This window comes from Orcinus orca, chromosome 2 (assembly GCF_937001465.1).
Source record: "Orcinus orca chromosome 2, mOrcOrc1.1, whole genome shotgun sequence".
Classification (NCBI taxonomy): Eukaryota; Metazoa; Chordata; class Mammalia; order Artiodactyla; family Delphinidae; genus Orcinus; species Orcinus orca.
Window position 1 is genome coordinate 97,171 of NC_064560.1, and position 1,153,433 is coordinate 1,250,603.

The 1,153,433-nt window shown below is 42.0% G+C and overlaps 7 protein-coding genes, 3 long non-coding RNA genes and 1 pseudogene across 42 annotated transcripts; 5 read left to right on the plus strand and 6 right to left on the minus strand.

The window, feature by feature from the left end:
• Positions 1-820: 820 nt before the first annotated feature.
• RAB18 (RAB18, member RAS oncogene family) lies at positions 821-34,286 on the plus strand. The gene is made up of 7 exons (XM_004278648.4): positions 821-1,063; positions 5,593-5,648; positions 23,175-23,236; positions 27,134-27,206; positions 28,522-28,640; positions 28,714-28,780; positions 32,968-34,286. The coding sequence occupies exons 1-7, from the start codon at positions 996-998 to the stop codon at positions 33,141-33,143; spliced, it is 621 nt and encodes a 206-aa protein (XP_004278696.1). The 5' UTR covers positions 821-995; the 3' UTR covers positions 33,144-34,286.
• Positions 34,287-78,159: 43,873 nt separating this feature from the next.
• Positions 78,160-79,281, plus strand: LOC101271538 (RNA-binding protein with multiple splicing 2-like; annotated as a pseudogene).
• A 50,945-nt stretch (positions 79,282-130,226) lies between these two features.
• MKX (mohawk homeobox) lies at positions 130,227-215,696 on the minus strand. Of its 2 annotated transcripts, XM_004278647.3 has the most exons (6): positions 215,294-215,696; positions 213,407-213,566; positions 205,202-205,355; positions 204,437-204,772; positions 157,388-157,421; positions 152,246-157,282 (listed from the first exon to the last, which is right to left on the minus strand). In XM_004278647.3, the coding sequence occupies exons 1-6, from the start codon at positions 215,479-215,481 to the stop codon at positions 157,096-157,098; spliced, it is 1,059 nt and encodes a 352-aa protein (XP_004278695.2). In that variant the 5' UTR covers positions 215,482-215,696; the 3' UTR covers positions 152,246-157,095. The 2 variants fall into 2 exon arrangements, with proteins under 2 accessions (XP_049561303.1, XP_004278695.2); XM_049705346.1 differs by lacking the exons at positions 152,246-157,282; positions 157,388-157,421 and adding an exon at positions 130,227-130,388.
• A 47,730-nt stretch (positions 215,697-263,426) lies between these two features.
• On the minus strand, positions 263,427-567,323 carry ODAD2 (outer dynein arm docking complex subunit 2). The gene is made up of 23 exons (XM_049705317.1): positions 567,136-567,323; positions 566,775-566,891; positions 551,697-551,931; positions 515,990-516,120; positions 502,079-502,889; positions 497,161-497,318; positions 494,740-494,941; positions 494,007-494,113; positions 493,697-493,833; positions 491,338-491,454; positions 478,851-479,056; positions 477,358-477,456; positions 471,955-472,102; positions 449,106-449,252; positions 448,498-448,707; positions 444,003-444,245; positions 443,542-443,652; positions 440,819-440,973; positions 439,562-439,804; positions 421,569-421,683; positions 387,316-387,504; positions 385,954-386,175; positions 263,427-263,608 (listed from the first exon to the last, which is right to left on the minus strand). Exons 5-23 carry the CDS (start codon positions 502,300-502,302, stop codon positions 263,459-263,461), a joined length of 3,183 nt encoding a protein of 1,060 aa, XP_049561274.1. The 5' UTR covers positions 502,303-502,889; positions 515,990-516,120; positions 551,697-551,931; positions 566,775-566,891; positions 567,136-567,323; the 3' UTR covers positions 263,427-263,458.
• Positions 567,324-567,472: 149 nt separating this feature from the next.
• Positions 567,473-819,227, minus strand: MPP7 (MAGUK p55 scaffold protein 7). 6 transcript variants are annotated; one of them, XM_049705340.1, is made up of 18 exons: positions 819,037-819,226; positions 817,756-817,803; positions 765,075-765,287; positions 728,513-728,631; positions 671,264-671,341; positions 668,879-668,959; positions 656,905-657,036; positions 652,356-652,437; positions 651,759-651,844; positions 648,180-648,254; positions 647,803-647,999; positions 647,263-647,327; positions 620,013-620,183; positions 589,556-589,636; positions 574,078-574,171; positions 572,972-573,080; positions 571,748-571,891; positions 567,473-570,225 (listed from the first exon to the last, which is right to left on the minus strand). In XM_049705340.1, the coding sequence occupies exons 3-18, from the start codon at positions 765,109-765,111 to the stop codon at positions 570,046-570,048; spliced, it is 1,731 nt and encodes a 576-aa protein (XP_049561297.1). In that variant the 5' UTR covers positions 765,112-765,287; positions 817,756-817,803; positions 819,037-819,226; the 3' UTR covers positions 567,473-570,045. The 6 variants fall into 6 exon arrangements, with proteins under 6 accessions (XP_049561297.1, XP_033259419.1, XP_049561299.1 ...); XM_033403528.2 differs by lacking the exon at positions 817,756-817,803; XM_049705342.1 differs by lacking the exons at positions 817,756-817,803; positions 819,037-819,226 and adding an exon at positions 808,814-808,996.
• Positions 819,228-844,304: 25,077 nt separating this feature from the next.
• LOC117196141 (uncharacterized) lies at positions 844,305-853,545 on the minus strand. The gene is made up of 2 exons (XR_004476222.2): positions 853,171-853,545; positions 844,305-852,268 (listed from the first exon to the last, which is right to left on the minus strand). It is a non-coding gene; the product is annotated as an uncharacterized LOC117196141 (long non-coding RNA).
• A 69,029-nt stretch (positions 853,546-922,574) lies between these two features.
• Positions 922,575-983,162, minus strand: LOC117196139 (translation initiation factor IF-2-like). 4 transcript variants are annotated; one of them, XR_007475269.1, is made up of 3 exons: positions 981,900-983,071; positions 960,447-962,472; positions 952,451-959,920 (listed from the first exon to the last, which is right to left on the minus strand). XR_007475269.1 is itself a non-coding variant. In XM_049705344.1 (2 exons), exons 1-2 carry the CDS (start codon positions 983,011-983,013, stop codon positions 922,590-922,592), a joined length of 1,479 nt encoding a protein of 492 aa, XP_049561301.1. In that variant the 5' UTR covers positions 983,014-983,162; the 3' UTR covers positions 922,575-922,589. The 4 variants fall into 4 exon arrangements, 3 of the variants coding, with proteins under 3 accessions (XP_049561301.1, XP_049561302.1, XP_033259412.1); XM_049705344.1 differs by lacking the exons at positions 952,451-959,920; positions 960,447-962,472 and adding an exon at positions 922,575-922,954 and having other exon boundaries at positions 981,900-983,162; XM_049705345.1 differs by lacking the exons at positions 952,451-959,920; positions 960,447-962,472 and adding an exon at positions 928,411-928,925 and having other exon boundaries at positions 981,900-983,070.
• LOC117196140 (uncharacterized) lies at positions 963,914-978,267 on the plus strand. The gene is made up of 3 exons (XR_004476221.2): positions 963,914-964,107; positions 964,788-964,881; positions 978,183-978,267. It is a non-coding gene; the product is annotated as an uncharacterized LOC117196140 (long non-coding RNA).
• WAC (WW domain containing adaptor with coiled-coil) lies at positions 982,241-1,074,522 on the plus strand. Of its 21 annotated transcripts, none has more exons than XM_049705322.1 (15): positions 982,246-982,380; positions 983,180-983,216; positions 984,754-984,949; positions 1,030,613-1,030,719; positions 1,036,748-1,036,863; positions 1,037,513-1,037,625; positions 1,041,607-1,041,915; positions 1,054,701-1,054,899; positions 1,055,494-1,055,540; positions 1,062,175-1,062,297; positions 1,063,162-1,063,310; positions 1,066,325-1,066,443; positions 1,067,927-1,068,128; positions 1,069,665-1,069,792; positions 1,071,366-1,074,522. In XM_049705322.1, exons 3-15 carry the CDS (start codon positions 984,811-984,813, stop codon positions 1,071,433-1,071,435), a joined length of 1,821 nt encoding a protein of 606 aa, XP_049561279.1. In that variant the 5' UTR covers positions 982,246-982,380; positions 983,180-983,216; positions 984,754-984,810; the 3' UTR covers positions 1,071,436-1,074,522. The 21 variants fall into 21 exon arrangements, with proteins under 21 accessions (XP_049561294.1, XP_049561279.1, XP_049561277.1 ...); XM_049705320.1 differs by lacking the exon at positions 1,055,494-1,055,540 and adding an exon at positions 1,056,187-1,056,233; XM_049705323.1 differs by lacking the exon at positions 1,055,494-1,055,540 and adding an exon at positions 1,056,385-1,056,431.
• LOC125963383 (uncharacterized) lies at positions 1,051,732-1,053,535 on the minus strand. Its single transcript, XR_007475271.1, has 2 exons — positions 1,053,383-1,053,535; positions 1,051,732-1,051,812 (listed from the first exon to the last, which is right to left on the minus strand). It is a non-coding gene; the product is annotated as an uncharacterized LOC125963383 (long non-coding RNA).
• Positions 1,074,523-1,110,028: 35,506 nt separating the features above from the next.
• BAMBI (BMP and activin membrane bound inhibitor) lies at positions 1,110,029-1,115,000 on the plus strand. Of its 4 annotated transcripts, none has more exons than XM_033403511.2 (4): positions 1,110,310-1,110,449; positions 1,113,410-1,113,511; positions 1,113,607-1,113,894; positions 1,114,287-1,115,000. In XM_033403511.2, exons 3-4 carry the CDS (start codon positions 1,113,657-1,113,659, stop codon positions 1,114,703-1,114,705), a joined length of 657 nt encoding a protein of 218 aa, XP_033259402.1. In that variant the 5' UTR covers positions 1,110,310-1,110,449; positions 1,113,410-1,113,511; positions 1,113,607-1,113,656; the 3' UTR covers positions 1,114,706-1,115,000. The 4 variants fall into 4 exon arrangements, with proteins under 4 accessions (XP_004278691.1, XP_033259402.1, XP_033259399.1 ...); XM_033403508.2 differs by having other exon boundaries at positions 1,110,315-1,110,449; positions 1,112,041-1,113,511; XM_004278643.2 differs by lacking the exon at positions 1,113,410-1,113,511 and having other exon boundaries at positions 1,110,029-1,110,449.
• The last annotated feature ends 38,433 nt before the right edge of the window (positions 1,115,001-1,153,433 follow it).

Below are 1,153,433 nucleotides of genomic sequence, written 5' to 3' on the forward strand. Positions count from 1 at the left end.
ATTCCTTAATTTATTTTAACTTTTATTAACATGTATTCTTTAATTAAATATCTATTGTATCTGGCATTAGCTGCAGGTAAAAGAAGATAAGATGGGAGGCTAATGTTTATTTAGTGTCTGCCACGTACCAGGCACTTTGTTAGTTACTATACATGAGGTTTGGCGCCCTCACTAAGATTTATAGCTTGCCAAGAAGACAAAGCATGTACATACATTCCTGCAGTTGTGGTGTAGCAGCTCTTATGAGTAACAGTTGGCTTGAGTTGCACCACCAGAGATCTGTATGCACCTGATCTATGTGAGGTTTACATCTCTCTGAATATGAAGTGAGGTGTGAAGGGTATTTGTCAAACAGCCAGGAAGTTAATAATACCAGATCACACCTTTTATAGAGCACTTGAGTTTACAAAGTGCCATCAGAAATTAACTCATTTAATCTTCATAATAATTCTAAGACGCCGGTCTTGTTCTTAGAAGTATAATTGTGCCGACTGAGGGGAACAGGCTCAGAAGTCTAGGTAATGCAAAGCGGTTATACGGTGGCTGGGACCTAAAACTAAGATAATCTGCCTTCGCGCACAAGACTCTTGCCACTGCAATGCAGCTGTTTTGAGCAGCTATTGAAATCAAAGAGAACCATACTCCCCTGACTCAGTCCTCTTCCGAGTACGTGCACCAAGGAAGGACGGTTAAATGAGGGCTGGAGAAAGGGAAGAGCCTGCGAACCGGGTGAAATCACACCCGGCGCTCTCCCTCTGCGCTTGCGCAAGGGAGGAGTTGCCCTCCCCGGAAGGACACCTGGGACTTGGGTTTGCGCCGACGCAGAGCTACCTCCAGGCGGAACCCGGGCGTGCGGGGCTCCTGCAACCTAAACACCCGGTGTGAAAGGAAGGTGGCCCCGGCGGGGCGGGGCGCATGCGCGGCAGCTCCCCCTGGGGAAGGGCTGAGAGGCGGAGCGGGGCGGCCAGCTGTGAGCCGAGCGGAGCAGGGTCAGGATGGACGAAGACGTGCTGACCACCCTGAAGATCCTCATCATCGGCGAGAGTGGCGTGGGCAAGTCCAGGTGAGGCGGCTCTGCGAGCCGTGACGAGGGTGACAGGGCCCTTTCCGTCTTGGTGGCCGCTGTCCCCTGGGCCGCGGCGGGAACGGTAAACGGCGACGGCCGGGCGCGGCCCGAGCTGGGGCGGCCTCCGCCCGCGGCCTCCGGGCCTTCTCGCTGCGCGGCCCCGCGGCCCCGCGGCCCCGCCACCCCGCCGCCCGGTCCACGGCCTCTGCCAGGCCCGGCTCCCTGGATCGCTTCGCCTCCTGTCGCACCCAAAGGAAAACAGTTCCGGGGCCGCCGCCCGGCCGGCGGTTTGCTGTAGAGGAGCCTAGGGCGCGGCGGGCGGGCTTGGGCCCGAGTTCGGCCGAGGGCGAGGCCTCTGGGCCCCCGGGCCAGGCTCCCTGCACCCCGCGAGTTGAGAGGTGTAGCTCTACCGCTGGGGTTTCGGCCGGCCTGCCTCGTAATACGTCAAGTTCTGCACGGGAAGTTTCGCGACGCCGTAGGTCGCATTCCTGGCCTATTACGGTGCACCCATCTTTTTCTTTTTTCTTTTTTTTTTAAATGAGTCAGCTGTGAAAGAACTCTTCAGTTTTCTGATTGCTTAAATAATTCACTTTAGCCTGAGAAGGTAGAGCTTAAGCTGTGGGCCGCTTTTGAAAATCAAGTGTGATTGTTACTTGTCATTGTGCCGCATCATATAGAGGTAAAAGAACACATTAGCATGTGTCTCTTCTTTCTTGGGGGAAAGTAACGTTGACAGTAGTTAGAGTTGAGTACAAGGGAAGACGTGGAGCCTGGGGCGTATCGCAAGAGGGCTGTGATTTCATCCACATCCTGGAACAAAGTTCTCCAGGTGAAGGTATCCTCGCCGTATGATTACGAGCTCCTTGTATTCTACGCTGCTTTGATCTTCAAATAATACACAAATTCCAGGAGCTGCAAGCAATTTCATATTTTAGCTATACCTCCTGATAAACTTATCTTTCACATTACTTCGTGAAGTCTTACTTTTTTTTTTAAATACTTGAGGGCTTCCCTGGTGGCGCAGTGGTTGAGAGTCCGCCTGTCAATGCAGGGGACACGGGTTCGTGCCCCGGTCCGGGAAGATCCCACATGCTGCGGAGCGGCTGGGCCCGTGAGCCATGGCCGCTGAGCCTGCGCGTCCGGAGCCTGTGCTCCGCAACGGGAGAGGCCACGACAGTGAGAGGCCCACGTACCGCAAAAAAAATAAAAAATAAAAATAAATAAAATACTTGAGTATTTGAAACCTTACTCTGTAAATATATTCTGAAACTTTATGTGTTTTTAAAGCATGACAGTACATTTTCATAGTTTCTCTCATTTAATGTACTCTGTATGTTAGAGTGAGGGATTTGTACCTAAGAAGGAATAACTTAATGAAACACTATGGGCTAAAAAGATAAGTATGATTTGTGTGTGTGTGTGTGTGTGTTACTTAAAGGGCTGAATAAAATCATTTTCATGATCACCATCTATTGTATTTGAGGGTTAAAAAGCTAGGTAATATATAAACATTGTCTTAATAGGAATTCCTTGGCCTTGTGACCGTTTTCTTCTTGAGATGTGACCCTCATTTAGGTTAAGACATATGAAATTGCTGATTTTGAAGTTAGGAATGGTTGAATGTCCTTTCATGTGGTTCAGCCCCAAACATGGTGGATTGGCACCTTTTCTAAATGTGTTAGATGGGTGATTACTTGAAAGCTAACTGCAGTGCAGTGTTCACATAACTGAAGTTCTTCCTCTAGAGTAAAATCTGTTAAGTGGATTTACTGGTTCCCTTGGTTCCCTCCCCTCAAACAAATTTATTTGGATCTAATATGCTCCAGACTTTTTCTCAATAGTTAGTGGTGAATTATCAACTACTCACTGCAAAATTTTAACACCTTTACCTCTTTCAAGAAAGGATTGCATTTAAGGAGAAAGTTGGCTTATTTTTCTGGCTAGATATACATTTTTGGTGTATGTCATATGCTATGGAAAAAACTTTGAACACTTTCTGGATAAGATGAGAATAAATGACTTTAGAAGCCTATCTTTTTAAGGTAAGTACAAAAACACTTGTCATGGATATAATCTTACAGGGTTGTTCTAACCAATGGTTTCTATTTCTTTATAAATCTAGAGTTAGTGGAAGTGATGTATCACTTGTGTTGTTGAGAAATCATTGCACAACAAAGGACATCTTAACTAATTCAAACTAGTGGGTTATTTTTCCAGTTTATTCCGTACTTGGAGTGTAATGAGCATGTGTGAGAGGAGCCAGGAGATGAGAATGATGAAACTGGTGCTGCCACTTGTGTGACCTTTGTCACTCAGACACTCCAGGCCTTCATTTCTTTGTTCAAAAAGTGAGGTTGGGTAGAAATCTCTCAGACCCTATCAAGTGTTAAATGTGTAATGGTCTTTGATTCCGTGGCTAGCCATAGGGAAGTGAAGAAGTAGCCAGGTGTTTCAGAAACTGGGAGGGATTATAGAGACCTTCTGTTATTTAAGTTGCTGTCCCTCCTGTGCCCCTTATATCCCATCCTTTTTGACCAATTTCATTTGTAAATTGAGAAATGCGTGTTAGTTATAATCGCACTGATTAATGACAGATTTGGTCTCCAAGTGGATTGGTGGTCTCCTTCCATCTATAGCTCTGCGTGGAGAGTATTTTGCTCCTTTAACTTTGAAAATATGAAGGCTTAAACGTACATCCTTTAGAGCAGTGGCTCTTAATCATTTTCGGGTTGTGGGTTCCTGTCAAATCTAATAGAGAAATAGACTCCCTGCCTAGAAAAATGTACACATAGAATTTAGAATACATTTCGAGCTAATAGTTTACCCCTGGCTAAGATCTGCTGCCTTATACTCGAAGTCTGTATTAAAATTCGTTGCTTTACACCCTTGTCTTTCCTGACAAAATACCATTAATGACAAGCAAAGAAAAATGGCTGGCTCAGTGTCTGCCACATTGTCGATGTTTAATAAATAATAGCCAATACCATTGTTATTATTTATGTTATTATGGTGTTATAATTACTACTCAACAAGGTTCTACGTTTTTGTAATAATATTTTCTTTGGTGACTGAGTATAGATGCACAACCTTTCTATTCTTAAATTGTGAGTAACTGAAATTTTCAGCGAAATCTTCACTTTTATTGATTTGAAGTTTAATGCTGGGCAGAGAAGAAAATTCTTATGAGTAGTGTTTTAAGATTCTTATTAGTGCTGTCACCTAATTCATGTTGGAGGTAAGTAAAATGAGTTATAGTCAAGAGTGTTCAATGTTAAGTAGAAAAATCTACAATATGATTCTTTTTACTTTGCTTTTGTGGTGCTGGTTTTATGATCAACAAAAAGCAAAACCAGGAAACGGAGAGTTAATCCTTCAAATAGAATTAATGACACTGGGTTCAGGAACTACCAAGAGGCCATTACGTTTTGCAACCCTGTGGGCAAAAAAAAATCTTAAGCAGCAATAATTATAATCTATAGAAATATTCATACATTTTTTTGCTGCAATTCAGACATGAGATAGGGCTTGTCTTGATTTTATTAATGCAAATAGGTCAATAGAATGGTCTCGTCCTACTTAGGAGATAACGTGAGGGGCAGTTGATTAATTTTATATATCTAGGGCTTTAACAAAAGCTTAGATTTTATTTTGAAGAGCTAATAACTGACACTTCTGCCTTATGTTAAACAAAATAATTCTGGGAGACAAAACCTTGGAGTACTCTTACGGTATCTTTTCATTTCATGCCTTCCTTTCTAGTTTCTTTACCATTTCCTAGGTTTAGTCCTTCATGATCTCTTACTATAATCATGGCAGTTGTCTTCTGTTGTTTTTCTTGCATTTTATTGCTGGCATTAAGTTTTCAAGATAAAGAGAAGTTCCTGCCATTCCTTTCGGTGAAAGCTTTTGGTAGCTCCATGCTGCCTCCTTGATTTCATACACCCCACCCAGCATTTGCCAGAGGCTACCGGCTCTGGCCATCATGTGACCTTTCTGCCTTCACTTTTTATTATATCTCTTTCCACTTGGGTAATAGTCTTAACTACTTGTTTCAAAATGCTAGACTTCACACCTTTCTGTTTTTACCTGAATTCAGAGTGAATTATGCATTAGATTTTTTAAAAAATTAATTTGTTGCATTCCAAAAGACTTACTTTTCCCCTTTTTGTCCATGTCAGTTAAAGTGTCACATGTTTGCTAATATCATTTTCTCAGAAGGACATACCAATACAGTTATAAAAAAGCAAAAAACACAGTCGTTTTCACACGTGGGGAATTGAGCAGGGGAGCATAGGGAACATATTTTCTAGTAAAAACTACTTTGCTTTTGGGACTCTTTAATTGCTGTTCCAATAATTTAATTCCTCTGTGTATACCTGCCCTGAGGCTGTATTTCTGGGAGCGGACTACATCAGCTATTCTTATCTGCATCTAACTAGTGACGAAATAAAACAATCAGGAAGATTTATCAAGTGATTAGAAAGAAAAGACAAATTACTAATCTGTCTTTTTAACATCTCTTTTAGCCTGCTCTTGAGGTTCACAGATGATACTTTTGATCCAGAGCTTGCAGCAACAATAGGTAAGCCTATGTTTAAAAATTCAGTAGAAATGCCAAATATTTTCTTGCTTCAGGCTGTTTCATCTAACTCCCCCTACCCATCCTCTCACCACCCCATTGCTTCCATGTCTGTCAAAATCTTATTTGTCTTTCAAGTCTTAACTTTGGTAGTCATTAAATTTCTGAAGCCTTTGTAGATCTCACCAAGCAAAAAAACGTCCTTTTCTGTTGTCTCATGGTACTTTTTTAACACTGTGGATATTACGATTATCTGTATACACATTCCTGTGCTATGGGTTGTCTGTTATTTAGCAGCATACAGTCATTTGAATGTTTATTGCATGCCAGGCACTGTCCTGAGAGGTGGGCTATAATGTTCAATAATGCAGACTTGGTCTCTGTCATAATGGACCTAGCAGTATCACCCAGCAGTAGAGTGTGTTAATTTTGTATTTTTAGCACTCAGTACAGTATCTGGCATGTATTCTGGCAGCATATTTATTGATATTAGTTATTTAAGACTGTTAGAAGCAGTAATACATAACTGCCTTTTAAAAATGAAATTTAGATTGCCTGAAAGTGGTTTGTCACACCAGCTTATTAGGATATATGAGAAGATAGAGCTAAATATTCTGGTGTCACATGTTTAGGGAGTAGGTGACAATGTAAAGGAACAAGAGACAGCTTGCAGCACTAGGAAGAGCTGAGTCAGAGCAGGATAATAGTCTTGGCTCTGCCTTGAACGTTGTCATCTTGAGCAAGTCATTCACTTCCTTGTCTTCTGTAAGTTGAGGAATTTTGGTGAGAGAATACATTTTTCTTCCAGCTCTAAAATTTCATGATCTGATGAGTAGAATGTAGTAAAGATGATCCTTGTGTTTCTATTAACTGGGTTGATTTTTTTCCTTTTTATTGTTAAATAATTTCATACTTAGAGAAAAGTTGTAAAAATAGTTCAAAGAATTCCTGTATATCTTAATCAAATTCCCCAAATGTTAACATTTATCACATATGCCTTATCATTCACTGTCTACATACACATACACAGTATTCTTGCTTTTTTCAAATTGTTTGAGAGAAAATTGCAGAGTGTCTTCAATGTCTTTAACCTCTGAGTACTTTAATGTGTATTTTCTAGATGAACATGGATAGTGTTCTCCTGTATACAGACAGATTTCATCAGTTGTCCCACTAATGTCTTATATACCAAAGAAAAAGAATTATTTCTGGTCCAGAATCCAGTCCAGCATCACATATTGAATTTTTTTTTTTTTTTTTTTTTTTTTGCGGTACGCGGGCCTCTCACTGTTGTGGCCTCTGCTGTTGCGGAGCACAGGCTCCGGACGCGCAGGCCCAGTGGCCATGGCTCATGGGCCCAGCCGCTCCACGGCATGTGGGATCTTCCCAGACTGGGGCACGAACCCGTGTCCCTGCACCGGCAGGCAGACTCTCAACCGCTGTGCCACCAGGGAAGCCCACATATTGAATTTTGTTGTCATTTTTCCTTAGTCTCTTTTAATCTGAACAGTTCTTCACTCTTTCTATGTCTTTCATGGCCTTGACATTTTTGAAGAGCACATACAGGCCAGTTATTGTAGAATATCCTTCAATTGCATTTGTCCGTGTGTCCTCCTGGTTAGATTCAGGTTATGCATTTTGGTCAGGAATTCCTCAGAAGTGCTTGTCAGAGCATGATGTATATTTGTGCCATTACTGGTGATGGGACTTGCTTCCTTAAGATGATGTACACCAAGTCTCTCCACTGTAAACTGTCATCCTGTCATTCCAACTATGGTGGTTTTTCAAATTCCATCCTTCCATTTCCATTTCTTATTTAGAATTCTGTAAAGGAGAATTCTTTGTTTCTTTCTATCAGTATGAGCTCACAGTGCCTCTAAATGTTTAATAAATTATATCAGGCATTACTTAGCTTTTGGATGACATGTTAACATTGACAGATTTACTGTTATGTGTGTAAAAGGGAATCATTTAAAACACTAGTAATTCAAAATCTATTTAATTTGGTTTTGGTATATCATTTGCTCCTTTAAAAAATCAGTTATTAATAAAACTTGATTTTGTTCAGAACATACCTGTTATTGGATAAGCGAGGAGTAGAAGAATAATAACTGGCAGTAAAATAAACTTGCCTAGAGTTAAAATTTTCCTAAGGGAGTGATCTTATATAAACTATAAATTATCTGTCTTCATTTCAAACCCAAATGTAACTGGGGACTTGCAGATTGACAGATCGTTCGTTGTCTTTATTACTAAAAAGGCTTTGCTTTAAAAGCAAATACCAAGATTGTAGCATACTGATGAGAATATACATAATTTGTTCCCCTTATGGGCCTTGGGTCTTGAAAAGTATCTTTTACATTTTGGCATCAGATAATTTTCTGCCTTAGGTTATAACCAATATACATGAGTTTTTGAAATAAAAATAATTAGCCCAGTTGTTACTGGCCATATGAAAATTAGTATTTACCTCACAGTATAATAGTAAGGAAAGCACACCTTTATCTTTCAGTAATACAGTGAGACACTCAAGTTTCTGTCTTGTATAACATACTCTATTAAGGTAATTATTGGATTTGGGGCTTGAAGATGGTACTATAGAGTTGGCATTTTCATCTTTTGCTTTCTGGCAATTGACTAATAACAAAGAGAGGGAGAAACTAAAACCCCAGCCCCGTAGACCACTATACTAGAAGGCAGCTAAAACACCAAGCCACAAAACAGGTGGAATGGCTGCCAAGAGCAGTGGGGACAGACAGGCCGCCTGCAGGAGAAAGTAGGCGATGCCAGGGCTGCAGAGCTCGGAGCCAGCAAGAGGTGCTTCGTGAGGTTGAGAGGCCCACTGTGAGGTGCAAAACCTATATCCCTTGTTTGTGAAAGCGAAATGGCTTCTTAAGCTAATGGCAGGAGTTGCCCTGCATCTGGTTTGGTTTTAAGAAGTTGGGAAGGTGAAGCCAAACAAGGAGTCATACAAACCAGCCATTTTTGCATTTTGTCTGTCTCTGTAGCAGTCGGGGAGGAGATAGATGCCTTTGAAAAACCTCAAGGTTGCCTATCTCCTCTGAATGTTGAGAAATAAAAAACTAACTGATTCTCATGTAAAACCCTGAATCAAGACAAAATTTTTCCAGTGCAGAACTGATCCACTATGGCTTTCTGCATGAACCTCCTGCAAATAGCTTGTCCAGGAAAACCTCACCACTTTCAACTATGACTTAGTAAAAAAGAATCCAGCTCAAGGCCACTACCACCATTCAAGAATCGAAAAGGAAGAAAGGAATGGAAAAACAAAGGACAGTTGAAGAATCCTCACCAGAAAAAAATATTGCTGTAAAGAAGATGAAAATAATGACCAAACATTTTGCCATGAATTTAAAAGGCTTAATGGAAATATTTATCAGTGAGAGCACAAAACAGTGATATAAGAGGTTGGGGAAGAGATAGTGCGACTACATGAGAAAATGCAGTGTGAGCTGATTGAGTGGAAAGAAAGAAAAGATAAGAAAATAAAACCATCACTGAAATGAAGGTGAGATTGGAAGGATCACAAGGGACAGTAGAAACTGGGAAACACAATAAAGAACATAGAAGCTAGGAATGGAAAAGTGGGTAGAATTTACCAAAATGAATAAGAATATTAAATTAGAGTGAGAAAATGATAGATATGGAAATCAGAAAAGGAGATTTTACATAGTATGTTTGAGTCTTAAAAGAAGAAACATAATGAAACACAACCAATATTTAATGATATATAATCCAAGGTAACGTATCTGACATAAAAATAAACACACAGACAAAATTGTAAGAATATTTTGACCAGGTTTTTGTTTGTTACATGGGAATATTTGGGGGGGAAATAATAAGCATTAGATTTCTCTTTTTGCTATGGTCAGGCCATAAGATGGTGCTTAATCAGGTCTTTACCTGAGGTATTTAATCAACTGCATAGATACAATTGGTTGAAATTTAAGCATGGATATAGAAAGTAGTTACATTAACTTTATATAGTATGATCAAATAGGCAAAATTTGCTTTTTGTTTTTGTTTTTTTAATTTACCCTATTTTAGGTAACCTTTGAATACAAAAAGAGCACTTTAAGTAAAAATTTTCAAGTAAAAAAATTAGAAAATTTAAAACTGGCTCTCTACTTAAGACAGGCTCACAAACTATTTCTTAATCTTTAAGACTTATAATTGTTACAATATGTGAAAGTGTTTTTTGAGGGTTGATACATTTCAACTAAAGTTAGACAAATTTTGCTTGTTGTTGGTTGACTTTAGATCAGTGATTCTTATCACTCCCTTGGTAAGTTTTTAGAAATACCCATGACTGTTTGGCTTCTAAGGGCAGGTGTCAGATAGATTTCATACACAAGTTACCTTATAGTTTGGGCTTACTTAACAGAAAGATAATTTAATTAAAATGCAAAGTAGTTTATACATCTTGTTTAATGCCACAACATAAACTTGTTAAAATACTTGGGAATATGAGATAATTCAGAAAGTAAAGTAGAACTATTCTATTTCATAATATTTCATTCAATTAAACATGTTAAAGTAATAAAAATGGCTCTGACATTTCTTTCTTTAGAATAATGACAAATGGTCTTGATCATATATAGATTGTTTCTTTCTTCCATTCTACTCACAGGCTTTATTAGGAAAGGTTGTGATGTTCTTTGTATGCCTTTTCAGCACTGACTAATGGTTGATAGACCTTTTTATACTGAAATGTCCTTGCTTTCCTAGATAAGCCTTCACTCATTTTGTTTGATGTATTTCTGGATTCTGTTGACTAATTTAGAATTTTTACATCTATTTTTATATGTAAGATGGACTCTCCTTTTTTGTATTTTTAAAAAATCAGAATTTGGTATTAAAGTTGTATTAGTTTATACAATGAAGGAGCTTTCCGTCTTTTTAAATTGTCCTTACTTGCTTAAATACTACTGGAATTATCTGTTCTATGAAGGTTATATTTCATCTGAGTCAGTCTGATCCAGCTTCTTCCTCACTGTTACAACCTCTTCATGTTCTCTGTTTCTTAGGACATTCTTAGGAGTGCAGCTAGGAAGGAAAATCCCAACTCACTTGTTAAGTTAGTTGCATGTAGTATCTTTTTTTTTTTGGCCAGTACACAGGATCTTAGTTCTTGGTTCCCGAGCAGGGGTGGAGCCCGTTCCCCCTGCAGTGGGAGCACCAGGCCACCAGGGAAGTCCCTGTCGTATTCGTTTAAACTCTTCATTATCTGTGTTCACGTTCCCTCATTTCTAAACTTGTACATTTTTTTGGTCTGTCTTTTCCTTAAGGAATGTATCTATTTTATTGTTTGAGGAATTGCTTTATTTTTCCCCTCTTTCTCCTTCCTACTTTTATTTTGGTTTATTTTGTTAGTTTCTTAAGATGAGTATTAAGTTCCCTTCTTTTTAGTCTTTATTCTTTAATAAAGATGTCCTCTAAGAACAAGTTTTACTGTGTCCCATAGGTTGTGATAGGCTGTTTGTTTTTCATTGCTCTCTGCATAGTTTAAATTTTCAGTTTTGCTTTCCTCTTTGAATATTTGAAATCTTTGATTTAGGAATGTGTTTCCTAATTTCCAGGCTTTTTTTGGTCATTTTATTTCTTATTTATTGGATAATGACTTCCATTTGGAGTAAAGCCACCCACCCCTCTGCCAGCCTAATGTCCATCAGCAAGAGTCAGGTTAGCCTCAGAATTTAGCCTACTTCTGACAAGACCTTCCTCCACACTCCTCTTTCCCCTCCAGATGTTCTTATCTTGCTACTGCTAGCCGCCATAAGACCATCAGGCACCATAACCATTTTTCCCTCTAAGTAGTCTCCACGGAAAGCCCTGGTGTCTCTTCATTTCCCAGACTCGGATCTTTGTAACCTTGTTCACCGTCTTTCCTCGCCTCCAGTGCTCACTCCTTCTCAGCTCTGTCTTCTGGGGGAGCAGAGCACTTAGCACATTTCATTGTTAATACTTTTTAGGTTGTTTGTAAACTGAGACTTGGGGATCTAGGTCCTCCTAATCTTGTTCTCCTTGGATCCTTAAAGGTTTTATTGTATCTGTCTTGATGCCCCCTCTCCTGTTATCCTCTACCCCCTCCCCCAAAATAACTAAATAGCAGATAAACCAGGAATTTTTATATTCTTTCATGAGAAGGGGGAAATTGACTTAAAGAGATTAATTAATAAGCTGTTGGCTATCGAGACCTTAGTAAGAGGGCTGAGACTAAATCCAGCCTCCTGACTTGGTATTCTTTTAATTACAGCACAGAATTACAACTCAGCAATGAAAAAGATCAAACACGGATTTGAACAGAATGTCAGAAATGCTAAACATAAGAGGGAAGCAGCAAAATTAGATTTATCAGTTAATTAAATGTAAATGGGTCCAATTCTCCTAATAATTCACATTGCCAGATTGGAGCCGAAAAGTACTTAAAAGAAATATGGAAAGGTTGAAATAAAGGGATGCACCAGTATAGAAGCAGAGGTGGTAATATAACATGATTTAAGGTAGAATTCAGGGCTAATGCACTGGACAAAATCAAATAGGATATTATGTAATGATGAAAAGCCAAATTAATTAACAAAACAGCTATAATAGTCATAAACAAGTAGGCACCAAACACAGAAATGATATATAAAAGCAAATCTGTTTAAAACACAAGAGAAGAATTTGATGAAAATACATTTATATTAGGAAATTTGTTATGTCTCTTTCATAATTAGATAGATCCAAAAGATACAGATAAGGTCATGGGAAATAGAATAACACAGTCAAGAAATATTTTGAATGAAGAACTAATTATTTTAAAAGCCCATGGAACAGTTTTACAAAATCCATCTTTACTTCGGCAGCAAAATAAATTGGAAAGCAGAAATTTTACATGTTCTCTGATAATTTATTCTTTCAGAAAGTATTTTTGATCTATTATGTTCCAAGTAGATAGCAATATTTTTTTAATTATGATATAGTAAAATTGACTTCTTTGGGGGTATAGAGTTCTTTGAATTTAATATGTGTTATAACAAATGTATATGGTTATGTAATTGCTACCACAATCAGGATACCAAACAGTTCCAACATCCAAAAGAGTTCCCCTAGTGCCATCTTTTTTCAGGCACACTTTTTCCCCGTCTCTATTCCCTGGCAGCCACTGCTAGGTCTTTATCACTATAGTTTTGTGTTTTTGAGAATGTCATATAGATGGAATAGTGTGTGTAACCTCCAACCTGAGTTTTTTCACTTAGCATGATGCCTTTGAACTGCCTCTGAGTTTTTGCGTGTCAATAGTTTGTTCCTTTTTATTGGTGGGTTGTATTCCATTTCGGAGCTGGTTAAGTCATCTGCCCATTGTAGGACATTTGGGTTGTTTCCAGTTTTTGGTGATAATAAATAGATGTGTTAAAAACATTTAAGTACAGGATTTTACATGAAAATTAATTTTTATTTCTCTAGAGTAATTACCCAATAATGGAATTGCTGGATCATATGGTAAATGCATATTTAACTTTGGAAAACAGTCTGTCCATTTTTTTATAAAGTGGTTGTGTCATTTTACATTCCCACTAGCAGTATATATATATATATTTATTTATTTATTTTTTGCGATACGCAGGCCTCTCACTGTTGTGGCCTCTGCCGTCGCGGAGCACAGGCTCCAGACGCGCAGGCTCAGGGGCCATGGCTCACGGGCCCGGCCGCTCCGCGGCATGTGGGATCTTCCCAGACCGGGGCACGAACCCGTGTCCCCTGCATCGGCAGGCAGACTCAACCACTGCGCCACCAGGGAAGCCCCTTTCCTGTTCTTCTGTAGCCCCATCCATTATACTTAGTATGGTCAGACTTTTACATCGTAATCATTCTAATAGGTGTGTATTGGTAATCTCATTGTGATTTACTTTGCATTCTCTAATGACTTATGATGTTGAGCATCTTTTAAAGTTCTTATTTGCTATCCATATGTATATATTTTGTGTGTGTGTGTGAAGTGTCCAAGTCTTGTTCAGTTTTTAATTGGTTTTTTTCTTATTGTTGAGCTTTGAGTTCTTTATATATTCTGCATATAAGTCCATTATTAGATGAAATATGCTTTGTAAATGTGTTTTTCTTAGTCTGTGGCTCCTCTTGTCATTCTCTAAACAGGTTATTTCTAAAAGCAGAAGTTGTTTATTGTGATGAAATCCAACTTACCAATTTTTTTCTTTTATGGATGATGATTTCAGTGTTATATCTTGTGCTCAACAGATGATTGCAATGATTTTCTCCCGCATTTTCCTCTAGAAGTTTTATAGTTTTTTATTTTACACTAGGTGTATGGCTCATTTTTTTTTAAATTTTCACTTATAATGTTCTTTTTAAAAAAAAATTTTATTGGAGTATATTTGATTTACAATGTTGTGTTAGTTTCAGGTATATAGCATAATGATTCAGTTATACATATACTTACATTCATTCTTTTTCAAATTCTTTTCCCATGTAGGTTATTACAGAATATTGAGTAGAGTTCCCTGTGCTATACAGTAGGTCCTTGTTGGTTATCTATTTTATATATAGTAGTGTGTATATGTTAACTCCAAGCTCCTAATTTATCCTTCCCCACTCTATGTTTCCCCATTGGTAACCATAAGTTTGTTTTCGAAATCTGTAAGTCTGTTTATGTTTTGTAAATAAATTCATTTGTATCATTTTTTAAAAATGAGATTTCACATATGAGTGATATGATATTCGTTTTTCTCTGTCTGACTTACTTCACTCAGTATGATAATCTCTAGGTCCATCCATGTTGCTGCAGATGGCATTATTTCGTTCTTTTTTATGGCCAAGTAATATTCCATTGTATATATCTACTACATCTTCTTTATCTGTTCCGCTGTTGATGGACATTTAGGTTGCTTCCATGTCTTGGCTATTGTAAATAGTGCTGAAGTGAACCTTGGGGTGCATGTATCTTTTCAAATTATGGTTTTCTCCAGATATATGCCCAGGAGTGGGACTGCTGGATCATGTGGTAGTTCTATTTTTAGTTTTTTAAGGAACCTCCATACTGGTGAGCTTTCCCATTCATAATTTTCTTGTTTCTAGCTGTGGCCTTTTCTTTTCTGCCTAGAGAAGTTCCTTTAGAATTTTTTGTAAAGCTGGTTTTGTGGTGCTGAATTCTCTGACCCTTTGGTTGTCTGTAAAGCTTTTGATTTCTCCATCAAATCTGAACAAGAGCCTTGCTCAGTAGAGTATTCTTGGTTGTAGGTTTTTTCCCTTTCATCACTTTAAGTATATCATGCCACTCCCTTCTGGCCTACAGAGTTTCTGCTGAAAAATCAGCTGATAACCTTATGGGGATTCTTTTATATATTAATTCTTGCTTTTCCCTTGTTGCCTTTAATATTTTTTCTTTCTGTTTAATTTTTGATAGTTTGATTAATATGTGTCTCAGCAAGTTCCTCCTTGGGTTTATCTTGTATGGGACTCTCTGTGCTTCCTGGACTTGAGTGTTTCCTTTCTCATGTTAGGGAAATTTTTGGCTATAATCTCTTCAATTATTTTCTCAGGCCCTTTCTCTCTCTCTTCTCCTTCTGGCACCCCTATAATGCAAATGTTGGTGGGTTTAATGTTGTCCCAGAGGTCTCTAAGACTGTCCTCATTTCTTTTCATTCTTTTTTCTTTTTTATGTTCCACAGCAGTGATTTCCACTACTTTATCTTCCAGTTCTCTTGTTGTTCTTCTGCCTCATTTTTTCTGCTATGGATTCCTTCTAATGTATTTTTCATTTCAGTTATTGTATGGTTTATCTCTGTTTGTTCCTTAAATCTTCTAGCTCTTTGTTAAACATTTCTTATATCTTCTTGGTCTGTGCCTCCATTCTTTTTCTGTGATCTTGGATCATCTTTATTATTGTTACTCTAAATTCTTCTTCAGGTAGATTGCCTATCTCCACTTCATTTAATAGTCCTTCAGGTTTTTATATTGTTCCTTTGAAACATATTTCTCTGCCACCTCATTTTGTCTGACTTTCTGTGTTTGTGGTCTCCATTCTGCAAGCTTCAGGATCGTAGCTCTGCTTGCTTTTGGTGTCTGCCCCTGATGGGTGAGGCTGGTCATGGGGTTTGTGCAGGCTTCCTGGTGGGAGGGACTGGTGCCTGTCCACTGGTGGGTGGAGCTGGGTCTTGTCCCTCTGGTGGGCAGGGCCGTGTCAAGAGGGTGTATTTAGAGGTGGCTGTGGGCTCAGTATGACTTTAGACGCCATCTGCTGATGGGTGGGGCTGTGTTCCGGTCTTTCCAGTTGTTTGGTCTGAGGTGTTCCAGCATGGGAGCCTGTAGGCAGTTGGGTGGAGCTGGGTCTTGGGGTCGAGCTGGACATCTCCAAGAGAGAACACACCGATTAACATTCCCTGGGCACAGGAATTCTCTGGTGGTCCAGCATCCTGGACTCAGTGCTCCCACCCCAGAGGCCCAGGCCTGACCCTATTTCCTGGCTTCTGGGGTCTCCTGAGGCCACAGTGCTGTAGGTGCTGCAGCAAAAACACCTGAGACCTTTAGGTGCAGGTAAAATGCCTCAGAGTGCCTCATACCTTTCACATCTTTTGTGAGATTTAGCCCTAAGTATTTTATAGGTTTTTATGTACAATGGTAGTAAATTTTTAAAAAATATTGTTTCTTTTCATTACTATTATATAGAAATAATGTTGATTTTTTAAATGTTTATTTAGTGTCCTCCAACCTTGCTAAACTTGCTTATTCGTTCTAGGTGCTTTTTTAATCCCATAGATTCCATTGGGTTGCTACATTCTTCCTTTCCAATCTGGATGCCTTTTATTTCTTGTTTTATTGCCTTGGCTGAAGATCTCCAGTGCAGTGTTGTGAGAGCTGATATCCTTCTTTTGTTCCTGATATTAAGGGGAAAACATTCAGTCTCTACCACTGAGTGTGCTGTTAGTTGTATCTTTTCATAGATGCTGTTTATCAGGTTGAGGAAGTTTCCTTCTATTTCTGGTTTGCTGAGAGGTTTCATTAGGAATGCATGTTGGATTTCGTTAAATTCCTTTTCCACATTTGTTGAGATGTTCATATGAAGTTTCTTTTTTGGTTTAAAATAGTAAAATCCACATTGATTTTTTTTATCCCCATGTTATTATCAACCTTTCATTTCTGAAATAACGTCACTTGGTTGTGCTGTACTGTTCTTTTCACCTATTTGGATGACTTATGGTAAATTTTGTTTAGGATTTTCATCTATGTTCATGAGGGATAGTAATCCGTAGTTTTCTTTAATTATAGTGTCTTTGTCTGGTTTTGGTATCATGGTACTATAGAACTCATAGACTGACTAAGGAAGTATTCATTCCTCTTCAGTTTCCTGCAAGAGTTTGTTTGTAATGGATTATTATTTAAATGTTCAGTAGAATTCATTTGGGGCCTGGAGTTTTTTCATGGAAAGGTTTTATCCACAGATTTAAATTCTTTCATAGATATAAGATTCTCCGGTTATCTATTTTTTATTGTGAAAATATATATAAGATAAAATTTACCATTTTAACCATTTTTAAGTGTATGATTCAGTGGCACTAACTATGTTCACATTGTTTTGCAACCATCAATACCATCCATTTCCAGAACTTTTTCATAACCTCAAACAGGAACTCCGCCAATTAAGCAGTAACTCCCACTCCACGTTCCCTCTCAGTCCCTGGTAGCTTGTCCTGCCTTGCGTCTCTGGAATTTGCCCGTTCTAGATGCCTCGTATTAGTAGAGACTCGCACAGTATTTGTCCTTTTGTAATTTGCTTATTTCACTTAGCGGAATGTGTTTAAGGTTCATCCATGTTGTAGCATATATCAGAATTTCATTCCATTTTATAGCTGTATGTATTGGAATTTCGTTCTATTTTATGGCTAATAATGTTCCATTATATGTACATACCACATTTTGTTTATCCATTCATCTGTCCATGGACACTTGAGTTGCTTCCACCTTTTGCCTTTTGTGAATAATACTGCTGTGAACATTGTTGTACAATTATTTGTTTGAGTTCCTGTTGTCAGTTCTTTTGGGTATGTACCTGAGTGGAATTGCTACATTATATGGTAATTCTATTTTTAGTTTTTTGAGGAACTGCCAAACTATTTTTCACAGTGACTGTGCCATTTTACATTCCTACCAGCAATGCACAAGCATCCTAATTTCTTAATGTCCTTGTTAACACTTGTTATTTTTCACTTTTTTCTTTAATTGTAGCTGTTTTAATGGATATGAAGTAGTGTCTCATTGTGGTTTTGATTTGCATTTCCCTATTGGATAATGATGTTGAGCATCTTTTCCTGTGCTTGTTGGCCATTTGTGTATATTATTTGGAGAAGTGTCTATTCAAATCCTTTTCCCATTTTTGAATAAGGCTTTCTGTTGTTAAGTTATAGGCATTCTTCATATATTCCAAATACTAATCCCTTATCAGATAACTGGCTTGCAAATATTTTTCTCCCATTTTGTGAGGGTTTTTTTCCCACTCCCTTGACGTTGCCCTTTGATGCATGTAAGTTTTTAATTTTGATAAAGTCCAGTTTATTTTTCTTCTGTTGCCTGTGCTCTTGGTGTTATATCCAAAAAATCTTTGCCAAATCCCATGTCATGAAAAATTTTTCCTATCCTTCTAAGAGTTTTTAAGATTTAGTTTTTACATTTACATCTTTGATCCATTTTGGGCTAACTTTTATATATGGTGTAAGGTTAGGGTCCAACTTCATTCTTTTGCATCTGGATATCTAGTTTTCTGAGCATCATTTGTTGAAAGGACTGGCCTTTTCCTATTGAATGGTCTTGGCTTCCTTGTTGAAACTCAGTTGGCTATATATGTGAGGGTTTATTTCTGGGTTCGCTATTTATTACATTGGTTTCAATGTCTGTACTTAATGCTAGTACCATTGTTTTAATTATTGTAGTTTTGTAGTAAGTTTTGAAGTTTGAGTCCTCCAACTATTCTTTTTTTTCAATATTGTTTTGTTATTTAGTGCCTCTTGTAATTCTATACGAATTTGAGTGTCAGCTTTTCCATTCTGCAAAAAAAGCTCTTAGAATTTTTATTGGATTGTGTTGGATCTGTAGATAGCTTTGGGTAGTATTGTCATCTTCACAATATTAAGCCTTCCAACTCATGAACACAGCATGTCTTTCCACTTATTTGTGTCTTCTTTAATTTCTTTCAGCAGTGTTTTGTAGTTTTCAGTGTATAAATATTAAAGCTCCTTGGTTAAATTTATTCCTGAATACTATTATTATTATTATCATTGTCATCTATTTTAAAAGCATTTTATTCTTTTTGATGCTATTGTAAATGAAATGATATTTAAAATTTTTCTTTTTGGATTGTTCATTACTAGGGTATAGAAATGCAACTGAGTTTTGCATGTTGATTTTATATCCTGCAACTTTGCTGAATTCACTTATTAGTTCTAACAATATTTTTGTATGTGTATGGAATATAATCATTAGGATTTTCTACATATAAGAAATGTTGTCTGTGAACAGAGATAATTTTACTTCTTCCTTCCCAATATGGATGCCTTTTATTTCCTTTTCTTGCCTAATTGCTCTGGCTAGGACTTCCAGTACTCTGAGCATAGAAGTGGTGAGAGTATGCATCCTTATCTTGTTCTGATCTGTGGGGAAAAGCTTTCAGTTCTTCACCAATGAGTATGTGATGTTAGTTACAGGTTTTTCTTATGTATTCACTTGTGTTTTCTTCTGCATTCTCTAATCTGCTGTTAATCCCATCCTGTGTATTTTTTTTTTTAATCTCAGACATTGTCGTTTTCATCTCTAGATGTTTGGTATGGGTTTTTAAAATCTCTCTCACGTCAGCTTAACTTTCTGAACATGTGATTATACAGTTATGTGTTTTTAATATCCTTTTTTGCTAGTTTTAACATCTTTGCTAGTTCTGAGTCAGTTTCTCTTGATTGCTGGTTTTTCTTTTGATAAGGCAGATGATTCCATTGATATGTTCTGGTTTCCCATTCACTGGTATTTCTTTACAGTGTAGTTGATATTACTTTTGCTAAATTTTCATGTCTCACTTATTGCTTGTTTCAAAGGCTTTATTGGTTATATTATCTAGTTTTAACTAACTTAACCTTCATAAAATAGGCGTGTGCCTATAAAAAGATTCCTGCAGAGGAACAGAATTGAATATTGTATTAAAAATGCAAGCCCAAATGAACAACTAGAGAAAAGCTGAAGTGACAGTTCTTCTATGATTTTGTTATTTATGATAAGAAATATATGTTTGGTTCCTAGCACTGAACTCCGAAAACCCTTGGATTTTCTTAAGTGATAAGAATCATTAAAGATGTCTTTTGTTTTTCTTTTCTTTTTTTTTTTCTTTTTTGGCTGCACCACGTGGCTTATGGGATCTTAGTTCCCCGACCAGGGACTGAATGAACCTGGCACCCAGCAGTGAAAGCACCGAGTCCTAACCACTGGACGACCAGGGAATTCCCAGGATGTCTTTTGTATTTTCATAACAAGCCTTTTTCAACCACACCTGAGTTTATGTTAATGATGTGACTTCTAGAAAGCCCCTAAGCATAGAGGCTGGTTGCCAGGAGAACCAACCATGTATTGGGTTGGCCCAAAATTTCGTTCAGGTTTTTCTGTAAGATGCTATGGAAAACCCAAACAAACTTTTTTGGCCAACCCAATAATTAGAGGGTTGGAACTTTTCAGCCCTATCTTACCTCCCTCACTTCCAGGGTGCGGAGAGGGGCTGGAGGTTTTGTTTAATGACCAAAGGCAAATGATTTAATCAGTCCAGCCTCCATAAAAAAACCCCACGGGTTCAGAGAGCTCTGTGTTGGTGAACATGTGGAGGTACTGGAAGGATGGCATGCTTGGAGAGGGCATGAAAACTCTGTGTCCCTTCCCCATACCTTGCCCTGTGCCCAGATCTCTTCCCTCTGGCTGTTCCTGGGTTGTATCCTTTTATAATAAAATGATAATCTAGTAAGTAAACTGTTTTCTTGAGTTCTTTGAGCTACTATATCAAATTAATCTAATTGAGGAGGGATTATGGGAACCTCTGATTTATAGCCAGTTGGTCAGAAGCACAGGTAACAACGTGGACTTGAGATTGGACTCTGAAATGGGGGTGTGGCAGTCTTGTGGGACTTCGCCCTTACCCTGTGGGATCTATCTCTTAACTTCAGGTAGATCGTGTCAGAACTGAATTGAATCGTGGGACACCCAGCTGGTGTCCCTGGAAAGTCAAAGAATTGGTAGTTGTGGGAAAAACCCTACGTATTGGGTCACAGAAGCGTTCAATGTTGTAGAGGAGAAACACAGGAGTGTTTTTTCCTAAACAGTCTGCTTCTATTATGAGCTCCTTGTTTGTCATCCACATGAGAAGGCTGAAAAGATAGTTTAATCAAATGTAGTGAGAAGTTGGCAAAATAAAATTTATCAGAAATATTCCCACTGCTGCCACCAATAAGGCAAATTAACAGCCACTTGCAAAACAGAAGACCCAGACTTGGTGAAGAAGCAGTTTGAGCATCTAAGAGCTAAAGAGATCAATGTCTGCACACGAGATCCACCAGAGGAACCAAGGGAGGATGAATGAGAACTGAAGGTCCTGTGTCCAGGAGAGGTACCCTTTCAGGTTGCCTGTCTCTTGACTTTGATGGTAGGACTCCAGGGGCAGTGTTTCCTGAGGGTGTTATCTGTAGCTTTCAAATCTAACATGTCAGAAGAGTAACTTGGAGACAGTTATTGATATGCAAATTATACGTATGACAGAGAAAGTCATTAGACTGCCAAGAAATATATGCAGGAAATTATAAAAGAGAAAGAGGATATTGGGGGAGGGAAGGAGAACACAAACATTCCGGGAACATTGAGTTTCTTTTCCTGGGTAGACTAGCTGGTAGCAGTCTGCCCTTGAGCAGATTTGTCTTAGGTGTTTAAGAATAGAAAAGTTCTTTCTATCTTCTCTGAAGAACCTTGAGAATTTAACTGTGGAGCATGTGTGACAGGCCGTCTCTTTGCGATGTCTACCAGTGGCCTTCATTTAGTACCTCTACCAAGTCAGAAGCATTTCTTCATCCACATTTTCTCAAGTTTGGGTGTCTTTTTTTTAAGCTATATGAGTAAAATGTAAATAATTTCATATTTTTTATAAAAATGGTGTGGCAGATTTCTTTATCTAGACCTGGTGAATACAAGATTACTTAATATATAGAATTTTTTGTTTGTTTTGCCTCAAAGAAACTGCACTTAGGTTTTCCTTGGACTGTGCAATTGGCACTGTCCTTTAGCTTGTGGTTGCCTGACATTCTAGGAATGACTTCATCAACTTCTTTATCACCTTAGCCCAAGACACCTGTTTTTTTTTAATCTTTGGCATGCAGAAAGACCTGGTGTAATGCATGTTTTGAAATGCGTTTTTATTACCTAATTTGTGTGTGTAATGGATTATCAGAAATCATCCAAGAATTACTAATATATTTCCATATTGGCGACAGGTGTTCTAGGAAGCATTTAGTATTTGAGCATTTACATATATCATCTTAGTTGTGGCTGTTTTGAATTAATTGTGATAAGCTAAAATCTCTTGAAAGTTTCTCTCCAAGTGTCTTGAGTTAATATTTTCCCTCTGGCCAGTGGGATAGACTGCACATTATTTCTGATACTCTCTTAAGACATGTGGGCAGTTACTGTCATTTAAGCCAGATTGCATGTGTCAAGTCCTTTTCCAGGGCAGGGAGAGGTTTTGGGGGCTGCTGTAGTAGAGCCCAATGTGACTTCTTACGGAACTTGTCTTCTCTTCATATAAATCAGTACATACAGATTTCACTGCTCTTCGAGCACTCCTCTTTAACTTATGAAGATTCTTAAAGGATTGGGCATAAACGTTTTTGTGTGTAAATTCTCTTTTTGCAATTGTGCAGTAGCAAGTGATTATTGATAAGGTTATATAAAATGAATACTGTTTTTTAGGATAAAAACAAACAAAAACAAAGAATTCTTAAGGCGAGAAAAGAGGGGCCCCTTTATAATTTTACCAGTCTTCCAAGCTGCCCACAGCCAGAATCTGACTTAGGGTGTTGGCGAGCTGTGGACAACGCTCCTAATAATAGCTTAGGGGGCCCTGGGAAAGTGCCCCAACCCACAGTCAGCCAGAGATCTCTACATCAGCACGGTGAACTCTAGCTCTTGGCTTTTAATGTGCCGGGTCGATCACCACCTTACACCTTACACTTTCATTTTTTTCAATAAAACGTTTGCTTTTTCAAGAAGTACAGGTAGGTGAATAAATTTTACAAGCATTTGGTTTTCATTTTTCTCGATTAAATTCTAAGCTGCTAAACTTTAGTGACACTTTTTCTTCTATCTTCACATCCATAACTCTAAGAATTCGGATGTGAATTTGGGCATTTAATAAAGTGGCTTTTCTGTTTCTTCATTTTCTTGGTAATTGATTTAAAATGTATGTTTTACTGGAATTCTTATCAAAATTTTCATTTTTCCAAGGTGTTGACTTTAAGGTGAAAACAATTTCAGTGGATGGAAATAAGGCTAAACTTGCAATATGGGTAAGAATTTTTAAAATGTATTCTGTGTAAATATTAAACTTGTACTTTTTGAAGAAGCAGAAATTGATGTGTGTAGTGTTCTAGAGGTGAATGAACAATGTGTGTTTAATAACTTGGGAGATTTGATGTTGATTAAAGGATAGACATAAATAGTTATATCTTATAATTCTGTAATCAGGCAGAGACTTGTTTTACTTACTCAGATTTTTAAAATATATAATCCCTTCAGAATATTTGAAAACAGAGTATTAAAAAAATCATCGTCTGCCAGAGAGAATCATTGTTATTGAATGTGTTTCGTTAAAGTTTTAAAAAGACAACCTACTCTGAACTAATGCTAAAGACAGTTGTTGTGGAGAAGGGAATGAAGCAATAGAAAAAATGATTTTTCATGTTTGTTAGTGTAAATATCTATAAAATTTGAGCTTGCCAACTTTGGATTTTTTTTAAATACTGATGCTGAGTGTTTACTTACTAGCGTCTTTTCATTTGCCTGGTAACCCAACTGTTCTGATCCGCATTCTCTGCTAACTAGACCTCTTCCTGGTAGTGCTGAATAAGGTAGCATTAGCTGCCGGAACGTCCGGGTTACTCAGTCTGCGTCCGTCTGCTCCTCTTTCTGCCTCTCCTTCCTTCCTTCCTTCCTATCTCTGTCTCTCCATCTAAGTACGATTGCTTATATATTAAATATATTACATATAAAAATATACTCATAAGCTAATTCCCACATATGCTATAGTTAAATATCTAAGTATATTTTTATAACATGATAATAATATTAGGACTGGTCTGCAGTCATCAAATTGAGTCATACTTCGGTGGCTAAGTAGTAAATGCTGGCTGGGTGGGTGTCAATTACAGATTGAAACAGCAAGTGTTCATGCATTGTATGATCTCATTCATGTTAATGGCATTCTCTGAATGGCACACTATTTCTAACACACACTTTATTCCAAATGACTGTGTGTCTTATGTTTTTTGTGTGTTTTTTTCTAAGATACAATGCTTTACATGATTGGTAGCCTGTTTGTCCCTTCCCCAAAATATGTGTAATATCAATCAGTACAGTAATGTCTAACAAGAAACAATTTGGAAAATGTTGGACTAGACCATAGTAAAATATATATTGAAGTTTAAGAATGCTCCCTTCTTTCCGAACTGAAGTGGAGCCTGATTTTCCGTGTTTTTCTTGTTTGATTTATTACCTCTTCTGCCCTTGCTCCTGCTGTGACATATACTATTTAGAATAGGATCTGAGGCTTGATGGTTGCTGTGAGATCTTACTTTCATACAAGAGGTTTTTTGTTTGTTTGTTTTTAATTTACTTTCTAGTTCCTGCTCAATAAAAAGGTTGGCAGGTATTACTGAAGTGACATCTTTATCATAGGCTTATAAATATTTTTTAAATAAGAGAGGCTTCTCCTGACTGCAAGGATAATATAGTTTCATTCTAAAAAGTATAATCAAAATAGTATGAAATTAATAGAGAAGAAAGTTCATCTTTAACCAATGTCTGCATTTTAGTGAACATCCTATAAAATATGTCAGACACATGCACATTGTTACACGTGTTGTATATGCAGCTTTCTGAAAGAAAGGATTCACCTGCTTGTCACCCTCCCCCCAACACACTATGTACATTGTTCTGTGTCAATAAATATAGAAGTACATCAGTTTAAATGACCATCTTAAGATATTTACACCGTTAATAGTTTTTCACAAAGATCAGAAGTGCTGTGATGAGCATACTAATTTTTACATCTGTGTGTACTTGTCCAGTTACTTTACAGTGTATACTTAGAAGCTGAATTACTGTCTCAAAGAACATGAAGACTTAACATTGGGGTATAGGAAAAAGGTCTTCTGTACTATATATTGTTAATCTTTCTCATTTTTGCCTTTCTGAGTAATAATTTTTCACTTATATTGCATTTCTTTTGATTAGTGAGCTTTTTTCTTGCATATTTATTGATTATATTTTAATGAATTTTCTTATATGCTTTGCCCTTTTTATATTAGTGTTCATCTTTTTCATGATTAAAGTCTTTATATAATAAAAATACTAGCTTTTTGTCATGTGCCACATTTTTTCCACTCTGTCATTTGTCTTTAAAATCTTATTTAAGAGGAGTATACATTAATGTTCTTGTGTGTAATACTAACTCTGTCATATGCTGCAGACTTTTCCCCCTAGTTTGTCATTTACTTTCAAATCTTGTTGAGGATGAGTGTGGGGGGCACGGGGAGAGAGCATGGTGTTGGGGAGGGGTGTTCTTGCCATACCAAGGGTTCAGTATTTACATGATTAAATCAGTTATTTTCTTCATGCATCTGGGTGTCATGTCATATTTAGGAAGGCCTTCTCACTCAGGATTAGAAATATATGAATCTACTTCATGTAAATAAAATCAGCTCCTCTCCCACTTGGATGCTCCTTCTAGGATTATTCAAACAGAATAGAGTCAGGCCCAGCCCTGCCTCCTGTGCCCCCGAAAGTGCGGCCCACACATCATGACCTACTTGGCACCCACCTCTGAGGTGGTTCTTCTCTACATCCTTCCCTCACTTCTACTCCCCACATTCTGTCATTTAGCCTTTCTAGATCCTTTCCAGCTTTGTCCGTTTCTGTCTTTAATAATCCTCTCTTCTTCCATCAGAAAATAAAACCACATATAATAAGCTCTGCTTCCTTTATCTTACAAAGATGTTATTACTTACTGCAAATGCCTGTTTTGAAGGCAAGCAGAGATCTAACTTCTGACTATTTAAACATATAAATTATATAGTTGTTATAACTTGTGATCCATCTGAGCTTCTGCTTGCCCCACAGCTGAACTCACACTTACAGCCATGGGACGGCAGTTGTTGACATTCGATGTACGTCTTTCCTTTTCTTCAGGTTATTTTACATTAGCAGACTGCAAACTTTTTCTTAAAAGACTGGAAGATATTTAGTTCAACCCCAAGGTGGGCCGTCCAGCAGTACATAAGTGAATGGGTCTGGCTGTGTTCCAGGAAAACTTTATTTAATAAAAACATATAATGAAACAGGTGGTGGGCTGAGGCAGCAGTTTACCAACTGCTGCTTTGCTTAACCTTAGGTAGACTTGAGCCACAGTCCGAGGATGGTAGAAAGAAGACAGAAGGAACCAGGCCCAGAAGAAGAGACTTGCTAATTAGTTTACAACAAAAGTTGAGCAACTATTCTATGGCAGGAATTTCTCTGGGTTCTGGAGTTAAACTGGTGATTGAGCAGATGTGGTCCCTTCCTTGTGAAATTTACATTTCCTAGCTTGTGTACGTCTTATATTCATTACCCCTAATATGAGTCAGAAATGTAATAAGGAGTGGTTTGGTTTTAATGCATTTTCCTGAAAGAAGATACATAGAAAACATTTTTTAAAGTACAACCTAAAAATTGCCTACTTAAAATAAAACACCCCTGTAATTCTCTTTAAATCATTGGTTCTCAACCTTGATTCTGTGTCAGAATCACCTGGTGGGAAGAGTATTAAAACTTCTGTCATACCCTAGTTAAGTCAGAATCTTCATGGGTTCAAGCTAGGCGTCTGTATTTTCATTTCCCAGGAAATTTTATTGTGCCACTGGAGTTGAGAACAATGGCTTTCAATGAAATGAGTTTCATGTGTGATAAAAATCTTAAATTCAGAATTGTAGAAAACCTATACTTTGTTACATTTTTTCTAGAGATGAGGCAGTATTTGTTAGTTTTTATGTTACACTTGTCAGTAAAAAAAAAAGTCTTATTTAAATTTTAAGTTTTAAATGAGCTTGATATTTTAATAATGCTGTTCAACTTTCTGCTTTTAAATTAGTATGTTGAAGGTTTTTATTTATACTTTGTTTTGTTTAATAATAATTTATTGCCACTTTTAGGATACTGCTGGTCAAGAAAGGTTCAGAACATTAACTCCCAGCTATTATAGAGGTGCACAGGGTGTTATATTAGGTAAGGTTTTACTTTAATATACCGTTTAAAAAATATTGTTTTATTACTGGGGAATTTCTAATTTTCCTTGTTTGTGAAGGTCAATAAGTTTTTCTTTCATTTTTCTTTAGGGCTACTTTTATGTGACTTGAAGTTACATTAACTTCATGTAATATTAATGAATATTTACACTTTTAAAATTTTGTTTCAGCCCTTTGTCTAGCAATTAAAAAATAAAGATCAGACACATGTACTAAGGAGTGGTTTGGATTTATGCATTTTTCTGAAAGAAGATACATAGAAAACATTTTTAAAAGTACAACCTAAAAATCGCTTACCTAAAATAAAACACCCCTATAATTTATCTGGTTTAAAAGCGCGTGTTGCTGAGGACATAATTGAGGACCAGTCCTCCTGTCATTGGTCTGTCTTAGAGTATTACCAGAAACCAATCTTTAGTCAGCAGCTTACAAATATTAACTGCCAGATTATAAAAGAAGGAGAGTGTTGGTTGCTTAGCAGAATCTGTTTTCTTAGTCTTGAAAAATAGCACAGAGCACTTAGTACTATTGATTTATAATCGCACAGAACTTAAAAGCCAAGTGTGGATTTTCAATGTAATTTATTGAAAAGTGCTTGTTCTTAATATTCCTGAGAAACTGTTTAAAATGAATATTGATCAATTGTAGGGAGAAATCTCTTCTTATATATCATGACTTGTGAGGCTTTGGTTTCATTTCTGTTAATTTGACAGTGACTCTCATAGTTTTGGTTCAGCATCTCCTAAGTTTAGAAAACACTTTAAATTAATAAGCTCTTTAGTAAAATGCAGAGTGATGGGAGATGAAAGTGAAAGCAGAGGAAGACGATCAGGATTCCACCCACTAACTTTACATATTTTTTCAAATTTTCAAATTCTGGTCCTTGTGAGAAATAAAGTAACAGGGTCATAGATGCTGAAATTTATGTAAAATTTTTTGGTATTTTGCCACAGATTTGAATCTAAACACCTTTTGGTTTTCAGACAAACTTTTTTTATTGTTATAAATGGAGACACAGCTGTTGTTTTGCTTAATTTTCAGTTATCACATAGGATATAATTTCATTTCTCTCACAACATATGTAAATAAAGTTGAAGTATGTATGTAAATGCATATATATTTTTTTTAAATACACTTGTTTCTTCCATCTGGATCAGTAGGCACTGATTTTTAAGCATTGAAGGCTTAAAAAACAGACTTGTCTGTATAGTAATGTCAGTTCCTAGTACATATCAGAAATGTAATGCCATTGTTTCTTACTTTTGATGTTTAATAAATGATTCTTTTTATTTCAGTTTATGATGTCACAAGAAGAGACACCTTTGTTAAACTGGATAATTGGTTAAATGAGTTGGAAACGTACTGCACGAGAAATGACATAGTAAACATGCTAGTTGGAAATAAAATTGATAAGGTGAGAAGTCAGACACTTGGCAGTTTGGCTCTATATTTTGGTAGCTTTTCTTAATCTTTGATTTATCTTTTAGGAAAATCGTGAAGTTGACAGAAATGAAGGCCTGAAGTTTGCACGGAAGCATTCCATGTTATTTATAGGTAGGTGTGTGAATCTTTATCTTTTCATTATTAATGAAGAGTTTTTAAATGGAGTTTCTGTTACATTGTTCTCTTTATGAACCATAAAATGTGTGTATATAGCTCATGGTTGTCTTGTGCTATAAAACTAACCAACTGTAGAACCAGGTTCCTTATTTTTCTTTCTGTGAAAAAGAATAGGATCTCACATCATGTGAAGCCTTACAGAAGAGTCACACCATTCCTCTCCTTCAGGAAAGCCAGGGACCCAGCCCTGCAGTCGCACCTGCTGGTTCATGTGCTGGCAGCAGTGGCACCACCTGAGAGCTTGTTAGAAATGCTTCATTTCAGACCCTAGCCCAGTTTTTCTGAATTAGAATCTGCATTTGAGAAAGATGTTCATGTGATCTGTATGCACGTTAATATGTGAGAAGCACGGTAGAGCTAGTGTTGGCAAATACAGCACGGGCCAGATGTGGCCCCACTGTTTGTATGGGAACACACCATGCCCGCTCATCTGCGTTGCTGTCTGTGGCTGCCTTTGTGCTTCGTGGCAGAGTTGCCATTACAGTGCGAGGCAGTATGGCGTCAAAGCCTGAAATATTTACTCTCTAGCCACTTACAGAAGATGTTTGTTGGTCCCTTGTCTGGCATAGTGGACTGGCTCTACCAGTTGGGAGCTTTTAAAAGTTACACTCTCTGGGCCTTACTTATCACGGGTCTGAAACAGAGCCTCGAAGGCAGTTTATAAGAAACACCCTAGTTAATTCTGATGTGAAGCCAGCCTTAGGAATTACTGTTTTAGCTATTCCACTGTATTAGAACCCAGTAGGAATCAGGAAATGGAAATGGGAGAACATCACATATAAAGAGAAGTGGGGTGGTGTAAGTGGAAGGTGTAGGGAATTTTAGACAGGGATTGAGTAGTATCTCTACTGCTTACTTGCTAGGTGTCTTTCATTTCTATATGTTAGTTTGTTCAATTAATATTTATTGAACACTGAGGATACAACAGTGAACAAAATGGTCCAACTTCCTGTCCTCAGGGAGTTTACATTCCAGGCTGGGAAACAGACTCGTATAAGTAAGTAGTGCTATGCAGGAAATAAAACATAGTAAGGGAAGAGGGAATGACCAGGGTGGGAGGTAATACGGAAAAGTTCTTTGAGAGAGTGCCATTTGAGCAAGAATTCGTGGTATGAAGATCAAGACGGAGAGTGTCTCAGGCTGAGAGAATAACGAGTATTTCCTGAGGTAGGAACCAGCTTAGTGTGTCTGAGCAACAGGAAGGAAGCTTGTGGGCTGGAGCAGAGCGTGTGCTGGAGGAAAGGGTGGTGATGATGGGACAAGAGATCTTAAAAGGTCATGTTGGACCTCCTAGGATATGGTAAAGAAATGAATTTTATTCTAAGCAAGGTGGAAAGCAAGGGAGTAGTGCTGTGACTTGATATTCTTTTAAAGAGACTCATTTGTGTAGCAAATGGCCCGTGAGAAGCAGAAGCAAGAGGGTGCTTATTCTCTTACAGTGGCCTAGATGAGGGGTGCTGGTGGCGCTGACTGTGGTGGCAGTCATGGCTGGTGGGAAGTTGGCAGATCCAGGAGACGCTTTGAGGGTAGAGCTGACAGCACATAGGTTGGGTGTGGAGGATAAGGGAAGAGAGCAGTCAGGATAAGTTCAGGTCTCTGGCATGAGCAGCTGGGTGAATGGTGGTGCCGTAACTGAGATGTGGAAGTTTGAGATGATAACAGGTTTAGGCAGAGGAATAGGGAACCAAGAGTTCTGCTTAGACGTAAGACCTGTCTTTCAGACAACCAGTGGACATCGTGGTCACTGGCATTTAGGTGGCGTTTAAAGTCATGGGATTAGAGCAATCACTACAGGAAAAACTGGATAGAAAAGGGCTGATGATTGAACGCTGGGGCACTCCAGCAATCAGAAGTCAGCAGAAAGAGGAGTGCCAGCAAGTAAGGCTGCGAAAGATACGCCAGGGAGAGAGGAGTGCCAGCAAGTAAGGCTGCGAAAGATACGCCAGTGAGAGAGGAGTGCCAGCAAGTAAGGCTGCGAAAGATACGCCAGGGAGAGAGGAGTGCCAGCAAGTAAGGCTGCGAAAGATACGCCAGTGAGAGAGGAGTGCCAGCAAGTAAGGCTGAGAAAGATACGCCAGTGAGAGAGGAGTGCCAGCAAGTAAGGCTGCGAAAGATACGCCAGTGAGAGAGGAGTGCCAGCAAGTAAGGCTGCGAAAGATACGCCAGTGAGAGAGGAGTGCCAGCAAGTAAGGCTGCGAAAGATACGCCAGTGAGAGAGGAGTGCCAGCAAGTAAGGCTGCGAAAGATACGCCAGTGAGAGAGGAGTGCCAGCAAGTAAGGCTGCGAAAGATACGCCAGTGAGAGAGGAGTGTCAGCAAGTAAGGCTGGGAAAGATACGCCAGTGAGAGAGGAGTGCCAGCAAGTAAGGCTGCGAAAGATACGCCAGTGAGAGAGGAGTGCCAGCAAGTAAGGCTGCGAAATATACGCCAGTGAGAGAGGAGTGCCAGCAAGTAAGGCTGCGAAAGATACGCCAGTGAGAGAGGAGTGTCAGCAAGTAAGGCTGCGAAAGATACGCCAGTGAGAGAGGAGTGCCAGCAAGTAAGGCTGCGAAAGATACGCCAGTGAGAGAGGAGTGCCAGCAAGTAAGGCTGCGAAAGATACGCCAGTGAGAGAGGAGTGCCAGCAAGTAAGGCTGCGAAAGATACGCCAGTGAGAGAGGAGTGCCAGCAAGTAAGGCTGCGAAAGATACGCCAGTGAGAGAGGAGTGCCAGCAAGTAAGGCTGCGAAAGATACGCCAGTGAGAGAGGAGTGTCAGCAAGTAAGGCTGCGAAAGATACGCCAGTGAGAGAGGAGTGTCAGCAAGTAAGGCTGCGAAAGATACGCCAGTGAGAGAGGAGTGCCAGCAAGTAAGGCTGCGAAAGATACGCCAGTGAGAGAGGAGTGTCAGCAAGTAAGGCTGCGAAAGATACGCCAGTGAGAGAGGAGGTGCCGGGAGTGTTCAGTGTCCTGCAGGCCACGTGAACCAAGTGCTTAAAGGAAGAAGGCGGTCGGCCACATCAAATGCTGCAAGGGGTCAAATGAGAAAAGGACGTTGGATTTGACAAGGCACAGGCTTTGGTAGTCTTGAAAAGAATAGTTTCCATGGAGTGGTGGGAACAAAAGTCTAATCAGAGTAGTTTGAAGAAAATTTTGAGATAAAGTGGAAACAACTTATATGGACAACTCTTTGTGACAGTTTTGAGAGAGTAGAGAAACTAGGTGGCTACTGGAGGAGGTGTGGGCTGGAGGGCAGGTTGTTTGGTTGGGCGGGTGGGTGTTTAATGAGACGGACAATAATTTTGGTGGGCTTTGAAGCTGACTGGTATAATCCAGAAGAGAGGGCACATGATTTTTCAGTGAATGAGAAGGGATGGGATCCCGGGAACTAGACAAAGGGGGGCCTCAGACGGCAGCCGGGATGGTTCACCTGTTGTAACAGGAGTGAAGGCAAAGCCTAAGGATACAGATGTGGGTGGGCTGGGAACCCTGTCAGTGGGATGATCAGGAGTTCTTGCCAGGTTGTTTCGGGTTTTCTCAATATGGAGCTAGATCATCAGCTGAGGTAGAGGAGCTTTAAGATGACGGAATAAATAGTCATCTCAGACTGGAAAAAAAGGTAGTCACTGGGGAAATACAGGATTGGGGAGCAGGGCTGGATTGGGGAGCAGGGCTAAGTGTCCACATGCGTCTCATAAGCATAAATTTAAAATGGGACTAGTGTTCATGGTTGTATGTCATTTATCCAACCACCTATAGCTGCTGGGTCCCAGGCACAGAGCAACCAGATTGTTTAACTTAGAGCCTAGATTTCCTTATTCTAAAACGGGAATGATACCTGCTTCAGGGGCTAATATTAAGAACTAAAAAAATTAAGGAAAGAACTTTGGCGTAGTATTTGAGTAGGGCTTTAAAATTTACAACTCTATCACAAAATCTTGGGCTTATATACCGCTAGTCTTATAGATAGAACTTAAATAGCTCGACTTTGAGAGTTGCAGGAAATTCGCTAATCTTAAACCTGTGGGGAGAGATTTGGCTTTTTATATATCATCAGCTGATATTTCTGCTGTAATAGTTTTCCAGAAAAACGTAGAAATATGATCAGAAGAGAATATACTCTGACGTTTTTCCTTGAATTTCAGAGGCAAGTGCAAAAACCTGTGATGGCGTACAGTGTGCTTTTGAGGAACTTGTTGAAAAGATCATTCAGACGCCTGGACTGTGGGAGAGTGAGAACCAGAATAAAGGAGTCAAACTGACACACAGGGAAGAAGGGCAAGGGGGAGGGCCCTGTGGTGGTTACTGCTCTGTGTTATGAACTCTGGGGAGCTCCATCTCTTGCGTATTTGATCGGATAACGTCATCTTTCTGTATATAAACTCTTCAACTGCTATTTTAGGGTCCTTGCAGTTTGCACATATTTGTTTTGTATCATGGCAGTAAATACTTGCGAGAAATCCCACTTATCGACTGTTTCCAGGTAAAACATTATGGTAAGCATGCATAGTTTGCAATCTGCAGTTTTTTATGTAACATAAAATAGGTGTACCTTTATAAGTACATTTGATTTTATGATTTACATTCATCATGTGATTTTTTAAAAATCCACTTATCTAGTGTATGTTGATACAAGGTCTATTTCTGGTGTCCTTTTCATTTAAATACTCATCAATTACTGAATTAATTGGTATGTAGAACTCCTAGGACCACTGAGAGACATACAGGTATCATCAAACCTGGCAAATTTCCCTTCAGAAATAACAAAGAGCATGATTCCATAACTTTTCTAGGATGTTTGCTGATGGATTCTCTTTTAGTACTAAGCCAATTTCTCTTTACAGGATGTAGTCCAGGCCAATTTATAATTAAATCTCTGTTTGTTCTGATGATGCTTCTAAAATAGCATCGATATGTTAAAGAAGTTTGGTCTTACTTTTAATTTAGTTCACAAGTAGCTCAGTTGCTTAACTGGAGTTTTAATTCTGTGATATGTACATGGGATTCATGACCCTTTGTGCAGCATTTTTGCTTATGTGGTATTTGACAGGATGGCAATAAGGTTTCCCCCCATTTTGTTTTCAGAAGGACAGGAATGGTGTGTTTACGTAACTCATGTAGTACTTTGACCACTTTTAGAAACAACACCTTTTTCCATAAATGTTGGTGGTGTTTGTGCAAGCACTTCAGTCGTAGCTTGTGTAATGTTAATGAATATCTGTATCTTATGACTTCCATAAATGGCTAGTTGATACTCAAAAGCCTACTTCTGTGTTTTGAGGGTTGGGGGAAAAGACACTAAATTATAATTTGAGAAAGGCATATTGCTTCCAGATTTTGATGTGTGTGGGAAAATACTGTTGCAATGAAAATCTTGGTAATTTACTGTAACAAGTAGCCAATAGTTTATCAAAACCAACTTGTACAGACTAATAAATCTTTTCCACAGTATTCAGTTTTCTAACCTCTTGCTGTTGTACACTGTATATTTTTTCACTCATATATTTAATTTACATTGATCTCTGCTATTTTAAGCCTCCAGATAAGTAATTTGTCCTTTCAGGCAGGTTACTCTAATACCCCTCAGTAAGATTAATAAGAAATATTAATTTCTAGGCAGTTTGTTCTCTGTATACAGGTGCAAATGATAAACATTTTTGTGGGTCACCTTTGCAATATATGTGATAATGGGCTGAAATGTACATCTTCACATAAGAAAACCTTACATTCTACGTGGTTCACACTTGTTAGACTACATTACATTTGATTAAAGGTTTTCTGCATTATGTATGTTTTTACTAAATATGAAACATATACTACTTTAATGTTGGAGAAAGATAGCTAACACATGTACTTAACGACTTGTTGTTACATTAAAACTGTAGATTTGTATATTTATGTAGTTTCTGTATTGACATTTCTGTTTATTGCTTTTTGCTCCTTGAACTATATAATACTCTTTCTGTGCATTGGATTGTCTTGATTTGGTCAGAATTTGGATACATATGAGTCACTTAACTTTTAACAACTAATTTTGTTTGATTTATATTGTAACCTTTATAGTTTTTAAATAAATATAGCCTGCTTTCCCTAGATGCATTTGTGCAGGAAGTATTATACATTTCCCTATTACTCTCATCAGCTGAGGAAGTCCTGAATACAGTGTTATTCACATTGTCACTATTTTGTTGCAAGCTTCTTGTTTCATAGTGTAGGTTTTCTAAGTGAAGTAGTAGTGATATCTAAAATTAGTCACTTAACAGGATTTTGTCAGTTCTTCATTTCTCAGTCATTTGTAGTAGTTTTAAAGTGCCTTTTGCAGATGGAGAAGATCAGAACAATTAGAATATAGTGTTTTGAGTCTGGGAGTACTGAGATAGACCTAAACAAAAAAATAACTTCAATTTATATTAACAGTAATAGTTAACATTTATTGAAAGCTTACTGGGTGTCAGGTCCAGTTCTAAGTGCTGGATTATGTCATTAAACCTCACAGCAACCTTAAGAGATTGGTTGGTACTGCCATTATGCCCATTTTAAAGATGAGGATAATGAAACATAGATAGGTTAAGTAACTTCCCAAAGATCACAGAGCTAGTCAGTGATGGAGCTGGATTCCAGTCAAGGCATTTTCACTCCTGAGTCCATACTCTTAACCACCGCTCCCTCTGCTACGGCTAGTTTTTGTTTTAACATAGCAGGTTTATCATTCTTTTGTTATGTGTAATAGAAGATTTTCAGGATTTTTGGTTATAGAGTAAATCCCATTGATGTAAACCAACTGTGTAAATCATTTGACCTAGAAGTTAAGGTAGTAGAGTAGGTGGTCTCTTAGTGAAAATCTTTGACTTAGTAAAGGTACAAAATCAGGAGACTTAGGGCACCTTAATTTCCTATTTGTAATTGGATATGGGAAAAGTTATTAAATCTGGGAACAGCCTTTCAGCTCAAAATTGAAATCTAGGGGATGTTTTCATTTCAAGTACTGAGTTGCCATCTATAAATTCACACTTGGCTTTCTAACTGAATACAGTGAAATTGGACTTGATTTTGATTCATTGTAATTTGCATACTTGAAATATACATGATTACATGATTCTGTTTTAAGTGTGGGATAGCACAAACCTACCTCATATCTATAATGTCTTTAAATACAGTTTAATATATATTTTTTCTAACTGATTTTCAAGTGAACTGGGATAATCCTCCAGATCCAACAGCTTGTAGGTCTTTTCAGTATTCAAGCATTATGCTTCTATATTTTGGGGTCCATTTCATCAGTCATACTTATGAAGTTTTTGCGTCCTTCATTTATTTTCCCTTGTTAGAGATAGGAATAAAAGCATTTAATCAGTTTTAGAAGGTATACTAGTTCTGACCCCAGCTATGCTGAGGGTAATCAACTATAGATTTCATCTTGGGTTTTGTCTGGAAATGTTGAAGGAAGAGAACAGAAAGAAATAAGCTGAGTCAACACTTGGAGCTAAGGAATATAGATTTACCCAGGAATCTCCGTTTTTATTTTTTATTATCATTTTTAATGGGAACATCTATCAGGTTGGAGGAAAAGAAACATGCTCAACTTCTGTTACATTATGGGCTTTAAATTTTACTGTTTGTTGCTAGCTTTTTGTTTCATATTTAGGAATCAGTAACATTTCTGATAGTGGTATAAAGTTTGCTTTAGTGCCTCTTAGTTACAACTGTTTTGTCACAAACGTTTCCAATAGTACTGTGAGCTTCTGTTCTCACAGGAGCTGCCCCCTCACCATCTCTCTCTCACACACAAAAGCAATGTTTCTTTTTCTTTTATTAACCTGATAAACAATAAACTATGTAATTTTATTTGTATTTCTTTGATTACTAGTGTGGTTGGGCACTTTTAATATTTTATTGGATATTTGTATTATTTTCTTTTATTCCTTGTTCCTGTTATGTTGTGCTTGCCCATTTGGCATCCACCACCCACTTTTTCTTTGGATAACTGCCCTCCATCATCACACATGCAGTTTGGATGGGATTGTCGCACCTTCAGCTCTGGAGCTGACGTGGTTATCTTTAACCAGTGCCACTTCCCCCCAAGTCCCCACAGTAAATGGTTCAGATGAGGCTACTTAGTTATAAGATGTTTGCTGAGGCTTCCTCAGGAACTGCAGAAGAAGACACTTTCTTGGAGATGTGGTGTGATAATTCTGAACTTGCTGCAGCCAGCTTTTCTATTTAAAGGAGCCAGCCTGAGGGCGGTACTAAGAAAATAAAAGTGTGTCCAAGTTGGACCCTTGATGCAATCTGGAGCCCCTGGATCAAACTGGACCTGAAGTTAGCTACACTTCTGGACTTTTCACTTATGTGAGCCAATAAATTCCCTTTTGGTTTAAGCCAGTTTGAGTTGGATTTTTTTTCTTGTAACCAAATGTATGCTCTGTGAGTGTATATGGTCTTTGTAGGGGCTCTTTGTACATTGAATTCAGTATGTTGATGACTATCACTTGAAAAACCATTATTCTTAAGTAACTTAATATTTTAGTGAGGTTATTTCATATATTTATTTGTGGATATATACATATATATAATTTTAAGGATTCCTTATTTTATAGGGTCTCATGTTTTTTGGTTTAATTTCCTCTGTCATCCCAACACTCACTCTTCCCCTTTCCCACCTGAGATAATCATTGTTACAACCTGGCATGTATACCCTTTCTGTATTTCTCCATGCCTCTTTAATCGTATGCAAGTATGTATATATACATTATTTTACTCTTGTTATTTTACAAGAATGAGATTGTCTGTATAATCATCTCTGCATGTTGCTGTTCTTACCTAACAATAGACTGTGAAAATACCTCTAAGCCAACTTGGATGCATCTATTATCTATTTCAATGATTGTACAATGTTAATATTCCACGGTATGGATTATCACAGTTTATTTAACCATTCTTCTAGGAATGGGCACTTATATTGTTTCCATTTTGGCCTTTGCAGATGGTGCTGCAATAAGTATCCTTGTACACATATCGTTTTGTTTCTATGGGATAGATATTTAAGAGTTGGATCTATGGGCCAAAGAAAGTGTATATATTTTCTAGTTTTGATAGATCTTATAAATTGCTTTCCAAAAATCTGTAACAGGGCTTCCCTGGTGGCTCAGTGGTTGAGAGTCCGCCTGCCAATGCAGGGGACACAGGTTCGTGCTCCGGTCCGGGAGGATCCCGCATGCTGCAGAGCGGCTGGGCCCGTGAGCCATGGCCGCTGAGCCTGCGCGTCCGGAGCCTGTGCTCCGCAGCGGGAGAGGCCACAACAGTGAGAGGCCCGCGTACCGCAAAAAAAAAAACAAAAAAAAAAACTGTAACAATTTACATTTCTACTAGCAATATGTAAGGGTATTGTTTTTCCCCCTGCATTCCCCATCAGCAGTAGGAGGTGTTCACAAAATTTAATTTTTGCCACTTTGATGTACATTAGTTTGCATTTTCTGCAGAGCATTTTTTCATGTTTGTAGGCTATTTGGAGTTACTCTTTTTTGAAATGGTTATTCATATCATTTGTCAGTTTTTCTGTTCAATTTTTTTCCTGGTTTTATTATGTTATATGAGCTCTTTGTATAGTACAGATACTAACCCATATATATGTAAGTTTTAAGCATTTTTTTCTAACCCAGTGTTTGTTTTTCAGTTTGTTTATGCTATATTTTTTTTACAATTTATTTTTTAATATTTTATACCTTTTGGGTTCCTCGGCTCTTAGACTGTACATGCAATCTCCTTAACCTCTTCTGAGACTTTTGTTTTACTTTTTTCTTTTTAAATCCTTAATAACTTAGAATTCACTTTTGCTTATGACACAAAGTAGGGAGCCATCTTATTTTTCATATGGGTAGCCAGTTGTGTCAGTACTACACATTAAATAAACTTTCTTTACCCCACTTACCCCAATCTTGCCCTAGATAAAATTCCCGTAAGTACTAGAATCTACTTCGGCCTTCTATTTTGGGCTCTCTTCACCTTAGAAGGTTATGGATTTCAGTGCAATTGGTTTTCTTTAGTCCCGTGTGTTTCATTTATGTTTAAAAAACGTTCTTAGAAGGGCTCTGTGGGTTCCATCAGACTGTAGCAGAGGCCTGGCAAAACAAAGGTTTTGACGTTAGTGGCTCTATAATATGTTCATGGCTGATAAGGAAGTCCTTTCTCACTGTTTTCAATTTGTTTTTTTACATATGATTCTTTCACTTCATCCTTTGCCCATTTTTCCTTTTTGTGGTTCCTTTTTTTAATAGAGGTCTTTTATAAAATGTGATATGGATACTAGTCTTTTGTCACTAATATATATTCCTGAAGTCTTGTCACAATTAGTGGTTTGTCTTTTGAATTTCTTTGAAATAGTGCATAATTAAAATTTTTAAACTCAGAATTTAATCATTTCAGTCTGTAAAAACTAGAATTCTAATTGGAATCACCTGATAAATATTTCTATGTTAATTATGAGAAAACTGATAATTTAATGGTAAGACTTGCCATTAGGAAATGAGATATCTTTCTGTCTATTCAGATTTTATACTGTTTTTATATTTATAGTTTTCTTTACATAGGTCCTGAACCTTCTTTTTCAAAACTATTCCTAAGAACTCGTGTGTGTGTGTGTGTGTGTGTGTGTGTGTGTGTGTGTGTGTGTGTGTAGAGTTGGTCTTCTCATTTCAGAATCTATGAACTTGTTGCTAATAAGGAAAAGCTGTTGACTTTTCTGTCTATCCAGCTGACTAATCAATTTGGTACTTTGGTTTAAAATAAGGTTTCTTGGGACATCCCTGGTGGTGCAGTGGTTAAGAATCCACCTGCCAGTGCAGGGGACATGGGTTCGAGCCCTGGTCCGGGAGGATCCCACATGCCATGGAGCAACTAAGCCCGTGAGCCACAACTACTGAGCCTGCGCTCTAGAGCCCACGAGCCACAACTACTGAAGCCCGTGTGCCTAGAGCCCATGCTCCACAACAGGAGAAGCCACTGCAATGAGAGAAGCCTGCGCACCACAAGGAAGAGTAGTGCCCATTCACTGCAACTAGAGAAAGCCCAGGCACAGCAACGAAGACCCAACGTAACCAAAAATTAATTAATTAATTAATTAATAAAATAAAATAAAATAAGGTTTCTTTGTTTTCTAGGTAAAATAGAAAAAATGTAATTTGTAATTTTAATACATATATTTATTCAGAGGAAATTACAGCCATCTGTTTTGTTTCTAATATCATTTTGAATTTCTTTTTGACAAAGTGTTTGTTTGGAGGGAGCCCCCCATTTCACAACTGCTGTTAGGGTCTGCGGCCTTCCAAAGAGGCAACTAACATGCAGCTAGCTCCTCGACCAGCCCTCCCAGCCTCTCCAAGGCCAGGGGTCTTCTTAGAATTCCACAGGCCGAGCTCTCCCTAGGATCCACCGCTTTCTGCTTTTTTCTTACGTAGTCATAGTGAGACTTGGCTATTGTTTCTGTTGGTGCTAACCTCATGTTTTGCAAGATTCATAAAATTGGGGATTCTATCTTTTTCTACATGCTGGAATACTTAATTTTAAAAATGGGTATTGCCTGTTTGTTGTAAGTTTCCTAGACTTGGTTCTCAGTTTCTTCAAATTGAAAATGGGATAATAATAGTCTCAATACTTTGTAGGGTTGTTCTGGGCATTAAATGAATTAGGGAGTATAAAGCTTGACAGAGTACACTTCAATAAGCTTAGCTATTATTAGCATATCATGATTATTGGTCTTCTTAGTTTTTCTATTCTTAAGTCAGTTTTTATAATTCACATAGAGAAAACAGTGGGTTTTTTTTCCTTTTGAGATTTAAATTTTTTCTGGAACAAAATTGGGTATACTCATTTGAAAATTATTTTTCTAAGGTTATAGTTTCTCATTCCATACGTGTATATGTGAATTTTCCTTTTTTCTTCTGCAAGCAGTTTCTCTCTTTGGTCTTTTCAACAGGCAAAAACTAGCATAGAAGAGTGAACTGGAAATAAATGATACAGTGATTTCTAAGGAGAGCCAATAAGTGCAAATGAGGCACCTGTTGAGGATGCTGCCAGGTTCCCTGCGTTGTGAAGACCTAGATGTTGACAGCCAACCCCACGTCAGGCTCTAAGGCATCCTGCATGTCCCAGCCTCTGAAGTCTGCACCTGCCACCGTGTCAGGAAATAGGACAGGCTCCTGGCCACGAGGCAGCTGTCCTCTTGAGATTCACGTGCCTTTAGCCATATTTCCTTCACTAGGAATTTTAAGCTACTTAAATATTCCTGTGTGTCACACTCATACCACCTTTTTTCGGTTAGAAACACAAACAACATCTAAGTTTTCTCTAAAACAACACTAATAAATCTTGCAGTGCTGGATAGAGAGCATAAATAACCATGTACATTAATAAACATGTCTGTTTACACGTACCTCTTGCACAGTTCACTTTTCATTAATAGAAATACAAATAAATCACTCTTTACAAAATGACTTCAGAGTTATAATACCAGTAGATCTACCAAGCATGAACCTGCTAAGAAAACGTCAAAATTCACTTGCATTCTTTTTAACCTTAAGGTGTTTATCTCACTACGGATGTATAGTCAAGTGTTCAAATTACTTGAATACATATTTTTCTATGTGGTCTTACTATCTATTTGATATAAGTTCATTTGTTCCTGCATATATTCAATTTTAGGGTTACTTTTTTCATCCCTTTTAATTTAGTCTTGAATAATTAAAACATTTCACATGGCTCAAAAGTCAATACCATATAAAAAGCTAAATCAGACAAGTCACGTTCCCAAACCTATTGACCCCATTGTGATCTTGCCTTCCCCATATGTAGTCGTTATCAATAGGTTCTGGTTTATTCCTCCTATGTTTGTTTTTGCAAAAATTATGCAGTATTCTTTTTTTCCATTTCTTATACAAAAGGTAGCATCTGTAGACACTCTTGAATCTTGCTTTTTTACTTAACAGTGTAACCTGAAAAATCACTCCATGTATCCTCAGTTTGTAGCGTTCTTCCTCTTTTTTTTTTATGGTTGCAAGTCCTCCATTGTCCTAGGTTGCACAGTTTATTCAACCAGTTGCCTGTGAATGGGCAGTGAATAACCGTATGTGTTGTTTCGTATCTGTGGAGGATAAGTTCCTAAGGCAATTTAAAAAATCTTTATTGAAGTATATTTTACATAAAATAAATTCACCCATTTTAGGACTGTAATTTGATGGGTTTTAATAAATACATACACTTATGAAACCGCTATCACAAGATCTGGAACCTTCCTATTACCAGGACATCCAAAAGTTCCCTTGTGTACAATGTTTGGTCCCCTTCTTCCTCCCATCTCCACTATGCCTGACACTGCCTGGGGCTTCCTCTGTGACCCCCGGCAGAATGGCTCTGGCCTCTTGTATTCTCCACCTGCGAATTCTAGACCTACAGTTTCTCCTCTTTTATCCAATAGAGCCATTCACCTTTTCTCCATTTTGCATAAATCTAGAATAATAATGTTCCTCACTGCTAAGAAGATTTGTTCTTCAATTTCTTTAATATACTTTTAACATGTTTTTGGGAGGACATACAAACAAACTCACATGCTTGGGGGTACCCTCCTACGCTGGAGCCATTTTTTTAATTGAAGTATAGTTACTGTACATTATTATATAAATTACAGTTGTACAATATAGTAATTCACAATTTTTAAAGGTTATGCTCCATATATAATTATTATAAAATATTGGCTATATTCCCCATATTGTATAGTATATCCTCATAGCTTATTTTATACCTAATAGTATGTACCTTGTAATACCCTACCCTTATACTGCCCCCCCCACTTTTCTCTCCCCACTGGCAACCACTAGTTTGTTCTGTATATCTGTGAGTCTGCTGCTTTTTTGTTATATTCACTAGTTGTATTATTTAGATTCCACATATAAATGAACAGCCATTGTTAACTAGCAAGGTCAACAAGAAATTGTTGATGGGGGAAACTGTAGAACCAAAGGATGGGTGTTCCCAGTAGGGTCAAATATTTTGGAATGGATATATCAAGGCAAGTGAGCTAGAAAGACAGGCACCAGTGGAGAGATGCTTGATAATGAGATTCTGGGAGTAGATCACAGTTACAAACATGTATGAGTGCCTGATGTGGGGTGAAGAGGCCTAAGTACTAGACGGGTCATGGATGTTTCTTCAATCAATAGATACACAGTTGAATTAGTTCTAGATTCTATTCTGTTCCACAAATGTAGTCCAAATAATGATTTGATTTGCAATATATTTATAAATCGTTTTCCCCCTTGCAATTTTTTTTAACATCTTATCTCAGCAATCATTTTATCCAGTTACAAAATAAAGTTCTTTGGAATTCTGACAGGAGCCTCGTTATATTTATGTATTAACTTACAAGCTGACATTTTAAAAAGTCTTCCCATCCAGAAACATGGCATATCTTTCCATTTACTGAGTTCTTGCTTTATGTCTTTCAATAAAATTTTAGAATCTCCTTCATATAAACCCCCTAGCTATGTTTGTTAATATATTCCTAGGCATTTTATTCTTACTATAGTATATCATGGGTTTTTTTCTTATTTCTTTTTCTCTGTAATAAAGAAAAATTAGTTTATATGTTTCTTATAAACATCATCTTAATGAATTTATTAATACTAATCTCTTTAGTGTTTCTTATTATCTAGGTTCATAATAATATGTGTGAGTAAACATAATTTTATCTGATCCTGATTTTATGGCAATAGTTTCAGTATTTTGCCTTTTAATGTACTATTTGCTTTTTTCTTTATTTCAATAAATAGCCTAATTAGAATATTGGTTTACATTCCTACTTTTAATATTTGAATTCAGTCTTATTAGGAATGGCAGCTGAATTTTTTCAATTTTATTTTATTTTTTGCCACCTATTGATACAAGCAAATGGTTTCATTGTTTTGTTTAATGTAGGAATCATGTTGAAGATTTCTTGTTGCAAAACCATCCTTACATACTAGGAATATATCTTACTTGTCTGAATTGTATTTTTTAAAAATATTCTACTGGATTCAACTTACATGTTTGTAGCTCTTGCATCTATAAGCTATCTCAAGGGAATCTTGTAAATTGATCTGTCCTCAGCACCAAGAAAAGGGCAGCTCATGCATACAATTGTGTTTCCCCCTCCACCCTGTAGACTTCTGGCGTCTTTTATGGGAGTGAATTCAGTGAGCACAAGCTGTGTGGCCATCCAGGGAGGCCCTAGCTAGAAAAGTGGCCTATAGTAGATGAGTTTACCATAAATTTTCAAATTTATTGCCATATATAAATAGATGAATATATAAGGTCTCCTAATTTCTTCTGTAGTTGGGGTTTTACCTTGTTTCTTATCCCCTAACTATGTATTGTCATTTTCTCTCTTGTATGGTCAGACTTGTTGGGGTTTAATATGTTTTATTTGTATTTTCAAAGAACAAGATTTTATTTTATCAATATTTTAAATTCTACTTAATAATTTTATCCTTTATTTTTTAAAAAACCTTTTTATTTTGGCATAATTATAGATTTGCAAGAAGTTGCAAAGATAGTACAGAGAGGTCCCATGCACCCTTCACCCAGTCTCCCCCAGTGGTTACATCCTACATGACTATAATATCAAAACCAGGTGATTGACGTTGGTCCAATAGGTGTGTGTATTTCTACATTTTATCACATATGTAGATTAGTGTAACCTCCACCATATTTATGATACAGAATAGTTCCATCACACAAAGCTCTCTCCTGTTCTATCCTCTTATAGTCATGCCTCCCCTTTCCCCCATCATCCCTAACCCCCAGCAACCAGTGTGTTCTCCACTATATAATTTTGTCATTTCGAGAATGCTCCTGGGTTAGCCAAGAAGTTTGTTTGGTTTTCCGTATGATGGCTCTAGTAGTACTTGGCTGTCTTTAACTTCATTCGAAACAAGTTTGTTAGATTGTATTGTGACAGCTGTCATAGCGTGCATTAAAAAAAAACATCAAAACTGGTGAATTTTTGTGTAGCAGTTTTAATATTGAAGATGCAAGAAAACATTTTTGGCATATTACGCTTTATTATTTCAAGAAAGGTAAAAACCCAACTGAAACACACACACAAAAGATTTGTGCAATGTATGGAGAAGGTGCTGTGACTGATCAAACGTGTCAAAAGTGGTTTGCGAAGTTTCGCACTGGAGATTTCCCATTGGAGGATGTTCCACGGTCGGATAGACCAGTTGAAGTTGGCAGCGATCAAATCGAGATATTAATTGAGAACAATCAATGTTATAACACACAGGAGATCGCCAACATACTCAAAATATCCAAGTCAAGTGCTGAAAATCATTTGCACCAGCTTGGTATGTTAATCACTTTGATATTTGGGTTCCACATAAATTAAGCAAAAAAAACCTTCTTGATCATATTTCCCCATGGAATTCTCTACTTAAATGTAACAAAAATGTTCCATTTTTAAAACAAATTATGACAGGTGATGAAAAGTGGTTACTGTACAATAATGTGGAATGGAAGAGATCGTAGGGCAAGTGAAATGAACCACCAGCAACCACACCAAAAGCTGGTCTTCATCCAAAGAAGGTGATGCTGTGTATATGGTGGGATTGGAAGGGAGTCCTCTATTATGAGCTCCTTCCGGAAAACCAAACAATTCATTCCAACAAGTACTGCTCCCAATTAGACCAACTGAAAGTGGCACTCGATGGAAAGTGTCCAGAATTAGTCAACAGAAAATGCATAATCTTCCATCAGGATAACATAAGACCACATATTTCTTTGACGACCAGGCAAAAACTGCTACAGCTTAGCTGGGAAGTTCTGATTCATCTGCCATATTCACCAGACATTGCACCTTTGGATTTCCATTTATTCTTTACAAAATTCTTTACAAAGTTCTCTTAATGGAAAAACTTTCAATTCCCTGGAAGACTGTAAAAGGCACCTGGAAGAGTTCTTTGCTCAAAAAGATAAAAGTTTTGGGAAGATGGAATTATGAAGTTGCCTGAGAAATGGCAGAAGGTAGTGGAACAAAAGGGTGAATACGTTGGTCAATAAAGTTCTTGGTGAAAACGAAAAATGTGTCTTTTATTTTTACTTTAAAACTGAAGGAACTTTTTGGCCAACCCAATATGTAACTAGAATCATACAGTATGTGACCTTTTAAGATTAGCTTTTTCTCACTCAGCACAATGCCCTTCAGATGCATCCAAGTTGTTGCATGTATCAACAGTTCTTTTATTTTTATTGCTAAGTAGTAATTAATAATATGGCTGTACACGGTTCATTTACTCATTCACCTATTATAGGGCATTTTAATTGTCCAATTTGGGGCTTTACAAACAAAGCTGCTATGAAAAATTTGTGTGATGCCCAGAAGGGCTGGGCATCATTAAGGATGATGACCCAGACCCCCAAGGAGTGTGGGGGGCTGGGTCATCCTTGATTCTTAATTCTCCGGCTTTCTTTTGATTTATTATAATTTTATAAAGTGTTCTTTAGTTGCATACTTATTTATTGTCAGTCTTTTTTAGTAATAGAAACATTTAAATATTCTCTACTGTATATAGTTTAGCTATGTTCCAGATATTTTGATATCAAGTATTCTTTTATTTGTAATGTATTTTAATTATATGTTTGCGTAGGAAACTATTCAGAGTGTCTTAATTTCATATTGTAAGGACTTTGTTTTTTTCTCTTTAGGTTAGTTTTTCTTCTTGTAAACTTCTAGCTTACAATTCAGTTATGGTTAGAGAATGTGGAACATAAAATCTCTGTATTTTGGGGGATTCTTTAAGGTTTTCTTGGTGGCCAAGAATTTTTTTATTACTGTTTGGTTTGTTCATATTTTATCATTACTTATTTTAGATTTGCAGTTGTATAGCCCAGGGCAACCAAGGGCAAGAGCAGTTTACCTGGCACACTGTTGCAGTGTGTGGGGTTGCTGAGTTCAGAGCATTTAAATTTCCCAAGTAGAGGAGAGCTGTGATGTGAATGAAAAGGACTAGTATGCAAGTTGGGGAAGATGGTACCAAGAAGAGAGATAATTACAGAAAGAAAAAAAACGCTATTATTTACCATCTCCTAGGTGCCAGTTCCTGTGCTTGGCTTTCACTCATTAATCATTAAACTTCAAATGCATTCACCACACTGTACTGCATGGAATACATTATGTAAAGACACATGTGTTACAGATGTCTCTAAGAGTGGTAGAAAAAAATTATTAAATTGTCACAACAATCCAGTGAGCAGGTGTGACAGTTTTTATTTTACAGAGAAGGAAATAGAAACTCAGAAAAATTAAGTAACTTTTCCAAGGTCACACAGCTAATAAATAATAGAGTTGGAATTTTGATTCATTTTTTAAAATGCTTCATGGATATTAGAAATTTAATACACATCATTTACAGAGAACAAAGTTTGTTTGTTTGTTTGTTTGTTTTTTGCGGTACACGGCCCTCTCACTGTTGTGGCCTCTCCCGTTGCGGAGCACAGGCTCCGGACGCGCAGGCTCAGCGATCATGGCTCACGGGCCCAGCCGCTCCGCGGCATGTGGGATCTTCCCGGACCGGGGCACGAACCCGTGTCCCCTGCATCGGCAGGCGGACTCTCAACCACTGCGCCACCAGGGAAGCCCCATATTTTACTTAATAGATATATTTGTGGGAAGATCCCACATGCCGTGGAGCGGCTGGGCCCGTGAGCCATGGCCGCTGAGCCTGCGCGTCCGGAGCCTGTGCTCCGCAACGGTAGAGGCCACAACAGTGAGAGGCCTGCGTACCGCAAAAAAATAAAAATTAAAAAAAAAAATGTATCTTTCACATCTTCTATAACATTGTTATTTTGTGTATTTGAGCTGTCAAATTCTGAAAGAGTTAAAGGATATTATCATGATAGATGATTTTATCAAGTTCCTGTAGAGCTACATGTTTTAGCTTTATGTTATTTAGTCCATAAGGAAACAGAATGTACATATTCTTTATGCTTGAATCTTTTATCATTACATAAACGCCCCTTTATCTTGTTTAATTCATTTGGACCTTGAATTTTGCTTAATCTGATAATATTGCAACCCTGTACTCTTGTTTTTATTTCATTAATTTTTTTCACGTTTATAAGAAAATATGGGTAATGTATATATGTTATAAAGAATAATATGACGAACACCCATTGAAGTTCTACTGTGTGTGTGTGTATAAAATTTATTTTTGGAGATTTCTTCAATTTCTATACTTGGAGATAAAATCAAAAATAGACTTTTTCCTTTAGATTTTCTCTTCCAACTTTGGAAAAATTTGAAGAATGTGCACAATACAGGAATTCAGATTTGTTTTAAAACCATGTTAATGTCTAAGTGCAAGCTCAAAAGAGTACAGCACTGGAGTGGGGTCCAAAGTAGGTGAAGAAAGTTAGAAAAGCCTTACTTTTTACACAAAGTTGATGGAGAAGAGTTCCTCATTGAAGCGTTCAAAGAGGATATGGAAATACCGAAACTCACTCAGTTCCTAAGTGATTAAGATGCAGCTATTGGAAATCCCATTTCAAGCTCCAGTGATAAATATCATTTGTATAAATTACATGTTAGATTCGTCATTTAACTAGATGGGAGGAATCCTTTCACAATGTATATTTATATCAAATCATCATGATATACATTTTAAATGTCTTACAATATCTAATATATTTCCAGTAAAACTGGATAAAAAGAGCTTTTCTTTTTTTCAAGAATGTGTCTTATAAAGGATAAGTATTAGGTTAGTATTTGAAAATAGAGACTGAAGTAAATACAGTAGTTTCTAAAACTTTATCCTCTTTGAATTTAAATTTAAAAGAAAACCAATCTTATTTTGTGGATGGATGGAGAAATTTTTATCCACATGGCATCAAATGTTTTGAAAAACTTAGAAATGCAACCAAGGCACAAGTGCTAGTGGAAAAATGATGGCTGTCATTGTGTAAACCAGTGTTAATTTTCTAATTCACATAGAAGTATTTCAAATTGCCTAACAACCTAGAACAAGACAGACAAGTTCCCTACTTTCCTGGAATTTATATTCTATTATAGTAGAACAAGACAGACAATTTAAAAATTAGATTTTGAGGTCATTTTTTCCCTTGATCAAAATGCACACTATAGCATATTATCCTCCCCTGCAGAAAAAGGCATGTTGCTTTGCTCTGCTACTAAGATATGAAAGTTCCTTGGAAGTGAATTTATTATTGTACTTTAGGTCTTGAGCTTGCCCATTTCTATTGCTAGGATCGCATGGCTTGAGATAAGACCTGAAATTGGGAAGGCAACAATACAAAAGATAAGAAGGCAAGATTTTTGATTTTTCAATCAGGATGTTGCAGGGAAGGTGGACATGGGGCAAGAAGATAACCTTCAACTGTGCTGCTCTCTAAACTTTGAAATTTCACTGTTAGATTTGTAAAGTGTGTGTTCAGGGCAGAATTGTAACCTGTCACATCAGACTGTTTCTCTCCACAGTCGTGTGTGGGGCAAAGAGTTTGACATCTAAATCCAAGTAAAAACTTAAAGTGAAATTCTATATTTTAGTGCTTTCATATGCCTATGCTATATAATACCAGGGTCATCAAAATTTAAATTAATTATTTTTAAAGGAAAATTATGTATCAAGAAGAGTGGGCATTTTCTATAGAAAATGTTTGTGCCTTTTTTTTTTTTTAATAGTCCAATAAAAGAGAAGGCAGGATGTAAATGTGTGATTGCAGAATCAATGCTTCTAAATGAGATCTTTCAGTTCTCCATGAGGGGGCAGCAGCTCTTCAGTTATGAGAATTTCTGCAGTGAAGGTCACCATCAAAGCCTTGACACTGTCTAATTTTTTGAGAATTTTTACAGCCTGTGGGGTTTTTGTTTTTGTTTTTATTTTTTGGTTGCTGGTGTTTGTTTGTTTTGGGGTGTTTTTTTTTGCCATCTTCCTCCTTTCTCTGTCTGTCACTGTCTCTTTTTTTGTTTCTTTTCTTTTTTGGCAAAGTTCAGCCACATCACATTTTTATTAGATCTGAGCCTTTCTGTTCTGAAATGGCCTATTTATACTGAAGTCAACAGACAGACTGCACAACAGTGCTCAGGACCAAATTACAGTTCAGCACCCACAAGGGTTGATTTCGCCGGAGGCAGAGAAAATGGAAGCATAGTTGCTCTCGCAGTTTGGAAGAGGACTGCTTCCTTCTGTGGTATGCCTTCATCATTTTAAAGAGAAGTTTGGAGGACTGAATAGAGGCATTACAGATAAAATGAGGATGCCACAAATAGTTTGTGAAGCTGAGTTAATTTAAGGCTTTAAAATTATTTACTTTTATGTTTTTGATTTAAAATCAGTTTAGAGCTTAAAGATGAGATTATATTAGGCTTCTTTTTGCGAGGAGAGAGAACTGTTTTCTGGAAACACTCAGTTAAAATAAAGGATCTTAAATTGCACTTCATTTTCCACCAAACTTTTAAAACTAAATTGTTCGATGATTTTGACTCCAGTATATTGAATACATTTAATTCTCATAGGCTATTTTTCTCCAAATGTTTCAAATTATAAGACAATTCTGTCATTGTATTCTTCATCAGAGTCTGGCACTACCTCTCTTTCTCTGCTTACTTTGCTTAAATGGCACTGTTTCTGGACTGAGTAATAGCAGACATGCTTGATATAAATATATGTTTATAATGTTAGTCATTTTTAGAAGGTTCAGAAATCTTCAGCTAATGTTCTTGATCACACTTGCTACTTTTAAGATGTTGGTTTTATTGATAATATGTCTACATTTTTATTGGTAATGTTTCTATTTAATTTTTGCTTCTGTATTAATTCTTCCCTCTACTTAAAGAAATCGACTTTATTTTTTATAGCAGTTTTAGGTTCACAGCAAAACTGAGCAAAAAGCAGAGTTCCCATATGTCCCCTGCCCTACATATGCACGGCTCCCCCCAGCTACCAGCATCCCACACTAGCTATTTTTCCAGCTATTTTTTGTTATTAATTTGTAGTTTAATTCCAATGTCATCTGAAAGCATGTATGATTTCTATTCTTTCAAATATGTTATGGTGTGTTTTATAGCCTAGAAAGTGTTCCATCTTAGTGGAAGTTCCATGTGAGCTTGAGAAGAACGTGTATTCCGCTGTTGCTGGATAAATGTGTCTATAGACGCCAGTTACATCCAGTTGATGGATGGTGCTGTTGAGTTCAACTATGCCTTATTGATTTTCTGCCTACTGGATCTGTCTACTTATGATACAGGGATGTTGAAATCTCTCACTATATAAGTGGATTCATCTATTTCTCCTTGCAGATCAGTGTTTGCCTTATGCATTTTGATGCTGTGTTGTTAGATGTGAACACATTAAGGATTATTATATCATCTTAGAGAATTGACCCCTTTATCTAATGACCCTATTTATCCTTGAGAAACTCCTTGCTGTGCAGTTTGCTCTGTGTGAAATTAACAGAGCTACTCCTGCTTTCTTTTGATTAGTGTTAGCGTGGTATATCTCTCTCCATCCCTTTACTTTTAATCTATATGTGTCTTTGTATTTTAAGAGGATTATTTGTTGTCAACATATAGTTTGGTCTTGTTTTTGATCCACTGCTAATCTGTGTAATCTAAACGTCAATTGGTACATTTATACCATTGACATTCAAAGTGGTTATTGATATAGTTTGATTAATATCTACTATATTTGTTACTGTTTTCTGTTTGTTGCCCTCGTTCTTTGCTCTTATTTTTGTCTCCCACTCTTTTACTGCCTTTTGTGGGTTTAATCAAGCATTTTAAATGATTCCATTTCCTCTCCTTTCTTAGCATAGCAATTATACTTCTTTTTAAACTTTTTCTAGTGGTTGCAATATGCATTTACAACTAATCCAAGTCCACTTCTGAATACCCTTATACTGCTTCATGGGTAATACAAGTGCCTTATAAAACCAAAATATTCCTAATTCCTTCCTCTCATCCCTTTTATCACTGCTGTGATTCACTTCACTTATACATAAGTATACACAAAAATACATTGTTGCCATTATTATTTTGAACAAACTGTTATCTGTTAGAACAAATAAGAGTAAGAAAAATAAAAGCTTTTATCTAACCTTCACTTACTCATTCTCCAATGCTCTTCCTTTACAAAAATCTGAGTTTTTGACCTATATCATTTTCCTTCTCTCTACAGAACTTCTTTTAACATTTCTTGCAGGTCTACTGGCAATAAATTCCCTCAATTTTTGTTTGTCTGAGAAAGTCTTTCTCCCTCACTTTTGAAGGATAATTTTGCAGGATACAGAATTCTGGGTTGTTGGCTTCCTTTTTCTCTCAGCATTCTAAATATTTCACTCCACTCTCTTCTTGCTTGCATGGTTTCAGGGGAAAAATTTGATATAATTCATATCTTTGTTCCTTTATAGGTAAGATTTTTTCCTGAAGGCTTCTTTCACTATTTTTTCTTTATCTTTGATTTTCTGCCCTTTGAAAATGATATGCCTAAGTGTAGGGTTTTGGGTTTTTGTTTGTTTCTTTTGTTTTTGTTTTTGCATTTATTCTGCTTGGTGTTCCCAGCTTCCTGGTCTGTTGTTCGGTGTCTGACTTTAATTCGGGAAAAATTCTCAGTCACTATTGTTTCAAATATTTTTTGTGTACTTTTTCTATCTCTCTTCTTCTAATATTTCTGTTATGTGTATGTTATACCTTTTGTATTTGTTCCACAGTGTTTGGATGTTCTGTTCCATTTTTTTTTTCAGTCTTTTTTCTCTTTGCTTTTGGAAGTTTCTATTGACATATCCTCAAGCTCAGTGATTCTTCTCTCAGACATATCCAGTCTACTAATTAACACATCAAAGACATTATTAACTTCTGTTACAGTGTTTTTGATCTCTACCTTTTTTGTTGTTGTTTTAATTTTTATTTGATTAATTATAAAGGAAGTTGAGCATCTCTTTTTTTCTAATTTTTTTCATTGTGGCAAAATACACATAATATAAAATTTACCATCTTAATCATTGTAAAGTGTACAGCTCAGTGATATTATATATATATTCATAATGTTGGGCAACTATCACCACTGTCCATCTCCATAACTCTTTTCATCTTGTATAACTGAAATCTTACACCCAGTAAACAGTAACTCCCCATTTATTTCCCCCCAGTTCCTGGCAACTATCATTTTAACTTCTGTCTCTATGATTTTGACTATCTTAAGTATTTCATGTAAGTGGAATCATTTCATATTTGTCTTTTTGTGACTAGATATTTCACTTAGTATAGTGTCCTTGAGGTTCATCCATACTGAAGAATATTGCAGAATTTCCTTCCTTTATAAGGCTGAATAATATTCCATTGTATGGTTATACCACATTATACTTCTTCATTCATTGATAGACGCTTGTGTTGCTTCCAAGTTTTAGTTGTTGTGAATAATGCTGCTATTGACATGGGTGTACAAATATCTCTTCAAGACCATGCTTTCAACTATTTTGGGTATATGCCAAGAACTGAAATTGCTGAAAATGTGGCAATATTATTTTTAATTTTTTTGAGGAATTGCCATGTTGTTTTCCACAGTAGCTGTACCACTTTACGTTCCCACTAGCGATGCACAAGTGTTCCAGTTTCCCCTTGCCTATTTCTGAACGAGGTTGTTTGTTTTCATGTTGTTAAATTTTATGTTGTTGTACTCTATATTTTGGGTATTAATACCTTATCAGATATATGATTTGCAAATACTTTCTCCCTTTCCATAGGGTATCTTTTTACTCTGTTGATACTGTCTTTTGATGTACAAAATTTTTTACTTTTCATGAAATCCAATTAAAAATTTTTATTCTGTTTTCCGTGCCTTTGATGTCATATCCAAGAAATCATTGCCAAATCCAATTTGTGAAGATTTTTACCTATGCTTTTTTCTAAGAGTTTTAGGTCTTATAGTATTAGGTCTTACATTTATGCCTTGGCTCCGTTTTGAGTTTATTTTTGTGTATGATGTTAGGTAAGGATCCATCTTCATTCTTTTGTATGTGGATATCCAGTTTTCCCAGCACCATTTATTGATAACACTATCCTTTTCCCATTGAATGGTCTTGGCAGCCATGTCAAAAATAATTTGATCATATATACAAGGGTTTATTTCTGTGCTGTCTATTCTATTCCATTGGTCTGTATGTCTGTCTTTGTGCCAGTACCACACTGTTTTGATTACTGTAACTTTGTAGTAAGTTTTGAAATCAGGAATTTTGAGTTCCAAAGCTTTGTTCTTCTTATAAAAACTTGTTTTGGCTATGCAAGTTCACTCGGGATTCCATAGAAATTTTAGAATGAGTTTTTCTATTTCTCAAATAATGACGTTGGGATTTTGATAAGGATTGCATTGAATCTGTAGATTGCATTGAGTAGTATTGACATCTTAACAATATTAAGTTTTCCAATCAATATATATGGAATGTGTTTCCATTTATTTATATCTTGTTTAGTATTTTTCAGCAACGTTTTATAGTTTTCATTGTACAAGTCTTTTACCTTCTTGGTTGACTTAATTTCTAAGTATTTTATTCTTTTTGATGCTGTTGTAAATGGAATTGTTTTTATCATTTCTTTTTCAGATTGTTCATTCTAGTGTATAGAAATGCAACGGTTTTTTGTGTATTGATTTTATATCCTGTTGCTTCCTGAATTCATTGATTAGTTCTAACAGCATGTGTGTGTGTGTGTGTGTGTGTGTGTGAGTAATCTTTAGGGTTTTCTACATAGAAGATCATATCATAAGTGAACAGAGATAATTTTACTTCTTTTCCAATTTGGATCTCTTTTATTTATTTATTTTTGCCTAATTTCTCTGGCTAGAGCTTACAACTATGTAGAATACAAATGGTGAAACTGGGCATTCTTGCCTTGTTCCTGATTTTAGAGGAAAAGCTTTCATTGAGTGTGATGTTCACTCTGAGTTTTTCACATATGGCTTTTGTTATGTTGAGATAATTTCCTTCTCTTCCTACTTTGTTGAGTGTTGTTTGTTTTAATCATGAAAGGGTGTTGAATTTTGTCAAATACCTTTTCTGCATCAATTGAGATAATCGTGTTCGTTTTGTCCTTCATTCTGTAAATGTGCTGTATTATATTGATCATATTTTGTATGTCGAGCCACCCTTATATTCCTCTCTCTGTCTCTCCCTATTCCACAGAAGGCACTTCTCTTATTTGTATCTTTTAAACAAAATATGTTTTCTGCTTGATTATGTTTTGGCTGACATTAATAGTTCCAAAGTGCTAGCATTTACTTGGTTTACCTGTTTCTACCCCATTATTTTCCATTTTTGTGTCATTTTGATTTATGTGTGTATTCTGTAAACAGTGTACAGCTAAATTTCATTTCTGTTTTTGTTTTAAGGTCAGTCTAAGAATCTCTGTCTCCTGCTCACACGCACACACACACACACACACACTGGATTTAACCCATTTATTTTTACTGCATTAATTGAAATATTTAGTATTATATTTCTTACCTTGATGTACGTTTCCCATTTTACTTTTATTTTAACCTATTAAGTGTTCTTGTTTCTTTTCCTGTTTCCTTTCCTCCTTCTCCCCCATCCCTTCTATCCTTCCTTTTTCAATATTTTTGTGGTTTGAAAGTTATACATCTTATTATTATTATCCAAATTGGTAACTTTGTGTTTTTCTATCAACATTGACAATCCATCTTTTTTACTGCTTCCCTCAGAAACTGAACAGTCAGTGGTTTGGCACTTTCAATCCCTCTTTTTGTCTACTCATTGCATTGATTTTCTGAAAAGCATGTGACATCGTTATTTGCAGATTTTTATTATTTTAAAACCATGATTCCTCTACTTTTAGAGTAATGGTTTCTTAAGTCGTATTATGCTTCAAAGCCATATAGAAGTAAAATTTCATGATCTTACTGGTTTCATTACTTTCCATTATTTCTTGAATTCCATGATGGCTTTTTTCCAACTTTGTTGTTAATTTTTTTAAGATTATTTATTTATTTTGGGCTGCGTCAGGTCTTAGTTGAGACGTGCAGGATCTTTGTTGCAGCGAGCAGGCTCCAGGGCGCGTGGGCTCTGTAGTTTGCAGCACACAGCCTCTCTAGTAGAGACGTGCAAGCTCAGTAGTTGTGGTGCGTGGGCTAAGTTGCCCCACGGCATGTGGGATCTTAGTTCCCTGACCAGGAATCGAACCCACGTCCCTTGCATTGTAAGGAGGATTATTTTCCACTGGACCACCAAGGAAGTCCCTGTTGCTGTTATTTAGTGAAGTACGTCATCTAGTAACTCCTTAGGAATGGGTTCCATGAGAAGTAAACTTTCTACAGAATCTTTGTAATTTGAAAATATTTTTTGTGCCTTCAAAATTATATGATGGTTTGGTTCTGTATTTGAATTCTACGTTTAAAATGATTTTGTTATAGAAATAATATATTCCTCTATGGATAGCTTGCAGATGTGAGGTCATATGCTAGTCTACTTAAAATATTTGTAGGTAGCCTGTTTAGCACTTTGCTCTTCTTTCCTCCCTCCCTCCCTCCCTCCTTTCCTTCCTTCCCTCTCTCCATTTCTTCCTTCTTTCATTCCTCCTTACCTCCCTCCCTCTCCCCCTTTCTTCCTTCCTTTATTTCTTCTTTGGCACCTAAATAGCTCTATCCTTAACAAAAATCTCAGTTAGATGTATCTGGTATGACTTTCCCCCACAAGTCCTGCTAGACTTTCCGTGGACTCTTGTATCTGTTTTCCTTGCCTCTTTTTCTCAAAATTCATTGCTCTTTATTTTGCACTCTATTCCAGAAGAATACCTCAGCTTGCATTTCCAGGTTACCAATTTAATCTTCACTTATTTCCATTACATAATTCAACTCATGTACTGAGATTTGTTTGTCAAGTTGGGGAATGATAATTGTTTCTATTTTCCAACTACTCTGATCACTTTTTTAATACCATTTTTTTTCTTTCTTATTGTGATAACCTCTCATCTCTCTGAGGATACTTATGATTATTTTCCTCAGGTCTCCTTTGCAAATTATGTTTCCTCAAGTGTCAGTTCTGTTTCATATTTTCTCAGGTATATGTGGTTCTTAGAAATATGCTTATATTTATGAGGAGAGAGTTTTGTTTCAGTGCTTCAGCTAGTTGAGAAATTTTGTTTTCCTGGAACTGAAAATATATTCCCAAGGTTGTGTAAGAAAGACAAGGAGGGTGTTCATGCAAGTGGCTACCTTGTCTTGTGGGTGTGGGGCTCCCATCTTTCTTGTCTGCTGAAATGTAAGTGGAATGCTACCCCACTTCTGTGGCCCCAGTGCCTTTAGCTCTGAAAGTCTTTCACATTAGACTCATAATTTGTTTATAGTAAAGTGCACTCAGCCTATTAAAACACAACAGCAAGGTTTCCTCGTAGCCACCTAGTCAGTAGTCATAAAACACAAACTTTGAAAACTGGAAAGGCCATCAAGATTTGAAGGAATGGAGTTATAAGTCAGTCACTTTTCACTGGGGTGGAGAGAGGTATTAGTTTTCTATTGTTGCCATAACCAACTGTCACAAATTTAGTGGCTTAAAGCAGCAAATTCATTGTCTTACAGTACAAGAGGTCAGAAGGCCTAAAATCAGTGTCAGCGGGGCTGTGTCCCTTCTGGAGGCTCCAGGGGAGAATCCATTTCCTTGCTTTTTTCTGGATTCTTGATGCACCTGCATTCCTTGCCTCAGGGCCCCTCCTCCCCCTTCAGAGCCAGTGTCTTCCATCCGTCTGTCTGTCTGTCTCCTCTGACTCTTTCTCTGATCTCTATTTTCATCACCACATTTCCTTCAGTGAGCCTGGCCCTCCTACCCATCTCTTATAAGGACCCTTGTGATTACACTGGGCCCACCCAGATCATAGGATAACCTCCCTAACCCAAGACCCTTACCTAAGTCAATTCTGCAAAGTCCCTTTTGCCATGTAAGGGACATGCTCACTCATTCTGGGAGTTAGAATGCGGACCTCTTCGGGGGACCATTATTCTGTCTCCTTCTGGGGGCTGAGAGGTTTGGGTCGCTTTGGCTGGTGACACATAGCAGGGGGTAGTCTCAGGAGAAGGTAAGGAGGGGGTATCCTAGCTTTGGGGTGGATTCTCTGCCCTTTCCCTGTTGGTTTCCCCACTCCCCTCATCCACCCTGCCAGCACTCGCACCATCCCTATGGGGCTCATGTGTTCCTTTCCTCTCTCCTTGCTCAACACTAAAATCCCAAAGTCACCCGACAAGGACACAGAAGCCATACCAGCCAATTAACAAAATTCAACGGATAAACGTCAATGATTTACACAAAGTATTGTCAGAAAGAATATAAAAAGTAGGAGGGTTCTTTATGGATTCTGTAAGGGCCTGTAACAATCCAATTTATGTACCAGAAATGACTACATATGTTATACAATCGAAATACCTCAACCAAACCCTGAAATGTATATGTGTTGGGCCTGCATTTAATCTAGGGTCGTCTCTTTAGATTATGATGTGAAACGCACTTTTGAGGACTTTGATGAGAACCACATGGCAGGGTTCTGCCACTTAGCTGCAGAAGGGGGTAGCCTTCTCCAGCACAGTACGTCCTGTGCAGCTTTCATGTTTGAAGGATGGCTTGCTTTTCTGTGTATAGAACAGATGCATCTTTCTGAAACAGTGAAATTTGTTGATAGAGCCCATAATTAATATATTTAACCTGAGTTGTTGATAGAATTAAACATTTATTATCTGAGGATGCCATCCTTCCTCTACATAGGAAACAGAGTGTTTTTCTTTGTTATTGTTGATCTGGCCAAGGTTCTTTCCACAACACTGTGCTCCCAAGAAAGGGCAGACAAGCCAAAGACAGATAAAGAACAGAGTGTCAAACCCCAGCAAACTCATTTATCACATGTTTTGGATGGAAGCCAGCTAAATTTTAACTTTGTAATATTTAAGAAGACAGTGTATGATAAACAAGTTAATAAAATAAACATAATTTCACATAAGCTCCTGGTCAAAACACAAGTTTTTCTTTTATAAAATATTTTTCTTAATTACAAAATACTTCAGACAGAAAATAGAGGGCAAAACATCTACGCATTTAAGATCCAGATTTAACAAATGTTAATGTTTGCCTTGTTGTTTTCAGATATTTTTTTAAAAAATAGACAGGTATGGGCTTCCCTGGTGGCGCAGCGGTTGAGAGTCCGCCTGCCGATGCAGGGGACGCGGGTTCGTGCCCCGGTTCGGGAGGATCCCACGTGCCGCGGAGCGGCTGGGCCCGTGGGCCATAGCGGCTGGGCCCGTGGGCCATGGCCGCTGGGCCTGCACGTCCGGAGCCTGTGCTCCGCGACAGGAGAGGCCACGGCAGTGAGAGGCCCGCGTACCGCAAAAAAAAAAAAAAAAAAATAGACAGGTATGTTTAAAGCCCCTTTTTTGTCTTTTCCTGATCTCATCCTCTCTCCCTTCTTCCCTCCATAGAACTAGCCACTCTCTTCAAGTTGGTAAGTGTCTTTCTATCCAGACTTTTGGTTCTTAGGAAGTTTCTGTACAGTCATAAAATAGACATTTTTGTTTGATGTACTTGGGACTTTATGCACATGTCATTTTGCAACTTGATTTTGTTCTTCAACTTTGCTCTTCAGATTTACTCATGCTCCCATTCATTCATTAAATGACATCATTCTATTCCACTCTACTAATAGGTCTCATTTTATTTACCTATTCTCTTATTTATAGGTATTGAAGTTGTTTCCAATGTTTTGTTATTTCAAAAGAAAAAAAAAAGCTGCCAAAAGACCCTAGTTTTTGCTTTTCTTGTTTTTGTGTGTGTTTGTATGTGTATGTTTTCTTTCTAGTTTACTAATTTCTTCTAAGGTCTTATCCTTCTACTTTTCTTTTTAGATGTACTCTATCAATCTTTTCCTAGCACCTTGTATAGAGAAAAGTCCTCTGTGTCTCCTCCTAGCTCTACTCACACTGAACAGTTCTGTGACCATCAGCTGTGTGGGTGTTTTTCTCATACCGAGCAACTCTGCAATACCAGCTGGGTGTCCTACAAATAATTCCATTCTGACTCTATCTACTTGGAGACAGCATCAGACCCCACAGGTTATGGGCTCAGTCCCACAAGACTGCCCCTCCCCCATCACATACACACACTTCAGACACCAGTCTTAAGCTCAAGGTTATCGCCTGTGAGTCTGACCAGCTGGCTATATAAATCAGAGGGATAAAACATAGGAAATCACTAATATCAAAGATTTAACTGGCAAGTATAGTTGCTGTACAATATTATATAAGTTACAGGCGTATAAAATAGTGATTCATAATTTGTAAAGGTTACACTCCATTTATAGCTATTATAAAGTGTTGGTTATATTCCCCGTGTTATACAATATATCAGTTTCTTATTTTGCAAAAACATATTTACTGGACTTCCCTGGTGGCGCAGTGGTTAAGAATCCTCCTGCCAACGCAGGGGACATGGGTTCGAGCCCTGGTCCGGGGAGATCCCACATGCCGCGGAGCAACTAAGTCCGTGTGCCACAATTACTGAGCCTGCACTCTAGAGCCCGTGCACCACAACTACTGAAGCCCACGAGCCTAGAGCCCGTGCTCTGCAACAAGAGAAGCCACCGCAATGAGAAGCTCGCGCACCACAACGAAGAGTAGACCCTGCTCGCCACAAATAGAGAAAGCCCGCACACAGCAACAAAGACCCTACACAGCCAAAAATAAAATTAATTAATTAAAAAAACATATTTACTCACGGGTTCGTGCCCTGGTCCGGGAAGATCCCACATGCCGCGGAGCGGCTGGGCCCATGAGCCATGGCCACTGAGCCTGCGCGTCCAGAGCCTGTGCTCCGCAACGGGAGAGGCCACAGCTGTGAGAGGCCTGCGTACCTGAAAAAAAAAAAAAAAAATTTATTTTGTTTTTGAACAAACATATTTCAAGCCTCTAATAACCTTGAGGTATACTAATGTACCTTCCAATAACCACTAAGTATTGATAACAACAGTTTTGATTTCAGTAGTAAAGGATGGTCCACATCGTCTCCTTTGGATCAAACTGAGCACTATTTTACACACCAAGGAGCTGTAATGTTCACTTTGTTGACAGGATATTGCTCTAGGTAGGAGTGTGGTATTCCAGGAACAGGAGCAAGATTCTGGCGTATTGCTCTAGACTTTTCATCTCATCAGTGACAGAGGCTGAGTTGAATTTAAGATTTTCTTCACAAGCTAAATAGGAACATTTGTTAAAAAAAATGTGCACACCTGGTTGCATTGCCAAGGGATAAACTATCCTGGGCTTTCAGGCAGAAATGCAGAGTTTCTTCTCAAATTCAATGGCAGAAGCAGGGTTCGTACCATGTCTAGAGATGAGGATGTTGGGCTGAGAGGCCCATGTGTTCCCAGATCCCTGTATTAACTCACATCAGGGGAAATGCTCTGGGGGCACTCTGCAAAGAGAAAGTGGGTAGTAGTGTATGCTGGTAGAATTTTTAAATATAAGTTTATTTCACACACTGATTGTTCGTGTTCACCCATTCCAACTCCTAGTTCCAAAGAAGAATTTTAAGACGTTCTTACTTTGATGCTCTTCCGGGAGTATACATACTTTAAAAGAGAGCTCTACATACTCACATATTCTTCTTTTAAATTGAAGTATAGTTGCTGTACAATATTACATAAGTTACAGGTGTACAAAATAGTGATTCATAATTTGTAAAGGTTACACTCCATTTATAGTTATTATAAAGTGTTGGTTATATTCCCCGTGTTATACAATATATCCTTGTAGCTTATTAGTTTGTGTCTATTAATCCCGTACCCCTCAATTGCCTCTCCCCCCTTCCCTCTCCCCATTGGTAACCACTAGTTTGTTCTCTATATCTGTGAGTCTGTTTCTTTTTTCACACTCACATGTTCTTGGTTGGAGGATAAATTGGTGCAACTTTAGAGAAGGTGGTGTGGAATTTTCAATCATGTATTGAAATACACTTACCCTTCGACCTTAGCAATTCCACCCCTAGATAGAAGCAAAACATTGGAAACAACACAAATGACCATCAATGGAGAACTGGTTAAATAAAATATGGTTTAACCATACACTGTAACAAATGAGGCATCTTTAAATATACTAATTATAGAAAGACTTCCTTTGTTAAATGAAGGAAACAAGTTGCAACATAGTGTATGCTGGCATTTGTATAAAGAAGGGTATATATAAATGTTTGAAAATGCATAGACTACCTCCAGAAGAATTTATGAGAAATTGGCAACAGTGCTTATCTCATAAAAGAAGAACTGTGACAGCTAGACAGAGGAAGAAAGGATACTTATACATTCCATATATTATTCAGATGTGTATTAATTTCCAAATATATGGAGACATTTTAGATATATTTTTGTAATTAATTTCCAATTTAATTCTATTGTGGACAGAGAATATTTTGTGTAAAATTTCAATCTTTTGGAATTTATTGAACTTTATTTTATGTACCAGCACATATGCTCTATTTTAGCAAACTTTCCATATATTGAGAATAGAGCTCTGAAATATCAATTTAGATAAAAGTGATTAATAGTATAGTTCAGGTGTCTTCTATACTTCTAAGGAATTTTAGTCTAGTTGTTCTATCAATCACTGAGAATGGGGTTAAATTCTCCAATTACAATAGTGAGTTTCTCTATTTCTCCATTTAGTTCTCTCAATTTTTGCTTTGATTAATTAAGAAGACAAAATTCCAAATGTGTATTTCAAAATTAAGTGCATACACATTTAGAATTTTGCCTTCCTGATTAATCAACCCTTTTATCATTGTAAAATGATAAAATTCTCTTTTTCTTGAAGTCTACTTTGATATCATAGACACAGCAGCTTTTTATTTCATGGAATACTTCTTTCCATCCTTTTACTTTCAATCTAGCGTGTCTTCAAATTTAAAGTGTGTCTCTTGTAGACAGCATATAACTGTTTCATTTTTTAAAAAAAGATCATATCTGACAATCTCTGTCTTTTTAGTTAGAATATTTTGGTATATTTACATGAAATGCAATTATTAATATAGTTGTATGCATAGCTACCATTTTATGATTTGTTTTCTACTTATACCATCATTGTTTTTTGGTTTTGGGTTTTTGATGTTATTGCTGTTGTTCCTCTGTTTCTCCTCTCCACCTCTGGATCTAAGAGATAATCTCAGTTTTGAAATACTTCCTGAGGAATACAGCCACAGATTACATTGCTATATTACCAACTCTTGAACATTTTATTGCAAATAGGACTGTCTCAACTTCCCAGGATGGCCCAGTTTTTGCACAAAGTGACTAGTTCCTTTTTTCTACTTCCTTTTCTTCATTTACGTGACATGAGTTACCTTACTGGCATCATACCTTGATACTATGGTTTATTTCTCCTGCTGCTGCTGCTGTTGTTGTTGTTATTATTATTTTGGTCAAAATGGGACCAGTTCTAGGATGTTTTTGAGTCTTAGAGTATGAAGGTTTTTGGTCTGAGTCATGTGTAGGCTCTTATAATCAAAATTGGTCTTTTTTGAAATGATAAAGCTCCACCTTGGCTCCGAGAGCTCTTGCTATGGTTATAGGTGGGCTTTGTCTCCAGTCTCTCAAAAAGCAGAGAAGTGAAAAAACCCAGCATCTTGGGTTCATGTAGCACTTATATGGCTCAGGTCTTTCTAAGTTTCAAGAGGAAGTAAACACCCTCGCAGTATTTACTTGCTTTTATCTTTTGAAACTTTTCCTTCAAGATTCACTGAACTTCCTCCAGTCTTGTCAACTTCTACTTCTGCATGATTTACTGAGATTTAAATTTTTTTGAAGACGTATTTCTAAAAGAGAATTATTGCTTGACTGCAAAATTTAAAAGAGCAAAATAAGAAGACAAGTGTTTCAGAACAACTGCCACCATATTTTTCAACTCTGCATCCCAGAAACACAAAATTGTCATATAAGAAACACAAGTAAGGGATTCTCTCTGGAAACCAATAACAACAAAAATCATTTAAACAGGACTTCCCCGGTGGCACAGTGGTTGGGAGTCCGCCTGCCGATGCAGGGGACACGGGTTCCTGCCCCAGTCCAGGAAGATCCCACATGCCGTGGAGCGGCTGGGCCCGTGAGCCATGGCCGCTGAGCCTGTGCGTCCGGAGCCTGTGTTCCGCAACGGGAGAGGCCACAACAGTGAGAGGCCCACGTACCGCAAAAAAAAAAAAAAAAAAAAATCGCTTAAACAGCACACACACACACACACACACACATTTAAGTAGATTATAATTAAGGAAATGTTTTACACAAATCCTGCTATTAATCTAAATGCTGACGTTTTTATCCTGTTTATAATAGTTTTGGATTGAAACTCAAAAAGAATGCCTCAGAGTAAAATTAAAACTTATTAATGTATCATTTTTGCCTATATTCTCCTGAGCAGAGGTACATTCTGGTTGGCTCATATAACTGTCATAGTTAAAGGAACAATAGAAGCTCGATTTAAACAGACAATTGCAACTTAGCTGATGTCATCCCAGAACATTTTATAAGCTCAAATATTTGTTGCAAGATTTAATTGACTGGAAAACACTAGGATAAAATTTAATGACATTAATTTAAAAATAAATTTAGGTGAAACTTATTTTTAAATTAAACTATACAGAGTCATTTTAGGAAAATTAGAAAATTTGGATACCCAAGGAATATGAACACATAAGAACAAGGTTACATACTACTGATTCCCATTCTTGACCCAAAAAAACACTCTCAAAAAACAAAAAAAGACTAAAGAAACAAAATTGGGGAGTGGGGAGTAAAAGAAGACAAGTCTTGAATTTAGGAAAATGCCAACTACCTTGTACAAACATCATGGAATTCTTGCTGCATACATTACGGTTTGGACCAAGTGAAGGAAGGCATGGAGAGTCCTGGGTCTCTTCCTTTTCTGGGAAAGCAGTACAGTGTTTCCGGGAGTATAAAAAGGACATTCTGGAAGTGGTGGTGGGGTTGGGATGGGGGGGCAACACTGTAAGGGCAGGGTCTAAGGCACTGGGGATGTCCCAGTCTTCAGGGGCTTGGGTTGTCAAGATAAAAAATAGAACAAAGAAGAAACTGGGTCAGATTTACTTGGGGTTATTTCCACACCTTTGGACCAACACTAGTAAAGGAGAGAGTAGCTGTGAATACCCTCATCACACAGAAAGCTGATATTCACTAAGGTGGTTGTTTTTTTTGTCATTATTAAAGTTGTTGGTAATATGGCTGGTTAACAATGCTGCAGGCTAACACACTGAAATCACAACGTTGTCTCCTTGGTAGGTCATTATACACCTCTGAGATACTATATTTCCACCAGGAACACGGTTCCAGGAAACCAAACAAATGAAACAAACAATAACATAAAAAACAAAAATGAAGTTGCCAAAGGCAAGGTTCCTGGGCTGTTTGGCCCATGACACCCACATTCCTCCTGGACATGTCAGACTGCTGCGTGGTCCATGGATAACAACATAAATCTGCATCCTTCAGCTTATTTTTTAATGTAAATATTTTATTTTTGAACATGTAATGCATACATGTTAAAAAATCTCACAGGATACAAAGATAATTTTAATAATCAGAAATAATCCCTTTTCCTTTTTATTTTTTAATTATAAAAATTGATATACGCTTCTTGTGACTGAAGTAAAAAGGGAAAGCTGAGCTGTATTAGTTTCCTGTTGCTGCTGTAGCAAATGACCACAAACTTGTGGCTTAAAACAACACACATTTATTCTTTTATAGTTCTGGTGCCAGAAGTCTGAAATGGATTAGTTTCCCCACCTCAAGATCCCCAGGGGTTCTGATTTAATTGGTCTGGGCTGTTGATCTGGGCATCAACATGCACGAGTCCTGACCTGAAGTGCTGCTTGGTGACAGAAGTGGGTGATTAACTTGTTTTATGACTCCTGGGACTTTCCACTCTAAGGCTCATCCCTGCTTACTCCTTGTACTCAGGATGTTAGAGCCAGGGTGTGGGCTCCTGCACATTTTTGAGCCCTTTCCTATCATCCATTATTAGATACCCCTGGGGAGTATGACTTCATTAGCTAAAATAATGATAGATTTGTGGAGTGTAATTATCTCAAAAGAAAAATAACAAACCAGAGATCCCTGGGAGTATTAGAAACAAATGGACCAAGATATTTAAATAAACTTAAGGGACTTCCCTGGCATCCAGTGGTTAGGACTCCATGCTTTCACTGCAGAGGGAGCAGGTTAAATCCCCCGTTGGGGAACTAAGAACCCACAAGCTGTGCAGTGCAGCCAAAAAATAAATAAACAAACTTAATACATATGTGAAAAAATATAAATGGACAATATAGGCACAAAAACATAAAAAGAACCTAATATAAATATCAAGTATGAAAAAGAAAATAATTTGAAATAAGAACACACTGGCATAAATAATAGAAGAACCAGCTGATGAGTTAAACAGATTGAAAAACTCTCCCAAGAAGAAAGCAGGAGAGGACAAAGAAATACAAAATAGAAAAGAAATAAAAACATAGAAAAAAAGCTAAGCTATATGGAGGACAGAGTGCTAACGTCTACTATAATTGATTCTAGAAGGAGAGAAAAATAATAATGAAGAAAGTATGTGAAGAAACGATGTAGAATTTTCTCCAGAATTGAAGAAATGAGAAAGACTTCAGATTACAAAGGCTCCTAAAATTTCAAAAAAGAAAAACACGTGACCTTCAAACAAATGATGTTCTTCTTCTTCCCATTAGAAACAGATGCAGGAAGACAGTAATGTTTCAATGGGTTGAAGCACAAAACTTTTAGTCTAGAATTTTATATCCTTTGAAATTTCCATGTGTATGTCAGAGCTTAATGAAACAATCTCAGACATACAAGGCTTCAAAAGGGTCACTACACAAAGATCCACAAACGGTTTTCAAGCAAGCCTTCAAATGTGAAGAGGAACAAATCTAGGAAATGCTACAAATAGATATGGAAAGTTAGAATGATCAAATAACTGTGTAAAAAAACCCCACAATATAATAAAACAGAATAAAAGTAAAAAGATAAGCAAAATGAAGAGAGAAATTGTGTACATAACAGCCCAGGATCTAAATGTTAAGAAATATCACAAGACCAAGATGACAGGGTATAAAGGGAAAGAAAGGAAGATGAAAATGTGTTTAAAGTTCTAATCTTGAAAGGAGGGTGTTGTGGGTTGAATTTGTCTCCAGAAAGATAGTTCAAGACCTAACCCCCCAGTACCTGTGAACGCGGCCTTATTTGGAAATAAGATCTTTGTACGTGTACTCAAGTTAAGATGAGGGTCATACTAGATTAGGATGGGCCTTAAAAACAGTGACTGGTGCCCTTATTAAGAAGGAAACATTTGCGGAATTCCCTGGCGGTCCGATAGTTATGACTCCATGCTTTCACAGATGAACTAAGATCGTGCAAGCTGTGTGGCATGGCCAAGAAAAAAAAAGAAAAAAGGAAACATTTGGATGCAGAGACACAGACATGCAGGGAGGAAGGCCATGTGAAAATGACACACAGATTGGAGTGATGCAACTACAAACAGGAACTGCCAGAGGCAGGTGAGAGGCAAGGAAGGTTCTCCCTCAGGGCCTCCAGAGGGAGCAGAGCCCTGCCAACGCCTTGGTTTCAGACTTCTAGCCTCTAGAACTGTAAAACGGTATTTTTCTGTTGTTTTAAGCCATCCAGTTTGTGGTACTTTATTATTATGGCAGCCCCACAAAACTATACAGAGAGAGATACAGATATCAAATAAAAAAAAACAGTAAGGAAAAAGAATATAGCAAAAGGAGGGAAATTGAATGTAAAAAAGTAAGATGATAATCACAGTTAATATAAATGAACTAAACTTGCCAATGAAAAAAGAGAGAGTGATAGAGTAGAATTTTTAAAATCCAGCCATATACTGATTTGTAAGACCGACCTACATAAAGCTATAGAGAGTTGGAAAGTAAAAGGATGGAAAATGTATGTTAGGTAAATGCTAATTAAATGAAAGCTGGTGTGACTGTATTAATATAAAAAATATTAAAAACTTTAAAACAAAAAGCATCATTAGGGATACAGAGGTTTACTATACAATACTATTTCAGTTCATAAGAAGATATAAAAATTCCACACATGTATACACCTAATAAATTAATTTGAATATTCAAAAATTTATAAAACTGTAAGAAGATATTGGCAAATCCAATGTCATGGTAGAGAATTTACCAAACATCTCTTGTTGATGTAAGAAGAAGATATAGATTTGAATGACACAATTAAGCTTGACTTGATAGACACATATAATGTTATAAAAATTCATTATTTTCTAAGCTGTAAAGCAAATTTCAAAGAACAAGTATTATACTGGCCCTAAAAACAGTGACTGGTGCCCTTATTAAGAAGGAAACATTTGAGGAATTCCAAAACAAGAAACTGAAATTTTTCATTATTTGGAAATTTAAACAATCTATACTTCTAAAAAGCTCATGGCTTAAATATAAAGTTGTGAACAAAATTAGAAAATAATTGACATATACACGCTAATATATATAAAATAGATAACTAATAAAAACCTACTGTATAGCACAGGGAACTCTACTCAGTTCTCTGTAATGACCTATATGGGAAAGGAATCTAAAAAAGGGTGGATACGTGTATAACTTAATTCACTTTGCTGTACACCTGAAACTAACACAACGTAACTATACTCCAAAATAAAAAAAAAGAATGACGTTCTTTTCAATCACATGAACATTTGAAAAATGACCCACATATTGTGGTTCTCTGAACACAATGAATTGAGCTGGAAACCCAAAGGTTATTAGAAAATCCTAATGTGTTTGTAATTTAAAAAGTATACTTTTGATAATTTTTATGTAATAAAAATAATAACCCATGGGTCAAAGAAGAAGTCTTAATGTAACTTAGAACATGTTCTGCAAATAACAGAAATAATTCATATTAAAACATGTGGTATATTAGCTATATTACACTAAAACATATATTGAGGAAAAATTATAGCCATCAATGCATAAATTTAAAAAAAAATGCTGAAAATGAGTGAGGCAAAATAAACCACCAAAATAAACCAAAGAAAGTAGAAAGAAGGAAAATAATATCTTACAACAGTAAAAATAACTACAACATACAGCAACATGAATTATAATTTAGTAGTTTTCAGTGGGAAAAAAGGCTACATTTAGCCTGATAACCTTTTTGCATTAACTAATTAATTAATTTTATGGTAAAAGACCCATAACATAAAATTTACCATCTTAACCATTTTTAAGTGTAAAGTTCAGTAGTAAGCATATTGATATTGTTGTGAAACAGATCTCCAGAACTTTTTCATCTTGCAAATCTGAAATTATACCCATTAAATAACAACTCCCCTGTGCCCCCCCTCCCAGCCCCTGGTAACACCCTTTTATTTCCTGTTTATGTGAATTTGATACATCACACAAGTGGAATGACACAGTAATTGTATTTTTGTGACTGGCTTGTTGCACCTAACATAATGACCTCAAGTTTCATCCATGTTGTAGCATGTGTCAGAATTTCCTCCTTTCTTAAGGCTGAATAATATTCCACTATACGTATATATCACATTTTGTTTATCCATTCCCGACAGTGGACACTTGGATTGCTTTCACCTCTTGGCTATTGTGAATAGTGCTGCTATGAGCATAATACCTGCCCCCCACCCTTCTTTTTTAAGCTCAAAGGACATTTAGAACTAAACAACTTTTTTTTTTAGTCATGTTAGATTAAAGTATTCTAAGACATCAAGAGGATGCTAAATAGAAAATGCAGAGTGGTTGGTATTTTGAGGCAGGGTTTAAGGGCCAGGGAAAGAAATGGGTAGAAGTGATGATCAGAGTTATAGTTCTGCAGCTGGCCAGGCAACTGTGACTCTTCATAACACTATGATAAATACATACGCAAACAAGTAAAATAAATAAAAGACTATGCATGAAACTTTTTATTTATTCAATTGTGTTCACCTGAGTTTGACTAGCAAAACAATTGTGGCAACTCTCTTCTGTGATGTGCCTCTATTTGCAGGTGCCCAGGCAGCTGGCAAATAATTTGTTTGGTATTTTTTAATTCATAAAATTCAGAGTAAATTGCCTTCTATTGTTTTTTGAATGGCTTACTCAGGTAAAATTGTTATACATTTAACTGGACGTGTAAAGTAAACAATTTGATCAGTTTTGATATATTTATACACCTAGGAAACCCTAACCACAGTCAAGCTAACCAACACAGCCGCACTCCCCAGTTTTCTCCGGCTCCATTGTAACCCTTCCCTTCTGATTCTCCCCATCACCCTCAGCAACCATGGATCTGCTTCTTGTCCCAATACACTTGTTTCTATTTTCTAGAGTTGTATATCCATGTAATCATACCATGTAATTTTGGCTTCTTTCATTCATGATGTTGCATGTATCAATAGGCCATTCCTTTTTATTGGCAGATGGTATTCCATTGCATGGATCGAGCACAATTTCTTTACCCATTCATCTTTTTAATTTTAACCATTTTAGTAGGTGAGTAATGGTATCTTGTAGTTTTAGTTGGCATTTCCCTAATAACTAATGAGGGTTAGTTATTATGAGCATCTTTTCATGTATCTATTTGCCATCTTCTTTGTCGAAGTGTCTGTTGAAGTCTTATGTCATTTTTATAGTCAAGGTTTTTTTTTATTATTGAGTTTTGATAGTTCTTTATATATTCTAGGTACAAGTCTTTTATCAGATATATAATCTGTAAATATTTTCTCCCAATCTGTAGCATGTGTTTTTATGCTAAGAGTGTATTTAGAAGAGAAGTTGTTTTCAATTTTGCTGAAACCCCATTTATCAATTTGTACTTACGCAGATTGTACTTTTGGTATCATATTTAAGAAATCTTTGCCTAACCTAAGGCCATATACATTTCCTCCTATAGTTTTTCTAAAAGTTTTGTAACTTTAGGCTTTCCATTTAGATCTCTGGTCCATTTTGAGTTAATTTTTGTATATTGTGCAAGGTATGGGTGAAAATGTTTTTTTGTTGTTTTTTTTAGCACGTGGGTATCCAATTGTTCTGGCACAATTTGTTGAAAAGATCATCCTTTACCACTAAATTGCGTCTGCATCTTTATTGAAAATTGGTTGTCTGTATTTGTGTGGATTTATTTCTGGACTCTTTAATCTGTTCTATGATTTGTCTATCTTTATTCCAGTACCACTGTCTTGGTAACTGTAGGCAGAGAGAAGTAACATATTAACCACCAATGAATGCAACTTAACTGTCAGTTGACTTCCTACTTCCTAACAGCTACGTGGAAATCCAGAGACTGTGGTAAAATATATTTAATGTGATAAGAAAAAGGAACTGTCAACCAGAGTTGTGTACCTACAAAAATTATCTTTCAAGAATAAGGGTCAATAAAGCCTTTTCAGTCAAACTGACATAAGATTGTTGGGTAAAAATAGAGGGGCCCCCACTGTAAGAAATTCTAATAGATGTTTTTCAGGGAAAAGGAAAATGATCCAAGGTGGGCCTGTGAGCCATGGCCGCTGAGCCTGCACGTCCGGAGCCTGTGCTCCGCAACAGGAGAGGCCACAACAGTGAGAGGCCCGCATACTGCAAAAAAAAAATAATAATAGTAATTGTGGTCTATTCTTATAATCAGTAATAGACATTTATGAACTACACCTGCTTGCATCCATATAGATGCAAAACTCAAAAGGTTAGTTTCATGTTATTTCATCTAGATCTAGTTTGCAGTTATGTACTTATTATTGAATGCTACTGCTTCATGTTGCATGCAAATGTGATGAGGGGGAAAGAAAAGCAAGGCTAGATCCAGAATTCAGGATTGTAGGAAAGGGTTAAGATCAGGGAGGCACTCACAGAGGACTGACAATGTTTCCACCTTTTTACCTGGGTGCTGGCTACAAGGTGTGGTTAGAATGACTCTAAGATGGCCCCGGTGATCTCTGTCCCTAGTGTTACACCTGTGATTATGTCACTGAATATTGCAGAAGGGATTTTACAGACATAGTTAAGGTTACTAATCAGTTGATTTTGACTTCATCCAAAGGGAGGTTGTCTGGGTGGTCAAACCTGATCACTTAAACTCTTTAAAAGCAAAGCATTTTCTCCAGCTAGATGCAGAGCAGGAAGTCAAGGATTCAAAGCATGAGAAGGATTTGACTGACACGCCACTGTTGTCCTGAAGACAGAGGGGCCACACGTTGAAGAAGTGAGGAGTTAAACCCTACAGCTGCAAGGAACACAATTCTGCCAACAAGGATGAGCCTGGAAGCGGATTCTTCCCCAGAGCTGCCAATGAGAATTCAGCCCAGCCATGACCTTGACCTCATCCTGTGATACCCTCAGCAGAGAACCCTGTCCCACCATGCTGGACTTCCATACAGAACTGGGAGCTAGTAAAAGGATGTTTCTTGTGGTAATGTGCTACAGAGCAATAGGAAACTAATATACATAGGCATTTAAATTGTTTGACTTATATGTACTTTTTACTTATTTTATACATAATCTTTAGTGTAATCTCATTATTTAATAAACTTTTTAATTTATAGAATTTAAAAAATTTATTTTTGAGATTTAATTGACATATAGTATTGTGTAAGTGTAAGGTGTACAAAGTGATGATTTGATACATTTACATATTAAAGAAAAAGCTAGCAATTAATTCTCTTGACTTTAGTGGGCCTTCTGAACAATGCAGGTGGGGGGGGGTAGTTGTGTGTGAAAAGAATGTAAAGATTTGGCCTACACAATAATGACAATGTGTCTTAAAGACAAATCATGGGTTATGGGCCATGCCCAAGACCATTTTTATCCTAAGTCTTTTATTAGATTGCATAAAGTTACAAAGCAAAGATTACAACACTGGGCCAAGAATGCAGACTGCTATTTATGGAGGCCCAGAATTTGGGAAATGATTCAGTCCTGTTTATTCTATGTAATGATGTTATTGTTGCACTAAACATAAGGGTTGTAAAGTGATTCTGTATGTCAGTTTAAGTGTGTAAATATTTCTGTTATGGCATCCTTATGTACACTGACCATGAATATTTTATTTTATAGTGTGCTTGAATTAAATCCATTATAACCAAAGAAGGCATTTGATCCTGGAGTAAAGCTGGCATGGCTGTACCCTGAACCCATCGAGCATGGAATTACTGCTACTAATACACGTGAAATATGAGCAAAAACCCTGGGGGCTTAAGACAGCAACTCCATTGACTCCAACAGACAGTCCAACAGATTTTAACAGATGTGAGATGAATGACATGAAACAAGTAAAACCCAACGTGAATCATCAGCCACAGGATGGCATTTGAATGCTAATGCATTTAAAGTCTGGAACAGTACTGTAACTTAAACACATACCTATTTTAATCTCTTCCCTTCCCCGGTCACTTTTTCTCATATCACCATGTGAGAAGGTCACAGCTTTAATTTCTCTGTAGCCTAAGAGTCATGAAACATTTTATTTTTCAACTTTTTATCTCTTGTGATGCTTAATTTTATGTGTCAATTTGACTGGGTCATGAGGTGCTCAGATATTTGGTCGCACATTATTCTGGGTGTTTCTGTGGGAGAATTTTTGGATGAGACTAACATTTAAATTGGTAGATTAAATAAAGCAGATTGCTCTTTATAACATGGGTGGGCCTCATTCAATCAGTTGAAGATGCTAATAAAGTTGATCCTTCTTTACATAAGAGAGAATTCTCCTGCCTGATGACCTCCAAACTGGAACATAAGCTCTTCCTGGTTCTACAGCAGCCTACTGGTCTTCAGACTCAAACTGGGACATCGGCTCTGCAAATTTTGGAGTTGCCAGCCTCCGTAATTCCAAAAGCCAATTCCTAATTATTTATCTATCTACCTATCTATCATATTGGTTCTGTTTCTCTGCAGAGTACTGACTACTATTATCTCTCAATTTATCGTGATTAACTGTCCACTATGGAAGTTCCATAAAAGCAAGAACTTTGTCTTGTTGCTATTAAATCTCTAATGTCTAGACTGGCTCTTAAAAATTATGCAAACGATTATTTGCTGGATGAAAGTGTCTTGGCAGGGAACAGTGATGTCTTTAGATGTTTTGGGGGTGGCACTGAAGGGGGACAAATATATCAGCTTTAGAAAATGGCATCTACTTGGGTGGATGCTGAAATCATTTCACAGTGATATGAAAAGCAAAATGTAAGAAAATTTTAAGAGAGTCAAGGCACATTGTTACTAAATGGGGAAGTTTATGTAAACTCTGCTAAAAGGAAAGCAGAATCTATTCCTGCGTTTTAAATGTTTATAGATATTTGGAAATTATATATGTTGGTAACAAAATTTGGGACTGTTCTCCTGAAGTTTTGGCCAGCACCAGAGCCTGCAATCACACGTTTCTGTTGCCCTAGAGACCCTCAGTCTCACCCATGTCATTCAGCTGAAAGCAAACCATAAAGAAATCAGTGTCAATTATGATTATAAATTCTGGTTGCCTTTCTTAGGAAAAGATGGAAAGATAGGAATCAAGGGAATGAATGAAAGGGAACTTTGTAAATATTTTGTTGACAGTGGTCCAGACTATGAATGTGAGTTGAGGGGACCACGTGTCATGATAGCTGCAAGTTCTGTTACGAATCACCATGTCTTAGTGCAATGTTACTATGATAAAGTGGGCGCATCCTCCATCATAACCAGTCTTACAAGATTTTTTTTTAATCGAATGAGCACTATATTCTGTGTAACTGACTGACTTAGTGGGCTTAACAGAATGAGGGTACAATCAGGAAACAACACTTTCTTTTCTCATCACTGCCTTTAAACCAACTCTCTGTGACCTCCCTTTGCTCTGCTCATCAGTGACGACTCATTTCCCTGCGTTTCAGCTCACTCTTGGCCGTGAGAACGGCCACATTTCCAGACACTGTTAGTCCAATCCAGTATAACGTAAAAGCTTCAGCCTCGCCTCCAGCCGCGAGCCTCTCCTGCTCTTCGGCCCGAAGCTGGGCTGCGGAACCCGCAGTGGGGCGGCGCCTTCACTAATGCTCCTGCTGGCCTCACACTTCTCCTCCCCTCACTCATGCTCTCCTAAGTGGAGGCGGGACAAGGAAGGAGGAAACGGGTTAGAGGAAAAAGGCAAAGTCCTCTTCATCCAGACGGTGCTGTTTACAGTTCTCTCTGCAACAGCGGGTTGCCCTCTGTCAGGCAGACCTCCAGACGCTGGCTCTTCTGGAGCATCTTAGTAAACTCTGCAGAGATGCCCAGTAGGGGCCTCTGCCCTGTATTATTTCCTGGCGCTCTCTGGCTGGCCCCTTCCATCTTCGTCCTGTTTCCCGCTTGCCCAGCACAATACCCCGCCTCTTTCTCAAGGTCTCCTCGTCTGGCCTGAAAGTCCCCTGGTTGTGGGCCTTTCAAGATGGCACATGCTCAATTGCCCGCCAAGCATCCCGGGGAACTCGAATTCCCCAGGCAGCGAGAGTGCAGACTACTGCCCACTGCAGCCTCCACCGTCCGGGTGCCATGCAGTCTGCCCCGGACGCCTCCTGCCTTCAGACTCTTCCAGCTGGGAAGCAGACACCGCCAGTCTCTTCAAGTGTTCTCCACAGAGCCACCCTGACCTGGCTTGGGGTGGGGATCAAGCTCTCCCTTTCCCCACGGAGGGGTGTCGCAGCTGAGTGCTGGCCACCTAACTGCGCACCTGGAGGATGCTCCCAGACTGGGCTCCCCTTTGACTGAGCTCCAGTCACACCCTTGAACTCTGGGCCTCTCAGGCCTCTGTCTCTGCCTGGGTCCTGGGAGGTGCCAGGGCAGTGGATTCACATGGTCATATGAGTTTAAACACTTGCACAAGTAAGATATTTTAATTTTTGAATGAGGAGACCGTCAAATTGTATACATTCAGGCCCCACCAAACCTGGTAACCTCACCTCCTGTGGGAAAGAGCTCAGGCTCGCAGTGAATTGTTCCCTATTCAAGGAAGACCAAGAGTAGAAGGATGGGTGGCTCATGACCCCCCAAATTGTCCTATGTTATCATTAAGAAACTGACTTGCAGGGTTCGAGCTGATTGGGACTTACATTTGGTTGAAATTTGGGCAAGACTGCTTTTACTTGTCCTCAGTACTCTAGGTAACTTAGCAGCCAAGTGGAACATATATTACCTATCAATCTATCTAGCTGTCTATAAATCCAGATAAACTAAGCAATGAAAAGGGAATACACACGTATCACAGGCATTTCCTTGTCATTACACACTCATCGCTCTCATCCCACTTTCCCTAAGACTGTGCCATTATCATTACTCCCTAGTCATTGACATTTGGACTCTTGTAATTTTCCTTTATTATAAAGTACTACTTTTATGCAATTTTTACCATCCCACAAGGCCATACAAATTTACCCTCACCAAGACCATATGATAATAGCCATTTTCTCTCACCCTTGATGACATCAAGTGCTATAAATCTTTTAATTTTTGCCAGATATATAGGCCTCAAACTCTATCTCCTTCCTTTAGCTTAAAAAATATTTATAAATGAAATTGAGCATTTCTTGCATACGTGTACAGAACTTGAACTTCTATTTCTTCTAGAGTGAAGTCATACTTTTTCCTTTCCTTTCTGTTCTGACTCTGGAAGTCCTATTAGGTCAATGTTAGTACAGACTGAGTGAGATGTTTAACACTCAAGTTCTTCAAGAGGCTGTCAAGTGGCATCACCCTGTTGCGGGTTACTGCACTTAGCGTGGTTTCATCCACACACAAGGGATGCTTTTTATGCAGACGAGCAGTTGTACAGCATCAGTCAGGGCTGAGATTCCCTAGTGCGGCTGCTGTGTGGGCTGGTGAGCCTGAGCCAGACGGTGCTGTGGAGGCTTCTGTGACAGGAAGGGGTTTTTCTCTTCTCGTTTGTTTTTATTGGGGTCGAGTTGCTTTACAGTGTTGTATTAGTTTCTGCTGTCCAGTGAAGTGAATCAGCCAGATGTACACATATAGCCCCTCCCTCTTGCACCTCCCTCCCCACCCATCCCACCCATCTAGGTTGTCACAGAACACCGTGCTGAGCTCCCTGAGCTATACAGCAGGTTCCCACTAGCTCTCTGTTTTACACATGGTGGTGTATTTATGTCAAATCTAATCTCCCAGTTCATCCTGCCCTCCGCTTCCACCCGTGTCTGCACGTCCGTTCTCTACATCTGTATTTCTATTCCTGCCCTGCAAATAGGTTCATCTGTACCATTTATCCACATTCCACATATATGTGTTAATATACGATATCTGGTTTTCTCTTTCTTTCTTCACTCTGTATGACAGACTCTAGGTCCATCCACATCTCTGCAAATGACCCAATCTCATTTCCTTTTATGGCTGAGTAATATTCCATCATATATAGGTACCACATCTTCTTTATCCATTCATCTTTGATGGACATTTAACTTGTTCCCATGTCCTGGCTATTGTAAATAGTGCTGCAATGAACATTGAGGTGCATGTGTCTTTTTGAATTATGGTTTTCTCAGGGTATATGCCCAGTAGTGGATTGCTGAGTCGTATGGTAGTTCTATTTGTAGTTTTTTAAGGAACCTCCATGCTGTTCTCCACAGTGGCTGTGTCAGTTCACATTCCCACCAGCAGTGCAGGAGGCTCCCTTTTCTCCACAGCCTCTCCAGCATTTGTTGTTTCTAGACTTTTTGATGATGGCCCTTCTGACCAGTGTGAGGTGACACCTCATTGTAGTTTTCATTTGCATTTCTCTAATGATTAGTGATGTTGAGCAGCTTTTCATGTGCCTCTTGGCCATCTGTATGTCTTTTTTGGTGAAATGTCTACTTAGGTCTTCTGCCCATGTTTTGATTGGCTTGTTTGGTTTTTTTGGGTATTGAGCTGCATGAGCTGCTTGTATATTTTGGAGATTAATCCTTTGTCCGTTGCTTCGTTTGCAAATATTTTCTCTCATTCTAAGGGTTGTCTTTTCATCTTGTTTATGGTTTCCTTTTCTGTGCAAAAGCTTTTAAGTTAACTTATGTCATATTCACTTATTTTTATTTTCATTGCTCTAGGAGGTGGGTCGTAAAAGATCGTGCTGTGGGTTCCGGTTCCCAGTGCCTCACCCCCTCCCCACCTCTTGCACCCGCCAAACTTGATGTGACCCAGTCCGACGCTGCGGCTGCCCCCCCACAGCCCCTCACCCCGAAGCGCCCAGCTCCCCTCGCCCCTTCCCACCTCTGCTCCACCCCCGCAGCATGAGCAGCCCAAAGCCAGGCGGCGAGCACAGCACCAGCACGGGCTCGGGCTCCAGCGGTACCCCGGAGGAAGAGGAGGTCCGGACGTGGGCTCCCTGTGCATATTAAACCCAGAGAACTCTACCTGCTCTTCAGGCCATTCAGGGGTATGAAGGGTCCCTGATCAAGCTCACATGGAGACAGCCTGTTGGTTCTGTGATCTTTGACAGCCGGGCAGGAACAGAAGCAGCCAAGAATGCATTGAATGGTATTCGCTTTGACCCCGAGAACCCGCAGACCCTGAGGCGAGAGTTTGCCAAAGCCAACACCAAGATGGCCAAGAACAAGCTAATGGCTACACCAAATCCCACCAATGCTCACCCCGCCCTAGGAGCACACTTCATCGCACAATACCCCTATGACCTGATGGGGGCCACTCTGATTCCCGCATCCCTAGATGCCTGGGCCCCCTACCCTCTGTACACCACAGAGCTGACCCCAGCCATCTCACATGCTACGTGTACCTACCCAGCCACCACTGCTGCTGCCGCTGCCGCCCTACATGGTCAGGTGCACTGGTACCCTTCCTCTGATACCACCCAGCAAGAATGGAAATATCGTCAGTTCTGTTAGTTCTTCAGTCTGGTCACCACGGCTCGAAGCCCCCGCCCCAGTGGGGAGGAAGCCACCCTGAGCTTCCACTGCCCCCAGGCGGCCCGTGCAGAGCTGCTGCTTCCCTCCAAAGACTGAGTTTTAAGCCCGACTCAGTGGACTGTTTTGTTTCCTTTCTCTCCTTTTCCTCAGCCCTGTCCTGCCCCAAAGCCCCTCTCCAAGGCCTCACAGCAGGATTCAGGGGCCTTCTCACCAGGACACCCAGACCCAGCTCGGAGGTCTCATTGGGACTCAGCAAGGCCTGACCCCCAGTCCAAATTTGTTTCCACAGCCCCGCCTCAAAGAAATGAGGTGTTTAATTTTGCATGTTTTCCTGGCATGAATTAAGACACTTAAACTGGTATATATGTGAGTGTACAGTTTGTTCTCACATTTTGTCACCATAGCAACAAGTCCTGCCCACTAATGGTTCATCATTCCCTGCCCCTCTCCCCTCACCCCCTCTCCTGCACCCACCCTGCTTCAGTGTGGACCAAGTCTTGCAGCCAGTTCCGCCCGGCGGCTGGTGCCCTCCATCATCCACACACTTCCAGGCTGAACAGGAAGGACCAACCAGCCAAGACAGCGTTTTCTTGGTCATTTCAAATCGGGGTCCTCTGCTTCCTCCCTCTCAGATGGGCCAACAGCCATTAGGAAAAGCCTTTCTCTGCCCAATTTCGCTTACCTCTCCACGGCGCACCCCACCCTTGCCATGGCTCCTCATTATTTCCAAACTTCAAAACCAACCAAAAAGTGAAAGTATTTTTGTACCCTGTGTAACGAAATATTTATGCAACATAAAGGATTTTTCGTGTGTGTGTGCAATTAATTATTGAAGAGACCTTGTCCGCCCTGTCCGATAAGTTTAACATTTTAGCTTGAGGCATGAAGAAGAAAAGGGTTTCCGTTCTCCAGCAGTGAGCCTTAGCGTCAGCCATTAGTTTAAGAAAAATGAAGGAAAATTGTGCAATTTTTTGTTTCGTGAGCACATCAGTGCATTGCCTTTGGCTGCAGCTGTGGCTGTCTTGCCATTTTCAGACCTGGGAGACAAGGTGGCTATTGTAATTGCTGATCCTGTGAGCATGTGAGACTGGATAATATATGGAATGCAAAATTTAAAAATCATCAAAAAAGAAAGACCTTGCTGTGATTTATGTTATAGAGAGTTTTTCCAGTTTTCCTCTAAGAGTTCTACAGTGTCTGGCCTTACATTTAGGTATTTAATCCATTTTGAGTTTATTTTTGTGCATGGTGTTAAGGAGTGCTCTAATTTCATTCTTTTACATGTAGTTGCTCAGTTTTCCCAGCACCAACTATTGAAGAGACTGTCTTTTCTCCATTGTATATTCCTGCCTCCTTTGTCATAGATTAGGTGACCATATGTGCGTGGGTTTATCTCTGGGCTTTTTATCCTGTTCCACCGATCTGTATTTCTGTTTTTGTGCCAGTACCATACTGTCTTGATTACTGTAGCTTTGTAGTATAGTCTGAAGTCAGGGAGCCTGATTCCTCCAGCTCTGTTTTACTTTCTCAAGATTGCTTTGGCTATTCGGGGTCTTTTGTGTTTCCATAAAAATTGTGAAATTTTTTGTTCTAATTCTGTGAAAAACGTCATTGGTAATTTGATAGGGATTGCACTGAATCTGAATCTGTAGATTGCTTTGGGTAGTATAGTCATTTTCACAATATTGATTCTTCCAATCCAAGAACAAGGTATATCTCTCCATCTGTTTGTGTCATCTTTGATTTCTTTCATCAGTGTCTTATAGTTTTTTGCATACAGGTCTTTTGCCTCCTTAGGTAGGTTTATTCCTAGGTATTTTATTCTTTGTGGTGATGGTAAATGGGATTGTTTCCTTAATTTCTCTTTCTGATCTTTCATTGTTAGTGTATAGGAATGCAAGAGATTTCTGTGCATTAATTTTTTACCCTGCAACCTTACCAAATTCATTGATTAGTTCTAGTAGTTTTCTGGTGGTATCTATAGGATTTTCTATATATAGTATCATGTCATCTGCAAACAGTAACAGTTTTTCTTCTTCTTTTCCAATTTGTACTCCTTTTCTTTCTTTTTCTTCTCTGATAGCCATGGCTAGGACTTCGAATACTTTGTTGAATAACAGTGGTGATAGTGGACATCCTTGTTTTCTTCCTGATCTTAGAAGAAATGCTTTTGGATTTTCCACCATTGAGAATGATGTTTGCTGTGGGTTTGTCATATATGGCCTTGTAGGTTCCATCTATGCCCAATTTCTGGAGAGTTTTTATCATAAATGGGTACTGAATTTTGTCAAAAGCTTTTTCTGCAACTATTGAGATGATCATATGGTTTTTATTCTTTAATTTGTTAATATGCTGTATCACATTGACTGATTTGCATATGTTGAAGAATCCTTGCATCCCTGGGATAAATCCCACTGGATCAGGGTGTATAATCTTTCTGATGTGTTGTTGGATTCTGTTTGCTAGTATTCTGTTCAGGATTTTTGTGTCTATGTACATCAGTGCTATTGGTCTGTAATTTTCTTTTTTGTGTGTGATATCTTTGTCTGGTTTTGGTATCAGGGTGATGGTGGCCTCGTAGAATGAGTTTGGGAGTGTTCCTCCCTCTGCAATTTTTTGGAAGAGTTTGAGAAGGGTAGGTGTTAATGCTTCTCTATATGTTTGATAGAATTCACCTGTGAAGCCATCTGGTCCTGGACTTCTGTTTGTTGGAAGATTTTTAATTACAGTTCCAATTTCATTACTTGTAATTGGTCTGTTTATGTTTTCTACTTCTTCCTGGTTCAATCTTGGAAAGTTGTACCTTTCCAAGAATTTGTCCGTTTCTTCCAGGTTGTCCATTTTATTGGCATATAGTTGCCTGTAGTAGTCTCTTATGATCCTTTGTATTTCTGTGGTGTCAGTTGTAATTTCTCCTTTTTCATTTCTAATTTTATTGATTTGAGTCCTCTCTTTTTTTTCTTGATTAGTCTGGCTAAAGGTTTATCAATTTTGTTTATCTTCTCAAAGAACCAACTTTTTGTTTTATTGACCTTTGCTATTCTTTTCTTCATTTCTATTTCATTTATTTCCGCTATGAACTTTATGATTTCTTTCCTTCTACTAACTTTGGGTTTTCTTTGTTCTTCTTTGTCTAGTTGCTTTAGGTATACAGTTGGATTGTTTATTTGAGATTTTTCTTCTTTCTTGAGGTAGGATTGTATTGCTATAAACTTCTCCCTTAGAACTGCTTTTGCTGCATCCCATAGGTTTTGGATCAACATGTTTTCGTTGTCATTTGTTTCTAGCTATTTTTACATTTCTTCTTTCATTTCTTCAGTGATCCATTATTTAGTAACATATTGTTTATCCTCCATGTGTTTGTGTTTTTTACAGTTTTTTTCCTGTAATTAATTTCTAATCTCATAGTGTTGCTGTCAGAAAAGATGCTTGATATGTCTTCAATTTTCTTAAATTTACTGAGTCTTGATGTGTGACCCAAGATGTGATCTATCCTGGAGAACGTTCTGTGTGCACTTGAGAAGAAAGTGTATTCTGCTGCTTTCAGATGGAATGTCCTATAAATAACAATTAAGTCTATCTGGTCTAATGTGTCATTTAAGGCTTGTGTTTCCTTACTTATTTTCTGTCTAGATGATCTATACATTGGTGTAAATGGGGTGTTAAAGTTCCCCACTATTATTGTGTTACTGTCGATTTCCCCTTTTATGGCTGTTAGCATTTGCCTTATATATTGAGGTGCAACTATGCTGGGTGCTTATATATTTACAATTGTTATGTCTTCTTCTTGGATTGATCCTTTGGTCATTATGTAGTATCTTTCCTTGTCCCTTATAACAGTCTTTATATTTTGTCTGATATGAGTATTGGTACTCCAGCTTTTTGTTTTTGTTTTTGCGGTACGCGGGCCTCTCACTGTTGTGGCCTCTCCCGTTGCGGAGCACAGGCTCCAGACACACAGGCTCAGCGGCCATGGCTCACGGGCACAGCCGCTCCACGGCATGTGGGATCTTCCCGGACCGGGGCACGAACCCGTGTCTCCTGCAACTGCAGGCAGACTCTCAACCACTGCGCCACCAGGGAAGCTCTCCAGCTTTCTTTTGATTTCCATTTGAATGGAATATCTTTTTCCATCCCCTCACTTTCAGTCTGTATGTGTCCCTTGGTCTGAAATGGGTCTCTTGTAGACAGCATATATATGGGTCTTGTTTCTTTATCCATTCAGCCAGTCTGTGTCTTTTGGTTGGAGCATTTAATCCATTTACTTTCAAGGCGATTATCGATATGTATGTTCCTATTACCATTTTCTTAATTGATTTGCGTTTGTTTTTGTATGTTTTCTTCTTCTTTTGTGTTTCCCACCTAGAGAAGTTCCTTTAGCATTTGTTGTAAAGCTGGTTTGGTGGTGCTGAATTCTCTCAGCTTTTGCTTGTCTGTAAAGCTTTTGATTTCTCCATTGAATCTGAATGAGATCCTTGCTGGGTAGAGTAAGCTTGGCTGTAAGTTTTTCCCTTTCATCAGTTTAAATATATCCTGCCACTCTCTTCTGGCCTGCAGAGAGTGATTTTTCTAATGAAAAATCAGCTGATAACTTTATGGGGATTCCCTTGTATGTTATTTGTTGCTTTTTCCTTGCTGTTTTTAATATTTTTTCTTTGAATTTAATATTTGTTAGTTTGATTAATATGTGTCTTGGTATGTTTCTCCTTGGATTTATACTGTATGAGACTCTGTGCTTCCTGGACTTGGGTGGCTATTTCCTTGCCCATGTTAGGGACGTTTTTGACTATAATCTCTTCAAATATTTTCTCAGACCCTTACTCTTTCTCTTCTTCTTCTGGGACCCCTATAATTCGAATGTTGGTTTAATATTGTCCCAGAAGTCTCTGAATTCTTTTCATTCTTTTTTCTTTACTCTGCTCCTCAGCAGTTATTTGCACCATTCTATCTTCCAGCTCACTTATTTGCTCTTCTGCCTTAGTTATTCTACTATTGATCCCTTCTAGTGTATTTTTCATTTCAGTTTTTGTGTTGTTTGTCAGTGTTTGTTTCTTCTTTTGTTCTTCTAGGTCTTTCTTTGAACATTTTTGTAATTTCTCAATCCATGCCTCCATTCTACTTCTGAGATTTTGGATCATCTTTACTATCATTACTCTGAATTCTTTTTCAGGTAGGTTGGTATTTCCTCTTCATTTATTTGGTCTTGTAGGTTTTCACCTTGCTCCTTCATCTGTTACATATATATATATTTTGTCATCTTATTTTTTTGATGGGTGGGGCTTTATTCCTGTCTTACTGGCTGTTTGGCCTGAGGCCTCCAGCACTGTAGTTTGCAGGTAGTTGGGTAGAGCCAGGTCTTGGTGCCAAGATGAGGACCTCTGGGAGACCTTGCTCTGATTAATATTCCCTGGGGTCTGAGTTTCTCTGTCAGTCCAGTGGTTGGGACTTGGCGCTCCCACTGCTGGAGCTCAGGCCCAACCCCTGGCCTGGGTACCTAGATCCTGCAAGCTGTGGTGCAGCCGGTTGCTCAGGGGTTTCTCCTGTCCCCTTAGGTGTCTGTGGCCTCCCACCAGTGCCTGGTAGGTGCCCTAGTTGTGCAGAGACAGGAACCCTGCATCCTCCTAGTCCACCATCTTCACGGGAAGGGTTTAATGCTAAGGCTGGTGCAGCATGACCTTGATTCTCAGTGAAACAAGGGTTTTCAGGAAAGACTGAGGTGGGGTCAGACCTCCTAAGGCATTGGTGGTGGGAACAATATTTAGCACTCTTAAACTGCAAGGGAGCTGCATTCCACCTATGCCACAGGGCACTAGTGAGATTCCAGCTTGATGTGGTTTCCAAGCCTAGCTAAGCAGCACCTAGCTAAGCAGACCAGTTTGCTCCAAAAGGCATCGTCCATTCAGTGCCAAGGAAGAAAGTGTGGAAGGGACAACCTTTGGCTTAAGTGCCTGTCCTTGGGTTGAAGAGTCATCCCCACCACATGGTGTCCAGTTAGCTCAAGATTTGGGTTGCCAGACTGAGCAAATGTAAATACAGGATGCCCAATTAAATCTGAATTTCAAATAAAAAACAACAAAAATTTAGTATTTAGATACATCTCACACAGTATTTGGGATATGCTCAGACGTATCTGTTTATCAGAAATTCATATTTAGCTGAGAATACTTTAGCTGAGAATATTTAGCTGGCTACTCTATACATGATCCATCAATTATACATGCTTTTAACATAGCTTTAGATGCCCAGGACCCAAACTGCACAGCTTATTGTATTAAGGAGCAGCCTACAGTAGAAGAATGATTTTCATTAGGGTTCTAGGAGTCCAGTTATCAGAACCAGCTTTGATCTTCCAGCTGAAGCAGACATGGGGAATGAAAGAGAAACCACCCCAGAAGCAAGTTTCAAAGGCTTCTGCACAGAGTCACTGTAGCACAGCATTGAAAATGCCTGTTCACTCCTACACAGAGAGGCAAATGAAATGTTTCTCTTACTTATTCTCCCATGCAGTCTTTTCTCAGAGCACATTCTAGGAAATGGGTTTGTGTAAATGTTGTGCAAGTCTTCCCAGCAAAATTCTTTTTAGCTTACCTTCCAGTTAACTTCCTGGAACAATAAATACTGGAGCCCGGGGAAAAGAAAGAAAAGGAGGGGGAGGGGGAGGGGGGGAAGGAAGGAAGGAAGGAAGGAAGGAAGGAAGGGAAAGAAAAGAGAAGAAAAGAAAAGAAAAGAGAAGAAAAGAAAAGAAAAGAAAAGAAAAGAGAAAATGCCTGTTCACTCGAGAATGCCAAGTATGAACCTGGACAGAGCCACACTCATCCCAACATTGAGTGGCCCAAAGGGAAAATTAGAAATGAAGACGACTGAATATGTTGGATGAGGAATGAAGGTTCCATAATAAAACTCAGTGCCCGGGACTGCATCATTACAAAAACATTAGTAAGAGCATAGCATTTCTTAAAATGCCACTTTTGAAAGGGGATACAGTATATATAGGTGGCTTTCTCCCCTAAGTATGTTAATGCATGGTGCCAAACTTACCCTCTTGCTAGAAATTTTTTTTTTTCCAATGTAGTTTAAACTCCCAGGTTGTAAACACTGGTCAACTGACGTAGACTAACCATACTATTTGGTGTATTGAATCAAAATTTTCTCCATTCTTTCCCTCTTCAGACACAAATAAGTTTTTGCTTTGGGCTTTGGCAACAAGCACTAGGTTCTGGGAACATGATTTTCTCTGGGATAATTGTACTTAGGGTCTGCAGTTGGCTTGCTTCCTAAATTTGGCAGCTTTAAAGCCAATGCCCCAGTGGGCCTGAGTACTGCCCTACCAAAGCCACCTCTGGTTATGCGGGCGCCAGCGGCCACCCACATTGATGCCTGTGCCCCTGCTGGCCTGAAATGGCATATGTGCTTTGGGGCAGCTTCAGGAGCAGAAACTGGTGGAAGAAACACACACAGAAGTGGGGCTGACACAGCGGATCCAGAGACATACCTAGAGCTTGGGAAAAAGAAAGGCTTTGGAGGGTGCCCTGGGGAGGCAGTGGTTGGCTGTAGCTCACTGTGGAATCATGGGCACTGCTTGCAGAGGCCCCAGGAAATTTCTTTTCTTTTTTTTTTTTTGTTGTTGTGTTGTGTTTTGTTATTGTTGTCTTATTTTTATTCTTTAATATATTTTTACTTTTCTATTTTTATTTTTTCTTGTTTTGTTCTTTTTTTGTTTGTTTTCTGTTTTTCTTTTTTGCTACTTTTTGTTTGTTTTGTTTGTTCTTATTGTTTTTTGTTGTGTTTTGTTTTTATCTTTTTTGGTCATTTTTGTGTGTTTCTGTTCTCTTTGCTTCTTGTTTAGTTAGTTTTTTGTTTTGTTTTGTTGTCTTGTTTTTCTTAGTTTTGTTTTTATTATTTGTTTTGGTTTTGTGGATTTTTTTGTTTGTTTTCTTGTTTTTTGCTTTGTTTTGTTTTTATTTGTTTTTGTTATTTGTCTTGGGGTTTATGTACTTTCTTTTTTTTTTTTGCCATGCCATGTGGCTTGCGGGGTCTTGGTTCCATGGCCAGGGATTGGGCCTGACCCCTGTGGTGGGAGTGCTGAGTTTAGGCCACTGGATTGCCAGAGAATTCCTGGCCACAGGAAATATTAATCAGCTTGAGCTCTCCTGGAGGTCCCCAACGCAGCACCAAGACCCAGCTTCACCCAGCTGCCTGCAAGCTCCGGTGCTGGATGCCTAGGACCAAACAACCAGCAAGACAGGAACACAGCCCCACCCATCAGCAGAAATGAGACGACAGAGAAATATGTTACAGATGAAGGAGCAAGGTAAAAACCTACAAGACCAAATAAATGAAGAGGAAATAGGATATCTACCTAAAAAAGAATTCAGAGTAATGATAGTAAACGCAATCCAAGATCTTGGAAACAAAATAGAGGCATGGATTGAGAAGATATAAAACTATTTAACAAAGACCTAGAAGAACTACAGAACAAGCAAACAGTGATGAACAACACAATAAGGGAAATGAAAAATACACTAGAAGGAATCAGTGGTAGAATAACTGAGGCAGAAGAATGGATAAGTGAGCTGGAAGATAGAATGGTGGAAATTACTGCCATGGAGCAGAATAAAGAAAAAAGAATGAAAAGAAATAAGGACAGAATCAGAGACTTCTGGGACAACATTAAACGCAACAACATTCGAATTATAGTGGTTCCAGAAGAAGGAGAGAAAGAGAAAGGGTCTGAGAAAATACGTGAAGAGATTATAGTAGAAAACTTCCCTAACATGGGAAAGGAAATAGTCAGTTAAGCCCAGGAAGCACAGAGAGTCCCATACAGGATAAACCCAAGGAGAAACACACCAAGACACATATTAATCAAACTAACAAAAACCAAATACAAAGAAAAAATATTAAAAGCAGAAAGGGAAAAGCAATAAATAATCTACCAGGGAATCCCCATAAGGTTATCAGCTGATTTTTCACCAGAAATTCTGCAGGCCAGGAGAAAGGCAGGATATATTTAAAGTGATGAAAGGGAAAAACCTACAACCAAGATGACTCTACCCAGCAAGGATCTCATTCAGATTCAATGGAGAAATCAAAAGCTTTACAGGCAAACAAAAGCTGAGAGAATTCAACACCACCAAACCAGCTTTACAACAAATGCTAAAGGAACTTCTCTAGGTGGGAAACACAAGAGAAGAAGAATACATACAAAAACAAACGCAAATCAATTAAGAAAATGGTAATAGGAACATACATATCGATAATCGCCTTGAATGTAAATGGATTAAATGCTCCAACCAAAAGACACAGACTGGCTGAATGGATTAAAAAACAAGATCCATATATATGCTGTCTACAAGAGACCCGCTTCAGACCTAGGGACATGTACAGACTGGAAGTGGGGGATGGAAAAAGATATTCCATGCAAATCGAAATCAAAAGAAAGCTGGAGTAGCAATACTCATATCAGATAAAATAGACTTTAAAATAAAGACTGTTATAAGAGACAAGGAAAGATACTACATAATGACCAAAGGATCAATCCAAGAAGAAGACATAACAATTGTAAATATATAAGCACCCAGCATAGTTGCACCTCAATATATAAGGCAAATGCTAACAGCCATAAAAGGGGAAATCGACAGTAACACAATAATAGTGGGGAACTTTAACACCCCATTTACACCAATGGATAGATCATCTAGACAGAAAATAAACAAGGAAACACAAGCCTTAAATGACACATTAGGCCAGATAGACTTAATTGTTATTTATAGGACATTCCATCTGAAAGCAGCAGAATACACTTTCTTCTCAAGTGCACATAGAACGTTCTCCAGGATAGATCACATCTTGGGTCACAAATCAAGATTCAGTAAATTTAAGAAAACTGAAAACACATCAAGCATCTTTTCTGACCACAACACTATGAGATTAGAAATTAATTACAGGAAAAGAATTGTAAAAACACAAACACATGGAGGATAAACAATATGTTACTAAATAATCAATGGATCACTGAAGAAATCAAAGAGGAAATCAAAAAATACCTAGAGACAAATGCCAACAAAAACACGACAATCCAAAACCTATGGGATGCAGCAAAAGCAGTTCTAAGGGGGAAGTTTACAGCAATACAATTCTACCTCAAGAAACAAGAAAAATCTCAAATAAACAACCTATCCTTACACCTAAAGCAACTAGACAAAGAACAACAAAAAAAAAACCAAAGTTAGTAGAAGGAAAGAAATCATAAAGATCAGAGCAGAAATAGAGATGAAGAAAACAACAGCAAAGATCAATGAAAGTAAAAATTGGTTCTTTGAGAAGATAAACAAAATTGATGAACTTTTAGCCAGACTCATTAAGAAAAAAATGGAGAGGACCAAAATCAATAAAATTAGAAATGAAAAAGAAGTTATAACGTACACCACAGAAATAGAAAGGATCATAAGAGATTACTAGAAGCAACTATAGACCAATAAAATGCACAACCTAGAACAAATGGACAAATTCTTGGAAATGTACAACCCTCCAAGTCTGAACCAGGAAGAAATAGAAAATATGAACAGAGAAATCACAAGTAATGAATTTGAAACTGTGATTAAAAATCTTCCAGCAAACAAAAGTCTAGGATCAGATGGCTTCACAGGTGAATTCTATCAAACATTTAGAGAAGAGCTAACCCTTCTGACACTGTTCCAAAACAATTGCAGAGGAAGGAACATTACCATGCTCATTTTCGAGGCTACCATCACACTGATGCCAAAACCAGACAAAGATATCACAAAACACAATTGCAAGACCAATATCACTGATGAACATAGATGCCAAAATCCTAAACAAAATACTAGCAAACCAAATCCAACAACACATTAAAAGGACCATACACCATGATCAAGGGAGCTTTATCCCAGGGATGCAAGGATTCTTCATTATATGCAAATCAATCAATGAGATACACCATTAACAAACTGAAGAATAGAAACCATGTGATCATCTCAGTAGATGCAGAAAAAGCTTTTGATGAATTTCAACACCCATTTATAATAAAACCACTCCAGAAAGTGAACTTAGAGGGAATCTAACTCAACATAATAAAGGCCATATATGACAAACCCAAAGCAAACATCATTCTCAGTGGTGAAAAACTGAAAGAATTTCCTCTAAGATTAGGAAGAAGACAAGGATGTCCACTCTCACCACTATTATTCAACACAGTTTTGGAAGTCCTAGCCACGGCTATCAGAGAAGAAAACGAAATAAAAGGAATCCAAATTGCAAAAGAAGAAGTAAAACTGTCACTGTTTGCAGATGACATGATACTATACGTAGAACATCCTAAAGATGTTACCCATTTACCCATTTACCATTTACCATTGCATCAGAAAGAATAAATTACCTACGAATAAACCTACCTAAGGAGGCAAAAGACCTGTACTCAGAAAACTATAAGATACTGATGAAAGAACTCAAAGATGACACAAACAGATGGAGAGATATACCATGTTCTTGGATTGGAAGAATCAGTACTCTGAAAATGACTCTACTACCCAAAGCAATCTACAGATTCAGTGCAATCCCTATCAAATTACCAATGGCATTTTTCATAGAACTAAGACAAAAAAATTTACATTTAGTGTGGAAATACAAAAGACTCTGAATAGCAAAAGCAATTTTTGTTCTAGATTTTTTTCTTAAATTTTTTTTTTAATTTTATGTTTAAGCAACACCGCATTCCATGCAGGGTCTTAGTTTCCCAACCAGGGATTGAACCCATGCCCCCTGCAGTGGAAGCGTACAGTCTTAATCACCGGACTGCCAGGGGAGTCCCGCAAAAGCAATCTTGAGGAAAAAAAATGGAGCTGGAGGAATTAGCTCCTTGACTTCAGACTATACTTCAAAGCTACAGTAATCAAGACAGTACGGTACTGGCAGAAAAACAGAAATATAGATCAATGAAACAGGGTAGAAATCCCAGAGATAAACCCATGCACATATGGTCACCTAATCTATGACAACAGAGGCAGGAACATACAATGGAGAAAAGACAGCCTCTTCAATAAGTGGTGCTGGGAAAACTGGACAGGTACATGTAAAAGAATGAAATTAGAACATTCCCTAACACCATACACAGAATTAAACTCAAAATGGATTAAAGACCTAAATGTAAGGCCAGATACTATAAAACTCTTAGAAGAAAATATAGGCAGAACACTGACATAAATCACAGCAAGATCTTTTATGACCCACCTCCTAGAGTAATGAAAATAAAAACAAAAATAAACAAATGGGACATAACTTTTGCACAGCAAAAGAAATCATAAACAAAACAAAAAGACAACCCTCAGAATGGGAGAAAATATTTGCAAATGAGCAACTGACAAGGGACTAATTTCCAAAATATACAAACAGCTCACGCAGCTCAATATCAAAAAACCAAACAACCCAATCCAAAAATGGGTGTAAGACCTAGATAGAGATTTCTCCAAAGAAGACATACAGATGGCCAACAAACACATGAAAAGCTGCTCAACATCACTAATTATTAGAGAAATGCATATCAAAACTACAATGAGGTATAACCTCATACCAGAATGGCCATCATCAAATAATCTACAAACAATAAATGCTGGAGAGGGCATGGAGAAAAAGGAACTCTCCTACATTGTTGGTGGGAATGTAAATTGATACAGCCACTGTGGAGAACAGTACGGAGGTTCCTTCAAAAACCAAAAATAGAGCTACCATATGACCCAGCAATTCCACTCCTGGGCACATACCTGGAGAAAACCAGAATCTGAAAGGATGCATGCATCCCAGTGTTCACTGTAGCACTATTTACAATAGCCAGGATATGGAAGCAACCTAAGTGTCCATCAGCAGAGGAATGAATAAAGATGTGGTGGGGCTTCCCTGGTGGCGCAATGGTTGAGAGTCTGCCTCCTGATGCAGGGGACATAGGTTCGTGCCCTGGTCCGGGAGGATCCAACATGCCATGGAGCAGCTGGGCCCGTGAGCCATGGCCGCTGAGCCTGCACGTCCGGAGCCTGTGCTCCGCAACGGGAGAGGGCCACAATGGTGAGAGGCCCGCGTATCACAAAAGAAAAGAAAAGAAAAAGATGTGGTACATATATATGATGGAATATTACTCAGCCATGAAAAGGAACGAAATAGTGCCATTTGCAGAGACGTGGATGGACCTAGAGATTGTCACACAGAGTGAAGTAAGTCAGAGAAAAACAAAAATTGTATAATATTGCTTATATATGGAATCTAGAGAAATGGTATAGATGAACTTATTTGCAACACAGAAATATAGTTACAGATGTAAAGAACAAAGTTATGGTTGCCAAAGGGGGAAGTGGGGGGCTGTTGGGATGAAGTGGGAGATTGGGATTGACACATATACACTACTGATACTATGTATAAAGTAGATAACTAATGACAACCTACTGTATAGCACACGGAACTCGACTCAGTGCTCTGAGGTGCTCTAAATGGGAAGGAAATCTAAAAAAGAGTGCATATATGTATACGTATAACTGATTCACTTTGCTGCACAGCAGGAACTAACATTGTAAAGCAATTATACTCCAATAAAAATTAATTAAAGAAAATAAAGCCAATGTTGTGATATTCTTACCTTTCATTGAACACGTTGGGCTTTTCAAAGGCAGGGTATATGAGAGCCTAGTTCAACCTGTGGTATGAGGTGAGCCACACCTTCCAGAGGACATCCCAGTCTGCAGCTGCTGACCAACACTCACTCTACCCAGGCACTGAGGACCGTCTAGTGATAGCAAAATCAGACATTAGGGAGAAAGAAGAATGTTAAACTTCTATTTCTCTGGACTTTTAACACACAAGGGCAAAAACTTTTAGATATTTTCTTTTGGGCTATAACAAGAATTTTGGATTTTGATCTCTTTAGGATTTAATCTTCAAATTTTAATTTGTCAGGAGGAAATTCATAATGGGATGGGGTTTATATTCAAACTTGAAGCAACACTATATTATTGGAAATTTACTATTTAACTAAAATAATAAGGTATTTAATACAAATACATAATGGATTATCTCCATATCATTGAAGAACCTCTGACAATATGGGTGGATGTAATTGGGCTGGAAAATAGAAGAAGGAGTGAGTATTCAGCCTTGAATACAGATTGCCCTAAAGAAAAGAATTTATATATTTAAACTACTCTAGACCATATTAAAGGATTCAAAGCTTGTTAATTAATTTAATGAAGCTGGCTTTATCTTAATATCAAAATCTGATATAAGGATAACAAGTAAAGACATACAGCCAGTTCTTGTTATTTTCTATAAAACTGTCATAACACTGAATTAGTTAATACTGAACTCCTAGGAGAAATACATGGTCAGGTTCCTGTGAGACTCTGATCATAACATTTTGTCAACTGATCGGTGCATAAACTTGTTTTATGTGTGTTTATGTTTAGAGAAACCTTGTTTAATATATATCGTTGATTCATTAACACTGAACTCACAACCAACTCATGCTTATAACTCATGCCTGAATGAAGCTTTTCTAATACACAGATTTTCTCTTTAAGGCACATCATGGCCTTTTTGCACCTTGGCACATTGGATGACACTTCAGCACTATGCTTAGGTGTCATTTTAAACAGCAAAATCATCAACAAAAAGCACAAAAATACAAAAGCATGGCACTAAATATACCATGACAAGGACAATTGTTTACAAAGTGTTGCTTTGTTCAATGTCAGCTGGGAACTTGAGCATCAGGTGACTCAAATTTTTTGCCTCTTTGCATATGTCTGTGAATGATGGAGAAAGCACAGCCATATTGATTGGAGATTACTAATACATTTTAGTGAGTAGGTGAGTTTGCAAATATGGAATCTGTGAATAAGGAGGATTATTATTGCCTGCATGGCAAAATTTCATTCATATTAGCAGCAGAGTCCTAATTGTGGACTAATAACCCAAATGAAGACAATTATAAAACAGTATTAGAGGACATTAGACAAGATCTGAATAAATGGAAAGATCTTAATCTCAGATATTTCTGGATGGGAAGACTTAATCACATAAGATGTAATTTCAATCAGAATTTCAGTAGGCAGTTTTTTAATAGACAAAGTTTTTGTGTAAAAATCAATATGCTAAAGTTGCCCCAAAATCTTTAGAAAAAGTAAGAGACTATTAAATTTTACTATGAAGGTACTGTAAACAAAACAGTGTAGCATAGGCACAGGAATTTTAAAAAGAGAGTTTAGAAACAGATCCATGGAATTTAATATATGACCCCATGGCATCCTGGCTCACCAGAGGCTAGTGTCATGTTTACAGACAACATTGTAGTGATTGGCCTTACATATCAGAAGAAATAAGCCAAGACCCAAACCTCACATAATACACACAAAAATGAATTTAAGATGGATGGGTTAAAGTTTTTTACCTTTTTAACAGTAAATATTTTAAAAGAAAATTTAAGACACATATTTTATAACTTTGGGTGGCGTAAGCCAGAATCCATGAAGAATTGACTACCTAAAAATTAAAAAATCTCTCTGTGTCAAAGGACAAGTTTAAGAGCAAAATTAAAAGACAAACAATTCTGGGAATAAACATTATTAACATATGCAAAAGACCAAGTGTTAATGTTATTCAGCTTTTGCAGATTCATAAGAAAATGAACCTAATATGGATGAGAGCAGGCATTCACAAAAGAGAAAATATCTATGAAATGACCAGTAGACATATACAAATATGGTCAACCTGACACACAGAAATGCAGATAAAAAGAACAATAAGATCATTTTATGCCTATCAGAGGAGAGGAAGGAGAGGAGAAATAACCTGTGATCACAGAAATGTGAGAAAACAGGCACTTTACTCCTGGTGGAAGACTTGTTATTGTAATTTTTGAAAATAACATAACAATATTTATTAAAATACCAGATGTCCTTGCTCATAAACACTCTTAACCCATTCACAGTGATTGTAGGAATCCATCCTGCGGAAATCAAAGCAGCGTTTTAATTTACATTAGCATATATTTACTTATCTATTGCTGCCTTGTTTACAATAGGAAAAGAGACTGGAAAGAACTTGAATGTCCACCAGTAAATAGTGTAGCCATACATGGAATAGTCTGCATCTGTGAAAAAGAAAGTCCATAGACTTTTTCTTTTAAGGCAGTGGCTCTTTCCCAAGGTTACGCCTTTAAGACCTTGTGAGATCTTGCTCTAAATTTCTCTAGAAATTTCCTTGGCCTTGCAGTGCTGGCGGAGCTTCAGATAGGATAGTATTAAGGAAAAATTGTGTTTGTGATCCTGCACTTAGTAGCAAAACAGGTGTCTCTCTCTGGGGCCACCCACACGATCCTGCTTATGTACTTAACGGGTTGACAGCTTTCCCCCCTGTAGCCCCAAGAGGCAGAGGAAATGGCATCATCCTTCTACCAAACCATTTTGGGTTTCACTGGCCCTGGTGTGCATTGCCCCAGATCCTTAGAAATATGACCACTTGGATGGAACCACGTTTAAAAAAGTTTAATGATTTAAGAAAACCCTGGGGGAGAGGGTAGGTGGGGATAAAAAGCACAACATGGGTTTTTCAATAACATCTTGAACCTATAACTCTGTGAAATATTGTCTTTGAGCCATTAATGAAACCCACATTGCACCAGTGGCCTTGATGTTGAACACGGAGGGGGAGGACCAACTATTACTGTCCCTTGGAGCTCTGTACTCATGCTCTTGTTCTCTTTTGTACTTGAAGATAATTTCTGGAGCTCCCATTGCTTTTGTGATATTTCTCCTGGGAAGAACTGGTTTAGAAATTCAAGTCGTGCTCGACTATATGTCCCATGCCTGCCACTGCCACCTGTGTAGCATGAATAACTTTTGGTGGCCCCTGTCCCTGGCCTGCTCTCCCCAGTTTGGGTTGATGAGAATTCCTGCAGAGCCTAAACCTTTAGGATCAGCCCAGTGCAACAGCAGTTGCACTTACAAAATAGTAGAGGTGCACAGGCCCTAAAGGAAATTGGAAATCTTGGAAATCAGATTTCTAGGCTGGTAGAGAATTTAGAGGGGTTTTTTTTCCAATTTATTTTTTTTAAATCCTCCCCCATTTACAGACTGAAATGAAATATGAATTCAAGACAGGAAGACTTATTTTAAGCTTCAGATGGTTACTCTGGACCTGGGTGCCCCTCAGACCGTGCTTCTCCAGTGGACTGGTCTGTGGACCAGTTGCTACCAATCACGGGAACTTGTTAAAAATGCAGATTTCACAGAGACTCCAATTTGGTAGGTCTGGAAAGGGACCCAGAAACTTGGATTTTAAAGTCTTCCAGGTGATTTGTACGTTCTCCAAACTGCAAGAACCACAGCCCTGGGCTTGGTCTACCTGCCCGGAGGTGCTTCCTCTCCACTGATGAGGCTGCTGGCGGCCACATCCGAAATTGTTAAGACAGCTGAGATTTAGAAGATGAACCCTTAAGCCACCCAAGACATTTCCATTGAAAGGCAGAGTTGTTCTTCCTGATATTTAAAGGATTGTGACTTGTAGTGCTACTAAAATTAAAGCTGACACTTTGCCTTAGTTCTGTGCCTGCATAAGCAAATCAACGATTCTGCCCATCTAGGGAGGGAGCCATTCTCCTGGGGTGAGGTGATTTGATGCTTTACCTTCTGCCTGCAGAGGGTGCGAGATGCTGCCATCTGGCAAGGTTGGGTGAGAACAGGCAAAAATGGCTGGTATTTGTGCAGAAAAGCAGATCATATCTTTTCAATCTGATGGAAACCAGGGACATCCTCCCCCGAAACATTTACATACACAAACTTTTGCATAAATTTCTGAAGACGTAAGAAGCTCCTGAACTCAAATTTAAGAACCCAAGCGATCCTAAGAGAGAGTCTTTTCTACTTTAAGTGACTCTAGAGACTCACCCAATTAAATTCTAGTGGTTCTGGAATTGAAAAGAGCTAATTTTCAAGAAAACAATGGGTAGGGTAGCAGCAACAAATTTTGTAAAATGCTGATAATTGTTGAAGCTGGGCGATGGTTGTATAACGGCTCATTATTCTCTTTGGGGTACGGTAATTCTGTAGTAAAAATGGGGAAAAAATGAAATATCTAATTTTCTTTTATCCAGTTTATCCATTTGGTATCTCAGTTACCGAGGGAATCTTGGGTGCCAACTGAATGTCAGTGAGGACCAATCAAGTCACATTGATAAAATACAATTCCCAAATTTTGCAGCCGTAAGTACCCTGTATTATACACCAAATGTCAGGTTTCCACTTGTAATTTATAACCTGTTCTACTTTCCATGGGGGCTAGTATCAGTGAGCTATTGTGAAACACTGCCACATAACACGCCATCCCAAAACGTGGTGGCATAAAAAAATAAACTTTTCTTCTGGATCATGTATCTGCTGGTCAGCTGGTGCTGCTTCAAATTTAGGCCAAATGGGGCAGCTTGGATGATTTCAGCAGTTCAAGCATCTTCCAGGTGTTTCTCGTTTTCCTGGGACTGTTCAGTTACCCAAGGCATGTTCTTCTCATGACAGAGGCTCAAGAAAGCAAGCCTCTGCTTGCATCATGTTGCTAATAGCCTGCTGGACAAAGCAAGCAACATAGCAGAGCCCAAAATCAAGGGAAGAAGAACACTGCACTTAGAAGGAAGAACAAAAAGTCACATGGCAAAGGGACTGGACACAGAGTGACCAACAATCTCTTTACCATAGGGCTAGCCCATTCCAATAAAAGGAAGTGGGAAGTGACCCCAACCTCTGTTTCAGGCAGGTCTCCCTGCAAAACGGACCGCAGAAAGCCCTCTCCCCAGACCAGATTTCCCTTGGCTTTGGCAAGACCATTTTCAACCCTGGCTCTCCAATCTCCTAAAATTATTACATCAGTGAATAGACAGTTATGCTACATGAGATCCAAAAGGCTGTCAAATTGGATCCAGACACCTAAAAGACATATATGCACATTAACAGCGTGGACGCGTATATGAAAACCCGCCAGGTCTGTGTTATCAGGAAGCTGTCAGAAGTCTGAACAGACAGGCTTACATCAACCAAGAAGCTCGAAATCTTACCCTCCACTGTTAACAGACATTGTGGGAAGTCCATTCTCTTTTGGCAAAGTTGCTTTTCCTTAAGGATTTTGCGTTTCCTTAAAGGATTAAAAAAAGGCCCCAAACTTTAAACCTGAAATTAAGGGTTTTTTTCTTCTTCTTGTCTACAACCTGTCCCAGTTAATGAAAGAATTTTTAGTCACTAGGAGGCTAAAGTCCCTCAGAAAACTCCCCTCATAAAAAAAAATATAGCAATTTTCCTTTGGGGACTTGCTGTTGGAGACTTCCATACTCAATAAATTATTACCTTTGAATTTAGACAGGACAAACATCTGTGCAAAAGCACAGAAATAGTTATCATTCTCTTCTAATGTGGAACATAAGGCTTATTTGTCCCATCTATTAAAGGTAAAGCTGATGATAAAAATAGCCCCAACTCTCCACTCCCTGGATCCATACACTTTGCAGTGTGATTTAGAAGTGACCTCCTCCCACCAAGACACGGAGCCTGTTTCTGCACCTCTGGAATCTGGGCCAACTTTTGTGATTTGTTTTAGCCAACAGAATGCTCTAGAAGAATAAGGTACCAGCCTAAAGAGGCTTTGTGTGCTCCTGCCCAGTAGCCGTACGAACCAACCGGGCTACCTGGGTGAAGGACGGACGAGAGGCCATGTGGGGCAGAGGTGGCTCCTCCCAGCTGCCCCCGCTGACCTGCCGACTGACCACATGAGCCCAGCTGAAGTCAGCCATGCCTGCCTGGATCAGCAAAGATGCCCAGTGGACCCAGAGAACTTGAGCAAAAATAAATGTCTATTGCTTGATGCCCCCCCCCTAGGGTTTTGTGGTAAGAAATAAAGGGTACAGGAGGAGTGAGGGAGACCCATAAGAAATGAACCTACTGAACAGAGGGAATGATTTTTTCTTCTTGGTGGAATTAGGTGACCACGGGGACCAGCTTAAAGGGGAGGACATCGGCAGAAAGAAGATGAATTTCTTAATGTTATTGTACCCCTGGATTAGTTCATGCTTCCCGGAATAGCAGATTATTTATTCCACAATATTTTACAAATATTGAAGTGTGGGCTTCTCAGATGAAATAAAACTTTTAAGCAGTAGGCCACTGGTTAAGCTGGTTAACTGCTGATTAAGCTTAGGGACAGACTGAGTGTAGGGGAAGGGTGGTGAAATGGGTGGGGGGACTGGCTAGAACCTAAGCCCTTAGTTACTACATGCAGATGCCTGCTTCCTTTGCCAGAAGAGTTCAAGATGGTCCTTTCAACTGACCCTTGGTCCTTGAGAGACTCTTCATGGGAGCCACGACTTAGCACGGCCAAGTAGTGTTACAGGTGCCCTGTTCTCTATGGCACTGGCATTCTACGTAGGCCTTAGATAAACTGGTGGGCTTTGCCTCCTGCAATGATGCAAAGTCTAGCATAAGATCAGGTATTTTCCTCCCCAAAGACTAATTCCCAATGCTGGTTAACTCCTCAGCTCTTCTTGATGATGGAAGACAGACAGGTCTGGAAAGTGAGGTTGCAATTTTAGCAAGTCAGACTTCTTCTGAGTCTCCTACGTGGAGAGGTCTATCAAACAAGCCCACCGCTGCCCGTGAGCTCCCGCCTTCCAATCCAGCTGGCTTCATGCAAGTCTAGCACAGAGTCACCTGCTCCTTGCTCCACGTACCAACTTCCACCCCACGCTGGCCACCATGAGAAGACAGCAAAGCCTTCTCTCCTGTGTGGGTGACTCTGTGCCCTGTGTTCTCTGCCCAGTAATCTGGGAGCAATGCATTTCTCGTATGTTTAAGGCACTTCATACTTTAAAAGTGTTTTCAATCTCTTAATTCATTATATCGTAAACATAAAAATGATTCACTAGGACAGAAACGTCTTCTTATTTAATAGACAAGGGAAACTGAAACACGAAAGCTCAGGGGTGACTCAGGAGTCTGGCAGCTTCATGTGTGACACTGAGTCAGCTCATAAACTTGTTAGCATAGTGCTAATCTCGAAAGGTTGCTGCAGAAGACATCTTCCCAGAGAACTTCTGCAATCTTCCTGGAGTGGCTCTTTTACTTTGCTCACAAGAAGCTTTCTGTTTTGATGCCTTCAAGTGAGTGACAGCAGAAGAGAGGGAACGGGTGTATTTTCATGCCACTGCGTCTGATGACAAGTAATTGGTTCCACAGGTGCTGTTTTCCTTGACCTTTCTCCACGTGGAGCTCTCAGGAAATTCTATTACTATCGATCCCCTCCAGTTTTAATGCTGTAATGACGTCGTTTCCATTCGCAAGGGAAATGATTATGTGCCCTCCGCGCTGTGTGAATACATATGTACATATTTACATACATATATTTGTTGTCCTAGTAGAGTTCTCAATACAGTTAAAATGGTCTGTGAATGTCTTTCCAAAGCCCCTTCTAGGTGCATCCAACAGCATACTGTAAATCAGACTTTTCTTTTTCACTTGTTTGTTGGTATTTGGTTTTTTTTTATATAAATTTATTTATTTTTGGCTGCGTTGGGTCTCCATTGCTGCATGCAGGCTTTCTCTACTTGCAGCGAGCGGGGGCTACTCTTCGTTGTGGTGCAAGGGCTTCTCATTGTGGTGGTTTCTCTTGTTGTGAAGCACAGGCCCTAGAGCGTGTGGGCTTCAGTAGTTGTGGTGTGCGGGCTCAGTAGTTGTGGCTTGCGGGCTCTAGAACACAGGCTCAGTGGTTGCGGCGCATGAGCTTAGTTGTTCTGCTGCATGTGGGATCTTCCTGGACCAGGGCTCGAACTCGTGTCCCCTGCATTGGCAGGAGGATTCTTAACCACTGTGCCACCAGGGAAGTCCTGGTATTTGGTTTTAACGTGCTGAGTATTCTGAATTACACAAAAGAGATTCCTAGAGAAGAGGTTTCTTCTCTTTCTGTTTTCTCTCCCCCAACCACACCCCTACCTTGTGAAGAGCTCTTTTTCAATGTAAGAAGTCAAAAGCTTCCTGTGTTATTCTTTGGATATCTCCCCTCAACGTTCAGACATTTGTCTGGGCCAGAAGAAGAGTTGAGGGGGCTCCCTCCAGACTGGCAGCCAGCTTTCAAAGTCTCCCCTTTCCAAGTAGAGAAATAAATTAAAGCTGACACTAGGAGTGTGTGAACGCCCACTGCCTTTCGATTTGGCTCTCGCATGCTTATTTATTTTTGCTCCATGGCAAAAAGATTTATGACCCCTAATTATAAATTCTGACACTCTTGTGCTACGTGGATGCACTTAGATTAATTTTCACTTTCTGATGGCTTTGAAGAGCTTTCCTTTTCAATTCTAAACCCTCAAGGGCAACAAGGGTCCCTTTTGAAAGAGGGTCTGGCAGGTGCCACTGCCTTCAAAGGCTATGTTTTCATGGCTTGGGCTTAATCAGGGCCCAGGGATTGATGGATGGGTAGTAACCTCGGCCACTGCTTTATTTACTTTCTTGGTCCTCTTCTCTTTTAGAGAATTGAAGTGAATATGTGAAAAATGTGCTTCTAAATAAAAGCTGGCAAGCAGAGTGTCAGCCTGGAAATAACCTTTTTCAGACATTTCAGGAAAACAAGAATACTTCAGTATTTGAAATTTTAAAAAGATAACAGCTGATGGCTGATTTGGCTACGAGCATGGTGATTTTGCAAAACAGAAAAACTGACGTGAACTTCATGAGCAATACATCTGAACCAACATAGGATGATGTAAGACCTTTTGGTTTCCTTCTGTGAATGCACAGCTTATGGCATTTCTTCAAAAGTAAGCAAGGAAAGAGGTTGGTCTGATGGGTGGCGCAACAGCTGTAGAACTTGGAATCAGCCCAAGTCCCAAGGGTTGCAGGAAGAATAGAGGTTCACCCTGTAGGGTTAGGGGTGCAGTAAAGGACTTGAGCACCATCTGAAAATCCAGGCATATTCTGGAACCCGGGCAGGATTCTCAGCTCCTCCCTTCCTCCCTCCCCACCCAGGCCCGACTTCCATTTACACCTTTTTGGTGTGTGCACCCGATTCTTGGGGCATGGGGTGGTAGTGGCGGCACTGATGGCCCTAGGGTGTCACCTCTCACACTGGGAAGCAGGGCACCCTGAGGGCAGCATCAAGGTTGTCAGGTCAACGTGTCAGAGGGTTGGATTTTTTTTTTTTTTAATCAGAACACTGTTAGGGGAAAGCAAAATAGCTTAATTGATAAAATATTTTGAAACATTATAATTTCTAAATTTCATTTTAGTTAGCTAATTAAACGATAGAAACCTGTTTCTCGCAGCTCTGGGAGCTGGAAGGCTGAGATCAGGGCGGCAGCACAGCAGCAGACTTCTCCTCACATGGCGCAACGGGCTAGCGATTTCTCTGGCGCCTCCTGTGTAAGAGCGCTGACTCCATGCGTGAGGGCTCCACCCTAATGATTTAAGCACCTCACAAAGCCCGCCCCCCCAATGCCATTCCCTTTGGGGGTCAGAATTACCACATATGAATTTTGGGGAGACACAAACACTTCCGAGCACAGCACCCACCCAAATCGTACTCATTCTTCAAGACCAGAGTACCACCTACCTCCTCCTGACGCCCTTGTGAACGAACTCTGGTCACCAGGGGCTCCCTCCACGGAACTGGGAGCGCATGGGATTCCCTCGGAAGAGCACGCCTTTAATGGAAGCTGCAGACATTTCTTTGCAGACTTTCCATATGTCTCCTCTTAAAAGCTCCAGAGGCAGCCGGTCCTTTCATTACCTGAGAACCTTCCGGGCGGCAGCTTCCATGAGGTGCGCACTGCCCCAGGAGGCGGGGCATGGACCTCCAACTGGCTCTCACTTTTGCCACGTACCGAAGCCTCGCTTGCGGTAATCTCTAAATTTCAAAACAGGCCTTGGCGTGTCATGGATCAAGAAGGTAAATCCACGTTAACACGTAGTACAGTCTCAGCCTGAAGTGAACGGGCTGCTTTCCCGGGGGGCGCCCTCACTCGCTCCGGGGGGTGGCAGCGCTCTTCTTTCCTGAGAGGCAGTGCTGTGTGTCTGCAGCCTGTTCGGCACGTGAGCGGCGGGCAGGCAAGCGAAGCTCCGTCGGCGTCCCCCGTCGCCCGCGTGACCCCCTGAACCAGCGCTCCCGTTCCCGCCCGAACTGTCCCCAGCCCGTCCGTGCAAGAGTCGTCTTCCGCGAAACCGGTCCCTGGGGCCAAAGAGGTTGGGGGCCGCTGGTCTAGGACACTTGCTGTGGCTGCCCACCAGCCCGGCTGGGTGAACCGGGCTGAAATGAGCTTCCTCGCTGAGGAAGGTCACTCCGTTTGCCAACATCGGTAAAGCCGGCCTTGCTGGAACTGGAGAGGCCACTCTTCCCCCTCTTCCTCCCCACGTGCTCCGTCCTAAGCTTTACTGCCAAGCCGCGGTGGGGAGCCTGTCGCCGCGACGGGCTGCCGGCTTCCTGGAGCGTCGCTCCAGCCCTCAGGGTTTCTGCCCGGCTTGTCCAGGGGTCCCTTCGGACGAAGCGAGGGGCTGCCACGGGGGGACGTCCGAAGACCCCGCTCACCAGAGCAGGAAGCCCGACGTCGTGAGTCGTCGCCGCCCGAACTGGGGTGTTCCTGTTCTCATCACACGTTCCCGCGAACCCGGCAGGCGGGTCAGCGATTCTCTTCAGGCGCCAGCTGAGGCCGGCGGCGTCCTGCTCCCTGCAAGCCCGCCGGTGACGTCCCAGGACTCGGGACAAACCCAGGTCCTCGCCGCGGCCCGCGCGACCCACGGGACCGGCCTCCCTCCGGGCCGCCTGCAGAGGCCCGCCTCCCTCTTCCCCGTCTGCGCGGCGTCGCGGGGCTGCCGAACGTGCCTGTGGGCCGGCCTCGCGCGCCGCCCCGCGCGCTGCCCGGGCTCCTGAGCCGCGCCCGCCGCCTCCCGCTGCCCGGGCACAGCGGCTGGGCGACAGGGAGCGGGTGGGTGAGCGGCCGCCGAAGAGCGAGAACTGACGCACCTGCCGGGGGGTGGGGGAGGGTGGCCGTCAGAGCCCCGCTGCCCCGCGTCCGCGCTGCGAAGGGGAGCCTCGGGACCGGACGGGCGCGCCTGCGCGCTGCTCTGGTGGAGGCCCGGGGCTCCCGGGCAGCGCGGCGACCCGAAGCGCCACAGAGCGTTTCCCCCCGTTGCCCGGAGCTAACCCGGGAACCAGCTCGACTCCACGCGGAGGACACGGCGAGAGAAGGGGAACCGCGTGGGGCTGGGGGGGCCGCCCGGCCGGGCCCCGCGGGGTTCAGTGCCACAAGGCTTTTTACACCTGAGTTCGCGGACTTTCCCCCTTTTCTCCCTCTTTCTTACCTGTTTTGCTCTTCGCTTGGGGTTTTGTGGGTTTTTTGAAAAGTATTAAGAAGTTCTCCTCACCAAATACACTGATTATTTTCAACTCGCATTTGCTGTCCCCGCTCACATCCCCCCCGCCCCCCAGTTGTTCACGTTCCCACCTCAAACGTGTCCTTTCCTACATGCCTTTGTCCCTTCTCGTCAGACGGCGATGATTCCTGCGTGTGCCGGTCCTCCTAGGTTAGCCCAGCGCGGCGTCATGGCTGCCGCTCATGGCGCATGCGCCCGCACACACACGCCCGCGCACGCGCCCGCACACGAGGTCGTCATCCCAGGTAGACAGCGTGCTTGAGCCGCTCACTTCTCGGGAGGGTTCCGCAGACAAATCAGACCCAGCCAGGCTCTGCCAGGTACGTTTCTGTTTCTCCTTAAACTCTGTGGGCACTTCCAGGGAGACATCTTCTGCGAGTTTCCGCTTTATTTAAATCAACTTCTGAAAATGGTGGCGGCTGGAGCCGTCGGAAGCTCGGTCAGTTCCTCTGCCCCTCTTACCTTGCCCAGAGCCGAGCGCACTGAAACAAAGCTAAGTATGGCCTAAAGGTTTAAGAGCTGCTTGAGGTTTTACATGTTCTCACCTGGGAAGAGCAGTTGTTCCTTACCCCGTTCTTAGGGCTCTGCTTCTGTGCGGTGGTTCTTTTTAGCTGTCTCAGCCTCAAAGTGAATGAAGCCCTGAGGTGACCCAACCCTGTCCTCTCTTGGAAAACGGAACTCAACGGAATAAGTTTTCAAGATCTTACTGGCTTGATTCAGTGAATCGGGCGGCATCCAATCTAGCAGAGAGAAATGGAAGACTTTTTTTTTTTAATCGAAGTATAATTGATTTACAATATTGTGTTAGTTTCAGGTGTACAGCACAGTGATTCAGTATTTTTGCAGATTATATTCCACTATAGGTTATTACAAGGTAATGGGTATATTTCCCTGTGCTGTACAGTATATCTTAGCTGCCTATCTATTTATACATAGTAGTTTGTCTCTCTTAACCCCATGCCACTAATGTGTCCCTCCCCACTTCCCTTCTCCTTTGGTAACCTCAAGTTTGTTTTCTGTGCCTGTGAGTCTGTTTCTGTTTGGCAAATATCAATACATTCAAAGTGAAATGAAAGGAGAAGGGAGTGGAAACAGGGAGGCAGAAAAGTGGGTTCATTGTGGAAAGGTCACTTTCCTTTAGGGGATGGCAGGGGTCGATCAGGCCTAGCGCTGACCAGGTGAAACCTGATTGGACTGGTTTCACATTCCAATTCTGGGAGAGGCTAGAACTGTAAATAAGTCTCAGTGGGGGTGATGTGGGGTGTAGCATAAGTGGCTCCATTTGGGGCTGCTGTCTTGTTCTTAACACCTCCATGCCTTGATTACTTGTACATTTCAAGAAAAGGACTTACTGCCCTGAATCATAGAGAGACTTCAGTTATGGCCAGTTAGAAAACACTACTTCTCTGGACCAAGAGTTCAAGTTCCAGCTGCTAGACTGATACATGAGTTCCTCATTAGCCAACTGCCACCCTCCAGTTGGACGGAGGACGGCGTGCTAGAGTCCACCATCTGGAGTGTGCTCTGTGCCATGTACCAGATGGTTCCAAACTCTCAGGACACCCAGTGCCCCATGTACCTCTTAAATACAAAGAGCAAATGTCCCTTTTAGGAGACATGGGGTTGCATGCTAGGTGCTTACGTCTCCATGGCAGCAATGGAAGGATGAAGATGACTGTTTAAAGCCTTCGAACTCTGAACAATTGACTGAATGTAAAGTTGATGTTAATCTAAAAAACACACATTTTCACATAAAAGGATCAGAACTTTGCACGCAGTAATTATCACAGACAGAAAGATCCTGCTTTGTGGGTAGCAATGCTTAGAAATCAAGAAGAAAAAGGACTGTGGGATAAAAAAATTTTCTGAGCTATTCCTGTAAGTAAATCTTGGTCCTTGCTTTAGGTAAAAGTTGAGATGAAAAGAAAAACATTTTCAGGGAAACAAAAAGCTTAACAACAGGGTTTTGGAAACGAGGTCTTTTTAGACAGATGGATGTAGTTTCCGAATTGTTTTTTGGAAATTGTTTCTTAACTCTTTGACCTGAAATTGTGCTTAAAGTTTTGCAGAAGAAAGAATACTTTTGGTGTTGGTTGTACAATGTCCTGTTAAGAATCCAGCACTTATTTATCAAGAGATACTTTTATCCAATAGGATAAGAATATATTTTTTCTCTTCCAGTTTCTTCAGGGAATGAATGGAAAGACAACTGTGGTGTTCATCTTGTAGCGGATGGCTGGCTTGTTAACAATGGTACCTCAATTCAAGAACTGAGGGAGCGGGAGGGTAGGAGAAAAGGGATGGCACTGGTTCTCTAAACTCTTGGCTCAAGGTGAAGTTACTTTCATTGCATTCCATAAGCCTTCCATTCTTTGCTTCCGGAATGTATAAGACACTGGAAATCAGGTGTATCTGAGCTGTTCAGTTCCCATTTTTGCTGGATTTTCAAAAATCTGCTGAAGTTCTCCCACATGCTAGATTTCTCAATATATGTTTCTTGTTAGATGGGCTCAGTATGGTTTAGCTTTTGCTTGTTGAAGTTATTTACATGGCCTGAGGTCAGATGGTGTTTTTTCACATTTTGCTTGATGCAAATCCATTGTTTTTAGAGCAAAAGATTGGTTTCAATGAAGTGGTAGAGAACTTCACTTCTAATGTGTCTGTTTAGCAATACATTCACCAGGCACTCAGATCTTCTGGAGAAGATATAAAACCATGAGGTCTGTATCTGGAGTTTTCCTTATCTGAGCTGGGCTGATTCGCACATTGTCAGGCTCACACACCAGCAAGGGAGCAGGTCAAGCATGACGTTCTTTCCAACAGAGGCAATGGAGAGGTGGCTTTACTTGCTGGAGAATTATGTAAAACTGAGATGTCTGGAGGTCATCGGTGATAACCAGAGGAGAAAAGTGAACTGAACAGGCTGCTTCCACTTAGCAAGGCTTCTCTAGAAGAGTATTTACAAGTCTAAGTCCAGCTCTGGTAGAGCTCAGTTTCACAGAGTCAGAGAAAAACTGAAAAATAATAATATAATCCTAATCAGTCCATCCACCATCTGAAAAGCAAGGAGGGAGGGGGACAAAGAGGAGGGAAGTGAGAGGACTCATTCCCAAACCCGCCCACATGTATTCCTTTCCGCTTTATCTTTGTCTCCTTGGCTCTCCTGCCTTTCAAGAAGACTGCAAGTAGAGTGAATGGGGGTGAGTAGCCAAAATGGTAGCCATCTCTGCTGCGCTGGTAGGATAGCCTCTGGACATGGGCGACCATCTTCCCTTGGATCACGGATGTCCAAGGTCACACTCTATTAGCTCAGCAACACATGCAAAATAATAACCATGAACCCAGAAATGTCCCGTGGTATTTTCTCCAGCTCTCGTAATGAGGTTTGCAAAGCTTCTCTGTCAAGGAGAGTGGGGATGTGTAATTTTGAACACGTTTGTGATGGTTTCTCCCAGCTCTCTCCGAAGAAGAGAGAGGCGTGCTGGCACGGCTATAGGAGAGGGAGTAGCTTGACGAGAGCAGCGCTAGACCAGTCACCCAGGTGCTGGTAGCACCCGGAAAGCAAGGGGAGCTGCCCGGGGAGCTGGGGCTCATCGGGCAAAGGGCAGCGCTGGGGGTGGATGTGTGGTGAACACAGAGGAAGACAGGTACCCTCAGAGCTCTCTGGCCGGGTCAAGGCCTCCCCGTGACCAAGCAGGGTTTTCTAAAAACAGAGGAGAGAGATAACAAGAGTGGAAATAGTAGCAGGTGGCAGACCACCGAGGAGCACCAGTTAAAGTGCCCAGAGGGCTTAGCTCTTGACCGTAGCAGCAGACAGACACCTGGTGTAGCCCAATGTCTTAGACACACCGAGGACTCGGAGCTCCTGGAGACCAGGGAGGCAGAGGTGTTTCACTCCTGGGCTTCTCTTGCTCGAGAACCCAAAAAAGGACTTACCAGAAAGGATGTGAAGAAGTAACAAGAAAACCCCACGTGCGGGATAAAAAGAGTCACATGAAATATGAACTCTGTGCCTTTCTTCCTTTCTCCATTTCCCCACCAGTATTTATAAGTCCCTGACCATGGTTTCTTAACAGAAAATCGGAACTCATGGTGAGATAGCAGGTGAGAATATTTGAAATCCAGACAATTTTGAAAAGTCTGTGACTGTGGTCACTATAATACAGGTGCAATTCATGAATGTACTGAAGTGATTTGCTTTTCAAATTAGGAAATGCCATCTTTATTGAGATAAAACCCTTTCTATCTTTTAGCTGGTAACTGGTAATAGAGAAGTTATTTCCTCACAATCAATCTCAATGTATCATCTGTTTGTAAGGAAGAGAGGACTCGGAGATTTCCTGAATCAACTGGGCTGCAAAAGGCTCTAGGGCTTATCTGTTCCCAGCCCCTCGTTTGACAGAAGATGAGGCTGGAGCTCCAGGAAATAACCAAATCAGTGGCTGAGAACCCAGAGCCCCTCTTTTAAGCTTGGTGCTGTTTCTGCTACCTTCTGCAGCTCACTGTGTATCTGCTTCATGTGGGCTAGTTCCGCCTTGAGAGGTGTGCTCCCAGCCGTGGACCCACCCACTCCCGGTGTCTGCGGTGGAACATGGCAGGCTGTGTCTTTAACTCCTAGCACTGCAGCCCCAGTGGGAAGGAAAATGCTGAGTGGGGTCTGGCTTTGGCACAAGTAGGTAATCATGGTGTGGCTGGTAGGGGCTATGAGAAAGACATGAGCTCCCCGCGGTACCATTTTCTTCCCCGAGCCCTGAGTTTATCCTCCTGGCCTCCTTGAGGTCATCTATTTCTTTCCTGACAAAAACATCTGGTTGTTTCAAAACTGAAATTTTCATGCATCTCAACTCATGTAGGAATGTCGAAAAGCTGTTCTGAAAAACATAGCTCCTCCCTGTGCCAAGCCAGTTGGGCTGGATTGAACAACTGTTGTTATAAATCTCCACTCTGCATCTTCAACAGCCCAGAAGGTACAGAATAGAATGTTTCATGAGACCAGCCAGACGGATTGAATAAGACCTGCCTGGGGGAGCCCTGTGCGTTAGGAGTCTGGAGACAGCCCTTTCTCTCCTCCTTCCTCAGACTCTTCTTGCAGACAATTTCTGGGACTGCTGGCAAGAGGACAGCATGTCAGGGTTCTCTGTGTTCACAACAAATTCTTTTGTGTCCTTAAGTGGAAAAATATTTTACGACATGGCAGAGCGACTGCTTGTTCTGTGAGTGATTCACAAGGAAAACTCAGCGACCTAACGATATGTGTCCTCGCCAAGAGGCAGGGAAAGGGATTAAAAAAAAAAAAAAAAGTGACCCACAATCAAAAGTCTGAGAGGAACTTTTAAGATGCTCGAGCACCTTTCCACTGAACAGTTCCCACTGTGGGCTATGGAACCTCCACCTTTGCTGTCTTTTATTTCAAACCCATCCTTGTCCACAGGTTGGAACACCCACCCCCAAACTACATGCACAAAACCTCCTGTCCACTTGGGCTTTGTTTTAGTGCTTTGTTCTCTATTCCCTATTTCCTAGGATGTGCATTCTTATCAAGAGGGTCTGTTGTAGTGCTTGGTACTTGTGTATAATTCAGTGCTGTAAATAAAGGCTTCCTCGGTGCTCCTAGAATCAGAGGCTATGCAAGAGAGGAGACCCGAGGAATCATCCAGTTTGATTTACCATCCACTGCAAGATCTCTGGCTGCAAAGATGTCTGTCAGCAGAAGCGCTGGATCTGGTCTGGTCTTGCAGCACAGGGAGCTTAGCTCACTGCTTCACAAGGCAGCCTCACCAGTTCCTCGGAGGTTCTCCGTTCTCTTGTTGAACAAGTCTGTCACCCTGATTTCTTTCTGCAACCCCCTCCTCTTCTTGATAGACTGTCCTTTAAATATTTGAAGAGAACACTCACACGTCCCCAAACTTTCTTTTCCAGGTAGCACATCCTATTTCTTCAGTCATTTCTCTTGTTTTTTTCTCTTTCTCCTCCACTTACATTCTAGTTGTTCTTAGCCCTCTGATTTTTTTCTTATGAGCTCATGCCAACCTGAGTCTCCTCCATCCTGTTTTTCTGTGATTTATTTTGGAGATTAAATATAAGACATTATCCATCTTCCTTCTGTGTTAAGGTTCATTCCATCAATTGTAGCCAATATTTGAGATTGTTGATGGCATTTTGAATCATGAGTCTGTCTATAATACCAGCTCTCTCTCTTGATGTTTTTCACTTGGAACATTGATATTTTCCCCATAAAAATGACTGATTAAAAAGTTAAAGTCTAGAAACAACTCTCTAGATGTTATCAGGCTGTTAATCACGCTTCAGATCCAGTAATTTATCCATTTCAGATCCAGCTAAACTTCTTATCATCCAGCGCGTGCTTCACCACACTTTCTATAAAAATATTGTTGGATGTTCTGTCACACGTTTTGCTGAAATCATTGCATAGCATGTCCACTACAGTTTCCGCACCTATCAGCCTGGAGACGCTGTAAACACTGGAACTAAACCTAGAATAGGAACCTGTGTCAGCCATGTGGGTAGAAGCTTTCTTTTCTAAATAACGTTCTCAGGCACCTATTTGCTTTGCTGCCTTTGCTGCTGGCATTCTTCTTCGTTTCCCTTTTGGATCCATTTCCTTCCTTGTTCTAAGTACCAAGATGCTTTTCATGGACCATGAAAGAACTTACCTAACTCGTTTCCTAAATTCCTGTTAGCGTGTCCTCCAAGATAACACCTGTATTTTAATGGCAGCCCTCTGTGCCTCAACCCAAAAGAATGGGGCCGGGGAATGTGTGCTCACACCAGGGACTGGCGTCGTCACATCCCCCGGGAGCTGCTGCTTGTTCTATAAAGCTGGCCTTCTCCTCACAATCTGCTTGTTTGTGTGTCTGGCAACTCGCGCTGTGCAACCAGCTCCCCAAAGCCTGCCCCCAGCATGGCAGACAGGTGCTCCTGTTGCGCAGTGGGAACCCCCATGGGTCCCCAGGCCATGCTTCTCTTAGGCAGTATTGGGGATGGCCCCAAGGGATTTATGCCTTCCAAGCTCTTTCCTAAACTGCGCTAAACCAAATTAGGCCAGTTAGGGGTTTAAAAACCTCCACCTCTTCTTTTTTCGCATCTCCCTTCCCAGCACTCTCCTTCACTAGCAGCAAGCGAGAGGGTTCATTCATTCATTCATTCATTCACTCAGCAAAGAGCTGTTAAGTTTCTGCCGTGTGCCAGCCTAAGGTAGGCACTGGGGATTCAGAGGTGAGCAACACAGCAGAGCTCTGCCCCTGGAAAGTCACCAGTCCAACTAGGAAGACGGGTTTTAAACACAGAAAAATGACATTGTGAGAAGGAAGTTATGGGAGGGACAAGATCTTACCTCGTTCCAGAGGTCAGGGCAATGATGTGGGAGGTGATAGAGATCACCTGAATGGACCTGAGAGCCCAAGAGAAGCCAGCCGTCCCTGGGGACCATGCCCAGAGTCCTGTGCCCCCAAACGCTTCTGAAGTCCCCCGAGGCTGAAGGCTCCATGTGTGTCTTGGGCAGGGGATCTAATAAGATCTCATTTCACAGTCCATCTTAGTTTAAACTCTGGGGCTGTCACAGCCTTTGTTTATCTGCAGAATATTGACCAACCTGCAGGGTGATTTTATTTTTGCAGGAGAAATGTCTGCAGGGTGCCCATCTCATCTCTGGAGTTGCCTGCTCTCCCCACCGTCTCCCCTTCCTCTCCAAAACCCCAGCTATGCCCAGAAGTGCCCCCAGAGTAACCAGTTAGAATTAGAATCCTGACTGTTTCGTCCCAAGGGCGTTGGATTTCAGAAACTAGGGCTGGGAAATGGGTTTTTGGCGACTCTAACCATGGCTCCACTTACATGGTCCCTCGGGATCAGTGGAGGGCCCTGTCTTCTAACACCCTTTTCTGGCGCTCCAGGGTCTCCTGACACGCAGACCCCCTAGACCTGCAGAGGCTGTGAAGAAGGGCAGGTGGATGAGAGGCGTTTTCTCAGCCTTGTCCATCTTGGGAAGGGGCTGCTTCGCCCCTGAACGCCCCCCAGCCCCGCTCCTCGCCTTGCTCCTGCCTCGGTCGCCTCCCGCTGAGACCCCCCAGGCACGTGGTGCTGACTGCGGCTGCACAGCCGCTTTGTCCCTTGCTGGGCATCCCTTCATTTCCCTTGCCCAGGCCATCGGGGGGTGGGGGGGGCTCCTTCCCTCTAGCATCTCCTTGGATGCGAGAGGCTTTGCACAGAGCCTCGGAGCTGGAGAGCCGTGAAAGGCATGTGCAAACGTGGCAAGTTTCCCTTTTGCGTTCTCCCGAAACATTTGACAAGAATTAAAGTTTCCCCCAGGGGCACCAGCTTCACATATTAAAACCAACCTTTTTTCCTTCTTATAGTCTCTCTCTCCCTCAGTCTCGGATTCAAAGGGAAGGATTTCCTCTGAAATAAAGCCCCTCGTGGCCCACGCGCCCCCGAACGGCGGGGGGGATGGGCGGAGGCGCGTCCCGCGCGGCTCCGAGGCCCGGCCAAGGCGGAACCTGTTTTCTCTGGAAAAATAATAAAACGCGGAGTCGGTTTCTTTTAAAATGGCTTCTGTTTCACAGTTCAAGTTGAGCTTTCTGTCAGGAAATGAGTGCCGGTTAGGCCTCTACGGTGGAGGAAGGGGCGGGGACGGGCTCGCAGGGCGTGAGGCTGCTCGGCTGCCCTGGGTGGTCGGGCCCTTGCCTCGCCCCTCGAAGCCCGAGCAGAGCGGTCCAGGCACCGCAGGGCCTCTGCTCACCACGGGGCAGCAGCTGTGACCCTTCCCTCTGGCTGGGGTCACTTGGGCAGCTCTGGGCAGGGCTCCCTTTAGGAGGGACAGGGTCCAGCATAACCAGGCAGAATATACGTCTGTGATGAAGCCAGGCAGCCACTGGATGTCGGCAGCCCGGGTCATATTAGAACCACGGGGACGGGCCAGTGAAAATCCCAGGCGTTCCTGGACAAGTCTGCTTCCAGGAAAGCAAAAATGGAAATCGGGGGCAGGGGACTGGGAGAGGAGGGGGGCGGGGAGGCTGAAGACAGAGGCGCAGCCATAAATATGCATGTCTGGCCAGTGTGTGTTTCAAATGGAATGTGAGCACGCACATATGCAGGGTATACTAGAGGCTGTTTGTGAACATCCCCCAAAGGGCGGAGGGCTCGAACACACATTTGGAATGTTCATTGGAAACACATGCGCCATTAACAAAAATGAAAGCATACCTTAGACACGTTGAACGTGCACCCAGGCAATTAGCAAGAGGTTCCTTTCGATTTGCTGGGCTGTGGCGCTCGGTCGCCAAGCCATAATGCTGCGGCGGTGGTCAGATCCCTTTAAGCCCACGGAAGGCTTTGCAGAGCCGTGCCGTGGCTAGGGGGCAGCATGGAGGCGGGACTTGCTAGAGTCGACGTCCTAAGATTCCCGAGGGATCCCGTTTGGAGCCGGGATTTAGAAAGTATTCATCCTACTTGAGAACTTCTTATAAGGTGCGTGCAGGGAAGCGTGTCCCTCAGGTCAGTGCCCCTTCTCATGCTGAACATGTCTGTGTGATCAGCACCCAGAAGCCTCACTCAGCTCCCTGCCAGGCGCTGCTCTCTTCCTCTCATCATTATATCCTAAATTAGTTTTCTTGTCAGTCCCTAAAGACGATAATGGTTTATTTTGTGCCAGAACTTCAGGGCAGAGTGAGTTGAAGCCAGGGATGTGCTGTGTGCCCAGCCTTCCTCAGGCTCCCAGCGCCGCCCGGAGTACAGCGCGAACACCGTGGCCCAGATTCTCTGCAGACTGCTAGCTCCTCAACTGCAGCGGCCCCTGGAGTTTTATGCGGTGCCTTAGCCTGCTGTAGCAGAACATCAAAGACTAGGTGTCTTGTAAACAACAGAAATTCGTTTCTCACAGTTCTGGAGGCTGGAAGTCCACCATCAAGGCACCAGCAGATTTGGTGTCTGGTGAGGACCTTGATTCTTGGTCTTCTCTCTTTCCTCACATGATGGAAGGAGTGAAAGAGGTCCCTATTATGTGGGCACTAATCCCATTCATGAGGGATCCACTCTCACAGCCTAATCACTTCCCAAAGGCCCCACCTCCTAATACTATCTACTTGGGGATTAGGATTTCAGGATAGGAATTTTGGGAGGACACAAACACTCAGTCCATACCTATCGACAGCCAACCAATACCAGGATCTCTGCTCTCAAGGAGCTTAGCAATCAACAGGGGGAGAAAGACAAGGAAACAATAGGGTGTGGTCTCTGCTAAGGCTGTAGTTAGCACAGGGGAAGAGAAGTACCCAAAAGGGAGCACTTGGTCTTCAAAGTTTGAGGAAGGCTTCCTAGAAGAAGAGCCTCAGCAGGGTCCTGGAGGACCACCAGGTGAAGGGGTAGGTGGTAAGGAGAACAGAATTCAACGCAGTGAGAACAGCATGTGCAAAAATGGGAAAAGAGTGGAGTGAGGGAGGAGAGATTAGCTGGGATCAGCTCATGAAGATCCCTTGTGCTCTGGGTGACCAGATGTCCCCATGTGCCCTGGGGTAGTCTCCACTTACACCTGCTATCCCAGCATAACAGCCACCCTCTCCCCTCCTTCACTCTCAGTAATGATTGGTTTGGACCCCAAAATGATACAGTCACCTCATTCAAGCCATGCCAAAGAATTTGAATTCAATCTTGAAGGCCCAAGGAGGCGGTGAAGGCCTTTGAGGAGGGAAGAAACACAATCACATTTGCATTGTAGAAATATGACTTTGGCCGCAGTAGAAGAATGTTTTGGAGAAAAGAATGATATTTTAGGAGATTACTGCCTTCATCCAAGGTAGAGGTGATGGTGGCCAGGGTTAAGAGATTGATCGTGATGACAGATGAATTCAGAAGAGGAATCACAAGGACTTGGTGTTTGTGTTTACTCTGTGTTCATTGGTCATTTATATATTGCCTTCTAAGATTTAACACTGGATTCTGCTGGCAGCCTGGTCCTCGGGTTCCAGGAGCACAGAAGCCTTGGAAGAGCTGGAAGGGAAGAGAATGAGAGCAGGCCCAGCTTGGTGTTTTCCGTCTCTGGAATGCAAAGCTTTCCTGTGCTGCGCCAGGTCCCAGCAGTGGCCTGGGTTGAGGCCAAGGTCGGGGCCGGGGCAGGGTGGTGCTGCTTTGGGGTGGTACAGACAGCTGGGTAGCACTGGGGTGCTTGGCAAAGACTTTGCCCTTTGACTGGGAGGTAGGTTCACATCCCGTAAGGTTGAGGAATGTTACAGGCTTGTGAATTACATTTTTAAAAATATTTTATCAATACCTCTAAAGTAGCAGGAACTCCAGTCCATGCCACATGTGTTCTCCATGTGTGTTGCGACTGTAGAAACTAACCAAACAACTCTGTATTGAACTTGTCAGAATATAATCAGAAATTCTGCTAATTACTTCAGCATGAAGCCCACTGAGCTCTCTCCCTTAATCATCAGAAGCAGGTCCGTTAGTGAGCACCGCCACTCGGTAACAGCACTTTATTGTGTTTCTTGGACAACTGCAAAAGCTTATCTTTCACTGCAAGGTTTTCTCATTTTTGGAAACTTCGTCCCCATTACAGTCATCATTACTAACTCATCAAGAGTGCAGTGCTGGGAAAGGTCCCATGCAAAGAAATTCCTGAAATGGGAATGGACATTCATGTTGGAATGGTGGTTTTTGCCAAAAAGTTAAACTCGAGCAAATGAATTGATTATCCTAGGCTGCCGGCTTCATTGCCTGAGAAAGCAGCAAACACAAAAATCCGCCAGTGGGTCCACGCTATTTAGCACATTTGTTTTATCTCTGAAGGCCAATAATAATGACAGAAGAAAGCTGAAGGAGCTTTGAGCCCAGGAAGAAAAATTAAGAGTTTTTTAACGTTTACAAAGAAAAACATTATTTCTCTCTAATCTTTCTTGTCTCTCAGTTCCCATTAAGCATCTGCACAGTGTGGGTGGGGGGAGAAGAAAAAAGAGAAAGTGAAAGCAGTCAAATAGCACGTTCTCAAATAAAGAGGATGCATAATTATTTATACGGGTATGAGAGAGCCTTAGTGCGGAGTCTGTAGATGTTTGTATTTGGTTTTTAAATGAAATATGGTAAACCCTATTTACTATTCAGCATTCCAAATTTACAAAACAGATTTTTTTGTTGTTATTGTTGTTAGTGGGAAGAGGAGTGGAAATAAGTTGGGATAGGAGTTTATTCATATTGCATAAAAATTCTTTACTTTGCAAAATGATTCACCGAAATCTTTCTTTAAATAACAGCTCTGCTAGTGCATTTAATTTACCAAGAAAAATCAATTTTAAACAGAATTTTAGAAATAACGTCTGTGTTATGCAGTAAAAATGCAGTAGGCATTTTAAAATAAAAACAGACTGGGGTGAATATGAAAATTAATTTGTATTCTTTGAATAAACTCTTACTAGGCAAGTATCAGGATGGTGGCCTAAAAGTGTAAGGGAAGGGTCATTGTGGAAGGAGAAAATTGAAGGATTATGTAGGATTGGGGAAGGGAGTGTGAATATAACTTTAAAAATTGGACATGATATCATCTAAGGAATGAGTTTTAGTAGGAGACCTTGCTTCAGTAAAAGTAAACAAATGGATTTCTAGTTCAAGATGCAGATAACCTCCCCTGCATTTAAGCATGCAGGAATTGATAATTTTCCCTCCCTTCCAAATTCCCATTGAAATAACCAAATAAATATATAAAAGAGAAATCTGCATCAGTGTTTATGTGGTTTCTGCAAAAGCAAGTATGACAGAAAAGAGCAGTGAATGGAGGGAGAGTTGATCCTAATATTTTTAGACAGCAACTCCTGGGCAGATTAATAAAAGTTACTTGAAAGGTAATATATATAATGTAAAAAACTAGTAATTTGGATCAAAAAGCTTAGATTATTTCAAAAGCAGTTTGGAGCTAGGGCATATGACATAAAAGGCTATTAAGTGTCTTATTTTACATGAGGGAGGGGCAATGAGTAGATGTGATTTCTTTTTTTTTTTTTCTTTTTTTGCGTTACGTGGGCCTCTCACTATTATGGTGTCTCCCGTTGTGGAGCACAGGCTCCAGACGCGCAGGCTCAGAGGCCATGGCTCACGGGCCCAGCCGCTCCGCGGCATGTGGGATCCTCCCGGACCTGGGCACGAACCCACGTCCCCTGCATTGGCAGGCGGACTCTCAACCACTGCGCCACCAGGGAAGCCCAGATGTGATTTCTTTTTGCTTGATGTGACCAAGAATTTTGGCTCAAATATTATTGAAAGGCAACCTCCTATAGAACAAACATAGGAATAGAGAGAGGTAAAAAAAAAATTATAGTGTAAGTCATGTCAAAGGGAAAAATAAGCCTTTCCATTGGTCCTTTCCACATAGAATGACAATTTGGGGCAAAGGCTGAAACTTAAAATCACAGGCAAATATTTGGGTGCTGGTGAGCATGAGATCCATAAAATGCACGTCCTTTTTCTAGCATGTTAATGAGTTTTGGGATCTACAAATGTGGGTAGGCTTGGCTAGGGGTGGAGAGCTCAAATATCACCTATGCAAAAGTAAATGTCCAGTGTCAGCTTTACATGGTGACGGAACAGTCCCCTGTGGGGGAAGGTGGTTCGTAAGGAATCTATAATGTCAGGATGACCCAAGAAGTTTGGTCATCCCTTCATCACCTCAAGTCTTCAGTAAAAGCTTTGCAGAAGGTTTGGAAGTAATTAAAAGTTTAGTATAAAGTTTGGAGGGGTGGAGAGGTTGATGGGGGGAATAAAGCGAAAGGGAATAGAGAAACATCTGGGCCAGGACAAAGCTGTGGGTATTGCACAGCCAAGGAAAGTGCTCAAGACATGTCGAATGTGGAAGACACAGACAATCAGAAGCAAAATTTGTCATGAAAATGTAAGTGCCTATAAACGTGCCCAAATCGTGGAGAGGATGTTAGATTTCTCATTGAGTGTGGTAGCAAGGGTCAATGGTTTTGTACTGTTTTCAAATATCAAGAAGTCGTGTGATATCTGTATACACAGTGTCTACAGTATTAGAGTTAAAAAGATAAATCTATCAAAAAGTAAAATGAAAAATAGCCACAAAGCATGAAATAAGATATAAGAAGTTAGAGCAAGTAAAATAGTTATGTGAGTAGTTAAACTTGCTACTAAATGACAAAGACTCAGGACTTGCAGTTTATGGCAGAATAGAGTAGGTCATAGCCACCCAATGTTCTCACTACATTAACTAGAAAAATCCTGAGATTTTCCAAAATTATATATTCAAAGACAAAGGACAGTTGTGGAAACAGAACTAGATGAATTGGAATTCCAGTTCTGAGGTCATCTGGCAATTACCAGCTATATTTTTTGCTGAACTCATTTTCCAATTCGGTTTTTAAAAAAGAAGCTATGTGTTGTTTACAAGAGACACATTTTAAATAGAAGACTGTTTACAAGAGACTTTATTTGTAAGGACACAGGAAGATGGAAAAATAGGAAGACAAAAGAGAGATCCCATACAAACCCTAACCACAACCAGATTCCATACAAACACTAATGTTTTGTATTTCATACAAAACACTAACGATTCACTAACACTATATGAATAGATGTAGTTCTATTAATAGCAAACAATGGGATTTGAGGTAAGAAATGTTAATAAGGACAGACGGACATCCACGATAAAAGAGCCAATTCATCAAGAAGGCATAATAATTTAAAGCCTGTATATACCTAATAGTTATAAAAGATATCAAGCAAAAGTTGATAGAACTAAAAGCAGAAATTGATAATCCACAATTATAGTTTGGAGACTTTAATACATCATTCTCAGTAACTGATCATAATTGATAGTAATACATAGAGAAAAAACTAATAAAAACATGGAAGATCTGAACCCAATTGACAAATACTGTATAGAGCATCACACCCAACAACTGCAAAACACATTCTTTTCAAGTTTATGTGGAACATTTACCAAAATAGACCATATGCTGGATCATAGAGTAAGTCAGAAAATTTCAAAGGACTGAGAACATAGAGGAAATGCTCTTTGACCACAGTAGAATTAAACTTGAAATCAATAACAGAAACATAAGTAGAAAACCTCCAACTTCAATAACACATGTATCAAAAAAGAAATCACAGTAATAGTTATGAGACATTCTGATCTCAATAATAATAAAAATTTGGCATATCAAAACTTGTGGAATGCAGTTTCTGACCAAAGAGAAATTTCTAGTTTTAAATGAATATATTAGAAAAAGGAAGGTTGGAAATCAATGATTGAAGTCTCCATCTTAGGAAATTACAAAATAAAAAGCAAATTAAATCCTAAGTATATGGAAGGAAAATTAAAGCTGAAGCACAAATCAATGACATAGATAGCAAAGATATAATGGAAATGCAATCAACAAACTGACAGTACATACCGCTTAAGAAAACTATTTAGCAATATCTGTTAAAGGTAAACATGGGTATATCCTATGATCCAACAATTCTGCTCTTGGGATACATGCCAAGAGCATTTAGTTTTTATGTCCTCTATAATAGGATGTATATAAGACATGAAATAGACATGTATAAGAATGTTAATAGTAACATTTTTAATAATAGCCATAATGGAAACAACCCAAGCTTCCGTTAATGAAAGAGTCAATAAAGAAATTGTAGTATGGGTTTTAAATTGAATACTATATAGCAATGAAAAAGAATGACTTTTGCTACATGTAGCAAGATGATGAATCTCACAGACATATTGTTGAACAAAATAAACGAGAATGAAAAGAGTACACGCCCTGTGATTCCATTTAAATGAAATTAAAAATTAAGCACAACTAATCTATGGTAATAGAAGTGAGAATGATGTTTTCCTTGGGAGTTACTGACAAGGAGGATATGGCAGACACGAGGAGGTACTGCCCAGACCCCCTTCAGGGAAGGATTTTTTGCTCCAGCCGCTGGGAGTGCCGTCAGTGAGCAGCCTTCAGCTGTTTATGTAAATCATACCTCAAAAAAAAAAAAAGAAAGAATAACAGACTCAAAATGAGTTTAAAAATGCAACTATATGCCGTTTTAAAAAGACACATCTCAAAAAAAATGATAGGAAAAGTTTTAAAAATACATGACGGAAACATGGTGTATTGAAAGCACGGGTTCCGCTCTCTCTTGAAATCCCCCTGAAATGACTGTAAAAGAATATTCGAAAGGTTTAAATCCACAAGGACAAGAAGTAAAGGATAGAAGACAATATATATATCAACATTTTGGAAGCAGGAAAGTGGTGACTGACTTAACAAAGTAGAGAGAAAGTTGAAATCTAAGCCTATAGGGCAGAGAAACCAACAGGAAGTGAGAGAGTTTCCACACATGGCTCCAGAAAAGCTCAGGAAGACAAGAGTATAGCAAGTGGCTGAGATCAGGAAGACTGGTTAAAAGTCCTTATGTTGAGCAGATAGACTCCTGGATCCTTTCCCTGACCTCACACTGTCACGTCACCGCTTCTCCCCATTTTCAGTAGAAGTCTGAAAGTTTTCTCTTTGGAGACGGTCCATCTGACAGGTTCCAAACTTGGGGATACCCCACACCGCAGAGAAGTGAGAGTGAGGGGCCATGCTGAAAACAGAGGATCAGATGAAAGTTGACATCCTCAGTGGTGAGACCTTGGCCCCTTTCCTCCACTTGGGTCTCAGAAAACGAACAGCCAGCCTGAACCATCTGGCAGAAGGTTAGTTGATTCCTCTCTGAGGAAACTGCCCAGCCCAAATGAAAAGACTGCTCTCACCCTTCCTTGCAAGATCCCTGTGTTCTTGAAGCCCAAGCAACTGGCCTTCAGCAGGACCCAACTGAGTCATCCAGTCAGCAGAGGAGCGCAGGCTATCGGTTCTGAAGATTTTGCACATCACCTGGAGAGCTTTTAACCAATAGCCCAACCTGTCCTCGAGGGTCCACCGACTCTGGGTTCCACTCCATTTGGGGGAAGGTTTAAGACAGTTCAATCTGAATGTTTAACAACGTGTGGAGGGCACGTGACACCTGGATTATATCTATATGCAGAAAACAGCAAAATTTTTAAAGAGAAATATTTTTTAACAAATTGTAATTATGTTAAATGCTCCCTATTTTAGTACATAAATCCTAATCGTTTTTAACAAAATCAGTCAGATGATCCTAAATTTCACCTGGAATAATAAATATAAAAGATAATATCTTACTTATCATGTAAGCTATTAAAATTAATCATAAATTTACAGGAATTAAAAGAGTAAGGCTCTGCTGCCAGAAAGGACAGTTCAGTATAACAGAGTAGAATTAAATTATGAGACCTCCGCAGATGACAAAAGTGGCATTTTACATCAGTAGAGAAAGAGTAGATTGTCCCATGAATTGTGTTGGTAATCATTAGAAAAAGGAAAGGAAAGTGATTTTATTTCTTTTTCAGCGGTTTATTAATGAAGAGTTGGCGAAAGCTGGGCACGCTGTGTCAAAGTTGGTAACCGTGACTGTTCCCAGCTACCTGAGCAAAGAAAACAAAGAAAATCAAATGAGTTGCCAGCGAAGCCCCTCTCAGCTCAAATGTTCTGTAGTCACTCTAAACTAAGATGGTCGCTGCTTTTGTCTGTCTTTTTCAAAGCTCAGTTGAGTAGTGGCGCTTGGTAAGTCAAAATAGAAAGACAAAAGTAAAAATAAACTTGCCTTTCTCCCTTGAAGGAAGAGGAAAGAGACTGGGATGAGGCCGTTCCAGCCTCGAGGGCCTGAGGGACTTTGGAGCTTCTTGACATGCACTGTTTGTTTTCAATGGGAAATTACTCAAAATGTAATAAGGAAATATTTTGCTGAGTAAATAGATTCGTTTACATCTTGTGGCATGGACGGTTAAGAAGAACCTGGCTTTTTAGCTCACTTGGCTGAAACCCCCAACAAGAGGGATTTCTCTTTTCACTAGTATTTCTGTCTTTCCAAGGGCTCTTCCTCCCCCTTCTTTTGAAATCAGATATTTTAAGATACTTGAAATCCAGGGAGGGAAAAGAGACTTTGTTCTACTGTGACAGGGAAGAAAATTATTAATGTTGTATGGTCACAGCCTTTCCAGAACCCCTCCTGCCTGTCTTGAGAATCTAGCTTTGTCAGCTCAGAGTGCATGATGTGGAATTGAGGCGATGGGTGAGACAGACACACAACTGGACGAGCCAGGACGCGGGGTGTACGTTGGAAAGGACGAGATTATTCATGAGAAAGAAAACTGGAGCTGGAAGGGAGGGTGGACAGAGAGAGGAGGGAGAGGAGCAGTGCTGGGGGCCGAGGCGAGGCTACCAGAGGCTTCTGGGCGACGGCCGCCTCTGGGGTGAGTGCTGAGAGTAGGGGCACAGAGGAGACGCCCCACGACTGGCTGTGCATTAGAAGTGCAGTTCTCTCTACGTCTTGGCAACTCCTCCCTAAGTAAATTTGGAACTGATTTCATTTATATTTTTCAGCAGAGTGTGGTTCTTTGAATCAGAATGTATGTGCTGAAGCCAAGCCAAGTGGGTTTCAGTTCTGTCTGGGTTACGCCACAAAGCCAGAGGTTGGATCACTCCTGGCCCTTTGCTCTCACTTCTCTCTGGCCCTTGCCCCATCTTTTCGCCTCACATAAGGGTTCTCCTGTTTCTTGCTCACGGGCCTTCTCTCTGCTGCAGGCTGCCCATCACTGATTCCTCTAATCCCAATACAGGTAAAAATATATTCAAAAATAGGAATCTTGAATACAACCAATATCACCTCATCTTTGCCCTCACTTGCAGCCTCTGAAGAAAGTTTGAGTTTGGAAATGATTATTCCTTTCAAAATGACTGCTGAATGGTCCCTACCACCTGGCCGGCATGATATTACTTTGAATCACAAAACCCAGGCTACAGTGGAAATGTTCCATGCTGGGTCCAAACACACAAGCACCCACTTAAGGGCAGTTGCCATGTATTACATTTATGCAACAAATAGCTACTGAGCACCAGGTGCCAGGCACTGTTGAAGTGCTAAGGATATAGCTACAGAGAGATAAAGCCAAACAGAGCCCCAAATCCTGCTTTCATGTTGCTTACAATCTAGTGGATGCACACTAGATAGTGAGCTAGTGGTGAATGCTAAGACTCAGAACTGAAGCAGGGATGGGGCTCGGAAACGCCAGGATGGATGGAGGTGGTTGACATTTTAGACGGGGCGGCCAGGGAGCTCTCGCTGAGGAGATACTTGAGACACTTGAGTAAAGACCTGGAGGACGTGAGAAGGGAGAATTTCAATAGAGGGGACCACGAGGGGTGGCCGTGAGGCAAGAAGGTGACTGCCAGAGTGGCTGGGGGTGCCGAGTGAGGGGAGGGCAGCACGAGGTGCCTCGGAGAGGCTGCGGGGCTCATGTAGCTTATGATGAAGACTCGAGCTTTTTCCTCATGTGAGATGGGAAGCCACGGGAGGAATCTGTGAAGAGAGGGGACACGACGTGACTTAAACTTTAACAGGATCATTTTGGTTCCATTTTGAGAACAGACAAGGGAAGAAGCAAGGAGACCAGCTATGAAGCTTCTGTAGGTGAGACAGGGTGGAGGTTTGCACCAGGGTGCAAACCCAGGGTGCAAACCCTGGTAGCAGTGGAGGTGAGAGAAACTTGATTGTGCTTTACTTCCAAGGAAAAGCTGATGTGTTGAGGTAAGTTCCTTCCATTCCTAGTATGCTGAGTGTTTCTGTCATTAAAGGGTTGCACTTTTCCAATTTTTTTCTGCATGAATGGAGATAATCGTGGATTTTTTCCCTCCATTCTGTTAATGTGTTGTATCACACTGATTAATTTATGTTTTTTAAAAAAATTTTTATTAGAGTTGCTTTACAATGTTGTGTTAGTGTCTGCTGTACAACAAAGTGAATCAGCTCTAGGTATATATATCTCCCCTCTTTTTTAGATTTCCTTCCCATTTATGTCCCCACAGAGCACTGAGTAGAGTTCCCTGTGCTATACATTAGGTTCCCACTAGCTCTCTGCTTCATACATAGTGTATATATGTCAATCCCAATCTCCCAATTCATCCCATGCCTCCTTACCCCTTGGTAACCATAAGTTTGTTTTCTATTAATACATCTGTGACTCTATTTCTGCTTTGCAAATAAGTTCATCTGTACCATTTTTTCTAGATTCTACTTATAAGCGATATTATATGATATTTGTCTTTTTCTTTCTGACTTACTTCACTCTGTATGATAATCTCTAGGTCCACCCATGTCACTGCAAATGACATTATTTCATTCCTTTTTATGGCTGAGTAATATTCCATTTGTATATATGTACCACATCTTCTTTATCCATTCCTCTGTTGATGGACATTTAGGTTGCTTCCATGTCTTGGCTATTGTAAATAGTGCTGCAGTGAACACTGGGGTGCATGCATCCTTTCGAATTATGGTTTTCTCCAGATATATGCCCCAGAGTGGGATTGCTGGGTCATATGGTAGCTCTGTTTTTAGTTTTTTAAGGAACCTCCATACTGTTTTCCATAGCGGCTGCACCAATTTAGATTCCCACCAAGCATGTAGGAGGGTTCCCTTTTCTCCAAACCTGCTCCAGCATTTACTGTTTGTAGAATTTTTGATGATGGCCATTCTGACCAGTGTGATATTTTTGTATGTTTAAGTACCCTTATGTCTCAGGAATAAATCCCACTTAGTCATGGTGTATAATTTTTTAAATATGTTGTTGGATTTGGTTTGCTAGTATATTTTTGAAGATTGTTGCATTAGTACTCATCAGGGATATAGGTCTGCAGTTTTTTGTTTTGTTTTGTTTTGTCTGTAGTGTCTTTGTCTGTGTTTGGTATCAGAGTAATGCTGGCCTCATAGAATGAGTTAGGAAGTGTTTCTGCCTCTTCAGTGTTTGGGAAGCATTTGAGAAGGATTGTTGTTCTTTCTTTCTTTTTTTTTTTTATAATGTTTGGTATAATTCATTAGTGAAGCATCTGGTTCAGGGCTTTTCTATGTTGGGAAGTTTTGATTACTGATTCTGTTTCCATACTTATATGTTATAGGTCTATGCAGATATTCTATTTGTCCTGAATTAGTATTGTTAGGTTCTGTGTTTGTAAGAATTTGTCCATTTCATCTAGGTTATCCAATTTGTTGGCATACAATTGTTCATAGTACTTTCTTATAATTCTTTTTATTTCTGTAGAATCAGTAGTATTATCCTCACTTTAATTTCTGATTTTAGTATTTTTAGCCTAATCTCTTTGTGTAATTAGTCCTCTAGTTAAAGTTATATCAATTTTGTTGATCTTTTCAATGAAAAGGACATTTGGTTTTGTTAATTTTTTCTATTTTTTTCTAGTCTCTATTTTATCTCTGTTCTAACCTTGATTATTTCCTTCCTTCCATTGGCTTTGGGTTTAGTTTGTTCTTTTCTAGTTGCTTAAGGTATAAAATCAGGTTGTTGATTTGGAATCTTCTTTTTAATTGTAAGTTTTTACAGCTATATATTTCCTTCTTAGCCCTGCTTTTGCTATATCCAGTAAGTTTTGATATGTTGTGATTTTGTTTTCATTCATCTCTAAATATTTTCTAATTTCCCTGGTTATTTCATCTTTGGCTCATTAGTTATTTAAGAGTGTGTTATTTAATTTCCACAAATTTGTGAATTTTCCACTTTTCCTTTTGTTAGTGATTTCTAATTTCATCTAATTATGGCTGGAGAAGAAACTTTGTATAATATTTATCTTTTTAAATCTATGAGGATGCCTTGCATGTGACAAGTCACTTCTCTCTTGAATCTTCAAGATTATCTCTTCCTCTTTTCACAGTTTGATTATAATGTGTCTCTCTGGGGGTCTCTTTTTAAGTTTATCATACCTGCAATTCATCCAGCTTCGAGCTTCTTGGGTTTGTAGATTCATATCTTGCATCATATTCAGGAAGTTTTTGGCCACTACTTCTTCAAATAATCTCTCTGCCCCTCTCTCTCTCTTCTCCTTGTGAGACTCCCACAGTGCATGTGTCAGTCTGCTTGATACATCCTGCAGGTCCCTTGGGCTCTGTTCACTTTTCTTCAGTCTCTTTTCTTTGTGTTTCTCAGACTTGATATTTTGGGGTTTTTTTCTTTAAATTCACTTGTCTTTCTACTGCCTGTTCAAATCCGCTTTTGAATCTCTCTAGTGAATTTTTCATTTCAGTTATTGCAATTTTCAGCTCCAAAATCCTTCTTGTTTTGTTTTTTGTTTTCTATGTCTTTGATATTTACATTTTGTTCATACATCAGTTTCTTGAATTTGTCTATATCTTAGTTTATAGCTCTTTGAGAATCTTTAAGAGAGTGTTTTAAAGTCTTCTTCTGGTAAGTTGGCCATCTGATCTTCCTCATAGGTATTTTCTTTTTTTTTTCCCCCTTGAATGGGCCATATTTTCCTGTTTCCTTGAGGGTATTATAATTTTTTATTTAAAACTGAACATTTGAATTTTATAATGTGGTAACTCTGGAAATAAGATTCTCCTCCTTGCCCAGGGTTTGCTTAAAAACATTCTCATAGGGTATCTCTGCCTGGGAATAGCCTGAGGCATAAACTTAAGACCTCCTCAGATTTTTTTCTGAGCCTGTGTCTTTCCCTTGGGCATGTGTAGTGACTTTATAAATTGCCCCACACATGTGGTTGCTTTTAAATGTCCTAATCCTTAAATGTCAGGCTCCCAAAAGGGAAAAAGGAGAAAATGAAGGGGAGAGAAATAAGCTCTGTTTCTTTAAATCCATTGGAAGACACTGCTGTCAATGGATGTGTCTTGCAACAGTGGTCGCCCACTTCTGGGTCTGCAACTTTATGATCAGAAACAGCAATCAGAGATCAGAACACAGGCCCCCAATATCTGAGGGACAAGCTCCTTCTTGGCTACTCTGGTTCCCAGGAGCTACTTCCGGAATGTTGGCATGGCTGCCTGCTATGGGGCTGGGGGCTGGGACCTTGGTAGCCATCACCCTACTGAGAGCTGACATTGACTGAAATTAACCTCAGTTTACAGGCCAAGCCTCCCCTGGAAGCTGAAAGCTTTTAAATGGACTCAAGAGTTCCAAAATAGTTACATCAGACAGATTCAGAGAGGACAATTGTCGTGGGGTGGAGAAGTGGATTTCTGGAGATTCCTACTCTACCATCCTCCCTGACGTCAGTCCTCCACTCTCTGTTTTTATACTATTTCTAGCAATAGTGTCAATAAAATCAGGCTACGAATAATGCTTGATTACTGTCTGATTCAGCAAAGAAATCACTCACATCATGAAAGTCAGTTGATAATTTTGTTTATCTTGATTAAGAAAAAAGTGAAGCAACATAGAAGTATGCCAGATCTTTACTTGTTTGGTAAAGATGTGAGAGATTTATTTGTTGAATTGGACAATAGTTTTTGAATACTGGGAGAATATCTTTCCCAATTTTTTCCCAATTTTTGTGCTATTCATAACATAACACTAAAAGACACATTGATTTTAACATTTAAATATCTGCATTCTTAACATTGCCTTCTTGTTTTCTTAAATCTAGACCAGATCAGAAAACTATTTCTGTAAAGAACAACACAGTAAAGGTAAAAATATAAAAAAAGAAAAGTAAAGTGAAATTGGCTCTACAGGCCATACTATCTCTATTGCAACGACTCAACTTTGCTGTTATAAGCACAAATTAGCCATAGACAACACATGAACATGGCCAAGTTCCACAGAAACTTTATGGATGCTAAATTTTGAACTTTATATAATTTTCACATCATGAAATACTCCCCTCAGTGAAATGCTGACTGCTCTTTCAATTGCACACACGCCCCAGCCCCTCACTTTCTTCTGTACCCCTCGACGCAGGTCTTCATACAACCCAGCACAAGCTGACATTCTCTTGTTCACGTGTAGTTTCTTGCTAACTCTCTTTCTCTCCATATCAGAATGTGACCTTCCTGAGAACAGACACACCTTACAGTTAACTTCTTATCACCAGCACCCATAACAGTGCCTGGCATCTAGTAAGTGCTCATAATTAATTTTTTAAAGGAAGAATGGCATTTCAATAGTAAACCCATATTCATCTTACCATTATTTTCATTCTAGTACATGTTTTAATGAAACAGAGCCAAAGAATATTACAAATGACGTGGAGAATTCTCACTCCATCTTGCTCCTAAAAAAGCTGCAAAGGGCCGTGCCCTGGGAGCCTGCCTCTGTCTGCAGGAGGTCCCATAGCTCCTCATGGAACGAAAGCAGTGTTTCAGCCAGGGCAGCTGCATAAGGCAATGCTCTGTTGGAAGTTGGTTACAAACATTTGGGAGAAATGTTTTCCCTCGTGTTCACAGCTTCATGGAAGGTTGTTATTTTAAATGTGCTGTGCGAGGCCAGTCATGTTCCTCGAAAGGGTCCTCCCTGAAACGGTTCGAAATGAGTTTCAGGCTGTCCGGGGACTTTTTTGATAGAGACCAAATTTTGCAGTTCCTGACTTGGCCATGTTTGCTCAGAGAGACAGACTTGCGTGTCCTACTTGGTCATTGGGAGCCAGAGCTTCCTGAGAACCAGCCAGTTCCACGAGGGACTTCTGTGCGTGTGGGCCGATGCTTCGGCTGCCCTTTCAGTGTGTTTCAAATCGATCTGAGTCTAGGTGGATCTGTTGACCTGTAGAACTTTGAATAGGTCACCACAAGGCATGCTCTCATGAAAACTGTCACTGTCATGATCTGGAATCATTTCCAAGCAGAGACAGAGCATCTTCAGTATTATCTGCCCCTTGCATCACACATTGCGGTCTATAGAGTAATGAAATATTGTTAGTTGGAACTTCAAAATTATCTAGATCCACAAGCATTCTTACAATTTGTATGTAATGTCTGCACTCCAGAAACATAGTGCTTAAGCAGATTTTCCACAAGCGCCTCAAACTCATTAAGTTAAAAAAAAAAAAGGGGGCGGGGGAGGGGGGGAAGTAATCAGACCTTCCCTCGTGATCCCACTGGCCTGGTTTGCATTCACTGTTCGCTAGCTCCGTCCGCCTTTAATTCTTCCTGTCACCCAAGCCACAAAGCCCTCAGGATCGCCCTCTCGGCTTCTCTCCCTGACACCACACCCAGTCAACCACAGGGTGCTGCAGTTTCTCCTGAACCATCCATTTCTCTCCATCCCCTCTTGCCCCGCCCAGCATAGGATGCCTTGACCTTCCAACTGGTCTCGGGTCTCTAAACTACTGTATTTACTGTAGCCCGAGGGTGTCGTGCTCCACCACTCCTGTGAGGCTGGCCTGCGCCCGCTGGAGGCCCGTTTCCCTCGCGCACCGTCTGAACGCCCTGGTGCCACAGCTCTCAGGCCTCTCGGAACACCCGCGTTGCTGCTCCTCCGCCGCCATGCAGACCCGAGGCTGCCCCTGGTTCTCTCCGGATCTCAGGCCTCCACCTTACAGGCCGGCCGTCCCCTGGGCCTCCGTGTCCAGCAGCAGCCTGGCCACGCCGCCCGCCTCTATCCTCCTTACGCGCCCATCTTCCTAGCGGGGCGGGAACCGTGTCCGCCGAGCCGCCCGGCGTCCCCGGTGGCGGCGGCCTCGCAGGAAGCCAGCGGAGAGGCTCTCAAAGTCCACGACTGTCCTCTGGGCCCCCGGGCAAGGGGCGCTGGCCACACGCAGAAGGGGCCCCCCGTCCCGAGTCCTCTGGCCCCGGCCCTGGGCAGGATGGCACACAGCTGCCAGCCCCTCGCCGTCCACCAAAGAGGAGAACGGAAACCAGGGCGGCCAAGAACGGGCAGGCGCCGCTCGCAGACCCGCGCCGCCGCCAGCTCCGCCTCCGGCGCTGCTGGGTCTCGGCAGGTGCCGCGGAGAGGCCGGAGGGTGGGAGCGGGGGAAGCACCGCAGGCCCGGAGGGCCCCCCGCACGCTGGACGCCGCTCCCGCCCTCACCCCACGTCCCCCGGCGTCGCCCCGCCCCCCGGAGTCCGGCGGCCGAGGCCCCAGCTTCCCCGGACGGCCGGGCTCCGGCCTCCACCCGCCCCGCCGCTCCCGCCTCTCCGTCCCGGTGCCCTCGCAGCCTCCCTGTGTGAGCGCTCACCTCCTCCGTCACGTCCGGGCCGAGGCTCCGTCGGTAGCTTCCCTGTCCGAAACGTCCAGAATGCTTATGTTCTCCTGACTGAACTCGGATTCATACGGGCCTAGGAAGAAACTCTCTGATAAGAAAAACACAGCAGTCCAAAGGCAGAGGGAACTTAACTTTATGAAAGCTTTATTGCAGAAAAAGGAAGTCAAGACTCCCAATAAAATTTAAGAAAATGTGGACCCTGTGAAATAGGACTGAAATCGGTCCTCAAGCTAAGATTTCCTGAAAAAGCTAAACGGGGTAAGGAAGAATGCTATGAAATACAAGGTTAAATGAAAGATCCGAATTCCTCTCCCGGAATGATATCAAGTTGGTAATATGGAAGACAAGCTTAAAATATTTCTCAAAACGAAGAGAAAAGAAGGAAAAAATATTCTGAGAAAGTAGTTTTAGAGGCCATCTTTGTAAATTCAGTGAAAAGTTTTATATTTTGGTAAATGCAAGATGGAAAATTTATTATAAAGGGGAGGGACCTTGGTTAAATTTTTTTGTTTTTGAAGTTGGATTCTAAGCAAAATGTGAAAGTGTGTCATAGTTTGTGCCAGGAATTCTAAAAACCAATTGTGAATCAGATTCACCTGAGAACAGTTAAACAAACAAACACAAATTCATGAATCCTGTTCTCAGAGATTTTATTGAGTAGGTCTGGGACAGGGCCTGAGAATCTGTATTTTTTTTTTTTTTTTTTTTTTTAATGATCTCAGTTCATTTTTGACATAGCTGGTCAGGACCAGGGTTTTAAAACTACTGGTTTCCAGGAAAAGTTGCAGTACTCCACCACCTAGTGGCAACATACCCTAATTGCAGATTCTGTGGGGCAGAGTTTACTCTGTTGAGCAAAAATTAGTAACTGGCTGGAAGTATCTGGAGAAGGAAGAAGAAGGAGATCATTAAGTGAATTGGACAGGAGAAGGCAAAAGAAACACTAACTTCCATAATGAGTCAAGTTACTGTCAGAAGGGGACTCTCATTTTGGGGAGAAACCCCAAGTCTGCCCCTGCCATAGACCTTCCTCTGTAGGGTCATGCAGCCTCAGGGACTCACGGAATCCTTAAGATATTCAGACCTAAGCGTTGGCAAACAGATTTTTTCCTTGACTCCCTGAGAAAAATTCTCTAATCACGGTTGGGGGTAACCAAAGGGAATAAATGTAGAAAATACTGAAAGCAGTGGCAGTCTGTTCGCTTTGCAAAGTAGAGCTTGCGACCCAAAGGTCACAGCCACATGTGGGATACCAGAGCATCACATCCAGCCTTGTTTTGAGACTTTCTTTTCTAGGTGTCAGTCTGAAAATGCTATGTTTAGCAACTACCATTTAGGAGCGGTCCCCTAGATATTAGACCCTGTGATACCAGACCAAGAAAAGCTGAACCCTCTTCTACACCTAACTGGGTCCGCGCTCTTAGTCCCAGTTTCCTTTCTGAGGCTCAAGCTTCTTTCCCAAAGAAGTTGGCCCAGGAATCGCTCCATCTTTCCAGTGAGACTCCACCTAGCAACGGGGGTGCAATCTAAGCCCTGTAGATTCAACAGTAAAACCATATTAAAACACAACACGATCCTGTCATTTTCATTCTACAAGATATCCAGATACAGTAAGGCAGAGTTTCCAGAAAGAAGTTTTCACACTTGAGCTGCTGGGGGTTTGCATAGTGTGTGTGTTATGTTTGCTTTTACCACCAGAGCACTGACTTCAACTCCGAGACAAACATGCCAAGGAAAAAGGAGGAAAAGGAGGATGGGCAGACAATTAAAGAAAAGTGAGAACGCGAAAGAGAAGAGTGGCGTCCAGTTAGAGAAACAGCCTGCTGTGTAGGCTATTTGGGGGCACGACAATGGCAGAAAAGAAAGTGGAATGTAATCCCAGGTTCTTCAGTGCTGTTGCGCTCTGAACTGAGAGGGCAGTGCAGGAAGCCGTCAGCTCCGCTCTGGTTTAATGTGATCAGGAGCCTTCCCTCTGGGGTGAGATGCTAAAATCCACTGGCTCCTTTCTGAAAGGTCTTAATGAGCCAGCTCGAAGCTGAGGCTGTTTCTCCGTTGGCCAATGGCAAAAGTCTGGAAAATTCCAGACACTGGATAAACACACCCTTCTAGTGTATTTGGCTTTGGGGTGCGTGATATATGACGGTGGAGCTTTCAGCAGAAGGTCTCCTTCCTAACGGTGTTTTTCTTAGGCTGACACACAGCCCCCTTGATGCTCCTGTACGTTTGCGGCTCCGGCGGCCACACTGCCTCAGAAGCTCGGCCGCTTCTTGCCACCTTCACCTGCTCATGCGAAAGTTCCTCTGAGGACTCTTAACAAATGTAAGCAGATGTATGCAATAAAACTCTACTTCCTGTGTTCCCTGGGACTATTGGTCATCACTAAGTAAAAGAACTTTAATATTTAATAAATATTTTGGCATATTATTTCTCTCCTGCTGTGGTTATGTGACAAATTCTGTTTTTTGAGAAATCTGAAAATCAACTTTATAAGAACCAGCGTTGGTTCTAACTGAGAATTGCTGGGCTAGACACTCCAGTTACCCAAAAGCAAATTCACTAAGCATCAGTTCACTCGGTGACTACTTTCTTGAATTACTGAGGATTTCCCCCTGATTCCGGTTGTGCCTGGGCTTCTGCGCAGGTCTCCCACCCTACCTACCTCTGTCCTTGTCACTGCGGCTTTGAGATGGCTTCCTGTCTTTCCTCCTCCGGCAGAGTTGACCCCTGGCCTGGGCTTCTGCAGGAGCATCTGCCGCTGCCTCTATCGTGGTTTGGAAAGAGGAGAGGTCCTTCTTCTCTGAGCACTGTTTGTCTTGGCTGACCCGTGCCCCGCAGCTGCTCCTGAGGCCCTGCCCTTCCACGGGCCTGGACCTGCCCCTGCTTCTGGCAGTGAAACCGCAGCAAACTAGCGCCCCTGGCTTGAAGGATTTAGGGCTGGGGCACAAGTCAAACTGGTCACCAGCCCACTCGGTGATTTGGAACACCGGCTCCAGTGATTTGGCCTGGTCCCCAGGGGGCCGGCAGGGCCGAGGCTGTGGCTCTTCGTGGCCACACTCAGGAGGCGGCTGCTCTGGGTGCCTTTCCGTCTCTCGCGCCGCTCACGTGGCTCAGAGGGACAGGAGCCGTGATGGCCTCTGCCCAAAGGTCCTCGCTCCGGTACAGAATTGGGTGAGTGCGTTTTGTCAGATCTTGGCTGGCCTTGGTTGGAATTGTCACACCCGCCTTCCCACGCGGAGGACTCCAGCAGGGAGGGTCACTCAGCCTCAGAAGTGAGCAGAGAGTCTTCAGAGAGGGGGAGGGTGGGAGAGAGGAGTCAGGTGGGGCCTCTCCGGGAGGGAGAGCCAGGACGGGAGAAAGGGCGGAGGGCAATGGAGAGACAGCCACCAAGACAGAGGCCCCGGGGCTTCAGCTCTGAGTGAAGAGAAGGGCAGAACCCTCCCGGTCCCCGCAGAGGGTGAGTGTGGAGGAGGTGGAAGTCCTGAAATGACGTCCTCACGTCTCATTTTAAAGAAGTGTATGTCTTTTTAAAATGTCATGTAAACCATTTTAAAATGCACAGTTGACATTAATTGCGTTCACAATGTTGTACAACCATCACCACCCCAAAAAGAAACCCCGTAACCATTAAGCAGTAAATCCCCATTGCCCTTCCCCCAGCCCCTGGTTAACCTATCATGTGCTTTCTGTCCCCATGAATTCACTTATTCCAGGTCCCTTAAGGGCAAGCAAACAATATTTGTCCATCAGTGTTTGGCTTACGTTACTCAGTGTCTTCAAAGTTCATCCATGTTGTAGCATGTGTCAGAATTTCACTCCTTTTTACGGCTAAATAATGTTCAATGTCTCTTTTTTAGCCATTGAATTTTTCCCACTTTGGATACCTTTGCAAAAAACACAGGGTCCTCGATGAGATGTGTGAAGCCACGCGTGTCATCAAAGCCTTTGCCTTAAGAAAAGACACGGGGGCTGGTGGAGAAACAGCTGCTTGGAGCTCAGGCTGGGGAAGAAAAGAGTTGCTGGCTTAGGGAACCCACAGAGGTCTCCGTCAAGAATTGACCACATTTGACCTTTTCCAGTTGGGCAAACTTGGAAGAGTGACCCAGTAAGGAGTTAATAATATGGAGAAGAGATGATTCAGTATCCATTTTAATCTTTGCCTACACCTTAAAGTAAAGAAATGTTCCTAATTTGTGGTTATCTGCAGCACAGTAAATCAAGCAAATGCCATGAGGTGCCAATAAAAATTTTTAAAAATCAGCCTTAAATAGCTAAACTCTCAACAGCAGCTCATAAAGTGACGCTTGGCAGTTGTTAGGTAGTTATGGTTAAATTGACAGTCCTTTGGGGAGTTAAGATATCCAAAAGCAGAGGTAGTTAAGACTATAGTGATAAATGGTTGGGCTTGTTGGTTAAAGAGATTTTATAGCACACATTTAAGCTTAACTGCCTGTGAGAAAGGGAACAGGAAGTAGAGGTTATCACTTCTTCATAGCCACTCCGTTCATATTGACCTCAGGGGGTCTTGTGACACACTAGGCAAGGCAAGACCGAGGCTGTTTAAAGGAAGAAATCATTTGCAGGTAGCATGATACTGTCAGGCAGAAAGCGGAGAGTGGGGTGTGGGTAGTGTTGGAGAGTGCTACAAATCTAGCGAAGGTACAAAAAAACTTTACCAAAAAAGTAAAACTGAAATATCAGAACAGGAATTTTTAAGACTACAATAAAGAAAAATAATGAGAATGCAATTTCCCCTGAGGCTTCTGGTAGAAGACGACAGTACAAAGTTATGTTTATTTGACTCCTCTGCCAGGGCTCCCACAAGTACCAACAAGAAGAGCAGAGGGCAAAGTTTCACCTTTGATGAAACGTGGCTTGGACCCAGCCACGGAAGATGAAGACTACGTGTTGTGTGCAGTGACACTTGGACCACACTGAGGGGTAATGTAAGAGTTGATGCATGCCTCTCTACGTCTCAAGCGGGCTGTGGGTTGCTCTAAAAGTAAGTGAAACAAAATGCTAAAATAGCCAATGAATAATCCCTTACTTGGGAAGACAAGGGCTTGAGTCTTAAGCAGGCCACAGGAAAAGGGGTAAATCCCAAGGGGCATTTAGTTTCCTAACTGCAAGACTTACTTTCTCCTCTCAAGAAATGGACTAGAAGTGAGACAGGCCTGTAAAAAGAGAGAAAACAATGAGCCAGTTTGCAATTGCTGACCTGGGTCATTTGAACAAAGAAGTAATCTGTGAGTAATATTTCACTATAAGCGTCTTCAATTCCTGCCCCTCCCGGGTAGAGGAGTTATGCCCTCTCTACAGACATGGAGCAGATTCGGTAAAAACAGGAGGAGGGTGTTGCTCTGAACACATACGTGGACTGCAGCTGCCAGGGACCCTGTGTCTGCCCCGTCCCAACAGCTCTTCCTGAACAACGAGTAAATCAAAGCAGAGAACTCAGGAAGGGGGAAGTAGTGTACAAAAGGGCTCATAGTCAGCACTAGACCCATTTCAGTAACCGGCAAAGAGTAGTAATAAGTATAAAAGACAAAAAGTGGGACCTGAATGTTATTCCCCAAAAGGAAAAAAGCAAACATAACGAGCAAAAAGCAAATGAAGAACCTGCATGAAAATAATTTTCCAGGAAAAGTAGAACATGTGTGACAAATATTACTTTACATACTCAAAGGAGCTAAAAAGGAAATACGTCCTGAAAAGTAAGTTCAAAAAGATATAAATGAACACGCAGCAGCACTGCTCCCAGGTTAACGACAGCTCAATAAAGCACTGCTTTTATTTTTTGCAGTCTTCATTTGAGAAAGGTGAGAAATACTGTTTTAAATAAATGAGATCCATACCAGTGAAAAAAAGATATCAATGATATAACTGTCACAGAGGAGAGAATAATAACGACATGAAAAGTGAGTCTCTGAGAGCAGGAAAGAAAATAGAAGATAATTTAAAAAAAAAAACAATACAGAGATGTGAAGACAACCAAAGGATAATCTGACACTGCTAAAAATAGGTATGAAAGATGGACACAGGGGATTTAACTATAATTCTGCTACACTCTGTTAGTATACATTACTGATACTCAACACCTAGGAAAGTACCTGGAATAGCATGGTACATATATTTGAATAAATGTATGAGGCAAAATGGTAATTTTGAAGACGATAACAGAAAAAGGTAACTTAAGAAATAATTCAGGGGGAGTTCCTGGCTGTCCAGTGGTTAGGATTCTGCACTTTCACAGCTGAGGGCCTGGGTTCAATCCCTGGTTGGAGAACTAAGATGCCACAAGCCAAGCTGTGTTGCCATAAATAAATTAATTAATTAATAAAAATAAAGACAACTATGGGGAGTATACGGAATCTTTTTTCCCTATTTTTAAAAAAGTAAAAAAAGAAATAATTCAGATTTAAGATTTTTTTCCTGAAATAAGTTTGATTTCAGTTTGGAGATTTAAAAGACAGAGAATGCTCTAGAATACTTCAGATATTGAATACATTCTCATTAAGTCACTCAACTTTAGGTGTGAACAAAGACGTGTACGGGCATTCAGGCCAAAAAAAAAAAAAACCTACAAGTAATGTATCAGGGGAAATGAGTCTGGGATCAGAGTTCCTCACGATAATATCCAATTTGTCACTTAGTAGTGGAGAAATAACAAGATTTCCAAGGGCAAGAGTAAGACTCCAGACTAGTATTCTTATCTAGGTTATCATGAACGTGTAAGGGAACAGAAGACAGCTTCAACCTGAGGGAATACAGCATTCATGAGCTCATTTTTTTTTTTTTTTTTTTTTTTGGCGGTACGCGGGCCTCTCACTGTTGTGGCCTCTCCCGTTGCGGAGCACAGGCTCCGGACGCGCAGGCTCAGCGGCCATGGCTCACGGGCCCAGCTGCTCCATGGCATGTGGGATCTTCCCGGACCGGGTCACAAACCCGTGTCCCCTGCATCGGCAGGCGGACTCTCAACCACTGCGCCACCAGGGAAGCCCCCATGAGCTCATTTTTGAATGAAAATAAATGACCAAATCCATCCAACCAAAAGATAAATCAAAGCAGAGAACTCAGGAAGAGGAAGTAGTATATGAAAGGACTCACAGTCAGCATTCAACCTATTTCGGTAACTGTGGGAGTTACGGTTTCAGAGAATAAGTAGCATAGATACTGACAACGTAAACTTAAGAAAACTGTTTAAATGGCGCGTGCGAACGAGAGGAAGTTGCTTTATTTTTCATACTGAGGATCCAACAGAGAGTACTTAACGTGTGCAGCTCAAGGAATAGGGATTCGGAAAATGGCAGCCCAAGTGTGCTTCTTGCTGCCAGCTTCAGATGAGCTCCTCACGGAGGCTAAGCTTGAGTTCCCAGTCAGAGGCCATGGGGTTGAGCAAGGACTTGGCCCTTGGAGGGGAGAGGGGGAGAGGCAGGAGGAGGACAAGGGGAGAGGGAAAGAAAGGAAAGAGGGAGGGAGAGGAGGGGAGGAAGGGAGGGAGGGGGTCATTTCTTTGTTTCCTCTGTCCAGAGTAGAACCTGAAGTGTTGGAGAGGAGAACCCCAAGGTGAGCGGCAAGCTCTAGCTCATGGAGAAAGCCTGGCTGGTGAACATACAGAGATCTCCGAGAAGAAGACAACTAGACGGGGTGAGGTCCTGACCCTCGAAGTGCTGTGAGATTCCTGAGCAATTGGCTGGGTTCTTCCTACTTTTTGCAGAATTATGCAGCCTGGTGAGCAGAAGGGATGCCTCTGGGCGACTTAGCAGGGGATGACAGTTTGCCACTGGGCGACCTCCTGATCCCAAGGGCTGAAAATGTCTGCCCCACCCCCTATCATAAGCTTTCCACTGCTTAAGATGGACCTGGGCTTCTAATTGAAGAAAGTGTTGAGCATGCAATGAAAAATTGGTGATTGAGCAGCCAGATTGAGGAATAATAAAAATAATATCCAGAGCAGGCAGTTTCTACTGAAGCAACTGTTGGATGAGAACTACTACAGATTGAAGATAAACAAACAGATATGCTCAAGGAGATTCAGTTGTAGCATCATACAACATTTTTTTTCCTGAAAGATATTTGCTACACACACTTATATATCTGATAAAGTATTCACATCCGGAACGTGTTAAAGAACACTTGAAAATCGCTAAGAAAAAACAGACATTCCAATTTAAACATGGGCAAAAAACTTGAACAGGCACTCCGCAATATCCAAATAGTCAATACATATTGAAACACAAATTAAATATTAGTGTCATATAATATTGATATATTTAATATTATTTTATTTTCATATTAAAAACACAACTTCAAACCACAATGAGATGCCTCTGCAACTCTACCCTAATGGCTAAAATACTTAAAACAATTTGCTTCAAAAACTTTGTAGAGCAACTAGGTCTCTGATGTCCTGCTTGTAGAGATGCAGACTGGTGTTGCTACTATAGAAAACTGTTTGCTAATATCCACTAAAACTGAACATAACTCAACAAGTTCACTCCTACCTAGCAAAACATATATAAAGTTACCAAAAGAAATGTACAAGAATGCTTATAGTAGCATTATTTGTCACGGCCCTCAAAATGGAAAACAATACAAATGTCTATTATCGGTAGGATATATTAATAATTTGTGGTATATTCACATATTGGTGCAATAGTATATAGCAATAAAAAGAGTGAACTGCTGCTATATGCAACAGGATGGATGAATCTCACAAACACAATATTGACTAAAAGAAGACAGAAACAACAGTGTAATTCTGTGATTCCATTTGTTTAAATTTCAGAAATGGACAAAAGTCATAAAAATATTTACCTTTAGGGGGGCTTCTGGAATACTTTCTGTTCTTTATCTTGATCTGGGTGTTGGTCATGCAATTATATTCCCTTTGTAAAAGTTCATTGAATTGTACATCTATGGTTTGTAAAGTTTTCTATGCTACAATTTAATTAAAATGCTTAGAAAAAATTCAACATCCATTTATAATAAAATCTTTTAGTAAATCAAGAATGAGAGAATATTGTCTTAAAATATTAAAAAGAATAACTATCTCAACCCAGTGTATATTATTATATACAATATTTAAACACTAGAAATGATCCCATTCATGTAAGAAAAAATACACCAGGGGGCTGCCACCCCACCATTAAAAATTATTCTGGAAATGTTAGTCAATGCCAGAAGGTTAAGAAAAGTAGAGTACAAATATCAGGGTCAGTAAATTTTTATTGTTTGGAAAAATATGATTGTATACCTGGAAATCAAAGTGAAACATCGGGAAAACTAATTTGAAATTTTCTAATTAAGGTGCCTAGCTAACAGAAATAATATTTAAAAATCAATAGTTTGCCTGCAAACAAATGATAATTAAGATTACATAAAAATGGAAAAATCCCATTTACACTGCAACACAAAAATAAACACCAGTGAATAAATTAATAAGACATATGAAGAAAAATACAGTTGTTGAGAATCAAATGAAAGAAAAGGGACTTCCTTCTGGTTAAGAATGGTTAAGAATCCACCTGCCAATACAGGGGACACGGGTTCAAGCCCTGGTCCGGGACGATCCCACATGACGATCCCACAACTAAGCCCGTGTGCCACAAATACTGAACCTGCACTCTAGAGCCCGCAAGCCACAACTACTGAGCCCGCATGCCTAGAGCCCATGCTCCACAACAAGAGAAGCCACCTCAATGAGAAGCCCATGCACCGCAATGAAGGGTAGCCCCCTCTCGCCGCAACTAGAGAAAGCCTGCGCACAGCAACGAAGACCCAACACAGCCAAAAATTAATTAATTAATTAATTTTAAAAAAAAAACAAATGAAAGAAGAAAATTGGACAATAAAATTCAATATTGCAAAGTGTAAATTCATCTATATTTTCCTGCGATCAACAAATACCAACACAATTGGTGGGGGGATCTGATAAAATAATTCACCATGTATATCTTTAAAAGTTAAGATGGGGCTTCCCTGGTGGCGCAGTGGTTAAGAGTCTGCCTGCCGATGCAGGGGACATGGGTTCGTGCCCCAGTTTGGGAAGATCCCACATGCCGTGGAGTGGCTGGGCCCATGAGCCATGGCCGCTGAGCCTACACGTCTGGAGCCTGTGCTCTGCAACGGGAGGGGCCACAACAGTGAGAGGCCCGCGTAACGCAAAAGAAACAAAACAAAACAAAAACAAAAACAAAGTTAAGATGAGGTAAGAGCCAGGAAAATTCTGAGAAAAAAGAATAGTAATGAAGGATTCTATACTCACTACTGTAGTAAAAGACTGAATAAAGAGTTGAGAAGCAAATATTTAGATTAGTGGATTATCTAGTAAATAGTTTTGAGACAACAGCTAGATTTTCTTTTGCAGGAGTGGGGGTATTTTGGGGGAGAGCTAGATATCTAGTTCACTTATTTATTTATTTAAATTAAGACTTTATCTTTTCAGAGCACTTTTAAGTTCACAGCAAAACTGAGGGGAAGGTACAGAGATTGCCGATATTCTCCCTGCCCCCCACACATGCATAGCCTCCCCTATTTTTAACATCCTCCACCATAGTGGTACATTGGTTACAACTGATGAACCTACAATTGACGAACCTACAATGAACCTACATCATTATCACCCAAGGTGCATAGATTACATTAGGGTTCACTCTTGGTGTTGTACATTCTATAGGTTTGGACAAATGTATAGTGATATGTATCCATCACTATGGTATCATGCCCTAAAAAGTCATCTGTGCCCTACCTGCTCATCCTGCCCTATCCCTGAACCCCTGGAAACCTCTGATCTTTATTCTGTCTCCATAGTCTTGCTTCTCCCTGAGTGTCATACAGTAGGAACCACACAGTGTGCAGCCTTTTCAGGTTGGCTTCTCTCACTTAGACACGCATCTAAGGTTCTTGCAGGTCTTTTCGTAGCTTGATGGTTCATTTGCTTTTAGTGCTGAATCATATTCCATTGTCTGGTTATGCCACAGGTTATTTATCTATTAAATTACTAAAAGATGTCTTGGTTGCTTCCAAGTTTGGGCAGTTGTGAATAAAGCTGCTGTAAACATCCATGTGCAGGTTTTTGTGTGGACAAGGTTTCAACTCCTTTGGATAAATACCAAGGAGCATGATTACTGGTTCATGTGGTAAGAGTATGTTTAGTTTTGCAAGGAACCGCCCAACTCTCTTCCGGAGTGGCTGCACCATTTTGCATTCCCGCCAGCAATGGATGAGAGTTCCTGTTGCTCCCCATCCGCACCAGCATTTGGTGGTGTCAGTGTTCTGGTTTTGACCATTCTGATAGGTGTGTAGTGGCATCTCATTGTGGTTTTAATTTGCATTTCTCTGATAACATATGATGTGAAGCATCTTTCAATATGCTCATTTGCCATCAGTATATCTTCTTTAGTGAGGTGTCTGTTAAGATCTTTGGCCCATTTTAAAATCAGGTTGTTTTCTTTTTTTTTTTTTTTTTTGGCAGTACACGGCCCTCTCACTGCTGTGGCCTCTCCCGTTGCGGAGCACAGGCTCCGGACGCGCAGGCTCAGCAGCCATGGCTCACGGGCCTAGCCGCTCCGCGGCATGTGGGATCTTCCCGGACCGGGGCACGAACCCGTGTCCCCTGCATCGGCAGGCAGGCTCTCAACCACTGCGCCACCACAGAAGCCCCCTTGTTTTCTTATTGAATTTAAGAGTTCTCTGTATACTTTGGATAAGAGACCTTTATCACATGTGTTGTTTGCAAATACTTTCTCCCAGTCTGTGGCTTGTCTTATTCTCTTGGCATTGTGTTTCAGAAGTTTTTCATTTTAATGAAGCACAGTTTATCAATTGTTTCTTTCACGTATTATGCCTTTGTTGATGTATCTAAAAAGTCATCACCATACCCAAGATCATCAAGGTTTTCTCCTGTGTTATCTTCTAGGAGTTCTGTAGTTTTACGTTTTATGTAAATGGATCTGTGATCCATTTTGAATTAATTTTTGTGTATTAGTGAAAGGACTGTGTCTAGATTCTTTTTTTTCTTTCGCATGTGGATGTCCAGTTATTCTAGCACAATTTGTTGAAAAGACTATCTTTTCTCCATTATATTGCCTTTGCTACTTTGTCAAATATCAGTTAGCTGTATTTGTGTGAGTCTATTTCTGGGCTCTCTATTCTGTTGCACTGTTGAATTTGTCTGTTCTTTAATCAGCACCACACTGCCCTGATGGAGCTTTATAGCAAGTCATGGAGTCAGGTAGTATCAATCTTCCCACTGTGTTCTTCTTCAATATTGTTGGCTATTCTGGAACTTTTGCCTCTACATGTAAACTTTAGAATCAGTTTGTTGACATCCACAACTTGGTGAGATTTTGCTGGGGATTGCATTGAATCTATACATCAAAGTGGGAAGAACTGACATCTTGACAATATTGAGTCTTTCCAACCATTAACATGGAACAATTTTTTTAGTTCTTCTTTGATCTTTGATTTTGTTCATCAGAGTTTTGTGGTTTTCCTCATAGAGATCTTGTACATATTTTGTTAGATTTATACATAAGTATTTAATTTTTAGGAATGCCCAGCTCAGGTTTAATGCCAAAATAAATGGCCAAGACTTAAACATACAAAAATGAACCAAAAGGACCTGCACGGAAGGGGCGATGCAGCACATCCAAAGGGAGGCTTCCAGAGTATGGGAGTGTGGAGTTCCAGAGTTTGGAGGAAGACACTGGAACTCACCAAAAAGATACCCCACATCCAGACAAAGGAGAAGCCACGATGAGATGGTAGGAGGGGCAGAATCACAATAAAATCAAATCCCATAACTGGTGGGTGGGTGACTCACAGATTGGAGAACACTTATACCACAGAAGCCCACCCACTGGAGTGAAGGTTCTGAGCCCCACGTCAGGCTTCCCAACCTCAGGGTCTGGCAACGGGAGGAGGAATTCCCAGAGAATCAGACTTTGAAGGCTAGTGGGATTTGATTGAAGGACTGCAATAGGACTGGGGGAAACAGAGACTCCACTTGTGGAGGGCACACACAAAGTAGTGTGTGCGTCGGGACCCAGGGGGAAGGAGCAGTGACCCCAAAGGAGACTGAACCACACCTACCTGCTAGTGTTGGAGCGTCTCCTGCAGAGGCAGGGGGTGGCTGTGGCTCACCATGGGGACAAGGACACTGGCAGCAGAAGTTCTGGGAAGCACTCCTTTGCGTGAGCCCTCCCAGAGTCCATCGTTAGCCCCATCAAAGAGCCTGTAGGCTCCAGTGCTGGGTCACCTCAGGCCAGACAACCAACAGGGAGGGAACTCAGCCCCACCCATTAGTAGACAAGAGAATTAAAGTTTTACTGAGCTCTGCCCAGCAGAGCAACACACAGCTCTACTCACCACCAGTCCCTCCCGTCAGGAAGCTTGCACAAGCCTCTTAAATAGACTCATCCACCAGAGGGCAGATAGCAGAAGCAAGAAGAACTACAATCCTGCAGCCTGTGGAACAGAAACCACATTCAGAGAAAGATAGACAAAATGAAAATGCAGAGGACTATGTACCAGATAAACGAACAAGATAAAACACCAGAAAAACAACTAAATGAAGTAGAGATAGGCAACCTTCCAAAAAAAGAATTCAGAATAATGATACTGAAGATGGTCCAGGACCTCGGTTAAAGAAGGGAGGCAGAGATCAAAAAGATACAAGAAATGTTTAACAGGAAAACAAATACCATATGCAAACATATATATAAGGAATCTAAAAAAAAAAAAAATTGGTTCTAATGAACCTAGGGGCAGGAGAAGAATAAAGACACAGACATAGAGAATGGACTTGAGGACATGGGGAGGGGGAAGGGTAAGCTGGGGCGAAGTGAGAGAGTAGCCCTGACATATATACACTACCAAATGTAAAATAGATAGCTAGTGGGAAGCAGCCACATAGCACAGGGTACTTTGTGACCACCTAGACGGGTGGGATATGGAGGGTGGGAGGAAGGCACAAGAGGGAGGGGATATGGGGATATATGTATACGTATAGCTGATCCACTTTGTTATACAGCAGAAACTAACACAACATTATAAAGCAATTATACTTCAATAAAGATGTTTTTTAAAAACTACATTTAAAATGTCAAAAAAAAGAAATGTTTAACAAAGACCTAGAAAAATTACAGAACAAACAAACAGAGATGAACAATACAATAAATAAAATGAAAAATACACTAGAAGGAATGAATAGCAGAGTAACTGAGATAGAACAATGGATAAATGACTGGGAAGACAGAATGGTGGAAATCACTGCCATGGAACAGAATAAAGAAAAAGGAATGAAAAGAAATGAAGACAGCTAAGAGACCTCTGGACAACATTAAACACACCAACATTCGCATTATAGGGGGCCCAGAAGGAGAAGAGAGAGAGAAAGGACCTGAAGAAAAAATTGAAGACATTATAGTCGAAAACTTCCCTAACATGGGAAAGGAAATAGCCATCCAAGTCCAGGAAGTGCAGAGTGCGCCAGGCAGAATAATGCCAAGGAGAAACACACCGAGACACATAGTAATCAAATTGACAAGAATTAAAGACACAGAAAAATTATTAAAAGCAACAAGGGAAAAACAACAAATAACATATAAAGGAACTCCCATATGGTTAATAGCTGATTTCTCAGCAGAAACTCTACAAGCCAGAAGGGAGTAGCACCATATATGTAAAGTGATGAAAGGGAAGAACCTAAAACCAAGATTACTCTACCCGGCAAGGATCTCATTCAGATTCGACAGAGAAGTCAAAAGCTTTACAGACAAGCAAAAGCTAAGAGAATTCAGTACCACCAAACCAGTTCTACAACAAATGCTAAAGGAAATTCTCTAAGTGGGAAACACAAGAGAAGAAAAAGACCTACCAAAAAAAAAAAAAAAAAAACCCAAAACAATTAAGAAAAAGGTAATAGGAACATACATATCGACAATTACCTTAAATGTGAATGGATTAAACGCTCCAACCAAAAGACGAAGGCTCACTGAATGGATACAAAAACAAGACCCATATATATGCTGTTTACAAGAGAGCCACTTCAGACCTAGGGACACATACAGACTGAAAGTGAGGGGACAGAAAAAGATATACCATGCAAATGGAAATCAAAGCTGGAGTAGCAATACTCGTACCAGATAAAATAGACTTTAAAATAATGTTACAAGAGACAAGGAAGGACACTACATAATGACCAAGGGATCAATCCAAGAAGAAGATATAACAATTATAAATATATATGCACTCAAGATAGGAGGTCCTCAGTACATAAGGCAAATGCTAACAGCTATAACAGAAAATTAATAAGGAAACACAAGCTTTAAATGACACAATAGACCAGATAGATTTAATTGATATTTATAGGACACTCCATCCAAAAACAGCAGATTACACTTTCTTCTCAGGTGCACATGGAACATTCTCCAGGATAGATCACATCACGGGTCACAAATCAAGCCTCAGTAAATTTAAGAAAATTTAAATCATATCAAGCATCTTGACCACCATGCTATGAAATTAGAAATCAATTACAGGGAAAAAAAAACATAAAAAACACAAACACATGGAGGCTAAACAATGCGGTACTAAATAACCAAGAGATCATTGATGAAATCAAAGAGGAAATCAAAAAATACCTAGAGACAAATGACAATGAAAATACGATGATCCAAAACCTATGGGATGCAGCCAAAGCAGTTCCATGAGGGAAGTTTATAGCAATGCAACCCTACCTCAAGAAACAAGAAAAATCTGAAATAAACAATCAAAACTTACACCTAAAGGGACTAGAGAAAGAAGAACAAACAAAACCCAAACTTAGTAGAAGGGAAAAAGTCATAAAGATCAGAGAAGAAATAAATGAAACAGAAACAAAGAAAACAATACCAAAGATCAATGAATTTAAAACTGGTTCTTTGAGAAGATAAACAAAATTGATAAACCTTTAGCCAGACTCATTAAGAAAGAGGGAGAGTAATGAAATCAATAAAATTAGAAATGAAAAAGGAGAAGTTACAATGGATACCGCAGAAATACAAAGCATCCTAAGAGACTACTACAAGCAACTCTATGCCAATAAAATGGACAACCTGGAAGAAACGGACAAATTCTTAGAAAGGCATAAGCTTCCAAGACTGAACCAGGAAGAAACAGAAACTATAAACAGACCAATCACAAGTAATGAAATTGAAACTGTGATGAAAAATCTTCCAACAAACAAAAGTCCAGGACCAGATGGCTTCACAGATGAATTCTATCCAACATTTAGAGAAGAGCTAACACCTATTCTTCTCAAACTTTTCCAAAAAAAATGCAGAGGGAGGAACAATCCCAAGCTTATTCTATGAGGCCACAATCACCCTGATACCAAAATCAGACAAAGATACTACAAAAAAGGGAAAATTAAAGACCAATATCACTGATGAATATAGATGCAAAAACCTCAAAAGAGTACTAGCAAACAGAATCCAACAACACATTAAAAGGATCATACACCATGATCAAGTGGGATTTATCCCAGGGATGCAAGGATTCTTCAATATATGCAAATCAATCAATGTGATACACCATATTAACAAACTGAAGAATAGAAACCATACGATCATCTCAATAGATGCAGAAAAAGCTTTTGACAAAATTCAACACCCATTTATGATAAAAACTCCAGAAAGTGGGCATAGGCAGAACCTACCTCAACATAATAAAGCCCATATGACAAACCCACAGCCAACATCGTTCTCAATGGTGAAAAACTGAAAGCATTTTCTCTAAGACCAGGTACAAGACAAGGATTTCTACTCTTGCCATTCTTATTCAACATAGTTTTGGAATTCCTAGCCACGGCAATCAGATAAAAAAAAATAATAAAAGGAATACAAATTGGAAAAGAAGAAGTAAAACTGTGACTGTTTGCAGATGACAATATACTATACACAGATAATCCTAAAGTTGTCACCAGAAAACTACTAGAGCTAATCGATGAATTTGGTAAAATTTCAGGATACAAAATTATTGCACAGAAATCTCTTGCATTCCTATACACTAATGATGAAAGATCGGAATGAGAAATTAAGGAAACAATCCCATTCTCCATTGCAACAAAAAGAATAAAATACCTAGGACTAAACCTACCTAAGTAGGTAAAAGACCTGTACTCACAAATCTATAAGACACTGATGAAAGAAATCAAAGATGACACAAACAGATGGAGAGATATACCTTGTTCTTAGATTGGAAGAATCAATATTGTGAAAATGACTATACTACACAAAGCAATCTACAGATTCAATGCAATCCCTATCAAATTACCAATGCCATTTTTTACAGAACTAGAACAAAAAATCTTAAAATTTGTATGGAGACACAAAAGACCCTGAGAAGCCAAAGCAGTCTTGAGGGAAAGAAAACAGAGCTGGAGGAATCAGACTCCAAGACTTCAGACTATACTATGAAGCTACAGTAATCAAGACAATATGGTACTGGCACAAAAACATAAATATAGATCAATGGAACAGGCAGAAAGCCCAGAGATAAACCCACACACCTATGGTCAACTAATCTATGACAAAGAAGACAAGGATACACAATGGAGAAAAGATAGTCTCTTCAATAAGTAGTGCTGGGAAAACTGGGCAGCTACATGTCAAAGAATGAAATTAGAACACTCCCTAATACCATACACAAACATAAACTCAAAATGGATTAAAGACCTAAATGTAAGGCGGGACACTGTAGAACTCTTACAGGAAAACATAGGAAGAACACTCTTTGACATAAATCACAGCAAGATCTTTTTTGACTCACCTCCTAGAGAAATGGAAATAAAAACAAAAATAAACAAATGGGACTACTTAATAACGAAGAGATCACTGAAGAAATCAAAAACTACCTAGAAACAAATGACAATGAAAACACGATGACCCAAAACCTATGGGATGTAGCAAAAGCAGTTCTAAGAGGGAAGTTTATAGCAATACAATCCTACCTCAAGAAACAAGAAAAACCTCAAATAAACAACCTAACCTTGCACCTAAAGCAATTAGAGAAAGAAGAACATCAACAAAAAAACCCCCAATGTTAGCAGAAGGAAAGAAATCATAAAGATTAGATCAGAAATAAATGAAAAAGAAATGAAGGAAATGATAACAAAGATCAATAAAACTAAAACCTGGTTCTTTGAGAAGATAAACAAAATTGACACACCATTAGCCAGACTCATCAAGAATAAAAGAGAGAAGACTCAAATCAATAGAATTAGAAATGAAAAAGGAAAGGTAACAACTGACACTGCAGAAATACAAAGGATCATGAGATATTACTACAAGCAACTATAGCCAATAAAATAGACAACCTGGAAGAAATGGACAAATTCTTAGAAAACCACAACCTTCCGAGACTTAACCAGGAAGAAATAGAAAATATAAACAGACCAGTCACAAGCACTGAAATTGAGACTGTGATTAAAAATCTTCCAACAAACAAAAGCCCAGGGCCAGATGGCTTCACAGGCGAACTCTATCAAACATTTAGAGAAGAGCTAACACCTATCCTTCTCAAAGTCTTCCAAAATACAGCAGAGGGAGGAATACTCCCAAACTCATTCTATGAGGCCACCATCACCCTGATACCAAAACCAGACAAAGATATCACAAAGAAAGAAAACTACAAGCCAATATCACTGATGAACATAGATGCAAAAATCCTCAACAAAATACTAGCAAACAGAATCCAACAGCACATTAAAAGAATCATACACCATGATCAAGTGGGGTTTATCCCAGAGGAATGCAAGGATTCTTCAATATATGTAAATCAATAGATGTGATAAACCATATTAACAAACTGAAGGAGAAAAACCATATGATCTTCTCAATAGATTCAGAAAAAGCTTTTGACAAAATTCAACACCCATTTATGATAAAAACCCTCCAGAAAGTAGGCATAGAGGGAACTTACCTCAACATAATAAAGGCCATATATGACAAACACACCACCAACATCGTTCTCAGTGGTGAAAAACTGAAACCATTTCCACTAAGATCAGAACAAGTCAAGGTTGTCCACTCGCACCACTGTTACTAAAACAGTTTTGGAAGTTTTAGCCACAGCAATCAGAGAAGAAAGAGAAATAAAAGGAATCCAAATCGGAAAAGAAGAAGTAAAGCTGTCACTGTTTGCAGATGACATGATACTATACATAGAGAATTCCAAAGGTGCTACCAGAAGACTACTAGAGCTAATCAATGAATTTGGTAAAGTAGCAAGATACAAAATTAATGCACAGAAATCTTTTGCATTCCTATACATTAATAATGAAAACTCTGAAAGAGAAATTAAGGAAACACTCCCATTTACCACTGCAACAAAAAGAATAAAATACCTAGGAATAAACTTACCTAAGGAGACAAAAGACCTGTATGCAGAAAACTATAAGACACTGATGAAAGAAATTAAAGCTGATACAAACAGATGGAGAGATACACCATGTTCTTGGATTGGAAGAATAAACATTGTGAAAATGACTATACTACCTGAAGCAATCTACAGATTCAATGCAATCCCTATCAAACTACCAAGGGCATTTTTCACAGAACTACAATAAAAAAGATTTCACAATTTGTATGGAAACACAAAAGACACCAAATAGCCAAAGCAATCTTGAGAAAGAAAAACGGAGCTGGAGGAATCAGGCTCCCGGACTTCAGACTATACTACGAAGCTACAGTTATCAAGAGAATATAGTACGGGCACAAAAACAGAAATATAGATCAATGGAACAGGATAGAAAGCCCAGAGAGAAACCCATGCACATATGGTCCCCTTATTTTTGATAAAGTAGCCAAGAATATACAGTGGAGAAAAGACAGCCTCTTCAATAAGTGGTGCTGGGAAAACTGGACAGCTACATGTAAAAGAATGAAATTAGAACACTCCCTAACACCATACACAAAAACAAACTCAAAATGGATTAAAGACCTAAATGTAAGGCCAGAAACTATCAAACTCTGAGAGGAAAACATAGGCAGAACACTCTATGACATAAATCACAGCAAGATCCTTTTTGACCCACCTCCTGGAGAAATGGAAATACAAACAAAAATAAACAAATGGGACCTCATGAAACTGCAAAGCTTTTGCACAGCAAAGGAAACCACAAACAAGATGAAAAGACAACCCTCAGAAAGGGAGAAAATATTTGCAAATGAAGCAACTGACAAAGGATTAATCTCCAAAATTTACAAGCAGCTCATGCAGCTCAATAACAAAAAAACAAACAACCCAATCCACAAATGGGCAGAAGACCTAAATAGACATTTCTCCAAAGAAGATATACAGACTGCCAACAAACACATGAAAGGATGCTCAACATCACTAATCATTAGAGAAATGCAAATCATAACTACATGAGGTATCACCTCACACCAGTCAGAATGGCCGTCATCAAAAAATCTAGAAACAATAAATGCTGGAGAGGGTGTGGAGAAAAGGGAACTCTCCTGCACTGCTGGTGGGAATGTGAACTGGTACAGCCACTATGGAGAACAGTATGGAGGTTCCTCAAAAAACTACAAATAGAGCTACCATATGACCCAGCAATCCCACTACTGGGCATATACCCTGAGAAAACCGAAATTCAAAAAGAGTCATGTACCACAATGTTCATTGCAGCTCTATTTACAATAGCCAGGTCATGGAAGGAACGTAAATGCTCATCGACAGATAAATGGTTAAAGAAGATGTGGCACATATATACAATGCAATATTACTCAGCCATAGAAAGGAATGAAATTCAGTCATTTGTAGAGATGTGGATGGACCTAGAGACTGTCATACAGAGTGAATTAAGTCAGAAAGAGAAAAGCAAATATCGCATATTAACGAATATATGTGGAACCTAGAAAAATGGTACAGGCGAACCAGTTTGCAAGGCAGAAATAGAGACACAGATGTAGAGAACAAACGTATGGACACCGGTGGGGGAAAGCGGGGCGGGTGGTGGTGGTGGTGGGATGAATTGGGAGATTGGGATTGACATGTATACACTAATATGTATAAACTAGATAACTAATAAAAAAAAAGAAAAAAGTGAACCAAAAATCTAATAGAAAATTGGGTGAATCTTTTTACAATCTAGGCACTAACTATGTACCAGGTACTATTGTTGTAAGTGCTCTTGTATATAATAACTAATTTAATCTCACAGCACTAGGAAGTAAGTATTATTATGATTCATATTAAAGATGAGGAAACTGAGGTTAAGTGTCTTGTCTAAGATTGTAGGGCTAGTAAGCAGAAGAGATAGAATTTGAACCTCAGCATTCTGGCTCTAGAGCTACACTGCTTCTGTGATGACCGAATACATGTAGTACCTCTTATACATCCTGTGTATATGCACATGTGATGTTTAAGTTCTGAATTTTAAAAATATTATAAGGGAAGTAAAAAATATACTAAAAACTGGGAAAATATTTGCAACCTGTATTATAGATAAGGTATTTTAGATTTAGAAGTTTTAGATTTGCAAAGAGCCCATACAAATCACTAACAAATGGAAGAAAGGAAGGAAGGAAGGAAGGAAGGGAGGGAGGGACGGACGGACGGAGGGAGGAAGGAAGGAAGGGAGGGAGGGAAACCAGACAGACAGATATAAACAGGCAGTTCACTGAATAGAAATACCAAAGGCCAATAAGCTTATGCACAATATCACTCATCTTTAAAAAGTATAATTTAAGACAACGCTGAGATATCATTTTTTATTTACCACATTGTCAAGTATTGAAAAGTTTAGTAATATTCAGTGTTTTGACCAATTGGAAGAAAACAGACACTCACACCCTACTGTTAGAAGTGTAAAATGGTAAAACTTTAAAATGGTAATTTGTCAACATCCATCAAAATGTTTAACGTACCTATCATTCGACACATTACTTCCACAGACATATAAGTGGCTGAAGACATATACACACAAGAAGGTTCACTGCATCAGTATTTATAACAGTGCTACTGAAACACGGTCTGCACAGCAGTGATAATCTACAGATGGCTTGTTATTGGTCTGCTGGGAGATCAGGGGCCAGGATGTAATTCAGCTATACTTCTAGGAGCACTGTGAGTTCAGGTGACAATCTTTTCTCATAGAAAGAATTTCTTGATTAAGAAAACAGTATATTGATTTGTATTTGGACGAAAGCTCCTTATCTCGATGTGAAACAGCACTTTGAATAGCACTAGTTTGTAATAAGTAAAAATTGGAAATAACTCTTAAGTCCATAGGGGTATTTGTTGGATACATTTAATAACCTGAACCAAAATCCTATGCAATCATTTAAAATAAGGAAAGCTACATATAGTATATATGTATATATACTGTATATGTACACACACATAGGATGGAGTGTAAAAAATGTTGCACAGCAGTAGGAATATAGTACCAAGTACAAGATGAAAAAGCACAAGGTTGTATGTACATAGAGTTTCTGGAAGCATACACAAGACGTTGTGAACCATGGTTATCTTTGGGACGTGGGATTGGGATCGTGGAGAGATAGGGCATGGGGCTTTTTATCTGTGTCCCTCTGTACTGCTTCAGTGTCTCTACAACTAGCACAAGCTACATTTATAATGTTTTAAAACATGAATTAAAAAGTTTTCTTTAGAAGTCATGAATCAGGCTCACTGCAGATCAGGTTTCCAGAAACTGGAAACTTGGGCTGAGATTTGTTTCAGAAGACTTACTGAGACAATCTTTACATGGGATGAATTTCCATGGAGTCATCTGTGTAAAGATGTAACAACACATCAGCTTGTTTTTCCAAACTCAGAAATCTGTTTTTCTCACCTTAAAAAAAAGTTCATTATGGCCAATGCACACACCAACCAAACCAAATTTTTAGTTCGTCTCTAGGATGGGTCTCAAAGCTAGGAAGCGGTGAAGTCAGGACTCTGTCCCTGCAGTGTGACAATCAATGACCTAATTCTGATCATAACTGTTATGAAGAAGCGCAGGACCAAAAGACTCTGTACTCAAGAAGGCCCAAAGGTGGGGGCACATAACAAGTCTTCAAAATCTAGGGGTCCTCTATGCGTCACGGAAACCACAATTTATTCTGCCAAAAATTATGGGATATTAGGCCTTTCCGAGTCATCTGGAACTCATTAATAATCGTTAACAGTTGTACAGTACCATGCAGTTGGCAAAGCACTTTTCTATCCACTGTCTTACTTCATCCTCATAACAGACCTTTGGAGTAGGTAAATTTCATAGATCAAATTTTATAGATGCAAACACTGGGTACAGAAGCCTTATGCTTACTCCCCAAAGTCACTCAGAAGTGAAGAGGCCCAGCCAGGCTGCGCGGGCCCAAGCTCTACGCCACCCCGCACTGCCTTCCAGGGCGTGGCCGACCTAAGCGGCCCCAGACGCAAGAGTCTGCGCGCTTGCTCTTATTTTCTGTGTTTATTTGCACGATGTGATGCCTTCGAGCTGGATGAGTTTAAAAGCAGACCACGGCCGTTGCCACTGTTTGCTAAACATTGCTACTTGGAGCAGGCAGAGTACAGACAGCAGCTTGAGTTCTTAGTCATCCTGAACAGGATCAAGCAGGACAAAAAGAGGGGAAAGCAGTTCTTGCTGTTCGGAACGAAGGCATCGCACATGCTGCGTCTTCTGCGGGCACGTCTGTTCTTCCCTACCTTTGTTCTACTTCAAGCTTTTCTCCAGGAGTTTCAGACTAATGACAATGAAATGATCTTTCTTGACGTTCTAATTCTGATACCAACTTTTACCATTTCACTGCAATCTTTCACATCAGACAGCTTTCCTTTCTCAAGGCTCTTTATTAAACTACCCACATCTCATATTCCATTTATATTTCTACTTTCTTGCACATAAACCCTATATAAGGGAATTAAAATTATGTGATAATACCTTCCATTTATTGGGCACCTATTAAATGCCAAGCACTGTGGTAGGCACTTTATATATTGTATATTATCTCTGAACCCTGCAGCAAAGTCTACAGGGTATAACTCATTACTCTCACTTTGCAGGTGAAGAAACTGAAGCTGAGAGTGACTGAGTCTGGACCCTACAGTAGTGAGTGGCAGAGCTGGGATGCAAACGTACATCTGCTTAGCCTCAAAGCCAAGGTTCTCTCCAGTGCACAGCACCCAGTAATAATGCGTATTGTATTAGCTACTGGAAGGTTTTTAATGAAAATCTTCATTCTAAAGTTATGTATTTTAACCGTTAGCATCCTACTTTTCCTCGGCTCTTAAAGGGTGGGTTGGTGGTCTAAGGTGATGAAATTCAACCCTAATACAAATGCAGTGCCCCGATATCATATCCCTGACCAACCTAAGGAGAATTATGGCATATAATGGACCCTTGTGTTCTACTGCCCTCTCCACCTGGTCAGCTCTCAAAGGAAAACAAAATTCATATGATCATTGAGGTCTAGAAATTAACTTTTATTTTAAATCTGTCAAGAACTCCTGGCAGTTATTAAATTTATTAAAATGATTACATATGGCAAAACAAAGAATAGAGGTAATTCTATTTCTCTACAACATAAATTATGAGTTAGAGTCTCAGCAGCTGACTCAGCATTGTTGAAGATGCTTTTAAAGGTCGGGGGGACTTTGATTTCCAGAAAATGTGAAAGCAGCAAAAGTAAAGTAAAAGTAATTGCAATTGGAGCTATTATGCCAGGATGTGCTAATTGTCAAATCGCCTTGATGTGTTTATAGGCCAGACTCCAAGCTTTGGTATTTAAAGAAAATCATGTGAAGAGCTGTCCTATACTGGCTTGTCATCCATGGTTTATAACATAGAACAAATCTGTTGATTCTTTTTGAAAAGATGGTAAAAATGAATTATGACTAATTCAAATTAAAAAACAACCAGCATCCATTCATCTAACTGAAATATGTAAAAACAAAAACAATTTTATTAAAATATTTAATACCAGAATAACTTATAATAGTATGAAAAAGAGTGAAGTACTTGTCCTTAGTTTTCACTGACATGATCACATTTTCGAAAAATTGTTTTATAAAGATTCCAAAGTTTTATCATGGATCTGTAACTATTTAAGGATCTTGTAAACCAGAAGAACTCATACTTCATCTGATCATACAGTCATAACTTACATATCTTGCTTTGCACTTACTCTTACTGCAAACAGCAATTTAGAAAACAAAGTAAAAATATATATATGTACAAAATATCTTAATATCAAATTATTTTCATTACACTAAATAAACCCAATCCCCAAATGTTATGTTACATGAAAAAGTGTCCTACAATGTGTATCAAGACTGATACTGTCCATGTATCAACTAGAGCAGCCTCTGGTTTAAAAGCATTTTGCAAAATAAAGAAAAATGTCACCACGTGGCTGCACTGTTGGCTGTCATTCACACTCACAAAAACGCTTTCCAGTTTCAAAAAAAATTTATAAAATAGGTTACATACTCAGAAAAAACATCCCGCCATAAAAGAGACAAATCCTTTTTACTTCTCTGAGCACAAATATTCTGTTATATTTGGCATCCCTACGGTTTATTCAAATTTCAAGCCTCCCCAAGCTGATTAGAATATTAACGTTTGATTGAAAAAGATCTTTCTTGATATTGATTATTCTCACTCCATGATAGTCTAATTTAGAAACAAAATGTTCTTTCTTTTAATACATGATTTCACCTTAATGTCCTATTTGGCAAAAGTCAGAGACTGTTCAATGTTTTGTTTCCCATATGTTTTAAATTTAAAAATCAATTTTGTGTGTGTATGTATATTCACATCGAGATACATTTCTTTTATTACCTTGTTCTCAATGCAATATAAGTTGTCCATCAGCAACTGTAATTTGAAATGGACCAAATAAGAGGTTTTTAGCTATTCCATATGAAAAACAGTTTCCATTACAAAAAACACTGAACTCTAACGCAAACAGGATTATGTTTTTAAACCTAAACTATAGTTTTAGTTTTACACGGGAACATTTCGAGTTATTTAGATAATAAACTTTTTGAAAACTTCGGCAAAACTTGAGAAAAAGAAAATCCAAATCAATTCTGAAGAGCATTGTGGTGTTTTCCAGCAGTGCTTAAAAACTTCTTTTCTGATCACGTTCATTGCCATTTTTCTTGAATGTACACATTATGTGATCCCTGAACCTTTTATTTTGGAAGTTTGTAACCAACCAGATATGCAGGCAAGATACGTGCATAAAATTCTCACTGTCCCTCGGCAAAGCACACTGAACAATTTTAAATACTTCAGAATTTTTTTTTTTAAAGGAACACTTCATTTGGGCTGAACAGATTTCCAAGTTTTAACATGTGAATTAGTGAATACATTTCAAGGGCTTTCAGCAATTATGGTTTGAGTCCTGGCGTGGGTAGGTCCATCTGGAATGGCACTCACAGTCTCATGAGCATTGTGGTGTTGTCATTTTGAGGCACAGCTGCTCTACTATGCCCACGTTGCAGCTTATTTTCGGGAAAGCAAGGCACTTACTGTAATAGCAATGCAGACATTTTATGCATACTTGGAGTAACATAAAATAAGTTAATATTTTTGATTAAAGTGAGGTCTTATAATTTATACGTCTTTTATAGAAGCAACTAAATGATATATTTAGGACGATTAAAAATAGGAAGAGGCTTGAAAAGGAGTCATCTTCACTGCTGCTCCAGCCCCTAGGATGAGGGTTTATGAAAAAACACTGATGTGAAGAACAGCCATCGATCTGAAAGGTGACAAACTCTTAAAACTGCTGAACCAGGGGCACTTTGACCGTCTTCACTTCTGCAATGTGGGACGACTTCTGGATAATGCAGCTGGTGGTCCCCTGCAGCTTGTCTTTTCCCTGTGCGAGATTTGTTAAGGCCATGGCTGCATTGATCTCCTTCCAGTACGTGTCGTCCTTGCTTGGTCCCTTTCTATTAGCTGCACTACATTTAAGCAGAACAGAAAGAAAATGATCAAACTCACTGCAGCGCACGTAGAGAAGACCACCACTGAAAAGCACAAATGGCAAATAAAAACATACCGCTCACCTGTCACCCTTACTGGATCTATTTTCCAGAGTGTCTGTAAAGAAAAGCAAACATTTGATTACTTTTCTTTTCTGCTATCTTTTTGAATCTCAGGCCTTTCATCATTAATTACGAGGAATGAAAGTTCGTCAGGAAACATGTTGAAAATTGATTACACTTTTTTTTTTTTTACGAAGAAGGTGTGAAAAAAATCTCTTTGCAAAGAAGCAGGAATAAGATGAGAACAGGTAATACAGAATAAAAAGTGGCTCTCATAAACATACAAACATCTGCGGTCAGTTTGTTCTGAGACACTGATTGGGCATTTTGGTGAGAAGGGCGATGGCACAGGGAGAGAGTGCTGACCGTTCCGGGGCAGGTTCTGGTCTCACCCCACTACTCGCCGGCCGTGTGCCTTTGGGCAGATTGTGATGCTGCATGAGGTCTGGGGTACAGTCTCCTGAACTATAAAATAAAGGAGCTCCTAGGTGATCTTCAGGGTGCCTGTGGCTCGGCAGTCTATGATCTCATGGAAATCAAACCTTCATCTCAGAAACAGGACTGGCAGGTAGTCCCCTCTGGCGAGTTAGCCGATGAATAACAGACCCAGTGCTGACAGCAACGCAGGACTCCTGGCGGATTGGAATAAGCAGGCACTGGTCTGTGAGCTCCACACGGACCCCTCATCCCGCAGGACATGAGAGCCAGGCTTGCTGCTTCACTCGGAGCACGAATGTCTATCAAAACCACACCTTATAAAGGAAGACGAAATGGGTTCTTGATCCGGATTAACCCTCTCTGGGGGAGCTCCTCTGGCCAAAAGAGCAAGGTATCAGGAACACAAAAATAGACATGCTGGAGGGAAAGATTCCAGAGGGTAAAGGGGGGCAGCGGCATGGCACGGGAGGTTAGAACACAGAGTGGGGCTGGAGCTCCCAGCAGCCTTAGAGACGCCAGAAATACAGCGGTTAAACCTCTGCCACCAGCACCACCACCAGCAGCGACAAACACCATTGAGAACCTACAGAACGAAGCCCTGCACCCCACACAGGAAGCATGGGAACAGGGAGTTTGCTCACAGCGTCTCTGGGCTCCACGGCCTCTGGAAAGCTGGCTTTTCCTGCCCTCAGTTCCCTCCCTTTGTTCTCCTCCCCTAACTCCCTGGCAGTGCTCAAAGCTAGTTTGCCACAGTGCAGCCTCATCTCCAGCCCTGGGCTCCCAGAGAGTCGTGGAACTCGGAGAGACCTGGGGGGGAGATCAGGAACACGATCATGATATAGTCCCAGCAGGGCGACATTTCCCAGGGACGTGACCGTGTCGACAAGGCAGCTAAACCTTGATGCCCTCGACGGATGAAAAGAGTCAGGGAAAGCTGTTAACACATCCTGAGTCAGGCCAGGCAGTGTAGACCGGGAGATAGTAATGGTCGCCGTGAGCTCTTTGCACAGCCTTTCACTCAGGGCCACCCTACCTACCCTGCCGAAAAAGAAGACAAGCAAACATAACAAAAGCGCGTAGTGAATAAACGGCAAGGTTGTCACGAAAAGTAAGTGAGATGAAGTGTGTCTGGCCCCAAATGGAACAATAAACGTTAGTCCCTTTGGTCTCCTTTCGTATTAGGGATCTTTGGAAAAATAACTGGATTCCTGCGTAGTTGGTCCCCCTCCGGAGCCCTGCTAGCCTCTGGATCTTTCGGCCCCTACGAGGTAGGCCTGGATGGTTAGCTACACCTCTGCTGCTTGATAATTTTGGAATTATAATATTGCTTATGTAAACAGAAGGAAAAGAATGACAACTTTGAATTCACAGGACCCTCGTACTCCTCGCTTACAGATCACGTCCTACATGTGGGCACAACTCCAAGCACTTTGTGTCTTGGCTTATCCAGCATCAGTGTCTCTGCTGTCTGTCAAGTCTTTCTCCGTTTGGTGCTATTAACTGCAAATCTCTGCTCAATAATGACAGATACAAGGCACTACCAGAACAGAGAGTAAGTCAGTGCCTTTGTTTAGGACAAGAAAAGCTAACAACATTGGACATTTTACAGAGAGAAAAAAAAAACGAGTTAGGCCTTTGCTCAATTTTGCCCACAAATTGCAACAATTCTGTTGCCAAAGTGAAGCAATAGGTTATGGAGATATTTATCCAATGGAAAGACTTGGCAAAAGCAGAATAAGTTCCATGAAGGTTAAATAACATTAGGGAAATAACAAAACATAATTCAGAAAAGACCATGTAACTGATGCTCTGGCTTACGAACGAAGCTGTCTCGCATGTACACAGGGGACCAGCATCCGATTCCCCACCTGGATGGGCAACAGAGTGCAGACAACAGGAAGGAAGCCCGTGGCTGCCGACTCTGTAGGTGGAAGGAAGACACGTAGGTCCCTGGGAAGGTCCACGAGAGCTGGTTTAAGGTGAAGTGTGAACTAGGGTGTTCTGCATCCCCGCGGCCAGCCAGACGCCACAAGCAGCAGCCCCCATGGCTGCCTACCAGGATCCTGCCACCAAGAAACAAGCTTACTACGGCCAACCGTGAAATTATAAAACTCTGCTTACTCTTGGGGTGTATGTGTTTTACAGTTTGGTGCCTATGAAAATACCTTTGAAGTGTAAACACAGAGACCCCGATCCCCGTTCGGGTATTCTTAATTAGTTTCACGAATGTCAACGATGTCCTCGCAGCAAAGATGAATCCTGTAATTTATTTCTAAGGCAGAGAGGGCACTCAGTTCAATGTCATTTGGTATGGATTCAGGTTCCTTTCCCAGCAACAGAAGAAAAGGCTTCATAAAAAGGAATGAAGAGAAGACACACTTTGCTTCTCTATCAGTAGTAAATGTTCAAACAGCATGTAACGAAGTTCGATGTCAAAGATTTCAAACCAACAAGCAAAAGCTGACTGCTGGGGGGTCAAACGCTGCTTTGGGGGCATCTCTGTGCCGAGGGTAGTTTCGGTGCAAAACTTCAGCTGGTGCTGGAAGGGCGTGCTTCTGCTGCTGCTGGCGAGCTGCCCGCGTCGCCGGGGTTCTGTGCGTCCGAGAGCCACCTCCTGCAGAGCAGCGGTTCCCAGAAGCACCAGCAGAAGGGAGACAGCAGACAGGGGCCCTTGTACTCTGAAACATTTGTACTTTTGTAGGAAAGCAAAGGAGTATAAGCATCTGGCAATCTGGGGAGACTGTTCTCTATTCCTGATGCTGAGATGAAACCTGGGGAGACGCCCCAGCGGCTTCAGAGAATGGAGGTCGTTTGAGGGGGACTCAGACAATTTACAATCCGCTCATTCTATTAAATGTGCTAAATGTGGAATGTTCTTTTTCATGTGCTCTTTTCCTTTGAAGTATAAACTCACCGGCGCTTATCTGGTTCAAGTATTTTGTGTCTCTTCGGCCAGTCGTCAGTATTTAAGCAGCGGTGGGTTTCTGGGCCACCACTCGACGCCACTTCAGCAGACAGGAGGTCTCTCACCAGCCCCCTCCAGAAGCGGCGCCCAGTAGCTCAAGAGAGGACGTGACAGGAGCAGGAAGGGGTCTGAGCAGACGCCCGCCCGCCGTCACTGCCCAGGCACAGACCCGGGTCCGAGGCCAGCTCAGCTGCCTCTCTCACTCTGCAAGTAGCTTGGCTCTGCCGGTCCCACGTCTGAGCTAAAATGCCTTTTTAGATCCCAAGGTTCCAAAAATCAGCTACGCTGTCAATTATCATAAAAGCAACTGGTTGGCAGGAACAACTTACTGAACCAGCCAAAAGAGCGTGTTTTAAGACCAAAAAAGAAAAGGAATGAAAAAAAGAGATGCGTCGTTAGGAAAATCTTGGATGCTGTAAAACCCAAACCATGTTGAAACTTAAAATGGGGCTATCCTCAGTTTGGACATGTGTTTCCTTATAAAGTTAAGTAGAGAAACAATTATAAAGAAAATTCAGTTCTACTGCAACCCGAGATGTGCAAGCACAAAGCCCTGTGGGCAAAGTGTCCATTCAAGTTTGAGAAATGCAGTTTAGAAATATTCATTCTGATATATATTCCTGAGGTAATAATTCTAGTCGTAAAAAGAGAAAAAAATATGGCCAAATCTTTTGCACTGAGATTTTTTTTCAAATTTAATCAGTAAGGCTTGTTTTAAAATGTTCCACAAAATACTACTCACACCACTGAAAGGTAAATAAAATTAAGATTAAGAAAACAAGTATTTTAAATTACATAATCTAAAAATCATGTATTGTATGTTTCCCTAAATTAAAATGGAAAGAGAGCTCCAGACGCTTGGCAAATGTGCCTTCTCACACTTGGTCGGTTAGGGAGCCGCTGCTGGAGACAGTTATGTGGACAGCCAGGCTTCAGTGTTTCTGGTCTCAGGGGTCCCAAGAGACCCTGGCGCACGAGACCAGTTTCTGGAGCTATTTACATACTTGGAACAACTGAGATAAAGCACGAGACTCTGGTGAGTCGGGTAGATATAAAGCCTCACTGAATATTCTGAAATACCGATCGCTCCAGATTTGCAGGAACTCACACCAGACAGCGTCGACCCCGTCTCTCTCTACTTCCCCACACACTGGATCTGGGCGGGGCTCACACACCCCTACAGACTGGTTCCACGGCGGCTGGACATTTCTTTACTTTTAAAAATAGCATTTGTCGTTGTTCTCTAATAAGAAAGGCATGCAGGTTCGCTGCAGAAAATTCAGGAAAAAGTGTAAAAGAGAAAATAGAGGGCACTGACGGATAACTCAAATTAATATTTGGATGTACTGACTCCCAAAGCAAGTTTATATACATTTTTTAAAAAGGAGTCACTTTGTACCTGTTTTAAGATTTTTTTGATGTGGACCATTTTTGTGTGTGTGTGTGTGGTACGCGGGCCTCTCACTGTCGTGGCCTCTGCCGTTGCGGAGCACAGGCTCCGGACGCGCAGGCTCAGCGGCCATGGCTCACGGGCCCAGCCGCTCCGCGGCATGTGGGATCTTCCCGGACCGGGGCACGAACCCGTGTCCCCTGCATCGGCAGGCGGACCCTCAATCACTGCGCCACCAGGGAAGCCCTTGATGTGGGCCATTTTTAAAGTCTTTATTGAATTTGTTACAATATTGCTTCTGTTTTATGTTTTGGTTTTTTTGGCCGCAAGGCCTGTGGGATCTTAGCTCCGCCACCAGGGATCGAACCCGCATCCCCTGCATTGCAAGGCGAAGTCGTAACCACTGGACCACCAGGGAAGTCTCTGTATGCGTTTTAGAACTTGCTTTTTCACTGAACTTCTACATCTTCCTTACCCTTACCCCTTACCCTTTCGTTAACAAACAAGATAATAATCTATCATTTGGCTTCCCCTGATGTGGCAATGTTTTTTGTTTTGTTTTCTTTTTCTGTTTCTTGTATTTTCTCCTGTGAAAAAGAAACGGCTTGAAAGAATTCAAAATCCAGCTTCGCCCGGTTTAAACTTGAATTTTGAGAGTCTCGAATGTTACAAGAAGGGGTTATCTTTAAAACAACAATTACTAGCATTTCATCATTTAAGCAATCTCAGTTGATAAAGCCACCTTCAAAGACCATGGCAAGGTCTAATGCATTATTTACACAGAAAGCCCATTAAACACCTTTTCTATACCTTTTGCTAGTATTCTAGACCATAGAGATAACAAAAAAATGACTTTTTTCCCTCCTTATTATTTAATCTGTAACATCAAAAAATCAGTCCAAATCACAGAATAGGAAATCTAAAGCTCCGCTGAGCTCATCCTCAGACTTTAAATTAGACATTTTAATAGATGTGACACCCCTAAAATCACTCTTGCATCACCAGGACTGAATTGCTGCTAAGTAACTGCTAGACAGCCATTGCTGCATCACTTTAGGGGAAATGTCTGTGGTCATCCTCTCTTTGGGGTAGTTAGAGCTTTTGAATAAGTAAAGATAAATCATCCCAAGTGATTTTGCTCAAAAAGGAAGGATAAAAACCTGCCCAACAACCTGTAACACTTATCTGTTGATGATTAAACTGCTTTTTCCAGTGCCATGGACTGAAGGTGAATTACACGTTAAAGCTTCAGCATGACAGGAAGAGACTGCACCAAAACTTGGTGAACATCAAGGCTATCGCTCATGGAAGGATTAGTGGAGCCCTTCGGCATAGTGAAAATTATAAAATGAAACCCGCCTCATCTTCATGGATGGAGCTGGTATTTCTTTTCCCTTTGCAATATACTAGTTAAATTATTTATCCTGAGGCCTTAAAGAATGAGTGGCTTCCAAAATTATTTCAGAGTTTAAAGAAAATCTTTTCCAAAAATTAAGCCAGTGTTTCCTCCAGCCATGACTTCCACCATCTGGAGAAAGATTCTTTTCCTTCCTGCCACCTCTCACGTGGGCTGGCCTCTCACTATAGCTAATAGTGCCCAGATGTCCTGGATCCGCAGGGTCCCCACCGTCAGCTGCCTTTCTGTCAATGCGTCCTCCTCTCGATCTCCTCCCAGAAAATAAAAAATTAGAAACCACACCCCTCTCTTCTGGACCAATAGTGAAGACTGGGGTAGCTGACACCTCAAAGCTTTCAGGATAGGTTATAGTTCCATTAACAACAGCAGAACATCTTTATTGTTCTGGGAGCACCCATGACCGTGGCTAAACCTCTAAGTGTCGATGGGCTCCCTATCATTTAGGGAGCTACATAGCTGTCCTACGGCTTTTCTGATTATGCGGAGGAAAAGAACTTGAGGCCGGTGGCTCCTTATTAACTCCCAGCTGAACCTCTGTTCTGGTAAAACGCACAGTTATTCTGACCTCATCAGTCTGGACTGGAGGACTAAAGGCACAGGAGGTGGGATCTGTAATTTGAACGTAACTTTTCAAATAAGCGGAGTACCACCCAATTAGAATGTCTCAACTCCACTTTCCATCTTTTCCACTAATTAAAGGTCCTCAATGCTAAGTTACTCTGTGCTCCGACTTTCACACCTGGAAAGCAGGGCTAATCACACTAGACTCAGGTTATGAGGACTTCATGTTTTCCAGAACACTTAGAAGAAAGCTTAAGCATGTATACCAAGAACTATATAAATCCTTGTAAACATTTCTAAAAATTAACCTCTCCTCTCACTGTATTTTTTACATCTAGAATATGGGGCTGAATGTTAGCTCATCAGAAAAAATAGTGTTGTTCAGAGATTTAATATGAAAACCATTATGTAAGGATGAAATATTTTAACTCTGGCCAAAGCCCATGAGCACAGATTAATGCATTAATTGTGCAGAATCTATCATCTTCAAAGACAAAATGGCTTTTCTGATGCTATTTTGTGCCAGAGTACATAACATGCCAAGACAAAGAACACTGGAGCCACATTAAAGAATATCTACTAACTTTAAGTGTCTAATGGATTTTGTTACTTCATTTTCTCAAGGGGAATATTGGAGATGTCACCCCAGATGTTTCATCCACGAAAGCTAGGTTTCTAGCCAAAGTCTCAGAAAATGACTTCCTAACTATACCCGAGTAACTTCCGTGTGTGCCCGTGCGCTGCAAGGGGCGCGAGTTGGTTATAAAAGTGTTCCCTTCCACATGCAAGTTGGGCTACTAGTTCTGAAAACAGGGTGGTCTTACTCTGATTCTCAGCTGAACTTTAATTCTGTCCCAGTGTCCCAACACTGACACTCATCCTCTAAGTTCTGCAATAGCACAAGGGCTACATAACAGCTGCCACACCACAGGTCTAGGAGGTTAATGTTTAATAAATACGTAGCTGAATAGTGTTAGGTTACAACGTACTAATACGACTTTCTTCAGCAAAAAAAGGCCTTTTAAATGGAAAAATGTGCATTTGCTATCATCTAGAAACTGGCTGGGAAGTCTGGCTCCATCCATGTATTTTCAAGCTCTTCAGTATCTCTGAAAACTCAAACAGTGCTTTTGCTTTGATATATGAACTGAAGTGTGCCTTTGAGTCGGCTCACATTACGGCCGCGCTTTTCAGATTCCTTAAATGACCGGAAATGACACTTCAGACTAGGAGATCTTGCTGTGAGACCTGTCTGAATGCACTAGCACCAGAAATGACACAACAAGAGAGGTGACGTTCGCCAACCCCTTGGATCTTCCAGAAGAGGTGCAAGTGACAGTTCTCTACTCACAGTTCGTCTGCTGTACTTATTAATAGAAAAGAAGCATATTTTAGACATAAGATGAACAGTATTACGAGTCTTTCTCCTACATTTCAGATACATTTTGATGCTCCTAATACACTTAAAATGTTAAAATTATACTTGGCATGTCAGTGTTCTATGTTCACACATTTCTACATTTAAAGGTTCTGTGATTTTCTGCTTTTAATTTCAGAAACAGTCATTTGAAGTCTAAACTAGGGTGGGGAAGGACTTTCAAATGAAAATTGGGAAGATTTTTGTTGATGTTGTTGAAGGTGGGAGAAGCTGAAAAGCAGGGAGAGGCGTAAAGATGAGGAAGAAGGCCTTGCGGGCCTGGGCCGTGGCTATGGGTCCGAGTGTCCCTAGTCTAGAGGTCTTCTGATGACCCGATCTGACCAGAGAAGACCAGATAGTCACTAGGAATCGACACCCCAAACCATTCATTAAATTCCAGTGGCATATAGATCCTATTTCCCTGCTATCACCTAAATGTAGGATACAAGAAATTTCTAGAAGAGAGTAGGGGATAAGTTGCTTTCACCTAACAAGTTGATCTATTTGGGGAGAAAACAAAAACATTTCATAGATCAAACCCACCTTTTTGTACAATAATTTCTCTAAGGCACAGGATGTATCTTAGGACCATAAGAAAATAGCTGGCGGTTTCACTAGAAACAGGGCGTCGGGTGAGTCATTTATGTGCATCGCATCTCAGGTTCACCTATAAAATGGGGATAAGAGTAACCCCTCCTTCCCGGGCTTGCAGTGAGGATTAAATGAGGTGCCCAGTGTAAAGCTTGTGGAACAGAGCCTGGTGCACAGGAAGGGCTTTGGCATCACGACTCCCTGAGGGAAGTGAAGCATGTCGGTCGACCTTTACCCGCTGAGGGGGCCACCCCAGGTCCCTTGGGGGTGCCGAGGGTCCTATGGCTCAGTAGGATCCGTCGGGGCTGCGTTTAATGAACCAAGTTCCTGATTCTACCTTCGTATCAGTAGCAGATATAACATTTGTATTAGGAAAATGCCGTTCAGAAATGGGTGACTCTAGGTTCAAAATGCTTTTGTCTATTTTTGCTTAAACATGAATATAATACCACTTAAAATATGCCTTTTTTGGGGGGGGATGGTGTAACAAAAGTTTACTTGCATTACTTTCCCCAGGTATTACAGTTTTTGCTATGCTGTGATGTATATAGTTCAGGGAGAGTCATTACAAATACAAACTTGAGGATAAAGGGACCCAAGATTTTCATTGTAATATATTACACAATACTTCAGAATAATCAAATCACCCTCATTCTCTTCTAACTGGAGCAGCTATGGTAATAACAGACTGTTATAAGATCTGTGTTTTCTGTTTTGAAAATAAACACGTAGGCCCAGCTCTATATTGCTGTCATGGTGGGGACTTTTATTTTTGGGAGTCTTATATTTTTTTAAATTTTCCTTTGGGAAATAGTAATCCAGATGGGGGTCATCAAAAAGTAATTATTCAACCTAATGTGGATTTTTTTTTTTCTTCCTAGGGTAGGATAAAAAGCTTTTATAAACTCAAGTAAACTTAGTTTCTGCTGCCCTTAGAAGAATACTTTGTTCAGGCCTGCCTCAGGAAGAACAGAGCATGGTGTTGTTATACGTTGTGATGAGGTTTATACACCGTTTTTGGTTATTTTTAATCTGTTATTTTTAAAGCAGCCCTGAGAGGTACCTGGAGCTATATGATCTCTAAAGAGGAACAGGGATGGGGAACAGAACCACCATGCAAACAGCGTGGTCACCCCCAGGACCAAAATCACTACAGTAGAGCTCAGTGGTCAGCATGCTGAACTGAGCAGTGACAGGGTCCTGTCTAGGCCTGCTGGTGGCTTTGCTTTTGAACAAGAGCAGAAATGGCAGAGCATCTGGGACCAAAGGGCTGAAGAGGATCAAAGTGCTAGTGACCATCACCTGGAAGCCACCCAGAGGCCCAGGGACAGGCTGAGAACTAGGGACGACCCTCGGCCGTGTCTGCTGGAGGGTGAGCTGAGCCCCTTCTTCCTGCAGAGCACGTGGGTCCCTCCTGTGCTGGGACCACCACCCGCCACCGATGACCCAAATTAGACACATAGGCTCCACGCTACAGCCTTAAGCAATGCAATCTTCAGCAGGGGTGTCTCTATCACAAGATAGTAAAAATACAGTACTTAAACGTGAAGCAAAGAAACCGTAAAGAAAGAGCGCAAACACTCTTAGGGTCTTAGATAAAAAAAAAATACCAGAGCTTGATGACTACCAGAAAGAAGCATGAGTACAGCACACAGAAAAGTTCTTGTAAAGCCATTTCATGGAAATTTAAATGCAGAGGAATGGCATGTTCACATGACTTAAATATATTTAAATGCCAAGCAGTTGCCATAGGTAATGCCCTGTAAATGTCACAGCCTGTTTTAAAAGTAAATAAGACACCCAGAAATAAAAGAGAAAACATATTTGTTTTAATCATTAAAAATGACTGATTTAGAGAAACGGACAATGAACCCAATATTATTTTTGGACTAAAAGCAATCCTCTGTAATTCCTGATATCTTCTACCCTTTCACATACTTTCTGATGACTATAGAGAGAAATATATTTTAACAATCAGTTGTGTAAACTAATTTTGAAATAAACAAAAGAGAGACAGGGAAAAGCAGAAAGCTGTGGAAAAACAGAGAAAAGAATCAAAAATTACATTCGTAGGACCAACCAGATCCACTTAGTCACACTTTTGGGTTTGGTGATGGGATGCACTATATATACTCACAAGTGATTTAAATATTAAATTCTCTCTAGAGAACCAGAACTAGGTGATGAATACGCACTGTGCAGAAGATCATAGTCATTGCTTTGAATCAAAGGACTACACAAAAGAGCCTGGCTCTCACACTCCAGGGTAAACAAACTACATACTTTCATCATGAAAGCACAAAAAATTGCCCCTTCTTTGGGTAATGACAGCCAGGAAAATCGTAATTCCTTGCAAGATTCCCAAGCTCTCGCAGGCATGTGGTTTCTCCCCTCCCTAGTGGTGACTCTCCACACTCAGAAGGGGAACGCAAAAGGGGCAGAACAGTTACTCACAAAAACTAAAGAACTGGGAACGCTCCTGAAACTACAGATGTTCCACGGCGATGCTCACTGTATCCTCTGTTGTTTTAGAGGTCTGTCCTGTTAGACGCACACCCAGTTAAAGCCAGCAGGAGTGAGCCACTCATTACGCATACGGTTTGCACATGGGTCCAAAGCCAGGGGAGCTAAAAGCATCTATTGAACAAGGGAGGAGAAACCATCCTTCCCAGGCCACCACAATGGGAGCTGAACACAGGACGTTACAAACACGCAGGAAGAAGTGAGCCATTGTTCCATTCAGGTCTCGGGCAGCATTAATCACACAGCCCTCAGCACAAGATGGGAATAAGAGTTAGTCGGTCGGGCTTTTTAGGAAATATATTTCTCTTATTTTCCAAACTCTAAGTAACTGGATATATTATCCCACTGATTTTCAGCCTACTTTAGGAGACAAATACTGAATGATATCACTTATATGTGGAATCTACAAAATAAAACAAACAAATGTGTACAGCAAGACAGAAGCAGACTCCCAGACAGAGAGAACAAACTAGTGGCTACCAGTGGGGAGAGGGAGGGGCAGGGGAAACTGCTGTGTATAAAACAGATGAGCAACAAGGGTCTATTGTACCGCTCAGGGGATGTGGCCATTATCTTGTAATAACTTTTAACGGAGTGCAATCTGTACAAATACTGGCTCGCTATGCTGTGCACCTGAAACTAACATAAATACTGTAAATCAACTATACTTCAATTTTAAAAATGGAATGATCTTCTTAGAAAAAATAATAAAATCATTAGATTAATTTAAAAAATTAAAAAATAAAAGTTATTTTATTAGATAGCTTATTGGATAATAGATAATAGATTCTTACTTGGACAAAAGGATGCACAAAAATCCTTTCTTTCAAAGTGAAAGGCAAAGGAATCTGTATTTGTCCTGATTTATAGGACCCCCTGGAGAAGCATAAAGAAACGAAGGATGTGTAATGATGAAAATGCACTGAATTAATTATTCACGAGTAATCGTCATCATCATAAAAATAATTAGCAGGGCTAGGAAAAGCAGAAAGTGGGCCCAGAAATGAAAAAAAGATGATTATTTTTATACTGGAGGAAAAAAAAGGAGGTAATGGGAGTTGTGTGGGGCAAGTGTTGAAAGCATCTGTCAAAAGGCTGCTTGAGAAATGGGAGTCCCAGTTTATGATTAATTGAAAAATTATTCAAATGGAAATTCCATGCTAATGTTAGCAGTCATTAAGACAGAGAAAGAGAATAACCCAATTAGTTACTCAAATTCCTACAGCTGCTTTTAATGGGATTAGTGCCTTTTTTTGGTTTATCTTGAATTGAGAAATTGAGTGCACCTGTTCACTGCTAATCAGTGTGAACTGGGAAGGGTGACGTTCACTTAATCACACTTTCCCCCTCCCACAGTAACTTGCAATGGAAGAGAGCAGATCTGGAACCAGAGAGCTCAGGGTCTGAATCCCAGCACTGCTGCTTATTAGCATGTGGTCTGGGGAAAGTCGGTTAATATCTCTGCGTCTCATTTTTTTTCTCATCTGTAAAATAGACACAAAATACGGAATGATGAAGACTGTTGCAGAAATTAGTAATAATCACTGCAAACCACCAGGCAGCCAGGCATCCTCAATAAAGAGCAGCTATAATTATTCCACAATTGCAAACTCTTTGTAGTGGCAGCAAACTAGGAGGCAATGTTGAAGATTTACCCTGAAATGGAACAGATAATGAATAACACAACAATTCAAAATAGTTTTTTCATTTGAATTGTCTCCCCTGGGTCACGGGCAGGCATGTTATGTCTCTGACACTCCAGTGTGGAAAATTCCCCAAAGGGCAAGACTGCATATTGTGGAGACTTCAGTGTTGCAACGGCTTGGAGAAGGTCACTTAAGTTGCTTAGTAGCCACAATACGCAAAACATCAGAATGGAGTCTTCGATGAGAGTAAGAATGAGCATACACACGGCAAATTCCAGGATTAGGTCAGCAACCGGTCTTTTGCTGCTCATTTTTGGGGTTGGCGCACGTAGCTGTTCTTGGCCTGGCAGCTTGCATGTGTTATCCACGCAATCATATAGGTATGCTAGCGTGTTTACTCTTAATTGCTCGGAGAAAGTTTTAAATTGTGAAGATCTTTACTCAAGATAGAATATGGCATTTGCATCTGGGGAAACAGCTTTGGAAATGCCCAGTTCTTAAAAGACAGGTCTCTAATCTTTGTAAAAAGCTCTATGAAGAGCTCACTGACTGATACAATTCCACAAGGGAAAAAATAACTACTTAAAACATACATTACCTAAAAGACCTTAATTGTATCACTGCTTTATCCTAAACAGCTGTACTTGGTATCCTTCAATTGGAGTAAGAATATATGGGTTATTTCAGTACTCCCGACATCTTACAAGGAGACCAACATTTATTAAAAATTCTTCCCACTGCACAGCAGAATGCGAGAGATACTCAATTTCCCTTGGAATTTTTGTGCCATCTTTGGATGCCTGGTGCTTTCATAGAGAATGGGTAACAACACTACAATGAAGCTGAACTTATCCAAGTAAAAACCAAATTTTTTTGAGTATCAAATGGAAAATTACACTTTGTACACAGCATTTTACCCTCCCCCCCCTTTTGGGGGCATAATTAAGGTCCAGGTCAACTTATCACAATTCACAGTGGTGACAACAGTATTTATCAAGCATTTCGCAAGTCATAAATGTGCATTAATCTCATTTCCTTTTTGTGCACACTTATATCATTTTCCCCATTTTACAACTGAGACTCAGAAAAGCTGACTGACAGGTCCGAGGCTAAACTCAGTAAACCATAGGGCTAGTACTAGAAGCCCAATCTTTTAATCTTAAGTGCAACAGAATGGGCTCTTCTCCATGGTGTCTTCATTCACCGCTCTACAGGTTCATTGGTTGGTTCAGCAAACATTTACTGAATGCACTCTAAATATCAGGCACTGTGACCTTAGAAATACAGTAAGTCCCCTACCTACAAAACAGTTCTGTTCCGAGAGCACGTTTGTTAAGTCCAACGAAGTTAGCCTAGGTACCCAACTAACACAGGCGGCTCTACAGTACTGTGCTGTAATAGGTCTATAATACTTTTCACACAAATAACACATAAAAATCAAACAAATAAAACATTTTTCATCTTACAGTACAGTCCCTTGAAAAGGACAGTAGTCCAGTACAACAGCTGGCATGCAGGGGCTGGCATCGAGTGAACAGGACAGAAGACTTACCGACTGGAGGAGGGAGAGCAGGTGGGAGATGGTAGAGCTGAAGCGGATCGTCAGCAACAAGAGACGCCAGCTACATCGCCGCCGCTACACCTCAGCAGTACCGGCTACATCGCCGCCGCTACACCTCAGCAGTACGGGCTACATCGCCGCCGCTACACCTCAGCAGCACCGGCTACATCGCCGCCGCTACATCTTAGCAGCACCGGCTACATCACCGCTGCTTTTACACCTGCTTCCAGCCAACCTGGGCTTGAAATAAAGATACTGCACTACTGTGGTCTACACAGTCCTGTAAGTGAAGTACACAAAAGCACGACCACTTGCAGAGGATGCACGCACGTGACAACTAACTCACGTGACCAAACACGTGGACACATGTTCGCATCTTTGAAAGCTCGCGACTTGAAGGTTCGTATGCAGGGGACATACTGTACGAATTACAGATGGGTCTCACCCCAAGCAACTCACTGAGTAAATGACAAGAGCTCCGTGTGACTAGTGCTCTGGGGGCCCTGAGTGGGGCTCTGAGTGAGATGGCATCCTCTGGGGCGGCAGAGAAGAGGCCACGGGCAAGTGCGTCCAGCAAGCACCCTCCTCCATCACGCCTGCGCCCAGCCAGCGCCATCACCATCTGAGCACCAGGACACAGTAAAGACAGGAAAGCGACCGGCCAAGGTAAAGATGAGCGGCGGCCACTGAGGCAAAGGTGGGGAGCAGTGTTCCAGGTGAAGGGGCAGCTGTATGAAAGGGCAGGGCGATGCCGGCACCTGACCCCTGTGTCAAATCTTTCTGTGCAGCTGAAACGAATGAGGCGTGCGAAGGGGCAGGTGAGAGATCAGCAAAGGCCGGGTGCTGAGGGGTTCCTGGGTTTGGGTGCCAGGAGGAGGAAGGTGAACTCCATCCTGAAAGGATGTGTAACAGTGACACGATTGGACCTGGATTTCAGAACGATCCCCCTTGCCTTAGTGGAAGGTGAGATCGCGGCAGGAACTCAGACAGGTGAGGAGTGGGGGTGGAGGACGCAGCAGTGGGGACGCTCGCTCGGGGGCAGCCTTGCTGAAGGGTAGGTGGGGTCTGGGAGCACGAGGCAGGAGCCTCTACCGCCTCTGGGGCTGCCTCCCGTGACTGGGTGGGTGGGGATTCTCTGAGTCCGGAAGGACGGAGGGAGAGCACGTTTCAGCTTGGAGGGCACGGGCCGTCGGGAGTCTGACGGTGACATGCTTAGAGTAGGAAGTGCTTTGAGGGCCTTCGAATGTGGATGCTGATGTGCTCAGGGATGCAGGACGCCGCCCTGAACAAGAAGAGGACGCAGCGTGGCCGCATTACGTAGCAACATATTTAGAAACATTGTGATATTATCTCCTCAAAGTAGTCATCGTAACATGGAACTCGATCGGCATATAGGTAAAAGAGGTATACAAATAAATAAATATGGCTGGGTCTTACACGAATAATGCTTTAGCACATAGATCTAAATATCTTCCCATATGCTGGCTAATACTATCCAGCGTGTGATTAAAAAAAGTGTCAAATACCAAAGTCTTGAAAGATGAATTATTTTAAAAACTTTATTAGTCACACCCTTTATCCATACTGCATTTGCTCTCAGAAGGAAATGTACACCCGAAGGGTGAAAAGGAAAGAAATAGTTTCCTTAAGCGAAGGAACAGAGAGAGCAGAGCATGTAGCTGGCTCCCTGCCTGTCAGAGAACACTGAAAAGCTAGAAGTTTCAAGGCAAATCTCCACTAATCCACCTTTTACCAAAGTTCGCACTTAAAGTCCACCTTTTGACATGAAACATTTAATAGGAACTTTATTTTAACCACAAAGTGCCCTTAAAAAATGTAACATCGGATTCCATACTAGGCTAAAAGAAGAACGTATTAGGTAAGTGAAAAGAAACATGTATTTTTTTTTAAAAAAAAGAAAGAAAAAAAGGACTTGTGAAAAGCATAACGCAGTTAATGAGGATTTCCACTGAAGACCGAACGTTAATGACAATGCAAAGTTTCTTTCCTATTGAGGACACATGCTTCTTAAAGAATGGATAAGTCAGTAAAGTCCATTTTCTAGTGGCGTATTTGGAGACACAATTTTAATCTGTTGAAATGGCACAGAGACAAAAACCAAAATACAAGTAAACAACAACAAAGAAACGTTTTCTTTTAGAAAGAAACTCCATTTAATTGGCTTCCACTCTCGCGGTTTAAATTCAGCTCCTTAAGGGGGGAATAACTCCCTCAGGAAGGCAGCTTTTTGTTGGGTATGTGCATGATGTTCATTTGTCTTGCATCTAAAAATTAGAACATAACAAGCTTCTAATCATCACTTGTTAATTTGAAACAAAAAGAATTCTTCTTTTCCATTGAAAGCAGACTGTACTAAAAAAAAAAAAAAAGCAGCATTCTCCAAGGTCATATGCTGTTGGCAAAGCTCAAAAAACCCTTATAGTCCAACTTGCTTATGTTCAGCTGTGTTTACTTAGACTAAACTTGACAAAGTCTGCGTCTGATTATCCTGAGCAGTCATCTGCCCACAGATAAATAGATATTACACAAACTTCTGGAGGGAATGACATTTGGCCTCCATAATTTTGGAATAATTTACTACGTACCCTCAACTTAAAACACCAAAACGATCCGCAATATGTTTGGGGGATTGGAACATAAATATTTCATTTCACAGAGGGAGCAGTCTCCATGACCTTCACGGATTTGAGGTGATTTACTGACGAAGTGGGGAACTGCTCTGGGAGGTGTGGAGCTGTTCTGTAACAGGCAATTTCGAGGCAACATTTATTTCAGACTTTTCAATAACATCAAGATTTCAAGGGATTTCTGTAAACAAACTGTCACTTAGAGAAAAAACTTTCCATCAGTATTTCTGCATCAAGTCTCCAGAACAGAACATGCGTATAAAAATAAGAGTTAACTAAATTATTTCCAGAGACTACATGTTAGAGTAATGTTTACACTATTGGTAGAAAGCAAAAGCTCGGTGTTTTACCACTATTTCTTACACTAAATGCAAAATTTTGCTTTTGGAGTAAAATGTAAACCATCCCCATGGCAGAGTCTGTTCCCGATTACCTAAGAATTGATTCCGGCCCATCTTATTTACTTTGCTTGCTGTTATATTTACATAACAAAAGATAGACATACTTTCCTCTCCAAACTAAGATTGTTTCAAAGGTGGAAGTACTCATTATATCCCCCAGCGATCAATCAATGAACCAATCAATCAACAGATCTTTACTGCATTTTGCTAACAGCTGGTAATACAGTAGTGAGCAAGGAGGAGGTGCTTACTGTCCTCTGAAGTTTGTCTACTGAGAAAAATGATACGTTGAACACATACTGTCATTTTCTAGGTTGTTCATTTTACTTTATACAATTAGGAAGCATGCTCCCCCACTAAAACTAACACACTTTCCCCCTGACTCCTGTCTTATTATTGAGTTAACCTAGGGATGGGGTCCTTCATTTGGAATCGGTGGGTGTGTTAAGGGAGCCTCAGATGCTCTGCTGTGCCAGCTTCCTCTAGCAGTTCTGGCTCTGTTTGTAATGGGGTTAGTTTCTGAGTGATTCATTTAATGCTCTCTACTTTGGCTTTTATTCTAATGTACTAAATTTGCTTTGATAAGCACTTTGTGAAGTGAAATAATGTAAACGACGGCACTGCTGCTATTGGAGCAGCTGCCACTCACGCCTAATAAGCTGGGTTTCCAAACTCCCCTGAAAGGACTGAATCCACCGAGGGACCTTACGGCACATTCTCCCACTGTCTTCTCTCATGATGCGTTTGCTTTGTCGGTTCACAAAAGATGATTTTGCATATATAAATAAAGAAGGACTGTGTTTGCAAATGTGCATGCCTTTAAAGATCATCTAACAAATCCAGAACGTGTGCTGGAGACGGGAGTGTCTTCAGACTAGTATTTGTGAGAAAATCCATTAAGGCCTCATTAGCTTTTAATGCAAAACTGCATCCACAATCATTCTAGAAAGGGCAGGTTCCTCAAATTCAACATGTAGTCAGAGAAGGGAATCCAGGAAAATGAGGGAGTACGAAGCTCTCTTCCGAAGCCCAGCCACGTGACAAAGCCAGAGGCATCTCCAAAGCCACAGATGTACCAGCAAACCAGGTGAAGAAGGCTGCTGCAGCTTGAAAAAGTAACTTTACCACCTTAATACCTAGGTCCTCTGAGAGCTGTCTCAAAGAGGAAGGTAAGTGGTGTTAGGAAACAAAAGGGACATTCAAATGACCACATTTTACTTTTCAAGCATGGAGGGAAGGAGCAGTTGATACACTTCAAGGAACAAAAAGCCTCTGAGGAAGGGAGCTACTTGTGGGTGGCTTCTTACAAAGGAAAAGTACATTTGCAAATCTTATCAGATTGGACCAAGACACAACTCTGCACAGAAACTAATACAGAAGCTCATTTTAAAAGGATACGAAACTCCTCCACACGCCAGTTACTGTACACGTGGGCAAGGCTATCGGGAGACCGTGTTACGTCTGACAAAGGAGCGCAGCCGCCAGTATCTCTGGACGCTGAGTTCATTCTCTAAAACGCAGACTTCCACACAGAAGCAACATTTATAGTTACGGATCACTGGCCGCAATCAGTTTGCAGAAGAGCTGCAGTTGAATCAAATTTATACGGCCCTCTCAATGTTAACCAAAGTAGACAAAAAAGGAAAGCTTTCACAACCAAAAATCTTGAAAAATCTCCTATATTTTTTGGTTTCGTTTTTCCCAGAACTGAAACACCACAAAATAACACCACCTCAGTGCACTCACTCCAGCTCAGTCAGGAAGGGCTGAGGTACATAAACATTTTTTATTTCACTTTTTTACAAGACGGTGACCAACATTTTCTTAGCCTTCCAAAAAGCTTCAGGTTTGGAATACATTTTGGTTAAATGTCAGCAAAGGAATTTGCTCATCATTCAAACAGCACTATTTCTTTCCAACCTTGGAGTATATGTAGGAACTGTGTTGTGAATGGAATTACAAAACAGCTCAGAGCCACAAAGGGAAATCCAGTTCTACAATTCTCTAGTGTTCTGTAGGGAAGCATTCTGTACAGGAGAAAACAGGAATTACAAGGGACATTTATCCCCACAATTTATCAAGTGCTTTCACAATTATTATCAATAGCTGTGTGAGGTAGGGATTTTTTCTTTCCCTCATTTTATAGATACTGATATAAATCAGAAAAGTTAGATGATTTACCTGATGTTTCTTAGTTAGTTACTGGTAGAGAACTAACTGGTAGAGAAGAAAATCTGAACCCAGATCTTTAAAGCCTAAAACCATAATCTGAAGGTACTATAACTGAAGCCCAAAAGCCAGCATCACAAGTAATGGGAAAACACTAGAAGTATTGCCAGGAAGGTCAGAAACAAGACAAGAATGTGTACCACCATTACTTGTGATATACAACTCAAGCAATAAGCCAGAGAAAAAATGCATGGCAAAAATTTCAGAAAGCAAGTAGAATCATTACTCTTTGAAAATAATATAATTGTATTACTGGAAAACACAAGAAAGTCAACTGAAAAAACTACCAAAAATGATAAGCAAATTCATGGTGGTAGCAGAGTACAATATTAACATACAGAAAGGAATGGCTTTCTCATGTAAAAACAACAGTTAAAAAAAGTGATGGAAGAAAGGACCCTAATTAGGGTCTAGGACTAAACTTAACAAGAAATGTTCAAGGACCTATTTGGAACATTTTAAACACGACTAATGGCCACAAAAGGAGACATGAACAGACATACCAAGCTTCTGCATAAGATGATTCCGTATCTTAAAAAAAATCAAATTTTCTATAATTAATTCATAAATGTAACACAATCCCAATAAAAATAACAAAACTTTTTTTGAGAAGACAAGTTGATCCTAAAGTTAATAGTGGAAAACAAACAAGCAACAATAGCTAGAAAAACTATGAAAAAAGAAGACAGAGGAAGAATAAGCATAGCCAGATTTTAAACATATTCTAAAGCCTCAATAGTTAAAACACTGTGGGATTGTAGCATGAGGAGAAACAAAAATCGAGACCAGCAAGATAACAGAGACTCAACTTAAAATGTAGTATTTCCAACCAGGAAAGGAGGAGAAAGACAAATCAATAAAAAGTGTTAGAATAACTGGGTAGCTCTATGGAAAAAAATAAAATTGGACATTTTCTTCACACTATATTATACCATTTCTCAAGCTAAGATACATTCCAAAGAAATAAAATATTTAAGCTACAAATTGAGACTCACAGAGATACCAGAAGAAAACCTGGGATACTCCCTTTAGGGTTTTGAAGTGAGGAAGTTCTATCACTTAAAATCTAGCAGCCAAAGAAATACCAGTAAATGTAATTACATTTTTTCAGAGGCTACATGGGGAAAAATCAAAAGGAGAGTCAGGTTTTCCACATCCCCACCAACACTTGTTAATTTCTGTTTTTTGACAACAGCCATCTTAATTGGTGGGAAGTGGCATCTCTTCTTGGGTTTGTTTCTTTTAATTGAAGTCTAGTTGATTTATAATGTTGTGTTAGTTTCTGATGTACAGCAAAGTGATTCAGTCATACACATATATAGATTTTTTTCATATTATTTTCCATTATGGTGTATTACAGGATATTGAATACAGTTCAATGGGCTATACAGTAGGACCTTGTTGTTTATCTATTTTGTATACAGTAGTTTGCGTCTGCTAATCCCAAACTCATTTATCCCTCCCCCCGCTTCCCACTGGTAGCCGTAAGTTTGTTTTCTGTGTCTGTGAGTCTGCTTTTGTTTCACAAATAAGTTCATCTGTGTCATATTTTAGATTCCACATATAAGTGATATATGATATTTGTCTTTCTCTTTCTGATGTACTTCACTTAGTATCATAATCTCTAGGTCCATCCACGTGCTGCAAATGGCATGACTGCCTTCTTTTTTATGGCTGAGTAAAATTACATATTGTGTATATATACACACCTCATCTTCTTTATCTATTCATCTGTCAATGGACATTTAGGTTGTTTCCATGTCTTGGCTATTGTAAATAGTGCTGCTATGAACACAGGGGTGCATGTATCTTTTCGAATTAGAGTTTTCTCCAGATATAATCCCAGGAGTGGGATTGCCAGGATCATATGCCAACACTATTTTTAGATTTTTAAGGAACCTCCATACCATTCTCCATAGTGGTTGCAACAACTTACATTCCCACCAACAGTGTAGGAAGGTTCCCTTTTCTCCACACCTTTTCCAGCATTTGTTATTTGTAGACTTTTTAATAATAGGATTCTGACTGGTTTGAGGTGGTACCTCAACGTAGTTTTGATTTGCATTTCTCTAATAATTAGTGATGTTGAGCATCTTTTCATGTTCTTATTAGCCATTTGTATATCTTCTTTGGAGAAATGTCTAATTAATACGTCTTTTTTCCATTTTTAAAAACATTTTTATTTTTTAAATTTTTATACAATTTTCAAAGGTTACTTATTAATAGTTATTACAAAATATTGGCTCTATTCCCTGTGTTGTACACTATACACTTGAGCCTATCTTACACTTAATAGTTTGCCTGCCCCCCCTCTAATGCCCCTCCCCCTCCCTTCTCCCCACTGGTAACCACTAGTTTGTTCTCTATATCTGTGACTCTGCTTCTCTTCTGTTACATTCATCAGTGTGTTGTAGTTTTTAGATTTCACATATAAGTGATATCATACAGTATCTGTGGTTCTCTGTCTAGCTTATTTACATCGCATAATACCCAAGTCCATCCATGTGCTACAAATGCCAAATTCCGTTCTTTTTTATGGCTGAGTAATATTCCATTGTATACATGTACCACATCTTCTTTGTCCATTCATCTGTTGATGGACACTTGCTTCCATGTCTTGGCAATTGTAAATAATGCTGCTGTGAACATTGGGGTGCATGGATCTTTTCCAATTAGTGTTTTTGGTTTTGGGGGGATATGTACCCAGGAATGGAATTGTTGGGTTATATGGTAGTTCTAGTTTTAGTTTTTTTTGAGGAACCTCCATACTGTTTTCCACAGTGGCTGCACCAATTTACACTCCCACCGACACTGTCAAAGGGCTCCCTTTTCCCCACATCCTCTCCGACATGTTTTATTTGTGTTCTTTCTGATGAATAAAATCATATGATCATCTCAGTAGATGCAGAAAAAGCTTTTGATAAAATTCAACATCCATTTATGATAAAAACTCTCCAGAAAGTGGGCACAGAAGGAACTACCTCAACATAATAAAGGCCACATATGACAAACCCACAGCTCACATCATACCTAATGGTGAAAAGCTGAAAGCATTTCCTCTAAGATCAGGAACAAGACAAGGATGTCCACTCTCACCACTATTATTCAACATAGTTTTGGAAGTCCTAGCCACAGCTATCAGAGAGGAAAAGAAATAAAAAGAATCCAAATTGGAAAGGAAGAAGTAAAACTGTCACTGTTTGCAGACAGCATAATACTATACATAAAAAATCCTAAAGATACCTTTTTCCATTTTTTAATTGAGTTTGTTTTTTGTTGTTGAGTTGAATAGTCTATATTTTATATAAAAATTGGGGAAAGAAAGAATTTACATTCATATTTGCTCTTAAATATATAAAGATTCTCTGTAAGGATACATTAAAAAAATACTTTAACAATGTACTTGGACAAAATCCCTCTGTTATATATTATATGGTATCCTGTATTTCTTCGTAGCCTCTGGCACACTTCTTTGTTCAATACTTGCCTTCCACAATATGCTGTCTGTGATGTTCACTGTTTTACATCCAATATGTAGCAGAAAGGGTTCTCAATGATTTTTTGCGAACAGACTGACTAACTGATGGAGAGAGAGGAATGTATCACATCAGAATACATCAGGTTATTAGGATGCTAAACTGTCAGAACATCATAGCAGTCCCGCTGGAAAGCAGGAAGGAAGATCCTGGTGAGTTAAGGGGTGGGCTCAAGGCTGCGTTATGACTTGTGGGCTCTAGGGACTTCTGCCTTTGTGGACTCCTCCCTCCCTAAAAAACCGATCATACGTTCACTGTTATTATACTCATTTTTCTTTTGATTTTAAAAGAAATGAAAATGGAAGCATTAAATTAAAGTGGGCTGTGCTACTGTGTGCAGTGTGCAGCTGACCCTGGATGAAGAAAGAGCAGAGGAGTGGGAGGGATTCCTCGAAGAAAGCAGGCCTAGGATGCCCAAGGCTGAAGATGCAGGAGCCCAGCACGTGTGACCCAGCCGTCTGAAGCTCACCTCCCCGCTTCTGCACCACGTTTCTCTGCCCTCTGACAATTACGCCACCGCAACCGGCGACCACCGCATTAAATATGCGCTAGACCTGCAAAACGAACTTAGGTTTTGAATTTCAAAAAAAAAAGAAAACAGAACTTTCTTCCCGCCCTACCCCTAAATGTTCCTCTAGTTAATCCACTTGTTTTTCAAGGGAAATTAATTTTTTAAAGAACCATGTTTTTCTAAATGAAAGCTTATATCCTATTTTTTAAAAATTCGTTTGAAAGCACAGTGACTCATGTCATATGTGTACAGATTAAATTAAACTGGCCTCTGCATCATTCTATCAGAAATGAGCAGGTTAGACCATTGGCAACTTTGTGCCCTTAAAAAAAGGGGCAAGTGGATGATGCCAGCCTTTATAAAATTTTTAAATAATGTTTTCCTACATTCTTTCCCTGAGGAGGGAAGCTATTACCTCTCTTCATTGATTTAAAGAAAAATTTTTTAAAAGCTTAAGAAATACTCCCAACCAGAGAATATTGAAGAATTCAACAGCTGGTATGGCATGTACACCAACCAATTCGAAGACATGTTGGCTGTAAAGACGGGGACACTGGGGCACACTGTCAAATACTTAACACCTGCTGTAGGAAAAGCTTTGCTCCCAACTTCACATGCTTCCTCCCCTCATTCAGTTCACTGACCGTCACAAGGTCTTCGATTATCTACCTGAACCTACAGGACCTATATTTTTCTTGTGCACCATTCAGCAGCTATGCATTTCTGTACTTCTTTAACACACACATGAAACCAACTCTATACCTGGTACATTGGGAGCTGGAGATGAATGAGATATAGTGTAGGGAAGTCAGAATCTAAGGAGAGTAGCAAACTACTTCTGTTCTTCACACTGATTTCTGAGGTCTGGTAACAAAAATAAAACAAAGGTGAGCAGGCACATGAATATGGCTCTAGGCCACATGCATGAAGGACCCTGAAGACAGCAGGGTTTCCTGAAGGTCAACTCCACACCTTCGAGCTGTAACGAGGAGGCCTTTCACCCACTTGCCTCCTGCCACCACTAAGGCACTATTTTCCAACAGGATTATACTGCACGCCACACATGCAAACCGCATAAGCAATGTTAAACTGTCTAGCAGACACGTGTGAAAAAGGAAAAGGAAAAAGAAAACACAGATTTAATAATAAAATATCTTCTTTAACTCAATACAGCCAAAATATTATCATTTCAGCATGGAAACAATATAAAAATTACCGATGAGATATTTCCCATGCTTCTCCCGCCATACGTGTTAACACATCTTACTTTGGACTAGTCACATTTCAAGGGCTCTGTCACCTCACGTGGCCAGTGGCTGTCTTATCGGATAGCACAGTTCTAAGCGACTCTACATAGAATGGACACCTGAGCTATTCCCTAAATCTCATAGTGACAGAGTGAATTCTGAGGAATCTTCAAAAGTACAGAAATGTCCGCAGTTTCCTATAGAATTCCTGTGAGAGCAGAGATTCCTAGAATCGTCCTACAATGAAAAAGTTGAAGACAAGGTAGGGCTTGATTTGTGACCATGTATTCTGCTTCCTATTCTTAAACTCTGGCTTAAAGGAACCTCTTATTCTGGATTCACTACTAATTGGTCACAAAGACCAGATTAGATTCCCCTCGTGCCAGTTTACCCTAGTCTCTGTATTAGCATGAGAAGGGACTACTTCTTGATGCTGCTGGCTCAACACACTTCAATACATTCTTCTTCCCTTAAAGGCCCATCTTGTTCATGGGCCCCTGGGAGAAGACTGGACAAACTTATAAAAGTCTTAAACTAAATCCCACGGTAATCAATAAGTAAAGAAGACTAGTTGAAAGACTCAACCAGCACTACTCAACATGGGATCCACAAATCCCTTCAAGAGCCCATTCAGCCTAACTGGTCAATAACCCCTGCCGTCTGACAACCCTTTGACCCTTAGTAGGCAGACCCTGATCCAGAAATAAGAGTCATTGCCCTGCCACTCTCCGAGTTTCCCCTCTTCCCCCAGCTCTCTCCTTTTCAATTCCATCAACTTTCAAAGGTCCTTTTCCCCACACCACTATGACGTTTTCTTAGATCTTTCTCCTCTCGATTTTCTTTGCTATTGTTCATTGTTTCTTTTATCTTTCTGTCTCTGATATCATTACTTCTTATACCTGGCATGTAATCATATTTACACTTAATATCATTGTTCTGGATTATTCTTTTTCAAAATCAGATTCTCTAACTCTTTATCAAAATATATTTATCTGATACAGAGTCAAATATTAAGATAGCCCTTCCTTCCCAGGAAAGAAATTGATATACAAATTGTCCCAAATTTAAATGGTCCATGGTTAAAATAAAGCGATGAACCCGGTGCCTTTTAACCCTGGCTGGGTCTTTTTATGAAGGCAGGAAGGACTTGCAGAGGCCAGTCGAATCGTGATAAGCTGGTTAGACGCGACAAAACGTGTCTGAAGCTGCTTCTTTGGTTTAACACTCTGATACTGCTTCCTCCCAGGCTTCCTCTAATTGATCAGGGAGCGGACTGAGGCATCAGGGACCACAGGTGGCGCCCACTGCTGGAAGGAAGCATGGCCAGGGCGCCATGTCCAGTTTCAGGGTTTCTGCCTCTGCAACGCAACTTCAGAACTGCAGTGGGTACAACATCTCTAGTCTCTCCCCAGCTCCAGGTCTCTTGTCAGTTTCCTAACATTTGTGTTCACCAGTGATATTTCCAAGTCATATCACGGTACTGAAGAGGGAGTTTCCTTCAGAAATATGATAAATTCTAGCCCAATCATATCACTGCTTTAAAGTAGGATGAAAATCTTTGGGACTGCTCAATCACAACTAAGAACAAGACCATACAGGCCAGAATACCCTGAAATAGAGGGAGACCTCAAGCAGCGGGACTCTGAAATCACAGACCAAGGAGGGGAGCTCCATCACTAGGGAAAGAATTCATCTCCCAGAACAACACAGTTTCAAATTTAAATCAAATGAAAGAAATGATCTAAAAGACTCCTTTCCTGAAATCACTATGTACTTTATTATACAATTTTATGCCGTTTTCTATTCCTATACCACGTTTCTCACTTTTCCTGGGAGGGCTCCACACCATCTCCCCAACTAGATACGACCCTGCAGCGGTCGTGAGAGGTCTCTGTGCGTAATCACTCCCTCTGCCCCAGAGAGCAAGCCCAGCTAAGTCCTCAACTCACACAGCCCCAAGAAGCCCAGAAACCCCAGAGCTACCCCCAAATAGGGGAGTTTTAGGAAATCTTTGAAACCCCTGAAGTAACAGGTATAACTGAAGAAAGTAAGTTGCCATTTAACATCACAAATGTCTTCTAAAGTGAAGGTTATGAACTCCAAGGCCCTTCTGATTTGCTCAGTACCTCGGGAGAGGGTTGAGTGCACAAAGCAGGCCTGGGACAGAGGTTTGTAGCTGGTGCAGGAGAGAGCGGGTTACACAACACTATGTGGGAAGAACCTGGAGATTCTGGAGCAACTGGGGAACTAGGTGGTAAGCAGCAGAGGATGGAAGGGCGAAGGCCTGGAGCTGGGAGATTCTGTGCTGCTGTGGGGACCACGTGGGACAGAGCAGGCAGGGAAGAGTCCCACGCAAAATGGCCAAGGAACGCTTAAGAACGAGGGAACGCAGTGCTCTGTGGGAAGCTGTGTGAACTGCTGGGATGCAGAGCCCTCCTTCATCCCCTCCAAATTCTCCGTACAGCCCAGTGCACGCACACACCTTCTGAGAGTGGGGGAGGAAGGAGCACACTGCACCTCTGAATCAACGTGGTACAGGGACCACACGTGTGGGATGGCAGTGTGACCACAAACTGAACGCGCTTTGGAAAGTAAACGTTCCCGACATGCTTCAAAGACAGAACTCTTAGGTATCATCAGAAATCTTCAGAAGGGCCTGAGCTTCCACAGCAGGAACCGTGTCCAGGGGAATCCTATTTAGATCCAAAGAACCAGAGTTACCCCTGCTGCCATCCCAGTTGCAGAGGACTGTGCGGTGGGGAAGTGCTTGTTTCTTTGGAGCGGGATCCAAGGCTTTTTATCCGATTGTCAAAGCGGAGGAACAGCTCCAAATAAGTGAAGAGTCACTGTTTTGGAGAGGCCACGACTCCACAAATGATTATTTTTTTAAAAATCTGAGTATACTTAATGAGGATGGAAAACACCATACACTCGAGTGGAAAGAGTCTGAACGAGAAGCTGAGAGACTCAGCTTCTCTTTCTGGCTCTGCCATTAGGTAGCTGTGCACCAGTGGGTCCCTCCATCCTATCCTTCGAGAAAGCCGAGATCATCATCCTTATTTGTACCTCACAGCGTTGTAGTGAGGACCCAGTAAAATGACAGATGCCCGTGCACTTGCTACAGTACATAGAGTAACACACTATATTATTAGATCTAATCTGGCATTAGATTTGCTAACCAAATACCAGAATAGCAAGTACAAAAATGACCTTAGTGAAAATATTTTTACAGTTCCATCATGGATATTATCCCCTTTTCTTGCCATAATAAATAATGGCATTCAGCTTTAAAGGATACTTTTATCATTGACCCAACTTTGGGAGTTTCACCGTGTTCTAGCCTCACTTTCCAACTTGTTTCGTGACTCTTCCTTCCTCCTGCCAGCTCCCTCTGCAGGTGCTCGCTGAACTTGTGCAGTCACAAAGGAAGCTTTCCTGGTTTCTTCTGTGCATGGCAACACGCATGACATTTGATCTTACATAGGGATTAAGTCATTCATGAGCAGAGCCTAAAGGAAGGAACAGCTCCAGAATAACAACCAGCCTTGCTGGTACTACAACATCCAGAAATTCATAGTCACTTCTGCTACAGTTATAATTTGCAGTCTGTCTGGCACTGAGAAATTTAACTGCAGTCTCTGTGGTTTAAATAAAATGTATCTACAGTAACTTGGAGCCATGTTTTAAAATGTTCCATGTTATTTTAGTTCAAGGACAAGCTTTTAAAATTAAAAGAAAACTTTGGCTTTAATTATAGATTAAAAGTGAAAGGTTGTTTTTTTTTTTTTTTAAGGAATGCTATTGAGTCCCAATTCTGGAGAAAGCATTTGAAATAAAAAAAATTAGTTCTCCTAAAGTAACAATCTTTATTAGTACAGGAAGATCAAAACCTGAGAGCATTACACTCACACATAAAGACAGCATTTTTGTGGTTTTTAAACTATGACAGTCACAGTTCATCTACTCAGTATTATATTTTCCAGTGATTTCAGTTGTATTTTATGACCAGGATGCAATATTTTAACAGGCACTATTGCTGAAACAACGACAGACCTAATAAAAGGCAGTTCATAGTGTTGTTTACCCTTTAATGTTAGAAAAGCCTAATGGAATCTAAATTTATGAAACACAGAAGTTGAGTTCCATTGTTCATACAACAAAAGGATTCACTGCAGGATTGTTTTAAAATACCAAGTGTCTGCACTACCCTTAAAACTTGATTCAATTTAAATCTAATATTTTTAGAATGTATCTATTTAAAAATTCAATGCACAAGTCTATTATGTTCTGTGGATTTATACAGAGTGGCCTAAAATAGAAACTTTAAGTCAAGTGCACCAGCAAGGGCAGTCAGCACAGGCTTAGACCCCAGGCTCCAGGCAAGGGCTGCCGCGCACACCCTCGGCGCTCTGGGACCACTCAGGATGCTGCAGGAGGCAATCTGACTGCAGTCTGCTTGTTTGCTCAACAGACTTGCTGGCCCTTCCAAAGTAACAGCTCTCCCTACCCCATCACCTTGTCCTGTGTGATTGTTTTATCTCGTTTCACCACATTTTTGGACTCCACAGCTCTCAGGAGGGTTGCTTCAGGCAGACGCTTGTCTCCCTCTGGCCACTTTTATGTCCCTGGATCCCCTCTCCTCTCTACAGAGATGGTCTATGCTCCTTCCTGGGATTCTAAGGCCAGAATGGCATCGCCTGCCCTGCAGAGATGGCATCCTAATGGCACCATCCACAGCCTCAAATGCCCGTAGTGGGACTCGGAAAGAAAGAATGTGCAGTAAGACAAAGGAAGAGGTGAAATAAATGCTGGACTGGAAGTTGTAACCGAAGATGAAGGAGCCCCATGGCTGATCCTACTCTTTGGAGTGAAGAAAGCATGACGGCGGCCCAGAGTAGCCAAGGAGGCGCCCTCAAAGCTCTCTCACACTTTCAATCACTTGGTGATTTACAAGTTCTGCATATAAAATACCCTGTGGGAAATGGGAATAATAATGGTATCTGCCTCACCAGGCGGTTATGAGGATCGAGGGCTCAGGGCAGGGCCTTAGTGCTAAGTGCTCAGTAATCACCAGCTATGGTTACTATTATTATTATTATTGGCTTTATTGTGCCCTGGTGTAAGCTATTTTGACCATGCTCTTTTCATGGCGTCACAGGTATCAGCTGTCCTGAGATGAAGGCCTGCAGTGTTTGATGGAGACACGGATACCCACTAACTCTGGAGGACTGAAGGGGCAGCAGAGTACCTATATGATGGGCTGGGGCTTGAGCACAGCAAAAGGACACAGGCTCCTCTGGAGAGAGGTGAAAAGGAGCCAGGAGGTAGAAGAGTGAGAAACAGAGGTGGAAGACCTCTCAAAGGTAAACCCCCATCTGTGCAACTTTCCCCAGGTTTGGGAAAAGGTAAAAGACGGTGGTCAAGAGCAAAGTTTTAGAGTCAAACAGATCCGAGTCTGAATCCGGGCTCTGCAACACAGGTGGGCAAATTCTGCTATTTAAGTGTGTTCTCTCATCCTCAAACACATATACCACGGAATCACTGCAGGGACTAAATAAATAACACATGTAGGTAGAGGACAATCCAGGCATATAGTGAGCGCTCAGTAAACAGCAGCTGTTGTTAGTAAGTGCAGTAAACACCCATCAGACCACTGCCTAGCCAGCTACCTTAGAAACACAGTCAGCCGCCTGATGCCTGCCTGCGTGTTACAGATAAAAGGTACGTACGTTTCAGAGAAGCAGGAGTAAGCAAATGTGTAAAGAGAATAATGTGGGGGGGTTTCTTGTGTGTGCTCACATGTAGATAATTATTTACATTTCAACTAATTTACTTAGACAAGATTTGATTACTCAGTTTACAGATTATCCATACCCAAAGCTTTTACAGCAGCATCTTTCTTATACTTCATAACTGACAGATCACACTAACGACCACGCTTATTGTCTAAACATTTGAGGTTGAACGGGCAAAACCTCATCCAAATCCTCCTGCTGTGTGATCTCTGCTGGGATAAGCAGAATTTTGCCCCCATAACTTTCCCCCCTAGTGTCACATCTGTGAATGTGTTATGTTACATGTTAAAAGGGACTCTGCAGATGGAACTGAGATTACCCATCAGTTGACCTTAAATGAAGGGTGGGCTCAATGTAATCACGCGAGCCCCTTAAACACAGAGCTTTTTCCTGGTTGGGGCCACAGGGGGAAGGCAGAGAAATTCAAGCCTAGGAGGACTGAACATGCTGTTGCTGGACCGGAGAGAAGGAACGGGTCAGCTACCAGAAGCTGAGACGTAAGGGGAGGGGGACCTCAGTCCTACGACCACAAGGAAATGAATTCTGCCAACAGCCTAAATATGCTTGTGAGTGGGTTCTTTCCCAGTACCACCAGGTAAGAACCCTGTGTGACCAGCACCTTGATGTCAGCCTAGTGAGGCTCCGAGCACAGTGTGCGGCTGTGCAGTGTCAGCCTGCTGACCTGAGGTAACACTGATAATATTTACCATTGTTTTAAGTTGCTAAGTTTGTGCTGATTTGTTATGCAGCAATAGAAAACCAAAATATAAGCATAAACCCAGCCTTTGATTTATAACCAGTCACCACTTTTGAACCTGTCATGGTTAATTAATTAAAAAACAGCATATACTCCATTCCTGACTGCGACACACAAGCTGCCGCTCCTGGCAGTGGATGTGCCTGCCATGAGCTCAAGCTGGTCTCTGTCTGTCTGTCTCTGTTTCAGGGGCTTCACTGAATATTGTCTTAAAATAAGTGCTTGGAGCTGTTGCTGCTCATTTAGCATCTCTAACAGGGTGTGCAGGATCACTGAAGAGAAAACCCCTCACATCCCTATATTCCAGGGGAAGCCCTGTGAAGGGATATGATGTCATGCCCGGCTGAGAACTGTGTTTGGGTACTTCCTGCCTCTGCAGCTGCCCGATGGCGAGATCAACTAGCGATACTACGTGAAGCTCTTGACCTCATCCACATCAGAAGGATTCTCGTGCCTCAGAGGATGTGCCAAAGCATCAGCTACAGGATCCAGGGAAAGAACCCCTCCTCCCCAGATTAACAGATACTGATATGTTATAGATATCAGATAAAGTCCCTGTAAGCAGAGGACTCTGGGAATGTTAGGTGCTCCAGCAAGAGAGGGTGCTGCTCTAGGAATGATAATGGGAACAGTGGCCCATTTTAAACTCATTAATGTTTAATCAGCACAGTGTCCACATGCTGACAGCTAGACAATCAAGCATATCCCTGAGGCAAGAAAGCAAACTCATAGAAGTATTCTGTGGTCAGTCTACCACTGCCCAGAGCCAGAAATACGGTGAAATATCAGTCAAATGAGCCACAGTCAAACAAACCCAGAAAGAATCTGGACAGCAGAGCCCTGAACAAGACAAGGGGCTTTATTGTTAAGAGACAGAAAAAGGGAAGGAGGGAGAGAGGGAGGATGGAAGGAAGGAAGGAGAGAAGAAAGAGAGAGAGAGAAAGAAGGAAGAAAGATATTGGGGGAAGACAAGATATTCTGACATTTTCAAAATCACTTGAATATCCAAATTTTAATATGTACTTTATTAATGTATTTTTGAAACATAATAACCCTTTCCTCCCCATGTCATTATTTTATTTTGATGCATAACTTTAATTAAATACATCTGTAGCACCAGCTAAAAGTTATTAAAATAATCCAAGTATGAAAGGGTAAGAATAATAATATGAAGCAAATGATTATTTAATGCTCCGTTAATTGATAATTTTGCTAGAAGGAAAGATTGGCAAAAAGGAATGGAATTCTTAGCTTCTTGTTTTTACTTAAAAATTCCCAACAGTACTCACTCAAACAAAGAAGTTCAGTTTTCCACTGGAAAGACAAAAAGAAAAGTCAGTGCTAGCGTGTCCTGCCACATGCCTCACTGCAGAGTAAAACCCACTTGGATTCTAATCACATTTCAAAAGTGTTGTATTTATTAGGTGCATGGCTGCCAAGTACCACCATAACATAGTGGTACAATTAGAGGCATTTTTTATTTAACTAAATTATATTTAGCTATTTCAAGCACTACTGTTTGGAAAGTCTTACCCATCATAACGTGTCATGTTTATGTACATGACACCCATCAGAAATTTTCCAGGAGTTCCCACATCCCACTCTGTACATAACAGCTCTATTTTTATTATTCCTTTGATACTCAGAATCTATGCCTAATTCTGAATGTGTGCAAGTTCCCAGTGAAAACGGCCAGAAACAAAGGAAACACCTTTTATGATAAAATCATTTGCTGAAAGTCTGTACTACAGAGTACCCTTTAAGATGGTATACTGAAGAAGCTTTATTTGCTTCTCTCTCAAAATACCATTAAAATCACAGACTGTAAATTAAAAACAAATAAATGCCTAGCAGTCCTCGAAAACAATAAAGGGTACCATCACCAAATCAGAAGAGTTGAGGAATTCATGGAAGATGAAATGCATATAGCATCACGTTGGTGGGGAAATCCAGAGAACCACACTCAAAACAGGAGGAGGTAGGGAGGGTGGGAGGGAGGGAGACGCAAGAGGGAAGAGATATGGGAACATATGTATATGTATAACTGATTCACTTTGTTATAAAGCAGAAACTAACACACCAAAAAAAAAAAAAAAAAAAAACAGGAGGAGGGCAAGGCCACGGCACAGGGCGAGCTGCTGCTCCCAGCAGGAACAAAAGATACTCCAGCTGGAGAACAAGTGGGCCAGCAAGGGACTCCTGAGGGTTGCCTGTCAAGGGACAGACATCGGGAGAGCGAGGCCACGCTTCCTTCCCGGGTCAGTGGGGGAGAGCGAGGCCACGCTTCCGTCCCGGGTCAGTGGGGGAGAGCGAGGCCGCGCTTCCGTCCCGGGTCAGTGGGGGAGAGCGAGGCCGCGCTTCCGTCCCGGGTCAGTGGGGGAGAGCGAGGCCACGCTTCCGTCCCGGGTCAGTGCGGGAGAGCGAGGCCACGCTTCCGCCCCGGGTCAGTGGGGGAGAGCGAGGCCACGCTTCCGCCCTGGGTCAGTGGGGTGTCTCTGGGTCATCTGGCCCCAGGACACAGCTTCTGCAAATGTTCTTTAAACAACCTAGGAAACCTCTCTAAAGAGGGCTTCTAGCATGAAGGCCATGAAGACGTGCAGAGCGGAGATTCAGGTAACTTCTCATCTCCACAGGCATCATGGCTGCTATGAAGAAGGAGCAGTAAGAAAAAGAGATGTTCTTGGAAAATAAAAACAAGACACCACAATTAAAACTGCAATAGAAAGGCTGATTAACAGAACGGCAGTGGCACAGCTGAAGACTAAGTTGGTAACCCGGGAGAAGAAGTTGAGGAAACCGTTCATAAAATGAAGAAAGATGAAAAATGTAAGAGGAAAAGGAGAGGACCAGGGAACCCCAGGCCAAGATCACTTTACATGCGAATTCTTTCAAACCTTCAGGTATCAGGAAGAGCGGATCCATACTTCATTTAAACTATTCTAGAGTAGAAAAAGACGAAATGCTTTCCAGCTCATTCCACAAGACCAGTATAACTTTAACATCAAAACTGTGCAAGCAGAGCATGAGAAGAAAAAAAAATCTCACTTGAGAATTTTGATATACAATTACTAAATAAAATGCCAATAAACTGAATCCAGAAATTTCTTAAAAAGCATGACACATCATGATGGAATAGAACTTCTCCCAAGAATTCAAGGCCAGGTGAACACTAAGAAATTTACTCTAGAGAGATTAGAAGAGGACTAGATGATGCTCTTAAAAACTGTGGAAACAGCATCTGATAAATGCAATAACTCTATTTAGTTATGTGTGTTTGGGGGTAGAGGGACTCCTTATTAAATAATCTAGGAATGGAAAGAGAATCCCTTAACTCGACAAAGCGTTTATACCAGAAGCTTTCCGTGAAAATTATACTTGATGGTAAAATATGAGGAAAATTCCCTTTAATGTCTGTCATCACTGCTATCATTCAACATTGTTTTGGAAAACTTGGTCAGTGCAGTGCAATAGCTGGAAACAAAGAGGGAGGGAAAGAGAGAGGAGAATAAATGCCTAAAACAGTTACTATTTGAAGTTAATATGCTTGTGCGTCCTTTGACAATCCAACTGGATATAAGGAAAATATATAAAACCCAACAGATTTCTATATATTAGTGATGGCTAGTACAAAATGTAGTAGACAAGTCATCCACAATAGAAACAATAAGAGCAAGAGAATAAAAGATGTAATTAACTTATGAGAAATATGCAGACCCTATGTAAAGAAAACCTACAAAAAAGTGCTGCGTATCATGAGAGGTGATCATAATAAATGGAGAAACAAACACTGTTCCTGAGTGGGAAGATCTGATATAAAAAGGATATTAAACTCAGTGCTGTCCTAAATTAATTTCCAATGGAATTTTTAAAATAGAATTTGTCAAACTTATTCCAAAGTCCAACTAGAGAAGTACACTCAATTGTCTAGATGTGAACATTTTGAAAAGAGTGAAAATAAAGTAGACATACCCTGCCAGATGTCAACATGCACAACAAAGCTACAGTCCTGAAAACAGCGTGCTGCTGACAGAGGAGTATCTTTTAAGTTGGATGGTATACAGTACAGTCTAGAAATAGACACACACACATGAAGGGAAGCATTTCAAATCAGTGAGGAAAGGTGGAAGCACTCAGGACGTTGTGTGAGGACAGCTGGCTACCAATCTGGAAAAAAAATCAGATCACTACCTCGTACCATTTATAGAAACATTTCAGGTAGATTCTGAGCATGTAAGTGCACAATTAAAATAATAAGAGCAGTAGAAGAAAATGCAGAAGCATGACACAGGACAGAAAGACCCCGTGCAGATTTAACCCAAGGTCCCCTCCCTTCCTGGCCTCCTTCCCCATCTCAGGGCCCAGCGCCCCAGGCAGGCCCTCTACCTGCCGCCAGGGGCTCCTAACACTCCTGAGAGCTGTTTCTCCTGTTGCTCAGAGCCCAAGTTCTGCTTCTAACAGAGATAACACGGTCTGTATTTAACTCTGACGTTCAGTACGCTGTGGGCTTCCTTCTCTCCCTAGAAATTTCACAGAATCTCAGATTATCAGAGGTAATAAGGTGCTTATGGACCATCTTATCACAGCCCTCATGTGATGGCTAATGGAACCAAGGCCCTGGTTAATAAAGGCCTTAGAACACATACCCAATTGCTAGCAGTTCTGGCTGAATACAGAGCTCCTGACTTATAAGGCAATGCTCTCTGCTCTTTCCATGGTATAACGTCCTGGGGCTTAATCTACAAGTGGGTAATTTCAGGTCAGGTAAGAGGGAGGATGGAGAGGAAATCTGGATACAGAAAGTCCTTTTCCAAACCACAGATGGTTTAACACAGCAGATATTTAACTATAGTAAAATATACATTAAACTTGTCATGCTTCCACTGGGCCTCCACCCAGACCGTTATACTATCATTTTAATTAAAGCACCTGAGAGAATGAGGTCAAACATAGATCATTCACTTTTCTGGGTCTTCTCTGAGCTCCCTATTAGCATTTCAGCGAGCGTGTGTAAGGGGGCAGGGATTACGAACAGTATTTGGGGGGTGGTAATATGTCATGAAATCGTAAAGTTGAGCTTTTTAATATTTTCCTAATGAGAGGAAAGTTACTGTAACTATAAACTAAAATTTTACTGCTTCAAGCATAGCAACTGTGAAATAGTCCTCAAACACCTTTCAAGATAGTGGAGAATTACTCTTCCAGATGATTTATGTTTATACTTTTTAAAGGACATTTTAAGAACAAAATATAAATTTAAAAAAAATCTTCTGGAAGAAAAAAGTACACAGGTTAGATAAACGGGAGGCCCCGTGGGTTGGGAGTAAATCTGAACTGGTGCCATGACTTCTGAATAGGTCTGAGGTAAAGGAACCCAGGAGACACAGTAAAAACTAAAGACCAACTGCACTACTGACAAAGTTGTAAAAATACTCCTTGATCCATCTGGATAGAGTTAGCAGCCCAGAAGAGGAGTGAAGAAGGAAAAAATACAGCGAGACTAAATGCAGTCCAAGACGATAAAAGAAAATGCAAAACAATGCTAACAGTCAGCCTGGCTGCAAGCTGGAGAAGGCTGGTGGTACCTCAAGCAGCCGTTTGGCTCTGTGCTGGGCGGAGACATCGCAGCAAAGGCACCTGGCACCCAGCAGCTTCTGGTCGGGGACTCTGCGTTTAGAAATGCAAGACCCAGTCACATTCACGGGTCCTGTTCTCGCCAGACACCCATCCTCTTGCCCCGAAGCCATGTGACAAGTGATCCGGAATACCACTCTGCCTTTTACACATCTGCTGTCTGAATCAGTGCAGAAACTGGAAGCAGCGACTCTGAATTCTGGCCTCAGCAAAAGGGTACGTTTCAGTGTCGTAATGACAGTCCTGGCAGAACAGGGCATTCTTACTTCAAATGTCTCTGCCATACTGAGAGCTCTGTCCATCGTAACCTGAGTCTGGCTCGATCAACGGGCTATCAGTTCTAAATTTTAAATACAGGGGCAACTATGTGGAAGCTTAAACAGCAACTGCTTCTTGGAAATCCCACTTTGTGAATGGTTGTCTCTGACTACTTTTCAACACTTTAAAAGGTTTCCTTTTCACTTGCGTTGTTTTCCATTTTAATTTCATCTCACCAAACTGGTCCTCTCAAAACCACTATTCTAAAAAACGTTCTTCTCTTCATTTAAATGAAGCCTGATCAAAGGCAAAATTGCTTTACATAATGATACCAAAAAGGGAACACAGGCTTTCCGTCAAAGATGTCCATCTTGGTCACTATATCAAGCACTGAGTCAGTGGGCAAGAGGCTGTGTCTAACCCCATCCGCAGTCGGGTGACTGTGGAAGACACCACACAAGCCCACAGTGCCATCTGGCCACACAGCAAGGCGCTGCCCAATCTGTGGCACGGTGACGTCTACAGAGCAATTTAGTGAAGTGTCTGATCTGAGGAAATGCTACAGGCGAATCTGACCCCGAAGCACCTCAGTGTTATCTTGCACTGCTTCACCTTACTGGCCTGAGAAAAAGACTCAACACTGTGAGAAGCTGATGAGTGATGTCGGTGCTTAAAGCTGAGCCCAACCTTGTTCCCCAAATCACTTTCCAATTGGGTTGTTAGTATGACTCACATTTTTTCAGACCACTTTCAGGTAATGACTCAAGGTCTCCAGGGTAGACCCACGGCAGGGGGAAGATACCACGGGTCATTTTCAAAAGCCACTTTCTTTTCCCAACTATGTTCAATTCTACTACTACTACTGCTACACACAGACACAGACACAGACACAGACACAGACAGACACAGACACACACACACACACACACACACTAAGAGACTTTTGCCCAGCAGCAGTTAACTGTTAGAGATCTTCTACAAACCATTCCTCTTTCCCTTAGTAACACAGTTAAGACCAGATGTCTATTACAATCTATAATCTACCAACATATGTGAAGTCTTTTCCACTGCAGCCATTAAAATAGATTAGTTTTTTTAAAAAATGCACACACTCACTTATCCTAAATTCTAAGAAGTTCAACACTAATGACAAGCTTTTTAAAATAAAAGTCAATTAAGTACCTGAAATTGCCAAAAGCCGTAGACGTACTGTACCAACGGTCAGGATCGCATTTCCAAGCAGCCCAGTAACCTTGCATACAAAAAACCCAACAATTTCAATGCCTAGACCCCAAAGCAATTTCCTAATCTGCAAATTAAGGGATTGAACTGGAAGATCCTTTAATGTTTAATGCTGAATTTATAAAAATCCTTGCCTGTTTTCCTCTTTAGTACAATGAAAATAAGATAAATTAGGGAACACAGAGAGGAAAGGTTCATTACGCAGCTGCTGTTTAAACATGCCATCCTTCATTTAAACTGAAAACCATGAAAAAATTCAAATGGGAAAAAAAAAGAAGTGAAAATTATTATTATTATTTTTCTTCCTCAAAACTCACAATTATAAAATGATATAATTTCTAATAGAAAACAAGAGCACAAGCTTCCAAAATTTAAAAGTACCAAACTTCAGGACTAGAAGAAAACACGTATTTATTCTGAGTAAAAATTCTGTTACATCAACAAGACGAATTTTGACATAGAAAAATACCTGTTTAATTTTAGAAACAAAGTTGGGAGGCAGAAGGGAAAAACTAACTGTGACGCACCAAAAAAGAAAGAAAGAAAAGAAACCACTTCCACGCTCATTAAATAGAATGTCTTGTTATTTTCACAGACAGTAACAACTTTTTGACATTCATTTCAGGCCCAGGCTGGAGAGGTGTCAACGGGTCTTATTTGGTCTTGTCAGTGTGTAAAGAGTTTACAAACCTGACTGAAGTTAGAATTAGTGGGAGTTAGGCACTTATATTCCTTCTACACAGGAGAAGGGGGAAAAAGGTCCTTTTATGCCAGCTTTGAGTTTGGCTTGAGTTTTTATGACTTATTTAGAAGCCCTAGGGAATGAAAAAAAGTCTCTAATGGAAATACTGACACAGTCTTCAATACAGTGACATGAACCAGCATTTCTACGAAACTGCACCAGGTGTGACTGACCACTCCAGCCAGTCGAAATGCAGTGTCGGAAAATCAGTTACAACAGACTGAATGCCAGGAGACAGTCCTGCCAAAATATAGGGGATACCCCTGCAGAATCAAAATGTCATGTTGATAAACTTGTTTTTAACAGAAAAACAGGTAAAACGTATGGGATCTTTACTCTTACATGTGGAGAAGAGAGAAAATGTAAACTTTCTGCATCGATGTTCTCAAATTCTATCATAGGATTAAAAATAGTCATTCTTAAAAAGCCAAAGTAGTCATGTCAACCCCAGAGTGAATGGGGCAGAAGAGCTTAAATCATTGGATCTAAATCTGTGCTTTGTTTCTTAAATCTCACCCACAAGGCAGTGACCTAGATAAGTAGACAATAGGTATCATTACTTAGTGAAGTCAAGTTCATAAAAGTCCCCTTTCTTTTTATTTGCCTGTCTGCTATACTTTTTATTCTTCAGTGGATTTTCTTTAAACCAACTAAACTTTTCCATTTATCATCCTTGCATTTTCCTGAAAGTCACTCTTTTAACTTGAAAATTGGTTTAGTTTCATTTTATACTTTCTAAGTTTTTATTTCAACTCTCTTAAACATCTCAGTTTTAAGCTTCATTCTGTTTACTTTTTTCTACTGGTTTTAACTTTTTTTGCATTTGCCTTTTTTTTCCACCCATTTCGACTCATTCAGGACCATTTCCTTTCCCTTGTCATGTTCGCAGACACAGATCAACATATACATATGTACATTAAAATGTCTTGCATGATTTAAGAGGCAGACTAAATCACGAAAACACTAACTCGTTGCCTTGAGAAACAGTTCCGGAGCAAATACGTGAAAGACACTATTAGGTGCTAGGAGGACTATAAAAATGAATAAAATACCATTTCAGGGCCTCGGAGAGCTTTTAATACACACAAGGCAGTGAGTATCTGCATGAAAGAAGAGATAGGATGCAGCTGCATTTCAGACGCAATCTGTCTATATTCACACAAATTTGAAACGTGTTGCTGTCATTCTAAGGCACCACATGGAGGGAACACAATATAAAGGGACAAAAAACTCAAGATCAAACACAGCCCTAAAAATGCGTACTTTTTCTAAGCTAGGCTGCCGTATATTTTTGATCTGTTTGTGAGCCAGGTTGTTGAATGGCGCTGTTAAGTCTCAGCTTCTACATATAGACTTTCTCAGGCTCTCACATGATACCAAATAACAAACAAAGAAAAGTGAATGAAAAACTAACCCCTGAAGGAGCCAGCAAACTGCTTATGCCAACATGTGTTCTCTTTTTCTATTTCTGTCTGCCATGAATCTCTCAGTTTTTAACAGTAGGTGGAACACTTACACTTACACAGTTTCATTTAAACTTTGCAAGTGAATCCATAAAGAAAATTTACTTTCAAAGATCAAGCTAATGTGCATTTCAGAAATAATCCATGTGAATGTGTTCTGCCATCATCATCACTGATAAACATTTAATAATCTATAGTGTTCAGAATATCATGCTTATTAAGTTTTTATAATTCTACCCCAAGCCTCCCCAAAGCTCAGAATTTCCATAAGTCTCATTTCGAAGGTTACTGCTTTGGAATAAGTAATTAGGAAAGATCCCTTTTTAAAAGGCTATCAGAAAGACATCGTTCTTTCTTCGAAGGCATCAGGAGAGCAAGTTTACAGTTGTGGTTAATCCTAGAATTACTGATTTGAAGGGTGGAAACATAAAAAGCAACAGGAGCAGGAGGTTTAGAGAAGAGAGAGGATGATGCTCAGGCATGCCTCACATGCTGTGTTTCATACTATAAGTCTAGGAGAGCAGAAAAGTCTATCTTTTTAAAATCGGTCCTTAAATTTCTATCTGGAAATTTCACTTAGGTGGAAAACCTCATTTCCAGATGGTATCTGATAGGTGAGGTATTACTGCAGTAAAGACACAGGACAAAAAATTGGATAACCTTTCAAGTATCCTTTAAATGTCACAAACTGGGCTGGTGATACAGGGTTTTATTATTCTCTGCTGGAGTACATCAACAGTCATTTGCATGCCAGGAAAAGAATGTCTGGAATCATCCAACAGGGCTGAGCTTAATCTTTCACTAAAAACAAGGAAGTGACAAGCACAAAAAGGGAAATAAAAGAAGATGAAAGTATCCAAAGTCGACTTACTGGTCAACAAAATTCCAAAGAGAAACTAGCATGTACACAGAAACCCATGCTACCCTTGACAGCTGGCTCTTGACAAAGCCTTCTGTCAACTACCATGAAGCTTTCTTTAAGCTACCCACAAACACCTAAAACTGATGAAACAAATTAGGAATGGTTATTCACTGTTCAAAAGGATCTGACAAGGCAGTTCTTTAAATCTTTCCTCTGCTTCACTTAAACTACGATTTCTTTGATGAGTAAGGCCCAGGGCTCCAGCGAGCCTAGAACGTTTTTGTTTGCGGTATGAAGGCATGAAAGGGCACCTCGTACATGAAGGACTTGTGTCCCAGAAGTTTACTGTGAAGTCAGCAGTTTAGAATGGAGAGCGCCATTTCGCCAAAGAAGCTGTGCTATAAATTAGGGTTAAATCCCAGGCTAATCCAATGGTTTACTGAACTCATGAGCATCCTTGGCTTTTACTACTGATAGTACCAGTTTAAATCCTAAAGTACACAAGCGTGCAGGAAGAGAACGAAAAAAGACCATCTCCACCACCCACCGGGGTCATCATTAGCCAAGAAAAAACATTTGGAAATGGCATTTAGCTTTTTGTCATTCTCCCAGATTTACTTTCTACTGCCTTGTTTGTCTTTCCCCAGTAACCAAAAACCCTAGTTCCCTCATTTTGCCCCATTTTGCAGGCCATTCAAATGGACTCCACCTCCCAAAGAGTCCTGTGCACTAAATAAATGACTTTTTTCTGCCCATCAAAATCTCCATTTCTGGGGCTTCCCTGGTGGCTCAGTGGTTGAGAGTCCGCCTGCCGATGCAGGGGACACGGGTTTGTGCCCCGGTCCGGGAAGATCCCACGTGCCGCAGAGCGGCTGGGCCCGTGAGCCATGGCCGCTGAGCCTGTGCGTCCGGAGCCTGTGCTCCGCAACGGGAGAGGCCACAGCAGTGAGAGGCCCGCGTACTGCCAAAAAAAAAAAAAAAAAAAAATCTCCATTTCTTCAGGGATATTCACCCTCAGTCAAGTGGAGGGGAAGCTAATCTGATTAATTCACACTAACATAGAAAAGAGTTCTATCCGCCAATATGGTTTTTCTATACCAGATGTGTATAATTAACAGGGATTTTAGGCAGTTTAACAAGATGAAGTTGAAACATTCAGCCTCGTGGGAGCAGAGTAAATTTATGAATTATATAAATTCATAAAGCAGTGGGGAAGCAGTGGGGCTCAGAGAGTAACCATTAGAGTGTACTAGCCATTTATAAGTTGGTCATTTGTGAGCTGCGAAAAGAAAGAACAGAATAGGAACTTGTCCTCGTGCCAGCAACAGAGCAGGGAAGTTCACACTTCCTGTTTCAAGACTTGCCTGACAGTCCCCTCACCAAGTATACTTCTTAGAAATGTCTCCTTTCTCCCTCACTGAAGAAGGAAATTTAATAGGCTTGGTTTAGGGTAAATTAAACTCAAATCCAAGTTAGGAAAGCCTCTAGTGAGGACTCACTCTGGAAGATGCTACAGATGGCGGCTGGCTCCTTCACGGATGGCCCCATCTAGGGAACTTGAACACTGGGTCAACAGGAGCGGAGGCATGTATGATGCTAGGGTCCTCATCCTGACACCTCAGAGAGCAGACCCCCTCCATCGAATATCTGAAAATTACCATCCGTTAACCTAACATGACGAAGAGGATTGTAATTTTAATTTAGGTGACTTCATTCAACAGATGACACTCTGTGACTAGATTTTCTTGTGTATTACTTAACTGTATTTCGAAGCAATAACCTTAATAATTCTGATCAATTCTAATGTTATAATTGCTGCTGTCAGAATGCTGACTGAGAGTCTACCATGCCCCTGAAGAAAGAACATCTTTTCTTTTTTTCCTGCATGTTGTGGGAGACTGCAGACTAGAGAGAAACATTTAATGTCCACATAAAATCAATAAAAACATGTCTGTACCTACTTGGATGGTGTCTAACAATATCTTCAATTAGGATTACTGCTTTATAATCTACCAGACTTCTCCCTGCTAGAGTTTAACAAGTGAAATGAAATTCAGTGATACATTACCCTTCCAAACACCAACTCTTTCTTTCACTTGGCCTTTTGACTCCCTATATTTAGGCAAATGCATCATGTGATAGCAGCTGTCTTACAAAAATGGATGGAAAAACGGATACGATTTCTCAGCACAGATAAACCAATAACTTGTACTTAAAGGTGATCTCTTCTGAAAAAAAAAAAATTTTAAAGCCGCAATCTTTGTACTACTATAGAACTAGGGTGGTGGAGGGGATGGTGTTTGAGAGCAGACTTAGAAGGTTGCTGTTTGGATGAGGAAGATAAGATACAACCAGAAGGAACTGAAGGGATTCAGAATAGCCTGTATGCCAGAGAAAACCAAAGCAGTTGTTCAGAAAGTATTTACTGAAATTCTCTGTTCCACCACTTATGCATGACTGCTAACCCAGATACAACTGCAGCAGCATTGTCACTCAATTCCCACAGAAGACAGCCATTTACTGTCTTCGTCTGAAATTTAGTAGACCAGTTTGAGACCAACCAGTCTTTCCTCATTCTCCATCCACAAACCCCAAAATTGTATTCTGTTCTTTTTAAGCTTATACATATGCACGCAAATCCAGAAGTTTACGTGTCTAGGCTGCCATCTCATTGCTTGCATAACTAAAAGATAGGTTTGATTTAAAACTAGAATTTGGCAAGTGAATAGTCCATGACACGGACCAAGTGCAGTTGGAATGCTTTAATAAAAATACATGGCCAAGCTACTTCACTTCGAAAAGCATCAATATACAGGCATGCTAGTCCCTCTTTGACTTTACATTTTGTCACCTTGGAAAAGAGCATGGATTTTCAGAAGACCCAACACACTGGGGAAATTTCATAGGCACGTGACCTTGTTTTTACTGGGCAACATAAATTTACAAGAAAAAAAATTTTAAACAACGGTCCTTCAATTACACCCCCTCATCAAATTGTAATTTTCATTGTTTTTATCTTTCTTGTTTTTGTCCATACACACTTGTCATAATTATACTCAGTGTATCCACAATTAAAATTTTTTCACTTAAACTTACAATATTTCCCATGTTGTTTCATAGTCAGTATCAGTAGTACAAATAAAAATTTTGAGTTTTATGCTATCTTGATCTGGTTTGGGATTAGGATAACATTTACACTTTTAAAAGTTGGGATACTTCCCATGCTTTTATATGTTCCAGAAAAATGTATAAAGCATAGGAATTAATTATTTCTTCAAAGTTTGAAAAAAAATCCAATGCATCTACCAAGTTATCTATCAAGTGTTTTGGGAACTGAGTTTACTAAAAACCTTAATTTTTCCTGCATTAGTGGTCATTTAAACCTTTTCTTATTATGAATTAATAATTTAATTTGTGTGGATAATAGCAATTCACTTCATCCATACATTTGCATACAGTATACTGTCAAACAATTGTGCATAGTACTTTATAATTTTTAAAAATATTTTTTGTTTAATAACTATATAATGATTGCTATATCCTTTCTTATTTCCAACTTCAATTTGTGTCCATTTTTGCTTGAGGTTTTTTTTTGCGATACGCGGGCCTCTCCCGTTGCAGAGCACAGGCTCCGGACGCGCAGGCCCAGCGGCCATGGCCCACGGGCCCAGCCGCTCCGCAGCACGCAGGATCATCCCGGACCAGGGCACGAACCCACGTCCCCTGCATCGGCAGGCGGACTCCCAACCACTGCGCCACCAGGGAAGCCCCTGCTTGAGTGTTTTTACTACTGACTTCAAAGAGCCAACTCTTGATTTTTATCTATTTTTCAGCTTCCATTTTACCACTTTTTGTTTTCTGTTTATTCTTTTTCAATTATTTCTACTTGAATGACTTGGTTTATTTTCCTTTTTCTCAAACATTCTGAATTACTTACAAGTTCTGTCAGTTAGGTATTAGTAGATAGTTCTAAATTTTTCATTATTGGCTAAATTATCTTTTATTGCATCTTTTACTTCTTTCGAGACCCAATTTATTATTTACAAGGCTATGTATTTCTGAGTGTTTGGAGTTGTTTTCATTGTTGGAGTTGGAGATACAAACAGAAAATGAGATGAAGTCCAAAATGTATTGAGATTTCCTCTGAATCCTCACAGATCTTGTACATATTTGTAGACACTTAAAAATCAGATATCTGGCTAAATAACCTTAAGGATATATTCAACAGACCAACTTTAAATTTCTTTATAAAGCTCTACTGTTCACATATCAAGCTCCTTGATGTTATAAGGACTAAATGCAGTAGTACTTGTGTAGTATTGCGTAGAACCTAGCATATCACAACTATTCAATAAATGACTGGTGGCAATATGTGTAACAGTAGCGGTAACAGTCGTCTGGCAGTAGTTAGGCTCCTCCAACCTCTTGTGCAGGCTCAGCTACACCACCACCGATCTGGAGAAGAGTAACTCGCTGCGTCTCCTTGGTCGGGGCTTTCTTATCTGTGACATAATGTGGCTGAGCTGCATGCCCCCTGAAGTTACTAATTCCAGGGGTAACATTTCTAAATCTCACTGCCTGGCATTTTCAGGACCCGGAGTCTACCTACACCAGATGTAGGGCACACAATCCTTTGTAACGAAGCACTGAAGTCAAGACAGAAAATTTTACCAAACTTGCCACTCCATCTGAAGGTTGTGGACACGTAGAAATTGATTCACTCTTTCCGGACTAAAAGCAAAACTTTCAAAGCTACTTACAGCCCTACTTGTGCGTTTCAGGAATAAAAGTAAGATTTCCAAAGCAATTTAAGCCACGTTTCCTTCACAAACGTCTTGGCACCCATGCTACTCTGTGTTCATTTTCCATCACTATAAGCAAGCAAAGAACTTAAGAGAAAAGATGGAGTACAGAGTATCTGCATGGCTGGTTACAATCTGGGACATTCCTCCATTATGCTTTATTCATAAAGCCAATACATATCTCCTCTAAGAATGTTTATCACTAAGATTAAAAATTTTTATTAAGGATGAAAACTTCCCAGTAAACCATCATCTACTAACAAGCGTATCTGCTAATTAAGAACAAAATGAAAGCTTTCAAACTGAATTATAGGCCATATGTACATAATCTGATGCACAAGCAATAAAAATTATGCCTTTACACCTGTCAAAAGCCAGCCCTCTGCTGCAGCTTTAATTCTGTTTCAAACAAGGTATCACGAAAAGCACAGACTTACCTGTGCGATAGACGAAATTGCCTTCGGTTTCTGACGATGAGGGAGATACCAATTCCTCCTCAAATTCATTGGAACTAAAAGATCCTGAATGGTTTCTCTGCCTTGTCTTTCCCATCATGGCAGCATTTGTGACCATGACGTGTCTCAAAGAGTCGTTAAGGTAACGATTCAACAAGCTGCTCTTGTATTTTGGGGGCGATACGTAGTCCTCATTGGCCCGTGACTCTGGCCTCACTCCAGCTTTTATGACTGAGCTCTCACTTTTAATCACAGGATGGTGAACTGGATTATTATAGCCTTCTTCATTCATGTGGTTTCGTGGAGGATTTTCTCCATCTAAGGGGGAAAAATATCACCAGGTAGTACTTACACATACTTCTCCCCAGCCACCCAACTGTTACATTTAGTGATTTAAAATATATATAGGAAGAATATTTAAAGTGTATAAAATTATCTTTGATAGTTAAGATTAATTTTTAGGCAAAGGAAAGCAGGAATCTATATAATCTCTCCCTTTGGTATGTTAATTTTAGTGAACTTCACAAAAAATGTTATTCTGACACATGATAAATCTATGAACAAGAGGAAGCAGCCACAATTTGGCTGCTCATTTACAGTATTGTAAAAGTAAAGCCACCTCATGCAATAAAAAGAACCATTACGGCACCATCGTGTTTTGTGGGATCAACCTTAAAAACAGCAATGGAAGTGAATGTCCCCTTACAAAGGCAGAGCAAAGAAAGCAAGATAAAAATACTAACAAACCTTCAGAACATGAGTCATCACTGCTTACACTCAGCCGCTCAGCGTTTCCTTGAACATACTTATTGTACAACTTTATTCTTAAGGCCCAGCTTAAATCTGGCTGTCGAACAGTATTCTTAAGCCGACGTCTTGCATTAGCAAACCAATTTGACACCTAAAAAAGTTTTATTTCTCAATTAACACACCATAAAAAAATTACCCATCCTACAATTACTTTCCCAGAAAGGACCTAAGCCTCTCTCATAATCTCTGATCATTACATATCTTCATGACATAACAGTATTGGACATTTATATCCATTCATTCATTCATTCATTCAACAAATGTGCTGAGCACTTACTACACAGAATGAGCACTAACTGTATTCTGGGAACAAAAAAAATATTGAAGGGCTTTGCCATAAAATTTTCAGTCTAGTAAGAAAGGTAGGAGAGTACACAAATAACTCTAGTATCTACTCACAACAGCCAAGACATGAAAGTAACCTAAATATCCATCAACAGATGAATAGATAAAGAAGATGTGGTACATATATACAATGGAATATTACTCAGCCATAAAAAAGAATGAAATAATGCCATTTGCATCAACATGATGGACCTAGAGATTATCATACTAACTGAAGTACATCAGAAAAAGAAAGACAAATACCGTATGATATCATTTATATGTGGAATCCAAAATATGACACAAGTGAATCTAACTATGAAACAGAATCACAGACATGGGGAACAGACTGGTGGTTGCGAAGGGGCAGGGGTTTGGGGGAGGGATGGACTGGGAGTTTGGGATGAGCTGATGTGAGTTTTTATATACAGGATGGATAAACAACAAGGTCCTACTGTAGAGCACAGAGAAGTATATGCAATATCCTGTGATGAACCGTAATGGAAAAGAATATAACAAAAAAGAATATCTATGTGTGTGCGTGTGTGTGTGTGTGTGTTTGTATATATATATGTATAACTGAATCACTTTGCTGTACAGCAGTAATTAACACATTGTAAACCAACTTACTTCAATAAAAAAACAAATAACTAATATAGGAAAGAATGTGATAAATGGCTTAAGACACATTAAAATATAATGTTACAGGTGCAACGAAGGAGGGGTTACTTTGATGTGACTCATGACTTCATGAAGAATTTAAGCTAGATTTTGAAGGACTAGGTCAGGGATAATGGGTAGGGAAGTGTGTTTCCAACAAAGAAGACATGGGAACAAATATAAGTCAAATTCCCGAGACACTGTGGTAGGTAACTAAGAAGGGAGAAAGAGATGCCCTTGAGTTATCAAACTTGTGTAAGAAGAGAAGATGGTGCCGATTTGAGAAAGAAGAATTGTTTGAGGGTGAAATGATGCCTTTGGTTTGGGCATGTTAGTTTGAGATACTAGAAAAGCGCACAGGTGAAATGTGCAGCAAGAAAATAAAAATGGCATCGGAGACCTAAGGGCAAACGGAAGATCAGATTTGGGTCAAATGCACAAAGGTGAGAGCTGAAGCTGTGAGAGCAAAGAACGCAAAGAGGGCCAAGGACCAAACCCTGGAAACCTCCAGCAATTAAGGAGGTAGGAGCTGGCAAAACAGTCAGAGACAGAGCAATCAGACAAGCAGAGAGAGAGAAAAAAGCCAAATAATACCCAGCTTTAAGCTAAAAATCTAGTGCTTCCAAACAGGTGATGGCAAAGAAATGAACACTGCAAAACAAGGTTAGTTCCATTGTTTTTGTTTAAGGTGCTACTGGATTTCTAGAGGCTAAAATGTCACTTGACATTTCTTTTTAAACATCAAGCTACCATCAGAATATATATATTAAAAACATGAAAGGCCAATACTTGCCTTGAAAAGGATGAAAAGTGGAAAGAGGATTACGTTTTTCTACCAATTTTTTCCGTAACATGACTCCACAGCACATTAATGGTTTGTGTGGTGATGCTTGCACTGGAATTTTTTTTTCTTTTTTAAATTTATACTATAAATACACAACTTTTGCACATTACTCAAGCCTTAATTACTGAATGAACCTGTGGTGAATCCTACATTAAAAAAAAACCAAAACTATAATTTTTTTCTTTTTTTCCCCATGGGTAAAACATGGTAGTCTTCCCCAGTTTATATATGCACAAACCATATCATATATAATATATATTCAGTGTTACCTCCCTTTGTGTCTTAAGCAATGATAACTGTCCTCAAATTTATGTGCAGTGGTGTAATATCTCACCACGGCACTTCAGAAGCCTTCGGCTCCACCAACCCCTCTTCCTGCCAAGCTGTGCTATTATTACTAGGGTTTAGTCTGACTTTGAATTCTCTGTCTCCTCCAACCTCTACAGACAACTTCTGGGACTGTTCATTCAGCAAACACATACTGAGTAGCTCCTGTGCTTTAGCCATGATATTAAGTGCTAGGAATGAATAAACTTTGTGCCCTGCACACACAGAAGGACTAAAAGTGAAGAGCTACACGTGATTAACTATGATACATGGGTGAACCTGCACTATGGAAGCATGAAATGCCTGGCCCATTTCCTCTCAAACCTCCCTCTATTCTCCAAGGCATGGCCAAAATGTTCGCCCATGTCCTCATGAGTACCTACTGGGAATTTTAGAACAGAATTTTTTCGAACTTCCCTATCTTCCATTCTATCCACTTGAATGGATCTTAACAACCATCATCAAATTCAAGTGTTGGTGCACCGTTATGATTTAATTACTTACTTAACGTCTTCACATCTTCATGCATGTCCTGTCATCCTCTAACTGTGGTATAATGGAAGGAGACCTGGTTTCCTGTTCTGACTTAGCCAAAAACAGGCTGTGTGAGTTTACATAACTCATTCATCTTTTCAGAACTTCATGGTTCCTGACATCCTTGCCAACTCTGAAAATTAAGATCTGTGAATGTCATCCATGCTCCCCTAAAAAGTGTTCATTCATCTCCTTTATGGTTGGTACCAACCTATCTTCTCCTGACCACTACTCCCTTCAGCAATCAGAGAGGTGTTTTATGTCCTTCTCTGTTCCTTTTGCACACAGAGGACAGCCTGCAACTTCCCCCATGCCTATGTCACTTATATTTATTAGAATCCAACTCCCAAACTTTTTTTGTTACTTTCTTTACTAAACATCATGTAATTCAGAGGCTAATCTTAAATCTTAACTGACCTTAACACTTTTTTTTAAAGTCTTTATTGAATTTGTTACAATATTGCTTCTGTTTTATGTTTCGGTTTTGTGGCCGCGAGGCCTGTGGGATCTTAGCTCCGCCACCAGGTATCGAACCCGCACCCCCTGCATTGGAAGGCGAAGTCTTAACCACTGGATCGCCAGGGAAGTCCCCGACCTTAACTCTTAATACAAGCAACACACAGTACCACATAGTGTAAAATCCAATTCTTATGAAACTCTTCATATTTTTATTAAAATGCGATGGACTTCAAATTTTAAAAACAATCAATATACTTATAATTCTAACATACAAAAATAGGGACCTTTAAATGTCATGGCGGCATTAACTAGCTTTTCATATATAGGAGGCGTATCATTTTTTACGTTTTGTATACTCATAGTTCTTAACAGAGTTTATTAATTATACATCAGAAGATTTTCCATAAAGGTTTGATGGTGTCTAACAGGCTATTTCTAAACTGATTTCGTAAGTTTGACCGGCACCCAACCTACTAATACATTTACTCTGCCAGTGTTTTATTATCAGCAACTTACAGTACAACCTAAGGGCTGGATATAGTCAGGGGTGTTGAATATCTTCTTGTGTTAAGTCATGCAAACAGCAGACAATAGTTGGTGAACAAATCTGCACGAGTATCAGCTCACAAGTTTTTTCCTGATGAAGTGATGCAAATGCCATCCATTTCACTGAAGGTAAAAAAGCACCAGCTCAAATTCTCTACCTTTAACTTACTATGGATTCCTTCAGGTTATCATTCAAATTCTTTTGAAATTCTATTTTACATGAAACAGGCCTCCTTACCAAGGACAGGTTCTGCAACAGCATTTTAACGTCAAACTCAGAGCTTTAAAAACACTGCATTTTATAGCGAAAGCTTAGAGAACAAAGTATCTAGAAGCTGGAAGAGAAAGCTCAGTAGCTTTCATCCTACGCAGCCGTGTTTACATTCATCACACTGGCAGAGCAATCATTATAGTAAACCCAAGGGGATACTCTGGCATCTGTCCACCTTTGAACACACAGAATTAACAACGCAGATTCAGTCATTCAACTGAAATATCGAACACCTCACTTCTACACCATGTAGTCTGACACTGGGAATAACGTAGAAGGACCAATCTGAGATTTTGTTGAATATTTAACAGTAGCCATAATTCTTGCAGCTGATAAGTACACACACATCTCAGCAAAAGCACTCCATACCAAGCAAAAGCTATGTCAACACAGGGGCAAAATCTTGCAACACACCAGATTTAACCAAATGGTACATAGCTGTATCACAGGAACTGGAAACTTCTACTGTAAGAAAAGGGAGCATTAACATCCAATCACTAAAATGTAGTCTCAAACTCCACTTGCATTGCACTCTGTATGTGATCATAAAAATAATCATTCCACTATTATAATCCAGAAAAAAACATAAATGTATTTTAAATATATACACATAAACAATGGGAAATATTGAAACCAGGTACAGCCCCCATCTGCCCTTCTTTTAAAAAACTTCTTCAGGGGCAATTATTCCCTGAGTAAGCTCCATATCCTACAGTAATACAAAGCCCCAGTCGCATATCTGTTATTCCACACTGTTATTCTGGTTATATTTTGAGAGTAGAGAGTATATTTTTATAATGTTTGAACAACGGTCAGTCATAGAAACCAAGCAAAATGGAGTATTTCGGTTGGTTAAAGTGAAAACACACACACACACATATCATCTTCCTGTTAATTTTATAAAAATGCTTATATCTTAGTAGGAAGATGGCAGATTAATAATGCAAACAGTTATAATAAATTAAGACAAGTTGCTAAGTCTAGTGAGTAGAAAAAAAAGAAAGCTGCAGAAATACCTCTCTCTGCCTCATCTTTCAGGAATGAACAAAATGTAGTGTTGATTAATGTCCTTAGAGCTTCTGTTTATCAGAAAAAGTTACTTCTGTGGTCCTAAAAAATTCCCTCATTAAAGCTTCAGCATTGTTTCCAGGCTTTATGGAGATTGCTGACCAAGTTTTACACCCTTCAGAGTAGCAAAATAAGGCAAAAGTACTGCTTATGAAAGGTTTGATAGCTTGACACACAACCAAAAGGGAAATATGAAGGGTAAAAGAAATGTTCAAAAATAAAAGACACTCTTGTAGTTAAGGAATAAAATAATTATGCTGACAACTTATCAATATAAATTATGAGAAGCAGAGACAAGAGATATTATAATAAACAAGAAATAGAGATTGGAGCTAGAAATATGGGAAACCCTCCATATTTGTCTATCGACAAAATATGACATATTTCCAGATATACTAAAAATAATAAGGTGAGTTATATGCTTGTTCTGTAGAACATGTACCATTAAAGTTAACGAGCTGCCCTCTGTGTGCTCCCTACAGTGAGATGGATTTTAAAACTAGAATATCTTAGTCTGATTTCAAGACATTCTCCAGTTTTCCACAATATGTTTGGGGAAGTCACATGGTGATTACAGTAGTATTCCCCAGTGAGAACCTATTCAGTCTGCAAACATGTATGAAGAGTTTACTATATGGAAAGTACTGGGCTGGGGTGAAACGGGAGGATGAAGATGAATAAGACATGATCACTCTTCTCAAGAAGGCTGACTCCACAGGAGAAATTTATTCACTGGGACAACCTGATTCATGAAACAGGGGTCTAATTTGCAGGGCTCAAAAGCTTTATTCAGATCACAGCTCGATATTTTTCCCCCAGAAGTGAAATGTATTGACATAATTTATTTGGTTTCCACAGCGTCAGAATTTGCTTTGGATGTTTAGTAAATGTCTGACTTATACAAACCCCTTATATTCATAAATATATATATATTTTCTTACACAGACATTCCGTTGTGCCTAATGGAGAAGAGGTGGACCCAACCTGAATGGTATATAAGGGTCCCTTGGTTATTCTATACGTTTGATTTTTTCCATTTATCACTTTAAAGTTCCAGAAACCAACTTCATTTATTATAAAACTTGGAAATCATTAAATAGGTATCAATTATAATTATAAATAATTACCTTTCTTTGCCCCATTTAAAAATTACATATTTGCATGCATTTTTATTTGAAGACTAGTGTGAGAGAAAATATAATGGGAAAGATTTTCATTACATGAACAAAAATGACATGTAAATTAGAAAAATGCAATAGTTTTACCAAGATCTTAACGCAAAAAGAATTATTTGTATTTGAACTATCATTACAGGTAGAGAATAATTTGATTCTGTATTAGAATGACAGCTACTTGTATTGCAACTCAGAAAAACTACCACAGGTGAAAATTTAAATGTCTCTGCTAATGCCAAATAATACTTTTTGTAGCTAAAAATGTCCTAAATATGCCATAAACATTTGTTGCTTTCTGTCTGAAAGAATGGCAAGTATTAAACATGGAATTATGTAATCAATAAGTTACTATTTTACTGTTGACATCAAAGTGAACTATTTAAATAGCTCTATAAATTTGTGTATTTTGAAAATAAATAGCATACCAGTTTAAAGTCAAATTTGAATGTATGCATTTATTTTCTTAAGTTTTTCTGGCTGAAATTACTTACTTAAAAACTACTTGTGAAAATCACTGAAAGTTCAATAGTTTTGTGTTAAACAGATATTAAGCCAAGAACACTAAATTAATTTTCCCCTCCAGCGCCGCAGCAAATCACCATTAATACTATTGCCTCGTAATATAAAGCAGAAGAGATGTTTGTTTTTCTCTATAACTGTATTCTGAAAACAAGCAGAAAAATGCTTATTACAGTTTTAATAAGTCTGAGTACAAGTCAATTTTCATGCTTCGTCCAACTTTCTAGTAATTCCTAAAATGATAATCTTAAATACTCTGGAAAGCAATTTTTATGTTATCTAGTAATTAAACGTTCCCTGTTACTTTGGGGTTCTCACTTACTATACCCGTCATAGAACGACCAAAGTTTCACAAATGCAGTGATGCAGTGCTACTGCAACGGACGCGACTTCTCAGCTCAGGTAGCACCTCCTCTCCTCTTTCTGAGTGAATCTGCTCTGCCTGCACGCATGAAAGTTCACGTCACTGCATTTATGAAAGGAAACTGGTGTGCCGGCCAGAGCACGTGGTATGGACCCGCGGCGTTTCCAGGCCCACCTCTACCCCTCAACACAGCCTTCTCCTGCCTTGGTTACATCACCTGCGAAAGGCTGACAACACGTGCTCTACCTCACCGGGTTTTGCGAGCATCAGGTGCCGCCACGGAGGGAAACCTGTGCACAGCAGTACTGCTCGCTAGAAATGGAGCAAGCTTAGGCCGCCCCTATGCACTTGACCAGGTACCCGCCATCTGAGATCTGCCCCTTAACCCAAGGACAAAGATACCGCCAGCAAAGCCGCGTGGAGTCTAGCTAAGGCCCAGGGTGCCTCTTAAAAAGGAAAAACCTCCCAAACCCGCTTCTGGCCCTTCCAGCCCACCTACTAGCTCTGTCAGGAGCGGTCAACTTGAAAGGTACCCTGTAACTTGACCTTTAACATGGGGCCCCAATGTGGGGTGCCCTTCTGCCTGGTTTTCAAAGTGTGGTGCGGCCAGCAGCTTACGCATCACCCCAAGAACGTGTTAGAAATACAAAGCACCGTCCCCGGCCAGGACCTCCTGCGAACTCCGGGCTGGGTGGGGGGCGGCGGCAGCGTGTGTTTTAACGAGCCCTCGGGCGACCCCGACGCAAATCACTGCGGGGTAGTGCCCGCTGGAGCCACCGCCGCGTGCATGAGCTCCGCGCTCGCCTTTGCCCTGCCCTCCTTAGCAAGCGCCACACGACCCCTGCTGCGCCAAGCCTCCGGAAGACGGTCGGAGACGCAGCAACTCCCCAGACCACCGCTCCGGCCCTGGGCCCGCCCCGCACCAGCCTCAGGCAGAGCGGCGGCAGCGTCCGGACGGCCGGTCTCGGCCCACCCGTGCCCAGCGGCGGGAGGCGCAGGGCCGCCGCTCAGCCTCGCCGAGGGAGGGTCGGGGCTCGTGGGCCCCGATTACCTGCACTAGCGTCATCTGCGAGCCGAGCGCCAGGAGAATCTTCTCCGTCTTGGTGGGGTACGGATTGTCGCGGTGCTTGTACAGCCACTGCTTGAGGGGCCGCGCCATGTCCTGCAGGGCCTGCCGCTTGTGCCTCACCTTCCCGCCATTCTGCCGGGCCCTGGGACACCGGGAGAGGAGGGGTTCCCGGTGAGCCGCGCCGGCCGAGCGCGCCCGCCGGGCCCCCGGGTCCGCACGCGCTTCAGCCCGGTCGACCCCGGCCCCGCGCGCCCGGACGCGGAGGCCAGGCAGGGGTGGGAGGCGCACAGGGTCAGGGCGCGCGGGGCCGGCCCGGGTGGCACAGGACGGGCGTGGGGCGGCGAAGGCCGCCAGGTTTATATGGAAAAGGGGGAAATCCTGAAGCCAGAAGTTAGAGGTTTAGGTGATCTGAGGGAAGCTCTTTTGTTATTCAAGCCACAGACCTGCGCAGCAGGGCCGGCACCGTCCCTCGCCCGCCTGCGCCGCGCCCTCCAGGGGCCCTGGCCTCAGGGGATGAGTAGTGGCTGCGGCCGGCTCTCGAATGTTCTTTCAGGGACTCATGCCCGCCGCTCGGGGCTTCCCGTCGCCCACTGGACGTTGGGAACAAAGCAAGGGGTGATGGCCGCCCCGCTGCCCTGGTTCTCTTCAAGCTCTCCCCTGTACCCTTTGATCCTCGTGTAAAGGGGAAGCTTTCCAAGAAGGGGTTTGTGGAGGAAAAATGCAGAACCGAAAACAAAAACACACACGAAAAAGCGGAAAGAAAAAACCCAAAACACTGTAGGGAGCTTTTCAAGACAAAAGGGCGAGCTTAAAAGTATGGAAGGTCTGTCCCACGGGGTAACGTAAAAAAACCCCGGGAAAAGTATATTCCGAGGAAGGGCGGGAAGCAGCCGGGAGCCGGGCCTCGGCGCTGCGCTCCCCAGCGGCTCCGCGAGGTGTCGCCGCGCCGCCGCCCGCGCGCCCAGCCACTCCGCGAGGCTCGCGCGCCTGCGCCGCAGCCTCCGGGACTTCTGCCTCTTTAAACACTTTGAAATGCAATTCCATCCGTGAGGACTGGTAGTAACATTTTGACGAAACCTAATCTTTATTTCCCTAACCAGCAACAACAAGCAGCTGATGCAATCTTCCAGGTGGACCGGCCAGGACGGCCGCCCCTCCCCCCGCGGGGCGCTCCCGGAGCCGCGGGACGTGGCGGGGCTACAGGCGGCCCTCCTCCGCAGCCGGAGCCGCTGGTGGCCCGCGAGCTCTCGCCCCCGCCCACCCCACCCCCGCAGCCCCTCAGGTCGCTAAACCGAAACCCGGCCCGGCAGGCCCGCGGCCCCCCCCGCTCCGGGCTCGCGGCGGACCCCGCCGAGACGCGCGCGCGTCCGGGGCATCCTGCGGAGGGCCGACCTTCCCAACACCTTGGCCGATGCAAGGCCCTGTCGTGACACAAGGGGGGAAGCCCACGGGGCTGGCCTGACCTGAGGGGGCGGGGGGGGGAGCCCCGACTGCTTGGCCCTGCTATGCGCCCGTGCATCCCGCTCAGCCCTTTCTGCCTCCCCAGCGGCCGCGCGTCAGCACCCGCGGTCGGGAGAGAGGCACGTAACCCCCGCCCCCAGGTCCAGGCATCTGAGGACTAAGAGGCGGTTTCAGGTGTCCTCAGTTTCCAACGAGCCTCTTTGGAGCCCTTCTGACGAATCGACCCCCCACACTTTGAGCAACTACTCCCTTAAAATGTGAATGCGCGAACCCAGGAGGCGGAGACCTGTCCTCCCGGAAAAGTCGGGGGCCCTAAGGCACAGGCCCCGGTTGTCACCAGCACGCCCAAGCCTCTCACCGCCCCCACCTCTCGCAGAGCGGGCGGGGGCCCCGGGAGGGTGCGCATACCCGGTCCTCCGGTGTCTCAGGCCCAGGTTGTCCTTGAGGGGCGCGCCGTCCGTAATGCCCACCTCGGGGCGAGCGTGCGTACTGTCCAGGACGCCGCCGTAGGGCCTGCCGCCCCGCTCCCGCTCCGGAGCCCCGCGGTCCTCAAAAAGCACGGCGCCGCTGAGCTTGTTGAAGACGATGGTGTTCATGGCGCGCGCAGACAGGGCCGCGCGGCGCGGCCGCAGCGCCTTGGGGCCGGGCCGCCGGGAGCTCCGCAGGGCTCGGGTTCTAGAAAATCAAAATGCAGTATATTACTCGCCGAGAGCGCTCACCCTCCTGAGCGTCCCGAGCCCCGAACCTGGCCGCGGCGCGGGGCTGTGGAGCCCAGGGGAGGAGCGGCGCCGCCGCACCTGAACGCGGGAACCCCCGCCTCCCCCCTGGCTGGTTACACCGCTCCGCCGCAACGCCCGTCACCCGCCCCCGAACGCTCCTGGGGCAGGTACCCACCCTCCTCTTAGCCCCGGCCACCCAGCTCCCAAAGAATCTCAGCCGGCAACAGTTAACCCGCGGGGGCGAAGCAAAGTGACTCCTCAAGGAGCCTTGCCTGAGTTGGTTTTAATCTGGATGAAGCCCGCTCCGGAAAGCGGAGGGCAGGCGCGGGGCCGCGCGGTGTTCTTCAGTCAAAACGGAAGACTACAGCCTCTCAGAGCTCCCACTCGGGGTCGTAAGGAGGGGTTGGAAGAAAGGAAAAATTGGGGGGAACATGAACAACCGCTTTCGCAAGCCCCAGTCAATGAGTCCCAGGCCGCACTGGGATTTCGGGGATTTGCATGTTTTCTAGGTCCTGGATGGTTTGGCTGAAACCCCTGCGTCCCTTTTCCGGCTACAGCCCTTGGCGCGGGGGTGAGGGCAGGAAAGTTAGCAGATTCCAGACCTAGAAAGTGAAGTGGGCTCAGGAACAAATGCACCATGGCCTTCCCTCCCTCCGAGTCTCCTACCACCCCACAGCCCGCTCCGGACGCGCTGGGTCCGGCACCCCGCCCGCTCCCCCCACCCGCGAGCCAGTGGCCAGTGCTGTCCTCTTTCGCAGCGCGGGTGCGAGCCGCGAGCTCGGAGTCCTTCCACACCCACCCCTCTCTGGGGTCTCGGGGAACCATTTCAGAAGTTGAGAAGGGGTTAAAGAGCGGGAAGAGGCACCGCGGTCCGCGCACCGCCGGGCCTGCGGCTGCCCCCGTCGGGAAAAGCCGCCAGCTCACCTCCCGGGTCGCGGCGGCCCGGAGCCTCTGCCCGCCGCGCGTGAGCGTCGGGGGCCGGTCCGCGCCGCCGCGGAGCAGCCGGGTGACCGCCCGGAGGCGTGCAGCAGCCCCAGCCAGCCCTACCTCCCCGCCTCGCGCCTGGGGGCAGCTCGCTTTGCTCCCGAGCTGCCCCCGCCTCACAGCTGGCGCCCCTTAACCGCGCCCCGCCCCGGCGAGGGCCGCCACGCCCCCACACCCACGCCGCGTGCCCACGCTCGCCAAGACCCCCCAGCCCCGCCCTCCGGCCATCGCAGCAGTGGCCACGAGCGACGTGTAGTGCTGTGACCGCAGAGATTAAACGACCGCAGAGATCAGTGCTCGCGGGGAGGTGAAGTCAGACCTCTGCTAGCTGCCCCCCGCAGACAGGTACGTGTCTGGGCCGTCCGTGCAGCCTCCGCGGCCAGTGTGAGAGCAAAGGTCCGTGCTCGCAGCCCTCGTTCGAGGCGTCAGGAGGCGCCTTGTTTTTCCTTTTAAATCCGTGCGCTCGGTGATTTGCGCTCAGGCTGTTCTATTTGTGAAGCAACCCGTTCCCAGCCCCGCTGTCTGTCCCCACCTCAGCTCTGTGTTCCTGTTGGCCACGGCGTGTTTTCCCGGCCATTGCGCCGCGAAGCTTGCCACGCGGACCCTCCCCGCTATCCCAAGCCCACGCCGAGGTCGCAACCACAGACCCCGGCGCGGCTGCGTCTGCACGCGGCAGGCGCGGCCAAGGGCCGGGAGCTGGGTCCCCGCGCGGTCCCCAACGCCGCCTCTCGGCTCCCGTGCTCCCCACTTACCCGGATTCACTCCACACTGGCTTGGGGAGCTCCCTCCCTGCGGAACCGCCCCGCCCCACGCCCGCGAACCACGTGGGCTCCCGGCTCCTCGCAGACCCTCGGGCCAGCCTCGGCCGCCACCCCCACCCCCCCTCGGGCGCGTCCCCAAGGGCCTCGGAGGGAGGTGGGGGAAGGGCGGGGAGAGCCCAGGCGCGCGGAGCAGGGGGAAGGAACGGCTCGGGAGCCGTAGCGCGCCTCTCTTCCCGCGGCCCCGCGGCGGGACGCGGCGACCGCGAGCTGTACCGGTGGCGGGGGGGCCCGCGGCCGGCGGCAGGGCGGCTGGCTCTCCCGCGTCGAGGCTAGGCGCGCTCCCATCCCCGCCGCATGTTCTCCGCGCGGGCTCCAGCGCGCTCACCGCGGCCACCGCCGGCGTCGCGGCTTTATTTACCCAGACGGGCGCGCGCGGCCCGGGAACAGGCATAGCGAGGCCTTCTCATGTTTCCTGACTGCCCGGCCCAGCCGGCGAACATCCTGCGGTCGCGGTATCCACGTTCCCGGGCCGGCGAGAGGAAGCCTCCGCGGGGACCGCTGTTAACCCTCGCGGAGGAGCCGCCGGCGCCTCCGGGCAGACCCCGGCCCGCCGAGTGCTCCGCAGCCGGGCGCGGCTCCCAGAGCTGCCGGCCTCGCAGGCGCGCAGCGAAAGGGGCGATGGCCTTCGCACTTCGGGGAGCGACTGGAGGAGCCGCAGCAGCGCCCGGAGGAGCCGCAGCAGCGCCCGGCGCGGGCTCTGGGAGCTGAGCGGCTGCGGTGCAGATCCCGTGTCTTGGCCGCACCGAGCGCCGGAAATTTCACCACGCGTGGCTAGGCTGCAGGGGGCACTGCCACGCGCCCTTTTTCCCCCTCGCGGTTAGCTGGAGGGAGGTTAGTTAGAGCTCGGTTTATGCCCGTAACGCGTGAGAACGGGTTGCAGAAGGTGCTTGCGCCCCATTTCTCGTGTCACTGGGCTTCTGCGGTCCTGGGTATCTCCAAGCCAGGCACGCAGTCACCTTCCAGAGCCAGCGCTGGAGAGGAGGGAGGCAAGACGGGGTCGAGGCGGGCCCAGGTACTCAACCCACGGCGACCCAGGTGTGGGAGAGACGGCGAGTGCAGGCAGGGCCAGGATCTGCATGGAGCAAAGGGGAGGGAACTTGGAAGAATCCCGAACCTGGACACAGTGCAAGGGGAGAGAATCCTATCAGATTCTCTTAGAGGTGATACTTGCCTTCCCACTATCACCCCAGATATGGGAGTAGCGAAAGCTGTGGTTTAGGTGTCACTGGAAGCTCGGAGCTTCTCGCAGCCTAGGTGATCCTCGCGGCGCCGAGCGCACCAAGCCGCCCGCGTTCTCGCCGCAGGCCTCACTGCGGCAGCGACACCTTTCATCTCTTTTTAAAGAGCAAAAGTAGATTTCCCCCAAACCTGAAAGTTATGACATCATTTGTTCTTTTCTCCCCTAAGTGTGTCTGGCCATCCTGGCGCGGTGGCCCACCTAAGCCGCTTCCTTTTATTTGGCCTGGAAGTGGTTAAAATGTACAGTAAATCTGTTATTTCCAACACTAATCGCCCCCGAATTTTCCATTATGTTATACCCCAAAAACGTGACTGCACACCGGGCAGGGGCACAATCTAAAGCAGAAAGAGGCGTGGGTTTAAATTTTTGCGCATCTGGCAGATAAATATTGTCGTTTGATCCTGTTTCCAGATGTCCTTGGTTCTATTCTATCGTACGGTTTGCGGTTGTGGCGCTGCCGCATCTTGCCCTTGGCGCTGCACTTGACTTCTGCAGGGTGGATTCAGTGCAGACGTGTGTCTGCAGACGTCGCCGTGGGGACTTAAAGTCAGGGATACATCATAAAATTTCAGCCACCGACTCGCAGCGAATAAGTTTCACAACAAAAGCAGATCTAATTTATAATTCAGAGGAGGAGAGAGATTGGTTCTCTTCTAAAGACTGTGACTGGTGGTGGTCACCAGACGTTATAATGAAACCAACTGTAACACGCCCCTCTGACATTTATTTTGCTCAGCTGTGCTGGATAAAGCACCAGGCATGTATGCCGTTGCTAGCAATTTCACAGCATTCTACTGGCTTACCTAGCTGTTTGCTGTAGTATATAGGCCACTAGAGGACAAGTGAATTTTGTGGTTTTAGTCTTAACTGTATTTACTCAACTTTAAAATGCATTTTGAGGACTTTGATTTAACGCATTTTTGCATGTAATATCATTACAAACCTGATATATACAGCAAAAAGTCTTTCTGCAAAATATTTTAAATTTGTTATAGGAATAACATACACCTTAGTCTCAAATTAAGTCACTGAAAAATTAATACATTTTAATTCATTTAGACTATAGTTTAATAATTAGAGTCCATTTAAAAAAATCTAAGAACAATGGAGGGTCCATTTTAAAATGAAATAGTGTGGAGAATCCCTCTCTCATATACAAATGAGCATCTATTGTGTGATAGACCAGAATTTTATTTCTGCAAGTGTCACCCTCTATGCAAGAGAGAAATTCCTTCTTCCTTTTAATGCACAATACAGATCCATTTATCATTATCTTAAATTTCATCTTTTCCTAAAATGAATTTTACTCAGCTTCTTCTGCTATATTCCAATCTCAGTATGTGAAATACTGTATTATAAGCCTCAGAAGTAAAGCTTTCAGTTTTAGAAAGCACTATCAGAAGATTTAAGAAAGTGTATGTAGTTTGTGGGCATCGGCCATATATGGGGGAAAAAACCCAGAACTTAGGCTACAAGTCACAAGACTTGAGCCCTAATCTTAATTCTGATTAATTTGATGTTGGTTTAGGCTGAATCTACTGAAGTGTAAAATGAAGATATTTAGTTTTCTACAAACTTGCCTTACGCTACTAAGATACTTTTTTTCAATGTGAAAGTAAAAATTGCTATTGCTAAAACTTGAAAAATGTTAAGTAAGAGCATTTGGCAGAAATCTTAATCCAGTCTATTGGACTTTGAGTGTAGTTATAAATGTAAGTAATGTTAACTTTCTAATAAAGAAAAAAATAAGAAGCCTACATTTTAAGCCTTTTGATATTTTACCAAGGAACCTGACATTTCAGAACAAATATTGGTCAAAGTTTTTGAAAATAATGATTGCTTTTAAACTCTCTTTTCCAGTTATTACTTATAAGCAATGAAATGAATTACAAAGCCAGGGAATGAGTGTTGCCTCCCCTCCAAATGGTATAAAGTAGTAAATTTATGAACAAATAGCCGTTCCACCTCACACTCGGCCAGTTTGCCTTGTAAAGCTACACACTGGAGTGTGTAAGTGGCCAACAGAACAAGCAGTGAGAGACTCCGCTGCAGAAACATCCTGAGTGAGCTAGGAGGATGGATGGCCCGAAGTATCTCACTTTTGCTTTGTTTATAATTTAACTTTAATTGCATACGTAGTACAGAATAAATTCTCTCAGCGAGGGCCTTCTCCATAAATGCGCCCTTAAACGTCAAAGAACAGAGTACAAGTGAGAGTTCCTCTCCCGCCGGTTGCCACTCCTGAGAGGCAACAACCAGGAGGTGGGCATCCTTTCAACTCTTTTCCCCACAGTCACGGGCATGAATACAAACAGACCGTTATCGTTTTGTTGTGTGAGTTTTAACTCAGTGAGGCCGTACTTTACATACGTGCGCGCACCCAATATTAAACTGAAACTTGCTTTTTCACTCCCTGATCTCATAGAGCACTTTCATATTGGTCCATATAAATGGGACTCCATCTTTTTAACTGGTACGTAATGCCGCATAATCTGTTTATCCATCCTCCTATGAACGTTTCTGTCTTTTCAGTTTTCACTGTTATAAACGTTAAATACTCTTGTATATGATTCTTTCTGTAGGTGTGTAAGTATTTCTCAAGGCATAACTACATAGAAGTAGAATTGCTCAACTGAAGGAAATAGGATTTTAACATTTGGATAGGTCCTTACAAACTTCCCCCCAACCTCCAGCCCCACAAAGTCCCCGTTTCCTCACATGCTGCATAGCATTTCATGTGTTTGGTCTTCATTATGTCTCCCTATATGATAAGTAAAGTAATGTCTCATTGTTTGAGAAACTTTTCATTTATTTATAAGCATTTACATTTCTTAATTGAAGAAATTTGCTTATATCCTTATTAGATGCCTTATTCATTTATAAAAGTTCCTTTAAAAAACACTTTTCCATGAAATATATACTTTATGTATTGACAATATGCATTGAGAAGACTGCCTTTTACCTAGTTTGTCTTTTGCCTTACAGAAGGTTTAAACGTGGATAAAGGTCAATAGATATGTCTTTTTCTGTATGGAGTCTGGGTTTTGTGCCTTCCTCACAAAGACTTTTTCTATATTTTCTTCTAATAGTTTAAAAAATTGTTTCCACTCAGCTCCTTAATCCTTTTGGAATGAATTTGTGTATGTTGTAAGGGAGAAGTCGAATTTGATTTTTTTCTTCTCCAACTGAATGGTCAATTATTCCCTATGGAATTTATTAAAGAGTTTCCCCCATCAATTTGAAATAACTTTCCTCATATATGTGGTGAATTCCTTTCCATATGTAGGTTGGTCTAACAAGGCTTTGAGAGATGTTGCACCCAATAGACTGTAATAAATTTAATCTTCACATTTTTAAAACCATCTTGCGCTCCAAAGACTTCCAATATTATTCTGTTTCTAATTTCAGAACATGTCAAGTATCGGAATAGTAATGTGCGTGGCCTGGTTATGTTTCCAATTTAGAAGACTAATTCAATCTGTTCTACGATGAAGGTGCCGTTTTTTCTGTCGTGGTCCTGCTCAGAAACAGGAGAGTAGTTCCAGGCAGCCATGTTCTCCAGAATAGAGTACACTGATTAGAGCTCTTCAAACACACCATGTAACCAAGTGACAACCAACCACCGGTAACATAGGTTATTTGTAGAAGTGATGATGCCCTGCCATCCGTGATTTGAAAAGGGAAATTCATCTTTCTTCTTGCTCAATTCCTTATGGAATGTGAATTAATTTTTTTTCACAAAGCAGCCAGTCGAGATGAGAACCTTCGATATGATTGCAAATTAGGCAAACTCACTCTGGACAAAAATGCAAAAACTTAATCACCGAAATTTCTAGAAAACATTAGCTATGTATAAGTGCAGAAAATACAGGTAATAAGCAGTCAGCAGAGCTGAGATCCAGGTGGGTTAATGTCTTTTTCTACTTCATAGAGCTTGAGACAGGGCCTGAAGTAACCCTGCAGCCCTGACTAAGACTCCATCTTTTCTATTGATTCCAAAATAGCTTCAGTAACTGCCGGCGAATACTGTGTCTTCACTACGTGGGTCCAGAGGGGAACCTGGACATTTTGTCCTCAGCATGTGCATTGAAATACAAGAATTTCTTGCAGAAGTTTATTCTAGCTTGAAAATCAATTTGCCTTCACATCAGAAAGTGGCCATTGTAATAAATATAGTGAAGACTTTTCATCATAGGCTAGCGTGACTCTGTATTTGGAACCCAATGGACTTAAGGAACTCAGTAGATTTTTGAGGTTTAGTTACTGTATGTACTCCATGCTGTATCAGGCTTTTGGTTGAACCTCACCCCCTCCTCTCTCCATCCTCCCTGCTTTCATTTTCAGCCTCATTGCCTTCATCTCTGTGTAAGATTTTTTTAAAAATTTTTCTTAGAGTATAGTTGATTTACAGTGCTGTGTTAGTTTCTGCTGTACAGCAAACCGTGTAGGACATTTGAATAAGTTCACCAAAAGAACGCATGTGACAGAAGTGCTGTGTGCAACTTCTGCTTACCATACTTAAAAAGCAATTGCTTGCCCGCCTTTGTAGCCGCTCCCTGTTACCCTGTTACAGAGGGCTGGAACATGGATATGGGAGTGACCCAAATCTGCCAATCAGATAGCAACCCGGATGGAGACCAGCAGAGCCAGCGCAGGATGGAAAGAACCTGGGGCCTTGGATGGACCCCTTGAGTGAGATCTCCTTGGCCTGGGCTCAGCAGATTATTTCTGTAAAGCGCCAGGTAGTAAATGCTTTAGGCTTTGCACGTCATAAAGTCTCTGTTCAGCTTTGCCATTTGTAGTGAAACGTAGCTGTAGATAACACTTGACTATGAGTTGTGGGTAGGTTCCAGTAAAATTTTATTTAAGGGACACTGAAGATTGAATTTTCTGAAGTTTTCATGTGGCACAGAATATGCTACCTTCGATCTTTTCTCAGCCATTTAAAGGTGTAGAAACTACTCTTACCTTAGAAACAGGCAGCAAGCTAGATTTGACCCCAGGCTGTGTTGTTGTCTCCTACCCACACCCCCTGCACCGTAATACTCTAATGGGAGACAAGTAAAGTTCCTTTTCTTTAAGTCACTGTATTTTGGGGTTTCTGGCTAAAAGAACTTAGCTGGTACCCTATGTAATACACACCTGTTCAAAGATGGTCTCAGTCACCATGGGTGGACTTGGATAAGTGCTTTTTACATGGCTCGAGGCTGCCATAAACAAGAACTGGAAGGAGATGGAGTGAAAAACTGCCTCCCTCTCTTCTCCTTCAAGCATGCTGCGTGTGTTTAGAGAATCAGTCTATTTTCACAATAGTTTATGTCAGGTACTTTTCACATTTTAACCACTTGTTTTTAAGGTATTGATATGCCTTTAGACCCAGTATTGATATTTGGGTTTGGATACCTGTGTTTTTTGTAGTCATGGAAAATAGTGATTACTTGATAAGAATTGCTATTTTCTGACTTAGCCTCCCCCCCCCCAAAAAAAAACCCCACGAAATTTGAACCATTTTTTCATTGTTTTCCTTTTTAATAGTCAACAATAAATATTTATGGGGCAACTGCATGCAAAATCCTGCCAAGAACTGCATCAAATTTGATTTAAAAGACATGATCCTTGCCTAGTTTACAGACTGGTTAAGAAAACACAGGGAAACAAGTATACCTCATCTAAAAAGTTTTAGGGTGTCTGATGTAAAGATTGCTTGAATCCAGTAACCTGCAAATCATCTGTAGACACGCACGAGGACCTTGAAAGTGATAGAAGGGCCATTTGGTGTGTCTGCTAAAAATTTTGTAACCGTATTACAGACAGTTCTTCCCCAAAACATGCAAAACGAGATCATTATTTCAGAAATTTGAGCCTGCTCGAAAAACAGCATCTTCACCTCTTACATCAGACTTTTTCCAGTTTTATGCCCAAAACCTCTGGGTTTCAAGAGAGATTTTTAGAGCTTCTGTTGGAAAAAAATACAGTAAGAGTAAATAAATATCCTGAGGTTAGTGCACCATCTTTCTTTCTTCCCTTGTCCAGGCCTCCTCGAACCTTTCTCCACCTTTACACTTTTCGGAGAAGTGTTGAAAGGAGAGAGGGCTGGAGGGGAGAAGTTGTGGGTAACTCTGTTGTGGGTAACCCGTGTATCTGGGCCACAGAGCCACGGGCAGGCAGCTGCACCTTGGACTACATTGTGATCCTAAGTAATTCACCTCCTCTTTGTTTTGGTATTCATTGAACTTTGTGAAGTGGGCTTCGGTGTTGTAGGCTACCACAAATACTGTTTAGAGGGGAGCTTGGACCATGAGAATGGGAGAAGGAGAAAGGTGCTATGCCACTTAATTGTTCCAGTTAAATGGCCCAGAGTCTAGGGTAAGGGGAGCCATGCAATAGCCAAGTAGCACAAATTCTTTTTCCCTGGACGTGCAGTAGTGGTCAGCTCAAAACATACGACCTCATTTTGCAACAACATGGATGGACTTGGAGGGCATTATGCTGAGTGAAATGAGTCACACAGAGAAAGACCAGTACTGTATGTTTTCACGTATATGTGGACTCTAAAACATAAAATGAATGAATGAAAATAACAAAACAGAAATAGACTCACAGATATAGAGAACAAACGAGTGGTTACCATGGAGCGAGGGGCAAGACAGGGGTAGGGCCTTAAAAGAGGGACAAACTACCATGTATAAAATAAGACACAAGGATGTAATGTACAGCACAGGGAATATAACTTTATATAATAACTTTAGATGGAGTATAGTCTATAAAAATATCAAATCACTGTGTTGTACACCGGAACCTAATATAATATTGTAAATCAACTATACTTTAATTTAAAAAAAGACATATGTCCTAATAGTACTCTTGCAGACTCTTATAAATGGGGGCATAATTAAGGATACTTTTATTTGCATAATACACATGTAGCAGTTACTACAGGCCCACACACTATTCTAGGAACTTAGCCCATATGATCCTCGCACCCACCCTTTGGGATAAGTACCCCTTAAAAACCATTCTGTAGAAGAGGACACCTAGGCATAGAATTGCCCCAAGTCACAGGTTGGTAACTGTGGAGCCAGGATCTAAATGGAATCAGGGAGATGCCAGAGCTTGTTTGCTGAGTTGCCTGACTAACTGCCTCTTTGCAGGTGCGTAGGAAGGACAGAGAGAGAAAACTTTTTTTTTTACATTTTTATTGGAGTATAATTGCTTTACAATGGTGTGTTAGTTTCTGCTTTATAACAAAGTGAATCAGTTATACATATACATATGTTCCCATATCTCTTCCCTCTTGCGTCTCCTTCCCTTCCACCCTCCCTATCCCACCTCTCCAGGCGGTCACAAAGCACCGAGCTGATCTCCCTGTGCTATGCGGCTGCCTCCCGCTAGCTATCTATTTTACATTTGGTAGTGTATATATGTCCATGCCTCTCTCTCGCTTTGTCACAGCTTACCCTTCCCCCTCCCCATATCCTCAAGTCCATTCTCCAGTAGGTCTGTGTCTTTATTCCTGTCTTACCCCTAGGTTCTTCATGAAATTTTTTTTTCTTAAATTCCATATATATGTGTTAGCATACAGTATTTGTTTTTCTCTTTCTGACTTCACTCTGTATGACAGACTCTAGGTCTATCCACCTCATTACAAATAGCTCAATTTCGTTTCTTTTTATGGCTGAGTAATATTCCATTGTATATATGTGCCACATCTTCTTTATCCATTCATCCAATGATGGACACTTAGGTTGTTTCCATCTCCGGGCTATTGTAAATAGAGCTGCAATGAACATTTTGGTAAATGACTCTTTTTGAATTCTGGTTTTCTCAGGGTATATGCCCAGTAGTGGGATTGCTGGGTCATATGGTAGTTCTATTTGTAGTTTTTTAAGGAACCTCCATACTGTTCTTCATAGTGGCTGTACCAATTCACATTCCCACCAGCAGTGCAAGAGGGTTCCCTTTTCTCCACACCCTCTCCAGCATTTATTGTTTCTAGATTTTTTGATGATGGCCATTCTGACTGGTGTGAGATGATATCTCATTGTAGTTTTGATTTGCATTTCTCTAATGATTAATGATGTTGAGCATTCTTTCATGTGTTTGTTGGCAGTCTGTATATCTTCTTTAGAGAAATGTCTATTTAGGTATTCTGCCCATTTTTGGATTGGGTTGTTTGTGTTTTTGTTATTGAGCTGCATGAGCTGCTTATAAATTTTGGAGATTAGTCCTTTGTCAGTTGCTTCATTTGCAAATATTTTCTCCCATTCTGAGGGTTGTCTTTTGGTCTTGTTTATGGTTTCCTTTGCTGTGCAAAAGCTTTGCAGTTTCATGAGGTCCCATTTGTTTATTTTTGTTTTTATTTCCATTTCTCTAGGAGGTGGGTCAAAAAGGATCTTGCTGTGATTTATGTCATAGAGTGTTCTGCCTATGTTTTCCTCTAAGAGTTTGATAGTTTCTGGCCTTACATTTAGGTCTTTAATCCATTTTGAGCTTATTTTTGTGTATGGTGTTAGGGAGTGATCTAATCTCATACTTTTACATGTACCTGTCCAGTTTTCCCAGCACCACTTATTGAAGAGGCTGTCCTTTCTCCACTGTACATTCTTGCCTCCTTTATCAAATACATAAGGCAAATACTAACAGCCATAAAAGGGGAATTGACAGTAACACATTCATAGTAGGGGACTTTAACACCCCACTTTCACCAATGGACAAATCATCCAAAATGAAAATAAATAAGGAAACACAAGCTTTCAATGATACATTAAATAAGATGGACTTAATTGATATTTATAGGACATTCCATCCAAAAACAACAGAATACACATTTTTCTCAAGTGCTCATGGAACATTCTCCAGGGTAGATCATATCTTGGGTCACAAATCAAGCCTTGGTAAATTTAAGAAAATTGAAATTGTATCACGTATCTTTTCCGACCACAACACTATGAGACTACATATCAATTACAGGAAAAGATCTGTAAAAAATACAAACACATGGAGGCTAAACAATAAACTACTTAATAACGAAGTGATCACTGAAGAAATCAAAGAGGAAATCAAAAAATACCTAGAAACAAATGACAATGGAGACATGACGACCCAAAACCTATGGGATGCAGCAAAAGCAGTTCTAAGAGGGAAGTTTATAGCAATACAATCCTACCTTAAGAAACAGGAAACATCTCGAATAAACAACCTAACCTTACACCTAAAGCAACTAGAGAAAGAAGAACAAAAGAACCCCAAAGTTAGCAGAAGGAAAGAAGTCATAAAGATCAGATCAGAAATAAGTGAAAAAGAAATGAAGGAAACGATAGCAAAGATCAATAAAACTAAAAGCTGGTTCTTTGAGGAGATAAACAAAATTGATAAACCATTAGCCAGACTCATCAAGAAAAAAAGGGAGAAGACTCAAATCAAGAGAGAGAGAACTTTAAACGTGTGCCGGCATAATTGTGGGCACAGCTGACTGTGTAGCTGGACCTTTTGGCTTCTCACTTAAGAGCAGGGCATTCAGTGCCAGTGTGTTCATTTCTCTTCCATACGTGCCCTTCATCCTGGGTGGGGAGAAAGTGGACTCTTAGGGTCAGCTGGAAAATGACGTCCCTTGGCTCTGACATCGTGGTGAAAAGGCTATACTTCACGTGGACCTTCCTGTGTGAGCTCACACTCAAAAGCCAGTGACTTCTGAATCTTCTGCGGGTTCTCTAAATCTGGAGAGCATCCTTCCCACTGGGAATGAAGTGGTTCAGCAATGAAAAACAGCAGGCTGTAGAACAGCCAAGGCAGCTGGAATAGTTGCTCTGTTGCAGGAGTGGACACAGCATGGTTTAAGCAGTGTATCTTGAATGCAGTAAAAAGCAGCAGCTTTGATTAAGATGGCAGTGGTCTCTACAGCTTCCTAATCCTGTCTTGCAGCTTCGTCTCTGTTATGTTTTGTTTCCTCTTGTTTTCCTTTGTCAGGCCTGCCTCTTACATTTGCATAGCCCAAGGCAAGAGTGCAAGTGAACGCCCACATACCATGTCTAAATATTTAAAAGTTATAAAATCAGCTAAAACACAGTTAAATAAAATATGTTCCATCCTTCTACCTTGACAAATATACCATCAGAAGGAAGAATGGAAAACTATGTAAAGTTATGGGTTTTGGTGGGAAAATATCAAAGAGAAATCAGTGTAATTTTTATTGCATGTCCCAGTGTTTTGTCCTTGGACTGGAAATGTTTAGAAGAGTAATAAAATGAAAGAGACATAATTCATAATTTACTATATATTCCATTAAATTGACATTTTTGTCTTCATTTCAGCAGAAATCACTAATGTGTCATTATAATCAATATTCCATCATAATTTGTGTTCTGAAGGATTACAAATAAAATGTAATTCTACTAAAAGGGTCCAAAATTTGAATACATTTTATCAATAATGTACATTATATAAATATAGAACAATTTAACATTAAATTTATTTAATACATATTATTTATAAAATGCTATTTTTATTCTAAAATACTCAAAGTTACACATACAAATAGAAAAAAAAATTATAAGTAATGAATATAAGATTTTAAATAAGGCTGAAATTTTATTTAATTTTTTGGAAAATATATTTGAAATATTTTATGCAAATAAAAGTATTTGCTAATGCAGCTGGTTTTCAAGGTGAAGTATTAGTGTTATATTCATAAATTATTTGTGTAGATCTATAGACTTACCAACCTAGGAGTGATATGAATTGTTTAATATTGCAAAATGTCCCTCTGCTGCCAGGTGCAGCTGTTGCAAAGAGTCGCTAAATATTCAATACCTGCAGAGCCAAGCACTGGAGAAGCAAGAAAACAATGCCAGGCCTCCTGGGAAATGATAGTGCATGAGGAAAGGCTACATTGCATTCGCGTGATCTGCCAGGTTGATTAATGGTCTTTTCTGCCTGCTCTTGGAAGCAGTGTTCTTATCAGCACAGCCCGAGCCTTTGTGCCATTTGGGTGTGATCACCTTTGACTTTGAGGACACATAGCAAGTGGTGTGTGGAAGCATTTCCGTGGGTCCTCAGTGGTGCTGGTCACAAGAGCAGATGTTTGAGTTTAAAGTTGCACTGTATGCTGTTGAGCCCTAAATCCCAAATGACAGAGACATCATATGTTGTTGAAGTTCCGTGTGTGTGTGCGCGCGCGCACCCATGTGTGATGTAAGGCCTTTAAAAGAAGGGCTCAGGGCAGTGGCCCTTTGCCTTGGTCTAAGAGTGGTACTGGTTTGGGGAATGCTTTAAAATAAGTATTATTTATTGACATACTTTTTACTTATTTTTATTTAAAGTATTAAACTTGGACCCTGTGATGCAACAAAATGAAATCACTCTTACGGGAGCCTTTCCATGAGTTTTTCCTCTGATGATCCTGCAGTCGTTAATACAAACCACAACTTCTGAAGTTGCAGAAAGCAGAGTTATTTTTAAAGCCCTTCTGGGGGCGACATATATTTTTAACAGGGGCAATTGTTTAAGAATCATCCTTTAGGAAATAATGTCTTCACTGAGGGTCAGAGGTTTATACACTTGGGAGAGGTCAGTTTTGCAAAGTCTTCCCTTCGACTTTCAACAGGACGAACAAGGAGACAGCTGGTTGTGGGCACTGCCTGTGGCACATGGCTACTACTTAACCACCTTGCTCACAGGCACTGTGGTCCCCATAGAAGGCTTTTTATTTCCTTCAGGGCCATTTTTTTCAGCGTGCAGCCTATGAACCACCTTAAGTAGGAGTGCTTGTTAAAAATACATGTTCCAGATCTCAACTATACATGCTCCAAGTGAGGTGTTCTGAGCTTAGGCCCTATAGCGATACTTACACAGATGCTTCTCAAACCAGGATTTGAGAAAAATTAGTCTAAATCAGTGACCCTTAAGCTTTTTTTTAATTATACTCCCTTATCATTAAAATATTTTGGGCAGGCGGATCTAATATATAGTCATTTATGTATAAACAGTATACATGTACTATTATACTAATATGTCATGTAAATAGTAAAACAAAACAAAGTTTTCTAAAAGGCAAAAATGAAATAAACAATATTTTTAAATAATTTTGTTTTATCTCTCAATGATACAAAATATTTTTTGCTCCCACCAAACTGTCACTGTTAATGAATAAATAATTAATAATATGGTCAACAGGCTATTTTTAGTGAAAGCAATGTAATTTGAATTGCTTTATACTTTAAAAAATCTTGATTTAATAATGATATAAAGATTGGGATTCAAGTTCAGGTGAACTAGAGACTTGTTTTTAATGTCATCTTTAAAAGAGATGCTTCAGGACAAGCCAGGTTCACACAGCAGAGGTGGATTTCTGACTGTATTTGTACCTGTTTTCAGTCTTATCCACAAAATTATATAAAGGGTTTGTCTTTATAAGTCTTCCTTGAGATCCATCAGTTCTTATAAATTTTTCACAATTACATTTTTACTTTCAACAATTGACTTTAATAATTTGCTGAAACTCTTTGAGAGATTTTAAAATAGATTTGAAAATTCTGTTTCCAAGTTTTTAAAATGTGGTGAGTTTCAATAGGCAATACAGTCATTTTCAGGAACAAAATCACACGGTGATGGGTACATTTTTAATCATGTGTGTTTTGGAAAGCAGTAACTTTCTCATTGTTGTTAAATGTCATCTTTACCTGAAGGGGGCAGATAAAGAGTGTTTTATGGTTTTTGTTTTTAAATAAAGTAGATGCTCATAGAAAGTCACATTTCCAAAAAGATGAACAAATTACTGTGGTTTACGGCTGAAGTTGAGGAGATATTAAGGAAATAGTGAAAATCATGAGACTGCCAAGAAATGGGCAAAGGCTAGGTAATGTGAGGCCTGTATTTTATGCCCACGACCTTCATTTCTATCCTAGAAAAACGGAGCAATCATAAATGCCAGTCATGGACACCCCATTCACTGTGGGAGGGGAACAGGGCCTGTGGGATGTTTCTCAGCCCTAAGTGGGTAGATGGCGGAATCCTCGCTGTGAGAGAGAATAGTAACAGTGACCAGAGCTAATCGTATCGGGGCCCTTAGGGGCAGGCACGGTTCTAGGGCCTTCACGTGTTGCAGCACTTCATTCAATACTCACACCAATGTATCAGCCTTTTTATGGGTGAGGACTCTGAGCTCAAGGTCACACAGCTGCTGAGTAATGGATTCAGGAGCCCAGCAGGTCTGGGGATGACAGTCGTGGCTAATGAGGAATTACCGTGCTGTATGGCCTTGGACCTACTCATCACGATTCAACTCTGCCTTCCCAGTCAGATGGAAGGGGTACTCGAGGGTACCTGGGGGCTGAATGCTACACACTCAGGAAGCAGACCTCCCTCTCACTGAAGGTGCCCTCTGCGGTCTTCAGTCTGCAAACAGAGCAGAGGCTGGAGTATCTGAAACCATCAGCTGAGCTTGTGGGGCATGGATTTCCTGAGGTCTGCAAACTTCTCGGCAAGAATTCTCTGTCTGGTTGTTTTGGATATCATTTGCTTCAGAATGTGTTTCTGTAATTTCTGTGACATATATAGAGATGTAATATTAGTGACGGGGGCATTTTCTTTGATTGTTATAAATATTCGTTTGTGTTTTCTTGGACTGCTTCCTCCAAATGAGTCAATGTATAAGCATCCATTCTGTTCCAGGTGTTGTGTTGAGTCTTGAGATGCAGCAGTTTCAAAGGTCTTTCCCTTACTCTCAGGAAAATTGCAATCTAGAGAGAAACAGGTTACGTGGGTATGGAGTTCATATAGCATGTTGAGATTGTTCATAGGGACAAATGGCTGTGCACAGACTTGGGAGGACAGAGAAGGCTTCCAGAAGGAATGGTTTGCGGTCGGCTGGGGGGAGTGGTGGCCTTCTTTCATTTGTTTATCACAGTACCTGAAAATGGATATCAAGTGCTCTCTCTTTCACTTTCCACGTTCTGTCACCATTTCCTCTTCGCAAATTTCCTCCTATCCACACTTCTGTTTATTTTTTTTTCTTCCTTTCAGTAAGACAGAATTCCTTTCTTATCATCAGAAGATGTATTATTAGCAGGAAACAGGATGGGAGGAGCAGATATTCACCGACAGTCCTTACCTAGGGTGAAAAGTTCTCTGTTTGAATCCGTCCACATTTACTACAGTAATCAGTGCCAGGTAACAGAAAGGTCTAAAACTTTAAGGTCATTGAATCAAGGCACTCCTACCCTCAGCACACAATGTTTTTGTTCTTTGTTTTTTTTTTAATAAAGAAATATGAGTTATTGTTACAAAAGCTGTATATGTGCCTTGAGAAAGCTAGAAAATAAGATAAAAATAAGAAAATAAAAGCACTGGATTCCTACCACTGGAGATTATCTTTAATATCTTTTTGATTACATTTTCAGGTACCACATATATGTGTGTGTGTATGTATTTATTAAGATGAAATAATACTTTGCAAGTTGTTTTATATCCTGATTTTATAGGTTAATGATCTTTACTTCTATAATTCAAAATTTTTGTTTGTCTAATAGTCTATCCATATTTAAATTTCCTCAATTAACCCCAAAATACCCTTTAGAGCTAGTTTGCCCAAATTTGAGTCTAATTCAGGCCCACATATTGAACCTAGTTGTATGTCCCTCGGTTTTCTTCTAATGTAGAATCATCCCTGATTTCTCTTCCCGCTACACACTTGACTTGGTGGATAGACCAGACCAAGGATCCCAAAGGATGATTCGCCATCTTCATTTGTCTGGGTACCTCTGGTGCTGTCATTGAACTTTCCCTATTCCCTCTGTTTTCTTATGGTGAAAATTAAGTCTAAACGCTTGCTGGACTCATGTTAAACATTTGGACTAGACTATGCCACAGCCAATGGTTTGTACTTTATTGTGTAGCACAACGGGAGGCACAGCAGCTGATGGTTCCACCATCCACGGGGCCAGATTTGACCACTGCGTTAGGATGATGAAAGTCTGATCCCTCCATGAACTGGCACTTAGGTTCTACTCCTGTGGCTAGAAGGAAATCTTTGTGGGGTTACTTTGGGACCCTGGGAATGTCGGATTCCCCATAAACCATGCACTTAATGCTTTTTTTTTTTTTTTAAAGAAGATGTTGCGGGTAGGAGTTTGTTAATTAATTTATTTATTTTTGCTGTGTTGCGTCTTCGTTTCTGTGTGACGGCTTTCTCTAGTTGTGGCAAGCGGGGGCCTCTCTTCATCGCGGTGCGCGGGCCTCTCATTATCGCGGCCTCTCTTGTTGCGGAGCACAGGCTCCAGACGCGCAGGCTCAGTAGTTGTGGCGCATGGGCTTAGTCACTCCGCAGCATGTGGGATCCTCCCAGACCAGGGCTCGAACCCGTGTCCCCTGCATTAGCAGGCAGATTCTCAACCACTGCGCCACCAGGGAAGCCCCACTTAATGCTTTTAACACTAGTTGACTACCCTTGCCTGGGTCAGTAATTTCATTAGGGATTGACAATGATTAAACTCTAATTTAATCCTTCCTTTTCTCTTAATAGGTGGCATACTTCTGTAAAATAAAGCTTTCTCTCATTACGTGAAGTTTTTTTTTTGGTTACTATGAAATATAGTCTTACGGGAAACATAGGATAAATGTTTAATTTTTCCCACTAGATACATGTTATCAAAGGAAGGAGGTGACCTAATAACTGCTTCAAATGATGACATATAAGTTGGAAGCTGCTTTCTTTTTTTTTGAGTATCATTATCTATTCATGGATTTTCAGTGATTCAGTCAATGCCCCTACATCCCTGTAACATTTTTGGTCTAAGAAGTTGTGAGTTGAATAATTCAGTATCAGTTGTTTTACTCTTTAGTGTTATTCAGATACTGCCTAATCTACAATTTTATGAACATTTTGAAAAAATGAGATTGACCCAAACAGTGAAAATAGCTTTCATTACACATGACGGGTCACTCAGCCCAGAAAATGCCCTCCACCAGGTGTGGTGTCTAATGTTCAATCTGTCAGCCTCAAGTGATTAAAATGAATTTACTCTTGGAAAATGGGTTCGCTGAGACTTAAAGAGAAACACCATTTCAAGAACTGTTCACCTGTACCACAGTCCAGACAAGAAGTTTCTGTTTGGGGAATTTTTAAAAAATTTAACACTGTGGCTATTGAACTTTATACTTTTTTCCTTCCTTTTTTAAAAAATGAGTTGCTGAATAGCCAACTGTTGGCTTAATTGCACAGTTCATTACAGAGCACATCCGTTGGAAAGAGCTTTATATTTGGCTATCATTCTGCTCTCTAAAGTGACGTTAAACCCAGAAGAAAATGATAATGATAAACATGTGAGTATGCACACAGACACAGACAGGCACACACGCGCATTGAGAGGTGTATTACTAAATTATAGAGTGACCAGTTGTCTCGGTTTTAGTGCTGAAAGTCACGTGTCGCAGTAAACCCTCCAGTCCCAGGCAAAATGGGCTGGTTGGTCACCCTAAAGTTGTCAGAATGAGAAACAGCCTGGCATTCAAGCAACGGATCTCTGATGGATCTTCCTGGTCTTAACGCAAATGTTTAATGAAGTCTTTAATTCAAAAACAAATTGATATGTCAAACTGGCAGGGAAATTACCTTTTAAGTACATATGAATTGTTAGAAATATCAGGAATGCACTAAAAGTGTCTAAAACTGCCAGTATAAAAGGGTCCAAGTATCTAACTACTTTAGAAGAGGTAATATAGTTGCCAATATTTTGAATATTTCAGCCAAAGCTTAGAAAATGGAATGGTGTGAGGTAAAATGTGCTTGTGTTGATTTTCACTATGGAATTTTATTTATAGTAAGTACTATTCTATAGAGACTATTCATTGAATGTTAGATTGAAAGGGACCTTGAGAAGTTATAGAGTCTGTTTTCCATATCTAGTCAAGGCCACAATTAGACCATGTTGGGATTCTACCCAATATATTTTTAAAATACCCTCAAAGAAGAGAATATTCTATTTTTAATTTTATATCTTACCTAAAATTCTCATGCTTTACAGGAGACTAATCTTTTTCTCTGGTTGTTGCTAGTAATTATGAACAGTAGGGCATCATTCTTTAACAAAAGTTTAGAGATTATTTTTCAATTCTCTTTCAGTATTTTAATTCTAGAAGGTTTTAATTTTTTTTCGAAGTGTATTTTCAAACCCTTATTTACACTTGTGGCTCTCCTCTAAATTCCTGAAGCATAGATACGGGTGTATTAACCAAGCAGGGCTGCAAGCAGAGGTTTTTCTTTGGGAGAAAACAATTTCTACTTTGTAATACAAGTTTTTATATTTGAATTATGGCACTCATGAAACTGACATATTTATAATGAACAAAGTATTATATAATAGCCTATTGTTGAAAACCCTTAATAAAGTCATGTCTCAAGGAATAAAACTATTAGTTTAACTTATCAGAGTTTAATAGATTTTGCGGGATCTCCAAATGGTTCTACAGGTAGGACATCTGATTCTTAGGATTTATCACTAAAATCCCATTCTTCATCTCAGGACCAGAGAGGAACCCAATCCTGGATGCTTTCTAGTAAAAAAAAATTTTTTTAAGTGCTTTGAGCCCATAAAAGGGAAAGAATATGATGCTATGAGACATACATTTTAATTTTAGTCCCTTTTCTGGTTTCCAGATCTTTGACCGGAGTTATTGCATTTCGTGGGTAGTTTAGGAATCAGAAGTATTTTATTTAGGTGGTTAGTATTTTTGAGATTGAAAGCGCTAACTGAAGTTAAAGGGTATTTGCCACTTGATGTTAGTGTAGAAGAATTGAAAAACAGCTTTCCCAAACTTTAACATGCATGCAAACTCACCTGGAGGATCTTATTAAAATCCAATTCTGGTGCAAGGTTGCCCAAGCTCTGTATTCCTACCAAACTCCTAGGTGGTGCTGATGGCCCAAGAACTACACTTTGAATAGCAAGATTGTAAAGAATTTACCTACAGCCTAATTCAGCCTTTCTTTTCTTAACCTAGAAAAACAAATAGCATACACTGAGAAACTATCATTATAGAGAGAGGTGTGGACATGGGTAGGGATGAGAAAAAACACCTTTATAGTACTATTGGTATAGTGGAATATTTGAATTTCTAATTAAAACTAATTAATAAGGCTACTGGTAAACTAATGAATAAAACTTGTAAAACTAATTAAGAAAGCTGTTTCTGTAGCACAGTGACTAGAATGTGGATATAAATCTGAACACTCTATAATGGCAGCTTAGCCCATAATTGCTTAGTGTTTTAGTTTGAATTTTTAATCCACACTTTGTAAGTAGAGTTACACTTGTTTTATTCCCCTTTAAGGAAATGTATTTTTCTCTATTTTCTATCATGAAAATACCAAATCACTTTCTACAAAGAAACTTCACATACAGAAATTTGGTATTGCAAATACTGTAAACCAAATAAAATTATATGTTTTTACCCAAAGTTGGCATTTAGATCTTTTGAGCCAAGCCCCAATAGCCTTATTTCATGTAGTGCTTACTTCAATTCATGGTCATTTATTAATCCAGCGGAACTTATTTACTGAGCAGCTCTTTATTTATTTATTATACTTTGGGAATTTTTTCCTGATCTGTTAGGATTGTTTGGTTGTGAGTGACAGAAAAAAAACAAATCAAAATAGTTTAAACAAGATAGTAGTTTATGTCTTCCTTATATCCAGGAGTCCACCTGGTATTCCAAGATGTCAAGGGTGTAGTAACCTTCTGCCTTGTTGCTTCCCAATGCATGGCTTTCGGTCCTGAGATTATTATCTGGTCCAGAATGGCTGCTGGGGTCTCACCCATTACCACCACATCCCAGCCAGAGGGCAGGGAGAACAGGAGATAAAAATGCCTGCTTCCTCCACTCCCACACTACCTTTCTTTGGCTCCCATAGATGGTGTATAATCCCATGGCCATACTGAGCTGAGGAAGGCTGGGAGCTGTAGTCTTTATTCCAGACGGCCATGTGCCCATCTACAAAATGAGGAGGACGAGGGATCCAGGGATCCGCAGGCTGAATCTTGTGAATAACGTTTGATTAGGACATTACCACGCCCATTCATTTACATAATGTCCACTGTTGAGCTCTCTGTGCAGTGGTGGAGCTGAGTAGTTGAGAAAGAGACCATATGGGCCACAAAGTCTAAATCTTTTCTGTCTGGCCCTTTACAGGAAATGTTTGCTGATTCCTGCTGTGAGAGAAAAGGAGGGATAACTTGTAGCCCCTGTTACATTTCTTAGGCGATTGCCCTCTCTTCTCTCATCTTTAGCCAAGTTTAGCTCATTTATAAAATCCAGCAGCCTTTACAAAGTGCTAAGAAGTAGGGTCTGAGTTGCACTTGCCATGGTACCGGATGTTAGGAGTAAGGTACCAAGATGTTCCCCCATATTACTGTCTTTTTCTTTATTTTATCAAGGTAAGATTTACAATTGTTCGACATTTGGGTCTTGTATCAGTCTGGCCAAAATTGATGCAAACAGAACCCGCTTTAGCTAGGATAATCAGGAAGGAATTTATTACAGGACACTAAGCAACACACAGAATCACTGAGAGCTTAAGGTGGCGAGGGGGGAGGGGCCAAACAAGTAAGCTCTAGGTAGATTTTGCAAAAATGACTCTAAGTACAGCACAGAGCAGGACCAACAGAAGGGCTTCTCTCTTGTCCCTGACCCAGCACCACTTCTGCGGCACCGTCAGGAAACGTCGTGATTACAAGCCACCACTTCTGGGGGCACCAGAACTAAGACTCACACAGGGAGCATCGGTGGCCTGCTCGGTGCCCCTGACACCCGTGGACCTTGTGTGTGGGCCTTGGAACATCTGCTGACGCTGGCACGAAAAACTTCAGCTGTCTCTGGGAGGAGGTCTGCAAGAAGAAACAGCAAAACTGCACAGGCAGGGGCTCTACCTTACTTCCAAATGCCAAATCTCACACGGGATGCATCTAATTTGTCAAATCTAAATGCATTTAGAGAATTCAAGCTGCAAGGCAGTCTGGGAAACGTAGATCTTAGTTTTCCAGTTTCTGTAGCATGTGAAGGCCGACTAGAGAAAGGGTGGAGTGGATGTTGGGCACCAATACCTCATGCTTGTTCTGGAACTAGAACGGAAACTCAACATTTATATGGGACAGTGTCCTTTTTTCTTGATTCTGACAAGTCAGTATGTTAATCTGTCAACAATCTCCCTCAACTTGATCAAACCATGAAAGTTTTATATTTTCAGAAGTATACCAAAATCAGGTGATCTTAGATTTGACATAATCATTTTTATCATTGAATTGATGCCTTCATACATTTTTTTTTTTTTGCCAGAGAACTTTCTTCATATAAAATACCCCTTGGAAACGTTGTATACAAGTAAATAAATAAATAGCTACTCTCATTGAGGCAGCCACAGGGCCTTGTGGCAGAAGTATTTTGTGTTCCTGGTATATTCCAGATGCTTGCTTATGTCTCCCAGATTTCCTTGCAGTTAGATTGGGACCATGTGACTGCACTGGTTGTTTGTGGGATGAGAAGTAAATGTCTGTGGTACGCCGCTGAGACCTGTGTTGTCACAACAGAGCCTGTCTCTCTTGACACAGTGGGCCTGGGGTCCTACAGTCACCGCCTGTCTCTGCTGCTTCTCTCCCTGGTCCTACCCAACTCCTAAGGCAACTCCACCCAGCTGTTTCTGGGAAGCACAATTTGTAAACCATAGGCTTTTTTTTTTAATAAATTTATTTTATTTTTTATTTATTTATTTTTGGCTGCCTTGGGTCTTTGTTGCTGCTTTCTCTAGTTGCAGTGAGCGGGGGCTACTCTTCGTTGCAGTGCGCAGGCTTCTCATTGCGGTGGCTTCTCGTTGCGGAGCACAGGCTGTAGAGCGCAGGCTCAGTAGTTGTGGTTCACAGGCTCTAGAGCGCAGTCTCAGTAGTTGTGGCTCGCAGACTCTAGAGCACAGGCTCAGTAGTTGTGGCACACGGGCTTAGTTGCTCTGCGGCATGTGGGATCTTCCCGGACCACGGCTCGAACCCGTGTCCCTTGCCTTGGCAGGTGGATTCTTTTTTTTTTTTTTGCGGTACGCGGTCCTCTCACTGTTGTGGCCTCTCCCGTTGCGGAGCACAGGCTCCGGACGCGCAGGCTCAGCGGCCATGGCTCACGGGCCCAGCCGCTCCGTGGCGTGTGGGATCCTCCCGGACCGGAGCACGAACCCGTGTCCCCTGCATCGGCAGGTGGATTCTTAACCACTGCGCCACCAGGGAAGTCCCAACCATAGGCTTTTAACATGCCCTCTCCTCTGGTTTTGGGATGTAAAAAGCTATAAAAAATGAATATTACAAGTAGAGATAAATCCTGGAACAACAGAAGCGGGGTGGGGAGGGCAGGTTCTTATTCCCTATTGCACTTCGTAGAGAATTTATGTTTTACATATGGAACTTCCACTGCTCAGAAAGAGTGTAAAATCCATTGTTTTCAGATTTTTAATGTATTATATATGGAATCCAGTTTCCTTTTCTGGAGAGAACATTGTTTGTCAAAGTGATATAATTTGCTCTCATTTGAGTCTGACTTTTCCATAGAAATAATGTTAATATAGAGACTAAGGTTGCTGAGTAAAAGCCCAATTTCTGAAGTAAAAATTACTACAGGTACAATGTTTAACCAGATAGAAACAGTATAATTGATTAGCATATCAAAATAAAGTCATATTATTCAAGTAAATGGGAAGATGTATTAGCCAAATCACAGCACATTTTATTTAATAAGGAACATGATTCTGGAACTAACCCATCAGCCCATGAGAAACAATCTCAACAAATAGGTCGCAAAAGTCAGAAGGGCTTCTCTGAAAGACTGACAGACCTTTGGATTGGAAGCTTAGGTCACAGACGCACTACATGACTCATCCGGGGATCTGATGACTTTCTTCTCCTCATCAAACATAACCCTGTAATAACCTTAGGCATCAGAGATCAAGCAGTTGATCTTCCTGACGCATCAGAGGTCGGACTGTGTCTCTGTCCACTTCTTGGGGACTCGTGGTGGTCTCGCACGCCTGGAGGGTCAGGAGCAAAAGTGTGAGTGGACCGAGTGCAGCTGTCTCTGCTGTAACGGTGCAAGCTTCTGATGCATTCAGGCCTCAGCTCAGAGAGATCCTCCCTGACCACCTGGGCCGAAACGGTCTGCACTTCTCCCCAGCACTTCCCAGGCCCCGCTGTACCTTATTTTCTTCATATTGCTTTTACCACTGACTGAAATTAGGTTGTCTTTGTCCTACTTTTCCAGGAGCATGTGAGCTCCAGGACGGAGAGCTTTCACTTAACATAAGTGTGTCTCCGACAGAGACATGGCCTGGTACCTAGTAAGGCACTCGGTATTGTTTAGGTTTCCCTGGAGACTCGTTCTCAGGTATCATCTGGGACACACAGTTCTCTCGGTTGTATTCCTCAGCTGTTGCACAGGGGCCCTACTGATGGGCGGGGAGGTGTGGAGGGAGGGAAGCATCCTTGACCTCCTGGGATCAGGTCTCAGTCTTCAGTAGCCTGTGACCCTGGGCTGTGACCTCCGCATGTGAGGCTGTGACCACGTCTCCCTGCCTTAGGTCGGACAGGATTTCTAGAATGGAAGAGAGTTGGGTGTTTCCCTTCCTCTAGGTCAGTCAGGCTCCGGTATAACCTCTGTAGATAAGGCTCTTGAAAAGTAGTTTCTCTTGAGGGCAGGACAGGTGCGCTGGGCATATTTCGAATGGCTGTTCTCTCCTCCCCCTGCCAGAAACAGGAGGGGAGCTCCCTCTGGTATTTACTGTGAGAACCTGTTGGTAAAACCCAAGGCCCAACCCCCCAAGGCAGGACCCCGCCCCCTTCGCCCCCTAACCCGCAGAGTTTTTAATTTCCAAACTTGTCCACATGGGGCCTCCAGCAACTTGTCACTTACAGCTTAGGTTTCCTGCCATTGCACTGGTTCCCAAGGACATTTCCCCTGGTGGGATCCACCCATCTGTCTGCAATTTTGGAGGTTTGCCCCCTGACCTCAGTTCTCTGATAGGTTCTGTTTGTTCAGCTTTTTTCTTTTGAGTCGATGGGAGAGATGACTTCCAAGCTCCTTACATGCTGGGCTGGAAACTGGAAATCCTTCGATACTTTTTTTACGAATGAGTTGAATAAATGCTGTAGGAATGGACAGCTATTGGTTGCTTCACTACACTTTGCCCTAGTTTTGCAAATCTGAACTGTATTTTAATCAATCACAACGTAATTGTACAGGAAGAGATGCACTTTCATACCAGCGAAAGGTGCTTCTTAAACATGATGAGGATCCCCTATGATTGACTGTTTTGCTACACCAGATTGTTTGCATAATACAGAAAGCAGCATGTGTAAGTTATATTACCCATTTTAGTCAATAACTCCCTAAACTAAAAGCGACATATTCTACATGTATTGATCATGGTATGGCTAAGCTACAGTAACAAATACTTCTTACATATTAGGGGTATACTCCGCTCTCACGGGAACAGTTTGGGAGGAGGTACTTGACCAGTACGGATGGCAAAAGAGCCTGCAGAGACCTGGGTTCCTCCTGTGTTTGGCTGCTGCAGTGCTGTTCTGTCCAAGTGCTTGAAATGGGCTCAGCTCCTTCACACTTCAGCCTCAAGAAAGAGAAAATCTAGAGAACAGGCAATCTTCTTGTAAGTGATGCAGAACTTGCACAGTCACCTCTGCTCACCTCCGCTGACGCACACTTAGTCCAGTGGCCAGCTAACTGTGAGGGAGGCTGGGAAATGTAGTCTCTAGCTGTGTAGCTAGATATCAGGAGGATGGACTGAGGATCAATTAGCGATCTTCTCTAGCACTGCGTGACTCTGTGCCTGGGGAGAACATAGCCTTGCTTAGAAGTTTTAAAATGCATTTTGAAGTCCAACAAAAGTGCCTGTGTTTATAGGTGATATCAATATTAGTAACTTTCTCTTCTTAAAAGTAGGTTCAAATGAAAATCTTCCACTAAATACACAAGACACTCTGGAAAATGCGCTTGAGTGATTTTGTGGAGTTTCAGAGACTAATCAGTATGTAATGCGGACGCTTGCTGTTTAGTTAGGAAATACTGCCTGTGATCGAAATGTGAAGTGTGTGTGTCTGTGTTGGGGCATGGTTTCAGATGAATCGGTTTGTTGTTGTTGTTGTTTTTTAAAGAAGATGTTGGGGGTAGGAGTTTATTAATTAATTAATTTATTTTTGCTGTGTTGGGTCTTTGTTTCTGTGCGAGGGCTTTCTCTAGTTGTGGCGAGCGGGGGCCACTCTTCATCACGGTGCGCGGGCCTCTCACTATCGCGGCCTCTCTTGTTGCGGAGCACAGGCTCCAGACGCGCAGGGTCAGTAGTTGTGCCTCACTGGCCTAGTTGCTCCGCAGCATGTGGGATCCTCCCAGACCAGGGCTCAAACCCGTGTCCCCTGCATTAGCAGGCAGATTCTTAACCACTGCGCCAGCAGGGAAGCCCCAGATAAATCAGTTTTAACATAGTTTTCCATCTGAAGAAATATATACTGCAGTGGCCCAAAGTAACTTAAAAGGAATTTTAATACTTTATGTGCATTTCTAAAGAAATGTTGAGATCTGTGTTATAACCCACACAATTATTTTTAAGATATTATCTGTCTTCCACACTTCTTTCATTCTCCGCATGTTCCCAAGGTCCACCTCTTATGGCTTCTGTCTTCTACCTCCTGCCCGTACATCTGGCTCCTTCTTATTTAGATCAGTTTAGAATTGAGCTGCTTTTCATAGTTTCATTTCTGCTTTGCTCATCACCTGGACTGTCCTCAAGAAAGCACCCAGGGCTGACCCAGGAAGCAAAACCCCCTCCCTGTTCTTCATGCATCTCCCTGTCTCCTAATTTTGCATCACAGAAATACGAAGAACTAGACTGGCACAGAAGGGGTGCCTGCGATGGGGGGTGGGGGGAAGTCTGCACAGACGGAACAAGCAGGCTGTGAACGCTTCTGCATTAAAAGCCTTGTTTCCACCACACGTATGTTATTAAGAGCTCTCGTGAGGATAATGTGGACTGGTCTAACTCCGAAACAGATGGAAAGTCTCTCAGTTTAAAAATAGTCTCAAAGCTGGGTTTATACAGGTGTCCCACCTGAAGGCAGAGCTGAACAAATTAATGCTCACAGTGGACTGCGAAACTCTAATCTGTAAGGTGCAAAGGGAAGGGAAGGGAAGGGAACTAAAAATTATTGAGCACTTACTCAAGTATTGTGTTAAGCTCTTTAAACAATGTCATGTCATTTACAACCCCCATTAACCCTTTAAACAATGTCATGTAATTTAAACCACCCATTAACCCTTCGGATCAAGGTTCTTAGCTTGGAGATCTACAGACCATATTCTTGCTAGTCCGTGAGTGGTGAGATTTTAAAATGCTTGTGTGTTCACATCAAAAATAATATTAAAATGTTTAACACGTTGTAGTGCAAATGCCTGACAGTAAGCTCTTTGAACGTAAGTGCCTGACATTAAGCTTTTGATCACAGAAGCATCCATTTCAAAGACATCATCTCCTGTAAACAGATTGCCAGCTGTGCGCCACGGTTAGTAGCTAAACAGCTAGACAAGGAACTAGGCTGACCCTTCCCATGAAGTTCCCCTTTTAGAAAGTCCTGGGTAATTTCGATAACTGACTGCTGGAGTGATCCCACTTTTCCCTCCTGCACCCTAATCCCCACCTCATGTTTTAAATTTGCCAATGAAGAGTGAACCCATAAAACCCTAGGCACCCACGCTGAGACCCCAGTAAAGGCAGAGCCCCAAGTGCATGCTGCCTCTCTCTCTCTACCCGTGACCTTGCTGTGTGGTTCCATACCCACCAGAACCTGTGAGTAATAAACCTTGTTTTGTCCAGTGCCCTGATGCTTGTTGCTGAGGTACATCTTGCAGTCATAATAAGAATGACAAGGGCTGGTCCAGTCACTACATTGGCTCTCATTGGTAAATGTCTGGGGACCTTGCCATAGGTCATATGGGCCCTGGTGAATGCCCTCTGGCATTCCTGGGGATAGCATCACTGTCAGTAGGATGAGACCAACACAAAGCCCATGAGCATATTCTGGGTCATCAGGAGGACTTATTTTATCATCAAATACTTGTAGCCAAAGAGTCCCACAGTATCTCAGTGAGCGACTTTACTTGAGGTAGACTGATGAGAAGGGCATAAAGGCAGACTTAATAAGTGACACAAGTATGCCAAGTAGAGGCCAAAAGGTCTCATATTGTAGGAAACGAATGATGGCTTTGCAGGAGTTTAGATTCAGAATAGGGCTAAGAGATTTGAGTCATCACCTGGCCTGTGGTAGCAAAGTCATATTCTAAAGGACATGCATCATGGCAGTATCATGTTAATAACTGGGTACAAGCAAGACAACATCATCACACTTAATGCTGTTTCTTTGAGTTTTGTTGTTTTTATGAGTATTGTAACAAATTTACAGATTTGTGTTGATTTATATCAGTGTGGTAAATTGGATTATTCTTCCCAACTTTTCAGTCCTTCTCTATTATGTTATTATACAGCCAAGCTTATGTCCTGTGCCTTTGCAGTGCCTTCCACCAGAGAAGACAGAATGTTATAGGAGGCTGGGAAGAAAGCAACCTGTATTATGTGGCAGTGAAACATTGGCAAAACCGTCACTTTCTTTTTTTTTTAGGTATTTTTTTAAAATGAGATCTTTTATTCATAGTTTTTATTTATATAGTTTAATGCTATATAGTAGGGCATAAGAGTTTATAACTGTTATATCTTTTTTTGTGGGGGGGCTGGGTTGGGTCTCTGTTGCTGCATGTGGCTTTCTCTAGTTGCGGCGAGCGGGGGCTACTCTTCCTTGTGGTGTGCGGGCTTCTCATTGCGGTGGCTTCTCTTGTTGCAGAGCACGGGCTCTAGGCGCACAGGTTCAGTAGTTCTGGCACATGGGCTTCAGTAGTTGTGGCTCGCAGGCTCTAGAGCACAGGCTCAGTAGTTGTGGCGCACGGGCTTAGTTGCTCCGGAGCATATGGGATCTTCCCGGACCAGGGCTTGAACTCGTGTCCCCTGCATTGGCAGGTGGATTCTTAACCACTGTGCCACCAGGGAAGCTCCAAAACTGTCCCTTTCAATAATGTAAAGGCCAAAAAAAACCATGTACCTAATGAACTTATAGCACTGGACAAGCAGTTTCTGAATCAGAATGTAGACCATCTGGGCGGGCTGCAATTCACCGCATTTGGTAAGGTACAACAAGAAAGTGATGAGCTCAGAAAAGAATTGGCCAGTTTGTAAGCAAAATTGAGAGGGAATGTAGGGAGGCTAGAAGTTCCAGCAGCTGTAGGGTTGATAAATAAAATTGTTCCTTGTTTCCAATCAGTAGAAGATAAAATTTTTAAATGCCTTGTATTTGAATGACCTACTAAAATAGCCTCAGGGAAATGACAAAATCCAGGTATAACCCCATTAAGACAAACCTCAGGGCAATGTCCGACAGTAGATACTTTTACCTGCACAAAACAACTTTGAGAAAAGTGGCTAAGTGCTCCTGATCAATATCTGGATTAAGAAGAGCCACATCTGGCCCCAATGTAGAGCACAGATTCTGAACTTGGAGCCTGACGCCGTGATTGGATGAGGCTTATGGCATGTTTTGAGAGGTGGGGAAGAGTGCACTGCATAAGTGTGCAAAGTGAGTAATTACCGTGAGCGAGACTGTGGGACCATGCAGTGCCTCTGAGAGAGTACACAGGGTGTATTCCACTGCCCCATGGAAGCTGAACTTGGGTGGAATGTTAACGAACATGACACAAGATGAGGCTTTAAATATGTATGCATGATTTGCTTTGGTCTTTGCAGTCCCATGATACATCATTAAAAGAAACACTCAAAGCCAAACCAACCAAACAAACCCTAAAACCCGTGCCCCGTGTTGCCTGTGGTCTCAGAATGAAGACGTGGGTGTGGGGAGCAGAATCCTTATCCAGTCCAGCTGAGAGGAGCCCAACCCTACTGTGAATTGAAAACAAACTCATTCATCAGTTGCTGAGACTTGGGGGTTGTCAGCTCTGCTGCACTGTTATAGTCGACCAACACAAGTGGCATAAGAAGCATAAAAAACTTCATACCTAGTTTTATATTTACACATAACTCAGTAGCATTAAGTTAGAAAACATTTTGAATCAACACTAAGGTTCTATTTTTTAAAAGGTCTCCATATATTAATTAAGTCTTAGAAACCCTGCCTTGGAGAGTCCTGTCTAACCCCATTTTATGGATGAGGAAACTGAGGCAACTCAAAGAGGTCACAGGGTCTGAACAGGCCCTGCCTGACTTCATCATGAAGATTTTTCTTTCTTTTTTTTTATTTTTATAAATTTATTTATTTATTTTTGGCTGCATTGGGTCTTTGTTGCTGTGCGCGGGCTTTCTCTAGTTGTGGCGAGCGGGGCCTACTCTTCGTTGCAGTGCGCGGGCTTCTCATTGCGGTGGCTTCTCTTGTTGGGGAGCACAGGCTCTAGGTGCGCAGGCTTCAGTAGTTGTGGCTCGCAGGCTCAGTAGTTGTGGCTCGTGGGCTCTAGAGCGCAGGCTCAGTAGCTGTGGTGCACGAACTTAGCTTCTCCGTGGCATGTGGGATCTTCCCGGACCAGGGCTCGAACCCATGTCCCCTGCATTAGCAGGCGGATTTTTAACCACTGCACAACCAGGAAGTCCCAAAAAGATTTTTCTACTATACACCTTACTGCTGCTTTTTATTAGCTTTAAGTAACTTCCCTTTTGTTTAGGTGATTATTAAATTAAAATTTGACATAAGAGCATACAGAGATCAAAGGGAAGACAAAAAAATGTTTTCCAAAAGGAAAGATAGAAAGGACAAAGATAAACTGCCTGAGTCACATGATGAGGCCTGGCAGAAGAGCTGTAAGCAAGACCTAGAGTTACCCAAACCCTGTCAGGTCTGTTCACCGTCAGAGGACTGTGTCTCATGTGGCTCTACTCTTAGCAGCTAAGAACTGCTTTCAAAATACTTCAAAACCTGTGACCGTTCACCAGTTTCGACGCTAACATCACAGTGTGCAGCCTGAGGAAGGGCACGCTGCAGGCAGTGTGGAGTGAGGCCTGGAGACCAAAGGGCAGGCTCCAAGGCAAGCAGGTTCTTTTAACGTTCAAGAGAGATTTTCTTGTTTAAGTTTTCCTCATAGGAGCATAATTTGAGTAGTTTCAGATGTGAATCGCATCAGGAAGTGGGGGAAACCCCTCTAGAGTATTATTTTTTCACATGGCTTGGTGTTAACAGGCCCTTTTAAACGTGGAAGAAACTCATAAGCTCCTTGGGATAGTTTTTCACACACTGTCTGTTTGGAACCCTGTCGTCAGTCAGGCCGTGGTGAGAGTGTTTGCTTCCTTAAATCATTGCCTCTTTGGGTGAGGAGAGACCCTAAACGCCACATGTGTCAGCAGCCCCAGGTCTGCCCTGTCCGTCTTGGGGGACCTGTGGTGAGTACACGGAGGTGAGTTGATAACAAGAATGTGTTGTTGATGAGCATTGCTTCCTCAAGGAAAGCTGGAGGAGTGCTCAGCGGTGAAAAGAAGAAATGGGAAAACTCATAAGAAAAGGGGGAGGTTAAATCTCTCCTCCAAGCACTGATACCCAATCTCCATCACTTTAGAAAACTCCTTCTTTATTTCTGAAACATCTCAAAAGACACGCCAAGACACACGTTAATCAAAATAACAAAAATTAAATACAAAGAAAAAATATTACAAAGCAGCAAGGGGAAAGCAACAAATAACATACAAAGGAATCCCCATAAGGTTATCAGCTGATTTTTCAGCAGAAAAACTGCAGGTCAGAAGGGAGTGACAGGATATATTTAAAGTGACAAAAGGGAAAAACCTACAACCAAGATTACTCTACCCAGCAAGGATATCATTCAGATTTGACGGAGAAATCAAAAGCTTTAGACAAGCAAAAGTTAAGAGGATTCAGCACCAACCAAACCAGATTTTTAACAAATGCTAAAGGAACTTTTCTAGGCCAGAAACACAAGAGAAGAAAAAGACCTGCAAAAAACAAACCCAAAACAATAAAGAAAATGGTAATAGGAACATACATATCAATAATTACCTTAAATGTAAATGGATTTAATGCTCCAACCAAGACACAGACTGACTGAATGGATACAAAAACAAGACCCATATATATGCTGTCTACAAGAAACCCACTTAAGACCTAGGGACACATTCAGACTGAAAGTGAGGGGATGGAAAAACATATTCCATACAAATGGAAATCAAAAGAAAGCTGAAGTAACAATACTCATATTAGGCAAAATAGACTTTAAAATAAAGACTATTACAAGAGACAAGGAAGGACACTACATAATGATCAAGGGATCAATCCATGAAGAAGATAAAACAATTGTAAATATTTATGCACCCAACATGCAAGTACCTCAATACATAAGGCAAATGCTAACAGCTATAAAAGGGGAAATTGACAGTAACACAATATTAGTAGGGGACTTTAACACCCCACTTACACCAATGAACAGATCATCCAGACAGAAAATAAGGAAACAGGAACCTTAGATTACACATTAGACCACATAGATTTAATTGATATTTATAGGACATTCCATCTGAAAGCAGCAAATACGCTTTCTTCTCAAGTGTACATGGAACATTCCCCAGGCTACATCCCATCTTGGGTCCCAAATCAAGCCTTGCTAAATTTAAGAAAATTGAAATTGTATCAAGCATCTTTTCCAACCACAATGCTATAAGATTAGAAATCAATTACAGGGGAAAAAACTGTAAAAAACACAAACACATGAGGCTAAACAAAATGCTACCAAATAACCAATGGATCACTGAAGAAATCAAAGAGGAAATCAAAAAATACCTAGAAACAAATGACAATGAAAACACGACGACCCAAAGGCTATGGGATTCAGCAAAAGCAGTTCTAAGAGTCTGAATTTATAGCAATTCAAACTCACCTCAAGAAATAAGAAAAATCTTAAATAAACAACCTAATCTTACATCTGAAACAACTAGAGAAAGAAGAACAAATAAAACCCAGAGTTAGTAGAAGAAAAGAAATCATAAAGATCAGAGCAGAAATAAATGAAAGAGAAATGAAGAAAACAATAACAAAGATCAATGAAACTAAAAGCTGGTTCTTTGAGAAGATAAACAAAATTGATAAATCTTTAACCACACTATCAAGTAAAAAAGGGAGAGGGCTCAAATCAATAAAATTAGAAATGAAAAAGGAGAAGTTACAAATGACACCGCAGAAATAGAAAGGATCATAAGAGACTACTAGAAGCAACTATATGCCAATGAAATCGGCAACCTGGAAGAAATGGACAAATTCTTAGAAAGGTACAAGCTTCCAAGACTGAACCAGGAAGAAATAGAAACTATGAGAAGACCAATCACAAGTAATGAGTTTGAAACTGTGATTAAAAATCTTCCAACAAACAAAAGTCCAGGACCAGATGGCTTCACAGGTGAATTCTATCAAACATTTAGAGAAGAGCTAACACCTATTCTTCTCAAACTCTTCCAAAAAAATGTGGAGGGAGGAACACTCCCAAGCTCATTCTACGAGGCCACTATCACCCTGATACCAAAACGAGACAGAGATATCACAAAAAAGGAAAATTACAGGCCAATATCACTGATGAACACAGACGCAAAAATCCTCAACAAAATACTAGCAAACTGAATCTGACAGCACATTAAAAGGATGATACACCATGAACAAGTAGGATTTATGCCAGGGATGCAAGGATTCTTCAGTATATGCAAATCAATCCATGTGATACACCATATTAACAAATGGAAGAATAAAAACCATATGATCATCTCCATAGATGCAGAAAAAGCTTTTGACAAAATTCAACACCCAGTTATGGTAAAAACTCTCCAGAAAGCTGGCATAGAGGGAAGCTACCTCAACATAGTAAAGGCCATATATGACAAACCTATGACAAACATTATTCTCAGTGGTGAAAAACTGAAAAGATTTCCTCTAAGATTAGAAACAAGACAAGGATGTCCACTCTTGCCACTTTCATTCAACATAGTTTTGGAAGTCCTAGCCACCATGGTCAGCGAAGAAAAAGAAATAAAAGGAATCCAAATTGGAAAAGAAGAAGTAAAACTGTCACTGTTTGCAGATGACATGATACTATACACAGAAAATCCTAAAGGTGCCACCAGAAGACTACTAGAGGTAATCAGTGAATTCAGCGAAGTTGCAGGATACAAAATGAATACACAGAAATCTTTTGCATTCCTATACACTAAAAACAAAAAATCAGAAAGAGAATTAACTAAACAATCCCATTTACCATTGCAACAAAAAGAATAAAATATCTAGGAATAAACCTACCTAAGGAGGCAAACGACCTGTATTCAGAAAACTATAAGATACTGATGAAGGAAATCAATGACTATACAAACAGATGGAGAGATATACCATGTTCTTGGACTGGAAGAATCAATATTGTGAAAATGACTGTATTACCCAAAGGAATCCCTATCAAATTACCAACGGCATTTTTCACAGAATTAGAACAAAACATTTTACAATTTGTATGGAAACACAAAAGACCCCGAATAGCCAAAGCAATCTTGAGAAAGAAAAACGGAGGTGGAGGCATCAGACTCCCTGACTTCAGACTATACTACAAAACTACAGTAATCAAGACAGTATGGTACTGGCACAAGAACAGAAATATAGATCAATGGAGCAGGATAGAAAGCCCAGAGATAAACCCAGACACCTATGGTCACCTAATCTATGACAAAGAAAGCAGGAGTATACAGTAGAGAAAAGACAGTCTCTTCAATAAGTCGTGCTGGGAAAACTGGACAGCTCCATGTAAAAGAATGAAATTAGAACACTCCCTAACACCATACACAAAATTAAACTCAAAATGGATTAAAGACATAAATGTAAGGCTGGACACTATAAAACTCTTAGAGGAAAACATAGGCAGAACAATTTTTGTCATAAATTGCAGCAAGATCTTTTGTTACCCACCTTCTAAAGTAATGAAAATAAAAACACAAGTAAACAAATGGGACCTAATGAAACTTAAAAGCTTTTGCACAGAAAAGGAAACCATAAGCAAGATGAAAAGGCAACCATCAGAATGGGAGAAAATGTTTGCAAATGAAGCAACTGACAGGGGATTAATCTCCAAAATATATAAACAGCTCATGCAGCTCAATATCTAAAAAACAAACAATGCAATCAGAAAATAGGCAGAAGACTTAAATAGACATTTATCCAAAGAAGACATACAGATGGCCAAAAAGCACAAGAAAAGATGCTCAACATCACTAATTACTAGAGAAATGCAAATCAAAACTACAATGAGGTATCACCTCACACTAGTCAGAATGGCCATCATCAAAATATCTACAAACAATAAATGCTGGAAAGGGTGTGGAGAAAAGAAAACTCTCTCACACTGTTGGTGGGAATGTAAATTGGTGCAGCCAGTATGGAGAACAGTATGGAACTTGCTTAAAAAACTAAAAATAGAACTACCACATGACCCAGCAATCCCACTCCTGGGCATATACCTGGAGGAAACCATAATTTTAAAAGATACATGCACCGCAGTGTTCTTTGCAGCACTATTTACAATAGCCAGGACATGGAAACCACCTAAACGTCCATCAACAGAGGAATGGATAAAGAAGATGTGGTACATATATACAATGGAATATTACTGAGCCATTAAAAGGAATGAAATTGTGTCATTTGCAGAGATGTGGATGGACCTAGAGACCCTGATACAGAGTGAAGTAAGTCAAAGGAAAAAACAAAATCATATAATATCACTTATATGTGGAATCTAGAAAAATGATACAGATGAACTTATTTGCAAAGCGGAAACAGACACAGACATATGGATAGCAAGGAGGGAAGTGGGGGGATGAACTGGGAGATTGGGATTGATATATATACACTACTATGTATAAAATAGATAACTAATGAGAACCTACTGTATAGCACAGGGAACTCTACTCAATGCTCTGTGGTGACCTAAACAGGAAGGAAATCCAAAAAAGATGGGATATATTTATATGTAGAGCTGCTTCACTTTGCTGTACAGCAGAAACTAATACAACATTGTAAAGCAACTAGACTCCAACAACAATTAATTTAAAACAAATCTTTCTCATTGAAAAATTTCAAATAACTCAGAGGTGCGTACGAAATACTCAGATCTCCCTGGTAACTGTTTAACACTTTGGTGTATAGTTTTACAGGTGCATTTGTACACACATGGATCTTTAACAAGCTTTTCTCCCCTACTTTTCATTGGTACATAAAATTGACTTCATTTTTCCAAACAGTTACATAGTATTGTACCTACTAAAATTTATTAAGCTGTCTTCTATCAGTTGGGTGTTTAGGTTATTTCCAGTTAATTTTCTATTGCAAACAATGTTAAAACAAACAAGTGTGTATGTATGCATTTTTACACACCTTGAGAAATTTTTGCAGGAAAGAGTCCTAGAATCAAGTGATATACTAGATTAGATGTTTTGCATTTAAAATTTTAGTAGATGTTTTCTAATTATTCTCCTAAACAATGTTACCAGTTTACAATTACATCAAAAATAGATTTAAAAATTTTCTGAAATACCTTTGGACTTCTGTACAATCATAGCCATTTATCATAAAAAGGACACTTTTAACACTTTCTTTCCCAGTCATATACTTTTTGTTCTCCTTCCATTTACTAGGACTTCCAAGTGCATGTTCAATGAAAGTGGTGACATCAAGTATCCTTGTCTCGATCTTATTTTTAGTGGGACTGTTTCTATAGTTTTACCAGCAAATGTAATATTTACTGTGGGTTTTGATAGATATCCTTTGTCAGATTAAAAGAGTCATATGGACTCAATTGCTTGTGTCCCCCCGAATTTCATATGTTGAAGCCCTAAGCCCCAGTGAGCTGATGTTTGGAGGTGGGGCCTTTGGGAGGTCATTGGGTTTACATGAGGTCATAGGGCGAGGCACCCGTCATGGGATTAGTGTCCTCATAAGAAGAAGGGGTCTTGCCATGTGGGGACACGTGAGACAATGGCCATCTGCAAGCCAGGAGGTGGGTCCTCACCAGAACCAGAGCATGCTGGCACCTTGATCCCAGACTTTTACCCTCAGGAATGCTGAGAAACAGATTTCTGTTGCTTAAGTCACCCAGTCAGTAGTGTTCTGCTACGCAGCCCCTGCTGACTAATACAAGAGGTTTCTTTTGGCTCAGTCGGGGTGCTGTCAGCTGCAAGTAACCAGAAAGCCTCGTTAAAACGGGCTGAACCTCTAACGGCATCTGTTCCCTCCCTTAAGAACGTCAGCGTTTCCAGGAATTCAGGGCTGGGTTCCTGTCTCTTTTCGCTCTCCAGCTCTCAGCCTGTTTTGTTCCCTTTTAGGTATTCCTGCCTTTCCTCATGGTCTAGACACTGCCGCCACTGTTCCATGTGTCTGACCCAGATAGCAACTTTTGAGGCAGAAGTGGGAGTATTTGTGACTCTTTCAGAGTGAGGAAGCCTTTCCAACCCTCGGAAGCATACTTACACTAATGTGTCACCATCCAAAATTGAGTCATAAACCAAAGGCCACCATGATTAGCTTGCTTCAGTGAAGGCCTGCCTTTGGGTCTGGGGGATTCCAGCCTTCCTGGAAGATTGATTGCATTAGTTACCTATTGCTGCCTAACAAATCACTCGCCAAATTTAGCAGGTTAAAACAGCAACCCTTCATCATTTCACACAGTCTGTGACAGTTGGACTCTGGGGTGCTTAGCTGGTGGTTATGGCTGAGGGGTCTTCAGTGAGGTTACATAAGGCTGTCAGACGGAGGCTCTCTTCCAGAACAGCTCACCACCGTGGCCTCCGGGGGCCTCCGTTCGCGCCGTGGAGCCTCTCCATAGGGCTGCTCAGACAAGGCAAGCCCCACGGAGACAGCAGGGAAGAAGCTGCACTGTTGTTTATGACATAATCTCTCAAGCCAGTCGCACTTCAGTCACTAGGTAGGCTCCACTTCTGAGAGAGAACAATCAAAGCTCTTGTGGACATATCTGAACACCACCACGACTGCCATGAGGGGACAGTGAGTAAATGTGGCAGTTCTTTTAGGAGGGAAGAAGTGCTGGTGACTGATGGCATAACTAATTATTTTTTCTACCTTCCAATCCTAGTTTGCTAGGGTTTATCTTTTTTAATGATGCAACTCGAATTTTATCAAACATTTTTTCAATTATGGAAATAACTGTCAGTTTTTTCTACTTTAATCTTTTGATTTGTTATATTATGTTATTTTATTTTATTAAACTTGAAACACCTTGTTGCTAATAGGGTACAATCTTTAATGTCATTCTGTATTATTATTTTTTGTACACTGCTGAGTTGATTTTGCATCTGTATCCAAGGTGAGATCAATTTCTTCTTTATGCCTCTATGGTCCTTATCTAGTTCTGGTGTCAAGGATATACTAGCCTCATAAAATAATATAGGTATTTTTTTTTTTTGCTTTTTCTGTTCTCTGAGAAACAGGCTACGTCTAGCCGTCTGTTATCTTGCTCAGCCCATCTTGCCTTGGGCATATCTTTGAATCTGAAAATTTGTCTTTCGTAAGTGTATGGAGCTTCTTCCACTGCTTTTCTTCTTCTTCTTTTTTTTTTTTTTTTTTTTGCAGTACGCGGGCCTCTCACTGCTGCGGCCTCTCCCGTTGAGGAGCACAGGCTCCGGACGCGCAGGCTCAGCGGCCATGGCTCACGGGCCCAGCCGCTCCGCGGCATGTGGGATCTTCCTGGACCGGGGCACGAACCCGTGTCCCCTGCATCGGCAGGTGGACTCTCAACCACTGTGCCACCAGGGAAGCCCTACTTTCCTTCTTTTAATAGCCAAATTTAGCCACTGGCTCCATAAGGGTCCCACAGTTATACTTTCCCTGCTTTATTTAGAGAACAGTTTTTCAGGCTCTATTCCGGTGAAAATGCCACACTTTCTGTGGGGTCCTAGATGAGTACTTCTGCAAAATTTTGAGTACCTGTCTAAAAGTGCATGGCTCACTTTAACCTTTCACCGAGGTTGCTGAGAGTATTCTTTTTTTTTTTTAACATCTTTATTGGAGTATAATTGTTTTACAATGGTGTGTTAGTTTCTGCTTTATAACAAAATGATTCAGTTATATATATACATATGTTCCCATGTCTCTTCCCTCTTGTGTCTCCCTCCCTCCCACCGTCCCTTATCCCACCCCTCCAGGCGATCACAAAGCACCGAGCTGATCTCCCTGTGCTATGCAGCTGCTTCCCACTAGCTATCTACCTTACGTTTGGTAGTTTATATATGTCCATGCCTCTCTCTCGCTTTGTCACAGCTTACCCTTCCCCCTCCCCATATCCTCAAGTCCATTCTCTAGTAGGTCTGTGTCTTTATTCCTGTCTTACCCCTAGGTTCTTCATGAAATTTTTTTTTCTTAAATTCCATATATATGTGTTAGCATACGGTATTTGTCTTTCTCTTTCTGACTTACTTCACTCTGTATGACAGACTCTAGGTCTATCCACCTCATTACAAATAGCTCAATTTCGTTTCTTTTTATGGCTGAGTAATATTCCATTGTATATATGTGCCACATCTTCTTTATCCATTCATCCGATGATGGACACTTAGGTTGTTTCCGTCTCCGGGCTATTGTAAATAGAGCTGCAATGAACATTTTGGTACATGACTCTTTTTGAATTATGGTTTTCTCAGGGTATATGCCCAGTAGTGGGATTGCTGGGTCATATGGTAGTTCTATTTGTAGTTTTTTAAGGAACCTCCATACTGTTCTCCACAGTGGCTGTATCAATTTACATTCCCACCAGCAGTGAAAGAGTGTTCCCTTTTCTCCACACCCTCTCCAGCATTTATTGTTTCTAGATTTTTTGATGATGGCCATTCTGACTGGTGTGAGATGATATCTCATTGTAGTTTTGATTTGCATTTCTCTAATGATTAGTGATGTTGAGCATTCTTTCATGTGTTTGTTGGCAGTCTGTATATCTTCTTTAGAGAAATGTCTATTTAGGTATTCTGCCCATTTTTGGACTGGGTTGTTTGTTTTCTTGTTATTAAGCTGCATGAGCTGCTTATAAATTTTGGAGATTAATCCTTTGCCAGTTGCTTCATTTGCAAATATTTTCTCCCATTCTGAGGGTTGTCTTTTGGTCTTGTTTATGGTTTTCTTTACTGTGCAAAAGCTGTGAAGTTTCATTAGCTCCATTTGTTTATTTTTGTTTTTATTTCCATTTCTCTAGGAGGTGGGTCAAAAAGGATCTTGCTGTGATTTATGTCATAGAGTGTTCTGCCTATGTTTTCCTCTAAGAGTTTGATAGTTTCTGGCCTTATATTTAGGTCGTTAATCCATTTTGAGTTTATTTTTGTGTATGGTGTTAGGGAGTGATCTAATTTAATACTTTTACATGTACCTGTCCAGTTTTCCCAGCACCACTTATTGAAGAAGCTGTGCTTTCTCCACTGTACATTCCTGCCTCCTTTATCGAAGATAAGGTGACCATATGTGCGTGGGTTTATCTCTGGGCTTTCTATCCTGTTCCATTGATCTATCTTTCTGTTTTTGTGCCAGTACCATACTGTCTTGATTACTGTACCTTTGTAGTATAGTCTGAAGTCAGGGAGCCTGATTCCTCCAGCTCTGTTTTTCGTTCTCAAGATTGCTTTGGCTATTCGGGGTCTTTTGTGTTTCCATACAAATTGTGAAATTTTTTGTTCTAGTTCTGTGAAAAATGCCAGTGGTAGTTTGATAGGGATTGCATTGAATCTGTAGATTGCTTTGGGTAGTAGAGTCATTTTCACAATGTTGATTCTTCCAATCCAAAAACATGGTATATCCCTCCATTTGTATCATCTTTAATTTCTTTCATCAGTGTCTTATAATTTTCTGCATACAGGTCTTTTGTCTCCTTAGGTAGGTTTATTCCTAGATATTTTATTCTTTTTGTTGATATGGTAAATGGGAGTGTTTTCTTGATTTCTCTTTCAGATTTTTCATCATTAGTGTATAGGAATGCCAGAGATTTCTGTGCATTAATTTTGTATCCTACTACTTTACCAAATTCATTGATTAGCTCTAGCAGTTTTCTGGTAGCATCTTTAGGATTCTCTATGTATAGTATCATATCATCTGCAAACAGTGACAGCTTGCCTTCTTCTTTTCCGATTTGGATTCCTTTTATTTCCTTTTCTTCTCTGATTGCTGTGGCTAAAACTTCCAAAACTATGTTGAATAAGAGTGGTGAGAGTGGGCAACCTTGTCTTGTTCCTGATCTTAGTGGAAATGCTTTCAGTTTTTCACCATTGAGGACGATGTTGGCTGTGGGCTTGTCATATATGGCCTTTATTATGTTGAGGAATGTTCCCTCTATGCCTACTTTCTGCATGTTTTTTATCATAAATGGGTGTTGAATTTTGTCAAAAGTTTTTTCTGCACCTATTGAGATGATCATATGGTTTTTCTCCTTCAAGTTGTTAATATGGTGTATCACATTGATTGATTTGCGTATATTGAAGAGTCCTTGCATTCCTGGAATAAACCCCACTTGATCATGGTGTATGATCCTTTTAATTTGCTGTTGGATTCTCTTTGCTAGTATTTTGTTGAGGATTTTTTGCATCTATGTTCATCAGTGATATTGGCCTGTAGTTTTCTTTCTTTGTGACATCCTTGTCTGGTTTTGGTATCAGGGTGATGGTGGCCTCGTAGAATGTGTTTGGGAGTGTTCCTCTCTCTGCTATATTTTGGAAGAGTTTGAGAAGGATAGGTGTTAGCTCTTCTCTAAATGTTTGATAGAATTCACCTGTGAAGCCATCTGGTCCTGGGCTTTTGTTTGTTGGAAGATTTTTAATCACAGTTTCAATTTCAGTGCTTGTGATTGGTCTGTTCATATTTTCTATTTCTTCCTGATTCAGTCTTGGCAGGTTGTGCCTTTCTAAGAATTTGTCCATTTCTTCCAGTTTGTCCATTTTATTGGCATAGAGTTGCTTGTAGTAATCTCTCATGATCTTTTGTATTTCTGCAGTGTCAGTTGTTACTTCTCCTTTTTCATTTCTAATTCTATTGATTTGAGTCTTCTCCCTTTTTTTCTTGATGAGTCTGGCTAATGGTTTATCAATTTTGTTTATCTTCTCAAAGAACCAGCTTTTAGTTTTATTGATCTTTGCTATCATTTCCTTCATTTATTTCTGATCTGATCTTTATGATTTCTTTCCTTCTGCTAACTTCGGGGGTTTTTTGTTCTTCTTTCTCTAATTGCTTTAGGTGCAAGGTTAGGTTGTTTTTTCGAGATGTTTCCTGTTTCATAAGGTAGGATTGTATTGCTATAAACTTCCCTCTTAGAACTGCTTTTGCTGCATCCCATAGATTTTTGGGTCATCGTGTCTCCATTGTCATTTGTTTCTAGGTATTTTTTTTATTTCCTCTTTGATTTCTTCAGTGATCACTTCGTTATTAAGTAGTTTATTGTTTAGCCTCCATGTGTTTGTATTTTTTACAGATCTTTTCCTGTAATTGATATCTAGTCTCATAGCATTGTGGTCAGAAAAGATACTTGATACAATTTCAATTTTCTTAAATTCACCAAGGCTTGATTTGTGACCCAAGATATGATCTATCCTGGAGAATTTCCATGAGCATTTGAGAAAATTGTGTATTCTGTTGTTTTTGGATGGAATGTCCTGTAAATATCAATTAAGTCCATCTTGTTTAATGTATCATTGAAAGCTTGTGTTTCCTCATTTATTTTCATTTTGGATGATCTGTCCATTGGTGAAAGTGTGGTGTTAAAGTCCCCTACTATGAATGTGTTACTGTCGATTTCCCCTTTTATGGCTGTTAGTATTTGTCTTATATATTGAGGTGCTCCTTTGTTGGGTGCATAAATATTTACAATGGTTATATCTTCTTCTTGGATCGATCCCTTGATCATTATGTAGTGTCCTTCTTTGTTTCTTCTAATAGTCTTTATTTTAAAGTCTATTTTGTTTCATATGAGAATTGCTACTCCAGCTTTCTTTTGGTTTCCATTTGCATGAAATATCTTTTTCCATCCCCTTATTTTCAGTCTGTATGTGTCCCGAAGTCTGAAGTGGGTCTCTTGTAGACAGCAAATATATGTGTCTTGTTTTTGTATCCATTCAGCCAATCTGTGTCTTTTGGTGGGAGCATTTATTCCATTTACATTTAAGGTAATGATCGATATGTATGTTCCTATTCCCATTTTCTTAATTGTTTGCGTTCGTTATTGTAGGTGTTTTCCTTCTCTTGTGTTTCTTGCCTAGAGAAGTTCCTATAGCAGTTGTTGTAGAGCTGGTTTGGTGGTGCTGAACTCTCTCAGCTTTTGCTTGTCTGTATAGGTTTTCATTTCTCCATCAAATCTGAATGAGATCCTTGTTGGGTAGAGTAATCTTGGTTGCAGGTTTTTCTCCATCATCACTTTAAATATGTCCTGCCAGTCCCTTCTGGCTTGCAGAGTTTCTGCTGAGAGATCAGCTGTTAACCTTATGGGGATTCCCTTGTGTGTTATTTGTTGTTTTTCCCTTGCTGCTTTTAATATGCTTTCTTTGTATTTAATTTTTGACAGTTTGATTAATATGTGTCTTGGCGTATTTATCCTTGGATTTATCCTGTATGGGAGTCTCTGTGCTTCTTGGACTTTATTATCTATTTCCTTTCCCATATTAGGGAAGTTTTCAACTATAATCTCTTCAAATATTTTCTCAGTCCCTTTCTTTTTCTCTTCTTCTTCTGGAACCCCTATAATTTGAATGTTGGTGCGTTTAATGTTGTCCCAGAGGTCTCTGAGACTGTCCTCAGTTCTTTTCATTCTTTTTTCTTTATTCTGCTCTGCAGTAGTTATTTCCACTATTTTATCTTCCAGGTCACTTATCCGTTCTTCTGCCTCAGTTATTCTGTGATTGATCCCTTCTAGAGAATTTTAAATTTCATTTATTGTGTTGTTCATCGTTGGTTGTTTCATCTTTAGTTCTTCTAGGTCCTTGTTAAATGTTTCTTGCATTTTGTCCATTCTATTTCCAAGATTTTGGATCATCTTTACTATCATTATTCTGAATTCTTTTTCAGGTAGACTGCCTATTTCCTCTTCATTTGTTAGGTCTGATGGGTTTTTATCTTGCTCCTTCATCTGCTGTGTGTTTTTCTGTCTTCTCATTTTTGCTTATCTTACTGTGTGTGGGATCTCCTTTTCACAGGCTGCAGGTTCGTAGATTCCATTGTTTTTGGTGTCTGTTCCCAGTAGCTAAGGTTGGTTCCGTGGGTTGTGTAGGCTTCCTGGTGGAGGGGACTAGTGCCTGTGTTCTGGTGGATGAGGCTGGATCTTGTCTTTCTGGTGGGCAGGTCCACGTCTGGTGGTGTGTTTTGGGGTGTCCGTGGACTTATTATGATTTTAGGCAGCCTGTCTGCTAATGGGAGGGGTTGTGTTCCTGTCTTGCTACTTGTTTGGCATAGGATGTCCAGCACTGTAGCTTGCTGGTCGTTGAGTGAAGCTGGGTGCTGGTGTTGAGATGGAGATCTCTGGGAGATTTTCGCCTTTTGATATTATGTGGAGCTGGGAGGTCTCTTGTGGACCAGTGTCCTGAAGTTGGCTCTCCCACCTCAGAGGCACAGCACTGACTCCTGGCTGCAGCACCAAGAGCCTTTCATCCACACGGCTCCTTAATTTGGGATGATTCGTTGTCTATTCAGGTATTCCACAGATGCAGGGTACAGCAAGTTGATTGTGGAGATTTAATCTGCTGCTCTTGAGGCTGCTGGGAGAGATTTCCCTTTCTCTTCTTTGTTCGCACAGCTCCCGGGGCTCAGCTTTGGATTTGGCCCCGCCTCTGCTTGTAGGTCTCCGGAGGGCGTCTGTTCTTCGCTCAGACAGGATGGGGTTAAAGGAGCCGCTGATTCGGGGGCTCTGGTTCACTCAGGCCGGGGGAAGGGAGGGGCACTGGCGTGCGGGGCGGGCCTGCAGCGGCAGAGGCCAGTGTGACGTTGCACCAGCCTGAGGCACACCGTGCGTTCTCCTGGGGGAGTTGTCCCTGGATCCCGGGACCCTGGCAGTGGTGGGCTGCAGAGGCTCCCCGGAGGGGGGTGTGGACAGTGACCTGTGCTCGCACACAGGCCCTTTGGTGGCGGCAGCAGCAGCCTTAGCGTCTCCCGCCTGTCTCTGGGGTCTGCGCTTTTAGCCACGGCTCGCGCCCGTCTCTGGAGCTCCTTTAAGCAGCGCTCTTAATCCCTTCTCCTCGCACACCAAGAAACAAAGAGGGAAGAGAAAGCCTCTTGCCTCTTCGGCAGGTCCAGACTTTTCCCGGACTCCCTCCCTGCTCGCCGTGGTGCACTAACCCCCTTCAGGCTGTGTTCACGCCACCAACCCCAGTCCTCTCGCGGTGTTCCGACCGAAGCCCGAGCCTCAGCTTGCAGCCTCGCCTGCCCCGGCGGGTGAGCAGACAAGCGTCTCGGGCTGGTGAGTGCCGGTCGGCACCGATCCTCTGTGCGGGAATCTCCCCGCTTTGTCCTCCGCACCCGTTGCTGCGCTGTCCTCTGCAGCTCCGAAGCTTCCCCCCTCCGCCACCCGCAGTCTCCGCCCGCGAAGGGGCTCCTAGTGTGTGGAAACCTTTCCTCCTTCACGGCTCCCTTCCACTGGTGCAGGTCCCTTCCCTATCGTTTTGTCTCTGTTTATTCTTTTTTCTTTTGCCCTACCCAGGTACGTGGGGAGTTTCTTGCCTTTTGGGAGGTTCGAGGTCTTCTGCCAGTGTTCCGTAGGTGTTCTGTAGGAGTTGTTCCACGTGTAGATGTATTTCTGGTGTATCTGTGGGGAGGAAGGTGATCTCCGCATCTTACTCTTCCGCTATCTTCCAGTTTCTGAGAGTGTTCTTGATGGGAAGATGGTAACTTGCTCTCCGACAGTCCTCACCTACATGTGCTTGGGGTTATGGACACTTACCTCTGGTTTCTTCTTAAATCCAATTTCATTTGCTTTTTGTCCTACAGAAATTCTTCAGCATATGTGGTTTGATGATAATACTTGTCCTTGGTTTCTAGCACTGTTGTGGACTCATTTCTTTTAGTGTTTATTCCCTTTGAAATTTCCATGAGATATGGGGAGGAGAAACTACATAAACCTTCACGTAGTTTTAGTCAGTCTGCCATTAAATTGTGAGTCTGTTGCTGCCACAGAGTGTTCACATAGCACTTGTGTGAACAAGCATGTCCTCCGACGTGCCACTTAGAAACCAGTATCTTTTAAGATATGTGGTATAAAAGTAATATATGCATATTAGAGAAAACTTGGAAAATGCAAAAGCATGAAAGGAAGGAAAAAAGATCCAATCACCTCAAAACAGTGACTTTTAACAGGCTTGGGAATTTTCTTGTAATCCTATTAAATAAATATTTGTAATCATAATATGTATATATATATATATATATATGTATCTTTTAAATTTAGCCTTATACCAGAAGTGTCTTTTACTGTAATTGCTTGTTTTGTAATGATTGTATTATTTTTTAAACCACAATTTCCGTGGTTCTAAAGTCTTATTTTAAAAATTTATGTACTTCCATGTTCTTTAGACCATGTTGTTCTATTATTTTACATGGAATTTTCTTTTAGTCCTTGAGTGTTTCCTGTGACCAAGGATGGCTCACCTTTTATCTTTCTGTGATGCTCTCCATTATTTTCTTTGCTGTTAACATGTTATTTCTTTTCCGTAGGCAGCTCTACCAAGGTGTTCTCTTCCATCTGTTAGTGAGTCATCTCGGTTCCCTTCTGACTTTGCCGAAATCTCAGAATGTTGGAGTGGGGTGTTGTTCTGGCTGCTTTCTGGAAGCCTGAGGGTCTGGATAAAGAGGGGAAGTGCCGTGAATACCCGATCAATCATATTTAGTGAATGCGTTTGGGTCTCTCTTCTACAGTTTAACATAAAGCCCTGTAATGGATTAATTCCATCCAGGCAGTGGCATTGCCTAGGCTCTTAGACAGGATGTAGCCCTTCAGCTAAGTCACTCCCTTCACTCCCACCAGCTTGCCCCAGGAGCTGTCCGTCTTCTTCTTTGGCTTCTTCTATAAAATAATAGTTTTATTAAAATATAATTCACACGCCATAAAATCCATTCTTTTAAAGTGTACAGCTCAGTGTTGTTGGTATATTCACAGAGTTGTACAACCATCACCACTAATCTTAGAACAGTTTCATTATCTCCAAAAGAAACCCTCCCCCGTTAGCAGTCCCTCCCCATTGCCCCTTCTCCCCCCGCCTGACCCTACTTCCCTGGGAATCACTCATCTACTTTCTGTGGATTCGCACTTTCAGGACATTGTATGTAGACGGGCTCATGCAGTATAGGACCTTTTGCGATTGGCTTCTTTCACTCGGCACAGTGTCTTCAAGGTTCACCCATGTTTTCTGTTGCTGCTGCTTTTAACTGTGACAGGAACTCTTAATGTGAGAGCTCTCCTCTTAGCAGATTTCTGCGTGTGTCCTGTGGTACTGTTGTCTGCAGGCGCAGTGTTGTACAGCAGCTCTCTAGAACTTACTCGTCTTGCATAACTGAAATTTATACACGCCGATGAGCGGCTCTGCAGTTCTCCCACCCCAACCCCTGGGGCCCACTGTTCTATTATTTGCCTTTATGCTTTTGCTTTTTGCTTTTTTGGATTTGACTATTTTAGACTCCTCATGTAAGTGGAATCATGTAGTATTTGTCCTTTTGTGACTGGTTTATTTAACTTGGTATGATGTCCTCAAGGTCCATCCGTGTTGTCACATATGGCAGGATTTCCTTCATTTTAAGGCTGAATAATATTCCGTTGTATGTATATACCGCCTTTTCTTTATCCACATTGTAGCATGTAGCATGTGGATATACTTCATCTCTTTTTTTAAAAGATTTATTTATTTGTTTGTTTATTTATGGCTGCGTTGGGTCTTCATTGCTGCGTGTGGGCTTTCTCTAGTTGTGGCGAGCAACGGCTACTCTTTGTTGCAGTGCACAGGCTTCTTATTGCAGTGGCTTCTCTTGTAGCAGAGCATGGGCTCTAGATGCATGGGCTGCAGCAGTTGTGGCTTGCTGGCTCAGTAGTTGTGGCTCGAAGGCTCTAGAGCACAGGCTCAGTAGCTGTGGTGCACGGGCTTAGTTGCTCCGCGGCATGTGGGAACTTCCTGGACCAGGGCTCGAACCCGTGTCCTCTGCACTGGCAGGCAGATTCTTAACCACTGCACCGGGGAAGTTCCATCTTTTTTTATTTCCAAATACTATTCTGTTCTATAGCTATAGCACATTTTGTTTATTCAACATCAGTTAATGGGCATTTGGGTTGTTTCTACTTTTTACCTTTTTCTAATAATGCTGGGATGTCTCAGGGGTTTTAAGAGGGGAAAATCCCAAGGATTTTGGTCCAGGAATTCTTAGACGGGGCTGTGGGAGGTTCCCCTGGGTCTCTCCACTCCATCTTCCTACTCCTGCAAGTGGACTTGCCTTGTTCTCCATTCTCCTTTTCTTTCTGTCCTGGTAAATCGTCGTTTCCTGCTCCCTGCACCTCATGCTGACTGCTTGCAGTGGCTGCCATGTCTTCTCCTGGTCAAGAAAATCAAGAGCAGAGAGCCAAACACCTTCCCCTGTCAGTGGCGAGATGCTGACCAAAGGCTCTTGCTTCTGCAAGAGTTTGCTGCTTTTCTTGTCCACACTGCCTCTCCTCTATCCCAAATGAGCCTCTCCTGAAACAATAGGATTCACAAGAATGTTTAGGATGCCATCAGCTCTCCTTTTCCGCTTCCCCACTGTCTGGAGAGCTCGGAACTCATCCAAATGACATAATGTATTGGTCTCTCTCTTGCCCTGACTACCACTTTTCAAGTATTATTATAAGAAGCTGACCTTCTGAGTGCTGGCTTTCTCCTTCCGTTTTTACCTATTTTTGCTCATTTCATTAGTTTTAAGGGGAAGGACATTTTGCAAGTTGGCTTCACTTTTTATGGGAAAGTCTTCAGGTGATTCTCCCCAAAAATTACAAATTATTTAATTGCTAGGTAATAGTCCAGTGAGTGAATGTAACATGATTTATTAAAGAACTTCCCCTATTTTTGGACCTTAAATTTGTTTCCATTTTTGGCTATTGTAAATAATGCTTGGAGGAGCAATCTTTGCAAAAATCTTTCTGTTTTGAGATGATTTTCTTTGGCTAAACTGCCAAATGTGTAATTATCTGACCAAAAACTAGGATAGTTTTAAAAATCCTTGGAACATCTATGCCAGATTGTGTCCCAAAAAGATTATTCTAATTTGCACTCCCACCAGCATGGGTTAAGCATGCCTCTCCGATCAAATCCTTGCTTTTACTAAAACGAAGCAAATCAACAAAATGCACAGCTAACTTTTGTTAGAATTTATGGTGTTATGGGGGCTTAGAAGGAGCAGAGGTCATTGCAATTGCCTTAAAAGGCATGAAAGTGTGACAGTGCTATTGTTACTGTTGTTTATATGTGTACTTTTAAGTTATTTATTTCAACCAAGAAAGTAGAAAGTCGTTTGTTGGATTGGTGTGAGCTAGCAAGTTTGAGTAGATTTTTCTATAATTAAGTAGATTTTTCAGAATCTTGACTTCATCCGGGCCACTTTTTAACAACTTTATCAAGGTAGACATATATACTGAAACATAGCATATTGCATATTTTAAAGTGTACAATATGATGAATTTTGACATGTATACACTCGTGAAAGCATCACCACGGACAGTAATGAACATTTCCATCACCCTCGTTTTGGTTTATTTTTAATTTTTATTTATTTAATTAATTTATTTTTGGCTGCGTTGGGTCTTCGTTGCTGCACGCAGGTCTTCTCTAGTTGCGAAGAGCGGGGGCTACTCTTCGTTCTTTCACCACGGTGGCTTCTCCCTCTGAGGAGCGCAGGCTCCAGGCGCGTGGGCCTCAACAGCCCGCCTCGGCTCAGCAGCTGTGGCGCGCGGGCTTCGTTGCTCCGCGGCATGTGGAATCCTCCCAGACCAGGACTCGAACCCGTGTCCCCTGCATCGGCAGGCGGACTCTCAACCACTGCGCCACCAGGGAAGCCCCACCCTCGGGTTTTCTTTTGGCCCTTTGTATTCTTTCCAGATCCTTCCTGCCCTCCCATTACCCCACTGGCTTTTTGTCGCTAAAGATTAGTTGGAATTTTAGAACGTTTTAAGTACATGGAATCATAGATCATCTACTCTTTTTTGTCTGGCTTTTCTTTCAATCAGCATAATTATTCTGAGAGTCATCTATGTCCTGTTTCCAGTTCAGAGCTATTCCAGAGAAGTTTCTGTGAGCATTTGTGCTATGCAACTTGTGTAGGACATGTGCTTTCTCTTCTCTTGGGTAAATAGCTAGGGTGGAAAGAGTCGGCCGCAGGTGGGTGTGGGTGTATGCTTAACTTTTAAAGGAGCTGCCAAACTGCTATCCAGAACGGCTGCACTGTGTCACATCCCACCAGCAAAGTATGAGTCCCCTGTCCCCTACATCCTTGCCAGCACTTGGTGCAGTCAGTCTTTTGAGTCTAGAAATTCTAATTCTAATGGGTGTGTAGTGGATCTCACTGTGGTTTTAGCTTGCCAACTGGGTTACTTTGATGCTGTAATGAAGCAGAGTTATATAAGGGCTGTTCTGTCCCTTTGTAGTTTGGTGACATTGGGTAAATTATTTAGTATCTCTGTGCCTTGGTTTAGGTCATCTAAAAAAATAAAGATGATGAAAACTGTACTGCATACTTTAACAGAGTTGTTATTAAAATTAGTGGACGTAGTGAATGTAAAATGCTTTGTAGACTACATAAGTATTAGATATTATGATGATGGTTAAATTGCTGCATGATTTTAGGCAAATCACTTCAACTTATTTGACAATTACTTTCCAGCCCTATAAATTGAGGGGCTAAATAGGGTGACCTGTAAGTTTCCTTCAAGTACAAAAATGTTCTTGTCTAAAAAGTATACTGATGTTCTAATACCACATGTATGTAACACATTTATGGAAAGTACTCTTTAATGTGGAAAAAATGATAGCTAAACATTAAAAAACCATGTGTACTTTGTAATTTCTTATTATCTTAAGTATGCCAGATTTTAAAATTCTACCACAGATTTCCATTCTTCTATGTCCTGTGTGGGGATAGTTAGTAACAAGTTGTTCCTTTATTTCTGTAATTAATCTGATCCAAACAGAAAGCAATTTTAGCGTTTATGCAGAAACTCATCTTTTGTATTCCAAATCTTCAAAATAATGTGATAATTTCACTAAAAATCATGCAGTCAGTTCAAAGTATTTTTGAAAAGTTTAAAAAACTGTATCTGTTTATTCAGATCAAGAGCCAGGCCAAATTTGGGGATGATAAAAGGTCTAAGAACCACATTTATTTGGATTTGTATATAAATGAAATCATTTAAAGAAATACCTAACTGAAATTGAGAAGACCAAATGAACTGTAGTCTAAGCTATTAGGAAGATGCCAGGCTCCTTATTTTAATAATATCCTCCAAGCATCTGTTTTATTACTTAAAGTCAGGTAAACAAATAATATGAAATTTGATAGAATAGCAACTCAAACTTGACTGTCAAATTATTAAGAGATTTAAGAATATAGTGTCTTGTACCTAATTCATGTATGTCTTAATAGTTGACTCAAATACATGTTTATTCCCTGATAATTTCAGTGTCTTCACTGATATATTATGATACAGTTTAATTGTGTGCTTGGAAATATACTCACAGTATCATTTTTTCTTCACATTTCCTTGAATGTATTATAATTTATCCATATTTCATAGGGTTTAACAGTCATATTTAGACAGATGATGGATAGTAGAAAGAAGGAGCCGAGTCCTTCCTTCCTATTCTCTGGTATTTAACAAAATTACAACCATTGGTCTCTATTTCTGTTTAAAAATTCTATCTTTCCAACATTTTTTTTCATTTTTATTTGCTTACTTATTTATTTTTGGCCTCATTGGGTCTTTGTTGCTGTGTGCGGGCTTTCTCTACTTGCTGTGAGTGAGGGCTACTCTTTGTTGCGGTGCACGGGCTTCTCATTGCGGTGGCTTCTCTTGTTGCTGAGCACGGGCTCTAGGAACGCGGGCTTCAGTAGTTGTGGCATGTGGGCTTCAGTAGTTGTGGCTCGCGAGCTCCAGAACGCGGGCTCAGTAGTTGTGGCGCAGGGGCTTAGTTGCTCCGTGGCATGTGGGATCTTCCCGGACCAGGGCTCGAACCCGTGTCCCCTGCATTGATTGGCAGGCGGATTCTTAACCACTGCGCCACCAGGGAAGTCCCCAACATTTTTTAATTGAATATGTTTGACATATAACATTGTGTACATTTAAGGTGTACAATTTGTTGCTTTGATACATTTGTATAATGTAATATGATTGCCATTGTAGTGGTATTTATCACATTACATAATTATAATACAACATTGTTGTCTATATTTATTATACTGTACGTAGATCTCTGTGGCTTATTTACTGCTCATTGCAGGTTCGTACCCTTAAACAATATCAATCTTATCCCCCCACCCTTATCCCCTGGTAACTGCTCTGATTTTTACGAGTTTGACATTTTTAGATTCTGTGTATAAGATTAATCATACAGTACTTGTCTTTCTCTGTCTGACTTATCTCACTTAGCATAATGTACTTAAAGTCCACCTGTGTTGTCACTAATGGCAGGGTATCTTCTTTCCTCTTTTTATTCCTCATGGCTGAATAAAATCCCACTGTTTATATATACCAGATCGTTTTTTAATTTATTCATCTGCTGATGGGCAGTTAGGTTGTTTCCATATCTTGGGTATTGTTTATAATGCTGCAGTAAACATGGGAGTGCATATATATCTTTAAAATACTGTTTTCATTTCCTTTGGGTATATACCCAGTAGTGGAATTGCTGGATCATACGGTAGATATATTTTTAATTTTTTGAGGAACCTCCATATTTTTTCCATGGTGATTGGACCAATTTACATTCCCACCAACAGTGTATAATTGTTCCCTTTTCACCATCCTCATCAGCATCTGTTGTCTCTTGTTTTCTTGATCATAACCATTATAACAGGTGTGAGGTGATAGCTCATGGTGGGTTCAACTTGAATTTCCCTGATGATTAGTGACGTTGAGCATCTTTTCATATGCCTGTTGGCCATTTTGATATCCTCTTTGGAAAAATGTCTATTTAGTTCTTCTGCCTATTCTTTAATTGGATTGTTTGGGTTTTTTGTTATTAAGTTATATGAGTTCTTTATATATTTTGAATATTAACCCCTTATCTCATATATGGTTTGCAAAATTTTTCTCCTATTCCTTTTATTTTGTTAATTGTTTCTTTTGCTATGTGGGAGCTTTTGAGTTTGATTGTAGTTCAGTTTATTGATTTTTGTTCCTATTGTTTGAGCTTTTGGTGTCATTTCCAAAAAATCATTGTCAAGACCAATACTGAGGACTTTTCCCCTACATTTTCTTCTAGGAGTTTTATGGTATCGGGTCTGTGTTTAAGTCTTTGCTCCATTTTGAGTTCATCTTTGTGACTGGTGTTGAGATTGGGGTCAAATTCCATTGTTCTGCATGTGTCTCTCCAGTGTTCCCAGCCTATTTATTGAAGAGACTATCCTTTCCCCATTGGGTGTTCTTGACTCCCTTGTTTAATATTAGTTAATCGTGTGTGCTGAGATTTAATTCTGGGCTCTCTATTCTGTTCCATTGGTCTATGTATCTGTTTTTGTGCCAATATCATACTGTTTTTACTACTACAGCTTTGTGGTGTCATTTGAAATCAGGAAATTTTGTCCTTTTTTCTCAGGATTGCTTTGGCTATTCAGTTCCATGAAAATTTTAGGATTGTTTCTTCTATTTCTGTAAAGAATGCCTTTGGTATTTTTTGGGGGGGCGTGTTGAATTTGTAGATGGCTTTGAGTAGTATGGACGTTTTAACGGTATTATTTCTTCTGATCCATGAGTGTGAGATGTCTTTCCATTTGTTTGTTTTCTTCAGTTTCTTTCAGTAAAGTCTTGTACTTTCCATTGTACAGAGCTTTCACTTCCTACTTTTATTCCTAAGTATTTTATCGTTTTTGATGCTATTGCTAATGGGATAGTTCTCTTTATTTCTTTTTCAGATGTTTCATCATTCATGTAAAGGAATACAACTAAGCAACTGATTTCTGTATGTTGATTTTATATCCTGCAACTTTACTGAAATTGTTGATTAGTTCCAGCAGTTTTTTGGTTCACTCCTTGGGGCTTTCTATATATAAAATTATATCATCAGCAAATAGCAACAGTTTTACTTCTTCCTTTCTGATCTTGATGTCTTTTATTTCTTTGTCTTGCTAATTGCCCTAGTTAGGACTAGCAAACATATTGGATAGGAGTGTTGAGGGAGGGCATCTTTTTCTTGTTCCTTGATCTCAGAGGAAAAGTTTTCAGTTTTCCTCCATTGAGTATAATGTTATCTGTGGGTTTATCATATAGAGCCTTTATTGTGTTGAGGTATTGCCCACACTGTATTTCACCATATCATCATCTTTTTCTGGTCCCTGTCCTCCATCGCAGGGCTTGATGTTACTGGATTTGTCTTTTTCCAGCAGTTGTAGAATCACAATGATGGCTCCAATTCTTTCTCCCTCCCTGTATTCACACCTTTTGCCCTCTCATTGCGAGTGGGCGGAGTGACTGCCTGCCCCTTAGGGCAGATGAATGGGCTCAGGTGAATGCTTTGGCTAATGGGTGTTAGCTGACTTGACACAAGCCAAGTCTTGAAAAGGGACTGCATCTGTGGCTTCCTCTTAGCACCTCTGCCGTCACCATGAGAATATCTTTAGGCTAACCTGCCGGAGGATGTGAGAAACGTGAACACAGCCAAGTCACCCCGGTCATGCCCAGTCAGCTGGATCAGCCACTGGCCAGCTGACCCTCAGCTGTGTGAACTAGTCCAGCCAAGATCAGCAGGACCACTGAGCTCATCCTGAAGTCACCCCAGATGCACGAACAGTGAACATTTCATGTTTTCTGCCAGTGAGGGTTTGTGGCTGTTTTTTATTGCAGTAGATAAGAACACATTAACTTAAGTCCCATTTCTAAGCAACTTCCCTTCATGTACATAAAAAAAAATTTTTTAACTAAGCAGAATATGAAAGGGTAATAATCTAGAACAAAAAATATATAGGTATCTTTTGGTGAAAATTTGCACCTATGTCAGGAATCTCCTGCACCATTGGTAGTGAAGGAGAAAAAGTTTCAGACTCATGTTTGACAGGATGGATTTACTAATACCGTCAGATCTTTTATCAGGTAATATAAAAGCCAGAGTCAGAGTTTGATGCTTTTCTGACTTAAAAAAAATCAGGTAGGTTTCTTAAAGAAGAATGGAGTTTCATTTTTAGTTCTAGGTGCAGTTAGATTATATAGTTCTTAGGCAGTGGTTCTCAACCCTGGTTGCATATTATAAGCAATGGGGGAGCATTCCAAAAATACCCATGCCCAGGCCCAATTCCAGGCCACCTGAGTTACCATTTATGGGAATGAAGCCCAGGCTTATATATTGTTTAGCAGCTTTCCCAGGTTTTTGTTTTGTTTTGTTTTGTTTTGCGGTACGCGGGCCTCTCACTGCCGTGGCCTCTCCCGTCACGGAGCAACAGGCTCCGGATGCGCAGGCTCAGCGGCCATGGCCCACAGGCGCAGCCGCTCCGCGGCATGTGGGATCCTCCTGGACCGGGGCACGAACCTGCGTCCCCTGCATCGGCAGGCGGACTCCCAACCACTGCGCCACCACGGAAGTCCTTTCCCAGGTCTTTTGATGCACAGCCTAGGCTGGCAGATGCGACCCTAACTGGAATGATTGCATTATGTAGGTGATAGTGCTAAACATTTTAGTCTGACCTCCAAAAGCAGACTTGTTATAAAAAATTTAGCATTGGGTCACTTCTATGCTTACAAGATGCAGAACAGAATGTTTTTAAGATAGGAAACATATAAACATCTAACTTGGGGGCCTTTTCTCCTGACATAGGTAGGAGTTAAATATCTTGTGAATATTCCCAACATTTGTTTTACTGTAACAATTTTGACCTGGTTTAAAGAGTACAGCACAATATTCAACAATCTCTTAACTTTCCAGAGCTTTTCACTAACATCTGCTTTTTAAGCATCTGATTCTCTGCTTCTCTCAAGAACATACTAACCAGAGCTGAAACAAAGACAAGTACAGAGCCTCTAGAAATCAAGGCCTGAAGCAAAGATCACAGGTTTGGAAAATGACAGTGATAATTTCTCCTTCCACAGCAGGTTGAACTACTATTTGAATACGTTTAGTGTTAGTATTGCTTACTAGGGTAAGAATTCTAGGTCCCAGTTTAGTTAGGCCTGGGTTCAAAATCTGGTTTTTTCACTTCCTGATTTTAGTTTCATTAGTTTTAAAATGGAGATACAGTAATGATCACTTGCTCATGAGGTTCTTAGCTGAATCAAATAACATAACGTGGGAAAGTATCCCGCCCAGTTCCCGGCACATAGTAGCACTCAGTAGACGCTGCCTATAATAATGATAGTTGCTTTAATTTCTGTTATAATACAAGGCAGTTGGTTCTGTTCTATTCTATTGGGCAGCTCTTTATTACATTTAGGTAATTATATATTTTCTTAGAACTTCCAATTACACTAATTTTCTTTTATGGAGTAACATGGAATAAATTTAATATCTCTTCCAACTGAGGAGGCTTCAACTGTTTGGAAGAAATGTACAATGTTTTGTACTTTGGACATTCCCTCCCCCTCTTCTACTTTCCCCCTTCCTTTGGCAGATGGCCTCTGCTTCAGTACATGCAGTCTTAAGAAAAAGATAAGCCAAATGAATTTGTTTGCTCAGTCTGCCCTAACAGAGCACCACAGACTGAGTGACTTAACCATAGAAATTTATTTTCTAACAGTTCTGGAGGCTACAAGTCCAAGATCAAGGTGTCAGCAGGGCTGGTTTCTTCTGAGGCCTCTCTCCTTGGCTTGTAGACGGCCACGTTCATGCTCACCTGGAATTCTCCCTCTATAGGTATCTCTGTCTAAATTTCCTGTTCTTATAAGGACACCAGTCTTATTGGATTAGGGCCACTCTGATGACCTCATTATAACTTAATTACCTCTTTTAAGACCCTCTCTTCATACATAGTCATCACATTCTGAGGTACTAGGAGTTAGGACTTCAACATAGGAATGGGGGAAGGGAGGGCACAGTTCAGCCCATAACACCAAGCTCCAGCCTCTTCTCCCAGGACTTTGCATCTAGAGCACAGCGACCAGGGGAAACATGACAGAGCTGATTCACTAGGGCAGCAGTGTCCTGGAGGGCCTTTGCAGGAGATCCCCACGGCTGCCCTGTCTTGATTTCTGTCCTTCATGACAGATCTTTCTCTCCTTTTCTATGAGTAACCCTGATACCATTGTGATAAATTCTTTTCTTTTCCCCTTAAAGCTAGCCAGAGTCCATTGCTATTGTTTGCAATAAAATGACTATAACTGATACCTACCCCTAAGTCCGTTCCCCAAATGTGTTTTCTAGACAACGGGTGCTGGAAACCAGGCTCACCCCTTGGAGGATCCTGTCACCAGAACCAACAAGTTCCCAATTTCAGATGGAACTAAAGAAAACTCTCTAATTGAGTATGTGTGTCTGCACATATTTCACTTTACAATTGGATTAAATTATGTATATGTTTAATATTAATATGTGCTGTGAAAATATCAGGATAAAGTGCTCAATGATGTTTTTAAAAAATTCTGTTTATCATTGAAAACCCTTATTATAGACAAATAATCTGTTTTTGTTTGTTTAGTTTACAATTGTGATCCATGATGAAGACCAGAAAAAAAGCTGAGTTAGAAGCAGTTTTGTTGGAGCACAAGTTCTGTGTGCAAAGACAGGTGTTGCTTGGGAATAAAAGGTTACCATGAAAGGTCAAAGCCATCATGCTTCATTCGCAGGGACTAGTTGGCGGCTCTGGCAGAGACTGCTAAACGTGTTTGATATCCACTTGCTCTCTTTTCTATGGTATTAGACTGTTAGCTGTGCACACGGCACCCAGAGTAAAGGTGGCATTTTCCAGCCTCTCCTGCCATAGGGGTGGCTGTATGGCTGTGCTCACCCAGATGAGATACATGCACAAATCACATGTACAACCTCTGAGGTTTGTACTTGCCCTTCTTTTTTCTAAGTTTGAATCTGGTGGGCTCCCCTGAGTTATGCCTACAAGGGCAACACTCCAGAAGAACACTAAGCTAAGGGAGAGAAGGAGCATAGACATCTGACGATTGTATGGGACAGAGCTTTGGTACCAGGTTGGACATTTGTGTGATGCATAAAAAGAAGCCTCTCTCTTCTTCCAGGCTCTGTGTTTTTGTTTGACCTGCAACATATTTATGTCCTAAGTGTTATAGTGGCCATTAATATGCTTCCTATTCTTGATTAAGTATTGGGGTAATAAAGACCGTTTCTGTGACTTCCAGTGGTTTGCTAAAGGAACATGTGTTGCAGTCTAGTTGTTTTTGTTAATAGCCTGATTCTGTCACTTCAGAGCCAAAATTAACTTAATTTTTAACGTGGGAGATAAGAGAATTTCTTAAGCAAACCAAGCTCTGGTGCAAACAGCTCTATCACTGTGTGTATGACTTTTCAAACACCAAATATTCAATTTTCTTCCATCTTTAGAGGAAAAAAATAATGACATCATATTGGGCACATTATAAAACCACATACATATGCTGTAACAGTGGGAATGCTTTCCAGAGTCAAATGCAACCAAAGAATGGAAACCATTTGCCCCTAACTCCCAAGTGGAAGCACACAACAGTCCAGCTTTTGAGTGTGTTATATTCCTTGATTTAGTCCTTGACAGAATGCTGAAAGTAGAGTCCTCAGTTGGAAATTTCTCTATAATTTCAATCCAGATATCCAGATCCATTTGTCAGAGCCAGAAAACATTTTCTGCCAGTTCTGATGAGTTGTGAGTTAGAATTTTCTTATCTGGTAGAATAAAGACGAAAAAACAAAACCATTTGGACCTGGACCCGGACCTAACACTTTAGCTAGTCATTTGTGATATTGATGTGGATTTTTGGTGAAAAGATTGCAAATGTTAAAATCCCTCAACAATTACATACTTTTTTTTTAAATCCTTATGAATCTTTTTAAAGAAATTTACCTAAAAATGGATGGCCCCTATATACATCCAATGTTCAATTAGAGGATCTTGTATTCCAAAAGTTAAAGAAAAACTACTCAAAATCCTCTTTTTTCCCAGAGTTTTCATTCTCAGATTCCTTAGGATACAGATTCTTAACTGGGATCCACGAGTGGATTTCAGGGTCTGTAATGTGGATAGAAATGACAGGCAAAATTTCGAGAATACAGATCCATGGCTTTCATCAGATGTACACAAGTGTCTATGACCTCCAAATAGGTTAAGAACCTGTAAGGTATTGAATAATAGGTATTAAATAAGAGTCTAATATAAGCCTGGCTCTATAGCATTAGAAGATTAAAGCAGCTTAATCCTATTGGAATGACAAAAGCAGAACATCTGTTGCAAGAGTCCATGGTTTTCAAAACCTTGCTATTTTTCCTCAAGTGTACAAAATTCTGCTTGCTGTCTGTGATACTGAAGCCAGAGCCTCACCGAGGCTTAATGGAGACTATAACCCAAGACTGGGGTAAGAGTTTGATGTTTACTGCATCAGCTTCAAAGTCCAGCTGTAAATATACTATAGTTGAGAGATGGAGCAATATAATCTTTTCAGGCTTGAGAAAACAGTGATGTGTAGCCAAATACTTTGAACTGTTTGCTTGTTTAAGAAGAAATCTATTTCAAGATTTGATTACCCTAACTCAGACAACTTTTTCATCACTAAGTCCTTTCAATTCCATATCATGTGTTTCAAATTTAGTCTGCATAACTTATTTTTGTTCTACTTTTCTGTCAAAAACAATGTGGAAATCCCAGGTTATATAATTGAGGTCTTGGAGAGGCAGTATACATCTAGCCAACCAAAATAAAATGAAAGCTATTATCATGAAACATGCTTAAGGAAGTCTATCCTTTGTTCGGTTAAGAGTGCCAACATCTGAGATCTTAGGGTGAAGTCAAAGGAAACTAAAATGGGTTTTCCTTAATGCAACCATGTGCAAAATCACTCTTTATCATAGCAGATGATCTGTAAAAATATTTGTGGATTTTTAAATACCCATGAGAAGAAATCAATTTAAAATATAACAAGAATGGATTATTCTTATGATGTACGTGGAAGCTGAAGTCATCATATTCATCTTCCTTATTTGAGTTTATTATCAGCCCTATTAGACAAGCCAAGTGAAAGACTCTTCTGCAAACCCTCCCTCTCTAGGGCAGACACTGAAATGTTTATTTTTTCCTCTTTCCTTGCATCAGGCTGGCCACGCAGTTCATTTGAGTGACTGCTAGAAGGGAAATGCTGCGTGGCTTTGGACTAATAACTAAAATCCATAGATTTGTAAATACACATATGAGGATGTTCCAGGAAGAGGAGGTCACCCCTGTGCAGAGTTGTGAAGCTAATGATAAGAGTCGACTCGGAGATGTTTAGTTTGGCAATACCCGGGGCAATTTCGATTTCCTGGTAGCGTGGTCCAGGAAGGGAGTGAGAGACTCTTCTGATGACCACCGGATAGGATAAAGGAAACGTTCCTCTGCGGGGGCATTGGGGGTAGTACAGAAGGGCCGACCTTTACTGGACTGGCTGGTTCTGTAAAATTGCTACAACAATGTTAAATAAAGTGAACAGCCTACAGACTCTAGCTGAGACTTCATGGAAACACCCAGGGAAAGAAAGAACAGAGGGCAGTCTTCCCAGTGTGCATGGAAGAAGTAAAATGTTTCCCTGAATTCTTCTATCAATGTCAACATTTTGGATGGAAATATGCTATTAAAAAAAGATTAGCTCCGGTTTGCTTAGAAAGAACTCTCCCTGCAAATAATCCTGTGTGAGTTTTTAATGTGTAGGGTTTACATTGTCGATCAGTTCTATTTGGCTGTTTTCAATATGATTTCTTTTTGAGCCATGAATTATTTAGAAGTGGGTTTTTAAATTTCTGAATATATTGATTTCTTGGCTATCTTTAGCTGTTGGTTGTATTTCTGATTTTAATGCATTGGGTTTTTTTGTTGATAGTGCCTTAGAGTCAAGAATATGATCCATTTTTGAAGATGTTCAATGTGTACTTGAAAATAATACGTATTTACTATATTTTTGTGGGACTAGCTACATACACAGTGTATACACATACATAGCAGTTATGCCAGGCTTAATTCTGTTGTTCATATTTTCTCATTTCTCTCTAAATTTTGGTCTGCTCAATCCACTATGATCTGTAATCGTAAATTCTTAATTTCCCCCTTGTGCTTCTGCTTGCTTTTTGCTGCATATATTTTGAGGCTACGTCTTTTTTTTTGGAGGATAGGGAATCAGAATAATTATGTCTTCCTGGTGAATTTATCATTAAGTAAAGCAACTCTTGGTCTTTAATAATGCTTTCTTGCCCTTAAGTCTGTTAAGTATATATCAGCTTTCCTTTGATCAACATTTATCTGCTGTTGTGATCATCACTGGTTGCCTAATCAAAATCCATTTATCCCTTTTCCTTCCAATAGAAGCTCGGTTTTGCTCAGGTAGACCACCTGTTTCTCTTTCACACAGCTAAGTGTCTCAGACTGGTTGGTCTACGGGTGAGTGCATTCTGTTTTCCAGTTGGTTGGTTGTTGGGCATGAGATTCAGTGTCGGCCAAAATGAAGTGTGCTGACAGGCGGGGAGCCTCTGGGAAAGCGTCCTTCTTCTGAGTAGAGCCATGGTCTCCCCCGCCACCTGACGATGGCTGTTCCTCGTGTCACCCCTGGATTTGCTGCAGCCGTCTTGCTACAAGCCTAAAAGCCAACACAGAGCAGAGAGAAGGAAAGAACCCAGGTCCTTCATACAAACGTTTGCATAATTTCTTGTTGAGTATCCTTCTAATTTTTATGTGTAACTTTTCTTTTAGTGCCTTATATAAACTGAACAAACTGAGTTTGCTCTGGACACAAACACAGAGGGCTTTTTTTTAAACCTCTTATGAGGTACATTCATCCACTTACACTTAGTAGTATATTTGCTCTTCTGTCATCTTATTTTGCCGTTTTAAACTTCTTTGCAATTCCTTTTGCTTTTTAATCTTCTGTTATATGTACTTGGCCTTATTTGCTTTTTTCCTTATATTTTTTGAAAATTCTATTTTTTTCATTCTGCAAGCAGTTGCCTTTAAAAATAAGGAAAATTCTTGATGCTCCGTGCCAGTTTAGTAAAAGCAAAACTTGATGCAGTCTAAATGTTACTAAGAATTAAATTAGCATACATACAACGAACGGGTTGTTTATGAGCAACTGAAGTGGTAATTCACCTAGAAAAAAATTTAAGATATACTGCTAGATGATAGACGTTGTTTGGAAACTCTGCACACTTGACCTTCCGTAACTTCCTTTAGTCTGTTCCTATTCCGAATATATTTAGCAGAAATTCTGTTATGTTTCTGACATGTAAATGCCCCCTTTTCCTAGTTTCCACAGCTAGTTCAGGCTGTCTCCCATTTTTGTATTCCTTTAGTCTTATCATTGGCCCAAGTGGTGGTGTAAGAATTAGGGTTTCTATTTTTCTAGGAAGCCTATTTTTTCCTTTAAAAACCAATGTCATGCTTTATTTATTCATTCCTTCAATCAATATTAATGACCGTTTACTAAGTGCCACATATTTAAATGTAATTGTAAGGCTAGATGTTTAAGCTTAACTGTAAGATTATGTAATCTTTAAACTAAAAATCACCAAAGGAAGATACCGGAAGATAGAAGCTGCATAGACAATAAAAGCCCACAAGGGTAGCTTTGGCCAGGGATGAATAACAGAGACAGTCTCTCCTTCGTGCATTTGCTGTGTTTCAGCTGAGTGCTAAGTACCCTATTTGGTGGGGTACTTAGTACTCAGTTGAAACACAGCAGAAGAATGTTCAAGGAAAGTAAAAGAGACTAGTAAGTCTGAAGTTATGACGCGTGACTTTTACTCAGTAACTTACCAAGGAAAAACTTCTGCCACTTCAAATGCCTTCAAAAACCAATAGCCTTAGTATCTTTGCCTCAGTTTCCTCCTCTGTAAAATGGGATAATAAATATTACCAATCCCCCTAGGTCTAGTCTGAGGACTGAGTGAACACAGGTAAAGTGGGATAACAATGATACCACTATTCTATAATGATATCATATATTACTTATATATTAATATACTATATAATGATTCTTTTTGTTTCTTATGAGCACATCAAGTTTAACTTCTTGAAATTAAGAAATTGATAACAAAGTTATTTTCTACTAATCAATACAAGCTGGTCTACAGACAACTCACAAGGTGGAGCTTGATCTTACTGAAATTAAGGAGGTGATACACTGAGATTAAACTGAGGGATAAATCAGTGCACTTAAAGATAATCCGATGACATAGCCTTTAAATTTGTCAATATTTTCCTTGTTATGATGCTGGGAAAGAGAAAGCAAGAAGCATGAAACTGAAACTTCAGGACTGGGTCAGCAGCCTGAACCACAGGGCAGTTATCGATGTGGAAAATCCCATGATCTTCAGCAGGCCTGTCACAGAAAGCAGGTTCCTCTCCCAGAAGGTGTGGGTGGTGTCTGCAGCTGCAGCATCCTCTGATTCAGGTTCTTGGACTCATATGTCTGTCTTTGCCACCTTCCCCAGAGCATTCAAGACCTCTCTAGCCGCCCGTTCTCCACTTCACTGTGTGGCAGTCTCCGTGCCTGGAAAGCAGATACTGCCTACGGGCTGGCGAATCGCCCTTCTGTCCTGTCCTGAGCCCTGAGCCCAGGGGGAAGAAGGAGTGTGGCGGCCCCCGGAGCATTGCTCCTCTCTCGTCGTAGTGCACCGGGTGTAAAGCTTCTGGGGATCCATCCTAGCCCTTTGGCGTAGAACTCACAGATTTTCCTTATTTCTTTATGGACCTCAGCAAGGTGGTCAGCTTTTCAGGCAAGGATGACGCCCATGATGGTGGGCAGCGATCCATCTGGCTTGGCGTCATCCAGGGTCATTGAAAGCGGAGCGTCCTCACCTTCGATGATCACACAGCCACGGTAATCCTTCTTCTTCCAAAAGGCCTCCTGTGGTGCCAGGCAACAGGCTTGCACGGAAAAATGTGAAATCCAGGGGTGGTTATTCAACCGAATGATAACACGGTCAATAATAACTTGGTTTCTACTAGTGCAGCCGATTAACTACTTTCTGATATCTTTTATGTCTACCCTACACTGTATTATCTTTCTCACTTTTGATGTGGTCCCTACACATTTGTTCATCCTTGGTGATCTGGCTGGACATCCTTTCTTAGTTCCCTAATTTGCCTTTCAGAACTTTGCATAGTTCCGTTTTGCCAATTTGGCAGGCTGTTCCCTGTCCTTCATGTCCCATACAGTTTGTTCACCTGCCAAAATTGTTTGTTTAAAGGCCATCCAGCTCTTTGGACTCCTTTCTTCCCAAGTCTTTTTTTGCCAGTGCCCTAAACTTGCTGAAATTTGCTTTCCCAGAACTGATTATTTTTTCCTCATCAGCGTCTTTCCTTTTCCCTAGGAAAGGAATTTTATGTCTTTTTTTTTATTATTACTTTCACAGAAGTTTCAGTTCTCTTTTAGTTCTTCATGAACTCTGCCATTATTGAAAATTGAATTAGAAAGGATCTTTGCCTTCTGATGCATTTTGTAGCAATTAATTATCTCCAGTGGACTTTAAATCTATTTCACAGTTTGTGTGTGACCTATTTTCTACAGCAAGCATCAGGATAGTTAGAAACCTGTCTGATCACCACACTGGAGTATTAGGATGAATGTCCTCATGTACTTCTGTGGTGAATAAAACAAAATAAAGCAGCTGTAAATATGTATTTATACTGTTGGCTTATCTTAAAGACACTACAATAACGTCTTGAAAATTAAATTATCATCATAATCCCAGGAACCAAAATAATGACTTATTCTTAACAACCCCCCACCCATCGACACACACACACACACACACACACACACACACACAGGCACTATTTCTACGTGTTCTTGGGAAGAAACAACCCAGAAGTTTAAGAGGTGCCCGCAAAATTCCTCTGAAGGGGAAAATGTAATTTTTGTAAAAACAATTTAAGGACTATTGATTGTGGAGAGATAGCCCTGAGGATTTGTCATGGACGGGTTCAGAGTGAGGCACAGAGAATTAAATCACTCTCTATCAGAGAAGGAAGAAACTGTAGTAAGTAGCCTGCTAGAGACACACCTGCTATGTAGTGTGACTTGTAGCTCACGCCATTGAGTGGAGACCTTTGACTTGTTCTGACCGATAGAATGCAGTGAAGAGTTGGTGGACCAGTTGTTCTTAAGGTTCAAGAAGCCTTGGGTGCTTCTGCCTGTGCTCACGGAACCCAGCCCAACCTCCTTGTGAACAAGCCCAGGCTGGCCTACTGGAGGGTGAGAGATTGCGTCGGGCAGATTCAAGTCAGCCCATCTGTCCAGCTGAGGCCCTAGACACACGAGAGCCCAGCCTCTAAAAACAAAGCCAGTCTGCCACTGCCAGCAGACGCCTGAGGTGCCCAGCTGAGTCCAGTCCAAATTGCTGCCCAGCAGACTCACGAGCTAAATGCATAGTTGTTTGGAACGACAGGGGTGTGTGTGTGTGTGAAGCAATAAAAGCTAATTGATACAAAAACATTTAAATCTCTGAAGATAGCATCACCAAGGCCAGGAGTTGGTGCTGGGAATAGGCGAGACTCTGGGAAGAGACATAGGTGGTGAGGGAGAAAGAGCCCAACAAGGCAGGTGATGTCAGTGACAGGTTTTTAATTTTTTTAATTGAAATATAGTTGATTTACAATATTGTGTTCGTTTCAGGTGTACAGCAAAGTAATTCAGTTATTTGTGTATATATATGGGTTTTTTCAGATTATTTTCCATTATAGGTTATTAGAAGAGGTTGAATGTAGTTCCTTGGGCTATACAGTAAATCCTTGTTGCTTATTTATTTTATGTGCAGTAGTTTGTATCTGTTAACCCCACACTCCTTATTCATCCCTCCCCCCTTTCCCTTTGGTTTGTTTTCTTTGTCTGTGAGTTTCTGTTTTGTATAGATTCATTTGTATTATTTTTTAATTCAACATGTAAGCAAAATCATATAATACTTGTGTTTCTCTGCTGACTTACTTCACTTAGTATGATAATCTCTAGGTCCATCCATGTTGCCGCAAATGACAAGATTTCATTCTTTTTTATGCTTGAGTAATATTCCATTATATATATAATGGAATAGATACATGAGACATTTTATATATATATATATATATAAATTTTCTTAGACTGTTCATCTGTTTATGTGCACTTGGGTTTGTTTCTGTGTCTTGGCTATTGTAAATAGCGCTGCTATGAACATTGGGGTGCATGTATTTTTTCAAATGATAGAGTTTTCTCTGGATACATGCCCAGGAGTGGGAGGTTCCTGATGGAGAGAATGGCTAGGAGACAGCGCTGAGGCTGCTCTCACAGACTGAGGCTTTCTTCAGTGCTGCCCTAACCCCAGAATCTTCCACTAATGGCTCCCACTCATACTTGTCTTGGATGGGTGGCATTTTTCAGAAATCAGAGAAAAGGGGTTGTGTCACATATCTGCGCCCACAAGGGCAGGAAGGGAGGAAGGAAAGGGGAGCACTTGCCAGAGGTGAGGCTGGGAAGAACTGAACACTGACAGGAAGCAAGCAATGACCAGAATCGTGAGGTGACTTGGAAGAATGTGTCCTGCTCAGGAATTCCTGGAAATACTCAGAGTGTTGAGTTTGTCACTCTCTAGAGGTTCTCTCTCTAGAGTCTTGTCTAAATCTTAGTGGGTAAAATCACTCTCACAAACCAGAGGACTTGCAGCCACTAGGAGCTGGCGTCGGGTTATACAGAGTTTCCCCACCGTACATAATGTTTCGTGTTTCATTCATTTTGAAACCGTGTGGCGTATAAGTTCAGCTCTAGAATCATTATGAAGTAGTTTTCATCGCTTCATTGCTAACTTGCTTTTAATACATCAGGAATCAAAAGAAAAATTTCTCACCAAGCAATGTGAAAAGCCAGACAACAGCAAAACAAGTGTGAAGTCAAAACTGGATTCTTGTATGTATTTGAAGGGAAGGGAGCGACGCGGGCAAGATGTGGAAGCAGGGCCGTCCGGCATATGCGGGGGAAGAGAAACAGTTTAGCTTGGCCGATTACAGCGGGTGAGATTTTGAAATGCCGTACAATGTCTCTTTCCTCCTTAATAGTTCCAGAGCTGGTTTTTGTGTTGGTTGGTTGGTTTGGTTGGTTAGTTGGTTGTTTTCCAAACCCTGCAGCTTCCCCTCCATTGAGCCAAGAAGCTGAAGACAGTTTTTTTACAGGGAAGGGGAGACAGAACACCACCCAGAACAAAAGAAACCCTTGCTCAGCGTTGAGTTTCAAACTGGACTTTTAATATAAAGTCGGTAGGTGCATCGTAGTCTCAAGAAATCAGACTTTCAAGCAGGAGTAGGGTGTTTTCTCAGACCTTTCGCAGCAGACTTCCTACATCACAAGCTTGGAGGCTTGGCTTCAGGGAGGACGAAGGCGAACACGTGTCCAGAACTGCCAGCCACACAGGGGAGAGTAAGCGCCTCTGTTCCGGAAGGACTGAGCGCCGGGCAGAGGCGGGAAAGGGCGCCCCAAATGCTGGGCCTACTTGGGAGCCTGTGGGACCTAAGAAGCCGGTAGAGGGCCGGGCGGGGTCCGGAGCCCGCCCAACAGCAGGTGCGGCTCGGCGGCCGGAGCCCGGGCGGCCCCCGAGTCCCCCGCCGCGGCTCCGGGGTGCGGGGGAGGCAGCGCTGGGCCGGGCCCGGAGGCTGGCGGGGTGGGACTCACGCGGGGCCCCTCCCGGCTGCGCCCCCCGCCGCTCCGCCCGGGGCAGCCGCCTCGCTGGGGGCCCGGACGCCGGGCCGGGCGGCCGGGCGGGCGTCGCGCCGCCTGCAGGGGCCCTGGCGCCCGGGACCGGGGCGGGGACAGCCTGAAGGATGCGGCATTCGCGCCGAGGCGCCGTTTTACGCTACTCGGTCCTTTAAAAGTCTTCTTTCCGCTTTACTGACGTGTGATGGGCAACAATCGCATCTCTTTAAGGCGTGCAGCGCGACGGCCTCCTATAAATGTGCGCTGTGAGAAGATGGCCGCCGCCCAGCCAGAGGGGCTGTTTTCACCCGGGAGACCCGGCCCCCCCCCCCGCCCCCGAGCTGGCAAGGTCACGTCCGGCCGCCGTCGGGGGAGGCGGGTAAAACTTGAAGCTACGCACGCTTTTGCACGTCTGAGTCAGCGCCGGCGGTTTTTTTGAGCAAAGTCCCAGCAGAGTATACGTGGAGGAGGACTGAGCGGGCCGACACGAGGGCGCGGAGGTCGTCCGTGAGGAGGCCGGGCTGCAGCTGACGGGGCGGCAGCGGACGGGGGGCTTTCTCCCGAGGGACGCGATGCTCGGCGAAATGAACCAGTCCCGAAGGCCGAACGCGGCCGATCCCGCTTCCGTGAGGCTACGAAAGCGGGCGGGGTCGCAGAAGCAGAGCGCACGGCAGGGGCTGTCGGGGACTGGGGTCCGAGTTCCGCCGCAGGACCAAGTGCTGAGATGGGCCGCGCGCGGTCCCGCGGTCCCAGCGCCGTGCGCTTCAGACGCGCTCAGGGCAAGTGCCCCTCCGCTGCCATCGCACACACACACACACACGCACACACGCGCACGCACACGCGACAGGCAGACTCCGCGAGGCGCTTTTGGTTTTATGCCTTAACACCTTTGCTGGAGCCTAGCTGCTGGACGATGGTGTCTTAGTTTCTGCTCTGCAACAAAGTGAGTCGGCCCTGCGTGTGCATCTACCCTGGGAGGCGTTGATGCTTCTCCTGCCTAGACTGTGGTGCTCGCGGACTGCTGTTTGGCATGCCCAGAATCCTCAAGTCGCGCATGTTAAAAGCGCGCAGTTCTCTGTGTATCAATCAAACCTCAGTAAAGCTGTTTTAAAAAAAGAATCAGGGTTGTCTAAACTCCTAAGGAATTCTTTCAGCCTTCCTCTGAAACGTCAGTGCTCCGCCCAGAGGGCGTGAGTAAATACCCTTCCTGAGGAAGGTGCTCACATCGTTACCCTCGCGGGCGAAAGGGCCACGCAGCCAGAGTGGGCGCACGGGAGCGCACGGAGCACCCCTGGGCCCCGTGCAGCGTCTGCCCGAGTCCGAGGGGCACACGTGTCCCCAGAGTCACGACGCTCCAGGCGGGAAGGAAGACCCGCCTCCCCTCCACGCCTTCACCTCTGTTGTCGGAGCTCATGGTCAGTTCAGTTTCAGAGAATAATCCAAATAAACTGACCTCGGAGATTACAGTGGGGTCGCTTGTCTTCTGTTTTAAATCAGCGTCAGCAGCTGTCTATTGCTTCAAACAGGACAAAATAATTAAGGTGCTCCCTTAATGTTTTACACCTTGCGAGTGCAGATTAGGAAGGACCATCAGAGCTGAAAAAAGCAACACATTCCCTTCAAAGCAAAACGGGGGGCCAACCGTGACATCCTCCCCATGTGTCCTCGAGGTTCAAGCAGGACGCGGGTTGGTTGGGGCCAGCGTTTTTCTGCAGCGGAGGGGACGCATTTGCAAGCTGTCAGGGACCACGCTCGCCATCTTTATGTGCCTGGACCACATCCGCAGTGCAAACTGAGCAGATTGTCAGGGCAGCTCCCAGCCTAGAAATATTTCTCACAGCCCCAGCACAAACTTTTCAGAGCCCTTCAGCCTCTTTTTCTCTCTAGAAGTGCTAAATTGTACATGGGAGTTGCAGAAAACTCACATTTGCCTTTTAGCACAACGTAAACACCGCACAGTGGAACTTTGGAGGGTTGGGTTCATTTTTTAGGCCATTTTGGTAGATTTAGTGGCACCGTTAGGGGACCGCACTGTTTTTCCAAAAGTATGACTATATCTTCTTAAATGCCTAATCTGCACCCACTGAATCACACACTGGGAGAACTTGGCTCATTCAGAATTAAAAATATACTGAACTGACTGAGGTAACTTGAGAGGATTCTTTGTCCATGAGTCAGTGACTGTGAAACTGTTGGGATGCTTACAAAATAGAGTCCCTGCTAGAGACGCTGTGGAGTGTCTCTCAAGTCCACTGACTCTGCTGGTAGGGATGCCCCGAACCACCTTTTCTTATTATAGGTTTGACTAGTTAGGCTTTAAAAATAATTTTATCCAATCCAGCTATTCCACTCCTGGGTGTATACCCAAGAGAATTGAAAGCAAGGACTTGAACAGATGTTTGTGCACTCATGCTTATGTCAGCATTATTCACAATAGCCAAGTGATGGAAACAACCCAAGCGACCACCAGTGGATGGATGGATAAACAAAATGTTGTATGTGCACAGAATGAAATATTATTGCCCTGTAAAATGGAAGGAAATTCTGACATACACTACAGCATGGATAAACCTTGAAGACAATGTGCTGAATGAAATAAACCGGACACAAAAAGACAAATATTGTATGAGTCCACTTACATGAGGTAGCTAGGGAGGTCAGATTCATAGAGACAGACAGTGGTTTCCAGGGGCTGGAGGAGGGGAGGTTAGGAGCTGGTGTTTAAAGGGTGCAAAGCTTCAGTTTGGGAAGATGAAAGCATTCTGGAGATGGATGGTGGTGATGCTTACACAACGGTGTGAATGCACTTAATGCTGTTGCACTGTACAATTTAAAAAACAGCTGAAATGGTAAATTTTATGTTGTGTATATTTTACCACAATAAAAATAACTAAAACTAACTGTACACAAAATACGTTGACTATGGTCTTCTAGATGAATTGCCTTTGAAATTCGTATCAATTTGAATTTAAAAAGGCATCACGCCAACAGAAATAGCATGACTCTGAGAGGTCTGTCAGAAGGAGAAAAAGCACTAAGACACGATGCCTGATGATCTGGCATAACCCAAAGAAATAGTGAAAACTCACAGAAATTGAAACAGTATTGGTAAGAGAAACCCCTTAACCTAACCAAGTGTATAAGACTAAGACATACCAACATGGTACCCAGTGGCCACATAAGTGTGGCTCGCCTGAATTGAACTGTGCTATAACTCTAAAATACACACCAACCTCAAAGATTTAGTGAAAAACAACGTAATATATTTCATTAGTAATTTTTATTCATTAAATGTTTAAATGATAATATTTGGGATACATTTGGTTAAATTAAGCATATTAAAATTAATTTCACCTGTTTTATTTTTACTTTTTTACTACAGCTACTAGAAAATTTTATATGTGTATGCAATGTATGTACTTTATTGAGGTACAATTGACATATAACCTTATATTAGTTTCAGGTATACAACATAATGATTCGGTATTTGTATATATTGTGAAATGATCACCACAGCAAGTCTACTTAACATCTGTCACCACACATAGTTACAAAAATTTTTTTTCTTGTGATGAGAACTTTTAAGATCTACTCTCTTAGTACCTTTCAAATATGCAGTACAGTGTGATGAACTATAGTCACCTTGCTGTACACTACATCCCGATGACTTATTTATTTTATAACAACACCCCACAGCCCCGCCTCTGGCAACCACTGAACTGTCCTCTGTATCTGTAAGTTCAGTTTTGTGGGGGGTTTTGGGTTTGGGGGTTGTTTTTTAGATTCCACATATATGGATCATGTATTTGTCTTTCTGTCTGATTACACTTAGTGTAATGCTCTCAAGGCCCATCCATGTTGTAACAAGTGGCAATACTTCATTCTTTAGTATGGCTGAATAACATTCCATTGTATGTATTTACGGCACTTTTTCTTTCTTTTTTCTTTTATTTATTTATTTTTTATTGAAGTATAGTTAATTTACAATGTTGTGTTAGTTTCAAGTGTACAGCAAAGTGATTCAGTTATAGATATATTTATATTCTTTTTCAGATTCTTTTTTTTTTAACATCTTTATTGGGGTATAATTGCTTTACAATGGTGTGTTAGTTTCTGCTTCACAACAAAGTGAATTAGCCATACATATACATATGTTCCCACATCTCCTCCCTCTTGCGTCTCCCTCCCTCCCACTCCCCCTATCCCACCCCTCCAGGTGGTCACAAAGCACCGAGCTGATCTCCTTGTGCTATGCGGCCGCCTCCCACCAGCTATCTACCTTACGTTTGGTAGACGGCACATTTTCTTTACCCATCCATCAATTGATGGACACTGAGGTTGTTTACATATCTTGGCTATTGTAAATAATGCTGCAGTGAACAACGGGATGCATATATCTTTGCAAAATTAGCATTTTAATGTTCTTCAGATAAACAGCCAGAAGTGGAATTGCTGGATCATGTGGCAGTTCTATTTTTAATTTTTTGAGGAACCTCCATACTGTTTTCCATGGCGGCTGCCCCAATTTACATTCCCACCAACAGTGCAAGAGGGTTCCCTTTTCTCTATATCCTTGCCAACACTTGTTATTTCTTGTCTTTTTGTTGATAGCTATTCTGATGGCTCTGACATGATAATCTCATTGTGGTTTTGATTTGCGCTTCCCTGATGGTTAGTGATGTCGAGCAGAAAATTTTAAATTACGCAGTGGCTCGTCCCATATTTCTGCTCTAGAGGCATGTGGTATGGTTCACGGTATAACAGCATAGAGGTAGAGTTCGTTTCATGACTGTGGGCTCCTTCTCTAAGGTATAAGAGACCAACTTTTAAGACTTTGTCAGTTCTGATACCTTTCTATTCCTATTCCCTAGTCTTAGCCGTCTACTTTATAGCAGGCCCAGTACAACAAACTGTGCAATGTTCTCATTTCCTCTCTGTATTCTATTCATTGTACCCTACCAGATTAACTTTTAGAAAACCCTTGTATACATTTTTTTTGCCATGCCCCAAATCCAGTAACTACATCTGGGAAGTCTGCAGATTCCGGGTTTCCCAGAGATTCTGAATCAGTAGGATGGGGGCAGGACCGAGACTTTGCTTGCATTTCAACGGCTACCCCAGACTAGCATCATGCGGGAGGCCTGGGGAACACTGGCCTGTGGGGTTAAGCTGGATTCCTCAAAGTATTTCTCAAGGCTCTTTTTTTTTTTTTGCAGTACGCGGGCCTCTCACTGCTGTGGCCTCTCCTGTTGCGGAGCACAGGCTCCGGACGCGCAGGCTCAGCGGCCATGGCTCACGGGCCCAGCCGCTCCGCGGCATGTGGGATCTTCCCGGACAGGGGCACAAACCTGCGTTCTCTGCATCGGCAGGCGGGCTCTCAACCACTGTGCCACCAGGGAAGCCCTCAAGGCTCTTTTTTTTTTTTTTTTTATTGGAGTATAATTGCTTTACAATGGTGTGTTAGTTTCTGCTTTATAACAAAGTGAATCAGTTATATATATACATATGTTCCCACATCTCCTCCCTCTTGCGTTTCCCTCCCTCCCACCATCCCTATCCCACCCCTCCAGGCGGTCACAAAGCACTGAGCTGATCTCCCTGTGCTATGCGGCTGCTTCCCACTAGCTATCTACCTTACGTTTGGTAGTGTATATATGTCCATGCCTCTCTCTCGCTTTGTCACAGCTTACCCTTCCCCCTCCCCATATCCTCAAGTCCATTCTCTAGTAGGTCTGTGTCTTTATTTCTGTCTTACCCCTAGGTACTTCATGACATTTTTTTTTTCTTAAATTCCATATATATGTGTTAGTATATGGTATTTGTCTTTCTCTTTCTGACTTACTTCACTCTGTATGACAGACTCTAGGTCTATCCACCTCATTACAAATAGCTCAATTTCGTTTCTTTTTATAGCTGAGTAATATTCCATTGTATATATGTGCCACATCTTCTTTATCCATTCATCCGATGATGGACACTTAGGTTGTTTCCATCTCCGGGCTATTGTAAATAGTGCTGCAATGAACATTTTGGTACATGACTCTTTTTGAATTATGGTTTTCTCAGGGTATATATCCAGTAGTGGGATTGCTGGGTCATATGGTGGTTCTATTTGTAGTTTTTTAAGGAACCTCCATATCAAGGCTCTTTTTATCTTCATAAGCTGGTTAGTCCAATCTGTCTGAGGGGGAATGGGAAGCAAATACCTGGAGAACCTTTGGAAGAGAATAGGCCTCTGTCCTGAGCAGCTTTGATACTTGCCTGATAGAGGGCAGGGAGTTGGCCCTAAAGGTGTTTCCAGCTCTGCTATTCTTTGACCCTAAACCTAATTATGATTATCTACATCCTCAGAGTAATTTTTCCAAGCTTCAGTCAGTTTGAGGAAGTCAACCTGTCCAATGCTGCATTTTGTAGTGCTGACATCATAATATGAATCTACATGAACCAAGATGGTTTTGACATGTGCTCTTTTTCATAAATTATTTTCCTTGCTTTTCTATGGATTAGCTCCAGGCATCTTTAGGGATGTTAATGTCAGGACTTAAACTCTCATTCTAATAGATGAAGGTGGTGACATTGCAGACTGATGAGCTGAAGGCCGTATCTGGCTCACAGGGTCTTTTTGATTTTTCTGCATGGTTGCTGTTATGGACTGCATCCCCCACCCCCAAATTCATATGTTGAAGCCCCAACCCTCAATGTGACAATATTTGGAGATAGGCCTATGAAAGAGATAAGTAAAATTAAATGACGTATAAGGGTGGGGCCCTGATTCCATAGGACTAGTGTCCTTGTAGGAGGAAAAGACACCAGAGATAAATCTCTTTGTGAGCACACGGCAAGAAGGTGTCTGTCTGCAAGCCAGGAAAGAGGTCTCATCATAAACCAACCTGTCAGCCCCTTGGTCTTAGACTTCCAGCCTCTAGCACTGTGTGTTGTTTAAGCCACCCAGTCTGTTGTATTCTGCTATGGCAATGAAATTGCCAATACTTAAAATTTGGGTGATTGCCTATAAAAATCTGAATTTCTCTTGAAAAATGATAAGATCTGGCTACAGTTAGCTAGAGATGAGTAGTAATTTGTCTGCACTCTCCACTTCTCCACAGTCTCCACCACTCCCTTCTGTCTCCCAGACATGGAGGATAAAGGTCAATTGGCAATTGTCTCAGTATTCTTATTATTTTTAATCCAGCTCTTTTCACTCATTTACATTACTTGCCTTACCATTGTGGATTTAGGTTTGTAACTGATAATGTAACTAATCTATTGACAAAGGTCAGTTTTCTTCCAATAATGAAATAGGATTTGCATTTAACTATCCACACTATCTTGTCTGAACTCACTTTTGATACATAGTCTTTCTTTATGAGCAAGCTAACCAGCTGTAGATTCTGAATATGTATGAACCATGCTGGTATACACTAATATACCTTTCAATTATGAAAATAAATTAGGACATAAATCTAAACTGAAATGACAAGTCTTAACTCCGAACATCATGGGCCAATTATGTACTCTGCAAAGGATATCTTTTATCAACTAATGAATCAGGGTGGCATGAACTGGCAAAAGAAAAGCTCCCTTTTGTCTTGATAGATGCAAATAAAGAATAATTACTTTTACTTGAAATTTTGAAAAAAACGAATTGGGAGTATAAGGATTCCATCTGTTGCATGATTTCAAGTCAGCCATGAGAGCTGTGCATCAGAAACATTGAAATATTAACTTTAGATCTTGCATTTATGGAAATGAAAGCATAAGGCATTTTAAGAGCCAGAAAATGTAACAACCATTTATCAGAGAAAATGGGAGCAGAAGCTGGAGACACGGAAAGTAAAATGGAGGAAAAAAGAAGGAAAACAATTGCTGGAATGAGGGGAAATTAATGTAACAGAGCAGAAAAATAAAGAGCACAAAGGAGAAAAACACAATGCTTTAAAGGAGAACAGAAGTCTATGAAACTGTACTATATTTATTTATTGGTTGGAAGTGTATTTCTATTAGACGAATTCAGGCAAAATATATAAAGGAACAGTAAATCCCTATATTGTTTGTCTTAGGCATCTACAACAATAAACAAATGAATGGATCAAAATCATTCTTTTCAAAACAACAGTGTGTAAAAACCAATCTATCAATGACTTTTTGACTAATTTCATTTGTCTGCTTTTGGTGCTCTTGGAATAGAATTCAGCTGCTTAGACAAAAAGAAAATTTTCAGAATTTACTTATGGGCCATTTCAGCATGCTTCAAGTACACTGTACTACTATTAGTTGTAGTTGAAAGGTATTACAGATGTGCAGTTTGTAGGTTAAAGTATATTATAGTGTTTTAGATGTTGAAGCGACCATTCTTTTGTCAAAAAAAAAAATTTATGTATGGGTCGTGTCTCCCATTTGTAAACTGAGGATCTCTCTTTTAAAGTTAGTATGAGGAAGAATGTCTGCCTTAGAAGTTTCCAAAGAATAAAAAAGTAAAATTCACTGGGAGTGTTTTTATTAAAAAAAAGGTAATTCATGTTTATTGTAAAATAGTTTAGAAAACACAGATGAGCAAAAGAGACAACAAAAATCATTCTTACTCCACCATTCAGAAATAATCACTTCTTTGACTAATCACAGCGTGGTGTGTATAAGTCCCATCTTCTTTCATTGTGACTAGCTACATGTATATAATTTTAAAAATGTGATCACACTGTATACATTGTTTCAGAACCTGCTTTCCAATTTAACAATGTCTTGCAAAAAGCTTTCTATGTCATTAACTATTATTCTACAACATGTTTTCATGGTGAGGTTGCACCGTAATTAAATTAACCAATTTTTCCCTAACATTTTTACCATTATAAATAATGATGTGGTGAACACCCTTGTACATAAACCCTTGGGCATAATCCAAAGGGCACAAAAAATTAAAAAGCTTCTGGTGTGCGTTGCCAAATTGTCCTTGCAGAATAACCGTGCCCACTTAGACAGACCCTAGTATGATACGAGATCAGCTGGTTTTACCAATTCTCCTGCATTTTAAATGAGATCACAAGTAGGAAGTACCTAATACAGTGACAGCATTAGGTAGCGTCACATAACATGTTGTTCTCTTTCTACGCCTTTCTCACTGAGGAAGAGAATCCCACTTTTTACACTAAGTACAGGAGGAACATAGGTGTTTTTTGGGCGCTTAATGCATTTGAGGCAGTGAGGTTCTTAAATAAGTGGGTGTCCTTACTGTTTTCACTGAGTTATAAGAATGGACATAGCCTATTCCATTCTTGTCTTTTATGGAATGTGATTACACACCTTCAATTATTTGGACTGTGAACTTTTCTTTATTATTTTTAACCTAATCTTGTTAGATGGCTGTCTGTCTATCAACAACTGAATTTCTCATTTTCCTAAGTGGAAATAAATTTTCCAAATAGTTTGAATCATTGACTTTCAAGTCCATGCAAATGCCTTAGAGATTCATAGTGGTAATTCCAAAATCTATCAAAATAATAGGATTTGCAGTGTCATTCCCTAAGACATCTAACCTTCCACTCACTTTCAGAACCTAGAGAAGTTTTAAAAAGAAACTATTTACACACAAGTCATCCTGAGAGGCAAAATGATAGTGAGTACAAACAGCAGAATGATGGTGACCAGGATTTCTAAAAGGAAACTTTCCAAGCTAAAGACAGTAGAAGATCAGAGAGTATCTATCTGTTTAAAATTCCTTCCACCTTAATTAAACTCCTTTCAGACTGAAATAGCCAGCTATGATGAGGAACATATTGGATTCCCAGGATGTCCTGGGGAAGAATAAAACCTAAAAAAGAACTTTGTCGCTGAAAACTTAGAATTAATGTTGTCAGCTTTAAAGCAGAAAACAACTATAAAACAAAACATCTTATACAAAAACTAAGGCAAAAAAAAAAAGTAAGTGCTGTCCCATGGAGACAGAAAAGTTGGTCTCTTTGCATGGAGTAGCAAAGAAATAGTGTGATCCTCAGCATGTTTGCTCTCTGACATCTCTGGGTGCTTTCACTCACTGCCTTTGACATTTTTCTAGTCAGGTCAGAATTTTCTGTTACGCCATTTCACACACACACACACACACACACACACACACACACACACACACACAGAGCCAAAAATTGACCTTGAAATTCAGGTTCTCTTTTGTTTACTTTAAAGCTACTGCATTCCTGGTACTCAAGAATTAAAAGAAAGAATTCTTAGAAATACACAAGATGATTTTCATGTTAGCTTACTGTATCTGTTTCCACAAGCTTAGTTTCCTTTAGAATGGTACTTTGCTCTTATTTTATGCATTTAGTGATCATGCAAACAAGAGCCCCAAGCTCGCATATGGTAAAGGAACATCCTTCTCAACCGTTCCTCTGGTTCTTTGTGCTGCTGCTTCCCTCCACTCTCGGGACCCACTAATTCCAAGAATATTTAAAAATCTTAAAATGACGGTGAAAGCTTCTTTTAATAATAGTGTAACAATAATATACTTATTAATTTTCTATAGCTGTCATAATCCATGATTTCTAGATGTGTTTTTAATGTTAGTAGAACACAGCCAACCAGTGACTTTAACATGACAAATAACTACTGTTGAAAGCTAAAGGATTTACGCTATTATTTAAATTCTATTCTTTGTTAGCATTGATACTATTTCCTTGTTTCTATTATCCTCTTTTATAACCTCCTTTGAAAAGCAGTGAAGATGAATTGGTGTTTTACAGAACCTTAAAGTTCTCAGAAATGCCTCACCTTTTTATTGGAGAATCTATCACTGGTATAACTTTCATCCTGTACAGGCTTTTCATTTCATACAAATTATTTACACTTAATTCAATTAAGTTTATGATCTTCTCCAAATTATGAAGAACGTACCCAGTACTTAATGTTTTTCAATAAAACCTTGCCTGCTCTCTAAAGCATTAAGTGAGATGGTCGGTCTCCTGAGTGGACACATACAAAGCTGTTTTCCTAGCTAGTTTTAGACGCTGGGGACGGTTAGTTCCCAAACATTGCAGCACACCAAGGTTACATATGTGATGCTTTTAAGTGGCTTCTAATGTTTCTATAACCTGATAAAGTGCCATTAATCCTTTCTAGCCACTTTTTAAAAAGTATTGTTTGTGCTGAAAACAAGTTCAGAAATTCAAAGCAATTTTCTGTGAAGTAATATTATCCTTAAATCAGCATAAACTAATTCTTTCAGTAAAAGTGTTGGTGAATCCTGTGAGGGAAATAAAACATCTAATTGTTTATACTTTGGAAATCCAAAAGTGAAAACCTCACTCATTGCTTGTTTTTGTGATTTGCATTATCTGGTACAGTGCCAGTTATACGTTGTCTTCTCAGATGTTTGATAGTTTTCGGAGAAACTTGGAATGACCTCGGGATGCTCTCTCTCTCAGCCCAGCTGCTTAACTCTGAATTCTATTCCATAACAGTTTGTGAAATCAGCACATCTCCTCAGAGCTCTCCTGTGGGTTGCAGGCGATCAAACAAACAAAACCATAGTGTCAAGACAGTTAGATTGGTTTAACAGAAAGGGAATTCTAAAGACATTCATGAATGACTCTAAAAAATGCACAACGGGAAGGTCATATCTTTATTAAAATCACCACAAACACAAAAGCATCGCCGATATATCTATATATAGATATAGATACACACACACACACACACACACAAGCTGTATACATATATTCTCAAATTCCTGGAAAATTATCACAGATATATTGGCTTTTACATGTCATTACATGGCGTATCCCTAAAATAGAACAAAAACACCCATACAGTTTTTGGATGAACAGCATCCTTTGCATTTCTAAATTCCTGTGTTTTCAGACATTTGTTTGTAAAGGATTTGCTATGAAATGTTTCCCAGTTGAGGCCTCCCGGCCCTGGGAGTGACATGGCCTGTGTCGTGTAACATTTGGTAGCTATAATGTCCGTTCAATGGTATCTCGCCTTTTCTGTAGCAAGAGCCAACCTGCGAATGTTGGATATACAGCCAGCTGCGGCTTCCTGGAGCTCCTGGTCAGGTGACCCCACCATACGCAGTAGAAGCTGCACACACGGAGGAGCAGGGGGAGGAGGGAAATGAGAATAAAACCGTTAATCTAAACAGGTAAAGTTAGACTATGAGAATGATGTTAAATACGAAATGCTTTTTAAGTCACCAAAAAGAAGGGCCGAGAAATTCCACTGTGGCAAATGCAAATATAAATGGTACTTAATCAGATGCAGGAATTTCTCATGGAATTCTGCCTTTTTATTCAATGGAGCTGAGCTAGACCTGTTTCTCCCTCCTTGCTTTGGTCATCTCACTGCTCGAAATGTCTGCTTTGAAATTCCTCTTGCATCCTTTGTGGCTCTTCCCCCTCCGGAGACAGGCCAGCAGCGTGTCATGCCTAGCTTGTCGTGCATCCTCGAGGCTTAATCTCTGCGTTCCAGGCTACCCCATCGTGTCACAACCTCATTGTATCAGTCCCTCAATAGAGACTTTCATTGACTCCCAATGCCAGCTAACTCGAGCCCAGTCTCTTAACCTGTCCTTGAAGGATTTCTGTGCTCTGGCCTCAGTTTACCTTTCTAGCCATTCATCTTTCTCCTGTTCCATCCTGTAGTCCAAGGTCACGCTTCCCCACTTCTTTTGCCTTGTTTGGTGCCATTACTCTACCTAGAATGCCCTCCCATCTCCTTCTCTGACTCTGTTATCCACCTTTCATGACCCAGCTAACTTTTCTGCAAAGCCTCCACTGATTTCTGTCACACAAAACGCCATTTCTCCCTCATCAGAACTCTCCTGGTTGTTTACTCAAATGTCTGTTGCTATACTTGTATTCTTCCCTTTTTCACAGACTTGTATTAATGCTTTTTGTCCTACTTTAGATTGTAAACTCTGGAAGAATCTTATAAAATCATACAGTGCCTGATACATGGTAGATGCCAAATAAATATCAAATAAATTAGAACTTTTTAAATCTATCAATTATAATTCTAACAGTTCTGATGAAAGATTTAAAATGTAATTTGAATTGAACATTTTTCATACAGTAGCCTTTGAGTACAAATGTGGATAATGTCATAGGATGAGGATGTCTTGATAAGGAAAGAAATATTGTAAAGAAAAATATTGTGAAACATCTTAAATATGGCAGGCTTAGGAGTTTGGCTTTTATTCTGCAGGTAAGAAAAGGAAGTTGTTGAAGCACTTTAATCAGGAGAGTGACATGGTCATATTTGTATTTTAGAAAGATAAATTTGATGGCAACTTAATAGAATAAGGACTGTGGAGAGAGGGGACTGGTGGGAACTGCAACACATCAGGCCAGAGGTGATAAGAACTGAGTAAAGCAGAACCGGGAACAGCATGGAAGGAATGAGTTCAAGGCATATTTAGGGACTAAACTATTCAACAGATGGCCCAAGGACAAGCTGGTTATCCAAAGAGAAGAAAATGAAAATGGTAATCTCACACATAAACACCCCTTCCAGGTAGACTGATGACTTAAATAAGAAAGCAAAACGTGAAACGTTTAGGAGGTTGTACAAGAGGAGACCTTGATCACCCTGGGGTGCTGAAGGGTGTCTGGCCTCTCTGTTTCTTGACCTCCTCATGTCAATGATTTTCACCACACTTTAGCCCCTACTTCCAGGGTCACACCCTGGTTCTTATTTTTCATCACTCTCAACAGTCCAACCTCCAGACTCTCTGATAACAATTACTGCTCTTCTGATTTGGCCATTGAACTTACTTGTTTGTTCTCATCACGACCTCTAGTCCACTGGCCTGTGTACTTTTCCTTAAACCGTCTCCTGTCTTCACTTCCTCCATAACCAGTTTAGATTCTACAGTCCATCTTTTCATTCATTCTCTTACCAGTTGTAAGGAACAGCACCAAAAACGGAAGAGAGCTTAAACAAGCTTTATTTGGGAACGCTCCCAGGCGAGGTTCACTGGCCCGAGAGAAAGGGGCCAGAGAAGTCGCGCCCGGCTGCGGGCGCGAACAAAATTTATCGGGGTGGACGCAGGGGAGGCGCTTGCTGTATGAAGCAGCCCCCTTTTTGGGTAATCTTTCGGGTGTTGTGGCAATGTTGGGTGTCAGTTGCATCAGCCTCAGAGCCATTGGTTCCGCCCCTCGGGGAGCGGGAAGACCGGTCGGTTGCATCAGCCTCCTTGGCGGGGGTTCCGTCTGGCTCCCTGGGCCCTTCCCCGGACCTGCTGGCCTTACATCCCGACTTCTTTGGTGTAATGGGGCGACATTTGGTCTCTGGCTACTTCCTGCTGTACAGGGGCGCCGGAAGGGAGTCGGGCGGCCAGCGGTCCGGAGGTTAGGGGAGGGCGGCAGCGGGGGGTTCTGTGGGTAGTAAGGCTTATGGGTGGAGGAGCATCTGATTCACCGCCACCCGAGAGACTTCTTGTATGCGACTGCGGAGGAACCTGTTGAACCACCTGCGAGACGAAGGCGGGTCCGTTGTCCGACTGGATGGAGATCGGCAGGCCAAATCGGGGGATGATATGTTGGAGAAGGATGGTGGCGACCGTGTCTGCCGTTTCTCGGGCCGTTGGGAAGGCCTCGCTCCAACCTGAAAAGGTGTCAACGAGAGTGAGCAAATACCGGAAGCGTTTACAGGGGGGCATGTGGGTGAAGTCAGTCTGCCAGTCCTCGCCAGGTTGGTGTCCGCGCATCTGGTGAGCAGGGATTCGGGGCCGTAGGCCTCCTTGTGGAGAGACGGACGCGCAAGTCTGGCAAGCCACGTGAGTTTTTGAGATGGCATCTCTGAGTCCAGGCATGTAAAGGAGGTTATCTAGGAAATGGAACATCGCCTTCGGGCCAATGCGTAGGGACTTGTGGATGTCTGCTAGGAGGCTGGCCACTTGGGCTGAAGGGAGGGCAACCTCGTTGTCCATAAAAATCCATCCTTTTTCGGCCTGGTGGCCCCCTTGGATAGTAGGGCTGTCTCTTCGTGGGGGTCGTATGCGGGTCGGATTGAGGTGGTGAGGAACAAGATCAGAGCTGGAGGGGCCTCTTTGGTGAGCTCGCGGGCCACGGAGCCGGCCTTTGAGTTACCGTGTGCTGTTGGGTTAGAGGGAGGCTGGTGGCCCCTGCAGTGGGTGATTGCCACCTCCTCAGGCAGTTGGAGGGCATCCAGGAGTTTTGCGATGGGGAGGCGTTGACCACCGGGGAGCCCTTGGTGGTCAAAAATCCGCGCTCCCTCCAAAGAGCTGAACAGCTGTGTGCGATCAGGAAGGTATTTAGAATCTGTATAGATATTGACCCTTTGGCCCTTAGAGAGGTCAAGGGCCCGCATGAGTGCGATCATTTCAGCCCTTTGAGAGGTTGTCCCTTCTGGGAGGCGGTTGGCCTCGATAATGGTTGAGATGGTTACTACCGCGTAGGCCGCCCGGCGGCGTCCGTCGGGGCCGAGTGTTGAGCTGCCATCTATGAAGAGGGTGCGGTCCGGGTTTAACAGTGGAGTATCAAAGAGTCCCTCCCTCGGCGGGCTGAGGGCCTCTACGACTTGGGGGCAGGAGTGAGAAGGGGAGGTCCCGGTGTCAGAGATAGGCAAGAGGGAGGCCGGGTTTAGGCGGGGGGGAGAGGTCGAGGGAGATAGCAGGGTTTTCAATGAACAGCAGGTGGAATTCCTGGATGCGGGAGGGGCCCGAGAGAGAGAGCCTTATGGCCGAGGAGGTCGGCCAGTCGGTGGGAGGAGAATACCGTCAGCAGGCGGGCCAGGGTCAGTTTGAGTGTTTGGTCAGCTCGGAGGCGTGGTTGCCGTCCCCGAATGGTTGGGTCAGGTTGTTTGGAGAGGTAAGCCACAGGGCGATAGGAAGGCCCTACGGGTTGGGCAAGGAGTCCAGTAGCTATTCAGATCCGTTCATCTACAAAGAGGTGGAAAGGACGGTCTGGGTTAGGCAGAGACAGGGGAGGGGAGGATATCAGGGTGTCTCTGAGGGTGAGAAAGGCCCGTCAAACAGTGGAGGGAGAGGTAAGGGGTCCTTGGGGGTTTCTTTAGCAGCTAAATATAGGGGTTTAGCAAGAAGAGCAAAGTTAGGGATCCAGTGTCGGAAAAATCCTATTAGGCCCAGAAAGGAGAGGAACTGGTCAGCTGTCTCTGGAGGTTGGAGGTCGCGGATGGCCTGGGTGCACTCGGCTGTCAGGCTCTTTGTTGTGGGGGTAAGGTGGATTCCCAGGTAGGTTACTGAGGGTATAGACAGTTGGGCCTGGGCTGGAGAGACCCCATAGCCGCGAGAGCCGAGATAATTGAGGAGGTCAGCAGTGTGCTGTTTTGAGAGGCTGAGAGATGGGCTACAGAGGAGGAGGTCATCCACGTATTGGAGGACTATACTGGGGGTGAGAGGGCAGGAAGCGAGGTCCTGCGCCAGAGCCTGGCCAAAGAGGTGGGGGCTGTCGCGGAAGCCCTGGGGAAGAACCGTCCAGTGAGCTGGCGGGAAGCACAACTGGGTGGAGGGGAATTATCGCCTCATTGATCAGCGGAGGTCCTGGACCAGGCGGTACTCTCCTGAGGCCTTGCGGACAGGCAGGATGGGGGTGTTGCAGGGAGAGTCCGTGGGGACGAGGAGCCCCTGGTCTAAGAGTCTGGTGATAATAGATTGCAAGCCCCTTAGATGAGTCTCAGAGATGGGGAATTGGGGCCTGGATGGAAACTTAGAGGGGTCTTTTAGACGGATTAGGACGTGGGGTGGTGTGTCGCTATTACGGGTTTTGATCTATCCCAGACCTGGGGGTCTATCCGGTTGGGGGAGATGGGAGGAGGAAGAGAGGAGGGAGAGGGTTCCGCTGCCAGACTGAGGAGGGGGAGCAGGAGTTGAGAGGAGGAGGCCTTAGGATCAAGCCTGGCAAGTTGGAGAGAGGCCCCTAATTGGAAGAGAACATCACGACCTAGCAGAGGAACCGGGCAGGATGGTATGACTAAGAAAGAATGAGTGAAAGGGAGCCTCTCAATGTAACATGAGAGGGGGCCGGTCTGGAGCGGGAAGGACGGCTTACCATCGATGCCCATAACCGAGATCTGGGAAGGAAAAACTGGCCCGGAATATGTAGGCAAGACCAAATAGGTAGCCCCCGTGTCCACCAGGAATGAGATGGACTTACCCACTACCTGTAGCGTTACCCTGGGCTTGGCGAGGGTGATGGGGGTCTTCGAGTCCGGGTGTTGTCAGTCGTCAGCCAATCCCAGGAGTTTGAGTGGTGGAGCCGTCGGGTCGGTCCGCCCTCCGCGTGGAGGCGCTGAGGGAGGGCCGGCCGTAGGGCAGTCACTCTTCCAACGGCCTGTTAGCCCGCAGCCAGGGCAGGGCTTGGAAGGAGGCCGGGGATTGGGACATTGGCGAGCCCAGTGCCCCTCTTTTCCGCACTTGAAGCAGGCCCCTGGTGGGGTTGCCTTCGGCGGGTCCCGTAGATGTTGTCCATGGGAGATGGCCAGCCGCAGGGCGGCTACGAGGGCTTGGGTCTGGAGGGCCACCTTCTGGTGCATCCGGGCCTGTCGGCTGGACTCTACCAAATCTTCACGGGCATTGTAGACTTCAAAGGCCATTTTTACCAGGTCTCGGATGGGAGTCTGGGGGCCGTCCTCTGCCCGCTTAAGTTTTTTTCCGATATCAGGGGCTGATTGGGTGGTAAAGAGGGTGGCCAAGACCGTTGCGCCTGCGGGGGTGTCAGGGTCCAAGCGGGTGTAGAGAGTTAGGGCCTCTGTAAGGCGGTTGAGGAAAACGGCCGGATTTTCATTGGGCTCTTGGGTTATCTCTTTTAGCTTTTCGAAGTTGACAATCTTGTGGGAGGCAGCCTGCATACCAGCCAAGAGGCATTGGATCATTAGATCGCGTTTGCGGCGACCGTCTTGGCCGTCCTGATAACTCCAGCCCGGATCGGTGCCAGGAACGGCAGTGGCTCCGACGGGCATAGAGTTATCAGTGAGGTGGACCTGATCTGCGTGGTTTCAGGCAGCAGTTAGAATTCTTTCCCTCTCGTCGGGGGTCAGAGTAGAAGATAGGATCACAAAGATATCGTGCCAGGTTAGATCTTAAGCTTAAGAGAGGTAGCGAAATTCTTTGATGTAGCGGGAGGAGTCGGCAGAAAAGGAGCCTAATCGCTTTTCTATTTGAGAGAGATCTTGGAGGGAAAAGGGAACATGAACCCTAATTAATCCTTCCGCTCCGGCCACCTCTCTTAAGGGACACAGAAGGTCTGGGTCCTGGGAGTTGTGGTGGTGTGAGCGGGCGTGTGAGCTGACTGGCGAGGAGAGGGGCGAAGAGAGAGGGGCGGAGGGGGAGGAAGCGGTGGAGGGGGGGGGCAAGGGGGAGGTTGCCGGGGGGAGTGGGGGAGTGGTGGGGGGCGTTGGGGTGGGCTCGGGAGGGAGAGGGGCCGGTCCAGGGTAGGGTGGGGGTTGGAGAGGAGCTCTGGAGCAGGGAGAGGCGAGAGATTCAGGTGGGTCGGCTAGTGGAGAGGGGTTATCGTCAAAGGAAATTAGGGGCTTGGATGTAGGAGACGTCTGTTTGGCAAGAAGGATCTGGGAAGTGGAACAATCGACGCAGAGGGAAGGGCGGGAGCGTAAATACCAGAAGGCCTGGACGTAGGGGACCTCGGACCGTTTACCCGTCCTGCGGCAGTAGTTATCTAAATCGCGGAGGATGTTGAAATCGAAAGTCCCTTCAGGAGGCCATTTAGATTGATTGTCTAGAGGGTACTGTGGCCAGGCCTCGGTGGAATAGAATATGAGCCGCCCGCGGCGGAGATCTTGAGAAAGGCCGAGTTTTGTAAAGTGGGCCAGGAGACACCCCAGGGGTGCCTTAGGATCTGGTTTGGATTCTGAAGTCCGCATGACCTCCGGTCTGTCCCCGGGTGAACAGAGAAAGAGAGAGACGTCTCTGGTCTCAGTCTCTGGTCACGGCGGATCGGAGAGCAGTCAGGCGGTTGGGACGTCTCCACAATCGCCCGAGGCTCGGAGGGAGGATGGAGGAGTCCCTGACGCGGCCGCGGTTAACGACAGGGAGTCCGGTGGGTAGGGCCCCCGGGGGGTCAAGGGGAACGAAGGAGGGACTTACCCCGCTTCTGCCGGATCGGGCGGGTGAGCAGAGGTCCCTGGTCGTCCCCTGGGGGTGGGGAGGGGTGGCCCCGCGGTAATTTGTGGGGCTGGGTACCCCTCCCGGGTTTCGGCACCAAATGTAAGGAACGGCACCAAAAACGGAGGAGCGCTTAAATGAGCTTTATTTGGGAACGCTCCCAGGCGAGGTTCACTGGCCCGAGAGAAAGGGGCCAGAGAAGTCGCGCCCGGGTGCGAGCGCGAACAAAATTTATCGGGGTGGACGCAGGGGAGGCGCTTGCTGTGTGAAGCAGCCCCCTTTTTGGGTAATCTTTCGGGTGTTGTGGCTATGTCAGGTGTCGGTTGCATCAGCCTCAGAGCCGTTGGTTCCGCCCCTCGGGGAGCGGGAAGACCGGTCGGTTGCGTCAGCCTCCTTGGCGGGGGTTCCGTCTGGCTCCCTGGGCCCTTCCCCGGACCTGCTGGCCTTACAGCGGTTTCTTAAGCCTCCTTATGACATCCATCCATTAAAACCATAACCTACTCTGTCTTCCCCGTGGCCTCACCTCTAACTGAGCCCTGCTGGAGACAATATGTGTGCAACAAGGCAAATGAACCCATCGTAAATCTAGCCCCAACTGGATCCTCTCACTGCCCAGCAATCTAAATATGTCTCTAATTAGGTCACTTCCTTGTTCTTTTCAATGCCCATTTAAAATCTCCATTCTTGGACTTCCCTGGTGGTGCAGTGGTTAAGAATCCGCCTGCCAATGCAGGAGACATGGGTTCAAACCCTGGTCCAGGAGCAACTAAGCCCATGGACCACAACTACTGAGCCCGTGTGCAACAACTACTGAAGCCGGCGTGCCTAGAGCCCATGCTCTGCAACAAGAGAAGCCACTGTGATGAGAAGCCCACGCACCGCAACGAAGAGTAGCCCCCGCTCGCCGCAACTAGAGAAAGCCCACGCGCAGCAATGAAGACCCAGTGCAGCCAAAAATAAAGAAAAAGAATTACTCTCTTCAGAGTCAAGGAAACAGGGCCTTTTAGGGGAGCTCACGCCGTGTGAGTTTTGCATTGTTAACATAATTAAACAAGGAGGCCATTAGGTGAGGTGGTTCTAATGCCCTGGTAGCCTTCATAAGCAAAGCAAAACCTCAGCTAGAGTCAATGCACTTGAATCTGAGAAAATACAACTTAAAAACAACCAATCACAAATCACCAGCTAGGCTTTCCCAAATAAGGCAACTACTTAAGCTGTGGCCAATCGAGTCACTTCCTTGCTTTGCTTCCACCTCTTTGAAACGGAGCAGGACCCTATGGTGCTTGCCCCCCATGTTCTCAGCCTGCCTTTTGTCTGTGGAAACACTTTAGCCAAAGAATAAGTTTAATCAGAGAAGGGAGAAAATGCAGAAACAAAGGAAAACAGTCCAACAAGACTAAATAAAAATAGTTTAGTCATTAAGCAAAGTCAAGGACCTTTAGTTCCTCTTCAAGGGCTATAGATACTGTTCTGAGCCATGTCCTGTGAGCTGTCCTGTAGGTACTGAAGCCCTACCAGGTGGGAGAAGTTAACCACATGATGACCTGACTGTAGCCATGACAGAAGCTGCCACAATTCCAAGAGCTGGCCTCCAAGAAATGGGAACAAAGCAACCCTGGAACTAAAGACTAACTGTACTTAAACGATCAAGATGACTCTGGTCAGACCACTGCGCAACCAACGTCAAGATGACCGTCAGAGCTGACCATGCTGTTTCTGCACAGAGCCCCCTCTCTCCGTCTATAAAAGCTCTTGTCCCCTGATTGTCAGGGGGTGTGGGAGGGAGTAGGCCCTTGGACAGGGGTCCACCCTCCCCCCACCCCCGATCCGGTTACCAGCATCCAAAATAAAGCAGACTTTCCTTTCCACCAACGTTGCCTCTTCGTTGGCTTCTGAGTGGCGAGCAGCCCGACCCCGCTTTTGGTGACATCTTCTCTATAACCCCCCCGGCTCCTGTCGGTGGAACCTCCTAACCATGTTCAATCTGGTGCCGCCTGATTTGAATCAACGTTTGCTCAAACAGACTCTTGTAAATGCGTCCGTTTATCTTTTAAGAGCGTTATTGCGAGCTTTTCTCCAGCATCATTCAATAACCTAGGCGTAGGATGTAGGACAGAGGACATATATTACAGGACTGTAATTCATCTGAACAGCCATGCAGTCTGGGCTGGGCTGGAAGGGAAGTAAAACAGAAGTCTACTGATAATCTGGGAGAATTAGGAAGGGAGACCTCAGTGAGGTAGGAAAACAGTGTTAGTGGGAGTGAAGCACAGGAAGAAGTGGAAAAATAGGACGTTACAGTCTGAGAATGGATGATTTGGAGTTGAAGATTTACAGATGAGGTTGTCTTGAGAATTGACAAAGTCCAGGATGTGGCCATGGGAATATAGGTCAGTATAACATTGTTACACAGTTTTATACACACACACACACACACAAACACAAACACAATTTATATTCTCATTCTGTCTCTTTCTCTCTGCAGAAAGAGGAAATAGTGGAAAAGTGGAAGGAAGAACATAGTAGTAGCCAGCTCTCCTTGGCTACTGTAGCACGTAGCTTAAAAGCCTTTTTATAGCACCTCACACTTGAGCCCCTTTCCTAGCTTGCAGCTTTCAACTCTTGATCTACAGTTTGGTATTTTTACCAACCTACTTATTTGTTTATGCCTCACTTTACTATTATATGAAACCTTTTAAAGCAGATATGACGATATGAAATTTAGACTGTCTCTTCTGAATGTGTATTTAGCACAGACGTCCATCCACCACTTTTTTTCATGCTCTCACAGATTCTGGCCTCCCACCTCATCACTGTAACCTTCCGTTATCTTCATGTGTGGAGCGCTTGCTGTAAACGTGGGGCGTTGACGCTGCCGCATCATTCCTAAGTCATTAACTAAGAGCATCCCAGGCTTGACGTCGAGGGAGCCTAAATCCTCTATTCTCAGAGGGGCCTGTTCCCCCTTCATTCGACTTTCCAATCTTCAAATTAGTTATTTTATCAAAACCAAACGTTCCAATCAGTTTCTCGGCAAATGATATAATCACTTGAGGGTTTTCTCCCTCTTTTTCCCAAGTACAATAGATGATTAATATGAGTTCATGAGTTCCCTCGTTGATCCCACTGTCTTATAAAATATAGCATTAACATTCTCCCACCAGTCTAAATCACTTTAATAGACAATATTTATTACTATATTAATTTTTAAAATTATAGTCATGTCATCATAATGTCAGTTACCTGTAGATGTTTCTGGGCCCTGGATTAGGGGGCCTGATGCCACCTTAAAAGCTTGATTTCTACAAGCAAATGGGATGTAGAAATGGTCCAGTGTCCAACTGCCCTGCATATGCTATTCAGAAAACTGGAGGACAATAGGGGCAGAGACTTGGTACGGAGAACTCACCTAAGCTTGCCTCGCGGGGATAGCCTGCCTCACTCTGCTCTAGTCTTGGGCCTCTCCTGCAGCAGTTTTTGTTGTTGGTTTTTTAAATCCAGGGAGAAGTGAAATGAAGCTCTAGCTGTGACCCCCAGCTACCTGAGTGAGGAACTAGACGGCTCCTTGTGCTGTCCAGCTCCTCTACAGAAAAGGCAGTGTCAAATAGTAGCCAAGGCCGTGGGCTTTGAGGTTGCAGCTGCTTCGATTTGCATCCTGACTTCTCCACTTACTGGGTAAGTTACGAAACCTTTCAGCTCTGCCTTCTCGTGTGTTTAATGGGATCACCTACCTCTGAGGGTCATCGTGAAGGTGGATGAGACAGCACACACCTTTAAAAGTGCTTGACCACCTGTGTTCACAGGCTCTTGCAGTCTCTCTGTCTTGTGATCTTTGTATCCCCCCCTCCCCTCTTACAGTTCTGTCTGATTGTTCCCTGAGGCCGTGTGTGAGGGGGAAACTGGAGAAGCACAGGCAGGGAGACTTTACAGCAGAAAGGGCAGAGGATTGCTTGTGGAGAGAAGCAACAACACATGGGAAGGAAAGGGGAAAGGCAGAGAGAGGGCAGAGGATCCACCCGGTGTTGAAGAGGGTTTGGAGAGCTTGGAGTAGGGGGCTTATTCGGGAGCAACTTCAGAGAGAGATACTGCGTGGAACAAAGGTAGGAGATTTTAGAGAGCTTAACAGTGCTCTTAACAGAGCGTGACTGTGCTCTCTAGCTTCAAGAGAGGGAAACCAGGATAACAGTTACTTCCAATTGCTCCTGGGCGGCCAGTCTCGTGTGTCTCGGACTGCACGTCCCAGTCACGAATGGACCGTGAGGGGCTTGGCTTCATCCAGGTTACGCGCTCGAATCCCGTAAACCAAGGGCCCAGGACAAAGCAGGTGCTCTGAATCGCTATCCATGACCATGGTGATTTCTTCACCAGTTCCAAAGTCTGCTTCTGGCATTTATTCTTTGGAGCCCAGCCCTGGTTCGTTTGAGAACGAGGAAGCAGGCATTTTGGCCCTGTGGTCCTTCTGCCCCTGTCAGCACTTGCTCCAGGCCCTACCTTGTCTCTGGTTGACATCGTGGGTACCAATGGTCCAGGCTTCACCTGGCCTCAGCCGCTGCCGCCGCTGCCTGGCACGGCTCCCTTAGAAAGCAGCCCATTGGCTGATGCTGCCCAAAACGGGCCGGTGTTTTTCCCGTGCTCACCCTCAGACCTGGGCACTGTCCTGTGGTCCCCTCTCCAGCTTTCCAGGAGTAGGTGCATTTATTCCCAAGCCCTTGATGCCAGTTACATAATTTCAAATTACATACACCAGTGAACAGTGAGTGTGAAATGTCTGGCATGCTGTTGGCACCTGTGCCTGTGACAGAGCCTGTGGCGTGCTGGCGGCCGCAGGAGTCCACTGGACAGGGCTGCTGGGAGGGCATATGCCCTGTGCCGTCACACACGCTGTGTTAGAACACAGCGTTCAGTCAGTGCCAGTACCTTTATGACCCAACTGCATAGATGACTTTGTCTGTTACCGCACTTCTACTCGTGAGTGCATCGAAAGGGCTACTACTCTCTGGGGAATTAATTTTGCCTCTGTTTCTTGCTCTCACCACGAGGCTTCCTTCCATATCCAGTATGGTGGTGAGCGAATGTTAGGGGAGCCCAGCAGTCCAGTGTTTTAAATGACTAAAATGTAGACAAGGGTGAAAGGTTTAAAAATAGATGAAAGGAGAAAAGCATGGCTTAGAAAGGCACGTGTGGTAGAGGCGACAGCTGCCCCCTTAAACATAGCTTCTGTGACTCACTGGCCTCAGGCCACAGGCTACCTGATGTTTGTACAGCGTGAAATGGTTTCATTAGCTACCAAGCTTACTACGGGCCAGGCACTGGGATTTTTTTCTTTGTTGGTTAATCTTATCCTGCTCTGGCCATTTTCCTTACCCAGGAACATTCCCAGTCAAGGGTGCAGAGGTGGAAGGGTAACGTTCTCTGCCTGATAAAGGTGTGGAGGGCTTGATCCTTGAGAAGCACTGCTAGGACCCTCCCCGGGTGATGCTGATCTCTGAATTTATTTTCCCTGAACTTCATTTTGCCGTTAATGAATGCTACTCGTTGCATTGTTAATACATCCAGAGGCTGTGTAGCTAATGCTGCTTTACAAATTGAGTAAGGATGTGCGACTTTCCCAAACCATTATCTGAACAACATGTACTGTGTATGTGTCTTGGTTTTGAATTGGGCTCAGGAATATATGTTTTTCTTAAGAGCTTCACAGGCAAACTAGGGCACCCAGGGGAACGCTTTAAAACGACTATAGAGAGCCACATAATGGAAACTTAGTGCAAAATCCTGCATTTGAGGGGCAGCTGACCGAAAAGTAAAGAGCAGCATGTTTTCACGTCACTAACACACATGGCAAGGGGAAGGGGGTATGTGATACTTCGCGATCATTACTTAAAAGGAGTACTTTCCTTAGGAAGGTGAGGTGCAAACTGGGTACAAGGGATTATGGAATTGGTATGCATTTTTTTTTCCAGTATGTATTTTTTGATTTGTAGACTTTTTCCAACTATAAAAACATTTTAAAATCTTATAAGGAGGAAAAACACCTCAGATTCACCTTTTTGAAGTGTTCCTTTCCAAAACTTTCCTCTTTTTCATCCTCCCCCTCCCCCAAACGTACCCAGAGGCCTTAAATTTATTGGGAGTTTCATACATACACTGAAGGAAAACCAGCTCCCTTGCTTTAGAACTTAATTGCACAGGGCACTTTAAAACGTCATTCCAACACATAACTTTGCACAGCGTTGGTGTGGACGAGGACACGGGGAGGTGCACCGAGAGTGGTCTGCGCATCGGGCGCACGAGTACTTCTTCCAGTGGCGAAGGCTTTGACCACAAGGCACACACCCTCAGAACGCAGCTGGGACCCGAGCTTCACATCCCCTGGAAGGTGAGACCAAGGTAGCCAGGGAATCGGAGTCTGCGTCCAACTTCTACTTTTACAACTAACAGTTCATGACTTTATGTAATATTTCAGTTGTATGAAAAGTATGTATGGAAAGTACCAATTTGAGTGATAACAGATTTTCTTGTGGTTTGACTTGACATTGTTCGGGCGAACCCAGGCTGGGAAGGAGTTCTCATTAGAGCCGGAGGAGCGCTGAAATACCTGCATGCATGCTGAGCTCAGCGGGTTTTCCAGAAAACTCTGGCGTTCCCAGAGCTGATCTGAACCCTTCTTCTGCTGTCAGTTTCCCAGGCACTGAGGTGATGCCTCTGGACCCTGCCCTCTGGACCAGTGGCCTCCTGGCTGTCCTGGACCCTGTCCTCCGGACCAGCGGCCTCCTGGCTGTCCGGCAGGCTGTGCTCTGCTGCAGACTCTGGGTGGGTCCCGACCCCAACTCTGAGCCTTGGTAGCTCATTTCACGTGGCAGCTCCCCAGAGCCATGGGCCTCAAGACACATTTTACATTTGCTGGTTGGGGCAAAACTTCTGATTCTGCTTTTCAGTGAAGTGAAGCAAGGAGCTTGCCTTTGCATGGTGTCAGCTTGCCTCTGGGTGACAGGAGCACACGCCCTGTGATCCAAGGGCCACGTCCACAGAGCTTGGGAGGGGTCTGCTCTTCCATCCACTGCCCTTTCTGTGCAGACGTTCCTTCACACTGGAGTAGGTTTGTCCTCTGGTTTTCCCTCAAGTTGTCTTTACATGAGCCTTCCACTAGAGCGTTGTTGTGCCCAGATACACACACACACACACATACACACACAGGAGATTAGAGTGTTGGGTCTGGTGTCCTGGGTGGGAGAAATAGGTCACATAACAAAGAGTGCCCTAACAGCCCTCTGCTACAGAATGCTAGAAATGGAGAATGACTTGGTTTCTGGCTGGATCAGAGTTCATGGGACCCTGTTCTGTACTAGAGGAAAAGGAAGTGACAAGTCTCTGCATGCCCTGGGCAGAAGCTCACGGTGTCACTTGGAACAGCTTCAAGTCACTCTCCCATTTTGCTTCCTATCAAATATAAAGAACATTTGTGTCTACGGAGGTTTCCCGGATAAGAATGCCAAAGAAAAGACAGGGTAAGGATGGATAAAAAGACACACATGGACGCAGTTGTTTAGAATTGCATTTTGCTATTGGGTAGATCAAAGTGACAAAGATAATTCTCTTGAGTAAAAAAGAAAAAACGTGCTCATAGATTATGGAATGTAGTGGCTGTGAGTTCACACCTTGGGTTCAGACAGTCTGGTTTTCAGTCTTATATTCTCCTCACTGTGTATGACCTGGGGTAACTTTCCCTGAGCCTCAGGTTTTATCCTTTTCTTTTTTTATTTTTTTCATTTCTATAAGTACATGTTTTTGCTTTATTGTGGCATACTATGCCAAGTAAGATTTCTACATGATACATTTTTTTGAATTTTATTTATTTTTTTATATAGCAGGTTCTTATTAGTCATCCATTTTATACATATTAGTGTATACACATCAATCCCAATCTCCCAATTCATCCCACCACCACCCCACCCTGCCACTTTCCCCCCTTGGTGTCCATACGTTTGTTCTCTGCATCTGTGTCTCAATTTCTACCCTGCAAACTGGTTCATCTGTACCATTTTTCTAGGTTCCATATATAAGCGTTAATATACGATATTTGTTTTTCTCTTTCTGACTTACTTCACTCTGTGTGACAGTCTCTAGGTCCATCCACATCTCTACAAATGACTCGATTTCATTCCTTTTTATGGCTACGTAATATTCCAATGTATATATGTACCACATCTTCTTTATCCATTCATCTGATGATGGGCATTTAGGATGCTTCCATGTCCTGGCTATTGTAAATAGTGCTGCAGTGAATAATGGGGTGCATGTGTCTTTTTGAATTATGGTTTTCTCTGGGTATATGCCCAGTAGTGGGATTGCTGGGTCATATGGTAGTTTTAATTTTAGATTTTTAAGGAACCTCCATACTGTTCTCCATAGTGGCTGTATCAGTTTACATTCCCACCAACAGTGCAAGAGGGTTCCCTTTTCTCCACACCCCCTCCAGGATTTCTTGTTTGTAGATTTCCTGATGATGCCCATTCTAACTGGTGTGAGGTGATACCTCATTGTAGTTTTCATTTGTATTTCTCTAATGATTAGTGATGTTGAGCAGTTTTTCATGTGCCTCTTGGCCATCTGTATGTCTTCTTTGAAGAAATGTTTATTTAGGTCTTCTGCCCATTTTTGGATTGGGTGGTTTGTTTTTTTAATATTGAGCTGCATGAGCTGTATATATGTTTTGGAGATTAATCCTTTGTCCATTGATTTGTTTGCAAATATTTTCTTCCATTCTGAGGATTGTCTTTTCGTCTTGTTTGTAGTTTCCTTTGCTGTGCAAAAACTTTTAAGTTTCATTAGGTCCCATTTGTTTATTTTTGTTTTTATTTTCATTACTCTAGGAGGTGGATCAAAAAAGAACTTGCTGTGATTTATGTCAAAGAGTGTTCTGCCTATGTTTTCCTCTAAGAGTTTTATAGTGTCCAGTCTTACATTTAGGTCTCTAATCCATTTTGAGTTTATTTTTGTGTATGGTGTTAGGGAGTGTTCTAATTTCATTCTTTTACATGAAGCTGTCCAGTTTTCCCAGCACCACTTATTGAAGAGACTGTCTTTTCTCCATTGTATATCCTTGTCTCATTCGTCATAGATTAGTTGACCATAGGTGCATGGGTTTACCTCTGGGCTTTCTATCCTCTTCCATTGATCTATATTTCTGTTTTTGTGCCAGTACCCTACTGTCTTGATTGCTGTAGCTTTGTAGTATAGCCTGAAGTCTGAGTACCTGATATCTCCAGCTCTGTTTTTTCCCTCAAGATTGCTTTGGCTATTTGGGGTCTTTTGTGTCTCCATAAGAATTTTAAGATTTTTTGTTCTAGTTCTGTAAAAAAATGCCATTGGTAATTTGATAGGGATTGCATTGAATCTGTAGATTGCTTTAGGTAGTATAGTCATTTTCACAATACTGATTCTTCCAATCCAAGAACATGGCATATCTCTCCATCTGTTTGTTTCATCTTTAATTTCTTTATCAGTGTCTTATAGGTTTCTGAGTACAGGTCTTTTACCTCCTTAGGTAGGTTTATTCCTAGGTATTTTATTCTTTTTGTTGCAATGGTAAATGGGAGTGTTTCCTTAATTTCTCTTTCAGATTTTTCATCATTAGTGTATAGGAATGCAAGAGATTTCTGTGCATTAACTGTGTATCCTGCAACTTTACCAAATTCATTGCTTAGCCCTAGTAGTTTTCTGGTGGCATCTTTAGGATTCTCTATGTATAGTATCATGTCATCTTCAAACAGTGACAGTTTTACTTTCTCTCTTCCAATTTGGATTCCTTTTTATTTCTTTTTCTTCTCTGACTGCTGTGGCTAGGCCTTCCAAAACTATTTTGAATAATCGTGGTGAGAGTGGACATCCTTGTCTTGCTCCTGATCTTACAGGAAATGCTTTCAGTTTTTCACCATTGAGAATGCTGTTTGCTGTGGCCTTTATTATGTTGAGGTAGGTTCCCTCTATGCCAGCTTTCTGGAGAGTTTTTATCATAAATGGGTGTTGGATTTTGTCAGAAGCTTTTTCTGCATCTATTGAGATGATCTTATGATTTTTCTTCTTCAATTTGTTAATATGGTGTATCACATTGATTGATTAGCATATATCAAAGAATCCTTGCATCCCTGGGATAAATCCCACTTGATCATGGTGTATGATCCTTTTAACGTGTTGTTGGATTCTGTTTGCAAGTATTTTATTGAGGGTTTCTGCATGTGTATTCATGAGTGATATTGGTCTGTAATTTTCTTTTTTTTGTAGTATCTTTGTCTGGTTTTGGTATCAGGGTGATGGTGGCCTCATAGAATGAGTTTGGGATTGTTCCTTCCTCTGCCATTTTTTGGAAGAGTTTGAGAAGGATGGGTGTTAGCTCTTCTCCAAATGTTTGATAGAATGCACCTGTGAAGCCATGTGGTCCTGTACTTTTGTTTGTTGGAAGATTTTTAATCACAGTTTCAATTTCATTACTTGTGATTAGTCTGTTCATATTTTCTATTTCTTCCTGGTTCAGTCTTGGAAGGTGATACCTTTCTAAGAATTTGTCCATTTCTTCCAGGTTGTCCATTTTACTGATGTAGAGTTGCTTGTAGTAGTCTCTTAGGATGCTTTGTATTTCTGCAGTGTCTGTTGTAACTTCCCCTTTTTCATTCCTAATTTTATTGATTTGAGTCCTCTCCCTCTTTTTCTCCCTAATGGTTTATCAATTTTGTTTATTTTCTCAAAGAAACAACTTTTAGTTTTATTGATCTTTGCTATTGTTTTCTTTGCTTCTATTTCATTTATTCTTGCTCTGATCTCATGATTTCTTTCCTTCTACTAACTTTGGGTTTTGTTTGTTCTTCTTTCTCTAGTTCTTTTAGGTGGAAGGTTAGATTGTTTAATTGAGATGTTTGTTGTTTCTTGAGGTAGGATTGTATTGCTATAAACTTCCCTCTTAGAACTGCTTTTGCTGCATCCCATAGGTTTTGGATCGTCATGTTTTCATTGTCATTTGTCTCTAGGTACTTTTTGATTTCCTCTTTGATTTCTTCATTGATCTCTTGGTTATTTAGTAACATATTGTTTAGCCTCCATGTGTTTGTGTTTTTTACGTATTTTTCTCTGTAGTTGATTTCTAATCTCATAGCACTGTGGTCAGAAACAATGCTTGATATGATTTCAATATTCTTAAATTTACTGAGGCTTGATTTGTGACCCAAGATGTGATCTATCCTGGAGAATGTTCCGTGTGCACTTGAGAAGAAAGTGTAATCTGCTGTTTTTGGATGGAATGTCCTATAAATATCAATTAAATCTATCTGGTCTATTGTGTCATTTAAAGCTTGTGTTTCCTTATTAAATTTCTGTTTGGATGATCTGTCCATTGGTGTAAGTGAGGTGTTCAAGTCCCCCACTATTATTGTGTTAGTGTCGATTTCCTCTTTTATAACTGTTAGCAGTTGCCTTATGTATTCAGGTGATCCTATGTTGGGTGCATATATAATTGTTGTATCTTCTTGGATTGATCCCTTGATCATTATGTAGTGTCCTTCCTTGTCTCTTGTAACATTCTTTATTTTAAAGTCTATTTTATCTGATACGAGTATTGCTACTCCAGCTTTCTTTTGATTTCCATTTGCATGAAATATCTTTTTCATCCCCTCACTTTGTTTGTATGTGTCCCTAGGTCTGAAGTGGGTCTCTTGTGGGCAGCATATATATATGGGTCTTGTTTTTGTATCCATTCAGCCAGTCTGTGTCTTTTGGTTGGAGCATTTAATCCATTCACGTTTAAGGTAATTATCAATGTGTATGTTCCTGTTACCATTTTCTTAATTGTTTTGGGTTTGTTACTGTAGGTCCTTTAATTCTCTTGTGTTTACCACTTAGAGAAGTTCCTTTAGCATTTGTTGTAGAGCTGGTTTGGTGGTGCTGAATTCTCTTAGCTTTTGCTTGTCTGTAAAGCTTTTGATTTCTCCATCGAATCTGAATGAGATCCTTGCTTGGTAGAGTAGTCTTGGTTGTAGGTTCTTCCCTTTCATCACTTTAAATATGTCATGTCACTCCCTTCTGGCCTGTAGAGTTTCTGCTAAGAAATCAGCTGTAAATCTTATGGGAGTTCCCTTGTATGTTATTTATCGTTTTTCCCTTGCTGCTTTCAATAGTTTTTCTTTGTCTTTAATTTTTGCCAACTTGATTACTATGTGTCTCGGCATGTTTCTCCTTGGGTTTATCCTGTATGGGACTCTCTGCGCTTCCTGGACTTGGGTGGCTATTTCCTTTCCCATGTTAGGGAAGTTTTTAACTATAATCTCTTCAAATATTTTCTCAGGTCCTTTCGCTCTCTCTTCTCCTTCTGGGATCCCTATAATGCAAATGTTGCTGCAATTATTGTTGTCCCAGAGGTCTCTTAGGGTGTCTTCATTTCTTTTCATTCTTTTTTCTTTATTCTGTTCTGCAGCAGTGAATTCCACCATTCTGTCTTCCAGGTCACTTATCTGTTCTTCTGCCTCAGTTATTCTGCTATTGATTCCTTCTAGTGTATTTTTCATTTCAGTTACTGTAGTGTTCATCTCTGTTTGTTTGTTCTTTAATTCTTCTACGTCTTTGTTAAACATTTCCTGCATCTTCTCGACCTTTTCCTCCATTCTTTTACTGAGGTCCTGGATCATCTTCACTATCATTATTCTGAAACCTTTTTCTGGAAGGTTGCCTATCTCCACTTCATTTCGTTGTATTTCTTGTGTTTTATCTTGTTCCTTCATCTGGTGCATAGCTCTCTGCCTTTTCATCTTGTCTATCTTTCTGTGAATGTGGTTTCTGTTCCACAGGCTGCAGGGTTGTAGTTCTTCTTGCTTCTGCTGTCAGCCTTCTGGTGGATGAGGCTATTTAAGAGGCTTGTGCAAATTTCTTGATGGGAGGGACTGGTGGTGGGTACAGGTGGGTGTTGCTGTGGTGGGCAGAGCTCAGTAAACTTTAATCTGCTTGTCTGCTGATGGGTGGGGCTGGGTTCCCTCCCTGTTGATTGTTTGGCTTGAGGTGACCCAACACTGGAGCCTACCCGGGCTCTTTGGTGGGGCTAATGGCGGACTCTGGGAGGGCTCGCGCCAAGGAGTACTTCCCAGAACTTCTGCTGCCAGTGTCCTTGTCCTCACAGTGAGCCACAGCCACCCCCTGCCTCTGCGGGAGACACTCCGACACTAGCAGGTAGGTCTGGTTCAGTCTCCTATGGGGTCACTGCTCCTTCCCCTGGGTCCCGATGCACACTCTACTTTGTGTGTGCCCTCCAAGAATGGAGTTTCTGTTTCCCCCAGTCCTGCCGAAGTCCTGCAATCAAATCCCGCTAGCCTTCAAAGTATGATTCTCTAAGAATTCCTCCTCCCGTTGCCGGACCCCCAGGTTGGGAAGCCTACATGGGGCTCAGAACCTTCACTCCAGTGGGTGGACTTCTGTGGCATAAGTGTTCTCCAGTTTGTGAGTCACCCACCCAGCAGTTATGGGATTTGATTTTACTGTGGTTGTGCCCCTCCTACCGTCTCACTGTGGCTTCTCCTTTGTCTTTGGATGTGGGGTGTCTTTTTGGTGAGTTCCAGTGTCTTCCTGTTGATGACTGTTCGGCAGGTAGTTGTGATGCCACAGTGCTCTTACAAGAGGGAGTGAGCGCACGTCCTTCTACTCCCCCATCTTTGAGCCTCAGTTTTCTTATCAGTAAAATTAGGATTTGCAATAATGCCATTTTAATGGGATAGATGTGGGGATTCAATGAGATGATGAATGTAAAGTGCTTATACTACATGCTCATAAAGGATGATCCTTTTTATTACTATTGTTGTTGTCGTGAATTGGAGGTTGTTTGTTTGTTGTTGAGTAGAGAGATTCAAATAAAACTTGCTGTCAGCTCACTTTCCCTGCTAGAGTTCCAACTGGACTGATCCAAATATGCAATTTTAATCTAATTATGTTGGAAATTAATGTTAACAGGAGGTTTGTGGTGTCCTGTTAAGTGAACAAAAACATAAGGCAAGGAAGTTGCACTAACACAAGTCTGTATTCATTCTAATACATGATGAGTTCTGTTCAGATTAGAGTCCCCTCCTGAGTCAGTCTCTAGTCCAGAAGGACATCAGACCCCCACGGATGAACAAAGGCATATAGTAGATAATTAAAATAGGATAAATGCCTTGGATCTGGAATATATTTGCAACGGGAAATAGGAGAAGTTGGATGAATTTTAAATATTCACGGAAATGTAAGGCTAAACTATATAACTAACTTATTAATTTATACTATAAAAAGACAGAGCTCACCCACACCTCTTGTGTTATTAGAATAATAAAAGTTCTCTAGCTCCTTCCTGCAAAAGGACTATCCTATAACTCAGTTGCAAGGCTGGCCAGAACTCAAATGCATTTTCACTCAAGTATTTTCTTCCTGTTGGGTTGGCAAATGTTAAGGGTAACTCAGTCTAAGTGAAGGAAGGTGGAGAAGATGGTAGAGAAGGGAAATAAACTGATAATTTAGTATTTTAAATTATTACTATTAATCTCTTCCCCTTTACAAGATGTGATAAGAAAAAGATAAGTGCCCAGCCTGCATCTGCTCTCAGTGGAAGGCAGGGGTGAGCTAGGAGAAGGTGCAGTCTAGGATAAGGCCATGCGGAATGGGCATGGGAGGCCACCTGTGATGACCCCGAGTTTACTGTTATCTGTAAGTTATATTTTTAAGGTTCTTGGACCAAGGCCTGGCTCACAGTAACTGCTCTCCAGTTGTTAGCCCTTAGTACTCTAGTAGAAAACATACTTCAGGAGCTGTACACTCATCCCAACACTAGTGACAGTGATGAAAAGTGTCTGCAATTGGCTGGAACAACTGACCCTCTCAAGAAGAGGTTAGGCTGCTCCTGGGCAGTGGAGGCTGGGTCATGTGCTTGAGCACCTCTGTAGAAGAGAGGGCAGAGTTTCTCAGGAATAGGTCGGTGGGACACAGTCTCTGAGTCCCTGTCAAGTTCTGTTTCTGTGATAGGTTCCAAGAGTCCTTTCTGGAGAAATCAGGGAGACCTGAGAGATAGGGCTCACAGTCCTTGGGGACTCTGGTGGCCGGAATATAGGCCGGGTGCTGCAGAAGAAGGAAGAGACTGCTCTATATTTTTGCTTTGAGTTTCACTGTGGCTTTCCTCTGGTTCTTAGGAGCTCAAAGAACACTTTTGTGGGGTAAAATGACTTTGAAATAGAGCAGTCAGGAACTTCACCAATATGTGTTCAAACAAGACCAAGTATGAATTAGAATATGAGCTGGGCTTGTCAACATTCTATTTGCAGGTTTAGAAGACATTTGAAAGATATTAAAAGGGTAATCATATCCTCCAGTAGCTTCTTGAAAAATGTGCAAAGGAGGTCAATCTCTTAAGACTTAGATGACTTCTTTCATACGTAATTTAACAGTTTGCTTTGGTATAGAATTCTAGGTTGGAAGTAATTTTTGAGGAGTTGGAAGAGTTTTGAAGGCAATGCTCCATTTTCTTCTTGCTTCTGGTGTTACTGTTGAGAAGTCCAAAGTGATTCTTGATGTTTGCTTTGTGATCTCTCTCTGTCTCTCTCCTTCTTTCTCTTTTGAAGATTACAAAATTGTGTGTGTGTGTACTTAACGTCCTGAAATTTTACAATGCCGCATCTCATCGTAGGCCTGTTTTATCCACTGTATACAGGCACCTGATAGGCCCTTTCAATCTAGTGGTTCATGCACTTCAGTTCTGGGAAATTCTCGTTATTTCATTCCATTTCCTCCTCTCCGTTTTCTCAATTATCTCCTTCTGAAGCCAATCTTCCGAAGTTATGTCTTTTGCATGGTGTTCTCTTTTTCTTAATCTTTCCTATTTTCATTTCTTTATCTTTTTGCTCCACTTTCTGGGAAGTTTCTTTACCTTTATCTTCCAACTATTCTATTGAATTTGTGCTTCCTGAATGCTTTTTTTTTTCATAGAGTCCTATTCTGGTCTCATGGATGTGACACCTTTTATATCACCTGAGGATGTTGATTTTTTTCTTCTCTGTGCTACACTGTGTTTCTTCCAAGGACTGATTTGTTTCTGTTTGTTTCAGATTCTACCTTACAGGTTCAAGACATCCTTTAGATGCAGTTACTCATTGGATGATTGGAGATTTTGAGTATGTAGGTGGGGCCTGCTGACTTTGTGCTTTACTACAGGGTGATCGGGGTGGTCTCAGGGCCACTTACAATGGTGCTCTCTATGAAGACACCAGATTGAAGGGGGCTCAAATGCAGCCCTCAGTTACTTACCAGTTCATGAACCCTGGTCAGAGGCTATGCGTCTTCCTGAAAGAAAGGATGCCTTTTTCCTCCCACAAAACTGTGATCTGCTTTTCAAGTCCGATATTAGCAAAGCTTCATCTACCCAGAGAAAATAACGTTTTCCAATCCACACAACAGTTTCCCACAAGCCAGCAGAGGCCCTGGGAAGGCTGGCTGAAGTTCTCCCCAGGTCAGTATCTTGATAGCTTTTGTGTTAAGCTGGTCAAATTTTGCAAGAAAGAGCTTTTCAGACTCTAGCCAGCAAGTAAAGGATGGGCGTCGAGAGATTTGTGAGTGAGTAGGACAGAGAGCTCCATTCAATGGAGCTTAATCTCCACCTTGGGTAGAGTAGCCACACCTCACAGTGGCTGCTGTCCTCCAGCCCAGAGACACTGTTTTACCCTCTGTAGACAGATGCTGGGCTGCGGACAGCAGTGACTCTGTGGGGTGGAGTTGGACAAGGGGCTCTAGCTTTCACCCAGTCTTCCTTATTGGAGCCTGCACCCTCAACCCTACCAAACAGTTCCAGAGGTACTTAGTCCTACTAGTTCCTGATATTTTGAGGCTTCCACATTGCAAATTGGATTTGGTCTCAGTTTTCCCCACTTTTGACTTTGCATTCTGATTCCTCAGATCTGCTGGGCAGTTGCCACTCTCCCATTGAATTTCAACATATACAAATTTATTACGTTCTCCTCTGCAATTCTCCAATTTTCCTTGTCCCTGTTGGTTTGTTGTTGTTTTTTTTTTTTAAGTTTCTTGAATGTAATGTTAGTAGATTTCAGAAGGAAGAAAAATTAAACTCAGGAGTTTAATTTGCTATCTTACTTGGAATAGTCCATAGGTTTCCTCCAGACTCTAAGAAAAATGCCCTCTTGTTATCAATTCTGGATACAGTGCCTACATTTAACTTGTGTTTTCTCCCTCTGGGAAGAGATTGAAAGTCCATGTGGCTGTCTGTGTCCTATTGTTAAATCACTTTTGTGAGAGAATATTTAGAGGTAAGTTATTTTAGAGACAAGTTATATGTGTGTATGTAAATATAAATACATATATGCAGTCATCCTTAAGTATCCATAGGGTATTGGTTCCAGGACCTGCCACGGATACCAAAATCCACAGATGCTCAAGTCCCATGGTTGGTCCCCTGTAACTGTAGTTCCACATCCATGGATTTAACCAACTATTGAAAAAAATCTGCAAAGAAGTGGACACACACAGTTCAAACCCATGCTGTTCAAAGTCAACTGTGTGTCTGTGTATACATGTATATGATGAATATAAGTTGTACATATGATGTATATGATATCAAGGAGTGGAATGATAAAATTTAAGTCTCCAGCTCTGACCTGAACTCTGACCATTTGACTGCCTAGCTGACATCTCAACTTGGATATAAAAATACACATTAAATTTTACATGGACAAAGCTGAGCTCCTGATTCTCCCATCTGAAACCCGTTTTCTCACAGCCTCCCCATCTCGATTCATGTCAACTCATCTCTCCACTTGCTTGGGCCAAAGACATTGCAGTGTCCTCAGCTTCCTCGTTTCTCATGGCCCTCATCCAAGACATGAACAAATCTGTTGGCTCCACCTTCAAAATGCGCCCAGAGTTGGACCTCTTTTGACTACCTCCACAGCACTGGTCTGAGTCACTATTCTCTCTTGCCTGAACGTAATAATTAGGCCAAGTTTTTGATATGCAAAAAAGACCTGGGGCTGACTTTGAAGGTATAGCCTAGAGAAAACTAAATCACTCAGATTGGTAACTTAGGAGAATCTTTCCTTCTTTTAAGAAGAAAAGGCAGAGAAGAGAAAACACAACTTAAGTGATCTGCTGGGAGAATGAGGACCTAGCTCAGAAATGTTAAAGGGACTTCCTTAAGCTGAAAACAAATGGTACTAATTAATAACAAGAAAACATACCGGGTCCAGGGGAAGATGGCGGAAGAGTAAGACACGGAGATCATCTTCCTCCCCACAGATACACCAGAAATACATCTACACGTGGAACAACTCCTACAGAACACCTACTGAAAGCTGGCAGAAGACCTCAGACCTCCCAAAAGGGAAGAAACCCCACGTACCTGGGTAGGGCAAAAGAAAAAACAGACACAAAAGAATAGGGACGGGATCTGCACCAGTGGGAGGGAGCTGTGAAGGAGGAAAAGTTTCCACACACTAGAAACCCCTTCATGGGCGGAGACTGCGGGTGGTGCACAGCAGATGAAGGAGCAAGGTAAAAACCCACCAGACCTAACAAATGAAGAGGAAATAGGCAGTCTACCAGAAAAAGAATTCAGAATAATGATAGTAAAGATGATCCAAAATCTTGGAAATAGAATAGACAAAATGCAAGAAACATTTAACAAGGACCTAGAAGAACTAAAGATGAAACAACCAACGATGAACAACACAATAAATGAAATGAAAAATACTCTAGATGGGATCATAGCAGAATAACTGAGGCAGAAGAACGGATAAGTGACCTGGAAGATAAAATGGTGGAAATAACTATTACAGAGCAGAATACAGAAAAAAATAATGAAAAAAACTGAGGACAGTCTCAGAGACCTCTGGGACAACATTAAACGCACCAACATTCCAATTATAGGGGTTCCAGAAGAAGAAGAGAAAAAGAAAGGGACTGAGAAAATATTTGAAGAGATTATAGTTGAAAACTTCCCTAATATGGGAAAGGAAATAGTTAATCAAGTCCAGGAAGCACAGAGAGTCCCATACAGAATAAATCCAAGGATAAATACACCAAGACACATATTAATCAAACTGTTAAAAATTAAATACAAAGAAAGCATATTAAAAGCAGCAAGGGAAAAACAACAAATAACACATAAGGAAATCCCCAATAAGGTTAACAGCTGATCTTTCAGCAGAAGCTCTGCAAACCAGAAGGGACTGCCAGGACATATTTAAAGTGATGAAGAAGAAAAACCTGCAACCAAGATTACTCTACCCAACAAGGATCTCATTCAGATTTGATGGAGAAATTAAAACCTTTACAGACAAGCAAAAGCTGAGAGAGTTCAGCAGCACCAAACCAGCTTTACAAAAAATGCTAAAGGAACTTCTCTAGGCAAGAAAAACAATAGAAGGAAAAGACCTACAAAAACGAACCCAAAACAGTTTAGAAAATGGGAACAGGAACATAAGTATCGATAATTACCTTATATGTAAATGGACTAAATGCTCCCTCCAAAAGACACAGATTGGCTGAATGGATACAAACACAAGACCCATATATATACTGTCTACAAGAGACCCACTTCAGACCTAGAGACACATACAGACTGACAGTAAGGGGATGGAAAAAGATATTCCACGAATATGGAAACCAAAAGAAAGCTGGAGTAGCAATTCTCATATCAGACACAACAGACTTTAAAATAAAGACTATTAGAAGAGACAAAGAAGGACCCTAGTAATGATCAAGGGATCGACCCAAGAAGAAGATGATATAACCATTGTAAATATGTATGCACCCAACATAGGAGCACCTCAATACATAAGGCAAATACTAACAGCCATAAAAAGGGAAATCAACAGTAACACAATCATAGTAGGGGCGTTAACACCCCCACTTTCACCAATGCACAGATCATCCAAAATGAAAATAAATAAGGAAGCACAAGCTTTAAATGATACATTAAACAAGATGGACTTAATTGATATTTATAGGACACTCCATCCAAAAACAACAGAATACACATTTTCCTCAAGTGCTCATGGAACATTCTCCACGATAGATCATATCTTGGGTCACAAATCAACCCTTGGTAAATTTAAGAAAACTGAAATTGTATCAAGTATCTTTTCCGACCACAACACCATGAGACCAGATATCAATTACAGGAAAAGAGCTGTAAAAAATACAAACACATGGAGGCTAAACAATACACTACTTAATAACGAAGTGATCACTGAAGAAATCAAACAGGAAATTAAAAAATACCTAGAAACAAATGACAATGGAGACACGACGACCCAAAACCTATGGGATGCAGCAAAAGCAGTTCTAAGGGGGAAGTTTATAGCAATACAAGCCCACCTAAAGAAGCAGGAAACATCTCGAATAAACAACCTAACCTTGCACCTCAAGCAATTAGAGAAAGAAAAACAAAAAAACCCCAAAGTTAGTGGAAGGAAAGAAATCATAAAGATCAGATCAGAAATAAATGAAAAAGAAATGAAGGAAGCGATAGCAAAGATCAATAAAACTAAAACCTGGTTCTTTGAGAAGATAAACAAAATAGATAAACCATTAGCCAGACTCATCACGAAAAAAAGGGAGAAGACTCAAATCAACAGAATTAGAAATGAAAAAGGAGAAGTGACAACTGACACTGCAGAAATACAAAAGATCATGAGAGATTACTACAAGCAACTCTATGCCAATAAAATGGACAACCTGGAAGAAATGGACAAATTCTTAGAAACGCACAACCTGCCAAAACTGAATCAGGAAGAAATAGAAAATATGAGCAGACCAATCACAAGCACTGAAATTGAAACTGTGATTAAAAATCTTGCAACAAACAAAAGCCCAGGACCAGATGGCTTCACAGGCAAACTCTGTCAAACATTTAGAGAAGAGCTAACACCTACCCTTCTCAAACTCTTCCAAAATATAGCAGAGGGAGGAGCACTCCCAAATTCATTCTATGAGGCCACCATCAATCACCTTGATACCAAAACCAGACAAGGATGTCACAAAGAAAGAAAACTACAGGCCAATATCACTGATGAACATAGATGCAAAAATCCTCAACAAAATACTAGCAAACAGAATCCAACAGCACATTAAAAGGATCATACACCATGATCAAGTGGGGTTTATTCCAGGAATGCAAGGATTCTTCAATATACGCAAATCAATCAATGTGATACACCATATTAACAACTTGAAGGAGAAAAACCATATGATCATCTCCATAGATGCAGAGAAAGCTTTTGACAAAATTCAACACCCATTTATGATAAAAACCCTGCAGAAAGTAGGCATAGAGGTAACTTTCCTCAAAATAATAAAGGCCATATATGACAAATCCACAGCAAGCATCATACTCCATGGTGAAAAACTGAAAGCATTTCCACTAAGATCAGGAACAAGACAAGGTTGCCCACTCTCACCACTCTTATTCAACATAGTTTTGGAAGTTTTAGCCACAGCAATCAGAGAAGAGAAAGAAATAAAAGGAATCCAAATCGCAAAAGAAGAAGTAAAGCTGTCACTATTTGCAGATGACATGATACTATACATAGAGAATCCTAAAGATGCTACCAGAAAACTAGTAGACCTAATCAATGAATTTGGTGAAGTAGCAGGATACAAAATTAATGCACAGAAATCTCTGGCATTCCTATACACTAATGATGAAAAATCTGAAAGTGAAATCAAGAAAACACTCCCATTTACCATTGCAACAAAAAGAATATAATATCTAGGAATAAACCTACCTAAGGAGGCAAACGACCTGTATGCAGAAATTTATAAGACATTGATGAAAGAAATTAAAGATGATACAAATAGATGGAGACATATACCATGTTCTTGGATTGGAAGAATCAACATTGTGAAAATGACTCTACTACCCAAAGCAATCTATAGATTCAATGCAATCCCTATCAAACTACCACTGGCATTTTTCACAGAACTAGAACAAAAAATTTCACAATTTGTATGGAAACACAAAAGACCCCGAATAGCCAAAGCAATCTTGAGAACGAAAAATGGAGGTGGAGGCATCAGACTCCCTGACTTCAGACTATACTACAAAGGTACAGTAATCAAGACAGTATGGTACTGGCACAAAAACAGAAGGACAGCTCAATGGAACAGGATAGAAATCCCAGAGATAAACCCACGCATATATGGTCACCTTATCTTTGATAAAGGAGGCAGGAATATACAGTGGAGAAAGGACAGCCTCTTCAATAAGTGGTGCTGGGAAAACTGGACAGGTACATGTAAAAGTATGAGATTAGATCACTTCTAACACCATACACAAAAATAAGCTCAAAATGGATTAAAGACCTAAATGTAAGGCCAGAAACTATCAAACTCTTAGAGGAAAACATAGGCAGGACACTCTATGACATAAATCACAGCAAGATCCTTTTTGACCCACCTCCTAGAGAAATGGAAATAAAAACAAACAAATGGTACCTAATGAAACTTCAAAGCTTTTGCACAGCAAAGGAAACCATAAACAAGACCAAAAGACAGCCCTTAGAATGGAAGAAAATATTTGCAAATGAAGCAACTGACAAAGGATTAATTTCCAAAATTTACAAGCAGCTCATGCAGCTCAATAAGAAAAAAACAAACGACCCAATCCAAAAGTGGGCAGAAGACCTAAATAGACATTTCTACAAAGAAGATATACAGACTGCCAACAGACACATGAAAGAATGCTCAACATCATTAATCATTAGAGAAATGCAAATCAAAAGTACAATGAGATATCATCTCACACCAGTCAGAATGGCCATCATCAAAAAATCTAGAAACAGTAAATGCTGGAGAGGGTGTGGAGAAAAGGGAACACTCTTGCACTGCTGGTGGGAATGTGAATTGGTTCAGCCACTATGGAGAACAGTATGGAGGTTTCTTAAAAAACTACAAATAGAACTACCATATGACCCAGCAATCCCACTACTGGGCATATACCCTGAGAAAACCAGAATTCAAAAAGAGTCATGTACCAAAATGTTCATTGCAGCTCTATTTACAATAGCCGGAGATGGAAACAATCTAAGTGCCCATCATCGGATGAATGGATAAAGAAGATGTGGCACATATATACAATGGAATATTACTCAGCCATAGAAAGAAACGAAATTGAGCTATTTGTAATGAGGTGGATAGACCTAGAGTCTGTCATACAGAGTGAAGTAAGTCAGAAGGAGAAAGACAAATACTGTATGCTAACACATATATGTGAAATCTAAAAAAAAATGTCATGAAGAACCTAGGGGTAAGACATGAATAAAGACACAGACCTAATAGAGAATGGACTTGAGGATATGGGGAGGGAGAAGTGTGAGCTGTGACAAAGTAAGAGAGTGGCATAGACATATATACACTACCAAACGTAAGGTAGATAGTTAGTGGGAAACAGCTGCATAGCACAGGGAGATCAGCTCAGTGCTTTGTGACCGCCTGGAGGGGTGGGATAGGGAGGGTGGGAGGGAGACACAAGAAGGAAGAGATATGGGAACATATGTATATGTATAGCTGACTCAGTTTGTTATAAGGCAAAAGCTAACACACCATTGTAAAGCAGTTATATCCCAATAAAGATTTAAAAAAAAAAATACCAAAGTAAAAAACCTCACTGGAAAAGGTAAATATATAGTAAGGGTAATGAATCAGTCACTTATAAAGCAAGTATGAAGGTTAAAAACAAAAGTAAAATTAAATAAAACTACAATAATTAGTCAAGGGATGCATACAATTAAAAGATATAAAAAGTGACATAGGGCTTCCCTGGTGGCGCAGTGGTTGAGAGTCCGCCTGCCGATGCAGGGGACTCGGGTTCGTGCCCCGGTCCGGGAAGATCCCGCATGCCGCGGAGTGGCTGGGCCCGTGAGCCATGGCCGCTGAGCCTGCGTGTCCAGAGCCTGTGCTCCGCAACGGGAGAGACCACAGGAGTGAGAGGCCCACGTACCGCAAAAAAAAAAAAAAAAAAAATGACATAAGTGACATATCACTTTTTATATCATATAAAAAGTGATATGACATGATGGGAATAAAAAGTAAAGTTCTAGGATGTGTTCAAATTTAAGTTGTTATCAACTTAAAACAGACCATTACATACATACGATGTTATATGTGAATCTCACAGTAACCACAAAGCAAAAAATTTATAGTAAATACACAAAAAGAAAAATGACAAAGGAACCTGAACATAACACTAAAGAAATGCATGTAACCGCAAAGAAAGAGAGAAAGAGAAGAAGAAAGGAACAGAGAGAACTACAAACCAGAAACTACAAGCCAGAAAAGAGCTAACAAAATGGCAGTAAATACATACCTATCAATAATTACTTTATGTGTAAATGGACTAAATGCTCCTATTGAGGGGACTTCCCTGGCAGTCCAGCGATTCATCAGAGTTCACCTTCCAATGCAGGGGGTGTGGGTTCAATCCCTGGACAGGGAGCTGAGAGCCCACATACCTCATGGTCAAAAAACGAAAACATAAAACAGAAGCAATATTGTAACAAATTCAATAAGGACTTGAAAAATGGTCCATATAAAAAAATTAAAAGATAAATTTAAAAAATGCTCCTATTGAAAGACACAGAGTGGCCTAATGGATGAAAAAACAAGACCCAACTATATGCTGTTTACAAGAGGCTCACTTTAGAAGTAAGGACACACACAGTGAAAGCAAAGGGATGGAGAAAGATATTCCATGCAAATGGAAATGAAAAGAAAGCTGGAGTAGCTATACTCATATCAGATAAAATAGACTTTAAATTAAAGACTGTAATAAAAGACAAAGAGGACGTTACATAATGATAAAGGGGTTAATCTAGCAAGAAGATCTAAACATTTATAAATATATATGCACCCAACATAGGAGCACCAAAATACTTAAAGTGAATATTAATGAGCCTAAAGGGAGAAATTGACAGCAATACAATAAGAGTAGGGGACTTTAACACCCCACTTACATTGATGGATAGATCATCCAGACAGAAAATCAATAAGGAAACATCAGCCATAAATGACATATGAGACCAGAGATTTAATAGATTTATACAGAGTTCCATCCAAAAGCAGCATAAATTCTCAGTGCACATAGAGCATTCTCCAGGGTTGATCACATGTTAGGCCAGAAAACAAGCCTCAGGAAATTCAAGAAGGCTGAAGTCATATCAAGCATTTTTCTCTGACCACAATGGTATAAAACTAGAAATCAGTTACAGGAAGAAAATTCTAAAAAGCATAAACTTGGAGATTAAATAATATGCCACTGATCAATCAATGGGTCATTGAAGAAATCAAAGGAAAAAAAATTAAAAATACCTACAGACAAATGAAAACAGAAATATGATATACCAAAGTCTATGGGATGCAGCAAAAGCAGTTTTAAGAGGAAAGTTCATAATGATACAGGCCTACTTTAAGAAAGAAGAGAAATTCCAAATAACTAATCCAACTTTGCATCCAAAGGATCTAGAAAAGAAATGAAGCCCAAAGTTACTACAAGAAGGAAATAATAAAGATCAAAGCAAAAGTAAATGAAATAGGGACTAAAAAGACAATAGAAAATATCAATGAAAGTAAGAGCTGGTTCTTTGAAAAGATAAACAAAACTGACAAACCATTAGCTAGATTCACCAAGAAAAAAAAAAGAGAGTGGGCTTAAATAAATGAAATCAGAAATGAAAGAGAAGTAACAACTAATAGTAAAGAAATAAAGAGGATCGTAAGAGACAACTATGGACAATTATACACCAACAATTGAACAACCTAGAAGAAATGGAGAAATTTCTAGACACACACAATCTTCCAAGACTGAATCATGAAGAAACAGAAAATCTGAATAGCTTGATTACTAGTGAGAAGATTGAATCAGCAATCAAAAACCTCCCAACAAACAAAAGTCTAGGACCAGGTGGCTCACTAGTAAATTCTACCAAACATCCAAAGATTTAATACCAATCCTTCTCAAACTATTTCCAAAAAAATGAAGAGGAAGAAACACTTCCAAACTAATTTTAAGAGGCCAACATTACCCTGATACCAAAACCAGAGAAGAATACCACAAAAAAATTACTGGACAATATCCTTAATGAACATAGATGCAAAAATCCCCGACAAAATATTAGCAAACTGAATCCAACAGCACACTGAAAGGATCATACACCATGATCAAGTGGGATTTATTCCAGGGATGCAAGAATGGTTCAACATCCACAAATCAATGTGATTAACACCTTGACAAAGTGAAGGATAAAAAATATGATCACCTCAATAGATGCAGAGAAAGCACTGAACAAAATTCAATACCCATTCATGGTAAAATGCTCAACAATGTGAACATTGAGGGAATGTACCACAGCATAAATAAAGGCTATATATGACAAACCCACAGCTAACATCATACTCAATGTTGAAAAGCTCAAAGCTTTTCCTCCAAGATGAGGAACAAGACAAGGATACCCACTCTCATCACTTTTATCAATATAATATTATTGCAAGTCCTAGCCACATCAGTTAGGCATGAAAAAGAAATCGAAGCCATCCAAATTGGAAAGGAAGAAGTAAAATTGTCACTATTTGCAGATGACATGATACCATATATAGAAAACCCTAAAGAGTCCAGCAAAAAAAACCCACAAAAATTTGTTAGAACTAATAAATGAATTCAGTAAAGTTGCCAGATATAAAATCAATATACAATGATCATCTCAATAGATGCAGAGAAAGCTTTTGACAAAATTCAACACCCATTTATGATAAAAACCCTGCAGAAAGTAGGCATAGAGGGAACTTTCCTCAACATAATAAAGGCCATATATGACAAGCCCACAGCAAACATCATCCTCAATGGTGAAAAACTGAAAGCATTTCCACTAAGATCAGGAACAAGACAAGGGTGCCCACTCTCACCACTCTTATTCAACATAGTTTTGGAAGTTTTAGCCACAGCAATCGGAGAAGAGAAGGAAATAAAAGGAATCCAAATCGCAAAAGAAGAAGTAAAGCTGTCACTGTTTGCAGATGACATGATCCTATACATAGAGAATCCTAAAGATGCTACCAGAAAACTACTAGAGCTAATCAATGAATTTGGTAAAGTAGCAGGATACAAAATTAATGCACAGAAATCTCTGGCATTCCTATACACTAATGATGAAAAATCTGAAAGTGAAATCAAGAAAACACTCCCATTTACCATTGCAACAAAAAGAATAAAATATCTAGGAATAAACCTACCTAAGGAGACAAAAGACCTGTATGCAGAAAATTATAAGACACTGATGAAAGAAATTAAAGATGATACAAATAGATGGAGAGATATACCATGTTCTTGGATTGGAAGAATCAACATTGTGAAAATGACTCTACTACCCAAAGCAATCTATAGATTCAATGCAATCCCTATCAAACTACCACTGGCATTTTTCACAGAACTAGAACAAAAAATTTCACAATTTGTATGGAAACACAAAAGACCCCGAATAGCCAAAGCAATCTTGAGAACAAAAAAAGGAACGGGAGGAATCAGGCTCCCTGACTTCAGACTATACTACAAAGCTACAGTTATCAAGACGGTATGGTACTGGCACAAAAACAGAAAGATAGATCAATGGAACAGGATAGAAAGCTCAGAGATAAACCCATGCACATATGGACACCTTATCTTTGATAAAGGTGGCAGGAATGTACAGTGGAGAAAGGACAGCCTCTTCAATAAGTGGTGCTGGGAAAACTGGACAGGTACATGTAAAAGTATGAGATTAGATCACTCCCTAACACCATACACAAAAATAAGCTCAAAGTGGATTAAAGACCTAATTATAAGGCTGGAAACTATCAAACTCTTAGAGGAAAACATAGGCAGAACACTCTATGACATAAATCACAGCAAGATCCTTTCTGACCCACCTCCTAGAGACATGGAAATAAAAACAAAAATAAACAAATGGTACCTAATGAAACTTCAAAGCTTTTGCACAGCAAAGGAAACCATAAACAAGACCAAAAGACAACCCTCAGAATGGGAGAAAATATTTGCAAATGAAGCAACTGACAAAGGATTAATCTCCAAAATTTACAAGCAGCTCATGCAGCTCAATAAGAAGAAAACAAACAACCCAATCCAAAAATGGGCAGAAGACCTAAATAGACATTTCTCCAAAGAAGATATACAGACTGCCAACAAACACATGAAAGAATGCTCAACATCATTAATCATTAGAGAAATGCAAATCAAAACTACAATGAGATATCATCTCACACTGGTCAGAATGGCCATCATCAAAAAATCTAGAAACAATAAATGCTGGAGAGGGTGTGGAGAAAAGGGAACACTCTTGCACTGCTGGTGGGAATGTGAATTGGTTCAGCCACTATGGAGAACAGTATGGAGGTTCCTTAAAAAACTACAAATAGAACTACCATATGACCCAGCAATCCCACTACTGGGCATATACCCTGAGAAAACCGAAATTCAAAAAGAGTCATGTACCAAAATGTTCATCGCAGCTCTATTTACAATAGCCCGGAGACGGAAACAACCTAAGTGCCCATCATCGGATGAATGGATAAAGAAGATGTGGCACATATATACAATGGAATATTACTCAGCCATAAAAAGAAACGAAATTGAGCTATTTGTAATGAGGTGGATAGACCTAGAGTGTGTCATACACAGTGAAGTAAGTCAGAAAGAAAAAGACAAATACCGTATGCTAACACATATATGTGGAATTTAAGAAAAAAAAATGTCATGAAGAACCTAGGGGTAAGGCAGGAATAAAGACGCAGACCTCCTAGAGAACGGACTTGAGGTTATGGGGAGGGGGAAGGGTGAGCTGTGATGGGGCGAGAGAGAGTCATGGACATATACACACTAACAAACGTAGTAAGGTAGATAGCTAGTGGGAAGCAGCCGCATGGCACAGGGATATTGGCTCGGTGCTTTGTGACAGCCCGGAGGGGTGGGATACGGAGGGTGGGAGGGAGGGAGACGCAAGAGGGAAGAGATATGGGAACATATGTATATGTATAACTGATTCACTTTGTTATAAAGCAGAAACTAACACACCATTGTAAAGCAATTATACCCCAATAAAGATGTTAAAAAAAAATCAATATACAGAAATCTGTTGTATTTCTATACACTAATAATGAACTATCACAAAGAGATTAAGAAAACAATCCTGGGAGGGGGGAAGATGGCGGAAGAGTAAGACACGGAGATCACCTTCCTCCCCACAGATACAGCAGAAATACATGTACACGTGGAGCAACTCCTACAGAACACCTACTGAACGCTGGCAGAAGACCTCAGACCTCCCAAAAGGCAAGAAACCCCCCACGTACCTGGGTAGGGCAAAAGAAAAAAAGGAAAAACAGAGACAAAAGAATAGGGACGGGACCTGCACCAGTGGAAGGGAGCTGTGAAGGAGGAAAGGTTTCCACACACTAGAAGCCCCTTCGCGGGTGGAGACTGTGGGAGGCAGACGGGGGAGCTTCGGAGCCGCGGAGGAGATCACAGCAACAGGTTGCGGAGGGCAAAGCGGGGAGATTCCTGCACAGAGGACCGGTGCCGACTGGCACTCACCAGCCCGAGAGGCTTGTCTGCTCACCCGCTGGGGCGGGCGGGGCTGGGAGCTGAGGCTCGGGCTTCGGTCGGAGCGCAGGGAGAGGACTGGGGTTGGCGGCGTGAACACAGCCTGCAGGGGGCTAGTGCGCCACGGCTGGCCGGGAGGGAGTCCGGAGAAAAGTCTGGACCTGCCAAAGAGGCAAGAGACTTTTTGTTCCCTCTTTGTTTCCTGGTGTGGGAGGAGAGGGGTTTAAGAACGCTGCTTAAAAGAACCCCAGAGACGCGCGTGAGCCGTGGCTGAAAACATGGACCCCAGAGACGGGCGGGAGACGCTAAGGCTGCTGCTGCCGCCACCAAGAAGCCTGTGTGCGAGGACAGGTCACTATCCACACCCCCCTTCCGGGGAGCCTGTGCAGCCTGCCACTGCCAGGTTCCCGGGATCCAGGGACAACTTCCCCGGGAGAACTCACCTCGCGCCTCAGGCTGGTGCAACATCACGCCGGCCTCTGCCACCACAGGCCCGCCCCGCACTCCGTGCCCGTCCCTCCCCCCGGCCTGAGTGAGCCATAGCCCCCGAATCAGCGGCTCCTTTAACCCCGTCCTGTCTGAGTGAAGAACAGACGCCCTCAGGCGACCTACACACAGAGGCGGGGCCAGATCCAAAGCTGAGCCCCGGGAGCTGTGCGAACAAAGAAGAGAAAGGGAAATCTCTCCCAGCAGCCTCAGGAGCAGCGGATTAAAGCTCCACAATCAACTTGATGTACCTGCATCCGTGGAATACATGAATAGACAACAAATCGTCTCAAATTCAGGAGGTGGACTTTGAGAGCAAGATTTATGATTTTTTCCCCTTTTTCTCTTTTTGTGAGTGTGTATGTGTATCCTTCTGTGTGAGATTTTGTATAGCTTTGCTTCCACCATTTGTCCTAGGGTTCTGTCCATCTGCTTTTATTTTTTAAATTTTTTAAAATTATAATTAGTTTTAATTTTAATAACTTTATTATACTTTACCTACTTTCTTTGCTTTCTTTCTTTCTTTCTCTTTCTTTATTTCTTTCTTTCCTTCCTCCCTCCCTCCCTCCCTCTCTCTCTCTCTCTCTTTTTTTCTTTCCTCCCTTCCCTCCTTTAGACAACGAATCATCCCAATTTGAGGAGGTGGACTTTGAGAGCAAGATTTATGATTGTTTCCCCTTTACCTCTTTTTGTGAGGGTGTATGTGTATGCGTCTGTGTAAGAGTTTGTCTGTATAGCTTTGCTTCCACCATTTGTCCTAAGGTTCTATACGTCCCTTTTTTTTCTAAATAATTATTTTTTAATTCAATAAATTTATTATACTTTATTTTACTGTATCTTTTCTTTTTTCCTTCCTTCCCTCCTTCCTTCTTCCCTCCTTCCCTCCCTTTCGTTCCTTTTCTTTCTTTCTTCCTTCCTTCCTTCCTCCCCTCATTTCTTTCTTTCTTTCTTCCTTCCTACTTCTACTAATTCTTTCTCTCTACTTTTTCTCTCTTTTATTCTGAGCCATGTGGATGAAAGGCTCTTGATGCTGCAGCCAGGAGTCAATGCTGTGCCTCTGAGGTGGGAGAGCCAACTTCAGGACACTGGTCAACAAGAGACCTCCCAGCTCCACATAATATCAAACGGCGAAAATCTCCCAGAGACCTCCATCTCAACACCAGCACCCAGCTTCACTCAACGACCAGCAAACTACAGTGCTGGACACACTATGCCAAACAACTAGCAAGACAGGAACACAACCTCACCCATTAGCAGAGAGACTGCCTAAAATCATAATAAGTCCACAGACACCCCAAAACACACCACCAGACGTGGACCTGCCCACTAGAAAGACAAGATCCAGCCTCATCCACCAGAACACAGGCACTAGTCCCCTCCACCAGGAAGCCTACGCAACCCACTGAACCAACCTTAGCCACTGGTGACAGACACCAAAAACAACGGGAACTACGAACCTGCAGCCTGCAAAAAGGACACCCCAAACACAGTAAGATAAGCAAAATGAGAAGACAGAAAAACAGCAGATGAAGGAGCAAGATAAAAAACCCACGAGACCTAACAAATGAAGAGGAAATAGGCAGTCTACCAGAAAAAGAATTCAGAATAATGGTAGTAAAAATGATCCAAAATCTTGGAAATAGAATACACAAAATGCAAGAAACATTTAACAAGGACCTAGAAGAACTAACGATGAAACAACCAACGATGAACAACACAATAAATGAAATGAAAAATACTCTATGTGGGATCAATAGCAGAATAACAGAGGCAGAAGAATGGATAAGTGACCTGGAAGATAAAATAGTGGAAATAACTACTGCAGAGCAGGATAAAGAAAAAAGAATGAAAAGAACTGAGGACAGTCTCAGAGACCTCTGGGACAACATTAAACGCACCAACATTCGAATTATAGGGGTTCCAGAAGAACAAGAGAAAAAGAAAGGGACTGAGAAAATATTTGAAGAGATTATAGTTGAAAACTTCCCTAATATGGGAAAGGAAATAGTTAATCAAGACCAGGAAGCACAGAGAGTCCCTTACAGGATAAATCCAAGGAGAAATACGCCAAGACACATATTAATCAAACTGTCAAAAGTTAAATACAAAGAAAGCATATTAAAAGCAGCAAGGGAAAAACAACAAATAACACACAAGGGAATCCCCATAAGGTTAACAGCTGATATTTCAGCAAAGACTCTGCAAGCCAGAAGGGAGTGGCAGGACATACTGAAAGTGATGAAGTAGAAAAACCTGCAACCACCATTACTCTACCCAGCAAGGATCTCATTCAGATCTGATGGAGAAATTAAAACCTTTACAGACAAGCAAAAGCTGAGAGAGTTCAGCAGCACCAAACCAGCTTTACAACAAACGCTAAAGGAACTTCTCTAGGCAAGAAAAACAAGAGAAGGAAAGGACCTATAATAACGAACCCAAAACAATTTAGAAAATGGGAATAGGAACATACATATCGATCATTACCTTAAATGTAAATGGAATAAATGCTCCCAACAAAAGACACAGATTGGCTGAATGGATACAAAAACAAGACCCATATATATGCTGTCTACAAGAGACCCACTTCAGACCTAGAGACACATACAGACTGAAAGTAAGGGGATGGAAAAAGATATTCCATGCAAATGGAAACCAAAAGAAAGCTGGAGTAGCAATTCTCATATCAGACACAATAGACATTAAAATAAAGACTATTAGAAGAGACAAAGAAGGACACTACATAATGATCAAGGGATCGATCCAAGAAGAAGATATAACCAGTGCAAATATTTATGCACCCAACAAAGGAGCACCTCAATATATAAGGCAAATACTAACAGCCATAAAAGGGGAAATCGACAGTAACACATTCATACTAGGGGTCTTTAACACCCCACTTTCACCAATGGACAGATTATCCAAAATAAAAATAAATAAGGAAACACAAGCTTTAAATGATACATTAAACAAGACAGACTTAATTGATATTTATAGGACACTCCATCCAAAAACAACAGAATACACATTTTTTCTGAAGTGCTCATGGAACATTCTCCAGGATAGATCATATCTTGGGTCACAAGTCAAGCCTTTGTAAATTTAAGAAAATTGAAATTGTATCAAGTATCTTTTCTGACCACAAGGCTATGAGACTAGATATCAATTACAGGAAAAGATCTGTAAAAAATACAAACACATGGATGCTAAACAATACACTACTTAATAACGAAGTGATCACTGAAGAAATCAAACAGGAAATTAAAAAATACCTAGAAACAATTGACAATGGAGACACAGCGACCCAAAACCTATGGAATGCAGCAAAAGCAGTTCTAAGAGGGAAGATAATAGCAATACAAGCCCACATTAAGAAGCAGGAAACATCTCGAATAAATAACCTAACCTTGCACCTAAAGCAATTAGAGAAAGAAGAACCAAAAAACCCCAAAGTTAGCAGAAGGAAAGAAATCATAAAGATGAGATCAGAAATGAAGGAAACGATAGCAAAGATCAATAAAACTAAAAGCTGGTTCTTTGAGAAGATAAGCAAAATAGATAAACCATTAGCCAGACTCATCAAGAGAAAAAGGAAGAAGACTCAAATCAATAGAATTAGAAATGAAAAAGGAGAAGTAACAACTGACACTGCAGAAATACAAAAGATCATGAGAGATTACTACAAGCAACTCTATGCCAATAAAATGGACAACCTGGAAGAAACGGACAAATTCTTAGACATGCACAAACTTCCAAGACTGAATCAGGAAGAAATAGAAAATATGAGCAGACCAATCACAAGCACTGAAATTGAAACTGTGATTAAAAATCTTCCAACAAACAAAAGCCCAGGACCAGATGGCTTCACAGGTGAATTCTATCAAACATTTAGAGAAGAGCTAACACCTATCCTTCTCAAACTCTTCCAAAATATAGCAGAGGGAGGAACACTCCCAAATTATTTCTACAAGGCCATGATCACCTTGATACCAAAACCAGACAAGGATGTCACAAAGAAAGAAAACTACAGGCCAATATCACTGATGAACATAGATGCAAAAATCCTCAACAAAATACTAGCAAACAGAATCCAACAGCACATTAAACGGATCATACACCATGATCAAGTGGGGTTTATTCCAGGAATGCAAGGATTGTTCAATATACGCAAATCTAACAATGTGATACACCATATTAACAAATTGAAGGAAAAAAACGATATGATCATCTCAATAGATGCAGAGAAAGCTTTTGACAAAATTCAACACCCATTTATTATAAAATCCCTGCAGAAAGTAGGCATAGAGGGAACTTTCCTCAACATAATAAAGGCCATATATGACAACCCCACAGCCAACATCATCCTCAATGGTGCAAAACTGAAAGCATTTCCACTAAGATCAGGAACAAGACAAGGTTGCCCACTCTCACCACTCTTATTCAACATAGTTTTGGAAGTTTTAGCCACAGCAATCAGAGAAGAAAAGGAAATAAAAGGAATCCAAATCGCAAAAGAAGAAGTAAAGCTGTCACTGTTTGCAGATGACATGATAGTACACATACAGAATCCTAAAGGTGGTACCAGAAAACTACTAGAGCTAATCAATGAATTTGGTGAAGTAGCAGGATACAAAATTAATGCACAGAAATCTCTGGCATTCCTATACACTAATGATGAAAAATCTGAAAGTGAAATCAAGAAAACACTCCCATTTACCATTGCAACAAAAAGAATATAATATCTAGGAATAAACCTACCTAAGGAGACAAAAGACCTGTATGCAGAAAATTATAAGACACTGATGAAAGAAATTAAAGATGATACAAATAGATGGAGAGATATACCATGTTCTTGGATTGGAAGAATCAACATTGTGAAAATGACTCTACTACCCAAAGCAATCTACAGTTTCAGTGCAATCCCTATCAAACTACCACTGGCATTTTTCACAGAACTAGAACAAAAAATTTCACAATTTGTATGGAAACACAAAAGACCCCGAATAGCCAAAGCAATCTTGAGAACGAATAACAGAGCTGGGGGAATCAGGCTCCCTGACTTCAGACTATACTACAAAGGTACAGTAATCAAGACAGTATGGTACTGGCACAAAAACAGAAAGATAGATCAATGGAACAGGATAGAAAGTCCAGAGTTAAACCCATGCACATATGGTCACCTTATCTTTGATAAAGGAGGCAGGAATGTACAGTGGAGAAAGGACAGCCTCTTCAATAAATGGTGCTGGGAAAACTGGACAGGCACATGTAAAAGTATGAGATTAGATCACTCCCTAACACCATACACAAAAATAAACTCAAAATGGATTAACGACCTAAATGTAAGACCAGAAACTATCAAACTCTTAGAGGAAAACATAGGCAGAACACTCTATGACATAAATCACAGCAAGATCCTTTTTGACCCACCTCCTAGAGACATGGAAATAAAAACAAAAATAAACAAATGGGACCTAATGAAACTGCAAAGCTTTGCACAGCAAAGGAAACCATAAACAAGACCAAAAGACAACCCTCAGAATGGGAGAAAATATTTGCAAATGAAGCAACTGACAAAGGATGTATCTCCAAAAATTACAAGCAGCTCATGCAGCTCAATAACAAAAACACAAACAACCCAATCCAAAAATGGGCAGAAGACCTAAATAGACATTTCTCCAAAGAAGATATACAGACTGCCAACAAACACATGAAAGGATGCTCAACATCATTAATCATTAGAGAAATGCAAATCAAAACGACAATGAGATATCATCTCACACCAGTCAGAATAGCCATCATCAAAAAATCTAGAAACAATAAATGCTAGAGAGGGTGTGGAGAAATGGGAACACTGTTGCACTGTTGGTGGGAATGTGAATTGGTTCAGCCACTATGGAGAACAGCACGGAGGTTCCTTAAAAAACTACAAATAGAACTACCATATGACCCAGCAATCCCACTACTGGGCATATACCCTGAGAAAACCAAAATTCAAAAAGAGTCATGTACTAAAATGTTCATTGCAGCTCTATTTACAATAGCCCCGAGATGGAAACAACCTAAGAGCCCATCATCGGATGAATGGATAAAGAAGATGTGGCACATATACACAATGGAATATTACTCAGCCATAAAAAGAAACGAAATTGAGCTATTTGTAATGAGGTGGATAGACCTAGAGTCTGTCATACAGAGTGAAGTAAGTCAGAAAGAGAAAGACAAATACCGTATGCTAACACATATATATGGAATTTAAGAAAAAAAATGTCATGAAGAACCTAGGAGTAAGACAGGAATAAAGACACAGACCTACTGGAGAATGGACTTGAGGATATGGGGAGGGGGAAGGGTGAGCTGTGACAAAGCGAGAGAGAGGCATGGACATATATACACTAACAAACGTAAAGTAGATAGCTAGTGGGAAGCAGCTGCATAGCACAGGGAGATCAGCTCGGTGCTTTGTTACCGCCTGGAGGGGTGGGATAGGGAGGGTGGGAGGGAGGGAGACACAAGAGGGAAGAGATATGGGAACATATGTGTATGTATAACTGATTCACTTTGTTATATAGCAGAAAATAACACACCATTGTAAAGCAATTATACCCCAATAAAGATGTTTAAAAAAAATCCCATTTACAACTGTGTCAAAAAGAATAAAATACCCAGGGATAATTTCAACCAAGGTGAAAGATCTATATACTGAAAACTATAAGACAGTGATGAAAGAAATTGAAGAATAAACAAATAAAGGGATGTGGCGAAGTCAAGATTGCGGTGTGGGATAACACTGAGTTAGCCTCTCTCTGTAACTAGGTTGCCTGCTGGCTGCTGGTGGGGGACCCTGATGCCCAAGGAGACGGGAGGGACCCCCAGGTGAACTGGTAGGAAGTGGAGTACAGAGCGGGGAGGAGAAGTGGAGACGAGACTGCATCAGCACCCCTGAGGCTGGGGAGATCTGGAGAGGCAGACAGGAGGGACCATCTGGGAGAAGCAGGAGAGGAGGGCATTTGACCCCCCACTCGAGCCCAGGAAGCCAGCTGGGCTCCCAGGTGAGGTCCCCTGCCCTCTGAGACCAGGGGTGGGGGGCACACCTGGGCCCCTTCTGTTCCTTGAGCCTAAGCCCTGCCCCCCACAGCCCCCAGGCCTTTTCCAGCCCTGTGGGTCCTGAGCATTGGCCCCACCCACTGCCCAAACCTCACCCTTGCTTAGGCCCTGCCCTCCACAGCCAAGGCCTTTTCCCCCCTTTTTTTCTTTCTTTTTTTTCTGGTTTCTGTTTTCCCTCCTCCTCTCTTTTACTATTGTGGTACGGTTGTACTTCCAGGTGTTGATTCATCTATATTTTGATTTTTATATTCTTTCTAACATATGTGTTGGTTTCCTAGTCTAATTTTATTTTTCACTTTGTTATTCTCTCTCTTTTATTTTTTTTTGCCACCCCACATGGCTTGCAGGATCTTGGTTCACAGTCGGGGGTCAGGCCAAAGCTCCTGCAGTGGGAGCTCTGTGTCAGAACCACTGGGCTAACAGAGAACCTCAGACCCCAGGGAATATTCATCAGAGTGAGGTCTCATGGAGGTCCTCATACCAGCACCAAGACCCAGCTCTACCCAGCAGCCTACAAACTCCAGGGTTGGAAGCCTCAGGCCAAACAACCACTAAGACAGGAACACAATCCCACTCATAAAAAAAATGAGATGGCAAATAATATGTCACAGATGAAGGAGCAAGGTAAAAACCTACAGGACCAAATAAATGAAGAGGAAATAGGAAATCTACCTGAAAAAGAATTCAGAGTAATGATAGTAAAGATGATCCAGAATCTTAGAAATAGAATGGAGGCACAGACTTAGAAAATACAAGAAATGATTAACAAAGATCTAGAAGAACTAAAGAACATACAGAGATGAACATAATAATAACTGAAATGAAAAATACACTAGAAGGAAACAATAACAGAATAACAGAGGCAGAAAGACGAATAACTGAGCTGGAAGACAAAATGGTGGAAATAACTGCCGAGGAGCAAAATAAAGAAAAAAGAATGAAAAAAATTGACAATCTCAGAGACCTCTGGGACAACTCTAAACGCACCAATATTCAAACTATAGGGGTCCCAGAAGAGGAAAAGAAAAAGAAAGGGTCTGAGAAAATATTTGAAGAGATTATAGTCAAAAAATTCCCTAAGATGGGAAAGGATTTAGTCACCCAAGTCGAGGAAGCACAGAGAGTCCCATACAGGGTAAACCCTAGGAAAAACACACCAAGACACACATTAATCAAACTAACAAAGATTAAATTCAAAGAAAAAATATTAAAAGCAGCAAGGGACAAACAACAAATAATATAAAAAGGAATCTCCATAAGGTTATCGGCTGATTTTTCAGCAGAAACTCTGCAGGCCAGAAGGGAGTGGTAGGATATACTTAAAGGGATGAAGGAGAAAAATCTACAACCAAGATTACTCTACCCAGCAAGGACCTATTCAGATTTGGCAGAGAAATCGGGAGCTTTTTAGACAAGCAAAAGCTAGCAGCACCACCAAACCAGCTTTACAACAAATGCTAAAGAAACTTCTCTAGGTGCGAAACACAAGAGAAGAAAATGACCCACAAAAGCAAACCCAAAACAAATAAGAAAATGGTAATAGGAACAAACATATGGATAATAACCTTGAATGAAAATGGATTAAATGCTCCAACCAAAAGACACAGACTGGCTGAATGGAAAAATACAAGACCTATATACATGCTGGCTACAAGAGACCTATTTCAGACCTAGGGACACATACAGACTGAAGGTGAAGGGACGGAAAAAGATATTCCATGCAAATGGAAATCAAAAGAAAGCTGGAGTAGCAATACTCGTATCTGATAAAATAGACTTTAAAATAAAGACTGTTATAAGAGATAAGGAGGGACACTACATAATGATCAAGGGATCAGTCCAAGAAGAAAAATAACAATTATAAATGTTTATGACCCAACACAGGAGCACCTCAATACATAAGGAAAATGCTAACAACCATGAAAGGAGAAATCAACAGTAACACAATAACAGTAGGGGATTTTAACACACCACTTAAAACAATGGACAGATCACCCCAGCAGAAAATGAATAAGGAAACACAAGCTTTAAATGACACAATAGACCAGATAGATTTAATTGATATTTATAGAGCATTCCACCCAAAAGTGGCAGAATACACTTTCTTCTCAAGTGCACATGGAACATTCTCCAGGATAGTTCACATCTTGGGTCACAAATCAATCCTTGGAAATTTTAAGAAAATTGAAATCATATCAAGCATCTTTTCTGACCACAATGCTATGAGATTGGAAATCAATTACAGGAAAAAAAAAACCTGTAAAAACTACAAATACATGGAGGCTAAACAGTGCACTACTAAATAACCAGCAGATCACTCAAGAAATCAAAAAGAAAATTAAAAATACATAGAAACAAATGACAACGAAAACAGGACGACCCAAAACCTATGGGATGCAGCAAAAGCAGTTCTAAGAGGGAAGTTTATAGCAATTCAATTTCACCTCAAGAAACAAGAAGACTCTCAAATAAACAATCTATCCCTACACTTAAAACAACTAGAGAAAGAAAAACAAAGAAAATCTAAAGTCTGTAGAAGGAAAGAAATCATAAAAATCAGAGCAGAATGGCTTCCCTGGTGGCGCAGTGGTTGAGAGTCTGCCTGCTGATGCAGGGGACGCGGGTTTGTGCCCCAGTCTGGGAAGATCCCACATGCTGCGGAGTGGCTGGGCCCGTGAGCCATGGCCGCGGAGCCTGTGCATCCGGAGGCTGTGCTCCACAATGGGAGAGGCCACAACAGTGAGAGGCCCGTGTACCGGAAAAAAAAAAAAAATCAGAGCAGAAATAAATGAAATAGAAATGAAGAAAACAATAGCAAAGATCTATAAAACTAAAAGCTGGTTCTTTGAGAAGATAAACAAAATTGATAAACCCTTAGCCAGACTCATCAAGAAAAAAAAGGAGAGGATGCAAATCAAATTTAGAAATTTAAAAGGAGAAAACTGACACCACAGAAATACAAAGGATAATAAGAGACTACTACAAACAGCTATATGCCAATAAAATGGACAACCTGGAAGAAATGGACAAATTCTTGGAAAGGTACAATTTTCCAAGACTGAACCAGGAAGAATTAGAAAATATGAACAGACCCATCACAAGTAATGAAATTGAAACCATAATTAAAAATCTTCCAACAAACAAAAGTCCAGGACTAGATGGCTTCACAGGCGAATTCTATCAAACATTTAGAGAAGAGCTAACACTGATCCTTCTCAGACTCTTCCAAAAAATTGCAGAGGGAGAAACACTCCCAAATTCATTCTATGAAGCCACCATCACCCTGATATCAAAACCAGGAAAAGATATCACACAAAAAAGAAAATTATAGACCAATATAACTGATGAACATAGATGCAAAAATCCTGAACAAAATACTAGCCAACAGAATCCAACAACACATCGAAAGGATCATAAACCATGATCAAGGGGGATTTATCCCAGCAACATAAGGATTCTTCAATATACGCAAATCAACCAATGTGATATAACACATTAACAAGTTAAGCAATAAAAACCATATGATGACCTCAATAGATGCAGAAAATGCTTTTGACAAAATTCAACACCCATTTATGATAAAAACTCTCCAGAACGTGGGCATAGAAGGAACCTACCTCAACATAATAAAGGCCATATATGACAAATCCACAGCAAGCATCATACTCAATGGTGAAAAACTGAAAGCATTTCCACTAAGATCAGGAACAAGACAAGGATGTCTACTCTCACCACTATTATTCTGCATAGTTTTGGAAGTCCTAAACACAGCAATCAGACAAGAAAAAGAAAAAAAAGGAATACAAATTGGAAAAGAAGAAGTAAAACTGTCACTGTCTATGGATGACATGATACTATACACAGAAAATCCTAAAGATGCCAACAGAAAACTACTAGAACTAATCAATGAATTTGGTAAGGTTGCTGGATACAAAATTAATGCACAGAAATCTCTGGCATTCGTATACACCAACAACGAAAAATCAGAAAGGGAAATTAAGGAACCAATCCCATTTACCATCACAACAGAAATAATAAAATACCTTGGAATAAACCTGCCTAAGGAGGTGAAAGACTTGTACTCAGAAAACTATAAACCACTGATGAAAGAAATAAAAAGATGACATAAACAGATGGAGAAATATACCATGTTCATCGATAGGAAGAATCAATACTGTGAATATCACTATACTACCCAAAGCAACCTACAGATTCAACGCTATCCCTGTCAAATTACAAATGGCATTCTTCACAGAACTGAACAAAAAAATTTTACAATTCGAATGGAAACACAAAAGACTCCGAATAGCCAAAGCAATCTTGAGAAAGAAAAACAGAGTTGGAGAAATCAGGCTCCCTAACTTCAAACTATACCACAGAGCTACAGTAATCAAGACAGTATGGTACGGGCACAAAAACAGAAATATAGATCAATGATACAGGATAGAATGCCAAGAGATAAACCCATGCACATATGGTCACCTAATTTATGACAAAGGAGGCAAGAACATACAATGGAGAAAAGACAGCCTCTTCAATAAGTGGTGCTGGGCCTCAATACATAAGGCAAATACTAACAGCCATAAAAGGGGAAATCGACAGTAACACATTCATAGGAGGGGACTTTAACACCCCACTTTCACCAATGGACAAATCATCCAAAATGAAAATAAATAAGGAAACACAAGCTTTAAATGATACATTAAACAAGATGGACTTAATTGATATTTACAGGACATTCCATCCAAAAACAACAGAATACACATATTTCTCAAGTGCTCATGGAACATCCTCCAGGGTAGATCATATCTTGGGTCACAAATCAACCCTTGGTAAATTTAAGAAAACTGAAATTGTATCAAGTATCTTTTCCGACCACAATGCTATGAGACTAGATATCAATTACAGGAAAAGATCTGTAAAAAATACAAACACATGGAGGCTAAACAATACACTACTTAATAACGAAGTGATCACTGAAGAAATCAAAGAGGAAATCAAAAAATACCTAGAAACATGACAATGGAGACACGATGAATCAAAACCTATGGGATGCGGGAAAAGCAGTTCTAAGAGGGAAGTTTATAGCAATACAATCCTACCTTATGAAACAGGAAACATCTTGAATAAACAACCTAACCATTCACCTAAAGCAATTAGAGAAAGAAGAACAAAAACACCCCAAAGTTAGCAGAAGGAAAGAAATCATAAAAGATCATAAATAAATGAAAAAGAAATGAAGGAAACGATAGCAAAGATCAATAAAACTAAAAGCTGGTTCTTTGAGAAGATAAGCAAAATTGATAAACCATTAGCCAGACTCATCAAGAGAAAAAGGGATAAGACTCAAATCAATAGAATTAGAAATGAAAAAGAAGTAACAACTGACACTGTAGAAATACAAAAGATCATGAGAGATTACTACAAGCAACTCTATGCCAATAAAATGGACAACCTGGAAGAAATGGACAAATTCTTAGACATGCACAACCTGCCAAGACTGAATCAGGAAGAAATAGAAAATATGAACAGACCAATCACAAGCACTGAAATTGAAACTGTGATTAAAAATCTTCCAACAAACAAAAGCCCAGGACCAGATGGCTTCACAGGCGAATTCTATCAAACATTTAAAGAAGAGCTAACACCTATCATTCTGAAACTCTTCCAAAATATAGCAGAGGGAGGAACATTCCCAAACTCATTCTACAAAGCCACCATCACCCTGATACCAAAACCAGACAAGGATGTCACAAAGAAAGAAAACTACAGACCAATATCACTGATGAACATAGATGCAAAAATCCTCAAGAAAATACTGGCAAACAGAATCCAACAGCACATTAAAAGGATCATACACCATGATCAAGTGGGGTTTATTCCAGGAATGCAAGGATTCTTCAATATACGCAAATCAATCAACGTTATACACCATATTAACAAATTGAAGGAGAAAAACGATATGATCATCTCCATAGATGCAGAGAAAGCTTTTGACAAAATTCAACACCCATTTATGATAAAAACCCTGCAGAAAGTAGGCATAGAGGGAACTTTCCTCAACATAATAAAGGCCATATATGACAAACCCACAGCAAGCATCATCCTCAATGGTGAAAAACTGAAAGCATTTCCACTAAGATCAGGAACAAGATAAGGCTGCCCACTCTCACCACTCTTATTCAACATAGTTTTGGAAGTTTTAGCCACAGCAATCAGAGAAGAAAAGGAAATAAAAGGAATCCAAATCAGAAAAGAAGTAAAGCTGTCACTGTTTGCAGATGACATGATACTATACATAGAGAATCCTAAAGATGCTACCAGAAAACTGCTAGAGCTAATCAATGAATTTGGTAAAGTAGCAGGATACAAAATTAATGCACAGAAATCTCTGGCATTCCTATACACTAACGATGAAAAATCTGGAAGTGAAATCCAGAAAACACTCCCATTTACCATTGCAACAAAAAGAATAAAATATCTAGGAATAAACCTACCGAAGGAGACAAAAGACCTGTATGCAGAAAATTATAAGACACTGATGAAAGAAATTAAAGATGATACAAATAGATGGAGAGATATACCATGTTCTTGGATTGGAAGAATCAACATTGTGAAAATGACTCTACTACCCAAAGCAATCTACAGTTTCAGTGCAATCCCTATCAAACTACCAATGGCATTTTTCACAGAACTAGAACAAAAAATTTCACAATTTGTATGGAAACACAAAAGACCCCGAATAGCCAAAGCAATCTTGAGAACGAAAAACGGAGCTGGAGGAATCAGGCTCCCTGACTTCAGACTATACTACAAAGGTACAGTAATCAAGACAGTATGGTACTGGCACAAAAACAGAAATATAGATCAATGGAACAGGATAGAAAGCCCAGAGTTAAACCCACACACATATGGTCACCTTATCTTCGATAAAGGAGGCAGGAATGTACAGTGGAGAAAGCACATCCTCTTCAATAAGTGGTGCTGGGAAAACTGGACAGGTACATGTAAAAGTATTAAATTAGATCACTCCCTAACACCATACACAAAAATAAACTCAAAATGGATTAACGACCTAAATGTAAGGCCAGAAACTATCAAACTCTTAGAGGAAAACATAGGCAGAACACTCTATGACATAAATCACAGCAAGATCCTTTCTGACCCACCTCCTAGAGAAATGGAAATAAAAACAAAAATAAACAAATGGGACCTCATGAAACTGCAAAGCTTTTGCACAGCAAAGGAAACCATAAACAAGACCAAAAGACAACCCTCAGAATGGGAGAAAATATTTGCAAATGAAGCAACTGACAAAGGATGTATCTCCAAAAATTACAAGCAGCTCATGCAGCTCAATAACAAAAAAACAACCCAATCCAAAAATGGGCAGAAGACCTAAATAGACATTTCTCCAAAGAAGATATACAGACTGCCAACAAACACATGAAAGAATGCTCAATGTCACTAATCATTAGAGAAATGCAAATCAAAACTATAATGAGAGATCATCTCACACCAGTCAGAATGGCCATCATCAAAAAATCTAGAAACAGTAAATGGTGGAGTGGGTGTGGAGAAAAGGGAACACTCTTGCACTGTTGGTGGGAATGTAAATTGATACAGCCACTGTGGAGAACAGTATGGAGGTTCCTTTAAAAAGTACAAATAGAACTACCATATGACCCATCAATCCCACTACTGGGCATATACCCTGAGAAAACCATAATTCAAAAAGAGTCATGTATCAAAATGTTCATTGCAGCTCTATTTACAATAGCCCGGAGATGGAAACAACCTAAGTGTCCATCATCGGATGAATGGATAAAGAAGATGTGGCACATATATACAATGGAATATTACTCAGCCATAAAAAGAAATGAAATTGAGCTATTTGTAATGAGGTGGATAGACCCAGAGTCTGTCATGCAGAGTGAAGTAAGTCAGAAAGAGAAAGACAAATACCGTATGCTAACACATATATACGGAATTTATGAAAAAAAATGTCATGAAGTACCTAGGGGTAAGATAGAAATACACAGACCTACTAGAGAATGGACTTGAGGATATGGGGAGGGAGAAGTGTGAGCTGTGACAAAGTAAGAGAGTGGCATAGACATATATACACTACCAAACGTAAGGTAGATAGCTAGTGGGAAGCAGCCGCATAGCACAGGGAGATCAGCTCGGTGCTTTGTTACCGCCTGGAGGGGTGGGATAGGGAGGGTGGGAGGGAGGGAGACGCAAAGGGAAGAGATATAGGAACATATGTATATATATAACTGATTCATTTTGTTGTAAAGCAGAAACTAACACACCATTGTAAAGCATGTATACTCCAATAAAGATGTTAGAAAAAAAGATCAGTCAAGCGGGAGGAAGGAAAAACAAAAAAAAGTGGTGCTGAGAAAACTGGACAGCTACATGTAGAAAAATGAAATTAGAACACTACCTAATACCATACACAAAAATAAACTTGAAATAGATTAAATACCTACATGTAAGACCAGACACTATAAAACTCTTAGAGGAAAACATAAGAAAAACACTGTTTTGACCTAAACCACAGCAAGTTTTTTTTTTGACGCACCTCCTAGAGTAACGGAAATAAAAACCAAAACAGGGCTTCCCTGGTGGCACAGTGGTTGAGAGTCCGCCTCCCGATGCAGGGGACACAGGTTCGTGCCCCAGTCTGGGAAGATCACACATGCCATGGAGCGGCTGGGCCCATGACCCATGGCCGGTGAGCCTGCGCGTCCGGAGCCTGTGCTCGCAACGGGAGAGGCCACAACAGTGAGAGGCCCGCGTACCGGAAAAAAAATTTTAAAAAAAAAACACCAAAAAAAAAAAAAAAAAACACCCAAAAATAAACAAATGGGACTTAATTAAAGTTAAAACCTTTTGCACAGCAAAGGAAACCATAAACAAGACAAGAAGACAACACTCAGTATGGGAGAAAATATTTGCAAATGAAACAACAGACAAAGGATTAATCTCCAAAATATACAAACAGCTAATGGAGCTCAATATCAAAAAAAGAACAATTTAAAAATGGGCAGAAGACCTAAATAGACATTTCACCAAGGAATACATACAAATGTCCAATAGGCACATGAAAAGCTGATCAACATCACTAATTATTAGAGAAATGCAAATCAAAACTACAATGAGGTATCACCTCACACCAGTCAGAATGGCCATCATCAAAAAATCTACAAACAATAAATGCTGGAGAGGGTGTGGAGAAATTGCACTTGGTGGGAATGTAAATTGATACAACCAGTATGGAAAACAGTAATGAAGTTTCCTTAAGAAACTAAAAACAGAAGTACCATATGACTCAGCAATCCCACCACTGGGCATATACCCTGAGAAAACCATAATTCAAAAAGAGACATGTACCACAATGTTCACTGCAGCACTATTTACAATAGCCAGGACACAGAAGTAACCTAAGTGTCCATCGACAGATGAATGGATAAAGAAGATGTGGCACATATATATAATGGAATATTACTCAGCCATAAAAAGAAACGAAATTGAGTTATTTGTAGTGAGGTGGATGGACCTAGAGTCTGTCATACAGAGTGAAGTAAGTCAGAAAGACCAAAACAAATACCATATTCTAATGTGGACATATGGAATCTAAAAAAAAAAAAAAAAAAAAAAAAAATGGTACCGATGAACCTAGTTGCAGGGCAGGAATAAAGATGTAGATGTAGAGAATGGACTTGAGGACGCAGGGTGGGACAGGGAAGCTGGGGCAAAGTGAGAGTAGCATCGACATATATACACTACCAAATGTAAAATAGTTGGCTAGTGGGAAGCAGCAGCATGGCACAGCGAGATCAGCTCAGTGCTTTGCGATGACCTAGAGGGGTGGGATAGGGAGGATGGGAGGGAGGCTCAAGAAGGAGGGGATATAGGGACATATGTATGCATATGGCTGATTCACTTAGGTGTACAACAGAAACTAACACAGTATTGTGATGCAATTATACTCCAATAAAGATCTATTAAAAAAAACAAATAAATGGAAAGATATTCTATGATCATGGATTGGAAGAATTAAGATTGTTAAAATGTCCATACTGTATAAAGCAGTGTACAGATTTAATGCAATCCCCCTCAAAATTCAAAGGGCACTTTTGATGGGAATAGAACATTAATTCTAAAATTTGTATGGAACCACAAAAGACCCCAAATAGAGCAGTCTTGAGAAAGGAGGACAAAGCTGGAGGGATCACACTCCTTGATTTCAAAGTATGCTATAAAGCTATGGTAATCAAAACAGTATGGTTTTGCATAAAAACAGACACAGAGATCAATGGAACAGAATAGAGAGCCTAGAAACAAAGCTACACATATATGAACAATTAATTTACAACAGAAGAGTCAACAACATATACATGGAGAAAGAATGGTCTCTTCAGTAAATGGTGTTGTGAACACTGGACAGCCATAGGCAAAAGAATGAAACTAGACTATTATACACAGAAATTAATTCAAAATGGATTAAAGACTTGAATGTAAGACCTGAAACTATAAAATTGCTAGAACATAGGCAGTGAGGTCTTTGATACTGATCTTAGTGATGCTTTTGTGGATCTGACTCCAAAGGCAAAGGAAACAAAAGCAAAAATAAGCAAATGGAACTGTGTCAAAGTAAAAAGCCTCTGCAGAGCAAAGGAAGCCATCATCAAAATGAAAAAGCAATGTACTGAATACAAGCAGATACTTGCAAATTACGTATCCAGTAAGGGGCTAACATCCAAAATATACAAATAACCCATACAACTCAACAACATAAAAGCAACCTGATTAAAAAATGGGCAGAGGACCTGAATAGACATTTTTCCAAAGAGGACATACAGATGGCCAACTGGCACATGAAAAGATGTTCAGTATCCCTAATTATTAGAGAAATGCAGATCAAAACCACAATGAGATATCACCTCACACCTGTTAGAATTAGAATGGATATTATCAAAAAGGCAACAAATAAGTGTTGGCAAGGATGTGGAGAAAAGGGAGCCCTCGTGCACTGTTGGTAGGATGTAAATTCGTGCAGTCACTGAAAAACAGTATGGAGACTCCTCAAAAAAATTGATAGAAATACCATATGATACAGCAATTCCACTTCTGGAATTTAAAGAATGCAAAAACAGTAATTCGAAAAGATATATGCACCCCTATGTTCATTATAGATCATTTACAATAGCCAAGATATGGAAACAACCTAAGTGTCCATCAATGGATGAATGGATATTTTATGTATACACGCACATGCACACACACACACATACACACAAAATGGAATACTACTCAGCCATAATAAAGAATGAAATCTTGCCATTTGTGACAACATAGATGGACCTTGAAGGTATTATGTCCAGTGAAATAAGTCAGAGAAAGACAAAGACCACATGATATTACTTATGTGAAATCTAAAAAACAAACAAACCCCCAAAACGAACTAATACCAAAACTCATAGATACAGAGAAGAGACTGGTGGTTTCCAGAGGGGAAGGGGGTTAGGAGGCAGGCGAAATGGATGAAGTGGGTCAACTGCATGATGATGGATAGCAACAGACCTTTGGTAGTGATCATTTTTTAGTGTATACAGATGTTGAATTATAATGCACACCTGAAACTTATATAATGTTATATACCAATTTTACTTAGACAAAAATTTATGAAGATTGAATATGCAGAAGTTAGAAGAAATAGCTAATGTCAAAATTTCCAGCTTCTGAAGGAGACAAAATGGGATCATGAGTGTGGTGGGTGGGAACAGCCTGGAGAAGAAATGCTGAGATACCAGAGAGAATATGTTTCTACTGAATGTCGCTACAGGTAAGTTCGTAGGGACTGCAAGTTGAGGTATTTTCTGCCTATGACCTCCATTTTCTTTTTAATATAGAAGGCAAGTTCATGTGAGAAATACCCCTACTTAACACATAGGCTTATAATGGGTAATTTCACATAGAAGTATTTTAAAACGATAAGAGACATGAACTCTTTATTAGAAAACAATTGCCTTAATTATACAAAGGCATTTTCCATGGAAGGATTTTGTTTTGGTTTACAACTTTGCTCTAGGAAATGCTAAGAATTTATAAAATCTGAGGTAAATCTATAAAATTGAATTCTATCAAGCTAAGCAAGAATTCTAAATTTTTTAAGAATAAGGCCAGGTCAAGAATCATCTAAATATGGATATATTAAAATGGATAAAAATGTCCACAGCATATCTACACTACCAAATGTAAACAAGATAGCTAGTGGGAAGCAGACACATAGCACAGGGAGATCAGCTTGGTGCTTCGTGACAACCTAGAGGGGTGGGACAGGGAGGGTGGGAGGGAGACGCAAGAGGGAGGAGATACGGTGATATATGTATACGTATAGCTGATTCACTTTGTTATACAGCAGCAACTAACACACCATTGTAAAGCAATTATACTCCAAGAAAGATGTTTTTTAAAAAAAAGTCCACAGTATTCCTTAATTTTAGTCTAATTCTTAATTTATCTTGTCTGCATTTATATTTATCTCTAAAAATTGGCACATTATTAGAAGGAATTCAAAACCAAAAACATGTTAATATTTAAAATACCTCATTGGATAGAGAATTCATTCCCCATAGGAGTAAACATGGAAAGATATCCAGAGGAGACAAAGCCAAAGAATTGAAAAGGAAAAAAAGAACCTTTAGTTAAACCACTTTCCCAACTTTATTTTGATTTCTTTTAGCTTTCAAAAGCAGATTAATATGGAAAAATAAAGCACAAGGCTGGAGAAAAGAGCCACAATTTTTCTTCTTCAGTGTCAAAGAAATAGCTTTCCCTGCTCCTACTAAATTGGAACTAAGCTCATAAGGTTGAAAATAAATGACTAATTTCTTGGGAAATAACCTTAAGTGAAAGATTCTTTTGGCCCAATGATTGCTTTTCTTAAACTCCAGTTGACTTAACCTCATTCTCAAGGCCTCTTCTGCCCTCCCTTCCATCACACCCTACTGGTATCAAGTGTACCTAAAAGGCGGTCTTAGCACTTGCTACCCATCTCGGGAATGTTTTCCTTCTCTGATACAATTTGTGGGCAGGAATAAGTCAAAAGTGTGCTTCCTTCATTTCTTTTACAAACTTCTCTCTGACGTCTAAGATCTTTAAAAATGGGACCTAAAAAATATTACCACAAAATTTCACAAAGTAATGTTTCTACCAACTTTGAAAAAAACTGTGATAACCCTCTAAAAAGTTTTAATACATAACTAACATGTTAATTTTCATCTTCTCGTTTTGCTAAAATTGTATAAAATGATACTTCTTAGTCTCATCTATATAAGAACTTCAAATTTCAGTGAAAGAAATGGAATGAGTTTTATAACAGAATGATCCTTCTTCCCCTTCTGGCAAAGACCATGTTCATTTCAGAGCCCATCTTGCATTATTTTTACCAAGTTAGCTGTTCAGAACTGCAGGGTTGGCTCTAAGCATGGTATCTAGGCCAGAGATTAAATTTAAAAATTTTTTCAGCAGTGGAACTCTTTTCCTTTCTTTTTAAAAAAAAAAAAATTTACCAAGTATTTATCACTATGAATTGATGTAAGAATTAACAATATAAAATCTCATTTCCAGGCATAAGCATATTCAGAAGCAAAATTTACACACATTTATCATAAAATAGTAAGTAGCAAGAGAAATATAATTTTATTAATCCTGGAGCTACCTTGCAATATTAATAAGAATATTAAGGACTGAAAGCTAATAGTACAAATTGGAATGATGAAATATGTCCCTACCAAATGCAGATGCATTTCTTATATCAGGTATATTTCCTCTAATTTTTATTACCAGTGTCCTGAGTTGGAAGAACGTTCAAGTTAATGTCTAGATGTACTATGTAAAAGTAATACCTATATAATTTTTTGAAAACTGTTTGTTTCAATTTAAGTGGAAGCATTCCTTAGCTATGCAGTGATTCTTAGCATCTTTCTTTTAAATGTAGTTCTCAAAAACGGATAAATCCATTAAACTCTGAAAAGTTTTGATATATTTTCTTGCACATCTGAAATTGGTCATCAAACTTTATATGATTTAGTAATTTCTTTCTTAATACATAAATTCATATAATCTTTCTAAAGTTCTAGGAAGACTTAGCAATAGGAAGTCCCAGAAACTTTTTTTTGTTTGTTTGTTTTTGCGGTACGTGGGCCTCTCACTGCTGTGGCCTCTCCCATTGCGGAGCACAGGCCATGGCTCACGGGCCCAGCTGCTCCGCGGCATGTGGGATCTTCCCGGACCGGGGCACGAACCCGTGTCCCCTGCATCTGCAGGCGGACTCTCAACCACTGCGCCACCAGGGAAGCCCCCAGAAACTTTTAAAGAGTGGAAGAACTCTTTTCCTTTCTTCCCCCAAACAAAAAACTCAACTCTTCTATGAAATTCACACAGATTGATACATGAACATCCTGTGTAAGGCAAAACGGAACGTCGGAAGGGAAAGCAGAGCATGGGTTCCTAGAGCTCTGCCTGTCCTTCTCGTCCCCCATACGGACCCTCAGGGTACTGTCTCCAGTTTTGTGATACACAACAAACCACTCATCTTCATAACCTTTGACCTCCTCACCTCTTCATTTCCGTTCTCACAACAGATCAGCTCCCTTTGCTGCTCCTTCCACACAGGTCTCTGGCCACACTCACTCCTCCAACAATTGCCCCACGATCCTAAAAACTGCCGTTCCCTCAGTTTCGATAGAGTCTCAGCTAGACATTCGGAAAGGAACAGTTTAAACACATTCCTGCTCAGTTTTAAATGAGTGATAGCTTTGCTTATGCTTCCTGGATTTCAAAATTTGTGTTTTTAGGCTAAATCTTGAGCTTACAGAATTTCAAATTATACACCAAAGTGATACATCTTAGGCAGCACATTAGGATTCAGGAAGTTCTTCCTTAGGATTTAGGAAGGTCTTTGGGGCCCCCTGACATGATACGTGTGGAACATTGTTTCTGTGTGACCTACTTCAGAATCCTCCTGAGGGAGCTGGATGAATCATATTCCTGGGCCTGTTCCAGGACCAACCCAGAGCTCCTGATCACACACGTTAATAAAGTCATCCTTCCAATCTTACTTTGTCAGTTTGGATCCAAGGTACTGAAGTAGTTTATTGTGTCCATACTTATTTTGTGTTAATCTAGCTTTCTTCAACGTATATCTTACACTTACAAGATTTACACTTCGGGCAAGATTTTCCTTTTAAATTAACATCTTCTCTATCACATCTCTTTGGATGTGATGAGCACAGGTGGGCAGGTCTTTGTTTCCTTGTCTACCAGGAAAAGATGTTGCTGGTCACCTGCGATGTCATGTGAAAGGCACTACGAGGAAGTGACGGTCCAGCCCTCGAGGCGGGTAGAGGGTGAGGAGTGAGGCATGCGGCGGGCAGCCCAGGGCACAGCCCTCCCTCCGTCTCGGGCCAGAGGACCCAGCTTTCTGGGTTGTTACAAGCCCCGTGTCCCCAGACTCAAGGAACAGGTCTCCCTTTTCACAAAGCAAAGCCTAGGCGGGACACAAGCTAAAGCTCAGGCAGGCTTTTCTCAGTTCATCACCAGCCAACCTCCACCAGAAATGACGTTCCCCACCCACTCCACCATTATGCATCCAGGGGAGGCAGGGAGGGTGGGGATCCCGCAAGAAGGAAGGGGATGGTAAAGACGATGAGCAACGTTTCAAGCAGCGGTTAGTGCCTACCGCGCATGCAACACCATGAAAGTGCCTTGTATATACTAGTGCACTTAATGCTCCCGACAAACCCAGAGTTGTGGATTATTAATTTCCTAGTGTTACAGATGAGGAAACTGCAGCATAGAGAGACTGAGCCACTTGCCCAAAGTCACAGAGCTTGGGAAAGCCAGGATTTGAACGTAAGCTCTAGGTCCCATGCTCTCACCCATCATGAACACAGCCGCCCTTTGGTCAGAAGTGTGCATGCAGAAGGAGCCGGTCTGGCCCGGACCCTGGACCCCTGGCGCTGCATCCCCTCAGGCCATCACGCCCACGCCCAGTGCCGAAATCTGCGGCCACAGTCAACTGGCTCCACTTGCAATGATTCCACTCCAAGGGGCCTCTTTGTTTCTGCAAATGCTCCCTGTGGGTCCGCTGCAGACCAAGTGCAAGCTGTGGGGAGTGGGCCCCGGCCGGGGCTGACCTGTTAGACATTGATCTCCACCAGTGGTGCACCACTGCCCCTGCACCATTTTGGACTTGCAGTCCAGCACACTCAGAGCTTCTCCTGAAGGCTGAATCCCTTCCTTTCTCTGTGTATCCTCAGAGGTTATGCCAATCAACACCATTCTGAAGTTAAGATGCTCTGCATGTTTCAGCTCCAGCAACAAACAAGGCTGAGGAGGTTTTGAAATCACTCGTCTGACCCTTCCACTCATTCCCACTCATACCCCTTTTTAAATCCCTTTTTAAATGTACTTGAGTTATTTTTCTCTGGTACAAGATAAACCTTATCAGTCCTTCTTTCCACTCTTTTGGGCACAGTGACTGGATCTCTCTGGTTTAATATTCCTAACAGCTTATATTGTGTTCACAGACTGCACTCCACTATGTATGTTGTTTTTCAAATTGTTCCATAAGATTCTTCCTAGTACTGACCCTGGAAGAGTGTTGCCAAGGAACAGCTGCTTCCTGTCTCTACTCTGTCTCTTGTCCCTGTCCCCTTGTCAGGTTCCCTAACCATAACAAAGCTTACCCCTCCCCGCCCCCGTGTTGTTATGCCTCTCTCTCTCTCTCACACACACACACACACCTTTTGAATTGCTTTGGTGTAGAACTTTGTCACAAAAGTCCTAGAAATCTACATAATGACCAGTTTGCTCCTTTTGGGGCAATCAAGGAGCCCATAAGTTTATCTGTGAGCACATTTCATGGATTACCCAAATATAGGTAACCACCAATGCTAATTTTTCCCCTCCAGCTTTACTGCTTCACACGTAAGGCAAAACGACTTAATGATGCATTTCAAGAGGATGCCTTAAAGTGTGGATCTTACTCTCCGCGAGCCAGTGGTATGTTAAAGCTCTCACGCAGTAAAACTGAACATCTCTTTTCAGCCTGTCAGTTTACTCTGACATAGGCAGGTGCTGTGAAAATTATCCTAATGAGCATCAGAGGAATAAATAATAGAAATATTTTAAAAATTATTTCAGTAAAGTTTGAGGAAAGAAAGTGTCGGTGCAAAATGCCTTTGCCAACTTGGCAGTGGCAGGTGGAGTCTGTGATGAAATTTTTACCTTAAATGCAACAGACTAGCTTTCTCCATTGCCCAGCCATGCTTTGTGCAGTTTTTTATGTACCACAAAATACATAATAGAGGGCAGTTAAATTCACTCCGAACCCCCAGCTACATGACCATGACATATTTGGAGGTGACTCAGGTTCATTCCCAAACATGGTGCAACGACTTCTAAATTTACAGTCTGATTTCCTGCTGCCAGTTATGACTGCCAAATGCTTCTGACAGTGCGGCCAGTTTGTGGTGTCCCTAAAAATCATCAGCAATTTGAAAACATTAGCACCCAGCAATAGTCATACTTTGCAATGATTGCCTGTATTTATCACCTCACTTTTCCAGGGTACAAACTGAAAAAAAAAATCAAAGAGAAAAATTAAACTTCTCTAGCAGCGGGGAAAATATAGAGTTGAAAACCAACTGCATCAGAGGAACTCAGCCCTTTTCTATATTGTTCACAACTTAAACAGTTTGAGCTCTGTGGCTGTGTAGAAGAAAAATATTGTAACATGTTTCCCTCTGTCAAATACTTTTTATTTGGTCTTCACATTTGCAGAATATTTTGATATTTGGATATTATGTTATGTGGCAGGACTGAAAATGGGGAGAGGTTCATTGCTTCATTCGACAAATATTTACTATGTTCTGCTTCGTGGCACGAACTGTGCCTGGGAGTCCGAAGTGGACGAGACAGGCATGGCTTCTGTCGTCAGGAGCCACAGCCTCCTGAAACCAACAATTCCATCATGACAAGGGGACGAAGAGACATACAAGTCTTAGGAGCGCACAGATGGGGGCAGGGCTAGAAGCAGACATTCCCGAGGAAGAAGAGTGCATCTGAAACCTGAAAGACGGACGTGGACAACACAGTGTGGTGCGGGGATCTGAGTGGCACCGAGGCAGAGGAGGAGCGGTGGGACACCTGACAGGGACCTGCCGAGCGCAGAGGTGGCCGGCCCCTCACCCCCGCCCTGCTCTCCACTCGCACATCCTGGCTGGTGGCTGGCCCCGGGGAGCAGGCTTTACTTCACACAAAAGGAGACAATGTTTGCCATCAAGCCATGTCCCATGAGTATATTCACTGGAGTCCAGGACAACCAGTTTTCACACAAAGACCCTCAAACCCTAACCCTAACCCTTACTCAAATGTAGTGGTTTAAACAACCTAGAAGTCTGTCTTCCCTTGTGTAACGCTGCAGACGGTCCAGTGCTGGTAGCACGGCCCTGCCATCTTCAACGTGTTGGCTAAACTCTGAGTCCAAAGCTGCCCCAGTGGCCTCTACCCCTCAGCCTTCGAGTTAGGAGAGGGACCCAGGATACGCCTGCATCCTTGACGGGGGGCAAGAAACAAAGTCGCCCACATCACTGCTTCACACGTCCCATCCCGGAGAACGTAGCCCCGTGGGCACAGCGAGAGTCAGGGGAGGCTGAGAACCGTACTCTGTGCTGTGCTGAAGCCGTCCTTAGCCGTCCGTGCCACAAGGTAGGCTGGGGGAGGGGCCAGATGGTGGCAGAGAGGCAGGCAGGACTCGGGTTCTGGGATTAAGCAAGGTCTTGCTCAAAGCACAGGAAAGCACGTTAGTGTTGTAGAAGGTGCAAGGGCAGATTGACGAGAATTTGCTCGCAGAAAAGGCTGGATCAGGGTGGACACAAGACAAGGCTTCCCAGTGAGTCTCCCATTTAATTATCCAGACAACCCCAATTCTGCATTCAGAGGACACACAGCTGAGTCATAGGGCCTCTGAAGAAATTGCCTGAGAGCTTATGTCTCAACAGAAAGGTTCTGGTGGCTATAGACAGAAACCCGGAGTATCCTGTATTATTCAGCGTTCCTCCGCAGTGACCCTCGGATGTGCTCTGAGTTTACGACGGTCACAGGTCCCAACAAAGCGCACAGCCTGGGGTGCAGAGGTGGGCGCACCAGCACAGTCACAGATGTAGATACGAGTGTGGCCTGCGCCCTGGCCAAGTCGCAGGAGGACCGAGCCACTCTCGAGGGTGGCACGGACCTGCCAGCAGCCTCTCTGCGGAGCGTCAGATCCTGCCAAGGATGCAGGGCCCAACCACATGGCACTCAGCCCCTCAGGAGAACTGCTGCTGGAAGCCAGCACCTCAGATTCTTGTCTACCCTGAAAACGTGGAGGCCGAGGCCTTGAGCGCTGCTGTCTGAGTCGGTTCAGCGCACGGAAAGGGGACTTGGCTCCAGGGAGGGGCACTTCAGAAAGACACCTACCCCACACTCACAGCATCCCCCCGGCCTGGCAGGACTCTGCTCCTGCTGAAAACAGCTGCTGCATTTGGATACACCCCCGTCAGTCAGGCTCTTTATATATATGAATCTCTCTCCATACATTTCATTCATTCTTCTCCTCTCACCCTCTTTGTGTTATCATCCTTATAGAAGTGGTGAAGACACAGCTAGGGAAGCTGGGTGGCTTGAAGCTGTACCCACAGCCAGGACTCAAACCCAGGTCTAGTCTGGCACCAGACACAAGCTCATTTCTCTGTACCCTGTGTTATTTATTTAATGAGTAGGTTTCTCTCTCAGATTTACCCATTTTCTAAATTGCACTAATGAACTAACTTTGGGATATCTGTCTAAATTATACTTATATGTATTATATCATGTACCTATGCCACCTAAAATGATTTCAAAACCTACCTAAATTTGCATACAAATCACTGGCTATATCCTATGAAAAGTACAGCAGAAAATTCTGATGTTCTCATTCTTGCAGAATGGCTTGTGGTAGCTTGAGTGCCTACATGCTGTCAGGAGCCTTGTTTTCATGGCTCACTACCGAATCATTCTTTTTATGATAGCACATCACTTCTCTTAGGATTTCAATGAATATGAAAAATTTGGGTAAGCCATACTAGTGGTTTTGATTTAATTATTAATGATAAGGGTTATCGATTGATAATTAAGTTCTGACTGATCTATTAGTAATGTAATTGAACAGTTAGCAGAGCTAAAGCTTGAAATCGTGCTGAAGCATGGAGGACCAATTTAATAGAAGTCCCACCTAACGAGGATAGTTCAGTGAGTCACGACTCAGCCTGGGGCTTCTTTCACTTAGCCCAGTGTTTCTGAGACTTGCTCGTGCTGTGGCACATGTCACTGGTTTGTTCCTTCTTGTTGCTGAGTCGTATTCCATGGTACGAAGGCACCTACGGTTGTTGATCCACTCACCTGTCGAGGGACATTTTGACTGTTTCTATGTTTGGGTGACTATGAATAATGCTGCTGAAAGTATTCACAGAGAGATCTTTGTGTGTATACACATTTTTGTGTTTCTCTTGGACAGGCACCTGGGAGTGGAGGCGCAAGGCTGTGTGGCATGCTCAACTTTCTGAGAAGCTGGCAGACTGTTTTCCGGGGGTGGGGGGCCTGTATCGTTTTGCATTTTTGTCAGCAGTGTGGGAGGTTCTGGCTCTTCCACATCCATGTCAGCACTTACTATTGTCAGTCTTTTCAATTTTAGCCATTCTGATAAGTATGTGGTTGTGTCTCATGAAGTTCTGGTTTGCACTTCCCTGATGGCTAGTGGTATTGAGCATCTTTTCATGTACTTGTGTTTGCCATCCATACATCTCTGCTGAAGCGTCCAGATATTTTGTGAATTTTTAATTGAGTTGTTTATCTTCTTATTGAGTTGTAAGAATTCTTTATGTAATCTGAATACTACAAGTCCTTTGTCATATATGTAAAAAATATATATATATACATACATATACATACATACATATACACACACACACACACACACACACACACACACACACACATACGTACATGGGGACTTGCCCTGGTTTTGCAGAAAAAGCTGGACCCAGTGTGGCTTCAGTCAGGCTCCTGAGTGCCCCTTACAGGTCCCAAACAGGCCCACTGTGAGGATTTCCAGGACTTGTACGAGCAAAGCTGAGGGCATATTCTGGCACAAGAAAGGTGTAGTCCAGATAGATACAGGATAATTTGTTGTCAACACGTAATTTCACTTTAAGCAAGCCAGCAACTTTGTTGCCTCTCCCGGTCACAGGGAGGACACCACATTTCCACCTGTGCTGCCCTCTGACCAGCATGGGCGGCTCTCCCAGACCTGTCTCTAGGTGACCAGCAACACATCTCGGATGAGTGTTTCTACCCTTCTTTGGCAAAGATGACAAGATTCAAAGAGGCTTTCATTTTTACTTCTCTGCATGCAAATTGGAATGAAAAATATTGGGTCAACATTCTGACAAGTGTAGTTTCATTGGCAAGTGACCATCTAAGAAAAAATACCTTAGAAATTTAACTTCACAAAAATTTGATCAGATTTCCCCCCAATCAGAAAATCATGGTCTAGTGAAAAATATCAACATTTCCAGTAGTTTGTGTGCACATTTTAAGTTAGCTCTTATGATAAGCAGAGGTATAAATACCAAGCCACCCATTGTAAAGAGACCCCCTCAAACTGCACGTCAGTTTCCTTGCTGTAAATGGAGCATTAGGGGTGCTTTTCTGATTTTTTTTCCTCCTCAGGGATTCAAACTTTAAACTTGGGTTATAAAGAATGTTAGCTTAAACTTTAGAAATGTTTTTCTTACTTTTACTCACAGGTAAACAAAGACCTAGAGAATGAAGTGATTGAAAAACTGAAAGCACATTGCAAACCAGGATATTATAAACAAGTCCAGACTTGTTAACCAGAAGCATAAGCCATTATGTTTGATCACTCCTTAACCACAGAAATCATTGTTCTAATTTAAATATGCATACACTATAATTACGCTTATTTCAAAAATGTAACTTTTGTTGAGCACCTATACTTTTAAATTTGTGTCCAAAGACATTTCAAAGGGAGACATCTTACACCATGGCAATCAATGGGTTGGAAAATACAGAGATCACACCCTCTATGAACTGAAGAGTTTTGTATTTTTTTAATTAAAAAAAAAAACAAAAAAAACCCGATTGATCCTGAAGGAGGTGAAAAAAGGAGCCTCAGAAGGGAATGTTAATGCATGCATAGTTTTGGTACCTTAAAGACTTCAACGTGTTAATTCAAGCACTGTTTACTTTTTGTATATAACAGGATTGCTGTTTTCAAGGGTAAAACAGAATATATTTTCTGAGTGCCAAAAACTACTTATTCATGAAGTCTGAAATACCATTATTATTATTAATTCTTATGTCTAGCATCTGTGAATAGCTTCTTATACGAGGAAACTATTTTGGGTCAGCTGGAGGCCAACATAATGAGCTGGCGCCTGCCTTCGTGCACTGAGTCCAGTAGCTGACAATTAAGAAAACTGATTTTTTTCTTTTTTGCTCCCAAGATAAATTTCAGAAAATGGAAACAAACATTTGTTGGTGCTTTTTATAAATTTCCAATGGAAACAATCTATTTCTCACAAGTTTAAAGACTGACAGCACTGTAAGTAACCAAACAATTACAAGAAGCTGCCCGGTGTATTTCTGTGGTTTCAAAAAAGGGCCAAGTCGGAAGGAAAAAACATTCCCAGCATTTTCTGAAGCTAGATAAATACAGAGAAGAAATACAGATGAAACATGGAACTGCTCTCTGGAACCCCTGCCAGATTCCTCGACTTTCTGGCAGGCTGACTGAATTTGGCAAACGGAACCAGTAGCAATCTTTTCCATTAAAAGGAGCAGCGTATACTTCATTTTACCATACTGTTTGTGCATTTTTGACCCTCCCCAACTGGCTCTCTTTTTTTAGAAGGTGATTATTTCTGCAGAGTTGGCTGCAATTTCATTTATTTGAAACAGATCATTTATCACCACAAAAGCTGTGGGGCAGAGCTACTGTTGAAGGACTCCGACGGACCTACAGCTCGGCAGGAAAAGTGTCTTTTTCTGAGACCAAGAGATGCTTTAACGTGTTCCAAGAGCATCTTATGCCAACCTAGCGCCCTGATAGCCAAACCTATTTAAATTTGAGGAGTCCTGGACTGTACAGTTTAGACAAGATAAACTACCCAGCCCTGTCATTTTCTTTTATTTGTGATCAGAAAAACTGTAATGTACCCTGATGTTTCTAATTTTGGTGACATGATTAAGTTAAGAGAAAGACTAATTCTCCAGCCTCGAATCTGAATTCTGTGGACTCCAACACCCCTTAACCCTAAAGTTTTTCTTATCTGGCAGTGATTCTATTGTAAAGTTATTAGGATATATGAATAACAAGCTCTAAAAATGTCAAGGTCATGGTTTCTGGCTTCACCCAACTCAGGAAGGGAGGTTCACACCTGAGAGGTCTTCCATGCTCTCAGATGTAAATGACTTTTTGTTTTTACCTTTCATTGATTTCCTCTAAACTAAATGAAAATTTTAAAACATTAGTGTGTTCACCTTTTGCTGTGAAGTTTTTGAACACAACATGATGGACAGGTGTTTGGTTTCTAAACGGCCAAAAATTCAAGCAGCCTTTCTATAGGTGACAGTGATTTGGATATATTATTGTTCTGATGTTATCTGCCATCTTGTGCATCTTTCTTAATCATAAAGTAGCAGCTAATTTAAAGCAAAGGAAAAGCATTAGCTTGGTGTGAGTGCCAGATAAACCCTGTGGTTTCAATTTACAGTTTGGAGCCATCAGTGACAGATATAAAAATAAGAATCTGTAATTTGCCAAGTTTAAAATCCCAAAACCAACATGTGAATGCTTCACAGGTTTATATGTGCATAAAATGAAGACTGTTTTGCATAGGTTTTTAAATGGTGAAGGACTGTCTTTTCTTAAACTTAGGTTGACAGTTTAATAGTTTAATCACAAAGTATCTGACAAAAAAAGATCCAAAAGTTACTGTTTAAATTTCAGAATGCTAAATCCATACCAGCAGTTGGCAGTAGCTCGATCTGGAACATTTTCAATAAAAATTATAAATAATTACCGCTCACATTTTATAATTTACATCCATTTAACTCACAGAGCTTGCCCTGTGAAAGAGTTCTTTAATAAAAATAAAATAATAATAATAAATAAAGCTGGCCAAAGCTGTTAGCAGGAATTTATAATTTTAACAAACAAGGCACAACATTTTAGAAGTGTTGGGTAAAATGCCCTCTATACATAGTCTTTGAAAGTCTTGCCATGATAACGTCGTAACAAAAGTATATATAACTCTGAACACCGCCAATAATAACATGATAATACAGTGAATGCCCACTGAGCCAACAACTTCTCATGTTAGTTGGTCCAGAATTCTAAATCATGGCTTGACACATTCGTGTGTACCTTACACCATCTTCCCAGCTCACCAGGAATGCCCTGAACTGTCCCTATCCCTCACCCCCAGGGGCCGCCTTGGGAGCCATTTGTTAAGATACCACACTGTTTTCTTGTCCACAGTTGACTGGACTAAGGGTGGGTACTTTTCCCAAACTGAGCCAGTCAGATTCCTTTCCCTGAGATTTTTGAATTGAAAGTGAAAATACTATGTGACCTCCCTGGGTGACTGGAGAGGAAACCTAGCACAAACAGTGGAGACACACGTGGAGAAACACAGCCAGCTCACAGAGAAAGAATAAAATGAAACAGATACAGAAAGGAAGTGAGATGACAGATGAAAGAAAAGAGTCTAAAAAGCGTCTTTAGCTGGTCCTTCCTCCAGCGTCTTCCTAGGACGCTGCTGTTTTCCGGGCCATGAGCTGTCAAACGCCCGCAGATCCCCTTTGCTGCCTTAGCTTATTTGAGTTGTGTTACTTGTAATTTACTGAATCCTAATGGATCCTGCATTCTGTCTGTGGGACACGGGGCACATCACTGAGACTGCTGAACTAAAGCTTCTCAATCTTTAAAATGGGGACAGTAATGCCTGTGTCACAGGGTGACTGTGAATACAGTGAGAGCACCTAGCCCAGCAGAAAACACTAAGTAATTGGTTTCTGTTTTGAGAAGAGATTATGCTGTAATATACATTTTATAAAAATATATACAGTTATTCATATTAACTAAGTGTTAGTCTAAGAAAAGCACTGCAATCTCATATTATTGTCTAATAGTCTAATATTTGCTAACTTTTCATTTAAGGGGTGACTCCAAATTATTTGGTGAAGTTTAAAATGAAAATGGGAAAAATAAATGTTGGAGAGGGTGTGGAGAAAAGGGAACCCTCTTGCACTGTTAGTGGGAATGTAAATTGATACAGCCACTACGGAGAACAGTGTGGAGGTTCCTTAAAAAACTAATAGAACTACCATATGATCCAGCAATCCCACTACTGGGCATATACCTGGAGAAAACCATAGTTCAAAAAGAATCATGTACCACAATGTTCATTGCAGCACTGTTTACAATAACCAGGACATGGAAGCAACCTACGTGTCCATCGACAGATGAATGGATAAAGAAGATGTGGCACATATATACAATGGAATATTACTCAGCCATAAAAAGAAACGAAATTGAGTTATTTGTAGTGAGGTGGATGGACCTAGAGTCTGTCATACAGAGTGAAGTAAGTCAGAAAGAGAAAAACAAATACCGTATGCTAACACATATATATGGAATCTAAAAAAAAAAAATGTTCTGAAGAACGTAGGGGCAGGACAGGAATAAAGATGCAGACATAGAAAATGGACTTGAGGACATGGGGAGGGGGAAGGGTAAGCTGGGACGAAGCGAGAGAGAGGCATGGACGTATATACACTACTAAATGTAAAATAGATAGCTAGTGGGAAGCAGCCGCATAGCACAGGGAGATCAGCTCGGTGCTTCGTGACCACCTGGAGGGGTGGGATAGGGAGGGGGGGAGGGAGACGCAAGAGGGAGGGGATATGGGGACATATGTGTACGTAGAGCTGATTCACTTTGTTATACAGCAGCAACTAACACACCACTGTAGAGCAGTTACACTCCCATAAAGATGTTTTATAAATAAACAAACAAAAGGATAGAATGAAGGCCAGGGGCCTTGAAATCATATTTTCAAGGAGGAAAAAGTCAAGCGTTTGCCACATGCCACAGTTAATCTGTAGCTGCTCACTGAGGCCCAATTTCTGGAGCATATGTATTAGCTATAAGCTATCTTAGATCTCCCCTGGAAGTGAATTATTTGACTTGTAAACACCATTTCTCTGAGACCTACTGTAAGATCCAGTCATGAGGTGTTAAAAGATTTTGAACAGTATATTCTGGTTGAGTTTTTTCAACATCAGTCAGTGACTCTTGGACTTTCTTTGCCAGCACTAGCTAACACATCTATGCAAAATGCCCTTGTGAATTACTGTAATCAGACTTTCATAAAGGCCAAAACTTCCAACACATTTTAGATTAAAAACTTAGCAGTCAAACTGTACATAAGCAGGTGTGCATATTATATATATGCGTGTACTTTCTGTGTATTCAAGTTAAAGCCATTATGAAATGCAGTATGACGTACTGGCGAATCCTCAGGGATCAGAATTCAAGTCCTTTAATGCACTGCTTTACCTTAGGTAATGGGCTTAACCTTTCTGAGCCTCTCTTTCCTCAGCTGTAAAAACGGCAACAATGGGAATAATGCTGAGTATCTTATAGGATTGCTGTGAAGAATAAATGTGATATTTGGTTAAAAAATAAAATGAAAATGGGCTGTGAGCAACTGTTATCACTATGATTATTTCCCTCTTTATAGTAGGGGAAAAAAGGTTTGTGAATGGACCCCTAATTCTTCCTCTTCCCTTAATCTCTCATCCAACCTGTAGCCAAGTCCTGTTTTGGCCGCCATGTTCTTGGGCACTGACTGCTTACCAGCCCCTAGAGGGCTTTTTGCTTCCACTCTTTCTGACCCACTTTCTACACCCCTCCAAGACAGATCTTCTAAAAACACAAATGGGATCATGTCAGTGTTCTAATTAAACATTTTCAATGGCTTCTCAATACACTAGAATAAAACCCCAATTCCTTTCTGTGTCCTGGCAGTCCCCACGTAGTCCAGCCCCATCCAGCTCTCCAAACACACCTTGTGTCACTCTCCCTTCCCCCACTCGGCCTCAGCCACCTGCTCTTCTTGCAGGTCCTTGGACACGCTAAGCACATTCCCACCTTGCTGTCCCATACTTGCTGTCTGTAAACTCTTCTCTTTTCATCCTGCATATCTTAGTTTAGATGCACCTGCTCCAGGATGCTTTCTCTGACTTTCTGGTCTCAAGTAGGTTATCCCTCTACTACTCTTCATTTAACCCTATTTGTTTCCTTCAGAGCATCAGCACACTGGTAATTATTTTGTCCATTTACTTGTTGATGGCCAGGTCCTTCCTATAGTGCCTAAGAGGGGTATGGAACTCTTGGCGCCACCCTCTCCTCGTGAATTCTGGGAGTGGTGAGTAGAAGGCCAGGTCCTGCCTAGGTGCAGAATCTGTATACTCTATCTTTATTCTATTCCTCTGAAAAAAGGGGTACCCCTTCAAAGGTGGAGTCATTTCCTAAATCAGCACTAAACATACGTGGTCATTCTTGACTACACTTTTTAAGAGGTTTGCCTCCAATTAGCAATGCATATTTTCCTCTGATTTCAGTAAATTAACAACCAATATATCAGGACGAAGTAGGATGGAATCACCTCTTCTCACAAATAGTTATCAATCTTCTACCATTTGAAGGATTAATTTGTTAAAAGGAGAATTCAAAAGCATATAAAATTATCTTTTAAAAGATTCTATAAAACCATGGACCATTTCCAGACAGATTAACTTCAAGTAGAAATCAATTTCTCACAGTAAAATCTTTAAATAAATGTTAAATGATAAACTGAAAGGGAAAGTCAGATAACTGATTAGAATTCTGAATAAAAATATTTATCCAAGTTTTATATTTGAACTTTCATCTGGCATGATATCAATGGAGTAAAAGTAATCACTTAATAATAATTATAAAACCAATTATACATATACTCTTTGAGCCAGCATTTCTTCTCCTCAGCATACACTCAATCAGTGCTGTGTCCACCAAAAAATCATGTCAAGGATGCTCACAGAAGCACCATTTGTAATAGAGCCAACTCATTTTCACTCTAATAGGTAGAGGATTCTTTAAAAAATGTTTCATGTTCAAATTATCCATTCACAAGTTTTTCAGAAGTTGGATAAATACTGTATAATTTGTAACTAAATGTCTGAAATTATATATAAAATAATATATATTCCCTAGAATAAATTAGAAACTGGTATCTAAAATAAATTAGAAAACCATTTCTGGAATAAATTAGAAACTAGTGTCATAGTTAAAAAAAATAGGCTGAAGCCACTTGTGGAGTATAAAGTCTTAAAAATAAAATAGAAACAGCGTATCTGCACACAAATCTGTGCGTGAAAATCCTGAGGGTTAGGAAAAGATTCAGCTGAATAAATAATAATTTGTCTCCTTGGAAACCACTGCAGTGGATGAATACCATTATAGCAGTGCGTGCTGTGGTGTGCTACCCAGTGTGACTGAGTGGAAAAGTAACTGACTGGGTGATGGGAAGTGGCTCTCCATATATATGGTTACTTGAGAGGTTAACTATAAACCTTAGCATTTAAACTTAATAAATTAATTAAGAATACTAGTAGGCTAAATGTGGACTAGTTCATCCAATTCCAGGATATTAAGGCAAAAGGGTGTCCTTTTCAACTATGGTGTTAGCAACGTTAGGGAAAATAAAAGGCTGCTTTATACTGAGGGTAGAAGGTTTAACGATTTTCTTGTTTAAAGGGGGGTTTGGGATAAATAGGTGAAATACCTGAGAAGGGCTTAGAAAAGTTATAGTGACCACACGTTCTGATCCCAAGTCAGGAATTTTAGCAATTTATATAAAAAGTTTTATAATCGCATAAAAATTACACCTAAGTCAAGTTTTAGAAAATGTTTAAACTATATCAAATTTGAATAGCTAGTAAAGGCAGCCAATCTGCAAGACTGCAGGTTCCTTTTTCTACGTTTGCTGGAGAGGGTGCGCCTTGTCCAGCGCTTCTCAAACTTTACCGTGGATGTGAATCATCTGGGAATCTTGTTAAAATGCAGACTCTGATCCCGTAGGTCTGGTATAGGGTCTGAGGTTGTGCATTTCTAACAAGCACCTCTGTGCTGCTCTGTGTCTGGGACCACACTTTGAATAGCAAGCCCTCAGTCCTCACGGCGCCGGGAGAGGCCCCAGACCAGTTGCCTCCAGGCCACAAATAGCTTTGTCCATTAACAAACACTGAATGTTTTCCTGATGACAGGAAAAAAGTTTAGGAAGCACTATTCTATAGGACAATCATACAGCATATACTTTGATATCCTTTCAAAGGCAATTAAATTAACTGGATTGGCCAAGGGTCTGGCATACTGTGTCACACCTTATATTCCTAGTTTCAAAGCTTATAGCTTTGAAGATAGTATTTTAAAGTAGGTAACAAATAAATTCAGGCCTCTCTCAGTTAGAGGAAATTATATTTTTATAGTATTAGCAGAAAGTCCTCCTTGTCTTGTCTTTGATTAGGAGCAAATGAAGTGTCCTAGGCAGACCGTCTTCACACTTGCAGAGGTACTGCCAAGCAGAGCACCACAACTGCCTGCACCCTAATTCCATACGGACTAGAGCCACACTCTTCCTGTTCAGCGTGATGCCACACACCGCTGCATTCCAAGTGCACAATCAGTATTTGTCGGGTGGGTTAAGCTTCCATGCAATGGATTCATCACCATCAGGTTTCTCTAACCTTTTTCTTTGAACAGGTTGACTTTTGAGCATCAGAGGATGACAAATGTCAATGATGGTCTGGCACCCTTGCCGCTGAAACTCATGTGGATCAGTGGTCCTCAAACTTCCCCATCACCTTAGGAACTTGGTTAAAACACAGTTTCCTGGTATTGCTCACGGAGACTCCGTGTCAGTCGATTTAGGGTGTGGCCAAGCAATGTAGTGTTTTTAAACAAGCCCCATATTGCTTCGAGACAAGTAGACTGTGGACCATGCTTTGGGAAAGACTGCTGTAATGGACCACAGTGCACTCGCGTGGCCCAGGAGTAACTGGTGGGGTTGCTCCCTGATCCTCAGGATACTGGGTGAGGAGATAGGAGAGTTCTGACTCATAAGAAGTCATATGACTTTAAGAACGGACACTCTTATTCATGATATACTAAGAGGCCTGAGACTTTTGTCCCAAATTTCCAGGTTAAGCTTAGATTTTCAATTTAATTTTTTTGATTAGGGATTTCTCCTTTTATAATGTCATAATTAGTGGTATTTATAATAATAACTAGAAGTATGCCCCTTGGTGGTAGGAGATGTTTTTAAAAGTAAAAATAATATAAAGATCTTGGACTTTTGGAATATAGCTCATGTAGACCTAAAAACTTGCTATAGATTAGTGAAAAGGTTTAAATTTAGCCCCAAACTTAATGGAACTGTATTTTATTTCCAATTTTCTTAATTCTAAAAATGTCAAGTATACACATACACACACACGGAGCATAAAATGCCATTCATATTAGCTAAATTAAGCAATATTAACTAATATTACCTTTGGAAAATACAGCTACCCTTGTTAAAATCTATGTAAAGATTAGCAAAGTAATTTTTTAATCACAAAATCATCTGGTTTTAACTTTATATACTATAACTCTTTCTAGTAATAATGTTTAATTGGGATACATTAAGAATATGCAAGAGCTTCCAGGGCAGTACGAGAGGCTGGAAAATCATGAAGACGAAGGAGGAAAGTACAGCACTGGGGACATAATTCAAGAGAGGGTGTGAGGGCTGTGACTGGAGGGATGGGCGCCAGTCCACCACAAGACAAGCGTGCCCTCTGCCACATCCCGGTCCTGTCTGTGCGTCCCAGACACGGACTCTGCCTCGTAGAGCAGCTGCGCAGCCAGACTCAGCCCTTCAGCACAGGCGCCCACGCCCATGTGTGCCCCAGGGGACTCCAGCTTGACCTTGCAATGGGAGTGAAGAGAACAGACCCTGGAACCAGATTTCTTGGGTCCTTTCCTTATGACCTGGATGATTTGGGGCAAGTTACTTAACCTCTGTGAGACCCCATTTCTTCATCTGTAAAATGGAGAAAATGACAATTCCCATCTCATTGGATAATGGAGAAGATTGAATGAAAGAATACACGTTAATGTGCTTTTAGAATAGAATCTGCACATAAGAAGCTGAATAAATGAAAATGATATTACTTTCATTATTATCTAGCTCTTTTCTTTACATGCAGCTGTCTTTTTCATCTTTTCTCACCTTTAGCTTTCAAGAAGCGGGGGATTCGTTTTGCTCAGGGTTGGGTGGGAGTGAGGTAGCAGAAGCAGGGTGGATTCGCTCCAGTGAAGCAGAGCTGGCATGGAAGAACAGTGAACATTTTAGAAGACCACTGAATCACCTCACGGGCAAAGGCATTGCCCAGAGCTCTCCAAGGAAAACTTAGACTAAAAAAAAGTTATTTTTAAGAGTCATTCTCATATCAGATTTTTATATGCACTAAACTTGTCAGAGTACAAAGAATTAAGATTAGAATTCTTAATTCCTGCTGGAGAGATTCTTATTTTGTAAACCTTTCTATCAAAGAAAAGCAAAGCGCTAAATAAATACAAGGATGGCCCCTACTGGGCTTCATAAACAACTACTGAAGGGCAGCATGGCCTAGTGCAGTAATTTCCAATTCTTTTTAAAGCAGCCAAAAGCTTCTTGAAGCAATCTCATGTATAATTTCGATACACAAAATGGACAAAATAACCACTGTAACTGAAGTAGGTGACTCCAGTGACTACTCCCTGCCCCCCTTCCCCAGGGCCTTGAGTACTAGGCGCTGATCGCTCCCTGGGGGAAACCCTAAGGGTCCAGGAGACGCGGTTTGGAATTCACTCATCTAGTGGAAACAGCACTAAACTATACATCACAATCATAAATGATGTTATGCCCTATAATGACTGTGTGGTTTTAGGAACTTCACCTACCTGACCCTTTGTTTCCTCATCTGCAAAATGTGTGTTTAAAATGGATAACTCACCTCTACCAGCTATCACTTTCCATGAATTTATTATATAAGAGAAAATCTAAAAGGGAAATAAGAATTCTGCTTCATGCCAAGATAGGGTAATGGAGACTGAATATACCTTCCTGCCTCAAGTAATTTAAGAATAGAAAAAAGTAAAAAAACAATGGCTTTCAAGTCATCGGACATCAGACAGCAAACAAAGCACAGTGATCACTGAGAAAAGGAAAACAAAAACGGTTAGCCCTAAGGGTGTCCCAGCCTGCTGCCTGGAGAAAGTCTGCTGCCTGGGGAGAGTTTGCAGGTTGCAGTGCAGGAAGAGAGAACCCACGCAAAGCGTGGCCATCTCCCTGAGGTGGGAGCCAGAGCTGGGAGTCTGGGGGACATGATGACTAGAGTCCTCCGGGAACATTACTGGAGAGGAGGGGCAGACTTCTGGAGACCTGCATCAGTGCCCCTGGATCTCCAGTGCAGTACTGACCATCACCTGTGTGTAAGGAGCCTACCTGAGGACAGGAAAAGGACACCTGAAAGATGGAACAATCCCTGGAGGTCACACACAGGGAGGAATAGTGCCTAAGCCCCCTACTCAGAGTGGAAGACTTCATAATTTACAGGGTGTCAGGTAGAATAAACATCAGGGTCTTGCCTCAGAAGTGGGGAAGAATTAGCCCTACTCTCGTCCTGCCAGCAAAGTGTAAAAGCAAGAGCTGAAAAGATCAACTTGTTTCACGGTAACATAACTGCGTCCCAGAATGAAACTCAAGAATATTTATGGAAACACACACACACACAGATACCCAACTCCCAGCACAGTAAAATTCACTGTCTGATGTCCAATGGCGCATGCAGCAATGATATCAGAACTGTGATTAGAACTGGATTTTGTATGTGCAAGGAGCCAGAGGAAAGAATCACATGTTAAGGAGGGACGCGAGAGATGGACAAAAAGACACACACTGAATTTTAAGAGGTGAAAATTATAGTATCTGAAATGTAAAACACACCGAGTGCGAATAAAGGGAAATAAAACGTTGCAAAAAATTACGCTCCTTGAGGACATGGAAACATCCCAAATTAAAACACAGAGAAGAGAAAGGACTAAAAAAACTAACAGCACCTGAGGCAGCTGTGGGAAAACCTGAAGTAGCCCAAATGTCAGTGAAAATGTAGTTTCCAAGTACAGTAGAAAGAGAAGGGGAAAAGGAAAGTATTTGAAGAAATAATGGCTCAAAAATTTCCCAATTTGATGAAAACTATGAGCCCACAGATCCAAGAAGCTCAACAAACCTCAAGCACAAGACACATGAAGAAAACGGCACCAAGGCACGTCATAATCAAGTTGCACAAAATCAGAGAAGGTACTGAAGTTTACAAACCAGCCAAAGAAAAAAGACACATGACATACAGGTGAACCAACATAAAGATGATAGCAGATTCTTCTCAGGAACAATGTGAGTGAGAATAAAATGGGGCAACATGTTTAAAGTTCTGAAAGGAAGAAAAAAGTCAATGTAAAATTCTACACCTAGCAAAAATATTTTTCAAAAACAAGGACAAAATAAAGTCTTTTTTAAACGTAACAAAAGTTGGAAGAATTAAAGCCAACATTGCCCTGATAGCAAAACAGAGAAAGACATTATAAGAAAAAAAAATACTATAAAAATGAATATAGATGCAAAACTCTAAGCAAAAATTCAGCAAATTAAGTCCAACAATGTATGAAAAGGATAATACATCATGACAGAGTGGGTTTACCTCAAGAATGCTGGGTTGGTTTAACATCTGAAAATGAATGTAATTCTCCATAATAACAAACTAAAAAAGAAAAATCATAAGATTATATCAATAGATATAGAAAAAGCACTTGACAAAACCAGCATCTATTCCTGATAAAAAATTCTCATCAAAGTAGTAATAGAAGAGAACTTCCCTAACCTGATAAAGGTTACCCATGAAAGACCTGTTGCTAACATTAAACTTAATGGTGAAAGACTGAATGCATTACCCTAAGATAAAGAATAAGACTAAGACATATGCTCTTACTGCTTCCTTCCAACACTGTACAGAGTTTCTGGCCAGTGCAATCAGGAAAGGAAGATAAATAAACGCATCTAAGTTGGAAAAGAAGAAAGTCTTTATTTACAGATGACATGATTGTTTATGTGAGAGGCTGGCAAACCACAATCTGTCTTTGTATGGCTCACAGAATGAAGAGTGGCTTTTGCATTTTTGTATGGTGGAAAACAACAACAACAATGGCAACAATAAAAGAAAGAAGAATCGGCAACATAGACTATATGCCACCCATAAAGCCTAAAATATTTAGTATCTGACCTTTTACAGAAAATGTTTGCCTACCCCGGTCTATATAGAAAATACGATAGAATCTCCAAAAACCTACTAGAGTAAATAAGTGAGTTTAGCAAGGTTGTAGAATACAACATTAGTATACAAAATCAATCACATTTCTTTATAATAGCAATTAACAATCAGAAATTGAAATTTTAAAAGTACTATTTACAGTAGCATCAAAAAATATTGATTACATAGGGAATAATCTGTATTGATTACATAGAGATTATGTGAAAAACCCATATGATGAACACTACAGAATGTAGCTGAGAGATATGAAATAAGATCTAATTCAATGGAAAAACAGAGCTGGAGGAATCAGGCTCCCTGACTTCAGACTATACTACAAAGCTACAGTAATCAAGACAGTATGGTACTGGCACAAAAACAGAAAGATAGATCAATGGAACAGGATAGAAAGTCCAGAGATAAACCCATGCACATATGGTCACCTGGAGAAAGGACAGCCTCTTCAATAAGTGGTGCTGGGAAAACTGGACAGGTACATGTAAAAGTATGAGATTAGATCACTCCCTAACACCATACACAAAAATAAGCTCAAAATGGATTAAAGACCTAAATGTAAGGCCAGAAACTATCCAAATCTGAGAGGAAAACATAGGCAGAACACTCTAGGACATACATCACAGCAAGATCCTTTTTGACCCACCTCCTAGAGAAATGGAAATAAAAACAAAAATAAACAAATGGGACCTAATGAAACTTCAAAGCTTTTGCACAACAAAGGAAGCCATAAACAAGACCAAAAGACATCCCTTAGAATGGGAGAAAATACTTGCAAATGAAGCAACTGACAAAGGATTAATCTCCAAAATTTATAAGCAGCTCATGTAGTTCAATAACAAAAACACAAACAACCCAATCCAAAAATGGGCAGAAGACCTAAATAGACATTTCTCCAAAGAAGATATACAGACTGCCAACAAACACATGAAAGAATGCTCAACATCACTAATCATTAGAGAAATGCAAATCAAAACTACAATGAGATATCATCTCACACCAGTCAGAATGGCCATCGTCAAAAAATCTAGAAACAATAAATGCTGGAGAGGGTGTGGAGAAAAGGGAACCCTCTTGCACTGCTGGTAGGAATGTGAATTGGTACAGCCACTATGGAGAACAGTATGGAGGTTCCTTAAAAAACTACAAATAGAACTACCATACGACCCAGCAATTCCACTACGGGACATATACCCTGAGAAAACCATAATTCAAAAAGAGTCATTTACCAAAATGTTCATTGCAGCTCTATTTACAATAGCCCGGAGATGGAAACAACCTAAGTGTCCATCATCGGATGAATGGATAAAGAAGATGTGGCACATATATACAATGGAATATTACTCAGCCATAAAAAGAAACGAAATTGAGCTATTTGTAATGAGGTGGATAGACCTAGAGTCTGTCATACAGAGTGAAGTAAGTCAGAAAGAGAAAGACAAATACCGTATGCTAACACATATATATGGAATTTAAGAAAAAAAAGTGTCATGAAGAACCTAGGGGTAAGACAGGAATAAAGACACTGACCTACTAGAGAATGGACTTGAGGATATGGGGAGTGGGAAGGGTAAGCTGTGACAGGGTGAGAGAGAGGCATGGACATATATACACTACCAAATGTAAGGTAGATAGCTAGTGGGAAGCAGCTGCATAGCACAGGGAGATCAGCTCGGTGCTTTGTGACCGCCTGGAGGGGTGGGATAGGGAGGGTGGGAGGGAGGGAGACGCAAGAGAGAAGAGATATGGGAACATATGTATATGTATAACTGATTCACTTTGTTATAAAGCAGAAACTAACACACCATTGTAAAGCATTTATACTCCAATAAAAAAAAAGATCTAATTCAATGGAAAGATAGTCCTTTTTAATGGGTCAGAAGATTCAATATTGTTAAGATATCAATTTTCCCCAAAAGATCTATAGATTTAATGTCATTCCAATCAAAAATGTTAGGAAGCATTTAATGTAGAGAATGACAAACTGATTTTAAAGTTCATATGGAAATGTAAAAGAACTAGAAGAGCCAAAACAACTTTTAAAAGACAATAAGGTAGGAATACTTATACTATCTAACTTTAAGGCTTATTTATTACAAAGCTACAGTAATTAAGACAGTGTGATATTGGCATAAATATAGACAAACAGAACAAGGGAACAAACCAGATATGTATTCATTGATTTTCTTTCCAAAACTACGAAAGGACAATCTTTTCAACAAATGATGCCCTTATGCCCCCCCAAATTAGCTTCAATTCCTACCTAGCATAATAAACAAAAATTTACTCAAAATGGGTCATAGACTTAAATGTAAAACCAAGTTTTAAAACTTCCAGAAGAAAACATAGAAAATCCTTGTGACCATGTGTTAGGCAAATATTTCTTAGATATAGCACCAAAAGCATGATCCATTTTTTAAAAAGATCAGTTGGATTTCATCAAAGTTAAGAATGTCTGCTCTTTAAAAGACACTGTTAAGAGAATAAAAAGACTAGCTACAAAGTGGGAGAAAATATTTGCAAATTATACATCTGGTAAAGAACTTACATCCAAACTATACACAGAACTCTCAAAACTCAATAATAAGGAAACAAATAATGAAATTTTAAGATGGTCAAAAAATTTGAACATTTTCCCAGAGGAGTTATAGAGCTAGCATATAAACACATTAAAAGATGTTCTACATTATTAGTCATTAGGAAAATTGAAATTGAAGTCATGAGATACCATTACACACCTATTAAGATGCCTCAAATAAAAAAGACTGAACACACCAAGTGTGATAAGGGCGCCCCCATACACTGCTGGTGGAAATGCAAAATGGTACGGCCACTTTGGAGAGCAGAATTGGCAATTTCTTCAAACGTTAATCACACACATACCACATGATCCAGACACTCACTGGTAGGCATTTACCCAAGAGGAGAGAAAACGCATGTCCACACAAGACTTGTACATGAATATCCACAGCAGCTTTGTTTGTAATAACCCCAAATGGGAAATAACTCAAAAGTCCATCAACAAGTGAAAGGATAGCCGAATTGTGGTATGTCCATACAATGGAATACTACTCAGCAATAAAAGAGTGAAGATTGATACATGTGAGAACAGGGATGAATACGAAAGCAATTAGGCTGAGTGAAAGAAGCCAAACAAAGAAATCAAGCACATACTGTATGATCCTATTTATGTTAAACTCTAGAAAATGCTAATCTACAAAAGCTAATCTATATTGATAGAAAGCAGATCAGTGGTTGCCCCAAGACAGAGAGGGGCAGGCAAGAAGCTTTACCAAGGGGTAGCAGGAAACTTGGTGGGATCATTACATTGATTTGGTAATGATGTAACGTGAGTATGTGTATGTACAATATATAAATACATACGTCAAAACTTACCAAATTGTATACTTTAATTATGTGCATGCATATGTCAATTACACTTTAATAAAGCTATTATATTTTTAAGTTAAAAAACAAAAATGAAATAAGGAAAATGTTTGGCATATGAATAATATTAAAGTTTAACAGGATAAACTAAAACCTAACTTACTGGAACCCTTAAGTAATCATAAATTTCTTTCTCACTTTAAAGGAAAAGTTCAAATACTGTAACAAGAAAAAAGTCAATCAGAAACAAGTCTGTATATGACTCTATGTGTGGTATTGTAATAAATTCAGTGAGGGCTTCCCTGGTGGCGCAGTGGTTGGGAGTCCACCTGCCGATGCGGGGGATGTGGGTTCGTGCCCCGGTCCGGGAAGATCCCACATGCCGGGGAGCGGCTGGGCCCATGAGCCATGGCTGCTGAGCCTGCGCGTCCGGAGCCTGTGCTCCGCAACGGGAGAGGCCACAACAGTGAGAGGCCCGCGTACCGCAAAAAAAAAAAAATTCAGTGATACCTAATAGTCCTAACTAAGTAATTTAATTGCATATCATCAAGTGAACTATTCCCAGCACTCCAGGGAATATCTGAAATGTGAGGAAAGTACTCAAAGCCATAAAGTTACATGAAGCGTCTTAATTAACCAAAAATATTATAGTTCAATCAAACATTATGTAGACTTGCATACGGACAATGAGAGCTCCTGAGTGATCTGAGCACCTAAAGTCCACTTACTTGACTCGAAAGCATTAGTGATATTTTTCTTGCTTCAAAAACCAAGGGGTGTGTGAGCTTCTGGGTTCATCTTCCGGTACTGTGGAGGCCACTATGCATGGTGAGTCTGGGAACAGCCAAGACGACCCTTTCAGCTCTACTCAAATTGACCCCCGCTTCTGTCACTCTGCCACTGCTGGGAGTACTCCAGGTTGCACCTTCCACAGTCTCTTCAATTTCCTGCCTTCCAGAAAGTTATGGTAGTTTTTACCTGCTTGGTATAGACGTTTGCGAAACAAACCCAATGTCACGAGGGGAAGGGAGTTTCCTGCTTCTTAAAGGTGCTCATCTTCCTTCTGTTTGATCACTTTTTCTGTCTTAGGAAAGGGCTTGTCTTGCTCAGTTTTTCTGCAACTTCTTCTATCACTCGTTCTATCACTTTCCTATGTTACAGTTTTGTTATAATTAGCAAATGACTTTGGAATATCTCCTAGATGTCTCATATTTTCGATACAGCTGCGAACAGCTCTGCTTCCATGTTCGCAAGGTTTTGTAATGACACAGACCCTGGGCTGATACTCTGGAGAAGGAAGTCTGTGTGAAACCATAGAGAGGGTAAGGACTGGATTATTCCTACCCATTGTACGCATCAGAGCAGGGGGTTTGTTAGTTCCTATAGAAGAGATGCTTGCCGGGAGAGCCTCTACCACAAGGATTATTTTTCATCATAACTGACGGCTTAGCAGTATTCAAACACAAACCCTTTGGAAACCTACTCTTCCTTTGGCTTCTAGGGCTCCTGGTTAACGGGCTGACTTCCTGAGTTTGCTTTGACAGTTCTTCTTCCTGGTTTACATGCTTCGTGAGTAAAAATGTAGACATTTCCCAGGCTTCTCTAAACTCCCAGCCAAAAAAATCTTATCCACCCTCATTCATGGCTTAATACCTCTCCAATGATACTTCCGGAATCTGCCCTCTCTCCTGTCTCTAGACTATGCTGTGGAACAAGAAAACCACTAACCACCTGCTGAGAACTTGAAATGTGGCCAGTCCAAATTGAGATGTATCGTAAGTGTAAAAACACACACCAGATTTTGAAGATTTAGTACCGAAAAAAGATAATGTAAAGTACTAGTATTTTATTATATTGATTCATGTTGAAATAATATCTTGGGTGTACTGGGTTAAATTAAATATATTACTAAAATTAATTTTACCTGTTTCTTTATCTTTTCTTTAATTGGGGCTACTAGAAAATATAATATTACACATGTGGCTCACATTACATTTCTACTGGATAGCATTGCTCTAGACCTAAAATTCAAACTGACCGTTTAAATGGAACACATTATGACCGATGTGAGGGGATACCTCACTGTGGTTTTGATTTGCATTTCTCTAATGATTAGTGATGTTGAGCATCCTTTCATGTGTTTGCTGGTAATCTGTATATCTTCTTTGGAGAAATGTCTATTTAGGTCTTCTGCCCATTTTTGGATTGGGTTGTTTGGGTTTTTTCTGATATCGAGCTGCATGAGCTGCTTGTAAATTTTGGAGATTAATCCTTTGTCACTTGCTTCATTTGCAAATATTTTCTCCCATTCTGACGGTTGTCTTTTGGTCTTGTTTATGCTTTCCTTTGCTGTGCAAAAGCTTTGAAGTTTCATTAGGTCCCATTTGTTTATTTTTGTTTTTATTTCCATTTCTCTAGGAGGTGGGTCAAAAAGGATCTTGCTGTGATGTATGTCCTAGAGTGTTCTGCCTATGTTTTCCTCTAAGAGTTTTATAGTGTCTGGCCTTACATTTAGGTCTTTAATCCATTTTGAGTTTATTTTTGTGTATGGTGTTAGGAAGTGTTCTAATTTCATTCTTTTACATGTAGCTGTCCAGTTTTCCCAGCACCCCTTATTGAAGAGGCTGTCTTTTCTCCATTGTATATTCTTGCCTCCTTTATCAAAGATAAGGTGACCATATGTGCATGGGTTTTGATGTAAAACATAAATAAATAAAATTTTAAAAAAATAATAAATAGAACACATTAGAAACTGGACTTAATTTATTCCAGACCCTCAAAACTGCTCCTTCTCTGTTACTACAGAATAAACACCAGTTGGCACTCACAGATACACTGCATAATGTCAGCTGCTACTGTTGAGGAAACTGTACAGGGAAAGAGCTAACTCTAGAATAAATTACTTATGAACAGGGTGACAGGACGACTCTGGTAATTGTCAAAGAACCTGTCCACATTGCTCACGGGCAGCTGCTGCAGGAATGTTTGCAGGACTAGGAAATAACTCTATACAGCTGTGCCTTGGTGTCCAAGGGGGATTGGTCCCAGGACCCCCAAGGATACCAAAATCCACGGATGTTCAAGTCCCTCATATAAAGTGATGTAGTATTTACATATAACCTACACACATCGTCCTGTGTACTTTAATTTTTTACTGAGGTATAGCTGATTTACAATATTATATTAGCTTCAGATTGTGACACAGTGATTCACAATTTTTAAAGATTATACTCCATTATAGTTATTATAAAATATTGGCTCTATTCTCTGTGCTGTACAGCAGATCCTTGCAGCTTATCTATTTTATACCTAGTAGTCTTGCCACTTTTAAATCCCCACACCTATCTTGCCCCTCCCCCCTTCTTTCTCCCCTCCACTTACCACTAGTGTATTCTCTGTTACCTGTGAGTCTGCTTCTCTTTTGTCGTATGCACTGGTTTCCTGCATTTTTCAGCTCCCACGCATAAGGGACAGCACACAGTGTTGCTCCTCCTCTGTCTGGCTTACTTCACTCAGCACAACGCCCTCCGAGTCCATCCATGTTGTTGCAAATGGCAGAATTTCATTCTTTTTCATGGCTGAGTAGTATTCCACTGTGTGTATATACATTGTGTGTGTGTATATATATATATCACGTCCTCTCATCCATTCCTCTGTTGATGGACACTTAGGTTGCATCCATATCTTGGCAATTGCAAATAATGCTGCTATGAACATTGGGGTGCATCTGTCTTTTCAAATTAGTGTTTTCATTTTCTTTAGATATATACCCAGGAGTGGAACTGCTGGGTCATACGGTAGTTCTATTTTTAGTTTTTTGAGGAACCCCCAAATTGGCTGCACCAATTTACATTCCCACCAACAGTGCCAGAGGGTTCCCTTTTCTCCACACCCTCTCCAGCATTTGATATTTGTGGTCTTTTTGATGATAGCCATTCTGACAGGTGTGAGGTGATATCTCATTGTGGGGTTTTTTTGGTTTTTTTGGGGGGATACGCGGGCCTCTCACTGCCATGGCCCCTCCCACAGGCCCCGGACGCGCAGGCCCAGAGGCCATGGCCCACAGGCCCAGCCACTCCGCGGCATGTGGGACCCTCCCGGACCGGGGCACGAACCCACGTCCCCTGCCTTGGCCACTGCGCCACCAGGGAAGCCCCTCATTGTGGTTTTGATTTGTATTTCTCTGATGATTAATGATGTTGAGCATCTTTTCATGTGCCTGTTGGCCATTTGTATGTCTTTAAATCATCTCTGGATTATTTATAATACCGAATACAATGTAAATGATATGTAAATAGCTGAAAATACAATGTAAATGCTATGCAAATAGCTGTAAATATAATGTAAATGCTATGCAAATAGCTGTAAATACAATGTAAATACTATGCAAATAGCTGTAAATACAATGTAAATGCTATGTAAATAGCTGTAAATACAATGTAAATGCTATGTAAATAGCTGTAAATACAATGTAAATGCTATGTAAATAGTTGCCAGCACATGTGGCAAATTCCAGTTTTGCTTTTTGGAACTTGCTGGAATTTTTTTTTCTGAATATTTTCGATCTGTGGTTGGTTGAATCTGCAGATGTGGAGCCCACCAATATGAAGGGCCGACTAAGCATTTGCCTAGAGAGGTGCTGTAGCATTTAGGAACAAAAATAGTCAGGGATTTGCCAAAGTAGTGGATACGGTTCATACGCATTTGAGGTCAGACATGTTAGCACAGCGTGACAATTCACTGCAGGGACCTTAACCCCCCTGATGGGCCACATATTTTCTTGCATTGTCGTAGCTAATGGAATCTTCCTCTTCACCTAGCCTGAAGACAGGAGTAATTTCTGACTCAACACTTTCCTTTATTCCCCATATCCAAGCAACTACCAAACCCCACTGGATTCTACCAACACCCACTACACTACATCCACATTTTTTACTTCAAAACCAAAGAAGGGACACAGATCCTTATGCTTCCCCGACAGCCGCCTGAGGGAGAGCCCACCATGAGGCCAGCCTCTGTTCGTGACAGAGTAGCCTACAGCAAACTTACAAGAATCGGTTCTTTACACTTATCCTCCAGTAGAAATAGCAGGTAGTCAGGAATGCCGATGGGCAAGACAGAGAGGCCCTCCACATACCCTTAGATGACCCGGGAAAGGGTCTCAAGGGCAACAAACCAAACTTTCTCTGTTTTTCTCTACCTGTCCCCTCACCCTCATCATTTTTATTGCTTTATTCTTTTATTTATATAAGCTGTGTGGGTGGGTGAACACAGTTTCAACAGTTTTCATAGCAGAATACAATCCATAAATGATTCTGGATTACCTACTGACTTGTATTAGGAGAAATAATTGAGAGTTGCACACATACCCGGCATATATGTCAAATGAATGGTAACACATAAACCTATTAAATTTGAAAACTTTCTGAGTAGTCTAGAAATTCTGCTCTTAAACTGACAATTGTCTAAGCATGTTACGTCAGACACTTTATCAGGCTACTTAAATTTATAGCTTCATTTCTTTAAAAGTCTTTAGGTTGTGCATATTAGATTGTCCTTGTTCAATAACAGAACGTATAATTTTAAATTAGAAAATCTTCTTTTTTGAAGTGTGAACATCATCACATAGAAGTGATGACATTTTTACCATTCCTTAGTAACTTGAAGTAAACATTCCAGTATATTTTTTTATAATTAACTTTAAAAAATTAGTGCTTAGTTTAAAAGGTGCTTTTTATGCCAGTTTTTTGCTTGAAAAAATTAATATGGCCTAACCTATGTGCTGAAAAAATGGATTTATAATGGAAAAGTTGACACATTTAAATGTAAACTGGGTTTAATTTCAGAAAAATTAACATCGTATTCTTCAGCTATAATAGGTTTAAAGGATAAATTAAAATAATGGCCTCAAAAAATTACCAACTGGCATTCTAAGAGTCATTCCTCCATAGATGTTTCATATTCAGCATGTGTAAGTTTGACAAGATATGATTAAGATTTTATTAGCTTTTGTCTAAAAGATCAAGCTAACTTTGGGTATACATTTCAAAATGTAAATGCAGCTGGCTGTCAGAGGCTCCAAACTGAGGTGACAGACAGTAAAATTACATTGTACAAGGAAACAAGCCACAGAAGAGAGCTAGAATTTGAAATCAATTTCTCCTAATACTTGTAAGCTGTTCATGTACTCTTAAGTATTTTTCTGTCTGTTGTCATCAAAACATTCCACTCAGAATAAGCTCTAGGTGGTTTCCAATGTATAGATATATCAAAGTCTACGTGCAGAAACTTTCCCACCTGGATATTAGTTAAAGGCAAAGAAAATTTGATGCACAGTTTTTTGTTGTTTTTTTTTTTAAAAAACATGTCTTTGAGTTGGTTCTTTGCTTGTGGTTAAGACTGGCAAGACTGTCTAGCTGCTGTTTGTCAGCTCCTTTGCTGTGCGTTTGGTGTCTGTATTTTATTATTTAAGTGCTAAGTAAATAAAATATTAAACAGAATTATGAATACCACTGATTATTCATGCACTATACATTTTCTTTAATCCAATTCAGATTATGGAACTTGTAATTATTTAACTGAGTTCACTTTATAGTTTTCAATTTAGAAAAATTCTGTCTCCACGCAACTTTTCTGCAGCACAAATCATGATAATGATAACACACGGCTCATTTGCAGCCGTGATGCAACAGGTGGGCAGTTTGGTGTGTTCAAATACCCCTTTAAGTAAAACCTTAACATCACTTAAGTTTCTTCCCAACCTACATTGACATAACTTGAACTAAACCACGAAGTTGGTCAACAGTACCTTCACTGCGCCATTCTCATGCATGGTGATGCAGTTATCGGCATCTTCTGAAAGCTGGTACAAGGCTTGGGCTGTCGCTCTGTGCACGTTGGTGTCATTTGATTTCAGGTACCGCACTAATGGAGCCACTGCCTTGTGCTCGCCAAAGGCCACTCTGTTTCTGCCCCACATACAGCAACGTGAAATGGCTTCTGCTAGATGACGTCTCAGTGTATCATCATTCTGCACAAGGAGAAGGGATTATGGCATGTGCATCATAATGACCCTGTGATACTGTTGCTCTAGGTGTTTATTACCCACTGGCTGCTCAGATGGTGTCTTGATGGGAACTAGTATTCTGGTGGGTCACCAATGCATCAAGGTTCAATCCTGCATTTTCTTTTTATGAACGGAGTGGAGTGCATGCAGGTAAAGGCGATCAGGTGTCTGGCATTAGTTATTTGCTCAAGGCTCAATTTCCTTTTGAGCAAGTCTACTCACAACACAGAGCTACAGATCAGCGAGTGGCCAAGTAATAAAAACAACTAAGGAATACTGGACACTCTTAAGGGAGCCTGCCAGATAACTGGGGGAAGTGGATTAACTCTACCTCTTCACCTTAGGAATACTTCCACATCAGGAATACACCTTGGTTCCCAAGAGGGAGAAGACAATGCAGCAGACGAGGACAGGTTTTGAGTCTGCCATTTTCCTTCTGTATTGTTTACACAGACCACATACTTCTTTCTGGATGTAATTACCTCATACAGATATAATACAACTGAATAACACCATAATTTTCTGTCTATTAATTGTACTGTTCTCTCGATTCAGGTCACAACTTGGTGTCCTTAACTGAAACTGGCAGATATTCTCAGGAATTTAGTATTAGACTGGCCCAAAAGTCTTCTAGACCAAGCAGGCTTCCAATCATTGAATTTCTGCTCCACGACTTTTCTGCCAAGTTCAAGCTATGCTCAAATACCTCTGGTCATGGTGAAGTCATTATCTCTCAAGCCTGCTTGTTCTATCTGGCACAACTCTGGGTAAACAATACAGCGATTGCCAAAACCTTCTAGCTCAAGAATGCCATCGACCCAAGCTTGCTAAGCTGGGAGAGGAGCATTTAACTTCTGAAGTTGGCATGAACAATTACCTTAAGGCTCGTAGTAATGGCGATGGTGATGATTTCAGTTTGAAATATACTTTCACGTTTATTAGTCTCAGAGAAACTAAAATGAATTCACTAAAATCTCATACCTCACAAGTGACAGATATTAAACTTGAATCCAGGTCTCTGGATTTTAAGCTCATTGTTTTTGCTACTACACCGTGATATCTTATGACAATATACATTTTGAAATAAAAAGATACATTACTTACTGTATTTGCTAGTTTGGACAATAAAGGGACAACTCCATGGTCTGTGATAACAGCTAAATTTTCTTGGTCTTTTGCTATATTGGTAATAGCAGCACATACACTCGCCAAAACTTCTTTATTATCTGATTTCAGTAAATTGACAACAAGTTCCAAACCACCAACAAAGGAACGAACCATCTCTCCAGCATCCTAGATAACAATAAAAATAAAGATGATATCAAAAATAAACCTATGTTTAGCATTTTTTAAAAAGCACAAAGTAATGATAAGGCTGTGAGGTATACCTTCGGCGTGAAAAACATTCAATTTATATGTCATATAAATATTTACATGTTATGTTATACACACATACATACATGTATGTATGTACGTACAACACATACACAGAGACAGGTCCGTTTCCACAAATGTGTATTGAACAACTATTACGTGAAAGTCACTGTGATAACTACTGGGGATATAGAAGTTAACAAAACACATTGAGTCTTATTATTGCAGTAGTTATGTTCTATTAAATCATCACAGAAACAGAATTAGCTAATACTGAACCATTGCTACTAGGGGAGATACAGGGCTAGCTTCCAGCAAGCCTCTGGTCACATTGTCACGAACTGATCAAAATATAACCTTGTTTTATGTGTGCTTCTGTTTAAAGACATCTCATTTCATATGCGTTAATTCATTAACATTGAACCCATAGACAATACACTGTAACTCATGCCTGAATGAAGCTTATCTAGCACATGTATTTTCTCCATAAGGCACATCACAGCTTTCTTGCACTTAGGAACACTAGACTGCACTTCAGTACTATGCATGGGGGCCATTTTCAACAGTGAAACCAACAAAAAACACAAAAATGTGGAAAACGCGGCACTAAGCAGACTGCACAACAGAGGCTTGTTGATGGTCCAAGGGCGGAGACAAGCGCGCAGAGCGTCCGCTTGCTCAACCCCCACTGAGAGTGCGTGTCGGGCAACTTAAAATTTTACTTTTCTGTGCATGTCCAAGAATGACTGAGAAAGTGCCCTGAGTGCTGATTTGGGAGTTACAAAAAATGTGAGCAAGCAGGTGACTCCCCAGATAGAATCCGTGAACAACGTGGACTGACCGTGAACACTCTTCAGCCACCACGTCGCTACAGTCTAGTGGGGAAGATGGGCACTGAAGCTACAAGCAGACCGAGTAGCGTTAATGGGGAAGAGGGAAAGACACTACAAATACGTGTGCGAGGGACTCGTGGCTGGTGTAAAGATTCAAGGAGTGCCCCTCCACCATGACGTTTGCCAGCTGAGACCTCAGGGGCGAGGGGTTGTCCAATGTGAAGGGGATTCTGGGTGAGGGACCGAGAGTGGGGGACAAGGTACTTTTTTCTGGGTCAGGATGGTTAGAGCATGAAGTAGGAGAGGGAGAACGGGAGGCCGTAAGGCTCGCTTCGGCGGCATGCGAAAGCCGCTGAAGAGGCTTGTAACTGTGTGGGGAAGCAGCAGAGGCGACTTTCTCCATTTTGCCTCTCGGGAGGTCCCTCAGGATTGCAGCGTGGGGGCAAAGAATGGTGCTGGGGACTCAGGCTGTTTCACAAGCTCAGGTAACAGGTGGTGGTGGTTGGGAGGAGGTGATGGGCCAGCCTGGAGAGAAGGGTGTGGACTTGTGAGGGTTCACTGGAGAAGATAAGGACGAGTGACTCAATTCCCATGCTTCTGACTTGCCCTAGTGGTGTTGATAATGTTGGAAAGTGGGGTTTTGTTTTGTTTTCTTGGTGTGGGAAAGGGTGGTGTTAGGTAACAGAAGAAGTACCCACAAGGCATTTAAGTGGAGGGTTCCACTTAAGGAGCCAGTTGGCTTTGCGGCTCTGGGGCTCAGGAGTGAACACCAGGCTAGAGGTAGAGACTTGGAAGTCATCAGCATAAAGACCGTAACTGAGGTAGTAAGTGAGAAAAAGCGGGCTTTCTGTCCCGGTATGGCCATGTGGGCAGAGACAAGGAATTTGTCAGAGGAACCTGGAGATAGATGGCGAAACAGAAACCCCACCTCCCCTGGTGTTGGACAGCGGCTGCGTGATGTCCACCAATTATCTGGCTCCGTGGTTTTCTCAAACAACAGAAATTCACATCTTTTGAGTATCAACTATATGTCAGGCACTTTGTGCATAAATTATCTCAGTTAAACCTCCAAATAACCATGCAAAGTAGATACTGTTTTTCCATTTTTGATTTTAAAAACTGAGGTTCAAAGATGTTGAACCTCATAAACTAGATTGTATCACTCATGACGGCAGGGGCCATGCCTTAGTAAACTCCATGATCCTAATAAATCATGAATCTGATCTCCTCATCCCCATACCTCCCCAGTCCTTCCATAGCTCCCCCACCCTTAGGATAAAATCCCAACTCCACACATGCTTTACAGCCCTTCCCAGTGCACCCCTGGGTTCCCTGCCTCGCCCTCCCTAGCTTGAGCCCCCTTCCCCAGCCCCACACACACCCTAAGCCAGTGGCTCCCCAGAGGAGCTAACAGCCAGAATCTTGAAATGTTCTCTGAGAACGTAGTTCAGCAAGTCTGGGCTGGGGCCTATAAAAAAAAAATCTGATTCTTTAAAAACCCTCCTGGTGAGTCTGAACTTCAACCAGTATTGGAAGCACTGTTTATGCATTAGTCCTTCGTTTTGCGTCCTCAGATGTGCTGCCTGCGTGTCTCCTTGCCTTTGCACATGCCCTTTTGTCTGCTTTCCTATTGGCTTGGGGATTCCTACACATCCTCAGCTACTAGCTAATGTGCCATTTTCTTCGGGAAGCCTTTCCTGAACCTCAAGTCTGAGTTAAGCCGCTCCTCCTATAATACCTGGTTCTTCTCTGTTTATTTTTTTATTTTTAAATTTATTTATTTTATTTATTATTTATTTTGGGATCTCAGTTGCTGCGTGTGGGCTTTCTCTAGCTGCGGTGAGCAGGGGCCACTCTTTGCTGGGGTGCCTGGGCCTCTCATTGTGGTGGCTTCTCCCATAGAGGAGCATGGGCCCTAGGTGCGTGGGCTTCAGTAGTTGCAGCACATGGGCTCAGTAGTTGTGGCTCACGGGCTCTAGAACGCAGGCTCAGTAGCTGTGGCGCACAGGCCTAGCTGCTCCGCGGCATGTGGGATCTTCCCGGACCAGGGCCCAAACCCACGTCCCCTGCATTGGCAGGCGACTCTAAACTACTGTGCCACGAGGGAAGTCCCTCTTCTCTGTTTATAATACTCTATGCGGTATTAGCTTATCTGTTTGCCTTTGACCTTGAACTGTAAATTCCAGGAGGGCAGGGACTCTGTCTGTCTAGCTCAGTGTTGTATGTCCAGTGCCTAAGCCAGTTTCTAACAGTGAGTACATGCTCAATTAACATTTATTGAATTTGATTACATGCAAACTTGCAGCTATGGAAGGAAAATTTTCACTGAGGGTATAACAAACCAAACTAAGCTTCTAGGAAATGATGAAGGAAGGGCCTAAGTCAGGTTCTTCCCAATTTTAAGGGCAAAGCATCTTTGTCCACAACATGTTGCCTCTCCTGATTGCTAGGTGAGATGGTATCAGCAATACTGGTGGGCTTGTTCTCAATGTCAAATTTAAATATAATTTCTGATAGTTAGGACACACTTCCTAATTCTGATGTATCAATAAAATTATTTTGAAAATATTTAATTGCCAGTTTTTCTAAAATTCTACAATAAAGGTTTTTAAGTAACACAAAAGAAATTATCTTTCTACATTGTCACCTTATTACACTTCTGTGCTTCAGGATGCAAGCAAACCAGAAGATTATAAATGTGAATTTATTAACCTCTGGTCAAACGTCCAACTTAACTTAATTCAAATTACTCTTTGAGGTAGTACTTGGTAGTGGTAGTTGTAGTAGTATTTCCACCTTATAGATGAGAAAAACCTCAGAGAAATGAACTAATATGTGAAAAGAAAACTGATAAGTGGTAGAAGTGGGATTTGAATCCAGATATGCCCAACCTTTTCTAAGTGATGTTATATGCATCAATAATCTAATAAATTTAGCAATTATATAATTATCTAACAATTTTTTCTTGAGAAAAAAACTGGAGGAATTCCTGAAAGATGATGGTGGGCATAGTTTTTGAATCTCCCTATGGAAACAGAGCAAGTATTATAGCAAAACAAAAAAGGGACAACACATACAACAATATTCAGCAACTAGATATCTACACCAACCCCCACGTACAAGCTGATCAGGACAAGTTACCGAGCGCTACAAAGCCCACATGCTCTAAGAAACTCTGAAATCTGCAGGGGAAAAGCAAAGGGAAACTAAATTGCCATTAGGTCACATTGGAAAGCTCAGGAACAGCAACAGAAGCTGGGAGCTGACTTCTCAGGCTCTGATGGATGGATAAAACTAAAAGGACACACAGGTATGATGGTGCTAGAATGTTCTATAGGTCTGAGTCCCATGAATTCTTAAAACTGAAGCTTTGTCACAGGACAAAGCCAGCACTGAGGAGAAACTACTGGGGTTGCATCCTAATTGAACAAGGCAAGGGTAACAGGAAGAAGAGAAGAGAAAGTCCAGATAAAAAGAGGGCAAGAGAGCACAGGAGTCTGAGCCTACTCTCCATCACTGTGACAGTAGCAGACATGGCATCCTAAGAGCCATGAAATTAAAAATGCTACCCTGGCCCACATCTCTCTCCTAAAAGACCATGAAAACTCATTTCAATTAAAAATGCACTATGTATAAAAAGACCACAGTCAATTTCCATTTGGAGTTACTACAAGAAAAAAATGAAAAAAAGAAAATCATAGAAAGTATGATTAGAATTATTAAAGCTCACAAATTAGGTGATTAGTAAAAACCCATTTTTAAAGATCCATAAAAATTTAGAAATAAAATTAAAATTAATTTTGGAAATAAAGAGCAAACTAGAAGTAACACAAGAATGAATAAACAAAATGGGAAATATCTTTAAATAAACAGAAGATGTGAAAACTCCAAAATGATGGAAAAAGAGCTCACAAAAACTTCAGGAGAACAAACAGGCAGAGAAGATCTAACATATGTACAGTAAGAGCCCCCAAGAAGGAAACAAAGCAATACAAGAGAGCAAAATTTTAAAAACTGTAATCCAAGAAAACTCTCTCCTGAAATAAATAAAACCTGAGAATATATTGAAAGGTCACTCAATATACCAGGGAAAACTGGCCCAGAATTGGCTAACATAAAGACAAATACTAGTACAACTGCTGGACAGTAATAAAACAGAGAAAGATTCTTTGGTCTTCCAGGCAAAAAGACCAAGGCACCTCTAAAGAAAATAATAAGCTATTATCCTTAGACTTTCCAACAGCAATGGTTTATGCAAAGGAAAAGAAAGTAACACGTGTGAGCTACTCAAGAGAAAATGTGAAGCAAGGTTCTAACTTCCAAAAGTTTGAAGCCCAATGACCTTCAAGGATAAAACTGTTATAAACATGGATGACTTCAGGGAGTGATGCTAACACAGGCCCTTCCTGAGGCACCTACTTGGGAATGAGTGTCAGACCTCCAAAAAGACTAGAAAGACGTTGACAAAGGGACAGAAGATTTCTTAAAATCCTTTACTGGCTTCATTTCCTTCAGGATCAGGTCTAAATGACATTCACGTATTTTCCCAACCTCTTCTTTCCCATACTCTTTTGCATAAGCTTTATTCCGGCCTCTAGGATTATTGCTGTTCCCAACGTACCATGTTCTTTTATATCTTTGACCAAGTTATTTTCTTTACCTGGAGTTTAGCCCTACCAAACTACAAACTCCTACTCAGTTCTGAAAACTCTGACTCATCTTTTAATAGCAGCTTAAATAACAGCTCCTCCATGAAAATTTCCCCACTCCCCTTCTCAGTGTTGGTCACCCCCTGCCTTCCATATTCTTTTCGATGGTTTTGTCCAAAAACCTCATCCTCTCGTGTTTGCAAAGTCTTTTTTTGCAATATATTCTTTTTATATGTTATTTAATAAATATATGACTATATTTTCACATATAATAGAATTTTAATAAAGATAAATCAAATAAAACAACTATATTTTAGATAGAATTTGTAATCAGTTTTAGTTATTTTTAATTAATTTTTATTGGAGTATAGTTGCTTTACAATGTTGTGTTAGCTTTTACTGCACAGCAAAATGAATCGGCCAAGTCTTGATCTTGTTTGGTTGTCTAGTTCTCACAGACGAGCATCAGGAGAGGGCGTCTCTAACCCCAGAGGCCTAAATCTGTCCTCGAAGTCTCCTTCCCCTTGCCAATGATTTGCTTAGGGGTGGCCTAGATATGGCCCAGTTGTGGCTAATGACTTCTGAGATGACAACTCAGAAATCTTCTGGAAAAGTTTTCCTATTTATAACAACACTGAGAATGGCAGAACAGAAAGAGGACAAGAGCCTGGTCCTTGAAGACACCGTTGAGCTGTTGAATCAGCTCATCCTAAAATCCGATTTGGCTATTGAAAACCAAAGGCATCTGTAGCTGTTTACTTTTCATCATACTGCAATGATTTTCTCATGGGTCCTCTCCCCATTAACGTGTGAGTTCTTCAAGAGCAGAGACACCTGGTCTTGTTCTTTGACTCTCACTTGGGATGTTGTCTGGTGTCTGCCACTCAGAGGACTTTCAATAAATGTTTGCTGAATTATGAAAAAATAAAGGGAATAAAGGGACTATAACTTTAAGATACTTAACCACAATCACAAGCACTAAAAAGAAAAGAGCGTTAGCTCTGTAAGACGGAGTGTAAATGCATCCGATCACTTAGCTTCCCATTCTAGTGACTTCCTGGTTCTCTCACGGCTTTATCAGTGGATCCCGTGAGCCACAGCACTGGGGCAGCGGGGGGAAGAGTAACGAGAGTGATCGCACCTGCCTCTGATCCAAGAACTTCCTGAGGTGCGTGGTAAGAGACCCAGCGAGCCAGTGTCAGCGAGGTCGTGGGCGTGGCTCACCAAGGTCTCCTAACGTTTCTAATCTGTGGGACAGTGAAGTGTTACACTCAAGCCTACAAGCCCCTCCAAAGTTTATTTGTTTTGAAGGTGAGATTCTTTCTTTCTTTCTTTTTTCCTTTTTAGCTTTAAAGATTTTAGACACATGACTTCTTGCCTCACATAGTTTCTCTGGAAAGGAAGACAGTATATTTGAGGATGGAAAAAGTAATTATTCCACCAAGACTGTCTTTCACTAAATGCTAAGCAGCTGGGAAATCCACCACATTTACCACTTTCTCATGTGTCTTAATAACTAGTCTTTGCCAACTTCACCACTGGTACAATATGGGTTATAGACAATTCAAATACTTACCTGTAATGGAAAAATCTTTAATAATAATAATGATAATAGTAATAATAGTAATAGTGAAAAAAAGAAAGAGAAAGACAAATACCATATGATATGACTTATATGCGGAATCTAAAATATGACACAAATGAACTTATCTATGAAACAAATACAGAATCACGGACATAGAGAACAGACTGGTGGTTGCCAGGGGGAAGAGGTTGGGGGAAGGATGGAGTGGGAGGATGGGGTTAGTAGATGTGAGCTTTTATATATAGAATGGATAAACAACAAGGTCCTACTTTATAGCACAGGGAACTATATGCAATATCCTGTGATAAACCATAATGGAAAAGAATATAACAAAAGGAATGTGTATATATATATATATATATATATGTGTGTGTGTGTGTGTGTGTGTGTATATATAACTGAATCACTTTACTGTGCAGCAGTAATTAACGTAACATTGTAAATCAACCATACTTAAATAAAAATAAATAAGTAATAGTAATACAATAACAACAGCCTAATTCTTTTGCAGTTTACAAAGGACTCCTGCATACATTATCTCATCTGATGCTCACAGCTCTGCCTTAACCAGACATGACATCCTCATTTTATAGATAGGAAGGCTAAAGGTTCCTAAAGGTTCATGCACAATGAGTGACAAAACTAAAAAGCAACTTCAGATCTCCTGATTTCTCATTTAGTGTCTTTTCACTACACACTGTGTGTTTGGACTTGGAAGTGCCAACAGTTGAAGTTGTCACATTACAGTTAGTTTATAAACAGTCAGAAGAAGCTTCCCAATTCAGAGAGTTAATAATTCCAAAAGAGATGAAGCTATTTTGCCAATGACATTTCCCAAGACAAACAAAAACCATAATTAAAAAAGAGAATATGAAACACCTTCACGCTGCTATCAAAGTAAAGCTTGAGTGGTTGAATAAGTAGGAAAAGATGTCAAGTTCAAATTAAACAAAATTAAGTCAAATACACAAATGTGATGAAAATATAAACTAGCAAAATATTTTTGGTTAAAATTCAACTGGTAGGGGGCTTCCGGGAAGATGGCGGAAGAGTAAGACGCGGAGATCACCTTCCTCCCCACAGATACACCAGAAATACATCTACACGTGGAACAACTCCTACAGAACACCTACTGAACGCTGGCAGAAGACCTCAGACCTCCCAAAAGGCAAGAAACACCTCACATACCTGGGTAGGGCAAAAGAAAAAAAGGAAAAACAGAGACAAAAGAATAGGGATGGGACCTGCACCAGTGGGACGGAGCCGTGAAGGAGGGAAGGTTTTCACACACTAGGAGCCCCTTCGCGGACGGAGACTGCGGGTGGCGGAGGGGGGAGCTTCGGCGACGCGGAGGAGAGCACAGCCACAGGGGTGCGGAGGGCAAAGCGGGGAGATTCCCGCACAGAGGATAGGCGCCGACCGGCACTCGCCAGCCCGAGAGGCTCGTCTGCTCCCCCGCCGGGGCGGGCGGGGCTGGGAGCTGAGGCTCGGGCTTCGGTCGGAGCGCAGGGAGGGGACTGGGGTTGGCGGCGTGAACACAGCCTGAAGGGGGTTAGTGCGCCACGGCTGGCCGGGAGGGAGTCCGGGGAAAAGTCTGGAGCTGCCGAAGAGGCAAGAGACTTTTTCTTCCCTCTTTGTTTCCTGGTGCGTGAGGAGAGGGGATTCAGAGCACCGCTTAAAGGAGCTCCATAGACGGGCGCGAGCCGCGCCTAACAGCGCGGACCCCGGAGACGGGCATGAGACGCTAAGGCTGCTGCTGCCGCCGCCACCAAGAAGCCTGTGTGCGAGCACAGGTCACTCTCCACACGCCCCTTCCGGGGAGCCTGTGCAGCCCGCCACTGCCAGGGTCCCGGGATCCAGGGACAACTTCCCCGGGACAACTCACCGCGCGCCTCACGCTGGTGCAACGTCACGCCGGCCTCTGCCGCCGCAGGCCCGCCCCGCACTCCGTGCCCCTCCCTCCCCCCGGCCTGAGTGAGCCGGAGCCCCCGAATCAGCGGCTCCTTTAACCCCGTCCTGTCTGAGCGAAGAACAGACGCCCTCCAGCGACCTACACGCAGAGCCGGGGCCAAATACAAAGCCAAACCCCGGGAGCTGTGCGAACAAGGAAGAGAAAGGGAAATCTCTCCCAGCTGCCTCAGGAGCAGCGGATTAAAGCTCCACAATCAACTTGATGTACCTGCATCTGTGGAATACCTGAATACACAACGAATCATCCCAAATTGAGGAGGTGTACTTTGAGAGCAAGATTTATGCTGTATAGCTTTGCTTCCACCATTTGTCCTAGGGTTCTCTCCGTCCTTTTTTCTTAATAATTATTTTTTTATTTTAATAACTTTATTATATTTTATCTTACTTTATTTCACTTTATATTCTCTTTTTTTCCTTCCTTCCCTCCTTCCTTCCTTCCTCCATCCCTCCCTCTCTCCATCCCTCCTTTCTTTCTACTTTTACCAATTTTTTCTTTCTACTTTTTCTCCCTTTTATTCTGAACCGTGTGGATGAAAGGCTCTTGGTGCTGCAGCCAGGAGTCAGTGCTGTGCCTCTGAGCTGGGAGAGCCAACTTCAGGACACTGGTCCACAAGAGACCTCCCAGCTCCACATAATATCAAACGGTGAAAATCTCCCAGAGATCTCCATCTCAACACCAGCACCCAGCTTCACTCAACGACCAGCAAGCTACAGTGCTGCACATCCTATGCCAAACAACTAGCAAGACAGGAACACAACTCCACCCATTAGCAGAGAGGCTGCCTAAAATCATAGTAAGTCCACAGACACCCCAAAACACACCACCAGACGTGGACCTGCCCACCAGAAAGACAAGATCCAGCCTCATCCACCAGAACACAGGCACTAGTCCCCTCCACCAGGAAGCCTACACAACCCACTGAACCAACTTGAGCCACTGGGGACAGACACCAAAAACAACGGGAACTACGAACCTGCAGCCTGCAAAAAGGAGATCCCAAACACAGTAAGATAAGCAAAATGAGAAGACAGAAAAACACACAGCAGATGAAGGAGCAAGATAAAAACCCATCAGACCTAACAAATGAAGAGGAAATAGGCAGTCTACCTGAAAAAGAATTCAGAATAATGATAGTAAAGATGATCCAAAATCTTGGAAATAGAATGGACAAAATGCAAGAAACATTTAACAAGGACCTAGAAGAACTAAAGATGAAACAACTATGAACAACGCAATAAATGAAATTAAAAATACTCTAGATGGGATGAATAGCAGAATAACTGAGGCAGAAGAACAGATAAGTGACCTGGAAGATAAAATAGTGGAAATAACCACTGCAGAGCAGAATAAAGAAAAAAGAATGAAAAGAACTGAAGGCAGTCTCAGAGACCTCTGGGACAACATTAAATGCACCAACATTCGAATTATATGGGTTCCAGAAGAAGAAGAGAAAAAGAAAGGGACTGAGAAAATATTTGAAGTGATTATAGTTGAAAACTTCCCTAATATGGGAAAGGAAATAGTTAATCAGGTCCAGGAAGCACAGAGAGTCCCATAGAGGATAAATCCAAGGAGAAATACGCCAAGACACATATTAATCAAACTGTCAAAAATTAAATACAAAGAAAGCATATTAAAAGCAGCAAGAGAAAAGCAACAAATAACACACAAGGGAATTCCCATAAGGTTAACAGCTGATCTCTCAGCAGAAACTCTGCAAGCCAGAAGGGAGTGGCAGGACATATTTAAAGTGATGAAGGAGAAAAACCTGCAACCAAAATTACTCTACCCAGCAAGGATCTCATTCAGACTTGATGGAGAAATTAAAACCTTTACAGACAAGCAAAAGCTGAGAGAGTTCAGCACCACCAAACCAGCTTTACAACAACTGCTAAAGGAACTTCTCTAGGCAAGAAACACAAGAGAAGGAAAAGACCTACAATAACGAACCCAAAACAATTAAGAAAATGGGAATAGGAACATACATATCGATAATTACCTTAAATGTAAATGGACTAAATGCTCCCACCGAAAGACACAGACTGGCTGAATGGATACAAAAACCAGACCCATATATTTGCTGTCTACAAGAGACCCACTTCAGACCTAGGGACACATACAGACTGAAAGTAAGGGGATGGAAAAAGATATTTCATGCAAATGGAAACCAAAAGAAAGCTGGAGTAGCAATTCTCATATCAGACAAAATAGACTTTAAAATAAAGATTATTAGAAGAGACAAAGAAGGACACTACATAATGATCAAGGGATTGATCCAAGAAGAAGATATAACAATTGTAAATATTTATGCACCCAACACAGGAGCACCTCAATACATAAGGCAAATACTAACAGCCATAAAAGGGGAAATCGACAGTAACACATTCATAGTAGGGGACTTTAACACCCCACTTTCACCAATGGACAGATTGTCCAAAATGAAAATTAATAAGGAAACACAAGCTTTCAATGATACATTAAACAAGATGGACTTAATTGATATTTACAGGACATTCCATCCAAAAACAACAGAATACACATTTTTCTCAAGTGCTCATGGAACATTCTCCAGGATAGATCATATCATGGGTCACAAATCAAGCCTCGGTAAATTTAAGAAAATTGAAATTGTTTCAAGTATCTTTTCTGACCACAATGCTATGAGACTAGATATCAATTACAGGAAAAGATAAGTAAAAAATACAAACACATGGAAGCTAAACAATACACTACTTAATAACGAGTGATCACTGAAGAAATCAAAGAGGAAATTAAAAAATACCTAGAAACAAATGACAATGGAGACACGACGACCCAAAATTTATGGGATGCAGCAAAAGCAGTTCTAAGAGAGAAGTTTATAGCAATACAATCCTACCTTAAGAAACAGGAAACATCTCGAATAAACAACCTAACCTTGCACCTAAAGCAATTAGAGAAAGAAGAACAAAAACCCCCCAAAGTTAGCAGAAGGAAAGAAATCATAAAAATCAGATCAGAAATAAATGAAAAAGAAATGAAGGAAACGATAGCAAAGATCAATAAAACTAAAAGCTGGTTCTTTGAGAAGATAAACAAAATTGATAAACCATTAGCCAGACTCATCAAGAAAAAATGGGAGAAGACTCAATTCAATAGAATTAGAAATGAAAAAGGAGAAGTAACAACTGACACTGCAGAAATAAAAAAGATCATGAGACATTACTACAAGCAACTCTATGCCAATAAAATGGACAACCTGGAAGAAATGGACAAATTCTTAAAAATGCACAACTGCCAAGACTGAATCAGGAAGAAATAGAAAATATGAGCAGACCAATCACAAGCACTGAAATTGAAACTGTGATTAAAAATCTTCCAACAAACAAAAGCCCAGGACCAGATGGTTTCACAGGCGAATTCTATCAAACATTTAGAGAAAAGTTAACACCTATCTTTCTCAAACTCTTCCAAAATATAGCAGAGGGGGGAACACTCCCAAACTCATTCTATGAGGCCACCATCACCCTGATACCAAAACCAGACAAGGATGTCACAAAGAAAGAAAACTACAGGCCACTATCACTGATGAACATAGATGCAAAAATCCTCAACAAAATACTAGCAAACAGAATCCAACAGCACATTAAAAGAATCATACACCATGATCAAGTGGGGTTTATCCCAGAGGAATGCAAGGATTCTTCAATATATGTAAATCAATCGATGTGATAAACCATATTAACAAATTGAAGGAGAAACACCATATAATCATCTCAATAGATGCAGAGAAAGCTTTCAGCAAAATTCAACACCCATTTATGATAAAAACCCTGCAGAAAGTAGGCATAGAGGGAACATTCCTCAACATAATAAAGGCCATATATGACAAACCCACAGCCAACATCGTCCTCAATGGTGAAAAACTGAAAGCATTTCCACTAAGATCAGGAACAAGACAAGGTTGCCCACTCTCACCACTCTTATTCAACATAGTTTTGGAAGTTTTCGCCACAGCAATCAGAGAAGAAAAGGAAATAAAAGGAATCCAAATCAGAAAAGAAGAAGTAAAGCTGTCACTGTTTGCGGATGACATGATAGTACACATAGAGAATCCTAAAGATGCTACCAGAAAACTACTAGAGCTAATCAATGAATTTGGTGAAGTAGCAGGATACAAAATTAATGCACAGAAATCTCTGGCATTCCTATACACTAATGATGAAAAATCTGAAAGTGAAATCAAGAAAACACTCCCATTTACCACTGCAACAAAAAGAATAAAATATCTAGGAATAAACCTACCTAAGGAGACAAAAGACCTGTATGCAGAAAATTATAAGACACTGATGAAAGAAATTAAAGATGATACAAATAGATGGAGAGATGTACCATGTTTTTGGATTGGAAGAATCAACATTGTGAAAATGACTCTACTACCCAAAGCAATCTACAGATTGAATGCAATCCCTATCAAACTACCACTGGCATTTTTCACAGAACTAGAACAAAAAATTTCACAATTTGTATGGAAACACAAAAGACCACGAATAACCAAAGCAATCTTGAGAACAAAAAGCGGAGCTGGAGGAATCAGGCTCCCTGACTTCAGTCTATACTACAAAGCTACAGTAATCAAGACAGTATCGTACTGGCACAAAAACAGAAAGATAGATCAATGGAACAGGATAGAAAGCCCAGAGATAAACCCACGCACATATGGTCACCTTATCTTTGATAAAGGAGGCAGGAATGTACAGTGGAGAAAGGACAGCCTCTTCAATAAGTGTTGCTGGGAAAACTGGACAGGTACATTTAAAAGTATGAGATTAGAACAATCTCTAACACCATACACAAAAATTAGCTCAAAATGGATTAAAGACCTAAATGTAAGGCCAGAAACTATCCAAATCTGAGAGGAAAACATAGGCAGAACACTCTATGACGTAAATCACAGCAAGATCCTTTCTGACCCACCTCCTAGAGAAATGGAAATAAAAACAAAAAGAAACAAATGAGACCTAATGAAACTTCAAAGCTTTTGCACAGCAAAGGAAACGATAAACAAGACCAAAAGACAACCCTCAGAATGGGAGAAAATATTTGCAAATGAAGCAACTGACAAAGGATTAATCTCCAAAATTTATAAGCAGCTCATGCAGCTCAATAACAAAGAAACAACCCAATCCAAAAATGGGCAGAAGACCTAAATAGACATTTCTCCAAAGAAGATATACAGACTGCCAACAAACACATGAAAGAATGCTCAACTTCATTAATCATTAGAGAAATGCAAATCAAAACTACAATGAGATATCATCTCACACCAGTCAGAATGGCCATCATCAAAAAATCTAGAAACAATAAATGCTGGAGAGGGTGTGGAGAAAAGGGAACCCTCTTGCACTGCTGGTGGGAATGTGAATTGATACAGCCACTGTGGAGAACAGTATGGAGGTTCCTTAAAAAACTACAAATAGAACTACCATATGACCCAGCAATCCCACTACTGGACATATACCCTGAGAAAACCATAATTCAAAAAGAGTCATGTACCAAAATGTTCATTGCAGCTCTATTTACAATAGCCCAGAGATGGAAAGAACCTAAGTGTCCATCATCAGATGAATGGATAAAGAAGATGTGGCACATATATACAATGGAATATTACTCAGCCATAAAAAGAAACAAAATTGAGCTATTTGTAATGAGGTGCATAGACCTAGAGTCTGTCATACAGACTGAAGTAAGTCAGAAAGAGAAAGACAAATACCGTATGCTAACACATATATATGGAATTTAAGAAAAAAAATGTCATGAAGAACATAGGGGTAAGACAGAAATAAAGACACAGACCTACTAGAGAATGGACTTGAGTATATGGGGAGGGGGAAGGGTAAGCTGTGACAAAGAGAGAGAGAGGCATATACATATATACAGTACCAAACGTAAGGTATATAGCTAGTGGGAAGCAGCCGCATAGCACAGGGAGATCAGCTCGGTGCTTTGTGACCGACCGCCTGGAGGAGTGGGATAGGGAGGGTGGGAGGGAGGGAGACGCAAGAGGGAAGAGATATGGGAACATATGTATATGTATAACTGATTCACTCTGTTGTAAAGCAGAGAGTAACACACCATTGTAAAGCAATTATACTCCAATAAAGATGTAAAAAAATTTTTAGGATAAAAAATAATAATAAAGTCTAAGTGACTGATGAAAAAAAATTCAACTAGAAGGAAGATATTAGGACAGATTATTTTTTATAGATTAATGAATAAAACAGGAACCCGGATGTTTGGCACAGAGCAATAAAATAACAGGCTTGAAACTCCCTCTCTTGCCTCCATCAAAAAAACCGGCAGCTTTCTGAGGAGGTGAGGTACACAGAATGCAACTTTGAAGCACATGCAAGACAAGCGTAACGTGACTTCAGAAAAAAATTTTTGACTAGAAGGGCTATAAAAACACTGCTCTGTGCCATATAGAGCCCATACAATGCATAATATAATATTTGAAAGGGATTTTAAAAGAGTACATTGCATATAAAAACTTTCAAAAATGCTACGTTCACATTAGAATAGCATGTCAGAGAAACCAAAACTGAACAGGCAGATCTTTTCCTAAAGGTATACTCAATAAATTGCTTTTCAAATTCTAAATATACCTCTATATACTCAAGGAGAGCAGACAGTTTGTGTGGCTCTTTCACAATAAGACCCTTGTTCTGGTCCTAGTAGTTAACAAGTCCTACAGCTTAAATATATATATATATATATATATGTATATATATACATATATATATATATATATATATAGCTGATCTAGAATTACTTTACACTTTCAAATGTAGTTCTTCAAAAATCAAAAATAGAACATCACTGATCATTCCTTTCCTTCTGAACTGAAGGAACAATAAATTAATTTCCAGTGAAATAAATGACATGGTGCCTCACAGTCTAGATTTATGTAGCAGAAAATGTATTAAACATTGAAGGTGGCTTTATCCAATTAATTCACAAGATAAATTTTTTTAAAATTTAATGGTTCTGATTTTTTTCTACGTCCTTAGCCTAATTTAAGGTAATCTTTTAAATTATCACGGTCAACTGTGATTTTTCGATTTTACTATGTCCTGTGTTGATTCTGCTTTAGATGCCATAGTCTGTTAATGAGGAGGTCGAATTTGTGAAGCACCATTGTGTATTCAGAGGCTTATGGAGGTAATTAAGTGACCTTCTTAGCCAATGATGTATTTGAAAGAAGTCTGTAAGTACAAGGTGCTAAACAAATATAAGACATATTATCGTAAAGTACCTATTGCATGTAAATCTGTACATATACATATGCATATATATATTTAGAATTTTTCCCACTTATAGTCAATAACCCACAGATCAAGATGGGTAAACCAGTTTCTGGTTAAGATCCAATCAGTGAGTTGTGTAGATCAGGCTAAGAATAATACTTGAAACCATAACCTTGACTGAAAAAAATTAACTGTATGGAATACTACACTTCAAAAAACAAAAACAATAAAACAGGGAGTCTCTAATTTATGAAGAGATTCTATTCCAGAAGTTTACTTGTCGGGTCTGTTATATCGTATTTTTTATAAATATGTGATTAGCTTCCCAGTTCATCAGATGAATCTCTTTAACTCATAATGAACATTATACTACCTGCAACTAATTTTCATGAATGTTCTTCTAACATTTGAAGCCAGCTACCTGGTCTCCCTCATTTTCTGTGTGTACCTTTAACTAATTTTCATAGTAAATGGTTTTCATTGGTCTTCCCTCTCATTTATCAAAGTTTCTCTGAGAACACACCGAGTTTAACACAGCTCCAGATGTGGTCTGACTAGAACAGAGACTGGCAGACTTCTTACCTCCTGAGATATCCATGTGGAACCTCAGAAATGTAAGGTACTATTTTACGTTGTGGGATTCAAAATAAATAAGATCTAGATCAGTGGTTCTCAGCCTTGGTTTCACATCATAACCACCTGGGGTGACTTTTTAGAAATATGTATGCCAAGGCCTCAATCTCAACAGACCGAACAAGGGTTAAGCCTCTTGCATGAGAATATCGTTTTTAAAGCTCTGAAGATGACGTGTATCTAGACTGGAGAATAACCAATCTGGATAATTATCAAATTGTGTTGCTATTACTTCCAAAATCGTAGCATCAGTGCAAAAATGATTAACCTAAATGCCCAAGCGCTTGTGGAATGGTAGGGTAAGGATACGATCGTCTATAACAACAGTGAGTACACTGGCAAAAAATGGCAAAATCAACATTTTTGGAACTCTCGAATTTAATGAAAGGCTTGTAACAGGGGTGTTTATTCAAGAAAAACAGCTGAACTTCAGTAAGAACAGTGAGCTTTGTGGCATCTTAACTTTCCCACCTTCCTCTCCCCAGCTCTGCAGTAGCCTTGAAAACCAACGGCCTGGAAACCATGGTATCTGTGAAAAACCTGCAGCCTGGCAGCCACAGGAGGGGGAAGAATGGGTTTGGAGCTCCCCCAAAAGCCTCATTACAAAAGAATGGTCACTATTTGACCTGAATGGCAACTTTTAGGAAAAGCTCCAAAGGCTTGTCTTTACCTCAGGACTCATTTCATGAGGAAAGTCCTATCCTCAGGGTGTGTCTTAAAGAAACAAATCAGCGGCAATTATTGAACATAAAAGCTGAGATGGCAATATCAGTTGGGACAAACAAGAGGCTGGACAAAAAAAAACATTAAAAGGAAAATCTTGGAAATGTGAGGTCTATAGAGGGCTTTGAAAAACTCCACCATATTTCTGGGGCTTTAAAATGCCACAAGCAAGTGTAGGGATATGCACGTGCTCAGAAAAGACCTGAGGCAGCTGCGATCACTTGTCTCTGCCTGACCGTGAGGCCCTACACGAGAAGTGAAGGGTAAGACAGATGTGTGAGCTGCTGGTGTTCTATGTCTGCCATAGAATGTACACAGGGCCCCACACCAAACGGTAAGAAATCTAATGACGCAAAGTGTTTAAGAAAAGCTCTATCACCTCATTAGCTGTCCAATGAGCTAACTGAGAAGAAACCTCAGTGGTCACACTGAGAAGGAACACAGATGTTACAGAATTAGTCCAAGAAAGTCAATAACAAACAATAGCAAAAACAACAACAAACAGCAAGAACACAACCCCTGAAAAGTGGGGAATCTGATTTCCAGTGTTTCTAAATTATATTATTTTAAATATAAGGTTTCCAATAAAAAGTTATAAGATATACAAAAAAAAAAAAAGTATGCCACAAAGTACACCCCAGGGAAAGAAAGCAGTCAATAAAATCTGACTGTAAGGAAGCCTGTACCATGTTGGACTTATTAGATAAAGACTTTAAATCAGCTATTATAAATACATACAAGGAACTAAAGGAAACCATGCCTAAACAATTAAAGTTTGAGAACAATGTCTCAGGAAGTAGAGAACATTAATAAAGAGATTTAACTTATAAAAAAAAGTCAATTAGAAATTCTGGAGCTGAAATGTTCAATAACCGAAATGGGAAATTTACTATATGGGCCCAACATCAGATGTGAGCGGGCAGAAAAGAGACTTGGTGAATTTGAAGATAGGTCAGTTCAGATTATCAAGTCTGAGGAGCCAAACAAAAAATGAAGAAAAATGAACACATTCTCAGAGACCTACAGGATACCATTAAGCATACCAACCTATGTACATGAGAGATCTGGAAGAAGAGAAAGGGACAGAAAGAATATTTGAAGAAATAAGGGCAAAAGCTTCACACATTTGAGAAAAAAAATTTAACCTACATATTCAGGTATCTTAAGGAATTCCAAGTATAATAAACTCAGATACACACCTAGGCACATTATAATTAAACTGTTGAAAGACAAAGAGAGAATCTTGAAAGTTGCAGGCTGCACTTGAAAGTTGTACATGGCTATCATGTACAAGGGAACTTCATTAATACCAGTATCTGACTTCTCATCAGAAAGCATGGAGACATTTCCAAGATGGTGGACTTAGAAGCACCAGACACTTGTTCCCCCATGGAAACATTAAATAAACAACTAACAGACTGGCTAAAGTAACTTTATAGGAGCTCTGGAAACCAATTCAGAGATCTATAGTAAATAAACAAACACTGAACCAAGATAAAGTCACATTCAGAACTTCAGGAAATTTCCTGGCATTTTTACTTGCCCATGTCCCATCCCCTTCCTGGCAATGCTACAGGTCAGGAGGAAGTGGGCCAATTCCCAGTCCCCTCCCTTGACCAGAACAAGAGGAACAGAAACGACTTGCAACACTCTGGCCTGTGGATGAAGCTACCTGAGAGACTGGTCCCTGTCTCATGTGACTAAGAACTTAGATGTGAAATTGTGGCATATGCTGGACCTCAGGTGGCAGCAGCTGTGGAAGACAATGGTACTCATTGTGGGGTGTGAAAATTGCAGGGGGACTGCAGACTCACAGACACCTCAGGGCAAGAAGTTATAAGAAGAGGAATAAAATAGAACATTTAAGTCCCCAAGAAAAAGCTGGGGTGAGACCCTTGGGGAAATTAAGACATTAAAAGCAGCTATGAATATGGGGGACATTTTAAGTAGACAGACACACTGGCCCAGATAAAACACATGCCCAGAAAAGATCTGCGAAGACCTTACACCTTTACCCTAGGTGATTCCAACAGGAATGACAAGAATGACTAGTGAAAGTCTTCCAAGTCAATCTGAAATGACTAGTGGCTGTTTTTTCAAATGCCCGATTTTCAACAAAAAAACCCACAAGATACACCAAGAAAAAGGAAAACATGGCTCACTCAAAGGAACAAAGTAAATCTCCAGAAACCAACCCTGAAGAAACAAATGCATCAGACTTACAGATGTATCAGGCGAAGACTCTAAAACATCTATCTTAAGTATGCTCAAAATGCTCAAGAAATACACAAAGAATTAAAGAAAATAAGGAAAATGATATAGAAATAACATGAGAATATCAGCAAAAAGACAGAATTTTTTTAAAGCACCAAATACAAATTGTAGCACTGAAAAATATAATAACTGAATTGAAAAATTAACTAGAGGTATAAAATAACAGACTCAAATAGGAAGAAGAAAGAATCAGTGAACCTGAAGACAGGACATTTGAAATTACTAAATGTAAGGAGAAAAAAAGAGAGAGAGAGAGAAAGGGGCAGAGAGATTATTTGAAGAAATAATGGCTGAAAACATTCCAAATTTGAGTATAAATACATGGATATACAAACCCAAGAGGTTCAATATACTTTAGGATAAACTTAAAGAGACCTGATAAAGGTAAACAGAAAAATACAAATAGCAGTGTTATAGTAATTTGGTTTGTAACTCTACTTTTTATTTTCTATAAGATTTAAAAGACAAATTCATAAAAATAATTATAAATCTATGTTATTGGGTACACAACATGTAAAGATGTAATTTGTGGCATTGGGAACATCAAGGGGGAGTGGGAAAGCGGAACTGTAAAGGAGTAAAGTGCCTGCATGCAACTGAAGTTGTATCAATTTAAGGTAAACTGTCATAACTTGAGGATACTATATGTAATCCCCATGGTAACCACAAAGAAAATATCTATAGAATATGCACAGAAGGAAAGGAGAAGGGAATAAAAATATGGCACTACAAAAAATCAACTAAACACAAAGGAAAGCATTAATGAATGAAATGAGGGGAAAAAGCCACAAAACATACAGAAAACAAATATTAAAATAGCGAAAGTAAGTGCTTCCCTATCAGTAATTACTCTAAATATAAATGGATTAAACTCCCCAATCAAAATACACAGATGGGCTGAATGGATTTTTTAAAAAAGATCCAGTGTGATGTCTACAAGAGATTCACTGTAGGTCTAAGGACACACATAGATTGAAAGTAAAAATATGGGAAGAGGGCTTCCCTGGTGGCTCAGTGGTTGAGAGTCCGCCTGCCAATGCAGGGGACACGGGTTCATGCCCCGGTCCGGGAAGACCCCACATGCCATGGTGCGGCTGGGCCCGTGAGCCATGGCCACTGAGCCTGTGCGTCCGGAGCCTGTGCTCCGCAACGGGAGAGGCCACAACAGTGAGAGGCCCGCATACCGAAAAAAAAATATATATATGGGAAGATAATCCATGAAAAGTCAAAAACTTTTTGAAAAGAGAAAGAAGGATGTATAATGATAAGAGGGTCAATTCAACTAGATATAATACAATAATTATAAACATTTGTATAAATCCCAAAATATATAAAGCAAACATTGACAGAACTGAAGGAAGAAACAGACAGCTCCTTAAAAACAAGAGTGGGATACTTCAATACCCCATTTTCAATCATGGATGTGACAATCAGACAGAAGATCAATAAGGAAATAGAGGAATTAAACAACACTATAGACCAACTGGATCTAACAGACATATATAAAACACTTTACACAACAGCAGAATATACATTTTTCTCAAGTGCGCATAGAACATTCTCCAGGAAGACTATATTTTAGGCCACAAAATCAGTCTAACTTAAAAAAAAAAAAGATTGAAATCATACAAAGTACCTTTCCTGAACAGAATGACTGAATGAAAATAGAAATCAACAACAGAAGGAAAACTGGAAAACACACAAATATGTGATAATTAAGCAATACACTTGTAAATAACTATTGGGTTAAAGAAGACATCACTCTATTTCCTAAAGAAAAAAATAGAAAAACAGTAGAGAAAAATCAATGAAACCAAGAGTTGGCTGTTCAAAACAAAACTGACAAATCCTTAGCTAGATTAATGAAGAAAAAAAGAGAAGACTCAAATCCAAAATGAAAGAAGGGACATAACAATTTAGAGAAATAAAAAGGATTGTAAGAATACCATCAACAGTTGTATACCAACAAATTGGATAACCTAGAAGAAACGGATAAATTTCTAGAAACACATAACCTACCAAGACTGGACCATGAAGAAACAGAAAATATGAACAGATCTATATAAGTTATAAGTAAGGAAATTGAATCAGTAATCAAAAACCTTCCAACAAAGAAAAGCCCAGGACTGGATGGTTTCACTGGTGAATTCTACTGAACATTTAAATAAAAATTAACAACAATCCTCAAACTCTTCCAAAGAACTGAAGAGGAGATAACACTCCCAAATGCAGTGTATGAGGCTAGCATTACTCTGATACCAGAGCCAATTAAGGACAGTATAAAAAATGAAAACTGCAGTCCTCAGCGGAACAGCAGCAAACCAGATTCAATAGGAGTACACATCATGACAAAGTAGAATTTATTCCTAGAAAGCATGGGTGGCTCAATACAAGAAAATCAGTCAGTATACCGCCCTGCATTAACAGAATAAAGGTTAAACCCATAAGAGCACATCAATTGACGCAGAAAAAGTACTTGACAAAATTCAACATCCTCATATGATTAAAAAAACAAGCTCAACAAACTAGGAATAGAGGAAAATGATCTCAACATAATAAAGGCCAAGTAGGAAAAACCCACAGCTGAGATCATACTCCATGGTGAAAGACTGAAAGTTTCTCTCCCAGATCAGGAACAAGACAAGTGTGCCTGCTTTCGGGGAATACAGCCAATATTTTATAGTAACTATAAATAGAATATAACTTTTAAAAATTGTGAATCACTGTGCTGTACACCTGAAACTTATATGATACTGTAAACAACTCTACCTCAATTTAGAAAAATTAAAAACAAAACAAAAAACAAAAAAGCTCTGTGTCCAGAGAGACAGAGGGACATAACGTTGCATGAGAAACTGGGGTCCAAAGCCATGAACTGTGAGATGACACAGTCTCTGATGGTGATCAAGTGCAGTGTGTGGTCCTGAGAGTTCTTGGCTGACGTGGAGATAATGATACGATTAACTCAATGGATGAGATTATTAGTTTAGTAAAGTAACTGGAAACTGATAAACTGTACTTCCAAATAAAATGGTTACATGAGCAGCTTATCGTTGGCACACCTGTTTAGAACAGGCTATACCTTTTAGTCGTTACTTTCCATTTTGTATACTACACCTCTGTCAATCTACCCCTTCCTAAACTAGCAACCTCCATTGTAGCCCCCTTTGGGGCTGAGAAGCACGGAATGGGAAACAGTAGCAGGACAGGAGGGGAATCCAGGTGAACGCAACAAATGTGACCCATAGATACTGAAGACAACTTTGTCACACCCTCACTTTTGTTTGGGCCTTCAAGTTCCCACTTGAAAATCTGGCACACAGAAAAAATACCTGTAACATAGTTCACTTCAGTTTATAGGATTTTAGAAACTGGGGGCCAGATGAGGAGCCTACTTTGAACTATTTGGTGACTTATTAAAAATGATAGCCGACCCCAGACAGGTGGGCTGCCGAACACGGATGACATTTTAAACAGGTTTTCAATGTTTTAAAAACCTGTGCAGGCTTTTTGGCACACCGTGGACAGCTATACATTCTTTGGCCCAAACGTGACCAAATGCAAGCTCCTAAGCCGTGTCCATGGCAGTCTTCTCAGTATGAAGTTACAGCCCTACACGCTCCTTTTCCAGGTTCTCTCTGGCTTCCAGATTGGGCATGGCTCATTGGGCAGCTGAAAGTAAACAGAGTGTGATGCAAATTCCTGCCTGGTTTGATCAGCTGTGTTCTGTCACACCTGTAGTCAGGAAGCTAAAATTGCCCAAGCTTGTATTCCAGCCTCACAGAAATTAACTTTTTCCTCGTCTCTTCTGGGGGATCATTCTCATACATCTTCTAATTGGCTTCTCTGTTTGGGGCAGATCCTCAGGTTGCTGGTTTTGAAATTACTAGAGATTTTTTTTTTCCCCTCTGAGATCAAAATTCACAACAAGACATTATTTTCTAAACAAGTAGCAAAATTAGGTTTAAGAAGGTTACAAGGCCAAGCGATCTCATGGATATATTACTGATTTGGAAGACAGATTGAGTTTTCTTCCTAATGCTACAGCTGACTTATTATACAGAGTATTTATTCTAAAATAAAATACCTGTTTCCCATCTAATTCATGAGGAAGTGGTGATTACAAATTCATATGAATTATGTGAGTCACTTCTTATAAAAAGGCCAATAAATATATGTAAACTTCTACTTTTTTCTTAATAAAACCTTTTAAAAGTCATTAATGAAAAGAAATAGGATTAAATACTATCTTACAGCATTCATAAAAAGAAAATATTAAAAAACGCAGTGATATTTTAAGAGAGAAACATGATTCTTATAAATGCTGGCAAAAAGCTTGAAAGTAAGTGATGTAACACAATTATACATTCTTTATGTGAATTCTGTAAGTTTTCAATATCTTATTTTTCATGGAGCACAAATGTGAGTTGATTTTCTGCAGCAGGAAATTTTGGTTCTTAAGAACAAAGAATTTAATACGTGGATCTTTGCCAGATTCAGTTGTTGCATTCTTTACATCACAAGTTCGTAATACTGAACACCTGTTCAACCAATGTTTTCCTCCAAAAATGTGTTTGATCATTCAGCTGGGAAGAAGCAGCTTTTCACTTCCATTTACAAATCTCTCACGCTTTTTACAAAGCAGCTCTTCATCTGCAGCCAGATTTGCAGCTCATGAATTTCACCAAATAACATCACTACAGAGGTCACATCTTAGGATCTCTGTCCTTTTTAGTAATCTTAACAGGAAAACAAAAACAACAAACTTTCCTTAAGCCTTAAATAAAACCTTTTAAATAAAGCTGCTTAGAAAAATATGCAGTGAATTTTTTGTAATTACTTCAGTTTTATTTCAGCCTCTGTTGTTTAGTTCTTGATAGACTGAAGAATACTGAGTAGTTTTTAAACTGAAGGTGCTTATTTCCTATCTTAAATAGTCTTTCAGGTTTAATATAAGACCATAAAACAGACTTACATTTCACACCCTGATTTTCGAATCATATAAGGAATGGACAGATAATTATCAAGCAGGCAAAACATTTCTTTTTCACTTAGTACATTTTCTGTATCACTGATAAGTGACCAAAAACTATAATATACTGACTTACCCCAGAATGAAGGAAAATTTTAAGTTTCCTAGTTGAGATACTGGTCTCCTGGTAAAAAAAGTCAATATTTCTTACTACAAAAATCCCACTGTCCATTTGTTCAATACATCTAATTACAACGCAAATACAATGCCAACTTACTTTGTGACTCTTCGTCACAATTATTCCACAATTCATTACTGAAATACTTTGCTGTCTCACTCATTCACTGATAGGTAGCTTTAAATATTTCCCAGCAAGAAAAGAGGCAATCCATCCAATACAAGTAATTTCCACATCTCATTTTCTTAACAGATCTGAAAATGTGTTCTAATGTATATGCTGCTAACAGTATAAAAAATGGGTAACATCTGTGTGGAACAGTTGACACCTCATCACATCCATTCCACATGGACACACACAGAGCGTGCTCAGATTGGCACAGCCCTTAGCTATCATTGACAGTGGCTGATTTCTGCAGCATTACTGTCAGTGCCATCAATCCAGACAACGAAGTGGTTTATTTCTAAATGATGCCAACTCCTATGATTCATAAGTTAATAATTCTAAAGTGACTTGCAAAAGCATCTTACATGAAAAATGTGGAAATGCTTTCTTATAAAATAAAAGGAAACTTTCCCTAGAAAGCTGAGTCATTAACTTACCTGAAGCAGAGAGCGGGAGGGAGCGGGGAAGAGGGAAGAATGGGCCAAAATATCTGGCAAGATCTTTTCTGGTTCTGTTATTTTACTGCAAGCTGGATGCCCAGCATATTCAAAAAATGTTTCCTGCCTCTACTCTCCCATAGAACATATACTCTTATTTGAAAACAATTTAAATTTACCTAAAACAGTAGAATATACAAAATATATTCTTGAGGATGCTAACCTGAATATAAACAAGTGGGTTAAGTTTTGGATAGTGATGTAATATAAGACACATGAGACCTTAAAGGAGTCCCAAGCATTCGTAACTTCAGTGCATATAGACATTTATAAGTAACTTTACCTACATTACTTTAGCTTATCAAAAAGGCAGCTGATTGTAAAGTGTGCTAGTATTTTACATTTACCACCAAGAGAAGACACTGCCTGTTCACCTGGGACACAGTGTCAATTATAAAACATATCCCTAGGGAACTGTGCTCAAATTTCTACCAATAGGTCACAGGTAACTTTATTTTCTCTCCCTATGTGAAGGAACATTCTAGAAAGGCTCAAATGATGGAAGTTTTGCTTCATTTAACCTCACTCTTTTTTTTTAACACTAGAAACTTAATTGCATAAATATTATGCATTTATGTTAAGATGCAAAAAAATGGGCATACAGAATGTAACGAGCACCTGCACAGGGTCTGGCAAACAGTTAGTGCTAAACAAATGTTGTTGAATTAATGACATTATTTGACATGCCTGGAGATTGAGTTAAATCATTATCAACTTTTATCAGTTTTAATTTTATTATATTCATGTACTGTCATGAAGCTCAAGGCAAAATGAAAATTAAATGTAAATGCTTATGAAGTATAAACCCAGTCTAACTACTAATTATTAAAACTATAACATGTTCTTCACCAGCATCATTTTATATTCTGGGGCTGTCTTTCACAATTACTAAGAGGTAACAGAAGTTGTATCTCCTTGGGTATAATACATGGGTGAAAATGAGATAAAATCTCATTTAACCCCCAAATTTCTATGTTTAGGTTAAAATTTGAATGAAAAACAAAACAAAACAAAACAAACCCTATTCTATTCCTGATTTGTGATTAATTTTTGGTATGAGTATTGAAAAAACAAACATTTTATGGATTTTAATTATTAATTTGGGTTAGTATGGAAAGGATTCATTAATATCATGTAAAATCTTTTCCAACCACAATGCTCTAAGACTGTAAATCAACTACACGAAAAAGACTGCAAAAAACACAAACATGTGGAGGCTAAACAATATGCTACTAAAAAACAAATGGATCACTGAAGAAATCAAAGAGGAAATCAAAAATACCTAGAGACAAATGAAAATGAAAACACGACAATCCAAAATCTATGGGATGAAGCAAAAGCAGTTCTAAGAGGGAAGTTTATAGCAATACAATCCTACCTCAGGAAACAAGAAACATCTCTAATAAACAACCTACCCTTACACCTAAAGCAACTAGAGAAAGAATAACAAGCAAAACCCAAAGTTAGTAGAAGGAAAAATCACAAAGATCAGAGCAGAAATAAATGAAATAGAAATGAAGAAAACAATAGAAAAGATCAATGAAACTAAAAGCTGGTTCTCTGAAAAGATAATCAAAATTGATAAACCTTTAGCTAGACTCATCAGGAAAAAAAGGGAGAGGTCTCAAATCAATAAAATTAAAAATGAAAAAGGAGAAGTTACAACTGACACCACAGAAATACAAAGGATCATAAGAGACTACTACAAGCACTATATGCCAATAAAATGGACAACCTAGAAGCAATGTACAAACTCTTAGAAATGTACAACCTTCCAAGACTGACCCAGGAAGAAATAGAAAATATGAATCGACCAATCACAAGTACTGAAATTGAAACCGTGATTTTAAAACTTCCAACAAACAAAAGTTCAGGACCAGATGGCTTTACTAGAGAATTCTATCAAACATTTAGAGAAGAGTTAGCACCTATCCTTCTGAAATTATTCCAAAAAACTGCAGAGGAAGGAACACTCCCAAGCTCATTCTATGAGTCCACCATCATTCTGATATCAAAACCACACAGAGATACCACAAAAACGAAAATTACAGGCCAGTATCACTGATGAACATAGACCCAAAGATTCTCAACAAAATACTAGCAAACCGAGTCCAACAACACATTAAAAGGATCATACACCATGATCAAGTGGGGTTTAGGGATACAAGGATTCTTGAACATATGCAAATCAATCAATGTGATACACCATATTAACAAATTAAAGAATAAAAACCATATGATCATCTCCGTAGATGCAGAAAAAGCTTTTGACAAAATTCAACACCCATTTATGGTAAAAACTCTCCAGAAAGTGGGCATAGAGGGAACTTACCTCAACATAATAAAGGCCATATATGACAAACCCACAGCCAACATCATTCTCAATGGGGAAAAACTGAAAGCGCTTCTTCTATGATCAGGAGCAGGACAAAGATGTCCACTGTCGCCACTCTTATTCAACATAGTTTTGGAAGTCCTAGCCACAGCAATCAGACAAGAAAAAGAAATAAAAGGAATACAAACTGGAAAAGAAGAAGTAAAAGTGTCACTGTTTGCAGATGACATGATACCATACATAGAAAATCCTAAAGACGCTACCAGAAAACTACTAAAGCTCATCAATGAATTCGGTAAATTGCAGGATACAAAATTAATACACAGAAATCTGTTTCATTTCTATACACTAACAACAAATGATCAGAAAGAGAAATTAAGGAAACACACATCAAAAAGAATAAAATACCTAGGAATAAACCTACCTAAGGAGGCAAAAGACCTGTACTAGGAAAACTATAAGACACTGATGAAAGTAATTGAAGATGACACAAACAGATGGAATGTTCTCGGATTGGAAGAATCAATATTGTCAAAATGACCATACTACACAAGGCAAGCTACAGATTCAATGCAATCCCTATCAAATTACCAATGGCATTTTTCACAGAACTAGAACAAAAAATATTTTACATTTATATGGAAACACAAAAGACACTTTCCTTTGTGTTTTTCTTTACTTTTAAAATTGGCATAGTGAATATATAACCATATGCCAACTTATATAATTCTTGAGGTTTAGAACTTTTTGTAGAAGTTGCTTTTCAAAAACAACTCTCCATTATTTGCATATCTTAGACTTGGGATATTCAAAACAAGAGCCACTAGCTACATGTGGCTACTTAAATTAATTAAAACTTAATATAATTAAAAGTTTAGTTCCTCAGTCAGACTAGTCACATTTCAAAACCCACACATGGCTACGGGTTGCAATATCTGAAGAGTAAATCTCCGTTATCATAGAAATTTCTTTTAGATAGAGCTGTCTGAAACCACGGTTTGATTGGGATCTATATGAATAATGAGATATTATTTTTTAATATAAATGTGCTTTCTTTCCTCTTGCCTTTCTGAGCACATGACCTCTCTTGCACTTGACCCCTGAGGTATCCTTCTGCCTTGGGAAGATGAGTTTTGTTCTAGAAGTATGCAAGAAAGGAAACCAGTATAATATTCACCTCCTGGTCCTAGAAAATAGGAGTTTTCAAAAGGATAAGAGTCTTGCAAATTAGGGTATTTTCTTGAGGAAAGATGTTTTAAATTTCCTTCTCTCCCATTTCAAGGGCCAGACCTGATATACTAGACCAATAGTCTTCAAAATTTTTGCTCACATATCTCAATACATTTTTGAAAAGGTATGCATCCTCGTCTATTTTGAATTGACATCTAAAAATGTTCATCATAAATTTAGTCATAAAAGATGAATTTTGTGATATATTTGACATCAAATTTTGACTCTGCATATTTAGTGAATTCAATTTATGGAAATGTCTTCTATATTATGTAATCAGAAAAGCCAGTCCCCATTGTTGAAATAATCAGCCAAATTATACTTACTGTCAGCTAAGAAATGTGTGACTTCAAGTCTTTAAATTCACAGAAGGGTATTAACTCAGATCCCTTTGATAACTTTGTCACTTCTGAATTGGATGACAGAAAGATAGATAGATAGATAGATAGATAACAGATAGATGAATAGATAATAGATAGATAGATAGGCCGACAGACAGACAGATAGATAGACAGGGAGACAGGAGATTGGGCATGTGTTCGTTGCCTCGATGAAGTAAGAAGTTGCCTTTTTCAGTGTTTCTTACCAGAAGTCCTTCCTGTCACAGGGCTCACCCTCAGGAGTTATGTATTCTAGAAGTGTCCTTCTGCTTGGTGCTCCAGAAGTTTTTTACTCTACTTAGTGCAATGTGCTTAGAAGGTTTAGGCACAGTGAGAGCTATGCTTTCTTCCTTCCTTCCACGCATCCATTCTTCCTTTCTCCATCTACTACCTACACACACCCTCTCCATCTCTCTCATGCCTTTCCCATATTAGTCATTCCCTCAGCCTAAACTGTCTTCCGGATTTCATATTGGCTCCTTCTACTGATATTAACAGCTCAGCTTCCAGAAAGAACTATTAATCTTCTTTGTATCTATTTCTCCCCTTAATTCATTTCTCACTCTAGTACCACGGACTTAAACTCTCACCTCTCAACTGAAATGTCTATGACCGATGATCTCTTAATTTCCATATTTAATGTGCTCTTTTCAGTTTTCAAAGGCAAATGACCTCTTAGGGGCAAATGATACTGTTGAGCACTCCTCCTTTCTTGGCATTGCTTCCTTTCTTGTCTTTCCTGAAATTGCCCTCTCCTGGTGATCTCATCACATGTCGGTCTTCCTCTGTGACTGTTCTTTGTCACTGGTCTTCTCTTGTGGCCCACACCCTCTGCCGTTCATCTTTGCGCAAGACTTCAACCGCCTCCTACATACTGATGGCTCCCATATATATATATATATATATATATATATATATATATCTCCAGTCCAGAATCTCTCCTGACACCCAGATTCATATATTCAAATGACTGGACATCTATACCTGGATGAAAGCAAATCCCCCATCTTTTCCCCAAATTGTGTTCTTCTCACGTTTGGTAAAGGTTACTAACAAGGTTAGCAACTAAGGTTACTTAGTTGTCAAAGTTAAAACACCAAAACAAAAACAAAAATTCATACTCTTTCACCTCTTTCTCATAGCCAACATCCAATAACTCACCAATTTCTGATACTATTTCCCAATCATTTCTTGTATTTGCTCTTCCTCTTCACCCACACTGTCCCTGTATTAGGTCAAACTCTAATTACTTTCCACTGAATCATGGTAATAGCCTGATCAGTCACCCACTCACACATTTTCTAGTGAGCCAATCTGCTTATGTCTCTTCCTTGTTCAAAACTCTTCAGATGTTCATGTTACCCAAATGAAAATGCATACAGAAGTTCTTGGTAAGAGAAGTGAACAAGCAGAGATCCTCATGGGTCTTTTCTCCCCCAGGAGTGGTAGGAAGGGAGCTGAGAAGAGTTCAAAGATGCTGAGTTGGTGGGAGTGGAGAGCAGTGGAAGGCAGGAGAGGTTCAGGAGAAATGGAGCTCTTGATGAGGGCTTGGGTGTAGACTGGACTTGGGGCCAAGGGCTTAAACACAGACAAGATGGGTTGTTCTTAAAGTCTGAGTGTGGCTCAGTTTGGGTTGCCAGCAAAGGAGACCAGTTGGATATTTGGGACAGAAATCCGGGGCAAGAATAATGAATGTGGAAATGCTGGAATACCTTTTAAAGCTAATAATAGATAAACAGGCAGATTTGGAGTTGAAGTCCATACGAATACAGGACACAGTTTACACGTAATAACAGCACTGACAGAAATGTTATCTATACAAAATGGTATCTCACCAATGATAATATTAAATTCATCATATTTTCAATGATGATTGAGATTTAACCAGTATCTCCAACACCCTTCTCTAGGAAAAGGAAAGACTTTTGGCATGTTTTTACCTATTACCTTCCACTCCCTAACATGCTTTCCGAATCATCTGGTAGTTTAGATTCAGATTGTTACTGTGACAACACCATCCGCTTTCATTTTACTTTATGCCATTACTTTTAAAGAAATTCTTTCTTAATAATCTGACAAAATTTGAAAGCCATATTACCAACACAAATTCATATTTAGCTATAAATTCTAATGATTTATTTGTTCATTATTGTTTCTATAACTCATGTTATTCTCTTCCTTAGAATCTTCTGTTTTGCTGGAAAACATTGTAATTTTTTTCAAAGAAGACCCCTGGGGGATAACTTTCCTAAGTGCTGACATTTCTAAAGGCTCAATGTCTTTATTCTGTCCTTAGTCTACTCTCACTGGAATGCTAGTTTTGCAGGGTATAGAATTCCAGCATAAAAAGTGTTTTCCTCTAAAGACAGTAAAGGTTTTTTTGTTCCTTTTTCTTGTAGAATTTATTGTGAATAATGTTAAGCCTAATGCTGGTGTGATTCTTACTCTTATGTAACTTTTTCCTTTCTTTTAATTTCTGGAAACACCAAATTTGTATTTGTGTCTAGGCGTAGATAAATTCTTTTTCCCTACTTGGCACTAAATGGATCTTTTCAATCTGAAGACTAGAGTCTTTCTTCAACTCTTCAACTTACAGAAACCACCCCCCTCCTTTAAAAAAAAAAGACTGTTTCTTCTTTTCAATTGCTCTCTTTTTGTGTGCTTGCGATTCTTATTCAGTTTTTACTTTTACTTTACATTTTTAGCTATTTACTAGACCTTATCATCCAGATAATTACGTAGTCATATCCCAGCATCACACATAACCTAGTATTTATCTCTTTTATTAAATTTATTACTTTTTCAAATATATTTTTAATTTCTAAAAGTTCATTCTTAATCTATGAATATTTCTTTTTTATTCAGGCTTTTTGGGCCTAGTAGTATCCCTTGGGTCATTCTGAGGATATTAATTTTAAAAATTTAACGTTATCTTCTGTTCTTTACATTATCTCTTTCCTCTGAAGTTAGTTCTGCTTATTAATCTTGGCTTGCCTCTGATACCATTAACCTTCCTTAAAGATAATTAAGATCCTTAAAGATATTAAAGATTCCTTAAGGAAGATTAAGGTCTTTCTTAAAGAATATCCTTAAAGATATTCTTTAAGGATGTGTAGCAATCTTTCTCCAGTAGGCTTCTTTCTTGCTCCCTAAATAATATCATTTATATTTTACATTTAAAAAATTTCTTTGGACCTTATATAATAGGATTATATTGTATGTCTGCTTCTGAAACTTGTTTTTATTTTGCTCAATATGTTTATGTGATGTATCAATATTGATAAACACATTGCTGAAATACATTCATTTTTCACTGCTGCATTGTATGACATGTTATGACTGTACTATCATCCTGTTGTCCATTTTCCTGTAGGTTGACATTTGAGGTGTTTTTATTTTTATTTTTCCTTTTTTGTTGTTATAAAAAAATGGTTCCATTAACCAGTTTGTAATAAGTCTTTTCTACTATTGCTATATATCACAATTCACTTTTTACAAAAGATTACTGCTAGTCACAAATATTTAGGAAGATAGAGGTATGTTAAATTTATTACAGGAATTAAGTGCTTTAAATAAAAATACTTTAGATAAAAATACTCAACAGAGAGAAATATCTCTAGCAACAAGGATCTTAAAGGGAAATCCCTAAACCTATAGGAAAAGAAATTTAAGTGAAGATAACAGAAATGGGATGAAAAGAGATCCTCAAAGAAAATAATAAAATTTACAAATGAAGAGCTAAAAGACTTCAGAAACTTCCAGTTCAGTCTTTTTTCATATAAAAATTTTACCCATAGGTTTTATATCCAGTCTTTATTGACAGATAAGAAAAGTGGGATTCATGAAATTATGTGACTTTTTCAAGGTAACAAAGAACTTAGTGATTTTTCATTGTAGTAATTCAGACAATAAATAACATAGAAGTCATCTTGAGCTTCTGAAAGTAGCAGTAATACAATTTTCTTTTCACCCAAGAGATAAGATAAGTCAACTTCCCTCCCCCTAATCTACCTGGGGTAGTGGTTTTGACTGCACCAGCCATGTAGAACATGGTAATAAGCACTGCCATCTTAGCCCCGTTTCATTTTACACATAAAAACTGACCAGGAGAAGGTATTGCTCAAAAATTAGTTTGGCACAAACGTTCAGCACATTTTTCCCCCAGATAAATCTGACCAAAAAGAAGTGAAAAGAAATTAGTGACCTGTGGTGACATTATTCAGTATGGTATTAGAGATTCTAGAATGGATTGACTTGCAGTCTCTTCTCACCTTTGCATTCTGGATGCAGGGACAGAGGGCCCAAGCTGCACTGGCCTTCACGTCTGGGTGAGGATTTTTTAGTAGGGACCACAACAAACGAACTCCATCTAAGTGATCAATTATCCTATTGTGAAACAAAAAAACAGAGGTAGAGACTGTAATTAGCACATGAAAATAAAAATTTAAATGGCCTATCTATTCACACAATTATAATTATTTTTTCTCCTTTTGACATTTCGCTTAGCTACTTCTTTTCAAAACTTTAACAACAGCAGGGACATAACATGCTGTTGGGTTGTCAGCTCTCTGATTTCAGTTTTAAACTCGCTGACACAGAAAGCAAGCTCCACGATAGTTACGATTCACATGAACTGAAAACCAAGCCACGTAATTCTTTAATTAGCTGTATACAGACTGTTACCTAAATGTAAAAATACTGGTTTCTTTCACATAGTAACATCTAAATACTTTCCAAGACAAATATTTATGGCTCAAAGCTGTGCAGTTACCTTTTCTATTTGGTCTGTGTTTAACTGACTTACCGTACGGCATGACACAGTTTAACCTCTTCCAGTACTAATCTAGCACTAGGAATTAAAATCAGTACAACACACTGCATCCTTTGTGGGGCTCAAATAACACATAACTTGTTTTCCATGTGCTCCCTTCCCAGCAAGACCAACATTGCAGACTGTGTTATAGTTACTTAAACACACTGTAATCAAAATATCTTCTTGACTAGCTGAAAAATGAATTATCATCAGAGTCATCTCCACACCATCTGTCTTCTGTTTATGTATCAATCAGTCCAGGGAGCATAACCTTGCATTAAGGTCCATCAAGTACTTGCAGTTGAGAAGAAGGTCAAACAAAACTTAATATCCTTTACAAACATGGCTTTGTTCAGAAAGATAAACTCAGAGCATATGAAAAAAGATAAAGAACATCAGAATTCCTTTGATTTTGAACCTCAAGTTGAGTTAAATACACGTAGTACTTAGCCACAGATAGAATAAATACTACTAGCTTGGCACCATTCAAATTTTTTATTGAAAATTGACATTAAAAAACTATATTTCTTGATTATCTGAGTATGCCAGGGGGAAAAAATGTATTATTCCAAAGGTTCCAAGTTGGATATGTTTTCCATAACCTTATAAAACAGTTGGTAATGCAAATAGCTTATAGTAAGATATAAACTATCTCTTTAAAAGATGATTTTTAATAAGAAAAAAGCACATTGAGAAAGTATTTTAACCCAGAGTTTAACTAAATAGCTTTCTAAAACTAAAGCTTTCTGTCTGTATCATGCTGAGGGAAAATAAAGTTTTATTTGTTGATTTATAGAAACTATAAAGAAAGATACTGAACACACTGTACCTCACAATGAAGGAATAACTTTGCAAACTTAAAAAAGCTTACTGGTTTACATATGCCACTGAAAGTGTAATTAATGGAGATCCGTGGGTCTCTATTTTTTCACATGCAATTTCTCAAAGAACAACAGTGAATGTTAATCCATCCTACTCTCTCACTAACGTAGTAGTAATAGTTGCATTAGCAATATTTAGCCATACAATGAGGGACACAGCTTGTCACCAGAGCGGAAGTCATCTGCATGGCACATATTTTCAGTTAAAAAGAGGCATAATTCAACTCTGGATCCCCCCAGGAAAGCTTTCACAATTAGCAATAAAAATTCACCATTCATTCTAAAACCAGATGTACTGTCCTTGACCGTCACCCCAAACCCTAGGCAATTCATCAGCTGCTTAGTTACAACAGATGGGGACTGTGACCCCATTATAGATGTCTTAAAAGACAGCACAGCACAGAGTAATTACCTTAGATGAGGAAAACATTTGCAAACACAGGAACTAACAAAGTCATGGGTAGCAAACCTCAGAGTTTAATTTTGTCCCTCCATCTCCCTCATCCTATGTGTCGAGTCATATACTGTGGATTTCCTTCAAATAACTCAAGTATCTCCCCCTACTTCTCTGTTCTCCCTGCCAGCATCCTAATCCAGGTGTCTACTACCTCATATCAGGATTGGTACAGTAGTTGCCTAACTTGGTTTTATGTCTCCTGTTTCTCTCAATTCCAATCCATCCCATAAATCCCTGGGAAATTAATCTTGCTGAAGGAGTTTTGAGAGCTTCTGCGGTATCTCCTTGCCAGCAGGGCCCCGGGGATGTTCATTCTGTCCATCACACCACCCAGAACGTTCAGTCAATGCTTGGTGAACAGTTCACAACTGAGAGGTCACTCCCAGGAGACAGTCTCTGACAGCTTCCCGCTGCCTGCTTGGTATTCACACCCCAGTTCCTGAATTCAGTATTTAACATTTCCAGTGAGCTGGTTTATTCCTCCAAACTCCCTACATTCAGGTGTTTGCTCATAAAACTCTTTGGCCATCTACTAAACACTAAGTGCTAAGCATACGGAAGTAACACAAACAGTCAATTCTTATTACTCAGGGTAGTTCGCTGTATAAAGTCACTGCAAACAGTGAATTTGTAGATACCGAATCATTGCTCCTGGGGGAATATAGTGTTTTGTTCCTAAGAGCCTCTGGTGAGAATATTTTCGTTAACTGATCAATACATAATCTTGTTCTATGTGTGTTTCTGTTTAAAGACACCTTACTTAATACACATTGGTGATTCACTAACACTGAACCCACGGGCAATCCAATACACATACTTTCTCTGTGAGGCACATCACAGCCCCCTTGCATTTTGGCACTATGCTTGGGGAACATTTTAACCAGGAAGATCACCAGCTCAAAGGACGAAAATGCAAAAAACGTGGCACTAAATACTGGGAAGACGACACTTGTTTACAAAATGAGAGCGGATACAAGAAGGCAGAGTGTGGTCCTGTTCAACCCCAGCTGGAAACACGTGCACCAGGCAACTCCAATTTTTCGTGGCTCCACACGTGTCCGTGAATAACTGCAGAAGTGCTATACGGATTAACTGGGGGGATTACAAATACATTTTAGCAAGGATGTGAATACACAAATACAGAATGTGCAAATAATGAGGATTTTAATTGTCCTTTAGGAAACTGCAGTCTAGCGAGTGTGTTAAAGAGACCATAATAATCTATTCTGGTAAATGCTACAATAGATGCGGGCATGGGGTTCCATGTGAACACAGAGGGGAGACACTGTTAACTCCCAAGCCACAGAAATTCTCCCAGGACTAAGCCTTTGCCCTGTCATCTCCATCTTTTGCTGAACAATCCGTACTTTAAGGTCTACCATAAGACCTCTCCCAAGTCCTCTGGCTTCTCCCTCCTCTGAGATTCTTTTGAGTTTTGCTGCCCTCATTTCTAGCACTCATAACACATTGCTTTGCAATGTAGGCAGGTGCGTATGCTTCTTATCTCCCCAAGTACTGTGTAATCTCCTTGACAGCAGGAATCTGCTACTGCCCGCCATGCTTAGGGCAGCTCCCGCAGACAGTGAGTATTGGTTAAATGGACCTGAAACAAGACAGCCTTTGCCTACTCCTTTTCCGATGAATCAAAAATCTCTCCCAACACAAATACATTCATTTTCAACCTCGTACTTGGAAAGTGCACGTTCAAATTCAAAATCTAACCAGTAAATTTTTATTTGGAGTTGCCTCTAAGTTGAAAGTGCATTTTCATAGATCTTCTTTACAACTTTATTGCTTTGAATATACAACGCTGGGCTTGTAAATGGTATTCATTATACCACTGCCCATTTTCAGTGGGTCTATATCTCCTTTTGTATAGTTCTTTAATTTGATTAGCATCTTTTTCTGAATTCACTTCCAGCAGTATGTTAACTCTTCCTGCTTTTATTGTCAAGAGAATTTTACATTAATACTTTGATATTATAAAAACAAAACTGAACTATATGTTTCCAAAATCTTCAACTTTATCATAGAAATCAAACTGTGTGGCTGACAAAATAACAGTTCTTGAAAGATGACTACACGTTCATGTTCCGGCTCTTAAAAACAAACACACACACACAAAAGGCACAGCTGCTTGTTGTGGCTTCTCAGTGTCTTTGGTTCTATTAACTCTTGTCAGGATTGTTAACAAGTCTGGCTGGCTGGCCTGCCCGCTGAGGCCACATACACGAACAAATGTGAACAGTGGGCACCCACACAGCCAGCACGGCTGAGGCTGCAGAGTTTCTTTCTGGCAATGCCAATACATCTATTTTGAAACCATAATTTTGCATCTTTTCTAAAAATTTCACAATATTTGCTGATAAATGATACATGGCTCAACCTAAATGTGGTTATAGCCTAAAGGAACACGATGTTCGTAAGCCACACTATAAGATGCAACTGAAATCTATAGGTTTTAAAACCAAGTTGGCAATTCCACAAAAATGGAAACATAAATGGATGTCAGAATTAATGATCACTGTGAAAAACTATGATTAGAAAAGAATTTTATATTTTCATAAAAATTCTCAGAGTTTTAATGTTTATATCTCTGTGTATTCTTTTAAAGAGGCTATGGGAGACCAAATTGGGAGAAAAGATGTGAATGTAGCAGCCTCTGGAAATGCATGTCAAGTGTGTCCCAGAATTCCTTGGCTTTGGTAGAGTAGAAGGATAGTCTATCCTTTTATCGTTGTGTAAGCACTATGACAGAAAAGCTTTCAAAACTTATTCACTCATACGAAAAGTTATGCATTCACAGAATAATATTAAGAAGGCCCAACAATTTTTGAGGTCCAGCTCATATTCAAATAGTCCCATTTCTTTGCAAAACTTTCTTTAGAGCTTTTTAAAAAACAAACAAAACCTAGATTCAAAAGGGATCATACACTGTATTCTTGATATGTCTTTTTAGTCTCTTTTAATCTAGAACATTTTTATGGCATTGACTCTTTTAAGAGATCAGGACTGTTGTAGAAAGTCCCACAGTTTGAGTTTGGCTGACTGCTTCCTCAAGGTGTCGTTTGACTTTCCCCTCTTTTCTCTGTACAGACCTTCCTTGACTTATCCATGGGGCTGTGTCCTAATAAACCCAGCACAAGTGGAAAACACATTTAACACACATAACCTACCGAACATCACAGCTTAGCCCAGCCCAACTTAAACATGCTCAAAACACTTACATTGGCCTATAGCTGGGCAAAATCATCTAACACAGAGCCTATTTTATAATAAAGTGCTGAATATCTCTTGTAACGTATTGACTAGTGTACTGAAAGTGAAAACCAGGATGGCTGATGGGTACAGAATGGTTGTGAGTGTTTGAGTTGTTTACCTTCCTGATCACATGGCTGACTGGGGGCTGCAGCTCACTGCCACCGCCCAGCATCATGAGAGAGTATTGGACTGCATATCCTACCAGAATTAAAACAGATCCAAATAAATGGAGATATACACCATATTAGTAGATTGGCGATCTCAATATTGTTAAGATTTCTATTCTTTCTAAATTGATCTATAGATTCTTAACAATTATTAAAATTCCATAAAGCTTTAAAAAAAGATTTAGACAAGATGACTCTAAAATTTATACATAAATGCAAAACATCTCAGATAGCCCAAAGCATCTTAAAAAGTTGGAGGACTTAACACTCCTATTACAAAGCTATAATGATCAAGATAGTGTGGGACTGACATAAGGATAGAAAAGTAGATCAATGGAAAAAGGAGTTCTGAAATAGATCTGCTAATATACAGTCAATTGAATTTCAACCAAGGGACCAAGCTAATCAACTGAGAAATAGTGTTTTCAATAAATGATGCTAGATCAATTGAATATCATATGAAAAAATTAACTTGGACTCCCCTTTCCACACCACACTTAGAAACTAGTTTGAGGTATATCATATAGTACACTAGCCATGAAAGTAAAATTGATAACTTTAACTTCATCAAATTAAAACTTTCTGCTGAAAAGACAGCCTTAATACTGACTGGGAAACATCATTCCACAGCACATAAATCGAACAATGGATTTGTATCCAGAAAATGTGAAGAACTTCTTCAAATTGCCAAAAAAGATAAACAATCCAAATTTAAAATGGACAAAAAACTTGAAGAGACTACAAAATAACATATATACACACGAAATAAGCACATGGAAAGTTATTCAACATCATTAGTGATCAGGGGAATGCAAAGGAAATCTACAACGACATACACTTTTACTGTTAGAAGGGCTAAATTAAAAAAAAAAAAGAGCAACATTAATGTTGGCACCAATGGGAATGTAAAATTGTACAACCACTTTTGTATACTATTTGGATGTTTCTAATAAAGTTAAACTTCTACCCTATGACTCAGAAATTCCAATCCCAAAACAGGGCAAAACTAATCTATAGTGATGGAAATCAGAAAGTGGTTGCTTGGGGTGGGAGTGGGGATTGACTGGAAAATAGCATGAGTGCACTTTCTTGGGTGAAGGACATGTTTTCTATCTTCTTTTGGCTGGTGGTTATATGAGTGTATACAATTGCTAAAATGCATCAAACTGAGCAATTAAGTGTTAAAATAACCTATAATTTTGAACAAAAAAATTCAGACAAAACCCAACACATATGCTTCCATTTGTTTCCAAATAGAAATAAAACTATTTAGGGAGGCATTCTCAAATATAAAATGATGAAAACAGAGTAAGATATGAATTACCATAAAAGGCAAGAGAGGGGCTCTCCCCAGACTGCAGGGCAGTGGGCACTGGGGGGCCGTGATAGGACAGGCAGCCCGGGTGTCTGTAGGGTGATGATGGTATTCTGCTTCTTGGCTTGGGTGGCAGGTATATGAGTCCTCCCTTTTCAAGAATTTACTAAGCTGTACGTTTACGTCATGCACCTTCCTTTATGTATATTATATTTCACAAATTAGAAGCTTTAAAAATGTGTTTTAACTTCACTATAAACACACACACACTCACACACACACACTCTCACACACACACACACTCACACACACTATAAACACACACTCACACACTATAAACACACACACTCACACACACACTGTAAACACACACACCCACACACACTATAAACACACACTATAAACACACACTCTCACACACTATAAACACACACACTCACACACACTATAAACACACACTCACACACACTATAAACACATACACACTCACACTCTCACACACACTATACACACACACTCACACACACTATAAACACACACACTATAAACACACACACACACACTATAAACACACACACACTATAAACACACACACTCTCACACACACTACACACACACACTCACACACACTATAAACACACACACACTCTCACACACACACACACTTACTGTCACACCCAGGAAATGGTACTGAAAAGCCAATTTGTTCAGCTATGGAGCTAAGCACACATCACACCTGGATGGATGAGATATATAATGTGGATAAATAAAATCCAAATAATCCTCAAATTAAACATCCCCAGAGCTTGCTTTAAAATGAGGAAACTAAGATTCAGAAGATTAAATTATTCACATAATTAATTTTCATTTGGCATTTCAGTATCTCAGTTAAATCCATATGCTTTTAAAAGTATACAGATGAAAAACAAATAACAGAAGGAAAAATGTTCTTATTGATACAAACATATAAAACATATATTCTATTTTATATCTTACATAAACCCTAAAATGTCACAAGGACTGGTTTCGTGGTAAATGAAATTTCTGGGCAGCCACAAAGAGATTAAATCTCTTTTGTATGCAAACAAGCACAGCTTTATTTTTTCCCCCCTTTTAAAAAGAACAAATAAACCCAATGTAAAAAAGAAAAAACTATGTAAATGCAACATAATTATGTTTAAACCACAGAAGACAGGAAATTTAGAGTTACAGATTCCATGGTAAGTTTTAATTCTATCCTTGTGTATATGTTTTATAAAAGAGTCTTTCATTACATGATCACATAACACTGGACTATGTAACAATCAGTTCAGCAAATGTTTGTTTTACAATGTGTGGAAGGAAAATATTTTACAGGATAAATTGTAGGAAATTAGTATATTATTTAGGTAAACTGTCATGTAAAACTTCTTAGAATCTTGGGCATTTACAGAATATTAATAGAAACATTTTTTCTTGATTATTTTCTAAAGAACATGAAAATTAATTCTTTTGTAGTCAGGCACTTATATTTGAAAGCTGACCTTTAGGTTTAAGGTTATTCTGAAGTAATGAAAAACTTAGGACATTAGAATTTTAGCATGTTTTGAATCATGTATGCCAGGAATTTTGTATTAAAGGCACAGGAGAGACAAATAAATCATGAGGATCTACAAGTTCCTAAAAAGTCTGAAAAACAGCCCTTATTATCACTACTGGCATTTGCTAGGCTTCCTGACAACTCATATATCTGAAATTTGACTTTTTCAAAAGGAAAAGAAAAGCATTGATCCTGACTTTCCTGTATTAACTATATTTCAGGCTAACCAAATGGTTAGCAATCAACTCTAAGATAAACCTAGTAAAAGTATTAGGTTATAAAGGTAAAGAAAAAATTCTCATGCCCTCCAAATGAAAAGATCAAATAACTCACAAAGAAACATGAATTCGACTAACATCAGAATTTTCCCAAAAAAGGTATGAAGTAAGACAACAATGGAGCAGAAGTTTTTTAATTCAAGAAAGAAAGTGGGAACCAAGAATTTTATATCTAGCAAAGCTGTCCTCTGAGTATTTATAGGAAAATAGCTTCACTAGATATAAACATGTGTTTCTGCACAGCAAAAGAAACAATCAACAAAATGAAAAGGCAAGCTACGGAACAGGAGAAAATATATGCAAGCCATACATTTGATACGAAGTTAATATTCAAAATACATAAGGAATTCATACAACTCAATGGCAAAAATAAATAAATAAATAACTCAATTTAAAAATGGGCAAAGGAACTGAACAGACATTTCTCCAAAGAAGATATGCAAATGGCCAACAGGTATATGAAAAAATGCTCAACAGCACAAATCATCAGGGAAATCCAAATCAAAACTACAGTGAGATACTGCCTCACTCCTCATTGGAAGGGCTGTTATTGAAAAGACAAGAGATTAAAAATATTGGCAAGAAGTGGAGAAAAGGAAATCCCTGCACACTGTTGGTGGGAATGTAAACTGGTATAGTCATTATGGAAAACAGTATGGAGGTTCCTCAAAAAATTGAAAATATAACTATCATTTGATCTAGTAATCCCATTTTTATGGGTATATATCCAAAGGAACTGAATTCAGTAGCTAGAGAAGATATCTGTGCTCTTATGTTTATTATAGAATTATTTACAATAGCCAAGATATGGAAACAACCTAAGTGTCCACTGACAGATGAATGGATAAAGAAGTTGTGGTATATTTATACAATGAAATATTATTCAGCCTTAAAACAGAAAGAAATCCTGCCATTTGTACATGGGTGAACTTGAAAGACATCGTGCTAAATGAAATAAGCCAGACACAGAAAGTCAAATGTTGCGTGAAATCACTCACAGGTAGAGTCTAAAACAGTTGAACTTAGAGAAACAGTGATTCGAATGGTGAAGGGGCTGGGAGTGGAGGAGATGGGGAGATGCTGGTCAAAGGGTACGAAGTTTCAGTTATAAGATGGATAAGCTTTAGAGACCTAGTGCCCAGCATGGTAACTGTATTAATAATAATGTGTTGTACACTTGAAATTTGCTAACAGAGCAGCTTTTAAGTGTTCTTGCCATACACCAAAAAAAAAAGTATCTTTGTGAGATGAGGTTAATTAGCTTGGTTGTTGTAATCATCCCACAAAGTATACTTATATCAGAACACCATGTCATACACCTTAAATATACATAATGTTTAAATTTGTCAATTATACCTATATAAAGCTGAAAAAAAGAAAGGTACTTTAAACATATAAAAACGTAGGGAATTCTGTATCCATGAGCCCTTTTTGAAGATTCTACTAGGGGATGAGCTCCAAAAATTAAACTCTGACTGTAAAACTGCAGCAAAAACTGGTAATAAGTATATGTGTATATATGTTTGCTGGTCTAGATTAAAACAGGGGCAGGGTCAAGGGTAGAATAATAATGTTCCAATTTTACATGTTATGACAAAGTAGAAACAATGCACTTTAAAGTGGAGAGGATAAGGAAGAGGAAAAGAGAAAAGTGAAATAAGCCCATTGATTACTATATAGACAATGGGTGGGAATTAAAAGATACCAGCAAGAACTGAGAAACTAAATAGCAAATAACTACATAACAGAAAGGAGAAAGCAAGCATTAGAAAAATGTACAGGTACAAAGACAGTGACTAGAATGAAACAAAAATGCAAACTTTTCTAAAAAACACCAAAAAAAAAATTAAAGAGCAAAGATTACAAATCTTACAGAGAAGAGCAAATATAAAAGAATATGAATAAGTATAAAATATTATGACATTGTTGAGACCAAACATCAATGAGTGTGAATGGGTTTAGCTCACTTATTAAAAATATTTTTAGCTTGGCATACAAAGCAAGACCCATCTATATACTGTATGAAAGGGCACACCTAAAAGAAAGTGGTTCAACAAAGACTAAAGATAAAAGGTAGACCAAGATATTCCAGGAAAATGGAAAAACTATGAACGCAGGGGTGAAGATCCTTATAACAAAGTAGAAATATCAAGCCAAAACTCATTAAACATGACAAAGAAGAGCTCTTGAAAAATTAAAATCCACAATTCACAATGATTAGAAACATTTATGCACCAAACAATATACTGCCTGCCTTTAAGAAGCAAAAACTACATGAGTTGTAAGAAGACATAGGTAGAAGCACACTAATAATTTTAATACACCATTTTCAGTATGAGACAGATCAAATGCATGAAAAATAGTAAGTAGAGATAGAAGGCTTACATAACTTAATAAAATAGATCTTAAGAATACACATCAGGACTTCCCTGGTGGCACGGTGGTTAAGAATCCACCTGCCAGTGCAGCTGACACGGGTTCAAGCCCTGGTCCGGGAAGATCCCACATGCCGCGGAGCAACTAAGCCCGTGTTCCACAACTACTGAGCCTGCGCTCTAGAGCCCACGAGCCACAACTACTGAACCCACGTGCCACAGCTACTGAAGCCCTCATGCCTAGAGCCTGTGCTCCACAACAAGAGAAGCCACTGCAATGAGAAGGCCACGCACCGCAACGAAGAGTAGCCCCCACTCGCCACAACTAGAGAAAGCCCACGTGTAGCAACGAAGACCAAACACAGCCAAAAAAAGAAAGAAATTTATTAAAAATATATATATATATATACATCAAACTCTACACTCTATTGAAAGAGGATACATCTTCACCCCAAGCACCTATAGATGCTTTGTAAAAATTCATCTTCTATTGAGTCATAAAGAAAACACCAGTGAGTTCCATAAAAAGTGGAAATAAAACACTGACTAAACTGCAACATAGTAAGAAATATCTAACAAAAACAAAAAATAAAAAGGTTCCTCTTTGTGGAATTAAAAAAAAAATTCTATTAAACAACACCTGGCCTAAAGGGAAAATATAAACTGAAATTAAAGAACGTCCTAAAAATAATGATAATGAAATCACTACATATCAGAATGTACAAGGGACATTTAAAGAAGTGTCAAAGAAAAACTCATAGGACAAAATATTTTTATTATTAAAAAAAGAGGGAATTCCCAGGCAGTCCAGTGGTTAGGACTCCATGCTTCCACTGCAGGGGGCCCGAGTTCGATCCCTGGTCGGGGAATTAGGATCCCACAAGCTGCATGGCACAGCCAAAAAAAGAAAGTAAAAAAAAGAATAAAATTAAATATCTTCTCAGTTCAAATAAATTAGAAAAATAGTTACAAAATAAACCCAAAAAAGGCAACATAGAATAAATATAAAAGAAATTTATGAGGTAGAGAATAAAAGAACAGTATATCTAATTAATAAAATTTTTTCAGAAAAAAAATCAAAATAGAGAAACTATACTAGATAACTTGATCATGGAAAAAACAGGAGAAAGCTCACATACACAAATATAAAATGACAAGTGGAAAACAACCATTGAAATGAGACAAAATTTAAAAATCATAAGACATTGTTTAAATAAATTTGATGATCTAAATGAAATTGATCATTTTATAAGGAAATGAAGATTGCCAAAATTGACCCCAATGCATAGATTAGATTTCACAGAACTAGAGAAAACCAGTAAAGAACACACACACACAGAGTAGGTCCAAATGACTGCACAGTATAATTCTCTCAAAACTTTAAAGCCTAGATGGTCCCATTGCTCAATAAATTATTCCAGAGTATTGAAATGAAAGAAAACTTCCTAATTCCTTTTGTGAAGCAGGTATAACATTGATACCTAAATTTGATAAAGATAGTTGTAAAAAAAAAAAAAGAAAGAAAGAAAGGAAAAGAAAACCACAGACCAATATAATTCAAGGATATCATTACAAAAATACTAAGTCAGATTAGCAAACAGAATCCTACACCACATTAAGAAAATAGTACATCATGACCAAGTGAAACTTGTTCCCAGAATGCATGGTTGGTCCAGTGTTTGGAAACCCATTAATATTATTCAATATATTGATAGATATAAGGGAAAAAATCATAATGGAGTATTCGGAGCATAATCTCCATAAATGCTTAAAGAGGGATTTGACAAAATTCAATGCCTATTTCTGATTTTTTTTTTTTTTATGCAGTACGCGGGCCTCTCACTATCGTGGCCTCTCCTGTTGCGGAGCACAGGCTCCGGACGCGCAGGCTCAGCGGCCATGGCTCACGGGCCCAGCCGCTCCGCGGCATGTGGGATCTTCCCGGACCGGGGCACGAACCCGTCCCCTGCATCAGCAGGCGGACTCTCAACCACTGCGCCACCAGGGAAGCCCCCTATTTCTGATTTTAAAAACACTCTTTAAAAATAGAAATTGAGAGATTTTTAAAAATATGATAAAACATATATACTTTAGTCCTCAAGACATTATTTTACATAATAGAACACCACTAGAGGCATTTCTACTAAAATCAGGAACAAGGCAAAGAAGCTATCTCCATTACTATTTAACACTGCAGTAGGGAATTAGCTAATGAAATTAGACAAGAGAAATCAATCTAAAGAATAAGAATTTATAAAGAAGAAATAAAGCTTTCTTGGGAATATCCTGGAGCAGGGTTCAGCAATTGTTTTTGTAAAGGGCCAGGTAGCAAGTATGTCTTTGTGGGTTATTTGGTCTCTGTAGCAACTATCAACTCTGTCATTGTAACATAAAAGCCACCAAAGACAATGTATAAATCAATGAGTGTGAGTATGTTCCAATAAAACTTTATTTACAAAAACAGGATTTGGCCCATGTGCTGTAGCACGTCAACAATTGTGCTAGAGAATCAACAATAAAGTGAACTCAAACAATAAGAGAATTCCATTAGGTAGCAGCATAGAGAATTAATACACAAAATTCAATAGTGGTCATAGAGACAATCAACTGAAGCACATAATGGCAGTAAAAAACCATTTATACCACCAACAAGGAAGATTAAATACTTAGGAATGAACTGAACAAAACTGCACGAAATCCACATACAACAATCTTCAAATTAAAAAAACTAGACTTCAACAAATGAAAAGTTTCTATAATTTCACTATGGTTATGTAGGATGTTAAGGGAAGCTGAGTGAAGGGTATATGGGAACTCTGTACCATGCACTCTATACTTTTGCAACTTTTCTGTAAGTCTTATGCTATTTCAAAATAAAAGTTAAGTTGGTGGGAATGTAAATTGGTGCAGCCACTGTGGAGAACAGGATGGAGGTTCCTTAAAAAACTAAAAATAGAGCTACCATACGATCCAGCAATTCCACTCCTGGGTATACACCCAGAGAAAACTCTAATTCGAAAAGATACATGCACTCCTATGTTCATAGTAGCACTATTTACAATAGCCAGGACATGGAAGCAACCTACATATCCATCAATGGATGAATAGATAAAGAAGATGTGGCACATGTATACGATGGAATGCTACTCAGCCTTAAAAAAGAATGAAATAATGCCATTTGAGGCAACATGGATGGACCCAGACATTGTCATACTGAGCGAAGTAAGTCAGACAGAGAAAGACAAATATCATATGATATTGCTTATATGTGGAATCTAAAAAAAATGATACAAATGAACTTATATTTATAAAACAGAAACAGTCTCACAGACATAGAAAACAAACTTGTGATTACCAAAGGGGAAAGGAGGGGAGGGATAAATTAGGAGTTTGGGATTAACATATACACACTACTATATATAAAAATAGATCATCAGCAAGGACCTACTGTATAGCACAGGGAACTATACTCGATATTTTGTAATAACCTATATGGGAAAAGAATCTGAAAAAGAATACACATATATGAATCACTTTGCTGTACACCTGAAACTAACACAACATTGTAAATCAACTATGCTTCAATTAAAAAATAAAAATTAAAAAAAAGTTTAAAAGTAAAGATCCTGAGGTATGGAAAAGAAATTTTAGATATTTAAGTTTTCAGCATGAATACTTTTTAATTGTTTGAAATGTTATAGTATTTTATGAGAAAGTTACACTCCTCAAAACACAAGCGTTAACTGTTTTTTGTAATGTTGATGTGATTTTTATATACTTGAAGGCCAAATTACCTCCAGATGAATTCTGTACGTATCAAATAGACATTAAAAAGTCAACAAGAAAAGAAAATTCAGCATGAATAAATCTACTTTTTCATGAACCTACTACGTTGGGATACCTGTTGCTCCACGTTAGTTCCTCAGGAAGGGTATAATTAATATGAAACTGTTTATGCTGAGTCTTTAAAAGCAGTATTCTGATGTACTGAGAAAAGTCAGTAGAGTTTTATGAAATCACTGTTGTCTTAAAAATCATTTTTGACTCAGTAGCCAAACTGTTATTATTATGATGTTTCTTATTCTTACTGAGAAATAGATACGGGAAGAAAACTGTGCATACTAGCACACAGAGTTAATAAAACTCTGCTGAGTATGTACGTTCATCCTCACATGCAACCTACGTTGTAGCCATAGCCACAGACATATCATTAAAACATAAGACTGCTAATCATTAGAACGAGTTCCTAACCTATGAATTATTTAAGCCTTACACAAGGCAAAGTTATTTCTCATTTCCTTACCATTTAACTTAAAGCTTGAAGACGCAATAAATCCTGCAAATCTAGCAATAAGAGCCATGTCTGATATATGATGCCAGATGTAACGCTGTTTGGATTCTTACCAACCCAAAACACTGTTTTCTAAAACTGACTTTGTGTGTTTCTAAAACCATCTGTGGGAAAACCATATTCACACAAGCACAAAAGGATTCATCAACCTCCGTGTCACACAAGAAGGAACAGTTTAGTCTATCTTATGAGGCTTTGTCATAGAATTTGACACTTTTGATCACTTTCTCTCCTTAAACACTCTCTTCCCTTTGTTTCTTCAGTAACTCACTCTTCTGGCTTCCCTCACAACTCTGGCTGTCCCTTCTGCATTTCTTTATAGGCACCTCTTCTCTGGTCCATTCATTCTCCTTCAAAGATTGGATGCAACAGAACTCTGTTTTTGTCCTTCTCGTTTCCCTTTCTTTCTCTTCCTCACAATCTCACATATACTCATCACTTAAGTTACCAAATACTCATAATGCTATATGCCCAGCCCACATTCTATCCTAAGCTTTAGACATGAATGAATATCCAATTGGCTAGTTGCCATCACCACAGAGACGTCCCATGAGAACCTCAATGTGTACCCAACGTAACTGAACTCGTCATTCATTTAGTGTACAATAACTGTTTGCTGAGTGCCTACCCTGAGCCTGGGACTGGGTTAGACAATGAATATATCACTAAGGACAAACTGACTTTGTTTCTCCCCTAGTGAAGTTCATTCTGCCCCCACCAGTCCTCCAGCTGTCTTCCCTGTAGCAGCAAGTGCTACAATTATCCATCCAGCCACCCAAGTCAGAAAGCTAAATAGCCCTCATGACTCCCCCTCTTCTTCACAGCTCATGTTCACTCACTCACCCGGTCTTATCCATTCTCTCCCTTTATTTCTCTCTACTCTGTCATTTTTTTTGTTCTTTAGTGTAATATATTCCACAGGCTTAGTTTAAACCACCTTCACCTCTGGCCGGCAGTGATCTCCTAAACAAGCTTCTCTGTTTCAGGTTATACTTAAAACCCTTTAAAAACCTTCAATTGACTTTAAAGCAAAATTCAAACTTAGCATGACGCACAAAGGCCTGAATTATAATTGCCTATTGACGTGCCTATGCCACACCGTCAAAGCTCCTTGACTGCAGCCGAAAGGGCCCCATTTAGGGTCCTCGTGTTCTCGATTTATAGCCAGTTAAATAACATGAGTAATCTGATATAAGAGAAACACAGGGGGCTTCCCTGGTGGCGCAGTGGTTAAGAACCCGCCTGCCAATGCAGGGGACACGGGTTCGAGCCCTGGTCCGGGAAGATCCCACATGCCGCAGAGCAACTAAGCCCGTGTGCCACAACTACTGAGCCTGCGCTCTAGAGCTCATGAGCCACAACTACTGAACCCATGTGCCACAACTACTGAAGCTCGTGTGCCTAGAGCCTGTGTTCCGCAACAAGAGAAGCCACTGCAATGAGAAGCCCACGCACCGCAATGAAGAGTAGCCCCTGCTCACTGCAACTAGAGAAAGCCCATGTGCAGCAAAAAAGACCCAACACAGCCAAAAATTAATTATTTTAAAAAAGCGAGAAACACAGAATGGACTCATCTATAGATGAGTACAGATACTGGACCCTTTGACTTTTTTTTGTATTTATGTATTATTGGTTTAAATTGTTGTTCATTAAAGCTATTGCTATGTGAATGATACTAGCCAACATTTACCTAGCACTATCATGTATCAAGCATTTTACATATATTAATTCACTCAATCATTACAACAATTCAGTGAGACTGGTAGCATGACTGTCCCCATTTTATATATTTGGTAGCCAAGGCACCAAGTAGTTTAATGATTTTCTGAAGGAAACACAGCTGGTAAGTGGTGAGACTGGCATTCCAGGCAATGGTTCCAGAACCTATACTCTTAACCATCATGCACTGCTGTTCAGAGTGAAACGGTATCGTGCAAGGCACTAAACAAGAACCTTAATTTCTTTAAAGATGATACATATTCATCATACAAATTGTATAGAAAATATAAAAAAGAAAGTAGAAAATATCCCAAATCCTACCATCCAGAAATAATCACTGTTAACAGCTAATATAAATTACTCCAGATATCTCTTTATGCCTACAGCTAGATAAAAGGATGTATGGATAGGTAAGAGAGATCGATAGCTGGGACTTCCCTGGTGGCGCAGTGGGTAAGACTCCACGCTCCCAATGCAGGGGACCCAGGTTCGATCCCTGGTCAGGGAACTAGATCCCTCATGCATGCTGCAACTAAGAAGCCCGTGTGCTGCAACTAAAAGTCTCACACGCTGCAACAGAGACCCCGTGTGCCACAACGAACACCCAGAGCAGCCAAAATAAATGGATAAATATGTTTTAAAAAAGAAAGATATAGATAAATGGATGGATGGATGGATAGACAGATAGATAAAATTATGTTTTAAATACTATCTATTGATTTATTTATTGCAAGATAAAATTTGCACACCTACTCATCCACCCTTCTCTTTTTGTCAGTTGTATTATTATATTATCGTTATCAATATCTATAAAGTATAGATGATTCCCCTAATGATAATTCCCCCACTGTTTTGATTGATTACTGGCTATTTTAATCAAAACCCTCCAGCTCATCTGAGGGAACAATGTGCCTCGGTAATTCATGATTTGGTCACCCTGTGTTATTTCTATGTGGGCACATTTCACTTTTCCGTCACTTGTGCACACCAGTTCCAAGAGATGACACCATTCCGTCCTCTCCAGTGTTCCCCTAACTCTCCCAAATAAAAGCCTTCAGGGCCACTTACGCCATACTCTCGGGCTCTAGTGCACAAGCACCGATCGCTTTTGTGACATTGACAAGTAGAGCTCGGTTTGTTCCCACGAGGAGGTCCACGAGTGGCTGGACGCCACCACGTTTGCGGAGGGTGACTCTGCCCTCAGACTCTCGGCAACACTCTCCCAACGCACCAACTACATTCACGAGCACTTCTTCCGGCTGGTCCGTTAAAAGTTCCACCAAGGCTTCAATGGCTTTGTATTCCCGAAATCTAAGTTCACCACAAGCAAAAGAGGGTGGGAAGGGAGGAAAAGAGGCGAACAGTATTATTCTGGGTATAAAGTTAGCTGATAATCATGTTAGTGATAATACTGATACCTAAAATTTACTAAATGCTGACCGTATGCTCATTCCATCTTTACAGCCACCCTGTGGCATGGATGCTGTTACAACCCCGTTGTCAAAAGGCTAATGTGAAGCTTGGTAAACAGTGAAGTCAACCTCCACACCCGACCTTCTGTGCCCTTAAGTGCTGCACTGTACAGCCCGTAAGACACTACAGCTGCTTCCAAAGCTGGGCGCCGACAACCCCACTGTGCTAAGGGTTTTCCCTCAGGTTACAGGAATTACTTTACACGAACAAAGCAAAACAAACCTTCGTGTGTGTTAAACAGAACATGTGAATTTCTTGTTAAAGAAAGTCACCACCCTGAAACGGGAAAGAGTTGCCCCAGAACACCCATCACAGAGTGTGTAAACTCTAAAAATACACAAAAAGATAAATTCAAAGATTAAAATCAATCAAGTGGTCCTAAAGTTTACAAATACTTTAAAATTCAATGAAATCGTTTTTGAAAATGACCACGCTTTAAGACTAACATGGTTAGTTGGCATTTAGCTGACTCATTTATCTTTAGCAAAAGAAAAAGAATAAAACCACTTCCATTTCTAAAGATTCTGTGGGAAATGCATTCCCTCACCTTGCTAGGTCTCTGCAGGAAATATCAGGGACACTTCTCATTTACATGGCTGCCCACATGCAAAGGAGTCCATTGGCACAGGGAGCTTACGTCAGCACCCCTTTCTCCTACTGAGGCACAAAAACCATGGTCGGATGGTGGGATGGGAAGAATCCCTTAATTCTGCCAACCTAGTCCAAAATGTACAGCTTTGAAAACTACAGGAGTAGCCTTAGAATCAACCCTTTATATAAAATAGCATGAAAATAGAAGGACATGTTTTGATGGCCATATTTTAATACGGAACATTGGACGCCTCCACTTACTTGGTCACATTCTCTTTGCTGGTGGAACATTTCCATGTGGCCCCTGTGACCGCGGCCAGCCGTTCCTTATTGTCAGTGTTACTGAGGAGAGAAGCCAGGGCTCTGAGTCCTCCATGCAGCCTAACCAGCTCGCGGGTTTCCTCATCTTCGGCACACTACACAAAAGCCAAATCAGACGCTGGCGTTGATCAAGGCGTATCAAGCTTTCAGTGACTGCTAAAAAGGCTGCCATTCTGGTAGCTGGGAGACCTCTTTTCAGAGAGTAGCATTTCCTGAAGGAGGCTTCAAGTAAAATACAACTCTTGTCTCTATACTGGCAGCTGCCTGACAGGACCGCTCTTCCTTTACGGGGTTTTGGCAATGTCTAGAGGTTTCTACATACTTGGCAATCCTCCCAAGCCAGTTCTGGGGTAGCCTGGGCCTCTACCAAGACAGACGCAGAGGTTGGCAAGGAACCTAGAACACCACATGCATGGATGGAGGATTTCTGCAGTGCTGTAACCCAGAGCCTTGGGAAAACATAGTAGATAGATGAGTGATGGGGATTCCGTCAGATCTTTAATGACCCCCAAAATCTAAGAAGTGAGGAATTTCCCCAACAGCGTTTCTATGCCCAGAGCAGTGGGTTATATCAACAGCAACTGATATGTTATTCAGACATGTTTATCTGAGGTTGACATGCTTGTGTCAACCTTTGAAATAAATACAGGCTGCACAGATGTTCCCAACACATGATCCTTCCCAGTTTATAGAGCCAAAAGATGCCAAGTTTAGCATAGGTTTGATATTAGTCTAAGTGTACAGTTGTTCTCTAAGGCCATGAACTGCATATCGTGCATCACCCACGAGGGCCCCTACAAGAAATCCTCTTCACACTGCATCACACAGCACCTGCCACGTATACCTTCTATTAGTGACGTTCAGCTCTGGCTCAACTGCAACTTTAAAAAATTAATCACTATTTCTAACTGACCCTTAAAATATACTCATATGAGGCATACATACAAGTCAAAGGGAACTCTTGTACGGTGCTGGTGGGAACGTAAATTGGTGCAGCCACTGTGGAAAACGGTACGGAGGTTTCTCAATAAACTAAATAGAGAACTACCATATGACCCAGCATTTCCACTCCTGGGCATTTATCCAACAAAAATAAAAATACTAATTCAAAAAGATACATGCACCCCAATGTTCACAGCAGCACTATTTATAATTGCCAAGAAATGGAAACAACCTAAGTGTCCATCAATAGATGAATAGATATAGGAGAAGTGGTACATGTATATATAATACGTAATGGAATACTACTCAGCCATAAGAAAGAACACAATTCTGCCACCTGCAGCACATGGATGGACTTGGAGGGCATTGTACTGAGTGAAATACGTCAGAGAAAGATAAATACTGTATGCTATTGCTTACATGTGGAATCTAAAAACTACAGCAAACTAGTGAATATAACATAAAAGAAGCAGACTCACAGATACAGAGAACACGCTAGTGGTTTACAGTGGGGAAAGGGGAGGGGCACCACGGGGTGGGGGGGTGGGAAGCACAGACTTCTGGGTGTGAGACAGGCTCGGGGGTGTATGTACAACACGGGGAAGACAGCCAATATTGTGTAATAACTGTAAATGGAAAAGTGACCGTTAAAATTATATAAAAATTAAAAATAAAAAAGACTATTACATATCCCTGTTACGAGTGAGCTATGTCCCTCAAAACTCAGACGCTGAGGTCCTCACCCCTGTGCGTCAGAATGTGACAGAGGTAGTAACGGTTAAATGAGATCATTGTGGTGGGCTCGAATCCAGAACGCCTGGTGTCCTTCTAAGAAGAGGGTATTAGGGCACAGAGGAAGGACCATGTGAAGACAGAGGGAGAATGACAGGGGAACATGAAGACATCCATCTACAAGCCAAGGAGAGATTCCTCAGAAGGAACCAACCCTGCTGACACCTGATCTCAGACTTCCGGCTCCCAGAACTGTGAAGAAACAGATTGCTGTTGTTTAGGCCACCCAGTGTGTACAGTTATGGCCGCCCCAGAGAACTCATGCGACCCTCTGCTGACTGACCCGAACCCCTCTCTGACTCTATCTTTCTGGCACATTCTCTCACTCTGCACATTTTGAGATGCATTCTTCTAGGAGATCTACTCTAACTAGGCAGAAGCTGGTGCTGCCAATAGCCAGCCAAGTATGACCTTGTCAAAGGCATCTTTTCTTCCCCTTTACCATTCTAATCTACTTTCTTTGTATACTATGAAACTTGTAACCCACAAAAAGTTAATGAAGATTAAAATCAGCAAATTAATAAAAAGATAAAACAGGAATATGCACACAACACACACACACTCATGCATCTATCTCGTCCTGGTGGGAGATTTATTTCCCAAGACCGCGTGTTTGAATAGGATATATGAAAGGCGACACAGAAGCACCACGTACATCCCTGGCTATTTTACACCAAAGTTACAGCATTTTAGCAGACAGAGACATGTGAGTGTCTCACAGAACTGTGAGTATCAGACATGCTGGAGCGGATCTCTCTCTGACATTCAGAGGCATCTGCCGTTACCACGGGACAGTGGTTCTCAGACCTGTGTGTGCATGAAAGTCCCTAGGGGGATCTTGTTAAAAATGCAGATTCCCGAGTGCCATCCCCGGAGGATGGGACCTCACGACACAGCACCTTAAACCCCGTGAGGAGGAGCCGCCGCACCTGGTAGATGGCCATGGCGCAGTGCTTCTGCAGCTGCTTATTTTCACTATTCAGCTTCTTTACCAGAGTTTCAATTATCCTTTCAGCTTTGATTGCAGCTCGGTAGTTTTCCTAGGAAAGTAAACTTTAATAGTTATATATTGCATAAACATGCATAAATATAAGTGTCTATTCACACATTTATTAATAACTACACTGAAAAAACTTTCTTAGTAAATAAACACCATAGTCCAAGTTTAACACACCGTTATAACAATAAGAGAATTTAGTCAGCATTTTCAAAAATATACCATCCAGGTATCAATGTAATTAATTTTCCATTAGTCTGATCTTCTCTTTCAAATAGAAGGGTGACTTCTTAAAAAAAATTCCTTAGCAGTCGTGTTAACCTTAAAAGTTATGTTTCCGCTAAAGAAAGTCAAGGTGAATGAGAGCAAGGGAAGCAGAGCTGGCCTGCATACCTCTGAGGCACATTCCTGCAACGTCCCCACCACCGGGATTAGCATGTTTTCATGAGAAGTCTTCAGTAACCGAGCCAACAAAGGGATGCCCCCAGCTCTACGAATGGCTTCTTTATTCGCGTAGCTCTTGCTGCAGCTCCACAGCGCCAGTGCCCCGCAGCGGGCCACCTCCCCATCGTCGGCCTCGTACAGGCTCCGCTCCGCAGGTTCTGTGGCATGCTGACTACAGTCAAGCAGAGCGACCTACGAGAACAGATCAATACAACATAAGTGGGGATCTTCGAGATAAGACTTAACGCTGGGGTGGGATAGGGAGGGTGGGAGGGAGGGAGACGCCAGAGGGAGGAGATATACATATGTGTATATATAACTGATTCACTTTGTTATAAAGCAGAAACTAACACACCATTGTAAAGCAATTATACTCCAATAAAGATGTAAAAAAAAAAAAAAGTTAATGCTGCCAGGCTGTAGATGACATCATTTAGGGGAGCACCCACCCTAATAGGACATTTTGACCTATAAAGGTCCCAGTCTTTAATGATGAGAGTTAGTGCCCTACAGTCACTGGCATATATTTGGGGTGTGAGGTGGACTTCCAATATCTGGCTGTCACAGCTTGCAAAAGAACCTAGGGCCAGCCTGGCTTCAAAAAAAAAAAAGACTTAACCCACCCCGCAATCGCTGCAGGGTTGCTACCAAGCTCACCTCCCTCAGAAGTAGGAATCCTCTCAGAAATTAACTTCTGTACCACACAGCAGTCAAAGAAACAAACAGAACCTTCGAAACACCTTCCTCCAGACTTGGAAGCTTGTACATTTCCTTCCCACAGGAATTTAAGCCCCCAAGAGAGTATTTTCTTAATACAGCTCTAACATTTACATTAGTAAGATTTGTAAAGCACACCCCCATCCCTGCTATCTCAGAAAAGTAGGCTCCCTAAAGCCAGGAGAACTTTCCAGTGAGAGCTGAATGGCCCGAACCAACCAGGCTCTTAAAACCACGAGGCCTCTTTGGAGGACACGGCCCTCCCCCTGCACTGCCGAAACCAACTAAACCAAACGCACAGCAGCCAGGATCCTTTCTCTTCTCGGCAGTAACCAAAGTCACTGAAGCCCTTGAGGGAGAGGCAATTTACATGCATACAGCAGAGTGGCCGGGGAGGAAGGGAAGCCAGGCTTCCCAGAGCTGTCTTAATCCCACGCGTAACCGGAGACCAGATCCCATGGATACTGCCCACTGAACCACGGCCACCGTTTAGAAGGCAGTAGCCCGGACTGAGTCACTGATTCCTAACCCCAAACTCCTGGAGAGAGGACCCTGATTTGCATCAGGAGGACACTCATGGTCTAATTAGTTATGGCTCAAGGACAGGGTGGGGGAAGACGATGTACACGGCTTCCAGGTAACTACCGGGCCCAGGACAGCAAGACAATGGGTTTGAACACGGGGAAGACGGTTTAAAAGTACCTGTCTATGTACTAGTTATTCCCTCGTTATCTGTACAAAGTCCAAACTCCGTAGCTCTTGGACAAGACTGTGTGAGATGCCCATGGCCCTCAATCTTCGTCTCTCATGGCTCAGCCCACCTCACCCGAGGTCTGGCCACGTTATACCACTTAGTTTCCAAACATTCAGTGTTGTTTCCCAGCTCTGGGCCTTTACCAACGTGGCTTCATCCTCCTTAAATGCTTTTGCCTGATGTGTCTGCCTGATAGATACCTACTCACCTTTCAAGACTCAAGAAAGGTGACATCTCCTCTCTCCAGCCTCTCTTTTTTTTAAAAAAACAATTATTTAAAAAAATTTTCTCTCTATCCTAGTTAATTAACTAATTCATTTAAGTTTTTAAATTTTTCATTGAAGTCTAGTTGATTTACAATATTATATTAGTGTCAGCTGTACAACATTCAATAATTCTATAGATTATACTCCATTTAAAGTTATTGTAAAATAATGTCTATATTTCCCTGTGCCGTACAATATATCCTTGTTGCTTAATTATTTCATACATAGTAGTTTGTACCTTTTAATCCTCTGTATTGTCCCCACCCCCTCCACTCTCCCCAGAGTGGTAACCACTAGTCTGTTCTCTGTATGTGTGTGTGTGTTTCGTTATGTTCATTTGTTTCTTGACCCTCCTTCTCCAAGTAGAGTTGATTGATCACCCCCTCTTAGTTCCTCCACTATTCCCAGTACTGACTTCCTCGAACTACCTAATACACTCACCATTATGCTTATATTTTTGCCCATATCCCCGCTGCCCTCACATCCCCACGACCATGAGGCTGTGACATCACTGTGGTCGGGGACATACATTTATTTACACTTATATTTACACTTGGAGTCCCACCACCTTGTTCTGCAGATCTACACCTCTAGAGGCATTTGAAATGGTTTTCAGTGGAAGGACCGAGTACGCTCTACATACAGAGGAGCACGTAAACTGGCCTCGGGACTGACGGCCCTGGACGTGCAGTGCTTCCGGCCTGGGTGCACTCTCCCTGCTTGCTCAGGCGTCACACCTTCTGCCCAGTCTTATCGAGCTGCCCCTCCAGAGCCTGAATGCCATCTAGGTGCCCAGACCCCACTGTGGCCAGTGCCCTCCTGCCTGCTCTGATCCTGCCCTTGGTTCCCTTGCTCTGGGGCCATAATCAGCCCACGGCTTCATCTCTGTACTGTGTGATGTCCCTCATTTCCAGTCTTCGTTGGGGACTCTTGCCTGCGTGTTACATACTCCCCCCACACACACGTACCCAACCAAAAGTGGATCCCCAATCCTGGTTGAGAAGCCAGATGTGTTCCCAACCTAGCAATTTCAAGTTTATCCATTAATGGTCTTTCCTGTTCCTAATTTTGCTATTATTTAAAATTAAATTAAAATGTATGTCATTATTTTGATTACGTGACTGTAACTGTCCAAACTCCAAGGCCCTAAACATGACGCGTAAGATGTCCATAAAAACGTATGTTAGTGTTCTGTCTTTCATTCTCATGGAGTAGTTTCGGTGGACAGCCATGTCAGCCTACCATACGATTTCATTATTTAAGCAGGACAATGATAATCACAGTAATAATTACTTTCCCCCCAACGTTTTATTATGAAAATTCTCAAACACACACAAAGGCTGAAAGAATACAGCAACGTCCACATACTCACCACCTGGATTCTATAATTCACATTCTTCCATGTCTGTTTTATCACATAGCTAACTATCTATTCACCCATCTATCCAGCCATAAGTCCACCTTGTTTTTGAGGCAAATGATTATAAGGTACAGTGCTCTACAGATTACAAGTGGATACAGTGAACACACAGAACCTCTTTCAGTAAATTTCTGAACGTGTTTCACTGTGTACGTATTCACATTAAAACCATATGAACTCGATAGATATTTATTAACTGTTTATATGTGTGAGGTCCTGGGCGAGGTGCTGAGGAGGACACTAGGATGAATAAGACACGTCTCTCATCTTCAGGAACCTAAAGTAGGGAAGTGGTGACAATCCAGCGTGATAAAAGCCGTGGAAGCGACTCAAGACCCAGTGAGGATACAAACGCGCTTCCATACTGCACTGCATGAAGGTCCCTCCTGCCGTGGCAGGGGCACTGAGCCTGCTTCTTTCTTTCAGCGATAGTTATTGAAATAATCATTTTTTCTGAACATAAACGTAACACACAGCAAACCGGCAAATGTAGAAAAGTAGGAAGGAAATGTGGTGGTCATTTCTGAGAAAACCCCTGATGAACAATTTTGTGTATTTATTTCAAGTGATTTTTCTGTACTTGTTAGCTCTGGTCTTTAAAAGTTGGGATCGTGGGTATCATCAGTTTTTAATCCTGTTATGATTTTATATAATATTAAACATTCCCTGTTACTATATAAACTTCCAAAACACAATACTGACAGCGGCCAGTGGGTGCTTCTTGTGGATATGATGCGTATTATTTTACTAACCTCACACTGTAAAACATGCTGTTTTCAGCTCTCACTCCTCTAAGTAGCACTGAGATGAGTGAGTGCCTGCAGCTCTGACTGTCTCCATGGAGGACACTTCCTCATAGTGAGGTCACCACAGCAGAGGACATGGGCTACCAGACAGCGTTCCAGTGCAGAGGGTCTCACCACCCTCTCTTTTTTTTTTTTAACTTTTTATTTTATACTGGAGTACAGTTGATTAACCATGTTCTGATAGTTTCAGACTGAGTGAAGTAAGTCACCACCCTCTTACCGCCGCTGCCCACACACACGAGTGTATCCCTACCTATGGGATACGTAAAAGTTACTTCTATTTGTTTAAGTTTGTATTTCTTTGAAAAGTGAGGTTGAACATGTTTTTTGGCTACTTGCCAATGTAAATACACAAAAATAATTTTCAAGGACATGTTACACAAAAAGAAGATTCCCAGAGCACGCCCAGTGGTTATTTGATATCCGGGAGGAGCCGGGAAGGACGGCGGGGTGCCCGCTGCCCTGAGTGGTACTTACTCACCAGTTTGGTGATGCCCCCATGGCGTCTCACCGCCCGCCAGGCTCTCCTAAACTTGGCGACGTTCGCAATTGTCTCAGCTGCCAAACATTTCAGGCTCTTATGTGGAGAGTCAAGAATATTAACCATGACTGGCAAGCCCCCAAGGTCAACAATATTACGTCTGATTTGAGGATTATGGCTGATTTCCTTCAGGATTTTTAACGAACCAATCTAAACGAGAAGAAGAAGTTATAGATGAATGGGTGCTTAATGCGTAACCAGTGCTATATTCTTTAAAAATTCCAAGCTACCTAAAATCCTTCCCCAATTAAGTTTTTTAAGGGAACAGTTTCTATTCCCAGGTGTTACACATATCCCCCGCATTTTCCGTCAATTAAGTAAACAAACGTTCATCATTTAAGAAGCACACGGTAATGGAAAAGAGCCAAAAGAGAAGGAAGAAAAGCAGAGAGTTGACAAGAGCAGCTAATAGCTAATAGCAGAAGCGGGTTGTCAGTACTCGTAAAGACAAGAAACAAGCAGCAGGAAGGGCAGACGCCCAGCACTGAGAAGAGAAGCAGGTGAAGGCGTGAACGAGGCTCCTCGTCCACCATGAGCCAGCCACTCACCTTACATTTGACTTCATCTGTCTCAAGTAAGTTTATTAAAACTTCAAGGCCTCCAACATCCCTGATCGCCAACTGGCAGGTCTCTTGCGCTAAGTTGAAGTCCTGCATGCAACACAATGCGATCACTGTAGCCGTCTGATTTCCTCCCTGCAAAGACGCAAGGCCACAGGAAGGTTAAATAAGCTCACACTCCCATGGAAATTTGCTAAAGGGTGATGAATCCATGAGCCGGGAAGTGTGTGACCCCATACACAGCATGTTCAATTCTTTTAAATCCTCCGAGTGGATTATAATTTGTTAAATGAATCATGCAGAGCTGAAGCCCAAGAAAGCTGCGCAGGGCGTCATAAGATATTGCTCCAGTCGAGAGTCACCACGGAAAGGTGGTCTGCCTGCTTTCAACAGCTGCGACATTAGGTGGCATTAGGATATTAAATAGAGCCGGGGGCGAGCCCTGAGAGATGGTCTGAGGAACGTGAGTTTTATGTGGAGGTAACAGGCAGTCCCTGAACTGTGTACTCTGCAGCGCAAACCGTGTCTGAAAATTATTCTTACACGTGTACACAGAACAGTCTGGGACAGAGGAAACCTGGGGAAAGCAAAGCCACGTGGGAAGCAGCACAGCCGTCCACACGGGGACCGAGAGTAAGTGGAGTGAGGGCGTGGGGCTGAGAAAGAGAAGGTAGTTCCATTAAACCCGGGGACCTACCGATGGGTGGACTGAAGGAGAAGAAAGACAGTTTCACTGTCGTGAACGAAACACTGGCCCACCAACATGCAAATCAGTGTCTGTTTAGCTAATCACCACAAGTGAAGAGCAGTGGGGAATTGCTTTTTAAAAAAATCCAAGAGATTCAAAAATTTGTAATGATTGATCGGTGAATCAGGCCTGCCAGGAAATTAACTCAGAATTCACTGCAGGAATTCTTAAGCAATGTCCACTGATCATTAACGCTTCGAAAATCTTTGAAGAACACAGCATAGTACATATTGCTTCTACTGCTATTGAGAGTGGTTGGTAAATAAGAGTCCCCAAAATAGTTCATAAGACACAAAAGCAACATTTCTAATGGAGCCAAGAATAAACTCTTTTTGTAAAAGGTGTTCATAAACGACAGCCCTGGATTTCTACCTCAAAACATAGTAGCAATGGCCTCGAATAAACCTCTCTTTTTTGAGGGAAGACACCTTCAAATTATATTTATCATCATTTGCAAATCATTACTTTATATTGCTATATATTACATACGTGTGTATGTAGATAGACAGACTGAGCACAAAAAATGGAAATTATCTTCAAGCTACCCACCCCCTCCTTCACACCACACAAATGCGCACATGCCAATCCTCTGTGAATTCAACACAATATGTTTCTTTTAACATAAGAAACTAAAGTGGGATCAGTAGAGGGTGAGCATCAGCAAGTGAAGAAGGAAACGCTTAGGCTCAGACTTCCTAGTAACTCCTTTCCAGAACATTCCTTCCACTTCTCTAAAAATGCTATGAGCGCCATTTCTGCTTTCATTCTAACTTTCTCTCTGGGTACTCTAGGCTGTCCTCCATATTCAAGATTAAGTTTAGAATGACCAGAGCCTTAATTCTGTTACTTATATCTAAAATAATAAGTTTTGTTCTTATAGCTTTTAGCATCTTTTTCTCGATATCAAGAGAAATTTCAACACCACCAATTTCCCCACAGTGGGTTTTAAAACATAACGCAATACACCCTCTGTCACTGCTGTCAGACACGGGATCCCACGTGCCAGCACCTCTTAGAAAAAGGTAGATATTTTGTAAACCATAAGGAAGAATCTAAGTGCTAACCATAATTAATTAAGGAAAATAATACAGAAAAAGGAAAAGCAAAGAAAATAAGGGAAACAAGGCTCTTTTTCTGAATTTAAATGGAGAAAGGAGGCAGAAGGATCCTCCCGGGGCACCTGCAGGAACAGAGGTGGGCTCCTACATGAAAGGTTTGAAATGGAAGCCGAGGGCCTCGGGTCGAGCGGGCTCTTGAGCCGGCGGCTGCAGACTCAAGCACAAGCAGGAGGCGAGAAGTCGTCCAAAAGCACTTCCGCCCCCCAGGCCACTCCCTGGACAGGGATGTTCTGTCCTGCCGTTCTCGGTCGCACGTAATGGAGGACCCTCTTGACCTCTATGCCTGCATTCTAGTTTCTGTGATGATAGCACTTTTCTACTTAGACGCTCAGCACAAGCTTTGCTTCCGAGTTCAAGTGCTTTTCATTTGTCTCTCGTAGACTATTTCCACCTTTTGAGTTTTATTACTGACGCTACAACTGACGACATACATTTTTAAAAGCCATGTAACTGCAGCTGATGCCCGAAAGGTAAGGCCCTGTATTTTGCTGAATTATCTCTAGGCCAATTTTGAAGCCAAATGATGGAAAATTTACATTTATCATTAAGAGGTTAGATCCTTATAGAAAAAATATTCTTTTCTGTAAATCATCAGCTTTTCTGAAAATCTGGAAACATATTCATAGGCCTGAGGGATTTTTTTAGAACAGTTTTTTATGAGGGAAAGTTAGTTTTTCCACATTTCAGGATTTACTTCTACTCTTGTCACTGACCACACTCCCCAAAGGATTATAAATCTTTCAGAATGAATACCAGCGGATGAGAGCCAAAATATTCAATGTACAGAGCCACAAATGTTAGCCAATTGCTATTCTTTAAATACCAGCTATGTCAAAGGATTTTCAAATGTCCGTTCTACTTTGACCAGATGCCATAAACATCTTACTGAAGAGAAGCAGTACAAATATGCGAATATGCCCCTTTTCAATTAAATCTCCCCTGAGAATGCAATTAGTTGCCAATACTTATTTTCACATTTTATCACGCATTTGCATTTGTGAGGTTTTAAGAGCTGGAGAAAAACGCAGTAAAATATTATTTTACTAGCTTCTGAAGGGTTTTGAAGAATGCTTCCAATAAGCTTTTCTACGTCTTGAATTAATGCAATTCTTTTGCTAGCTGTCGTCCATCCCCTGCTGCTTCTCAGACATCTCCAGGCTCCACCGGCCTTAGGATAGTTTACCAGCTCAGGTTCCTTTCCATGACCAGGAGGCCGACGTCCGTGGTTGCAATCACGCTTCAAACATGCCGAGATCAGACGAATACTGCTTTCTCTCACTTTTCTCAAAATTTCTTCTTAAAAGATGAATAGAGGACATTTTAAAAAATAATGTTTTTCCTGGATTTAAATAAAATCTTTGAAATAAAGAAGTATTACCCTATCCAGTATAGAGAGTAAACCCCTCCCCTTACTGCTGATAAGGAAGAAATAAACATGACTAAGCTGAGATGAAGCATGTATTCAAGAGTAAAACAGGGAGAAAGCTGCCTGAAATCACTTCTGTATTCTTTCATTCAACAAATTTGCTTCCTATTCACTTAACTATTTGTCGAGTCCGATTCCAGGCCTTAGAGACATCCTGGTAAACAAAAACAGACGTGGTCTTTACTTTTATGGAGCTCACAGTTCAGTGGCGAAGAGCGATTTTAATTTTTTAAAGCCCATCCCAATAAACGGAAATTTAAGTCCAAGAGGTACCAGGAGGGAGAGGGGCAGAGGGCCAGGGACACCCACACGGGGGCTTTGAGGAGAGAAGCCTGTGCGGAGGTCCGCACGGGAGGAGGGGCCGGCGCGACGGAAGGAGCGGGTGCGGCCACGTGGGGGAAGCCAGGAGGAGGCCGGCGGCCCAGGTGAGCGGAGAGGCCAGGCGGGCCACACGACCTGCTGGGCCAAAGGCCAGGCTGAGCACTTTCGCCTTTAGTTCACAACAGACAGAAAATATTCAAGGGTGGCTGGTCTGGGTGGAAGAAGAGGGCTAACGGGAGCTGACTACATTCTTAACAGATCCCTCTGGCTGCACAGGCCCCTGGCTGGAGCCGGCCAGCGTGGACAGGTGAGACCACTCCGATTACCACAGGAACCCGGAGCAGGGGACAAGGGGCTGGCAGGCCGAGGTGACCCATCATGTGCTCGAGTAACTCGGTTCCTAAAAGGGTGCCAGAAGCTAGGAGGTGGCAGTGCGATGGCAAGCACGCTCACAGGGCCCTCCTTCCGGGCGTCCTGTAGGACCCAGTGACACAGGATGGCAGGCGGAGGTGCAATGGGGAACAGAGGTCTCCTTCTCTTGTTCCCCACTGTCTGCAGTCAGGGGGCAGCGGGTGAGACCCGGTGAGGTGACACAGCCATCACAGCCGTCCAGCTGGCTTTCAATGTTCTCAGCATTTTTTCCTCCAAACATGCCACTCATAGAGCAAGAGCCGTGAACCCTGCCAACGACTGTTTATTAATGATGACAGAGGGGCTGGCGCCCGGCGCAGAGCTTGGCTCAGAGATGCTCTTCATCTCTCAGGAGTAGAAATGGTAAAGAGTCAGAGCTCCAAGTGAGTGGCATAGAACCACGTAAGTCAAGCTAGTAAAATATATTGCTTTGCCTTCGGTTTATTTGCAAGCCAATTTTATGCTGATAATTCAGCACTCATAAACCTAGGGCTCAAGAGATGAGACCAGGAGGAAACTCCAAGGAAAAAGAGAAGATGCTGTTCCAGAAGAAAGAAGAAATTAGACTCAGATTGTTGGATTGCAGGCTGGCTAAGAATTATTATTATTTTTTTAAATCAGGAACGGGTAAGGAACAATTCAAGGATTCCCTACACATTCTTTTTAAACCACCATGGAACATTTACAGAAATTGATGATCTACTGGAATGTTACTGCAATGATGAAAAATTTGTAGGAAATATAATAGTCTTTCTAAAAAGATTCAGAAGAATGAACTGAATAATTATGATAATTAATAAAAATATCTCAGTAAAGTGACTGGATACGAGGGTAACTGGATATTCAAAAGTGAGTAACCCTCCATACACTAAGAATAACAAATCAAAATATGTAATTTGATAAAAGTTCCCATCCCAGTATTGGCAAAATAATAATAGTAAAAATATCTAGGAGTGAATCTCACAGGAAATGTGTTGTAAATATATGGGGGAAAAGCTATTAAGTTTTACTGAAGTATACAAAAGATTAAATAAATGAATGGTCATACCATGTTCCTGAATAGGATAATTCAATGTTATTAAAATTGCAATTTATCCAGAAATAATTTATAAATTCATGTAAGCCAACCAAAATCCCAACAGCATTTTTTAGATTTTTTTTTAATTTGATTCTCAAGATGATCTGGAATGGAAAATATGCAAAAAGTAATTTTAAATATTTTAAGAAAACTCTCTGGCCAATCAAATATTAAAATATACCAAAGCTATAGTAATTAAACAGCATGGGAACGTCCAAATAAATCAATGTAACAGAGAAAGATGTGGAAACAAGCTCTTAAAAGTGAAATGACAATATTTGATAAAAGTAGCATCTCCAATCACTGGAGGAAAGAATGGGGAAGCCAGTCATCTGGCTTTGACATATGACAAGCAGAGAGGAATTATTTGCACATAAAAAACAAAGGATTAATTTTCATCAAGAATCAAAAGACAACCACATAGGAAAATAGGCAAGGTATACAATACAATGGATACTTGACGTATGAAAAACTATGAACCTCACTAGCAATGAGGAATAGGTAAATTCACATAAGATACATTTTCCCCCTATTAAACAAACCAAAAAACCTCCTGCAGATTAGAATTTATAACGGTTAATCTCAATCCTAGGTGAGCAACTTTAATACCCTGGGGAGATTTTAAAGACCATCAATGCCCAGACCCCATTCCAAACCAATTCAATTAAAACTTCCATGAATGGTACCTGGGCACCAGGGTCTTTGTTTTGTTTTTAAGAGCTGGGCTGATTTCACTCTGTATCCGAGGTTAAAACCTTTGGTATGTTAATGATAGAGTGTAAACTGATGCTTGCTTTCTGTAGGGAGTATCAAAAATATTTTTACATAAACCAAGCTTGGTTGATCACTTTTCACTATTTCCCTCTGAAATAAAAAAAAAATTAATGCAGTACTTAGACTTTACTGTGCATATATTCTTTTTTTTTTTAACACAACTCTACTGAGGTATAACATATACAAAAATACTGCACACATTTGATGTATACAATTTGATGAGTGTGAACATATGCATATACCTGTGAAACCATGACCACAATCAAGACAATAAACATACCCCTCGCCTCTCAAAGTTTCTTATACCTCCCCCTTTTCTGTCTGTTAATAACACTTAACGTGAGACCTGCCCTCTTAAATTTTGTAAGTGCACAAACAGCATTATTAACTATAGGTACTGTGTCGTATGGCAGATCTAGAGCTTATCCATCTTGCATGACTGAACTTTTATACCCATTGAACAACTGCCCGTTAGAACTATCAACATTCGAAATGTGCATACTCTTTGACCCAAGCAATTCCATTTCAAAGAATCCATCCTACAGAAACAGTGTACATATCCAAAGCATATGTAAAAATATTTGCTGTGGCATTTTTGTAATTACATGATTTGGGGAGACAACCTAAAAACTTATCAATAAGGGAACTGTTAAATAAATTACTGATTTATGTATAATGAAATACTATGGGGCAATTAAAAGGAGTAAGGCTGATATGAAAGATCACCAAGACATAGCATTAAATACAAAAGGTACAATGTAGAATCCCAGTCTGACTTCATTTTATGTATAAAAATCACAAATGTGTATGTGTACAAACAAACATGTGGAAGGGGGCTTTCACTTTTATTCCTTTGCATGGCTTGAATAATTACGATGAGCTCATGTTAATGCATTATGTTATAATACTTTAATATTTTAAATACAGAAGAGAGTAAAGGATAGACCAGAGGAGGAACACAAGCTTCCACTATGCTCTGTGTGTCACAGAAGCATCAGGAGGCCGCAGCCAGCCAGACCAAGAGCTGGGTTAGGATCCACAGCCCTTGTCAGCAGGAATCTCAAAGGCCAGAGGACCAAAAAGGACAAAAGATTTATAGACATATATAAAATGAAACATCATTTATACCAAATCTGGTACCTCTTACTCCTCAACCCTTATGCTTAGAAATTCTTCAGCATGCAAACTTCTGTAACAGGACTTGAATATGTGTTTTTAAAACAAAAAGTAAAGCAGCCTAGTGCATTATATAAATTGGGAACTAGGCAAAGCTTCTTTTCTCTATTTAGCCTCTCAAATAAATTTGGGGGGAAAGCATGCTTCGAGGAATAAAAAGTATTTTTGTTGCAAATACATCAGGCAACAAGTTCCCTGAAAAGATCTATTACATTTTCAGATCATTACATTAAATTGCCTTAGATATCAACATTCTTTATCGTCAGAAATCTTAATGAGTAGCTAGACAGCAGTGAGAAGGCTCTAATTATGCTCTAGCTGGACTAGTTAATAGTATGTGTCCATGAAGAAGTGAATGGAGTTAAAGCTTAACAGCCCAGAGATTTTTCATATGGTCATTTTTCAGTAGTTAAGTTGATGTGGTCGTATAATGCTGGCTAGGGGAGGTATACACTGTTACGATTCGATAGTGTATTTATCATAATCATCTAATTATCTTTGCTTTTTCTCTACTTCTCTTTATTTATGATAGCCAAGAGGCAAAGTGAATTTAAAGCTCGGAACTGAAAACAAGTTACTGTTGTATTTGTAGAGCATGGATTCCCCTTTGGAGGTGAGGTCCTCCATCACTCCCACCATCTCCTCTGTAATAAAAATAAATGAGGACTAATCCTTTCTTAGTGGGCATCATAAACATACAAGTCACACACATCTGAATAAGTAAAATTCTTACTTAAGAAAATGTAAGTGCAGACTCTACTGAGTAATTTCATTAGAAGATGGAATTTAAATATCTTCTGATTAGTAACAGGTAATTTGTTTTCAGTACAAAATTCCTCCTACTCTTTTTGTCTTAGAGACTATTTTTAAAATTAACTAGATCAGTGTAACAACATATGTATTAACTTAAAGCTTGTTTCTCAGGAAAGTGGTTCTAATTTTCCTTTTTAACTACTGGAGTTCATCTGGCTGCATAAGCAGTAACCATTGTTTTCCAGTTTTGAAAGATTCTTCTTAACAATAATAACACTGCACTATCGCATTTTTCTCCATCTTTTTAAGTAAACACCTGGTGCACTCTGCTACTGCCTCCCAAACGCGGAATTCCTCGGTGAAGAAGTGTGCTCCATGTGTAACTAGCCTCTGACTCAAACAGGAGAGAAAACAGGAATGTGAGGCCTTCAGGCGCCGAGCCCTGAATTTCTGGACAAAGGGACAGACTAACCAGGCAACGAGCAGTAAGCAGAGGCCCCTGGATGCCTTCCCGGCTCACAGCCACCTTCTGTGTGGCCTGGAGCAAAGTATTTCTCAGCTTTTCCACCAACGAAACAGGGATCGCACGACCTGCCACTCCATACCCCAAACCCACGTAATGGGAAAGCAATTAATTAACTGTAGTTGATTGCAAAGTACATCAAATTCCTCTGAAGAAAAACCATGTAACTCCCAATTACCACTTAGAAGAACCCCTTAACCAATTAAGGTCGTGCGCGAGTGTGCGTGCGTGCGTGTGTGTGTGTGCGTGCGTGTGTGTTTTAAGCAGTTCGTGGGAGATCATGAAGGAACCGAGTCCCACAAAAGCAGTCTTAAACAAAGGTTTTCAAGTCTGAAAATGTCTTTGCCAAGACTGCCCCTCCAGAGAGGAAATCCAAAACATTCCAGGAAGCGAGCCTGGAAAGTCTCTTCAGAAGCCTCCAGGGATTCCTGATGTGACTGTCTTCTAGATGTCACTCTGAAGTAGAGCCCTGTCACTGCTGAGCTGGGGCACCACCAAACACCTTCACTTCTCATGGCCTGAGAATTCTGAGTTTGTGGATACGTAACAGAAGTACTAGCAAGGTCCCTGACTCACGAGAAAGGTGAAATCAACACAGGTTTGATCACACAGTGTAAATCTGTGAGGCACTACCCCTCACCAACACACGGTGGATGGGGGGAGAGGATTAGTATGTGATGCCCCTGCCACCGTGATCATAAGCTGAAACTCAGCAGTCCACGCCAGCCACTCTCCACTGACTGACCTGTGTTCAGATAACATCATCACCCGTCTAGAGCTTGAAAACAAAGTTTGCCCCAATATCATACTCCAGGCTGATACCACATTTCTGAATTTACATTAAAAAGCCCATCTTTCCAGTCTTCATACCTGGCCTTCCCAGCGCTAGCATGTAGGAACATTCAGTTGGAGGGAAAATTACTTTAAAAGTAAACGTTTTTCTCTTTTTGCTTCAAACTTTCCTAACTATTTATCTTCCTTTAATTAATCTTTTTAATCCATTAACTGGTTGCATAAAATTACCAAATAAGATGTTACTTTCTTTAAGATTAAAAAAAAAGGCAAATGAAGCAATCTACTTATAAGATGGCAAACTAATATTTAAAGGAAGACTGACCATTTAACATAAATATTTTGATCCATAAACACTGCCTTAGTTGTACGTGCTAACTCAAGTGAGAGACAGCTACTTTCTGATTAGCTTTTAAGAGGCACATTCAATCATGAATTTAAAAAAAAACACAAACATGCCCACCTGCTCCACACTCCTTCCTAAGCCTTTCATTCCTCTGGGTCCCAAAATGGTAGCCCCATTTCTAATGAATAATTGGAGCTTCAATCCTTTATTTCCAACTATTGTACCGGCCTTTCTATTTGGACATTTCACTGTCTTCAACTCAAGCTGCCCCAAACCAGACCCCAAGGACACTGCCCTATTCCAAGTCCCCAACACACTCTATCAGGGCAACACGTCACTGGCTTCTGGTCTTCTCACTGGGATTCATTTTGCAAACCACCTGCTGCTGAACTCAGCTTTCGAAATGAATGCTTTCCTCTTCCTGCTTCCCCAGGTGGGGAGGTGGTACACCTGGGGAAGTGGCCCCAGGGATGAACCCTGGATTCCTCCATTACTGCAGCAAGTACTCAGGAATGAGCCCAGCCGAGCGAAGCGCTTCTGAGTAGGGGCAGACGTCCCCAAAGCCGCTTGCTAACAGTATCCCAGCTGAGCCTGGAGCCGACGGTGCAGACAGCTTATCCTCAAGTAACAGCCCTAAGAAATGCCTAAAGGGGAGATAAAGCATGATTCTAGACCCAGCCTCTGAGATCCCTTCGAACTGCCTGAAACCTCACCAACCATTTTCTAATCTCCTCAATTTTCTCTTGGATTTCCTGATCCTATAGTATTAAATTCCATACGCAATCTACCTTCAAACCACATAGAAATGGATTCCAGCAGGCTTTCAACTATGGGTCCAGAAATTCATTCTTCAGTTTAAGGATACTTACACTAAGGTGCATGAAATGCAGATCTACTTATAATTATGACCTTTCAACATTTTATCTCGTGTTACTAAAGAGTACCTATTTACATTAATAATATTAGGATACTTGTGATGAAGAAACCCACCATTTCCAAACAACAAAAAATCCTCCAACTCTCCTCCTATTTCACAAAGGGGTTCTATACATTTGTGATTTAGAAGTGAGTGAAACTTACTGTATTTTTAGAGAGACTCACAGTATCAGTGTGGGGTGCACGCCTTAACAACTGTCTTGCCCAATCGCTGGGATGGATACAAAGCAAAATATTTTCATTGCAAGATTTTGAAGCAACCATGGACAGGGGAGAAGATAATATCCACATAAAGCGGGCAAATGCAGCAAGGAAACAGTATGTCTACAAAGAGAAGGGGGGCAGGAGAAGGTGGGGAAAGACATCAACAGCAGAGGGAACAGAACGACTCAGGCTCAGAGGGAGGAAAAGCTGCTCTGAAGGACCTGAGAGCGAAGGACAGCCGGGCCCCTCGGGAGCCTTGTTCTGTCACCATCCCTCCTGAGCAGAGGATGGACAGTCCAGTGTTTACTAGCAAGACAGCCTGCAAGACACAGAAATGAGTTTAGTACGGTCTCCCCACTCAAGGAGCAGCTGATAAGACAGACAAGCTGTACTGTGATAAGTAGCAGAAGGTAAGCGCAGAGGGCAGCGGAATAAGGAGTTTATTACTTCATTCAGAATTAGGGTACAGAGTCATCGGCTGTGTGGGGAAACAGAAGTTGGAAGGTTGGTGAGTAAAAATGCAGAGTATCCATTAGTTTAAAAATTAAATTGTGTTCTAAAACTCCAGATTAAAAGCATATATACAGATGCAAAACTTGCAAGTTGAAATGAACATATGTCAAAGCCAAATGATTGCAGACTAAGTCCCTTTATGATATGCCAAGACCTGAGCTCATAGCTCTGGATAAATACCAAGCTGTGTCATTCATCGGCTTGTTTGGGTATTAATGAACGCATCAAAAGTTTTCAACAATCACAGACATTGCTGCACTTGGAAAACGGTAAGTGGAGAGTCAGGTCAACGTGAACATTTCTCTGCTGGTTGAAATCTACATTTAAGGCATAATTTTGTAAAGTACAATGTCAGGTGTATTATTTTGAGATTACCTAGAGACATTCAATTTTGCATTTCATAGACTTTTCATATCCTTTTGTGTCTCCACAGAAAAACATTTATCTGTGTTGAAAATCCTGAAATCATTTGTAGATATACTTTTTCTTTTATTGGCTATGTTAAGAATATTTACCTGTGGGAACTATAATAATTCCAAGCAATTTACTGTCTGGCCAAAAGTATCACATTTGCACAAGATTTACTGATGGGTAACTTGTGCAAGCTTGAGTAGCACTTCATCAATACATGCTTTCCTCAGCTGTTCTGGGACAGCAACAGGGCATCCCTTTTTGACCCACCATTATATGGATTTATCCTAAATAGCTGAAAAACGCAAGACCGTGATTTAATAATGAGACTGCCACGAGACACTCTTAGCCGTGTTCATGGAGAAGGTATTGTGGAGAATGCTGCACGCCACCTACCCACTGTCTGCCCCATTAAGTCCTCGGGGAGGAAATGCTTTCTGCTCTTAGCACCAGGATCAGTGACACTCACTGGCAGGTGGGCTGTTTTTACCTTATGGTGGAGAGGCCCTCACTGTATTAACTCAGTCTTTCTGCCTTTTTCTGGTTGCTAGAATCTTAAAGCAAAGCTGAGGACCACCTGTATGGGTGGTAAAGCCTCCCCACCTTACGCTGTCTAGAATAACAACATGCAACAGTAACAATTACCATTGCCAACAGGTGCTGAGCCCCTGGTGCCAAAGCACTTATGTGTGTCAGGTTTCATTTAATATTCACAGTAATCCTAAAATGCGGGCTCTTTTATTTTGCCACCTTGACCAATGAGGAAACCAAAGCTCACAGAGGCCCGCCAGCACCCCAAGGCCGCTGAGCCAGGGGGTGGCAGAAACCCGACTCAGCTGACGTCTTTCTGACACTGGAGGTCGCGCCTCTAACTCTTCATTATTCTGCCTCCTGGCCTGGCCGATGCTTCGGCCCCCTTTGGCTCTTTATTTCCTTTTACTAATGAAATTAAGTTAATAGACCAAAATTCTTTGCGTCAACACCAGGGCTCTTCCAAACCTTCTTCCAAAGGCCATGTCTGAGCCCCAGTGCCTGTCTGGCTCAAGCGCTGGATGACAGAGATCTCTGCTGCCAGTTTTTCCCCAGAGGACATGCGCTTCATGAGTAGAGGCTATGGGCAGCCCTGTGGCTCGGGAAAGGGCAGGTGGGTCTCCTGAGTCTGGACTTTGCTGCCGCGTGTGCTGGGCTGGCCACTGCGCTGACTGGGTGGTTTGTGCACAAAGACTCCTGCCGAGGCAGGGGCAGGAGCACAGGGATGGAACACCAGCCTATGCTCCCTCCACACGAGTGTTTCCAAATTCTGACAGATATGAATCTTCCAGATTCCGGAATGAGAAACTGGAATTCCCAGAAATTCTCAGGAATTCCTGAAATCATGTTATTTCATATTTGTTCCTAAATTTTATTTACATGTTACTAAATAATAATGATGACCATAATAGTAAATTATTTCCATAATAAACAACGAACCATTTATTTATGATAGAGATGCTAAAAATTTCAGAGGTTTTCTGTAAAAAAAAACTATATATTGCAATAACATGTAAAAATGATCTCCACCTGTTATCTGGTAACAGAAAACATTAGGAGAACATTAACACAAAATAAGTGCTAAATAAAAGCCATTTTAGGGGGGTGCTGGGAAGATGGCGGAAGAGTAAGACGCGGAGATCACCTTCCTCCACACAGACACACCAGAAATACATCTACACGGGGAACAACTCCTACACCAACACCTACTTAATGCTGGCAGAAGACCTCACACCTCCCAAAAGGCAAGAAACCCCCCACGTACCTGCGTAGGGCAAAAGAAAAGAGAATAAACAGAGACAAAAGAATAGGGACGGGACCTGCACCAGTGGGAGGGAGCCGTGAAGGAGGAAAGGTTCCCACACACTAGGAGCCCCTTCGCGGGCGGAGACTGCGGGAGGCGGAAGGGGGAGCTTCGCAGCCGCGGAGGAGAGCACAGCCACAGGGGTGCGGAGGGCAAAGCGGGGAGATTCCCGCACAGAGGATCGGTGCCGACCGGCACTCACCAGCCCGAGAGGCTTGTCTGCTCCCCCGCTGGGGCGGGCGGGGCTGGGAGCTGAGGCTCGGGCTTCGGTCGGAGCGCAGGGAGGGGACTGGGGTTGCCGGCGTGAACACAGCCTGCAGGGGGTTAGTGAGCCACGGCTAGCCGGGAGGGAGTCCGGGGAAAAGTCTGGAGCTGCCGCAGAGGCAAGAGACTTTTTCTTCCCTCTTTGTTTCCTGGTGCGCGAGGAGAGGGGATTCAGAGCGCCGCTTAAAGGAGCTCCAGAGACGGGCGCGAGCCGCGGCTAACAGCGCGGACCCCAGAAACGGGCAGGAGACGCTAAGGCTGCTGTTGCCGCCACCAAGGGGCCTGTGTGCCAGCACAGGTCACTATCCACACGCCCCTTCCGGGGAGCCTGTGCAGCCCGCCACTGCCAGGGTCCCGGGATCCAGGGACAACATCCCCGGGACAACTCACCGCGCGCCTCAGGCTGGTGCAACGTCACGCCGGCCTCTGCCGCCGCAGGCCCGCCCCGCACTCCGTGCCCCTCCCTCCCCCCGGCCTGAGTGAGCCAGAGCCCCCGAATCAGCGGCTCCTTTAACCCCGTCCTGTCCGAGCGAAGAACAGAAACCCTCCAGCGACCTACACGCAGAGCCGGGGCCAGATCCAAAGCTGAGCCCCGGGAGCTGTGCGAACAAGGAAGAGAAAGGGAAATCTCTCCCAGCAGCCTCAGGAGCAGCGGATTAAAGCTCCACAATCAACCTGATGTACCTGCATCTGTGGAATACCTGAATACACAACGACTCATCCCAAATTGAGGAGGTGGGCTTCGAGAGCAAGATCTATGATTTTTTCCCCTTCTCCTCTTTTTGTGAATGTGTATGTGTATGCTCCTGTGTGAGATCTTGTCTGTATAGCTTTGCTTCCACCATTTGTCCTAGGGTTCTATCCGTCCATTGTTTGTTTTTTAATAATTAATTTTAATTTTAATAACTTTATTATACGTTACTTTCTTTTTCTTTCTTTTCTTTCTTTCCTCCATTCCTTCCTTCCTTCCTTCCTTCCCTCCTTTACACAACGAATCATCCCAAATTGAGGAGGTGGTCTCTGAGAGCAAGATTTATGATTTTTCCCCCTTTACCTCTTTTTGTGAGGGTGTATGTGTATGCTTCTAAGATTTTGTCTCTATAGCTTTGCTTCCAACATTTGTCCTAAGGTTCTATCCATCCCTTTTTTTTTCGAAATAATTATTTAATTCAATAACTTTATTATACTTTATTATATTTTACAGTATCTTCTTTCTTTCTTTTTTCCTTCCTTCCCTCCTTCCTTCCTTCCTCCCTCCCTCCCTTTCTTTCCTTCTTGCCTTCTCTCCTTCTTTTCTTGTTTCTTTCTTTCCTTCTTCCTTCCTTTCCTTCCTTCCCTCCTTTCTTTCTTTCTTTCTTTCTTTCTTTCTTTCTTCATACTTCTACTAATTCTCTCTACTTTTTCTCCCTTTTATTCTGAGCCGTGTGGATGAAGGGCTCTTGGTGCTCCAGCCAGCAGTCAGGGCTCTGCCTCTGAGGTGGGAGAGCCAACTTCAGGACACTGGTCAACAAGAGACCTCCCAGCTCCACATAATATCAAAGGGCAAAAATCTCCCAGAGACCTCCATCTCAACACCAGCACCCAGCTTCACTCAACGACCAGCAAACTACAGTGCTGGACAACCTATGCCAAAAAAATAGCAAATCAGGAACACAACCCCACCCATTAGCAGAGAGGCTGCCTAAAATCATAATAAGTCCACAGACACCCCAAAACACACCACCAGACGTGGACCTGCCCACTAGAGAGACAAGATCCAGCCCCATCCACCAGAACACAGGCACTAGTTCCCTCCACCAGGAAGCCTACACAACCCACTGGACCAACCTTAGCCACTGGAGACAGACATCAAAAACAACGGGAACTACAAACCTGCAGCCTGCAAAAAGGAGACCCCAAACACAGTAAGATAAGCAAAATGAGAAGACAGAAAAACACACAGCAGATGAAGGAGCAAGATAAAAATGCATCAGACCTAACAAATGAAGAGGAAATAGGCAGTCTACCTGAAAAAGAATTCAGAATAATAATAGTAAGGATGATCCAAAATCTTGGAAATAGAATGGACAAAATGCAAGAAACATTTAACAAGGACCTAGAAGAAATAAAGATGAAACAAGCAACGATGAACAACACAATAAATGAAATTAAAACTACTCTAGATGGAATCAACAGCAGAAAAACTGAGGCAGAAGAACGGATAAGTGACCAGGAAGGTAAAATAGTGGAAATAACTACCGCAGAGCAGAATAAAGAAAAAAGAATGAAAAGAACTGAGGACAGTCTCAGAGACCTCTGGGACAACATTAAACGCACCAACATTCGAATTATCGTGGGGTTCCAGAAGAAGAAGAGAAAAAGAAAGGGACTGAGAAAATATTTGAAGAGATTATAGTTGAAAACTTCCCTAATATGGGAAAGGAAATAGTTAATCAAGACCAGGAAGCACAGAGAGTCCCATACAGGATAAATCCAAGGAGAAATATGCCAAGACACATATTAATCAAACTGTCAAATATTAAATGCAAAGAAAGCATATTAAAAGCAGCAAGGGAAAAGCAACAAATAACACACAAGGGAATCCCCATAAGGTTAACAGCTGATCTCTCAGCAGAAACTCTGCAAGCCAGAAGGGACTGGCAGGACATATTTAAAGTGATGAAGGAGAAAAACCTGCAACCAAGATTACTCTACCCAGCAAAGATCTCATTCAGATTTGATGGAGAAATTAAAACCTTTACAGACAAGCAAGAGCTGAGAGAGTTCAGCACCACCAAACCAGCTTTACAACACATGCTAAAAGAAACTTCTCTAGGCAAGAAACACAAGAGAAGGAAAAGACCTACAATAACGAACCCAAAACAATTTAGAAAACGGGAATAGGAACATACATATTGATAATAACCTTAAATGTAAATGGACTAAATGCTCCCACCAAAAGACACAGATTGGCTGAATGGATACAAAAACAAGACCCTTATATATGCTGTCTACAAGAGACCCACTTCAGACCTAGAGACACACACAGAATGAAAGTAAGGGGATGGAAAAAGATATTCCATGCAAATGGAAACCAAAAGAAAGCTGGAGTAGCAATTCTCATATCAGACACAACAGACTTTAAAATAAAGACTATTAGAAGAGACAAAGAAAGACACTACATAATGATCAAGGGATCGATCCAAGAAGAAGATATAACCATTGTAAATATTTATGCACCCAACATAGGAGCACCTCAATACATAAGGCAAATACTAACAGCCAAAAAAGGGGAAATCGACAGTAACACATTCATCGTAGGGGACTTTAACACCCCACTTTCACCAATGGACAGATCATCCAAAATGAAAATAAATAAGGAAACACAAGCTTTAAATGATACATTAAACAAGACAGACTTAATTGATATTTATAGGACACTCCATCCAAAAACAACAGAATACACATTTTTCTCAAGTGCTCATGGAACATTCTCCATGATAGATCATATCTTGGGTCACAAATCAAGCCTTGGTAAATTTAAGAAAATTGAAATTGTATCAAGTATCTTTTCCGACCACAACGCCATGAGACTAGATATCAATTACAGGAAAAGATCTGTAAAAAATACAAACACATGGAGGCTAAACAATACACTACTTAATAATGAAGTCATCACTGAAGAAATCAAAGAGGAAATAAAAAAATACCTAGAAACAAATGACAATGGAGACACAACGACCCAAAACCCATGGGATGCAGCAAAAGCAGTTCTAAGGGGGAAGTTTATAGCAATACAAGCCCACCTTAAGAAGCAGGAAACATCTCGAATAAACAACCTAACCTTGCACCTCAAGCAATTAGAGAAAGAAGAACAAAAAAACCCCGAAGCTACCAGAAGGAAAAAAATCATAAAAATCAGATCAGAAATAAATGAAAAAGAAATGAAGGAAACAATAGCAAAGATCAATAAAACTAAAAGCTGGTTCTTTGAGAAGATAAACAAAATAGATAAACCACTAGCCAGACTCATCAAGAAAAAATGGTAGAAGACTCAAATCAATAGAATTAGAAATGAAAAAGGAGAAGTAACAACTGACACTGCAGAAATAAAAAAGATCATGAGACATTACTACAAGCAACTCTATGCCAATAAAATGGACAACCTGGAAGAAATGGACAAATTCTTAGAAATGCACAATCTGCCAAGACTGAATCAGGAAGAAACAGAAAATATGAACAGACCAATCGCAAGCACTGAAATTGAAACTGTGATTAAAAATCTTCCAACAAACAAAAGCCCAGGACCAGATGGCTTCACAGGCGAATTCTATCAAACATTTAGAGAAGAGCTAACAACTATCCTTCTCAAACTCTTCCAAAATATAGCAGAGGGAGGAACACTCCCAAATTCCTTCTACAAGGCCACCATCACCCTGATACCAAAACCAGACAAGGATGTCACAAAGAAAGAAAACTACAGGCCAATATCACTGATGAACATAGATGCAAAAATCCTCAACAAAATACTCGCAAACAGAATCCAACAGCACATTAAACGGATCATACACCATGATCAAGGGGATTTATTCCAGAAATGCAAGGATTCTTCAATATACGGAAATCAACCAACATGATACACCATGTTAACAAATTGAAGGAGAAAAACCATATGATCATCTCAATAGATGCAGAGAAAGCTTTCAACAAAATTCAACACCCATTTGTGATAAAAACCCTGCAGAAAGTAGCCATAGAGGGAACTTTCTCAACATAATAAAGGCCATATATGACAAACCCACAGCCAACATCGTCCTCAATGGCAAAAAAATGAAAGCATTTCCACTAAGATCAGGAACAAGACAAGGTTGCCCACTCTCACCACTCTTATTCAACATAGTTTTGGAAGTTTTCGCCACAGCAATCAGAGAAGAAAAGGAAATAAAAGGAATCCAAATCGCAAAAGAAGAAGTAAAGCTGTCACTGTTTGCAGATGACATGATCCTATACATAGAGAACCCTAAAGATGCTACCAGAAAACTACTAGAGCTAATCAATGAATTTGGTAAAGTGGCAGGATACAAAATTAATGCACAGAAATCTCTGGCATTCCTATACACTAATGATGAAAAATCTGGAAGTGAAATCAAGAAAACACTCCCATTTACCACTGCAACAAAAAGAATAAAATATCTAGGAATAAACCTACCTAAGGAGACAAAAGACCTGTATGCAGAAAATTATAAGACACTGATGAAAGAAATTAAAGATGATACAAATAGATGGAGAGATATACCATGTTCTTGGATTGGAAGAATCAACATTGTGGAAATGACTCTACTACCCAAAGCAATCTACAGATTGAAGGCAATCCCTATCAATCTACCACTGGCATTTTTCACAGAACTAGAACAAAAAATTTCACAATTTGTATGGAAACACAAAAGACCCCGAAGAGCCAAAGCAATCTTGAGAACGAAAAACAGAGCTGGAGGAATCAGGCTCCCTGACTTCAGACTATACTACAAAGCTACAGTAATCAAGACAGTATGGTACTGGCACAAAAACAGAAAGATAGATCAATGGAACAGCATAGAAAGCCCAGAGATAAACCCACACACATATGGTCACCTTATCTTTGATAAAGGAGGCAGGAATGCACAGTGGAGAAAGGACAGCCTCTTCAATAAGTGGTGCTGGGAAAACTGGACAGGTACATGTAAAAGTATGAGATTAGATCACTCCCTAATACCATACGCAAAAATTAGCTCAAAATGGATTAAAGACCTAAATGTAAGGCCAGAAACTATCAAACTCTGAGAGGAAAACATAGGCAGAACACTCTGTGACATAAATCACATCAAGATCCTTTCTGACCCACCTCCTAGAGTAATGGAAATAAAAACAAAAATAAACAAATGGGACCTAATGAAACTGCAAAGCTTTTGCACAGCAAAGGAAACCATAAACAAGACCAAAAGACAACCCTCAGAATGGGAGAAAAGATTTGCAAATGAAGCAACTGACAAAGGATTAATCTCCAAAATTTACAAGCAGCTCTTGCAGCTCAATAACAAAAAAACAAACAACCCAATCCAAAAATGGACAGAAGACCCAAATAGACATTTCTCCAAAGAAGATATACAGACTGCCAACAAACACATGAAAGAATGCTCAACATCATTAATCATTAGAGAAATGCAAATCAAAACTACAATGAGATATCATCTCACGCTGGTCAGAATGGCCATCATCAAAAAATCTAGAAACAATAAATGCTGGAGAGGATGTGGAGAAAAGGGAACCCTCTTGCACTGTTGGTGGGAATGTAAATTGATACAGCCACTGTAGAGAACAGTATGGAGGTTCCTTTAAAAACTACAAATAGAACTACCATATGACCCAGCAATCCCACTACTGGGCATATACCCTGAGAAAACCAGAATTCAAAAAGAGTCATGTACCAAAATGTTCATTGCAGCTCTATTTACAATAGCCCGGAGATGGAAACAACCTAAGTGCCCATCATCGGATGAATGGATAAAGAAGATGTGGCACATATATACAATGGAATATTACTCAGCCATAAAAAGAAACGAAATTGAGTTATTTGTAATGAGGTGGATAGACCTAGAGTCTGTCATACAGAGTGAAGTAAGTCAGAAAGAAAAAGACAAATACCGTATGCTAACACATATATATGGAATTTAAGGGGAAAAAAATGTCATGAAGAACCTAGGGGTAAGACAGAAATAAAGACACAGGCCTACTGGAGAACGGACTTGAGGATATGGGGAGGGGGAAGGGTGAGCTGTGACAGGGCGAGAGAGAGGCATGGACGTATATACAGCACCAAACGTAAGGTATATAGCTAGTGGGAAGCAGCCGCATGGCACAGGGATATCGGCTCGGTACTTTGTGACCGCCTGGAGGGGTGGGAGGGCGGGAGACGCAAGAGAGAAGAGATATGGGAACATATGTATATGTGTAACTGATTCACTTTGTTATAAAGCAGAAACTAACACACCATTGTAAAGCAATTATACCCCAATAAAGATGTTAAAAAATAATAATAAAGTAAAAATAAAAGCCATTTTAAAAACTGAAAGATGACATTAAAATATTTATCATTTATAAGATATTCTTAAAATACAATTTTAAAATACACAAAGCATTAACCGTCCTATCCAATAGTCTTGATTTTTGTTTCAGGACAAATATGCCAGATGTTAAAAATGTTTTTTTTCATTTTACATTGACATTGGTCAAATTGTTGACAGGCTTCCAAAAGCATAGCCAAGTTAGGCATTAGAGTTTGCATCATATATGCTCATTTCCTTTTTTAATGATGAAAATATTTTATCTGCCTGCCCTGATTCTGGTTGGACCATTGAGGTCTATGTTGTTTTTGCTAATTAAGATTTTAGATCACTTTCTGGTTTCATGATGCATTGTTGCACAACCCACACTCACATCTTCCTCTCTTTGCATTTCTTATGTTCAATTACTTGGAAAGAACAAATTGTAATACATAATATATACAATATAGTGAATATTCAAACACAAAACAATGCCCGGGTACATCCAATGACATACCATTGAGATCTCCTAGCAAGCTCACCAGGGCTACAGAGAATGACAGATCAAAATTTCAGATTTAACGACTTACTTTGCTTTACAAATTTGTTATTTCTTAGAACACCACTAACAGGACTTGTATGAAGTATATGATGCATATTAGCATATCATTTATTTTTGCAAGAATGACTTGCACATACACATCATTTAGAGCACGGCAACAGCTACAAGCGAGGCTGACCGCCTGGGCTGTGACCACTTTACTCTTACTGGTTCCCGTCCTGATGCCTGGAAATGTCTACCTTCACCTTTGATTCTGCTGCCAGAATTTTCTTTTTTTAAAAATTTTATTGAGGGATGACTGGCAAATATAATTGTATCTGACGTGTACAATGTGCTGATTTGATACCCACGTACGCTGTGGAATGATTACCAAGATGATCAGCAGGTGTTGCTCTCCATGATGTCAGTAGGTTCCTCTGAGCCAGTAATGTCTTCAGGAAGATTATTAAATTTTAATCGTCAAATTTTAATTCTAACTTCCCGTTTTCCCAATTTCTTGACTAATTTTTCTTGGGATTCAGGATTCAGGAAAACATAAAAAACTTTTTCTGAGAAGTGCTGAGAATTGCCGCTGAGACTGTGTCCAACAGGCAAGCAGGCATATTTTTCTTTCAGGAAAACCTTTTTTGGCTTACTTATACCTACCAGACTGTCCACGCAGCGGGCCTCTGTTGAATTCACCAAAATGTGCATATAGGCTAGTTCACCTGTCAGCTTGGGACGACCTCAGAGGCACAGGAAAAGTACCCTTTAGCGATTTAGGAGTCACATAAATATCTTGAACTATGCAAAGCTTAGCAAATGCAGGAGGACAAGATGACGTAAGTCAAAATGCTGTTTTCACAAGTACTTCTGGGCTATCGCTTTAGACCTGGCCTCGCCATTTATCAATATCCAATATCAGAAATGAACAGTAATCTGGGCTTGGGTAAATCATTTTCCTTGCCCCACCCCACATTCAAGGACTTAAATATTGATACACTGTTATATGGGCCATTTATTTATTTATTATTATAAAATGTTTTCACACATGGGATATTACTTGAGAGTAATGGAAATGGACCAATATATATTTTAAGCACCTACAATGTATCAGACACATCACATGCTTCAAATGTGTTTTCTCAGTCCTTAAAATAATCCTATAGTGGGTATTACTAATTTCACTCCATGGGTTGGGAAAATTAAGGCTCAAAACCATAACTTTTCAACAGTCACATTGCTAGTAAGTGATACAACCTAGAATTTAGTCTAAGTCCAACTTCAAGACTCCTTGCTCTTTCCACTGCATCATACTGCAGATCATAAAATGGTGGCAAGTCACAATATCTGACGGCTGCCATGGCCCGCTGACCGCTCCCCAGCTAGGGGAGAGGGCTGGTACCTGACGGCCCAGCTGCTCCATGAGGACGAACCTCGCTATCCTCAGGGTAACAGGACCTTCCCCTGTGCACACTGAAGTAGTAACAGGGATACTTACTACCCTTACTTGAAATAAATATATAGTCAACTTGGAAGCAGAACATACATTTTCAGGAAAAAATTTTAAATAAACATTGCAAACATAGTACAAAAGGTTTCTCTCTCACCTTCAAATATTTCACCAGCTTCTGAATTTGCCAGTATTCTGATGGCAAATCTGCATTTGTTTCCTGAAGATGGTCAGGTGGTTCTTCATCTTCCTCACTCTCTGAGGAGCTCTCACTAATAATCCCCTCAATCTTTTCAACACTCTTACTAAGAACAACAACAACAAGGTATAATAAGTATGTTTATGCTACAGTATGGACATGGTTATAATGTTACTATTTCAGCAACATGTACACAAGCAATGGATAAGGTACCAACACCTTCTGAGTTCTGGAAGATCTTTGTTAATATCTGTATGAGGAGGTGAGCAAACACGTCTCAGTAGCAGATGCATTTCAGTATTATTGCTACGGGTGCAATAATAATAAAGAACACAGCAAGAAATGGCAAGGGTATTAGGTAAACGACCGAAGACTGCAACTTGTCATAGCAGTTGACTGACTTAACATGTTGTTCTTTATATTTACATTTCTTTTATTTACTTACTTAAAATTGAATACAATTAAAAATTCAGTTCTCCAGTCACACTGGCCACACTGCAAGTGCTCAATAATCATAGGTAGCTAGTGGCTACCGTACAGGACAGCTCAGAAATAAACCATTTCTATTACTGCAGAAAGCTCAGTTGGGCAGTGCTGCCAGTGCCCCAAAGGGAAGGCATTTATTCCCTTACCCAAGAGAGTTCACTTTATTCCTCACTGCTCTAGAGGCTTCTAACTTAACACCAAGGTCACAGACACAGGCTAGTTCACTCAAGCCCTTGGGAACATAGTCAATTCATCCTTATCTTCTTTCTTTCTCTCCCTCCTTTTCTCTCTCCATCCCCCCAGGTGCTCTCTTCCATAAAACTCTTTCCTAGTCTTTTCCATTTGGAAGCATAGTAGGAGGATGGGTAATTGTCAAGTTTCATTATTTTTAAGGTTCTACCATTCTCTTAATTTCTCAAAGGTTTTTCAGCACAGACAGCTCCAATTCTTGTACTTTCAAAAGTGCAGAATGGTGCAGCTGTGCTCTCTGGGCCACAGTGGGGGGAAATCCTGAACTGAAGGGTCTGGAGCTGAGTCTCAGTTTTATGTATCCTCTTGTCCAAAAGATGTCAGGAAACCTGTGTTGGTTAAAGAGGAAAACCTGGTAGATCAGGTCTACCTAAAAATGAAGTAAACCCCCAATGTTCACTGCAGCATTATTTACAATAGCCAAGACATGGAAACAACCCAAGTGTCCACGGACAGATGAATGGATAAAGAAGACGTGATACATACAAACAATGGAATACTAGTCATAAAAATAGAAGGAAATCCTGACATTGGTGACAACCTGGGTGGACCTGGAGGGTATCATGCTAAGTGAAATCAGTCAGAGGAAGACAAATACTCTATGATTTCATCTATACGTGGAATCTAAAAATAAAAAACAAAAACAAAACAACAACCAAACTCATAGAAATCAGACTTGTGGTTACCAGAGGTGGAGGGAGGGAAACTGGGGGAAGGTGTTCAAACGCTACACACAGGTATCTGATAAATAAGTGCTGGGGATGTGGTGTACGAGATGACTACGCTAACACTGCCGTGTGGTGTATCTGAAAGTCGCTTAGAGAGTAAGTCTGAGGGTCCTCATCACAAGAAACAGAGTTATTTGCAACTACATAAGGGGGTGTAAATTAACTGAGCCTACTGCAGTCATTTCACAATACACGTATGTCAAGTCATAGGGTGCACCATGAGCTTATACAGAGCTGTATGTCAATTATATCTCAATAAAACTGAAAAAAGCCACACACATACATACACACACAAAGATATATCAGGTTTTCTGTACATAGCTAAAGCAATGCAGAAAGAGAACTACATGGCACTAAAGGCCTACATAAGAAAAGAGAAGTCTCAATTCAGTCATCTAAACTCACATCTAAAGAAACTAGAAAAAGAAGAGCAAAACAAACCCAAAGAAAACAGAGAAAAGGAAATAATAAAGAGAAGAAATCAATCAAATTGAAAACAGAAAAACAACTTGAAAAATCTATAAAAACAAAAAACTGCTTGTTGAAAAGATCAATAAAACTGACAAAGCTCTAGCAAGACTGACAAAAAAAGAGAAGACACAAATTTCCAGTACCAGAAGTGAATGAAACGTAGCATATCACTACAGATCCTGCTGACAACAAAAGGATCATAAGAGAAAACTATGAACAACTGAACATTAATTTTGACAATTTAGATAAAACAGACCAACTCCTTTAAAGGTACAAACTACCGTAACTTAACCAATATGAAGCACATAATTTGAACAGCACTACAACTATTAATGGAATTAATTCATAATTTTAAAACTCATAGCAAAAGTCTCCAGTTCCAGATGATTTCACTGGAGAATTTTAACGGGCATAGAAGTACTAACACCAATTTTATACAATCTCTCCTAGAAAATACAAGAGAAGGGAACTCATTTTATGAAGCCTGATATCAAAACCAAAGTGCAAAACAAAAACAACACACTGTTATTGAATATCCCTCATGAGTGTAGATGCAGATATTCTTAACATACTATTAAGCACACATAATTCAGCTATATATAAAAAGAATGAGCCCACCATGACCAAGTGGGGTTTATTCCAGGAATGCAAGGCTGATTCAGTATTCAAAAATCAGCCGTTGTAACCCACCACAGTAGCAGCCTAAAGAAGCAAAATGACATGACCATACCAATTGATGTAGAAAAACCATGTGACAAAATTCAACACCCAATGGTGATTAAAACTCTCAGAAAACCAAGAATAGAGGGGACCTTCCTCAACTTGATAAAGAATATCTGTACAAAAACTATCATCATACTTTCTGGCGAAAGACTGAATGCTTTCCTCCTAAGATTGAGAAAAAGTAAGAACTTTGATCGCTGATAGTCAACATAGTACTGGCGTTTCTACTTCTAGATGTAAATCTAACAAAATATGTACAGGACTTATATGCTGAAAACTATTACAAACTGCTGGTGAAGGAAATCAAAGGCTTAAATACACAGACATACAGTGTTCATGGATTGGCAGAGTCTACATAGTAAAGATAGCAATTTTCTCAAAACTCATACAGAGTTTTAATGCAATTTCTATCAAAATCTTCAGTAAGTTTTTTCTGTTAGATATAGCAAGGTCATTCTAAAATTTATGTGGAAAGGAAAAAACCTAGAATAGGTCAAAACGATTTTGGGAAGAAAAATAATAAAGTGAGAGGAATCACTTTACCGGATTTCAAGATTTACTATAGAGCTACAGTAATCAAGAATGTATGGTGTTGGCAAAGGGCTGGACATAAAAGTCAGCTGCACAGAATAAAGACCCAGAAATAGACCCACACGAGTGCACCCACCTGATTTTTGATTAAGGTGAAGAAGCAAGTCCAAGGTGGAGAGAGAGCCTTTTCATCAAATGGTGCTGGAGGGATGACCTAGGGCAATGGGTCTTGACCTAGGTCTCAGACTTTACATAAAATTAACTCAGAATGGATCCCAGTCTTCAATATAAAATGTAGAATTATTAAACTTTTAGGAGGAAAACATTGGAGATAATCTTCAGGACCAAGGGCTTTGTGACATCAAAGGCACAATCCATAAAAGAAAAAACTGATAAATCAGACTTCATCAAAATTAAAGAGTGCCCTCTGAGAGGCCCTATTAAGAGGATGAAAAGACAAGTCACAGAAAGGGAGAAAATATCTGCAAACTACATCTATAACCACGGATATCCTGGATAGAAAAGAACTCTCAGAACTCAACATGTAAAAAACAAATGATTCAACTAGAAAATGAGCAAAAGACATAAAGAGACATTTCACTGATGAGCATAAAGGGACGGCAATAAGCGCATGACAAGATGTTAACATCATGAGCCATTAGGGAAATGCTAAGACCACGATGAGCTATCACTACACAGCTTTCAGAAGAGCTGAAATACAACACGCAACAATACCAAATGCTGGCGAGGATGAGGGAAAACTGAGTCTCTCAGACGTCACTGGTGGGAACATAAAATGGTGCAGCCAGTCTGGAAAAGGTAGGCAGTTTCTTAAAAAAGCTAAGCACACACAATTACTATCTTGTCAGCAACTGGGCATTTGTCCTACAGGAATGAACACTTCCATCTATACAAACACCTGTGTGTGACTGTTCACAGCAGCTTCATTTCTAATAGCCAAAAACTGCAAACAACTAAAAGGTGCATTAATACGTGAATAATTTTAAAAACTACCACCGCATGGTATATCCATACGATGGAATGCCACCCAGCAATCAAAAGGGACAAACTATTAATACATGCAACAACTTAGGTGGATCTCAAGGGTATTATGGTGTTGAAAAAAAGTCAATATAAAAAAATGTATGAATCTATTTATATGGCGGTCCAAAATGACAAAATTATGAAAATAGCGAACAGATGAATGGTTGCTAGGAAGTGGGAATGACGGGGGTTGTGGCTATAATGGGGCGGCCGGGGGATGTCTGTGCGGGGTGAACAGTGCTCTATCTAGCCTGGTCGCCACGGTCATCACACAAACCTGCACAGGGTATAATGACACTGAACTATACCTATACAATGTACCCGTGTTAATCTCCTGGTTTTGATCTTGTACCACAGTTACGGAGGATGCAGGATTTAACCATTGGGAGAGGCTAGGTGAAGGCTCTATGGGACCTCTCTGCACTATCTCCACAACTTTCTGTGAACCTACAATTATTTCAAAATAAAAAGCTTTAAAAAGTTGTCAAAAAATTAATAGTTTATTATGTCTAACTCCCCAAAATGGCATACACGTTGTAGAGTGTCTTAAAGTTTGTTTTTTCCAAGTGTGCAAATTTAAAATGTGAAATTTCTGCCATTTCTTCCCACCACCACCTTAGAGTAAAAATGGCTGAACCTTCTCCCCAGATACGTCACTTTTATCAAACGGAAGACTGGGTAAGAAGCTTATTCGTTGGCCTTCTAATAATGGCTGTTTTAATGAGAAATAACATTTATCACTTTAGAACTGGCAGAGCCATCAGTGACCAGTAAAGTAAGGCTCAGAAAGATGACAATTTTGTATGACATGATTATTCAGAGGCCAGAGATCAGATAAGAGCCCAGTTTTGCTACCACTTAGTTAACTGCTTTTTGCATTAAATATATTCATTTACAAAGAGTTAACTAATACCAGTAGATCGCTGTATTAAAGAAACTCCACATTAAAAGGATATTCTGTAAATGTATTGAAAGAAATCCACTATTACCATTTTTACAGCATTCCTACTAACTGTCAATATAGATATCTTAGGACCCTAATGTGAAAGTAAAACACCATTAACCAGCATTAACTAGCCTGTTGCATAGGGCTGGCTTTAAAGAACTGGTCATGTGAACAGAAACTCACCGAATTAACTGTGCTTTTCCAGATGAAGTAGATGGTCTGGACTTTTCAAGTCTTCCTCCATGTTTTTCTTCTTGGGTGTCTCTTAGTGAGCTTTTGTTCCTAAAGAGATATTAATTTTATTAATTACTTTATGCTGACTAAAAGGAAATTAAAATAGAAATGTATACAAATATTCCATCATTTTCACGCATCCAAATGATGTGTTTTCCTAACACAGAGAACGACTATGAGCTCCAGTCTCATCTGACACCTGAGAGGTCCCTTTTGTCCTTCAGGCACAGCCATGCATTTTATGTAATGGAGAAACACTCTGTCCAGTATTTCTTTGTGCTAGAAACAGGCCTTCATAGGCTGCCATCATTGGGAAGGTCCTTCAGTCTGTCCTGGATCACAGCTGCCTGTTTTTCCACCTTGCCCACCTGACACTGCAGCAGGTCCTATGCCTGATTTTCTGGATACTCTCAAGCTTAGTCTACACCTTGGCATGTACTGGGTTTGCATTAAATACTTGTTTAGTGAATTCTTAATTGAAGAAAATAAGCACATGCAAAAAGCAGCATTTTATAATTCACCTCCGCATTAACAGAGTAGCCCATACATTTGTCATTTTCAGACTCACTCTTTCAAACACAGCCACAAAGGTCAAACACCCCAAAATCAGTGAGACTCAGAGGACCAAGCACGTCTCCTCTTTCCACAGGACTCCTCTGCCAGCTCTCTGAGTTTGCACCCAAAATACAATCACCTGTGGCTCTCAGAATCCCTGCAGGTGAGGACCCATGTGACCAGCAGGGACCCAGTTCTTAACCCAATAAGGGGATGACATGGAATAAAAATCGGCTGTAACTTTTAACCTATTTGCTAAACTTGAAAAGTGCTCTAGGTGCTTCTGTTGCGTGTTGGTAACACTGGCTTTGGCACCAATTTACAGAGGGTCCTAAATGGAACTAGGCTTGTATATTTCAGACGTTCATCAAACCTGTGTCCACTTTACTCAGACCATCCATATGTTTGCAGTTCTATCCTTTTTTATAGTACTTACTTAAAGTTCTGTTAATATACGAGATACCACGTCTATGAAGTTTCCCCTAATTAACTACACATAATGGTACATTTAATCACATAATTTAAAGTGGAATTCTTCTAACACTTACTTAATCAGGTCCCTACCACAATGTTTACATTTCCCATGGGATTCCTCCATGTGTTTTTATCATCTTTTTCACGTGTTATTTGCCCTGACTCACCAACCACATGAAAGTGAATTGGGCTCTCCCTCCCTCCGTGGTGCTCTGCACACAAACGCTGTTGGCTGTCAAATCTTTCTGCCTGGAACGTGAAGAGGACAAGAAGGAACCAACTTATATTATGGAGGGAGGTGTGAGTATCTCCTCTGTAGTTTTCTCTGATGAAACTGAGTTATGTGAAAAGTTGGGCAACTGTGTGGTTAGCAAGGATGTATCAGAAAACCCATCATGTAAGCGTCTACATACTTTTTGGCATCAAAAAGTATGGTCTTCCAGTTCAAACTTGGCTCTAATCTCTTGGTCATCTGACTCCTTCCCAAACTGATTTGCTTCTTCTCCAGCGCACTCCCGCGGGAAGCAGCGCTAGCTTTACGTAAAGCGGCTGCTTCCTCCTCAGGTTCCTCATTAGGCTGATCCTTTTCCTTTTGCTGTTCTTCATTGGATCTAACCTCCTTTAATTAAAAAAAAAGAGCATATTTTTACCGTGATATCACTTCTGAATTATCTCGTGTTATCTGAAAATTAACCCTGGCGATAAATTCAGACAGGAAGTCTCAAGATGCTCTAACTTGTGTTGCTTAGCAACACAAATTGAATCTGGGCAACTTCAAGACAAAGGCCTCTGTTGGAGTTAGGCTGACAGTGATGGGCTGATCCTAAACTCACACCCCCGCTGCAGCCCACATGGATACAGCAGCAGGACTGGGCCAACTCACTCCTCACCATCACCACGAAAAAATTACACTTAAACCCTGTAAAGACTGGGACACATCTTAGTCAAACTGCTGAGACCAAGGATAAAGAAACCACCTTGCAGGCAGCCAGAAATAAAAGACAGATTATAGAGAGAGGAAGGAACATAACAATTAAAAGAGACTTCTCATCAGAGACAATGCAATCCACAAGACAAGGGAGTGATATAGCTAAAGTGATGAAAGGGAAAAAAACCCATATCCTGTCAACCCAAAATTCTATACAGAGAAAAAAAATCCTTTGAAAATGAAGGTAAAATAAAGACTTCACAGATGAAAAAAAGCTGAGAGAATTCACTGCCAGAAGACCCAGGCTAAAAAAAATTGTTCATGAAGCTCTTCAATCAGAAGGGATCTCATACGAGACAGAACATACATCTACACAAAATAATGTAGAAATGGTAAAAATAAATATAAAAGTTTCTTTGTGATAAGGGGTTGATAGCATGTCAAAGTAAAATGTATGACAACAATAGTACAAACACAGGGAGAGGCATTCGAAGCACACTCTTGTAAGGCTCTTAGACTACTTGTGAAACTGTATAATGCTGTTCAAAGGCAGACAAGGTAAATTAGAGACATATATTATAAGCCCAACTGAGATGTTTTTTAAAAAGTATAACTGATGAACTAATTGCATACACAAAATGGAATCATTTCTAAAACTTCAGTTAATTCAAAGGGGGAAGAAAAAGAACAAAGAACAAATGGGACTAATAAAAGCAACAAGCAAAATAGTAAATGTAATTCAACTCTATCAGTAGGCACATTAAATGAAAATGATTTAAAAACGTCAATTAAAAGAAATTGTCAGAGTGGATGAAAAAGGAAAACCCAATTATTTGTGGTCTAAAAGAAACCATTTTATATATAAAGATATAAATACACTGTAAGTAAAAAGCTGCAGAAAAATATTCCATGAAACCAATAATCAAAAAAAGCAGGAATGGCCACATTAAAATCAGACAAAATGGACTTCAAAACAAATAATATTATCAGAGATAGAGAGACATATAATGCCCAAGAGCCAATTACACCCAATTCTAACTGTGTGTTCACCAAACAATAGAATTTCAAAAGATTAAAGCAACAATAGAACTAACAGGAAAAACAGATAAATCCACAATTAGGAGACTTCAAAACCCCCCTCTCAGTAATCAACAGAATGAACAAAACAAAACTTAATAAGAATATAGGGCTTCCCTGGTGGCGCAGTGGTTGAGAGTCCGCCTGCCGATGCAGGGGACACGGGTTCGTGCCCCGGTCCGGGAAGATCCCACATGCCGCAGAGCGGTTGGGCCCGCGAGCCATGGCCACTGAGCCTGCGCGTCCAGAGCCTGTGCTCCGCAACGGGAGAGGCCACAGCAGTGAGAGGCCCGCGTATCACAGAAAAAAAAAAAAAAAAGAACAGCAAATTAAACCCAGAGTGCAGAAGAAAGAAAAATTTAAAGAGCAGAAACAAAATAAAATAGAAAGCAAACAATAGAGAAAATCAATGAAACAAATAGCTGTTCTTCAAAAAGATCAATAAAATTTATCACTTCTTTCCAGACTAGTCAAGAATAAAAAGAAGATATAAATGACCAATATTATGCATGAAAGAGGGGTTATCACAGCAGAGCCTCCAGACATCAGAAGATAATAGTGGAGTGTTATACTTGATGCCAACATTTGAAGTAAGTTAGATAAAATGTGCAAATTCATTGAAAGACACGAACCACCAAAGCTCAGTAAGAGAAAGAAATCTGAATAGTTCTATATCTACTAAGGAAATAAAATTCTCAACATAAAACCTTTCAACAAAGAAACCTTCAGGTAGAGATGGATTCTTTGGTAAATTCTACCAAACATTTAACAAAGAAATAAGATTCATCTACATAAAGAATTCCAGAAAGAAGAAAAGAGTAGTGCATACTTCCCAATTCATTCTGAGGCCGCATTACCCAGATACCAAAACCATGAAAAGATAACTACCAACCCATATCCTTCATGACTACAGATGCAAAAATCCTCAGCAAAATATTATCAAATTACATCTAGCAATGTCAAATAGGGTAAGACATCAGGACCAATCCCAATCCCGGGATTAATATTAGTTCAACATTCAAAAATGAATGACCATATCAACAGACTAAAGAAGAAAAATCATGTTATCATCTCGAGATACAGTAAAATCACCCCCTCCCAGTAGTAAGAGGCTCATCCCCCACGGTTTAAGTTGAGGCCCCACGGGAAGCATGTAATAAAGCACCTCCCCCTCCTAGCCAGGTGAGTGTCAGCAGAGGCCCAGTGGGGAGACCGAACTTCCACCCCCTGCCCAGTGGTAACGAGGCACCCTACACCACCAGGTTCTCAATGGAGTCTAAGTGGGGAACTTGGATTTTTACATGCACCTTGTAGTACCCCAGACCTACACTATGAGACCTACACTTAGAGAAGTCCGGCTAAAACAAGATTTAAATAAAATCCAAAGTTTCATAACATAATCCAAAAATGTCCAAGACAACACAAAAAATCACTCATCGTACCAAGAACAAGGAATGTCACAACCTGAATGAGAAAGGATGACGAGTGGATGCTTATACCACAGTAAAATGGATGATGAAATAATCTCAAATAGATGTTGGAATAAGATTTTAAAGTAGCCATCATGAGGCTTCCCTGGTGGCACACTGGTTAAGAATCCGCCTGCCAGTGCAGGGGACATGGGTTCGAGCCCTGGTCCAGGAAGATCCCACTTGCCACAGAGCAACTAAGCCCGTGTGCCACAACTACTAAGCCTGCGCTCTAGAGCCCATGCTCTGCAACAAGAGAAGCCACCGCAATGAGAAGCCTGTGCACCAAAACAAAGAGCAGCCCCCATTTGCCACAACTAGAGAAAGCCCGCGCACAGCATCAAAGACCCAACACAGCCAAAAATAAATAAATAAAATAAATTTATTTAAAAAAAATAAAGTAGCCATCATAAAAATGCTTCGATAATCAATTACGAAGACTTGAAACAAATGAAAAATCAGAAAGTCTCAGCAAATAAATAGATGATATACAGAAGAACCAAACAGAAATTCTGAAAATGAAATTTACAAGCCAAAATAACTCACTGGATAGCTCAGCAACAGGATGGAGAAGACATAGGAGAGAAACCATGAACCTGAAGACAAACAACAGAAATTACCCAATCTGAACAACAAAGAGGAAATATATTGAAAAAAAAAATTTTTTTTAATAAATAAACAGGGCCTCCAGATCCGTGGGACCACAGCAAAAAATCCAACAGTCATGTAATCAGAGCACCAGAAGGAGAGGAGAAAGAAGGTCAGACTGAAAATGCATTCTAAGAATGTCTGAAATTTTCCCAAACTTGGAAAAAGACATAAATCTAAGATTCAAGAAGTTGAGCAAACCCTAAACAGAATAAACCCAAAGAAATTCCTGCCAAGACACATAATAATCAAACTCCATAAAACTAAAGTCAAAGAAAATTCTTAACAGCAATGAGAGAGAAACAATATTTTACCTATAAAGGAAAAACAATTAAAATAACAGCAGATTTCTCAGGAGAAACCGTGGAGTCCAGAAAGACTGCAACAACATTTTTCAAGTGCTGAAAATAAAAAACCGTCAGGCCAGAATACCATATCCAGTGGAAATATTCTTCAGGAATAAAGGGGAATTCAAGATGCTCTCAGATAAAGGAAAACTAAGAGAATCTGTCACCAACAGACCTACCTCAATGAATAAGAAGTTCTTAAACAGAAAGGATATGATAAAAGAAGGAAATTGGCAACACCAGAAAGGAAGAAAAGAACAACAGAAAGGGGCTTCCCTGGTGGCGCAATGGTTGAGAGTCCGCCTGCCGATGCAGGGGACACGGGTTCGTGCCCCGGTCCGGGAAGATCCCACATGCCGCAGAGCGGCTGGGCCCGTGAGCCATGGCTGCTGGGCCTGCGCGTCCAGAGCCTGTGCTCCGCAATGGGAGAGGCCACAACAGTGAGAGGCCTGCGTACCGCAAAAAAAAAAAACAAAAAAAAAGAACAACAGAAAGAATAAAAGCATGGGTACATACAAAAGACTTTCATCCTCCTCTTGAGCTTTCTAAATGATGTTTGATGGTTGAAGCACAAATTATAACAGTGTCTCATACAGTTATCAATGTGACGGAAATAAAGGCAAATATAAATGAGAGAGTGTAAAGGGACTTAAAGGGAGATATGGTTTCTATACTTCACTCACGTGGTAAAATGTCACACCAGTAGACGATGATAAATTACGTATAATACAATATCTACAACCACCACCAAAAACTACACAAAGAGATACACTCAAAACACTATGGAGGGGCTTCCCTGGTGGTGCAGTGGTTGGGAGTCCGCTTGCCGATGCAGGGGACACGGGTTCATGCCCCGGTCCGGGAGGGTCCTGCGTGCCGCGGAGCGGCTGGGCCAATGAGCCATGGCCGCTGAGCCTACGCTCCGCCGCGGAAGAGGCCACAACAATGAGAGGCCCGCGTACCGCAAAAAAAAAAAAAACACTATGGAAAAATCAAAATGGAATTCAAAAAAAATGTTCAAGTAATCCAAAGAAAACCAGGGAAAAAAAAAAGTGAAAGAAAACAGAAGGAAAAAACAGAAAATGAAACTAAGCTGGCAGACTTAAGCTCTCACATATCAATAATTAAAAGTAAACGACTTAAACACACCAATGGATACATCAATAGATAGAGTTTCAGAAAATGGATTTTAAAATGACTCAACTATATGCTGCCTACAAGAAACTCACCACAAATATAATGATATAGGTAGCTTGAAAGTCAAAGAAGGGAAAAAGATACACCATGCAAACGTTAGTTTAAAAAAAAGGTAGGAGTGGCTATATGAATAGCAGATTAAGTAGCCTTCAGAAAAAAGAAAATCACCAAAGACAGAGAGGGACATTACATAATGATAAAATGGTCAATCAAGAAGACATAATCCTAAATGTGTATGCAGAGCTGCAAACACAAAAACAGATAGAACTAAGAGGAGAAACAGACAAATCTACAATTATTGTTGGAGGATTTCAAATCCTTCTCTCAACACTGATAGAAAATCAGCAAGGATATGAAGAACTCAACCACACCAAAAACCAAATTTATAAAGATTTAAGTTATTTAGAGTGTGTTCTCTGACTACAGTGGAATCAAACTAACAATGAATCACGTAACAGAAAAATCTAACGCTAAACAACAAACTTATAAATAATCATGGATCAAACAGGAAGTCTCAAGGAGAAAAAACTTTTATTGAGGTATAGTGGATTTAAGGGAAGTTTAAAAAATAGAACTGAATGAAAATGAAAACAGTGATAATATAACGCCAAAATGTGTGACAGGTAGGTAAAGTTCTGTAAGGGCAATTTATAGCACTAAACACTTGCCTTAGAAATGAATCAAACTCTCAAATCAAGAGTCTAAGCTGCCACCTTAAGAAACTAGCAAAAGAAGAGCAACATAAACTCAAAACAGGCAGAAGGATGTAAAAATAGATGCATCTCTGAACTGTCAGTGCTAAGGTGAGAGCAGGAAAGTGGAGACTGCCTTGCATCTCACTGCTGTCCTGCCCCAGAGAGGTGCTCACTTGTTTCTGAATGTCTTTGTCCAAAAGACAAATCCTCTGTAGATGAATGTAGACTTAAGAGAATTCTTTCTTAATATTATTCACCCCTGAAATCACCAAAATCCCTTTCAATGCAAATATAACTAGATTAAATTAAATGTATGATTAAAAAATCTAGAGAAATAAGAGTAAATGAAACTCTAAGTAAAAAGAAAAGAATAAGTATCAAAATGAAGTAGAAAAAAGAAAAATAGAGAAAAATCAATGAAACCAAAAGTGAATTCGTTGAGAGAACTGATGGACTTCTAGCCAGATGGATCAAGAAAAAATAAAACACAGTGATTAATATCAGGCATGAAAGAGGTAACAACAGCTATAGATTCTACAGTTGTTAAAAGGTTAATAAAAGAATAAACAAGTTTATACCAATCAGTTCAACAACTTAGATGAAAGGGATGCATTCCTTTAAAGACAACCTAGCAAGGTCCCTCAAGAAGAAACAGATAGCCTGCATGGTCCTAGAACTAGTAAGGACATTGAACTTGTAGTTAAAAACCTTCCCACAAAGAACACTCCAGGCACAGACTGCTTCACTGGTGAATTCTACCACACAGTTAAGACAGAAAGAATAGCAATTCTACACAAACTTTTCCAGAAAATTGAATGGGAGATAAAATTTTCCAACTCATTCTGTAAGGCCAGTATTACTCTGATACCCAAACCAGACAAAGATATTGAAGAAAAGAAAACTACACATTGATAATCTTACATAGATGCAAAACGTCTTAATAAAATCTTAGCAAATTAAAATTTTAAAGTATATAAAAAGGATAATACACTCTGAACAAATAAAGTTTGTCCCAGAAATGTAAGGTTGGTTTATCATTTGAAAATCAATATAATTCACCACGTTAAACTAAAAGAGGAAAAAAAGAACATGATTAATGCAATAGGTACCGAAATATCATTTGATAAAATCCTATATCCAATCCTAATAAAGTTCTCAACAACTTGGAATAGAGGGGAACTTCCTCAACCTTACAAATTTCATCTATGAAAAACCGACAGCTAACAATAGTTAGAAACTGGAAGTTTTCCCTTTACCATCAGGAACAAGAAACCACGTCTATTCAATTCCGTACTGGAGGTTCCAGCTAGTGCATTAAGGAAAGAAAAAGAAATAAAATCACTGAAATTGTAAAGGAAGAGGTAAAATGATCTTTATTTATAGACAATATGACTATCTACATAGAAGACCCTTTGAAATCTATAAACCCGACAAAACTAATAAGTGACTTTAGCAAGGTTTCAGCGTATGAAATCAATATACAAAAATCAAGTGTATTTTTATATAGTAGCAACAAATAACCAGAAATTGACATTTTAAAACTATTGTTAACAATAGCTCCCAAATAGGAAATATTTACAGATAAGTTTCACAAGAGATGTGTAAGACATGTGCACCAAAAGTTACAAAGCAATGCTGAGAGAAATTAAATAAGATGGAGAGACATGCTAAGTAATACTAAACAAATGGAAGGATATACTGTGTTCCATGGATTGGAAACCCCAATATTGTTAAGATGTCAGTTCTTAAATTGATCTATAGATTCAACACAAGATCAGTCATAATTCCTTCGGGATTTTATGAAGAAATTGACAAGCTGACTATAAAATTTGAACGGACATGCAAAAGATATAGAATAGCCAGCAACTCCAAAGAACAACTGGATTGACAGAGGATTGACACTACCTGACCCAAGACTTAATGCAAGTAAGTAGGTAATCAAGACAGTGTGGTTCTGGTATAAAAATAGACAAATAGATCAATGGAACAGAAATACACCCAGATAAATGGACAACTGCGCACAGAAAGGACCATTCTTTTTCAACAAATGATGCTGGAACAACTAGATATCTACATGCAGAAGAAAAAAATGAACTTTGATCCATACCTCACATCATGTACAAAAAATATATTAAATTGGATCATAGGCCTAAATGTAAAACCTAACATTTAAAATCTTCTATAAAAAAGCACTGGAGGGCTTCCCTGGTGGCGCAGTGGTTGAGAGTCCGCCTGCCGATGCAGGGGACACGGGTTCGTGCCCCGGTCCGGGAAGATCCCACATGCCGCGGAGCGGCTGGGCCCGTGAGCCATGGCCGCTGAGCCTGCGCGTCCGGAGCCTGTGCTCCGCAATGGGAGAAGCCACAACAGTGAGAGGCCCGCGTACCGCAAAAAAAAAAAAAAAAAGCACTGGAGAAAATCTTTGTAACACTGGGTTTGGTAAAGCTTTATTAGGTACAACACTATAAAAGAATAATAAGTTGGACTTCATCAAAATTGAGGACATTTGCTTTCTGAAAGACTCTTTTTGGAGAATGAAATAACAAGCTACAAACTGGGAGAAAATATTTATTTATAAATCCTGTATCTGAAAGAATATATAAGTCTATATGTATGTATATCTCACAACTCAGTAATAAGGAACCAAACAATCCAATAACAAATGGGCAAAAGATCTGAATATACACTTTACCACTTAAGATATATAAATGGCAAATAAGCATATGAAAGGACGCATTCAAGTAATGCAAATTAAAACTCAGTGAGATATCCGTACACACCTATTAGAACATCTAAAATAAAGGACTGACCGTTCCACTTATTGATGAGTATGTTGGCACAGCTGTCAATCTCATGCACTGCCAGAGTGGATGGAGATGGTTATAACCCCTTTGGAAACCAGTTTACCGATGGCTTAAAAAGTTAAACATATAACCGTCATGTAACCTTGCCATTTCAGTCTGAGGTTTTACCCAAGAGAAATGAAAGCATGTGGTCTGCAAAAATAAACACCCCAAAACAAAACATTAAAAACATAAGAGCTTAAATTTTAAAGATTTGTACAATGTTTGGAAGACAAAGTAAAGGAATATTTGCAGAAAGTGTGGTGGGGTGTATGAGAGAGAAGAAAATCAGTGGATCAGTCTCAGAGGCCCCAAGATCCAAATAGAAGTTTCAAAAAGAGAACAAAAAGATCAGAGAGGAAAAAAAATGATTAAAGATATAATACAAAAATATTTTTCCAGTTCTGAAGGACATATGTCATCATTAATGAAAAACAAACAAAACCCAGCACCAACCATATCATCATGAAAATTACAGAACATCAGGGATAAGAGAAAATCCTAAAGCCTCATTATATGGGAAAAGCCAAAACAAACAGGTCACATAGGAAAAATGTCTTTAAAATTCTAAGTAAAAATTATTTTCAAACTGTCGTTATAGAAACAACAACTGAGAGAGAAGAATAAAGATATTTTCCAACATGCTAACCCTCAATTTTTTTCCCTCCTATGTGCCTCTTTTACTCAGGAAGCGCTACCAAAATGATGGGGTGGACCAAGAAAAAGAAAACTGATGAGAAGGGCACTTCCTCAACAAGATAAAGGCCATGTATGGAAAGCCCACAGCTAACATCATATTCAGTAGCAAAAGCCTGAAAGCATTTCCCCTAAAGAGTAAGGAGTAAGACAAGGAATCTACTTTCGCCACTTCTATTCAACATAGTCCTGAAAGTTCTAGCCATGGAATTTTGCAAGAAAGAGAAATTTAAAACATCCAAATTGGAAAGGAAAAAGTAAACTATCTCTGGTCACAGGTGACTTGATCTTATATATAGAAAAACCTAAAGATTCAAAAGAAACTGAATTAAATAAATTCAGCAAAGTTGCAGGATTCAATTTTGAACTTCACAATCAAAAATCAAATCTGATTGTAACACTCAAAAATCAGTTGTATTTCTATACACTAGCAGTGGACAATCAAAAAGGAAACGAAGAAAACAATTCCATTTACAATAGCATCAAAGAGAATAAAATACTTAGGAATAATTTAACCAAGGAGTCAAAAGACTTATACACTGAAAACTATAAAACATTGCTGCAAGAAGTTAAAGAAGGCACAAACAAATGAAAAAACTTTCCATGTTCATGGATTAGAAGATAATATTGTTAAGATGACAGTGTTATACAAAGCAATCTACAGATTCAATACAATCCCTATCAAAATCTCAATGGTGTTTTTTGTGGAAATGGTAAAACCAAGCCTAAAATTCATATAGAAAATCAAGGCACCCCAAATAACCAAAACAGTCTTGAAAAAACAAGGACAAAGTTTGAGGACTCACTTTGATTTTAAAACCAGTACAAAGCTATAGTAATCAAAACAGTATGGGACTGGTATACAGATAGACATACAGACCAATGGAACAGAATTGAGAGCCCAAGAATAAACCTTGAAATCTATGGTCAGTTGATTTTTAACAAGGATGACAAGACCATTCAGTGGGGAAAGAACAGTGTCTTCAACAAATGGTGCTGGGAAAACTGAACATCATGTGCAAAGGAATGAAGGTTGTCCCTTACACCATATACAAAACCTAACTCAAGATGAATCAAAGACCTAAACTTGAGAGGACTAAAACTAAAAAATTCTTAGTGGAAAACTTAAGGGCAAATCTTTATTACCTTGGATTTAGCAATGGTTCCTTAAATATGATACCAAAAGCACAGGCAACAAAAGAAAAAATATATTAATTAGACTTTATCAAAATTTAAAATGTTTGTATACCAAAGGACACTATCAAGATGAGTAAAAAGATAACTCATAGAATAAGGGGAAATATTTGCAAATCTTCTACCTGATAAGGAATTAATACCCCCAATATATAAAGAACTCTAGCTCAACAACAAGACAATTTAATTTTTTTAATGGACAAAGGACTTGAATAGACATTTCTTCAAAGAAGATATACAAATGACCAATAAGCACATGAAAAGATGCTCAACATCACTAATTATTAGGGAAATACAAATCAAAACCACAATGCAACACCATGTTCACACTTATTAGGATGTCTATAATAAACACAAACATACACAGAAAATATCAAGTGTTGGTGAGGATGTGAAGAAACTGGAATCTTCATACATTGCATTGGGAATGTAAAATGGCTCAGCTGCTGCGGAAACAGCTTGGAAGTTCCCTCAAAAGTTAAACGTAGAATTACCCCCATGTGACTGAGAAATGCCACCCGGACCACCCGGACGCGTAGACCCAGAAGAACTGAAAACAGGGACTCAAACAGATATTTGTACACCAATATTCATAATATTTTTCACAATAACCAAAGGTGGAAAAACCCAGTGTCCATCAATAGATGAACAGATAAAGAAAATTTGGTATATACATATATGGAATAGCATTCAGCCATAGAAAGAAATGAAGTTCGGATACGGGCACGTCACGGATGAACCTTGAAAACGTTACGGTACGTGAAATAGGCCAAAACAAAAGGACAAAATATTGTATGAGTCCACTTAGATGAAATACCTAGAATAGGTAAATTCGTGGAGACAGAAAGTAGATTAGAGGTTACCAAGAGCTGGGGGAGGAGGAATGAAGAGTTATTGCTCAGTTTCAGATGATGAAAAAGATTTGGAAATAGTAGTAACGGTTGCACAACTTTGTGAATGTACTTCATGCTACTGAATGATACATTTAAAATGGTTAACATGGCAAATTTTACATTTTATGTATATATGTACTTTAGGACAATAACAGCAGTGCAACAACAACGGAAAACTGAGGTCCAGGAAACAGGTGATCAAACACCAGGAAACAAAAAGAATTCACAAAAAGATGACAAAGTGCCAGGATGAGAGCGACAGCAGTCTGACAAGAAAACGGGGTGCTCCACAAGCAGCAGCATCAGAAAGACGATGGACCTGATCAGTGAGCCCTGTGGGCTCTGTGGAGTTGCCCTCAGCCTGAGGATCAGCCCGGAGCATAAGGGAACCACACTCGTGTTCCCTGCACATCATTTCCTACCTACATCAGCTTCAAGCAAAATTTTTTTCACAAAATATTACATTGACTGATTTCTTTCTCCAGCACGATTTCACAAACCATGGGAGACACAAAAGCCCAGTTCTTATACACACGCAGTTGACACACTTATTAAGACAATCCAACTAGGTAGTAGTCATGGGATTACCAGAAAGGATAAAAATAATCAAAACGTCTAGGCTTCATTAACAGACCTGAGTCCCTTGTTCTTAGTGTAATTAATTCAAAACGGAAAATGAAAAAGTCCTATTTAGAAAGCACTTTGAAATATTACACCTGTCACCTAAAGAAAACCGGAAACATTCTTAAATTGCTACATTTACAGTATTTATTGCTTTATATTGTGGGAAACACTCCAATAATTGAAAGTACTGTCCAAAACAAGGCAGAATTACTCTCCAATTTTTTATGCTATAGAAAGTTGTAGCCAAAAAGTAGAATGCTATGAGAGTTCAAAAGAGACTAAAACTTACCTGTTGAGACATATTTTCAGAAAATATTGCTGATTTTTCTCTTAAAAGTGTGACAAGGTCTTTATAAATTTCTCCTTTTCTCTCATAATTAATTTCCCCCTCATCATCTGTTTTGCCCTTTGGAAGAAAAAGTTTGGTGCTATAATTAATGGATGAGCGATATAAGAACCAGACCAATACATCACAACCCAAGCACAAGTATTGTTTTCTTCTCTGAAGGATCCATGCGGTAGTCTTTATACACGAAATGTACGGGCACACCCTTCCCTCTTAATGTTACCTATCCATTCATTCGTTCATTCATTCATTCATTCGTTCAGCAAGACTTTACCAAGTGCCCCCTAGATGCACAGGGCACGCTGCTATCCAGCAGAGACCTGAAAGCTCCCTTCCCACTCCTCTCCTGTGAAAATGCATTATGACTTCAAGAACTTTTGACGAAGTCATAGAAGGCCTGGGTTAGAATGTCACCACATAAAAGGCTGTGTTTCTGTTGGTCTCACTCTACCCCTGCTACGTGTGGAGTGAGATTGCTATGGGCTCATTTTCTAGGGGTAGGACCTCTATGTGACCACCTGTCCCTCCACCCTCAGCCTCTGTCTCTCCTCTTCTCTCTTTCCGTTCCTCATTTCACTTTGCTTTCCTACTATTACTCTTCCTTCACCCTGTATGTGTGTGTTTGCACATACATATACACATAAAAACTGTAGTGTTACATGTATAACTGTATATATATGTAAAACATACAGATACATGTAAACTGTAGTGTGTTATACATTTTCTTGTAACGACTGAACAGCTTCAGATCCTTGTCTTTCATTCTTTAACCTGAGAGAAACACTCAGATGTTTCCATGTCAAATAAAGTTGTACGTGCGTCAATAGCCTTTTACAGAGACAAAGGCTCCTTGCCCCACTCTGGAAGGCCCAAGAGAAGCATTCCGTTTTTTCTCTAAGCTCTTATTTTCCGGTTAGAGATTTCGCTTTTCTAAAGCATCAAAGCAAACCAAAAGCAAATCATAGTTAGGCTGTCGGGCTCCTCTGTGCAGAAATAAGCCTAGGACCACGCTGATGGGACAAGCACGAAAGGCAGGTCAGAAGACAAGCCCCGCCGCCGAGAACACGGCCGCATGTCGAGAGCAGCCCAGGCCAAGGCTCCAACGGCACCCTGCGACAGCTGGGTCCCCATTAAGGATCTGGACCCTCCCTGCAGAATTCTGCTGCGAGCCCCAGTTTTACACGGAAGACAGCAAGAGCCGGGTTTTCAGAGGAAGCTGAGCTCCTTCTAGCCAAGTTCAGTCAGCAGACGTGAGGCTCAGTGTCAAGGTTTTAACCCAGAGGATCCAGAAGGCCATGCATGTGCCGACTCTCTCAGGTCGAGGCCCACCGCCCACACTCTGCTTTGCGACCCTCGGGCCGGGAGCCTGCAAAGCTGTGTTTCTCCGCTGCCAGGCCGGCTGAGTCTCGGGCAGCAGGCGGGGAGAGGCCGGCAGAGGGAGGCCGGCGGGGGAGAGGGCAGTGGGGAGGCTGGACGAGGCAGAAGGGACATGCTCCCTCCCACGTCCTGTCAGAGCCACCTAGCAACGGCCCCTCACCCGGCAGTGGCAGTTGCTCCCAGTAGCAACAGTTGGTTCTAATTTCCTCTGGAAGAACCCAGAGGCCCAGAACCAGGCTCACCGTGACCCCTGAGATACCCACTAATGCCCCGGGCCACCGTCAGAGGCCCAGGCCAGGCTCTGCCCCAGCCTGCCCCAGCTCCTGCACCACCAACACTAAGTGGGCGCCGCTTACTCCTCAGGGCTCCGGGGCCGGTTCCATGCAGACTCCTGGGCTCCGAGGGGACCAGCACGGCCTGGAGGTGACCATTCTCCAGACATGTGAACCCACACAAGCGGGGTCCACGCCTCAGGGGTCTGAGTCCCAGTCTGCGCGGGCCCTGCCCGGAGCCGCTTAGGCCCCAGACTGCGGAGGCCCCAACTCCGGGGGCACGTCCTCCAGGCTCCCGCATGTGGGTCCCCTCCCTGCTCTTTCGTCTGTCCCCTCAACTCTTCCAACTGCTTCCGCATTACCTCGGTGCTCCTTTATCGACTTGTCTTTCCTTAAATACTTGTGTCATTAATCAGCAAACTGATTATGTTAAAGAGGCTGTAGTTAGTGGAACGGGTCACTTTGAAGGCCATTTCCTAGAATACTGACTTAAGGACCTGCAAGGGGACACAGAGACAGCAAACACACAGCAAAGGGATCTGCATGAATCCCACAGAACATACTTCATTTTCTGTGGTTTTGGGATTCAATCCTGGAGACATGCCTGCACTGACGGAGACCAAAGTCAATACGGTTTTTAAAAAATTACTTACACCATTTAAAAACACTCCTTCTTTGCTACAAGTAATGCACAAAGTTTCAGCATCATGTGGTTTCACCAGCACATAACAAATTTCCCCTTGAATTTGTCTCCAAGGTGGGGCTCGACATCCATTTGAAAATTCGTAATCTGAAACCAATTATCAATCAATTAAAAGGAGCTCCTTAACCTCAACTTGTAAAATAGGTTGGCTTCAAAAAAATAGGATTGAAATTTTAAGTTTTCATTTCTTAAATATTTAATGTAGCTACTGAAGCATTTTGAAAATATAATTATGAAAATATATATAATATAAAATGAACCTGAGGTGTACTCGATAGATTCCAAGACTGTCTTTTCTCCCTTTCCTGAGAACCGTTTAAGCAGCTCTATATCATTCTTAACAGTCCCTGGATTTAATCGTATTTCTCTGAAATAAATGTTTAGAAATTCATTTTAAATACTTTAAAACAGAATCTACAGAAAACAACATGAAAACATTTCATTATATCAGGGGGAATATATTTTTTTGTAATTAAAATATCAGTTAAATTATACAACAACAAAATTACAGTGAATTTTAACCAGGTTACAGTGTTATAACACTGTCAAAACATCAAAGAATCAGTGATTCGCGTTGAAGGCAACATTAAATATACTCATTTCAATATTCACTTCATTTCTTAATGATAATTCCAAAGTACTAGAAAATACTAGACAAATGAACAAGTTTTAAACTTGATAAACTACACGATAATTGCATTATAATTTTTAAATTTATCTAATAGTTTGAGACTTTGAAAATAACAAGACCACTTAATGTCTTCAGAATTAGATGAAACTCCACTACAATGTTTTAGCCATGTTAACTGAAAATTGTACTGTTTAGAATTAGAAATCTTCATGCAATAACTAAAATTTTATTCCAAAAAATGTAATGTTAAATCAATAGCAACCACTTCCAAACTTTATTTTTCTTGTGTCTTTTCCCTAAAGCTCTGAAAGTACTTTTTATAACCAATTTTTAGAGGCTTCTTTTTGAAAAAAAAGACTCACAAGGAAATATTTTTCAGAGAATGATTGAGTAGGTGCAGATCCAGCTGCTTGAGTAGCAGGGCAATCTTCATCTTAATCTCACTTTCAGGATCATCATCTTTGGTAATTTTATCAAGAATAGTTAATACAGATGAGTCTTCATTTATTTCCTTTATCATATTATAATCCAAGCCCAGGATTTTTGCTATGGGGTTTCTGTTTGCTGATCAAAAAAGTGAATTAAAAAAAATTATCTTCTTGTCTTCTATTGCAAGAACCATAAAGACTATCATATCCTTTGGAGCACACTCAAATGTGTTTCTTTCATTAAGCTTTCTCTGATTGACCCAGTTTGAATTAATCTCTACTTCTCAGATTTTACTGTACTTAGGAACTTTCTCACACCTCTTGAGATGTTTACTTGTACTGTAATATCATCTCTATATGCTATCACCCTAATAGGACAGAAGCTAAGAGGTCTATTTTTTTTTAAGTTGACTGTGGGGCATTGTTCAGAAGAGGCATTCAATCAATACATTCAGAATTGATTTGAAGATAGAGAAATACTGGTCTCCTTAGAAGAATGATCACTAGAACCGTGTGTGTGTGTGTGTGCGTGTGTGCGTGTGTGTGTGTACACCAGTGAACAGTATTCACAAATGCTTTCTCTTCAAAATAGCATGTTTTTCTCAGTCTACAGATCTACTGCCAATCTTTTCCACCTGTCTGAACTGCTTATATTTTCAATGTCTTTTGACATTAGTTGGGAAAACGAATCTAACCAGTATTTACGTACATGCCAAAATCATAGTGAAAATTCTAAATACCAACTTGTGATCAAGGTTGAAAGTTGAACCTAGAGATGTTGAAAACAGAATTTAATAAAGGCCAAAAAACTATATGGTTGAAAATGAGGGAGAAAGGGGCAGAACCGTGTTTAGAAAGGAGGAATTCAACTCAGGTGAAAATCTATGTGCATTTGGATGGGTTGGGGGATGCCTATGGGACTAATTCAGAAAGCCTGACCTGATGGGAAGCACGGCGACGGCACTAACTTTCCCACAGGATGCAGACTACCAGCAGGAGAGTCTTGGGGGGAGCAAGGGAAGGAGGCCTGGGAACCAACCACTTAGTGAGCATCTCCACTCACCACCTTACGGCTGTCATCTCTAAGGATTATGAAGATACTAGGTGAATTCTGGGGAAGGACACAAAGCTGACTTCCAAATTGCCAGGTACCACGCAATGTGGACCAAAAACGAAGAGCTGTACCTAGAACTCTTACAGAAAGGGCAAAATGCAGCGAAGGATACATATTTAGCCAGACTGGGCATACAACACTCTATGGATTAAGTTTACATATTAAGTTGAATTTAGTGAACAACCATGCGTCTACTGACTCTTCTTAAATTCACTCTTATTCTCAAGATTTCATCCCTCTCAGAAAAATAGCTTTGATGTACAGGGAGAGCAGTCAAGATGTAAAAAGAAGCTGCTGTTCTAAGGTTCACATCTTAAAGAAAAAGGACTAACTTTCCACCTCACAGCCACGGACAGTGGCAAAGAATGATGAGAGACAGATGAGGGACCTTATGCCTGGGACACACTGGTCACACGATTCCAAAGAAGCAGAACACATATAGGACATAATTACCTATTGTCAGGTGTTTCTACTCGTAAGAAATACTTAGAGCCCAATTATAGCAGGTGATCAATCACATTCTTTTTTGCATGTTAGACGATTAGACAATAATAAGAACATTACATAACTTTAGTGAAGAGGAAAAATACTTCCCACTGAATGAATGTAACTATTCACAGAAAGCTGTGTATTTCCACAATGCAAAGGGCTGAGACAAAAGGGAAGTGAGATGATTATGGGCTGTACGCTAAAGCAAGAGGCTACATTCATTTTAAAGGAAACGAATCACCACCCATCACAGCAGAATGCAGGATGAGAGGGTGGATGCTGGTGCTGGCCCTGGACAGCTGTTTTCTCCCCGACATGAACCTTAAAGGCGTCAGGTCTTTCCAGGAGCTAAGAAGGCTCTCTTTAAACCAGCAGAATGCAGGATGAGAGGGTGGATGCTGGTGCTGGCCCTGGACAGCTGTTTTCTCCCCGACATGAACCTTAAAGGCGTCAGGTCTTTCCAGGAGCTAAGAAGGCTCTCTTTAAACGACATACTAAAATTAGAAATCTCGAAGCTTACTAACGGTAAAGCATTAGGCTTCTCATTTAAAGTAGAAATCTGATATGAGCATAACATTTCAGCCAAAATAAATCAATGACATTTTTAAGTCAAGAAATCAAGTTGAACATAGCACTTTTTACCTTTCAGGTTAGAGAACTTTTTTCAAGAGACTGTAAGGAATGATTCCCTCCCCCGCCCCCAAGATTAAGTTTCTGAAAGTGCAAATCACAGACTGGAGTGTAAATATCACCTTCAATACACGCTTGTGCTTCCTTCAGCTTGGCATCTGTGGCAATATGTAACACACGTGACAGCTGCCCAAAGCTCCTAATTTTGATCTGTGGTACAGAGAGAAATAGCAAAGGCTGTGCATTGCTATCCGCTTCTTCTGACTCGACTGTTGTTTCACTAAAAAATGAAAAAAAAATTGTTTTTTGAAAGCTTAAGGTTAACCTGGAGGCCAGTAGAAGTTAAATTTAAGACATTTCAACAAATTATTTCCATGTCTCATGATAAAGCACAGAGAATATAAATACCTCTTGTTAGAAACTCATCTATTTTCCCACTTTCATCCACACTCAGGCCCTTAAATCCCCAGACTTATTAGCAACGTGATATACCCAGGAAGAAAATTTTTAAACAATTTCTTGAATACCTATGTGAACTCAATCACAGTTTTGGGGGTTGTTTTTCTAATAATGCATTGGACATGTTTTCAAAAATCCCTGGTTCTACAGAACCTTTCATGTTTTGTGGATTTCTAATGTTATTTAATTTATAAAATTTTTATACCACAGTAATTAGTGGTTAGGAATTTTCTTGGCTACTCTGTTTATTAGCAAAAAAAGCTATGAAAAAAGACAAACTAGATCCCCTCAATGGATTATTTTCCCACTCCAAACCTCCAATTTGGTCTACTTTAGGATAACAAGCAATCTTTCTAACTAGGCTTTTTCCTGATCAGAAATTATTAGCTCTCCTAGATTGGTGTTTCTGGCCATTTTAACTTTTTTAGGTTGGCATTTCTAAAAGACTAAGATGTTTTTATGGCAGTGATACATCTCTAGTTTTCTACCACTTACAACATTACCTAAACTGCCTAGCTTTTCACTGCATACTGATATCTCTGGCAAAACTGTCCACATCTTAAGACCTGATATTTTAAATTGTAACACAGATAAATAGCTGTGAAATGTTGACGCTCAAGACAATCTACTACTATTTCATAAATGAAGGAGCAAAATGTTTTTAGACTTGCCAGGGACACGCATCGTTTACAAAACGTCTACTTTCCCAGGAATAAAGCTCTTGGAAGAACGCCCTAAGGATCGAGGAGCTTTCATAGAGGTCTGCTCTGGGGCGGGCCGCTGGTGCTGAGCGGAGGAGGAAAGGACGGAGACACAGGCAGACTGAATGCCCACAGGACCAAGCTCCTGAACTTGAGAAGCTGAAACTCCTGGGGAGACCAGGATAACGGCAGGGCATAGGACATTCTCGTTGCTTCTGCCGGCGGAAGCCTGCAGCTGAACAGGCAGCTAAAACGCCAGTGATGGAGAGGACTGTCGAAAAGCAGCCTCCCGTTTCAGGCTCACGGTCTGCTGGCGCTGAGGAAAGAGCTCTTTGGAAGAAAACTGCTGTAGCCACCTTGATAAGGTCAAGCAGAATGAAAGAAAGAATAAATGAAATCCACCGACCTGATCAAGAGACTTTTAAACTGGAACTGCAGGAGGGAGCTAAAAATACTCAGCTTATGCTATAGAGAGCAAGAAAAAAGGTCTGATTTATTTAGTCCCCAATGTCAGGTTCCATGTCCAGAACATAGTAATTACTCCACAAATAAGTCTATAGGTGAGAAACTAGGTAGTAATGCTCAGGGATAACCCAGAGTTCAATAACAGAACTTTGGGCCACTGACCTTTATACTGTGACCTTGAAATTTTACCAAAATACGATAATTATTGTCTCATAAAACAATACCATTTTAAGGCTGGAGATCATGTAATTCAGCCTTAGTGATACTGATCAGAAAACTAAGGACCAAAAAGGTATGAACTGTGTGTGAAGTGTGCATCACTAGAGGAGGAGCCCTCGCTCAGGCGTCCTGTTGTCTCATCCACACAGAACTCGTACCGGCATATAACTTGGTCCCGACTCATGTACATAACTGAGACACAGCAGACTGCGGTTCACAACTGACATACAGCGATATTAAAGCAGACGTGATTCAAAAATCATAGTTCTACCAAAGGAGAGAACAGGTACCAACATTTTCACAAAGCAATTCTGAACGCTCACCCAAGCTACATTCTAGAGACTCAAGCGCCTCAGTTCTGTGCACCCCCCACACATGGCGTCACCACTGAGTGGTGTCACTTGTCCTTAATTTACAGTGGCTTGGGCTTCATTCTGAGGTGTTTTAGGAAGATTGTTAATCTCATCCTGTGTGATAAGAACAAAAGCAATTGGAAATGGTGATAAGAGACCTATGATTTCCATTAAAATGGAAGTAGAGACATTTTCCCCTCAAAATCGAACGTGGAGAGGTGATACTACAGGAAGAGCAGCTGCACACCGGGAATGAGTCTAAAGGAAATGAGTGAATCAGGCCATGCGTAAAGTCCTGCACTTATCTAGTCAATTAATAACCATCCGCACAAAAGAAGGTGGTGGGTGGAACGTACAACCTCCTCAGTGTGTGACTAAAGGACGGGTTTCAACGTGAGATGCGATGAGCCTAAATCAGAAGAAGGCTGATCACAACTGTGCTGATGGCTACAGAGAGCGCGTTTGGAGATGCACAACATCTGCTGAGAAGTGAGGCCACAAGTATAAACACAGCCCCCAAAATATCTGCAGAGATCAACAAAAATTGTATCAGTATAGATACAATTGACTTGTTTTGGAACCAGAGGACTGAGGAAATGTATATCCCCATGAAGAATCTGCCTCTATTCTAAAACATGCAAGGATATTACTGTTTGGTAGCAATGCGTCCAGAGACTCTAGGCTTAAATTCCTCATGATGACTTGGCTATCCACATGGACTTACAGACATGAATCCTGACTAGTGGGCTTCCCCCACTTTAAATAAATGAATAAATGTGTTCTAAGGTTCGAGAGCTGAGCAAAAAGAGTGCATGTGAACCAAAGGGCGAAGAATGAGGCAGTGGGGCTGCTTCACAACACACTCTTCTTGCCTTTGAGGGCACCCCTGGTTTACCTCGCTTCTTATGTTGCTGGACGTAGCAGACACCAAGTGGCTATGGGTTGCTGACAGTTCCTTGGGGTATGGTCAAGACCTGGATATGAAAGCATTTGGTATTCTCCATTATTACCAAAATCTCAGCTGTATCCTTTGCCTTCTTCGGGGCAGTCAGTGCCTACCTGGTTTTCATCAAGACACACAGACACACATTCCTTCCTATGCAACAAGCGCTGCTATCACACCCTTCTCATCCCTTCCAGCATCAAAGGTATCATCAACACAGGTAAGAAACAAGAATGACAGATAGAAAAGTTGGCCCACAGAAAAGCTGCATGGCAAATTTGACAGAAGGAAGACAATCAAGGGGTAGTTGGTTCAGAATATACATGGTGTCAAAATGTCAAAACATCCTGCTTGAGGGAACACTGTATCTAGACACTGTATGCAGAGATACAAAAATAGAAATAAAGCAAAGAAAACTGGACAGGGATAGAGAAATAGTGATACATTATATGTATGTCAGCCCCCCTAACTAGGGCACAGATGTGATCACGTCTGCACTCGTACACAAAATTAGTAGAGAGGCAAGATACAACGACAATACAACAACAATCTTGATCTCTTCTGACATTTGCTTTAAATCCATCTTTGCACCAAGTAGTTCACGTTTTTAATTGATTTTACAGATGAGTTCATCTTTCAAAAATTAGAAAAAACAATGTGCGATGCTACATTGAACTTAGGTGGGAGCAATGAAGCACTTTGGGAGAAAGTGACCATAAGCACCGTTAAAAATACGATTAAAAAAAAAAGATTTCAGAAAATTCAGAGAGAAAATAGATCATGATACCAGAACTAAAGAGCTTTTGAAATACAGTTCAAGAATGATTTTACAGTTCTAAAAATTAAACTCTGAGTTTATTCTCACAAATAATCCCAAAGGGAAAAAATGGAAAAGGCATCTATAGGAAACTTTGCCTAGTTAGAGAGCTGTTTTTGAAAAGATCAGACTTTAAAAGTTCATAGGCGGGCTTCCCTGGTGGCGCAGTGGTTGGGAGTCCGCCTGCCAGTGCAGGGGACACGGGTTCGTGCCCCGGTCCGGGAAGATCCCACATGCCACAGAGCAGCTGGGCCCGTGAGCCATGGCCGCTGAGCCTGCACGTCCGGAGCCTGTGCTCCGCAACGGGAGAAGCCACAACAGTGAGAGGCCTGCGTACCACAAAAAAAAAAAAAGTTCATAGGCAAAACCAAAGACGGACAGAGATACAGAAAAGAGGATCAGAATGCCTGGAGTGACACATAAACTGAGGATGTGACCAAAAAAAGTATATATGAATTTATATAAATTTATCATTTACAATTGTAATTTATACTTATATATCAATATTTCATATAAGTATAATATAGTTATATAAACGTATGTAATTTACATAAGATATATATTTAGCTATGTTCAAAAGACATAAACTGGTAGTCCATTGTTTGAGGTGGAGATAGGATTTTTTGTTTTAAATCTCAGATTTGGAAAGTTCTCATTTGAGGACAATGCTAATTGTTAGGAAGTTTCTCCCTTATGTTAAGCAAAATGTACCACTCTCCCTCTGCCACCCCATAGATTTTACAGATTTAAATATCAGAAGGGATTTTGTCTATATCTGAGATCACAAAATCAATGCCTAGTGGCATCTGGCAGTTCATAGGAGCGGAAAGACCAGTCACAAGGCAACAGCAAACGTTGGGAGTGCAGTGACCTGGAAAACACATCCCCTATGGAAAGAAAATTCAAATTTAAAAATTAGTGTGCTGGCCAAACAAAATATCCTCAGATTCCACCCGAGCGCCTCCGGTTTTCTGAGATTTCTGAGATTCACAGAGGTTAAGCGACTTGCCCCAAACCTACAACCAATCAATAAAAAATGTGCAACTGAAGACATTAAACTCTAGAAGCAATTCACTGGCTTACCTGACCACGTAGCCCGGTCCAAAGGCTGAGGGGTCCAAACTGGTTTTCCATTCCAGTGGTTCTACAAAAACATAGTTTGCCTCTTGGGGATGTTTACAGATAAAACTCTCCACAAACACAATAATTTCCTTCAGTATCGCCTCATTGAGAGGGGTAGTTTCCAGGGCCCTAGCCCCGTGCCCCACAGCCGTCCACTGCGCGGACCTTGTCAGTGCCGTGCCCATGGGGTCCCACGATGCTCAGACCCGAGCTCAGCGCGCACACTGCGTCAAGGCAGAGAGAGAGACAATAGCATCCACCTTTCCCCCGGAACATTGCTCATTTTCAAGATTTTAAGCTAGCACTTACCCAACCCACATTCTGCTTATTCATCTCAGAGGTGGATTTTTTAAATTATCCAGTTGCTCTTCAATTCAATAAAATAGTCAACTTTCCCTGAACCAGCGCTAAGTGAAACTGACGAGGATGTAAGGATTTTCCAGTATCTGCCTGCCCTGGAATGAAGAGCTTCTTTCTCATTTTCCTGGGCCTAAGAGAGAGAATTCAAATAGCTGGGCAGAAATTGGAAACAGGAAAGTCCAGGAGCGAAACAAAAAGAATTGCAGGAGGTTGGCATCAAGGCCTTTGGGTTGCAGCTCTGCTGGGGCCAGAGGTGAAGTGAGCGATCTCTTTTGAGCTGGATCACACATTGTTTAGAATCATGCTATTCAAATGACTTCTGTTATCCTTTGTCATCATCATACATCTGCATCAGTGCAATGATGGCTGATGAAAATGATCCTGAGAGCACTGGATGTCCCCCAAGTGCCTTCTGAATTCATAAGAAACACAATAAAAACATTAAGTGACATAGAATTTTAATTTTTTTTCTGAAAATTGGTAAAGCGCATATTGACCCTATTAATCAAAATATTTGAGCAGTTCAAATTCCATACTCCCTGCCCAGAATATTTTATTGTAATTCATAACTTTCTTAAGAGCAAATGTGAGAACAAATGAGAATCTCTTTAGCCTGTTTATCTAGATTACCAAGAGTCTAGCATTAAAATGTAAAACAGAAATTGAAATAAATTTTACTTTAGCTAAATAGAAATTAGCCTTTAAAAGAAGATATTTGAAAAGATAACATTATCTGTAAACTTAAATAAGAGCCAAGCTAATAAATAAGTTCTGACATTAATACATAATGGACATTTAAGACTTTTTTTCAGATAATCTATACTTGTTTATTTTCTCATCTGTAATAATACTGATCATTAAAACCTTTCTTCTGGAATATCAGAGAATGGTTAAAAAAGTTAAATAAAGAATGTAATTAGCTTCCCCCTCGACCCATCATTATTACAAAAGCTCAGTACCAATAGTCTACAGAAATGATTTGGAGATTTACTTTCCATCCTGCATTAAATCTTGAAATACAGTAACAGGGACATCTAGATCAGAGGTCCTCAGATGGGCAGTACTGGCTGCTGAGAAGCAGAGGACACACACTGTACAGATGTTTCATTATCAAAATGATAAGAATGGAACACTGTTAGCATTTAGTGATGAGGACCTAGAATGCCAGATGTCCTGCAATGTGCAGGACAGTCCCCCAGAAGGAAGAATTATGCTGCAATCTCCAGCATGTAGTACGTAAACACTTCAGATAATTAATACCTGAGCCTACAACCTATCACTATTTTACAAATAATCATGAAGGATTTTTTCACAGTTTTAATATGCACTGAATTTTCCAGAATTTAAACTATTATATAAATCAAAGGACAGTTGTATAGACTTCATTTTACACAGAACTTTACCAAGATGTCAGCAGTTGGTAAAGTCATGTCATTGACTGAAATGTTAGTCACACAATTTTAAGTTTCAGTGACTCGTCTGTATTTGGAGCTACTGCACACACAGTAATTCTATGTGAGGCTAAAGCAACTGCTCACTTCATTATATATTCTGAGCACATATATATATATATATATATATACACATATATACTTGAGCATTTACATGCTGACACTTTATTTCAATTATCTTCCTTTATTTTACATTTAGAGCACCATTGAGATTTAAAACTATGATTTTGATTTCAGAAGAGTAAAGTGGGCATTACAAACTATTTGTTATAAAAAGCAAGTATTGGATCAGATAAGGTTGAGAACAACATATATATATATACACATACATATGTACATATATATATCTGAAAAAGTGTTAGTGAAATAAAAGGTATACCAAAAAATGTACGAATTTGTTGTGTGCAGTCGTTTTAGTACTTCAGTGTTTTGTTTCTGCTAGATTCTGAACACATAAGCAGGTACTGATGTTTACGTGTGACACTCCTGAGTTTCCCAGTATTACGAGAATAAACGCAAATAGATTTATCTTATATGGAAAGGTTCAGGAGGACAGTTCTATTTGTTTTTAATGTTAAGTACAAACTTGTTTTGGTTTATAAAGCTGAATTGTATGCATCATTTCCTTCTTGCACCTTTTAAAAGAAAAATGTGAAATTACGTAAGGCTGTGGCAGTCAACATGCCATAGAGTAACTTCCTGGAAGACACTTACGAAGGAGCTACGACAGGCAAAAAGTCTTTTCATCATGATACATTCTTCTAAGAATGTGTGTAACACATTTGACTCTATTCAAATTGTTTTTCTGAGTCTAATAAACCAGGAGCTGCGGCAATGGTCAGGCTTGATTTAAGAATAAGGCCTAAGAAAATCTTTGGGAGCCTATGAGCATCCAGAAAGCAAGTACAATCTGATTTGAATAGTATTCGAAAAATAAAAAGTGGAACAAAATCCCAAAGAAGAGAAGACCATGTATAAAAGATCTTTAAAAAAAAAAAAAAAGACTTTGGAGGCCCAACTGAGTTTTTAAAAGAAAAAATAGGTGGTCTTGTATTTTTTTTCTTCTTAAGTATGAGAAATTTCTAATGGCCTCTTAATTTACCAAGAGAACCAAAGCTACAGCATTTATTCCAATAATTCCAGTGACGTTCCAAAATGGTAAGTATAACTCGGGCGAAAATTCAAAAACTAACATTTTTTATCAAGACAGGCTGATGGGACGTTTCCACCCAGTGTCAATCCATGAGTTCTTAGGGCCTGAGAAACATGGTTACAATGAACACATGGGCATACATAGTACATATCTTTGAATTAATTGAAGATTTTAAAGTTTAACAATTACAGGGAAAAAAGTTTTACTGCATGTGTTTGTTGCCATAAATTGAGAATCACTTTACACTCATGTTCTCTACTCATCCAGTGGATACAACAATTTTTCTTTTTTAAGGGTCCGTTGCAAGCCTCCAGGATCATTAATAAAATGAAACCCATTCGTGAATAATTTCTGTAACACTTGAGCAGAAGCAAAACCAAATTCTTTATGAGACTACAGGAATAAAAGCGTCCACCCTAAGACCCAGAACCGAGGCTGGTGAAGCGGGTTAGGAGACAGTGCCTACCCTGGCATCCCGAGAACGAGGAAGCTAGGCGGTGAGACCTACAGAAAAATCAGTTTCCGAACTGCCCGGAACCGAGCCTTGAATCCAGGCAAACTCAGCCCGCGTGAAGACACGTGATGACGGCAGCAAGCGGCCCCCTGACGGGCGGAACGCGCCGGAGCAGGAGGCTGGCTTCCCGGGCCGAGCGGGGAGGGGAGGCGGGAGGGCGGCAGCGAGCACGGCGCCGGGACTGAGGCAGAGCTGCAAACGCGGAGGGGGAGGGGCCGGGGGACGGGAGACGAGGGTGCGGCCCGGGCGGGCGGGCGCGCGGGGCGCGGCGGCGGAGCGCGGGGCCCGGGCAGGAGCAGGGTGTCCGCGGGGAGGCAGGGCGGGACGGGCGCGGGAGAGACACGGGGAGGGGGCGCATCTGGGGCCCGAGGAGAGAAGGGGAAGCCGGGGAGAGGGCCAGAAGCGGGGCCCGAGCGCGACTCCCGTTTCTCCACCCACGCGGACGGCAGCAAAGACACCGGCGCCCGCGGGCCGCACTCGCCCGCGGGCTTCACTCACCCGCAGCGCCCGGCTCGGCGCCCGCACCGCGCCCCACGCTCCGCCCGCGCGCCCGCCGGTTGCTAGGACGCCGGGTAAACAAGGCGCCGGGCCGCGCACACCGCGTCCCGCCCCCCCGCCCGCCCGCGCGCCCCCGCCCGCCCGCGCGCCCCCGCCCGCCCGCGCGCCCCCGCCCGCCCGCGCGCCCCCGCCCGCGCCTCCCTGGAAACACGCTCGGTCCTCCTCCCCTCCCCCTCCTCCATCCCCTCCCTCCCCCTCCTTCCCTCCCTGTCCTGGAGGGCTAGTGCCCGCTCTGGCCACCAGGTAGGAAACGTTCACCTTCTCTAAAGCACAGTGAGAGGTTTCAGCAGAAACTTCACGGCAGAACCAGTAGCAAATGGAAAATAGTCGTTAGAAACACCGTTTTGCTTCCCCACAGGCTTCCAGACAGGAGTCCTGTAGCGTTCCGGGAGGGCTTCTGTGTACCTGAAAGCTTCACTGGGTTCTCAAAAATAGCACAAGGCCTCTCACAGGATATTTGAGGTGCACATTTTTCTCTCCAGAAGGCAAATAAGCTAGAATTTTCGAACACTCACTGGAAAAGCAGAAACTGCTCTTGGATACTCTAGTTCAGAGAACTGGAATGAAGTGAGAACACTTTTCCCGTGTTTTTTTGTTTTCTTTGTTTTGTTTTTTTTTGCGGTACGCGGGCCTCTCACTGTTACGGCCTCTCCCGTTGCGGAGCACAGGCTCCGGACGCGCAGGCTCAGCGGCCATGGCTCACGGGCCCAGCCGCTCCGCTGCATGTAGTATCTTCCCGGACCGGGGCACGAACCCGTGTCCCCTGCATCGGCAGGCGGACGCTCAACCACTGCGCCACCAGGGAAGCCCTCCCCGTGTTTTTAAATGCCTTTTTTTAATGTGGGTTACGATGACCTTGATCCCACCAGTAGACACTCTACCAACAAGAGACCAACCTTGAAAAGCCAGAGGGGAATGAGGGAGTGGGAGAAAAGAAAATATCTGGTGGGGAAAAAAGAGAGAGGGAATGAGCAGCGTACTGTCTCGGGGGTTGGAGTGTTTGGGGACAGTGCTGGACAACCCAGGGGGAGAGTGTTTAGGAACTAGAACTGGACTGTTTTTCCTTAAAGCCAGGGAGGCAGCTGTGTGAGGATGTTAGGTGTCACATGTCAGGGTAGTAGGCTGTCCCTGCTCAAAAACAGAGCCTTTCTGCAGACACATAAAGAAACAAGATCGATTTGACCTTTGTTTGGGGTCTTCTTCTCTTCTTGAGAGTGTGAAAGTTGTTAGGAGTGGAATCATTTTGCCCGAAGGGGACTCTACCTCCAGAGAACCCTAGAGTTGCGAGCACCAGAAAGGAAGATTCCGTGCCAATAGGTATAAAGGGCCCATTCAAAAAAAAAGAGAGATTACACTCAAAGACAGTCACAGCATCCTAGCTGTAGTGTTGATGCATGTCACAAACTGGTGAAGGTAAACAAGCTGGTGAGGGTCCACCTTTCAGAGGCATTCTGGAGTGGTCCTGGAAGCAGGGAAACTTCTTTGGGTACTTTATTTCACTTGTGCATTTTAATCAGCTGTGTGAGAGAGCGTTTACTGGGCCCTATGTAGAAACTGGCCAGAGATCTACAAAGTTCTGGACAATTGACCTTGGTTCGCAAAGGAGGGAAAAGCCAGCACCGACCAAGATCTGAGCATTTGTGTCCTCATGTGCCAAATGCATGCCAAGGGGCCGAATCTCCCATTGCTTAATCTGATTGCAAAATTGGAATTTGCTGGAATTTATTAACCTTGAGATTTTCCAAGAAAAAAAGCTTCTAATAATACTTAAATTTGTAGAATTCCCAGCTGGCTTCTTCCAGTTTTTTCTTGCCATGTGGAAGCACTGACGTGGCTGTGTCTCAGCTCTCAGTTTAACTGACCACTTCTCAGAGTGCTGACCACCCCACCGAAAGAAGCCTCCCAGGAGGACTTAACTAGTCTTTGTCTCTTTGCCTGTCCCCTACCACTGCAGTGAGCACCATGAAATAGGGACCTTTTCTGTCTCCTTCAAGTCTGTACCCCTGAGAGCTAGAAGAGAGACTGACCCGCGGAAAGAGCACAATTGATGAATCATCTGGTCAAAGATGGCTGGCTACCTGATGTTCTTTGTTGAACCAGGTGCCGGAAAGGTGAGGCCCACATCTCCCTGGACACAACTGATGAACCAGTTTGATGATTCTGAGTGGCTGTGTTATGGAAAAGAGCCTTCAACACAGAGAGCACCCAGCTGTTTGCTGAGGCAGAGGTCTCTCCCCGCACTGCCTGCAGCTAGAACATGACCCAGTTCTGTCCAGTGTCCTTTAGAGAAGGTCTGCCATGGGCAGCTGAGACAGGCTTGAACATGTTCGACTCCCCCCGCCCCCCACCTTCTGCCAGCTGAATGTGCTCTCTGTGAGACCAGCCACCCTGGCTCAGGGCAGCTCAGCGCCCCCGGGGCACAGCAGATGAGGCACGGAGGCGGTGGCAGTCTTCGCTCAGGTTGCCTAACAAGAGAAGCATCCCGTCTCACAGCTCTAGAAGCTAGAAGTCCAACACAAGGTGTCAGCAGCGTCCGTTCCTTCTGGGGCTGTGAGGGAAGGATCTGTTCCAGGCCTCTCTTGGCTTGTGATGGACATCTTCATGGTCATGGGATGTCCTCCCCATATACCTGTCTCTGTGTGTAAATGTCCCCCTTTTCTAAAGACAGCCGTCATATTGGACTATCCTCATTAGCTCATTTTAATTTGCATTACCTCTGTAAGACCCTCTCTCCTCCGAGGTTGCATTCTGAGGAACTGGGACTTCAACATACGAATGGGAGTGGGGGACACAATAGCAAACATAACATTCTGTAAACGGGGGCTCAGTGGGTTTCAAGGGCCCATTCATCGGTGTTAGAGTGAGGCCCAGGGGTGTGAGGCAGCCAACAGGAGCATTTACAGGCCATAACCAGGAGAAGGTGACAGGCAAGGTTGGTCTGAGTGTCCGATACCTCAATCAGGAAAGGACTGACAGTGGAGAACACCATGAATCAGGGAAGTACAGTCGCTATATTGTGCGATCATGGAGTTAAGTCTCATTATGGGACAAGATTGCCTCTTAATGGAATTTTTCAGGAGATTTCAACAGAATTCTGATGCTAGGAAAATTTGCACGAGGTCTGATGAAGTCCTAACGGCCCACTTCCCCAGGTCCAACCTTTCCTTACAGATCGAGACAAACAATCAAAGAAGTCCAGCCTCAGCGGCCTTCTCAGTGATATGCGATGGACCACGAGCACGTTCAGAAATGAAATGGCTCTCTTTTTAGATTCTAACTTCCTAGATATTCATTTATTTGGTAAGTGCTTTTTTGGATACCAGTATGTGCTAGGCAGTCCGTTGGCAGAACTGGGTTTTCCAATTGGAGTACTGGCAAAAAAAAAGGAGTCCATTAAACTCTATTGAAAATCCCTGGAATAGAAGGAAGGCCAGTGGCGGGGAGCACAGGAAGCAGAGAGAGAGAAGAGGATGGTGAGTCGGGCAGGATCGCAGACGGGAGGGCCTTGAAGCCATGACAGAGTCCGATTTTATTCCAGAAGCAAACGAAAGTTATCGGAGGATTTTAAGGAGGGCGTGGCATGATCTGATTCATGTTGCTAAGAAGCTATCCTGGCTATTAAGGTGCAAAAGTATAGGAAGAGAGACTATTACTAAGCCACCGGGGGTCAGGTCCCTAAGGAAATAGCGTCCAACATGGAGAAATGCCTGTGAGACAAGTACCAGGGACTCTTTCCAGGGGAGTAAAGGCAGCAGGACTGGACCAGAGGAAGGCTGAATTGCAGTCCAGTTACCACAGCCACAGGGAGAGCTCTGGGTCTGGGGGGCCCTACAGAGTTTCCCATATTGAGGAGAGGGCTCTGGGGGGGTGCTTTATATCTCGTTATCTTTATATCTTTCTCCCCCCACAGCTAAATTTTTATTTAGTTGATAACCTCCATTACACACTAAGTTAATCTTTTTTTCTTCCCGTGTTACTGACAGATAATTGACATGCACCACTGTGTAAGTTTAAGGTGTACCACGTAATGAGCTTACATACATCATGAAGTGATTGTCACAAGTTATCACAGTAAGTCTATTGTCACAATAAGTTTAGTGAACATTCATGATCTCATATAGATTCAAAATTGTAAAAATAGAGAAAAATTTTTCCTTGTGATGAGAACAATTAGGGTTTACTCTTTCATATGTAAGCTACAGCCATGTTAATTGTACTTATCATGTTGTACATTACACCCCTAGCAATTATGTGTCTTATAACTGGAAGTCTGTACCTTTTGAGCCCCTCCATCCAACCCCCCTCCCCCCGACACCCACCTCTGGTAATCACAAATCTGATCTCTTTTTCTATGAGTTTGCTTGTTTGTTTTTGAAGTATAATTGGCCTACAACACTATGTAAGTTCCTGGTACACAACAGAGTGATTTGATATTTCTGTGCGATAACTATAGCTATGACATGTCACTATACAAAGATATTACATATTAATTTTGAGCTATATTTCCCACACTGTACCTGCACACCCATGACTCATTTATTTTGCATCTGGAATTTTGTGCCTCTGAATCTCCCTCACCTATTTCTTTCCTCCTCTCACCCTGCTCCCCTCTGGCAACCGCCTGTTTGTTCTCTGTATCTGTAACCCTCTGTTGTGTTATGTTTGTCCATTTGTTTTGTTTTTTAGAGTGCACATATAAGTGAAATCATAAGTATTTGTCTTTCTCTGACGTATTTCAGCATAATACCCTCTAGGTCCATCCATGTTGCTGCAAATGGCAAGATTTCATTTTTTTTCATGGCTGAGTAATATTCTATTGTGTGTGTGGTATATATACACCTTCTTTATCCATTCACCTATTGATGGGCATTTAGGTTCCTTCCATATCTTGGCTATATTGTTGATAATTCTACAGTGAACACAGGCATGCATACTAGTGTTTTCGTTTTCTTCAGATAAATATCTAGGAGTGGGATTGCTGGATCATATGGCAGTTCTATTTTTAATTTTTTAAGGGGCCTCCATACTGTTCTCCACAGTGGCTGCACCAATTTACATTCCCACCAGCAGTGCACAAGGGTTCCCTTTTCTCCACATCTTCACCACACTTGTTATTTGTTGTCTCTTTGGTAATAGACGTTCTGACAGGTGTGAAGTGGTATCTCATTGTGGACTTGATTTGCATTTTCCTGATGATTAGTGATGTTGAGCATCTTTTCGTGTGCCTGTTGGCCATCTGTATGCCTTCTTTGGAAAAATGTCTATTCAGGTCCTCTGCTCATCTTTTCATTAGGTTGTTTGTTTTTTTGATGTCGAGTTGTATGAGTTCTTTGCATGTTTTGGATATTAACTTCTTATCAGATCTATCATTTGCAAATATCTCCTCCCATTCAGTAGGTGGCCTTTTCATGTTGTTGATAGTTTCCTTTACTGTGCAAAAGCTTTTTAGTTCGATGTAGTCCCATTTGTTTAATGTTGCTTTTGTGTCCCTTGCCTGAGGAGACAGATGCAAAAAAATTTTGCAGACTGATGTCAAAGTTTTCTTCTAGAAACTGCCTATGTTTTCTTCTAGAAGATTTATGGTTTCAGGTCTTAACATTTAAATCTTTAATCCATTTTGAATTTATTTTTGTGTGAGAGTATAGTCCAGTTTGATTCTGTCCCATGTAGCTGTCCAGTTTTCCCAGCACCACTTATTGAAGAGACTATCTTTTCCTCATTGTATATCCTTGCCTCCTTCATCATAGATTAATTGCCCAGATAAGTGTGGGTTCATTTCTGAATAGATTCTTGGGAATCTATTCTGTTCCATTGATCTGTGTGTCTTTTTTTGTGCCAGTACCACATTGTTTTGATTACTGTAGCTTTCTTTGTAGTATAGTTTGAAATCAGGGAGTGTGATACCTCCAGCTTTGTTCTTCTTTCTCAAGATTGTTTTGGCTCTTCAGGATCTTTTATGTTTCCATATGGATTTTAGAATTATTTGCTCTAGTTCTGTGAAAAGTGCCATTGATATTTTGATGGGGATTGCATTAAATCTGTAGATTTCCTTGGGTAGTATGGTCACTTTAACAATATTAATTCTTCCAGTTCATGAACACAGTATATTTTTCCATCTGTTTGGGTCATCTTAAATTTCTTTCATCAGCGTTTTATAGTTTTTTGTGTGCAAGTCTTTTACCTCTGCAGGTAGGTTTATTCCTAGGTATCTTATTCTTTTTGATGTGATGGTAACTGAGATTGTTTTCTTAATTTTTCTTTTTGATAGTTTGTCATTAGTGTACAGGAATGCAACAGATTTCTGTATATTAATTTTATATCCTGCAACTTTACGGAATTTGTCGATGAGTTCTAGTAGTTTTTTGGTGCTGTCTTTGGGATTTTCTATGTATAGTATTACATCATTTGCAAACAGTAACAGTTTTACTTCTTGCTTTCCAATTTGGATTCCTTTTATTTATTTTTCTTCTCTGATTGCCATGGCTAGGACTTCCAATACTATGTTGAATAAAAGTGGTGAGAGTGGGCATCCTTGGCTTGTTCCTGATCTTAGAGGAAATGCTTTCAGCTTTTCACCATTGAGTCTGACGTTAGCAATGGGTTTGGCATATACGGCCTTTGTTATGTTGAGATATGTTCCCTCTATACCCACTTTCTGGAGAGTTTTAATCACAGATGGATGTTGAATTTTGTTGAAAGCTTTTTCTGCATCTACTGAGATGATCACATGGTTTCTATTCTTCAGTTTGTTAATGGTGTATCTCATTGATTGATTTGCATATAATGAAGAATCCTTGCATCCCTGGGATAAAGCTCCCTTGATCATGGTGTATGGTCCTTTTAATGTGTTGTTGGATTTGGTTTGCTAGTATTTTGTTTAGGATTTTGGCATCTATGTTCATCAGTGATATTGGTCTTGCAATTGTGTTTTGTGATATCTTTGTCTGGTTTTGGCATCAGTGTGATGGTAGCCTCGAAAATGAGCATGGTAATGTTCCTTCCTCTGCAATTGTTTTGGAACAGTGTCAGAAGGGTTATAGCTCTTCTCTAAATGTTTGATAGAATTCACCTGTGAAGCCATCTGATCCTAGACTTTTGTTTGCTGGAAGATTTTTAATCACAGTTTCAAATTGTTAATATGGTGTATCACATTGATAGATTTGCAGATATTGAACCATCCTTGCATCCTTGGGATAAATCCCACTTGATGATGGCGTATGATCTTTTTAATGTGTTGTTGAGTTTGGTTGCTAATACTTTGCTGAGGATTTTTGCACCTCTTTACCTATATTGGCCTGTAATTTCTATTTTTGTGATACCATTGTCTGGTTTTGGTAACAGGATGATACTGGCCTCACAGAATAAGCTTGGTCAGCTTCTTGTTTGTACTTTGTCTTCACTATTTCCTTTCTGTAGTCTCAGTCTAGCCCTTTTGGTGAGAAAGGAGAGTGAAAGAAGAAGAAGTAAAAGGACAAGGAATCTTCTAAATTCTCTGCCCTGTCATAAACTACCTTTGCATTCATTGCATTAAGCCTAATCTGGCTCATTCTCTTGTGAATGTTTTTCCTTAGAATTTCAAAAATCTTGCAGTGTTGGTGGCCCTTCCCACTGTATTTTGCTCCATCCCAAAACAGCCTTCTTCCTTCTGACTACATTCTTGGGAATCTAGAGTTCATACATTTACTTTCTGCTGAGGTCTTATAGCTGCCATCCCACCTCCTCCAACCCCCAGTGTATTTTTCACCCACAGCCAAAATCTGGCCCATGGAAAGCACTCACACATTATTTGCTCAGCAAACTCTAGAGCACAGGTCAGTCCTATCGCAATAGATGCTTTCCTCCACTTTGCTGCCAGAGCCACTCTACTCTGCCTGTCTCTCACCCCCCAGGCTCACCCACCATCTCCTCCCCTCCTCACAACTGCACAGGATAAAGGACACATATTAAGCTCTCTGAGTAGTCTCCTTAAAGTCCTTCTTCTTCCTTCCTTCTGAACTGAGGTTGGGGGGCAGGTGAGTAGAAAAAAGATGGCTAGCACAGCTCTCTCCAAAAAGCTCTTCCCTGGAAATCCACTCATTTCCCTTCTATAACTTCAATATCGGTGAGTCAGGAAATTGACTTTCCAGTTATAACCTTTACAATTTTACATGTCAGCCTAGTGCCTTACTCTGGAATAAATTGTCTACTGTATCTTGAATCCCAATGTCTTGAATTAGTGAAACAATTTTAACATATTATTTCTTAGGTATATGTACAAATTGTGGATGATTTCAGAGCAAATCAATAATATACATTGCCTTAGAAAGTGAATGGATGGGGAAGAATTATTAGTGTTTTCATTTATATACCTCCTTATCTTCTGATGTGTTACAATGAGCCTGTGTTCCTATAGTAAATGATTAGGACTGTGTAAGAAACAATAGACGTAGAACATATGAGTAATTTATATATATACAGATTATTCAAAATTAGGCCATATATCAAAGGTCATTTCATATGCATTCATCAAAATGATTTTGATGCTAAAGTAAAAGTGGTGTAGGATTGCCTTAAACATTTTGACTTGAAGGAAACACAGAAGTGTTTTCTCAGATCTTTATCTCGTATATACATGTAGTGCAATTGATTGTCCTTTTGATTGGAAGATTTGAGTGAAAAGATAATCAAAATGACAGAATCTCAAACTGAATTTGGGGAGCACTGAGGCAGGCATGTTGTGTGCTTCATTTCTGTATAAATGAAAAAATAAAAAATAAACCCATAGAGGTACCTTCTCTTACCAGTTCTATCATTTTATAGAAATGATAAAAACTGGCCTAGAGGGTTAATTAAACCTACATCCCTAAAATGACAGTGGGGAAAGAGAACGGGAGGGAAGACGAAGTGGGTGAAACAAGTCAACAAAATGTGGGTAATAGAAACCAGAAGGGTTGAAATGGCTTAGCCGAGAAGAGAAAGCTGAAACCTAAAAGCTTGAAGGGATCAAAGCCAATAAAAATAAAACATTTGCAGAAAAATAGACCTGGAAAGACTCAGAACTTGGAGGCATCTCTAAAGGTGAAGAGTAGACTGAAAACAGGAAAAGAGCTTGAAAGCCTTGTTCAAGGAGGAGCTGGACTCACAAACCTTTTCCCCGACAGGGAGGTTTATCAGTCAGGGCGCCAGGAGCAGCTGAAAACACTGTACGGAAATCATGGAACTAAGTAAATATGGGCTCCCGGAATGCTGACCATCCCCGCCGCCCCCTCTCCTGGACCCTTCCTCCCACTGGCAACCCGACTTCCATCTTCAGGCAGAAGATCTGACACTGACCAGCATGAATGCAGAGATGTACAGGTGCTGACATTTGAGAGTTCTTCCAGTCAAATAGGTGTTGGAAGAGGGGACGTGTATGGGTAGCATGGGGCAGGAGTGGTGGCAACAGAATTATACCCTCTACTTCCAGAATAAAGAGTCAGCAATACTCTCTAGAAAGAAAAACCAAGCCATAGCAGTTTAAGCATGTCATTTAGAGATTTGGAAGTGTTGAGCGATACCACAGACGAGTAAGGAAAAAAGACAAGTAAGAGTCTTGCCCATCACTGTGATTTTTAAGAAAAGAAAAAAAAACAGGATCCAATCAACTTCTCAAGAAAAACCAGGGCCAACCACCTTGTGAAAAGGCTGTGCTCCATCATCCAGGCCTGGCTAATCACACACAGACTTAAGAGACCCAGTCCTGATGAACTCAGACATTGGAGAGGGCAAAGCTTCTGTGACAAGTAGCTAGTGCTGCAAGAATGCTGCAAGACACGGAGCCCAAACTCAGTGGTACACGTGGATCTGTACTCACAGACCTTCAGGTCAGTTGCAGTTCTTGTAGCTTGGCTCACCTAGGCGAGCCCTGCGTAAGTGCTCTGCTTCAGGCTCTGCTTCCGGGCTTGGTTCCAGGCCTTGTTCCGGAACTCAGGCTCGGGGCAGTGGCTACCTGTGGGATGTACTTGTTGTAGTGAGTCACTTTCATGGACATTCCAAGCCTCTGATTGCATCACATCAACTGACATCCCATGGATCCAAAAACTCACATGGCCAAGCTCAAAGCCAAAGGTTGGGAGCTATTATTTGCCCACCATGAAATCATGGCAAGGGTGTGGATAATCTGACACCACTTCAACAGAGTGAAGAAATCACTGGAACTAATAATCTACTGAAGCACCCTTCTTCGTGTATCATTCATCAAGTGGGTTCTAATTTTGGTCTTCATTCCCAGTGCGTTATCATGGTGGTTCTGTCACCTTATCATATTCTCTATCCTCTAGCAGGAATATTTAAGGTTGTTTGCAAATAATTTAAACACATTGTAATCATAAGTTTAAAAAAAAAGAATATCTAGGATGAATAGCCTAGTTAAGTGTTCTGATTTGCTTCTTTATTTTTATGCAATTATTCTGAGTCTTTAAAAAATCTTTTTATAAATTATTTTATTCAAAGTCTCTCTTTTTTGTTCTAAACTCTCTCTTTTATCTAAGTAAGAAGACAGAATACCATAAAAAAAAGTTTCACCCCATTTTATGTCAAGTAGCACTTGGTCCCTGTTCTGGATTTTTTAAAAAGTAGAAACTCAGGGCAAATACACTGGAATGCAGGGAAAGTTATTTGATATAGAAAATGTGTAGTCTAGCCAAGAAGTGATTACTCCAGAAATCCTCATGGAGAATAAAGGATTTAATGTGAGACTTGATATTTTGGAAAAACAAACTGAGGATTAATAATATCCGGGTGATGTCTCCCAAAAACACCAAAGGAAACAGTGAAGACGTCTTAAAAGAATGGCTTCCAGATGCCTAGTAAATCATGTGTCTCTACCAAATGAGAACATGGCTTAAGGAGGATATTACTTATTTTGAGAAAAGAAGCATTGTTTGGGTGACTAGTCGTCTTTTGCCCTTCAACTCTGTAATATTATTAAAGATACAGAAGCCAAGAGCATTATCCTTTTTGAATAATGGAATGATGGATACCATTATTTGCGGTGAAAATTAGTTCTACCATTCAGTGTGACTTTTGTAAGAAAATTAATAAATTAGGGTTTTACGGTGAGATGATTTGTCTTCTTTGGTGACTGGAGTATATCTCGGAGTCTTGTAAAGTGGAAGAAGGATGATTGTAAAAAGGTAGGATGAGAAAACCGGGCCGAGGCTTAGTGCACAGGAACGTTTTTAGATACATAAATTTCAGAAACAATTTGGAATCTGGAAATTGATTTCCTATAAAGCATCTACACCCACAGACCCTTTGGCAGGAGTTCATGTGTTCCCAGTTTGGAAACCACTCACTTGGTTCACTGATGGAGCGTCTCGTGCCCCATATTCCTCTGCCCTTTGCAGTCTTAGGTCACACCCTCCAATACGCTCCAGGGTGGATCTGCACCGATCACAATGTGCCAGAACTTACTAGCTTTCAGAGTTGGGGTCCTGAAGAGCATTTACTGAGGTCACTGGCATTGGTTTTCCATATTGAAATCTTCCTTTGACTTTCTCGGTGATTCATATTCTCATCCCTGTAATATTACCTGGCAAGTGTTTGGGCTTGAGCAATTCTGCTCTGGGTTTTGTCACTGGATTAGCAAACAGCAGCAGCAGCAATAGCAGCAGGAACAAAACTAGTCTCTAGGGATCGCAAACAGATTGTAATCAGGTATCACAGAACAGAAATTAGAATGTGTGCATTCTCTCTGAGAGATATTGCATTTACTCAATTAAATTTCCTATAGAGGATTTTAAGCACAAATGGGCCATTTTGCAATTTCCATGAACTGTAAGTTCTTAAGGTAAAAAAAAAAAAAAAAAAAAAAGAAGTCTAAATGAACCTAATTAATCTTCTGTTTCCTTCCTAACTGGCAAATCGCTGAAAGAGGCAGAAGCACAGATTAATAAACCATATGCAATATATTGCCAGCTGTCATTTGAGGAAACTATTTTTTCTTCTGTCCTACTGATTACCTAAGTGTTATAGTAACATCACAGGAGCTCTTTGGGATTAGGAAAGCCATGATGATTTTTCTCCCTCCTTTGCAAAACTGTCTACTTCCTTAGTTTCTGTAAACTCACTTTGTATTAGTTAAGATTAGGTTCTGGTGTGAGAAACAGACTCCAAAAACCAGTGGCTTACGGAGGACAGAAGTTTATTACAACAAGAGTCTGCAGCAGTGGTTCAACTCCGCAAAGTCCTAAGGGACCCAGGCTGCTCCTCCCCTGGGCAGGACCCACATTTCCACGGTCTGCTCCATCTCCAGACATCAGGACCACATTCCTGCCAACAGCAGGTTGGAAAGCATGAAAAGGGGCAAAGGTCATGTACTGCCTTACTTGTAGGAAAGTGCCACACCACAATTCTACTCATATCTCAATGGCCAAAATTAATCATATGGAACATTTTTGCTTTTTACATTTTGAAGCTATCGTAATGGGTACATAGAAGTTTAAATTTTTTTTTTTTGGCCGCGCTGCACCGAGTGGCATGTGGGATCTTAGTTCCTTGACCAGGGATAGAACCTGCACCCCCTGCACTAGAAGCACGGAGTATTAACCACTGAACCACCAGGGAAGTCTCTTGTTATCTTTTCTAAGGATCCGACCCTTTTATCATTATAAAGTTAACCTGTTTTTCTCTAGTAATGATTTTTGCTTGAAAGTATATTTTTTATGATTTTTATAGAGGTACACCAACTTTCTGTTTGGTGATTTCCTGGGGTAAGTTTTCCATCCTTTTACTTTCAACTTTTCTGGCAACTAACATTTTAGATATGTTCATTGTAACAGAATATAGGTGATTTTCAAAAAATACATCTGACAATCTTTGGGATTGACATGTACACACTGCTATATTTAAAACAGATAACCACCATGGATGTACTGTATAGCGTGCGGAACCCTACTCAATAATCTGTAATAACTTAAATGGGAAAAGAATTTGAAAAAGAATAGAAACATGTATATGGATAACTGAATCACTTCGCTGTACACCTGAAACTAACACAACATTGTTAATCAACTATACTCCAATATAAAAAACTTTTTAATAAAATAAAACACAAAAGACCCCAAATAGCCAAAGCAATCTTGAGAATGAAAAACGGAGCTGGAGGAATCAGGCTCCCTGACTTCAGACTATACTACAAAGCTACAGTAATCAAGACAGTATGGTACTGGCACAAAAACAGAAATATAGATCAATGGAACAGGATAGAAAGCCCAGAGATAAACCCACGCACATATGGTCACCTTATCTTTGATAAAGGAGGCAGGAATGTACAGTGGAGAAAGGACAGCCTCTTCAATAAGTGGTGCTGGGAAAACTGGACAGGTACATGTAAAAGTATGAGATTAGAACAATCTCTAACACCATACACAAAAATAAGCTCAAAATGGATTAAAGACCTAAATATAAGGCCAGAAACTATCAAACTCTTAGAGGAAAACATAGGCAGAACACTCTATGACATAAATCACAGCAAGATCCTTTTTGACCCACCTCCTAGAGAAACGGAAATAAAAACAAAAATAAACAAATGGGACCTAATGAAACTTCAAAGCTTTTGCACAGCAAAGGAAACGATAAACAAGACCAAAAGACAACCCTCAGAATGGAGAAAATATTTGCAAATGAAGCAACTGACAAAGGATTTATCTCCAAAAATTACAAGCAGCTCATGCAGCTCAATAACAAAAAAACAAACAACCCAATCCAAAAATGGGCAGAAGACCTAAATAGACATTTCTCCAAAGAAGATATACAGACTGCCAACGAACACATGAAAGAATGCTCAACATCACTAATCATTAGAGAAATGCAAATCAAACCTACAGTGAGGTATCACCTCACACCAGTTAGAATGGGCATCATCAAAAAATCTAGAAACAATAAATGCTGGAGAGGGTGTGGAGAAAAGGGAACCCTCTTGCACTGTTGGTGGGAATGTAAATTGATACAGCCACTGTGGAGAACAGTATGGAGGTTCCTTAAAAAACTACAAATAGAACTACCATATGACCCAGCAATCCCCCTACTGGGCCTATACCCTGAGAAAATTATAATTCAAAAAGAGTCATGTACCAAAATGTTCATTGAAGCTCTATTTACAATAGCCCAGAGATGGAAAGAACCTAAGTGTCCATCATCGGATGAATGGATAAAGAAGATGTGGCACATATATACAATGGAATATTACTCAGCCATAAAAAGAAACGAAATTGAGCTATTTGTAATGAGGTGGATAGACCTAGAGTCTGTCATACAGAGTGAAGTAAGTCAGAAAGAGAAAGACAAATACCGTATGCTAACACATATATATGAAATATAAGAAAAAAATGTCATGAAGAACCTAGGGGTAAGACAGAAATAAAGACACAGACCTACTAGAGAATGGACTTGAGGATATGGGGAGGGGGAAGGGTAAGCTGTGACAAAGTGAGAGAGAGACATGGACATATATACACTACCAAATGTAAGGTAGATAGCTAGTGGGAAGTAGCCACATAGCACAGGGAGATCAGCTCGGTGCTTTGTGACCACCTGGAGGGGTGGGATAGGGAGGGTGGGAGGGAGACGCAAGAGGGAAGAGATATGGGAACATATGTATATGTATAACTGATTCACTTTGTTATAAAGCAGAAACTAACACACCATTGTAAAGCAATTATACTCCAATAAAGATGTAAAAAATAAAATAAAGTAAAAAAATAAAAATATAGTCTGACAATCTTTGCGTTTGATGAAGGTATTTAATTTATTTACATTATGTGAAATCTTATTTTGTGCTTTCCATTTGTCCCATCTTTTCTATGATTCTTTTTCTCTCCTCTGTTTCCTTCTATTTGAATTGATTAACTTTTTTTTCTAACTCTGTTTTACCTACTATTATTTGGAAGTTGTGCACTCTGATACTGTTCTCCAAAAATAACAGGCATCATTAACTTATCAAAGTCTCAGATTGAACAATGTCTCTCTCCACCTGCTGAGCCCTCATCCCTGTCAGAGTTGTCTCCCTTCTGGGATAACATGCTGTGGTGCTCACGCATTTAAATTCTTTTAACCCCTTAAAACTTTGATATTGCTGCTTTATACAGTCATCATTTCATATTATTTCTTTCTGTGCATATATTTACCAATTTCTCTGCTTTCCATTTGTTTTAAAAATAGAATCATTGAGGTATGATTGACATACAATAAACTGTACATATTAAAAGTGTACAGTTTGAAAAGTTTCAACGTATGTGAAACAATCACTACAGCCAGGAGAATGAATATATCGTCACCTCCAAAAGGTTTCTCAGGCCCCTTTTTATCCTTCACTCCTACCTCTTTATTTTATTGTTGTCGGCGGTATTTCAGGCAGGAGCCTAAATCCAAATCCTATTACTCTGTCATAGCTATTAGTGAACATCTCTCTCCATTTGTGCTTGTATCTCAGACTTTGGGTTTTGTTTTTGTTTTTTTTTTAATATTTATTTATTTTTTTATCTGGCTGTGCCGGATCTTCGTTGTGGCACGCAGGATCTGTTTTTAGTTGTGGCGTTGCGAACTCTTAGTTGCAGCAGGTGGGATCTAGTTCCCTGACCAGAGATCGAACCTGGGCCCCCTGCATTGGGAGCTCAGCGTCTTACCCACTGGACCACCAGGTAAGTCCCTGTATCTCAGACTTTGAATATGAGATCACTTTCCTTCTCTCGCTTTTACACTCTTTAGATTTTCCCTTAGTGAAGGTCTACTAATGGCAAATATCCCTCAGTTTTTGATGGCCTGAGAATATCATTAGTTTGGCTTCATGCAGAAAAGATACTTTGTTCTAAGAATAGAGATCCCTTTGTACATTGAATATATCACTTCACAGTCTCCTGGCTTCCTTTTTGCCATCCAGAAAGCAGCTGTGTGTCACTCCTTTGAAGATAGTACAACTCCTTTAAAGATCTTCTCTTTTCTTTGGTGCTCTACACTTTCACTATGAGTTTTCTAGTTGTGGGTTTCCTTCGTATTTATCTGCCTGATTTTCTCTGTGCCCTTGAATCTGACAGAAGATACTTTTCAACAGTTCTGGAAAATTCTCAGCCATTTTATTCTCACATAATACCTCTGCTCCCCTTCTTTCTTTCCTTCCTGAAGCTCCAATTCGGCACATATGTACTCTATCCACACATTTTTTTACCTATTTTTCCATATATTGCATGTCATATCTGTGCAACCTTCTGGATAATTTCCTCAGGACTATTTGTCTTTGAGATCACTAACTCTCTCCTCAGCTGTGTCTAATCTACTGTTAAGCCCATCCATTGAGGGTTTATTTTCTTCATTTCAGTTATTAGGTTTTTCATTTCCAGGTGTTCTATTTGGTTCTTGCTCAAATTTGGTCATTTTATATAGTTTATTCTCTGCACAGATTTTCAAACTTTTATTTCTTTATACATGCTAAACATAATTATTTTATATTCTTATAATAACAATATCTGAAGTCTTGTATTGCTACTTCACAATCATGGTACCTTGTTTCCCTGTGTGTTGAATGGTTTCTTGCTGTGAGCTGCTCATTTCCCTTGGAAATTTGTTTTTCAAGGAATTCTTTGGGAACTGGGAAAAAAGCTTCCACCAGAGAAGACTGACCTTTGCTTCTGCCAGACACCTAGGGTACTATATGTTTAAGACTACTTTAAACTACTGGTATCATCTTATATATTTGATCTGTAATTTTTCACATAACAGTATATCATGAAACGTCTGTCATTCTAGACAAATTCGCCTACTCACTATTTTTAATGTTGTATAGCATCTATAATAAGGCTATATTATAATTTATTTAGTCCTTCAACTGTTGACTTGAGTAGATATCACTGAAAATGTGTATCTTTATATACATAGCTTTACATGCTTGCATAATCATCTCTAATTATATATATATGTTTATCCTCTAATCATATATGTTCACTTATTATTCAATAATACATATTGAATGTATTCATTTCAAATATATATAATATATACATTATAATATATGTATATATATTCATTCCAGAAAGTTGGACTGCTATGGCAAAGAAAATGTGTACTTTAAAAATGTTTCATACATACTACACATGACCTTCCAGAAAGATTCTATCAATTTACAGCCCACCAATATATACCCATGCCCCTGACAATACTAGATGTTATCAGTCTTTAAATTTTGCTGATCTGATGAAAGTTATTGTTTTAATCTGCTGATATCTTACTACTAATGAGGCTGAACATATTTGCTTACTTCTGTTGACCATTTGCTTTTCTCTTCTGTATGATTGCTGTTCATTTATTTTGCAAATTTTTATAATTTTTTCTGAGTCATTTTCTTGTTTTTTTTTTTTTTTTTTGCGGTACGCGGGCCTCTCACTGTTGTGGCCTCTCCCGTTGCAGAGCACAGCCTCCACACGCGCAGGCTCAGCGGCCATGGCTCACGGGCCCAGCCGCTCCGCGGCATGTGGGATCTTTCCAGACCGGGGCACGAACCCGTGTCCCCTGCATCGGCAGGCGGACTCTCAACCACTGTGCCACCAGGGAAGCCCGCCCTGATGATTCTTAACCAATTTTATTTCTTAACATACAGGTTTTATTTTTAAGAAAATTTACACATTCCTCCTCTAAATACTTATCCAGTCTGAGTTGGTGAAGTCCTAAATGCTCCTGGTTTAAATGCACTATATAAACTATGAATTCAAAGCACTTTAAAAATATCTTTGATGTTATATCATTTCATATGATATGTATTCTATCATTAAGGAAAGCATTCCTATGGAAGAATAAAAAGCTTTCTATAATTTTCAGTTTATTTCAATATGCAAAGTCAAATTTCTCTCACATCATAGAAACCTATAAAAATTATCAGTAGCTGTAGTCAGTGTTTTATAATTGTCAGAAAATGGCTTTCCCAATAACTTTGCAAAAAATTCATAGCCCGAAAGAATTAACTGAAGAAGCCAAGTATGAGTTTCATAAGAAACAGAGATTTGAACAGTCATTAGAAATAGTAGACATTTTCCAAAACAGTAAAATATGCATTAGTAAAACTTCAAATTCCAACAATGCTATAATCTCTCTCCAACTATAGTTGTTAAATATAAATATTACTGCTTTAGATAAATAATGAAGATGGAACCATCTGGTGAAAATTAGTTACATGCTAAACACTTGAAGTTAAAAAAAAATTAGGGTCTCTGAAAATAAGTGTATCTCTAGTAAAGCATTAGAAACCTGACTAGAAATAGCTCCATAAGTATGACTATTAGTACATGAATCTCCAACACTTTTTTAAAAGATTGAGGAGGCAATCAGATTAAATTTTCTCAACAACAAAATATACAATCACTACTCACTGGTAGGCTCTTTTGCCTCAATTAAAATACCCACTCACTTCAACTAAAGCACTCACTTTAGGTAATGACCAGAAACAGGAAATGAAAAAATACAGATTCTAAAAGTAGTCGCAAAGAGCACTATAATATTCATGGTGTAAAATTTGAGAATACCAAAGAACGGATGCAGGGGACTATCACTGTGTACACTGTTTACAACAATTATTCACTGCATATCTTTGCCCCAAGAACAGTATCTATTATGAAAACATTTCAATTCTAATTTATACTAGTTCATATTTACATTGTAAAAGTTATTCCTGGATCATATGTTTAAAAGGAACATGTTAAAATTTGTAAGGTTCAAAGACTATCTACAGATAAGAAAATGACTCAGGGCTTAAACATGATGAACAAACATGTAAATTCATCTGATTCAGGATTGATCCAAAAGTTAAAAAGATGACAAAGTCTTAGCAAATTTCGTATTTCACTGACTATCTGATTTAAACAGTTTAAACATTCTTTGGCATTTAAATAAAGTCAAGTAGTCTTATTTATTATTTTCAGAACATATAATTTAAGATTATAAAAGTTTAAAATATATTTTTTAAAACTCAGATCCATTTGATCATTCAAAATTAATAAAAGGAGACAGGGTGGTAGGGGAGGATGATACTGAATTGCCATCCATGCTTCAGTATGAAAATGGCCTGAAAGAATAAATGACTGCACATAATTGGCTTACTCAAAATAAGTTGCTAATAAGAACCATAAACCTTGGACTTCCTCAGTTCAGTGAAAGCATATTTAACTGCTGTGTTGTAAGAGATGCTGGTCCTTATAATGGCTATAATCAGACTATTTGGAACCTGATGCATCCAAGTCAAAGTTACCTACTAAATTATCAAGCAACTTCTGGAATTCTCTGGATTTAGGGGTAGTGTATCAGCCAGGGCCAGAAGAGATCAAGATCAAAAGGGAGCCAACACAGCAAACAGAAGAAGAATTCAGAAATTCTGGTGTAGGAATCAGGTCAAATCAAAAGTAGGAACTTGGGCCTCTGGAATTACACCAGTACAACCAAGATTACAGGGAAGGTGAGTAGGCAGAATTCACTGGGTTACACTTTGACCCCAGCCCACTATCAGAGAGATACTATCACAGAAAGAAGAGAAAAGAGGGCCTTACCTCGTAATCTGCCCCAAGGTGAAATCTTACGCTACCCTAAGGAGTCTTGAAAATATGTCCTAGTCTTAGTACAACTGGAAAGCTAGCTTGCATAACTGACGCTAAACGTTATAACAATAAATGTGTCCGTCACATTAAGTATTGTGTTTGGCGTACATAACTATTTACTATTATTTACATATCATGAAGACAATCATATACTTTTCTTTTTAAAATCTTTTCATGGTCTATGCTAAATATTTATTAGAAGCAACTTCTATGACTGTTTACAAACTAAATACCATAATTTGTGTATTACTTGGCAATGTGTAAGCAAAGACTCTTGTCAGTTCTACATTTTGCTTTACAAAAATATTTAATTAACTTAGCTCTGTACTTAAATCAGTACATGCAAAGTTCAACAAGGCATGAAAATCAATAAGTAGGACTACATTTTGGGAAAACACTACCTTGGGGAGAAAATGTTGTAGTCTTCCATTTTCAAGCTGGCATATACAACCAATTGAATTAACTTTCAATTGTCTATTTAAAATTAATTCAATCTGATCTAGAACCAAAATACTAACAAAATGCTTACATCTGCAAAAGTTGAAGGAGTAGATGTTTCAGTCAATACCATTTTCTATATTTAAAAGCAGAAAGTGACATCAACAGCCCTCAACAACTTACTTATTGTCGTATTTTTGGTCTCCAAACACATACGTTTAACATGTGCACTGAACTTTCAGCCCTGAGAATAGAATCCCAAACATTCACTACATACATATGTCTATGATTACTTCTGACCACAACAAAACTTTCAAATGAAAGTGAAAAATAAGAATGTAAAAGGTTTGTTTCTCCATCTTGCTATTTTGTTTATAAGTACACACATACACATTAATATTAAATTCACAAAACAGGATACAAAAATTATATGTAAACTATGATTGCAACTATGTAAAAAATGCATATAGAAAAATGGGAGGCCAGGAATCCACTAAAATTGTAACAGTGGTTATGCTAGGGTTATAGAGCCACTGTGTTTTGCTTGCCTTTGTCTTGACTTTCCAAATGCTCTGCAATGTGGTGATACTACTGTAATTCAAAACTCCCTTGTCTTCTTTATCGAACACCCTGAAAGACTTTACTCAAAAAAATACGTAGTGATCAATGTGCAGTTTTTTGGCAATTTGGTAGGAAAGGAAAAGAGATGTTCACTGCTCATCCCACATCGGAATTTGAAAGTCCCTTTGAATGGTCTTCTCCAGAATCCCTTCTGTGCTTTAGTACCAGGAAGGCTCTTCTTCCTTCCTTCCCTCTGCACAGCACCACATCCCTGCCACCTTACTGCTCAGCCTTTGGCCTCCAGAATGCCACGTCTTCCCTGTCAAGTTTCTTTCTCTTGAAATTATCTAGGAAGGTTTAACTATGCCTTACCTTCTGCCTCTACATTTGCTTATCAAATCCATCCCATCAAGGTGCTCAGAAAACAAAAGGATTTTGCAGTCACCGGGAACCCCCCTCATTATGTTTCTATGAGTGTAAACTGGCCTGATGTTTCCAAGAAGAGAATACAGCAATCTCTCTGAAAATGCAAAATATACGTACCGTTTGGCCTAAAATCCCACAGTTAGAGATCATCCCATAGAATTAGTCAAGAAAGTTCACCAATGGAAAATGTACATGGCTGTTTACTGCAACAGCGTTTGTCATAGCAAACAACTGGAAATATCTGAAGTATCCACTGATACGGCACTGGTTTAAACACATACAGTACATCCATGGGAAGGACGATTACGCGTCTATTTTAAAAGAGTGAATGAAATCATACTAACCTAGAAAGCTCTCAAAATATATGGTTTTTTCTTTTAAGTCAAGATATTAAATAATCTTTAAGTATTTTTCAGAGGGCAAAGTGCAAGCTATCTACTAAACCCAAGACCCTAAAAAGAAAAAACAAGACTATGGAGGAGGACGGTTGGCCCAGCAATGAAGTCTCTTGGCCTTTATCAGCATATAGACTGGAGAGAGGGGAGCAAGGCTTGAGAGGTCTTGCTACCCTTTCCGGCCCAAGTGCTGTGGCCATGTGATCTTCTTTCGGGAGATGGCGTTAGTGGTGCAAGTGGCTGATGCAACCACAGCAGGTAGTCACAAAAGCCAGCAGATCCCACCTCCACAGCTGCCCACGGGCTGCCCTGCTATGACCCACATGGGGCGGTACCTTGGCCAGGACGGCGGCAGGCTGAGACCTGCCACACGGGAGTGTCTGGTGAATTTGGCCACACTGTGCACTTTTCACTGCCTTGGCCTCATGTATTCCTGTTTCTTGGGGAGAAGCCAGATGGACCTGATTTTTCTGGTGAGTTACTATCACATATGACCTATGTTCTTTAGTTTCTTTCATTATATCCCTTTGAGATGCTGAAACATCAACCCTATACTTTAACAAATAGCACCTGGACCTTCTCATCTCGTTTCTTTGTGAAAGAATCTCAAAACACTTTAGTAAAAAAGATTTATGACAACTCTCCTATTTTTTTCCATTTTATATGTCTGCTAAATTCCATTTTTTAAACATAGAGAGAGCCACTGGTGGAACTGCAATGTCTAGAGACGTTAACTTCTCCGTAAAAATAAGGCCACTCAAATCTTGTTAAACTGATATTGTATTCATTGTGCCTTTTAATGCCCACGTTCATTCCAAAGGACTTATAAAATGAAATCATCAAAAAGTTCCCAGCTGCACAAGTCTTTTGAAACTTCTCTGTTGTAACAGAGTCTGCGTTACACATTACAAAAACATGCAAGGGGGCTTAAAGATAGTTTAACAAAAAGACTAGAAAGGGAGACTCTCCAGGTGGCTTTTTAAGTGTAGAACATAATAAAACAGTGTTTGGAAAGTATTATGCCAAGATGTAATAACTAGAAAACAAGAAAGTCCATTTATAAGGTGAAGTGTAACTTTCAGTCATAAATGGAAGAAATGTTGAGAATGCAAGGAGGAAAAAACCATGAGCACTTAGTAAATGTGTAACAACTAGACTAAAAGCCTGCAGATGTAGAAGAGCAACTGACGGTGTATTCTCGACCATCCTTCTGAGCCTCTGGCCTAAGGCTTTGAGTTATATACTATACCAGTCAGGACCTCCTCAAGGAAGAGAAATCACTTGAGTATTTAAAACAGAGAGCCTGATGCAGGAAACTGGTTCCCCAGGGGAAGGCAGAGCTGAAATGCCCAACAGCAGACAGGGAGACACCCCAAGCTTAACCCTAGCAGGAAGCCACCACCATCCCTGGGCCAGAGTGAGGATGCAGAGGGCACGGGTAACCGGAGGGGAGCTGGACGCGGCCACCATTGCATCAGATGTCCCCAGGGAGAGGGAAAAGGAGAGATACTGGCTTCTCCCTCCTTCCTCCCCAACCTCCCGCTGGTGTTTGCCGCACCGGTCCCAGCTGGGGAATTAGCTCACAGGGTTCATCTGTCCCGCAGTGCAGGAGAGCAGACAGATCCCAGGGCAATCGGGTCCAGGACCAGCACAAATGCCGTCTGCATTAGCAGATGCACACCCTTCCTCCTTTATGTTCAGGGGAGAACTTCCCACGGGGAGGGACGTGCACGGCGCTAGGATGACCAGGGACTCTATCCTGCCGCGCGACACTTTGCTCAAAGCAAGTAGATTCAGCCCTGACTCTTCCTTGTGTCTTGACAGTGTTTCTCTGCTGCATTACTTAAAGTAATATTTCAGTTGGGCCATACACGTTTTTCAAAGGGCTCATTTGGCTTGTATTCTGGGTGTCCTGCTGTAATTCATCCACTGACCTTTGGGCAGAGCACACTTTACAACCACACCAGAGGCAGGTTAAGTGGAAGCCCAGCTGAGCAGCTGTCCATGACACCAACCAATGAGAGACGCGAAGAGATCAATGGGGCATTAAAACATCGCTGGAAATGTCACTAGCTGGGGGGAGGAAAAAAAACCAAAAAAACAAACCAAAAAAGGCCTTGCATTTCTCAAAATTCCTCCAAAGGAGATAGAACGCACTTTATCTGGTAGAACGCTTGAATCCACTTTCAGACACTGCCTCGTCCATGCCCGTAGCCAAAAAGTGCTCTTGGGAACAAACCGAAAACTAAATCTCAACAGTAAATCCGTTGGCTCATATAATTTTTAAAAAGACGAGTCAAGGTGACCTTCAGGCGAGTCTGGATCTGCAGCCCAGTGACATCCCCAGGCCCACACCTTCCTCACCGTTGGCTCATGGCTGTTGAAGGACTGCCAGCGGCCTGTCTGCGAGGAGAGGGAAGACCTCTTCCCTCGACACAAGACCTTCAGGCCACCAACAATTACTGGCCAGACTTGGGCTTCTTGGGAAGTATGGTTTCCTTAAAAATTTACTGCTTCCTTCCCATTCATCTGGTCGCTACTGCATAACTTAAGGTGTTTGAAATGGACACGGGGGTGGGAGGGCTCAGGACTAAGCTTACTCGTATTTCTGAGAAGTTCCCACCTTCCTGCTTCCTCTGGCACCACGTCAGCTTGTGAAGGAGAATTAGCTCTTCCAGCTTTGAGAGGCTCCAAATGTTTGGGCCCCGCAGACACCACAGTCAGCCAGTTCCCTAGAAAAGTATCTCTTAGCAAAGCCAGACCAGGGAAACTTCTTAACCATTGTGGTAAGGACTGCTTATCGGTCAATTTAAATTCAAAAGGAAACATAAAGGGATACAAATAGATTATAAACATTTTATTTTATCCATCCATTCATCAGTAGTTTGGTATGAGGCCAAGGCTTTTTCTTTAAGTGTGGGTCTTTTCTCACATTAAACTTTAGACGTAATTCATTGAAGCATAAGATTTACAGTTTCTTTTATTCTGTTTTCTTTTAATGTGGAGTGAGAATTTAAAGGAACTTGTGAAGTAGAGGAGAGAAAAATCCTTTTAAATTTTTACAATTTCCCCCAATTTTTATAGTTTGGGAGCAAATTTTAAGCAGTTGACTTTTATCAAGTCTTTCCAAAGCATTTAATCTAGTTTTCCTAGGGAAAAAAAAAAAAAACACCTCTACTGTCATACTCATAGTTCATTGGTTTCTGTAATTCTTTATTACTTACTAAATTATTAGGTTACAATAAACATAACTGGCATAAATAAATTTAGGAAAAGACACAAGTAAGTTGAGTGGCCATAAAACTCAGTTGGTGGGAGCAGGTGTGCTTAGTGGCTTAAGGGCAACACCTATACCCACGAACATTCTGAGGACCATGGGCTTCAGCCAAGATGTTTTACAGGAGAATGGAGCATATTAAGTGGCCAAGCAATCAATTCAGCAGATGCTAGTTAAGACAGCAACCGGGGCTCCCCTGGCGGCGCAGCGGTTGAGAGTCCGCCTGCCGATGCAGGGGACACAGGTTCGTGCCCCGGTCTGGGAAGATCCCACATGCCGCGGAGCGGCTGGGCCCGTGAGCCATGATCGCTGAGCCTGCGCGTCCGGAGCCTGTGCTCCGCAACGGGAGAGGCCACAACAGTGAGAGGGCCACGTACCACCAAAAAAAAAAGACAGCAACTGCATTACATTCCCTTTCTGCTTTCAGAAAAGCCACCTGCAGCCTAAGTTTGCTTGTACTTCTCACATAAGACCTAACTCAAGGTCACAATATATATTCAAAATCTCCAAAATCCTGATTTTTTTTTTTCCTACCAGATGTCAATGTCACAGCCTTGGTAGAAATGTGCTCAGAGTCCCAAAACACAGTAGGCAATATTTTCACCCACTCTTTGCTGCTGTATACAAAGGTGTCCAACTTCCCTGCTTGGGATCTGTATGATTATCCTCATTACCGTCCAGCCTACCTTCTCAGCTCACACAGTTCCACATTTTTAAATCTTCTCTTTGTAACACCTTATTTTATGTTAATAAATTCTGTATGCATTGTAACTATAATAGAAAAGACTTAAACTGGCTTAATCAACAAAGAAAATACATTGGCTCAAACTTCAGAGGAAGTGCAGGTTTTAGGCGAGGCTCAGAGGTCCAGTGTATATTTGTGTAGATTGTGCATTGCTCAGAGGTGCCTGGGCAAGGGGGCAAGTGGGAGCTGGATCCAGCCCACCATCCATATGCCCAGACATGGGTCTGGGTCTACCTGGAGGAAGGGGTGCCATTTTATTCACACAAAGGAACCTCTAATCGCAAAGCCATCTCCTGCAGGCTGGACTTTTCCAGTTCATCCACCCAGAAGTACCTTATGTCCTAACAGCGGGACCCCTGCCATCCCAACAATGTCAGCCAAGAATCAGTTTCTTTTTCCCTATCTGTCCTGCGTTTTCCTTATGTCAGCAACATCCATAGGTTGGCTCCACTCATACTGAAGGCCAGCAGCAACTCAGTCATCCTTTTTCTTGTCCAGCAGGAGACTGATTCCCTAATCACTGACTAGGCTAACCTCATATTGGACCAACCTGGATCGCGTATCCATTGCTAAACCAATCACTGTGGCAGGTGGCTGAAATACACTGGTTGGCTAAGGTAAGATTTACATCTGCCGTTTTACTATTTTTCTTTCATTTGTCTTAATCATTTTTATTTCTCTGTTTCTCTAGTAGTGCCTTCTTTTGTGCTAAATGACTATTTTCTAGTATACTATTTTAATTTCCATGTTCTTTCTTCTAATATATTTTGTTCTGTTTTTTGTTTTTTTTCTTTTTAGTGTATTTCTTTTAGTGGAATTGTTTATTTATCCATTCACCTACTGAAGGATATCTCATTGTGATGTTAATTTCCATTTCCTTAATGACATATGATGTTGAGCATCTTTTCATATAATTATTTGCCATCTGTGATCTTCTTTGGTGAGGTGTCCAGGTCTTTTGCCTATTTTTCAATAAGGTGGTTTATTTTCTTATTTTTAAGAGTTTCTTGCATATTTTAGATAACAGTCCATTACCAGGTATGTCTTTTGTAAATATTTTCTCCCAGTCTGTGGCTTGTCTTCTCGTTCTCTTGAAAGTATCTTTTGCACTGCAGAAGTTTTTAATTTAATTAATTCTACTTTATGAACTATATTTTCCATAAACTGTGCCTGTGGTGTTATAGGTTGGTTTTTTACTGTTGAGTTTGAGAATTCTTTATATATTCAAGACTAGTCATTTGTCATATACGTGGCTTGCAAATATCTTCTCCCACTCTGTAACTTTAAAAAAAATCTTAACAGGGTCTTACACAGAGCAAAGACTTTAAAATTTTTGATTGAGTTCAATTTGTCCAGTTTTTCTTTTGGGGATCAAGGTTTTGGTATCAAATCTAAGAACTCTTCAGCGATGCTGAAGATTATCTCTTTTTTTTCCCTAAAAGTATTTGTAGCTTCATGTTTTACATTAGAGACTGTGATCTATTTTGAACCAATTTTTGTATAAGGTGTAAGACTTAGGTCAAGGTCTTTTTTTCTGACCTATGGATGTCCTATTGCTCAAGCACCAATTGTTGAAATGCTCTCTCTCCTCAATGGAATTGCTTTTGCAACTTCCTCAAAAATCAGTTGAGGGCTTCTCTGGTGGCGCAGTCGCTGAGAGTCCGCCTGCCGATGCAGGGGACGTGGGTTCGTGCCCCGGTCCGGGAAGATCCCACATGCCATGGAGCGGCTGGGCCCGTAAGCCATGGCCACTGAGCCTGTGCGTCCGGATCCTGTGCTCCGCAATGGGAGAGGCCACAACAGTGAGAGGCCCGTGCAAAAAAAAAAAAAAAAAAAAATCAGTTGAGCATACTTTTTTTTTTTTTTTTTGCGTTACACGGGCCTCTCACCGCCATGGACCCTTCTGCCGTGGAGCACAGGCCCTGGACGTGCAGGCTCAGCGGCCATGGCTCACCGGCCCAGCCACTCCGCGGCATGTGGGATCTTCCCAGACCGGGGCACGAACCCGTGTCCCCTGCATCGGCAGGCGGACTCTCAACCACTGCGCCACCAGGGAAGCCCCAGTTGTTTGTAGATTTTTTTCTGACCAGTGTGAGATGATACCTAATAGTGGTTTTGATTTGCATTTCTCTATTAGTTAGCAATGGTAAGCATCTTTTCATGTGCCTATTGGCCATCTGTATGTCTTCTTTGGAGAAACGTCTATTTAGGTTTTCCACCCATTTTTTGATTGGGTTGTTTGTTTTTTTGATATTGAGCTGCATGAGTGTTTGTATATTTTGGAGATTAGTCCCTTGTCAGTTGCTTCATTTGCAAATATTTTCTCCCATTCTGAGGGTTGTCTTTTCATCTTGTTTATGGTTTCCTTTGCTGTGCAAAAGCTTTTAAGTTTCATTAGGCCCCATTTGTTTATTTTTGTTTTTATTTTAATTACTCTAGGAGGTAGATCAAAACAGATCTTGCTGTGATTTATGTCTGAGAGTGTTCTGCCTATATTTTCCTCTAAGTGTTTTATAATTATCTAGTCTTACATTTAGGTCTTTAATCCATTTTATTTTTGTGTACGGTGCTAGAGAATGTTCTAATTTCACTCTTTTACATGTAGCTGTCCAGTTTGAGACTTCCTGTTTGATCCATAGTTTATTTAGAAGTGTATTATTTAATTTCAAGTTTTCAAAGATGTTCCTTTTTGTCATTGATTTCTAGTTTGATTCCATTGTGGTTAGAGAACATATTCTTATGATTTCAATTTGTTTAAATTTGTTGGGGACATCCCTGGTGGTCCAGTGTTTAAGACTTCACCTTCCAATGCAGGGGGTACAGGTTTGATCCCTGGTCAGGGAGCTAAGATCCCACATGCCTTGTGGCCAAAAATCCAAAACACAGAAAAACAGAAGCAATATTGTAACAAATTCAATAAAGATTTTTTAAAATTTGTTGAGGTTTCTTTGATAGCTCAGGATGTAAGCTCTCTTGGCATATGTTGTATGGGTGCTTAAGAAAAGTGAGTATTCTGACATTGTTGGGTGGAGTGCTCTATAAATATGGATTACATCCTGTTGGTTGGTAGTGTTTTCAGTTCTATAATTTCTGTTCTAGTTGTTCTATCAGTTGTTGAGACAGGGATTTTGAAGTCTCCACTTATAACTGTGGAGTTGTCTCCTTCTTTTACCTGTTTTATTTTCACATAACTGGAATCCTATTTTTTGGTTCAGGTAAATTTTGGATTACTAAATCTTTGTGGATAGATCCTTTTATCATTATATAACGTCCTCTTTTGTCCCTGGTAATTTGCTTTGCCCTGAAGTCTATTTTATCTGTTATTAATTAAGCCATGCTGCTGGAGTTTAATTAATATTTGTATGATGTATCTTTTTCCATTCTTTCATTTTTACTCTGCCTATATCATTATATTGAAATGAGTTTTTGTTGACACCATATAGTTAGGTCATATTTTTTTCAGTTCTGCTAATCTCTGTCTTTTAATTGGTATGCTTAGATCATTTCCATTTAATGTAATTATTGGTATGTTAGAGCTTATGTCTGCAATTTTATTTTTTGTTTTTCATTTCACTGTTTTCTTTTTCTTGCTTTTCTGTGAGTTATTTGAACATGTTTTAGAATTCCATTTTGATTTATCTCTGCAGTCTTCTAGGGATCTGTTTGTACAGCTTTTTAGTCAGTTTCTCTATGTAATACTTTGTATATAAAACTTATCACAGTGTACTGGTGCCACCAGTTTATTAGTTCAAGTGAAGTATAGAAATATTCACCTTCCTTCACATCCCTTTACCTTTAACATGATTAATTTTCCTAAGTATTCTGGTATATTCTTCTAGAATCACATCAGAGAATGTCATAATTTTTGTTGAGCCTATCAACTGAGCTTTTTATTTTGGTTATTGTATTTTTCATTTCTCATATTTCCATTTGGTTCTTCCTTATATTTCCTATCACTTTTCTGAGACCTTCTATTTCCTTCCTGTGGCTTTGTATCTTTTATTTATTTACAGAATATTTGTGCAGCATTTTTATCATGACTGCTTTAAAACCGCTGACAACAATTCTAACATCTCTTTCATCTTGGTGTTGTCGCCCATTAATTAACTTTTTCTATTAAGTTTGAGGCCTTCCTGGTTCTTGGTATGATGAGTAATTTTTAAACTAAAACCTGGATATTTCATATGATGTCATGAGATTCAGGATCTTCCTTAACCTTCTATTTTAGTTGGCTTTCTCTGATACCACTCTGGCAGGGGATGGAGATGGTACTGTGTCATTACTGTCAGGTGTAGGTAAAAGTTCAGATTCCCCACTTGGTCTCCATCGGTCCCCAAGGAAGTATTGCTGGATGGATGGACTTCTGGCTCCTACATGGTCTCCACTGACTACTGTGGGGATGGCCGTGCTACCACTGGGCAATGGCGAAACTCCTGACTCTTTACTAGGCCTCCTCTGACACCACCCAAGCAAACATAGGGAGGGTGCCTTGTTACTTCCCAGTAGGCATGGAAGTCCAGGATTCCCACCTGATCCCCACTGAAACCACCTGGGCTTCATTACCGGCTGGTGGGAATGAAAGTCTTGGATCCCTATTTGGCCTTTTCTGATATCAGCCCAGGAGGTGGGGCACTTCATTATAGCCTCATGAGGGTAGAAGATGAGGCCTCCCCACCTGGACTATGTTGTTGTTGGTAGGGTTGGGGCCATAGTTTTTTCTAGGGTGTTTGGCTGAAGTAGAGCAGTTATTTCTAAAAATTTTCTGTCTTGCTTGGTGCCCCCTATCCTGTTTTTTTGGCAAAGGAGAGCAGGTTTTTGTTGAGGATTTTTTCTTGTCTTTACCAATCAGTGTTTCTGGGCTGCCAGCTTCTTCAGATCAAGTCTGGGATATATGAGGCAAGAGAAAAACAAGGGCTTTCACCACTGTGTCATTCCTCAGGTCCTGAGGTCCTCTGCCAGTCTGCCTTCTTCCATCCAAAGTTCAGAGCCTTCTAGTATTTGTTTTATATGTCATGTCCATGGTTTTTAGTTGTACTTAGAGGGAAGATGGGAAAAAGTACATCTATTCCATGTTCCAATAAATATAAGTCTCCACAATTTTCTTATAAATGAGATAAGAGAAGAAAAGAGTTACAAAACTAGGTTTATACTGCCTTTTATATTTACCTATATAGTTGTCCTTATCAGTTATTTTATTTCTTCATGTGGATTGAATTACTGTTCAGTGTCCTTTCATTTCAGCCTGAAGGACTCCCTTCAAGCTTTCATGTAGGGCAGGTCTACTAGTGAAAAATTCACTCCTGTCTTGTTTATCTGGGAATATCTTCATTTCTTTTTTGTTTTGGAAGGACAGTCTTACTGAATATAGGATTCTTGGTTGACATGTTTTTTCTGTCAGTACTTTGACTATTTCATCCTGCTGTCTCTGGCCTCCATGGTCTCTGATGAGAAGTCGGCTGTCAATCTTAGTGAGAACTTCCCTCTACACAGTAAGTCCTTTGTCCCTTCCAGTTTTCAAGTTTGTCTTTTGACAGTTTGACTAAGATGTGTCTAGGTGTGGATCTCTGAGTTAATCCTACTTAGAGTTTATAGAGCTTCTTGGATGCACAGTTAATGATTTTCATCAGATTTGGAACTTCTCAGTATTCTTTCTGCCCCTTTTTCTTTCTCCATTCCTTCTAAGTCTTCCATTGTACATGTTTTGGCATGCTTGATGGGGTCCCAAAGGATTCTGAATCTCTTTATTTTTCTTCATTCTTTTTTCCATCTGTTCCTCAGATTGAATAATCTCAACTGGCCTTCAAGTTTGCTGATTCCTTCTTCTGACAGCTCAAATCTCTTGTTGAGATCCTCTCATGAACTTTTCACTCACAAACTTTTCACTTCAGTTACTGTACTTTTTGGTACTCTGTAAATTTCTATTTGTTCTTTTTTAATAATTTCTATCTCCTTATTAGTTATTTTTTATAATTTTATAATTTATATCTCTTTATTTGTATTCTCTATTTGGTAAGACATTGTTCTTACACTTTCCTTTAGTTCTTTAGATGTAGTTTTCTTTAGTTCTCTGAACATATTTGTAATAGTTTTTTTTTTTTAATAAATTTATTTATTTTTGTCTGCGTTGGGTCTTCATTGCTGCATGTGGGCTTTCTCTAGTTGTGGCGAGCAGGGGCTGCTCTTTTTTGTGGTGCGTGGGCTTCTCACTGCAGTGGCTTCTCTTGTTGCGGAGCACGGGCTCTAGGTGCGCGGGCTTCAGTAGTTGTGGCACGGGGGCTCTAGAACGCAGGCTCAGTAGTTGTGGCACATGGGCTTAGTTGCTCCACAGCATGTGGGATCTTCTTGGACCAGGGCTCGAACCCATGTCCCCTGCATTGGCAGGCAGATTCTTAACCACTGCACCACCAGGGAAGCCCTGTAATAGTTTATTTAAAGTCTTTGGTAGGTACAACGTCTGGGCTTCATCAAGGACAGTTTCTACTGATTGCTTCCTGTGTGTTGGGAGAGGGGAATAGCATATTTTCCTATTGTAATTTTATGTTGTTGAAAACTGGACATTTAAAATGATATCATATGGTAACTCTAGAAATAATATTCCCTCCTGCCAAGGTTGGTTGTTGTTACTATTGTCACTGCCTATTTATTTAGTGATTTTCCTGAACTAATTCTGTAAAAATTTCTATTCTTTCTTGTGTATAACAAAACAAGTCCCTATTCAGTTAGCTTAATGGTTAGCTAATGATTGAACAGAGATTTCCTTAAATGCCTTGGGCCAATAATTCTCCATTCTTTGCCAACGAATCTGTGTGTAGGGGTATGCCTGCAAGGCTCTGGCATGCAGGCTTTAACTATGGCTTAGCCTTCACTTCCCGTTTGTGCAGAGCCTCAAGGTCAGCCAGAGGTTAGAAATTAGGTCTTATCTTCTCAGGTCTTTCCTATGCATGTGCACAGCCCTGCACATGAGCATGTTCTTCTAAAATTTCAGCAATATCAGAGATTTTCAAAGTCCCCTCTGAACATCTCATTTCCCAAATTTTCCTTTTGAATTTTCTGGTAGCCTCTTACTAGCCCCAAATTGTATTGCTGTTTCAGGCAGGATCAGTGTTAAGCACTGCCACTAATTGTTTTCTACAAATGCCCTGATGATAGGGCTGTTTAGATTGAGTAAGCTCTGAATTGGGTTAAAGAAAAGTCCCAAGAATATAGCTTTTGGGGAAGCTACGAGGCAGGTCAAATAGTGACAATTATCTAGGAATGGGGTGTTAGGAGAGTTTTAACCCCATTCTGTGCCATCTCCTTTGGCTAGGTTGCTGATTTTCACTGTGATTATGTGGATGTTGATTTCCAAGATTACTGTGAAGCTGGGGCAAGCGAGAGAGGAATAGGATAAATCACAAAGCTTTCTGCTTGTGCCTAGATTCATCTGTTCTCCCTGAGTAAACACTCCTAAGATTATTGCAAGTCTTTGGTGAACTTGCAAATTTCTAATAAAGTTGATCCTGACCATTTTAGCCAGTGTCTCATCACAGATTCTATTATTTATTTATTTATATTTGGCTGTGTTAGATCTTTGGCTGCACGCGGGCTTTCTCTAGTTGCGTTGAGTGGGGGCTACTCTTTTTGCCGTGTGCAGGCTTCTCATTGTGGTGGCTTCTCTTGTTGCGGAGCACGGGCTGTAGGTGCACGGGCTTCAGTAGTTGTGGCTCGTGGGCTCTAGAGTGCAGGCTCAGTAGTTGTGGTGCACGGGCTTAGTTGCTCCGCAGCATGTGGGATCTTCCCAGACCAGGGCTCGAACCCCATGTCGCCTGCATTGGCAGGGGGGTTCTTAACCACTGCGCTGCCAGGGAAGCCTGAGAAAAGGGAACTCTTGTACAGTGCTGGTGGGAATGTAAATTGGCGCAGCAACTATGGAAAACATTATGGAAATTCCTCAGAAAAAGGAATTTTTTCTACTATTCTAGAAATGCATCTCTGCAGTGTTATTTCAACACTTCTTCAATCTACTCCACCCTCAACCCTTCCCAAGTCCCTTTTAGAAATTGACTTCTGCTCCTAGATCAGAAGACACTGAATGGGAATTCATGTCAACTTTTTCCCTCTAACCTGTAAACTCTCCATCCGCTTCCTGTCATGATAGAAGAGGTGTCCTTACTCCCAAATCAAATCCATCATTTCTCTGCTACACTTCCCAATGGCTTCCCATCTCACTCAGGGCAAAATCTAAAGCCCTGACCATTGCCTAAGAGGCCTTCCAAAATCTGCCCCCACTGCCTGTCTGACGTCCGACCCTAACACTCTCCCCCTGCTCATACTGCTTCAGGTATGCTCTTTCTTCTTCTTCTTTTTGAAGTATGGTTGATTTACAACATTATATTAGCTTCAGCTGTACAGCACAGTGATTAGGTATTTTTATAGTTTATACTCCATTAAAAGTTATTATAAAATAATGGCTACAATTTCCTGTGCTTTACAATATATCCTTGTCACTTACCTACTTTATACATAATACTTTGTGTATTTTAATCCCATACCCCTAATGCGTCCCTCTCCCTTTCCTCTTGCCACTAGTAAACACCTGTTTGTTTTCCGTACCTGTGAGTCTATTTCTGTTTTGCTATATATAGTTTGCATTATTTATTAGATTTCACGTATAAGTGATTCAATACAGTATTTGTCTTTCTCTGTCTGGCTTATTTCACTGAGCTTACTATTTCCCAGGTCCATCCACGTTGTTGCAAATGGCAGAATTTCATTCTTATTTATGGCTGAGTAGTATTTCATTATATATACATATACACATATAATGAAATATATATATTACGTCTTCTTTTTCCATTTGTCTATTGATGGACACTAGGGTTGTTGCTTCCATATCTTGGCTATTGTAAATACTGCTGCTATGAACATTGGGGTTCATGTATCTTTTCGAATTAGTGTTTTTGTTTTTTTCCAGATATATACCCAAGAGTGGAATTGCTGGGTCATATGGTAGTTCTACTTTTAGTTTTTCTGAGGAATTTCCATAATGTTTTCCATAGTTGCTGGGCTAATTTACATTCCCACCAACGCTGTATAAGAGTTCCCTTTTCTCAGGCTTCCCTGGTGGTGCAGTGGTTAAGAACCCACCTGCCAATGCAGGCGACACGGGTTTGAGCCCTGGTCCGGGAAGATCCCACATGCCGTGGAGCAACTAAGCCCGTGCGCCACAACTACTGAGCCTGCACTCTAGAGCCCACGAGCCACAACTACTGAGCCTGCACTCTAGAGCCCACAAGCCACAACTACTGAAGCCTGTGCACCTACAGCCCATGCTCCGCAACAAGAGAAGCCACCACAATGAGAAGCCTGCGCACCGCAAAAAGAGTAGCCTCCACTCAACACAACTAGAGAAAGCCCATGTGCAGTTGAAGACCTAACACAGCCAAATATAAATAAATAAATTTATTTTAAAAAAAAGAGTTCCCTTTTCTCCACATCCTCACCAACAACTGTTGTGTTCTTTTTAATGATAACCATTCTGACAGGTGTGAGGTGATATCTCATTGTTGTTTGATTTTCATTTCTCTAACATTAGTGATGTTGAGCATCTTTTCATGTACCTGTTAGCTATCTGTATATCTTCTTTGAAAACATGTCTGTTCAGGTCTTCTGTCCATTTTTATTGTTTTTTGCTTAATGGAGTTGTATGAGTTGGTTATATATTTTGGATATTGACACCTTGTCAGTCATATCATTTAAAAATATATTCTCCAATTCTGTACGTTGTCTTTTCATTTTGTCCATGGTTTCCTTTGCTACACAAGGGCTTTAAAGTTCTATTAGGTCCCCCTTTTTTTTTTCTTTTTAAATTTATTTATTTGTTTTTATTTTTGCTGTGTTGGGTCTTCATTTCTGTGCGAGGGCTTTCTCTAGTTGTGGCAAGCGGGGGCCACTCTTCATCGTGGTGCACGGGCCTCTCACTATCGCGGCCTCTCTTGTTGCAGAGCACAGGCTCCAGACGCGCAGGCTCAGTAGTTGTGGGTCACCGGCCTAGTTGCTCCGTGGCATGTGGGATCCTCCCAGACCAGGGCTCAAACCCGTGTCCCCTGCATTAGCAGGCAGATTCTCTACCACTGTGCCACCAGGGAAGCCCCGGTCCCATTTTTTAATTTTAGTTTTTACTTCTTTTGCCTTAGAAGACATCCAAAAAAATATTCCTTTGATTTATGTCAAAGAGTGTTCTGCCCATGTTCTCTTCTAGGAGTTTTATGGTTTCAGGTCTTACGTTTAGGTCTTTGTTCCATTTTCAGTTTGTTTTTGTATATGCTGTGAAGAAATGCTCTAATCTCATTGTTTTACATGTAGCTGTCAGTATTCCCAATGCCACTTATTGAAGAGATTGTCCTTTCTCCATTGTATATTCTTGCCTCCATTGTCATATATTAATTGACCATAAGTGTGTGGGTTTATTTCTGGGCTCTCTCTCTCTTTTTAAAAATCATTTTAGATTTATTTATTTTTGAACAATTATTTTTTTATTTTATTTTAAAAGTATTTATTTATTATTTATTTTGGCTGTGCTGTGTCTTAGTTGTGGCATGCGGGATCTTTAGTTGCAGCATGCAGACTGTTAGTCATAGCATGCAAACTCTCAGTTGTGGCATGTATGCGGGATCTAGTTCCCTGACCAGGGATTGAACCCAGGCCCCCTGCATTGAGAGTTCAGAGTCTTACCCACTGGACCACCAGGGAAGTCCCTATTTTAATCCTCATACTGGCTTATTTAATGGGTTGATCCTCAGTCCTTACTATATATTTGGCTTCCCTGGTGAGATTTTTCCCTCTCCTACAGATTCTTATTTTCCACTTAGAGAAAACCCTTTAACATTTCTTTTAGGGTAGGCTTTAGTATTGATGAACTCTTTTAGAGTCTGCTTATCTGAGAAGTTCTTTGTCTCTCTTTCTCTTCTAAATGATAACCTTGCTGGGTAGATTATCATAGGTAGCATGTTTTTCCCTTTCCACACTTTGAATACATAATACCACTCCCTTTGGGCCTGCAAAGTTTCTGCAGAGAAATCAGGTTGTAGCCTTATGGGGGTTCCCTTGTATACTGACTCTTTGTTTTTCTCTTGCTGCCTTTAGAATTCTCTTGTTAACTTTTGTCAGTTTAGTTATGATATGTCTTGGTGTGGGTCTGTTTCGGTTCATCTTGTTTGGGACCCTCTATGCTTTCTGTACATGGATATCTCTTTCTTCAGGTTTGAATTTTTCAGCCATAATTTCCTCAAATATATTTTCAACCCCCTTTTCTCTCTCTCTCTCCTTCTGGGATTGTATAACGTGAACGTTGGTATGCTTAATGTTATGTTAGAGATCTCTTAAATTGTTTTCATTTTAAAATTTGTTTTTCTTTTTGATGTTCTGGTTGGGTGATTCCCATTATTCCAACTTTCCAGATCAGTTATGCATTCTTCTGTGTCACTTGTCTGCTACTCATTCCTTCTAGTGTGTTTTCTATTTCATCTATTAAATTCTTCATTTCTGTTTGGGTCTTTTTATATTTTCTAGTTCCTCACTGAAGTGTTCACTGTGTACATTAATTCTTTTCCCTAATTCAGTTAACATTTTTATTGCCTACTTTTAAAATTCTTCATCTGGTAGACTGTTTCTCTTTCATTGTTTACAGTTTCAGGGATTTTTCTCTTGCTCTTTCAATTGCGAGTAGTTCTTTGCCTTTTATTTTGCATATCATTCCCCATCTCTATCAATTTAGGTGAAACAATTACCTATTGCAGTCTTGAAGGGGTGATCTTATGTGGGAGCACCCCTGTACAGACTGCATATGCCCAGTGCTTTTGGTGAGAGAGCTGGATTTGACATGGACAAAAGTCACACCTTTCCTCAGGGTGTGGGGCAGCTCTCACCTTGGTAGGGAGTGGAGCTGGACGTGGTGGGGTAAAGCTGGAGCCGGGTGTGAGGCAGGACTTCTCGGCTCAGGGGCTATCACCACCAGGGTCTGATCCCAAGTTGCTGGAGCAGAAGCCCTGATTGAGGGTGGAGCCCGAGCTGGCTCTGTTCTCTTCAAGTGTTTGTGGCATCTGAGCTCCAGAGCACGTGGGCTCGGTAGCTGTGGCGTGCTGGCTTCTCTCTAGTTGTGGCACATAAGCTCCAGATCACGTGGGCTCAGAAGCTGCGCCACGCACTTCTCTCTAGTTGTGGCACATGAGTGCCAGAGCACACAGGCTCAGTAGTTACAGCATGCAGGCTTAGTTGCCCCCATGGCATGTGGAATCTTAGTTCCCTGCCCAAGGATCGAACCCGTGCCCCTGCATTGGAAGGCAGACTCTTCCAACTGGACCACCAGGGAAGTCCCAGTTCTAGGCACTTTTGATTTGAAATCCAGGGCACGTAAATCTCCCAGGTTTCTGTAAGGAGCTGGATCTCCACAATCACAAAAATCAAATCAAACTGCAGTTTCTGTACCCAACTTTGTCCTCATTCTTAGAGACGACAGTCCAACTCATGTCCTGTGCATGAAAGGGTTATCTGAGAGTGCCCAGCTCTGTCTCCCCACAAACGCCTTGCAAGCTCTTGATGCACTCCTGACGGGAGGACCACACTGTAGTGAGCCGTCGACCTCAGCCCTACGAAAGTACTCTGACCGTCATGGACTGGAGGGCTGGCTTAGAGTCCATTCAACACCCACAGTGATAACCCCACTTAAAGATGACCTTAGCTTCACTTATATTTGAAGATCAGAGATTAAAAATTATTCTTAGGATGGAAGAAAATCTATTCAAATATGAGTAAGAAATCTTGAGTTAAATTTGTATTAATTCACCCGAGGGGTGTGCGTGTGTGTGTTTGTGTAGGGGGAAGGGCTTGAAAATACACACAAACAGGACACCAGCTCCTGGAAGTCATTCTCCCAACCAGTGTACTTTACTTCATACTGTTAAATTAACTTGATGAAAATATAAGTTTGGGTAAAAATAGAAGAACAAGGGTAGAGAATATTATTTATGAGTGGCAAAATTCACTATGTAGACAGACTTTTTCATTTGACTAAAGGAGCAGAAACCCACACATCAGGAATATAATAAAATTTTTTTCACTGTGTTGCTGGCAACAGCCTGGAAGAATTCTGCAAAATCTCCGACTGTGAAGAAAGATACTCTGACTGTGTCATGTCATTTGAGTCCCTGCCACTGTGCTTTGTGCCTTGGCATTTTTCACCAGGCGGGTTCTAATTGCCTGAGCAGGGCTTCCATTCTATGCGGAAGAAATGATGTTTCTCTAGCCTCATTTTGCAGAACAAGCCAGATGTAGCATAGATACAGGCCCCGGAGGTCAGAGAACGGGTGCAGCATGCACTTCCTCTTCTTGGGCAGCTGCACCCCAATTTCCTGTGTGCAGATCAGTGCTTCTCCAGTGTGGTCTCTGGACCAGCAGTACCAGCCTCACCTGGGCATGAGCTAGAAATGCAGATTCTCAGGCGCCACCCCAGACCTCCTTAATCAGACATTCCGGGGCAGGGCCCAGAAACCAGTATTTTAACAGGCTCTCTAGGTAATTCTGATGCTGCTACCACGGGGAACCCCTCCCTTCCCTAATCTCAGGCACCCCAAATCAGGGGTAGTACACAGAACCTGTGCTTGCCCAGTTAAAGTAAACGTCAGGACTTTATCCGAAGCTCCCAGAAGACTCCTGTTCTCCCAGCTGCCTTGGACTCAGTTCCCCGGACAGCTGGCTTGTAATCCCAAGTGGAGAACCTGTCTGAGAATCAAGCCAGTGAGTGGAAGAAAGCCGAGTGAGCTGGGCCAAGCCCTGTGCCTCGGGCAGAGAGAACCAGCTCCTGATAATACCGCTGGAGCCCAGCATCAGGACCACTGCAAGCCAGCTCTGCCGTGGGCTATCCAGATACAAACGTGGATTACCTTTTTACTGAAGCCAGTTTGGCCTGGGTATCATGACACTTAAGACTGAAGGAATTCTAAGGAATAAAACATGCAAACACTGTTCTAAGCCAGTCAGTGAAGTTAAGCATTTTTAAAAACCACTAACCTCATGAGAACTCAGTCTTAGTAGAGAAACTTGCCTCCTGATTTATGAAGAAAATTAAGGACACTTGACACTCTTATCAACATGGCCCTTCTCTTCCTCTGCTCTGGGATAAGGTGATGACTCCTGCGGCGGGCTTCCTGCTTCCTCACCCCTGTGCTCTTGGCCCTCTGCCTTCCCTCGTCTCCCAGGACCTTGCTTCTTAGGTCACTCTTTTCCCTGCTGTATCCTCACCTCTCTGCCTCTGAAGCCTCCTTGCCTTCAGTCCATAAATATGCTCAAATCTCCCATCCTCTAAGTACAGCCCAGCTTAACTGCCACCCTCATTCAAACCTTGCAAGTCACGTAGCATCAATTTACTATTTCCATTGCCTCACCTCCTAACGCGCTTCAGTGTGACTTCTCCCATCACCACTTACCTGCAAATGTCTCCATTAGGGTTACCGGTGACTGCACCATGCTGAATCCAGTGGACATTTCTTGAGTTCTCCCTTGGGTTTGACATCATTGGTCATCCCTTTCTTCCTGGTCTTTTCTACTTCCTTGGCTTCTCCGATATCACTCTCTCCTCTCTTCACAGTTTTAGCTTTTCCCTCACCGCCTCCTTTATACCTCCTCCTCTGTGTACCTGGTGGAAGTTGGCAACATCTAGGATGCATTCTTAGCACACTGCTCCTCTCCATGGATGATCCCATCCATTCTCATGTCTCCACTAGCCCTGTGTTCCATGGATTCCAGAGTCTGGATACCCAGAAGCTTCTGCCTCTGACAGCTGTCTACTCATCTCACATCCAAAACTGACCCAGTCATACTCCCTCAGCCCCATCAGATCTTCCTGCTACATTTTCTCGTTCAGTTGGCAACACCACCACCACCCAGTCACGCAGGGTAGAAACTCGGTTCCTCCCTCTTCCTGACCTCTCACTTTGAATCCAGCGTGCAACCTACAGATTTTGCCCACCGAAGGCTTCCGGAGTAATGTTTCTTCTCTCCATCTTCACCGCCTCTCCACCTCCAAACCACAGTTTGGATTACTGTCATTTTCCCCACGGATTAGGTCTTTCTTTTTCCCTTCAAATCAAGCAGTTTAGAAGCCTCCAGAAGGCCTGGTATGGAGACACAGCCAAGCCAGCTCCACCGCCTCCCGTCCCGCTCGGTCCCCTCATTGCCCCCCTAGTGCTGACAACAGTGTTTCTCAAGTTTTCAACCCGAGAATGTCCTCACCAGGTTCACCTGGGGTACCTGTGACAGTGCTGACTCCGGAACCTTCCAACAGTCCTACCAAATCATACTGTCCAGCAGCTGCCTAGAAATTTTGGATTTTCACACGTGTCTCAGTGATATACACATTTAAATTTTGGACCCTTTGGCCCAGTGATACACCAGGACCCTCCTGACCCTGGCCCTTGCTCCTCCCATTTTCTTTCTTTCTCACTATTCCCTGACTTTAGCTCCAAGCTTTTATAATCCCAAATGCCTGTATTATACTACACTGTGTGTCTCATTCCATGAGTTTGTTCGTGCCGCTACTGAAATACCCAGACCCTGTCACTCACTCCACACCCCCATTGCCTGGTACTCTCATGTTTATCCACTGAGGCCTTCAGCTCATGTCTCCTCTCTTGCAGCACGCCTTAAGGTCTTACCCTCCAAATCCTCTTCTCTCCCACATCTTTTCCCCTCTGTTCAGCAGGCCAGATCCTCTTTTGAGCTTCCACATGTGTATCTCTATTATTGCTCTTACGCCAGTTCTCAAGATTCCTCAGTTGTGTGCCTCATTCTCCCTCTACAACGTGAGCACCTTAAAGTCAGCGACTGTGTGCTATTCAAGCCACTAGTCATCACCCCAAGCACAGGCTGGGTAGATAGCAGGCACTCAAATGTTTCTTCCATACATGAAGTGGGCATACTTGTTCTCCCTATCCTTGCTAGCTGTTTCTCTGCAGAGGGGCAAATGGTAAGAGAGCAGGGAGGAGGTGGAAGGTAAGATTAATAGTGAGAGTGTTAAGGATGAACAGAAAGGGAAGATGCTCATGGAAAAGGGGCCATTAAGGCCATTATAATGGTGGCGAAAGGAGATCATGAGCTTCTGAACAAAGAAGGTAGCAGAGAAGGTAGAGGTAATTCCCCTTTTCCTAGTTTGTTGAGAGTTTTTGTTATGAAAAGGTGTTGAATTTTATCAGATGCTTTCTTTGCATTTACTGAAACGTTCATGTGGTTTCTATCCTTCATTCTGTTAATATGGTATATCACATTAATTGATTTTCATATGTTGAAACATCTTTGCATTCCAGCAATAAATCCCACGTGATCATGGTGTATGATCATCTTCATCTGCTGCTGAATTCATTTTGCTAATATTCTGTTGAGGATTTTTGCATCTATATTCATTAGGGATATTGGTCTGTAATTTTCTTGTACCATCCTTGTCTGGCATTGATACTGGAGTAATTCTGGTCTTATAAAATGAGTCTGGGGACTTTCCTGGTGGCACAGTGGTTAAGAATCCACCTGCCAATGCAGGGGACATGGGTTCGAGCCCTGGTCCGGGAAGATCCCACATGCTGCGGAGCAACTAAGTCCGTGCGCCCCAACTACTAAGCCTGCACTCTAGAGCCCGCGAGCCACAACTACTGAGCCTGTGTGCCTAGAGCCTGTGCTCTGCAACAAGAGAAGCCACTGAAATGAGAAGCCCGTGCACCGCAATGAAGAGTAGCCCCTGCTTGCCGCAACTAGAGAAAGCCCGCGCATGGCAACGAAGACCCAATGCAGCCAAAAGTAAATAAATTTATTTTTAAAATAATAAAATAATTTTTAAAAATAAAATGAGTCTGGAAGTGTTCCCTCCTCTTCAGTTTTTTGGGAAGAGTTTTAGAAGGATTGGCATTAATTCTTCTTTATATGTTTGGTAGAATTCGCCAGTGAAACCATCTGGTCCTGGGCTTTTTTCTATTGGGAGGCTTTTGACTATTGATTCAATCTCCTTGCTAGTTATAGGTCTGTTCAGACTTCCTATTTCTTCATGATTCAGTCTTGGTAGGTTACATATTTTTAGGAATTTATCCATTTCTTCTAGATTTTGTAGTTTTTTGGTATATGTAAAGGCCATGTAAGAAAAACCCACAGCTAATATCATAATCAATGGTGAAAAACTGAAAGCTTTTCCGTTAAGATCAGAAACAGGATAAGGATGCCCACTCTCACCACTTCTATTAAACACAGCACTGGAAGTCCTGGCCAGAACAATTAGGTAATAAACAAACAAAACCAGAAACATAAAGGTGTCTTAGTCTGTTTCAGGCTCTGCTGTAACAAACCGGCACAGACTGGGTGGCTTATGAACAGCAGACATTTTTTGTTCACAGTTCTAGGGGCTGGAAGTCCAAGATCAGGGTGACAATGTGATCAGGTAAGGGCCCTCTCTGGGGCTGCAGACTTCTCATTGTTATTCTCACATGATGGAAGGGGCTAGAGAACTCTGTGGGATCTCTTTTTTAAGAGACCTAATACCAGTCATGAGATTTCCATCCACACTTATGACCCAATCACCTCCCAAAGGGCCTACATTTGGGGTTAGGATTTCAACACATGAATTTTGAGGAGATACAAACTTTCAGACCATAGCAAAAAGGCATCCAAATTGGAAAGGAAGAAGTAAAACTGGTCCTGTATGAAGGTGATATGATCTTATATGCAGAAAACCTAAAGACTCCACACAGAAAAACTGGTAGAACTAGTAATGGATTCAGTGAAGTTGCATACAACATACAAAAATCAGTTGCACTTCTATACACTAACAGCAAACTGAAAAGGAAATTAGGAAAACAATCTTTTTTACAGTAGCATCAAAAAGAATAAAATACTTAGGAATAAACTTAAGACAGTGAAAGACTTGTACACTGTAAACTATAAAACATTGATGAAAGAAATTAAAGAAGACACAAACAAATGGAAAGATATCCTGTGTTCATGGATTGGAAGATTTAATATTGTTAAAATGTCCATACTGTGGCTTCCCTAGTGGCGCAGTGGTTGAGAATCTGCCTGCCAATGCAGGGGACATGGGTTCGAGCCCTGGTCTGGGAAGATCCCACATGCCGCGGAGCAACTAGGCCTGTGAGCCACAACTACTGAGCCTGCGCGTCTGGAGCCTGTGCTCCACAAGAGAGGCTGCGACAGTGAGAGACCCGCGCACCGCGATGAAGAGTGGCCCCCACTTGCCGCAACTCGAGAAAGCCCTCGCACAGAAACGAAGACCCAACGCAGCCATAAATAAATAAATAAATAAAATGTCCATACTACACAAAGAGACCAACAGATTCAATGCAATCCCTATTAAAATCCCAATGGTAATTTTTTTCAGAAAAAAAATTCTATAATTCATATAAAACTGAAAGAGACCCAAATAGACAAAACAATCTTTAAAAAGAAGAACAAAGCTGGAGGCATCGCACTTCCTGATTTCAAAATGTATTACAAAGTTTCAGTAATTACAGCAGTATAAATACTAGCATAGTGACAGACGTATAGATCAATGGAACAGAAGAGACAGCCCAGAGATAAATCCACACAAATATATGGTCAACTGACCTTTACCAAGTGTGCCAAAAATGCACAACAGGGAAAGGATAGTCTTTTCAACAAATGGTGTTTGGAAAAGTGGATATCCACATGCAAAAGAATGAAATTGGACCCTTATCTGACACCTTACATAAAAATCAATTCAAAATGGATTAAAGATCTAAGCATAAAACCTGAAACTATAAAACTCCTAGAAGAAAACAGGGGGAAAGCTTCATGACATTGGTCTTCACAATGATTTCCTGGATATGACACCAAAAGCACAGATAAGTGTGACTACATCAAACTTAAAAGCACAGCAAAAGAAATCCAAGAGGGTGAAAAGGCAACCAGTGGAACGGGAGAAAATATTTGCAAACCATATATCTGATAAGGGATTAAGTTCCAAACAAAATATGAAAGGAACTCCCACAACTCAATAGCAAAAAAAAAAAAAAAAAAAAAAAATCCTGATTTAAAAATGGTCTCAGGACTTGAATTGATATTTCACCAAAGATTTACAAATGGCCAAGGGTATATGAAAAGATGTTCAACGTCACTAATTATCAGGGAAATGCAAATCAAAACAAAAGAGACAAGAAGTGCTGTGGATGTGGAGAAATCAGAACTCCCGTACTCCTTTGCTGGGAACGCAGATGGTGCAGCCACTACGGAAAACAGTATGGAGGTTCCTCAAAACACTAAATATAGAACTACCTTATGACTCAGCAATCCACTTAGGGCTACTTACCCAGAAGAACTGAAATGAGGATCTCAAAGAGATTTCTTCCCTCCACGTTTATAGCAGCACTATTCACAATAGCTAAGATGTGGAAACAACTTAAATGTCCGACGATGGAAGAATGGAGTTTTAAAAATGTGCTATATACGTACAACAGAATGTTATTCAGCTTTAAAACAGATGGAAATCCTGCAATGTATGACAACAGGGGTGAACCTTGAGGAAGCTATGCTAAGTTAAATGAGCCAGTTGCAGAGGGACATATACTGCATGATTCCGTTTCTTTCGGGTATCTAAAATAGTCAGTCTCTTAGAAGCAAAGAATAGAATGGTGGTCGTCAGGGTCTGCGGGGAGGTGGAAATGGGGAGTTGCTGATCAACAGGTATAATATTTCTGTTTTGCAAGATGAGTAACTTTAGAGATCTGTTTACAACATTGTGCCTATAGATAACAACAGTGTATTGTAAACTTTAAAATTTGTTAAGAGGGTAGATCTTAAGTGTTCTTACCACAATAAAATAAAAGAGGGAGAGAGAGGGTAGAGAGGATGGAGCTAAGAGATTTCTGATGGGATTCAGTGGCTGAATGTCTGTAGGGGGTGAACATACTAGTTTTCTATTCCTGTGTCACACTTACTACAAACTTAGCAGTTTAAAACAACACCCATTTTTAGCTCACAGTTCTGCAGGTCAGAAGTCCAGGCATGGCTGAGTTCTCTGCTCAGGTCTCACAAGTCTAACATCAAGGTTTTAGCAGGACTTACTTCTCATCTCACTTGGAGCTCAGGGTCCATTTCCAAGCTCAGCTGGTTGTAGGCAGCACTCAGTTCTTGAAGTTGTAGGACCAAGGTCCTAGCTTTCTCGCTGTCAGCCGGGGACTGCTCTCAGGTCCTAGGAGCTAATCATATTCATTGCCGTGTGGTCCCCTCCATCGTCAAAACCAGCAAGAGAATCTCCTCATATCAGATCCTTCTCACACTTCAAATCTTTTTTACTTTTCTGTCAGGAGAAGCCCAGTCACTTTTTAGGGGTACACTTGATTAGACCAGGGTAAATCCCTTTTTTTAAAGGCACCTGATTTGAAACCCTTAATTCCATCTGCCAAATCCCTTTATAGGAACACCTATATTAGTATTTGATTGAACAACTGGGAGAAGGTGTAGTAGGTACACCAGGGGGTGGGGATTCTGGGGGTCATCTCCAAATTTTGCCTAACACAGTAGAGAAGTGAGGGTAGACTGAGAGAGTTCTAGCTGGAGACATTGGAGGGTCAGTGAAGCCATTGACTAAGGCTGAAGACACAGAAGGTGGAAGAGTTTTGGTGGGAAGGTGAGCTCAGATTTAGAATACATGAGATAAAGAGTTTAAAAGAAAAAATCTCAACGAAGCAATTTTTTGTACGTAAGAATATCTCCTGCCAGCCTGCCTCACAAGGGCTGAGCCCCACTAGTATTTTCTTTCTGAGGAATAGAAAACTATTGGTGAAAAAATAAGCTATTAAAAGGAACTGATCTTTAGGGAATATGGGGATAAAATAATTATACTTTATAGAAATATTTTGCTCCTCTAAGCTCTCTGAAAGTTCTAAAGAATATTCTCTAACTCATAATGGGTATAAAATGTGCCTGAAGATGAGGGCGCAGAGTTTTATTCTCTAATTCTTGAGAGAACCTGGCCCCAAGTTTTCATTACAGTTGGTATTTCCACCCCATGGCAGGAAATGGCAGTCTGCTGGATAACGGCGCTGTACCAGTGCAAGACCTCAGTGTGAGAGGCTGCAAGGTAATGTTCCTTCTTCCTCCAAAACCTATCCGTAAATCTAAACTATCAACTACCCAGGGCAGGACATCCAGAGATTACGAAACGGCCTTCCACTGTCTAGTTAAATACTTTTCCATTATTCCTCCCACCTTCCCACGAATTCTTGAGATGCCAGGCATTGCAGGTGGGGGAGGAGCGCAGTGTAACCAACCCTCTTCTCTCATCCTGCGGAGATGAGGACGTAGGAGGCGACACACTTAAGGATAAGTAACTGCACGGTAACTGGCCCATTGCTGATAGACATATGCATAAGGTGCTGGAGAGACCAAGGATGGAAATGAAGGTCAAAATCCAGCCAGGTACAGATCATGAAAGCCTTTTCATACAAGAACTGGCTTGTTTTTATCTTGCTTTGTATTACTGATGCCTGGGAGTCAGTTCTCTATCTGTGGGGTTTCTTTTAATTTCAGAATTTGGAATTCGTCTCTCTTATTTTTTTACAACTTTATTGAGGTAACATTTAGGTACAAGAAACTGCATGATGCTTAAAGTGCATAGTTTGATCAGTTTTGAAGTCATTACCATAATGAAAATAACAAACGTAGCCATTATCCCCCGAAGTTTCCTTGCAGCCCCTGGTAATTCCTCTCTTCCTTCTCCTCAGCCTGGCAATCACTGACCTGCTTTCTGTCATTATAGATTACCCTGAATTTTCTAAAATTTTCTATAATGAAACCATACAATATGTTCTCTTGTCTAGCTTCTTTTATTCACCAAAACCATCTTGAGATTCATCCATATTGCTGCATGTCTCATTAGCTTATTCTTTTTTATTGTGGAGTTCTATTCCATTGAATGGATAAACCATAATTTGCTTATCCTTTTTGCCTGTTGATAGGCGTTTAGGTTATTTCCAGTTTGGGGCTATTTCAAATCATGCTGACACGGACATTTGTGTACAAGTTTTTATGTGAACTTACGCTTTTGTTTTTCTTTGGTGAATATCTAGGAGTAGAATAGCTGCGTTGTGTAACAGAAGTATGTTTCACTTAAGAAACTGCAAACCTGGGCTTCCCTGGTGGCACAGTGGTTGAGAGTCCGCCTGCTGATGCAGGGGACACGGGTTCGTGCCCTGGTCCGGGAAGATCCCACATGCCGCGGAGCGGCTGGGCCCGTGAGCCATGGCCGCTGAGCCTGCACGTCCGGAGCCTGTGCTCCGCAACGGGAGAGGCCACAACAGTGAGAGGCCAGCGTACCGCAAAAACAAAAAACAAAATTGAACTACAAAAGCACGACGTGCTAAATAAAAAACAATTCAAATAATATAAAAAGGTATGTACTAAAAAGCGAGACTTCTCAGTACCGCCACTCTCCCCAGGTGGACCACATTAACAGTTGGTTTGGCACCTTCATACCATTTTTTATATACCTTTACATACAAGGATGTAACATCCTTTCAGGTCAATATATACACATTATTAATATGCACATTATAATAAAATAATACAAAAAGAACCACCTCGTATTTTACAACAGTACCATAGTGGTCAAAACTATATTTTACAATGGTATATCATTCTCTCACTGCTAATAGTCAGACTGATTATAATTTTTCCAAAATAAATTCTGCTGCATTTGACATTCCTGTACAAATATGAGTTTGCAAATGAAACTGTTTGGTCTAGGGCCAAGTGAACTGCAAAATTGCCCTGCAAAAGTGTTTTAGCAACTTGAAGCCCACCACTATAAAATAATAGCTAATATCTATTGAACATTAACCAGATACAAATACTGTACTGGGGGCTTTATGTAAAACATCTCAACGAACCCTACTGCGTTGTCCTGTTACTATTACTTCTGCTTTATAGATAAGGAAATGAAGGTGCAGGGAGGATGAGTAATTTGAATGAGGTAACATAGCTAAGAAGTGATGTAGGAGTGACTTAAATCCAAATACTTTACATGTATTATTGTAAGTTTTGATGATTCTTTTACCTACCACTCTTGGTTTTATTCATAACTTCCTCTTTCATAAATTCATTTTCATTGCTGGAGTACATCTTTGAGTCTTTTCTTCCAGGAAGAATGTAAGGGTGGCAAAACTGGCTACATCCTTGTATGCCTAAGTGAGTCTGTTTTATTGCCACTCTGTGTCTTTTTTTTTTTTTTTTTTTTGTGGTACGCGAGCCTCTCACTGTTGTGGCCTCTCCCATTGCATTGCGGAGCACAGGCTCCGGACGCGCAGGCTCAGCGGCCATGGCTCACGGGCCCAGCCGCTCCGCGGCATGTGGGATCTTCCCAGACCGGGGCACGAACCCGTGCCCCCTGCATCGGCAGGCGGACTCTCAACCACTGCGCCACCAGGGAAGCCCTACTGCCACTCTTGAATGATAGTCTAGCTGGTTATAGAATTCTAGACTTATACTCATTTCCCCACAGTACTTGCTGTGCCTTTGTTATCTAATATCCTATTGCACATGAGACATTGGATGCCCAGCAGGTTTTTCAGTTCCTTCTAGGTAATCTCTCTCTCTCTCTTTCCCCCACTGTATCATGCTATGGGACTCTTTCTATTGCTGAGGTTCACAAATTTATGAAAGAAGTACTTAGAACTTTAAAGTGATTCTATCTTCAATTTAGGTAAATATATTGCTTATTTTCATGTTTTTAGCTTAATTTTCTCCTAATGAGAAATTGTACTACATGGATACTAGATCTCCTGGATCTACTTTCCTTTTTTTTAAATTAAAATATAGTTGATTTACAACATCATATTAGTTTTAAGTGTACAACATAGCAGCTCAACATTTTTATAGCTATACTCCATTTAAAGTCACTACAAAATAATGGTTATATTTCCCTGTTCTGTACAATACCACCCTGTAGCCTATCCACTTTGTACATAGCAGTTTGTACCTTTCCATCCCCTACCCGCCTCCTGCTTCTCACCCGCTCCATCTGCCCACTAGTAACAACCAGCCTGTTCTCTATACCTGAGTTTACTTCAGTTTTGTTGTGGTCATTCGTTTTATTGTTTAGATCCCACATACAAGTGATAACACACAGTATTTGACTTTCTCTTTCTGACCTATTTCACTAAGTGTAATACACTCTAGGTCCATCCATGTTGTTACCAATGGCAGAATTTCATTCTTTTTATTTATCTGTTGATGGTCATGAAGGTTGCTTCCATATCTTGGTTATTGTAAATAATGCTATGAAAATTGGGGTGCATATATTTTTTTGAATTAGTGTTTTCATTTTCTTTGGCTATATACCTAAGAGTGCAATTGCTGGATCATATGGTAGTTCTATTTTCAGTTTTTTGAATCTCTATACTGTTTTCCATAGCGGCTACTACACTAACTTACATTCCCACCAACTGTGTACTAGGGTTCCCTTTTCTCCATATTCTCGCCAACATTTGTTATTTGTGTTCTTTTTGATGACAACTATTCTGACAGATGTGAGATGATATCTAACTGTGATTTTGATTTGCCTTTCTCCGATGATTAGCAATGTTGAGCATCTTTTCATATGCCTATTGGCCGACTGTGTATCTTCTTTGTAAGACTGTCTATTCAGCTCTTCTGCCCATCTTTTAATTGGGTTGTTTTTTTGATATTGAGTTTTATGAGCTGTTTATATATTTTGGATATTAACCCCTTATCACTCATATCACTTGCAAATATTTTTTCTCATTCAGTAGGTTGTCTATTTGTTTTGTTGAAAACTTCCTTTGCTGTGCAGAAGCTTTTAAGTTTAATTAGGTCCTATTTGTTCATTTATTTATTTTGCGGTACACGGGCCTCTCACTGCTGTGGCCTCTCCCGTTGCGGAGCACAGGCTCCAGACGTGCAGGCTCAGTGGCCATGGCTCACGGGCCCAGCCACTCCACGGCATGTGGGATCTTCCCGGACCAGGGCACGAACCCATGTCCCCTGCATCGGCAGGCGGACTCTCAACCACTGTGCCACCAGGGAAGCCCCCTATTTATTTTTGCTTTTGTTTCTTTTACCTTAGGAGACAGATCCAAAAAAATATTGCTATGATTTATGTTATACAGTGTCTCCCTATGTTTTCTTGTAGGAGTTTTAGGGTTTCAGGTCTTACATTTAGGTCTTTAATCCATTTTGAGTTTGTTTTTGTATATGGTGTGAGGAAATGTTCTAATTTCACTCTTTTACATGTAGCTGTCCAGTCTTCCCAGCACTGCTTATTGGAGAGACTGTCTTTTCTCCGTTATATATCTCCTTTGTTGTGGATTAGTTGACTGTAAGTGCATAGGTTTATTTCTGGGCTCTCTATTCTGTTCCATTGATCTATGTGCCCATTTTTGTGTTAGTACCATGCTGTTTTGATTACTGTAGCTTTGTGGTATAGTCAGAGTACATGATACCTGCACTCAAAACAAAAAAGCTTTGTTCTTTTTTCTGAAGATTGTTTTGACTCATTGGGGTTTTTTGTGGTTCCATAAAACTTTTAGAATTATTTGTTCCAGTTCTAGTGAAAAATGTAATGGGTATTTTGATAGGGTTTGTATAAATTTGTAGATTGCTTTGCGTAATATGGACATTTTAACTATATTAATTATTCCAATCCATGAACACAGGATATCTTTCCATTTCTTTGTATTATCTTCAGTTTCCTTCATCAATGGTTTATAATTTTCAGAGTATAGGTCTTTCACCTCCTTGGTTAAGTTTATTTCTAGATACTTTATTCTTTTTGATGCAATTTTAAATGGGACTTTTCTTGTTTTCTCTTTCTGGTAGTTCATTAATAGTGTATAGAATATAATGTATGTCTATATATTAAACTTGTAATCTGCAACTTTATTGAATTCATTGATTAGTTCTAATATTTTTTTTGGTGGAGACTTTAGGGTTTTCTATATATAGTATCACGTCATCTGCAAACAGTGATGGTTTTTCATCTTCCCTTCCAATCTGGATGCCTTTTATTTCTTTTTCTTGTCTGATGTCCATGGCTAGGACTTGCAGTACTATGATAAATAAAAGTGGTGAGAGTGGGCATCCTTGTCTTGTTCCTGATCTTAGAGGAAATGCTTTCGAGTTTTCACCATTGAGTATGATGTTAGCAATGGGCTTGCCATATATGGCCTTTATTCTGTTGGGTTATGTTCCTCTATACTCACTTTCTTGAGAGTTTTAATCATAAATGGATGTTGAATTTTGTCAAAAGCTTTTTCTGCATCTATTAAGATGAGCATATGATTTTATTCTTCACTTTGTTAATGAGGTGTATCACACTGATTTGCAGATACTGAACTATCGTTGCGTGTCTGAATAAATCCCATTCAATCATGGTGTATGATCCTTTTTATATATTGTTGAATTTGTTTTGCTAATGTTTTCTTGAGAATTTTTTGTATCTGTATTTATTAGAGATACTGGCCTGTAATAACTTTCTTTAATCTTTCTTCCTTTCTTCTTTCTTTCATGTCTTTGTCTGGTTTTGGTATTAGGGTAATGATGGCCTTGTAGAATAAATTAGGGAGTATTCTGCTCTATTTTTTTTGGAATAGTTTCAGAAGAATAGGTATTAGTTGTTTATATGTTTGGTCGAATTCTCCTGTGAAGCCATCTGGTCCTGGACTTTTGGTTGCTGGGAGGTTTTTTTTAAATACAAATTCAATTTCACTACTAGTGATCAGACTGTTCAGATTGTCTTTTTTCCTTATTCAGTCTGGGAGGTTGTATGTTTCTAGGAATTTGTCCATTTCTTCTAGGTTGTCCAATTTTTTTTTGGCAAATAACTGTTCATAGTATTTTCTTACGCTTTTTTTTGAATCTTTGTGGTATCAGTTGTTATTTCTCTCCTTTCATTTCTTATTTAATTTGTTTGGGTCCTCTCTTTTTCTTGATGAGCATGGCTAAAGTCTTATCAATTTTTTCTTGTTTATTTTTTCAAAAAAAAACAGCTCAATTTCATTGATCTTTTTTGTAGTTGTTGTTCTCTATTTTTTAATTTCCTCTCTGATATTTATTATTTCCTTCCTTCTGCTGACTTTGAGCTTTGCTTGTTCTTTTTCCACTTCCTTTAACTGGTAGATTAGGTTATTTGAGATTTCTCTTATTTCTTGATGTTGGCTTGTGTGGCTATAAACTTCCCTCTTAGAACTGCTTTTGCTGCATCTCATAGATTTTGGAGTGTTGTTTCCATTTTCATTTGTCTCAAGGTATTTTCTGCTTTCTCTCTTCATTGACCCATTGGTTTTTTAGTAGCATGTTGTTTAGTCCCCACATGTTTGTGTTTTTCTCATTTTTCTTTCTGTAGTTGATTTCTACTTTCATACCACTGAGGTTGGAAAAAATGCTTGATGTAATTTCTATCTTCTTAAATTTGTTGAGACTTATTTTATGGCCTAGCAGGTGGTCTGTCATGGAGAACTTTCTATGTGCACTTGAAAAGAATGTGTAATCTGCTGTTTTGGAATGAGATGTCCTGTAGATATCTATAAAGTCCAACTGGTCTATTGTGTCATTTAAGACAAATTTTGCCTTATTGATTTTCTGTCTGAATGATCTGTCCACTGATGTAAGTGGGGGGTTACAGTCCCCTACTATTATTGTTTTATTGTAAATTTCTCCCTTTATGTCTGTTAATATTTTCTTTATGTATTTAGGTACTCCTGTATTGGGTGCATATATGTTAATGACTGTGATATCCTCTTTTTGTATTGATACTTTTATATAGTGCCGTTCTTTGGCTTTTGTTATAGACTTTGTTTTGAGGTCTATTTTGTATAATAGGAGTATAGCTATCCCTGCTTTCCTTCTGTTTCCATTTCCATGAAATACCTTTTTCCTTCCCCTCACTTTCAGTATGTGTGTGTCTTTAGCTCTGAAGTGAGACTTTTGAAAGCAGTATATGGGTCTTTTTTAAAATCCAATCTGCCACCCTATGTCTTTTAACTGGAGCATTTTAATTGATACGTAAAGTGATTATTGATAAGTATGTACTTATTACCATTTTATTTGTTTTCTGGTTGCTTTTGTAGTTCTCTGTTCTTTTCTTCTTTTTGTTTCTTCCCTCATGGTTTGATATTTTCTTTAGTGGCATGCTTGCGTTCCATTTTTTCCCCAGTTTTTGTGTATCTATTACGGGTTTTTGATTTGTGGTTACCAAAGAGTTCATATATGTTGACTGGAACTATATCTACTTGTTTTAAACTGGTAGTCACTTAAGTTCAAACACATTCTAAAAGATCTTCATTTTTTACTCCCCTTTCCCACATTTTGTGTTTTTGATGTCATATTTTACATCTTCATGTTTATCCCTTCACTATTTATTGTAGTTTTAGATGATTTTACACTTCTTTTAATCTTCATACTAGCTTATTTAAGTTGTTGATTCTTTGCCTTTACTCCTGGGATTTTTCCTTTTCTACAGATACTTACTTCTTCTTGTAACCTTTTCTTTTCTACACGGAGAAGAACCTTTAACATTTCTTTTAGGGTAGGTTTACTATTTATGAACTCTTTTAGATTTTGCTTGTCTGAGAAATTCTTTCTCTCTCCTATTCTAAGTGATTATCTTGCTCTGTAGGGTATCCTAGGTTGCAGGGTTTTCCCTTTCAGCACTTTAAATATATCTTGCCACTCCCTTCTGGTCTGCAAAGTTTCTGCATAAAAAGCCGATAGCCTATGGGGGTTCCCTTGCATATAACTCTTTGTTTTTCTCTTGGTGATTTTAGAATCTCTCTTTAACTTTTGCCACTTTAATTATGACATGTCTTGGTGTGAATGTGTTTGCAGTCACCTTGTTTGGTACCCTCTGTGCTTCCTGTACCTGGACATCTGTTTCCTTCTTCAGGTTTTGGATGTTTTCAACCTAATTTCATCAGATACATTTTTGACCCCTTTCTCTCTCTCTTCTCCTTCTGGGGCCCCTATAATGTGAATGTTGGTACACTCGATGGTGTCCCGGAGGTCCCTCAAACTGTTCTCATTTTTCTTTTAATTTGTTTTTCTTTTTGCTGTTCTGATTGGATAATTTACATTACTTTGTCTTCCAGATCACTTGTGCATTCTTCTCTATCACCTAGTCTCCTGTTAATTCCCTCTAGTGTGTTTTTCATTTGTTATTATATTCTTCATTTATGACTGGTTCTTTTTTACATTTTCTAGCACCTTGTTAAAGTTCTCACTGCGTTCATCTATTCTTTTCCTTAATTTAGTTAGCATTCTTACTGCTAATGCTTTGAACTCTTTATCTGGTAAATTTTATTTCTGTTTCATTCGTTTTTTTTCCCGGGGTTTTCTCTTGTTCTTTCAACTGAAACAAATTCCTCTGTCTTCTCATTTTGCTCATCTTTCTCTGTTGTCTATGAATTTAGGTCAAATAGTTACCTATTCCAGCCTTGAAGGGATGTCCCCATATGGGAGCATCCCTGTACAGTTGCATATGCCCTGTAGCTTTGGCGGGAGAGCTGGATCTGATGTGAGCACCAGTCATGCTTCCTCCAGGGTGTGCTGGCACCTGTCTCCTTGGTAAGAGTTGGGACTGGAGATGGACAGCCTAGAGCCATGGCCAGGCGTTTGTCCCAGGGCTTCTCCTCTGGTCAGTGGCCAACATCACTCTATTGCAAGGTTGTCCAGGTCCCAAGTTGCTGAAACAGAAGTCCTGAGGCTCAGGTCCGAGCTGACTTTGTTCTGTCAAGTGTGTATTCTCCTGTCTCCTAGCACCAGCACCCTCGCCCTAGAGGGGAGCAGCATTGGAGCAAGAGGGGCTGGAGTGGGTGACTGGTGTGGATCACGGTACGGACTGTGGCAGTCCTGGCCCCAGAGTCTTGGACCTCTCTGTAAGCACCAGTAATGGCTGTCCCTGCCTCATTCAGAAGCCATTCCAGGTCCAAGCCATTTCCATCCCTCACAACTGAGCACTCCTCTCCTCCACGGCTGCTGTCATCCTAGTGTGGAGCTGTGTCCCAGAGCAAATGGGCCCTGAGTGGGCGCTTGGCTCAGGCTGGGGTATGCTGCAGGGTGGTTGTGGGAAACTGGCCAGAGTCCCATACAGTTTCAATCTGCTCTCTCCGCTTTGTTTCAGGAGTAAGCAAGTCTGTGCACTCTCCTCACAAGCGGAGTCTAGGTTTCTTACAGCCCTTCTGTTAGTCCCACTGATTTTCAAACCAGCTAAGGTGATTCGTCTTTTCAGTGTCAGACCCCAGGGCTGGGGTGCAGAATACGTGGCTTGAAGCCCTCGTTCCCCAGGGGGAATCTTTGCCCATGTAATACCCCTCTTCTTCTGGGTCCCCTTCCAGGGGCACAGGTTCCGATCCGATCGCTTCTCTTTCCTTCCTACCCAATTCTGTGTGGATCTTTCTTACAGCCTTGGTTGCACAGGAGTCTTTCTGCCAGACTCCAGTTCGTTTTCAGGGAGAACTGCACCACATGTAACTGCATTTTGATGTGTTCATGGGGAGAGGTTAGCTCTGTGTCCTCCTACTCTGCCATCTTGACCTCCTCCCTTTGGATTTGCTTGCCATGTCTCACAATTTTTCTCAATTTTCATCCTTATGCTATTAAAATTATGTTCTGGGAGAGTCTGTGATCTTTCAATTTAGTATTTGGGTCTGCAGTAATGTCTACTCTCATATAATCTCATTGTATGTTCTTGGAAAATATTATCAACTTTAAAGCTATTTTCTTCTGCAGCAGTATCCCCAAGGATAGTACTTGATGCTCAGTCACATATTAATCATATCAAAGCATAATATTAAAACAGGATGAGCAGTACAGCTCAAAGGGTGCAAAATAGATGGGATTTGAATAGCCATCCATCTGAAGCAGCAATAATCACTCCTATCATACTCAGTGGTCTCTTCCTATAAGAGAGATTTTTGTGACGTCCCTTCTGCTATCTTGAAATGAAATCCACAGATATAGTGTAGTCTGCACAGTTAAAAAGAAACCCCAGGGACTTCCCTGGCAGTCCAGTGGTTGAGAATCCACGCTTCCACTGCAGGGGGCACGGGTTTGATCCCTGGTTGGGGAGCTAAGATCCTGCGTGCCGCGCGGTGCAGCAAAATAAAATAATAAAATGGAACCCCAGTGTAATATAAGGGAGAAGGAAAAGGAGAGCAATGGAAAGTAAAATAGCTCACATCGTGAGATGTAAATGCTCAAGCAGCAGTTCCCCAAAGACAGCAGTGATCACGTGCATGGGGTAGGTTCACACATCGTGGCATGGGTGTGTCCTGACATGCAATGTTGGAGACTGACAGCATGAGTGGTATTTCCATTAGTGGCATGATGTTCCAAAATAGTGAAAAACTCTTGGTAAACTTCTGAAAAAATGAAATACTATCTTCCTTTGATTTACATGGTAGCGCATTCCTGGAAAAGTCAGTGTATATTACAACCTAGCCAAAATACCACTCGTGTTATTCTTTCCGGAGCTGCTCGAGCCCGTGTTTATTTTTATTTTTCTTTCCTTTGAAAAGCTTTTAAGGCAACAAGTTTTCCTGAGCTCAGTTTGTTAGTCCTAGTGCATAGATTCTGATAGTTACATTGTTATTTTCTGAATAATCTACAATTTTATTTTTAGTCCATGATCAGAATACTTTTTTAAATTTTGAGTTTTTCTAAGAGGTCTTTTTTTGGTGTTTACTTGTTATTCATTTTTAGTTCTATTGGACTGTGGTCACTAGATGTAATTTGAAGTATTTAAATATTTTGGAATTTAATGAGGTTTTTCTTGTAGCTTACTTGAGGACTGGGTTTTATAAATGCTCAGTGTGGCTCTTGAATAGAAGGTATAATTTCAGTTTGCAGGAAAAAGCATTCTTTCCATGGCTATGAGATTGGCTGAGGAATTGTGATATATGGACCTTCTATAACAATTTTCTTCAAGGTCTAAGAGAAGTATTTTAAAGATTATCAAATAAGATGGTTTTATTGACTGCACTTCTCAAGGTTTTACCCTGTGTCTTCGATGTTCCTCCTTCTGTGACTTATACCACTGATTACTGAAGAATGACTTTTTGACCCAACTGATAAACACTGAACTCAATTTTGATATTATTATTGTGCCTTCTGTTTTATTTTATTTATTTATTTTGCTTTCTTTTTGTTTGCATCTGCCTGGCTTATTTTTGTCAATCCTCTTACTTTAAATCTTTCTCTCCTTGAAGAATATGGTTGATGTCCATTTTTGATGTAGTTGAAAAATGGTCTCAATACATGAGTTCACGGCATTTAGATCTGTAATAAGAGACCCATCTGGCCTTGTTTCTGTCATCTCATTTAATGGAGTCTCTTTCTGATTCCTCTTTGTATTTACTTTCAATTCCACAGATGACTGCCTTCAAATACTTTTTAAAAATTTAACTAATATTTAAGCACGTTTATATTTCTTCCTTCTTTCTTTCATCCTCAGTTGTTTTGGTATCTTCTAGATTCCTAAGAGCAATGTATTTCCCTAAGTTATTACTTTATGTTATATAGCTCTTCATTGACATGTACAGTAATTACATTTTGTAGCCATTGTTATGTAAACATATTGCTATTTAGGTCTTTTCTCCGTTTAAGTGGAGCCAGTGATCACAAACAGCTCACCTACTACTAACTAGCAGAGTGCCAAGGCACAGAGCAGGAGCCCAATGAATTGAGCCTTTAGGTATTACTAATGCCCAGGTCAGATTAAACACTTAAAGAGGTATTACTTTGTCCAAAATGGCAGACTCACAACCATGATAAATTTGGAAACTCAAAAACATATGAACAACTTTCCCCAAACTTAAATTTTATCCATGTTGTGGAGGAAAAAAACATGGAACCCAAGAAAAATAAAATTTAAATGGGATCTCTTGCTTTAGTTTTTGCTACAAGTTCCAGAATGTTTTAAAGCTCAGTGCATCATTGCAAGGCACGTGACACTTTTGGAAAGTGAACGTAGATACTGGGAGTGGCCTAGGTTGTCATGCATACTGCTTTCTATTAGGAATGCTTCCAGCAGCAAGTAAACAACAGCTAAATATTAACACTTTTTAATAGAACATCTTTTCCAGTTTTATTGATATAATTAACATTGTGTAAGTTTAAGGTGTACAGTGTGATGATTTGATGCATGTATATATGATGAAATGATTACCACAACAAGGTTATTTAACACTTCCATCACCTCACATAATTACCTTGTGTGTGTGTCTGTTGATAACTCTTTTAGCTACTTTCAAGCATGTTACACAGTGTTGTTAACTAAAGTCACCATGTTGTACCATCACATCCCCAGAACTTATTCATCTCATAACTGGAAGCTTGTACCTTTTGACCAACCTCCCCCTTTTCCCTCCAACTCCTGGTAACTACCATTCTATTTTCTATTTCTAGTTCAGCTTTTGTAGATGCCATATATAAGTGATAACATATAGTTATTTGTCTTTCTCTGACTTATTTTAGTTAGAATAATGCCCTCAAGATACATCCACGTTGTCACAAAAGGCAGAATTTCCTTATTTTTAACTGTTGAATAATCTTCGTGTATGTGTGTGTGTGTGTGCACATCCTCCCATTCTTCATTCATCTGTTGAGGGACACTTGCTGTTTCCTTGTCTCAGCTGTTGTGAATAATGTTGCAGTGAACGTGGGACGTGGGAGTGCAGATCTCTTTTCAAAATAGTGATTCCATTTTCTTCAGATATGTACCCAGCAGTAGAATTGCTGGGTCATACGGTAGTTCTACTTTTAGTTTTTTTTAGGAACTGCCATACTGTTTTCCATAGCCGCTGCCCCAATTTACATTCTCACCAACAGAGCGTAAAAGAACATTGTTTTTTCAGTAATTAGAGGAAGGAGGTCCCAGGATTTTTTTCAGCACCTCAGTGACGTTATGGATTGAGGATCTTTTCCTTTTTCTACTCAGTCATCTATAGATTGGCCTTAGTCATCCATTGGTTTAGGGTTAGGGTTATGGCTGTCATCTTTGCAAGCACCTCAACATAACAAGCATCTCAAACAGGAAGCATGGGGGCAGGGGCATAAAAGGTTTTCACCTCATGCAGTTGTTTAAATCAGGGAAACAGCTCTTACTCATAGCTCCTATGACAGACATTACCTCGAAGTGGGTGGCATGACCAACTCAGAACCATCCTTGCAAAGAGGGGATAGTCGTGATTGATTAGACCAATCATGATTCATCACTAAGGACTGGTACTCAAACAGACAAAATAGAAATACTGCATATTATGCTAAGTTTTTTGTATGTTTTTGATAATAGCCACTGTTTGAAGATCAGCCCACTATACAGACGTAGATAAATCAAGTTATATCTGACTAACGCAACAGTGTTCTGAGAAAACTCTTTGTAAACTGCTGTGCATCAAAAGGATGAACAATCACTCCCCTAATGACCAAATCTCACCTGTTTCCAGAACTGGCTCAAGTTCTAGCACCACCAGGAAGCACAATGCAGTGAAACAGTGTGGGATTGGAGGAAGCCTGACCACTGTTCAAGCCCCGATTCCTTACTCGTCACCTGTCACCTTGGGCCAGGTATGGAAGCCAGCACCTTGGTTTTCTCAACTGTAAAATACGAAGCTACCACTCCCATACAAGGCAGCTGTAAGGACTCAATGAAATCGCAGACAAATCATACAGATGTCTGACGTTAGGAAGGACAGTTTGGTCTGGCAGCGAGGGGGCCCAGGTAGGTGTATGTGAATAAGACAGCTGTTATAAAAGTAAAAGTATTCCCTGCCCCCCAGAAGCTGAAGTGTAAGTGAGCACCCATTTGGAAAGGAAGTGCGGTAGCAGAAGAAAGGGTTGGGATACAATTAAGGGACATTTCTTTCAGCTGATATCAGTTATATTCCATACTAGTGGTTGCAAATAGAAATTGGTTCACTTTCCTGTTGAGAATCAGCCAGTGAATTTTGGATGTATCATTTGGAAGTAATGGTATTTTTATAAAACGATAAAGCTGGTCATAGAAATTATTTAGGAAGCTTCCTGTGAATTTACTAATAGGAGAACTGTTTGTGTGGAGCATTTAAGAATATTTATGCAGCTACTTTTAAACTGTGTGACGTGAGAGTGACCGTTGTGAAGCGAGCTTACCATCAGTGAGCACTTCTAGCCCAGGCTTTGTTCCAAGCACATTACACGGATCAATTCTTTCATTTCATGCCCACAACAATCCTATGAGGTAAGCACTCTTATTATCTCCATTATTTTCTGGTGAGAAAACGACAGTGAGATTAAATGAGGTTATAAAACTCATAATAGGCAGCATCTGAACTCAACAATCCAGCTCCAGATCCCACGCCCCTAACTGCTACATCCTACAGCCTCTCAGTGGAAGCAGAGCTGGGCTAACTTGTTCAGCTGCTTAAGCAAGGTCAGTGCCACTCAGCCTGTCTGTATAAGCAGGTGGCAGTCTGTCCTCACATGCAGAGCTGGAAAAGTCTACTTCGCCTACCTGGAACAGGGGCAGAGGATGTGGGTGCCGCTCAATGCCTGACGGAAAGAGGCGGGGCGGGGTGTCCCCATCACGGACGGGCTGGGACCAACCATGCCATTCTTTGCTCCACAGCTTTAAGTGGCTGGACTGTGTGGGTAAGAGCAAGGCTAGTGAAGTCCACCTCTCCAACAACCTGGATGAAACCAATTAATGTTTGAAACAAATATGAAATTTAATTTTAGACAGAGCCAGTTCAAATATATCACTTGGTGTCATTAAAAAAACAATTTTTTCCACCATTGGAAACAGTGAAGTAGATGCCAAGTGCAAGAGCATCTTCAAGAGAGCACACACATAATTTGAAGATACTTTATTAAGCTCAAAGGTTTTCCATGACTTTTATTTATAAACTCTTACTAGTCAAAAAGAAAATAAATAATAAAACTCTATCTTCAGGAAACTTTTAACAACATAATTTCGTTTTACATGTTTGTCAATTTTAAATTATTACAATTTAGATACATTCAATCATTACACAATGCCAGGAAGGTCAGCCTTAAAGATATCGATAACGTCTATATTGGTAAGTAAAATAATGGTAAAAAAAAAAAAAAAAAGATTCCAGTATGTTAATAATGGGAATATGGAATTATCTTCTTGATCTTGGATTTTAAATACATGGACTTAAAAAACCCAATATTCCTGTTCTCTCAAATAGTGGCTGACACTGTCTCAGAAGCAAGCTGCCTGAAGAACTAGTCTGTCCTTGCTGGAGAGGGAGCTGAGGATGCATAAGTACAGAATCAAGGGCCCTTTGCAACGTTAGTCAGAGGCCATGGAGTTGGCCCTGCCGCGTTAAATTTTAACTGAATCTCCTTCTAAGCATCAAGGTGGCCATGTAAACGTCACTTGCGAGACCACGTATGTATATTACCCGATAAAAGATTTTTCAAATTGCTGAAGTACCTCTTTTCATTATTTAAAAAAATACTGCCCAGCTCTCGTGTAAAAAGGGAGAAAGGCTGGACAAATATATTTCTATAACACCTCCACCACCACCACCAAAAAGGACTCCGTTTCTACCACGTTACACTATCTCTACCTCCGCAGGAACGAACTGAGGCAATTGTCCGTAAATGAAAAAAAGCAAACCAGGTACTATTTCTGAACAAAGAATTTGGACTGCCTAAATTATAATTCATTTCCTAGGAAGTCCTGATTTTTCGGAAATTTCAGTCAATGTTCAAAGAGAATATTCTACCCAAACCACCTAAGGAGGATTTGTACTTTCTTAGACCAGCCACACAACTATAAAGTATGGCTTCAATATTAGATCTGGCAACCCACCAACCCCTTTTTAAACTAAATTGCTTGCTATTTAGTTAATTAACTTAGACCTTGCTGTTTGGATTATGCTGTCAAGTAACAATGTCTGGTTATCTAACTATTTAGCTGTGAGTGTGTATCAAGGTATGAAATTTGACACGTCTGAAGGAAACTCAGTGAGTGATGCTATCAACTGTGCACACAGAACACACTTGTGGATCTGCATATGAATAAAGGTCAAATATTTACATGGAATGTTGACCCTGACTTATGAAACTATCTTAAATTATGATGTCTTTACATACTATTTATTTAATGAATAGCCTCATTTGATAATTAAAAAAATATGCCTTTCAAATATTTCATAAATATATAAAATTTCACTACACTCTTTTTCTTTAAACAGGACATCTAAACTCTCTTTACAAATCAACAAAAAATATCGTTTTTTCTGTTTGAAAGTCACAGATGCAATGATTTCTGATTGACAGGGTCTTACGGCATGCAAGAATGGGAGGACATGTTCTCTTATACAACTATGGACATTTCTGGTATTTTGAGCTGTATAATTTACTCGCTGAAGATGAGTAGCATCAAAGAAAAATGAGAGATCCCATCTAAATATTTACAACAAAAGAGCCTTTCTTAAACTTCTTTAAAAATGGCAAGACTAGGATGGTATCTGGCCAGTGTTAAATATTTTGATGACGAAGAAATAACATTACATGAAAAGTTTTCTAAAATATATCTTATAGTGCAATTTAAATATATTGTGATCAATTGCACACATTTGAAAAATGATCACATTTTCTTTAACTGTAGCGGTAACAAGTAAAACCTACTTTTAGAATAGGAATCATTCTTATAATTTATTGGGAAAACCCAAAGCCAGATAACTGGCTCAAGAATTTCTGGTGAGTCCAGAAATGTTGTCTGAGGATTTACAAATAAAAATGTCCTTTGTAACCTTACTTGCCCCAGGATATCACCATTCTTAAGCCATAAAGAAAGGTTTTTAGTTTCATAAATAGTAAGTTTTAAAAGCCCATCTTCCCTTATTAAACATTTGTTGAGTCACTGATATATGCACTCATAAGGCCTTCTTAAACTGTAACTGTGAATATGTTGTGTCTACGTAAGAAAAAGGTTGCACTTGCAGAATAGTAAGAGGACGCGGCCTTACTGCCAGCCCAGGCGCCTCTATGATGATGTCTGGCTCCTGAAGACTGTGAACTGAACGTATTCAGCGGCTGACATGCAAACTCCAAGGCAGTGATGACGTCGGAGACCAGCTGAAGCACTGAACTCCCGTGTACATTCTCCAGCTATGTCTCTCTAAAAAGTTCAACCCCATTTTGGAGATAGAGCTACACGGTCAAGAAAACGAGGATACGGTACTGTGCAGATTTTGACTTTGGACCTTAAACTCAAACACTGTGCTTGAAATAAGGCTGTAAAAAGATACAAAGAAAACCAACACATCAATTTTAACCAAGACTGCACATCTTAACAGTGATATAGATTAAAAAACCCTACCACCAAAATGGTAACTGATTTAATCATGCACTCTACAGAAAAGATAATTATGGAAATTTCCCTTAGTTACGAATGCAACCAGCTCACTGGAACCCAGTGGGTATCTGTCTCCAGTTTGTCAAAAGTTGTTTTAAGCTCACTGAAGGCCATGGTGAGATCATCATTTACTATAGTTTTGTCAAAAAGATGACCATATTGACTTTCCATTATCTGGGCAGATTTAATCATTTCTTGAAAGTCTTCTTCCTACAAAAAGAAGTATTTTAAAAAACTGGTTAACCAGGCAGTTTTATCACGTCACGTCAATGCAAATGCTGCACAACTGGTTTATCTAATGTTGTTCTGTGTTCACTGTTTCACCTCAGCCACGGAAGAAAATTATCCTCTTTAACCATAAGTTCTTCAGAAGCCATAATTTCTAATACCCTCTCTCTCTATTTGCTTGCAACTAAACTGCCCTGACAAGAGTCCAAACTCCTGCCTTACCTAAATTTCAGGATAATTAGTCACTCGCTTATCATTACAGGGATATTTCAGTATTAAAGGAGAATTGTCTACCCTTAGGCTTTGCCTGCCTTGTTCACATTTATTCATAGCAAGGAATGTATAACAAACTACTTTTTCAGAGTTGGATACATTTATGAAAGGACACATATTATGTCCTTCTACGTCTCAGTAGAAGTGGGAAGTGGGTCAGGGGCCCTTCATACTCACATTTTTGAAACCAGTAAGCATTTTAGTTGATTATAAAACAAGACTATATACATAAACGTGAGTTAAATCTTATGTTATCATTTATTATCTTCATTGAGAAATCTTCACATAGTACAATACTATAATAAATAGTACAATAACTCTTTATACTGTGACTTCTTGGAGTCTTTTCAGAGTCTACATTTCAATGTCATAGAAGATTTTTACAACAGAAATTTTCATTTTAGTGTTAATCCAGAGCCCTGAGTAATTAACCTCATGTAACAGTACCTGTTCAGCAGGGTTGTGTATTGTCAGTACTTTAGAAAAAAGATATTTTTAAAATACTGGGAATCAAAAACATTATCTGTACTTGGTACCCACAATTAATAGTTTACAAATTAATACAGACTAAAGTTAAAGATGAGTTAGTTAAGAGAGGGAGGGGAAAAAACCTTCTGCCATTAAATTTCTCTGCTTTTTATTTTTGAGCCTAAAGTAGAAAACATCGTCTTATGGTTAAAAACAAAAAACAACGAAAGGCCCTGCCAGTCATTCTAGTCATTAACAAACCACGGCTGCCACTTCTGATAACAGTCAAAGGAAATACAAATACAGACTGAATAATGCAAGTCTACTGTCCTACACCCAAAACGATGCTTTTGCTTTCACTATGCTAAATATGATGTTGATACAAACAGACAAGGCAAATTATTACATTTTCATCTAGACTATTAATGAGTAATAGTACCTGACTTTGGTATTTTTCCCTTTAAAAATAAGGCTAGTTGAAAACTCAGTGGTCTGACTTTTTACATGTGCCTTCAAAAATTTTATAAGTGTACATAACAGCATACAAAATAGCTTAGAGTCAGTGTAATATGAAGGTCATTCACAGAAGCCGAGAAAGCAGTTACAGTGCAATCACTGAACGCGAGCGCCTAAATGCAGCTCTGTCTCGCGTGGGTGTTTGGATCTCACCTTCATCTACTGCCGTCTCCCTAATGCAGTCACTACTGCACATATGATTTTAAGTCCTGCTTGTGTATTTTCAGTAAAGCATCCTCATACTCACCGTAAAGGGCTTTGCAGCACCTTGCTCATCTCTGCTTGAAATAATCTTTGCATTTTTTCTTGTCTCCCTCAAACGCTCTATTGACGGAGGCTTTATAAATATCACATAGGGCTTAAATTCTAGTGTCCTTAAGTGCTTCACTGTCTGCAATGAAGAAAATAAGTTTTCTTACATTTCTTCATAATGTCATGAGTAAGTTTTATAACAAAACTGAATTTTCTTTCTAAGGAGAAAATTCCTTAAAATTATTTCCTAATTAAGGTTAGCAGGTCTTTCAATATATTGTTGTTCAATCAGTTGTTGACAATTAAATGTAATAGACACGTCTCAAAAGATGGAGAATGTAACTTGTCTTTAAAAGTGCTTTGAAATATGCCATAATTAATACTGAAGAGAAGCAGCTAAAAATACCAGAAAACTAGTTTTTAGATCTAATACCCAAAAGACGCTATGAGTTAACTTTCTTTACACGGAAGTCTTCCAACCATCCTGTTTAAGCCTCTTCCTGATCTCAGGTTGAGGTCTCCCTCTTCTTTCATTCTGCCCTTCAGAGTCCCCTACAAAGGGCAAGCCCCCTGCTTTTCACGAAGCTCACAGCACTGCCTCTGGGTAACGAGGAGAATGCTGTGGGCTGCGTCTCTGCTGGGGGTCTGTGGTGAGACAGGGAAGTCCACTGCTTCACCCACTGGCACTCAGTCCACGTGACATGAGTTCCCAGGGTGCCAGGCGAGCTCTACCTGGCGACTTGTACCTGGTACAGTTCCTGCGGGATGCCCGCGGCTCTTGCCGGGCAGTTTACACTTCTAGAATATTTATAGAACCAAAATCAACGAAAGAGGACTGAGAACCAAAATGTCCATTGTCAAAAATGATGAACACTTATAACAATGCATACATGAAATACATTATACATACAACGCAACACATTTTTAAATACAAAATACGTAGAAGAAATATCTAAGAGACATTATACTTGGCAAACACTGAATCTAAATAAGAGTTACAAACAAATGTCGAGGCTTCCCTGACCCCTGTTTCCTAATAACAACATGGGCTTCTTTTCAGCAGAAACTTCTCAACTGACATTTAAATGCTTTTGTCACCTTAGGAAAGCCACCTACATGCCAGAAGTGAGTAGATTTCAGATTTTCCCCATACTGAAATGCTCAAGTGTGGTAGATTACATGGGCTTCAAGGGTGTTGAATAGGTCACTGTTCACTTACATGAGGCTGAACGTCCAACAAACAAACTTTGTTTTTAGCTAGGACAGACCGAACCGAGTCTATACTTGTGCCGTAATAGTTGTTTTTATATTCACCATATTCAATAAACCTGTAGAAATTAGAATCATTTGTGAATTATATATGGCAGACATAATTCATATATAAAAGATGTTTTTGCTGAATATGTAATTTTTTAAACTGCTTTTAATAAAATAACTAGGTCCAAGTACTCCAGAATGTCAATTTAAAAAAATCTTCTATTTTATTTTTTCAAATCAGTAACACTTGCTTGTATTACACTTAAGCAGAAAAAAAGTACTTTAGTCCAGCAGGACTCTAATGTTTTCCATCACCTCTTTTTCAGAACTAATGCAATGCAATAAAACAGTGAATAAGCCAAACAATAAAAACTACTGAAATTTCACTGCACACGAAAGAACACCCAAGCTCAGCTTTAGAACTCGAGGAGGACTGGCTGGTGGCTAACGCGAGCAGGACAGCTGAGAACGTGCTACAAAAACCCAATCGCTGTGCCAAACACAGGAAAAGCATTTCGATGTTTCAAGAAAGTCCCACAATCCCGCAGTAGAGCACACGCTGCTCCCTGATACCCTGAAATATCCACGCTTCAGCACATGGAAAACCAGGGGCTGGGAGGCTCAGCGCTTGCTAGAGGATGTGGTACAAGCAAGATGGTTAACATTACTTTGGTTTGTTGAAGAGCCAATGAGAGAGAGGGAGGTACGTGGAAAAGACTGGAACTAGGGATCTATTACACAGTTATTAGTTACTAAAATAAAGTTCTATCTAAATTCTACGTTAAGATTCAATTACAGGGGTAGGACGATCTCACAATACTACACTAGCAAAATAATCCCGACACATTCAATTTACCAGATACACAACAGCTCTAGGTTATTAAAAGATTACAGGCAAAGATGGGTAATAACCACTAAATGAATTATCTTTTTATCAGTTTCAAATATTATTATAAAAATGAAAATTCATTTCAAACGGAAGGGAACCTTCAGTTGTCTACAACTAGACATATGGGCACATGTTTAAAAACAACAGTTCTACAAAGATTCTAAAAGAAGTCCACATACTTGTTATTTTGTACGTCGGTCTCAAACAAATGCTTGGAAATGAAGACATACTCAACACCATCACTCTCCTGGCTTCTCCTTGGTCTGGTGGTGTCTGTGGTTTAATTAAAAAGAGTTCAGAAAAGCCTGCATCAGCCACCCTAAGTAAAATACTAAAAGAGAAATTATCATATATTTGATTAAAGGACTTTTCTTAAATAAGATTTTAAAACTTAAAAAGCAAATTAGCTAATAAAATATAGGAATCCCATTAATTCAGTTTTTCCACTGATATTAAAGTTATATTGATTTGAAGATGGATTCAAAATTAAGTTGCATTATGTTTATGCTATTAATTATCTGAAGGGGCTTTAATATGTTAATTAAACAAAAACGGTATTTCAACCCTTGAGGAAAAACCCCTTTCTTTGGCAAATAATATGCTTATTATTGTCATATTGATTCTTTGTTCACTGTGAGCAAGTCTACTGCCCACGAGGTTGAAAGGTAAAAACTCTAAAATTATTTTACTATTTTCTGCACAGGGCACATGGTGTATGCCATCAATGCTTAATTTCCCAATCAAAGTCAAAGACTTCTATGTGCTATTCATTTCTCCTTTGCAAAATCATAAACATCTTCTTGAAATACAAGTGAACTTCTAAACTTTCAGCAATTTTGCCTAACTATTTGCTACTGAATTATAACGGAGCAGAAAATAACTTTAAAAACAAACCCCTAAGGAACTGCAGGCTGATATGGCACGTGAAAAACTGACTACAGTCCATCCTTCCTGCTGATTACAACTAAAACCTCTGGACCCAAAACATCTATTTTTGTACTGAGCACTTTGAAAATAAAAAAGGCAGGTAAACTGTGGAAGAGAGTCAAGCGCCCTGGGGAAGGGTTTAACTTTTATTTCCTTTTAGCTTTGCCCTAGGGGTGGGCTCATTCACAGAGCAGCGTGGAGGAATGTGCGTCTAAATTCCAATAGAAGCCCTGACTTCCTGGTGAAAAGGACCAGAAAAAATAACGCCCCTGTGAGCTGAAGAGTGTGCAAGGAACCCAGGAAGGGAGAGAGCTAGAGAAGGAAATACTCTACTTCTGTGCACAAACCAGCACTGGCCTAAGAATAACCCCTAAGCCGTACACATGCAGCCCAGACTCAAAGCAGCAGAGCGAAGCTGTAGGAAGTGAATTAAGATTAGAATACACAAGTCTCAGCCTGATCCGTCAGCAGTGGAAGTACAGAACACAGCCAAACCAATGGAGAGAAGGCTTAGAGAACGGAGCTGAGATCTGCACTATGCACACAAGTTGCAAACCAATCCCTGAACTTCACATGACAGGGCAGACCCAAACCAACACGGCAGACGTTTAGAGAACTGAAGTGAGATTTAAACCATAACCTACAGAAAATGAGGTAAAACTTGCAGTCTAAGCATAAACTAGTCGGTTAGAGCTAAATAAAACATCACCTTTCTCCAGAATATTATAACAGGACCTGGGCTCAATAGAACGTTGCATTCCTGATATCGGGATGCAGTGTTCTATTATTCAACAGAAAAGAACCGAGAAAGGGAGGAGCTTCAAGATGGCGGAAGAGTAAAGACGCGGAGATCACCTTCCTCCCCACAGATACACCAGAAATACATCTACACGTGGAACAACTCCTACAGAACACCTACTGAACGCTGGCAGAAGACCTCACACCTCCCAAAAGGCAAGAAACCCCCCACGTACCTGGGTAGGGCAAAAGAAAAAAGAAAAAACAGAGACAAAAGAATAGGGATGGGACTTGCACCTCAGGGAGGGAGCCGTGAAGGAGGAAAGGTTTCCACACACTAGGAGCCCCTTCACGGGCGGAGACTGCGGGTGGCGGAGGGGGAAGCTTCGGAGCCGCGGAGGAGAGCGCAGCCACAGGGGTGCGGAGGGCAAAGCGGGGAGATTCCCGCACAGAGGATCGGCGCCGACTGGCACTCACCAGCCCTAGGGGCTTGTCTGCTCACCCGCCGGGGCGGGCGGGGCTGCGAGCTGAGGCTCGGGCTTCGGTCGGAGCGCAGGGAGAGGACTGGGGTTGGCGGCGTGAACACAGCCTGCAGGGGTTAGTGCGCCACGGCTGGCCGGGATGAGTCCGGGGAAAAGTCTGGACCTGCCGAAGAGGCAAGAGACTTTTTCTTCCCTCTTTGTTTCCTGGTGCGCGAGGAGAGGGGATTAAGAACGCCGCTTAAAGGAGCTCCAGACACGGGCGTGAGCCGCGGCTAACAGCGCGGACCCCAGAGACGGGCAGGAGACGCTAAGGCTGCTGTTGCCGCCACCAAGGGGCCTGTGTGCGAGCACAGGTCACTATCCACACGCCCCTTCCGGGGAGCCTGTGCAGCCCGCCACTGCCAGGGTCCCGGGATCCAGGGACAACTTCCCCGGGACAACTCACCGCGCGCCTCACGCTGGTGCAACGTCACGCCGGCCTCTGCCGCCGCAGGCCCGCCCCGCACTCCGTGCCCGCCCCTCCCTCCCCCCCGGCCTGAGTGAGCCAGAGCCCCCGAATCAGCGGCTCCTTTAACCCCGTCCTGTCCGAGCGAAGAACAGAAACCCTCCAGCGACCTACACGCAGAGGCGGGGCCAAATCCAAAGCTGAACCCCGGGAGCTGTGAGAACAAGGAAGAGAAAGGGAAATCTCTCCCAGCAGCCTCAGGAGCAGCGGATTAAAGCTCCACAATCAACATGATGTACCTGCATCTGTGGAATACATGAATAGACAACGAATCATCCCAAATTAAGGAGGTGGGCTTCGGGAGCAACGATATATATATATTTTTTCCCTTTTTCTCTTTTTGTGAGTGTGTATGTGTATGCTTCTATGTGAGATCTTGTCTGTGTAGCTTCGCTTTTACCACTTGTCCTAGGGTTCTGTCTGTCCATTTTTTTTTAACTTAAAACAATTTTTGTTCTTAATAATTATTTTTCATTTTAATAACTATTTTATTTTACTTTATTATTTTTTATCTTCTTTCTTTCATTTTTTTCTCCCTTTTATTCTGAGCCGTGTGGAGGACAGGCTCTTGGTGCTCCAGCCAGGCGTCAGAGCTGTACCACTGAGGTGGGAGAGCCAACTTCAGGACACGGGTCCACAAGAGACCTCCCAGCTCCACATAATATCAAACGGCGAAAATCTCCCAGAGATCTCCACCTCAACACCAGCACCCAGCTGCACTCAACGACCAGCAAGCTACAGTGCTGGACATCCTATGCCAAACAACTAGCAAGACAGGAACACAACTCCACCCATTAGCAGAGAGGCTGCCTAAAATCATAATAAGTCCACAGACACCCCAAAACACACCACCAGACGTGGACCTGCCCACCAGAAAGACAAGATCCAGCCTCATCCACCAGAACACAGGCACTAGTCCCCTTCACCAGGAAGCCTACACAACCCACTGAAACAACCTTAGCCACTGGGGACAGACACCAAAAACAATGGAATCTACGAACCTGCAGCCTGTGAAAAGGAGACCCCACACACAGTAAGATAAGCAAAATGAGAAGACAGAGAAACACACAGCAGTGAAGGAGCAAGATAAAAATGCATCAGACCTAACAAATGAAGAGGAAATAGGCAGTCTACCTGAAAAAGAATTCAGAATAATGATAGTAAAGATGATCCAATATCTTGGAAATAAAATGGAGAAAATACAAGAAACATTTAACAAGGAACCAGAACTAAACAGCAAACAAACAAAGATGAACAACACAATAAATGAAATTAAAAATTCCTAGAAGGGATCAATAGCAGAATAACTGAGGGAGAAGAACGGATAAGTGACCTGGAAGGTAAAATAGTGGAAACAACTACTGCAGAGCAGAATAAAAAAAAAAAGAATGAAAACATTTGAGGACAGTCTCAGAGACCTCTGGGACAACATTAAACGCACCAACATTCGAATTATCGTGGGGTTCCAGAAGAAGAAGAGAAAAAGAAAGGGACTGAGAAAATATTTGAAGAGATTATAGTTGAAAACTTCCCTAATATGGGAAAGGAAATAGTTAATCAAGTCCAGGAAGCATAGAGAGTCCCATACAGGATAAATCCAAGGAGAAACATGCCAAGACACACATTAAGCAAACTATCAAAAATTAAATACGAAGAACAAATATTAAAAGCAGCAAGGGAAAAGCAACAAGTAACACATAAGGGAATCCCCATAAGGTTAGCAGCTGATCGTTCAGCAGAAACTCTGCAAGCCAGAAGGGAGTGGCAGGACATACTGAAAGTGATGAAAGAGAAAAACCTAAAACCAAGATTACTCTACCCAGCAAGGATCTCATTCAGATTTGACAGAGAAATTAAAATCTTTACAGACAAGCAAAAGCTAAGAGAATTCAGCACAACCAAACGAGTTTTACAACACATGCTAAAGGAACTTCTCTAGGCAGGAAACACAAGAGAAGAAAAGGACCTACAATAATAATCCCAAAACAATTAAGAAAATGGGAATAGGAACATACATATCAATAATTACCTTAAATGTAAATGGATTAAATGCTCCAACCAAAAGACACAGACTGGATGAATGGATACAAAAACAAGACCCGTACATATGCTGTCTACAAGAGACCCACTTCAGACCTAGGGACACATACAGACTGAAAGTGAGGGGATGGAAAAAGATACTCCATGCAAATAGAAATCAAAAGAACACTGGAGTAGCAATTCTCATATCAGACAAAATAGACTTGAAAGCAAAGACTATTACAAGAGACAAAGAAGGACACTATATAATGATAAAGGGATCAAGCCAAGAAGAAGATATAACAATTGTAAAATATTTATGAACCCAAGATAGGAGCACCTCAATACACAAGGCAAATACTAACAGCCAAAAAAGGGGAAATCGACAGTCACACAATCATACTATGAGACTTTTAACACACCACTTTCACCAATGGACAGATCATCCAAAATGAAAATAAATAAGGAAACACAGCTTTAAATGATACATTAAACAAGATGGGCTTAACTGATATTTAAAGGACATTCCATCCAAAACCAACAGAATACACATTCTTCTCAAGTGCTCATGGAACATTTCCAGGATAGATCACATCTTGGGTCACAAATCAAGCCTTGGTGAATTTAAGAAAATTGAAATTGTATCAAGTATCTTTTCCGACCACAACGCTATGAGACTAGATATGAATTACAGGAAAAAATCTGTAAGAAATACAAACACATGGAGGCAAAATAACACATTACTTAATAACCAAGAGATTACTGAAGAAATCAAAGAGGAAATCAAAACATACCTAGAAACAAATGACAATGAAAACACAACGACCCAAAACCTATGGGATGCAGCAAAAGCAGTTCTAAGAGGGAAGTTTATAGCAATACAATCCTACCTTAAGAAACAGGAAACATGTAGAATAAACAACCTAACCTTGCACCTAAAGCAATTAGAGAAAGAAGAACAAAAAACCCCCAAAGTTAGCAGAAGGAAAGAAATCATAAAGATCAGATCAGAAATAAATGAAAAAGAAATGAAGGAAACGATAGCAAAGATCAATAAAACTAAAAGCTGGTTCTTTGAGAAGAATAAAATTGATAAACCATTAGCCAGACTCATCAAGAAAAAGAGGGAGAAGACTCAAATCAATAGAATTAGAAATGAAAAAGGAGAAGTAACAACTGACACTCCAGAAACACAAAAGATCATGAGAGATTACTACAAGCAACTCTATACCAATAAAATGGACAACCTGGAAGAAATGGACAAATTCTTAGAAATGCACAACCTGGCAAGACTGAATCAGGAAGAAACAGAAAATATGAACAGACCAATCACAAGCACTGAAATTGAAACTGTGATTAAAATCTTCCAAAAAACAAAAGCCCAGGACCAGCTGGCTTCACAGGTGAATTCTACCAAACATTTAGAGAAGAGCTAACACCTATCCTTCTCAAACTCTTCCAAAATATAGCTAGGGAGGAACACTCTCAAACTCATTCTACGAGGCCACCATCACCCTGATACCAAAACCAGACAAGGATGTCACAAAGAAAGAAAACTACAGGCCAATATCACTGATGAACATAGATGCAAAAATCCTCAACAAAATACTAGCAAACAGAATCCAACAGCACATTAAAAGGATCATACACCACAATCAAGTGGGGTTATCCCAGGATTGCATGGATTCTGCAATACATGCAAATCAGTCAACGGGATACACCATATTAACAAACTGAAGGGGAAAAAGCATATGATCATCTCAATAGATGCAGAGAAAGCTTTCGACAAAATTCAACACCCATTTATGATAAAAACCCTACAGAAAGTACGCACAGAGGAACTTTCCTCAACATAATAAAGGCCATATATGACAAACCCACAGTCAACATCGTCCTCAATGGTGAAAAACTGAAACCATTTCCCCTAAGATCAGGAACAAGACAAGGTTGCCCACTCTCACCACTATTATTCAACATAGTTTTGGAAGTTTTAGCCATAGCAATCAGAGAAGAAAAGGAAATAAAAGGAATCCAAATTGGACAAGAAGTAAAGCTGTCACTGTTCACAGATGACATGATACTATACATAGAGAATCCTAAAGATGCTACCAGAAAACTACTAGAGCTAATCAATGAATTTGGTAAAGTAGCAGGATACAAAATTAATGCACAGAAATCTCTGGCATTCCTATACACTAATGATGAAAAATCGAAACTGAAATCAAGGAAACACTCCCATTTACCATTGCAACAAAAAGAATAAAATATCTAGGAATAAACCTACCTAAGGAGACAAAAGACCTGTATACAGAAAATTATAAGACACTGATGAAAGAAATGAAAGATGATACAAATAGATGGAGAGATATACCATGTTCTTGCACTGAAAGAATCAACATTGTGAAAATGACTCTACTACCCAAAGCAATCTACAGATTCAATGCAATCCCTATCAAACTACCACTGGCATTTTTCACAGAACTAGAACAAAAAATTTCATAATTTGTATGGAAACACAAAAGACCCCGAATAGCCAAATCAATCTTCAGAACGAAAAACGGAGCTGGAGGAATCAGGCTCCCTGACTTCAAGCTATACTACAAAGCTACAGTAATCAAGACAGTATGGTACTGGCACAAAAAGAGAAAGATAGATCAATGGAACAGGATAGAAAGCCCAGAGAGAAACCCATGCACATATGGTCACCTTATCTTTGATAAAGGAGGCAGGAATGTACAGTGGAGAAAGGACAGCCTGTTCAATAAGTGGTCCTGGGAAAACTGGAGAGGTACATGTAAAAGTATGAGATTAGAACCATCCCTAACACCATAGACAAAAATAAACTCAAAATGGACTAAAGACCTAAATGTAAGGCCAGAAACTATCCAACTCTGAGAGGAAAACATAGCCAGAAGACTCTATGACATAAATGACAGCAAGATCCTGTTTGACCCACCTCCTAGAGAAATGGAAATAAAAACAAAAATAAACAAATGGGACCTAATGAAACTTCAAAGCTTTTGCACAGCAAAGGAAACCATAAACAAGACCAAAAGACAACCCTCAGAATGGGAGCAAATATTTGCAAATGAAGCAACTGACAAAGGATTAATCTCCAAAATATACAAGCAGCTCATGCAGCTCAATATCAAACAAACAGCCCAATCCAAAAATGGGCAGAAGACCTAAACAGACATTTCTCCAAAGAAGATACACAGATTGCCAACAAACACATGAAAGGACGCTCAACATAACTAATCATTAGAGAAATGCAAATCAAAACTGCAATGAGGTATCACCTCATACCAGTCAGAATGGCCATCATCAAAAAATCTACAAACAATAAATGCTGGAGAGGGTGTGAAGAAAAGGGAAGCCTCTTGCACTGTTGGTGGGAATGTTACTTGATAGAGCCGCTACGGAGAACAGTATGGAGGTTCCTTAAAAAACTGAAAATAGAATTACCGTATGACCCAGCAATCCCACTAGTGGGTATATACCCTGAGAAAACCATAATTCAAAAAGAGACATGTACCACAATGTTCACTGCAGCTCTATTTACAATAGCCAGGACATTAGGAAGCAACCTAAGTGTCCACCGACAGATAAATGGATAAAGAAGATGTGGCACAGATATAGAATGGAATATTACTCAGCCATAAAAAGATACGAAATTGAGTTATTTGTAGTGAGGTGGATGGACCTAGAGTCTGTCATACAGAGTGAAGTAAGTCAGAAAGAGAAAAACAAATACCGTATCCTAACACATATATGGAATCTAAAAAAAAAAAAAAAAAGGTTCTGAAGAACCTAGGGACAGGACAGGAATAAAGAAGTAGCCATAGAGAATGGACTTGAGGACATGGGCGGGGGAAGGGTAAGCTGGGGTGAAGTGATAGAGTGGCATGGACATATATACACTACCAAATGTAAAACAGGTAGCTGGTGAGAAGCAGCCGCATAGCACAGGGAGATCAGCTCGGTGCTCTGTGACCACCTAGAGGGGTGGGATAGGCAGGGTGGGAGGGAGGCTCAGCAGGGAGGGGATATGGGGATATACGTATACGTATAGCTGATTCACTTTGTTATACAGCAGAAACTAACACACCAGTGTAGAGCAATTATATTCCAATAAAGATGTTAAAAAAAAAAGAAAAAGAGATCAGACTTGTGATTATCAGAAGTGGTGGGAGGGTTTGGAGGTAGGTAGGGGGGCAGGATGAAGGTGGTCAAAAGGGACTAACTTCCAGTTATAAAATAAGTAAGTATTGGGCATGTAATGTACACCATGATGATTATACGTAACACTGATGCACTGTATATATGAAAGTTGCTAACAGAATGGATCCTAAAATTTCTCATCACAAGGAAAAAAACTTTTCTTTCTCTGTCTTTTGTTTTTGGTATCTATATGAGATGATTCTATAACTCAACTTATGTTGGTGATCACTGTGCAATATATGTAAGTGAACACCTTATGCTGTACACCTTAAACTTACAGTGTTATATATCAGTTATATCTCAATAAAACTGAAAAACAAAAAATATAATTTTAACAGAAAAAGAATTAACAAAATAGAAAAAAAGACAATAAAGAAAAACGAACAAAATTTTAAAATCTAATTACACTGATCAAGAAAAAAAGAGAAAATCACCTATATAAAGAATGAAAAAGGGGTTATTACCACAGAGCCTCTGGATATTAAAAAGGGTAAGAGAATATTATGTTCTATTTAATGCCAACATATTTGATAGTTTAGATGAAATGGACAAATTTCCTGAAAAATACAATGAATCAAAATTGAAATAAGAGGAGACAAAAAATCTAAACATCCCTGCATCTATTACATAAATCAAATTTACTTTTAAAAACCTTCCCCAAAAGAAAGCTTCAGGCCTAGATGACAGATGATGCCTATCAATCAGTCAAGGATGAAATAACACTAATCTTACATGAACATTTTTTGCAGGTAGGAGGAGGAATCATTGCTTAAATTCATTTTATGATATTAGTACAATCATAATAGCAAAATCTAACACATTAGAAAATAAGATTATAGACAAATATGCATCATATTTAGGCACAAGACTCCTTAACAATTTTAGCAAGTCAAATTCTATTTGTGTATATATATAGAAAGATTCCGGATTATAAGAAAGGTTGTCTTAACATCTGAAAGTCAATGGAATTCACCCTATTAACAGAATGAAAGATAAGACACAATCATTTCAATATATGCAGGAAAAGAATTAGAAAAAAATTCAACACCCATCTGTGATAAAAGGTCTTGGCAAACAAAGGTCATCAATGAGTCAACATCACACTTAATGGTAATAGACTGAATTTCTCCTGAGGTCAGGAACACGGCAAGTCTGCTAAACAATAACACAACAAGATAACTTGAAATGGATCAAGACCCAAATGTAAAACCTAAAACTATAGAACTTGTAGGAGAAACAGGAGGATGTCTTTGTGAACTTGAGATAGTAAAGAATTTTTAGATAGAACATAAAAGAAAATATATGTGATAATTTACACTTTGTCAAAATTAAAAATTTTGCTTTTTGAACAACACCATGAAGAACTAACAAGGCAAGCCACAGAGACTGGAAGAAAACATCTGTAACCCATTTATCAGATAAAGAACACTTTCAGAATATACAAAGACCTCTCAAAAGTCAGTAACAGCCCAAATGATAACATCACAGTCACGAGTTAAATGCAAATTGAAGTACAATGCGACATCACTACACACATTGCACTGACAAAAATTTAAGACCGACTATACCAAGAGTCGACAAGGACATGGAGCAACTGGGTCTTATATACACTGCTAGTCAGTTGTAAAAGGGCATAACCACTCTGGAAAACAGTTTCTTAAAAAATTGAACCTACAGTTACCATATGACTCAGCCATTCTTCTACTTATTTACCCAGGAGAAACAAATCAATACGTCCATCAAAAGACTTGAGTACAATGCCCATAGTAGGTTTACTTGTAATAGTCAAAAATGTGGGGAAACCCCCAAGTATCCATCAACAGGTGACTGGATGGATAGACAAACTGTGGTATTTCCACGCAGCAGACTACTCGGCAATTCAAAGGGATGAATTACTGATCTATGAAACAACACGGGTGAATCTCAAACTCGTCAAGGTGAGTGAAATAAGCCAGGTGAAAAAGAAAAGAATGGAGGAACGTACTGTATAATTCTATTCGTAAGAAATGCTAGATATTCAAACTAATCTTACAGTGACAGAATGCAGATCAGTGGTTGCCTGGGGACGGGGGTGGAAGGATGGATTACAAAGGGCCCAGGGACGTTTTCTGAGATGGAAATTTCATTATGTTGACTGTGGTGATGATTTCGCGTGTGTGTATATAGGTGATCTAATTGTACATTTTAAATATGTGCAGTTTATTTATTTTAATTATATCTCAATAATGCTATAAAAGGAAAAATAAGGGAAGTGGGGAAAAAAGTAACCGAACACAAAAAGGAATAGATTTATAAAACCAAATGAGTTTAAATTACATTCAAAATTTAAATTCCCTGCTATTTAGTTAGCAAGCGTATTTTAACACAACGCTCAGAGCTGCTGGAGGGGCATCAAGAGGTGGTGCTGTCCTTTACAGAAGGTCACTTGCTTTGCTGAACAGCATGGAATACTGATAAATTTAATTCTACCATAAAAGCTGAGAATGAATTTCACAGCGGAAAAACAGACTCTATTAAAGTGTACATAACATAATACGCACCCAAGAATATACATGATACTAAAGTTAGTGCAAGACCCTCCTTCGGAGCTTAGGGCTGATATTCATTTATTACTTCATTGTTATTGTCGTTGCTGGTATTCCTTTAGCAAATAGCAGGCTTAAGAAAAATGTCCTGCTGACAATCAAAACCGAGGATTTCGTGTGCAGTAATCTGTCTCTCATGAACTGAGAAAAGATTGAATAAAACTATTCAATTTTAGGGCTGCCCTGGCGGCACAGTGGTTGGGAGTCCGCCTGCCGATGCAGGGGAAGCGGGTTCGTGCCCCGGTCCGGGAAGATCCCACATGCCGCGGAGCGGCTGGGCCCGTGAGCCATGGCCGCGGAGCCTGCGCGTCCGGAGCCTGTGCTCCGCAACGGGAGAGGCCACAGCAGTGAGAGGCCCGCGTACCGCAAAAAAACAAAAAAACAAAAACAAAAAAACCCACAAACTATTCAATTTTAATGGCAGAACACTGAAAATCTGGAACACACAGTTTAAGGATTACTGCACGGACACATGGAATCCCCTTGGGAGGGTTAAAAATATTATTAGACCCAGATCAAGTGAATAAGACATTTATGACACTGCTAAACACAGTTACAAGGTAATACATCTACAACCAAATTGCGTATCATGATCAACCTGAACTATCCAGGTCTGATGTGGTTTTACCGGTGAAGAATTTACTGCCTAACTGTAACGAGGCACCATAGGAATCTCATACGCTCGTTAACGTGAGCAATCCTGAATCAGAGGTCAGAAAACGCTTACGAGAAGGAATTAGAAGGCAAAGATGGGCATCAAACCACAACACAGGCCACTACCTCGCCATGACTCACTGTTTAAGTGCCATGTTTATCGGTTAAAAGAAACATCAAACAAACATGAAATGAACTCCACTGTCTTCCTGTGCTCCCAACAAAACCCCAGAATAACCACCATGGTGAGAGGAGAAGAAAAAAAAAATTTTAACTGGTCCCCTAACTTGCAATATACATACATATTTTTAGAAATCTCAACAGAGATATCCTATCTACAAAGAAGTGTTCTAGAGCATGAGGCCTTTGAAACCTCTGACAACACGTAACCGTAACATATACCTTCATGGGAAACCACAGAGAGTGCTTAACAGGTGTGGCTGGCTGCGAGAGCACCCGCATTCCAGACTATACACACTCTGGAATCCATCAAGTATTTGATATCCACTCTAACAACGCTTTGTTAACTTTTAATTTACTGAAAAAGCCTTTTGAAAGACTATGTTAATAGCCATATAGACTTGTTATGATAAACTGGGGCCTTAAAACAATGTTGATGCTGCTTATCAAGGATGAAATTTCCCACACAGAAGCATCTTTAGGCAGAAATCAGGGGCTCTGACCACTTTCTTTAAAAGCAACCTGGCATGTTTAATATGGCTATGTGGATCATTTTAAAAGTTCATATAGGTTGTTCATCCATTTTAGCACGAAAGAAATAGCATTTACCTAATTTAGCATCCCTTCAAAAAGTTTTTTTTTTAAATTGAAATAATCATAGATTCACAATAAGTTGCAAAAATAGCACATAGAGGCCTCATGTAACCATCACTCAGCTTCTTCCAAGGGTAACACCTTCCATAACTATAGTACATATCAAAACCAGGACATTAACTAAATCAACAATTAACTTAACTACCAAGTGTTTCTTTTTTATGTTTAAAAACCTGAACTATAATATACAGAGAAGTTCCCATGGAAGCCCGATGAATCTTCACATATCAAATACACCTGTGTAACCAGTACTCTGAAGAAGAAAATTGCCAGGACGCAGAACCCCCTCCAACCCACCTCCTCAAGATTTCTAACAGCACGTATTAGCACTGCCTTTCCTGCATTTATAAAAAGGGCGTCATAAGCGCATTCTCTTTCGCGTCTGTCGACCTCTTTTCGCTCAGCATAATGTTTGTGGGAGTCATGTGTACTTCTGCATGCGGTAGCAGATTATCACTGCATTACAACATCCCTCTGTGTGAATATACCACCATTTGCTTATCCAGTCTACTACTGATGGGCACTGGGGTAGCTTCCAGTTTTGAGCTCTTCTGAGTACCGTTTCTATGCATGTCTGAGTACATATTGTATGCGTTTCTGGGAGGAGTGTCCTAGGAGCGGAGCGGCTGGGTCACAGGGTATTGGATTTGCTCAGCCTCAACAGATCCGTAGTTTTCCAAAGTGGCTGAATTACTCTGCTTCCCCACCCCAGCAATGTGCGAGAGTTCCACTGCTCCAAATCTTTTCCATTTACCCCTTCTGGTGGATATCTGGTACATTTTTTGGAACAGAGAATTTAAACATCAAACAGAACACCGGTGGTATAATCAAGGCAATAATTTTTCTCCAGATGATCACGACTCTACCTAAAAGTCTTTTACAAAACAAAGCAATCTAAAATTCCAAAACTGCTCTTAAAATATCTTCTTAATTAATTAAATCATCCTCATTTGATGCTATGGCTGTATTTCTCACACATGACTGACACAGTGAATCACCTGGGATACGTGCTATAAATACAGATTTTCAGGAATTCTGTCAGGTCTCCAGAAGGAGAATCTCTTTGGAAAGGCCTTGTAATCTTTTCATAAGAACCTCAGGAGACTCTTATTATCAGGCAAGTATGGAAAACACTGCGTTCTGGGGATCTTTTGACATTAACACCTGTTTAAAAAGGAAAATTACTCCTTTAGGGATTTCTTTGGAGAGTCTCAGCCCCAGAACATTTCTGGATGTTGTTAACTTCTATAAAAACTTCAGATGCAAACAGTATTTTAATAGTTGGATTAACTGAGTCCAAAGTGCCCTGAGTAATACCAAAATTATCATGGAGGGTTACATTTGATAGGCAGCCTTATTAACCTTTATCCTCTTCAAAAGAAATTAGTTTTTACTACTAATTGGGCTACAGTAAAGAGAATCTGGAGTTGCAAAGGGCTGCGCAGCATTAAATGGTAGGGAGAACGTGAGACCTGGCTTCAAATCCAAGTGCAGCTATTGCCTATGGGACCTCTGAGTCAATCAAAGTATCGTTTCACCTGTTTCCTCCTCTGTGACATGGAGATATTGCCCATCTTACACCGTTGTTGGGAGGGCAAAATAAGACAAATAAGGGCAATGAAGACACAGTAGGAAATTAATTGGTTTTTTTTCCTTTCTAATCTGTTTTCCATCTTCTAGGTTTCTTCTGTAATTGCTCACCTGTAAGCTTAACAGTTGTTTTGTAAAATGTTCTAATGACTTGTATATTGCAATTCAGCTTTTGTGAGAGAAGTACATAATTAAAGTAGAAATAAAAAGAAACTGTTTAATTCCATATTTCCAGTTTCCTTTACTTTCATCTCTGTTGGTAGAAACCAGCAGCCCTATAACTTACGGCTGAAAATGATTACAAACAATAACTTGGAAAAATGCAGTAACAAGGCGTAACAAGGTAACAGAAAACTATAATTTTTAAAATAAAGTTCAACTAGTCCAAAACTAGAGAACATTGCTAAGGGCATTATACAATCGACTTTTTTTTAAACATTACTAAAACCACTTAAAAAGCCAACATTTAATCTAGTCTTTTAGATGGTTCCCTAACATCAACCTATTAAGTAGTCAAATGGCATTTATTCTGGGTGTCAAAATGCTTCCAGGATCACATTTCACTTGTAAGAATGCCTGTGAAAACCACTTTTATAAAAATAGACCTAATTCTGTATACTGAAAAGAAGCCTACCACATTTGGATTATATGGCCATGAAAAATTACTATTGCCAATTACTACAATATGAAAAGTAATTAAGAAACGTTTATAAGAAGCCTCCTTCACTCTCTGCAGTTTGGCCCTTCTAATCTTAAAGCTCATTGAAAACTCTGGAAATTGAAGAAGCAGAATAAACTTCTACTGAGCAGAAAACTTGTAAGTAATAATTTGATGTCATACCTGTATTAAAATCCACCATAAAAAATGCGAGTAGGGAAGCTGAAAGCAACAAACACCTTGCCAGTGATCTGTGTCATCTGGGGCAAACCCCTTAACTCTTGTGCCTCAGTTTCCTCCTCTGTAAAATGTGGACACTGTCACTCCCTACGCCCCAGGGCTGTGGTGAGGTCTACATGTGAGTGCTGACAGCAGGGCTCTGCGGCACACATGCTGTGTATGTGCTGGGCCAGCAGTAGTAGCAGCAAACGGCACAGAACTTACGGGGCACCGTCACGCCGTAGTGCTGTGTGTCACTGATCAGCAGCTTTCGTTTCAGTTCATTCAAACCTACCCCTACAGGACCTGAAAAACAGGAAAACAGAAATTCACTCCTGAACAGAACACCATATAAACACTGCTATGATTGACATGATCCGTTAAGACAGACTGAAAACGTGTATCCAACTTCACATGCATCCCAAGTCAACAGATTATCTCTAGTTAAGTTGTACGTAAGAAAAAACTAGGAGTTATTTGCTTGATTTTCTTTGTGTTTCTTTATTTTTCCTGGTTTTTTTGTATTTCGCTTTTCTACTTTTTAAATTTAAATCCCCATCTTTCCATTAAAAAGATTAGAAATCTTTGTTTTAAATGAAACATTCAAGAGTATCTGAGTACATTAACAGGTAATGGTATCCCGAAGAGCTTAAAAAATAAGTGCACCTAAAAAAAAGGAATTACACAATTTTAAACGTTTTTAGATCCTAATAAAAGAAAATCTTTCAACCTTGATTTTATTTTAGGTGCAAATACCTAATCGTGCATTTTAAACTTGCAAAACCATCAGTGCAACGTCAAGCTCCTCTGAAGCACTGTTTATTCTCAGTTGGTCCTTAAGCCTTTGAAAACTTACACAGACCTGATGTACTTCAATCAGTGTGCACATACTAACACCTGTCGTGAACAAGGCATATAGTAAACGCTGGGAAGATTAAAAGATAAGTGAAGTCCGCCTTCAGAGAAAGTAACTGGGTTGGGAGAGTCACACAAAATGAACAGACTGGGGCCAGAAAACGAAGAGTGGTTTCAAATATGAGTCTGAAATCAAGAGTTAGAAGGGCACAAGCCCCAGATGCCTAGCTTCTCACAGCCCTGCCATCGAGGTCTATCTGGTGACGGTGTCACGCCTTGAGCAGAACGCAAGCCGCAGGGCCAGACTGCCCTCCGTTACATGCCCATCCTCAACACTCCCTCACCTGGCGACACCCGTGCTGTGGTCTGAATGTCTGTGTCCCCCCCAGATTCACATGTTGGAACCCTAACGCAACGTGATGCTGTTAGAAGCAAAGGTCTCTGGGGGGTTCTGAGGTCACGAGGGTGGAGACCCCATAAACGGGCTTAGTGCTCTTACAGGAGATGTCACAGAGGCCCCTAGCGCCTGGCCATGTGAGGACACAAGGAGAGAAGGGAGCCCTCGCCCCCACTGCTGGCATCCTGAGCTCCAACTTCCAGCCTCCGGAACCGTGAGAAATCAATGTCTGTCGTCTATAAGCCACCTGGGCTGTGATATTTTGCTGTGTTGGCCTGAAAGGACTAAGACACTGGACACGTTCTCGTCCTTGAGCCCTGGCTGGACTTCATTCTAATCCTAAAAGGAACCATGCTCCCTTTCTTGGGCAGAATAATGAAAACCCATGTCTAGTAACTAGCACCGCACCCAGGTATTCAAGGGTTCATTCCCTTGCCTACTTACTCTTCCAGGCTTTGAAAAGCATGGGGTTTTACGCTGGACAATGGAGAACACCCAGGAGGACAGAGCAGAGCGGCTGGGGGTCTGGGTGGGGGCGAGCTGGGAGCAAGACGAGGGGCCTCCGCCTGCACAAACTGACCTGCCCCCCGCTGGCCACTCGCCAGCGCCGTCCACCTTCCCACACGCAGCTGCCGGGTGCCAGCTCTCTGCCCCAGGACAGTGGTTCTCAAGTCTCTCTCTAAAATGAATACTCTGGGGCTTCCCTGCTGGCGCAGTGGTTGAGAGTCCGCCTGCCGATGCAGGGGACACGGGTTCGTGCCCCGGTCCGGGAAGATCCCACATGCCGCAGAGCGACTGGGCCCGTGGGCCATGGCCGCTGAGCCTGCGCGTCCGGAGCCTGTGCTCCGCGACGGGAGAGGCCGCAACAGTGAGAGGCCCATGTACCCCCCCACCAAAAAAAAGAATACTCTGTAATATCCCAGTTTTATCCTGAAATGGCATTCACAGCTGATATAACTTGCTAGTGCATATACTTTCTCCCTCCAAATTAATATAACGCCCTAGCTGTAATATATGATGGATCAAAAAGTAATTTACAATAAAACAATGTGTATTTCGATATGTAAATGCTCGGGCATGACTGGAGAAAATGAAGTCAGATGTCTGCACCTACTTATTCTAAATAAGTCTGGACTTCAGCGTAATAAAAAGACTAGCAGTCATCCTGTACCAGAAAGAACAGGAGATGAAAGCCCAAGGATACAGGTGAACACCAGAATAAAGTCTAGCAATGCGATGGAAACACAGATGGGTCTTACTGGAATATGATAAGGAAAGAGAGGAAAGAGCAGCCTTAATAAGGAAACAGGGATACAACACATCAAGGCTATCAAAGAGAAGAAAATAAAACTTTTACAAAGAACGCGCAGTGTATGTGCAAGTGCAGCGTAAAAATAATTCCCCTGAGATGGGCCAGGTGAGTCATCTATGAGTCCCTCAGCGTCTGGCATGACACTGGGAAGTCGTGTGGGATGCAGGACAGGTTTCTGTTCCATAGAAATGTCAGGTGTACATCCCCGGCGTCCTCAGCCATTTGCATAAAGAAAAGGTGCGCTCACAAAAGTCCACGGTTCTCCGTGGCAGGCGGTCCTGCCCCGTCTGGGACCACTGCTCTCGTCACCTCTGCACCCCAATCCTGCCATCATCGGGGGCGACTTCAACACCCCTGCAGAGAGCCTACTTCCTCTCTACTTCACTTCAACCACAAACTACGCAAACCCTGACTCTGCCTCACTAGGAGCTATTTCATCACCACAATATTAGATTCAGGCTTCCCCGTGTGAGACCCCGATCCCTGATCATTAGCCCTCCCACTCAGTTATTCCTCTTATCAAAAGGACCGCCAGTGTTTTCTTTCTTTTTGTCTAACAGCCCTTTGGGTCTTCACTTCCTTGGGCTGTGGTATCTCCCACTGTCTTGCTAATACCCTCAAAGCTCTTACACACTGGCCTTTATCACACTTGTCACGGAAACTTCCAGTCCAAGGTCAATCTCATGGCTGCTCTACACGTCTGCGCCTGGACTGAGAAAGCCCGTACAACGGGAGCAGGGATGCACACACTGTGCTCCCCACAGAGCTCAGACCTCTGGGCTCTCCAGCAGTTACCCAGTTTTCCTGATTGGATTTCCCGGGTCACCATGTGGTCCCATCCCAACCCTCTAATCTCCTCTCTCCTCACACCTAGAACCTCCTCTCTCCTCACACCTAGAACCTCCCCTCTCCTCACACCTAGAACCTCCCCTCTAATCTAACAATTGTCAAAGGCTGTCGATCTTCCCTCCTGAAGATGCTCAGAGGTGCGACGTGCCGCTGCCACCGCTGGCACCCGAGCCCGGACACCTCATCTGTGCCCCTCTCCTGAGTCAGCCTCCGAGCAGCTCCCACCCCTCTGCTCAGCAGGCAGCACCGTCTTTCTGAGAACGCCAGCACACGCACTTCCTCAGTCCTCTCCACAGAGCTGCGCGCCTACACCCAGCCGCCAGCTGCAGCCCCTCGTAGGGGGTCTCCTCCCGCGTCTTCACCTCTCCTGCACTCTGTTTCACGCTCCTTCCCATCAGTACTGGAAATTCACACTGTCTCCCACCTTAAAACAGCCGGAATGACCAAGAAAGCGAAAGGAACACCTTCCTTAACCTTGCACTGTGCACCGCTGTCCCCAGCATCTCGGCCAGGCTCCCGTCACTTCTCACCAGCACCTCCCACTCCTGCACTGGGAAGAGAACCCGACGTGACTCTTTGACAGGCCTGCCCGGCTTGCACGTTGGGAGCTGCGCCTCCCTCCCTAACCTTCATTCTCGCCACTCCCGCCTTGCACCGCACACCCCGGCTGCGTGAGACCCCTGCGCCCTGTAACGTGGCGGAGTCTTCTCTATGCTGCTGGGTCCTCGTCACGTGCCGCTCAGCAAAAACACTGCTGTCCTTTCCTGGCTAATTCAGGCTGCGTCTTAGATACGCCCTAGGGATTCTTCCCTGACACTTTAAACGCGGGTCGGGCGCCCAGTGCTTGTGCCCCCTGCCCTTGCGTGTCAGAGGGTCGACCACACTCCGTCATGATCGTCTGCATACTTGTCTTCACCCTCAAACATTGCTGAAAACAGCGATGTCATCTATCTGCTCACCAACTGTTTCCCTAGCTGGCAAACTGGAGGCACTCGTTAGGTTGTTTTGTTTATTTAAGTTACGCTCAGCGACTCTGCTGTCATGGAGGTAAAGCTATTTGCTGAATGAACCGAAGGCATGGGAGTTAAAGCAAGAAGCATCTGCACCTAGACTGTCTGGACGCGATGGCTAGAGAACGTGCTCAACGTCGTAACAGGAGTTGGTGGGGCTCACGTTTGAACCTGGCTCCTTGATCTTAAGATCCAGAGAAGCAGAAGGGAAGGGGATGACTTTGGCGCTGGAACAGTGAGCATCAGGGACGGAAATCCACCTGCCTAAACTCAGACAAGGACCGCGGTGCGCTTCAGACGCAGGCTGGGGCCTCCCTGTGAATGGAATCCCATCAAGGTAATGCGAGGCCGCAAGATGAGGGGCGGGGGAGTAATAAGCATTGACGGGTTGTCTCCAAAGCGCCAGGCACCAGGCAGGGGCTCATGTGTCTTATCCACTCTGTAGGGACAAACAAGATCTGAGTAAGTGCTGAAACCTACCCTTTAAAATAAACAGAAAACAAACAAGAAAAACAAGGGGCTTTACAATGCTTTGCAGATGATGCAAACCCAATTCTACACGCTCAAGAAAAAGAAGCAAACAGAACACTACAACTTAAACAGCAGGTCCTGGCCCGCTCCCCACAGAGGCACGGAGGACTACGGGGGATGCAGATTCTCTGTCCCTTCAGGAGGTCTGGGCCCTGGAGTACTTCCCAGAGTGTGAGCTAATTTGCTGAGTGAGAGTCTAGCATTTTTTTCTTTCTTCTTCTACCCATGCCAAAAAACCACAGTGATTTATTTTAGCTCTGGAGGAAAAAAGTAGGCATGTTTGAATTAGCGGGGGAAAGTATGCTTTTGCTCACGTGATGCCCTTAGACTTGGACTGTTTTCAATTTTAGCCCTTACATAAGCTAACTCTTACCAGGGACCCTGCTTTACCGCACACCCGCAGACCATGCCAAAAATGTGCAGTGGCAAATACTTTATTTTAAAAATTTCCCCTAGGTTAGGTTATTTGAAGCCATCATCTTCAAGGTGGGATCCTGTCACAAAAAGATTAAAACAGGGACATAATTTTAACCATTCTTCCTACAAAACTGCCGGGCAGACCACTCAACAGCATTTTCCCAGCCAGGCCCTTGGATCAATCCTGCCACCCACACAGGTGAAGTTATAGACTTTTTCCTCTTTTAGATCTTGACCTTAAGATCACATCTTCCATCCACACTCCTGTCCTGTGTCCTTTTTCTACGGTGGGGCCTAAGGTCACAGTTTTAGTTGGCTGGTTTGTAGTTAGACGACGTACACCGCAGTTGGTTTAGGGATGCACACTGAGTTAGGTCTATTATGTCTCTGTAACGGGACACATTCATCTCCTCTTCAATGTATAAACTTTTACCACAATTGGTGACACACATTTACACATAAGTATACAAATAAGTTTCTCTAGAGTTTGTTTCCAGCTGTGCTTGTTCATGCTAAAGGGAAGCAGAGAAGATAACCTAAACAGCATGTATTTAAATCACAGACAGCAGGCTTTGCAAAAGTAAAGACAGTGATGACACAATGAGGTCTTTTTATGCAGCAGGCTTGTGTCCCATGGTTTACATTCACCATGACTAATCCTCAAAACATCCCTGCCAGAAAGGTATAGTTATCCTCGTTCTACAGATGAGAAAACCAAGACAATGAAAGGGTAATTTTCCCAAGATCGCACATTGGGATTAAGGCTTCACTGGTACTCAGAAGCCAGTATGCCTGCATTCCTTCCATTCGATCCATCATCTTATCAAAAGAATGCCGAGGACAGGACACGGGCTCAGGTAGCCGGCTGCTCAGCTGTTTGCGGCTGTGACCCACAACTTCACAAAGTCCCTCACCCCATTCCAAGCTGTCCCACACTTTAAATAGAGATGGAAGTTATGCTGGTGGAATACAAGACTCAGGCTACAAAAAGTGGCAGAAGTCAAATCCGGTGAACTCAAAACTCATCCTGTGCAGAGCCTCTGAGAACTAAGCTAAACCTAAGGAAGACGGCAAGCATCTCAGGCCCGGGCAACACACACAGGGCATGTCTATTAGGATTCTTGACTCAGGACTAAGGAAACTCAAACAGAATGATGATATCAGAGGAGAAGCCAAGAAAGCACGTTAAAAAATCATTCTGGAGTTCACTAATGTGGAATTCACGCAGTGCACTGAAGTGGACGGGCTTGCTGGCTTTAAAAATAAAAAGAATCTTTCTATTTGAAGCAGAAACGTAACTATGTTTCTTTTGTTTTTTAAATTTCATAAGAATTCAGAAAATCACTTTGTGTGCAAATTCTGGAAAGAAAGAGTAAAGCCATGAGCATCAAACTGCATTAGCTGAAATTCTTGTAAACAATACATCAAATGGATAAGGTAATTAGAAAGGCACATTACTTTTAATTATTTGTGTGCATTTAATTAGTAACTCCTACCTTACAGTAGGCAAATGTGTTGTGTGTGATTTTATGTAAAGACTCATTCATTTCAGCCACAGAAATACAGCCCGTTTGGGGGTTAATAAAACGATGCTAGAAAGTTTCTAGTTAAAGCTTTACATTTAGGCAAATATTCCCATTAACTAAATGTAAAAATGCCTTTATTTTTATCTTACAGAGATTTTGGAGGGAGTGGCCAAGACGGTGGAGAAGGGCCGCCCTGAGCCCACCTGCCCCCACGGGCACAGCAAAGTTACAAGTATTCACAGAGCGACTATCAACGAGAACCTGAAGACCAGCAGAAAAGATGTGACACAGCTAAAGATATAACGAAGGAACCACAATGAGATGGGTAGGAGATGTGGAGGCAAGGTACAGTCAAGACCCACACCCCACAAACAGGAGGAAAATTACAATTGCAGAGGTTCTCCCCAAGGACTGAGGGATCTGGGTCCCATACTGGGCTGCCCAGCCTGGGGGTCCTGCACTGAGAAGATGAGCCCCCAGAACCTCTGGCTTTACAGACCAGTGGGACTTGCTTTCAGGAGAGCCAGGGGGCCATGGGAAATAGGGACTCCACCCTTTTTAAAAAAATAATTAATTAATTAATTTATTTATTTATTTTATTTCTGCAGAGGTGGGTCTCTGTTGCTGTGCAAGGGCCTTCTCCAGTTGCAGTGAGTAGGGGCCACTCCTCACTGCAGTGCGGCCTCCCACTGTGGTGGCCTCTCCTGTTGGGGAGCATGGGCTCCAGGCGTGTGGGCCTCAGTAGCCATGGCTCGCGGGCTCTAGAGCTCAGGCTCAGTAGTTGTGGCTCGTGGGCTCAGTAGTTGTGGCTCGCGGGCTCTAGAGTGCAGGCTCAGTAGTTGTGGTGCACAGGTTCTAGAGTGCGGGCTCTAGAGCACAGGCTCAGTAGTTGTGGCACACGGGGTTAGTTGCTCCACGGCATGTGGGATCTTCCCAGACCAGGGCTCGAACCTGTGTCCCCTGCATTGGCAGGTGGATTCTCAACAACTGCGCCACCAGGGAAGCCCAAGACTCCACTCTTAAAGGGCAAATACAAAATCTCCTGCACTCCAAATCCCAGCACAGAGGCAGTAATTTGAAAGGAGCCTGGATGAGACCCTCTTGCTGGTCTTAGAGAGCCTCCTGGAGAGATAGGAGACAGTTTGCACACCCCTGGGGACAGAGATGCAGGCAGAAGCCACTCGGGGAGCTCACTCTACCATAGTGACGTGCGAGCTGCAAGTGCTGATTTGAGTCCTTCCTCCTGCCTATTAGCACCAAGCACTGACCTGCCCAGCGGCGGGCTGGCACCAGCCATGCTGGGACCTAGCGCCGCACAACAGTGGGCTGACAGCCACCTCGTGAGGCAGGGCCGGGCAGCCCACTGGACTGGGGGTCAGCCCCACCTACCAGCGTGCCCACAGGAGTCAGCCCCACCATGACAGAAGGGCCCCCGCAGCACACACAGAGGCACCCCTAGAGGATGCTGCTCTGGTGACCAGAGACGAGTGTGCTGCGGGGTCCCACTGGAGTCTCCTACAAACAAACAGTAAAGGCAGTAGATCAACCTCTTATAAAGTTAGTACGAAGATTAAAGAACAAAGTAGTAAAACCACTTTATGCACAATAAGTAATTAGGGGATACACAAAAAGACGTAAAATATGCTGTCCAAAACATTAAACATGGGAGGAGGTGGAGTAAAAACGCAGAGGTGTTATAATGCATTAGAACTTAAGATCATCAAGTTAAAATAATCATGCATATATACAGGTGGTTACATATGAACCTCATTATAACCATAAATCAAAAATCTGTAATAGATTTTAGACAAAATCTATTATAGAAATTTCTCTCTATTTTAGACACAAAATAGAGAGAAATCCAAACATAACAGTAAAGATAGTCATCAAATCAAAAGGGAAGAGAACAAAGGTAAAGAAGAATTACAAAAACAACCAGAAAACAATTCACAAAATGGTAATAAGTACATACTTATCAATCAAAAGACATACAGTATTACTGGATAAAAAAACAAGACCCATATATATGCTGCCTACCGGATACTCACTTCAGATCTAAAGACACACACAGACTGACAGTGAGGGGGTGGAAAAATACATTCCATGCAAATGCAAACAAAAATAAAGTTGGGGTAGCAATACCTATGTGAGATAAAACAAACTTTAAAACAAGCGCTGCAACAAGAAACAAAGAAGGATATGACATAATGATAGAGGGATCAATTCAACAAGAAGATATAACAACTGTAAATATATATGCACCCAACATAACAGCACCTAAATACATAAAGCAAATATTAACACACATAAAGGAGAAACTGACAGTAACTGAATAACAGTAAGGGACTTTAACACCCCTTAACATTAATGGACAGATTATCTGGACAATAAATCAATAAAGAAACAGTGGCCTTAAATGACATGTAAGAGCCAACGGTTTAATAGACATACAGAGGACATTCCATCCACAAAGCAGCAGAACATTCCTTTCAAGTGCACATGGAACATTCTCCAGGATAGATCAGATGCTAGGCCACAAAACAACTCTCAATAAATGCAAAAAGACTGAAATTATGTCAAGTATCTTTTCCAACCACTAGACTAGAAATCAACTACAGGAAAAAACTTTTATTTGCTACTTTTATTCAACATAGTATTGGAAGTCCTAGTCACAGTAATCAGACAAGAAAAAGAAATAAAAGGAATCCAAACTGGAAAGGAAGAATACAACTGTCACTGCTTGCAGATGACATGATATATACATAGAAAATCCTAAAGACGCCACCAAAAAACTACTAGAATTCATCAATAAATTCAGTAAAGTTGCAGGATATAAAATTAATATACAGAAATCTGTTGCATTTCTATACACTAATGACAAACTATCAGAAAGAGAAATTAAGAAAACAATCCTGTTTACCATCACATCAAAAGAATAAAATACCTAGGAATAAACCTACCTAAGGAGGTAAAAGACCTGTTCTTAGAGAACTAGAAGTCACTGATGAAAGAAATTGAAGACGGCACGAACAGGTGGGAAGATAAACTGTGTTCATGGACTGGAAAAGTTAATATTGTTAAAATGACCATAATACTCAAGGAAATTACAGATTCAGTGCAATCGCTATTAAAATACCAATGGCATTTTTCACAGAACTAGAACAAATGATTCTAAAATTTGTATGGAGGGACTTCCCTGGTGGTGCAGTGGTTAAGAATCCACCTGCCAATGCAGGGGACACGGGTTTGAGCCCTGGTCTGGGAAGATCCCACATGCCACAGAGCAACTAAGCCCGTGTGCCACAACTACTAAGCCTGCGTTCTAGAGCCTGTGAGCAGCAACTACTGAGCCTGCATGCCGCAACTACTGAAGCCCACGTGCCTAGAGCCCATGCTCCACAGCAAGAGAAGCCACACAATGAGAAGCCCATGCACCGCAACAAAGAGCAGCCCCCGCTTGCCGCAACTAGAGAAAGCCCACGTGCAGCAACAAAGACCCAATGCAGCAAAAAAATTAATTAAAAAAAAAAAGAAAAAAATTCGTATGGAAACACAGAAGACCTCAAATAGCCAAAACAACCTTGAGAAAGAAGAACAAAGCTAGAGGTATTATGCTTCCTGATTTTAAACTATACTACAAACCTATGGTAATCTAAACAGAATGGTACTGGCACAAAAACAGACATATACATCAGTGGAATAGAACAGATTTTTTTCCAAAGAAGACATACAGATGGCCAAAAAACACATGAAAGGATGCTCAACATCACTAATCATCAGGGAAATGCAAATCAAACCCACAATGAGATACTACATCACACCTGTCAGAATGGCCATCATCAAAAAGAGCACAAATAACAGCTGTTGGCAAGGATGTGGTGCACCATTGGTGGGATGTGAACTGGTGCAGCTGCTGTGGAAAACAGCATGGAGGGTCCTTAAAAAACTAAAAATAGAACTACCATACGACCCAGCAATCCCACTTCTAGATAGTTTTCCAAAGAAAACAAAAATATTAATTCAAGAAGATACATGCACCCCTGTGTTCACTGCAGCCTTATTTCCAATACCCAAGATACGGAAGCAACCTGTGTCCACTGATAGATGAACGGATAAAGAAGGTGTGGTCCATACATACGATGGAGTATTACTCAGCCATAAGAAAGAATGAAACCTTACCATTTGCTACAACAATGATGGACCTAGAGAGTTAAATGCTAAAGTGGAATAAGTCAGATGGAGAAAAACATATACCATATTATTTAACTTATATGTGGAATCTAAAAATCAAAACGAATGAACAGAAACAGACCCAAAGATACAGAGAACAAACTGGTGGTTGCCAGAAGGAAGGGGGCCATCAGATAAGTGAAATACGTGAGGGAGATTAAGAGGTACAAAAGTCCAGGTATAAATAGATAAGTCAAGGGGATGTAATATATAGCGTAGGGAATATAGTCAATAATATTGTAACAACTTTGCATGGTGACGGATGGTAACTGGACTTATCTTGGTGATCATTTTGAAATGAAAAATATGGAATCAAAAAATTAATTTATAATTTTTTAAAAGATTGGAAAACAAATCTTTATGTAAATTCTCAGTCTTTATGTAGGAGAATTAAGACATATGCCAGCTTTGACCCAAATAACCCCAAAGTCTGTTGAAATTACTGACTCATTTTCTATGAAATCATGAGAGGTTGAGGTTTTCTCCATTGTTCTCTTTTCAGACTTTTTCTTTTTATTCCATGAATATTTTTAGGGATTTATGATTTGTTTGTGTGTAGAAAATAAGAAATAAGCTTGTATTAGAATGCTAGCACAATATCCTTTCAAAATTAATAGTTAGTTGAGCATAAAAGTTTTTCATTCTGTAAACATGGCCCCCCAAAAGATCTACTTTCTGAATCTGAAATAGACATGTACAATTAAAAATTTCTGAAGGCTAAATGAGTGAAGAAAGCATTGAGGCAGTAAAACCAGTGCCTCCAATAGCGCTTTGAAACTGTAAGAACACCAAAAGAATGCTTTAAAATACTGGTATGATATTCTTACTCAAAAAAAAAAAAAAAGGCCCAGCTCTATGACATTGTACTTTGAATCTTCAACCATCTACTTATTTATGTGTTAGCACAGATCCTGAGTCACTGAATAATTATTTACTAGAACAATAATGTATTACTATCGTGAAAATAATGTATGAAACGTGGTATTTTTTTTCAAATGACACTCATGTAGTCCTACAAAGAATTAACATAAAGTAATTTCTAATTTCTAAACATCCAGCACAGAATTTAACTGTAGTTTTTCTTAGGGCTGGTGAACATCAAATTGAATTTAATAATGTAAATAAGGATGGGTGGTACCTTACACATAAAAGGTCAATACGCTAAAAATTACAGTATTAATTTGTTAGGAAACAAACTTCTCAAGTTTGTTTGAGAAGAGAAAGAGACACAGGTAGGTGGAGATTAGCCCAATTAGTTTTAACATACTATATATTCATGTAACAGACACAGTATATTAATAAAATCGATGTTTATTTATGTCTAATATTAAATTATATATTGGAAAGAAATCTGTTGCTCTGACCAAGTACTATTCACTTTTGCTGCTGATCTTTGCACATGTTGGCACAAACACAAAGATGGTCTGTTATGTGCAAAGCTGCTGACACAGATGCAGCTTTTACTATGCTTGCCTCCAGTGTACCTGCACTACCTAACATGACGATTCTTCCACATTTTCCCCCAGACATTTTATGCTGTTGGCCAGACTTGTTACTCTTACTATCCAGTGAGAAATATCAGAATTACTGGAGACTGCAATAAATACTCAAACTGCTTTTGTGACCTAAAAAAACCACACTTACTCATCTGATTTATTGCAAAACGTATCAAATGAAATCTCTAGGTATCCCTTAGATCAGACACGTTATAAAAAGTCTACTTATCATATTGCAGCACTATATACTATATTTGCTGCTCTAGGCATAAAATAAAAACAATCATGCTATTATACTTGACTCACAATCTTATAATGGTCGCATTAGCGTGTGGCTGGATTTTTGTGTTGCAGAGTGACAAATCTGTTTAGAAAACCCTGGGAATCAAACTACATAGACGACGCAGCAACTTCGCAGTTCATAACAAACCGTGTTAGAGATTCTGATTTCCTTTCCTCTGTTGCTTTCATAATAGAAGAAAAATGCAATTAACAAAGCATCAGTTTTTATGCTGATGTCAGAAGAAGGAGGAGAAGAGGAAAGAAAAGAAAAAGGAAGTAGGAGGCTTGTTGAAACGGCATTATTTTTTCCAAAGCAGCTATTTACACCAGACTTCGACTTAAGTACCTGTCTCTCCTCTAACTCAGGGCTATGACAAGAGTGCAGTAAAATTAAAAGGCAACATAAAACCATCCTTGGGTCCTCCTTAGCTAAGCAGAAGAGAGATGGATAATTCCCTTATCCATTCCTTTCCAGTTTGTTCAAAACTGCGACTTTTTCAGTGCGGCTCCCATGATCTCTATTCAAAATGGCCAACACCCAGGTCCCCTGATTCTGCTCTGCTTTACTTTCTTCTACACCATTGATCACCCTCCAAGTACAATACAATTGACTTTACTATTTATTGCTAATTTATTATGAGTATGTTTTCTGTCTATATGTCCTTTCATTAGAATGTAAACACCCCAAGCGAAAAAAATGTTGTGTTCTTCAGTGATGAATTCACACGTCTAGAACAGTACCTGGCACAGTCTGTGCCCCAAACAAATCCGTGCCCCAAACGAACATAACTGTGATTTATGCCGAGGAAGTCATCCAGAGTGTAAACATTTAAGATAGACCAACAGCCAACTGTGATTGTAATAAAGATCATATTTACCTCTTATATACAGGATTATCATTTTAAATCTATCACACACTCATAGATTCAATGATAACTTCTGGGTTTATAGTTGTCTATCTAAAATCCTGCAGAGCAGACTCTAATTCCCACAAACCTTCAATCGACGTTCAACAAAAGCTATGGGAATCCTAATAAACATATTAACATTTACATTTAGTCATGATTGCTTACTTTTCTTTCTGCTTTATGTGGGAGACTTTTTGCTCTGCCAGTTTTATGGGAAAATGGCCACAGTCTTACAAATGCTGATTTATTCAAACTACTTCCACAAGGCAGTCTTTAGGCAACATAGGAGAGTCAGCACAAAGGAGGCAGAATAGGGCTTCAGGCTAGAACATGCAAGGTGAAACATACAGAAAGATTCATTGTCAGTTTCCTCTTTTGTCTCCTAACCAGAAAGAACAAGTAACAGATTGTCTGACCATCCACAGAGATAAGGCTTGCTCTTTACTGCCTTAAGCCCTGAAGGGTTTTAGTAGCTGTCCCTGCAAACACACACACATTATTTGGTTTCATTACTTTACTTTTTAAAAAGTCAGGTTTCGCCAAAGATAAAACTTATGTAGAAAAATGTACTAAATGCTTGTCATTTGGTTTTAACATACTTTTTGGAAAACACTTTTAAATGCAGAAGGAAATATAACAGAAACCATCACTGAGATGTTTTAGTTGCTAAAATGTGGCTTGGAATAGCATCTTTCCAAAATGAAGAGAAAAGTAAATACTTCCGATCAAGGCTCAAAGTCCTCCCCTGTCATATTTTTGCCATGTTAACAACTTGGATAATTTTAACTTCTTGAACATTAAGTCTGAGAATTAAAGTCATGCAATATTATGGTAAAAATGTAGAGATAATAATTCTGGGTAGCTCCTTAATGATATTTATCTAACAGTTTCAGGGCGAATACCGCTATTCCTGATGGCTTTGTGAACACTGAGAGAAAACAGATGAGGCTGGGGACCATGATGCTTATACTCTTTCCGTCTTCTGTACACGTTACAGGATCCAAGAACTATTTTTTAAATATATAACTTTTACAATCAAGAAAAGTAAACAGTTAATGCAGGAACAATGAGAATTTCCAAAACTGGAGTCCACTGCTTGACTACCTCTTTTAGATGATAAACTGCTAAATAATCTCATTTATTCAGCATTTTGAACACTGAGCTTCAAAATCAACAGAGGCCTATTCATGTTTGAACACTTCATGTTTATCCTGTTAGTATTTTTAGCTAATATATAAGAGCTACATTTTATTAAAACTTTAGTAGGGCCAGGAATTGGCCTAAACCCTTTGCAAATATTTCATTTAGCTCTCAAACAAACCTCGAAAGCAGGTGATCGTATTATTTTCATTTTTTGGATGAAGAAACTGAAGCCAGATGCGCAGGTGTCACCAGCTACTGAAGTGCAGAACTGGATGGGGACTCAGCCTGTCCTGCCCCAGAAGCCTGTTTCTTACCATCCACGCTATCCCGCACTATATCACGGGATCTAGTAGATGGAGATTCCTCGAGACAATAAACTCTAAACTTCCGATACCTCAAATTGTGCCACATGGGACAAGCAGGAAGGCTTCCTGAGTGGTGACCACATAGAAGAAAGTGAATAATGGGAAATTCTTTAGGAGGCCAGTCTACAGAAGGCACAGTGCAGGCAGAAGACAGAAGACATCCTCATGTCCAGTCAGTGACACCAGCTTAATGCAATTTCCAGCCTCCATCTGGCATTCAGGCATTCCTGATTTTGAAAAGTGTATAAATCCTTCCTTTAGTAGAAACAGGATAAGAAGTCTGTGTGAATTTAATATTTTTACGTGATTTTCTTTCTCCATTTTTCATGTAGAGATATAGGATCTACTATCTGCCTGGGTATAAAATGTACTCTAACACCACAGAAAAACAAGACCAATATTCTTCATTAAGTCTGTTCTGTTGTAATGCAATAGTAAAAAGTTCTGCATTCTTAAACATTACCTTTTACCAGCACTTGCTCCAAAACAGGGAAATAAAGTGTTAAGAGCTAGAGTTTCAAATAAACTTATTTTTCTAATAGGAATTTCAGAATAAAGGCTAAAAAATCATAAATCAGTTGCTCTAAACAGATAGACCAAACCTAAAATATTCCAGAATAGCAGATTAAGAAAAATCAGAAGTCTTCAAACCATCATTATAACGCATGCATATGCAAAAGCACAAAATGCAAGTGTGAGGCTAAGAAAAGCAGAAAACCAAAATAAATCGCAGGCAGCTGCCAACCAGCAACGAACGTAATGGCAACTGGACCTGAGCAGAGAGGGCAACGGGCTTCCCCAGGGTGCACAGCGCTAGCACCTCAGTATAACCAGGAAGGGCAGGCAAAAAGCAAAATGCAGACTCTCTGGCCTCGCCCCAGGGTATGAGCTCAGAACCTGCATATGAACAAGATCCCCAGGTGAGTCAAATGTCTTTTAAAGTTTGGGAAGTGCCGGAGCAGGGGCTGCAGGCTACCCCGCTGGGGTAGCAGGCGCGCCTGCCTCCACCATCACAACACGGCCGCAGGCTACGGCTGAAGCCTGAAGACAGAGGAGACGGTCAAAGCAAGCCCGGAGCCCTTCCTCGGTGGCCGGGAGAGCTACCCAGGTGGGCTGCCGAACATGTGAAGAGAGTGAAGAGGAAAAGGGCGGGCAAATCTGCTAGGATACTTCAGGGAGGAGCTGGCAGACGTAAGGAGCAGGAAAGCAGACCAGTAAGGTAAGCGGACCAGTGATGCTGTGGGCAACGCGGGGCCCTTTGTAGATGGTGCAGGGAGGGCAGGCAGGGCTGGCCTGACCCCGAGGCCCCGAGTGGAAACGTGACTCCTGCACGAGAGACGCTCTTGGTAGACTCAGATCTAAACTTCCACAAAACATGGAGCTATGTGTCAGAAAAATGAATGGATGGGCCCTAAATCAAAGAAAGAAAGAGAAAAGTAGGATATTTGGAACCAGCAAACAGTGTCAGCACAGCCCTGATTTTTCAGATTAGAAGCAAGATTCCACAGTGAGATAAGGAACTAAGGCTCTGGTCTTGAACTGTCTGGGTCTGAACTGGTTCCACAGCTCAGTAGCTGGATCTTGGGCAAGTAATCTCTCTCCTCTTTGTGCTTGAGTTTCTTCTGTAAAATGGGGATATGAAAAGTATTTACCTCATAGTCATGGTGGGGGCTGAATGAAATAAAATAAGCACAGAACTGAGTACAGCGCCTGGCACTCAATACATAATGGCTACCGTTATTACGCAGGGCGCTCAATACGTGTTGGCCACTGTTATTACACAGGGCACTCAATACATATTAGCTACTGTTATTACGCAGGGCAGAGGAAGGTCAGGGCTCACTTAAGAAACAAGTTAAAATTAAAAAAGAGTTGGGACACTTTGAACACAGTTGGGAACACCAGAGAGTCATAAAACGCTATAGTTAGATCTTAGTCCATAATAGAGAAATCTAAGTCATAAAAAAGGGTGTTTTGCTTGTTGTTGAAGTAATGCAATTAATTATTCACTCAAGGCCTGGAAAACTCCAAAGAGCAAGGAAATGCTAGTGGGGGAGAAGCACACAGCACAGGAAATAAGAATCTTCACTGACTGCACCACTTCGAAGCATCAACATTTAGCATCTCCAGTGTAGGGGTTGCTGGAGGGTAACACTCCTTTGGGGAGATAAAAGGGAAATTTCCCCAGAAAATCAGGCCTCAGAAACCTAAGGAATTGCAAGAAGGAGACAGAGAAAGAGCAGTTCCTGCAGTCTGAGTGATGTCACATGCTAAACAACTAAAATTAAAATGAAGAAAGCTCTAGGATCCTGCTGGGAATGTAAATATACAGTGACAAGAGCAAGCAGTGTGCTTGTTTGAAAACTAAGACACCTGGCCCACAAGACAGGGTCCACATTCAATTTAGAGACAGGTGCCAGGAACCTGAAGATCAAGAGGCAAAGGGGATTTAGGGCAAGATAAGTGCCTACAATTAAACTAACCTCTTCATTAAAGAGCTCACCCAGATATGTTTTAGTTCAATGACTGTGGATCTAGACAGTCAATACTCATGTAAAGCAGAAGCCAAAACACTGCAGGTCACTCTGTGATTTTGGGCTCACAGTGGAATGTTGTGATACATATTTCTGGGACCATTAATTTACCTTAAAAAGTAGCTGGGACGAGGCTGTGTTTTTCTTCTGATGACCCTTTGAAACTGTGAGCAGGAGACATGAAAGTTAGGGCTGTGTCACCCCATTCTGAGGAGGCTGACTGCGGAGTGCCAGTCTGCACAGCTGTACACGCTGGGAGCTCTAGCTCCACTCCAGGGGGGTAAGCTCAGTACAGCCCACCTGGCCCACCGATTACAACGGAAACCGCTGGGCGGCACACAGAAAGCAGCACTCTGGGGCTCTGGAAAAGCAAACAAAAGCGGGCAGAGAGTAAAAGGAAGCCAGGTCAGAGAGGTGACCCCCAAGGGGGTGAAGTCTCCCATTTTATTTTTTTTATCTCTTCTTGGGCTTTGCCCAGAGGGTGAGTCTCTCTCAGAGCTGAACCGTGGAGCAGCGGGCCGACCGTGGAGCAGCGGGCCGACCGAGGAGCAGCGGGCCGACCGAGGAGCAGCGGGCCGACGGTGGAGCAGCGGGCCGAACAGCTAAGACCCCACAAAGACGTGGTTTACCCTGAAGCTGTGCGTGAGTGAGATGAACCCAAGGCAGCATAACGGAGGCTTGGAAAAATGAACTAAGATTCAAACCAGTGCCCTGACGACCCCAAGTGCCCCACGCATGGCACAGACCCAGAGCAGCAAAGACTTGAAAACTGAACTGAGGCATGCAGAGGGAGCCTAGTCAGGCTGACAGCCTGCTTCCAGTGGAATACAGAAAGACCCAAAGTCTGTATGAAATAATGTTCAGAACGTCCAGGGTGCAGAAAAATGATGCAACATACAAAGAACAAGGTAAAGGTGACGAATTTTCAAGGAAAAACACACCAGATGCTGACCCCAAGATGACCCTGATGTTGGAATTTTCCAAGACAAGAAAGCAGCTAAGCTTCACGAGGTAAAAGTAAACACACTTGAAATGAATGGAAAAATGAAATTCTTCCTAGATAAACAAAAACTATGAAAAAGAACTGGTAATTTCCCAATTGAAGAACATAACAATACCTGAAAGAAAGAAAGTTTGCTCAGTGGGCTCAACAGCAAAGCAGAGGTGATGAGGGAAAGAGTCAGAGACCTTGAAGATAAACCAATACAGATCATCAAATATGAGAAACAGAGAAACACTTGGAAAAACCTGTGAGACAACAGTAAAGGGTCTAACATATGTGCTACTGGAGCCCCAGAAGTAGAAGGGAAAGAGGCTGGGGCAAAAAAGCCTTTGAAAAAAGATGGCCAAAAATTTCTAAAATTTGGTGAATGTCATAAATTTTCAGATTTGAGGAGTCCAGGAAATCCTGACAGGTTAAACTCAAAATAAAAGATACATCATAATCCAACAGCTAAAAAGCAAAGATAAGGAAAAAACCTGAAAACAACTAGAGAATAATTACACATAGAGATAAAGCCAAAAAGTCATCAAATTTATTTAAATCAAATAAGAAAAAATAGTCACATAACCCAAAAGAAGGCAGAAATGGGAACAAAGAAAAATTAAAAAAAATACAAATGGCCAAACAGAAAACAAATAATAAAACAGTAGACTTAAAACCGTTATTTAATATATATATATAAACGTATATGTTAAAGTTTAAACATATCAATTAAAGACACTGATGGTGAGATTGGATAACTAAAATGAGACCCAATACTATGCTGCCTGGAAAAAAAAAAAAACGCAAAAAATAAACATATAGATGGGTTAAAGTAAAAAGACAGAAAGTGATGTACCAGGCAAATAATAAGCAAAAGAAAGCTTCAGTGGCTACATTATATATCATACAAAGCAGACTTCAGAACAATGAACATTACCTGGGGTAAAAAAGAGTATTACATAACAAGAGTGAATTCATTAAGAAAACATAATACTCCTAAATGTGTATCTACCTAGCAACAGAGCTTCTAAATCTATTAAACAAAAGTGGACTGATGTAAAAAGAGAAACAGACACAGCTACCATTACAGAGAATTTAATTCTTTTCCCAACAATTAACAGAACAAATGGACAAATAATTAGTAAGAATATAGAAGACCTGAATAACATTATCAACCAAGTTGACTTAAATAATATTTATAAGATACTCTATTCAACAACAACAGAACACATTCTTTTTAAATACACACAGAACATTCAACAACACAGACCATATTCTGGGCCAGAAAAAAAAAAATTCTGACAAACTTAATTGAAATCATACAAAGCATATTCTCTGACTATAATGAAACTAAACAAGAAATCAATAACCAAAAGATATTTGGATAATCCCCAAGCATTTGGAAATTAAATAACACGTTTGCAAACAATTCACTGGTCAAAGAAGTTACAAAGGAATTTAGAAAATATTCTGATCTGAATGATATGTTATAAAAACATAACAGATCAGAATTCGTAGGACGCAGTGCTTAGAGGGAAATTTAAATTTACATTTATGCACAATTAACTATGTTCAATGATCTAAGATTCAACTTGATAAAACTAGAAAAAGAGAAATTAAATAAATCCAAAGTAGGCAGAGAAAGGAAATAATAATAAAGAGCAGAAATCAATGAAATTGTGAAAAGAAAAGTTTTTAAAATGTTAAATGTAAATTTGGTGCTATAAAAGACCGATAAATTGGACAAAGAGCTAGGCAGGTGGACTCCAAGAAGGCCAGCAATGACCCTCACCTCCTGCTCTTAACACCCTTGTGTAAACTCCCTCTCTGTGAATGTGAGTGAAACCTGTGATTTGCTTCTAACCAACAGAATGTGGAATGTGTTGCCAGGCCGTGTGCGGCTGTGGCCTCCAGCTCCGGGCTGACTCTCGATTACCTTCTCAGTTCACACACTTTGATGAAGCAGCTCCCAAGTGGGAAGGAATTAGGGGTGGCCTGTGAATCCTGGCTGACACCATGTGGTCTCGGAAGCAGATCCTTCATCTGTCTAGAATTCAAATGAGACCCTTGCCTCAGCCCCAGATACGTCTGCAGCCCTGTTGGGGCCATGGAACAGAGGACCAGCTAAGTCATGACCAAACTCCCCAATTCTGACCCACAGAAAGCTTCCTACAATACACATTTTGCTATTTGAAAGTCACTAAGTTTGCAGTAACTTATTATACAACAATAGATAATTGATGTAAGAGCGAAGACACAAATTATGATATCAGGCATGAAAGTGGGGACACTACCACAGGATATTACAGCCCATTCATGATAATAAAGGAATATCATGAACAACTTTATGCTTATGTAATTGGCACCTTGGATGAAATGGACAAATTCCTTCAGACAAACTGGCAAAGCTCACTCAAGAAGATAACCTAGGGAGGACCTTCAAGATGGTGGAATAGTAAAGACGCGGAGATCACCTTCCTCCCCACAAATACATCAGAAATACATCTACACGTGGAACAGCTCCTACAGAACACCTACTGAACGCTGGCAGAAGACCTCAGACCTCCCAAAAAGCAAGAAACCCCCCACGTACCTGGGTAGGGCAAAAGAAAAAAGAATAAACAGAAACAAAAGGATAGGGACGGGACCTGCACCAGTGGGAGGGAGCCGTGAAGGAGGATAGGTTTCCACACACCACGAGCCCCTTCACGGACGGAGACTGCGGGTGGCGGAGGGGGGAGCTTGGGAGCCGCAGAGGAGAGCACAGCCACAGGGGTGCGGAGGGCAAAGCGGGGAGATTCCCGCACAGAGGATCGGTGCCGACCGGCACTCACCAGCCCGAGAGGCTTGTCTGCTCCCCCGCCGGGGCGGGCGGGGCTGCGAGCTGAGGCTCGGGCTTCGGTCGGAGCGCAGGGAGAGGCCTGGGGTTGGCGGCGTGAACACAGCCTGCAGGGGTTAGTGCGCCACGGCTGGCCGGGAGGGAGTCCGGGGAAAAGCCGGGAGCTGCCGCAGAGGCAAGAGACTTTTTCTTCCCTCTTTGTTTCCTGGTGCGCGAGGAGAGGGGATTAAGAACGCTGCTTAAAGGCGCTCCAGACACGGGCGGGAGCCGCGGCTAAAAGCGCAGACCCCAGAGACGGGCGGGAGACGCTAAGGCTGCTGCCGCCGCCACCAAGAAGCCTGTGTGCGAGCACAGGTCACTAACCACACCCCCTTCCAGGGAGCCTGTGCGGCCTGCCACTGCCAGGGTCCCGGGATCCAGGGACAACTTCCCCGGGAGAACGCACGGCGCGCCTCAGGCTGCTGCAACGTCACACCGGCCTCTGCCGACGCAGGCTCACCCCGCACGCCGTGCCCCTCCCTCCCCCCGGCCTGAGTGAGCCAGAGCCCCCGAATCAGCGGCTCCTTTAACCCTGTCCTGTCTGAGCGAAGAACAGACGCCCTCAGGTGACCTACACGCAGAGGCGGGTCCAAATCCAAAGCTGAGCCCCGGGAGCTGTGCGAACAAGGAAGAGAAAGGGAAACCTCTCCCAGCAGCCCCAGGAGCAGCGGATTAAAGCTCCACAATCAACTTGATGTACCTGCATCTGTGGAATACCTGAATACACAACGACTCATCCCAAAATTGAGGCAGCGGACTTTGGGAGCAACTGTAGACTTAGGTTTGGCTTCTGCATCTAATTTATTTCTGGTTTTATATTTATCTTAGCTTAGTATTTACAGTTTATTATCATTGGTAGATTTGGTAGATTGGTAGATTATCATTATTGATTTGGTTGCTCTCTTCCTTTTTATATATGTATTTTTCCTTTTTCCCTTTTTATGAGTGTGTATGTGCATGCTTCTTTTTGTGATTTTGTCTGTATAGCTTTGCTTTTACCATATGTCCTAGGGTTCTGTCGGTCCGTTTTTTTTTTTTTTGAAGTATAGTTTTTAGTGCTTGTTATCATTGGTGGATTTGTTTTTTGATTCGGTTGCTCTCTTCTTTCTTTTTTTAAAAATTTTTAATGGTTTTAAAATTTTTTATTTTAATAACTTTGTTTTACTTTCTTCCTCCCTCCCTCCCTCCCTCTCTCTCTCTCTTTTTTTTCTCCCTTTTCTTCTGAGCTGTGTGGCTGACAGGGTCTTGGTGCTCTGGCCAGGTGTCAGGCCTGTGCCTCTGAGATGGGAGAGCTGAGTTCTGGACATTGGTCAACCAGAGACCTCCCACCTCCACATAATATCAAATGGTGAAAGCTCTACCAGAGATCTCCATCTTACCACTAAGACCCAGCTCCACTCAACAACCAGCAAGTTACAGTGCTGGACACCCTATGACAAACAACTAGCAAGACAGAAACACAACCCCACCCATTAGAACAGAGGCTGCCTAAAATCATAATAAGGCCACAGACACCCCAAAACACACCACCGGATGTGGTCCTGCCCACCAGAAAGACAAGATCCAGCCTCATCCACCAGAACACAGGCACCAGTCCCCTCCACCAGGAAGCCTACACAACCCACTGAACCAACCTTAGCCACTGGGGGCAAACACCAAAAACAACGGGAACTACAAACCTGCAGCCTGTGTAAAGGAGACCGCAAACACACAGCTTTTCATTAAGCGAAATGAAAAGACAGAGAAACACACAGCAGATGAAGGAGCAAGGCAAAAACCCACCAGACCAAACAAATGAAGAGGAAATAGGCAGTCTACCTGAAAAAGAATTCAGAGTAATTATAGTGAAGATGATACAACATCTTGGAAATAGAACGGAGAAAATACAAGAAACGTTTAACAAGGACCTAAAAGAACTAAAGAGCAAACAAACAATGATGAATAACACGAAAAATGAAATTAAAAATTCTCTAGAAGGAATCAACAGAAGAATAACTGAGACAGAAGAACGGATAAGTGACCTGGAAGATAAAACAGAGGAAATAACTATCGCAGAGCAGAATACAGAAAGAAGAATGAAAAGAATTGAGGACAGTCTCAGAGACCTCTGGGACAACATTAAACACACCAACATTCGAATTATAGGGGTTCCAGAAGAAGAAGAGAAAAAGAAAGGGACTGAGAAAATATTTGAAGAGATTATAGTTGAAAACTTCCCTAATATGGGAAAGGACATAGTCAATCAAGCCCAGGAAAAGCAGAGAGTCCTATACAGGATAAATCCAAGGAGAAACCCACCAAGACACATATTAATCAAACTATCAAAAACTAAATACACAGAAAAAATAATAAAAGCAGCAAGGGGAAAACAACAAATAACATACCGGGAATCCCCATAAGGTTAACAGCTGACCTTTCAGCAGAAACTCTGCAAGCCAGAATGGAGTGGCAGGACATATTTAAAGTGATGAAAGGGAAGCACCTACAACCAAGATTACTCTACTCAACAAGGATCTCATTCAGATTCGATGGAGAAATTAAAAACCTTAGAGACAAGCAAAAGCTAAGAGATTTCAGTACCACCAAACCAGCTTTACAACAAATGCTAAAGGATCCTCTCTAGGTCTGAAACACAAGAGAAGGAAAAGACCTACAATAACAAACCCAAAACAATTAAGAAAAATGGGAATAGGAACATGCATATTGATAATTAACTTAAATGTAAATGGATTAAATGCTCCAACCAAAAGACATAAACTGGCTGAATGGATACAAAAACAACACCCATATATATGCTGTCTACAAGAGACCCACTTCAGACCTAGGGACACATACACACTGAAAGTGAGGGGATGGAAAAAGGTATGCCATGCAAATGGAAATCAAAAGAAAGCTGGAGTAGCAATTCTCCTACCAGACAAAATAGACTTTAAAATAAATACTATTACAAGAGACAAAGAAGGACATTATATAATGATAAAGGGATCAAGCCAAGAAGAAGATATAACAACTGTAAATATGCACGCAACACAGGAGCACCTCAGTACATAAGGCAAATGCTAACAGCAACCAAAGGGGAAACTGACAGTAATACAATCATAGTAGGGGACTTTTAACACCTCACTTTCACCAATGGACAGATCATCCAAAATGAAAATAAATAAGGAATCACAAGCTTTAAATGATACATTAAACAAGATGGACTTAACTGATATTTACAGGACGTTCCATCCAAAACCAACAGAATACATTTTCTTCTCAAGTGCTCATAGAACATTTTCCAGGATAGATCATATCTTGGGTCACAAATCAAGCCTTGGTAAATTTAAGAAAACTGAAATTATATCAAGTATCTTTTCTGACCACAACGCTATGAGATTAGATATCAATTACAGGAAAAAACCTTTAAAAAATACAAACAAGTGGAGGCTAAACAGTACACTACTAAATAACCAAGAGATCACTGAGGAAATCAAAGAGGAAATCAAAAAATACCTAGAAACAAATGACAATGAAAACACGACGACCCAAAACCTATGGGATGCAGCAAAAGCAATTCTAAGAGGGAGTTTTATAGCAATACAATCCTACCTCAGGAAACAACAAAAAATCTCGAATAAACAACCTAACCTTGCACCGAAAGCAATTAGAGAAAGAAGAACACAAACCCCCCACAAAGTTAGCAGATGGAAAGAAATCATAAAGATCAGATCAGAAATAAATGAAAAAGAAATGAAGGAAACAATAGCAAAGATCAATAAAACTAAAAGCTGGTTCTTTGAGAAGATAAACAAAAGTGATAAATCATTAGCCAGACTCATCAAGAAAAACAGGGAGAAGACTCATATCAATAGAATCAGAAATGAAAAAGGAGAAGTAACAACTGACACTGTAGAGATACAAAGGATCATGAGAGGTTACTAGAAGCAACTCTATGCCAATAAAATTGACAACCTGGAGGAAATGGACAAATTCTAAGAAAAGCAGAACCTTCCAAGACTGAACAAGGAAAAATAGAAAATATAAACAGACCAATCACAAGCACTGAAACTGAAACTGTGATTAAAAATTTTCTAGCAAACAAAACCCCAGGACCAGATGGCTTCACAGGCAAATTCTATCAAACATTTAGAGAAGAGCTAACACCTATCCTTCTCAAACTCTTCCAAAATACAGCAGAGGGAGAAACACTCCCAAATTCATTCTACGAGGCCACCATCACCCTGATACCAAAACCAGACAAAGATGTCACAAAGAAAGAAAACTACAGGCCAATATCACTGATGAACACAGATGCAAAAATCCTCAAAAAAATACTAGTAAACAGAATCCAAAAGCACATTAAAAGGATCATACACCATGATCAAGTGGGGTTTATCCCAGGAATGCAAGGATTCTTCAATATACGTGAGTCAATCAATATGATATCCCGTATTCACAAACTGAAGGAGAAAAACCATATAATCATCTCAACAGATGCAAAAAAAGCTTTTGACAAAATTCAACACCCATTTATAATAAAAACTCTCCAGAAAGTTGGCATAGAGGGAACTTACCTCAGCATAATAAAGGCCATATATGACAAACTTACAGCCAACATCGTTCTCAATGGTGAAAAACTGAAACCATTTCCTCTAAGATCAGGAACAAGAAAAAGGCTGTCCACTCTCACCACTATTATTCTACATAGTTTTGGAAGTTTTAGCCAAAGCAATCAGAGAAGAAAAAGACATAAACGGAATCCAAATCGGAAAAGAAGAAGTAAAATTGTCACTGTTTGCAGACGACATGATACTATACATAGAGAATCCTAAAGATGCTACCAGGAAACTACTAGAGCTAATCAGTGAATTTGGTAAAGTAGCAGGATACAAAATTAATGCACAGAAATCTCTTGCATTCCTATACAGTAATGATGAAAAATCTGAAACAGTAATTAAGGAAACACTCTCATTTACCATTGCAACAAAAAGAATAAAATACCTACGAATAAACCTATCAAGGAGACAAATGACTTGTATGCAGAGAACTATAAGACACTGATGAAAGAAATTAAAGAGGATAGAAACAAATGGAGAGATATACCACGTTCTTGGATTGAAGAATCAACATTGTGAAAATGACTATACTACCCAAAGCAAACTACAGATTCAGTGCAATCCCTATCAAACTACCAATGGCATTTTTCACAGAACTAGAACAAAAAATTTCAAAATTTGTATGGAAACACAAAAGACCCCGAATAGCCAAAGCAATTTTGAGAAAGAAAAATGGAGCTGGAGGAATCAGGCTCCTGGACTTCAGACTATACTACAAAGCTGCAGTAATGAAGACAGTACGGTACTGGCACAAAAAAAGAAATATAGATCAATGGAACAGGATAGAAAGCCCAGAGATAAACCCACACACATATGGTCACCTTATCTTTAATAGAGGAGGCAAGAATATATAATGGAGAAAAGACAGCCTCTTCAATAAGTGGTGCTGGGAAAACTGGACAGCTACATGTAAAAGAATGAAATTAGAACACTCCCTAACACCATAGACAAAAATAAGCTCAAAATGGATTAAAGACCTAAATGTAAGGCCAGACACTATCAAACTCTTAGAGGAAAACATAGGCAGAACACTCTATGACATACATCACAGCAAGATCCTTTTTGACCCACCTTCTAGAGAAATGGAAATAAAAACAAAAATAAACAAATGGGACCTAATGAAACTTAAAAGCTTTTGCATAGCAAATGAAACCATAAACAAGATGAAAAGACGTCCCTCAGAATGGGAGAAAATATTTGCAAATGAACCAACTGACAAAGGGTTAATCTCCAAAATATACAAGCAGCTCATGCAGCTCAATATCGAGAAAACAAATTACCCAATCCAAAAATGGGCAGAAGACCTAAACAGACATTTCTCCAAAGAAGATATACAGACTGCCAACAAACTCATGAAAGGATGCTCAACATAACTAATCATTACAGAAATGCAAATCAAACCTACAATGAGGTATCACCTCACACCAGTCAGAATGGCCATCATCAAAAAGTGTACAAACAATAAATGCTGGACAGGGCTTGCAGAAAAGGGAACCCTCTTGCACTGTTGTTGGGAATGTAAATTGATACAGCCACTACGGAGAACAGTATGGAGGTTCCTTAAAAAACTAAAAATAGAATTACCATATGACCCAGCAATCCCACTACTGGGCATATACCCAGAGAAAACCATGATTCCAAAAGACACATGCACCCCAATGTTCAATGCAGCACTATTTACAATAGCCAGGACATGGAAGAAACCTAAGTGTCCGTCGACAGATGAATGGATAAAGAAGATGTGGCACATGTATACAATGGAATATTACTCAGCCATAAAAAGAAGTGAAATTGAGTTATCTGTAGTGAGGTGGATGGACCTAGAGTCTGTCATACAGAGTGAAGTAAGTCAGAAAGAGAAAAACAAATACCGTATGCTAACACATGTATATGGAATGTAAAAAAAAAATGGTTCTGATGAACCTAGAGGCAGGACAGGAATAAAGACGCAGACATAGGGAATGGACTTGAGGACACAGGGAGGGGGAAGGATAAGCTGGGACGAAGTGAGAGAGTGGCATGGACATATATACACTACCAAATGTAAAAGAGATAGCTAGTGGGAAGCAGCTGCATAGCACAGGGAGTTCAGCTCAGTGCTTTGTGATCGCCTGGAGGGGTGGGATAGGGAGGGTGGAAGGGAGATGCAAGAGGGAGGAGATATGGGGATATATGTGTACATATAGCTGATTCACTTTGTTATAAAGCAGAAACTAAGACACCACTGTAAAGCAATTATACTCCCATAAAGATGTTAAAAATAAAAAAGAAAACCTAACAGTCGTGTGTGTGTGTGTGTGTGTGTGTGTGTGTGTGTGTGTGTGTGTAGAGATGAACTCTCTTACATGCTTGCTCGCCCTCTCTCCACCCCTTCTCTCTCTCTCCCCCCTCCCTTTTTTTTTAAAGAAATTAAATTTGTAGTTAAAAACGTCCCCCAAAAGATGGCTCCATGCCCAAATGTGTTTTCACTGGAGAATTTTACCAAACATTTAAAAAAATAATAATACTAATTCTACAGAAACTCCCCAGAGAAATGAAGAGAAGGAAACAGTTCCCTACATGTTTTATGAATATAGCATTACCTTGATACAGAAGCAGACAAAAACATCGTAAGAAAACTGCAGGCTAGATAACCGGAGTACTATACAAAAGACTAATATGTCACGACTTAGTGGAGTTTGTGCTGGGAATGGCGAGGCTCATTCAACATTCAAAAATCAATCCATACGAGTCAGCATTTCAACAGATCAAATGACAGAAAACATATAATCATCTCAACTGATGCAGACAAAAACCACTTGACAAAATTCAACATCAGTTCATGATAAATACTCTCAGCAAACTAATAACAGAAGGGAATTTGCTTAATTTGCTTAATTTGCTAAACCTATAGCTAGTATCATACTTCCTGGTGAAAGACTGAATACTACCGCTGCCATTCACCATCACGCTGGGGAGCCTGGAGTGAGGAGGAGATACAATAAGGCAAGAATTAAAAAATTCCTGCAAAGAAGGAACAAAACTGTCTCTATTCACAGATAACAGGATTAACTATTCCTGAAAAGTGTCAAGGCATCTACAAAATAGATACTAGGAATTTCCTTAAGGGCTGGGGAATGACATCTGCATACAGTACCATTTCACAGAAACCCATGATTAATTCTATCTGTGTGAGGCCAAGCTTTCCCCACCCCCTTTTCCTTTGGAAGATTCTAGGGAGTGGCTATTCCCTTTCCATAATCACCAACTATCGTTAGTTGCTTCTGTGATTAATTTTATTCTTCCCTGGATTAGTATTGGTATGAGGTAACAGGACTTGGAACTGGGGAAGGCTTGGGCTCTCGCTCGCTCAGCTCCACAAGGAGGGAAGCTGGGGCACTGTAAGCGCTCCAGGCAACAAAAAGACCTATGGAGAACATTCTTCCAGGTGGGCTTGGAGAGGGGGTGAGGGTCCAGTATACACAGACTAGAAGAGGGCACAGTCAATAAAGGAAACCTTGGAGTGTGTGAATACGTATTTCTAAATAGTGCAAACAGTGGGAATATCTGGCGATGCCATGATCCCCTCCAGAGCCACTGGATGTGAGAAGCCGCATCCTTTCCTACTGGTCACCTACCGTCTGTTACGAACACGCTGTTACCTTCAAAGGAAAGGGGGATTCTCTAGCTTTTCCATCTATTCTCATCCGCATAACTGTCATCTTCAGTTTATAAAGGCACAATTAACAAGAGATAGACTCTAGGCTCCAAATTTTCCCCCCAAATCACTGGCTTTGATCCTTGAAGCCTATACACCTGTCACCACACTTTTAAAGAAACACAAACAAGGGTGGGGTGGGGACACGAAGGTTGTGTCTGCTCCTATCTTAAAGGCTGGACAAGACGTCTGCTAGGATGTTAATGCAAATCAGACCAATATTTATGGAAATCCCCGCATATACTTACTTTTCGCAGTTTCGCTAACTCTCCAGCTTTAAACACCCTAGAACTTCATCAAAGATCTAAACCCACAGGAAGCTTATACCATGGCTACTGCCTCAAAATGAATCAAAGGAAACGCGATTACATTAAATTTTTTCATTTCTATTACTTAGTTGCCCTGATATGCTGAATACACTGTGACAGTGTTTGCTCTCCCCTGTCCCACAGAGGGTCCAGTAAGATGCCAACGCCGTGGCCCAGAGGTCTTGAAAGTCTCCTCGATGTCACAGGTACAAAAAGACTAAAGGTTTCATTTTAGAGGCCGAAGAAAAGGTGTTAAGGTGAGATTTTTTTAGCTTGAAAATTTCCAGCATTGTTCTCTTTGAGGTTAAATTCCCACTGTCTCACTTATTTCCTCAGCATCACACACAAAACAATCACTTACCGACCAAGACAACGAGTCTGTAGTTCTCATTCATCTGCCGTCGATAGGGTGTCACCTCCTCGTAAGTGGGCACATCGGCTGTGTCGTACTGGTCACTCTTCTTGCACTCATACATGGATTTATTTGTTTTCTTATCTTTTCTACTAAGACGGAAACTTCTTCTAAAACCAGCTGCAAATACAAAAAACTATTTTTAGCAATTAGAACTAAAAAAAGAGACCCCACCACAATACAGAAAGAAAACACCCTCAAAGTTGGGCTGGATTTTATTCACCATAATATCATTACAAGTGCACTTAGTAATAAAGGTAAATAGATGTTCCACTATTTCATGAAAACGACTGTTAAGAGAATCATCTAACATTTAATTATATAGCTATAATATCATAAATTTTATTCGGTTCCAAATCATAAAGAGTTCTTTTCCGAAACCAGGAACCAAAATAACTACGTGATAAAACAAATTAAGGAGGTCAGGCGTCATAAAGAAAATTTTTCACAGACTGACTGATGAACACATTTGATAAGAAAAAGTTAAAAGCACTAAAATCACTTTAAATATAAATGCTGAATATTCCCACTCAGAAGTACTAGAATCTTTTATGCTATATTCTGAGCACAGCCTAACAACATACCTGTGCCACAGACCGCATCTATTGTTAAATAGAAAGAAAACTAAAGTTAGGGAGAGCACAGTGTCAAACAGGCCTCTGCACAGATCCAGCAGATAGAACCTGCCTGTCACTAAGAGCAAGTTACTTAACTGCTATGAGACCTCAGGGGGTGGAGCAAATGACCAAGCCCCAAGTTCTTCTTCTCCTATGGAAATTCTATGCTTTTATAATTTGAAGGCTACTGAAATTTGGAAATAAGTTTCAGAGCCACAAGTGTGCACTCTTATGCATAGACCATGTCATCTTTTATTAAACAGCTTTTCGAGTATTTAAATAAATTTCCTGTCTGCTTAAACGGTCCCCTCCAGCTCACCACTGTCACTTGAAATGTTGGCTTAGAAAAGCAGCTGCAAAAGTTCCTTTTCTCAGTCAACTCCCATTTCATCCTGCTTCTGCTTCATGTTGTTATATCATTCTGGTTTTATGCCTTTTCTAGAATAGTGATATTTACCATACACATCATTCAAGAATTCTTGGCCTAACCAACACTCTCAAAATACAGACTTTAAAGGGAGGGAAAACAGCCTGCTTATTAAGATATGATATATATTCTCTATCAGCTCCGTAGTACAAAAAAAGACGCAAGTATAATTATAAAACATATAAAAATAGATTCTCTTTAAAAAGAATACTGATCAAATTTGATAAATAGAAAAAACTTTAATAAAGGTATTTTATAATAAAACATAATAATGTAATAACTGATCTGAGTGAATTTTAGGGTACGTGAAAAATAAATATTACTATTAGATTTAAAAATTAATAATATTCAAAATAAAGGCGATATGAAAAAACAATTATCAAATCGCTACAAATGTTTGGCCCAGAAATGGATCTAAGACGTAAATGCCTCACCCACAATGAACCCAAAAGCGAAAACCGGAAAGATTCCTGATCCACGAACCCCAGCTACATCCTGAACTTCAGTGAAAGCGCTTTACCTAATGGAGTCTGTAGGATTAACTGAAGTTTTCACTTCCATCATAAACAATAATGAGATAGTGGGAGAAAGAGAGAAGGGAACCAGATTGCTAATGTGAGATCTCGATGGACATCAAGGATGGAGGACCCTGGTCTACAGGATGGCTGGGGGATGCGAGTTGTACAGCGCTTGGTACAGAATAGGTGCTTGATCAAAGTAAAAAGTAAATTTTCGAAACAGAATTTTAAAAAGGCAACCCCCAAAACTCTACTATCATTCCTGTTTCATTTTCTTAACATAAATTTCAACAAAGGAAGCAGAACACATGCTTAAAGGCTGGACAAGACATTTGGTATTTTCACAAGAGAAATGTAAGAGGCAGACAAAAGGACAAACCCTGCATCCGTGAAGGCTCAGGGCTGGAAGCAGCCCTGGGGAGCATCGGAGCTGCTTGGCCCCTGCACCCGGGCCAGTGCATCAGGGATGTCACCACATGCGCCCACGCACCACGACACGGCCCTGACCTCGCTCACATGTTTTCCAGGTGGCCACGACCAGGCAAGTGGAATTCCCACAGGTTCCGAGGCTTGAGTACCTTGGCCCCATGCCTCATTTACAAAACAAAGGGAAAAGCCAGCCAGGTCCATACGGATCCAATCGGAGCTCCGCTCCCTAGTGTTAAAGGCTCAGACTGGAGGGGGACAGGCCTGGGTCACTGGCTTACTTACTAACTGGGGGACTTGCCAACTGTTTAAAAACTTCTCTAAGGCTCATTTCTCAGCTTTAACATAAGGATACTGTCAACCCCTCACAGGGTTATTAAGGTTAAACTGTCCATGTGAAGCACTCGCTCAGTGCCTAGCATATGGCAAACGCCTTACAGACTAGACAGAGACCAGTACCTGGCTACGTCCCACCTAAACTTGAAGTCCTCGAAGGCAGGAACATGCTGTGTCCGTTCCCACAGCACACGTCTAGCAAGAACGGGAAAAACCAATTAAGGGGCTTGTATGTTTTTAACTGGGTAATGCTACGAAAGACACAAAATAGTAAAGCCAGATTTAAATATGATAAATATTAAAAGTATCTTATTAAAGTGGTAAGGCATTTTTAAAGAAATAAAACAAAGACCTAAGTGTACATTAACTATCCTTTCATTTTTTCTTAGATACTCCTTCTAGGGCTGTGCTACTTCTGTTCCTATATTTAAATCTATAGAGCATCCCTCCCTCCTGTCCTCCTTACCCATGATCCCTCACTTCCTCAACACACACACCTATATATGGTCCATATTTACACCACCCATTTACACACACACATACGCATACATATGCACACATGCGTATACACGTGTACATACATATATGTGCATACACAAAAACAGAGTCAGAAAACAAGAAAAGAAAAATCCCCAACCCAGAACAACAGAGGATATGACAAAAGGTATGAAATCCAGAATACTTAACTTGCCTCTCAGATAAAAGCAAAACCAAACCAGGTGGCCAGAGGTAATGGCACACTGGGCCTGCCTTTCAAGGCAGCAAAGAGACTGTAACTTTCAAACTTCAGTGACACAGCGAGTGACGCGTCAGCACACCTCGGTTAAGTCTAAGCCTAAAGGAGAGCGACCTTTATGTCAGGAAAAGGGGTTAATAATTTCTGGTCTTCAGGTCTTAGGTGGTTTTCTTATTAAAAAGATGACCAAGAATGTGTACTTAAACTGAAAGCAAGCAGAAGGTTCTTTCCAATAAATGTGAATAAATAACCTAGAACGTATTTACTTCTAGTTTGTTTTCTGTGCACAAGTCTTAGCAAAAGCTGGCTTTTAAAAAGAAGGAGCAGGAAAGAAGCATTAACAAGGAATTTGGAGTAAGGGAAGAGTTTCGTACAAAATGTATTTTTCCTTATATCTCACATTTTTGTAATTTATAATTGGCTCAACATTTTTACGGACAGGCTTTTTCCAGGGCTCTTACCCACAGCTGCTAAAGATTTGTGTTTTTTAAGGAACAGCGTGTTTACTTTATTACAATAGGAAAGTGGCTTCACAGTGAGACTGCAGCTGCATGTCAGCCCTTCATCACACGGAGACGCTTCTTATCTAATATTTTCCAGCAGGAATAATTTACGATGACTTTTAACTTATCTACTTGTATGGTTCTGTTTTAAAGTAAATTTACTTTTTTATTATAAAAGATGACATTTAAGTTGCTTGTTATTTGCTCCTTATTTCAACAAGACAGCAATAAACATCCCTGTACATTCCTGTTACTCTATGTCACTGATGACTTTATTAGGGCAAATTGTAAGAAGCTTGACAGATCTTGTCCAAATGCTTCTCAGATTGGTTAATAACAGTGTACATTTCCAAGTACAACTGCCCCTATTACCATTCTTTCATTAAAGGACTTCTAACCATTTAAAAATCTGTAGTGATTTGACAAGTGAAAAACTGTGTATCATTTCATTTTAACTGATAGTAAAGTTGAGCTCTCCTTCACGTTTATTACTCATTTGCATTTATTTCTTCTGTAAATTGTTGGTTAATACATGTTGATCACTTTTTGATTGCGGTCTTCATAAATATATATACACATACATGTATCTTTTAAGGTCACAGCCCTTGGCCCTATTTGTTGCAAAGACTTTTTAAGATTTTCAGTTTTCCTTTTCAAAGAAATTTTAAAGGTTTATGTATTTGAATCTGTGAACTTCTTTGGTTTGTCATTTCTTCCACTGCTTTTATGACTTTCCTACCCTTTAGTCTGATAAATACCCAAATTTTCTAAAACTAAAAAAAAATAGGTTACATGGCTTTACACTTAATTTTTTAAATCCATCTGGAATTACTCAGCTGTGATTAGGAGATCAAGTTTGTGACGTGAGGCTGTAACTTTATAGTTTTCTAAGTAATTAACCAGTGGTCCCAGAAATACTTACTGAACAATCCTTTTCCTACTTTATATGAATACATACTTTGTACTGAAGCACCAGATAGTTAATTATGATGTCATGACCAGAAAAAGGTGATTCTTGGTCTGAGTTTAGATCATTCCCTTATTAGTAATATTAATACCAAAACAACAGAAGTGGTGGTGCTAGTGGGTATTTGTGGAGAACTTACTGGATGACAGACACCATCTGAAGCACTTACGTGCATTAGTTCATTTAACTCTCACAGCAACGTATGAGGCAGGCATAACAATCTACAGGTTTAAGTAACTCTTCTTTTAGTGTCAGAAAAAGAAAACAATTGCCAAGGCCTTGGCTCAAACATTAAAAGATGAAAGAAAGTCAAGAACAAAGTTTGAAATGTTATTCCACACACATAGATGTATGAGAGAAAAACTGGTGAGCCTTCAGTGACTTTATGAAATAACAGGAAAAAATTATCAAAGAGAAGCAGCAGTTTAATTTAGGGATTAAAAATTATAAGCTCTTTTTCTGTTAGAAGATATTTTTCAAATATAATTAAATATATTTTTGATACTCCTCTGTATTTAAGATGATGTGTAAAATACAAAATATATAAAACAGTGTCACTGCCCTCAAAGAGTTCCTGATCTACTAGGGGAATAGAAATTACTCCAAATACTTGTAATTTAAGGGTTTTCACAACATAGGCTCAGGGGTAGAAACTAAGATTTTTCAGCAAGTACTTCTAATCTGATTTGACTTTGACATTTCTCTAAAGTAAAAGAAAAAAAATTAAACTCAGGCAGTTGTGATTTGGTTATTTTCAAAGCTACTTCACTATATTTATTGATATAACACCATTCATCAAAAGGGTATTACATTTAATGCTTACGTATGTGAATTAAGACTCATTTGGTATTAAAATTAGCTTCAAATTGTAGATAAATATTATGCCTAACCATCCTATAATTTCAAATGTTAGTGATATTTTTAATAGTAAAAAAAAAAAAACTTGAAGCATCCAAAACATACAAAGTATGGGAATGATTAATTATGAAAAACACCTTTTCAAAGAAATGGGGCTGAGGACACGGCTATATTTAAAACACATAACCAACAAGAATCTACTGTATAGGACAGGGAACGCTGGTCAATGTTCCGTAATAATCTAAATGGGAAAAGAACTTGAAAGGAACAGATACATGTATACGTATAACTGAATCACTTTGCTGAACACCTGAAACTAACACAACAATGTTAATCAACTATGCCCCGATACAGAATAAAATATTTTTAAAAAACCTATACGGCACCATTAGAATTGCATTTGATATACTAATAAATGGAAAACATTGGACATATACGGCAGTCATAGTTATACTATGAGTTTTACTTTTACTAATATAAAAATTGGTATGGATACAGAAAAAAGTATAAAAGCAGACAATGACTGTATTAGGGAAAGAGGGCTGTAGGCAACTGTTTTGTCCTATTTTTTAAAGTTTCCATAATATTACGTAATTTTACAATTAAAAAAAAAACACACACACAAAAACACCAAACAAATGAAATCCGGTACTGGTAGTTGTATTTGTGTGGTTATACCAACATATAACAGAAAATACGTTTTGACTGTGTCTCAGAGGCAGGTTCCAGTCTTCTGTATTTTGAAATGATTATGGTAATAGATCAAAGTTTTATATTCTTAAAGGTTAGAAATAGCCAATAAATTAAAATACTTAAAAAGCAATGAAAGTAAAAACAATGGAAAAATTTTTTAATGAGAATACAGTATAAAAACTAAAGACCAAAGGTCAAGGAAAATAAATAGAGAACCAGCAGTCTCACCTAAGAAGTGAAGATGATAAAAGAGAAGGAGTCTGGGTTTTGAAAACTTACAACTAAACTAATCAAATTGATAGGAAACTTTTTTTAAATCACAAATTGTTATCATATTCTTTGGCTCCCATAAATAACTTCAGTGTAAAGTTTTATAATTTAAATAGTTATCATTTTAATGATCTTACTTTTTCATAAAATTTTGACATTTATGATGATATTTTATAAAAAAAAATACACGATCATCTTATGGGCAGTCATCTCCATTAACACAAAAGGCACCCCCCCCACCACCAGCAGAGCCAAGGTAACTCACCACCAACACCAAGAGCCTCAAAAACCACAGGTGTGAAGGAGAGTGCGACCTGCCTTTCTGTTAACTACAAGAAAATAAATCCTACTGTGTGACCGCTCGGATTTTTCAAACGGCACAGTTTCCATCTTTGGTTACATTTCTGTAACCAATCTGATATAATAACATCAGATATTATGCAGCCCCAATGTTTTTAAGAATATAAGCTCTTAATATGTTAAATGTTACAGATGTTGGTAGATTGGGAAAGAAGAGTTTCAGTGAAAGCTGCTTGAATTATAACAGAGCAATATCGGTCATAGGCACCTCAAAAATTAGAGATCTATAGAAGGGTCCACTCTAAACTTCCTGATTTTTTGAAGAAATACATTTATTTTAACACAATCAAGAAAAGTGCTTAGTTTCTTAAAAGAAGGTAAAAATAAGCATTTTAATTATCTTTTTCTCACCTTAAATATACTAAAATGTGCTTTTCAAAAAAAAAAAATTGGGAGAACTGCCAAAAACGTTGGATGAAAGTTATTCTCTTAACACAATGGATTAATTTGACCAATCCAATATTGAATGAGTTCAATAGGCACCTTAACAAGGAAGAGGGACTCCCCTGGTGATGCAGTGGTTAAGAACGTGCCTGCCAATGCTAGTGACAAGGGTTTGAGCCCTGGTCTGGGTAGATCCCACGTGCCGCGGAGCAACTAAGCCCATGTACCACAACTACTGAGCCTGTGCACTAGAGGCCGTGAGCCACAACTACTGAGCCCACGTGCCACAACTACTGAAGCCCGCGTGCCTAGAGCCCATGCTCCACAACAAGAGAAGCCACCGCAATGAGAAGCCTGCGCACCGCAACGAAGAGTAGCCCCCGCTCACCGCAACTAGAGAAAGCCCGCGCGCAGCAACGAAAACCCAACGCAGCCAAAAATAAATAAATAAAATAAATAAATTTATCAAAAAAAAGGAAGAGAAAAATATTACTATGAATGAACTTTTAAAGAAGACTTAAAAAGAACTCATGTAGACATTAAAAAAACTAAGCGGCTGGGAATTATTATACAACAGGCTCCTGACAACAGAATGTTGGAAATTTCCATTAAAATCAACATTTTGAATATAATGCCCATCTTGTTATAATGATATAAACATAAGAGACATGTAAAGACTATGTAGTAACATTATCCTAAGACAAACTTACTGTTGAAGTGATGCTCCCATACTATGCCCATCATAAAATTATCCCAAAGACAAAGAAAGATAATTAAGAACATCTTAAAACAACAAACAAGTAAAAATCTTGGGAGGAAGTTTAAATTGAAAAGCAATGTGAACAGTAAACTATAAAAGTTACTGAGATCTGGAGTGGCTGGATTAGTCACCTTCTACATCCATCTTATAAAACAGTGTCAGGGGAAAAAAAAAAGAAACCTAAATGTTATCATGGATTATATTAACTAGCCATACATATGCTAATTTTGTATATAAAGGGGGAAATGGCTTTCAAACAAGGAAAATTCACCTCTGGAATGTCACAGACACAAAAGTTGCTTTCAGTATAAAGAAATGTTCAAATACCATAATTACCCTTGAATCTTTCAACTCATCTCCAGCAAAAAATAAAAATAGAAACTCAAAGTACCTAATGAAATCATGGAAGCTAATATAAAATATCAATTTGCAATTTCCAAGAAAAAAAAATTACCTAGGTCTTAAAAAGTTTTCCTGATACCATAAACAATATTTTTAAAGCACAGCACAGCATTACCATTAAAAAAAATAGAAAAACCACATGAGAATTTAATCTTCCAGCCAGCTAATAAAGAAATGAGTTCTAACTTACTCTTTCAAAATTATGAGAAAATACAGTATGCACACATAGAAATTAATATAAAAATATAATTCTGAAAGGGGTAAAATTGGATTTGAAATTTTAAGGTATTTTTTTAAGTTGAGTCTATGCAACCTAAAATTCTCCAAGCAGAAATGGTTTCTTTCTGTCCGAGAAAGTATTTCCAAGTAGTATTCCAGACATGTCAAGATTACGCAGAGTTCTTTCTTGTTCAAGAAATAACCTGTACCACTTTTGAAAGAATGCTTCTAAATGTTCTCTTCATATAAATTTTATTTTTTTGGAAAAAATATTAAGGCAGTAAATTTTGACATAGCTGTAGTTACCTACATAGCATTCGTTAATAAAATGACTGAATATTGGAACAAATGGGAATTTTTGCTAGATTTATAAAATAGGCAATATAACTAGAGGCTCACTGCTGTTTAAACACTGGACAAATAAGAGACAGGATTAGGAAGAAACACAGAAGTAGAGATGGATAAATAATAGCTTTTAAAAGAAATAACAGCAAATGGATGGCTTAGTTTTTATTGAACTTTATGGTAAACACTGTAGTTAAACAGAAAGAACAGTTTTAACTTATAGAAGTCCCAAAACTGATCTTGTTTTAAAAAAAAATGCATGACATGCTCCAGCAGGGGCAGAAGGGGAGAAAAACTGATGATTTTTTAGGAAATCATTTGCAAGAAATTATGTTTGAAGACAGATGCATGATAAGCAGTGCTTTGTGAATTGTTTATAACACGATTTCTATAATTAATTATACAGAGCAAAACCATTCTGCAATTCTTACCAATTAAAGAAAAAACCAATTACTCTCCATATGGACTATTTTGTATTGTAGTAGGAAAAAGCAGAGAGAATCAGTAAAGCTTGCGCTTCTACCACTGAGAAGCAATCACCCTTCGGAAGCCAGCACATGCGCGCGCGCACAGACACACAGACCAAAAACGCTAACTTTCACGCCATCCACCAAAGCTAAAGGAAGTTGTTGAGAGCTTAGAGCAGGAAATGAATTACTTCTAATAATTCATGTGTGTGGGTATATATACATGTGTATATACTTTAAGTATATAAATACACACACACACACATTCAAAGGTGCAACTTGTGCAATTCATATTTACAGCATACTATCAATTTGCCTTCACTTTATTAATTTTATGCAAACAATATACAACTTACACTGCCTAGTCAGTGAGCTTTTTCCTTCCACTAGTAACAGCCAAAACTCTTTTATTGATAAATACGCTGAACTTTAAGAAATGCAGCGTGTTACACTACAAACCAGTGTACATTCATATCAGTGATGGCTCACTAAATATGGTTTTAAGATATAATTCTTATACAAACGGACATTCAATTATTGGAGTGTTACAATGTTACTTTTTCAAAAGAGTCAACTTTGGTCATTTTGACATGGAATGTATTTTTCAAAAATGTAACCAGTCATCACGGAAAGGGCTACTTATATATGCTGTTTTGTGCTTGATTTTACACACATCAGAGAAAGTGAAAACAATCAAATGTATTCACTGAGTATAGGCCTCATTTAGATCAACAGAGACCCTGGGCATTCCCATTTTGGGGTCCAAGGGTATTCTGTCCGCACGGTAATCCCTTCTGCTTCTCTTCTCCTTCTGTGGACTCAGGAGATGCAGTGTAGAGGCAGATGAGGGGCAAGGCGAAGGGTCTCAGAAATTCCTCTATTTAAATAGTCCTTGGAAAAGACCTCATGAGATGGTAGCATTTCTCGGAACTCCTGTGGCTATGTTCCAGAGTGGTCCTAGAACCAGAGAAGGTGCCCCGTGCTGAAGGTGGATGCAGGCACATCCTGTGCACGTAGGTGTTCTGTTAGACGAGGTGCGCTACCGCCTGCGAGCGCAGTGGCACAGGCTGGGATCTGACGTCACCAGAATACTACGGGTGTTTCGTAGGACAGGCAGTAATCGACTGAAACGTCACAAATCCATTCCATGTTGTTGACTTGTACGGTTTAAATGACTTCTTTTAGTGAGGGAAACATTTGATGCGGAAGACATATTAAATCTCCAAAGGGTAAGTTTTTCCTCACTGCAATAATTACCACAGATATAGGTAAAGTAGAATAACGGATGGGGAATGTGACGGTTAATCTTCTGTGTCAGCTTGGCTGGGCCACAGTGCCCAGACGCTCAAACATTATTCTAGATGCTTCTCGTAAAGGTGTTTCTTGGATACGGTTAGCATTTAGATCAGGAGACTTGGAATAAAGCAGGTTACTTTCCATTATGTGGGTGGGCCTTATCCAATCAGCTGAAGGCCTTAATAGAAGAGAGACTAACCTCTCCCTGAACAAGAAGGATTTCTGCAACTGTAACGGGGAAGAGATAAATGGAACGAACTCCACCTTGGATCTGTTTCTTTTACTTTAACCTTTGCTTTTCGTTGCTTTTGTTGTTATAATCATACACAATGGCCTGCCCCAGGGAACCCTGCCCACCTGTGAATGGCTGCAAGAAAGAAGAAATTAACACATCCCCTCCGGAGGCTGGTCATTTCAGGAGATGTTCTGAAAGACTAACAGCCCTTTTACTTTACTCCCTCACCACCTCGCCCTAGCTGATTCTATGAAAGAAAGTGGCAACCAGACCCCAATAAGATGGTTTTTCAGAGACACTAGTCTGCCATCTTCTCCATCTGCCGGCTTTGCAAATGAAGTCATCTTCCTTGCCTCAGCACCTCGTCTCCATTCGTTGGCCTGTCCTGCAGCCGAGCAGAGTGAGCTTAGACTCGGTGACACCAGCAGACGGCCTCTGGGCCTAAACTGCAACTCCTCCTGGGTCTCCAGTCCGCCACCTACCCTGCAGACTTCGATTTATCAAGCCTCCACAATCACACGATCCAATTCCTTAAAACCTCTGTGTACGTGCGTGTGTGTATGTGTGTATATGTGTGCGTGTGTATGTAAACACATTCTGTTGCCCGACTAATACAAACGATTAGGAGGGAAATATTAAAATTTTAGAATAAACGAACACTTCCTAGTTAGTGGAGAAATGAATTGCAACATTTCAGCACCCCTTAAAATAGAGAAAAGCAATAAAACCAAAAGTTGGTTCTTTGAAAGGATCAATAAAACTGACAAACTGTTACCTACCCAAATTATTAAGATTAGGAACGAACATTACTACTGACCTTGAAGAAATAAAAAATATTATAAAAACAAATTAGATAATCTAGATGAAATGGAAAAATTATTAGAGAGACAGAGACTACTGAGACTGAAAAAAGAAGAGAAAATCTGAACAGATTCTTACAAGCAAAGAGACTGAATTAGTAATCAAAAAACTTTCCACAAAGAAAAGCCCAGGACCAGATGGCTTCACTGGTGAATTCAATCAAATGTTTCGAGAATAATTAACACAATACTTTACAAATATTTTGAAAAAATATAAGAGTAGGGAACACTTCACACCTCATTGTATGAGGCCAGTATCATCCTGATACCCAAATCAGAAAAAGATATCACAAGAAAAAAAAAATCTACAGACCAATATCCCTTATGAATATGCATGCAAAATCCTCAAAATCCTAGCAACTCAAACTCAACAACATATTGAAAAGGACTATACACCATGAGCAAGTGGGATCTACCCTAGGAATGCAAGGTCAACGTATGAAATCAATCAATGTTTACACTACATTAGTAGATTGAAGGGAAAAAGCTACATGACCATCCCAATTGGTGCAGAAAAAGGGATTTCTATATACAAAATGAAGTCATCTTCCAACAGCGATAGTTTTACGACTTGTTTTCCAGTCTGGGGGCCTTTTCTTTCTTTTCCTTGCCGAACTGCTGTAGTACCTCCAGCATCACGTCAAGTAAAGGGGCAAGAATGGTCATCCTTGTCTAGTTTCTGCTCATGGGAGAGCAGTCGGCCTTTCACCATTAAGTATGCTGTTAGTAGATGCCCTTTATCAGGTTGGGGAAATTCCCTTCCATTCTTCGTTTGTTCAGTTTTTATCACGAAAGGGTGTTGGATTTTGTCAAATGCTTTTGACCCAACCAAGCTCCCGAAACTGCTCACCAGGCTGCTGTAACTCCCACGTTGCAAAGTCAATGGTCAGCTCTCTTTTCCTCCTCTTCTTTGACTCATCAGCAACATCTGTCAGAGGTGATCGCTTCTTCCTCCCTGAAATGTTATTTTTACTTCGCTCCTACAAAGTCACACTCCCGGTTTTTCTTCTACTTACCTCACTTTGGGTTCTCTTCTTGCCCGTATCATCACTCACTCCTTGGTGATCTCCTCTGGCTTCATGGCTTTCAATTTGATCTAATATCAACAACTCCAAATTCAAGAGCCTCAGTGCAAGAGCCGTCCCTGCAATCACCCATCCGACATCTCTATTTGACGTCTTAAACGCAACCTATCCCAACGGAATTCCCGAAACCCTCCCCACCCCGATACCCTCCTCCGCTGTCTGGACCAGCTCAGCAAATGGTCACTCCATCCTTGAAGTCACTAAGCTCATCCCTGATTCTCCAACTGGCCTGAAAATCCCGTCAGTTGTGTCTGAAGGTACATCCAGAGTCTCCTGTCTTCTCCCGGTCCACCTACGACGTCTTGGTTCGAGCGGCAGGCACTCCTTGCCTGGACGACACACAGCTGCCCGCTTCTGCCCTGGCTCTCAGCAGATCAGCCCGGGTGGCCCTGAAGTCCACGTCAGGGCAGGTCACTGCTCTGCCCCAACCCCTCCGTGGCTTCCCATCTCACACAGACTAAGGGCCGAAGAAGTGGGCTGAGCGGCCCTCGCACCGGCATCCTGTTACCTCGCCAGCCTCGATTCCTGTCGCTCTCTCCTTTCTTCACTCCGCTCCGGCCACACTGCTCTCCTCCCTGCTCCACAGACGCTTCAGGGCTCTGTCTGAACGGTCGAGCTCCCTTCCGTGACCACCCTGATGAAACCTGCGTGTCCTCACCTGCCCCGGCACCATTCCTGCTTCACTTTTCTTCATGGTACTTCTCACCATCGGATGTATCGTATAAATTATTTAGCTACCTGTCTCCACCCCACCCCCTTACAGAAGCGCTACGAAAGGGGGTCTGTTTGGATCTCTGTTGAAACGCCAGCACCCAGAAAAGTCTGGAACATAACAGGCGCTCAATAAATATTAGGAAAAAACGCTAGGAACAGCATTATAAGAAAGTTTTATTCTGCAAATACCAGAAGAAACTGTTAACCAGAGCTAAGTGGGTGTCTCTTGAGGGAGGACACAGCACTAAGGAGGAAGAGGGAAAGGGGCTCCTGTCTGTGGCTGCAAGACTTCTGACGCTACTTGACTCTTCAAACAATTTATTAAATAGAGCCATGGGAAACTGCTGACATTCTAATGCCTTCTGACCTACAAAAAACAGCAATTTCACACGTTTCAACCTAACATACATATTACTTTGATAAAAATATAAATTAAAAATTTTTAATAATTTTGGTGTGGGGAATACAAACGAAAACTCAGAAGACAAAGGAAAGAATTCACAGATTTGTGCAAAAATTAAAATGTCTACACGATGATAAACTTGGCCTTTAAAAAAGGTAAAATGCGGGCTTGCCTGGTGGCGCAGTGGTTGCGAGTCCGCCTGCCGATGCGGCGGACACGGGTTCGTGCCCCGGTCCGGGAAGATCCCACATGCCGCGGAGCGGCTGGGCCCGTGAGCCATGGCCGCTGAGCCTGCGCGTCCGGAGCCTGTGCTCCGCAACGGGAGAGGCCGCGACAGTGAGAGGCCCGCGTACCGCAAAAAAAAAAAAAAAAGAAAAAAGGTAAAATGCAACCAAAAGACCAGAAGAAAATGCACACGGCAGAGAGAGGGTTAATATTCATGATAGAGAAAGGGCTCGTCACATTAACAGAAGACTGACAAAGAACCTGATAGAAAAAAATAGGTAGAGAGAGGATTATTCAAGGGAAAAAAAGAAGAAAAGCTAATAAAAAGCCACAGTACTGCATTAAGTCACTATATGTAAAGGTGTTTAACAAATAATACTTTTACCAAAAAACAGCTTTGTCATCAATGTTAGCATGCTGCTCATGACAGTGCTTTTAAAAATGCATAAAAATCTGTAGCATGTTGAGGGTTTGGCTTTTGAGGGGGAAAAACAATTCCACAAAACAGTCAATTTGCTCAGTCTATTTGTAACAAAGTAACTCTTTAATACTACAAAAAATAACCAGAAAACTAACATCAAACTTGTGTATTCTGAAAAAGAAACAATTTTCGATCTGTGGTCGTTAGTTGAAGGGCTTCCTTAAAAGAAAAATCTTTTATCGGAAACACTATTAATTTCTGTATCCTATTATGTCATATCTTTTTTTTAAATAAACTTTTTTAAAAAATTAATTTATTTATAGCTGCATTAGGTCTTCATTGCTGCACACGTGCTTTCTCTAGTTGCAGCGAGCAGGGGCTACTCTTCGTTGCAGTGCGCGGGCTTCTCATTGCGGTGGCTTCTCTTGTTGAGGAGCACGGGCTCTAGGCGCACGGGCTTCAGTAGTTGAGGCGCGCGGGCTCAGTAGTTGTGGCTCGCGGGCTTAGTGGATCCACGGCCTGTGGGATCTTCCTGGACCGGGGCTCGAACCCATGTCCCCTGCACTGGCAGGCGGATTCTTAACCACTGCGCCACCAGGGAAGCCCCATATGCTTTTTTTAATACAAAGTCATCTTACTGTATGCTTCTCTTCTCAGATATCTGACCTCAGCTGTACCTAAATGAACCTCTAGGTGCCTTGAATCTGCGGATCTCTTGCTGCACATGTATCAGAACAAGCATTTAGACCAGAGAGAAAAGATGTCATAATGCACATCTGCTAAAACATGTCGACCATGCTTTCCTCTTGGCCACAGTCAGGTATGGAAAGGAAAACTCATTTCCAAGACCAGGAGTTGAATGGAGTCGATAGCGAGGCTCTATAATCAGAGTTTGCAAAATCCAAAAGCCAACAGAAGCTAGACGGCAGAAAAATCTTCAATTGCATGCTGTCAATGCATTTTGTACAACATTACTCCTCCGAAGAACTAGGTGGTCCCATTTTCCCTTAACTGCTCTTTGGTTATTTTTTTTCCGCCACATTTCAGGACAGGGATACAAAGAAATACTTCACTATTAAAGCATCAACACGACTGCCGGGGAGTGCTGGGGGACCCCTGTCTCAGTGCTGGCCAGCCCATGGAGCGGCAGGGCCGTGTTCATTTAAGGGGTCCCTTGTAACTCAGCCCCAGCTAATTCTTAACACTGCGAAATGAAGGCCTAGTTTGGTCAAATCTTTTGTCAAAGGAGCCAGAAACTTTTACATGAAATTTCTCATATTTGTGGGTCTAATAAAAATATATCCTTTGCCTAAACACAGCCTGAAGACTGTCTCTGAGCTCCCCAGGCTGATACCAATTATTACATGATACATGATATGCCCATTTTACCTGGATGGTGCCCTAGTTTCATCCGTAATTGGGGGGTGCAGAGCGGTGTCTTGGAAGGATGAAGCCCTCTACGTTTTCCAAAGAAATCTTTTCCTGGCACCTGGGGTATCTGCATGGTTCACTTCACCCCCTAATGCCAAACTCCTTAATCTAAGTGATTAAGATCCCATGGTCTTAATTATCCTCAATCTCATCTGCTTTGGGGCTTTGACCAACGAACTAGTTCCTATCTCAGAATTTCAATCCTTTATCATCAGTCCCTCATCTCTGCTACAGAAGCGATCCGATTATCCTCTCCCACTAAATACTCCTAACCCTCGACTACACAAACCACCTTGAACTCAGCCGACCTCTTCCTTCCCCGTCTACTCTTACTTGCAAGGCTTCGGCTCCCAGTAAAGTCATTGCCCAGACGCTGCCGGTAACTACGAGTTTCCAGACGCAGTGGCATTTTATCAGAACTCATTCCCTTTGAAGCCCGTCATGCTGACCACCTTTGCTTTCGTATTTCAATTCATATTTACTGATTAAATATTAATTTTATAAAACTCTACATTCTATAAGAGAGATGTAAATTAAAACCCAGATTTCACTCTTCGGATAAAATTTTATACAAAGAATGAGTGCAAAGACCAGGCAAAACGTTAATAAAATGTGTAGCGTTACTTGGCCCGCCCCCGAAGAGCTCACGTTATCGAGCGCCAGGCCAATTCTGCAGCGCTGACGTCTACACGCCGCCCAAACTTAAGTACGCCCTGTGCTCTGCAAGTCACCTCTGTCCATGCTCTTGCCTCTACCCTCATCCTCTGGTCTAACTGTAACTCCACCTAAACCCCGGCGCCAGTTCTAACATCACCTCTTGTGGGGCTGAGTCCTCACTGCCACAGGCTGCCACCATCATTCCTTCTGAATTACAGCATTTTATGTGACATTCACCAAATAACTCTGCCTTATGCCACAGTTCTTCCCTGGGTGGATATATACTTACCATCTAACAGACCAAAGATAAGCCCTGAAAGTTGGGGAGAATAGGTGTCCCTCTTTCTATTTTGGAGAGAGGCAGAAGCTTGCAGTGACGGCCTCTCCCTGTCTGCCAGCTCCCGGCCAGCCCCTCCCACGCCGACCGTGGCCTGGCCACGAGACCTGTTCTGCCCAATGGGCCATCAGAGGATGTGATGTGAGCAGAGGCTTCATAGCACTTACATACTGGAGATGGTTTTCTCTGCTGTTCTCCAGAACCCTGAGACCACCACACGGGTAGCTTACTGGAGGGTGAAGAGCTACGTGGAACAGAAACAAGTTCGCCCAGCTGAGCACTCCTGTCCACCAGACCAACCAGACCCCAGCCAGACAGCCAGACTGCAGCGATTCGCCATGCTGACACAGAGCAGAGCCACCCAGCTGACCACAGAAACAGGAGAATAATAAACGCTTGCTGTTCAAAAGCCACTAAGCTTTCCAAAATGGGAAGGGCGGGGATCAATGGATACAGAGTATCTGGCACACTGTATTGTACTGAAATGAGAGAAGAATTATTGAAATTGTAACCTCTCTCTGATCATCCAGTTCTCTCCGTAAATTATAGTTTTTCTAGCCTAAAAATTAGAATACCCTATATTCTACATGGTTTTTTTTTCCAATTTGTTTTGTAGAATGAAAAGCTATAGGGCAGCATACTGTAAAAGACACAGTAGGTATTATATCTACATAGATGTACATAGATATACAGATATAGATACAGTAGGTATTATATCGACATAGATGTACATAGACATAGATACAGTAGGTACTGTATCGACACAGATGTGGATTTGAAACCAGGACACACCATGTACTGTCTACGTAAATCCTTTCAGCTTTCTGAGCCTCAGTTTCCTTTTTGTAAAGTGGATAAAATACTCCAATCTCACCGTATAAGAGACAAGACGCACTAAATACCAAATACAGTATCTGGCCCATTTCTTCAATAACCAAGAGATACCATCATCATGTACATAATACTAATCTGAAAATAAGGAGGTTGAAGGATTTCTCTCTCAAACTGAGTTTCCACACCACTACCTCTCACAACTGCAGGTGGAGAATCTGTCAGTGTTCGAACGCACGGCAGAGCGCGGAAAGGTCTGAATGGAGAGGAAGATGCTTCTGATGCCTTTAACAGTTTCTGGATATCATGAATTTTGTTTGTAACATCGCTTGGCATCTCCAAACTGGAAAGTTTCCTTCCAAAACAGATGAGCAAGTTAATCATAAGGCTTAATTGTACTGGAAACTGGTCAGTCGATGGTTATTTTGGGAGTGTTATGGGGATAATAAATCATTAGAAAACAGAACCAAAGAGTGATTTAGGAAGACATAAGTTATTCAGAAGCTTTGAATAGTTCACAGCTAACCAGATAACTTAGAAAAGTCCAGATACAACTAATTCAGTAAACGTACTCAGCATATATAGATGCTTTTTCACCCTCTATCAAAAAATATATGATGGTTTACAAAAACAGAGCATCTGGGAAGCTTCCTGAATAATAAACCAAAGCACACACTGACTCCCTTTGTGTCCAACCGATTGAGGCAGTTTAAAATAAAGATTCACGCTACCCCCCGCCGATACCAGAGCATGCTAATGAAAATATGCTAATTTAAGACAAAACATGGCTTTACAGAAAGCAACACAAAGAAGTCCTCTTCCATGACCAATTGCTCACCTAGATAGGTTCCACTGCTGATACCACCATATTCAGCATCTTCTGGATGGAGAGTAAAAGCAGACAGAACAGAAGCCAAGAAACAAAGCACAACAGTTAGAAGCCCAGCCACAGATGCAAAACAATAAATCACTTCAAACAGTCACACAGCACAGCACAGCACAGCCCTCACAACGCTACTCTTAAACATAAAACATTTTGTTTTATATTTAAGTTTACAGTAACATTCTGAAACATCATGCAATTCTTTTTTCAAGCTTCTTTGGAAGTGCCTTTACTGCAGTTCCAAGAAAATTATAACAGACTTGCCTGATGCGTTTATACTTTCACAGTCAAGAAAATTACAACACTTGATCCCAAAAGTAAATTTATTTTTGTAAATCAGGCTCTTTGATAATACGTAAAATACAGCACTTATTTTGGCTCACTGGAGTAGACAGAAAGGTTAAAATGAAAATACAGCCTTTCTTTTGATAAAAAGAGAGTCCATGCGGGGAAGGAATAAAGGCACATTACTTCTATTTTTATTTTGTTTTAAAAAAGATGAACAGATGAAAACATTTTAGAATAAACAATGTGCTATTAATTATTTCCAGGAATTAAATGAATACTGGGTTATGCATATCTTAAAATTTTAATTTAAGTCATGGAGTCCTACTTATTTTAGGCTTCTAATCTTTATATAAGTATACTTCTAAAACTAACAGCACAGACTACAGAAATCAAATAGTTGAGAAGACTCTCCTCACATCCTTATGTAATAATAAGTCTGTCAGTGTATCTGAATAACATTGCTTTCTTCATTCATCTTTATTTGAGACTACTGACAGATAAAAACAATGTACTACATTAGAATACTGTGTATATTTCTGCTATATGAAGCAAAAAAAAAAAAAAGTGTACATTTCTTTCAAAAACAAAGTCCAACCATGACTGCTGGTACTGTAACGTTACGGTGAAAGTTGGGATGTACCATGATCTTTTACAAACTGCTTGCTGTGGTCAACTTAATTCTCTACACATGTGTACTGAACAAAGTTACTAGACTACGCAGGGAAACTTTTATACATGTACCTTTAATTTCCTCTGAGAAGCACACACAAAAAAAAAGGAGAAAAAAAAAAAAGAGGATATGATTAAATGTGTAGAAAATACAATTAAAGTAGGAAGATGTTACATCCAAGGGACAAAAAAAATCCACCTACCACACTCAACTGTTTCCTCATCTTAGAAAAGCCAAAGGAAAAAAACAAACGTATTTTAAATATTTCAAAGTAATTAGTCAATGAATAAATAGAATTTGTGAAAAACTACATTTTAGACTACATGGTAGTTATGGTCTAAAAATAATGTATACACTTAAGCAGTAAAAACACAAAGTCTTCATATAGCTTATTAAATACCCCACAGGGGAAAATAAACAGGAACAAAATCAGTATTTTTTTCAAAATGATACCTTCAATAAGGGGATTATATTTATTTTCATGGAACAGTTCTGTTTCTAAACTAATCTGTTTAGAACTGAGGATATTGCATGATGGAAACAGTGAAAAGAAGTAAACATTTTAGAAACAACAAATTTCGCCTTTAAAATGTCTATATATTCTGTAAATTTAACAATATCTTGACAACTGTCAACTTATTACACACATGAAATGAATCAGAACCCTTTCTTTTCATTCTGTCTATATTACTTGATGAAAGGTATCTTAAGGAGTAATCTGAAATGATTCTTAAGTTACTAATAAGACAACATTTTATGAGTTAGGTTTGACCTAGGAGACACCTCTTCAGTCGAGGGAGGAAAAAGAACTGGAAATTTAACAGAAGCAAATTGTAACCACAAGTCAAGGTAGGAGATATTTTGCTACATGACCTTCCAGAGCGAACAGGACCGATGAGAACAGTTCTCTGCTCACTTCTCCCTTCACACGCAGCACGACAGCCAAAGAAAACACTTAGGAGAAAGTGCACAACAGCCTATGTTTACTTTTCAAATACCTATGGGCCTTCAAACTGCATTAGCTCTATTTGGACAGTATTTGCCAAAATGACAAGCAAATCATTACTATTCAGGCTCACAGTATGAGTCACTCAAGTTGTGAGTTTATTTATCCTCATTTCTTAGTAGCTCTGAAATGTCATGTGCATCTAAAACAAATTATTAGAAAACAAACAATGAATGATGTGACACAGGATAGCCAAGCCAGGCATCTAGGTAGAAATAACACAAGCCGTGTTTAAGACTGATCAAGCTGTGATCGCAGACATTTCTGCTGTAAAGTTGATTGTTGAACAGAGTGTATTTTCTGATAGAGACAGCAGGATAGCTTGAGGACTGCACTCATGATTAAAGATTCAATGTCACATAAAGCAGATGATAAAAGCCATGTCACACACACACACAAATTAAAACACCAAAGCCAATCCACAAAATAAAATCTGTAACTTAGATTACATGTGGTATATGTATATTTCATATTCTAATAAGAGGTCCTAAACAGGCTCCATAAATATTCAAAAGAGTATTTCCTCCTTGCAGTTAAGTAGGAAGAGAACGGTATTTAGCATGATACAACACACGCAAATATCCAATAGCAAGTACATGCTTAATAGACATCCAGTAGGAAAAACAAAGGGGGAAAATACACAGAGGGTAAGACCTCAGAAGACAGCTGGGATAAGCGGCAGGACTTCCTTTGGTAAGGCACTGCTGCATGGATGTCAAACGCATAAACTTAATTCTCCAACAACTCTATGAGGTCGGAAGTATTATCCCCATCTTACAGATGGGGAATGAGAGGCAGAAAGGGAGGGAGCAGTCGTACGTGGCAAAGCTGGGTTGTGGACCCACGCGGTCTGGCTCCAGGGTCTGAGTTTTGAACTACCATGCTACGCCATCACATCAGAAGTCACTTTTTAATACCTGGAGCTTCAAGCCAGAAAATGCACGTCAGGGGAAAGGTCAACGGAAATAACACATTTCTTTCAAGCTTCCCGACTACTTCCGTCCACCTTCTGCTGCTCCAGCCTCTGGCCCGCCCCGAAACATCAACCTCTCAGGTGTTTCTCTGCCAGGAGAGCTGGGGAGGGGCCCTCTCCTCTCCCGGCCACAGCAAGAGTCCACGCTGCGTCATCAAGCACGGACGTGCAGGATGTGACAATTATAAAAAGCACAGAGAGAGGCCAAGGTCACGAAGAGAGAGACTTGCCGTCCTCAGAGAAAGGAGTGTGGAGGCTCACATGAAAAGCACTTGATGAGCTCTGCGCACCAGGCAGGAGGGACTTCCCCGGTCACTGGAGGTCACCCCACGTGGGACATGTCTGATACTCCTGACAAGTGGAGAAGCTGGTCTCTATCAGTGGGATAGTCTGCGGGCAAAGTTAGAGCCCCACTCTAGAAACTGCTTTCTCAGACCCCTCACCGCTCAATGCCATCTCCCCTAAAAGGCTGCAGTGATCCATGACCAAAGACCAGACCCCTAACCGCTGATCAACCCTCTTACCTGCATGACGTCGGGTCCCCAGAGACCATATGGCTTAGCACCTCTCAGATGGAAAAGCTAAACACACACCCTGACAGTGTTATCTTTACATAGGTAAGGATATCACAGACGGAACGTAAGCAGCAAGAAACGCCTTGACCTCAACCGTCTCATGGTGTGAACAGTCAGAGGTGCAGTTTACAAGTTAATCCATCTCCACCTCTTTCTACAGGAGCTGCGGTCTTCGGCACCTCCCAAAGAGCGTCAGGGGAAAGAAGTATTTCCAGTATTTTTAAAACCCCGTATGTTTCTGTTACACATGATCCCACCAATATTAAAAAAATCTTTGACACAGTTTTAGATACAGAAATTTAAGAACGTAAGCAATCTATTTGCTCATTTCTGAATTAAATTTATGTGTGAACACAGTAAATAAACATTATCTAAGATGCCAGGAAGAAGGTGCTTATTCAACTTGGAAAGTAGTAGTACAACAACCTGTAGAGCAATGATATATATCGTATGCTCAAAAGTCTGGTCTTCCACAACACTGGTGCCATGAAGAATGAATTCACTCTTTTCCTCAACGTTTAAATTCTGTTGTTGGTAGCTTGAGATCTTCAATCCACAAAATACTTGTCTTTGAGTGAATTTGGTGACAGCCTGTTTGAATGGACACCTCTTGCCTGCAGTCAAATATTTTCTTTTTTACCCACATGATAACCATCAAAATCGGTTAAAACAAATTCTAAATTATTTTGTGTCTTTACCTTCTAATTTTTAAAAAGCCAATAAATTGTACATTTTTGATTTCCCATTTATTACTAGAATTCTATTAGAGCTATTTTGTAAAAGAAAATGTCTTCATTAATATTATTCAATCAGCATTGTTAGAAATGTTCAGCTATTTATACTTTGATAACTAAAAAAAGGAAACCAAGCACTGTAAGTAAGTATCATACTTGAACATTCTGCAGTAAAATATAGTACATGAATAAGAACTCGATTTAAATATAAGTTACATCGGATTGAAGTTAAAGTTAATGTTTATGCTACTAAGAAGCTAATTCCTAACTTACATACTTATGTTTCAATAGAAAGGGAACAAACAATATTTCAAGTAATCAAAGAAATTCATATTTCTTTTCAAAGGTTAGGTGCTATCATATGGCTTTATATATGCAACTGAACTGTAAAAATAAGCTTTGGCAGGAAAGTCGTAGGGTAAATTCTATCGACACAAGAACTGCAAGCTACTAAGTGTCTGTCAGGAGAACTGCCCCTACGTGCTGCTTGAGACATGAGCTAGGCGCTTACTTGGGCCCCAAACTCGCACCCCGTGTCCTGCTGAGAACAACCTAAACGTTGGTCACAGCGAGGAACACCTCGTTTGAAGAGCCTGTTTTCTGTATGTGCATTAGGTACGCCAAGATTCCTAAGGAGAAGAAATAACCAAGCATCAAGGATGAACACCACCCACACTCAGAGTGTCGCATAAGGGTGCCAGTTGAAAAGCCGGAGGAGGTCGGTACTACCACGGCTTCTGATTTTTTAACCATGGAGCCCGGACCCAGAGTTCTAGCACAAATATAAAGGCAGAGATAACAGTACTGGGGTGCTCCAGTCCTTTCCGACCTCTGTGTGCACACTAGCTGAAGCCCTACAGCACCAGAGCCATCTTCCATGAACTTTTCCTCCATGAAGACTTCAGTTATGATGATACACTGTGAATCAAATAAAGAGTAAAATCCTACTAATACAAAAGCAATCAATTTGTCAAAAAAGTTAACTGGCTAATGACCTTTAAGTCATTATTCTAAACTCATTGCTTAACCAATATCTTCCTAGGTTTTAAGAGCACTTGTGAAATTTAGTGCAGAAAACTTTTATCAACATAAGTATTTTTCATAAATTTATAAACACCAACATGAGAGAATTATTCTTCTTTTAGAAATTTTATATTAAATCAGAAATTTTCTTAAAACCTATTCCATGACTATTCAATGTAATTAAATAGATCGATTATAAAATATATACAGATTTTTTTCAATAAAATAAAATGTAAAAATAAAGGATTTTATATCAACTTTCTGCTTTTCTTCATAGTATTATTCTGTAATTTAGCAAAGGGCATGATAACAAATGTCCTATTCCAAAAACCTAAGTACCAAAGGTTGAAGTCCAGGAAGTGTTGAGTCAGATGGTCTTTATAAGATTTAGTTACACTAAAAAAAAAAAAAATCACTTTCAAATACACAGGTTACAAAACGAAGTGCTTTTAAATACTTATAAAAATGTTCAGAGCCAGGGACTTCCTTGGCAGTCCAGTCATTAAGACTCCGCGCTTCCAATGCAACGGGCACGGGTTTGATCCCTGGTCAGGGAACTAAGATCCCCCCACGTGCCATGCAGTGAGGCCAAATGAATAAATTTAAAAAAAAAATAAATAAATGTTCAGAGCCAGTGCAATGATTTTTGTATAACTTTTGAGTTCAGGGGTTTATGAGACAACATTCAAAGAATTTCAAATGAAATTTCAATTTTTTGAGAAGAAAGACAGTGGCCTTTTATTTAATTTTCACGGAAGTATACGGTCTCTCTGAATGAGGCTGTATTTACTACACGCTGTACTTACTTTGGATAATATCGATCAGATTTATTTTTTTATTTAAAAGTAAAGAACATCTACCTCTGAGAACAAACAATGCATCTCTCAGTGAATCAAAATCTAGGTTAAAAATAGAGAGAGAGAAGAAAAGGAAGAAAGGGTGAAAGGACGACCACGTTCCATAAAGACAAGTCCTGAAAGTCAAACACTAGAGTATTAACATATAAAAGAAATTATGTAAATTCATATTAGGGAAATGCAAATCAAAACTACAATGAGGTGGCACTTCATACTGGTTAGAATGGACATCATCAGAAAATCTACAAACAACAAATGCTGGAGAGGGTGTGGAGATAAGAGAACCCTCTTTGTACTGTTGGAGGGAATGTATATTGATACAGCCACTATGGAGAACAGTATGGAGGTTCCTTAAAAAACTTAAGATAGAACTACCATATGACCCAGCAATACCACTACTGGGCATATACCCTGAGAAAACCATAATTCAAAAAGACACATGCACCCCAATGTTCACTGCAGCACTATTTACAATAGCCAGGTCTGGAAGCAACCTACATGCCCATCAACAGACAAACGGATAAAGAAGACGCAGCACATATATACAATGGAATATTACTCAGCTATGAAAAGGAACAAAACTGGGTCATTTGTAGAGACGTGGATGGACCTACAGACTGTCATACAGAGTGAAGTAAGTCAGAAAGAGAAAAACAAATATCGTATATTAACGCATATATGTGGAATCTAGGAAAATGGTACAGATGAACCGGTTTGCAAGGCAGAATTAGAGACACAGACGTAGAGAACAAACAATATGGACACCGGTGGGGGGGAAGAGGGGTTGGGTGGTGGGGCGGTGGGATGAACTGGGAGATTGGGATCGACGTGTAGACACTGATGTGTATAAAATAGATCACTAGTAAGAACCTGCTATATAAAAAAATAAAATTAAATTAAAGAAAAGAAATTATGTAAATTCAAAGACAAAATAGCCTCCATTACAATTAGAGCTCTACGCGCGCGCACACACACACACACACACTCACACACACACACACACACACACACACACACTCACACACATTTATCCTGAAACCAGTTTGGGGAGAGCTATTAAGAAGACAATCTCTCTACTTTGCACAGTTCTTTAAAACAAAAAAAATACATCAAAAATTTTAAGTAAGTGAAAATTCATAATTATAACCAATTACACATTTCTAAGTTGCCTAAAACTCAGGCAAATTAGAGTATGGATTCAGATTCGAGCAGAATCCCATTTATTTCATTTTCAAGTTAGACACATTTTATCCCCCAGGCACCAAATGTATAAGCAATGTGCAGGCCCCCAAATGTAAAAAACCCTCAAAGAGCAGGTCAGGTAGAGGCCCCAGAGCTCCCTTCCACTGGATGAGCTGCAGTGAAAATGCACACACTTAAGAGCAACGCAACATTCTGGTTAAGCTTGAAGCTTTCGATGTCACGGGACACGTGGCCTTCTACGACAAGTGTTTTTTCCTTCTGCCCAGACTTCACAGAGCAAGAACAAGCAGGCTTTTGAGTCAGTGCTCTGCTTGAAGCTTGCTTGTGAGATTTATACCGGACTGCAGTTTGGCTCCCTTATAACGCGATTCCTGGGCTCTAGGCTTCCACAAACTGACAGAAATAACAGGAGATGGGAAAAAATGCCACGATCCTAAAAACAGATGCTCGTGTGAGATTCCAGGACCATTTATTTGCTCATTTCACCTTTTAACGCACCACTTCTACGCTGAAAACAAAAGGGCTTCTTTTTTTAACTCTTCAACGACCTAGAACCATGAAGCAGAGAAGATGAAGTCGGATGGGGACTTACAAGAGGTGGGAGGTGAGAAGTAAAGAGAATCTGAGAGAAGCTGGGTTAAAAGAAAAACCATTCTTTTCCAGTAATCCTACATCATCGTTTTTCTTATTCCTGTTTTCTTTTAATCTAGTTTGGTAATAACTCTGAACAGACCGGGTGAAGGTCAGAGTTACTGTGATGTCAAAATAAGCAAGGAAGAAAGTAGAACAAGAATGACTGTTTTAGGCACAACTGCTTTTGTGCCCTAGAAAGTGATGGATTTTTTTCCTCCAATCTTCACCGAGAAATATCTTATCCAAACCTCCTAGCTTTAGAGAAATCAGAGTGCATTTTAGGTTACATTATAAAATACCTAAATTCAGAATCAAAGAGAGCTGTAGTTATTAGCTTTTTTCTTACAGAGTGAGTCATGGGTTTATTATAAACAACCCCAAACACCCCTTTCTTCAAAAGATTCACTTTACTATTCCCACTATGAATTTGTTCCTTGTTGGTTCTTGTGAAATGATGATCCAAACGCTATCACAGGTAATAGGACCTCTTATTCTACCACAAACACCTGCTGTAACAGTCAAAAGTAAACAGCAAGACTTAGTTACTCTGCATTCTGATTAACAAACTTACATGATTTCCTGTTGGAAACTTGCAGGGGCTGGACTAATATTTCTGGTCGTCTCAGAGCCAATCTCCTGGGGGAAAAGAAGGTCAATATGCCTATCAATTTTCAGTACAGATCCAAGATTAACATAACACCAAAATATTAAAAGCCTTAAGAAAAAAATGGAACGTTGGAGGAAAAAATGAACACAATGCAATCTACTCAAATTAAGAAATAAATCCTCTACTTTCAAATTTTCATAAATTCTCCCCACTCTGAAATCACTCTTCTTTATTTTTCCATCTTTCACATCAATACAGTTTCAGATATTAATGTGCTATTTTCCATTTGTTTCGTAACAAAAACTGAATATGACCTGAGAGTGTCATATTATTTTTGGTCATTATTCATGCTTCGTTAGACAAAACAGAAACCCAAACCTGAGGGATAAGGAATTCTAAGGCAAGGTTTTAGTGCTTATTCTATCACAACTATGCTGGAATGGTATTTTGCAGAGAACAAAAGGTCAGCTGAAGACAGGCCATGATTCTGTGCCAGGAACTCACCTTTCCTGGAAATGCTTTGAGGGAATCAAGCCTGCTCTGGGATTGGCATCTCCTTCGTGCTTCGCCTGCCACCATGTTGCATCATCCTGGCTCATAATCTGAAGAATATCTCCCTTTTTGAAAGAAAGCCCAGCTTCCCTACATGGAATTGCTTTATCCTCATTAGGGTCATAGTCAAAGAGGGCTTTGATAAACATCTGGAAGAAAGTTCCGTTTCAGATGCATAAATATAAAAAAAATAAATGTGAAGTGGCCAACATTCTTCTAACTCTGATTGATTTAAGAAATAGAATATTAAGATAAACTTGTTGTGTTCCATTTAGTAAATGGAAAAACATTGGTTCCCACAAAAAAAAAGGTTTCTCAGGAATGGTTACCTTGCCCTCCTTTGATGGTGTGTCCTCCTTGATGCTGGGTATAATCTTGAATGTGATTGCGCCCTGAGACTGAGCCTGATGTCAGAGGAAAGAAAGAGTTATAAGAAAACCGCTGGAGCCAAGGAGGAAGAAAGTCAAATAGGTAGAAAATGAAACGATTCTAAAAATTTACAAGCTTGGGGTTTCTACTCTTAGACAGAACAAACCGAGGAAACTATTTTTGTAGAAATTCCTGTAACGTGAGAGGCACTAAAGTTTGTCAAATAAGTTAAAAAACATTAACCACTAAACCACTTTTACCTCTTGTGCACTTTTAAAATGCCGATGAATGTATTACCATCCATGTTGAGTTACTTCAAAATAGAAAGAATATGCACAGTGCCTTAAACAGGATTAAATGGCAAGAACAGACCGTGTGCAAGGTTCAGACCGCTGCATCTAAGGCTCAGCAGCCAGGTTTCAGGGACAAAATTCCTACAACTACCAGTAATGTGGCTATAAATACATGATTCAATTAGTTGCGATGCTCATCAGAAAAATAATGAAAAACACTCATCTCTATTATATTCTGGTTAGTAAGAGAAGTACCAAATGTAGCAGATTAATTAAAAGATGAAAAGATTGTCTATTCTAATTTAATTAAAGCAAGCAACAATACCCCAAATTCTTTGCTGACTACCTCAGACAAGGGTAGGTCTTCCTATCAGGGACCTGCTGTGTAGCACAGGGAACTCTACTCAATATTTTGTAATAACCTACAATGGAAAAGAAGCTGAAAAAGGATATATATATGTATATACGTGTGTGTGTGTGTGTGTGTGTGTAACTGAATCACTTTGCTGTACACCTGAAACTAACACGACATTGCAAAGTAAGTATACTTCAAAAAAAATTGTTTTTAAATAGTAGGTCTGCCTTTAACACACCCTTACGTCATTCTTTCTCTCTTTTTAGCATTTGTCATAACCATATCTATGTAATTACTTACACAATTATTTCTTAATATCTGTTACCCTCACTAAATGGTAAGCTCTGTGAAAGCACTAAGTACGTATTTAGGAGGACAGGCGGACAGGGAGGAAAGGCGAGAGGGGGAGGGGCGGTGGACCTCCCTGAGGCTCTCGCTATCAGTGTGTGCTGGTGGCCAGGACTCCATTTTGTTAAGAAGGCCCTGATTGATACCGTCTGCCGGTTTCCATGGTGTGAATACTTCCACCACAGCCAGTTTCAATGTATCAGCATGAAGTCACTGAAAGCCAGGATGGGAAAAGCTGCACTGAACCAGCTTTTGTCAGCATATGGAAGCAGCTCCAGTGCAGCAGAGACTCACATAAAATGGGGGTTTAATAGTAGAAATATCAGAATTTTATAAAGGAGTGATTTCAAAATGGTAATATCACTGTTATTGCTTATCATAGAAGTAACTCACTAACCTTATTAAGAATTTATATAATAACTAAATTGCATAAGTAGAAAGAAAGCAAGTCTTCCCTATAATCCCTTCCCCTTCTTCTAGTTTGTGTGTGTGTGTTTTAATGCAGGTGTCCCCGACCCCCGGGCCATGGACCGTAACAGTCCGTGGCCTGCTAGGAACCGGGCCGCACAGCAGGAGGCGAGTGGCGGGCGGGCGAGCGAGCGAAGCTGCATCTGTATTTACAGCCGCTCCCCGTCGCTTTCATTACCACCTGAGCTCCGCCTCCTGTCAGATCAGCGGCGGCATTAGATGCTCACAGGAGCGCAAACCCTACCGTGAACCGCACACGTGAGAGATCCAGGCTGCGTGCTCCTTATGAGAATCTAATGCCTGATGACCTGAGGTGGAGCTGAGGCGGCGATGTTAGCGCTGGGGAGCGGCTGCAGATACAGGTCATCATTAGCAGAGAGGTTTGACTGCACAGAGACCATCATAAATCAATTGCTTGCAGACTCATAACAAAACCCTATCGGTGAGTGGCAAGTGAAAAGAAGCTCCCACTGATTCTGCATTATGGAGACTTGTACAATTATTTCATTATATATCACAATGTAATAATAACAGAAATAAAGTGCACAATAAATGTAATGCGCTCGAATCATCCCGAAACCTTCCCCCACCCCGCTGCGGTCCATGGAAAAACTGTCTTCCACGAAACCAGTCCCTGGTGCCGAAAAGGCTGGGGACCGCTGTTTTAATGTACGTAAAGCCCTTAGAACAGTATCATTAAGGGCTCAATCAATGTAAGCAATTACTAGTATTACTATTATTACTAAGTCATATCGGTCTATCAGCCATTGTGAACGCTTCACAGTAATCCATCACGTGAATCAATAATCAATTCAACCTTCTTGATAGTTTCTAAATATTTTTAAAATATCTTGTTTATACACATTTGAAATTATTTCCTTTGGGTTAATTTGCAACAGTTGAATTTCCTGATTAAGGAGTAAGCACATTTAAAATGGACAGTTTCAGAGAGCCGTCTCAAAAGGTTCTATTAGTTTACCCTGTACCAAAAAAAGCATCTAAACATATCTATTCCCTTATAATCTGGCTAACTCTGGGCATTACCAAGCTTTTAAATAACCACCAATCCAATATGTTTCAGACATCGTGTCTCCTTTTGTAATTCTCTGTACATACACTTTGCTGATTTTTCTGTAACCGTTTCTTTCTTAATGATTTTTAAGAACTCTCTATATCCATTAAAATATGAGCCTTCTATCATATAAATTGAAAATATTTTGCCTACAATCTCATTTGTCTTTTAAATTTTATGTACAGCATCTTCTACTGTAGAAAAAGTTTTCAATTCTAGTCATCACGTCAGTTATTTTTCTATTTGAATTTCACATCAAGGTTAAAAAAACCTTTCTGTACCTTTTATGACTTTTTAAAAAACTTACTTGATTTGAGGGGATTTATTTTTGTGTGAGTTGTAAAATAAGGACTATTTTTTCTAACTGAATAATCAATTAATCCAATACCATTTATGAAATGATCTCACTGCTTTCACACTGATTTAAAATGCCATCTTAATCATACACTACATTTTCATATATACTGAGGTCTATTTTGAGATACTAAACTCTCTATAGGTTAATAACATGCTTTCATATGTAACAGGGACAGTCTCCCTTTACTCTATCCTTACAAATGAACTTGAGAATTTATATTGCCAAGGCTTATAATAATTTCGTTTTAGATTTCATAAGACATCTAAGTTAGTTTCACTTTTTTATATACCCGGAAAGCATAGCCCCTAGAGACAGAGATAAATGCATCCTCAACAACAGAGTATGTGCCATGTATTAAGGACCTAATCTGAGATGGGCCCTGTCAAACTCGTGATCTACATTGGCTCATTTAACGCTCCAGACACTCCAGTGAGAGTTACCACTTCTTATTCTCATTCTGTAGATGAAAACAGGGAGGAAATAAAAAGATTAAGGTATTTTCCAAGGACATAAGGGGGATTAAGTAACAGCACTGGGATCCAAACCCTGGACTATTAAATCCAAATCCTGTGTTCACAACCAGGTCTGAAATACAGTGATCCAACCTCATTTTCACTGCAGTTTTTAAGTAAATTTTCAGCTTACCAAGATCTGAATGATTTCCTCAGGGCTTTTATCCTCGACAGGTATCCCATTCACTTCCCTAAGTTCATCGCCAACGTGAATAAGACCTGAGAAATCGCAAATTCAGAAAGTAAGCAGTGTTACGTACGGTGGTTTGCAGTGTGCCCATCCTGAAAGCACCGTGTGGTACCCTCAGTGCACATCCCAGGCCTCTGAGGTTTCAAAGGCTGCGGCTCCAGCCTCGCCGAGGCCGTAACATCACAACGCTGCCAAAGCAACAGCAGAGGCATCTCAGTCTTTTTCTAGAGATGCACATTACTTTCATTTTAAGATAAATTTTTAAAAGGCTGTGTGCTTTCAGTGGTACTTTTCAAATCAGAAACACTGAACTAAGTCTTAATATAACCTTGGAAGCCTATATAAGCTAAGACCATAAAGTATTCTAGAATGAAATTTACCATTTAAATAGGTTCCCACATTTTAACACAGAGTACGATATCTTATTACTGTTTTGCTGTATTGTATCAAAAGACTGTTATCCTCTTAGCTACATCCCGGAAATGTGTCACATAAAATCCACGCGCCCCGTCCACGCCCGCCTAACGTTCAAACTCTCACCACTTCTGTCTGCAGCTCCTCCTCTCATGATTCTGGCCACAACCACGGCCCCGGTGGGCTCATCTTTCTTAATGGTAGCTCCCTTTTAAGGAAAAAAATAGTATTTGTGGGTAAATGTGTGTACTGGGTGGTAGGAAAGAAATAAGGACAGAAATAAGGACATTCATCTGGAAAAAGTAAAAGCTACAAAAAGTAAAGGAAGGGGGAACAGAAGTCGTGCCATTTGCTCACAAATACTTATCACTAGACACACAACTTTCTACCACACAGATCGTCTAAGGTTTTCAGCACAAAGACTTTTGAAACCTTTAATCTCTTCAGTACTATGCAAAGTGTACAAATATCTTCTTTCCATTATAATACCTTGTATTTGAATACTATTTGCTTTTACCCTTTTAGAGCGCTTCCTCATTTCAGTTTATCTTTACAATACCCTGTGAGAAGGTAGACTAAACAGAGAAGGTGAAGTGAAGAGAAAAAAGATTATATAAACTAGAAAACTAAAACCCAGATCACCTGACCTTTAGTTCAGTGATCCTTCTGTTACACTATTACATTACAGTAAAGGAACTCAGCAATGATAATAAAGAAAGTGGGGGAAAAAAAAAAAAAAAGATCTGTTACTCCGAGGTTTTTAGGTACTAGGACTGCACCTAGGTACAAATGGAACTAACATTTTGGCGTGAGATTAGGAAACAGTTTCAAAAAGAACCCAGAAATTCTTTACTTATGCATGTTCAGAAGCAAATTAACTGCATGCTGTTCATCAGAACATCAGGTACACACAGTTACTCTGAACGCCTTTTCATGACTTTGCTTCCAAGAAACTGGCAGTGGTTTAGACAGGCCACCAACATCACACCACGCGCTGAAGAGGTGCACGTTAGGTGGAGGCAGGGCGCACCCCCAAGAAGGTGGAATTCTTCTCGCGTTCGCCAATAAACACATGTACAGCATTACCAAATAGATATGGAAACAAAATTAGGAATCCATTTGTAGTAAGTGCTTTCTATATGACGTTTTATTTTGTATATGACAGCTATCAAATACATATCTAATAATAGCAAAAAATTAAATAATTAAGTGTTAGGATAATTTTGTGGCATTTTTCCTCACCTACGCATGCATTCAAGGCCGAAGACTTGAATGGGTATCTCTCCATGGTCATAAACCTTAGACTCTTCAATTACTGGTATTTTCTGCTTTTAAACAGATAACTTGTAGCCAAGATGACTGGAAATGTAATATCCTTAATATAACTAACTAGTGTAATTAGATCAACTTTCACTTTCTTTAACAATGTGTCTCAAACTCTCCCACCGAAGTACGCCTAATGTCATAAGGGTCTAGTTATCTAATTTAAGATTACTTATCTGTATTTTATAGATGAGAAATTGAATGCCAAATGGTTATAATTTGCCTGAGATCAGACAACTAGTATGCAGTAACGTCAGAACCTGTCTAAGGCACACTGATGAGAATTGCTTTCGCAACCGCTGCTTTTGCAGGTGCAGAGCATCAATTCTCCCCTCTTGGTGTGCGCCTGCTGTACCCCCACGTCAAGTGGTGAAAGGGTTCTGGGGCACCTAAGGCTGTGAGGAGACTTGCAGCCAACTTTCTGGAACTCTTGAAATGCTGGCTCTGTGGGAAGTCAGCCACCATGGAAGAGATCACGTGTACAGCCATGCTGTGAGGAGGTCCAAGCCAGCCAGGTGGAGATGCCACTTGTTAAAAGAGATGCCTGACCAGACCCCAGCTTTCCAGCCACCCAGCCCAGACACCAGTCCTGGGGATGAAGTAACCCTCAGGTGCCTCCAGTCTCAGCCCCTGTCTAACTGCACAGGAGGGACTCTAAGGAAAAACTGCCCACCTGAGCCTGTCAACCTCCAAAACTGTGAGAGATAATATTATTGTTTTAGCTACAAACTTTGGGTGGTGGTTTGTAACACGAAATTAGGTAACTGCAACGAATGTCCTGCTCCACCATGGATGACAGTTTTTCAGTATGGAACCATCCAGTCTGCTGTGCTCAGTGAAGTTGATAAATGTTTACTGAGAACCTACTATGTGCCAGCTTCTGGTCTAACGGTTTCTGACACATTGCTTAAAAAAAAAAAGAAACCCAGGCGTTTCTTCCCCCTCATGGAGCTTACATTCTCACAGGGGAGACAGACAACAGACAGAAGATGAAACAATTAGATCTGTCCTACAGCACGTTAGAAGGTGGTAAAAACTACGGAGGGGGTAGGGCAGGGAGAGGGAAGACAGCATATAAAGACGCCGCTCTCAACGAAAAGGCTGGAAGGGGATGAAGGAGTTACCCAAAGCGAAAGAACAGGGCAAAATGGACGATCAGAGAAGCACAAAGAAGCCACTGTGTCTGGGGCAACGTAAAAGGGGAGAAGCAGCAGCAGGTGGGCCAGGGAGTCGGAGCGCGCAGCGCTCTGTAGGTCCCCGGGAGGATTCTGGACTGAGCTGCGAAACAAACAGGGAGAACCTGCACAGCGGCAGTGACATGATCCGGAAGGACCCCTCCACCTGCCGTAAGAAGAGACTGAAGGAGGGCTTCCCTGGTGGCGCAGTGGTTGGGAGTCTGCCTGCCGATGCAGGGACGCGGGTTCGTGCCCCGGTCCGGGAGGATCCCACATGCCGCGGAGCGGCTGGGCCCGTGAGCCATGGCCGCTGAGCCTGCGCGTCCGGAGCCTGTGCTCCGCAACGGGAGAGGCCACAACAGTGAGAGGCCCGCGTACCGCAAAAAAAAAAAAAAAAAGGCAAACAAGGAGGCGGCTGTCACAACAATCGAGGGCAAAGATGCTGGAGGCCTGGATCTGACGGTCAGGACGAGCCGTGATGAAAAGTGGGCCAGGTGTGTTGGAATATATTGGTAGGGCTGAAAGGATTTCCCAGTGGATCGGAAATGGGATGTGAAAGAAAGAGAGGTATCAAAGGTAGACTCTATGGCTCCTGGCTGCATAACTGCAGAGATGGGATTGTCCATCATTGAGAGGGGGAACCACAGGGCTGGACCAGACTGCAGACAGTCCACCTGCAGACACGTGAAGACTGAGATGCCTGCTACGTCCAAATGGAGACACTGGGCAGACGGATGGACATGCAAATTTAAAGATCAGACGAAAGGTCCGGAAGGAAAAGGGACCTGGGGGTCCCTGGCACATAAATGGTTTTTAAAGCCAGGGGCTGAAAGAAATCACTTCCAGGGTGTGCGGAGGGAGAAAAGCACTCCAACACTTACAGGACTTGTTATAGGCCCTGAAATATACTTACCTATGGCTACAGATAGGACCTTGAAATAGACATGCTTGCTCTCTGCCGATTCTACCTCCCGTGCAGGGTAAACCACGGACCTGAGAAATGGTCTCTCACTTTCTACAGGATATCAGCACTTGACTCAATCTTCTTTTTGATCCCTACATTCTTTTTTTTTTTTTGAGGTACATGGGCCACTTACACTTATGACCAACCGCCATTTGCCTTAAAAACACAAAAATGTTTTAACTGGAATAAATGGGCCACAACACATTTAAAGCCAACTGCTAGGCTGTGACATCTATTTTCCTTTTGAATATAGTTTCATATGGATACACTCTGTACTCATTTCCTATTGCTGCTGTGAACAAATGTCCACAAATTTAGTGGCTTCCTAGAACACAAATTCATTATCTTACAGGTCTGGAGGTATCGACAGGAAGGCAAAAATGGGTATTACAGGCCCAAATCAAGGTGCCAGCAGGGCGGCATTCGTCCTGGAGGATCTAGGGAAGAATCCGGTCCTTGCCTGTCCCGGTTTCTAGACACTTCTGGCGTCCCTTGGCTCTCGGCCACATCACTCCCACCCTTGCCTTCACCATCACATCTTTCTGTACCTCTGACCCCCCCGCTTCCCTCTTTCCCATTAATGAGAACCTCGTGACTCCCCTGGTGCCGCCTGATGACCCAAGAGACTCTCGCCGTCTCCAGATCCTTAACTAATCATGAAAAGCTCCCTGTGTCTTTTAAGGTAACATATCCACGGGTTCTGAAGATGAGGACACGACATCACTGCGGGCTGGTGCGAGGCATTAGTCGGCCTACCCCAGACCTTGACGTGGTTCAGCACTGTATAAATTCTGGGGCTAAAACAAATGGTTACATCTACATTTTGAAATATCGGATACCCGATTAATTTATCCTCGTCACTTTAAAATCCATCAGCTTTCTAGAAAAGCCATAAGCCATTATTTTTAGTTGCACTTCTAAATCTCACATCAACTGTAACTGGTGCACGTTATGCTGTCTTTTATAAATGTCAACAAGTCACATTTTCAAAACTATTGCTATTTATAACCAAAAGAATGCCTGCCATTTTATCTGGCTCCATTTTAATTTTTCTAAATCCTATGCTTTAGGTGTGAATGCTCCATTTATTTCAAAGTTCGGGACACAGAGGAAGTACATTTTAAAGAGAGGAATCGGTGGTATGTGCCCATCAGACGTGGCTTCATCATGGCATCTACTCGTAGCTGAGCATAAAATGTAGCCCAGAACTCACCAGCGGTTCTCGGTTCTTGACCAGACGGATGATTTTCACCGAGTCTTCCTCATCATCAATATCATCAGGCATAGGAGGCAACACGGGATCATAGTTCTTCAGAGCCACAGTATCGTGCACAGAGAGCAAAGCCTACAAAGTCCAAGGGAAGAAGTGTTACAGTAGTTGGACGTGTTTGGCGTTTTACACTTGACCACAGTATAAGGAAAATCAAACTGATGCTCCAGTTCTGCCACAGCAACCGTAAGAAGGCGACTACTTGGGAAGGAGCCTCTGCAGACGGGGCGAGGGGAAGCTGCAGAGCAACAGAGGCAACCCTACTCGGCCACAGGGCGCGGCAGGCATCAGCGTAAAGCGTCTGCCAGCGCGAGCGTCCTCCGGTTCATCCGAACAGAAGTGGCAGCTGGGGGGTCGCCGAGGGACTGTTACTTCTGAAAGGAGGGAGAAATAGGAGGCTACAGATAGACTGCCAACGGGCTGGCAGGTGTCAGGCAACGACGCATGTCTTTTTTTTCTTTCCTTCTGTTAGCAGAAAACACAGAAAGAACTGCTCAATACAGCTGACTAGCTTTCATTCTTCTGTGATTTTTCTCACTTTTAAATTTTTGATGTAATAGCCGACTGTGTGTATAAAAGAATAAAATAAAAGTATTTCTAGTCATGACGGCTGTGGTGGTGAAACTCCACAAGACGGTCATATTGTCATTAGAGACCAAAGATGAGAATAACGTGACATGTCACTATATTGGGGGTGGGTGGGTCTAGACTTTTAACTAATTTGTTCCCTAATCGGCAGCACCAGGATGCACCGATTACTCCAGCCAGAGCCTTGAAATCCCCCTTACCTACACCCCATCCTGTTAAATCTGCTTCCACAGTGTAAGCTAACATGTTATCTTCTCTCCAGTCCAGAGCAGACGGTGGCCAACTGTGCCACCTGTTTTCGTAAGTGAAGCTTTCCTGGAACACAGCCATGCCTGTCCACTGATGTGTGCCTCATGGCGCCTGCCATGCTACAGTGAGAACCTGAGTACAAGCACCAGACATTTTTCCATAAAAAAGCTGGCAGACCCTTGGTCTAGATCATTGATCATCATCTTTCACCTGGAGCATTTTTACCTGCAGCCTTTCAATGGTCCACCTGCATTCACCTTGGGCTCATTTTCAAATTCCTGATTCACAGTGTGTCCAGAGTAATTACTTCTTTTTTTCCTCCTGTCGCGGAGCACAGGCTGCAGACGCGCAGGCTCAGCGGCCATGGCTCACGGGCCCAGCCGCTCCACAGTATGTGGGATCCTCCCGGACTGGGGCACGAACCCGTGTCCCCTGCATCGCAGGCGGACTCTCAACCACTGCGCCACCAGGGAAGCCCCCAGAGTAATTACTTTGAAACGCAGAGTAACTCACATAAGTGGTCTACTAAGAACTCTCCTACCCACCCACTGGTTTGGGATGAAAAGCACGTCCTAGTCTTGTATTTTCCCTCCAACTCTGTCTCACACCCACTGTCCTCCTCACTGAGTTTAAATACCTGGCTTCTTTCTCACAGAGGCGTGGCCGAAACATCCAACATAAATGTAGACCCCCGTTACGTGATCTCATAGCACCATCTTCTTTGCCTTCATACATGCTCATAATTTTTAACCGTTTCCATTTTTATGTACATATATTTAATATCCGCTATCTACTGAAACAGAAGCTCCAAGATGGCGAAGAAACGGTACCTAAATTAAGCTTTCTTACTGACTGTAACATATACACGGAAAAGCTCACAATTCATAAGCATACGGCACGAAGAATCTCCAAAAATGAATATGTCCCCGTAAATATCACTCAAACAAGAAACACAACATTAACTGAGCCCCACGGGCCCCTAACATGCTCCTTCCTAGTCACCGTGGCCTCTATTCCGCTGAAGGTGTAGTTTTGCCGCTATTTAAATACCGCAAAATGGGATCTTCCTTTTTTCCCTGACATTAAGTTAGTGAAGTTCATCCATGCTGTTACTAGTAGCCATTCCTTTTTTCATGGCTGTACAGTACTCCAACATGTACGTATTTCATAGTTTCTTTACCCATTATGCCTCTGAGGGACATTTAGGCTGTTTTCAGCTCTTGGCTATCATAAACAGTGCTGCGGTAAATATTTCATATCAGCTGATGCATACACACACAAATCTGGGTTAAGTATACTTAAGGGTGGAAGTCTAGGTCATTCAACACAGGCAGACGAGACCAAGTGGTCGTTCCAGCTCCTCTCCCCCCAACAGCTTATGTGAGTTCTAGCTGCATCAAGGGATCCACCAATCCACAGTAGTTTAAATTTGGCCATTCTGAGTATACAGTGTTATCTTCTCGTGGTTGAAATTTCATCTTTCTTATAACTCATGATATCTTTTTTCTTTGCTGTTCAAATGAAAGCATTTCTTTTTATAAACGTTTTTCTCCAGCCAGTATATCTCTAATTGCACTTAAGAAACAGAATTAAAAAAGAAAAAGTCTGTATTTCATCTTGTGCCAAGTTAAAAGAATATCCAGTAGCTTCCACTTCCTGTTTTAGACTGTTATTACCATTACTTTATATTCTCTTGGTATAAAAATATGCTTTAAAAAAATCCCAAACTAACACATAAACAAGCAACACAGGTACCAGCATATCCTTATAAACATAAACACGACCGACGCTCCCAAGTCAGGGAAGACAGGAATGGCATCTCGGGGTGGCTGATTCACGGATGGTGGCAGGCAGTGCAAGAATGTTTCTGGAAAACCGTCAGTCCTGGTTTTCAGCACAGGAGAACCTCTCATTTCACGGTGCACGTTCCACAATATTACAAAACCACCACCTTGTCTACTTGATTAAAACCAGGGGAAAGGGACAATGTTCCTGGGGAGCGACAAGGCACAGAAGCGCCCTGGGGCCCCACACGGCCAGCGGGCCCAGCCCCGCAGCCTGACCGGAGGCCTGGGACCCGCTGCCAGATGCTGCCCTCTGCAGACGCAGCGAGGGTTCCATGGACTCCAGGAGCGTGTGTCCCCGGCGTGGATAATACACTCTAACGATGATCAGGTGGGGGAAGTGAGCTCCTCTGAATCGTGCGTGGGATCGGTTCCAGACTCAGTGGAACGGCCGTCCTCTCCAGGGCCTGGACTTCAGGTGACCGGCTGAACGGCGAAGGGTCTTCCTCTCTTGTCGGTGCAGTTTCTCAGCCTCCTGCTGCTGCTTCTGCTGTTCTAACTCCTTTCATGTAAATGTCAATTGTTTGCTGCCAACCGTGGTGTCTGATACACCTAATGTCCCATTTTTCGCTTGGAGTTTCAACCGGTCTTCAAGGGTTTTATTCATCACGATACCTTCTTTCGTGAAATGCCTGTTCAAGATCCTTGCACATTGTTCTGTTCCATCTGTCTTTGTCTTCTTGACCTGTAAGAGTTCTTTATAACACGCTGGATCCAAGCCTTTGTCGGTTACAGGTGCCACAAACGCATTCTCCCACTTGGTAGCTCTCACTTCCTCATTAGTGTTCTCTGATCAAAAAAGGGTCCAAATGAATGAACCCAATAATATTTTTTTCCTGTATGGTTGGTGCTTTTCTTGGTAGCCAACAAAGTTTCAAAGGGACAGAATGAAGAGCATCATCAGATGATAAAATATTATCTGAAGATATAATAGCTGCAAAGTTTTGACAACTGATGAGAAACACAGTCTGAAGATTCAGGAACTCCAATGGATCCTTTAGGAATCAGGAACAATAAAAATTAACCCACGCTTACATACATCATAGTGAAATGACAGAATGCCAGAGACAGAAAGTAGTTCTTAAAAATATCAGAGAGAAAAACACAGATCATCAGGAAGGAAAGAAAAAAAGGTAATTGAGAACTGACTGATCAAGCAGCAAGACCACTGAAGAGAGTTAAAACACCTTGAAAGCGCTTAGGAAGAAAAGAACAGTCAGCCCAGAATTGTGTATCCAGCAAAAGTACAGCTCAAGAATGAGGATGAGAGGGCTTCCCTGGTGGCGCAGGGGTTGAGAGTCCGCCTGCTGATGCAGGGGACACGGGTTCGTGCCCCGGTCCGGGAAGATCCCACATGCTGCGGAGCGGCTGGCCCGTGAGCCATGGCCGCTGGGCCTGCGCGTCCGGAGCCTGTGCTCCGCGACGGGAGAGGCCACAGCAGTGAGAGGCCCGGGTACCACAAAAAAAAGAAAAAAATGAGGATGAGAACCAAGGTGAAGTTAACAGGGACCCACTGGAGAAAACTTAAAAAAAAAAAAAAGATAATGAAGCAATGGTTTTTGAAGACACTGGACATGAGACAAGGAAAGACAGTGACCACTGAGAGATAGGAAACAACTGCGAACCCTAAGACTGCCCCAAGCTTCCTGTCTAGAGCGAATTTCCCGCTATGTCGGGGGAGAAGGAACCCAGGACAGCAGAGCTGGGAACCTAGGGAGATCAAGGGGCTAACGTTCTCAGGGAAGGGATGAGAATGGAGAGAGCTGCACAGACACAGAGCTCCTTGAGTCCTTAGCCAAGGCTCGCATACGGAACAACTGCCAGGAAGGATTAGAGCAGTAGTTGGGAACTGAGAGCAATTTTACTCCCCGGGAGCCATATGGCTGTCTGGGGACATTTTTGGTTTGTAACAATTCAAGGGATGCTACTGCTGTCTAGTGCACAGAGGCCAGAGATGCTCCGAGGCATCTGATACCACAGCAGACAATCCCCTCCCCTCCGCCAAGTAAGTATCCAGTCCTCAAATGTAAATAGTTCCAAGGTTGAGAAGCCCTGCATTACAGGAAACAATCCCCGAGGCTTGCACAGGGCAGGAATAGCTCCTGTTCCCACCAGTTACAAGGAAAAGCCTCACCACTCACAGGGCATTGAGGAGAGTTAACAGAGAGGTACTTTCTTAATAGCAGGAAATAATTAGCCCAAGATTACATGCTGCTAAGATCTCACCTAACAAAGCTTAAAAGCAAGCCTCCAAATAACTTAATTGTGTAATTTAAACTCAAGAATATTATCTATAAATATACAAAAATATCCAGCATCAAAAAAAGTCAAGTCACAATGACTGACAGTCAATCAACAATTACTAGGCATGTACAAAATCAGCAACTACTATGCACAATGATGAGAAATATAAAACTAGACCCTGAAAAGTTAGATGACAGAATTATGTAGAACCAAATCCTGAAATTACAGAAAGATCACAGAAAAGGAAATTAACAGTTACTACTAATTCCAAATGTTCAAAAAGCCAGAAGAAGGGCTGAACAGCAGACTTGGAATATACAAAGAAGATTCAAACCAAGCTCCTACAGATAAAAGGTGAAAATACATTTCATTCAGTACACTGAATAAGATTAACACTTGTAGGCAAAGCAATAAAACTACTGAAACACATGAAACACAAAGAGAAAATATAATGAAAAATTATGAACATTTATTGAGCTGTGGGACTTCAATGGTCTATTATATGCACCGAACTGGCATCTCCAGAGACAGGAGAGGTGTTAAAAAAAATCTGAAGAAATATGGCAGAAAATATTCCAAATTTGATGGAAACAAAAAAGCCCATATGTTTAAGAAGCTCAATGTATCCAAGCACAATAAACAGAAAAGACATAACACCAAACTGCTTAAAACCAGTGAAAAGGGGACTATCTTAAAATCAGCCAAAAAGAAAAAAAAACAGCACACCACAAGACAATGGAGCACATCTTTAAAATACTCAAGGAAAACTACTGGCAGCCTAAAATTCTATACCCAGCAAAAATACCTTTTAAAAAGAAGGAATACTGAAGACTTTGTAAAGACATACAAAAGCTGAAGGAATTCATCACCAGCGGACTTGCATTACCAAAAATGTTGTAAGAAGTTCTTTCAGACAAGAGGAATGACTGCAGATGGGAACACAGAAGAGCACCAGAAATGGCTGTTATCTGTGCACCTAGCGTAACTATCTTGCACACGGTAAGAATAACAGGGAATGCTAATGAATGTATTTCATAATAAAGTGAATATTATAGTTGATAGGCATTGTTAGAACACCAGCTATTACTTTTCCTCCTTAGCTCTGTACTTTCATATCTGGATTCCAAAATAAATAATTTACAGATATCAAGTTCATTATTTTTAACAGCTTTGCTTTATAAATAGTTTTGGTTAGCAACATTTTTATTTTAGACAACTAAAAGTAACTTTGTGTTCCATTTTCCTGTTTTAACTGCAGCAACTTCACTATACAGACATTCTTTCAGGAGGCAGTACCTAAATGAAAATTGTGTTTCCATATGCCACCGATCACAGCTGATGGGTTTACCTGTCGCTTAGAGGAATCTACAGGAAATTGAACACTGGGCTTTGTAACGCATCGGGCTCCCAAGCTCTCCCTGCCTCAGACCCCCTGGAGTCAACTCTATGCTCTAAATATCTGTCAGACCCTTAGAATTAAGTGTCTGACTCATAAGGATGAGTAACGCTGATTTATTCTTCCAGAAGGAAGCTTAACTTTGCCATTTATTATGCTTTAATGAAGTCTCATCCACTCCGCATGCCCGGGCAGTGAGTAATTTCTGGTAAGTGAATGTTTTGGAAAGCTGAAAAATTACAACACATCTTTCTATTTTATTGCCTTTTAAAAAACCTACCAAATTTTCCCTGACTTCCTAAATTATAATACCATGTTCTAGAGATGATGTCACCTCACTTTTATCAAAAATGAGCCGCTGAATGACAACTCAGAGAGGATGATTTGCCTTTAATGTGGCAATGTGATGCCTAGGAGTGGTTTTTATTGATTGATGATTCTCTTTGCTTTCCCCGGAAACAAAGTCTCTGTAGAGACCAACGACCCTTCCGCAGTGCCCCCTAAATGGCCCGTGCTCCTCCCCTACTGCAGCAAGCTTTAGAGTCTGTGGCCTCTTGTGACTCTATCATTACCTTTTTCTCACCATGTGGTTTCTTTTATACTTTGTTATTTTTCCTGGACTGTAAGATTTGGACAATAAGACTGGATTTTGTAGACATTATTGAGTAATAATTATTTTTTTTGTATATGGCTACTGACCAATTCAAAGTTTTAAGGACTGGGTGTATTCCAATACAGTAAGTAGTGCATCCTATTACCCTACTTATAATGGAAAAAAATGTATATGTAATATTTCTGTACACAAAAAGGAATGAAAGGTAATGCAGCCAATTAAGAGTAGTTATCCCTAAAGATATATGAACACACAATTCACAGAAGAAATAAAAAGCCATTAAGCATATGAAAGCAATGCTCATCTTCACTAATAAAGCAACAAGGATAGGGACTTCTATTTTAAAATTTAGATTCAAAACACAGTTATGTATTATCCAAAATTCTTTTCTGTTTAATTTCAAAAGTTTTTATCAAGTCACTTTGTAAAAGGTAAAAATTAAAGTCAGAGTAATAAACTATCACATCTTATTAAAGACAATATCATAAATCAGTTATAAAGATAAGTTATTCCTTCCAACCTCATGTATGGATTTTTTTTTTAACTTTTCGTGTGTGTGTGTGTCCATCTGCCCCTGAGGCTGTAAATGCTTTTACTCTATCCCATGATTATGGTTCAATTTTTACACTTCCATCTTTAATCTACTTGGAATTCAGTCTAGTAGAGGTCTTTCTTATTTTTCCCCAAATAATTAACCAGCTGTCCCAACGCCTCATACTGAATTTACATCCAATCCCACCCATCCCCCACTTCCTTGTCTCCATCCTCACATCCTTCGTTAGGACCACAGTCACGCTGCACCCAAATTATTTCTACAGGCTCCCAGCTGGTCTTCCCACCCGGGGAACTGCTGTGCATACTACACACAGAGTGATGGCATCGCCTGCTTATTTAAATCCTTCCAATGACTTTCTACTGCTCTCAGGATGGAATTCAAACTTTTTCATATGCTCGCAAGTAGAGTGGCCATATAATTTATCATCTAAATAAGGAAACCACTGAAATTAAAAGGGAGGCTATTAATATTAACCACACTGGAACTACAGGCAAACAGCAGGCCGTCCTGGGTAACCAGGAGGTCGGCCCCGACTCACAGCTCTACTGTCCAGCCCCTCCCCTCCCTCTTTCACACGCTGCCGCTCAGCCACACTAAGTCTACGTTACGCCCTCAAATGTGACAAGTTATTTCCTTTGTAGGACTTCATACCGGAAACCTTCATTTCTCACCTCCCCCGCCGACTCACCCCTCACTCCTCTGCCCCTCTGGTCACCTCACACCAGCCTTCAGGCGTCACCAGGCACAGACCATCTCCTCTGCAGTCCTCTTCAACCCGCCCGCACCCAGCCTGGGCGCCGGCTCTGCTCCTATGTGTTCCACACTATTTCTGGGTGTTCCCTCTGTTTATCCCCTATTTCTATCACCTTCATTAATCTTCATGTATCATCATACATCTTCTACAAGTTCCAGCTACAGGGACTGGCAGAGTAGATGCTCAATTTATGTAGGAATGAATGAATGAAGATCCAACTCTGGTGACATTTACAAACTACCAAAGAAAGTTTTTTTTTTTTTTTTTTTTTTTGCGGTACACGGGCCTCTCACTGTTGTGGCCTCTCCCATTGCGGAGCACAGGCTCCGGACGCGCAGGCTCAGGGGCCATGGCTCACGGGCCCAGCCGCTCCGCGGCACGTGGGATCTTCCCGGACCGGGTCACGAACCCGCATCCCCTGCATTGGCAGGCGGACTCTCAACCACTGCGCCACCAGGGAAGCCCCCCAAAGAAAGTTTTAATGCTTTTCAAAACGAGTTGTCTACAGAAAGCACGTATTATCATTTCATAGTTGGCTACACACTTGGTTGTATATACCTATGTGTGTTTTTAAAACAATCATTATTACTTTGGAGGTACATTTCAGGTTTCCTTTCAGTATTGTGAATTAAATATTCTAAATGGAAGGGCAATCTTCAAAAAGTAGATAAGTAGTTCCCTTATCCACTAAAATTTAAGGGCAATATTCAAGTTAACACCTTGGAATTACATTTTTCATATTTTAACTGTCAGTTCAATGAACAATTCATGTATACATGTTATATTCTACTGTACCTTGCTTCTGCTCTTAAAAAAAAGAAAAAAAGCAAATATTTTCATTTATTCTAAGACAAAAAGAAGTATTTGATCATATTCTGAAATAACTTAAAACTTATTTGGGGACTGCATTTCTTAAAGTACCTTCAAAAGTGAGATAGTGATGGTTGTTAACATAAATGATTTCAAGGAAAGCAATGTTAAATGTTAGGTCAAACTGGGAAGAAAAGTATTTTCTTCCCAAGACTGGTGAACTAGAAATTGCCATTGTCGACTGTACCGTCGAGTGTCCGCAATGTCAGCCACTTTCTACACGTTATTTCCTGAACATACACCTTTCACGCTGACTTCTCACCATTCCTTAGTCACACTGCTACGTACATGTGAAAACAGACAAAACTGTTTGTCTGAGGTATTTTTGCCATAACGAAGTTTAAGTACTCAATTAAAAGCTGCATCCTATGGTGCTGCATGATGCCATCGTAAAGGGAAGAAAACCCACATTTCTTTCCTTCTGGAGGAGTTTCTCCTTCCTTGCTGTGTTTCTCTCCTGTGTGCTTCCTTTACTGCTCACACAAAACAAAATTCTGATCACCAAACGCGTGACGGGTTTTCTCAACACCAAGCAATTCTCTGTGACACCACCTGGGCGTCCTACAGTTCAACCCAATTCTGAGGTCATCTTCCCAGAGAGAGCGTCAGCTCCCACAGGTTGAGGGCTCAATTCTTTAGGACTGCCCCCCCCCCCGACACACTTCAGACACCAGTCACCACTCCAGGCTGCCACCTGTGCTTCTGACCAACCAGCTGCAGATGTGAGGTTCCAACAAATCCCTGCTTGGGTTCAATTAATTTGCTGGAGTAGGTCACAGGATTCAGGGAAACACTTACATGTACCAGTTTATTAAAGCATATGATAAAGAACTCAGATGAAGAGATACACACAGGGTAAGGTCTGGAGGGTAGGAGCATCTGTTCCCGTGGAGGTGGGTACATCACCCTCCTGGTACATGGATGTGTCCCCGAGCCTAGAAGCTCTCTGAACATCACACTTTGGGGATTTTAGGGAGGCTTCCTCAAGTAGGCATAATGAATTCTTAACTCCATTTCCAGCCCCTCTCCCCTCTCTGGAGGCTGGTGGCAGGGGTGGGGTGAGGCTGAAAATTCCAAGCTTCTAATCGTGGCGTGGTCTTGCTGGTGACCAGCGCCCAGCCAGGGGCGCACCCAGAGGCGCCTCATTAGGACAAAGCTCCCCGTGCTCTAACCACTTAAAAATTTACAAGGGCTGGGGGGGACCTGTGTCAGGGACAGGGTCAAAGACAAAGAAATACAAGTGCAATACATGTTCCCAGTGTTCTTATCACTTAGGAAATTAACTAGGGTTTTATAAGCTTTGGGCCAGGAACCTGGGGCAGACACCAAAATGTACATATCTTCTCTTATCTCATAACCACCTAAGGTCACACACTCCTCTCCGGCCAAATACCAGTTTCCATCCAGTATAACCTCTTTATTATTAGCTGTTCCATTTCAAACACTCTTGAACGGAATACCAAAATCAGATCTTTTGTTTCTGGGGGGTCAGAAACATTCCTCTTTAATTTGTAAAATTGAAACCAAGATAACGCTCTCAAAAATGGAGCTTACCAAGCGCCTCGCGGGTACCCTTGCCATGCTCTGCGCCTCACGGGTACCCTTGCCACGCTCTGATTAACATCAACTTCCCAAGCGCAGTGTAAGGAAACTGAAGGAATTTTCAGAGCATTCACGGATCTCCTCCAAGCTGCTCACTGTCTGTGCACTCCGCCTTCAGCATCAGCGACCTTCCTGCACTAACCAGATCCTTATTCTTCTGGAACTAAAGTATAACCGATTTCCTCTGCACCAGTCAATTCCTCTCATATTATTAATCATAGTTCATTACCCTTTACAGAAATACATTCATGTACTTTATATCTACTTACATGGTTTAGAAATCACGGTCCATACACGTTCTCTGTCTTTTATTTAATACTTTTTCGAATATCAGTTTAAGACCATATATAGCACAGTTCCAAAGGAGATTTTTCAAAGAAGGTAGAAATAAATAATCAGTTTTTCCATCTAGATGGACATTTTCATTCAAAAGTCTATATGTGCTTAACAGAAATCATGACATAACTGATCATTTTGATTACATAATTACTGATCCATAGGTAATTCTGACTCCTGGACAATATTTCACATACAAGCGCGGTAGTATCAAGTATAAAATGTATGGGTTACAGAATTTAATACATTAATGACCTTAGAATTAACAGGAAAATTTCTAAATCACATCGTTGACTAATCACACCTGGAGGAAAAATAAGTGATAAACTTGTAAGAAAAACAGAGACTCGAAATGGATCTGCCAGTATTTTACTGGTATTTACACTGGAAAAATGCTTTGCTCTGTAGAAATGGTACGATGCATTAAAACACAAATTGGCAGAAGAGGGGGCAGGAAATGGGGAGAGGAAGAGGAATGCTAAGACCGTCCCACAGAAAAATAGACACTGTTGTCAAATACACTGGCACACCGTTAACTAGCCAAGCAAAATGGACCTAAACAAAATCGCTAATAGGTTCTGTATCCTGTATTCTTAACTTCCTTTAAAAGAAAAACGACCTTGAAGCTCCATTATATTTGCCAACTTAAATCCTGAGCTTCCCAACTTAAGTATTTTATAGATTGTCACAACATTATCATGAAAAGCTCAACTCTTTTTCCTTCACAGGATTTGGGCGATTAAAATACTGTGCACTATTTGAAAACACATTTACTTGAAAATTGATGCTCGAAACAGAATTCATCTGAAGGCCCAGAAAGTGGCCCTTTTCGGATATATTTATTACAGGTGTCACACGTCCTCACCTTCACATTGGGTTTTGACAGTAGTTTCAACAGCTCTCTGATCTCGCTGCTCAATGGCTTGTTCTGAAGCTCCTCCGCCAGCTGCAGGTGAGAGCACATTGACACGAAGAACAGTTAGTAAGAGCAGGGGAGCTCCACGTGCGACAACTGAGAATCTCTCTTGCTACTTTTTCGGTGATTAAGCACAAGTCAGCAGGAAAGAAAACAGACTATCAATCGCTGCTCTTCTTCTGAGGCTCTTAGTAGCCCTGATCCCAGCCCAGGCTCTCAGCTGAGTACAACCCAAGAAATCACATGGGCTAGATCACCTTCTGGTTTACCGCACAGGGGGCAAATCCCAGCTCTTCATCTACGACATGGTCTTTTGCATGCAGACAAAGGACCACTTGGAAAAAGCACTGATCAGGCTTTGACATTGTACAAAAGAAAAACACAGAAAAGAGAACTTCTGAACGAGGTGGTGAAATCCACAGGGTTTCTAAAACCCCAAGTAGCTTGCTGTTTAGAGCTGGGGTAGAAAGAACTAGAATGCCTCTGAAAGAGCAAATGATCGGAAATCTTTATTATGCTCACCTACACAGTCTGTTAAATATAAAATAGGTTAATCATAAAATGACTTATAATAGGTTGACAACTACGCTGCTGCCTCAGATGCTGACTGTTCTCTACCACCAGGATTATAAATTCCCATTGCCGGTTCCAGCTGAAGCTGAAGAAGAAAGGGGTGGAGCTGGGAACCTGCCTTGTGTTCTGCATTAAGAGGCCTCTATCAAAATCTCAATCTTAGGCTATAAGAAGGATCAGATCATTTTCATAAGAAGAAAAGCAAGATTCACATAGAAAAAAAGATTAGAATTATGAAAAAATACAGCGCAGAATGCAAAATATGTACATATACTTTCATTTAAAAACCCTTCTCAAAACACTGCATGAAAGTTCCATTTGCCCCTACAGTTTCTAACAAACCAAAAATAATTGCTCTTATCTCTGGAAAGGACTTTTCTCTAAACGAGGGGTGTAATATAAATTATACACAAAAAATAAAATCAGACAAAATTGATATATTCACTGACTACACTTCAAAAAGTGCTTTTCCTTTTTCAAGGTAACATTTTTTTACAGAATTTTTAACTTACAAAAAGACACAAAAGGCTCTTTGCACTCTTGAATCAAACATTTAAATATATTGCCCTGATGAATTACAAAATGCTAAGTTTATATTTACATAAAAATCTCTAATTAAAAAAATGCAATATTGTTGTAACATGACTGGGTCTTAATTACATTGGTTTATAAATAAATATTTCCCCAAACCCTCAACAATAAATGTTTTAAAACTGGTTTTCAAGGCTCTCTCAATTGTCAAGTGTTTTGGTTCTGCAACACAGAGGTAAGCTTCTTCACAAAACATGTATATTGCAACATCCTTGTAATTTGTAATCTCTGTAGAAATGGAAGAAAAAAATGGGGACTAAACAGGTAACACACAACTTGGAGATACATTACACATGCTTTATTTTCTAAACTAGAATACACGGTATTATCAAAGAAAATCAACCCTTGAAGATGGTCGGTTTTTTTCATTATACCTACAGCTCTAAAAACTTACTAAGCGGAACTATAGTTTGTTTTATTGTAATAACGTAAAAGATTAAAAAACAACAGAGAGGCTGTAGGGTGTCACTAAAAGCAGCCTCCACGCCACATGTATTTCTTGTCCAGCTTAGTGCCCCCTGTAGTTCATCCAGGTTTGTGCTCAGTTCATCTGAGTCCAGAAGTTAACGGGAGAAACAGCGAGTTAGTTCCCTGACCCAGATTTAAAATAAAATTATAGCTACGGGAAATTAACTACTCCATCAATGCCAACTGCTGCTCAAATTTATTTTTCGGTTATGAAGGTAAGTTGGAAAGGTCTAATACCCATAAATCTCTACTATGCTTTACAATCCACTTAAAAAACAACCCTGACTTTTTATGTATTTCGTCCGCCTCATTCCTATGCCAGCGTCTGTCAGTTTCAAGACTGGCAGCGATACAGCCGTCTTGTCTCTATTTCTCCAAAGCTTTTCTCTTGCCTGTGACTTTCCTGGACTCTAACAGCTGATAGCATCTCTCCCCACAGAGGCACAGACTAAAATTTCTATTTCGTAATTACCAAGGCAGGACAAGAGGGTTATCTCCATGCAAAATCTTTAGGACAGGAAAGTGAACAAAAATCAGCCTAGTGTCAGGGTAAACTCAGGGATGACAGGCCTTTTGGAGATATTTGCAACTTCTTTCGGTTTTCACTCCTAGGATCACACATCTCTGTCTGCACTAGGGTGAGTCCTGCCCCCAAGGGGCCGCGAAGGACAAGTACCCCTGAGCTCAGAAAGGCACACTTACGTCACCAGCTAAGGCTGCCGCCCCCTGGAGGATGGGCGTGGGATTCTGCTTCTCGTAGTAGTGAAGTTTCTCATGAATCTGGAAGGAAAGCAAATGCACGTAAGCTCACCTGCCAGCAAGCAGCCTGAGACATTCAACTACTTGGATCGTTTCAACAGCAACTGATCTACTGAACATTCTAAACATGTTTCTGTAAACCTACAGATGACAAAGAGGCGTGCCTAATTCATCTACTACTGTGCTTCAGTGTTTGTAACAAGAACTCAAACTGGGGGGTGGGATCATCATTAAATAGAACCCACGCAAAAGCTAACCTGTGTTCCCCAAACAAACATTAGCTTTATAAAATCTTTAATTTCTAAAACGTAATTGCTTCAATACTTCGAGCGGTGGTCGTAGGTTATATACCTGCTAAAAACATAAGTTATGATTAAAGCAAAGCAAGAAGCTGGCAGCCGTGTTCTGACAATTTGGTGTGTAATAACCACCCAGAGCAAAGAACCAGGCGTCGTGCAGACCGAGGGCCAGCGCTCCCGGAAGACCTCACGGAGCACACAGCCCCCTTCACTTCTTCTCGCTTTTCCTTTCTTCCAAATAGTCAGCTTCCCCCCACCCATTCAAATTTCTACAAAACAAAGGGATTTCTCAAAACTAGAGACATCTCTCCTAACTATTCAGCTTCAATTTTTCATTTTGTAAAACCAGTAAAATTCTATTAATACAAGATAATTTTGTCCGTTTCCCATCACCACGACCAAAGAAACACAAAGGCAAGAATACATTTTTTTTTAATCACAGTTTCAATTTCATTACTTGTGATTAGTCTGTTCATATTTTCTATTTCTTCCTGGTTCAGTCTTGGAAGGTTCTAAGAATTTGTCCATTTCTTCCAGGTTGTCCAGTTTATTGGCATAGAGTTGCTTGTAGTAGTCTCTTAGGATGCTCTGTATTTCTGTGGTGTCTGTTGTAATTTCCCCTTTTTCATTTCTAATTTTATTGATTTGAGTCCTCTCCATTTCTTGATGAGTCTGGCTAAAGGTTTATCAATTTTGTTTATCTCCTCAAAGAACCCGTTTTTAGTTTTATTTATCTTTGCTATTGTTTTCTTTGTTTCTATTTCATTTATTTCTGCTCTCATCTTTACGATTTCTTTCCTTCTACTAACTTTGGGTTTTGTTTGTTCTTTCTCTAGTTCCTTTAGGTGTAAGCTTACATTGTTTGACGTTTTCTTGGTTCTTGACGTAGGATTGTATTGCTATAAACTTCCCTCTTAGAACTGCTTTTGCTGCATCCCATAGGTTTTGGATCATTGTATTTTTGCTGTCATTTGCCTCTAGGCATTTTTTGATTTCCTCTTTGATTTCTCCAGTGATCTCTTCGTTATTTAGTAACGTATTCTTTAGCCTCCCTGTGTTTGTGTTTTTACGTTTTTTTTCCCTGTAAATTTCAAATCTCATAGCATTGTGGTCCGAAAAAATGCTTGATATGATTTCAATTCTCTTAAATTTACCGACGCATGATTTGTGACCCAAGATGTGATCTATCCCGAAGAATGTTCCGTGCGCACTTGAGAAGAAATGTAATCTGTTGTTTTCAGATGGAATATCCTATAAATACCAATTAAATCTATCTGGTCTATTGTGTCATTTAAAGCTTGTGTTTCCTTATTAATTTTCTGTCTGGATGATCTGTCCATTGGTGTGAGTGAGGTGTTAACGTCCCCCACTATTATTGTATTACTGTTGATTTCCTCTTTTATAACTGTTAGCATTTGCCTTATGTATTGAGGTGCTCCTATGTTGGGTGCATTTATATTTATAATTGTTACACCTTCTTCTTGGATTGATCCCTTGATCATTATGTCCTTCCCTGTTCCTTGTAACATACTTTATTTTAAAGTCTACTTTATCTGATATGAGTATTGCTACTCCAGCTTTCTTTTGATTTCCGTTTGCATGGAATATCTTTTTCCATCCCCTCACTTTCAGTCTGTATGTGTCCCTAGGTCTGAAGTGGGTCTCTTGTGGACAGCATATATATGGGTCTTGCTTTTGTATCCATTCAGCGAGACTGTGTCTTTTGGTTGGAGCATTTAATCCATTCACATTTAAGGTAATTATTAATATGTATGTTCCTATTCCCATTTTCTTAATTGTTTTGGGTTTGTTTTTGTAGGTCCTTTTCTTCTCTTGTGTTTCCCACTTAAGGAAGTTCCTTTAGCATTTCTTGTAGAGCTGGTTTGGTGGTGCTGAATTCTCTTAGCTTTTGCTTGTTTGTACAGCTTTTGATTTCTCTACTGAATCTGAATGAGATCCTTGCCGGGTAGAGTAATCTTGGTTGTAGGTTCTTCCCTTTCATCACTTTAAATATATCCTGCCACTCCCTTCTGGCTTGTAGAGTTTCTGCTGACAAATCAGCTGTTAACCTTATGGGAGTTCCCTTGTATGTTGTTTGTCGTTTTTCCCTTGTTGCTTTTAACAATTTTTCTTTGTCTTTAATTTTTGTCAATTTGATTACTATGTGTCTCGGTGTGTTTCTTCTTGGGTTTATCCTGCCTGGGACTCTGCACTTCCTGGACTTGGGTGGCTATTTCATTTCCCATGTTAGGGAAGTTTTCGACTATAATCTCTTCAAATATTTTCTCAGGTCCTCTCTCTCTCTCTTCTCTTTCTGGGACCCCTATAATAAGAATGTTGGTGCATTTAATGTTGTCCCAGAGGTCTCTTAGGTTGTCTGCATTTACTTTCATTCTTTTTTCTTTATTCTGGTCCATGGCAGTGAATTCCACCATTCTGTCTTCCAGGTCACTTATCTGTTTTTCCGCCTCAGTTTTTCTGCTATTGATTCCTTCTAGTGTACTGTTCATCTCTGTTTGTTTGTTCTCTAATTCTTCTAGGTCTTTGTTAGACATTTCTTGCATCTTCTTGACCTTTGCCTCCATTCTTTTCCCGAGGTCCTGGCTCATCTTCACTATCATTATTCTGAATTCTTTTTCTGGAAGGTTGCCTATCTCCACTTCATTTAGTTTTTTCTCTGGGGTTTTACCTTGTTCCTTCATCTGGTAATTAGTCCTTTGCCTTTTCATTTTGTCTATCTTTCTGTGAATATGTTTTTTGTTCCACAGGCTGCAGAATTGTAGTTCTTCTTGCTTCTGCTATCTGCCCTCTGGTGGATGAGGCTATCTAAGAGGCTTGTGCAAGCTTCCTGATGGGAAGGACTGGTGGTGGGTAGAGCTGGGTGTTGCTATGGTGGGCAGAGCTCAGTAAAACTTTAATCCGCTTGTCTGTTGATGGGTGGGGCTGGGTTACCTCCCTGTTGGTTGTTTGGCCTGAGGCGACCCAACACTGGAGCCTCCCTGGGCTCTTTGGTGGGGCTAATGACAGACTCTGGGAGGGTTCACACCAAGGAGTACTTCCCAGAACTGCTGCTGCCAGTGTTCTTGTCCTCATGGTGAGACACAGCCACCCCCCGCCTCTGCAGGAGACCCTCCAACATTAGCAGGTAGGTCTGGTTCAGTCTCCTATGGGGTCCCTGCTCCTTCCCCTGGGTCCCGACGGGCACACTACTTTGTGTGTGTCCTCCAAGAGTGGAGTCTCTGTTTCCCCCAGTCCTGTCAAAGTCCTGCAATCAAATCCCCCTAGCCTTCAAAGTCTGATTCTCTGGGAATTCCTCCTCCCGTTGCCGGACCCCCAGGTTGGGAAGCCTGACGTGGGGCTCAGAACCTTCACTCCAGTGGGTGGGCTTCTGTGGTATAAGTGTTCTCCAATCTGTGAGTCACCCACCCACCAGTTATGGGATTTGATTTTATTGTGATTGTGCCCCTCCTACCGTCCCACTGTGGCTTCTCCTTTGTCTTTGGATGTGGGGTATCTTTTTTAGTGAGTTCCAGTGTCTTCCTGTTGATGACTGTTCAGCAGTTAGTTGTGATTCCGGTGCTCTCGCAAGAGGGAGTGAGCGCACGTCCTTCTACTCCACCACCTTGAACCAATCTTGGTGCCCTTAAATTTTTATGCTTGAAAACTTACTTTAGCCGCTTCTTATTTCCAGTTGAGGAGATTGCCCCCCACTATATATGAAAAACAGTTGTACCTCATGGTTTCCTGTTTTTAACAGGTATCAAGTAAAATACTCTTTTAATTATGCTCAAAGCTAACCAAACTCTCTTGTAAAATGTCTGGAAGATAGATTTTATTTTGATTAGGCAGATGCTATAGCTAAGAGAGGATTCTATTACCTTTTTGGCAACCTGGTACCTAACGCAAAGCATCAGGGAAAGAGTTTTGACACTTATGATATTACCAGAATGATCAGGGCAACATTTTTACTTAATATCTTGGAAGCTTTCAACATTTATCATATTACGGAAATAAACACATTTTACGGAATACAAGCCATGAAACAAGTAACAGTTGATTTGAAGACGCTAAGAAAATATAATCTAAAATGAAACCAACTGTCCTAAAAGCTAAATTAATTTTGCTTAAATAATTATCAAGAATTAAAAAAAAGAAAGAATTAGGTCACCTGAACATATACTATCATAGAATACTAAACTTACCTGCTCATAAAACTTATCTAACTTTATTGCAACTACCTGTTTAAGTGTCTGCCTTCCTGCAACAATAAGCCCCGAAGCTCATGTGCCTGTATTACCTCAGCCTAGTTATCAGGACTCTTCATAACATGGTCTTCAATGAGTTCAGTATTTTAATTCTAAACTCACAAGAACACTAAAAGGTAAATAGCACTGTTGTTGTCCCAGTTTTACAGATAAACACATACACAGTTAAATAACTGGCTATGGTCCCACAAATGGCAGAGCTGGGATTTAAAACTCAAGCCATCTGGCTTAGCTTCAGGGCACTTAATCACCCCACTGGCCTCTCAGATCTCGTCTGCATTCTCCACTGACCTCATTCACTGTTGAATGAATATGACAGAAAGGAGGCTGGATAGAGAGGTGACAAATCACAACGGCTGTTGCCACTGACAACAGGATGATTGACGGTTCCCATCCACCCCTCCCCCCTGGTTCTTCCCTTCCTATGGTTTCTACTTTTTCTAGATTTATCAAACTACTATAATTATAACCTAAAACTACAGGCCCCAATTAAATACGTTATTTCTCCACTTCATTTGCTTCTTCTGAGTGTCTTTCAAAAACAGCTTCCTCTTTCTCCATCATCCTTCCAAGACCCTCACTCAAGGATACAAGAGTCTACCCTCCCCTGCCTGTCCCTGGACTTTGTACTAAATCGAGAATATTTTAAATGTTCTCCTAGAATTTCCAGATGCTGGCAACCCTTTGTCTAGATGTGTTTTACTTCAGTACATAATTTTAAAATTTAAGTTGGTTAGCAAAGTAAAAATTACTCTAAATAATTTTGAACTGTTCACTGTTTCCAAACATCTTGAAATTCTGCTTTTTACTAGTATTTATAATACTAGGAAGAAAAATTTAAAACCAAACTGATGTAAAAACTCTAATATAAAAACAGGTAACATGTACAGCCGTGACCCCAAGGTTGCTCAACAGCATGTTCTGACGCTGGACCCATACTCTGCTTGTTCGCTACGCTGAGTCACCAGCTGCGTGGCTCCTGGACTGAGTGCTTGGACTGTGGCTAGTGGGCCTGAGGAACTGAATTTTTAATTTTAATTAATTTAAATTTAAACATCAGTGTGTGGCTAGTGCCTTCTATACTGGATGACATGGCATCATTTCATGCTATCCACTATGTAATTTCCCTTTACACCCCAGAAAAGTTCACTCTGATATACAGGTTGGCAAGTTTCCCTGAGGGGTAACGTTCTGGAATCCAACAGACAAATATATAACCGAAGTCGTGGCTTCCGCAATAAGGCAAACAGCATCCCTTACTAAGTATTATGGATTCACCAAATGTGCAAAATCTCATTTATTTTAAATAAACGTTTCCCTTTGCAGATCCAACCGCATAATAAAAGTGTACTTCATTTTTTCTCCCTTGAAGAACAAGAAGAGAGTAAAACTGGAAGGAATTGAGGAGAGAAAGGACCTGGGGTAAAAATAAAAGAGTCTGGGGAGAAGGGGAGACTCTGGTTACATTAATTTCATATGATAGAAAAATATGCAATTATTCAAAACCAAGATCCTAAAAAAGAATGGCATGTGCTAAAATGTTTAAAATACACTATGAAGAAAAAAGGACAACTCAAAATGTATATACGTTTATGCTCTATTAAGTAGTGTCCATAAGGGTTTGTTTTCTGTAATTACATTTCTAGTCAGAAGAAGTCAGTTAAAATAAAATTCATTTGTATATGTAATCAAGGCTTATAGGAAAGCTATAGGTACCTTCACTTACATTCACATCTTGAAAATAAATGTTCAATTTCTATAAGGAAATCTGGTGCCAGTAATCTAATTTCGGTACACGTACAGTAGAAACTGCCTTAAATGAAGCTTCAAAACAAAAGTATAAATAAAGCTTGACCAATCTCAATGCAATCATGTTTTAAACCTCTCAATGATGTGTAGAGGTAAACTGAAAACCACCATCAAGGTTACCTAAATGGTGATATTAAAAAACCAAAAACCAAAGCTGTAAAATCCTTTTGCCTTCTATTATGAGTATTAAAAAGCACAGTGGTTTGAATCTCTGCTGTGTTTATCATAGTACCCAATCTAGAAATGGCACATGTGCACACACACACACACACACACACGCACCGCTATCTCCCTCCTTTATTTAAAAGCATGAAGAGGAGGGAATTCGGTATTAAAAGAAGATCCGTGCATCACAATGACAACCTAGAAGAGCTGAAAATTACACACTATATTGTGTAAAGATTGCAAAAGTGAAAGTCTTCTAATGGCTGGGACCCTCTTTTAAAAAGAATAATTTAATCTTTCTCCAAAAGGAAAACAAAACAAAACAAAAAAACTTTAGCTCAAGAGAAAAAAAGGGACAAGAAAGAGAAGGGTAAATTTAAAACTGAAAAACAAGAAAACAACAAAGAGCAGAGGCAGTAGTGCTAGCTGTATGTCCTCCTCTCCGTTTCCTACTACTCATCTCCCTCTTTGGGCTAATCTTCTTGGCTGACATCTCCAGAAAAAAATTTTATGAAACTGATGAGAGCTGACATTCTTGTTTTGTTCCTGTCTTTAGCGTGATAAATTCTGGCTTCACAGCGCCACAGATAAATATTATCTCGTGAAATCAGGACCAATGCATTCTAAATTTATCAAGAGTATTTTTAAAGAATGAACGCTCAATTTCACAAAATGTTTTTCAGTATATACACATTGTGTTTCCTATCTGATCCGTTAATATGCGTGCTCTTATAAATTTCCAAATACTAACCCATCCATCCCACAATGAACTTCATGTGTTGCGACGTATTTTTCTTCTAATGTGAGGGGAATTCCACTGGCCAATACTTTACTTAGAATTTCTCATCAATATTCATAATTAAGACTGACATTTCTTTTTGTCCTGCCTTTACTGGGTTTTGATATCAATGTTATACTCATTTCGTTATTTTAAAGTTATGGAAGCTTTCTACCTTTTATATGCTCTGGGAACATCTAAATACAGTGGAGTGATCTCTTCTTTAAATATTTGAAGGCATTCCCCTGAGAAACCAGCTGTCTCTGATATATTTTGGTATTTTCTTTCTTCTCGTTTGTTTACAGCAATTTCTCCAATTAGGTGTTTCTATCTCTCCTAGTATCAGCTGCAGAAAATACTATTTCCTAGAAAATTATCCATTTTTGTCTGGCTTTAAAAAAAAAACTACCTGAAGCTACTTAAGCAAAATAGTCTCTTAGAAGTCTCTGAATTTACTCCATATTTTTTTCTTCGTTACCATCTCTTATTTGGTGTTTGTAACTTTATTTTCACCCCTCATCCCTACGTTAGTTAACTAATACTGATTTTACTGTGTTTTCAAAGAAACACCTTCTAAATTCATTAGTTTTTACCATTTTTGTTTTCTAATATTTTTCTGTTCTTATCTTACTTTATTCCTTCTTTCTTTACGTGACCCAGCCCCACACGTACATCATACAAACGACTGGGGACAAAAGAAAAGGTACGCTACTCTAATCGGAGTTTTACTCATTCATAAAATATTAAATGAAATAAACACCCATCCCAGGAGAAAGATACTCAGAGGCAATTTGGAAACAACATATGGCAAGAGTGTAAGTGCTTCTAACCCTTCTATTTAGAAAGGTAACGGGGGAAAGAGCTAAGAGGGCATAATCACACAAAGGGGAGATTCAGGAGATCTGTTTAAGTTAAAATATGATTTGTCCCTCTTCATTATTCATTAATTGAAGAGATGAGAAGGAAGACATTTTTGCCCGCTTTCGCTGCTGCACACTTTAGCGCTCCATTCACAGTGCTCAGTACAGGGTGGTACATCAGACCACCTGCACTGCTGGTGGCGTGAAGGCGACAGAGGACTCGCTGTTCGTTCACTCTGTCCACTAGGAAACTGGAAGTGAGAGCATGTGCTTGCCTCTCCCTCTTTTCATCTCTGCCCTCCTTTCAGGTGATGCTTCTCATGATAAGGAATGCCAAAAGTGGTTTTCATGTGTGTTATTAAAAAATTTTAGTCATTGTGTATAGTGCACTATTGCTTACTTCTAAATATTTTCTTTTTTTTACTGAAGCGTAATTGATGTACAATATTGTATAAGTTATAGGTGTACAGTACAGTGATTCACAATTTTAAAGGTCATACTCCATTTAGTTATTATGAAATATTGGCTATATTCCCCGTGTCGTACCATATCCTTGTAGCTTATTTTATACCTAATAGTTTGTACCTCTTAACCCCTCCCCCTCCCCCATTCCCTCTGCCCACTGGTAACCACTAGTTTGTTCCCTATGTCTGCCAGACTGTTTCTTATTTGTTGTATGCACTCGTTCGCTGTGTTCAGATTCCACATACGAGTGACAGCACACAGTGCTGCTCCTCCTCTGTGTGACTTATTTCACTCAGCGTAATGCCCTCCAGGTCCATCCATGTTGCTGCAAAGGGCAAAAATTTCATTCCTTTTTATGGCTGAGTAATATTCCACTGTGTATATGTACCACGTCCTCTTTATGCATTCCTCTGTCGATGGACAATTAAGTTGTTTCCATGTCTTGGCAACTGTGAACAGAACAGCACGTACTGTTTATGGATGTATATGTGTTTAAAAATACGGAAGTGTGTATGGGAATATATCCAGCAGTTTCAGCACGGGCCTCTAGCCACGCCTCTTATGATTTATTTCATACGGTATCTGAAGCAAATACACGAGGTTAATAGCGCTTTAATTCTGATGCTGGGCATGCAGCTTATTTATCATATTTTCTTATTTTTTATATGTCTGAAGTGTGTTAAAATGGAACATTAATAACAAAAACATTTTCAAAAATTTTAGATGTTAAAAATAAACAAATGGGACAAATATATATGTATATGTATAAGTGAATCACTTTGCTGTACACCTGAAACCCTGCAAATCAACTACACTTCAATTAAAAACAACACGTTCTATTATCGTTTTAAATGTACACAAGTGGCACTGCTTCTGTTACAACTGGAGTTTTCATTCAATACAGTCCTGCCACGTCTGTGTTGATACACGCGGATCCAGTTCATTCATTCTGACAGCTGAACAATACTCCATCATATTAATCAACAGTAGTTTATATGCCCACTTTTCAATTGAGGAACACTCTGGCCCTTAACACATTTTGCTACTAAATATCCACTCACGGGACTCCTTCCTGCCCTGCCTGGGTGCCTGAAGTGTGTGCGTGCTCCCCGTGGCCCCAGGACCCTTGCTAATACTTGGCATCAGCAGACATTCTGCCAGTGACACGGCTGTGAAACGCAGTCTCCCTGAGGTTTCCCTGTTCACGATAGTTCCTGCGGCCGACAGCTGCTCTCCGACACCAACCCTCGCCCTCCACGGGGACTCCCTGCGGGCGGACAGCGGCGGCGGGTCAAGGGCCGCACTTCCGAGGCCGTCCACTCCTCCCTCGCCTTGCAGCCTGGTGAACGCGTGTGATCAGCCGTCAAGCAAGGACCATAAGCGTTACATTCTCAGTGAGGAAACCGGCTGGTTTCCCCCACCCGGGTGTGGGTTAAGAGAAGGGCTTAAGAGACAGCAAAGCCACCAGATGGAAGGAAGCTGGGTCCCCAATGCCTCAGGAAGGAGGGTAACACATCCCTAAGGCAAATCCCTCCACGTGATGACTGAGTGAGAAATAACCTATTGCACCTAAACCAGTCCAGTTTTTGGACTCTCGGTCCATTGCCGATCCTACCTTAAATAAATAACTGGTGGCCCTAGGCAAACAGAAGTCACTTTAACGCAGCCAGAAACATCTAGCTCTTTCTTCATGGCTGTGCATTTTCTTTCTTAATAAAACACTCCCTATCCTAATGTAATAACGAGATTCTCCTGTGACTACTTTAAAGTTCTACCGCTTTACTCTGAACACTGAAGTCTTAACCCACACCCACGAGGCGCTCTAGACCTTTATCTTTTTCCAAAAGGACACAACATTTAATCCTTTCACACTGACAGGTATTACTACCCGTTACTTATGACACTCCCACGTACAAGCGTCTGCATCTGAGCTCTCTATTCGGTTCCCTGATTGGTCTCTCTAAGCCGATGCCGTTACTATAGTTTTATCGACACTTTTGATATTTAGTAAGGCAAAAGTTCTTAGCCCTTTATTCTTATGCAAAGCATTATGGATCCCATATTCCATGAAAAACTGAGTTGGCATGTCTTAACCTCTTCTCTCTCTGCATTCTGGGAATTTTCCCGAAATCTATCTTATTTACTCGCCGTCTTAGGCTGTGTCTAATCTCTGAGGAACCTAGCCACAGAGTTTTTTGGGTGTTTTTTTTAATGACTGTACTTTTTATTCCTACAGTTCAAAGAGTTTGACAAATCTTTCTGTTCTGTTTTCCTAGCACCTAGTGTTCTTATGACTGAGGCCTTCCTTCACGCTAATACCACTTTAAGCGTACTTACTTCATAAGCCATAAGACGTGTATTATATAGAGTGCCTAGGTTTTAATCTTGCTATTGGTGGTGTCTGCTGACTGCAGGCTGAAGGGAAACTGTTTTCTCAAATGCTCTGTAACCTGGGGCATTATATGAGGGAGTCCTGGGTGAGAGATATACCTTTTCAGAAATACTTTTTTATTTGCTTCCGAGGGCACTAGCTCCTTGGCTAATTTCACAGCTCAGGACTCTTGGATTTTGTAGATAAAAAACTCAAACCCCAAGCCGTGGACCAACAGATTTGTGGTTACAAACTCTTAGAGTAGACTTTCTTCTGTTCCTACCTAATCCCAGGATGAGGCCGGCCAGATTCTTCACCATCTCCCTAGAAAGCGACTTGGCGTCTTCCACTCCTTCCCAGTCGCTAACAGAGTAACCCTAGGAGAGTAGCTGTCTTCTGTGTTTTGTGTTTCCCAGCCGTTCGTGCAGCTGGAATGTCAGGACAGTGACCCGCAACCCCAGCTCTGGCCAACGGCTCCATCACAGGCACAGCAGAAGCTCAAACAGTCAGTTACCTGCAGAGCATCTGGTTCCCACCTCACTTCTAAAACAAGGGATTTCCCTTTCCTTCTTACAAGCTCAGAAATGCATTTCAAAGAATGTTTGCAATTACCCAGAACTTCTAAGAATTTCTTGTAGGAACTAAAAGGCTGAATTGGTCAGTTAATGTAAATTAATTCTGGCCTCTAACAAGGTAGCATCCAGTTCCCTTGTGCAATACTATTATAAAAGGAAAAAAAATCACTTTTTACTTCTAGGAGGAGAGTCTAAGAACCTTTATTATTTGAATTTTCATGAGTAATTAGGTTCATTTGGCTGGCGAGATCCATTTTGGTCAGTGTTTCTACCTGATCTTAATTTTTTTTTAAGTTATAAAGAACAGTTCATCTAATTTGGAATTACTTTTTCGTGGCTAAAGGAGAGATCCTTATAATGTCTTTGTCTCTAGACCCTCCTTCTCTACGGCGTGAGTTTATGGTATACTTATGCTTACAAGCACAGTCAACAACAGAGCTTTGAGGCTGTAACTTTACGCCAGGGATACAGCCAGAAGCGGGGTGGGGGGAGCCTTTCCACGGGAGGCCACTGGGAGCCCCTGGTACTTTGCCTGCAAGTCACGCCAGGGTGCCTGCAGCATTGCTACAAAGATTCTTATAACGGACATGGGATAAAGTGGTTATAAGCACCAAAAACAGTTTTTAGGCTTAAGATAAATTATAAAAAGCAACAAACCATCAACCTTTTGATTCTGGTTGACTGTGTACTGATTCGATTTGAAATCACTTCCCAGAACTTTCTCCACAGATCAGATTCCTTTAGTTCCCAGAACAATATTCTAGAGGGAGTAGCCACGGCATTAAAGTTTCTTTGGAATGTGTTAGTAATTCAAAAAAAATTGAACTTGAATTATTCACTCCAGAAGTATATAAACTGTCCAATATTTGTACATACCTCTTTCATTCCTGCCCTCATAGTGAAATGATCAGATTTGCCATTAAAAAAAAATTTGTATTTCAATACTAATTGAAAAGCTGGGAACTGCTCAATTTATAAGCGTGATGGTGGATGTTACCATGAATGGCAGATGGGGTGGTGTGAGATCATTGAACTTGGGCAGGTCTCAACGTACAAGTAGCAGTCCACTGTGTTCTAGGCTTGCTTGTACTGGGTTGGCCAAAAGTTTCGTTCGGTTTTTTCCATAAGATGGCTCTAGTGGCACTTAGCTGTCTTTAACTTCATTCGGAACAATTCTGTTAGATTGTATGTGACACCTGTCATATCAGCGTGCGTTTAAAAAAAGACTTATCAAAACTGGTGAATTTTCATGTAGCCATTTTAATATTGAAGATGGAAGAAAAAAAGCAACACTTTCAGCACATTATGCTTTATTATTTCAAGGAAGGTCAAAATGCAACTGAAACGCAAAAAAAAGATTTGTGCAGTGTATGGAGAAGGTGCTGTGACTGAGCGAACAAGTCACAAGTGCTTTGTGAAGTTTCGTGCTGGAGGTTTCTCGCTGGACGATGCTCCACGATCGGGTAGACCAGTTGAAGTTGATGGCGATCAAATCGAAACAATAATTGAGAACAATCAACGTGATACCACGCAGCAGATAGCCGACATACTCAAAATACCCAAATCAAGTGTTGAAAATCATCTGCACCAGCTTGGTTACGTCAGTCGCTTTGATGTAACCTTCTCGACCATATTTCTGCATGCGATTCTCTACTGAAAGGTAACGAAAACATTCCATTTTTAACACAAATTGTGACGGGAGATGAAAAGTGGACACTGTACAATAATGTGGAACAGAAGAGATCATGCAGCAAGCGCAATGAACCACCACCAACCACAGCAAAGGCCAGTCTTCATCCAAAGGTGATGTGGTCTATATGGTGGGATTAGAAGGGAGTCGTCTATTATGAGCTCCTTCTGGAAAACCAAACGATTAATTCCAACAACTACTGCTCCCAGTTAGACCAACTGAAAGCTGCACTTGACGAAAAGCGTCCAGAGTTAGTCAACAATAAATGCATAATCTTCCATCAGGATAACGCAAGACTGCATGTTTCTTTGATGACCAGGCAAAAACTGCTACAGCTTGGCTGGGAAGTTCAGATTCATCCGCCGTATTCACCAGATGTTGCACCTTCAGATTTCCATTTATTCTGGGCTTTACAAAATTCTCTTAATGGAAAAAAATTCAATCCCCTGGAAGACTGTAAAAGGCACCTGGAACAGTTCTTTGCTCAAAAAGATAAAAAGTTTTGGGAAGATGGAATTATGAAGTTGTCTGAAAAATGGCAGAAGGTAGTGGAACAAAAGGGTGAATACGTTGCTCAATAAAGTTCTTGGTGAAAATGAAAAACGTGTCTTTTATTTTTACTTAAAAACCGAAGGCACTTTTTGGCCAACCCAACAGTTTACATTTTAACAAGCAAGCACTGGAATTACAGCTTTAAAAGAAAATCTTTTAGGAACAAAAGATGGCATCAGCTGTCTTTAAAAAGTGGCAAACTGCATGTCTAGGGTCCACGTTATGGGGTGGATGGCTCTCAGCAGATTGCAGCCTCCTGGAAGCCTATGCAAATTGTTTGCATGTATTTTTCTAGGAAACTAATCCAAAACTCTCACCAAAAACTCAAAGGGACCTATGATCCCAGGAAGGTTAAAAATTCTTATTTTAGGTTCCCAAATACAGGTGGATGATTCATGCTAAGAGGCTTAGACCTCACCCTTCCCAAAAAGCCATTTAAAGAGGAACTCCAAGGCCGGATTTGTGCTTCCCTCCATTCTCCTTGTAGAGATCGGGGGCGGGGGTTGCTCTGGAAACAGGAAACCAGTTAGGAGGGCGCCACTCTACTGCTAAGAAATCCCCGCAGACCTGGCGCTGCTCCGTGCAGGTTACGTTGCTGGTTCCTCGGGCCCAAAAGACTCCATCCCTTCCCAGTAGCCACCACTACTGCCTCTACCCCCAAGCCTGCTATAGGATGGGATAGACAGACACCCCTCAGTAGCCGCAGGGGACTGGTTCCAGGAGCCCCTGTGGGTACCAACGTCTGCAGATGTGCAAATCCCTTATATAAAGTGGGGGGGAGCAGGGAATACAGCTGGCCCTCCCTATCCGCAAGCTCCCCGCCCGTGGGTTCAGTCAAAACTTCCCAGCTGTTGTTTTTCTTGCTGCCCCCAAAGATAAGCACACAGGTCCACGACGTTTTAGGGACTTTACGGCTATTCACATGGGGGCAAAGGACAAGGGCAAAGAAAAATAAACATGAAGAATTTATAACATTCTCACGGTTGTTAAAAATGAAGTACCAATTTAATTTATTAAGAGCCTTGCATCCAATTACATCTGAGTTTAAATCCCAGTTCTGCACCTTACTTGCCAGTTAGACAATTTACTTAACTTTTGCAATGGACTGAATGTTTATGTTTCTCCTCAAATTCATATGTTGAAACTTACTCCCCCCCAATGTGATGTTACCAGGAGGTGGGTCTTTGGGACGTGATTAGGTCATGAGGGCAGAGACCTCCTGAACAAGGTTAGTGCTCTTATAAAAGGGAACCCAGAGGGCCCCTTTCCCCCTTCCACTATGTGAGGACACAGAACAAAAAGAGGGGTGTTGATGAACCAGGAAACAGGCCCTCACCAGACCTCCAATCTGCTGGCGCCTTGATCCTGGACTTCCCAGCCTCCAGAACTATGAGAAATACACTGCTGCTGTCTGTAAGTCCCCATGTATTCTGTTCAGGCAGCCTAAAGAAACTAATATAACTTCCTAAGCCTCAGTTCCTTCATCTTTAGACTAGGATAACAATAGTACCTACTACATAGGGTTATTGTGAAAATTAAAGTAACCATTAAAAGACCTTCACGCTGTCTCTGGAAAACAGAAAATACCCCATAAATGGTAGTTTATGTTCTGATTCTCCTTCAGACCCTCCACTGACATTCCAGGGAGAGGACACGTTACTTTCTCCTTGACGACAGACATCACATCGCACACACATAAGATATAACTGATGCCTAAAGATAACACCAAAGCAGAATTACCACCTCTGCTCAAGCAGAGAATACACATTTCTGACTAAATGCCACCCGCTTTGGCATTTCTTCAAAAACAGTCAAAGTAAACGAAGAAAAGGACTTGAACGAAGGCAGTGGCCACAGGGTTAAGAAAGCCTGGGTGGAGGCAGAAAAGGCAGATGTTAATTCTGACCACGGCAAGCAGCGAACGATGGAAGAGAGCGCAAAATCAGTGAGATTTCCAGGCACGATGTGGTTTGCGATGAAAAATGTAGATCGACGCGTTTGTTAACATGTGCAAAAAGGACCTGTCTTAAAGCAGCCATCACCCTAGCTGCCCTATTCCCAAAGGAGGAAGTTCTGTCTTTGGGGAGAAGGAAGGACAAACTCCTCACACAGGAAAAAGTTTAACAGCTGGATGCAAGGGTTCTCGGAAGAAACAGTAACCATCAGAACTACTTCCGAGACTAGACCAAGCTGGCCATCACTGCCAGCCATCACCTCCCTGTGGGAAGTTAAAGACCCTTTGCCCACAATCTCAAGTTCTGTTGACCTTGATGAGGAAACGCATAGTTTTGAGATGAGGTAGGATCTGGTAGGGAAAGCAGAGCACATTCCACTGTGACTGTATGGAAAATGAGTGTTAGACAGGAACCAGACTTCACTCACAGTGGAAATATCTAGCAAACATAAATTAGTTGTCACTTCCTTACTCAAATCTGTCAATGCCTTGCCACTGCACTTGAGATTAAGGGTTTGCTTGTCAATGCACTTCGAAATTCAAGATAGCTGGGGTCCTGCAGGACGCAGCCCCTGCGGGGTCCCAGCTCAAGCTACTCTCCCCCAAGTGCCAACCACAGGGATCTTCAAGGCTTTCTCTCCGCCTGCAGTGCTGCTGAGCTGTGCCGGGTCCCCACACTCACCTTTGGGTCCCAGCTCAAATGCCACTTACACAGACACAGTCCCTAACAGTCCCACCCAGTCACGTAAGCACGCCCCCATTACTCGTCCTGATAGATCCCTATTCTTTTTCATCATCACCCTTGTCAGATTTCGGACTTGCGGCTCCATGATAATGAAATTAATACACTAGGGACAATGTCCCTAGAGTTCCCACTATATCCCTTGCTCCTAGCCCAATACCTCCCATAAAACAGAAGCTCAAAAGTTATAATTATTATTAATTAATGATAAATGGATCTATGAATCTTGCAATCCCAGCCAGCCAGTAACATTCTGAGATCACAGTTTAAGAGGATGGTGTGATTGTTTTCTTCTTGCCTCCAAACTGACGTCTAGTGCCCAAAGCCAAAGAAAAAGTATGAAGCCGCATCCTAAGGAGAGCGTCCAACAGCTGGAGCGCATCTGTCTAGAGCTTAGAGGCGGCTGAAATCAACTATCAACCACCCCTACCGTCCCATCTGCCCCTTCCCTCTGTGTGTGCGTGTACATAGTATATGCATATGTGTAATATTATATAAAAGTATGAAGCCGCATCCTAAGGAGAACGTCCAACAGCTGGAGCGCATCTGTCTAGAGCTTAGAGGCGGCTGAAATCAACTATCAACACCCCTACCGTCCCATCTGCCCCTTCCCTCTGTGTGTGCGTGTACATAGTATATGCATATGTGTAATATTATATAAAAGTATGAAGCCGCATCCTAAGGAGAGCGTCCAACAGCTGGAGCGCATCTGTCTAGAGCTTAGAGGCGGCTGAAATCAACTATCAACACCCCTACCGTCCCATCTGCCCCTTCCCTCTGTGTGTGCGTGTACATAGTATATGCATATGTGTAATATTATATAAAAGTATGAAGCCGCATCCTAAGGAGAGCGTCCAACAGCTGGAGTGCATCTGTCTAGAGCTTAGAGGCGGCTGAAATCAACTATCAACCACCCCTACCGTCCCATCTGCCCCTTCCCTCTGTGTGTGCGTGTACATAGTATATGCATATGTGTAATATTATATAAAAGTATGAAGCCGCATCCTAAGGAGAGCGTCCAACAGCTGGAGCGCATCTGTCTAGAGCTTAGAGGGGGCTGAAATCAACTATCAACACCCCTACCGTCCCATCTGCCCCTTCCCTCTGTGTGTGCGTGTACATAGTATATGCATATGTGTAATATTATATAAAAGTATGAAGCCGCATCCTAAGGAGAACGTCCAACAGCTGGAGCGCATCTGTCTAGAGCTTAGAGGCGGCTGAAATCAACTATCAACCATCCCTACCGTCCCATCTGCCCCTTCCCTCTGTGTGTGCGTGTATACAGTATATGTATATGTGTAATATTATATAAAAGTATGAAGCCGCATCCTTAGGAGAGCATCCAACAGCTGGAGCGCATCTGTCTAGAGCTTAGAGGCGGCTGAAATCAACTATCAACACCCCTACCGTCCCATCTGCCCCTTCCCTCTGTGTGTGCGTGTACATAGTATATGCATATGTGTAATATTATATAAAAGTATGAAGCCGCATCCTAAGGAGAACGTCCAACAGCTGGAGCGCATCTGTCTAGAGCTTAGAGGTGGCTGAAATCAACTATCAACCACCCCTACCGTCCCATCTGCCCCTTCCCTCTGTGTGTGCGTGTACATAGTATATGCATATGTGTAATATTATATAAAAGTATGAAGCCGCATCCTAAGGAGAACGTCCAACAGCTGGAGTGCATCTGTCTAGAGCTTAAGAGGGGGCTGAAATCAACTATCAACCACCCCTACCGTCCCATCTGCCCCTTCCCTCTGTGTGTGCGTGTACATAGTATATGCATATGTGTAATATTATATAAAAGTATGAAGCCCGCATCCGAAGGAGAACGTCCAACAGCTGGAGTGCATCTGTCTAGAGCTTAGAGGCGGCTGAAATCAACTATCAACACCCCTACCGTCCCATCTGCCCCTTCCCTCTGTGTGTGCGTGTACATAGTATATGCATATGTGTAATATTATATAAAAGTATGAAGCCGCATCCTAAGGAGAGCGTCCAACAGCTGGAGTGCATCTGTCTAGAGCTTAGAGGCGGCTGAAATCAACTATCAACCACCCCTACCGTCCCATCTGACCCTTCCCTCTGTGTGTGCGTGTACATAGTATATGCATATGTGTAATATTATATAAAAGTATGAAGCCGCATCCTAAGGAGAACGTCCAACAGCTGGAGTGCATCTGTCTTGAGCTTAGAGGCGGCTGAAATCAACTATCAACCACCCCTACCGTCCCATCTGCCCCTTCCCTCTGTGTGTGCATGTACATAGTATATGCATATGTGTAATATTATATAAAAGTATGAAGCCGCATCCTAAGGAGAACGTCCAACAGCTGGAGTGCATCTGTCTAGAGCTTAGAGGCGGCTGAAATCAACTATCAACCACCCCTACCGTCCCATCTCTCCCTTCCCTCTGTGTGTGCGTGTACATAGTATATGCATATGTGTAATATTATATAAAAGTATGAAGCCGCATCCTAAGGAGAACCTCCAACAGCTGGAGTGCATCTGTCTAGAGCTTAGAGGTGGCTGAAATCAACTATCAACCACCCCTACCGTCCCATCTGCCCCTTCCCTCTGTGTGTGCATGTACATAGTATATGCATATGTGTAATATTATATAAAAGTATGAAGCCGCATCCTAAGGAGAACTTCCAACAGCTGGAGTGCATCTGTCTAGAGCTTAAGAGGCGGCTGAAATCAACTATCAACCACCCCTACCGTCCCCTCTGCCCCTTCCCTCTGTGTGTGCGTGTACATAGTATACGCATATGTGTAATATTATATAAAAGTATGAAGCCCGCATCCTAAGGAGAACGTCCAACAGCTGGAGTGCATCTGTCTAGAGCTTAAGAGGCGGCTGAAATCAACTATCAACCATCCCTACCGTCCCATCTGCCCCTTCCCTCTGTGTGTGCGTGTACATAGTATATGCATATGTGTAATATTATATAAAAGTATGAAGCCCGCATCCTAAGGAGAACTTCCAACAGCTGGAGTGCATCTGTCTAGAGCTTAAGAGGCGGCTGAAATCAACTATCAACCATCCCTACCGTCCCATCTGCCCCTTCCCTCTGTGTGTGCGTGTACATAGTATATGCATATGTGTAATATTATATAAAAGTATGAAGCCCGCATCCTAAGGAGAACTTCCAACAGCTGGAGTGCATCTGTCTAGAGCTTAAGAGGCGGCTGAAATCAACTATCAACCATCCCTACTGTCCCATCTGCCCCTTCCCTCTGTGTGTGCGTGTATACAGTATATGCATATGTGTAATATTATATAAAAGAGGACAAAAGAAAGAAAAGTTGTCTTATCAAGACAGAAGAGAAAACAGGCGTAGGGAGACTACAGCCTGGTGAAGCCTCTCAGAGAATCGCTCACCAGAGAATCAGGTGCAGATACAGACACTGCAAAGATGCCCTCCCGCTCAGACAGCTGACGGGCTGGTCTAGCCTTTAAGTCGATCTGATCAGGGAACGAAGAGCAATGAGGAGAGACGGCAGAATACAGCAAGGGAGCAGGCGGGGGGCAGCCGCTGCAGAGCTCCCGCTGCTTGGTCTGCAAGGAGTGTGAGCTTCCTAGGGGGCAAGCGGCCCTCACTGCAGGTAGCTGGGCTTCAGCTGCCTCGCTGATAAGCCAGCCGACCGCACGGTAAAGGCTGTGGGTCACACCAACTGTGCCCCCGGAGACACGCAACATCTGTGCACTTAACACAAAGAGGTAAGGATGCCAGAAGTGTCCGCCTGAGAAGCAGCAACAATATGGACAATCGAGCAAAAAATACTGCCCCTTTCCCTTTTTTTTTTTTGCTCCCAGCCGCAGCACACTGGAAAAGCTGGATCTCCTCCCAGAAGTAAACCAGTCCATGTCCCAAGGTGGGGCTGGGGGGAGGGGGACGGGGAGGGAGGGAGGGAGAGAGGGAGAGAGGGAGAGAGGGAGGGAGGGAGGGAGGGAGGGAGGGAGGGAGGGAGGGGGAGAGGGGGAGAGAGGGAGAGGGGGAGAGGGAGGGAGGGAGGGAGGGAGGGAGGGAGGGGGTGGAGGGGATGAAAGAACACACTGCCCATCCCCACGACAACTCAGCTACCCCTGGCTGGCACTAGGGAAGGAAAAAGGTGAGATTCAAATCTGATATGACAAAGGAGACTTAACCTGGTCTTTTAATAACTGAAAAGGTCTTGGGAGTTAATAGACTTGGCAAGAAATTTTGTTTAAGAGATAGAAAAGCTAGTTTCAATGTATCACACTATGGCGCAGTGATTGGAGAAAATTAAAACTGCCTTTTATTTGTATTGAGCTGTTCGCTGTGCTGACTGCCGTAGTACCGACCAACAGCAACCTGACACCTTCGGTGTCAGACCCCTTCGTCCTCTTAAAATTCACTGAGGACCTCAAAGAGTTCTTATGCGACTCTTTTTAATTGATGTCTGTAGCACTGAAATTAAAACTAAGAATTTTGGGCTTCCCTGGTGGCGCAGTGGTTGAGAGTCCGCCTGCCAATGCAGGGGATGCGGGTTCGTGCCCTAGTCTGGGAAGATCCCACATGCCGCGGAGCGGCTGGACCCGTGAGCCATGGCCGCTGAGCCTGCGCGTCCGGAGCCTGTGCTCCGCAACGGGAGAGGCCACGACAGTGAGAGGCCCGCGTACCGCAAAAAAAAAAAAAAAGAATTTTGAAATTTTTATTAATTAATTTAAAATAACCAATATGTTAAAATAACATTTTTCATAAAATGAAAAATACAGTTTCCAGAATAATAATTTTAGAGAGAAGAGTTATATTGTTTTACAAATTTGTCGATATCTTTCAGTTCTTGCTGAAGTAGGCACATTCTCCAGTGTGCCTCTGTGTTCAGCCTGTTGGGATATGTTTCTTTGGTTGAAGTAAAGGAAGAAAATCAGGCCTCACATAAACTGGGAAGAGGGAGTCATATTTTTTCAGCGAATGGTGGAGATTCATCGACTCAACACCAGATAGCTACAGGTGGTAGCTGTTTAGAGGCGAGTTGCAGTGTGAACTCTGAGGCCTTATGCATATGAGCCTTCCAGACTCTATTACATCACTATCACGGGCCTCCTCTGCACTCCATGTGGCCCTTTGCCCACGTATGATTTTGTAGTTCCAGGCATTGGTCACGTGGAAAACTGTGCTTCAATGAGTTATGCGGGTTTTCCAAATGTTTACACATTTCATGGTACAACAACAAAATCATGTTTGTTAATATCACCACTGATGTCATCCAAAAGGGAAAGTGGCAGATACACGGTCTTCAAGATTCTAGTAACTGCGTGAAAGCTTGGATTTCATCACTGGCAACACTACGGCTGCTTGCTGTCCTTGAAGCGACAGGCTCACTTCAATTATTTGAGAAGATGTTTTCCAAACATCACCTAATCTGGATTAACACTGTTTCTGTGTCAGTCATTCTCAGAAGTACAAAAGGTACCCTATGAAAAAAAGGCAGCTGGTTTAGCTCTCGAAACACATAGTCCTGCAATTGCTCTGATACCTGGCAAAGTGCTGAGTACATCCCACGTCTTCTATGTTACAAGGACTTGAGAGCAGAAAGACATGGCCTCAATGGTTACGATTTAATGCAATAAACCGTCTTTTCTGCTTCGTCAAGCACAGTCTTAATTAAATCTGGCGTTTGTTTTTTACTGTGAGTGCACAGCGGTAAGAACTTAGTGACGACCAACTAGTACCATTTGGGGCCAATGCCCTGACTTGTTGTGGACGCACCAGCTGTCTTACCCACTGTTGCTTTTCTCCATCAGTGCAAATGCCAATCCAGTGATAAAAGCAAATAACATCATAATATTATTATGAAAATAGTTTTGACCTTGCGGACCCCTGAAATAGTCTCCAGGACCCTCGGGGTTTCCACGGACCACACTCTGAGGGTCGCTGCCATTTAAAATTCTGGGTGCACGTAATAAATGAAGCAAAGCTAATACTTCTTTGTGGCTGCACCCACATGGCGAATTATATGACTCTAGCATAGGAATGTTAATATTTTCTACCTTATGCACACTTTCTTTGGGATCTAGCATTTGACCTAAAACCACAGGTCCAGGTTCATGATACCTGTTACTCTCAGAACCAGGGGGTACTTTTCTATAAAGCCACACGTTCCAGGTCTGCAAAGTGGTGACGGGAAGCTTTAAATAAAAGACCAGTATACTTTAAAGAGTTAACTTAAACACAGACACACAGGTTTCAGCATTCCATGAAAGCTAACTTTGCTCGATCCCTTGTTTCATTATTCACATTTTTTCAAAGTTCTGACTTTGATGTCTTTCACTCTGGCTTGTTGCTGCAACTGTTAGTACATTTAAACCTAAGCGATTTATAACAGTGTCCCAGACCAAGTGCCTCTGGCGTCAGCCCAAGACTGCTTTTATCATCTTCTTTTATTTATTGCACCGTTTCAAAACTGTCCTTTCTCTCACACATTTGTATAAATTTTTCAATTTTATATTTTTTCCTTTTACGTATTTTTATGTCTAAAATGCTACGTTATTTGTCTGCTTTGTATAATAACATAAAAAGGCATTTGCTTGTTCTACTACCATCACAGCCGGGATACTTTAACTCGCTTAAATAATTGTAATTGCAGCAAAGCTAATTGCAACTGTACCACAACTTAAAAAATGGCATTCTTTTCTTCCCCTCTAAGTTTTATATAAAAACACAGCTCACCACTGCCCTCCTATTCCTGGCAGAGTTACCGAAAATGTTTATCTTTCTATGAAAAAGCATTTTTAAATAGAAAAACAAAGCTGCTATTATATGAGGCTGTGCAGACATGAGTAATCAAATATACCTCTTGGTTAATAAGAAACAAAAACTTATAATGACTTTGCTTATATAGGAAGATGGCCCTTAGGTGGGCAGGAGAAACTTGGACCAAAATTAACCATTTTAATCTTGTTCCAAAACAAAATTTTCCTACCACCTCAAAGCCGAACGTCCTAGGCTTGTAAAGTGTAAGTTGAAGTATTTATAATTTATTTCTAGTAAAAAAAAAAAAAAAAAAACAGAAACCTCAATTTTCCAAGATTATTTTCCCAACTTTTCACTCAATTAAGTCCTTAGTATTGTAAGGGTATATGTGAAACTTTATAGAAATGAAACTGTAAAAACTGTATGCCTTTCTACTAGCTTTAAAACTATCTCAGATACCAAAAGGTAAATAAAATCTATTTTTAAATGGCAGAGGTTAAAACATAATTACTGGTTTAGTTTAGGCCTCCAAAATCCCACGTCACAATTCACAGTGCAATGGAATTCCATCTTTAGGGCCGAATCTGTCAAATCTTACTACTCTGAGATCAAGCTGAACTTCCCCCCCACCCCAGATCAATTAAAACAAAGTATTGTTCAAAACCTGAATGGAAGCAGCTGTGGATCTCAAGAGATAAAAGGTATAACTCTTTGAAGGAGCAAAAGAACAGTTTTGCCATCAACTTAACATTTTACCTGTGGGAACATCAACAATTCCACTCCAGGACAGAAGCGCTTCCTTGAAAACACAGAACGAGGCCTTCCAGTTCTGAGAGTGTGAATTGTGTCCATAAATTTATCACCCTTATTACTCAGGATCCCATTGAAATGACCAAATAATGTAGAAAAAAAATTTTAATGCATGGTAGCAGAGAAAAAGGCCATCCAGAGATCAGGCACCACTGGAACACTTCTAGAAAATATCAAGATAAAATAGTAGGAAAAGCCTATCTGTATCATCACGTTCTGCACTCACAGGCTAAGAGGCCCCGAGAAGGGAGCGGCCTTGTTGCTGTCAGAGGTCCGAGGAACCCCAAGCTGTGGGAAGCAGGAGTTCGGGAAAAGAGCGAGGAGGAGATTACCCTATTCGTTACTCAACAACAATGCATGAAGGACTGTGGGAGGTTGCTCGTGAAGTGACTCAAAGATCCTTCCCTCCCTGTACGGACTCTGTCGTGTAATCATTTCCCCTCGTGTGTGTGTGCTGCACCCAAGGACGTGGCTGCGATGAACAGAAACAGGAAAAAGGGATGGGGCGTCACCGCTGAGGCTAGGTCATGCGAGACCGTGACTTCTGGCTTGCTGGCCACGCACGCGCACGCACACGCACTCTCCCCCTTCGTCCTTACAGCTCCTTCTTCACTGACCCTCCTGCTTCCCTGTTACAAGGATCTTGGGGCTACACTGGACCCCCGACGTAATCTAGGATTATCTCCGTATCTCAAAATCCATAATTCAATCACACCCGAGTCCCTTCTGCCTTGTGAAGGGACACATCCAGAGGTTCTGGGGGCGAGGACGTGACAGCCTGAGGTGAGCAGGCAGCACTCCGTCCACCGCACCGGGCTCCGCGGCTCCCGCGGCCTGGCCCCAGCTCCTGCGCGGGCAGCTGCCCGCCGGCCCCGCCGGCCCCGCCGGCCCCGCCGGCCTTCCGCCGCTCCGTACGCGGTAGCTGCAAGGACCCGAAGCGCGGAAATGCCCCCAGGGGAAGGGGCACGGCTGCCCACGGGCAGTGGCCCCGGGTCAGGTCGGCGGGGAGGCGGAGCCCGGGAGCTCCCGGGGTCTCCGAGTCCCCGGGAAGAGGAGTTCAAGGCTATTTAACAAGAGACACAACGAAGGAACTCCGGAACTGAGCCGGCACGTCCGCCGTGGGCTCTGCTCGGCGACTAAGCAGAGTGTGGCAGCCGGGCTCCACGCCCAGGAAGACAGGCTCCCATTCCCGGGGGGCAGGGGCAGGGGCGGGCGGGATGAGGACACCCTTGTCTACCTGGTGATCGTCCCGCCAACGCCCAGGGCTCCCAAGGAACACAGGGGCAGAGGCCAGAGGAGAAAACGCGCTGGACAGCTAACCGCAAGGGTCCGTACGAGAGGGACACAGGAAATGAGACAGAAGGAGGCTACGTGGTGATCGAAGCGGAGGGAAAACACAGTGGGACACAGGCCACAGGCACGAGGACGGCATCTAAAAGCTGGAAAAGGCAATGGATTCTCCCCCAGAGGGTCGAGAAGGAAGCACCCCGTGGACACCTTAATCTTAGCTCAGCGAGATTTCTGGTCGCCAGACTGTAAAAGAATAAATCTGTGTACTTTTAAGCCAACGAGATGGTTGTAATTTGTTACAGCAGCAACGGGAAAGTAGTATAGGGCACAGACTAAGGAAGCTTAGGAAGCGCACCAGTGAGCAGACTATGGCGTTTGCTCAGAGTATTTACCTGTACAGACAACAAAGCACCCTAGGTCTCAGAAAACCTCCCGTTCCCACCACCCGCCCTGACTGGAGGGACCAGAAGCTGGATGACCTCCCAGGCCCATTCACCCCAGGAAGCCTACACCCACCACGCTTACAAGGGAGATGTGGCCAAACCAAACGTCTGCACTGGTCAGACTGGACCCCCATGTTTAGAAACGAAGACTCACCAAATGAAAGAGGAAAATCGAGCAAGGACAGTCATTGGAAGACATGGTTCCAGTGGGTTACATTAAAAATGAGCCCCTTCTACAGTACAAGGACCGGATGACTCGGGCCTCAAAAATGTTTAAGGCAGCCATTATCAGTTCATCACCTCAAACACGAAAGGACAAGGGCATGACATCTTCCAAAAATCATTTTGGTGATACGCACTGACCCTGCCAGACCGATCAAAATAAAATCAGACCTGGAATTTAGTTTCCCACATGGTCCTGAAGGTCTTTATCTTCCAAGCAAACCAACAAAATCTTTCCACTTAAAAAAAAACCCAACTTTATAACTTGTATGTGAACGTTCCAATGATAGAGCATTCACAAAAGTAACATCAACCTGTAAGCAGTTTTCTGGGACTTGCTTTCCTCCCACACCCAACGTTATGTTTTGAAATTACCCGTTTTGTTGCACGTCTTACAGATTTTTTTTCACTGCTGCATATTACTTCATTGTACAAAAAAGCCCAAATTATTATCCATTTTCCTGTGAGTGGGCATCTGAGTTACTTCCAGTTGTTCCGCTGTCAAGAACTCTGCTGCTATAAACATTCTTGCAAACATTCCCTGGTACACAGATGTAAGAGACTCCCTAAGGTGTATTCTTAAGAGGAGAATTGCTGGGTCAAGGAGTATAATTAACTTGATGAGTTAATGTCAAATTGTTTTCTAAAATAGTGGTATTACATGTAAAATAGATAGCTAGTGGGAAGCAGCCGCATGGCACAGGGAGATCAGCTCAGTGCTCTGTGACCATCTAGAGGGGTGGAGTAGGGAGGGTGGGAGGGAGACGCAAGAGGGAGGAGATATGGGGATCTATGTATGCATGTGGCTGACTCACTTTGTTATACAGCAGCAACTAACACAACAATGTAAAGCAATTTTACTCCAATAAAGATGTTAAAAAATGAAATAAAAAAAATAAAATGGTGATATTTATTTACACCCCCATTAGCAAAAGGGCAAAGCTGGTCCACATACTCAACCAATACCTGCTTTTAACAGATTCTTAATTTTTGCCCGTCTAGTAGGGGTAAACAAATAGCTAGTTCATTGTGGTATTAACCTGCATCCCATGGTTACTGATAAGATTACCTTTTCTATGTCTCTTGGCCCAACGAACTTCTGTTGTTTTTCTCACTCTTACGGGTGGTTCTTTATATTTTCAGGAAATGAAGCCTTTGTCGATTTTAAGTCTTATAACTCCTCTCCCAATTTATGGCTTGTCTTCTCACATATATATGGGATAATCTGACAAACTGAAGTTCTTAGTTTTACTGTAGTTAAAATTTTCACACTACTTTTATGATAAATAGAGTGATATTCTCCCATCTCATCTTCCAAAACTTTTGAAGTTTTACTTTTCACATTTGGGTCTATAATCCACTGAAAGCTGATTTTCATTAAGAAGTGAGACAGACACCCAAATCCATTCTTTTTTATACAGATAAACTACTTCGAACCCGTAACTGCAGGTCTGTAACCAGGAGCTCCTGCATCCTGTGTTCTACTCCATACCTGTGCCAATACCAGGCCATCTTCACGACGCAGACCTTATGATAAACCTTGAGCCCTGGGAGAGAAAGCATCCCCACCCCCGGCCCTTACCATCTGCATCAGGAGACGCTGGCTCCTGTGGGCACTTTGCTGGTCTACATAAACTGAAGCTGTACAACACTGTGGAGACAGGTGGCATCTTTACAGTCCTGACTCTTCCTACTCATGAACAGGGCATCACTCTCTGCTTACTGAGTCTTCTCTAAAATAGTTCAGTAAAGGCTCATCATCTCTTGTGTACAAGTCCAACATTCTTGCTCCATTTATTCTTAGGAATGCTGCAATTAACAGAGCTAAAAAATTCCTTTGTTTCATTTCCTATTGGTTGCTGGAGACTATAAACTGATTTTTGCATCGATCCTGCAGTCAGCCACCTGGGCTAACCTCTCTATTAACAGTCTGTAGATTCTTTTGAGGTTGTCTCTGTGGGGACAATCATATCTTTGGTGAATGATGACAGCTTTGTGTCTTTTTTTTAATATTATGTTTTAGAATTTTTATTTATTTATTTACTTATTTAGTTAGTTAGTTATGGCTCTTTGTTGCGGCGCAGGGGCTTCTCTCTAGTTGTGGCGTGAGGGTTTTCTCTTCTCTACTTGTGGCCCGCAGGCTCCAGGTTCCAGAGCACGTGGGCTCTGTAGTTTGCGGCACACGGGCTCTAGATGAGGCACGTGAGTTCAGCAGTTGTGACGTGCGGGCTTAGTTGCCTCACGGCATGAGGGATCCTAGTTCCCTGACCAGGGATGGAACCCCCGTCCCCTGCACTGTAAGGCGGATTCTTTACGACGGGACCACCAGGGAAGCCCTGGCTTTGTGTCTTTTTCCCACTCCGTCTTCCCCTTCTTTTGTGTTACAGCTTTGATTAGGATCTCCACTATAAAAAAAATCTTTTAAGTGATGATAGAAAATATTTTTTATTTATTCCTGACTTTAAAAGAATGGTTTTAATTTTCCACGTGAAGAGTATGAATTACTTGTAAACTTCGGTAGGTATCTCTAAGAAAGGTTCCTGCCATTTCTGTTTCTTAAGAGTACAGTCATCCCTCAGTATCCACGGGGGATTAGTTCCGGACCCCCGCAGATACCAGAATCTTCAGATGCTCAAGTCCCTTATATAAAAAGGCAGAGTCTTTGCACATAACCTACGCACATCCTCCCACATACTTTAAATCACCTCTAGATGACCTACAGTACCTAACAGAACGTAAACGCTATGTGAGTAACAGCCTGCCCGCAGCAAATTCAAGTTTTGCTTTTCGTAACTTTCTGGATCTTTTCTTTCTTGAACATTTTGTGATTTCCGTTGGTTGAATTGTAGATTCAAACCTCATGGATATGAAGAGCGACTGTATCTTTCCTTATTTACTTCATAAATGAAGGTTATATTGTTGCCTTTCCCTCATCTACCAAAATAATTATATGCAACAGTTACACTTATAAATTGTCTAATGATACATCCAATTCGATCGCGGTATATTATTTTTTAGGTTCACTACCGGTTTCCAGCGTGCTAACATTTTTGCCTCTATTTCATGAACTGAGGTTGGCCTATAACTTTCCTTCACTGTACTGATATTGTCTGGTCTGATGTCAAGGTCGTATCAAGCCCCATGGGAGGAGAGAGGCATACTCCCTTTATTTTCTGGAGGAATCTGCAGAGGATTGGAATGACCTGCTCCTTGACACTTCGGTAGAATTCATCAGGAGAGCCATCTGAGCCTGGTGATTTCTTTATCTCATTTTGACTTCCTATTTCTTCCTGACAATTCTATAAGTTGTGCTTTTCTAGAACTTCTTACATTTCACCTAAGTTTTCAAATTAATTGCCCTAAAATTGCTCATCGTGCTCTCCGTCACTGTAATCTCTGCTGGATCTGTAGTCGTAGCCCTCTTTTCATTCCTAATACTGTTGTTTTGTACCTTTTTTCTTCTCCCCCTCAATCATTCTAGCCATAAGACTGTCTATTCCATTAGTCTTTAAAAACAACAGCAACGAGAAGTTTTGGTCTCATTGGTCATCTCTATTTTCTCTTTCACTGATAACGACTCTTCACGATTTCCTTGTGAAGTGGTTATTCTGTTGCTTTTAAAACTTCTTAAGCTGACTGTTCAGTATGTTTATCCTTTCTTCTCTCCTAATATAAGCATTTAAGGCATTTTATGAAATGTCTCCTTAACAACAGTTCACCTTTTACTGCATCCGCCAAGTTTGGATATATAAGCACCAGCATATTCAGTTCTAAGTATTTTTTTAACTCTCATTATGATTTCTGTGTGGCCCATGAGTTACAGGACCTCATTCTACGCATTTTTAAGTTTAAAATATATGGGGATTTATTCTTCCTATTTATGACTAACTTCTACCTTAAAGGCATGGGGTCTGTGTCAATTATTTATCTTTTTCTCAGCTCTTTGGTGGGAGTACTGGAGCCAGCGGACCAGATTCCCCAGACCCCCTTGCCTACTGTCTTCCTGTTAAGACTCGGCCAATGGGAGCCAATTGCTAGAGTAATATGTTTGCTATCACCTCTTTAATTCCTTCAGCCTTCAAACATGGATGTAACCATTCCCTCTATCGAATCACCTCAGTATGAATTACTTATCATGGTTTCTGTTTTCCTAAAAAGACCCTGACTGATAAAGGGCCGGAGAATAGAGTCTGTAGGACACCTAGCATTTGACAATTGTTGAGACTCACTTTATGGACTTATATATGATCAATTTATATATGTGACCCATGTGTTGAAATCCTACTGTAATGAACCTGTTGAATTATCTCTCCTTAATCAATTTTTGCTTATTTGTTTTGAGGTAACTTTTTTGCATGTACACAAGTTCAGAAGTGAATGGTTGGACTTCCCTAGTGGTCCAGTGGTTAAGACTCCACTCTTTCACTGCAGGGGGCATGGGTTCAATCCCTGGTCAGGGAAGTTCCGCATGCCATGTGGTATGGCCAAAAAAAAAAAAAAAAAAAAAAAAAGTGACTGGTTTTCATCATTTTATAATAACCTTCTCCATCTCTAATACTATAATGATATTTATTTCAAACTCTACTTTGTATGACATCATTATAGTTCTCTTCACTTTCTTTTGGTTTAATATTTGCCCTAATAATAATTTCCGACCTTTTCACTTTAACCTGTTTCATGGCCTTATGTTTTAGGTATGTTTCTTACAAATAGCATATAACTAAACTATCTTGTTAACAGTCTATATGTGGGGTTTTTTAACTCTCGTTTATATCTATTGTGACTACTGATACATGTGGATTCATGTCTACATCTCACGTTTTGTTTCTTTTTTTAATACTTTTCTTTTTCTTGCATTTACTTTGTATTGACTGCCTCATTTTGTGTGTGTTGTTGTTGTTTTTTTCTTTTGTTTTTCTTCTTTTCCCCCCTCTCCTAATGGTTTAAAACTTACGATCTCTGTCTATTACCTACAGAGTCACCTTACATTTTTCCATGCATGTTTAACATAACGGGAAACACCATCTATCACAAACACTACACGGACTTTAGAACACTTTTAACTCTTATCATTTCCCTCCCAACTCAAATGCTATTGTGTCCAAAAATGGTGCTCACAGTATCCTAGCTCTGCCTTTATTTTAGACCACCAAATCTGACCTGTTAGAAGTCATTTTACATAACCAATGTTGTTTAGATGGACACATACGACTATTTTTATTTGATCATCACTCCTTCTTGCATCTCAGGTCACCCATTTCCATTTGGGATTCCGCCTGCCCCTAAATTCATCCCTTAGAAGTTCCTTCAGTGTGAGCCTCAGGTCGTAAACTCTTTCAGTTCCCCTTATCCCGTTGACCCTTGAACAACGAAGGGGTTAATCCACATATAACTTACACTGTGCCCTCGGCGTCCTTGGATTAAACCAACCACGGACTGTAGTATTTGCTATTGAAAAACAGCAAATATAAGTGGACCCGGGCAGTTCAAAGCTGCACTGTTCAAGCGTCAAGTGTACAGCACTTCTACTCACCTTGGTTCTTGAAGATAGTTCTGCCTAGACTAACAGTACTTTTCTTTCAGCACTTTGAAGATTTTTACTATCTTCTGCTTGTATTTTCGTTTTTGAGAAGTCTACTGACACTCGACTTCGATATTTTTAAGACCTTCTCTTTTCCTTTAGTGCTCAGTGTTTTCACAACAATGCATCTAGACACAGAGATATTTTAAAATGTTTTTTATGTACATTTTTGGATACACCGTGCTTCCTGAATCTGTGAAGTCACGGTTTCCTTCAGTTCTGGAAAACCTGTAGCCATTCACTCTCAAATATCTCCTCTTTCTTCAGATCTGCTTTAAAGTTCACTAATTCTGTTTAGCTGTATCTAATTCACAATTTAAGCCATTGAATCCACTGAGGTTTTTAATTCAACAATTACCTTTTTAGAAGTTTCATTTTCTACCCAAATCTGCCTGCTAATTCCCAATAACCTCTCACTGTAGCTCATCTTTGGGACAGCATCCTTTGTACCTTTGCTTTCTCCCTTTCAGTTTCTAGCTCAGGTAGTGGCTTGGGAAGGTGTTCTCTGACATCATTATGTAACAGTCACGTAATAAAATCAGTCCGAAATGATTTAAACAACTTCAGCATTCCACAATGGCCGCAAAAGATAAACTGTTACAAAAATTCTGAGAACGTCATACTAAATATAAAGATACAAATAAATAAGCATGTACTAGGTGTCAAGTAATGTGACACATCACGATCAAGGATACTCAAGGGATGTAAGACAAATACGATACTTTCTTGAAGTTTATAGCATACTGCTTGGAGGGACTGACAAGCAACTAACTACAGTTGTTTTAAATTGCTTTTTAATCCATTTTCTCCTAAAGACAAAAAAAGAAACAGATATAGACCAAAAAAATAGAAATTAATGAAGTTAATAAAAATCAGACGCAGGAAAGTCAGGGAAATTTCTGTCCATGCTAACCTCTAACTTGTCTTCTTTTTATTTTTAATCTCAGAATCCTATGCTGTGGGAAAAGACTACTTTCCTTCTGGTTTTGTATTTTAATAGCTGAAGAAAAAAGTTTCTGGTTAGGCTTGGTGGCAATAAGTGAAGGAGGCCAAACTTTGGAGTCAAGTTAAAAAGTACAATATGTCATCTCAATGGAAAGAGCAACGAAGATTTAGCTGGGTCTTCTCTACACATATACTGAAGCTTTCTAACAGGCTGTGGTTAAAAGAGTATGCTTGGGACCCAACTTTTTAAGTATACCATATTTTCAACTTGGCAGGTGAAGTAAGAATTTTATGCAACCCTCAGACAAACAAATCATCGGTAATGCTTGCACACCATCCATGTAAATCTCGATTATGATATCCTATGCTTGCATTGCAATTCTGTAGTTTTATTCAGTCTTTCTACACAGTAGACTTTCTATAGTGTTGTAACATCTTTCCTTTCTGGCTCACTTACGTCTTGCTCATGTCCTGTTCCAGAGAGGGTCTCATGAGAAACAGAAAAGAGGGGAGAATGGCTGGCCTCCCTGTCTCATGCAGTCCGTCAAGAACCAAACATCTTTCCATCCCAGTGGCTCCACCATCCCCGAGACCCTTACAGTCCTTCCCTGGACGCGCTCAGTAACTTTGCCAAAGCAGCAGTCATCACTATCCCGCAGCACGAGGGAGCATGTGCAGGCTGCCAGACCCAGATGATGCAATGGGCTTTCACTGGCCTACAGAGAGGGTGATGTCATGGACCTCAGCAGCACAGTTTCACCAAGTTGCAAGCTACCAAATCAAACTGTCCTAATGAATTGCAAGAGTATATTTTACTAAAATGTAAGTTAGGACCTCAACACACCATGGATAATTTTTTTTAATATAGTAGAAATAAATACATCACCAGGTAAAATTTGTGATTTAGAAATAGATACTGCTGGAACTGTATGAAAAACCTTAAAAGAAAAAAAAAAGCTAGACGTTATTCAATCCTCTCCCACTTCTGATTTATATAGGAAGATTAAAAAGCTCTGTGTAGCACATGTACAAATCTTATTTCACTCTAGACCCTTGTTCTGCCCTAGACATACATGTATTACATTTCTACTTCTGCCGAAGCAGCTACTGTTCGGGTATCAAGGGTCTGTGACACCAAGATAATGTGGGCATAACCAATATTTGCCAATGAGAGGCAGCAGAAAATTGCTTTTCCAGCTGAGATGAAATAATGCTTTTCATCAAGTTTTGAAGAAGAAAACTAAATCTAATAAAATATTAAGGAATGCAATATTCCCCCAAAAAAGGGCTTTCTGAATTATAGAAATAATACCAATTATACTGATTGCTCCTTGTATATCTAATTACACACGTTCACCAAACGAGTCAGACTAGTAATAAATTAGTCTTATTCTCTTCATTTATCTTTTAATCACTACCAACTTTAACACTGTATTCAAATAGTTACTTATTTTGTTGAATGTATGAATATGGCATTTACTAATTATTACTAATAAGACCAACCAACACTGAGTGCTTACGATAGCCTGACACTGTTCTAGGCGCTTCAGGGGACTAGCTCCTCTAATGTTTTCAATAACCGTAGAAGCATTATGATTTCCCACATTATGGACTGTCTGCATATCATTAGGTTTGGTTGAGAGGACAAAACATTTTTGAATGATTTTTTTAAAATAAATATAAGCCAAGGGGAGGCAAGATGGTGGCAGAAATTCTTACGCAGAAAGAGAGACCGCCAACAGAAAGACGCTGGAAACAGAAGCGATGTGAGCGGGACAGGAAGCCTGGAGGTGCGGGGCAGAGACGGTGCCGAGCCCGTGCAGGGGGGACCAGAGAGGGAGGACCGTACAAAGGATAAAATGGTACCTGCACCAAGAGAACCTTTGTTTAATATTTCAGAGCAACAGACAAGGAAGCAATAAGAGGCACGAATCTAGAAACGTTACCCTCGAATATCACCCACCCTCACACAGCTGACCTCCCTCTACCCTCCCAAAGGTATAAAGAGACTCATTTCACTCAAAACTGGAGGGAGATGAGAAAAACAGAAAGAATTAATAACATACAGAAACACAATGAAGGCACACCAGAAAAATATACTGAAAGCAGATGAAAACCGTAGCCTAATATTTCAAATTGAGTTAATGGAAATAAAGAAAACATTGGAAGCTATTAGAAAATGGCATGATCGGTATTAGAAAAGGCCCAGAAATGAGACGATTAGAAAACAGGATGATATGAAGAGAAGTGGAACACACGAGAAACATTTTTTTCAGTAACAAGGACTAATCTAGAAGCAACACAACAGACATGGAAGCTACAGTTAAGGGAAATAAATGATACAATGAAGAAATAAAATTTAGATCAAGTAGTAATGAAGAAAGATGGAAAAAGAATTCATGGGGAAAGAGACAAAAAGACTCGGTATTATAATGCCCATTTAACAATGCCCTACAGGTCCTGGACTGAACAAGATGGTGTAAATACACAAAAAAATAAATGGCTGATAGATGGATAGATAGTATAAGGATTATAATGGAAAAAACAAAATCACCATCATTAACAAAAAAATTATACTAAACTAATCAAATTTCTAAGTGAATTTAGTAAATTGCAGGGTACAAGGACACTATACTGCATCAATATATTTCTATGTACCAGCAGCAAACAATTAAAAAATAACATTGTAAATACCTAGAAAAAACTAATGAAAGATAGGCAGGACATATAAAATAAAATTATAAAGTACTACTGAGAGAACTTAAAAACCTAAATAAATGGAAAGATAGGCTGTATCTGTGAATTATAAGACCCAATATTGTAAAGATATCTATTCTATTCAAATTGAACTATGAATCCAATGCAATAACAATAAAAACCCCAACAGATTTTTCTGTAATTAAGATAGTATGGGGTTTCCCTGGTGGCGCAGTGGTTGAGAGTCCACCTGCCGATGCGGGGGACACGGGTTCGGGCCCCGGTCCAGGAAGATCCTCCATGCCGCGGAGTGGCTGGGCCCGTGAGCCATGGCCGCTGAGCCTGCACATCCGGAGCCTGTGCTCCGCAACGGGAGAGGCCACAGCAGTGAGAGGCCCGCGTACCGCCAAAAAAAAAAAAAAAAAAAGATAGTATGACACTGACACAAGGACAGAAAGACAGACAAGAAGAGAGAGCCCAGAAACAGACCCATGCATATGTGGACACATGACTAATGAGGAAGTTAGTGCTGCAGAGCCGTGGGGAAAGGCTGGCCCTTCCTCAAATCGATTCCTACCTCACACCATATACCAAAATCAACTCAAGAGAGACGGTAGATCTAAATGTGGAAGGTAAAATAATAAAGCAACTGGAAGTTATACAGGAAAATACCTCCATGATCTGAAGCACATATGGCTTTCCTAAACAGGACACAGAAAGCAGGAACCGCCACGGGGAGGATTAATAAACTCTGCTGCGTTACAGCTGGGGGCTTCTGTTCATCAAGACCCTGTTTAGAAGAAAAGCCACAGAGGGATAGGAGATATCTGTAATACCCAAAAGCGGGAGAGAACCGGGCCAAAGACCCGAACAAGCACCTCATTGTAAGGACACCCAAGTGGCCAACAAACCCATGAGGAAGCGCCCAACCCTGCAGCCATCCGGGATCCAAATGTAAACGCGCTGAAGCACCATCAGAAGCCACCAGCTGAGTTTAAAAACAGAATGAAACAGAACCCCTGCAACAGCAAGGCCTGCTGAGGGTGCGGGTGGAGCCCTGCGCCGTGGTGCGGACGCGAACAGGAGCAAATGCTCTGAACAAGACCCTACTGCCTGCTGCTGCCATCGCTAAGCACACGCACTCCAGAAGAAGGTACATAAATAGTTCAATGAGAACACTATGTCCCGACGAATTCCTAACTACGCTTCCAACAGAAACACATCCAGGTACGAACCAAAGACCTGTAAGCAGCATCATCCACAGTGGCCTAAGTCAGAAACAGTCAAATGTCTACCAACAGCTCAATACACTGTGGTGTGCTTACAGAATGGAACATCCTTCAGCAACAGAGTGAGTGAACTATCTACTGACAATATAAGTGAACCACACAACCATCATTTGAGTGAGAGAAGACAGACACAGACACACAATTACATACTGTGAAGTTCCATTAAAACTTCCAAGAATGGGCAAAACAATCCATGAAAGTTTAAAGTGAGAATAGCGGTTTACCCTTAGGAAGGAGAGATGCGCATGAGGGGTATTTGGGGGGAGTTTTAAAAACTACCATAAGATAAAAGCATGTGAACACGTGATTAAAAGGGCACACTGAATACTTGGGAAAACTAACACAGAATAGTTAACACTGAGAACGATTCTCTAAGGATTTGAAAACGAAAAGACAAATATCCTTTAACCATCAAGACAAGAACACACATAAAGGAAAGAAGTTACACTGGCATCAGACTCGGGCAGGAAGAGGAAACATACTTAAGATACTCAGAAAAGAAACTGAAACCCAGCATTGCAATTTCAGACAAACTGACCCTCAAATATGAATACAGAGACCACAAGAAGAACTTTTAGGAAAATTGTTCCCATGAGCCCTACCCACGAGAAAGCTATGAGAGGATGAATTTCTGAAACAATTACAGAAGCTTCAGGATAAAGATGGTTACAAGCGACTTAGTTAACCAGGCTAAGGGTAAAAAATAGATCTGGAAATGCACTCCAATACAAGCACCAAAAATGAGAAAGAGAAGGGAGAGAATGAATGAAAAATACACAAGCGCGCTGACCACCCAACAGGCATTAACTGGAAGCAACAATCAGGATAAAGTAAATGAGAAGTTGGGAGGACCTACTGGTCACTGCTAGGAACCAACAGACTGTATCTGAAAAAAAGAGTCCCATTTCTGTGAATCTCTCTTAAAACACACCAGGCAGGAAGTGTGTAAAATAAGCCTGACACACCCCGTCAGGCTGAAAAGCAAAAGGGCACAATCAAAGTCCAGTGGGGCTGTGTCAAAAGCCCCAGCAGCCAACTTGAAGGGGCGCCCACGGGTCAAAGATGCGGTGACGCGACCACTGAAAAGAAAGACTACGATGGACTGACACCTCCCAGACAGAAAAAATCCTTGAGTTCATGATGATACTTAAAATTAAAAAAAAGATTACTGACGAACTTTGGAGACTGCTAGGGCACGGAAGCAATACTCTGCACACTTTAAGTAAAAGGAAAGACTCCAGCATTTAGTCCATGGCTCCGCCATAAGCTGTATTTCAGAGTCACCTACGAACTGATAGAAAAACTTCTAACTCTAAGACGATGATTAAATAAACGCTGGTGTAAGTAGCTGACGGATTACAGCAGTAATGCCTCTGAAATTTATGGTTACGAAGTTTAGTGATTTACAACAGACAGGGATCTCTTCCTCAACCTCAGATGCACTTAAATGATGTTCTTTTAAAACAATGAAAAACCGTGGGTATGTGTCCGTCAGAAGACTAGACGACGACTTTCTAGAGAGGGGAAGCCAGAGCACAGAGTCAGAGCGACTTGGGAGACGGCCCAGGAGCCTGTGATGCTCAGAGCGCCAGGCACAGGGGTGCCACCGCCCAGGCCCTGGCAGGGGTCTCTTCCCCCCACCTCCTCAGAGCGCCGTGCAGCCGGCCACGTAGGTGCCAGGGAGCAGACCCCAGGTTCCTGTGACGGAGAACTGGAAAGCCACAGGGGAAAAGACCTCTACTTTCCGTACTCCGCGACCTCCTACGACCAACAGTAGCTGATTTTTCATCCCTTCGCTCCAGAGCTGGGTTTCCCCATCTTGACACGACCCACATTTTAGGCTGGATACTGCTTTCTTGTGGGAGCCTGTCCTGGCGTTTGAGCAGCACCCCTGGCCTCTATCCACAAAGTGCCAGCAGAACCCCTCCCTTCAAACCCTGACACTCAAAAATGTCTTCAGGTATCGCAACCCCCCCCCAATTCCCTCCAGATCCCCCCTCAATCCGGAAACCACTGTTCTAAAGAGAAGTCCGCCGGTCACCAGGCCCTGGAGGCCAGGGAGCTTCCCATCAGCCTCTCACACCTCACTAGTAAATACAGGCAGATAACCAAGAATTCAGACATTGGACAGAAGCCTTCAACAGGACAAACACCAAGCCAACTAACAGAAGAAAGTCCCAGAGGAAATAAGGATTTATTAACGAAACAGCAGAGAACTGAAAACGAAATCAAAACCATTCTACTGAGTAGCCATCAACCGGCAGAATAGCTTGTTTTTTTTTTTAACTATAATTGAGTTATAATATTGTGTTAGTTTCATGTGTACAGCAAAGTGATTCAGTTTTATATATGTGTGTGTGTGTGTATTCTTTTTCAGATTCTCTTCCATTATAGGTTATTACAAGATACTGAATATAGTTCCCTGTGCTATACAGTAGGACACTGTTGTATACCTATTTTATACACAGTAGTGTGTATCTGTTTGTCCCAAACTCATTTATCCCTCTCTCCACCCCTTACCCTTTGGTAACCATAAGTTTGCTTTCTATGTCTGTGAGTCTGTTTCTGGTTTGTAAATAAGTTCATTTGTCTCATTTTTTAGATTCCACATATAAGTGATATCATATGATATTTGTCTTTCACTTAGTGCACTTAGTATGATCATCTCTAGGTCCATCCATGTGGCTGCAAATGGCGTTATTTCATTCTTTTTTATGGCTGAGTAACATTCCACTGTATATATGTACTACATCTTCTTTATCCATTCATCTGTCAATGGACATTTAGGTCGCTTCTGTGTCCTGGCTATTGTAAATAGTGCTGCTATGAACATTGGGGTGCAGCTATCTTTTCGTATTAGAGTTTTCATCTTTTCCAGATACATGCCCAGGAATGGGACTGCTGGATCGTATGGTAGTTCTATTTTTAGTTTTTTAAGGAACCTCCATGCTGTTCTCCACAGTGGCTGAACCAATTTACATTCCCACCAACAGTGCAGGAGAGTTCCCTTTTCTCCACACCTTTTCCAGAATTTATTTGTAGGCTTTTTGATGACGACATTCTGACTGGTGTGCGGTAATAAGTCATTGTGGTTTTGATTTGCCTTTCTCTAATTAGCGATGTTGAGCATCTTTTCATGGCCATGTGTATGTCTTCTTTGGAGAAATATCTATTTAGGTCTGCAGAATAGCTACATGTTAAAGCCACAGAACTAACCTGGGTTCCAGGCCAGCTCTACCACTTAACTGCCTGTGTAACCTTAGTCAAAGCAGTACCTTGCTCTTCTAATCTTCACAACGGGGATAAAGATTAGTACACATATCTCAGAGTTGCTAGAAGAAGTAAACAAGGAATTTAAAACTTTGAAAAGCACATGGCGCACAGTAAGGAATCAATACATAAGAGGTGGGGCTTATTTTGGTTTGCTTTAATTATTCTTAGATTCTACAGTATATCCATGGGAAAGGACTAGGACGTTATGAAAAAGGAACAGTAACGCACACACAGACACACACACAAACTTATTGGCAGCACGTAATTTTGACAGCACATTCTTTAAAAATTAAATAGAAAGATGGAAAGTAAAAGTTGAGGCTATCTCTCCAAAAGCAAGAGCAGAAGAAAAAAAATTAGACTACTAATCCAGAAAGACCAATACACACCTAAAATAACTTCCAGAAAGGTGGAGAAGGAAAGAGCTGAGGGAAGGAAATTATCAAAGAAATAAGAGCAGAAGAACAAAAGTCTCCAAGCTGAAAAGGCCCATGGGATCCAACCACTGCAACACTGAGGTGCAGACAGAGAACCCCCAACACAGTAACGCTTATTGTGAAATTCCTGCCCCAACCCACTCTTACCTGGTAAGTTCTCAGGCAGCCAGTCCTCAGACCTCATTAACTAGCTCAGTAGTCACTTCTCCAACAAAACGTTCCCAAAAGTGAGCAAACACTCCCACCACCCCTATTACACGCTCTAAGTACCAAAAACCTGTCTGTATCTCGGTGTTAATGTTACCCTTATTTAAGTGATGCTTTGAGTACTGATTTCAAGAGTCACATAGCTAAAGAACAGACCACCACGTCTATTTTTTGCCATCGTATCCCAATTACCTAACATAAGGTACGATAAGCATTTAGGTACTTTTTGTACGAATGAGCCATGTAATAGAAGCACTGCTTCCTTGTAAATAAAATACATTATTAATCACAACTACCTCTACCACAAAGTTCTTTACATGACATAAGGACATTTCACAAGTTTCTCATACCGTTTTGGCCTGCATTTGCTTCTTTTTATTTGTAATCCTTCAGCGACATAACTGACAAGTTCCTTGAACTAAATCTCAGATTTCCTAAAGGAATGAGTGTCACCTGGTGGAAGGACATAAGATTAAAAAGCAACTCGAGGCAATTATCTAAAGTTTAGTAGGCACAAAATAGAGACCTAGCAAATATTTACTCAAATTAGAAACTAAAGATGTATATCAACTTTGTCAAGTAATGAAAATCAAATTTTTATCATCTGCATAATGTAAAACATCCCAGTTTAAATAAATGAAATTTATAAATAAAATGTATTTTTAAGTTGGCAGTTAACACCATTTAATTTAGCTTCTAACTGAACTAAACACAGAAATGAAAAAAAAAGCACTTATAGCTTCTATTCTCCCAAGGTGCAAAAGAAAAGGAAGTTACAATTGAAACACTACTTGCGTATGAAATACATGATCTGATGTATTAAAGACCACTTTTTTTTAATTAGGAAAGCTCTTTATCAGAAGGTGTGTGTGTGCGTGTGTTTTATACTTTGATCTTGAGAGCCTGCGCTTGTTAAGCCAAAATAACCTCACGAAATTTAGTAAGAAAACAAGGGGACCATGAGAAGAATAAGGACAAAGCTGTCGCGATGGGAAAGAACGGGAAATTAGAGATGGACGATCAAGGACGGCACACCCCACTGCACTGGGAAGACCACAAAAAATAGTGAGACTAAAATACACGTCCACTTTTCTCCAGAGGGACGTGCGTGTGTATCAAGAAAGAAAACATGACTAAGTTTTGACAAGAAAACAAACACTAACTTTTTAAGGTGCAACTGTCAGATCAATAGCAACCACTTAAAGTAACGAACTTCATGGATGTTAATACGCATTTATCTTCACCGCTACATCACTGAGCTGTACGTGAAAAACAGAACAGAAATACCACACGGTGAAGGTGCCTGTTGCGAGTCAGTGGGGTAAACTGGGCGACAACCACCCCCAAGTCTTTAGTGGCTTCTAACAGGGAAGGCCTGTTGTCGCCTGATACTACAGGTCCTGGGGACTCTGCTCACACGCCCACGTACCGGACTGGGGAGACGGTGCCCCTAGCATCTCACACCCCGTCACCGAGGGGGCCGGAGACCAGGCCAGCTCCGCACCTGCTCCTCGGGGCTTCTGCCCTGCAGCCACACCTCACCTCCACTCACATTTCATCGACTCCCCAAGTTTCATGGCCACAACTAACGACTAACATCAAGGGGCACGGCTAAGGTGACTTCACAGGTGCCTGCGAACTGTATTACCCTAGGAGAGATGCAGGATGGCAGGAAGGATGCTTTTGTGATTTAGAATGAAGTCATTTCAAATTGATTAAGTCCATTTTATATACACAAAAGCCTACGATTTCACTTTGAGGGGGTTTTTTAATAATAAATTTGCATTAAAGTCTTGGTTTATAAAATTCCAATAGAGCGTTTTAAACAACATTTTGAAACTTTTAAAAGTACTTAATCTGAAAATGTTAAGGATTTTCTAACTATTTTACGTGAAAATGGAAAGAATTATAAAATCAACAGTACATGATTTCCAAATCATGACCACCAAAGAACACCCCTCATTCCTACTATCTTCACTGACATATAAAAAACATTAACTAACATTAATTTTTTTTTGTGTGTGGTACGCGGGCCTCTCACTGCTGTGGCCTCTCCCGTCGCGGAGCACAGGCTCCGGACGCGCAGGCTCAGAGGCCATGGCTCACGGGCCCAGCCGCTCCGCGGCATGTGGGATCTTCCCGGACCGGGGCACGAACCCGCGTCCCCTACACCGGCAGGCGGACTCTCAACCACTGCGCCACCAGGGAGGCCCCTAACATTCATTTTAAAACAGGTGGATTAAAAATCTTTCTTTACTGTCATCTACCTGTGATAAAGACGACACAACTTATGCAACAACTTGAGTTAACTGAAACTGATTTAAAAACACCAACTACGTCTTCAATTATTTACGAAGGACCACAGTATTTCAATAAACAAAGCCAGTGGGGTGTGAGCAGCCCTTCCTATGCCCTCAGCAAGCACTCAAGTATCTGTGAAATAAATGGAAACCAAACTGGGAAAGACAAAGCCTGGAAGGGAAGGCGCCCAGTCTCCCCGAATAGCCACCTCCCTTGAACACCTACGTCACTTGTAAGCCATGTGGAATGTGCAGGGATGAACTACACACAGCTGCCGCCCAAAAGGACTGGCTTCAACGAACAACTATCCCCGTAATTACAGCAGGTGCCAGAAATACGCTACATGGACGCTCACAACCAAAGGGGATATTAGATCAGTGCAGACAGCCATGGAGAACCTCTCTGGAACCAGCATATAAAAATAAATCAGACCTCAGACTTGGCTGGGGGCTGCATACACCTCACACCCTAACACATGTTCTCCATAAGATCCACGAGCTAAGGGTTTTGTACTGGACGGTGGGTCTGTCCAGGATGCTTCTGTCTTCTGCATTTAAGACAAAAAGCATCTGTGTGTATGTATGCTGTAACACAATAAACTATCAGAAAAAGTAGATGGGACACAGACCGGAAGATCCTTAAAACGCATATAAACAAAGATCCAGTATCAGATATATAAAGTAATTCCTACAAATCAACCAGAAAAAGACAAATAAAAAGCAAGCAAAGGATAGAAAAAGGCATAAAAAGGAAATTGGAAAAGCTCAATCTCTAATATTCAAATAAACAGAAACTAAAATAAAGGGACAGTATTTCAAATTGATCCTGTTGGCAAAAATTAATTCCAAGCGTTAACGCAGGTGTAAAGCAATTGGGACTCTCCTTCTGTTGGTGGGAGTGTGAAAGGAAACAATCTTAGAAGAGCAACCTGGTAACACCCAAAAAAGTGTGAGATGCACCCCAGTGTTGGTGCATTAACAAAATGTTAAGCAAAAAAGAAAATGCAAAAAGATGTAAGTATGATTCTAATTATAAAAAGTTTTCAAACAGAAAAAATAATACTTCATATTTTTTAGGAACAGAAGTTCAAGATAAGGTGACCTCTGGCAGGTGAGGGATAGGAATGGAAACAAGAAGGGGCACTCAGGCTTCAACCGAATCTGCAGTATTTTCTTTCTTAAGCTGAGCGGTGAATATGTGGGTATTCAAGCTATGGTTCCGCCTTTTTTAATGCCCAAAATATTCTATGACATTTTTAAAGTGAAGGAAAAGTTAGAAAACACATTTAGCCAACTCAAGAACTTTTTCAAGAATTTCAAATCATAGACTGTATTAATTTCCATTTTGCAATTTTACAGAGAGAAAGGAAATAAAAAGGCAAGAACAAAAGTTTATTAAGGCAAGAAAACATCATCCTGAAAAAGCAGAAGTGCAGCCAAAGGGAAAAATAGTGAAATCCTGGGATAAAGCACGGAACACAGCTAACAAGAAGAAAGCAATGGAGGAGGTTTATGGTGATAATAATAACAACAGGACTTATGTACCAGGTCCATTTAAAGCATGTTTCATATGTTAATTCCTTCATTCCCGGTAAGAAGCATACAAGGTAGGCACTACCACTGTCTCCATTTAACGTGTAAGGAAAAGGAGACACGGTGAAGTACAATCCTACGATTGCTACTATCATCTTACTGCTGGCACAGTGTTCCTGGTACAGCGAGAATCTGAGGCCAAGCAACACGGCTCCACAGTCCCAGCTCTAAACCACTGCCTCAGATGTGTACTCACAAGAGGGGCCAGCTGGGTACCTGGACACGCAGAATACGCCTCAATATTCGCAAGGCAACTAGACAAATACAATGAGAATGGAACGATTGCAAAAGCGAGGGCAAAAGGGAAAAAGAAGCAACAGAAGGTCCGAAGTTAACCTGAATGATGAAAGGCGTCCTGGAGGTTACAAGACGCCTCCCTCTAGAAATTACCTTGGTCTCCTTCAGCCACATATGGAAACCACTCGTTGACGTAATGATTCTGAGCAGAGTGCCTAACGGACCAAAATAAACCTCAGGGAACATTAGCCAGTCCCTCCCCCAAATCAAATGGAGTTTACACCGAAAGTTCACTTGTGATTCTCATTTGTTTAGATTTGGGGACACATACCCTAGAAATACTGTTTAAAATGGCAGCTAGGTCTCCAAGCCAGCCCACAAGAGCATGTGAAACTTCCCTTGAACCTGGAGTTCTCTGTGAACAGCGTATGTGTTCCTGTACACCTTCCGACACAACCTAGAGAAGTGCGGACCTAGCTCTACATGACCCTGCCACGTCATACTGCGTCAGGGCCCTGAGGAACAGCCTGCTCCCTTTTCCTCTCTGGGTCCACAACCATCGTCGGTCAATGTCCTCTGAGAACCAATTCAGAGCATCAGGACCACGCTCACGGCTCAACAGCATCCCGGCAAGAGGACGCGAACTACTGCCTGCCCTCACATTACGGTAAGGCCTCCAGAAACAGCACAGTCCAGAGCTGGGGTGATAGGGAGGGATGACCCAGGGTACTAGGACTGCAAACACACAGTTCACTAAGCCAGGCACTCCCCACCCGGGTATGTCCAATCACCTGCAGAACAATTCTGCAAACCCGAACCAAGGGGGGACAGGCACATCTCTGTGCCCAGCAACGCCACTGTTAGGTAGAAAAACCTAGAGAAGCTGGATGTTTCCCTACTGGAATTAAGTCTCTGAAATTGGAGAATCACGGGAGTCGCCTCCACAAGGGAAGTGAGAGGGTTACTGACGTCCTGGCCCCATCCATTCTAGGGAATGAACTGTTCTTGAGTCAGGTAGGATACCCTGTACATTCATGTTTGTGGAGAATGTACGTTCTGTCAGTCAAATATGAATAAATGCAAATTCAGATGACTGTTGTAAAGCTAAGCATATTCAAATAAATATATAAATCTCACAGTAACATTTTTTTTTTTTTTGCGGTACGCGGGCCTCTCACCGCTGTGGCCTCTCCCGTTGCAGAGCACAGGCTCCGGACGCGCAGGCTCAGCGGCCACGGCTCACTGGCCCAGCCGCTCCGCGGCATGTGGGATCCTCCCGGACCGGGGCATGAACCCGCGTCCCCTGCATCGGCAGGCGGACTCTCAACCACTGCGCCACCAGGGAAGCCCCTCACAGTAACTTTTAAAAGATGCTCTTCCATTATATTAAACACAGACCCGGCAGGAGGAAACAGCCCCATGGAGTATCCATGGTCCTTGCTCCTATTCACCCATCCCCAGTCCCAAGCAAATCTCTGAAAAGGGTTACATATGGCCTCTGTTTTGAGAGAGTGAATTACAAGGGCAACAATTTACTCAGGGTCTCAGGAATTCCTATCTTCGGCAGACCTTACATATTTCTGTGCCTGAAAAAATGTAAGCTATAACGTAAGAAATAACTTCGTCTGGCCGCTCCAACAGAGCTGGCCGAACAGTTACCTTTGATTGGCCAAGGAGCGTTACCAGCTGCTGACACCCAATTCTCCGCTCTGTCAGACCAGGTGGCCAGGGATCATTTGCAATGTCGGCTGCCTTGTCCTTTTCCTCCCACCCAAGGCAAATGGTATTGCAGAGGCAAGTAACATAACCTCCCCAACGGGTTTCCTCTCTGAACCTAACACCCCCTCTCCCCTCCAAAACAGCACAATTTGTTTCTGCAGAGCCCGGGACCAGTGTCTTGTTAAATAGCCTTTCAGCCTTGAATCTGACTTACTACCGTGTAAATATCACCTTTCCCCCCTATATGATGCTTTTCGTTGCTTCTAGATTAAAGCAAGAGAAAAACATGGAGTGCCTGCATGATTATAAAACCACAGCTCAATAAAATTCTCTCTCTCTCTTTATAGCTTGACTGTGTCAATTATCCTGGAAATAACTACTTTCCAAGCAAGTCTCATGGTGCTAATGATTAAGAAAACTGGAATTAGTGAAAGATTAAGATCAAGCATTACCTTCCAGCTGGTTTTTCGTTTCCTCAAGTTTCCAGGTTGGAGATATAACATTTTTAAAGTACATTCTCATTCACAGGTTGCTTTCTGAGCATCTGCTCAAGACTTATTTTCAGACTCAAGATTAAGATTTTCACTTTTAAAATTCTACCTAAATTCATGAGCATAAAAACTTCACAAATTCATATTAATATGGAGATTGAAAATAACCCCCCCCCCCGCCGAGTCATCCCTCACACCTTGCTTGCACTTCTCAGCTACTCTGCCCACGGCGTCATGCGTTTCATTAAAAACAAAACTGCAAGACATCTTTCAGAAGAGAAATCGAACATTTCCAATTACAAATGTAATTTGGTAAGGAGCTATTATCCAAAATACATAAAGAACTCTTACACATCAGTAATCAAATGACAGCCAAATAAAAAAGATGGCAAAGGGAGATTTCTGGTTTCAGCTCAGACATGTAAGGAGAATGGGAGTTGCAGGACACAGTGCCACTCTGAAATCAGGACAGACAGGAATGCAGAGAGTCGTGGCTGAAATTACCGGGGCCAGAAACTTGTAGGGACCCTTAACTGGTGACATTGACAAACTGATGGTGGGCAAATGTGCCTAGTCCGAGGGTTAAAAACTCCTGGGGACCCAGTCTTGGAGGAGACCCTTGCACTTCCCTCGGGGAGCCCCACCAAGTTCTCATGGTGACAGGAGAAAAATTCCCTATTATTTCAAGCAGGGGAAGGAGAAAGGTAATCATTGTGAAATACAAAGGCCAAGAGCTTTCTCCATCAAAGTCCTCCCCTCTAATGGAGGGGAGCTTTATTTGACCTGGGGAAAGGGCAGTAAGATAACTCTAGCCCCCTCTGGCCTTCCTGTCTCAAATAAGGGGAGAAAGGAAAGAGAAGGAAAAAAAAAAGAGGCTAAGAAATGTTTCTGAAGGCCCTCAGAGCCCAGAAGCTGACATTTAATCAGAAGATTATATAACAATTCCTCTCCCCTACAACTCACCACCATCAACAGGGCTCTAGTAAAGTAACAGTGGATTGTAACTGAGAGAGCCATAAGACACTGACTCCAAGAGAGTTCTTAAGGAAAGACAAAGGGGACAGGGGAGGGGAGACACTGAGAGCTACAGCCAACATTGAACACAGCCAGGTCAACATAAAAACTCACATGAAAAGCCTAATTACCTCAGTACCTATTACCCAATACATCATGTCCAACTTTCAACAGAAAATCACAAAGCATGATAAAAGGCAATAAAAACACGGTCTGAAGAGATAAAGCAAGCATCAGAACCAGACTCAACTCTGACACAGACTTTGGAACTATGAAACAGAGAACTTGAAATACGTGTGATAAACAGGCTAATGGCTCTAATGGAAAAAGTGGACAACATGCAAGAACAGACGGAAAATGTAAGCAGAGAGATGGAAACTCTAAAAGAGAATCAAAGTGAAATGCTAGAAATGAAGAACACCATAACAGAAATGAAGAATGCTTTTGATGTGCTCATCAGTAGACTGGACATGGCCAAGGAAAGAATCAGTAAGATTGCAAATATGTTAATGGAAATTCCCCAGACTGAAACACAAAGAGAAATAGGATGAAAATTTTAAAAAGGAACAGAATACCCAAGAACTACAGGACAATTACAAAAGGTGTTACATACACATAATGGGAACATCAGGAGAACAGAGAGAGAAAGAAGAAATATTCCAAGTAATAATGGCTGAAAATTCTCCAAAATTAATGACAAAACACCAAACCACAGGCCCAGGAAGCTCAGAATACATCCGACAGAATAAATCCCCAGTAATCTACGCTTTGGTACACCATACTCAAACTGCAAGATCCAAAAATGAAGAGAAAACCTTGAAAGAAGTTCAAGTGAAAAAACACCTTACCTATATAAGACAAAGACAAGAATTACATCAGACACCTCGTCAGAAACTATGCAAGCAGGAAGAAACTGGAGTAAAATATTTAAAGTGTTGAAAGGAAAAAACAGCACCCTAGAATTCTGTATCCAGTGAAGCTGTACTTACAAAGTAAAGGAGGAATAAACAAACAAATTTAAATTTAAGAAATCTGCTGTCAGTAGACCTGCCTTGCAACAAGTGTTAAAAGAAGTTCTTCAGGAGACAAGGAAAGTGATGTAGGTCAGGCACTCGGAAATACATTAAGAAGAGAAGAGCATCAGAGTAGGAGTAAATAAAGGTAAAACAAAACTTTCAGTTTTATTATTCTTAAGTGATCTGATAACTGTTTGTTCAAATAGCAGTAACGTGTTGGGTGACTACAGTCTATGGATAAGTGAAATGAACGACAGCAATGTTATAAAGGGTGGGAAAAAAGGAATTAAGAAGATTCTTTATAAGGTACCTGCAACTACCTGTGAAATGGTACAGTGTTACTTGAAAGTAGACCTAGATTAGTTGTAATGCATGCAGCAAACTCTAGGGCAAGCACTAAGAAATCTTTGATATGTTAAGAAAGAATAAATGGAATCATATAAGGTGTTCTACTAAAAGCAGAGAAGGAAGAAAGGGTGATAAAAACGTAAAAAAAAAAACAAGTGTTATGAATAGAAATCAGTGGCAAATATGGCAAATATAACTCAGCTATGTCAACAATCACTTTAAATATGAATGGTCTAAATATACCAATTAAAAGACAAAGACTGTGAGAGCAGATTAAATAAGGAAGAACCTACTGCCTACAAGAAGCCCACCTTAAATATAAAGACACAGATCGATTAAAAGTAAAGGAATGGAGAAAGATAAACCATGCAAAGAAAGCTGGAGTACCTGCATCTATTTCAGACACAGCGGGAGCAGAACAGGGAATACTATAAGGGATAAAGGAGGGAATTACATAATGGAAACGGGGTTATTTCTCTGAGAAAACATAACAATCCTTAACGTGTATGCACCTAACAAGAGTGTCAAAATACATGAGGCAAAACTGGTAAAACTGCAAGGAGAGGGCTCCCCTGGTGGCACAGTGGTTAAGAATCCACCTGCCAATGCAGGGGACAGTCAAGCCCTGGCCCGGGAAGATCCCACGTGCCATGGAGCAACTAAGCCTGCGTGACACAACTACTGAGCCTGCACTCTAGAGCCCACGAGCCACAACTACTGAAGCCTGTGTACCTAGAGCCCGTGCTCTGCAACAAGAGAAGCCACTGCAATGAGAAGCCCATGCACCCAATGAAGAGTAGCCCCCTCTCGTTGCAACTAGAGCAAGCCCACCCTCAGAAACAAAGACCCAACACAGCCAAAAATAAATAAATAAATTTATTTTTAAAAAATTGCAAGGAGAAATGAACAAAGCCACTATTATACTCAGAAACTTCAACACTCTTCTATCAGTAATTGACAGATCCAGCAGGCAGGAAGTCAGTAAGGATATGGTTGAACCAAACAGCATCATCAAGCAACTGAATCTAACACTTCATCTAACAATAGCAGTATACACATTCTTCTCAAGCTCACACAGAACAAGACCGACCACATTCCGAGCCATAACACACCTTAGCAAATTTAAAAGAACGGAAATCATACAGCATATGCTCTCTGATCACATGGAGTTAAAACAGAAATCAACAGAAAGCAGTAAAATCTCCACATATTTGGGAATTCACCAACAATTCTAAATAACACACGGGTCAACGAAGACGTCTCAAGATAGATAAATTTTTTAAATACTTTGCAATAAATGAAAATACAACTTATCAAAATCTGTGGGATGCTGCAAAAGTAGTGGTTAGCGGGAAAGTATAGCATTGAAGGTAAGAAAAACAGAAAGAACTAAAATCAGTAACTTAAGTGTCTACCTTAGGAAACTGAGAAAGAGCGAGCAAGGAGAAAAAAAAAGAATAAAATACAAGCAAAAAGCAATAGAACTGAAACAAGAAACAGGAAAACTCAATGAAACCAAAAGCTGGTTCTTTGAAAAGATTAACTGATAAGCCTACAGCCAGGCTATCCAAGAAGAAAAATGAGAGAAACACAAGTTACTACTAATAGCAGAGTCATCAGCATTATGAGTCCCATGGATGTTAAGAGATAACAGAAGATTATAAATAATTCTACGCCCTCAAATTTGATACATGATTCCACCAATTCCCTCAAAGATACAAGAGACAAAAACTCTCACACAAAGATAAACAGGTGATCTAAGTAGGCTTCTATCTATTAAAGAAATTGAATCAATAATTAATAACCTTCCCAAACAGCAAGCACTAGGCCCAGATGGTTTCACTGGTGAATTTGAGGGAAAAATCATCCCAATTCCCTACAAGCTCTTCCAGAAAAAATAAAAGCAGAGAGTGCACTTCCTAACTATACACCTAACCATATACCAAGCATTGCTCTACTACCAACACCAGATAAAGACATTACAAGAAAGGAAAACTACAGACTAGAATCTCTTATGAACAGAGACGTAAAAATCCTCAACAAAACATTAGCAAATCAAAGCCAACAATGTATAACACGAATTATATACCAAAACCAAGGGGCATTTTTCCCAGGAATGCAAAGGCTGGTCTAAGAAGTAATAATGTAAAAGCCACCACATCAACAGGATAAGAAAAGTCATATGATCATATCAAGAGATGCAAAAAATCATTAAAAAAAATCCAGCATCCACTTATGATAAAAACTCTCAACAAACTAGGAATAGAGAGGACTTCCTCAACTTGATAAAGAATATGTGTAAAAATACCCACAGCGAACATCATACTTAGTGGTGAAAAGCTAGATTCTTTCCTCCTAAGATCAGTAACAAGGCAAGGAGGTCCCCTCCTGCTCTCCATGCATACTCAATACTTTACTGAAATTCCTAACTAATGCTGTAAGAAAAGGAAACAAAAGGTATACAGATTAGGAAGGAAGACATAAAACTGCCTTCGTTCATAGATGACATGATTATCTATGTATTAATAGAAAATGCCAAAGAATCAACAAAAAACCTCTGAAACCTACTAAGTGACTACAGCAAGGATTCAGGATACAAATTTAATATACAAAACTCAATTACTTTTCTATACACCAGCAATAAACAACTGGAATTTGAAATTAAATTAGTATCCAAAAATTAGGTATAAATCTAACAAAATACGTACAGAATATAAATAAGTACAAAAACTCTGATGAAAGAAATCAAAGATGATCTCAATAAATGAGAGATAGTCCATGCTCATGGGCAAGAATACATAATATTAAGATGTCAATTATTCCCAGTTTGGTCTATCTATTCAACATAATCCCAATCAAAATTCAAGCAAGTTATTTTGTTGCTATGACAAACTGATCCTAAAGTTTACATGAGTAGGTGAAAGACGCAGAATACCTGAAACAGTACTGAGAAGAGTGAGAGGATGGACACCACCCAACCTCAAGACGTACCATAAAGCTACAGTAATCAAGCTTCCCTGGCGGCACAGTGGTTAAGAATCCGCCTGCCAATGCAGGGGACATGGGTTCAAGCCCCAGTCCAGGAAGATCCCACATGCCGTGGAGCAACTAAGTCCGTGCGCCACAACTACTGAGCCTGCGCTCTGGAGCCCACGAGCCACAACTAATGAGCCCACACGCCACAACTACTGAAGCCCACGCGTCTACAGTCCGTGCTCGGCAACAAGAGAAGCCACCGCAATGAGAAGCCCGCGCACCACAACGAAGAGTAGCCCCCACTCGCCACAACTAGAGAAAGCCCACACGCAGCAACGAAGACCCAACACAGCCAAAAATAATTTTAAAAAAGAAAATAAAAGCTACAGTAATCAAGAAGGTAGTATTGGTGAAAAAACAGACAAATAGATCAGTGGAACACAATAGAGAGCCCAGAAATAGACCCACACAATAAAAATCAACTGACCTTTCACAGAGGAGAAAAGGCAATTCAATGGAGACAGAATGGTCTTTTGAACAATTGATGCTAGAAAAATCGGATATTCAATATGCAAAAATTTGAACGTAGACATAGAAGTTACACCTTTCACAAAAATTAACTCAAAATCAATCACAGAGCTAAATGTAAAAATTGTAGAGGATAACAGAGGAGAAAACCCAGGTGACCCTGGGTATGGCAATGAGTTTCTGATACATCTCCAAAAGCACGATCCATGAAAGAAAACTTAAGATGAACTTTATTAAAATTAAAAACTTCTGTTCTGTGAGGACACCATTATGAAAATGAAGACACGTCACATGCTGGGAGAAAATATTTGCAAAACACATATCTGATAAAAGACTTGTACCCAAGAAAGACAAAGAAATGATAAAACTCAACAATAAGGGGGAAACAACCCATTTAAAACACAGACAAAAGATCCGAATAGACACTTCAACAAAGAAGATACACAGGTGACAACGAAGCAATGAAAAGATGCTCCACATCACGACATAAGAGAGCTGCAACTGAAACAGTCACGAGACACCATTACACACTTATCAGAACGGCCAACATCCACAAAACCGACACCACCAGATGCTGACAAGGATGCAGAACAACAGGCGCCCTCAGGCACCGCGGGTGGGAACGCAGAACAGCACAGCCGCTTTGAAGGCAGACTGGCAGCTTCTCAGGAAGCTCCAGTCTTACCACATGACCCAGGAGCCATGCTGCTCGGCACTCACCCAAATGACCGGAAGACTCAACGCCCACACAAAAACCTGCACACAAACGGTTAGCGGAGTTGCATTCATAACTGCCCAAGGCTAGAAGCAACCTTGACGTGGGTGAGGAGAGAACCTGCAGCCCAGAGGAGCTGGCAGCCTCCATCCTGAAGACGCGAGCTTCACACCTGCCTCCTGGTGTTTGTACAATACAGTTATTTCTTTTGCCTGACCGCCCCCTCCTCCCGCATAAATCCTTACCTGAGCAACTCGGATTCAACATGCAGGTTTTAGCTTAAACTACCGAATCCTCCTTGAGCACCTCTCAGAGGCCAGCACTGAGGGAGACACCTCGCGTGTCCCGTAACAGCTGTGAACACGGGCAGCCCCGGGATGCTGCAACTGCCCATCGCTGCATCTACAAGCCCTCTGGGGGGCTGGAGACGCCAGAAAACAAGGGGCTGCACCCGCCCTGCCGGAAAGCTTAGCCCTGGGGACCTACACGGTGTCTGGCATATAGTAAGACGTCAACAAAGACAGCGCCAACAAAGAATCAATCATCGGAAATTAAAACTACGTAACGCAATGTTATAAGGGTCTAGTGAGTTTTATCCTTACTCCTGTAAGACTGAAATCACAGAAATACACACAGTAATTCAATCACATCAGGAAATTTTTCTTGAAAATAATCTGTTTGTGTTTTGTTGAAATACTTCCGAATCCCAAAAGGATAAAATTCAGATTGCTACCTTTTTTTTCTCCTGTCCCCATACGTGTATGCAACTATTTGAAAGGGGAGAAAAAGCATACACAGCTATTTAAAAGGTACTAAAAGTTTGATATTCTTATCCTAGAAATCCAACACAATTGTGAAATAAGAACAAAAATTTCTTGAAGAAACAAAACTACCAGGCTTCTTTACAATAAATATAATACAGTTATGGAAGTCTTTAAGCCACACCTTGTTCTAAAGTGAACTTAAACCAGATTATAAAAATACATACAACGCCACTGAATAAAATAAAATGTAAGGTAAGTAAAGGAATCTCAGTAGGAAAAAACACAAGGATGGGAGATAAATTTAGAAATGAGGTTCAGACACAAACTACGCGCTTCATGGTTCTGTATGTTTGCAGAACGTGGGTCCAAAATGTGGCTCTACGCTGACTGATGATCTATCAGCTTCACTAGGTCATGTGAAAATGGATACCCTTGTCTTGCCTCACATTATATATGGTATTTCCTAGGTCTTCTACCAGGACCATCTTTCTTCTGACCTCACCCTCAGCCTAACCCGTTTTCAGGATCTCGTGCTCAGAGTTTTTATTATTCAACTTTTCTATTTAGAAGTTTTTCTTTAAAAAAAGAAATCCGCAGGTAACACAGTATAGGATCATCATAGCTCTTTTCCAGCGACAAGCTCACAACCTCCAGTAACTCCCCCAGAGTGGAGCTCAAAATCCTACGGTGGCATGTGCTACACCTGCCACAGACCCTGACACCAAACCTACCTCTTCTTAAGTGTATTTTACATCAGACCAGCAAGCTGTCTGCATTCAAAACCGTGTGGTGATTTAACAACCACTTTCTTTTTCACCTAAAAGAAGATGAGAACTGTGAAAATCTGGGGCTAGAATAGAATCAGGTTTTACATCCACCCAGTTCTAACCCATATACCAACAGCGTCAGCTGCAGGCAAAAGAGCGTAACATCAGAGCACATCATGATTCAGTCTAAAAACAACTCTTTTCAAACAAATTCCTTTTGCTCTGCTGAGATTTACGTCCGGAAGCCGAAGCCTTCTCTCCTCCACCCTTCAGTAGAGGCACTTGGAAGCCAGCTAAGCAGGCTGTCCCGGCTGTTTAAACACTGTCCCATGAGACCCACCTCCTGCAGGGCATCCTAGGCTTTCCTACTTGAAAACTAACATAATGGGTCAGTCGGAGGACACCCTGGAGTCCCCAGTGGGGAGTGGGGAGTGGTTAAGAAAGGGAGGACGTACTAGAGTTACACACTAAAGCTGATTTTAAAAATACACTTTACGGCAACTACTGAAAAACGTTTGGGACAGTACACACGCTGTTATGCTATTTAAAATACTAGCAATATCAATTCATTTGCTGCACTGTTTTTATAAACCAGATATCGATAACAGTTTGCTTCCTAGCCACTTAATTACGGACACATACTTGGAATAACAACCTATGCTGAAAACTCAACAACTAGTATAACGAAAAAATTTTTTACACATTAGTCTTACTCTATTAATAAAAATAACAACCATCTCTGTCAATTCTTTTTGGTCCTTCACATGCTATGATAATTCATTTTTTTCTTAATAATTATATTTGCCTAACCTATATAACTACAAAAAGAACTAAGACCTTCGCTATCTTATTTGAAAGTCACAAACAACCTTGGCAATAAGTATCATAATTTCCATTTTATAGGCAAGGAAACTGAGATAGTAGTCACGTCATAAATAAATACAAACACACACACATCCATTGTTTGGGGGGCACGTTTGTTTACTGATTAAGGAGTGATGATGCCACGTGAAATGTGTTTTATTCCTTCTCTCAAGAGATCAAATCAATCTAATCAAATCCATAACTATCCAACTTCCAAACATTTAATACAGGAATATTTTCATGACTGCCTCAGTAAGTGATAAACTTCATCAATTATAAGCCCAAAACCATTTCTAACACATCCCAAGAGAGCAATTAAAAGACCTAAAATTATTCAGAATACAAAGGTATCTTGGCAATTATAGAAAAACTAAACAAACCAATAAAGCACTCGTTAAATGTATTGCTAGGAGAGTGTCGCACATCAACACGCTAACTTCTTGAGAACTGCCACTGCCTGAAGCCCACGAACTGCAGCAAATCTGACAAGAGAAAAACGCAGCAAGTATTGTCCTGTCCTGTGAAGCAACCGTCCCTCAGAAGTCACTCACTTCCAAATACTATACATCGGTCAAAAAGCCTCTCATCACAACAGACAACCGTAACAGGTCGAGCTGAATGGAGGACGGGACCAGATACTGTTGAGGCATACGTGTCCAGCTCGTCCAGCCTCGAGTAAGACTCTAAATTTCTTTCAGCTTGAGTTAAAAGAGAGAAAATGCAACTCCTATTTCCAGAAGCAAGAGTGGCATATTTTCCAGTAAGTTCCTTGTTCTCGTCTTGCTATTTTAAGAGTTCTGCTCACTCCCAGCGTTGCTGTGCGGCAAGATCTGGTTTCTAGTGGCTGACCGTTTCCACGGCGTGACGCTCGGCTAAAACGGTCTCCCACACTGCTTTTATTCCTCTTTAGCGCCCGTGTTTATGCACAAAATTCCGTTTCAGTGGCACTGTGCCAGGAGAAGAAACAGCTTTGCTAGAATTTCACTTGCCTTTATTAGAGGAAATTATTTTAAATTAATGTAGCTGCTGAACAGCTGTCATCCTGAACCTCAGAAAATATATTCCTTCTAATTTTTGCTGCGAACATTTATTTATTTAAGTTAAATTCCAGCTCATGAACGTTGACCATGAGGAGTCTAACCCTTCCTGCTACTATTTCACATTCCTTTTCTAAACAAGGGCAAGCACGGGCATGCTCCATCAGTATGCACAGCCAGATCACCACCATTAAGTGAAATCATCTATGTATTTTTGGTGGAATCCTTTTAACAACTTCCACGCCCGGCAGTGAAATGGAACAAGGCTGTTTTGTTTTCAGAGGGCAACAATTTGATCTCTGGTTTACTAGATGGCGCTCAAAATATTTTTCCATATGTTTTTCCGCGAAGATCATCTGACAACAGCATGGTTTACCTTGACTAGTGAATGCAGGCTTTTTTCACCAAACACATCCCAGAGGAAGGTCAGGTCTTCCTGGCTGTCCACATGTGGCCGCAGCTGGGCTGGCAGAGCCGCCAGCAGCTCATACAGACCTATAAAATGGAAATAAAACACAAAGCGTCACCGCAGAGTGTGATCTCATTAATTTCGCTTAAGGTGTGTGAAACTGACAGCTGGAACGTGTCGCTTTTCCCGGATCTGTACTCTGGCCCATCAGGCAAAGCTCTTCTCCAGAGAAGCAAGGGAAGCTTTTGGATTTTTAAATTCCAAAGATGTACATATTAACAGGCCTGTTTTTACCTTATGCGGTGGTCATTTTACAGTCCTCCAAGTTTACATAACCCGAGACAGAAAATGTGTACAAGCCTTCAAAAAAAAAAAAAGAAGAAAATGCATACATTCCTTTCCTTAATCGTTATTACATTTCCCTCAATGTTAGCCAAAAAGTGAAGTGAGTCATGAATAGGAAAAACTTCTTTAGAAGAGAAAATTGATAGCATGGTCCATTAAAATGGTTTTGTGGTTTCCAAAGAGTTCCTAATAATATATAGCTTCAAAAACATTCGCGTTACTGAACGTCCAAAATCAAGTTCCCAGAAGTAAGCCAGAACAAACCATACTTGGTGTGGCATTATTTGTAGCCACGCTTTTTTTTTTTTTTTTTTTAAAACAATGACAACAACAAACTGCGTAGCACTCAGGCTAAATGAGACTCTAATTTGGAGGTATGTGATACCCCCGGAAAGAGTCAAGGCAACAGATGCAGGTTGCGCGTGCTCTCACTGGAAGCTCCCTGCAAGCAGACAGTAGCGCAGTGTCCCGGGAGCAGCCTGCACTGACCATCCGTCTCGTCCCCGGGACGGCAGACTCCTGTCCAAGAAATGCTGCAGCAGTGCTTGCCCGGGACTCTTCAGGGAGGTGACCTGGCAGAAGTCAGCATCAACTCAGAGCTCATGTTTCATTTTCCAGCGGGATTCCATGAGGTAAAAAGGACAAAATTCTTTTTATTTCTGTCTGCTGTCTACAAAAACACCGAGACCTCCTGGGGTCTACAACACATGGGACTGTTGCTATTTCTGGTCTGAATAAGAGCTGCTGTTCATTAGAAAGACAGCTTTACAAGATACTTAACCAGCGAAAACTCATAAATTATGGACTTCTGATTAGCGTGTCTGTTATCTTTCCAAAGCCTTATAATATTCTGATAACCAGTGATGATTCACAACCACATGCATGGGTACCACTTTGGAAGTCAGATACGAAACTTGAGAGATTTCATCAAACTGAAACATTCCTTGGGCTGTATTTGGCCAAAAAGATCCAAAATACTCCAGACAGGATAAAAGAAAAAAAAAAACCTTCTCTCCACTGCATTCTTAAGTGTTCTTGGTGGTTTATATTTATTCTCATAAAAACCTGGCATCCTGCCTGAACTAGCTCTTATTTACAATTCAGCAAAAATATTTTTATGGTAGCTCAAGCTAAGTCAATGTATAATGATACAGGTCTCACTTTATACAAATATATACACACACACACACACAAATGTAACGTAATCACAATCGCCAAGATCAGAGATTCAAAACATGAAATTATGTAAAAAGAACGTAGAATTTCACTATTTTATTATTGATTTCCAGAGTAGTAAAAATGATTACCTATTCCTTAGTAATATCATTAGGGTGGAAAGACACTAATTCAACTGTGATATAATTTATGTGGTACAGTTCATGGGGAATTCAATAAGTTTAAATAAGTTAATACACTTGAACAGTCCTGCACGTGGTAAGTACTCAATGTTTCATATTGATGGTGAGAGTCATGATGAGTGCGATGGTGAGAGCGATGGTGAGTGCGATGGTGAGAGCGATGTTGAGTGTGATGGTGTGATGGTGAGAATGATGGTGTGATGGTGAGTGTGACAGTGAGTGTGACGGTGAGTCATGGTGAGAGCGATGGTGACTGCGATGGTGAGAGTGATGGTGAGAGCGACGGTGAGAGCAACGGTGAGCGCGACGGTGCGTGCGACGGTGAGAGCAACGGTGAGTGCAATCGTGAGTGCGATGCTGAGTGATGGTGAGTGTGATGGTGAGTGTGATGGTGAGTGTGATGGTGAGTGTGATGGTGAGTCATGGTGAGGGCGATGGTGACAGCGATGGTGAGTGCAATTGTGAGTGCGATGGTGACAGTAATTGTGAATGCAATGGTGAGTGTGATGGTGAGAGTGACGGTGAGTGTTATGGTGAGAGTGATGGTGAGTGTGACAGTGAGAGCGACGGTGAGAGCGACGGTTAGTGCGACGGTGAGAGCGACTGTGAGAGCGACGAGTGCGACAGTGAGAGCGATGGTGAGTGTGATGGTGAGAGTGATCGTGAATGTGATGCTGAGTGTGATGGTGAGAGTGATGGTGAGTGTGAGAGTGATAGGGACTGTGATAGTGTGATGGTGAGTGTGATGGTGTGATTGTGATGGTGAGTCATGGTGAGAGAGATGGTGAGTGAGATGGTAAGTGCGATGGTGAGAGCAATAGTGAGTGCGATGGTGAAGGCGATGGTGAGGGCGATGGTGAGTGCGACGGTGAGTGCGACGGTGAGTGTCATGGTGAGTCATGGTAAGTGCGATGGTGAGTGCGATGGTGAGTGAGATGGCGAGGGCGATGGTGAGGGCGATGGTGAGTGTGACGAGTGTGACAGTGAGTGTGATGGTGAGAGCGATGGTGCGTGTGATGGTGAGAGCGACGGTGAGAGCGACGGTGTGTGCCACGATGAGAGCGACGGTGAGAGCGACAGTGAGAGTGACGGTGAGTGCGACGGTGAGAGCGACAGTGAGTGTGACCGTGAGTGCGACGATGAGAGAGCGACGGTGAGAGTGACGGTGAGTGCGATGGTGAGAGCGATGGTGAGAGTGATCGTGAATGTGATGGTGTGATGGTGAGAGTGACGGTGAGTGTGACGGCGAGAGCGACGGTGAGTGCGATGGTGAGAGCGACGGTGAGAGCGATGGTGAATGTGACGGCGCATGTGATGTTGAGAGTGACGGTGAGTGACAGTGAGTGTGACGGTGAGTGTGATGGTGAGTCATGGTGAGGGCGACGGTGAGTGCGACGGTGAGCGACAGTGAAAGCGACGGTGAGAGCGACGGTGAGTGTGATGGTGAGTGCGATGGTGAGTGTGTTGGTGAGTGATGGTGAGTGTGATGGTGAGTGTGATGGTGAGTGCAATAATCATTGGGTTATTGATTTTGACTGTTATTCATCATTAGCATTACTAAAAATGCAGAAGTTCGGATCAAACAGACAGACCTAGATTCAAACCCCAGGTCTATACGCATTTCACATTACTTATCTGAACCTCGTTTCCGTCACGTGTTGAAAAAGAAATGGTAATGTACACGTGGTAGAACTGCACAGAATACACACACACACACACACTCACGAGCACATGTGAAACCGAGGACATCTGAAAAACGTCAACCGCTGGCATGGATGACGATCTGAGTTGTGACACGCTACTACAGTTATGCAAGATGTTACCATGGGGGGAACTGGTGAAAGTACACAGGATTTCTTTGTACTATGTCTTACAACGTGTGACGCTGTAATTATCTCGAAATAAAGCTGAAACGTGCAACAGTTGCTGTAAGAATTCAATGGAACGATTGACAGGGCGGGCACTTGATTAAAATAACGATGCTCTTCTTTCCTTAGTGCGTCTCCTTGCAGCGAACGTCTCAGTGCATTGCTTCCGAGGGAAAACAACAGCTTAGAGACACCTGCCAACTGGACGTGACACCATACTCAGAAATGAAACCACCCGCGTCTTTTCCATATGGGAGTTGTTCACTTTACCCACGTACACCTTAGCTTCTTGTGGGAATAAGCCATGTTGGGTTTAATTTTCAAATAGTAGTAACTTCTCTGTTAGTCAAAGCTCAGAAGCCCGAGTTTTCTGTGTTTTTCCAGCTTTATGCAATCCTCATTCGTGTGGTCCTCGAGTGGCAGTAACACTTGCTTCTCTTCACCTCCCACATCTGGTGCCAGAGAACAAGGCCAGAAGAGACAGGACAATGCCAATCAGAAATTTAAAAGACGGTTATAAGAGCTCGTAGGCCAGGGCTGTATGCAGTGTCAACGCAGGCAACGAGGAAACCATCACTTCCACTCAAATCAGCAATCCAGGCCCCAGAAAGCACCTCGGTCCATGTCTAAAACTGGGTCTGTGATTCCACGTGTGCTTTAAAGTATTCCTATATTCAGTTCCTAAGTCCCAATCATGAAGAATACTATGAAAGCCAAATAGTTTGGGTCCTTGAGATTCAGAGGACAAGTAAAGAGAGCTGAGACAGCTCGGCAAGTCTTTAAGAATTTTACCTAAATCCACTTATCCTGTGCTCCTCTGTGGTCACCCCAGTTCATTCTAATAAACGTCTACGGCACCTGTGAACCCAGCGCATCCCTAGCTCTGAAGGTCTAGGACAAATCGGACGTGATTCCTGTCTGCAGGCGTCTACAGCGTAGATGACACCACAGGCTATTAGCAAAGTGAGTGCAGGACAGGGTCAGGCTGTGGAGGCAAGGGAAGGGGCCGGTCCCTCCAGGGGAGGGGACAACCTCAGGAGACCCTTCAGCAGGAACAACGCCGAGTCAGGGCTACGAGGGCTGCAGGCCCAAGAATCAATACGCGTGAAGCTCTCAGAGCTGGAGCCCTGGGGACAGCACTAGGCGTAGCATACACCACCCTCTCCCCGGGGACCTTACAGTCTCGGATGACACAGAATGCATCTCATATATGAGCAAACACCAAGCAATCCTATTGGCCCAGGTAAACAGCAAAACATTTTCTCTTCCAAGTGAAATAAACAGATGTTTAGGCAGCTGAAATAAATGAGTCATTTTCAGGGATGTTGATAAGATGCTCATGACTGTCTCTAACATTTAAATTGTAATTTAGTTAGAAACACACACTTTGAATTATCTATTAAGTAAAATACATTAACTCAGATATTTAGTTTTTGCCCCAGTTGCACATTTCACGCAACCATTTTATTTAAATTCTTCAGAGTGAAGTTCTTCCTCATCATGAGATCATGTTCGCTTCTAGGTCAGTTGAGACACAGCACTGTTCTGAACGTGGGAGACGCCTTCACTGAGAATCTGGGTGAAGTTGATGGTTTTTCATTTGTTCTGTGCCTCTACATTTTTGATCAACAAAGCCACTCACCTGCTCTTTAAAATTCTATCAACTGCAAATGCGAGGTTTTCAACCCCTCTCCAAGGAATAACTAAATCTGGTTTAAACCAGATTGTCTCCTTTTTTAAAAAACAATTCTGCCAAGGGAGCTCTCAATAATCCCCAAAATTATGAATTTCGGTTATATGTGAGTAATTTTGGCTTCTCCATTCAACACACATTTTTGTGCACGTGAATACACAGAGAACGCTCTCTCTAAGAGATTCTGTAAGGACCTGAATACACGCCAGCTCTCTCTTCTCTACGAGATCATTTTACAGAGGGAAAAAAAACTCACCTTCTATTTGGGCACATACGATAATAAGACACTGTCAAGGATGCCTGTGGATTTCAATAAACTTATTTCATAAAAGTGTTCCAACAGAAAAAAGCAGTATTTTTAAATTAGTGTATTTTATATATTGAGAGAAAAGAAATCAATAAGAGCAAAACTTAAATAGGTCGAGGGTGACTCGATTAATATGTGCAATAATTATTCTAGGAATTTTAAGAAGAGAGCAATCAATGACGGTCAGAGAAGCCTCTGATGGAGCTGGCAGGACACGGGCTGGGATCTGAAGGGGGGAACACAGGGCCCAGAAGGGTGATTCTAAATTGAGGGCTAATGACGGTGTTCACAGTAACAGGAGCCAATCGCAGAGAGATGCGAAGATGCTTCGAAGATCTCCGAGTTGGCTCCTGAAGCCTACTGTCTAGGAACGAAGTACTGTAATCTCTTCTCCTCTTTCCAGAGGAAGGTTAGATGGCAAATGCTGGCTGTCTGACGTCACGAAGAATAATATCGTAAGGAGAATGCTTTCCGTACAGTATAAACTGCCCACCCTGCGAGCCAGTTCACTGAGTCAGCACATGTGTGGACCACAATCTTAGTTTAATCACTTACGTACTTGATTGGAGCTCCATGTGCTACAGCTGGCTTCTCTGCAGCCTTGCTGCACTGAAGGGTAAAATACTTGTCATTTTCCTTAAAGATAAAAAAACTACAGTCGTCCCTTGGCATCCGTGGCTCACTGGCCCCAGGACCCGCCTAGATCCCCAAATCCATGGAAGCTCACATCCCACAGCCATCCTCCGTATCTGTGGTTCCACAACAGCAGATTCAACCAAACGCTGACCATGCAGTACTGTATTTACTGAAACCATCTGCATATTAGTGGGCCTGGGCAGTTCAAACCCATGTTGTTCAAGGGCCAAGTGTAAGTACTTTTTCTCCCTCAACAAAACCTATGGTCAGAGTATGTTCTTGATGCCTTCTGAGGCAACACAAGTGACAGAGGGTCAGCAGTAGTATTTTACAGACAGATATAAACACTTAATACTTTGCTGCTTCAGCAACTTCAAGTAAGTTGTCCTGCAATTTTTTTTTTTTTTTTTTTTTGCAATATCTAGATAAGAGTAGTACTGTAAAGCTACAGTCACACTTCCTATCAGGAGCTTGTATGTGAGTAATAGGCAGGTGATTTAATCAAGGACTGTGGAAGGCAGGTAACACTGACCCAACCGTGTGGAATAAACAATTCACCCGAAGTCATGATACACTGACCAGAAGATAAAGTGTCATCACCTTGCATTAAAATTTCATGACTTTATAAGATCACCAATTTACTTAAATATATGATAGAAATTTTAACTGTGGGTAAAGCTTCCTATCATCATAGTCAGACCCCTAGCGATTTTCACCCTGCCTAATAAAACTAGCTATTGGGGCTTCCCTGGTGGCGCAGTGGTTGGGAGTCCGCCTGCCGATGCAGGGGACACGGGTTCGTGCCCCGGTCCGGGAAGATCCCACGTGCCGCAGAGCGGCTGGGCCCGTGAGCCATGGCCGCTGGGCCTGCGCGTCCGGAGCATGTGCTCCGCAATGGGAGAGGCCACAACAGTGAGAGGCCCGCGTACCGCAAAAAAAAAAACAAAACTAGCTACTGAATATTAAAAATTGTGTTTATTTCTTTTGTCCCCCCTTCCTTAATCTATCCTTCCTACCCCCAACTCCTAAAGCTTCCTAAAATAATACTTAGTAAAAATTATTACCAGTAGAAATTCCTAGTAGTGTTCACCATGCCTAATACTATGGTATAAGCTGTGGTAAAGTGCTTTACAGGTTACCTCGTTCCGTGCTCTCTATAAGCAGGTCCTATTACTGTCTCCATTTTACAGGAGGAAGTACCTTTAGCCTAGGAAGTGGCAAAGTCAGGACTTAAACTCAACTCTGGCCCATGTCTCCCATATAACCCCATCATTTAAATCTTCTACTCAAAAACCGCCAAGAGCTCCCTGGAGAAAAGTTAAATTTCCAACTGGACACCCAAATTACAGATGGATCAAATATAAACTAGAGGACAATCTCAGAATATTTTTATCATCTGAAGTGCTTTTCTCTGCACACAAAGAACCTAGAAACCACAAAAAGCAACGATTGACAGACTTTGTGACAAAATTTTCATGCATCAAAAACACCGAAGTTTGCAGAGAAACTGCTAAAAATTCTTTGCAACAAGCAAGTGATGGACATTAAGCAAAATAAAAGATCAGTAAACCAAGAGAAAAATGGGCAACGGCACAGGAATAGGCATACGGTGGTGGAAGAAACAGGTGACCCCCCCAAATCAATACAGAAAGCACTGTTCAATCTAAGAAATAATCTAAAATGATTCTTCAGAGCCAAAGCATATCACTTTTCTTTCATCAATTTAGGAGACAATTAAGTTTGCAAATACCCAGTCTTAGGAAGGGCATGAGAACAGGCACCCAGCAGCCATTTGGTGGGATACACGCTCGTTCATTCAGTCAGCATCCACTGACCACTGTAAGTTCTCTGGGCCACATGCTGTTCAAGGTGTTCGGCTAGATCAGTGAACCCACAAAGATCCCGATGTCGTGGAGATAACACTCCATGGGGAAGACAAATAATAAACATAAGTCAGGAAATTACACAGTGTGTATGAGACACTGATAGAAAAAGAGAAAACCAAGCAGTGTAAGGCAGACCCGGTGCTGGACCGCCGGCACAGGCCACGACAGGTGAGGTGGCCAGGGAACCCAGAGCCAGGAGGACGGCGAGGGAGCTAACGGGCACGCGAGGGACAAGCAATCCAGGCAGGGGGGGTCAGACAGCACAGAAAGCCCACCTCTAGGTCCAGGTGCCCGCAGCGTCTGAGGAGGGCAAGGCACCCAGGCTGACTGGGGCAGAGGGAGGGAGAGATGGTCCAAGGGGACAAACGAGGACCAGGTCGCGTTGGCTCTTGTAGGACAAATACTGCAAAGCACTTAACTTTTATTTTATAGGGACAGAGCCACTGCCGGGTTTTTGAGTCAAGGAGTAAAACGACTGGAGTTACATCTTAAAAGCACTGCTCTGGCTGCTGCCTTGAGAAGAGGGGGCAGGCGGGCAAGAGCAGAGGCGGAGAACGAGTCAGAGGGTCAGGCAGTGACCCGGGCGACGGAGGACGGCGGCCTGCACCCAGCAGCAGCGGGCGGGAGCTGTGAGGAGCATTCAAGTTCTGGAGAGATTCTGAAGGAAGAGCCAATTACGAATTTCTGTCGGAGTGAATGAGGGGTATGAGGAGAAGAGAAGAAACAAGCATGGCCGCAGAACTGAAGCTGCCGTCAAGGGAGACGGGGACGTTCGGTTTGGGGCCCGGTGAGCTGAATATGCGGACGGGACGACCAGGTGGGGATGAGGTGGGCAGCTGGATGGAGGAGAGCCAGGAGCTCCGCAGAGAGGCTGAGCTGAAGACGCGCACGGAGGTGCCCTGGGCACGAGCCGGGGGAGACCCGGGGACACGAGTGTGCACACAGAAGGAGAGGCCGAGGACCGCGCCCCGGGGTCTCCACGGTGACCAGACGCGCGGGAGCACGGAGGCCTGCCGTCCCGGAGGCCCGGTGTGGCGAGGAAGGGTGACGGCCGGGGCGTGAGAGGCCACCGTCAGGGAGGTACACCAAGGCCCGAGGACCGCCCGTCGGATCCAGCCGCGTGGAGGTTGCCGACTCTGGCAGCGTGACGGGCGATGACCGCAGAGCATTAACGACATCGAGTGACACGTTGGAAAGAGCAAATATTGACGCTTAGCAGGAGGGTCGGTACAAAACAGAATCAATGTCTGTCAGGTGCTAGAGAAGGGAGGGGTAAAGAAGTTGCTTTAGTATGAGAAACACAGCCCGTGCGTGCGCTAAGGGCATCGATCGGCGCCCCCCGCCTTGAGGAGGTGAGAAGGCACAGGGTCAGGCACACGTGGAGGCACGGCTGCGACGGCGGCATGCACGGGTCGTCTGTGGCTCCACGGAGGACGGCAGCGAAGGGGGCACGTGGCAGAGAGACCGGGAGGACCCTCCTACCATCACAGCGGTGTTTGCACTATAAACTATGAATCCCGTGGGGAGCGACGGCAGGGAATCAAGCGTCTGCGTTCGAAAGAAAAGGCTGGAAAGAGTCCCCTGGGAGAATGGAAGAATGAACAAAGCAGGCAGATCATAAGTTGGCACTGTCCTGGCAACACGAGAATTTCAAGCCTACATGCGTGCCCTTTCAGCTCCTTCGTTCACTCATCCACTCCATTTCTGCATCCAACTCCACCAGCGTTTAACCAGGAAGAGAAACCAGAACGAACGGGAAGTAATTACTTTCATTTTCACTCTATGTGTGTGTATGTATATTTCATATTTTATATATATATGTATATATTTCTGCATTGCTTGAGTTTTTACAAAATAGACGTTACTTTCACAATTTCAGAAAATTTCACTTCTGGGTACTATTCTGACATAAACCTTTTCCCAGCACGAGGGCTCACAACCTCCCCCCTAATTCCGTTCCAGCCACGGTGGACCGCTATTTGCTATCCCCTGAAAGCGTAACTGTTTCCATGCAATCTTACACCAACTCGCTAGATAATTAACTTCCTGGTGATCACGACTGCTGTCACAGTCCCCTCTGCCAGGACCCCTGAGATTATCTGGAGGACAAAACCAGCGTGATAACAGTCTGACCTCAAAGTTTCACGAACGGGTTTAGCATAACACACTTGACAACGTCTCAAGTGCGTGGAGGAAGCTGGGAAACTCCCTCTGCGTTTCAAAATTGCTCTGGATCCTTTCCTGACCCCACTCCACAAATACCGAGGGCCACCCTGTGCCGGACTGCTTAAAGCTGCGGATACAAGGCTGAGGGAGAGAAAGGAAAGTCATCCCCCAGTGTAGTGCGGGAGACGGGCATAGACGTCGTCGTGAGGATAAGGGCAGAGCTGTAACTGAGAACACGCTGCACGGAAGGGAGGCATGGCTGGGGAAAGCGCAGCACATCCCTGAGGGATGTGAACAGCCTCAGGGAAAGCTTCCCCGGGGAAGTGACGCTTGTGCTGAGATGGTCCAAGTACAGACGCAAGCTGGGGACGATGAAGTGGGGAGCAGAAAGACCCACAGGAAAAAGAAATGCACATACGAAGGCCCGGGGGTAGATGCTTAGACTCCGCAGCCGATGACATAAATACAAATCCCAACTCTGCAACTGCTAATTGGTTAACATTTCCGTGCATCCAGTTTTTAAACTGTATAAAGGCATAGTTGACCTAGCCTTACTAGGATTGTAATAAGGATTAAATGAATCATCTGTAAAGCTCAGAATGATGCCTCATTTAACTGTATATCCTATGTATTTAAAATAAAAATAAATTCCAAATGAAACCTAAAACATATGCGTATGCCGGAGCATCGAGGAGACAGAATAGAAAATGTAAGTTTATGCTGCTGGAGAAAAGCTTTCCACGATAGGCAATAGAGACGGGCAGTGATGGACCCCATGTACCGGGTAAAGTGTGAACCAGCGAGAAGAGAAATGAAGAAAGTGATCACATACCCCTGACTCAGGTCAGTCTAGACATCTGCATAGTAGATAAGGAAAAGTGGGAAGAAAGATGACAAATGGTCCCAGCTCTAAAACAGCATTACAACCTTCAAGATGAACGTAACGCAACAAATACTTGCAAGAAGTGGCACTAACTCTAATTGTGGTGATATCCATGTCATGTATTCACTGACAACGTTCTTGCAACACTGGCTTGTGTAAATTGTGTTGATGCACGGTCCTAACTCAAGATCCAAACCGAAGCTCCCAGGAACCAGTCACTGGTCATTCCCACTAGCGTGCTGAGCAACTGGACTCGCCTTCCAGTGCTTCAAGTGACTACAGAAGAGTAACAGTAACCCCTTCACTGAGCTAATTCTAAACACTCCCCACTCTCTCCAGCCCGCCAGGGTTAGACACAACAAGGAAACCCTCCGGAGATGAAGAGCTACCCCACGCCGCAGTAGCCTTGCGAAAACAAACGACTCAGAGCAGATCTGACCACAGATGCTCATTCCAATTGTTCGATCACTCTGGACCTCTGCGCCGCTGCCTCTTGAAGTGACAATGGAAAACGGTGCAGCAGATACAGGATCAGCTTGTCATAAAATCACTCATATCCTCCTTCTTTTGGCAAAACTGAGCATCAGGGAATCCTGGCTGCACGCAGAGAAAGTGCAAAACCAGCCAGCAGGATAATTCATCTCAAGAGGTAGTAGTTGTTTTTTTTTTTTAAAACAGATCTTGTTTTTGAGCCTTTTAACAACGGGTCTTGCAGCAATTCTCCCAAGAATTCTTGACATAATTAACATCTTCGTTAGAAAAAAGCCAAGAATTCCTGTTTAGACTGTCAGTGCTGCAACATTTTTGAGAGACTTTTCTCTTCCATTTCAAAGCTACACAGTTCTATCGAGATACAAAAGATTCTGGAGTTTGAAACTTCACAAGGACATCCTTCACAGACAATACAACATCCTCAGAGGTCAGAAGAACTGCATCGGTCAAGAACTTACACCAAAAAGTCACAAAAAGCCTTCACCACTTGGCACAGATCACTTCACCAAACTGATCTTTATTGTCCAAACTTTCTTCTGAATCACTAAAATAAGGTGGTGGACAGGGAACACGAACAATGGACTGAAAAGAGAAATCAGGCAACGTATTTATTTCCTGCACAGATGAGGAAAAGTCATAACGCTCTGTAAAAGAGGACAATGACCAGGGGTGTCACATTTGTCAAACAACACAGAAGTTTCTTTTTATCAAGGAGACTATCAAGTGTAGACACACCATCTAGACTACATCAAAAATAATCCCAGGGCAAAGCAAAAAACAGAAGCCTCTAACCTACTCAAGTGAGAAGTTCAGAAAGTCTAAAGAGAAGTGGGCAAGGGACGGGAGCTATGGCTGTACTAACTCACCAGATGGAAGATGGTTCGTAGCCGCTGGGCAGACTTGAGGCCTAAAGTCCCTGGGGGGCCAGATCAGAGCGATGAGGAGATCACCACTCAACGCAGCACCGATGACTAACCTTGCGTCAGTGGGGAGAGGGCTCCCGCAGTCCGCCTGCGAAGTGGCCACGGGTCACCTGAGACAGTGATGGAACCGGAGCATCGCTGGGCAGCGCGAGGCCTGGTTAGAACACGAAGCGTCGTGATTTAGGGGAGGGCGGAGGAGTCTTGGGAGTAAAGGACAGATAGGACACTAAGGCTCTTCGCCCGCGGGGAAACCTGTGCTCCCAGCGAGTAACAGGCTGTGGGCGGGAGGCAAAGCCACAGCCCCATCGGCCCCGTGTTTAGCCTGAGCTGATGACGGACAGCAGGTGAGGCAGACACACACCGACCGGACGCCGCTAAATGGAGAAGAAGAACATCTCGTCTAAGCGAACCAACTACCGAGCTGTACACCTGTAGCAGGGATCACAGAACTCAAGGACGAGCGTTCTAACCAGAGGTTCTGGCTCACGTCGCAGGCAATCACACCCACCTGCTGTAGTGATCGAACCAGCCTCAGCAGTACTACCTCCAAACACAAGGGCAGTAGAACACCAAGACTCAGGAGTCTACCTCAGAGTAAACATTTACTAAACAGAGAAAAAGGTTGTGCTGTCCTAAACACACACACACTGAGAAACTTCTACCAGCTTAAACTGGCTGTAAATACCCAGCATGATCCAGGGCTAATTGGAATCTTAACTCCTGATTTGAGAAATGTTTTCACCAAAACCAACAGAGAATTTCGCACATTCCTTCCCTCCTCTTTCACAGCAAGTTTGTAGAACTACAGCTATGCCATAAACTAGGGAGAAGGTATCGCTGCGCATATTGCAGATACGCTGAAAAGTCAACAGCACAGATGACCACGATGTATCACAGATTCACCTGTACGAACTGTAAAGCAATCTTTGTTTAGGACAATTTATTTTCTATTGTTATTTTACTGTATTTGGATAAATATAAATAATTACTAAATCAAAGGAAATTAATGATAAAATGTGACATTTTATCACAAATAAAATTCTCAAAACAATAACATCTAAAAAAAAAACAGAAGCATGAAGAAGTGAAGACATTTTTCCAGTTCCAGCAAAGTGCTTCTATAAAAATATAACATTCTGTACAGGACAGTAGTTCCTAAGAGAATAAACGGCTCAGAATTTGATGACAGTCTTCCCACAGCAAACCATTCACTCTTCTCGCAGATTCCAGATGCTCGGCATTCCTGCCATCAGGATGGAAAGATTTACTGTGAGTCTAGAGAAATTTAATGTCTCCATTCTTGTCATTTCCCTCATAGCTTCATTATTACAACAAGTCTGGGGAAGCTATAAACCTATGTTAAATGACAAAAAAGATGTGCTCTGTGTCCGATCATATTGACCAAAAGACTGAGAAATCATATAGAAAAAGACTCGGGGGAGAGAAATATATGTATTCAATTTTTCCCTTCGTTTTGATATTTGTGTTCTACACAGTATGGCCAGGCACAGGACTAAAACGTTTTACTATGACCGTGGGCTAATAAACACTAAAGAACATATATCGACGCCCAGAACAACAATATAAAACTTTATTATATTCATAAAATGGGACACACCAAGCTTTCAATTTTCCACTTTGTCAAAGGTAAAATAATCAGCACGATTCAGTGCCACTCACAACAGGCCTCAATTTTTCTCCTTCAAACTATGTTTTATTTCCCAAACTACCTATACTACTAAAATATTTTAATTCAACCCCGATAGAGGCATTCTCTTTTTTACACTCTCCCTCAACTGCAAATAACTTGTTAAAGCATTTGGCAGGCTGAGTTTTTAAATATGCAAAATAATTTTAATAATTACAAAACGGCAGATTGCTTAGTTCCAGCTTACACAATTACAACCTACCTCAGAGACACTACGGTTCAGTTCCAGACCACTATAAGACAGCGAGTATCGCAATAAACTGAGTCACACGTTTTTTGGTTTCTCAGTGCGTACAGAAGTTATGTTTGCACTACACTGCGGCCTATTAAGTGTGCAACAGCATTATGTCCCAAAACCCAACGTACATAACTTAATTTAAAAATACTGTATTGCGAAAACACGCTAACCATCATCTGACAATGCAGGGTTGCCACAAACCTTTCATTTGCCAAAACAGTATCTGCGAAGCGCACTGAAACGAGGTATCGGGTGCCTTAAAGTCTATAAATCAGGGTAGGTTAACAGAGGGAAGCGCACACACCTGCACAGAACTCCCACGTTTAGCTGCCGCCTCTAAACCTACGTCGGGTCCAATTCCTAACTAAGTGCACGCTGGCCGTGGTGGCCTCGCAGACGGCGTCCTCCACACCAGTCAATGTAACAACACTTTGATTCCAGAAGATGAAGGCATAGCAAAGTGAAAATTACTTTTAAAACTCTTGTAAAGTACGGCCGATAACTGTCTTCTAAAAACTGGATACACACTTATACTGTATTTAACCAGTTACAGGGCCTCCTGGCCTGGAACAGTTGGCTACAAAAGCTAAAGCGCTGTATTTGTTTTATTGCAGTTAATAGTACAATAGGATTTATTTCCACTTATTTCCATATTTATAATATATTTAAAATTTAGCATAACATACAGTGAGACCAAGCCAAATAGTGTATCTGGGTTTTAACTTACACTGCAGGACGGCAACCTAATCTTAACTTAATATTAACTCTAACTTCCGTAGCTACTATTCGGTGTATTACATGGTAAACAGTGAACACACCAGTAGGTAGCAACATCCATCAGGAGGATAAGGAACTGCAAGAGAAACCAAGTGAGCAGAAGGCAGTTCACTGATTGTACAGAAGGAGAGGTGAGGCCTTCTCCCAGGACTACTGCAATGATCGGCAGAGATAAAGAACGAGTGCTCCGCAAACTAACACCTCCCTGTTTTACAAATGAAGGAATACAAAAAACACCTGGCACCTGGGCCGCCCTTAGTAGCTGCACAGTAGATGCCATCATCTTTTTTTATCATTTCCTCTTGGAGGCTTGTTAGTTGAATTTAATAAGCAATTAAGTGAAAGGAAAGCAGAGTTCAAGAGAAAGAATCACTTCAATGGCTTTCTTTTCAATCCTTTTCAAGGATTCTCCTGAAATATCCTTCATGACATCCCCAAGAACAATCTGCTCCACGGTAACGCAACAGCTGTGCTCCTGAGAAAACCTGTGTTATCAAAAACATACAAAAACCCTGCTTCCGGGCTTCCCTGGTGGCGCAGTGGTTGAGAGTCCGCCTGCCGATGCAGGGGACACGGGTTCGTGCCCCGGTCCGGGAAGATCCCACATGCCGCGGAGCGGCTGGGCCCGTGAGCCATGGCCGCTAGGCCTGCGCGTCCGGAGCCTGTGCTCCGCAGTGGGAGAGTCCACGACAGTGAGAGGCCCGCGTACCGCAAAAAAAAAAAAAAGAACCTGCTTCCATGGGGAAAAGATGTGGTAGGTGAGACAGTTTCCAAATAGTGATGACAATGTACTTCCATGCATGAATCTTATAATAAATGGAATAATCTACTAATCTAATAATCTATTTTAAGCTAAAAATAATAAATTGGCGGCTCAAAACTGATAACCACCGACGTAAGTGCTTCCCACCCTTCCAGCCTACACAAATCTTCTTTAAACTGCTTGAAATTTTGTCTGTAACAGAAATCATAATCATCAGGGGTAAACCGCACCCTCAAAACTCCAAGAGTGGCCAGTTTAAAGCTGCTGAAATGTAAGAAGATCCGGAAAGAGACCTAGTACACGTAAAGAATCTAGTATAAGATAAAGGTAGCATTTCAAACCAGGGAAGTAGTGAGAAATTATTCTACTAAGAGTGGTGCATCCCTGGATTACCTTTTCAGGAAAAAATGAAATCAAATACGAAACTAGATCCCTACATAATGAAGGCAATCCCAAATAACATCTTTGCATTCAAACTGTGTCATAAAAATTCAGTCTAAGAAATACCTGCTATCACAAAAATCCTTTCACAATAATTACAAGAGTGATTTTTTTCACAATCCTCACTTGTCAAGAAGCATTACAGACTTTAGTTACTCTGTCCCGTACCTTAAGACACGTTCACATGCACTTCTTGGACAGTATTTAAAAATTTAGGAGGTTCAAGTGCACTACATCAGAAAGAGAAGTTTAACATTTAACGTGAGTTTTGGCAAATAAAATATTTTTTAAATTGTACTGATTTCAATAGCTTTATAATAGCTGTTCAGTTACATCTTAACAACATAAAGCCATCTTCTTGGTTTTGTTACCAAGGCTGTTGCCCCAGAATCATACCCCCGCCCCTCCTCAAAGGGAAACCAACTGCTCTTACCTAAATTTCAGGGGGAAGCTGCGAGAGAAAAACAAGAACTGGCTGGAACCAACCAAACCCAAGATGGCGGAAGATGTGACCTCCTGTAGACTCTAAGCCTCATTACATGGTCATTGTGATTCATCAGCTAAATGACACAGCTACCAGCCCATGACAGCTGACAGTTGCCACGACAACCAGAAAAGCCCACACAAGGACTGAAAAGGAGAGTTCCCTCGGTTCTGGGTCCAAACCACACCCCTGTTCTTGAATAACTCAGGGATATTCCTCCCTCTCTTCCCAATTCCCTCCCTTTCACCTCGACCCTCCTATGTATGTGGTGTCTCCACCTGAATTGGGTTGAGAAGTTGATTTGCAAACTAGGTTCCCGCTTCTCCATCCTTCGAAGAAAGCTGGGGCTGGTTCCAGTATCAGCACCGGTTTCGTTACTGGCTGCATGAATCCAACTGGAAAAAGAACCTCCCTGGCTGGGATGCGGGTCCGGCCCAGGCTAGGACCCTGACTGGGTCCAGTCGACCAATTCAGTAACAGTTTGGTCTCCATTTTTACTATAACTGCTCACTATGTATCTCTCAAGGTCTCTTCTAAAAGGAAAAAAGAGTCACATCTTTTGGATGCCAAGTTCCAAGAATATAAACCCACTAAATAAAGTTCTTACTACCAAAGAGAAAAGAATATTTTGTAATGAACAATTCCACAGCAGCAGGGATTTAAAATCTACCAAGATCACTCAAACTGCCAATAACCCCCTTTTAAAACTAAACCCTGGGCTTCCCTGGTGGCGCAGTGGTTAAGAGTCCGCCTGCCGATGCAGGGGACACGGGTTCGTGCCCTGGTCCGGGAAGATCCCACATGCCGCGGAGCGGCTGGGCCCGTGAGCCATGGCTGCTGAGCCTGCACGTCCGGAGCCTGTGCTCCACAACGGGAGAGGCCACGACAGTGAGAGGCCCGCGTACCGCAAAAAAAAAAAAAAAAAAAAAAAAAAAAAAAAAAAAAAACTAAACCCTAAGATTGTATTAAGAATTTTTTGTAAAAGGCAAAATCTCTTTTGTGATAAGGAAGAACATTGCAAAATAAAGCCTAGTGATTCAGCTAATTTCAGTTAGCATGTACACACACAAGCACATATGGAATTTGGGTTATAAAAACAGACTCTTGATATAACAATTCTCATTTATTTCATAGGAAGAACACCAAAAAATGCCCCCTTTAATTTAAATGTCACTTAGCACAGCACGTTCTACCAATCAAGAGATTGCCAGGGGGGCAAGGAAGGGACTTTTCCAAATGTGGAACTGGGCTTCAAGCCTCTGAGGAAACAGTGCAAGAGAGCAGATTCTTTTTTATTACTGTTATTGAGATAAAATTGACATACAACATATATAACATGGCATTAGTTTTATGTGTACAACGTAATGAAAGAGTAGATCAATTCTTGATTCTTAAGTTGCCACCTGCTGACAATTACAGGGTCCAATGGTCCCTTACACGGTCCACAGGCACTTGTTCCCACTGGGAATTTAGCACCGTCCAAGGGGGAAAAAAATCAAAACTCTGTTGACCTATGTTCAAATTTGCAACAGGGTGATGATTTTTGCAGAAATCTAGTGCTGTCACTGTTTCCTAGGCCGCACAGGTGCTGCAGCAGTTATGCCTGTCAGAATCCTTGTTCCTTCTCATCAACTTCCATGGCATCTCCTTATTGCCATTTGTGTTTGGAAAATTATACAACTATAATTATGTCAAGTCATTTGTTCAAATTCGCTCACAGAAGCATAAAACAGTGACAGAAAAGAGTGATACAATCACAGGGGTTCCCAGTCTTCTGAGTATGATCTGAGTACCAAATGTTACAAGGCTACAAAGGCAAGTGAACGTGACGATATTCACTAGTAAACCGACAAAGCACAATATTAGCCCTCATTCAATATCCCTTCCTATCAAACACACGCCCGCTACACTAATGTCATTGGTTTTTATCTTGGATACCATAAACTGCAAAGCTATAGGATTTCACAGGGCTGACAAAGGTAAAGGTGAAAATGTGCTTCAACCACCAGAAACGATGGTGATGAATGAGTTTCCGAAAGAGGTCTGTCTACCAGTTACCAACCAAGGAAGAAAAACCTAACAGGCCTGGCACTGCATGACGCTTCAAGAGGGAACAATCTGAACACCAAACTTTAAAAAAAAACTTCAGTAGAAACTGAAGACTCCAAACAGTTTTGTTAAAGTGCACTTTTTATTATCCTGCTGGAAAAGTTAAACAGTGTTGTTATAAAATGTTGTCAGCCATTTTATGGCAACAAAGAAAATTTCAGCAGGCTCCATTCTTCGTTCATGCTAAGACTAGCACAGAGTTGCAATTATACCCTAAAATGTTGTTAATTAAAATGTGGTCACAAGGGGGCTCAGGCCCATGAGATCTACCAAGGCTGTGGGAAGCTGAGAAACAGTCCTTAAAGGGCCCCTACACAGACTCACCCACCACGTGGCCCAGTGCAGAAGTAGCCCTTTGAAAAATCACCCAGACTTTAAGTGAAAAAGACTCATTTGCTAACTTTAAAGTGTTGGTCTGGGTGGCAGGGGCCTACTCGAATTCTCTGCAAGGACAGTGGCTAGTGGGGGCCATATCCCTGCTCTCCTTTTTCCCTGTGTGGATGGAGAATGTCACCTGCCATGTCAGTAAACAAAGGATGCTGTGGCCATCAAGCCCTCAGCCACGGCAGCCCCCAGCGGTGCGCCCCGAGGGGATTCAGGATGGAGAAAAGCAGGGTCCTGGCCCTAGACAGTTAAAGTGCACATCAACGGAATGACTTCAATGAGGCCAGACTCTTGCATCCTCCCATACATAGAAAAGCGCTAAATTCCTTAACTTGAGGTGTCTGGTTTTCTGTAATGAACAGTAATCTTTTGAAGTTCCAACAACCCGGTCTTTGTTGCAGAAACTCCTACAGATCCTGGCTCCCCCCGTTGCCTCTTCACAGCAGCTCCTCAGAGCACCCGAGAGGGTGCCTCCTGGGCTGAAGTCCTCGGAAAGTTCGCCAAATAAAACATAATTCTCAACTTTTAGGTTGTGCGTCTTTTTCGGCTGACAATTGCTAAGGCAGCAGGTGCCGCTTCTTTCTCCCTTCTGGTGGGGGTCGTCTTCCACTCTCCCTCTGCCTTGCTAAAACCAGTGCGCGCCATCTTTCTTTTCTCTTTACTTCTTTTTCTCATTTTTTCCTTCTTACGGCAGATGCCAACTTTGCCCACCTCGTTCTGGGCAGCGTGTGACACCTTCACGCTCTCCCTCCCTCTGTGCTGCTCCGGAGTGCCAGCATCCCCCCGAGGGAAGCGTCTACGTTCATCTGGTGACCCAGTTTTTGTGCCTGGCTCTCGAGGCCACAGGGGGGCTTCCATTCCTGGGTCCCATGACGTAACCGTCATAGAGTTCTTGGCCAACTCCCACCCCAAGGGCACCGCACGGCCAGCACACTGAAAACACACTCCTTGCCCTTCTGTGAGCAAGGCCAACCTGCTTGCTCTGCAGCCTCAGCCTCGGGCGCAGGGGCTCCAGGGGTGTCACGTGCCTAGAGGCAATGGAGGTGCAGGCCAGGCACAGACACCTGTTTGTTCTCCCTCTGCCTCACTACAGCTCACCAGTAACTCCCAGAAAGGAGCTTATACACTCATCTGGAGCCCTGACTTTTTGGCTGCCACCCAGAGGACCCCTCCAGATCCTCTGGTCTGTGGACAGCAGGGCTTACGCTCACAAGACTGGATACGTGTTTGTGTTCTTTAAAAGCTGCTGCCTGAGGGTCTGGCTTCCAATCAGCCTGAATCTAGTTGCCAAGATCCTCTCCTTTGGGACAATGGCTGGTCTTAGCACACCCTCAACTACTGGGAGCCACTAAAAATAAAATAGGATGGCTGGAAAATCACAAAGGTTTGAGAGACACCAGTTAGGGCAGGGTCGAAAAATAAGGTTCATCTCCTACAGAAGGCCAACCCTTCACGACTTGGAAAGGTAGCTATTTCATCTAATACACAGAAACCAACACAGAGTCAAGCAAATGAAGATACAGAGGAATACATCCCAAATGAAAGAATAAGGTAAAACCTAAGGAAAAAGCCTTAATGAACAGTGGTATGTAATTTACCTCATAAAAGGGAAAACGTAGTGGTGATAAAGATGCTCACTTAACTCAGGAAGAGAACTGATGAACACAGTGAGAACTGCAACAGAGACAGAAAATACAAAAAATACCATAGAGAAGTAACAGAGCTGAAGGATAAAATAACTGAACTAAAAACGACACTAGAGGGATTCAACAGCTGACTACACGAACTAGAAAAAAAAAGGATCAGTGAACTCAAAGACAGAGAAGAGGAACTCAAAGAAGAAGAAAATCAAAAAAAGAAGAAAAAAAGTAAAGACAGCTAAGTAACCTATGTGACAACATCAAGCAGACTAACACTCACAACATAGGGATCCCAGAAGAGACAGAGAGAAATGGCAGAAGAGTTATTTGAAGAAATACTGACTGAAAACTTCCCTCACCTGGGGAAGGAAACAACACCCAGGTCCAGGAAGCCCAGAGAAGTCCAAATAAGGTGAACCCAAAGAGAACCACACCAAGACACATTACAATTAAAACATCAAAAGTTAAAGACAAGGAGAGACTCTGAAAAGTAGCAAGAGAAAAACAACTTCTTTCATAAAAGAGAACCCCCATAATACTATAAGCAGGTTTTTCAGCAGAAACTTTGCAGGCCAGAGGGAGTGGCATGATATATTCAAAGCACTAAAAGAATAAACCTTCCAACCATGAATATTCTACCAGGCAAAGTTACCATTCAGAAAGGAAGTAGAGGTAAAGAATTTTCCAGACAAGCAAGAGCAGAAGTAGTTCATCACCACTAAACAGGCCTTAAAAGAAATGTTAAAGGGACTTCTTTAAGCTGAAAAGAAATGATGCTCCTTAGTAAAAGGAAAATATATAAAAGTAGCAATCTCACTGGTAAAGGTAAATACATAGAAAAGGTAGTGGATTAATCACTTATAAAGCCAGTGTGAAGTTTAAAAGACAAAAGCAGTAAACATAACTGTAATCACAATAACTAGTTAAGGGATACACAAGATAAAAAGATATAAAATGTAACACCAAAAACATAAGAGTGGTGGAGGAAGTAAAAATGCAGAGCCTTAGAATGCATTCAAACATAAGTTGCTATTAACTTAAAATACTGTCATAAATGTAAGTTGTTATAGGTAAGCCTCACGGTTATCACAAAGGAAAAAAATTATAGGAGATACACAAAAGACAGTGATAAAGGAGTCTACACATACCACTAAAGACAGTTATAAAACCACAAAAGAAGAGCAAGAGAAGAAGAGAGGAAGAGAGGAACTACAAAACAGCCCTAAAAACAATTAACAGAACGGCAGTAAGTACAGTCGTATCAATAACTACTTTGAATATACATGGACTAAATTATCCAATCAAAAAACAGACTGCCTGAATGGATTAAAATACAAGACCTATCAATAGCTACTTGCTACCTACAAGAGACCCACTTCATACATAAGGACACACCCAAACTGAAAGTGAACGGATGGAAAAGATATCCCATACACATGGAAACCAAGAAAGAAATCTGGGGTAGCTACACTTACATCAGGCAAAATAGACCTTAAAACAAAGACTGTAATAGGAGACAAAACAGGTCATTATATAATGATAAAGGTGTCAATCCAACAAGAGGACATAACATTTGTAAATATTTATGCACCCAATATAGGAGAAAGCAAATATTAACAGACCTAAAGGAGGAAACAGACAGCAACACAATAATAGTAGGGGACTTTAATACCCCACTTACATCAGTGAATAGCTCATCCAAACAGAAAAGCAATAAATCAGGAAACACTGGCCTTCAGTGACACATTAGAGCAGAAGAACTTAACAGATATATACAGAACATGCCATCCAAACCAAACCAAACCAAATATACATTCTTCTCAAGTGCAAACAGAACACTTTCCAGAAGTATCATATGTTAAGTCACAAGATAAGTCTTAGCAAATTTAAGAAGATGGAAATCATATTAAGCACCTTTTGCACCTCTGACTGCAATAGTATGAAACTAGAAATCAATTACTAGAGAAATACCTGGAAAATTCACAAGTACGTGGAGATTAAATAATGTTACTGAAGAAATCAAAAGAGAAATCAAAAAACTAATAAAAATGAAAATACAACATACCAAAACTTAGGTAATGTAGCAAAAGCATTTCTAAGAGGGAATTTCATAGATATAAATGCCTAAAACTCAAGAAACAAGAAAAATCTCAGATAAACAAACTTTATAACTCAAGGACTAGAACAAAGCCCAAAGTTAGTAGAAGGAAGGAAATTTTGAAAAGATTACAGCAGAATTAAACGAATTAGAGACTTAAAGAGGAAAAAAAAATCAATAAAACCAAGAGCTGGTTCTTTGAAAAGATAAAACTGACAAACTCATCAAGAAAAAAAAAGGAGAGGACTCAAATAAATAAATCAAGAATGAAAGAGGAGCTGTTAGAACTGATACTACAAAAACAAAAGGATCATTAAAAGACTGCTTCAAACAATATGCACCAACAAACTGGACAACCTAGAAGAAACGGGTAAATTCCTTAGAAACATACAACTTACCAAGAGGGAATCATAAAGAAACAGAAAATGTGAACAGACATTACTAATAAGGAGATTGAATTAGTAATCAAAAACCTCCCAACGAACAAAAGCCCAGGACCAGATGGCGGCACCGATGAATTATAGCAAACATTCAAAGGAGAATCAATGCCAATCCTTCTCAAGTCTTCCAAAAAATAGAAGAGGGACCACTTCCAAACTCATTTTACAAGGCCTGCATTACCCTAATATCAAAACCAGGCAAGGACAACACAAGAAAAGAAAATCACAAGCTAATATCCCTGATGAACATAGCTGTAAAAATCCTCAACAAAACATTAACAAACGAAATTCAACAATACATTAAAAAGGTGATGCACCATAATCAAGTGGGATTTATTCCAGGAATGCAAGGATAGTTCAGCATCCGCAAATCAATCAATTTGTGATACACCACATATACAGAATGAATAATAAAAATCACATGATCATCTCCATAGATGCAGAAAAAGCATGTGACAAGATTCAACATTCCTTCATGATAAAAAGTCTCAACAAAGTGGGTATAAAGGGAACATACCTCAATATAATAATGGCCATTTAAGACAAACTCACAGCTAACATCATAGTCAAAGGTGAAAATCTGAAAGCATTTCGACCAGGAGCAGGACAAGGATGCTCACTCTCACCACTTTTATTCAACAAAGTATTGGAAGCCCTCGCCATGGCAATCAGACAAGGAAAAGAAATAAAAGGTATCCAAATCAAAAAGGAAGAAGTAAAACTGTAACTCTTTGCAGATGATGTGCTATTATATATAGAAAACCATAACGACTCCACCAAAAAAAGTTACAATAAATAAATGAATTTATTAAAGCTGCAGGATACAAAATCATGTACAGAAATCTACTGTGTTTCCATACACTAAACTATCAGAAAGAGAAATTAAGAAAGTAATCCCATTTACAACTGCATCAAAAAGAATAAAATACTTAGAAATAGATTTTACCAATGACGTGAAAGACCTGTTCACTGAAAACTTTAAGACACTGATGGAAGAAATTGAGAAACGCAAATAAACGGAAAGATATTCCACACTTAAGGATTGGAAGAATTAATATTGTTAAAATGTCCATACTACCCAAAGAAATCTACTCCCAAAGGATTCAGTGCAATCCCTATGAAAATTCCAAAGGCATTTTTCACAGAAATAGAACAGTCATAAAATTTGTATGGAACCACAAAAGACTGCAACAGCCAAAGCAAACTTGAGAAATAAAAAGGTGGAGGCATAATGCTCCCTGATTTCAAACTATATTACAAAGCTATAGTAAGCAAAACAGTATGGTAAGGATATAAAAACAGACACATAGATCAACTGAATAGAGAGCCCAGAAACGTGCATCTGTGGTCATTCAATTTATGACAAAGGAGCTAAGAATATACAATGGGGAAAGGAGAGTCTCTTCAATAACTGGTGCTGGAAAAACTGGACAGCCACAGGCCAAAAAAAAAAAAAAAAAGAAACTAGACCGCTACCTTACACCTTACACAAAAAATTAACTCAAAATGGATTAAAGATGTGAATGTAAGACCTGAAACCATAAAACTCCTAGAAGAAAGCATAGGCAGGAAGCTCCTTTGACACTGGTCTTGGCAATGATTATTTGGATTTGACACCAGAATCAAAGGCAACAAAAGCAAAAATAAACAAGCAGGACTACATAAAACTAAAAAGCTTTTGCACAGCAAAGGAAACCATCAACAAAATCAAAAGGCAACTGATAAAATAAAAATATTTGCAAATTATATATATCATAAGGGGTTAAAAAGAAGGCAGATTATCTGAATAGACATTTTTCCAAAGAAGACATACAGAGGGCCAACAGGCACGTGAAAAGATGTTCAACACTGCTAATTATTAGAGAACTGCAAAGCAAAGCCACAATGAGATACCACCTCACACCTGTTAGAATGGCTACTATCAAAAAGATAAGAAATAACAAGTTCTGGTAAGGATGTGGAGAAACGGGAACCCTCATGCACTGTTGGTAGGATTGTAAATTGGTGCAGCCGCTATGGAGAACAGTAAGGAGGTTCTTCAAAAAAATTAAAAATAGAATTACCATATGATCCAGCATTTCCACTTCTGGGTATTTACCCAAGGCAAACAAAAACCACTAACTCAAAAAGATATATGCACCCCAACGTTCATTACAGTATTATTTACAATAGCCAAGATATGGAAACAACCTAAACGTCCATCGACAGATGAATAGATAAAATGTCACACACACACACACACACACACACACAATGGCATATTATTCAGCCATTAAAAAAAGAATGAAATCTTGCCATTTGTGACAATACGGATGGACCTTGAGGGTATTATGCTAAGTGAAATGTCAGACAGAGAAAGACAAATACCGTATGATCTCACTTATATGTGGAATCTAAACACAGCAACAACAAGAAGCAGCTCACAGGTACAGAGAACAGACTGGTGATTGCTAGAGGTGGGGGTGGAGGGTGGGCAAAATGAGTGAAGGGAGTAAAAAGGTACAAATTTCCAGTTATAAAAAGACATGGGGATATAATATACAAAAGCACAAGCAATGTAAGAAAAAACTGACCTGTGTCACTCAAGGGTCAACTGGTCATGGCCAACAAGCCCTGAAAAGATGCTCAACATCATCAGTCATTAGGAAAATGCACACAGAAACCACCATGAGCTACCACCTCGCCCCTACTAGGATGACTATAATTTTAAAACTACATAAAATAACAAGTATGGGTGAGGATATAAACTCTCATACACTGCTGGTGAAAATATAAAACGGTGCAGACTAGAAAACAGTCTGGTGGTTCCTCAGAGAGCTAAACACAGAATCGGAGCAGGAAACTGTGTTCCTAGGCACACACCTAAAAGAACTGAAATCAGGGGTTCCAACAGACACTTGAACAACAACTGACATTGCAGCATTATTCACAACGGTCAAAAGGTAGAAACAACTCAAGTGTCCACCAGCAGAAAGACGGATAAACAAAATTCAGTGTGTACATACAAAAGAATATTCTTCAACCACAAAAGGGAATATAGTTCTGATACATGGATCAGAACATGGATGTACCTTGTAGACATTATGTTAAGTAGCGTAAGTCAGTCACAAAAGGACAAATATTACATGACTCCACTTATAGGAAATATCTGAAATAGGCAAAATCGAGAGACAGAAAGTAGAACGGTGACTGTCAAAAGCTGGCAGTCGGGGGCAAGTGGAGTTACTGCTAAACGGATACAGAGTTTCTGTTTGGGGTGATGAAAATGTTTTGAAAATAGACAGTGGTGATGTCTGCACAACATTTTGAATATTATTAATGCCACTAAATTGTACATTTAAAATGGTTAATATGGCAAATTTTATATTATATACATTTTACCTCAATTTAAAAAAACTTAAAAGTGAAAAAAAAACCCAAAACTATATAGACATCACTAAATACTGCATTCCTTACAGCTAAAACAGAGGTCACACTATTGCCATAAAGATTATAAAATGAGCCTCAGAATGAAAGACAAATATTATGCAATGAATGAAAATTACTGGCGAAATTCCTCCATGAGATGACTCTGTGGGACTCTCTGTAGCAGCAGAGGTGCGCACAGTGGGAGAGCCATTGCCATCATGGAGGCGTGTTGGCACATGCTGACTGTACCCTTTGGAGGAAACCACCAGCAGGACAGAAGCTGAGACACAGTCTCCACCTGTGAGCCACTGGGAGAAATGCCACGTAGTGATTTTTCTGTTAAACACTGAAAAACCCGTACTACCTGGAGAGAAACTTCTTCACTTAGTTCATCAACAGTTTGTGAGCAGAGACGAGGATGGAAATAAGTGTACTGATTCAGTTTAAAGGGAGCACAAGCTCTATGCGCAAAGAAGTACACTACTACCAAAAAGAAAAAAACTTGTACCCAAATGTGGGTTCACACACTGCTTTTTGTTCACACATGACAGCTACCCATCAACCACATGCCTAATGAGCTCAACTTGCTGAGGCAGGGAACTGTGACAATATGAACATGGTCAGCTCAAAGCTACAGGGTATATACTTCTTTTGGGGAACTATCAGAAGAAAAGAGCAGCAAGGTCAACAATGAAATGTACAAACAATCAAGGGGGGGAAATGATCATATTAGCCTTTGAAGTGAAAGATGAGAACAAAACACTTCATGACAGACAATGCTAATGAAGTCTTTTGTTATTTCAAGTGGCTTCCTTTCGTGGTGTATCTCAGTGATACACTCAGTATCTCCAAGAACATGAATCTATCACTTTAAAGATAAAAACATCATGATTTTGATGCTGGAAATAAGGTTGCCAGATTTCCTAACAAAACTGATCTATGGTGCAAACAACATTTTCAAGAACTAAACAACTTATTTTTTAAAAACTTTTTAATTAATTAAAAACTTAATGCAGGGATGTAAAGGGGATCATATACAGCTCCAGAAAGAAGGATTAAAAATGGAAGACAGGTGAGAGTTACTCAGAGAAAAGAATGAGAGTGCCAAGAGAGGTAAATCCAGAAGAGTGACACGAGAAATAAGGGACACAGAAAAGGTCTTACACATATTTAACCGACACACAGAAAGAGAAATGAGAGAAAGAATGGAGTACAGGTAATATCTGAGTGATAACAACCGAAAATTTTCCAGAATTCATGAAATACATGAACACATACATCCAAAAAGCCAAAAGAATTCTAAAAGAATAGAAAAAAAAGAAATTCTACCTAGACACACAGCAAGAATAGAAAAAAAAAATCTTAGAGAAAAAAGATAGATTACTTTAAAACAGAGAGTCTGACAGCTGATTTCTAAATAGCAATTTTTTTTTTTTTTTTTTTTTTTTGCGGTATGCGGGCCTCTCACTGTTGTGGCCTCTCCCGTTGCGGAGCACAGGCTCCGGACGCGTAGGCTCAGCGGTGGCTCACAGGCTCAGCCGCTCCACGGCATGTGGGATCTTCTCGGATCGGGGCACAAACCCGTGTCCCCTGCATCGGTAGGTGGACTCTCAACCACTGCGCCACCAGGGAAGTCCTAAATAGCAACTTTAAAGATATCGTTTCTTCATCTTCTCGTTCTTAGTACACTGAAAAAATAATAATGCCAACCTAGAATTCTATGCTTAGTAAGAATACCTTTCAAAATGAAGGCAAATGAAAGCACGTCCGACACGACAACAGAGACAGTTGGACATCAGCAGACCTTCAATAGTGGAAATTCTAAAGAGTTTTATATTAACCAGATGAAAAGTCATCTTGGATTAAAATGCCAAGTTGTAAGATGCTATGAAGCTGACATCTTCAAGGTTTGGGTTTTGTTTTTTAATAGAGAATCAAAATACATGACACAATAGCATATAAACGGGGAGGGAAGCATACAGGGTAAGAGTGTAAGGTCTTTAGATTGTCCAGGATGACAATAAAGGTACAGATTAATGGGGGATTTTATAATAAAGGACACATGTTGTAATTTCTAAGGTAGCCATTAAAAATAGAGAAAGAGAGTGTATAACTTCAAAATAATTAAGGGGAAATCTAAAATGATAAAAAGAAGTATTCTAATGAACACACAAGAACAGAAGAGAACAGGAGTAAAGACTTTCCAACACACTACGTGACTGTGAAAATCTGACGAGAGAATGAGAAAGGAAAATTACAGGCTACAATCACTCATAGACACAGATATTAAAACTGTAGATAAAATGTGAGCAAGCCAAATCCAGCAGGCTATATGAAAGGGATAAGAAATCAGGAGCAAATTGGGCTTATCCCTAAAATGCCAGTTAGCTTAACATTCAAAAATCAGTGATATTTGCTATATTGAGATGTACAGGAAACAAATCATATGATTACAGTGAACAAATAAAACGCACTTGACAAAATTCAATGGCTAGTGATTTTTAAAAAGTTTTCTGCAAACTAAGAATAAAAGGAAACTTCCTTAATCTAATAAAGGGCATACATGAAAAAAACCTAGAGCGAGCATGACAACGAAGAAATGCTGAAGTAACTCCTTTTGAGATCCAGAACTAAAAACAAGGATGCTGAGTCCAATGACAGTCAACACTGTAATCAAGGTCCCACATGGCAGCTCTGCCCGCAGGGGAGAAAGGACAGTCTTTACAGCGTCACGGCGAGACAGCTGGACATCCACGTGGGAAAAGTTAATCTGTAGCCTACTTCACACCTTACACAAAAATCTATCCTAGAGTATTAAAATCAAAATGTAAAAGGAAAAATGAATAAGTTCCTGACCATAGGCTGAGGAATAGTTTATGAATAAAATACAGAAATCACTCACCATAAAAGACGTGGTGATGAGCTGCACTGAAATGTGTGACTCCTGCACGTGGACCAGGGCAGGAGGCAAGGAGAATGAGAAGACAGGCCGCAGAACAAGAGAAGACGGCTGTCAGCTAGCAAAGCTGACAGAGGACGGAATCCAGGACACAGAAAAATGCCCTACACAGAAAACCAGGCAATTGAAAAATAAGCAGAAGATGTGAGTCGGTACCTCACGAAGAGAACATCGAAACGGCCAATGTGAACATGTGCTCAGCCTCACGAACAACCAAGAAGTGCACACGAAAGCTACCACGAGCTACCACTACATATGGACCACCATGAACAACAGATACAGATATGGAGTGACAGGGCCTTTCCCACGTCCTGGAGGAGGAAAGGGGCTGAATGTGGAGTGAATAAATGGCTCACGCCCATGGGATGAAGCCACCATAGAAATCCCAGTACTGCAGCGTTCAGCGAGCTTCTGTGTTGGTGAACACTTCTACACACAGTGGGTGACGGTCCCCAACTCCCACAGGGACAGAGTCTCCTGATCTCTGGACCCTTCCAGACCCCACCCTATGCATCTCCTCATCTGTATCCTTTATCCTGTCTTTTATTACACAGTAACCTGACAAGGATGAGTTACATCTTTCCCTTAGTTCTGTGAGCTGTTCTAGCAAAGGACAGAATGCAAGGAGGCGGCTGTGGGACCCCACTTTGCAGCCATGCTAGACAGAAGCTGTGGGCAACCTGGGGGCCTATTACTTGTAACTGGTATCTGAAGTTGGGGCGTCTTACGGGGACTGAGCCTGTGAGGTCTGCGCGACCACCAGCGTGTGTCAGAACCGAGCTCTGGGACACCCAGCTGGTGTCGCAGAGAACCGCTCGGTGTCAGGGAAACCCACACACCTGGAGTGAGAGCTACTGAGTGTCAGGAGTACTGTCTACACAAGTATCCTGCACTTCTCCTTTGCAGGCTGGACCGCCTTTCTCTTCTCTTGAAGTAAATATTGCAAAAATCACCGTCATAGGAAGAGGCAATCAAAAAGTAGACAGCCAAAAAATAAAGAAGAAAACCAAGTATAGAGGTATGTCGGGCAGTTCACTAAAATATTATGCTTTTCCCCTGGATTCCGTAATATTTATTTTATGTATCCACTTTTAAAAATTCGTAATTTGTTATTTTTTCCCTCATTCTAAACAGTCACCACTAACCTAAAAAAAGTTCATGTGGTAAAATTCCATTTATAAAGCTCAACAACGGGCGAAATTAAACCAAAGTGCCTCGGGATGCTTAAAACATACGTTCTGTGTACACTGTGAGGCAGGATCTTCTTTGCTGTCCGTCGCCATGGCGGCTGGGGAGGCAGCGAGTGGAGGAAGCGCACGGGATGCTCTCAGGGGTTCAGTTTCTTTCCTCAGGTGGTGACCACATGGACGTTGGCATTATAATCACTCTTAAAACTGTACTATGAAAGTTTTATATGCGTTTCTGTATATATATTATATTCCACATTATATGATATTTGTGAAATTCAGACCTAATGAATTTGTAAAACTAACACAGGTACTATGTAGGGAAAGAACGAGTCCATAAGATTAAAAACAGAACGGTACTATCACAGGAACGAAAACAAGATCAACTCTCTAGCTGATAAAAGCTGTGTCCCAAGGAGGGACAGGTAACAGTTTGGACACTACTACACACGCACACTGGGCTGAACAATTCAGTAGATAGATGGTGTGTGGTGGGTGGTGGTAGCCAGCGGGAGTTTACAGACAAGGGAAGGAGGCTAAAATGATCCATTTCCTATGGTTTAGAGCTGGAGACACCAGTAAGAACTCATATGTAGCTTAATATACTTACAGACGATTGCACACAGAAATGTTCATATATGTGCATATATACACGGGTCAGTACACACACATGTATTCCTTTGCTCTGCCAGATGAGAGGGCCTAAAAGAAAAACCACTGTGCAAACCTACCATCCAGATCTTGGTTTCTAATCCCATTCCCTAATAAAAGGAGCTGGTGGTCCTTTGAGAAATGGCTGATTCTAGACGGGGCACTGCAAGATTAACCTGGAGCATCCCGTCATGCCCAAAGTAAGGAAGCGTTTAAAACACGCCCCTGTGGATAGGGATACGTCAAAGAAACCAACTGAAAAAGCTCCCAGTGGCCCCAAAGCTGGGACAATTTGAACAATAAAGTAAGTGAAGTAGACGTGAATTATGTCCCGAAGTGTCAATAAACATCCAAGAGTCCAAACGGATATGAAAAAGGATTGAATAAATTAATGGGAGAGAAGAGAGAAAGTATTCCAAATAAGTTACAGGGATCCGTCACCCTGAAGGAGAGCAGGACACACGCCCTTCGAATGTGAGAGGCACGCAGACGTCCTTCCCCAGAGCACAGCGGGACAGGGTGGGCAGACAGAGTCACTGTCCAGTGGGGAGGTGGGGCGAACATCACATCAGCCACTTAGTCAGCATCAACAGTCATAAACCAAGTGGACAGCATGTCCCCTTAATATACAATGTGACGACAGTGGCACTTTACATCAGACAAATTCCAACAGAGGGAATTCCACTACATATCTGACCAGTACTACTCTCGCAAACGGTCAAGGTCGTCAAACACGAGGAAAGTCTAAGGAAACTGCATAGCCAAGAGGAGCCTAATGAGACGAGGTCAACTAAATATAATGTGAGACCCTGGACCCAAAAAAGGATATTAACGGAAACTAAGAAAATCTGATTAAAGTATAGACTTTAGCTAATAATAATGTATCAGTATTGATTTTCTAATTGAAATGAACGTACCAAACTAAGGTAAGATGTTAATAATCAGGGCAACAAGTATAAAGGATATTGGAACTCTCTGTCTTATCTTCATAATCGTTCTCTAAATCTAAAATTACTCTAAAAATAAAATTTAAAAACAAATTTTTTTAAATAAGATCACCAGATCATAACAGCTAAGAAAGAAAACCCACAACATATGTATACACGAGAGGGGCTAATACACATTTATGTAAAAAGGCTGGGCTATTGAGTGAGTGATTTGGGGACTACTGGCTCTTCACGTGGGAAATATGTTAAGATTTGATTACTGTCTCATTCCACATGCAAACTAGTTGGACTGAAATTCCAAATGTGTAAAATCAAATTTTTAAAGTCATTATTATTTTTAGGCCACGCCATGCGGCATGCGGGATCTTAGTTCCCCGACCAGGGATTGAACCTGCGCCCTCTACATTGGGAGCACGGAGTCTCAACCACTGGATCGCCAGGGAAGTCCCAAAATTTTTTTAATTATTAAAAGAAGATCTTAGAGACTATCTTCTCAATCCTGCCTAAGCACAAGGAAAAAAGCATTCACCACACAGAAAATACTGATTTGTCCATATAAAAGTTTTCAACTTCTATTTTAAAAATGATACTATTTAAGGAAGAAAAAAAGGACAAATGACCAGAAGAAATGGTGTTCAACCTAAAATGACCCAAAGGGTTAATACACAAAATACAAATAAATAGGGCTTCCCTGGTGGCGCAGTGGTTGAGAGTCCGCCTGCCGATGCAGGGGACACAGGTTCGTGCCCCGGTCTGGGAAGATCCCACATGCCGCGGAGCGGCTGGGCCCGTGAGCCATGGCCGCTGAGCCTGCGCATCCGGAGCCTGTGCTCCACAACGGGAGAGGCCACAGCAGTGAGAGGTCCTTGTACCGCAAAAAAAAAAAAAAACACCAACAACAAAAAATACAAATAAATACTGCAAATAAATAAGAAAATGATAAACCAATAGGATGGGAAAAGGATAAGAACAAATCACAGAGGAATAATGGCCATTAAACAAAGGGAAATGTGCTCAATGTTGGTAGCAATGCACATTTCACACTTAAGATACCGTATTTTCCCCATCAGATTGGTAAAAATTATAAGGACATAATATCGAATATTGCCAAGAACATGGGGGAAACGATTCTTAAGGTACTGTCCGTGGATTGTTAAGTGGTTTAACACCTCTGGAGGACAATTTGACAACATCCATTAAATGTGTACATCTTTTCTCCTAAAATATTACAAAAGGAACAAAACCAGGGCTTTCATTAAGGGTAGTCTGGTTCACTACACAATGTACTGTGACACAATGGAAATCTATGCATTAGTTGAAGAGAATCTGGAGTATCTATGTTTATATATACAGATGTATGCACACACACACATCTTAGAAACACCTCTTCGAGACATTACTTCGTGTAGAAAGAAAGTCACAGAACGATCCATAGAGTATGACAGAATCTGTGATAAAAAAATAAGAAAAAGGACAAAACAATATACTTATGTACACACACATTTACTTACAAAGGCACATAAGTGTTTAATGTACAGAAAATTCTTGCAGGATACTCATCAAACAGAAAGAAAAGGAGACTGGGGGAAGGGGAAGAGCGGGTAGGAAGGGTTTCTTTCCTTTTTTTATCTGTGTAGTTTTATGTATTACTTGTGTAACTAACTGCTCTCAGAGGAAGAGGAAGTGGTGGAAGTTTACACAGCAAGCACTTCCCCACGTGAGCACCACGCGTGCACTGGGGCCACTGTGAGTTGCACCCGCTCCCACTGCGTGAGAACCGCCCTTCAGCTATGCTAACGCTGTTCCCCTGGAGACCATCGCTAAGCAACGCTGCTGACAGTAACAATGACCCTTGACTGATCGATGGCATCTGGTCTACAAGGAAGGACAAGGGAACGTGGCATCTGATGGGTGCCCACACCCTGGGGTCCCCCTAAATGCTGTGACTCTTAAAACAATCTCCTCTGCCCAACTCAAACCTTATTGGGACACACTGGTCAAAAACTATCGCAAAGCCGGGAGTGAGTCGCACCAGTATTTTAGATTTGCACCAAGCGGGCCAGCTAGGCGTGCTAGAGTCCTTTTTTTTTTTTCCGGTACGCGAGCCTCTCACTGCTGTGGCCTCTCCCGTTGCGGAGCACAGGCTCCGGACGCGCAGGCTCAGCGGCCACGGCTCACGGGCCCAGCCACTCCGCGGTATGTGGGATCTTCCCGGACCGGGGCACGAACCCGTGTGCCCTGCATCGGCAGGCAGACTCTGAACCACTGCGCCACCAGGGAAGCCCTACAGTCCGTTTTCCATTCTAAACAGCCTATGGTATTTTTCACGACTGACGCCTAAACTGCCACTTTAATCATTCCCCATGTTAGGTGTAATCGACAATATTTTGCATTCAATTAAACTAAGACATTTTTTGGTGAACGGCAAGGCAGAAAACTTATTTACTACATAAACTGTAGTAAATTTATGGTTCAAATAAATTTTATCTATAATTTCCCAAACCACGACAGAAACTTAAATCATTCATTTTATATAGTGGAACACAATGTGGGCCTATATAAAAACTGAAAAGAAAAAAAAATTTTGTCCAAGGGAGCTGCTTCCAAGTTCATGTCTTGAGAAAAAAAGATTTTTATGTAATTTAAAAATCAAAATCACTTCCTAAGAAAAACTAATCCTCAGTGTAAATCACAGTAGAAAAACATCATTCTTGATGGATAAAGACAAGAAGAAACTTGCCAAAGAGTAAGTACGGCTCTGCTTGAAACAGCAAAGAACGGTACGGGCAAATCGTGCACGTGACAAGGCCAGGGTCACCTAACACAACACAAAATCACATTTGTGATTCAGCTCTTTAAAAACTAGGGTGCCAGTGGCTGTCCAGGACAAGACATATCTCAGCTGGTTACAGAAGGGTGTTAATGCGACCAACTCAGTGTGGTCAGTGCAACAGAGCCCATCCCTTTAGCCACACTCTGTGCCACCCCCTCTTCTGAGTGGTCTTAAAAATGCAAGCTACAGCTCCCCAACCCCACTCGCATTCTGTTTTAATAATTCTGAGGAGGGTCCAAGAATCTACATTTTTCTAAAGTGCTGATTCCGGGGAACCCCAGGAAAGGGCTTCAAAGGGGCACTGACCACCCCCATCCCACCTTCTAAATCAGGTCAGAAAGAGGGGATTTCACACATACATACATGCATGAGTTTTTTTCCCTTTCTTGTAAAGCTTTAAGTATCACTAAGTCTTACAACTGATAACAATGTGCTTGTTTTAATTGAGTTCTTTAATGACATATATCAACTTCAGAACAGTTTTCACCTCTGGACAGAAAGAAGAAAATAGAAAAATGGGGGGAAAAAATGAGAGGTCTGAGCAACTACGGCCAAAAAAATTCATCGCTATGATTAAAGTAGAGTGACAGGTAATATGAGTACCATGATACTTTCCACACTTTTCTGTATCTTTAAAATACTTAATTTTTAAAAAAAGAAATGTAAATGTACGGCATTATTCCAAAATGCAAAACAGCACAAGAGCATTAGCAGGAGCCCTCAGTACCCAAGAAAGCGGTCCCGCCCTCGCCCTCCAGTAACGTTTATCCTGAGGCCATGATGGCCCTCACTTTGGTTTCAGAAAGACAAGCCTGTCTGCAGTCGCTTAAAGCAATGCTGGTTTTCACTGTGAACTGGATGATTTGTAAGGATGGGAGGAAAAGTGCGCCTCACGGGCTCCATACCTGTGTCGCTCCCCGAGCCTGCGGACAGCGCGGGCATGATGCAGGATGCGGGATGCGGGATGCGGGATGTGGGATGCGGGATGCGGGATGCAGGATGCAGGCTGAGCTGGGCCCTGAACTGCCAACACGCTCCGTTCAAAGGCGGCAGGGATGCCAACCCTGAGGCCTGCAGCCACGCTGTCTACCCAGATCTATGTCTCCTGCAGTCCGTTTCTACAAAGAAAAGGAACACATTAAAAATAGAAGAGGCAAGATTACTAAATAGCAACTTTCTGTAACTAATTCAAAATGCTGATTCCAACACATTATTTAGGGAGATCACAATCTTCACAATTTCTTCTACAGACCACAGACAAATATGAAATGGGAGAGTTTTTTATTTCGACGTGGGATTTCTAATTAAAAACATGAAAGTTCTTTGTGAATGTGTCAAGGTTTCCTTAAAGATTTTTACAGTTGGTTTGAGAACCACTGACTGCATAGATGGAGAACTTAAGGAAGCTTTTGTAAGCCAACGTCATTCTAAAATTCCTCCCTTCTGTTAGAATTCAAAACTGTATTCCTAAACGTAGAGCAGAGATTCTCTAAATTGTCAACAACTTATAACTAATTGTAATTTTTTTAAGTAACTCATCCTAATACGACAACTGCAAAGTTCTCTAACGAGATTACAAACAACCTTGAAAGAATACTAGAATTGAAGCAAGATATTATTATAGATTTACAGGACGGCTGATAATCTACACTAAACCTAACAATCCAAGCTAATATATGAAAATAAATTGTTTTAGTAAAAACTCAGCTTTGATGTAGCTTGGAAAATATCAATTTTTTAAATAACTATTTTAAGTAACTTTTATCCCAAAATAAGCAGTAAAGGCACTATTGTACAGTAACTAAAAGCAAGGGCTCTAGTGTTTGCTTAATCTCTAATCCTGCTAGCTCTGTGATCTTGGAAAAGTTATTTAATCTTATTAAGCCTTAATTTCCTTATATGCAAATGAAGAGAACAACAATTTAGAACTGCTGGATAATCCAATGAACACCCTTCAAACAATGAATGCTAACTATTACGACTGGTTTTTTTTTAATTCAGGTAATGAGATTATAAAATGAAAACATAAAAGTAGCAAGATTAAAATTTACATTGGCCTACACCTAGGAGGATGCCATGTGGTTTAAATTTGGACCACGGCTGCCTAATAACGGAAAATACACCGCATTTACATTTTTCAGAAATCAGAAGAACCACACAACATGTTTAAATTCACTTTTTAATGCATTTTTCCCAGTTCTCTATAAAGCAAGTTCGGTGATTTAAAAGCATATTTTAACATATATTAACAAGAAAAACAGATACTGTAAACATTTGAAAAACTGGCTCACTTCAATCCCTAAAGCCTTTAAATTGCTGATTCATATTACAGAATAAAGAAAATGAGCTTGCCAAATTCCTCATGAAAAAATTCAAGCTATGAGATTCTATTAAAGCCTTCTAAATTAGCTTTTTAATTATCAAAGTAAACGTTAGCATAAAAATATTCACCATCAAATAGACTATCTTGGACCAGGCAACCCGGTGCAATGTCTTGAGTTTTGTTTTACATTACAAAGGTTGACGTAGTTAAAATACACATACAAATTCATAGAGATCCTCTGTGTTAATTAAAAATATGAAGGCAGTTATTTTAAATACCAAGTGAAAATATAAATCACTAAGCTAAAAATAAGACAGAAAAAGGTAAAGCAAGGCTTCATTAGTGCCCGTCTCTGACGCTGTTTTCCCTAATAATTCTAAAAGGCAACTCTGCTTTGCTTTCATAAGTTATCCTAACAATCAGGATTAAGATTCAACTACATAAAGTGCTCCTCGACTCAAACGCAAAGAAAATAAAAAACAGACCATACATAATTTAAAAAACGCATTCAATTAGTAAACTTTTGTTCTGCTGCTGAGAAAAAAGGGAAAAACGGTTATAACTTGTAAAGTATATGCACACGTATTTCTACCATTAGGGCATAAGGCATATACGTAGGTATGTAGATAGGTATTTATTATAGTGTGTATGTATGTAATTTAAGCTCTTTATGCCATAAATCGTAATTTGTACGGTACAGATTACCTAACTACAGAAATACACATACTATATAATCTATACCATGCAAACTACAACTTTCTTCAAGCCTTAACGAACTTACAATGCTTCAATTTCATAAACCACATACAACATATAAGCCAATTTATGCTTAAGACAAACATCCTATTAATACTAAAACCACCTTACATTTCACATCAAAATATCCTCCTGAGTTGACGCTGCAGCTTTCCACGTATGCCATATACAAAAGATTTTATCACAGTATTTCTCATCTTTTATTTCACAATAAACACTCAAGGTTAAGTTTTTTCCAAAGTTATATTATTTAAGAAATATATGCTACAAGATAATTATCTTCTCAGAACATACACAAGTATATTAATTTAAAAAAATGGTTTGATAAAATCCCAACCAGGAAAATGGTTAATATTCTGTGGAACGAAGCAGAGTTGCTGGGTTTAACTTTCAAACTGAGCTAAATTTCTGTAGTAATCATGTTATTTTCTTTGGCTAAACTTATTTAAAATGCTTTGGAATTTGTCAGAATCCAGCCATGATTATTACTGACTGTTGTATGGAATCGATTTACTGCAACACAAAAATACCAGCTGTTACATACAGTACGTCCTGAGAGGGATTACCGAATATTCTTAAATTGAAGTTCAATCCATCTTTCCATAAAAAAGAGAGCGACCCAAACGCCAGGAACGAAAGTGCAGTGTCAAGTGCACCTGAAGCATTTACGATCCCCAACAGAACCATTACAACCCTACTTTAAAAGGGCTTATTTTTGAAATTTCATTATTCCAGTCATACCGTGCTTCTATATATCACACTGTATCAGGTTCTTCTGGCATCCGTCATATGGAAACAGTGAACTATGCGAAGGTCTAGAACCTACAATGTTCAGTTTCTACCCGCCCTGGGCAACCCTTAGGACTCCCGGGGCACTCATGACATCTAGTGGTCAACCACAGAAGTGCAAGTGTCTGTAGCAGAAAGTTTTTTGAGTTTTCCCTAAAAACAAAAAGTCTTAATTGCACCCAGTGAAACAACCATCTGCAAAAACTTTTATTAATGTGTGCGCACTCACACACTCACACACACACACACTCCTCCTGTGTATCTCCTCTATCAATACTTCATTTCTGACAGCAGATGTGGTTTTCCACACCCCAGGCAGAAATGTGACACCAGCCAGGTGACCTACAATTAAACTCAGTTCTGACACTGTCTACCTGGAGATAGGGCCAGATACCACAAGGTAAGGGCTCAGCCCCACAAGACTGGCCCCCTTCTGATGTCACCTGCAAACCCAGGTTGTCACCTGTGCTTCTCATCGACTGACTACAATCAGAACTTCCCCCAGCTCCCTCAGGTTCACTGAATTTGCCCGAGGGGCTCACAGAACTCAGGAAAACATTTACTTTTTAGGTTACTGGTTAACTGTAAAAGGAAATGATGAGGGACAGCCAGACAGAAGGGTTGCACAGGGCGAGGTGGAGCTCCCGCCCCTTCCCTGGGAGCCGCCCTCCCCCAAATCTCCACGTGTCCGCAGCCTGGAAGCTCTCCAGACCGGAGGCTTCGTCACACAGGCATGGTTGATTAAATCACTGGCCCACTGGCGCCTGAACTCAACCTCCAGACCCTCTCCCCTCCCTGAAGGTTGTGGGGTAGGACTGAACGCTCCAACCCTCCAGTCAAGGTTGGCTGCCCTCGCCACCAGCCCCGGCCATAAGGGCTTCCCAAAAGTCACCTCGTTAACATAAAGGCATGGCTGAAAGTAGTTAGGAAAAACGGAAGACACCTTTGTCACTCTTATCACGTAGGAAATTCCAAGGGTTTTAGAAGCAGAAAGGGTTACACAGAACACCAACTATATATTTATTATATAAATCACAATATTTCACACACACGCACGAGGTTAACACAGATGAATGAGAAATCAGGTACTGGACCTAATTTTCCAAACTCACGCCCTCTCTATTTGGAAGAGTATTCAAGAATATGAAAACTTTTAATTAACTGTCATCATAAATAAACTAATAATCATAGTAAGATCCCATCATTTCAAGAGACAGTAACTGTGCCCAGTAATGCAACTGTAGATTACTTCATGAGTTACAAATACTCTCAACTTACACTTTCAAAACCTAATAGAGCAATAACACACACAAAAAGGGTAAACCCTTTTTTAACAAATCTGACATAAAAGAAAAACAACTCTACCTGAAAGATGCATGAGTTGTATTAGCCAATGGAAGCAGCAAATCTTCATAAATTATAATTGTTAGAAAATACAGGAAGCAGTGCAGGTAGGTGGCATCAATCTGCTTGCAGAAAATGGTATTGAAACCTTTTATACCATCAGTTCTCAAAGTTTGGTCTGCAGACACCAGTGGTCTCTCAGTTCCTTTCACAGGCGCCACTGAAGTCAAACTATTTTCATAAAACCATCAAGATGGTATCTGCCTTTTGCAATGTGTGGACATTTGCACCAATGATGAAAAGTACTGGTGGACAAAACCATGGGTACCTTAGCAAAAATCAAGATAACAGTACCAAATGGAAACTATTCGTCCTAGTTAATTCTTCACTACCAAGCAGTCTCATTAAAAGAAAAAAAAGACGGAAGGGCATTGACTTTAGAATGTCCTTAATGAAGCAGTAAAATTAATAATAACTGACTCTTGAGGCATTGCTAATGATAAAGCATAAACACTCGAGCAAAAAACCAGAATTTTATAAAACCTGTGTCCGCTAGAGGTGGTCCTCGCTTTGCAACGCACCGTGTTAACCGAAATGCAAGCATCCTGAAACCAGTTCCCGCTCTGCGCAGGTCCACCAGCTTCCCAAAACCCACAGGCTCTTCCAAGATCAGTGGTGATATGGGCAAATGTGATTTTTTTTATACTGTGTCAACCTGTGGATAGTGAACCAATATTTTTGAAATTATCAATGCATAATATTTTAAAAAATAATGTGTGAATAAAAGATCCAGTCAAAACGCAGGACAGACCAACAGATTTGGAAGTTCCAATATGATACGCCTGTTGATGTATTTTCAGATTCCACACTGCAACACTGAAACTACCACATGTCGAGTTTTGAGGTACAGTTGACCCCTGAACAACAACGGGTTTGATCTGCATGGCCCCACTTATACACAGATTTAACAGGACTGCAGGATCCGCGGCTGACTGAATGCATGGTTATAGAAGGCCAACTACAAGTTATACGCGGATCTTCAACTTCATGAACAGTTATCGCCCCTAATCCTCACACTGTTCAAGGGTCAACTGCAGTAACAAAGAACATCTACAATTACCTGAACAGGTTACTGAAATACTCCTCCCCTTTCCAACTACAGATCTGTGTAAGACTGGTTTTTCTTCATATCCTTCAACTAAAAGATAGAGCAACAAATGAAAAGTATACACATCTGAGAATGTAACTGTCTTCTATTCGGGCAGGCATTAGAGGAGTTCCCAACTCACTCATGTTTTTGTTTTTTGGAAAACGGTTATTTTTCATAAAAACATGATTTACGCTAACATATAACAAGTTTAATATTGTTCTTTTTAAGTGAACTGAAACGACTTTTTTAAATTTCTCTGTTTCAGTTTCCAATACGGTAAATATCAATATAACACACATAAACGAAACACTTCGGAGCCTTCAACAATTTTTAAGAGTCTAAAACGGTCCAGAGACCCCAAAGTTTGAGAACTGCTGTCTGTGGCCAGAGCGGGAACAAATGTTCTACAAAAGGCAGACAGTAAACATTTTAGGTTTTGTGGTCTCCAGGCTCAACACAGACAATACGCAAATGAGTGGGTGTGACCCTGTTCCCACAGTATTTTATTTCCAGGAAAGAAGAGGGTCAGATTTGCCGACATCATCCTGTACATTATACCCTATCTGCCACTGACTTAAGGGTCCAACAGTAGCATGCGTTCCAGCAACTTCTTTATTGGTAATTCTTTAAATATTCAAAGAAAGTTCAAATTTTTGTCAGTTTTCTATTATGCAGAAATGTATATGGAATTTTAACCTATGCAATTCCTAATCATAAACAAAATCACATTTCAATTTTGTCTATGCCAAGAATCTTAGACTCTGTCAGACAACAAAAAAAACTGTCTATAATTTCTGTCTACACACTGACAATAAAAAAATATGCTTACAACTGGCAATGCATTAGGGTACCATATGTACAAAAATATGCTTTATACAACCAAACGCAGAAAGTCCTGGATTTCAAAAAAAGGGGACAGTTACAAAAAATTAAAACATCTCACATTTTACAAACTCACCAGGGTTCAATTATTATGTAATACAAAACTTACATATCACAAATGGAAAGGAAAAAACCAAAGCGACAGAAAAGAGGACTCCCACTGAAAGAATTTTATAAACCTTTGAAGACGTAAGAGAGGAAATGAGAGAAACGATGCTTTATAACCCCCAGGTCAGGAGACTCAGGCTTCAAGGCTGCCGGGAAAGTCGCAGGAGCCCCGGGACCCCAGGACCTCACCTGCCGGGAAGGGGCACTGGGACGCCCAGGTGTGAGGAACGACCTGGGGCTCACCAGCCATGACCCCACGCCAGACGACCTGAGCCACCGACCGCAAGCAGTGCACCGCAACGCTGTGCCGGTTCTCAGACGTCCTCGGGAAACTCAGCAGCCTCCCAGTGCTGTGCACAGCCCCGGCCCCACGGTGAGCCCGCCCTTCTGACAACGACCTCTTCTCGCTATATTTATCTTCTCCCACCCGCCGGACAGTCTTCGAGATTACGCTATCAACCATGAACGAACCACTTGTTTGCTGTATTAAATAAATTCTTTCCTCTATTTGATGGGGGCAGGGGAGAACAACAACTTCTGCACTGCATCTTCCTTGCCGAATTCTCAGTTCCAGACCCTCCACAGCACTCCACCAGCATTCCCTGAGTCCCCTCTACTGAAAAGACCGATCACTTTTGATAATTAAGATACATCGATGTAATTTTGCATCTCTGTTGGGCTTACAATCCCCCACTAGATCTCCCTGAGGTTGGAGCCTGTATCATCACATGTCCTCAGAACTGCATCACAGACCCCCGGTCAGAAGTGCTTCTGTATGTGACCAACTCCAGCCTGCCAACAGCTCGGACCTCATCCTTCAAGGTCAGCGTAACCTAATTATTTTACTTACGGGGAGACAGCGCAGCCTCATGAAGAGAGCGCAGATTTGGACACAGGACAGACCTCGGGTGAGAGCCCAGCCCTGCCTTCCTGACTCCATGGTCTTGGCCAGACGATGTAATGAAATGAGAGTACATGCAACGACGTAAGTGGAACACCTAACCCACAGGAGCCAATCAACAGGCGACATCTTTTATGAATACTTTTCAGCCACATTTTCATCACTCTCTACTTCTCACGTCCTCTAATCTAGCAAGCGTTTAAAGGTCCTATAATGAAAAGATTTCAGGCTTTGGTGGGAGACAGTCCAGTCTCCTGATTCTACCACTTACTACACACACAACTTACAAGATATGAGACCTTGGGAAACCAAATAAAACAATTAAAAGAAAACACACACACACACACACGTGAGCAACAGATAACACTGAATGCACCCAATTTCCCAGACATTAGGTTAAGAACTCAACGTCTCATTTAATTCTCACAATAATCTCATCACATAAGGACTATCATCATCGTCCTACAGATGAGGGAACTGAATTCTAAGCAACTTGCTCTAAGCCACAGCTTGAAGGCATTCTCACATCAGCATGTGTGTGAACCAGCACCCACGCTGGTAACCACACACTACACAGGGCTGCCTCTTCACTCTTAATTTAATCCCCCCATTCAGTTCCCTCTGGCGTCAAACAGAAATCATTTCTATGATTCATCACGTCTTGTGATGACCAAATGAGACATATCTGAAGCACTGGGAACATAACAGATGCTCAAATATTAGCTCCCCCACTCTCTCAGTCTTTTGCTTGATATCCTCCTTTTATTTTATCCTCTTTATTTACAAGTAAGAAAACCGCGCATTTCAGATCCACATCCTCTAGCTTGCTCTTGGGCCACCAGGCTTCACGCCTTCTCCGGCAGACACCTGATGCCTTGACCAGTAACACGAAGGAAACAGGTCTGTCACTTCCAGGAAGGTGCATTTAACAGCCACCATGAGATCCGACGCCTCGCCTTTCACAGCTGTCCAGCGTTCCAGCTGCCTGACAGAGGACGTCGCGGAGCAGTGCCCCCTGCCAACACGCGATGGACACACTGCATGAGCAAGAGATGAGCGTGGTGTTGGAGCCGTTTGCTACTGACGCTCAACCTGGCCCTTCCTGACGGATAAACTGATCATGTACGGAAGTCACTGGTATAATTTTTAAATAACATAAATCATGTAAGCGTTTACACACTGTTACTTACTGGGTACTAATAAATATTGTGTGGTTCAACACAATAGTTGCTTAAAATGTAGCCTACTAAAAACATCTGTAATGAATCTGGACATTGATAAACATGATTTCGTTTACTGACAACAGAAATCATACGAACTGTCTACTTTCATCAGTTTCTCAGGCCCTACAACAGAACCATCAAAAGATAAGCTTCCCAGATACCAATTCTTATCTGCAAAATATTAATTATGTCATGCTACCAACATTAACTGTATTTTCTAAGTAAGGACAGGACCAAAGAGTGAAACTAAATGTAATACACAATAGTTAATGCATATTTAATTTTTTAAAGCTATCATAGATAGTGACAAAAGCAAATATCTAATTCAAAAGCCCTGTTCATTTATAATACTGACAACTTTGTACTGAATTCTCCTCCACGGTGGTCTTAATACTCTTAAAGGAAATCCTCACCTTCCTGCACATGAGATTTTATTCAAGTCCCTATATGTCCTATTTTCTTACATACTCATCTACTTTATTTATTTGGGCGGGGGGGGGGGCATTTCCACAAATGAAGTAATTTTATTCACTCAGGTTGTAACTAAATGCTTCAGGAAACAATGATGTCAGTTTCAATGTATCGAAAAATAAATAGTAAACAGTATGTATTTCAGTTTTTAAACAAGGAAATTAGTTAATTTTATTTACTAATAAAAATAAAAGAAGCCTCTAACTTAAAGTATAGCCTGATCATTTATTTCTCTATAAAGAAACACAAATTGGATTTTTTTTAACAGCAAAAGGACAAGACCCACAGAAAGATAAACTCCTCTGCCTGCTGGCGCTACAGGGATTTCCCCAGTTACTGACTGATTTGCGTAGATCTGCATCACCACTGCAAGCCTGACTTCATCTACTTTAATGACATCCAAAGTTGAAAGCAAAGAGAATAACCTGCGTAAGAATAATTCAAAACCCTAACGTTACATTGTACGGAAAAACGGTGAATCCTACATTGATGAACAGAGTATCTGTTCTGTACTGGCCCTTCAGGTATTAAACAGCAGAGAATCTCACACTCAGAGTCAGTTACACCCAAGGGTAATTAACTTTGAGTATTTCGTTGTTCATATACCTTTTAATGTTATTTTCTTCAACTACCTCAATGTTTAAACCATTAATATTAGTTGCTGGAATCTACTGACTATACTTTGTAAATTTTTAATCTGCATATCATAGCTCTGAAAAGGATTATTTTCATTTCCAGGACGAAATGAATGAACAGAAAAGAGAAAAAGCTAACATTTCCCAAGTTTCACGTGAAGAAGGAACAAAAATTAAGTTGCTAAGGGAAGTAACATGCCAGTCATTGTTCAGAAACCCCATGGGAAACGTTTACACAAAAGAACATTCCACAGAACTCTGCAAAGCCTTCAAGGGGTCCTGTGGGCACACTGTCTTGTACTAACACACTCTAGGAGGCAGGCCCTGGCAGAAAGAGCAAATGACACAGACTCTGGGCACACGGGCACAGCTCCCGGGCGGCCTTCGTGGGTCTTTCCCCAAATGGCATCTCAGTGGACTCCCTGGGCGGCCCCTTTGCAGAATCTCCCCACAAACCCCACCCCGACTTGATGTTTCTTCTTCACGCTCATCACAGTCTAATCACTATGTGTGTTTCATTTAGCTAGTCGACTGTCTGTCTTTCCTGCTAGAATGTCAGCTACGAGAGGCAGGGACTTCTGCCTGTATTGCTCCCTGAATTCCTAGCGTCTGAGAACAGAGCCTGCCATATACAGTAAGAGGTGGCTCCCTAGTGTTTGTTGAATGAATGAAAGAATGAATGAGTCAACAGTGAACCCATTACCAATTCCTGCCATGGTATTTTGTTGGTTTGTTTTGTTTACTTTTATTTTGTTTTATTTTTTATTGGAGTCTAGTTGATTTACAATGTTGTGTCAGTTTCAGGTTTACAGACAGTGAATCAGCTATACGTATACATACATCCACTCTGTTCGATTCTTACCCCATACAGGTCATTACTGAGCAGAGTTCCCTGAGCCACACAGTAGGTCCTTAGTAGCTATCTATTTTATATACAGTAGGGTGGGTATTATATGCCTCTGCCCACCCCCTTGCTACTTCTCCTGCCCAAAGGAGGGAGAGCTGCGAAGCCCACTGATCATGATGTAAAACACTTATTACTAGATCAGAGGACGCAGATTCCCTACCAATCAAACGTACTAAGAGCTCAGCGTCCATGCCCAGTGCCCGCGGGCACTTCCGGCTCCCCGCTTGCCCCAGCGTCCCTACCCCGAGGCAGGCAGGCCCTGCAGGTGCCAGGGCCCTGCCAGGCGGGGTGCACTGTCTCCCCACACTCGCACCAGGCACACACCTGCTTCCTCACACAGACTTCCACTGATCTGGGCCTTCGGCCCAATCCAAGGGCCTGGCCCCTCTTCCTCCTTGAAGGGAGGCTGGCCAGCTTGTCTGCAGTGACCTCCCTCCCCTCCCCGGGAGAAGCTACCTCACCCAAGAATGCCGGCCTCTTCAACCACAGAGCACGCTTGAAGCTTTTTCTGATAAAGAAAACTTTTTTTACAAGTTTCTATTTAAAATGTAGCAGTGTTCACCATATACCCACCTCCCAGAGTCTCAAAAGGAGAGGTGGAAAATGCCAGAGAGCCTCAAATGAAGCAGAGTAAACCAAGCCTTTGTGCCTCTGTGCCACCTCTCACAGGATGTAACAGGACCTCGTATCTGTGCGCCCAATTCTAAGCTTTCCAGACTGTATCCCCCGGAGCACCTCTCCCCTGAGGCCACTCTGGAGGGATGCCTGCTGATGTACCTACGGATGCACAGTAAAGACATCTGCAACCCACTCCCAAGTACTTCAGAGCAGGGGCCAGGGCACGCAGGGCAAAATGTTACCAACTGTTGGGCCTAAGGTAGAGTTATGGGTAGTCAGCGTACTATTCTTTCTACTTTTCTGTATGTTTGAAGTTTTTTGGTAAAGTTTTGTTTGTTTGTTTTCACAAACCAACCCGCCATGTAACCAGCTTCCCAGAGCTCTGTCTCTCTCTCTGGGACCCCACTCAGCAAATGCACTGATGGGCGAATTGCCCTGTCCCCACCTCCAACCCACAGCATCATCTTTCTAAGATACTCAAAGGATTGTGTTACTGCTCTAAAAAAAACTATCTGATGACTCAACGGCACATTCATGATAAAGTTTAAATTCCAAAAATGATACCTGCCCTCTGTTCTTACTAGTTTCTTTCACTGCAGAAATCACACGGACACCCTCTCTCAAATTTTCTATCAAACAACCCTGAACACACCTGGCCTCTGTTATTTCCTGCCTCTGTGGACTTGTTCACTCGACGTCTTCTGCCCGCTTCAAAATATGGGTTTAATCAAATATGTGTCATCACACGGCCCAGTGGTGACCAGTGTGAACAAAAAGGGCCACCGTATAAGGGACAAGAAAGTCTAAAGTACACATCTATAAATTCTCTTATTCAAACCTGCACATTACTATCCAGCAACTCCTTTCAAATTCAGCAGAGGGTGCCCTAATTTCACTTTTAAAAGAGAAAATTTAAGTCACAGGAACAAAAGCAACTTGCACGACTTAAGCTCTGCTGCAAGCCCTGAAAATTATATTTCTAATAAATAAGAAATTTGAAAATGAAAATAAACATCCAACATTGATGTAATGTGAACAAATGTCTTTCTTTCCCATTTAAGAAAGAAACTGCATTATAATCCACCAAAATTCTAAGTGTTTATACCCTCTGAACCAACAGCTCAACTTGTTAGCAGGAACTTACCCCAAGAAATAAACAAGTATGCAACAATGGATCAATCAATGTACAGTACAGTATACCGGGGACGAGGTCCAGGTTTCCAGGGACAGTATCTTCACTGTAGTCACTGCTTCACGCACAGCATCAACGTGGGTCTGACTCTAATGCACAGGGTCCTGGCTCCAGTGTGTCTGCACTGACACGTGGGGCACTACGCCCACCACCTCTTCATTCACACCCTGGTGGTTTGTTTCACTTTGGGTCTTCAGGTGTACAGTTTCCTAAACTAGTGCCTAATCCATTTTTAGTTTTGGTTTTGCAATTCCAGCACTTTTGCAACAGTTACACAAAGTAGACCAGGCAATTGTGTCCACTTGACTGTTGAAGACATCTTTTCGCTATTACTAAAAAGAGATACTTTTGCTATGCCCACTCCTGTGTGGACTGTCCTCAGTTGCATTGCAATCTCTTTGGATTAAAAAAAATGTGACAACGTCTCAGATCCTTTTTACTCTCCCCTAAACCACTTGTGAACATTTCTAAAACCATTAATTTCACAAAGGAGCCAAGATTTCTAACAGAAAAATCGCAGCTGTATAGATTCTGAAAATCTTGCTAAACACGTCTTGCAGTTCAAGGGCGGTCTTTCCTGCTTGTCTTGTGGTTCAAGGGCTGTGTTTCTTTGCCCTAATCCCTGAAGAGTAAATTGCTATAGACAGGAAAGAGGGAAGGAACCGGCCCAATCAAATAAAAAGTTACCATTTGGAACGCAATGACATTGTTGTAACAGACGTTTCAGGGAGGGAGGGATTACCTAAAACCATTGGGCATCTGCTCTTAAGTACTAATTTTGCAAGGCTATGATAAGTACAACTAGCAAAATAGCACCGAATCACCCTGAGCAAATATCTGATCTTATCTTTTTAAATATCAAGGATTCCTAGATTTATTATACCTTAACTAGTAAATAAAAAGAGAGACTAGAGATAATACCTACCCAACAGAATTACCCTGGGTGGAAATAATGAGAATTATGCAAAGAACCATAAAAAACATTTATCTCAAAATGAAACCTGGGGCAGACTGTATCTGACTGAGTCTCTCTGCTGCCCATATACTCTAACCGGGTCTCCCAACCACAAGGGCAGGAACGGCCGAGGAAGAACGAGGTGAAACCCGCTGTCAAGGTCATCAACAGCAGAGTGCTGGCTGGGGACCTCGGTGTCCCGCCCCGGCACAGCCAGCTCGGGAGGACCCTGGGGAGCACCGCGGAATGTACACAGAGAAGCCTGTACAAAAGTAAGGGGCCCACACCTAAGGCCCCCATAAATTGCTACGTATCGCAGGCTGCAAAACAACTGAACGATGGTGGGAGACGGGGAGGGGCGGGGCGGGGGGTGGGTTCCAGCGGGAACCTGCAACCAAACAACGAACACGCACTTGTTGCAACACGGAATCCGGAGAGTACTGAACTTTTAGCACTTCCCCCTTTTATTTGCAAATTATGGTGCTCGTTCGAACGCGGTGCAAAGGTACTTTGAAAAAAAAATGTATAGGAAAGAGGTAGGAACTCATTTTTTCCTAATTCTACAAATTATTACTGAAATGCTTATTCCTGGTCGATTTTAATCAGCTAACAAAATTCTGATCACAGAGCATCCCGACCCAGAGAAATACCTCATCAACAACCAGAAACATTTCTGGGTGTCGCTAGCTATATCCCAAAAAGTTTGCAGAGACGCACTGGAAGTAGGAGAAGAGAGGGAAGAGACAGGAAATGGGACATTCCAGCCCAGGAATGTGAGTCACCTCTTTTAGGACGAGGGAAACGTCACCCTGTACACTCTCTGGCACTGACGGAAGACCCCGGCCGTGGGAACCGGGCCTGACCAAGGTCCAAAGGGCACGAGGACTGAGAACAATTTGGGGAAGAGCATGTCTAGACGGGGACAGGAGGGCAGCGGTGGCTCCCGGGGCAGGAGAAGAAGGTGAGGGCCCAGGTGGGCAGCTGCAGACGAACCAGGGACAAGTGCAGACACCCCGCAACCCCAGACCTCCGCAGATGCTGCCACCAAACCACGGGGACTGCGGTCCTCCTGACGATTTCTGCAACTAAAACGCCCACAGCGTCCTGAGTTCTTCGTTATGTTTAAAAGGAAAGCCTGGGCTTCCCTGGTGGCGCAGTGGTTGAGAGTCCGCCTGCCAATGCAGGGGACGCGGGTTCGTGCCCCGGTCCGGGAAGATCCCACATGCCGCGGAGCGGCTGCGCCTGTGAGCCATGGCCGCTGAGCCTGCGCTCCGCGACGGGAGAGGCCACAGCGGTGAGAGGCCTGCGTACCGCAAAAAAAAAAAAAAAAAAAAGAAAAGCCTACTGACTCTAAGGGTTCCAGTAACAAACACACCAGAGAAATATTCTTCAGCCAGGATTCTACTCCTAAGAATTTTCACTAGAAACATAATTCACGTGTGTGCAAATATATACGTACGAGGGAACCTTACTAAGCATCACTGATGACAAAAAAAGAGAAAAAACCTAAAATGTCCGTCAATCAGGCAATGGTTTAAAAAAATGAATGAAAAGTGGAACAAGGAGGGCGGGTGGGGTATAAAATGGGAATAAATTTTTAGACTATGTTTTTTTATTTTTTTTAAATTTCACAAGTACTTATTCAATTCTTGTATAATTAAAAACAAAAAAAATCATACATACTATGGCAACCTCTCAAAATTTCACAATTCCATTGTGGGTCTCAAGGCCTATTTAATCTATCACCGTACTTTAACATTTATGTCACTATCTGTGTGACTTTCCCCTCCATGAAATTATAAATTTCTTAAGAAATATAAATTATATTCCACAATGGCTGGCACAGAGATGCTCATTAAATGTATGCTGAGTGGACAAATGAGCAAGTACACGTGTGCCCTAAGGTTACCGGGGCAACCACAGCCAGCTAAGGTGATGACTGGAAGTTCTCCGAGCTATGTCAGCCTGACCAACAGGAAGGACACAGATGGTTCTCAAGAAACTGTACACATTTCAAAAAGCTCCACGATCCTGTAGGAGGTTCTAGGTTCCCTAGATGGAATTCATCCCTCACCAAGACCACCCACTTAGATTAAAAACTAAGTGGTCCATGGTGTTAAAAAGCAGCAGATACAGTTCAGTGTTTCATGTCATGGCACGGACTGGAAATATTTTTCTGATGCCTGGAAGTCTGCTCTTGGTGAAACAAATCAATTATACTTTCTTTATATCCTACAATTATGATCAGGAAACTTAAATACAAAGTATTAGGGAAGATATTAAATCCAGAATTTATATAAAACTCCCAAAGAAAATGTGCTCAGATTTTTTTCATGAGAAACCTAAGCTTGTTCCTATGAACAAACTTTTTTTACACTGAGTTCTGTGCTTGTTGATGACGCCCAGATGAGCTCTTCAAATTTCAGATGGAGCCCCATCCACAATAAACTTGGTTCACACGAGGTAATACATTCAAAATCATTTCTACTGTCATTCAAAATTTTTAATTGGACGGCACGTTTCCTATTCTTTCATGCATTTGTGACTTGAATGGACTTTAAATCCAATCAAACTTCCCTAATATAGACTACAGACTCTGGTTGATAATGATGCTGTGTCAGTGTGGGTTCCTCGACTGTAACAAACATACCATCCTGGTGGCGCTGTGGACGTGGCGGAGGCTGTGCACGTGGGGGGCAAATATCTGTACCTTCCACTCAGCTGTGCTCTAAACAGAACTGGTCTGAAGAATAAAGTCAATTTTCAAACATTCTTCTCCTTCAAACAGGAAAAAACTCTTTTATATTCACTGAACATCATTAGGTGGCCACTTTAATCTTACTTTTACTAAAGCGAATTTTTACTCTGAAGTGTCACTAAAAAGTAATACATATCTACACAGTTCTTGCAATTTTCTACTAAGTTGATTAAGATGTTCAGTGACATATTTTTACTTAAGCCATCTTTCAACTTAACAACTGTCTTTCTACAAATCCACAAAGTGAGAACCATTCACACACACACAAAAGTTAACTTAGCTCTTCTTCTACGCAAACTCTTGACAAAACCTTTCTTTTGGTCTTCTAACACTTGAAGTGTGAAAGGGCAGAAATTGCACACGGATCCCATTTCTTTGTATAAAAGTCAAGGAAAGGGGATGGGGGAGACGAAGGGCCAGAATTAAACTTTAAGGGCTAGGATGCTGTTAGATTCACTACCTTTTATAACATCAGTTAATAAAGAACTCAGATTTATAGCAAACTTTTATATAAAAGCTTCTCTGTGAATAAAATAATACATAACTTGAATCAAAGTTCTTTTTTCAAAACAACTTTACACTTTTGATCGGGGCCACTTCACTATCAGTGAACAAACATGTGATTGTTTCTACAGCGTCTTATTTGCTTTGACTTGTTCACTGATCATTAAGAATATTTCAAGCCCAGCAGTGTGCTGGTAGTAGTGTGCAAATAGTGTTCTTCCAGGTGTGTGTCTCCAAGGATCCTGTGGAGTGCTACTAGTAAATCTTAGTTAATAACTTGTGTTGATTCATCTTGAAATTTCTTGTGATTTCATAATCCTCTGGATAAATACTGCCTCCATGTAATCTTATCATCAAAAAGTCTACTAAAAACATTACCCAGAAGTAAAATGTTTTAAACTTCTTCACTAGCTCCTGACCCAGTGTTCAGTTTCCTTGACAGGCCAACAAATTAAGCAATTCTGCGCTCTACAATAACGATGTATTTGAGTTTTAGTGACAAACTGGGTAACTAGCTTCATGACTCAATCTAAGGGTTATACCGAATTCAAAAAAGAATTCTGCTTATTTTGCCTTTCCAGACGTTTGAAAAATTACCCATCTATGCAGCATAAGAAAGACACTTTGTTTTAAGGTACCAGAACAGTCTGCTTAGTACCACTGCTTCATGTAATGACATTCCATGCAAAAAGGTATTTAGGTAGAGAAAGAGAAGAATTATCAAGGTATGCAAGTTCAAATGTGAGATCATCTTTTTTTTTTTTTTTTTTTGCAGTACGTGGGCCTCTCACTGCTGTGGCCTCTCCCGTTGCGAAGCACAGGCTCCGCACGCGCAGGCTCAGCGGCCATGGCTCACGGGCCCAGCTGCTCCGCGGCATGTGGGATCTTCCCGGACCGGGGCACGAACCCGTGTCCCCTGCATCGGCAGGCGGACTCTCAACCACTGTGCCACCAGGGAAGCCCTTGAGATCATCTTTTATTATTTTGCCTAATTAATGCCAAACTCTTAATTTTAGGCTTCTATATTTATCTTGTTAATTACTTTCAGGCTTTAATTCAAAAGCTTTTCGTTACGATGGGAAAACAAGTAACTTTAATTTAAATCATTTACAATAGGAAGTACTTAAAGGAATTTTCAGTATTTACAGTTTCTGGATATCAATTTTTCAAAATACTTTTAGGTAACTTTCAATCTAAGAATGTTTAAAATAGTCTCGCAGTAAGCAAAATAGAAAGAGATAAAATGTTCATGTAACTGAATTAAAATTCTGGGAAAGTAGTAAATTATAAAATTACATTCATATATAATCAAGACTTCGGGAAAATTACTTTTATAAAGCTTTAAAGCTAATGGTCCCTTTAATGAAATCTAATTAAGTTCACTTATTTATTTTTAGAAATAAACATTTTTATTTCTTTAAAAAAGTCATAAAATTCCGTCAAAATCAGACCTTGGCTAATTGTCAACTTCAAAAGCCAAGTACAAATAAATGCAGCAATTATAGAAATTAATAAAAACCATTTTATGCTCTACCTAACAACTAATTCCAGATGACAATGATGGTAAGAATAAAAAAAAAAACTAGAAAGCATGATAAACTTTTTTTTTAACCTGTTTGAAAGCTAAAAAAAAAAAAAAAAACTCCCAAAGTAGGACTTGAATGGCCAAGATCCTGCAGAAAAAGGATCTTGAGATGTACCCAATGCTGCTTTCTCCCACTTCCCAATTCATAAGCGGTGTAGACGGAGAGGTTACGAAGACAGGAGAAGACGACTGTTAAAAAGAGGAGTTAAGGCAGCCTCGGTCACTCTGACAGCCCTGGGAAGACAAAAAATGGAGTTGAGGCCTAGTAAGGCAGCTAGGACTTGAGAGGCCAGAAGTCCTGCAGGAAGAAAAGCACGAGCACAAAGAAGTGAGTCCGGCAGTCTGAGCTGCTTTTCTTCTCAAAGCATTCATGGGTTCATTAGCAAACCAAACCACAGGATAGAGAAGTCAAACAATGCAGCTGCCCAGTGACTGAGAAGCTGAGCAGAGATACAGTCCATCTCACCAGGCTGCAAAGATAAAAACTGGAGTCTGGGGCTCAGCAAGGTAGAGGAACATTACTAAACCTCACCAGCTTTCAGCTGGGACCCCAAAGGGACCGCACCACTACAATTTTCTATAATGTCCAACATTCAACCAAAAATTACTAGACCTATCAAGAGACAGAGCCAACAGAAAAAGACAAAAGAAACAAACTAACAGGTAATTCAGATACTGGAATCGTCAGACATGAACGTTATTAATCACAGTTAGTTTATACTGAAGAAAATGTAAACCATGAAGGAGAACTTCACCAGCACCAGTAAGGTTCCCCAGTGAATCAAGTGCACAGCCAGGGTGAACAACCACTGGGCTTTTGAGTCAATCAAACCTAGACTCAAATCCAAGCTCTGCCACTTCTCAGCTTTCTTTTCCCCTTAAACAGAAATAATGATATCTTAAAGTGTTCAATGTAATAATCAAATGCCTTTCACAGTACATATAACAGTCAGTAAACATTAAGTCGTGTATCACGGTCAATAAATGGTCCATCAGAACTACCTTATCCCAGCACCAAGTAAGTTTCTTGCATACTTTCTTTCAATGTCACAGAAAATAATTCACCACTATCAACTCCTAACAAAAGTCTCTTTCAAAGATGAAAAGAATTATGTTTATTTTGTTTTTAAGTCACCAATAATGTATTCTGGAACTACCAATGCTCTTCAGAAAAAAATATTATATAAACAGTAAAAAAAAAAAAAAAAAGTACTTATGAATTCATACTCTGACTCCTTCCCCCAAAAAGATCTGAGGTAGCTTAGAGAGACGCCAATAAACCAGGAGGTGGGCTTCTGTCTGTGCATGGGGGCTTTGTTTCTGCTTTTCCTCAAGGAAAGGGCAGACCGGTTACGTGTGGGAGGGGTGGATACAAAATTTCTAGGGAAGGTATTTATAGTCATGTGCTGACACTTAAGAGTAAAAACACACACTCCTGTGGGTCCTGGCAATACTGAATATTTACACAGCCATGATTTCATCTGACCCACGACCCTCTGCGGCAGGTTATGCCTCACCTCACCATTCCTGTCCCAGACCCACATATTGGGATGAGGACAGACCCAGGGGTCCTTCCACTCTCACGCTGCTGTCTTTCCAAGCAGAGTCAAGGTGACACCACGAGGAAGACAGAAAAGTAAAACAACTTCACGGTGGGGGGGGGGGATTTGTTTTTTTTCTTCTTTTTGAGCTACCAGTACCAAAAGTCTGCAGCTTGCCTATTCATAAAGCTGTCTGGTAATTTGGGGGGTGGGGGAGGGACTGCTGTTTTAACTTAGGACTAATTAAATATCTGGCTTTACACCTATTAGTTTTATTGAATAGCCACATGTCTTAGTCAGCAACTACCAGGCACTGTATCATCACAGATGAAGATGATATAATCCCCTCTCTGAGAGCACGCTGCGTACTGGGGGAGAGAGTTCCACGTAAAGCAGAAAAGTGGAACGGAGGCTGTGGAAATAGCAGGTTACTGCTACGCTAAACAGCTAAGGGGAAATAAGAGCCTGCAACAGACAATGAAAAGGCTCCGGGCTCAATTTCAACAAGTGAAATTGCTCCTCAAATGTAACACCCCATCCTACTCCCCAGTTCATTATTATGCTTTAAAATATATCAACTCAAAGTTAAACAGAAAGCTGTGTATCAACAATTAAAAGCAGTAGTTCCCAAACTTCGCTCATTCATGTATCACCCTGGCAACATTTACATTACATAAAACACAACTCAACATTTTTCTTCAGTCAAGTCTTTCTTAACTTAAATACCTACTTTGGACCCTTTTAAAACAAAGAGCAGTGAAACCCTGAGTTTGATGAGCTAGTTATGTTTTCTAACACACATGAAAATAAAGGCATAGTGTTTAAAACAAAAACTGTTCATTAGAATACTGCTAACATTTCCCTGCATGCCCACACCCAGGAAAGACCAATTTAAAAAAATTTTATCAGCTACTTATAAATTCCTTATTTGTAAAAACAGTAAATGTTTATGGCCTTATTAGATGACTACATCAGTGTCAATTCTTTTTTCTACTTGTTAGTGTATGTTTTAACCTAAAAAGTAATCAATTATTTCCAGTTGGAAATCCCTTCTATTTCAGTCTCCCAAGCTACCAAGGAATGTATTGTCTATATCTAGTTATTAGTGATCTGAATAGTTATAGCAATCTTCCTCATACCTAGAGACAGACAGTTCTTTCCTTCAATCGCCTATCAAGATAGAGAAATTACTGAATAAAAACATATGAAAACAACTAGATAACATATTTAACTATTTTAACCAAATAGTATCTCTCTTCTAATGTACTTAAAATAAAAATGCTGTTTTCTATGTGATATATTTTAACTCAGTGTTGAGACTTATTCTATGCCCAATTCCTATTAAAGAAAGAATTTAAATAATTTTTGCAATTATAGTTGCCTAAAGAAGTTACACTGTGAAATTCTTTAAGTAGCTTAGTTCCTTATCGAAGCAAATTCGTTTTCTTAAGTCAATTCAGCAAATTGCAAAGCCAGATGGATCTTCAATTCAACTAAGAGTCTTTAACCTTCCAACGAAGAAAGAAAAATTGCTCTTGTCTACTTTCTCACGAGTTCCCTGTCCAGAACTGACCATTTTAGCAGTCAGAATGGTTTACGCTCATTAGCAAAAGCAGGTCTGACACACAAGTGAGAAAACAAAGAATTAACTGAGAGCTATTACACTGAACCATGATTTATGTAAGACTCTGCAAGTCACTCACTGGGGTTGGAACTCTACGGTGTTTATCACAAATGCACCTGCCCATCAGCACAGCAGCTCTGCATCCCCTGAGCAGTGCTTTTTATCCTGGAACAAGGAATAGGTCAGATCCAAGGCAGACACCGTCACAAGGACTTCGGTAAAAGGCAAATCGCTGTCCCTACCATTAGGTCCTAAAGGCGGTCACACCAGCACTGAAGCAGCCAGGCTGGGCCCAAGATGGAGTCGCTTGTGCAAAGCCCCACAACAGCAAACCAACATGGAAGATCCTGTGCTCAGCTCTCCCGGGAAAGGCAGGCCTGGGCCAAGCAGTCAGCCCCAAGCCTGCCCTCTGCTCCACCCAAGGAAAGTAACCCTGCTTCAATCACTCAGCCAACGCCCAGGTGACTTCCGTGCTCCCGCTATAACTGTGCTCCGTGAAACCTGTCGCCACGCACAGCTCTTCAGAGCTCACTTCTATCTGCCGGGCGGATGCTGCCTGTTCATGAATCCCTGGATAAACCCAATGAGATCTTTAAAATTTACTCCACTGAATTTTGTCCTTAACACGGGGAACCAGCAGAAAGTCACAGCACTTGCTCAATGTCAACACCACCTCCATTCTTCCTCTGACCTCCAAATATATTTCTCCTCCACAGTAAATTAAGGTGAAACAGCACAGCTCAAAACTTGGCACTACGCTAGGCACCCACCATCACAGGTCCTAAATCAGGCTTTCAAACAGTCATCCGTGGTTTACGTTACCATTTCGGTTACATAAATAATACCGTAGTACAACGGCCTTCGGCATTTCAGGAGCCATGGATATTTTCGGATCAGATGAAAACCATGGACCTGCTCTGTCCGCGGAAACGTTCACAAGACACACAGAAAGCTGCACCTGATCCGGGCAGACTGTGGAGCCAGAGACTCTGAAGTCTGTCCGTGCACCCAGGTCAGAACCTGCTGGATCTCACAGGTGAGACCAGATGCCCCAGGCTGCCGCTTCTCTGCACATCTAACCACCTGATCACATCTAAGTCAGAGGAAATGATAAAATACTGTCAAGGAAAACTGAAATTCTTTGGTGGCAGCATATTCAAATTGCTTTTTATCTAAATACACTGAGAAGGCCACCAGGGGCTCTTGGATTTAAGGAATTAGGGGTGTGATGTGATGGGGACGGGCGGAGTCCCAGGTACTGAGACTGAGTTTGCACAGCTCTCCAAACAAATATTAAGAAAACGGCAATTGTTCACATCAAATAACGGGGGCGGGGGATTATAGCACACCTCTCCAGTCTTGGTTCACCACTGTCAGTGGGATCTTACAATACTACAATGCTGCATTTTTCCATCACTGTTTATTACGATGAAAAATTAGATCTGCTCATGAGACATACACAGAAGACCTTTAAAATCAACACTGGAGTACTTTCCTCCTCAGGACTTGGCTGTGAAGCATAACCCAAGCAGCCAGGAGTGCAGGGGAGGGCTCTTGGGGCTGCCCCTCCTCAGCAGTGGGGAGGGAGGGGGGATGGGAGGGGGAGGGAAGGGTGGGGGAGGGGGAGGGCAGGGGGGAGGGGAGGGCAGGGGAGGGGGGCAGGGGGAGGGCAAGGGAGGGCAGGGGAGGGGGGCAGGGGAACAGGGAGATGAGAAGGTCCCCCAGCTCAGACTTCCAGGAGCTGCAGCTGAGAGCATAAGGAAGATTTTCTCATTAACCGAACTCACCTCAGGACCCCCTGAAGTCTTTCTCAAGCAGGCCTGACTCCTGGGCCTCCTGCACTGCACAATTCTGGCAAGAATCCCTATCAGCCAGTTTAACCAGAACCCCTCACCCTCAGTATCTGCTCGAGCTCATTTCCCTCCACCCACAGGGGAGGCCCAATCGCCCTGGCCCGCCTGCAACGGGAATCCTACTAGGTTGCTTTAGACAGAACCCGCCGTACCCAGGACGTTCCTTTTAGTCAATCTCCGCACAAGGACATCCATGCTGACCCATGACTTTGGCTGTGAGCTCCCACGTGCCCAAGCCGTCTGCGGACTTGAGCGCAATCCTCCCCGACTCCAAGCCCCCCGCCACAGTGGTCTCTCCACGCATCACAATGGCCTCTCTTGAATAAAGTCTGCCTCACTTTCACGAGCGTCAGAAATTTTTTAACAGTTCAAATACTATCTTTCCTTTAACAGGAGCAAGGCAAAACACCTGACGAATGTGGGAAGCCTAGTCCTAATTCAGGTGCTGTAATCTTCAAGAGGGGGCATGTGACACTATGATTTATCATCCACATATATTTGATCTTCCTCCCGTATCTGGCACAGAGCTCCCAAAACCCTTGAAATTTCCTAAGTGATAAGAGCAATAAAAGTGTCTTCTGTTATTGATCATACAAAAACCCCTTTCAACCACACCTGAGCTTATGGGAATAAGGTGACTTCCCGAGAGCCCCTAAGGATGGGGGCTGGTGGCCAGGGGACCAACCTCAATTGGAGAGTAGGAACCTTCAGTCCTGCCCTGACCTCCAGGGACTGGAGAGGGGCTGGAGACTGAGTTCAGTCACCAACGGCCAATGAGATTAATCAACCAGGCCTGTGTCACGAGGCCTCCATAGAACCCCAAAAGGACAGAGTAAGGCGAGCTCGCGGGCTGGTGCAGGGCAAGTGGAGCCTGGACAGGGCACGCCAGCCCTGCCCTTCCCCAGACCTCGCCCCGTGCATCTCTTCCATCTGGCTGTTCCTGGGTTGTATCCTTTTCTAGTGGGTGATCTAGTCACTAAAATGTTCCTCTGACTCCTGTGAGCCACTCTAGCAAATTAACTGAACCCAAGGAGGGGGTCGTGGGAACCTCCATTTATTTATATACATATATATATATATATATTTTTTTTTTTTTACATCTTTATTGGAGTATAATTGCTCTACAATGGTGTGCTAGTTTCTGCTGTATAACAAAGTGAATCAGCTGTATGTATACATATACCCCCATACCTCCTCCCTCTTGTGTCTCCCTCCCACCCTCCGTATCCCAGCCCTCTAGGTGGTCACAAAGCACCAAGCTGATAACCTTGTGCTATGTGGCTGCTTCCCACTCGCTATGTATTTTACATTTGGTAGTGTATATACGTCCATGCCACTCTCTCACTTCGTCCTAGCTTACCCTTCCCCCTCCCCGTGTCCACAAGTCCATTCTCTATGTCTGTATTCCTGTCCTGCCCCTAGGTTCTTCAGAACCATTTTTTTTTTTTTAGATTCCATATATATGTGTTAGCATACGGTATTTGTTTTTCTCTTTCTGACTTACTTCACTCTGTATGACAGACTGTAGGTCCATCCACCTCACTGCAAATAACTCAAATTCATTTCTTTTTATGGCTGAGTAATATTCCATTGTATATATGTGCCACATCTTCTTTATCCATTCATCTGTTGATGGACACTTAGGTTGCTTCCATGTCCTGGCTAGTGTAACTAGAACTGCAATGAACATTGTCCTACATGACTCTTTTAGAATTATGGTTTTCTCAGGGTATATGCCCAGTAGTGGGATTGCTGGGCCGTATGGTAGTTCTGTTTTTGGTTTTTTAAGGAACCTCCATGCTGTTCTCCATAGTGGCTGTATCAACTTACATTCCCACCAACAGTGCAGGAGGGTTCCCTTTTCTCCACACCCTCTCCAGCATTTATTGTTTGTAGATTTTTTGATGTTGGCCATTCTGACCAGTGTGAGGTGATACTTCATTGTGGTTCTGATTTGCATTTCTCTAATGATTAGTGATGTTGAGCACCCTTTCAAGTGTTTGTTGGCAGTCTGTATATCTCCTTTGGATAAATGTCTATTTAGGTCTTCGGCCCATTTTTTGATTGGGGGTTATCTGCTTTTTGATATTGAGCTGCATGAGCTGCTTGTATATTTTGGAGATTAATCCTTTGTCAGTTGCTTCATTTGCAAATATTTGCTCCCATTCTGAGGGTTCTCTTTTCATCTTGTTTACGGTTTCCTTTGCTGTGCAAAAGCTTTGAAGTTTCATTAGGTCCCATTTGTTTATTTTTGTCTTTATTTCCATTTCTCTAGAAGGTGGGTCAGAAAGGATCTTGCTGTGATTTATGTCATAGAGTGTTCTGCCTATGTTTTCCTCTCAGAGTTTGATAGTTTCTGGCCTTACATTTAGGTCTTTAATCCATTTTGAGTTTATTTTTGTGTATGGTGCTAGGGAGTGTTCTAATTTCATTCTTTTACATGTAGCTGTCCAGTTTTCCCAGCACCACTTATTGAAGAGGTTGCCTTTTCTCCACTGTATATTCTTGCCTCCTTTATCAAAGATAAGGTGACCATATGTGTGTGGGTTTATCTCTGGGCTTTCCATCCTGTTCCATTGATCTATATTTCTGTTTTTGTACCAGTACCATACTGTCTTGATTACTGTAGCTTTGTAGTATAGTCTGAAGTCCAGGAGCCTGATTCCTCCAGCTCCATTTTTCTTTCTCAAGATTGCTTTGGCTATTCGGGGTCTTTTGTGTTTCCATACCAATTATGAAATTTTTTGTTCTAGTTCTGTGAGAAGTGCCATTGGTAGCTTGATAGGGATCGCACTGAATCTGTAGATCGCTTTGGGTAGTAGAGTCATTTTCACAATGTTGATTCTTCCAATCCAAAAACATGGTATATCTCTCCATCTGTTTGTATCATCTTTAATTTCTTTCATCAGTGTCTTACAGTTTTCTGCATACAGATCTTTTGTTGTCTCCTTAGATAGGTTTATTCCTAGGTATTTTATTCTTTTTGTTGCAATGGTAAATGGGAGTGTTTCCTTAACTTCTCTTTCGGATTTTTCATCATTAGTGTATAGGAATGCAAGAGATTGCCGTGCATTAATTTTGTATCCTGCTACTTTACCAAATTCATTGATTAGCTCTAGCAGTTTTCTGGTAGCATCTTTAGCATTCTCTATGTATAGTATCATGTCGTCTGCAAACAGTGACAGCTTTACTTCTTCTTTTCTGATTTGGATTCCTTTTATTTCTTTTTCTTCTCTGATTGCTGTGGCTAAAACTTCCAAAACTATGTTGAATAATAGTGGTGACAGTGGACAACCTTGTCTTGTTCCTGATCTTAGAGGAAATGGTTTCAGTGTTTTACCATTGAGAATGATGTTGGCTGTGGGTTTGTCATATATGGCCTTTATTATGTTGAGGTAAGTTCCTTCTATGCCTACTTTTTGGAGGGTTTTTATCATAAATGGGTGTTGAATTTTGTCAAAAGCTTTTTCTGCATCTATTGAGATGATTATATGGGAACCTCCCATTTATTGCTGGAGAGTCAGAAGCCCAGGTGGCCGCCTGGACTTGCACCCGGCGTGAGGGGGAGGGCGGTCCCGTGGGATTGATCTGATCCTGCCTTCAGGTAGACAGTGTCAGACCTGAGTTAAAATGCAGCACCCGTCTGGTGCCACAGGACGGAGCACCCGTCTGGTGCCACAGAACGGAGCATCTGGTGCTGGAAGTGAAGTGGTGTTGTAGTGAGACACTGAGAGTAGAGGACACACAACAGGGAACGGGTCTTCCTGGGCCAGGTAACGATCTCCAGTCACGCAGATGCTCTAAAGCACCTGGGCAACAGGTGTGTGTGTTCACCCTCCAGGAAGGCAGCTCCACAGAGCCCTGAGCCCCAGACTCCACCAGAGCTTCCATCCCCAGAAAAGGAGGGTTGAGTAAGGAAGAAGCCCCATCCTAACAGGGACTGGCTCTCAAGAGCAGCAACTGAGCCAGACGAGCCCCGATCCTGATCTGGCCAGCAACCAAGTACGTGCAGGAAACCTGCGCCCAGACCTGAAATCAACCACCAGAGCCAATGGACGGCCCAGAGGGCCGGCGAGGGGGCTCAGCTTTTAATTTTGCCTCCTGGTGCCTGCTGGGACCACCAAATTAGAGGGGAGACAAGTGAGACAGACATCAATCCTGGCCTCAGAGAGTTCTTTGGAAATAAAATACCATTTCTGAGTGTTAGAGAAAAGCAAGGAGAGTCTGCGGCGCCCGGCATGAATCTCCGCCGTCTCCCGACAGCTTGAGCAAACATATGGGAGTGGGAAGCAGGAGACACGTTTGGGAAACTGTTTATTACAGTTGGGATAAAACACAAGGTAAGTGTTGGAATGAAAGTGGGAGATAAGATTAGGGAAGAGGGATCCTGAATGCCAGCCCAAGGAGTTCACAGGGGGCAAGGGCGTGCCGGATGGAAAGGACGTGCTCAGAACCGGGTCTAAAAGAGGAATTCACTGGCACCACTGCAGACGTCAAGGGGGAGGGAGTTTCAGGAAGAAGCCATCACTTCATCTCCAAAGGCTGTCGATACTCAGAGATACAAAAATACTGCTTAGAAGACACTGCCTGTATCAGTTTTATTAGAGTGGAGGGTGGGGGAAGGCAGGTCGAGGGCAGAACCCAGCAGGGACACAGCTGCAAATAGTAATGGTCAGGAAGGAAAAAAACAAGTTGTTTTCACGCACCATGAACACGTCCTGAGGAAACAGCAGCGCTCAGCACACACAGCCCACCGGGAAGTCAGGCATGAAAAGAGGAGAGAGAGTCCCCGGGCTCCCATAGAGACACTGGGCTTTTAAAGACAGGTAGACCTGAGCCAACAGATTAAAGACGTAAAAAATAACACTGGGTAAAAGGCACAAAACAAGGAGCGCTGAAAGGAACAGGGTCATGAGCCCAGTTCAAATGAAAATGCCTTTACGCCTAAGAAGATTAATTCTGCTTTGAATCTTTTCCTCATGGATAGTTTCCCAGTGTAAAATCCCTATAAATTTCTCAGTGTGTTAACGCGCCGGTTCCATTGTTCAACCACCAAGAAACAGATTCCATAGCTTTTTTAACCTTATCAAGTCAATTAATAAATTTTAACACAAATTGGGCTTTTCTTAAGTGAAAGGTCATGCGCACAGTAAGGGCAGTACCGGGGAGAGAATGGGTTTTTAAATTGTCCAGACCTGAGTTTCAAAGGCATTTTTAGTACATCAACACGAGCACCTCGTCGCCTGGAAATTTACAAGCGTAAGTGTTCTGTGTCAAGTGATTTCCAAGACTGATCTGATCTTCACAGTCACCCTCTGAGTTCTACGGTTCAACAACTGGCCCAAGTTGAAAGAAAGAGGCGGGGCTTCCCTGGTGGCGCAGCGGTTGAGAGTCCGCCTGCCGATGAAGGGGACGTGGGTTCGTGCCCCGGTCCGGGAAGATCCCACATGCCGCGGAGCGGCTGGGCCCGTGAGCCATGACCGCTGAGCCTGCGCGTGCGGAGCCTGTGCTCCACAACGGGAGAGGCCACAGCAGTGAGAGAAAGGAGGAGGGCAGGACCTGAACCTGAGTCTGACGCCAAAATAACCCTTCACTGGACCCCGATTCTCGGAGCGTCTCAGCCTCATAACACCTTCTCCAGCGTTTTCCCGGGGAGAAGTAAAACAGGTACCGCACGGATAGCCCTCAGCACACGGCACCCACCGTATCGTCCCGCGGCCTCGACGTCCCCAAGACCCACAGGCTGTGTACCCCTCGCAGCGTCACGGCCGGCTCACCTGCCTGCTTCTCCGAGTCGGGAAGCCGGGTCTCTGTGTCCTAGTTTCCAGCGCGTCTGGCACACAGTCAGCGCTCAAGAAATAATTCTTGTTTCAGTTAATTCTGGTCAACACGCGGCTTGAGTGCGCCACGCGTTCGGGCTGCCTTCGGTGTAAGACCTGAGTCGGAAGGGACCTAAGCAGATAATGTAGTCCCAACACGCTAGCTGTTCTGAGCCAGCAGACTACAGCAAGCTGGCCGTCTCTACAACAAGGTTCTACCCGCGCACAGCCCCATCACCCACACCGTCCACGGCCACTTGGGGGCTGCGACGGCAGACCCGAGGAGTTGCAGCCGACGTCACAGAGCCTGCAAAGCCTAGTACGACGCCTGCCTGGCCCTTTACGCGGAATCTTTGCTGAGCTCTGCTTCGGCTGGATCCACTCAGTGAGTCAGCAAACATTAGAAGGTTTCCTAGGAGGCCGTCCCTGCCTTTCGGTGCTGGGTATGCCGCGGTGAATAAAACACATGGCCCGCCCGTGTCTGCAAGGAGCCGCCGGCCTAGCAAGCAGAAAAGACAAAGCACGTACAAGTAGTCAAGTGACAAACTGAGCAATAAACGAACTAATCAGGGTGATGAGGACTGGAAAGGAAAGGGAAGAGTATAATTGAGAGAAGAACGAGCGTAGGAGGGAGACACGGCTTCCAGTGGGGGGAGAGCACGTTTCTCTAAGAATGTGAAACTGAACAGAACTGAATCATGGGGGGCGGGGGGAGGACGGGGGCTGAGCACATCCCAGCAGGGGATCCAGCACAGGCTTAGGTTCCGGGAAGAAGAGACCCCGACGCGTTCAAAGGAAGCTGTGGCTGAACACACAGCGCCGGAGCGAAGCTCGGATGAAACCAGGAAGGAGACGCAGGCCGGAGAGACCCCGCGGCACCTCTGAGCCGCACCACAGGACCCGGGCCCTTTAGCAGAGACGTCCCTCCGCCACCATCCTGAACTACACATAAATCCATCATCAACTATCCGGAGCAATCGGTCTTCAGTGTCTGAATGTTTTAAACCGAAAACTATTAAGCAGGGCTTCCAATTACATAAAATCAAATCATTTCACTTTGAACTTTGATTAACTTACTGGGCGTAAGATTGAGGAGTTCAAAAAGGACAGGATACTAACGTGGACTGAAAACAATGCATGAACTGGGAGTTGAGAACTGTTTTATTCTTCCGCAGACCTGCTGAGGACTTCAGCCCAGGAGGCAGCCTCAGGCAGCCCTGAGGGACTAAAGAGGCTGGGGGGGGGGGGCAGGATATGTGGGAGTTTCAACAACAAAGAGGCCGTGGGAACATCAAAAAATGGCTGTTAATTAAAGAAAACCAGGTATCAAGTTAGTGACGTCAGCACTTTTCTGTGTATGGGAAGGTGCAAGAGCCTGGGCTCACTGAAGTCATTCCTTTGATGTGCACCTCAGCTCTCTGGGGCCAGCGTCCTGCTTTCCCCCATCCTGAATCCCCTCGGGGCGCACCGCTGGGGGCTGCCGTGGCTGAGGGCTTGACGGCCACAGCATCCTTTGTTTACTGACATGGCAGCAGGCATCCTTAGCCCAGGAGAGAGACCTGAGCTGGAGTCACGGAGAGGGCTCTTGTCCTGGTCCTGAGGTTCTCCGGGTAACAGTGATGCATGCTCAGGCCTCCGCTGGGGTCTCCAGTCCGAAGGGCTAACTAGATGAATGCCAGTATCTCCAAGACCCGTTACAGCTGCTCCATTCGATGACTCAACACCGGGAGGTGCCGCTGGGCTCTGACATGACCAGTTAAGAGGGTGAAAAGCCTCGAGGCTCACGGTATGTGTGAGCTCATCCGTGAGGGGTGTGCGGACTCCAGCGTATGCAAGGATGAAGTTGCAGCAAATCCAGCTGAGAGCATCATGACTGCACTTTCCTTCAGCACAACGTCTGTGCTGCTCCTCTAAGGCCACTACAGTCACAGGACACAGGCACCCGGCAGTTCAGAGGCTTTAAGTGACATTTAAAGCCATCGTTTTAATAAGAAGGGGAAGGAGGGAGGGAGGCAGGGTGGGAGGGAAAACAGACAAAGAGTTCGGGGAGGGGCGCACGTGTGGACCTCGCAACTCCGTTCCCAGGCACTGCCACTGTGCGGCGTGAATACCCTCCATCTTATTTTCTTACATGTTCAGTAGGAAATGAAAGCGTTTATTGTAAAAGATGTATAAGAATACCAAGTGACCGCAAGTTAAACACGTCTCTGAGGAAGCGGCTGGACTGGAGTTGATCAGATACCAGCAGCTGTACTGCTTGGGCTGCTGGTTTTGAGGAGAGAGCTGTTTGGAGACGCAAGTTCTCTGGAATAAGCACACGCTACTTTTCCCTGAATAACACGAAACGACGCCGAGGATGGGCTGCCCCCAGACATCTGCTTTTTGGAAGTTTTAGTACAACAGTAAACAGCCGGCAGGACCAGGAGGAGCAGATTCATAGCAACTAAGGCAGAGCTGTTCTACCTTGTCACAAACGGCAACCGGTGTGCTTTCATCTTTTAAAAAATTATATTAATCCAGAGCGCCTGGAGGGGTGGGATAGGGAGGGTGGGAGGGAGGGAGACGCAAGAGGGAAGAGATATGGAAACATATGTATGTGTATAACTGATTCACTTTGTTATAAAGCAGAAACTAACACACCATTGTAAAGCAATTATATCCCAATAAAGATGTTAAAACAAAAAAAAGAGCCAACATTCTGTAATAACTGTAAATGAGAAGTACCCTTTAAACATTGTATGAAAAACTCTTTAATTTTTAAAAACATTATGTTGAGCAGAAGCAACTAGTCACAAAAAGAATATATACTGTATTATATCATCTACATGAAACTAGAGAAGACAAATCTAATATAAAGTGACCGAAAGCAGTTGAGTACTTGCCAGAGCTGTGGTGGCAGGACCCACTGGGAAAGGTCTTTGTGATGAAATGTCCTATGTCTTGACTGATGGTCTAAATTTGCCGAAATTCACAGGGAGGTTCACTTAATTACTGTAGATAAACAGTACCTCAATGAAGCTGATTTAGGAAAAAAGCTCTTGTTTGGGGGGGAAATGATAAACACTCATTATCAACAATGTAAGCAATGAGGAAAAGGAGAGAAATAAACATCACCCCAGATACTAATCTAAAGTGGGACGCTATTGATGCTCAGATAAAACCACGAGTCACCAAAGAAAAGTTGTGTTAGTCAAAATGTTGCACAAAGTGGGTCACAGACCTCAGTGTAAAATGCAAAATTATAAAACCCCTAAAAGATAACACGGAAGAAAATCTAGATGATCTTGGGTGTGACAATGACTTTCAGGTACAATCCCAAAGGCACAATCCGTGAAGGAAACAGGTGACAAGCTGCACTTCATTAAATGCTTCTGTTCTACGAAAGATGACGTCAAGAGAAGCCGAAGACAAGCCACAGCGAGGTATCCACATCCTAGGTCATCAGGGAGATGGAAGTGAAAGCAACAGTGAGATGCCACGACACACCGATCAGAGTGGCCAGACCAGAGCACTGACACCACGCGATGCTGGCGAGAGGCTGGGGAGCAACAGGAACGCTCATCGCTGCTGGGGGGGCGCAATGGTGCAGCCACTCTGGAAGACAGCTCGGGAGCTCCTTACAAAACTAAACACACTCTTACCGTAAAGTCCAACAGTTACACTCCTTGGTATTTACCCAAAGGAGCTGAAAATGTATGTCCACACAAAAACCTGCACACCAATGTTCACAGCAGCTTTATTCGTAACTGCTAAAATCTGGACGCAACCAAGATGTCCTTCAGTAGGTGAACAAACTTAGGAACTCCGGTCCATCCAGACAAGGCAATATTACTCAGAGCTAAAAAGAGATGAGCTGTCAAGCCACAGAAAGACATGGAAGAAGCTTAAGTGCGTATTTACTAAATGAAAGAGGCCACTATACTGCATGACTCCAACTATATGACATTCTGGAAAAGGAAAAACTACGAAGACAGTAAAAAAGGTCAGTGGTTGCCAGGGGCTGAGATGTGGAGAGGAATGAAAAGACAGAGCACAGAGGACTTTTAGGGCAGTGAATATACTCTGTACGATATTCATAACGATGGATACGTGTCATTATACATTCGTCCCAACCCGGAGAATGCACACCACCAAGCGTGGACCGTAATGTAAACTACTTGAGTGATTACGACGTGTCAGTGTAGCTTCTTCGACTGTAACAGATGTATCCTCTGGTGGGGAGGCTGTGCATGTAGGGGTGGGGGGTACAGGAGAAACCTCTGTAGCTTCCCCTCAGTCTTGCTGTGAAACTAAAAGTGATCTAAAAAAATTAAGTTTGAAGAAAAAATTACTTTTTTTTCATGTGCTTAATTCAGGAAGACACAAAGGTGCTCACAAACAATTTCTAAGCAAAGGGGATTCAAGCCACACCTGCCAGGTGCTCCCCGCAGATACGCAGCCTATCCTTTTGGAAGGAGCACAGAAACCGCGGAATATTTCACTTAAGTACAGACAACGGTCACAGACTCTGAAACCCATTTGCTTCATCTGAGAAGGTAAACTAACAGGTGATGTGGCCAGAGAATCTGTAACATGTCTAGGGGACTTCCTGACAACACCCGCCAACATCACGCCAACTAACAAGTCAGTAAAACTTGGTCTGATACATGATACAACGATGCTGTGCTCAGGCTAATCTGGCTTGATCCAGGAGTGTATTTTAAAATAGCTAGTGGGACTTCACTGGTGGCGCAGTGGGTAAGACTCCACGCTCCCAACGCAGGGGTCCAAGTTCGATCCCTGGTCAGGGAACTAGATCCCACGTGTGTGCCGCAACTAAGGAGTTCACAAGCCGCAACAAAGGAGCTCACAAGCCACAACGAAGACCCGGCACAGCCAAAAAATTAAAATAACGAAAAGATTTTAAAAAATAAAATAAAATAGCTAGTATAACGTATGATCTACATATCCTTTCAGACGCCTCCCAAAATACTGCTTCTTTCAAACAAGACTTTAACAAGACTTTTGTGAGACGTACACAAATCCATCTGCCCTGATAGAAGCCTGAGGGCAGGGCTAAGATTCTCCCGTAGAGCTTGGGAGCAAAAACAATGCCCTTGTGAATAAAAAGGCCACGCACCTCAGCTTCAGGGCAGCTGAAGGAGGCGCGGTTAAGACTCACCTCTGACACTCAGGCCGACTCGACTAACGAATGAGCAAGGTTCTCACCCACGTAGCTTGACCTTGAGCGTTTAAGTCAGAAAAACACCCGCGATATGAATAACGAGACATCTTCAGCCAAACTAAAATGCACCTCTAGATTCATGGCTTAATCAACGCTTCTTCCTGTTACACAAACCAAAGGTAATTATTTGTAAAGTGCACTCAAACACACTCAAACACACCCGCTATTTACACAGGTGTGTCCAACTTGTGAAAATTCACGGCACTTTTCTCTGTGGCCTTACCTGTAAAAGTTTTATCTGTATCTGTACATACATTACATATCCATGATGGAAATTCACATACATGTATGTGTGTGCATATATATAAATACATATATGTGTGTGCATATATATAAAATAATTAACAGAGGTAATGTCAGGTATTGATAGATCCTCAAATAATGAAAAGAGGTGACATTTCAAGGAATTGCTATTTGCAACCATCTAACAGCTGGAAACACCTTCTAGACAATAATTTAGTTCCAGCAGCAACTGCTGATGAATCATCAAATGCAGGGAAAGGCTTCCCTCCACTAGATTTCATCTTCTCATTAACTGAATTTTCATAAAGATTTGCTTGGATTTTAATGTTGTATATACTTTTACTTTTAGAAACACACGGACCTTTTTTAAAAAAGAAAGAAAGAAAGAGAATTGGAAGGTGAAAGGCTACCGGGACACTTATGCCTGGAGGTGCTGGAGCAGTTTCAGGTGTTTCACGCACTTGTTACATCTTACTACCTACCACTGCCTCCTATGAAAAATAATGGTTTTGTCGTCAGCCAAGTGAAACAACCCACAGTGTCATTTTATGAACAAAACTACCTGGTGTAAATGGTTCTAACGTTACCTGGAGCAGCCTGAAAGAGACGGGTAAGTCAGTGCCACCTAAATTAACCGGGAGTCTTTTCTGTATCATCTGGTACAATCACAGAAGAATTCTATCAAGAGAAAGACTACAGCCTAAGACAAGAGTAAAAGCATTCAGATCGATGCACCTGTCGAGATTTCTTAGGTGGACCCTTTCCCGGTACAGCTATAAGGGAACGGGAAACATCCATAAGCAGTTACCCCGCACAGTAGGAAGAGCAACCTCAATGAGATACAAAAACCCACCCACCTTCACGCCCAGTTCACTCACCCACACCCACCCTGACGCTTAAGGGATCAGCGTGAAGTGCCTAGGAAAGCAGAGTCTTAAGTCTTCCATCTACTTACAGACAAAAGGCATCGAGGCGACGGCGAAATGCAGAGGCAGTGAAGCAGCTCCTCTCCACCAGAACGCAGCATTCTTTGCATTCACAGCTTAAAGCTCTCACAGATCCTCATTCCCAGCCCCGCGCAGATAACCGAAGCCACAGAGATACAGATCTCAGAACTCCGGTGAGAAAGCACTGCGTCTAGGGTCACCAAGCCTCCCTAACTCTGCCCCATACTCGTCCACAATCAAAAGCAACAACATCAACACCATGGAAACAAAGTAATACAGTTACATAAAATACGCCAATTTTCTAGTGGCCTCTCAACGGACCACAACTCTTCGGCTCTACAACCAGTAATAAACCCGGTTTACAGCACCAGCACAGCCACGCATCGCACCCAGTGTGCTCGTGCAGGGTCCACGCCACACAGACCCAGGGGCCACTGCTCTGCCGCAGAGCCTGCCTGGACAACCCCGTCCCTGCTTCCTGCTACCAAAAGGGAAAGAGACCTGCCTTCCTGTAAAACTCAACCATCTTGCTCACCACGCCCTGCCAGTTTCTGCACACCTTCAAATCCTACACCTGAATAATCAGCAAACACAGCTACCCTTGCTATTTGCCTTTGTAATCATGTTCCATTGTGCTTTGCTCAATTTTTAGGTAGTTTATCTTTAGACGTTAAAGTCCCGAGAGGAAAACTAGATATTCTTCTTCTTTGCATCTGCCCAGAGCTTAACGCTGTAACTTTTAAATGACAGGTACTCAACAAATCTCTGCGAAACAGTCAGCCAAAATCGTTAAGTTCCATACTTAAAAGGTGTCGTTGAACCTGAAAACGCTGCCACTAAAGAGTAACGGCTTTGGCTGCAACTGTCACCTGTAAGCGGAATCTCTAGTCCTTCCCCCGGCCTCCCCCCACCCAGGATCCAGCGTGTGACCAAGGGCCGCCCCCGCTTCACGCGCAGAGGCCCCCTCCGACTCAACACGTTTAAAACTGAACGTCTTTCCGCTACTTCCCAAACCTGCCCTGACCCCCGCACCCTGGCATCCACGCAGATGCCCACGCCAGACCCTCAGAGTGGCTCCCTGCCCTCCTACGTCGAGCCCATCACCGCGTGCCATCGCCCTCCTGATGTCCCTGGGCTCAGCCCACTTCCCGCCCTGCGCCGCTGCAACCGGCCTCACTGTGGACCTACAGCTGCCCCCGCGCAACGCACTGGCTCCGGGCGACTAAGGGGCGATCGTTAAAAGGTATGTGCGCACGCACGTACACACCCACACACATCTGTCCTAAAAACTCATCAGCTCCCTCCCTACCTGAAAACTGGCTCTTAGAACCTAATCTAAAAATCCAGAATGTGGCTTGGGAAGACCGTGGACAACGTCGCCCCTCGTCCCTACCTCACCAGCTCGCCTGGGACCGCGCGCCCCTTCACGTTCAGAGCCCCAGTCTCGGATAAACAGCAGGGTCCTACGGTAGAGCACAGGGAACTGTACTCAGTATCCTGTGATAAACGGTACTGGAAAACAATATGAAAAAGAATGTGTGTGAATATATATATATATGTGTGTGTGTGTGTGTAACCGGGTCACTTTGCTCTACAGCAGAAAGTAACACGACACTGTAAATCAACTAGACTTCCATAAAAAAGATTTAGAAAAAAACAAAACAGAACTCCAGTCTTAAGCACTTCTAGTCCACACCGCGCCAAGCTCTGTCTCAGCTCCCCTTTCCCACGTACGCTGTCCCCTCTGCCCGAAACACTGTTCCAGGTCCCGCAGGCGGCCGCGCTCAGCCTCTGTTCAACCACCACTTCCACAGGGTGAGCCCTGGACTAGTTCCGCTTCCTCTGCTCCAGCTACGACCTGTACCTCCTGTGCCCCGCGAAGCTCACTTTCCTCCCAGCTCGTGTGTGACGGCAGCCTTCCCTTCAAATGAGCAGAAGCCCTGTCCATCGTACACGCCACCCTACTCGTGCAGCACAGCTCTGCTGAGCCCACACATATCAACACTCACTCACGTGCGAAGCGGTCCTGCCTAAAGGAGTGCCGCGGTTTTTACCCCGCGCATGACTGTTACCAAGTAGCGCGCGTCATGAAGACGTTATTAAGCACTCAGCAACGGTTAGGCTCCAGAGTAGCTCAGAACAGGGGCCCAGCCCAGAGGGGACTCACAACTGAGGCAGGGAAACAGCTTCTACATAAAGGTACTCAACCCACAAGAGGGTGCTGTATACAGAGAAACAAAATAATCCATCACTGTAAGTTAGTGTTGGAAAAAAGAGGGGAAAATAAAAACAAGAGGGTCTTTGAGTTCGATTATTAAAGGATGGACAGAACACAAACAAAAAGGAAGACATTACAGGTGGAAAACTCTGAGGCAGCCAATCCTGCGGGTGTGTATTTACAGATCCCAGGTTGACACGCATGCAAAGGTCTGACTGGAAGGAAAGGGGTTAAAGTTCAACGAGATGATCACACAACCAGTTTACAATTTTAGAAGGTTAAAGCTGAATACTAGAGAGTAGCACAATACGAAAAACAATGAAATCTGGGTAAAGGGATTAAAAACCTGATCTGATTAGGAATAAGTGCCCGAACACTGGACCGTGCCAGCTATTGTACTTCCAAGTGCGTTCTCTGACTTCAAGCCCTTGACAGCCCTCTACCCTAAACACTTGTTACTGCCTCAATTTACACATGAGGAAACTGAGTCTCAGAATACTGACAACATATTCAAGGTCATGTAGTTGGTAAGTGACAGAACTGGGGCTTGATTATAGCAACTTCAGAGCCCTTAAGGGTCCATGAGGGAGAAGTCCTCTTTGAAAACAGTGTAACGTGGGCAGTGTTTTTAAATCTGATAACTGGGTACAGGGGACACCGAAGGCTGCATGCTCAGCAAAGCAGCAGCCGCAGTGAGCTAAGTCAGAGGTGAGCAGACTTGAACCAGAAGGACGTCAATGCCATCAGAACACAGGAGATCAGTGCAGCAGAATGTCGGGGGGTGAGGGGAAAGCAGATCTAAAACTGAAAAATGAAGAGACGCTGGAATTCAAAGATGACTCTCCAGCTCCTAATCTTAGATAGGAAAAGGACAGTGACGCCATGAACAGGAACTGGGTACGTTTAAAAGTGGACCTGTTTTTCCACTTTGGGCTTTGCCTGAGGTCAAGAGGAGCGATTCACGTGCAACGTCCACCAGACAGTGGGGACAGTGACATCGGAGCTTGCTGAGAAGAACAGGCGAGACTCATAAGTACTAATGTTATATTTAGGTATACTTCTTAAATCAAAGGAGACATGTTCTAATATTAAAAAAACTAACAACTGTTAGCCAAAAAAACGGAAGCAACATTTAATAACACACTTCCCCACACAATCCCACCTTCCCTAAGCGGCCCTAGCAACAGCGGTTCTACATGTGTCAGCTCAAGACAAAAACTCCCAGCCACCCACTCATCCCCTACCAACGATTCCACACCCAATGCAGTATCTCTGCAGCATCTTTTTGAAACACAGAATATTGAGACCATCTGCTGAAGTACATGTGGAAATTTTAGCCACAAATTAGGCTTTCAACTTACTAATGGTAGCAATTTTTTAAAATTCTAATCAATTTAAGGCATTACAAACAAATAAGGATTTCTATTAAATAGCAGGGAACCAATGACGGATTTCCATTAGCAATTTTAGGTACAAACAGAAGACATCTGCAGACAATACAAAAAATTAGAATGGAAAATGTCATCTGATCTCCGTGTCTCCACGGCTAGCTACTCGCACAACAGACAATTTTTTAAAAACAAGTAACAGAACAAAGCATGCAGTGTATCTTTTCTGCTGATGGTCATTTTAACACCGGATATGCCCTTAAAAGGACAGAAACATCCATATGAAAAAGCACATTTAGAAAAAGATGGAAGGATACAAATTCATATTAGCAATTGCTGTGGGGAAGAAGAGGCAAGAGAACTGAGAAAAGGGCAACAAATTATGCTTCAACTTTATCTACACTGTTCCCTTTCTTTCATTTAAAGAAAAATCTGAAACAAATATGCCAAAATGTTAACATCTGTTAATCTGGGGTGAAGGTCATATGGTATTTACCCTGGTCTCTTTGCCATTCAGCATTTCTGAAATTTTACCAAAATTATTCCAAAGGAAAAAAGGATCCAACCTCTCACCTAATGAAAGTACCACACAGAGCATGTCTGACCTGTCTTGCCTGGAGGACCCCAGCTCCACTGGGTGAAACTCACTTCACCAAGCAGCCAGCTTCTTTTGGGGATGTATTTATTGAAACGCAAGGGCCTAATTAGCAGGTCTGAACCCTGGGATCGGTCCCCTGAAAGTCCTCTATCTGTTGGGCCTTAATCACGGGTGAGTCCTCAGGGGCGACAGCTAGGAAAGAGCACTTGGCCTCCGTGTCTCCTAGGGGAGCTGAGAGGAAGATTCCAGAAGGAAGAAGAGGCTGCTGGAGACAACTCTGGATAAATGCCCTCCCCACCCTCCCCTCCCTCCCCTCCCTCCCCTCCCTCCTCCCTCCTCCAAGGCCCCGCGAGGTGCCCGGCAGCACAGGGGCAAAACCCCTCTGGAGCAGCGCCCTCATTTGCTCACTATGAGACGCACAGCGCATTCCGGAGGAGAGCCATGCGTTCGCTCCGCCCTCCCTCAACCCAGATGGCAGCAGCGAAGCAAAGAGAGGGCAAAGCCCCGCCCTCAAGGACATGCTGCCTCCTCTCGGTCTCTTAATCTTAAAATGCCCCCCCCCCGCCCCCCGCATCAAAGCCAAGGAAATTCAATCCCACCCGCAGCGAAAGGATCCCCTAAGACTATCATGTCGTAGGATGCGGTGCGGGTCAGGCCACCTGAATGGACAAAGGCCCGGGAGCCCCGGCTTCCCCGCTGCGCCCTGAACACAACAGGGGCTGGCACGGCTGCGTCCAGGTCAGCAGGGATTCCAGACAACAAGGAACAGATGAACTCGCGCATCTTACATTCCCCCCACTTTTTTTTTTTTAACCAACAAGAGATTCAGTTTATCCACTGCCAAGATCCCTTAAACTAAGAGAACAAAAATACATCAAAAGGAAATACTACTGTGCACCCACTCAACACTTGTGAGTTTTAGGAAGACTAAGACATAAAGAAGCAACACAGTGATGCTGCAGCTCACATCTCCGGGGGCGAAATTGCTTTTAACAGGGTTTAGGCATAAAGGAGACTGGCGGGGTTTCCAGTGCTCTGGACTCTAGAGTAATAACAGCAACAGAGTAATGAAGCTTCTTAGACTCTGGACCTCTAAAGGCAGGCCAGGGCCCAGGCAAGACGGGGGTGAGGACTGAGGCCTGAGCATCTCCGACCCGGGAGCCCTGCACACAGCAACGTCACGACTGTCCGTGACAGACGCTGGGCACTTGCAGCAAAGCCAGGATGTCAGCAAGGACAACACAGAGGACGACGCACGTCCCGGGACACGGCCCTACGTGTGACCAGAGTAGGGGGCGGGTAAGAAAGAATAACACGTGGGCCTGAATACGACAGGCTTTGAAAGTCCCAGGGGGGAGAGCCAAAGGATGGACGGCAGACCGTGCGTGCGCCACAACACGGAACGTGGAGAGACCGTGAAGGGCGGGGCGAGCTGTCACAGCCACCTGCATGGGAGACCAGGAGGACGAGCTCTCCGAGGCGGAGGCGGCAGCAACGGTGCCACGAGACACCGGGAAGGAAGACGTGACGGCATCTGCGCGCTGACGGACGGCAGAGACGGGAAACCGGCCCCGTAGTGTCTCCAACCACACTGCTAACTAACAAGGCACAGCAACTGCCACTTGTGGACCTTCGCCTGGTGCCAGACGCGACACCAAGGGCTCTCGCCACCCTCGCCTGAGGCAGGCCCTGCCGCCAGGCGGCTTCAGGCAAGAACACGGAGGCTTAGAGTAGATAACGTGCCTTCGTTCATAAGACCAGCAACGAGCAGAGCTGGAATCTGAATCCAAAAGTGTTTAGAATATTATTCAGCCTTAAAGAAGGAAATCCGGCCATTTGACGATGTGGATGAACCTGGAGGATATTGTGCTACGTGAAACAGGCCGGTCACAGGCAGAGACGCTACACGGCACTGCCTCTGTGATCAATCTAAACAGGCAGACTCACAGAGCAAACAGTGGAGCGGTGGTCTCCAGGGGCTGGGGGCAGGGGGACGCGGGGACGCAGGAGACAAAGGGTACAAAGTTTCAGTTACGCGAGGTGAAAGTCCCAGAGATTTGCACAGCACAGCGCCTACAGATACAGCGACACACGGTATTCTTAATCTGCTCAGAGGGCAGACCTTAGGTCAAGTACTCTTACCACAAAATAATAATACAGAGAGCGGGAAGAAACTTTTGGAGGCGATGAACAGGTTCATGCCACAGAGTATACCAATGATGTCTCAGATGTACACTCATTAAACTGCAGACGTGGAGTACGCTCAGCTTTTTGTATGTCAGTCATACCTCAACCAAGTGGTCTGCAAAAAAATGTTTCTGTTTCACAGTCTACATCCTTAACCATTAAGATATACGTATACGGCCTTAAGGTTTCAGTGACCAGGGCAATAAGTATCAACTAAACTAGGAAGCAAGTTGGAGAAACAGACTCTCCAGGACACAGGAGACTGGAGGTGTAGGAGGTGTAGTCACCATCCAGCACGTCAGCCCGGCAGCTTCACGAGGAGGCTTCTGGCCTTAGAGAAGCTAAGCTTAGTTTAAAAAATCATAGAACCTAGCGTTTACGCACATTACCGTAAACGGAAGTACTCGACTGTTCCCGTAGATCTGCTGGAGATGCGACGTAAGCCCTGACGTTGTCGCAGGCAGACGCATGCTTCACTGGGAACCACGGGCCAGAGAAAGGAATTCCAGCTCATGCCGCCTCGGCTCAACCTTCCAGCGAGTTCTGCCCCCTTGGCTGATTAAACAGGGATCTGAGGGGGACCCACAGTGGACATGCAAATGTTCTCTTCCTGCCCGTTTGTAGACGGCCTAACAATGTCACAGTCGGTTTCAGAGGGAAGAGCAGCTGAAATCAGCGCTAACTCTGAGACACTCAAAATCCAGGGGATGCCACAAAGCAACTGCAAACGGACTCCCGCAAACGAGGCTCCGGTGGGCTCAGTGGACCCGAGCTCGCTGGAACCCAGACAATGGGCAAAGCCACGCTGTGCGTGTGTGTGTGCACGCGTGCAGGAGGTGGGGGGTCTGAAGACAGATCGAGGACGGAAGCCACTCCCACAACTGAGGGACAGCAGCAAGAAGCAGAGCCAGCAGCAGGAACAGAGAAGAAATGACACCGTCTGAGAAGCAGGAGAACTAAGCGCCCCACCCGGCCATCGGCCCACTCAGTCTCCGCCCGAATCCGCGTCCAGCCCAGCCCTGCCGCCCCCCGACTCGCCCCCTCACCAGTGTCCCCCCGCACCGCGTCGGGGCCCTCCGGCCCTCCCGACCTCACCACGCCAACAGGGAGAATTACCCAGGGCCCACATCTGGCCAGGGCATCTCTGCAAGGTCCCACAGACTTCCCCCCAAACTGAGGTCTCTTGTGGAGGATGAAGGGTGGGCGTACAAATGACACATCTTCCCGGAACGTCAAGTGACGTTTAACCTATCAGATCCAACATAAACTTCAGAACGATTTTATGCTTGTGGTGGGCTACTCTCTGAAGAGCCCTCAGACTTCTCCCGGGCCAACTTCTGTCCCTGAGGGGTGCGCTTTGGTGCAAAGTGTTAGACTTGCGCTTGTCCAGATTAAGATGGGAAGCCAGAGAAAGAAAGACTGAAGATGTATAAGGAGAGAAAAACGCCTGTGCGAGTTCAGATCATGCGATACTCTCACACTCTGTGGTCTCTGGTGTTTGGAACAACGGGTGACCTGGGTTTGAAGCCAAGCTTTTACCACTTCCTAGTCATATGACTCGGGGCAAATTATTTAATTTCTCCACTACTTGGTCTTTTCCCATTTGCAAAATAAAAATGACAATAACTTAAAGGGCTGCTGTAAGAATTCGGCATGAATATCTAAGGAGAGCTGGCTCAGCACAGTGCCTGGCTTTCAGCAAGGGACCGATAATCGGCAGTGATTGTTTGTAAACTCCAAGCCCGTCCCTGTCGGCTAAAGCATTCCAAAGCTTTTGCTAAGTCCACAATTATTCTCAGACAGGAAACTGTCTATTCTGATAAGCAGTCCCGCCTTACCAGTCACAGTCTGTCCCTGACGGATACTGTAGGCTCCATATGCAAGAGAGTAAATTTAATTACCCAGTTCTGGAGTCCTCTGGAGATCAGAACCACGGAGGACACCAGAAGCCCAATCAAAATCACTTTAGCTGTCGTCTACAGAGTGTGAGACACTGCACTGAAGACAAGGTGACAAACCTCAGTCCCGAAACTATGTGCATCAGTAATGAAATAAAGCACTTTGCTGAGGACACCAATCTGAAACACACACGAGAGGAAGGGTACAGGACGGACTAGTGAATGAAGAACACCCCACTGCTGATCAGGGCGTGAGTCAGTGCCCGGGGGGTTGCACAAACGTCCAAATATTTATATAACCTTTTGTCATCTAGGTACTAAGTAGCGTGCATTCAGCAATCACTCAAATTATGAGAAGGAATGCGGGGAGGAAAGAGCAGCTAAGAACCAGCCTGACCTGAAGTAGAAGGACCTGTTCCAAGCCACAGTCGGCACCCGCAGGAATCTGGGTGAAAGTCTGCAGGCTAGGACTGGAGGCACCTGCCTCTCCTTTTTCTCTCACCCGAATCCAACAGATACTCCAGTTCCATTTAACCTGCTCCTCAGATAATCAGTTTCACCTACTGCTTTGGTTTTTCCAAAGAAAACTTTATCTTCTATCATCCATTTCTCAGCATTATAAATTTTTAAGGGGGAAATACTGTAACCCACAGAATGCCAGTGACAAATTTATATAAACTGTCAACTTTTCACCTATTTTACTGCACCATCAGCACCTTCAAGGCAGGATGCCTTATACACTTTCAAATCTGCTCTCAGAACACGATGTTAAGATATGTAAAAGGATAATTACGTGCGATAACTACATTATTCTAGAGGCAAAAAAATCTTGGTTTAACTCAAAAAAATTCTAGTTCCTTTAATAGCACCAAGATGTGTCTACTATTATATTTTATTTCAAATGAGTTAAGCTACTTTAAGAATACAACAAAAGGACTTTTCTGTTAATAGTTTCCTTTGGATTTACTTACTTCTACAAACCAGTGCCATTTAGCTTGGTGTTTCAAAGAAAAATGACAGATCAATTTCTTCAACCTGAACATACTTGAAAACTAATTTTTTCTAATCGAACATTTAAGCTGCCTTTTCTCTACTAACTACATCTCAAATAATATACTTTCTCTTTATTAAGATATCCTAATAAATTAAAAAGACAGAATTTAAATATCACGATTTTGCAAACCCCTAATAAAATAATGGATCTAGGCAATGATTATCAATGACCGTGAACATCACAGAGAGACAACCAACACTGCCGGAATCCAGCTACCAGTACACTCAACCACCTATGAAGCAATTTTGCCAAAAAAATAGAAACTGAACCAAATCAAGATCAGATTAGCCTTTACAGGAAATAAAAGAACAGAAGAACAGGTTAAACCACACATTAGATCGAGAGCATCACAACAGGTTACTACCTGTTATAATTCTTAATTATGATGTTACCGAGCAAATATTTTTTGATACACGCACAGGACATTTCTTCCAGGTCTCTTTGTGATTATCTCCATCTAAAAAGATGAGAAAAGTCAACAATAGCGTGTTTGTGGATGTGTTTACTGTGTTAAGACAGCAAAATGCACACCTTCATATCCGTCTGGAGCTGCTGATCTCAGAAGTACTTGCTTTCCTAGTGTTACTAAACTTTCTTTCACTGGGAAAAGTACAGCCGAGCTGAGCGAGAAGTGGCAAGGCCCTGCTTCTAAGAAGATCGCTTTAGGCGTAAGGAGGCAAAGAAGCTGGGTCTGGTTCAGCCCCGTCAGGGAGACGTCAGAATGAGGGGCTGGCCCCCGCCTGCGCTGGAGGAGATGCCAGGTGCCAGCTCTTTGCTCTCAGGGTCCAGGAAACCCGGGGACTTCTCAAGAACCTTTCAGGACGTAAAAACTCTTTGTGTAACAGCACTGAGAGGTTGTGCTTTTCACTACACTGACATTTGCACTGATGATATTCAAGCCAGGGCGTGTAAAATCGCTGGCACCTTAGCACAAAGCAGGGCAGGGGCACCAACTGTGCAGGTCAACACTGCAGTCCTCACCAAGAGGAACTCAGCGGGGAAAAAGCACCAGTTTCACCTAAGAATATCCTTGAAGAAACGGTGAAAACTAACAACTGGGTGAAATCTTGACCCTTGAGTGCATGTCTTTTTAATATTCTGTGTGACGAAATAGGAAGTGCAGAGAAGAACCTGAGCTGTCCACTGGAGAATGACGGTCACCTCGAGGAAGAGAAATTGTGCCAGCTGCTCTATGTGTAAGCCGAACTAGCAACTTTTTCTATTCCTCATGGAGTAGTAGTATTCTTATATAAATACCTGGAAGACAAAGCTGCGTATCTGGTAAACATCTTCTCAAACTGAACTCAGTGAGCCAGACACGTCAAGGAAAACACCTGAAGTGTTTGTTGCCAATAATAAAATTCAAGCTTTCAAGCAGAAATTCAGTTTTTGGAAAAATTATACCTGCCACCAGGAACTTTCACGAAAGCTTTCTCGGTACTCACAGATTCTTCTGATGGGCTCACTGCTGATCCTACAAATGGTTGTTTTGGTTTTTTTTTTCAAATGGTATCATAACACATGCCAATATTCGGCAGATTTATATAACTCCATGAATGAACATTTCCTCAATCATGTATGGGTAAAAAGATTCAAAGTACAAGAAAGACCGATAGATTTAAATGTAACAGAGCGAGAAAGCTTTATTGATTGGGGTTCAGCTTCTACTCTGCAACTCAACTTTAAGACTACCACTTAACAGAGTTTTACTGTAGGATCAAAGAATGACTACCTAAAAAGAATACGAAAATACTCCTCTCTTCTCAACTGCAGGTCTGTAGAAGGTGGGATTATCTTCATATATTTCAGCCAAACAATAAATCACAACACACTGAATACAGAAACAGATTACTAAGCCAGACATTAAAAAGAGCTGCAAAAATGTAAAACGATGTCACACTTCTCAATTATTTTAATAAAGTTATTTTTCATAAAGAAGTTATCTATGTTAACATATAATGGGTTATTATTTTTTAATGAATTTATAAATAAATTTTCCTGCTTGAAGTTCTAACCCAGTAAATATTAATAGATACAACCCACACAGACGAAACATCCTTAATAATTTTTAAGAGTGTGAAGCGGTACTGTGACCAAAGGTTAGAAAACAACAGCTGCGAGAACTGGAGTCTAGGTCATGCTTCTTCAAAGCTCTCAGACATGACTTTGATTTCTCCTTCGAACAAAGATGGGAGCCCAGCACGAGCCGGGTGACAGGGAACCCAAACTACCCCCCAGTTACAAGTCAGGATCAGGAAAATGCGGAGGCGGACGGCCCCTGGGGTCCTGCAATGTTCTGTTTCTTCACCTGAATGCTGCTCACATAAGTGTGTTTGCTCTGTGAAAATTCAGGGAGCCGCACACTTAGGACAGATGCATCATATATGTCTAGGTATATGGTGTACGCATTTTTCTAGGTATATCTTACACTTGAATAAAGTTTTTAAAATTCACGGTATAAGATGCATAACAACTTCTGCTTTGTTTTTCCAAACCCACGATGGCTTTCAGCTAACCAGAGTCATCGTATACAACTTACCTTGGAAAAGCCTGATGAAAATAATTCAAATATTTAATTTAAAAACCTCAGTACAGACAACTGTAACTTTTCAGGGTTAAGAGCTAAATACCATCTAGGTCAGTTTCCTTACAAAGATCAGGAAGAGCGTTCTCTGCTTTTACTTCTCCAGCTTTTCGAACGACAGTGAAGTCACAACACATTTTTCAAAAATGAAATCAAATACAATTTATAAAAATGAAATCTCCCAATTAGAGGCAAAACTAAGAACGAATTCCCTTTAGGGTATTAAAGTGATCAAGCAGCCACTATCTCTGCTCATCTTCAACGCATCGGCGCAAGTCTAGACAAATACAGTGAGGCAAGAACACACAGAGAGCGCGAACTGGAAGGAAATGACACATGAACATTATGTAAAGATGAAATCATCCTCTTCATGGAACACCCAGAAGAAAAGCTAGCCATTAAAATACCACAGATTGCTCCCCCTGCAAAACAATTAAATACAGATAAATATGTCAGTGCCAGTTCACAGAAAGGGAAACCCACACACTTAATAAGCATCTGATAAGATACTTAACTGCACTAGTAACCAGAGAATCGCAAATAAGAACAGTAACATATGTGCCCAGACGCTCCATCTGGGGCATCAGGTTAGAAAAAAATTATAAGCTCAGGAATTATCAAGTACCAGCAAGAATGTGGGGAGCGTAACCGAGCACAGCCAGCCCAGCGAGCATGTGGGGAGCGTGACCGAGCACAGCCAGCCCAGCGAGCATGTGGGGAGCGTGACCGAGCACAGCCAGCCCAGCGAGCATGTGGGGAGCGTGACCGAGCACAGCCAGCCCAGCGAGCATGTGGGGAGCGTGACCGAGCACAGCCAGCCCAGCGAGCATGTGGGGAGCGTGACCGAGCACAGCCAGTCCAGCGATCATGTGGGGAGCGTGACCGAGCACAGCCAGCCCAGCGAGCATGTGGGGAGCGTGACCGAGCACAGCCAGCCCAGCAAGAGTGTGGGGAGCGTAACCGAGCACAGCCAGCCCAGCCAATAACCGGGCAGGACTCAAGGAAACGACACCTATGCCTGAGAGAGGGGGCTGTGAGGAGAAAAGGGGGAAACGCAATAAAGTAACACGAGAGGCTCTGCGTGGACCGGTAGTGACGGAGGACCACTAACTCGGGTCTGCACACCCGATCTGGGAGAGGGGTCCCCATCTCACACGCCCCTTCACTGAACCGGCAGGTCCCTGTTCACCAGGCACTGCGCCCGTGCTGGGGACACAGTAGGGAAGATTAGGTCCCTGCCCTCGGAGTTGACGTTCCAGTGAAGGAAACAATAAAGAGGAAACAGATAAAGCTACGGTTACGCGTGTGATAACTGCTACAATGGAAATAAAATGTGTGATTGTGACAGGAAGTGATGGGAAGGGAGGGGCTCCTATCCAGGGGATCGCCAGAGAGAAGAAAGCTCTCAGAGATCCGTGGGAAGAAAGGGAACCAGGCATCCCGCAAGCTTCGGAAAGATCTCCAGGAACTGCATCGAGGGCATCAAGTTCAGTCACCACTCTCCAGGGGAGACTGCAGATGTCCTGAAGAACATCCAGGTGCTGCCTTGTAACTGAACCCCAAGGAACCACCTTTAAGACTCCTGTTCCATAAAGTATGGACCACAGTGATTACAGCTAGCGTCCAATATATTTTGACCAAAGAGTTCAAGCTTTTTAGAGGGGGAAAAAGACACCAGCGACGTAAATGTTCTATGTCTCTAAAAAGGTTTCTGGAAAATTATTAGGATCCACAAACTTTCCCTTCATTCATTAAACAGAAGTTGAGTACTCATGTTTCCTTCCCATAGCACACGGCAGGGAAATGAGGATAAAGACAGAAGTTTCTGTCCTTAAAGAACATACCTCAACTCCACAAGGTTCAGGATTCTAGTTATTGCATTCACTAGTTGACTTTTATGATTAAAAGCCAGCATTGATTGCATGTTTGCAACCCGCCAGGCAACGTCCAGTTGACTTTTATGATTAAAAGCCAGCATTGATTGCAGGCTTGCAACCCTCCAGGCAATGTCCTACGAGTTTTTATACACATTTGAGGTCACGTAATACTCCCAACAACATACTACTACATTATTTCCACTTTAGAAATGAAAAACCAGAGGTAAGAAGGTTGCCTGATGTCAAAGAAGGAAGAACAGGCAGAGCAGGGATTCAAAGCCTGGGTTCTTAGCCACATTTCTATTCCCCCCTGGAATCCTGTCAGTGGTTTTCCCCGGACCAGAAGCATCACTGACTGTCACCCTGGAACTTATTAGCAATGCATATTCTCAGGGCCCATCCCCAGACCGGAGGAACCAAACTGTGGGAGTGAACCAGCCACCTGAATTTTAACAAGCCCTCCCGGGGAGTCTGAGGAATGATAAAGTTTGACAACCTCAGCCTCAAGTTTTCATACTCAGCTGTATGTATGTTAAAGGTGAAATGACTACCATTTTGAAAATTCCAAAATGCGAAATTGTGACCATATTTTAAAAAGATCTAAATGATATTAATTCATTTCCTCGTTACCCACATCACGGCGCCTCCTCCCCCCTGGACTCTGTACCCTGATTAGACCGTCTAAAAAACAGTCAACTCTGATGGGCCTTCCTGGGAACTGAGCTACATTCCAAACATGAAAGGGAGCACAGAGGTCCAAACAGAATCTTCACAATTTGAATCCCAAGCCATATTAGGAAGAGGAAAAAAAACTATTTTGATTATCAGCTACAGAAGCTTGGCAAATCTGGGTCCACGGCTCCACAATCCTTTTCATCCTTAGCTCCACTCCAAACTTTTACAACCTCATTTTCACAAACTTCCAAGCGCCAAAAAAAGAAGTTTACAACCCTCAGAAATGTTTGATTCTCATGATTCACATTGCTGTAAGTACACATAAAGAGACACTGTCTTGCAAAGAGCAAGTTTTTAATCACGAGTAAAGCTAATCAGAGGCTTTTACTGTACAGGCTACAGCAGTACGTCCTAGAGTTTTCCCTGCCCCTTAGCTGGACCAGCCCTCTAGGGCACCCTGCCTGACCCTTCTCTGCTCAAAGAAGTATTTAGACCAGTGCCTTCTTTTGTCCCCAAATCAACTGCCCAATACGAACACCCCAGCTCCATGCGTATTCAAGGTTTCCTATTTCTAATAACGCCTTTTTCCAAAGGGAATGGAAGACCGGGTATCAGAGGTAAGTATGTTCAAGCACCTACCATAATTCGAGAACCTAACACATCCAAGTAACTCTCTTAAGCCATTCACTTGCAAACACAAGTCATTCATTTTACCAAGTTCAGGATTCTACGTATTTTACATAAATTCGAAGCCAGCAGCATTAAGCAGCCCGAGCCTGGACCACGGGACGTCTGTAAAGCTGACTCAATGCTCCCTGACTGGGGGAAGCCCACACTCAGGCAGTGTGTTCATCCGCCAGCTGCTTACACCGCCCACCGCCCGGCCACGCTCCCCCAAGGGCGGGCAGCCCCGCCAGGAGCTTCCTTCCTGGAAGGAGCAGCACCTACGTATTTTCCCCTCCCAAACCACCATCAGCTCCCCTGAGGACCAGAGCTGGTTCCAAGAAGCAAACTACCAAAGCTCTCCTGCCCACACAAAGCTCAGCGGAACTGGATCATACAGACACACACCAACCGCCCACAGACCTTCTCACCTGAGTGCTTGCGCTGCCCTTTAAAAGTCCAGTGTTTTCCACAAAACATCTCACAACATGCAGTCACCCTGACTAGTCCTCACTCTGCACTAACCCTGCCATTTCTAACCCTAAAACGGCAAGCATTTTACCAAAGCTGCGTCTGTGTTTTCTCATCTCCTTTCTGTAACCATCAGTGACAAGCAATTTAACCAGTAACCAGGCCAGTAACAAGCGAGCTCCCGCCACCCAAGGGAGAAAGAAAGCTCCCCGCTCTTTCCTAAGTGAAGCTGACAATCATGCTTTCCCATAAGAACAGAAGGATTTACGAAGTGAGCCTTCAAGGAATAAAAACTGTTTTACACGCCTGGAAAAAAAGATGTTTACGTATTCGTTCAGAGCAGGTATCAAATAATCTTGCTACATACAGCCACTTCGTCCTACCTCTTCGTTTAAAGAATCAGGAATCTAAGAAGGCAAAGCATAAAAGCACGCTCAAACAGCTCACCAGAGTTCACGTAAGATTTCAACAAAACACAAACCAGTTCCAGGGTACATAAATAAGGACCCATAAATTCACACTCTGTTCTAGGTTCTGTTTTCTAAAATGACTAACAACTTCCCTCACTTTAAATTAAGCTGCCATGTCCTTCCAAATGATCTCATTTAATAAAACTGACTTAAATCACTGATTGCAATTCTGTTTGAATTTCAGTGATGACAGCTGCAGCACATTTGTATCTTTGTCAGTGAAATGCTTTTAATAAAAACAAAAAAAACCTGATTGAAATCTCCAGTAAACAGCACCCAGTGCACCATCTAGTGGAAGCTGTGTAACGTCGTAATTAAATCTTTTTTGAAGGGTAGAAACCCTGAAAATTACACGGGGGCTACAGGCCCTATAGCTAAGAATACAGGTAAACACCCTACAAGCGGCCTAAATCTCTTTCCAACTTCCCACACTGCAAGAGGTGCTCATCGGAAGAGATCTCACTTTCTGTACAAATTAGCAGATGATAAAGGTTTCTTTATGGAATGTTCTGCTTGGGTGCTAGAAATTTTAATTTGACCAGAGGAGTAAAAATTAAGTAAAGACATTAATGCAAAAACAAATGAGTAAACAGAATCAGAGCCGAACGGACAAGCCCTATGTAAGGGATGCCTTACATGACAAATAAGTTATGTCAAAATGTACATGTTCCACCCAGCAGAGCACCTGCCATGAAAACAAGATGTCGCTTCATGACTAACAGCTCCATTCAGTAATAAATAAGACATTTCTATGTTCCTGATGACTAATAAATTTAACATAACCTAACAACTCCCTGGGTTCCCCAAGCCTTGACATCATTCAAGGGGACCCTCTCAACTACCCATCTAAACCCACTTGCCATTAACCCCCAAAATCCCTTGAGTTACTCTCATCAAGGAAGAGATGATTTTTACATGTTCGACACTTCTAAATTTATAGTAAAAACTTCCTGAAACAAAATCATAACCAAAATGTGTTATGCTTCAGTTTTACTTACGTTATGAATATTAACTAGTTCAATTCAGAAAGCAGTACTCAAGTCCAATGCTAAGCCAGAGACGCAAACAAAGAAGATAAGGTTTTCTAACGCGGAAAACCTCCCAAAACTTAAAATAGAGATTTTTCACATAGCACCGCTAGGTTTTCTTACCTGTGTGAAAAATCACCTTTCTGGTGAAATTCAAACTATCTTAGCAACCTAAGAGGAAAAAAAAAAAGCCTAAGAATATTTTACTTGGAAATAACCATCTCCACCTCTGACTGGTGTACATGGGAATCAAATCGGTATGCAAAAGCTTGCTTGACGGTGGGAACCGTACTGGACCGTGCATTAAACCCATAACAGGTATATAATAGCAGAAGTCTACAGACCTGGGGCAGAATTCCCTTCATCTCTAGGGCTCTGAGCTTACATACCTGCAAAATGGGCCTGAGGTGCACTACCTGCTTCTGGAGAGTAAGAGGATACCAATATTGATGCAGTGCAGTGAGCTTCTCAATTAAAAGACCTAAATGCAGTGCACCTGGAAGGGAGGACCTGCTCCAAGAGTCTGCCATTTCCGCTAAAACTCGTGACCTTCATTTCACTTGTGAACAAATGGTGAATGAGAAAAAGCTGTTACGCAAGTCAAAGAAAAGGTAACAGCAATTCAAGGTTTTTCATCACAGGTAAATCACATCACTGTAGTTAACTGCCTAGGACTCGTCTGCAAAGTATGACTGCGTGGGTAGCAGGTGCAGCCCTAAAACCTAAAGCCCGGAGGCTATGTTTAGAAAGGCTTTTTTCTAATTCGAATGCTAATGTTTAGAAAATAAGAAAAAGAAAACGAATCTCAAGTCTACACCCACCCACGAGGAGAGACAGAGACAAGGTGCCACCCCCAGACTCTTGCACACTAGCTCGGCATCGCCATCCACGTTGCTCCCCTCGTCCCCACCGCACGGCCCGCACTGCAGCCCAGACAAAGGTGAGTCACACTGCTGGGTCTACTTGTCACGGAAGAAAAAACCTCCAATAAGTTCACGTTAAAGGCTGTTTCGAATTTTAAAATAATAATAAGTAAATCATGTTCCTGTCTAAACGCACTGCAAAGCGCCCGTGTCCATGAAGGCTGTAACTCACACCACCTAAGTACAGACACCTTTCCCACTTAAAAAAAAAAAAAAAAAGCCACTTGGCTTATCGTTCCTTATCAGCAGGTCCCCTGCGCCGCGAGCCGGACTGACTCAACTCCGCGTCTCCCCTCCACCTGCAGGGCTCCCCGCCCCCGCGCCCCGCCAGGTGCAGCGGCCGTGCGCTCCCAGCGGAGGCGCCCCGAGGCGGGCGGGAGGCTCCGGGAGACGCGGACCCGCCGGGCGCGGCTGCGGGAGAGCCAGGGAGCCCGCCCCGCGCCCGGGCTCGGACGGGCGCTGCAGCCCCGGCGCCCCTTACCTGCTCCGGGCGGCCGTGGCCGCGGGAGGCGCGCTCGGTCCGGCGCAAGCAGCCCCGGCCGAGGTAAGGAGGCTGCTACCGCGGCCGCCGCGAAGGACAATCAGCAGCCTGCGGACTCGGCACCGCCGCGGCGGGCGCAAGACGCACGAGTCCGGGAGCCCGGCCCCCGCTCCAGCCCGCCGCCCCGCGGCGGGGCGGGGCCGAGGCCGGAGGGGAGGGGCGGGGCGGGGCCGCTCCGCCCGCGGGGCGAGAACGCGGTGGACGCTGTGTAAGAGGCGCCTGCTGATTGGCTGCGATAGGGGTGCACGTCTCCGATTTGAAGACAGACTCGCCAGCAGCGCTCCCTCATTGGTCGGTACGTGAAAACAAAGCAGAGCCCTGACTGGTGGAAGCCCTGTAGCTCCTTTCCCCCTACCCCAATCATCGAAGCTCCGCCTCCGCCCGCTCCGCCCCCGGGTGGCTGCAGAACCAGCTGTTTCTTGTACCAGCTAGCTGCCTTCCTTAAGGGAACCCCGGGTGCCCAGGTTCCTTTGCTAGAAGCGAGCTTCCTTATTCCACCAAGAGTCTTTGATTTCCGTATGAACTTGTTGAATAGCAGCTAATCCTTAACATCGCTTAGATTTAGAGCGACCTCTTGGGTGTTTTTTAAAATGCTGCCTAAGAGTCACAGGGAAATTGGCATATGCAAAAAGAAGGTGTGAAATGTTTTCACCCCTGGCGAGATTATGCTGTGTTTTTTTGTTTTGTTTTGTTTTTTTACCTTTCCATATTGAACGTGTATTACTTGTATAATTAGAAAAAAAAATGTTTAATAGGACATGAATAAGTTACACAGAATGATAAAGGCAAACTTTGAGGATATCCGTGGGAACTAATCCTTCCACAACAGAAGAAAATACAGTAATAAACGCAACACCTGAGGGCCATCAAAAAAAGTACACCCTTCAGCTGTCTTAAAGAACTTTATAAATATGACTGAGCTGTCTTAAAGAACTTTATAAATACTCTTTCCATATAACTACTATTTACCCAACATATAGTGTATAATGAACTGCCCAGTGAGCAGATTCATAGCAAGAAGTGAGAATACAAAATACACAATAAAGCTTTAACCAAAAAATTAGACTACAGAAAGAAATTTAGAAGATAAACTGGAGAACTCAGCTAATGGAGGGAATTTTAAGAAAGAAAGGAACATGACAGCCCTCGGAGATGAGACTTAGATTTTGAAGATTGAAGCAGAGGGAGGAGGGAGTGGAGATGAAGACCTACAGTCATCTGAGCTCTCAGACCACGCCAGCCAGTCTAGAAAGGGGGCGAAGTATATCTCACCTGGGGACCACACTCGCTTAACCCTCTCTAGCTGCTTTCCTCTTCTATTTGTTCTTTTTGTCATTCCCACAAGGTTCTGAAATAGGCTATTTGAAGTGAAGCACTTCACCCAACAGCTCCATAAAACTTATAGTGTTGAGAAAAAATGCAGATCGGCAAAAGTCAAGCGTAAGGAAGGAAAGGAATGTTAAGGTAAACATGAACTTGAAGTGATGTAAGGACAAGAAACCTAATACAAAGAATGAGACAAATCTTTTTTTCTCTCATTTCTGGAGAATAAGGTAAAGCTCTTTGGAGGACAGAGTAACCTCATTACCTAACAAAGACTTTTTTATAGAACCCTTGTAAGAAATGGAATTCTAAACGCTAGTCTGAAAATATGTGTCCCAGAGTATTCTGAGAAAGAAACTTAGTGTTGAGATCTAGTTATGTTTAAAAGAAGAAGAAGGGGGTGCGGAGGAGGGAGGGATGAGAAGGGCTTAGCACTCCTAGTAAAGTTTATTCCACAATAACACCTAAGATTCTGTCACTAACATTCTTTCTTTGAGATCAAGTAATTTATATCAAAGATTATTCTTTTATTCACTTACTCACCAAACATGTAATCAATACTAATTACCAAGTACTACTAGTTGCTGCCGTGAACTAGGCACTCAGCTAAGTATAGTCTTGAACAAGACAGACTGGAAGCTATTTATCAGTTGGAGAAGACAGATAATGAACCAGTGAACAGATAAATTACAGAAAGGGATCAGGACAAAGAGGGAAACAGTGACCTGAGGGGTGGGGGAGTGACTGTAAATTGGGAAAAGAGAGAGGAATACTCTAAGGAGAAACGCTCTAGGAGAAATGCTAAGATTGGAGGCGCCACCTAAGTGAGAAACCACAGCTCTACACAGCTGCAAGGCTACGACATTCCTGGCAGAGGAAAGAGCAGGGCGAAGGCCCTGAAGGAGGAAGAAAAGCGACGTGTTAGAGGAACAGAGAGAGGGCCAGGTGGCTAGGCTGGTGCGGGAGGGGGGTCCCAGATGGGCAGAGAAGACGGTGGGGACTGGTAGGCAATGGCGAGAAGTTTGAATTCTATTGCATGGATTCCTGATGTGTTGCTCAATACTTCAAGCGTCAGTGAAAGGTAGGCCTTCCCTCCACTTCCCCAGGTGGGCTGTTTTCTTCCAGAAAGGGGCAAAGGAGATTTCTTTCTCTTAAGTTGCTAATATTGCAATAAGATCATTAACTTTTTAAATGGGCGCTCATTGACTATGTCAGTCTATCAAGCATAGATCTATGAAGAGCGGACTATTTGCCAGGGACAGGCCGGGTGTGAGACACAGACCCGGGTGGGGCTAGAGGCAAACTAGCTCTGCACAGGCGATGGGGGAGCTCAAGGGAGCTCTGAATCAGGAGTCATCCCAGTGACAGGGGACAAGGTTCCAGATCCAGGGGCAACGGCAGATGAACACTGGGCAGCAGGCAGGAGGAAGGGAATCTGATGCGAAGCCTTAGAGACCATGGCACACCAAAAAATCAACTCTCCGCACATCACAAGCTTGCCTCGCATGGGTGGACCCAGAAGGTGGAAACAAAAACCCACTGAGTGACAACATTCCGAAGGCATGGGGGCTGACAAAGTATGAAAATAAGCTGATCGTTGTTTCACATCATCATCTCCTTCATTTCTTCAACAAAAGTCATTAAAATTAGCAGATACCCACTTTTCACTATGACATTCTTTTTTGGATAGCAATGGGTTAAGAGTGTTAATCCTATTCGACCAGAATTAGGACAGAGCTAAAGCCCCTGGGGTAGAGATCTGTGCTGCTCGTTCCCGCCCTTCCCTGTGCTTGCTGGTGCGCTGTTTCTCAGTTGAAGTTACAATTAGCAGATATCCGTAAGGGAAGAGAGACAGCGCCTGCCAATCAGAGGAAAGCCTGGGAAATGTCATAGAATCTCAGCACATCTGACTGATGGCGCGTCAAAAGATACAGCAACTAAGAAATTTTAAAATGCAGTCTTTGCAATGTCTGACACAGTGCTTCAAAGCCACTGAAGAGTAATTCCTCTACCTTAATAATAGAGTTCAAAAATTAATTATAAAGATAGAGGGGTGTCTTATAGAAGCCAAAGATTGGTCTGGCCAAAAATGTCGTTCGGGTGATGTTGTGGGAAAGCCCGAATGAGCTTTTTGGCCAGCCCAGTATAAGCAAATTAAGCCAGTCTTCAGGAAGGCTGGGAGCCAGAGACGGAAAAGCCATGAGAAACTCAGCTGAAGTTTTCTCTGTCTTCAGACCTGCCTCTCTCTACACTTCTGCTCTATTCTTCTCCAGAAAACAGCTTTCCAAGCTCCTGTGTCCGTAAGTAAGAGTAAAGCTACCCCAGACACACACACACACACACACACACACACACACACACACACGACTGAATCAACTCCCTTGACCCAATCCCAAGTTCTATGGAGAGAAGATATAACTGGCCCAGCTTGGTCTCCCCCTCCCCCCCCATCACCTATGGTGTGGGGAGGATGGAGGTCACTGGCATGGCTGCTAAGTAACATCCCTGTTGATGGGCAGAGATGTCCAGGTGAACAGGCACTGGGTAGATGACCAGAGAGGCCTTCATCGTGTCCCCCAGTCAGTGAGACTCCATTCTCTACTCAGTGACAGTCTTCCCCTGTCCTTTCACACTGACGTAGAGGCCAGCTTTCTTGATATCTCCCTACTCCAGGTGGCTTCCCGACACCAAGTACCCTTGTCTCTTCCAGTTTCAAGTTGCCGTTAGCCTTCTACTAATTCCAAATCCCCCTGTCTGGAGGATATGTCTTGACCTCAGTGTATTTAAGGAACAAAAGCACTTGCCAAGTTGGTGACCTTGCTCTCGGCTCTGATGAGACCAGCGTGTAGGGCAAGCAGAACCTCGGGGCTGGATGGAAGCGGAAGGCGAAACTTTGCCCAGCACTGTCCCTTCAGCATGCCCTCAGAGGGAAGCCTGCCCCTGCCCAGATGAAAACCTGGATGGTCTCATCGCTGTGCTGATGGCTGTTCAGTATTCAAACCCTTTGATCATTTTAAGCCACGGGATACAGTTTTAATTCAGAAATTTTAATACAAATGCCAACATTTTGATCAACACTTCGAGCTTCATTGACCTGAACTTGAAACATCCGACTGTGCCTCTCACGACCTAGACAATGCAGTTTTCTCTGGCTGCCACCCCCGTAGTTTCTGGTCCCTGAAGCCCACCTTCCACAGGTGTTCCCACTGGAGAAGACCCCTCCAGGTATTGTGACGTCAGCATCTCCAGCGCAGCTCCCTCCTCTGGCCCTCAGGAAACGCTCATACACGCTTTACGGGCAACAGTGGTGGGCGTGCAGCTGCTCCCAGAGCACACGGGTCCCCCTCCCCTGCCCTCTCTCTCTCTCTGAACTGCTGCCTCAAGCTGCCACCTGCAGCCTCTCCGCTTTGGATGCCTCGGGTGAAAGTCAGGCATTCCAAACCCCGGAGGACACAAATCAAGCTGCCCTGTGGTGCTTCTGACGCCCCCTCTCCTGTGAGATAAACAGGAAGAGCTTGGACGAGTGGTTATGTGGGACTCAGCATCGCCTCCCTCAAAAACCTTCATAGGTTCTTCCCTGCACTCTACCGCTGCCCTGTTATCCGACTTTGAGTGAGGGACTCGAAGAGGCCTCAAAGGGCTGAGCTATTTCCTTTGAGATTTGCTTCTGGCTCTGGTAACTTTCAGAATTTTACATCTATCGTCTCTGGGTGCCTCAGTCAAATTTTTACAGCTGCGTCTTGTCGCACTAGCGCGAGCCTCCGGAAACTGCTTTCTCACCACCAAGGACACAGAGCGGTAAAAACTTGTTCTCCAAAGTCATAGGCTGCCAGAAACTTAGCTGTTTGAGTGTCAGTGAGAATGGAAGAGCCACTCTTTCCTGGACGATGGGAGCCTGTGTGTCCCTTCGACACAAGGACGCAGCCTTGATTTCCTCAGGTGCAGACCTTCGGATAAGAGATCTGGGGAAACAGCATTCCATGTTTATCTTAACTTTATGGTTACCAAGGAAATAGGACTCTGAATCCACCTTTCAGCTCATACTTGATGTCAGCAAGAATATTACTAAATGTTAATAAAATATGACTGACGGGCTTGCTCTGCTCTGAGTCCATCACAACACAGTCTCACCTAAATCTGACCTGAACGCCACCCTTCCCACACGCCCTGCGATAGCGCCGCTCTTCCTCAGTCTGGGGAGGTCCTCTCCGGGCTCCCTTGTCACAGGATCAGAAGCCTAACGACGCGAGACTCCAGGTTTGTCTCTGATGGTGTTTGACTGCTGGGCTTTAGCATCAATGACCGATTCTTCCCAGATCAGGTCACTAGCTCCTAGGTCCCCAGGTTCTGTTTTCATGCCTGCATCTCCTTTCACTGCACCAAGCCCCACACACTCACTGCCACCGTTGTGCATCACCGGTCAGCCCGAATCCTGCGGCTACAATGATATAACACACAAAACACCATAAACATAAACACCTGCAGATACTCATGTCTGCTTGCTCCAGAAGAAGAGCCAGCGGAGGGTATTACAATTACCTGAAGGGCTTTTGAAAGTTACAGAAGCCCTGAGATACTGATACGATCTCGCCTGCTGTTCTCTCCCCAAATACGCATCCTTGACTAACTCATTCCAGCAGTGACCCTGTTGGTGAGGGGCGAGTACCTGCAGGTATGTTCGGGAGGTCGAGAGACTCTGCTTTGTCCTTCACTAATCCGGGGCCCTTCGTCAAGATTCTAGGTCGATCAATTTGGGGGAAACTTTTTCCTCTGAGCCCAGAGCACCAGCTTGACGTTGCTTACGAGTGAAAGGAAAGAAGCTGTCCCCATGGCGACAGGGACTTTGCCTGACTTATTCACCAAGTCTGGCACAGGGTCGGTGCCCAGTGAATGTTTGCTAACTGAATTAATCTGGAACTCATTTTAAGATGGGAGGGTTTCAATCCACCAGTGGTACCTGAGCAAGAAGCACCCCTCCAAACGACTAGCAGTGACTGTGGTCTATCCGGCAACTTTTCCAGATTGGATTCTGATGCAGTTGGCAACTGACTTTCTCCTCAGGGGCTTCTAGGTGTGAACTGAAAGCTGTCTAATAACGCTTAGCAAGAGGGGTGAGGAATGACAGCATGATATGTGGGCGAATGATCCCACGAACACAAGGCTGTACGTGGGCCTCAGCATAGCTGTCACCAAGTGTGTTACAGTAAGACAGTTAAGGACCTCTGGGCTAATGAGACACATTAAAGAGACTGATAATTGCTTAAATGCCGGTGTGCTCACCTGAGGAGCCTCAGCCTGTGTGTGGTCTCAGGTGTGCCTGTAAGACATGCCTATCTGATGGTCACACACACACAGGCGCACACACGCGCACGTGCACACACACACACACACACACACACACACATTTAAGTTCCTCGTACTAAATCAAATATGCCTTCATCCTCCCAAGTTTGGAAAGCTGTTAATTTGAAGGAGTTTGGAGTAGTTTTGAAACACTCTTCAGGGACTTCCCTGGTGGTGCAGTGGTGAAGAATCCACCCGTCAGTGCAGGGAACATGGGTTCGAGTCCTGGTCCAGGAAGATCCCACATGCTGCAGAGCAACTAAGCCCACGCGCCTAGAGCCTGTGCTCCGCGACAAGAGAAGCCACTGCAATGAGAAGCCCGCGCACCGCAACAAAGATAGGTCCTGCTCGCCACAACTAGAGAAAGCCCGCGTGCAGCAACGAAGACCCAATGCAGCCAAAATATATATATATATATATATATATATATTTATAAAAAAGAAGAAGAAAACACTCTTCAATCCATGGCATTTGAGGTGAGCATAAGACAAAAAATTTTTTAATTGCATTTGGCATTTTTGAAAAAGACCAAAACTCTTTTCGCCATGATTATGAAGTGAGAACAATGATAACATACCCCAAAATGAGTCCTATCTCTATATAGCCACACTCATTGTGCAAGAACAGCCCCAAGGTACAAAGAATACCTTCACTTTGCAATGCTTATGATTGGAATAAGTGTTTTACATTGAGAAAGAAACGCATTGATAGAAAAGTTGAGAAAAAACAGAGAGAGTGAAATGGGTTGCTCAGAACTTATATTTAATTAATAGTCATCTTTGTACTTACCTTGTTGAGCTCACAAGGGAGAGAGTCACAAGCACAATCACTCTTGTTCTACTTTTGTTCCCCAGAGCCTACGATCCACCATCCTTCGTTAACTAGTGCTGACCTGGAAATGAGAAGCTTCCTCATCAAGCCACTTGGAAACTGAGTGACTCCTTCTTGCACACAGAAGATTAAGAAATGCGTAAGGAGGAGCCATCGCGGAATGGAAAGCCTTGGTGCTGCGGCAGGAGAAACAATCTGCGGGTGTGCACACACAGACGTTGCACTGCCAACTAAGACGGCGCTTGAGGAGACGGCACTCTTGTTTTGTTGCCTCTATTTTCTTAACTCATGTAGTTTTCTCATGACTACCCCTTTATCCCCAAATTCCCTCTCCCCGGTAAATGAGCAGGAAACAAAGGAACTTAATAGATAAGTCTCTGAGATCTGAGTTTAAATTCTAAGAGTAAAAAAACAGAAACCATGTAAGCAAAAAAAGATAGAGAGAGACACACTAAATAATAATAAATTTGAGATTACAGACCTGACTGATACCACCTCAGGCAGGTGATCAAGGCCAATGTCAAGAGTGATGACAAGTCATGTTGACAGTGTGTGTGGTCTTCCTTCCCAGAACCCCGAACCCCCGTCTAAGCATGGGAGAAACAGCAGACAAATCCTAACAGAGGAGCATATGCTACAAAATAGTTAACCAGTACTACTCAAAACTGTCAAGGTCCTCAAAAACAAGACAGGTCCGAGCCCGTCACAGCCAGGAGCAGGTTAAGGAAACGTAACAAGTAAACGTAATATGGTAGCTTAGATGGGATCCTGGAAGAGAGAAGCAACGCCGTGTAAAACTAAGGAAAGCTGAATAAAGTATGGGCTTTGGTTAATCACAATGTATCGATGTTGGTTCATTAATTGTGATGAACGTGCTAGGTTCCTAAAAGGGAAAACTAGGTGTGTGGTATATGCGAACTCTCTGTACTATCTTTGTTATTTTTCAATAAAGGTAAAACTGCTTTAAAAATGAAGTTTACTTTTAAGAGATTATATATATGTATGCGCACGTGTATATATGTATACACGAAGGATACTGAAGTAGCTCAAGAGCTCGTGGAAGATCTGGACACCCAAGGTTGGGAAGAAGCAGTCAGGTCCGCAGCCGCCCCTCTCAACTGTGGCACTGCATTCAGTGCGACTCAGCTCTGTCATCCCTCAGGCACTGTGTCCCTCGGTCCCACGTTTCAGTCCCCAAAGAGAAGAGCCCATTGCCTGCGCCTGGCTGACTTCACCCTGCCCAGGTTTTGGTGCTAGAGTCATGGCTGCTGTCCCCATGCCTGTGTCCAGGTGACCAGTTCATAAAAGGGGAAGCTGTGACCCAGGCAGGTCCCTTTCTGGAAATACTGAGTCAGATGCTGTAAGTTAAGAAGAGGCTTAGCTGATAAAGTCAATAGCCTAAAACTTCAAGGCCAGATGTCCCAAAACAAAGGACAAAGGAGCATCCTTGTCATTTGCATTTGCCATTTTACATGCTAGAAAAGCTCTTCTGTTGATTACTACATTTTACGAAATCAAGATTCATAAAAACTGATTTCTAAAAGAAATTGGTTTAGCCCCCAGGGACTCACGCCAACTCTCCTGACTTCTAAATACAATTCCTTAACTTTTTAAAAAACTATTTTAAGGAAAGTCTGCAAAGGTTCACGGTGATGGAAACCATGGAAGTTTTGCCACATTGGTGCAGAGGCAGGGAGACCAGTGCAATGGAGACCCCCTAGGAGAGGCCTGGGATGGTCAACGACTGAAGGGCTGCCACCCCCCAGCCTCTGCCAGGCCACATGGCTGGCGCCTTGGCAGAAATTAGGAAAAGACACCACTCTTCAAGATACTTCACTTCCGTTTGCTGGAAATTTGCTGTAATATGCTGCTTTTGGTAGAACAAGACACTTCACTGCCACCTGCCAGGACTAATAAAACTACAAACGTGTGATACCTATGACATAACCACGGTTGCCCGTGTGCTGCCCAAGCTACGTGACCCTATGCTGTCACTCTGGGCGCCACCGTCTGCTACGAGCAAGTGTCATTTATTTAGAGCTTGGCAAGCTTGAGCTCACTTCCATGCCTCCTTGTATATGATTCTCCCAACAGAGTGGGCGTTCCAACTGTCACAGGTAATCGTTATTTTGTTTACCTTGGATTGAAATAAAGAACGCAGCTCTTGCACTGATCCTGTAATTGCAATGCCTTTAACCGTAACAGTGGGGTAACAGCAGTTGTGGTGCTGAGGTGTTATGATCTTTAGGTGGGAAAACACCTCAAAGCACTGTGCATGGGACCTCACAGACCACGAGGTCTCCTGGATTCCTGGTTCCTCCTTCCCTACATGAAAACATTGCATGGCTCACCAGAGCAGGCTGGATTCTCTGATGAAAAGCCGTAGGACTGTTCTCCCGGAAGTGCTCTCAGATACACAGGACTCCATCTCTGTGCGCTGGACACGGAACGGTGTTTTACCTGCCCAAATCCAAACAAACACCATCAGTAGGCAGTGTGTGTTCGTTTTTTCTGCGAAAATTGTACTGCAAGAAGCAGGCTATGACTTCTATTTATTCACTAGAGAACCAACTTCTCCATGTAATGTAATGAAGCTTTAGAAATCCCTTTCAAAGACATTTTCTCCTTGAAAAAGATTTGCTTGCTTCATTTATTTATTCAGAATGAGACTGCGTCTTAAATTAGTTGAATTTTGAGTTATGTTTGGCTACACTGAAGTAAATAAGCACATAAATTCAGAGGGGGTATTTAAATATTGAAAATTCCATTCATAAAAATACACATTTATCCATACAAATGAACCTTCCGGCGCACTTCGCTGCCTCCAGAAGGGAAACTGCTCTGCTTAAGGCACTGTGGGGATCATTTGTTTACTTCTTTCAGTCACACCTGGGACTTCTCCATGTAAAGGAATCAGTCAGTATCTCTGGAGGGGAAAAATCTGAGAGATGAACATGAATTGAAGGAAAAGAAATGAGTTGAGGGAGAGAAATGCCTTGGAGGAGGGACTTCCTTTGGGGTCCAGCATGGTTAAACTGTTTGAAGCAGCAACGAGCGATATATGTTTGGAGAAGAATGAGGATACCAGCTGGGATGGAAGATTTCTGTAGGGAAGGGTCGGACAACGATGGGATGACCTAGATTTCCAGGCTGAGAAAGTTGGATCAGGTCTGAAAGCCAGCAGGAATTGCTAAAGCTTTTTAGCTTGTGAGGAAAATGGTATTTAAGGAAAATTAATCTGGTAGGGGAAAAAAGACTGTTTCAAAGTAAAATCATTGAAATTATTTTTTATTTTTTGCAATACTAGTGAGAAAGAGGACCCTTACAATCAGCCTACTTCAAAAAATAGACTATTGAAGTGACCAAATACCTAAGGATAGTGGAGCTGGGCATGCTGAAATGACTGCATATTCTTTTCATACCCTCTTTGCCTTACATGCTCTTAATACTCAGGGTGAGTGCCAAATCTTTGTTTCACAGTTGATGTATAGTTGTATTTTTTTCAGTAATTTAAAATGATTATTTCATTTCTATTCATTTCTTTTCAAATCATCTATTTCCACATGTTCAACTTCTCATGTGTCTTTTGGTGTGTGTGTGTGTGTGTCTTACAGTGGTTTGTTTGGTGTGTGTGTGTGTGTGTGTTACAGTGGTTTGTTGCAAACGAAGGCCCTGGGAAAGGCCCGTGAAGCAGCTTCCCCCCTCACTGTAACCGGAAGTGATCTTGGGAAAACGGGGCTCTCCCTGAGCTCAGCATCCTGGGAGGAAGAGGCCTGCCCTGGGATCCCCTCAGGGCCCAGAGCCCATTGTGAAACACTCTGATCAAGAAGCTTCCTTCCCACAGGGCACCCAGGATGCTCACCAGTCCCAGATCTATGCCTCACCCGAACTTGGATCTGGAAGGTTTCAAACCTTTATGATGCTGCTAGAAGCCAGAAAGAAGAGCTGGCATTTCACATATGTAAGCAGTTTTCTATCCTGCAAAAGAGAGAGACCAGAATATATCTTTGGGGCAGGCTGTTTTGGAAAACCAGAAAGAGGTTAATTACAGATCTGTAAATAGACACCAAATGAGAAAGACCTTTTCATGCTATTTCTCTGTACATCTAAATTGCTCCCTGTTAAGTAAGAGTAATAGTGAACCTGTTAAATATCTTACCTGGATTCTGGCATTCAGTCCTCACAGTAAACACCATGGGATATATATTATTATCTCTATTTTACAGATGAGAAAAGTGAGGTTAGTGTGATTATGTTAATTGCCCCTTTTTTTTTGGTCACACCATATGCAACTTGTGAGATCTTAGTTCCCCGACCAGGGATTGAACCCATGCCCTTGGCAGTGAAACCGTGGTGTCCTAACCACTGGACCACCAGGCAATTCCCAATTGCCCAAATTTAGATGATTAATAATTGGCAGAGCTGGGGATTAAACACGTCTGCCTCATGTCAAAGTCAAAACCCTCAACTGTCATTCTTAACCCTTCGGATTACATTTTCTTTATAGAATTTTTTTAAAGAATTTATTTAGACTGCACTATGTTTGCAAGCCATTACTTGTTTTCATAGATATGTGTTTAGCTTTGCAGATACTCATGGAAGATTAAAAAAACCCTGCTTTTCTGAGAAATTTAGACAAACACAGGATACATTTGGGCCACTTCTGGGCCACATGATGAAATGAATCGCACAGCCAAGGAAGGAGCCAATCTTCCAACTCATGTAAGGAGTTCTGTGCTCCGGGACCTGGGACAACCTAGCAGCATTGACCCTGACAAGGAGAAGTAGAGCAGGAGAAAGCCAGTGGAGACCTTGTGTTGACTGACCACATGAAAGTTGGAGTGTATGTAGTCCCTGTCCTGAAGAAGTAGTATTGAGCTAACCATTAGCTCAGAGGCCTAGAAGTTAACGTTTTTACTATGTGTCTAAAGGAAATGCTCAAGACTCAAGAGTAGGGAGAGAGAGGGAGGCAAGAAGTTTTGTGCGACAAAACTTTGAAAAATCCTCCCACGCCCACCTCTGACCTCCATTCTCCACAAACACAGCAGGCAGTCCCCAAACCTCTCTCTGTCACTCTCAGCTCTCCCTGGCACCCAGGCCTGCTGGCTCTTGTCTCTCCTTGACGCAGTCTCTTCCCTTTGATTCCTACTCACCATCCTCTCCCGTGGGTGAAACTCCATCCTTGCTGGAGTACATCCCTGCTGTCACTTCTCCATTTTCTCTAAACCCAAATCCAGCACCATAAAAGCCCAGCAACCAAGCTGAGAAAGACAAAATTCCCTTTAGCAGGTGTAAAAGGGGAAAAGCCATGAACACTCACCTGTTAATGGGACTTTACTTTTGCCATCTTATCACGTGAGGACCAGGTGAAACTTGGGTCCCCCAGGTCTGCATGAGCATCTCCTTCTGCTTCCGCTAAGAAGTCTCAGGCAAAACTAGGCCCTGCTTTTCCCAAATACAAGCCCTATGCTGGGGAAAGACTGCCGCTTGAAGAGTTACGAAATGACCAGGAAACGGCAGGTGAGGAAGTTCAGTCTCCAGCCCTGGAGCCACATGGGTGGGGCTTGATGACGCAGGTGCTGGTTGACCACGGACGTGTTATTTCACCTCTCAACGCCCTGGTGTCCTGGGATCTGGACATTCATTAAGCCAATATCTATCGAATGTCTACTATGTGCCACACCCGTGTTAGGTTCTGGGGATACACAGTGAACAACACAGAAAAACAATCCCTGCCCTCATAAGCATACCTTCCAGGGGGATGATAATAGCCATATTTACCTCTTAGTAGTTACTGTGAGAATTAAATGAGATAATAGTAATAACACTGAACACCTATGTCATGGTTATTATGTTCAGAATGACTGTAAGTACTTGGCATGTTTATTAATTCAAGGAGACTTTACTTTTTCTTGGCCGTCTAGTGGAGCCTATCAGGGATGGGACACAAGAGAAACAAAACATACTGAGATGGTTGCCCAAACAATGAAAAGTTATATGATAATCAAAGTACTTCTTTTTTCTTAACACATTAAATAATAAGATCCAGTGACACGTTTAATGATACCATAACTTTGAAAAACTAACGAGTCCAGATGTAACTAATTTCCGCATTCAAGTTCACAGGCATCCACTGGCTTGTAGACCCCAGGATTAATTCAACCATCATCATAACCCTATGAAGTAGGTATTATTATTCTTATTCCTTCTTACGGATGAGGAAACTGCAGCACCGAGAGGTTACGTGGCTTGTCCTCGGCTCCTAAGTGATGGAGCTGCGATCCGCTCCACGGCCAGCGTTCTTAACACAGTGTAGGTTGAGGTCGGGGCTTGCCCCATGGTCAGGGTCAACACCACTGGCTGGTAGTTGAAAGGAGTAATTGAATACGTAGTAGAAGCGTTAGTAAGAGAGTGTATCTAGGGGATGAGGGACAGTCTGTACCCTTAAAGGGAAAAACTCCACTGTGTAGCGACGAAGACCAGGTAGGACACAGTGCCTACCTTGATTCTGAGTCTCGGAGGCTCGTCCAAACCCAGTGCTGCCTGGCTGTGAGCTGAACACCAAAGACTCTGGGGTATGTGACGATGCAGGGGAATGTTCTTGGGTTGATGAAAGCCTCTTATTTTTATTTGTATAGTCCCACATTAATTATTGGGATTTTTCTGTACTTCTAGTAGGTACTGTCACCAAAAGACCCTAGCACCTAAATCATCGTGGCAGAATAAAAAGAACACTTTTCATCTTGCAGAGAAGGGTGGCTGCTCTTCTCCCTGCTGTCATCTGGAAACATGAGAGGTCAGAGGTGCAGGGATGGAGGAGGTCCCCCAGGCCCCCTATAAATAGTCATTGAATTGAAAGGTGTTGAAAAGGGAAAGAAACTTACACTTCTCCAAATGGTGACAAGCCACACTTCAGCTGCAACTTTTTAAAAGAAAAAGACCAACAAAAGAAGTCCAGATCATTAGTGCGGAGAGCTTACTGCCCAGGAGGAGTGAGCGCACCCCACCGAGGCCGACGGAGCAGCGTGAGACGACTTCCTCTTTCCCATAAGTCTGCCTTGGAAGGCATTTTTCTAATTTCTGTCCACGGCATATTTTTACAGTGACAAGGCACTTGTTCCTTAACATTCACCTGGCACACTGCTCCCATCAGCAAGGCAGGAAACGTGGCAGGGTGTGCCCTGTCCCACCATGAAGGTAAATGCCCATCGATTCACCAGACGGTTCGTGACCCCCTGTCCCAGGCTCCACCTACAAACCTCAGGACGAACGTGCAAAAGGGAGTTGAAGTGCTGGTGGCCACCAAGCCCAGTGCTCAGCCTTGATGGCAGAGTATCAGCTAACGGCAGAGGGTACGATGACGTCAAAGATGCCGGAGCGTCTGCACACATTCCTCTCCAGGTCATCAGCCTTGACTTGGGAAAGGAGCACATGTGACCAGCTGCACTGAAAAAACACCATCGTGAACCTTCGCAGAGAAACCAGATGGCTCCAGGCCGACGGTAAAAATAGCTCGTCACACAGCACAGCCCAAACCAGAAGCGAGGCAGTGCTTTAGGGCCTCTCAGGTTTTGATTTCAACTGGCCAAAAAGGTTAAAAAGTGTTTTAACTCAACGGAGAGAAACTGCCTTGGAAAGAGAGGTTAAAAATACAAGTGTTCTGCATTTTACCTGGCTTATTTCATATTCATTTGACTGTCACCAGCAAAAGAATGAAAAGTATCTCCAGCTAGATAAAAAAAGTATCTGTCTTTCTTCTTGTTTGACCATAATAAGAAAAACTGGCGGATCAGCGTGTAGCTCAGTAAAGAACTTCTGCAATACGTGTGCTAACGGGAAGAGTGGACGTGAAAACTTGTGCTTTATAGTTAATGATGTTTGAAGACTCAGATTTACAGACTTATTGGAGCTCTAATTTGTTTATTTTGTTACTTATTTCACAGAAGCTGTTTAATCCATCTCCCATTGCTCCAGTGAGGTTTCTATTTCTACCAATGGGGGTGAATCACCCTTGGCCATTTAGGGATACGTTTAGAACATGATTTTTCAAGTCAGGACCCAAGTGAAATTTTGATTCCCCAACCAGAGCCTAGAAGCTCAGCACACTAGCAGCCATTGTGCTCTGCCTTGGTGTTGGCCTTGGTGCACTGATTGTATTACACAGAATAGAGGTGATTGGAAGAGTTCCACAGACCAAAAATAGCTCGGATAATAAGTCCTTACAGGACAAGAGGAAGTAAGTGGCATTTGACTTGGGGTTCCCTCGGTCCCCTGACCTGGTGAACAAGAACACGCTTTTGTATCTTTCAGTTGTTGAAACTGACGTGGTCTGGGTCCACATTCAATCAGCAAAGAAGTACTTGTCCTCACACACAGTGTTGTTCTGTCCCGGGAACCGTGAATGCTTTTCTTATTCGACTTAAACTTCTAGTGCCTCATTAATAGAATAGACCCTTGATGCCTGGTTACTAAACAATCTCAGCTCTGTGGGGATTTACTTTTGAGTTCTTAATAAAAGATAAAAATAAGTAAAACTGAATCTAACTAGAACTTTCACCTACATGCCATAAATAGTTTCAGTGTTCAATTCCACATCTTCAGAAGTATAGAATAATTGTTCTTGAAGGTCTATTTCATAGTTTTTAAAGTGTGAATCCCTTGAAACTGAACATTATCCCTAGTGTTCCTTTTTGTTCAGTAGGGCAGAATGTTAATACGACAAGGATGAGGTTTGTGAATTTATAACAGCCCTGGTAGGATTCTCAGCTTTTTCCCTCTGAGTGTCAGGAGTTAGCTCAGAGTCATTTCTGAGAAAAGAAAAGTAAAATCCTTCCACCCACCTTGAGACTTTCCCTTAACTATTTTTTTGATTAAAAGTTGATTTCCATTCCAAAAAGAGAAACTCATAGTTCTGATCTTATTTTTCTACCTAACAGAAGAAAAGTTTACATGCTTTTCTCCTCCATTGGAAGGCTTCCATAATTATAAATGTTTTGACCCATGTTTTCTTGTAATACCTCGTGGTTCTATTTTTAGCATTTACATTTTCTATAGAGCTGGAATTTATTTTGGTGTAAAGAATAAAATAGGGCTTCCCTGGTGGCGCAGTGGTTGAGAATCTGCCTGCTAATGCAGGGGACATGGGTTCGAGCCCTGGTCTGGGAGGATCCCACATGCCACGGAGCGACTAGGCTCATGCGCCACAACTACTGAGCCTGCGCGTCTGGAGCCTGTGCTCCGCAACAAGAGAGGCCACGATAGTGAGAGGCCCGCGCACCGCGATGAAGAGTGGCCCCCGCTCGCCACAACTAGAGAAAGCCCTCGCACAGAATTGAAGACCCAACACAGCAAAAATTAATTAATAAACTCCTACCCCCAACATCTTCTTAAAAAAAAAAAAAAGAATAAAGTATAAACCCAGTTCTGTATAATGGCTTTCCATTTGTCCAAATACAATGTGGCACTGACTTGAAACACTTTTATTACATACTAAGATTTATGTATACCGGCCTCTCTGTTCTTTTCCATTGTCATATCTATTTTAATTACCACAGTTTTAACCAGTGTATTTTTTATGTTGCCACATTGTTTTAACCACTGTATTATATATCATAACACATTTTATATTTATTACGCCATATATTAAAATGTATTATAAAGAAATACTGTTCATCTTTTCTCTTCTTTTCCGAAATTGCCCTGGCTACTCCTTGACCCTCTTAATAATCTGTGGCCTAATCGATCAAGTCTTCTGGCCGCCTCCCTCTCCTCCAATTGGCTGGGATATCTATTATTAATTTAGATAGTACAAATATTTCAAAATGTTCCTTGTGCTGAAGCATAAAAGTATTCAGTATTCCTTGAATACTTCCTCCGGAAGTTTATTCGTAAGTGCTTAAGGTTTTTGGTTTGTGGTTGTGACTGAGTGAATGCTCTCTCTCTTACTTGATATTTTCATTTTCTTTTTTGAGTTTAGGAAAGTATTGATTTTTTGCACATTACTTTTAAAACCAACAGCTTTGCTATATTCTTTTAATATTTCTAATTGTTTTTCAGTTGTGAAACTTTCTTTAGTAGATAAAGCAAAACTGAGTCACATTTGTACCTTAAATCATCAAAATATAGAGTCTGAAATAATGAAGTTTTGCTGTAACTGAGGACATGCACATTTCTATCCATCTTTTTAGCTTTCATATCTTTACAGATTTGAACCTTGTCCAACAGGAACAAAATAAAAATGAAGGTGTAGGGCCCACTCTCAGCCCATTGGCTAAAATACCCTGATCATAAGCACTTTTTCCCATTCTCTTTATTACAGGTTTTCGCTTTTGTACAATGGAAAGAGCGATAATTCCTCTTTTCTCCCTACTTTGAGGTGATATGAGGATGAATGAGACAATGAAGCCAGGTGCTGTGAATAGCTTCCCGACAGATACCACACTGCATCCACCAAACACATCTGCCAGTACTCACCAATAAAGCTGCTACCTGCAGGTTTTAGCGTTGGTAAGAGTGGAGTAGCTTGTATTGTACTTGCCTTACTTTTGATATAACAATTATAAACTCTGAACTTTTTTTTTTAATGATTTGAAGGCACTGGGGAGAAACTGGTTGAAAGTATCAGGCAGTGTGGGGTGGCTGGGAGTCAGGAAGAAAGCCGTGACTTACTGGACTGAGGGGTAGAAGACGGAGAATGGGGCAGTGGAGTGGTGGGTACTGAGGGTGGAAATCCTGGAACAGAGGGAGCCGCAGAGTCGGAATATAAACTCCTCTCAAACCCTCTACTGACTCAAACTGTGCATCTGTTGGGTGGACTGCAAAACATCTAGCAGAAAACAAAAGGCACAAGACAAAGAGATGAGGAGAGATTCTAGCTGTTCCCACCACAAAGCAAACAAAGTTTAGAGTTTTGAAACCTACCAAGTTAGAGGGGTTTGGTAGACATCTCAGAGTTATTCTGAAACCATAAAAGGGCCCTCCCTTACAGTAAACATTATGTCCCAGGACTGCAGGGTTCACCCCAGGAGTAAGAGAGAAACCAAAACAGACCTGCCCTCAATACATGTTAAACCAAGACTCCACAAGTGAGAGTAGGTCACGCAGTACTTTAACCGCCTCTATTCCACAAATCAACACTCTTCAAGGAACATAAGAGATTCCGTAGTGTCTACAATGTGTCATCTACAATGTCCTGTATACCATAAAGAAATTACTATACATGTGAAGAAACAGGGGAATGTAATCCATAGTTAAGAGAAAAATCAGTCAGTCGAAATATATTCTGAATGACTAAGATGTTGGAATTAGCAGATATGAATTTTTTAAAGCAGATGTTATAAATAAGTTCCAAAAAATAAACGATAAGATGGCCATAAGGGGTGAGCAGATGGAAAATCTCAGAAAAGAAATGGAAACTATACTTTAAAGAGGAGGAGAAGGCAAGAAGAACCAAAATGAAACTCTAGAGCTGACAAGTGTAATATCTGGAACGAAAGAAACTTCCTGGATGGGCTTCACAGCCAATGAAGAAGCAGAAGAAAGGGTCTGTGAATTTGAACACAAATCAGTAGAACTTATCCAATCTTAAAAAACAAAAACAAACAAACAAACAAAAATAAAACACCTGAAGAAAAAGAGAAAAGGGATCCAAAAAAGGTCAAGGTAAAAGGTGTAACTGGGTATCTTTTGAGGACCCCATCCAAATCAAGGTTCAATCCATGGCTCAGTGAGCTCTCGCAGAACTGCTTCCAAAGGCCTCACTTTCTGGATGAACAGCTTAACTTAGGCCACCTCTCCACGTCTTCCCAGCCCCGTGAACCTCAGCATCACCCTTGCTGATTCAGTGGAGACTATCCTGACGGAAGGGGAGAGTGCCTGGAAGCAGCTGTCAGTTTTTTGGAGGTGGCCTCCTAACTGTAACAATGAAATGACCCTTGACTTCCCCAGTAAGGTAGAGCACTCTACAAAAATTAGTTGAGTCAATGATTGTACAATCTGAAGGAAAAAGAACATGGGAGACTGAGAAGGCTCCTGAGAAAGTGGCTCACGCTATTGACCTGCTGACCCAACAGGAGCCAAAGCATGGCCAGGAGAAGATGGATGAACTGAGCCAAAAACCAGAGGTTTAGAGAGCGGAGGTTTCAGAGAGACCCAAAACAGACGTAGTTGGAATAAGGCAGTAAAGGAACTGGAGGGGAAAAAAGGCTCTGCTCAAAGAGTGAGCACAAGATTCAAGAGGCAATCTACTTACAGGAGATGGCAGGATGCAGAACTGCCTAGCCAGTCCAGATCCTTCAAAGGAAATCTGCACATCCACGCAGACCCAGCAGGGGAGCTCACAAAATCAGCAGAAGCACTGGCTCTTTATCTTCTCCAGAACTGAACTCGATTTCCTCCCCCATCTTAGCAAACGGCGCCTCCAGCTGCCTAATTATGTCCTATAGAAAACCTGGGAGTAATGTTTTATTCTTCCCTTTCCTCGCTCCCACATTCAACCTCTCGAGAACTATTGGTTCTTCTGTCTCCACTGTCACCACTCTGTTTCAGGCTGCTATCACCTTTGTGCCAAACTATTGAAATAGATGTTTATTTGATTTCTCTGCTTCCCACTCTTGCCCACCTTCATCTTTTCTCTACACATCAACCCCTGTGACCATATGAGAATATAAATTGGATCATTACTTCCCTACTTAAATCAATAGCTTCCATCACACCTGATACAAAATTCACATTTTTTACTGCACAATCGAAACCCTATTTCCCCAATCTCATTGCTCACAACTCCTCACCTAGATCATGATATTCCAGTCTCCCCAATATTGTACAGACCAACACTAGTATGGCAAACTCCTCCCTCTTCTGGCTGGACACCTTCATGGAATATCTTCTCTCTTTGTGAAGTGATCTCCTGCCTGTATCAAATGTCTGACTCCTTCTTTTCCTGTGGCTCTCCACTGAGAAGGCCACTTCCTCAGAAACGCCTTCCCTTACGCCCTTGTCTGAAGTCGATCTTGGCTGCTCTCCCACTCAGCACCTATTCATTTTGTGAGACTAACGCCAACTTGGAATTAAGCATGTTTTACTTGTTTGTTTACCATCTTCCTGCTAGAATATAAGTTCAGGGAGGGCAGAGTCACAGCCATTTTGTTCAGCTCAGGACCCAGCACACTGTAGGTGCCCCACAGATATTTGATAAATGACTGAATGGAGGGAGACATCTTCAGAGTTCGTGTAGACCCCCTCCCACTTCCCAGCTCCTCCCACCTACCTTCAATCTCTTCCCCACACTAATCTCACGGAGAACAGGGGCCTCAAGCAAGTAGAGCTATAAGTTCCTGATGTAAAGTTCTGGGGAGGTCGTCAGTAACAATTTTTAGTAAATTTAGCTAAAAATCATGATAGGGATTGTAAGGCAAGAAACCACATACTCAATACCATAGTGCACTCACTATTCAATCCCGATAATTGGTCTTGTTCACCCATATTTTAGCAAATCAGCCTGAGATAAAAATGATCATACAAACAAAAGATGCTATCCCCAAAAGTGATCTTCAGTTTGTAGTTTAAAAAATATTATCTTTACCTAGAAAACCAGAACAATTTTTATTCTCACATTTCATCTCTTGGTGTTGCTGAGGTCACGGACACAGGCTTTAGACATTTAGAAATTGTACGTTCTACCCTCGATACGGGAGTATGGTGCCACTGACTCACGTTAATTGCGCAGCCATTCGCCCTGTTTATCCAGCTGTGGTACTGGCTTGGGTCACCCCATCTACCCTTTCCTTGAGTTCTCTCTCCAGCTACCCTAAGACACTGGGGAGCTTTTATTCTTCTAGAAATTAAGTGACCTGCAAATCTTGGTTTCATTAGCACCATGTTTTAAGAAATTTAGGTAGTATTTGAGACACATGTACTGCCAGTGTGTCAAATGTGTGTCTGTGTCTGCGTGTGATTAATAAATTACAGGTGGCTTATCTTGATACAGTATTTCTACTTCCCATCCATTCCCTGAGGACTGTCCTAACCCTATCCTGCCCTCACTCCATTTACGTGACTTATGATGTAAATTAAAATTGAAAGGACATCATTAAACTAGTTTTGAAGCATGTGGGCGTTTAAAAGTTACTGCTTTACAGTTTTGTTTTGTTTGGCAGTTTAGACACATTTTATAACCTAAATAGTAATTTAGAATAGGAAGAGTATAAGCCTGTTAGAATTATTATAGCTAGAAAACTTTATCATAGTATGTCGTGTGTATGTACAAAATCAACATTATTGAGCACTTAAATTGTAGTATATATTTTATAATATGTTACCACATTTAACCCTCAAATTATTCTGCAAGGTACATATTATCATTTGCTTTTTACAGAGGAGGAAACTGGTGCAGAGAGAGATTAAGCACCACACCAAATGTCCGACAGCTGATACATACATCCAGGATTTGAACTCATCCAAAGTGTCTGGCTGCAAAGGTTGTGCTTATAGCACTGTGAGAATTCTACTAATTTAGCAGAATGTGTTAAAATTCCAGTATTCTGGAATGTGTTGTTCTAATTCCTGAGTTATGCAGTTATATGGCCCTTTTTAGCACACGGGTCATAAATTTTCAACTGGAGTAAATCTTTCACTCAGAAGAAACAGGAAACGGTTACACACAGTTCTGTGATGCTCTGTTTTGCAACATTATACATTTGTGAAACTACCATCACACAGGAAATAATGTAACCAAAGTCTGCTAAAAATATGGCAGTACAAACAACTTTAATCTCCTTTCTTAGAATGTAATTTTTCAAGCATTTTCAAAGAAACAGTTTCCATCTGAAGAGAGGCCCATGTAGACACGTTTTAAAGAGACTTGGAAAGCACCTGGAATTGATTTCTGTTAAGTCTATCTAGAAACAAGGAGAAGCAGAGGGCTCCTCCCAAACATCTGAACTCAGATATATACATAAAATATCTTTGGGCTGGGAGAAACGTGTGTGTGTGTTGGCGAGTTGGGGGGCCCTGAGGGAGGGGAGCGGGGGTGGTTATGGGGGTCACCAGGAAGGAGTGAAGGAGGAATTCTAAGAACAAAGTTTTAGAACAACTTAGGAAGAGGAGTTTGAGTGAAAGTTCCAGTTCAAAATACTAAACATAAGAAAAACTTAATCTAGATAAAACAGAAGAAAACATACCTGGTTGTGTTTTTCCCTCTAAACCCTCAACTGTTCACCACAATTGAATCCAGGATCAGATGATGGCATGGTGTCTGCTTGAAGCTGAGGTTTTGTTTCTTTTTCTTTAGTTGCCAAGCAACGTGTTTGCTTAGATGTTCTTTCCCATTACGTTTATGTTCATATGCTGGATGTTTATTTGCTCTGATACAAACCATGTACAAACTTACAGGGGTTAAAATATTTTGTGCAATTCTAATATTGATATTTTCCCTTTATGGACCTCTATTTCTCTCAACCTTTTTCTATTTATGAACATACATGTTTTGTCCAAATAGCTAGGGAATATTTTAAGTGAAAGAGAAAGTGGGATTATGGCTCAAGACAGATGGAACACATGCATTTTCTTTTGCTCCTTTCCAAAATCTATCTATGAGATGAAATGTATTTCAAAATTATATTATTTACGGTTGTGGAGCAAACTTGGGGGCTTAAAGCAACAAACATTTTTTTGGTGTCCCATAGTCTGGTGGGGATTAGGGAGCATTTTACCTGGGAGTTTCCAGCCGAGGGTCTCTCACGAGGCTGTAATCAAGATGTTGGGTGGGCCGGGGGTTGGGCTGCAGCCATCTGAAGGCGGTACGGACCTGGGGTTTGTTGCCGAGCTCCCTCCCGTGGCTGTTGGCAGGAGGCCTCAGCTTCTTACCATGGGGCCTCTGCGCAGCGCTGATTGAGTGATCTCCTGACGTGGCACCTGGCTTCCCTCAGCTCGAGTGACCCCAGAGATGGAGGGCAAGGCGGAAGCCAGCGTGTCTTTCCTGACCTAGCCTCAGAAGTCCAGCTTCTATTAGTCACACAGACTAACTTTTTTTTAAAGTGGGGCGTAGTTGTTTTAAAATGTTGTGTTAGTTTCTACTGTACAGCAAAGTGAAGCAGAGTTCCCTGTGCTCTGCAGCAGGTTCTCATTAGTTAATCTATTTTATACATATTAGTGTGTATACACGTCAATCCCAGTCTCCCAGTTCATCCCACCACCACCACTCCCCACGCCCCTGCTTTGCCCCCCTGGTGTCCATACATTTGTTCTCTACATCTGTGTCTCTGTTTCTGTCTTGCAAACCGGTTCATTGGTACAATTTTTCTAGATTCCACATACATGCGTTAATATACGATATTTGTTTTTCTCTTTCTGACATACTTCACTCTGTATGACAGTCTCTAGGTCCATCCACGTCTCTACAAATGACCCAGTTTCATTCCTTTTCATGGCTGAGTAATATTCCATTGTATATATGTGCCACATCTTCTTTAACCATTCATCTGTCGATGAACACTTAGGTTGCTTCCATGACCTGGCTATTGTAAATAGTGCTGCAGTGAACATTGGGGTGCATGTGTCTTTTGGAATTATGGTTTTCTCTGGGTATATGCCCAGTAGTGGGATTGCTGGGTCATATGGTAGTTTTATTTTTAGATTTTTAAGGAACCTCCATACTGTTCTCCATAGTGGCTGTATCAGTTCACATTCCCACCAACAGTGCAAGAGGGTTCCCTTTTCTCCACACCCCCTCCAGGATTTGTTGTTTGTAGATATTCTGATGACGCCCATTCTAACTGGTGTGAGGTGATACCTCATTGTAGTTTTTTTTTTTTTTCCTCATTGTAGTTTTGATTTGCATTTCTCTAATCGTTAGTGATGTTGAGCATCTTTCCATCACACAGACTAATACAAAGTAGGGAGGAGTTGGAAGGGATGTGAATACGAGGAGAAGGAGATCACTGGGGGCTTATCTCGGAGGCTGGGCACCACAGAAAGAAAAATCCAAATCAGCACAGTAGAAGGGACATGGTAGCCATCTGAAGACCAGAAAATAAGAGGACTTTCGGGAGGGTAGAAAGCAAATGGAACTATAGACTATTGATAGATAAATAAAAACAAGAATCCTGGATATAAAAACCTATGGATGTTGTCAAATGAATAGTCAGAGGGACATTTATAGCCTTAATTCATTATTAGAAAATCCAGAATATGGAAAATATATTAACTAAACATTTAACTCAAATAATTATAGAAACTCATTAATTTCAGCTTTTGTTTGACGTAAGAGTTTTTAAAAAAGTACTTATGAACAATAAAACCACAAGCTGTTTCTCTAAAAAGACCAAAAAGTAGCAAAGCTTTTTGAAAGTCTGATCAAGAACGAAAGAGGAAAGATATATATAAAAACTAAAACTCAAATAAAAACTAAAATGAACCAACCCACAAATCATGAGAAATAATAAATCACAGTTTTAAGCCACAGAGTGTAGTGGTGGCTTAATACACAGCAATGGATAACGGAGACACACAGCTCATAACCTCGTCCATCCAGGGGTTGCGGTTGGGTCAGTGGCACTCTGGCCAATTCGAAGAAAGAGTGGCACACGTTTTCCATCGTGGGCGCCAGATGTAAGTATTTCAGCCTTTAGGGGCCAAATGATCTCTGTTCAAATACTCAGCTCTGCCGCTGTAGCACAAAAACTGCTATAGACGAAATATATTGAATTGTGTGGTGTTTTCCCACAGAACTTTATTTACAAAAACAATGCAGACTGGATTTGGCCCACGGGTTGCCATTGCCAAGCCCTCAACTAGAGCAGCACGTTTCTTGGCCATGGGTTTTGGTTCAGGGAAGGGCACGTGGTGCAGTCAGATCCAGTGGGACTCAGAACTAGAACTCTGTGACTCTGTTAGGAGGAGAAAATCACTGTTTTCTCCTGTGGTTGTCAACTAGAAGAGGGAAACGTGGAGATGCTGCCGCTTGTCAACTAGAAGAGGGAAACGTGGAGACGTTGCCGGCGCCTTGAGGCCATGAAGGGACCGCAGTCTAACATGGAGGAATACATGGCCAATAGCTGGAGAGAGGAGGACCTATGACAGCATTTGAACTCCTGGATCCAGGTGTGCCTGAAGCTACATTTACCTTTGGACTTTTCAAGTACTTGAACCTCTATATTCTTTTATTTACTTAAGCATATTTCAGTTGAGTTATTTGTAATCAAAGGAGTCATTTCTTTCCTTATTCCTTCCTTCATTCAACACACATGGATTGAGTCCTCCTGTATATAAGGCACTGTTCTAGGATCTGGGAATATACCAGGGTGTGAGGCAAACGAGTACCCTGATTTTATGGAGCTTATATTCCAATGGAAAAATTCAGGCAATAAACATGTTAAATAAATAAGTAAATACTGTAATTTCAGATACTGTTCAGTAGGGATGAGGAAATAAGCCAAGGGTGACGGACAGTAGTGATCTGGATAGGGCAGTTAGGAGAAACCTTTCTGAGGAGAGGCTAGAATGCTGAGAAGGAGCCAGACACATGACAACTCTGTAGGAAGAGGACTCCAGGCAAGTTTAAAGCCCGGACGCAGGAAAAAGCTCATTCTGTTTCAGGACACCTAGTGCAGAGAAAGCATGATGAGTAGGGCAGAGGGGATGCAGTATGAGACTGCAGGGACAGATGGGAGACTCAGCACGCCACCAGAGAGTCTGGAATGGTTTTTCCTAAGTATAACAGGATGCCACAGAAGATTGTTTCATTTTTTTTTTGCACAAGGAATGACATGAAATATAGATATATTAAGTTGCTAAAGGAATAGATCTTGAAAGTTTCATCACAAGAAGAAAAAATTGTAGCTATGTGTGGTAATGGATGTTAATTAGACAGTGTGGTGATCATTTTGCAGTATACATAAATAGCAAAACATTAACTAATGGAATGCCTTATGTCAGTTACAGCCCCAATATATATTCACTCTGTGGTTGCCGTGGACAAAGGAAGAAAGAAAGCAGAGACAACTCAGAGGCTACCGTAGCACCCAGAGAAGAAATGGGAGCAGGGTCTGGACTGAATGTGAAGGGATGCTGACGGTGAGCAGTGGCTGGATTGGGGGTGTATATTAAAAAGAAAAGAACACAGTACTTACTGAAGGTTGTGTTGCGAAGTCTTAGGTGGGGGTATGAACTAATACCACTCATTGAGAAAGGAATGGTTACAATGGAGTGGATGAGGGGAGGGAGCTGAGGACTGCGTGTACGGTCTGGGCTTTGTTAAGGTCGAAATGCTGACGAAATATCCGCACGGATATAAGAGTAAGTATTTGAAGACTCTGGACAGGAGCTCACCGAAGATCTCAATGTGGTAAATCACCAGCAAACATTTTGCTCTCAAAGCCATGGAAGTAGATGGAGAAGAGGGCCGAGGACTGAGCCCCGGGTCGAGGAAGAGGAGTAAGCAAAGAAAACCGAAAAGTGGGTAATGAGGTGGGAATAAGACCAGAAGAGAATGGTGCCCAGATGCCAAGAAGAGACAGGGATTCAAGGAGAGGTGGTCAACGGCACAATAATAATACTGCTGAGAGGAGGACAGAGGGTTGCCCTTGGAGTTGGCAAAGTGGAGCCTCTGTGACTTTGGCAAGAGTGGTTTCAGTGGCGCAGGGTTTGGGGTGAAGACAAAAGCACGAACGCGGTGGGCAGAAGAGAGACGGCAGGCTGGGAGGTAGAAACAATGAGCCTAAGCGAGTTTTTGCAGGAGCCATAAAGAGGTGTTGTGTTTAACGGTGGGATTGTGCCGAATGCTGCAAGGGCTCTGGAATCCATATGGCCATAAAATTTTGGAAAGAAAATAGAGATTCGTAGAAATGGAAGAATTTTTTTCAAACAGGAAATTTTACTAAGAACAGGCTGCAGAAGTTTCCTATTAGTGTGTAGGAAAGTATTCAAATGAAATTCCAGAATTCTAACTAGTATCTACCAGAAACCAGAGTAAACATCATTCTCAATGAGAAAATAGAAATCTTGATATAAGGATCAAATCAACAATGCCAAGTAACACCTCTGTTATTCCACATTGTACCCTGCAGTAGGTGCAAAAAAATGAATGAGATGTAATTTTTGAAAGGAAGAGAGACGTTCATTATTTACGTTCTTTTACATCAGGAGTGTGGTGATATGTGTGAGAAGGTTCTCTAAGTGTAGTTCCTATAGATGTTTTTGTTTACATCAATGGGTAAGACAACTTGGGAGGGATAAATTGGGAGTCTGGGATTGACATATACACCCTACTATATTTAAAATAGATGAGATAACCAACAAGGACCTACTGTATAGCACAGGGAATTCTGCCTAATATTCTGTAATAACCTAAATGGGAAAAGAAGTTGAAAAAGAATAGATGTATGTATATGTATAACTGAATCACTCTGCTGTACACCTGAAACTAACACGACGTTATAAATCAACTATAGTCCAATATAAAATAAAAATTAAAAAAAAAATAGTAAGACATCTTGTCCTAACTACACTTGTTGGCCCACAATGTGAGCTTCTTGATGAAACTGAAAAATAGTTTTTAAATACTGCAAGAGTATTTCCCCAATTTTTTGGTACTATTCACAATGTAATGGTAACAGATGTAACACATTTTAAAATTTAATCTCCATTATTAACATTTTCTCCATGACTTTGTTAAGGCTGGACAATTAACGAAACGATTAGTGAAGAACTGATTTGTAGTGTTTGTTGATTTTCACGCTGTCAATACTCTCGTCGTGGTTCCTTTCAAGCTACCGATGTGAACTCACTGAACATGAGGTTGGAAGAGGTCCGCAGTAGCACACACTTACAAAGAATTCCCATCGTACAGAAACATTTGAAAAAATTAGGAGGTTGGGAGTAACATTTAACACTACTATATATAAAATAGATAATCGACAAGGACCTCCTGTAAAGCACAGGGAACTCTACTCAGTATTCTGTAATTACCTATAAGGGAAAAGAATCTGAAAAGGCATAGATGTATGTATATGTATAACTGAATCGCGTTGCAGAACACCCGAAACTAACACAACATTGTTAATCAACTATACTCCAATATAAAATAAACATTTTTTAACTAAAAAAGTTTTTAAGATACTAAAAAAAAAAAAACTTTCAGCACATAGATAAGAGGCGGGTGAGACCTGCACCGAGGGACAAGTCGCTGGTGGCGCCCAACCGAGCAGAAGAGGGCAGAGCGCGGGGCTGGATGGAGGGATCTCCAGGGCAGTGCTCCGAGTCCTTGTGCCCTTGACCCCAGGTGGCTTGGAGGAGGGCATCTTTTCCTGGTGCTCCGGGCCCTGAGGACCTGCGCCCCTCGGGGCCATCGGAAGGGAACTTGGATATGGAAGCCTTCACCGAGATGATGCGGGCCAACGTGCCGGGCTTCGCCCACACCCCAAGGGGGACCCTAGGGGACGCAGTGCAGAAGCTTCAGGGCAGTTGCGCGGTGCCAGGAACAAAGGGAAGCTGCAGCCACAGGGCTCTGAGGTCCCAGTTCAGGTATCCATCTCTCCAGGGCCCCGGCGAAGCTCCCAGCAGAGACTAGGTCTTCTCCTGCTGCTGCCGGGGACCCCAGGGGCAGGCAGCCGGGCTGCGGAGGAGCGCCCCCGGGCGGGCGTTCCCCGGGGCTCTTCCCCAGCTGTTGGCTGGCGCAGGCCCAGGCGCGCTGGCCGAAGCCTGGGGGCTTCGGAAGACGCTGCGCGGACTGTGGGAACGGGGAAGGAGGAGGGCCCGCAGCCTGGGGTGGCCCGAGCCAGGAGACCCCCGAGGGACGAGCCGCTGCCTTCCGCCCGCAGGAGCAGCGGTGCTGGGGGCCAGAGGACCAGAGCACTCCCCGGCCCCCAAAGAGGCCCCCGAGCAGCCGCTCCCATGCGCGGACGAGCCGGCTGTGAGCCCGAAGGGGAGCGGTTCACAGATGCGCGGGGCCCTGAGGCCGAGGAGACGAAGGCCAGAAAGCACGGCTTCCGCGGAGCACCTACCAGAGCCGGCCGGCCTTCTGGGGTCGGGGCCCTACGCCCCACGCGGTGGGTTAGGGCCCAGGCCCAACCCTGACTCTGCCCCCTTCTTCACCTGCCCCTCGACCCCGTGTCCACCTCGTCCCCGAGCTGCCAGGGCACAGGAAAGGGGGCGGGGGAAGAGCGTAGGGAAGCGAAGTAATTCGGACATGATGAGTTTGCGCGTTTATTATCTTTGTTTTTAATATGATCTGCTTAACCGTAGACTTATATAATTTAATTTTTATTAATGACTGTATTTACCAATCACCCCACCAGATTCCTGAAAACTTAACAATTGACCCTCTTGAGCTAGTAGGATCAGCCAGCCCTAGTACTGTATATCAGATAATCGTGTATTTAGAAAAGCAAAGAGAATTAAGTGAAAAACTAACAGATCCAAAGAAGGTTAAGTTGTTGGATACAAAATCAACATAATTATGAAATGCAGAGAAAAAATAGCGACATTGATTCACGACGGCAACAGGAACAATAAAATAATTAACAAAAAGCCTGAAACATAATGAGCAAGGCATATATTAAGGAAGGTGTAAAACTCTACTGATGGACTTTTTTTTTTGCGGTACGCGGGCCTCTCACTGTTGTGGCCCCTCCCGTTGCGGAGCACAAGCTGCGGACGCGCAGGCTCAGAGGCCATGGCTCACGGGCCCAGCCGCTCCGCGGCATGTGGGATCTTCCCGGACCGGGGCACGAACCTGCGTCCCCCGCATCGGCAGGCGGACTCTCAACCACTGTGCCAGCAGGGAAGCCCCCTGATGCACTTTTTGAAAGACATGAATAAATGGAGAGATGTATCTTGTTCCTGCTTACATGTATTTAATATTGTAAAGGTGTAAGTTCTCTCCTAAAGTAGTCTATACACTCAACACAATCTGAATCAAAATTCGAACAGGACTTTATGTCGACGTTGGCAAGCTGATTCTGAAGTTTGTTGGGAAAGAACATGCCCATGAATTAATTCTTGAAAAAGCTTAGTCTCCTAAATATAGAAACAATCTCTAAAATGTTGGTATTTAAAATAGTGAGATTCTGGTGCAGGAATAATCAAATATATTGGTGAGATGGAAGAAAGAGTTCAAAATGTTTCACCTCTTACAGAAATATTGAATTACATGGAAGGAAGCAATTCATTTACATCAGTGAGGAAAGGAAGGGGTGCAATTCTCTATCCTATGATTTAATAAAAAGTTTTAAAACTTGCTATCTCACATCGAACAAAAAAAATTATTCCAGATGCCTGAAAGAGGCAACCATTAAAGAAAGAAATGACTTTACAGAAATACAGGAAGTTATTTTTGTAATCTGGACATGGTGAAATATTTCCTCAGCAAGACACAAAACCTGGAGGCGATAAAGGAAACAATGGACAGCTTCTTAAGAACAATTTTTGTATGGCAAGAAACTCCATAATTCAAGTTAAAAATTAAGTTACAGACTGAGAAGAAATATTTGCTGCAAATACAGTGGTCAACGGATAGGTACTAACAATATATCAAGAGCTCCTATAAATCACTAAGAAAAAGATAATAACCCACCTAATCGAAACCATCTCCTGTCCAGCAGGAATATCATGTGAGCTACATATGTAATTTAAAATTTTTCAGTAGCCATATGAAAATTATCGAAAGCAGCATGTGTATAATATTATTTTAACATGTTATCAATATAAAAATATTAATGCAGTATTTTATACCCGTAGACTAACTCTTTGAAATCTCTTGTGTATTTTGTGCCGATAGCACATCTCTGTTCAGGCTAGCACATTTCAAGTGTTCGATAGCCACACTTGACTCGTGGCTATCATGTTGGATGGCACAGATCTAAACAGTTCACAGAAGAAGCATAAATGGCCAACAGACTAAAATATGCTCCACCTCATTCATAGGAAGGAAATGCAAGTGAAAGAACAAGGAGATCGCACATTTTACCCGTCACACTGACAAACCTTGAAAGAAGGAAAATTGTTAGAAAAGAAACTTGGGTACAAAGAAGTTTATTATAGAATTGTTTGTAACAGCCAAAGGAAAAGAAGGAAAGGGAAAAAATGGGGAGGAGGGGAAAATGCCCGCTCAGGGGGCAGACTGAGTTATGCACGTTAGATGCCTTCATGCAGTAGAAACTGTAGTGACTAAAGGGAATTAGCTGAACTGCACGTGCTGGCATGGAAGCTTCTCTAAAAAATAATAGAAAGAAACGAACTTGTGGGAAATTTTATGTGATAAGATTTATACAACATAAATTATTTTTTAGTTTGGTTTGTATGTACACATGTTTCTGAATGCATTGAAAACTCTGAAAGGATATAAATGGAGTATTACCAACAGTACTCTCTGGTGGGAAGTGTGGTGGACAGGCTTATGGACGCTGGGGAGGGAGAGTTCTCATTGAACAATGTGTAAATTTCTGCGCTAAGCACATGCTAGATTTGAAATTGGCAAAAGATTTCTTTTTAAACACGGGGTCTCCCTAAGCCACCACTGAGAACTCGAAGTTCTCGAGGATCCAGATTCCTCGGAGCTGGTTCTCTCACTATCGTAGCCTTATAAATGCACAGAGGCCATCCCAGGGAGGGCTAGCTTAGGATATATATTTTTATAGTTGCTGCAGGTACTGGGGGGGGGGGCGGTCAGTAGTTATTTTTGACAATTCCAGTCTAAAGAGCTCCACATTGGAGGTATTTCACTCCATGCAAATTTTCTATGTCATCCAACCATCTTTTTCTGAACACATCCTTGAGGGCAAGTCCTCACATTAGGCACTGAGAGAATACCAGGATAAGAAGATAGGAGCCTGACTTAGGAGGACACATCCCACTCTGAGGGTCATTTTACGGGACAAAGGAAACCAGTTTGGTCTTCCTAACAGCAGAGTGTGGTCCTGCAGCCCTCACTTTTCAACAATCCAAGTTGTTAATAAAAGGTAAGATTTTGTTGGCATGTGCTTTCTACCCTTTACCCTTCCCCATTTCTTTGAACCTGGAATAAAAATATGTTATCTCTGAATAGAGGACAGAAAGCACAAGCTAAGGAAGGTATTGAAATCCCCCAAATATCACCAGGCAACCTGTTAATATAGCAACATTCAGTTGATTAGAACGCGTTGCAGGAGGGGAGCACGCCCCCTTGACAGTCTCAGCAGAGAGTCTTGATAAGAAAACTGTTGCTGAAAGTGACCTGTTTGCCCAAGTGAGCAGACTGTGGCCTCAGATACACTGACAGGCAGAAATTTCCTGAAGCAACATTGGTTAGTTACTTCCTTGGGCGAAGTTTTCTAGAACCAACAACTAAGCCATGCTTGGTTGAGCATTTCCACATCCAGTCTTTGTTCCCAAATTCTCATTTTTTTTTAAGCCAGCAGTTGACACGGGTGGTCCCCGTTCTGAGTCCCACTCACTCTACTGTAGGTGGTTGCAGTTTCTCAATGGCGAGTGGAAGCTAAGAAGAAACCTGAGTCCGTTACAAACCGAGAGCTCAGCGAGCTCTGCCCACTTCTAGATTCCTTGCTATGTGAGAGAAAAAAGACTATTTAAGCCAATGCGAGTAGGTTTGTGTTTTCGGCTGCAAAATTCACCTCCTAATCAATGTACCTTGAGGAGGAAGAATTATCTTGTGTCAAGGAGCCCCAAGCTCTGAAGGGATTTTCTGAAAAGAGAAGCAAACGTGGGCCAGAGATGAAAGTCTTTCTAAGCCATGCTGAGGAGAGGGGTTTTATCTGTGGTGGGATGGCGAGCCTCTTCAAAACTAGGCAGGAAATGATGTTACCAGATTTGTGTTTTAGAAAACTCTGGGGGCATTTTGGAGACTAAATTAGAGGTGACATTGGAGCCAAGAAGACCTACAAGAAGGTTAAGGACCTGAGCCGTGATGGTGGTGTGAAGAGTCGTTCCTTTACTCCTCCATCCCACCTATGTATGTTGAACGCTCACTATTTGCCAGGCACGGTGCTAGGCATTGGAGAGTCAACGGTAAATAACCAAAACAGTCCCTGTGGGCTTACAGTCTAATCCATGTCGAGGTCCTACCATGTGCTGGTTGCTTTATGTTCATGATCGCATCTGCTTTTCAAAAACACCGTGGGGTGTGTGTGTGTGTGTGTGTGTGTGTGTGTGTGTGTGTGTGTGTGTGTGTGTGTGTGATGGGATCATGGACACTATTATCTTTCATCACAGATGAAACCCTGAGGACACTTGGGAAGTGTGAGAAAGGACAGATATGAAGGAGGCTGAGCAACTTGATTTCTTCTAACACAGAGTGTTGCTGACCTAAGCTAGTGGACTGCTGCACGTGAGGAGTCTCAGACACCTGTACATTTTCAGCGAGTGCTTCCTACAACCCTTGCCCTGCTGGGTGGTCAGCAAACACTGAGTAGCTTCATTTCCAAACCCACCCCTGCTCTCGTCCTCAAAGCAGCAGTTTTGTGTGAAGCAACTTAACGCTTGCTTTTCTCAGGATGGGTACTGATGGAGACATATTATTTTTTAATCTATCCACAGTCTCTCTCTACCCCAGGTAATGCATCCCAGAAGAATCCCACTTCTACTCACCATGGTTCTTCTTCACATGTACTTTCCCCTCTTCACCCTGTTCCTGTTCATTCTCTCACTCCACTGAGGGAACTCTGCAATTCATTTTAGCTACTTAACTATGAAATCTTCAGCAACCATTTCACATCTCAGTGATAAGAAGAGAGACTCTGTCCTCGGCAGTCCCCTGGCATTGTGACAGCCTTCTGCCAAGAGTCTTCCTCTTTTCTTTTAGAGACTCCTTGAGCAATAGATTGGAATGATCAACTCCTGAAATTCTTCCCCTTTCATACTCTGCATTTGGGGCCTTGTGAAACTGCCTCTTGGAATCATCCCACAGATCTTATGATTAAGATTCTACAACCAAACTCTTGGGAGCTCATTACAAACAATGAACTGTCCTTTGAGTCGTCCCACGGTCTGTCCCCTTTCCCTGCCTCCTCCCCCCCTTCCTCTTCCTCACATCTGTTGAATTCCTTTTATCCACTTGGAACAACAATGGAAGCAGCAGACAGCAGACCCCGAGCTACTTCCTCCAACTTTCCCCGTTCCCTCTGCTCATGCAGCCGTCTGTGCATCATCTCCTCCGCGATGGCCTCATTCTCAGCGCTGTCCCTCCCCAGCGCGAGCCTGTGCCTGCTTTCCCACACTCCATAGCCGCTGCCCTGCCCAAGCTGCCAGATCTTTCTTCCCCGTGTCACCCCAATTCCTCCGCCATCCTCAGTCCTCTCAGAACAGATGTGAGCTCTTTCAGGTCACCCCCCTCTTCCCCAAATAGGCAGCACATTTTACTCTTATAAAAATAGAATACAAAAGAATATGGTCACGAGGATTATAACATGATGTCACATTACCTTTTAAACAAACAGTTTAAATCATTTTCTGCTATTATTCATAAGTCTACAGAATTGAACAGAGGAAAATACTCACACAGACATATGCCTTACATTATAATAAATTATACTGAATACCTGGACACTTATTTTTCAATGGTTACTTTCATTATTCTAATCTTTCAATCACCTTTAGAAGTCATGAAATGGAGTTATTGATTCCCACCTGCCTACCTTGTTAACTGGGAGATTCAAATTGTCAAAATGATTGTGAAAGTTCTTTAAAAACAGCCAAACTCTGTAGAAATGTGATGCATTACTGCCTAACTTCTCCCGCCTGTCACGTGACAGACCTTGTAATCTCACAATATCTCTGTATTACCAGTGGAATCATTCCCATTTTATAGATGAGAAAACAGGCAGAGATTATCCACAATCAAAAGTCAGACAAAGGGAGGGAGACGCAAGAGGGAAGAGATATGGGAACATATGTTTATGTATAACTGATTCACTTTGTTTTAAAGCAGAAACTAACACGCCATTGTAAAGCAATTATACCCCAATAAAGATGGTAAAAAAAAAAAAAAAAAGTCAGACAATTATGGGCTTCCCTGGTGGCGCAGTGGTTGAGAGTCCGCCTGCCGATGCAGGGGACACGGGTTCGTGCCCCGGTCCGGGAGGATCCCACATGCCGCGGAGCGGCTGGGCCCGTGAGCCATGGCCGCTGGTCCTGCGTGTCTGGAGCCTGTGCTCCGCAACGGGAGAGGCCGCAGCAGTGAGAGGCCCGTGTACCGCAAAAAAAAAAAATAATAATAATAATAAAAATAAAAGTCAGACAATTATGTAAGTGGAAAAATACCTCCTACTTCTAGTCTTTCCTGTTTTTATAAACTTCCTGTTTTGAAACGTGGAGCTGTAGCAAAATCATACATGGAAATGCATGTGGTCTAATTTGTTCAAATCAACTTCTTTCAGTGCAGCGTAAGTGTTACAGTGCTACCATTTAAACTCTCAGCAGCTGGATAAAATATCTACATATATGCAAATTAAGTGACAGAAAGCACTAACCAAATATAAGGGCAATTTTGTTGTACATCCTATGATTATAGGTTGCCAGGACCCAAATCAACCCCCTTATTCTGAATAGCCAGGGATATGCCACTATAGGGCATCGACTCTTACAAAGTAGAAAAACACTATTTAAAATATTGATATCCATTAATATGATACATTTGAGCATTTATTTGGTAATTTGTGGAATGAGGTGCTTCTATGAACACAGATTGAAATGTAAGGGAAATTAAGGAAATTTTAAATCTTTGAAGCCCCAACTAAAATATACTTTATTGATAAACTCAATCATTCATGTTTCAGTGAACCAATAAAAGAAAACCATTTCCTCTAGTTAAAAACAGCAGAGTCACTATTCATACTATTTTTTTAACATCTCTATTGGAGTATAATTGCTTTACAATGGTGTGTTGCTGCCATATAACAAAGTGAATCAGCTATATGTACACATATATCCCCATATCTCCTCCCTCTTGCGTCTCCCTCCCACCCTCCCTACCCCACCCCTCTAGGTGGTCACAAAGCACCGAGCTGATCTCCCTGTGCTATGTGGCTGCTTCCCACTAGCTATCTATTTTACATTTAGTAGTGTATATATGTCCATGCCACTCTCTCACTTCGTCCCAGCTTACCCTTCCCCCTCCCCGTGTCCTCAAGTCCATTCTCTACATCTGCATCTTTATTCCTTTCCTGCCCCTAGGTTCATCAGAATCATTTTTATTTTTAGATTCCATATATATGTGTTAGCATACAGTATTTGTTTTTCTCTTTCTGACTTACTTCACGCTGTATGACAGACTCTAGGTCCATCCACCTCACTACAAATAACTCAAATTCGCTTCTTTTTATGGCTGAGTAATATTCCATTGTATATATGTGCCACATCTTCTTTATCCATTCATCTGTCGATGGACACTTAGGTTGCTTCCATGTCCTGGCTATTGTAAATAGAGCTGCAATGAACATTGTGGTACATGACTCTTTTTGAATTACAGTTTTCTCAGGGTATATGCCCAGTAGTGGGATTGCTGGGTCATATGGTAGTTCTATTTGTAGTTTTTTAAGGAACCTCCATACTGTTCTCCATAGCGGCTGTATCAATTTACATTCCCACCAACAGTGCAAGAGGGTTCCCTCTTCTCCACACCCTCTCCAGCATTTACTGTTTCTAGATTTTTTGATCATGGCCATTCTGGCTGGTGTGAGGTGATACCTCATTGTAGGTTTGATTTGCATTTCTCTAATGATTAGTGATGTTGAGCATTCTTTCATGTGTTTGTTGGCCATCTGTATATCTTCTTTGGAGAAATGTCTATTTAGATCTTCTGCCCATTTTTGGATTGGGTTGTTTGTTTTTTTCTTATTGAGCTGCATGAGCTGCTTGTAAATTTTGGAGATTAATCCCTTGTCAGTTGCTTCATTTACAAATATTTTCTCCCATTCTGAGGGTTGTCTTTTCATCTTTATGTTTTCCTTTGCTGTGCAAAAGCTTTTAGGTTTCATTAGGTCCCATTTGTTTATTTTTGTTTTTATTTCCATTTCTCTAGGAGGTGGGTCAAAAAGGATCTTTCTGTGATTTATGTCATAGAGTGTTCTGCCTATGTTTTCCTCTCAGAGTTTGATAGTTTCTGGCCTTGCATTTAGGTCTTTAATCCATTTTGAGCTTATTTTTGTGTGTGGTGTTAGGGAATGTTCTAATTTCACTCTTTTTACATGTAGCTGTCCAGGTTTCCCAGCACCACTTATTGAAGAGGCTGTCGTTTCTCCACTGTACATTCTTGCCTCCTTTATCAAAGATAAGGTGACCATATGCGCGTGGGTTTATCTCTGGGCTTTCCATCCTGTTCCATTGATCTATATTCTGTTTTTGTGCCAATACTATTTGTTTTATGACCATATGTATGTGGGTTTATCTGTGGGCTTTCCATCCTGTTCCACTGATCTCTATTTCTGTTTTTGTGCCAGTACTATTTGTTTTATGACCATATGTATGTGGGTTTATCTGTGGGCTTTCCATCCTGTTCCATTGATCTATATTCTGTTTTTGTGCCAATACTATTTGTTTTATGTAATATTTTTCTTTTCAGGATTGCAAAGGTTGCTTTACCTTCCCCCTCCAAAAAAGCCCCATTAATCCTTTTGAGACATTTGGTAGATAGATTATCAAATATTGATTAGATTATTTAAAAACAACCCCCAATAAAACCAAACATCAATCTCTATTAAAAATTTCTCCAATAATGATTGATTAATCTCCAGTAATGGTTTGTCCAATAGTGTGAGTGATAATCTCTTTAAAAAGCCTTCTATTTTTAAAATTAATTAATTAGTTTATTTATTTATTTGGTTGTGTCAGGTCTTAGTTGTGGCATGCAAACTCTTAGTTTCCGCATGCATGTGGGATCTAGTTCCTGACCAGGGATCGAACCCCAGCCCCCTGCACTGGGAACACAGAGTCTTATCCACTGTGCCACCAGGGAAGTCCCCTATTTTTTTGTTGAACTACCAAACAAAACCCATTAAGTTCCAGAATAAAAGCAGGACGCAATCTGACAAATTATTAGAACTGAGTAGGAAGCCCATAAATGAAGCCAGACATCCAGGGTCAACTGATATTCAACAAATCACAATGGTAAATTAGTGCAAAAATGATTTTTTTTTCAATGAAAGGTGCAGGAATAATTGGATAATCATATGCCAAAAAAAAAAAGAACTTTGTTTCGCATCTCATGCCATTAAAAAAAATTCCCTCAAACAGATCATCGGCCTAAATGTAAGACATAAGACTATAAAACTTCTAAAAGAAAACTTCCATGAGAAAATATTAGTGACTTTAGATTGGGCAAACATTTCTTAGATATGATCATAAGAGAAAAAATGATAAGTTGGACTTGGTTACAATTAGGAACTTCTGCTCTTTGAAAGACATCATTACAAAAATTTTAAAAACGAACCACAAACTGGGAGAAAACATTTGCAAATCACATGTCTGATAAAGGTTTTGGATCCAGAAAACATAAAGAACTCTCAAAACTCAATAAGAAAACAAACAATCCAATTTTTTAAAATGGGCAAAAGAGTTGAACAGACATGTCATCAAAGATAAACGAAAATGCTAAACAAATATGTGAAAGACATTCAAATCATGAGTCACTGGCAAAATGGAAATTAAAACCACTATGTGGCCATGAGAATAGCTAAAATGAACAATACTGACCACAGCAAGTGTTGGAGAGGATGTGTATTAAGTGCAACTCTCATACACTGCTAGTGAGGATGCAAAATGGTACCGTATGGTTCCACTTATATAAAATTCTAGGAAATGCAAATTCATCTATAGTGACTCAGAAGCAGATCAGTGGTTGCCTGGGGATGGGAAGTGAGGAGACAGGGTGGGAGGGAGGGATCATAAGAGGATGCGAGGGAACTTTTGAGGGTAATGGATATATTCATTATCTTAATTGTGGTGAGGGTTTCATGGATGGATACATATGTCAGAAGTTATCAGATTTCCTAGAATTTTACATGACTGGAGCCATACAGTATATGCTCTCATTCAACATAATTATTTTGAGATTCCTCCATGTCGCTGTGTGTATCAATAGTTCATTCCTTTGAAATGTACACTCTGAAATGTGTTTTATTGATTATACCTCCATTAAACTGCAATTTTTATAAAGCCAGAGTACTTTTTAACATCATCCTATTTAATTCATCTGAGAAGTGTCTGCTCTTTAACTGTAATTTGCAATTTGTTTAATAGTCTTTAGTGAAAGTTTGTATATTCCTGATTTATTTGACTTATTTTTGTTCATATGTAGTAAATGTCTTTAATCAATATAATTAATTGATGCTGAAATATCACTGATTTCCCTGTACTCTTCTGTATCTCTCCCTTTCTCTTGTATTCTTGAATAAAGTAAATCTTTATTCCATATATTCATTCATAATTTATGAAGAGCCTGTTACGTGCTGGATCCTAGCAATGCCTGAGGATACAAAGGTAAGTGAGTCCAACGATGATTCTTAGGATTTACTGCCAGCATTACGTTATGCAAATATCTGCTAATTTCAAACTATTTTATTTAGGTGTTTTCTTGGAAGATGACACCATATATTATTTTATTTTTATACTTTTCTTAGTCTAGAGACAATTCCTATGAAGATGAGGAATGTATTAGACTTTCCACTGCAGGCAAAAGGACAACTGTGCAAAGAGAATCTGGGGGCTTCCCTGGTGGCACGGTGGTTAAGAATCTGCCTACCAATGCAGGGGACACAGGTTGGATCCCCGGTCCAGGAAGATCCCACATGCCGCAGAGCAACTAAGCCTGTGAGCCACAACTACTGAGCCCGCGTGCCACAACTACTGAAGCCTGCGCACCTAGAGCCTGTGCTCCGCAACAAGAGAAGCCACCGCAATGAGAAGCCCGCACACTGCAATGAAGAGCAGGCCCCTGCTTGCCGCAACTAGAGGAAGCCCGCGTGCAGCAACAAAGACCCGATGTAGCCAAAAATAAATAAAATTAGAAAGAAAAAAAAAAGAGAGAGAATTAGCAATGTTTACCTGGACCAACAGAATGCTGAGGGCCTTCAGGATTCACAGTTAGCCTGTGGTCTCACTGGATCCTGCACTGCTAGGGCCCAGTACAGACAGGCCCCGTGAGTAAATGAAGAAGAGTGGTGGTCCCATCTGTATCAGTCAGGGCTCTCCAGAGAACCAACAGGATAAAGTATGCATACAGTTATAGATTTAGATACAGGTTCGATAGAGTATAATATATATTACATATCATATATGTGTATAAGGAGCATTATTATAGGAACTGGCTCATGTCATCATGGAGGCCAAGAAGTCCCACCATCTGCTGTCTGCAACCCAGAGGACCAGGAAAGCTACGGCATAATTCAGTCTGAGTCCAAGGGCCTGAGAGCCCAGAGCACCCACGTCCGAGGGCAGGAGAAGATGACGTCCCAAGCCCAACAGAGAGCAAATCTGCCCTTCCTCCCTCTTTCTGTTCCACTCAGGCCCTCAAGGGCTTGGCTGTCCACCCACATTGGGAAGAGCCATCTGTTTTACTCACCAATTCAAAGGCTAATCTCTTCTGGAAACACCCTCACAGACGCACCCAGAAGTCACGCTTTATCTGCTCTCTGGGCATCCCTTAGCCCGGCCATGCTGACACATGAACCATCACACCCTCCAAGGCAGGAATGTGGAGGATTGTAAACAAGACACGGGCAAGGGGCTACTCAGGCAGCCGTAAAAAGGTGAGGGAACGCTGTACTCAGGACCAGCATCTCCCGTAGGCAAAGCAGCGGCTGTCCCAGAATTGGGTGAGAGGGCACTGCCACAAGAGTAATAGCATATTCCAAAAGAATAAAATAAAATGTGCTGTCATTCAACTACTAACATCATCAAATAATTTTTTTTAATTATGACTAATTAGCCAACTTAATGATTAGAATTAAGAATTGTTTTCTAATACAGAGGCTGCTGTGATGGTCTATTATACCAATTATTTTGAAAAACTTAAAAAAAAAACTAATGATAACCTATAAGGGAAAAGAATCTGAAAAAGAATGTGTATATATATGTATAACCAAATCACTTTGCTGGAATCTGCAACTAACACAATATTGTAAACCAACTATACTTCAATTAAAAAAAAGAAAAAAAAACTACTGAAAAAAATTTAAAAGGTAGGGTTAAACCTAAATCCACCCGTAAGTGTGAAGCTACCAGGCATATTTGTAATCCTAGCCTCGATTTTGAAATAATACTGAAATATTTATAAGCCAAAAATTCTTAAATTATTTTTAATAACTGTTATATGATAGTGTAATTTTTTAAAAAAATTCTAATGCAAGAGGATTACATGGAGACATTAAAATAGGTTTTATCCTATGCATTTCCTCGGGCCCCTGTACATGTTCAGAAAGCCTCAGTTGTTGCTACCACATGAACCAAAGTGGCTTCATATCTCTTTCCAGTCTCAGGTTGTATGACATGAAATCCAGAACTTTCTCTTACTATCTACAGCTGGGGGGTGGGAGTGGAGGGTGGAATTTTGGAAGAAAGGGAGTCTAAAGGAGAAAATAAGGAAAGAAAATAAGAAGAAGAAAGATACACAAGGAAGGAGCTGGAGAAGAAAAAAAAAACAGGATGAGGAAAATAGAAGAGAAAAAAAATTGGATGAAGGAGAAAGAGAGGGATGAAAACAATGTAAAAGGGAACTGAAAAATGAGCTGCTTATGCAGATAGACTGTTCACAACATAATTTGCTTCTCTCTTTACAGATCAGGGCACGCGACCCAGTGGTTTTCAAGGTGTGCTTTAACTGTTACTGCTAAAAAGCTAGAAACTCTTATTTTCTTTTACTTCCCAGCCTCTTCTCACCCATCCACAACGCTGATGTAGAAAAAGCGGAAAGAGAGAAAGAAGCAGATGGGCATCTAGTCACGCACGGCTTGTGGTTGTTACAGAGGACACTTGCTGGAGAACATCTGCCTGGAAAAGCAGAGCCTGATGGAAACCGCCCGCGGTGGACGCAGCTGAGACCACTGCCAGCTTCTACAGTGTGGGGCAAAGGGACAGAGACGCGGCCTCTTCTGTCCTCGCTTTCTGGGCGGTTGTCACCTATCTGCTCCTGACAGACAGGGTTTCCTTTGGAGAGTCAAACCTCTTGCCAAGCCGTCTTTCAGCCAAAACTCCTGTTCCTCTAATTTACAGGAAAAAGAGGAAGGCAGAATCCCACCCATCCTTTTCTGAGCTGATTATTTTCCATTTGAAATTAACGAACTTCCCACAGTGAGGCCAAGTTGCTTTGCCCAGATAACGAAGTTGGACTTTTGCTTCACACGAAGCCGTTCAAACTGGCGTGGATCTCGGCCATTAAGGGACAGAGTCCTTCCCATGGCGGAAAGGAAGGAATGCAGCTGTTTGATGGAGATCAAAGTTAGACCCAAGTTTCTCTCGAAATTTATCTGCCCCTTGTTAACAGGCGAATTTACAGTGAAAAGGTTAATAGTCAGGGTTTTTCACATGGGGATCTATAGTTTATGTGTCTTCCAGGGGTGGCCAAGCGTTTCCGAATATAAGCTGAAGACGGTAAAGAGTGGTGATCCTGGACCGGGAATCCGACACCACCCCGTATCACACAGAACGCTAACCTCGCAGGAAGAGCCACATCCCTGTGGTGCGGCATCAAGGAGCCCGATCGTTAAAGACTCACAGCTTTTCACAAGCAGCAACTGACGGAAAAACATACAGCGAGAGTCTCCGTGGTATAAATCCTTCTACAGACCTCCCGCCTCCTGGGCGTCCTTAAAGTCAGGAGACTTCAAAGGCAGAGCTACAAGTTACTCCTGTGCACGAACAGAAACTACCGAGTTAGGAGAATCAGAAGATGGGGCGACTTGTCTACTCAGGCTCACGTTTAACGTAAATACCCAAACCATAGGGACTAGAATGGCTTTAGCTTCTTGAGAAAAGAAAGGAGATGCGAGCGTCTGCTTCTTGCCCACCTGCAGGGCTCCCCAGACCTGGGCTGAAGGGCAGGGGTTTGTCAAGAAGGTTCAGAGAGACGGGAATAGGGCCAGTGGGGGAAAGATCGTGGCGGGTCAAGGTCAGGGGCGAGACTGGCTCTTTTCCACATATTGACTTGGGCTCTTGGAATGAAAACTTAGAGATCAGTTTTCAGATGATTGAATTAATGCAAAATGTCAGCATTTTTCATTGCTAAGCATGAGTTTTAATCTGAAGAATTTGTCTTTTTGCGAGTGAAGATGAACAAGGCAGGAAGTAGACATTTTTACATTGATGAATTTTAAGCGAAAGGGTTTTTTTTTAATAAATTAATTTTATTTATTTATTTTTGGCTGTGTTGTGTCTTCTTTGCTGCACACGGGCTTTCTCTAGTTGCGGCGAATGGGGACTACTCTTTGGTGCGCGGGCTTCTCATTGCAGTGGCTTCTCTTGTTGCGGAGCACGGGCTCTAGGCGCACAGGCTTCAGTAGTTGTGGCTCGCGGGCTCCAGAGCACAGGCTCAGTAGTTGTGGCGCACGGGCTTAGTTGCTCCGTGGCATGTGGTATCTTCCCAGACCAGGGCTCGAACCTGTGTCCCTTGCATTAATTAGCAGGCAGATTCTTAACCACTGCGCCACCAGGGAATCCCAAAAGATTTCATTTTTTTGTATGTCTCACTATGCCCTGGTCATGTCCTTAAAGATGGTGACACCAGGAAGAAGGGGACCAGGAGAAATTCTGAAGTGACACACTAGTCACCCCCACCTTCACCTCCATGCAGGCCAGGGAGTAAAATTACAAAAAAAACCCAAAACAAAAAACCATGAAACACCTAAGCACCGTATTGTGGAAGGCATCTTTAACATGAAGATAGAAGTTCATTCATTCAACAAATATTTATTGAACACCTACTATGTGCTTTAGGCAGTGGGTACCGAAGGTGCAGCAGCTAACGACACAATGTTCTTGTACTTCTAGGCCTTTGTTCTAGTCAGGGAGACAGAGAGCAAATAAATAAACAGTACGGTGTTGGTAAGAAGTAACAGGGATAAAATTAAGCAGAGTGGGTATGAAAGTATAAGCGTGATGGTCTTATATAGAATGATCAGTGTAGGAAGCCCTCTCTGAATAAATGCCTTTCCAGCCAAGACCTACAAGAAAGAAGAAGATAGACATGTGCGGGTGAAGGAAACAGTGCATGCAAAGGCCCTGAGGTGGCAGATATAGGCTTGAGGGGAGAAGCATATGCAGGATACAATATGCTCGTGCAGGGCTGGAGAGGAGCTGGTGAGGGTGAGTTCATTCATCTGAGGTCCCCCTTCTGTAGTGAAGGAATTGAATGGCAAAGAGCTTAATTCCCTAATTAATTGTCGTTTCGATCCAAAAGGATTACTGGTAACAAACCTGGAGAGTGAAGTGACTTATGTGAGTTCACCTCATCGGTTCTTGGCAGAATCAGGATCAGTCTTCTAGAACTGCTGCTGGTCTGTCTGGGACCTTTGGGCAAATTCGGAAAAGGTGTCTCTTCCTCTCGGAAATGCCACCCATGCCAGGGTGAGCTCCCTGGCAGGTCGGCCTGGCCAGGATTGCAGCTCTCACTCACCTCCTTGGGTGTTGTGTAACTCGGCCCAGTCTGAACAAGGACACACAGTGGTCCAGGATCAATAGTTTCTTCCTATTCCACAATACCTCCCCTACTAAGGATCCTACAGGCTCCAGGTCATTGGTTTCATGTTTGAACTCGAGTTAATTCTGATTACACAGCTCACCCTGCAGTAGCTGTGCAGCACGACGCTCCTTTGAGCCCCTGGGTCTGTGTTGGAAATGGTGGGCTGCCGGGAGAGACCAGGAAGCTTGGCCACAGATGGAGTGTGAGATGGGTATTAGTTTCCTGTTGCTGCTGTAACAGATTGCCACAAACCTGGTGGCTTAAGGCAACACAGACTCACTGTCCTCCAGTTCTAGAGGTCAGAGCCCTAAAATCGAGGGGTGGGCAGAGCCACACCCCTTCTGGAGGCTCTAGGGCGGAATCCACTTCCCTGGCCTCTCCAGCTCTCAGAGGCCGCCGGCATTCCTTGGCTTGCGGCTCCTTCCTACCCTCAAAGCAGTAGGATGGCGTCGTCGAATCCCTCTCTTTCTGTCCCCTCGCCTCTGCTTCCATTGTCAGCACTCCTCCTCTGACTCTGACCCTCTTCCAAGGGCCCTCGTGACTGCACTGGGTCTGCCTGGAAAATCCTGCATAATCTCCCCATCTCAGGATCCTACATTTAACCACATTTACAAGATTCCTTTTGCCGCGTTAAGTGACATGGCAGCTTCCAGGGATGTGGACGTGCTTGCAGGGGCGTCACTCCATCTAGCACCAGATGTAATAAGAAAGTGCACTCGTGGAAAAGGCCCTTGCTCAGCACTGTTCCTGGCCTTGAAATTTCTTTCAGAGACTCATTCTTCACCCCTCGAAGACTTCCTGATTTGTCAAGAAGTCACTGATGAAATATAAATGTCTGCTGGGAGACAGGACATGTTAAACCTTACCTGCAGAGATTTTAGCAGGAGGAGAAAGACCCTGGGAAATAATTAGAGAACATGAGGAGGGGCGTTTGAGAAGTATAAGCTGGAAAACCCATATTTCCCAGTTTTTGCTAAGAGCTAAGTTACTCTTTAGAAAGAGCACATGACTAGGAATCTCAAATTCTAGTCCTTATTAGCTATAAACCACGGAAATTGCCTTTAATGTGTTTGTGTCTCATTTTCCTCACGATATGGAGGAATCATAGCCGCCCTACCTAAACCACAGGGCAGTGTGGATGACATCAAGTGTAACAGACTAGATCAGCTAATATTCCTCCAGTGATAAATCTCTGACACGCATCACCTCCTTTCATGCTCACAACTGCTCTATGAGGAGGCGCTTTGATTACCCACAGTTAACACGTGAGGAGACTGAGGCGTGGGTCAAATAAGGTGACCACGGTCCCACGGTGAGGCGGCAGCAGGGCTGGGAAGTGAACCCTGATCCCTGGAGTCCAGGGTCTCTGCCCTTCATCACTGCAGACTACCCTGCCTGCAGAACATCCGTGGGAAAAGCGCACACCAGCCCAGGGTCAGTACCGGGCATAGCATCAGCACGAGGGCCCAGAAAGGAGGCAGAGAAAGTAAAGCCAGGCTGCCTTAAAAATTACGAAAGGCAGTAATTTCAAGGCAAGTGAGGTCTGTGAAGGAAAGGATCATAGTTTCAGGGTTGACATCAGGAGCCACTTTAAAATTCCGGCCACTGAGATGCAAATTAGCAAAGGCCCGCCCTTCATTCTGTCCCTCTGACCCTCCCTGGCCCTGAACCTCCAGCTGGGGGAGACACAAACAAGGCCGGTTTCAGGAACCACACAGCTACTTTGTTATTAAAGTATTAAACACTAACCTCAATACTTTAGAAAAAGAAGGAAAGAAAATCATGACATCCTAATGACATGAGAAGGAGAAAAGCAAGGTGATTTAAGAATGAACAAGTTAGAAACGAGGGAGTAACTTAGGTTTATAACCCCATTCCAGTGGGGTTCCTTTAATAAGAAAACTGTCCACCAAAATAGATGAATCCTGAAATGTTCTTTGAGAAAAACACAAATGAAAGAAGAAAGGAATAAGAAAAGCTACGGAATAAATTAAATAAATGAGACCGTTATAAACACTTGAATATATATTTTCACTTAGACAAATGTTCTTTCCCCAAAATTGACAACAGAAGTGCTGCAAAATGGGAACAGACCAAACAGGAATGCACTTCCTGGCCTGGGTCCCATTAAGTCCTCCTGTGAACACTGGAGAATGCTGTTTGCATCTCTGCACCCTGAACTCCTACCCTCTGCTTCCTCCTTCCTTTCATCTGCCCCGTCCCCCCGCCCAGACCCCTTCCTGGGTCACCACCCCTGTTCCATCCGCTCCTCCCTGGCCACTCCTGTGCCTTGAGGAGTCAGGTTCACTTCTGAACAAGCTTCCCTACAAGCTAATGTATTTCTCATTAGTTAGTTACTTATGCAATTATTGTGTTAATTGTGAACAAAACAGACCGAAATCCCTGTTCTCTGAGAACTTACATTTTTAGTGGAGGAAGGCTGACAGTCCGCAGAGGAAATAAGGGGAAAAAAGAAAAGTGAAGCAGGCCCTGAACTTCCCGGTACAGAATGTCTGTCTTGATCGCCGTCAACACTTGCAAGACAGGTTTTCTTCTGCCCCCGTCACTAGATTTTCCCAAGATTATCTGACGCACCTTGGTCCGATTATCTAGACCAAAAAGAGTTAACACGTAGCCTCAGTCATGCATTTAATCCTCAGAGCAAGGCTACCAGGTAATACACAATATCATCATCACTTTTTTTTTTTTACAGATGCAGAAACTGAGATGCAGAGAGATCAGGGAACTATCTCCCAGCTCGGAAGGGGCTGAGCTGGGATCTGAACCAGAGCGTCTGTCCCCGGAGCTCGTGCCTTTATCGCTACAGGTCTGTCTACACTTCAGACCAAAGTCGTCTCACAGGGACTCCTTCCAGGATCCTTCCTGACGATTCCACATTTCTCTGTGTTTGCAGGCTTCTCCATATTTGTTCAAAAGTTGTCCATCCGGGCTTCCCTGGTGGCGCAGTGGTTAAAAGTCCGCCTGCCGATGCAGGGGATGCAGGTTCGTGCCCCAGTCCGGGAAGATCCCACATGCCGCGGAGCAGCTGGGCCCGTGAGCCATGGTCGCTGAGCCTGCGCGTCCGGAGACTGTGCTCCGCAACGGGAGAGGCCACAACATGAGAGGCCCGCGTACCGCAAAAAAAAAAAAAAAAAAAAAAGTTGTCCATCCTCTTGCCAAGCTCCCCACTGCGGCTGCCCCCTCTTGCACCTTCAGAGACCTTTCACACCTCCAGTGGTACCCCCCTGCCCCGTGACCTTTGTAAAACAAGGAACAGAGCACGAGTGTGAATGAACGCGCTTTCTTTCTGTCCTGCTCAGGACACAGACCTTCTCAATGTTGTTCGGAGGCATCAGTGAACCAGGAAGGAGATTATGATTGTTATCAAAGGAATGGCAGCAGTTCCTAAAGGGGCGGCGTGATCATCTTACGACACACAAAATAGTAGCATTCTTCCTGATTCCTCCCCACCTCCATCACTGCCTTTAACCAGCGGGGTTCCACGGGGTCACCTCTTCAAGTTCTCCTGTTGTGCGGGGGGGACCCCAGTCGGAGGAGGCTTGGCAGGGCTCCAGGGAGGCAGAGTCAGAGAATGACATCACCATTCTTTGTGGATTTCCCTCGTTTCCATTTTGAGGGAAAATCCTCAAAATGTCTCGCACATGTTTGCAGTAACTTTGTTTAGTACCTAACGCATGTAATGATTACTGTGTGCTGGAAATTAAGGGCTTCCCATAAGCTAACTCATTTAATCCTCCCAACAACCCTATGAAATTGCTATTCCTATCACTACATGTTATGGCTGTGGACACTGAGGCAGAGAAGTTAAGGTCACACAGCTAGTATATAGCAGATGTTGGGATTTGAACCCAGGCAGCCAGCTCTGGAGGCTGTACTCTTAACCACTATCCTATACAAAACTTCTCACTAGACGGTAAGTGAAAAACTGATACAAAGCTATCTGTATCATGTAATCACGTGTCAAACATGCGATGTCAAACAAACAAGCAAACAAACAATCTAAGTAACTAGGTAGAGAGAAAAGGCTAGAAGGAAATACACCGAGAGATCACTAGTGATTATTCTGGGTGCAGAAAGGGCTGAGCAATTTTATTTTCTGTCCTCTACTGTTTTGATTTTCCACATTTCCTCTTATAATGTTTATAATGAAAACTAATACATTTCACGTTTCAGTTTTAAATGACTGCTATCCATTGAAACATGGAAAATACAATTGCAGTGTACTTCCTTCGCCCCAGCAGAAAGATAATTTACACAGCCAAATCTTCCATCCCACTTCCCCATCCTGGCCCCCTATCTCCCACCTACATATTGACTTTTATTTGTATAACCATCCTACATGCCAGACCACTCTTCTTAAGGCAATATTTTCTTTATATCACTTCCCTATTAAGAGGATTCTGTCTTCCTGTTACTCATGGAGTTCAATTAAACTCTTTAGCCTGGACTTCAATTTGTCCACGATCTGGCCCTAACCTTCTCTGGAGGCTTTTCTTCCATTTTTTCCCCCTGTGTGTTCCCTGTGACTCACGCCGTCCCATTTCAATCCTCTACCTGGCTCTTTCCTTGCTCCAGGCAGCTCCAAGGTGAGCCTGACGGAGCGGACCAGCAGCGTGAGCCCGGCTTCCGCACCAGCTTGGAATTAGCTCCTGCCTCCTATAGACGACGTCCCGGGCTGCTGAGCCTTGCCCTGCCCGGGGTCCTACAGCACCGGGAGCCAGGGAGCCCGAGGAGGTCTCAGCACGCCCAGCCCTCCTTCTAGATGAGCACTCAGCTTAGTGCTCTGCATTTGCCGCTGTCCGCCGATGAGCCGGTGTTCTGCACAACCCTGGCTGGATTTAAGCTGGACCGCACCCAGCCCTCTTGACTTCTTATTGGACTGACAGCTAGATGTCCCAGCACACTACTCTGCTCGCTGAATTAGACCTCCTTGAATCACCTGACCCCCCGCCTGAGTACCCTGGGTCCTGGAGGTGACCAACTCCTTGGCGGTCCACCCTGACCCCAGACTCCACTGCCTCACCCTCTCTCCCAGACCTGTTCCGTCACCAGCCTGTGGGCCTTGTGTTGCCAAACGTCACATGAGGTACCTGGGAGTGTTTGAGATTTGACAGTTTCTGCCCAAGAAAAAGCTCCCTCAATCTCTTCCGCCCTTTAGCCTTTGGTTATACTGTTCCTTTTGCCCAGAACCTCTGGTGAACACGAAGTTCCTACCCATCTTTTTTTTTTTTTTTTTAGTGTGGTAAAATATTTATAACATAAAATTGACCGTTTTAACCATTTTTAAGTGTCCAATTCAGTGGCATTTAGTCCATTCACAGTGTTGGACAACCATCACTTTCTCCGTCTCCAGAACTTTTCATCACCCCAAACTGAAACTCTGTCCCCATTAAACACGAACTCCCTGTCCCTCCTCCCTCCCAGCCCTGGACACCAACAGTCTACTTTCTGACTATGAATTCGCCTTTTCTAGGCTCCCCATACAAGTGCAATCGATAGGGACAGAGTAGGATAATTAGTTCGTTTAGAAATCCCACTAGGCGGTTAAAAACAGAAGAGGAATTTTAAGGGAGTCTGGGAGACTGTTGTAAGCTCGTGACCACTCAGGAAAAGAATCCAGTAACCTAGCAACAATCTACTCTACCTTGAAGGAGGACCAGGTACATCCAAGTGCCAGGCACACTCAAGCCGCAAGTCCTGAGAGTTAAAACACAAGACAATAGATACGGGGCCTGAATCTTGTTACATGAAGCCAGGGAGTTAATGGTCCTTGACAAGTAGCATATCTGCATGTAGCCAACAGCACTATAGGTGAAAGGGGACATTATACAGAAAGCTGAGACAAATTACCATATTTTAGTATATGTTACCACCCTTTTCTAATATACATACGATTTAAATAGCACCATGACAGTCCCAGTTACACCAAATAGGGTCAAAGGAGGAACCAATGCTGTAAGCTTTGATGTCTGCCCAAGAATGAGGAAGAAGGTGGTCTTCTCCCCTCTCCACTCTTTCTTTGGTCCTAAACATGTAGCCCCCTTTGTTCTCGGAGCTGCGCCCCCTTGCTGGCCCGCTTGTATCTCTCACCAGCGTCCTATGCTAATAAACTCACTCTTTGCCTTTCGCTTTGCCTCACACTGAATTCTTTCTGTGACAAGAAAAAGGAAACTGAGCTTCAGTAAGTCCTGAGACCAGGCAAGCAGTTTCAATTAGAAGACATAGGACTTGAGTCTCAGCCCGCGGGTTCGAGCCCCCGTCTGGGTTTCGGCTGGGCCCAAGCCCATCCAAGCAGGAGTGCGCTCTCACAATCACACAGTGTTCGTCTTTCTGTGTCTGGCTTCTTCCACTTGGCAGGATGGTTTCAAGGTTCATCCATTTCATAGCAGACTCCCCTTCCTTTTATGGCTGCATAATATTCCTTTAGTGGATCTACCACATTTTATTTATCCATTTGTCTATTAATGGATGTCAAAGATCCATTTCTTAAATTGTTATTGAAGTGTAGTTGATTTACAATATTTACAATGTTGTGTTAGCTTCAGGTGTACAGCACAGTGATTCAGTATTTTGCAGATTATATTCCATGATAGGCTATTACAAGATAATGGGTATAATTCCCTGTGCTTGTTATATACTTGCTGCTTACCTATTTTATAGGTAAATTTAACGTGTTTGTGTCTCATTTCCTCTATTAATCACATACCCCTAATTTGTCCCTTCCCCCCTCTTTTCCCCCTTGGGTGACCACAAGTTTGTTTTCTATAAAGATCCACCCTAAAGGCCACATCCTCCGGTGGACCCCACTACACAGGAAGCATCTGAGAAAGGACCATCTTTCTATCCCCACAATACCCAGCACAGTGCCTTTCACCTAATAGACACCCAGCAGATACTTACCGTGTTGAATACAAGAATGAGAAGTTAATAAGGGAATATAGTAAACACAACTAAGAATCCTTCACTTTTTCTACCTTTCTGTTGAAAATAACTAGCGTTTACTTACCAATTTCCTCAATTTTATTATTTAAAGAAAAACTCTTTAAGGAAGCACACATACACTATCTCTATATCATCTTACCAAAAATAATGATCCCTTGTAATCATCTAATTATCTAACTACTATGTAAATGTTCTATTAAGTTGAAATAAGCCAATGATTTTGACAGGAGAGAGAACTGACCCTGCAAGTATTTATTTCCAGAGTGTTACTTGACTGTGTGATCAGATATCTGATCTTTGATAAGGGGTGGCTTTAATTCTCAGACAGCCTCCTGAAAAGTCACACTCTCGGCAAAGTTATTTAATTATGGAAAAAGAAGCAGCCACGGGTTTACTGCATGGAATTCAAAACCTCGCCTACTGTGAATGCTGCTCTACAAAGTTTCAGATTTCACAGAGCAAGTGTTCCCCAGAAACACCCAACTACACACGTTAAACATTTTTTAAAAGCTTATCAGAGAGCGAATGGTGTGGAAGAAAGAGGAAAAAGACAGTGACTATTTCAGCTGGAAATAGACAACATTCCCTGTGCATTTGAACCCCATGATTCAAATTATGTAAACTGTCTCTGAGCTGAAAAAGTAAATGTGAAAAAGAATCCCAAAAGCAGTTTAAAAGATCTTAAGAGAAAAAAAAATCTTAAGTGAAGACAGAGAAGAGAGAATTATGTTGGAATGTCCACCTCTGCCTTAACTGTAACGTCGCAATCCTGTAATTATCTCAGGAACTCCAGGCAAAGACCAGGCACCGGCCACTGCCTGTCTCAGCAGACACAGGGGACTGATGTTTTCTGCACCTCTTCCCTGGGCAGAAACTGACTGTATAAGGTACGAGGCTGCCATCTGCTGGTTTCCCACCAATACTGATGGGAAAGAAAGGGTGACATTTGCAGAGGCCCCCTTCACTTTCTACCTCCTTCTCTTTGGTGGACCATCTCCCAGAAGAGACCACGGTAAACCTGAAGAAGGAAGTGCAGAGCCCTTTTCTCCCGGTACCCGGCAGTGGACTTCAGCCTCTGAATTCTAGAAGGAGCTCTTGAGTGAACAAACAGGACACTTTAATTCTAGTGAGGGGCAACAAAATTCCTCTGCGGCCTAGAGAATTCCGAAAACAAACCAATCCCGTTCTGGTTTCACAGCCCTGACAGTAGAGTTTCCAGGGAGGGGCCGTGGAGCATGGGGCACAGGAGGCAAAACAGACAATTGCGTCGCCCTTGAGTTCAGCAGTGTTTCACAGGCTGTTCTGTGAAACGGGACCACCAGCAGGACACGGACAGGCGTTCCCGGCCGGAATCGGGAATGTGCGCTGCCGAGCAGGAGCTGTGCGCCGTTCCATCCGGGTCATTCTCTGGGATTCAGGCCCAGCAGCTGGACCTGCACTGGGCAACACAGTGGCCACCAGCCGTGGATGGAGACTATGCGCTGGCAATACGGTCCGTCTGAACTGACTTTTGCTGTAGGTATAAAATACTCACTGAATTTCAGAGACTTAGTATGAAAAAAAGAATGTACAATATCTTGCTAATTATCTATATTGATTACACATTGAAGTGATAACATTTTGGATATATTGAATTAAATATTAAAATGAATTTCACCTGTTTAATTTTTTCAACGTGGCTACTAGAAAAATTTTGAATGACACACGTGGCTCATGTGATTTTTCTCCTGGACAGTGCTGAGCTCGGCCAACAATTATGGCCCATGTTTTCTGAGAGCTCACTGGGTCCTATGCGTTACTTCACGTGTGTATTATGCTAAGGGCTGTATGGACTCTGGTTTTTCATCTATTCTTCATAATAGCAGTATTAGACGTTTTACAGGTTAGGAAACTGAGACTCAGAGACAAGTAGGAACAAGGCTACATAGTTGCTGTGACTGTGGACTTGAAGTCGGATGATTAAGAAGCCAAATGCAGACTGGTCTTACCCACAAGGCACAGACCCTGCAGCTGGGCTCTCCTTGGTCTTGGCTCTGATGAAGGCCATTCCTTGCTCTCATTCCCTGATCTGTCCTGTGGCCTTTGTCGTAAAGCTTCTTTTCCCCTCTGTCGGACCACCTTACTATAAATTCTGTAGTCAGGTAAAGAGAGGTTTCCCTCCTTAACAGGTTTTCCTAGCCCCATATTAAATAACAAATTTAGAGGTGGAATGTATATAAAGGTAACTTCTTTCCAACGACTCCTAATTTTTGACCATCTTGGCTTTCCATGTCTCGAGGTATAAAATTTCTCAGACATTATAAATCCTTGAGAAAGTGCTCTAAGAGGTTTGAGACACAAACAGATTTTCCAGATTTGCCTGGAATTCTAGCTTTTTGCAAAGAGAAAAAATTCTGTTTATGCCAAAGCACTAGGCAGAATTTCTATAAGCCTCAAATCCTTCCATTACTCGTGCACATGGAGGCTACACACACACACACACACCCCTGCAGAAGGTCATTTATAATCTCTCCTACACGGAAATTAGGCTTTGATTTTTTGTTTTTGTAAAGCAAATCTGAAATTTCTGAGATAAGTAAGAGCTATTATTTCTGGAGTAATTATTCAGGAATGGATAGATGTAACTTCCTCCCCTTGTCCAGATACTTCTTGCACCGCCTCTAATTGTTCTGCTTCTTTCTGATTGTGAAGTGCCGAGAACTTTTCAGCGCGTCCAGCAGAGAAAAGTCCAACTAAACCCTACATGAAGTAAGACAGCTTTCAAGTGCAAGCAGTGAGAGCAAAGACCAGATTTTGTAAGACTTATCCATCCACCCCTCCATCCACCCATACACCCAACCATCCATCCATCCACCCACCCATCCATTCATCAATCCATCCATCTGTCCATCCATCCATCCACCAATCCACCCACCCATCCATTCATCCATCCATCCGTCCATCCATCCATCCTTCCACCAATCCACCCACCCAACCATTCATCCATCCACTCACCCATCCGTCCATCCATCCACCAATCCACCCACCCATCTATCCACCAATCCACGCACCCATCCATCCATCCATCCACCAATCCACCTACCCATCCATTCATCCATCCACTCACCCACCCATCCAGTCATCAATCCATCCATCTGTCCATCCATCCATCCTTCCACCAATCCACCCACCCATCCATTCATCCATCCATCCATCTGTCCATCCATCCATCCTTCCACCAATCCACCCACCCATCCATTCATCCATCCACTCACCCATCCATCCACCCACCCATGCCAGGCATGGAGAATAGAGATTCAACAATAAACAAAACAGAACTCAACCCTGACCTCATGGAGCTTATACTCTTATGGGGAAGGCAGACCATAAACAAGTAAACAAGCTAATAAAAACTACAGACTGAGACAGGCCCTATGAAGGAAGCAAATAAGGAGCAGAGATAGAGGGCAGCTGGTCAAGGGAGGCCCCTGCTCTGTGGGAGCTGGTGGGGGAAACGGTGCAGCGTCCTGGCAGGAGGAACTCCAAGTGCTGTCAAGAGCATGCAGTTTTGGGAAAGTGGTGTGAATGCTGACGATGCAGTGAGTGAAGGCCAGTGATAGGCGCTCAGGTAGCAGCAGCAGGCACGGGAGAGCTCACCCAGGGAATTCAGAGCGAGTGAGGAGGTCGGGTTTTATTCAAAGCCCTGCGGGAAGCTACTGAGAGTTTCCAGGTACATGAGGGACACCATCAGACGTGCAGTTTGTAAAGAGTACTCTTTAAAATCGTGGCAGAAAGTAAACAGAAGAGGCAGGAAGGCGAGTGTTCCTGACCTGGAGCATCCTTTTCCCTCCTGACATCACTCTTCCCGAGGTTTGCACTGGTAACAACTGTGTTCCACCAAATTCTCAAATTGCTCCACTTTTTTTTCCAGGTTAAAACCTTTTCATTTTCCTTCTTGCTGTTTTTGTTTGCTTTCTGTCTGCACATCTAGAATCTCTGAACTCCTAAAAGAATACTGTTTCTTTCCTGGGGCCCATTAAACATCTCCGTGATGTAACGGAGAATGCAGCCCTGGTCCCAGGTGTGCCCAGGGTACCAAGGACCAGGCACTGGCCCAGCATCCGCTTGGAGCCTTGGAAACTCTCCCTGCAGCATTTCAGGGCTTCTTACCGCTAAGCACTCTAGCTTGTCAGCAAAGGTCTTTTCACGATGATGACGAAATAGCGCTGTGATCCTGACAGAAGCTTTGGAGGACACCCCCTGCCTCCGGCACAGGTTCTGCCCCAGGGGGACCCATCAAGACACAAGACCCGTCAACTGTCCCAGTGTGCTCCCCGCTGGTCATCCCCGGGATTGTCACGCTTCCGCCACCTCCTTAGGGTGCTGGTTCACAGGGTGGACGGCGGTGATGCCTTTCTCAAGGACCGGAAATACTTCTCACCCTGGAGATCTGCCAATCACCCATCTCAGCCCTGCTCTGAGCCCCAGGGGCCACCCTGCAGGCACCGCCCGGGGCTCCTCTGGCTTCCAGCTGGGTTTGGCCATCGAGAAGCCCGGCAGGAGGGGAGAGGGAGGAGAATGGGGTCAGCGTTCTTCCTCGGCCACTTCCTCCCAGGAGGGGGCCCAGAGCAGACGGTTCCCCATCCTGCCCCCCGCCCAGCCCGTGGCCCCTCCGCCTGAAGGACAGTCATGGCACTCCTGCTGTTACGGGTCCTAGGACCCTCCACCTGCTCACTTCTGTCCCTTTATTAAAGGCTCCTAAAATTACCCCAGGTGGAATGCGCTGCCTCTTTCCTGACAGATACGACGTTCTCCTTGAGGGTCCCTCTTGCCCTCCTACTGGCAGGATGTAATGGCTCTGACCTCTGACCTTCAAGGGAGTGACCAACGTCTCACACCACCCTCTCCCTCCTTTCAGCTGGAAGCCCTTCCCAGCAGGACCGCACGCTACCCTCCCGGCCTGTGAGACCTCCAGAGTCATCCCCACTGAGCACCAGTGCCCCAGAGAAGCAAAGCAGCCCCACCAGAAACCACAGGCTACACGGGCTGTTCGTTCTCCTTCACTCTCAGTGAAGACAGAAATTAGGGTGTGTACCTTAACCCCTAAAAGCATAGCAATAACACACAAAGAGATGCAAATACGGTGAACACATTATCGTTCAAGGACAGTAATGACAGCTAACCAGCAGGCGCTGGTCTAAGTCCTTCACACGTATTAATTCCTGCAATCCTCACAGTGGTCTTCAGAGACAGGGACTACTGTCATCCTCGTTTTATAGGAGAGAAAATCCAGACACGGAGCGGTTACATAGCTTACCCAAGGGTACACAGCCTGTAAGTGGCCGACCTGGAATTTGCACCAAGGCTGGTTGGCTATAGAGTTGATGCTCTTAGCCACAATATTGTAAACAATTAAAGTCCGCTGTGAAATCTGAGCAGGGAACCCTACATCCCATCGCTTTATCCCTTGTTATTAAAATATTGGTAAAGAGAAAATAAAATAGGGACTTCCCTGGTGGTCCAGTGGTGAAGAATCTGCCTGGCCGTGCAGGGGACGCAGTTGCAATCCCTGGTCAGGGAACTAAGATCCCACATGCCGTGGCATGGGCAACTAAGCCCGCGTGCTGCAACTACTGAGCCCTTGAGCTCTGGAGCCCGTCTGCCACCACTAGAGAGAAGCCCAAGCACTGCAAAGAAAGATCGCACGTGCAGTAACTAAGACCTGACATAGACAAAAATAAATAAATAAATTTTAAAAAAGAAAAGAAATACAAGAAGCCTATATAAAAAGAAAAGGTAGAAGACAGACTGCTTAGAATGTTGAAAACAAAGTAAGAGATTTTAAAATACTGTCAAATAATCTGACATTAGAACACAGGGTTAAGGCAAAAGGCATACTTTAAGTTCCTTTAATTGTTCACTTTGATAGAACCAATTTAGATTTAAAATAGGTTGCTGAGGAAGGTAATTAGACCCCCTCAGATGCTTCCTTTTTATAAAAGGGGGTGTATTCATTTATAGTAACGGTTCAACTATAGTGTAACCACAGTGGGGGGCTGTCAGACATGAAGACCCTTGGGGCCCACATCAAACTTCTGAAGAGGAATCCCCGAGGCATGCTGGTAGGCAGGATGATGGCCTCCCAAAGGCACCCACATCCGAATCCCCGAAACCCGTGAATACACTTCCTTACATAACAGAGGGGACTTTGCAGATGTCATTGAACTAAGGTTCTTGAGATCAGAAGATTATCCTGGATTGTCTGAGGGGCCCAACCTGCTTGCAAGCGTCCTTATAAGTGAAAGAGGGAGGCCAAGAAAGAGCTGTGACAACAGAAGCAGAGGACGGAAACGAGGGATGCCAGTGGCCTCTAGAAGTTGGAAAAGGCAAGGAGACATCTTCTCCCCTAGAACGTCCGCAAGTCACGCGCCTGCCTGACTCTTCCTTGACTCCTGACCTTCAGACCTGTAAGACGATACATTTGTGTCCCGTTAAGTCTCGAGGCGTGTGGTCATTTGTGGCAGCAGAAACAGGACACTCGTGCAGGCGCTTCCTGCTTCACCATGGTTCCACTTACGAATCGACTGATGATGGTGTGAGAGCAATACATGTTCAGCAGACACCGTAGTACTTCCAATTTTGAATTCTGCTCTTCTCCCAGGCGAGTGATATGCGGTAGGATACGCCCTCAGGATCGGAGCTCCCAGTCAGCCACGTGACCAGAAGGCGAACCACCCCTACACTTACAGCCATTCTGCTTTTCACCCTCAGTACAGCAGTCAGTAAGTTACACGCGACGTTCAACACTTTACTGTAAAGCAGGCTTTGTGTTAGATGATTTTGCCCAACTGTAGGCTAATATAAATGTTCTGAGCACGTTTACGGTAGGCAAGGTGAAGCCACGATGTAGGTTAGGTGTTTAAAGGCGTTTTCAACTTAATGGCATTTTCAAATTACGATGGGTTTATCGGGATGTAAACCCATTGTAAGTCAAGGAAAAGCCGTACAAGGGTTAGCTCAGTAATCTGCATTCGTAACAAGTTCTGGGTGATTCTATTGTAGATGTTCTTTGAGGAACACTGCCTTATAGGAAGAGCCTAGGTACAGGTCTCTGGCAACAGGAGAGATCAATAGTTATCCAGCTTTTCCTTTTTAAAAGGAGCACTCCCCCCACCTTTTAACATTTAAAATAATATTCTGGTCTTTTATTTTAAAAATATAGGTTGTTGGTTTACCGCGTGTATTAGTAACTGATCATGATATAGGCACGAAAGGGAGCGTGGTTACAGCAGAAAAAGGACGGCCCTTAGAGCTGGCCGCACCCGGGACTTCTGAGCTGCACAGTGGTGTGCAAGTCCCTTCGCCTCCCTGAGCCCCTGTGGTAAACTCTACGGCATAACATTATACGGTACAGACACAAGTCACACAGAGACAAAACCAACCTCTCTCTCCTCCTTTTTTTTGTTTTTTTTGTGGTACGCGGGCCTCTCACTGTTGTGGCCTCTCCCGTTGCGGAGCACAGGCTCCGGACACGCAGGCCCAGCAGCCATGGCTCACGGGCCCAGCCGCTCCGCGGCATGTGGGATCTTCCCGGACCGGGGCACGAACCCACGTCCCCTGCATCGGCAGGCGGACTCTCAACCACTGCGCCACCAGGGAAGCCCTCTCTTCTCCTTTTTCTCCCCCTCCTCCTCCCTATCCTTCTCCCTCTCTGTCCCCAATCCCCCAATTCAAACTGTTGACATGAGAGACCCTGGCAGGCCCATTTGAGTTAAGGACCCACCCAGTCCAATAATCACCAGGATGCCATAAGTTCCCCTGCTGAATTGTGAGGGGATAGGCAGGTGGGAGCGTTTAATTTGGGAAAGGGCAGACATTCTAGAAGCTGTCTTCTATAAGAGCAGAGTGACCTGATTCTCTCGCTGTTCAATATTTTTTTATTGAATTGGACCAAGAAGAGAGCTTTCAAGAGTTTAATAATTCTTGCAATGATCTATTTTTGGAGTAAATGTCTTTTTGGACAGTTCTGTAATAGGAGTACCAATAACCAACATTCAGTGCAATTTAATCAGGTCATCATTTCGCCAGTCGTCATCCCAAGTTGTAACTAAATACTAATACAGTGATAAGTGAAAGTCCACGTGTTTCCTTAAGAAAAATATTCAGAATTTTGGACGAACTAAAGTAAATTTCTTAGTCCTTGGGGCAAAAAAAAAACAAAGGCTTCAGAGTTTGTTAGGAAACTTGCAAGATTCTTGGCATTCAAATCACTTTTACAAAGCAATACTGGGATGAGTCAAGTGTAATTGAATCAGGAACATATGGATTAAATTCTCCCGTAAATACACATGGGTATAAATACGAAGGGGAAGAGAATTTGCCAGATGGGTTACCAAAACAAAACACTTTCAAAATAACTCAAGATCGTCAACAGACCCCAAACACAGCTGTGTTCTCTTATGTCTAAAAAATGCATTTTCCCTTGGATGTCTTGATAGGTTAATTTAATTTTTGCTGAGTACCTACAGCACATTGGATACCCTAGAAAGCTCACCACGTCTGCAGGAAGGGCTTCCTATTTGGAAACACGGATTCTTCATGAAATGATCAGCGTAATTCTCTTCCTGCTTTTCCACATCTATCTGAATAATTGTTTACGTCTGTGCAGTAATGGACATCACTGACAGTGCTGTCTCTGCAATGGATTTTTATGGCTTTGACCCACTTAACAGGAGTAAACTCCTTGGAGAGGGTGAACTTTGATTCGCTTTTTACTAGGGAAGTGCTGGATGGCAAGGGGCTGGGCCCTCAGGGCCAGAGGAAGGGCCAACACCAGTTCTTACAGACGCCAAGTTTGCTGCGCTGTTGACTGCTGTGGCGCAGTGATCAGAGCTCAGTTTATAAGTGTTGACTGTACTTTTTCTTAGACTAGAGTTTTCTCAGTGAGTCAGCAATTTTCTGAGGTTCAGAATTTTCCCATCATTTCCACGTTTGTCTTTCAACACAGTGAATTATAATTTGGGTCGTATCACACACAAGAACTCTCCAGCTCTCCTGAATGCTACACTGGGGACGTGCAGCCCGCCAGGCAGAGACTAGCCTGCTAAAGCAGGCTTCCAGAAGGCGTTGCTTACTCCACTCACCAGATTCCTGTGGGAACCAGTCATCAGGGTCCATCCAGAGGCCAGAGAAGTTTCAATAACAGTATCTCAGGGTGTTCATTACTCCAGGACCTACAAAGGCAAAGGTTGGTCACGACTGATGATATTCCATGATGTCGTAAAGTTGATATAATTTTTACTATGCAAGAATGACAAGCTCACATATCTAACCAGACCTTGCCGGCAGCGAGACTACGATGTGAACTCCCAGCTCCACCTCACCAGGAATCCTCTGGAAACCTGGTCAGTATGGCTAAGAGAACTGTCTCTCCTCTAGACCAAACTCCTTGGCCTGCTTTCTCCAGGTTCTGCTCACGTTTGTCTGTGTGTTCCTGAGTGAGTCTGCGCAGGATGTTATCCTCCCTGGTATCAGAGCCCTTACTACTCTTGGCACAAAACATCGTCCTCTGCCTGTACAGCTCCTCAAAAAATGCAGCTGACACAGACTTTGATCAGCAACGTTCCAGTGCTGACCTGAGAAGTCTGCTTTCTAGAAAGTGGTCTACCGAAATCATTTAGGTGACCACATTCCTCCAGGACAGTCTCTCTCCACTGGCGAGGTCCTCCCCCGCCCCCTGGCTGTGTGTGACCTGCCTGCTCTATTCCGCACGACTTGTCCTGCTCTGTTGGGCTCTTCCATCCTCGTGCTGCCGGCCAAACGGTGCAGCAGAGACGAGTCTACCCATGAGGCAGCCCCGCAAGAAGATGGGAGAACAAATCTCAAATCCACCTCCCCTGAGGGCAGGGGCTCAGCGTATTTATGCGATGAAGCTGAGGCATGGAGAGCATGGGGAAAGGTGACTGGAAATAAGAAAAAGGTGAGGTCATCGTCGTTCCACACAGATGCACCTAAGCGGCGGCTTCTTCACGGGTCACGTGCTCAGAAAATGGTGGCGTTAGCAGGTTTTGAGGGTGGAGTTTGGGACCCTCTGACATCAAATGTCACCGAGCGAACACTAGCCATGCCCAGTTAGAGGATCAGGGGTCCGAACCAGTCTTAACCGGCTGGAGCTTGAACTGGACACAGCTGACTGCAAGTTCCTGGAAAACAACTGGGCAAACGTCTTACTGTTTCGGCTACGTGCCACTTGGAGTTCACGAAGTTTTCTGCAGCAACAACTGAAGGCGCCCGATCAGTGAAGGCAGGTTACAGGTGTGACAGATCTAAGGGACGATTACGCTTGGTGTCACGAGAGCGATGGAAACTGTGTGAGCATAGGAAGAGTCACTTCTCCAGCTGAAAGCAGACTGTTCTCCCCACCACTCGCCTTGCTTTGCTTTTCACCCTGTGGGGAAGTTCAACTCAGTAAAGATTTACGGGGTGTCTGTTACGTCCCAGGCACTAGGCTGGGTGCCAGGGTTATAGCGAGGAACAGGACATGGTCTCTGCTTTCTGAGAGCACGTGACCCAGTGGGGACTTTAGAAATGGGGGGCGGGGTGCAGGGAAGGGCGCTCAGCCCTGGCGGGGCCGGTGAGAGCTGTGCTGGTTCTCTGTGGGTGCTGTAACAAATAACCACAAGCGTGGTAGCTGGAAGTGCTACGCATCTGTCCTCCTACAGTTCTGAGGTCAGAAGTCTGAGACAGGTCCCGTTGGGTGGAAACCCAGGCATGGAGAAGGCTGGCCTCCAGGGCTCTCCTTGCTTCGCCGGCTTCTAGGGCTGTCCCCTTGCGTTCCTTCGCTCGTGGACCCTTCCTCTATCCCCAAGGACAGCGTCGTTAGCATCTGCAAGTCTCTACTCCATCTTCACCTCACCTCCTCGTCTGTGTAGTAAACTCTACTCCCTTCTTGTGCAACTGTATTTGGGGACCACCCAGCTGACCCAGGATGATCCTCTATCTCAAGACCCACAACTTAGTCACATCTGCGAAGTCTTAGGACCTGGATGTCTTTGGGGGACACCCTGCAGCCAGCCTCAGGAAGCAGCCTCAGGAAGCAGCCTCAGGAAGCTGGGAGAAGTATTCTGACAGCAGGAACGGCCTAAGAGGGCACGTGGCCTGGCTCAGCTCGGAGCCGTGGGAGCCGTTCACAGCGTGCTGTTATTGGAGCCTCACATGTAAGGTAGGAGGGAGGCGCCGGCCTGCGGAGGATGACAGGCACCATGCGAAGTCACTGGGTTTTATTTCGTAGGTTCTAGGAAGTCTTTGAAGGTTTTCAAGTAGGGCGATGATGTGGTCAGATTAGCAATTTAGAGAGATCATTCAGGCAGGCAGATACAGCGAGAGGTCATGAGAGTCTGAAACAACATGGGGATTAGGATGGGAAGATCTACTGAAAAGGAGAGTTTTCCAGGTATAACATAAAGAGGAACAGTCACTAACTGAAAGGTGGGCTGAGGGAGACAGAGAAATCCGGGATAAGCCCCAAGTTTTTTCCCAGGTAGACAGTGGCACCATTAAATATGATAAGTAAGTACACAAGGAAAAAATATGTCCAAGGAAGGAAAAACTGGCATTTATCAATAGCTTGACAGTGTATAATTTGAAATAACCCGTGAGCGGGACCAGTTTCAGGGGCCTGTGACCTGGGTGGTCACTCAGGGTCCCACACGTAGAGAAGCCTCATGCTTGGTTTAATGCCCGGCTGTTGCCATCTTGAAAGCCTTAAACACTTTAAAACAAAGGGCACCATATTTTTATTTTACACTGGGTCCCACAGATAATTTAGCGAGTTCTTTTTTTTTTTTTTTTTGCCACACCACACACGGCTTGTGGGATCTTAGTTCCCTGACCAGGGATTGAACTCAGGCCCCCATAGTGAAAGCGGCAAGCCCTGACCACTGGACCGCCAGGGAATGCCCTAGCCAGTTCTTGTGTGCTAAGAGCCCAGTGTTAGAGCTACTGTCTGCAGGGAAAGATGTGAACAAGGGTAGAAACGTGTATTCCCTGTGTCTCCCAGGAGCACGGTCAGACTTTCTCATTCCCAGTTAACCACTTCAAGCCCAACAGTGTGCTCCCCGAGAGAAAGCCAAGTACTCCAAAGTGAAGGGCTCTTGAGTCAAAACCCAGTGACTAAAACCGGCCCTCATCTGGGCTCTCTCTTCTCCACCAGCCTCAGCCCAGAGGCTCAGGGAAGTTAAATGGGGGAGGTTTTATGCGAGTAAAGCTGCTGAGCAGGAGAGAGAACTCTCACGGAGCTTGTTGAGCCCTCCCCACCGAGTAAGCGCTTCCGACAGGCGACGGCAGGGCAGAAATTAACATGCAGGGGAGAGGAGGCCTAGGTGAATTCTGGTGTCTGGAAAGCTCCAGAATCCGGGGGAGGGGTGCTGCCCCCACCCCCAGCTCTGCCCCCTCAGCCCTCCTTCTGCCCCGACTGGGGGGCCCAGCTCACCTGCCCCTGCAGAGTCGGGCTTCCCCACAGTCTCAGAGTCAGTTCCAGCGTGGGAGAAACCTTTGCTTTGAAAGGCAGCTGCCTAAATGTCTTCGCTTTCCCTAGGCAGTGAAATCATGTCAGCCTCTTTTTTCCAGCTTTCAGATCTTGGGCTCCTGGCTTTAGTTCTGATCCTGCCTTAATTGATTTTCTGGGCTTAATCCTTTGCCTCCTGAAGGGCTCGGGCCTGCCCCACTCTGAGCTTCACTTTGCTTTTTTTTTCTAATTCCATCTCTTTGTTTATTTATTTTCAGCAATGCCTTTTTTTAACTTTTTATTTTATACTGGAGTATAGTTGATTAACAATGTTGTATTAGTTTCAGGTGTACAGCAAAATGATTCAGTTATACATACACGTGTCTGTTCTTTTTCAAATTCTTTTCCCATTTAGGTTGTTACATAATATTGAGAAGAGTCACTTTGCATTTTGAGTAGGTGACACCGAAAGGTCGACAGAGACCCATGGGACAGCAAAACAGTCACCTGGTCACCGTGTTTCAGGTCCCACTGGCTTCCAGGTCCAGAAACTCTATTTTGAGAGGAAACTCCATCTCAAAATTTACAGATGCGTGAACCAGAAAGAGAACTTATTTAAACAGTAGTGGCGAGACAGGGAAGTAACCAATTCCTTTCTAGTGATAGGAGTGCTGGCAGCGACTGACTCCTTTTGGATATCAAGGTAGGTAGGACATTAAATTATTTATTAGAAGGTTGTTTAGAGCAATGGGAGATAGATTTTCCTGAGGGATATTTTATCATCCAGGACATGGTGAAGCTAGGATCCAACCTCGAACCATAAGCGAGTAAAAGACGGGCATCTGCCAGATTCAGTATCTTTCTCCCCTGGGCAGTTGGCAGACACGGTGCTGTGGGGTTCCCTAAACCAGCTAAGCTTCCTTGTGGAAGATTCTGCAGAGACCCTGGGCTGGAACCACTTTTGGGAAGCCTGGATCCCTCAGTGACCACATGGGGAACCACCCCCACTCCCAACAGACTCCCAGTGGGACAGGGAAATCAAGCTTTATTGTGTTCAGTCACTATTTCAAGACTGTTGGTTACAGTTAACCTCTCTTGACTCAGACAGAAAATATCCAATAAGCTCAACGAAACATTTACTTTTAGGGGATCCGCTATGAAGATCGTGCCAGCAATTTCCATTTTATGAATATGTTCTTTTTCCAGACAAAGCAAAAAGCAACTGAATCATTTTATACTTTAGCCAATTTCCCATTTATTTACTACTAATAAAATTAATTGATGACTCCCTCTTGCGAGAGCACTGGAATCACAACTAACTGCTGAACAAACGTCGAGAGGAAGACTGTGGAACTCACCAAAAAAGACACCCTCATCCAAAGACCAAGGAGAAACCGCAATGAGACGGTAGGAGGGGCGCAATCACAGTAAAATCAAACCCCATAACTGCTGGGTGGGTAACTCACAGACTGGAGGACACTTATACCACAGAAGTCCACCCACTGGAGTGAAGGATCTGAGCCCCACGTCAGGCTTCCCAACCTGGGGGTCTGGCAATGGGAGGAGGAATTCCCAGAGAATCAGACTTTGAAGACTAGTGGGATTTGACTGCAGGACTTTGACAGGACTGGGGGAAACAGAGACTCCACTCGTGGAGGGCACACACAAAGTAGTGTGCTCATAGGCACCCAGGGGAAGGAGCAGTGTGGGACAGGATGGAGACCGAACCAGACCTACCTGTTAGTGTTGGAGGGTCTCCTGCAGAGGCAGGGGGTGGCTGTGTCTCACCATGGGGACAAGGACACTGGCAGCAGAAGTTCTGGGAAGTACTCCTTGGCGTGAGCCCTCCCAGAGTCCGCCATTAGCCCCACCAAAGAGCCTGTGGGCTCCAGTGCTGGGTCACCTCAGGCCAAACAACCAACAGGGAGGGAACCCAGCCCCAACCATCAGCAGACAAGTGAATTAAAGTTTTACTGAGCTCTGCTCACCATAGCAACACCCAGCTCTACCCACCACCAGTCCCCCCCATCAGGAAGCTTGCACAAGCCTCTTAAATAGCCTCATCCACCAGAGGGCAGACAGCAGAAGCAAGAAGAACTACAGTCCTGCAGCCTGTGGAACAGAAACCACATTCACAGAAAGATAGACAAAATGAAAAGGCAGAGGGCTATGTACCAGATGAAGGAACAAGATAAAACCCCAGAAAAAACAACTAAATGAAGTGGAGATAGGCAGCCTTCCAGAAAAAGAATTCAGGATAATGATATGGAAGATGATCCAGGACCTCGGGGAAAAAATGGAGGCAAACATCAAGAAGATGCAAGAAATGTTTAACAAAGACCTAGAAGAATTCAAAAACAAATACCTAGAAGAATTAAAGAAAAAACAAACAGAGATGAACAGTACACTAGAAGGAATCAATAGCAGAAAAACTGAGGCAGAAGAAAGGATAAGTGACCTGGAAGACAGAATGGTGGAATTCACTGCCATGGAACAGAATAAAGAAAAAAGAATGAAAAGAAATGAAGACAGCCTAAGAGACCTCTGGGACAACATTAAACGCAGCAACATTTGCATTATAGGGGTCCCAGAAAGAGAAGAGAGAGAGAAAGGACCCAAGAAAATATTTGAAGAGATTATAGTCAAAAACTTCCTTAACATGGGAAAGGAAATAGCCACCCAAGTCCAGGAAGTGCAGAGAGTTCCATGCAGGATAAACCCAAGGAGAAACACGCCGAGACACATAGTAATCAAATTGGCAAAAATTAAAGACAAAGAAAAATTAAAAGCAACAAGGGAAATAACATACAAGGGAACACAAATAACATATACACATACAAATAACATACACATAACATACAAGTAACATATACACATACAAGGGAAAAACAAATAACATACAAGGGAACTCCCATAAGGTTAACAGCTGATTTGTCAGCAGAAACTCTACAAGCCAGAAGGGAATGGCAGGGTATATTTAAAGTGATGAAAGATTACTCTACCCGGCAAGGATCTCATTCAGACTTGACGGAGAAATCAAAAAGCTATACAGACAAGCAAAAGCTAAGAGAATTCAGCACCACCAAACCAGCTCTACAACAAATGCTAAAGGAACTTCTCTAAGTGGGAAACACAAGAGAAGAAAAGGACCTACAATAACAAACCCAAAACAATTAAGAAAATGGTAATAGGAACATACATATCAATAATTACCTTAAACATGAATGGATTAAATGCTCCAACCAAAAGACACAGGCTCACTGAATGGATACAAAACCAAGACCCATATATATGCTGTCTATAAGAAACCCACTTCAGACCTAGGGACACATACAGACTGAAAGTGAGGGGATGGAAAAAGATATTCCATGCAAACGGAAATCAAAAAAAGCTGGAGTAGCAATACTCATATCAGATAAAATAGCCTTTAAAATAAAGAATGTTACAAGAGACAAATAAGGAGATTACATAGTGATCAAGGGATAAATCCAAGAAGAAGATATAACAATTATAAATATAAATGGACCCAACATAGGAGCACCTCAATACATAAGGCAAATGCTAACAGCTATAAAAGAGGAAATCAACAGTAACAAAATAGTAGTGGGGGACTTTAACACCTCACCTACACCAATGGACAGATCATCCAGACAGAAAATTAATAAGGAAACACAAGCTTTAAATGACACAATAGACCAGATAGGTTTAATTGATGTTTATAGGACATCCCATCTGAAAACAGCAGAATACACTTTCTTCTCAAGTGCACATGGAACATTCTCCAGAATAGATCACATCTTGGGTCACAAATCAAGCCGGTAAATTTAAGAAAATTGAAATCATATCAAGCATCCTTTCTGACCACAACACTATAAGATTAGAAATAAATTACAGGGGAAAAAATGTAAAAACCACAAACACATGGAGGCTAAACAATACGTTACTAAATAACCAAGAGATCACTGAAGAAATCAAAGAGGACATCAAAACATACCTACAGACAAATGACAATGAAAACACTGTGATCCAAAACCTATGGGATGCAGCAAAAGAAATTCTAAGAGGGAAGTTTATAGCAACACAATCCTACCTCAAGAAACAACAAAAAAAATCTCAAATAAACAATATAACCTTACACCTAAAGGAACTAGAGAAAGAAGAACAAAAAAACCCAAAGTTAGTAGAGGGAAAGAAATCACAAAGATCAAAGCAGAAATAAGTGAAAGAGAAGCAAAGAAAACAATAGCAAAGATCAATAAAACTAAAAGCTGGTTCTTTAAGAAGATAAACAAAATGGATAAACCTTTAGCCAGACTCATCAAGAAAAAGAGAAAGAAGACTGAAATCAATAAAATCAGAAACAAAAAAGGAGAAGTTACAACGGACACCACAGAAATACAAAAAGCATCCTAAGAGACTACTACAAGCAAGTCTACACCAATAAAATGGACAACCTGGAAGAAACAGACAAATTCTTAGAAAGGTATAAGCTTCCAAGACTGAACCAGGAATAAATAGAAAATATGAACAGACCAGTCACAAGTAATGAAATTGAAACTGTGATTAAAAATCTCCCAACAGGGCTTCCCTGGTGGCGCAGTGGTTGAGAGTCCACCTGCCGATGCAGGGGACACGGGTTCGTGCCCCAGTCTGGGAAGATCCCACATGCCGCGGAGCGGCTGAGCCCGTGAGCCATGGCCGCTGAGCCTGCGCGTCCAGAGCCTGCGCGGCCGGAGCTTGCACGTCCGGAGCCTGTGCTCCGCAACGGGAAAAGCCACAACAGTGAGAGGGCCGCGTACCGCAAAAAAAAAAAAAATCTCCCAACAAATGAAAGGTCAGGACCAGATGGCTTCACAGATGAATTTTATCAAACATTTGCAGAAGAGCTAACACCCATCCTTCTCAGACTCTTCCAAAAAACTGCAGAGGGAGGAACACTCCCAAACTCGTTCTACAGGGCCACCATCACCCTGATACCAAAACCAGACAAACATACTACAAAAAAAAGACAATTACAGACCAATATCACTGATGAATATAGATGCAAAAATCCTCAACAAAATACTAGCAAACAGAATCCAACAACACATTAAAAGGATCATACACCATGATCAAGTGGGATTTATCCCAGGGATGCAAGGATTCTTCAATATATGCAAATCAATCAGTGTGATACACCATATTAACAAACTGAAGAATAAAAACCATATGATCATCTCAATAGATGCAGAAAAAACTTTTGACAAAATTCAACACCCATTTATGATAAAAATTCTCCAGAAAGTGGACATACAGGGAACCTACCTCAACATAATTAAGGCCATATATGACAAACCCACAGCAAATATCATTCTCAATGGTGAAAAACTGAAAGCATTTCCTCTAAGATCAGGAACAAGATAAGGATGTCCACTCTCGTCACTCTTATTCAACATAGTTTTGGAAGTCCTAGCCATGGCAATCAGAGAAGAAAAAGAAATAAAAAGAATACAAATTGGAAAAGAAGAAGTAAAACTGTCACTGTTTGCAGATGACATGATACTATACATAGATAATCCTAAAGATGCCACCAGAGAACTACTAGAGCTCATCGATGAATTTCATAAAGTTGCAGGATACAAAATTAATGCACAGAAATCTCTTGCATTCCTATACACTAATGATGAAAAATCTGAAAGAGAAATTAAGGAAACACTCCCATTTACCACTGCAACAAAAAGAATAAAATACATAGGAATAAACCTACCTAGGGAGATAAAAGACCTCTATGCAGAAAACGATAAGACACTGATAAAGAAATTAAAGATGAAACAAACAGATGGAGAGATATACCATGTTCTTGGATTGGAAGAATCAATATTGTGAAAATGACTATGCTACCCAAAGCAATCTACAGATTCAATGCAATCCCTATCAAACTACCAATGGCATTTTTTTACAGAACTAGAACAAAAAATCTTAAAATTTGTATGGAGACACAAAAGACCCCAAAGAGCCAAAGCAATCTTGAGGGGGAAAAAAAGGAGCTGGAGGAATCAGACTCCCTGACTTCAGACTATACCACAAAGCTACAGTCATCAAGACAATATGGTACTGGCACAAAAACAGAAATATAGATGAATGGAACAGGATAGAAAGCCCAGAGATAAACCCACACACCTATGGTCAACTAATCTATGACAAAGGAGGCAAGGGTATACAATGGAGAAAAGACAGTCTCTTCAATAAGTGGTGCTGGGAAAACTGGGCAGCTACATGTCAAAGAATGAAATTAGAACACTCCCTAACACCATACACAAAAACAAACTCAAAAAGGATTAGAGACCTAAATGTAAGACCAGACACTATAAAACTCTTAGAGGAAAACATAGGAAGAACACTCTTTGAAATAAATCACGGCAAGATCTTTTTTGACCCAGCTCCTAGAGTAACAGAAATAAAAACAAAAATAAACAAATGGGACCTAACGAAACTTAAAAGCATTTGCAGAGCAATGGAAACTATAAACATGACGAAAAGGCAACCCTCAGAATGGGAGAAAATATTTGCAAACAAATCAATGGACAAAGGACTAACCTCCAAAATATATAAACAGCTCATGCAGCTCAATATTAAAAAAACAAACAACACAATCAAAAAATGGGCAGAAGACCTACATAGACATTTCTGCAAAGAAGACATACAGATGGCCAAGAAGCACATGAAAAGTTGCTCAGCATCACTAATTATTAGAGAAATGCAAATCAAAACTGCAATGAGGTATCACCTCACATGGGTCAGAATGGTCATCATCAAAAAATCTACAAACAACAAATGCTGGAGAGGGTGTGGAGAAAAGGGAACCCTCTTGCACTGTTGGTGGGAATGTAAATTGACACAGCCATTATGGAGAACAGTATGGAGGTTCCTTAAAAAACTAAAAATAAAATTACCATATGACCCAGCAATCCCACTACTGGGCATATACCCAGGGAAAACTGTAATTCAAAATGAGTCATGTACCACAATGTTCATTGCAGCTCTATTTACAATAGCCAGGACATGGAAGCAACCTAAGTGTCCATGGACAGATGAATGGATAAAGAAGATGTGGTACATATATACAATGGAATATTACACAGTCATAAAAAGGAACGAAATTGGGTCATTTGTAGAGACATGGATGGACCTAGAGACTGTCATACAGAGAGAAGTAAGTCAGAAGGAGAAAAACAAATATTGTATATTAACGCATATATGCAGAATCTAGAAAAATAGTACAGATGAACCGGTTTGCAAGGCAGAAATAGAGACACAGATGTAGAGAAGAAACAAGGAGGGAAAGCGGGGTGGTGGTGGTGTGATGAATTGGGAGATTGGGATTGCCATATATACACTAATATGTATAAAATAGATACCTAATAAGAACCTGCTGTATTAACAAAAGTAATAATAAAATTCAAAACAAAAATTGATCGAGCTGAGGCTTTGTGCTTATTGGTACAGCCCCCTAGTCACCCACTGGGAATCTTGGCTCTGGAATTAGCTCAGCTCTCTGGTCTCTGGGGTTTCAAGGGTTTTTTTTTCCAAAATTAAAAAAAAATTAAATAACTTCTTTTTGAAATTAAATAACTTTTTAAGGAATAGAGTATATAAAAACATGAAGAAAATGAAAGTCATTCATAAATCCATAACCCAATATTTTAGTGAATATTTTCTTTCTCCTTCATATACATGCATGCATACCAATGGATATATACGAATACATACACGTATCTACATACATATATTTACGTATATACATACACACAAATATGGTGACTATGTATTGTGTGTATGTGTGTGTAATTTTATCTTTTAAATAAAGTGGGCTCTTACTACTGCTTTATAACCTGCTCTGCCACTACTGCTGCCCTCAACATTGCCCTGTGGATATGCATGTGGGTATCTTTCCTCGTAGTGAACACGACTCTGTATCATACTTTTCCAAGGGTGAATAATATTTCATTTTATGTGCCTGTCATTTATTTAACAATTTAACATTTAAACTATTTTTGTTTGTTTGTTTTCATTTTGCTATTGCAAACAATACTACACTGAATATCCTTACACTTCATCTTTGCATAACTGTGGGGTTATCTTCTAGTGATAAATTTCTGAAAGTGGGAATGAGGTATCAGAGGATATGCATGTTTTATATTCTGATAGATATTGCCAAGCTGCCCTATAAAAATGGAACAGTTTGTAGTACCATCAATATTCTATGGTACTGTACACTTTACCACATATTTGCCAACAATGGGTTTTATCAAAAGTATCATGACAAATCTGATAGGGAAATGCTATCCTGACTTCATTTTCATTTCTTTGATCTTCAGGGAGTTTGAACATTTTTCATACTTTTGTTGGTAACTTTCCTATTCATATCCTTTGCCTATATTGCTCTTTTCTGTCTTATTAATTTGAACGAGCTCTTTGTATGGAAGAGAGAGTAACCCTTTGTCTCACATATCTGTTGCAGGTATTTTTTCCCATTTTTTTATTTTTTAACTTTGTGGGTTTTTTCCATATTAAAGATGGAACAAATGTATTAAAGATGCAAACAAATGTATCACTTTTCTTGGGCTTCTGGATATCATGTGATGCTTTCAACCTCAACTCTGTGCTTTTTTCTTAATTCTTTTATTTTCATGTTTTACATATGATTTAATCTCTTTGAAATTTTTTCTGGTATAAAGTAAGACAACTAGGTTGGTTTTTCCCACAAGTCATCATTAATTAATGTTACTACCATTTGTTGGGCATTTACTCTGAGCCCAGCACTGTTCTAAGTGCTTTGAATGAAACAGATTATTCAATCCTCATAAACAATACTGTGAGAGAGGCTTTACTATTATCTCCATTTTAGATGTGAGGAAACTGAGTCAAAATAAAGTTAGTAACTGGGTCACTTCTAGTGTAAGTAGGGCCATGATTCAAATCTAACTGCCTTTAGGGCCTCATGGTCTTAACCCACCTCCCCATTCCACATCTCTAGTGCCAAATCCTGTTTAAAATATATATATATATATATATATATATATATATATATATATATATATAAAAAATACTTTTTCTAGTTTGTCCATTTGCTTATTAATTTTTGTATTGGGGTAATTGACAGGGAAGCTTAATTTTTTTAATTAAAAAATAGATTGATAGCCAACTCTATAATCTATTTCCTTTACAATTTCTTCTTTCTATTTCGGATGGAAAACAAACAAACAAACAAACAAAAAACCTCAAATAAAGGGAATGATTAATAGAGTGAACATTTCTGTATAAAAAAAAAATCCAAAAATCAACTTGAAGACTTCTATCAGAATCCTGATCAAGACACAAAGAGAGAGAAATTATCAGAGAATTACCATGGAGAAGAAAAGAGGACATGGGACTTCCCTGGCAGTCCAGTGGTTACGACTCCGTGCTTCCACTGCAGGGGGCACAAGTTCGATCCTTGGCTGGGGAACTAAGATCCCCCGCGCCAAAAGGCAAGGTCAAAAAAAAAGAGAGAGAGAGAAGAGGATACACGCTTAGTGAGAGGAGAGGTTGTCGGGGGTTGGCGAAGACCCGGGCTGAGCCCCCAGAAGCCCACACCTCTCTACAGCGGCCACGGTCAGGGCCAGGGCACGTCCGAGTGGCCGGGGGCTAGCTGAGGGCAGGTGGTCCCAGTGGGTGACGGCCCTCCATGGGGACACGGCCTGTCCTCCACCCTTGCTGGGACCAGCTTGGCAAAGCCTAAACTTTTATCTCCAGGAGGACAGTTTCTCTGGGTTAGAGCTGTGAAAGGTCTTTTCCTGGCTACGTGGATTGAGCTACATCAGTGGGGAACTAGGAGAGAGAAACAGAAGTATTAATACCTTTCTAGAATTCTTTATCAATTTTTGACCCTCCCTGAAAATTCTGGAGGCATCTTTCTGTCCTCTCCATTTAAAATATTTATCGAAATTGCACAGTACAGATGTACAGACCCATAATTACTACTGATACTTTAGAAACGTCCACGTTTGCTGACTATACTTCCCAAGTCTTGCTCGACATCATCTGCTTTATTCCTCCAATGCCTTTCACTTTGAGGAAAGGAAAAAAATATAAAAATAAAGAATACAAGGGAAATACAAAGGAAAGTCATCAGAAGTCAGGACCAGAAGAAGACGAGCCGTTTTTCTCCTCCTGCTACGCCCCCTGCCCCCTCCGAGGCTCCAGCCCTCCTGATAAGCTGGGTGTGTCTTTGTGATACTGAACAGGTACAAAGAGAGCACAAAGGGCAGTGTTCAGGGTTCAGTGTGAGCGCGGTCTGTGCCTGATCCCACATCAATGTTCTTTAGGAAAGAACACTGTAGGAGCAAATTATGATGTGGGGAAAGCTGGCTCTGTCTCTGTGTCTGTCTATTATCTCTCACCTCCCAACCTGTCCCCTTCCTGCAGCAACTTGTTCTCAGCTAGCTGCTAGGAAACAACGCCCAAGAATTCCTCTGGTAACAGCTTGAGCATGTATTCTCTCTTTGGAGGTACTTTCAGAATTAAAAATACACATCAGGACCGACTGGTGAGAGATCGAGCAGTGCAGCCTGCTCGGTGCCTATAACATCACTCACCTTGAGAGCCACTTTCTCCAAGGGGAAAAAATAGCTAGAAAAATCACTGTATAAAGTTTTATGTCCAGCATGATTGGTGCAAGGAGAATTAATCTTTACTAAAAGAATCATGCCCAGAAACTGGGGCTTGGATATTTATCATTTTCTGAATATGACATCTCAGTAGTGGTAACGAAGGTTTCCTGGTTATGTCGATGGGGAGAGGGAAATGAATTTGGGCAAAAGCTAGGAGTTTGCGGGGGCAGGGGTACTGTGGATTCTAAAAAGCCGAAAGTAGAACATAACAGAGTTATGAAGACACCAGGAGGTGCATTGATGGAAATTATGGGGTCTGTTTTGCAGAGGTAAAAACAGAAAGAGCAAAAAAGATAATGGAGAAATTTTTCTGTGCGATTTCAAGTGGCTGGCTGGGTTATATTTAACTGAAGCTAAAGGTTGGGTCTTGGATTAAAAGAGAGGAGGAAAGGGTGACCCACCCAGAGAGGTTAGGATCAGAGCAGGGCCCAAGGCGGGGGATGGGGGAGGGGGGAGGGATGGACTGGGGTTTGGGATGAGCCGACGCAAACTAGTATATATAGGATGGATAAACAACAAGGTCCTACTGTGTAGCACAGGGAATTATATTCAATGTCTGTGACAAACCATAATGGAAAAGAATATGAAAAAGTATATATGTGTAACAGTCACTTTGCTGTACAGCAGAAATTAACACAGCATTGTAAATCAACCAGACTTCAATAAAAATTTAAAAAAAAAAAAGATCCAAGCAGGGCCGAGGCTCCCAGGCCTAAAAGTCTGCACTTACAGGACAAGCCTACATTGCTTAGCACAGCTGGCAGGGGCCATCATAATTTGGTCCCTGGTTGATTTCCACCCCACTCACCATATTTCAGCTGCATCGACCTTTTCAAAGATTTCTAAACACAGCATGTGGCTATGCCTCACTGTCTGCATAACCCATTCTCCTGCCTCAGCAGGTCTAAGCACCCTTCAGGACGTAACCGAAACATCACCACTGAGGCTCCTCCGTGACTGCACCTTCCTGCAGGGATTCACCCTGGGCCATGCTTATGAAATACTGGGTGTGTGGGTTGATTAATATTTACCACTTTTTATTACACTCGTTTGATATGAACCCCTCAAGGGCAGGGAGCACACCTGCTGTATCTGAGTGCCCAGCCCTGCTACAATGCCTGGAAAGCAGTAGGTGTCAATACAGTCAAGATAAATGAGGGGGCTTGGGAACAGGAAGATTCCGGAAGAGGAAGGGGAATATCCCGTGACATGCTTTGATGAAACTTGTGATACATACCTTTGACTTAATTTTCTTTTTCTCTTCTTCGAGGTGGTGACAGTGAGAAGCGACTTAAGGGAAGGATTGGCCAGTGGGTGACCTGGTTTTGGCGGGGGGACACGCGCACGCTGGCACCTGGGGCGGGCGTGGCGCCGAGAGCGTGGCCTGGCTTCCCGGGACCTTCCCTCCCTCCGCGCGCACAGGCAGGGCGCCCGGGAGCAGGGCCTCCAGCACCGTCCTGAGAAGCGCCCGGCTTGTGGGCATGAAGTCTAGCTCGAAATCAATCGGTGGTTCTGACCCAGAGGAGATCTTGCTCCCTTCCCCCAAGAGATATTTGAAAATGTCTGGAGATGCTGTCGGTTGAAATAACTAGTTTGGGCGGTGTTCCCGGCACCCAGTGGGTGGAGGCCAGGAGGGATGCTGTTAAACGTCACAGCGCACAGGCCAGTGCCCAGCACGGGAGTTCTCTGACCCCAGGTGTTAGTGATACTGAGCCGGAGAAGCCTGCTTTCCTGATGATGTCATGGGAGAGCTCTGTCATCCTCGGAAACACCAGGCCTGCCTCTAGGCTCGAGGGCACCCCGCCGGGTGACTCGGGCTCCCCACGCCCTGAGACGCACAGTAGCCTCTTCGGCAGGTGCCGCTCAGGCGAAGAGGCGCAGTGGCCGCACCGCGCGCTGTCCCTCACTCTCAGGGGGCCTGACGCCCCGTCACCGGCCACCCAGCCCAGTCCCTCTGGGCTTTCTTCCCCCTCCCTCCACCTGCAGCAGCACCTGCTCTGGCCCGGGCGCCCTCCGTCTCCGCGGCTGAGGTCCCCACCTGGACCTGCAGCCCAGCCCCTCCAGACTCCACCAAGATCTTCCCCCACGTCCCAGCCCACTTATGTCCAACCTCTTCAGAATTTTTGGCTCCTTCCCCAAGTCCATAAATATATGTAAGATTCTGCATCCTTTAAAAAAAAATTAAAGAAAGTTTTCTTAATCCAAACTCTCTCAAGTTTTTACCTTATGTTCCTCCATCCTTTTACCACCTGTTATTTCATTTACCTGAATACATACTCTCATTGTAAAAAATTACCAAAAATTTGAATAAAACTCATCTGTCGGGCTTCCCTGGTGGCGCAGTGGTTGGGAGTCCGCCTGCCGATGCAGGGGACACGGGTTCGTGCCCTGGTCCGGTAAGATCCCACATGCCGCCGAGCGGCTGGGCCCGTGAGCCATGGCCGCTGAGCCTGTGCGTCCTGAGTCTGTGCTCCGCAACGGGAGAGGCCGCAACAGTGAGAGGCCCGCGTACCGCAAACAAAAACAAAACCAAAAACAAAACCTCATCTGCCTGTGATTCAACCCATACCAGCCAGCCACAAAGTAAGCTTGGTGCTTCCTTCTAGACTCTGTGTAGTTCTTCAACTTTATAATTAGATTTATTTTGTGAAGATTTTATTCTCCCCTAAATGGCATTATTTTGTGCATATTGTTCCACGACTGCTTTTTGTTGGTTTGTTTTTTTTCCTCTTTTTTTTTTTGCGGTACGCGGGCCTCTCACTGTTGTGGCCTCTCCCGTTGCCGAGCACAGGCTCCGCACGTGCAGGCTCAGCGGCCATGGCTCACGGCCCAGCCGCTCCGCGGCATGTGGGATCTTCCCGGACTGGGGCACGAACCCGTGTCCCCTGCATCGGCAGGCGGACTCTCAACCACTGCGCCACCAGGGAAGCCCCTGTTTTTTTTCCTTTTCTGTAGATTGACTGTTATCTCAGTTCCTTCCTATGCTCTTCCAGCATTGCAGGGGCTGGAAACCTGCAAAGTGTGCTTCCCAGGCTCCCTTGCCCCATGTTTCCAGTTTAGCTTCCATTAATTTCCAGCCCTTGCTTGAGATTTGGAAGGTGGAAGAGAAGCAGAGGCCATTACTGCTTTAGAAACAAGGCTGGACTAGTGGGCCTCTGCGGATGCAAGCACAGATTCTGGACATGATGCGGTTCCTCCTGGGAATCACCTGTCTGGACACTGCAGGCAGCTGGGATCATCACGGCCATTTTCCCGTGATTCCTGAACTTCCTGATTCCCCAAGTGCTAGCACTGCCTCTCCTGACTTTTGCTCCTGTAGTCCTGTCAGCAGTTGTGTGAGCCCCCAATCCCCTGAGTTAAGTGTTTTCTGGTTAAAATCACCTGAATGATTTCTTTTCCTGACTGAACCCTGGCTGGTAAAGTGTTTTGTCCAGAAATGGTATCGGGAAAGAGATCCACAAGGATGGGGCTCCAGGATTAGGTTTGATCTGGTAGATTCAAAGGCTGTGGAAAATGGAATACTATAGTCCATGGCTTGGAGTAGCAAGTGCATTTTAAAACTATCACCTGAAGCTGTTTGGAATGAAGAGCATCTTGAAAGGGAGGCTGCTGCGATACAGTAACGATAGAAGTGGCGACTAAGGCATTGCAAGTGGGCCGGCCCCTTGGACTGCCCTGCAGAGGGAAAGAAAGGAAAAGGCAGGCTCAGGGCTTGGAACTGTCAACTAGCGTCTGGTCAGAGGACCAGGGAGCTTCTGTGATGGACCTAAGGGGTCTCTGGTCTCTCATAACCGTGAAGCCAGGGTGTGTGAAAAACAGACTCAATGTCTGAGACTAGAGATTGCAAAATTACAACCTCCGCTGAATTCACAGCTTCTCTGGGTCTTTTTTATGCTAAAATTATGGACCTGGTTTGGAAAGAGTGGGATCCTAATGATTACAGAGAATCTGAACAGAGTTGACACCCCTCGACAAGGAAGCAGCTCCTTCCTCTGTCTGAAGAGAAACCTCCTCTTGCTTGAAGACCTGGCAGAGCCCTCATCTGAGATGGTTTTCTTACAAAGAGATGCCACGTTATCCTTGAAACTCACTCTTCCACCTCTTATGACCTCTAGACCCAAACTAGAATCAGATCCCCACAAACCTTGGAGGGCAAGTGCAGACAGTAAGCATGGAAAAGGCAAGCAACACTCCGGAGGGATCAGACTTTGGCAACAAATATGCAGGGAAGCTGGGGGTAAGGGTGTGGGCATGGATTCTAACAGCCTTTGGGCACAGACTGTTCACCAAGTTCATTGCTCGGTCTCCTTCCTCACAACTAGACTACATTCCCAGCTACCCTTGCAACTAGATGAGGCTGTGTGACTGAATTCTGGCCAATGAAATATGGGCAGAAGTGATGGGTGTCAATCTAGGACTGATACCATAAAAAGTCCCTCCAGGGATTTCTTCTGTTTTCCTCCAACTGTTGGCTGGCCAAATGCCCAGGGAGACCTGAGAAACTCTGGGTGAAGGTTGAGACACTGTCAGCCGGAAGCCCTGAATGACTGCGTGGGGCAGACCCACCCTCTGCTCTGCTGTTCACTGTAGTTTGTATGAGGAAAGAAAACAACTTCCATTGTTAAGCCACTGAGATTTTGGAATTTACCTCTAAGAGAATTTAGCATTTCTTGAACTAATACATTCACCTGAGAATATATCTTGGAGATATTTCCTAGCCAGTACAAACAGATTTACCTCATTTTTTTAACTACTACCTAATATTCCACAATACAGGCATACCATCATATACATTATTATTTTTCTATTTTCAATCTTTTTGCTATTAAAATGTTGCAATGAACACCTTGTGTATGCCTCTTTGAACACACGTGTTTCTTCATATCGTGAACGGATACAAAGAAACGGAATTGCTTAGACAAAGAGTAGATTCATGGTTGGTTTTTTGTTGTTTTTCTTTGGTCAGTGCTGCCAATGTGCCTCCAAAATGCCCATATGCTCTATCCTACCATCAGCAGCGCATGAGAGTAACTGCTCCCCTGGCTTCTGGTGAACTTCAGTAATAGGGATAATATTTTGAAAATATCAAGCAAATGTTTTTCGTCAAACTTCTTCCTTAAATCATATTCCCTTGCAGACTTCCACCTCTAAGGCTGATGCATGGGGCTTAATGCCCTAGGAAAGGAAGGCAGGTGTGCTGGACAAAAGGTTTTAATCAAGTCCGAATCTCATATCTGACTTTCTGATTCAGAATCAAGTCCCAAAGCCAGTCTTTGGCAAGAGAGTTCCTTATATCCTATTAATAGATTAGGAGCAAAGCCTAGACAGCTGCGTTGTCAGTTAGCTTTCACTGCTGCAGCACTTACTGGTTTCAAACAACAAGCATTCATTTGCTCTTGATTCTAAAGGTTGGGGATTTGAGTGGGCCTCAGCTCTGCTCCATGTCACGTCAGTGGGGCTCACTCGTGCATTTGGACCTTGGCTGACGGCGGTGGGCTGCTGGCGGTTCTTTCCATGTGCTCTCACCCTCCAAGAGACTGGGCCAAGTTTTTCCCATAAGTGGCAGAAGAGTTCCCAGAAGCAAGAGAGGGCAGGCCCCAATGCCCCGGCATGTTTGACACCTATACTTGCATCCTTTTGCTGTTGTTCTATTGGCCAAAGTCATATGGCCTACCCCAGATTTAAGAGTTGGAGAGACAGACCCAGGTCTTGATGGCGGGAACTGCAAGGACACATAGGGAAGACCATCACACTTGCCCCAAATGTCCTTTCCCACGCCTCCAGCCCATGCTCCCTTGTCTCCCATCTGTCAGTCCTTTTCTTTCAGGCTCTTGATCAGCCAGTCGGGCGGTTCACCACTGCCTATGAGCTCATGTAAATTCTCACCTTGGACTGCTTTCTTTCTACATAAAGTGGATGAAAAGGTGATGACTCAAAGTTCTACCCATTGGAAAGATTTTTCCCTCAACACTCTCTTTTAACATTACACTTGAGTGAGTGTAATGCATCTGCTATCCATTTTAAGCTTGCACCCACATAACAAGACAATCCAATTCAATCCATCCATAAACCAAATTCAAGCTTTCCCCCTCTTTCAGCATCTCCTACTTTGCCCTATATGTTCAAATGTGCCATATAGAAAATATGCTTTTATAACTCCGGTGGGGAGAAGGGGAGTCTGGGCTTAAGAGTGCATCTTTTTTTTTCCTTTTTTAAAAATATTTATTTAGCTGTGCTGGGTCTCAGTTGCAGCATGCGGGATCTTTTTTTTTTTTTATTTTGCGGTACACGGGCTCCTCACTGTTGTGGCCTCTCCCTTTGCGGAGCACAGGCTGCGGACGCGCAGGCTCAGCGGCCATGGCTCACGGGCCCAGACGCTCCGTGGCATGTGGGATCTTCCCGGACCGGGGCATGAACCCGTGTCCCCTGCATCGGCAGGCGGACTCTCAACCACTGCGCCACCAGGGAAGCCCAGCATGCGGGATCTTCATTGGGGCACGCAGGATCTTTTAGTTGCGGCATGTGAACATTTAGTTGTGACATGTGGAATCAAGTTCCCTGACCAGGGATCGAACCTGGGCCCCCTGCCTTGGAAGCATGGAGTCTTAGCCACTGGACCACCAGGGAAGTCCCAATAGTACATCTTAATAGTACTGGTCAAACTCAATCACTGAGATGATACAGCACTTCCACCTTATTATGCATGGTTGCCAGGACCCCCAGACTTAATGACTGGTAGATTCAAGAGAACCCAGCCCACAATGAGCAGTTTCTGACATATGGGCCTCTCAGTGCTCCATGGTAAAGCATTCTGCCTCTACCGGGGTCCTGTGACACACCAGGAATTATTTCTAGAAAGATAAAAGAGCTATTCCTCTTGAACTTGCCTTAAACTCGTTATAGCATCTTTTCTCCCCACCCATCCTTCCAACACTGCAGGGTCTGCCATATTGAATGGCCAAATGTCAGGACTCCTGTGGTGCAGCCCGGACCTGCTACAGAGCCCTTTCCTGCTGCAGAGTTGACTCAAAGCTGCCAGAATTTCAGACCACTCTGTACATGACTGGGAGCTGTGTGCCTAGGCATAGAATGTGAAGAGCCCTGAGAGGGGCAGTATTTTCTTCTTTGTGGGAAGAGATGCAAGATGAAACAATTTGTCTTTTAACCCTGAAGGGATGTCCCGGTTTGCCTCAACCCCCAGACACTCAAATTTTTTACCAAAGTGGCAGGTTTGTGAATCTTCATAGCAATTATCTCCTGTTCCATGGAGCGCAATGGGTCTTGCCAAGTTCTCTGCTGCCAGCATCTCTTGTTCACCCTGTCCAGTGAACAGATATCATCAGTGTAATAGGTCAGTTTGTAATAGGTCAGTATGTTCCACAGGATGTCCAGGTGATCCAGATATCTTCTGATTGTATTATGACAGTCAGCGGGTAAGTTAAGTTAGCCCCAGGGAAAAACTGTAAATGTATCGCTATATGGTTGATTCCACATAATTGCAAACTGTTTCAGATCCTCTCTTCTGACTGGGATGGAAAAGACATCTGCCAAACCGACGGCTGCATAACATGAGCCATGTTAACCTTCTCTAACAAAGATGTGAGAGGAGCCCCCCAGCTATACGCTTGAGATCCTTAAAGGGGCACTAATGTATCTTAGCTAATATAGTGATTGTATCAATAATATGCTGATATGCATGTAAGAGAATGCAATGAATCATGTGATATAACATCTATATATTGTTAATAATAGTGTACAGATGGATTACTTAATGATGATTATGTATAATAGTGTGATTATATTAATTAACTGTATTAATATTTACAAAAATATCAGTTGATACTTTATTAATATAATTATTTTATTTAATATAACTAATAATAACCTATTAATGTGTTATTTTAAGTAGAATTATATTGATATATTATTAATATATTAATGTCATGAATATTTATTGATTTTCTGTTGTATATGTTGCTGAACTTTTTAAAATAAATTTTAATTAATTAATTTATTTATTTATTTTTGGCTGCGTTGGGTCTTCATTACTGCACAGGGGCTTTCTCTAGCTGCGGTGAGCGGGGGCTACTTTTTGTTGCGGTGTGCAGGTTTCTCACTGCGGTGGCTTTTCTTGCTGCAGAGCACGGGCTCTAGGCGTGCAGGCTCCAGTAGCTGCAGCGTGAGGGCTCAAGAGCGCAGGCTCAGTCGTTGTGGCACATGAGCTCAGTTGCTCCGCGGCATGTGGGATCTTCCCGGAACAGGGCTCGAACCCGTGTTCCCCGCGTTGGCAGGCGGATTCCTAACCACTGCGCCACCAGGGAAGTCCCTAAACTTCTTTCAAAAGAAGTGAATGTTGAATTACAATGTTGTACACCTGAAACTTATATAAAAAAATGAAGTCAACGTTCATTGCTTTTATTACCTAACTTCTCAATATTTCAATAAACCTCTTATGATCTGGCTTCTAACTCTAATATCCTACAGAAATTCCTTTCGCTAAAGTCTTAAATGATCTTCAGTTAAATCCAAAGATTCATTTTCAGTCTTGATCTGACTTATGTGCAGCATCTTGCTCGTCCTGAAACACTCCTTTCTCAGTGTCTAGCGCCTGCTCTCCGGGTTCTGCTCCCAAGTCTCCAGCAATCACTCATCAGTCTCTTAGACTCCGCCCCCTTTGACTTCCCCTAAATGTCTGCATTCTTCTCGTTTCTTTGTTTCTGTCCCTGTGGTTGTCCCTCACAGTCTTCCTTGGTGGTCTTGTCTAGCCTCAGGTTTCAACAACCACTGAAAGATGGTTGCAAACCAAACATATTTTTTGCATTCAAGACATGTCCCTCCAGCTACCCCTTTTTGTATCTGATTCTTCTGGAAATCTCCACTTCAACACCACACAGGCATACCCAGTTCAATCCGTCCAAAATGGAAATCTCACCCCTTCTCAGCCAATCTTCTCGAATTGCCTACTTTCACAATTAAAGTTGTGATGAATGTAACAGTTTGTTATCGTTGTGACGAGTGTGATAAAGGCAACGCTAACTGGCACCAAGAGACCATGTATTGGTGAGCCCTAACCTGGCTGAGAGAGTGGCAGTGGCTTTCCTGAAGAAAAGGGACTTTCCTGAAGAAAGTGAGCTCTGAAGAATGAATAGAAATTTTCTACACAATGACAGAGTGGAGAGTATTTCAAGCACAGGAAAGAGCACGTGTGAAAGCTACAAAGCAGCAGAGAACTTAGTGGGATAAATGGACTGAAAGGGGTTGAGTGAGCAAAAGAGAGAAGGTATGAGAAGAGGATGGAGCAGTGGGCAGGTGGTGAGGGAGCATACATAGCACGGAAGGACTAAAACACTGGTCTTCCCAAAGCCAAAGTCAATCCTTCCCAAAGTTAATTCTCATCATCTGCAGATTCTGTTATTGCAAATTTGCCTACTTGCTGAAATGTATTTGTGACCATGATACTGATACTGACGGCACTTTTGCCATCATTTGAGGACATGTACAGTCATCCTGTGCACACATTTCCAGCTGAGACTGAACGAGGCAACACTGCCTTCTTGTTTGAGCTCACACTGGACAAGTGTCCTTTCTGCAGCCTCTTTAGTGCCATGTCTTTCACATTTCTGTGCTTTTGCTTGGTGATTGTTCTGTTTGAAATGGCCCCCAAGCAGAGTGCTGTCTGATGTTCCGAGCACAAGAAGGTCGTGATGTGCTTTTTGAAGAAAATGCATGTGTTTAATAAGCTTTGTTCAGGCATTAGTTACAGTGCTGTGTCTGTAGGTTTAAAGTTAAGGAATCAATCATATGGGACATCCAGGAAAAGGAAGAAGAAATTCTCTGATCTGTGCATCGGGCCACTCCAGGAAGTGCTAACATAACATCTGTAATGTGTGATGAACCTATGGAAGAGATGGAAAAGGGGCTAACCTTGCGAATTTGTAGCAGAGGAAGAACAGAACTATCACCATGTTGGGAGTGCCTCCCTCGTACTTCAGCCTATGTGTTCTATTACTTTAGCTCTGCACATGAAGAGTTAAATACTAGAGAAATGTTGCTCGTGCTCAAACAGCTCATTAAGGTCCCTGAAGAAAGTTCCCATAACACGGGCCAGGGTTAGTTATGGCTGCTACATGTAGATAAGTTTGCTTTCAGCCTAGAAGCCTTGCTAATAAGCAGAGATAAGAGTGTACAGTAAAACCAAGTGCTGACAACTTGAAGTTTCTGTGGGAGCCTTGTGATCCAGCCTATATGAGCAAGTGGAAGAACAGAGAAATGTCATGCTTCCCTTGAAGGCCAGGTGTCTCCAGGAAGTCTGCAATCTGCTTTTACCCTTTAATCTTGAACCCTCCTGCTTCCCCTTTTCCCTTAGCATAAAAGAAGCCTGGATGCTATTCAGCGCTAGGATGGTTCTTTAGGACATTAGTCCACCATCTTCTCGGCTTGCTGGCTTTCCAAATAAAGTCGCTATTCCTTGCCCCAACAGCTTGTCTCTTGAGTTACTGCCCTGTTGTGGGGCAAGCAGTACGAGCTTAGATTTGATAACAGATTCAAAAATGAGGACTGATTAAAAAAAAAAAAAAAAAGCATAGTGCACACCATTGCTGTGAGGCTGAAAGCTGAAGAAATTTACAATCACACTACCAAGGGTCAGGAGAACGTTAATTAAACTCTTCTGGGCCAGTGCTGGCTCACACATTTCAAAAGCCAGTACAGCATGAAAAATGTGAAACTTGCCGGCAAGGCAGGTTCTGCAGGTCAGGAGTCTGTGGTAGTTGTTTTTAAATGCCTGCTAAGTGTTCTGTGGATGAGAAGGCTTTCAGGACTGATGAGATGGGCTTGTTTTACAAGGATGTTGGGAAATACAGAATAAGCGTGGTATACTGATGACAACACTGAGGCCAGAAGCTTGTAGGAACCTAACCCTGTTTTCCTCCCTGGAGCAGCAACTCAGTATTAGTGGATTCCGTGTTAGTGGTGACTTTATAGAACATTATTACCCTGAAGAATGAAGCATGTGTAGATGGGAAAAGTGAGATCAGCATCTCCATTTTTATACCTAAGAATCCCCTCAATATTTTTGCTACAATCTTCATGATTCTAGGTACTGATGGTTTAGGAGTCAAACACCCAAGGAATGAATTTTTCTGCCAGGAGATACAATGACGGTCTCTCAAATTTTTTTTAAATACTTTATCAGTCACTGCTACGGGTACTGTGGTGAGTGTGTGTGTGTGTGTGTGTGTGTGTGCGCGGTGAGGGTAACGAGTCTCCATGAACTCACAAGGTCATCTACACTGCTGGTCACTGCCATTCCCTCCTAACCTCTGAACTAGTGTTCACACCTCTTACTCCACTGAAAATGCTTGTCAGCTTCACCAACGCGCTCCTTATTGCCAAACCCAATGTGTCTCTGACCTCAAATTTCTCCAACTCTCAGTAGCTTTTGACTTAGTTGACCACTATCCTCTTTCGAAACTCTTCTTTGCAATTAATTCTATGATACCTTATTCTCACTTTGCTCTACCGGTCTCTCCTTTTAGGTCTCATTTGTTAAGTTCTCCTTCTCTACTCAATCATTAAAATTTGAACCTCCTCAAAACTTGGTCCTGGGCCTTCTTCTCTTCACTGTCTTCTCTACCTAATATTCTCATCCACTACAGTATCTTCCCTTACATTATACACGTCACGACTCCTAAATGGATACCTTCAGCTACATCTCTCTCCCCAGCTCCACAGTCACACATCCAACTGCACACGTAGCATCTCCACTGGGTGTCCCACAGATGCCTCCAGGCCCATGGACTCCTGTCACGCCACAGCTCTGGTTTCTTCCCCAATCCCCCTCCTGGTTCTCCCCCTATATTAACAAATGCTAACACGTTCATCCAGGAACCAAAATCAGAAATCGAGAGGTTATTCTTGGCTATCCTCTTGCTCATCTCTCACCTCCAGCTCAATCTTTCAGAGATTCTGCTTCCAAATATATTTCAGCTCCATCTCTCTCCCTCCACATTTACTCTCCTGGGTGTCCACCATGACACGGGTGGCAGAGAAAGGATCGTGGAGAGGGTCAGGCTTCTTAATCCCTAGAGGAAGGAGAGAGCTTCTCTCTCCCAGAATTTACACATAAAATCCCAGGGAAGTGGCCAGGTTTGGGTCATCTGCCCATCATTTTGACCTGGGAGGTGTGATATGGTGATTTTTCAGGCCTTGCTTCTGTGTCCAACCCTGAGGCCAGGGACCCAAGGTACATGATTAGAAGCCCCTGGAATCACATGGAGGCGAAAGGGCAGTTTCCCAAAGGGAGAGTGGTGCTGTTATCAGAAGACAAAGAAGACGATGTCTGTGAAGAGTGGAGGCCAGTGGTGGAGACTGTCGCCTCCCTTGTTAGTGCTTTGCTGTCCTGTCTACGTTTCCCAGGTGCGCCAGAACACTGGAAGTACTTGGCTCTTAAATGAACTGGTATCACTGTAATGCTTACGAGTTTGAGGATTTCCTGGAATGGTGTTGTGTAGAGCTTACAAGTCAAACGGAAGCTTTGGGACTCTGAAAGCACTCTACAACGTTTTGAGTGAATGGGTCTGGTAATAAGTAGAAACTGTCTACTTCTGTGTTCTTTTTCAGTCTCTCAGGATGCTTACAGCTCTGGGTTCCCCAGATTGGCAGAAGACATTCATGTCCATTCTACTCCTTGCATTTGTGATGTAACTACAGTTATACATGTGAGAAAATCCATAGCTGAAGAGCCAAACAGTAAAACATATATAAAAACAGGTCAAGCTGCTTTTCTTCCACCCGCAAGCCTTATATCCAAACACCCTCAGTAATTCAAATTGACCTAACCCACTAAAACGCACATTTTCTTTTAACATTTTTAGAATTAGGGAGTGCAACTGGAATTTTGATTTCGCAAGACAGAAACAAGTTAAGAGAAATCTCTCAGGGTCAGAGTAGTTCTCATCATTCATGTTCTTCTTCCAAACAACCAGCAGAGGGCGAACAAGATGACAAATAAAACGAGAAATGGACAAGGCTGAGGAGGGCTTTTTGTGAGTTTATTGAGTTCACACAGAACCCAAATGCAAACAGGATCCCTAACTCAAGAGCTGGGAAAAGAGTAAACACAGTCTTGAACAGTAATCTGACTTAACCCTGGCATTTTCAAGTTGTTTCTAGAAGACTTATCTGTGGTAAAGACTAAATCCTTTGCAGCCGGGACCCACTCAGATCACAGTCTCCTGGAGACCAGTTTGGGGAAGATGTATCATGTGGAGAATACCAACATATTTCTATTCTAATGATAGGACTTTGCATGCTTGTAGCAACTAGAACCTAACCTCCCCAGAACGCTTGAGTAATCACAGTGTCCTCAGATTTGAAAAGGAAAGAAATTGATTTTCATATACCCTAGGCTCCAAATGAAGGCACATAGAAGCATTATGGAAAGAAAAGAATTTCATAAATCTTGATGTTAGATAAAGGTGAAAACATTCTATTAAAAAAATTAAGTGTATAATGTATGGCGTCTGCTCAGTTTGGTTGCCTTGTGGGTTTTTTGGGTAAAGTATTCATTATACTGTAATCCAGTGTGTTAAAGATCAGTTATATTCACCTATTAGAAGAAAATTTTTTTATTATAAAGTCCAGTTTGGGGACTTCCCTGGTGGCACAGTGGTTAAGAATCCACCTGCCAATGCAGGGGACATGAGTTCAAGCCCTGGTCCCCGAAGATCCCACATGCCACAGAGCAACTAAGCCCGTGCAACCACAACTACTGAGCCTGCGCTCTAGAGCCCGCGAGCCACAACTACTGAGCTCGCGTGCCACAACTACTGAAGCCCGCGCGCCTAGAGCCGGTGCTCCTCAACAAGAGAAGCCACCGCAATGAGAAGCCCGCGCACCGCAACGAAGAGTAGCCCCTGCTCACCGCAACTAGAGAAAAGCCCGCACGCAGAAACGAAGACCCAACACAGCCAAAAAAGTAAATAAAAAAGAGAAAATCCAGTTTGGGCAAAAGTCTGGAGAAATAAGTCATCCTATATACACTGTTGGCTGGAGTGTAAAATTGGTACAACTTTTCAAGAGCGGTTAGGCAAACATAACTCTGTGTGGACTTCCTACATAATCCCTCATTCTCACTTCTGTAAAAACACTAGTAAGTGTTCAAAAATACGTGTGCAAGAATATTGATCATAGCACTCCTTGTACTAGTCACACTTTAGAAAGAGCTGACAGCACTCCACTGAGGAAATGATGGAGGAGGTGATGGATACAGTGTACTTGCTGGCGGGTCTTCTTCTCTCACCTGCATTAATTCATTTAATCCCCACTGAAAGCATTTTATTACAACACACTTTACATTAGTTCATGCTCTTACTCCCTGCACTCTACTGCTCCTCTCACTGTGCTGTTGTAAAAATAATGAGGAAAATGTGTATTTACTGATGTGAAAAGATATCCACAATACACTGTTAAGATTTTTTAAAAAATCAGCCGTTGACTGATTTGAGCCAAAGCTCATTTCCATGGAAGTGCAGTGGGTTAACTGAAATTTTTACTCAGTTACTCTTCAGATCTGGATTTGAATTAGCAACACAGAGTGACTAATTGACCTGACACCCCCTGAATCAACTAATTTTATATCAAATGCTGATTCTAAATCAGATAGTTGGGAAGGGGTGTATCCACATGTAATTGCTAAGAAATGAAAACAGTATAATCCCGATCTGATCGAGTACATTATGCAACCCATGAAGCTTGTTTTCTAAATGGCATTGGAATTCCTTAATTAATATAAATGTGAAATACTGTACATTCATAATTGACCTTTTGTTTCTCCTTTTCCCATTCATGTGGCCACTGTGATGATGACAACTGCCACTTGAAAAACTGTCTTTGAAAGACAAATGCCATATGGTATCACTTACATGTGGCATCTGAAATACGACACAAATGAACCTAACTATGAAACAGAAACAGAATCGTGGACACAGAGAATGGATACACAACAAGGTCCTACTGCAGAACACAGAGAACTATATTCAATATCCTGTGATAAACCAGAATGGAAAAGAATATTTCAAAAAGAAAACAATGTATATATATATGTATAACTGAATCACTCTGCTGCACGACAGTAATTAACAGAACATTGTAAATCAACTATACCGCAATTCTTTTAAATTGATGGGAAAAGATCACTAAGAAAAGAAAAAGAAAAGAAAAATTCTCTTTGCTGCAGCATGAAAAATGGCAGCTTTCAGGAGCTGACTAGTTACGGTTCATCCTGGCCCTCGAAAGGCCCTCAGGGGAAGTTCTGGTCAGCCCTCCTGTTGGCAGCCCTCACAATACATCTTCCTTCTGCTTCTGCGGGATGCTGTGAAGTAAAAGTCTTTCTCTTTCTACATATTCACCTCCTGCTTTGCAGCTAACAAGCCATGGATGTGGGGCATGTGCTGTGTGCCAGGTATTGGGTGAGGTGCTTGTCATACATTTGTCACCTCGTTCTAACGACACTTCAAGACAGGTCCTAGGACCCTCCTTCTCCCAGTGAAAGAACAGATTCAGAGAAGCTGAAAGCGGGCCTCGGGTCACACCACCTGTGAGTGTGTTTGGCCCTGGGTCTGCTGGCCTCCAAAGTCTACACCTTTTCCAATAATCCACACTTCAGCCAAAGACGTATTTTCTGTTCATATCACTCAGTGTCTCAATCTTTCCATAGCAAATGCTTAGAATTTACAGAGCAATGAAGTCCTGTGCGCAAATGTTAATCTAACCCCACTGCCTTTTACTCAGCTTCTGTCCAAACAGAAAGCTGAAAAGTTTCCTGAACTGGAGGACTTTCCAATACGAGGACCACAGGTTTATCCTGTTCCAGTAAAAGAACATTCGTGCCACAGGATGAATTCTAAAGCAAAGACATTTGGGGACTTCCCTGGTGGCCCAGTGGTTAAGACTCCATGCTTCCAATGCAGGGGAAGTGGGTTCCATCCCTGGTCCTGGAACTAAGATCCCGCATGCCCCAGGGCACTGCCAAAAATAAATAAGTAAATAAAGCAGGAACATTGAAGGCTGTGGTGGCTGAAGGCAGAGGGGGAGGGGCACTGCCTTCTCAGCCCCAACCTGGTAGCTAACCTTCCAGAAACTCTCGCTTTGGTCCTTCCACTTCCTTGGAATGCGAATGATTTTTAACCTGAGGCTGGAATTCTGTCTCAGGAAGGGAAGAGCCACCAACACATTCTTAAGCAGGATGCGATAATGTAAACAGAAGGACAGCAGTGTTTTGATGCTGCTGACACTGCCGATACTTACACTCCTAGCTTTGCCTGAGTTTAGCACTGAAGTCCAAGAAAGGAGCAGTGTATTTCCCGAGCTTAACAGGAGCGTACAGGCACGCTTAAATGGAAAGCAAGTACAGCTCTTGAAAATACCAACTCTCAGTAAAATCACCGTGCTTTTCAAGGTCTGGATTAAACACTCACGACTTCATTCAACCACAAATACAAGACCCTTGTTTGCAGCTCTGCTTTTATTGATGAATTCAAGGATCCCCAGTTTTCTGCTGGGATATAACCTTGACCGAGAACTCACAGTAACGATGAGTGAAGAGACCAGATTGTTTTATTCCAAGACATTTTTTCTTTGTCTCTTCCTTAAAAATAACTTCTACTGCCTTTGTTGTTGTTAATCTGGAGATGGTGCATGTCCATTGAGAAGAGTTTGAAAAATATCAAAGAGAATAAAGACAAACACAAAAATCGCACTCACTAGTACCCACAAGTGACTGCTCAGCGTTCTGGTGTCATCTTCCTAGGTCAATGTGTGTATAAATATACTCATGGCTTGCTTTTTAAAATCTGGATTATGCTGAGAATGCTATTTTGTTAGTAGCCCTTTCCACCTAATTTGTTTTGAAAGGTTTCTTATGTTATTAAGTACTCTCTCCCATACTAAGATCAATGAAAAAATGGAGATATAAAAAATGCTTTATTTTTATGATGTAAACATCACTCATACAGAAACGAACCTTTTACTGAAGCAGCATCTCAGGTCCATCCATCCTGAGTGCTATAATTTTGGCCACAAGTTAACTGAGCTGTGTCCCGTACCACCAGCCTCAGGTCCAAGAGGAGAGCAAATCTCTCTCAATGGTCTAATCAAATTTCTCTGAAAACCCATCTCACCAGTTGAAGAATTTCTTCTTCTCTTCAGGGGTCTTCTCTCCCATGATAACACAAAGAACGCCAAGAATGCTTTAGGCAGGCGATCAGTCTTAGAGACTGCTGCCTCAAGTAATGAAAAGCGGAAAGCTCGGCATTAGCCAGGGACTGGCACCTGCTGTAATAAACCCCCCATCCCAGCGGCTGAACCCAGTACAAGGTTATTTCTCATTCACTTAGGAGTTCAAATGTGTCTTCCTTGTTCGGGGGTCAGGTGATGGAGAGCAGCTCTGTCCTCGGTCACCTCCCAAGGTGACCTTGACATCCAACCAGCAGAAGGGGAAATGCTCTCAAGGGAGACCCTCAGTCAGAAGTCGTGACATGGTCACAACTCGCTGCCAGGCAGGCTGGGAAATGTGGTCTGATCGTGTGCCCGGAGAGAAGAGAACAGGGTTTTGTTAAGTGCTACCGGTCTCTGCCACCTGCTCCTCTTGGCACCAAATAATCACTCGTAGCCCCCTTCCTACACCATAGAGCACAGCCTCCCATCCGTCCCCCCAAAGCTGTGAGTGGAAAGCGCCACCCAGCCCCCGCATGCAGCCCATGCTCCACAACCTCTCTCTCATGCAGTTTCCTCCCTCGGATTTGGATGCGGCTCTCTGTGGTCTGGTGAGCCATGAACTAAAATAAAATTATCCCACCCCGTCCCTCCCATATACACACTGGACACACAGCGCTAGAGCAGGGTCATGTCAGCCACCACAAAAGCTCCCACTTGGAAGCGGGCAGGATGGCAGACAACTGTGAGTCACCGATTCACAGCGATGATGACGTGCGTTGGGCAAGACCCCTGTGCTGGCGGTGGAGGAAGCTCCCTGCTTCGGCCCGGGGCTGCCAGTGGGGAGGAGCTGCCTTGCCCCTCGCTCTGCACCTAAGGGGCACGGGGGTGCGCATCTCCTTCAGAGGCTGTAGAAATGACGGCCCTTCCACTTCAGGGCAGCCAAGGGTCGTTTTAAAGCACAAGGCTCTGTTTCGGTGAGGCTCTTGGTGTGCCTGAATCTGTAATTTCCTCGGAAAATGTAGCAAACCTCTGGTTTCTTTCTTTCTCCAGACTTAGTCCTCAGGACTCTTACTGACTTCCTTCCTTGTGTCCATGTCTTCTGCAGCCCTGCCCGCACCTAACAGGGGCTACCTTGAAAATATGAAATAATAACCGGATCTTCACAGCAGGGTTGAGTCCCTCTGTTCAATTAGGAAGTCTTAGGGCCTTTGTCTCTCGAAATCTTTTTCTGTCTTATTTCCTCCTGTTGGGGTCCAGACACAGGCGGCTTTTCAATCGACATCTTCCTTTTGCTGTCATCAAAGCTTTCCTTCACGCTCAACGTTCAAACTCCCTCAACTACGGTGTCTTCTTCGTTCTTGTCTCACACAGGCAAGTGCACTGGGATGGGGCATCTTTCTGTAATCACATTTTCATTTATTTGGCCAAAATACTTTAAGCAACCACCCTGTGCCAGGCACTGGACACGAAGACAAACACAATACAGTGCCTGACTGAGAGGCCCGAGAACACACCGTTCTCCTAAACGCATGTGCAGGGCTGAATGAGAGCCCGGGGAAGGAAACACAGGGGTCTGGGAAGGTCAGAGAAGGTTTTCTGGAGGAAATGATGTTGAAGTTAAGTTGAAGACTGAGTCAAGGTTTTCCAGAGGTTCACAGATGCAAAGGACTTTCCAGTCTAAATAAACAGTACGTACAAGGTAGTACCAGCTAATTACACACAGCTTTTCTCTCTCTCGGTAACTGCTCAAAGCTCAGATTTTAGGTACTGAGGGTCTATAAATTATCCTTCGACAGGGAGGCTACCTCAGTTCAGAATGGTTGTGTCTAATACGTTAGAAGCTTTCCCCACTCACACCCTATCGTGCAGGCACCGCTGGAGTATACTTGAAGGTCCTGGCAGGGGCACAGACACCAGTGCACGTCGGTGGAGAAGCGTCTGCCTGTCTGGGAAGGTCCGCCCACTCCTTCAAGCAGCCATGTGGGGAAGGAGGCATGTGCCCTGGGGGCATGCAGAGGGTGCCCACCCCGATGCGCAGCAGCAGCCCCGGCCATGAGCGGAGAGACGGACGTTGAGGTCGCATCACCCTTCCAGCAGCCCCCTGCTCTGGCTCTAGCTCTTCCCACTCTTAATGGCACAAAAGTTGAGGAGGCCTGTCTTCTAGAATATTCTGCCAAATGCCTGTTGCCTGGTAGGTTCGCTATCGCTGCCCTCAGTGAAGACCTTTCGCGCCCGTCTCTGCCCCTATCCTGGTACCGCAGTGAGAACGGTGCTGTGTGGCTCTTTTGAAAGAGATGCGAGCCTGCAGGTGGGGGACGCTCCCCATTTGTGCCCCTCCTGCTGGCGTCGGCTGAGCTTTGACTCCTAAGCTTTCACTTGTGAATGCTGCCCTTGCACATCACCCCATGGATTTCTGCTTATTCTTTAACTGACAGATGGGAAAACTAGAGGGTTAATGTTCACCTAGCATTACCAAAGTATTTTATTCATTTTTCAGTGGATCTGGACAAATTCTTAGAAGGAAGTAAATTATTGAGCTGAAGTCAGGATCATTTGGGTACAAAGAACAGAGACTAAGTTACCTCAGGAATAGGGGGGCTTAATGACGGGCCCCAGATTGCAGGGGCCTGGGGACAGTCTCAAGGGCGGGAACGAGGGGTCCCCTTATCTCCCCAAATCAACGTCCGTTTCCCCGTTCCAAGTTCCCAGGAGAGGAACTAGGTCAGCTCAATTCACTTTTCCCACCAGGTCACAGGCCTGGCCTGCCAGGTCTCCTCCCCTGGACAATTAGCTGCGGCCGGGGGCATGGGAGCCGAAGGCCGCCCCCACACACAAGGGCAGCTGGGGGAGCCACCCCCAGACACATCAGATGCACCGCAGGACTGAGGGCGGCCATTAGGAGCTCTATACTGGACCCAGAGGGCCTGGTGTGAGGTCGGCTCCACCTCTTACCAGCTGTGTGACCTTGAGCAAGTTACTTAATTTCTCTGTTCCTCAGTTTCCTTATCCTTAAAAGAGGGCATATAAATGGTATGTCCTCATGGGATTGTGGTAAAGGACTAAGTGAGACAAAGCAAAAACAGCATTCGAATCTGTAAACAGCACACAGGGAAAATTCAATGAGTATCGCTAGGATCATGCTTTCCCCCAAACAAATGCCCCTTCCTCAGTTTTCTGTTAATGGCATCATCATTTTCCCACACATCAAGACGACAGTCACATGTCCACCTCCATGTCCTGTGCCTTCTTCCTATGGTAAGCTCTTTATTTGCTGATTCATTTATTTATCCAATTTTTAGGTTTTGAGCATCTGTTTGCTACATAAAAATAATTTTTTCCTTCCCAGTCTAGCTGGCATCTCTCCATCTTAAGCCCTCAACACCTCTCACGTGGACCGCTACAGTTAGTGTTCTAACTGGTCCTGCATCCCACAGCCAGATTCACTTTGCTAACCTGCATTCTGATCCTGTTATTTCCCCTCTCGACACTTTCCCTCTTGTGGGACACAGTTCACATTTGAAAACTCAACATTCAAAACACTCTACAGTTTGCAACAGACTTGTGGTTGCCAAGGGGGAGGGGATGTGGGGGAGGAGCAGATGCAAACTATTACATACAGCATGGATAAACAACAAGGTCCTACTGCAGAGCACAGGGAACTGTATTCAATATCCTGAGATAAACCATCATGGAAAAGAATATGAAAAAGAATATATGTGTGTGTAACTGAGTCACTTTGCTGTACAGCAGAAATTAACACAACACTGTAAGTCAACTATGCTTCAATTTAAAAAAGAAAACACTCTACGGTTTGGATCTGACCTGCCTTGTAGCTTTACTTCACATAGCTTCCCAAATACAATCGCACTCTGGTTAACTGGGCCGTTCTTGCTTCTGGGAAAGTGTTACTCTTTCCCGTCTCCGAGCCTCACCCGTGCGGCTCCATCCACCTGCAAAGCCTGACCCCTTGCTCCGTGGACCAGAGCTTCAGCAACACCTGCCAGCTTGTTAGAAATGTCCCACCCAAAACCTACTGAATCAGAATCTATATTTTAACAGGAGCCCCAGATGGTTCATACACCTGTATTTTTCTCATATTTTACAAGACAAACTATATTATTTATTAATTTACTAATATCTTGTAAGTTATAGGTTGATCCATTCCATCTCTCTTCCTATTAAAATGGTACCCTTGTCTCAAAGCCTGGCTCAAATAATGTTGCCTCATCCAGACATTTCTAACTGCTAGAGCTGAAAATCATCTCTTTCTTCTCTGAATTCCCATTGCTGCTGTCTGAATTCTCTGAATTTCCCACAACTGAATTTTTTATACCTGCTTATGGGAATCAGCACATACTTTTTTTTGAGTATAGGTTAATGATTCTGTAATGTCCTTTTTAAGTTGAGATACAATTGACAGATAAGTTTCAGGTGTACAGCATAACGATTTCACATTTGGATGTACTGTGAAATGATCACCACAATAATTCTAGTTAACATCCACACACAAACATTTTTCTTGTGATGAGAACTTTTTTTTTTTACATCTTTATTGGAGTGTAATTGCTTTACAGTGGTGTGTTAGTTTCTGCTGTATAACAAAGTGAATCAGCTATATGTATACATCTATCCCCATATCTCCTCCCTCTTGCGTCTCCCTCTCACCCTCCCTATCCCACCCCTCTAGGTGGTCACAAAGCACAGAGCTGATCTCCCTGTGCCATGAGGCTGCTTCCCACTAGCTATCTATTTTACGTTTGGTAGTGTATATATGTCCATTCCATTCTCTCACTTCGTCCCAGCTTACCCTTCCCCTTCCCCGATGAGAACTTTTATTTCTACTCTCTTAGTAACTTTCAAACATACAGTTCGATCTTAGTACATCCCTAGAACTTACTCATTTTAGAATGGAAATTTGTACCTTGGACCTCTTTGCCCATTTTACTCACCCTCCACCCCCTGACTCTGGCAGCTGCCTATCAGTTCTCTGTATCAAGGGGTTTTATTTTTTTTATTTTTGTAGATTCCACATGTGTATGTGTATATGTACGTATATATGTATATATGTATGTGTATACATATACTTGTATGTACGATCTCACATATGAGATCATACAGTATGCCCTCAAAGTCCATCCATGTTGTCACAATTGGCAAGATTTCATTTTTATGGCTGAACAATATTCCATTGATATATATATATATATACCACAACTTCCTTATCCATTCATCCATGGATGGACACTTGGATTGCTTCCATGTCTTGGCTATTGTAAATAATGCTGCAGTGAACATGGGGGTACGTTTATCTTTGAGTTAGTGTTTTTGTTTCCTTCAGATACATACTCAGAGGTGGAATTGCTGGATCATATGATAGTTCTATTTTTAATTTTATGAGGAACCTTCATACTGTTTCCCATAATGGCTGCACCAATTTACATTCCACCAACAGTGCAGGAGGGTTCTCTTTTCTCCACATCCTCACAAACACTTGTTATTTCTTGTTTTTTCGATAATAGCCATTCTAACAGGTGTGAGGTGATATTGTGGTTTTGATTTGCATTTCCTGATGATTAGTGATGTTGAGTACCTTTTAATGTACATGTTGGCCATCTGTATGTCTTCTTTGGAAAAATGTCTATTCAGATCCTTTGTCCATTTTAAAATCAGAGCGTTTTTTTGATATTGAGTTGTGTGAGTTCTTTGTATATTTTGGATATTAACTCCTTATCAGATAAATGATTTGCAAATATTTTCTCCCATTTTTTTTGTTGCCTTTTCGTATAGTTGATGGTTTCCTTTGCTGTGCAGAAGCTTTTTAGTTTGAGGTAGTCCCATTTGTTTATTTTCACTTTTGTTGCCTTTGTTTTTGGTGTCAGATCCAAAAAACCATCGCCAAGACCTGTATCAAGGAGCTTGTGATTTCAGGTTTCAGGTCTTACATCAAGTCTTTAATCCATTTTGAGCTAATTTTCATGTATGATATTAGATAGGGGTCCAGTTTTCCCAACACCATTTATTGAAGAGACTGTCCCTTTCCCTATTGTATATTCTTGGATCCTTTAATTGACCATATGTGCGTGGATTTATTTCTGGGCTCTCTATGCTGTTCCATTGATCTATGTACCAGCTTTTATGACAATGCCATACTGGGGGTTTTTTTAGTGTTAGTTTCAGGTGTAACAAATTGACTCAGTTATACATATACATATACCCATTCTTTTTCAGATTGTTTTCCCATATAGGTTATCACAGAATATTGAGTTGAATTCCCTGTGCTATACAGTAGGTCCTTGTTGATTACCTATTTTATATATAGTACTGTGTGTATGTTAATCTCAAACTCCAAATTTATCCCTCCCACATTTCCCCTTTGGTAACCATAAGTTTGTTTTCTATGTCTGTGAGTCTGTTTCTATTTTGTAAATAAGTTCATTTGTCTCATCTTTTTAGATTCCACATATAAGTGACGTCACATGATATTTGTCTTTCTCTGTCTGCCTTACTTCACTTCGTATGATAATCTCTAGGTCCATCCATGTTGCTGCAAATGGCATTATTTCATTCTTTATTATGGCTGAATAATATTCCATTGTATACATGTACCACATCTTCTTTATTTATTCATCTGTCGATAGACATTTAGGTTGCTTCCATGTCTCAGCTATTATAAATAGTGCTGCAATGAACATTGGGGTGCATGTACCTTTCTGAATTATGGTTTTGTCCGGATATATGCCCAGGACTGGGATTGCTGCATCATATGGTAGCTCTATTTTTAGTTTTTTAAGGAACCTCCATACTGTTCTCCATAGTGCCTGTACCAATTTACATTCCCACCAACAGTGTAGGAGGGTTCCTTTTTCTCCACAATAATGCCATACTGTTTTGATTACTCTAGCTTTGTAATACAGTTTGAAATCAGGGCGCATGGTGCCTCCAGCTTTGTTCTTATTTTTCAAGATTGCTTTGGCTCTTTAGGGTTTTTTGGGTGTATGTGTGGTTTCATACACATTTTAAAATTGTTTGTTCTATTTCTGTGAAAAAATGTCATTGGAATTTTGATAGGGTTTGCAATGAATTTGTAGATTGATTTGGTAGTATGGACATTTTAACAATATTAATTCTTCTTTTCTTGACTAATTGCTTTGACTTGGAGTCCCAATACTATGTCCAATAAAAGTGGTGAGAGTGGGCATCCTTGTCTTGCTCCTGATCTCAGAGGAAAAGCTTTCAACTTTTCACTATTGAGTATGATGTCAGCATTGTGCTTGTCATGTATGGCTTGTATTATGTTCAGGTACGTTTCCTCTACACTTACTTTGTTGAGAGTGTTTATCATAAATGGATGTTGAATGTTGTCAAATGCTTTTTCTGCATCTATTGAGATGATCATATGATTTTTATTCATTTGTTGATGTGGTGTATAATGGTTGACTGATTAACAGATGATGAATCATTCTTGCATTCCTGGAATAAATCCTGCTTGATCATGATTTATGATCCTTTTTTACATAGTGTTGAATTTGGCTTACTGATATTTGAGGATTTTTGCATCTATGTTTTATCAGGAACATTGGCTGGTACTTTTCTTGTGGCGTCCTTGTCTGGTTTGGGTGTTAGAATGCTGGCTTCATAAGATGAGTTTGGAGGTGTTCTCTCCTTTTGAGGGGGAAGATATTGAGAAGTACTGTATTAATTGTTCTCTGAATGTCTGGTAGAACTCACCAGTGAAGCCATCAGGTCCTGGATTTCTGTTTCCTGGCAGGTGTTTGATTCTAATTCAATCTCCTTTCTAGTAATTGCTCTGTTCAGATTTTCTATTTCTTCATCAACCAGTCTTGTTAGGTTGAATGCTTCTAAGAATTTACCCATTTCTTCTAGCTTACCCAATTTGTTAGTGTATAACTGTTCATAGTAGTCATTTATGATTCTTTGTATTTCTGTGTTATCAGTTGTAATGTCTCCTCTTTCATTTCTAATCTTGTGTCTTGTCTTGGTGAGTCTAGTTAAAAGTTTAGTCAATTTTGTTTATCTTTTCAAAAAACCGTATCTCAATTTGATTTTTTCTATTGTCTTTTTAGTATCTATTTATTTCTGCTGTGGTCTTTGTTATTTCCTTCCTTCCACTAACTTTGGGCTCCACTCGTTCTTTACTAGTTCCTTGTGCTGTAAAGTTAGGTTGTTTGAGATTTGTCACGTTTCTTGAATTGGGGATTTATCTCTATGAACTTCTTTCTTACATCTGCATTTGCTACATTCCATATGGTTTGGTATGTTGCATTTCCATTTTCTTTTTTATCTCAAGGTATTTTTAAAAAATTTCTTCTTTGACCCATTGGTTGTTCAGTAACATGCTGTTTTATCCACAAATTTGTGAATTTTCCAGTTTTCTTGTAATTGATTTCTAGTTTCATACCACTGCAGTCAGAAAAAAATGCTTGATATGATTTCAATCCTCTTAAATTTATCAAGACTTGTTTTGTGGCTTAACATACAATCTATCCTGGAGGATGCTCCTTGTGCACTTCAAAATGTATAGTTTGTTGCTTTGGGATGGATTGTTCTGTATATATATGTTAAGTTAATCTGATCTAATGTGTCATTTAAAGCTGATGTTTCCTTATTGATTTTTGATTCCTGACACGTTACAACATGGACGAACCTTGAGGACGTTAGGCTAAGTGAAATAAGCCAGTCACACAAAAAAAGTGGAGTATATGATTCCACTTATATGGGGCATGCAATCAATTTCATTGAGACGGAATGGTGGTTTCCAGGGACTGGGGGGAGGGGAAATGGGATGCTGTTTAATGGGTATAGAGTTTCAATTTTGCAAGATCAAAGAGTCTGGAGATTGGCTGCACAAAGATGTAAATATACTTAACACTACTGAAATGCACACTTAAAATTTTACTATTTTAACCATTTTTACGTTACGCATATTTTATCACAATTAAAAAAAAATTTTAATCACTGTGTGGAGAACAGTTTGTAGACCAGAAAAATTAGAAGCAAGCTGGCCAGCTGGAATGCTATTGCAGTGGTCCAGGTGAGACAATAATGGCCTGGATTAGAGTGACAGAGGCAGAGGTGGATGAGAAGAAATCAGATTTGGGGGCCATTTTAGAAGTAGAAACAATAGTACCTGCTGGCAGATTGGATGTTGAGTGTGAAGGAAAATGACAGAGAACTCTGAGGATTCTAACCTGATCGACTGAGTGACCAGCGGTGCCGTTTAGTGCAGTGAGGAACTCTGGGGCAGGGGCCAGCTGCCAGGTGGCAGGCTGATTGCATTGGCCACTTTCCATCAGGGAAAGGGTGACTGTTCCCTTTGGAACAGGCACTTGTTCCCGATTTGGGTTTGGTTCCCTGCCTGCCATCACGCTGCTGCCAGCACTCTCTCTACGGACTTGCTGAATGGCTTATACTCTGTCATATTCTCCCACACGACATCACTTCTGACCATGGAACTCATTTTACAGAGAAAAGGCAGGCCATAGGCTAATGCCCATGAGACTCCCTAACCTTATTAGGCGTCCCAACACCAGCAGCAGACAGCTCAGCAGTACAGAGGGATGGTCTGTTGGCAGCCAGTCCCCACACCAGCTGGAGAAACACCGTACAGGGATGCAGCATATGCTCTCCCCAGTGTTGCTGGTTCTCCCTTTAGGGACACTCCCAGAATACATTTGGCCAGGGACCCAGGGAGTGGAAGTGGTGACGGTTAAAATTATACCTACTGACTTACCCAAAACCATTTGCCTCCTTTACTCAAAGATTCTCTCTGGCAGATTTTGGTACCTGGAGTAGAAATGCTTTTGCCTGGTGACAGTCTTCCAAAAATGACTGACTGGGACATCCTGTCAGCCAAGCTAATGAACTCTGAGCCAGACTTGATTTTATGTAGAAAAGTAAAGAAAAGGATTTTCTTATGCCTAAGTATCATGGAGCTCTTCACACTCATCATACGTAACCTGCATTTCCAGGTTCCACGTCTACCCAGAGTCCTTGAAACGTGACCCTCCACGGCACCCACGGCCGAGTCTGCCTGCTGATGTGCCCCTCCTTCCCAGCCCCTCGCTCCTGTCTGATACCTACTGCCCACCACGCTGCCCAGAGGAGCCCATCTGCTGCCCTTGCGCGAGGTCACCAGTATCCCTGCTGGCTGCCCTTCAACACAACACCCCAAGGGACCGGGGAGGGGCTGGGACCCACCCTTGCACTGTCGCCTGAGCCACTGCAACACTGCACGTCCCTACCGCTCTCCCAGAGTCTCTCTCAAAGCAGACACTTCTGTATTTTATTTTGTTTCTTGCCTGCAAACAGCAATCAAAACGCTAATAAAAACCCTTTTCCACAGGAACTTGCACCAACTTCATTCCCACAGCCAAGCCCCTCCACCCTCACACTCTAAATCAAGACAAACGCCACTCGCCCAGATGCACCCAACATCACTAAGCCAGAGCACTTTTCATCACCTGCGAGGGAACGGTGACATCCCTGCTTCTTCAAGAGTAACAGGGCTCCTTTCGTTGTAGGAAAGGGTCTGTTCTAGTACACTTCCTAAAACAGAGTGGGTAGCAGTTACTCAGGCCTTAAAGTCAGGTGTACAGGAAACGTAAAATTTTATAGCAATGATGTTTTTGTCTCCAACAGTCGCCACTGACCACCACTCCTCATTCCGTAGGGTGGTAGAAATGAGGTCTTAGCCAATTCAGATCATGATTTCTCAACAGTTCATGTACGCCCGCCCCTCCTGGGGCTGCATCTCAATTCTGGGAATTGGGGATGGGTGGGACTTGCAATCCACGGTAGGAGAAGCCTGATCCCCCCGGAGCCTCATCCGAGGCATCCCCAGTCCTCCAGGCTGGGCCGCAGCACCCTCTCGCTGGCCTCTGGCCCTCCCGGCTGCAGGCACACTGCCCTCAGCCACACAGGGAAAGGCTCAGCTGCTCCAGCATCCTTTGGGACTCTCTCCCTTTCACCGCTCCCGAGCCACGCTGCGTGGAGGCTCCCAAGGCTGCCGTCCCACGTCACCCCCAGATCCACGGCCTCCCGGCCAGGTCTCCTCACTTACCTGGGAGTTACTACTGGCGAGTTTGGAATGTGGAGCTGCGAGTGACTGCCTTTCCTTAAGGGGAGCACTGATGCAGGTGGATTCCTCAGCCTGATGCCCAGCAGTGCCTTCTCCCCTCCCCCTCCTTCTGGGCCTTGGCTGTGGCAGGACAGGGAGAGGGGGCTGAGCCTGGACCCCTGCAGTCTTCGGGGTTCCTTCCAGTTTGCAGAAGTCCCCACACCCACCTTTGTTTCTGTATGACAGTCCACCGCCCGATGTTCCGTTTGCCGCTGACAAAATCAAGAGAAGCAGAGAAGGCATTTGTTCTTCTGGAAACTTTTAGAGGTTGTCTCAAAACAAAAAGAAAAACCTCATCCCCTTTAGGATGGGGAATGCTTTTCCCTTCTGGTGTTGGAAACTGGGATCGTCCTTCAAAGCGCAGCTTGTCTGCAGTGGCTTCATGGCAGGTTAAAGGGGGCCAGTGTGCTTGCAGTCTGGGGTCCTCTACCTGGGTGGTCGGAGCTGGGGTCCTGGAGGTGGAACTATGAGCTACAAGATACAAAACTCATCCCTTTCTGGGACAAAGTTCAGTTCACTTAGGAATTCACAGAATAGCCTTATTGTGCTCCTTTTCTCACCTCTAAATTTCTTTTTGCCGACCATACTGCATAGACTCAGAAACAATAGCACTTTTTTCAAAAGCATGCTCACCCTGGTCCACTAATACTCTAAGTCAACAAACTTCTGAGAAGTTCGCCTCATCTCCGCACACCAGTTTTCTCACGTGCTGGGGTGACCCGTCCCAAATTCCATTCCAGGGTTTGTCATCAGTCTGTAAGGCCAATGTGTCCCTTGACCTTGGACAATCCTTTAATCTCCTATGTGACTCAACTGCCTTCTGTAAAATGGGGTGAATCGTATCTACAACATCACAGGTAAAGCCCTTAGGACAGAGCTTGGTACATAGTATGCCATCGATAAATACTACTATTATTATGACTATGTCAATCCCACATGAATCCCGACATGCAGCGGGGTGAATCTCAGGTCACAGCTCGGATACGCAAAAAATGTAACTGGCTTTATTTTCCCCTAAGTCTACTTATTTTTTAATGTTTTGTGCCCATTGCACTAGGTAGCAGAAACTTCCTTCCAATTAATTCAGGGTGATCTCACTCAGTGTAGTCTCCCTCTTTCCAGGAGTGTCCAACTCCTGGGCCTTTGTGGGACGCTAATGATCTGGCATCTGGCCAGCTGCTGGCTGAAGTCATCCTAGACGGTCCTGGCCCAGTGCCCCACCCAAGTCCCTGCAGTGGAACTGACTCCCCAGGGAAGCCAGCTTCACACAGGTTACTTCCTGGGGAGGGGGTAGCAGAGAACAGCTCTGAGAGCAGTCAGCTTCCTCTAGGGGTTCGGGGGGAGTGACACAAGGGAGGGTGTCACAAGGGGACACAAGGGGAATGACGCAAGGGTGGGTATGTGTCTAGATTCCTATACCATGTGTTTCTCATTACCATAGTTTATTTTTACCCAATGCCCTTTACCAGTCAGAGTCCACTGTGAGGCGACCGTCAGACATCCCAGGGAAGGGTTAGTACATCAGAGAAGCAGAGGAAATGCTTTTTGGAGGTTCATACATCTTGGCTTTTCAGTATCAAGAGCCTGGCCTTGAAAGAGTCACGGCATCAGTTTTACACCAAAAACACTAGACTGGAAAGAATATGAGGTGATGGTGCAAGTCAGGGTTTCCAAGCTGAGATGAGACACACATTCTCTAGGTTGGAGGAGGGGAGAGAGGTGAGATAGAAAGGAAACAGGGAAATGAGATTCTGGGGTTGGGGGCGGGGACGGTGACCCTATAGATCAACAGCCAACCTGGGACACTTGGGAAAGTGAGAGAGAGTGCTACGGACAGTGATGCTGGGCCCGCAGGCACCAACCAGGACTGTCCCAGGGAAGCCGCACAGACGGACCTGTGTTCACCCTACACAGGGTCCAGCTCCCCGCTCGGAGCCCAGGAGCAAGCCGAGAAACCACAGACGTGCTGGGGGAGCCGGGGGGCCCCTGCTCTTCCTCCTTGCTTCGAAGAAAGCGCCCAGGCGCCCACTACGACTTTGCCTACGCTGCCAGGCAGAGGGGACCTGACAGAGAAGTGAACTGGCTGTGAAGACGGTGACGGATCCTGCACCCCTTGAGACGGTGAGCCGAAGTGAGCGCCTGCCTTACAGTGAATCAGAGGACCCGAGGCAGAGGTCCAGGTTCTTGCAACTCGTAACTAAAAGTCCCTCTTTTTGAAAAGACTGCCTTGCGGCTAGTCTTCCAGGGCGTCCATCATATATACATGTGTATCTACACGCAGGACAAGGGGGAGACACTTCCATGGTGTACATTAGAACAATACCCGCAAATGTGCCGAAGCTTCTCCAGGGTTTGAATTCGCAGCATCTGTCTTAGGAAACTAATGGTCCATGCACATTAAAAGGGGTGTATACAGATTTTTAGTTATGTTGTTTATAAGAGTGGAAAATTGGAAATACCCAGAATGTCAGTCAATAGGGGAGGGGTTAAATAAACAGTTGCATCTCCACACTACAAAATACTAGGCAGCAGGTTTTTTTAAATGTGTTACAGTTTATATTGCTCTGAAGCAGAAAAATTCTCATATATCAATTTTAAATAGCAAAATATGGAACAATATATACAGTATGATATCACTTATGTAAACACACATATACTCACACACCCCAAATCTATGCATGAGAATCTGTATTTGTCCATATATTCTTATGCGTAAGTAAATGCAAGAAATAAAAATCTGGAAAGATATTCACCAAATTGAAAACAACAGTTACCTCTGAGGCGAGGATTCCAATTAGGAGACTGAAAGTTAAGATAGATGTTTTCACTTCATGGGTATTGTTCAGTTTTTTTTTTTCTTACAGCACAAATATATTCAGGTATTACTTGTGTTACCCGTTTTTTAAAATTGCCCCCCTTGTAGCAGCCAGGAAACGGATGGTATGACCTAGGATGATTTGAGGAGGGTTTAATGAAGGGACAGTTATAAAGTTACGGGTTCAGGAGGAGCACTTAGGACAGTGATGTTACCGCCCCAAACCCAAAGGGATGAGTGGGAGGGAGTCCTGGGGACCCAGATGGAGAGAGTCACGCAGAAAGGTTTCCCGGAGGAGCACTTGGGACACAACAACGAATCTGGGGAGTTAGGAATCCACTTCTCTGACCTCATTCCCTCCCCCCTCCCGCCAGTCATCTGCTTGAGTCCCCACTGGCCAAATCCAACAGGAAGCCTGACAGTAAGGGAACTTGATGTTGTTCATACAAGGGGGCTCCTGGGACAGAGACTTGAGAGCACAGTGGCAGAGGGTGGATTTGGAGGAGTAAAAGGAAGATAACAGGCGTAAAGCCATCCTCCCTGGACTCCTGTTGAAAAAAGGGGGGGACGTCTACAACGATATACACCACAAGGTCATCTCTGAGTTTGGGGATAATGAATGTTTTCAACTTCTTCCTCTTGCTTATTTATATTTTCTAATTTTTCTATATTAAACACTTAACTGCTTTAAGTTTTTTAAAGTTATTTGGGACATTGCTAGTAGTCAGGTGATGGTGCAAACATGAAAGACAAACATGAAGGTGGAGGTACCTCTGATTAACTGAAGAATGTAGGAGCAGGAACAGTTAATTAGTATCTCAAATTTGAGGCTCCTCTTGGGTATTAGAAAAAGATCTTTGATAAAAGAAAGGTTGGGGGCTTCCCTGGTAGCGCAGTGGTTGAGAATCTGCCTGCCAATGCAGGGGACACGGGTTCGAGCCCTGGTCCGGGAAGATCCCACATGCCGCGGAGCAACTAAGCCCATGCGCCACAACTACTGCAGCCCGCGCTCTAGAGCCCGCGAGCCACAACTACTGAGCCCGCGAGCCACAACTACTGAGCCTGTGTGCCACAACTACTGCAGCCCGTGCACCTAGAGCCCGTACTCCGCAACAAGAGAGGACACCGCGGTGAGAAGCCCGCGTACCCCAACGAAGAGTAGCCCCGCTCACCACAACTGGAGAAAGACCAAGCCAAGCAACAAAGACCCAATGCAGCCAAAAATAAATTATTTAAAAAAAAAAAAAAAAAAGGAAAGGTTGGTTTTTAAAATAAACAGTGCTGGCATAATTGACTATTCATCTGGAAAAACTAAAAAACTGGACCCCCTACTTCAAACTATGTGCAAAAGTAAGCTTCAGATATATTAAAGATCAAAATATAAACACTGAAATGCTAAAAGAAAATTTAGGAGAATGTGTAACTTTTGTGTGGGAGAGGCCAAAAAAGAAAGGGCCAACATATTTGACGACACAGCAATCAGACACTTATGTAAAGGGAGAAAAACCATTAACAAAGTCATGACAAATAATATACTCTGAGGTACATGAGATAGAATTATACCTAATAGAATTATACCCAATATACAAAGGGCTACCCTCACGGATAAAAAAGGACAATTCATTAAATGTAGAAATGTGTAAAATAAAGTTCACATTCTATAGCAAGAAAAATTTAAACATAAAACAATTTTTCTCTGCCCTGTGGCCTCCTCTCTCCCCCCGCTGTGCATTTTGTATCTGCCTTATGCATCGAAAAAAACTCCCCCGCTGGCAGAAATACCTGCTCGCACCAACAAGACAACTCCCTAAAGATAACATTCCTTCCTGATCTTGTCAGGATGACCCAATACTTTGTACTTACAGATCTGGATTGTGTGAACTGTCAATAATACGTCATCTAATGTCTCAAAAATTTTATGTAACTGTGTTTCGACTTCTAACAGACAGAACAGCTCTTGGAGGTTTCTGAGGGGCTGTTCCCCAGTTATAATCCTCCAATTTGTCTCAAATAAAAGTTTCCTTTTCTTTCATAGATTGACTATTAAGTTTTCATTAACATATGTCTGAATAAATGTTATCTCACCCCCTTTCTGACTTGAATTCTGAGCAGACTGAGATATATGACAAAAAGTAAGGCAGAAGGGCGCCAAACACCTCCTTTGGCTGGACCAGCAGGTCTGGTGGCAGACGTGGTCTAGCGTGAGAGAAGAATGTCCTCCTAATACTGGATATGCGAATCCTACAACACGTGACCGGCCAGAGCAGTGCTGCCCCAGCGCAGACCCCTCCCCACGAGCGAAGGGGGAGAAGATGCGCAAGGACCCGCTGAAGTCTCTTCATTCTATCAGGCAGGTCACGTGGGCAGAGAAGCCACGGGAAAGAGAGTAGAGAAGGTTCACACCCCTCGCAGGGACTGAACCATCCATCGCGAGGGGGAGGACGTGCTCCCCCCTAACAACTCAGAGGAACAAAACATTTACCTCCAATGAAAGGAAGCTGACAAAGGGAGGGAGGGAGGAGGAGGCACCCTCTCACCGCGTGTGTTTCTGCGGCCGGAGACAGCGCGGAAGCTTCCTCACGCGGAATGCTTCACACCGGGCGAGCGAGAATGCTCACTTTTTCCTCATCAATTTGTGCATCGTTTAATGTGTTCTGGATAGACTGGCTGTAATTTTTAAAAATCCCAAGAAGTGAAAACGCTGGAGTTCCTCTTCTAGAAAGATGGGGAGCGTTACCTTGGTGGAACGCCAGTGGCACTGAGCGCTCCGGACGGCAGGACAGCGTTGCCCGCCCCGCGGACCGTGGACCGGCGGTTCCAGCCCCAGCCTCAGCAGCGCAGGGCGGCGGGCCCTCGTGGCCAGGGACCCGGTAGGCAGGGAACACGACGCTTTCCGGCAGCTGGCAACCGAAAGGGAAGCTGGCCTGCTATCTGGAGAGAAACAAGGCGTGTGCACAGGTGTTGCTTTACTTCGGAGACGTGAGCCTATTCGCGTGCAGTTGACGAGGCGGTGGCCCAGGGAGAGAGCGGAGCCCGCAGACACGGGCTCCCGTGAGGCACACAGGGACGTCGCGGCCTCTGACTCGGTGGGAAGGAAACCAGGTGTGCGCACGCGCAGCTGAGCGAGTGGGCGGGACGGGACGACGGCTTCCGGTCAGGCGGAATGTGAGGGCGTCTCCTGCTCCAGAGGTGAGGAGCTTGCCAGCCCCATCGAAGGTGGAGACTCCGTTTCTCCGTTTCGGTGGTACCCAAGGTAAGGTTAACACCTAACAGCCTCCGTCCGGTGGTTTGCAAGGCAAGTGTGTAAGATATGAGGAGATGTGAGAGTCCAGAACCCTTGGTAGAAGGCGATTCAAGTGGAATCTAATCTGGAGAGAAAAAAAAACGCCTCTTCATATATAGAGTGCTCTATACTATTGTAACAACTGCCTATTTTCCACCACCAGCCCCATTAAAGTGGAAAGAATCACTTGCATCCTTGGTCTCTGAGAGGACTATACAGCATGTGGTAATTATTTGGTAAATAACTGTCCACGGAATAACTAAGGGGAAAGAAAGAAGGGTTGACGGAATAGATCTCTCTCATAAGGTAAAGAAGAAAGCACAATGGGCTTCAGTTTAATTAGATCCAACAAGTATGGGCATCTCTTCCATACCCTGGGCACTAGGCAAACCACAGTACATAGGCAGCTGCGGTCCTGACCCTCCAGAGCCCGGTCTGGGTGAAGACAGTGGGCGTGGAGGCTCTGATCAGAGGTTGACAAGAACTTTAAGATGTGGAGGTGAGGCTGCTGTAGGACAGCTCTGTCCAGTTATCTCTTCATTAGTGACAACTGCCGCAGCCAGATGGGGAAAGGAAGAAAATTCCAGATTATGGCAGGGAGAAGAGCACGATGTACTTGGGGGCGGGGCGAGCAATGCCAGCGGTGAAAGTGGGAAAAACAATGCAGCACATCATGGCTACAAGCATAAGCTTTGGTTCAGACTGGAATTCAAAATCAAACTCCTCCTCTACAATGAGACTTGGGTACGTTAACCCCCAAGGCAGTGATGCTCAACTGAGGGTGACTTTGCCCCACAGGGAATACTTGGCAATGTCTGGAGACAGTTTTGGTTGTCCCAACTGGGTGGGAGGAGAGTGGGATGCTACTGACATCTGGTGGGTTGAGGCCAGGGATGCTACTCAACATCCTACAAGGCACAGGACAGCCCACGACAAAGAATTATCCAGTCCCCAATACCAGTACTGCCTGTGAAACTCTGCTTCAAGACTTATCTGTAAATAGTTTTAATGATACCAACCTTACAGAGGTTTTATGAGAGTGAAATGATTTAATGTCTATCAAATACCCGTGTCACCAAACCAGGTTCATTTGCCCGTGGTGCAGCACACCGGAACGCTGAGACCCCGAGGTGTGCAGCAAAGAGAGAGCTATTCATAAGGCAGACAAGTCTCAAATCGCTCCTCCCCCGCCCCCGAGGGCAAGGGGCTGGGATGCTTGTGGGAGGAAGAGTAAAGAAGCAGGGCAGGGCGGTCTGAGGCTTGGGGAGTGCAGGGAAAGGTGATTGGAAACAGCTGTGACAGCGGCCTTTCTGCACAGGCGTAGCTCCACTACTGGCCTCAGAAGGGGGCAGAGCAGATGCTCTCACGTGCCCAGGTGGAAGGTCAGTGGTCCCATCCGGTGTTAACCAGCCCAGCTCCCACTAGACACAGCTGACGCCAAGTTCCTAGAAAACAGCTCAGGCAAACCTCTTACTGTTCAGACGTGCTGCTTGGAGGACCCAAGTCTTTGTAGCAACAATTAAAACAACTGTGATTATCTTACAGTTGAAATGGATTTAACTAGTGATTACGCACGGTTTCACCTGCCATAGAGAATGAGAATAAGGGAAAAAATGAGGAGTAATACTAAAATGAAGAGAGGAAGATGCTAAAGACAATTTCTCATTGCAATTTTGGATCAGACATTTGTTTGCAGGGCATGGAAAGCCATCTCTTGCTTTAATTGCTGATCCTATGACCAGACACTGGATTTACTGTAGATCTGAAGCTGAACCCCCACAGGGCAAACTGATATCAGCTAAGACCCTAAAACCACCAGTGTTGGGAAGGCTCACCCCCATGAGAAGAGAGAGGAAACGTTTTCAGTGTCCACTCGGAAGAGCTGTGAAGGTGGAGGGGAGCCAGCAATACCTGCGTCCAACAAGAGAGTGGAGTCTGCTTGTGTTTAATGCTGGGGTTGGGAGAAGAGGAGGCGTCTCCAGTTTTTTCCCCCCCTTTCGTTTTAGTAGTTGCAAAATATTATAAACTCAAATCTGAGAGGATATAAAACTAAGACTATTTGTTGGCCAAATCAAAGTGCTTCACTTTTTATTTAAAATTTTATTTATCTTTTAAACCTTTATGTACCTTTATGTAAGCCATTCCATGTTCATTGGTAGAAAAGAAAAACAGAAAATGAATAAAGAAAAAAGGAAAGGAAGGAAGGATGGAAGGAACCTGACAAAAAGAAAAAAGTCACATATAATCCAACTACTCAAAAATAATTGCAATTTTTTCAGTATGCATTCCTTTAGATTTTTTCTATGCATATATAACATTATGTATACCTCTAAAAATAAAATTGGATCATCTCAATCGAAAACTTTGTAACCTACTTTTTAAATTTACATCTTTAAATAATACATCTTAAAGAGTTTTCAGTATCTTTGTTTCCATATGTATTAACTTGTCAAAATATAAACAGCTTTTCCCCTAATTACAGAAAGAATAACCACTGAATGTAAAAGAAATGCAAGCAATATGGAAGCATATAGAAAAAAAAGTATTTGAGTTAGGAAACCATGACTTCAGTTGGCATAAACACGTAAACAACAGAAAGCTCAGAGCTAGGATGAGCTCATAGATGTCATCAAGATCCCAGGGTCTTTCTATCTGTCTCCTCTGCTGTTTACTGACCTCATCTACAAGGTCATTCTCCTCATGGTCACAAGATGGCTGCCAGTGGCAACCAAGGCTGCACAGTCCCTTCTTTATGTCCCCCTGCTGTGGAATGTAAGCAGGTTCTTTCAGCCTCATTGCCTCAACCTGTGTCACATGCTCTCCCCAACCCATAGCGATCAGCAGGGCAATCCTATTCACTGATGAACCTGGAGTGGGGGGTATGTGGAGGAGCCACATGCATGGCTGAATGCATGGCGGAGTCTTCAGCCACCGCATACACTGTAAGTCCTGCGTCTCCGCGAGGCGCGCAGTCTTTTCCGTTTTTTATTTTGTTTTGTTTTTTGTGGGGTTTTTTTTGCGGTACGCGGGCCTCTCACTGTTGTGGCCTCTCCCGTTGCGGAGCACAGGCTCCGGATGCGCAGGCTCAGCAGCCATGGCTCACGGGCCCAGCTGCTTGGCGGCATGTGGGATCCTCCTGGACCAGGGCACGAACCCACGTCCCCTGCATCTGCAGGCGGACTCTCAACCACTGTGCCACCAGGGAAGCCCCGTTATGTTATTTTGATCAAATGTTTCTTTTTAACTTACTTAAGCATAGAAGCAATTTTCTGAAGTTTTCTTCCAATGTGAGCTTTTGCTTGTTCTTATGCATTTTGACCTCCTGAAACAGAGAAGAGCAAACCTGACTCCATACTGGATCTATTCCTTTAGCTCTAACCCTGTGCTGTTGCCAGTGCTTAGTCATGCTGGCTCTGCACCTTTTGTAAAAGTATGTTGCCTGTAGCCTGAAATATACATACAGGATAGCCCATTCTCAAGGCTCTGACCTTTAAAGGAATAACACTTTCCCATTCATACAGAGATAAAAAGCTGCAGAACAGAAAAAAAACAATCGTCTTGTTGGTTTATAGGAACATCATGACTAGACCTACATGGACAGCTGCAAAAACAAAGGATTCCAGCACTAAGAAGTTTGCAGCAGCCAGCCATACCCCCTTCCCTTTTCGTATAGAGAAGCCCGAATTCTAACTCAGGGAAGGTGGCTCTTTGGGACGCTAGTCCACCGTCTTCTTGGTCTTCTGGCTTTCCAAATAAAGTCGCTATTCCTTGCCCCAGCAACTTGTCTCTTGACTTACTGACTTGTTGTGCGGTGAGCAGTATGAGTGTAACACACTCCTTTCCTCCTCTTCCTTTTTTTTTTTTTTTAAGGGGATGAGGGGTAGAATTATTGCACAGACCCCAAGCTGGGTTTCTTCTTGTTTAGTCATTTTGAAATAGTGCCCATTCTACATGGGCTGCTTTTCACCCCAAAACAGTATCTACGTGGTCTTTTTACTCCCTGTTAACCTGAGCACGGTCTGTGTCTTCCCTGTAGAGGGTGAGTGAGCTGGGGCTTGGATTAGCATCATTTGTATCTGTTGGTCCCAAGCTGCCCGGGAAGAGTGGGGAGGGGCGTGTTTCCACGAGCCCTCAAAGCTGGGAACTGTTTTCACATTCATCTTATTTTTGATTCTGTTGAAACCCTCGTCTGGAGGCCCGGCCCGGTGAATAGAGCCTGCCCTGTCCCGTGGATGGTGGTGGGTCTGGAGGTCTGGGTTTGTCTCCCCTCTCTGGCTGCTGGAAGCTGTGGTCAGAGCCCAGCCGAGTGGTGTGAACGCCTTGCCTGGGGTGGCCTCAGGCACTGCCCCCCGCCCAGCTTGCTCTGTCCGGAGCTGCTGGCCCCTCAGAGAGAACTGCTGCTGGAAGCTCATTTCTGGCCTCTCTCCCACCACTGTGACCTTCGGCTGATGTTTGGCTTTCACTTAGGAAGAAGGGCCCCGGGCGGAACATTCCAGATCTTTTCTCTCGCCAACTCAAGCCCCCATTTCCTGTCCCTCCAAAGTGAGAAAACTTTTTAGCGGGCCTCTTCTCACCACATCGTGCAGCTCACTCCAAAAAGGGAGCTGTGGGTTGGTTCCCAGATTTTATATCCATTTGGGCTTGATTGTTTTGTATTTTGGATATATCAGATGTTTTGTATTTAGATTTGTATTTCCTGAAGTCTGTGGTATGAGGCTGGGAAATTTTCCTAGATTTGTTGTTGGATGGTGTTTTCTTTGGTGTATCTTGTTTTATTCATTCCAGTATTGGAAGGAGATTTTTGTAAGCCTGCTAATACAACCCAGTCTTCCCTGATTGCCCCAGAGCATTTTATTTTATTTATTTATATTTATTTAGTTTTTGGCTGTGTTGGGTCTTCGTTGCTGTGCACGGGCTTTCTCTAGTTGTGGCAAGCAGGGGCTACTCTCTGTTGCGGTGCGCGGGCTTCTCGCTATGGTGGCTTCTCTTGTTGCGGAGTACAGGCTCTAGGCGTGCAGGCTTCAGTAGTTGTGGCACGTGGGCTCCGTAGTTGTGGCGCACGGGCTTAGTTGCTCCGCGGCATGTGGGATCTTCCCAGACCAGGGCTCGAACCCGTGTCCCCTGCATTGGCAGGCAGATTCTTAAGCACTGCGCCACCAGGGAAGTCCCGCCCCAGAAGCATTTTAATGGTTACGCAGCATCCCAGCCCCATGGATAAAGCCAAATGTTCGTAACTAATTTCCAACTGGCAAACAGGTGATTTCCAATTGTTTATCATTATAAAAATGTTGCAAAAACTATGTGCGTAATGTGTGTACACATCTCTGGTGATTTCTTTAGTGAGTGATCGATCACATTTTCAATAATGATCAGTTCAACTGTACTTTGCCCCTTCTTGGCGTTGTCTTAGTTCTGCAGTTTAGTGGTTCTAAATAAAACCATCATAAAAATCCTTTGCCATATTGTGGAACAGTCTCGGCACCTTCTCTTTCCGCCAGACCATATGTTGACCCAGATACACTAATCCCTCCATGGAGCGACATGATTGGTCCACCAGGGATGTGCACTATCCTCATTTCCTCTCTTCCTTTACACCCCCTCTTGGTCCATGCATCCTCCACAGCTTCTCACAATGCACTTTCTACTTATTCTCTTTCATTTTGGGCTGTTTTTTTTTTCCACACACTTCTGAAGTTTGGGGATCCATTTCTACCAAGGCTTTTGTCTCGTAGAGATCAAAGATAAGTAATAGCCACCTGCTTCCTGGTGTTCTAATCCTCAGAATCTCTGTGTGTGTCTCTCTCTCATGCATGCTGAAACCCTGACGTATCAATGTCAGAAGGCAGAAACCAATCGTCTTGTGTTCATCAAACTATGAAGACCACCTGCAGAAAAACACTCAGGGGTGCTTTTGTTAAAATCCAAATTCCTGGACGGCACCTCAGGTTTGCTGGATCACAAATCTCTAGGGATAGGGACGAAGAATCTCTGTTTTATTGAGCTGTCTAATGATTCTGGTACTTGTTAAAATGTGTATCATGTTAAATGCTATATCAAAGCTCAACTCCGTGTAAACTAACACAGTAATTCCCTTCCTATCATGCCTTTTAAATAAAGATTGTATTAATCGTGTTTCCAGATTGCTGGTAACACGGACACACTCTGCACAGATCTGAAAACCACAGCGTGGTAGAGATGACAAGAGCACCGCTTCTGGCCCTCCTCTCCTTCCTAGTTGCTTACTGTTAGGTTGGGGCCACGTGACCAGTTCTGGGCTGTGAGTAGGGTTTAGCTGAGTCCTCCACGGCGTGCCTTTGCTGTGGTGCCCTTGAAGCCACGTGCTGAGATGCAGTGTGATGAGCATGGAGCCAATGTCAGCTTGAGTCTCTGATGGTCTGTGGAGCAAAACTCCTGTCACCCTTCACTGGAGGTGCCACGTAGGCTAGGACTATAAGTCATGGAGATTTTAAGGTTACTTGTCACTGCAGCAAGACCTAGTGTTGTTCCGAATAATAAAACTAAAACCTCGATTTCTTGTTCATGCACCAATGTGACTGAGTGTCTTCTGTTCATTTTAAGTTATAAAAAGAATTCTCCAGTTCTACAAATCTGAGCTTTAGTAGAATATTGACTTCCTAAAATCGACTCCTGTCTTCGTAACTAATTTTACCACATTTTAATCTGTGCAAATGGGAGGAAAAAAATTCTGTGGGTGAAAAAAGGAAACTAAATGCCCTGGGAAAAGTAAATGAGGTAAAATGAGTCAGTCAGTGGTTGACCTAGAGAAAGAACCCAGAACTTGCTCTGCTACCTGGTTGACAAATCTCTACCACTAAACCATGACGGGAAACCAAATTTCTCATAAATCCAAAATGCACAAGTACTATAAACAATATCTACACTTGGCCCTCCATATCCGCGAGTTCAGTATCAATTCTATTCAAACGGGATCCGAGGTTGGTTGAAACAGCTGACGTGGACCCGCGGATACAGAGGACAGACCGTGTACCACGCCATCTATACAAAGCACTTGAGCGTCCAGAGGACTGTGGTTTCCACAGGAGTCACAGATACCAACGGAGGACTGTATTTAACCTGCCACATCATTTTTTGTTGAGTCCGAATGTCTTCTTAACTTCTGATTATCTTACTCAACTCTAGTTGTGGTTCGGTTCAGTCATATCTGCCATTTAAACTTAGGCCCAGCCTTAAAAGCAGTGCCAACCTTTCCTGACCTCCTACCCCCACCCCCAGCTGTAGAGGACAGAGGAATGCGGACTGTATACACATAAAGCTGTATTTGATTCTAGCCAGACTAAAATGGCAGGGGTATATTATTATTCAGTACCCCAAACCCAGAATTTCAAGTAACATATAAAGTAAAATGCTATTCTGTAAATATCAACACGTCACAGAACCTCTAATGTATTCTGATATACGTCTTTACCAAGCTCAACTCCAAAGGAAAACTTTGAAGGGAAATGGGAATGCACGCTCTTTCTGTAAAAGAGTGATTTCTCATGGTTTTGAAGAGGTTCTGCCTTGTTCTTCCACTTATGTGTGTGAGTTTCACACAAGCGACTCCAGAGGGTCAGAGAGTGGTGGGTACTTTCCATCACCCCTCCCCCATGACAGCACCGGGGGCGTCCGCAAGGGCCCTGCTGGGCGGGGACCAGAAGCCTGAGCGCCCCAGCCCGCGGGGAGGGCGTCCAGCACGGGGCTAACTGCACACAGCAGAGAAGGGAAGAGCACAGCAGGGGACGTGTCGTTCCAGAAAGAGCACCCCTTCCTCACCCTGGGCCATGTTTTCAGGTTTTCACAAAAGGACAGCAGATGGGACTTCGGTCCAGGAAAGGCGAAGGATTTGTGTGGCTGGAACTTGGGCGGGTGTGAGGATCCAGGCACAAGGCCGGGTGTGCCCTAGTCCAGCTGGAAAGCCAGTCCTGCCCTGCCCTGGGCGGGCGGCGGCCGAGGGTCACCGAGTCGCCACGGGAGACACCGGAAGGATGGAGAAGACGCGGGGGAGGGGGAGGGGAGCGCGGCTTCCTTCGCTGCCCTTCTGTCCCTGCCGCCCGTGCCAGAGCTCGCCTGGCAGCGGGGGACCAGCCCCGCGGCACGGCGGCCCCTGCGTGCAGCACAGAGAGCGCCTCAGGACGGGGCCAGGTGAACCCACCTTCAGGCTCGCGGTGTGGCGCGCGCTTCTAGCCCCTGCGGGAGTGAAGACCTCTGTTCCCCGGCGGCCGGTGGGAAGCAGCCTCGCCCAAGGTGACACACCGTTCCCTGCGTGGCCCACATCCAGCGACAGGCTGACCAAGCCTCCCTGTGAGACGGGACAGCTCCGAGGGCACCCTGGCCTCAGGGCCCGACTTCCGCCCAGTCCTATTTCCTTCCCCGGGTGCGGTGCTGGCAGCACCCCGCACGAATGCACTCTCGTCTCCAGCTCGGAGTTGGCTTCCTGGGGACCCAAGTCTCAGCACTGGCGTTTGTTTCACCGTCCAGAAAACAATAGCACACACTTTCAGAATTTTGTACAAAACTCTCTCTTAGGCATGGTACAGCTTCTGATTGTTGACGGTTCATATTGAGCTCATGTTAGAAGACAAACGATGAAACTGGAAATTATTGTTTAGTTTTGTTTCGAAAATGACAGCTTTTAAGAATTGAAGGCTTCGTAATCTGGGGACACGACCTTGGAGTCTGAGGGGTTCAGCTGACTAGGACAAGACGCTCACATGCAGAGCAAGATGTGATGTCGGGGAACAAACAACCCTGGTCAAATGAGCCCCAGTTCATGGCCAGTAACTTTTAAAATTTTCAGTTGCTTAGTTGAACCCCTGTCTTCTCCTCCACTAGCTAGGGGGTGCAGAATACGCATCAGCAAATCTCCCCCAAACGAAGCCCCCCCAGCAAAGACAGAAGGAAGAGGCCTCCTGACCCAAGGCGCCTGCGCTTGTATAGAAATTGGGTAGTTACTGAGCAGCGGGGGTGGCCTTTAGGGGCAGACTGTGGGTGAGCGCCAGAAATGGAAATAGTAGGATGGACCCTTTACCTCCAGGAGAGAAAGGGAGGGAGGGAGAGGGAGGGGGGAGAAATGGGGAGAAAGGGAGGGGAGGGATTCGGAGAAAAAAAAAAGGATCTGGGGAAAGGCCATAGCAGGAAGCCCCTGGCACATCAAAATCCCTGTTTTGGTTAAAAATGGCCATAATGTATGTGTAACTCTTGATGAAGATCTGTGGTCTCCTGAAGGAGCTGTAACCACGGGCATGTCAAGTGACAAATAAAATAATAAGCGAGAGAGAGGGGCTGATTTTTTTTTTTAAGTTTATTCTCTTCCTGATTTTTTTCCCCAGAAAGCAACTGTTTAAAATTAAGAAATAGCTGCAACCCTTCTGTAATACGCTCTGGGGAAAGAAAAGAGAAGAGGAAGGAAGGCAGCTACAATATCGCAAAAGCGCCTGTGCGGTGTCAGCTTAAGTTGGAGACGGTTTGGACGCTCATCAGAAGGGAAGAAGAAACGTAGGAAGAAAAAGATGAATAATCAGAAACAAAAACAATAAAATTCTCATTATATACAGAAGAAATTAAGCTACTTGAGAGGACTTATTAAAAGCACATTTGTTAGCATATTCCTTTGGGAAGAAGTGGGAAATGCTGCCTTGTGAGTGTTCTCCATCTGATTTCTACCACGAGAAGAATTTTAAAGGCCTTAATACAGAAATCAGCAGAGGCATGTGTTTCTCTCCAGCCACGCCCCATCCTGTGACCACCCCCACCTTGACCTATGATCACCCCCATTCCATTCTATGACTGAGAGGCCCAGGGTGATCATGGGGGAATCTATTAAGAAGCCTCTAGAATATGTTTTTATATACTCCTAACAATTCAACAAAATCGCAGATTGCAAATTTTGAATGTTGTCCTTGCAAATATTGTACCACTTCAAATGCAGTCCTTTAGGTAATTACATTTGATTTGAAATCATAAAAGGTAGAATTTTCTTTCTTTCTTTTTATTTTTAAAAGGTTGCTTTTTAAAAAAAATTTAATTGAAATATAGTTGATTTACAATGTTGTGTTAGTTTCAGGTGTACAGCAAAGTGATTCAGTTATATATATAAAGTTTTTATATACTGAATGAAGTCAAACAGAAAGAAATATTGTATGATATCATTTATATGCGGAATCTAAAAAAAATGATACAAATGAACTCATTTACAAAACAGAAACAGACTCACAGACTTAAGAGAACAAACTTATGGTTACCAGGGTGGGGAGGGAGAGTTTGGAACTAACATGTACACACTACTATATATAAAATAGATAACCAACAAGGACCTATTGTATAGCACAGGGAACTCTACTCAATATTGTGTAACAACCTAATTGGAAAAAGAATTTGAAAAAGAATAGATACATGTTTATGTATAACTGAATCACTTTGTTGTACACCTGAAACTAACACAACATTGTTAATCAACTATACTCCAGTATAAAATAAAAAGTTTAAAAAAAGTTCCTATGTATATAAATCTTTATGTAAAACTTTATATATATAAAGTTTATATAAATCTAAAATATATATATAGATTCTTTTCCATTATAGATTATTACAAGATACTGAGTATAGTTCCCTGTGTTAAAGGTTTCTTTTCTTAGTGTTAACATTGTATCAGCCAGAATAGGCCGTTAGCCTGTTTGCCTGACAGTCTCGGGAGGTAGGGGTGGCACGTAATAGAGAAGAAAATGATTTATAGAATTTTCTTTCTAAAAGAATCTTAACTCACTGAGTTTGGATACCAATCTCCTAATCAGTATTTTCTTCTCAGTTTAGATGTCAAGTCCCACACGTGTGAAGAGATAATCTAAGTATGAGCCAAGGATGAACACTCATCCTTGACTTCTAGACCAGTCTGTGCATGAAGCCCACCCCCTGAAGTAGTTTGTGAGGCAGGCTTTACGGAGCTCGTGTGTCTTTCTGCTTTCTTACCAGTTACGCCTGTTTGGGAATGGAAGCTTTTCCTAAGTGTGGGGTTTTAAATATACACCCACAAATCCTTTCTTTGTTGCTTCTCCCTCAGGAGGTGACACTTAATTCCTCTCTCCTTGAGTGTCGGCCAGATCTAGTCTTTCACTTCTAGCCAGTAGAATTTGGGAGAAATGATGAGATGTCATTCCTTTCTTATTATTTATTTATTTAAACTGTGGTAAAATATACATAAAATTGACCATTTTAACCATTTTCATACAGCTCAGTGTACAGTTCAGCCTGTGAGAGGCCCTGACCAGGAACCGCCTAGCTAAGCTGTTTCCAGATTCCTGACCCAAAGGAGCTGTGAGTGGTTGTCTTCAGTGCAAGGTTCGGTCCAGTGATATTCACATTGTTGTACAACCATCACCACCGTCTCCCTCCAGAAGTTTCTTCATCCCAGACTGACACTCAGCACCCATTAAACAGCTCCATGTTCCCCCGCCCCCCGCCCCCCCCGGCAGCCACCATTCTTCTTTCTCTGTTGAGTTTGGTTATCCTAGGTACGTCCTGTAAGAGGAATCGTACGGTATCTGTCTTTTGTGACTGGCTCGTTTCACTTAGCATAATATCCTCAAGGTTCGTCCACGTTGTAGTGTGTGTCCGAATTTCCTTCCTTTTTAAGGCTGAATAATATTCCACTGTGTGTATATACCATATCTTGTTTATCCACTCATCTGTGGATGAACACTTGGGCTGCTTCCACTTTTGGCTATTATGAATAATGCAGCTATGAACATGGGTGTACAAGTCCCACTTTCAGTTCTTTGGGGTTTATATACTTGTGAGTGGAATCGCTCAATCATATGGTAATGCAAAGCTTCATTTTTTGGATGCATTGTCAAACAGTCTTACGTGGCAGCTGAACCATTTTACATTCCCGCCAGCAGTGCACGAGGGTTCCAATTTCTCTACATCCTCACCCATGCCTGTTGCTTACTGTTTGTTGATAATAGTCACCTTAATAGGTGTGAGATGAGATGTCATCTCTAAGACTAGGTTCTTCAAAGATTGTGGCTTTGGTCTCTGATGTGTGTGGTTCTCCTTCTCTGTCTCTCCCCCCCTTCAATCACTCACACTGGGGAAAACCAGCTGCCCTCTTGCAGGGAAGATATGGGGGAGAATCAGTCTGCCTGGCTGTGAGTACACTCTGGCAGCTGGAGCCACCTGCCCAGTGAAGAATGAGGACTCCTGCCAACAGCCTGGGGGGCGGGGGGCTTGCAGGAGACCCTCCTCCAGGCCTTGAGATGGCCGCAGCCTGTGGGAGACCCCAGCCCAGAAGCATCCAGCCACACCGATCCCAGAGTCCTGACCCATAGAAACTGCGAGGCAACAAATGTTTGTTGTTTTCTGCCATTAAATGTGGGGTAGGGCTTCCCTGGTGGCGCAGTGGTTGAGAGTCTGCCTGCCGATGCAGGGGACATGGGTTCTTGCCCCGGTCCAGGAAGATCCCACATGCTGCGGAGCAGCTGGGCCCGTGAGCCATGGCTGCTGAGCCTGTGCGTCCGGAGCCCGTGCTCTGCAACAGGAGAGGCCACAACAGTGAGAGGCCCGTGTACCGCAAAAAAAAAAAAAAAAAAAAAAAAAAATGTGGGGTAATTTGTTATGCAGCAACAGATAACTAATACGGGACCCATAACCAATAAAGGGGAAATGTTACCAGTTTGTTCAACAGTTTCACAAATATTTCCTGGGCAGTTGTGCTGGGCTGTTCTGGGCAATGGGGAGACCACAGTGAGCAGAGAGGAAACATTAGGAGATAAATCCCACGGAGCTTATAGCCTCATGTACCACGTGACTTTTAGCTCTGAGCACGTGTCTGAGCCAGTTTCGGCCTTAAGTGGTAATGACTCCAGCACATTCAAGCAGAAAGGGATTCCACAGGGAATTGGGTCGACAAAAATCACTGCAAAGGCTGGATGAGAAGACCCTGGCGGAACTTTCAGAACTAACCCCAAGACCAACACCGCAGAACTGGCCCCCAGAGAGGAACTGCCTTCTCAGTTACTGTGTGAATCTGGAGAGCCCTGGGTGAGCTCTGAGAGCGCAGGGCTTCTGCTGTGACCCCACTGCGAGGCGGGCGCCTTCAGCCCAGCCCTCTGCTGTTTCTGCCTCGTCCTCTGTACCCCCCTTCCACAAATGGCATGTGCGCAGCTGCTGGGTGGAAGCAGGGTGGGTGCGTGTGGGACCCGAGCTGTACACACAGTGGGACACATGGTCTCCACCTGGCTGGTCTGTGGAGTGAAGCTCATTCAGAGAGGCAGAGTGGGCCAGGCTCCGGCATCTCCTCCAACACGACCCACGGGGTCAACAAATGCTCTCGGATGAGAATCCCGCTACAAAAGTAGAGCTAGGATGGATCCACTGTATCGAAGACTGTCATTCGAAGAGACCTGAAAGCAGGGAGCTCAGGTATATTGAGTAGCTGCTATGTGGCTGGGACTAGATTATGAATTTGTGTTGTTATTTTATTTACTAATCACAACAACCCTGCAGGATAGGTATTATTAGCCCTATTTTCAGGTGGAGAAAGTAAGGCTCAGCCAGATTGACTCACTTCGGCAAGGTTCCATGATAAATAGAGGTTAACAACAGAAGAAAAGAAAATTGAACCAGGCATTTCCTTCCAAGCCCAGGGCACTGCATTCTTAGTGCCACACAACATAATGACAGTAGTGATGGGAGAAGTGTTCACATACTGAGGTGTGGGGAAGTCATTTTGGCCTATTAAACATGCATTGTATACCTACTTTAACCGTTAAAGGAAAGAATGCATTTGAGAATCAAAATGGAGTAACTGTGGTTCAGGCATTAGAAATGGAGCCGGTGGCCGCTGAGGATGTGGTTTCAGACACCTTCCCGCATCCCGGGGAACTTGAATTTTCTGAACTGTGTCAGACTCAAGGACACCTCCAGCTGTTCTCAACCCAGTATCTGCTGGTAGCTGCCAGCTGCAATCTTACGGTCTCAGGGTCTCCCCCGGTAACTACACAACCACTTCAGACCCCAGCCAATCCTTGCTTGGCAAGCACCCTTCCTTCTTCCAGCTCCAGTCCTAATTCTTGACAAACAACTTATGTGATTTTGCAGCTTTTGCCGTTATAAGCCTCCCCCATTTTGTAGTCCAGAGGAATACAATTCAAGCGCTTTTCGAATCTGGGTCTCCCCAGCTATTGTCCTAGGACAATGTGGCGCCCCAGTAATTGTGTTAGTACATTATAAGCCATTGGGAAGGTAGTAATCCACAAGTCCATAATAATAGTAATAATGATAACCAATAATGTGGTGAGTATCTGGGGATGAGAGAAGACTCTCGATGAGGGCTCACTGACCAGCGTGAAGGGTGTGCTGGAGATGGACACTCACAGCAAAGCCTGGATCAGGCAAGAATCATCAAGATGCTCAATGCAGGTACTTTGATGAGGGGCTTGCTGTCTCCCCCAAGACTACTTATTGGTTGTAAGAGGGAAGAAAACAGCAAATTATATGATCTAAATCAACATCACCAGGGAGGAACAGAGGACTACCACGTGCCTCCAGAAGTGGTCCTGAGAAGGGTATATTACCTGTGTAGTATTTTGGTCAAGAATGTATACCTGCATCTCATCATGAGGAAACTAGGCAAAAGCAAAGTGAGGAATATTCTATTTTAAAAAGGGGGTGGGGAGCTGTATTTTTCAAACATTTCAAGGAAAGCTATAGCAATGTTCTAGATTAAAAGGAGACTGGGGGCTTCCCTGGTGGCACAGTGGTTGAGAGTCCGCCTGCCGATGCAGGGGACACGGGTTCGTGCCCCGGTCCGGGAAGATCCCACATGCCGCGGAGCGGCTGGGCCCGTGAGCCATGGCCGCTGAGCCTGCGCGTCCGGAGCCTGTGCTCCACAACGGGAGAGGCCACAACAGTGAGAGGCCCGTGTATCGCAAAATAAATAAATAAATAAAAGAGACTGAAAGAGACGTGACAACTAAATTAAATTGTGTACTGGAGGGAAAAAAATTTCTATAAGGGACATTATTGATTTAAATGACAAAACTGGAATACTGTTACCGATGATAGATTAGATTAGGTAAAAGCATTGCATGGTGTTAAATTTACTGAAGTTAGTAACTGTGCAATTGTTAGGAAATAAACAGTGAAGTATATGGAGATAAAGAGCCTTAATGTATGTAACTTACTCTCATCTAATTCAGGAAAAAATATTTGGAAGAGAGAGAGCAAATGATGAAGTGAATGAGATAAAGTGTTAATAATAGGGGAACAATGTGGATGTTCTTAGTACTATATATACTTTTTCTTTTTTAATAGATCTTTATTGGAGTATAATTGCTTCACAACACTGTGTTACTTTCTGTTGTACAACAGCGTGCACCAGCCATATGCATACACATGTCCCCATATCCCCTCCCTCTTTAGCCTCCCTCCCACCCTCCCTACCCCACCCCTCTAGGTGGTCGAAAAGCACCGAGCCGATCTCCCTGTGCTATGTGGCTGCTTCCCACCAGCCAACTATTTTACATTTGGTAGTGTATATATGTCCATGCCACTCTCTCACTTCATCCCAGCTTCCCCCTCCCACCCCATGTCCTCAAGTCCATTCTTTATGTCTGCCTCTTTATTCCTGCCCTACTAGATTCATCAGTACCATATATATATATATTTTTTAGATTCCATATATATGCGTTCGCATACGGTGTTTTTCTCTTTCTGACTTACTTCACTCTGTATGACAGACTCTAGGTCCATCCACCTCACTACAAATAACTCAATTTCATTTCTTTTTATGGCTGAGTAATATTCCATTGTATATATGTGCCACATCTTCTTTATCCATTCATCTGTCGACGGACACTTAGGTTGTTTCCACGTCCTGGCTATTCTAAATAGAGCTGCAATGAACATTGTGGTACACGACTTTTTGAATTATGGTTTTCTCAGGGTATATGCCCAGGAGTGGGATTGCTGGGTCATATGGTAGTTCTAGTTTTAGTTTTTAAAGGAACCGCCATACTGTTCTCAGTTGTGGCTGTATCAATTTACATTCCCACCAACAGTGCAAGAAGGTTCCCTTTTCTCCACATCCTCTCCAGAATTTATTGTTTCTAGATTTTTTGATAATGGCCATTCTGACCAGCGTGAGGTGATACCTCATTGTAGTTTTGATGTGCATTTCTCTAATAATTAGTGATGTTGAGCATCTTTTCATGTGCCTCTTGGCCATCTGTATGTCTTCCTTAGTGAAATGTCTATTTAGGTCTTCTGCTCATTTTTTAACTGGATTGTTTGTGTTTTTGATATTGAGCTCCATGAGCTTTTGTATATTTTGGAGATTAATCCTTTGTCTTTTGTTTCATTTGCAAATATTTTCTCCCATTCTGAGGGTTGTCTTTTTGTCTTGTTTATGGTTTTCTTTGCTGTGCAAAAGCTTTTAAGTTTAATTAAGTCCCATTTGTTTATTTTTGTTTTTATTTCCATTGCTCTAGGAGGTGGGTCAAAAAGATCTTGCTGTGGTGTATGTCATAGAATGTTCTGCCTATGTTTTCCTCTAAGAGTTTTATAGTGTCTGGCCTTACATTTAGGTCTTTAATCCATTTTGAGTTTATTTTTGTGTATGGTGTTAGGGAGTGCTCTAATTTCATTCTTTTACATGTAGCTGTCCAGTTTTCCCAGCACCACTTATTGAAGAGGCTGTCTTTTCTCCATTGTACTTTCTTGCCTCCTTTATCAAAGATAAGGTGACCATATGTGTGTGGGTTTATCTCTGGGCTTTCTATCCTGTACCATTGATCTATATTTCTGTTTTTGTGCCAGTACCATACCATCTTGATTACTGTAGCTTTGTGGTATAGTTTGGAGTTGGGGAACCTGATTCCTCCAACTCCATTTTTCTTTCTCAAGATTGCTTTGGCTGTGCCACTAAGATCAGGAACAAGACAAGGATGTCCACTCTCGCCACTCTTATTCAACACAGTTTTGGAAGTCCTAGCCATGGCAATCAGAGAAGAGAAAGAAATAAAAGGAATACAAATTGGAAAAGAAGAAGTAAAACTGTCCCTGTTTGAAGATGACATGATACTATACATAGAAAATCCTAAAGATGCCACCAGGAAACTACTAGACCTAATCAAAAAATTTGGTAAAGTAGCAGGATACAAAATTAATGCACAGAAATCTCTTGCATTCCTATACACTAACAACAAAAGATCAGAAAGTATTATTCTTTCAACTTTTCTGTAAGTGTGAAATTATTTCCACATAAAAAAGGGAAAACATTTTTTCAGTCTATGAGATCACTTTTCACTTTTACCTAATTTTAATATGACAAATTTCAAACAAACAGAAAAATATAAAGCAAACTATAACCAAATCCCATATACTTTTTACAAAGAAACTTTAACAACAGATAAACGTCACGTTTATCTGTTGGATACTGTCTGAAAACCCAGGCATTCAGAAGGTAGACACATGGATGGACACCTGTGTTCCTAGTATTGACCACATATTTCTCCCGCAAAGATGGGTTTATTTGAGATCAGCAGAGAATTGCAATTCGAGATCTGTAACCATGGGGAACCACATGCAAGGCCCTGCACAGCAAGGGGAGGAGACCACTTTTATAGAGGGGAAGGGAAGATTTACTAGGACCGAAGTAAACAGAGTCCAGGGCTTGTTGTTGGCTGAGTCCTCACCAGGAAAAAGGGGGAGTTTGTCTTCTTCCTGCTGGCTTCTGCTGCCATCACAGTGCGTGAGAGTGCCCCCTGCTGGTCTCCTAACTCTGTTTAATTGAGGTTTCTGATTATTGATTTTTTTTACACCAGCAAAAGGGAAATGGCAAAGTGATGAGTTGGAAAGGCCTGCCTCTATCATCCTTGAAGGCAAGCTCGTTGTGGAGCGGGTGCTGAGTGGACTTTGTTGTGTGGATGAGTGACTAGGTAATGAGGGACAGTGTGTCCCTCAGAGCCCTGTCCACCCCCAGCCAAGCCTTGAGGCAGTCTGTGCTTTCTCAGTTGTTACAGCACCTCCTCTACAAGTTCATTCCAGTGCACGTAGGACGGGGAGACTGCCTGGCCTCACCTCTTTCCTTGCGGCTCCTATGATAGCTCTTCAAGTCTAGAGCGCCTTGCTCTAGACATTTTAAGTTACTCAGAACTGAAATGCTTTCTACGCGTTTAGGTCAACAGAGTTAATTGGTCAATATATGTAATTCACATTCTTTCATTACTAAGAATTCAGAAAGTATGTTTGGTTCCAAATTGCACATGCAAAACAAAATAGCTAAGTAGTGATTTAGCTGTTTAGGTCCTCTGAGAAGCAGAGGCCAAGAAGGGATTAGATGTATTCGTAAGAGGTGCACTGGCGCACACACCTGTGAGGGAGGGTGGGGAGGCAGCAGAAGGGGTGGGAGGAGCCAGCAGACTTGATGCAGGTCTGACACCCATGAAGGGGGGCGGGGAGGAGGGATGGAGGGGAAGCGGACGGCGTGGGAGGAAAGGACGGGGAGTAAAGGTGTGGCGGAGAGCTGTAGACTGCTGTGCGGTTCTAAGAAAATCCCGCAAGATTGAAAGGGTCTTTGAGCCAGAGTCACCCATGGGAGGAGGCCCTGCCTCCCAGTTGTGGGCCCCCTTGGCATCCCTGCCGTGCCCGGGCACCGCCCGGAGCAGCCCTTGGGAAGCTTGGCCTGGCTGCCAGCATGCCAGGGGCCGGGGCTGGAGGCCGGTTATACCTCCTGCACTAGGCGGTCTGAGAGGCTCATTCTAATGGCCGCCACACACAATACTTTGCATTATTTAGGCAGGGCAACCCCCGATTTTACCTGCAACAGCGGCTCGACCCAAGGCAAGTTGGGGGCTTAGTTTCTGCACCCTGGTCTCAGTTCCCCTTCGCTGTGAACAGGACTTGCAGTCAGAGCATCGTTGAGTGGAGAGCAAATAAAGGATCCACGTCTTGCTGAAAACGTTAAGCTCTAGCCCGGCCGCAGAGTAACTTCTGCTTTCATTTCAAAATGCAGTAGGGGCATCACTTCCCTTCTGCCTCGGAAAGACACCGATTCAGGATGTTGGGTGTTGGATGCCTGTTTGGCTCTCCAGAGCTAATGGCTGTTGCTCTGAAGGCTTATTTAATTATTTTTATAGACTGGTTTATAGGCTGAGAGAGCTTCAAGTTGGCCTTTGCTGCTGCACGAGAAGGTCACCTTCTGATGGGCCATCCTTGCCCCCATGCCCCACGCGTCTCGGGACCTCTGCCACCACTGGACTAGGGAGCTGGCTTTTGCCCATATGGTGACGGTTCGGAAGCCCGTGTTCTTAGGAGGGCTTCTCTGCAGAGCCCCCGCTGCCAGAGCTCTCATTTGGGGAACGCTGTAAAGATGTCAGGATAGATAGTGGTCGGATCCAGTGCAGACAAGCACAGTCCTTGGAGGTGATGAACCTTAGCTCTGCCAGGCTGCGGTCAGTGAGGCAGGTGGGTGTCCAAATCCCAGGCCGTTGGAAAAGCTCCAAAAGAAAGAGGAGGTCTAGGGATACTAGTCACTGAACAGTGATGTTCAGAGGCGCAAACCATTCACTCGGCTGGATGCGATGGGGATGGGGGAGTACCCAGTGTGCAGGGGGTGAGGCAGTGAAGCACAGGGAGAAAAGCAGCAATGAAGTTTCCCACCTTCAAAGAAGAGGGCGAGCTGTAAATGAGGAAGCGATCTCCTGGAAATACTGGGGTAAATGGTCAGACACTATCAGTAGTTAGAGTCTGATCCGATGTTGGGCTGGTGATGGGTGGACTTAGGGTCCTTTGTCTACCACTTACAGAGGATCTGAATTATTCCAGAGTCTGAGCTGGAACTTTCCTGCTTTGCAGAAAGGGGCTAAGCAGCCCTGGAAGCAAACCCCTAAGGTTCAGAAGACCATACACTCAAGAAGCTAGAGGTACAATGTTATGTGTTCACACTCTCAGATGATAATGTCTTTAATAACACTACATCTAGAAATAGACACAGCACACATCGAATGTCAACTTACTCAAAAGTATGAGATTTTTAAAAGAAACAACACAGCGGGGACTCCATTATCAACAGGGGACTAAAATAGGATCATGGAATAACTGTAAATTGGCCTGTGCTCACGTGCCATGAAAACCATTGAGAAATTCTCAGTTTTCATTACCTTTCGACAATGTGATGAGAGTAAACAGTCCTTCCATATCGTTGACGTGTCAGTTGCCACCGCCGGCACAGTCCAAGCGCTAAGTTAGTGCTCCATCAAGGCAGAACATTACATATTTAGAGGAAAGTACGTGTTAGAAGAAGAAAAAAGAATTAGAGAGTGGGCTTCTGCTCTCTTCCTCTTCCTTTACAGGAGCTGGCTTTTATCCGCCGTCTGATAAATTTGACAGTAGACGCACTTCTTTAAAGATTATTTCTTTAAAGGTACTTCATCCTCTAATTAGCAAGATTCATAGAAAGAGATACTTCCAGTCTTATAAATGTATGGTAAGTTTAATCATCTTTATTTTTCTTCAAAATTCTTTTCCAAAATATGGATCACGCGGTGCATAATGCAGCAACCTTATAATTCTTTTAAAGGGAAAAAATACAGCTTTATTTTTAAAGCTTTAAACTTTACCCTTAAATTAAATCTATAGGGAAAATGACTAAATTGCATAGCTAAGATCAAGTTTAAGGAATTCAGGACTTAGGGGAAATTACGCTGCCTATGTGTTGTATACTTTTTACCCTCTCCCCTGCCACGTAAAAAAAAAAATACTGATGGAAATATAATCTAGTTAAAATTAGATTTCGAGGGACTTCCCTGGTGGCACAGTGGATAAGACTCCGTGCTCCTAATGCAGGGGGCCGGGTGCCATCCCCGGTCAGGGAACTAGATCCCACATGCATGCTGCAACTAAGAGCCTGCATGCCGCAGCAAAGGTCTTGCACGCGGCAACGAGGATCCCACCTGCTGCAACTAAGGCCCAGGTGCAGCCAAATAAATGAATAAATATTTAAAAAAATTAGATTTTGAGGGAGTAGTGATGGGGGAAAGGAGACAGAGAAGAGAAAGAGGCCTTGAGAGAGAAGTGAGTAAGAGAAAAGTAGGTGTGGGCTTGGCACGGAGATTGTAGGGCCACATTATAGATTGATTTTATTTACGTGTGTCTGAGAGTGCCTAGAGTCCGTTTCAGTAACAGCTCACTATGTTACATCCCTTTCTCTGATTTACTGCTTCACGAGTTTGGCGCCTGGCGTCTCTAGTAGCCTGGGCTCTGCAGAGTTCCGATGATTATTTTGGTGTGGTTTCCCCAGAAGCAGCTCTGTGCGCAGCATTTTCTTTTCTGATAAGTCTGGCTTGTTCCCAAGGCACATCTCACTGTCACCAAGACCAGTCATGCTGATGGTTCAGACAATGGATTGTTTATGAATGAGGTAGGAATCAAGAAACCGTGTTTCTCACTGTTATCTTAGACAAATCATTTAATCCTTGTGATTCAGATTCCTCACTGTTAAAACGAAGAGGGGGCGTCCCTGGTGGCACAGTGGTTAAGAATCCACCTGCTAATCAAGGGGACACGGGTTCGAGCCCTGGTCTGGGAAGATCCCACATGCCTCGGAGCAACTAAGCCCGTGCGCCATAGCTAGTGAGCCTGTGCTCTAGAGCCCGCGAGCCACAACTTCTGAGCCCGTGAGCCACAAGTGCTGAAGCCCGTGCACCTAGAGCCCATGCTCCACAACAAGGGAAGCCACCACAGTGAGAAGCCTGTGCACTGCAACGAAGAGTAGCCCCCGCTCACCGCAACTAGAGAAAGCCTGCGCACAGCAATGAAGACCCAACGCGGCCAAAAATAAAAATAAATAAAAAATTTAAAATATAAATAAATAAAAATATCCAAAAAAAATGAAGAGGTTGGACTAGGTATCTTTCAGTTTTAAGTGTCTGCCTATATATTTAAGTTACCCTTTATTAGTAAGACAGGTATTTGTTAAAAGTTGGTATTTCCATTGGGAGCTGGGCTGATGAGAAAAATGTATAAGTGTAATTAAAAGATTCATTAACTGCTACTATTGTAAAGGGAAGTAAGATATATTTGTTAGAAGTGGATATTTTCATTTTGGAGTAGGCTGATAAGACTACTTACCCACTGTGGACTCATTTAGACCCAATTCAGAGTCAATATATGTTAACCCTACTCTGCCACTAGTTACTTTTGTTATTTATTAGTCATTTATGAAATGAGTATCCATTATTAGCCAACCTCTTTAGATCATTGGGTTTTTTGATAAGTAAACTTTTTATAAAATTTAGGAAAATTATTAAACATTTATTAATGATTCTCTATTTCAGTTACTATATCTTAACTGTGACAAGAGAAATAGAAAACATTCAGTGAGAATTTAGATATATCTGAAGCTGATTTCTTTTTATTTAGATCATATTCATGAATTAAGAAGCTAAGTCAACATAAACTTCCAGACAGATAAAAAAGTGAAAGAAAATATGAATGACAGATTGAGAGAGATGTAGGATCCATCCATGAGGATGAATACAATTCCAGGAAGAGAACAGAGATAGTAATGAAAGCAATAACAGAGAAAATCTCCCCATCTAATATTGATACATTTTAACAGACTGATACTTAGCCACATCCTCCTGAAATTTTACAAGAATGACAAAGAACTCTTAGAAGCTTTCTGACATAAAGAAAAACAAAACCAAACGAACAATGGGTTATAAGGCACAGGACCCATGTTTCCATATTTTAAAATTTTCCAATTTTTATCATACTCCTCGTCACACATATTTTAGTTCTTGGGTCTATCTTCTCAAATCTTGTCACCCATAAAACCACCTGTATTTTCTCATATGTATATTCTCTCAACTGAAAAATTGGAATGACTTTTAAACTTATTAACTTTCTGGCCAAGAACATTCTTTAAACATAGAAACATACACATTAAAACAAGGAGCTTGGTATTGAATATTGTAAAATCATGCATTTTTCTTCATTTCCAAAAACTCTGATTGAATGGAATTTGGATATATTGCTTTAACATTTATTCTTTATATTGGTATAAACCATTCCAAACTGGCAAGATAAAGAAGACCTACAGGCTCACTTTGTGATAATTATGGACTTTTCCCCTAGGCTTTACTGAACACACAAAGCTCAGGATACAACAGTGGCAAGCATATGATGTCTTAAGTAACTTTTCTCCCACTAATATTTAAAGCAAAGCTCAATAACAGTAAAGCAAAAGAAATCCTCAGGGAGAAAGAAGGAAGGAGGGGAGAGAAGGAAGGAAGAAAAATGGAAAACAAAAGAAAAAAAGGATAAGAAAGCATGAATCCAGAAAAGCATATACTATGGCAGAAGCTATCCTGAAGGCCTTTGCTGATTTCTCTAGACTGGAGGGGTACATCAGCTATAGTCTAAGGGCCCATGCAAGGTGGAAAGTCAGGGCAGAGACCACCACATAAAGTGAATACCCTGAAAGGAAGCACTATGCTGGATGAATTACAAAATGATCCATTTCTTGAAAAAGGATATACTTACACTAAAAAATTTGTTGTTTTTCTGAAATTCACTTTTAACCAGCATCCTGTATTTTTTTTTTTTTTTTTTTTTTTTTGCTGTACGCGGGCCTCTCACTGTTGTGGCCTCTCCCGTTGCGGAGCACAGGCTCTGGACGCGCAGGCTTAGCGGCCATGGCTCACGGGCCCAGCCGCTCCGCGGCATATGGGATCCTCGCGGACTGGGGCACGAACCCGTGTCCCCTGCATCGGCAGGCAGACTCTCAACCACTGCGCCACCAGGGAAGCCCCCAAGCATCCTCTATTTTTATTGGCTAAATCTGGTAACCCAAGCCCTCACGTAAGATACTAATGGAACTTACCTAGCAGCCTTGGCTCTGGCTGGAAGCAGGTGGTTAGGTAAAGTTTTACTGAAAATTTCCAACACCACCAGGTCCTCTTACAGTTTTAAGGCACAAATTCATGCTACCTGTGTGTCCCTAGGTACCTGGAAGAAGCAAATATAAGTCCATTCTGAAGGAACCCAACTTAAAACACAGATTTCAAAGAATTACAGGAGATAAATTTACAACAAATATTAATGCACAATCAAAAGACACAAAACATATGAGGAAATAAGCCACCATGAGTGAGAGTCAGCAGAAATAATAAATAATAGAATCAGACTTGAAAGACTAACAGTGTTTAACTTTTTGGATTTGGAATGTAAACTAAGTAAGCTTAATTTGCAGAAATAAATCAAAAAGGTAATCAGATCAATGACTAAAAAATAACCTGGCATTAAAAACGTATTATACACAGCTTCTAAAAATTAAAATTTTAATAAAATTAGAGATACAGTGGATTGGCTATTCAATAGACACTGTTCAAGAGAGAGAATGGGAATGGAAACTGTGAAAGGGAGTTAAAAGACATAGACATGGAGTATTGCACCTATAATCCCAGTCCCAGAAGGAAGTAAGAAAGAGAACGGGGCAAGGAAATCCTTAAGGATATAATGGTTAAGAATTTCTCAGAATTCAAGAAAGACTCAAATCATCATATCCAAGAAAGTCAAGAAGAAATTAAAATGAAAGGAGGCAAAAACAGACACCTTCCTTTCTTGGATTATCCTTTTTTTCTGAGGACCCCAGAATACTGTACTCCTCTGTAGAAATACAGATTTAAGCTTTTTAGTAACAGCTAATATGATTCCTAAACACCACTAACAATTAATTTCACATAATAAATCAAGCCTAATTTTTGTTTCTTGTCCATATTTTATTTTAAGCTGATTTTGGTTAATGGTTATCTAAAAAGATTTTTAAATGTATCATATCTTTGCAATTATGTAAAAAATATACGTGTGGACTTGGATGGCAAATAAATGCATTCTAATACAAGGCAAGTGTCTCTGTTAGTATTGATACTTACTCAGATAAGGAGAAGAGTGTATGTTTCTCTTCACCTGCCAATGACAGTGTTCATGTAAAGGTTAGGAATAGTAATTTTATAGGTTTAGGTGTCTGCTCTTTTATCAAGGGAAAATTACTTTCCACTTGCATCCCATTGGTGACAAGAATAGGGATGACGACAATGTATGATAACAATGATGATGACAGCTAACATTTATTGAATTACAAGCACTAGGAGTCAGCAAGCTTTTTCTGTAAAGCACCAGACAGTACATATTTTAGACTTTGTAAGCCACATGGTCTTTGTCTCAATCACTCAATTCTGCAGTCATAGTATTGAAGAAGCTATGGACAATACGTAATTGAATGAGCATAGCTGTGTGCCAATAAAACTTTATTTACAAAAGAGTTCAGGGTCCAGATTTGGCCTGAAGGCTGTAGTTTGCTAGCCCCTGGATTAAATGATTGCAGATATTTGAATTCCAGTGAATTACTTTATTGTAGCTGTGTTGTACTTCTTTAACTTCTGCTTTAAATTCTATTATTCTTTAAAATATATAATAAATTAGTATACAAATAAAGATATATTAGATTTATTTTAGTCTTAAAAAATTATCCCCATATCATGTATGTTTGCTGAAGCCTTGTAACAACATCTTCTGTTTGAAAAATAATAATAATTGGTATTGACTTATTAGTAATGGTGTTAACTTTTACTGTATAGCCAGTCATCCCCCAAATGTAGTAACTTAAAGCAGAGTCCCACTATTTGCTCACAGTTCTGTGGGTCAGCAATTGGGGTTTGTTTTTGCTCCATGCAGGGGCAGTTCCCTGTCTGTGTATAGGTCTCACCTGGAGAGGCTGAGTTGGCTGGCAAGGCCGGGTCCTCTCTCCACACACTCTTTTGTCCTCTATGAGACTAGCCTGGACTTTTTCTGAAGAGGAGCAGGCAGGTAATAGGGAAGAACAAATCTGACTCCATATTGGATCTGTTTCTTGTCCTTTAACCTTTGTATTCTATTGCTTTTTTTTACAAGTTAATCATTAAAAGGCTGTTGCCCATTTCCAGAAACCCTGCCTCCCCTGCCTGAGTGTTAAGTTAAAAATACCTTTGTTCAGCTCCCAGGAAACATCCTGACAAGGTCCACCTATGAATGGCTGCAGGAAAGAAGAAATTAACACCTCCCCTCTGGAGGCTGGCTGGAACCAGGAAATGTTTGCAACAACCTACTGCCTCTTTTTACTTTACCTCCTCACCTTCCCCTCTTTGTTCCATAAAAGAAACTAGCAACCAAACCTGGGCAAGATGGGTCTTTGGGACATGAGTCCACCATCTTTTCAGTCGGCTGGCTTCCGGAATAAAATCTCTATACCTTGCCCCAACAACTTGTCTCTCGACTGATTGGCCTGTCGTGCGTCGAACAGTATAAGCATAGACTCGGTAACAGGCAGAGTCCCCAACAGCAAGAGAGGGCAAGGCCTTGCACACAGGAGTCCCATGGTCAAGGCCAGATTTAAGGACTGTCTCCTGACGGGAGGTACAGCAAAGTCACGTTGCAAAGAGACATACAGTTATGCCAGAAAGAAGTGAGAGTCCACGAGATGGTCTGGGATGTCCTTGGGGTCGTGTTGCATGTGCTCTCGCTCCAGACCCACTTCGCCATCAGCCATTTAGGGTGTATAAACTAGTTTACTCTAGTCTGGGCACATCGTTAGTCACAAATTACGTACAAAAGAGGTGAATAAGCATAGGTGTTGCTGAAAGCCATTTAACTCATGTTCCCATGCAGAGTTGCCACTTAAACTGTTTCCAGTTTTCATTCTAGTCCACGTCTTTCCATGACCAGGCCAAGACCAGAGCCATTTAGTTAGTTAGTTGAGATACATACCCTGACTGCTGCTAAGAGGATTTAAAGCAGCTGCTCAGTTTCTTTCTTCTCAGTTCCCCTGGGTATTAGGGAAGCACACTCCTTTTCATCTGAGGCTGAGGCCTGGCCTCCAGCCCAAGTAAAAAAATGCTCTCTTGATAGCCAAATTCACCCCTACCCAGCTTAACACTGAATCGTACAAAATGTTCTTAACTCCAGTTCCATTTTTCTGGGAATACAGAGCCAGGTTTACCTCTCCTAAATGATTCTTCTCTATGTTCACCAGCCCATCTCAGTGACACAAGGCTAATATTCTGGTTTTCTTAGAAACCGTTGTCTTCTGCATTCAATATTGTCATGTGCCTACCACCCAATTATCAGGATATGTTGCCAAATCTATATTCATTTTCCAATAGAATTTGCAGTCTACAGCTCTCCTTTTTAAGATTTTGACTCTTCCTAATAAATGCCAAAATGTTTATCAAACAGTTTTCCAAATATAGAACCTCCTCTACATTTTTGCTGTTCTGTAACAAAAATATATGCTAAATTTAAGAAACATACATATTATAAAAAGCATATACAGTAAAGTGAAGCCTAAGTTGACCTGTTTTTCTTCTTCCTCAAGCCTTAGTCCTGATACAGTCATTCCTCTTTAAAAGTTTCTGTGCTTGCTATTTTTGATAGGAAAAAAAAAGTTGATTTACAAAATATAGCAAAACTTGGCTGCAGTTGAGACACACTGTTAATATGGAAAGGGAGTTAATAGGGTAACTCCCAAAGAAAGGAACAAGAAAAATCCTCTTTTGAGAAAACAGAGTGGAAAGATTTTATCACAATCTATTATTTTCTCTCTACCTCTTCCTACTTTAGACAAACATCTAGGAGTATCCCACTCTTAGACTTTTTGTATTTGTCTAATACAGCTATTCATTTTCAAAGTAGATTATAATTTAGGGGCTGTGAGGACTTTCCAGGACTTCTGTAACCAGTGATCATGTCGCTGTAAGTTTCTGGTCAAGAGCAGTCCCGGAACCCCACCCCACCCCATGTCCTCCGCCTGCCTCTTGTTTATGAAAAGCGTTAGCCTCCTAGGCCTTCCCTGAGTTCCAAAGAAGACATTTAATCAGAGAAGTGAGAAAATGCAGAAACAAGGAAAACAGTCAAGCAAGACAAGATAATAATAGTTTAGCCATTAAACAAAGTCAAGGACATTTAGTTCCTCCTCAAGGGCTGTAGATACTATTCTGAGCCATGTCCTTGAGCCACTGTGTGTTACCTGCATGCTGCCCACCCACACGGAGACCCCAGACCGGTTGGAACCAGAAGGCTGATGATGTTGACTCCCAATTACCTCACCACCAACCAATCAGAAGAGTGTCCGTGAGATGGCCACACACCCCAAAGCCCTCTCCTTCACTCTGTCCTTAAAAACCTTTCCCTGAAAGCCATTGGGGAGTTTGGGCCCTTTGAGCATGAGCTTCCCGGGCTCCTTGCTTGGCCCAACACTGGGCGCCTTGCGAAAAGTGCTGCGCTTTCCTTCACCACGACCCGGCGTCAGTAGATTGTCTTTACCGCCTGTGGGTGAGTGGGCCCAAGTTGGGTTCTGTAACAGTCCCTTTTACTTAAGCTCGTGGAAGAAAAACTTGAAAACCAAAGAGGTAAACCTAAGATTCTTTTTTAGCTGACTTTGACGGAGAATGTGAAGGCTAGCGCTTGGGTGAATTTCCTTTTGGGTGAAGGCCAGAGGGGTGGGTTAGCCCTGGTTTGCATCACTGGGCTCCGCTAGTGAAGGGTTCTCCCTTCTTTTGGAAGAGCTTTGTTCGCAAGGGCTCTAAAGAAGAAAAAGGAGGAACGGGTTCTGATGGCTGTTGTCATCTCTGTCTGCCAGGCTTCTGCCGGAGACCCCAGGGCTGCTGTGGCCAGCACTGCGGCTTTCTGAGCTCCTGTTCCGATAGTGCAAGGAAGCTGCTCTTGGTAGGAATCTGAATGAGCTCTAAATCTCTGTAGGGCGTATGTTTGTCTCTAGGTGCAGGGAACTCACCGGGACTGATGCAAGTAATGGTGACAGGAAGGGAAGGGTGATGAGGAATACACGTTAGCGGAAGGAGCGAGGCTGCAGGAAGAGGTTGCTAAAGACTTACACCCATGTTTCTCTCTACAGCCTCCCTCTCTTTTCCTCTGCAGGGTCTGTCTCTTCATCCCTTATTTCTTTTTTCTATCTACCTCTTACTTTTGTTATTAACTATTCACAAGTTCTTTTCCTTATTGTACTCCCTTTGGTATAATCAATCCTATTTTTTTTTTTTTTGGCCATGCTGCGTGGCTTGCAGGGTCTTAATCCCCAGACCAGGGCCACAGCAGTGGAAGCACCGAGTCCTAACCACTGGACCACCAGGGAATTCCTATACTATTCTTTTAAAAGACCTATCTGTACTCAGCTTTTGTTCCTCTGATAAGTATTGGGAAAGAAACAGCAGTGATTAAGAGATGAGTGGTATTTCCAAATTAATATATTATTTTATAGAATACATTTATTATGTTTTCATTTTGCATAGGTAACTAAGAAATTTGACTACGACATTTCACTTTTTAATTTCCTTTTCTAAAATTTGTACACAAAGAGCCTTGTGTCAGTGAGCTGGGGATGGCTGGCTGTAGTGGGAGCAGTTAGTTACTGTCTGGCTGTCCTATTTGGCACCCCAATCTCTTTTTTGAGAATCCTTTATCGTGTGTCATTTTTGGAGGAAGTGGCTTCTTTCCCTTATAGGAACAAAAGGCTGCAGGGGTGGGGAAATAGCACGGAGAGGGGTATTGAGCCTGTGATGGAGGATTGGATATTTAGACCGCTTTGAGACTTTGAATCAGTGAAGCATGGGTATGAGAACAGTTACAAGTTGACAAAATGTTACTGCTGCAAGACCTTCGCAGCAGTAACAACGTGCTTCCCGACCATCGAGAGCAACTTGCTTCCTGACCCTGGAGATCAACTTGGTTCCTATTCTTTGTCCAAGTTGGGGGACCCAGCTTTCCAGGAATTCTCTAAGCTCTTCCAATAAACTCCATTTTGCCAGAGCTGGTTTTTGTTGTTTGCAAGAAAAAAAAAATCCAGATTCTCTTGCCAAAAATGCTCCAGGGTGCCAACTCCACCGTGCTCTCTGAAGTGGCTGAGTGGATCATGAGTCACTCTGGACACTTCAGGGACATGTTTAATATTTCTAAATGACTTTCTATATTTAAAGTGAAAATTTAGAAAATTCAGAAAAAAATTTAGAAAGAATAAAAAAAGCTCTCACCAGCTAAATGAAACTACTGAAAATTATTTGCAAAGTTATCTCAAAATCAGGGACTTCCTTGGTGGTCCAGTGGCTAAGACTCTGCGCTCCCAATGCAGGGGGCCAGGGTTTGATCCCTGGTCAGGAAACTAGATCCCACATGCCGCAGCTAAGAGTTTGAATGCCACAACTAAAAGATTCCGCGTGCTGCCACTAAGACCCAGCACAGCTAAATAAATAAATAAATTTAAAAAAATAATAAAAGTTATCTAAAAATCAGAAAAGCATTAAGCACATACTTCTATTTATCTATCCATGTATTTAAATATGAATCAGGTAGAAATTCTTTCACTTTTCTTCTTTGCTATTTGGCCTTTCTCTATCTGTAGTCAGTTGTGTACACAACAGATCTTCATCAACGTTGGAGTCTTGTCATTCAACCACAGAAATTTCTATGACATTTCTGCTAAAGACTGGTATTTTGTCTGGTTTGTTCAGTTTGCAGGAAAATAAAGTTATGAATACGTTCAGGCCATATTGTCTTTTATGTCTCATTCACAATGGATAATAAACACCTAAATGGCCCAGTGTGATATGAGGACTTTGAAGCTAAACAGTCCTGGGTTCACACACATGCCTTGCATTTACTAGCTGTGTGATCTGAGGCATATTATGTGATCCTTATGCTTCTTAGTTTTGCTACTGAAAGCTCAGCCTCTCTGCACACGGGTGCAGAATCAAATCTCGGAGACAGGGTTTGGCGTGAAGCAGAAAGGGACAGCTTTATTACTTTGCCAGGATTTGATGAGGGTCTTTGTAACCATGACTCAGGGTGGGACGTGTGCAGGGCGTGCGCTCCCTTGACCTCATCTCAGGTGGACGAGCTTCTCTGGCCCCTTCAGTCTTGCCTCAGGTGGTTTCCTGGCTGCTCCCCCCTGATTAGCAACTGTTCCATAATCTGCCCTTTGGAACTCAGGGGAGGTCATGGAGGCTGGAGTCTTGCCTACAAGAAACGGGGGGCATAGGGTCTCGGTGCCTGGGAACCTCACAGGGCCCCGCTCAGCTTCAGTTTCCCTATTTGCACAAAGGGGATGAGAATATCTGCCTTCGAGGTGAATGTGAAGATTAAAGGTAGCATATGAAAAATGCCTGGTGTAACAACTAGCCATCCACTGTGCGTGGAACCTCTACTGTCCATGTGTCTTCTACCCTAAGTAGGCAGTAAACTGTAGGCAGTATTAAATTTAAAAGAAAGGATAGCAGCCAATTCCACAGTTTTCTCCCCTTACCTACTGCCTTAAATCAGTAATTCTTTACTTTTTTTTGAGCACCCCTTTGAGACCAAAGAAAGAGATGGATCCTCTTCCTAGGAAAATAAACATCACAACACAAGTCCAGATTTGTGTGTAAAATCTCATGGGACTCTCAGACCCCTTAAAGCCATTCCATGGACTTGATATTAAGAATCCTGGCTTTAAATCAAGTAGCTTCCTTGTAAGTTGCTTGTTGTGAGAGAGTGTTGTAAGTACCTGTGTTCCCCTGCAGCTGGGATGGGGCTACAGAAACAGTGCTGGCCGAGGACTCTGGCGGGAGGACACATGACTCTTTCAGTCGAGAACCATTATGGGCAGGTGTGAGCTCTCCGTCTTCTCTTTCCCATCAGTAGAGCCGGAAGTAAAGGACTTTAAGACGGCAGAGTTGTGAAATGTAAGCACCCCACGTCCCAGAATTGTAGGAGAGCCGCCAAAGAGGCCCTCCTGACTCGCACTGGATTAGGATGATGGAGGAGTACATCTGTGTTGTGCTAATTCCCTGAGAGGTCACAGTGCCTGCGAAGGCAGCTAGTATGGCTTAACTCAACTGATACATCCCCTCTGCTGGCACATAAAGCCTCAGAGAACTTGGATCAATCTGGACCGTAACCATGTTAAATCAAATCTGCATATTAATAATAACAGGCTTATAAAACGCTTGTTCAACAGTCTTTCACACATCTAGGAGGGCAGGGATTATCATATCTCTTTTATAGATAGAGCGAACTAAAACTCAAAAACTTAAGTGCCTTGTCCAAACACACTAGTGGAGACCAATGCTCTTTTACTATGCTATCTATTTTTACAGAAATATGTCTTAGAATGCTCCTGGAACTTTAAAAAATCTAATCTAGCCATTCATTCATTCTAGGTTTGTTCTACTAAAGACGTGAGGTGGTTATCTTTCAACTAGATCCTGTTTATTAAAGGGTTTGGCTAAAGTGGATGTTATATAGAGAAAGTCTGATAATTTTCTGGGATTATCCTTAGTTAAACTACTGGACGGTTTCAATGAAGATACCACACATATTTGATAAAAATTGTTAATCAAAGCAATACATTTTTATTGGGAAATTTGCTGACAATACTATGAATTTTATATTTTACATTTTTTCGTCAAAAACAAAGTATTTGTGGGACTTCCCTGGTGGCCCAGTGGCTAAGACTCTGCGCTTCCAATGCAGGGGCCCCAGGTTCAATCCCTGGTCAGGGAACTAGATCCCACACGCAGGCTGCAACCAACAGTTCTTAACAACTAAACAACTAAAAAGATCCCATGTGCCACAGCTAAGACCCGGTGTGGCCAAAACAAATATTAAACAAAACAAAACATTTGCTTCAAAACGAGTGAAAGGTGCATTTTTAAAAGAAATCACAAAATTCACGTCTTTAATCCTTTATTAGTATGAAATATATAACACGGAACAGTATAGGTACAGTTTAGTGGACAAGTATAAAGCAAATATGTAAGCAGCCACCATCTAGGCCGAGAGACAAGTTAGCAGCACTCTAGAAGCAACTGTCCTCAGTGCAGAACGCACTTACTGTTAATTCAACATTGATCTTTTGAATTCATTGGAACATACATTTTCCACAGCTGCTTTAGACACAGGAATTGAAAACGAATACAGTTTGTTCTTGAGCAGATTTAAAGTAGCAAGGTATTTGCTTTAGATAACCAGCTTCCACTTGTCAGAACATGTTATTCTTTCAAAGGAAGTGAACATCACAGTGAAGGTACTGACACCCTCAGAGAGAGAAATCAAAGTGAGCTTGTATTGTTATCAATTTTTTTTACTACGGGGACATCATTCAGATTTGAATTCCTTCATCAAATGGAGACGCCGCCATCAGCCTCAATTAAACAACCTAGAGCACATGATGCTATATTCTCAAAAGAAGATCATTTCTTTCCATATTCGAGAGCTGAGTTAGACGTAGCTATGAGCAACAAGGAACCCAAAATTACAGTGGCTTACCAAAATAGCAGAGTACGTTCTCTCACGTGTAAGAATCCGGCGGTAGTCTCTCCTGGGCTGACATGCCTGTCCACGGTGCCAGAAAACCAGGCTGCTGCTTTTTGCTCTGTCGTCCTTAGCACGTGGCTTCCACTTCGTAGTTCAAGAGGGCTATTCAAGCTCCGGCCACCACGCTCATGTTGTGCCAGAGGAAGGAGAGAGGGAGAAGAGCCCCCTCTGTTTAAGGATTTCGGTAAGTTCCTTGCACGGCTTCTGCTTATTTCCTATTGGACAGACGTTGGTCACATGACCACATCAAGCTACAGGGAAGTGAGGAAATACAGTCTCCTGGACAGAGATGGGTCCCACTACAAACCAAGGGTTCTACTAAGAAAGAAAAGGAGAAAAGATACTGGCAGAAAGCCTCTTTGCCACAGAGGGCTATTCTATTTGTAGGGTTCCATGGGTAAATCTATTCACTATAGAAACAGGTCAATATTCCTTCGAACAGGAAAGTAGCTTTCATGTAGAAAACATCCAAAATCTGTTTTAGAATTTTGCAAACAAAATTTAATCTTTTTAGATGTTGATTTAAGGTGGCCTGTCTTTTTTGATATAGCTGATGAATATTCCTTTTTCTAGAAGTATACTTTTGTGATGCAAGAAAGGATGAAAGCCAGATGGGAAAACAACACTTTAAAAGGAGAGAATTTGGTGCCATACCACCTGGCAAGCAGTCAACACTGATACAAGTTTGGAGCCGTGCTGATGGAGTCATATGTCCCTCCTGGGCTGGGCTGCAAGGACAGAGACCCGCTCGTGTGTGCCAAGGGTGCTCCCTGCTGCCGTGTGTTTACTGCAGTGGCCTAAATGCACATAACACAGGTCCACGGTGAGCTTAAAAGGATATTCCTACAGAAGTCATACAGCCATGAAATGAAGCTTGATTCATTAGGAAATACTGGACATTGACATGAGTGATATCATCATAACATTTCCTTAAACACTGCATGAAAAGCTGGGTACCATGTTAACTCTATCCTAAATTGGATTACACTGTATGCCTGTGACTCCCTTAATCTAGCAATATCCCAGGAATTCAAGTTCTGAACAAAACACCTGTATATGCATATTTGGAAGGTTTTGCAGAAGGTTTTGCAGAAGTGATGTCCTGTCGGGAGAGTGTTGACGGGGTGGTGCTTGCTAGCTGCAGGATCTGGAGAAACCCTACTTTAACAAGAAATCATTGCAAAATCTATCAGAGGCCTCTAGAGTTCACCAGTCTTATAAGCAAATCTTGCTTTACTGAAGACCCCGAAATGGTGTCATCTCTCTAAAATTTAAGAGACTAAAAGGGCCCCAAGAAACCACTTTCAGACTTTCCCTCTGCTTTGTTTCAAAGGCAGATAATAACTGAAGGGCAAAACAGAAGCCTTAGGGGCAGTGATAAGCTCTCTTTTTTTGGAGAAATGTTGCTAGTTTATGTAGTTCCTAACATTTAAAAAAAAATTAAAAATAAATACCATTTGTTCATAAGAAAAGAGTAATTGGTAAAAAGTAGATAAAATGATGAACATTTTTCAAAATATGAATCAGCTCTCTTAAGGTTTTATACTGTTTTGCAAAAAGAAGCTGGCAAAGTTTGCACTGCAAAACGATCTGGATAAACCAGGGATCTGAACAGGTAAGGCCTGAGCACTGTCACCACCGTACTTTCACTCCCTCACCAAGAGGTGTTGCCGCATATACTGGTTGGATAACTAACTGTTTGCTTCCGTGTTGGGGTAACTCCCCGGTAAGGAGTGCTTCCTTTTTGGACCCAGCCTGCTTTACTGTAATCTTACCAGGGCTGCGGAAGAAAAGTAAAGTCTAAAATGTGAACCCAGAAGCAATGTTCCGTCAGACTACAACTTTAGTCTGTGAGTAAATGGGCTTACATACGAGTAGACGATGCCATGCAAATTACATTGAATATTGTGGTTTTGTGAGCAGGGATCGGTTGGTATCTTGGGGGTCACCTGTGCCATATGTCTGATTATCCATTTCACATGAGATGTATAGTATATGATTCAGATTGTACTTTAAGTTCTGTGGGTAATAATTCCTCACATTGTGTTTTTTAAAGATTGTGGTGAAATAAGCATAGCATAAATTTTATCGTTCAAACCATTTTAAAGTGTACAATTCTGTGGCATTAAGTAAATTCACGTTGTTGCACAAGCAGCACCACCATCCACCTCCAGAAGTTTTTCATCGTCCCCTACTGAAAGTCGGTACCCATAAAAACACAGCTCTCCCTTACCCCCTCTCCTCAGCCACAGGTATCCTCTATTCTACTTTCTGTCACTATGAATTTGGCTACAATAGCTGTCTCATCTAACTGGAATCATACAACATTTGTCCTTTTGTGACTGCCTTATTTCTCTTAGCATAATGTCTTCAAGGTCCATCCATGTTGTAGTGTGTGTCAGAAGTGCCTTCCTTTTTAAGTGCCTTCCTGTGTATGTGTGTGTGTGTGTGTGTGTGTGTGTGTGTATAGTTTTTAAAAATCCATATATATGAATAGACACTGGGTTGCTTCCATCTTTTGCCTTTGCAGACATTGTTTCTGTGAATATTGGTGAACAAATATCTGTCTGAGTTCCTGCTTTCGTTGGGGCATAAACCCAGAAGTGGAACGGCTGGATCATATGGTAATTCTATTTTTAATTTTTTGCAGAATCTCCGTAGTGGCTGCACGATTTTACATTCCCACAAGCAGGGCATAAGGGCTCCAGTTTCTCCATATCCTCATCAATGCTTTTTATTTTCTGCTTTTTTGTTTTTTTATAATTTTTTAATAATAGACATCCTGCAGGGTGTGAGATAGTATCTTGCTGTTGTTTTGACTTGCATTTCCTAATGCTTAGTCATGCTGCGTACCTTTTCATGTGCTTATTGGCAGTGTGTGTATTTCCTTCAAGTCCTTAATCCATTTTAAAATCAGATTTCTTTGCTGTTGAGTTGTAGAAAACTCCCTATATATTCTGGATATCAATCCTTATCAGATATGATATCACGTGGTGCTTTAAGGGGTAATTAAGTCTGCACCATGGCTGAGTAGCGTAGACTCAGGGGAGGAACACAAGCTTTGTGTAAGTGAAAGAAACATACTGATAAGCAGGTGTCGTTGGGGGAAGGAATAACTAGAGGCTAGAAATCCCCCACAAACGCCAAAGTAAAGGGCTTTGATCTTTCACTCTTAGCGCAGAGCTCTCCTCCTTCTGTATCTCCCCTAGAGTGCGGGTGTGAAGGTACCTCAAGTCTTGCCCTATTTTTCTCAGATCCCAACAACCATCTAAAGACCCACTCCAGACAGATCAGTGATTCGTTTTAGAGCAGCGTTTCTCAAACTTCCCTCACTTAACAAATTTTGCCATATTCACAGAATATCTAATTTTTCTTTACTGTCATATTCACATAATATATAACATTTTTTCCTAACACTTTTCTTTAAATCAACTCAGTTTTTAAACTTAAATTGATCTCAAAAGGAAACTTTAAAAATCAGTATTGTAAATGGAAAACCAGAATCAGGTGCCCTTCTGGCCACAGCAGATTACAAACATCAGTTACTCCCTTGTCATCCTGGACTTGCCCTGATGGCGCATGGGCCCTAGAGAAGCATGCGCTCTGCCTACAGGGAGCCCCTTCACACCTGCTGGCACCCTGGGGGGCTATTTATTGAACAGAGGGGGCTGTACACAGATTCGTGCCCAGGGAGTAGAAATGGGCTGACGGTGGGATAGTAGCATCTCAAGTAACTTTCTATGCGTACATTTCGGAAAACACTGCTCTAGTCTAGAAAAGAGTTCTCAAGATTTTAGTCTTGAGGGAGAAGCCACAGATTCCCCCACGGAATCTCTTCTGTTTAAGTGAGGAACACAGAAAGGGGGATGGAGGCCCAAGTGACATGACTGTCTCTTGTCTGAAAGTAATTCTTTTTAATTAATTAATTTTTATTTATCTATTTAATTTTTGGCTGTGTTGGGTCTTTGTTGCTGCACGTGGGCTTTCTCTAGTTGCGGCGAGCGGGGGCTACTCTTCGTTGCAGTGTGCAGGCTTCTCATTGTGGTGGCTTCTCTTGCTGTGGAGCACGAGCTCTAGGCATGCGGGTTTCAGTAGTTGTGGCATGTGGGCTCAGTAGTTGTGGCTCGTGGGCTTAGTTGCTCTGTGGCATGTGGGATCTTCCCGGACCAGGGCTTGAACCTGTGTCCCCTGCATTGGCAGGCGGGTTCTTAACCACTGCACCACCAGGGAAGTCCCTGAAAGTAATTCTTTAATTTGGTAGTTCTCAAACTTTGTGGTCTCAGGACTCCTTTACATCCTTAAAAATTATTGAGGACTCCAAAGAACTTTCGTTTATGTGGGTTTTATCTCCTGATATTTACCAGGTTAGAAATTAAAACTAAGAACATTCTAAAATGTTTATTAATTCATTTAAAATAATAAACTACATCTTAACATAAATATTTTTAGGAAAATAACTATTTTTCAAAACACAGAGTGGCTTTGTCTACATCTTTGTGAGTCTCATTAATATCTGCCTTCGTGGAACTCAGCTGTATTCTCACATCTGCTTTGCACTCAGTCTTTTGCAATAACACTTGTCATGTAGCCTCAGGAAAACCGTGCTGTACACTCAGAAAAGAGAGTGAAAAAGTCAAATAATGCTTTATTAGTATGAAAAGTTTTGACTTCAGAGATCTTTTGAAAGGGTCTTGACTACTCCCAGCTCACACTTGAAAATTCTGCTTTAATTCATTTAGAGGTGGCATGGTGTAGTGGATGAGAGGGTATTTTCTAGGGCCCAAATGCCACAGTCCTCCTGCTTTTATTATCTCTGTGACTTTAGCCAACTATTTGCCCTAGATTTCTTTCTTTCTTTTTTTTAAATAAATTTATTTATTTTATTTATTTTTGGTCGCGTTGGGTCTTCATTGCTGCACATGGGCTTTCTCTAGTTGCAGTGAATGGGGGCTACTCTTCGTTGCAGTGTGCGGGCTTCTCACTGTGGTGGCTTCTCTTGTTGTGGAGCACGGGCTCTAGGCATGCGGGCTTCAGTAGTTGTGGCTCACGGGCTCAGTAGTTGTGGCTCACGGGCTCTAGAGCGCAGGCTCAGTAGTTGTGGCGCACGGACTTAGTTGCTCCGAGGCATGTGGGATCTCCCTGGACCAGGGCTCGAACTCGTGTCCCCTGCATTGGCAGGCGGATTCTTAACAACTGTGCCACCAGGGAAGTCCCTGTACTTTAATTTTTAATATTTAGAGAGGTAATACACTAAGAATTCATTTTGGAGCATGATACCAAGAGAGGAGCTAATTTTCTTTCTTTCAGAATGGGTAACTAATCGTCTCAACATTTCTTGAATATTCCATCACTTTACAACTGACTTCCAATTTCTCCTTTATAATACAGTGATTTGTTATAACCACATGGATCTATTTTTGGCCATTTCATTCCGTTTGTATTTGTCTCTTCCAGTATCCATAGCATGCAATCTAAATTACTTTTGCTTTATAGTCAATTTTAATGTATGGTATGAAAAGCTCCCCCTCGTCATTCTCCTTTCTCCTAATTTTGAATTTTTAATGAGTTCATTTCTCAAGATAAATTTTGGTATGAATTTGCCAAAACAACATTCACTTCCCCCAAGTTGTGATTGTGATTGGAACTGCATTACATCTATGCATTTATTTGGAAGCACTGTCCACCTATGCAATATTAAGTTATCCCACCTAGGAAATTAAATGGCTTTCAATTTACTCAAATTGTTTTACATCCTTCTGTAAATCCTTAAGATGTTCTCAATATAGGTCTTGGTACTTCCTTTAAACTTATTCTTAGGTACTAAATAAACAGGATATTCTATGAGGATCTGACTGTGATTACCAACCTCAATCAGGATAATAACCTCTAAGACAGATGTAAGCCTATGATTGTGAATCTTCTTCTGTACAATATTTTTATCTTGCCTCATCTTAACAAACAGAAGGTACTCAAAGTTTACATGCATGAAGAATTAAAGGTATTTTGTATTGGTTAACATAGATGATAAACTTATCTGATCCATTAAATCTGTCTCCCTACGCAAGACAAAGTATTTGAGTCAAAAGTAGACTCTATTCCTCTTCCTGGATCTGGGAAGGAGAAAAGCCAGTAAGAAATAAATTCCCTGATTCTAATATATTGAACCTCAGTCATGTGCATCAGAATCACCTGGAGGCTTATTAGAACAGAATCTGCCTTCTGACAAGTTCCCAGTGGTGCTGATGCTTTGGCCCAATGATTGCGCTTTGAGAACCGCTGTTCTAATGCAGTAGCCTTGGGAGAGGAAGTCCAGTAGCTAGGCTGAGATGGATATAACAGGTGATGGTACACAGCCCAAGTCGGATCTCTGATCACAGTAAGAATTTGTATGTTTGGCATTATATTCCTTTAAAGCTACGATTTTTTTCCTCTGCGTTTAAGTTTTATTCATATCTCATGTATTTTCATATAAACTGTTCTAGTTTTTCCATTTGTATAAGATTTGTAATCGCAGCTATGATTTAATAATTGTGTAGTAGGTTGTTTGGAAAGTTAATAAGTTAAGATTTTTTAAAACTTTGTTTGTTCATTTATTCATCGAATGTTTATTGAGCATCAACTATGAGCTATATGCTTGGGACACATCAGTGAGCAACAGAGACAAAGACTCCGGAGGTTACATTAGTGGGCAGGAGGTAGGCAATAAACAATAAACATAGTAAGTAAATTATACAGCATGCTAGGGCATGGTAGATGCTACAGGTGAAAAAAACAGAGCAGAGAAAGGTGAATCATAAGGGCAGGAAGGGGGCTGCAATTTCAAATATGTTGATCAAATTAGGCCTCTTTGAGAAGGCAAAATTAGAGCAAGAACTTAAAGGAGGCAAAGGAGTTACCCAAGTGCACATACCGCAGAAGGATGCAAGCAGCTTGTGCAAAAGCCCTTACGCAGCAGGACTCCAGAGTACTTGAAGACTAAGGAGGCCACTGGAGCAGGTAAGGGCAGAGAACTGGGGATGAGGTCGGAGAGGCAAGAGGGGCCAGTTTACGTAGGGCCTTTGGAGGCCCTTGTTTCGACTTTAGGTTTCAGTATTCATGAAATGAGGAACTATGGCAGAATCCTGAGCAGATGAGTGACACAATAAGATTTATATTTTTAAGGCATCACTGGCTGTTACATGGTGCACAAACTATGCGGAGCAAGGGTAGAAACAGAGAGACCATGGAGTAGGCAGCTGAGCAGTGACCCAGCGAGGGACGACAGCAGCTTGGATCAGGGTGGTGGCAGTGGAGGAACAGAGAAGGAATTAGACTCTGGTTCTAGCCCAAAGGCAAAGCCAACAGAATTTCCTGATGGAATGGATGTGTGGTGTAAAACAGGGAAATCAAGAATGACTCTCAAGTTTTTAGCCTCAAAAACATGAAGGATAGAATTTAGCATCAGTGAAACGAGGATGACTACTAAATAGGTTTAGGGTTGAAGATCAGGCCATTGGTTCTGCATGTTAAGTTTTAGATGTTCATTTGACTTGCAAATGGAGATGTTGAGTAGGCAGTTAGATACAGGAAACTAGATTTCAGAAGTCAAGGCTAGTTTTAAATTTGGGAGTTGCCAGCAAATAGGTGGTTGTGAAAGCCACGAAACGAGATGTACAGATGGAGAATGGACTGAGCCCTCAGTCCCTCTAATGTGAGACCAGGGAGAAGCACCAGACCAGTAAAGGAGACACCAGTACTGTAGGGAGAAAGCAGAGCATGGTGTTCTGGGAATCAAGCAAAGAAAGTGTATCAAGCAGGAGGGAGTGAACCACTTTGTCAGATGTTGCTGTTAGGTCAACTAATACTAGGATTGAAGATTAACCATTGGAATTAGCATATGGCGGGTATTAGTGACCTTGACAGGAGCAGTTTTGGTGATAGTGAAAGCCTAGTTGGGAGTAGATTCGAGTGAGAATTAGAAGGGAGAAACGTGAGACAAGTTACAGACTGTTATTGCAAGACGCTGTGTTGCAGAGGGGAGCAAAGAAATGGGACAGTAACAAGTGAGGGAAGGGAGATCAAGTTTTGTACTTTTTTTAAATGAGAGGAATAACAGAATGCTTGAACGATGGTGGAAATAATCCAGTATGGAGGCAAAAACTTGTTAATGTAAGGGAGAAAAGGGAGAACTGTTGAATCAAGATCATTGGGTAGGTGAGTGAGGATGGGATTTAGTATAGGAATCAGAAAACTTTTTCTGTAAAGAGCTAGACAGTAAATAATTTAGGGCCACTCATGGTCTCTGTTGTATAGTCTTTTTTCCCCCCAACCATCAAAAAATGTAAAAACCATTCTTGCTTCATGGGCTGTATAAAAACAAAGACCAGTGTTTGGCCTACAGGCTGCAGTTTGCTGATCCCTGATCTAGTACCCAAGCAGAGATGCTGATTTCAGGTAAGAACATGGAGAACATGGACGGTTTTCATACGGTAATGGGCCGGAACGCAGAGTCCATGAGTTCAAACGCTGATAGGCAGATAGATATAGTGGCAGGAGCCCTCCTCTGATTGTTTCAGTTTTCTCCAGGAAGTATGAAAAGTTATCACTGAGGGTAAGACTGGGAGTAGAAAGCAGTAAATATTTGAAGAACTGTATCAAATAGTTGTGTAAGAAAAGGGGAGAGGGATTGCCTGGCAGCACTTTGAGATCAGTTGAGGTTTGTGTTCATAATTTAAAGTGAGACCTCTTACCATGCTTTCATTTTTCTTCCAGTCATGTTCAGTTACCTGGGAGCCAGGTATGAGTTATGGTTTTGCCAGGAGAGTATGAGGAATCAAGAGAAGAAATCAAGGGCATATCTAAGGGAGTGATCAATGATTGACTATGGAATTTAAACAGGGTAAAGAGGGAACTAAGGGTAAGGGGCAGTGAAACACTGATGGGATCAATAACTGGAATTCTCAGTGACTTTGAAGAATTGTCGAGACCAGATACCTAGAGGGGTGCGCTGGAAAACAGGAGGCTGGTCAGAGAAGGGGATGCATGAAATGGAGAACATGGAGGGCTTGCAGTTACTGCTACAAGAAGCTCCAGCTAGAGAGTGATCAAGGGAATGACTCAGGCAGAGTGAAAAGGAGAGCTGTTCAAGCAGATGGGAGCCAAGGTATCAGAGCATTGATATGCATACTAAAATCACCAACAAGGAAGGCGGGAGTGTTGGAGAAACTGACGATGAACCAGAAGTTAAAAATCAAGAAATAGGGGACTTCCCTTGCGGTCCAGTGGTTAAGACTTCGCCTTCCAGTGCAGGGGGTGAGGGTTCGATCCCTGGTCGGGGAGCTAAGATCCCACATACCTTGTGGCCAAAAAACCAAAACAACATAAAACAGAAGCAACATTGTAACAAATTCAATAAAGGCTTAAAAAAACGAAGGTCCATGTCAAAAAAAAATCTAAAAAAAATATCAAGAAATAAAGGTAAACTTTGTTGACTTCAAGCTTTACTGCACTGAGATCTGAAGAGTAGCTTTTAAGATTACTAGCTTTTGAAATTCAGTAAGGATTTCTATGTGGCCAAATTTGATTAATATTTGTAAATGCTCCATGGGCATAAGACAATATGAATTCCCTACTTCGAAGATACAAAATTATAATTATTTTTCATTAGGTTGTTCTCACTAGACATGGAGTGGTCAATTAGGAAGCCACTGTATAGACAAAAGATAGTGGTTTGGATGAGGCTGGTGGTAGTAGAGATAAAAGGAACTGGATAGAGTGAGAGATATTTAGGCAATCAAGTCAATAGGACCTAATGATGAATTGGCTATGGTGTGTAAAGGAGAGAAATGACAAGGATGACTTTTAGGTTTCTATAAAAAGGTAGATGATGGTCCAGCAATATTAAGAACATAGACTTTGAGAAGCCAGGATGGGACTTCCCTGGTGGAGTAGTGGTTAAGAATCCGCCTGCCAATGCAGGGGACACAGGTTCAATCCCCGGTCCTGGAAGATCCCACATGCCACAGAGCAACTAAGCTTGTGCGCCACAGCTACTGAGCCTATGCTCTAGAGCCTGCGAGCCACAACTACTGAAGCCCGAGTGCCTAGAGCCCGAGCTCCATGACGAGAAGCCACCGCAATGAGAAGCCCGTGCACCACAACGAAAAATAGCCCCCGCTCGCCACAACTAGAGAAAGGCCGCATGCAGCAGTGAAGACCCAACACAGCAAAAAAAAAAAAAAAAAATTAGTTAATTAAAAAAAGAAAAAGAGAAGTCAGGATGCCTTTGCTCAAAGTTAGCTTTACTTGCATGGTGTTATATCCGCAGGTTATTTGACCTCTCAATTTTCTCTGTGCGAAAAGCAGATAATATATGAGGTTCTTATGAGGTCTGAATGAACTGATGGATGTAAAGCACTTATTTCAGCCCTAACACGAGGTGAACCCTCAATGAGTGTGAGCTATTTTTAACCTTTACTGATAGGGAACATTCAAAGATGACCCAGTTTGAAAGGCCAGGGAATGATCTCGGTTTTCTACATTTCAAAGATGCATTTGAAGCTTTCATGTGGCGGTGTTAGGTAAGTAAGTAGTTGGATATTCAGGCCTGGAACTTAGAAAAAAGGTCTGAGCTAGAGATACAAATTAGTGAGCCATCTGTGTATAGGTGGTAACTACACACAGAGGCCATGGGAGTAGACAGGGTGCTTGGAAGCAAATAGAGAGGGGAGGCACTGATGCTTTGCTTTTTCCTTGTAAATTGAGGTAAAATTTACAACACAAAGTTCACCACTGTAACGTACAATTCAGTGGCTTCCAGCACATTCACATCTGAAACCATCAGCACTGTCTAAATTTGGACATTTCATCACTCAACAAAGAAACTCCACATCAAGCAGTCACTCCCCAGTCCTATGTCTCCCTAGTCCCTGGCGACCACTCATCTATCTCCATGGATTTGCTTATTCTAGACATTTCACACCAATGGAATCAGAATCTTACGTGTTTTTTTGTGTGTGTCTGGCTTCTTTCGCTTGGCAGGTTTTTCAAGGTTGATCCATGTTGTACCCTGTATCAGTACGTCACTCCTACTTATGGCTGAATAATATTCCGTTGTGTGTATATACCACAATGTATCCATTCATATGTTGTGGACACTTTGGATGTTTCCACTTTTGGTCATTATTTGGCTACATTCAGGTACAAGCTTTTGTTTGAATACCTGTTTTCATTTCTCTGGAGTATATATTTACGAGTAGAAACTGCTGAGTCATAAAGTAATCCTATGTTTAAACTTCTGAAGAACCACCAAACAGTTTTCCATAGTGGCTGCACCATTTTACTTTCCCGCTAGCAATTTATGAGGGTTCCAATTTCTCCACATCCTTGTCAACACCGGTTTGATTTTTAATTACAGTCATTCTAGTGGGTGTGATGTGGTATCTCATTGTGGTTTTTTTTTAAATTAATTATTTATTTAGGGCTGTGTTGGGTCTTCGTTTCTGTGCGAGGGCTTTCTCTAGTTGTGGCAAGCGGGGGCCACTCTTCATCGCGGTGCGCAGGCCTCTCACTATCGCGGCCTCTCTTGTTGCGGAGCACAGGCTCCAGACGTGCAGGCTCAGTAGTTGTGGCTCATGGGCCTAGTTGCTCCGCGGCATGTGGGATCTTCCCAGACCAGGGCTCGAACCCGTGTCCCCTGCATTAGCAGGCAGATTCTCAACCACTGTGCCACCAGGGAAGGCCTCATTGTGGTTTTGATTTGTATTAATATTTCCTTAATGGCATGATATTGAGCATCTTTTCATGTGCTGTTGGCCATTAAAATATCTTCCTTGGAGAAATGTCTATTCAAGTGCTTTGACCATTTTAAAGTTGGGTTGTTTTTTATTGATGAATTTATGAGAGTTATTTATATATTTAGGATAATAGACTCTCATCACGTGTATGACTTGCAAATATTTCTCCCACTCAGTGGGCTTTTTCTTGATAGTGTCATTTGATGCACAGAAGTTTTAAATTTTGATGAAATCCATTTATCTACTTTTCATTTTGTTATTCGTGCTTCTGATGTCATATCTAAGAATAACATTGCCAAATCCAAAGTCATGTAGATTTACCCCCAATATATTAAGACTTGTATAGTTGCCCTCTTACATTTTGAGTTAGTGTTTTTATATGGTGTGCGGTCAGGGTTCAAACGAATTAATTTGCATGTGGATATACAATTTTCTTAGCAGCATTTACTGATAATACTAGTCTTCCACCAGTGATGTTTTGATATCTTTGTCATATATCAATTTAACATACATGTATTGGTTTAGTTCTGGGCTCTCAATTCTATTATACTGACTTATCAATCTAACCTTCCGCCAATACCACACTATGCTGATGACTGTAGCTTTGTAGTAAGCTTTGAAATCAGAAAGTATGAGTCCTCCAACTTTCTTCTTTTTGAAGATTGTTTTGGGGTCCCTTGTAACTCTATACAAATTTTAGGATCAACTTGTCAATTTCTGCAAAAAAACATAGTTGGAATTTTGATAGGGACTGCAATGAATCTATAGATCAGTTTGCCATCCAAACAATATTAAGTCTTCCAAAATATGAACAGGGAATGTCTTTCCATTAATTAGGTCTTTAGTATTTTGTAAATAGTTTTCAATGTTATGTAGCTTTCAATGTAGTTTATGTCTCATTTAAACTTATTTCATAGTATTTTATTCGATGCTATTGTAAATGGAATTGTGTTCTTATTTTTTGGAATGTTCATTGCAAGTGTATAGAAAGAAAACTGGTTTTTGTTGATCCTGTACCTTGTGACTTTGCTAAATTTATTAGCACTAATAATTTTGTGGATTCCAGTCGGTCATGGTATGTAATCATTTAAACATGCTGCTGGGTTACTTTTGTTGAGGATTTTTGTATTTATATTTATTAGGGACACTTTGTATCTATATTCATTAGGGACTATGTTGGTAGTTTTATTTTCTTGTGATGTCTTCATCTGGCTTTGTTATCAGGGTAATGCTGGCCTAGAGGAAGAGGTTCTCTCTTCCTCTATTTTTTGTAAGAGTTTGAGGACTGGTGGTGTTTTTTCAAATGTTTGATAGAAGTCACCAGTGAAGCCGTATGATTCTGGGCTTTTCTTTGTTGGAAGTTTTTTGATTACTCAATCAATATTCTTACTTGTAACGTTAAGTCTGTTCTATTTCTTCTTGAGTCAGTTTTGGTACTTTGTTTCTGGGAATCTGTACACTTCATCTAGGTCATCAAATTGGTTGGCATACAAATGTTAATAGTATTTTCTTGTAATTCTTTTTATTTCTATATGGTTGGTAATAATATCCCCATTTTCCCCTAATTTTAGTAATTTGGATCTTTTTTTCTTGGTCATTCTATTTAAAGGTTTGTTAATTTTACTGATCTTTTCAAAGAACCAACTTCTGGTTTCATTGATTGTACTATTTTCTATTGTCTATATAATTTCTCTCTCCTCTAACCTTCATTGTTTCCTTCCTTCTGCTATCACTGGATTTACTTTTCTCTTCTTGTTCTAGTTCCTTAAAGTGGAAGGCTGGAAAGCATATGTGAAGGAAATGGCCTTAGAGATGAGGCTTAACTCCTGTTTTGAAACAGTGTCCTTTGGACAATGCAGTAGCATCCTAACTAGTTTCTCTGCATACTTTCTTGTCATAGAGACTATTCTCAACACAGTAGCCAGTGTCACTTCTCTGCTCAACTCCCCAATGGCTTCTCATCTGTCTCAGAATAAAAGCCAGCCTTCTTATAATGGCTTTTTGATCCTTCATCACCTACTCCCCCATCCCTTCCTTTAAACTATTTGACCTCATTTCCTCATACTTTCCCCCTCCGTCAATACGTTTTACCTACACAACTTTCCTTATTTCTCTTGAACACGCCAGACACACTCCTGCCTCAGGACATTTGCTCACACTGTTCCCTTTTCCAGGAACACTCCTCTCTCTCATCACCTTTAAGTCTTTGCTTAAATGTCACCTCAATGACCACTCTGTTTAAAATATTATTCCTAATCTAGTTCTCCCTATCATTCTCCACTCTTCTCCATAGCACTTACTATTATCCAAATTACCATATCAGTTATTTATGTTTGTTTTTTCCCACTCGAATATAAGCCCCAGGAGAGTAGAGATTTTTGTCTGTATTGTTCATTGATGTATTCCCAGCACTAGTGGGTTCTCAGTAAATTGTTGAGTAAGTAGAAGGAAGGATAAGATGCGTGTAGGTAAATTTGGCTATTTTGAGGCAGGAAGAAATTTCCATTTGGGGGCTTTGGTTTAGGAGGAAGGAGGTGCTATCTTCTGAAAGTGAAGGGGAGGCAGCACAGTGAGAGGAGAGTGGAAGTTAGAGGAACTTTTTGGAGTAGATGAGGGGGTTGAAGAGAGAAATGTCTAAGACTGCCTGGCTGTACTGAGGGTCCGTCTATTTGGTGATCATGAGACTTTAGAGGAATCAGTCTATTCAGAAGTTCACTCAACAGCCTTCAGCAGCATGCAACCGCTTTCAGGTACTGAGAAAGTGAACAGTTGGGTTAATCGAGGCTGAAGTTTTCCCAGAGGCAAAGGGTGTAGGTATAGTTCTCAATCTTGGCTGCACTTTGTTATCTATCACTGGGAGAAACTTTAAAAAACCGGCAAGTTGTAAATCCAGAACTTAGCTCAACTGTGAATACATGAGTCAACAAGGATCCTGGGGGTGTGTGGGGAGGGTGGGAATCCCAGGACCTGCTGATTCCATTATTTACACTATTACCCCAGCTGAGAAGGATATACCATATACTGATATGATGCTGTCCTGGAAGTTTTTACTCCCCTTTTCTAAATCATAATTTTTGTTGCGTTTTTGCTAATTTTCAACATAGTTGAATGAAAGCCTCACATCACAAACCTGAGAACACAAAGGGTCTCCTCTTAGTTATGTACTGCACTTAGTTAAAACATAAACTCCATAGGAGCAGAGACCAAGTGAATTTGCTTAATACTATGTTCCCAAGACGTGATACACAGAAACTCAGTAACGCTTTTTTTTGAATGAATGAATGATATCCACCAGCAGTGGAGTTATGTATGTGCCACGTGCTGCTAAATTATTTACGGAAGTTCATTAACTTTTTACAAACAGCCCTATACCCTATCAAGTCAATTTTAGGGATAAGGAAGCATAACCTCTGGGACTCTGGCAATTTGCCCAAGGTTACACTGCTCGTCCGTCAATAATGTAGCCAGAGCTCCACATTATGTCACTCTGATTCCAAAACCCATGCTCTTAAACACTAAACTGTGCCAAGTTGAGAGAAGGGCAAGGACAGAGAAAAAAGATAGAAAGGAAAAGTGCTTGGTAAAAATGTCAGAGGATGTATCCTTATTTTGTGACCCTTTAAAAATTTGAGCAAACCTTTTAAAGTCTCTTTTACAACTAGAGGCCTGATGACGTGACTTTCTGATTCTTCCTCCACCAATAGGGCCACACTAACGTCAGGGTCACCCATGGCCTTTTGGCTGATAGATCTCCCCCATAATGGTTGATATGTGTTCATTTATTGGCTGAAATATGGATCTCTGCTCATTCACAAACTTGAGATCTCTCATTCACAAATTTGAGATCTCTCATTCAACAGAAACGCAAGTGGTCTGCATAAGATTTGCTACATATGCAAATTCATATAAATTTTCAAATGTTACCTTTTACAATATTTTATGAGTATTAGGAATAATCCAGCTTTACTCCCATTTAATTTGTGACAGCAGGACTCAATTTATAATTCTGTTCTTTAAGAAAGCAAGCAGAAATAAACCCATGTTATCTTTTTCTTCGTGAGAATTATAATATTTTGCTGTTTTCTTTGTATATATTTTTGTAGGTAAATATTCTTTCACTCACCAAATATTTATCTGATTATGTCACACAGAACCTTCATTCTAGTGGGAGACAACCAATAAACAAAATACACAACATATTACGTGGCAAGAGGCACAGGAAAAACAGAGCAAGGTAAGGGAGAGAGATGGTGGTGGGGTGCTGCTTACATAGTTCTCAGAGTTCAGCCCTTTCTGATGAGAGATTTGAGCAGAGACCTGAAGAAGTGACAGTGTGAGCAAGTGGGTACCAAGGAGAAGAGCACTCAGGCAGGAGGATACTAGTGCAGAGGCCCTGAGACAGACATGCTCGGTATAGTGGAGGAAAGTGGAGGATGGAGTGGTGGGAAAAGACTGAGCACGCAGAAATGTCATACCGGATGTGAAACCAGAGGTAATGTGGGCGGGAGCGGTTTACGCAGGGCCCTGCAGACCACGGTAAGAATGGAAGACCACGGCTTTTGTTCTGAGTGAGATGGGAAGCCATCAGTGGGCTTTAAGATAGGAATGTTGTTGACTTTCAAAGGGATCACACTGACAGCTGCCGTGAGTGAGTGAGTAGATGACGTGGAAGCAAGTGCAGAAGTGGGAGACCAGCCCGGTGGCCTTTGCTCTTGTCCAGGTGTAAGAAGACGGCGGCTTGGGTCAGAGTGGCTGTGATGGAGGTGGTGAGCTGAGATCAGATGCTGGGTATATTTTTAAGACAGCGCTGGTGGGATCTGCTGAGGGAGTGGATGTGAGGTGCGGAAGAATCAGGGATGACTCGAAGTTTTTAGTCTGGGAGAATGCAGTTGCCACCTCATGAAATAGGGAGCACTAAATCACAGTTCCTTGGGGTGGGGGGGTTAACAGTCTGCTTTAGACTATATTGAGTCTACCACACCTATCAGACATTCAAGCAGTGCTGTAAAGTAGGCAGTTAAGTGCGAGTCTAGTGTTCAGGGGAAAGGCGTGGGCTGGAGATTCAAACGTGGGTTTCATTTGGCCAGAGATCTGGATGGGGCTGCTGAGGGAGAAAGAACAGAGAGGAGAAGCAGTCCAAGTTGTGAGATCTGAACCCTGGGCTACTCCAGCATTTAGAGGCTGGAAAAAGAGGGCAACCAGCAAGGGGACTAAGTAACAGTCATTTAGGAAGCAAGAGAGAAATACAAAATGGAATTCTGGCAGGCAAGCAAAGGGGCTTCAGGAGGAAGAGAGTAAGTCATCAGCTGTGTCAAATGCTGCTGACAGGTGGAGTGACATGAAGACTGAGAAACGAAAGTGGGATTTGAGAGCGTGGAGGCTCCCAGGATCCGGAGCCTTAGTTTCAGTGGAGTCTGGGGGTCAAGTCTGACTTGTGGGTTCGAGAGAGAGTAGCAGATGCGCAAATGAAGTCCTTCTGTATAGGAGACCAGGTCAGAGCAATGGGGTAGTATTTGCAGGGAGATATGATCAAGATTTTAGCTATTAAAATCTTTACAAGTTGACAAAAACAATCAAGTTGAGCGGGGAAAATCTGCTAAGGAAAGAGGACAATTCCAAGAGTAAAATGGAACTCAATGCAAAAGTGGCAGTTTGGGTCTTGGACAGGAATTTGGACCATCCATCCAGTTATGGAGGCTAGCAGTGTATTCAGATGGAGGAAGGCTGGTAGATGCAAGGTGGGCGTGGGCCAAAGCTGTTACAGATTTCTGATTCCATCTATCATCTCAAGAAGCAACACAGCAAGGACTGGGGATGTACCGTCAGGTTTAGAAGAAACCTGAAACAGCTGTTGAAGAGGGCAGGGTAGACAGATCAGGGAAGTTAGTGGGAGGGGGGTGAGGAACCCAGGGAGCTCTTTTCAGAGTTAGTAAGGTGTTATGTTTTCCTCACGCATGCAGGGAATTGAGCAGGGCTGTGGGTTAGATATGTAAAGTGGAGGGAGAAGGCAAGGATGGAAGGTATTTCCAAAGGAGGACTCACAACAACAGATAATGGAATCTAAAGTAGGCGACGAGATGAGATTTTTAAAAATGCGGGTAACATTTGGACGTGTCCTTTAGTAACAGTCGATTCTCATTATCTGAGAGAGCTGTGTTCTATAAAGTCACCGGGAACGCTAAACTTCTCCTGGAGGAGCAAAGGGTTAGGTTCCTAAGATCCTGCGGTCACATTTCGTCAACTGACCGGTACCTAACTTTGTTTATGTGAGTTCCTGTTTAGACATCTTATTTAATGTACTGTTGATTTACCAGCACTGACCTCATCACGGCCAAGAGCACTAATGATAACCCTAAACGAACAGGATGCAGGACACACGTTTTCTCCACAAAGAACACAGCCTTCTTCTGCTTAGGAATACTAGATAGCAGCTCAGCACTACGCCTGGGGTGGGGGTGTGCAGGCACTTAAAACACGAAAGCCACCAGTAAAAAGCACAAAAAATTTGCTAAAAACATGACACCGTATGTACTGTGAAAAGCACATCTGTTTACAGCGCAAGAGCTGATGTAACAAGGCTGAGTGTCGTCTCCTTTAACCTCAGTAGTGCCTGTCAGGCAAGTCACATTTTTCACTGTGCACGTCCACGAACCCTTGGATACTGATTCGGGGATTACAAATACATTGCAGTGAGCAGGTGAATTCGCAGACATGGAATGTGCGAATAACGAGAACCGACTGTACACTGCCTAGAGCTGTTTGCTGCGTGTCTCAGCCCGGTTTGCTGCTTTTGATCAAACGGTATATAACAAGTTCAGCAGACGTCTAATCATCAAACAAGAAATTAGTAATAAATTTTGCTGCCAGCTTTCAAGAAGTTTCTGCATGAGGTTTATGTATTACTTTCTGTACTCTTCCAATCTGACGTCTTTCGTCTTCAGAGCAGTTGTCACAAAAGTGTTTAGAAACCACACTTAAAAGACTCCGGTTTTTCTTTTCTTTTTTTCCTCATTTCAGTCACTGGCAGTTTTGTTCTTAGTTACTGACACCTTCGGTGGGCCTTAAGTGGACTTTACTAGTCCTCCCAAACAGCAATAATCTTGGCTTTTGGCAGGTAGATGTGACAAATAAGGCTACGTAATTATTTTTTTTTTCTTTTTCCATCAGCTGTGATTTCTCGGCCTTCTTCCCCGCATCATTCCACCTCTTCATTAGGTCAGCCATAATTAACTGGTTGGATACCAATTAAATCAGTTCTTCGGAAGGACCTTGTTTCTTCTGATTTGTTTCCTACCTCACCTCTTTCTTCCATGTAATCTGTTGTATGTTTAGTGTATGTTTATTACACTTCATTCAGTGTTGCCTTACAAGATGTTTAGAACAGAAGGAGAAATAAAACCACCTGGATACCACCGCCGTCCAGGAAAGCCTAGCTGGGGGGACAGAGTTGATCTTCTCCCTCCCAACGTGCCAACGCCGCTACTGTGCCTGGAGCGCGCTAACAAATTCCCTTGACAGCAATTTCCTTAGCACTCCCCAGGCCTCCATTCACATGCAGAACCTCCAAACGACCGCACGTGAGCAAAGAGGAACCAGAAGAGAGAAAAATGGGAAACGAAGAAAGGAGACGGAGGGGAGGGCGCGGCTAGGGGTGGAAAACAGTAAACAACACTTTTTCCAAGGTCCCCCCCTCCCCCACGCGTGCAGGCGCATCGCGCGTTTCCAATCAGCGGCCCAGGCGGCGCTCGCTCTTCCCCCACGGACCGCCCCCCCCCACCCGGGGGGCGCAGGCCCACGGGCTCCGGGCGCTCCGCGCAGTGACCCGGAACGCACGCCGCCCTCGCCCCGCGCTTCCGGCGGTGACTTACTTCTAAGACGCCGACGGCCCAGGGGCGCGCCCTGCCCACCCCAGGCCGCCGCGCGGGCCTCCGGGGCAGCTCGCGTCCCCGCGCGCGGAGCGGGCGCCTGGGCCAGCGTCCGCCCGCCGCCCAACCAGGGGCTTCCCGGTCGGAGCCCGCAGGGGCGGGGGCGGCGGCCCGCGCGCTCCTGCGGGACGCCTCCCCGCCCCGCGCCGCCGGGCGCACGCGCAGCAGCGCAGCCGCCCTTATTAAGTCCGCGATGGCTCCTCGCGCGCCCCACCGGCCTCCTCCCGAAGGCGCCGCCCGCCCCGCGCGCCCCGGGGCCCCCGGGACCAGCCTCGGGCGGCTCCCCGAGCCGGACTACCCCTAAAGTGGAAGGGCGGCGGCCGGACGCGCGTGTGCGAGCCCGCAGCGGCGACCGGAAAGAGCGGACGGGTCGCGAGGAGGCGAGCCAGGCCGCGGAGGAAGAGGAGGGCCGCGGCGAGCCGAGGTTTGCCGAAGGCGGCGTTCCGGAGCGCGCGAGGGTGGGAGAGGAGGAGCGCGGCGGAAAGTGCCGAGGGTTTCCGAAGGCCGCAGCGGCCGAGTTGCCCGGATGTAGTTGGTGGAGCGGCAGCGGCGGCACCAGCGGCGGCGGCGGCAGGAGGAGGAGGCGGCGGCGGCGGAGGAGGACCCGGCGGCGGCGGGGGGAGGAGGGGTAGCGGCGGCGGAGCGGGAGGAGGCAAAGGCGGAGGAGGCAGTCGCTGCGCGGGGGGCCGAGCCGGACGCATCTTGGTGCCCCCTCCCCCGGTTCGCCGCTGCCCGGCCTGAGCCGATCCGAGCTGAGCGTGAGCGTGGTGCGGACGGAGGGGATGGCCCGGGAGCGCCGGCGCCAGTGACGGGGAGGTGCTGAGCGTCGCCGAGGGCGCGCCGGGCCCTGCGCCGCCCGCCGCCTGCGCGCCCGCCCGCCGCCCGGTCCGCGGCCGCTCCCCGTCCCCGACACACGCTCACAGGCCGGGCATTGATGGTAATGTATGCGAGGAAACAGCAGAGACTCAGTGATGGGTAAATCGTCTTTTCGTTTCGGGGCAGCGGGGCGGGCGGCGGGGGGGCGGCTGCTCCTTATCTGGGCCGGCCTCGCCGCCATTTTTGTTGTTAACCCTGATCCGGAGCAGCCGGGAGGGGGAGCGGCCGCGCGGGCGGCGGGCGGCGGCGGGCGCGAGTGTGCGTGTGCGCGCGGGCGGGCTCCGGGGGCTCCGCGGGGGGGGCGCCGGGGCCCCCGGCCTCAGGCCGCTTCTCTTCCTGTTTTCCAGCTGTCACGACCGGCGGGGGGACGCGCAGCCTTACCAGGTACCCGCGGGCCGGGCGCGGGCCGGAGGGGCCGGCGGGGCCGGCGGGGCGGCGGGGCCGGCGGGGAGGGAGGAGCCGCTACTCGAGCGCAGGCTTCGCGAGCCGCTGCAGGCCCTTCGGGGCCACGGCTCCGCGGCGCCCGCAGCCTGCGCTCGGCCCCCGCGGCGCTCGCCGTCGAGGTGTGGGCGCTCATCTTGACAGGTGACTGGAGGAAGCGCAGCTCCGCGTGGCGAGCGGAGCCCTTCTCGGCCGGGTGGGGCCGGACTCGGGCCTCTGGGCGGGAGGGACTCGGTGGGGCGAGGCGCGGGGGCCTCTGGAGCCACGCTCCTTTGTAGCGGGGCGACGAGAAGTTGCCGGAAAGGTGTCCAGAGTAGACGCGAGGCTGGGGCGAGGCTGCCGACGGGTTTGCGACTCCTGGGCGCGCGGTGGAGTGCTCTCCCTTCGCAGTTTGTTTTCGGGGCGGCTAAGTGCATTGCTAGTGGAAGATGGCGCTTTTGTTCCTGCCGGAGTTGAGGTCTTTGGGTGCTGGGGCAGCCGCTCTAAGTAAGGAAGGTGCTTCTAGTGTGTGCCTGCGGCGGCTGCACGTAAACCTGTAATTTAAAAAAAAAAAAAAAAAGTCCTGGTAGAAGTGGCCCCTGGTTCCGGCGGTGGGGCGGGTCTCAGACATGGTTGGCAGCGCTCAGATGACACTAGAAGGAAATACTTTCTGCGTCTGATCCCTTACCGGGTAGGAGAGCAGGTTTCTAAGCTGACGGTAGTGTTACTGGCCAGCATGATTTGTTAAAAGCCCAAGTTAAAAACCCTAGGCCCCCTGATGTGCAAAACAGTGTTCATTAGTTTGCATAAGTCAGAGGTCAAACCCTGTTGAGCCGGGCCCTCCAAAGCATAATTGATGATGCGGTTTGAAAGACTGCCATGTCGTGGTTGTCTCAGATACGTTATTGCGAGGGAGTTCCATTAAGTTTCGCCGTGATAGGTCAGAAGTATCAGCCAGCGTTTCTTTCTGCCTCTTAAAGTTATTTCCCGCACCTGCAACAGCAGTGAAGTCAGGTCCCAAATGCTTTACATGGGTGAGTCCAAGCATTGGAGAAAGTGACGCTTTTGTGTTGTTGGATTGCAGAAACCTGTGCATGCTTGCTTATATCTTGTGTCTAGCGTAGCAGTTGCAGAGCAAAAACGGGATGACGGTAGTACTCTCCTTTAGATTAAACTTTCTAATTCCCAGAAAAATTTATTGAGGAGTTAATTTACCAAAGTGTCTGATTTCTTGTATTTACAAGATAATTAGTGGAGTGGATCTTTTTTTTTTTTGAATGTGGTATTTTGATTTGTATGAGGAGCCTTACAGTAACTCTTAGTCATTTAGGTCTTGTTTGAATAACTTAAAGACAGACTTGGAAAAGGAAATTTTAATTTTCTTGATACAAATTCATAAAACTGAATGAAGTTAATATGCCAAGTTTTACAGTAGAACTAACCCAGAAAGTTGAGTTCAATGTTTTAATTCTCTTATTTTTGGGGGGGTGATGTTTTACAGGCACTTAAGTATTCATCGAAGAGTCACCCCAGTAGCGGTGATCACAGACATGAAAAAATGCGAGACGCCGCAGATCCTTCACCACCAAATAAAATGTTGCGGAGATCTGATAGTCCTGAAAACAAATATAGTGACAGCACAGGTCACAGTAAGGCCAAAAATGTGCATATTCACAGAGTTAGAGAGAGGGATGGTGGTGAGTAGCTTTTTGGTTGAAACTTCCACATGTTGGTTTTTCATGATAATTCTGTATAAAACAAAAGGTGTCAGTCATGTTTCCAGCTTGCAGACGTTACTGTATGGTTATGTCATCAGAATATTTTATTTTTATTTATGTGATTCCCAAACAAGTGATGTAGAGATAACAGATGCTGACCTGAGGATCCAAAACTGGACTCCAGTAGCTGATAGAGAATGCATTTATGAATGTAGCCTACCAGTACTTTATTAATGGTGAGGGAAAAATGCAGGACGTTTTTCCAAGAAAGGAACTTTCACCTCTTCAAGTAAAGATTTCAGTTTATTTGGCTTGGTTTATTTTGAGATCCTTGTTTCTGCTTGAATTTTTTTTTTTTAAGGAGTTCAGCCGTGTCTCCTAATGGTGAAGTGCGAATTTAAAAATTTAGTAGGTATTTTGAGACAGGTCACAGGTTAAAAGAATCATTTGTGATTCAGAAAATTTTTCTTAACTTTTTGCTGTGAACATTTAAATGAGATTTTTCCTGTTCCCTAGGATCTTATTAATGTAACTTGTATATTTCTTCACATATTCACCTTGTTAAAAGCCTCAGTGGTATAAGGGTAACTTCAGCTGTTCCTTTGCCTCAAGTTCTTTGTGGTAGGTGGAAGACCAAGAAAAAAAGTTAAACTCTTAACTGTTTTCAGACTTAATGTGGCCAAAATTTACCAAAATAATCAGATTTCATGTCTAAAGAATGCATTGAGGGATAAACCAATTTCCCTGAGGCAATTAATCTCTATTTTTCCCTGTTATAAGATCTTAAATTGCTTAATAGATAACGTGTTCGAAATAAATATACCCTATTGATTGTGCCTTTATAAACTTCTAAGGAAACTCGGTAGTCTCACATGGCTTTCTGTCTGATTTTCAACTAGCTTCTCAATATTTTGCTTTTACTTCAAAAAAAAAAAAAAATCCTGCATCTTCTGGTTCTCTTTTTTGCCTCCTAGGGTAGAAGTCAGCTATACTCAGTATGATGAGATATTGAGAAACATCGGTCTCCTCTGTATATAATTACTGGGTTGAGGAAATTAATAATGATCAGAAGATTGCATTGAGATGGAACATTTGGATGGTTATTGAATGGGAGGGGAATATAGTTCTCCATTAAATATAGTATAGTTTTGTGCTACTTACACAGATAATCTGTATATTTGTTTGTAAGTAACAGCAGATGGGTTTGGTTATTTAGCGTTACAAGTTCTTGGACAGAATTACTTAAACTATTAACGTTTTTAATTTTGTAGGTAAGTTTTCATAGTGTATGTGTAGTCAAGATGATTCTATTACCAACCACTCTTCTGTAGTGGATTTCATTTCAAATGTTAGCTCTTAGAAAGCAGTATTGTTTGCACTGTATTTTGCTTTATCTTTAAAATTTTGGTGACTGTGACTAAATAGGATGTGGCACCTCATCTCCTTATGGATAAGTATCCCAGGTTCTCTTTTAGTGATTCTGATCTGGTTAATCTATCATGTATCCCCAAATCCAGGAAGGAGGTCATTTTAAGTACTCTAGGAAACTTCTGTAAATGCTTTCATACATTTACAGTGAATCACGCCTGGTAAATTCTTTTACAGGTGAAATAATCCCAAGAACATTTTGTTGCTCATTCATTCAGCAAACATTGGGCATCTGCTATGTGTCAGCAGTTGTGTGGTATTCCTGGAAGTAATGCTAAGATGTGATCCTGGCCTTGAAGCTATTCTTAAAGGCGCTGACTCTGGAGAGTCACCACCACTCTGGTGGTGGTCAAGCTGCTTGCTTTTTCTGTACTTTTTCTTTCTTCATTTTGATTTTAGTTTTCCTTTCTATGTGTAGTCCAGATATTTCTTGTTTGCTTTTAGTTTCCTTTTTATTTGCACCTGCTTGCTGATGGTTCTTTAGCTCCATTTGTAAAGAAACTTATTTTTCTGATCTAGTCCCTTGCTCAGTTAAAACCCCACTTTCTGATTTGCTTTTTTAGCTGTTTGCTTTTCTTTCTCTGGAGCCTTTTAACTAATACTAACTTCATCCCTGACTGTATCGTCTCTCATATACCTGGCTACCATATTACTTTACACTAGGTAGGAATAATAATGAATACCATAAAATCAAATCTACATTCTTGAGCTCAGAGTGCATCTTTGATGTTAATTCTGTGTTTTAAAGATGTGAAGTGGTGATTCTTCCCTCAGTTAATACTGATATATTTAGTCATTATACTTTGACTCCAGGTGTTTTTTTGTTTTTTCCTTGCTAATGAGAGTTTGAAACAGATTTAAAGGGAATATGTAATTTTATTACAGGCATTTTTATTCCCTGAGATTTTTATCTTTAAATAAATATGAATTCAGGGCTTCCCTGGTGGCGCAGTGGTTAAGAGTCCGCCTGCCGATGCAGGGGACGCGGGTTCATGCCCCGGTCCAGGAGGATCTCACGTGCCGCAGAGCGGCTGGGCCATGAGCCATGGCCACTGAGCCTGCGCGTCCGGAGCCTGTGCTCCGCAGTGGGAGAGGCCACAACAGGGAGAGGCCCCCGTATCGCAAAAAAAAACAAAGAAAAAATATATATATACATATTTTAGGTAAATGTCCACATAACAGTCAAAACCATTATCCAAAGTGAAGTGCAAGTGAGTTGGATTATCTGTGCACTCAGCATTTGTAAGTAACAATTTAATGTAAGAACAGGTTACTATATTTATTGAACTAATTTCAAATTGATATTTATTTTAGGATTTAAAAAAAAATCTAATAATTTTAATAAGTACCTAATTTAAGGATGTGTGTACCCCCCCCCCCCCCCCCCCCCCCGCCAAATGGGGCTTTACTGGCATCTGTCCACATCACAGCATATTTTTTTTCAGTAATTCACTAGATTTCTTCCATGGCACCTTGGATTTCCTTGAAAAGTGCCAATTCAGAGTAATATATAAAATGACTTTAAGGTATATCGTAAGTCAGAAAGCAGGGATTGAGGAGGATCGTCACTCGCAGAAATCTGCAGCTAAAAAGGATTTATTCCAGCTTTGTATGTGCAGTTAAAAGAATTGGAGGTTTTTATCCTGTAGGATTTATGAAAGGGAATGTAGATTATCTGTCGTAATTAAGGGAAATTATGTGACATTACAGCTTACCTAGAAGGTTGTTTAACTTGGTGGAATAAGTTATTTTTATATATTTCCTGATCTATCTGCAAAATATCTTTTGTTTAAAAATAACCAAAAACAAGAATCTTAAGGTACACTGGATTTGGTTTTGTAGCTTAGACATGTTTTTAAAGGTGCAGCTTACATCCCCCCACTTCAGAAGTATGACAGTACAATACTGGTTGAACTTGTACTTCTGTGGAATTTTAAAACTCTTTCCATTTCGTTAAAGTATGTTTTTCTTTAACGAAACTAGTCCTGAGGATAATTTTACCAAGTAACTTTAAGAATGTTGATAGTACAAATGAGTTGAGGAACGAGGGATGTCTTTACAAGGGTTCTGTAAAGCTGTCCCACAGAACTTCAGCCTCTTGGGGGTTGTCCCATTTTTCTCATCATCCTTCTAAGAATTAACTGTCAGAAACATACTTGTTAGAAACATCTTTTGGGGGGAGATAGCTCCATTGGTTAATTGAAAAATATTCTGTATCGGCTCCCTGATTGGTGGGACTTAATAGTGATTTTGCATAGCTTTTGAGTTAGCATTCATATACCTTTGAGTACAAAGGAAAAATTGCCCTTAGTGGTTACATTTCTAAAGATGTTAAAGTTTGTAGCTGCATAATGAAAGCTTTTATTTTTTTTGTCATTTAGCTATATCTGGAGAAATTTGGAAATGTATTTAATACAGTTGTCAAATGACAGTTACTGTAACATTTGAAGGAATTGTTCAGTAGGGAGTATTTGGGGATAATTGGTGTTTTTACAGTTTTTAAAGTATGATTTAGTAATGTTTTAGTATTTTCACATTAAATAATAGACTGATAATTGCACAGTATGGTCTTACGGTTATTCATATAACTTTACATTTGGAATAAAACGAAATATGCTGTGCATTTGTAATGTTAGAAAGTACTATAAAAATGAACAGTCTCATTTGATCCTCATTGACCTTGGAAGGTAGATAGTACAGATAGTATCCCTGTATTACAGTTTATAGATGAGGGAATATTTACTTTTATGAAAGGAACCCATAGTGACAGATTAGTCTAGAAATTAGTCCTCTCTACTCTGGTAACTTGTGTACACTGTTGGAGATGAAACATTCAGGCATATTTGAACTTTATTTGGTGGGTGTTTACTATATTACAAATTAGTATAAAGATGACTTGATTTGTATCTTAATGCTCCAGATACATCTTAATGAATTATAGTAGGTGTGCGTGTGTGTGTGTGTGATTGTGGTTGTGTGGTGTGTGTGTGTAGTTCTAGACCAGATGATCATGTTAGTGTACTTTTAAAAATAAGTTTTAATGGGAAAGCTTGCCAATTTTACTAGGAAGAAGCCATTTTTCTCAAGTTAAGCCCTCGTATACAGAGGCTTGTTTTCAAAGCAACTTGGAAATTTCATACAGAATCTAAAATTCACTGATACTTGAATTAAGTGTTTTCTTGTCTAGTGAAAATAGATAAGTATTACCTATTTTTATTGGTCCAGTGTATATATAGTAAGGTAATAAACTAGGCAGATAGGTTTGCATTGGGTTTCCATAGGAAATAGGTATTCCATTTCAAGAGGAACAGAATAAGGTTGGTGGATAAACAGTTTTAATCTTTCAACTCTTCAGTATTCCTTAATTTTAGGAAATACTTGCTCTAAAGATTTGTGCGTGTGTTTGAACACATACCATGTCATTTGTCTTGTAGTCATCACATTTTAACCTATTTGTTATTCTTAAAAAGGTGGTTATTATGTATTTATGATACAATGGATTTCAATTTCACAATCAAAAATATTTTGGAATGGTTTACTTTGATCTTTTAAGGCAGTCTCAGTTGAACTGTTTTAGTTGTGCAAGATGTATTTAAAGTTCTTGGTGTAACATACTTAGGATTTCTGGTCCATAATTCACAGAAAATTTATATATTCTAGGTTGTCTTCCTGGTGAGGCTCTGTTTGTCTTATTTTGTTGTGCAGAATGGTTTTGATTTATGTAGGGAACCATTTTGTTGATGCTGGAAAGAGTGGAGCTAGCAGTGAGCTGGGGTATCTTGGTAGAGATTCTGTACCTGGGACCACATCTGTACCTGGACTCTGCTTCTGCGACCCTGTGCTAAGAACTGGAGATACTGTTCGTCAGTCATTTCAAAACCAATTATTTAGGGCTTGAAAATATATCCTATGAAGACTCTCCTTTTTATGATTTATATGATGCTTCATAATCTCGAAAGCCCTTTTACATTGTTTTTCACCTGGTCCCATAACCCATTGAATTAGGCTGATCAGGATTATTCCTGTTTTACTGATGAACATATAATCTAATTATTTAGCCTACTATTGTTGAAAGTAGAAAGCAAGTCTTTTTGCTACACATAAAACCTTATCTCTACCTTAAAGTTGTATTCCAGCTGTAACCACTTAGTACACATCTTCCTGGACTTACAGTGGGGTTACTTCTCGATAAACCCATCAAAAGTTGAAAATATCGTAAGTTGGAAATGCATTTAATACATGTAACCTACCTTAAATGTGCTCAGAACACTTACACGAGCAAAAGCATTTTGGGTAAAATCATCTAACACAAAGCCTGCTTTACAGTAAAGTGTTGAACGTCGCGTGTAACTTACTGACTGCTGTACTGAGGGTGAAAAGCAGAATGGCTGTAAGTGTAGGGGTGGTTCGCCTTCTGGTCACGTGGTTGACTGGGAGCTCCGATCCTGAGGGCGTATCCTACTGCATATCGCTTGCCTGGGAGAAGAGCAGAATTCAAAATTACAAGTATGGTTCCCACCGCCTGCCTGTTGGCTTCCACATCATTGTAAGGTCAACAAATCCTAAGTCGAACCGTGGTAAGTCTGGGACCGTGTGTACTTAAAGTAAAACTGTTGTCCCCTCCTCCTCTTGCCTGGACTCTGCAGGAGCCTCTTGAATGGTGTCCCACATCTTTTATGCTTCACACAGCACGTAGCCAGAGTAGTCCAGTTAAAATGACAGCTTACATCGCTGTCGTGCTCGAGACCCTCCCTTGACTGTGTTACTTACCGAGGCCTGTAATGAGCCCTGTGTAACCTGCTGTCTGGGTACTTCTGTGGCCTATTCCCCTTGTTGGTGCCGCTCTGTCCGCACTGGCCCCGCAGCAGGTTTGTTCATCTTTCTGTATGTCCCCCTGGTGCCGTCTCTCCAGTAGGGTGTCCGCTGAAGTACCACCCTCTCCCAGAGGCCTTACCTGCCGTTGCAGGCACTCAGCCGTCCTGTCATCGCCTGTCCTTCCCACTGCTTTGTTCCTTCTTTGTACTTAGGTGACCTGATGTTACCGCTTTCTTGTCATTGTGTTACAGCACGTGTTCCTGGAAGTTGCCGTGCACAGTGCACCCCAGGGTTTATGGGGGGGGACGTGGGTGGGGCACAGGACTCCAAGAACACTGTTGGCGGCATGTTAGGAAGGGGGCGGCCTTGCGAAGAGCTTGCACAACTTTGTTAAACGGTCAAGGAGTACACTAACGACGCAGTAGATGCGGCATTTTACCTTGACGAAGGCCTGAAGTTAGTAGCTTGTGGAAGGGCTGCAGTTTGTGAGTTACTGTCAAGTGATGGAAGGAGGGTTATCTGAAATAACCCTTTGAAAATTGTCACCGACTGTGGATGGATGTGACCCGTAACTCGGACGCTGAGCTGGGGTAGCTGGCAGGTATTAGAGGCGTATGTCTCTGTGCCATGAATCCCCGTGTAGCTTGGTCCAGCTGGGTGCAGCTCGTGTTTCTCCCGGGTGAAATTGCTTGTAGGTAAGTGGGGAAATCTGTGTCATGCTCAGGTAGTTTCCTGGTAAATCAGTAGTGCTCAAACAAATTTGCATTTTTCGCAAAGTGTTATAGCGGGACTGACAGTTTTGCTTGTCCTCTGGAATATACTCCACCAGAACAGGGAGTAAATTTGTTGATGATTTTATCCCCTTGTATCCCTGTTGCCTAGAATAGTGCCTAACACCTTGGCAGATTTTAGTAAATGGGTAGATGAAAGACTATTGGGATTGTCAGGATTGAAAGGAAAATGAAACTGGTTTTCTGGAATAGTGTTTCTCAGACATGCGTGTGTATGCTGAACATCTGGGGATCTTGCTAAAATGCATTTTCTAGCTCAGCAGTTCTGGGGTAGGGCCCAAGGGTCTGCCTTTTTAACAAGATCCCAGATGTTGCCATGTTGTTGGCTGCACGTGAGTGACAAGGTCTTAGAGCAGCACTGCCCAGCAGAAGCAAAGTGAGCCACAAAGGCGAGTTTTCTAGTGGCGCCGTTGAAGTAGAAGTGAGCTTTAGTGTATTTTATATAACCTGGCGTATCCAAAATATTCTCACTTCGGCATGCACTGAATGTTTTAAAAACTATTAAGATTTTTTTTGTAATCCTTTTTTTGTGCAAAGTCTTTGAAATCTGGTATTTTACGCTTACAGCATATTTCAGTTGGGACTGGCCACATTTCCTGTGCCTACTTGCCACATGTGGTTAGTGGCTACTGAATTGGACAGCACAGTTCTGGAGAATATGATCACCCTGTTGACCTATTTAGCTTAACACGTTTTCCTATTTTTCTAAAGAAATTTTTTATCCGCTTGATTTCTGAAACAGCATCTTTATGCCAGGCAGGGTTGGAGTTAATGGGCCCTTGAACTGTATAGTGCTACTTGTACTACAATTTCTGTTTGTTAGTATGAATTTATTATAGAAAAACTAGAAAATGCAGAGAAGGGGGAAAATGAAATCGCCTCAGATCCTGTCGGTAGTTTTCATAGGACTCATTCTTGTGCCATAACATATGAGAAGGATCCTATACATAGCCTTTGCAGATTTTATTAAAAATGGTTTCGTATTATGGGGTTATTTGGCTTGTCTTCAGTGTATTTTCACAGTGATTCAGTAGACATTTGGTGTCAGCAGTATCAGTGTGAGAGGACTGACCACACATACTTTTAGTTAGTGCTCAGAGAATGTGAGCACTTCTCTCTTACCCTTAACCAATGGGTGGAGCCATCTTTCAGTTAGATTTGTGTTTTAGTCCAGTCGCTGATAACGTGTAGCTGGGCGACTTCAGGCATGTCACTCGCTCTGTGTTTTTGTGTCCACTCCCTAGGATTGCGGTGGGGTTGAATGAAAATGACAAACCTTGGAACACTTGTGAAGCATCTAGCCAAGTGCTCAGACTGTGACATAGTACATTGTGATGTTTGTTCTTATTCCTGTGACTGAGGAGGAGTTGGTGTCAGACCAGCAGCCCCAGACTCAAGCTACCGCTTCTTTCTTCCTTCTTCCTTAGGAAGGACCATCCTGGGTATTATTTTCACTTGCCAGGTGAGGGGTCTGATCGGTGAGAGTTACGTACGTGAAGGGGCTACAGGGCCATGCTAGCTTGTTACCTGCTCATCCAGAGCTCTGCAGTTGAGAGATGTTTAGGATTGTTGGAAGGGTAAACCAAAACACAAATTTAGGGTAATTACCCCAAATTTGGCTGTCTATTCAAATCACCTAGGAAGCTTTTAGAGCTACAAGTTCCTGACTCCGTCTGAATTATCATCAATCAGAGCATTGGGGGGCGGGTGGGGAGGGGAGACTAGAAAACTGAATTTTTAAATAAACACTGGTTTAATTTAGATACATGCAGACTGTAGACCTAGGCAGAGTGCGCACAAGAGGAGGAACGCTGAGATGGACATGAAGGAATGTGAATTTTCTCGTTAGGAGTCTAGAAGTCAGAGTGGTTGTTTGCCAGATCATACTGTGTGCTTTCTGGAGTTTCAGAGAACTTTGTTCTCTGTCACCTTCTTTTCTGATGCACAGATAATAGTATAATTTGTATACAGTTACGCATTAAATAGCTCAGTTAGCATCCTGTGGCATTTAATGTAATGGCCATTGCTCCGGAGTAGAACTAATGCTGGGAAGCAGAGGAGTTTTTAACCAGTATTAGCAGCTGGCCAGGCCTGCAGGATATGTTTGGGTTGTATCTGAAGCTGCCGCTCTTACTTAGATCGAGTGTTTCTGGCACACACACCCCCGTGCAGTCAGGCTTTCCTGAGACAGCCCGGTGCTAAGCTTCATCTGGTTTTTGTTTCTCTGGAACACAGAGCCTTGACCCGAGTTGGCGTGCTCAGGCCGACCTCAGGTGCTAGCAGACCGTCTTCCTGCAGTTGGTCCTGAGTAGAGCGGGCCGTCGAACGATGTGGGGTTAGGGTGCCAGCCAGCCCCCTCCCCCGTAGCCGTTCTATGTATGACTTTACAGTCGAGCGTCCTTACCCGCCGTTCTGCGCTTCAGATTCAACTAACTTCAGCTCGTGTAGTGCTGTGAAATGTGTATATTGGGGAAGAAATCTGCCTGTAAGTGGACCAATGCAATTCAAACCTGTGTTGGTCAAGGGTCAACTGTAATTGCATTTTGAAGGAAACTTAGGATGAACGTGTTTGATGTATTTAGATAGTGCTAGTCTTTTGGTTTAATCTCTGATTACTTCTGAATTGTATGACGGTGCGCCCGAAGAGCATGGCATCGTGTTGGCATCTTCTGAAGGGTTTTGACCTGTACTGTACCCATAAAACTAGTCCTTTGTGGTAGCTAAAAAGCAATACGAGAAAAAGATGTTATTTTGGAATATTTTGGCTCAGATGAGAAGATCATGGTAAATATTTCTGCATTTAATAATGCATTTGTGAAGAATAAGTTTCCAGACTCTTCCAACTTCATATAAGTATGTGCTGGTGGTTTATGAAAATTGAAGCCCTGGGGAAAACATGGGAGTTGGAACACAGTAAGATAGGCTGTTAGAAGTGGTGGTGTCTACTGTCCCACAGCCTTTTCTGTGATGATGTGTTCCTGCTGCCTGTTGGCTCCTTATCAGGGTTTTAAAGTATTCGTATTTAATACTCTATGCATAGAGATGAGTCTCGTTTATCATGGGACATTTAAGTTATAAAGAATATTCTTAAGGGTTAAGTCACAAGGCTGTACTGTCTAAAGCTGTAGACCAACCTCAGTTTTGTATTTTCATGTAATTATGGTAGTTCCTTTGTAATGTAACTTATATGTCAGTGTTGATTATTTTGCAAAAGTCGACCCAAGGCACTTGGGCCCTCCAGATTTCCTTGTCAATTTGATTTGGGCTAGATTTATTTATTATTACCTTGACAAGGAGTTGGGTGAGTCCCTGATGCTGACTCTCATAATTTAGGGGTGTTCTTGATTCTTGGGAAGAACAGGTTTTAAAATGTAGCACTCATTTTAGTATTTAAATGTCAAACTTATTTTTAGTGCAGAGATAGGGAATTACTGTTTAGTGTATGTATCAGTTGATTTTCGCGTTCACTAAGTAAGGTCTCCTTAGAGCAGAACTACCGGTGGGCTTCCTGCTCGCCGTTGAACCGGACTTTTGTCAGCACCATGTCGTGATTAGCCCAGGGGATGACACGCTCTTCAGGACTTCCCCTGGGGTCCTTGCACATGGGCACACTGTACAGTTAGGCTTTCAGGTTGTCCTTCTGTGTGCTGATGCGGGGCACGTTAGCCAGCCTTTGATTATATAAAGCCGTGTATCGTTAGCGCTGCTTCTTGTGCTGTAGATCTGAGGTGGTGAGGGTTTGGATTCAGGTGGTAGAAGTAGAATTTAAGAGGATTGCAGTTGATGTGCGTATTTTGAGGGAAAAACTGATTTCTGGTGTCAAGTCTAGATAGATAGGTTTGGACGTGTATTTGTCATTGGGTGACCTCTTTGTTGCTCTTACAATCTTGTTTGGGAACCGTATCAAAATTTCACTAATAGAGAAACTTCTGGTTCCTACTTTGATAATGTAGAACGGGTTGACGTAAATTTTCTGAACTTTGCTGCTTTGTCCATATTACATAGATTTTAATGTAGAGTTATAGAGTGATTTCATTTTGATTCAGGCCTAAAGGTGATTTCAGTTTTGATTTTTCCTTTCTTTTGTAAGTCCAGGAGTATTTAGAAGTGTGCCTTCAAATTTCTAAATGAATGTTGTAAATAGGTATTTTAAAAATTATTATTTGGCTTTTAGTTATTCTCATTTTATTGGCCTTTTGGAATTAAGATTTTTTTCTCGTTATCTCAGAATACTTTAATTACAGCAGATATTTTTGAGGTGTTTGAAAATAATGTATTTTTCTCTTCGATACAAAGAACTGTTTAGATCAAGTTCTTTAATTCTGTCGTACATTACTGTGTAATAGAAATCCTTTTATTCTTAATGTTTACTTGATCTGTTTTCTGACAGGTGAGAAAGTTTTCCAGTATGATAGTTGATTTCACTTCTTATTTTTTAAAAGCATTTTTTCCTTTATGTGTTCTACTTTTATGTTTACATAAAGATTCATAACTATTATTTTTTAATGGGTGGTAATCTGAGGCTTTGCTATGCCCAAACATGTCTTCATTTTGTTTCTGTACATGGAGAATGATCTTTTGGCTAGATTAAAATCATTTTTACTTGAATCTTTTAAAATTTTATTTAATTTTTTTGAAGCTACTTCTAAATTGATTACTATTCGTAGTTGCAAATGAGAAGTCCACGTCAAACCTAATTCTTTTTTATAGGTAGCTTAACCCACTACGATGCGTATGTCTCACTTTCCTCTACTCTCCCACCCCCAGCTTGAGAGTCTTTAGGATTTCTCCTTCACCAGTCTCTCCTTCAGTGTGGTCCTTTTTTTTTTTTGTACTTCTGCTTAGGGCTGTTTTAGCCGGAGGATAACCCTTAGAAAGGGTCATTCGCTCTCTCCTCCTCCTGCCACCCTCCCCCCCCATTTTTTTTTTTTTTTTTGGCGGTACGCGGGCCTCTCACTGTTGTGGCCTCTCCCATTGTGGCTCTGGATGCGCAGGCTTAGCGGCCATGGCTCACGGGCCCAGCCGCTCCGCGGCATGTGGGATCTTCCCGGACCAGGGCACGAACCCGTGTCCCCTGCATCGGCAGGCAGACTCTCAACCACTGCGCCACCAGGGAAGCCCTCCCCCTCTTTTTTAAAAATTGTTTCTGACTCTTCTCCTTTTGGGGTTTGTGTTAGATGTGTTTTGGTTCTGTTCTTATCTCTTGCTTAGTAAAAAGGTGTTTGGATACTTTTTGAATGTGTGTACATTGTACTCTGGGGAGAGGAATCCCATGGCAGGTTCTCCTGGTGCCAGAATTATAGTGAAAGCTGTGTTCATTTTGTCCACCTGTTGAAAGTTTTATTTTGGATGATTTAATTTTTAAATAACTTATTGTAATTTGATGACTGATTCAGTAGAAATACACTTGAGATTTTATATTCTAGTTTTTCCTGTGTCAAATATGTGTCCTCAGAAAGTTTTCTGTCTGGGTTTGGTTTATCTCTTCCATGTTACTGGTTTCCTCATACGTTTGCTGTTTGAAGTTGTCCGTTCATATTTGGGAAAGAGAGTAGGTTAGTTAGCCACTGTCCAAAAGAACGTTTGTGTAGTTGAAAAGGTTCAGTATCTGAGCTCTCCAGTATGGTAGCCACTAGCCACATGTGCCTATTGAATACTTGAAATGTGGCTAATGCAACTAAGAAGTTTTAGTGTTTTAAAATTTAAATTTAGGGCTTCCCTGGTGGCTCAGTGGTTGAGAGTCCGCCTTCCGAGGCAGGGGATGTGGGTTCGTGCCCCGGTCCGGGAAGATCCCACATGCCGCGGAGCAGCTGGACCCGTGAGCCATGGCTGCTGAGCCTGCGCGTCCGGAGCCCGTGCTCCGCAACGGGAGAGGCCACAGCAGTGAGAGGCCCACGTACCGCAAAAAAAAACCCAAAAAACTAAAAACTTAAATTTAGCCCATTGCTGTTATGGCGTCTTCTTTTTGTAATATTGAGATTTCTCTTTTCGCGGTTGCTAATAATCTCTTGGTTGCCAAGTCCACTGAAAACCTTCCAGTCATTCTTTTACTTGAGTCCTTTGAAGTGATTTCTCCTTCCTTATTGGTAGTTTTTTGATTTTTTCATTATGCTGTCTTTCCTTTCCATGCTGCTGTTACAAACTCTTCCTGAGCTCTGAGTCTCATTTATCTGTACTGACATGTTAGTGTTTTCTGCGTCGTTCTGTCCTTGCTGTGCACCCTCTCCTTGGATTTCTAGGTTTGCATACCTTTTTGCTCATTAGGCATGTTTCTTTCATGTGACGTTCCTAACTTGAGTATTCTCTGTCTTGGTTAATACTTGGGCAGTTATCCTTGATTCCTTTTCCTTTCCTTTCCTCCTGTGTTTAGGAGGAATCCTAGACCTTGTGGAGGCTCTAAATCTAAGCACATCACATACGAGCAACATGACTGTGCAGATGTGGGAGTTTTCCTCCCTGCTTCCTCATATGCCTACCTGGGTGGTCTTCCTGCCTGGTATACGTAGGGGACACTGAGGTGAAAAGAAACTGCTGTTATGTTCACGGTGGAAAGTTGGCATCTCAGAACATAGCTAGAAGGCTTCCCTGGTGGTGCAGTGGTTGAGAGACCGCCTGCCGATGCAGGGGACGTGGGTTCGTGCCCCAGTCCGGGAGGATCCCACATGCCGCAGAGCGGCTGGGCCTGTAAGCCATGGCCGCTGAGCCTGCGCGTCCGGAGCCTGTGCTCCGCAACAGGAGAGGCCACAACAGTGAGAGGCCCGCGTACCGCAAAAACAAACCAAAAAAAACACCAAAGCTAGAAAATTTGAAGAATTGAAAATCTTCTGAGTCACCGTGGCCAAGAGTCCAAACTTTTCTCAGCTCCCCCCTCTTTTCTCTCTACACAGTCACGTAGAAACTACTTGCCCGGTCCTAGAACATTAGATACTTTTGTCCCCCTTGTATGTGTTTTTCACAACCAAAACTGTCTTCTCACTACCCCTACCCCACCTTGTTTTTCTTGGCAAACCTCTTAATCCTTCAGGATCCCAGTTCTTTTATTGTATGAAGCCTTCCTTGAACCTATTTCTCTTACAGTTCCTGTCCAGTGAATTGTAATTGTTCACATATGTGGTTTGCTTACTCTAAGCTCCTAGAAGGCAGAGGCTGTGTTTTAATTTTAATTGTATCAGGGCCTGGCATATAAATGTAGGTGCTCAGTACTGTTAAACTTAATGCCATTTTACATATCTAGTACATGTGAGAAACGGGTGAGTGGTAGTAAACCTCAGAGAGTTTGTTTTCATGTGCATTTACTATTCTAGAATTCTTAGGTTGGATTGAAGTTGCTTTTTTACTGTTTGTGAAGGAAGCAAGCAGTTATTCACATTTTCAGGAAACTATCTAAATAAACTTTTTAAAAAAATTGTGTATAGTAATTGGTATGTTAATTCCAACACATCATTACCAGTTCTTTTTTTTTTTGCAGTACGTGGGCCTCTCACTGTTGTGGCCTCTCCCGTTACAGAGCACAGGCTCTGGATGCGCCGGCTCAGTGGCCATGGCTCAACGGGCCCAGCCGCTCTGCGGCATGTGGGATCTTCCTGGACCAGGGCACGAACCCGCATCCCCTGCATTGGCAGGCGGACTCTCAACCACTGCGCCACCAGGGAAGCCCTACCAGTTCTTTTAAGTCACCTTGATAGTTAGACTGCTATCAGTTGCCATATGATAAAGTATAATATACTATATTTAATTTGAATAATGACATTTAAAACTTCAGACTCTTTACTAATTTTTTTACTGTTCCTTTTGTAAATTGTTTCTCAAATCCTTTTAAATTGATGCACCACCCACTATTTAAGGAGATCTTACAGTTGTACTTTCTATGATATATTTAGGCAGGACAATAAGGTGAGTTTTTGTTGTTTTGTAGGGCTTTTTTTTTTGGTTGTTGGTCTTTTTTTCCCCAAATTTCCTTATATTTGAATATTCAATAAGGTTTTTCAAGCTTACTGAAATTAAGAATTTCCCAGAAATTCTCACATGTGGTGCTCCATTTCTTTCACCCTTGAGAATTACTGCTCTAATTATTTTTAATTAGTGATTCATTGTGTTGTGATTTTATTCCTAAAAGTGACTAAAATGTTAACTGAAGATCATTTTTCATCAGCAAAAAAAAGAATACAACTATAACGTGGCATACTTTGGCTCTTGACAGTAAAATTTTGACAGTAAAATTATGACTTTTAAAAGTAAACTCATTTAAAAAAAAAAAAAGAGCTACTTAGGGCTTCCCTGGTGGCGCAGTGGTTGACAGTCCGCCTGCCGATGCAGGGGACACGGGTTCGTGCCCCGGTCTGGGAAGACCCCACATGCCGCGGAGCAGCTGGGCCCGTGAGTTATGGCCGCTGAGCCTGCATGTCCGGAGCCTGTGCTCCGCAACGGAAGAGGCCACAGCAGTGAGAGGGCCCGCGTACCGCAAAAAAAAAAAAGTAAACTCATTTAAAGAACATAGACTATTTCAGTCCAGCAGTGGCTCAGTTGAAATCTTCTGGGGTTGAATTCACATCTTGTTGAAAATCAAGAGCCATAGTAACAGATCGATCTTAATTTCTCTTAAGTCCCATTTTGTTTTTGATCTGAAACAATATTAACCAAACAATATTAGCCAACTTTTCTCCTACCTCAGTTACCAGTATTTTCACTGAATTATTAGTTATTTTTAATAGTCAAACACATCTTCAGTGATTAAAGAATTGGCCTCAGATATTTGAGTGAATATACTCTAGACTCTCAATGGAGGAGTACTTAAGTGTGTGTAAGAGTTTTCATCATTGGAGACTCCTTAAGGTGAGTGCTTTAAAGGTCCCTATCTACTTTTCTGTATGTGTGTATTCTAATGTTATCTTTTTAAAGATCATCACATAATTTATCACCTTTCCAATTTTTCTCTCAATGTTTATTCTTAAGGATATGTGTGGTTTTTAAAAAGCTGTCTTCTGGCTTAAAAGCACTAATTTATTTTTGTGATGTTGGAATAGTGTATCATCATGCTTTCTCCTCTGTCAGGTGGAGAAAATCAGGCTTGTTGGTCAGAGTGGTGCCTAAGTTGGGTTTGTTAGCCGTCTCTTCTTGGACATACTAGATATTCCCTCTCTGTAACCTTTCAGTATCACTAAGACCGCTGTCAGTAGAGGAAGGCCAGGAAGCATATGGGGACCTTCTGTGTTGTGTTCTGCAGTGTTATTTCAGAAGACGCTTATTGGGTGGCATTTGGGTTTTTAATACACATGTCAAAGCATCGTGTTAAAGAACTACTACCAAGTAAAATTTGAAACCTAAAAAAAAGAAAATGTTGAATCATAGAAGCCAGAGCTCTCTGAATATTGACTGGATTCTAGTTGTAAGAAGTTCCTTTTTTGTGTTTGGATATACGTATCTTTTAGGATGGCATGCTGTTAAAAGAGAGAGAGCATTGTTAGCTTGGTGCTTTCAGATATTTGCTGGGTGTCTGTCTACCATTGCATGGTAACCAAAACTCTGTCCCTGCCAGAAGTGTAGTATGTATGGCTTCTTTTGTTTGTGTGGGGACCTTTGGAATATTTCTCTCCAGTGTTCATGTAGTATTTTCATCACTGTATATAGAGAAGGATAGAACAGCATGGTAGTTTCCTCTGCCTTCATTAAGTTTAAGTTGAGAAATAAGGCTGAGACTTTTCAAGACTCTTATAAACAGAAGCCCTGAAGTTTTCACTGTATGGTATATACTTCAAAAATCATTTTTGTTTATGTAAAAAAGTGATTTAGTTTGTGACCGTGTCAATACAGCTTCCAATTTAAGTTTTAAGTTGCCCACTAAATATAGTATTCATTTTTTTTGCTTTGTCGGGAAGTAATCATTTTGACTCAAGATGCCGAGTATTAAATATTTTAAACTTACTCTGTTGGTCAAATACCATTTTCTGGTGGATTTACTTTTAAAAAGGGAAGAAATCCTAATTTCATATTTCAGAAATTCTTGTGTATTCTTTATTCTTTGTATTTTTTGTTCTATGTATTCTAGTGTAGGTTCTTTTGAACATACAGCCTTTTCTGGTTTTTACTTAACAGATGAGATACTTCCAAAGTTATAAAACAAAGGTGTCATGAAATTATATAGAGGGCCATTTAAGGTTAAGGGAAGAGTCATTACTGGTCTTTTAAGTTTAAAGTATGTAGGTAGAGTGTACATGTTAATACCTAAATTTGGCGATTTGTGTTTGGTGAAAATGAATTTTTCAAAATGAAAATAATCTAGCACGGGTATGTATGTTTTTGTAATGCTGTGTTAGGTTAACTGTGTAATGCAATAAGCATTGAGGTGTGGGTGCAATATCCTGGTTGTCCATTTAACTGCATCTTGGTTTCCTTTCCTTTGCTTCGCTCTTGACTTTCTTAATGCTGTTATCCTCCCTTTCTTACTCATTTTTTTCTAGCTGGGGTCGTGATCCCCTCTTGCCTAAATCAGAGCAGTGGTCTACTGTCCCCTCCTCTCCCCAGTTTATTTTCCACACTGCAGCCAGAATCGCCTTCTAAGAAAAGCACATTTGCTCATTCTTTATGAAAAAATCTTTTGTCTCCCCAGTGCCCTCCAGGTAAAGCACAAATGTTTCAGTGAACACCTTGCTGCATCTCTCTGTGTCTAGCCCTCTTGTAGTTCTCTGAAGCTAATTGAGCTCTGTCACACATGGGTAACTTACACATGCTGTTTCTTCCTAGAATACTGTCTCTCCTCCACTCCCCTTTGCCTCATTAATTCCTTCCTGTTTTTCAGGCTTCAATTTAGGGGTCGCTTCTCTAACCTCCCAATCTCCAGTCTAGGTTAGTTAGCACATCTGTTATCCCAGGAAGCACTTTATTTATTAGTGTCCAACACTGAGCTGCTCATTTTCCCCCCTCAAACCTGCTTTTCCCAGTCGTCCGCATTTTGATAAGCAGAAACTATAGCCTCTCAGTTGCTCAGACCAATAATCTTGAGCCTCCGAACCGGTTTTTCCGCTTTCCTACCTTCTGACTCCAGTTTATTCTCAGGGCAGCAGACCCTCTCGAATGTCCTTGACAATGGCCCGCAGGTCCTGTGTGTGATTTGTGACTGCAGCATTGTTACCTCTCTGACATTCTGTCTCTAGATCCTCCTCTCGACTTGCTGAGCTTACAGCACTGACTTCCTTGACTCTCCTCGAGCATGTTAGGTACCTTCCTGCCTCACGGTCTGTCTGCCTTCCTACTGGGTGTCTCGGATAGCTTCACTCAACCACTTAGCTAGTTTGAAAATGATATCTAAAAATGTGCCGTTCAGAATAATTGCTAAGGAGTAATAACATTGAGTGAATTGAAATGGGATAGTCGAAAGGATGACAGTGACATCTGTGGTTCTCACCCAGGGCAGCAACAGACTGTTCAAATGCTTGATTTCTCAGGAATCTTCTCCCCTCAGAGGACTAAATATCTAATCTTAGACTAAATCCAGTGCATTTATTTAGGTGTACAGAGGATTTTTTGAACAAAAAGTGAACATATACTATGAAATATACTGCCAGTAATTTTAAGTCTTGTCAGTTTTTCTGTGTTCTTCAGAATATACTTCAGTATGTTTCAGAGAAATTTATGTTTATCATATTTTAGAGAAGCGTTTTTGTTTTTTCTTTTTTTTCTTCCATGGTCAGAAACATGTACCATTGTTTTTCAGAGTGTGGTCCAGGGACCATTTGCCCCAGAATCACTTGGGGTGTTTAAAATGCCACTCAGTTCCACCTGAGTCAGAACCTCTGGGTGCTGAGACCTGAATGTCAGCAAATTTAACCTGCAGGTTGGTGCACATAAAAGTTGGACAGCCACTGCTCTGTGCTGTGTGAATGATGAAGCCCGATGGTGAATCCCACGGCATGCTGGTGGCAGAAGTCTGGGAGAAGCCTTAACGTGAAATCTTTGAGTACTTAAAAATGTTTTAATTTAAATATATTTAAAACTTTAAAGAACTATAAGTTGAAACTCTGATACTAAGCGAACATGAGCCCTTTAAGTCTGTGGAAGTATCTTTCATTTTCTCCTGGAAGCAAGTGTGACAAACTTTGGGGCTGAATAGGATCCCGTTGGAGTCGTCAGCACTCACACGCCTTCTAATTCTTAATGACATTTTGTCTCTAGTGCTCACACTAGAGAACTTTGGAATAACCTGTGATTCAAACAGTGTGTTTGAGTCATATGTACAGTGTGTAAATATTTTTATAAACCTCTGCTTTCTAGGCAAACGTCTCCTATCTTAGTGCTTTCGTTGCATCAGAAAACTTCAGGTATTTGTTACAGTACTTGTGGGCTGTTTGACACTAGCACTCAGCTTCGGCCTGGATGTGAGTGGGTTATTTCGGGTTGTAGAAGACTGTGTTTCCTGCATGCCAGCAGTAGATTCCTTGAATGAAAACTTTGCATTTTTGTCATTAAATGTGTAACAGTTTTAAGATGGAGATTGTCCTAAACATATGAGACTGGTAATTGCATAAGTCAAGATTATTTAACTTGAAACAGTCTATTTCTAATAAAAACAGGTGGTTATCTATACCCTGAGGTGTTCAGAAATTAACTTGAGTACCTGTGTTATCAGTTAATAAACTGTTGGGTAGCGGTCCTCAACCTTTGTGGCACAGGGACTGGTTTCACGGAAGACAGTTTTTCCACGGGGCAGGGGAGTGGGGTGATGGGGAGGGCAGATGAGGCTGTGCTCCCTCACCAGCCGCCCACCTCCTGCTGTGCGGCCCGGTTCCTAACAGCAGCCCACAGACCAGTACCGGTCCATGGCCTGGGGGTTGGGGACCCCGCTCTGAGGCATAATTTAATGCATTTTCAGTGCCAGTAAAAATCACATATTGAGGCAATGTAACAACAGTATTATAAAACTGTATTAATGTTATCATTATCATTACCTATATTAAGGATATGAGATTTAGCAAGCTCAGGTTTTTAGAGATGAAACTTTACTTCTGTGAAATTATTTTTCCTGCTGCCGCTTACTTTGTTCTCCAGTGTTACGCACAACAAACTACCTTGATAAATATTTATTTATTTGGCTGTGTCGGATCTTAGTTGCGGCACGTGGGATCTTCATTGCTGCACACGGGGTCTTTAGTTGTGGCATGCAGACTCTTAGTTGCAGCATGCATGTGGGATCTAGTTCCCTGACCAGGGTTCAAACCCGGGCCCCCTGCATTGGGAGTGCAGAGCCTTAGCCACTGGACCACCAGGGAAGTCCCTATAAATATAAATTGTAAGAAGTTTTATGTAAGTGAACCAGCCTAGGTAAGTTCACAGTTTTTCATTTTTCTTGGCTCATGTTACTGCACTTTACTGTGTCAAGGACTGCAGTTGCTGATAATTAGTGAAGGCAAGTAAATGAGCTTGCTTCAGAATCAGTAAAGTCTGGTGCACTCAGGGAGTTCAGGGAATCCCACGGTGGGGCTGTCCTGGGGAATAAAGACACTCTTCAAAGAGTAGAACGTAATTTTCATACACTGTAGGCTTTTTAGTTGATATAATAGGCAGGCACCTAGAAGTCAAAGGTTGATTACAAGTGAAAGGTGAGAAGATAACAGAAAACTGTAGAGTGAAGAATGTATAGTAGTACAAATCCACCAAGGTGAATTTATTGATATAACAGGTGGAATGTGTAAGGTAGAAAACCGTTGGGGGAGCATGGTATTTCCCTGAGACACTGGTAGAGTACACGGAAATTATATGAGCGCCTCCTGTGTGCCAGGCACTGTGCATATTGCAGGTAGCTAAATCTGCCCTCATGAAGCTCACGCTCTCTTGGGAGAGAGAGATAATAAACTGATAGTATATGAGTTAGAGAAAAGCGCTGCCGTGCAGAAAAATAGAGCTGAATAAGAGGAAATAAAATAATCTTGGGAAGTTGGGGCTGCTCGATGGAAATGTTGGAAGTAGGGGAGGTGGGCATATGAATATAGGATGAAGGAAGTACATTCTAGAAGGGTAAGTGTCAAGGCCTTGTGGTGAGAGCATGTTTGATGTGTTGGAAAAACAAGAGAACTGCCAGCGGATGAGAGTGGGAGGTGGCAGGAGATGGGGATGGAGGGGGCATGTCGGCTTGTGCCCTGAATAAGGTGAAGAGCCATTGGAGGACGTGGAGTCGCGTAGTCCATGTGAATAAGAGAAGCGGGATCACTTGGAGTGCAAAGTAGAGGGTGGCCTTAGGTTGGGCATTAACAGTCCATTGGTAGTGAGTAGGGGTGTATGTATGCATACTACTGTGATGTATACAGATTATTATTTACCATTTACTTAATTATAGCTGGAGAGAGCACTGCGGTACCATTTTTTAAGTTAAACATGGGAAGGATTAGTTTCATTTAATTGTCCTCATTTTGATGTTTGTTATTCCCATGAATTTGACTGTTTTGCTTTGATTTTAATTTAATTTTTATTTGAATAAATAAAATTTAATTTTTTTGAATTTTTATTTATTTTTATACAGCAGGTTCTTATTAGTGATCTATTTTATACATATTAGTGTCTACATGTCAATCCCAATTGCCCAATTCATCATCCCCCACCACACCCCCCTGCACCCTGCTTTCCCCCCGCTGGTGTCCATACGTTTGTTCTCTACATCTTTGTCTCTGTTTCTGCCTTGTAAACCAGTTCATCTGTACCATTTTTCTAGATTCCACATATATGCGTTAATATACGATATTTGCTTTTCTCTTTCTGACTGACTTCACTCTGTATGACAGTCTTTAGGTCCATCCATGTCTGTACAGATGACCCAATTTTGTTCCTTTTATGGCTGATATTCCATTGTAGATATGTGCCACATCTTCTGTATCCATTCCTCTGTGGATGGACATTTAGGTTGCTTCCATGTCCTGGCTGTTGTAAATAGAGCTGCAATGAACATTGGGGTGCATGTGTTTTTTTGAACTATGGTTTTCTCTGGGTATATGGCCAGGAGTGGGATTGCTGGGTCATATGGTAGTTCTTAAAGTCACCTTTGTAGATTTTCCTTTGACAGAAACTACCAGAGAAGTTCACTTTTAACTGGTGTTTTTAAAAAGAATAGTTTAAAACAGTTTACATTAGTAGGGTATGTGGACGTGTGTGTGTTTTAATGGGCTTTGACCCTAAGGGGGGGAACAGGGATCACAGAACTTTTAAAGGTTTTTCATTAGGCGGGATGGTGGGTGAGATATTATGGTTTCAGTGGAGTAAGGGTGGGCGTTAAGGGTGAGAGGGTAGGAGGGCAGAAAACCGGGAGCTGGGAACTGACTGCGATACATGATACGCTGCAGACATTTCAGATGAATTCTGTTTTCTCATAGGTTTTCTAAATGTTTTTTCCCCCAATTCCTTAAGGGCAGTGACATTAATTGAAAATGTGATGCAAATAGAGTGATCTGACCATTTCCAGCATGCTTTTTGGTCTGTTACATGTTCTCCTTGAACACAGTAGTTGCTGAATGATATTGGTGATTTAATGAGCAGATAGTTATGGTTAATAGTTGTTTCTGAATTTGAATATAATTTAAGAATATACTTTTAGGAGATCAGAAAGGTGAGAAAAATTAATAAAATTAACAGCATTTGGGCATTTCATTCTATCCCTTATTTGAAGTGGTTAAACTAATTTAGTATCGGCTCTCCTGTACCAGCTGTCACTTCTGTAGATAGTGGAGCATGGGCGGCACTGCGAAGAAAATACTGTAAAAGGAGCATCAGGGCCAGGGGTCTGTTTGTCTTCCATGCAGTAACTCTGTAGCCTGGGGCTCATTGTTTAAAACTTCTCTCTTTTTTGAATTGTAACACAGGCATTTTTACTATCCTCTCAAAGATTTGCTTGAGGATTAAATAGAATAATATGCTTGAAATCTGTAACAATTCCTACAAAAAATGGTAATCAAAAAATGTTACTTTGTTTTTTGTTTTTCTGTTTTATGATACTGTTTAGGCACAAAGAACCATATTCTTTCAGCATTACTCTTTTCAAGTAATCCGATTCTTCTGCCCTATGTAGGATGTTTAGTAATGCCTAATATTTCTGACGTTCCTTCATTTTGGCTTATAGCCAAACCATAGTGATTGTGCTCTAGGAGATAGGACAAGTGAGATTTTGGAGTTGAAGGAAGGGCGAAGGGTGACACTTCTTCTTTTATTGAAAGTGTTTCTTAAAGTGCTGTATTTTATAGCACTAAACAGGTTTGGGAATTTTTCAGACCTATGGCAATTTAATGATAGCAACACAAGACTTGTTTTGTTTTGTTTTGCGGTATGTGGGCCTCTCGCTGTTGTGGCGTCTCCTGCTGCAGAGCGCAGGCTCAGTGGCCATGGCTCACGGGCCCAGCCGCTCCGCGGCATGTGGGATCTTCCCGGACCGGGGCACGAACCCGTGTCCCCTGCATCGGCAGGCGGACTCTCAATCACTGCGCCACCAGGGAAGCCCAAGACTTGTATTTTTAAGGAGAATTATAGTAAAACATTATTTGAATAGAGATTTTCTTTCTGAAATGGCATCAAATCTAGAAGTGTTTAAAAAGAAAAAACTTGACAGAAAAATTAAGGAACAAGAACAGTGGGAAAGTGTTGTGTGGAGTTCATTGACATGATTGGCTGAAACTGGGGCTTCTCTAGAAGGCGAGTGATGTATCCGGAGGATGTTTTGATGTGCATGGATTCCATGGCAGTGAAATGAGAGAAAAGCCATGGAGGTTAGATGAGCGAACGGGAGTGATTAAACACGCGTCGGTGGAGGTTAGGGAGTCCAGTGGGGAGAGTGCAGAGCAGTGATGGAAGGGCACCTCCAGCAAGAATGACTCTTGGGCTTCCCTGGTGGCGCAGTGGTTGAGAGTCCGCCTGCCGATGCAGGGGACACGGGTTCGTGCCCCGGTCCGGGAAGATCCCACATGCTGTGGAGCGGCTGGGCCCGTGAGCCGTGGCCGCTAGGCCTGCGCGTCTGGAGCTTGTGCTCCGCAACGGGAGAGACCGCAACAGTGAGAGGCCCGCGTACTGCAAAAACAAAAAATAAATTTAAAAAAACAAACAAAACAAGAATGACTCTTATTCCGGGCGATGAGAGCAGAACCACAGCACCTGTACTTGTTAGCAGGCAGGAGAATAGGAGCCTTCACACTTGGGTTCGCACCCCAGCTGTTTGGCTTTGGCTGTGGCTACTAAAAAAAACACAAAACTTTGCATAACTGTAGTATACTGTCATAGCCAGGAAACTGATGTCGACACCGTCACTAACTGTTCAGATTTTACCAGTTTTACATGCGCTCTGTGTGTGTGTGTGCGCGCATGCGTGTGCATATTCCATGCAGTTGTATCACATGAGTAGATTAACGTGACTCCCGCCCAGGTCTGGATATAGAACAGTTCAGCACCGTTTCTTGTGCTATTCTTTTTGTAGCCACAGTTACCTCCTTCCTTCCATGCTTCCCTAAGCCCCAGCAACCACTAATCTGTTCTCAATCTGTATAGTTTTGTCATTTCAAGAATGTTATATAAATGGAATCACAGTAGGTAACTCTTGGGATTGAGTTCTTTTTCACTCGGCATGATTCCCTTTGAGAACCAAGGGACTGTGTGTCAATGGCGTGTTTCTCTTTTATTACTGAGTAGTGTTCTGTGGTATAATGTACTTCAGTTTGTTTAACCACTCACTGTTGAAGGACATTTAGGTTGTTGCCAGTTTTTGGCTATTACCGATATAGCTGTGCATTCACGTACAGATTTTTTTTTTTTTTTTTTTTTGTGGATAGGAGTTTATTAATGAATTAATTTATTTTTGCTGTGTTGCGTCTTCATTTCTGTGCGAGGGCTTTCTCTAGTTGTGGCAAGCGGGGGCCACTCTTCATTGCGGTGCGCGGGCCTCTCACTATCGCAGCCTCTCTTGTTGTGGAGCACAGGCTCCAGACACGCAGGCTCAGTAGTTGTGGCTCATGGGCCTAGTTGCTCCGCGGCATGTGGGATCTTCCCGGACCAGGGCTCGAACCCGTGTCCCCTGCATTAGCAGGCGGATTCTCAACCACTGCGCCACCAGGGAAGCCCTCACGTACAGATTTTTGTGTGAAGTAACTTTTCATCTTTCTGTTACGAATGCCGGAGTATAATTGCTGCTTAACTGTTTAGTCACAGTTGCAAGTAGGAAAATCTTCACTCATTGTCATCAATTATCAAACTGTTACTGTTGCCAGAATTTAATCTTCATCTGTTGTCGTCTCTCTAATCACATTCTTCTGTAAGTCATTACACACATAGCTGATTTTTTTTAAAGGAAAGGTGCTAATTAATGTTTAATATTTGTATCTAACACGGAGTGATAGTAAGTGTACCAGATTTGCTTTTCATTTTGCTCAGGTCATACTATAGGCAACTCTTCTGGATAACCTGTACTTTGATATTTGGTCAGTGTGTTCTGTGAAACAAATATACTTTGTTCACATTTAATTTGTTTATATTGTGTTTATTTATACTTAAGTATCTATTTAAGGTAATTTATTTTTAACTTATCAAACTCTTGAGCTGTTACATATTTTCACAGAAGTCAGTTTTGCTGTCACTGTTTTTAAGACATTTAAAAACTGTTCAAGAAGCAGTGACACAATCTAGACTCTGACATTTATAGCAAAGTATATCATGACTGTACTGCTGTTGTCAAAAAACTTAGAATAAAATACTGTCAACAGTAAGATTACTGGATGTTATTTAATCTGCCTTTGAAGATTCAGGAGACCTGGAGAGGTCGCAGTACATTTGATCCTTGAACAGCACGGGGGTTAAGTGTGACTTAGAGGTGTCCCTCCGTAGCCTCGGTTCCTCCAAGTCCTTGGACTCAACCGAACACAGACCCTGTAGGACCGTAGTATTGACTACTGAAAAATACCTGAGCATAAGTGGACCTGTGCAGTTCAAACCCGCCTTGTTCAAGGGTCAACTGTATATGTTGTAACTGTGGCAGACCTGTAGCTCCTCAACCTGGCTATCAGAGTCACCCAAGAAGTTCAAACAAACCTAAAAATCCTCAAATTATGAAAAGTGGTGAAGGGGACGAGGAATTTTAACTGTTTAAAAAGCACCTCAGTTTCTTTCAATACGTAGTTAAGTTTGGGAAGCTATGCTAAGCTTCAGGGAGGAATGGCTTCGGTCCTATTCTCTTAGTGTCTTGCATTGTCTTTGGCATATAGTAAAATATTCAGTAAATGAAACATTTGTTAAATGAGTGCGCTGTGTGTGTGTGTGTGTGTGTGTGTGTAATGTCATTGACGGCTTTTATAAAATTGTAACAAAGGAAAAGTTTAAAGAGTGTATTTTGACAATGATTTGCTGTATAATGTCAGTCGTTTGGCACAAGGCAGGTATCAGAATACATGCGTGGTAATAATGCGTGGCTGTTGAACCCAGCTGTTAAGGAGATGCGTTTAGCTTCATTCAGTGCATGCTGCCTGTCCTGAAAGCACAGCTTCTCCACTGGCGAATGGCTGGTTTGATTTTTCTTAGGATTATCTGCTAACCCCATCACCTCCCAAAATATGAGTACTTTAAGTTTTGAGTTCTTGAATATTTGAGAATGTCCTCTTTCTCTTGTTACTCATGAATGACATCCTAGTTGGAAAAATAATTCTCCGGGTCACATCCATTTTTTTTCTCTTAGCAGAAGACATTACTTCATTGTCTTTTGGCATTTAGTGTTTTCTGTGGAGAGGTCTGCGGTGAACCCTTCTTTGTTTCATAAGTGACATGCTTCTGCTGCCTGGATGCTTTAAGAATTCTGTCTTTATGCTTACAATTCAGCAGCTTCACCAGAATGTGAGGATATGTGTCAGTTTTTATTGGTTCTCTGTTACTTTTCCCTGCTACATGGTGAGCCCCTTCAGTCTCCAGATGGAGATCTTCCTTTATTTCAGGGAAGCTTTCTTTTCTCTTGGGTGCCCTCCCTGTTTTCTCTCCTCCTTTTCAGGACCTCCAGTTCTAGATATGTTGGCTTCATCCTTCACATCTGGCATCTTACCTCTAAATGCTGTCATCTCTGTCCTTCTGTCCCATGTATTTTGTGATATTTCTCAGGTCTGTGTTCCTTGTGGTTGACATTGCTTGCAGCAGTATTGATTCTTTCATTACTTCTAAGGTGGTTTTTGTTTCTTGGATTTCATCTTTTCACTGAGTTCCTCCTCTTATTTATTCCACCCCCCTCCTTTGTATCCTTTTATCTCTTGCTTTGTTTCGTAGAATTCATGTTCTCTTTATTTCTTGAGATAAAAGAGAATTTGTTTTAAGAACTTACTGGTTTCCTGAGATTTCTTTTGCAGTATTCTTCTGTTTAGGTTATTATATACTGCCACTTTGGTCTCTGCACAGGCTCTGTGTGGAATGGTTTCTGTGTACTTGAGTGAAGTCATTCTGTTGGGTTTTAAATATATATAGGTAAAGTGTGATTAGATTCTCTTTGTTTCTTACTCTTCTGGACACTGTCTTAATTGTAGCCTTAGAAGTTGGTGGTTCCTAAAATGAGTCCAGATAAAGGGAAGAAGGTGAGGGAGGTGTCTTTTAGGAGGAGAGTGATCATGTGGGAAAGTAGCAGTTCATACTGTTTTCTCCGAACTTCTGCCTTTTTTTAAAAATAAATAAATAATTTTATTGGTTGATGGATTTGATTTTTGGCTGTGTTGGGTCTTCGTTGCTGTGTGTGGGCTTTCTCTAGTTGCGGCGAGCGGGGGCTACTCTTCGTTACGGTGCGCGGGCTTCTCATTGTGGTGGCTTCTCTTGTTGTGGAGCACAGGCTCTAGGCATGTGGGCTTCAGTAGTTGTGGCACGCGGGCTCAGTAGTTGTGGCACGCGGGCTCAGTAGTTGTGGCACGCGGGCTCAGTAGTTGTGGCACATGGGCTCAGTAGTTGTGGCATGCGAGCTCTAGAGTGCAGGCTCGGTAGTTGTGGCGCACGGGCTTAGTTGCTCTGCGGCCTTGGGATCTTCCCGGACCAGGGCTCAGTGGATTCTTAACCACTGCGCCACCAGGGAAGCCCTGAACTTCCACTGTCTTTAATTCTCTTTCCAAGAGTCAACGTCTGTGGATCCAGGCAGGGTTTTAGAGTGGCAGGGCTCTCCTCTGATTCAGGTAGTTCTCTACTCAGTTGGGCCGAGTGACCCTCTCTCCCCCCTCTTCTGTCTGCCATTTAAGTAGAAAAATACACATGTAAAGTAGTGTGATTCTGTCTTTGGGTATTAGATGTACGTGCAGAAAAAAAGCCTGTGAGGATACAGTTATCCTTCCTCATGTTTTTCTGTAGCTTCCAATTATAATATTAATACCTGTTCTTTATTTTAGAAAATCAAATAATAGTTATTGCAATTAAAAAACAGTAAAAGACTCAATCGCGGGTGTGGTTCTTGGTATTAAAAAGGTATTGCCTGGTGATAAGATGATCATTATGTAAAGATCATTCGTCATTAGACACTTTTTCATATTAAGGAGACATCCAGCTATTTCTACAGTTAGTTGTTTAATGCTTTGAAATTTATCAAATGCTCTTCATTATCTGTTGACAGCATATTTTAAGAAGTTAACATTCAATGTGTATATTCATGCAAGACTTTGAATATTCAACTGTTGCTCTGCAATTCTTGTTAATGTTTGCCAGGATTTTCCAGTTGGTTAATTTTATGATTGAGTCTGATTCTGGAACAGATTATATACTTTTTCCTTGAAAGTTTGAAACAGCTCCTCAATAAATCTATATAATCTAAGTCTGGCTAGAGCTGTGATTGGACAGGGAGGGGGGTGAGGAACCGGAAGATTGGGACTGAAGGGAGAGCGAAGAGTTAATGAAATAATATTCTTTGTGCAAAGCGTGTTGTCATCAAATCAGTATGTAGGTTAAACATTATCAGCAAATGTCATCTATCTGTTGCAGCTTCTCTTCCCCCTTATTCTGAGCTTCTGTTTTTATTTTTAAAATACTTCATAGTGTTTTGCATATGTCACTTAAATGTTTATAAAACTGGTTTAGGTGGTATGGCAGTGTTGACTCTCCCCTTTAACAGACACCATTTCACAGTTGGAGCACACCTAGGTACACAGTGTCCAGTGTTCGTTCACCAGTACCTTATCCCAAACTGCAGGCCTGTCTTGATCCAAAGCAGGATGACTACCCAGCAAAAACAGATGGAGTAAATGCTGTTTGTTTGCATATGTCTCTGTTAAGGGACACACAAGAGCAGTATTCAAAGTGTTTTATCTGTAAGAGGAAACTTACTGTTTTCCTTGAGGTAACTGCTGGAATATGCTGCCTTTTTTCTTTCATATACCTTAAAATGTTGGGAAAAGCGCTTTTCCAGTTTATATTATGTTGTACAGGTAATAGAATGGAGGGTAAGTTTTTTTTTTTTTTAAGCCTAAGGCTCTGTTTCAGTGATCTTAGTTTATTTTTTTGGCTGCATTGAGTCTTCGTTGCTGTGCTTTCTCTAGTTGCGGTGAGCGGGGGCTACTCCTCGTTGCGGGGCGCGGGCTTCTCGTTGCGGTGGCTCCTCTTGTTGCGGAACATGGGCTCTAGGCGCGCAGGCTTCAGTAGTTGTGGCTCACGGGCTCAGTAGTTGTGGCTCGTGGGCTCTAGAGCGCAGGCTCAGTAGCTGTGGCACACGGGCTTAGCTGCTCCGTGGCATGTGGGATCTTCCCAGACCAGGGCTCGAACTGGTGTCCCCTGCATTGGCAGGCGGGTTCTTAACCACTGTGCCACCAGGGAAGTCGAGAGTAATTTTCAATTTCAGTGGGTGTTTCAGGTCATGAGTGTCTTGTTAGAACTCTTTGCTGTGTCATGTTATTTATATTTAACAGGTGAAGTTTATATACCTGCTTATGATACATAGAACTTGTTACTACTACCTAGCCTTTCGACAGCTAATCTCTGGAGATTATCTATGTCATTTCTTTTTTCTTTTTTTTTTTTTTTTTTTTTTGCGGTACGCGGGCCCCTTACTGCTGTGGCCTCTCCCGTTGCGGAGCACAGGCTCCGGACGCACAGGCTCCGTGGCCATGGCTCACGGGCCCAGCCACTCCGCGGCATGTGGGATCTTCCCAGACCGGGGCACGAACCCGTGTCCCCTGCATCGGCAGGCGGACTCTCAACCCCTGCGCCACCAGGGAAGCCCTGTTATTTCTTTTTAAATGATACTGTATGGAGCCCAGAGGTTCCAAGAATGTGACTGGGCTGATTATTGTCCTTAATCCCCCACTACCACCATTGCAGGAAGAGCGGCTCCTGTTGTGGTATTGGGCTTCCATTCATGTGTCTATTTTAGAGTCTGTTGAGAAACTCAAGCACCGTTGTAACTACATGCAGGGTTTATAGCGTGGCATGACAGGCAAGGCTCCCTGTGCTCAGGGAGCTTCCCTCCTAGGGGAAGAGACATGATCTAAGGTAGATGGACAGGATGATCTCATACTGAGATGTGTGCTGTAAAGGAAATGAATTACGATTTGAAAATGGTAATGTCAGGAGAGAGGGAGGCAGGTGTAGGAGGTGGTCAGGGAAGGGCTTTTTTAGGGGCAGCTTGTGAATTGACACCTGAAGGATGAGCAGCCAGCCATGTAAGCAAGAAATTTTGTGGCTTGAAGTTGGGGGGAGAATATTAGATAACCATTTCTCTAGAAAGAATCCTCTTAAACCTCTTCTTTAGTCTTTTATGTTACCCTTAGAGATGCCTACTTTTAATCTGCTTTTTTCATGATGCACCCAGTACTGTTCAAAAGCACCCAAAAAAAAAAGAACCTCAAAAGCAAAAAATAGGTTTTTAATTATTTATTTTGACAGTCCTTTGTCCAGAAGATAAAAATCTGTTTGTTTTCTTTTTTTTTCTTCCCTTAGTTTGATTTCCAAGGCCCTTGATGTCTTTAGCTTAAGTTAGCTTTATTCCCTTTTATCTCATTTGGGAACCGCATGTTCCTGTCAAACTAGTTTTACTCATTGCCCTCTGAACCCTTGCCATTCTGTGTTTACCTCTTTTTATGCCAGTTGCTCCTATTTTCCGTGACTGAAGTTTATTCTCCATTTCATTGTACCCAGTTAAATCTCTTAGATCTGTATAGTTTCTCACTTAGTGTAACTGAGTTTTAAGTGTATGAAACATTTAGGACATGGCACATACTTGAAGATTCCTTTGGTCATTTTTCATCCTTTCATAGATGGAGTGAGGGGTTACCATGACCATGAGGTTTCCAAGGTTGAACTCTGCCACTTCTTGCTCAGTTGATTAGTCAGGAGGTGAAAATACTTGGAGAGAGACCTTGAGGCATGCCAGCACCTGCGCCTCTTTCTCTGTCTCTAAAGGCATCAGCTTGGGAGGATGCTTAGTTTTTCAGTTGCAGTTTCCTACTCTCCCTTTTAGAATCTTAGGATAATTTCATAAATTAACTAAAAGTGCTCGTTGTTTTCCATACTAACTTATGTTTTTCTCTCAAAGGAATGCATTCTGTCCTTAGGCTAGCCAGTCAGCTAATTAAAAAATGAGAAAACATAGGGAGCAATGTGAGATGTAGTCTTGATTACACTGCATAAGAATAGCTGTTAAGGACAGTGTGTGCTGTGATGGGGGCTTGTTTTTAGATTGAGGGATCAGGGAGGGCTTTTCTAAGGATTTGGCATTTAAGATGAAACCTAAGGATGACCTGAAGAAATAGGCAGACAAAGAGTGGGAGGTAAGCGGTGAGGGGGTAGAATGTATGAAGGATCTAGGGTAGGAAAGAACTGGGCATATATTCAAAGAACTGAAAGAGGCCAGTGTAGCCAAAGTGTAGTGAATGGCTTCCTTCTGTACTCATTAAAATTCAAAACACATGTCATGATCTGAGGTACATGTTTAAAAGATTACTTTGACTATTCTGTAGAGAGTGTTTTGAAATGGAGATAAGAATGATAGTGGGAGAGCAGTTAGAATATTATGGTGAGCCCAGCGAATTTCTGCTGGAGTCAGTAAAGAGGAGGAGATCGCTAGTCCAGGATTAAGTCTGCATAGCCCTGTGGTGCTCACTGCCTGTGTGCTGTGTGTGTTAGCAAAGCAAGTGCCTGAGATCGCTGAAGAGTTGAGAGTGGATAATTTTTTTAGGCAAGTAGAAGTATAAGGCGCTGAATCTTAAGGGCATAGGCAGTTTGAAGGCTGTAGACTTTTATTGTTACTTTGTTAATACAGCCCTCCTGAAGAGCTAACAGAAAGGAGGATAAAAATCTTACTCTAAAATCTTCATTAATCCCATAGTGAAAAGTCAGATGGCAGAGGTCAAAAGAGGTTGTTAACGTTGCTAAGTATGGCATTTCAGATTTAGTTGTGACTTTTTTTGCAGCCCTGCACACTGTAAACCAGTACCTTATTTGACAAGTGGAGGTAACTGTAGAAGTTCGATGACCTCTTCAGTTTTTAGTAAAGTAGAGGCAAAATCTTGACTGAAGCCCAGGTTGCCTGACTGCGGCCTGATTGAGTACCCTTCACTAAATGAGTGGTTCTCAACTTGGTTAGACCCAACCTCCCCATCCTGTAAAAAAGCAAAATATTTTAAACGTTATTTTTAAAAATTAAAATATAATTCACATACCATGCAATTAATCCCTGCCACCCCTCCCCCCCCAGAAAAAACCTCCTGTACCTGTTAGCGGACATTCTCCATTTTCTTCCCCTCCCTGCCCGCGCCCAGACCACTCGTCTACTTTCTGTCTTGATAGATTGTCCTGTTATGGACATTTCATAGAAATGGATTCTATGCGGTCTTCTGTGATTGGCTTTTTTCACCTAGCATGGTGTTTTTGAGGTTTGTTCACGTTGTATCATGTACTTAATTCCCTCCCCCCTCCCCCAGGTTAAAGTTTATTCACTAACGATAATTCTCAGAGCCTTTAAAGCACATTTAAGTTTTCCGTAAAACAGTACCATATACAGCTTTTTCCAGGTTCGCGTGACCATGCAAGATTGTTTATTGAAAACATCTCATAGGATTAGAATTTGAGAAATGATGACGGACTTCTGTATAAGCTAGACAAGTAGAAGTCACATGTAAGATATGGTAGACTTCTTTTTTGGTAACATTTTTATTGGTGTGTAATTCACGTCCCGTACAGTTGGCCCATTTACAGTGAACTGTACGGGAGTTCAGTTGTGCAGCCACCACCGCAGCCAGTTTTAGAATGTTTTTGTCATCCAAACAGAAACCCTGTGGCTCTTACTGTTCCCGTCTCCCACGTGCCCGCAGCCCTAGGCAACCATTCATCTCCCTTCTGTCTCTGTAGTTGGCCTATTTTCTTTTTTTTTTGCGGTATGCGGGCCTCTCACTGTTGTGGCCTCTCCCGTTGCGGAGCACAGGCTCTGGACGCTCAGGCGTCTTGTTGTAGTCTTGTTACTGGCTTACTTCACTTAGCATACTATTTTCAGGGTTCATCATGTTATAACATGCAGCAGTACTTGTTCCTTTTTGTTGAATAATACTCCATAGTATAGATATACCATGTTTTATTCATTTGTTAATCATTTGTGGGACATTTGGTTTGTTTCCGTGTCTTGGCTGTTTCGAATAGTGTGCAATGAACATTTGTGGACACATGCTTTCATTTCTGTTAGACATGTACCTAGAGGTAGAATTGCTGGGTTATATGATAACTCTATGTATAACCTTTTCAGGAACTGCCAGACTGTTTTCCAAAGCAGCTGAGTGCTTAGATTCACAGCAGCAGTGTGTAGGAGGGTTCCAGTTTCTCTACATCCTCATCAACACTTGTTAAGCCTGTCTGTTTCTGTTTTTTTTTTTTTTTTTTTTTGGGGGGGATGCGGGCCTCTCACTGCTGCGGCCTCTCCCATTGCGGAGCACAGGCTCTGGACGCTCAGGCTCAGCGGCCACGGCTCACGGGCCCAGCCTATCCGCGGCACGTGGGATTCTCCCGGACCAGGGCATGAACCCGCGTCCCCTGCATCGGCAGGCGGACTCTCAACCACTGCGTCACCAGGGAAGCCCAAGTCTGTCTTTTTGATGGTAGCTATCCTGATGGATGTGAAGTTGTATCTCATTGCAGGTTTAATTTGCATTTCCCCAACGGCTAATGTTGTTGAGCATTTTTTCATGTGCCTTTTGGCCATTTGTGCGTCTTTGGGGAAAGTTGGGATGTTTCACTCTTTTTTTTTGGCTGCACCATGTGGCATGTGGAACTCCCCTGACCAGGGATCGAACCTGCGCCACCTGCGTGTGGAAGCGCGAGGTCTTACCCACTGGACCACCAAGAAAGCCTGTTTCACTCTTCTGAAGTCTGGTTTTTCTTTTTTATTGAGTTGTGAGAGTTCCTACTGGTAGAACCAGATAAAAGCCCTTTGCATAAGATTTGCAAGTGTGTTCTCCCATTCTGTGGATTGTCTTCTTATTGACACAGAGTTTGAAGCACAGAGTTGTTAATTTTGACAAAGTCTAATTTGTTTTTCTTTTCGCTTGTTTTTTTGGCAGTATTTTACACCTGTATTTTAAGAGTTTTACAGTTTTTGCTCTTACATTAATTTCTGTGATTCATTTTGAATATTTGTGTATGATGTGAGGAAGGGAGCCAACTCAGTGTTCTTTGTTGCATGTGCACCTTCTCAAGTATTTTGTAAATGTCCCGTTTCTAGCCTGTAGACAAGCATGAATAATACGTGCTACCTGCACATGTAAGAATAGGAAAGATATGGGCAGCTTCAAAGGAAATAATGTTAAATGTAATTTTCACAAAGTAGTTTGTATCACCTTGCTGAAAATACTTAGCATGTTCATTTGGGATAAACATACAGGATAGCAGTACTATTTTTTTAAATAAATTTATTTATTTTATTTATCTTTGGCTGCGTTGGGTCTTCGTTGCTGCGCGCGGGCTTTCTCTAGCTGCGGTGAGCGGGGGCTACTCCTCGTTGCAGTGCGTGGGCTTCTCATTGAGGCGGCTTCTCTTGTGGAGCACGGGCTCTAGGCAGGTGGGCTCAGTAGTTGTGGCGCACAGGCTTAGTTGCTCCACGGCATGTGGGATCTTCCTGGACCACGACTCGAACCCGTGTCCCCTGCGTTGGCAGGTGGATTCTTAACCACTGCGCCACCAGGGAAGCCCAGCAGTACTATTTTTAAAATAGTCTTTATTAATGAAAGTCATTGAGAGCTGTTATCTTTCATTTATCTCTACTAGTTTAATTATTTTTGGTCCTAACGCTCTTAACAAGGGTGTCTTCTTGATACCATTTCTTTGTAATAAATACAAGTGCAGGTGTATTGTATGGCATTATTGGTGATGAAATTTTTCTGAGTGGTGAACATTTTGGTAAAAGTTCAAAACAAAACTAAGTATAATACAATTTGTGTAACAGTTACATTCCTACAAAATTCAGCAGGTTGTATTAAGCAGAATCAGGCTCTGGGCTCAGCTGATTAGAAACTGATTTTTCAGATATGCAACAGTTCTTTGAGAAATGTCCTGTGCACAGTAGTCATCCCTGGCCGCCTCTCACTAAGTGTCAGTGGGCATCTTCGTCTAGAGCAGTGCTGTCCAGCAAGCCACGCATGCAATTTTAAATTTTCTAGTAGCCAATGTCTGGAATTAATTTTACTAATACACTATTTAACCCAATATATTACGTAATATAAAAGTATTAATGTGGTATTTTACACTTTTTTGGTACTAAGTCTCTGAATCCATTGTGTATTTACACATAACGGCAAATCTCAGTTTAGAGGAGCTGCACGTCATGTGCTCACTAGCTGTGTGTCGGCCAGTGGCTGTCATTTGGATGGTGCAGGTCTGTAGGGAGTAACTCACCTACCGGGGACTGTCAGGTTGCCAGCCCATTGTTGACACGTCATCTTATCTGTTTCCCCTCTCCCCAGGAGAAAGTCTGGTTAGCTACAACTTTTGCTTTTCACCACCAGTTAGCTCATATGCAGTTGGTGAATGGCATCAGTGTAAACTGAAGTTGTGTGTTGGTTCATACATGAAATTTTTTTTTTCTAGGCAGTGCAAATCAAAATAGTAGGAGTTAAGGTTATAACCTTCAAATAGAAAGAAAAAGCCCTCAACTAGCTGTACAGGCAGGACCCCTAAAGAACATTTCAAGTCTGCTCCCCTCGTCTTGCATGGCTCCCTCTCTGTGGCAAGTTGCACTTTTCTTCTCTATTTGGATTGTAGCCTCAATGCTCAGAATTTCATTTCCATGTTCTCAACCCCAGCAATTTAATATCCCCTGAAGCAGTCTGCAACCATGCTGAGCTGCTTGCCTGTGCTGTTCAGGTTTTTGTTAGTGCTCTGGTTGTGGTAAAGTTGCATAGTTTCGAGTGATTTGCTTCTACCCTATTTTTCCCATAAAACTTTTAGTGTGCAATTTTGCAGAGTTTAATGTTTTTCAGGAAAACATTTATTATGTTATGGCAGAAATACCCATTACAGATACATGACATCCTTTGTGAAATCCCTTTATTTTTAAATATTTGTGGTCTCTGGTTTGAAGTGATGAGAGGAGGACACTTGGAATAAAGTGCAGTCTGCATACGGACCACCAAAACCATTTTGACAGAGGGAGTGCCTATTAATAATTCAGGTCTTGAGGTCCCGTCTCATATAGTGTGAATCACAATCTCTGTGAAATTCAACTTTGAATTCGACATTTTTTAATAGACTGAAGTTTGAGGTCCACTACTGAACCTTAGTCATGCCTGCTACCTGCTTGTGTTAGTTTGAATAGCAGTTCGGGGTGGTGGATGTACTTGAAATCTTTCATTATCATTATAGGTGTACCTTACGTGTTCTTTCCAGTTTCTTGGAGAAGGCATTAAGACTTAATTTCTAAGTCTGAGGATGTAGTAGGGAATTCCAGTGGTTGTCTTGTTCTGAATAAGGACACAAATGCCATAGTGTTTTGCCCCTGAGTAGAGTGGAAACTAGTTTCACCTTTAAAAAAGCTGCTTGCATTTCCCAGCCTTGTTTGTTTATATAGAATTGTATATACTTCCCACTTGCCACCTAATATCCAACTTCCCTTTTTCTAAATGCGAGGGCAATCTAATTGCTTAACACCCATTTCTTGCTGAGTTAGGTGAGTTTTGCTACATTTTTTGGGTCCATTTCCCATAGTACTCTCTTAGGGCTCCATCTTTCTCAGACTGTAGGTTATATCCTTCTCACCCTTAAGATCTACCTTCTGAAGTTTAGAGAGTGACAAGTAGGAGGACCTTCTGAAGTTTAGAGAGTGACAAGTAGGAGGGATTATTCTGCCTTTTAAATAGTGAAAATTCTGTCAGGGAAGAAGTCAGCATCTTACATTGTTATGTTAACTATCTGTCTTAGATGAATATTGTCCAGTCCAGGAGTCAGCAAACTTTTTTTATTTTTATTTATTTATTTATTTTTTGTTAGTTTCTGCTTTATAACAAAGTGAATCAGTTATACATATACATATGTTCCCATATCTCTTCCCTCTTGCGTCTCCCTCCCTCCCACCCTCCCTATCCCACCCCTCCAGGTGGTCACAAAGCACCGAGCTGATCTCCCTGTGCTATGCGGCTGCTTCCCACTAGCTATCTACCTTACGTTTGGTAGTGTATATATGTCCATGCCACTCTCTCACTTTGTCCCAGCTTACCCTTCCGCCTCCCCATATCCTCAAATCCATTCTCTAGTAGGTCTGTGTCTTTATTCCTGTCTTACCCCTATGTTCTTCATGACATTTTTTTCCTTAAATTCCATATATATGTGTTAGCATACGGTATTTGTCTTTCTCTTTCTGACCTACTTCACTCTGTATGACAGACTCTAGGTCTATCCACCTCATTACAAATAGCTCAATTTCGTTTCCTTTTATGGCTGAGTAATATTCCATTGTATATATGTGCCACATCTTCTTTATCCATTCATCTGTCGATGGACACTTAGGTTGTTTCCATCTCCAGGCTATTGTAAATAGAGCTGCAATGAACATTTTGGTACATGACTCTTTTTGAATTATGGTTTTCTCAGGGTATATGCCCAGTAGTGGGATTGCTGGGTCATATGGTAGTTCTATTTGTAGTTTTTTAAGGAACCTCCCTACTGTTCTCCATAGTGGCTGTACCAATTCACATTCCCACCAGCAGTGCAAGAGGGTTCCCTTTTCTCCACACCCTCTCCAGCATTTATTGTTTGTAGATTTTTTGACGATGGCTATTCTGACTGGTGTGAGATGATATCTCATTGTAGTTTTGATTTGCATTTCTCTGATGATTAGTGAAGTGAGCGTTCTTTCACGTGAGCAAACTCTTTCTTAAAGGGCTGGATAGTAAAAATTCTAGTCTTCCAGTCCACATAGTCATTGCCACAGTGAAAAGAGCAAAAGTAGCCGTAGACAGTACTTAAGTGGCTGTGGCTGCACCACACACCCAGCAGGTTGGATCCTTGTGTTCTCGTGTGATACTAGCATCCAGTCATGTTGCCACCTCTCCTTTTCATGTCTGCCTTGGGTTGGAGCTCGGGACAGGAGAACTTTGCCCACTCCTGTAGGTCGATCAAGTTGCAAGGATAAACATAAAACGCCCCCCCGCCCCGCCTTTTGCCCCCTCCCAAAAGCAAGACCCCAAGTAATTCTCAGTAGTATCCCTTTCTTAGAAGTCTTGAATACTTGCTTTATCAGTCTTAACTTTAATTTTTTAAGGTTGGTTTAAATGTGTATTGCTTAAAACCAATTTTATCGCACTTAGCCACAATTTCTACTTTTCTCAAGGAGATAATTTCTGTTTCTTTCAAGTAGCAAGCCTTTTTCTTGGTAATGTAAAGAAAGCATAATTTTTTTTAGGGCACCAGACATACAAACAGTTTTTGCTTCCATTACTTTGTTGGGCCAAACAGCATCTATGAGATGATCTCTCACCAGCATGTATGTATGTAAATCTCTGGATTTAGCGTTGAAAATCTGAGTTCAGGTTTTATGCATGGCTCTGCTTTTCTTTGGATATGTTACCATCCTCAAATCACTTATTCTTTCTCTCAGCTTTAGACTCTACATTCTACTACTACTACTACTACTACTACTTAAAAAAAAAAAAAAAAAACCCTTCTGTTCTTATCCTGAAACATACAAATCCATCCATCATGGGATAGGATATAACAGTTTGTGTGAGTTTTTAAGATAAAATAGGAGTTTTCAAAGAAACACTGTTCTGTAGCACTTTAAGGTACGGCTGTAGGAAACCATAACCGTAATCATTGCTCTGACCTTGTTTTCCTGCTTGCATGTTACTTCATGTTGGGAAGAACTACATGGAGAAATTAAAAGCCTCAGTGCTTTTAATGCCTCCCTTCCCCCCCAGTGCTTTGGAAGATAATATAAACTGTAGCTTTTTAAATGGAGAGTTACCTTTGTTCAGCTTATCCTGGTCCTGATCCTCAGAGGCAGAGCTGCCCTGCCAACAGTTCTAAGTGCATGCTTCTGGCGCTGATCCACAGCTCTGTTGCCGGCTCTATCATGCTTCCTGTAACACCTTTCACTTAGTTTGGTTCCTTAGGAATGTGAGTTTATCCCTAGTCTTGCAGTAAAATATCTGTATCTCACTCTTGCCCCTCACTTCTTTTTTCTTTTTTCTTTTCCTTTTGTTTTGGCCACACCTCGTGGCTTCTGGGATCTCAGTTCCCCGACCAGGGATAGAACCCGCGCCTTCAGCAGTGAAGGCACCGAGTCCTAACGACTGGACCGCCAGGGAAGGAAGTCCTCCTCACTTCTTTCTTAAGTTAACAGTTGTTAGTTCTGCGAAGTGTTCTAGATAAATCTGTTTCGTAGAATGTGGAGTCTAGTCCCCATTCAGAAAGCTCCTGTTTCTGCAAATGACTTTCCTCTCAACAGCTGATGCCGTTTTTCTCTCGATTATGAAGTCTTATGCTGGTGTGCCTTGGTGCTTATGGTTTCTACTTGTTACGTCATGCCCTCTGAAAGCACTGAGAGTAGACCTGAGAACTGTCCCATAACGTCTATCAGGCTGGTGGAAGACAGGTCACTTCTTCAGAGGTTAAGAGCTTAATTGGGTGCTTGTCAATTTTTTGAATTTCCATGGATATGAAGACTAACACTAAAGTGAATTCCTGTATCTTAACCTCATGAGAGATCAATAGATTTCATTTCTAATCAATCTTAGGCTTATAGAGTACTCTATAAGTATCATGTCTTCTAAGAAACCTTTTGTGTGGCACTTTAATCTCATAGACTTACATCTTGCTCAAGAACGTATGCAAATAAATGTCAGGGCATCTAACTCAGGCTTCTCAGTGAACTACTCTGGGGATCATTTCAGTCAGTAATATCGGCCTTTTCTTCAACATTGCCAACATATTTATGGAAATTTCCGTGGAAATCTCAACTCGTCGTGTATATAAGTATGGTGTTGTAGTAGTCCATATTACTGTTTCTTTTTTATTTGCATGCAGCTGTAAAGCTTGATTTTAAAAAAAAAGAAATTCATCAGTTAGAGCTGAAAAGTGCAAATTTTGCCATAGAGCAGAGATTTTCTTTAAAGTCTAATTTGGAGTATTGAGTTTTCTTTGAATGTGATGGGGTCCTCATACCACCCCCCAGGTTTGATGATCCTCTTAAGAGGAGTCATAGGACCTTGATAACATGGCTATGACTTACGAACCATGAAAGAATACAAAATGTAGTCGGCAAAGGGAAAAGGCATCTGGGGCAAAACCTGGGAGACACCAGGTGCAAAAAGCTTCTAAGAATCCTGCCCCAGTGGAGTCACAGGAGCAGACGCGCCATTCCTCCAGCAACGAATTGTGACAACACTGGTGAAATGTTGTCCACCAGGAAAGCTTATTAGAGATTTAGTACCCAAGGTTTCTATTGGATTTGGGTTCTTAGGTAGGCATCTCTGCCTAGTTTTCACCAGAAGTCTGGATTCTCAGTAGGAAAGCAGGTGTTCAGCATAAACCATATCGTCTGCACGACAGCTTAGCCACAGTCAGCCACTCTTGGCAGTTACTGTTGTGGCAGCTCTTCCTCCTGAAGAGTCACTGTGCCAGCCAGGGACCAACTCTGCAAGCAGGCTTTTCTGAGGACCGCAGTCTCAGTTTCCGTGCTAACCTTCCTGTATGCGTGAGCTTATTCTTGACTGATTTCTTCTTTCAGTCGTGTTCATTCTTACAGTGTTTATTGAAGAATTCATTGACTACTGTATTAAAAAAAAGTTTAGGGTGTTTTACATAAATACATACCATCCAGCAAGACAAATTTAAAAGTAAGTAGATGATGAAGAAACTGTCGGGCATCTCAAGCAGCGGTCTTGCTGGGAAATTTCCTCTCTTGTATCAGCTACATTTTGCTGGGCACTTAACCCCCTTTTGTCTTTAGTCATATCACTCGCTTTTTTGGATCTGAAGCTGCTTCTAGTTTCCCCAGTAACTTGGGTCCTATCCAGGATTAAATCTTGGTCATTGCCTTTTCTCTCGCCATGCCGTTACTTCATTCTGAGCTCATAGTGCTTGTTCATTATATTCTATGTGCGTCCCCTAACTTTCATCTTTTTAAAAAAATTTAATTTATTTATTTTTGGCTGTGTTGGATCTTTGTCACTGCGCGCAGGCTTTCTCTAGTTGGCGGAGAGCAGGGGCTACTCTTTGTTGCCGTGCGTGGGCTTCTCATTGCGGAGCACGGGCTCTAGGTGCATAGGCTTCGGTAGCTGCGGCACGCGGGCTCAGTAGTTGTGGCACATGGGCTTAGTTGCTCCGCAGCATGTGGGATCCTCCCGGAGCAGGGATCGAACCCGTGTCCCCTGCATTGGCAGGCGGATTCTTAACCACGGCGCCACCAGGGAAGTCCCCATCTTTTTAATGGAAGAGACTTCTTGATCCACTTCTAAATTCCTTTTCCTCCTCATTTCTTTTTTTTTAAGTTACAGTTGTTAGTTTTGCTAAGTGTTCTAGATAAATCTGTTTCATAGAATGTGAAATCTAGTCCCTATTCAAAAAGCCCCTGGCAGAAGACCTAAATAGACATTTCTCCAAAGAAGATATACAGATTGCCCACAAACACATGAAAGGATGCTCAACATCACTAATCATTAGAGAAATGCAAGTCAAAACTACAGTGAGGTATCCCCTCACACCTGTCAGAATGGCCATCATCAAAAAATCTGCAAACAATAAATGCTGGAGAGGGTGTGGAGAAAAGGGAACCCTCCTGCACTGTTGGTGGGAAGGTAAATTGGTACAGCCACTATGGAGAACAGTATGGAGGTTCCTTACAAAACTACAAATAGAACTACCATACGACCCAGCAATCCCACTACTGGGCATATACCCTGAGAAAACCGTAATTCCAAAAGAGTCATGTACCACAGTGTTCACTGCAGCACTATTTACAATAGCCAGGACATGGAAGCAACCTAAGTGTCCATCGACAGATGAATGGATAAGGAAGATGTGGCACATATATACAGTGGAATATTACTCAGCCATGAAAAGAAATGAAATTGAGTTGTTTGTAGTGAGGTGGGTGGACCTAGAGTCTGTCATACAGAGTGAAGTAAGAAAGAGAAAAACAAATTCTGTATGCTAACACATATATATGGAATCTTAAAAAAACAAAACAAAACATGGTTCTGAAGGACCTAGGGGCAGGACAGGAATAAAGATGCAGACGTAGAGAATGGACTTGAGGACACAGGGAGCGGGAAGGGTAAGCTGGGACGAAGTGAGAGAGTGGCATGGACATACATACGCTACCAAATGTAAAATAGATAGCTAGTGGGAAGCAGCCACATAGCACAGCGAGATCAGCTCGGTGCTTTGTGACCACCTAGAGGGGTGGGATAGGGAGGGTGGGAGGGAGACACAAGAGGGAAGAGATATGGGAACATATGTATATGTATAACTGATTCACTTTGTTATAAAGCAGAAACTAACACACCATTGTAGAGCAATTATACTCCCATAAAGATGTTAAAACAAAAAAAAAAAACCCTGTTTCTGAAAATTGGAATCCATGATCTCAAACCCTGCTGCTGCTTTATCAACTAAGTTTACTGAGTATTCTAAATCCTTTGTTGTCATTTCAAACAGTCTTCACAGCATCTTCACGAGGAGTAGATTCCACCTCAAGAAACCACTTTTTTCGCTTATCCATGAGAAGCAGTTCCTCATCCATTCAGGTTTTATCATGAGATTGCAGTAATTCAGTCACATCTTCAGCTCCACTTCTAGTTCTCTTGCTGTTTCCACCATGTCTGCAGTTCCTTCCTCCACCGAAGTCTTGAACCCCTCAAAGTCATCCGTGAGGGTTGGAATCAGCTTCTTCCAAACTTCTGTGAATGTTGATATTTTGACCTCTTACCGTGAATCATGAATGTTCTTAACGGCATCTACAATGGTGAATCCTTCCCAGAGGGTTTTCAATTCACTTTACCTAGATCAGTCAGAAGACTCACTGTCTGTGGCAACTATAGCCTTATGAAATGTATTTCTCAAAAAAGAACAGGAAGTTGAAGTGAGCCTTGATCCATGGGCTGCAGAATAGATGTTGTGTTAACAGGCATGGAAACAACATGAATCTTGTCCATCTCCATCAGAGTTCTTGGGTGACCAGATGCCTTGTCAGTGAGCTGTAATATTTTGGGAGGAATCTTTTTTTCTTAGCAGTAGGTCTCAGCAGTGGGCTGAACATATTCAGTAAACCATGTTATAAACTGATGGGCTGTCATCAAGGCTTTGCTGTTCCTTTTACAGAGCACAGGCAGAGTAGATAGATTTAGCACAGAGTTCTTAAGGGCCCTGGGATTTTCAGATGGTAGATTGAGCATTGGCTTCAACTTCAAGTCACCAGCTGCCTTAGCCCCTGAGAGAGTCAGCCTGTCCTTTGAAGCTTTGATGCCAGCCATTGACTTCTCTCTATGAAACAGAAGGCTCTTTCATCTACATTGGAGATCTGTTGAGTGTAGGTACCTTCATGAATGATCTTAGCTAGATCTCCTGGGTGACTTGCTGCAGCTTCTACATCAGCACTTGTGGCTTCACCTTGCACTTCGATGTTATGGAGACCGTTTCTTTCCTTCAGCCTCATGAGCCAACCTCTGCTAGCTTCCTCACCTCTCTCAGCCTTCGTAGAATTGAAGAGAGTTGGGGCCTTGCTCTGGACTAGGCTTTGGCCTAGGGGAATGTAGTGGCTGGTTTGATCTTCTGTCCAGCTCAGTAAAAGTTTCTCCACAGGAGCAGTTAAGGCTGTTGCTCTTTCTTCCTTGTGTTCACTGGAGCAGCACTTCTAATTCTCCTTCTAGAACTTTTCTCTCGCATTCACAGCTTGGCTAACTGTTTGGTGCAAGAGGCCCAGCTTGCTTCCCGTCTTGGCTTTCGACCAGCCTTCCTCACTGAGCTTCACCATGTCTGGCTTTTCACTCGGAGTGAGAGACGTGTGACTCTTTGTGTCACTGAGCACTGAGAGGCCATTGCAGGGTTATTAACTGGCCTCATTTCAGCATTGCTGTGTCTCAGGGAAGAGCGTGGCCCGAGGCGGGTCAGTGGAGGTGGTTGGTGGTGCTTCAGAACAGTTACAGTCGCAACTCAAAGGTCACTCACCACGGATCGCTATAACAAATAGAGTAACACGAACAAGTTGGAAATACCGCGAGAATTACCAAACTGCGACACAGAGACGCGGGGTGAGCCAGTGCTGTTGGAAAAATGGCGCTGATAGATGTAAGATTGCCGCAGACCTTCGATTTGTAAGAAACCCAGTAACTGAAGCGCAATAAAGCAAAGCTCAGTAAAACAGAGGTAGGCCTGTAGTTGTTCCTGTTGATTGAAATGGTTAATTCTTGCTCATTTCTTCTCGTAACAGCTCTGGTTCTGACGGCTAATTAATTTCCAGGACCACTGGACCATCTAAATTGCTCTTCCCACTTCCAGTTTTTGTTCATTGTCTTGTAGCCTCCATACGACTTGCTAGCTCATTTTTGGGTGTGGGGAGTTGAATTATGTTACCTTGATGCTGAAAAATAAAGACATGGAATGAAATTGAAGTACTAACAGTTAGATTTTTGTAGTGGACCTTTTTGTATCATGAATCAAGTGTGGGTATTTATATCTTGGGTTTTCTTAAGACAATAGAAACCATCATCCCTGATGGTCTCTGAGATGTGTAGATTATTCATAAAACTCATGAATTACTTTTAAGCAGTTTTTAGGAAGAGTTGGTCCTGTAGTGAGGAGATATGATGCCATCTTCATCATCTTGAAAGCAGGCACCTTTCCTGAAACTTAACTTTTTGAAAACTTCATACTGTTTTAGTTGAAATTTGGCAAAACTTAAAAGAGCAAGTGTGGAAACTGTTTAAGAAGTTGAAAAATAATTGCAAAAACGTACTGGATAATTGTGACTTCTAGTACTCTGTCAGTTGAACTTTTTTGCCTTTTCTCTATGTACGTTGTGTCTTTATTAGAAGTTTTATTTTATAAAAAGCTACAAGTTGCTAGAAATGATAAAAATGAGGTTTTGCAATGATGAGTTAGTGATATACAGTGATCTGTAGTATGATAGAAACCAGTGCAAACATCAAATATGACTTATAATTCACTTTGCTTTTTATTTTTTAAGGGACCAGTTACTCTCCCCAAGAAAATTCACACAACCACAGTGCTCTTCATAGTTCAAATTCACATTCTTCTAATCCAAGCAGTAATCCAAGCAAAACTTCAGATGCAGTAAGTATATAAACATGCCCAATTTTGTGTTTTTGGAATTCATTGCAAAAAAATTATTTTTAAATCAAAGTTGATCTTTTCTTAACGCACTTGAACTAATGAGCTGGCCTTATTATTCGAACTGAGCGTGGTCCAAATATGCCATCTTGGTACTGTTTCACCAAGAAATAATATTGTTTGCCTTCCTCTGTGGAGCAGAATTTACCATTGTGATATTTGAGATGCACAGAACTCTAGATTGTGAAACTTGTGGCTTAACTTGAGCTGCTTCTTTTCATAATCTATAAACTTCTGTTAAAAAAAAATTCTATAAATTTATTGAGTGTCTACTTGTATTACATACTCTACAAGACACTAGTGACATAGAGGTCCCTCTTCTGAAAGGCATGAAACCCAGTGAGGAATTGTAGGTATTTCTAAAAATGAAGTAATTGTTAATGAAGTTAACTATTACTCAGGTTGAACTTTTTAGAGTCAAGGTTCAAACAAAAGTTTTAATACATTCATTCAAAAATAAGGTTTCAATTTCCCAGGCATATGCTAGGTTGTTGATGTATAGAACTGAGAAAATGTAGCCCATCTTAAAGGAACTTTTGGACCTATGGTGGAGACTGAAAAGTAAACCATTAAAATGATGCATGTTAATGTTGCTGGGGAGCCCTCAAGAGGGGGGCTGCAGCCTGGAAGAGGAAGGTGTGCTGGCCAACAGACTGACTGTAACCCACGCAGTGGAAGAGGTTGGAATTTGTGTAGCATGAAAAGGAACAGCACCTACAAAGACGTAGAAATATGAAATAACACCACATGTTTGCAGAACACGGATTTCGATGGTGTGGAAGAATGGCAGGGGCTCAGGTTACAGAGAGAAATGGGGCCGGATTACAAAGCATTCTCTGCCTTTCCAGGGAATATGAACTATATGTAAAGGCAGTGGAGAGCTACTAAAGGGTAAAATCAGTGAAGTACCATGTTTGCAATTTTAAAAACATGATCGGAAAATACATTATAGGAAGGAAGAGCAACTAGAAGGCTGTAGAAGTGTAGGCTGAATCCGGCAGACAGTGCCTCTGTTACTCAGGTGATCATCATACCTTAATGGTACTGAAAACCCTTGGGGGTTATTATTATTTGTCTCTTGTTGAATCAGTGTAGATAGTACATTTCCATAGAAAATTGAGACATCAGCGATTTTCGTAAAAATTTTAGAGTAGTTTTTAGGGTCCAATTAGGAAAACAGGACTCATACCGGTTATTTTAGCATAGAGAATTTCAAATACAGGAAAGGAAAAGGAACGTATAGTGATTACCCCTGACGGCTGGGAGCAAAAGGAAGAGGTTGGGGTTATCAGAACCCAGTTGCTCAGAGGAAGAGCCTTGCACAGTTGGTGATGGTACCTCTGTGAGGTACGACGAAGCTGGTTCTGATTCTGGGTTGAGAGCTGGAAAATGGAACCCGCTGCACTGTAAGGCTTCTTCCTCCTGCCTTTCATCCCTCCTCTAATGCCTGGTATTGGCAGAATCTAAGAGGAAGCCAGCTGGCTAAACAGAATGTAATTGGCGTTATCCCAGCCTTAGCATCACAGAATAGAGAAAGGGTGGTATCGAGACTGAGACGACAGCTTGATGAACCTTCACAGGTGTTGTCATCACACTGCTTGTGCTGAATCACTTTCACTAAGACATATACTCAGCATTTTGCAATGCGTGTCTCTATTTTTGTGAAAAATGGCCCCATTAAATTAACAGGTTAGCACTAACCTAATGTTTCCTTTATTACTGACAGTTTAGATTTGGTATTTGCTATTAGGACAGAGGCGGGCCATGTGGACATCGTTTTGGTGGAAAAAATTCCTTATTCAGGGAAAACAGTTTCTGATTATTTTGATTTTCAAGAAATGGATTGACATAATGAAATCAGAAAGAATAAATAATGGGCATCAGATAAGTTTGAAAGATCCAAATTCTAAAGGGTGTCAGGGGACTGCGCTGTGTGAATGGAAACTGAAGACAGATTAAATGTCATGTGTTTTCAGAGTCAGGGTTCCCCTTTCTGTAGATTTCAACTCTGGGTATATAATTAACCTCAAGTAGTGGTCTTTTTCACCATAATGTACCCGGGGGAATGACATTTTTGCAAACTATAATTTAATGTTACCTGAGAGCCTGGGTTTTGAACATCTCTGAAGGTTACTTGTAAACTGACTTTGTCCTAAAGTCACTTCCAGTGGAAGGTTTTTGAGTAGTAAAGTAAAACATAAGGTCGCCTTTCATTAATACTTTCATAATGAAAGAAGAGATGAACAGAAGAATATCAGGTAACCCAGGTCAACACATTATTTTAACCCAGGTTAAAATATGGAATAGCTTTTTTTTAAAGTGGGTTTTTATTTTGTGCTTTCTGAGCTTTAAATATGTCTTTGAAAATCAGTAGCAGTATTATTTGGAGTTACGCACGCAGATATGTGTTTGTATGGGTGATTTATATTTATCAAGTTAACTGTTGGAAGTCGAGTTGCAGTTACCTTGTTTTTTAGTATGAAGATATTCACAGGTAGGCCTCGTTGAATTTAAATATGTAGCCTGTTGAACGCCTCCTGCTTCCTAATGTAAATCATGGTAGGATTTACAGACATCATGTAGGCTGCCTTAGATTATGTTATGCATATTCCTGATTTTTTTAAAGAGATCTCTTTATTCAGAAAATCTGTTTATTTAGGAAGAGAAATTTATTTCCCTTTAAAGACATTATAATTGGAATCTTCCCTTAAGTATCGTTTACCAATTTTGATTTGCTGGAAGTGCTTTAAATTCAGTCCTAGGTTACTTTGCATTTATACTCCAGCTCCCCTTGTTATGAATTAAATATCTTCTGTTATCAATTAAATATCTTCTGGAGGTTTTAAGTTGGAGGTTCTTCTTCACATGTATTCTCTGTAACCAGTCTTGACTGAAGATATTCTACTTAACCATAGAACTCTTAGGACTCCATGAAATTCTTTGTTACAGTGAGTGCCATCTTTGATGTTATTTAATGAACTGTTCTTTATTAACAGTGCATAATTAAATTCCGAGATTAACACTTTATTTTCCATAGTTTAACTTTGAGGAGAAGTGGTGGAACTCTGTATTTTGGAGAGAGTAAATAGGGAGATGCTTTTTTATTTAAGAAGAGAAAAGCAGCATTGATATAAGTTCTAAAAGTCATTTTGAACTGAAGAGTAGACGGGTGCTACAGGAACTATTGAGTGCCATTCTTAGAGAGCAGCCATTCATGCTTCATAGTCTCAGGGCCTCTATATTCATGAAAATTGAGAGCTTCTGTTTATGTGGACTCCGTCGTGAGTAACCATATTAAAAATTAAAATTGATAAATTTGAAAGATAATTTAAAAATTGTAAAGCTATTACATGTCAACACATTTAATATATTTTTTTGAAAAATAACTTTCTGTTTTTTTGAAAAATAGACATTGAGCATCTCTTTAAATGCCTGAGTAGGGAGAAGAAACATAGAATTTCATAGTTGTTCTACCTTCAGTCTTTTGTGATATCAGATCTCCCATAAAGCCTCTGAGAAAACTCCCCTGTGTTCTTGTGATAGAATGAGGAGGAAAAAGACAAAATTATCTGAGTATTATTTATGAAACTATTTATGAAGATAGTTGTGATTTTGTGAATGATCTCGGGGTTCCTCAAGGGTTCCTGGGCAGCACTTGGCAACTACAGCAAGCCTAATTTAGAAAACTTGAAATGTTTGCAAAACTTTTAATTCTTAATTTTAGATACCTTTTTTTAATCAAGGAACTTGAGAATCTAATATATAACGTGATGACTATAGTTGGTGATGCTGTATTGTGTCATGGAAATTTGCTAAGAGAGTAGAGCGTCAGTGTTCTAATCAGAAGAAGCGCCTGTGAGTGAGGTGACGAGACAGACGTGGTAGTTAACTAGACGAGCAAACCCTTCCCAGTGAACGTGGGCGTCCAGTCGTTACTGTGTGCGCTTTAAATGTCTTACAATTTTATTTGTCAGTTATACCTTAGTAAGGCTGAAAAAAATACAACGAGGGGGGTGGGGAATTTAACACCTCCTGTTGCATATCAGCATTTAAAAACATTAAAAACCCTGTTACTTAAAGGTTTTTTCCTTAACCTTTTTTTGAGGATAGAAGTAGGGTGGAGAAGATGAGCTTAAGTTACTAGTATGTGATTGCAGTGCTGTACCTGGAGCACGTTCTGTTAAGTAAGACATTAACTCGTACCAGCCTAGGGTTTGGTGAACCCATGCTCTTCAAGGTTCTGGTCTGTGAACTTTGAACCATCCTGGAGGCTGTGCCAGAGTGCAGATTGACTGCCGTCAAACGCACTGCCTAGTTGAGCGGTGGCAGTGTCTGTCCCGGAAGCGGGCCTTTGGCTCGGGAAGCAGTGTGTCAGCGTGCGCTGGGCTCCTCTTCTCTCCAGACAGGCCACAGCCGGCACAGGCACCGCTGTGAGGGGCGCGGGCTTAGACCCTCTGCTCCACTCTGGTGGCCTCTGTTCCCCTGCCTCAAATCTCCTTCTGCCTCTCCAGACCAAACTAGTAACCCCACGTGGCCACTTGCCCAGCAAACCAAATCTTGCAGATACCTCCGTAGAGGGGCTCAGCTGGCATATACTAATGTAGGTGTAGGGAGTGGTAGGTGGTGGAAAAGAGCCTTTTGAATTCCACCTTCTGTGGTTGGGTTTCCTGCAGGCTGGCAAAGCCTCCTGGGAGCTAGAGGGCTTGAGAGTTCACTCTCCACTGGTCTTTAGAGGTTTGGAAGCACAGGGCTGATTTCCAGCAGCTTCATGATTTTGAACACCAGCCTGAGAGCATAATCTGCATCGTTTCTTCAACTGTCCTCAGAATTCTTACGACATTTCCAAAACTGGTATTGACTTAGTGGAAATAATAGATGTCCAGAAACCTGAGTTTTGATCCTTTCTTCTGCCACTGATTACTTTTGTGACCTGTGGACAACTTGTAAGTTCTTTCAGCTTGTTCCTGTGTGGTAGATTAAAGAAAGCTGGGTAGGCAGTACATAAGAGTCCCTTTCCTTAAGCTTTAAAATTGTGTTCCTCTGCACTGTGGTGAGCCCAGAAGAAGGATGGGCTGCCAGAGTATAACCTTATTATTTCATTTTAGCCTCAAAGCTCCTTTGAAAACTGTTAAATTCATGCACAAGTGTACTTGGGGTTCTACCAGATTTCCTGGAGCTGCTGCAGGCACTTAAACATTACTTTTGTTGAGATTCATTCCATGAGAACTGGGCCTTTCAGATATTTCTAACGTCATTATAATTTTACAGTGCCTGTGAAATTACTAGCAAGAGACTGTATCTGAGAACTTTCGGAAGACAGACCAGTTTTAGTTATGGGAAAATGAGCAACGCTGCCGACACTGTATACTGTGTGAGACAAGGTTTAGTTAATACTTGACCCATCTCATGGATTTTGAAGTTGAAACAAATCCGTAGCTTTTAATTAGCTTTGTGTTTACATTAAAGTTTTTTTGTGTGTGCTTTTTTCCCACTGAGTAACAGTGAATACAGGCAGGCTGTTCTCTGTCACACTATTTGTGATTACTTTGTGCCTTAGAGTGTTTAGAACTGATGTACTCTCATGCCATCAGATCAGTCAGTTGAGAGTGGCTTCTCCATGTGACTAGATTTCAGCAATTAAAACTGTGGTAATGGGGGGCTTTGTAATGCTTTTCTGAAGTCACTATGATGTTAGTTTCGTGTCATTCTTCCTGTGCCTAATGAACCTGCTGATCTGTTTAATTTGATATTTTATAGAGTTTTCCATTGTTCCCCTTGAAGGTTTTCGTAGACTAGGGTCTCCTAAGATATATATGCAGATAATTACATCTTAGACGTCTTAGAGCAGGGGACTTTTATCTCAAGTCTTTTTCCATATGTATGCCTTGAAAACCATTGACATTCTTGATATTTCATACCAAGTGATTAAATTGTATTAACGTGTGCTAATTTTCTAAAATGTGTTTTTAAGCCTTATGATTCTGCCGATGACTGGTCTGAGCATATTAGCTCCTCTGGGAAAAAATACTACTACAATTGTCGAACAGAAGTTTCACAGTGGGAGAAACCAAAGGAGTGGCTTGAAAGGTATTTGCTCATTTAAGTGAACAGTATCTCTCATTGTTGATCCTACCGGCTAACGTCTTAAGTGCTAATCGTTCTGAACAGTATTTCTCACTGCTGATCCTGCCGGCGAACGTCTTAGGTGCTAATCGTTCTGAGCTTAGGTTTCTTAGTGTGATGCTCGTCACTCCTTAACTGCAGTGGTTGGCCCATCGTCTGTGTTTTCCATAATTTCTCTTTACCTTAAAAAGCAAAACGAAAAAAACTAGGACAGACGAGCAGCTGTCCACAAGGGCCTTGTGAACAGTCAGTGTATTTATGTAATTTAAAAATTTATATTAATCTGTTATCTATCATACATCTTCCCTGTAATTTGTATTAGAAAACTTTATCATTCTTGTAGGACAATAATATGTTTCCTTCATATATGGAGAGTTATCATTACAAAGTTTTGGTTGTAGGGTTAATGGCATGTGAATAATTGGTATAATATTGCCATCAGTGAGAAACATTAATGTTGTTTGCTATATCCCATGTCCCACACCAGTTGAATGATATTACTGCCTTGTTCTTTTATGTTCCACGTACAGTTTCGTTGAGCATTTGACCAGAAGTGTTAAATGTAGATTCATTGTATGTCTTGTAATTTTGTGGATGTGTCTTTTATTTTTAGAGAACAGAGACAAAAGGAAGCAAACAAGATGGCAGTTAATAGCTTCCCAAAAGATAGGGATTACAGAAGAGAGGTGATGCAAGCAACAGCCACTAGTGGGTTTGCCGGTGGAAGTAAGTATTAACTTCTTTCTTGGAACCAATAGAATGTTTGATTCATTCCTGTAGTTTGTTTACTTTACAGATCTATGTGCATAGCCGTTTGTATAGGTAAACTAAAAGAAACAGACACATAAAAGGTTTTCTGTGTTGGGTCTGTCCTTGTAACGGGCATCATTTTGTTCTTGAAACGGTGCACGTGGAGGTGTCCATCACTACCCGTGATGGCTCTAATGCCGTTGAGTTGGTGAAGAAGTAAGCTTTCATGCTGTGGATTGACAAGAGACCCCACCCCCGTTTACACTGGTCACTGAGAGACCCGCTGGGTTTCAGTCCAGTAACTGAACGATAGCTGCACACAGAGAGTGACGTGAAGTGACTGTCTTCGTCTGTGTTACCAGCGAGAAGCTTGTTCATCCTTGTATATGGAAATGGGTTTCACCACGATTGTAGATCTGTGTGCCGTCTCCATACTATGGGCACCTTCAGGTTCTTTTGAGGTCAGATTTTGTCCGAGTTGGACAATATGGGTAACATACATTTATTTTTAAGTTCAAGTAAAATTTGAATTTGAAGATTTCACTAAATATATTCTATTCCCAGTGACTGGTCTTGCCCAGAATAAAATTTAAATGCCACATAGAATTCTTAGGCTCTTCATTGAATTTTGAAGTTCTGAGAATTTTTAGATGTGTTTTGGGAATTCTTAGACTTAAGCGTTTGCATTCTCCTTCTGTAACTCAAGACAAAAAGTAGGGTTATATTTGGTCCCAGTGGGGGATATTGAATTTTTGATGGGAGAAATTACTTAAGATGAAACAAATAATACAGTTCTGTAGGGCTGAATGTTTAAAGTATGTTCCCTGGAACATTTAACTTTTATATTAGTGAAATTGTACTTAATTCTTAGAAAATAACAATGGTTTAAAGCACTGAAGTTAGGGAATTTAAGAATATTGTATATTGAGACAGAAGACCTGGGTTGTAATCCCATTTCACTTAATATCTTAAGTAACTGTGACTTTCCGGCAAATAACTAAAAATGAGAGGTTTTCCTTTTTTCCAGGCTAAAAAAAATATAGTGCCCAGCTTGTGGTCCTCCTGAACAAATAAATTGTGGGCGTCCAGGAAGACTCGCTAGATGAGTGTAAAAATAACGTTTTTTAGTTACTGGGCCAGGCCTCTCCACGTAGTAGCTGATGGTTCCCAGAGAAGAAAAGATCACAGCCTAGTATGTTTGTTCTTTCCAAAATTACGTAGTCACTCGTCCTCTCTTGGGGTAATTAGAGGTCTGATAGAAAAGTTGGTGGAAGTGAAAATAGTACTTTTGGCTGCTTAATAAAAATCTTTAAGGAAATAAAATCAGAATTGTGGTTTCAAATTATCTGTGTGCATCTTTTTCTTTCAAAAGGGAAATCAGTTTTTTCTTCTTTAAGATTTCAGAAGTTAGGCATGTTTGTTATTAAAAGTAGAGAGAGGGAAAGTATTTTAATCTCACGACTCAGGAACGCTTGGAGACATACACTTTTTTCTAGCTGCACGTGAAAGTATATAAAAACTACATATGCATGTATTTTACACCAAAAATAGGATTGTATGTTACTGTTCTTAACCTGTTTCTTCTGTTCAATAATGTTTCAAGGATATGGAACTTCCCTGGCGACCCAGTGGTTAAGACTCTTGTGCTTCTACTGCACGGAGCGCGGGTTCGATCCCTGGTTGAGGAACTAAGATCCCGCGTGCCGCGCGGCGCGGCCAAAAAAAAATTAAGAAAAAAATGTTTTCCAAGGATTTGTTTCCTTTTGCCATTTTATAGTTCAACGTATGTTAACTGCATGGTGTTCCGGTTTTGGACGTGCCCCCATTCATAAATAATCCTCTCTCCGTGGATACCCACGTGGTTTTCAGCTTCTTCCTGCAGTAAACAATGCTGTTGTTCGTATTTCTGCCCACTTCCCTGATTACTTCCTTAGCTAAATTCCTAGAAGTGCAGATGAGGAGTCGGTGGGTCTTTGTGCTGAAATGGACTCCTTTGTCACACTTCTTGAGTTTTAAGTAATGTTTAAGAAAGGGCTGCAGCTGTATTGCTGCTACTTTTTTTTTAATTGGTCAACTGACTGTACTTGGCGTGATGGTAATAATGGTTCCTAGGCACTGAAGTGCTTAACTTTGTCTATCCAAAAAATGCTGGCAGAGTGTCCCATATGTCTGGTACGTTGGTGTTCATGTAGGGTAGGGCCTAAAGCTCTGTTGTCCCCAACAGCCAGCTAAAGAGGTGTGCGTGTGGTGGAGGGGACAGGGAGGGTTGGGAACGTTTCCTACGTAAAGAGGTAAAGGTAGGAAAAAGATTCTTCAAGAGTGTTTTTGTGTTTCGGGAGTTCTGGCAATGTAGCAAATAATACCCACAGTTTGACAGTGAAGTTGTAGGGGTAAAATTTTAAATTTGGTATTACTGCTGCTGTAATTGTACTGGTGTAGTTGTATTGTTGATTATTTTTATTACCTTTAATCGGTGCCTCACAGACTGATTGCTCTGTGGTTAGAGAAACTTTAACTTGGGTTCTTCAGCAGTGGCACGGATGGCGCTTGGGGTCAGGGAATGCGTATGGATTCTGTCCTGTGTTGTAGGATGTAGAGCGTTACACCTGGCCTCTCCGTGCCAGCCCCAGTAGCACACCTCTCCTCGCCCAGTGGTGGCACCCAGAAGTGTCTGCAGATGTTTGCTGAGTGTTCCTGTTGTGGGGCTGTGCGGATGGATGGAGTCTCTGCTGAACGGCGTCACGTCTCGAGCCGTGAGCAGGAGAAAGCTGTTGGCGCCATAGCGCCCACGTGTGCTGTAATGCTCTGCAGTGTCTCTGCTGCAGGTGTGCGTTGACAACTTGAAAACTGCTTTGCGGTTTAAGCCTACTTCCTTCTTTGTGCTGTCATGCTCTCTAGACTTGGAGGAACCATGAACTGGAAAAAACGACACAGTATTCAACAGGGAGGGCATCCTTTGGTAATATCATTACATATCATGTGCTTGAGTCTTAAGGTGTTTTTCTCCTTGGAAGTTGCTTTAATCCTTCAGTTACTGATGAGACTTGTAATTTAGGCTGGAGGTTTTTTTTGACAAATACAAATTTTGTTGCCGTGATTGTTGAAATTTTCCTTCTTTTGTACTCTTTCTGCGGAAGCAGAAGTACTTTTGAGTTTAAAATATTTTTGTGGCTTTAAATTGGAAGAGGATCTGTTCTTAACATGACGGATAATACCAAGTGTATTTTTCTGACTTTGCTGCAGATGTAGGGCTCCTGTTGTCAGATAGCATTATCTATAACTTGATTTTATAACTAACTCTGGTATTTGTTAGCATCATTAAAAATATGAATTGATTTACTCACCGAATGCAGAGTTCTTTATAAAATTCAGCCATCCCAAAATGAGGTCGTCTAAGCCCTAGTACCAGCTGCTTTAGCGCCCACTAATCAGCCACGTCAGTATTCAGAAAAATCAGGCTAACAGCAAAGTAGTATTCCTCTGTAGTTGAACCCCTGTGGATAAGTCAGTCAGTTATTAGAACCAAGGTCCGTATTTTAAAAGAATGGACCGTTTACCTTTTCTATTTAAAAAAATTTTTTTTGAGTAAAAAATGTTATACCTCTCCATACATTTTGATCTTTTAAAACATCAGTGTTTTGATGTTTTAAACAAAACAGCTCATGTTTTGTTTGAGCTTATGGTGTGGCTCTAAAGAGTCCCCAAACTAGCAGCCGCTTGAAATCTCAGCGTAGATGAAGCACTTACAGTTGAGCTAAAATTCCTCTTCCAGCATTTGAATATCTATATGCTAGTGGTAAAACTGCAGACGCTAACTGGGCTCGCAGTTTTATAGAAAGATGTTAAATACAGGTATGTTGCTAAATTAGCTGATGTTAAAGACAGGATTCTAACGTAATCTTTTTTCTTCCCCTTCCGTCATTTCCAACATCTCTTTTTCCGAACTCTGAACTAAAGTGGAAGACAAGCATTCCAGTGATGCCAGTAGTTTGCTCCCACAGAATATTTTGTCTCAGACAAGCAGACACAATGACAGAGACTACAGACTGCCAAGAGCAGAGACTCACAGTAGTTCTACGCCAGTACAGCACCCCATCAAACCAGTGGTTCATCCAACTGCTGCCCCAAGCACTGTTCCTTCTAGTCCATTTACGCTACAGTCCGATCACCAGCCAAAGAAATCATTTGATGCTAATGGAGCATCCACTTTATCAAAACTGCCTACACCCACATCTTCTGTCCCTGCACAGAAAGCAGAGAGAAAAGGTATGCCGTTATTACTAGATGCTGCACGTTGAACTGTAGTTTCTGGAGTTTCTGATTATATTACATTATTTCCGTTAGCTAAATAAGACGCTTAATTATGAATTCTTCTAAAAAGTCTTCTAGAATGTTACTGCATAGATTTAGATCTAGAGTTAGCCATATTTAGCTTTTTTCTTTTTCTTTTTAATTATGAAGCCTCAGAACTGTTTTTTGCCTTTGACACTTTGAAGTCAAGTGCTTAATTTATAACAGTTAGCAATGGATAAAATAACTTTTCACAGCTAAAATGACTGTCCCATCATACTTGTATAAAGTAATTTTTGGTTTTTGTGATAATTGTCTTCATGATATAGTTTAGAAATTGTCTCAATTTTCTATTAAAATTTAATATGAATAGAGACATTTAAAAACTTGTCATTTCCACATACATGCAACTATTGGTTTCAGTTTGTGAATTAGAAAACTGAGTTGTGGGCCATAAGATAAGGAGTCTTAATGTCTGAATTATGAGTTAAGTCTGAAGAGTAGAAGTTGAACTTTACAGCCCAAATTGTGTTTATCTGACTCGGTGCTAGTAACCATAGAAGGTTCAGAAAAACTGTGGCAACCACCACTTGGGGGGCGATGCATAATGGAAGAAGCAGGGTGATGGGATAAGCCTATTTCGTAGACCAGCCACAGTCCCAGACTTAACCCAGGTTTAAGGAACTAAGGAAATTTGAAAAGCATTAAGTAAATAAATCACCTTGGGTAGACCCCGTAGCAGATGAATTAGCAGATTAGCATCAGTAAACGTTGAGGAATTTTTATGTCCTTTGGGTTTAGAAGATGCTGTGTGGACCTAATGAGTCTTTAAGCTTTTACTCTATTGTCAGACTCATTATTTCACACTGATTTGATGTGTTGACAAAGGATTTAAGTAATTGGGTTTCTTTTGCTTCTAGTTTGCTCTCCTTTTATGTATGTAGTTTGAATTTCCCCTGTAGCAGTTGTTACACATTACGAAACATACTTTCATCATAGAGTGCATCATACATAAACAGGTTATTCCAAATGTTGTCAGATTCCCCAAAGATGGCTTGTACCAAAATTCATATGTACAAATCATATTTGCCCTGATGCAGAATTAAATTTACAAGAGAGAATTCCTGAGAGAGAAAGTCTGAATTAACGCATTAATTGTTAGTGTGGTAATACTTTCTACCTGATGCAGAATTAAATTTACAAGAGAATTCCTGAGAGAGAATCTGAATTAACGCATTAATTGTTAGTGTGGTAATACTTTCTAAAGGGTGTTTGGGTTTTTCAGTTTTGCCGCTTTTAGTTTGGTTACAGAAAGAGTTTATTTAAAAAACATTTCTCAGTTTGAAAAAACGACCTTTGGCCTTCAGAAAGGTCTTTGGTCTTTCTCCCACTTTACCTGTTGTTAGCTGTCACCTCCTCTTTGGAGAGTTTTTCTTCCCTGACTTCTGGGACGCTGCGCTCCTCAGCTTCCTGCCCTCTCCTTTTCTTGCTCCTGAAATAGCATCAGAGCTCAGTCTTCACTGTGGTTTGTTCTTTTTTTTTTTTTTTGCGGTACGCAGACCTCTCACTGCTGTGGCCTCTCCCGTTGCGGAGCACAGGCTCTGGACGCGCAGGCTCAGCAGCCATGGCTCACGGGCCCAGCCGCTCCGCAGCATGTGGGATCTTCCCGGACCTGGGCGCAAACCCGCGTCCCCTGCATCGGCAGGCGGACTCTCAACCACTGCGCCACCAGGGAAGCCCTTGTTCTTTTTTCCTGCCCAACATGTCCTCTTTTGCTGGGTAGCAATTCTCGTGACTACCTTGTCTACATAAGTGACTCCCAAATCTTTATTTCTAATTCACACACGTCTGCTTCCTTCTCCAAGCAGTTGGTATTTGTTAACATCTCCCCAGAATATAGTGTGTCCTAAATTCCTCCCTTTTCCCACAGTTTCTAGGCTCTCAGTGACAACACTATCCTCCCAACCATTCCATGTTCTTCAACATTCTTGCCCATTCATCCATCAGCAAATCTTGGATTCTTCCTCCTGTGTCTTACTGGTGTGTATTGTTTCTCTGTTATTGCCACTGCCATTATTGAGCCTCAGGTCATTGCTCTTGAAGTAACCTTCTGACAACTGCTGTGCTTCCTTCTACCCACTCTATCCACTTACAGTGACAGCATTATAAAATTTAGATTGGATTGTGTTATTTCCTTGCTTAAAATTTTCTCATGGTTTTATCCAAAGGAGAAGTCCATACTTCTCAGTAAGATGATAGCAAGTCCTTGACAGTCTGGTTGCAGCCTGTCTTACTAGCTTGATCTCCAGTATTTCACTCTTAAACATTCCCTGTATAATTCATCTGCTGCAAACTTGTACAGTTTTTTAGATCGTGTTATGTTCTTTCATGTTTTGATCCTTTGCTGAAAAGGACGTATTCTTCCCTCCATTTCCGTTCTGTTGGACTCAGTTCCTTCTCTAAGGGCCAGCGGTGGTGTCCTTGGGTTCTCAGTGTCAGTTAACCTCTCAAACACTTTGTTTTTCTGTCTATTACTGCACTCACCACTTTATGATTTTAGTTCCTTCAATTAGACTATCCTGTGTAGGGTCAGACGTTATGATTTATTGCATTTTGTACTTTTTTCACCCCCTAACCTCTCCCTCGAAGCTTCAAGCACCATTCCTGACAAACTTAACGTAATTAAAGATTAACTGTGTACCAGGTTTGGTGCTAAATGTTTTGTACATATTTTAGGTTATTCCTTAAAACAACATTGTGAGGGAAAGAATTGTCTTCTTAGATATGAAGAGCCTGCACATTGCTGAAGTTGAAACATACGGTGTAAGAGGTGCTTCTCCAAAGTCCACGTTCTTTCCATAAAACTGTGCGTAATGAAAGACATCACCAGTCTATATTAGTTTGGACTCCAGTAATTCAAAACTCCTCTCAAATCTTAGGTGATTCATGTTTAAATTCTACAAAGTGGGTTTGCTGATCACAAACTTATTTTAAACTTACAGGAAGAAACTTGATTATCTTGGAATTGCCTAGGTGCGGTGTATAGGGAAGATAGTACAGTCTTACCAAGTATTTCCCCTTGCATGTGAATTGAAGACAGTACTGTTTCCTTAAATAAATTGTATAACAATTTGGATCTTTTCAGGTTGTTTTCCAGTTAGTCTAAGTTTGTGAAAGGTCCATTAATTTGCGGTATATTTTTTTCCTCAGTGGAGACATCCATGTTATTTAAGTTAAGCTTCCTATTGACTGTTGTCATCAACATAGTGATTTCCTTGTTTGGATTTTCCTTAACAAATAATTTATATTAAGAGGTTGAAGGTTCAAATAAGATAGGTCTCTTGGTCTTAAGTGCTACTAGTATAGCTAAACTGTATTTAAGGATAACAGCAATAGAATGCTCTAATAAGTAACAGAAGAGCAGGAACTTTGTCCTAACCACTGCTGTATCCTTAGTACTTGACAGGTAATAGGCAGTCAGTTCAGTATTTGTGGTATATGGATAAATAACTGAAAGAATGGTAATGCATGTGTTGAGAGTTGGGGAAGCACCTACATTGGTCATGGTTTAAAAAATGTATTTGGAGAAAAAGAAGAGTGTTGTATGTGTTTTGCGTCTAATTAAAGAAATAGATTTAGATCTGTTTAATGCCGGTGTGTCTTTCGATAAAAAGAACCTTAGATAAATCAGTCTGTGCTTGCTTGAGGGACAGAAGTGTGGAGGAGCTGTGAAGCTCTTCAGTTCTGCAGAGAATAATCCTAGTGTTAGGTAGGGTAAAACAAGGGCATCAGGTACCTCCTTTTAGATTTATATCTGTTTCTTATGGTAACATTTGAACATCCCTTGGCAAGACTCCTTTATTGGACAGCCATATAACAAAGTACAGAGAAACTCTGATGTGCTTAAAAAAAAAAAAGTCTAAAACCGAATTTTATAGGCTTGCAACCCATTGACCATTCTAAACTGGTCCTGACCCCAGCCTCTTTTGCAGATTTGTGAAATGACAAAATAGGCAGGAGACGTGGGTCCTTGTTTTTTGATTTCGCCACATAAGTGCCAGGGTCAGAAGAGTTTAATGACTTTTAAGTTTCTTATTTAATAATTTAGAGTTACAGTTTATTAACAGAGATAAGTTTGAAAAGTAAACAGAGCAGCCACAGAAGCAGACCTATTCAGTGACCTCAAGGCAGCTCTCAGAAAATCAGCCTGTCCAAAGAGTCACGTAGTTACATGCTGTTCTGTAGTCGGAATCTAATGGAAGGGGATTAGTCGTTCTTTAATGTGAGATGTGAGTTAGTCACTTGGAATAAACTTCCTTTTTGTGTTTTGATGATATTTGTAGACTGGGTGAAGTTAAAATGAACCTGAAGACTTTTCCCAGTGTGTTAACAGCAGTAATCTTTTATAGCCCACATAGGAGGTCATAGCTGGCTGAAAGTGGGACACATTTAGCTCTTCCTTGCTTTGCTTTAAACTACTTTTCAAACTACTTTTAGGATTACTAAATGTTCATGTAAAATTAGCCCAATTGGCCATAGAAGTACTTAAGTATTTGTTGAATAACTGAGGACGTTAACCGGGGGCGGGGGGGGGGGTTGCTGTTAGTCTGATTTAGTCAGTGAGTTTCACTAAAATTACATTACGTAATAAAGATGGCATTTTGAGCAGTGGGGCAGGGGAATACCTGTGATGAAAGAATGTTAGAAAATACTGTTTTTAACTTGAGGGGCAAGGAAGACCTTTTAAATGAGGACCCAGAACACATTTGCCTTAAAAAGTTGGTAAATTTGGCTACATAAGACATTTAAAACTTCTCTGTGACAGAGATACAATAAACAAAGGTTGAAAAAAAATACAAAATTGGGAGACAATATTTGCAACAAATATGAATAACGGTACATTAAGGCTACATTAAGAATTCATCAAAGCAGTATGAAAACCAACAATCCAATGGAAAGATGAGCAAAGTATCTGAACAGGCAGTTACAGGAGAGGAAGTTTAAATGGCCAGTCTTGCTCTACAACAGTTAGAAAAATTAGCTCAAAACGGAACAAGGACCTTAACTTAGGAGCTAAAAACTATAAAACTGTAAGAAAGCGAGGGAAAACCTTTATGACACAGGATTCGGTAGTGATTTCTTGGATATGACACCAAAAGCGTTGGCAACAGAAGAAAAAAATAGATACATTGGACCTCATCAAAATGAAAAACTTTTGTGCATCAAAGGACACTCTAGAGTGAAAAGACTGAACGCATGGAATGGGAGGAAATATTTATAAGTCATGTCTGATAAGGGATTAATAGCCAGAATGTATGAATACAAAGTCCTGGAACTCAACAGTAAAATGAAACAGCTCAGTCCAAAAATGGGCAACGGAGTTGATGCGACATTTTTCCAAAGAACATAGTCTAATGGCCAGTAAGCACATAAAAAGGTGTTCGGCATCATTGGTCAACAGGGACAGAAAATCAAACCACAGTGAAATATCACTTCACACCCATTAGGATGACTACTGTATATATATTAAAAAAACAGTAGAAGACAACAAGTGTTTTGGAGGCCGTGGAGATTGAAACCCTTGTGTATTGCTGGTTGGAACGTAAAATAACACAGCTGCTGTGGAATACAGTTTGGCGGTTCCTCAAAAAGTGAAACATAAAATTACCATAGGATCCAGTGATTCCATGCCTAAGTATGTAATCAGAAGAATTGAAAACCAAGGAATCAAACGGGTATTTATACACGAGGGTTCGCAGTAGCACTATTCACAACAGCCAAATGGTGGAAACAACCCTAGTGTCCACCAGCAGATAAAGGATAAACAAAATGTGATATATGTATGTGTGTGTGTGTGTGTGTGTGTGTGTATGTATATATACACACACACACACATATATATATACACATGCAGTATCAGTCAGCCTTAGAAAGGAGTGAAATTACGATAAACGCTGCAACATGGATGAACTGTGAAAACCTTATGCTAAGTGACACAAAAGGACAAGTATTGTGTGATTCCACTTCTGGGGTACCTCGAATGGGCAAATTCATAGAGAGACAAACTAGAATAGTGCTCAACTTTGGTCTTGTGAGATGGGGAGCTATGGTTTAATTGGGTAGAAAGTTTCTGTTCGGAAAGATGAAAAAGTTCTGGAGGTGAATTGTGGTGATGGTTGCATGACAGTGTGAATGTACTTAATGCTAATGAATTGTAAACCAGAAATGGTTAGAATGGTAAATTGTATGTTGTATATTTTACCAGCATAAAAGAATTCAAGAGAAAGATTACCAATACAATATTGGAAATTAAAATGAGATTTTTCACTCTTAAAGTTGGTGACAATTAACAGTTGAATGTAGGGAAACAAAACTGGTAGGAGTGTAGAAGGTGGTTATTATGGAGGTCACTTAAGTAAAATCTGTTAAAAGTTTTAAAATAGGCTTATCCTTTGTATGTATTAGCATAAAGATTTTCTCGGTTGAATAAAAGAGCAAGTTGCAAAAACATAATTGTTATAAAACATCAATTAATGCCATACTTATTTTTATGTACATTTTAAATGCATAGAAAAGTTCTGGACAGACACATTTAAAATTATGAATTATAGAGTAAAAAATAAATTAAAATGAAAGTCACAGATTATATACCCGGTGTTGTCACCTAGTTATTTTGCGGTTTTTTCTACTACACTTGTATACTTTGTTTTCCCTTATGATTCCTCCATGTTGTAACACCATTACTACACAATGGAACAAGCAGGCTGCCCTGTTGCATCAGTAGTTTGAGCTTTACAGCCATATCCTGTTTAGTATTATGACGGCAACTGTCAGAACATTGTGGGAAATTAATGTTTAGAAATGCAGTCAGTACCTTTTACTCTTTACGTGCAGTATCTCGTTAGACCTTACTGCAGATTGAGGAGGAGTTATTTAGCATACCAGAAAAATGTAGGTCAGAAAATTTTGACTTTGGTCTGTGTTGTCTTGGGTATTTTGAAAGGGTGCCTATAATTAGAAGAGGTGAGTGGTTATTACCTTAAGCCTTAAAAAGTTAGGTTATAGTACATTTCTCTGTGAAGTCTAGTCTTTGGTAGGTTACTCCCCCTACTGGTAAAAATTGGAAGTATAAATGAATAATTCATAATTACAAGCATAAAGGGAGAGAAAAAGGTTTTATCAAAGTTTATATACCCAATTTAAATTAAAATCAAAGAGTAACATTTATTTCATGGCTTACGATAAGAATTGGTTAGAGATCTACAAATGATAGAAAAACATCAGGTAGGAAAGTGACCTTAAAGCTCATTTTAAGTTTAAAATACCATAGGACAACATCACCACATATCCTTAAAAAAATCATAGGCACACGCGTGCGCACACACACACACACACATACACACGCACACACACAAAATAAAAAAATAAACATGGTAGAGCTAAAATTGGATACCGTTGTTTTGCCAAAAGCTGAAAAAATAGGCTTAAAGCAACCTAGGTTTCTTTAATGCTTGGAAAAGTTTGCATTTAAAGAATGAGACTAGAGGCTGATGTTAAAAAGCAGAAGAGCCTTTTGAAATGGCCTTGTAACGTAAAACACTACATTAATTTTCTTAAGTTCATTATTTGTCTTTATTTTCAAAGATCCAGATTTTTAATTTTAGTTTGATACAAAACTGTTTAAACATGAAGTATGTTAACCTAACATTGTAACAGATTCCGGATTAAAAAGACAAATAGAAATGTTAATTAAAATTAAATATCTGTGTAGAAAAAGCACACTTAGTGACTGTGTATTTGTTCTGAATAGTTGCTTGTTGCCTTTGAGTGTTTAAAAAAAGAAGAAGGGGGTTGAGGATTTTATGATTATTAAAATAAATCTAAATAAGTTGTTTGTCTCTAAGACTATGTAGTATTACTTAGCTTTATGAAAAAATAGCATAAAGTGAGCTGTTCATTGCCTGCTCAATGAATTATTTTTGGAGACCTTAGGCTTTTCCTCCCCATTATAAGTTTTGAACGTAGAGCTTAAGAAGAACAGCACAGACACAGGCACCTGAGCCTTTCTTGCCTAATCAGGCGTCCAGTCAACAAGTACGTGCTGAGGCCATCTTGGTGCCAGACCCCATTTTGCACCAGAGCTACAGAGATAAATACAACAAAATTCTTCTCCTGAAAGAGTTCATTTTCTGATACAAGAGAGAGAGATCATAAGCTGTATAATAGGAGATGCTGGGTAATGTCTGTGGTAGGGCGCTCTGAACACAGAGGAGTGGCACCCAACCAATAGCTTTCGTTTATATATATATATATATATATATATTTTTTTTTTTTTTTTTTTTTTTTTTGGTACGCAGGCCTCTCACTGTTGTGGCCTCTCGAGACTGTTGCGGAGCACAGGCTCAGCGGCCATGTCTTACAGGCCCAGCCACTCCGCGGCATGTGGGATCTTCCCAGACCGGGGCACGAACCCGTGTCCCCTGCATCGGCAGGCGGACTCTCAAGCACTGCGCCACCAGGGAAACGCCTTTCGTTTATATTTTCATGATGAAACCAAGACTGCCTTTCAGGGTAGCATTTTATATTTTTATCACAATTATTTTTCTCAATTATACTACTAGATGGAGGCAAGTAGTATTAAAAATGTTTAAGGTGTAACACACTTCTGGAGGGCATTTGTGTGGGTGTGTCCTTTAGGAAGAAGGGGGTGAGTGAAGCTGTTTTTAAAAATAAATAACTGGTGTGCAAATAGCATGCTGAAGACCTACCTGGAAAAGCAGTTTTGCTTTGCTGTCTTTGATCTTGCCCTTTCTCCACTAGTTCTCTGTGTTTGTGCTAGATTTTTAAAAATTTTGTTTTGGTTTTGTTTCCTTTTGTTTTTTAAAGTTAAAAGGAATCTGGGAAGTTCTCTCTTTTTTCATAACCAACAAGGTGTGCCAGAATCACCCATGGAACTGGAAGTTCACCATATGCTCGGACACCTCGGACCCGCCCCGTTCGTTAGAGCTGGGGTGGAGCCCTGGTGTCTGTTTTTTGTTTTTAAACTTGGATAAGTCCTATCAAAGTCAGACCTTCTAAAAAGAGAAATTCTGGCCTTCAGAGATGTTGCTTGCTCAAGGTTCCCGTAAGTATTGAGTAGTAGTAACTGGTTTCCATACTGTTCATTAATAATCTCTCACAAAACTGCAAACGAAATTCCTCCTCAGGATACATATATGTATTTACATTGTTACCTTATTTCTTTGTAGTGATATGTATCTTCTGTTTTGGAGTGTTTTCCTTTTCCTGGATTGAATGGCAACACTGAAGAATTTTCAAGCCTTTGTTAATTTTTCAAATCTGTGGATAGATTTAGCAGCATTGAAACAAATTTGGAAACAACTTACACCTTCTCCAACTCCTATCATTAAAGGCAGAGGAAAACCATAGTAAACGTAACAAAAGGGTCATTTCAGAGGGATATAAGTACTAATTTAATTGTTCATGCAGGAAGTAAAAACAGAGAACTTGTTTCATTCTAAACATCATTAAGATGCCCCTAAACTGTTTATTCCTTAAGCTGAACCTTAAGGTATATGATCTGGAGAGAACTGCTGCTATAGTCTATAATTGCCTCATAAAATGTAGTAACTGACACAAGGAAGTAATAAACTTTTCACAAGGAAGATCTTATTTCCTTCGTTTCTTTTTTTTTTCTTTCTTTCCTTCTTTCTTTCTTTTTTTTTTTTTTTTTGGTGGTACCCGGGCCTCTCACTGGTGTGGCCTCTCCCACTGCGGAGCACAGTCTCCGGCGGACGCGCAGGCTCAGCGGCCATGGCTCACGGGCCCAGCCGCTCCGTGGCATGTGGGATCTTCCCGGACCGGGGTACGAACCTGTGTCCCCTGCATCGGCAGGCGGACTCTCAACCACTGCACCACCAGGGATGCCTACCTTCAAGTTTCTTTATACTTGTTTATGATTCCAAAACAGCAAAGCGGAACACGGTAGGCAATCTGCTAGACTTAGAGACTACCTCCTTTAAAATGTGTGCCTTTTAAAATGAAAATATCTGCCTTACAAAAATGAATATGTCTTAGACCTTCTGAGTGGATCATGCGAGATCAACACATCTGTGAAATCTACTGAAAGCAGCTATTGTCCCTATAGGTGTTTTGACCATTATAGTAGTGTAAAAAGGCCGTAGAGGAGGTTTTTTTTTTTTTTTTTCTTTTTTTTTTGGCAGTAAACTTGCTATTCAGTAGTAATTCCTGGCTTCTTTGGGGCCATGATGATTAATGAATGTTTAGTTCCTAGAATTGGGAGTGAAGATTTATACTTATTTGGTAGCAATGTAATATTCAAATGTAGTGTTCCTGAAACTTTTATACATCATAGTAGCAGTCTTAATGCAGTTATATAATGTATATATGAGCTTGAAAATCTCCAAGAAATGGGTATATATGGGAAATTCAAGAGCCTTTCAGCCAAGATTTTAAGAGACTGTATGAATATCTTGAATACTCTAGTCTTAGTGTCGTTACCCATGGGACCTTGGTTTCTAATTGTTTCCTCCATTACAGTGACTGTACTAGTAAACTTTCATGGTATAAAAGTACCAGCTTATGTTCTTCTTCCTGTTGGTGGACATGTGTTTTGTTTCTAGTTTTGTGCTAAAATAAAAAGAGAAGCATAACACTGTTACGAGAATTGTTGACTATTTCTCCAAATTGATGTACGTTAGAGTTTCTCTAAGGGTGTATACCTAAGGGGAATTACTGGGTCGTGAAGTGCACGTAGCTCCAATTTTTCTAGATAATGTCAAGTTGTTTTCCAGTGTGGTTATATGAGTTTAGTCTGCACCTGAGATGTTAGGTGTTTCCATTACTACTTGAGAACATTCGGTATTGTTAGACTTTGGACATTTTTGTCAGTCTGATGAACGTAAAAGAATATTCTGTTGCTTTTTAATTTGCGTTTTTGATTATCAATGAAGTTGAGCATCCTTTGTGTTTTTTAAGCCATTCACGATTCTTCTGTGAATTGTCTCCTTGTCTTCTGTTCACCTTTCTGTTGTTTAGTCTGTCTGCTTTGATTTATAGGAGTTCCTTAAAGTAGTTTGGTCACCAGTACTTTGGGTGTAATTGTTTTGCTCTTTGTTATTTTCTGCATCCTCACATCAAAGTTATTTTCCTGTGTTTTCATCTACTAGTTCTAAAGACTTAAATATATATACAGAAGTCTAACCTGCCTTAAATTGGTTTTGTTTTAAATGTTAAAGTTTTTATGTCTGGCAAGGCATGTTAGTAGCTGTGTTCTTTTTTTTTTTTTGCGGTACGCGGGCCTCTCACTGCTGTGGCCTCTCCCGTTGCGGAGCACAGGCTCTGGACGCGCAGGCTCAGGGCCATGGCTCACGGGCCCAGCCGCTCCACGGCATGTGGGATCTTCCCGGACCGGGGCACAAACCCACGTCCCCTCATTGGCAGGCGGACTCTCAACCAGTGCGCCACCAGGGAAGCCTGCTGTGTTCTTTCTTTAAAGAATTTTGTGGCTCTTACTAGCCCATACGTCTTCAAAATACGTTATAGAATTGGCTTGTCAAATGCTACCAAAATGCTGTTGGGCTTTTAATTTCAGTTACGTTGAATCTATGTAAGTAATTTGCAAGGATGGCTTTCGAAGGATAATTTTTTATGCATGTTTAATACTTTTTAAACACTGAGGTTGGGGTCTTGTGGGAGTTTCTTGCTTTTAAAAGTATCTTTTTTAGTGCTAATAATCATTAAGTGATACAAATAGAGGTAGTTCATTACTTTATATTTTTAAATCCGAAAGATTTAAAAGTATGTAATTCTAAAACTCAGTTGTAAGGACGAAAGTTCAAAGTAGGAGTCTCCTCATAGGCATCACATCCTTAGTCCATTCTGGGGTTGCTCACCACCATGACTATCCTGATTGATATTAAGGCTGTTGTCATGTTTAAGTAGACTGTTTCTGTGCTCATAAGCATTTTCACCTTACTTTATGATGCATAGAAATTAAGTCTTGGAGAATTGTATTGTCCCTTTATATCCTAATGGAAGCTTATTTGAAAGTGTAGTTAATACAGGACAATACCATGGAGATATTGTGGGTTCAGTTCCAGACCACCACAGTGAAGCAGGTCTCACAATAAAACAAGTCAAACAATTTTTTTGGTTTCCCAGTGTAATATAAAAGTTGTATTTACACTATACTGTAGTCTGTTAAGTGTGCCATAGCATTATATCTAAAAAACAAAGTATACCTTAATTTAAAAAGAATGCTGTTGGAAAAATGGCACGGAGAGACTTGCCCAATACAGGGTTGCTGCAGCACCTTCAATTTGTTGGCCGGGGCGGGGGTGGGGGGGAAGAAAAAGGCAGCAACTGCAAAATGCAATAAAGGCAGAATGCAGTACAAGAAGGTGTGCTTGTGCATGTGTTTGAGACAGCATTACTAATAGAGTGTGGTACTGTGAGACTCAGACATGGGTATGGTAGAGTCACTGCCTTGCCAGGTTTTGTGACTTCAAGCAAGTTTGTAATCTTTTTCAGTTTTCTCATCTATGAAATTAGGATATGAAATGTCTGCCTCATATCTAGTAGCTAGATATTTACTGAGCCCCCTCTGTGCTACCTTGTAAATACTAAATGAGCTTACTTGAGTTAGGTGCCTGCCACGTGGGTGTTGCTTGTTTGATGTTGGTTCCAGTTTCCTCTATTGAAGTAATGTTTTTCAGCTTTATTATCTCCTTTTTATTTAGAATCTACATCAGGAGACAAATCGGTGTCACACTCTTGCACAACTCCTTCCACGTCTTCTGCCTCTGGACTGAACCCCACGCCTGCCCCTCCAGCCTCTGCTTCAGCAATGCCTGTCTCTCCTGTCCCACAGTCACCAATACCTCCATTACTGCAGGACCCAAATCTGCTCAGACAGTTGCTTCCTGCCTTGCAAGCCACGCTGCAACTCCACAACTCCAATGTGGACATGTCCAAGATAAATGAAGGTAATTCTCAGTGTGCTACTTTCTACAAAGTTCGCTGCCTTGTGCAGAATTAGCTGCAACTCCACAACTCCAATGTGGACATGTCCAAGATAAATGAAGGTAATTCTCAGTGTGCTACTTTCTACAAAGTTCGCTGCCTTGTGCAGAATTAGCTGCAACTCAACAACTCTAATGTGGACATGTCCAAGATAAATGAAGGTAATTCTCAGTGTGCTACTTTCTACAAAGTTCGCTGCCTTGTGCAGAATTAGCTGCAACTCAACAACTCTAATGTGGACATGTCCAAGATAAATGAAGGTAATTCTCAGTGTGCTACTTTCTACAAAGTTCGCTGCCTTGTGCAGAATTAGCTGCAACTCCACAACTCCAATGTGGACATGTCCAAGATAAATGAAGGTAATTCTCACTGTGCTACTTTCTACAAAGTTCGCTGCCTTGTGCAGAATTAGCTGCAACTCAACAACTCTAATGTGGACATGTCCAAGATAAATGAAGGTAATTCTCAGTGTGATAGTTTCTACAAAGTTCGCTGCCTTGTGCAGAATTAGCTGCAACTCAATAATTCTAATGTGGACATGTCCAAGATAAATGAAGGTAATTCTCAGTGTGCTACTTTCTACAAAGTTCGCTGCCTTGTGCAGAATTAGCTGCAACTCAACAACTCTAATGTGGACATGTCCAAGATAAATGAAGGTAATTCTCAGTGTGCTACTTTCTACAAAGTTCGCTGCCTTGTGCAGAATTAGCTGCAACTCAGTAATTCTAATGTGGACATGTCCAAGATAAATGAAGGTAATTCTCAGTGTGATACTTTCTACAAAGTTCGCTGCCTTGTGCAGAATTAGCTGCAACTCAACAACTCTATTGTGGACATGTCCAAGATAAATGAAGGTAATTCTCAGTGTGCTACTTTCTACAAAGTTCGCTGCCTTGTGCAGAATTAGCTGCAACTCCACAACTCCAATGTGGACATGTCCAAGATAAATGAAGGTAATTCTCAGTGTGCTACTTTCTACAAAGTTCGCTGCCTTGTGCAGAATTAGCTGCAACTCAACAACTCTAATGTGGACATGTCCAAGATAAATGAAGGTAATTCTCAGTGTGCTACTTTCTACAAAGTTCGCTGCCTTGTGCAGAATTAGCTGCAACTCAACAACTCTAATGTGGACATGTCCAAGATAAATGAAGGTAATTCTCAGTGTGATAGTTTCTACAAAGTTCGCTGCCTTGTGCAGAATTAGCTGCAACTCAATAATTCTAATGTGGACATGTCCAAGATAAATGAAGGTAATTCTCAGTGTGCTACTTTCTACAAAGTTCGCTGCCTTGTGCAGAATTAGCTGCAACTCAACAACTCTAATGTGGACATGTCCAAGATAAATGAAGGTAATTCTCAGTGTGATACTTTCTACAAAGTTCGCTGCCTTGTGCAGAATTAGCTGCAACTCAATAATTCTAATGTGGACATGTCCAAGATAAATGAAGGTAATTCTCAGTGTGCTACTTTCTACAAAGTTCGCTGCCTTGTGCAGAATTAGCTGCAACTCAACAACTCTAATGTGGACATGTCCAAGATAAATGAAGGTAATTCTCAGTGTGCTACTTTCTACAAAGTTCGCTGCCTTGTGCAGAATTAGCTGCAACTCCACAACCCTAATGTGGACATGTCCAAGATAAATGAAGGTAATTCTCAGTGTGATACTTTCTACAAAGTTCACTGCCTTGTGCAGAATTAGCTGCAACTCAACAACTCTAATGTGGACATGTCCAAGATAAATGAAGGTAATTCTCAGTGTGCTACTTTCTACAAAGTTCGCTGCCTTGTGCAGAATTAGCTGCAACTCCACAACTCCAATGTGGACATGTCCAAGATAAATGAAGGTAATTCTCAGTGTGATACTTTCTACAAAGTTCGCTGCCTTGTGCAGAATTAGCTGCAACTCAACAACTCTAATGTGGACATGTCCAAGATAAATGAAGGTAATTCTCAGTGTGCTACTTTCTACAAAGTTCGCTGCCTTGTGCAGAATTAGCTGCAACTCAACAACTCTAATGTGGACATGTCCAAGATAAATGAAGGTAATTCTCAGTGTGATACTTTCTACAAAGTTCGCTGCCTTGTGCAGAATTAGCTGCAACTCAATAATTCTAATGTGGACATGTCCAAGATAAATGAAGGTAATTCTCAGTGTGCTACTTTCTACAAAGTTCGCTGCCTTGTGCAGAATTAGCTGCAACTCCACAACTCTAATGTGGACATGTCCAAGATAAATGAAGGTAATTCTCAGTGTGCTACTTTCTACAAAGTTCGCTGCCTTGTGCAGAATTAGCTGCAACTCAACAACTCCATTGTGGACATGTCCAAGATAAATGAAGGTAATTCTCAGTGTGCTACTTTCTACAAAGTTCGCTGCCTTGTGCAGAATTAGCTGCAACTCAACAACTCTAATGTGGACATGTCCAAGATAAATGAAGGTAATTCTCGGTGTGCTACTTTCTAGAAAGTTCGCTGCCTTGTGCAGAATTAGCTGCAACTCAACAACTCTAATGTGGACATGTCCAAGATAAGTGAAGGTAATTCTCAGTGTGATACTTTCTACAAAGTTCGCTGCCTTGTGCAGAATTAGCTGCAACTCAATAATTCTAATGTGGACATGTCCAAGATAAATGAAGGTAATTCTCAGTGTGATACTTTCTACAAAGTTCGCTGCCTTGTGCAGAATTAGCTGCAACTCCACAACTCTAATGTGGACATGTCCAAGATAAATGAAGGTAATTCTCAGTGTGATACTTTCTACAAAGTTCGCTGCCTTGTGCAGAATTAGCTGCAACTCAGTAATTCTAATGTGGACATGTCCAAGATAAATGAAGGTAATTCTCAGTGTGATACTTTCTACAAAGTTCGCTGCCTTGTGCAGAATTAGCTGCAACTCCACAACTCTAATGTGGACATGTCCAAGATAAATGAAGGTAATTCTCGGTGTGCTACTTTCTACAAAGTTCACTGCCTTGTGCAAAATTAGCTGCAACTCCACAACTCTAATGTGGACATGTCCAAGATAAATGAAGGTAATTCTCAGTGTGCTACTTTCTACAAAGTTCGCTGCCTTGTGCAGAATTAGCTGCAACTCAACAACTCTAATGTGGACATGTCCAAGATAAATGAAGGTAATTCTCAGTGTGCTACTTTCTACAAAGTTCGCTGCCTTGTGCAGAATTAGCTGCAACTCAACAACTCTAATGTGGACATGTCCAAGATAAATGAAGGTAATTCTCAGTGTGATAGTTTCTACAAAGTTCGCTGCCTTGTGCAGAATTAGCTGCAACTCAATAATTCTAATGTGGACATGTCCAAGATAAATGAAGGTAATTCTCAGTGTGCTACTTTCTACAAAGTTCGCTGCCTTGTGCAGAATTAGCTGCAACTCAACAACTCTAATGTGGACATGTCCAAGATAAATGAAGGTAATTCTCAGTGTGCTACTTTCTACAAAGTTCGCTGCCTTGTGCAGAATTAGCTGCAACTCCACAACCCTAATGTGGACATGTCCAAGATAAATGAAGGTAATTCTCAGTGTGATACTTTCTACAAAGTTCGCTGCCTTGTGCAGAATTAGCTGCAACTCAACAACTCTAATGTGGACATGTCCAAGATAAATGAAGGTAATTCTCAGTGTGATACTTTCTACAAAGTTCACTGCCTTGTGCAGAATTAGCTGCAACTCCACAACCCTAATGTGGACATGTCCAAGATAAATGAAGGTAATTCTCAGTGTGCTACTTTCTACAAAGTTCGCTGCCTTGTGCAGAATTAGCTGCAACTCCACAACTCCAATGTGGACATGTCCAAGATAAATGAAGGTAATTCTCAGTGTGATACTTTCTACGAAGTTCGCTGCCTTGTGCAGAATTAGCTGCAACTCAACAACTCTAATGTGGACATGTCCAAGATAAATGAAGGTAATTCTCAGTGTGCTACTTTCTACAAAGTTCGCTGCCTTGTGCAGAATTAGCTGCAACTCAACAACTCTAATGTGGACATGTCCAAGATAAATGAAGGTAATTCTCAGTGTGATAGTTTCTACAAAGTTCGCTGCCTTGTGCAGAATTAGCTGCAACTCAATAATTCTAATGTGGACATGTCCAAGATAAATGAAGGTAATTCTCAGTGTGCTACTTTCTACAAAGTTCGCTGCCTTGTGCAGAATTAGCTGCAACTCAACAACTCTAATGTGGACATGTCCAAGATAAATGAAGGTAATTCTCAGTGTGCTACTTTCTACAAAGTTCGCTGCCTTGTGCAGAATTAGCTGCAACTCCACAACCCTAATGTGGACATGTCCAAGATAAATGAAGGTAATTCTCAGTGTGATACTTTCTACAAAGTTCGCTGCCTTGTGCAGAATTAGCTGCAACTCAACAACTCTAATGTGGACATGTCCAAGATAAATGAAGGTAATTCTCAGTGTGATACTTTCTACAAAGTTCACTGCCTTGTGCAGAATTAGCTGCAACTCCACAACCCTAATGTGGACATGTCCAAGATAAATGAAGGTAATTCTCAGTGTGCTACTTTCTACAAAGTTCGCTGCCTTGTGCAGAATTAGCTGCAACTCCACAACTCCAATGTGGACATGTCCAAGATAAATGAAGGTAATTCTCAGTGTGATACTTTCTACGAAGTTCGCTGCCTTGTGCAGAATTAGCTGCAACTCAACAACTCTAATGTGGACATGTCCAAGATAAATGAAGGTAATTCTCAGTGTGCTACTTTCTACAAAGTTCGCTGCCTTGTGCAGAATTAGCTGCAACTCAACAACTCTAATGTGGACATGTCCAAGATAAATGAAGGTAATTCTCAGTGTGATACTTTCTACAAAGTTCGCTGCCTTGTGCAGAATTAGCTGCAACTCAATAATTCTAATGTGGACATGTCCAAGATAAATGAAGGTAATTCTCAGTGTGCTACTTTCTACAAAGTTCGCTGCCTTGTGCAGAATTAGCTGCAACTCCACAACTCTAATGTGGACATGTCCAAGATAAATGAAGGTAATTCTCAGTGTGCTACTTTCTACAAAGTTCGCTGCCTTGTGCAGAATTAGCTGCAACTCAACAACTCCATTGTGGACATGTCCAAGATAAATGAAGGTAATTCTCAGTGTGATAGTTTCTACAAAGTTCGCTGCCTTGTGCAGAATTAGCTGCAACTCCACAACTCTAATGTGGACATGTCCAAGATAAATGAAGGTAATTCTCGGTGTGCTACTTTCTACAAAGTTCGCTGCCTTGTGCAGAATTAGCTGCAACTCCACAACTCTAATGTGGACATGTCCAAGATAAATGAAGGTAATTCTCGGTGTGCTACTTTCTAGAAAGTTCGCTGCCTTGTGCAGAATTAGCTGCAACTCAATAATTCTAATGTGGACATGTCCAAGATAAATGAAGGTAATTCTCAGTGTGCTACTTTCTACAAAGTTCGCTGCCTTGTGCAGAATTAGCTGCAACTCAACAACTCTAATGTGGACATGTCCAAGATAAATGAAGGTAATTCTCAGTGTGATACTTTCTACAAAGTTCGCTGCCTTGTGCAGAATTAGCTGCAACTCAATAATTCTAATGTGGACATGTCCAAGATAAATGAAGGTAATTCTCAGTGTGCTACTTTCTACAAAGTTCGCTGCCTTGTGCAGAATTAGCTGCAACTCCACAACTCTAATGTGGACATGTCCAAGATAAATGAAGGTAATTCTCAGTGTGATAGTTTCTACAAAGTTCGCTGCCTTGTGCAGAATTAGCTGCAACTCAGTAATTCTAATGTGGACATGTCCAAGATAAATGAAGGTAATTCTCAGTGTGATACTTTCTACAAAGTTCGCTGCCTTGTGCAAAATTATGTGATTAGTAAAATCCCCAGTATAGGAATGGTCTTGTTTTGTTTTGAAATTCACATTTGAACTTCATGCTTTGGAGTTTATATCCCCCGAAGCTTAAGGTCTTTGTTACTATAATTGAATTAGCAATACTTGGATTTTCTGTGTATTTTTCAAGACTTGCTGCATACCTGGTAGTTACTGGAGATAACTGTTCCATCAGCTTAATATATATGGCGAATGTTTTTTTTCTTTTTAAGTGAAAACAAAAAAGAATATTTGCTAAAACTGATATGGAAACACCTGGTTTCTAACATAGTTCAAGCAATCTCATGTACATCGGTAAATGATTATTTGGAATATTTCAAATATGCTAATTACTAAGAATAGGAATTCAGGTAGTTCTTAAACTACTTACACACTTTTGAGAAGGGAAGTAATGGATAACATTATGCTATTTTTCCTAGTTAATTGCATTGTTAATTCCAACTTGGCTTTTCATTGTACCACTAAAGTATTTGGGCAGCCACCTCAAAGAAGTCTGAATAAAAGTGGATGTAGTTTTTAATCCGTAAAGCATTCAGATTGAAACATTAAGCCTTATGGACATTATAAAATTTTCTGTGTGTGTACACTTCCACATAAGTGGTTAGGTTCTTCCTTTACCCTAAAAATGGAGCTATCTCAGGCTAGTTGGTCATTAATCTTCCATTCTTATTCTCTTCAGCATTTCTGTATTTGTTGTTTGATAGGTAAACATTTTACTGGGCAAAGTGGGGCTTTTAAACATTTTGAAGAAATGATAGCCTAAGCAGATGTCAATAATAAAAGGTCTTATGCTTCAGAAATACATGGTATTCCAAAGTACCCAGCTTTTAATATCCATTTTGAAAGCTTGTTGTGGGTGGGTGTTGATGTAGGGTTTGAGTGCTCAGCTGGTGTAATGATGCAATCGCATGAAATAACTGCTGTTTACCTAGTTAATTCCAAGTAATGTACTAAGTACGTTGCCTATGTACGGATAGGTTTCTGGTATAATCAGAAGTTCCGGTGAATACTCTTTGCTGTTTTAAAAGTCTCATAGAGGAGTTTCCTTTAACTGGACACCTAAACTTTACTGTAAAGGAAACTCTACGGTTTTATTATATAAACCCATTAAACTTCTTTGCCTTTGCCTCAGATCACTTCACATCTCCAGGCTCATTGTATTACTCCTATCTTCTAGACTTCTATTTTGGGAATTCTAGTATGGAAACACTCCAGATTTTTTCTGGGTTCCTTTTGAGTTTTCAAGTTGTAACTAATACCACATATGCCACTGTGTTTTTATTTGAATTTAAGATGTAATATGTTTATAGTTCTTACAGCAGCTGTGACCCAAGCCTCATTGCAGTCTATCATTCATAAGTTTCTCACTGCTGGACCATCTGCTTTCAACATGACTTCTCTGATCTCTCAAGCTGCTCAGCTCTCTACACAAGGTACTTATACTCCTAGATGCCTCTGTGTCTTGGTGGGGGCAGGTGGGATTCGTAGCAGATTTTTCTTTAGTCTTTGAAGAGAGCGTAGCTATGATATTGATTTTATTTTGACTTTTTAACACTGCTGTATACAAGTAGTATTTTTCTTTACCTTTCTAGATGAAACAAGCTTTTGACGTGTATCTTGCACTGTTGCCATCATATATATCTGCAATATAATCTATATTTAATTCAGCATTTAAGTCGTTAGTGAGATTTTACTCCAAAGCTAAAGTAAACTATGATATAGCCTCAATCTTTGCGAATCGCTGGATCTGTTTTAAGAGTTGAAGTTTGCTTCAAGTTGGTGTTAGATGGGTTTTGACCAGAGGATGCAGAAACGCGCAAGCCCTGCCTTGAGTTAGCCAGCCCTCTTCCCCGTGCAGGAGCCCAGCGGGGACGGGGCACGAAGGAGCACGTGGGGAATGGAAGGGTTGCCTGGCTTGCCCCCAGCCCCGGTGCCGAAAGCCGCCGAAGCAGCAGGAGTGTCTGGCCTACTGGCGCAGCGCATGAGGGCCGCCAGCCCTTGGGCGGCCTCGAGGGGCGGGGGCCTGAGGGGACAGCCAGGCCTCGTCGTAGGGTGAGGAGGAGGCAGCGAGGGCGAGGTGAGGCCTTCTGGTGAGGGCGTTCTCAGACGCAGTGGGGGCCGCACTGGGTGTGCCGGTCTCGCTCAGCAGCTCATTTGGTCAGCGTGACCCCAGCGAGTGCTTAGATGCTGACTTCTTCAGATAGCTGTTCTCTCTGGGGCTGTGGGGCGCGTGGAGAGACGTGCAGATCTCCTGCACATGCACTACAGCGGCTTTTGGTTTATTTCACCCTTCACAGCCCAGCCGTCTAATCAGTCTCCGATGTCTTTGACGTCTGACGCGTCATCCCCGAGATCCTATGTGTCTCCGAGAATAAGCACACCTCAGACGAACGCAGTCCCTGTCAAGCCTTTGGCTAGTACTCCTCCTGTTTCATCACAGCCCAAGGTATGTCGCCCTTGAGGGAAATTGGGAAAGACACCACTTCTGGTTAAAGCAAGTTTCATAATGTTTTAGAATATTGGAGAAAAAGCTCTCTTTTGGGAATGAGGTAGTGGTGGGATGAATGACAGGTGAGTGAGAATAGGTTCAGGTTAGACTCTCAGTTGATGGCTTGGAGGAGGGAATTGCATCTGTGCCACTTCTATACACTGGTTCTCTTCATTGGCTTTGTGGATAAAGAAGGTATACTAATTGAGTCTTAATATTTGTAGAATTTTTAGACTGAGATATCAGAACATGTTTTCCAGTGATTTTCTCCATACTTTTTTTTTTTTAAACATCTTTATGGGAGTGTAATTGCTTCACAGTGGTGTGTTAGTTTCTACTTTGTAACAAAGTGAATCAGCTTTATGTACACATATATCCCCATATCCCCTCCCTCTTGCGTCTCCCTCCCACCCTCCCTATCCCACCCCTCTAGGTGGTCACAAAGCACCAAGCTGATCTCCCGGTGCTATGCAGCTGCTTCCCACTAGCTATCTATTTTACATTTAGTAGTGTATATAGGTCCATGCCTCTCTCACTTCATCCCAGCTTACCCTTCCCCCTCGCCGTGTCCTCAAGTCCATTCTCTACATCTGTGTCTTTATTCCTGTCCTGCCCCTAGGTTTTTCAGAACCATTTTTTTTTTTTTTTAGATTACGTATATATGCATTAGCATATGGTATTTGTTTTTCTCTTTCTGACTGACTTCACTCTGTATGACAGACTCGAGGTGCATCCACCTCTCTACACATTATAGAAATGAGTCAGTTTCTGTGCTGAGAGCTTTATATATATTATATTAATTTTCACATCAGCTACTATTTGCTTCATTTAATAGAAAATGAAATCTTCCGTTAAGTCTGATGTTTGTGGTCAAGTCAGATTTTGAGACCTAGGCCTTTCTGAGCACAGAACCCATTTCATTAATACTAAGCTACACTGCCTGGTTGTCCCAGCGAAATCACGTATGGCTGGCTCCTCAGAGCACAGTTAGAAAGTTGCTGGTTTCTATTCTTACTGGACTGTGAACAGGACCTTACCATGCTACTGCCAATTTTATATTACATCCTTTGAGTCTTACGCACAAATTCATAAGCGGTTCCCAGTCACACTCATTCTTTGCTTTGTAGCATACCACCAGTAAAACTTGAGCTGTTTGGAAGTTGGAATGTACAGGTTTAATTTTTTTTTTTTATTAACTCTTACTGGTAACTATAGGAGGAAATTATTTTTAGTTGTAAAACAGTGGGCTGTTTGAAACTTTCATGCCAAAGAACTCTTTATTCAAATAAAATCATAAGGGCTTCCCTGGCAGCGCAGTGGTTGAGAGTCCGCCTGCCGATGCAGGGGACACGGTTTCGGGCCCCGGTCCGGGAGGATCCTACATGCCGCGGAGCGGCTGGGCCCACGAGCCATGGCCGCTGAGCCTGCGCGTCCAGAGCCTGTGCTCTGCAACGGGAGAGGCCACAACAGTGAGAGGCCCGTGTACAGCAAAAAATAAAATCATAAGCAGAAGCTTGAAAATAAAAATGTATTGAAACAGCTTGAAATCGATGGTGGGCCGGCTCTCAGGTCTTCTATTGGCTCATCTTCCCTACATTCCCTACATCAGCCATTTGTCTGTGTGTGTTTTGGAGTCAGTCTAGATTAAGTTTTTAAATTTTGAGTTACAATTGTTAGTTTTTTGTGCAGTTCTTGTTTGCCTGTATTTTGATGGGAGAAGAATTAAAAGGTGAGTTTTAGCAAAAGAGACCTTATTCTTAGAGCTTACAGCTCATCTTGCGGTGGTGTTCTAGGAGTACGTGGCATGAGTGGCAGTGTTGGGTTTACCGTCGGTCCTAACATTGTCACTTCAAATCCTTTTAAGCAGGTGGCTCTGAGTTTTTGCATTAAAAACTTACAAGTTGTTTTTAAAAGTAAGTGGACATTTGATCTCACAAAAAAATTCTTTATAAAAGAACATGCTCTTCTATATTAAGAAGTAGCAGTGCTAACCTGAGTTGTTTGGGGTGATATTAATTATCCCCCCCCCCATAACAGCCTCTGCTGCTGAACGGTGTGACTTAATCACAGGTGCCTCCGTCTGCCTTCGTGCCTTAATTTCGGGCTTCCATTTTTGACTCCTTGTTTTCTCCCTGTCGTATCTGAATGTGAATCATACTAGGTTGGCCAAAGAGTTCGTTCGGGTTTTTCATAACATCTTACAGAAAAACCCAAACGAACTTTTTGGCCACCCTAATATATGTGTCCCCACTGCAGTCATGGACCTCTTGGTCTGCCTGTATAGGGTGACATCTCTTTGAAGCCCATTCCAGTTGAATTGTGTATGGGCCGTAGCTCATTCTCTGATAGACCGGTGTATACATTCTCTTTGTATGTGGTTGAAATTTGAGCAGCTGTATTTGTATAATGTGGTAACGTATTTATTTTTATTGATACAGGAATAACAGTAAATCAAAAGAGGTATTATAGTGTACTGGAAAGAAAACTGGGCTCAAAATCAGGAGAACTAGTTTCTTATGCTGGTTTGCTAAGTAATTTTTTGGCCCAGGGCTGTTTTATGAAATTAGATCTAAGTCTCAGAACTTGACTTTCTTCTAACTACATGACCTTTGGAAACTCATTTGATTCTACTTCTTTAAACCTCTAGATTATATAAAGTGTTTAAGATTACTAACTAGACTTAGAGGAGTATGTGGATTTCGGCCCTAAATGACAATAGTTTAACACAATTAAATGTGGCTGTATCACTTATACTGATCTTATTAGGTAAGGACTTCTAATACTAATCTTATTAGGTAAGGACAGTTAGGACTACTCTTGTTACCTTAAAAATCACTGAATAGAAATAATTGGGAAGATAATAGAATAATAATAGAAATAATTTCATTGGTAGAACTTTTCGTTCTTATCTAGTTTTCATGCTTTTTGTCTCTGTGGCAAAAGCCTTGTCTCACCAGAGTTTGACGTTTCAGGTTAGTACTCCGGTAGTTAAGCAAGGACCAGTTTCCCAATCAGCCACGCAGCAGCCTGTGCCTGCTGACAAGCAGCAGGGCCATGAACCTGCCTCTCCTCGAAGTCTTCAGCGCTCACAGTAAGTTGATGCGGCGTGTTGAGGCCACGTTGTTTTTTCCTTAATATGGCATATTGCCATACTGTTTGGATGTTATTTTATATATGTATATGTGTAGTAGAACTTGATCTTGGAAGAATCCGTGAATAGCTTAACCATAGTTTTGTGGATTACAAAATTTACAAAGGCAAATCTTACTACAATAAGTAGATTGTCTCTAGTAATGAATCCTGGGTTAATTTGAAGAAAGTGGCTCTTTCTTTAGAATTTTACTTGGTGAACTGTGATGGGGGGGTAGTAATATGTGATACTTGCAGAGGGCACGTGATTTTATACTACTTCATTAGTTGGAAATGATACCATTTTTAACCTCCTGATAGCAGTTTTAGATTTGAATGTATTGATAAAGCCAAATACCTCACATCTAAAAGTTGGGCCAGTATTTTACAACTGGTGTGTGTGTGTGTGTGTGTGTGTGTCCGTCCGTGTCCGTGCGCGTGTGTCTTTCCTAATAATAGCCTCAACTCTGACCCTGTACGGATTGCTTGTCAGATACAGAGCTGTGTTGTGTTGTCGGTTTTCTTTGTTGATTAACTTTAAATGATTTTAATTTGATTGATTTTCCTATTTTTATTTCTTGTTATGAGGTGGCAACATAATTCAACTGTTGTTTTTATTGTTTTCTAAACAAGCATTTCAGAGCATATACATCCACATGAGAGTTGTTCCCTTCAAAATGATCACTTTGGGAAGCTATCTACTGCAGCAGTGTTGCCATTGCTCAGAACATTTGGGGGAGATTCTTTTTTTAAATTGGCATTAGAGGCTGCAGTATAATTGTAAATATCCTCAGTGGTGAAAACGCTTCATCCTTTGGGAGACTTAGTTTTTGGAAATAACTGATGTGAAGCAGGTAGGAAATCAACTTGGGTGATTATTTATATCCCCGAATCCTAGCCCAAGCCATACAGTTTCAGAAGAAGATAAGCAACCTCAGAGTGTTGCTTTTTTTGGTCTTATTTTGCCACTAAACTCATTCATTGTTTTGCAATTAAAAGTTTTTTGCTTCACATTATTTCACCCTCTGATTCAGCACTTTATTCTGATATTAAACAGTCAGAGGCAGTGTACTTTTTCCCCCTCCATATCTTCATGTACTTAAGATAGAATAATGTGCCTTATATCTACAACTGTTCAAATGTGACCATTGCTTAGTTACATTCTCGTTAGTGTTTGTAGTATACAAAGTCAACAGGTTCTGCTGTCAAATTTGGGAGAGTACTGATAACTCTGACGTTAATGTTAAAGGGGCTCTTTTAACCCCCCAAAAGTGTATTAGGAATACACGATATAAGTATACTTCGGATTTTAAGTTCTATTTATTTGATGTTAAAATAATAAATTTTTGTTAGGAATTTGTGTACCTTTAAATTAATGAAAGCTATTGACAGACAGTGTCTAGGATACCCAGAGACCACTTGTAAACATACTACACATTCAACAGTGTTTTCTCTTCTAGTAGCCAGAGAAGTCCGTCACCTGGTCCAAATCATACTTCTAGTAGTAACACATCAAATGCAACAGCTGTACCACAGAATTCATCTGCCCGTCCTGCGTGTTCATTAACACCTACGCTAGCAGCACACTTCAATGAAAGTCTCATCAAACATGTTCAAGGATGGCCTGCAGATCATGCCGAGAAGCAGGTATGTCACGTGATCCAGCAGGTGTTTCACCTGCGGGTGACTGGCAGCTTAATTCTACCTGGAGAAAATCCAATCTGGACCAGTGGATTCAAGCTGTATTTAAAGCAACGAATTTCCAGTTAGATGGTCTGTGGTCCCTCTATAAAATATTCCAGTTAGATTGTCTGTGGTCCCTCTATAAAATGTTCCAGTTAGATTGTCTGTGGTCCCTCTATAAAATGTTCCAGTTAGGGCTTCCCTGGTGGCGCAGTGGTTGAGAGTCCGCCTGCCGATGCAGGGGACACGGGTTCGTGCCCCGGTCCGGGAAGATCCCACATGCCGCGGAGCGGCTGGGCCCCTGAGTCATGGCCGCTGGGCCTGCGCGTCCGGAGCCTGTGCTCCGCAATGGGAGAGGCCACAACAGTGAGAGGCCCGTGTACCGCAAAAAAAAAAAAAAAAAAATGTTCCAGTTAGATGGTCTGTGGTCCCTCTATAAAATATTTGATGTGGATGTTTGTGAGGTAACTTTTTGTGCTTTCACATAAAATATTTTAATTATCAGTATAGCCCCCATTATCAAGTGCTCAGCATTTAGCTCTGTGCTGAGTGCTTTATGTTTGTTTTCTCCTCTTTCTAAAACTACTAAGCAGTGCAGATCATGAGTTTTCCATTTTACTAAGGAGGCCTTTAAGACCAAGTAGATTTATACTAGGGTCACGCAGTTACTGCAGTGTTATGACTCAGAGCCGTTGCGCTTTTTCTACTCAGCCGGCTACTCTGATAGTTTTAGAACCTGTTAGTGCAGTTGACCCTTGAACAACTCAGGGGCTGGGAGGCCAGCCCTCCACGTAGTCGAAAATCCGAGTATGGTTTATAGTCAGCCCTCCATATCCGGAGTCCGTCATCCGCAGGTTCAGACAAGCGTGGATCGTGTAGTACCGTGGTGTTTATTGAAGAAAGTCCACGTGTAAGTGGACCTGCACAGTTCAGATCTGTTGCTCAAGGTTCAGCTGTACAATTCATCTTACGACTGTCCCTCCAGACTAGCTACTGGAGTTAGGAGACACTTCTGCTTTGGGATGAGGGACCTTAGGACATTGCAGTCACTGCCGTTGGCTTTTCCCTTTTATCAAATGACAAACCATCGGAAGTGTTCTGTAAGTTCACGGAAATGCATTGTGTATCTCTTGATACAGGGATACAGTAGGCCCTTTTAGCAGTGTTAACACCTGAACTTCACTTTGGCTGATCCAGCATCTTTAGTTAACCACAAATCATGAGTCTTTCTGTCCCAGCACTAAACTACTGTGAGATGGGAAATACTCTCCTCCCAAGGAAACCTGAAGGGGAAATCTTAAAATGGACACCTTCCACCATTAGAGACAGTTCTTTAAAAGAAAATCGTTTTCCCCCTTAGATTCATGAGCATTTTTGTGGATTTAAAGGAAAAGATTTATTTTGTAATCTTGGTATAAAGTTACACTCAAATTTAATGTTTTATTTTTTGTATGTGAATATGACTTATATTTCATGAGATTTTCATTTCTTTAATTATAGGCATCGAGATTGCGAGAGGAAGCCCATAACATGGGAAGCGTTCATATGTCGGAAATCTGTACTGAATTAAAAAATTTAAGATCTTTAGTCCGAGTATGTGAAATTCAAGCAACTTTGCGAGAGCAAAGGTAAGCCTTTCACTGAAATGAATTTTTTTCTGTTTTTTTTAGGTAATGCTAAAAATTATATATCTTAAAATAATTAGATCTTAAATTGGACTAAAGAACGTAAGTCGAATTTCATTTCTGAAATTTAAAGTTCTTTGATATATCACATTCCATGATACTGTAAACTGTGTTTTCATAATTTAATAGTATTCCTGGCGAATGGTAGTGGCATCTAGATTTTATTTCTCTTAACCCATGGTAAATGCTTCATTATTGGACTTTTTCTCTTGCGTTATGACAGTATACGGTACCAGTAATGTTTCATTTGAAAAGCGGGGTGTTGACAGCAGCGAGTTACCAGGAGCCCCCTGTTCGACTGAGGGCAGCGCTCTCTTGCTGAGGGTACATACTTCAGTTGAAATTCAAATCGCTGTTGACATTGTCCTTGCAGCATCGATAGATCCCTTGGCAATTACATTAAGAATTTAGTTGTCCAGGAAGTTTAATGATATATATCTGCTTTCTTTAATTGTTTTCACTTAAACTCTGTCTCATATTTCTTAATCTAGTATCTTACTCAAGTAGGATTTCTATATCGTGTTAAATAGTATAGATATTTTTTTTAATGCCTATTACAAAATCGAGGACTTAACTTTCATTGGCTTCACTTCCTGTCTATATTGAGTGACTGGGTCAATAAGTAGAGTTAATCTTGTCATGAAATCACAAAAATTTAATAAATGCCAAGTTGGGATTTATAGTAAACTTGGAAAATGAGTTTTTATCTAACCTTTCAACTACTGAAATGTCTGGAGGTACTTGTTGAATATCAGTTGGGAATTTTCTACTCTAGGATTGCTCTGAAAGTAGTTCTGACGTACATAAAACTTAACTTTATTTTGGCTTGCTAGGCAGGCGATACTCGTTAGAGCAGCTTACTGAAGCAGTCAGGTATCGTATCAGTCACGTGTCATGTATCATGTTTGACTGTACACAGATACCATGCTATATCAAAGCAGTAATCGTCATAGTTCACAGAAGAAAGGGGTCAGAGAGGAACAGTGTTAACAAAGTTCATGGAAATCGAGTCAGCTGTGGAATTTGTGTTTTAGTTTTTGTTTTAGATATGCATGTCAGTTGGACTTTGCTCCATTTTTATGAACCTACATTTATGTTGAGAATTGTTCTTCAGAAACGATTAGCCTCTTGCCGCTCGTTAATTCTAGGCTTACTATATTGTGGTCCAGAAAACATGCAGTGTAAGTTTATCTCATGTTATCTGCTGCCTTTTGTGTCTGGTGATGATACAGTGAACAGTTACCTTTTAAGTCAGTCATTATATTCAAACTAATTATTGAGAACGGGTTTTAGAAAACTAGGAAACCTTCTAACTTTTGTCATCCTGATACTTTAATATATGTAATGTTTTCAAATGGTGATTTTGTCCTAACTAGACTAACCAGTTTTAAATTACTTCATCTTAACTAGTAGTTACTCATTTTCTTTGTAAAGCTATCTTTATAGTTGAAAGCCTGGTTTTTCTGTAGCGTTTATAGTGACCACGTGGGTTCTAACGCCCTCTCTTATTTTTCAGGATACTATTTTTGAGACAACAAATTAAGGAACTCGAAAAGCTAAAAAATCAGAATTCCTTCATGGTGTGAAGATGTGAATAATTGCACATGGTGTTGAGAACAGAACTGTAAATCTGTTGCCCAGTCTTAACATTTTTGAGCTGCATTTAAGTAGACTTTGGACCGTTAAGCTGGGCAAAGGAAATGACAAGGGGTGGGGGTCTGTGAGATTCAATTCAGGGGAAAGATACAAGATGGATTTGTAAAACCCTTGAAATGTAGATTTCTTGTAGATGTATTCTTCACGTTGTAAATATGTTTTGTAGAGTGAAGCCATGGGAAGCCATGTGTAACAGAGCTTAGACATCCAAAACTAATCAGTGCTGAGGTGGCTGAATCCCTAGCCTTTTACATGTAAACCTGTCTGCAAAATTAGCTTTTTTAAAGAAAAATTTGGGGGGTTAATTTATCATTCAGAAATCTTGCATTTTCAAAAGATTCAGTGCAAGCGCCAGGCGATCTGTGTCTGAGGATACAATTTTGAACCATATGGGCAGAGTACAAAATACCATGAAGCAGCGGTTTCCACACTTGCCCCTGATCAAGAGCAGTGCTTCGCCGTTTGTTTTGCAGAGAAATGTTTTCATTTCCCGTGTGCTCCATCTCCCTCTGGAATCCTTCACCTGATTTTATCCACTTTTTAAGGCTCCTCTTCCTCTCCTTTCTTAAGGCACTGTTGCCATGGCACTTTTCTGTACCCTTTGCATTCCTGTGTACAGTAGCGTAAAACTGCAGTGATTGAGCATAACCCACTTGTTTGTGTAAATTATTAAATCCATTTGCACCCTGTAAGAATGGACTTAAAAGTACTGCTGGGCATGTGTGCTGAAAGTACATTGATGGCTCAAATATAAGGAAATGGCCCAATGAACATGGTCGTGGGGGAAGAGGAAACAGCTAGTCAGATGTGAATTGTATCTGTTATAATAAACATGTTAAAACAAACACAAATTGTTATTTTTCTTTACCTTCGGTCAATGCATATTAGAATTTGAACTACCTGGGGATTCTTTGTCAGAACTATTCTTGTTGAACATTTATACTTAATTGAAGTAATTCCTTAAGGGAGGTTTTGTTTAAAGCGATTAACAGGAAATTGTGTATAAGAATATTTAATGAAATATGAAATTCAACAAGAATGATGAAGTCACTTCCCAAGTGGTTGTCATTTGTTAAACCCTGGTTTACCTGTCTTGCTGTTGATGCCGTTTCATTTGGAGGGTGTCTGTGCTGTAGCTCACTGTTCCGGTCTGGTGCTGACTGCTGTTCTCAGCATCACAACACGCTACATTTGTGTAATCAGAGCTTCCTGCTGTTACCTGGGAATGGCGGGAAGGCTCAGCTTTGTATATTGTTTCCTAAAGTATATTAAAATAAAAAAAGAAACTATTGCTACTATAAAATTACCTTGGCTTTTTTTTTTCTTTGCTAAAATATTGGTCACATGGCCTTAGCAAGACACTGCCAGTATTAAATCAGATCACAAGGGTTTCTTTATGCTGAAAATCCTCCTAATTTCAAAATCTTAACTTACCCAATTTAGAGGCCTTTTTTTCCTCTTGGGCAGATGTGTTCACGTGCTCTCAGAACCGCCAGCACCAAGGGCTTCTTTTGTGATGTTAGCCATTGTCACTGCATTCTGGGATGCCGCAATTCCACATTGCTCCTGCGCTTTAAGCATATTTAAAGCATGGAAGGTAATGCTCGGCGTTCTCAGTAAATTTCAGAGCGGTAAACTCTAAGCAATAGTATGGATGATACTTTCTAAAATACAAAAACGTTCCAGTGTAATTAAGAATTAAAGTCATACTGGAAACTGATTTTTTTTATTGTAACTTGAGGATACTTTTAAAATGTAAGAAAAAACAAATGTTATAAATTATATCGCCATAAAGTGTTAATACCTGTGAGATTGTTGATTTGCTGGACTTGATAAGTGCATGTAAATGAAACTCGGGAGAACTATGTTAAGTTAGAACCCTTACTGACGTAGGCCTGTACCTTTTCTGGAGAGATGATGTAGTAGGCAGATGTTTCCCAGTCAGATGGCAACTTGTGATTTAAGCTAACTTTGAACTTGATTTGCCAATTGTCTTTTGATCTATGTCACCTTATTGTTTTGACTTTTAAAAATGTTTATATCCCTAAAGGAACTGCTCACATACACATATGTGATGCCTAATTTGAAATTTTCCCGGTGAATTTTTAAACAGAATTAAAAATTTTGTGGAAATATTTTTATAATATTTGATTCACTTATTCTGTAGTGAATTACTTTAAATACTGCACTTTAATACACACATGGTGTCCAGCTACTAACCTTCTTGAGGTAACCAGGGAATATTTATTAAAATAGGCATAGTATCCCAGAATATTCTCTATCTAGTTGTCCTGTTGCCATGGCTTTGAGCATGTATCTCATTTTGGTGGACACCTTGGTTCAGATAGTTTGCGAATAGAAATACAAATAGCCCCTGGGAAACCTCAGGGTTTTTATTTTTCTGTTTTAAAAGGGACATGAGTGGTGTTACATTCAAACCTTAAAAACTGATGTTGTAATAAAATGTATTTTGTGAAGGTGGGTCTGTTAGAGTCTTATCCCCAGGAGCCAGCCTCCCTACCTTTTCCCCTTTGTTTTCTGTTTAACTAGTTTGACTAACTTTTCATTTTAAAACTTGGGCTATATCTCCAGATTTTAAGCACACTGAAAACTCTGTCAGCCCTTTTTAAAGACATTGTGCTGCTTTTAATAGCCCAAATGAGTGGTTTTATCTTCCAGATTTTATGTATCTGCTTCACAGTTGTAAAATCTTGGAAAGGAGGTGCTTAAAAGTTTTCAAAGAATTAATTGTGAACCCATTTCAGAAACAATCTATTGTTGTCTTTAAACACAACCTTAACTTCGAGGGATTATTTCAACGGGGGGAGGGGGCAGGGCGTGAAGTAATTCACTGCAAACCAGAACTATTGTAGTTCAGGACTTAAAGCTACTGTGTTTAGATGTGGGGTTTGAATATACGGATTTCTTTTCAATACCTGTAAATATGGCTATATTCTTGTATTTGTACTGGAGTGTACAAAATGACACTGAAAAGTAATAAATATGTTTTGACTACATTGTGCAGTTATTTCAGAACAGTCTGTTTTGAAAGAGTGCATAATTTTATGCGTTTGAAGAAGAAAACTTAAGATAGCAGGTTACTACAGCATTTTTAAAGAGTGGTGTTCCAGTCGTGTTTCATATAATGTCTTAACTGCACTGTTTTAGTGAAAAACTTGGCGTTGGGATTCTTTAGATGCCGTTATGACCTGCTGTACTCTTTTCCCCCGATGCCGAGCTTTGGGAGTGCCCCAAAAGTGCATCCTGCCGAGGTGAGCTCGTCCAGGCCCTTGGCTTTAAGAATCCCACTCTTAGGTCGGTTTCACCCAGGTTATCTGCAGCCCTGGTCTCTTCCTTGAGCTCCCCACAAGTTAGTTTAACACTTGCCTTACCACGCATGGCAAATTCTCTTAAGAAAAAGAGGAGCTCTTGCGCTTAAGACTTTTATCCTCCCCTGTTCCCCGTCTTCAGGGGCCGACACCGCAGTTCCCCCAGTTGCTCAAGACCCAGATGTTTTTGTTCTCACACGTGCTCTGCCTTCACGATGTGCTTTGGGCCTGAGAGCCCCTGCCCACGTTTGCCCCTCCAGCCCAGCCCTCGGTCCTCTTTGAAGGCCTCCTGCCTTCCTGTCCGCGCACACGCACGCGCACAGCCTGCTCTCCGTGTTGTCACGCTCAGAACAAAACCCAGAGCTCCCCGGTGGCTTTTGTGTTCAAGCCCCGAACGTCAGCGCTGTCTCATGTCTGGTTCCTCCCTTGCTTGCTGCAGTCAGTCCCCCAGGGTCCTCCGTTCTCTTGCCTGGAAAGCCCCTGTTCCCAGAGGCCTGCACAGCTATAGCTGGCCGCCCATCCAGTCCACCGCTCTCTACACCTGCATGCTGGTATTCTTCAGAAGATAGTTACTGAATGATGAGTGTTAAAGGGCTATGGACAGAATCAATTTAAGAGGATTGATTGGCAAAGATTACGGAGCTTTTTCTTCAAGTTGTAATTTTGGTCCTCTCACCTTGGGAGATAGGAACGGAACAGCAGCTAGTTTTGTATGTTTTCCTTTTAAGAAATGACAGTTGGTTACCAAAACCGAACTCCAAACCCATTTTAATTGCTAGCATTGTGAAATGTGCGCTCTCTCTCTCTCTCTCTCTCTCTCAGGCAAGGTTAGTCAATTTGAACACATTTTAAGATTCAATAAGCCACTGAGAAGCAAGATGCTACTTCTGATGGGAGAAGCCCGGGTGTGGCCGGGTGAGGGGGTTGGAGACTGGGTCCAGCATCACAGGGAGGGAAGGTTTGCTAGGCCCATGTCTTCGGTTCAGATGATGCCTTGACATCCAACCAGATGCTTCTTTCAGGACGGGTGTTTTAGGCAGAAAACACATACTTCGCTCTGAGATGTGTCACTGGTGGAGGAGCGTCTTTATTACACACATCCACCCTAGAGGAGAACAGCTGGGGTGGGAGAATTCCCTGCTTTTGCGACTGGGTGCACTGCATCAACAGGTGTCTCTCTCTTTTTTTCGTGTGCCTACTGTTTAATTTCCCAGTTTGACCAGCCTGTGTGGGTGTGTTGTAGCCTCACGTTTTCTCATCCTGTTGAGGTAGTCCCAGGGTTATTACCTCGGATGAAAAAGGCAGACTGCAAGGACAATGATGTTTGTTTCTTTACTGTATTGTGTATTCCCATCACCTAGAAAAGTCAGCACCTAGTGCATGCTCAAATATTTTTGCATGAATGAGTGAAGTAAACATTTTAGCTATGTGCTTTGTAGGATTGGTCAAATTTGTATTTAATATTTAAATGTAATACATTCAAACATTTTTATTAAAATTCATGATTAAAGAGGAGAGCTTGAACGGAGTCATTGTGAAATATCAACAGGCCACTTCCTTAAATTTCACTTTTTTTTTTCCATTCTGATACCTTGAAATTTTATCATCTTTTTGAGCCGAAACTGTTAAAAGTGATAAGCAGAAGATAGTTCCATGGTTGGAGAAGCTCTGATTTTTAAAATGCCAATGCAGAATCTCAGGCTCCATCTCTACCTGTTTGACAAGCACAAGGGTTGCAAAGATATTATGTAAAACACTGATGATGGAATTACAGCGTAAGATAGCTGATGAAATATCCCCCAACGCTTAACAAAACAATAGCATCTGAAGAGCCAAAATATTCCTCCACAAACCTCAACACAATGAAAAAAGTACAAACCTGTCCTATAATCTGTGAAAGGTGACAGCTGGTTAGAGAAAAGCGGATAGAAAATTTTGGTGGAGTTTAGCACGTCCAGTCACCCCTGACTTAGGGCCCAGCCAGAAGGTAGAAGTCACCCTGGGTATTTCCAAAGGAGGGAAATTGAAGCTGGCGGAGGGTAAACCAAGGCAGGCCTGACTGGAGGGAACAGCGGGGCAGCGAGCGACCTGGAGGGCAGACAGAGGGGCAGCCCCGCCCGGGGAGCCGGGTCCAAGGCAAAGGCGAGCCCACTGAGGAAGATGCCAGCTGCGCAGAGAAGGAGAAGGCCCACTTCGGCAGAGCTTACCCAGAAGCAGGACGGCAAGAGAGCCCGGCACATGCTCTGCAGCCCTGAGACGGGAAGAAACGGGAGGAAAACGGACCTGAGCGAGCAAGCAGATAACCGGCTCGAGCAGAACAAGGGACGAGAGAAAGTGCCGGTTTCAGCAACGCTTCCTGGCAGGACGTGATGCAGCACCGTCTGCGAAGTTCTAACAGATGTCTGAGAAACTGTATTTGTGACCCAGATGTTACAGTTAGGAAGTTGTTCAAATATAAAGACAGCAGACACTCCCAAACATAAAAGGGTCAGAGACCTTGAAGAAAGCAAAACTGACAAAATCTAACCAAGAGATGAAGGGAGAAGGTAGTGAAGCACCATTGGCGACGTGGAAGCAACCTAGCCCTGCGACCCCGGAAGACGGGGCTCGAGGCTCGTGATGTAGGAAAGCGCGGCAACGTTGGGATAAGGAAATGGGAGGAGATTCAGGTGCAGTCATTGGCTTCTCAGCAGGGAGAAGACAGGAGCTGATCAATAGAAAGATCTCTGTATGGGCAGGTCAAGCGCTTGCTCCAGCCAGGGCAAAACAATCATAATCTGAAAACATAAATGCACAAAAAGTTCAGCATTCAATACAAAATGCCTAATACAGAAATAGCTGCTGTGGAGAAAACAAAACACGGCAATAAATTAGAGACCCACAAGGGAGGGAGCCTGGAAAGGCCTCGCCTAAGACGTGACCTTGGGGCTGAGCCCCGAGGAGGGAGCACAGGCAGCATGTCAAGCTCCACGTCACGCGAGGCTCAGCGGCGCGGCACGGGAAGCTGTCCCGGACAACCGCGTGAACAGATACACGCTGTTATCACCTCTGTTACTTCCAATACTCTCCGGGAAATACTACTGTGGTTTTCAGTGGTGCGAGGAAGCCAAGCTCAAGGGCGCTGGCTGTGCAACTGTGCGCGTGTAATTCCCAATTCTGTGTTTAATGACTGCACATTGGCAGCTCGAAATTGGCCACGGTGGTAATATGGACACCATGGAAATGGACTAACCCTCAAACCAGGCTTTACCCCACCCCCCGGGCCTGTTGTTAAGTATTCACCAGCACACTTCTGCATATCTGACTAGCATTATCGCCCTACCAAATCTCTAGTTAATAAAAACGTGGACAAGTCCCCAGGCCAGTCTCCCCTGCCCCGGGCACGACTAGAAGGAAAGGCAGTGGGCAGGCCGCTGGGCCAGACCCTCTCTCGGCCAGGACCGGCCCCCTGCGCCCTGTCAGTTAGCACTTTCACGGGCTCCGTCCATGACCTCAGTTAGGGAACCGTGCGCCGCAGGCCTGGAGGGAAAGGATGGGGATCCGGGCATGAAGCTCGCTTGCAAAGGGCCTTCTCCCTGCCTCTGTCCCCCCTCGACGGTGCTTCCAATTATATGAAGAAGTGGCACACTTTTTTAACGCTTTACTTCAGCTCGGGGTTTGTCCACAGCAAGAGTGTTTGGGTGACGGGTGCGGTTAACTTACCTCTGGCTCACGTGGTCCCGTCGGGAGCCTGCAGGGTTCTCCTCTCCCACACACGCTGTGTCCTCTGCCCCAAACCCCACCGGAGAAGGGCCAGCCTACCCTTCGGGGCCCTTCCCCGAGTCCCTTCAACTATTGTCACTTGCCATTTTGTTTCTGACTCCTCTCCTGCTTTGGTGTAGAAATAGAAAAGGAATGTCAGCTGATCAAGAACGGAAAGTGAGCATCTACAAGGAAAACTGTCCAGGATTGAGAGGGGATGGAGCGGCGCCTGTGTACCAACCGGGAGAGAGAGAAACTGAGCTCAAGAGACAGTCAAGTCTGAGACCTCCCTGGTGGCCCAGTGGTAAAGAATCCGCCTTCCAGTGCGGGGGAAGTGGGTTCAGTCCCCGGTCAGGGAACTAGGATCCCACATGCCGCAGGTCAACTAAGCCCGCACGCCACAACTACTGAGCTCACGCGCCTCAACTAGAGAGCCTGCGTGCGGCAAACTACAGAGCCCACGCGCCACAACTAGAGGAGAGAAAACTGGCACGCCACAGCTGGAGAGAAGCCCGTGTGCCTCCACGAAGACCCTGAGCGCTGCAACTGAGACCCAGCGCAGCCAAATATAAATAAATAATAAATCTTAAAAAAAAAGACAGCCAACTCAAGCCAGCGCCTGTGCTGCAGGCCAGCGGGAGACCCTCTCCCTGCAACCTCTCTGCTTCCAGTCAGTCAGTCATGTCCATCATCTTCTGTCTAATGCCGTGCAGGGTTGACCATGTTTTGTTTGGTTGGCTCCACCGAGCTTATCAAGCAGGCAAAGCCACTGATCTCTAAGAAGGTGCGAGGCTGCCCTTGAGGCTGTTGGCTGGAATCCAGTCCCCCAGGGTCCGATTTGCCCATAAGCAGCACACAGGCCCCGAGGAGTCCCATGCAAGGGCACACACGGTCCCCATTCCCGAATCTGGATACTGACATTGGGAACATGCTTGGCCTCTCTCCTCGCCTGTCCCAGTGACGCTTGTGACTTTTTATTTTGCAAAATGTCAGACATATGAGGCGTGAAGAGAACTGGCCAACGGACACCTGTCTGCTGCCATCCGGAATCGGTCACATTGTCATAGCCCCGTTCCCTCCCTTCCCCCCAGACCATCTGGAAGTCAGTTGTAGACATTGTAGCACTTACCCTCCACACTCCAGCGTGACTCTCCCACAGGTAAGGATAGCACCTCACATAACCAATAACACTATCACAAGAACAGATACCATTTGGTGGGGTTTGGGAGTTAAGGAAAATTAGAGAAACATCCATATGGAGGTCAAATCAGGGCTGCTTTGGCTTTCCACTGTGTAACTTGGCTTTTAGAGTCGTTCTCTACAAGCATACCTGAAAGTTTTACAATAAGCATCTTCTTTTGCAGTCAGGAAAAAAACAAAGGGTTTGAAGCGGCATCAGGACCCGCAGATCTCAGCACAGGGCGGGCTGGGCCGTCCCGCTGGTGACACTAGGTGGCGGTGTTGGGCTGCTTTCAGGAAGGAAGGTCCCCCCGACACTTTAGGGCTGGGGCGGGAGAGGAGGACGGGGACGCTTTCAGAGAAGCTGCTAGAACTGCAAGCAGACCCTGAAGAGACAGGAAGGGGGAAATGACGGAGAACTTATTTTAATGAACACACTTCTTTTGCGGGGATATTGAGTCAGCACCGTCTCCGAGTCTGACCTACTGAAGTCAAGTCCAGGCTCTGCCATAGACTCAAGGAGGCTCTCTGTTGCTAAGCGTGTGTAGGACCTGCTGCGCGGGACAAACGTGGCGATGCTGGGAAAGTCCTTAGCGCGTGCCCGACACAAAGCCCGAGCCGCGCCCTGCGGCCGTGGTCATTCATTGCCCCCCAACATCGAGTCCCTGTTGGTTTTATCCTCCTGAAAACCTCGCTGCCTCTGCTCTAGCCCACCTGTTTTCCAGAGCTCCCTGTGTGTCGGGCGGACAGTGGACTCCGCTTCAGGTTAGGGAGGTGGACAGCAGCCTCGTGTTCCGAGCAGGACTGCACATCCTCATGAGGTTTAGTCGTTATAGATTTGTGGCTTCTCTCCCGCCACTTGAGGAGCAAACCCCACAAAGGCAGGGCCTGTATGTGTCTCGTTTGTTTCCGGCAGCGTCCCCAGCGCCTAGAATAGAATAGGGCCTGGCACGTAAGTGCTTAATAAAGGTCTGTTGAATGAGTAAACCCCCTACCCCTTAACTGGAGGCAATCACACCCTCTGCTAAATTCTCTCCCCCTTCATCCGAACTCTCACCGTCGCGTCGGACCTGTTGGTTCTGGAGCTGTCGGGATGGTAAGCAGTGCCCACGAGAGTAGCTCAGGTTTGCATCCGATGAGATGCCTGCCTTGGGCACAGCAGTTCCTTGGTTGTTTTTGGCTGTTTCTTTGGCTGTAGGTTTACTGTTTGGTGTTTAAATCATGGAGTTTTCAGAGCTGGAAAACAGCCTCGAGGGCAGTATTCTGATGTCCCTATGGACAAGACACTTAGTTGTCCATGTGGAGGTGAGCAGTCTAGGGCAGTGCCTGGGACAGAGGGAAGGAACCCAGGAGGAAGTCATCTGAGCAACACAGAACCTGCAGGAAGGACGTGCTGGGCTGTTGCAGGAAGCCGTCTGCCTACCCTCTTCTATCCACCCTGAAAAATCCAAAGGCTTTGGCTGGCAGGGTTCTACTCACCACCCACTCTCATCATGCGAGTGGGCTTGAGTGCCAGATGTGCCAGGACCGCGGTGCTGGCCACTGGACTGGAGGAGGAACAAACCGGGCTAGTTGGAAACAGGAGACAGGGAAGTGGGCCATTTGATGAGAGCGCCGGCAGGTGGATGGGGCGGGTCAGGAGTCCAGCCAGGGGATGATATTAGGGACAAGCTGAGAGTCAGCTGGCACCTGGGTACCTGGCTTTCCTTACCTGCTAGGTTTACAGCCCAGGGTGAGATGCGATTAATCTCCGCTGGGAACACCGAATGGTCAGCCAGGACAGTCAGTGCAAAGGAATTCAGATAGACCTGAGTTCACATCTCAACCCTGCGGATTTCTAGCTCCGAGACCTTGTGAAAACCAGCTCTGGGAAGTGTGATCTTCCTCGCGGGTAACACGGGGATTGTGTGACCTGCTTTGAAGGGTGATTGTGACAATTAAATGAGAGACGATGGACGTAACGGAAGGTGCTGAATCGATGGTACTTATTGTCTATCTAATTTGGGGGAAAGCAGGCATTATTGTTAGTGGGCTTTGTATCTCTTAGGAGTTGGCAAGAATTTAAAAGGGGGGAAATAAAAAAATAAAAGGGGGGGAAGTTACCTCAGTAGGCGGGTGATGGGTTAGACCGGCTTCGATCTGATCTTTGCTTTTCTGCTCAGATCCCAGGGGGAATGGAAGGAAGCAGAACCCAGCCAGGAGAAGCCAAATCTACAGAATGAGACAGATCCCTCTCTTTCCCAAAGAGAGAGGCCAGGGAGGGACGGGGTATTTGCAGACCTGTGAGCAGTACCGTGGTGGCTCTAGAAACAGAGCTTGGGACTTTCTCTACCTGAAGAGGAAGGAAGTTGAACAATCTTCCCGAAGGGGAAGAGAATATGAGTTTGATGTAGCAGTTACCACCTGTGGATGTTTCATTTTAACCAGGAACGTGTGTATTTGCTTCACCCTCCATCGGGCCTTCAGTTATACTGCCCTGTGGTGAGAAGCCATGAAGGGGATTTTTAGCAAATTGAACTACTTGGTTGCTTTTGTGTAAGTGACTGCTCCATGCACTGCACTTCTCTGATCGTTCAGCTTTCCATTCCAGGCCAGTGCATGTACGAAGCCAGGATGTTTGTTACTTTTGTGGGGTAGCTACCAGCCGAGCTGGTGGTGCCCGGACAGCAGTGATGAGCCTCAGAGATACCGGACCAATGTGCGAGGCAAACGCAGCCACGCTGCTTGGGCTACAAAGGCAGCCACTGCGTTCAGTCATCGATTAAGTCCCTACTACAGGTTGGGTTGTCGCACAAGATCATCTCCGTAGCCGCTGTAACGACCCTGCGGGGCGCTTGTCCTCTACCCGCCCAGGTAGCGGTGGAGTGGCTGGGAGTTAGGCCGGGTCTGTGAACTGGACCAAGCCACCTCCCCACCCTCTGCTTCTCTGACAGGGAGCTGCACGGGGGGGGGGGGGGGGGGGGGGGCTCTCCTGCCCTTTCTCGTGCAGTACGGCCCCTGCATACGAACCTTCAAGTCGCGAGCTCTCAAAGATGCGAACGTGCGTTCGCGTGCCCAGTCACGTGAGTTAGTTCACGTGTCTGGCGTACGTTGTCACGTGCGTGCATCCTCTGCAAGTGGTCGTGCTTTTGTGTACTTTACAGGACTGTGTAGACCACAGTAGTGCAGCATCTTTATTTCAAGCCCAGGATGTCCGGAAGCGAGCGTGAAAGCAGTGGTATATAGCCGACTGTGTTAGTTGGATACCTAGGCTAACTTTGTTGGACTTACAAACAAATCAGACTTACAAATGCGCTCTTGGAATGGAACTCGCTAGGATGTAGGGGACTTACTGTATTTTCTTCCGTATCTGGCTTAAACCGGTGATGCCGGTTTAATCCCGGTTGTGCAGTCACCGCCGAGGCGCAGACACACCTACGAGCTAGCAGGAAGCGGGGTTCGCACTATGGGCTCTGGGGGTCCCGGCAGCACTGGCAGGGCAGCTTCAGGGCCCAGTACGAGCTGCAACGTCTGTTGGTAAAGGGTGACATTCTTTTGGCCCATTCACGCGGCAAACATTAATTGAGCGCCTTCTCGTGCGCCAGGAAATTTCCCCGGTGCTTGGGCCACATCACTGAACCGAAAGCCCCCTGCCCGCTGGAACACGCACGCTTCCACGGGAAAACAGACAACAAATGGTGAACATCACACTTAAGTAGATTACGTGGTGAGTTAGAAGGTGATAGGTGATATGAACACAGCACAAGAAGCGCAGGGTGAGAAAATCCAGATGCGTGAGTGGTGCGGGAACAGACCCGTTTTATTTCTTTTTTAAAATTATTTTGTCTTTTGATTTTTTTGGCTGCACCCCACGGCACGCGGGATCCGAGCTCCTCGACCAGGGATCGAACCCGTGTCCCCAGCAGTGGGAGCGCAGAGTGCTAACCACTGGACTGCTGGGGAGCCCCACGTTGCCACTTTAAATAGCGTGTTGGGGGGGTCAGCATGGTCGAGCGGTGACACGGAGCCAAGACTTGGGGCAAAGGCCCACCGGCTAGAGCAGGCCTGGCGTGGGGCGGGCGGAGCGATCGGCAGGGGCACCGGCAGGAGATGAGCTTGGATGGGTGGAGGGTCCAGATCACGTGGGGCCCTGGAGGCATGTGAGGAGTGAGCCGGGTCCGTTGGAAGGTTTTGGTTGGAGCAGATCACGCTTACGTCTTAGAGGGCTGTGTGCCGAGAAGAGACCGAACGGGGGTGCAGTGAGGGGAGAAGCAAGGCCCTTAGGACTACTGCAGCGGTCCAGGCGCGAGGTGCTGGGGGCTGGGCGGTGGCGGGCGCAGGATGCCGTGAGCACTGGGAAGGCGGCCGACCTCGCTGCTCGGTGCGCTAGATGCTGGGGGATGGGGGTGACCCCGCGGTTCTGGGAAGAGTGAAGGAGACAGGTGGGAGGTGGCCCCGGTTGCTCCCAGGACACGGCTGCGGATGGCACAGGGCCGCTTGGGCACCTGCAGCGCTGGCACGGCGGGACGTGGCCTCCACGAAGGGCCCGGGATCGGGTACAAGGACCCATTTTCACCGCTCAGTCCCTGCGGCCCTCGAGGGGCTCAGGGGGGCACGACGCTGGCGGGTGAGGTGGGTCCGCTGGGGAATGTGGTGTGTGTGTGTGTGCGCGCGCGTGCGTACGTGTGTGTGCGTGGGCTGCGTGTGCATGCGTGTGTGCATGTGTGCGTGCGTGCGTACGTGCGTGTGCGTGTGCTGCATGTGCGCATGCGTGCGTACGTGTGTGTGCGTGTGCTGTGTGTGTGAATCTGCACGTGCGTGCGTGCGTACGTGTGTGTGCGTGCGTGTGCCAGGGAAGGGTCCTGCCTTGGGCGGGGGGGGGGGCAGGGGCGTGACCACGCGGCGCTGCCTCGCCAGGGCCCTAGGCCCTCGGGGCGGCAGGGACCCCGTGCACCTGCCCACCAGGCCCAGCGAGGTTTGTTACGCCAGAGGGAGTAGAAGCCCACCTTGGCGCTGTGGGCCCTGCTGGGCCCTGGCTGCGGGACCTCAGCGTCCGGCCGGGCTGGCGGCTCGGCGGCGGCTCGGGGCAGCAGCGGGAGTCAGCGCCCTTCCCTGCGCCGAGGACCGAGGCTCGCCCGGGGCAGCGCGGCTCAGCTCCGCCGCGGGCGCCTCCGGGGACCGCGACCTTCCCTCTCGGAACCGCCCCCGTGTGGGTGACGGGCTGTGGGGCCGCCAGCCCGACGCTGCCTGAGCCAGGGGCCCCGCCGGCCGAGCAGACGCCCCCGCCGCCCGCAAGGAGAGCCGAACGAAGCGGGGCTCAGGGCTCGCTGACGAGGTCGAGGCCTGTTTGTCCACGGCGTCCGCAGCCGCTTAGCAGAGTCCGAGCAGCCGAGTGCCTCCCGCCGTGAACCCAGCCCGCCCTTCCAGAAGGGTCGGGGCCCGAGGGAAAGGAAGGCCTCTTCTGGGGGGTCCTGGACGCGGGGCATGCGCACGGAAGCCTCCAGAAGACCACCAGAAAGGCAGGCAGGGGGACTGCCCTGGGGGCCTGGTGGCTAAGGGTCCGCGCTGCCAGGGCAGGGGCCCGGGTTCCATCCGCGGCCGGGGAGCTGGATCCCACTCGTCGCAACTAAAGATGCCACACGCCGCAACTAAAGATCCCACACGCTGCAACTAAGACACGGCGCAGCCCAACAGACAAACAAATAAATACTATTTAAAGTCAAATGGAATAAAATAAAAAGGCCAGAAGGTAGGAGGGGAGTGAAGGAGCAAACGGAGGCGTCCCCGCCCGCGCGGCCGGGCCCCCGGCGTGAATAAGCCTCCGTCCCCGCGGAGGGGGACGTAGCCGCCGCGCACGAGGGCGAGAGACCTGACCGCACTCTCATAACCCAGGTTTGCAGGACGTGTGGGAAACTCCTGGCCCCTCCGCGCTAGCTGTTCTGCCAGGTGCCAGGTAAGCATTTGGGAGGGACGCTTTCCCCTCCGGGGCCAGGTGGCCCTCAGGGAGGCTGGAAGAGGCGGGCCTGGTCACAGGCTCCGGCCCTCCTGCCCGGGGGTCACGAGCGCCCTGCACGCGCCACGGGGCGCCTGGGGTCGTGGCCTGTGCAGCCGGGGAGCTGCCCGCTCACCCGTCCTGCGAGCAGGACAGCGGCCCCTGGGCGGCCGGGGGCCGTGCGCGGGAGTTCAGGCCTGGGCGGCGGCTCCTGGTAGAGGCACGAGGCAGCCAGCGAGGCCTCTCCCCGCCGGGGCGCCCGGGAGTGACGGCAGCGGATTCGTGTGGTCCGTCACACGGAGACCCCCGCCGCCGCCGCCGCCGCCGCCGCCCCCTGCCACCTCTGCCCCCAGCTCTGCGACCAGGGCCGGGCCAGGCCAAGAGGGCGGACGGGCGGGGGGCGGCGCTGCTGAGGGGGAGCGGGGCCGCGGTCTAGCTGAGGCTGCCGTGTCCCGTCCCTGCCACACCCTCTCCAGCCCGCGTGGTGCCCAGCCCTGGGCTCTGCAAGCCGGGGCCCTGCCCGGCAAGACTCAGCTGCAGAGACCTGGAACGGGTCACGTCCGGAGACGTTCGGGCCGTGACGTCCAGTGGTCCCCAGACAGGTGAAGGGGCGTCCCCGCAGGGATGGTGCCTCCGCTGAGGACGCTCCGAGGGGACGTGTGATGTTTAAAATCCTGTCAAGTTTGTAGGTCTGGCAAAGCAAGACTTTCCAGGCAGGAGGGTCTCTAAACCCCAGGAGGGCTGCAGAAAGAGGTAGAGGGCCTGCTGGGGCAGCCCGAGGGGCCAGACGGGTGTGAGTGTGGAGGCCTCTTCCAGCCTGGGGATGCGCTGGGATCTGAGTTAACGAAGAGATGGGTTCAGGGAGAAGAAGATCCTGTACAGACCAGCAGGCAGCTGAGAGACGGGCGTGTGCACGATGTGCGAGGTGTGCACAGGGGCGGCAGGAAACCCAGCGCTGATGCTTTCTGATTCAAAGGAGGAGCGAGAAGTATGAGTTTTGTGACCGTACTGTAACTAGACACTGTCTGTGCCTGGCCGGCATTGTCACCGGTGCCACTTGAGCAGACCTGGTGGCGGGGCCTGGTCTTCCTCCCAGAGGCTCGTGGGCGCCTCATTAAACACGAGCTCCGGCCTCAGCTGTGAAGCCCTGCTCTGGACGCCTTCTGCTGACGCCAGACCAGTGCTGCTCGAGCAAAGCTGCAGGATCAGGGCTGGGGAGGGTTTGTTTATCTAGAAAACTGAATCACCCTTGGACCTAAAACCAGAAACTGTGACGTATCTAGACCAGAGCTGGGAAAACATCCGCACAGTGTTCCGAGCCTTCTGGTGGCATCTCCTCATTTACAGTTTATTTGGGATGGTGATGTTTAACGTTCTTGGACTTTGCAGAAACTTACTGTATTTCATGGCCTTCATTCACCAACCTCCCAGAAATCTGTATCAAAGCAAAAGCCTGTACTTACGGTGTTGGGGGGTTGCCTTCTGCTCTGAGTTCTCCTGTAGCCCAAGCATCTTGCTTGGAGACACTTGGGCTTTTGGGAGTTGGGGGTAGGACCCTGTGATAAGCGTGCAGACCTTCAGTCACTCAGTGAGAGCTTCTCCCTTGTTGAGGCAGGATTAAAAGGTCAGCAGCACTCAAAATATAGAATGGGGTGACCTGTGCTGGACTTCTCGATTCTAAATGAAAAGACTGCAGTCTGTATATTCCTCTTTAAGTATTCTCTGGATGCCTTCCACAAATTATGACATGTTGTAGTTTTATTATCCTTCCACTGGAAAACTTCTTTGTTTTGTTTTGTTTGCTTTCATTTTTATTTTATGTTTTTATTGAAGTTTAGTTGATTTACAGTGTTGTATTAGTGTCAGCTGTACAGCAAAGTGATTGTTATATATATATATGTTATATATAAATATATTAAGTTACATATATCTATTCTTTTTCAGATCCTTTTCCACTATAGTTTATTACAAGATACTGAATATAGTTCCCTGTGCTGTACAGTAGGTCCTTGTTGCTTGTCTGTTTTATATATAGTAGTGTGTATCTGTTCATCCCAAACTCCCCTTCCGCTTTGGTAACCATAAGTTTGTTTTCTGTGTCTGTGAGTCTGTTGAAACCTTTCCTAATTTCCCTTTTAACTTCTTCTTCAATCTGTGGGTTGTTCAGAAGTGTGTTGTTTAATTTTCAAACATTTGGGGTTTTCCTAGTTATATTTTTATTATTGATTTCTAATTTAATTTCATTGTAGTCAGAGAGCATACTTTATATGACTTCAATATTTTAAAGTTTATAGAGACTTTTTTAGAGCCCAGCATATAGTTTATGCTGGCAGGGGTGCCATGAGTACTTGAAAAGAGCGCCGTTCTGCCCTTGCGGGCCTAGAAACGCAGGTGGCAGAGCCAGGTCTTCTCGCTTTCTTGGTTTCTGCCTGGCTGTTCTATCAGCAAGCTTGTCAGCTGCTGAGAGGGGGCTGTGACAATCTCACACTAGAATTGTGGAGACATCTCCCTTTCCTTTTAATTATAGCAATATTTGCTTCCTGTGTTTTGAATCTCTGTCGTTAGACACACACACATTTATGGTTGTTAGGACTTTGGATGAGCTGATCATTTTATTGCAATGAAATGTCCCCTTTCATCTCTGGAAGTACTTCCTGTCTTTTTTTTCTTTGGTGGTGGTACGCGGGCCTCTCACCGCTGTGGCCTCTCCCGTTGCGGAGCACAGGCTCTGGACGCGCAGGCTCAGCGGCCATGGCTCACGGGTCCAGCCGCTCCGCGGCATGTGGGATCTTCCCGGACCGGGGCACGAACCCGTGTCCCCTGCATCGGCAGGCGGACCCTCAACCACTGCGCCACCAGGGAAGCCCAGTACTTCCTGTCTTAAAGTCTCTTTCCTCTGCAGTAATGCAGCCCCTGAGCCGTCTCATGCCTGCTCTTTGCTGCATGTATCCTTCTCCATCCACTTACTTGCAGCTTACATGTATTGTTGTATTTAACCTGCACTTCTTCTGGACGGTGCATATATAGAGAATCTCTATTCTGACAGTCTCTGCCTTTCAGCTGGAGTGTTTCATCCATCAATCTTTAACGTAATTACTGACATACTTGCGTTTGGATCCACCACTGAGTTTGTCTTCTCTTTGTCTACTCTCTTTTTGTTCCTTTTTCTTCCCCGCCTCACAGCCTTCTTGATCTCACCGCCAGGCCTCATGGACGAGATTTGTATCTGCAGCCTGGGCCCCTCCCCTGGACCCCAGACTTCGAGATTCAACTCTCTCCTCAGCGTCTGTCTTTGGGCACCTAGTAGGCGTCTCACACCCACACCAGGCCCAGCCTCCCGACAGCCTTTCCTGCTCCTCTCTCAGTGGTCCCCTCGAACACGGTGGCGATTCTTCCTGGTGCTTCTTCCGCATCCCCCTTCTCCTGGTCAGCATTCGCCCCGTCCTTCCCGGCCTTCCGGCCAAAACTGGAGTCGTGCTCGACTCTTCTCTTTCTTTCACCCTCACATTCAATCCATGCGTCTCCCGTCTGTCTCATCTTCGACAGACACAGAACCCACTGCTTCCCACCACCTCACCTGGACATCCTAGACGGAGCACCCTCACCGGTCACCTGGGCCACAGCGCCCACCCGCGGTGGTCATCCCGCAGTCTGCTCTCAGCGCAGCAGCCAGAGGGATTCTTTGAAAAGCTAAGTCGCGCCTCTCCTCTGTGATGCAGCGCCTCTCATTGTAAAAGTCAGAGGGTTTACAGTGACCTATCAGACCGTTTCCCGTGTCCGCTCCGTCCTCTTCTCCTCCTCTTGATCACCCCATTCTAGCCAGCCCAGCCCCTTTACTGTCCCTCAAACTCTGTTTCTTGACTTTTTTTCGTTACTGCCTCCGCCGGGAGCAGAAGGGAAGTGCTGTTTAGATATTTTATTCCTAATGACCCTCTTACATCACCCCATGAAATCTTAGCGCCATAAATATACTGCATTTGATTATCTGCCGTCTCTGTGTTTGTGCTTCACACCAGCGGTCCCCAACCCTTCTGGCACCAGGGACCGGATTTGTGGAGGACAGCTTTTCCATGGACGGGTTGAGGGTGTTGGTCGAGGCGGTCATGTGAGCCACGGGCAGCGGCAGATGAAGCTTCACTCGCCCGCCCACCACTGACCTCCTGCTCTGCGGCCTGGTTCCTAACAGGCCGCGGACCAGTACCAGTCCATGGCCTGGAGGTTGGGGACCCCTGCTTTACACATTAAAAGAGTAAGCTTTTTTCGTCCTCCAAGAGTGAATTTCCTGCCCCTTTGGATGATGTCTCCCTGTTGAGAATGCGTGCTTTCACTCTTTGCATGTAGTTCTACCTCAGGGCCTTTGCACCTACTGTACCGTCTGTGCACAACACTCTTCCCCCATCGAGCGGTCAAGCTAACTCCCTCACCTCCCCCAGGACTTACTAAGACGGTCACTTTTCAGAGAGGCATCGCTCGGTCACTCTGTGGGAAGAGTGACTCCGTGACTCAAGCTCCCCACTCCCTTCCTGGCTCTGTCCTTTCACCTGAGCACTTGTTACCAACTGGCATCTCCACATGTTACTCACCTATTTTTTGTTGTCCCTCTGCCTTCACGAGAGTGCAAATTCCAGGAGATATTTGCGTTCATCGATGGCTCCCGGATCCAGACCATTTCCTGGCACACAGAACATGCCCTATTAAACACTTGTTGAGTGCACGCATGCCGTGCTCACCTGTGCGTACCTGCCTTCACTGTGTGGCCCCGTGTGCCAGCTCATCCTCTTTTCTCCTTTTCATCTACCAAGTCCTGTCTTTGCTTTAAAGCCCAAGTCAGTACCAACTTCTCCCTGATCCCTTTCCTGGTTTTATGTCCTCAAGAATGTTATAAAGTTTTGGACTTCCCTGTGGTTAAAAATCTGTCTTGCAATGCAGGGGACACCAGTTCGATCCCTGATTGGGGAATTAAGGTCCCACATGCCGCGGGGCAACTAAGCCCATGCGCCATAACCGCTAAACACCACAACTAGAGAGAAGCCCGTGCACCACACTGAAGAGCCCCGTGCTGCAACGCAAGATCCTGCATGCCACAACTAAGACCCGAGGCAGCCAAAATAAATAAAAAGTAAATATTAAAAAGAAAGAAAAGAATATTATAAAGTTCTTATACCCCGCACTCCTGGCAGGAGTTATAGAATTAGAATTAACTATTGAAGGCTGAACTTCTTTTCTTCTTGGTCTAACATGCCTCAAAACTATTCAGTGACACTACCTTTTAGCTCCAAGAGATGCTGGGTTATTCCTGAAACTGTGAACGTTTATATACCATCAAAAGACTGAGTGGAATGGGGGGCGGGCTTCTGAGTTGAATGTGTGGACATAAAGGAAGGAGAGAAAACCATTTCATCTCCAGGCTGATTAACACCGTTGAAGTGTGCTTGGGTGGATTCAATCGGCCTGGTGCTACTGGAAGTCAGGAATATATTTTCTTGCTGGTTTTCATTGCATCAGATCATGTTGTTTTAACCCAAGGGCCTCAGGAAGTGCAGAGTAAATTGGAATGCTCAATCAAATAAAAGAAGTCTGCTTAAACGGAGTAATGGTTGGTTGTGCCGCAAATGCTAAAGTTCAAGTTGACATTCCAGCCTGAGCTCGTAATGTTATTACTGAGGACCCTGTAGCAGGGGGAAGGGGAGAGGGTATCAGACTTCAACACACTGGCTGGGACTTTTGTTACTTTAGAAGAGAATGAACCTTGTGATAACCTAACTCTTTTGTGGTTATTCATTTTCTCATGTGTTCAAAGGTCAGTCTGGGCAGGCCAGCAAGTGTCAATATACTTTGCCATTTGCTTGGTGGGCCTTGGCTGGTGGAACAGAAGTGCCTTGGGGAAACTGCAGTCCACGCCGTCCTGGCCATCCCATCTCTCCAGTGCTGGCGGGCATGGGGAGGGAAGGGCGATCCTGTAGCAGGAGTGAGGGAGGCGCTCTGTAGCCCACGGCCCTGCATTCCGGAGGCCGTGGCTTCCGGCGTTATCTGCGTGCTGTTGACCCAGGAATAGATCAGTGAGTCTGGAACCTCTCAGTCGAAAGAGTAAGTGATGGTAAACTGTTTGCCTCTGGCGCAAGCCCGCTCGTTGCAGCAGCACAACCGTATCTGGGGAGCTGGACTTCTCAGAGACAGCTGGGGTAGCCTTTGGGCGTGACCAAGGGCGGGAAAATCTGTATTCAGTGTCTTCCTGGTTCTTCCTTCTTCGTCCTCATTCTCCTGGTCACGTCCCTCCTCACATATCAGCCCCTTAGAATACTAGGAACCAGTCTTTACAGCTGAGGAGACAGTCCCTCCTGTAGTACTTTAGTTAGTCCTCACGATGTTCCCAGGCGGCAGGAATTGTCTTCGGGACCTCCACTTGGTCAACAAGAAAGTGGAGGGAGACATTGAAGCGGGAAACACATTTTGGCATCACTTCTCGCATCACATAACCTGTGCAGCACACAGCTCCTGGCCAGAACCCTCGGAGCCCTAGGGCCGCCCTCACCAGATAATCACGTAACGAGGAAGCACGTCCTCCATGGTGGGCGTTGTGCTACGTGCGTCGCACATAATGCCTTATTTTTCCTCCCAGTAACCTTACGAAATGGTTATTCTATTCCCATTTTAAAAATGAAAAAATAAAGGCTTAGGAAGACGTGAAGACTGCCACCAAGTGTATGACAAACAAACAGCTCCATTAAATCCATCTTTATTAAGAAAAATAAAAGACTGGAGGAATCACAGACCTAGTCACGGTGTTGCCAGGGTGCAGGTGGCGTTTGGGGTCCAGTTGTGCCTTCCTTATCCCAGTCCACTGCCCCCTAAACCCTGGGCGAGAAACACTTAGGGGGTGTGAGGCCAGGGAGGTTTACAGGCAGAAAAGCATCCTCGTTGAACCGTTAACTCAGAAGCCAGTGCTTTGTATCCTAAACCAAGGTAATAGTTGAAGAGGCATAACTGCTACCAAGTTTAGGTGATAAGGTAGTTGGCTGAGTTTGTAAAACCCAGGCTAGGAAGACGTCAGGGAGAGACCAGTTGGCATCTCTGGGTGGCTCTCAGCCAGTTTGCTAGAAATCCTTTCGCTGAAACTCCTTTAATAAGGTTTTACTGAACACTTACTTTACTAATTGTTTTGCTCCTTTCCCTGTGGCCAGCACTGTTCACACCCCAGTCCACGCGTCACCCCAGCCTTTGCCCTCCTCTGCTCGGCCCCTGCCGTTCTCCCAGGCCCCTCTCTTTCCGACTGGTGCTCGGACACTATCCAACTTTCATGTCGGCCGGGAGGCCAACGATGTTTGTCCTTCCCTCTCTGCTCAGAATCTTGTCTCAGGGCCTCAGGCTTGCTTGGACAGGGATTTGATTGTAAGAAAGAAAGCTCAACTCTCTCGGTAACGAGTGACTTGGGAGATCCCACTGGTCAGAGCCTGTGCTCCACCCAGCCTTGCCGCATTGCCAATGAGGGATGCAGGACCCTGTGACGGGGTGAGAATCTCAGGAAGGAGCAAGGTTTTTAATCTCTCTTGCAAAAGCTCTATCCCGGGTCAACATTTCATAACACAACAAGCACAGTCAAGTCCTTGTAAGACAGTCCATTTGTCCTCAAGTAGAAACATTTAAGATGATGGGTGATTTTTTTGGTGTGGTTCCTTTATCCTAAAAACTGGGTCCTCATTCCCTGTGGCTACACTGGAGCTGTCAGCATGAAAGACTCATCACAGGCAGCGCTCCCCGAAGGGATGACGGATGTGCTTGGGAAGTTCATCGCCATTGATGGTGGAGGGTGTGTACAGGGGAGGGTGCCTTCATTCCCTCCAGTTGCAGCCATCGCTTTATACCACCTGTCTGCCAACTGTCTCTGAGGACTTGCTGTTAACCAAGTTAGGTGAACACAGAAAGGAATCCAGAAAGAGCTAAGAGATTTTAAAAATCAAATCTGAGAACTAAGTATCAGATTTTCCCTCTGGCAATCTTATCCGGGGAGCCCTTCTCCAGCACATGGGGCAACGCAGAAAAACGATTTGATACTAATGATAATTGAAACATGATCTAAATTAATTTACTATTTCACTAGAGTGGCTGACCTTCTAATGCAAGAGTACGGCTTCTCGCTGAGGTTTCTACTGGGTTATGACAGTTGGGCCAGAGAAAAGGGCTTTCTGAATAATATGGCTTTGCCCGTGTTAAGGTGATACCAAGTTAGCACCTCAAAGAAATAATCATTTGGTTAGAAATAGTGCCCCAGTTACCCAGAAGAGTATCTGGAAGGGTGGCTTGGTAAAGTGGCTCTAAAGCCTTGGGTGGTCCTGGGTCCCTGCTCCATGGCCTTTTAGCTTTGTCATGCAGATCAAAGACAGGACCACTAGGAACTGCAGTCTCCTCTTCTGAAAATGGGGGTAGTAATACCTCCCCTCTCTGTATCATAGGATTGTCAGGATGAACAAATGAGGTAAAGCAGAACTCTTCGGAGACCGTAAAGCGTTACATAAATATTAGTTGTCACTACATGCTTTTCCGGAGGCTAACGCCAGGAGACAGGTCATAGGGTATCTGGCAACCTGGCAGCAGGTGTAGGTCTCAGTGTCTGTCTGGAGGAGCCTCCGTCTTGCTGGTGGAGCAGGTGTACAATCCCTCAACCGTCTCTCACCGCGTCTTCTGGGGCTGGGGGCTGGGGGGTGGTACTTGGTGTCTCCTGTGAAGCTCAGGGCGAAGGTTCTCCACGTGTGGCAGCATGAGGAGCATATCAGCAACACCCGGGAACTTACTAGGAATGCAAGTTCTCAGGCCCCGCTTCCGATCTGCCAAATCAGAAACCCTGGGCTTGGGGCCCATCGATCTGGGTTTTTTTTAATTAAAAAAAAAAAAATTTATTTATGGCTGTATTGGGTCTTCGTTGCTGTGCGCGGGCTTTCTCTAGTTGCGGCGAGCAGGGGCTACTTTGTGTTGCGGTGTGCGGGCTTCTCATTGCGGTGGCTTCTCTTGTTGCGGAGCACGGGCTCTAGGCGCACGGGCTTCAGCAGTTGTGGCTCACAGGCTCCAGAGTGCAGGAGTTGTGGCGCACGGGCTTAGTTGCTCTGTGGCATGTGGGATCTTCCCAAACCGGGATCGAACCCGCGTCCCCTTCCTTGGCAGGCGGATTCTTAACCGCTGCGCCACCAGGGGAGTCCCCCATCAGTCTGTTTTAACAAGCCCTCCAGATGATTCCGACACTTGCTCACGTTTGAGAACCGTGCACTAGGTCTTGGAGCCTTTGCAGAAACCAAGAACAAGGGCCCCGCTTTTTTTTTTTTTTTTTAATTTTATTGAAGTCTAGTTGATTTACAATGTTGTGTTAGTTTCAGGTGTACAGCAGAGTGATTCACTTATACATACAGATATATCCACTCTTTTTTTAGATTCTTTTCTCATATAGGTCATCACAGATGACTGAGTAGAGTTCCCTGTGCTCTACAGCTGGTCCTTGTTGGTTATCTATCTTATACATAGTGGTGTGTGTTCATCCCAAGCTCCTGATCTATCCCTCCCGCCAAGTTTCCCCTTTGGTAACTGTAAGTTTGTTTTCAAAATCTGCGAGTCTGTTTCTGTCTTGTCAGTAAGCTTATTTGTATCATTTTTCAATTTTACTCCACGCTCGAGCACCACCCCGTGACACCTGTCTTTCTCCACCTGAAGGACCCCACCTTGCCGGCCTGTTACTAACCCTCCGCTACGCGAGCGGGCATCACAAGGGAGGCTCTGGGTTCCAGAGCCTCAAGGGACTCGAGAAGCCGGTTTTTGGGTTGGCTCGTTTTGTAGCTGAGGGTTCTGCAGCCCCCAGGGGCTCCGTGAGAGCTGGTGCAAACCCAGAGCTGGGGTCAAGGTGACGCTCGGCCCGGGGCTCTTCTCCCACTGTCTTTCTTGCATCCCGATCACAAAGTTCCAAGTACTTGCTCCTCAGAGGAGGAAGGACCCCGCGGAGCAGCAAGGTCAGGCGGGAAGCGGGGGCCCCCCCGAGGGCAGGGCCCCAGGGGAGGTCGCGGCTACCTACCTCGTGGCCTGGAAGAGACGTCATCTGCAGGAGTGACTGGGGGGGCTCCCACCACCCTCCTCAGGAGGGAAATCAGGTATGGACCTCAGCCAGGAGCCCTGAGGGGTCCCTTCCCTGGAAACCACTTCCCTGGTGGGCGTGGGCATCCTGGCTGGTGCGAAGCCTATGATTCTCGTTGCTTTGGTTTATGTACCTAAAGACGCCGAGGTCAGGGTCAGGGTCAGGGTCAGGGAACGTTTTCTACAGGAAAAGCCCAAGGTCGGAGCAGAGGGAGATTGCAAATTGAATCAAGCATCAGGAAAAACGGTCACTGACAGCTACCTAGGCAGGCTGGTTCCTGCAGCGACAGCTGAAATCCAAGGACGACCCCAAACCCATTCCCAGAAATCCTCACTTCAGGCTCATAGGAGGTGAGTGAGGTCTGGGTGTGACAGTGATTCAATCACCTTGTAAACAGCTCTACTCTGAGCAGCAAAAGTTCTCTCTTCTCCTTTTCCCCTCTCCCTCAAATTGCTCCTTTTGTCAAGAGGTAATTTGGCCTTTCAGTATCACCAAAATGTTGCTGTGGACTTTCAGAAACGCTCGCAATTTCTACCCATACCCTGGTTCAAAGAGAAACGGACAGTGAATATGGTGGCCCGTCACAGCTTCTCCCTTTGAGACGGGCCGGACGGTGATGCCCTGAGCCTAGAGTCTCCGTGGGAGGCTCAGCTGCTGTGACCCCCGGGGTGGAGGGTGTACCTGCGCTCGACTTCCTCAGCTCTAAAGTCAGAGACAGACGTGATCATTTCCGTGATTTAATTTAAAAGAGGCTGACGTGGCCTCACGTAGCTCTTACTCAGTACCAGAGGAACGGTTTGATCAATTTGATCAGTCTAGACGGGCAAGTCATGTGGGATTGGAGCCTGAATTATCCTGTTAGCCTCTTGGCTTTGATCTCGACCCGAATGAGAGTCAGGTTCTCAGGTCACGTGAGGGCGGGCTGTGGGGCCCCAGGCCGCGTCCGCAGCACGCTGCCACCCTCAGTGCCGGGGAATGTCAGTCACCTTCCTTCGGTGTTGCTTGGATCAGGAGAGGAGGGGATCTCTGTTTTACTCATGTGTTTGGAGGTTTTCTGTTTGCTTTTGAAGGTTGAAGTTGGCCAGAAGAGTTTGTGGGTTTGTAGGAACAATGCTCACATTTAGGACTCAGAGGTTTAGGGCAATGCCTCCCGGGGGTTCTGTTCAGTAAACACAATTCCACCAAAAATACAAAAAAACCAAAGAATGAACCAGGGTGGCCCAGAATATGACCTCCTCCTTGGGAGGCGCCCTGGACTGCTGGCAGGTGACACAGGCCCCTCACAGGGAAGGGTGCTCTGTTCAGAACGGCGGTCACAGCCGTGGTCCACACCTCGCCTGCTGCCACCAGCTTCCCCGGCCTCATGCCCAGAGGAGATTGTTTGTTACTGTCCGAGGCCCTAGGAAGGTTCTGGGAACAGGGCTCACGGCCCTCTTACTGAGGTCACCGCATGACACTGAGACACGTTCGTTGAAACACCGAGTCTCAGTTTCCCTAGAAGGACCTCGCTTTCTGTGTCAACAGCAAAGGGCAGCCGCCTGTCCTCCCAGGTGGGTGCTGCCTCCCTCCGGTCACTAGAGGGCGAGAAAGACCCAAGCCCAGGCCGGACCCTCTGGCCGGAGGGTGTGTCCCCTCCAAGAGGAGAAAGCTCTGGGCTGCAGAGACAGCGCGTCTTTATTCTCTGGAAAACAAAACTGCTAACGGCTGTGTGTGTTCCAGTGTTGGCTGAGGAATAAGGGGTTACCTTGGTGGGTTCTCCACTTCCTTGTTCATTTTTAAACAGTTTTTACGTTCTCTAGAGAGTGAACACAATTAAGTAACTTGAATGATGCAGTTAAGAACCCAAACGTGTGAGAAAAGAGCAGGTGGTGGTTTGGGGCAGAGGCCCTGCTCCGGCGCTGCTGCTCTGGCCTCAGAGGCTGTGACGCACAGAGAGGACGCTGGGAGGTCAGAGCTTTCAGCGGCAGGAAGGGCACAGCCTGGGCTTGGCGGTTCTGTTCCCGGTTCTGCAGGGCCCGGTCCCAGGAGCATCTCAAGGCAGACTTATCAAGAATTTAAAGTAACATGTTCCAAATGAGCCTGTCTAGGGAACATGATCAGACTCACAGACACAGAGGACAGACTTGTGGCTGCCAAGGGGGAGGGTGAGTGGGGGCGGGATGGAGCGGGAGTGTGGGATGAGCAGATGCAAACGAGTATATAGAGAATGGATAAACAGCAAGGTCCTACTGTAGAGCCCGGGGAACTAGAGTCAATATCCTGTGATAAACCATCATGGAAAAGAATATAGAAAAGAATGTATGTATGTGTATAAGTGAATCACTGTGCTCTACAGCAGAAATTAGCACAACATTGTAAATTAACTCTACTTCAATTTAAAAAAAAGAATGGAAAAAAAATAACGTGTTAGCAAAAGCTGGGAAAATAAACTACAGCACCACCGTGAAGAAAGCTGTGGGCTCCCCAGCTCACCTCCCCTTCCCCCGTCTCTCCTTCCACCCTCCCCAGCTCACCTCCCCTTCCCCCGTCTCTCCTTCCACCCCCCTCTGCTCACCTCCCCTTCCCCCGTCTCTCCTTCCACCCTCCTCTGCCTTTTTTTTTTGGGGGGGTCTCAAATTATGCTATGGATATGAAATGATTTTGGAGAAAGCGTGTTAAGGTTTGCTGAGTCTTTATCCCCACAGAAAGTTAAATCTGTCCACTTGTCAAGTGAAAGATGGACTCTGTCAGGACAGAGAGAAAGGAAGTGCTTTTCGGTAACACACAATGCAGGTTTGGGAGAACATCTATGAGCTTGAAACGGTTTTGAGATTTTCTCTGTGGTCTTGTGTGGATCACAAACTCGACTCAACAGCCCAGTTATCAGCTGTCTTCCTGTGGTCCATCTCCCCTTTGCAGCCTGCGCTATGATTACCTGCCAATGAACTAGACCTGCCAGGTTAGTAAAGGCTGGGTCGTACTATGTTTTTTTGTGAATTAGAAAAAGGCATCTCCTCTCAGGCAGTCAGGGCAAATCCCAGGTGCGCGGTGGCTCTGGGGATGGGAGCTGAGCCTCAGCCCTCGCTCATCCCTGCAGCGGGAAGTCCTGAGCCTCAGCCCTCGCTCATCCCCGCAGCAGGAAGTCCGGAGTCCGGAGCAGCTTGGCACAGTCTGCGTTGACTCTTCAGTCCTTAGTCCTTCATGAGTTCCAGGGCCCAGCATTTTCCCTACTTCTGGAAAGTGACACAACGTTTCATCTATAACCAGAACCTGTGGCTGTAACTCTAGCATCTTAGTGTTGAAAGAGATTTTAAAGGGTCTCTTGCTCCAACCACTGGTTCACACGTCCTTCACCCGACTTCCTCTAGTGCTGGGGAACCACCGCCCCTCCCGGCTCCCAGGAGCAATCATGCCAGCAAGGTCTTCCTTACTTTTAAGTGTTCCTGACAGCTTAAGCAAGTCTCCTTTTTTATCCTTGAAAGTTTTCCCTTCGCATTTATTGTTAAGCGTGGCACTGAGTGCCTTTACCAATTTGATCACTTCTCAAAGACCTTTTAAGGTGCTCCGTCTGCATTAAGCTCACGTTCTAGAATGGTCTGATCAGTGCAGTTTCCAGTAGGACAGTCATAATTTGGCAGTGGACTTTTTTCAACTGGCACTGGCACCAAGTTGCCTTGTCAAACACCTGTGCTATTACCTGCACCTGTTTTTAAGGGACAGAGCTCCTAAGTGATAGGGTCAGGTGGCTGCTTTTGGAGGCCTTCGTAAGGCCTTTCTTGGAAGGTAGTAATCGCACTTTATTTGACTTGATAGAGAAGGTGGCGCTCGCTGTTTTGGACCCTGAGTTCACTTTTGAGGCTCTTCCACAGAATCTGGACATGATCTTAGAGATCACTCTACTGCTCATACCTGATGCATGACAAAACAGGCCTGGGGAGGTTTGTCCATGTTTGGCCCAAACCACACACTGCTGGCCGGAGCCCTACGTACGCAGAGCCCCAGGAGCAGGGAACACCTCCCTCCTCTTCTCTGAGTTGGGAGCTCCTGAGGGACACGGACCAGGGACAGTGCCCTGCCACCTGCCCTGGCCGCAGAAGTTTCACACTTCTTCTCTGTGTTTTCCAAGTTTTCTTCAATGATGCATAACTTTTGCAATCAGGAAAAAATATATATTTTATAACTATATTTATATAAAACCGTGGTTTTTCCAAACACACGTAAACTCCCCTGGCCTCGTCTCTACAGCTGCAGGGTGCCACTCAGGAATGTCTATTCCATCACCCTCGACTGCTTTGCAATAATTAAATGATTCCCGGAGCCCATTTTGACCAAGAGCTAGACAACAGTACAGCCCTTTCCCATCCCATCCACCACCGTCCTCACTCCCCCGCTGCCCCGGGCTTGTTCTGAAGACCCACATCTGTTCCCTGCGTTAAAGGGGACAGGGAAGGAGGTTTTGGTGCGGACGGGACTGAGAACTCCAGCCTGATGAGGCGCGATGGCACAAGGGTCGCATCGCCAATCCCTGCAGACTCTAGCCTGGGGGGATCTGTCCAGACCAGGAGAGTCTGCCCGCCGCTTGTTTACCAGGGGCGGCAGAGGACAGCTGGCCGGAGCCGGCAGGCGAGCGGCCGTGGGGGCGCAGGGGCGCTGACCTCGAGGCCGCGGGAGGAGCGGCGCTGCTGCGGTGCGCCGGGTCCCTGCAGAGCCGCGCGAAGCGGCGGAGCTGCTTGTGGCCTCGGCGCCGGTACCTTCGATGAGGATGCGGGGCTCTCCGCGTTCGCTTCCCTCAGGGATCTCGCGCCCTACCCGGGGCCCACCCCCCCCCCCCCCCGCAGCCTCGGCCTCCCCTTGTCCATCTTTTCCTGTCCGATCCCTGCGGCCCGAGGCCTCCCTAGAACAGACACTAGCGTCCCACCGACGGGCCCACACGGCGATGCTGCTGCTACTTTTTTCTACTTGCAACGGAAACTCAGAGGAACCTGCGTTAGCATTTATTTTCTGCTCACGCTAATATCTCCAGGTACTCCTCTGCTTCCAGTAAACCGGAAACCAGTACAAATGTGCAGAGCCTGGGGTTAACGCTCCCGAAACTTCCCGGATCTGTCAAGATGGAAGATGCCCCCCGCCCCCTCCGCGGCTACCACCCACCACCCGCCCCCGCCCCCCGCCCCCTTATCTCCCTTGTCTTGCTGGACTCCTGGCTGCGTGATAGAAACGAAAAGATTTTAGACCTGGAAGGGCTTTGATTACACCTCGAGACAAAAATATGAAAACAGGGCTTCCCTGGTGGCGCAGTGGTTGAGAGTCCGCCTGCCGATGCAGGGGACGCGGGTTCATGCCCCGGCCAGGGAGGATCCCACATGCCGCGGAGCGGCTGGGCCCGTGAGCCATGGCCGCTGAGCCTGCGCGTCCGGAGCCTGTGCTCCGCAACGGGAGAGGCCACAACAGTGAGAGGCCCGCGTAATGCAAAAAAAAAAAAAAAAAAAAAATGAAAACATAGGTTCTTTTCTCTGCATTATCTGCGTCTATCAAGGGCCTGAACTCACCTATTTCCAGAAACGTTGCAGGGCTTCCGGGGAAGACTTGAAGGATTAGGGAAAAAGTAACGTCAGCATGTCAGCACCCCTCTCCTCGCCCCCCGCCCCAGTTTCTCCAAACATTTGTTAGACGGTCACCTAAAAGAAGGATGGCAGGGTTGAGAGCGTTTTGAGGACAGGAGGCCCTTCAGTAATCTTATTGATCATCCATAAAAAAGAGCGTGGTTCATGAGTAGCTCGTGGCAAGTACATCCGTAATCAGTCAGGGTTTTACTGGGAAATGCTTTCTTCTGACAGTGCGTTAAGCAGCATCAGACTTTTTTGAAAAATGCTGTTGAACTGGAGACGGGCGATCCAAGGGAGTCCTATGCTGAGGTGGAAGATTCTTGTCTTTCCCAGGACAGCAGAGGCATGAATCATGGCTCCTGGGAGCAGCTCTATGTCTTGTGTAATGATAAGTTAGCCACCAAGTTGTCTCAGCTGATTCTTGGACTACCTACATTCATGGGAGGTAAACTCTGTTGGCAAGAGTCTTGCTGTGTTTAGAGAGACATCACCCTGCCAGCCTGGCTTGGCCGTGGCATCGTTTGTACCTCTGACCCTCAGCTCCAGGGAGAAGAGAATCCTAAAACCAGCTGGAAAGGCCTGAAGCAATCATCAGTGTATCCAGATGACTAAAAAATGGATCTGAATAAAGCCTTTGATTTTAAGGAAAATCATGTAACATTTCTATAGGGTTTCACACTTAAAACTTCATGAGATGGTCTCCTGTTCCTCTTGCAGGAATATCAGAGGCAGCTAGGCCACGCACCACTGCTGTCCCTTACGGGAAGGGGGAGGTGGGGCACGAAGGGGACAGTTCATTTCCCGGGATCACACACTGAATGATGGAGCCTAGGTACAAGTTCAGGTCTTCAGTCTCCTGGTTAGCGATGTTTCCTCATCTACAAAGTTACATCCTTTCCACTGGAAATGCGCTCACTGGCATCTGCTTCTTAAAAATAAGACGCATTCAGGACCACACTGTGAAAGGCATCAAAGGGAATAAAGGAGTGATAAATGGGTTTTCTGGTCTTTCAGGGTTTATAAACTTCTTAAGGAGCCAGATGGAAAAGGAAAATTGAGTAACGATGAAAACAATGCTGCTTCTTTAGAGCCTGTCTTCATACTCCTGTGATTTTATGAGGAACAGCTAAGTGGTATGGGGTAGGGCAGAGCGGGTGGAACTCTAAGGAAGCAAGTGACTACTTTGGCTTTTTGGTTGTAAAGTCGAAGGGTTTGGCTCACGTGTTACATACAGACTGGAAGGCACCTTGGCCTCCGGTATCCAAACTACATGTGTGGAGAAAGCCAGATGATTATTTACCCCAAATACCCATCTCTCTCAGGAAACTAATAAAAAAGCTCTTTTAGTTGCCGCAGTCAACTGAAAAGACAGGATATTCAAGATGGTTGTCTATTAAAAATAATCCAAGTTCAATGTGGTTTTTCAGTCCTGGATTCTGGAAATGTTCTGAGTCTTTAGTCCACGTAAGATGGGCCACCTTCATTTGGTTACATTAGATTTTTTAATTTTAAAATTTGGACGTTTTTCAACTTTCATTTCTTTAAATATTTTCTCTGAGCCCCTCTCCCGGAATTTCACTTACATGTGTGTTAGACCACTTGACAGTAGCCACAGGGGCACTGAGGCTCTGTTCTTTTTTCTTCTGGCTGTGCTGTGCAGCACGTGGGATCTTCTTGCCCTGACAAGGGATCGAACCCATGCCCCCTGCAGTGGCAGTGCAGAGTCTTAACCACTGGACCGCCAGGGAAGTCCCTTAAGTTTATTTTTGATGAGGGAATTCCCTGGTGGTCCAGCGGTTAGGACTCAGTGCTTTCACTGCTGGGGCCCGGGTTCAGCCCCTGGTCAGGGAACTGAAATCCTGATGACAGCAAACACTCAAGTGATAAACTCACACTAAATTAAGAATTTAAAGGAATGATCTTAATTCCACTCACTAATACTTTTCTTATTAAAAAGGCGAGTTAATGATGAGGGGAAAGTTTCTCTTTATAGAAGTGTTCCAGCTAATAAATGAACATAAAATAATAGAATATCACGGTTTTGCATTCCCCACTGAAATAATGGATGTAGGCAATGATTATCTATAACTTCACATCACACAAATAGAGGCAAAGAGACAGAATGAACTTCTGAGAGAGGTACAATCATCATCTGGGAGGTAGTCTTACCAACTGAGTCTGAATCTGATGGAGACTTTTGATCTAACAACCAATTCACAGGAAATAATAGCAGGAAGGAGGAACGTGTTAAGTGACACCATGGAGATGCAATCAGCAAACTTTAGACCACAGAAAACCCTATAGGATAAATGATCTGATTGTTTCCATAAGTAACCAGCAGAGCAAAAAGAAAAGACAGAGGGGAGGTGGAACCGATAAATGTAACGAGCCATAAGGACATATCAATCATTACAACGTGTGAATCTTTATTTCAAGCCTAATTCTAACAACAACAAAAAGTAAAGATAAAAAATAAAAAGGCGAGTTAAATGATAACCTTGTTTTTATGTGTGTATCATATATATGCCATATATATATATATATAAATGCCTTATGGTGCTGGCCTGCCCACACTTTGCGGTCTTCCTGGTCCACGACCTTGATGACGGGCAGCAGTCGTGTTTTATATCAGCCAGGACCCTGCCCTAGCTGATCGGACCGTAAACTGAGCATTTTGAGATGATCTCTCCCTAAGCTGAACAGCAACCTGTGTAACGGGGGCTTATGATTGTATAAAAGCAAGCAGAAATTATGAAGAGCAAAAACTAGAAGTAGGGAAAGTATGCCAGCTGTTTGGTAGAGAGGTGAGAAGCAAAGAGAACCCTGGGAAAATGAGACCCAAGTGTTCTAGTTTCCGGTTTCAGGGATACTGGCTTCTCGGGAAGATAAGTAATGCTTGTAAATTACCAACTGGCTGTATCCTGACAATAAGGCTATTGTATCTTCCCAAGAAACCCCTCCTAAATTAAGTCATCTCAAGTGGGTCTCTCATTCTTTTAATTAAACAAGTTTGACTGAGCTATAAATGTGCATATTTTAAATGATATCTTTGAAATGATAGGCTAAAAATATAGGTAAGTGACACCAAACTATGAATGGGCCAGTGAAGGGTTACTTGTGTTTAAACAAATTCACAGCAGAATAAGAGCTTATGTGTTAGGTGACCAAATGGAACAAAGGAAGATTATCGAATATGGGGGAAAATGCACTGTAAGTTCTTCCCTTACTATCAAGGATAAAAATAAGAATTGTTCAGTGATGATCTCAGTGCAACCCTGCAGCTCTGTTCATGACTTCTGCCCACAGGAAACATTTCACTGAAATGCATTAAATATTAGAAGATATGCTCATTTGGATGGCATTTCATTTCATGGGTTGAACACATACATCAAATTTCATGTGCATCTTGATACTTTGTAAACGGCAAAACAAATACTGTATAGCTAAGTATTTCCTCAGACACTGTTGCGAAATAAAAACAGAGGCAGGGACAGAAACATGATGGCAAATACCAGTAATTACAAAGTTCCACTGCAAAAGACCTCATTCTGTTCTGTTAATGAGATTTCGGTTTGGAAGATCCAGTGTTAGAATAGAATGGATTGAGGAGCAGTCATTACAGCAGTCCCCCCTTTGCTGCAATTCTGATATCCGAGGTTTCAGTTACCTGATGAATTGTCCAAAAATATTAAATGGAAAATTCCAGAAATAAACAATTCATAAATTTTACATTGCATGCCATTCTGAGCAGTGTGCTGAAATCTCGTGGTGTCCAGCGCCGTCCCGCCCGGGATGTGAATCACCCCCTTGTTCCCTGTGTCCTATCCCTTAGTTACTTAGTAGCCCTCTCAGTTATCAGATGGGCTGTTGCGGCCGCAGTGTTGTGTTCAAGTGACCCTTATTTTACTTAATAACGGCCCCAAAGGGCAAGAAGAGGGATGCTGGCAATTCGGATATTCTCTTACTGTGCCTAAATTATACATTAAACCTTTTTGTAGGTATGTATGACTAGGAAGAAAACCCATAGAATATATTGGGTTTAGTGCTATCTGAGGTTTCGGGCATTCACTGAAGGTCTTGGAACATAGACCCCCCGGGTAAGCCTGGATAAAGGTGGAGCAGTGGGAACACAGGCCGGTTTTGGGAGGTGGGCCAGGATGCAAGGTTTCAGCCAACGTCAAGCGAGAGCCTAAATGTTTGATTGTCTAATGAAAATATCAGAGCTTTTAATTTTAATGGTTTGTACATGAACATTAAAAAAAAATCCAAAAAAAGACAAGTATTGCCAGCTAAGGAGATAGAACGCCAAATACTGTCCATTGCTTGAATCTGAACAGCATTCTGGGTCAAGGATGTTCCGTTAAGCAGGAATTTAAGGTAATTTCTCTGCTTTAAAAGATTAATTTACCATTTTAGTTAAAAGAACAAAAGGAATCAACCTCGTTATTTGACATCAGATAGGCAAAACTAGCAGAAATTATTGAATAATTTCTAAAAGTTCTACTGGCTTAATTGGAGATTACATTAACATAAGTCAATAGAACAAAGGCTATATCAAGGATCACACAGAATATACTTGATACTATTTGATTATAAATAATGTCCATTGTTAAGTTCATGATGTTCTTTTAATCCGTTTCTTACTGTATTCTAAAGTTAGTTGCTTTAAAAATTCTCAACACAACAGATACTCTGTGGTATTTGTAAAACTCAATAGCGTTTTTGCTAGTCTGTAGGAGGATGGGCATTTGGGAATGTGGGCTTCAGTCTTCCCCTTTTTTTCTAGGTCCTATCACACTGTGTCCTGGACTCTGCACTCTGTCCTTTATCTCCTTTTCCATTTTGGAGGAAAAAAGAAAAGAAAAAACTTCACTAGACACTCATTCCTTTGGGCTGGGCTAATCTCTCACCTTTGACCATATTCCAAAGAAAGTAAATTTTAGCTCTGCACTCCTAACTCCTGAGAACAAATGACTTTAAAAAAACAAAAAACAAAACTGCTCCTGGGAATTCAAAGTGTTATCTAACCTCTGTGGATTGTTGGTTGGTAGAAGATTTGTATAACAGGGAGAAATGTTAGAGTCTATCTCTAGACTGCAATAGTTTGTATGCTAGCCGGGAACTTGAACACAACCGCTTCTGAACAAAATGTACCGAGTTATTTTTCATCTGTATCGTGGAGAGAGGAATTGCTGAAATGGTGTATCACATATAATTTGGGGGAACAATGGCATTATTGGGGTAAGCAGAGATTGCTAGAGTATTTACAGCTTTGTTAACAAAATGACTTGGGACATAAAAGCCCTTGAGGTATTTGTTTTCCTATTTATAAGAAAAATAAAATTTAGAGTTTTTTTGTGTATAGGACAACCATGAAAATGCATCATAGTGGCATGTTGTGATTATATAGTATATATATGTTCATATATATCATATCTAGAACACTGTTCAAAGGTAATAAAATAAAACTCTTATAATGTTTAATTATTTCGGGTTTTAGGTCTAAAATCAGCTTTCTGTTCTTGGGTATAGACAGCTGGTTCCCAGCTTATATTTTCACAATTTCCTTCATAAGAGTAAAAAGAAATTGTTCATTGATTTCATTTGTTGATTTAAATTAAAAAAAAAAATCCCACTAGATATTACTATTTTCCCCTCTACTTATCAACCTACCTGTGGGAAAGTAATAACCAAATTACATACAAAACACAAGTAAAGTTCTGTAGAGAAGCAATTTTCCTTGAGCCTTAAATTGAATTAAAATGGTTGCTTATTCTTTCAACTATTGATACGGCCTCATAGTTGACATATTATCCCTAAACAAATTTTGATTTTCCATATTGATTCAAACACTCTTGTTCATTTAGTTGAAAAGTCCATGTCTGCTCCAAAACCCTTAGATAAAGTGCAGACTTGTTTCTCTTAAAAGGAATTTTTAGCCATTTAAAAAGCCTGCCCATTAAACTAATAATGAAAATAAAAAAGGCAGAATCACTGTCTGATCACGATGTTCTTATTCTGAATTGTATTTGGAACAAAAAAAGTACACATCCTGGAATAACAGCAACTGATGTTAATTCAGTAAAAGGTAAGTATCAGAGCATGAACCCTTTGGGTTGAAAGTAAAAGAACCTTAAGTAACGAGAGGACCTTATCAAGGAGCCTGAGTTAACCCTGACATGGAATTTAAGGACCGGAAGTTAGGCCAAGGACTGGGAATCCATCTGGACTTACGTCTTTGCCACCCTGCACATCTCTGTCCGTTTTCTCTTGCTTTGCAGACAGGTGGACTCTGAATTTGTTTGTCTCTCGTGAAGTGACCTCTAGAGACTGACCAGCACCTCAGTCTAAAGACCCCGAAGAGAGAACCTAATTGGTCCAACTGGGGTCGTGTGACTAGTTATGGCCAGAGGGGCACAGTGCCCTAGGGGACGTGCCTAGGGGACGAAAGGGGACGTTCTCTGAAGGGGGCTGGGAAGGCATTCAAAGTGTTTACTACAATACGACTTTCATCAGCGCATCCCCCTAGACCCTCTTCCATTAAACAGGCATTTTTATCTGCATCACAGGTAGATATGGTTATTTTCTGGTGCATCTCTGCCCACTCCTTGCTTCACATCTATGCTCCAGCAACAAAGAATTGCTTGTAGTCCCAACTACCCATCTTCTACTTACCACCCATATGCCCCCGTGCGATCAATGAATTTCACGCCTAAGTTCCTGTGGTCCTCTGTGCTTGTAATGGTCCCCTCCCAATTCTTTCATTCTTTAGGCGTCATGGCAGATGTCACTGCTTGCAGCAGACCTTCTGGACTTGCTTCCCTTCCTGGGCTAGTTATCGCTGCTGTCTGTACGCATCATAACTGTGCACATCATCTCCATCATCCCTTGTTTGTGATTTACCATGTAGGTTCTGGCATCTTTTGGACCCCGCAAGCTGTGAGCCTGGCCTACAGTGGGCGCTCCAAAATAGTTGAATGAATATGCTCGAAAAGTTTCCTGTTGGCTAATAATGGACTCTCTAGAGTTAAAAGAGAGTGTGTCATTACAGGACAAGTATTGTCTGCATAAACCCCTTAGAGCTGTTAACTTGTCAAATACTCACATGTCAGGAAGTACCAACCAAACCTCCCCTCGGGACCTGCTGGGCAGCCCCCCACTTAAGAAACGCCCGCTGCTGCTTACCTGGTGCCCTAACCAGTTTAACTGCCTCTTAAAACTTCTGCTGGGCTGGCGCTCCTCTCCTTTTAGACGCAATTTTGATCCAGTGAGGTAATGCGCAGAACATCAGTTTATGAAATTATTTTATTTTTTCTGCATATACACTTTATTTTTCAAAGGCAATTTCATTAACTACATCCTGCAGCTCTGTGGACTTACAACATTAATTTACAAGGTTGGCCTTGATTTTCAGTCGAGACATATATATGTATGTGTGTATATATATACACACACAAAAATATATGTATACAAAAAAATATATAGAGATATATATATTTTTCTTCTTAGTCTTAATTTCTGCACTCTTCAGTCCTCAAGGGTTTGACTGCTTCTCCTGCCTTAGCATTAAATGCGCCTTTCCCCCTCGCCCCACCCCTTGACATTTTATCAGGTAGCAAAAAGCTGGCTGATCCTAAAAGGAAATTTTGCAAATGGTTGACTTTTGTTAACCCCAGGTTTGGGAGGGAGGGGAGAAAAGAGCTTCCCTCAGATAAGAGTTTTAAACTGAATTTCCTCTCCACAAAAATAGAAAAACAACAGCAACCCTCCCAGGACCGCCTTTGGGCACTTTGTGGCGGGCAACCCCCCAAGTCCTAGTAAGTGAATTAGCATCTCAGAAGGGCGCTCCCCGCGGGGCTGGCACTGATCAGGGTCAGCCGGTGTGTTTGCCGGCGACTGTTCGGGGGGGTGGTTAATTGAGTGTCAGTCTCGGCCAGTGTCGTCTCGCTGGCGCCGGGCGCTTTTGGATTTGCTAATTCTCGTTAAGTGTCTGTGGCCGGCTACTCGTCCCGTCTACCCGGGAGAACTCGGCGGCCCCTGCAGATCGACAGCCTGTCTGGGCCTTATTGATCACTCGGCTGGGCGGACGCGCGGAAGGGGCGGGGGGAGGGCTGAACGTGCCCCCTTCCCGCCCGGACGCCCTCCCCGGGCGCGCGCCGGCCCGCGGGGCCCACGCCGGGGGCCGCCCCCGCTCCCCCGAGCTCCCGAGGCGCGCCGCGCGACGGGAGGGTCCGAAGGCGGCCGCGCGGGTCACTCGCGAGTTTCGGGGAACGACAAGGAAGCCACGCGCTGGCGCACGCCGGCCCGAGGCAGCGCAGTGAGGGTCACGGAGGCGGGGGCCCGAGGCATGGCCTGAGGCCCGGCTCAACCAGCCGCTCCCGAAGGTCACGGGCGCGCGGCCTCCGCGAGGGGGAGCGCGGGAGACGGCCGGCGCCCTCCGCAGCCCAGACGCCGGCGCCGCTCGGAGCCGCGGGGCAGCGCCCTCAGCCCGCGCCCGGCCCCGCCCCCTGGCTGCGGGAGGAGCGGCTGGAGCCTGGCGGCCAATCGGACGGCGCCGGCGCGGCCGGGGCGGGGCGGCGCCGGCCGGCTCCCAGCGCGGGGCGCTATTTACGGCGAGGAGCCGGCCTGATCCGGGCGGGTGTAGGCGGCAGCTCGCGGCGGGCGGTGTTTGCGCGCTCCGGCGCTCGCGCCTTCGCCGAGTGGCCAGCCGAACGCGGGGAACGGAGCCGGGCGCCCACTCCGACCGCCGCGCCGAGCGGGCGGAGCGGAGGAGCGCGCCTTGCGGAGTCGGACCCTGCCCCGCGCGCCCTCCAGCCGCGCTCCATGCTCCGGCCGCGGCCCGGCCCCGCGCCCCGGGCAGCACCCATGCCCTGCACGCGCCGGGAGCCGTAGGCTGCAGCTGCGCCGCGGCTCCGGGAGCCGGCGGGGGCGCCGCGGCCGTGGGGGGCGTCCATGGATCGTCACTCCAGCTACATCTTCATCTGGCTGCAGCTCGAACTCTGCGCCATGGCCGTGCTGCTCACCAAAGGTGGGTGCCCGCCGGCCAGCCGGCTGGGCGCGCGCTCGCCGGGGAGGGCCACGGGGTCCCGGGGCGCCCGCCGCCAGGGCTTTGTTAGCGGCGGGAGAGGTGGCCTCCCTCGCGGGGCCCGCAGGTCGCGACAAGTTGCCCGTCCTTAGAAGTCGCGGCGGTGGCTTCGCGGCCGCCCCCGGGTGTCCCGGGCCCGACGCGCGGAGGTGGAGTGACAGCCTGCGGGCGAGTGGTTGTCAGTGTTTGTACAGGTCGGCCCGTCGTGAACTTCCGATCGCTGCAGCCGGGGAGCGGGGCCCGAGTGTGGGGCGGAGGCGGCCGGGAGGGACGGCGGACCCCGCCCCCGTCGCCCAGTGCCCGCGTGTGCGCGTCTCCGTCGTGAGTGTGTGTCTCGGTGGTCTGCGCGGCTCTGTATTTGAGTGTGTCTCTGCTGCGAGTGCGTGTCTGTATTGCAGTGTCTCTGTCCGTGAGTGTGTGTGTGTCTTCGAGCGAGGGTGCTTGTGAGCCCGCGAGCGTGTGTGCCGTCCGAGGGGTGTGCGTGTGTGCAGGAGTGTGGGCTGTGTTGCTTCTCAGGGGTTGGGAGGTGGGGGCTCTGTCAGCGGTCGTGTTTCCCACTCACCTCATATTTTATAAACGCTACTCAAAAAAAAAAGCAGCGGTCAGTTTCTTTTTTTCCCTGCAGGCTTTCGCCGTTTAGGTCGAAATAACCCAAACAACTGCCTCTGGGTTTCAAGGTCCCCCAGCCTCCCTCGCCAGGAACTCTCCCTGCTGTTTGCTCTGCGAACAGATACTTTTTTAGAAAATAGGAAGCATTTTTAGCTTTCTCCACCCCGCATCCCACGCCCCCTTTCCTCTAATTGCCATGTAGCAGGCATGAGGTTGAAGGATACGCCAGGCCAGCAAGGATGATGTGCTACAGTATTTATTTACTTTGCAAGGAAGGCTGTAATCAACCCTAAATAACAGCCCTCGCGGGGTGCAGAGGGGAGCCTCCTGGCCCTATCAAAGGCCGGCCAAACGGGGCCGGACTGCGGCTGACATAAGTCGCAGATACCGAAACTATGTGCCTGATAATGATATAATTAGGGGATCAGAGGTTTCTGACTGCTGCGGACTTCAAACGCTTTGGAAGAAGCCCGCAGTCTCTCCTGTAGCCGTCCGGACTGAAGCAGACATTTTTGTTTAATCACCACATACAGTAACTAGAAAGGGGGGCAGACAGAAGAGCATTGTTCCCTGTTTCAAAATACCAGTCCCCTCCTGGCCTTCCACGTGCCACAGGAAGAAACTTTATGAAACGGCAGAAATAGAGTTTTAATACAGTAACACAAAAGTCCATTCAACTTGCTCCAATGTGGCTCCAATTTAAAAAAAAAAAGTTGTTAGAGCTTTCCTAGTTACCTGTCAAGATTTTATTAGACTGTTTTAGGTCACTGAAAATACAGTCTTTCAAACAGGCTCTCGTAAACACTGAGGCAGCCTTCTACTTGTGTTCAGCTGTTTTTCTGCACGAGGTCTGAAGTGACTGGGATCAAAACTGACTTTTAATCTGTTTTATGTCTACTTTCAATCTGTCTGTGGAAATTGTCAGACTTAGGGATCTGCAGTCATCACCACTTAAGACCAGTGAGCTTTATGCGAAAGAGCGAGAGCCTTGGAAGGAGTAAAGAGCTGCTGCGAAGCAGGCTTCTGACCGGAAGGTCCTGCTTACTGGAGAAGGGACCTGGGCCCAGACCGGGACAGCAGCAGGACAGGACGGGAGCAAGACCTCCGGCTTTGCGGGGTGGCACCCAGGTTGCCAAAGATCTGTGTTTACTTGGCTGCATTTTTAGACCTGAAGCATTAGCAGATGCCGGTGAAGGCTGAGCGCTCGGTCCGGTGGCCTGGAATTTGGACAGATAGTTAAATGAGACCTCTTACTCGGGCACTCGCGGGAGGAGGGAGGAAGAAAGGCGAGGCTGGGAAGAGGTTTGTAAAGCGGTAGTGCCCCGTGTCGGTGTTGGTGTTCAATTTCAGGGCGGCGGTTTCTGTAACCAGGCCGAACTTCAGAGGAGGAAGCTGGGGAGAGGTGTGTACCCGAGTTCAGTTCACAGCAGCTTCAGCCGTGGCAGGTGACAGTGGCCGCGGTCCACCGGGTCAGATAGCGTGTGAGCGAGCGCTCCCAGAGCCAGATAATTTCAACGAGAAGTTGACGTGGAAGCCTCAGATCTTGCGCTGTGACTTGCAACTCACAAACTGAGTTTTATAAAGGAAACTTTTAATCACTTCCCACAGAAAAATTTGAGGTTTCCTTAAGGATTTTTCATTCAACCAGCAGAGGTTTTTCTGTTTCAGTGTTTCCCCTTTTAGATCCCATGTTGAATTACATAAAACTGGGGAGTCTGGGGCGGGGGGGGTGGTGAGCCTTGCAGTTTTACCCCCTCCTCCCTGCTCCCAGTTTTATGACTTTCCATTTGGGCTGAAAGAAACTGACTTTGGCAAGCAAACCACTAATTGTAAAGTGCCTAGTTCCTGTTTTACAGCATACTGACTAAAAGCTCCCCGGCATGCAGAGATCTTTATAGGCAAAGTTTGCCTTTTCTAGAGAGGTTGCAAATAGCTACCCAGTTTCATAGTTTTCAGCCCCCCCGACCGGAGCAACTTCTAGATTGCTGTGTTTCTGGTTAGTAGCTTTACGAGATGTTAGCTAAGGCTCTTGCGTCTCGGTGCAGCCCTTTGAGGTAGTAACCGACTCAGCAGCTGCAATGGAATACGTACACTGACAGAATCTCAAAGCGTAGCGTTTCACGTTGTACGGTCGCGTAGGATTAACTGAGTAAATAATGTAATTTACCTTTTACGGTGGGAGAAATTATGGGGGTGATTATTTTGCTTCAGAAACAAAAGTGTTATTTTTCATTATCCGCTAACTTATCCTAAATTGAACTTTTCTCTGCTACGTGGATTAATATATTTCTAAGATGATATTTCCCTGGCTTGGGATCCAAGCACCGGCTTGCACAAAGGGCTTTCCCCGTCCACGCGGACTGCCCTTCGAAGCCCTCAGCTGAATATTCTCTAAAGTGAGTGTCTTTGAGATCGGGGGTTGAGCAGTTGCTTACGTGGATGCCTTATCTGGTCTCTGAAGCCGTCTGATGCAGTTTCCCCTTGTTTGCAGGTGAAATCAGATGCTACTGCGATGCCGCCCACTGCGTGGCTACTGGTTACATGTGTAAATCGGAGCTGAGCGCCTGCTTCTCCAAACTTCTTGATCCTCAGAACACAAATTCCCCTCTCACGCACGGCTGCCTGGACTCTCTCGCAAGCACAGCAGATGTCTGCCAAGCCAGACAGGTCCACAACCACTCTGGCAGCGCTGCGCCCACGCTGGAGTGCTGCCACGAGGACATGTGCAATTACAGGGGGCTGCAGGACGTCCTCGCCCCTCCCAAGGGGGAGGCCTCAGGTAGGGAGAAGCCCTCTGACCGAGCCCTTGCCTGGTCTCTACTGATTTTGTTGTTAATGTAATCGGGGATAGCAGAGGGAGAAGCACAGCTGGATGCAAGGGGCATCTCTACTGGGTAGCTTTCGTGTCCGCGTGAGCGTTAGATGTCTGTCTGCGTAATAGGTTTTGCCTGTTTTTCCAACATTTTGAAGCCACTAAGAGACCATTACTAATCAGTAATGACAGTTCGAAAACAAGTGTTTTTGGAAGCTTCTCTGCCACACTGGCAGCATTTCTGTTCTAAATATTGATTGAATTGTAAGCTTCTCTTTAATGGGGTACCACGTTGAAAACGGAGGGGTGCCCGCAAACGTCTCCAGGAGGGCTTGATCGTTTTGCTTGTGTTCCTTTAGGACAAGGGAACAGGTATCAGCATGATGGGAGCAGAAACCTCATCACCAAGGTGCAGGAGCTGACGTCCTCCAAAGAGCTGTGGTTCCGGGCGGCGGTGATCGCCGTTCCCATCGCCGGGGGGCTGATCCTAGTGTTGCTGATTATGTTGGCCCTGAGGATGCTGCGGAGCGAGAGCAAGAGGCTGCAGGACCAGCGGCAGCAGATGCTGTCGCGTTTGCACTACAGCTTTCACGGACACCACTCCAAAAAGGGGCAGGTGGCAAAGCTAGACTTGGAGTGCATGGTGCCCGTGACCGGCCATGAGAACTGCTGTTTGACCTGCGACAAGACGAGACAGGCTGACCTCAGCCACGACCGGATCCTGTCGCTCGTGCACTGGGGCATGTACAGTGGGCACGGGAAGCTGGAGTTCGTATGACGGGGTCTCACGGAACTGGACCTCTGGGGCCCTTTGAGTTCTGCTGGCCGGGAGCACTTTATCTGAAGAAAAACAAACTCGCGTCATGACCTTCGAGAGATAGAATGACCTCTGCAAACAGAATCTTGGATATTTCTTCTGAAGGATTATTTGCACAGACTTAAATACAGTCAAAATGTATTATTTGCTTTAAAAGTATAAAAAGCAAAGAGAAGACTCTGTACACTGTTACCAGGGTTATTTGCATCCAGAGGGAGCTGGAATCGAGTACCTAAATAAAAGAACGTGTGCTCTGTGTAAGCTCCTACATCCTGATTTATCATAGAGGTTAAAAAATATATATATATATATATATATTTTTTTTTTGTCTGAAATTTTGCGGTGTCGTCATAAATTAAAAACTAAGCAGGAAGGGTAAGGAACTACGTATTAATGATACAGATGAAGGCCCGTCATCGCCCAGAGTAGGGTCTCAACCATAGATTTTGGCTTAACTTTTTCATTTTTATTATTTTTTTAAACAAGACCAAGATCTCGTTTTTTCTTACGTGGCACGTGTGTCATTTTCTTACAGTGTGGAGAATTTCTAAATGTGTACTGCCCATCATTCAGTGTCTTACCCACAATTTTTGGTGAGGATAATGCTGGTTTTTAACTTTCATCTAATAGAAATCAGAAACTTATTTATACCAGGTCAGATATCACTGACCAATTTCGGAAGTTGCCTTAGCAAAGAGTGGTATTTAGCAACTTGATCTAGGTGCTCTGGAATATGTTTTTAAATGTGTCTACCTCCGATCAAAAAAGGAAAAAAAGCTTTTACTAAATGAAACTTCGTTTTGGTAAAGTTAGTCACTGTCTACTTTTACTTCTTAATTCATCAGTTTATTCTGTCTCAAACCTAATTTAATATTTTGGACCCCAAATTTAGCCAAACATGATTGTACCATGTTCCTGGTTTTTAAGCCTTCCTTCCACACAGTGTTATTATTATTTTTTTTACTTCTCAATCTTTAGAAAGATTTTCAAGAGTGAACGTTATATATCGAGATTTAAATAACAGTTTCCTCCCTAAATGATTCTTTTATTTATATAATCAAATAGACTTGGTTTTAGCCACTAACACACTATGTAACAGTGTTCCCACTCCTGGAGGACTTCGGCAATACAGCCCAGCCTGAATTTAAACCCATGCCACATTTGTTTACTTTCTCCCCCCAGATGGGTCTTTGCTATCTTAAATGTGAGAATAATTTGTAGGTTCTTTTCTCAATACTTTTGTATATTTGAAACTTTTGCTTAAAAATTAACCTATAGCCTGCATATTTGAGTACATGGGGGTTTTCTTTTACGAATGTTAAAGGATTTTTTGCATTTTTTTCTGGGATATTTTATGATCAGTATAATTTGGGTCCCTTAAGAAGACAGGTGCAGTCGCCCAGTTGGTGGAAGAACCTGAGTTGAAATGACTAGTCTAAAAATGAATACCTAGGTTATTTAGGAACTAGTGGACCACAGCCCCAAACAAATTAGGCTATGGAATAAATATGCGTTTTAATAAATGGCATTCGTGTTGTGCTTTTTGAGGTTGACAATTCTTGCACGCATGACTTACAATTTATAAAAGGTATTACGTTTTATGTGTGTCCATTTTTGAGGGAGTCAAAGAATTTTGGGGCCTAACTCTCCAAACCTAAGAGAAGAGAACGGATCAAAATGGCCAGTTGGTGAAATTTCCACCCTCACCGCCTCTTCCAAGCTTTAGATCAAATTGCAGTAATTTTGTAGCCTGAAGGTTGAAAGACTTCTTGCCTCTTCTGCGTCCTCACGTCAGGGAGCGTGTCATGCAAGTCCCATGACTCTGAAGTGGCCTGTTCCCTTGCTTGGCCCGCTCTTATTCTTTATTCACCTCATTTCTTCCAAATACCAGTTAACTAGGAACTCAGGAATTCATTGGGAAATAAATAGAACAGTGAAGGATTGAAATTTATACTCTTGGAAACACTTTGAAATCAGTGAATTCCATCCTCCAGGAAGGCCTGCATCTGGGCTGGTGCTAAGGTCAGGGAAGTTTAGTGGCAGGTGAATACAAAGTGTCTCCACGTGGTTCTGTTTGGGCTGAGCTGCTTCCTGTTCTTTCTTGCGTAAAGGAGGCTGTTTACACCTCCCTGTTGGTGGGACGGTGGCTCTGTGCTCAGGGTGTCCTCAAGTTGTAGCCGCGTAATAGGCAGGACCTGTCTCTTTCCGTAATAACAAACCCTCTGCCTTTGCTATCTCCTTATTTAGTATTTGTACACGTTCTTGCCACCAGTTTTAAAGTCGGATCTGCACATAACTTGGACTTTTGACGAAAATATTGCAGGTTTCTCCACTTTGATTTTTCTAAGAACTAAATATAGTGTCTACTTTTGGTTCCCTGCGAGAGTGTAGAGGTTGCCAAGAGCGGAGATAGAGGACCCTTCATGAAATAATGACCTAGCTGATGCGGTGATGTAAGGATGGTGATGGATTTGTTTGTCTTTCCCTCATAGAGATGTTTGCCATTACGCTGAGGTGTCAGGACACGGCTGGGCTTACCAGGAACGGTCCTTGTTTAATATTGACATAGAACTCCCCCCAAAAGTAATTTTCCCTTTCTAAGTGGAAATTTGCCCAAACCAGAGACAAATGGGACCAAATTTGCCATGATGTTTCTGTACGTACACCCCTTAAACATTTCTGCCCCTTTTGAAAAAATTGATCTGTCCGTGGTTACATCTTTTATGTGATTTTTCCTCCCTTATTTTGAATGGCTCAGAGGCTTCCTAGAAATTGACTGGTGTGTCTCTAATTTCTGCTGAACTGATTTTATTAAAAACACTGCACCATAGGGGGTTTGACCTCCCTCCTAAAATACCAAACATGTCTGCTTTAGAAAATCACAAAGCTCTCCTCTGAAGAGCTTGTAAATCTGGTTTCAATATGGCTTGATTATAGACTAAAACCTTGAAAGCAGTGGCGTCTAGTATCATGAGTCTGGAACTAGCCTTTTTGGGGCCAGGACAGCTTTTTTTCCTTAGAGCCTCTAATTGTTCCTCTTCTGTGTCTCTTAGCCCAAATAACTTTAAACATACAAAAGCTACGTGGTGTGATGAGGTTGAACTCATCCAAGGTAGCAGTCCAGAACACTTGCGGGTCTCACAGCCTGGGTTCCTGTGCTCCTCTGTTCCCAGACGTGTGAACTTGGGCACATTACTTAGGCTCTTTGGATACCCAGTTCAGTTACCCACACAACGGGGGCTGTAATTACACCTTATGTGATTCTTGCGACGAGGTGTAGGAGGCGGTATTCCTGCTAATACACGAGTCTTGGATGAACTCAAGTCCCGCCCCCACCAAATCCTCAAAATTGGAGAACTGATACCTGTTATTTATACAGTGGATAGTTTTATTTTACTCTTTAGTATTTCAGATCTTTGCATGTTTGAGGTTTGCAAGCCCTTCTTCAGTTGCCTGCAGACTGGATTTAACTTTTTAAATATTCACTTTCAATTGACTGCTTTTAGCCTCTCCTAGCTACAGATCATGTTGGTTTGTAATTGTTTCCTTTTGCGATAATCTGGACGGCACTGATAGGAACGTTTTCATTGTGTGCACCTATCCCGTTGGATGTTTGACGGAAGGAAGTTCTCTCAGAGTTTCAACTGCTCCAGGCGCTTAATCCATTGAGAAAACCACAAAAGCCAAGTTAGGTGTCAGAGTGCGTCAGGATTGCTTGAACAGTTTGTGTCTGATGCATCCTGAGCAAGTGCTACTATCAATTACAGTTGGCCCCATAGGTGTTCCCGACAAAATACAGCGGTTCCACTGGTTTGGAGGACTTTGTGAATGTTTTCGGGGGGCGCCCTACTTAGTAAACAATCTACTTAATTTCCCTGGATGAAGTTAATTTAGTTATTACTCTGTGGGTCACAGTCATCAGGAGAAAAAGAACTGCTGCAACACCAACTCACTCCCTTCCTTCCACCCAATTCATTCTGTGGGTGTTGCCCTCACTGCTGACAAAAAAAACAGACCCTCGATCTGAGAATCTGAGATCCAATGCAATAATGAAATTAAATGCTCTTTCAAGTTTTGACAACTCTTTATTTGAGGTACAGTTTTAGACTAACCACAGCCTTAGAGCCTCTAATTGTTAATTTGCTAACACTGCACGGTTCTGCAGTGCGGTGGTATCGTTCGCTTGTCTGCCATTCCAGAAATTTGGAGATAGAATTGGGAAGGGGGACAGAGCTGAGTTTAGCCAGATAGTAGGGTTTACTTGCAGCAAGGCAGCAATTTTCCAGTGGTTCTGCTTTGTAACCTTTAGAAGTTTTTGTTACTTGGGGAGGGCTACCAACCTGACAGCCGCAAGCGTTGCCCTTTATGTGAATATGAATGTGGATAACCAGATGGGTATTGATGAGCAATCTTGGAGACACTTTGAATGAGCAGTTAGGTAACATCTCAAGGCATTTAAGGAGATTCCTCAAGACTTCAGGGAGATTCGTCTACCTAGTAGCCAGCGGCCAGATGGCCTCTGGGGGCTATTTCAAATTGCATTTAGTTGCCTGTATCTTGCAGATTAGATGCTATTGGACTAAGCCTGAGCAGAACCCTGGGAAGACGAGTGCATAACTGTTTATCACACACGGTATGTATACACACAGGCCATGCCGCGGCCAAATGGTCTTTGTAATCCTGGAGTGATTGTACATTTAACAGATTTCAGGGGGGCGTGTAAGTAGATTTTGGAATTTGTCAGTGATTTGTTTCTAGACACTTGAAGACTGTGTTAGTTGTGATGAATTAATCAGGTCAGAGGCTGTCGTGTGGGTTTACTCTGAAAGATCTCGCGTTACAAACCTAATGGGACAAAAATTGTGTTAGCAGTCAAAACCAAGAGGAATACAGAAAACTCCTTACCCCTGGTCTCTTCCCCTTGGCATTTCCCTGGGGACTAATGAGGACAGTGGAGAAACACCACACGTCAAGCCGTTTCTGCCTTTTCAAGCATTAGACATTCAGGTGGAAACCTTTTTCACTAAATGCAGTGGATGTAATTTTGATACCATAGACTTTAACTCACGGTTGCCTTGGAGAATGGGCTATTTCTCACCTGGATTTAGGGATTAAACTGTGAACTCCTCGTGGGGAGGAACTAGCATCAGTCACCTTTGTAGGTTTCCACAATCCAAGGAGAGAGTGAGATGAAGGACAGATCAAGGCTTCTTGTCAACAGGCATCTGAATTTAGACTGTCAGTAAATAAAGAAACATTGTCTTCTGTTTGTTTCTCTACCCCAGACTACAGTTTCCCAGATGTGTAATTTTTTTCTCTGGGAAGCCTAAAGGAAAGCAGATTGCTAGTGAAGGGAGAAAGCACTGAGGCGTGGCCCAATCCACTAGCCACCTTTTAATGTTAGCACAGCCTCCAGGTTCATTGAAGGAAACTGATTCTCACCAGAAAGTATATCCTCCCCCCACCATGAAACCAAGAGCTGTACTTTCATCTTAGTATTTTTAAATATCCAAGATTTTCATCAAATATGGTTTCTCTAAGGAGTCAGGCATAAGCGCCCGAGCGCTGTGCTCATCGCAGAGCTCAGGGATCTGGAACTTGCAGGTGGATACGCTATTTCATCCGCAACTGGGGCAACTGGGGCAGCTTTGGCGAATTCCTTTTCTTCTCCTGGAAATGAGCCTCTGACCAGATGCTATAATAAAAGCAAAGAATAGTCTGCTGTGTCTTTTATTCAAGGACACACCAAAAGTTATAAATAAATTACCTGCCCCCTTCAAACGTTCAGCATTTTCATCTGAAAATGCTCGTACTTCAAAAGCCAAGGGGTTCTGGTGCGTCCATTTGCAGTTTTATAAATTTAGACTCTGTATAGCTTTCTTTTATTACATTATTATATAGTTTTTATTATTGTAATATAATTATTATACCATTATATATTATACTAATATAATCAATATGATATAATTAACATAGCATTAATAACATTAACTTTATTAATATATTATATCATATAAATATATTACTAGTTAATATAATTAATATACATAATGTAGTTGATATTTTATATTTCATTGTTTTTTATTATTATATAGTTTATTACATTATATATATATATATATATAATTTCTCTTAAGAAACTTAGTCATGCATAGATAAGTAACCAAAGGTAAATTTAAGATGTACGTGTAGAGGGTGTTCATTCACGCCTTTCCAATCCTCATATTATTTCTAGTGTCCCATATTCTTTTATTTATTTAAAAACATTTTATATGTACCTGTATTTATATTTTCCATGAGTCCTGGCTCGTCAACCCGCTGCCAGCAGTGTTTGTTAGAAATACGAGTGAAGTGTGGAAAAGAGGAACGCCATTTCCTCAAAAGCAGCACTGGTGTCGGCCAGCATTTTCAAAGGCACATTTTCTGCAGAATCTGCCGTGGCAGCGATCCTGCGGCTCTCCCCTGCGACTCTTCGTGTCCCGCTACGATGTCACAGCAGGACGAAGCACGGAGGTGGCACTGCTGGCGGGGGCCGTCTGAAGGGGGTCGTCCGTCCCTGCGGGATGCTGAATGGCAAGGGTCATTTCCGGGGCCTGACGCTTGACTGTGAAGCGGGTTAGGAGGTCAGTCTTTCCAGGCGCTGGCCTGTGACGAGCACTAGAGGTGGACCGTAACCCCCGACATCCTCACCCACCTTGTTTAACCACAGGAGGCTGTGGGTTGGCATTTGTATGCAAATTGCGGTGAGTACCTCACCGGTGGCTTTGAAATGTTCGGTTTGTTTATCCCAACGTGGGAAGCGCGGCCTCTTCCTGGTGGGGGAAGGTTTATGGGGCTCTTATTCGTGGCCCTCAGCAGTGAGTGAAGTCCAGCAGTGACCGACACCCTCGGCGTTTTCATTCGCTCACGCTGGCCTTCGGGAGTGCAAGCGGCCGCTGGTCCCTGGACTGACCTGGACGGAGGGGCCCCCGGGAGCCGCCGGCTCTCCGGTGGTGGAGCTCCCTCCACCCCTGCTCCCGGCTGGGCCTGAGCACCAAAGCAGCAGGCGACCGAAAGGGGAAAACTCCTGTCTTCAGAATATCCATCACATAAACACTGTGTCTGGAGAAAAATAAATTGGCCATTTCCTGTGGCTTCCTCTCCCCACCTATTCTGGGAAAAGGCCCCTCCCTCCTGGGCTTGAAGAAGATCTGCCGTGAAGTCTCTCCCTAGGTGGGTCTTTGTGGGAACTTGCTTAAGTCAAAAGCAGTCGTTCAAAGTGCTCGTCCGGACGTTTTAATCGTCTTTTCGGGGGCCGTGGCGGTACGGTTCTGGCTTGCGAGGGACCTGGGTTTGCATCCCGACTTGGCTCGTTACCTGTGGTGGGACCTCAGCCTGACTAACCCCTGTTTCCTCACTGACACGCGAAGATAATAATGTTCTCAGCACTTTGGGCTGTTGGGAGGATTAACTAAGATAATGAAAATAAAGGTTTAGCTCAATCCTTTGTGGAGTTGTAAATGTTAGCCATCACGACGAGGTGTTCTTTCATAAACGCTCACGATGCTTAGAACAGACGCACAGGTGCCCGGGGGTCCACAGGCCCACTTTACAGTCCAAGAGACAGACTGGATAGTTTCAAAGATCCAGTGACGTACCGTCGTTTTTGTATGTGTGTCTTTAATTTGTGCAGGTTAACCTTCCACGTTTATAGTTTGCTCAAGACAGTAGGAAAGTACTTCATTTTAATTGAAAAAAATATGGAAACTACAATATCCCTTGTAGGAAAAGTTTACTTATTAGGAACCATTATGATGTCTGCATCAGCACAGAGCAGATTGTGTAACACTCTCCATAATCAGGGAGGGCATGTTATCTGCTCCCTGACAACAAATGCCTGTTTTTGCACATTCTGTTAATGAATACACACCTCCCGAATGTGCTAGTCTGCCTGGCTGACCTAGTGACAGAGGGGCCAGCCACAGTCCACAGCTTCGAGCCCAGGTAGCACAAGCACGTGACCTGGCCCCCCGTTTTGCCACTCGGGGGTCCGTGTGCTGAGCTGGTGAGAGTCACCTCCACAGGAAGGCGAGAGGCATGTTAAGATTTTGTTCCGGACCATTCCTGGGTTCCATAAGCTCAGTGCGGACTGCGCTCATGAGAATCTGTGCTTCTACGGAATCTGTTGGCCTAAAACCACACTGCAGGGGCTTCCCTGGTGGTGCAGTGGTTAAGAATCCGCCTGCCAGTGCAGGGGACACGGGTTCGAGCCCTGGTCCAGGAAGATCCCACATGCGGCGAAGCAACTAAGCCCGTGCGCCACAACTACTGCTCCTGAGCTCTAGAGCCCACGAGCCACAACTACTGAGCCCACGAGCCACAACTACTGAAGCCCGCGTGCCTAGAGCCCGTGCTCCACAACAAGAGAAGCCACTGCAATGAGAAGCCCGTGCACCGCAACGAAGAGTAGCCCCCGCTTGCTACAACTAGAGAAAGCCCGCACACAGAAACAGACCCAACACAGCCAAAAATAAATAAATTTATTAAAAAAAACACACTGCAGCTTTGATAATAGGAGAACCAATCATAAATCCACCAATTTGTCATTTATTTTTCCTTATGAGGAATGTGGTGACACCGGTCGTCCTGTGTCTCTGAGTGTTCCTGTAGGCCAGCCTCGTGGGCATGTCACTTAAGAAGTTGACAGATCAGCGGGGCTTCCCCAGCCCAGGGCTCTGTCTGTGGGTCCCATGTCCGTCGACACAGCGCCTTCGAGCAGTCCCAGCCTCTTCCTGGACCGCCTGCGTGTGAGAGGCAGATGGCAGGTGCAGCACGTCTCTCTTTAGCTCTGGAACCGTTCCCCCCATCCTAGGTCTTTTGCCCCTTGTTTCTTCAGACCCGCTTGGATGTGGCTTGCATTGTTAATGATTAACGTCAGGCCCCCATCTCTCCCCCTAGGCTTGGGGTGTCCTGTCTGTGACACTCCACAGCTCAGGCCATCTCTCTGGGTTCTGCGTCAGGCCGGTTTCGAGCCCTTTTGCTCTGACTTAATGTCATGTTTCTCCTGTGAGCGTGTCTCTAGGTTTGGCTTTTCTGCCTAGCCTGTTTGTCTTCCAGTAATATGACTGGACACAGACCTTTCACTTCGGCTTTGACTGGGATGCGCTCTGTGTCAGCCCTGGTGCCGTGATGTCAAGCTGGCCACAGCCAGCGCTGGACCAGGCCTGATCACCCTGCCTGCCTGGGCCTGGGAACACTGGACTCTTGCTTAGATACAAACTTGGCTTCACACTCAAGAATCACATGTTCATTAACCTCACCTAGACACATCTAACCCTACATTTCCTGGTGGGTGTTCCTTACCCAAAGATAATGTAGGATTGGACCCTGTGCACTTAGCGGGTCAGAGGTAAGCTGGAGTCCTCATGGCCAAGACAGTGGTTGAAGGAGGTGACCCGCACCACTGGGAGTGAGGACACACTGGCAGTTTCTCTGGTGGCCCCTGAGCTCATCACAAAAGGGGATGTCCGTTTTTTCCGGGCCCTGGTCTGATGGTTTGCACTGAAATCTGTTATAATTGCTCTAATTCTTGCTGCAGGCAGAACAGTTTAGGCTCAGCCACTCTTTGGTTCTCTGCGGTGCCATTTCCAGTCCCCTCCAGCCTGTTACGTTGCCCGTGAGAAGGAGAAATAAGTCTTCCACACCCACCGGGAGGCTTCTCTAAGGAGCCAAGGGGGCGCTCCTGGCAGAGCCGGGAGAAACGAAGAGACCTGCGCCTTCCCAAGCGTGCCTGCTCCCCGTGGCTGGAGGCTACCTGAATTCATAGGCCCAGGAACCACCAGCTGGATCTGGTCGGATGAGATGTTACAGGTTTTCTGGCCAAACTGTTGGCCCACAGAGGCAGCTGGTCAGGCTGTCGGCCCCTGGCTCCCCTGGCAGGGTGGTTCAAGCCAAGCCCAGGATGTCAGAGGGGGTGAGCACCCCGCCCTGGCCAGGCCTAGTGGGGATGTGCGCCCCAGAAAGCCCACGGGCTTCTGCCGCAGGCTCCTTGACGCCCTGTGCCAAGGTGGGGTCTGGACAGTGCTGGCCGCAGGCTGGCTGAGGACGGGCCGCAGCCTTGGCAGCCCGTGGAGAGGGGCTGCAGAGCCTTCCTGCGTGCTCTGGCCCGTTCCTTGGGTAGCACGATGATCCCTGCACAGCGCAGGGATCGATAAAAGCTACCACAGCTGCTGCTGTTTCTCTGCTAACATCGTTCTCCTGGCCCCTGTTCACTATGGTGCAACTATGATGAAGTCGGTTCTTAGTTTTTGAAAAAGAAGCCATTTGTTCAGAAATTCCACACTGACTAGTGAGACTGAGTCAATCATGCCATCTTTCAGCTTCTTTTTTTTTCATTTGTAAAATGAGAGTCACAGTAACACTGTTTCCTTCCCACCTTAGAAGTATGCTATGGGAATTCTGCACGGCTAGCAAGGCCTTTTGAGCTCCCTGGGAAAGGCACTATAAAATAAAAATCACTGTTAAGGTACTATTTTGAAATAAAGAGAAAGATTCTCGTGTTTCTGTATTTTTATTTCTTTTATACTTCTTGTTCTATTACTCTTTCAATATCGGTTCTGAATCATTTTCCTCTCTCTAATATTTATAATGAAACCATAGAATTTGCTTTAAGGAGACAGAACATGGTTTACAACAAGGTTAGGGCCATCTTTCCTTTTTTCCACCAATACAAGCATTACCTGTTTGAAGTATTGTTTCTAATTGAATGTACATTTACAGAAAACCTCAGGCTTAGAATTTGGGCCAAGGTGGGTAGAGAGAAAAGTCCAAACAGTATAATTATCAGAAGTGGTAGCGGCACTGTTGAGTACCGTCTGAACCAAACAAGGTGACTTTATTAATGTCCTGAATAAAAATGAAACAAGTTCAGCAACAACCACAAGCAAAAAAAAGGAAGGAAGGAAAGAAAAAGAAAATGACGCAACAAAACAAAAACCTTAGAATTCTGCTTAAAAATCACCTTAACCTTTGTACTTTTCCGCTACTTAAAGCAAATATTATATAGCAATGAAACTGTCTTTTGTTTTTGAAAATTTTCTGCAATTAGCTGAAATGTTAAGATTAGTAGGCTGTGTCATGGTTAGAACAAGAAGAAGAAATATTTATGTTTCTTGTTCACCTACACCTAAGTGTTTAATATTTAAATATTGCAAATTGGGGTCTTTTTCTGCCTACCCCACTGTTGGAAGAAACTGACTAGATGGCTTGCCCAAGGCGGACGCCGGGAACAGGGATTTCTGCCTAGGACTGCATTCCCGGCCACATTCCCCTAATAGGTCCTGAGAGATTGTGAGAAAACTAAAATCAGTTTCACAACGTTTTATTTCTGAATGGAAGCTGGACAATGGTACTTTGTATGAAACGGGGTCTCTACCTTTCAGGAAGGCAAAACCACATGAAACCCAAATCACATTACTTCTGCCAAGTCTCACCTCATCCCTCCCAGTGGAGCCAGGAAGGAATTGTCTGCCTGGCCTATTTCTGGGGTTTGGGGGATGAGAAATTTCTTCTCGTCTTTCGAGGTTTGATTCCTTGAGGGAAGAGCCCATGTTTTATGTGTTGTTATGGCAGCAATGGGGAAAGTATTTTCATTCTTCTCTCTGATGACCCCCTCACTCTGGAGATAAGGAGAGGCCCCTCTTAACTTGCCTTTTTCTGGCCTTTGGGAGGAGCAGAGAGAGGCAGTAAAAGTAAAACCTTATCTGCTGTTACTTCTGGTTACTTCTTACAAACCACCCTTGTAGCCAAAAGAGGCAGAAACCTGTTGATTTGAGTGACCTTTGTAGTTTGTATTAGTGAACCTTCCTGAAAGATTGTTTTCCCCCCTTGGAAACATAGACACACTCGTAGGGAAAAAAAGATGTGTTGACTTTATTACTAGTCTTGATTTTTAATTCTTAGCTAAGAACAGGGGGTTCCTGGTACAATTTCAGTGAATAGTATCAGGATATATTTTGCAAAGTCATATAATGTCAGACTTCATGTAAATTGTATTTCTGAAGCCTCAGTAGCACTCAGACACTGTAATTATATCTGGACGGTGTCTTTTTCAGCAAGAGACTCAAACAGCTTTCTTCACAGTCGTGCTTTGACATCTTCCTTCACTTTACTTATAACGCTATCTGAAAAGTATTTCCTTTCAGATTACAGTCAGTGATCACAACATAGGTAACTGTTTACACAATTCAACTCATGGAAGAGTAGAATTCCGTGCGAGAATAATCAAAGTCCAGTGACACTTAGCCTCTCACAGGAAGATGAATATTTGATATTTCAGAACTAAAGTGAAGCAGTATGAAAAGAGTTGTCAGGTGCTGATAAAATGCTGGAATCAGAAAGATAAGATGTTAGGTTACATGGAGTCTAGCAGACAAAGGGTCACCAGCATGCCTAGCATATAAAAGGTCAATGTTTAACTTTTCCAAGTTTTGCTTAAATTAAAGGTATAAGAGAGGGAGAGAGAGAAAATTCTTGGTTGGTTATTTCGACACATTCAAAGGTGCTCTGGATGGAGAATGAGAACAACCATTTTCAGAAAGACTTCGTGTGCTCCGTTCGCAGACCTGCCTCATCTTGGTTTTCTGTATCCCATGGTTGCGTGTACATCCAGAGAGAGAGAGAGAGAGATGAAATGAAAACAAACAAACAAAAAGAATGAGGGGGAAGAAGGAAAACATACAGGAATATTAGAAGACTAGGAGGAAATTAAATTTTTTTCTTGGGCGTGGAAAAAGGAAACAAAAGGAACAGATTAACATTTAATAAAACAAGCCCCAGGGTCCCACGTGGGCCCCAAGCAGCAATTAAACCTGGCTCCTAGAGCTTTGAGAGATCAGACTCGGTGTAAAGAGATGCAGGGGTGCCAACAGAGACTCTCTCCCCAGGGTGTGTATTGATTTGCAGCGAAGTTAGACGCCGGCCCTTCTAGACTCTTGGGTTCCTCGCCATTGTTTATAGCTCCTTTCATTTTCCTTGGCTGCACTGGCAAAACTGTAGGACCAGGTGACTTGAAGTGTGGTCCGTGGCTGGAGCTGGTCCGTGGAGTGTTTTGCATCTTCATAATGAGATGAGCGCAGGATGGGAGTAAAGCGTCTAGAAACTTCCTTAACAATCTGATGGAGTCGTGCTGTGTTTGTTGAATCTAATAAAAAAAAATGGGGCTTCATTTTGTATATCTTTGGTTTGAATTTAATTTCAGCCAGTAATTTATTTTGATTATAGTTTACGAAATATCAGCCTGTGATATAAGTTGGGAAGAAATGCCTTTAGATCGCAGATGGTTTGAGAGTCACTGCTCCGGAGAACCAGGAGAGAACTGTTTTTGGAAAAGGTTTCACCCTCTTCCAAAGGTGGATGGAGTTTATGCAGCGGAAGAGGGTCAAACATTTCTCACCCTGAAGAGCGCAGTTAGCAACGATGACCTCTAGTGAGTGGCATTCTTTAGAGCAGTGATTCTCAAACGTATCTGTTTTAGGACTCCTATACACTTAAAAAATGCAATTTCCAATTGTTCATGACAAATATACGGAAACAGAGTTGCTTTTTAGATTGTTATCTTCGTATTCTGTCACCTTATTAACCTCACATATTTGGTCTAGTAATGTATTTTAATAGATTCCTTGTGACTTTCTACAGAGATAGTCATGTCACCCCAGAGTAAGGCAGTTTTATTTCTTCTTTTATAATCTGTATTACCTTTTTTCTTTTTCTTGCCTAATTTCCCTAAGGCCTCCATTTTAATGTTGGGTAGGAGTGATGGAAGCAGACATCCTCGTTCTGTTCCCAATCTTAGGGGGAAAGCATTAAGTTTTTCACTATTAAGTATGATAGTAGCTGTAGTTTTGAAGAATGTACTTTATGAAACTGAGGAAAGTCCCTTCAATCCCTAATTCACAGCAAGTCTTTATCCTGGATGGATGTTGAGTTCTGTCAAGGCTTTTCCTGCATCTCTAGAGATGATCATGTGGGTTTTCTTCTTTAGTCTGCCGATATGATGAACTACGTTGCTTTTTTTATTTTATTTTATTTTATTTTATTTGTTTTACTTTTTTTAATTAAAAAATTTTTTTTTTACATTGCTTTTTGAATTTTGAGTCAGCTTTGCATGCTCAGGATAAACTCCACTTATTCAAATATGTTGTCATTTTTATATGTTACTGAATTAAATTTGCTAGTATTTGGTTGAGGATTTTGCATTTATGTTCATAATGTATATTGGTATGTAGTTATTTTTCCTTGCACTGTTTTTGTCTGGTTTGGGTATCAGGGTAATGCTGAGAGATGGGAATGAGTTGGGAAGTGCTGCTTTGAAAGAGTTTGTGTAGAATTGGTATTTATCTCCCATAAGAATGTTCTGTAAAATATTCCAGTGAAGCAATTTGGACTTGGAGGTTTTTTGTTTTTAATTGAAAGGCTAAGAATTCAATTGCTTAAATAGATATGGGACTGTTCAAATCACCCATTTCTTCTTGAGTAATCTTTGGAGTTGATGTCTTTCAAGGAATTTGTCCATTTCATCCAAGTTGAATTTATGGGCATAGCGTTATTTGTAACATGACCTTACTATCCCATTAACTTTTGTGGGATATGTAGTAAAGTCCTCTCTTATTCTTCACGTTAGTAATTTGTGTCTTCCTTCTCTTTTCTCTCATTAAATTTGATTAGAGGTTTATCAGTTTTATTGATATAAAAATGGCCTTGGCTTCCTTGGTTTTCTCTATTATTTAAAATTTTACATTCCATTAATTCTCTAACTTTTATTATTTCCTTCATTCTCTTTGTGTTGGATTTAGTTTAGTGTAGTTCATTGTGCTTCAACCAGTCTCCTTCAGGATGAGGGTGTTAGCAGGTGGGTTTGCTTTGTTCCTTCCCAGTCCTGGAGTAGGGCACCAGGTACTGGATTCATGGAGAGATTAGACTATTCCTTGGCTATTTCTGTGTGGTTCCAATCCTTTTCTAGATGGATATAAGAATACAGTTTATTTTTACCCAGTTTTCAAGGGTAACATCAGATACCCTATAGCTTATGAGCATTAGGAGTGTATTAGTTATCTTGTGCTGAGGGACAAATTACCCACAAACTTAGCAGTTTAAAGCCATAAACATGTATTATCTCACCATTTCTTCTAGGTCAGGAAGAGTAATGAGGACAGCTTAGCTGGGTCCCTGTGGTTCACAGTCTCTCCCACGTCTGCTGTCCAGGTGTTGGCCAGGGCTGCGGTCAGTGCAAGGTTCAAGTTGGGGAGTTGCTGTTTCCAAGTTCACCGGAGTGGCTGTGACATCAGTTCCTTGCCATGCGGGCCTCCCCATCAGGCAGCTCACAGCAGGCAGCTGGCTTCCCTGAGTGAGCCAGCTGAGAGAACAGAAGGGATGCCCGTAACAGAAGCCACAGTCCTTTCGTAACCTAAGCTCAGAAGTGATATCCCATCACTTTGTTGTATTGTGTTTGTTAGAAGCAAGTCACCAGGTCCAGTCTACGCTCAAGGGGAGGGGATTCCACAAGGACACGGATTTCAGGCGTCAGGGGTCAGGGGGGCCACCTTGGAGGCTGCAGACCATGGAAGGGGAAGCAGCATCTGGCTTAGCTTCCCACTCTCGGTCACTGACATGCTTTTCGTTGTCTTTATTGTTTGTCTGCTACAACACAAGCTCCATGAGGACAGAACTGTATTCAGTTTGATCACACCTGTGATCATTCTATGACCTACAGTATAACCTGGCACATAATTCTCAATAGGTCAATATTTGTTGAATGAATACACAGATCTCATTGATTGATGGCGAGGGAAGACTCATTATGGAGTTTCTCAGTCCCTCTGTGTATCTTATTCTGTTTCTTAATGATTGTTATTTATGACTTAAAAATGCAGGCCCAGGGAGAATGGTGTATTAAATTCGTTCTAACTCTGAACTTTAAAATAAAATTTCTTCTCAGTGGGGAGGGGGAAGGGTAAGCTGTGACAAAGTGAGAGAGTGGCATGGACATATATACACTACCAAACGTAAGGTAGATAGCTAGTGGGAAGCAGCCGCATAGCACAGGGAGATCAGCTCGGTGCTTTGTGACCGCCTGGAGGAGTGGGATAGGGAGGGTGGGATAGGGAGATGCAAGAGGGAGGGGATATGGCGATATATGTATACGTAAAGCTGATTCACTTTGCTATACAGCAGAAACTAACGCACCATTGTAAAGCAGTTGTACTCCAGTAAAGATGTAAAAAAAAAAAAATTCTTCTCAGGACAAATTCAGGTGCTTTAACACTTCAGGTAAGTGAGAAATGAAGTGTTCAATGGCCAATGAGCGCATGAAAAGATGCTCGATGTCACTAACCAACAGGGAAATGCAAATCAAAACCGTAATGAGATACCTCTTCACACTCATTAGGGTGGCTGTAATTAAAATAAAAAACAACCAAAAAGTGGAAAGTAACTTTTGGGGGGGATTGTGGAGGAACTGGAATCTTAGTGCATGTTCGGTGGGAACGTAAGGTGGTGCGGCCATTGTGGAAAACAGTTTGGTGGTTCTTCAAAGAGTGAAATACAAAATTATGATTTGGGTTTGGGGGTGGGATCAGGTTTCCAGTCCTTGGAGGGATGGACAGCTAACTTGAGCGTGAGCCGCCTGGGCACCGTTGGCTGGTTTAGGGCACGCTCGGATGTATACAGCCTATGGGCCATGCGTGCTGTATAGGTCAGGGTTCTCCAGAGAAACAGGACCAATAGGAAAAACATTTATACTTTTTATAGGAATTGGCTCACACGATTACGGAGGCTGGGAAGTCCTACAAGCTGCCATCTATAAGCTGGAGAACCAAGGGCAATGACGGTGTGAGCTCCAGTCCAAAGGCAGGAGAAGACCAATGGCCCAGCTCAGCAGTCAGGCAGAGGGAGAGCAATTCACCTTCCGCACTGAGGAGATGGTCTACTTTCCTCAGTCCACCAATTCAAACGCTAATCTCATCTGGAAACACCCTCACAGACACATCCAGAAATAATGGTCAACCAAATATCTGGGCACCCTGTGACCCAGTCAGTCGACACATGCAATTAACCATCACGATGGCAGAATAAATTCCAGATTCTAACTGCTGCTGGATGGGGCTCCGAGGGGGGACTTCATTGTGGTCAGACCTGGTGCAGAAATGGCGGGAGGCCAGCAGAGAGAGCCCCCGTGGGACAGATGCAGAACTGACATGGGACACAGTGTGCTTCGCATTCAGTTTAGTTAGACCCCAATTCACCTGGATTATATAAAAGCCATAAAAGAGGCATTTGGGCATGGAATCTTCACGGGTGGCCAAAGGGTACAACTCTTCAAGCAGAGATGCTGCTTGAAAAAGAGGGAAGAAAAACTTAAGAGAAAATGAGTCAGACGGTTGAGTGTGAGCTGGAAGGGCCTGGCGCTGTCTTGCTCTTTACAGGCCTAGGATGGAAAGAGCAGTCAGTATGGGGATAAATCCTCCACCACCGCAGCTGGCAGGTGGAGGTCATTTGGGGAGGGGAGAGAGCCCAAAGCCAGACGCTCTACACAAATAATAACATCTTTGCCTTGATATCATCTAAGTGGTGAATGAGAAAGGATCCAGGGAAAGACAGGGCCCTGCAGGGGGCAGGGGAAGTCAGTGCTGGTGTTTCCCATTAAAGCAGTAGTAATAGCAATAACAACTGGACATTTATAGAATGCATTTCATGCCTGGGATTCCACTGGGCTTTAAAACAGGAGGATCTGGTTCACACCTCCTACCAAGAGAATGAATTACCTTCCAGCTCTCAGGGGTGTTGTGAAGGACTTCTCAAAGGATCTTAGATTCATCAAATTGTAGAGCTAAGTATGGCGAGAGGTAAACCAGTCCAATGCCCTTTTCTCATAGGCCCAGAGAGGTTGAGTGACTGGCCCAGGGTCACACAGCCACTTAGTGGAATTGCTAGGACTGGAACTCAGTTACATTTCCTTTGAATCTCAGCTGTCACTTTCTGTGTGTCTTTGGGAGAGTCACCTAACCTCTCTGATCTTCCGTTTCATCATCTATAAAATGTGGACAATAATGACACCTACACCAAAGGGCTGTTGAGAGGATTAAATGAATTACACCTGCTTAGAACAATGCCTGGCACATAGTAAATGTTAAATACATGCTAGATATTATGGACTATTATTCTTTTTAACGGTACCATTCATTTAAAAAAGGTTGATGTAACCTCTTCTCATTTGCCACTGTTGTAAGACAACCAATTGGGGTGGAAACGGCAGGTAGCATCAGTGGTCTGTGTCCCTTTTTGCCCCAAATCCTGGTCAACAGGGATGCTGGATCCCTGTGGGCCTGAAGCAGCCCTGCTCTCTGGGTCCCTTCAGTTCCAGGGCAGGTGGAGACGGGGACAGAGCCTGTGGACTGGCTCCTGGCTAGGTCTTTCCTGGAGGTTCTGCATGGTGCCAGATGTGCTTCCCCCGATCAGAGGCAGAGTGCCGGCTGGTACTGGAGCGTGCTGTCAGCAGCTGTGTGTCTGGTAATTGCAGCAGCTCTGCTGCTCTCTCCTCTCTGTTCCCCTCCCCTACTGGCTGTTGATCTTCAGAAATTACTCCTCTAGATTAAGACATTGACCGTCTATTAAAAATTCTGGGGCAAAAGCTAACATTTTGGTCTATTGCCAGTTATTATACTTTAGTGCAAATAGGTTCTTCTTTCTTGAAAGTGAGTTTTAAGGGGACTGGAGGGTAGAGGAAGGAGTTGGGGTGGGATAGATATTGGAGATACTGACCTGAGGAGAAAAAAGGTCAGAGTTCAAAGGCCGGTGTGTTGGAAGATGGTAGGTACCTCCTTCCCAATTTAGCCTAATGTAGGAGCTTCTGGAAACCAAAATACTATACAGTCAAGTGACAGTAACCTGTGACCACACTGAATTCCGTAACAAGCCGGCTGAGCCACTCCTATGCCCCGTGTGCCCGGGTACTCTGTATAAGGGCCACGCACCAAAACCAATCCCCATCCGAATAATTCATCGCCTTGCTTCCACCCTCTGCTCGAGGTAATTTATCCAATGAAATAGTTTATGAGAAAGAGTTCTTCAACATGTAGAGCTATCAAGAAGTTTTGGTGATACTACGGTGATAATTGATACTTTTCAAAATGGGCATGAGTGTGGCCTGCTGGTTATGGACGTGCTTCCTCAAGGTGGAATAAAAAGCCCCGTGTTTCAAGTTTGGGGGGCAGGGGACAAGGGTGTGGAGGAAAGTTGCTGTTGGCTGTGTTGCCTCTGGAAGGAGCTCTGAAGAATTCTACTTCCTGGCTGATGAGTCAATGAAGGAGTGAAAGGATGTCTTCTTTGAACCGCTGCTCAAGGGCAGGTAAGCGAAGCTGACCCAGGTAGGTGGAGACAACACAGCCCAGGGGCCAGCGGGAGGGGACCCGTGTGGGCTTGTGCACCGGCGGGCTTAGCTCTGCTCCTTGGACAAGTCGCCTACCCTCCTCAGGGCTCGTACCCACTATCTCAGGAGGTTAAACAAGGCCCAGTTCCTTGAACAGAATAGCTACTGGACAAGCAATTATTATTATCACTACGGAGGCAGAATTTATTCGTCTTTTCACCGTTAATTCAGATTTCAAGCTCTCACAAAGATACACGTTAGCCAACATACCTCTTCAGCCTCTTGCGAAGATGTCTCAATCTCTGATTTATTTTACTTTTTATTTCCCTTAAGGATGGAAGCTTTGACTGGTAGGAATTTTGGTGAGTGATTCATTCGGGCTCCATTTGGCACAAGGAAAGCTCTGACAATGGCTTTGAATCTTGTTTGTATCAGATTCTCAGTGGCAGCGACGTGCTGTCATGATAAAAGCCAAGAAGCCTGGTGCATTCCATGAAAGGAAATAGGCATTAACTTTCTTCCCCAGCCTGGTTACTCGGGACATTAATCAGCCCATAAAAATGGGATTAAGTCAACTCGCAATTTAGTTTTGTAGTTCACCTTTAAAATGTAACCATTCTTTGTGTTTTCATATCGGGTGATCACATTTTAGATGTAATGAAAGAGCAGAGATATTTTCCCACAGATGTGCGTTGCGATTCGTGACTACAGATGGAAGCCTTCCTGCAGACATTTAATGAACAATTATTCCATCTGGGGGATGGCTTTGGAGGAGCCATTCCAGCTGAGGGCATATAAAGTGAGTTTCCTAAAAGCTGTATAAATGAGAGGCTGGAGTAACCCTCTAACATATAGTCATCTAGCTTATCCTTTATTGCCTAATGAATACGGAATAATATCATGGGCCCATCAGCTTGAAACTGTGCTCTGGCCCTGCGCCCCCGAAGGCAAACAGATGGATGTTTAAATCCTTCCTCTTAAAGTCTTACTGGATTGCAGAGCCTTTGCTGAGACGGAGGGCCTGAAGTTTCCCCGAGCTCTAAAGCGTCCTCCTGGGCTTCCAAGGAACCGCTCTGACTCTGCCCTAAAGGTTCCCTTTTTTCTTTTTCATTTTCCTTTCTCTTGGGTACAAAGCTGGAAGGGCCCTCAGGGGTCGTTCCAGGCCAGAGTGTCTACCTTTCCCAACTAAAGAGCAATATTCAGGCCACAGTGGCTTTTCCCAAGCAACTACATTTATTCAGTTCAAAGAACCAATCTGGATTCTGAGATTTTGCTCTTTCCTCTTTATGGTATAAAATACTTTCTTTTATTAGATGATTTTTTTAAAGTATCTTTTTCGACACAAAAGAAAAGTTTTCCCAAAAAGCTTTCTTTTTAAAATTTTGCTACAGAAGCCAAGAGTCTGGGGACTCTTTGGCGTCACCCCTCCGCCTGGCGGTGGAGGTGTCGGGTCGAGAGCATCGCGCTTCCGCGGAGTCGCTGACTCGGTGCACAGGCGGGTCCGCAGCAGCCTTCTGCTTCCAGCCCGGTGGCTCTTCCTGCATCGTGCTGTCCCCCGGAGTGGACGGAAAAGGCCTTGCTGAGTGTGCTGTAACTCCTGGCAGCGAGAAGGGCCCTCGGCCTCCTCTCGGCAGCTGGCTTTGTGGCACGAGCGTGGAGTGGCGGTGTCCAGGGCAGGGCACCTCGAGCACACGCTGTGGCTTGCGTTCAAGGGTCCTGGACCCAAGGGTCCTGGACCACGCAGGTGGGCAAAAGCTTCCTCCTCCCGCCCGAGATGCCCACACGCACAACCTCAGCCCCTCTTTCTTAGGGTTAGGCCTGGCTCTCTCTAGTTTCCCATTTTTTTCTCCCTCTAAGAGCAAATTTCCCTAGAACAAGTAAACCCGCATTGGTCATTGGCGGTTTCAGAATGAACAAGTTCATTATTTTCTTCTTTGAAAGTCAGCTGAGAGCTGGAATTCTGATGAGGGCAAAGAGACCCAGGGGGGTTCAGAAAAGGCAAGAAGAAGCCGCTCTAGATCTAGGATGCGCAGAGTGGGGAGGGGAGGGCAGAGATTGTGTCAAGGCTGTGGCGCTAGTGATAGAAGGTGTCCAGAGGCGACGAGGTTTGCTGGACGGGTGGACGGATGAGCAGAGCGGGTAAACTTGGTCCTCTTTCTGGAGGCCTTTATCCAGCAGGAGGAACTGCCCTGAGGATGGGGTCCTCCTTCTGGAGGCCTTTATCCAGCAGGAGGAACTGCCCTGAGGATGGGGTCCTCCTTCTGGAGGCCTTTATCCAGCAGGAGGAACTGCCCTGAGGATGGGGTCCTCCTTCTGGAGGCCTTTATCCAGCAGGAGGAACTGCCCTGAGGATGGGGTCCTCCTTCTGGAGGCCTTTATGCAGCAGGAGGAACCGCGCTGAGGATGGGGTCCTCCTTCTGGAGGCCTTTATCCAGCAGGAGGAACTGCCCTGAGGATGGGGTCCTCCTTCTGGAGGCCTTTATGCAGCAGGAGGAACTACCCTGAGGATGGGGTCCTCCTTCTGGAGGCCTTTATGCAGCAGGAGGAAGCGCGCTGAGGATGGGGTCCTCCTTCCGGAGGCCTTTATGCAGCAGGAGGAAGCGCGCTGAGGATGGGGTCCTCCTTCCGGAGGCCTTTATGCAGCAGGAGGAAGCGCGCTGAGGATGGGGTCCTCCTTCCGGAGGCCTTTATGCAGCAGGAGGAAGCGCGCTGAGGATGGGGTCCTCCTTCCGGAGGCCTTTATGCAGCAGGAGGAAGCGCGCTGAGGATGGGGTCCTCCTTCCGGAGGCCTTTATGCAGCAGGAGGAAGCGCGCTGAGGATGGGGTCCTCCTTCCGGAGGCCTTTATGCAGCAGGAGGAAGCGTGCTGAGGATGGGGTCCTCCTTCCGGAGGCCTTTATGCAGCAGGAGGAAGCGCGCTGAGGATGGGGATCTCTGAGCAGCAAGCTCGGGCTGGGGACCTTCAGAGAAGCTTGGGTCTTTCCCCAAAGGGACCCCAAACCCATCACCTTGGAGCTGGGGGCTCAGGACACGTTTCCGCTAATGTTGTCACACGTTCTTTTCATTGAAAGACACCCTGAAGGCAATCTCAGAGCCCCCAGTGAGCGAATCCTTACAGAAGAAGCCAAGTTCCATGCCCGGATCCCTGATTCCGGGGGTTGTTTTTGTCATTTGGGACACGGAGACAGACGTGGAAGGGAACGGCCACCGTGCCTTGTGGGCAGGCTGCTTTCATGCTTGACGCGAGCGCGAAGATGCCCGCAGCAAACCTTCTCTGTGAGAAGCTCCCTCCATTACAGAATCTGTTTCTAGACGTGGGTCTTAGGGGAGTCTCAATGAGGATGTTTAAGTCTTCCTAGTGGGTGCCGTGTTCTACTTCCTTTTAAGTGTCCTGGGATAGGGCTTTAGTTGGTACCGACAGTGAAGTTTCTGCAAACTCTAAAAATCTCACGGTGCCTGTAAGCAACTCCAACCTGAGGCGTTTCGCTGGGCGGAAATTCCATGCCAGAGACATTTCTCAACAGATAAAATAACTTTTTTCTTATTACAAAAGTATTACATGAGCATTTGAGCAAAATTAGGAATTACAGATACATAAAAAGAAGAAAGTTAGAGAAAAACACTGTCATCTCAATGCCCAGAGACAACTGCTGTTAACACTTTGATACTTGTCCTTCCGGATTTTTTTTATGTACACACTGGTACACACACACACACACTTAAAAAAAGCAACATGGTTACATGTTGTATAAGCTGTTTGGAAAGCTGTTTTTCAGTGATCAGTGTATCATTATACATATCTTTCTATGTAAAATATAATAGATCTAGAAGAAATCGATACAAATTTCAATTTCCACAATTGGTAATTATGTGGAGAGGAGAGTTGTGTTCCCCCAATTCATATGTTGAAATCCTAACCCTCAAGGTGATTAGGAGGGGGGAGCCCTTTGGGAAGTGATTAGGTCATGAGGGCAGGGTCCTCACAGACATAATTCATGCCCTCATAAAAGAGGCCCGAGAAAGCTCCCCTGCCCCTTTCCGCCACGTGAGGTTACAGCAAAAAGACCGCTGGCGTCTGGGAAGTGAGCATTCCGCAGACACCAAATTGCCGACACCATGATCCCGGACGTCCCAGCTTCTAGAACCGTGAGAGGTAAACGTTTGTTGTTTCTCAGCCACCTGGTTTATGGTCTTTTCTTATAGCAGCCGGAATAGACTAAGACAGTAAGTAGTGGGCAAATCTTCACTCTTAGGAATTTTGTTAGCTGCTGGCACGAACCCTGGCAGGATGCAGTGTTGCTACTCACCTCTCCGGCCTCTGCCAGTGGGCCCGCGTTTGAAGGGTAAGGCTTTGATGCTAGAAGACCTAGTCCTGAATCCCAGGTCCACCAGACCCTGCTCTGTGACCTTGGGGTTGGTCCCATCGTCATAGCCACCATTCATTATCATTTATGAGCCATGCTGTGCTACTTTGTACAGTAGCCCCACGTTAGAAATCAGGACACAGAGGACACTGGCCACCGTCACCCAGTTAGTAACTGGTAAGTCTGCCCGAGGCCCAGCTGAGTCTGGGGGCCACCACTATGTCCTGTGCCTGGAGGGCCACAGTTTTCTAATCTGAAAATGACAATAAGAAAGAAAACAACTGACTTGTAGGGTTGTTGTCAGGTTCAAATGAAATCATGCATGTGAAAGCATCACATCCGTCATCAGTAGGTTATAAAGAGCAATTGTTATTATTAAGAAACAGAGAGATTGAAAGGTGTGATTCTCCCAGAAAATGCCTCCAGGTTTGAAAGCAAAAGTGGAAAACTGACAGCCGGCAGCTTCCTGGTACCTTTTGTCTGCCTTGCACAGTGCTTGGTATTTTTCAGCAAACATTTAAACTCAGGAGATTTGATGTACAAATTCAAATTTCCAGCATTTCTTTGAAATGTGTGAGACCTGCCATCTCTGTGGAAGACCACAGCCCTGTTCTCTGGAGCTGAGGCGTAGCTTTCCATTCTAAGAGGGGAATGCGACGTAGGGCTAGCTTCACCCGTTTACACCCCCTGGCAGGAGTCTGCAGGTAGCTGGGTGGGGGATCTGGTTCTAAAGAATGATGTGTGTGTGTGTGTGTGTGTGTGTGTGTGTGAATGCACCTTCACTGAGAGTGGAAGGTGGGGAAGGGTGCTTTCGAGGTGCTATAGGGGGTTCCAGTGCTCTACGGTGTCTCATAAAGTATTGTGAGGCTCAAACTTGTACTGGACTGGAATTCTGCTGAGTGGTCCACAGCCCAAGAGGGTGTCTCAGGGCTAAGCAGAATTTCTAAGAGGGCTACGGGCTCCTGCAGGATCTTCTGGTTCCTACTTAAAACCCCAAGGTGTAAGGAAGGGATCCCAGATGAAAGGAAATGCTAGTGCTTTGCAGGCATGAATTACGAGCCTGGGGGCGCCTTCCCATGGCCCAGCTGCCGAGTGCGTGAAGGGGGCCCGTCCCCTCCGTCTCGTCCCTCCAGCCTTTTGCACTGTGCTGCCCAGGACGTCTTTATTCGGGACTGACTGGGAGCTGGCTCTGCATAGGTAGGCAAGGTGAACAGGACCCAGAGAAGCGTGCTTCCCACATGAGAGGAATGGCAGAGTCCTCTAGGAGCGGGGAGATGGGCAGGCCCGCCATGCATCCCAGGATGGAGATGCACTCAGATTCTGTGTCGGTGGAGCGGGCCATGAGGTGAGAGGAAACGCTTTGGACCATAAAATTCCGACAGACCCAGAGTGGCTTTTCGGCCAGTACTTTCTTAGAATAATACGAGTGGACAAACTCTGATCTCATTCGATGTCTGTGATTTTTATTGTAAGATTCTTATGCCCCTGGGGCCCATTGCCCGTCCAGGAGAGGCAGTGACAGAAGATGCAATACTTATTCATCTTTGCAGGCTGAAGAAGTCTGCAAAGTGCATTTCCCTCAAGATTCTGCGGCTCTTATCATCCAGACTTCTAGGCCAGCAGTCGCCCCCTTGTTTATTCTAGACAGAAGGCTATTTTTTGTTTTAAAGGAATGCTATTCAGAAAGATCATCAAAAGGTCATCAGACCTCTTGTTTATTTACTGGTTTTGAAGATCAGGTTTCCTGTTACTATAGATGCAGGGCTTTAAAAGAGAGCAGGATACCAGGTCCTCAGCAAAAGGATTGAAATTCACAAAGTAGGTTGACGGGGAAAGTGTAGTTTCCCCTTTAAATGGAAGGAAGAAGAATTTAATCCCTTAGAGTTCCCAAAGTTTTTTTTTTTTTTCTCAAAATTTTTTTATTAGAGCTGAAACCCTTTAGAACTGGTCCAAGATCCAAATAATGTTCTAATCTGTAGTTTTCTTTGGAAACCATTCAGCAGTAGATATAGATGTCCAGACATGTACACACCCCATGTTAGGCCATGTATGGGGAAGCTGCTGCCAGCTGGTAACACCCGCCACTCCTCTGGCTCCCCTTTCATTCTCCAAGGTGAAAACCTTTTTTGTTCACAAACTTGACCTTAAAAATGGCCAAGTTCAAGGATGCCAATTCAAATGGGATCTATTTTGAACAAAGCACACCCAGATTCACTTTGATCATTCTTTATCTTGCCACGGAAGACGGGGGCTTGAGCGTGGAGTCCTGGCAAATGGAAGGTCCTCAGGCTTCTCCAGCCCAAGACTCTGGACACGGCAGCCAAGATAGTGTTTCTAGAAGCCCACTTATCTGAGCAGGGCACAGCTAATTGAAGCATTTGGCCTTTGGTATGGACTTGTACTTAACAGCATCCAAATGGTTGTTCTTTCTAGTTTTATTAAAGGAGCCGAATCCTTCTCATCAGTTTTCCATTAATGGGATTATAAATTGACATAATTTTAAGTCCAAGAAGGCAAAACTGGTATGTGGTAAACATAAACATGTGTTTGGCGTTAGAGGTAAACTAGCACAGCCAAAGTGGGCAAGTGTTGTAAACTTCAAACGTGAAACAGATGGAAGGTAATTAGAGGCATGAAAGTGATGACAACAGCAGTGAACTGTAGCAATGAAATGAATTGTTAGTTTAGGCAGGAATCGCTGTGGCCCTGTGGATTTATCACGTTTCTAGCTGCTGTATGAAGTTGATGTTAGTCTCCGCTAGAAGAACACGAGAATTGCTTTTTTAAATTCGAAGAGAGAAAGTGCAACTCGGTAGTACGTGGACCACAATACTGTTGTCTACGTCTGAAAAAAGGTGGATTGGCCTTGCCTATTGCAAAATGGGTTCACTGGTGGATGAGCAATTGAAAAATTTTATTTCAACTCATTCTCTAATCTTGGGAGCAAGCTCTTAGACCCCGTCTGGAGACGTTTGGTTGGAACAGCGGTAAAGTCTGTACGACAGGCTCCCAGCAATGCGGGAGGGTCTGTTTACTCTGTGTGCAGGTGACAGTGGCATCTTTTAATGGCAAAACTTAGCTTTGGAGCAAGTTTCACAGTTCAATAAAGCTAAAATGAGAGAAACCCTTGCTATAATTTTCTGATGCCCAGAAAGTAAAATTTTAAGCAAAAAGTCTTGGACTTTGGGGAAGAGCGATGGCATTTTCCTCCTGAGGTATCAACTGAGAAGAACAACACTTTTTTGAGCTAGCTTTTTTTTGGAACGAGGAATCACTGTTTGACGGCCAAAGGGTCATTTAATCAAGTTACTTTTGATTTAGTGGAACCCAGATCAAACCCACTCCGGTGTCACTGGCGTGTGATAAAGGGCTTAATTCATTTTTGCATCGATTGATAAAAAATGTGCGCTGTATCTATCTATCCAGCTCTTGAAAGCATTGAACGAGGATGATTAATGAAGACATGAAGAAGCGTCTGCAGGTGCTGAGGAGGGAGCGAGGGATGGGCAACGCCAACTTGTTATTGGCTGGACCGAGGCCAAAACCAAGAAAGGCATGGACTTAAAACCACCTTTTGCTTCAAAGTGTAGACCCTTCCGGGGAATCCTGAAAGTGCGGCGGATGAAGTCGTCCTCCTTTCCTTTCTGACACCTGGGTATAGAGTTAGGCAGCTGTCACATCCAGCCAGAGACCCTTCACCCGCTACCTGCAGCCATAACACGATTAAGCCCCGTTAAACTGTGAACATTCCCTGTCCCTTCCAGCACTGACAGATTCCGACTTTGAAACATTTAAGATGGTCGTCTCAGGAGCAACGTTTCCTCCTTTCGATCAGAGGCTCGCGTCTATCTTAGAGAAAGGAGCACTGTGCTTGCTGGTTAACGGCCTGCTACTACGAATGCTTAGGGAAGTGAAGTGCTCTGGCCCTCCGCTTCCAGCGTTGAATGGGGTATAATAATGTTTGTCCTTCTGACAGCTGCAGTTGCTCAATGAAAGGATGAATATGAGAGTGCTTCGTCAGTATTACTCTCCCTGTGTGTTCACGCTGTTGCCTCCGTTTGGAATGCTCTTCTCTCCTGCTCTACCAGGCCAGCTCTTAGAGAGCCTTCAAGACCCTATTAAAATTTCCCCTCCTCTGCCAAGCTTCTTAGTGCAGAGGGGACCCTCTCCTGTACTTTCAGGGCATTCTGTTCGGTCTCTGTCAACCAACTACGCTGTGTCGTCAGTGTTCGTCTCTGCCATTGGACTCTGAGCTCCTTGAGCAGAGGATGGTGTCTTATTCATGGTATGTGCCCGTCAGAATATTGGATCCCCTCCGTATCACATGTCCCCCCATATCTAAAAGATTATCATCATTTAAGGAAAGAATGATATTTATTTAAGGGCATCTGGCATTGGTTCCAAGTGTGAAAAAGGTGGGAAGTTCTCTTTATTTTTTATTTCTGGGTCTGTTACAATTCCTTGGATGAAAAGAAAATGGTGAGTGTGACTTCCACTCCATGCGTATTTATCGATTTGTTTTGAATTTAATTAGCACACACGCCTACTGCACATGAAGTACCAGGTGTGGGGCTGTGTACCGAGAGGGACGGACATGACGCTGCTCCAGGGGGTCAGACACGATTTTGGAGATTAAGACACATACAAATAAAACGTGATTCGTAATGAAAAAAATCTATGGATGGTTTATAGCTGTATAAATCTCTATGTACACACACACACACACACACACACACACACACACACACACGTATATATATATGTAATGTGAGAGACAGTAAATGCTCCGTGAGTTCAGAAAAGAGAATTTCTTTGAGAGAAAGTAATAATCCTTAGGATCCAATAACAACAAGGCCGTTTGTGTGAGGTTTCTCATTGTGTGAGGTTTGACATTATACGTATATTTAAACGTAGAAGATAAGAAAGAGGCAGCATCAGGGAGGGAGAGAAAGAAAGAGAGTAATGTTAGAATTTTTCTAAACATTTGTTTTATTTTATCTTTTAAATTTTATTTATTTTTGGCTGCGTTGGGTCTTCGTTGCTGTGCACGGCCTTTCTCTAGTTGTGGCTCGCAGGCTCAGTAGTTGTGGCGCACGGGCTTAGTTGCTTTGCGGCATGTGGGATCTTCCCGGACCAGGGATCAAACCCGTGTCCCCTGCACTGGCAGGCGGATTCTTAACCACTGCGCCACCAGGGAAGCCCCTAAAAAAATGTATTTTATTCAGGTATAGTTGTTTACAAAGTTGTGTTAATTTCTGCTGTACAGCAAAGTAATTGTTATATATATATATATATATATATATATTCTTTTTCATATTCTTTTCCATTATGGTTTATCCCAGGATATTGACTATAGCCTCCTGTGCTGTACACGAGGACCTTGTTGTTTATCCATCCTATATGTAATAGTTTGCAGTAATGTTTTGATTTCATAACAGGCCGCTGAGCCAAGTTCCCTGAGTTCCAATCCCACTTCTAAGTGGACCTCGGCACCCTTTCAAATCTCTCTAAATCTCAGTTTTCTTTTCTGTAAAATGTGAACAAGAATAGAATCTTCTTCATCATATCGTTGTAAATACTAAGTAGAAGGCACTGGACACACAGCTTAGACTCACTGACCCTGAAGTGTTAACGTGGAACGCTTACTAGGCCGCTGAGGAGTGGGCAGCGGTCCAGGTTGCCTGCATCATCCCATCTGGTCTTCCGGCAGCTCCGCCGAGGGACTCCACGTGCTTCCCAGGTGAACTAACGTAGATGACGGCTTTGCAGGGGGTTGCCGTGTGCGTAGGTGCTCAGTGCATTATCCATCTGTTCACTGACTGGATTGTGCAAACCACTCGTGTTCCACAGCTAAAGTCCTTAGAACAGGCCCTTAGCCCAAAGTGGGGCTGCATCTGTGTCTGCTACCCTTGTGCTTCCTTCCATCCCTGGTGGCTTCCGCACTTGGGGAGGAAGGCTCGGGTCTGGGGAAAGGTCGCCCTTTTTGTCTAATGACAGTTTCCCCAGTCAGGCCTGCAGACGCTGGGGAGTAGCGCCTCTCTGGTGATTAACCGTTTGGCTGCTGAGCTGAGGGTGGCTTTGGAAGACCCAGGTGACAGTGGGGTGCCTGTGGTCCCAGACTGTGGGATTACACTGAGGCAAGAGCTCGATGGCCTCTCACAGCTACTCATTTTCTCTTAAATTACATGTGATTAGGAATATAATTACCACTCCTTACTCTTCCCCCAAAACACTATTTTCCTTTGCTCATGCAGTGCTTTGGGGGATGGGACGGGGTGGGTCAGAGCACACCAGGGCTGTGAGCCACAAGAGAAGCAGCCTGGAGACGGCAGGGGGACGGAGCCCACCCTCTGTGGCACCGCTGAGCTCTGTTCAAAAGCAACAATCCAGGGGCCAGAGTGAGCCTCCGAGAAGGTCTGCAAAGCGCTTTGATTATCGAAGTCGTACCTGCCCAGGCTTCTTGGGAGAGCCTGAAATGAGATGCGTGCTTACGTTAGAATTAGAAAGCTCGGCTGCAGATCTTTTTCTTTCTGGAATGTCTCTCCAATTACTTTACAGTCCAAATGATTAAAAAAAAGGAGCAGAGAGCAACAGATGCTCCCAAATTGCCGTGTGTAAGGGAAAGGGTTGTCTGTCTGCGTGGCTCTCTCCTTGTAATGAGAGCCGCTGCTGGGAGCTGTGCAGACAAGCTCCCGAAACGGGCCCAGCGCCCCGGAGCCGGCCGGGCTTCCCAAGGCCAGGCTGCGTCTGCCGGCGCCGGAGGCCGGCAGCAGCTGGGGCTGCGTTTTCAGTTAATGGGTTCACTTCATTCTGAGAACCAGGGGCGGGGCGGGGGAAGGCTAGTTTAGCAGGAAACTTCCCAGGCTGGTCGTCGCAGCATCTGGAAGACACAGCGGGGCCTCCCCTTCCAGGGCGCGACCTCTGCGGCCCCCGCCCTGGGTGAGGTCCCGCCTCGCCCCCAGCCAGGCTAGACGGAGACGTCCCATCCCAGCAGCGGGAAGGGGGCCGGGGCGAGATCCCTCCGAAACGTGCCGGAGCGAACAAGGCCCGGCTTCTCCCCAGCGTCCCAGCCAAGCGCATCCCGTCCCGGGCGCCTTTCTCCAAGCCCCTCCTCCGCGCCGCCCCTCTAGCGCCCGGTGAAAGGCGCCCCTGCGGACGTCCCCGGCTGCAGACGACTCCCCTAGGTGAGCCGCGAGGGTCAACGTGCATTCCTGCGGAGGGGGGGGGGCTCTAGGCAAGCCCACCCAGGAGGAGCTCGCTCGCTGAAGGATTTGGGTTATTATTCAAGGTAGCTGAGCCCTCACGCCTTTCCCCACGTCGCCTAGCGACTGGGAGAGAAGCTGGACCAAAGGCATTTCGCTGTTCCATCGACTTCTTAATTAAAAAATATCTTTCTTTTCCTTTGGCGCAGGCATTTCCCCTCAAAATGCTGGAGGATTTTTCAGGGTGTGAAATCACTTTACTCCGGTAGCTTGGAAGAAAGAACACGCCCTCGCATCCCCCGCACCTTCTTGATGACTAAGAGGCTGGGTTGGTTCCTTAGCTGCAGAGCCGTTCATGTTTATAACTCGTTCTGGAGGAGGGGCACAGATGAAGTTAATACAATCCACCAAACGTTCATTAACTTTTCAAGTTGATGAACTTGGCCACATTTCTACAATTATAGTTTTCCCTTTGATGCTTGAAGAATTAATTTTTTTCCCATGTAAAGCATCTTCATATGTTATTAATTCATTATTAAGGGGACCATTTTGACTTAGCGAACTTTATATGCAAACGAGTGATATGCTCTCTTTGTAAGGTACAATGGACTCTACGGAATAGTAATCCATGTTCTCAACTTTGATGAGGCAATACAGAAATCCTTCCACTTTTCTCCATATGGAATAATGTTTTTGGTAGTTACATGGTATCCTGGTTTGCAAGAAGAAGTCTTATTTAAGATTTTAGCCTCCTACCTTCCTCTTTAATCTTCTTAAAAAGTTGTTTTGTGGGTTTAATTCCAGTTTATGCGCGGGCAAGAGATGGGTGAGATTGTGTGGGTGCTTGAAAATGAGGTTCGAAACTACCTGTTGATCAAATCTAGTTCGGGGTTTATCTCCACTGACTTGTATTGCCAACCCTGACACAAGCCACAACCTGAATTATTCCCGAGACCTGTAGCAGCTATTCAGTGGGAGCTCTTATCGATGGACATTGACAGTCCGTTAATGACAGATGTGATGGCTGGACGCAGATTCTAGCCAAGGAGGAATTGTGCAGCGCTGTACATCAGGTCATTAAATACTTGGCGTAAGAGAAAGTTAAGATTAGAACATGGTGGCATTAACGCCTGGTGACGAGGCAGAAATTTAAACAAAGGAATTTTTGTAGATTACTAGACAGCAGAAAATCTGAAATTGAATTTTATGTCTATGCCTAATTTTAAGACTGATAGAGTACAACTCTTTTCCTCTCCTTCCCCCTATCGCAAAACAAAATGAACAACACAAATGCTTTTAAGTGATGGTAAGAAAAAAATAGATTAAGACATTAAATTGGGAGTTTTGGACGTTTGAGAATTCTACAAAATAGACCAAAAGATGCTTCTGTCACCTGTTCTACTTCAGGCTTGACCCTATGTGGAGAGGCACGTTCCTTCTGTTTTATGGTAGACTTTGAATCAAAAATAAAAATTCTCCGTAGGCAAACTTGCCCCTGTTTTCTGGGACGGGCTTTTATCCTCATCTGCATATTTCACAGGGGACAAGACAGACCCCTCCGTCTCCCCCTCCTCTGCCCCTACGCAGAAAGGTCCACAGGCATTATGGCATCTTTTCTGCATAAGGGAACAGAATATATTGTGGTAAAAATGGGCTCAGGTAAAACAATCATAAAAAGCAGTTCAAAAGAAACATCTGTGGACGGTAACTGTTTGCAGGATTTGGGCGATCAAGCGAAGAATATGCCGGCAAGGATGGCGAAGGATGGCAGTTACCAGCTCTGCAGGCAAAACAGGCATCAGAGGATAATCGTTACAGGGGTTGATTCCGCAGGAAATGAGTTTTCTTGTGCCACGTGTTGTCGTGAGAGGACCATTTCACTTTTGTCTTTTTTTCCCAGGGTGGCACAGTCACACACATATATTTGGAAACCTTCACTCCAGAGCACAATTTCAGAAATAATGGAACAATAAACAAGAATCTGGTATTAATAATCTGTGGGTTTTAAATTTTATGCCTTTAAAAGATGTAGGGATTAGTAATTTCGTGTAACCTGCAAAGTAGAACAGCCTCAGGACACACGGATCAATGATTCATGTGGCGCTTTACCATCTGACAGTAAACACTGGGCACGTAGACTGGGTTCCTGGCGCTCACTAGTTGGAAGACGATAAAACCTCATTCATTTAAACCTCCCAAAGCCAGGTTGGGGATGAATCAGGTTGAAAAGATGTGGGACTGAAGGTGACATTTGCATATTTGACAGCCTTTGCTAAGATAACTATGAGTTGCCCATCGTTGAGGGAAGGATGATCAAAGAGAACACACAGGTTCTGAGAAACTCCAAGCACAGGCACGGGATGGTGAGGCTACGCGTGATTTATGTCACCTTGACATCAGAACAGGTTTCCCACAGGCCTCGACAGAGCAACTTTTATTAACCTATAGGAGGCTCTAGAAAGGACATGGGACCTGCCTTTCCCGGAAAATGGCTTCTCTCCAGAGCATCTGAATTATCAAAGGTTTTCTCCCTACGCATTTATCTTTCATAAAGGTCACAGTTGGGATTAAGCTATTTGGAGAGATATTTTCATAAAGGTGATCAAGGAAAGCTGCTTTCTTGTCTCGGTTTGGCAGAGAAGAGGAAGGGCTTTCTTTCCATAAGTGGATTAACCACTTCTGCAAGACACACGCAGGCCACAGCTCTCCACCTGTCACGAGTACAGTTTGCAAGCCTGTCTTTCCACAACCGAGGACCACGAGAATGATGAGTGCGGCTGGGATGTTCTGGATCTTGTCCTTTGATAAATGCAGCCGTAAGTCCGCCAGAATGTTCTCTGATCCAACCAGAGGGAGGAGGGCAAGAATACCCGGGCCCCAACACCTCAGGACACACCACCTGCTGGCCTGGTGGCCTGGCTTTTGCCATTTGTCACTGTGCCTTTTCTTGTTCTCAAGCACTGTAAGTGGCTTGGTGAAAAGTTGCTACAAAAAGGTACACGGGTCTGTGTGCTTTCAGTCTGAGGCTGGGAGCCACCGGGGCCCCTGAGTGTCCTGTGGAATAGAAGCGCTCAGTACAGCACAGAGAAGGCCAGGAACTCTGTCTCTAGCAACACTTTGAAATTCAGAACAAATTTCTCTTCCCTTGCATTGCCTCAATGGGACTCCAAAATGCTTCTCAATTAGTAGGGGTCGATTTCACTTTTTTGCTTTGCAATGGCAATATTTCAAGGGGAAGAATCATAGTGTATATCAATGTGAATCTCTCCAGGGAATTAATTGTGCAAATTTCTGCTCTGCAAGAGAAATAAATACTTCTGTAAAGCACATACCTTGCCTAACAGTCTAACATTATGCCAACACAGCAGTAGCACCTGTCAAACAGAAAACGCTTGCTAATCTAGGATTCAATAACATTAATATTATTTTTTTGGAGGTCGGCAGGGTGGCCCAGAAGATCTGTGATAACTGGGATTTCTGTGGGTGGGTAGACCCTGCAGAAGATCACACTAGAATAACAGTCTGTGTTTACATCAAGCGAAGGGGACGCCACACAATTTAGACGAGAGCAGAATTCAGAGCGGAAAATATGAATACCTTGTACTTGTAGAGCGCACTGCAGCTTATGAGACGCTTTCATATACAGAAGCCAGTGTGGTCATCTTCCCCATCTGTGAAGATTCCTGTGTGGGTATGATTAGCCCCTTCTTATGGATGAGAAGACTGAGGTTCAGATACATTAAGTGACTCAGCTGGTAGGTAGGAGAACTGGGCTTAAAAATCTAGATATTTGAATTCCGACTTCAATACAGTTTTGGCTCCATTTATAATAATAGGGAATTTTGAACGAGTTGATGTTGCCTCATGTTTCTGGTTAAGACCTTCAAAATAAAATCTGTTTCATAGAGTGAAACATGGAGTGAACCTACAAAGAGCCTCCTCCAGGGGGCCTTTTCCTTTAAAGACCCCCAGAATGTTATTGGCCTCAAGAAGGAACATCTCTGATGTGTGTGCATTAAAAATAAAATGAAAAGAAAAGAGAAACGTCAAGGCCCAAGGCAAGGTCGGTAGACAGAGAGCAGAGAGACTGGGGGAGCCAGCGCCTTTGTGAACGTTCCCGAGGCCTCCAGCTGGAGAGGCCAGTGGGGTCGCCCTGTTGAGCAAGGAGGGTCTGAAGCGTGCCAGGGTGTGAGGACTTCTAAGAATGTGGGTTTTGAGTCAAGATAGAAACTTTTCCTTACATTCTGACTCACAGGGGATTAGAAAGTAGTGGATGGATTAGACGAAAATGCTTCAGTTAAGAATTTAATCCTGTTAGGCAACAGTAAGTCACTTTTCTTAAAGGCTCTCTTGCCAAAGAGTAGAAAGAAAAAAATGTGCCTCCGCAGTGTGGGAGGTAATTGTTTCTGAAGAGCTGCCTGCCTGAGGCCTCTTGAAGGCCAGTTTTCCTCCAGTTTGCCTGATTTTCTCTTCTAAAGAGAACAATGGATTTTGTACTGGGGTGTGAGCTGCTGCGCCCCGCCCCCCCCAGCACAGGGCCTCGCTGCTGGGCTCTTCCTGCTTGTTGTTTGTGTGTGTGTGTGGGGGGGGGAGCAGCGCTGGAATATTCTGGGGAGGGCTGGGGGTGGGCAGGGACTCTGGTTGCCAGTCCTGAGGTCAGAGTTCAATTATGCAGTGGACTCAGACCCAGAATAAAAGCAAATGGTCAAACTGCTCTTTACTCTGTAGGCTTGAAAGCCGATTCAAACTCTTCCAGCCCCCTTCTCGCTTCTCAAGACTCTCCTTAAAGCATGAGAACTGTGCTTAGGATCTGGGCTGTTCTGTTGTATTTAACATGGGGGGAGGGGGCAGATAAATCATTGACATGAAGGAGCCAGTGGAACCCGTATTTCTTCCTTCCTTTCTTCCTTCCTTTTACTTTCTTTTTTGTTATAATTCTTTTAAAAAAAATAAATCTATTTATTTATTTACATTTTATTTTTGGCTGCATTGGGTCTTCGCTGCAGCGAACGGGGGCTGCTCTTCGTTGCAGTGCACGGGCTTCTCACCGTGGTGGCTTCTCTTGTTGCGGAGCACGGGCTCTAGGCGCGCAGGCTTCAGTAGTTGTGGCACGTGGGCTTCAGTAGTTGTGGCTCGCGGGCTCTAGAGCGCAGGCTCAGTGGTTGCGGCACACAGGCTTAGTTGCTCTGTGGCACGTGGGATCTTCCCGGACCAGGGCTTGAACCCGAGTCCCCTGCATTGGCAGGCGGATTCTTAACCACTGCGCCACCAGGGAAGTCCTCTTCTTTTTTTTTTTTTTTTTTTTAAGTTTAAACAGCAACATTTATTTCTCAAAGTTTTGGGGCAGGAACCCATACTTCTTGACTTTCAACACCAGAAAACCCTAGAAATTTATATAAAAATTATCATTATGTGGCTATAACCTTTGTATTGCTTGTGGGGTCTCCTACAGCAAGAAGTCTGGGGACAGATGTCAGAGAAAAGCCAATCCAGCTGTAAATCCAAAGAAATGCCATGGTCGAGCCTCCTGTGCTCTCCTGAGCCCGATATCAAATCCTAGAGTTTCGCACAAGGCCTGAGATACGATGCCTCTCACCAAGCTGTTTCGAATCTGACTGTAGAGACAAGACAGAAATGATCCTGCCTCTACCGGCCAAAAAGGCCATATCTGACATCAGCTTATAAAGACACTTCAGGGTGAATAACCAAAAGGACCATGTGTTCTTTTGTCATGTTATCCTATTATTATACTGGACAAGAGATTGGGAGAGGTTTTCTCTGGCATCTACTACTATGGGAAGAATATATTATGATTACTATTCACTTGGTGTGGCAGTGGATTTTCTATGTCAGTTTGACTGGCTAAGGGATGCCCGTAGACCTGGTACGACATGATTTCTGGGTGTGTCTGTGAGGGTGTTTGAAGAAGAGAAGAGCGTTTGAATCAGCAGCCTGAGTAAGAAGACTGTTCTCACCAATACAGACAGGCATCATCCAATCCCTTGAGGGCCTGAATAGAGCAGAAAGACAGAGGAAGGGTGAATTGGCTCTCCCTGCTTGAGCGGAGCTGGCAGCCTCCTCCGGCTCTCAGAGGCTCTTTGGGTTTGGACTGGAACTACACCAGCTGCTTTCCTGGGCGTCCAGAGTGCAGATGGACGATCACAAGACTCCTCAGGCTCCACGTTGGCCCGAGTCAAATTCCTCATGATACTCTGCTCCTGCTGTGAACCTACGTCTGTTGCATCGGTTCTGTTTCTCTGGAGAACCCTGACTAGTATACTCAGTTAACAAGAGGTGGATGGTGCCAAGAGAAAGATTGTGAGAGATGAAGACAGTGGCCCAGCGACGCTGTGATGAGGTGGTGGGAAGTGGTCGGATTCTCTTATTTCCTGACAGATTGGATGTGGGTGTGAGAGAAAGAAAGAAGTGGTTGGAAGCTGGCCCGGCCACCCCATGTGTTGGGGCCTCAAGAGACCATTCCCCCTGAAAAAATGGGTTTGTGCTAGCAAGCCAAGATGGTAGAAGCACGTGTTTAAGAATAAGACAGGACTGTCTCTTCTTTTATTATGGACCTCCTTCAAGGGAGCTAAGCCAGGCTTGGGTCCCAGCTCTACAACTATCCTGTCTGTCTATCTGTCATCTCTCTCTCTCTCTCTCTCTGTCTATCATCTATCCATATCATCTATCTACCTATCTCTCTTGATTTCATGATAGGTAATTTAATTTTTGAATACGTAATACATTCATACCCAACAGGTATAGAAAAAAGGGATTTTTTTCCCCATGACCAACTCTTTGATATATTTACTAGTTCTATGATTTTTTCCTTTAAAATTTATGTCTGATTTTATCTTTACTAATTCCTTTTGTCTGCTTTTCCCTGCATCAAACAATGTTTTATTTCATTTTTTCTTGTATTTAAGGCTATACATTTCCCTCAGAGCCCTGCTTTGGATGCACTCTGTGGGTTTCATATGGCTTCATTAAAGCTCTTCAGATTCACTCACAGGGCCTCTTATCTAGGCATAAGCCTGTCACCATGGTGGCTGGGTCAGGATGGTGTTTAAGCCTCACAGACCCAGACTGAATGCTCATCATCCTTTCTCTACCCTTGATAAGAGAGAGGCTTACATTTGTAATTCACCTCCTCCTACCCTCGTGAAGCATTCTCAGGGACGTTAGTATCCTGTGTTCTGTGTAATCAGGCCTTGGTTGGTGCTTTCAAGGCCATTTGACAAACGTTAATGGTTTTGAATTATAAAGGGAAGAGATCTCTTTTTCTTCAAGGGGTCTCCCTGTTTCTATGGGGCAAATAGGTAGATGGACAGAAGCCACTCAACAGCACTCACGGCCCAAATCTCAATGAATTGGGGGTGTGGTCATTAAGAGCACTCTGCTCCCCACCCACATGCCTTCTTGCAGCTACCTTATTTCATTTAAGCTTCAAGACCATTTTGCAAGGTAGTAATTTCTATCCCCACTTTTATGTATGAGCTTAGGAATGTAAAATACCTTACCTGAATTTTCACACTAAGTGGCAGAGATGGGATTCACTCTCAGGTCTGCCTTTGAGTCTAGACCTCTTCCACTGTACTAAATTGCCTCTTCAAAGTTTCAGCTTTTGAGCTTCAGTTATATAATTGTGTCAAGAAATGATGAAACCTTTCTAAATTGTTTTTCAAGATAACCAAAGCTTAGCCGTTTAAGCACCAACAGTTTGAA

Excerpts from the sequence above, each read along its gene's own strand:
- RAB18 (XM_004278648.4), top strand. The coding sequence starts at position 996 with ATGGACGAAGACGTGCTGACCACCCTGAAGATCCTCATCATCGGCGAG. Across the intron at positions 5,649-23,174 it reads AGAGCTTGCAGCAACAATAG|GTGTTGACTTTAAGGTGAAA; the intron begins GTAAGCCTATGT and ends CATTTTTCCAAG. Across the intron at positions 28,781-32,967 it reads GCATTCCATGTTATTTATAG|AGGCAAGTGCAAAAACCTGT; the intron begins GTAGGTGTGTGA and ends CTTGAATTTCAG.
- MKX (XM_004278647.3), bottom strand. The coding sequence starts at position 215,481 with ATGAACACCATCGTCTTCAACAAGCTCAGCGGCGCCGTGCTTTTTGAG. Across the intron at positions 205,356-213,406 it reads CGCAGATGACGCTAGTGCAG|GTGTCAAATTGGTTTGCTAA; the intron begins GTAATCGGGGCC and ends AAACTTTTTTAG. Across the intron at positions 157,283-157,387 it reads AGATCCAGTAAGGGTGACAG|TGCAGCTAATAGAAAGGGAC; the intron begins GTGAGCGGTATG and ends GCTTAAATGTAG.
- ODAD2 (XM_049705317.1), bottom strand. The coding sequence starts at position 502,302 with ATGGGCACGGCACTGACAAGGTCCGCGCAGTGGACGGCTGTGGGGCAC. Across the intron at positions 493,834-494,006 it reads ATCTATCGAGTACACCTCAG|ATTACGAATTTTCAAATGGA; the intron begins GTTCATTTTATA and ends AATTGGTTTCAG. Across the intron at positions 263,609-385,953 it reads ATGAGAATGGCGCAGTGAAG|ACCCTCAGGCTTCCAGAAAG; the intron begins GTACTGTTGACC and ends CTCTTTATCCAG.
- MPP7 (XM_033403528.2), bottom strand. The coding sequence starts at position 765,111 with ATGCCCGCGCTGTCCGCAGGCTCGGGGAGCGACACAG. Across the intron at positions 589,637-620,012 it reads CAGACTCGTTGTCTTGGTCG|GTCCTGTAGGGGTAGGTTTG; the intron begins GTAAGTGATTGT and ends CCTGTTTTTCAG. Across the intron at positions 571,892-572,971 it reads TGTTGGACGTTCAGCCTCAT|ACAGTGAAGCACTTAAGGAC; the intron begins GTAAGTGAACAG and ends TCTTCATTGCAG.
- WAC (XM_049705334.1), top strand. The coding sequence starts at position 982,891 with ATGGTAATGTATGCGAGGAAACAGCAGAGACTCAGTGATGG. Across the intron at positions 1,054,947-1,062,174 it reads CATGTCCAAGATAAATGAAG|TTCTTACAGCAGCTGTGACC; the intron begins GTAATTCTCAGT and ends ATATGTTTATAG. Across the intron at positions 1,066,444-1,067,926 it reads CGAAGTCTTCAGCGCTCACA|TGTTTTCTCTTCTAGTAGCC; the intron begins GTAAGTTGATGC and ends CACATTCAACAG.
- LOC117196139 (XM_049705344.1), bottom strand. The coding sequence starts at position 983,013 with ATGGCGGCGAGGCCGGCCCAGATAAGGAGCAGCCGCCCCCCCGCCGCC. Across the intron at positions 922,955-981,899 it reads GGGCCGTCGGCGTCTTAGAA|CGGCAAACGGAACATCGGGC; the intron begins GTAAGTCACCGC and ends TGATTTTGTCAG.
- BAMBI (XM_004278643.2), top strand. The coding sequence starts at position 1,110,374 with ATGGATCGTCACTCCAGCTACATCTTCATCTGGCTGCAGCTCGAACTC. Across the intron at positions 1,110,450-1,113,606 it reads GGCCGTGCTGCTCACCAAAG|GTGAAATCAGATGCTACTGC; the intron begins GTGGGTGCCCGC and ends CCTTGTTTGCAG. Across the intron at positions 1,113,895-1,114,286 it reads TCCCAAGGGGGAGGCCTCAG|GACAAGGGAACAGGTATCAG; the intron begins GTAGGGAGAAGC and ends GTGTTCCTTTAG.